This window comes from Nothobranchius furzeri, chromosome 5, assembly GCF_043380555.1.
Source record: "Nothobranchius furzeri strain GRZ-AD chromosome 5, NfurGRZ-RIMD1, whole genome shotgun sequence".
Lineage (NCBI taxonomy): Eukaryota > Metazoa > Chordata > Actinopteri > Cyprinodontiformes > Nothobranchiidae > Nothobranchius > Nothobranchius furzeri.
In genome coordinates, this window is record NC_091745.1 from 12,559,189 (window position 1) to 13,658,794 (window position 1,099,606).

Below are 1,099,606 nucleotides of genomic sequence, written 5' to 3' on the forward strand. Positions count from 1 at the left end.
ATAAATAATGCTGGAATTAAGCTGAATCTTACAATTAGCAAACAGTTGAGGGTTGTTCAAATAAAAGAATAAAAAATAAAAACTGAACAAACGTTCATATCCTGGTTCACTGGAGATCTGCTTCGTGGTCACTGTCTTCAGATATAAGCCTTCTGGGACAACTAATAGATCGTGCTGATTTTCTTTGAGGCATTTCCATAATTTCATGCCGGCTTTTTATGTTGATAAGCTTCCCCGTTCCGTTATCCGCTTTCATGGCGGCGCTGAGCTCTGCTGCGCTCCGTTTCAATCAGGCTGTAGCCTACCGCAGGATTTTCCCTCGTAGCGATATTTTCCCTAACTCTGATTGCTTCGTGCTATAGATCGTTGGAAAGCTGCTTTCATGTACTTTTAGGAACCGTTGGAATTATTTGACTCTGATCAGCCATTCAAAGGTTATAAAACGGAGCATTTTAGATGACAAACTCAGCACGTCTCTGAATCTGTGTTGTGATTCGTTGCGCTCAAGACAGGGAATCCCGGTGGCTACCGTAATGTACTGTATATGCACAAAAAGCCCCATTTTTAATCTTTTCAGCACTTTTGGAATTTTAATGATATCTTGAATGGTTCAGCAATTATGGTAATGAGAATTGCGCATGTCCAATCCCGTCTAGGGCCACAGGTTGGTAAGAAGAATATTGGGGCATTAAGGGGTGCGGCGGTTAGGGCTAGGGGTCCCCCAACACAAGGGGGCCCCAGGTGGCTGCCTACCTATGCCTAGTGGTAAAACCGCCTCTGAGCACATCCAACATCAAGGAAAGCAAAAAGTTATTATCAGGAGAGGGAGAATGTTTAAGTGGTTAGCAGCAGTGTGCTGGACGATGGCCCCCTCCATGAGGCCACCACAGCTCAGCAGAACATCATTGTAGCTTCTTCTGGGGAGAAAAACACTTAGAGAGAAAATAAAGTTAACAGCTGAAATTGCAGAAAATAGTACAGTTAAAGAGCAGATTGTAGAAGAAAGTAGTGGAGTGTGAAAAGTGGTCAGTGTATCCTCCAGCAGTCTAAGCCTATAGCAGCATAACTACAGAGATAACTCTGGATAATTTATCCTATTTAGATGGAGGCATGTTGGAGGCAGGGCAAGGGAGAGCTGTCTTTACCGACTGTACACTCCACCTCCCTCTACTCCCTCACTTGTCCAGATTTAGGCTAACATCAGATTTTAACCATAGGCCCTATCAAATAAAAATGTTTTATGCCTATTCTTAAAAGTAGACAAGGTGTCTGCCTCATGGACTAAGGCTGGGAGCTGGTTCCACAGGAGAGGAGCCTGATAACTAAAAGATCTGACTCCCATCCTAATTTTAGATATTCTGGGAGCCACCAGTAAACCTGCAGTCTGAGAGCGAAGTGCTCGGTTAGGAACGTATGGCACAATCAGATCACTGAAGTATGATGGACTTTGATTATTAAGAGCTTTATATGTGAGAAGAAGGATCTTAAAATCTATTCTGAATTTAACAGGTAGCCAATGTAGGGAAGCTAAGACAGGAGAGATATGACCTCTCTTTTTAATTCTCATCAGAACTCTAGCTGCAGCATTTTGGACAAGCTGAAGACTTTTAACTACATTCTGTGGACTTCCTGAGAGTAAAGAATTACAGTAATCCAGTCTTGATGTAATAAATGCATGAACTAGTTTTTCAGCATCACTCCTGGAAAGGATGCTTCTAATCTTAACAATATTCGGAAGGTGGAAAAAGGAAATCCTACAAACCTGTTTAACCTGGGATTTGAATGACATGTCCTAGTCAAAGATAACACCAAGGTTCCTTACTTTGTTCTCGGAGATTAATGTAATGCCATTCAGGTCAGGTGATTGACTAAGCAATTTCCTTTTCTGGATTTCTGGTCCAAAGATGAGAACTTCCGTCTTGTCTTGATTTAAAAGGAAAAAGTTTAGAGTCATCCAATTTTTTATGCCCTCAAGACAAGCCTGTAATCTACCCAATCAATGCAATGTAATGCTTCCACTTGAGGCCAGAACGCTCTCTCTCCATCCTTCTGCTCCGCGAAAACCTAAACTGGTCATCTGCTTGTGCGTAATCATATGTCTCCAGGGAAAAACTAAAACATCTACAGCCGTGAGGTTCACTTTGCCTCAGACAGACTTTTTGCTGTATTATGTTCTGGCTGAATCCGCAATCCGCTGCCACAGGGACTGGAATAACAAATGCTTCTGCATTAACATGAGTTGTGGTGAGCTCATGAAGAGGCTGCTGCAGAGCCATCGACATATACACTGGACAATTCTTTTCCATAGGCTCCAATAACACGTTTTTGAGGCCAAATGGGAGGTGGGCACCACTGCCATTTTGACCGTGTCACAGGTTCCGTCAAGCCCAGACAATTCCACAATAGGAAAGAGAGGTGGAGCTGAGGGTGGGGCTGTAAGGCTGGGATCAACTGACGACACCCGGTCGAACTAGCTACAAGCTAAACTGAAGCTAACCCAAAGCTAACGCGGAGGTGGGAGCTAAGCTAACGGAGGTAGCAACCAAATCAAATCAAATCAAATCACTTTTATTGTCACGTCACATGTGCAGGTACACTGGTACAGTACATGCGAGTGAAATTCTTGTGTGCGAGCTTCACAGCAACAGAGTTGTGCAAAAATACAGTAATGTAAAAACATGTAAAATATAAAAATAGCTACCTAGCTACAACCGGAGTTAACTGTGCACAACACCAGAGCTTCTGAGTCAGAGATACGCCAGGCTGACCGCTGGGTAAAACTGGGTGGAACACAGAGGTCTCCCGAGAGCTCCACAAGCCGGCAGCCGTGCAGCAAGCGCCGCTGCGATCTGAGATGCGCAGAGCTGCCGCTGGGGAGAACTGGGTGGAAAAGTTTCCATCCCAGAGCTCCAAAAGCTGGCAGCCCGCGCAGCAGACAGAAGCCGCGATCAGACAGAGATGCACCGAGCTGCGGGGAGAACCAGCCGACAGCCCGGCGCAGCAGTCAGCGCAGCAGACAGAAGCCGCAATCAGACAGAGATGCGCCGGGCTGCGGGGAGGGGAGAAACGGGTGGAAAACATCGGCCTCCCGAGAGCTCCACAAGCCGATAGTCGGAACCCAGCTCCACCAACATGTTATATTTCAACCCATTTTCTAAAGTGCAGCATTATGTTAAATGCACTGGGTTTTACCCTTTTACATTTAAATTTCATGGTTAAACAGTAGTGGTGTGCATCTCTACCTGCCTCACGATTTGATCCGATTTTGATTATCTGACTAACGATTTGATTTGAGTCTGAAATGCATCACAATTCTTCACACAAAAATTTTCATTACTTAATAAAAGCAGTAGAATAGTTTTCAATTTCTTTTTGATTTCGAAATCCCTGAAAAACAGAACATTTATCTATTCACTATAGTGAGCAACAATTTTCAAAGTGTGCTGCAGATAATAACTTAAATAATATAAGAAATAATGTTTTCGGTAGAGCAGCTTTAAGATAGAACATTACTGAACTTAAAAATAGTAAACAAATACTGTGTTAAGTGATTCTTTCACATCCAGGATCCCAAAACCGAAACAGACATCCGATTTAAATGTAACGGGTACATCTTTGATTACTGGTAATGTTGGCCCTGTATCCCTGTCCACCTTTTCTGTTTTAAATTGGCGCTAGGGTGCGCATGTCAGTGCAACTCTGCCGCCAGAAGTAGTTGTAAAACCTCAAAACTTTATTGTCTTCGCATAGACATAGACCAGGGGTCAGCAACCTGTTCCCATCAAAGAGCCATTATTACTCGTTTCCCACAGTAAAGAAAACACAGCAGCAGCCGCGGCGTTGTGGGCGGGGCCGACCCTCAGACAGCAGAGCGCTGCCCACAACAGGTGACAGCGGCCAGTACCGGTCGCTCGTGTACGACAAAGTTATCTTTCATAAGACGATAATCAATAAAATTATTTAAATAAATTGGGTCCAGAAGTTGTAGCCCATCTCTGCCTACAATATTTTGATATTTTTCACCCTGTTGGTGGTTTTACTGAGCAGGTGCCACTTTTGTCATACGTTTCTTTTTAAAACATGTTTAGACTGTTTAGAATACAAATCTAGGCTCTGTCACGTTTGATTGTTGTAATTAAACTTTGTAGGTGGGGAAGGTCAGAAAAGAGGATCCGATCAATTTGCTTTTCCCTCATTTAAGCCGGGCGTACACTGTGCGACTTTTTCACTCGCAGCGTTCAGCTTCAGCTCAAACTGTACAACTTCCTCGCAGAGCAGATCTCACGAGTCATGTGCTCACACTGTACGACCCAGTTCTCGCATGCGACCTGACTGCTCACACTGTACGTCTGGTAGCAACACGTCGGCCCTAAAAATGTGCTAAAAATAGCAGTTTTTACTCAACACGTCAGACTTTTTTGTCTTGCCTGTTGTCCTTCGGGAGTGCTGCAGGAGGACACACAGGGATCTATGGGGGTTGGATGAGGAAAACGAAATAAAGAAAGTGAATCTGTGTTTTGTGATCAGTTTAATTTGACATGAACACGACAAACACGCTTTCTTGACAAACTTTGTGAGTAAAAAAAACGTGTAGAAACAAAAACGAACAGCGTGTGTTATTAGGGAAATAGCGAGCGAGCGGCCGGCGTTGATGTAGGATTGCGCGCGCATGCGCCGTGAGCGGTTCTGATACTTTTTGGATCGTAGCTGCTCGCAGCTGCTCGCAGCGCCGCTTCAACAGTGCGATACCCTCACGAGGGACGAGCGAAATATTAAACACACCAGAAGTCCCTGCGACCTCACGACTGCTGATCGGCGGCTGGTCACGTGGTGTTAATCGCCTCTCGTAACCCCCTGTACACTACACGACCGCTCGGCGCAAAACTCGCCCTGATGTCGTGGCTTCTCGCACGACTGGAAAATCGGCTCAAAAAAGTGAAAAAGTCGCACAGTGTACGCCCGGCTTTACAGTGACGGAGACAACGGTGCAGTGCGCCTGGCATTGGTGTTAATCAAGTTCATTCTGATCTATTTTCACAAGAAAACAGAACAGTTAAAAGCAGGGCTTGTGTTGACCGGATAGTTCCCGTATTTCACCGTTTATTTTGACGGAGAAAGAATAGAAAGAATTACCCCGACGCATGCAGACAAACTGACACTTTATTCGTTTTGCAAAGATGTAGCTAAATCACTCAAGAAATGATTCCCATCTGAGCTGGACACTGAGCTCAGCGCAGCTCGCTGTCAGCGCGTACGTACGGCACCCAGCGAGCTGAAGATGTGGAGAGGGGCTTGGAGCACGTCGCAGAACCAGAGCGCATGCAGGAAGATTCCTCCGACTGAAGCGAGACTTGTCACTTAGAAAATGTTCCCTGATTATGAAACTTTGGCTGAATAGTGCTTGTTCCTGTCTACAATGTGGCGACGCATCCATGAGCCTGTCTGAGGAGAATCCCAGAATCTCACATCCTCGTCAGCTCAGAATGCGCCTATGATTAAGCACAAGCGTGACGCGTCAACCCGGTCTCACAGTAAGACCGGGTTGGAACTGTTCAGGTTTACGCAGACAATCTTTACATAGAATTGGCATACAGATGTAAAATTAATGCAGTAAAATATAAAGCATTTTATTTAAATATCCATTCATTATTTTACAAGCACAGAGAGCCGCATCAGATGGAAGAGCCGCATGCGGCTCCAGCGCGCGGATTGCCGACCTCCGACATAGACATAGGGAGAGAATCTCATTATGTCACGTTGCTGCATCCATGTGGAATCATGCACGGCTGAATCGCGATGCATCTTAGAATCGATCTTTTTTCCCACCTCTATTAAACAGTACATGTTAAAATCTAAGCTCAGCTCGGCAGTGACCTAAAATACATAAATATAATTTTACTTACCGAAAAAAATGAAGTGGAGACTCCTTGGATGCCCTATTAGTGCAATCAATACCACAGCAAGTAATTTTGTCCAACAATTGCACAAAAAATATCCAAAAAGAATACACAAACACAGAGACTCAAAATCGCGGAACAGTTTCCAGGCCAGACCGAGGCTCTACTGAGGCCTTTCCACGGAGCTAGCTCTGCGGTCACGTGGGTCTGATGCTCATTAATTATACAGAATTTTAGGCTTTTAATGCACTTAAACAGAAGAGTGAGAAAAAAATTCACCCCCCTCAGAGTTGTTATGAGTGTAAACTAGATCATTTAAACAAAAAACATGTTTTGGTACCAGGCTGTAAACATGTTTATTTCTGCTGTGAAATTGGTATTTTTAACATGGGAGTCAATGAGGATTTGCTCGCTTCTGACACCTGCCCCACAGCAGATGAGGGTGGAACTGCAATTTTTGGTACTTCGGTATGGCCTCAATATTTGAGCCGCATTGTGGGGGCTTGTGCAGGTGGACTTTCATACGTTAACCCAAAATAGAAGCTAATGTTTGAATTTGATGTTGAAGGTTGTCAGTCATCCAGGTCATGGTAATCCAAAGGGTTCAAATGAAGGCAACTAGACTTCTTTGGTTCCTTGGAGAAGTTTGGCTTTTAATCTGAGGAGCTTTGTCAATTCTAACTGGAATATGGGAGAGTCAAGCTTATAAGCTGTAGCTGTCTGCTGTTGTTTAACGAGCAGAAACTGTGGTGAAAGACGTGGGTTAACTTTTAGAGAGGTTATTAATCTCCCTCTACGATAAAGGTTTCTCTTCTAAATCTTCACCTCTGCCTTTCTATTTTGCTTGCTTATTCCATTTCTGTCAGATCCTATTTCTAATTTTAACTGGAAAGTCAAAGCAACGATCGGCGCATCGCATTTAATGCATTTATTTGTGATCCAACAGGTGGCAACCCCTTGACTAAATACATTTAATCAAGCAAAGCTTCAGCTTGCAAGTCTTTTGCAACTGCGCGAGCAACAATGCCAGACTTTATAGCTGAAAGTGGGCACTGCCCTCTGGACTTAACTCTCGGATCTGAGTCCAGGGAAAAGTGTTGGCCAAGGAGAAATCTTCTCCACACTCTCCTGGACCTGGACTCCACTCGTCTGTGGCCGAGGCGAGAGTAACCTGGGATACGGATGCAAAGCCCTGTAGACGGGTCACACCAGCTCCAGGCGATGCTGCTTTCACTCGTAACTCGTCCGGGGTCGGGGTCTCTAGAAGGGGGGAAGTTTTGTTATCCTAGACCAAAACTCCCGTTATGAGAACGGCGTTTGGTTTATGAGTAGATCTAGTGACTTATCTAGGTTAAAGGTAAAGAACCGGAGACCATGTTCTCTTTTTGAGTTCAAATATAGGAAACCCTTTTAATGAATGAAAAGTTACAAATATAGTAAATTCACTCCAAGCAGATAAGAGATGAGTAAAAGTTTGATAAGGTTGATGGAACAAGTTTATTTATCCCCCTTACTCATCTGTAACTGTATCCCTGTTGTGGATAATCAAGCTGAAGATTATAAAAAAGGAAACGATCAAAAAGAATATCATTTCCATATGTTTTATTTTGTTTGATTTGGTTGTTTTAACCCTTTGATGCATAATGGTCACTACAGTGGACAGGTACTCACAATAGTTTTTATTTATTTTTGCTATTAAGCACAGCTGTTGAAGACTTTATTGCATGTGAGCCCCTCCATTTGGACTTCAGTAAGTCCAGCCAACATATTTCATGTTCAGAATGCACGCTGTCCACTGAGGCGGACATGTAATAAATTATATGTAAATTATTAAATGTCACAAAAATATTTGTTGAAATGTGTTTCATTCACACCTAAAGATGAATGAAAAAAAATTTGTTACAGAAACCATGGTAGAAGATTTCATAATTCATGCATCAAAGGGTTCAGATTGTTTTGGTTGATAATAATGTAAAATGTAAAAGCTTTTGATTAACATTAAAACCTTGAGTATGTGTGATATGCAAAGCAAAAATGTAAACCAGAATCAGTATCAGGCTTCTCTGGAGCACCCCAGGAGGAGCTGGGGCTAGCCCCCTCTCTTTGCTGGTTTTGATGTGCTTCTGCACACATAGGCGTCATTTTAACCGGGGACGCCGGGGACATGTCCCCGGCAAAATTTGTGATTGGCAGCTGTGTCCCCCCCACTTTCAAAAACGCCTGCTGATGAGGATTTTTGTTTTACCAGCTCAGATCTTATCCAGGGGTCGGCAACCTATTCCCATCAAAGAGCCATTATTACCCGTTTCCCACAGTAATTCTGGACGGACCTTAATAAGCAGTGACTTAAGTGAAGCAGGCAGGTCGCGCTAGAAAATTTAGTTTAAAAAGACGTCATAAATGTTTTCCCCCGTCATTTTTATTTATAAAATATGAAGTAAAAACTCACAATTTAATTTTCATTCATTTGTCATTAATATGTAGTCTACACCCGTGCGTTAACCATCTTCCAGTAAACGCACAGCATCCAGCCCACCTCTCCAAATGCGTAAAATGTGCATCAGCCGCTAGTTAGGCGCACCATCAGCTGATCAGCCCAGACAAGAGCAGAGCAAATAGAGACAGAATAGAGGATGATTCTGTCTGGATGTGGATGGAGATTACATTTTACAGCAGCCTGATCATCATTTAAATACGTAAACCATCACCTGTCTTCTAGTCCATGCTATCAGCATATATTTTAATTGGTGTGTGTGTGTGTGTGTGTGTGTGTGTGTTTTCCACTTCAAACACTGGTCTAACCAACCAGACCAGCGTGTCCAGTAACATATTAATGTTACAATTAAACAGTTTCCCTTCATGTAGGCTAGGAACATTTCACCTGCCGTGGCCCGACCGCTTCTGCTCCACACGAACTTTGTGCGTGATCAAATGTCTCTACGCATCATGCGTCTCCATATTAGAGACGGGAACAAGCGCTGTTCAGCCAGTTTCATAATTTCATAAAAAGAACATTTTTCCAAGTGACACATCCCTCAGAGAGACCGGGTTTCCAGACTGTTTCAGTGGGAGGAAATCATTGCATGCACCATGGTTCTGCGCTGCGCTGCGAACCCCTCAGATCTTCAGCTCACTGTCCACCGTGGGCGCTCCGAGCCGCGCTGAACACAGTGTCCAGTATAAAGCTCTGATGTTCTGATGGGAATCTTTTACCTCCGCGATGTGCGTTAACGATTAAAATGTCAGCTCATCCATGTGCATCAGTGTGCGTGGGGGTAATTCTTTCAAACCAAGCAACATCCTTGAGTTCATCTGTCAAAATAAACAGTCAAATGGAAATATATGTAACCTGCCGTTTAACTGTTTTGCCTTCTTGTGAAGATTGTTGCAAAGAGAAACAATTAAACTTGATTAACCCCAGAGCCACCCAGAACGCATGTGGGAAGGTTCCTCCCACTGAAGCGAGTGTTTTCCAAACCCGGTCTCTCAGAGGGACTTGTCACTTAGAAAATGTTCCCTGATGATGAAACTTTGGCTGAATAGCGCTTGTTCCCGTCTCCAATGTGGCGACACATCCAGGAGCTGTCTGAGGAGAATCCCAGAATCTCACATCGTCTTCAGCTAATAAAGCGCCTATGATTACGCACAAGCGTGACGCGTCAACCCGGTCTCACAGTAAGACCAGGTTGGACCTGTTCAGGTTTACGCAGACAATCTTTACATTTAGAATTGGCATACAGATGTAAAATTAATGCAGTAAAATATAAAGCATTTTATTTAAATATCCATTCATTATTTTACAAACACAGAGCCGCATCAGATGGATGGAAGAGCCGCATGCGGCTCCAGAGCCGCCGACCCCTGTGCTAGCCTACTTTATTGTCCCCAGCAATTTTTAAACCCCACTCAAGTGTATGGTTATTGTCCCCAGCAATTCTGGAAACAAACTGACGCCCTTGTCTGCACATATGCTTAATCTGCCCACCTTTGCCCTTCCATGAAGACCAGGGTGAGCTAGCCAGAGTGCTTTGTCATGAGCCGGTGTGAGTACACCTTTTCTCTTAACCATCTGTGAGTCTCTTGCCAGGAGAGGGAGTGGCCCAGCTGTTCCTGAGGACACTATTCGACGCCGGAAGATTGCCTCAGTTTTGGTAGTAGCCAGCCACTCGAGTTACCTCTAGCGTTTCTAGGAGTAATGTTATTCGAAGTGTTTTTTGCTCTTAGTATATTTTGGATTTTTACCCTTCTTCAGGATTCCTGTCGATCTCATTGGATACTGACCTCTACTCCAGGATTTGGATATTCAGCACACGGACCATATCACCAACCTCCATAACCCACCTCTCATCTCACCCAGTGCCCCATCCACCAGGACGCCCCGCTTCTCTCCACCTCTAATCCCTCTCCTGCGCTTCCCCCGGCACTCTACCTCTCCTTCCTCCAGCCAACACATACACCCACCACAGTAAGTTCGGCTGAACACCTCTGCCTGCCTACAATGGATTTTGAAATCAGAACCTATGCTCACCTGTGTTCTCCCTCCTCCAGATGCTGAGCTGTCGTAGCAGTTCCAACCACAGACTTATCTGTGCATCCTAAGTTCCTCCTTATAAATAAATCATTTTTACCATCCGTTTTTTGGTCTGTGTTGCATTCTGCATGTCTTGGATTAAGTATCTTCCTCCAAACATGACATGCTTGTGTGTAGAGAGCGGGAGACCTCGTATTTTAGAATTTTTAGGATAAATGTTGGCCCTGTTTAAGACCCCCTAATTAATTCTCTTAAGGGGTGTGTGTGTGTGGGGGGGGGGGGGTGTTTACGTGCGTGTAAAAACTCTGGACATCTCCTGTGATTTAGATTCATATATTTCTCCCAGTTTCAGCTGAGTGTCTCATTTAGTAACAAAGCATGATTGTGAATTCTCTCTCAAGTCAAGTTTATTATATAGCCCATTTCATACACAAAACGGTAGCCCAATGTGCTTCACATTGTTAAAACAATCACAAGTGAAATGAAATAGTTACAATGTCACATCATGTTGTGTAAAATAAAATCAAAGAATATACAGAACGTAGCACACAAAAATAAAAGCATATTAAGTAAAATTATTGGTAGCGCTTTCTTTTACAGTCCTATAATTACTTAGTACTTAAATGGTAATTACTTAGTAAGTTAGTGTATTGTTTCTGAGTTCTTAAATTGTTATTACCATGTAACACAGGTTCAATTCTAGTTTTAATTTTTATTAATCATTCCTAGTATATACTGCTTTACACGGTAACTACACTTTATTACACGTATTCACTTTGACTAGTCACAGACTAGTGACTCTCCGAGACATGCTAATGGCTAGCCTCTCCGATGCTAATGCCAGCCTATCCATGCTAATGGTCCGTCGAGGAGGTAGGAAATCCAGTTAGTGGCCAGACTAGGAATGCTAATGGCAAGCCTCTCAAATGCTAACACCAGCCCATCCAGGCTAACGCTAGCCTATCCATGCTAATAGACAGCAGAGGGAGTGTTTGAACCAGTCAATGACCAGCCGAGGGCTGCTAGTTCCTAGCATATCTAGTAATAACGCCGGTAAAGGTGCTATTCCTCAGTAAGCAGCGCCAGCCTCTCAGTTACCGGCGCCAGCTTATCATTAATCAGATCAGTAGTTTGCTTCGAAATTTATATAGCCTCCTGCTGCTGGGCAGTAGTATTAATTTTGGCCCCCATACCACGCCATAGATGAAGACCTAGTAGACCACAGATGCAAGGATAGGTTAATGGAAGGCATCATGAAAAAGTTTAGTTTTTAATCTGGATTTAAAAATGGAAATGGTGGGAGAGATCTATTGGAAGACAGTTCCAGAAACGGACTGCATAGCAGCTAAAGGCAGCCTCTCCGTGCTTGGTGCAGGCTTTGGGTTGTACCAGTTGGGATTTATCTGCTGACCTAAGTGATTTAGAAGGGTGATACGTTTTAAACATCTCTGCTATATACAGAGGTCGTTGGCCATTTAATGATTTAAAAGTAAGTAAAAGGTCTTTGAAATCAATCCTGTAAGTTACTGAAAGCCAATGTAAATATTTTAAGATTGGTGTGATGTGATCATTTCTTTTGGTTCTGGTCCCTTGCTCTCTGTCTCTCTGCTCTGTGTAACGCACAGCCTTCAGACCTCCGGAGAAAAAAACCTACAAGATGCAGAATAAAAGGATAAACCTCCAACCTTCATATTGTCAGCAATAAATGCAGCAAAACTTAACTTTCATGACCAAAAAACCCATACAAATTATTCAGTAAATCATTGTGAATACAATGCTTGTTAATATAGTGAGTATAGAATTTTTAACATAAGCACATTCACACATGGAAAGTATCAATGTAAATAAATCATATGGCAGTAAATCTGCTGTACTTTCATTGTCTAAAAGTAGCTCACGGGCCAAAAATGTTGGAGACCCCTGCAATAGATCGTTCAGCCCAAGTGGATGCTTAGATGATTGTTTAAAGTTTTCTTTCAGCTAAATCTTCGTCCACAGAGCTCACAAGCAAAAGGCTTCTGTCCTTTATAAACTCTTTTGTGACCGTTTAAATTGATCTTTTGGGTAAATCTTTTCCACCGAACTCACAGGCGAAAAGCCAGTGTGGATTCTCATGTGTCTGTTTAAATTTGTCTTTTGGCTAAATCTTTTTACACAGAGTTCACAGGCGAAAGGCTTCTGTCCTGAGTGGACTCTTATGTGACGGTTTAATTTTATCTTTTCGCTAAATCTTTTGATACAGAACTCACAGGCGAAAGGCTTCTGTCCTGTGTGGACTCTCATGTGATTATTTAAAGTTGTCTGATGGCTAAATCTTTGTCCACAGAGCTCACAGGCAAAAGGCTTCTCTCCTGTGTGGACTCTCATGTGACTGTTTAAATGTGTCCTTTGGCTAAATCTTTGTCCACAGAGCTCACAGGCAAAAGGCTTCTCTCCTGTGTGGACTCTTATGTGACAGTTTAATTTTATCTTTTCGCTAAATCTTTTGATACAGAACTCACAGGCGAAAGGCTTCTGTCCTGTGTGGACTCTCATGTGATTATTTAAAGTTGTATGATGGCTAAATGTTTGTCCACAGAGCTCACAGGAAAAAGGCTTCTCACCTGTGTGGACTCTCATGTGACTGTTTAAATTTGTCTTTTGGCTAAATCTTTGTCCACAGAGCTCACAGACAAAAGGCTTCTCTCCTGTGTGGACTCTCATGTGACTGTTTAAATTTGTCTTTTGGCTAAATCTTTGTCCACAGAGCTCACACGCAAAACACTTCTCTCCTGTGTGGCCTTTCATGTGACTGTTCAAAGTTGACTTTAAGCTAAATCTCGATCCACAGAGCTCACAAGCAAAATGTTTCTGTCCTGTGTGGATGCTCGTATGTCTCTTTAAATTTGTATTTAGTCTAAATCTTTGTCCACAGAGCTCACAGGCAAAAGGCTTCTCTCCTGTGTGGACTCTCATGTGCCTGTTTAAATTAGTCTTTTCCCTAAATCTTTGTCCACAGAGCTCACAGGCAAAAGGCTTCTCTCCTGTGTGGACTCTCATGTGACTGTTTAAATTTGTCTTTTGGCTAAATCTTTGTCCACAGAGCTCACACTCAAAACACTTCCCTCCTGTGTGGCCGTTCATATGACTGTTTAAAGTTGACTTTAAGCTAAATCTCGTTCCACAGAGCTCACAAGCAAAATGCTTCTGTCCTGTGTGGATGCTCGTATGTCTCTTTAAATTTGTATTTAGGCTAAATCTTTGTCCACAGACCTCACAGGCAAAAGGCTTCTCTCCTGTGTGGACTCTCATGTGATCGTTTAAATGTGCCTTTTGGTTACATCTGTATTCACAGAGCTCACAAGCAAAATGCTTCTGTCCTGTGTGGATGATCGTATGTCTCTTTAAATTTGTCTTTAGGCTAAATCTTTGTCCACAGAGCTCACAGGCAAAAGGCTTCTCTCCTGTGTGGACTCTCATGTGATCGTTTAAATTTGCCTTTTTGGTACATCTGTATTCACAGAGCTCACAGGCAAAAGGCTTATCACCTGTGTGGACTTTCATGTGTATGTTTAAATTATGTTTACTGCTAAATCTTTGTCCACAGAGCTCACAGGCAAAAGACTTCTCTCCTGTGTGGAGTCTCATGTGGTCATTTAAACTATGTTTCTGGCTAAATGTTTGTCCACAGAGTTCACAGGCAAAAGGCTTCTCTCCTGTGTGGACCTTCATGTGTGAGTTTAAACTTGCCTTTTGGGTACATCTGTATTCAAAGAGCTCACAGGCAAAAGACTTCTCTCCTGTGTGGACTCTCATGTGTGTGTTTAAATGTGTCTTTTGGCTAAATCTATGCCCACAGAGATCACACGCAAAAGGCTTCTCCCCAGTGTGGCCTTTCATATGACGGGTTAAACTGGACTTTTGGCTAAATATTTTTCCACAGTCATCACATCTAAATGATTTAGGTTGTTTCTGGACTTTTCTGCATGAGCCTCCATGTTGCTTCTCTTTCACACATTTTGTATTAACCAAACACTCTGAAGACTTTACTGCTGAATGACTTGTCACTCTCACATGTTTCTGAAGAGACCACTTGTGGAGGAACTGTATACCACACACAGGGCAGCTAAATGATTTGTTGACTGTCTTAATATCAGACTCCGAAGACTTGTTCTCATTACAGCCATGGTCTCCTTTTCCAGTTTCAGGCCCAGAGTCTGAATGTTCAGAGTCTAGATTCACATCATGTTCATCTTCTCCTCTAACTTCAATCTCTGAAGAATCAGATGTCTTTTCATTAGGGCCCAGATCTAGGTTCTTGATAGTTTCTGCTCCTCCACCAACTTTTGCTGTCATCTGCCCAGCCAAGCTGCTGGTTGGGACACCTCCGTCTTTCATTGGATGGTTGTGGAAATGTAAGAGCAGAGGTTTCTCATCCGTCTCTTCTCTCTTCCTTGAATCTGCAGTAAACCAAGCAGATATATAAAAAATAAAAATACTCAGTAAAAAGAGAAGACAAAATACCTAGGTTTTTTTTTTTTGCAATCAGTAATATACATAACCAATGTTTGTAAACACATTACTATTTATGGTAATGCATTACTTTTACAAATAACTATGAATCCAATGAGTTGCTTTTAAGCCCAGACATCACTATACCATTGGTAGAAGGAAAAAAAAAAACGCTATCTGCAAATTCTGATTAACGCCTCTGTTAGGTATTTTTATTTATTCATCTTTGTTGTGAAATCTTTTGTTAAATGTGTTGGGGAAAAACCTGACCTTACTTGTTTTTACGTTTGGGTGTTTTAGGAAACTCCTTTCTGCTTTAGGCATTTTGATCCAGTATCTGAAGTTTTCCTTTGTCCTGTGCATTCTAAGACCAGAGTGTTTTCCATTAGTTAAAAGCAAACTGGTCAGGTAGGAAAATTAGCTCAAATCTAGAAACTTCTCTTGTGATTGTGGAATTTGTGGGTGTGAACATTTTGGATTCAATAAAACCCCCTCCATGAGCTCGGGCTCCTTTGTGAGAGGAAAATGGCTTCCTTGTTGTATGGTCTGATTCTCTCACCCTCTGCAGAGTTTACACTTTGCAGAGCTTGTTGTCTGTTTAAGGTTTGTTACAATTTACTAAATTAAGAATCTAATCCCTCTGTGTGGGTGTTCTGACTTCCTTTAAGGTAATATAAGTTTAAGGTATTATAAGAACAATAGTATAAATTAAAATACGCAACATAATAGTGAATAATGCTAAATTAACTTAGAGAACATAGATTAAAATTACCTATCATGTGGTGGAGAATGCGGGCAATGCAGAGCTGGTGAGCTGAGGGCTTTGTCTGTGAGCTGAGTGGGGGTAAGGCTCCATTTGGCTCCATGGACGGGCTTTCTGCGCCCAGCTCTCGCATATCGATTCAGGGTCATGTAAATTACGAATAATCAATCTACGCTCTCTCTCTCTCTGTGTGTCGTCCTTTAAGGTAATGGAGGAGCTGTAATATGGGAGAGAGACGATGGAAAGCTCCGGAGGGAGTTTGGGTCTTCGCCCTCTTTCCTCAATTTCTAATTATGTAAGGTGTGTTATTTCAGGTGACGCATATAAAAATTCTAACAGTTAATGGTCTTTCGAGCAAGGTAGCAGATGCCTTCTGGTGAGAGATCGCCTTCGGGGAGCCGCATGGCCACTTCCTCATTAAAGTCCGGCCAGCTGAATTGCTCTCCGGCCGGCTACTCCGCAGGTGAACTTCCGCCTATGGCTCTCGCTCTACCAAAACGAGGAACGCCAAGTAAGTACCTAAATTAAGTTGCACCCTTTATTTTTATAACTAATTGTCAGTGTGGTTTACGCTTGTAGTGATTTTTTTTTCCCATCCACGTTCGAAAGACGTTTCGGGCGCCGGCTAGGTAAGAGCTAGTGAGAGCTGCTGGAATTTTATCCTGGACTCCGTTGGCCTCAGTTAAACAAGCGCTGCGTTAAAGCGGCCAACCGCTGTGGGCATGGACGCACACTTCCTTTTGCAGCTGCCGACAGAAAGGTTTTGACAGATTCTGTTTAACGCTGTGTACTTTGAAGTGCGTTGAGTTATACAATAGGACATGTTGGGATCGCGACCCAATGTGTTTGTTTGCTATATCAAATAGGTACGTGAGATGTGCACTGACTTAGATAGATGTTGGCGATATGCCTGCGGCACTACAATAAGAAGTGATGTGATGTGAAGCCATGTAAAAGCGGATAGTAATGTGAAAAGAGGAAAACGCCAGGGAGGTTGTAATCCGTCTATGTCTGCGCGCATAGCACCCCGCAGGGAATGGAGGTCTCAGATGCCGACAGGAAGGATGACAACTAGCGTGCAGCACTGAGAGATGGGTGGGTCGTAATAAGGTTGGATGTGCAAACCACTATGTAAACTTACTGACGATGGTATTGTTAAAAATTTCATGGTGCAGAGAGTTAATCATCGTTGTAATTGGCTAAAATAATCCAAACCGTTTTAAGATTTACTCCTTGTCATTTTGTGCGTCGGCCGACTCATTGTGTTTCTGTGTGTGAAAGCTGTGTCATGTATGGTGACTCAGGACTTCAAGGAATGTGTGTGTGTAAGACAACTGCAGTTCTGAGCATCAGTGTGTGTGCATATCTGAGTTTTTGAGTGAAACCTGTGTGATTGTGTAGCTACAATTTTGAAGTTTGAACCGGTTCTGTCTGTCTATCTGTTCTGTCGGTTCTGTCTTTCTGTCGGTTCTGTCTGTTTGTCCGTCTGTCTGTCGGTTCTGTCTGTTTGTCCGTCTGTCTGTCTGTCTATCTGTTTGTCTGTCTGTCTGTCTGTCTATCTGTTTGTCTGTCTGTCTGTCTGTCTATCTGTTTTCTGTCTGTCTGTCTATATGTTTTCTGTCTGTCTGTCTGTGCATGTATGAGAATGTCTGTCTGTGCATGTATGAGAAAGTATGAATCTAGAGGTAATTCTGAAACGGTGTGTTCAGTTGTGTGTGTGTGTGTATGAGTGTGTGTGTGTAAAAAAGAAAACTGTTTATCACCAGCAGGGTAGCTACAGAGGGAAGTTTAATCCCCAGAGGGATGGACGTAACAGCAATCAGAGACAGTGGTCCTCACTAGACCACTCACAGCCACTCGTTTGTTGGACTTTTGGAGGTCAAGGTCACATGTCATGTGACTGTCCCTCCTAGTCAGATGGCCCAGATAACAAGAGCCCAAAGAGGCAGGGGTTTCCAAACATAGAGGAGCCGACCTAGCCATGAGCCTGTCAATCATCAGGCTGCCTGTTAAATCTTCCAGGCAGAGACCTCATGTCAGCTTAAAAATCTCTATTTTCCCTATAAAGGATGACATGAGAACGATTTGTGTGGCTAAAAGTTTGCTGTCATCTCCATGGGTGTGTGACTGCTGATAGAATCTTTGAAGTGATAAACTGACTTTGTGGTGTTGACGGATGAGTAAGAAGTTTAACTTAAACCAGATCCCTGCAATTTATTATTTTCCTGTTAGAAACTAGATTTTCCAGGGTTTGTGGTTGACACTAATAGATCACGTAGGATTTAGACCTAAATAGTTCCCTAATGCCCCTTTGTATATTTCTCTTTTGTGATGAATGAGTTACAGAATTAGAAGGTGCCTTTATTATAAAGTATGATTTGGTATTAATGTGGTACAAAGCCCCATGAATAGTTTCTGCTTGGTTTTTTCATATGATGTATAACTGTAAAGAAGGTGCCTTATTGCCATTTTAAAGTGATAAACTCTTTTCCTTTGTGCAAATTCTAACACAGATCTGGTTTTACCAGATTCAAGTTCCTGTGAAGGCAGATTAGCTGGGAGGCCTAATCTATGTCCACAGATGCCTTCTGCTACTGGATTTAATTTAAGAATGTGGTTTTGCTTCGGGATGGTCTCTGTTTTCAATTGGTAAGGTTCCTTCATGGAATGCAAACCTTAGCTCAGCAATCTGTTTTGTTTCATTGGTCAGACTAAGTAAATATGGTGTAATTGTAACATTTGTCATTTTCTTTGGAGAAGTGAGCTACTTTTATGAGACATATGAAAAGCTTGGTTTAAAGTACTCTGACTCCATCCTATGTTCTTTTATTTGCAGTTAATTGTATATTGGGTTTATCTTTACTTTTTACTTTCTGGGAGTGCGAATTTACCAGATTTCAGGGGGTGACAACCTAAAACCCGGGTATTAAAAGGTTGTAGTGCCTGTTTGCATATAAAACTACAGTTTGGGCATTCCAAAATAATGGTTGTCATCGTTTGAATCTCCCTGGTTCCCCGATATTCTGTTAAATCTTTATTTGATTTGTTTTTCAAAGTCTGCTGCTGCTGAAGTCAGTCCAGCTCAAGACTGGTTGAGCTGCTTGCTGAACAGTTAATCAGATAAGTGTTTTCTGGCTCTGAGCAACAAAGGTTTGTCTCAGATCTTTATCAGTAAAGGACGAAAGAGACAGAAATGTTCTGAGTTCCGACCCAGTCACTAAACTTCTGAGTAAGGATGTTTTGCTTGGTATAAATTGTGTTTTAATACTGCTATAGTAAGGGTGAGTTGCCATTTCTGTTTAACCTTTTGCTTGTTTGATAAGTCAGGCAGATATATGGTACTTCAAGGGTTAGTGAGTAGTTAGGTTTATTCTTTATTATTTTGGCCTTTGACTCACCCTGAAGCAAAATGCAGTGGTATTTCTTAGGCTTAAGTGTTAAAGCTCTGTTCTTTTCTTTTGCTGAGACAGTCTTTTTAAATCTAATGATTTTATGTTTATAATTAGATACTGTTGTTTGAGTTTATTCAATTTGATTTTCTAACTCCTGGATTGATATATTTACATCTTTTCTTTTACTATGACTGTTGTTTAAATGTTTTATTTTGCCTTTAAGTTGCCTGATCCGTAAACAAGTAATAACAGCCTGATGTGAGACTTTGTGTTTGTTTCTTGGATTCTTGTCATAAGCAGAATCTTTGCCAAGGTGAGATATCTGGCCATAATGGTTTGACTTACTGTTTTTACAGAAAGGTGTTTGGCTTTTTCATAAACCTAAAAACTTCTTGTTAAATGAGTCTTATCAATCACTTATTGGGTTACATAAACTAATAGTGTGGGTTGTTTAATGCAGCATGGAACATGAATTGATGAAAGTACTTTGCTGATGATTATATGAGTTGATTCCAGCTTAAAGATGATACCCGAATGGACTTTGTTGGTAAATTTCAGGTGAACTTTGAGCCCCATTAAATTCAAACTGGACTGGACAAAAAGCTGAATGGTTGTTGTTGAAGATGTCAAAAAGCCACAATGACTCTTTTGCACTTTCTCACTGCAGGCCATGGAACCAAGGAGTTTGGGGTCCTGTTGCATGTGATACCACCACAAATGAGGCGTCAAGGTCACTCTTCTCATCCCTCCCACTGCTGCATACTGCTGAGAGGCCACTACAACTGATCATCATCAGATGGAATGCATGCAGGCTCGCCAGGACGGCAGATAAGTAAACGATCTGCCTTCAGCTTGCAGGACCAATCCACCATGCTGAAACTGCCCCTCAGCATTCGCTGCTGATGATGGGGGATCGCACTTTGCTCTGAAACTGCCCCTCAGCATCTGATGGAACGAGAGGAAATAGCAGCAGTTGGGAGGGACAACGGAATCAACATCTGGTGTTTGAGACCCCTCCTGGGTCCGTCCACACGACGCTGTGACCTGCCTCCAACGACGTATCCAGTACCCCAAATCTCCCGTCTGGTTTCATGGTTCCCTGTCCAAAAGACATCCCCTCACCATCTCTCAGAATGTCTCTCTCTCTCCTGTCACATCGCAGGTTGGCTCCCTGCCCCCACTTCACGTTGCGTGAAGATGGGCGTCCTTACGAGGACATTTGAGCTGAAGAAGGAGAGTCTGGGTCTGTGATGACTCGTCTGTCTCATATCGACGAAAGGGCAACACCATTCTATGGAAAACATTGTTTTAACATCAACTTTCCCCCTCTAGCAATTCCACGAATCGACGTAGTTTGCTGGTATCTAATAATTCATATCAACTCGTGTTCAAGTTTCTTGCATCTGTTATGGTTATCTTAATAAAGCTAGGCACACAGGATAAAGTAGATTTTGGTGTTTGGGTTATTGTTAAGCTAACATCATCGTCTTGATTCATAATTCATGCTCATTGATTATTGGGTTAGTGACATCTTACTCTGATTTGTTATAACAACAAAAATGAATATCAGGAGGGAATGTTAGGTATTTTTATTTATTCATCTTTGTTGTGAAATCTTTTGTTAAATGTGTTGGGGAAAAACCTGACCTTACTTGTTTTTACGTTTGGGTGTTTTAGGAAACTCCTTTCTGCTTTAGGCATTTTGATCCAGTATCTGAAATTTTCCTTTGTCCTGTGCATTCTAAGACCAGAGTGTTTTCCATTAGTTAAAAGCAAACTGGTCAGGTAGGAAAATTAGCTCAAATCTAGAAACTTCTCTTGTGATTGTGGAATTTGTGGGTGTGAACATTTTGGATTCAATAAAACCCCCTCCATGAGCTCGGGCTCCTTTGTGAGAGGAAAATGGCTTCCTTGTTGTATGGTCTGATTCTCTCACCCTCTGCAGAGTTTACACTTTGCAGAGCTTGTTGTCTGTTTAAGGTTTGTTACAATTTAGTAAATTAAGAATCTAATCCCTCTGTGTGGGTGTTCTGACTTCCTTTAAGGTAATATAAGTTTAAGGTATTATAAGAACAATAGTATAAATTAAAATACGCAACATAATAGTGAATAATGCTAAATTAACTTAGAGAACATAGATTAAAATTACCTATCATGTGGTGGAGAATGCGGGCAATGCAGAGCTGGTGAGCTGAGGGCTTTGTCTGTGAGCTGAGTGGGGGTAAGGCTCCATTTGGCTCCATGGACGGGCTTTCTGCGCCCAGCTCTCGCATATCGATTCAGGGTCATGTAAATTACGAATAATCAATCTACGCTCTCTCTCTCTCTGTGTGTCGTCCTTTAAGGTAATGGAGGAGCTGTAATATGGGAGAGAGACGATGGAAAGCTCCGGAGGGAGTTTGGGTCTTCGCCCTCTTTCCTCAATTTCTAATTATGTAAGGTGTGTTATTTCAGGTGACGCATATAAAAATTCTAACAGTTAATGGTCTTTCGAGCAAGGTAGCAGATGCCTTCTGGTGAGAGATCGCCTTCGGGGAGCCGCATGGCCACTTCCTCATTAAAGTCCGGCCAGCTGAATTGCTCTCCGGCCGGCTACTCCGCAGGTGAACTTCCGCCTATGGCTCTCGCTCTACCAAAACGAGGAACGCCAAGTAAGTACCTAAATTAAGTTGCACCCTTTATTTTTATAACTAATTGTCAGTGTGGTTTACGCTTGTAGTGATTTTTTTTTCCCATCCACGTTCGAAAGACGTTTCGGGCGCCCGCTAGGTAAGAGCTAGTGAGAGCTGCTGGAATTTTATCCTGGACTCCGTTGGCCTCAGTTAAACAAGCGCTGCGTTAAAGCGGCCAACCGCTGTGGGCATGGACGCACACTTCCTTTTGCAGCTGCCGACAGAAAGGTTTTGACAGATTCTGTTTAACGCTGTGTACTTTGAAGTGCGTTGAGTTATACAATAGGACATGTTGGGATCGCGACCCAATGTGTTTGTTTGCTATATCAAATAGGTACGTGAGATGTGCACTGACTTAGATAGATGTTGGCGATATGCCTGTGGCACTACAATAAGAAGTGATGTGATGTGAAGCCATGTAAAAGCGGATAGCAATGTGAAAAGAGGAAAACGCCAGGGAGGTTGTAATCCGTCTATGTCTGCGCGCATAGCACCCCGCAGGGAATGGAGGTCTCAGATGCCGACAGGAAGGATGACAACTAGCGTGCAGCACTGAGAGATGGGTGGGTCGTAATAAGGTTGGATGTGCAAACCACTATGTAAACTTACTGACGATGGTATTGTTAAATATTTCATGGTGCAGAGAGTTAATCATCGTTGTAATTGGCTAAAATAATCCAAACCGTTTTAAGATTTACTCCTTGTCATTTTGTGCGTCGGCCGACTCATTGTGTTTCTGTGTGTGAAAGCTGTGTCATGTATGGTGACTCAGGACTTCAAGGAATGTGTGTGTGTAAGACAACTGCAGTTCTGAGCATCAGTGTGTGTGCATATCTGAGTTTTTGAGTGAAACCTGTGTGATTGTGTAGCTACAATTTTGAAGTTTGAACCGGTTCTGTCTGTCTATCTGTTCTGTCGGTTCTGTCTTTCTGTCGGTTCTGTCTGTTTGTCCGTCTGTCTGTCTGTCTATCTGTTTGTCTGTCTGTCTGTCTGTCTATCTGTTTGTCTGTCTGTCTGTCTGTCTATCTGTTTTCTGTCTGTCTGTCTATATGTTTTCTGTCTGTCTGTCTGTGCATGTATGAGAATGTCTGTCTGTGCATGTATGAGAAAGTATGAATCTAGAGGTAATTCTGAAACGGTGTGTTCAGTTGTGTGTGTGTGTGTGTATGAGTGTGTGTGTGTAAAAAAGAAAACTGTTTATCACCAGCAGGGTAGCTACAGAGGGAAGTTTAATCCCCAGAGGGATGGACGTAACAGCAATCAGAGACAGTGGTCCTCACTAGACCACTCACAGCCACTCGTTTGTTGGACTCTTGGAGGTCAAGGTCACATGTCATGTGACTGTCCCTCCTAGTCAGATGGCCCAGATAACAAGAGCCCAAAGAGGCAGGGGTTTCCAAACATAGAGGAGCCGACCTAGCCATGAGCCTGTCAATCATCAGGCTGCCTGTTAAATCTTCCAGGCAGAGACCTCATGTCAGCTTAAAAATCTCTATTTTCCCTATAAAGGATGACATGAGAACGATTTGTGTGGCTAAAAGTTTGCTGTCATCTCCATGGGTGTGTGACTGCTGATAGAATCTTTGAAGTGATAAACTGACTTTGTGGTGTTGACGGATGAGTAAGAAGTTTAACTTAAACCAGATCCCTGCAATTTATTATTTTCCTGTTAGAAACTAGATTTTCCAGGGTTTGTGGTTGACACTAATAGATCACGTAGGATTTAGACCTAAATAGTTCCCTAATGCCCCTTTGTATATTTCTCTTTTGTGATGAATGAGTTACAGAATTAGAAGGTGCCTTTATTATAAAGTATGATTTGGTATTAATGTGGTACAAAGCCCCACGAATAGTTTCTGCTTGGTTTTTTCATATGATGTATAACTGTAAAGAAGGTGCCTTATTGCCATTTTAAAGTGATAAACTCTTTTCCTTTGTGCAAATTCTAACACAGATCTGGTTTTACCAGATTCAAGTTCCTGTGAAGGCAGATTAGCTGGGAGGCCTAATCTATGTCCACAGATGCCTTCTGCTACTGGATTTAAGAATGTGGTTTTGCTTCGGGATGGTCTCTGTTTTCAATTGGTAAGGTTCCTTCATGGAATGCAAACCTTAGCTCAGCAATCTGTTTTGTTTCATTGGTCAGACTAAGTAAATATGGTGTAATTGTAACATTTGTCATTTTCTTTGGAGAAGTGAGCTACTTTTATGAGACATATGAAAAGCTTGGTTTAAAGTACTCTGACTCCATCCTATGTTCTTTTATTTGCAGTTAATTGTATATTGGGTTTATCTTTACTTTTTACTTTCTGGGAGTGCGAATTTACCAGATTTCAGGGGGTGACAACCTAAAACCCGGGTATTAAAAGGTTGTAGTGCCTGTTTGCATACAAAACTACAGTTTGGGCATTCCAAAATAATGGTTGTCATCGTTTGAATCTCCCTGGTTCCCCGATATTCTGTTAAATCTTTATTTGATTTGTTTTTCAAAGTCTGCTGCTGCTGAAGTCAGTCCAGCTCAAGACTGGTTGAGCTGCTTGCTGAACAGTTAATCAGATAAGTGTTTTCTGGCTCTGAGCAACAAAGGTTTGTCTCAGATCTTTATCAGTAAAGGACGAAAGAGACAGAAATGTTCTGAGTTCCGACCCAGTCACTAAACTTCTGAGTAAGGATGTTTTGCTTGGTATAAATTGTGTTTTAATACTGCTATAGTAAGGGTGAGTTGTCATTTCTGTTTAACCTTTTGCTTGTTTGATAAGTCAGGCAGATATATGGTACTTCAAGGGTTAGTGATGTTGTTGCGAGTCCCCACATGCCAAAGACAGTGGCAAGCTGAAACACACTGGACTGGCTTGTGCGAGCAAAATCAGCCAGTCAACAGGAGCTGGGCTGCAGGTCAAAAAACTGTGGTCAGAAACAAGGGTCACACAAGGGTCACAGGGACAAGAGGACAGAACTGGGCGAAGGGTCAGGAGACTGACCCCACCTCTTTGCCCCACCCCTGGCTTGGAAAGATGGGATTGGAGGAGAACAGAATGAAGACAAGCCCATCAGATCCAGAAGCCCTCTCGGGAACATTGGAGAGAAACTGAAGAATGCTGCAAAAGATGATGCAATGACCTGTGTTAAGAAGGAAAATGACACCAAATGTTTTGTGTTGAGCTACAAAGTGTGTATCTGGTAAATGACCCCTTGACCTTAAGCTGGTCCAGGAAGGGTACATAAGAACAGCTCTGAACAGCAGAGAGAGATTGAGAGATTCGACAGCAGCTGGGGCAGAGGACAAGAAGAGACAGAGCAGATTTGGAGGGGTCATCCCCCGTCCTGCTGGATGGGGGATGACAGGCAGTTTTTTGGAGAGAAGCAGAGCTAGACAAGTGAGTTATTGGGGAGATTCTGAGAAGACAAGAGCTGGTGTAAACTAACTCTTATTTAATCATTTTGAACTAATTCCTCCGTGGGGGATAGCAGTTGTTTTTTCATCTACCCATTTTTGTATTTTGATTTTGTAATAAACCTTTTTTGAAAAAGAAACATAATCCTGATTATTTCAGGTTTTCTCTAAAGCTTCACGAGTGGGGGCTCTGATCATTAATTGCACAGAGGTAAGCACATTAATTATGGGTTCTGGAATTATCAGGACTTACTTTACGGTTTGTGACAGATTAATATAAAGAAACCTTAAGATAACGGGATTGCTTAAAAAGAAGTGAGCTACTACAGAAGGAAAGGTCTTACATATTATTTCACCTTTAAAATAAAAGATATGATTCTAACTTAGGACGCCCAAACCAGGATCTAATACCATAATACTCACCGACATCCCCATCGAACCCTGATGGATGCACCGTCTCATAAGTTCTAACGGAACTAGATTTTAAAGGAACCGGTAAATGGGACGGGCACGCGACATGGCGCGCCAAACGTGGGGCTACGGAGTGAAGGTCTAAATATTAGATACCGGGCTATCCGACGTAGAACTGTCTTTTAGGCTGATAAAAGCTTGCGCGCTAAGGACCTATTAAGCTTATAACCTTGGAGTGAAAACCGCACCAGTTTCTCGAAAAGGAAAGAAATCTGGGAGAACGGACGATCAACTTAAAAAGGTATAAAGAAAATACGGCATTCCGACGCAAGAAAAGCCAAGGATAAAAGCTAGGCAAAAAATAAAAATAAATAAAGAATAAGAAAAACTTTTAACCAGCCATGGCAGATAGATCTTTCAATATCCTGTAACCGGAGCTTTCAGAATGAGGCTGGAAAAGCTAGTATGGGGCTGCGGCGGGGCGCTGTCCGGGTGCTGAGGCACAAGTGAGATGCGATTAAACGCCATGGCTGGATCAAAATCTAGTGAAGGACTGATATGTAAGAATCTGTGTGACTTGGGCCTCGTTTCTGGTAACACGGGGAGGTATTTGTCACAAACTGTAAAGTAATCATGTTTCCTAGCTTCATAGAATCTCATGTCGGGCATCGTCACGCGCAATGGAGGCTAGAAGCCGGGAACATGTTTAATGTGTGAACCTCTGTGCTTAAGGGCTCCGTGAGGGGAGAAACCGTGCCGCCTGTAAAGGACGGACTTATAACTGGGAGCATTGGAACTCTGCTCCAATAAACTTTGTTTTTAGAGGATCTGCTTGAAACAAGCACCTAGCTTCTGCTCTCGGCAGCCTGCAGATATGAGAAGCCACAGCTGAACAGAGAAAAAGCACTCAGTCAGCTGAGCAACAACAGACAAGCAGGATGTGGTGACATCACCCCTCCCCCTACTAGTTCTGTTGAGAAGGGAGAGTCCTGAACTAACAGCTCCGTATGATTCTGACCTGACAGACAGCTACACTAATAATGCGTAAGCATTTTTAACCTCGCTACATAAGGTGTTGTAGGCAGGATCCATGTAGTGCTGTCAAGTAGGTCCATGGATGTGAAGTTTGTGGCACCCTGCGCGGGAGTACGAGGACGCGCTGGTGGAAAGAGGGGGGAAGGTGTGACAGTGTGAGCGTTCTGTCACAATGTCTTGATTGATAATGCATACTGGCCATTTGGCTAAGGGGATGTCCCTTTGGCTGAGTGGTTAGAGCGTATGACTCCCACCCCGGGAGTCTCGGGATCGAATCCCGCCCGGGCCCTCATTAATCCACCTTGCCACACTTTATAGTTTTTAGCGTAAGCTTCCCACCTGCAGCTACAAGCAGAGTTAGCTTGTTGCTGTTCAGGTGTGTGAGGAGAATATTTGAAGCTCTTCAGTAAAAGATGTCTTCAGTCTGGAGGGAGAGAGTCTCTGCTTGAAGGTGGAGACTGAGATGTTCCAACCAGCAGCTCAGCTGACCAGATGGCAGTAGAAACTGGTGGAGAAGCAGGAACCCAGTTCTGAACCCTCATGAACAAACATCTGGTTCTTCAGAGACTGAAGTGAGTGATGATGATGATGATGATGATGGTGTGTATCTGGACTCTGAGCTAGTCAGACTCTGGGTCTGAGACTGGAGATGAAGATGATCCAGAGGAGGAGGCAGCCCCACCCCAAAGAAGGCTGTTGCAGTCCCCTGGCTAGATTTTTCTCGCATGGGGGATGTTGCGAGTCCCCACATGCCAAAGACAGTGGCAAGCTGAAACACACTGGACTGGCTTGTGCGAGCAAAATCAGCCAGTCAACAGGAGCTGGGCTGCAGGTCAAAAAACTGTGGTCAGAAACAAGGGTCACACAAGGGTCACAGGGACAAGAGGACAGAACTGGGCGAAGGGTCAGGAGACTGACCCCACCTCTTTGCCCCACCCCTGGCTTGGAAAGATGGGATTGGAGGAGAACAGAATGAAGACAAGCCCATCAGATCCAGAAGCCCTCTCGGGAACATTGGAGAGAAACTGAAGAATGCTGCAAAAGATGATGCAATGACCTGTGTTAAGAAGGAAAATGACACCAAATGTTTTGTGTTGAGCTACAAAGTGTGTATCTGGTAAATGACCCCTTGACCTTAAGCTGGTCCAGGAAGGGTATATAAGAACAGCTCTGAACAGCAGAGAGAGATTGAGAGATTCGACAGCAGCTGGGGCAGAGGACAAGAAGAGACAGAGCAGATTTGGAGGGGTCATCCCCCGTCCTGCTGGATGGGGGATGACAGGCAGTTTTTTGGAGAGAAGCAGAGCTAGACAAGTGAGTTCTTGGGGAGATTCTGAGAAGACAAGAGCTGGTGTAAACTAACTCTTATTTAATCATTTTGAACTAATTCCTCCGTGGGGGATAGCAGTTGTTTTTTCATCTACCCATTTTTGTATTTTGATTTTGTAATAAACCTTTTTTGAAAAAGAAACATAATCCTGATTATTTCAGGTTTTCTCTAAAGCTTCACGAGTGGGGGCTCTGATCATTAATTGCACAGAGGTAAGCACATTAATTATGGGTTCTGGAATTATCAGGACTTACTTTACGGTTTGTGACAGATTAATATAAAGAAACCTTAAGATAACGGGATTGCTTAAAAAGAAGTGAGCTACTACAGAAGGAAAGGTCTTACATATTATTTCACCTTTAAAATAAAAGATATGATTCTAACTTAGGACGCCCAAACCAGGATCTAATACCATAATACTCACCGACATCCCCATCGAACCCTGATGGATGCACCGTCTCATAAGTTCTAACGGAACTAGGTTTTAAAGGAACCGGTAAATGGGACGGGCACGCGACAATGTTGGGGTTATTAGGAGCGAACAATTAGTAAGCTTCAACTTACTTTTGGATTCTTCAATAAATTCTGTAGATATGGGAATATTTACTGATTTATTAATTAATTAAGATATTCTTAGATATACGGGGCACCATTCCCCTTTTACCGGGGAAAAATTGAATCCAAAACTCTTATCAGTCTTTCTTGAAGTTCGTAGAATCCTTGGAGCAGAGACTTCTCTTCGACACAACAAAGCTACTGGAGACGAAAATCTGAATTTTATAACGTTTAATTAACAATTTGTCAAATGAATAAACAGTGGCATAAATGAATAATAACCATGTGATATAATAAAAGGATGTATATTCAAAATAATGTTCAAGGTGTTTGTGTGGTGTGTGTGAGTGAGTGTGTGTGTGTGTGTGTGAGAGATGAATGGGTCTTTGTTTCCCCAGAGTAGGTGGGGAAAAGTGAGCTGTGAGTGTGTGTGGGGCTCTGCCCCTCCCCTCGCATTCAACAGGAGACCTGGATGTGTAAAGTTTTCTACTTTCCCGAACACTTAGTGGCTTAGAATCACAGTAAAACTTAACTCAAACACTTCAAAAGTTAACCAACAACAAAAGGGTCACTTGTAAATTATTTAATCTAAAAGGGAGTCGGCAGCCTGGCCAGAGCTGACGACTAAAGATATTAGCGATGATCAATAAACAGTTTATTCTTTCAAAATGACCCGAAGGACGAATTGGGAGCGAAAGAGGAAAACACGAAGCTACTTTTTAAGCAATAGCGCGGTTTTATTGCTTATTCTGGACTATAGAGGAAACGGGAGAAGAAAAGGAGAGAGAAAAAAATGAGTTTTCTGATCACCAAAGCAGCAAGGCGTCCCCGCTGTTATGATTTGACGGTTCTCCGTTTTCTCCGCAGTTTTCAGCGTCATCCGTCGGTTTAATGCTTTCTCCGTTGTTTGGCTCCACGAGTGTTTCTCCACGGAGCGTCTCTGAGAGCTGAATGGAGCTCCGCTCGTTCCCAGTCAGGTCCCGATGGAGTTGAGTGTAGTTTCCAGCGGTTGCGTGGCTCAACTTGGCACTTAGAGCTTCCGCGTGCTCAAGTTGTCGGAGCGTTGACAAGCGTGTCCTTACCGCCAGGTATCCTGGGCAAAAGAACAAGGTTTCTTTGTCTCTGCTGAAGATTTATGGTCTTAGTTCGCGGGAAAAGCTCCACGGCTTCCCGCACATGCGCAGAACGTGTTTCTGGTACTAGGCGGTGACATCATCCCAATGCTTCCGTGTGCAAAGCATCATGGGAAATGAAGTTTCTTGGCGCTGATGTGATTATTTGCTTTTCAGAGCAATTTAAGCACAGTCATTTTGGAGAAAATCACTGCATAGTAATTTCCTCATGAGGTCAGACCCTCAACATTCCCCCTTTTGGTTTCGGGGATCGCGCCCAAAGCTCGATCGTCGGAAGCACAGATGGGTTTGTTCCTCATGAACGTAGGTCGACTTGATTGTCGGAAGCACAGGTGGGTTTGTCCCTTAGGACGTTGGTCTCCTTGGACGCCTTTGTCTTTGGTCTTTGTCTTGGATCCTGGCGCCTTTGGTCTTTGATCCTGGTCAGGCACAAAGAGGATAGGAAACGGGATAGTCCCCAACGCGCATAACGAGAAGAAGCCACTCACGCAGGTGGTACGCAATGATGATGTCGTCCATGCGAGAGGTAGTAGTGTAGAAGGAGGAAGGTCGGTGGGCGGTTAACTCCACGAGGGGACACAAAGGCATCTCACCGCCGGCCATACAGTTCAGTTTATGGATCACGCGGTGATGTACGAGGTCCATAGTTCGCAAACGCGCATTGACCTATGTGGTCCCAAGATTCCCCCCTTTTTGGTCCAAAGGGTGGATCAGGACAGTCTTTGGGCTAAAACAAGGACCATAAAACTAAGAGGTACTACAATGTGCTGGTGCGTCAGACAGAGTCATTGACAGACTGAGCTGGGCCGGCACATAACCACTAGTTAATATGTGACCAAGTAAGAAACAAAAATACAGAAAACCCAAAAAAAAAACATAACATCCAAGAAAATTCATAGCAACCTTGAGGTCTCATAAAATACATTCTTAGGTCATACAGTCAGTGTGTAGCTTATAAAGAATGTGACATACTGCAACACTCAGATAAATATGTGAGGTAGACTAAAATGAGAACTACTCTTAGGTTTACAGAATAACAAAGAAAATGTTGCTCACCCCCTTTAGACAGGTGTGGTACATTCACGCTTGGAGTCTCCCCGAACGCGGTTACGAGGCACACCGTAGGTGAGCAAGTGCAACTTATCTTGGAGTTTCTTAACACGCCTGTAGGCGGAATAAGCTATCACGGCCGTGATGAGCCATCCCATCCCCAGGGCGACCAATGTGCAGATTAAGGTGGTATAATCTGTGTCAATGTAGCGTCTTGGGCGTCAAAGTAAGTTCACGCGGGTTTTGTGTGAACTTAACAAATTTGGTTCCTTCAATCAGTAATTGTTGGTCAATTTCTAAATCGAAGGCAAAGTTATAACCCTGGAAAGCGTCCATGATCTCAATCTCTGAGTCATGCTGTTCGAGGTTGAGGTGATGGAGTGTCAGGTTTCTAGTTCAAAGTGGAAATGCCTACCGTCCTTTCAAATACCAATGTTCAGCATCGACCTAAACCTATAGATGTGAGGTGTCACAATTATGGGAACGTTTAACAGGAAACCGAGTTCTAATTTTTTTTAACGTGAATGGGCATTGCACTACTTAGGCTGTACGCTAGGTGGATTTGTGAAAGGTGCACAGTAGAGGGGTAGCAGCTGTCAAGCTATCTTTGAGCAGGTCCAGTGGTACCAAGTACGGGGAAATACGACTTTCAACCAAGCTGTCCGGCGTGGAACTTACTTCCCTGAGCAGGTCCTACATCAAATCTCTCACCACTCGTGTGTACACAATATCCTGAGGTATGGTTTCAGACAAAGTCTTGATTGCACGTAGAGATCCATTAATCAGAGCCTAGTGTAGGTACCAGAGTACCCTGTAAGGTTTTAGTAGGTACATCCTGTTAGCGGTCTAGGAAGGAGTTTCTCTTGGTTAGTGAAAGTGACGGCGGGGGGGGGGGGGGGGCTGGTTCTTTGTCGGTTAGTACATGTTAGTGGGTTAAACGTGCACTTTCCCCCCCTTTCCATTTCCATGCATAGAACTATGTCGAGACTACGTCTACCTCCTGCGGGGAGTCTGGTCTCTGTACCCGCAGGGATGGTTTGACGTAGGGTTTGATTTGGTTTGCATGCACCCATTTGTAGACAGGCTCCTGTCCCGCTTTGGTGATGCGTAACCTGTATGCAACTGGAGAGAGTTTTGCCACGATCTCAAATGGTCCTGACCAGCAGGGCAGGAACTTCTTAGCTTTGCGTGCCGGTTGGGCGAACCGAAAGTAAAATACTTTGTCACCCACCTCGTATTCGCGGCTGGTTGTCTTTTGGTCGTAGTAGGCTTTAGCGCCTTCTACGTTGGTCTCCAGTTTCTTCTGAGCGTGCGCGAACGTAGCTCTGAGGTGTGTTTTCAAGTCTGCCACATACTGATGAGCGGTATAGGCAGTGGCAACACTGACATCCTCTGGGTGATACAGGAGGTGCAGTGGTAGAGTCATCAGTCTGCCGGTCATCATCTCAAAGGGCGTAACCCCCGTGGATCGCTGTGGAGTGGACCGTATGGCCATCAGGACCAGAGGGAGCTTGACGTCCCAGTCCTTCCCAGTGGAGCAGACGTACTTTTTGAGCATAGAGACGACCGTGCGGTTCATCCGTTCGACCTGTCCGGATGACTGTGGGTGATAGGGGAGGTGGAATCTCACTTCCACTCCCAGAAGTTCAAACAGGGACGTCATTACACTGGATGTGAAATGAGTTCCCCGGTCAGAGTCAATGCAGAGTGGAAGTCCCCATCGACTGAAAACGTGGTTAATCAGCAGTACAGCGGTTGTGACGGCTGTATCGTTGGGCGCTGGAAGGCATTCCACCCACTTTGTGAAACTGCAAGTTACAGTTAGCATACATTTGTTTCCTCTTGCCGATTTGGGAACCGGTCCAACCCAGTCGATCTGCAGGTGGGACCAAGGGAAGGTTATTCCCCTGCGTTGCAGTGGTGCTCTAGCAAGCGGCTGGGAGGGTTGAAACTGGGCACAGATGAGGCAGCCTTGGACATAGCTGTGTACGTCCTTGGACATCGACGGCCAATATGCTACTTCTGTCAGTGACGCGAGGGTAGCTTTTGCTCCGCGGTGACCTCCAACCGGAGTGTCGTGGGCGTAGGCAAGCATCACTCCTCTGTGGTCGAGTGGAACAACCCAGCGCGGCGGGCTGTGATCGTCACGCATGTAAACTAACAAATCGTTTTGTAGTTTCAGGTGCGTGAGTTGACGATGCAGGGTTACCAAATCTCGGCTTGCGCCAGTAGGTGGTGACAGTTGTTTAGACATCGGGCCCTTTTGGAGAAGCTCGCGGATGAGCTTCAGGTCAGGATCTTGTTCCTGCATGGTGACTAGGTCCACGTCCTGTGGTTGTCTGCCTAGAAACACTGGTACCTCAACGGTCCGAGGTTCGTCTGCCTGTTTAGCATGGCGACGAGTAATCGCGCAGACCTCGTGAACGGCCTTGGGTGGAAGCCACTCGTCTTTGAATTCCCAGCAGGTTCCCTGGTCAGCACCGAGCTTAGCAAGGCGGTCAGCTTCGTCATTACCATCTTTCTCTGGACCTAGGGTCCTGGAGTGACCTTTGACCTTTTTCCAGTAGACCATTATGCCTTTCTCAGTGGTGAGCAGATCACACGCTAGGAATAACTCCGAGTGTTTCACGTCTCTGTTCCTGGCGTTTTTCATGTGGTTCTCCTTCCACATGGGGAAGTGAGAGATGAAGCTGTGTCTAGCGTAGTTTGAATCAGAGCAAAGGACGATTTGAGTGATGTCCAAGGCTGCTGCCTGCTGGAGGGTTATCAACACTGCAGCAATTTCGGCGTACTGACTAGACTTTTGGCCCAACCGGTAGTGATTTGGTTGCTTAGTGTCACAGTCCACCCAAACGACTCCAACCCCGGCACGGAGCTGGCCTTCGTGAAGGTAGGCACATCCGTCAGTGTAAACTTTCGGAAGCCCTTGGCAAACATTCTCATCAAAGTAGCGATGATTGGATGCGGTTGGGTAGACTGCGGCAGGTGTGTCCAGGGGGCCCATGACGGAGTCAGAGTCACAGTGCTGGCAGCCTGCTAGCCCTTGTCCTAGCGCTAGCTTGGTGTTCTGACCATACTTGACCTCAATGTTGTATCCTTGGAGCACCATCATCCACGTCGCAATGCGGCTGTTTGACACTCTTCCTTCGCGCAGTCGCTGGCTGTTTAGGAAGGTGACAGGCTGATGACACGTTTCAATGATCACTTTCTGTCCACCGATGTAACTACGAAAGTGTTCGACGGCCCAGACTGTAGAGAGGAGAGCTCTCTCGCAGTCTGAGAACTGGAGTTCCACCTTGCTCAGAGGCTTGCTGGCGTATGCCACAACTCTCATGTCCTGATCGTGTTTCTGCTTCAAAGCAGCGCTCAGGCAGTGAGAGGAGAAAGTAGCCTCTATGTAGAACTCTTTATCCTTGTCTGGGTAAGCCAGACAGGGTGCGGACGCCAACTTCTGTTTTAGGAACTGGAAGGAGAGTTCTTGGGGTCTGTCCCACACGAAAGGTGTGTCGTTCCGAAGCAGCTCAGTGAGGGGCCTCGCTGTTTCAGCGTACTCCTCAATGAACTGCCTGGAGTAGTTGCAGACTCCGAGGAAGCTCCTGAGTTCAGTCAGATTAGCTGGGGCTTTGATGTCCTGAATGGCTCTAATGCGTCCCGCTTGGGGCTCGACTCCATTAGGGCCAACCAGCAGTCCAACATACTCCACTTTGGTTCGACACCACTGTCCCTTGAGAATCGCCAATTTAGCTCCGGCGTCAGCGAGCTGTTGCAGCACGTGACGGAGTTCGGCCAGGTGCTCCTCGAAGGTTCGACTCCTCATCCAGATGTCATCGACATATATGAGGTTCCCTCTGGAAGCAGCATCTGACATGGCTTTGTGGAGGAAGATGTTGAACTCTGCAGGTGAGTTAGAGTAGCCAAAGGGGCAGCGGTTCCAAGTATATTGGCGATTTCCAAAGGAGAAAGCCAGTTTATACTGGTCCGCCGGCTCAACCTTCATGGTCCAGAAGCCGTTGGCTACGTCAACCGTAGAGAAGAAACGAGCATCTCTGACTCTGGCTAGCTCCTGATCTAAATGGATCATAGGCCACCTGGAGAGAGGTACTTGTTTGTTCAGTGCACGATAGTCTATGGTGAGACGCCATTTCCCAGTCGGTTTCAGAACCGGCCAGATGGGAGAGTTGTAAGTGGAGTTACACTCTCTGATGATGTTTTTCTCCTTCAGCTGATCGAGGATCTCTTGGATCGACTCATAAGCAGCGAGGGGAATCTTGTACTGACGTACAAAAGTAGGAGGGGCATTCGGGTTCGTTGGAATGCGAACCGTATGCAGGTTTGTGAGTCCACAGTCCAGGGAGTCCCTGGATAAGACGGACTGAAACTCATAGAACAGGCTTCTAAGCTCTGCTCTCTGCTCCTCTGACTCCAGCGCATCCGCTTTGTCAAGCTGCTGGCTGACTTCGGCCTCGAAGCCGTCATAAGGTTCAGAGGAGGAGGGTCTCTGGTGTTCCGGGCTTTCAACCGGTGACTCAGAGGGTTGAGTATTTATTGCAAAAACCGTTAGACACTGACCGCCGTCAGTATCTAAGGTTGCACTGCAAATGGGTTCCTCAGGAAGGGCTTCATGCCGCTTGATGGTAATCATTTGTGAAGGGAAAGTACTGAATGTGTCTGCACCAACCTGTCTGTCATTCAAGAACAACGGAAGTTGTCCGATCACGGGGACTGAAAGTTCGAAGTCATGGAGTGAGCTATCTATCAGCATGCCCAAGGGCTTTCCTGCCGGCAGGTGGATAGGACTCTGGGTCGGATTTTCGACCAACAAGTAGGTAGAACGATTGTTCAGCTCCAAGAGTGGCGTGCCACAGACGGCTAAGTTGAGCTCCAAGAAGTGTGGTGATGGCTGGAAGAAGGCCTGTGTGCCTGGCAGCTTCTGATGCTTCATCAGAGTCAGACGAACAGGCACTCCTTTGACCAGTGGGGGCAGAACCGTGCTGGCCTCAACCACTGCACGGCAGGCCTGTGGAATGGTCTGACCGGACAGCAAGTGTTCACGGCCTTCTGAGCGAGGCTCAGAGGATGGTGTGGCTCGGGCCCAAAGGACTTGATTGCAAGTGTCCAGCTGGGCACCGAGTCGAACCAGCAGATCTGCTCCGATGAGTGCAGGTGGATCAAGCTGTGGTATGATGCTGAATGTATGTGTGAGCTGTCTTGCTCCAAGTTGGATAGTCAGAGAGCAGACCTCTGGCGCTTTCAGGAGCCTCTGCGGCCAAGTAGGTGACAAGAGCCGATGGCTACGTGTCACACTGACCAGAAGGGGGTCCTTCTGACGCAGGTGTTCAAACGTCTGCTGGCTGATGGCTGACTTCTCTGACCAAAGAGCAAGGCGAGCATCTGAGATATGGGTACAGTTGATGGTAAGACCACCAACTATGTGTGGTGCATATGGCTGCAGGCTGACGTTCTTCAGCGAGCAGAGAAAAGATGAATGTGTGCGGAACGGAGTTCCAGGAGCGGTTTCATGCCTTTGCAGGCGGACATCGTCTGTGGGAGCCGTAGGGAGGGGCATGACCTTGGAACAAGGGTTTTGCGGCTCACTTAGGCTGACTTCAAGAATGGAGGATGGTCGGCTGCTATCCGGGTTCCAGGGCTTAGGTGTTTCCACCTGGGCCCACAGTTGACCCCTCTGGCAGTCGATGAGGGGAGCTAGACGTTCAAGCAGGTCCTGACCAATGAGAAGTGGTTCAGTGTCTAGCTGGCAGACATAAAACGGGTGAACCAGAGTCATGTCTTGGAAGGTGATGTCCAGCCACGCCCGGTGAGTGATACACTCCCGGGTCTGGGTGTAGCTGGTGATTTTCAGGTCACAGGGTTCAACCTGGACTGGTTTCCCGAGCGACCGCATGGTGTCAGACACGCGATGGAACAATGTGGAGCACATCAGGGTGATTTCTGAGCCGGTATCCAGCAGAGCATCAACCTGTATGCACCCACCTACGTTGGTGCTACAGTACAAACGGCGAGCATGATCATGGTTTGTTAAGTCACCAAGGAACTTCAGAAATTTAGCATCAGGTTTCTCTGGGGGGTAGATTTCAGGAGACTCCTGTGATCTACCAGTAGTGTTCCCCCAGCTGATCAGGTAGGTCCTGGCCACGCTGGGGGGTTGAGCCACGCCTAGTCATGCGGACGTTGGCTCTGGGTCTGGCTTCTTAGAAGACGACTTTGGTGCAAGGGTTTCTTCTGCAGATCTCAGCTGTTCCTCCTGTTTAGCTAGAAACTGCTGAAACATCTCCTGGACGTCGGCTTTGGTCAAGTACTCACCTGCGGACTCGTGTTCGGGACCTACCTGTGGGCGGCGCTCCTTAAACCTTCCACTGTTCCGACCTGCCTGCCGTTGGTTTTGGTTGGGCCACTTCCTGTCTGATTGTCCAGACCTAGGCGGCCAATCAGCACCCCCCTTCCCCTGTTGAGGAGATTGGGACTGCTCTCGCGGTTTAACAGGTCTAGGTTTAGCAGATTTTGGCTTAGTGGGTGGAGCTTCTGTGCCTTCGAGCTCCAAACGCGGCTCGGCGTCGGGAGCTAGGTGCATAACGCGGTGATGTGCGTCAGGCTTTTGGGGCTTTCCGACGGCTTCCCAAGCCTGTTGGGCGTATCTCCTAACCTCCTGAGTTGTCAGTTTTTTCATCCGACAATACATTGAGACTTCGGAGCGAACACACTCGTGCAGGTTGTGAATGAACAGGGATCTGAAGGCAGGGTCTTCCTCGAGCCCAGGGCCGTTTCGACCTTGGAAGTAAGCACTTTTGAGTCGGCGATAATACTCTCTGGGGGGTTCGTTCCTCCCGTGTTTGATGGAGAAGGCCCCCATTGTAGCTGACACAGAGTCTGCATACGTGGCGTATTCATCTTTCAACGCTCGGCAGAGCGAGGAGTACCGATCTCGAATGTCAGGTGGTAGAGTTTCCATGAAACCATGCACCGTTCTAGATGTGGTTTTCCAAATTAGCTTGAGCTTTTCCCTTGAAGAAGGTGCTGGAAGATCAAGCAGACAACGTTCTATCTCCCTGAGATAATCGTCAACGTTGGATTCATTGGTGTTAGGATCAAAGCGTTCTATGTCTTTAGCTAGCGATTCAATTTGACGTACACGGAGCCCTGACTCACGGTACGGCGCGTCATCCTCTGACTCTGACCCACGGTCTGTCTCAGAGGGCGCTGGATATCGCTGGTGTGCTCTGGGCTCCCAATGTTGACTCCTGGGGCCCAAATCGGGGTCCGGGATGTTGTGGCGGGCTGCTGGCACGTCACATGGGTGTCTTGGGAGGTCCTCCTCCCGGGGCACGTCTGCGTAGTGTGCTCTGTCATGCAGCTGGTTATCGGCATGCCGTATACCGGAGTAGCTAGGACGGGTAGATGGTTGAGGTGCAGCTTGGGGTGCATAACCCCAATCGGCACCTTGCACCCTTCGTGGACTGGGGGAGCGGTCTAAATAGAGGTGCCGCTCAGCTGGTCGACTTCTCACTGATTGAGAAGGCCGTGAAGATGAGGGTGGTGGTCCAACCTGGGGTTCGAGGGCGAACTGCTCTCGGCCCCTAGGTGGTCCTGAATGCCCTATAGTGTGTGTAGGGAACGGGGCCGAAGGTTGGAACAGATGAGCTTCATCTCTCCCCTGCGGCGTGCGTCCGTCCAGAGAGTCATGGTGTTTCCCCCCTTCCCACTGTCTGTTGTCATCAGCAGAGGGGGGCGGGGTCTTCTCCCCATCTTCCCCAGAATCGGTGCTGTCTTCCTCCTCATCAACCTTCTGCCTTCCATTTTGCTGTTTTTCAGCTAGCATACTCTGGAGGTTCATGATCTCTCGATCATGTTGGAGTCCTCTCTGATAGAGGATCAAGGCTAACTTAGCTAAGTGAACCTGGATTGGTTTTGTACCATCCGGGTTTTCTATTTGATCAATTACAGCTTCTAGCTCGACGCTACGCTGTTCTTCAGTGAAATCCCTAGAAGGGTAGTCGGGTTCTCGAGCAACCGCGACCAGTTTGGACAATATTTGTCCAGAAAGTAGGCCAGGTTCATAGTCGTGGGCCGCAGCGCCATCTGGTTGCTGGGAGTTGGTCAGTTCACTACTCTGTCCCTCCATTTAACAACCGAACCAAAAATAGCCTAGTAGAGCTTCTGCAGATAGCTCAAAGCTGCACCTTTTGGCAGCAAACTGCTAGCTTTGTAGCAGAAAAACACTAAATTAACCTTTGTGCGCACAGGTTTTAGCGTTTTAAGATTGCACGGAATGCCGTGACTGACGCTTAAAATACTATTCCTTTCAGTATTTTAGCAAAAGCTGGTGCGTTGCCGTAGCAACGTCTTACAACACTTGCAGTGTTAAATATGCTAGTTATTCCTTCAGAATATTAGCAAACAGGGTGTTATCAGTCTTTGAGTGAAGGTTTCAGTTAGTTATAATAGCCACTGTGAGTTAAAGTCGCTAAATTAGCAGTTAATTTTAGCCTAAAAGGGTTAGTCAGAATTACTTACACGCTGCACCTTTAATGAGGAACTGAATTTTAACCTAAAAGGTTAGCCAGAATTAATTACACGTTGCACCTTTAAGGAAAAACTGAATTTTAACCTAAAAGGTTAGCCAGAATTAATTACACGTTGCACCTTTAAGGAAAAGCTGAACTTTAACCTAAAAGGTTAACCAGAATTAATTTACACGTTGCACCTTTAAAGAAGCACTGAGTTACTGGTGAGAGTTCGATGCAGCTTCCTGCTCAGCGAAATCAGCACCACTCTGTTGCTGGTTCAAGGCTGAACAACGGATTATTTTTAATTCAAGCTCTTTGGATTTATTTGTTTGTTTGTGCCGGATAGAAATCTCTGTGTATCCAAGCCTCACGCGGGCTGCACCAATAAATGTTGGGGTTATTAGGAGCGAACAATTAGTAAGCTTCAACTTACTTTTGGATTCTTCAATAAATTCTGTAGATATGGGAATATTTACTGATTTATTAATTAATTAAGATATTCTTAGATATACGGGGCACCATTCCCCTTTTACCGGGGAAAAATTGAATCCAAAACTCTTATCAGTCTTTCTTGAAGTTCGTAGAATCCTTGGAGCAGAGACTTCTCTTCGACACAACAAAGCTACTGGAGACGAAAATCTGAATTTTATAACGTTTAATTAACAATTTGTCAAATGAATAAACAGTGGCATAAATGAATAATAACCATGTGATATAATAAAAGGATGTATATTCAAAATAATGTTCAAGGTGTTTGTGTGGTGTGTGTGAGTGAGTGTGTGTGTGTGTGTGTGTGTGAGAGAGATGAATGGGTCTTTGTTTCCCCAGAGTAGGTGGGGAAAAGTGAGCTGTGAGTGTGTGTGGGGCTCTGCCCCTCCCCTCGCATTCAACAGGAGACCTGGATGTGTAAAGTTTTCTACTTTCCCGAACACTTAGTGGCTTAGAATCACAGTAAAACTTAACTCAAACACTTCAAAAGTTAACCAACAACAAAAGGGTCACTTGTAAATTATTTAATCTAAAAGGGAGTCGGCAGCCTGGCCAGAGCTGACGACTAAAGATATTAGCGATGATCAATAAACAGTTTATTCTTTCAAAATGACCCGAAGGACGAATTGGGAGCGAAAGAGGAAAACACGAAGCTACTTTTTAAGCAATAGCGCGGTTTTATTGCTTATTCTGGACTATAGAGGAAACGGGAGAAGAAAAGGAGAGAGAAAAAAAAGAGTTTTCTGATCACCAAAGCAGCAAGGCGTCCCCGCTGTTATGATTTGACGGTTCTCCGTTTTCTCCGCAGTTTTCAGCGTCATCCGTCTGTTTAATGCTTTCTCCGTTGTTTGGCTCCACGAGTGTTTCTCCACGGAGCGTCTCTGAGAGCTGAATGGAGCTCCGCTCGTTCCCAGTCAGGTCCCGATGGAGTTGAGTGTAGTTTCCAGCGGTTGCGTGGCTCAACTTGGCACTTAGAGCTTCCGCGTGCTCAAGTTGTCGGAGCGTTGACAAGCGTGTCCTTACCGCCAGGTATCCTGGGCAAAAGAACAAGGTTTCTTTGTCTCTGCTGAAGATTTATGGTCTTAGTTTGCGGGAAAAGCTCCACGGCTTCCCGCACATGCGCAGAACGTGTTTCTGGTACTAGGCGGTGACATCATCCCAATGCTTCCGTGTGCAAAGCATCATGGGAAATGAAGTTTCTTGGCGCTGATGTGATTATTTGCTTTTCAGAGCAATTTAAGCACAGTCATTTTGGAGAAAATCACTGCATAGTAATTTCCTCATGAGGTCAGACCCTCAACAGTGAGTAGTTAGGTTTATTCTTTATTATTTTGGCCTTTGACTCACCCTGAAGCAAAATGCAGTGGTATTTCTTAGGCTTAAGTGTTAAAGCTCTGTTATTTTCTTTTGCTGAGACAGTCTTTTTAAATCTAATGATTTTATGTTTATAATTAGATACTGTTGTTTGAGTTTATTCAATTTGATTTTCTAACTCCTGGATTGATATATTTACATCTTTTCTTTTACTATGACTGTTGTTTAAATGTTTTATTTTGCCTTTAAGTTGCCTGATCCGTAAACAAGTAATAACAGCCTGATGTGAGACTTTGTGTTTGTTTCTTGGATTCTTGTCATAAGCAGAATCTTTGCCAAGGTGAGATATCTGGCCATAATGGTTTGACTTACTGTTTTTACAGAAAGGTGTTTGGCTTTTTCATAAACCTAAAAACTTCTTGTTAAATGAGTCTTATCAATCACTTATTGGGTTACATAAACTAATAGTGTGGGTTGTTTAATGCAGCATGGAACATGAATTGATGAAAGTACTTTGCTGATGATTATATGAGTTGATTCCAGCTTAAAGATGATACCCGAATGGACTTTGTTGGTAAATTTCAGGTGAACTTTGAGCCCCATTAAATTCAAACTGGACTGGACAAAAAGCTGAATGGTTGTTGTTGAAGATGTCAAAAAGCCACAATGACTCTTTTGCACTTTCTCACTGCAGGCCATGGAACCAAGGAGTTTGGGGTCCTGTTGCATGTGATACCACCACAAATGAGGCATCAAGGTCACTCTTCTCATCCCTCCCACTGCTGCATACTGCTGAGAGGCCACTACAACTGATCATCATCAGATGGAATGCATGCAGGCTCGCCAGGACGGCAGATAAGTAAACGATCTGCCTTCAGCTTGCAGGACCAATCCACCATGCTGAAACTGCCCCTCAGCATTCGCTGCTGATGATGGGGGATCGCACTTTGCTCTGAAACTGCCCCTCAGCATCTGATGGAACGAGAGGAAATAGCAGCAGTTGGGAGGGACAACGGAATCAACATCTGGTGTTTGAGACCCCTCCTGGGTCCGTCCACACGACGCTGTGACCTGCCTCCAACGACGTATCCAGTACCCCAAATCTCCCGTCTGGTTTCATGGTTCCCTGTCCAAAAGACATCCCCTCACCATCTCTCAGAATGTCTCTCTCTCTCTCCTGTCACATCGCAGGTTGGCTCCCTGCCCCCACTTCACGTTGCGTGAAGATGGGCGTCCTTACGAGGACATTTGAGCTGAAGAAGGAGAGTCTGGGTCTGTGATGACTCGTCTGTCTCATATCGACGAAAGGGCAACACCATTCTATGGAAAACATTGTTTTAACATCAACTTTCCCCCTCTAGCAATTCCACGAATCGACGTAGTTTGCTGGTATCTAATAATTCATATCAACTCGTGTTCAAGTTTCTTGCATCTGTTATGGTTATCTTAATAAAGCTAGGCACACAGGATAAAGTAGATTTTGGTGTTTGGGTTATTGTTAAGCTAACATCATCGTCTTGATTCATAATTCATGCTCATTGATTATTGGGTTAGTGACATCTTACTCTGATTTGTTATAACAACAAAAATGAATATCAGGAGGGAATGTTAGGTATTTTTATTTATTCATCTTTGTTGTGAAATCTTTTGTTAAATGTGTTGGGGAAAAACCTGACCTTACTTGTTTTTACGTTTGGGTGTTTTAGGAAACTCCTTTCTGCTTTAGGCATTTTGATCCAGTATCTGAAGTTTTCCTTTGTCCTGTGCATTCTAAGACCAGAGTGTTTTCCATTAGTTAAAAGCAAACTGGTCAGGTAGGAAAATTAGCTCAAATCTAGAAACTTCTCTTGTGATTGTGGAATTTGTGGGTGTGAACATTTTGGATTCAATAAAACCCCCTCCATGAGCTCGGGCTCCTTTGTGAGAGGAAAATGGCTTCCTTGTTGTATGGTCTGATTCTCTCACCCTCTGCAGAGTTTACACTTTGCAGAGCTTGTTGTCTGTTTAAGGTTTGTTACAATTTACTAAATTAAGAATCTAATCCCTCTGTGTGGGTGTTCTGACTTCCTTTAAGGTAATATAAGTTTAAGGTATTATAAGAACAATAGTATAAATTAAAATACGCAACATAATAGTGAATAATGCTAAATTAACTTAGAGAACATAGATTAAAATTACCTATCAGCCTCTCAGAGCCGGTCAAACCAGCCGTCCGTCGCTGCTACTGTGGAGCATAGAGATACCCTGACAGCAGCATCACGTCGGCCCCTCCCTTCCTTTCCCTAACACTGAAGGCGTGCAGCGGCAAAAATGTAAACAAACATATCTGCCAAACCTTTACTCCGTGAGAGTACTGTAAAGTTTGTATCGTACAACAAAATCACGGAGAGGAGGAAGCTTGTTAAAATGCGTCAAAACAGTAAATGTTAGAGATGTCCCGATCAGGTTTTTTTGCCCTCAAGTCCGAGTCATTTGATTTTGAGAATCTGCTGATACCGAGTCCCGATCCAATACTTTCGATACATAAAAAACAAAAAAGAAAAGGAAGAAACAGTTCCAGAATGTTCCTTATTTTTTATTTAATTACTTTTTTATTTTAATTTTTAACAACAGATCACTTCTGTGAGGTAGCTTGAACAATCAAGTAATAAATAACATAAATTCTTCACTTTTGGACTTTATTGCAAATATAAAAAGTCTAATATAAAAACAGATAGCACTTCAACTTAAAATACCTGGCAGGGGTCTATTTTGCCTCGGCCCCCAAAATGCTTGGATACGTCCTGACATGGTTTTGGGAACGAGTTCAACCCAAGACATGCAGACTCACCACTCACGCACCAAACAGGTAAAAATAAAGTATTCTTTTATTTAAATAATCGAGAACTGAGGACGCACTGGATAAGGCCCAGTGGGATTGCAACGGAACCGCAGCGTCTGAGGAGGGGAGAGCAGAAGAGCAGGTGAGTACAGGGAGGCAAGTCAAAACTAGTTAGGTGCAGAGTTAAGACTTACGGGGAGCTGGGAGCTGAGGAGTTAGGGAGGGTAGGTGGAGTGCCGGGGTGAATCCAGGAAGGGGGGTGTCCAGGAGAGGGAGCGCGAGGAGAGCAGGAGAGCGGGCCGGCAGGGAGGAGAGGGGAACGGTGAGTAGTGCGTCCAGAAGATTTATGAAGCACAGGTGAGTAATCCAGCGGAGGTGAGTAATCCAGCGGGACTGTGGAAAGGTAACAGAGGAGCCACAGGAGAACCAGAGGAGCCTCAGAAGTCCAAGGAGTATCCTGAGGAGTCAAGGTAAGGTCCACAACGATACCAAAAAATCCTAGGAACAGGTAAGCAGGGTAAATCCACAGAGAATTAAAAATTCCAAAAATAACCGGTGATGGCTGTACCCCATGTGCAACAGTATCGGGACCAGAGTGAATAGGGTGTGTATGGGGAGCATGAGTGGATGTCCGGCGTGCATTTTTTTTAAGTCTTTGGTTGTATGTGCATGTGTAAGCATGAGGGAGGGTGTGTGTGACTGTGTTTGTGTTTGACTGTATATATCAGGTGGGGCCTTTGATTCCTCCCCTCTCCTGGGACTTCTTTTGATGATATAGATCTTCGTCTCCCCTCCCCCTGCCACACCGGGTGTGGGGTGCGGTGCCTTGGTCTGCCTGAGTTTTCGTGGCTCCTGGGTCAGGGGGTTTAAGATTTTTGGTGTCTGCCTGATCAATCCCGGTGGCAGCCTGGTGGGGTCTGGGTCCCTGGGCTCTGCTGGGTCCCCGGTGGGGGTGGTCGCCCCTGGGTCCCGGGTCGCTGGGTCCCGGGCTCGGCCGGCTAGGGGGTAGGAGGCTGCGGGCGGGCCTGAGGGCTTGCCGCTGATATCTCCCGGGACTCTGCCGGCTGCTGGTTGTGGCCCCCCGGGGCGATCCTCTGTGCCTCTCGAGAGGGGCGGGGGCCTTTCTGGTTGCAGTCTCCTTGGGGTTCCTGTGTTCTGGGGCAGCGCCTTGATCTCTGGGACTTGGAGCTCCCCCCGTCTCCTACGCATCTTTGGGGGGCAGATCTGTGGTCCCTCACACTCTCTATTGGACGCTCCTATAGATAAACCTTACATAAACAAGTGCGTGTACACACACAGGTGCTTACATGGTGCTCTCAAAAGTATGGGCTTGGGCACGTTCAACACAGGTCTTAAGACTGGTGGGCACTTAATGCACTGTGATTTATTATTGTGTGACTGTTCAGTTAAACAATAATGACTATATATTTCTTCATCAAGTTGACGAAGTGATAGCTTGATCTTGTTGTATTGTTGTTGTGTCCCTTTTTTTGTTGTTGCTTTATTTCTGGTCTCTTTCTGCAGGTCTAGAAGCAGACTCTTGTTCATTATTGTTTATTTTTGTGGAACCCCCCCACCTCCTTCCCCCCTCTCTCCCCACCTTTTGTCTTTTCCTTTCTCTTTCACCTCTGACTCTGTGTCTGGTCGGAATTACAAAGCATTCAAAAACAGTAACAATAAAGTTTTAAGTATCAGGCGTGACATTAAAAGCAGACGCTTTGATGCTCCACCTGAGAGTAAATCTGTAAGGCTTGTTACCAGCATTCAGACATCAGTTCTGTTTCCTTCACAGCCAGACAGAACACGGTAAAATAAATAAATAAATAAATAAAATAAATAAAATTCCAAAAATCACTAGAGATTAACCAGGAGACACAAAGGGCTGGAACTACCAAGTTGTAGTTAATCATCTGGCGTCGAGTAGTGATCACCTCCTCCTCTTATAGCTGGACCCGCTGATTGTCAATGAGCTGCAGCTGGAGCCTCTCTCTTCTGAAACACAGCAGCTCAAAGATGGAAACAATGAGAGGAGTACTCACCCCGGCACATGACAGTACCCCCCCAACGGACGCCACCTGGCGTCCCAGCAGACGCAGCCTCGTAGTTCAGGATCAGGGACGGATCCTCAATGAAGGAGCAGGGCACCAAGGAACGTTCCTCCGGGCCGTACCCCTCCAAATCGACTAGGTACTGGGTGCCGCGGTCGCACGTCCAAGAATCCAGTATCCTGCGGACGGTGTAAACCAGGCCCCCCTTGTAGTATCTTGCAGGCGGCGGGGGAGCTGGCACGAGACAGAGGGGGCTGGAACCAACAGGCTTGACCAGGGACAAGTGGAAAACCGGGTGAACTTTGAAAGAGCGTGGGAGCTCCAGTCGAACCGTGGAGGGAGTGGGAACCTCCAGGATCTTAAACGGACCTATGAATCTGGGAGTGAACTTACAGGAGGTGGCCTTCAACGGGATGTCCTTAGACGAGAGCCATACTTCCTGACCAGGAGCATAATGCGGGGCCGGACGTCGCCGGCGGTCCGCCAGCTGCTTGTTCCTGTCAGCCATTCTGTCCAGCGCGGCTCGGGTGGACACCCACACCCGCCTAGCCCCCCGGAGAAACTGAGGGATCGAAGATGGGGCCGAGGACTGCTGGGGAAACAGGGATGGCTGGTAACCTAGAGAGGCTTCAAATGGGGACTGACCTGTAACGGTTGAAACATGGCAGTTGTGGGCGTACTCCACCCAGGCGAGGTGGGAGCTCCAGGAGGCTGGGTGTGAGGAGCAGACGCAGCACAGCATGGCCCCAAGCTCTTGATTCATGCGCTCACATTGTCCATTCGTCAGCGGGTGATATCCGGAAGTGAGGGAGACCTTAGCTCCCAGAGCCTCTGTGAATTCCTTCCACACTGAATTGGGGTCCTCGGTCCAAGAGAATCTCCTCTGGAATCCCGTGTAACCTGAACACATCCTTAACAAGGAGCTTAGCGGTAACAGAGGAAGAAGGGAGAGATTTTAGGCGTATGAGGTGGCAAGCCTTTGAAAACCTGTCCACTATGGTGAGGATGGTGGAAAAACCATGGGAATCAGGTAACCCGCAGACGAAATCCAGGGCTATGTGTGACCAGGGGTGTGAGGGAGCTGGAAGGGGGTTTAATGAACCTGCTGGAGGCTGATGGTCCCCCTTCTGTTGGGCACACACGTGGCATGCTGTCCTTCACGTCCTTGTACATGGCAGGCCACCAGAAAGTTCGTTTCAACAGGGCAATAGTGCGATCTGCACCTGGGTGCAGGGAAAACCTGCCGGTGTGTGCCCAACGGATGACTTTGCCCCTTAAGCCCTGTGGCACATAAAGCCGGCCAGGCAGGCCCTTTCCTGGACCAGGGTCAGTCTTAAAAGCCTCCAGCACCTGATCCTGAATCTCCCACGTGACTCCTCCCACCACACATGCTGGGGGGAGAATTGTGGAGGCCTCAACCTCCTGATCTGGAGCGTACAACCTAGAGAGGGCAATTGGTTTGGTGTTCTTAGACCCAGGGCGGTAAGAAATCTAGAAGTTGAAATGCGAGAAGAAAAGAAACCACCTGTAATGTCGTGGATTAAGCCTCTTAGCTTCTCTCAGGTAAACCAGATTCTTGTGGTCAGTCCAGATGACAAAAGGTGTTTCTGCCCCCTCCAGCCAGTGTCTCCACTCCTCAATAGCGAGCTTTACAGCCAGCAGCTCTCGATCACCCACGTCATTTCTGTTCTCTGCGGGAGTTAAACAACGAGAGAAAAAGGCACAGGGATGAAGTTTATTATCCGTGGGAGATACCTGAGAGAGCACTGCGCCCACGCTGGTGTCGGAGGCGTCCACCTCGAGGGTGAACTGGCATTACGGATCAAGTCTGTGGAGCACAGGGGCGTTAGTGAACTTCCTCTTTAAGGTCTGGAAGGCAGCCTTGGCTTCTGGGGACCAGACAAAAGGGTGATTAACAGAGGTCAGGTTTATCAGCGGGGCGGTGTTCTGGCTGTAGTTCCTTATTAAACCTCCTGTAAAAGTTGGAGAAGCCCAGGAACCTTTGCAGTTGTTTTCGAGAACTTGGAGTGGGCCACTCAGCGACCGTTCTGACCTTCTCAGGGTTTGCATTTAGCCTCCCGCTCTCGATGATGAATCCAAGGAACTTTACCTTGGGGATGTGGAACACACATTTCTCCGCCTTTACACATAAGCGGTTCCCCAGGAGAAGCTGCAACACCACCCTGACGTGTCTTACATGTTGCTCTAAAGAGTTAGAAAAAATCAATATATCATCTAAATGAACTGTTACAAATCTATTTAGAAAGTCTCCTAAAACAGAGTTCACTAGGGACTGGAACACAGCTGGTGCATTAGTTAAACCAAAGGGCATCACCAAGTACTCGAAATGTCCAATGGGAGTCTTAAACGCGGTCTTCCATTCGTCTCCCTGACGAATCCGCACCAAATGGTAAGCGTTCCAGAGATCCAGGCGGCTGAAGATGCTGGCATCCTGAATGGGCTCAAAAGTAGATGTTAGTAGGGGCAGCGGGTATTTGTTCTTAACGGTAATCTGATTCTGACCCCTGTAATCAATGCAGGGTCTGAGTGTTCCTTCCTTCTTCGGAAAAAAGAAAAAAACCCGCTCCTAGAGGTGATGGGGAGGGTCTGATGAGGCCGGCCGCAAGGGACTCCTGTATGTAGCTCTCCATGCTCTCTCTCTCTGGTTTAGAGAGGTGGTAAAGGCAGCTGGAGGGAAGCGGAGCCCCGGGCAGTAGATCTATGCTGCAATCGAATGGCCTGTGTGGGGGGAGAGATGACGCCCGATCCTTGCTGAAGACCAGGCTGAGGTCGTGGTAGACCGGTGGCACAGAGAACATGTCTATCCTTTACGCTGGAGGAGAGGTGGGGCTGCGGAGAGTGGGTGAGGCTGAGCGGAGGCAGGTCTGTGAGCATCTGGAGCTCCATTCCTCAACTCTGTTAGTCTCCCAGTTCACGTGGGGGTTATGGAGGGAGAGCCAGGAGTGTCCCAGGACCAGAGGTGACTGAAGCGAGGGAAACACATAAAAAGCCAAAGCCTCCGCGTGGTTACCTGACACTCGTAACTGCAACGGGATGGTCTGGTGAGTAATGGTTGACAGATTCCGACCGTCCAAAGAGGACACAAAGAGCGGAGTAGGGAGCCGAATGGTTGGGATCTTCCATCTCTTAACCAAGTCCGGGTCCAGCAAGGACTGCTCACAACCAGAGTCACCAAGCGCTTCTATGGGAAACTGCTCGGAGTTAAAAAACGCAACACACTGAAGTACACAGCGGGAGCTCGCAGAAGAAGAGTTACTGCCCACCAGTAGTCCCATCTTTACTGGTGGGCTCTGCCTTTTAACAGAGCCGGACAGGCTTTAGCAAAGTGTCCTGGCTCCCCACAGTACATACACAGACCTGACCTGATCCGATGTGACCTCTCCTCCCAGGTGAGGTGGGTTTTACCCAACTGCGTGGGTTCCTCCGTGGTGGTGGGCTCCGCGGAGGGCCGAGTACCCGACACATGATGGCGGTCCAGTGTGGGGATGGTTCTGGTACTGGAGTTCTGGTACCGCAGCTCATGTTGACATTTGTCAATGGCAATGGCCAGGCGGATGAGTTCCTCCAGAGACTGGGGTTCCGGGCACAACGCCAGCTGGTTTTGGACTCGTTCGTTGAGTGACTCAGTGAAGGCAGCGAGGAGGGCTTTCTCATTCCAGGATGACCGAGCTGCCAGGGTTCTATACTACACAGACAAGTCAGAAACAGATCTCTACCCCTGCGATAAACTCCACAGTCTCTTTCTGATGTCCTTAACAGACTCAGTACTGCCAAAAGTTAATTTAAAATCAGTCAAAAAGTCCTCCAGGAGTCCGACAGAAAAGTAGTACAGTGGCTCTTCGCCTTGGCCCATCTTAGGGTTCTCCCACAAAGTAATCGAACTACGTAAGAGATCTTGACTGAGTCCGAAGGGAAAGCGCCTGGTGAGTGCTTGAAAGCGAGCCGACACTGCAGCAGAAAACTGTAACAGTCCTCAAACTCACCACTGAACGTAGGCGTTGGTGGTGAGGAGGCTGGACGGAAGTAGGAGACTTCCGGGGGAGCTGCTGCTGCAGGTCCTGGAACTGCAGGAGAAACGGGGGCTGCAGGCGGAGGCTCCGCAGCGGGGGCCTGGGGCGGCGGTTGGGACAGTCTGAGTTGTACCTCTCGTACCATGGCTTCCAACTGCTGGAAACGGTCGTTAGCGGCTTGAAGCTGTTCCATAAGCAGAGGCAGGGCTTGCTCCTGCTGAGACAACCTGTTGAGCAGATCGGCAAGAGGTGAATCTGCGGGGTTAGCGGCTTGGCCGGATGATTCTGACATGGTTTTGGGAACGAGTTTAACTTAAGACATGCAGAATCACCACTCGCGCACCAAACAGGTAAAAATAAAGTATTCTTTTATTTAAATAATCGAGAACTGAGGACGCACTGGATAAGGCCCAGTGGGATTGCAATGGAACCGCAGCGTCTGAGGAAGGGAGAGCAGAGGAGCAGGTGAGTACAGGGAGGCAAGAAAAAAAAACAAGTTAGGTGCAGAGTTAAGACTTACGTGGAGCTGGGAACTGAGGAGTTAGGAAGGGTAGGTGGAGTGCCGGGGTGAATGCAGGAAGGGGGGTGTCCAGGAAGGGGGGTGTCCAGGAGAGGGAGCGCGAGGAGAGCAGGACAGCGGGCCGGCAGGGAGGAGAGGAGAACGGTGAGTGCTGCATCCAGAAGATTTATGAAGCACAAGTGAGTAATACAGCGGAGGTGAGTAAACCAGTGGGACTGTGGAAAGGTAACAGAGGAGCCACAGGAGAACCAGAGGAGCCTCAGAAGTCCAAGGAGGATCCTGAGGAGTCAAGGTAAGGCCCACAACGATCCAAAAAATCCTAGGAACAGGTAAGCAGGGTAAATCCACAGAGACTCAAAATTTCAAAAAATCAATCATCAGGCGTGGAGGAGTGATCACCTCCTCCTAGTATAGCTGGACCCGCTGATTGTCAATGAGCTGCAGCTGGAGCCTCCCTCTCCTGAAACACAGCAGCTCAAAGATAGAAACAATGAGAGGAGTACTCACCCCGGTACATGACACGTCCTTGGACATGAGACGGCATTTTGATGATGATCTGAATTGTATCAACTATATATATACTACATGCTGATAAATTATTGCTTTATACAGGTACAAACATGTAGTACCTAGTCTATATTTATTGTTTTTAAGAACTTTGCTTTCTTTTCTTGGTTTTTATTTTCCTATCTTCCTGTCCTGTTTGACTCTGATCTTCCTGCATCTCCCAGTCCTCCAGAAAAACTCCTGCCTACTTCCTTCTTTTTCACCTCACAAGTAACTTTTTAACTAGCAGATCAAATTGATTGATTGACCGCAAAAAAAGCGGAGTGTGCGCAGAGCTGCCCGGCTGCGCCAGTGACGGGCACTGCAGCGCGAGCTCGTCCACACGTCATGCTCAAATACAGACAGAATTTACCAGAGATAAAAATGAACGAACACGAACGACTGTGTGTTAATTATATATTTTTTGTGACGCCAATCAATCAATCAATCAAATTTTATTTGTATAGCACCTTCTACAACCTTATCGGAAGCCCAAGGTGCTGAACAACATCATTAAAGGAAAAACATTCCCAGTACATGGGCATAAAAGCAGGATAAAAACATAAAATCATAAAATATCTAGCAAACACTATTACAGATAAAGAGAGATAACGGAATAAGACTAATCGGTAAAAAACAAATGTTGGACAAAATAAAATCAAGCATCTGGGTTAAAAAGAAGAATAGTTAAAACCATAATGTCAGGGCAATTCAATTGACCCTAGAGCTAAAACGCAATCAGATAAAAATGAGTCTTTAAACGAGACTTAAAGACTTGAAGGGATGGTGCTTGCCTAATGCTCAGTGGCAATTCGTTCCACAGAGTTGGAGCCAAAATAGAAAAAGCATGACAACCCCTCGATCGAAATTTCGACCGGGAGACCACCAGAAGTTCCTGCTCGGCTGAGCGAAGAGACCGAGATGGAGCATACCTGTTCAAAAGCGCAGTAATGTACGAGGGGGTACTGCCCTGGAGGGCCTTATAAACAAGAGTTAAGATTTTAAACTTAGCTCGATATTTTACCGGGAGCCAGTGCAAAGCAGCCAGCACTGGGGTAATGTGCTCTCGACATCTAGTGCCTGTCAGGAACTAGCCACAGAGTTCTGCACAAACTGGAGCCGTGCAACCGTGCACTGGGCCAGACCAGCATACAGAGCGTTGCAGTAGTCCAGCCGGGACAGGACAAAGGCATGCAACACAGACTCCAGATGAGCTCTGGACAGCAGAGGCCTGATCCTGGATAGTCTTTTCAGGTTAAAGAAACAGGACCTCACCACTGTATTTACATGAGCGTCAAGATTAAGTGATGAGTCGATTTTAATCCCCAGATTACTGACCATTTTGTTTTCATAGGGTGTCAATGGGCCAAGGTCAATATCAGCACCAGAGCCATTTCTTCTGCCAGGACTAAGTATTATGACTTCCGTTTTGCTCTCATTTAGGTGCAAAAAATTAGAAGCCATCCAACATTTTATGTCCTTCAAACAATCCAGTAAAGGAGAAACAGATCTATCCTCCCCACGTCGAAGAGGGAGATAGATCTGGCAGTCATCAGCAAAAAAATTAAATTTCATATTATGCTGGCGAAGGAGGACTCCAAGAGGAAGCAAATGCACTGCAAATAGGAGAGGACCAAGGACAGAGCCCTGTGGCACACCCCAACGAAGTTCCACGCTGGGTGACGTTACCTCACCCATCTGAACACTAAATGTCCTGTCTTGAAGATAAGAGCTAAGCCATTGGAGGGTCTGCCCAGTTATCCCCACCCAATGCTGTAGTCGGTCCAGAAGGACTTCGTGGTCGACTGTATCGAAAGCTGCAGATAAGTCCAGCAATAGCAGGACAACATCGTTGTCCATGTCACAGGCTAAAAACGTGTAATTAAAAACCATTAAAAGAGCAGATTCAGTGCTGTGACCTTTCCTGAACCCTGACTGAAAGGTTTCCCATAAATCATTTGTGTCGAAAAAAGCAACCAATTGTGAATACACAACCTTCTCCAGCAGTTTGGAAAGAAAAGGGAGTTTTGAGATGGGCCTGTAATTAGCTAAGGTTGTTACATCCAGCCCCGTTTTTTGTAACATAGGATGAATAACAGCCTTCTTAAACGAGGACGGAACCAAACTAGAAGTAAGACTGCCATTTATGATTGCCAACAGCAAAGGGCCTATCACTGGAAAGAGTTCTTTATAAATTCTAGGGGGCAGCACATCACAAGGAGAGCCAGATGAATTAAGCTGAGCGACCAGTTTTTCCAAGTCTGATAATGATACAGTCTCAAATGTTTCCAGTGTAGCCTGGGGCGGCTCTGGAAGTAGGGAGTCAGGTGGTGAGTTTGTAATGGCAGCTCAAATAGCTGTAACCTTATCAACAAAAAAGTGAAGAAAGTCATTACAAGTTTCAACTGTGGGAGGCAAAGAGCTAGAATCAGAGAACTCAAGTAGCGAATTTACAACAGAAAAAAGAGTGCGTGGATCGTGAGAATTTTTTTCCACGATATCAGCAAAGAACTTCACCCTTGCTTCCTTAAGAGTTTGCTGATAGCTAAACAAAGATTCTCTGAATATCTCACGAGAGACTTGGAGTCTGTCTTTCTTCCATTTCCTTTCTGCCCTCCTACAGGATTGCCTGCAGGCCCGAACATCATCAGAGAGCCATGGTTCTAGCCTAGGCCTCGTCTTACTAATCCTAAGAGGTGCAATTCTATCCAAAATGTTTTTACAAATACTGTCAAATTGGAGTGTAAGCTCCTTTGCATTAAGTGACATTGTGTGTAGCTCACTTCCTTCTGCTCACCAAACTCAGTAATCTTTGCTGCATTTAAAACACGACGAAATCTCACATGAGAAGAAGCCACAGCAGGCACGCAGGGCAACTTAAAATCACATAAAATGGGCGAGTGATCAGAAAAAACCGGGCTCAGTATCTCTACACCAGCAACAGAGAGACCAATAGACATCACTAAATCCAAGGTGTGTCCCTGCGCATGAGTAGGTCCCAGGACCCACTGTGACAGATTAAGGGAGCCCAACAGATGTAAAAAGTCTTTGGCCAATGGCTTATCAGGGCAACACACATGAATATTAAAATCACCAAGAATCAAAACATGATCATATTTTAGCATGTTTACAGACAGGAGGTCAGAGAAGTCCTTTAAAAAGTCCACATCAAATTTAGGAGGACGATATATCAACGCCACGAGCAACAGAGGAGGTGGGCCAAGTTCAAACAGGCACATTTCAAAGCTGGAAGGAGGATTCGATGGAATAAGCTGTTTACAGTTGAAGTGCGATTTATACACGACAACCAGTCCACCGCCTCTGCCAGAAGACCTCGAGACATTAAAACAGCTACAACCCACTGGTAGTAGTTCCAGTAAAGCACTCAAATCTCCCATAGGCAGCCAGCTCTCACATATGCACAGGAGTTCCAACCCCTGTGCAACAAAGAAGTCTTTCAAAATGAAAGTTTTATTCATTACCGACCTGGCGTTGACCAGACCTAGCCGTGTGGGATGTGGAGTCGTCTCAGCGCTATTTAAACCCAGGGATGTGGATGCTACCCCCGTACAGGTCACCGGGTGGAGATTCGCTGGGTTGACTCCCCTCCATCGGCACCGAGACACTGGACGAAAGCGCGGGTGCGCAGTCTCCTCTTCAAACCCCACCAACGGCACGAGGCAGGACGGGGCCGGCTCCAACAGGTGTGACGGCGCCACAAGATGACAGCTGATACCCGTCAGCTCAGCAAGCTCCCCACGTGACCGTGACAGCTTGGACCGTAGTCTCACCCGCCGTCCACCACGCCTTCCACGACCCCTACGACGCTTCCTCCAGTTAGCCCGATCCAGGAGCCGTCGAGGCACAAGCGGTGGTGCCGAGCGGCACTGGCAGGAGTACGAAAAACCGGAACTCCTCCAGTCCGTCCAAGCACCCAGTTTCACCAGGCCAGCAGCTGACCAAAGTTCTAGAAGAGCCTCTCGGTCATAAGTCAGCAACAAAGTCATATTACACACGAAAACACTCAAAAATAATAAAAAGATAAAATATCCGACAGGAGACAGACGGCTTGCCACGTACACCGGCGCCATCTTGAACATCTTTTCCCGGATCGGGAAGTAAAGCCCGAGTCCCGATCGAGTCTGAAAACACGTGATTGGGGCCAATTTCCGAGCATGTGATTGGATCGGGACATTCCTAGTAAATGTAATACGTGTTATAAGAAGAAACTGTGGGTGGAGTGACGTGAGATTGTAAGGCTCGCTGCAGAAATAAAAACACAGAGCATCAACACTCGTCTGTAACCCATAAAATAATAATGAGCATCATGCTGCTAGATCAGCAGCTTGTGATGACAGTTAGTTCTGCTCACTAGGTCAGCTGACCTTAATCCACAAGATGGGGCATATGGCACTAGAATTCCAGATAAACAGCTAGGAGCAAGGCCATTTAAACATTTGTAGGCCAGAACCAAAATCTTAAATTGAACACAGAACTGAACTGGGATCCAATGCAGAGAGGCAACAACTGGAGTGATATGATCAAATCGACCAGTGCGTGTCTAAAGATGGGCTGCAGCATTTTGAACTAGCTGCAGCCTAGCAATGCATCCATGATCAACACCCAGGTAAAGACTATCGCAGTAGTCTAAACAAAATGCATTATAAATGCATGAATAAGCTCCTCAAAATGATTCCTCATCAAAAAGGACTTATAAAGATTCTTTAGGTGAAAAAAGCATACTTGAACCACATTATTGACTTGAACATCAAATTTAAACTGAATATCAATCTTAACACCCAAATTAGACATAACATCCTTTACATCATATGAGACCGATTAACTACAGGAGCACCACTTGGTGCAAACATAATCGACTCAGTCTTAGACTCACTAATCTGGAGAAAATTACAACCCATCCACAATCATTAACCTCACAAAGACAACTCAGAGCTAAATCCTTAGCTTTAACCGGAGCATAGACCTGACAATCATCAGCATAAAGATGAAAGTCAAGCTCATATTTCCTAAAGATGGCCCTAAGAGGGAGTAAATATAAATTGAAAAGCAGAGGACCAAGTACAGAGCTCTGTGGGACCCCATATTTCAGGGGAGCATCACTTGAGCAGAAGCTACGAATCTTAACAGTAAAATACCTGCCAGACAGGTAGGAACTCATCCAGAAGAGCGCTGAACCAGAGAGACCAACAAACTTCTCCAGTCGATTGAGAAGTATAACATGATCAAGAGTATCAAAGCAGCGGTCATATCTAGAAGTAATAAAAAGAATGTCACCCACATCAGTATATTTGTAAATATCATTGAACACTCTCACAAGTGCAGTTTCAGTACTATGCTTTGTTCTAAAAGCTGATTGAAAATTTTCTAAAATTTGTTATTATTTAAATGGTCTGACAATCGCTTAAAAACGACTTTCTCCAGAACCTTAGAACGAAATAGCAGCATAGAAATAGGTTGATGATTGGATACTACTGAGACATCAAGACCGGGTGTTAGATAAAAACTGATATTATTATTATTGAACTAATATTAATGTTTTGACTGTTAAACATCTGGTGCCTTATTAAACGTAGCTTCATCCTGTTCATCCTGTTGATAGATACCAGGCTCCAGTAGGTTTTACGAGGAGGATGACCTTGCCTTGGAACCGACCTTTATCAGTAAATCTCCCTTGAGAAAGTCTAGCAATAGCTTTGTTACATTTAGGGTGCACCTGGAGAAAGTTTAGACTCCCTTTACAGCTGTCCCACCAGAGAGTCTAAGGAATGTCAAAATGTGTGTGCGTTAATCTTTGTGTGTGCTTAATAAATGCTTTCGGAAGGCGTCAGTTTGATGAGAGTGAACTGCAACCTTGTCTGGTGTGTATCTTTCCTCTCCACTTTGCAAAGTCTAAATTGATTGTTGATGATTGGTATTGGTGTTGATCGATTGAGGTGGTGGTCCCTTTTTTAAATAAGGGGACCACCACCTCGGTCTGCCAGTCCAGTAGGACTGCCCCCGATGTCCACACGTTATTGCAGAGCCGCATCAGCCAACACAGCCCCACAACATCCAGAGCCTTAAGGAACTCCGGGCGGATCTCATCCACCTCCCGAGCCTTGCCACAGAGGAGCTTTTTAACCACCTCAGTGACCTCAGCACCAGAGATTTGAGAGGCCAACCCAAAGTCCCCAGACTGCTTCCTCACTGGAAGACGCGTCAGTGGGATTGACGAGGTCTTCGAAGTATTCTGCCCACCGATCCATAACGTCCTGAATAGAGGTCAGCAGCACACCGTCCCCACTATAGACAGTGTTGGTAGCACACTGCTTTCCCCCCCCCTGAGGTGCCAGATGGTGGACCAGAATCACCTCGAAGCCGTACGGAAGTCTTGCTCCATGGTCTCACCGAACTCCTCCCATGCCCGGGTTTTTGCCTTGGCGACAACCCGAGCAGCATTCCGCTTGGACTGCCAGTACCATCAGTTGCCTCTGGAGTCCCACAGGCCAAAAAGACCTGATGGGACTCTTTCTTCAGCTTGACAGCATCCCTAACCGCTGGTGTCCACCAGCGGGTTCAGGGGTTGCCACCACGACAGGCACAGACGATCCTGCGACCACAGCTCCGGTCGGCCGCCTCAACAATGGAGGCACGGAACAGGGTCCATTCAGACTCAATGTCCCCTGCTTCCCCCGGAACATTTTGGAAGTTCTGTCGGAGGTGGGAATTGAAGCTCCTTCTGACAGGAGACTCTGCCAGACATTCCCAGCAGACCCTCGCGATACATTTGGGCCTGCCTGGTCTGACCGGCATCCTCCCGCACCATCTGAGCCAACTCACCACCAGGTAGTGGTCAGTTGACAGCTCCGCCCCTCTCTTCACCCGAGTGTCCAAGACATGTGGCCGCAGGAAACAACAACAAAGTCGATCATCAAGCTGCGTCCTAAGGTATCCTGGTGACAAGAGCACATATGGACACCTTTATGTCTGAACATGGTGTTCATTATGGACAGTCCATGACTGGCAAAGAAGTCCAATAACAAAACACCACTCAAATTCAGATCAGGGGGGGGGGTTCCTCCCAACCACACCTCTCCAGGTCTCACTGTCATTGCCCACGTGAGTGTTAAAGTCCCCCAGCAGAATGAGGGAGTCATCGGAAGGAGCGCTTTCCAGCACCCCCTCCAAGGTCTCCAAAAAGGGTGGGTAGTCTGAACTGTAGTTTGGTGTATAAGCACAGACCAAAGTCAGAACCCGTCCCCCCACATGTAGGCGGAGGGAGGCTACCCTCTCATTCACTGGGGTAAACCCCAACGTACAGGCACCAAGATGGGGGGCAACTAGTATGCCCACCCCTGCTTGGCGCCTCTCAGTGGGAGCAACTCCAGAGTGGTAGAAAGTCCAACCCCCCTCAAGGAAACTGGTTCCAGAGCCAGAGCCATGCGTTGAGGTGAGTCAGACTATATCGACTCTGTAAAACAATCCATTTCATATAAATTTTGTAAAATCGATTCATTGGGCCTAAGATCAATTTTTTTCCCCTTGAACCAGAGTGGCCCATCGACTCATTTTGCTGCAAAGACTACAAATCCCATGGTGCTTTGAGGCGTCAATATGTCATTCGAAGCGTCTTTCCTTTCTGTTTACAGTCATTAGCATCCATGCAAATAGCATCAGCATCTGAAGCGTTACCCTCCTCAGTCTGGGACAAACTGAAAACACGCATTTTACAATACCCAGCACTATAAACAATGGTTAATAAAAGATAGTTCACTTCCTGAACAAGCCAGTTCTAGTGAGCTACCTGCTTCGGCTGACTGGGTAAGCAAAGCATAAGGAACCATCCTCTTTTTTGACCTCAAGGTCAAAGCCATCTTTGCAAGCGGCATCAGAACAGAACAGTTAGGCCAGCTTCCTGCAGTCACCTGGAAGGTTTCTCAGACCACACGGGCCATATCTGGGGTAGAGCTACGTGCTCCAATACCAGAAGTCCAACTCCACCGGCAGTATGTCCGTACCGACGTCGCTGACCCCCTGGATCGTACCGGGAACCTTCACCACAAGGGTTCGTAGTCTCTGCCTAACTGGCGTGGATGGTTTTTTTTAATTATTGATAGTTTGTTCAACCGTACAGTCAGACTGATTTTACAACCCAGACATCACAAGTTTCTAAGACACTTAATAAGGTTTTGCTACATAACATCTAAGCTTACATCCCATCATCTCATTCACTGTCTCAGTTATCTTGTTTCAACAATCATTCATCATAATTTGTTCCATGTCATCATTAGTAGTAGAAATATAGTATTAAATGGATTTTTATAAACTATATTGTTGCCTCTGTCTCAAAGTATTACGCAGGTGTGATTTCCCTGAACTACCAAAAAGACCTGGTTTCATCTTAGATCAAATTTCAAAAGATCAGTAATATTGATAATTCATATTTATGTGGAATATCACATCTTATTGATCATTTATTACTACTTACATCATGTTACAACCCTCAAGGAGGAGGTTCAGGTCCTTACCGATAAGTACCTCACACCACAAAAACAGCTTCTTCCCCTCTGCTGTTAGACCGCTGAACACCTATTAACAGTTTCAACCACATAGATATGTACCAATCACCTATATTCTTATGCTTATGATTGCTTTTCCTGCTATGTTCCTTGCCTCAGTTATTTATGAAGCATCCTCATTTTTAAATTTCCTGCGGAGTAGGGATGGTCCGATCAGGTTTTTTGCTGCCGATCACTGATACTGATTTCCAAGAGTGCTGATCACCGATACCGATCACGTGGATTGGCCATAAATTTTCTAAGTTATAATGAGTGCTACAGGCTACATTATCTGAGAATAAAGGAATAACATCTACTTTAAATGGCCTGTGTTAATTTAGACAAAAATGTTTCTATTTTTAAAGAAAAAAAGAAGACTTGCAGCACAATTAGTGTGTTTGTTCAGATGGCGCTGCTTGTCCTCTTCACGCAATGAAACCTTGCGTTTTATTGGCTTTTATGTATTTTTGTTGTCTCTGATGCTTTTTATGAATGGCGTGGCTTCTCTGGTGACTAATGATCGAGCTGCGCTGATGAGGCTTCGTCGTCCTGTTGATGTAGCGGGCGCTGTGCGCTGGGAACCTCACGGATGGCGTTGCTGTTTGGACTGCCCGTGTGCCCACCCCCCCACCCCCACCCCCAGCCTTGATGTGTCGGCCCTCTGTCCACCCCAGCTCGAGAAGGAAGCATCGTAGAAGATGGGGAAAGCGAGGTAGCCAGCGTGTGAGACGTCGGGCTGGACTTCCTGGATCCCTGAAGAAGCGGCTGGTCCAATTCGGCCCAGCTTGTGACCCGGTAGCTCCGAGACGTCTGATGGATTACTCTGCGCCCTGCCTTGTGAACTTGGCCGGCTTTGAGGGTGACCTGGCACCGCGCCTCGGCCATTCGGCTAGGGGACCTCGCCAGAGTGGAGTTGCTGGGAGAATCTGCGCTCGGTTACGGGCTCTGAGCTAGAGGAGATGGTGCCCGTGCGCGACCCGGTTTGTTCTGGTCAATGCCAGGTCTGTGCAGAACAAAACTTTTATTCTTCTGGATTTTTTTATTCAACATGACTTGAGTTTTCTGTGCATCTCTGAGTCCCGGATCCTGTTTGGTGACTCAAGCGCCCTGTTGGAGCTGGTACCACCTGGCTGCCCCTGTTTTATTATCCCTAGATTGTTGGGCAGAGGTGGTGGGCTGGTAGTTGTTTTTAAATCCAGCTTTCCTTGTAAACAGCTTACACCCATCATGTCATTTTCTTCCTTTGAACTGTGCCTATTTGAACTGTGCATCTCCCCCCGCCTGCTTGTTGTGCTGATTTATCACCCTCCAAAGACAGACTCTAACTTCCTTAATGATTTCTATGATCTTCTGGCAGACTGCATCCTAAAATACAACTATGCCCTACTTTTAAGTGATTTTAACATCCATATCTGCTGTCCTGACAATGTGCTTGCTAAAAGCTTTTTGAATTTGCTAGATTCATTCAATTTAACTCAATGGGTATCGTCCCCAACTCATGCCAGGGGTCACACCCTGAACCTGGTTCTCTCTTTTGGTCTCCCTGTCATGAACCTTGAGACTTTGCCTCCTGTGTTCTCTGACCACTTTCCAATACTCTGTGATGTTACTTTGCCATGTCCTGTCCCTGTGTGTGAAGCACCAGCTACTAGGTTCAGAGCCCTGGATGCAGAAACTGTTGCAAAGTTTGTGGACTGTATGTCTAAGGTTAGAGATCTTTAACCCAGATCCATCTAACATTGATCACTATTCACAACACTTTGATTTATTTTGTAATCAGGTCCTGGATGTGGTTGCCCCTCTCAAGCTTTGTAAGTCTAGGCCTAGGAGGGAGCCTTGGCTCTCTGATGTCACACGGGCTTGTAGGCGGACGTGTAGATCCTCTGAGAGAAAGTGGAAAAAGGATGACCTACAGGTCTTGCGTGAGTTGTTCAGAGAATCTCTGGTTGCTTATCAGGATGCAGTGAGGGTTGCTAGAACTGCATATTTTGCAGACATCATTAAAACAAACTCTAAGAATCCCAAGATTCTCTGCAAACACTGAACTCTGTTCTGGTGTATCAGGAGCCCAGCTTCATGTCTCCTACAGCTGCTGGAAACTCTGTGAACAAAGAATTTGTGAAAATCTTCAAAGTGTCGGGCATTAGAGCAGCTATTTCTGGTAACTCTGAAGAAACCTGGTGCTGATGTCTCTGTGATCGAAAATTACAGGCCTATCTCTACCCTGCCTTTTACATCGAAACTGCTTGAGAAAGTCGTTTATCAGCAGCTGGTCTCACATTTAGCTGACTCTGATCTGTTTGAGGTTTTCCAATCAGGGTTCAGGTCTGGCCACAGCACAGAGTCGGCTCTACTGAGGGTCTTAAATGATATCTATCTATCACTAGATCAGCGTACATCTGTGGTGCTTCTGTTGTTAGATCTGACGGCAGCTTTTGACACAGTTGACCACGAGATTCTGCTTGATCGCTTGGAACGATGGGTTGGGATCAAAGGGTCTGCTCTGGATTGGTTTAGATCGTATCTCCACAACAGGACATTCTGTGTTGAACTGGATGAAGTTTTTTCTTCTTGGGAGGGGCTCCGCTGGGGGTTCCCGCAGGGATCGATCCTTGGTCCTCTTTTGTTTGCCATTTATCTGCTTCCACTGGGGTCAATCTTTCGTAAACATGGCCTAGCGTTCCATCTCTATGCTGACGATTTCCAGATTTACTCTCCATTGTGTCAAGAGAAAGGTCTCTCTATCCAGTCCTTTGTGCCCTGTCTTAACAAGGTGAAATCTTGGCTAATGGCCAACTATCTGTACCTGAATGAGGGAAAGACAGAGCACATTGCTTTTCACCCCAACAGCAGGGCTGTGGGTCGTTACGTTGATCTTGGCCCTCTTTCTCCCTACTCAAAACCAGTTGTCACCAGTTTGGGGATGAAAATTGATGCTGGACTTAAATTTGATGCTCACATCTACTCTGTGATCCGGTCCAGTTTCTTTCATCTGAGACGCCTTGCAAGCCTATGCTATCGAGAGCCCACCTGGAGCGGGTACTCCATGCTTTTGTAATTTCTAGGATTGATTACTGCAACTCTCTATATGCTGGACTGGGTCAGTCATCACTGTGTCGCCTACAGGTTGTGCAGAACAGCGCAGCCAGGTTCCTGACTGGGACCAGGAAACGGGACCACATCAGTCCGGTTCTGGACTCCCTGCACTGGCTTCCAGTCTGTTATCGTTCACACTTTAAACTCCTCGTCTATGTTTACAATTTCTTCCTTATACATCTAGCCACACGCCTGAACAGACATTCCTCTTCACGTGCTCTGCGCTCCTCTGACCAGGGCCTGCTCGCTGTCCCTCGTTCTAGGTGTCGTACTCGTGGGGCCCGGGCTTTCTCAGCCCTAGCCTTGTCACTCTGGAACCAGTTGCCACCCTCAGTCAGGCTGTCCCCATCTCTGCCAGTCTTTAAGAGTCGCCTAAAAAACCCACCTCCTCTGCTTGGCGTTCCCTGAACGTGTTTGAGTCAGGCCCTCTTTTATGTTGATTTTATTTCCCTGCTTTCATTGGTCTCTTTATTCCTTGTTTTACCCATTTGTCTTCTACTTTAACGATTTACCTCTTTTGCTCTATTTGAATTGGTTTTATTATCGATTTATTCATCAAGTTTCACATTTCTCATGTACCGTGTTCAGCGCCTTGGGCTTTTCGACAGGTCCGCGGAAGGCGCTATATAAATAAAGCTTTGATTGATTGATTGTTTTTGACCACAACTTCTAAACCTGCTGACAACCCAAGGTTTAGAGCTGAAAATGTCTTGGATGAGAGTTAATAACCAGAAACGTCCAGATGTTTTCATTAAATCTCTTAGGTTGATGGTTTCCAGGATGACTGAGAATCTACACCTACATGCTGAAGCACGAAGCATCACAAAAGTCAAAAGGAAAACTGAAACACTTAAATGTAGCTGCTACCAGTAACAATCTAACAGATTTAAACTATTAAATAATACAAAACATCCAAATTAATAAAACTATTTCCCACGCGATCTTTAGTTAAGTTCAAACGCTCTAGAGTTCGGGCCGGCCACCTTTAACTTTTTAACCATCGACCCTTGACAAGCCGGATAAAATCTGTTGCACGTTACCACCTGAACATTCAACGGTTCCTTTAGAATAAAAGCTGAACTCACCGACCCCTTCAGGGTCTCGCTGACGTCTATAATAACTTGTCGTGACCTGAGAACATTCCAAGGACAGTCTGGTCGGACCACGGTTGTTTCTACAAGCTTTGGGTCCATAGATATTCTGGACCTACAACGGAGGTTCTCGTGGGGTACATAGACCGACAGGATGGCGTTTGCATGTGGTTCTGAAACTCCCACTATAGTTTAGAGTGGAACATCATTTGTTGGGTATTTTTATAATTGTACCTTTTTGAGGCCTAAAAAGATGCCCATTTTGTGTTATTGACACTGCATGAATCTCTGTTTTTGCCAACTGTTGTTCATGAAAGGTTGAGCAAGGATGTTGATTGCAACTGAAACCTTTGTAACTCTGTAACCTGAGAAGGCCCCGCCTTCTCCCCCATCCTTTGCTGTGAATAAAGCCCCAGGGAATCTGAGGAGACTTGGGAGTGACGTGGGGAAGCCTAGGAGGAGGTTCCTCTGCGTTAACTCTCCATATTTTGGGGACTCAGGGTAAAATGTCTTCCTTGTTGTCATGTGTGTTATTTCAGGTTCCAGGGTTATGGAGATTAAATATTACCTAACATTCTGGTCTCCTGATGGAGAATGCGGGTATGCAGAGCTGGTGAGGTGAAGGCTTTGAGGCTGGAACAGAGGGGGGCTGGTTAGCGCCATGGAGGGGTTTCTGCGCCCAGCTCTCGCATGACGATTCATGGACATTACAAATAATCTCTCTCTCTCTGTGTGTGTCGTCCTTTAATGTAATATGGGATAAATCTAAAATTACCTATCAAATGGTGGCCCGTACGGGGAACGCAAAGCCTGGCGGTGGAAGATTGTCTCCAGGGAGCCGCGTGGCGCCACTTCTTCATCAAAAGTCCGGGGGGCTGCAAACTGTCCCGTCGGCCGACTAAATATAGCTCTGCAGACGAACTTTCATCAACAGGCTCTCGCGCTCGGAACTCAGGACGAATGTACCACGCAGAGGAGAGTGAGTACCTAAATTAAATTGCACCTTTTTCTTAATAACTGGACGACAGTGATTTTACGCTGGTAGTGATTTTTTGCCATTCACGCACGAAAGACGTTTCGTGCCCCGGCAGAGGACTGGGCTGAGAGTCGCTGGACTTTGTCCTGGACTCCGTTTGTCTCTGAGAGAACAGAGTAAACGCGAGGGAGGTTGTAATTAGTCCGTGTCTGCGCACATGGCCCCCCACGACGGACTGTGGGTTGTAATAGAGTTGAATGTGCAGACTCACTATGTGAGCATGGTGGCGCAGTGGTTAGCACTGTTGCCTCGCAACACGAAGGTCGCAGGTTCGAAACTCGGCTGCGGCCTTTCTGCGTGGAGTTGCGTGTTCTCCCCATGCATGCGTGGGTTTTCTCCGGGTACTCCGGTTTCCCCCACAGATCACAACACGCCCTATAGGTTACAAATTGTAAGTCGCTTTGGGTAAAAGCGTCTGCTAAGCACATAAACATAAACATGTAAGCTCACTGTTGCTGGAATTGTTAAATATTTTATGGTGCGTACACTCAAATTAATCACCGTTATTTGGCTTAAAGATCTCAAATCGGTCTAAATTTCCAGTCTGTGTTATGTGTGTTGTGATTTTTCTGGCATCATGGGGCTGCGTCCCATTTTGTGTTGTGCAGCCTGTGATTAATCTCATTGTGTCTCTGTGTATGAAACCTGCAGGTTCTGTTCTAAGTGTGATTGTGTAGCTGCAGTTCTGTCTGTCTGTTCTGTTCCGTTCTGTGCATGTATGAGAAAGTATGACTAAAGTTCTGGACGATGGACCGGTCTGGTGTGTGTGTGTGTGTGTGTATGGGTTTACGTGAATGTGTGTGTGTGTGTGTATGTTGGTAGAGGTGGATTGGCTGCCGTCTCGTTGTGTTCGTGTGTGTGAGTGAGCAAAAGGCTCTGAGTGTGTGACTTGGCCGAGATCTGTGTGTGTGTGTGTGTGTGAGAAACAAAGGGTAGGAAGTGAAGAGACAGCGAAGTGTTAATTGATAGGGGATGGGAAGAAATGAGAGGTTAGCAGAAAGAAGGAAAAAGCAGACAGGTGGAGAAAAGAAAGAATTAAAGAAGGCAGAAAGAGAGGAGGTTTTTTTGTTTTATATTCAATTTCTAAATTCTTAATGTTCAAAATACTTTTTATCCAGACAGGAAGGGTTCATTTGATGACAAATTACCCGGGTATGTTTATTAAACTGGTTTGTGCGGTACCTGTTTATGTTCAAAACTGCATAATTGACAGTGTGTTACACTGATGAATGTGTGTGTCCATTAAATCCGAGCTGGAGCCAAGATGCTCAATAAGCTATTGATCTGAGGGGAGAGGAAGACGATGGAGTAGGACGCGAGTCTGGGAGCTCCTGCCGACTTCGATTAAATTGATATTCCTTTGCGCTTTTTTGACCATATTTCTTGTCCTAATTCTGATTTTTGAATTATTTTGTTGGGACGTTTTAATCGGCTCGGCATAAAATGGCAGCAAAAAATGTAAAAACCCGCAATGCTTCTCAAACACAACTGAAGCTTGGTTTGCAAACCGCGGCCACACCCTCGAGTGAGCCGCCGTCTCCGGCAAAGTTTCCCTTGGGCCAAGCTAATCCTGATATCGAGGCTCTCAAGGTCGAGTTGCTTGCTTCGTTGAGGAATGATATTGCTGACATTTTTAAAAAAGAACTTCAGGACACTCTGGGTGATGCTTTGTCCACCATTAAGTTCGACCTGCAGGCTGTGAAGACGCAGCTGGCGATCGATAAAGCTGCCAATGACTCTACCATGTCCGAGCTAAAAGGTACGGTCAAGGAGATGGAGCATGCACTGACTGTTTGTTCTGATGATGTTGCTGAGATGAAAACTACTATCAAGAGCCTCACTGCTCATGTAGCCAAGCTGGAAAACAAGTGTGAAGACTTGGAGTCCAGGTCGCGGCGCAACAATGTTAGGATATTAGGAGTACCAGAGGGCCCTGACACGTCCACCACTGCTGCCGTAGCCTCCTTGCTAAAAGAAGCATTCGACCTGGGGAAGGAGCCGCTTTTGGATCGTTCACACAGGACCCTCCAGCCTACACCTAAATCTGGCGACCGACCACGAGCTATTATATGCAGGTTTCATTACCACACTGATTGTGTTGACATTTTACGACGTGCTAGAGAACGCCGACAGATTAAAGTTGGAGACCGAACCATCTCAATCTTCCCCGACTACACCGTCAAGGTGGCATGGGCTCGTGCTGCATTCAACACGGTCAGGCAACAACTCCGTGGCATTGAAGGTGTCCGGTACGGCCTGCTTCATCCAGGACGACTCCGCATCACATACAAGGGTGTTGAGAGGGACTTTGTCTCAGCAGAAGAGGCAAGTGATTATGTTAAAACTTTGATCTCTGGGTGAGCCTGAATAGCCTCTTAGTTTGATGCTGTAATGTAACTAAGTGCTCACGCTCTCGTTAGGTTTAACGCCACCTGTGCATTGTTTTCTTAGACCGCTGTGCCAGTTATTATACTGTTGGTGTGCTGGTTCCTTTTATTTTCATTGTTAACTAATGAGACTGGATTATATGATATACTCTAGAGAGTTCAAAGGACTAGGTGGTATGTTGTTAAGCGCACACTGTTATACTGTAGAGAAGTTGGCGAGAGGTTGTGGTTGTTTTTTTTCTTTTCTCTCTCTTGTTCCCTCTCTCGCTTTTATCTTGTATTTAGACGCCAGTTAGTCCAATCACTTCTGTGAACCATTGTTTTTGCTACTTTGGGGTACACTGCTGTCTCCTTTGTTTTGTTTTGTGGAGACTTGGGGTGTGTTGGGGGGGGGGGGGGTGTTGGGGTTGGGGGGGTTGGGGGTGTGTTGGGGGGGGGCTGTCCCACTTGGCTCTTCATGGCCACCTGCATCTTGGTTTTGTCTTTTTCTTTCTCCTTTTTATGAATGGTTAATGGTAATATAGACCCCAGCATTGCTGGGTCAGGTATGCCTCTTAGGTTTATTAGTTGGAATATCAGAGGTATGGGTAACCCTGTTAAGAGATCCAAGGTTTTCACTCACTTGAAACGTCTGAATTCTGACATAGCCTTTTTACAGGAGACTCATCTCCGTATTAAGGATCAACATAGGTTATATTGTCCTTGGGTAGGTCAGGTTTTTCACTCAAATTTCAATTCAAAGGCTAGAGGAGTGGCCATTCTCATCAATAAGAAAGTTAAATTCTCTTCGACCAATGTTATCGCTGATGGGAACGGTAGATACATAATTGTTGCTGGCACCCTAATGCAGAAAAAGGTTTTGTTGGTAAACGTATATGCCCCGAATTTTGATGATGCTGAATTCGCTAATAAATTACTAAGTAACATCCCCTTTCTGAATACACATTTGCTTATTTTTGGTGGTGATCTGAATTGTGTTTTTTTCCCAAGCTTGGATCGTTCTGGTCCTCGTAATTTGACTCCATCATCTATGTCTAAAACATTTTCAGATTTTATGATACAGAATGACCTTGTTGATCCATGGAGACTTCGCAACCCTACAATCAAAAAATTTTCGTTTTTCTCCCAGGTCCACCAATCTTATTCCAGGATTGATTATTTTTTCATCGATAGAACTCTCAATTCATGTGTTACTAACTCCGACTATTCTGGTATTGTAATATCTGATCACTCTCCTCTGCTATTAGATGTTCAACTCTCTACATATAAACGTAGTCCTCCTCTTTGGAGATTTAATTCTCTCCTTTTGGCTGATAAAGAATGTTGTGAATTTATTTCAAGCTCTATTGACGAGTTCTTGTTGTTTAATCGGGATGATTCTGTTTCATATTCTCTGCTGTGGGAGACTCTTAAATGCTATTTGAGAGGTCAAATTATTTCTTATTCTGTACGTACTAATAAAAAGATTAATGCCAGGCTTAAAGAACTTACGGTGGCAATTAGTAACTTTGATCAAATTTATGCACTGAATCCTTCTCCAGAATTACTCAAGCAGCGCCTTGATTTGCAAGCCGAATTTGATCTTATGTCAACCAAAGAGGCTGAGCACTTATTACTACGCAGTCGTGGCTCATATTATGAATACGGTGACAAGGCTAATCGCTTGTTGGCGCATCAGTTACGACGTCAGGCCTCTTCACGTGTGATACCTGGTATTAAAAACTCTTATGATAATATTACTACAGATCCTTTGGAAATTAATTCTACCTTTAAAGCATTTTACTCTTTGTTGTACAAGTCAGAATTTCCCACGGATAAAGCTAAAATGAATGAATTTCTTCAGTCTCTTTCAAACCCGGTTATCGGTACTCATAAGGCCGGGCAACTGGACTCCCCACTATCTGCTGATGAAGTATTAAAAGCTATTACAGCTATGCAGTCTAATAAAGCCCCAGGCCCGGATGGGTTTCCTATTGAATTTTATAAAACATTTATTGGTAAACTGGCACCTTTGCTTTTGTCTGTGTTTAACGAGTCCTTGGAATCAGGTTCATTACCTCCTACTTTCACGCAGGCCACCATAGCGCTCCTTCTTAAAAATGACAAGGACCCAACTTCCTGTAATTCTTACAGGCCATTATCTCTGCTTAATGCCGATGCAAAGGTATTGGCTAAAGTAATTGCGTCTCGCCTTGAGGATGTGCTTCCTCAAATTATCTCCGAAGAGCAGAATGGCTTTATAAAGGGACGGCAATTATTTTTTAATACCCGTACACTCTTTAACGTTATTTACTCAAAGCATCTATCTCAACTTCCTGAACTTGTGATTTCTTTAGATGCTGAAAAGGCTTTCGATAGGGTGGAGTGGGAATACTTGTTTGCAGTTTTGAAGAAATTTGGTTTTGGTGATAAATTCACTTCTTGGATTCAGCTTCTTTATTCATCCCCTAAAGCCAGTGTTCATACTAATGATGTTTATTCTGATTATTTTGCGCTGGGTCGTGGTTGTCGTCAAGGTTGCCCTTTGTCACCTTTACTCTTTGCCATTGCCATCGAGCCGCTGTTCATTACATTAAGATCTTCTTCTGTATTCAAGGGAATCCCCCGTAATGGAATTACACATAAAGTATCATTGTATGCGGATGACTTGTTATTATATATGACTGACCCTGCTCGCTCCATTCCTGCTGTTTTAAGTATTCTGGAGAACTTCAGCTCGTTTTCAGGTTATAAATTAAATTTAGGGAAAAGTGAGTGTTTTCCAGTTAATACGGCAGCACGTCAACTCCAACAGTCCGATCTACCCTTTCGTCTTAGTCCCTCTGGGTTTAAGTACTTAGGGGTTAACGTGACTCGCTCTCTATCTGGCCTTAAATCAGCAAGTTTGTCTCCTCTTTTATCTAGGATCACATTTGATATTCAAAGATGGGGTAATCTCCCGCTTTCTTTAATCGGTAAGATTAATGTCGTTAAAATGAATATCCTACCAAAATTTTTATTTTTATTTCACTCAATTCCCTTATTTTTGCCTAAACATTTCTTTGCTTCACTGGACAAGATTATTGGTTCTTTTATTTGGGGAGGGAAGCCGCCTAGGGTTTCTAAAACGTTGCTGCAGCAATGCAGATTTAGTGGAGGACTTGCATTACCTAATTTTCTAGCTTATTACTGGGCCGCTCACATTCAAAAACTCTGCTACTGGCTAAAATCTTCTGGTTCCTCGTGGTGTAAATTGGAGCTATTATCATGTAAGGGCTCCTCTTTACCAGCTTTGCTCTATTCCTCTTTACCCGTAAAACCCTCTTTGTATACTGATAATCCGGTGGTTCTTAACACACTCAAAATCTGGTTTCAGTTTAGACGACACAATAATTTTGTAATGCCATCCTCTTCGGGTCCTCTAAACAACAATCATTTGTTTCCCCCTTCACTTTTGGACACGACATTCTCAGTGTGGTGTGACAAGGGTATAGGACAGTTTAAACATTTATATGTGGATGGTGTGTTCGATAGTTTTCCCAATTTGTCTTCTCGTTATAATCTCCCTATTACCCATTTGTTTCGCTATTTTCAAATTCGAAATTTTGTTGCCAAGTGTTTCCCGAATTTCCCCTTTTTACCTCCAGAACAGCGGTGGGAAACTATGTTAAATTTTATTCCTCATCACAGAGGAACCATTTCGAAACTTTATGATGCTATTCTGTCTCTTAGTAACCACTCTAAGGTTAAGCTTAGGGATATATGGGAAGGAGAACTAGGAATTGGAATACATGAGGAGTCTTGGGAACAGGCTATAGCAAGGGTACGATCTTCCACCTCCTGCGCTCGTCTTGGACTTATCCAATTTAAGGTCATTCATAGGGTGCATTTCTCTAAGTCTAGACTTTCTGAACTGTATCCGGAAGTGGAAAATAAATGTGATAAATGCCAGGGTTCTCCTTGTCACCTTAGCCACATGTTTTTTTTTTTTTTTTTGTGTCCTGAGTTACAACGTTTCTGGACAGGGTATTTTGCTATTATGTCAACTGTTCTTGGGGTAACTCTTTATCCTTGTCCTCTGATTGCGGTATTCGGGATTCCTGACCGCTCACTTATACTGGACTCCACACAAAAGGATATCATTGCCTTCACATCCTTATTAGCGAGACGTTTGATATTGTTACATTGGAAGTCTGCTAAGTGTCCTACTGTTTCCCAGTGGCTTAAAGATGTCATGTTTTTTTTAAAACTTGAAAAAATTAAATATACGCTGAGAGGGTGCACGGCCAGTTTTTTTCATAAGTGGCAACCCTTTATCTCTTATTTTACTAGTTTAGAGGTATTACCTGTTTAATTGTACTTCTGTTATTGTTATATTCCGGTAATATGTTTGACGGTTGTGTTGATCTGCGTGGGACGGGGGTGGGGGGGTGGGGGGGGGCTTTTTTTTTTTTTTTTTGGTATGGTTTTTTTGTCTAAATGTCTTGTCCCCCCTTTTTTTTGTTGTTGTTCTGTCTGATTGTTGTTATTTACCTAGAAAAAATGAAGAATGGTTAATTGTATTTTGGTAATTGCAAGTACTGTTGTTTTCTTCTTTCAATAAAAATATAATTAAAAAAAACTGCATAATTGAGCATCACAAAGCAATGTTTGTCATCATTTAAATCTCTCTGATGTCTGTCTTCATGAGACGAGTCTAACTAGAAATGGGCAAAAAGCTCAAGAAAGAGTGTGTGTAGAAAACAGTTGCTTTAGTGCCTGCTGACATGTTATCTGAAGAAGTATTTTTGACATATGCCCTTATCTGCATTAAAACGAATAGGGTGGAGGTGATTCACGCGATTGCCCCTCAAAGTAAACTAGATCCCTGTGAAAATAATTAAATACCCTTTTTTACTGAGCATGCCATATTTCCCTTAATCTTTTATTGATGGATTTGACCCCGAGTTACAGAATTTGAAAAGAACATTAATAAAAATACAAACTTTAGAAAGTTCTATATAGATAGTTTAAAACAACCCCAAACTAAATGTTTCGACCTGGTTTATTGTTTCCTCTAGAACTAATTAAGTAGACGTGGTTTAATTTTAACATTGTAATTTACAGTTGTGGTCAGAAGTTTACATACACTTGTAAAAAATATAACATAATGGCTCTACTGAGTGTCCCGTTATTTCTAAAACTCTGATTTTTCTCTGATAGAGTGATTGGAACAGATACTTCTTTGTCACAAAAAACATTCATGAAGTTCGGTTCTTTAATGTCTTTATTATGGGTTAACAGAGAAAAGTGATCACTCCATTTAAATACATACAGTATATATATATATATATATATATATATATATATATATATATATATATATATATATATATATATATATATATATATTAAATACAGCTTAGCACCGTCATTGTCCCCATTCCCTGAAAATATCATAAATTTGGTTTTATTTTCATTTAGTGATAGCTTGTTGTAATCAAACCATTTTTAATTGAACCCAATTCATTTTCAACCTCTTGTAATAATTTACTCATATTTTTTCCCCATACAAATGAAATTAGTATCATCTGCAAACATAATAAATTTTAACCGAGACGATACAGAAAAGATGTCGTTCAGGTTTAGGTTGAATAATTTCGGTCCTAGCTCTATTCTTCCTAAACCCATACTGATGGTCGTTTAAAAGATCAAACTTGTTGATAAATGCTTCAAATCTAATTACAAAAAGTTTCTCAAGTATCTTTGAAAACTGTGGCAGTAAAGAGATAGGTCTATAGTTACAAGCTAATAATTTATCACCACTTTTATAAATAGGAATAACTCTGGCTATTTTCATTTGTTCAGGGACTGTGCCACTTGAAAAGGATTTATTACAAATATAAGTAAAAGGTTCAATAATGCAATGGATAACCTCCTTGATGAGAGACATATCTATCCCATGAAAATCTAAGGACTTTTTACTTTTGAAACTATGTACCACTTGGATCACATCACTTTGGCTTACACTGCTCAAAACCATTGTATTATTATTTTTATTTATTTCATGGTTAATGTCAACTTCTGGCAGCTTTTTAGCTAGATTAGGGCCAACATTCACAAAATATTTATTAAACTCATTTGCAATGTTCTTTTCATTTTTATTGTGAATATCCAGGGTCGTGCAGAGACCTTTGACGGGGCGGGTGCTCAAAGTATTTTGAGAGTTACGTTCTACAAAATAGCCCGCAACAGGAGATATTCAGAAAAAAAGTCAATTTTTTTTACTATTAAAAAGCTCTAAGTAAGAAGCTCATGAGGTTTTTACTTTGAGTCGGGAGTGTTTAAATTAGCCAGAGAAATGTGAAAAATGTTTATTTTGTGTAATACTGTTTAAGAAACATGATAAAAATGTGTTGTGAGGCGTTTTACAGCGTTAGATAGTAAAACAGTCTTTTAATAGTAAAAAAAATGACTTTCTGAATTTCTCCTGTATTTAAAAATTGAAAGTGTACAACTATGCCGCGTTATATTCACCTGGACACAGCTTGTCTGTATATTTTTCTCCGCGGAGTTGTCCTTTTTTGAATGAGGAACACAGTTATGGGTTTGTGCCGTTTTTTCTCTTAATGAGAACATTCTTATAAACAGACGTGCTAAATTTGGCAAGCGCATGATTCACAACACGGAGGAGATTCACGATTGCATCTAGTCAATTAGAAGTAGAACACCGCAGACTGACACGGCAAAAAAACATGTTTTACATCCACTATAACAAACTCAGCTAAAACACCAAGTCCAGCTTGTTTATTTTCTGTTACTTACCAGGCTGGCTCTTCCAAATGACGGCTCACTTGACCGCGGTGCTCTTTCTCTGCTGCATCAGCCCCCACATGCTTTCGTCTCAAATGTTCACTTAGGGACGTCGTGCTTCCGTGCCATGCTAGATGGTTTTTGCATATTTTGCAGGTCACCCGTCTTTTCAAGGCATCTAGAGTGAAGTGCTCCCATACTCGTGAGGTTTTTGTCCGGGGTTTCTCTTCAGTTTTGTCGCTTCTATTTTTCTTCCGTATTTCCTCTTGTTCCGCCATCTCTCACAGCAAGATGAGAGTCAGTAACGTGATACGTCATGGAAACCGAGGGCACTCATTGGCTCATTTCTTCTTCTACGGCTCCACTGGTAGATCAGTGACTCATTACTGCCACACACTGGCGGCAAATTTAACAGCTTGTAACCGATGTCAGATTGTGGTAAAAATAGACTTTATGCGGTAAAATATGATTATTAAACAACTAATCGATGACTAAAAAAGTTGTTAACTATTTTAATAATCGATTATAATCGATTAAATCGATTAGTTGTTTCAGCTCTAGTTATGGAGGTTAAGTATTTTCTACCAGATAATTGCAGAATGCAGGTATACAGAGCAGGTGAGGAGAAAGCTTTGAAGGCTGAAGCAGAGTGGGGGCTGGTTGAGACACACACATGGACATTACAAATAATCAATTTACTCTCTCTCTCTATCAAAGGGTGTGTCGTCCTTTAAGGTAATATGGGATAAAATCAAATTACCTAACAGCGTCACTCACTCTGGTTACTCCAACAGGAAACCAGGTGTTCCGGGAATTTCTCCTACCCCGTAAACCGTCCTACCCGTCGTTCCTGCGCATGTGCGCGCATGCGCACAACACAAAAAGGGAAGCAAAGCGCATCCGGCTGTGATTTCATGCTACTCCGTTGTCAGATTTGCAGGAAAATAGGTAAGTAGTTAAGTATTAGTACTTTTTATTGATTTATTTAAGCCTTTGTGATTGTTTGTCAATATTAAAGTAAAGTCGCTATCTGCTTTCTGCACAAAACTGTCGAATTTGCAGCTTTGGTTAAGTCTGTTGTGGTTACTGGACATGTGGTATTTGGACAACACTTCTGAATCCGCAGCTTCGGTGTTTTAAGGCTGTTTCGGTAATGTCGCTATTTAATAATTTAAATTATTTGCATTGTTAACTGCACATATTGAAGCTCAGAAGAAAATGTCTACTTACATTCATAGATATGGAGAAGAAGTGGGAAGAGATTTACACATTCATTTCTGCGGGCTCCTACCCTTCAGGATATGACAAGGCTCAGAGGCAAAACCTCAGAAGATATGCCTCAAAATTCAAACAAAAGGGTCAGTAATTTATTGTTAATCCTAACAACTCATATATGTGGTTACATTAAATTCTAAATATATATTGTTTTACTGCAGATGGAGAACTCTTTGTTGGAACCAGAAGAGTAGTAAAAACTTACACACTTAACACACTTACACCCCCCTCCCTTCTCCCTCTCCAGGTGCAGTGTGAGAGTTGTCTCAGATGGGCACATTTTGGATGTGCTCAATATGAGAGCAGCCTGGTCAAGTACTTGTGCAACAAATGTGCATAATTTGTTATGAATACTATTTCTTTTTCAGTTCTTTGTCCCTGTGTTCTGTTGGATCTATAAATGTCAAATATATGTATCTGTAAATATATTCAGTAAATATATACTGTAACTATAATGAGTGAGTTCATTGTCAAAGTTTATATAGTCAGGTGTTCCAATCACTTCACTGGTGACAGCTGTATAACTTAAGCACCTTGGCATGCAGACTGCTTCTACAAACAAGCTCCAAAGTGTGCTACCTTTGGTATTATAAACTAGAAGCATAAAAATTACGTGCCAAAGCATGCTACCTTTGTTATTATAAACTACAAGCATAAGAATTATGTGCCAAAGCATGCTACCTTTGTTATTATAAACTACAAGCATAAAAATTACGTGCCAAAGCATGCTACCTTTGTTATTATAAACTAGAAACATAAAAATTACGTGCCAAAGGATGCTACCTTTGTTATTATAAACTAGAAGCATAAGAATTACGTGCCAAAGCATGCTACCTTTGTTATTATAAACTAGAAGCATAAAAATTACGTGCCAAAGCATGCTACCTTTGTTTTTATAAACTAGAAGCATAAAAATTACGTGCCAAAACATGCTACCTTCGTTATTATAAACTAGAAGCATAAAAATTACGTGCCAAAGCATGCTACCTTTGTTATTATAAACTAGAAACATAAAAATTACGTGCCAAAGGATGCTACCTTTGTTATTATAAACTAGAAGCATAAAAATTACGTGCCAAAGCATGCTACCTTTGTTATTATAAACTAGAAGCATAAAAATTACGTGCCAAAACATGCTACCTTCGTTATTATAAACTACAAGCATAAGAATTACGTGCCAAAACATGCTACCTTCGTTATTATAAACTAGAAGCATAAAAATTACGTGCCAAAGCATGCTACCTTCGTTATTATAAACTACAAGCATAAGAATTATGTGCCAAAGCACGATACCTTTGTTATTATAAACTAGAAGCATAAAAATTATGTGCCAAAGCATGATACCTTTGTTATTATAAACTAGAAGCATAAAAATTACGTGCCAAAGCATGCTACCTTTGTGAATATGACCTACAAGCACACTTTAATGGGTAAAAAGAAGTGTCAAACCGTACTGGCTTCATGAAGATATCAGCTACAAACATACTCTGATTGGCAAAGTTAAGTGGTAAACTGTCATACCTACTTAAATTAGTGCTGGAATTATTGTTTGGCAGCAGAAATGTGCATAAATTACGTACAGTAGGACATTTTGCCAAAGTAGGGCAGTTTGTCATGAGGCAGCGTAAAATTATCCTACGGGTAGGACGTTTTGTCAAAGTAGGACGTTTTATCAGAACCCCGGCTCCGAGAGCCGTTTCTTTAACGACCAACACATCACTACATCATTCCCTTTCCTAATGTCCTGAAGAACGGTCCGGAGCGCAGGCGGAGTGTTTAGCTAACCTGCAGGAAATGTCAACGACAGTTATCCAGAAAGTAGCTAAGGGTTACCAGAGATGTTTCTGAGGTGTTCGCTAGGTACTTTTAAGATTTAAAAAGTCAAGAAGGGGGTCTGAGAAGCTGTTGGAAATAGCGTCAAAGTCGCCAAGTTGGCAACACTGTGGGAGGAGCGCTTCATTTGCAACTCAGGGCAGCGAAAGCGGGAGGAGCAAATAATCGGCTTGTTTTGTTTGTATAATCGTTCAAAACATTTCATTCGGAATATATTTCTATGTCGATGTTCAGAATACGAAACCTGATAGTCTGAAAAAAATAATACCTAATTTGGAAAAAATAATACCTCTGAGACCAAATGTAACATTTTTAATGGCCTTAAATTTGACTATTTGTATTCATCACTTTTTAATACTTTTTAAAACCCCACGGACACCCTGTTATGTTTATTAAAGTCTGTAAAACTGCAGCTTAAATGAAAAAAAAAAACAGATTTGAATTTTCTTCGCATTTATTACTAAACAGGAACTTCAAAATGACTTGAGCAAACTATGTCAAAAGAACTACCGGTATTTAAATTCAGAACTGTGTTGCAAACACTCAGAAAACAGTGTGACCCCTGACCTCATGTTAACCAGTTTAATGACTGCAGCCTGTCTGTGACCACAGGTCTATGCTCTGGTCCAGAGAACGGGATACAATAAAATAAATACTAGGTATCATAAAATAACACTCATGGGCTACTTCACAACTGTAGCTGCATTTCTACCAGCATTATGAAGATCAATAAGCCAGATAAATGGTTAAATGTAAACATTTCATTACAAAAAGTCAACTAATAAAATTCTGCACTGACAAAATTATATTTTCAGCTAAATAAATATTTATTGTATGTATAAATGATGCTGGAATGAAGCTGAATCATTTAGTAAACAGTTGAGTGTTCAAATAAAAACCAGCGTGACTTTAATCTGTCCCTCCTCATGTCACCATCTACAGAAACAGCCTTCTGGGACACCTGACCAACCAGGTGGATTTTATTTGTGACGTTTCCATAACTTTATAAAAGCTGCTGATGAAGATGATCAGATCATCTCCTCCTTTCGGTTCTCTGCTCTCCAGTCGCGGTCCGCACCGTTTCTTTCTGTGACGCTGCAAAGCTGGTTTCCTTCTAATAGCGATTTTTGGAGTAGCATGAATTACATCATGTAATACCTCGTTGGAAAGCTCGTTTTATGTACTTTTAGAAAGCGTTTGAAGTATTTTTATTCGATTAGTAATTCAGAAATTTTAACCCGGAGAATCTAGAGTGAGACATTGATTCTTTGAGTTTCTGCAACTCTTCAGGAGAAGTCTCTCTCATGTCTCATTTTCTGTCCCAGACAAGCAGCTACCTGACTCTGCTCCACACACACTAGCCACGGACTCAAACGCACGTAAACAAAAGCTCTGATATTAAAATCCATCCAGCTGACCTGAAGCAGGCAGAAAAAACCTTACAGGTAGATGAACGCAGACCCCTGTCCGCAGGGAAAACACCGGTCTGTCGTCTCCATGGCTACAAGGTAGAGCGACAGCAAGGACAACCAATCACACGTTAGTATGACGTGGCAGAGCCAGTGCGCTTGTAGGCGGGTCTAAGGGAAAATAGCCTTCAGCTTGAGGCGGCTGCCTCCGCATGGTCCTAGTGCCCGATTTGTATCACAGTATAACAGTTTTGTACGGTAAAATCTGACGAACGACCGGAAAAAGGGCACTTTGGGCACTTCGGACAAAAGGGGCAGGGTCTCAAGCACCCTCCGCACCCCCCTCTGCATGTGCCTGTGAATATCTATACATGCTTCTTTTGAATTTCGTATTAATTTATTTAACACATTCCATGTACCCTTAACATTATTTTTTTAATTGTGTAGAAATAAATCTTCTTAAACTTTTAAACCTGACTCTTTCTCTTGTCTGAGTTAATACAAAGTGGTAAATAATCTCTGCAATAAAAAGTTCTAATCTTCTGGTTAAAAATATTCAAGGATACATCAGATTGATATTTCATATTTTTTTGCAATCTCACATTTTATGGTTCATACGTAAGATGTAATTACACATTGTTACACAATAAACTCTCCTGATGTTTTCTGTATTTTATATGGTTTTGCTAATCCTTCCCAATCTCTTTACAGGAACTGCTGTAAATTGTAGAATTGTTGCACCACAGTAAATTCACTTCAAGATGTATGAAATAGCTCTTCTTTAGTTTATGATGGTGTTGATTTAACTGATTTCCATTATCTCACTTGTATCTCTGTAAACTCCTGTTTGATGTTATTGTCAGTTGTGTTTGCCTTATCGTGTTTTATCATTTTATTTGTTCTTTACTTTATTATTTTACTTTATTTGTTCTTTGTGTTGTTGTTTTCTTCTTGTTTGCTTATCCTATTCGGATAAACAGGAGGGATTATGTTATGGAAATGTTATGTATATTATTAACTGAATGTATTATTCTATGCCTGAAAGCATTCCCCCCCCCCACACACACACACACACACACACACACAGTCTTATCTTTGTTATAAATAAACTCTGAGAGCAGAAACTCGGGGCAGTTGCCTTGAGCTTCTGCCCCTGATTGCAGTTTGGTGACTTGTCTGCTTGTTGTCCCTCCCCTCTCTCCAGCTGCAGGTATTGGGTTACTGATAAAATCCCTAACAGTCATGTAATCATTAGTTTAGAAATATAGAATTAAACTCATTTTTATAAACTATATTTCTGAATCTGTCTGAATTAATATGAAGTGTGTGTTCCTAAGGTCGTATTAAATCAAATATTCAAAGACCAATAAGATTGATCATTTATAATTAGATGGAATATCACATCTTATTGATCATTCAGTAAAAGTAACCACTTCCATCACGTTACACCATCAGCATGGCTCTACACTTCATCCTGCAGCATCTGGACTCCCTGGGTAGCTACACCAGGATCCTGCCAGAAGCAGAAACAGTTGGAGTTAGCAGGTCAGATCCACGGTGTGTAAAGTCCACTCATGGAGGGAACAGGAAGGGAAACCACTGAAAACCAGGATAAACAGACCCGAGGAAACATGGACGGAGACACAGCGCTGCCCCGTGGCCAGGCGGGAATGTGGAAACGGACCTGTGGCTATTCCAAACACAGGCGCCATCCTGTTAGCGTCCAGAAGCAGAGTATGGGTCGGATGAGGCTGGCCCATACTCTGGAACAGCAGCTGCTATGTGTGGACTCTCATGTGATTTGTTTGTTTACATTTGTAGTAAACCTTTTTCCACAGTCATCAAGACTAAATTATTTAGGTTTCTTCTGGACTTTCCTGCACGAGTCTACATGTTGCTTCACTCTAACACATCTCTTATTAACCAAACAGCCTGAAGACCTGACTGCTGGATGACTTGTCTCCCTCACGTGTCTCTGGAGACCACTTGTGAAGAACTTGTTGACAGACTTACCATCTGACTCAGAAGACCTGCTCTCATTCCAGTCATCATCTTCTTCATCTCCAGTTTCAGACCCAGAGTCTGACAACTCAGAGTCCAGATTCACACCATCATCATCATCATCATCATCATCATCATCATCATCATCATCATCATCATCATCTCCACTAACTTCAGTCTCTGAATAATCAGATGTTTGTTCATGAGGGTTCCTGCTAGTTCCTGCTCCTCCACCAGTTTCTGCTGTCATCTGGTCAGCTGAGCTGCTGGTTGGAACATCTCTGTCTTCTATTTGCTGCTGATGAAGCTGTGAGACCAAAGGTTTCTCTTCATCATCCTCACTCTTTATAGAAACAGCAGTAACAGGAAACCCGACAGCTTCAGTCTCCTCCTTCAAACAGAGATGCTCTCCGTCCAGACTGGTCCAGAGCTCCTCCTGTTACTCCTTTATGTGGAGGTGTTCTGGGTCTTGCTGGTCCACACCAGCACTCTGTTCTTCAGGATCTTCTTCTTTAACCAGCACCAGCTGTTGAACATCTGTAGGAAACACCGACACATGATGTTACAGACCATCATACCTTTATATTTACACCATGAGTGATACTGGCTACAAGATGTGGAAAAAAGGAACAAGAACATGAACTTCATTTAGATAAAAACATATTTCTACTTTAGGAACAATAAAATCTTCCATCACAATCAGCGTGTTTGTTTCTGACCATAACTTCTAAGCCTCCTACTCACAACCCAAGCTTTAGATCTGAAGCTTATGTGAGGAGAAACGTCTCCAAGATAAAATCAGCAACTATTCAGTCAAAAAGAAAATGAATAAACACTTACAGTTGTGGTCAGAAGTTTACATACACTTGTAAAAAATATAATATAATGGCTCTACTGAGTGTCCCGTTATTTCTAAAACTCTGATTTTTCTCTGATAGAGTGATTGGAACAGATACTTCTTTGTCACAAAAAACATTCATGAAGTTCGGTTCTTTAATGTCTTTATTATGGGTTAACAGAGAAAAGTGATCACATTTGCTGGGTCACAAATATACATACAGCAGTGCTAATATTTGGTTACATGTCCCTTAGCCATTTTCACTTCAATCAGGCGCTTTTGGTAGCCATCCACAAGCTTCTGGCAAGCTTCTGGTTGAATCTTTGACCACTCCTCTTGACAGAATTGGTGAAGTTCAGTTAAATTTGATGGCTTTCTGACATGGACTTGTTTCTTCAGCACTGTCCACATGTTTTCAATGGGGTTTAAGTCAGGACTTTTGGAAGGCCATTCTAAAACCCTTATTCTAGCCTGATTTAGCCACTCCTTTACCACTTTTGATGTGTGTTTGGGGTCATTGTCCTGTTGGAACACCCAACTGCGCCCAAGACCCCACCTTCGTGCTGATGATTTTAGGTTATGTTGAAGAATGTGAAGGTAATCCTCCTTCTTCATTATCCCATTTACTCTCTGTAAAGCACCAGTTCCATTGGCAGCAAAACAGCCCCACAGCATAATATTCCCACCACCATGCTTGACTGTAGGCATGGTGTTCTTGGGGTTAAAGGCCTCACCTTTTCTCCTCCAAACATATTGCTGGGCATTGTGGCCAAAAAGCTCGATTTTTGTTTCGTCTGACCACAGAACTTTCCTCCAGAAGGTCTTATCTTTGTCCATGTGATCAGCAGCAAACTTCAGTCGAGCCTTAAGGTGCCGCTTTTGGAGCAAGGGCTTCCTTCTTGCACGGCAGCCTCTCAGTCCATGGAGATGCAAAACACGTTTGACTGTGGACAATGACACCTGTGTTCCAGCAGCTTCTAATTCTTGGCAGATCTACTTTTTGGTGATTCTTGGTTCACTCTTTACCATCCTGACCAATTTTCTCTCAGCAGCAGGTGATAGCTTGCGTTTTCTTCCTGATTTTGGCAGTGATGAAACAGTGCCATGCACCTTATACTTACAAACAATTGTTTGCACTGTTGCTCTTGGGACCTGCAACTGCTTTGAAATGGCCCCAAGTGACTTTCCTGACTTATTCAAGTCAATAATTCGCTTTTTCAGATCCATGCTGAGCTCCTTTGACTTTCCCATTGTAGCGTTTGTGGGCGTTTGTATCCAATGAGCCCTATTTACCTGGCCTAAGAGAAGTCACCCGCTGTAGTCACTCATAATCACTCACAAGAAGTTAAGAGGCCATGCTATGAAGCTCAGTTCACTGACATGTTTCTAAGTCACCAAAATTGCTAGTTCATGTTGCTGTATGTATATTTGTGACCCAGCAAATGTGATCACTTTTCTCTGTTAACCCATAATAAAGACATTAAAGAACCAAACTTCATGAATGTTTTTTGTGACAAAGAAGTATCTGTTCCAATCACTCTATCAGAGAAAAATCAGAGTTTTAGAAATAACGGGACACTCAGTAGAGCCATTATATTATATTTTTTTACAAGTGTATGTAAACTTCTGACCACAACTGTAGATGTCACTGCTGTCAGTAACAATCTTTAACTTTTAAGCTCTCAGCAGGCTAAAGCACTACAAAGCAAAGGAATCTTACTAATTAGCATTTTGGGAGATTTATTGTAGTTGTTATTAGTATATGTCCTGTAGTGGGTTACTAGGTGATTGAGCAGTGGGCGGAGCCTGTTGTTTTCTACTCATTGTCTTATTCTCTAGCTTTAGTGTTCAGCGTTTAATTGTAATTCCTTGTGTGACCTCGGTCTGTGACACGTGCTGTATAAATAAACTTGGTTCTTCTTCCACCACAGAGAAAGGCTACTCTTCCAGCATCATGAACTTTCTTATGGACGGTTATTAGCTGAGCCTTCTGACGCTCATACAGACGGGTGTTGGTGAGCACAGCTGCGTCTGACTGGGTGGTGTTTATCTCTGCAGTGATCCCTGCAAACTCACCTCACTCTACCCAGACTTTGTTCTTTACGTCGTATTAACCCTTTAGGCGCCGTAGTTTTTTCAGTAAAATATGAATTTTTTTTATATCACTATTTAAAGAGATTGCAGCTTAAATCTGGTTAGAGATGGAGGAATATTGTAAATTAGAAAAATCTTCAGTATGAGCCAAATTTTGTGATAGGATCAAATTCACTCACATAATTTGCATATTATGACATCATCAGGTAGCAGCCATATCGGATTGCATCACCTTTGCAGATTTTTTTTTATGTTATTGTCTTATTTTCTTAGTGTTGTTATTGTTTTTGATACATAAATACATATTCCTATGTAGACATATATAACTATGTATGTATATATATAATATTTATTACTTTATTGGTATTTTGTTATGTTTACTGCGTATCAATTAAGAACACTGTTTTTGGTGCTTCAGTGTCATGAACACATTTCCCTCATCCTTTCTTGGGTTTATTTTGTTTATAATATGTATGTATGTATGTATGTATGTATGTATGTATGGATGGATGTATGGATGGATGTATGGATGGATGGATGGACAGAGGCTGAATTGATCACCAGCAGAGCTTTCACTGGCCCGATCACCACCACCACATCCCCCCTGGCACGGTGGAACAAAGAATCAGAACTGGTACGAGTGTGTTTCCATTACTGAAACTTCCCAGTATGGCCGTCTCCACTTCACCGGAGCCAGCCCAACCGGTCGTTTTCCAGACCTTTTGAGTCTTTGCAGGTTCTGTGGCCTCACCCAGATCACCCACGGGCAAACCGAGTTCTAACCAGAACTGGGGGACGGAGGGTTTCAAAGCATCTGTCAGCATTCATTCTGGACATTTTTACTTATGTTATGCTTCTTTGTGAGAAATGTCCTCATGTCCCCATGCATGTGGAGGGTCAGACAAGGACACTGCTTATTATGGGATAGTAATGGCACTGACTCGTCCTCCAGCTTCCGCAAGCCTGTAGTTTCACTTTGGTTTGTTCTGTCTTTTATTTTCTAACTTTGTTGACAACCATGTCAGACACGTCCACCATGCATGCAGCAGAGCAACCAGGAAAACGTGGAACGGACTTCAGCAGACGGAGTCATTTCTAATTAATCAAGTGGAACAGATTTCTTTGAAACAATCGAAAGAGCAAAAGGTGTGTGTGCATACTTTTAAAAAGTGGGGGGGGTTCCCTTCTGACATAATGGTTGCAACATCTATGAACCACCTCCACTCAGTCAGCCAATTCAGTAGTTTGCTCGTAGTTTAACTCTTGATCCAAACGTTGAACCGTTTCTGCCTCTAACAATGCTTTCCGTCGTTGCTGGTTTCTCTTTTTTCTGACACAGCACCAAATGTGTTCAGAATGTGAAGTGCACGTTTAACGAAGCTTCGAATCAGTAAAGAAATGAATTGAGGAACTTAATGTATCGAACCATTTGATGATTTGTTTCAGCCCTACTTCTTTTCAACACTTTAACAACTCTTTAAAGAGCAAGTAATGTCTAAATTAACTTTTTTTGCTGATAAACTGTATAAATGAGTGTCTGATAGTGTTTTAAATGTGTGTATTCATATTTTAGCATTTTGGTGCATTTTCTTTCAAAATTAAAAATTCTGCCTAAATACCACAGTATAGCGCCACCTTCAGCTTAAAACATAGAATTTGAGTCATTTTGAATACACTTTAGCCAATGGCTAAAGAGTAAGATACTACATAAACCAGTAGAGTACTACGTAGCAGCTCTGTGTCAAAGTTATAAAGCATCGGAGTAGGACCTGGCTGCAGACATCAGCTGGTGTGTCGAGAGCAGAGATGGCGTGTCATTACTTTTACCGGAAAATCGACGAGCAAAAGACCTCGAAAGGAAGTTGGTCTTTTTTTTGGCGGCCGCTACGTTGTTTTTGTTTCAACCATACTCGGCGGGTTTCAATTGAGGAAAGGTAAGGATAAGGATGATGGATAAAGAAAGAAAGATAACGATGAAATTAACTAATTGTTGCAACCGTTCTTAGTTCTTAAATGCAGGCACTATAGCGTTTAAAGCTTTACCAGAGAATTATTGCAAAGGCACCGTGTTTCATAGCTAATTGTATCAATATTAACACGCAGTCTTAAAACGAATGCAGGGAGTTCACAAGCTAGCTAACACAAAAGCTACATAAATAAAGCTATCAGCAATTGTAGCTTAGCTTAAACTTAGCTATTTGATTTTTCTGGTCTCCCTGTTTGTTAAAACAGTTAAAGTAATAATATTAACTTTATATATAATTTAGATATGATATAAAGACCACGATTTCTAATACTGACTTGACTGAAACGTTATTAATACCCTTTTTTAATTAAAAAGCGTAGATTTTCAGAGATTTGTAAGTGGTTTCAATCACTAGTTTTCATACGAGGCTAAAGTTAACTTCCGATTCGGGAAATGGCTAAAGGGCTAATACACCCAATTTTTCTCTACTCTGACCATTTTTATTCTGCTCTAGCTCAACCTACAATACATACACTCTTCAAACCTGTTTTAGATTATTCTGGGCTCGTAGGAATGCATAAAACATAGTTTGTGATTTGTGAAACCTTCCTCTGATTTGTGAAACTTCAAAAAAGACAGATTTATGAATTTATTTTTCAGCATCTGGCCCACACTGGAACTGGTCCTGTGCACCCAGAAATAAAATGTATTTTCTGGACAAGCTTAGCTTTCAATATCTCTAAATATTTTTCAGTTATTGTGTGTGGTGTGCTGGGTCATTCAACTGTGGTTGCACAAATCGGGTGTCCTGCAACAGGTACAATAACTTTGAAATAGTAGCCGCTTCTCTAATTAATGCCGCCCTCCTTCTGATTCTGTTTCAGAATAATCCTATCCTTATAAAAAATAGAAATTTTTGTCCACTGACTGCTTTGATCGGGTTTGGTTTATATTAATATTACCGGATTTCAGCACATGTAGCTGCAAATCATTCAGGAGTTACAGGCCTTAAATATAGATCTAAAATGAATATCGGACTTCTTCAAGTGACACTGACAAAACTCCTTACATGTGCTTGTATTCTTCATTTGCAAATAAGATGTATTTTTATCTAAATTACAGGACAATCGAGGCTTTGAAAAATGGAACCCAGGCAGTGATTTCAGATGGTGAAATCAAGGTAATGTTTAATTATAATAAATTAAGACTCTAAAATTGGACAAAGGATAATGCAATCCCTTGTTTTCTGTGGTAATGTTGCTTATTTTTAACTCTTGTCTTTACTCAGACTCTGTATAAGGATCTCTGCAGTGGTAGAGTGAAGTCTGGCTGCATGTATCTGTGGCACAATCCAGGTGTCTCGCTTAAATTAAAGCAAAGACTAAAGCCACTGATGTTCCACTTTGCTGATGCACAGGTAAATGTATACTGACTTACAATAAGCTGCATCACATTTATTTATGTGGATGAGTGGTCAGTGGGCCACCTGGGTCTGTTGTCTAATGCTGAGAGGAACGTTTTGTTCATTTTTATGTTAACGTGTTTTATAGGTTGACGAGCTGAAAGAACGGATTGGTTCATGCTCAGGAATAGATAAACTAATAAAGAAGGGAGAGTTCCAGTTTCTGGACTTGGTGTTTGATGTCCTTGTTCCAGAGGTACAACACAGTCTTCAGCAGTGATCGGTATAAAAGTTACTTTTCGAAAACATTTGACAGTGTATGAAGTAATCCTTAACAGAGTTTGGTGGCAGGAGAATCTCGTCTCTGCTTTTTGCGGATGATGTGGTCCTCCTAGCTTCATCCAGCTCTGACCTTCAGCTCTTGCTGGGTAGGTTCGCGGCCAAGTGTGAAGCGGCTGGGAAGAGGATCAGCACCTCCAAATCCATGGTTCTTGACCGGAAAAGGGTGGCTTGCCAACTCCGGGTCGGGGGAGAGGTCCTACCTCAAGAGGAGGAGTTTAAGTATCTCTGGGTCTTGTTCACGAGTGACGGTAGGAGGGATCGGGAGATCAACAGGCGGATTGGTTCAGCGTCTGCAGTGATGCGGACGCTGAACCAATCTGTCGAAGAGGGAGCTGAGCCAGAAAGCCAGGCTCTCGATTTACCGGTCGATCTATGTCCCAATCCTCACCTATGGTCATGAGCTTTAGGTAATGACCGAAAGAACGAGATCGCGGATACAAGCGGCCAAAATGAGTTTCCTCCGTAGGGTGGCCGGGCTCAGCCTTAGAGATAGGGTGAGGAGCTCGGACATTCGGGAGGGACTCGGAGTAGAACCGCTGCTCCTCTGGATCGAAAGGAGCTAGTTGAGGTGGTTTGGGCATCTGGTCAGGATGCCTCCTGGACGCCTCCCCGGGGAGGTGTTTCGGGCAGGTCCTGCCGGCAGGAGGCCCCCGGGTTGACCCAGGACACGTTGGAGAGGTTACATCTCCAATCTGGTCCGGGAACACCTTGGGGTCCTGCCGGAGGAGCTGGTGGAGGTGGCCGGGGAGAGGACGGTCTGGAGCTCCCTAGTTGGGATGCTGCCCCCACGACCTGGACCCAGATAAGCGGAAGAAGACGACGACGTTGAAGTAATCCTGCATGTTTTTCAGGTAACAATAAAAGTGTTGGAAAAATGGGAGGGGATGAATCGATATGCAGCTGAGAAAGCCATGCTTCAGCAAATTCATTTGTACCCAAAATAAAATGGTTGTGAAATTAAGTGTTTCTTTGGTTTTATTGTCTTTCACTCAAAATAAATACCAACTAGCTAAATAGTTATCAGCTGTAGTAGTTAAATTCTGTTGCAATGAGCTGCTGTGATACACAATAGGACAGTGTTACGGATATTTAATAACTAATTTTTGTTGCTGGTGAAAGAGGAGTGTTGCTGAAATGTTTTTCACTGCTTCTGGGAGTCCTGTACTTTAGCAATTGGTGTAGGTCAAAAGTTCATCTTGGGCTTAACAATAAAACTGAATATTTAGCAAGTACTATTTTGTTTGCACATTTTGAAAAGTCTTAGTTTAATGTGTTCTCATTTTTTCCATAAGTTTTTTTAATTCACTTTACAGCCTTTTATTGTGTGTGTGTATATATATATATATATATATATATATATATATGTGTATGTATGTATGTGCTACTGTCATAAAAATTCCCTGTCTGAAGGACAAAGGGATTTAATATTCAATTTTCATGCAACGCAGGTAACAATGTTACTTAAGTTTGCCAGTACAAATCTGAAGAGAAAAAAAAAATCCGAAATAAAAAGCTTTTTCCGGTAAGTTTTGTTTTTTAAAAAACTACTTCCAGTGAAAGTAATGACTTCTGGTTAAGGTAATGACCCACCGTGTAATTTTTCTCTTAAATATGTACAAATCGAAGAGAAAAACGACACGGTATGGTTTTGACAAATTCAAACTACTTTTGTGCTTTGTCAATAAAGCGTATTCAAGAAAAAAAACTACTTCCGGCAAAGGTAATGACTTCCAAAAAAAAAAACTACTTCCGGCAAAGGTAATGACTTCCGGCGAAGGTAATGACACTTGTTTTTCCGGATACGTCATTTCCTGTCACGGCAAAGACGCCAGCTGATGTCTGCAGCCAGATGCTCTTGAAGCATCGAGAGTCTCGGCCACAACTTGTGGCGAGTTGGGAGTTGGATTTGCAAGCGAGTGTAGGACGGTTAGCGGTAGTTCAGCATTAGCATATAGCATTAGCATATCCTAATCTTTAGCATAGCTTTTAGTGCTATATATACTTATTTGGTGTTAGCTTGGCTGTTAGATAGTTAGTGTTTAGCTGTTAGTGTTATTAGGAAAGTAGTTCGGGTTTAGTGTTCCATATTGTGTTAGTATGGTGAGAAGGTGTAGTGTAGTGTGGTTGCGGTTGCTCTGTGGGGTTGCACTCCTTTCCACTGGACTTAGAAATTAGGTGCCAGTGACTGCGCGCAATCGGTGTACTGGAAAACAGTCAGCTCCCGCCTGGTGCTATAGTTTGCAACCAGCATTTTACCTGCAATTCCTTCGCCAAAATGATGGAGTTTGAACTGGGTTATTCTGCACGTCTCCGTTTGAAGAGGGAGGCCGTGCCCAACGTGGCTTTTCCGCGATTTAGATGCAGCCCACCGACTCTGCTCCCCCACCATGGCGGTCTCCAGTCTGAGGTGAGTAAGCTAAATAAGTTTTAACGTCTTCTAAAGACAATTCCCTACCTAAATGCAAAGTTTGAGAGACGTGGTTCATTTCATTTAGCTACTATCAGTCTGCCGGTTCTGTGAGGATTCTGTTCAGGAGGTCGCATTTCAGGCTCTCTTCACATCATATGTGACTGACTTTTACGTTATAATAACGATCACACACTAGAAATGTTATAAAGCACCTATATAGGACAGTTTCTTTTGTATATTATCTGACTTTATAAACTCCAACAACAATGTGCTTCTATTTTTTTTTCAGGCTAAATCTACCCAAGACACTGGCTGTCAGACTGATTTAGTAGTCTGCAAGAATGCACTTGTCCAGGCTGATGTGAAGCCTTACCAGTAGCAAAGGTGAATTATTTTTAATAATCGTCTATGTAAACATTTTATTATCACCTTCTTGTTTTAATGTTTTACAGATTATTGTTACACGTGATTTTATGCTCTTTTAAAAATTTATAAATGTGCTGTTTCTTTATTTTTTTACATAGCCAGCCAGAATAGAGCTCACAGCCTCAGTGTCTTGTGACACAGGGACCATGACAGAAATTCATCTTCCAGAAAGTCCCAGAGCAGCGTCCACACCCCTGAAAAGACCAAGATGTGAGGTGTCTGCTGTTGATTCCAGCTTCCACCTCAGTGACAGTGCAAGCTCAGTGAACTGTTCAAGGTAAAAAAAATTAAAACATTTCAGAATTTTTAAGATATTAACAATTAAATAAGTATGTGATTACATCATGACATCATGAAGGAGGCTACTGATTCTGGCCCTGTGAAACTTGGTGGTGACGTGTGAGCTGATTCACCTGGTAAATAACTTTTACATTAAATATTTTGTTCTTTGCTATCAAAAGTAAATTAACTAATAATAACCTGCATTATTGCAGGACACTCAGCAAAATATGGACTCTACACCATGAGGCAGGCACACGTTAATATTCTATAAGAGCACATAAGGTGAGCAACACCACATATTAATGTTATTACTGTACACTGTCTTGGATTTGTTTTCTTTCTGCATCTCATCATTAGCCTGGCTGATCACCTGATAACTCCTGTCATCTGGTTATGACAGCATGAGGATGTCCTCACACACCTGTAACCTATCAGCTCATCTGGCAGAATAGAGAGAGAAGAGACAACACCACATCTCCTGTTCCTGGAAAGCCTTCAGCCATCCTTCGATGACTGAGAACCCCCATCAGCTCTGTCTCCTGTCTGCCTACAATTATTATAATAAATATTGTGTTTGACAAGTTTTTTGTGCTGCCAAATATCTCATTTAGATTCCAGTTTTTATATTTTAATGGATATTTATAAATTACATGAATTGAATAATCACATTGTTGCATGTTTAACTAGCTTTATTGTGATGAATTAAACTAGCACCTCACTGTTAAAAGCTCGTTTTAATTTCAAGCATGTTAAAGTATTCATGGACATGAACAAAAACAGGAAATATATAAATTGAGATTTACTTAATTAATATAACAAAACTGTTTAGAGGAAAGAGTCATTCAAAGGCACATTCTTCTGGAAGCTCCTGATTCTGACGACACCAGCAGAGGAGACCAGCTGCAGACACCAGAGGATCACCTACGACCAAGAGAGCAGCTAGTATCAGTAAATAAATGATGAAATCAGGGCAGTTTTAGTGGGCTGTTTGTGATTGTGTAACATAAATAAACACATTACAGAATAAATTTCTCATGGGGTATTTTCATAACTTAATGCAGCAGACTGTAACTTAAGCCCAGGGTTCCTGGAGAGCTGCTATCCAGCACGTTTCAGTGGTTTTCCTGCTTTAACAGGTTAGATTAACTGTTAAGCAGCTCAACTATTTGTTGCTGATTAAAACCAGGTGTGTTGAAGCAGATAAATCTCTAAAACATGCTGAATACTAGCTCTCTATGGCTGTGGAGCCAAACCCTGCAGCTAATCTAATGCTATGGCTAACGGCTACTTACCATTCAGAGATGGTTCTGTTGGGTCGGTTCCGGTAGTTTCAGGCAACTCACAAGCTCAAAACAATAAGGCTAAGGTCCGCTTGTCTCCTCCAAATAGACTTGGTCCCTTTCTTCTCGAGTGTCTGGGTAAGGAGGGGGAGAAACGTCCTCCACTTCTAATAACTGCTCAGAGTGAAGGGAGCTAGCATCGTCTCGTTACCCATCGTCTTCGTCACTGCCGCGGCACCGCCCTCTCGGTCCGCCAGGCAACGCCTACTGATGTTGCAGTTTTTAAAATTGATACGTGGGTGGAGAAGGACTCCGAGGCACACTTGACCTGTTCTTTAACTGTCATTGGCATGTTTTGACTGTGTGGGCGTCGGAACGAGCCCCCGCACCGTGAGAACAAACATCCCAGCTCTAAAGCCGATCTTCATCTGCGTACGTCACACGTCATGTGATCAGGAAGCAGAAAGTTCATGTGTTAGGACAAACCTGGGCATTTTACGGCCCGCGGGCCACATACGGCCCTTTGGTTGACTTTGACCGGCCCGCGTAAGGTTAATTGGAAATTACAAAATAAATGTACTTTCTCATTTTACCTCATGCATGGACTAAGGCTGCATTGCTTTTATTTTGAAGTTGTTTTTTTAAGTGCACAATGACGCAATACGTATAGCAACAAGTGCCCGCGGTTGACATGGTGATTGTAGCCGCCAGAAATGTCCGCTCATGCAACAAAAAAAAAAAAAAGAAAAAAAAGAAAAGAAAGATGGCGAATGCAGGATTTTCAACAAAAATTGGACTGCTAAGTATTTTCTTTACTGAAGTCGGAGGTAAAGCCGTGTGTTTGGTTTGCGGGGAGGAGATTGCCATGTTTAAGGACTACAATTTGAGTCAGCATTACGATAAGAAACACTCGGAAAAATACAAGAACTTGTCTCATGCTGAGAGGGCACGGACATCCGAAGCTTTGCTAGCAAAGTTGCAAAAGCAGCAAGGCTGTTTTACTAAGCTTCACACATCCAGGGATGCAGCAACCAGGACCAGCTTTGTGATATGCCACAAAAAAGCTAAAAACAGCAAGCCGTTTTCGGAAGGAGAGTTTGTCAAAGAGTGCATGGTGGACTCCGCAGCACTAATATGCCCTGAAAAAAAGACGCATTTGAGCAAATCCCGCTGTCCAGGCGAACCGTGACCAGGATCGAGGACATTGCGGGGAACCTGGAGCTTCAGCTGCAACGTGAAGTGGCAAGTTTTGACTTTTTCTCATTGGCCTTAGACGAGACCTGTGATGTCTGTGACACAGTCCAGCTGCTCGTATTTGTCCGGGGGATAACGGACTTCAAGCTCACAGAGGAGCTGGCAGCAATGCGGTCGGTGAAAGGGACAACGACAGGGAGTGATCTTTTTACAGAGGTAAATGTGTGCATGGACACTCAGGGGTGGACCGTTAAAGCGCCCGAGCGCCAATGGCGCTAAATTTTCTCGTCAGGCGGTAAATACTTGACGACTTACCGCCCGGGTGGCGCCCAAGCCTTATTTGTCATTTACACACCGGCTTTCACCTACATCATGGCCCCGCCCTGTAGGAAGCCGCTGTTTTCGTTTCGCGCGCGTGAACCTGCGCGCCTCTAGCCACGTACTGCACTTGTACGATTCGTGCACGTACTGCACAATTCTAGTTATAGTCACGTGAACTATAAATTCACTATTAAAGACGAAGTGGAACCACGCTAGAAACACACAAGCACGCAGGAAGATCGCGCCACCACAGGGATGGGATTTCTTGATGAAATCTCCGGCAAAACGCTTTAAAACTGGTGAGGAGAAGCGAGACAGTTCGAAACGGTATGAAGCAGAGAAGCGTGTGCGTAGGTGGAATGATTCTTGGCGGTTTAAAGAAGACGGGAGGCACAGAGAATGGCCGTGTTCGAGTTGAGCAGCGCCTCGCCTGGAACACAGACGAGAGCAGACGGAAGTAGCAGGGGGAGTGGCTGAAAGCCGGCGTTTACGCCGGGGACACACCGGCCGCGGAAGCGCCGAGAAGCGAATCGCTCACGAAATTCGGCCGCTGCTCGCCGCTCCTCAGTTCAGATCAGACGCGCCCCAGTCGAGGCGCGCCTCGGCTCAGCTGTAGTTTTTCCTCAATTTCCTCTGCCTTTTCTCAGCTCTTTTCCTCTGTGTGTGTGTGTGTGTGTGTGTGTGTGTGTGTGTGTGTGTGTGTGTGTGTGTGTGTGTGTGAGTGAGTGAGTGAGTGAGTGAGTGAGTGAGTGAGTGAGTGAGTGCGTGCGAGAGAGAGAGAGAGAGAGAGAGAGAGAGAGAGAGAGAGAGAGAGAGAGAGAGACTATGGTGTGAACCAGTTGTTTCTGCCAGTTGAATCTCTTGGATGTCCCTACATGTGTAGCTCGGGGGTGACGATGGATGAAGATATCGCGTTAGCATTCACACTTGTTCAATTTTCAATTGTAATTCTGGTGCCTGTTAGCAGCTGAAACACATCCTCACGTGCTTGTGGATGTCATATATTGTATATGGAGACATGACTGTAATATTAAGTAAAGGTTAGCAGCTGTAGCTTCAGTGTGCTCATAGGAAACGTGACAAAAGAAAACAAAACACATTCCTCTTTATGGCCTATATTGTTGTCATCATCAACGTAACATGATTTACAGAATACATGTGACCAACTAACATTTCATGTTCTACCACCGGATGTTTGGATCAAAATATGAACCAATCAGATCTTAGATCAGGTGAGAGCCAGGCGTTTCCCGTCATCCTCTAGGTTTTGCAGCCGGTGGAGAGCAACTGCAGCGCCTTGCTCCAAAATCTGCGGCCGCCTTGATCTCACGAGGTTATCGTTGCCTACGTATAGGGATGAGTACCGAATTCGGTACTTTTTAAGGTACCGACCGAATTCCATAGTACCGACCGAACACCGATTCACGTCATTTCAAACGATGCCTCGTTTCGGTACTGCCAAGACAGTTGCGCATGCGCAAGAGCGTTATGTCGCCGGTCCCTGCGAGCCCGTTGTAAACAGAGCAAGCATGGTAGAAAGAACGCACGCTAAAACTTGGGTCCACTTCACTAAATGTGATGGGTAACTGGGTGATGAAACAAGCGACAGACAACGATCTAAGTGAGACATCCTCATCTTAATCTGCTCCAGTAGGTAAATAAAATGTTTAAGATAACGTTACCTTGATTTGTTAGCTTCCGTTTCGCTAATGGTGCGTTCGCTTTCTCCTCGGAACTCCGAATTTCCGACTAGAAGAACATGAACGCGCTCTAAAGTTTGGCTTTACTTTACTAAATGCGACGGGTGATTGGGTGAAGGTAAAACCAGTGACAACGATCTAAGTTTGAGGCATCATCGTTTTAATCTGCTCCAGCAGCTAAATAAACTGTTAAAGATAACGTTAGCTTGATATGTTAGCTTCCATTGCCACCGTTGTTATCAGCTAATGGTGCGTTCGCTTTCTCCTCGGAAATTCTAACTTCCCAGTAGGAAAAATCAAATGAAAAAGGACGGCAAAAGGAATGAAGATACAGTAAATTTAGTTCACAGTAAAGATGTTTGCTTCATTTTAATTATCAGCTTATAAAACTACAAGGACGATGTTAAAATACAAACTTGTATGATATTTATCGTGATATTTATCAAATATGGTTATATATTGAGAAAAATATATATTTAATTATAAAAGAGAATTAAAATAATACTCAAAAGTATCGAAAATTGGTACCGTTAAGTACCGGTATCGACTCGTAGGTACCGGGAATTAGTACCGGATCGATTCAAATGTCAAAGGTACCCATCCCTACCTACGTATGCATGACATCAGAGCAAGTCGGCGTCAAGTCGGACACAAATCTAACCGGCATGCACTGCTCGCCGATCACCGGTGATCTAATCTGCGCAGAACTGGCTCATCTCGAACACAGCCAATGGCTCAAGTACAGCAAAGCGGAGTTGGTGATGTACTGCGTTGTATGCCATAAGTATGTGACGACAAAATCGAGTTTTGTTGAGGGAACAAACAAATTCAAACTTGAATACGTTATTATGTTTGTGAATGTGTACAAAATGAAGGTTTATTACATTTAAAACGGTTCAGTTGTTATTTTGACTCATTTTGGCAGCTGACCAGCGGGGCCGGTAGATTCTTGGCAGGGCAGGTAAATATTCAGAGTTACCGGCCCGGCTGGCCGGTTGGTTTTGAAGTTAATGTCGACCCCTGACACTCTGGGATTGAAATGGGAGAGACTGTCAGGTGTCACATCAGACGGTTGTCCAAATCTTACAAGGAAAAATGTCGGACTTTTGAAGCACATGTAAGATAAAGTGACAGAAATTGATGCAGATCAAAAATTGGTGTTTTTGCATTGTATTATACACCAACATGTGTTGTGCAAGTCAGTGCTAAAAATCAACCATGTTACTGATGTTGTTACTAAAATAATAAACTTCATCAGGGCACGGGCACTGAATCACAGACAGTTTGGGGCTCTTTTGGAGGACTCCACACAGCTGTCAGCTGGCTCAGCCTGGGGAAAGTGCTGAAGAGGGTTTGGGACTTGAAGGCAGAGATTCGAGAGTTTTACGAGAGGAAAGGCAGACATTCCAGAGCTCTCAGATGAGGATTGGATGGCAGATTTTGCATTTGCTGTTGATGTGACTGCACTGATGAATGAACTGAACACCAAACTGCAAGGCAAGGGCCTTTTTGTTCATGAAATGCACAGCCTCGTGAAGGCCTTCATGAGAAAGCTGCAGTTTCTTTCAAGTCAACTGGAGAGCAACACTCTCACTCACATGCAAAGCCTGAACGAAGTCACACCATCAGCTGATCACCTCAGCAGGTACTCATCCATGTTAGGAGCATTACATGGTGAGTTTTCAAGGCGTTTTGAAGATCTCAGAACAATCGAGGATGAAATGCACATGATTTCCTCTCCCTTTACCTGCAGTGTGGATAATGCAACCAGTGATGTGCAGCTGGAACTCATTGACCTGCAGTCTGATGCAGTACTGAAGTCAGGATCTCTGCTGGATTTCTACTCTTCTCTTAAGGAGGAGAACTTTCCAAACCTGAGGAGACATGCTCAGAAGATGTTGGTTCTCTTCAGCTCTACCTACATTTGTGAACAAACATTTTCAATGATGATGTTTATAAAATCCAGGTATAGATCCTCTCTCACTGATGATCATTTGTCAGCTGTGCTTCGCATCTCCACCTCAGACATTCAACCTGACTTTGATGCACTCGTTAAAGCCCAGCAGAGACTAGATTTCTCTCATTGAATAAGAAAAAAATCACATAAAAACACAAAATAAGGTGTTTGGACCAAAAATGTAGGCAACTAGCAGTGAACTGGGACACTTTTTTTGAAACCTCTTTCTCAAGATCACAGTTCAGTGATTTTATTTTACAGAAAATACTGTGTGTCCGTAGAATGCTAAGAAATTCTTTCCAACAATATTTGAAACTCAAAATGTGTTTTGGAGTGAATGTGACTGAAACTGTTAACTAATATCAGTCACAAATGTTTAACAAAAACCAAATGTGCACACTTTGTTTACCATTGCCTTGGGAAATTTGAATAAATCACATTTTTGTAAGCCAACCTCACTTTTTCCTTTTTGCTCATTTATAACATATAGTCTACTCTTACCAGCTCGAAAAAACAATGGTATTTACTGCTTTTTATAAAGAAATACCATTAGGGCTGGGCGATATATCGATATTTTTAAAATATCGGTATAATTTTTAAACAAGATATAAGATGACTTTATATCTTTATATCGATATAACTGGTCAAACTGCTATGCTAGCTATTAGCCGCAATGCTAGCGACATGTTGCTCCGTCTCTAAGCGGTTATTACGTGTATTCTCACAAGTTTTCTCTATCTGAGAGCCTCTGGGTGAATGTGCTGCTCTAAACTTTGCATTTAGCGTCCTGGTTTTTAATTATTTGGGGACGTTCAACGCCAACGGAGTTCTGTTTATCCATTCTGCTCGTGCGGAGACGAACCAAACCCCTCCCTCCCCTGTGTAATCGAGAAACATCTACGGATAGTCAGAGTGGCCAAATTACCTCAAACGTATTGTAACAGTTTAATAGTAAACTAGAGGGTTAACGTTTTATTTTGAAGGCGAGCTCAACGGGTGAGAAATGTTATTCCGGTTCCGTTTTTTCCGCTCTGGTTAGCTATGCTAGTAAATACTCCGTTACGAGCGATTCTATTGAAAAAGTTAAGAGTTTGTAAGGCATGGGTTACGGCGACAGAAGCCCGAAAATAATCCCCATAAAAGAGCAACCAGAGACTCTGAGTCATTACAGTATAATCGCTGATATGAATCAGTACGGTTAGATTCCAGCCAGGTTTGCCCTGATTACTATTAACTCCACTGTCCATGACCCACGTGATCGTAGATGCAATTACATCATCATAAATTTAGCTTAACATGATATATTTTATTTCTCTGGACAATAAATATACGATATGGGCCACCTCTAGATGAAATTTAAATAATTGTACATTAATTATAAATATATAAATAAAAAGTGCCTATGGGACATTTGATACACCTCTAGCTCCCAACTGTGTGTGTGTTAACAGACAGCTGTACCAGTGTTTCTAAAGCTCAAACTGGTAGAGAATAGGCACTAAGGTTAAAGTTTGACAAGAGTCAATACATTTTAATGCATTTTATCTACTGATTCATGTATGTAATTTCTCAAGACAGCTTGAAGTGAGTTAACTTGTAAATATTTTACAGGAGGAAAAATATCGATATATATCGTATATCGGAATTCAGCTAAAAGATATCGAGATATACGTTTTCGTCCATATCGCCCAGCCCTAAATACCATTAATATTATGCATAATTGACTTCAGCCTTTTGGCCTGGCCCCCCACAATATTTTCTGTTTCTCATGTGGCCCCATGGAAAAAATAATTGCCCACCCCTGTATTAGGAGATCGTTTTGGGACGCTGCTGTAAAAAAAAGTGAGGCGAGAACCGGAAAAGCTTCTGCCGATCACAATTCAACAACGGCTTATGAAAGAATGGATAACGCTCGAAACACGCGGATTCTTCCTGATGTAAGAGGTGAGTCTCCTCTTTGTTTTGGTAGTTTTGGCGTTGACATCATCATAGAGCGCAACATTCTGTGACTCTTAAAAAACAGTAAAAACGCTGAAAAACGCTGGCAGCGAAGGGCTTTTCTGATCAGGAAACAGCTGGCAGTGAGTGAGTTAAACAAAAAGAAAAATCTAATTTGTGCTTCGCTTCCATAAAAAAATCCATGTTTAGACTTCTTCTATGTTCGCAAATCAGTCAGTGAATCATACCGTAATCAGTCACATGCACAAACCACGGCCCATCGTCATTTACTGGACTAATGATGGGCGAATGGAAACACAAGCCAACCCTAGTGTGGGCTACCGGAGCTGCAATACTTACTCTGAACTGCGTGGCGCTAAAGAGTTAAATGTTTATACACTGGGCCTTTAAGCTCTAAACCACAGCGACGTGCTGAAGCAACAGCAGTCATACGTGCTGTCAGCGCCACTGTCGTCGTGTCTGCAGCATGCTGTCTCCCCACCTGTGATTGGTCAAATGATGATGCGTGACTGACGCTACAACAAAGGTAGGTTGTGAACAAGATGAAAACCTCTCCTGTCTCTGACTGATTCTCGTAGTGACTGAAACCCGACAGAAGACCAAATAGTTCCCACAGCTTAATCTCACCGCTCCCCATGGGGACGGGTCAAATGCATGACGTACAGTTGTGGTCAGAAGTTTACATACACTTGTAAAAAATATAATATAATGGTTCTACTGAGTGTCCCTTTATTTCTAAAACTCTGATTTTTCTCTGATAGAGTGATTGGAACAGATACTTCTTTGTCACAAAAAAATATTCATGAAGTTTGGTTCTTTAATGTCTTTATTGTGGGTTAACAGAGAAAAGTGATCACATTTGCTGGGTCACAAATATACATACAGCAGTGCTAATATTTGGTTACATGTCCCTTAGCCATTTTCACTTCAATTAGGCGCTTTTGGTAGTCATCCACAAGCTTCTGGCAAGCTTCTGGTTGAATCTTTGACCACTCCTCTTGACAGAATTGGTGAAGTTCAGTTAAATTTGATGGCTTTCTGACATGGACTTGTTTCTTCAGCACTGTCCACATGTTTTCAATGGGGTTTAAGTCAGGACTTTAGGAAGGCCATTCTAAAACCCTTATTCTAGCCGGATTTAGCCATTCCTTTACCACTTTTGATGTGTGTTTGGGGTCATTGTCCTGTTGGAACACCCAACTGCGCCCAAGACCCAACCTTCGTGCTGATGATTTTAGGTTATGTTGAAGAATGTGAAGGTAATCCTCCTTCTTCATTATCCCATTTACTCTCTGTAAAGCACCAGTTCCATTGGCAGCAAAACAGCCCCACAGCATAATATTCCCACCACCATGCTTGACTGTAGGCATGGTGTTCTTGGGGTTAAAGGCCTCACCTTTTCTCCTCCAAACATATTGCTGGGCATTGTGGCCAAAAAGCTCGATTTTTGTTTCGTCTGACCACAGAACTTTCCTCCAGAAGGTCTTATCTTTGTCCATGTGATCAGCAGCAAACTTCAGTCGAGCCTTAAGGTGCCGCTTTTGGAGCAAGGGCTTCCTTCTTGCACGGCAGCCTCTCAGTCCATGGAGATGCAAAACACGTTTGACTGTGGACAATGACACCTGTGTTCCAGCAGCTTCTAATTCTTGGCAGATCTGCTTTTTGGTGATTCTTGGTTCACTCTTTACCCTCCTGACCAATTTTCTCTCAGCAGCAGGTGATAGCTTGCGTTTTCTTCCTGATCTTGGCAGTGATGAAACAGTGCCATGCACCTTATACTTACAAACAATTGTTTGCACTGTTGCTCTTGGGACCTGCAACTGCTTTGAAATGGCCCCAAGTGACTTTCCTGACTTGTTCAAGTCAATAATTCGCTTTTTCAGATCCATGCTGAGCTCCTTTGACTTTCCCATTGTAGCGTTTGTGGGCGTTTGTATCCAATGAGCCCTATTTACCTGGCCTAAGAGAAGTCACCAGCTGTAGTCACTCATAATCACTCACAAGAAGTTAAGAGGCCATGCTATGAAGCTCAGTTCACTGACACGTTTCTAAGTCACCAAAATTGCTAGATCATGTTGCTGTATGTATATTTGTGACCCAGCAAATGTGATCACTTTTCTCTGTTAACCCAGAATAAAGACATTAAAGAACCAAACTTCATGAATGTTTTTTGTGACAAAGAAGCATCTGTTCCAATCACTCTATCAGAGAAAAATCAGAGTTTTAGAAATAACGGGACACTCAGTAGAGACATTATATTATATTTTTTACAAGTGTATGTAAACCTCTGACCACAACTGTATCTTCACCAGTGTGTGACGATGACTTTGGGCAGGGTATCTGCAGGTTTTAGGGAGCCAAATTTAAGACATTTTAAGACCTTTTTAAGGCCACTTTGACCAAATTTAAGCTATTTTTTTAATTAAATGTAAGCTACAATTTCCAACTATTGCCTGGAACCGGTGCTAACCACGTCGTGAACGTGGGATTAACCATTCAGTTACCATTAATGTTGCACTTCCCCATGGCGCAAACTCCCACTAGTGTGCTCATCTAAAAATAACCCCCTTTCACAACCAACCGAATGTGTACAGTTCCGCTTACGCCAATATCATACACAAAAAATGCTGAACTAACTAGAAATTCACGAAAATGTTATGGAAATAAAAGAATCTTGTTTATTGGGTCTTTGATAATTTAAGACCTTTTGAAACTATTTAAAGATTATTTGTTATTTTTAAGGATTTTATGGCCTTAAATTTGAAAAAGCAAATTTAAGACTTTTTAAGACTTTTTAACGACCTGCAGATACCCTGTTTGGGACTTTAACTCCCCTCAAAACAAAAATTCTTTGGATCAATACGAGTCACATGACCACTATACTTGGCTTCAAATATCATTAATTAGAGAGATCTAATCACTCTAAAACTTCAAGGTTATACAACAGTGTGTGAATGAGTGAATGACTGGTTGTGATGTAAAAAGCTTTTTGGGGGGGGTTAGAACCCCAGTAGTGCTAAACACATACAGATCATTATTTTAAAGATTGAACCTCATTCTCATAATTTCACTGTAATGTCCCACCATAGACTGACCATATATTCATTCATTCATCCACCAGTACCTGTGTCCATGCTGTCCAGGTCCAGGGGGTGAAGAACACACGATGAATCAGTCCCAGCTGATGGATGATCCTGAAGTGTTAGCTGGTTTTCTTTAGCCGTGTTTAGCTAACAGCTGCAATAAAGATCCAACACTTTGGTTCTGGCCAAAGGAACAACAGCAGATCCAGAGGGTAGGAAGTCTAGAGAAAAGCTTTTCTGACCCACAACCTGATTCTGGAGCTCCGATTGTCACGAAGACCGCAGAATATCTTCTCTGGTTCTGGAAAGAACTCCACCAAGTTGTTGAGGAGGAGAAGAAAGTTTCCACAGCTTGATGAGAAGACTTCTGCAGCAGCAGCAGTTAGTCGCTTTAGCTGGAAGACATTTTTACTGCAGAGCCTGAAATATTCTCCTCACACACCAGAACAACAACAAGCTAGCTCTGCTAGCAGCTTCCGGTTTCCGCTTCTGGTGGTCGGTGACTAGTGTAAAGGTGCACTACCGCCACCTGCTGGAGCAGAATAAAACACACCTGTGTGTTCAGAATGGGACTAATAAAACACATAACGTAAGTAAGTAAGTAAGTAAGTAAGTAAGTAAGTAAGTAAGTAAGTAAGTAAAAGTTTATTTATATAGCGCCTTTCACAGATATAAATCACAAAGCGCTGTACAACATGATAAAGATCAGGGCAAATACCTCTAACCAATAAAAACATCAGAAAAACAATAGCAGTGATAAAGTAGAAAATTAAATCATGAGTATAAACAAAGTGAAGGTGTGAACCCGAACAAAGCCATCATTCTGAAACATTTAGGGAGGGAACGCCTGGATGAAAAGGTGAGTTTTTAGATGATTTTTAAAGACCTCTACAGTGTTAGAGAGACTGAGATTTGAAGGTTGACTGTTCCAAAGTCTGGGTGCAATAGTCTGAAAGGCCCTGTCCCCTTTGGTTTTCAGTCTGGTTCGAGGAACAGCCAGGAGGTTTTCAGATGTGGATCTAAGGTTCCGAGAGGTGGTGTGTGGGGATAAAAGCTCAGATAGGTAGCTTGGAGCCTGGTTGTTAAGAGCTCTATAGGTCAGGACTAAAACTTTAAAATGTATTCTATATTCTACCGGGAGCCAGTGGAGGGACTGTAAAACTGGAGTGATGTGAGCTCATCTGCTGGATTTGGTTAGGAGTCTGGCTGCTGCATTTTGGATGGCTTGAAGGCGTGAGAGGGAGGTTTTGCTGAGACCAGTAAAAAGAGCGTTACAGTAGTCTAAGCATGATGACACAAAGGCATGGATGATTTTTTCCAGATCTGCAGTAGAAACCAGTTTACAGACTTTTGAAATGTTTCTCAGTTGAAAGAAACAAGAGCGGGAGATGGTTTTGACGTGTGAGTCTAAACTTAAAGCTGGATCAAAAATAACTCCTAGGTTTCTAATGTTGGCCTTGGCTGATGGGCAAAAAGAGGCAATTTCTTCCTCAATTTTTGGCTGAAGTTCCGGGGGTGCAGCGATCAGGGTCTCTGTCTTGTTAGCATTGATGACAAGAAAGTTGCTGGACAGCCAGTTACTGATCTGGGTCAGGCAGAGTACAAGTGTGGCCAGCCTGTCCAACTGGTGTGGCATAAAGGACATATAGAGCTGAATATCATCAGCATAGATGTGGTAGGAGATGTCTGGGAAAGACTGAATGATGCCAGCTAGGGGAAGAATATAGAATGCAAATAGTAGAGGCCCTAGAACTGAACCTTGTGGGACCCCGCATGTTAGAGAGGCAGTATCTGAAGAGAAGGTTTCGGACTTCACTGTGAATGTTCTGTTAGTGAGATAAGAAGAGAGCCAGTCTAGAACAGAACCTGAAATCCCAGCCAGGGCATTTAACCTGTTTAGTAGCACATTGTGGTCTACAGTGTCAAAAGCTGCACTGAGGTCGAGCAGGACCATGGCAGAGCATTTCCCTGATCAGCAGCCATCAGGAGGTCATTATGCACCCTTACTAGAGCAGTCTCAGTTGAGTGCTGCTTCAGAAAGCCAGACTGGAAGGGGTCAGAGATCTTTGACTTAGAAAACCAGGATCTGAGTTGGGTTTCAACAACCTTCTCAAGTACTTTGCTGATGAAAGGTAGCTTAGAAATGGGCCTAAAGTTACTGGTGGAGCTGGCGTCAAGGTTGGGTTTCTTTAAGAGAGGAGTCACTACTGCATTTTTAAAGTAAGATGGAACACAGCCTTTGCTCAGTGAGCTGTTGATTATAGTCAACAGAGATGGACTGATAGCGCCAAGGGACCCGACTAAAACAGAGGGAGTTAAGATATCTGATGAGCATGATGAGAGTTTCATTTGACTGATTACTGAGGTTAAGTCATTTAGTGTAATTGGCGAGAAGGAGGTGAAGGACTCGGAGCACTGGGGGGCCTCCCCTCCTGAGGGGGTGAGGGCTGGTGGAATGCTGGATCTCAGATTCAGCACCTTGTTTTCAAAAAAGTGGAGAAATCTGTTACAGTCATCAGCTGAAGATAGCTGAGCCTTCTGCGGAGGAGAACACACGATGCTGGAGATGGTATCAAACAAAACCTTAGGATTATTCTTATTTTGACATATGAGGTTGCTGAAGAAAGAAGACCTGGCATTTTCTACAGCTTTGTTGTATGACTCGAGAAGTTCTTTAGAATATTTGCGATGAACAACCAGACCTGTCCTCTTCCACCGTCGTTCCGCATTTCTACAGGAGCGTCTAAGTTCAAGAATCTGGTTGTTCAGCCAGGGTGAACTGGAGGCACTGGAACTGCGGCTGGTTTTGTAAGGGGCGACCTGATCTAGAATTTTGAGGCAGTGATCATTAAATGAGTTGGTAAGGAGCTCTACGTCATCAGAGGAAGGAGGTACAAAGTCAAAGAGGGAGGAGAAATTTAAAATAGTAGAACTGTTGATAATACGTCGTTGCTTAGCAGAGACTGGTAAAAGAGATTCAGAATTTAAGTTGATATGAAAAGAAACTGACTTATGGTCACTGAACACAACATCATTTATCTGCAGCTTATCAACAAGAAGTCCGTAGGAAAAGACCAGATCCAGGGTGTGGCCTGCTCTGAGTGGGATCAGACACGTGTTGAGAGAAATTGAAAGAATTCATCATGTTTAGGAACTCCCTAGTGGAGCTGTTAGATAGATCCTCAGCGTGGATGTTGAAATCTCCAACAATGATTATCCTGTCTAGTTTAATAGTTGAAGATAGGAGATCCTGAAAGTCAGACAGGAAGGATGAAGTAGATCCAGGTGCGCGATAGACCAGAATTCCATAAACTGGTTGAACTCGACCAATTTTAATCATGATCAGCTCGAATGAGCAGTAGGAGTTTGAGGATATAATTTGGCACGAAAAATGTTTCTTAAAGATAACAGCTGTTCCTCCACCGCGGCCTGTGGTTCGTGGAGCAGAGAAGAAAGAGCAGTCTTGAGGACAGAACTCACGGAGATGAGTGACGTCATTTTCGCGCTGCCACGACTCGGAAATCCACAAAAAGTTTAATTTTTTGGTCCGGAACACACAATTACATTGTGTGCTGCCATTAGCCTTCAAGGGCTATTGCACCATCATGCCAAATTGGGGCCCTACAATTCACAGGAAATACTCACATTTCTTGATGGTCTACATGACATCGTCATACAGAATAGACCAGAGAAGCCCAGGTTTGTTGTTGTGTGGGATAATGTTAGTTTCCACCGGGCTGCTCTGGTCCAAGACTGGTTTACTCATCATGAAGGATTTGAAGTGGCGTAGTTGCCCCCTTACTCCCCATTTTTGAATCCTATAGAGGAGTTCTTTTCAGCATGGAGATGGCGCGTATATGACCGCCAACCCCACGCCCGAATGCCACTTTCACAAGCAATGGAACAGGCCTGCGGAGATATTGAAATCAGGTCAATTCAGGGATGGATTAGACACACAAGGGGATTTTTTCCCCGATGTTTAGCCGGAGAAGATCTTGCTTGCGATGTGGACGATGTCCTGTGGCCCGACCCCGACAGACGGCAGCATCCATACATGTAACTTCTTTTGTGTGAAGTTCAGTTTGTTTTATTTTTGCTTTACAGTAACTGAATTTCCTGTCATGTGAATTTCACTACTGTAATGTAATTGCAGTAATGTTGATTTCCGTATTTTATTTTTGGAATTATGAGAAACATCTGGAATTGTAACTGAATAAATACAGTACAAGTGAAAGACTGCAGTGTTTTATTTAAAGTAGACTAGTGTGTTGCCGCAGATATGAGAGTGTATCGACATGTGGAAGTGGGCATTATTTAGTCATCAAAGTGAGGTTTTGACAAAGGATTGTTCAGTTTTGATGGCAGAGTTTGTATCTAGCATAGATGTGAATGGTTTATTTCCCAGTGTTCTTCCGTACTTCCTTGTGTGTGGAGTTTTGGCACCATGAGCCAAGTTTTGCAAAGTGTGTTCAAGCAATGGACTAAAACTGTATTATCATGATTCTTCAGTTAAACAATGTTGATTATATATTTCTTCATCAAGTTGACGCAGTGATAGCTTGATCTTGTTGTATTGTTGTTGTGTCCCATGTTTTTTTGTTCCTTTGCTTTTTTTTGTGTCTTTAACTGCAGGTCTAGAAGCAGACTCTTGTTCATTATTGTTTATTTTTGTGGAACCCCCTCTCTTCCCACCTTTTGTCTTTTCCTTTCTCTTTCACCTCTGTCTCCGTGTCTGGTCGGAATTACAAAGCATTCAAAAACAACAACAATAAAGTTTTAAGTATCAGGCGTGACATTAAAAGCAGACGCTTTGATGCTCCACCTGAGAGTAAATCTGTAAGGCTTGTCACCAGCATTCAGACATCAATTCTGTTTGCTTCACAGCCAGACAGGACACGGTAAAAAAAAAAAAAAAAAAAAAAAAAAAAAAAAATTCTGATTGGCCACCCCCAGGTGCTACCCTACTAAGTTCCAGTTTTCGAGTTGAGCTGCGCCTCGCCTGGAAAACAGACGAGAGCAGATGGAAGCAGCAGGGGGAGTGGCTGAAATCCGGCGTTTAAGTCGGACAGATTTCCCTACACGTGTAGCTCGGGGGTGACGATGGCTGAAGATATCCCGTTAGAGTTCATACTTGTTTAATTATTTATTTTAATTCTGGTGCCTGTTAGCAGATGAAACACATCCTCACGTGTTTGTGAATATCATATATTGTATTTGGAGACCTGACTGTAATAAGTAAAGGTTATCAGCTGTAGATTTAGTGTGCTCATAGGAAATGTGACAAACGACGCAAAACACATTTCTTTATGGCCTATATTGTTGTCATCATCAACGTTACATGATTTACAGAATACATGTGACCAACTATCATTTTTTTCTCCTTGAATACGCTTTATTGACAAAGCACATAATACAACTACAAAGAAATAGCAAGCACAATGTCAGGGGGTTTCTATGGGAAAACAAAACAGTCTAACAGAGAATCACATGATATTGAACAGGGAACAAGTTTATGGTTTGACAGCTTTCAAATTTTGAGAATGTTGTATGGTTTGAATTTTATTTGATTAATTTATTGATATTATTAGCTAAATTTCATATACATAAGTCAAAAATGTCTAATGCAAAACCTTCCTTTCAGTGCTTTTCAAATGAAACCAGACAATATATAAAAGCCATGTGACCAACTAACATTTCATGTTCTACCACCAGATGTTTGGATCAAAATATGAACCAATCAGATCTTAGATCAGGTGAGAGCCAGGCGTTTCCCGTCACCCTCTAGGTTTTAAAGCCGGTGGAGAGCAACTGCAGCGCCTTGCTCCAAAACCTGCGGCCGCCTTGATCTCACGAGGTTATCGTTGCCTACGTATGCATGGCGTCAAGTCGGACACAAATCTAACCGGCATACACTGCGCGCCAATCACCGGTGATCGAATCTGCACAGAACTGGTTCATCTCGAACACGGCTAATTGACTTTACATTGTCGACAAAAAGGCGTGAGTTGTGAACTCCAAAAATAGTGTGCGGTAGCATGCACCTTTAACATTGTCTTCTAGCCCAGGCCTATAGGACATTTCTGTAGGATTAATATTATTTATTATTTTTTCATATTCACATAAATTGTATTTAGAGTCCCAATCAACTCCAGTTGGTGGCAATAATGCAACAAGAAGTGAAGCTAACCACCACAAAACTAGAAGATGAATAGAAAAAAAATGGTGATTGTGCAATGTGAAACTCCAAAATTCACTAGAAAGTAAATAAATAAATAAACAATTTGTGTAAATAAATAAATAAGCATAACCATTGGTGCCATCCATGCATAAACAAGTGCCCCACATGGGCCACCCCATTTTAAAAGTCCTGGACACAGTTCTGTTAGATTCACCATATTTCCCCCAGTTTCAGCTGAGTGTCTCATTTAGTAACAAAACATGATTGTGAACTCTCTCAAGTCAAGTTTATTATATAGCCCATTTCATACACAAAACGGTAGCCCAATGTGCTTCACATAGTTAAAACAATCACAAGTGAAATGAAATCATTACAATGTCACATCATGTTGTGTAAAATAAAATCAAAGTATATGGACATAGAACATAGCTGTCAGGCTCAAAGTCAGATCAGTCAGCCAGTCAGTAATTGCACCCCCTGGAGGCCGAGTAACACCACCACCATTCCTGTCTGACCAGTTCCTGTCAGATCAGCTCATCAGCTGAGTGAGAGCACCTGTCTGCAGGATACAAACAAATTCAGTCTGCACCTCAGAAGGGAAGCGGATGCAGCAAAAAGAAAAGACTGTTCAGCTTGGGGGAAACCACAAAGAGGCTACTGGTATGGATCTGACAACATTCTACTGTTCCAATCCAATCCAATCCAGTTTTATTAATAAAGCACTTTAAAAGACCCAGCACAGGAACAAAGTGCTGTACAGAAAATACATTAAAACAATTGACTAAACAGAAAACAGCAAAGATAAATAAATAAATAAAGCACATGATACATAAAATTAAAATAGCCCTATAGTAAAAAATAAAAACTTGATAGAACTTGATAAAACCACATTGAATCACCTAAAACAGCTAAAATAAAATAAAAAATAGAAACCAACATCTCACAAGGTATCAAAAGCCAGGGTAAAGAGGTGAGTTTTCAAGAGTGACTTAAAAACAGGTAAGGAAATGGCCTGTCTTATCTCTAATGGAAGTTCGTTCCACAGTTTTGGAGCTAATACAGCAAAAGCACGATCTCCTCTAAGTTTACGCTCAGTCCTGGGTACAATCAGGAGCAGCTGATCAGCAGACCTGAGAGAGCGGGAGGGAGTGTAAGGCTGTATCAGGTCAGAGAGATAAGAGGGGGCGAGGCCATGAAGACCTTTAAAAGCAAACAAGAGGATTTTAAAATGAATCCTAAAAGAAATGGGCAGCCAGTGAAGTGAAGCTAAAACAGGGGAAATGTGCTCAAACTTTCGAGTGCCAGTTAAAAGACAAGCTGCGGCATTTTGCACCCTCTGTAGGTGGCTAATACATGATGCACTGACCCCAATATAGAGTGCGTTACAGTAATCCAGCCGAGTGGTAACAAAGGCGTGGATCACTGTCTCAAAGTGCTGCCGTGAAAGAATTGGCTTTATTTTTTTATTTTACTGTTAAATAAAGTTACATGACATTACCAGCTTAGATTAGACAAGATAATTTATTCTTTTGGTTTGTAATCGTATAAATCTGTTTCTGTTTGAAGGTTTTCAACCTGATTACCTTGGTACCTGATTTACCTCGAATAAACCGAGAAAAGAATGAGTTGTTTCCTAGTTCACTTTTTGTGGTGGAACCAGTCCTTTTCAAGTTTGGACAGAAGCTGGACAGGGGAAGACTTGACAGTTGAAAACCATTGCATTCACGGTGAAGGATCAAAGGCTTGAGTCAAGAAGAAGAAGGATCAAAGGCCTGAGTCAAGAGAAAAAGCTGTTTCAACAGCAGAGGAAAATAAAGACAAATAAAGCCTGGACTACGTTCTTGATTATAAGTTGTTGTTTCACACAAGATGGCAGAAGAAGCTTTTGGGAAATCAGTGAGTCAGCTGAGGAGAGAAAGAACCATGGCTAAAAGTACTTTCACCAAAGCAGCTAATTCCCTCACAAGAGAAGTGAAAAACATGATGAAGGGTGAACTACAAGAGGAGTTCAAGAAACTCACATGTGCAGCAAGACTACTCTGTGAGTCAAAACATGACTTTAAAGCTGGCTTATTAGCAGACCTCGAGGCTGAAGATGGAGAAGAGCTTGGCAAGCAGCAGGAGGCTGACCTGGTGAAAACTGAGAACGACTGTCAGACAAAGTTGGATGAAGTCAGAGCCCTAATTCAAGACAAATTATGGTCAAGCTATGGACTTGAGCTGATAACTGCAATCCGGGAAGCAGAAAAAGCATGTGAGGAGGCTATGGCAATGCCAGTCAGCACCATAAACCAAGATGGATATGAAGTACAAATCACATTCATGAGACAGCTGGTCCAGGAAGCTGCTGAGACCCTAGCATTGTGGGAGATGTGGATTCCAGCCGCAGAGCGACCTGAGCTGGAAGGCCGGGTAAGAGATCTAAAGCTCATGAAGAACAAGCTTGAAGCAAAAGAGTAGAGTTTGCAATCGCAGGAAAAATTGCAAAGGACTAAAGAGATGCAGATGTGGCAGCAGCTGCTGCACCAGTGGCCAACAATATGGCTACTACACCAGCCACTCACCCTATGCCCATTGTGAGAATACAGCCAACAAGTATGCCCAGATTTTATGGATGTAAAAGAGAGTTTCACCGATGGAAGAAAGACTGGGAAAGTCTACAAAGGCAAGGAGAACCCACTGGCTCAGTGGAAGTGAAAAAAATACAACTTCTGGACAGCATCGATGGAAAAATTTCCAGAGACCTACATCTATCAACCTACAATACGGCTCAAGAAATTTTCAGGGTCCTTGAAAACAGATTTGGAAATAAATCTACTATCGCATTGGAAATAATTGAAGAACTTCAGAAAACACCCACAGTAAAAGCAAACCAGCCAAGAAAGGTTATTGACTTAATCCAAACGGTGGAAAAAGCTCTGGTTGACCTTACGGAGCTTGGAGATGTGGGTGCCATTAAGAACCCTCTGGTAACCAAGTCTATTGAATGCAAATTACCAGAGGCTGTAAAGAAAGATTGGCTTGTGTTTATGGTGAACCCTCGCAACAATGTCACACCAGACAATCATTTTGATAACCTTCTCAAGTTCCTGAAAACTCAAGAAGAAAGTCTGGAGAAATTGGAACAACTTGGAGTAACTGAGAAGCCAGAGAGGCAAGAGAGTAAGATTGAAAAAAGGTTTGCTTCCACACGCTCCATAAAAAAGGGAGGATGTGTCGTCTGTGGAGATGAAAGACATGAGGAAAAAACATTCTTCTGCAAAAGGTTCAAGGAACTGAAGCTGCCTGAGAAAATGAATGCCATTAAGAAGTTGGGAGCATGTAAGCGGTGCTTAGGATGCCACAGAGAAGAGGATGATTGTTTAGGCAACTACCTGTGCAGGAACAAAGACTGTGGAAAGGGGAGCTTGTCAGATCACCACTTTTTCCTCTGCCCCAGAGAATACAGAAGGAGCGGGGAAGACAAAGGTGGAAAAAACGGCAAGAAAAATCCCAAGCTTACCGAAGAACAGGAAAAATTCATGGCTGAACTCTCCCCAGAAATGGTAGAGCAGTGCAGACGAGCGTTTACAAGCTTGACTGCAAAACCAAACAACCCAGGAAGAGAGAAGATGGGATTAATGGATGCAAACGGCCTGGAAGAGCTACCAGTCATTATGATGCTTCTAGAAGTCACCACCAATGCAGGTCAGAAGATAGGGACCCTGATTGACTTGGCATCGGACACTAATTATATAACACACAGAGCTGCTTGAAACTGAGGAGTGAAAAAATCGTTTTGGTCATCCATGGAGTTGGAGGAATGGCTATGAAGGTTAACATCAGACGATATCTACTCAGGGTAAGGATCAGAACACCCAGAGGGACAGAAATAGCTCATGAACTCATCTGCTATGGTCTGCGTGAAATAGCCGAAGTCCACAAAGTTATTGAACCTGAGCGGCTGAGGAGATTCTTCCCAGAAACTGCGCTGGAGGACTTGAAGAGACCGGAGAGCGTCGATCTACTCATCAGCCACCGTGAAGGTCGACTTGCTCCACAGAGAGTGAAAGTTGTTGGGGATCTAGTCTTGTGGGACAGCCCGCTGGGGAAAGTTGTGGGAGGAGCTCATCCAGATTTCTTTGAAGAGGTGGACATCACAGCACATCGGTCCGAAACGCACTTTGCTCGCTCAATGAGAACAGCTGCAAGGAAATATGAAGAGATCAAGGAGACAAGAGAGAAGCATGCTGAGACCACAGTTGCTGCCAGAGAGTTTCTAGAGTGGTGGAAATGGGACAGCATTGGGACAGCCTGTGAACCAAAGTGTGGTGGATGTCGCTGTGGCAGCTGTCATCCAGGAGGAAAGGAAATGACATTGAACGAAGAAAGGGAGTTTGAAATCATAAAACAAGGGCTCACACATGTCAAAGCGGATGCCCACAGTGATGCACCACACTGGGATTCAAATACCCCTGGATCGGAGACCCAACCTCTCTTCCTAATAACCGGAGTGGGGTAGAAGCTACCTTTCGGAGAACGGAGAGACAGCTTAAGAAAGATCCTAAGTGGAGGGCTGCCTATGCAGCCCAGATATATGAGATGGTTGGAAGAGGAGCAGCCAGGAAGCTCACCAAGGAGTTAATGGATGGGTGGAAAGGGCCAGTTTGGTATGTGAGCCACTTAATTGCACCAAACCCCCACTCTTTAACAACACCTATACGCATCGTATGGAACAGCAGCCAAAGGTTCCAGGGACTAAGTATGAACGATCTCCTGCTAAAAGGGCCTGATGTCCTCAACCCAATCCGGGCAGTCTTACTCAGATTCAGAAAGGGAAGTGTAGCAGCCATGGACGTAATTTTCACTTTAGAAGTGGGGGGGGGGGGGGGGGTATCTTTACAGTATGCTCTAATGGGAAACAGGCTTCAACACAAATGGTTGTTTTCCGCTTGGTCCTAGAGCTCAACCAGTGTCAATTTAATATAGCGTAATATTGTTTTTGGATGGTAAAAAGTGCAGGGGTTAAAACTTGACTTTGGAAAAAGTGGGGGGGACATGTCCCCCCTGTCCCCCCCCAAAATTACATCCATGGTAGCAGCTCTAGGGGACATCAAAAAGATGTACAACTCTGTGTGGTTGGAAGACCAAGAGATGCACCTTCACCGATTTCTCTGGAGAGATACTCAGGAAGAGGAGATTGGAGAGTATGTGATCACCAGAGTAAACATGGAAGATCGACCAGCAGGATGCATAGCACAGCTGGCTATGCGGGAGACCGCAAGATTACCAATGTTTGCTCACCTACAAGAGGAGTGTAGAGTTTTAGAAGAGGACAGTTACGTGGATGATATCCTGACATCTCACAATGACTCCAAAAGGTTGGAGGAGATCATAAAAAATGTTGAGGACATTCTGAGAGCAGGGGGATTCTTTCTCAAGCCATGGATTCTGTCGGAGCAAGGTGAGAGGCAGATAATCCAGGAAGCAGGTGAACCTGGATCAGCAAACCCAACAAGGAAAGCTGTGATACTTCCCAATCAGATGAAAGAAGGTGACAATAGAGCCCTTGGGATTGGATACATGGTCCTTGGAGGACAAATTGTATATATTATCGTCGATCAACTTCTCAAGAAGGAAAAAGAAGATGAGGACTGGCCAAGACCTCCTTGAAGAGGAAGTGAAAGAAAGGACTCCTGACCCACTAACCTGAAGGGACCTATTAAGTCAAGTAGCTGGCCTTTATGACCCTATTGCGCTAGTCTCCCCTATCAAGCAAAAAGGAGCCATACTTGTCAGGAAAGCATTCCAAGAGGTAGCAAGTGGAGATCTGATCAGAGACACTTGGGACAAGCCACTCTCTGAGGACCTCAGGAGAGAAGCCATCAAACTATTTGAGGAGTATGTGCGTGTTGGCCACATCACATTCCCTAGGAGCCTCACACCAACTGGCTGGATTGTAAAACCTTCTCCGATGGGAGTGACAAGAGCTTTGGAGCTGTAGTGTACCTCAGGTGGGAGACCAAGCAAGGTGTCCAGGTCAGATTGGTCGAATCAAAAGCAAAACTCACGCCACTGGACCAAAAGGGGGAACCAGTCAAGGCAGAGATTTGTGGGGCCGTTTTTGCAACTCGGCTCAGAAAATATATTGAAAAACATAGCCGAATGGAAATTGAGCGATGGTTCCACCTACTGGACAGTCAAACTGTGTTAGGAGCTATTCATTGGGGCAGTTATGGATACCAAACCTTCTATGCCAACAGGGTTGGTGAAATTCAGAAGGCTGGGTCTCTAGAGGACTGGTGGTGGATTCCTGGTGATGTGAACATTGCTGATATTTTGACAAGAGGAGCTACTCCAGAGGATCTCAATGAGGTTTCAGAATGGCAAAACGGACCTTATTTCTTGAAACAGTCTGTGGAAGAATGGCCAAAAAAGTCGGCTAAAGAAGTTGCAGCTAATGCCACGGAGAGCATAAATAAACTACAAAGAAAAGCTTTCTCAGCAGTACTGACCAGAGAGCAAGCAAAGACAGGTCAGAATAATGCACAGCAAATCACCGCATGTAATAAACCAGAGACTCGTCCAGAAACTTCTAATAGTCTGGAGGACATTCCAATCCACAGACCTCCGGCTGGGTTTGCAGTCAGACTACTTGTTGATGAGAGAAAGTTCAGTAGTTTGACCAAACTAGTCAGAGTCCTTGCCTGGGTGTGGAGAGCTATTACAAGATGGAAGCGCCCAGCAGTCGGTAAGCTAAAGTGGGAGGTCGTTTTACCAAAGGAGGACATCAAGACCAAAGCCAAGCAAGCTGTACTGTCTGCAAATGAGTTTAAAGATTCTTTTAGAGACCTTTGCCTTGCAGCCCAGGATGGAGTCACCTTTCATGACTCTACCCTCAACCGACTGGCTGTATTCAAAGAAAGGGAATCAGGGCTGCTAGTGTGTGGAGGAAGAATCCAGATCTTCAATGAAGAGGGAACCGCAGTACCAATCTTACCTTATGAAGCCTGGATATCAACACTTCTAGCTCAGGAAGCTCACAGGATGAATCATGAGGAGATTGCAGGAACTCTCCTACGAATGAGGAAAAGGGCCTGGGTTGTGAGAGGCCGGAAGTTGGCTAAGAAAGTTGTGGACAACTGTGTGTTATGCAGAAAAGCTAGAGCTAGAAGATGCCAACAAATCATGGGGGATCTTCCACTGGAGCGAACACAGCCGGCCAGACCAATTGAATTCACAACAATGGATCTATTTGGACCGTATGAAGTAAAGGATGCCGTTAGAAAGAGAGTGAGGCTGAAAGTATGGGGTATTGTCTTCTGCTGTAAGGCATCGAGGGCCATGCACACAGATGTTGTTGGGGCACAGTCAACTGAAGAGTTTCTGCTAGCCTACCAAAGGTTCACAGCTTTGAGAAGACACCCTAGAAAACTGTGGTCAGATCCTGGAAAGAACTTTGTGGGAGCCAAGCCTGCCCTATTGAAACTTTACCTGTATCCGGACCAGTTAGAGAAGGTAGATCAAGAGAATGAGGCCACCAAACATGGGACAGACTGGAGCTGGACAATCCACCCAGCAGACTCACCTCACAGGAATGGAGCTGCTGAAGCAGCTGTTCAGGTCATAAAAAGAGCCCTGCATAACCTAGCGGGAGATGGAATCTTCACATGGGGAGAGTTTCAAACATTCCTTTACATGGCAGCGGACCTGGCTAATGAAAGGCCAATAGATGCCAGGACTCAGAGGACTGTATTGAATACCTCAGCCCAAACTCTCTGCTCCTTGGTAGGGCTGGACCTGAGGGAGATAAAGGAAACTTTAACTTTGACAACTACCCTTACAAGAGGCTAAGGGTGGTTCAGGCAGAAGTCAACAGGTTCTGGAAAAAATGGAGCCAACTGGCTGGACCCAACCTATTCGTCAGAAGTAAGTGGCACACAAAGGAACGCAATGTTGCAGTTGGCAACATCGTTTGGGTGGCAGACCAGAATGTCTTGAGAAACCAATATAGGCTTGCCAGGGTGATCAGTGTCAATGCTGACAGGAAGGGAGTTGTAAGGGATGTCAATGTCAAAACATTCCCAAGTTACCCAGTTACGTCTGTGAGACCTGTAAAACGAGACAATAACACAAAGAGGGAACATCCCACCCAGATCCCCGCTACAGTTCTTCACAGAGATGTCAGGCGGATTGTCATCTTGCTTCCTGTAGAAGAGCAAAATGTCACTGGGGATGCAAGAGATGGAGAGAGTGGATCAATGGTGAAGGAGATTCTGAAGTCACCATAGTAAGATCAGCCTCTGCGCTATATTATTTGGACATAACAGTTGTGACCTCCTTGGGTTCAAGAACTAGGAGCTCAAGTGGGAGGTGTCAGGCTCAAAGTCAGATCAGTCAGCCAGTCAGTAATTGCACCCCCTGGAGGCCGAGTAACACCACCACCATTCCTGTCTCACCAGTTCCTGTCTGATCAGCTCATCAGCTGAGTGAGAGCACCTGTCTGCAGGATACAAACAAATTCAGTCTGCACCTCAGAAGGGAAGCGGATGCAGCAAAAAGAAAAGAAAAGACTGTTCAGCTTGGGGGAAACCACAAAGAGGCTACTGGTATGGATCTGACAACATTCTACTGTTAAATAAAGTTACATGACATTACCTGCTTAGATTAGACAAGATAATTTATTCTTTTGGTATGTAATCGTATAAATCTGTTTCTGTTTGAAGGTTTTCAACCTGATTACCTTGGTACCTGATTGTTGTGTTCTTAGATGTAGTTCCTGTATCTGACAAAAAGGTGGCACTGTGGTGTTTGCGATGTGAAGAAGAAAAGGAGTAGAATAAAGGATGATGGTGTTCTGAGACTCGAGTCTACGCTGCCTGTTTTTCCTATTTCTGCCTGAGCTAGCTGGAATATAACAAATTGGCGACGAGGATGGCGACGGCGGGGGTGCCGCTTCCTGCTCTGTTTCTGCCCTGCCCTGGACAACCAGGAATTCCGTTCGACATGTGGATGAAAATGTTCGAGAACTACCTGCTTGCTATCCATGCAGAGGGGGATGACTGGCCCGACGCGCGTAAGCGCGCACTTCTTCTACACAGCTTGGGCACAGAAGGGCAGAGAATATTCTACTCATTTGCAGAGGCAGGTACCACTTATGATGCAGCTGTACAAGCTCTGCGGGCACACTTTACCCCAGCTATAAATGTTGTGGTGGAAAGACACAAATTCAGACAACGAGCGCAGAAGCCAGATGAAAACATAATGGAATATGTGGGTGTGCTGCGAGAGCTAGCAGCAACATGCGGATTTGCTGCAAATACAGATGAAATGATACGTGACCAGCTGATTGAGCATGCAAGTTGTCCTAGAGTCCGTGAGAGGCTTTTGGTCCAGACAGATGCTAACCCTACCCTCAACACAGTACTGAAATTAGCATGTCAAGTGGAGGCAGCCATTGGGCACGCGCAGACTCTTTCAGCGATGACAGAAGCCGCAGCTGTACAGGAAGTGAAAGTGAAACCAAAACGTCCATTCAAGGCAAGAAATAAAAATGCTCGCTCAGAGGAATACAAAACCACTAGAAAACAAGAGAGAGCTTGTTACAGATGTGGAGCTGCTACACACCTTGCTGATGCACCAGAATGTCCTGCGTTAAAGGTGACATGCAGAAATTGCAACAAAAATGACATTTTGCTCGTGTATGTAAATACAAAAAAAACACAGCTGATGTGGGAGAGATGGTTGTACTGGAGTTAAATACAGTGCAGATGATTCATAATGGACAAGAGGTGGACAAAATCTGTTGTGATGTGTCCCTGACTGCACAATCAACAACATGTCAAGTGGAACTTGTGGTAGATACAGGTTCTGCAGTGTCCATCATTCCTGAGCGGCTGTATGAAAACTACTTCCAGCATGTGCCACTGAGTGAACCTCCAAAAAGGTTAGTGACTTATACCAAAGATCACGTTCCAGTTTTGGGCTGTTTGACTGCTCTAGTCCAACATGGCTCAGTTGCAGCTCAAGCCGAGCTGTATGTAGTTAAAGCTGGCACAGCGCTTTTGGGCATGGACTTATTCAGAGCACTGAGACTGACTATTGATAAAGATGCAGTGAGCATTCCAGAAACACCAGGCACAGTTGAGGTAATCAGAGCTAAACCTGCAGCTGAAGATAAAATAGGACTGGCCAAAGGGTTCATTCACCGCCTTAAAGTGAAAGAGGGGGTCACACCAGTTCAGCAAAAACTACGCCGGCTTCCTCTGTCCGTTAAACAAGCTGTTTCTGCAGAGATCGACAGACTTTTGAAACTGGATGTTATAGAGAGGATAGAAGCATCCCAATGGGTGTCCCCTATTTTGGTCACACAGAAGAAAAATGGAACAGTGAGGATGTGTGTGGACTTACGTGAACCAAATAAGGCAATAGTGATGGATAGTTACCCACTTCCTCATATGGACGACCTATTCGCTGAAATGAGAGGTGCAAAAGTGTTTTCCACGATAGATTTGGCCAACGCATATCATCAAGTACTACTGGCAGAGGAGAGCCGGGACATGACCGCTTTTATAACACACGAGGGACTGTTCAGATTTAAGCGGGTTCCATATGGTCTATGTTCAGCACCAGCCGCATTCTCCAGAATGATGTCCATTGTACTCAAAGGTCTCAGAGGTGTTCAGAACTATCTGGATGACATTATTGTTTATGGTGCAGACAGAAAGGACCATGACTGCAACTTACAAGCTGTTCTTGCTGCTCTCAAGGAAGCAGGACTGCAACTTAATGTGGAAAAGTGCCAGTTTAACCAGACCAGCTTACAGTTCCTGGGGCATGTAATCTCTGCTCAGGGTCTGCTTCCAGATGGGGAACACATCAAGGCCATCACTGATGCCCCGGCGCCTAGTGATGCACCTACTCTGCGTTCATTTCTGGGACTCACCTCCTGGTACGCAAAGTTTGTGGACAACTATGCTACTTTGGTGGAGCCCATGAGGGAATGTTTGCGGAATGATACATTTCATTGGACTGAGGCTGCTCAGCTGAGCTTTGAAAAGGTGAAATCAGGCATTGTAAACAGTGCCGCTCTGACAGTCTTTGACCCCAGCCTGCCTACAATGGTTTCTACAGATGCGTCTGACTATGGTTTGGGAGCCGTCTTGACTCAAGTGAATCCGGATGGCACAGAAAAGACAGTTGCTTTTGCCTCACCCACATTAAGCACGGCTGAGCGGAAGTATTCAGTTGTGGAAAAAGAAGCACTGGCGTGTGTCTGGGCAGTGGAGAAATGGAGAACATTTCTGTGGGGTACCAGGTTCACGCTTCGCACAGATCATCAGGCGCTTACCACCTTGCTGGCCACTAAAGGTTTAGGCCGTGCAGGTATGCGCATTGCTAGGTGGTCTGCCAGATTGTTATGCTTCTCATACGATGTCATTTATCGGGCAGGTTTACATAACCATACGGCAGATGGGTTGTCACGCTTGCCTCTACCTTTAGATGCTAAGGCCAAAGACATCACAGAACCTGACATGGTGGCTCTTCTGGAAACAGACTTGCGAGCTCTGTCTGTGTCGGATTTCGATGCAGCAAGTGGGGCATGTCCAGAACTAGATGCTTTACGTGCACAGATAAAAAGGGGTTGGCCCAAAACAGCTAAGTCCCTGCCTCCAGTGGTGAAAGCCTACTTTGCTGTCAGAGATGAACTGTCAGTGCAAGATGTGAAAGTGTTCAGAGGGCCCCACAGGTTGATTGTTCCAGTTGCGCTGCGATACCAACTGGTTACCTTGGCATATGAGACACACCAAGGTGTGGTTCGCACTAAACAAAGACTGAGAGATCTGTACTGGTGGCCAGGGATGGACAGTTGCGTCGAGGACTTTATCAGTACATGTACTACATGCAGATCACATGATAAAACTGCAAGGACGTACCCAGCACCACTACAGCCGGTCCCATTACCTGATGGGCCCTGGCAAAAAGTGGGCATTGATGTGGTCGGCCCATTTGAAATGGCGACTTGGGACTGTAGATATGCCGTAACTCTAACTGACTACTACACCAAATGGCCAGAGGTTGCCTTCATGCCAACTGTCACCACTGCTGCAGTCACAGCCTTCCTGACTTCAGTCTTCTCTCGATTTGGGAATCCGACTGAGATTGTAAGTGATAACGGAACACAATTCACCTCAAAGGAATTTGCTGATTTTCTTTTGGTGAGGAACATTGTGCACAGGAAGGTGTCTTTGTACTACCCCCAAGCTAATGGAGCTGTTGAACGCTGGAACCGCGTTCTTAAAGAGACAGTCTTCACAGCGAGGCAGGAACAGAAACCCTGGAAGGATTTTGTTACTAACTTTCTGCTGGCATACCGTGCAACCCCACACAGTACCACTGGACTGTCGCCTTACGAACTGATGTTTGGAAGGAAAATGCGTACTAAAGTGAATGTAGGATCCGTACCATCACTGACATCCCAAGCTAACAAGGAGTTACGCTCCCGGGTCAGTGAGAAACAGCAAGCCGTTTACCCAGGGCCCACTACAGGGAGGGGCCCTGAGACAGCTTTGAATAAAAATGTTTTATTGTTGTTGTTTTTTCGCCGCAACTTACTTAATGTCTTAATAAACTTCCCTTTACCTGGATAAAGAGGTTAAGAAACAGAATTTCGCCTTAAAAATAATAACTGAATAATCTCTGAGGCATCTATCACCCCTTAAAAATGTGCAAAGTGGTTTAGTCCACACCAGCGGCCAGGGGCTGCATGGCCGCATGTACAGCTAATGAGACATCGCAGATGCCGACAGCCAGAGCTGGAGGCAGGAGAGTCAGTCATGTATTTTCCCAAGAAAGGGAAATCTGGCTTCCAGAAAAGAAAAGAAGGAGAAGGAGAAAAAGTTAATTGAACAGAAGCAAGTATTGACTAGGTTTTTCAAGAAGGAAGGTGAGCAGCAGCAGCAGAACACAGTTTTAGCTGAGCTAGCTAGCTCTCAGAAACTGCATTCATGTTAGGTGTTCAGTGTTAAACGCCTTTAGTTTCACCATCAAGATCAAATATAAATTAATTAGTGTTATCTAGGGCTGTCGCGGTAACCCCAAAAATGAAATATCGCAATATGAAGAAGCCCACCGCGCTGCATCATGGGCCACCGCGATTACTGAACTTGGTTCAACTCAATGATGCATGTTGAGAAGGATGGCTGCACTAGTATCAAAACGAAACGTTACTTCGCTCCTTTGGGAGCACTTTGGTTTTCAGTACGTCAGCTGCTGCGCAGCCAGAGTCCTTGGCCGGGACAGAGCTGCCACCAGCGGCAAAAAATAATAATAAACGCTCGGAGACCTGCTGAAGTCCCGGACAAGCACTGCTTCTGCAACCGTCCCGAAGAGAGTTTGAGCCGAGCTGGAGCTCACTCGCTACCTGCAGGAGGAATGCATCCACCCTAAAGAAAAAACCCTGACATGGTGGAGCAACAACCGGGAGAGATTACCTTTGCTCGCCAGAGTCGCACGCAAGTATACGTGCGCGTTAGTGCAACGAGCGCACCATCCGAGAGGGTTTTCAGTGTTGCTGGAAATGTTGCCACCCCTCTCAGATCCTCCCTCAAACCGTATATGGTTAACATGCTGGTTTTCCTTGTAGGTAACAAGGACGTGACCGAGCTATAAATCACCGTCATTCGTGTGTGTGAAAGTGAAATGATAGTGCGCCCGCCCCCCGGCGCGCGCGCACCCGGTACATGTAATTTTTTATGCTTGATTTTAAACAACTAAACAAAATGGGGAATTGTTTCTTATTTGTTAGATGCTTCAGCTAAATTTGCATTTAAAAGTTTAACCTTCTCCTGAATTTTGTTGTTTTTAAGTTCAGTCGGACTCCGACTGTCGGAGAAACAAACGTTACTGCGATCTGTGTTGTTACTGCCCTTTGATCTGCATTCAGTAAAGTGTTATTAAAGAAGGCACGGCAATTTTTAACCTTTTTTAAATGTGTAAACATTATGTTTAGATAGTACTGCAACAAAAAAGGGCTGCAATAATATCGCACACCGCAATATTAAGCCACCCTGAATCACCGCAGGGGGAATTCCTCAACCGCGACAGCCCTAGTGTTATCAGTGAAAACACTAATATATATATATATATATATATATATATATATATATAATGTAGTGATTTGAAGTTGTATATTTATACACTGTAATTAGATAATTTAATTATCTGATTTTGTATATTTATACACTGTAATTAGATCTAAATATTATAATCAGAAGTGGTTGTTTTTATCATCAGGGAGTTTACTTAAACACTCTGTATTGACTGAGAGACAAGAAAAGAGAGAGAGTTGGGATCGATTAAGAATCTTTAATTTCTATAATTATAAATTCTTACAATCTACCAGGACTATCTCAATGATGAATGCATATGGATTTAGATGTTTCGTGTTGGTGTGTGTGTGTGTGTTTTGTTCAGAATCTCTAGGCTGACGTAGCGAATCTGGTTTGTTATGACTAGGCTACCACGAGGCTTCAGAAGCTGATGACATGAGCCGCCATACTGCCGTGACCACGTACCGTAGATGGAGTCTCCCGTGTAGATCAGGAATTGCCAGGTCCTAAGACCTCGGTTGTACTGGAGCTGGTGGAACAGCGGTCGCAGCACTACAAAGCCCGTCTGAGGATAGCTCCGGTAGTAGTCGGCAGGCGTCAGCAAGTTCACTCTTATTTTGAAGGAATGTCGTCTCGTTGATTCAAACGACGGAAATCTCCAGCTTGACAGTTCTCAGCTTAAAATAGGAAATACAGCTGGCCAGCCTGCACTCCTCTTTGCGGTGATGGATTGAGAGCTGGTTGAAAACAATGTTGAGAGTATGATGTAACTCCTTGGGAGCTCGGATCGAACAGAGCTGATGTTAACGTGGAACACTTAACGTGGAACTGAATATAAAATGGCGTTGCCTTCTTTTATATCTCCTAATTGTTTACCAATCTTAGTAAACCGGATTGGACACATTAAGTAAACATCCCAGATTCTCTCTATGACAGACGAAAGTTCTGATTAGTTGAGAATAATGTGTCATGCGTTTCCATGGTAATGTATATCAGTCTGTCTGGTGCAGTCCTGTTTATTCATTTAAACACATAACTCATGACATCTTTATTTCACAGATCATTCACCTGATTATTAATGATCAACAAATGCTTTGATTAGCTTATCACAAATAAAGTACTTTGATTAATCAATGAAAAGCGTTCTTCTGTTCTTCTGTCTCTTCTCCTGGAATGTAAACATACTGAACCAAGCGTCCGACCTTGGTGATGTTACTGTGTGAAGGGGCAGCTGTTAAGGGCAGACCATTATAAGCTTCATAACGCTACACATCCCCCCTTTTCAAGGTCAATGTGGTCCTGCAAGAGACCACTTGGTCGTTGAACAAACCCAAGTTATGAAGAATCTTGACAACCGAACAGGATGTGATCCCACGGGAAAAGCCAACTGTGGTGAGGTACGAACCCCACGCTGAAGAACATTCCCGCACACTCCTCAGGAAGAACACAAGTCAGCAGGTTATTAACTATTCCCCACAGAAGCCACAATTGAAGCAACAGCAGCTGTATATCCTCACGGTAAAAATGCAAAGCAGGAGCAAATCTTGTGTATATCCACGAGCAGGTAATTATTCCAAATAGCAAATTGAACTATGTTTCCACTGACAGGGTAATATTCCAAATATAAGATTGATCTTTGTATCCACTGGCAGGGTAATATTCCAAATAAAAATTGAACTTTGCAACAGTACTTATCGTAATCCACAAAAAGGGAAGAGTAGTAGACAGTAATCCCAACGAATGCGGTGTCCCAGCAGCCATGCCGGAACCCTGGTTGTCCAAGGCCAACGAGCCGGAGCACCACCCAGGAGTAGTCGATGCAGATGACGAGATACGGATCCACCCCCAGGAAGCAGGATCCTCACGAGCTCAACAGAGGAGAGAGAGCACAGTGCAGGCACTTCAATGTAGACACGACAAAATGGCATTTCATGTCATCAAAGAAATAAAAACCTAACCCTATGAGTACCTGTTGTACTATGTGTAAGTTTTATGTGAATTACCCATTAAGTGAAGAAATGGATGCAACCTTCTCTGTGTGAGATGCAAAAAGGATGATGCAAAAAGCAGAAAAAGAAAGAACCCAAACTGGTATCAGTGAATCCTCACTGGAAATACACGCTGTCAGGATAGGGGAAAAACTGGTCATGGCCCGTAAGATAAATCAACTTGATAATCATAACAATCACTTTTAAATCAACTTAAAAGATACTAAAAAAACAGAAATGTAAATCAGTACTAAAATGTAAATCAGTAGTTAGTAATCCCTTCATGTGAATGTACCCATAAGGAATTGTGATTAGCAAAGAGAAAAGAAAAAAAAAATTGGACAACAGTACTATGTGGCCTAACCCACTTACTGTTACCTGGCCGTTTACCTGACTCCAGGAGCCCACAGCACGTCCGTCTCAACACACCCTAAGTCTGCACATGACGTATAACATGAAAGACAACCATGCACACTCACAAACAAACAAATTTGTGTAACCTGAGATAGAAATCTGTGGAACCAACGGGACGTATTTTTCACCCCCCTTTTGAAGTCGGTAGATTGTTGTTGTCATCGGCCAAATCTGCGGAACCCTTGTGCAGTTTGATATGGTCCCTGTGTACCCATTTGTAGACGGGTGCCCTGTTTTTGCCGGTGATCTTGATCTGATACACGACCGGAGAGATCTTATCTGTTATCAGGTATGGACCCGACCATTTGGGCAAAAGTTTCTTAGCCAGCTTCCCCTTATTGCCACCCATTTTGGGAGCGAAAATGTAGTACCAGGCCTCATCACCCACCTCGAGTTCGGAATGTGAGGCTTTCTTATCGTAATAAGTTTTTCTGCCTTCAGACGACTTCTCCAGAGATGCCTGTGCGAACGAGAATGCTGCAAGCAGGTGAGTTCTCAGGTCCTGCACATATTGGTCGCTCGTACACGTCGGGGCTGTGTCGGCCTGAACTCGTCGATACAGCAGGTGAAGCGGTAGGGCCATTTGTCTGCCCGTCATCATTTCAAATGGGGAGACACCTGTAGACTCGTGAGGGGTAGCCCGTATGGCCATGAGGACCAACGGAAGCTTCACATCCCGGTCTTTGTGGTTAGCTGACACGTACTTCTTCAACATGCTGATAACTGTGCGGTTCACCCTTTCGACTTGTCCAGAAGACTGGGGACGGTGGCTAATGTGGAACTTAGCCTTGACACCCAACAGTTTCCACAGATGTCTCATCACTTCAGAGGTGAAATGGGTACCCCTGTCCGAGTCGACCCGCGTGGGCAGACCGAAGCGGGCAAAGACGTGATTCATCAAGAGGACCGCTGTCGTCTTCGCCGTGTCATCAGGTGCTGGCAAACATTCGACCCATTTGGTGAATGCACAGGTGACAGTCAACATATATCTACTTCCCCTGGTGGTTTTGGTCAGAGGCCCCACCCAATCGAATTGCAAGTCCGACCATGGAGTGGTCGGCCCTCTTTCCTGTAGGGGAGCTCTGCGCGTAGGGTTGGACGGCTGAAACTGACAACAAACCAAGCAACGCTCGACGTGGTCCGAGATGTCACGACGCATCCCCGGCCAATAAGCAACCTGGCTCAGGGCACCGAACGTGGCCTTGACACCTTTGTGACCGGCGGATGGAGAGTCATGAGCCTGCGTGACCTTGGCCCTCCTTAGCGGCTTTGGTGTGACAAGGACGGGCGGCAAAGGAGGCTTGGCGGCGTGCATCAGCAGCCCTTCGACCATCCTCAGTGTGGAATGCACGCGAAAGAGAGACCGAAGCTCAGGAACGGAGTCAAGCTCGATGGAAGTCGGTAGCTGGGTTTTAGGATCAGAAATGTATTTGATCATCCTGCTGATAGCAGGGTCCCGGGATTGAAGACTGACAAGATCGGTATCCGAGCAGGCAGGTCCAACGGACACCGCACCTTTGGTTGGGTCCGAGGTGGACGCCTTAGTGACCTGAGCTCGAGTAACAACACACACCTGGTGTTGATCAGGGAAAGACCACACCCGTCCCTCAAGCCACCTGGGGTCGAAAAACCACAGGGGACCCTTGGTCGCGCCCCGCTTGGCCAAAGAGTCTGCGAGATCGTTCAACTCCTTTTCAGGACTGGGTGCGCAAGAGTGGCCTTTGACCTTACGCCAGTAAACGTGCATGTCAAGTGCAGTCATCAGAATGTCACATGCTCTGAAGAGTGCCTCATGTTTGACGGGCTTCCGGTTAGCGGTCTGGAACCCATTGCTCTTCCAAGATGGGAGATGACATAGGAAACTTAGACGCGTGTAGTCCGAATCAGTGCAAATCACTAGTTTACGGAAGCCACGGTCTCTAGCGCCACGTAGCACGATCACGATCCCCGCTACTTCAGCAAACTGTGAGGTCCTCTCACCCAGAGAGTAACATTGGGACTCCCTCCGGTCACCGTCCACCCAGACGACACCCACGCCCGCTCCAGGCGCAGGACCGTGCCGAAAAGCACTGCCATCTACGTACACGGTTGGCAAATCCGCACAGACTGACTGGTCGTAGTAGTGGTGGTTGTGGTTTAGAAGAGTCTGAGGGGGGCTGGGTGGCGGTACTGACGCGATGGCATCGTCCGAGCAGTGTTGGCACGCAGCCAAACCCATGCCAAGAGGGCTACGTCGGTTCTGGGCGTAGCGCACCTCGATGTCGAAGCTTTGAAGAGCCAGCAGCCATGACGCAATCCGCGAATTGGTCACCACACCATCTCTGATGCGCTGACTGTTAAGGAAGGTCACCGGCTGGTGCTGTGTCTCAATGATGATTTTCTGGCCGCCAATGTAGTTCGCAAAGTACTTAACTGCCCACATGGTGGAAAGCAAAGCGTTTTCACAGTCTGAGTACTTCAACTCAGGCCCAGACAAGAGCTTACTAGCATAGGCTACCACACGCCTGTCGCAGTCGTGAATTTGGTAGAGACCAGCACTCAAACAGTGAGCTGAGAAACCAACCTCAAGGTGGAACACCTTGTCACAGTCGGGGAGCGCCAAGCACGGAGCCGAGCACATCACGGCCTTCAGGTCATCCATGGCCTGCTGGTGCTGCTCTGCCCACTCGAATGCCACATCCGTCTTCAACAGATTAGTCAGAGGTCGTGCTATGTCCGCGTAATGTTCCACAAACTGACGCGAGTAGTTGCAGACCCCCAAGAAGCTCCGAAGTTCGAAGACGTTTGTCGGAGGGGTGATGGTGGCAATGCCCTGAATTCTGCCAAGTTGAGGTTGCACTCCCTGTGGTCCCACCAGGAGGCCAACGTTTTGAACTTGCGACCTGCACCACTGTCCTTTGGCGAGAGAGATCTTTGCACCCGCCGCCGCGAGCTGACCCATGACATGGTCCAGCTCGGACAGGTGGTCATCTAATGTACGCTGACGAACAAGAATATCGTCGACATAGATGAGGGTCCCTCGCTCTCGAGCATCGGGGCAGGCTTTGTTCAAGAAGATGTTGAACTCAGCAGGTGAGTTGGAATAACCAAAAGGACACCAGGTGAAGGTGTACTGCCAGTTGGCAAAGGAGAAGGCAAGTTTGTGTTGGTCCGATTCGTGGACGGGAATCGTCCAAAATCCGGACGCAATGTCAAGCGTGGAAAAGTACCTAGCATCTTTCACTCGTGGAAGCTCCTGCTCCAGGCGTGCCATAGGCCACTTCGACAAGGGAACCTGTTTGTTGAGTTGCCGGTAGTCAATGGTTAGTCGCCACTTACCATTAGGCTTCAGTACCGGCCACAACGGAGCCGAGTAGGTGCTATTGCAGGGTCGAATGATCCCCTTAGCCAAGAGGCTGTCAATGATTTCCTGGACTGGTCTTTGGGACGCCAGGGGAATCTTGTATTGCCGCACAAATGTCGGCGGTGCATCTGGCCTTGTAGGAATCTGGACTTCATGGATAGTGGTCAGACCACAGTCTAAGGAGTCAAGAGAAAGAAAATCCGAGTACTTCAGCAACAGTTGTCGTAGTTTGTCTCGCTCGACCTCGTTGGTGAGAGCATCAGCTTGGTCTATGACATTCTCAATCTGGGACAGAACTTCAGGGGGCTTTCCGGGCGGCTTTGAGAGTGGTGGTGAGCCCGCAGTCGCGGCCTCACCCGAAAGGCTTGCCACAGAGTAGTGGAAGTCCTTGTCAGGTGGCGGCTTGTACGGCTTAGGCTTTTTCACACGCGCAAACAGTTCCCCGGACTTGTAGCTGATTTTAGCGTCCAGGTGCCGGAGACAGTCCAACCCAATGAGCATGGGAAAGGGCATGTTCTCATCGATGTACATGGGGTGTTTTAAGGACATGGCCCCTATCGAGATGTTCACCTCAGTCTTCGAAGACGCGGTTCCTGGAGCGCCACCGAAATCAGTGAAAATCATCGGGCCTGTAATGAGGGGGGGGGGGGGGTGAGAGGCCCTCCCCCCTTTTGTCGTACATGCTGTTGTAAAAAACTCTGCTCATGAGCGTAATGTCCGCACCTGTGTCCAGCAACGCGACACAGCGATGTCCCTGATTTACAGTGACCTCAACTGCGGGCCTATCAGACCCCGTCCTCATGACCAGAGTTGCTAGCAAAACTTTGTCAGTCACGGCGATAGCGGTACCGGGGTCGTCGTCCATGGGTGCATCGCCTAACATCGCCACTGATGGAACGACCGGTGAGGTGTTTTTGCTTTCCTTGGAGGTGTTGTTGTTTTCCTGCGAGTCAGAACCTGTGAAAACATCAGCCCGCAGCATCCTCGTCTCATCCGGCGGCGTCTCAGCCAAACACGGGGTTGCTGCCTGTGTCGCCTGAAAATCACGCATAAACTGTTTGACGTCCTCGCCGTCTTTCTGAAGAGCGCAGATCATGTTCATCATGTTCCTCATCTCAATCATCACCGGTAGGATAGCGCTTTGCATCGCCGCCTGAAGTTGTGATGGAAATTGCATTGTTTCCTCCGAGCCCATCTTCCAAATTAGTAATGTGTTCTTTAATTTACTAATTTCCCCAGAAACAACCTTACCTGTAGACTTATCAAATAATTAGTTACAGGGAAGCTTGGCTTTTGAATGAATATTCTGGGCAAAATCGTTTAGTAATGCCAAAAATAATATTCTCTTTTGACCTACCCAAGATGGAGGGTCGAGCTACGTGTCGGGTTACCTAAGATGGCGGATCGCCGCGCATGCGCCGTCCGTCACTCGGCGTTTATCCCGGTAGCAAATCGCGGTGTTACACACCGGAGCGGTTGACAAGAATCACCGCCAACTGAACCGACTGTACTTTGTACCGGAAGGTTCAGCAGAATTTAGGACGCAGAATCGCTGCGTCAGAATGGTTTTGACAGCTTATCGGAACGCGTACTCGGGCCAAACAGAGGTTGCTAGTTAGCTCTCCGGTTAATGCTAGCTATTGTCTGGAGCTACCAGCACAAAAAATGCCAGATTAACCAAATGTCTTCAGCGACGAGGTAATTAGGGACTTTAGCGACTGCACTCTGGTGTGCAGATGCGGTCCGCGGTCTCTAACCACGGCTTACAGTTTATAATATTAGCGAGTTAAGCTAACGATTATGCTAGCGCGGTTACCGGAAAAGAATAGGCGCTGATCAGTCACCGCACCGAACGGAAATTATTCCGACGGGGAGTAAAATCTCCGATTTTACAAAAAATGTTCACACAGTGTCACAAACACAGCGACAAACAATAAAACAGACAGTTTTCAACGTACCAAGACAGGAAAAGTATACCTTCACATGTAGGCCTCAAGATGGCCGCTCGCCACGTCAGCTTTAAGGTGTTTTGATGAAACAGCGCCTCCTGTGGAGGGTGATGAATGTGCACCCCCCTTCAAGATAAAAGCTGTCTCTAAGCTGAAGGAGGAAAGGCTCGCCTTTTCCTTTCTCTGAACTCACACCGAACAAAAATCCCAAATATGTCTCAAAATTGGCTGTGCCGATATCAGGCTAAGCTCGCCAAAATGTAGTGATTTGAAGTTGTATATTTATACACTGTAATTAGATAATTTAATTATCTGATTTTGTATATTTATACACTGTAATTAGATCTAAGTAATCAATCAGAAGTGGTTGTTTTTATCATCAGGGAGTTTACTTAAACACTCTGTATTGACTGAGAGACAAGAAAAGAGAGAGAGTTGGGATCGTTTAAGAATCTTTAATTTCTATAATTATAAATTCTTACAATCTACCAGGACTATCTCAATGATGAATGCATATGGATTTAGATGTTTCGTGTTGTGTGTGTGTGTGTGTTTTGTTCAGAATCTCTAGGCTGACGTAGCGAATCTGGTTTGTTATGACAAGGCTACCACGAGGCTTCAGAAGCTGATGACATGAGCCGCCATACTGCCGTGACCACGTACAGTAGATGGAGTCTCCCGTGTAGATCAGGAATTGCCAGGTCCTAAGACCTCGGTTGTACTGGAGCTGGTGGAACAGCGGTCGCAGCACTACAAAGCCCGTCTGAGGATAGCTCCGGTAGTAGTCGGCAGGCGTCAGCAAGTTCACTCTTATTTTGAAGGAATGTCGTCTCGTGGATTCAAACGACGGAAATCTCCAGCTTGACAGTTCTCAGCTCAAAATAGGAAATACAGCTGGCCAGCCTGTACTCCTCTTTGCGGTGATGGATTGAGAGCTGGTTGAAAACAATGTTGAAAGTATGATGTAACTCCTTGGGAGCTCGGATCGAACAGAGCTGATGTTAACGTGGAACACTTAACGTGGAACTGAATATAAAATGGCGTTGCCTTCTTTTATATCTCCTAATTGTTTACCAATCTTAGTAAACCGAATTGGACACATTAAGTAAACATCCCAGATTCTCTCTACGACAGACGAAAGTTCTGATTGGTTGAGAATAATGTGTCATGCGTTTCCATGGTAATGTACTGTACATGGTGCCACATTTCCACACATTCGGTCTCCTCTTGAGCTGCTTAATGCCATCTACAGGATGCAATTACAGAGCATTTTTGGAGAAGTTTGTATTGGACTGAGGATATTTTACACACTACCTGTGACTGTTGCTGGGGGGTGAACAGGCTTTTAGCAAACTGAAACTGGTGAAAAATTATTTGAGATCAACAATGTCCCAGGATGGAGTGAACAGCCTAGCTCTTCTTTCTATTGAAAGCCAATTAGCCAAAGGATTGGACTTTAAAGATCTCATAAGTGATTTTGCTAACATGTAGACCCGTCAGTGGGCATTTACTGGAAAATAAATTCCAGGATTTTTGTTTGAACACATTGTTGGCAAATAAAAATAATTATATGTGAAGTCTGGGCATTTCACTTTTATTATGCTGGCATTTGTATTTGCTCAATATATAGGTTAAACTAAGATCATATTTATTATCTTGTCTTATAGCATGACAAAAAATGTGTAAGAGAGATATTAAGTAATTGAGCATGGGGGCCCACCTAGAAGACTTGTACCTAGGGCCCAGAATTTGGTGCTACGCCCCTGGGTGGAACCAGTCCTTTTCAAGTTTGGACAGAAGCTGGACAGGGGAAAACTTGACAATAGCACACAAAAATAAAAGCTAATTAAGTACAATTATTGGTAGCGCTTTCTTTTACAGTCCTCTAATTACTTAGTACTTACATGGTAATTACTTAGTAAGTTAGTGTATTGTTTCTGAGTTCGTCATTGTCTTCCTCCGCTTATCCGGGTCTGGGTCGTGGGGGGCAGCATTCCAACTAGGGAGCTCCAGACCGTCCTCTACCCGGCCTTCTCCACCAGCTCCTCCAGCAGGACCCCAAGGCGTTCCCGGACCAGATTGGAGATGTAACCTCTCCAACGTGTCCTGGGTCAACCCGGGGGCCTCCTGCCGGCAGGACATGCCCAAAACACCTCCCCGGGGAGGCGTCCAGGAGGCATCCTGACCAGATGCCCAAACCACCTCAACTGGCTCCTTTCGATCCGGAGGAGCAGCGGTTCTACTCCGAGTCCCTCCCGAATGTCCGAGCTCCGCACCCTATCTCTAAGGCTGAGCCCGGCCACCCTATGGAGGAAACTCATTTCGGCCGCTTGTAACCGCAATCTCGTTCTTTCGGTAATTACCCAAAGCTCATGACCATAGGTGAGGATTGGGACGTAGATCGACCGGTAAATCGAGAGCCTGGCATTCTGGCTCAGCTCCCTCTTCACCACGACAGATCGGCTCAGCATCCGCATCACTGCAGACGCTGAACCAATCTGCCTGTCGTTCTCCCGATCCCTCCTACCCTCACTCGTGAACAAGACCCCGAGATACTTAAACTCCTCCACTTGAGGTAGGACCTCTCCCCCGACCCGGAGTTGGCAAGCCACCCTTTTCCGGTCGAGAAACATGGTCTCAGATTTGGAGGTGCTGATCCTCCTGATTCGGAGTTGAAGAATGTTTCTGAGTTCTTAAATTGTTATTACCATGTAACTCAGGTTCAATTCTAGTTTTTATTTTTATTAATCATTGCTAGTATATACTGCTTTACACAATAACTACACTTTATTACAAGTATTCACTTTAATTACACAATAATACACAATAAAACAGCACGGAATAGGTATACATATAAAATACATATAGAATAAATTTAACACAGTACAGATGAAGACCTAATAGAGCACAGATGCAAGGATAGGTTAATGGAAGGCATCATGAAAAAGTTTAGTTTTTAATCTGGATTTAAAAATGGAAATGGTGGGAGAGGTCTTAATGTCTATTGGAAGACAGTGCCAGAGATTGACCGCATAGCAGCTAAAGGCAGCCGCTCCGTGCTTGATGCGGGCTCTGGGTTGTACCAGTTGGGATTTATCTGCTGACCTAAGTGATTTTGAAGGGTGATACGTTTGAAACATCTCTGCTAAGTACGAGGTCGTTGGCCATTTAATGATTTAAAAGTAAGTAAAAGGTCTTTGAAATCAATCATGTAAGTTACTGAAAGCCTATGTAGATATTTTAAGATTGGTGTGATGTGATCATTTCTTTTGGTTCTGGTCTCTTGCTCTGTCTCTCTGCTCTGTGTAACGCACAGCCTTCAGACCTGCGGAGAAAAAACCTACAAGATGCAGAAAAAAAAGGATAAACCTCCAACCTTAATATTGTCAGCAATAAACCAGCAAAACTTAACTTTCATGACCAAAAAAAAAAAAACCCCATTAAGATTATTCAGTAAATCAGGAGAGCAGGAACAAGTCTTATTTCTGATTTTACATTTTTTACTTCAGTTCAAACTATTTAGACTTTTGTGTTTTCATCACATTTAGCTTGTATTTTATATAAAATATCATCAGCTTTACAGGTTAGCTGTTCCTGTGTGCTTAAAAAGTTATGTTACTAACCTTCTAAAAAAATTACCAAATCATTCACATGAAGTAGATTTGTTATTCATTATCTGAAAGTATGTGATTAGTTTAAAAAACTAAATATGTTTTGTTCAATTTGGTTTTCAGAATGTCACTAGTTTACTTATACTTTTAAAATATACATATACTGATGTACTAAAATACAGATAAATCAACTTGTGAATACAATGCATGTTAATATAGTAAGTATAGCATGTTTAACATAAGCACATTCACACATGGAAAGTATCTATGTAAATAAATCATATGGCAGTAACTCTGCTGTACTTTGATTGTGTAAAAGTAGCTCACGGGCCAAAAAAGGTTGGAGACCCCTTCAATAGATCGTTCAGCCCTAGTGGACGCTTAGATGATTGTTTAAAGTTTTCTTTCAGCGAAATCTTCGTCCACAGAGCTCACACACAAAATGGTTCTGTCCTTTATGGACTCTTTTGTGACTTTTAGATTGATCTTTTGGGTAAATCTTTTCCACCAAACTCACGGGCGAAAAGCCAGTGTGGACTCTCATGTGTCTGTTTAAATGTGTCTTTTGGCTAAATCTTTTTACACAGAACTCACAAGCGAAAGGCTTCTGTCCTGTGTGGGTTCTCATGTGACTGTTTAAATGTGTCTTTTGGCTAAATCTTTGTCCACAGAGCTCACAGGTGAAAGGCTTCTATCCTGTGTGCTCTCAAGTGACCGTTTAAATTGATCTTTCGGGTAAATATTTTCCACCAAACTCACAGGCAAAAAGCCAGTGTGGACTCTCATGTGTCTGTTCAAAGTTATCTTTTGGCTAAATCTTTTTACACAGAGCTCAAGGGCGAAGGGCTTCTGTCCTGTGTGGACTCTCATGTGACTAGTTAAATGTGTCTTTTGGCTAAATCTTTGTCCACAGAGCTCACAAGCAAAATGCTTCTGTCTTTTATGGACTCTGTTGTGACAGTTTAAACTGATCTTTTGGGTAAATCTTTTCCACCGAACTCACAGGAGAAAAGCCAGTGTGGACTCTCATGTGTCTGTTTAAACATATCTTTTGGCTAAATCTTTTTACACAGAGCTCACAGGCGAAAGGCTTCTGTCCTGTGTGGACAGTCATGTGACTGTTTAAATGTGTCTTTCGGCTAAATCTTTTTACACAGAGCTCACATGCGAAAGGCTTCTGTCCTGTGTGGACACTCATGTGACTGTTTAAATGTGTCTTTTGGCTAAATCTTTTTACACAGAGCTCACATGCAAAAGGCTTCTGTCCTGTGTGGACTCTCATGTGAATGTTTAAATGGGTCTTTTGGCTAAATCTTTGTCCACATAGCTCACAGGCAAAAGGCTTCTCTCCTGTGTGGACTTTCATATGAATGTTTAAATTTGACTTTAAGCTAAATTTCTTTCCACAGAGGTCACAGGCGAAAGGCTTCTGTCCTGTGTGGACGCTTGTGTGTGTGGTTAAATTAATCTTTTGGTGAAACCTTTGTCCACAGTGCTCACAGGCAAAATGTTTCTGCTTCATGTAGACTCTCGTGTGTTTGTTTAAATGTGTTTTATGGCTAAAGGATTGAAACCGGGCAGCATCAGTCTCCTTATTCAAATGGAGATGCTCTCCCTCCATACTAGGCCAGAGTTTCTCCTGTTCCTCCTTTGTGTGGAGAAAATCTAGGTGCTGGTGGTTGACACGAGCACTCTGTTCTTCTGTAGCTTCTTCTTTAACCGCAACCACCTGTTGAAAATCTGTAGGAAACACAGAAACATATTATGTGAATTATAGACAGCTATAACTTTGTTTTCACACATTATGACAGTTGTTATTTCTTTAAACTGACAGTAGAATGAAATGTATTTACAATTGGAAATTGAACTTTGAGCCTCTATAAATCATATGAGCCTTAACCCTCAGGCTTCACTTTAATTTTCATACAAAAGAGTCATTAGAGGACAAAAATGTCCGCTTGTAAAAGTGGCTATAAAAAAATGTATACATTAATGTTTTTTTACTTTTTTTTTCATAGATCTGTTGAACAACTTCAGCCCTGCTCAAACATAAAAAAATTCAACAATTTAGAGGCCTTTAACCCCTGAAATGCCAGTTTGAATACACAAATTCATTGATGTAATTTATGAAAAAAAAACCACTAAAACCGTTGATGTAAATTATGCAGAAAAAAAAACACTAAAACTGAGTTATTTTCTAAAAAAGACATTTTTTTTTTGCCAGGGGTGTTCAGTACAAATCAAGTCTTGATTATGTTATGAAATATCTAAGATTTTGAATTTTTTGCACTTATAGTTTTTATATAGCTACAGATTTAAAATTTACTATACACTCAAGCCATTAGAGGACAAAAAGGTCCACTTTTAAAACAGCTTTAAAAATGGTCCAGATTAGGGCTGGTCGATATGGACCAAAACTTATATCTCGATATCTTTTAGCTGAATTCCGATATATGATATATATCGATATTTTTCCTCCTAACCCCAACAGTATTGACTCATATCACCGATTATACTGTAATGACTCAGAGTCTCTGGTTGCTCATTTATGAGTATTATTTTCGGGCTACTGTCGCCGTAACCCACACCTTACAAACTCTTAACTTTTTCTACAGAATCGCTCGTAACGGAGTATTTACTTGCATAGCAAACCAGAGCGGAAAAAAAAATGGAACAACATTTCTCACACGTTGAGCTCGCCTTCAAAATAAAACAGTAACCCTGTAGATTACTATTCAAACCCTTGCAATATATTTGAGGTAATTTGGCCACTACGGCTTTCTGTAGTTGTTTCCTCATTACACAGGGGAGGGAGGGGTTTGGCTCGTCTCTCCACACAAGCAGAATGGAAAACAGAACTCAGTTGACGTTGAACGTCCACAAATAATTAAATACCAGGATGCCAAATGCGAAGTTTAGAGCAGCACTTTTACCCAGAGGCTCTCAGATTGGACAAACTTGTAAGAATACATGTAATAGCCGCTTAGATACGGAGCAACATGTCACTAGCATAGCGGCTAATTGCTAGCATAGCAGTTTGACCAGTTATATCGATATAAAGATATAAAGTCATATATCTTGTTTTAAAATTGTACCGATATTTTAAAAATATTGATATATCGCCCAGCCCTAGTCCAGATTAATATTTTTTTCTGCTTTTTGGGACTATATCTTGGGATCAACTTCAGTTCTGATAGAAAAAATTCAAATATTGATCAAAATTTTAACCCTTCATATGCCAGTTTGATTATGTGATGCTCATTTTTCATGAAAAAGGCAGACAAAAGAGGAGATATTTTACATAAAACATATTTTTAGTGACTGAAATAACTTTTTTAAATCAGCCTTGGATATGTCAAGAGTCTGGCAAAATATCACATTTTATGCTTTTTTAGTTTTTGTGTAGCAGCAGATTTAAAATTTACCACCCTCTTGTGCCTGTTATGGACAAAAACGTCCCATTGACTTCAATGCAAACCACAGTTTTTGATCCTGTATTATCTGCATCAAATATTCATGCTTTCTGTGATGTAATGGTTTCATTTTGGACAAAAGTAGTCAAATTTATGATTTTTACTGTTCACCACCAAATTTAATCATGTCTCCATATGTTGCCCAGGCGAGAAAGTTCACACATTTCTGTGTGTGTGTGTGTGTGTGTGTGTGTGTGTGTGTGTGTGAGACAAAGCATGTACCAGGCTCTGCTTCTGAAAACACCAAAACCATAAAGAATCCTAAACTTCCAAGATGCTTATTTTATATTTGTGATAATATAATAATAATAACAACAACAACTAGGGATGGGTACCTTTGACATTTGAATCGATTCAGTACTTATTACCGGTACCTAGGAATCGATGCCGGTACCAATTTAAGATACTTTTGAGTAGGGCCCGACCGATATATCAGCCGGCCGATATTATCGGCCGATATAGGGGTCATTAACACTATCGGCTATCGGCCAAAAAGACAGTCGATATGGCCGATATTGCGCTACCTATCCGGCAGATGGCGCCAGCTTTATGAACTCATGTTGTGTGGCTCCATTCCTCGGGGGGTGGAGCCACCGTCACAGCACACATACAGCGGGGCAGCAGAAGCGATTTGGTCAAGCAGAGAGGACGGTGATGAGGAAGTAGGAGGTAAATCTTCAGTTTTAAGCATATTTGTTGTGTCAGCGGTAAGTTGAACGGTAAAATAAGCAATGACAAAAGTATGTTTCCCCTCAACATGCTTCCTAAGTTTATTGTGTGCCTTGTGGCCTCGTATTGAAAAGTTAACCTGAAAAAATAAAATAAAACTGCTGCAGCATTACGCTCTATGCAGAGCTCACACTGCTTCCCCTTTAGTCATGCAGGGCAGTAAGTAAGTAACATTGGCCTTTTTCTGGTAGACATTCTGGAATATTCTCAGACAATTTCCTCCGCTCTTCTTCAGCAGTCTTTTCAAACTCACGCGGTTCACCCACGGCTCGTGAAAAAAATAGTGCAGACGCCGAAACGATCGCTGCACTGCGCGGGCGGAGCGCCGGCGCGCAGCGCTTCTGCGGCCCATGTGGCCTATAGAATAGGATAACAAGGGCGACGAATGAAGGCGGTCCCCGTTTCGCGGCGCTTCGGCGGCACAAGACCGTTGTCGCAGCTGAGGATGGGCGAGGGGGGTTGGCAACAAAGCAATGAAACGCTGTGCAGGGAGTCCCCCCTCCTCTCCCTACCTGGGAGAGGAGTAGGGGTGGTAATATGAGGAAAATAAACATTCCTCTCTACAGTAGAATAAATCTATTGTATTTTTTCAGTCTTATATTTTACATAAGGCTTATACATTGCCACATACTAGTCATTTAACGTATCTTATTTTTATTTTCCTAATACTGTCGGCTTTGGAAAGGATCAAAACACAAAAGCGTAAAACTCCACAGACTCAGAAAACAAAAAACTTGAATGTTAGATTTATACTGACTGAGTTTGTGTGTTCTGTTGTTTTTGAGATTGCAAAATAAATCTTATTTGCATTACTTGGAAACCCTAGTGAGTTATTGAGACAGTTCTTTGGTGTGTAATATAGAAATAAGTTAGCATCAAAAAGGCAGAGAATGAAGGGTTTAATCTCAAGAACATTTGTATTTATTTCTTTTTTGTGAGGGAGATTTATCGGCCATTATATCGGCTATCGGCCTTGGTTAAAAAATTTTATATCGTATTGGTCCCAAAAAAAGCATATCGGTCGGGCCCTACTTTTGAGTGTTTAATATTTCAATTATCTTTTATAATAAAAAAAATTTCTCAATATATAACCATGTGTGATAAATATGATAAATAACATACAACTGTTTGTATTTTAACATTGTCCTTGTAGTTTTATAAGCTGATAATTAAACTGAAGCAAACATGTTTACTGTGAACTAAATTTACTGTGTATCTTCATTCCGTTTGCCATCCTTTTTCTTTGATTTTTCCTACTGGGAAGTTAAAATTTCCAAGGAGAAAGCGAATGCACCATTAGCTGATAACAATAGTGACAATGGAAGCTAATCTATCAAGCTAACGTTATTGTAAACAGTTTATTTAGCTGCAGGAGCAGATTAAAACGATGTTGCCTCACACTTAGATCGTTGTCGCTGGTTTCATCTTCACCCAATCACCCGTCGCATTTAGTAAGTGAAGTAGGGCTGCAACATACGATTATTTGGATAATCGATGAATCGGATGGGGTCTCGACACGATTAATCGATTAATCTGATTACATGGGGACATTTTTAAAAACTGCTAGGGAAACGTTATTTCTCTCCTTCCTTCACTTTATTAAACACAACATTATTAGAAAACAGTTCAATAGCAGAAAAACAACATGCCATCACCTAAATTGTCTTATAAGGTGTATAGACAGAGACCCTAAGCTACACCTATCTGTGACCTAAAATGGTTGGTCCAAGTTAAACAGCTTAAAGAGCAAGTCAACCCCTACCAGAGTCTAACTCCACTCCCACTTCATGTTTGAAAAATGAAACACATGCTGTTGCCTGGCAGACCGACAGGGCGGAGCCGCTAACAAACACACACTCAGGCTCACGACAGCATTGTGACATCATAATGTACCAGTTTACATCATAGCATACTTCTTAGGCAATAGCGGTGGCAGATTTAAATTAAAATACAGTGCAGAGTTTTTACCTGACAGTGGCACAACACTGCCAGTTTTAGGCAGAATATTTAAATTTGAACTAAGATGCACTGAAGTGCCAAATTATTGACGACACGTGTCTGCAGCACGATTAGACACTCGTTTATTTAGTTTATCAGCAAAAAAAAAATGTTTATTTGGGGGTGACTTGCTCTTTAAGGGGAATTCTCATCTGTTTTGTTTGATCTCATCTGTAGACATTATAATTGGGGATGTCAAACAACTAATTTTTAAATGAAATTAAAAATAGGCTGTGAATTAATCAAAATTAATCACTATTTGCAAAAATGACTGAAAAAATACCAAATAAAACAAAAGTAAATGAATGCCATCCTTCTTGTGATGATGCCCTGGGCAACAGCCATAAAGTCACATCAAGAAATGCTGCTGATCATTCCAATGATCCCAAATAGACTCACATTAGTCCACATGAAAGCAACTGAACCCAAAAATATATTAACCAGTATATAACTGCACTCACACAACACGCCTGCAGTGAGAGTTAGTACTTCTCCCTCCCTTTTAAAAACGTTTTCGCTTCTGAGGACATTGTGGTTAGAGCTGAGGAAAATAATCAAATAATCGATGCATCGGGATGCGGACATAAACTATTCTGCATCGTAGAAGAGTACGCCATAATCGATTATGGTGGAATGTAGTTTTGTTTTTTTAATGGCGGCACCAGTGCAGATCCAAATCTGTCAGAGTGAGTGTCCTCCACATTTACCAAGTGGTTCCACCTTAATGTGGTACTGCAGGGCTGAGCGCTTGAGTTGTAACCTGAGACCGAACCGGAACCGAATCAGCCCGACCGGTTCTGTTGGATTTGGGGCGTGAATTATGTTAATTGAGCGGGTTGTCATGCGGCGCGCTCCGCTCGCTCTATCAGCGACTGAGAGAGAGAGAGAGAGAGAGAGAGAGAGAGAGAGAGAGAGAGAGAGAGAGAGACTGTCTGCTCACACGAGAGGATCGGAGGACGCCCCTCCAAACCGATGCTCCAAACATGCATTATTATTTTCATAATTTAATTATTTTTTCTCCTGGAAGCGCTCAGTCAGACCAAGTGTTGTAAAGCTGGGAGATCCGGTCTCGGGGGAGGGGGCGGGGTCAATGACGGCGGCTGCAGCGTGATAGTCTGTCTCTTTTATTTAGGGACGCGGAGAAGTTAAAAGGAGAGAGAAATAGAAGAAAGAAGTTCTTGTTCCACTTTATTCTTTTGTTTCATGATGATAAACTGATGTTAAATTCAGCTTAAAGAGAAGCTGGGAGGAAGCTTTGGTGCATTTTAAGTTACAGGAGGTCTTGGCTCCTATCTGCTCCTCCAGAGACAGCATGGACATGAGGGTCACATGGTGAGGGTCCCACAGGACAGGTTAGTGGAAAGGTTTGTAGTTAGCTGGTTAGTGAAAGAGATCCATCAGCAGGGTAATCTAATCCTAATCCAGCCCACAGCCTTCTGCTGGTCTTATTAGAAAGAATAAAACACACATCTTAAATATTATTGGAAGTGTAGAATTAGTTTTATGTTTTATTGTTTCTGCATCAAACAGAACTTGATTCATTCTCCAACATTTCAGAAACTAACCACTGGGTTCAAATAAAATAAACCAAGTCAAACATTTCATTTGGTGTTATTTCTGACACCCTTCAACTGTGGCATAAATATATGACTCTAGAGCTGCTCAGAGACATTAAACACTCATATATGAACCCATTATGTATGTTGAACAAAGATTTTCGATTTCTCCAGACCTGTTTTATCATATAAAAGCAGTTCTGAATTACATCTCAATCTGTGTGTTGATGTAACCAGGCTACAGAGTTCAGAAAGAGGTCTGTGTGTAAAATGTGTGTGCGTGACTTGACTCCTGATCTCCTGATGTCGTAAATAATGAGTGTGTTTCACTAATCTGCTATTCATGGCAAATATATGTTGTAGCTTTAGCCTTTTACTGACTTTTATGATGTAGTCCAGGATGTGATAAGAATTTCAGGGACACCCATGTCTGGAAATTGTTTATGGTTGACTTCCTTTGATCTGAGCTGGAGAAGAGGAAGGAAAAGGGGGGGGGGGGGGGACCTCCCCCATCTGACTGATGACCCACAAAGAGGAAGGGAGCTGGGAGGAGCCTCAAGGCCGAAGAATGCTTCCGAGGCGGGAGTTGTCATGGAGACGGAAGATGGGCGAGAAGGGGAGTTGTTGTGTTGAATAAAAGAGGGGGGCCCGGTTGGTTCGGGGCTGGAGAAGTTCTTGGGGAGTTCTGAGTGAGAGTCTGTACCTGTTCGGTGTTTTTGACCCGCTGCGTCGGGAATTTGGAATATTTTTTTACTTCATCATATAAAATAAAAACTTTTGTTCCTTCTTATAAGGAGCTTTGAAACGGATCTCCTGCCTGGGGTCTCCTTGGTGTCGCGTAACCGCAGAAAGGTGAGGTGCTGGTTACTTTTAATCCCACTCCAAGAGGTTAAAAACTTAGCTTAGAGTCTTTAACCTGGGCATAGTATAAGCTGCAGGTGACTGAGGTGTGTTTGGGTGTGAACAGAGTCTTCCTTTGAGCTGCTAGAAGTGTGTGTGCCAGGATTTAAATTTAGGTTAAAGATGATCGCTGATTAGCTCACATTAGTGTGCAGGTCGACTGGATGATCACGCTCACGCATAAATAGAAGTACAAGTCAACCCTGAGACGTAGTGTTTATTAAAGAGTCAGCTAGCTTGGGAAGATGGCTTGTAAAATGGCGCCCGTAATGTGGGGCAGTGATTTCGCAGTTGTGTAGAAAGAAGCCTGTTTGTGAGCTTAGAAAGTCCAGAACTGGGAGATTCTCCGCAAGGGCGGACAATTTGTCCCCAAGGAGCCGGCTATATGGGTCAAGGGGCCGCTTAGGGAAGCCTACGAGTTTTGATTCTGAAGTCCAGTAGATGGAAGTGTTTTGGAACGCCCTGGTCCGATTGAATCGGTTCTGTGGGAGTGCGTTCCCTCCACCAAGTGCACACGGCGCGAGGAGGTTTTGTGGGAGCCTCTTAACAGATTCTCACACGCAGGAAAGTGAGTGGCCTCGTAAAAGATTCTCACAAAATAGAATTAAATCGCAGGTTGCAATTCCTGACCTCGTGGACGTAATCCGGGGCAGAACCGCTAAGTTGCTGCTGGTGTGTGTGCACGAACACCCTGCCTTTAAAGGACAACGATTTTGATGCGAGGTGATCTTTATGAGTAAAGATACTCGTGTAACTGAGGGAAATTTAGGGATGGCTGCAGTAAGCAAACATGGTTGCTTATTCCATGCCTGTGCCGAAAGATGCTAGTTGGCTGTGCATTTCAGACTTGGTGGAGCTTGTGCAAAATAATCTGTCTGATTTTACTCATCCAGCAAGCCTTGCACCAGATCATGATTTTCAGGTGGTGGTGAGAGGAGCTGTTGTAAATGTGGATAAAGAAATGGACAGGATTGTTCAGGGAGCTTTGATTGACGAGCAACAGAAAGCCCTTCTCAGACAAGAGCTGAAAACTATTAACTTTGCCAAAAATAAGAATGAGTGTGGATTGTACAAAGGTGAGCCATATGTAATCAGAGCTACCCCTCCCCCACGTGTGCCTCAGAATCCATTAAGGAGGGGGATGGAGGATTGGAACGAGTTACTTGGTGACTCAGGACATAAAGTTTCTGGGTTATCAATACACTCCTGAGGGGAAAGAGGTAGATGCGACAGTTTTTGAAAACATCACGCTGCCAAAAACCCTGTTACAGCTTGAAGGAGTGCTGGGAAAGCTGTTTTTTTTTTGTTGAAAATATACAACAGCTGTCAGAGAAAATGCAGTCTCTCCAGGCCTTAAAGCGAGGTCTGAGGAGCAGACTGGGGGGAAGACTGATAACTAATGACCGTGTGCTCACAGAGGAAAGTGAGTGAGGTCATTGAGTTTTGTAAAAACAATCACTGTGCTTTGGAGCACAGAGACACAGGAAAAAACACAGAATGACGTTATGGCATTCTGGGCATGGATTAAATATGTACATAACAAGAAGACCTCTCAGAGAAAAGGGAGGATTGCAGGTTCTGCTCAGACAGCAGAGCTCACAGCTGTATTAGAAGCTATGGTGCACCATGTGCGAACACATGGGAAATCTCCTGCGCTGATCATTACTGACAGCGAGTGGGTGTGTAAAGGGGTGAACAGTGAACTTCCCACGTGGGAGAAACATGGGATGACTAAGGGTCAATCTGGAGGCCCTGTGAAATTTACAGACGAGTGGGCTTTGATCGCTAACTGTCTGAGAAAAGGTAACTTCCAAGTTCGACACCAGCCGGCTCACACACTGAGTGACACCTCCGTTGCCAGAGGAAATGCTGAGGTGGACAGGCTGGTTCAGGCCAGGATGGTGAGATTGGTTTTGCATGACAGTACAGAGTCTGACCATGACCTGGTGAAGAAGTTGCATGAGACTTTGGGACACCCTGGCTTTCAAAGGCTGAAGAAGTGGTGCTTGCAGAATGCAGTTTGCATTCCCCATTTGGACTCTGTGCTGAGAGATGTTAAATCACACTGCGCTCTATGCTTAGAGCTGGGCAAACAACCCACAGAGAAAGTGGTTGGTGACCGTATTGGTCCAGAAGGTTTGACCTCTGTCTCTTGTGACATTGGAGAGCTAAAGAGAACACGAAGGGGCAAGAAGTATTTCCTGGTGGTCAAAGGAAACAGGGGGGAGAGTATAGGAGGTATGTTTCCTTTGCCCAATATGACAGCAGGAAAGATTGCAGATTGCCTAGCGAGAATCCTGGTGTGTTATCCACAGATCAAAGCTATCAGGATGGATAATGCACCACATTTCAAAAATAAAGTTGTTCTGGAGCTGCTGGAGAATGAAGGACTAATAATCCAGTGGTCCATTCCTTACAAGCCACACACAAACGGAGTGGCTGAGAGAGCAGTTTGCACCGTTAAAGAGGCGATAAAAACCTTGAACTTGAAGGAATGGGATTCTCCAGGAGCAGTTCTGGCTATTAATAAGGCTCTATTAGAACAGCCTTTGAGACAAGAAACTGCTAAAAACACACCCTCTGTCTCTCCACAGAGAGAACAAGAGAGAAGCTTCCTGCATCAAAGACCCCAGGATGGAAAAGTTGAAAAGATTGAGGGGAGCCAGGAAGGAAGCACAATCAGATGTGCAACCCCTAACCAAAGGACAGTCTGGCTTGGAGACTGTAAGGAAATGGGTCCCACTAAATGAAGGTGGAATTGCATCTCCAATATGGCTGTGGAGTGCATCAAGTTCAGGGGGAATTACATTAGGTAAAGTACAAGGGCAAAGTTGTAATGAGGAGTGCTTCAGCTGGTCAGTTTATAGACCTGGAGCATGCGCAAACTGTGGCAATGAGGTTGCTGAGATAAAATGGGAAGGCCCGAGATTTCTTAAAGACAAAGTTCTGAGAAAAAATCCTTCACCCACAAATGCTGTGGAATTACATGGTGTGATAAAAGTGGCATGGTGCGGAGATTGTTGGATGAGTAAAGCAGGCAAGACCAGGATTGGTCGTTTGGATCATCATAGTGTTGATGAATCTAGAAAATGTTGTAGAGTGGACAAAGGAAGACTCGCCAGTTGTTCAAGTTCATGTGGGGTGCGAATTTACCCTGTGGTGCTGCTGGTGCCTGAGATGAGTTACCTGTCAGGCTTGACATGCTCCCAGGCATATTGGGAGAATTGCTTTAAAGAGATAGTGTGTACTAGAAAGGGAGGGAGTTTGAGTGGAACTTTCTCACCTTGGGGAAAGGTGCTGTGGGAAGCTACTGAACCACAACTGTGTTGGAGAGACAGGCGAGGCAAGTTTCCTCTAACCACTGACGAGTGGGAAAGGAGACAGGTCCGTCATGAGACAACAGATAAGGATTGGTACACCTCAGCTACTGTACCAACATGTAATGACTTGTCAATAACCAGAAGTCAGACGCAAGTGTTAGTTAAAACACAGAAAGGCTGGAGGAAGCTGGATGTCTAGAGAGACTCACTTAAGAAAAGTGAGGGTGTTTTGATAGCAGTGAACTTGGAGTGGGATCGGCACGCGGAGACCCCCAGGCTGTATAAAAAGGACACCGTGGCTGCGCCAAGGCCACGGGTGAATTAAGAAAATGTATGTGATGAAGCTCTCTGCCTAATTTTCCTCGTCTCTACAGGCAGCAGAGATTCATGGACTCCTGCGGAGAGTGGGAGGAAGAGGAGGTAGATCGACCCCTCCCACGACCTCCTGATAAGACTTGCTGGGAGAGTTGGAGAGGAGGTATCTTATGTTGTATCGGCTTATTAATCTGTGTGGTAGCGATATCTTTTATCTCACTGCCTGTTTCACGAGTTGTAACACTCAAAACCACGGCTGTGGTTAAAGGGTGGGTTCACAAGAGACCAGGAACCCTAGACCTACCTAGAGTGTCGTGCCTGACTCCTCATGAGGAGAACTTTAATGCCACTCAGTGGATGGAATATTGTAAGGCTGTTACACAGGGCTGTCCAATCCCTGATCCAGGCGAAGCCTGTACCCTCACATCTACCGGCTGGCTGATGTGGTTAGAAAAGCTCAATAATGTCACCGACAGCCATAATTCTACTTACGGGCTGTTAGGATGGGAGGAAGGAAAACTTAAAGTGTGGGACTACGCAAATGATGTGCAACCTGTAGAATGTATTACTAAAATTTACCATTTTGGGGTGCTAACTGTCTGGGGAGAATATATAACTGGTTTTGACAAGGTTTCTGATTGCATGATATTTAGACTCCTTGCATTAGAGAATGGAACTGTTCTGGTTCCTTTCATTTTCCTAATAGAGCAGGGAAATGTTGGTTAAGTGAAAGGGCTAGAATGTCTGATTGGCAATTTATCCAAAAGGGTTTTAAAATTATAGGCCAAGGATTGACCCTGGGTGTCAGGGAGGCTGTTACGGTGGTCGCTCAAGGGGCAGTGAGTGTTGCTTCCTTGGTAATCTCTGAGTTATGGTTTTACGCCAAGGTCCCCTTGATCGTAGGAGGGGTGCTGGTGATGTTATCTGTATGTGTTAAACTCATGCATCTTTTGAAGTGTTTTGCCAGCTGCAGCAGGAGATCTGCTAATCTACCCCGAGAGGAAGAGGAGGAGCCTCCTGAGTCAATTAGACTGAGACCACGTGGAAGACAGGCACTCAGACACAGAGCTGTACACAGGTATCATCTTCCTTGAAGAGAAGCTCTGAGGTGAAATGGCCCATGCAGGAACTCCACGTGAGGTATTTGGAGAAGCAGATGAGGATGTGCTGCTTACCTCGGTGAGACTGTCTCTACTGGCTAATCTTACCGGCGGGACGTGCTAATATTAGATGCACAAGAGGCATAAGTGAGGACTCTTGAAGTGTTGATGTGATAACTTTTACTTAATGCATGATGAGAGAATGTTGGTACATCCTGTTACCTGATCAGGATGGAAAGGCCCACTAATATATTGTGGTTATTAGTTTGCATGCTGTAACTTGTATATTCCTGCTGGAAAGCAGTAAAGACCTGTGGCCTGCATTAGAGGTCTCTGGGATTTTTACATACCTATTAATGGCATGTTTGATATCATTATATGAATGTGTTGTACTAACAGAATTGATCATGAGAAGTGTCTGGTTTTATTTTGTGAGAAAGACCTGACCTCTTGTTCACAGAGGAAGGTAGAGTACTGCTGACCCCTAGTGGGGTCATGAAGGTCGTGCATGAATGGAGCCAGAGCCAGGGTCTGTTCATTGTCTCTTTGTGTGTTCTCATAGGTCAATGAGTCAGAGGATTTGCTGACTGACCCAAACTCTCAGGAGATGCTGGAGCTGCCACCCAGTGGACAGAAGCCGCTGGTGAACAGGCGACGTCAGCCTGGTGTGATGCAACCCAAAAGTTTCCCTTTACGGGCTGGTAGATAATAGACCCGTGAGACTAAACCCAAATGGCCTTTGGAATGCAGATGTTTGGGAACGTATTGTGTTAGTCTCTGATGGTGATAGTCATAAAGGAACTCGAGTGACCAGGAGGGAAAAGATTCTTCAGAGAATTACACGCTCGACTCTGATTAAGCATTATGATTGTGTCAGACGTGATATGTCGCGGGGCCAGACGCGCATGCCCTGCTTACTCTCTCATTTCAGGGAAGGCGATGTGGATTGGTGTTGGATTAGTACACCCTACAAAGACTACGTACAGGAGTGCGAAGAACCAAGGCGTGTGGTCAGAATGCAGCCATCACCTGCACAGGTGGACGTTCCGATGCAGGAAATGAGCCATCCGGAGTTCGATCTGCGTCAGCAGCTTCAGACCGCTCCGTCTGTGTGCAATCCGGCTTTACAAGTCCAGGCCATGGTGCCACCAGTGATGAAAGCAATAAATCCGCATGTTTGCTTGTGTCCAGGAAATTTGAATATGCAGTATTTTCCACAGTTCCAGATGATGCCGGTGAACTCAGCCTGGTTCCAAGGGGGGTGTTGAACAAAGATTTTCGATTTCTCCAGACCTGTTTTATCATATAAAAGCAGTACTGAATTACATCTCAATCTGTGTGTTGATGTAACCAGGCTACAGAGTTCAGAAAGAGGTCTGTGTGTAAAATGTGTGTGCGTGACTTGACTCCTGATCTCCTGATGTCGTAAATAATGAGTGTGTTTCACTAATCTGCTATTCATGGCAAATATATGTTGTAGCTTTAGCCTTTTACTGACTTTTATGAAGTAGTCCAGGATGTGATAAGAATTTCAGGGACACCCATGTCTGGAAATTGTTTATGGTTGACTTCCTTTGATCTGAGCTGGAGAAGAGGAAGGAAAAAGGGGGGGGGGGGGGGGGACCTCCCCCATCTGACTGATGACCCACAAAGAGGAAGGGAGCTGGGAGGAGCCTCAAGGCCGAAGAATGCTTCCGAGGCGGGAGTTGTCATGGAGACGGAAGATGGGCGAGAAGGGGAGTTGTTGTGTTGAATAAAAGAGGGAGGCCCGGTTGGTTCGGGGCTGGAGAAGTTCTTGGGGAGTTCTGAGTGAGAGTCTGTACCTGTTCGGTGTTTTTGACCCACTGCGTCGGGAATTTGGAATATTTTTTTACTTCATCATATAAAATAAAAACTTTTGTTCCTTCTTATAAGGAGCTTTGAAACGGATCTCCTGCCTGGGGTCTCCTTGGTGTCGCGTAACCGCAGAAAGGTGAGGTGCTGGTTCATAGGCGTCATTTTAACCGGGGACGCCGGGGACATGTCCCCGGCAAAATTCGTGATTGGCAGCTGTGTCCCCCCCACTTTAAAAAATGCCTGCTGATGAGGATTTTTGTTTTACCAGCTCAGATCTTATACCAGGGGTCGGCAACCTGTTCCCATCAAAGAGCCATTATTACCCGTTTCCCACAGTAAAGAAAACACCGCAGCAGCCGCAGCGTTGCGGGCGGGGCCTACCCTCAGACAGCAGAGCGCTGCTCACAACAGGTGACAGCAGCCGGGGGCATCGCACCCGTGGGGGACAACACCCTCACTTTTCCAGCTGTTTTGCTCACCTCCACACCAGTCTGGTTTCTTTACGTAGCACTCACTCTGTTTGCCTCATCTCCTTCACCTCCCAGCCGATGTCGGGTTTCCAGGAGAGCAGGAGAGGGAGGGACGGAAGAGCTCGACTGTATTCATAATTTTACATCTTGACATTAGCTGTACAAAGTCTGAGTCTGATCAAGTTAAGAACAACAATTTGCAGAGGTTTATAACTGGCGCGGCGCCAGGTTTTCATTTTTGGGTGGGCAACGGTAATTTTGGACGGACCTTAATAAGCAGTGACTTAAGTGAAGCAGGCAGGTCGCGCTAGAAAATTTCGTTTAAAAAGACATCATAAATGTTTTCCCCCGTCATTTTTATTTCTAAAATATGAAGTAAAAACTCCCAATTTAATTTTCATTCATTTGTCATTAATATGTAGTCTACAACCGTGCGTTAAGTGGACCATCTTCCAGTAAACGCAAAGCATCCAGTCCACCTCTCCAAATGCGTAAAATGTGCATCAGCCGCTAGTTAGGCGTGCCGCGCACACCATCAGCTGATCAGCCCAGACAAAAGCAGAGCAACTAGAGAAAGAATAGAGGATGATTGTGTCTGGATGTGGATGGAGATTACATTTTACATCAGCCTGATCATCATTTAAATACGTAAACCATCACCTGTCTTCTAGTCCACGCTATCAGCATTATTTTAATTGGTGTGTGTGTGTGTGTGTGTGTGTGTGTGTGTGTGTGTGTTTTCCACTTCAAACACTGGTCTAACCAACCAGACCAGCGTGTCCAGTAACATATTAATGATTAACCCCAGAGCCACGCGCACTGCACTGTACTGACTGTAAATGAGGGGGAAACTATTTAATCGGATCCTTTACTTTTCAACATGGTTTAATGTGAAGTTTCATTCAGTACAAACTTTAGTTACACCCATCTAACGAGACAGAGCCTGGATTTGTATTCTGAACAGTTTAAACATGTTTGAAACGGAGACATGCGTGATGCGTCTAAAATTCGCACCTGCTCCGCTATTATGGAAATTAAACTAACAAGATGAATAACATGAACTTATTTTAGGCACAGACAACATCCCCCACACTTTTGAAAAGCATGCAACGCGCCTGGTCGCTCGTGTACGTCTTAATTATCTTTCATTAGACGATAATCAATAAAACGATTTATATAAAATGGATCCAGAAGTTGTAGCCTGTCTCTGCCTTCAATTTTTGGTATTTTTCACCCTGTTGGTGGTTTTACTGAGCAGGTGCCACTTTTGTCCTACGTTTCTTTTTAAAACATGTTTAGACTGTTCAGAATACAAATCCAGGCTCTGTCACGTTTGATTGTTGTAATTAAACTTTGTAGGTGGGGAAGGTCAGAAAGCAGCTCAGAAGCGCCGATATGATTACGCACAAGCGTGACGCGTCAACCCGGTCTCACAGTAAGACCGGGTTGGAACTGTTCAGGTTTACGCAGACAATCTTTACATTTAGAATTAGCTTACAGATGTAAAATTAATGCAGTAAAATATAAAGCTTTTTATTTAAATATCCATTCATTATTTCACAAGCACAGAGAGCCGCATCAGATGGATGGAGGAGCTGCATGCGGCTCCAGAGCCGCGGGGTGCCGACCCCTGTGCTAGCCTACTTTATTGTCCCCAGCAATTTTTAAACCCCACTCAAGTGTATGGTTATTGTCCCCAGCAATTCTGAAAACAAACTGACGCCCTTGTGCTGGTTACTTTTAATCCCACTCCAAGAGGTTAATAACTTAGCTTAGAGTCTTTAACCTGGGCATAGTATAAGCTGCAGGTGACTGAGGTGTGTTTGGGTGTGAACAGAGTCTTCCTTTGAGCTGCTAGAAGTGTGTGTGCCAGGATTTAAATTTAGGTTAAAGATGATCGCTGATTAGCTCATATTAGTGTGCAGGTCGACTGGATAATCACGCTCACGCATAAATAGAAGTACAAGTCAACCCTGAGACGTAGTGTTTATTAAAGAGTCAGCTAGCTTGGGAAGATGGCTTGTAACAATGTATTTTATTATTACATTATGTTGGGTCCTGTAGGTTTTCAGTACTTTTTTAGATTTTGTGAGTTTTTGCAAAGCGTGTTTTTCTCAGCCTGAGGCGTGGTGTTGAATGAGGAAACAGATGTTTTACTTTGTTAAATCTTCTTAAATGTTTAAAATGTTTTGTCCTAACCTGTTGTGAATGGAGAGCTTTTGAGGGCTGGCAGGTTGTATCAATTACGTTTTTGATTAAAAAACAAAGAAGCAATTATCTGACATCTGCTATTTATCGAAGAAAACAAATCAATATGAAATAATCGCGATGCATCGTGATGCATCGGGATATCGAATCGAATTGAATCGTTGACCCATCGTAATCGAATCGAATCGGGAGACAAGTGAGGATTCACTCCTCTAATTGTGGTGCAAGTAGTCTGGCCCCGGTGTAATCAACCAGTTTCTGCGGGAATGTGACGGCGGAACCGGTTCGCAGCAGCGCGAGTCTCCCCCCCCCCCCCCCCCCCCCCCCCCGCCTATCTAATAGCGTTGCGCTTACGATTTTATAGACTTTTTTACGAGCTTATTGCATGTCTAGCCTGTGTAATAATCCGGGGCTTGGGTGAATCACTTTTGAAAAGTTTTTAACCTACCCGGACACAGAGCTCTCTCCCTCCTCGCTGATTCGGCATGCTTGCTTTTAAGATGCTGCATCATCACCGTAGTACTCCCGTGCCATGCCAAGTCTGACCTACAAACGTTGCAGGTAACGAATGTCTTCGCCTGATTTAACTGAAAATGCTCCCAAACTTTAGAAGTTTTTACTTTTTTGGGTCTTGCTGCTTCACCCGGCTCTCCCTCGCGCTGATCTGACTTGCTTCCGGTCTGTGCGTAACGGTGGCCGGGGGGGGTGGGGGTGGGTGGGGGGCTTTTGGAAGAGTTGCGCAACACAACGAATCGATGACGCAATTCGTTGCCAACGCTTTTAGTTATCGATTTTCATTGAATTTATCGATTCGTTGTTGCAGCCCTAAAGTGAAGCCAAACTTTAGAGCGCGTTCAGGTTCTTCTAGTTGGAAATTCGGAGTTCCGAGGAGAAAGCGAACGCACCATTAGCGGAAGGGAAGCTAGCATATCAAGCTAACATTATCTTAAACATTTTATTTACCTACCGGAGCAGATTAAGATGAGGATGTTTCACTTAGATCGTTGTCGCTGGTTTCATCATCACCCAGTTACCCATCATATTTAGTGAAGTGGACCCAAGCTTTAGCGTGCGTTCTTTCTACCATGCTGCTCTTTTTACAACTGACTCGCAGCGACCGACAACATAACGCTCTTGCGCATGCGCAGCTGTCTAGGTAAGTTCTCGTTATGAAGGACGGGTACCGAAACGAGGCACCGTTTCAAATGACGTGAATCGGTGCTCAGTCGGTTCTATGGAATTCGGTCGGTACCTTAAAAAGTACCGAATTTGGTACCCAACGCTAACAACAGCAGGAGGCAATGGGCTGGATCAGGTCTTTAATGACAGCTACCTCTAGCCTGGCCTGCCGGAATCGTCCTCTAATTCTGCACAGAGAAAGAGTCTGGTAACTGACAGGCAGAGAGGCACATGAGGGGCGGGACTAGCCACCTCAAAAATAACCAATCAGAAAAAAGACAGAAATGCCGACTGTACCGCGCAACGCTGTAGTTTTTTAGCTGTAGTCAAAAATGGCGTCTGGCAATGGCACAAACATCTTTTTTTTTAGAAATGTTTTTAGCGCTTCTACTTGTTTTAAAAACGTGTCCAAGTCATTTATAAGAGAGGAAAGGGCCGCAGCGAACTCCGCCTCAGTCGCCATGTTTATGACAAACTCGGCGTTATGGTGTGTGACGAACGCTGCTCAGTGCTGATTGGCTCGGTTAGAATTGTCAGTGGGTGGGGTTATTTGAATAAGAGAGTTCCCAGAGCCTTTCTCTGTATAGAATTAAACAGAGGAGGAGTCTGGCAGGCCAGGCTAAGCTAGCTCCCCTTCACTAACCAGCTAACTGACCCTTCCCTTTGGGGACATTTTGACTTTTGTCATCTCCTTATATCCCTCGTGTCTCTGAGGAGAAACAAGCAAACAAGAAGAAAACATCCAACTCAAAGGTAGACTAAAGTTTTCTCCCTGTTTTAAAGTTGAATTTAACGTAAACCCAGGTCACCCTGGTTCATGAAACAGAATAAAGTTCAGCAGGAACTTCTACAGGCTGACAGCTAAACTATATCATAGTTTCTCTTTGACAGTTCTGCAAGTAGTGCTCTCTGCAGAACCACAAAGGCGGAGCTGCACCAGAGTCAGCCCCGCCCATAGAGGGTGTTATAGCTAATATCATCTAAAATGCAAGATTGAGGATGGAGTTGAGAGGTTAGTTGAACAGTTTTTGTAAAGGTTCCATATAATTAAAAATCTAAATTTTGGAACTTTTTACCATGTTATATTGTCATTTCCTCATAAGAAACACGCCAAAGCCATTTTTGGCCTCATTCACGCATTTTCCTCCCATCTCAGCTTCAATTTGGTCTCCTCCCCTGAAGCGGGTCTGGTCTTGGTTCTCAAATCTGGATATTCTGTGAATTTTCTGACAAATTATTTCTGAAATGACTTCTGCTGAGACACTGCTAGAAAAACCATGCATCTGTAACCCATAAGCTAGAACCTTAATGAGGTATTAACTAATTGGCTTACTAATATGATCCATCCTCAATTTAGATAAAATATAAAATATAAATTAAGGAAATTAACAATACTAATTAATAGATATCTAATTAACTAATAGATAATTTCATAATGAATTATTGGAAGGGTGAATAACTAAAATAACGAGTTTAATATTAAACATCGGTTAAAACAAGAATCTTGAACATCACTAACAGAAACAGAAGAGGAAAGCTGTATACTATTGGTCCAGGTGGGAATCTGAAATTTCATTGGCTGAGAGAAATAAGTCCCGCCTCCGCGAAATAAAACCGTGCGACGCAGCTGAGCGAGAGGAAAGACAAACGGCTGTGCAGCACGCAGATACAGAAAGCAAAGACTGAGCGGTTAGAGAGAGAGAGAGAGAGAAAAAAATACAACGGTCGAGGCCGTGAAGAACCCTGATTTGGGTGCCGCATAGATAGAGGGAGAGGCGGACTTGACTCCTTCTAATAAGAGCTAGGAACTTGGAACCAACGCGGTGAGTAAAGAAAAAAGAAGAGAAAAAGCTAACGATGCAACTTAAAAAAAAAAGGAAACTTAAATAGCTTATCAAATTAATTCCATTCTTATAGATTTGTGTGGAGACGACAGAGTGAACCAATCCTCTGTAGGAGGGAACCGTTGGAGCGCGTTGGTGAGTGAATGAGATTAAATTCAGTAAATTATTAAATTCAAAAAGCTAATTACAGCAACCGAGGTGACAGCAGTGGGCTGCTAGACGTTAGATCCCAGGAGTTAACATCTCAAACTACCAGTTAACGGTGGTAGGGCATATAGGAGTTAACGGCTCAAACCGCCAGTTAACGGCGGTAGGGCATATGGGATTCCCAGGAGTTAACGGCTCAAACCGCCAGTTAATGGTGGTACGGCCTAGATGTACAAGGTCCTCAGGGGCGTTATAGCTAACGCCATAGAATTAGCAATGCGTCCCTTAACCAAACATTTAATAATAAAAAAAAATAGATAAATAAAAATAAATAAAAGCTAACTGATTAGGGAGGAATTATTTTACAAAGGTGGACCAAAGGACCAGGATTTATATTTTGTTGAATTTTGTTATAGAACATTTTATTTATTTATTTATTTATTTATTTATTTATTTATTTATTTATTGTGTTACAGATATACAAGGTGTCACAATGCTGTATAGAAACACAACTAAATGTATCCTTGTTGTCATGAATGTATTTCTTGTTGAATAGTGTAGAGTAATAGAATCTAACTGAGCCTATTGAGCTGAACAATTGTTGTCATATGTAATTATATTTCCAGAGCTACTGAGAATTATTTTAATAGACAATCAAATTGATGTTATGTTAGTTGAACTGTGAACCCAAACATGATTGGCTATGCCAATAGAGTGAAGCATTTGTTTAAGTCTGTAAGACTTTATGCTGTGATGTGACGAGAAGGGTCGATGCCAACTTGCTAACAGTCCTGTTGTTTACAGGCTGGGTTTTTTTTTTCCTTGGGTTTGATCCCGACTCCTATGATCGCTCACTTGGAACGAGAACTGGATTTCTTCCTGACGAGGGAGATGGCGAGCCTTAACCACTGAACGAACCAGGACATCTCAAGTAACTGAAGAGCAGACTGCTCTCTTCTGTGAACAATCTCAACGGTGCGGTAGGAAAAAATCGCACCACCGGACTCTGACTTTCACCCCAAGCGTGGGGATTTGACTTGACGCCGGCTGACTTGTGACTCATATGATCAAATCTCATACCGAGCATTTTACTATTGTCGATTGTTTTCATCTGTTTTTGTGTGTTATCTTTATGTGTTATATTTCCCATTATTATTAAAATTTAGTATATAAACCGTTTCATGCTATACCCGTGACTCCAGTCATTCTTAAACAACCTCCAATTCTCCCCGAACCTAATTATTGGCCCATTTGTTTATTTTCTCTTTTAATTATCTTATTGTATCCTGTAATCCGGTTACATAAAACTTGGCGAGCCAGCCAGGAGAATTGTAGAGTTGTTACCTTAGCTAACCATTGACTGACATCATAAGAGTGCCTGGAGGTCACAGTGGTTTGCCATTTTGGCATTATTGGTACTTTTGAGTGTTTTAAAATGGAAGTTGTGAAAACAGAAAAGGTCAAAGTTTCAAATGCTGTTTTAATCAGTGGGTTAACTGATACAGACCTTGATAACGAAGTCTTTGGGTTTATGGAAGGATTCGGACCAGTTAACAGGCGCATTAAGTTACCAAACTGTGATCAGATTATTGTGGAGTTTCAACATGAAGCCACTGTTAAGGAATTAAAGAAACAATGTTTACCCTATGACAAACCTTGTACTAGGAACCCAGATGTTTTCTTCCATATTCAAGACCTAGCCAGCGCGTACAGTCTAGAAACTAGCACATCTGCCACTGATGCCTATCTGTCAGAGCTCAGGGACATAGCTGCGCGTAGCAATCAATCATTTAAAGACCTTCTAATGGAGGAACTGGCAAAAATTGGGGAATCTTTAGGAAGGGATACCCATGCATCTGAACCAGTCACTGAACCAGAGCCAATGCTCCATAGTGACCAAGTTACATATTCCCTGCCTTTAACACCAGAAGTTAACTATATGAACAACTCAAAGGACAATTGTCCACCTACAGAGACTGGAAAACAAAACCCTTGCATTCCACCAAATCTTTTAAACACACCTGAGGTTCAGCGAGTTATTGTGGAACACATTGTTAAAAGCAGTGAGGTTATCCCTCCGCCTACTTCACAATACAGACTAAAACCGTTCTCAGGGCGAGTTCCACACCCTTCTTTTGAAACTGACTATGATACTTGGCGTAGTAGTGTAGTGTTATGCATAAATGATCCTTCACTCACCAAGTCCCAAATTGTACGAAGAATCGTGGAGAGTCTGTCAGCCCCAGCAGCGAGCATCGTTAAAGCTCTTAGTCCAAAATCCGACCCGGAAACGTACCTTGAACATCTCGATTCAGCTTACGCAGCTGTCGAAGACGGCGACGAGCTCTTTGCTCGCTTCTTAAACACAAACCAGGACAGTGGTGAAAAACCTTCCGATTACTTTCAGAGGTTATACACCTTGTTAAACCTAGTTATTCAGAGGAATGGAATTTCCTCCAGTGACGCCGACCAGCAGCTGCTCAAGCAGTTTTGCAGAGGCTGTTGGGACAGCTCGCTGATTTCAAACCTGCAACTCGAACAAAAGAAAGACAACCCGCCTCATTTTACAGCACTTCTCCTCAAACTGCGCACTGAAGAAGACAAACAGGCTACTAAAGCAGCACGCATGAAACAACACTTAGGGGCACAACGAACTAGAGTGTATTCAAATGTGCAAACAACGTGCTCTCAGAGTAAAAACACTTGTGAACTGGAAATAGATGATAACTGTGATGACTTACGCAAACAAATCGCTGAGCTCAGGAGCCAAATTGCACAGCTTAAGGTTAACAACACAGATAAAAAGGCAAAGAAAACTCAAAAAGAGTCAAAACCCCGTGTGGGGACTAAAATTCCAGATGAGCCCAAACAGATTCAGCAGATAACAGCAGTGGTGCCCAGACCAAAGCCTGGATACTGTTTTAAGTGCGGAGAAGATGGGCACATAGCTTCTAGCTGTAGCAACGAGCCAAATCCAGCACTAGTTGCAACTAAAAGACTTGCTCTTAGACAGAAGCAGCGCGAGTGGGAGATGTCAAAGCCAATTGCTCAGTCTCCTCCTTTAAACCGGTAGAAGCTCCTATCGTGGGACAGATAGGTGCTAAAGTAGAACCAAGTCCCTCTAAGGAAAGGACAGAGAGACTTTTTTGCAAGCCAGTTCATGCTCATTCAGTGCCAAAACTTCCCAAAAGATTAGTGGGTGGGCGATGCACAGCTACAGTCTCAGTTAACAGTGTTGAATGTAATTGTTTACTGGATTCAGGGTCCCAGGTAACCACCATTGCCAATTCTTTTTACCAAGAACACTTACCTGACCTCTCAATTAAACCCATCAGTAATCTGTTAGAAGTCGAGGGCGCAAACGGTCAAGCAGTTCCTTATTTAGGATACATAGAGATAAGTGTCACATTTCCAAAAGAGCTCGATCAGTCTGGACTTGAGTTACCTACCCTTGCGTTAGTGGTTCCGGATATAAGCTCAAACTCTGATACACCACTACTCATTGGCACAAACACACTCGATCCTTTGTATGAGCAATTGTCTGCCAATAACTTACCTGATTCCAAGGCACTCTCTTATGGGTACCAACACGTGCTAAAAGCCTTAGCAGTCAGAAAAAAACAAAGCAAAGATGGACGAGTTGGTGTGGTGAAGCTTCGAGGGAGAACCCAAGAAGTTCTCCCTGCAAATAAAAAACTGTTACTAGAAGGGTTTATGCAACCCAGCCAAAACAAGCATGAGCCTTATGCACTCATTGAACAACCCACCAATGGTTCTCTACCAGGGGGTATAATTGTAGACTGTTGCCTCATTTCCTTACCTTCACATGGTCCATACAAAGTACCTGTTGTACTAAGAAACGAAACTAACCATGACATCACATTACCCACTAACTGTGTGATCGCTGAGTTAGTTAAAGCCGATCGTGTTATGCCATATCCAGAACCTGACAAAAGTGATCAGAAAGTACTTGCGGCGTGTAGTTTGCAGCAACAGACTTCACCTTCAAACCCTCCTCTCAGTTTTGACTTCGGTACTTCGCCCTTGTCCGAAGAATGGAAAGGGAGGATCACCAACAAACTTAACACTTACTCCGATGTGTTTTCGCACCACGATCTTGATTTTGGTCATACACAACAGATAAGACATCACATCAACTTAAAAGACGAGACCCCATTCAAACAGAAATCTCGGCCGATCCATCCACATGATTATGAAGCCGTGAGAAAACATTTGGAAGCCCTCTTGGAAACCGGTATAATAAGAGAGTCCGAGTCTCCATTTGCCTCACCAATAGTGGTAGTTCGGAAAAAGAATGGTGAGGTACGTCTATGTATAGACTATAGAAAGCTTAATCTGCAAACCATTCGCGACGCATATGCCCTGCCTAACTTGGAGGAGTCCTTTTCTGCTCTCGCTGGATCACAGTGGTTTTCTGTGATGGACCTCAAGTCAGGTTACTATCAAATAGAGATGTGTGAAAAGGATAAACCTAAAACTGCTTTTGTTTGCCCGTTTGGGTTTTATGAATTTAACCGTATGCCACAAGGAATAACAAATGCTCCAAGCACTTTCCAACGGGTTATGGAAAAGTGTATGAAGGACATTAATCTGAAGGAAGTGTTAGTTTTCCTAGACGACTTGATCGTCTTTTCCAACTCCTTGGAAGAACACGAAACCAGACTTTCTCACGTTCTTGAACGGCTTAGAGAATACGGACTCAAGCTATCACCAGATAAGTGTCGTTTTTTCCAGACATCTGTGCGTTATCTTGGACATATAGTATCTCGAGATGGCATAAAAACCGATCCAGATAAGGTGGAAGCACTCAAAACATGGCCGAAGCCTCAGACTTTGAAGGAACTCCAATCTTTCTTAGGATTTACCGGTTATTACCGACGCTTCGTTAAAGATTACTCAAATATTGTCAAGCCACTAACATCTCTCACGGCTGGTTATCCACCCAAACGGAAAAACTTTAAAACACCACCATGTAGATCAAAGTACTTGAACCCCAAAGAACCCTTTGGGAATCGTTGGAGCCAAGACTGTGAGAAGTCCTTTCAAACTATTATTGAAAAACTTACCACTTCGCCAGTTCTTGGCTACGCTGACGCAAAACTCCCATATCTAGTACACACAGATGCTAGTACGACCGGACTCGGTGCAGCGCTATACCAAGTGCAAAACGGTGTCACACAGGTAATCGCTTATGCAAGTCGCGGTTTAAGCTCTAGTGAAACTAGGTACCCTGCGCACAAGTTGGAGTTTCTAGCCTTAAAGTGGGCCATAACAGATAAGTTTCATGACTATTTGTATGGGAACACATTCACTGTCATTACTGATAATAATCCGTTAACTTACCTCTTAACAACGGCAAAACTCGATGCAACGAGCTATCGTTGGCTAGCTGCGTTGTCCACCTATAATTTTGACATCAGATACCGTGCAGGTACACAGAACATTGACGCGGATGGCCTGTCTAGGAGGCTGCATGATAAACCTGAAGACAACTCAAAATTCACTGAGGAATGCCAACGACTAGATGAGTTCCGATCTCATCTTTTATCCTCTGTCAAAGAAGTCGAGCTTCAACTTCAAGCCGAAGCAGTGAAGGCAACATGCCAAAAGCACATGGTCTTGGATGAGACTGATTCTCCTTGTGGTTTAGTTCAGTCACTTGCCATGTCTGCAGCGGCCATTCCAGACCTATTCCAGTTGGAAGACAATAGTGACAGTTTCTTTGCTGTGCCCAAGTATAACCATGCTGACCTTGTCTCCTTGCAGAGGAAAGATCCAACCATTGGCCGAGTCATTCAGCTGCTTATGACTGACAATAAACCGCCAACTGATACTATTGCAGAACCCCCGGTGGTTCTTAACCTTTTGAGAGAGTGGAAACGGTTTGAGTTTCAAAATGATTTACTGTACCGGAGACGCCAATTAGGACCAGAGACATCATTGCAGTTAGTCTTGCCTGATTCATTACGTTCAACAGTCATGCAAAGCCTACATGATGATATGGGGCATCTTGGGGTTGAACGTACGACAGATCTCATTCGGTCCCGTTTTTACTGGCCAAGAATGGCTAGTGATATCGAAATCAAAGTTAAAACTTGCGAAAGATGTATCCGTCGGAAGGCCCTCCCTGACAAAGCTGCTCCAATGGTGAGTATTACCACCACCAGACCTATGGAGTTAGTTTGCATGGATTTTCTCTCCATAGAACCAGACAGTAAGAACACTAAAGATGTCTTAGTGATTACAGACCATTTTACAAAGTATGCAGTGTCCATCCCAACCAAAGATCAGAAAGCCACCACCGTCGCGAAGAACCTGTGGGAACATTTTTTAGTCCACTACGGGTTTCCTGAGCGTCTTCATAGTGATCAGGGACGGGATTTCGAATCACGTACAATCAAGGAACTTTGTTCTTTACTTGGTATCCGTAAAGTCAGAACGAGCCCTTATCACCCTCGTGGCAACCCCGTTGAACGGTACAATCGTACATTACTCAGCATGTTGGGAACTTTACAAGCCACTGAGAAACATCACTGGCGCGATTTTGTAAAACCACTTACTCACTCGTACAATTGTACAAAAAATGACGTGACGGGATACTCTCCCTACGAGCTAATGTTCGGCAGGCAGCCTCGGTTGCCTATAGATATTGCCTTTGGGTTACCGCATTTGAACAAGCCCTCTATAACTCATTCTCAGTATGTTAAAGAACTGAAGAGTCATCTGGAACAGAGTTATGACATTGTCATAAAAAACTCTCAAAAAACAGCGAGGAAGAACAAAGAACGGTTCGACAGAAACATTCGTGAGTCCACACTAGGTGTGGGAGATCGTGTTTTAGTCCGAAATCTTCGCTTAAGAGAAAAGCATAAATTAGCAGACAAATGGGAGCAAACAGTGTATATAGTTCTCAAACAGATGGAAAACTTGCCAGTATACACTGTAAAACCAGAGAACGGAGAAGGACCCAACAGAACACTCCACAGAGATCTTTTACTGCCTTGTGGTTTTCTCTCTTCATTAGAAAATGAAACAGAACGCGTTACGAAACCTAGCAGACCCAATACAAGACAGAGTTCAGCCTTAGAACCTGACCCAGATGAGCCACTTGACGAAGAGGTAGATGAGTTTTATTACTCTGATCTTCCACAAGTGCTAAACCGACCATCCTATCAAATAGCGGTCACCTTGCCAAATAGGGAACTCATAGCAGATTCAGGACCGGTAAATAATATTCAACAACAAAACACACTATCCTTACACACAGGGGATCGCAAGGAACCAACCTTAGCTGGTAATGAAAATGCTGAATTGTCCTTACTTGACAAAGGCATCAACACCGAAACATTCTTACCTGACAGAATGAGTGAAACTGCGACATTCTTACCTGAAAGAGTGAAAGAAGCAGCAACATACTTACCTGAAAAAACGAAAAAAAACGAAGTATACTTACCTGACGTAGAAACGGGGGATGAAACTAACACAAACTTACCTCAATTGGATGGTGTCCTAAAGTCGCAGCAACGTGATGTAAGTTTTGAACCCATCATACACGATCAGACACATACATCTGAAAAGACCAAAGTCTTAGAGAATAGCTCATCAGCTCTGTCGGAAACAGAGAGCTCACTTCGTCCTGTCTCAGTTGAGAATCAAACCGAAACGGATGAGCATGATACTGTGCAACCAGAGATGTATGTCAGGAGATCTGAACGAAGTAGTCAGCCTACTCAAAGACTAACTTACTCTCAATTGGGCAATCCACTAGTGACCGTAGTTAGGTCCCTTTTCCAAGGACTTAATAAAGCTTTTATTGACTCTCTTACTCAAGAAGTTGTGTACCCCGTAGAAACAATGCACAGGGACGTGCATGATATTTAATGGGGGAGGATGTAACCCATAAGCTAGAACCTTAATGAGGTATTAACTAATTGGCTTACTAATATGATCCATCCTCAATTTAGATAAAATATAAAATATAAATTAAGGAAATTAACAATACTAATTAATAGATATCTAATTAACTAATAGATAATTTCATAATGAATTATTGGAAGGGTGAATAACTAAAATAACGAGTTTAATATTAAACATCGGTTAAAACAAGAATCTTGAACATCACTAACAGAAACAGAAGAGGAAAGCTGTATACTATTGGTCCAGGTGGGAATCTGAAATTTCATTGGCTGAGAGAAATAAGTCCCGCCTCCGCGAAATAAAACCGTGCGACGCAGCTGAGCGAGAGGAAAGACAAACGGCTGTGCAGCACGCAGATACAGAAAGCAAAGACTGAGCGGTTAGAGAGAGAGAGAGAGAGAAAAAAATACAACGGTCGAGGCCGTGAAGAACCCTGATTTGGGTGCCGCATAGATAGAGGGAGAGGCGGACTTGACTCCTTCTAATAAGAGCTAGGAACTTGGAACCAACGCGGTGAGTAAAGAAAAAAGAAGAGAAAAAGCTAACGATGCAACTTAAAAAAAAAAGGAAACTTAAATAGCTTATCAAATTAATTCCATTCTTATAGATTTGTGTGGAGACGACAGAGTGAACCAATCCTCTGTAGGAGGGAACCGTTGGAGCGCGTTGGTGAGTGAATGAGATTAAATTCAGTAAATTATTAAATTCAAAAAGCTAATTACAGCAACCGAGGTGACAGCAGTGGGCTGCTAGACGTTAGATCCCAGGAGTTAACATCTCAAACTACCAGTTAACGGTGGTAGGGCATATAGGAGTTAACGGCTCAAACCGCCAGTTAACGGCGGTAGGGCATATGGGATTCCCAGGAGTTAACGGCTCAAACCGCCAGTTAATGGTGGTACGGCCTAGATGTACAAGGTCCTCAGGGGCGTTATAGCTAACGCCATAGAATTAGCAATGCGTCCCTTAACCAAACATTTAATAATAAAAAAAAATAGATAAATAAAAATAAATAAAAGCTAACTGATTAGGGAGGAATTATTTTACAAAGGTGGACCAAAGGACCAGGATTTATATTTTGTTGAATTTTGTTATAGAACATTTTATTTATTTATTTATTTATTTATTTATTTATTTATTTATTTATTGTGTTACAGATATACAAGGTGTCACAATGCTGTATAGAAACACAACTAAATGTATCCTTGTTGTCATGAATGTATTTCTTGTTGAATAGTGTAGAGTAATAGAATCTAACTGAGCCTATTGAGCTGAACAATTGTTGTCATATGTAATTATATTTCCAGAGCTACTGAGAATTATTTTAATAGACAATCAAATTGATGTTATGTTAGTTGAACTGTGAACCCAAACATGATTGGCTATGCCAATAGAGTGAAGCATTTGTTTAAGTCTGTAAGACTTTATGCTGTGATGTGACGAGAAGGGTCGATGCCAACTTGCTAACAGTCCTGTTGTTTACAGGCTGGGTTTTTTTTTTCCTTGGGTTTGATCCCGACTCCTATGATCGCTCACTTGGAACGAGAACTGGATTTCTTCCTGACGAGGGAGATGGCGAGCCTTAACCACTGAACGAACCAGGACATCTCAAGTAACTGAAGAGCAGACTGCTCTCTTCTGTGAACAATCTCAACGGTGCGGTAGGAAAAAATCGCACCACCGGACTCTGACTTTCACCCCAAGCGTGGGGATTTGACTTGACGCCGGCTGACTTGTGACTCATATGATCAAATCTCATACCGAGCATTTTACTATTGTCGATTGTTTTCATCTGTTTTTGTGTGTTATCTTTATGTGTTATATTTCCCATTATTATTAAAATTTAGTATATAAACCGTTTCATGCTATACCCGTGACTCCAGTCATTCTTAAACAACCTCCAATTCTCCCCGAACCTAATTATTGGCCCATTTGTTTATTTTCTCTTTTAATTATCTTATTGTATCCTGTAATCCGGTTACACATCCCATCTACAAAGACACACTGGATGGCGCAATTACATGTAACGCCACTTGCTTGTTATCAGATGTAGTGGTGAAGTGGTTATGGAGTCAGATTGGCATGTAGTTTTGCGCAGGTTCACCTCCCAGTAGCGGAAGTTTAGAGGTAGCTTATAACCCTTTTTCTTATTTTCTAGCTACACTTGTCAGTACTATGTTTACAACCATTAATTGGTATACTGTTTAAAATATAATGACTAATGTGTTTATTTTTTTATTTATTTGTTTATTTCGCCAGTGTGAGTCCATTTGTGAGCAGAGTTTCAACTAAAATGCTGTTAAGGAACGACCAAATTCAAAGAACTTTTAGAGACATAAATATTTTGCAGAAAATAAACATTACAACTAAAATATAAACAAATGAAATGTTTCAGCTGGATAAATAGATTGCTGCCCACCCCACCGAGAGTCGAACCTGCATCAGCAGAGGGGAAAGCAAAACTTGTAAGCACTACCAGAACCTATTCAATAGCCTTAAATGCTGTTGTATGCCAGTTTTGTTGGCGCGGCTGTGGGCAGATATTTGTTAAAAGAAACCTTTTCATTTCGGGATATATTCAGGCGTTGTCATGTAGCAAGTTATATTATTCTTGTTTTATTGGAGCATAGAACATAGCATTAACAGTTGTAAACTAGTAACAGCCGTAATTCATGTGGGTCAGGTTACACAAACAAAAACAGAAGAAGTCAGTGGGCTAGGCAGAGTTTGCGTGAATGGGCGGGGCTGACTCTGGTGCAGCTCCGCCTTTGTAGTTCTGCAGCGAGCAACCTCTCCTGTTCTGAGCTCCTTCGAGCTGTGTTTGTGTGGGTAGTTTGCCACATATAGAGCAAAACTTTTAAACAGATTCACGATCCAACAAGTTAAAAAGTTCAGATAATGAGACCCTTGGTTTCAAACAACATAATGTAAACTAGGAAAATATGTCATTAGTTAAGGTAAACAGTTGTTTTAGTTTTAAAGCTGACTTACGTTACAACCACATTTTTGCCCCTGATCTGAATCCAAGTTGTTTGATTTTTGATTATCTTCCAATACTGAGTCCTGTTCTGATACCAGGTGGTGATGCAATGCATTAAAAAAGAAGAAGAAAATGGAGAAAGTCCCATAGTCATCATCACATACTGGTGATCTCATTGGAGGGGAGTGGTGAGATGCAGCAGTGGCTGGGCTCGGGAACTATTTTTTTATCCCAATCCAACCCCTTAAAGCTGAGTGTCAAGCAGGGAGGCATTGGGACCCATTTTTAAAGTCTTTGGTATGACCCGACCGAGAATGCCATGAACTGTACAAAATTCACTGTCTCAGCATCTTGGGAACTGTCAAAAGTCACAAGGGTCAACCATCAACGTTGTACAGACGTCAGTAGAATGTGGCTCCAAGAATGTTATCTAATAGCGTTATGAGAACTGTAGTCAATCATAAATAACATTGTGAAGACATTACAAGAATGTGGCTCTAAGAATGTTTTCTAACAACATTAAGAGAACTTTAATCAACCATAAATAACGTTGTTACCATGTTCCGAGAACGTGTTTCTAAAAATGTTCATTAACAACGTAATGAGAACTTTCATCATTCCCAGATAATGTTGTGAAAATGGTCCGAAAATGTGATCCCACGAATGATTTCAAACAACATTATGAGAACTTCAATCACGAATAACGTTGTTAAGACGTTCCAATAATGTGGTTCTAAGACTGTTTTCTAACAAACATTATTAGAACTTTCATCAATCATAAATAATGTTGTGAAGACATTATATGAATGTGGTTCTAAGAATGCTTTCCAACAACATAGTGAGAACTTTAATCAATTATGAATAACGTTGTGAAGACGTTAAAAGAACGTGTTTCCAAGAGTGTATTTTAACAACGTTATGAGAACTTCAATCACAGATGACGTTGTAAAGACGTTATAAAAATGTGATTCTAGGAATGTTTTCTAACAAAATTAAGATAATTTTAATCAACCATAAATAACGTTGTTACCATGTTCCAAGAATGTGGTTCTAAAAATGTTCATTAACAACTTTATGATAACTTTCATCAAGCCCAGATAATGTTGTGAACACGTTTCAAGAATGTGTTTCTACGAATGTTAGCAAACAACATAATGAAAATTTTAGACAATCACAAATAACCTTGTTAAGACGTTCCAATAATGTGGTTCTAAGACTGTTTTCTAACAAACATTAGTAGAACTTTCATCGATAATAAATAACGTTGTAAAGACATTATAAGAACGTGGTTCTAAGAATGTTTTCCAACAACATTATGAGAACATTCAGCAATCAAAGAAAACATTGTAAAGACATTATAAAAGCATGGTTCTAAGAATGTTTTTGACAACATTAAGAGAACTTTAATAAACCATAAATAATGTTACCATGTTCCGAGAATGTGGTTCTAAAAATGTTCCTTAACAACGTTATGAGAACTTTCGTCAAGCTCAGATAATGTTGTGAACACGTTCTGAGAATGTGATCCCACGAATGCTTTCAAACAACATTATGAGAACTTTAGTCAATCACGAATAATGTTGTTAAGACGTTCCAATAATGTGGTTCTTGTCTAAAACGCATTATTAGAACTTTCATCAACCATAAATAACGTTGTAAAGACGTTACAAGAACATGGTTCTAGGAATGTAATCTATAAGCTAGAGCTGAAACATCTAATCGATTTAATCGATTATAATCGATTATTAAAATAGTTAACAACTTTTTTAGTCATCGATTAGTTGTTTAATAATCACATTTTATCGCATAAAGTCTGTTTTTACCACAATCTGACATCGGTTACAATCTGTTAAATTTGCCGCCAGTGTGTGGCAGTAATGAGCCACTGATCTACCAGTGGAGCAGTAGAAGAAGAAACAAGCCAATAAGTGCCCTCGGTTTTCATGACGTAACACGTTACTGACGCTCATCTTGCTGTGAGATGGCGGAACAAGAAATACGGAAGAAAAATAGAAGCGACAAAACTGAAGAGAAACCCCGGACAAAAACCTCACGAGTATGGGAGCACTTCACTCTAGCACTTCTGCCAAGAAAAGACGGTTGACCTGCAAAATATGCAAAAACCATCTAGCATGGCACGGAAGCACGACGTCCCTAAGTGAACATTTGAGACGAAAACATGTGGGGGCTGATGCAGCAGAGGAAGAGCCAGCCCGGTAAGTAACAGAAAATAAGCTAAATATAGTGGTCCATCACTACATGCAGATCAAATATGGGACTTAGTGTTTTAGCTGAGTTTGTTATAGTGAATGTTAAACATGTTTTTTTTTTTGCTGCGTCAGTCTACGGTGTTCTACTTCTGATTGACTAGATGCAATCGTGAATCTCCGTGTTGTGTATCATGCGCTTGCCAAATTTAGCACGTCTGTTTATAAGAATGTTCTCGTTAAGAGAAAATCGGCACAAACCCATAACTATGTTCCTCATTCAAAAAGGACAACTCCGCGGTGAAAAATATACAGACAAGCTGTGTCCAGGTGAATATAACGCAGCATAGTTGTACGCTTTCAATTTTTTAATACAGGAGAAATTCAGAAAAAGTCATTTTTTTTACTATTAAAAGGCTGTTTTACTATCTAACACCGTAAAACGCCTCACAACACATTTTTATCAAAATAAATGATCACTGTATATTGTTAATTAATTCAAATAATATAATATTGATTTAGTGTTGTAGTGTGTGTGCTGCCTTATTTTATATGTGTACTTATGTCAGTCAATTTGTGTTTCTTATGCAGAAAAAACAAGCAACGATGGACAACTACATGGGGAACAAGACACTCACCCCGCAGCAATGCATACCACTTACAAACTCTATTCTAGATTCTACATTATTTTTTATGGAATTTACCTCTTATATTTTGATGTCAAAAAATTATTCTGGACTGATATTTTGCACTGTTTAGCTTATTTTACACCGCTGACTGTGTTTATGTGCAATAAAATAGATTGCAGTCAACTGCAAAATTCTCTTATGTTTTTCTTTTTCTTAACTGAAATGTATTCATCACTTGTATAGGTTAAATAGCTAAACAATAACAAACCGATTAATCGAAAAAATAATTGACAGATTAATCGATTATGAAAATAATCGTTAGTTGCAGCCCTACTATCAGCATTATGAGAACTTTAATCAATCACAAAAACATGATCAAAAAACTTTGTTATAAAAACGTTTTCTATCACCGTTATGAGAACTTTCATCATGCATAAATAATGTTGTTACAACGTTCTTATAACAATCTTCTAAGAATATTTTCTATCAACGTTACAGCAACATTAATAACGTTCAAAGAACATTTTGAAAAAATTACTTTAACAACTTTATGTACTAACATTAAAAAAAACTTTTAAAGAATGTTAGCGAAAGTTATGGGAACGTTCCCTGTTAGTTGAGATGCAGCTAAAAGTGTGGTTATGATTCGCCGGGCCAAGGAGAACGAGCAAATGAAGTTTCCAGAGCTTTGAACATCTTAGGTGTGTTCTTGCGGTGTCTTTCTAAATCCATGCTTTCGTTCTTTTTTTAAACACAGAAACAGATTTGTTTACCTGTTTGTAGCTACAGATAAACGGAGAAGGAAGTGACGCGCCACCATCAGCGTCAGCCTGAAGAAGCCGGCAGCCGTCGGCGAAACTGTAGCTACAAACAGGTAAACAAAACTGTTTCTGTGTTTAAAAAAAGAACGAAAGCATGGTTTCCAGAGCTTTATCTGTCAGACTCTGTGATTAGTGTCACCAAGAATGTTAAACATCTTGGTCATATCATCACTGAGGACATGAGAGATGATGTCATGTACAGGCAGTGCTGTATGTTATACGCTCAGAGAAATACACTCGCTCCCAAGTTTGGGTCTTGTTCTGATAAAGTAAAGATAACCTTGTTTAAGGCTTATTTACATATCTGAAAGGTGGCAGCCCTACCTGTGTCCATGCTGTGCAGGTCCAGGTGGTGAAGAACACACGATGAATCAGTCCCAGCTGATGGATGATCCTGAAGTGGTAGCAGGGTTTCTTTAGCCGTGTTTAGCTAACAGCTGCAATAGAAATAAAGCAGGAGAGCTGATTAAGATGCTGCTTCAGAACAACGCAGGGGATTAAAGATCCAACGCTTTGGTTCTGGCCAAAGGAACAGCAGCAGATCCAGAGGGCAGGAAGTCTAGAGAAAAGCTTTTCTGACCCACAACCTGAAGCTGGAGCTCCGATTGTCACGAAGACCGCAGAATATCTTCTCTGGTTCTGGAAAGAACTCCACCAAGTTGTTGAGGAGGAGAAGAAAGTTTCCACAGCCTGGTGAGAAGATTTCTGCAGCAGCAGCAGTTAGTCGCTTTAGCTGATCAACTCTCCCAGAGACTGAAGTGAAGACATTTTTACTGCAGAGCCTCAAATATTCTCCTCACACACCAGAACAACAACAAGCTGGCTCTGCTAGGAGCTTCCGGTTTCTGCTTCTTCAGGTGGTCGGTGACCAGCGAAAATGTGCACTAGCGCCACCTGCTGGAGTAGAATAAAACACACCTGTGTGTTCAGAATGGGACTAATAAACACATATAACATGTTATATTTTTTATTATTTAAGGTGGTCTCTTCAAAAGCCACGAAAAACAAGTAAAATACTCTTTTCTTTATGATGTTTTTTAATCTAAATCTGACCAGTTTTATTCTTTATGAACTTCAAACAAACTAAAAAATCTTACTTTCTATGAAGAATGTGATAGAAACTTTTGATGTTACTTTTATTTTTAGCAGCTCTGAGAAGCAAATAAAAAGTGTTGGGAATGTGCTGATTTTGTCATTATAGCTTCATGTAATGCTTAATTAGGCCACCAGAGGGGGACGCTCTTGTTTTCTCCACTCACTGAGCTCTGATGTGCAAAAGTAAAAAAAAAAAGTTTCTATTTAGAATAAATATTCCTCATATGTAATATAATAGAATAAATACTCAGTATAAAGATATAATACATGTGTAACTGTTGTGTTTTTCACTCAAGTCCAAAATCATGTCTTCAGTTTCTGAGGTGTTTATGGACAGGTTGTCTCCAGAACACCATATGTTAGTGATAGGACGATGGAGACAGGCTTCATCATTGGACACAAAGACAAAGACTACCATCAGCCAGGAGCTTGTTGTGTTCATCTTACAGAGCAGAGCACTCTGTGCATCACCCACTTACAAAATGGTGCTGCACAGCTGATGGACACTGAGAACCAAAAACAGGAAGGCTGGAACGCAGGTGAGCGAAGGTTTATTAAAACAAAATAGAACAGATTAACAGACCATATTCTATAAAAGCTTCCAGTGTGAAAGAGAGAGCAAGGCAGAAACACAACAAGTTATAATGCTCTTAAATAGATAAGATTAGTTCAGATCCTAAATAAAATAAAGAGCTATAGGAAGCAGGAGAGACTGTTCTCAAAGCCAGCCTGAACAGCTGAGTCTTCAGCTGCTTCTTAAAGGAGACCTCTGAGTCCACTGATCTCAGGCTCAGGGGGAGAGAGGTCCAGAGTCTGGGGGCCACAGAAGCAGATGATCTGTCACCTTTGGTCTTTAGCCTGGTGCTGCACAACCAGTAGGCTTTGGTCACTGGACCTCAGGGACCTGCTGGGGGTGTAGGGACTGAGAAGATCACCAATGTAAGATGGTGCTTGTCCATGTAAGGCCCTAAAGACCAGAACCAGGATCTTTAAATGAACCCTGAAGTTGACTGGCAGCCAGTGAAGCTGGAGGAGAAGCAGAGTGTAAGTGCTTTACACTGATGCCACCGATCCCTCTGACCACCACCAGCAGGCTAGGCGGATTAAGCGTTAAATGGCATTCTATACTTTTCAGCAACACTCCAAAAGTGAAACCTTAGGTCAGCAGCTCATCATTGTGTAACAATACTGAGCCACCTCTTGATGGAAACATTTACAGCTTAGTGGCCACAATATGGGGCTTGCAGGACAGTAAGAGGTGGCTCATGGTCTGGAAGAGACCCTGATCTAGGGTACAGGACAACAACCAGGGTTGCAATACTATCTAGGGTCTAGATACTACAATGATCATTTTGGTACTTGTGTAGTTAAATTAGTTCATTGAGCCCTGTGTGGACTCTCATGTGTCTGTTTAAAGTAGATTTTTTACTAAACTTTTTTCCACAGTCGTCACAACTTATTGATTTTAGTTCTTCCTGGACTTTCCTACATGAGTCTACATGTGTTTCAACTCTGGCACTTTTCTTATTAAGCAGAAACTCTGAGGACCTTATTGCTGAACGACTTGTCACTCTCATGTGTTTCTGGAGAGACCACTTGTGGACAAACTGTTTACCGCCCTCAAAAACTACAACACCCACACTATTCAAACCTGTTCTAGATTATTCTACAATAATATTTTCAAGATAGTCTGACTATCCGTGCTCGTTGACATGTGCTACTACGGGCATGCACAGACCGTTTTTTTAAGGCTTTGTTGGAGTTTCACAAATCAGGGAAAAGTTTCACAAATCCCACACTGTTTTGTTTGATCTGCTTATATAGTAGAGTAATCTAGAACAGGTTTGAATAGTGTGGGTGTTGTAGTTTTTGAGCTAGAGCAGATTAAAGATGGTCAGAGTAGAGAAAAATTGGGTGTAATGGCCCTTTAGCCGTTTCCCGAATCGGAAGCTAACTTCAACCTCGTTCTCAGACACACATTTGGAAATCGAGGTGACTCAAGCTATAAATGAGGTAAGCTTCTTACACCTTATGATTGTGCCTGTTTGTCTGAACTGGGGTGTAGAGGGGTGTTTTGAGAACATAAGTGTACACGTTCATTCTTCTTGCGGGTGTGATTTTAGTGATGACTGGTTTTATTGTGAAAAGGGAGCTGTTTGCTATAGTTGCCCTACATTGTGTGGCATGAATCCTTAATTAATGTAAAAAAATATGAGTTGTACTAAAAATATATTTTTTTCTATTTAGAAAATTGGTTGGTGTTAGTAGAGTTATTAAGCAAAATGTATTTTATCATTAAACATTTATTTTTGGAATAAACAACTTTACCTACATTTGTTATTCTAGCATTAATTTTATTTTAACAGGAGGGCCCAACATATGGCCGCAAGATGATGAAGGGCTATCTGTCTACGAAAGGGATACATGCTGCAGAGGGACGAATTGGATCCGTTTTAAGGGAAGTACATCGACCTTCTCATGAAGCAAGACGCCAAGTATGTCTATCAGTAATCTTCAGCCAGAACTGAATTAAATCATATACTGTAATGGTAATTGTTTTACTAATCTTTTTGTTTGCTGAAATGTACAGCTTATGATCAAATCTGATTAAAAGTCATTTATATTTGTGACATGTTTACGGGAGCTCGGAATATTAATCCTACTCCATATCACGCTGAATACATGGGGCACAAGCTTCACCTGGACCAAAACGAAAAACTTGTAATGTTTGGAGTAACCCATGTTTTAGCTATAGATGGATTCAGCAAAAAGATTGAGAGTCATTCTACCATGCCAATCAAAAACAACTTGACCATCTATGAAGCTGTTTTCAGGTAATTAAACCTCTGAAAATATAGATTTATGTTGTTCTCCATGTTTAGATGGATGTGTAATTGTCATCATGGATATTCAATATGACATATCTCTTTTTAACCCACATTCAGATTTACAATTGTCATATTTAAAGTAAAGAATTGCTCTAAATGGTTCTGCTTTCATTTTTATGACTATAATATCCACAAAACATTTTGATCATACCTTTTGTGTTTGGAGAAAGAAAAAAAGTGTCATTAAACAACACATGAATCAGATTTGTTGCATGGTTAAACTTTTAAACTTCTTTAATAAACAAAGTTCTTGGGTTTCCACTAATCTATCTTTTGTTCCGACACATCTACATCTGTCCATGACAGTGACCATGCGATTTTTTTTAAATTTTACAACAAAATATTAACCCAAGTCAACATGAATTGGTACATACAAATATTGTAACAGAATAACAACACTTTTAGTGCTCAAAAAGCAAAATACTTTGAAATAATAACAAATGTTCATTGTTTGTACCTGCACCAGGTCTGCAGTAATTACCTATGGTATGTGGGACCAGGTGCGAGTAAACCATGGAAAGGAATTTTACTTGACACTGTTCATGCAAGAGATGTTGTCACATCATCGATTCAATCAGGAGAGACTGCCCTATTTACAGACTTCATCCACAAGAGTAAGATCTTAAGAACCCTAAGAAAAGCTGAAATTCTTATTCTACTAGCATACATTTAACATGTGTTTTTGCTAACTCAGAACCACACAGTTGAAAGGATTTGGCCTGAGATTAACAACCGAGTCAACTACCCACTGAAAACAGCCCTACTCCAGCTAACGGACCAGGAGGAGATCGATATGGAGGACAACCTTGTGCGATACTGTGTGTCAAACCTGACCTGCCAGCTGTGTCACATAGAGCTGGAAAGTGTGGCAGAATCATGGAATGCTCACAGAATTCCAGGTGAGTGTGAGGTAGTGTGAGATCAGTTACATCCACGATAATGGCAGTGTTTCAGTTCTGGTCTTATTTTAACAGGAAAAGGTACACCAAATCACTTTGCAGAACCTGGGTGCAAAAGAAAAATTTTTGCAGAGCTCTTGCCAAATGCACTTGAAGCTGCAGACCTTTACAGGCAACACTTGGGATCTGCACTCAAATAATATTCAATGTTTGGAGTTGATCCCTTCACAACAGAACAGAACAAACTAAGAACAGAGAGCAGTTTTGCAGAAAAATATCCTGACATTTCACATTTGTGTTTCAGAGCTGTAAATGGTGATTTTACACCATACAAAGAAGCTCTGCTCTTTCTCATAAACAGAACTCAGAGAAATGTATGAACTACTGCATCTGAAAACTGCAGAACAGACAGGAAATGAACAACTGACTGTAACATTTTGTGTGTGTAAACTCCACATTACTCCTCTGTAAAAAGTGATTTCAACACAGAAAATGCAGCTGTTAGACCAGCGACTTCTATAACATCGTTGTTGACCTCCCTGCATTTTGCACAGTGGACAGAGATCTCCAGCCCCTGCTCCACGCATGTCTTGCAGCCAGTAGGTTGGAGACCCCTTCAATAGATCGTTCAGCCCTAGTGGATGCTTAGATGATTGCTTAAAGTTTTCTTTCAGCAAAATCTTCATCCACAGAGCTCACAAGCAAAATGCTTCTGTCCTTTATGGACTCGTTTGTGACCGTTTAAATTGATCTTTTAGGCAAATCTTTTCAACCAAACTAACAGGCGAAAAGCCAGTGTGGACTCTCACGTGACTGTTTAAATTAGTCTTTTGGCTAAATCTCGTTCCACAGAGCTCACAGGCGAAAGGCTTCTGTCCTGTGTGGACACTCATGTGTTTTTTAAACTTCCCTTTTCACTAAATCTATTCCCACAGAGCTCACAAGGGCTTCTGTCCTGTGTGGACTCTCATGTGTCTGTTTAAAGTTGTCTTTTGGCTAAATCTCGTTCCACAAAGCTCACAGGCAAAAGGCTTCTCTCCTGTGTGGACTCTCATGTGACTGTTTAAATTAGTCTTTTGGCTAAATCTCGTTCCACAGAGCTCACAGGCAAAAGGCTTCTCTCCTGTGTGGACTCTCATGTGACTGTTTAAAGTTGTCTTATGGCTAAATCGTTGTCCACAGAGCTCACAGGCAAAAGGCTTCTCTCCTGTGTGAACTCTCATGTGACTGTTTAAATGAATCTTTTGGCTAAATCTCGTTCCACAAAGCTCACAGACAAAAGGCTTATCTCCTGTGTGGACTCTCATGTGACTGTTTAAATTTGAATTTACACTAAATCTTTGTCCACAGAGCTCACAGACAAAAGGCTTCTCTCCTGTGTGGACTCTCATGTGACTGTTTAAATGTGCCTTTTGGGTACATCTGTATTCACAGAGATCACAGGCAAAAGGCTTCTCTCCTGTGTGGCCTTTCATGTGATCGTTTAAATGTGCCTTTTGGGTACATCTGTATTCACAGAGCTCACGGGCAAAAGGCTTCTCTCCTGTGTGGACTCTCATGTGACTGTTTAAATGTGCCTTTTGGGTACATCTGTATTCACAGAGCTCACAGGCAAAAGGCTTCTCTCCTGTGTGGACTCTCATGTGACTGTTTAAAGTTGTATTTTGTCTAAATCTTTGTCCACAGAGCTCACAGGCAAAAGGCTTCTCTCCTGTGTGAACTCTCATGTGACTGTTTGAATTAATCTTTTGGCTAAATCTCGTTCCACAGAGCTCACAGACAAAAGGCTTATCTCCTGTGTGGACTCTCATGTGACTGTTTAAAGTTGTATTTAGGCTAAATCTTTGTCCACAGAGCTCACAGGCAAAAGGCTTCTCTCCCGTGTGGCCTTTCATGTGATCGTTTAAATGAATCTTTTGTCTAAATCTCGTTCCACAGAGCTCACAGGCAAAAGGCTTCTCTCCTGTGTGGACTCTCATGTGACTGTTTAAATGAATCTTTTGTCTAAATCTCGTTCCACAGAGCTCACAGGCAAAAGGCTTCTCTCCTGTGTGGACTCTCATGTGACTGTTTAAATGTGCCTTTTGGGTACATCTGTATTCACAGAGCTCACAGGCAAAAGGCTTCTCTCCTGTGTGGACTCTCATGTGACTGTTTAAAGTTGTCTTTTGGCTAAATCTCATTCCACAGAGCTCACAGGCAAAAGACTTCTGTCCTATGTGGACTCTCATGTGACTGTTTAAATTTGTCTGATGGCTAAATCTTTGTCCACAGAGCTCACAGGCAAAAGGCTTCTGTCCTGTGTGGACTTTCATGTGTCTGTTTAAATTAGTCTTTTGGCTAAATCTCATTCCACAGAGCTTACAGGCAAAAGGCTTCTCTCCTGTGTGGACTCTCATGTGACTGTTTAAAGTTGACTTTATGCTAAATTTCTTTCCACAGAGCTCACAAGCAAAAGGCTTCTCTCCCATGTGGACTCTCATGTGTGTGGTTAAATTAGTCTTTGGGTGAAACCTTTGTCCACAGTGCTCACAGGCAAAATGTTTCTGCTTCATGTGGACTCTCGTGTGTTTGTTTAAATGTGTTTTATGGCGAAAGGATTGAAACCTGGCAGCATCAGTCTCATTCAAATGGAGATGCTCTCCCTCCATACTACACCAGAGTTTCTCTGCTCCTCCTTTTTGTGGAGAAAATCTAGGTGCTGGTGGTTGACACGAGCACTCTGTTCTTCTGAAGCTTCTTATTTAACCAGACCACCTGTTGAAAATCTGTAGGAAACACAGAAACATATTATGTGAATTACAGACAGCTGTAACTTTGTTTTCACACATTATGACAGTTGTATTATTTCTTTAAACTGACAGTAGAATGAAATGTATTTACAATTGGAAAGTGAACTTTGAGCCTCTATAAATCATATGAGCCTTAACCCTCAGGCTTCACTTTAATTTTCATACAGAAAAGTCATTAGAGGACAAAAACGTCCGCTTTTAAAAGTGGCTATAAAAATGTATACATTAATGTTTTGTTTTGTTTTTTTTTTTACTTTTTTTTCATAGATCTGTTGAACAACTTCAGCCCTGCTCAAAAAAAATTTTGATCATTTTGAGGCTTTTAACCCCTGAAATGCTAGTTTGAATACACAAATTCATTGATGTAATTTATGGAAAAAAAAAAACCACTAAAACCGTTATTTTCTAAAAAAAGATATTTTTGCCTGGGGTGTTCAGTGCAAATCAGTCTTGATTATGTTATGAAATATCTAAAATTTAGAATTATTTGCACTTATAGTTTTTATATAGCTACAGATTTAAAATTTACTATACACTCAAGCCATTAGATGACAAAAATGTCCACTTTTAAAACAGCTTTAAAAATGGTCCAGATTAGGGCTGGGCGATATGGACCAAAACTTATATCTCGATATCTTTTAGCTGAATTCCGATATACGATATATCTTGATATTTTTCCTCCTAACCCTAACAGTATTGACTCATATCAGTTATTATACTGTAACGACTCAGAGTCTGTGGTTGCTCATTTATGAGTATTATTTTCGAGCTACTGTCGCCGTAACCCACGCCCTACAAACTCTTAACTTTTTCTACAGAATCGCTCGTAACGGAGTATTTACTAGTGTAACCTGTGGCTCCCTGAAAAACTGAGTATCTGTATTCAAATATATCAGCGCAGAATACTTCTTCAAGGTTAAACTGTTGTGGGAGCTACAGGATCATATGTGTCTTATTTACTAAAGTTTCTTGCTTTTTGTTCCTTTGAACTCTATTGCTGGGTTCTTAGCAGTAGTAGCTCATTACCTGAGGTTTGAAACCTCCAACCCACAAACCACACACACAACAATCAATTCAATAAATTAAATATATTGAAGTATGTAACAGTTTGTAAAATTCATCATAAAGGAAATAAATGCTAAATTCCCTCTCCTAGAGGGTTCTCAGAGGAATGATAAAATTGAACAATCAATAAATAGATAAATAAATAAATAAAGAAAACCAATTGTCCTTTAACAAAGTGTTCAGGACTATGTCACACAGTCTTCTTGCTTTTGGGCAAATTGATAATTCAGTCCATTAAAATGTTGGAAAGTTGCCAAAAAAAGGTGCCCAAACCCTCACTCAGGAAGGAAAAAACCCTTAGTCCTTTGAATTGTGTAGAGGTCTTAAATGATCCTACCACATCTTTGATGAAACAGGATATGATGAAGACATCCTGCCATGGATGTGGCACCCATGAGTATTAAAGGAGACATAACATGAAAAACCCACTTTTTTATCCATTAACACAGTGTTTCACATTTTAAGTGTCTAAGTGAGCAAAAAGGCTTATATTATTCACTGGAGTTGCTATTTAGATATTTAACCCTTGTATTATGTTGAAAAAAAATCACATTGGTTATGTTGCGGGTCATTTTGACCCACCCTGTCTAAATTCACTTAGAACTGTAAAAAAAACTGCAATAAAACAGGAACTTTATTTTCCATTAGAAAAAACATTTAAAACACAGACACACAATAAAGTTTGAATATCCAGAACTATTTGTAAGAACTAGTTAGTAAAAGTTTTCCTTTTTTACAAACACTTTTATTTTTCTCAGATTTTCAATGTTCAACATTTTCAGTGTTGTCCACATGATGGACAGAGTGTAACTGTGTGCTTTCTGCAAATGCACTTCTTGCACTTCTCACAAAAGGTGCTTGTTTTAATGTCTTATCGTGAGGGACAGACCTGGCATCTTTTTCGTTTCTTTGCACCTGTATCCACTGGATTCATTGTACATTGGTCAGATGATGCAGACCTGACGTTTTCAATGATAGCTGCTGCTGCTGGGGATCGAGCTGGTCTGGCTCGCCTCTGGATCTCGGGGTTGACAAGACTTTTGCCCAGTTCTTCCAGGAAAAGCCGACGTCGGTACAGTTTGCCGACATTCCAATGTTGGTTGATTTCAGTCCACAGGACAAAGGCATTGTAAGCTGACACATCCACAATGTTGTAGAAAATCACCAAGGGCCAACGAGCTGTTTTGCGCTGGCAGCTGTATGTTGCTGTGACTTTGTCAAGATTGTCTACTCCTCCTTTGGTGGAGTTGTAGTCCAGGATCATTTGTGGTTTTTTGTCTTCTCTTGTGCTCAGAGATGCATCTGTGTGCATTGTGCTCATGACAAGAACATTTTTGTTTTTCTTTGGGCAGTATGAAACAACTGTTGCTTTCTCGGTGAAAACAAATTTTGAGGAATGTGGAGGTCTTCCCTGCATCTTCAGAATTTCACTGGGAAGTTCTGGTTTATTTTTCCTGATTGTTCCCAACATAGTGAGCTTTCTTTTCTGAAGTTCATCTCCAAGCCAGTAGGATGTAAAGAAGTTGTCACAGGTGATGTTATGCCCTTGCAGCCCTTCACTCATCTGCAGCACCACACGCATCCCCTGATTCTTCTCAGATGCCTCTCCAGGTAGCTTTCCAGTGTACACCTGCATATTCCATGCATAGCTAGATTTAGCATCACAAGCTGCCCATATTTTGATGCCATACTTGGCCGGCTTGTTGGGCATATACTGTCGGAAAGGACAGCGGCCCCTGAATGGAACAAGGCGCTCATCTACAGTCACATGGGGACCAGGGCTGTACAACAAAGGTAGAATCTCAACCCATTTATCCCATACATCTCTGATTGCAGCAAGTTTGTCTCTTTCACAGCGACTGGCTCTGGTTTCGCGGTTGTCAAATCGGATCACACGAGATATCTTGTGAAATGTCTCAAGAGACATTGTTGCACGAAAGATCGGCCTTCCGTTCTCTTCATTCCATAGACTTGCATTTGCTTCTCCCTTTGACCTGTATACTCCAGCTAATACCAGGATTCCAATATAAGCATGCAAGTCAGTCAGATCCATGGGCTTCCATTTCTGTTGAAATACACGCCTCCCCTCCAAGTTAGTCATGTCCAGTATAATCTTTTCTATTGGAGAGGGTATGAAGAGATGAAATGCTGAATGGATATTATCAACTCGTGTGACTGCAAATCTTGTAGGACCAGGTGTCATTTTGATGACATTAGCAGATGACAGTCTGCCTCGACTTCGGTGTGGTGATGTTGACCATTTTATTTTACCATCTTTAGATGTCCATGCCCCCTCTGTAGATGATGATTGCTGCATTCCTTGGTTTTCACTTGATGAAGCGATGACAGAAGACTCCTCTTTAGAATCCTCATCAGAAAATTGGTAGTCTGGATCATCAGTAACATTGTCCTCAGCCTCTGAAAAATCCTCTGTCTCTGAAACATCTTCTTCGTCATTGCTATCCCAGTTAAAAAGCTGAGATAAAGCTTCTTCAGCTGTCAACCTTCTAGAGCTCATTTTTGGTGTGTTGAAATCACATGACATCAGTTACAAGAACAGGGCAGAAAAAGTTTCTCGCGCACGCACCTGGGCCTCTGGGTGTGAATGCATATTCAGAAGCAATCACAACATTGCACATCAAAGAGTCATGTTTATTTTTGTTCTGAACAGCTTTTTACTCACATTAAAGTGTGTGGGTCAAAATGACCCACAACATCATTTTTGTATACAAAAACTGCTAAGACTTCCCAGGACACATCAAAGTGTCCATGTTTCTCATACCAGTTCATGACCCCAGATAAGAAAAAGTCATAAAGTTTCATTAAGAAAAATAGAAGATGATCAGCACTATGGTCAACACAAAAACTGGAAGGGGTCAAATTGACCCGTAACATAATAAGAAGGTTAATAATTAAGTTTTGGGCATATTTGTCCACCCCTTCAGTTTTTCAAATTATCTATTACATCAGTAATTTATTTCGTCAGGATAACTACCAAATATGGTAATGGCCCTTGGCTAAACACAGAGCCAATCTGCCATTTTTTCTTTTCGCTAAGATTTTTTGTAGTCCTATTGGAAAAATGCAGAATGTCTGGTTATTTTAGCCACACACAGCTCAAAACTGTTCCTCATTTTAAGTAAGGGTGGTGTGGCAGTATTTAAACCCAGGAGCTGATGACGCTACTGCTAAAAAAACACAGAAGAAAAAGTAGTGTGTGTGTGTGTGTGTGTGTGTGTGTGTGTGTGCGCGCGCGTGCGCGTGGTTCGTTTGTTCGTTCGTTTCTCCCAGGCTAGTGGCTAAGTACCGAGGGCTTCATCTATCTAAAAGGAGTCATTTCCATCTGAATGTGGCAGCAACGGGACACAGCAGCAGAGCGGTAAGCTTCATATAACTCTAAAATGTCGGCAAACTTTACTTTAGATTTACGGGCATTAGCAGCACTAAAGCGTTAGCATCCGACTTGCTATCGCTAACACAGTATGCTAGTAAAGTTAGCACTCAGATTAATGTGGATTTGGCCGATTTTCATGGAATAAAACGTGATTTCTGATCAACGCCTTCTTTTACACCAGATGATAACCTTTCACTGATTGTAGCAGCAGAGCCTGTGTGTTATTTTACGTGAGTGTGATGTAATCTTAGCATCCAGTAAAGAAAGTCCCATATCAGCTAAAATGCAGCATGACAAAGTCATTCTAGTGAGTCAACACAGTGGATTTAATACAAGTTTTAAAGAACAATCTCTGAGTGAAGTGAGGTTAGTTTTTTGTGTCACTGCAGATATAAAAACTAACTGCATCAGTCAGACGCAGCAAAGCTCACCGTCTGTATGAGCGTGAGCATCAGAAAGCTGATAAAGGGGTGGGACAGGCCGGTATTGGCCAGAATTTTACCTCCCAACAGCAGGCTAGGCTTCAAGCTCTCCTGCATAAGTGGAAGAAGGCTTTTGCAGATGATGAAGAGGATTTTTGCCAAACGGACTTGGTCCAGCATCATATTCACACCGGAGATGCTTTTACATTTTTAGAGTTTTTCTTTTCTTCATTTAAAGAGCAATACTTTCACATTATAATTTTCCCACACTTTCTGTATAACTGTATTTTATTGTTTTTCAATAAAGGATGACAAATTATTTAAGTTTGGTTTTTGTTGCACACAAATATATATCTGTAAGAAATATGTACAAAGCTAATGTTTACATAACAAGTATGATTGGGTTTTGCAATACGGCACTCTGTTTATTTTAGTAAGATTTTTAAACCAAGTAAAGTTAGTAAAGAACACATTTCTATTGTCTGCTAAGAAACTGTTGGGATTTAAAATGGGCCTGTTGTACAAATAAATTGTAAATGATTATTCCTCACTTTTTTGTCTTAACCAAAGAAATTCCAGTAATTGAGCAAAAACATTTATTTTTAACACTACATTTTATAAAACAGGGCGCAAAGTGTCGGCACATGTATGTCGATGGTCCGCCCCAACCAAACCAGGAGACACAGACGTCAGGGAGGCCAAGGTTTTCTCCGACGGTCTCTGCAGCTCTATGGGCACCACGCCTCACGTAGCTGTCTCCAATGATCCAAATGGCTATGGAGAAAAAATAACAGGTTTGTCATAGTTGTTTAAAGTACAAAACCATACATGAAGTGGTCAAGACAGGTATTTGGAACTTACACTTGCTGCGTTGTGTAGCTGATGTTGGAGACACACAGGCTGCCATGGTGACCTTTAAACAGATCTAAGAAAAAATAAAAGAATGAAAATTAAAAACTCCAAGACCTCATGTCATATTTACTAATTAGCTATGGCTTGAAAATATATGTAACTCTCATATAAGCTCTTTTATTATTCATTGTTATATGCTACTTTTATTATTATGGAATCATGGGCCTCTCTGTGCTTCTCTCCTGCACGAGCTCTAAACAGCTGCAGGAACTCCAAAAGGGAGTGAGACATTGCAGTCTCTCTTTGTACCGGTTACCACGGATGCTTATGCTTATCTTAGAATTACATGTTCTTGTGATATGTGAGTTCCTGCCTAACAAGGCAATATATGTATCTACCTTATAAGCTTATTTTATGTATTTACCTTATAAGCTCATTTGTATTATTCTATGCTATGGAGACTTGCTCAGATACTCAAGGCCTCTGCACAAAGATTAATAGCAGCATATTCTCTTCTGCACCAAAGAAGGAGGTGAGCACATTCCAGCTCTTCTCACTTTCCTCTCGGCACCGGTGTATGTATCTTTTCCTGTCAAGGACGTACCAGGATGTTCCTAGTTATCTCACGGATGCATGTTCTCGTGATGTATTAACTGTCCACTAACAAGGCTGTTATTTTTTCACCTGTCATGATCAATGACGTATGTACATGGCAAACTGCGTATGTAACATTCCTGTAATCCTCAATAAAAATCAGCCGTTTCAGCAGAACGGAGAGAGTGTCTGAAGGCAACTGTCAGGAGCAGATCGCGGGATCTGCTGGAAGTTGCAAAGCTCTCCCCCTCTAGAGCGGTGAAACAGTGACTGGACTTCTGATCATTTGACTCCACATTCTACCAACTAAAAGGTGTTTAACTCCATCTTCTCCGTACCTGTGTTTGGTATAACAGAAGAAAGACCAACAAAATTTGGCGTCACGAACAGGATTTTTTCTTTTTGAAGAAAAAGGAGTTTTTGGAGGACGATTTGACCAACCGACCCAGCGAACGATCTTGGCACAAAAACACCGCGGTGGAAATAAGGTAAGCAGAGCCTTTTTATCTAAAATCTGCCCATTGGAATTATCCAAAGCCTTTGTGTCTTGAATCATAGTAGCTGTGGTCCTAAAATAATAGTTGAAGAAGAAAGTGGAGACAAGTGCAGAAAAAATAAGAGATTTTTTAATGGTTTAATGGTAAAATAAGATAAGGATTTTTTTTACAATGGTTTAATGATAAATGAGATAAAGAAATAGAACAGAACAAGAGAGGTTGGAGGCCCAGGACAAGGTCCTAAATTCCATTTTCCAGGTCGTGGCTGACCACACTATTTGCTGACGAGTGAATAGAAAATATAACGAGGTTATATTAAGCTAGGTTAAGGCCTTAGGGGTGGGAACCCTAAAATTCCACAGGTCAGGGACCTGGTTCGGGTTAAGGCCCTGGGAGGCTAGAGAGAGCTCCCTAAATTTTATAGCACAGGTCAGGGGCCTGGTTCGGGTTAAGGCCCTGGGAGGCAAGAGAGCTCCCTAAATTCTATAGGTCGAGGACCTTTGCATGAGATGAGAAAAATGTTCTAATGTAACTGTTTTTGCATGAAATGAGAAATGTTTTAATGAAACTGTTTTTTGACACAAAACGCACGCCATAGTTAGAGAACACGCTGTATGAATGTCAAGCCTCAATCAGCTTTGTCGGTAAAACAGATGGAGCTGACTGATTAACTTGAATTACATAATAAAAGAGACAGAATAAACTCCAAATGAGAGTAAATAAGTCTCTTTAGGCTGAGCAAACATATTATCTGCACTCACAGTGCAGATAGTAAGGATAAGTGTAAAAACACATAGATTTTTCATATCACAACTAATAGGGATTAGTTGAATAAGCGGTGACCACCACGCCCACCGCAGACAAGAAGGGTAATGAATGAATGAACTGTACTAACAATTGTATGTGTAAGTGAGAGAAATACAGAGCGCCTTTGTGGATGCACTAGGCAACATCTCCTCACCTGAAATACGGTTGAAGAAGGAGATACCTCAAAGGTCATTGGCACTGTCTCACTAATTAATACTGGTGATTTAGAGCCCCCTATGGGCTAAAAACCTCATCAGTCCAAATTGTCACCAAAATCAGCAACATACTAACAGAATGATGGAAAAAGAATATGATTGTGGAACGGAGGATGATGGATGGGGACCTAATGACATTCTGAGTACACTGGGAGAGCAATTAGCCTGCATAGAGACTGTAATAAATATGACAAGCAGCCCAGTAGAAGCCACGAGAAATAAGGTTTTATTGAGAAAGTCAGCAGAAAAAGCGATGAAGGAAAAAGGAGCAGATGTTAACAGCAGAGGTAACTGGAGTAAGATTTGGGAGAAGAAAGCTGCAGAAGCGAGAGAAAAAGGACAGGAAGCTGCAGAAACTCTGAGGGAAGCTGGAGTGTTGACAAGAAAGAAAATAAAAAGTGAGGTTGACAAGCAGGCAGCTCGCGTGAGTAAGTACATGCAGTGGATAATGTTATGGAACGCAGCCAGACCTAATATGAAGAAAGTGAAGAAGGAGAATAAATCTCCACCCCCGTACTCCTCAGCTACTGCTCCGGCAGCTGGAATGTATCCATTAATTAAAGTTGCAAGCGGCACATTGGACATTCAGCCTGAAGTCCCACTTGATAATATGAGTGAGTGGTCAGGTGTAACTATGACATCAGGATCAGACGTTAAAGTCAGGTCCTCCGCCTCTGAGACACATAATCCTTTTCTGCCAAGTAATGAAATATTAAACAGCAGCCCGTCTGCAAACAACCCAGCTGCACCGTTCGAATTAAGGGCTAAACGACAGGACATAGATAACTCACAAAAACAATTCACCACTCCCTACTTCAATCAGGGCCTGGTCGCACCTGACTATGGCACGGGTACGAGCTCCCATGCACCCCCTTCAGCGCCTTGGGCAAACAGCCCACCAGTATGGCCTAAAGCATCAGGCCTAAAGCCAACACCAATTTTTGCATCCTCCCAGTTAAAGGGTGAAGAGCAGGAAGACCCTAATAAAAGTGTAGTAGTAAAGATGGTTCTGGTAGGGCATGAATCATCTGATCCCCCTCCAGCAGCCAGTCAGAGTCATGAATCTCTCCTAGAAGAGGAATGGCAGAAGCCGCCCACGAAGGAAGAGTTTGGGGGAGAAGGGGACCTGCCTTCTCACCCTCCATCCCCAGACCCAGACAGAAGACATACTAGGTCCATGGGCCCACCGACCTATCAATTACCCCTGGTGCAGAATAAACCCAACGCCCAGAAAGTCTATCAGCCGTATTCCCTTGGGGACATTCAGGCTTTAATAGATAAATTACCAGATATACACGAGGGTGGAAACACTTGGCTCTCAGACTTTGACACCCTTACTGCTGGACAGGACTTTGCATTGGGAGATTTCCGAGCAGTAATCACTAGATGCACGTCACGCTCACAGGCGGAGGCCCTAGAAAAGGATGCTGGCACAACTCGTGATTCTAATTCTGTACCTCTCGGAAGAGTGATAGCTCAATTAGGCCCAGCAGTCAGAAAGATGTTCCCGCTGAAAGATAGCAGCACAATGTGCAAATTTAAATGGGATGCTAAACAAAATCCTTCAATTTACCTGAACCAAGCCATTGACACCTGGGTGGCCCAAACTGGCCAACACCCATCCAAACGGGGCACGAGCAGTATGTGGTTTAAAAATGCAGTCCTGAAGGGAGTCCCTGACTCAGTGATTCAGAAAATGGAAGACAACCTTGATTTGCAGGATTGTGATTTTAGCATGTGGAAAAAACATCTTATTTTTAACCTTAATAAAATACAGGTAAAGGAAGAAAAAGACTCTGATAACTTAGAAGATTTGCAAAAACAATTGCTCAGGGTCCAATTACAAGCCGCGAAAAAGACTTTAGGTGAAAAGGGGGACAAGGTTAAGAAACAAATAGTTGCGTCCACAGCCACACCCCCACCACCGCAGACACTTCCTGATCAGGTTTCACCTATAGCTTGGCAGCCGCAGCCACCATATTCAGGGCAGCCACAGCCACAGTATTCAGGGCCATATGTGCCACCACAACATAACACACCCATCCCATATGCTGCCCAGCGACCACCTTTTGCTGGTCGACCCAGAGGCGGTTTCAGGGGAAGGGGACAGTGGAGGCCAGTAGGCGGCAAAGGGGGACCACATGCTCAAGACATTTGCTACAACTGTGGTCAACAAGGACATTGGTCCAGGAACTGCCCCTTGCCATACAGCCCACAAAAGGAAGGTCGAGGCAGAGGCACCTTTTCAGGACGAGGAGGGCCTACCGGACCCCACACCCAGATGCCAATGATGGGCTGGGAACAGTGGGAGGGTGGTCCAAGACAATAGGACACCCCACAGAGAAACTCCGACGGTCAGGGAGCCACGGCAGACCCCCTGCTGTCAATAACTGTAGATGGACAACATCAACCATTTTTGGTTGACACTGGTGCCACCTGCTCCACCATACAAACTGTACCGCCCTCTAAGACATCTACACGCACTATCTCAGTTACGGGCTTCTCTGGGGAACAACAAACTCTGCCTTTCTCCCTGCCACTCCCAACTACGGTGGGAAACCAGACAGTGCTGCACAGCTTCGTCTGTTCACCAACAGTTCCAGTCAACTTACTAGGAAGAGATCTCCTCATCAAGTTAGGAGCCACCATTTTGTGTGGTCCTACGGGACTTACTGTCACTCTGCCAGAAGGGACTGTGTTGCCCTGCACCGGAGAAGCCAGTGATGGCATGTACTTGGCCCAAAGACTGCCTGACATATCAGACTGTGCTGAGATTTACTGGGCTCTGTTGGACACAGAAACCAAGGACACTCCTGGCTTAATGACTCTGTACCAGCAGTGGAAACCCTGGCTGACTCAGGTCCATCCTTATGTTTCCCCCCCTGACCCTCCTCACCTAACATTATTCTATGACAGACATGATTCAGTTTGGTACAAGAAAGCCTTCCAAAATCAATTAGAGGGACAACAATGGTGTGTTCAAACAACAGATATTTATGCTGCACCAGAAGGTGTGGCCGCGGCAGCCAACCTAACCCAGGAACAATTGGCATGGTACATGATGGGAGATGAGGCAGTACCTCATGTCTCTCTTGCTTTACATCCGGCCCATCAGGCAAAAGAACTAGGGGGAATGGTTAAACGTTCCCTAGCAACCACTGATTGGCGTTCGACTCCTCTTCCACAAGTGTCATATTCAGACTCAACTCAGACATTTAAAATCACTGCGGTTTGTACTAATTCGACACATTTACAACAGGAAACTATTAGCAGATCCCATGGACATGAACGAACCGATCACCCTGATGCTCTGACAATGTTAGACTCGCTTCCCACCTCCCTGTGGTCAACAGGCCCCACCGATGTTGGGTTGGTGTCCATCCCACCTGTGACCTTTCACCTAAAAGATCATGCTCCCCTGTGGGTTCCACAATACCCACACAAACCATATGCTGAAGAGGGGATAGCAGACACCATCAATGGCCTGTTGCAGGCAGGGGTGTTGGAGCCATCCATGTCAGAATGGAACACTCCGATTTTACCTGTAGAAAAGAAAAATACTGGTAAATATCGAATGGTTCATGACTTGCGTCGTATAAACGCCCTACTTAACACAGAATCACTTCCCGTCCCTAACCCATATGTGGCTCTGACAAACCTACCACCCTCACATGCATGGTTTACCTGCATAGATTTGGCGAATGCATTCTTTTGTCTTCCACTTCATGAGTCTCTGAGGGACATTTTCTCTTTCACATTCAGAGGGCAGCAATTCAGATACACTCGGTTGCCACAAGGGTTCACCCTGTCACCTGGATTGTTCAACCAATGTTTGCGTCAGCTCCTAGACACATGCCCCCTACCTGATGACTGTGTTTTAGTGCAGTATGTTGATGATTTGCTCCTGTCAGCGCCCTCTGCAGGCTCCTGTCTGCAAGCTACTCAAACACTACTAACTCATTTGGCCAAGCTTGGATTTAAGGTCAGCTGATCCAAACTTCAAATAGCCAGGAAACAAGTATCATTTCTGGGCAGAATGGTTTCACAAGTTGGCGTTTCATTGTCACCAGATCATAGAAACTCCATACTCCATCACTCTAAACCTGAAACTGTCAAAGACATGTTATTCTTCCTAGGTCTGACAGGCTACAGTAGACACTTCATCCCTAACTATGTTGGTCTCACTGCCCCACTACGTGCTCTTATAGCACCTTTTGGAATGCGTCAACTCACAGCACACCTGAACTGGACTATTCCAGCAGAAGAAGCATTCATAAAACTTAAACAACAACTCTCCACTGCTAGTGATTTAGCTACTGCTGACTATAACTCTACGTTTTTCCTTGATGTTTCTGGATCAGAAACTCATGTAAATGGAGTTCTGTTCCAGAAAAAAGGGGGAGGTCAGAGACAAGTCTTGATGTACATAAGTGTCATGTTAGATAACACAGAAAGGGGGAGGTCAGAGACAAGTCTTGATGTACATAAGTGTCATGTTAGATAACACAGAAAAAAGACACCCACCCTGCACACAACATGTAGCAGGCCTTGCAAAAATTTTACAAAAAACAGCACATATTGTAATGGGCTACCCTCTGAAAGTACTAACAACACACAGTGTAGTAGCTTACATTACATCACAAGCTTTCACCATGACCCCACTAAGACAAAGAAAAATCAGTAAAATCTTAGAGGCCCCACACATCACCTACACACATGAAGGGATAAACATGGCAGACTAGATGGGTAATGGAGAACCTCATTCGTGTGAACAAAAAACAGCAATAGAAGAAAAAGTCAGACCAGATTTAAGTGCAATCCCACTAGAAAATCCTGATAAGAACTGGTTCACAGACGGCTGTTGCTATAGGGATGACAATGATGGATTAAAAGCTGCCTGGGCAGTAGTAGAGCAACTCCCTACAGGCGAGTGGTTCACTGCAGGAGCGGAAAAGCTGAAAGGACAACAGTCAGCACAGAGAGCAGAAGTGTTAGCTATTATTGCCGCTCTCAAAATGAGCACAGGGAAAAAAGTAAATATTTACAGTGACTCAGCTTATGCTGTAGGAGCCGTGCATGTTGAACTGAAGCAATGGTTGAGAGCTGGTTTTGTGACTGCTGGGGTGAAACCCATAAAACATGAGTCTGAGATGAGGGAACTAGCAGAAGCTTTATTCCTTCCAGCAGAAGTGGCAGTGATAAAATGCAAAGGACATAGTCAGGGCTCTGACTTTGTATCTAAGGGAAATCAGGAGGCAGATAGAGCTGCCAAGATAACAGCTGAATATCTTCCTGTATATAATCTAGTGGTTGAGGCAGTAAATGTTGAAAAAAGCATTGATCCTAGGATCTCCATCACAAAGGAAACACTCAAGGACATGCAAGATCAAGCTTCAGCACAGGAAAAAACTTTGTGGTTGGCAAGAGGTGCAACCAACACAGATGTTTGGAGAAGTCCAGATGGTAGACCCATACTACCACCTGACATCAGGCAGACAGCAATGGAAGAAGCGCATGGAGTTGGACATGTTGGTGTAGCACAGATGGTGAGGAATTTGTCCCTCTGGTGGCATCCATACCTAACAGACATGGCCAGATATTTGGTTAAAACTTGTACAGAGTGTACTCAGTTTGGCATTAAACCCACCCTGAAACCAATCCAAGGTCAATTTCCAATACCAACATGCCCTGGAAAAGAGATAATCATAGATTTCACAGACATGATTGACAGGGTAAAAGGCTACAGGTATCTCCTAGTGTGTGTAGATGCCTACACTGGATGGCCGGAGGCTTGGCCTGCGAAAAAAGAAGACAGCAAAACTGTCATCAAATGTTTGATCAATCATTACATTCCCCAACATGGGTTCCCGGAAAAAATCAGATCGGACAATGGGACACATTTTAAGAACAAAGATCTACAGGAGGTTGAAACCATGCTGGGACTGAAACACAAGTTTGGTTCAGTGAATCATCCCCAATCCCAGGGAAAGGTAGAAAGGATGAATCAAACGCTAAAGGTCAAATTGGCTAAAATCTGTGCACAGACCAAATTAACTTGGTTAGAAGCTTTGCCCCTTGCTCTGATGTCCACACGGAGCTCAGTTAACAAGACCACAAGGTTCACTCCCTTTGAACTACAGACTGGACGGCCGTTCCCAGGACCTGCCACAAAATTACCTCTGACTGCTGACCTGACTGACTCCCTCGACTCAAGGTCATATTATAACCTGTTGCATAGTCTTGTCTCTCAGTTCTCATTACAGGTTAAGGCTGACCGTACCACCACAGATGCCCCATCTCCACAACCTGGGACAGACTGGGTCCTGCTAAAAGTCACCAAAAGGAAGTGGACGGAACCGAGGTGGACCGGACCCTACAGGATCACGGAGAGGACGTCACACGCTGTCCGGCTGGACGGTAAAGGAGACTCCTGGTACCATTGGACCCAGTGTGCTGCAGCGGAAGAGCCACACCGCACCCTGACCGAGGTCCAACAGAACCTGTCACAAAGGGAGGAGCCTAACCTGGAAGAGAAGCAGCCGACATCTGCCTGACCAGAAAAGAGGACCTAAGGACCAGGACGAGAAGCAGCTGACATATGCCTGACCAGAAAAAAGGATCCAAAAACCAGGAAGAGAAGTAGCTGACTGCAGTAGCGTGCCAAGCTACCAATTCTGCAGGACGAGGTAGCATGCCAAGCTACCACCACATCCAGCGGGACGAGAATCGTGACATCATCACCCCCTGCAGCTGCCTGGAGCCAGTGAAGGGACCTCAACAGGGGGAAGAAGTAATCACCCTTCGAACATTCTACAAGGGTTCTATTTAACACCCTTCATTTATCTAACAAGGGTTATATTTAACACCCTCCATTTATTTTACCAGGGTTCTATTTAACACCCTCATTTATCTTACAAGGGTTATATTTTACACCCTCTACTCATTTTATATTATTAATCATTTACCTGTTTAGAGTTAGATATATGTTTGCGCTCATTGCATTTCTAAAAACTTAATGTACATATTGATCACTCACTTGTCCTGGCCGGAAGAAGATTCAGAGGGTAACATAATTCAACGAGAATCCTTTCCATTAGCCTGGTATCCAAGTAGACTGAACCGGTTGGCATACAGGGACAGCAGGTTGGGGTTGTGGAACGACAGATACTTTCGCGATTTCTCCAATTTAGAAGATTTGGTAACAATAGCAATTTTAGCATATAGTGCATTCTCTGGTACTGATTACAGCAGCTATAACCCATACAATTTCTTAAATTAACACCTGTATAAGCCTAATTATGTCCTGGCCATTCCCTCCCATCCTCACGTGCGGGCAGCGTCTCCTGATTCTACTTCTCACTGTTATCCTGCTATGTATCCCATTGGCTATTTTGTTCCTCTGCAATGACCTCCCCTTGCCACCCTCACCCCCTACATCCCCTGAGGCTACCCCGCTAACACCAACGGCCCATCCTCCACCACCTATTGACCGGCACAAGCGATCCCTATCTCTTCCATCCCCCTCACCTCCTTGTACCTCTGATTTTCTCTATCTAACCCAAGCAGTTACCCTGTGTATTCCATTATCCACAGCCACCACGGTTACACTCCCCTACGATGTTCTGCCCTCGAACCCTGCACATGGTCGGTACACGCCATCTGACCTTAAAGAGCATGTTTGGTACTTAACGTGGGGATCTTACTCTCAATGGAAGTGGAGTAGTCTTGTTGCTGAAACAGGCGATGATTGGTCATCCTACTCCAAAGGAGTAGCTACAACTTGGCGTACCAGAATCAAGTTGATAAAACAAGGCGGATCAAAAACAGGCCCTTTGACTTTCATAATTAGTCCACTAAACTCCCTCGGATGTACCCTATTTGTACTTGCTCCTTGGATTAGTGGGAGCTACTACTAGACAGTGCACCTCTGTGTCCGTAATATTACTTCACCTACCTCTACCGTCTTTGATATTGTCGGAATAAGTAAATCTCCCTCCTCTCCTGTGTTAACTGACATTACTAAAGTGAATAAACCCTCTTCCGCGATAACTATTGAGACTAAAAACCTTTCTGTTGATGAGACATTCCAGACGGTTACCGGCATTTCCGCTAGCACTAATAATTGGTTACTCCTGGCTGAACAAGCAGCTAATGCTTCAGATCATGATTGTCTTGTTTGCCTCTCAGCTCGTCCTACTCTCCGTATTGTACCACCTCCGATCCCTCCAGAATGCGTCCTTCATTTGATGAACGGGACTTCCCTAAATTCCAATTGTACCAAGTTTGGACAAGTCTTTCCAAAGCAAAAACCAGGTGATGACATAGGTACGCCCTTCTTTTCTAATATTGTGGCCCCTAATAACTTCAGTTGTATTCAACTAATTGGACGAGGCGGTCCTTTTCTGGGGAATGTCACCACAAATTGGTGCGTTAATACAACCGTGTCAGTTTCTTCACAATTCAAACCCAAAAAGCGTGCCAATCTCTGGTGGTGGTGTGGTGCTACTCAACTCTATAATGGTTTTCCCAGGAAATCTTCAGGTTTGTGTGCCCTTATTACTTTACTGTTACCTGTTACTGTTACCCCCGTAACCCTTCACGATACCCCTATTTCCAGTTCCTACTCCAGCATCCGGCGAAAGCGATCTTTACCAGCTTTACCTGCATTTCACAATCCCACTTATATAGATGCCATTGGCGTCCCCAGAGGCGTTCCCGACGAATATAAATTGGTTGACCAAATAGCCGCCGGATGGGAATCTATATTTGCCTGGATAACCCCCAATAAAAATGTCGACCGCATTAACTATATCCATTTCAATGTTCAACTCTTAAGTAACTATACTCGTACTGCACTTGAGGCAGTTCACCAACAACTATCGGCTACTTCCTTGATGGCTTTCCAAAATAGAATTGCTGTAGACATGCTGTTAGCTGAAAAAGGGGGCGTGTGTTCCATGTTTGCTCAGGATTGCTGTGTCTACATCCCCAACAATACGGCCTCGGACGGTAGCTTAACTAAGGACTTAGACGGCCTCCGCTCTTTGACAGAAAAAATGAAATCCCACTCTGGTGTAGACACCTCCATGTGGGACTCTTGGCTTGATGTATTTGGTAAATACAAATCCCTTGTTTCCTCCGTCCTGGTGTCCATGTCTGTCTTCGCTGCCATTCTTGTTACTTGCGGCTGCTGCTGTATCCCCTGCCTTAGGCAACTAGTTCAGAGATTGATCACCATTGCCATCTCTCCTCCACCTGCTGACCCCATTCTCCAGATGCCATTGTTACTAGCCAATCCTAACATCTATTTGGGAGGAGAACCCTCCAGTGATAGTGATGACTCTCATGATGAAGAAGATGATGTGAGAGTGTGAGGATGTATAGTGATTTATGTAACAATCCCTTCACCTGTTTATTTCCATTAATTTTTGATTGTGTTGTTCTTATTTTTTGATCATTGATGAGCTAGGCATGCCCGCTCTGTGCCAACGGCGTTCGTCCCAAGAACAAAATGGGAGGACATGGGGGAATTTTCCCTATTAACGTACAGTAAAATAGGGTTTTTCGCCCTCATACGGGGTGAGCATGCGATACATTCATGAAGTAACATGTTCAGTTACAAATATAATCATGTTTTATGTATTAGTTTACTGCTGGGAATATGAGAAGCTGTAATCTGATTGATTGTTTGTATTGGTATTTTAAATCTTTGATTATTATATTCTTTTAGATGAAATTTGGTGTTGTTGTTTTGATTTCTTATATCTTTGTTGAACTCTTAAAAGAGTTCAAAAGGGGGATTGAAAATATATGTAACTCTCATATAAGCTCTTTTATTATTCATTGTTATATGCTACTTTTATTATTATGGAATCATGGGCCTCTCTGTGCTTCTCTCCTGCACGAGCTCTAAACAGCTGCAGGAACTCCAAAAGGGAGTGAGACATTGCAGTCTCTCTTTGTACCGGTTACCACGGATGCTTATGCTTATCTTAGAATTACATGTTCTTGTGATATGTGAGTTCCTGCCTAACAAGGCAATATATGTATCTACCTTATAAGCTTCTTTTATGTATTTACCTTATAAGCTCATTTTTATTATTCTATGCTATGGAGACATGCTCAGATACTCAAGGCCTCTGCACAAAGATTAATAGCAGCATATTCTCTTCTGCACCAAAGAAGGAGGTGAGCACATTCCAGCTCTTCTCACTTTCCTCTCGGCACCGGTGTATGTATATTTTCCTGTCAAGGACGTACCAGGATGTTCCTAGTTATCTCACGGATGCATGTTCTCGTGATGTATTAACTGTCCACTAACAAGGCTGTTATTTTTTCACCTGTCATGATCAATGACGTATGTACATGGCAAACTGCGTATGTAACATTCCTGTAATCCTCAATAAAAATCAGCCGTTTCAGCAGAACGGAGAGAGTGTCTGAAGGCAACTGTCAGGAGCAGATCGCGGGATCTGCTGGAAGTTGCAAAGCTCTCCCCCTCTAGAGCGGTGAAACAGTGACTGGACTTCTGATCATTTGACTCCACATTCTACCAACTAAAAGGTGTTTAACTCCATCTTCTCCGTACCTGTGTTTGGTCTAACAGAAGAAAGACCAACAGGCTGATTTATTGTTTGGATCACAGTGAGTTACACTAATTCTAATATATTTTTTATTTCTATTACACATACATACTTTTTAACTGTTATTTTCACATGACTGTTATCAGGCTGTCTTGTTCTAGTTCTCATGATAATTCCGTGTCTTCCAGTAAGTTATCTGGTGCTTACTTCATCTGTATAATGTCTCTTTACTTTTGGTACATTGTACTGAGTCCGGAATAAAGGCTAGTTGGCTGTACAAGATACAAACAAGTATTACGTTTTGGAAATATATGAAATGTATTTAGGCTGCTAATTTAGCGATAGCCCGGAGAATACGGTACTGAAAACTTGCTCAAAGCAAAATGTTTTCATTACGGAAATAAATTATAAACTTACCGATTTAATACTTTTTAATCCAGGTACTTTTCACGAACAGGCGCCGAAAACCTCCACCTAAACTTCGTGTTAGGTTCAGGTCCATGGGTGTTCCACAGTTAGCTCCGGTAGGGTTGAAGCTAGGTGGCTACATCCGTTAGCCCGACTCCCACCTCCGCGTTAGCTTTGGGTTAGCCAGGGTTAGCTCGTAGCTAGTTCGCCTGGGTGTCGTCACTCGATCCCAGCCTTACAGCCCCACCCTCAGCTCCTCCTCTCTTCCCTTTTATAGAATTGTCTGGGCTGGACGGAACCTGTGACACGGTCAAAATAGCGGTGGTGGCCACCTCCCATTATAGACAAAAAACGTGTTATTGGAGCCTATGGAATCGTTTTGTCCAGTATGTACAGTCTATGGTCTCTCCGTACAAGCAGGATGGGAAACAGAACTCCGTTGACGTTGAACGTCCTCAAATAATTAAAAACCAGGACTATGGCGTCAGAGCCGTGCCACAGCCCGTGCACGCGGATTGGGTCCACATCGCGAGTGTGAACGGGACTCGCAAGTGAAAATATACATGGCGAGAGGTCATTTGTGCACTGAGAGGGAGCAAACTGTGTCTGTGAGCGCACAAGGACGTGCACAAGTGACAAACCTGCGTGCGCGCATTGCCAACGAGCACACGGCAGAGGAAAACGTGTGCGCGCTGCAGCCTCTCTGCGCGCTCGGTTTCTGACTCCTGCTCGCTCGGCTGTGAAGGGGTTTTGGCACTCTGGAGGCATGGCCTGTGGCAGATCTTCTCTGTCCTCTGATTAGTTAGTTTACCCCGCACTTTACCCTCTAGCTATCTACATAAAAAAATCTGGTATTCAGTAGTTGTTGACACAGCTCAGCTTGTAGAGCTGGAGACTCTCCCCCCCGGAGGAGCCAGGTTCGAGTCTGTAATTCTTGACTGCACTGATCTGAGGTGTCAATGGCCATATTCCCCTCTCTTCCAGAGTCATATATTTTCCTCAAGTTCAACTGCACTCTGAAGAGGCTTATTTGGATTGTGCCACATAGGCCAGTGACCTTTGTCTCAGCACTGTATGCTGGAACTATCAGCGACCAACCTGGGAATCTGGTGTGTTGAAAATGCTACAACTAGAGATGGTCATCATGGTAGACAGGGGTTTCTTCATTGATGACATTGTGCCCAGCAAACTGTACAGGCCAGCTTTTCTTTCTGGCAAACCTCAAATGTTTGCATGTGAAGTTATAGAAACAGAAGCCATAACATGTCTGAGAGTGCATGTGGAGCGCTCCATTCATCTGGTCCAAGAACACAAGCTTTTTGATTGTTATTCCCCTCCTTGCATTTGTAAACAATCAGCTATATGCTGTGGTTTTTCTCCTTACCAACTTTTAAAATAGCCCACTAGTGAAGGCCTGGGCAAAGAAGCCTGATGTCTGAGAACCTCAACATATGTACGGCAACCACACTGTATATTTACACACTTTCATAAAGAAGCTGCATATCAAGCTTTCATTCAGATGACCTTCAACAGTGCTGCACCCTGCTGAGGGACATCCGAGTAAAACCTTGAGATGGCCATTTTCTGTTCACTAACTTGCATTGGCGGTTCTAGGGGCGGGGCCACAGGGGCACTGGCCTCTGCTGAAATATGATTGGCCCCTGTAGTGCCCCTGTCCTGTCACTCATCTGTCCTTTGTGCGGTGATGAGATTATAGGTGGATGCAATTCCGAGTCCAAACACTAGTGGCCGTGTGGCGCTAAGGAGCAAAATAGTGTGTGAAATCCAACAGAAGAAGATTTGAAAGATTCCAAGAAGGGAGAACTTTTCAACCGACATCGGATCTGATGAGAGTCCACGTTATGAGGAGTTTGTTGGTAAGTCACGAATCACTGTTTACTCACAGTTGCCATGTAAGTCAAGTCTGACAATAAGTCCAATGGAAAGCAATGCTGACATTAGTTAAAGGTAATGTTAAAAAGGGCTTGTGAAAAAACGTTAGCCCTTGCTAATCCATGTACTTCTTTTGTAATCTGCATTTCGTGTGTTAATAGTTGGCACTGTCTGATAGAGAACATGAAAAGAAAGGGTCAGATACAGGCGGGAATTCTGCAGTTTTTTTCCAAGAGAGTGAGTGTGTCAGCTGGTGAGAACGAGCATGGAGAAATCAGAGAGAGAGCAGCAGGAGGCAGTAGACCAGAGGCTGGAACAGGGCAAGGGACCTCCATTCCCCCTTTATCAGGTCAGAAAGAATATAATCTTTATTGTGCAACAGTCATGTCAGATAAACACGAGAGACAGCCTCTTGTAGGACATACCATGCTGGGAAATCAGCGTACGTGTAATATAAACGCGCCGTGGCGGCATGGTGTTGCGGGAATTTTGTGGCATTCGTGCTGCCACGGTTGATACTAATATCACCGCAACGCCGGACTTGTGAATGCATATTACAACTTGGCGCAACAGAAGAGGGTATCATGATCACGTGGGCAGTTACTGCCGAGCTCCGGCCGGCAACTATATTGAAAATGAAAGTAAACATGGGCCGTAAGTTTGGCTTTTCTAAACAGAATCAGCTGAGATGATGGCCGGGGAGCCTCTCCGTAAGAGTTGAAGCTCAGATCACCAGAGACTGCACGGGGACAGACACCTTCTGGAGCGGCTTGTTAAAAAAGCTTAATGAGTGTGGCTTTGATCGCAATAAAAAGCAAGTTATGTCCAAGATAAACTGAAGTCCGTGGCAGCGCAGAGACCGCCCCCAAGCTCCCTTTTCACCGCCATCGCATAATCTTTTGTAAAAAGATCATGATTGCACCACATTATCCAGCAGGACGGACTGACCACTTATAAACGACCTAATGCTGCCCAGTGTGTTCTGCTTATAATTGAGGATAACCTTTTCCCATTTTATCTTGGAGCTGATCCAGTTAATGTGGAGTCATTTTCTTGCACAGAAAATTTGCATTGAGCTTTTTATATTTATCAGTAATAATTGGGTCAGTTATTCCAAGCACCAAAAATAAAGGATTATTGTTTAAATTGATAGAAGTTGTTAATCGTGACAAATCATTAGTGGCAAAGTTGCTTCCCTTTAGTAAATGATTTTACGTTTCTCAAAGCATCTTTCCATTCATCACCAGTAATGTTGCAGTTAAGTTTCCTTTCCCACAATTCCTTCAAGGTTTCCCTAAATTGTGACATTTTGATGTATTGTAAAATGTGTGGGAAAAGTCCTTGTTTGAAACACTGAATTTTCTAATTGGTTGATTAAGTAAGGTCAAGGTTAAGTTTTCCAAAGAGATTTTGTGTTTTGGATATTCCTTTGTTAGTCCAACTTTTCCTGCCATTATTCTAGGTAAAAATAAAAAAAAAATCACCATTATCTCAAATTTGTTAAATGATGTTATCTTGTACTAATGGCACATATGTTTACTGAATTCTTCCGCTTCATGGTGATGTGATTTACTATAACATTAACATAATGGATTTAAATTGTATTGGTTTCTTTGTCTACATCTACCACATCTCATCTTTATAGTCCAATCTTTGAAGTCTTCAATTTCAAATAAATAAAAATGTGGTCTCATAGAAAACAAAGTTTTGGCTGGATTTAGCTGGAGTTTGACATATATTTGTATTTTAGCTGCAAACTGGGACAAGACTCTCTCCAATTCAGACAACCAGAGTGAAGTTAATGACTCAACCTTCCATCCTGCTGGGCCACCAGAGTCACCAATCAATACTAATCCTGCAGGATCAAATGGTAAACATTGATCTTTGAAAGTAATAAATGCTTGTGTATGTATTTGGCTTATGTTAGATAATTTCTCATTTGCTGTTTTCAGACATCTTCCAGTGTGATGCACAGAATCCTGCGCAGACATCAGAATGGTGTTCTGTTCCAGTAGGACCTGGTGGTGTGCTTCTCATTTTGTAAAGGCTCTTTAAATTTAATTGAATTTTGCAGTCAGTCACTTGCAGATTCTGAATGCCATGAATGTTAAAGGTTGAGAGATATAAGCAACTGACTCAGACTTATTTAATTGACTTCCCACCAGACATTTCCCAGTCAAGAGCAGAGGGTCCTGTGATATTCTTCTGGTGTTTTTTCCACACACAAACATATTTTAACCTGATATTTGTGGCTTTGCAAAATAAATTGAATGCTAAAATTTCTCAAATGCTGTGTGTGGTTGTATTTTGTCAATGTACAGTAAAAATTGATGTACAATTGCATTGATGTTTTTCAACATGGTGTTGGGGTAAACTGTATCTACCATACAAAACTGGGAATAGTATGCAAGTATGTTGGACTGTTCGTGGCCCCTCTATAAAAATTGTGGCCCCTTGATGGCCCCACCCTCAGAAAAATCCTAGATCCGCCACTGCTAACTTGCTTTAGTAAATCCTTACTGTAGCTGCCGTCAAAGGCAACTCTAGCATTTAAGTTCATTTTATTGGATTTAATGTTGAAACAATTAGTAGTTCAAAGATTGAGAAATAATATTTCAATAGTAATTCATATTCTGTTCATTAGATTTATATGTTTAAATGTGTATTTGTGTTAACTGTGCAATTAGATGGGAACCTTTTCTATAGTTCCATCCATTGTTGCTAAGGGGGCATTTTTCTTGGCACACTCAGCAAGCAATTAAGAGACGAGCCACGAGGTTGTACGTCTGCAGTAAGTTAAATAAAGAGTGCCTTTTTTGGACTACCTCACGGTGTACGGATTAAAGTTTATTCCCTTTGAGTGAGGCCAATGAGGTAAATGTTTTCTTTTGTTTATTATCGTTGTATATGTAAATTATGTAGATTTGCGTGATATTCTAGTGCAGTTACCGCAGTGTTAAGTGTAACGTGTATTTTATTGATCTATTTGTTGACATGTTCGTCATATAATGCTTAAGGACTTTATTAAGAATATTCATTTAAGTTTGTATTTCTTTTTAGTTCTGACGGCATTGTATCGGCTGTGGTTGGACATCATTACATGTTAAGACATGTCGAAGAATCCTCCTGTCCGAAATAAATGTCAGTAAAAACCAAAGAACAAGTTGAGCTTTATTAAGACTCGAGGGGAGTAACAGTCAGAACTCAGCCTGCTTCGTGCTGGAGGAGAGAGAAGGAGAAAGAAGTCTGCCGCAGCAGAGCCGAGCTGACAGCTGAGCGAGCGGAGCCGAGTGGGAGCGAAGCTGAGCCGACAGCGCGCTGGGTCACGTGGTTAAGATCGCGTCTCGCTCTCAAGCATCAAAGACACCCAAACACACACACACACACACAGACATCCCATAAAGCAACCAGAGTCCAGTGGTGCAGCTTGTTAAGCTAGAAATAAGTAACACGTTTATACAAGTTAAATGTGGAGAGAAGATTTCTTTAGCTCATCTTAAAGGGACTCTGTCAAGCAGTGAAAGGGGAAGTGTGGTGGTTGAGAGTAAAAGTTTAACTTCATGTTATTAGTCGTTTATGTTAAGTAACTGCAATTAAGGCACGTTTAAGTTGATTATAAGGGTTTTGCTTATTTTTAAGACTGCATTAGATATTTAAAGGTCACATTATAGTATTTTGTTTGACTTTGAAGGTTATTTTCTGTTAAACTACAAGTGAAGAACAATTTATTATTTGGTTTAAGTGATGGTGACATATATTTAAGCAGACTCTTTAAAGTAAAGCAATTTAAAGTTCTTAGGTGCTTCATAAGGTGACCATTCACGTGTTTAAGTGGACCTAGGTGACTTGTGAATTCAGTATTATACCTTTGACTGCCTGTGACATGGAGCAAGAAGGCTGTAACACTGAAGCTGTGGAGCAGCAAGAAGCTTTTGAAGAGCAAGAAAGTTTGCAAGAACCATGCACAAGTAAAGCTACTAAAGAAGGAAGTTTGAGGAAAAGTCAAAGAGTTAAGAGGTTCACTGAAAAGGGCCAAGCACTACATGATGAAAAGGTGAACAAGCTTCAAGCTTGCTTTAAAGTCCGTTATGAAAGGTGGAAAGTTGTTGCAAAACAAGGCAAAAAGGCACTTGAGGAACCTGTTAGTGCAAAACTTAAAGAGCTTATTGACCTAGTCGAATATGCCTCAGCAGAAGTGAAACAAGTTTATGATGAGCTGCGCAGTCATGAAACTCCTGATGCAGACACTCGCCGCAGAGTGGATACCTGTGACGCGGTTTCGCAGAAGATCATAAGGCTAACTCAAGAAAAATTAGCAGCAGAAGAAGACGAAGAACTTTCTGAGATATTAGTTCACTGGAGTGATAAAGGATCATCATTTAATTCTGCGACCTCTCAAAGATCCAAGAGTTCAAATAGCAGGCAATCAAGAAGCTCAAGTAAGTTGTCTGTAAAGAGGCAAGAAGCAGCTGCAGAGCTTGCGGCTACTGAAGCAACTCTGAAGATTATGGAGGAAATGGAAAGTGAAAGAAAGGCACTTGAAGTCCTTGAAGCAGAGAATGCTGAGAAACAGAAGGCCTTGGAGCAAAAGCGAAGAGAGCTTGAAAGGCTAGAAACAGTAAAGAAAATGAATGCTGCTAAAGCACGTCTGAAAGTGTACAATGAGGAAGGAAACTCAGATGAAGAAATATCAGACATTCTGCACGAAAGGAGTAAACGGAGAAATGTTACATCCGAACCGAATAATCAGTTTGCACATTTGCAACTTAATGCAAATGCAGAGCCGTTTGATATGCCACAAGCCAACTCAAGGGCACAAACAAGAGAAAGCAAACATGAAGATAGTACCACAACATTGGCCCAAGCTCTAGCTGAGTCCATTCACATAAGTCGCCTGCCAGTACCAGAACCTACAGTCTTCAACGGAGATCCTCTCAAGTACAATGATTGGAAATTGTCGTTTCAAATGCTGATAGACAGAAAGAACATCCCAGTGAATGAAAAGATTTACTATCTTCGCAAGTATGTTGGAGGACCGGCGCGAAAGGCTGTTGAGAGTTATTTTCTGTTGGGAACAGAGCGTGCTTATTACTCAGCATGGAATATTTTGGAGGAAAGATACGGAAGTTCATTTGTAATCACCAAAGCTTTCAGAGATAAGTTGACATCATGGCCAAGGATTGGTAACAAGGATAGCATTGAACTTCGAGAATTTTCAGATTTCCTCAGAGGATGTGAAGCGGCCATGCTTCAGGTTAAAGGTCTTGAAGTTTTGAACGACTGCCATGAGAATCAGAGAATGCTAAGCAAGCTACCTGATTGGTTGTCAGCAAGATGGAATCGAAAGGTCATTGAAATTGAAGAGCAAGATGGTTCTTTTCCAACATTTAGCCACTTTGTTGACTTCATTGCGAGAGAGGCCAAGATTGCGTGCAATCCAGTAACATCGCTTCATGCACTCAAAGCAGGTGACTCAGAGAAAATGAAATCATCCAAGACAAGAAGTGTTGGAGTAAAGGTGCTAGTGAGTGCTGCAGAAGAGACGTCCAACACAAAAAAATGTGTGTTTTGTGAAAACTCAAATCATAGCATTCACACATGTAGGAAGTTTATGGACAAGGTCTTGAGTGAAAGAGTCAAATTTGTGCAAACCAGGGGACTGTGCTTTGGATGTCTAGGCTTTGGACACCAATCCAAGAAATGTGAAAAGAGAAAGATGTGTGACACATGTAAAGGGAAACACCCGACATGTTTGCATGAAGAACGAGACAAATCCTCAAGGAAAAGGAAAGAGGAAGAAAGTGACAAGGAACCACAAATGAAAGAGAGTAGAGAAACCAAACCCAAGGAAGCACCAAGTGAAGCAATATCAAACCGTGTGATTCAAAGTGACAGAAGTAATCTCACATCTACAATCATTCCAGTTTGGTTATCCACAATAAGCAATCCTGAACATGAGATTCTTCTCTATGCTCTTCTTGACAGCCAAAGTGACACGACATTCGTCTTGGAAGAAAAGGCAGATGCTCTAGATGCAGAGAAGACATGTGTGCAGTTAAAGCTCTCAACAATGTCTTCTAAAGATACTTTAGTACCAAGTCAAAGGTTGTTTGGATTACAGGTCAGAGGTTTCTATTCTTCAAGGAGAATTCCTCTTCCTGTGACATACACAAGAGAGTTTATTCCTGCGAATTTGAGTCATATTCCCACACAAAGGACAGCAAGAGCGTGGCCACACTTACAGCACCTGGCTGAAGAAATCGCTCCACTGATTGAATGTGAAGTAGGCCTGCTCATTGGTTACAATTGCTCACAAGTGTTGGTACCCAGAGAAGTTGTGGCAGGAGAAGATAATGAACCTTTTGCCCAAAGAACAGACCTTGGCTGGACAATAGTAGGAGGAACTAATCCATGTGTTGACTATGGGGATGCCATAGGATGTAGCCACAAAATCATTGTCAAGGAAGTGACACCTAATCAGTCAGCTAAGCAGTTGGTCAAAGAAGTGCGATACATCTGTCGCACACAAGTCAAAGAGGTGGTCACATCCGCAGATGTAATTAAGGTGCTCGAGTCCGATTTCAATGAAAGAAAGGTGGAAGACTCACACTTCTCTCAAGAAGATTTGAGGTTCATCTCCATATTGGAAGAAGGAGTGAAGATGAAATCAGATGGACACTGTGAGTTACCTTTGCCATTTAAGCAAGACAGACCAAGTCTGGCAAACAACCGGAGTTGTGCTGAACACAGACTCAAATATTTGAAAAGAAGATTTGAGAAGGACAAGCAATACCACAAAGACTACACAGAGTTCATGAGAGAGACTATAGAGCGTGGTGATGCTGAAAGAGTTCCCTCTGTAGACCTGGACAAAAGCCCTGCCTGGTACATTCCACACCATGGGGTGTATCATCCACAAAAGCCTGGCAAGATAAGAGTGGTGTTTGATTGTTCAGCAAAGTACGAAGGAGCTTCCTTGAACGACTACCTGCTTACAGGGCCAGAGTTAACCAACTCTCTGGTGGGGGTCCTGTGTCGATTTCGGAAAGGTCCAGTTGCAGTGATGTGCGACATTGAGCGCATGTTCCATCAATTCAGAGTCAGAGAAGAAGATCAAGATTACTTTCGCTTCTTGTGGTGGGACAATGGAGACTTCAACTCTACTCCATCTGTCTATCGCATGCGCGTACACCTGTTTGGAGCTGCTTCTTCCCCTGCCTGTGCAAACTTTGGTCTCAAGTATATTGCTGCACAAGGTCAAGGCAAGTTCAGTGAAGCTACCATAAGGTTCATTGAGAGAAATTTTTATGTGGACGATGGTCTTATCAGTTTCCACTCAGAAGATGAGGCAATTCATTTGGTGAAGGAAGCAAAGGAACTTTGCAGCACAGGAGGCTTGCGACTTCATAAGTTCGTTTCAAACAGTAAGCAAGTACTTCATTCGCTGCCGGAAGAAGATTGTGCAGATACAGTGAGAAAAGACTTGTCACTGGGCGAGCAACAAATTGAAAGAGCCCTAGGTGTCAAATGGTGCATTGACTCGGATCATTTCCAGTTTCGAGTAGTTGTGAATGAGCAGCCACTTTCCAGAAGAGGAGTGTTGTCCACAGTAGCCTCCATTTACGATCCACTTGGCTTTGTGGCACCTTTTGTTCTACTTGGGAAGCAGATACTACAGCAGATGTGTCGTGAGAAAGCAGATTGGGACGAACCACTCGCAAGCGATCTGAAGTCACGGTGGGAGTGCTGGTTGTTGGATCTAAAAAATCTAGCAGATGTCAAGATTGACAGATGTTACCTGCCCAGAGATTTTCAAACAGTTCAGAAGTACGAGCTTCACCATTTCTCAGACGCAAGTGTTTCAGGGTATGGTGTTTGTACGTACCTGAGAGCTGTCAGTGAAGCTGGACAAGTCCACTGCTCTCTTGTCTTTGCCAAGTCCAGAGTAGCACCCACGAAGGTTACTACGGTTCCAAGATTAGAGCTGTCTGCAGCAGTTGTAGCAGTGCGGATTAGGGACATGCTCAAAGCAGAGTTGGAGCTCGAAGATGCTCAAGAATCCTTCTGGACAGATTCTCAAGTTGTCTTGGGATATATCAACAATGATGCAAGACGTTTCCATGTTTTCGTTGCAAATCGCATTCAGCGTATTAAGGAAAGCACTCAACCGATGCAATGGAAGTTTGTGGCATCAGATCTCAATCCAGCTGACCATGCGTCGCGCGGACTGAAGGCCAAAGACCTCATTGCCTCCAACTGGTTCAGCGGTCCAAGTTTTCTTTGGCAAGAGAAACTTCCCCTCGAAGAAGTCAAGGTGGGTAAACTTGATGCAGAGGATCCAGAAGTACGCAAAGCTGGTGTACTCCATACAACTACGGAAACAGATTCTTTGGCAGAACGTTTTCGGAAATTCTCCAGTTGGTCAAGGTTGGTTAAAGCTATGGCAAGACTTCTCAGATTTGTGAAAGAGTTAAAGGGCTTGGAAAGGAGAAGCAATAAAGCCACTAACCTTGAAGAAAGGAAAGAGGCCGAGCTTAAAATCATATCCATTGTACAAGGATCAGTCTTTTGCAAGGAAATCAAAGCACTTCAAATGCAAAAGGATCTACCCAAGGACAGAACAAATGGACTCTATCGACTCGATCCCTTCCTGGATGAGAAGGATGTTCTTAGAGTTGGAGGTAGATTAGAGCGTTCTACTTTGGAGCCACACGTCAAGCACCCAGTCATCTTACCAAAGACTTGCCATATCGCAAAGTTACTGATTGATCACTATCATCAGCGGGTGAAACATCAAGGACGGGGAATGACGATGAATGAGCTGAGATCAAATGGAATATGGATACTAGGATGCAGTCAAGCAGTATCATCCTTTATCCACAACTGTATTAAGTGCAGGAAATTCAGACGTCGAACAGAAGAACAAAAGATGGCAAACCTACCAAGTGAGAGAATGGAGACAACTCCTCCCTTCACGTATTGTGGGATGGATTGTTTCGGCCCGTACTACATTAAAGAAGGAAGAAAAGAACTGAAGCGTTACGGGCTTCTGTTTACCTGTCTATGCTCTCGTGCAGTGCACATAGAGCTACTCGATGACATGTCAACCGACGCTTTTCTAAACTCACTGCGTTCTTTCATCGCTTTGCGTGGGAATGTACGTCAGTTGCAGTCCGATCATGGCACCAATTTTGTTGGAGCCAGACGTGAGTTTCTGGAAGCAGTAAAGGAAATGGATCAGGAAAGTCTGAAACAGCTAGGCTGCGAGTTTGTGATGAATCCTCCCTCTGCCAGTCATATGGGTGGAGCCTGGGAAAGGCAAATTCGTACGATCCGAAGTGTATTGACAACCATTCTGGATCAGTCATCCAGATCATTGGACAGTTCATCACTAAGAACCTATCTTTATGAAGTGATGGCGATAGTTAACAGCAGACCTATTACTCCACATCTACTCAACGATCCTACTGGACCTCAGCCACTTACACCTAATCTTCTGTTGACCATGAAGTCGTCAGTAATACTGCCACCACCAGGAGACTTTGTAAAGGAAGATTTGTATCTTCGCAAAAGATGGCGTAGAGTCCAGTACTTGGCCAATGAGTTTTGGCACAGATGGAAGAAAGAGTACTTATTGAGCCTACAACAAAGACAAAAGTGGCACAAAACAAACAGAAATGCGAAGGTCAATGACATAGTGATCGTACAAGATGACCAAGCATCGAGAAACGACTGGAAGTTGGCCAAAGTTGTTGCCATACACCCGAGTGAAGATGGATGTATACGCAAAGTACAACTGTTAATGAGTGACTCATTGCTAGATGATCATGGAAAGAGACTGAGTAAACCAGTTCTACTTGACAGACCTATACACAAAACTGTGACATTGTTAGAAGCAGATTAGTGTACATTTCATAAGTTCATGGGTAAAATCACAAGTGATTGGTGGGAGTGTAGCTGCCGTCAAAGGCAACTCTAGCATTTAAGTTCATTTTATTGGATTTAATGTTGAAACAATTAGTAGTTCAAAGATTGAGAAATAATATTTCAATAGTAATTCATATTCTGTTCATTAGATTTATATGTTTAAATGTGTATTTGTGTTAACTGTGCAATTAGATGGGAACCTTTTCTATAGTTCCATCCATTGTTGCTAAGGGGGCATTTTTCTTGGCACACTCAGCAAGCAATTAAGAGACGAGCCACGAGGTTGTACGTCTGCAGTAAGTTAAATAAAGAGTGCCTTTTTTGGACTACCTCACGGTGTACGGATTAAAGTTTATTCCCTTTGAGTGAGGCCAATGAGGTAAATGTTTTCTTTTGTTTATTATCGTTGTATATGTAAATTATGTAGATTTGCGTGATATTCTAGTGCAGTTACCGCAGTGTTAAGTGTAACGTGTATTTTATTGATCTATTTGTTGACATGTTCGTCATATAATGCTTAAGGACTTTATTAAGAATATTCATTTAAGTTTGTATTTCTTTTTAGTTCTGACGGCATTGTATCGGCTGTGGTTGGACATCATTACATGTTAAGACATGTCGAAGAATCCTCCTGTCCGAAATAAATGTCAGTAAAAACCAAAGAACAAGTTGAGCTTTATTAAGACTCGAGGGGAGTAACACTTACTTTGGTTAAATAAATCAGTTGTTGAACCCCCACTCCTCTGTTTGGTCTCCTTTCTTATTACAGCCCACCACTTCCAGTCTGGATTGTAACAATCTGCAGACAGATTTCTGAGTATCTCCTCCTTTGGTATACAGATCCTCACTGAGCCAAGTACTGTGAACAAATAGTTTCTCCATGATATTATCCAGCAAGGTCCCGTTTTTGTCAAAACAAGGGTGAGGTAATGAAAAAATAGAAATATTTCATTAAATTAACATTTAAATTATTTATATGCATCATTAAAAAAAACATGTTTTGAAATATATAAAGTTCACCAAACTTGACTCAGTCCATTCAACAATTCTAAATGGACAATTATGTAACTCATCAATTAATTATTTGAAAGGATAATTTGTCAATTAAATGCTGAAAAAAATAAACAATACATTAATGAGGCAAGAACTTTTTAAACTTGAACAGACCTACACCCACAAGTCTATTTTTACCTGGAGTCTCCTCTCAAGAGTGGCTGAAGTAATATTACAACTTTGACAGAATAATAATTCTCTCTCTCTCTCTGGAAGCCCCACTTTAAGGGCCTTTGCAGTGTATTAGTGAGTCATATATTGTACAACCACAGTCATAAAGTTTTCAATCAGTAGTTTTATTTCAGTATGTATTTTTCCAGTATCACAAAAAATATAATTTTATATGGTTAAAATCATCTAGCTTATGTGCACTTTTTAAAACACTGCCCAGCAAACATTCGGACGTTTAATGACAGTTGAACAATCACAACTGTAAAATAATATCACAGGAATTAGGAAAAAATAACACAACATCTACTCTATTCGCCTTGCCCGGACTCAAACCTGGATCCCCCAGGGGGAGAGTCACCCGCTCTCCCAGCTGACCTATGACAACAACTACTGAATACCAGATTTTTTTATATAGATAGCTAGAGGGTAAAGTGCGGGGTAAACTAACCAATCAGAGGACAGAGAAGATCTGCCACAGGCCATGCCTCCAGAGTGCCAAAACCCCTTCACAGCCGAGCGAGCAGAGTCAGAAACCGAGCACGCAGAGAGGCTGCCGAGCGCGCATAGAGGCTGCCGCGCGTGCACGGTTTCCTCTGCCGTGTGCTCGTTGGCAACGCGCGTACGCAGGTTTGTCACTTGTGCACGTCCTTGTGCGCTCACAGACACAGTTTGCTCCCTCTCAGTGCACAAATGACCTCTCGCCATGTATATTTTCACTCGCGAGTCCCGTTCACATGCGCGATGTGGACCCAATCCGCGTGCACGGGTTGTGGCACAGCTCTGACGCCATACAGGACACCAAATGCAAAGTTCTGAGCAGCACATTTACCCAGAGGCTCTCAGATTGAGCAAACTTGAAAGAATACATGTAATAGCCGCTTAGAGACGGAGCAACATGTTGTTAGCAGAGTGGCTAATCGCTAGCATAGCAGTTTAGCCAGTTATATCGATATAAAGATATAAAGTCAACTTATATCTTGTTTTAAAAGTATACTGATATTTTAAAAATATCGATATATCACCCAGCCCTAGTCCAGATTAATATTTTGTTCAGCTTTTTGGGTCTAAATCTTGGGATCAACTTCAGTTCTGATTGAAATTTTCAAATATTGAATATTTGTCTAAATTTTAACCCTTTATGTGCCAGTTTGATTATGTGATGCTCATTTTTCATGAAAAAGGCAGACAAAAGAGGAGATATTTTACATAAAACATATTTTGAGTGACTGAAATAACTTTTTTAAATCAGCCTTGGATATGTCAAGAGTCTGGCAACATATCACATTTCATGCTTTTTTAGTTTTTGTGTAGCAGCAGATTTAAAATTTACCACCCTCTTGTGCCTGTTAGGGACAAAAACGTCCCATTGACTTCTATGCAAACCACAGTTTTTGATCCTGTATTATCTGCATCAAATATTCATGCTTTCTGTGATGTAATGGTTTCATTTTGGACTAAAGTAGTAAAAAATTATGATTTTTACTGTTCACCACCAAATTCAGTCATTTCTCCATATGTTGACCAGGCGAGAAAGCTTACAAATTTCTATAGATCTTCTGCTGTTTTTATTGAAGTCAGAAGCTCAGCATGTAAAAACACAGTTTCACTCTCCTACTGAACATCAAAGGGTAGAAAACAAAAACAATATGTTTATGCACCTGGCTGGAGCTCAGGTACATCCAAACTCTTTGTAGTTCAGTTTGTTTATGAAAGTGCAGAAGTGTGAATGCATGCATGTGACAGTGATTTCTTGGAGCTCCTCGGTCATCTCCAAAATGACACGTTTTCCCTGGCCGACCACTGCAGCCTCACCAGCAGCTTTCCCTGTGTAAACCTGACACTTCCAGGCATAGGAAGTGGCAACATCAGCAGAGACCCAGAGTTTCAATCCGTACTTTGCTGGTTTACTTGGCATATATTGGCGAAAATTGCACCTGCAAAGGGACAAGTATGGAGCTAGGATTGGGACAATATTCATTGTAACTTGTACCAAGTTTTGTTACTTGGAACATGTTTCATGACACGTAACTTTGGATTCGTAACTTGTAACTTTAGTTTCTAACTTGTAATTCTCAATTTGTACTTGTATTTCTTGTTTTGTAACAAGAAATTTTCATTTTGTACATGTATTTTTTATTTTGTAAAATCAAACCTTTATTTTGTACAGTTAATACTCATTTTGTAACATCAAACATTCATTCAGAAACATGAAACTTTCAGTTTTTACCTAGCAGACTTCCAAAATTAAAAAAAATCAATGTACAAGTTTGAAATCAAAACTCTCAAAACACACATTTCATTCTACAGGTACGAACCTCAAATCTACAGTGTTACGAATCTTTTTGTCTCAATTCTAGCGTCAGTGGGAGGAACTTGGGTGGAACCAATGACAGCACGAGTCTTAGCTACCAAATCACGTTTCTCGAATTCCTGTCCAATCATTGGGAGAGGAGGGCAGGGTTCTGTCAGAGCTGTAGAGAGTTACGACACTTCAATCGACTCCTAGGGAAAGAATGGAATGCGGGAGTCACGTGGTTCATGTAGCTTCGAATAGTTCCAAACAGCCCCTGCTGCTGCATTGATCGTAGTTCATTTTCGGTGTTTCTGAAGGATTTTCTCCGGTAAGTTGATGAAATGTCATCATTTTGTTGCATTGTGAAGCGTTAGCTAACCGCTTTGTACCAAGATAAGCCAACGATGATATTTTATGTTGCCAGTTTTAGCTAGATAACCTTTAATGAGCTAACTGTGTGCAGCTTGTTGATTGTGAGCAGGAGGACGAGCTGTAGACGGGTTTATTTCAGTTTGTTTGATTCTACGTTTTAAAAATATTCCCCACAGTTTGAAATAGGTTACAAACTTTTTACATTATTAGTTGTATTTGGGATTTTTTGTACAATACGTTGCTGGTTGCTGTATCAACACGAACATGCATCAGAAATGGAAGCACAAATGGAGAGACCAATAATAAAGAAAATGTGATTGTGAAGACAAGTAATTATTTAATATTTTTCAGTTAATAACACTGACTGCAGCGAACTGCTGAAGCATGAGACAAACAGGATTACGAACGTAAGAAGATATGTTGTTCTGTTTTGTGGACTCAAGTAATAAGAATAGAATTACAATAGTTCAAGAACAGTAGTCGAACAATAACTTTAAAAAATTAGACATTTTCCATAAAACTGCTCATTTCCACTTGCTTTATAATATTAGCATTTGCAATTTTGTTATTAAGGAATGACAAGAAATAAGAATTTATAACACAACTATCAATAAATAAATGTCAAAGAGTAACCAAAATAAAAATGTTATGTAACCATTAAAGGTTAAACTGTGTTGTGTGTCCATCTTCATGTTTTCATAGTGGCTGAGCGAAGAGCTGACCAGGAACAACGGCGGTGGCAAACCCCAGTTGGGTCTGTGATGGAGTGATGCACGCCTGGAGTGATTGCCTTCTCATCCACAGTAAGCACACACTCTCTTTCCATCTGTCAGATTTATAACCTTCAAACTGAGCATGTCACACACCTCTCCTAACACACCTGGTTCCAGCTTAATGGGCTGCATTTGTCTTTGCAGGGTTCTAACATCAGGCAGAGGGATACTCGTGTCCTGAAGAAACCTGTAGCCTGTTGAACCCACTGAAAAACAGAGTTGTACGGCCTTTTTCATTGTCTGTTTACTCCATTAAATGCCTCTTGTGTTTTTCATGCCTTTTTGACTTTCTATTTCCTCCCTTAGGTTTTCCAGCTGGGTTCCCTGGTTGCGTAGCCTGTTCCTTTCTCCTCCTGGCCCTGACGCCGGCTCCTCATGGCTTCCTGGGATGTCCCCCTCTCCTGATACCATCTCATGTCCCCTCTCACTTTCTCTCATTTCATTTGCCTCACTGCTGCTGCTGCTGCTTTCCTCTTTCTCTGAAATTATAATGGCACTGTTAGAATAAAGAATAATTTTAAAATAAAATAAATACAAATGTCTAATATTTCTAAAGATTTGTACCACAGTTTACTTGAATACAATATGTGTGGTCACTGGTCAGTGGATCAACATGCAGTGGTTCTGCTGTACTTCTCACTGTGGGATCCTTCCTCCTCCTTGGTTCATGGTGATGAACAAACAGGGTTGGAACAGCATCAGCCCTGAGTCTAACCTTGTCTTGCCTAAGCTTAGTAAACTGTCCCTCCTCAAAATGTGCCTGTAGAGTGGTGTATTAGTTTATTTCCTGTCACATTTAACAGTTTAATTGCAGGCTTGTGCAGTTGAGAGCAAAACATGTAGAGCCTTGATAGAAAACATTTGAGAGTGCACATTAAACTCAGTGCACACAGCTTTTTGTTGTGATCTCTGGTCATGGTGAGGTTGCTCCTGCTAACTTGAGCCAACCATTTTCTTCTCTCTGCATCTTTGAGTAAGCCATAATTCTGATTCCTCCCTCAGACTGATTGCTATATGCAGCACAGCCAACCATGTAAGATAATCAACCTATAAAGGGATTATTAAAATACTATTTTTGTACATATAGAAATATTGAACTGAACCAAAAATGTAGAGATGTAAAATTACATTTTAAAATTTTACCCAACCCTAAAACTAGTAATTTCAAATTTTAACCCACTGACACATTTTATTTTAATAATAATCAAAATAAAGTTATTCAAAAGAGTTTCATTTTATTGATTCAGCTTGTTTGTGCATATGTAATGACTAAACATAATGTTGGTAAAATGCTTTATTAAAATGCTATTATACATGTTGTACAAGTTTGGTGTTCATTTTTTCACAAATAACACTTTTTTATCTTCTGTGTTTGACCATACAGTTTGATTGAAAATTTATTTTTAATTAGTTGCTATAGAAGCCATATAAACTGGGTTATAGATGCATGAACTGTCTTCACATAAAATATAAAGTAATGATTGTAAAATGTATTCTACTGAACATAATATATCATCATTCAAAGCATAAACAGCTACATATTTTCTTCATGGTAACCTGGAGCAGAATTCTAGCTTTCAATAAACACTTTAAAATGGATATTACAGCTCGAGTTTAGGGCTTCGTGTAGGACTTAAAGTTATTAAATATGCTTATATTAGAGCAGTGTGTTGCATTACTACATCAAATTTATTGCTATAATATATTATAGTAATGTATGTGGTCTAAATGTGTTCTACAGTGTGTTAGGACTGTCGTGTTCCTGTAATGTAGAACAGTCACGAGTGTGTCTTCCTACAAATGCTCGGAAAAATATAAATACCCTTACCAAAAATAAGTACACTGAAGTATACTTGAAGTATACTAAAAATGAATACAGTATACTTCCAAGTTTACTTTCAATGTACTTTATATTATATTTGGAACTTTTTATTTTTGAATTAGAACAACAACATTTACATGGAGATGCATTTGAGTTTCTTCTTCCCTTCTCCAGGGCAGTGTTTCCCTGAACAAAGTTTGAATTTCCTTGTGGCCATAAGATCTATCCAACTTAACCAAGTCACCAATCAGTACATATAGTTCTGACAAGCTTTCTCTGTATTCATCTTATCTGCTCTCTACTACATTCTACATTTTACTTTGATCTAGCTAAATAACTCACCCAAAAGACAAAAATACATAAAAAAAAAAAATTAATAATAATAATTTTCACATGAGAGTACTATCTTTCTAACATTTGTTTTATTGGTTCCCACATTTTTTCAAATTTCCCTAGTCCCAGTCATAGTCTTGCATTAAATTGTTCCATTTTGTAGACCTGTCTAACTCTGTCTCTCCACTGTGCCACCCTTGGGGGTTCTGTGTCCAGCCATAAAACTGTAATACACTTCTTGGCAGTCATAAGCAGAATTCTGATTACGTATGTCTCCATTATGTGTGTATGATTTTTGGTACAGCATTCCCAGTACAAACCATTTTAACTTAAATTGTAATTTCACCTTCAAGGTTCTTTCAATTTCTCCCTAACACCTTCCCAGAAGGGTATGAATTTAGGGCAGTCCAAAAGTATATGTGAAAAGTCTCCCACTAGCCTGCATTTTCTCCAACATAAATTTGAAACATTACTATTTAGACATGATAAGTGGAGTTTTAAAGCATGCATCTTCACCTTCCATTCAAATTCCCTCCAAGACGGACTATTAGTTTGTTTATGGCCTGCTTCAAGTGTTTCCTCCCATCCCTCATCTGTTATCATTATGTTCACTTCCAGTTCCCATTTTTCTTTAATATCTATATTCTCAACAATCAAATCCTGTTGTAAAGCTTTATATATTTTGAAATCAGTCCTTTTTGACATGTCCTTTCTGTTTAACATAATCACTTCCTCCATATTAAGTTCATCCTTGCTTGAAACTTTGCCTTATTTTGAAATAACTACTCTGTCTGTCTGTCCTAAATAACATATTAAGCATGAAATTACGAATTATTGTGAAATTACACGCACAGGAAGTGCTTTTATTTTGTAGCCTTTGCTCAGTCAGCTCTCGAAGCTTCTCAGCAGACCAAGAAGAAGAGCGAGGGTCGGAGGTGCATTAACCATCGGAGGTCGCGCTTCTGTTCTGCATCTGCACTTGACAGTCACTGGTTCTGCACCACTGAGCTAAATGTAAGTAGCCGCCATAAAAGTTGCTTAAATGTTTTAAATGTTTTTAAGACGGACATGGTGAGTAATGTTGTTCACGTAGCAAGCTAATATGCTAAGTCATTGCATGAGTTAGCTGTGTTATTAACTTTGTGTGCGACTAAAGTCCGTTTATTAAATGAAATGAGCAGCGCTATCTCATTATTAAAGGTTAGCATTACTTTAGATACTTTTTTATTAGACTTCTAGAGACTTATTCCCTCCATTTTTGTCCCCTCCATCGTAATTTTTTAAACGTGACGTTCTGAGAAAAAAATAAAAGCGGGAGCTCAGCGCCACCAAGTCAAACTTAAACGTCCACTTATTAAAAGTAAATGAGCAGTGATCTCTTGTACAGCGATGAAAAAATCAGTCTGTGTTGTAAACTATTTCCCCGTAGCACCCGTGCGATAGCTTTGCATGTAGCCTGCTTTTTTTAACCATAGAAGAGGATTGTGACCGCAAGAGATGAAGCGGTGCTGTATCTCGATGCTATATTCCCTCCTTCCCTCCATTTTTGTCCCCTCCATAGTTTTTTTAAATAGTGCTCAGTTGCACATATCTTGAACCGCAGAACGCTGTTTCTATTAATTTCACAGTATTTTAGTGTTGTAATTTTGTCCTTACTGTACACTGTTACTCCAGATTCTTAAATGTTATGTTTTTAGCTTTGTGTGGATAAGTCAAATTACACTTGAATCTCCTCACACACACACACACACACACACACACACACACACACACACACACACACACACACACACACACACACACACACACACACACAATTTAGATTATTAATGATTTAGCTTCATATATAGTGGAGGACTGCCTAAATTTTGCAGACTAACACAGATCTACCTTGTGATTCACAATGTTTGCTTTCTCTACTGATTATGCTTCCTGGTGTAGATGTGTAAATGTAGAGCATCTGCGTTCCTATGAGCTGTCAGCCACACCGGGAAGCCTGTCTATGAATGTGCGGTCAGACTTCAATGATCCAACCCCACTCTCTGCACACAAGATTGATGGCATGCTGCTGTTGACCCCCAAGAGGTTCATACAAGTGAGACCACTGGTGAGTAATTCTCACAATCTGCATTTTTGATGGCACATCCTAAATAACATGACTACATATGTATGTATGTATGTATGTATACAGATTTGTCTTTTAAAACTGGTGAATATACAATTTACAGGTAATGCCTTTATGCTATGAGTATTAGAGCCACTGATGGAAAAAAAATATAGAATTCTGAGAAAATAAGTCATAAATCTGAGTTTAATCTCAGAGTTCTGACTGGTACCTAAAACAAAAAAAAAAGGGAAATTGGGGAAGATTATGGGGGGGGGGATCAGAATTCTGACTTAAATCTTAAAATTCAGGCATTTTTTTTGTTTGTTTGTTTTGATTTTTTTTAACAAAAAAAATTCCTAAATAGTTTTTTGTTTGTTTGGTTTTAGGTTCATGAAAAAAGTCAGAGTTCTGACTTTAATCCCAGAATTTTGAAATTATCTGACTTTTTTTCTCAATTCTTTTCTTTTTCTTCAGTGACTCTAATACTCTTAGGCAATAAGGCAGTATTAGAGCCACTGAAGGAAACAATTGAATACTGAGATAAATGTCAGAATTCTGACTTTATTTATTTTATTTATTTTCAGAATTTTTTCTTCTTCAGTGGCCCTAATACCCCTCCGTATTATGTAATGTTAAACAATTCAAATTAACTTTTGAATTCAGCAGTTTATCATTGGATTTAGATGCAGATGTCACTGTCTTGGAAAATTGGTCAGAGCAGTTTGGCATTGAGTTTGATTAGTAAACTTGACAGTATTTACACTCTTAATCTTCTTAGGAATTACATGATGTCCACACATGGCGTACCACTGTTCTCCATGCCCTTCCTGTCTATCTACGTGAGGAAACCTCTGGGTTTTTGAGGACATGTGTGGTAAGTCCCAGTATTGTAAATTTGAACAAATCATTCTATTTATTTATGCATAAAGACAACACAAGGACAACACACATGAACATTTTGGAAAATGTGCCATTGTTTCAACTACAAACCTTTGGCAAGATGTTTAAGCCTGCCACACACGAGAGCAATCAGCTGAGCAAACGGCCTCGAATGACTGTTTGCTCAGCAGATTGCTCGCCATGTGCGCCTGATTTTCACTGAGTTTTCTGCCTCACGAGACGCTGAGGTGAATATCTGACCAGTTAGATATTTTCCGCCTCACAGGGGTAAAAACTCGCTGTGTGTGTGTGCATTACTGAGCTGCTGGCTGAGCTGAAATATTCTAGTGGAATTTCCTTTTCTCTTTTCTGCTGTCTTTTCTTGGACCCATCTGCTTTATGATCCTGAATTCTCAATTCCAATTTGTCGCAAGCTGCGACATTGAAAGTGCCTTCAGATGGCCACGGATTGCATAGGGCAGCACTACGGGATAGACACTGTGGGACAGGCGCTTGTTTGCCCGGCTGCAGGTGGAACAAAGACAAAGGGGAGGAGCACGTGTGCCAACATGTGAACTTTAATCAATGACTGGGGTCACACTGGACTTACAAACAGATGCTCAAAGAGACTTTTTCCCCTAGGGTCCACCCAGTGAAGGAGTGCTTGCTGCAGTTAGGTAATGGAAAAAGCTTTTTGGCAACAATCAGTTGATTTGGTGAAATGTTAGAATTGTGAAACATTTACTAAACTACTGCAGAACATAGTTAACTGAGAAAGTTAGCCTTTAAAAAAAATAGGATTAGTAACCTGGTCCAACTCACCATTGGATGCAGTAGCAGTTTTAGGCACGGGCAGACAGGGCAGTTGCCCGGGGCGGCATTTTTTCATGACACAAAAGGGGCGCACAGGCGCTGAGTAAAAAAAAATAAATAAAAGAAACCTGCGCCGCACCGAGGTTTTCTATTATCTGTCATATGACAGTGTCTGGATTGGAAACAGCAAGTTGGCGCCCCCTGCAGCTGCAGGCGCTCCGTGCACCGTGTGTGTATGAAGAAGAGGAAGGGGAGGGGTGCGGCGGGGGAATTCACCTCTGGGTGGGTCCAAATGAAATGAGCGGGTAGGGGCTGAATCAACTGTATTAACATGGCTAAAGTCAATCACATATTGATGTTCTTCCATTTAACGCACATTTCATTGATAATATCATAAACACAGGCCTATCATTCTTTCAGTTGTTTCTGAATTGTGTGAAATGGCCGAATAAAAAAAGGAAAAACAAAACGATTTTGTGGTCACCCCCCCCATCAAGGTCAAATTGTTTAGTCCTGACTAATGGAAACGTATTGAGTCAAGAGCCAAACAGAAGAGATGAACATAAAAAGGCTAAAACCACCAGGTGCCCGATTCAGGAAAAAAAAGAGGAGAAAGATAAAGGTATGTTCGCTCTCATGATGCATGTTTTCAATTTTTTTAACCAGTTAACTGGGATTTTAACGGTTAAATTCGGTCAACTAATTGCTAACAGAGCTAATAGGGCTGAAATATTGAAACGAATATTCAAATTGTTCGAAAAAATTCCTTGAATCGTTTTTTACTGATTCAAACTTGTTAAATGCTCGCTGCACCCTGTGGCCTGCCTGAACAACAACAAACACATGATCATGTTCACATAATAACAAATAAAACAACTCTACAAGCAGAAGAAAACTTCCCAGTCACCACTAACTATCCTGTTTATTTATTGCAGATGGCTGCACTGATTATTTTTTACCTGATTTGTTCTGTAAAAGTTGGCATTTTTGTTAGTCTACAGTTTTTTATGTCAGTTTAAATTACAATTTCAGAGGCCATTCTAAAATATTATGGATCATGATAAAGATCTTTTGGAGATCTACCCCAACTTTTGGACTGCTCTGCCGGTCACTGTGGCTCAAGCTGAGAGGAGCTTTTCAAAACTTGATCAAGTCATACCTGAGGTCACCTATGTTTCAGGGGTGGCTCACTAACCTGGCTCTGATTAGTATCAATCACTCAGTAGGGGAGCAGATTTCATATGATGACATTATTGATGACTTTGCATCAAGGTTAGGTTTTAATTTTAGTTTGTGTTTTCTGTTCTAAGTGCAATGCTGTAGTGATTATCTTTAGTTTGTTATGTGTGAAATATTTTTGCTATTTAGAATATTTATTATATATTATGTGCATATATTCTTAATATTTAGTTAGTTTAGTTGTTTTTGTATATTTGATTCTATATATTTTGATACAGTATATGTTTATTGCTTTACATTCTGACAACTTCATAGTAATTAATGTAAATATGTGCAACTTAGAAAAATGAATGTTCAATAGTCGTTCTAATAAAACATGCCTGTTTGTAGAAAACATGTGTGTTCGTGCAGGTGGGGTGGTGTGGTGGTGGTGGTGGGGGCGGTTGGGGGGGGGGGGGGCGCTCAAAGGGGGCCTCGCCCGGGGAGTAATTCCATGTAGAACCGCCACTGATTGGATGGCAATATAATCTTTATTGTAAGTATGATTCGAGATTTGGAAAACCGCAAGTGTCAAGTTTCTCTATGTTTGTTCTATAGCCTATCCTAGCTTTTTATCATAGCTTATATGATTAACAAAATTTAAATGAAATTGTGGTAAAGTAGATAACTCATTGCACAACAACTTCTCGGTATTCATCAGGTTTCTTAGTTGACTGAATGACTTTTCTTATTTCTGCAAATCGTAGGATACTCAGCTACAGCGGACATGCAGTAAAGCCTTATTTTCTTTTAAAAAAAAAAGCGATTCATCAGCATTATCGCTTATTTTCAATGGTTAAGGAAACAGTGTCTATTTATAAGTCTAGGAGAACGCTTTAGGCTTCAACAGTTTTTTCTCCTTAACCACCAGTTTTGAAGTACGTTTGAGAGTACATCATCAATAAATTGAATAAAAACAACAATTAAATTAATAATTAGGCATTTAGCTGACTAAATGATTCATGGTACATCTCATCCGAGACAACAGTGTTGTTTTAGCTCCTTTGAGTTTCCCAACAGATCTAGCCAAACCTGATCCTATATTTTTCTATCAGCTGTAAGTTCTAACGTAGAAAATAATGTTACAAAATATTGAATAATTGTTCCTCTCATTCGATAATAATTATGTTCACATTTTCTCATCTTGTGAAATCTTTAACATAACATTTTTAATTGGCCTTTTGCGGGAATGGCGTTGCGAGAACATTTGGATTTGGCTACAGCCGAAGTTGGCTAAACTGAAATTTTGGTTTGACTTAAATTAGGTGTCACTGAAGGTAAACGAAGCTATATTCATGCTGCATGGGAATTGGAGTGTAGGAGCTAAAAGCAGTGTTCTGTGTACGTGCGAACTGACATCCTGTTTATCAGCCCAGCTGCTGCGTACGTGCAGCCTGACAGCGCCAGCAGCAGAGTATAACTGCTGTAGGAGGGATGAGAAAGGGACGACAATTGGCTAAAGGAAAAAGTCGTTAAGTTTATCATCACAGGATGGCATGATAAATAAATAAATAAAATAAATAAAATAAAAGAGAAAAAGGAAAATTAATTAAATGAAACGTAATAGTAATAAAACGTTAAATTGATCTAAATCTGTCATGGAATCACTAACACTGGGAAAAGGAGTAGGTAAAAAGAGGATAGGGGAGTATTTCTTAGCACAATTCACGTTATTGATTTAGCAATGCAGCTTAATTTCAGATAGATGGAGAAGTAGCACAGAAACACACTTCTAAGTGAGGAAATAAGGGAAAACTGCTGATGACCAATGCCATATACAAACAAACTGTCAGAACCCAAGCCCCCAGACCGGCCTCTCCCAGCTAACCGGCCTCCATCTTGGACCACATCTCCCAGCATGCTCCTCGCGGGAACTCCCAGCATTCTTCCAGTCACACCCAAGCCTATATATGGAAGACGCTGCACCGGCTCTTCACTCAGTCATCGTTTCATTGAAACCCCTGATCAGAGTTCTCTACCGAATAATCCAGACATCAAACATCCTTACCAAGCTCAACTCCCGTACCCAGTCGACCATCGTGACAGGATGACTGAGTCAGTACATCCAGCGGAGTTCGAGCGCATGAAAAGAAAGACGGAGCAAATGGAAGATGAACTCATTCAGCTCCACGCCCTGATCGATCGGCTCCACACCAAACAAAACTCCCAGACCGATCTCATCCTACAATTATCCACAGCCCTCCATGCTCTCCAGCAGCAAGTCCTCGCTCCACCAAGAGGGGCCGCACTTTAGACTCCCAGAGAGGTGGAACGGAGAGACGGGGAGCACAGACGGTCTGCTCGCCACACTTGACATGCAGTTTGAGTGCCAGCCAGGACGCTTTCCCACTGCGCGCTCTCGGGTGGCGCATCTCACCTCCCTGCTCTCCAGACGCGCGGCTGAGTGGGCCGCTGCGCTTTATAATTCCAAATCACCGGCTTGCAATGACTATGCTGCTTTTGTGTCCGCCCTCGGAAAGACTTTTGTTCCACCCAGCAGCGAAGTGGGAGCAGAAACACAACTCCTAAAGCTCTGCCAGCGGGAGCGCACGGTGTGCGCTTATGCGTCGGAGTTCCGCACCATCTCCGCCAAGCTGCAGTGGGATGACTCTGCCCTCCGAGCCGTCTTCTTGGAGGGACTGGCGACCTACATCCGTGATGAGATGGCGGGAAAGGAACTGCCCCAGACCCTGGATGAAGTGGTCGATTTGGCGCTGCGCATGGATCAGCGGGTTCTGGTTCGGCCCAAGTCCTTCACTCGCCCATCCAGGGTGCCTGGACCTCTTCCTCGTTCCCCCACACCTGCTCCCGGACCCGCTTCTGCTGATGAGCCCATGCAATTAGGCCACCTTCCTCCATAGGAGAGACAGCAACGGTGGCGCGAGGGTCTCTGTGCCTATTGTGGCTCCTCCCACCACAGACGCCTGAACTGTCCATTACGTTTGGGAAACGAAGGAACCCACTGAGTATCGGGGTCGCTCAGCCTGGGTCACCTTCAGCCCCCGCCTCTTCAAATCGACTCCTTCTTCATGTTACCCTCCTTCATGGTGAGACCTCACTTCAGATGCACGCGCTGTTGGATTCGGGGGCCGCTGACAATATTATGGACATGGATCTGGCTAAGCGCCTACGGATCCCCATGACCCCCTTGGAGAGAGTTGTGCCTGTGACCTCGGTGGACGGTAGGCCCCTCCAACCCTATCCGATACAAAACCGAACCCAGCCACTCCAGATGATTGTCCAAGGCCACCGAGAGACCCTCCAGTTCCTGATCATATGTGCTCCCTCCTCTCCTCTAATCCTGGGATTTCCCTGGCTCCGTCTCCACGACCCCCGGATTTCCTGGTCCCAGGGCCGCATTTTGGAATGGGGGACCCAGTGCCAGGCCCACCTCTCTCCTCCTACATCCATGCCAGACCGCCCAGACGGTGACACTGGCCAAACACCGCCCAATCTGCCACTGCCCTACCGGGACCTGGCTGCGGTGTTCGACAAGCGGCGCGCCACCACACTGCCACCTCACCGCCCGTACGACATGGAAATCAAGCTGCAACCAGGAACCAGTCCACCCCGGGGGCGCCTTTTTTCTCTCTCTCCCGCCGAGTCCAGAGCCATGGAGGAATATATTGACCAGGCCCTCCAGCAGGGTTTCATTCGACCTTCCTCCTCCCCGGGTGCCGCAGGCTTCTTCTTCGTCAGGAAAAAGGAGGGTGATCTCCGCCCCTGTATCGATTACCGAGGTCTGAACAAAATCACAGTCAAAGACCGTCATCCTCTGCCGCTCCTCACATCTGCCCTGGACGCCATCTCCCAGGCGCGGATCTTCACCAAGCTGGACCTCCGGAGCGCCTACAATCTGGTCCGTATTAAAGCTGGAGATGAGTGGAAGACCGCTTTCATCACACCCACCGGTCACTGGGAGTACCAGGTCATGCCCTTCGGGCTGTGCAATAGCCCCGCCGTTTTTCAACGCCTCATAAACGATGTCCTCCGCGACATGTTGGGACGGTGGGTGTTTGCCTACCTGGATGACATCCTGATCTACTCCAAGTCCGAGGCCGAACACCTCCACCATGTTCGCGCTGTTCTAACCCGGCTCCTGGACAATAACCTGTTGTGTAAGCCCGAGAAGTGCTCCTTCCACCAGCGGTCCGTATCATTCCTGGGCTACATGATTTCGGATAAAGGACTAACCATGGACCCTCAGAAAGTCCAGGCGGTGAGAGACTGGCCCCTCCCGACAAGCCTGAAACAACTGCAGAGTTTTCTGGGTTTTCTGCAACTTTTACCGCCGTTTTATTAAGGACTTTAGCACCATTGTGGCACCTCTCACTTCTCTCACCCGACCAAGCCCTCCGAGCCAACCGTTCCGGCTGACTCCAGACGCCGTTCGGGCCTTCCAATACCTAGTCGCCCGTTTCACGTCGGCTCCTATCCTCTGCCATCCGGATCATGCAGTCCCATTTGTGGTCGAGGTTGACGCCTCGGATGTTGGCGCCGGTGCCATCTTGTCCCAAGCCGGGCCCGACGACAGGCTTCACCCCTGCGCCTACTTCTCCAGGAAGTTTTCCACCACCCAGCAGAAGTACGGCGTAGGGGATCGCGAGCAGCTGGCCATAAAGTGGGCATTGGAGGAATGGAGGCAGTGGCTTCTGGGCACCACTCAGCCGTTCACCATCTGGACGGACCACCAGAACCTGACTCACATCAGATCAGCCAAGCAGCTCAATCCTCGCCAGACCCGCTGGGCCCTCTTCTTTGAGCCCTATGAATTCCATCTCGCCTACCGCCCAGGGACAAAGAACCAGAAGGCGGACGCCCTTTCCCGCCAGTTCACACATCCAACGTCCACATCCGAGCCGGCACCTATCCTCCCCGAGCACCGTTTCTTGGCCCACCTGAGGTGGCCACTGGAGGAGGCTATCCAAAACGCCCTCCGAGACGATCCCACTCCTCCAGAGACCCCCGCGGGTTGGCTCTACGTCCCCACGGCCTGTTGCAGCGAGGCATTGTCCTGGGCCCACTCATCACGCCTGTCTGGCCACGCAGGCTTCTCACGGACTCTTAGGTTCCTCAAACGAGCTCTCTGGTGGCCACGTATGGAGAGAGATGTAAAGGACTATACGAGTGCCTGTGACGTCTGCGCCCGCTCCAAGACATCCAACCAGGCCTCAGTTGGTACCCTCAGACCTCTTCCGGTACCCAGCCGCCCCTGGTCCCATGTGGGGTTGGACTTCGTCACAGGGCTCCCACCAGTCAACGACCTTGATACCATCATGACGGTCACTGACCGGTTTTCTAAGGCTGTTCACTTCATCGCCCTTCCGGGCCTCCCCTCGGCCCGACGCACAGCTGAGTTGTTCCTGGAGAATGTGGTGCGTCTCCATGGGTTTCCTGTCTATGTGGTCTCGGACCGTGGTCCCCAGTTCACGGCCCGGTTCTGGAGGGCTTTTTGTCATCTGTTTGGAGCATCAGTCAGCCTATCTTCGGGCTATCACCCGCAGACCAACGGCCAAACGGAGCGGGCAAACCAACAACTGGGTCGGTACCTCCGCTGCTTTGTCTCGGCCCAACCCTCGCAGTGGCCTAAGTACCTCCTCTGGGCTGAGTTATCTCACAATCTCCACACCTCCTCGGCCACTCAGATGTCCCCGTTCGAAGTCTGCTATGGCTACCAGCCCCCGGTCTTTGCCCACCAGGAACCCGAAGTTGCGGTGCCGGCCGCTCAATCCCTGCTGAGGCGCTGCAGGAATGCCTGGATAAAGGCGCGGGCCTCCATAACCCGAGCTAACGCCCGTTACTCTCACCAACACCTCCGCCGACACCGTCCTGGTCCCTCATATGCTCCAGGGGATAAGGTCTGGGTGTCCACGGCAGACCTCCGTGTCCGTGCCGGGTCCAGGAAGCTCGCTCCCCGGTTCCTTGGGCCTTACCCCGTGCAACGGGTCATCAACCCGGTCACGTACCGGCTGCGGCTGCCTGCGAGTCTCCGCATCCATCCCACCTTCCATATCTCCCGGCTCAAGCCCTACGTGGAATCCTCCCTCCTTCCGCCTCCGGCTCCGGCGCCTCCGCCTGCCCGCTTCCTCGACGGTGAGCCCATCTACGGCGCCCATCCGGCGCATCCTGGACGCTCGCCGCAGGGGACGGGGCTGGCAGTATCTGGTCGATTGGGCGGACTATGGCCCTGAGGAACGCTCCTGGGAGCCGGCCCGCTCCATCTTGGACCCTGCCCTTGTCTCTGACTTCTGGGACCGTCGAGGTCGCCCTGGGACTTCTGGAGCCGTCCCTGGACCGGGGGGTCCTGTCAGAACCCAAGCCCCCAGACCGGCCTCTCCCAGCTAACCGGCCTCCATCTTGGACCACATCTCCCAGCATGCTCCTCGCGGGAACTCCCGGCATTCTTCCAGTCACACCCAAGCCTATATATGGAAGACGCCGCACCGGCTCTTCACTCAGTCATCTTTTCATTGAAACCCCTGATCAGAGTTCTCTGCCGAATAATCCAGACATCAAACATCCTTACCAAGCTCAACTCCCGTACCCAGTCGACCATCGTGACACAAACCTGTAACTGCAGTTTCGTTATTTATGAATTAACCTTAAGTAGTGAATTAATTCTTAGGATTTCTTGTGCTAGTGAGGTTCTTAAAGGAAAAAGGAATGAAAATAAGAAAGAAGGTAAGAAAGAAAGGTAGTTTTGGCTCCTAGAGATTGTGAATTCAAACCTGGTTAGGGAATAATATTTGCTCGTCACGTTTTCTGCCTTGAGGTGCATAATTGGGGTGAATAGTAAGGGACATTGGAAAACCTGAAATTATTTTGTTTAATTGATAGTAAAGTGGTTGGCCTAATTTCTAATTGGAGAGATCACACCGTGACATGAGTTCAGAACAGTAGTTATGGGAAGGTTTGTTGGATTAATCTGATCACACGCCATAGGTCTTATTTTTTTCTTTCCACTGATTTAGTGTTCGGTTAAGTGGCTCATTTAAACCAAGCGGAGACACAGACTGGAGAGAATAAGTAGTTTAGTTGTGCGCGTCCCGCTCTTGCAGTTTGAGCACTTTCCAGAAATAATCTAGGTGTTTAAGAAGTGGAAGGAAGCTCTCGATGTAATTACTAACATGCATGCCTACTTAGGTGAGGAATTTCACACTTTTGCTTCAGTCTGACATTTGCTTGGTGTGTGAGGGCACAGAGACGTGTATGGACCGTGTGCTTGACTGTGTTTGTTTTGTTTGTTTGTTTATTTATTAATATGGGTGTGGCCGAGCCTTGAGAAACATCAATGAAGCCATTGGACTATTCTGAGTAAAATAACCAATTCAAATTCAAATTCAAGATCCTGAAACAATTCGGTTATAACCTCTAACTGATGAAGACCATCTTAAGAATTCATTGCACAAGGCATCGCCAGTGTTACTGGAACTGTTTTAAAAACCCATGCATGGTTGTATATTTTAGTTGGGTCATTTATACTCATTGAATTATTGTTGTTTGCTTTATGTTTTAATTTCTTTGCAATTTTTTCTCTGTGACACAGGTGGAGATGCTGGTGGCAAAGTGGATCCCACTCATTTTTCTCCCACACACATTCTTGCTCTCTCGCTATCTCTCTCTCTCTGTGTGTAGGTGCATGTGTATGTGTTTGTGTGTCCGTGTGTGTCCATGTCATGATGTCACTGTACCTTTAATTGCGCTTGCTGTTTGTAACTGTATGTGTCTGATGTTGAAGGTATCAGAGGCTAGGGTCAGTAAGAGTTAGGACATTTTTGTGCATAACCATTAATCCCTAGGCGATCGGCTCGGGGGACGTCTGGTCCGGCCGGAGTGCGAGTCTTCCTGGTGTTGCACGGTGACCAAGGGTGAGGATGGAAAAAGATGAAGATTGGACTCTCATGGACTCACGTCGATACCTGAGATGAAGGCTAAAGGATAGTGTTGCTTCTCACCTTACTGGGACTAGATTAACTAACTTAAGACGACGTTTGCTGAGTTTTGTGACGGTTCTTGTCTTGAATGCTGCTAGGAACCATCCCTGATTAATTACAATGGGGTTTCTGCTGAAGGAGGTGAAGAGGATAACCAATGGACAAGCATAACAAGAGGAAAAAGACATCACCACAATGTATCATCGTTTTATAGGCCATCTGACGACCGCGACACCAATAGAGGAATTGTTCACAATGAAAGATGAGTAAAATGCAACTACTCTACACCCTAGACCTCACCTATACCATACCTGCATTCACGTCATTTTAATCACATCTGTAGATGCAAGGACTTGACTAGTCTCACTAACCATACAATGACGGTGTCACTTAGCTGATGTCTAATTACTTTTGTTCCAGTTTTACAACTTTGATTGTTTTATTTGTCCGAGGGGAGGTTATAGGTTTAAGGTGTACGTAAAGCTTTTGCGTGGGCCGGAGGGGCCAGGCAGATCTGAGGTAATAAGGAGATAAATCCTAACAGAATATAGCATGTGTGTATTCCTGGTAAACTACCAATAATGAGCCCAGAACTGACATGTTTCTGGATAAGTGCTTAGAGCACATTAATGACAATGTTATAGATCATAATGCTGCGGATTAATTCCTCGTATGCTGGGGATTCAGAACTACTGATGATAGGCGACTCAACATATGAATTTACCGTATATTCTTAGGTTTCACATCATTTTTGTTCCCGTTTGTGTCTAAGTTCTTTAACTTAATGTGATAACATAACCATGACTGTTAGTACTCCATTTCAGGTGCGACAGATCTTCTGGAGGGTGCTGGATGTCACGTTTTGACTAGGGTTTTCTTATAGTGATGGGCTAGCATGTGTTCATTTTTGAGGGTGTGTGGATGTTGCATGACGGGTTTTGAATGTGGCTTCGAAGGTTGAGGAACAGATTAGATGATTCTGATTGAGTTTAGGTCGAATTGGCTGGATGACTTTTAAATTTGGTTTTAAGGACTTATTTCTGGTCATTTTACCGAGCGGCCATTTACATTGCTCCTAGTTACCAAGACAATCAGGTGAGTTTTGCTTTTACCATTAGCCCGTAGATGTTTGAGTGAATCATTGCATGCCGTGCTGGCAAACTAGCTCTGTAATTTAGGATAGTGAGTAGTATAGAAAGGGGGTGTGAATGTGGGGATGGTTGCTTTGTCTATGGGTCTAATATTTAGGAAGTTTTTGTGGTAATAGGTTTATAGGCAATTGGCGTGCTAATTCAAGTTTTTCTTGTTGACATGTTGTGTTTTGCTCGCTATGGGGAGGATGGAGTCGGCACCACCATGCTGCACGCAGATGGACAAAGGGAGGACTGAGCCAAGGACTTATGCCTTTGCTTTGTTGACAAATAAAGGACACTTGTCCACATAAAGCCCTCCTACAGCAGAAGGCATCCAACGCCGACATGGATGCTGAACTTGTATTTTCCGTTTTATTCTTTTGAATGAAGTTTTCAACCGGACTTATTACTGTGTGTGTTGGAGAAGTTCTGTGTGTGTGAGAGAAATTCAGATCCTGGACTTATTCAGGAATGAAGGAAAGATTTACAGACAGAACTTTAAACAGGCCATCCTTAAAATGATAGACAAATTGGACAAACCCCAGAAGGAAGTGAAGGCCCCAGCAGAAGAGGGCCAGTATCCCCTCTTGGGAACCGTTACAATTACGGGAGATTTTGATTTGCGCGACACATTCGACAAAGGTCCTAAGGGTTTAGATGTTGACAATGCAATTTTAAAATTAACAACATCACAGCAATCAGATGAAGCACCTGGCAAAGAAAAGCATGCAAAAGGAAGTGAGGAAAGAGAATTCGAACAAACAACTCCACCTCGTGGAACGCATCCAAAATAATGCAGTACAGAACGTCGAGCGGTAAGTGAAGAAGGACGAAGGGAGATTGATTGTTTTGCAGAACATAAGGATTTTTTGAAAAGGCAACCGAAGGCTAACTCATACTGGATTGACCTTGAGAACAAGGATGAGGATGTACATGATGAGCTAAACGATGTTGACCAAATTATACAGGACATATCTGAAGGTCTGTGGATATCCTTAAATCACATCACAGGCACACATTCAGATGAGGTTAGTGAGAACACCACTAGCACAAACAAGGAGAAAAATTTCAAGCCTTTTTACAAACCAGGCATTCACTCACCAGAGCGTGGTGACCCAAATACAGGTCTGACTCAAGAGAAGGAAAAACCAGGTCCTAGCAGTGAAAGCCGTGATCTGAGACCCAGACATGACTTAAAACCACCTATTCGATACACTAATGATGGTCAGTACCCAATTTTAATTAAGGGCACAAGAGCTAATTATATTCCCTGGCAGAGCCTCGACCTCACTGGTTTGGTTTCGCGGCTGCCCCACATACAAGATGGCGCTGGAAAGCAAGGGCGTAGGAACCGGGGGGGGGGACGGGTGGGACGTGTCCCCTCCAATATTGGACAAACGCGCATTTGTCCCCCCCAATAACATGGAGAAGAAAAAGATTGATTTTGAAATATTTGACTCGCGAGCTTTTATTTTGAAAGACACCGCGGACTTCTCTTCGACACAGCCCCTCCCCTCAGGGAGTTAGACAGGCTGGCTGAGTGAAGCAGGAGTCAAGAGCCGGGGCAGACACAGGTGTCTGAGACAGAAGGCAGCAGCTCAGAGTTCTTCTCATGGGCAAAAAAAGAAAGAAAGGAATTGTGAGTTGGTAATAATTTAGTCCAAGAGTATAATTGTATTCCTGGTCAAACGCTAAAATGGCTGACTAGCGTAAACATCTTGCTAGTTAGCATTAAACATTAAACAACACTACTAATCAACAAAAAATGGCAAATTTTACAGTAACAGACAAAAACCATTTGACACGAAATAAATAAAAAAGTAGAATCTCCACATAAAAATGGAGTTTGTAAGTGTGATTGTTGCTTGTTTGTGACATTCTCATCACATTTCATTTTTAAACCTTATTCATGTCACTTTTTTCATATAAGAGACCAAAGGAAGTTCAGCAGGAAATGATGAAGAAGGTGAGACAGGCAGCGCCAGACCTGCTGAGGGTGAGACAGGGAGAGGCAGACCTGCTGAGGTGCAGGTAGGTGCTACAGTGGAGTGAGATTTTAGATGGTTGATGACGAGAGGAAGATTCGAGCATGATAACAAGTGAGCATGACTAAATAATACTACAACAACCATGATTTTAATGTTGCACTAGTCGTCCAACAGTATTTTTACTCCTTATTCATGTCCACTGTTTTTATATTAGAGATGAAGTTCAGCAGGAACCAGTTGAGGGTGAGACAGGGAGAGCCAGACCTGCTGAGAGTGAGACAGGGAGCACCAGACCTGCTGAGGGTGAGACAGGGAGCACCAGACCTGCTGAGGGTGAGACAGGGAGAGCCAGACCTGCTGAGGTGCAGGTAGGTGCTACAGTGAAGAATGAGATGGTTTTAGGTTACTGATGAGAGGAAGATTTGAATGTAATAATAAGTGAACACAGTTAAATATATGTAATTCCATTACAAGTAGGGCTGGGCAGTACGGTTTAAGAATAAATTACATTCTGTACACACTCCCTTAGAAATATTAGAAAAATAAGTGTTAAACTCTGCTTTCTGGTGCATTTAGACTGCAATTTTGGCCACTGTTTGTTTCTTTTGTCCGTCTGAAAATTAACGTAGTTCCAGCTGTTGTTGTAAGTGAATTATTTCTTTTTTCATTCTGTCAGAAACAAACAGATTTTTCTGATTGTTGGTCAGCATTGTTGGCTGATGTAGTTTAAAATATTCTGATGAGAGTCAGATCAATTCAGACTGAATATTCACAGCTTTAGTCTTGTATTAAATCTGTTTACACATCTCTACCCATATGAATAAGATAATATATCCTACATTCATATTATTAAAATATATCCTACATTCATATTATTAAAATATATCCTACATTCATATTATTAAAATATATCCTACAATTCAATTCAATTCAAATTCAATTCAAAAATACTTTATTAATCCCAGAGGAAAATTGATTACATATTACATACATACATTCATATTATTAAAATATATCCTACATTCATATTATTAAAATATATCCTACATTCATATTATTAAAATATATCCTATAATTCAATTCAATTCAAAAATACTTTATTAATCCCAGAGGGAAATTGATTACATATTACATATTACATACATACATTCATATTATTAAAATATATCCTACATTCATATTATTAAATAAAAATAAAACACTACTGACACATAAACAGCTTTTTTATAATTAAAACGTCCACGTTGGCCGGTAATCACCTGGATCCGGCTAATGGGGAGTAAGTAAGTAAGTAAAAGTAAGTAAGTAAGTAAGTAAGTAAAAGTTTATTTATAGAGCACCTTTCACAGATATAAATCACAAAGCGCTGTACAACATGATAAAGATCAGGGCAAATAAAAAACATCAGAAAAACAATAGCAGTGTTAAACGTAGAAAATAAAATCATGAGTATAAACAAAGTGAAGGTGTGAACCCGAACAAAGCCATCTTTTTGAACATTTAGGGAGGGAACGCCTGGATGAAAAGGTGAGTTTTTAGATGATTTTTAAAAACCTCTACAGTGTTAGAGAGACAGAGATTTGAAGGTAGACTGTTCCAAAGTCTGGCTGCAATAGTCTGAAAGGCCCTGTCCCCTTTGGTTTTCAGTCTGGTTCGAGGAACAGCCAGGAGGTTTTCAGATGTGGATCTAAGGTTCCGTGAGGTGGTGTGTGGGGATAAAAGCTCAGATAGGTAGCTTGGAGCCTGGTTGTTAAGAGTTCTATAGGTCAGGACTAAAACTTTAAACTGTATTCTATATTCTACCGGGAGCCAGTGGAGGGACTGTAAAACTGGAGTGATGTGAGCTCGTCTGCTGGATTTGGTTAGGAGTCTGGCTGCTGCATTTTGGATGGCTTGAAGGCGTGAGAGGGAGGTTTTGCTGAGACCAGTAAAAAGAGTGTTACAGTAGTCTAAGCGTGATGACACAAAGGCATGGACGATTTTTTCCAGATCTGCAGTAGAAACCAGTTTACGGACTTTTGAAATGTTTCTCAGTTGAAAGAAACAAGAGCGGGAGATGGTTTTGGCGTGTGAGTCTAAACTTAAAGCTGGATCAAAAATAACTCCTAGGTTTCTAATGTTGGCCTTGGCTGATGGGCAAAAAGAGGCAATTTCTTGCTCGATTTTTGGCTGAAGTTCTGGGGGTGCAGCGATCAGGGTCTCTGTCTTCTTAGCATTGAGATCAAGAAAGTTGCTGGACAGCCAGTTACTGATCTGGGTCAGGCAGAGTACAAGTGTGGCCAGCCTGTCCAACTGGTGTGGCATAAAGGACATATAGAGCTGCATATCATCAGCGTAGATGTGGTAGGAGATGTCTGGGAAAAGACTGAATGATGCCAGCTAGGGGAAGAATATAGAATGCGAATAGTAGAGGCCCTAGAACTGAACCTTGTGGGACCCCGCATGTTAGAGAGGCAGTGTTTGAAGAGAAGGTTTTGGACTTCACTGTGAATGTTCTGTTGGTGAGATAAGAAGAGAGCCAGTCTAGAGCAGAACCTGAAATCCCAGCCAGGGCCTTTAACCTGTTTAGTAGTACGTTGTGGTCTACAGTGTCAAAAGGAGCCTAATGGGCCATTCCCATCTGTACCGGGTCAGCCCGGGCCGGGTAGCCCCAGTCGGCCCCAGCCTGGCCCGGTTAATTCCACACATCCTTGTCTTAAGCCCATGTGGGTTGATTCTACTCACCAATCAGAGGCTTGCTCTAATGGAAGGTGTGAGTTTACTGTCAGCAGTGGGTGTGTTGGCCCTGGTCGGCCTGAAGCAGACCCCCTCGAGAAGAGGGCTGAGAATGAGCCTTGGTTGGCCCGGAAAAATACCAGGCCACCCAGATATGTAAACAACCTACGCTACCCGGCCCGGGCCGACCCGGTACAGATGGGAATAGCCCATAAGTCTCCTCCCCTTCTGGCTGGCTCATGGGTCCCCGATCAAAAAAAAAAAACCCAGAATGTTAGTGAACTGGGCTATAAAAGTTATTTTCTTGTCTTTCTGGGCTTTGCCTTACACCCTGAGTCACATCTGTCAGACTTTTCTAATCCTAGAGTTTCACCATCTATCAGATTTTCTATCAGAAGCTAATGCAGGAGATAGCGGCAGGAGAATATGTTCATGTTCAGCCTGCATGAAACACTCAGTGACACGTTAGAATCAGAAATAATCATTTAATGTCTTTTTTTCAGTGAAGTTGACCTACGGTATATATTGACAACAGATTTGTTAGATTTCCAAAATGTGCCCCCCCCAATATTAAACTCGTTCCTACGCCCTTGCTGGAAAGTGGATTGGGGCTTTCGAACAGGAGACAACTGGGCTAATGCTTGCCCTTGGAGATCTCAAAGCTATTTTGGCTCGAGTTGTTGGGACATCAGCTATGGGAACATTGCTCGCATCCAATGGAGTCCAATGGATGCTGGACCCAATGGCTGACGGCACAGAGTTTAACACACACAGAAATGCACTCTGGAACATACTGAGAGCAGCATATCCCAACAGGATTGACCCCAAAGCTTTGAAAGGTGAGCCACTTTCAGAAACTGAGAGTCCTGCGTCATTCGTTGACAGGCAGCTCAGACGGTGGAAGCTGGAGACGGAGGAGGGTCCTGAGGGGACGCCAATAATGACTTCTCTGTTCCGAACATCCCTGATTTCTGCTCTCCCGACTCCTGTGCGAGACAAACTGGAGGATGTTGTGGGACTGGACTCAATGCCACATGCACAGTTCAGAGACCATGTAGTCCACGCAGTGGACCGCTATCGGAAAGACAATAACAAAATGATTGAGCAAGAAAAGTGCGCTCAGAGAAAACTCACGCAGTTGCACATAGATGATCTCCAGCACAAGGCGAAGACCCAGGCGGCAGTGGTGAAAAGTGACAGCAAGAGTGACAGTCAAACCCAAGCATTGCAGACAGCTGTGGCCCCGCCTCAAACTCCATCTCAACCGGTTATCAATGTCTACCCAAACCAGTATGGTAGACAGCAGCCTGGACCACAGAGACGATTTCCAAATCGTTTCCCCAATCGCTACCCAACCCGACAAGGCTGGGTGCAGCAGAACCGACCCCCACTTCCAGGTTCATGTTGGGGGTGTGGCCAGATGGGTCACCTGTATCGAGACTGTCCGAATCCAATTCCAAACCCTGAATGGTCTGGGCGTGGTCGTGGAACACGACCAAACCGGGGAAGAGGAGGTCCAGTTAATCCATGGGCAGCACAACAAGGATTCTAGGGATGCCCGGAGGGCCCTGGGGGGGAGAAGCAACTACCAATTTTAACAGCTAACGCCGATAAAGAACCAGTGATCAATGTTAAAATAGAAGGCAAATCGGTCCCAATGTTAGTTGATACTGGGGCAACCTACTCATGCATAAAATCAAATTATGCAACTCATCTCCCCATGTCTGAGAAAAGCGTAAAGACAACAGGGTTCTCTGGAACAAAACAAATAAACCCCTTAACAGCTCCAGTAAGACTAGCAGTTGATGACAGTGAAATCGTAATCCCAATTCTGATTTCAGACCAAACTCCAGTTAATCTACTAGGAAGAGATGCATTGTGTAAACTAAAAACAAAAATCTGGTGCACACCAGAAGGAATTTATGTAGATAGCTCTGGAATAAACTTTCAAATGACTGCTCAGACAGAACACGCTAAGGTCTACTGGCTTGGTGACATTAACAAGCCAGTCTCAGAGATGTTTCAACAATGGGAAAAATTTATTGAAGCTCAAATTCCAGAAGCTACTGTACCGTTCAGTGACTATCACTGCACAATGACTTATGATCCATCATGCAGTAGAATCTTTGAAGAAAAATGGGACAAAGAAACAAAAGACTTGCACGTTAGGCTAGTGTCACAATACATCATGATAGGACAGCAAGGTGCAGCTGTGAATGTGGAAGAAAACCCATTTATTGAAAAATGGCACACTGTGCCAGAATCAGCACCACACATTACCTTAATGGTAAACAAAGACTTAACAAACAAGGTTACTGGTCACCATACCTAAAAGCCATGGTTGAGGAAGTGATAGATCAGTGTGACATTTGTGCTGAGAACAATGTAAAAAAGGGCATCACAGTCCCAGCGGGACACATTCCAGTGCCCAAAGGTCCTTTCAAACATTTGGTCATTGACTATGTTGACATGATTAAGTCTGTGCATGGGAAACGGTACATGCTGGTGATCATTGACAGATTCAGTCGGTGGATCGAAGCCGTTCCCTCTAAAGATCTAGGTTCAGAAACAGTGGTAAAGTTTCTAGTCAGAGAAGTGATTCCTCGCTTTGGTATCCCGTCGGAAATAAGCTCGGACAATGGTCCTGCTTTTGTTGAAAAAGTCCTTAAAGGTGTGTTGCAACAACTAAGGATAAAGCAACGATTAGGATCAGTTTATCACCCCCAGAGCCAAGGGATGGTCGAGCGAGCGAATCTGACGTTGAAGTCTAAAATCTGCAAAATCTGTGCTTGTACTAACCTTAACTGGGTTGATGCATTGCCGCTTGCCTTAATGAGCTATCGCATGCAAACTAACAGAAGCACGCATCTTTCACCTCATGAGGTCCTAACAGGCAGGCCAATGCCAGCTCCTCAGCTTAGAGGACCCCACAAGGGGCCTTCGCTGGAACAGCTAGAGCTTGAATTCAAAAGCTATATCAAGCAACTAACCAGCATCCATAAAGCCATCTATTTGCAGGAAAAGAGAAAGGAGCTCGTCTCTAGCGCAGGCGCAGACGGGCCAGTAGTTCCTGGAGACCAGGTGTACATCAAAGTTTTCAGGAGGAAGTGGCACGAACCGTGGCGAGAGGGTCCCTACAAAGTGGTTCGAGCAACGCCAACAGCAGTCCAGGTCGAAGGAGGATCGACGTGGCATCATCTGACACACTGCACAAAAGTCAAAGACAAAACTCAGGGCAGTATTGTGTCTGACGTAACAAACCGGCATGATGGCCGGAGGAAAGAAGGGCGTGCTAAGCCTGATAACAGTTCTGTTTTGGATAACACTAGGGGGTCTGATGATGGTGCTGGAGGAGGTGAAGATGGAGACGATGGCCGAGGAGCAACTCGTCGACCCATCACAAGAGCATACGCCAGACGACTTGGTCAACGACGAGGCAGCACACCGTGATCAAGTTAAGTACAATTCAGCAGGCCGGATGCAACATAGGTCGGCATCCCTGCCTGCATTCGACGTAGCAATTGTTAAAACTGCTGTTACAACCACGGTTCCAAACAATGTTTTGACCACAACTAAGACAAATAAAATCCCTGACAGTGTGACCACAGTTCCACGTAATGTTTTAACTACTAGCGCTACTACTACTGCAATCCCTGATGTTTTGACTACCACAGCCCCTGTTGGAGAGGTGAGGGCCGACTGGAGCTCTTCCTCTCTTTTACAGCTAGTGACTCCACTGATTTCAAGATCTAAAACAACGCCAATTAGCAAGCTGAGAAGCGTAACCACTAAGCCACCTGTCAGTACTACAACTCCCACAGGAGGTGTAGCTGTGAAATCTGGCTTTCCCACTGCAACCTCTGGTAGTAACCATGTTCGTAATGTCACTCAGAAAGGACAAAATGAACAAGAAGTGACCAATCGCAAAGCTGTACCTAAGCCACTATTTGGGCCAATTAGACCTAGGTCCGGCAGTAACACAGTGCCTATCTCCCCTAGAGCGAGCAGACAATTGGCTATAGAAGATAGGCTTTGGGATGCCGCCATGCAAAATAGTTGGTATAAATGGGCTTTGTACACGACAAGAGAAATGACTCCTAATGACTGCATAGTGTGCGCTCAAGCACCCGGAATGTTACCTGAGGTTGTTCCAGAAAAGTATACTTCTAGTGAATGTGCCATTACACAACGATGCACATGTAAGACTAGAAAGGAAATAGAGATAAATAAAAAGATTCCACCTCTTCTTAAGATGCCATTGTGTGGATTCCAATGCAGATTGCTCCATGGTACACGAGATAAGTACAAATATGTTAAAAAATATGCAGAATATAACGTCTTAGAGGAATGTGCTGAATTTGCGATCCAAACAGACATAAATGGTCCTCCAACGGACTACAAAATTGATTATAGTGCTGATTATGAATGTTTTGCAAGTGGAGGTTTCGCTGACGATGGAGGAGTGGACGTAGGTAATACATCTGTCAACTGTAACGTCACTTGGGTATTATCCTGGTTCCCGCATGCAAATATGACACCACTTCTCATTGACACCCCTGTTTGGTATGAAAACCCTGTAACTCTTAGTCAGGATTGTGATGACATATCGATGACGATTCCCACTCTGGATCTCATAGGTGAGCAAGACATTCCAGTGGCCGACAGCTACTGGATGTGTGGTGGTGATGTTCTAATGAATGTTTTGCCAAGTTTTTGGGTTGGGTTGTGTACGCTAGTACGTATGAAAGTTCCAGTGACTATCTTGCATGAAGGTGTGAGTGAATTACTTCAGTTGGAGACTACCAATAGACGTAGGACAAAGAGGTATGATGTGTTTGATCATAAAGTGCATTTAAACGCCATAGGACTGCCAACAGGAATTCCCATAGAATTTCAAGCCAGAGATGAGGTAATAGCAGGTTTAGAGTCAATTCTTCCTTGGATAACAATAAATAAGAATGTGAAATGGATCAACTATGTTTATTTTAATCAGCAAAGAATCTTAAATTACACAGTAAATAACCTTGGCCTCTTGGGTGAACAACTTCATGCCACTGTCAAAATGACTTTGCAGCACGACCAGGCTTTGGACTGGTTGCTGGCCGAGAAAGGTGGGCTCTGTAAGTTTCTGAACTCCAGTGGGCAAGAATGTTGCACCTACATTCCAAGTGATACGGCCCCTGATGGTGCATTTACTGAAGGAATGAGGAAATTGAAAGATTTAAAGATAGAGCTGAGGGAGAATGCAGGCAGGGAAAGCTGGTCCCTAGACTCCTTAGCCCTCAAATTGGGTCAGTGGTGAGCTATTTTGGTAAAAGCAGGAATTAGTGCAATAGTAGTACTAATTCTGATTTCTCTATTGGCATGTTGCATCCTACCTGTTGCGAGGAGACTGTGGGAGCGAACTCTGGCTGCCCAAATGAACCTTGCTGCGTCGTCTCAATATGTGCAAATGGAAATGGCCGCAATGGACTCAGCACGACACCCAATGTGCCTGAAGAACGGGACGGCTGATGGGACGGCGGTGGAGTAATCTTTGCATCTCATCAGAGATGTTGTTGTTGTGGTTACATGTACTCGACTAAGGAATCGGCCTCAAAGTCCTCTTCCAGCGACAAGACCCCTGCAGCAGTCATCAATAAAACTGAACTTGACTCTTGTGTTTTCTTCACTCCATTTCTTTTTTCAGTTCTGCAACTGGGACTCTGACTCCGCTCTCTATTTCGGTTGAGCAGTTGTGTTGTTACATCAAGTATATTCATTACACTTACTGTTGTGTTTAGCTTTTTTATAGGTTTAGTCACATCGACATCATCTAGTCGTTTATTCGTATCCACGTCAATCATTTATTTCACATGAGTTTGTATTTTTGATTGCATATTCACGTACAGTTACTGGTTGCAATATTGCTAAGGGTAATTAATGCTCGATCATACTTATGATTTTTGTTCTCTGTTGAAAGGTTTCATCAGTTCATTTTCTCCTATGTGTGTTCTTTTGTTAATTCACTGTTACCTAATGTCTGCCATATACTTAGGCTAGACTTGTATGCTCACTCTGTGCTTTATGTGATCGTCCTGTTTGGGCCAGGAGGTCAAGGGGGAATTTTTCCTGTTAAGAACAGCGGACAGGTTTTCGCCCTCTTACAGTGTGCGCATGCACTTTGATGTGTTACTGAGCTGGTTAAAGACGTTACATTCCATGTTGTGTTTTGAAGCTGATACTTACTTTGTGTACTCATCCAAGTGTTGGTTTGCAGTTACTTCGTCGTTACATATATACCTATATAGTTTGGTTGAAGTTTGTAGTGTATTTGTCATTTTGCCATTTAACACCCATTAACTGGTTTATGCTAACATTCATTTATGTGTTATGTTATATGTTATGTAGCCAGCTTGTTAATGGGGGTGGACACCCCCATGGGGGGGATCTGTAGGAGCTAAAAGCAGTGTCCTGTGTACGTGCAATTTGGCAAGTTGCTTATCAAGCCCAGCTGCTGAGTACGTGCTCCACAACATGTTGTTCAGTCCAGCTTATGTAAGTCTCAACTACTTTTGACCATATTAGGAGGTGGAAGTAGCACCCCATCATTTCCCAGAATCAAAGGGAGGTGGGGATTGAAGGGTATAACTGATGCTGCGTGGTGTAGGAGAGGGGGGGTTTGCAGAAGGATTTCCAGCCGAGGTGTTTAGATCGAAGCTGGACGCTGTCCCCATGAAGTGTTGGTGATGTATGGATGAGTTGTGTAAATAAACGCCCCACGCTGTGTTTGGACAAAACTTGTCTCTCTCTTGTGTTTGATAAGGAAAAAGAACCACAATATATGTATATATATATATATATATATATATATATATATATATATATATATATATATATATATATAAACGTTTGTTTTACCTTATCTTTTCTTAATATCTTTGTGTAAGCTGAACTATTATTATTATGTTTTCTCCTAATTTAAATTTAACTGACCCAAATTGGCACTTACTTTTCCTACTTTACACCAAATTGACAGGACTTCCTTTAACGGCTTTTATTTGTGTATTTGTTTTTTAAGCACAAAAATTTGTGTAACACCGCACTGGTAATTTTCAGAACTTAATGCTTACTATGCTTTTAAGCAGGTCCTATTCAACCATTAGAGCAAGTCAAATTGCAATTTTTGAGAGCGCTCTGAGAAACAGTTTATATATTTATTTTCTACAGATCTGTTTCGATCTTACTGTTTAGCAGCTGTCTGACTTTCAATAAATGTATATCTAAATATTCTAAAATAAAGCTGTCATTTACAACTTTCCTTGTGTTCCTTGTTTTCTCCCTTTTAATCTCCAGGCCACTACATATATATATATATATATATATATATATATATATATATATATATATATATATATATATATATATATATATATATATATATATATATATATATATATATATATATATATATATGTTACTTTAAAACCTTTTATTTATTAACTTATGGTACTCTGTTCAGACTGATCAGAACAGGATTGCAGAATTTGAATTTTGCGTAACTTCAAACATTAAATTTAGCACTGCAGTGAACTTTACATATGCGAGTTGCAACTTTTAAAACTCTTATTTATCTTATCTATTTATTTTTCTGGTACAGCATCAGGCCCTCACACTCACACATCATCCAGCGCTGACCACCACACGGAGCTCCCAAACCTCGGCTCTGCATTCTGCACTCTCCTAGTGCTCACACTGAGAGCCATACGCAGCCTCTCACTGCAAACTCAAGACGTCTTCTCACAGGCCTCACTACTGCTTTGCAAACACTCTTAAATTTGTTACTCCTCGAGGATAAGCCGAACTCAGCAAAGACTTCAACTTTTTCATACAGGCCTCTTTTTCTCTTTTTACTTTGCCACAGACTCTGATTAAATTTACCAATCCCCGGGGAAAGACCGAAATACAGCAAAAGCTCATCTCTCACAACTTCAGCGCTTTTTCTTCAAGATCCCCGTCTCTGCTCTTACCGAGTCAGCAGACTGGATTAAAGAGTGTCGACCTCTCAAAACCATCAGCTGTTAAAATTCTATTCGAATCTGCTGTCCCACCTTTTAATTTGACACTTAAAATTTGTCCGTCATCAAAATGACACAGCTGTTCACACGGTGTGAATATTTTACCACTGTCAGACATGAATCCCCTCTCCAACTGATATTTATAGTATTATCAGAACAGGAGGACACCCCCTGCCCAGTGACAGAGGCCACAAAAATGAAAAAAAAAACATGCTCACCTGGGCCCTTAGTTCGGACCTCAGCCAGTGGACAGGAGCCAAGGGATGCCACGGAAAGTCCTCGCTGTTCACCCATCTGGGGTGCCAATGTGTGGGCATTTTCTGTTATTCTTAAAGAAAAGAGTCGGAGAGAGAGTTTTCAGCCGAGACAGCGTGGTCTTTTTATTTATCTTCTCAGTGCTGGTGAAGTTGTGGGTCTGGAGGATGAGGGTGAGGAAGATGTGTGTGGAGGAAGTCAGTGGTGCTCTGTCCTGGAGGAGGTACCAGCAGACCACCACTATTGTTAACAGGCAAGTCATTTATGTAGGAACCTCTATTAAAAACAACACTGTGGTTTTATTTGCTGAAGAGTCACAATTGTTATACCGGTGGATCCATAAACCATCTCCTCATTTCATATTTCTGAATACATCTTAGAGATGTAACAGCCGTCGTCGTCTGAGCCAGCCCAGCAGGCTCTGTAGATGGACGATGGAGTGGACAGTGAGAGGAAGCGTCCCAAAGCTCTCTCTGCAGACCGTCCTGTATGATGTTCCTCTGGCCAGAAACGTCCAGCCACGGGTCTGCTCCAGCCCTCCATCCACGTCTGGACCCTCCTGCAGCAGATCCAGCTGCACTGTTAAAGACTTCCTGCTCACTCAGTTTAAATAAATGATCTAGGAAGAGTCACTCAGGTTAATCCTGCTTAAACCTTACATAACTGGTCCATACTGGTTTTGATCTGTAAATAAGTGTAATGTATTATAAATAATCTTGTCTCCTTACCATCTTTTCATTTTCTGTTCATGTAACATAATAATAATAATAATAATAATAATAATAATAATAATAATAATAATAATACATTTTATTTATATTGTGCTTTACATTACAGAGGTAATCTCAAAGTGCTACAGAGTATAGGGGACAGGTATAAGGCACACAGCTAGTTAAAAACACAGTTAAAATTTCAGAAATGCTACCAAGTAAAAACAGTCCCCAAAAATAGATAAGATCCATCTAAGAAATCATTACAGTAAATGCAAACAATAAGTAGAAACAACACAATACAGTAAAACGTACAATAGGTCGTTGTGCTCTAGAAAGCCTTATTATACAAAAAGGTCTTGAAGCCTTTTTTGAAAACCTCCACAGATTGTGTGGCCCTTAGAATCTCTGGGAGAGAATTCCAAAATTGAGGGGCCACTGCCTTGAAGGACCCGTCTCCCATAGTGGAGAGTTTAGTCAGTGGTTGGTGCAGGCGGTGTGAAGAGGTGGTAGATCGGAGGCCTCTTGTGGCAGTGTGGGGGTGAGAAGTTCGCTCAGATAGACAGGAGCAGTTCCATGGATGCACTGGTGTGTAAGAAGGCCAATTTTGTACTGAATTCAATATTGAATGGGCAGCCAATGAAGTGATCTCAGAACAGGAGTGATATGATCGTATTTGTGTCTCCTCATCAGGACCCGGGCAGCTGAGTTCTGGATGTGCTGGAGCTTTTGTATGCTCTTGCCGGGGGCCCCAACGAGGAGGGCACTGCAGTAGTCCAACCTAGAGGAGATAAATGCATGGACCAACTTCTCTGCATCTGGCTTGGAAAGAGAGGGGCGGAGTTTTGCAATATTTTTGAGGTGAAGAAAAGAGACCTTGCAGAGGTGGCGGATGTGGGTGTCAAATGTAAGATTTGAATCTAGTCTGATACCAAGATTTGTTACATAAGAGGAATGGGGAATGTCCTGACCAAAAATGGAAATACTGCTAAGGGAAAGAGACTGTTTGATGTGGGGTGAAGATAATGATAGCTTCAGTTTTATTGCTGTTTAGTTGAAGAAAGTTTGCAGCCATCCATGCCCTCATCTCCTCCATGTTCAAAAACATCTGTAATAATAAAACTGGTGATACAATCAATGATCAGAAAGAGTTATCAGTTAGTATTTGCTTTAATATATGTGCTAAAATATCAAACAACTAAATAACAGAGGTGTGACACTGTGGCATCATCAAGTCATCTCCATGTCATGTTTTTGTTCTGCTCAGAAATTAAACCAGGTGATTTCAATCAGCACAGTGAATTAACCTGGTTCAGTGGCTGAGCAGAAAGAAAACATGACACGGAGATGACTTGATGATGCCACAATGTCACACCTCTGCTAAACAACATTAACATGATAACAGTGGAAGGTCTTTCTCCCAAGAGGACCACCAGGTAAAGCCTCTCCTGACCTGGACACCTGCAGTCCTAAACAGAGAAAATCAGACCACAGGTGACAAAAAGGCAATAAACACATTTTTAAATTTATCTACATGAGAAGATAAAAATTATATTCTTCACACAAACTATTTTAACTTCATTAAATCGTGTCAGCTGTGTAAATCCCTGAATGTAAAACATTCTCTCTCTCTCTCTCTCTCTCTCTCTCTCTCTCTCTCTCTCTCTCTCTCTCTCTCTCTCTCTCTCTCTCTCTCTCTCTCTCTCTCTCTCTCTCTCTCTCTCACACACACACTCTCTCTCTCTAGCTGATCAACTCTCCCAGAGACTGAAGTGAAGACATTTTTACTGCAGAGCCTCAAATATTCTCCTCACACACCAGAACAACAACAAGCTAGCTCTGCTAGCAGCTTCCGGTTTCTGCTTCTTCCAGTGGTAGGTGACCAGCGTAAAGGTACTTTAGCGCCACCTGCTGGATTAGAATAAATCACCTGTGTGTTCAGAATAGGACTAACAAACACATAGTTTCCGGAACTGCGCTGCTCTGGGTGGCTGCATGTTGGAGTAGCTCTGTTGACTATATGTAAGTTTTGCCTTTTCTTGGGCATTTTTTTCTTCTGGTTTCTCAGGTGGAACAGTATTTTTTGGACATTTTACTTTTCTGTTTCTGGTGCTGTGAAGCTTGGAGGATTTTTACTGCTATTTTTCACTTTTTGAGCATTTTTTATGATGTGTAACCATGGCAACAAGCTGCTTTACAATCGGGAGCAGCTGATTAACATTGGGAAGGCTGAAATAATACCTCAACTGAAGCCACAAATCCCAAATGAGCTAAAACGCAAGAAGTGTGGGTGCAGAGCGGGAGCAAAACGGAGACAGAGAAAGAGGAAATTCAAACCATCTCTTCCATCGATCATAATGGGCAATGTGAGATCACTGGCCAACAAGATGGATGAACTCCAAGCCCTTTCAAGGACTCAGCCAGAGTATCGGCAGTGTAGTGTTATGTGTTTCAGTGAGACGTGGCTGCAGGAACATATCCCCGATTCCAGCGTCTCTCTGCCAGAATTCCTGACTGTACGAGCAGACAGAGATCTGAAGAGGGGCGGGAAAAGAAAAGGAGGTGGAGTGGCAGTGCTTGTCAACAACAGATGGTGCCATCCAGGTCATGTTTCAGTGAAATGTCGTCTCTGCAGCCCAGATGTTGAGCTCTTGGCAGTGAGTTGTCACCCATATTATTTGCCAAGAGAGTTCACCAGTGTTGTCTTGGCAACCGTTTATATTCCACCTTCAGTCATTGCTGAAAATGCATGTGATGCCATCAGTTCTGTTGTCGCTAAGCTACAAACCCAGAACCCCAATGCATTTGTGGCTATATCTGGTGATTTTAATCATGCCTGGTTCTCTGCTACACTTCCAACATTTCAACAGTTTGTCAGCTGCTCCACCAGAGAAAACAAGACATTGTATTTGTGTTATGCAAATGTAAAGAATGCATACATGTCCAAAACAAGACCTCCTCTGGGACAATCAGATCACAATCTTGTTTTTCTCTGCTCAGAATACAAACCACTTGTTCAGAGGCAACCTGTGACAAGAAAAACTGTGAGAAAATGGTCACAGGACGCTGAAGAAGCCCTGCAGAGTTGTTTTGAGACCACAGATTGGATGACTCTCACAGCCTAACCCTAACCCTAACCCCTTGAACACCCAGATGGTCTGTTACACATACCTCTCTGGTTCTGATCAAGTGGCCAAGCAGTCAACAATATTTATGTACAAACAGTCCCAAGTCAATAAATATGTCTGTGGTCCCAAGAACTGGGTGTGAGTGTAGCCTCTTTGTGGTCCCCCACAACATGATGAACACGGGCTTTAAAAACTCTGGACATCTCCTGTGATTTAGATTCGTCATATATTTCCCCCAGTTTCAGCTGAGTGTCTCATTTAGTAACAAAACATGATCTAGGTCTAGAAGCAGACTCTTGTTCATCATTGTTTATTTTTGTGGAACACCCCTTCCTTTTGTCTCTTCCTTTCTCTTCAGGGCCGGCTCTGGGTAATTTGGTGCCCAAGGCGAGAGTGCCCATTTGCCCCCCCCCCCCCCCGCCTCTCACCCAAACCCAATTCCACACATTGGAATAAGCAACTCCACAGTTATTCTTTAGTTACTAATTTTTTATTTTAAATATTCACTCAGCAACTCTTTAAAGTCAACAGCCTGAAGAATAAATGTAAGCTTGAAAGATGAGTAACCTGGGAATATTACAATAACCGACAACTCAAAATGTTGTGCAAATGTCATTGGGGGGATGCAAAATCAAAAGCAACATTAAACTGTGCAATCAAAAGCAAAACTCAAATATCAAAGTGTCATCATAAAGAAAGTTCTACTTTCCATTTTGTTCAACTACTGTGGCCAGTCAGCAGGATCCATGGGGCCAGCAGCTCATATATGTTCACAGACATCTGTTGAAGCTGATGATGGCGTCTCTTCAGACTGTTGGATTGGAGCACTGAGTCTGCTGGTGTTGTGTTCTTCTTCTGTGAGAAAATAACACACACACACACACACACACACACACACACACACACACACACACACACACACACACACACACACACACACACACACACACAAAGCAACTTAACCCTCTGATGCATGAATTAAGAACAGTGCCACTTTCACATTCAATATTCCTCGGTCATGTGCAGTGATGCTTTTCACTATTTTTAATATTACTGGACTTTTTATTTTATTGATCTTTTTTAATCTGTTCTATGAAAACATGAATAAAATTATCAAAAACAGGTGGAAGTGGGGAATATTTGAAAAAACTTATGTCTCACTCTCAGGTGCTCTTCAGCATCAAATAAATTGTAGAATATGAGGAAGAAGATCCGGTGATCTGAGGCACTCTGAGGATTTCATTTATTAAACAAGGAAACACCGACGCGTTTCGGTACGACCTTCTTCAGGGCATAAACCTTTATACCTTGAAGATGACTCACTAATGTCACAAAAACTAACGTCCATCCTTTTTTTTTACAAATTTACAGCCTAATTGACAATAACATCTTAAGGAGACAATTTCAGATGTGTAGGTTGAGATTATTTAATATTCTCAATGCTAAATCAATGCTGCACTGATTGTGCCAAAAACAAGTGTCTGGTGTGGATTTAAATAAATTAATTTTGCATATCGATATATGTATTAAGCCGTTTAATTTGAAAAAGCCCGTTTCTACAGCTGATTAAAAATAGCCTAACAAGTAACTTACTCACCTGGTTCTAGATGCTGAGATTGTAGCTCAGTAAATGTGCTGCTGCTGCGTGATACCTGGATAGAAGACGCTGCAGCGTAAACAAGAAAGAGACGGTATAAGATGTCATGCTGTGTTTAGGCAGTTCTCACTCCCCGCCGGACCCGGCGGCAGCGGGGGAGTCCCCGCCACGGCCACAGCGGTGCCGCACGCCCGATGTGTCGGACAAAGTTGAAAATTTGCTACACCCACACCTAACGTTCTTCTGATATACAAATATTAAATTCATATTGTATGCGTACTTAAAACTTGAAACAACGTTCATAAAAGGCTGCAACCAAGCTCCAAAAACCAGTAAAAAAATCTTACATTCTTCATCATCACAGTGAGACTCAACATTGTCTCACTGCATCTGGACACGACGATTCAAAAGTAAAATGAATGGGTTAAAGTTACAGATACTGTATTGTGAATGTAAACAGCTAGCGAGGGTCCGTGCGTGGACCGTGCGTGGCAGGAGAGGCATGTTAGCTACAATGCTAACGCAAAAAGTTCCTTTGCAAAACTTATAAAGTCTACATACCTCTGCTTTGGGCCCGTTTATATTCTTCTTCCTTCCTTCGCTTTCGGAATGCTGATCCCGATGGCTTAGGCGTTCTTTTCCTCGTAAAATATCAAACGTTTAAACGCGACGACAACAGGATGTCCTTCACAGTGCCACCCACACACGTAACTATGGCAACCTTAACGGTCAAATGCTTTGGAGCGGTGGCTCAAGCGGGAGCCGGCGGGAGCTCGAAATGCAGCCAGATCATTAGAATTTAAATATTGATGTTTTAATTTCATGTCATTTCAAAGGGGAATTTTGAGTATGCAGAGTGCATTTCATATTACAAACATGAATTTAATAAACTTTTTTTATTTTTTTTATTTTGCGCCCTATCCATCAGATGGCGCCCCAGGCGGCCGCCTGTGTCGCCTGTCGACAAAGCCGGCCCTGTTTCTCTTTCACCTCTGTCTCCATGTCTGGTCGGAATTACAAAGCATTCAAAAAACAATAACAATAAAGTTTTAAGTATCAGGCGTGACATTAAAGCAGCAGCTTTGATGCTCCACCTGAGAGTAAATCTGTAAGGATTGTCGCCAGCATTCAGACATTAATTCTGTTTGCTTCACAGCTAGACAGGACACGGGGGAAAAAAGTAATAAAACGTGATTGTGAACGCTCCCTCAAGTCAAGTCAAGTTTATTATATAGTCCATTTCATACACAAAACAGTAGCCAAATGTGCTTTACATAGTTAAAACAATCACAAGTGAAATGAAATAGTTAAAATATCACATCATGTTGTGTAAAATAAAATCAAATATTGACACAGAACATAGTACACAAAAATAAAAGCATATAAAGTACAATTATTTACTTTAAAATATAGAACAAAGATAAAACAGCACAGAATAGGTATCAGTGTTGGGCAAGTTACTTCAAAAGTGTAATGCATTATTTATTACTTGTTACCCTCATTTTAAAGTAATTCATTACATTACAATATTACTGATTTTAAAATGTAAGGCATTACACTACTTTTGCATTACTTTAAGTTACTTTCACCAATACAACTTCAATATGAATCTAGTAATCTGATGCTCAGTGAGCTCATGATATATATGTGGAAAGTGACGTGGTGACTGAGCTAGGATTGCTGTTAAAAGCAGTCAGATATAATAACAGTGCTTTAAAATGACTGTTTATTACATAAAAGCAACAACAATCTTTACTCTCAACACGCTGCCATCTTAGATTAACTGAGCAGCGAGTGGGGTGGTGGGGGCTCCAAGCCTATATTTGCCTTGGTCCCCAAATGCCTTGATACGGCCCTGGATGTGGGACTGACTTCTGGGGTGATCTGATTCTATCACATGTATAAATATTAAATGCTTATATATTATTGCTTTTCACTGGTAAAAATGTGTACTGGGGATAAATCTACCTACTTTTTTTCTTTTCAAGCACTTTGTTTTGTTTTCTTGATTTTATTTGAATAATTTCCTGCCCTTTCTCTCTCTAACCTGCATGCTGCATGTTTTCTCCGTCTTCCAGAAAAAACAGGTTCCTAGACTTCCTACTTTCTAACGATCAGCCAAAGGGATCTTCACATGCGCGGCGCTCCAGCAGTAATGAGTTGAAATCACCGGGGCACAGATTATGAACTCAGCTGAGGCAAAGCACGTCAGAAAAGCACAAAATACCAGAGAATATGCGCTGATATGAACGATCGCAAGTGAATTCTTTTGTTTTAGTGGAGGATTTTGTGAATGTTACAGCGGCCGCGTGCAGGACGCAGCTTGAGTAGCTGAGCTGTTACCGCTGCGTCCTCTCTGCCCCCAAAGCTGAGTCCATAAATGACGTAATATATGCAGATACTGGATCTTTCTTCGGGTTTCCCGCAATTCGAATTTTTAAGGAACACATCTTGATTCTGGGCTTAAAAATGCATTGTAATTACCGCGTTACTGACAATTGTACCGAGTAAATATTACCATTTTCTTTCCCTGTAATGCCTTACATTACCACATTACAGCAAAAAGCAATGTATTACAGTAATTAATTACTTTTGTATCGCATTACTCCCAACACTGATAGGTATACATATAAAATACATATAAAATAAATTTAACACAATACAGATACAGACCTAGTAGAACAAAGATGCAAGGATAGGTTAATGGAAGGCATCATGAAAACGTTTAGTTTTTAATTAGTTTTCAGACCTGTGGAGAAAAAAACCTACAAGATGCAGAAAAAAGCATAAACCTCCAACCTTCATATTGTCAGCAGTAAACGCAGCAAAACTTAACTTTCATGACCAAAAAACCCATTAAAATTATTCAGTAAATCAGGAGAGCAGGAACAAGTCTTATTTCTGACTTAACATTTTTTATTTCAATTCAAACTATTTTGACTTGTGTGTTTTCATCACATTTAGCTTGTATTTTATATAAAATATCATCAGCTTTACAGGTTAGCTGGTTCATCTGGTTCTCCTCCATCCACTTCTTCTTGGAGTCACTTTGTTCAGCATGTTGTCTGGAAAAGCTCTTTGCCTCACAAACGTTTCCTCTCCATCAAGCTGAAGCCTTCCTTTTGTGACAGGGTGAGTGTGACTGTATCCAGATTGATCATGCGCCCTGCTGACCTAAGTGATTTTGAAGGGTGATACGTTTCAAACATCTCTGCTATATACATTTGATCCAAGATGGCGCCGCAGACGGCTGCCTTGGTACTTTGGTGCGCTGTGATTGTTCTGTTTTTGTGTGTAAATTGCGTATCTGGGTTCTCCTCTCAAGAGAAGAATTCATAAGTTACAACACTATGATTCCGGTGGACTTAACCACGTTTTTTGTTGCATCCGGGGCCGATTCAATATCAGCTTTGATCAGGAAAGTGAGAAGCAGGAGGAGAGGTAAACGAGCGGGCGCGCTCGTGCGTCTGAGGAGACGGGGACTGCGCACGGCTCTACCTGGGATCTTCCTCTCTAATGTGTGCTCATTCCGCAACAAAATGGACGAGCTGACCCTGATGAGGAACATAAACAGACTTCTCCTCACCTGGGGTTCTATGCTTCATTGAAACATGGCTCAGTGAGGACACCCCCGACTGCGCGCTCCAGCTGGAGGGGTTTCACCTCATCCGCGCAGATCGGGAAGCGACTCTCTCCGGCAAGACCACAGGTGGAGGTGTGTGTTTTTACATCAATAATGGTTGGTGCACAGATGTCACAGTGATCGCGCAGCATTGTTCTCCATCTCTGGAATATCTTTTCATAAACTGTAAACCATTTTACTATCCGCGGGAGTTCGCCTCATTCAATCTAGGCGCTGTTTACATCCCACCTGACGCGGACGTGCACGAGGCTCAGCGTGCGCTCGCGGAAGAGATACTGTGCATGGAGCGGACGTACCCGGACTCCCTCATCATTGTACTTGGAGACTTTAGCAAAGCTAATCTGAGCCAGAAGATTCCCAAATATAAACAGTATATCAAATGTCCAACCAGAGAGGGGAAAACCCTGGACCACTGTTACAGCACAGTAACAGGGGCCTATCATGCAGTAGCGCGTGCTGCGCTTGGACTCGCTGACCACGTGACCATCCATCTGATCCCAGCTTATAAACAAAGGCTAAAACTCTCCAAGCCTGTTGTGAAGTCAACAAGACAGTGGAATACAGATGCCGCAGATGAGCTTCGCGCATGCTTTGAGACCACAGACTGGGAGGTAATGAAGGCCACCTCAGACAGTTTAGATGAGTTCACAGATACCGTCACCTCCTACATCCACTTCTGTCAGGACAGCATCGTACCATCACACACCAGGGTGAGTTATAACAATGACAAAGCCTGGTTTACCCCTAAACTCAAACAGCTGTGGTTAGAAAAGAGAGATGCATTCAAAAGGGGGGACAAGGACTCCTACAGAGACACTAAATACAGGTTCAGCAAAGAATTGGTCAAAGCAAAACACCAGCATCATGACAAAATGCAGCAGCAAATCTCTGAAAACGACCCAACCTCTGTGTGGAAAAGTTTCAGGAACATCACCAACTACAAACCCAGAACCCCTGCCTCCACCGATAATCTGCTCTTGGCAAACGACCTAAACAATTTCTATTGTCGGTTTGATGAGCCATCAGGCAGGCCTCACTCCTCGTCCAGCCCCATCAATAGAGACATTGGTCAGCCACTCCCCACTACAGAGCCATCACCATCACTGTGGAATTTACCTTCATCACCCTCACCCTCACTCCCCACTCATGAGGTGTTCACATCACACACCTCCACCACAAATCTACACATTCATGAAGCAGAAGTAAAGAAGCAGTTCAGGTCTCTTAACACACGAAAAGCCCCGGGCCCTGATGGCGTGGCTCCTGCCACTCTAAAGCACTGTGCTGAAGAGCTGGCCCCAGTGTTTACGAGCATCTTCAACTCCTCACTGGAGGAATCTCATGTGCCTGCCTGCTTCAAGATCTCCACCATAGTCCCTGTCCCCAAGAAACCAAGAATCACTGGACTAAATGACTACAGACCTGTGGCTCTGACATCTGTGGTCATGAAGTCATTTGAGCACCTAGTTCTCCCCCACCTCAAGACCCTCACAGTCCCCCTCCTGGACCCCCTGCAGTTTGCATACAGAGCAAACAGGTCTGTAGATGACTCAATCAACATGGCTCTACAATTCATCCTGCATCATCTGGACTCCCCAGGTACCTATGCCAGGATATTGTTCGTGGACTTCAGCTCTGCATTCAACACAATCCTGCCAGACCTCCTCCAATACAAAATGTCCCAGATGAACGTGCCTGACCCCATCTGCAGGTGGATCACTGACTTCCTGACAGACAGAAAACAACAAGTCAGGCTGGGGAAGAATGTCTCGGACCTACGGACCATCAGCACCGGCTCACCACAGGGCTGTGTTCTTTCCCCTCTGCTCTTCTCCCTGTACACCAACAGCTGCACCTCCAAGCATGAGTCTGTCAAACTAATTAAGTTTGCTGATGACACCACCATCATCGGACTCATCTCTAATGGGGATGAGTCCGCTTTCAGAATGGAGGATGAACGGCTGGTGTCCTGGTGCAGCCACAACAACCTGGTGCTAAACACCCAGAAGACAGCGGAGGTTGTTGTGGACTTTAGGAAACACACACACCCCATCGCCCCCTTAAACCTGTCTGACACTCCCATCACGATGGTGGACTCATGTCGCTTCCTGGGCACCACCATCACCCAGGACCTCAAATGGGAGCCCACCATCACCACCATCAGAAAAAAGGCCCAGCAGAGGATGTACTTCCTGAGGCAGCTGAAGAAATTCAACCTATCACCACAGTAAATGAGGCATTTCTACACCGCTATCATCGAGTCCATCCTCACCTCCTCCATCACCGTGTGGTACGCTGGAGCTACCACCAGGGACAAGAAGAGGCTGCAGCGTGTCGTGCGCTCTGCAGAGAAGGTCATTGGCTGCAAACTCCCCTCCATTCAAGATCTGTACACCTCTAGGACATTGAGGCGTGCAGGTCGGATAATAGCTGACTCGTCTCACCCTGGACAGTCTCTTCGACTCGCTCCCATCTGGCAGAAGGCTCAGATCCATTCGGACCAAAACCTCTCGCCACAAAAACAGTTTCTTCCCCTCTACAGTTGGACTTTTGAATGGAAATCCTAGGGCAGCCCACTCAAGTTGATTGGTCCCAGTCACGTGACCCGATGCTAAGCTTGAACCATTCAACAAATACTCAGATTAATACCTACACGGAGTAGATAGTTGCTTCTCTAATTATTGCCACTTTTTACATTAATAATTTTTATCATGAGTGTTTTATTAGTTCTTATATTTGTTTATCTCTTAATTAATTTTTTTTCTATCTTACCCGCTGCACCAAAATACCGCAGCAATTTCCTAATGTTGTGACTTGGCACACATATGGCAATAAAAACTTCTGATTCTGATACAGAGGTCGTTGGCCATTTAATGATTTAAAAGTAAGTAAAAAGTCTTTGAAATCAATCCTGTAAGTTACTGAAAGCCAATGTAAATATTTTAAGATTGGTGTGATGTCATCATTTCTTTTGGTTCTGGTCCCTTGCTCTCTGTCTCTCTGCTCTGTGTAACACACAGCCTTCAGACCTGCGGAGAAAAAAACCTACAAGATGCAGAAAAAAAGGATGAACCTCCAACCTTCATATTGTCAGCAATAAACGCAGCAAAACTTAACTTTCATGACCAAAAAAACCCCCCATAAAATTATTCAGTACATCAGGAGAGCAGGAACAAGTCTTATTTCTGATTTAACATTTTTTGCTTCAATTCAAACTATTTAGACTTTTGTGTTTTCATCACATTTAGCTTGTATTTTATATAAAATACCATCAGCTTTACAGGTTAGCTGTTCCTGTTTGCTTAAAAAGTTATGTTACTAACCTTCTAAAAAAATTACCAAATCATTCACATGAAGTAGATTTGTTATTCATTATTTGAAAGTATCTGATAAGTTTAACAAACTAAATACGTTTTGTTTAATTTGGTTTTCAGAATGTCACTAGTTTACTTATACTTTTAAAAAATATATACCGTAAATCCTCCAATACAGGCCGGTATTCAATTAAAGGCCGGGTCTCCAATTTTGACCGGTGTTGGAGTCAGTGGAGGTGAATAATGGCCGGTCTCTTATTGTGGCCGGGTGGAATGTGGTAACAAGCAAGTATGAGCGTCTCAGCGGCAGGGTTATAGTCCCCAAATCAACCAGCAGGAGGCAATAGAGGTTCACACAGACCTTTATTAGGCTTTTTCTTCAACGCTTTGTAACGCTACACACACGATCCTCTATCACGCTCCTACCACACAGAGTTACGGTGTCAGTTAACCATGCTAATTCAACCCGCTCCACAGAACACACATCACCTTCCCTGTGGCTTACAAAACACTCACACAACACGCAAATCAGCACATAGGAACTAGCAGAACGATAGGAAACACATATAACACAATACCCAGAATGCACCTGGCTTACAACCCCAGCCAGGTCATTACACTATCAAGTTCAAAGAGAACGTGCTGATTATGCTGCAGAACACTCTGGGGAGCAGCAGTAGGGGTTGTATGAACTAGTCAACTTCACTATAGTGACTTTTTATGCCTGTCGTCGACTAGTCGCGGTCACGTGATAATGACCGGCAAGATGCAGCCCTCGGAAAAGACAGCAGCCTGCTGTCAGCAGCTGACAAGCTCCCGCGCTCGGGGGGTGGGGGGCAACGCGCTGTGCCAGACCGTAGGTACTGACACGCGATCGTTCATGTCGGTTCATTTCCTTTAATGTTTTCTGTCTTTTATTTGCGCCTGATGTGTATCGCTGCTGTGGAGCGGGGCGCTTCACCTTGTCCTCCGACGCACTGATCACTGATGCGGCCTCCAGGCAGGGAGCGCTCCGCTGTTTTCGCGGTCGGTAGATCTGCCTCCTGAGCACGGCCACAGTAACAATCAGGTGTCGCCACCTCAAAAACTAATTTAACACGCGATCGTTCATGTCAGTTCATTTCCTTTAATGTTTTCTGTCTTTTATTTGCGCCTGATGCGTTTCGCTGCATGCTGTGGAGCGGGGCGCTGCGCGCATCACCTTGTCCTCCGACGCACTGATCACTGATACGGCCGCCAAACAGCGAGCGCTCCGCTGTTTTTGCGATCGGTAGATCTTTTAGAACTGCAGTTCAAAGGTAACTCATGTGGTGAATATATATGAACCCAGGTAGCAGTTTTTCTTTAGGATTGAGAGGAGATGCAGGAAGATAATAAACAGACAGGACAGAAAAATAGTCAAATAAAAACAAGTTAGTTTTTGTACCTGTTGGTTGCAACAAACAGACACCACTGAAGGTCATCAGAAGTGAGGAACAGAAAATGAAATAATTATTTTAATGTTTAGAGCAGCAGGAACTCCGAGAGGCTGCAGGCGCATCAGTGAGTTTGCGGCCACTGCGCAGGGGGAGGGGGGAGAGGGCTGAAGCAGGGGGAGGGGGGGAGATGGCTGAAGCAGAAACTACCGTTGTTAAAAGAAATGTGTTTAACTTTGAAAATGTGGGCGCAATTTTAATTGTCAAAAACTCCAGCGAACCATTAGTTCATTTTGCTCAAATAGAAATAGAGGCCTGCCTCTAATACTGGCCCTCCTTCCAATAAAGGCCTGGAGCTTGATGAGCATGAGTCAAATACAGGCCCGGGCCTGTATTAGAGGATTTACGGTATGCTGATGTACTGAAATACAGAGAAATCAACTTGTGAGTACAATGCATGTTAATATAGTAAGTATAGCATTTTTAACATAAGCACATTCACACATGGAAAGTATCTATGTAAATAAATCATATGGCAGTAACTCTGCCGTACTTTCATTGTGTAAAAGTAGCTCACGGGCCAAAAAAGGTTGAAGACCCCTTCAATAGATCGTTCAGCCCTAGTGGACGCTTAGATGATTGTTTAAAGTTTTCTTTCGGCCAAAACTTCATCCACAGAGCTGACACGCAAAAGGCTTCTGTCATTTGTGGACTCTCATGTGTCTGTTTAAATTTGTCTTTTGGCTAAATTTCGTTTCACAGAGCTCACAAGCAAAGGGCTTCTCTCTTGTGTGGACTCTCATGTGTGTGTTTAAATGTCCGTTTTCACTAAATCTTCTCCCACAGAGCTCACAAGCAAAGGGCTTCTCTCCTGTGTGGACTCTCATGTGTTTGTTTAAATGTCCCTTTTCACTTAATCTACTCCCACAGAGCTCACAAGCAAAGGGCTTCTCTCCTGTGTGGACTCTCATGTGATTGTTTAATTGTGTCTTTCGGCTAAATCTTTTTCCACAGAGTTCACAAGCGAAAGGCTTCTGTCCTGTGTGGACACTCATGTGTTTGTTTAAACTTCCCTTTTCACTAAATCTAATCCCACAGAGCTCACAATCAAAGGGCTTCTCTCGTGTGTGGACTCTTATGTGTGTGTTTAAATGTGACCTTGTGCTAAATCTATTCCCACAGAGCTCACAAGCAAAGGGCTTCTCTCCTGTGTGGACTCTCATGTGAGTGTTTAAATGTGTCTTTCGGCTAAATCTACTCCCACAGAGCTCACAAGCAAAAGGCTTCTGTCCAGTGTGGACTCTCATGTGTTTGTTTAAACTTCCCTTTACACTAAATCTGCTGCCACAGAGCTCACAAGCAAAGGGCTTCTCTCCAGTGTGGACTCTTATGTGTTTCTTTAAACTTCCCTTTTCACTAAATCTATTCCCACAGTGCTCACAAGCAAAGGGCTTCTCTCCTGTGTGGACTCTCATGTGTGTTTTTAAATGTCCCTTTTCACTAAATCTAATCCCACAGAGCTCACAAGCAAAGGGCTTATCTCCTGTGTGGACTCTCATGTGCCTGTTTAAATTAGTCTTTTGGCTAAATCTCATTCCACAGAGCTCACAAGCAAAAGGCTTCTGTCCTGTGTGGACTCTCATGTGTCTGTTTAAAGCTGACTTTAAGCTAAATTTCTTTCCACAGAGCTCACAAGCAAAAGGCTTCTCTCCTGTGTGGACTCTCATGTGTGTGTTTAAAGCAGACTTTAAGCTACATTTCTTTCCACAGAGCTCACAAGCAAAAGGCTTCTGTCCTGTGTGGACTCTCATGTGACTGTTTAAAAGTGTCCTATGACTAAAGGATTTGTTGACAGTCCTAAAATCTGACTCTGAACACCTATTCTCATTCCAGTCATTGTCTCGGTCTCCAGTTTCAGACCCAGAGTCTGACATCTCAGAGTCTAGAGTTGCATCATCATCATCATCATCATCATCTCCAATGTCAGTCTCTGAAGAATCAGGAGTCAGTTCATGAGGGTTCAGATCTGGGTTCCGGCTAGTTTCTACTCCACCAGTTTCTGCCGTCGTCTGGTCAGCTGAGCTGCTGGTTGAAACATCTCTGTCTTCTATTTGCTTCTGATGAAGCTGTGAGAACAGAGGCTTCTCTTCATCATCCTCACTCTTTATAGAAGCAACAGTGAATGGAAACCTAGCAGCATCAGTCTCCTCCTTCAAATGGAGATGTGCCCCTTCCATACTGGGCCAGAGTTTCTCCTCTTCCTCCTTTATGTGGAGAAAATCTAAGTCCTGCTGGTTGACACCAGCACTATGTTCTTCTTGAGCTTCTTCTTTAACCAGCACCACCTGTTGAAAAGCTGTAGGAAACACAGAAATGCATGATGTGAATTACCGACAGCTGTGACTGTGTCCGGCCAAGTAAAAGACGTATAATAACACCTATTATAAAAAGAGCTTTTTTCCCTGCACACTGGACCAGGACATAAAAATTCAATGACTTGCATACTGACTAGAAAGTTTGCCCTTATAGCCTGGTGATATTGTGTGTGTGTGTGTGTGTGTGTGTGTGTGTGTGCGTGCGTGCGTGCGTGCGTGCGTGTGTGTGTGTGTGTGTGTCTTACATCCGCTGTGAGGACACATTTTTCACCTCTAACATGGGGACATATTAAAATTGTGAGGACATTTACTAGGTTATCACAGTGAATAAAAACCTAATTTGGTTTTAGAGGTATGGTGTGAATTAACTTTTAGTTGAGGTTAGAGTTGGGAATACAGCAACAGTAGTTACTTAACCAGACTGGTAATCTAGAGAACTGCCATTACCCTGGCCCACTCAGTGATTGCCGTCAGTCATGACATGCTTCATGTCTAAATGACCAATCCGTCATGTGACTAATCGGGCCTGTATTGGCGCTTTCACATCTGGGCAAGCACGGATCGGACTGTGTGACATTTCCTGCACCAGTAGGTTTTGTTCACACACACTTCTCATGAACGGGGAAATCTCCTAGCTAGTTGGCTGGGCCAAATAAAGCACAGAGAAAGTCAGCGGTGACTCCCTTAAACAATGGCTGTGCACCTTAAATCTCTTTGTGTGTTTCTCTGTGTGTGTGCTCCTCACAGCAGTGAGGAGCGACGCCACTTCAGTGTAGAGAATTAAACTACACACTGGAATCAACTCTGCTGCTATTCAGTTGGAGATTCCGAAAAATGACCAAGCACATTAATCTATGAAGCTTATATCATTCATAAATATCCCGGATATTTATGTATGAACTAAGTTCATACACCAACCAGTTTGGTCTAATTTTAATCCAAAGATTAACGTTTAATTTAATTAGTTAAATTTATAGCAAAAGTTATTTTGAATCAGAAGCTAAGATCTTTGCTTTACAATAACCAGAAATATACCTTTTCTGTGTTTCGTTTCAATAATGAGGCAAGTTTAAAAATGAAGAGATTTATTACTAACAATTTTAAACTTAAAGATTTGAAACAACAATTATAAAATGACAAACCATGGATGACAATGACAATTTTTAACAGCTTTGATATAAACTTGTTTTAAAAGCAAACCTGTGGCTGGATGGAAACTAAACTGAGAATACGAGTTTAGATGCGTGGATGGAATTATTAGAAGGTTTCTTTCAGAGAGTTGGAAGCGTTCTGGATGGAAATGATGGTTTGCGGCTAACTGAGTTATTTAGAGAGAACAGCATCAAACACATTCTGTCGAAGTCTACCTCACCCAATCAGAAGACCCCCGTTTTGGATCCGAAGTGTCCAGGTGGAGATGGGTTTCCTCCAGGCACGAGGTTGGTAGAAAAACCTCGAGCACGACCAAATCGGTCCTGAGATGCCTCCTTGGGTCACTCGACTGGTGGAACTATTTGCTTCTCAAAGTCCGTAACTCTCAAGGAGTGTTTGCATCTTAACTTGACTCAGAAATCAATGCCTCTGGGTAGAGTCTTTGTTAGCTGGTTACATTTGCGTTTATTCTTAGCCATTTCTTGTCGGCGTGACAGAACAGTAGGTGGAGGTTTTAGGGACGGCCGTTCCCTTCCTCCATGGTGTTGGTTCAAGAACTGGTTTGAAGCTGGTGATGGTTACAGTTTTACCAAGCTCTCAGGACACTCCCACTCTTTCCGGAAGAAAGCGTTGATCATACGTCAAAAACATGTGCTGCAGTTATGGTTTATCTGGACTCTGTGTTAGCTGGATAAGGTGAACTGACCTTCTTTGCTGAACACATCTTTTACCGTCATCAACCATAATCATAATTAATCATTATTATCCCAAAGAATAATAATTCATTTCATGTAATTAAAATACCATTATACTGAACCAAGTGATCATTTATGATGATTATATTAAACAGTAATAACATCAATGAGTTTTATTAATTATTATTATCTAATTATGATCATTGTGACTTGAAGTGTCCTCCTCCTGGAATGGAACAGCAGCAAATATGGATATGATCTTGAGCAGACATCGTGGCTCCTTGGGTTAATCTGTGGATTGAAAAGTACTGTTTGACCCAGCTTGACCCAGCTGGGTAGATGTGCCCTTTGCCACAAATTAGAGGACCTTCGGTGACGCTACATCAGTCAAAGGCGACATTGACTAAACAGTATCCATGATAATGAATTGCGCATGCAAGAAGGTCCCGCTGCTTGGTTCAATCGGCCAATCGAAGGCTCCCACTAACAGTAGGTGTTTTTTTGAACAAAGCAGACCTCCTTGGTATGTGGGCCGAAAAACCGACTGGTTTAGTGTAGAAAATTACAAGACTACCTAGATAATATGGACACTGCTATGGAAAAATTTATGTTTATTAATTCTTGATCATGGACTCAATCAACTGAATTTAAATGTATTACTCTATGCCTCTTTGCATGCTCACTTATTCAGACACACCCACACAAGAACACACACACACACACACACACACACACATTCTTGATTTCCCACACACAGACACAATCTCTCTCTCTATTCTATAAATAAACTCTTGGACCATTCCCATTTGTCCCGGGTCAGCCCGGGCCGGGTAGCCCCAGTTGGCCCCAGCCTGACCCGGTTGATTCCACACATCCTTGTCTTAAGCCCATGTGGGCTGATTCTACCCACCAATCAGAGGCTTGCTCTAATAGAAGGTGTGAATTTGCTGTCAGCAGTGGGTGTGTTGGCCCTGTCGGCCTGAAGCAGACCGCCTCGAGAAGAGGGCTAAGAATGAGCCTTGGTTGGCCCGGAAAAATACCAGGCCACCCAGATATGTAAACAACCTAAGCTACCTGGCCCGGGCCGACCTGGTACAGATGGGAATGGCCCATCTGTGAACAGAAGTTCGGAGCATTTTGCCTCGTGCATTATGCCACAGTTATAACTGTTTGACTTGTCTGCTCATTGTCTCCTTCTTTCTTCACTATAGAGCTCCGGGAGTTGACGTCACTTCTCCCGGCATGCAACAGTTTAAATCGAAACGGCACCATATTGGCAGGCAGAAGCCCACAGCTGGACTATTTGTTATTGTCAGAAAACTCAATCAAACGGGAAATATGGTAGATTCCTGTTGTGCCCCAGGATGCAGAACAGACATGGACGACATAAGGAATGAGCCATCTACAGGATTCCCCAAGATACGGAGTGCCGCAAACGTTGGATCATTGTAATAAAACGCACTAGTGACCGGGCTGAAATTAACTGTGGGAACCCGAGAGTAAAGGTTTTCACTTATGCAGCGAACACTTCATATCAGGTACTTAAACCAACATTTCCTCAACTGTGTATGGTATTTATTTTAAATGATTTTAGTACGATTCTTAGTGGGCTTCCTAAACTTATTTTGTCATGGCTTTTTCTGTCTTATTACTCATAGCAGCAAGTAAACATCACGTAAAACGTTGCCTCGTGAGTTCTGAGTGCTGCCGTTTACGTGTTTTATGATCACAGCAATTAACCGGCTAAGCTGTATTTAATTTTTAATCAATGGTTGATCAATTGTCAGATCACACATAAAAAGCACTTTGGATTGCTATTATCTGTCTCACCGAGACAGATCTCAGACAGATCCTGAGACGCTCCTGCCTGACATATTTATTTTATTCACGGGGGAAAAATCAAACTAGTGATTTCTCTTAGTGGTCAGTTTATACATTTAAACAGCACAGCACTCTATTTAAACTACTTACATGTAAATCTGTTATTTGTCCATCCATCCATTTTCATCCGCTTATCCGGAGTCGGGTTACGGGGGCAGTAGCGTCTAGAGGCCCAGACTTCCCTCTCCCCAGCCACTTGGGCCAGCTCCTCCGGGGGAATCCAAGGGGTTCCCCGGCCAGGTCCGGTAAGAAGGCTGCTCCGACAGCTTCTGGCATTTTTAAAAAGTATCCCAGAGGCATGGTAATGGTCAGAGATGTTTAGTCTATTTAATTTCTGACTATATAAAACGATTTCTTCGGTTTTAAAGTGTGAAGTAAACTCCGACGAAGTAAAATCCAAGCCGATCCCGTTCAATTTGTTTACATTTGTTGCCTGCCAACATGGCGTCTACTCTCTGAGAGTCACGTGACGTCCGGAGCTCTATAGGAAGTGGGTTATTGGTAAACATATTGATAAAATCCATGACATAATGTGCTCCTTCGGAAGCCGGGGTTCCATTGCCTCGTGGCGCCAGGAGCTGACAGCGGAAAACTGTCGACAACCTAAATCTCCTCCAGCGCTGTGCTTTCGCTGGGGGTCGGTGTGAGGATCTTGACGTCGCTGGCTGGGGGGGGGGGGGAAATCCACGAACTACTCAAGACCTGAGTGGAGAGATTGGGTGAGGCAAGTTTATTGCTGTGTTGTGGTACCGAGAGAAAATCCTAGGTGACCAAAGGTCAAAATTTGGTGTCGTCCGCCTTGAGTGGGATGGTTTTAAGCAGATTCCTGGAATGCTGTTTTGGTATGGTTGAGAGATAAATGGACTGGTGTGATAACTGAGAGGCGGCCTAAGTGAGAGGTGGCCTGGCTTCGAGCGTTTAGCCTCAAATAGAAACGCAACTCCAGTTGTCATTGTTAGTTGTGTGTTTTAGCCGGAGAATTAGAAACGTGCTCTAGTTATCTGTGTTGATGTTTGTTGTCTTAGATGTTGTCTGCCTTAATTGTTGTTTGGATAAATGAGAGAGTGTGTGGATTTGCTTTGTATGTGTGGTATCTATGTATGGGGGAATAAGAACTCACAAACACCTTTTGAATGAGAATGGGACATTGACGGAAATGTAAATCCAGCAAATGGGGAAAATCAGAGGATTGATGGAAAACATGTTTCGCTGGTATTTTGGCAACCACTGACGAGTTGTACTTGCAGGGTAACCTTAATGTGGGATAGCACAAGATGGTAAATGGCCTGTATTTGATATAGCGTCTTCTAGAGTCCTGGAATCCCCCAAGGCGCTTTACAACACAATCAGTCATTCACCCATTCACACACACATTCACAGACTGGTGGGGATGAGCTACGATGCAGCCACAGCTGCCCTGGAGCGCACTGACAGAGGCGAGGCTGCCGAGCACAGGCGCCACCGGTCCCTCTGACCACCACCAGCAGGCAATAAGAGAGAAAAATGAGAAAATTACAAATTAACTATCACAATTATGGTTATGAGGATGCACAGAGCGGTGGAGAAAAAGAAAAAGGTTGAAAATGTGAAACAGAGAGGAGGAGGAGCCTGCCTAAAGAATCAGAACAATCACAGCTGTGCTCTGAGCCTGAGCCACCAAGGTCAGTTGCGGCCTGAAGGTTATAACTAGAAAATAAAAATGAAAAATATAATTTGAACAGATTCTCTAAATTGTTATTTATTCGTTTTGCTGTTAAGCACAGCTGCTGAAGACCTTATTGCATTTGAGCCCCTCCATTTTACTTCAGTAAGTCTATTCCATATTTCATGCTCAGAATACACGCTGTCCACTGAGGTGAACATGTTGTAAGTTATTTGCAAATTATTAAATGTTACAAACAATATTTGTTGAAATTTGTTTCATTCACACCCAAAGATAAATGAAAATAACTTAAAAAATCATGGTTTAAGATTTCATAATTCATGCACCAAAAGGTTAGGCACGACCCAAATATTTAATTCCTGGTATCTGGTGACTAATATAATTTGAACTATAAACTGTGTCACTTTTAGTGGCTGAAAGGAAAAGGGTTTTAATGGAACCCCTCAATTTGAGACATTGACTGTTAATCAGTACTTGGCAGTAAGTGCGTGCCCAAATAAAAGCTAAGAGTGTATATTTTAGTCAAAACAGTAATCCCAGACCAACAAAACTAGTGACTATTGTCAAATTGCATTTCATCTCCTTTTTTTTTTCTTTTTTTAATCTTTGTCTCTGACATTTTAAAGTAAGACAAGGGAGTTCTCAGCGAATGACAATCGAGCCCGGGCAACAGCAGACTTGGTGTGCAGTACCTGCTGAAGTCGAAAAATGCACTTTGAGCACTCTAAAATATCAGTTGTCATGAACTGAATCTCCTGGTGTCTGTCAAATGTAGATACTTGTTCAGATCTCCGATTAGCGGACATTGTGATCAGAACAACGGCAGAAATATTCTGGAAGTAAAGTTGAAATGAGACAGCAGATTAAAGCTGTTGTAGGGAATTTTCATTTAATAAGTTTTAATTCTTTTAATTTTCCATGTATTTTCAGCTTGGGAACGCTTGGAACTTGGGAATGCTTGGGAACTGCTGGACACAAATTTCACTCTCCTCTGTGTCTGAGTTAAACAGCAGAATGTAAACACGCACTCTAACAGACCTTGAGCACAAGTGAGAAAATATTCTATCAGCCATGTGATTCTTAAGCAGAAATCAGAAAAGCTTCTAATATAGCTCCTAAAGGATAAAATACCAAGAAGGAAGAGTAACTCTGAGTTGTTAATTTAACTTCAAAGTTGGTTATGGTTGAGTAAATGTTTTGATTTAATTATGAGTTTTGCAAACTTTTAAATTTAGAAAGAAGAAGCTGGACAGTTGATTAGAAATCATCTGTCCTCTTTGGGATGTAAACATCGGCCCATGTTTCCTAAATCGGTAGAGTTTACGTTAATGTTGCTCACTTTTGAATTAGGAGAAATAAAACTTATGTAGTTTCTGACTGAAACACTTAATATTGGTAAAACTTAAACCAATTAATGAACAAATTTATTGCTGAACACATCAAAGCCTCCAGGGCCAGCAGCCAGGCTCACCAGCAGTCTCCACGCCCAGCAGCCAGGCTCACCAGCAGCCTTCAGGCCCAGCAGCCAGGCTCCACCAGTAGCCTCCACGCCCAGCAGCCAGGCTCACCAGCAGCCTCCACGCCCAGCAGCCAGGCTCCACCAGTAGCCTCCACGCCCAGCAGCCAGGCTCCACCAACAGCCTCCAGGCACAGTAGCCAGGTTCCACCATCACCTCAATACCAGCCACCTGATCCAACAATCAGGCTCAGCCTGGGGCTCCAGGCTCCAGATTGACCGGCAACCAGGACTGAGAGAGAGGTAAGCCTAATACAATGGCCCCTCCTAGAAAAACAGAGAAACTCGAGGAAGATATGGAGGAAATTAAAAAATCATTGAATTTTATGTCAGCCGAGCTGTCTAAGCTAACAGTACAACAGGATCAACTACTGTCATTAATGGATGAGGTTAAGACACTGAAATTCAAGCTTGCAGAAAAGGACAAGAAGATCATGGTATTGGAACAGAGGGTGGATGAACTGGAGCAGTATACCAGAAGGGATGACTTGGTGATAGCTGGTTTGGAAACAAGACATAGGACTTATGCCAGAGTTACTGGAGATAGAAACACAACTGAGGATGCTCCACAGGAAGAACTCCAGTCACTAGAACAACAAGTGTTGAGCTTCTTGCACAGTAAGAACATTCATATCCAAAGTGATGCAATATCAATCTGTCATACCCTTCCGAGAAAGGCAGACAAATTAAAACCAGTCATCATAGTGCGATTTACCAGTAGGAAGTACAGAAATGAGTTGTTGAGGCAAGCAAAAAAACTGAAAGGTACAAATGTGTACATAAATGAACACCTGACGAAAAAGAATGAAACAATAGCCAAAGAAGCAAGGGTGCTGAGAAAACAAAAAAAAATCACAGCCACGTGGACAAGAAATGGTGTTGTATGGATCAGAGAGCAAGAAGGTCTAAATGCAAAAATGATCAAAGAGTTGAAAGATCTGGAAGTGTTGCAGGGTAAAAGATGATTTATTGTGTAGCACTGACTAAATAATGGATAGTGGAAACTGTTTAACAATGGATATGGAAGTACAAATGAATTCATAAAGAATAAATGGATTCCCATGAGAAAATATATGAACTTGACAGTAAAATAGACGAAAGTTTATTTGAGTTAAATATAAATAGTAATTATTATGCAGAAGATCAGTTAAATAGTGGGTTAATTAACAATGATTCATTATCAATCATACACATAAACAGTAGAAGTTTAGTTTCCAAGATGTCAACAATAAAGGACTATTTAGGTAAATTTAAAAGTAAATTCAAAGTCATTGCCATTACTGAGACTTGGCTTTATGATGAAAGGATGACTGAAGTACAAATAGAAGGGTATGAACTTCATTTTGTAAATAGAATAAATAAAAGGGGTGGTGGTGTTGCCCTGTACATTAACAATGATTTAAAATGTAAATTAGATAAGAAAATGACTGTGATGGAAGATAATGTTATGGAAATGGTAACAGTGGAAATTATCAATGACACATCAAAAAATATAATAATCAGTTGTGTATATAGAGCACCCGGTTCTTGCATCAGGTCATTTACAGATAAAATAAATGAGTTTGTGGATCATATTAAAAACAAAACATTGTTTATGTGTGGGGACTTTAACATTAACTTAGAACATCCTGTGGCTCTTAGAACATCAAGTGATTTTTTTGAAATGATATATAGTTTAGGGTTGGTTCCTTTGATAAACAAACCTACCAGGATCACAACCCAAAGTGCAACAATAATTGATAATATATTCACCAATAGAAAGGAGGACGTTGTTAAAACTGGGATATTGATGACAGATATTAGTGATCATTTACCTATTTTCGTAGTGTCTAAATATCACAATAACAATAAAAATATCATAAAACATAATTGTATTAATTATAAAAGAAATAAATCAGTTAAAGCCCTGGAGGACCTAAATAAAGATCTTAAAATGCAGAACTGGACGGAAGTCTATGTCAGTGATGTGAACAATGCATATACATCCTTCATGAAAATACTGCTGAAATCGTTTAACAGTAGTTGTAAATTAATTAAAATAACAGGTAAAAGGGACAACCAACCATGGATGACTAATGGAATTAAAAATGCATGTGCCAAAAAAATAGTCTGTATATGAGATTCTTAAAGTTACAAACAAAGGAAGCCGAAGACAGATATAAAAAATATAAAAATAAATTAGTAACAATAATTAGAAAACAGAAGAAAGAGTACTATGGTGAGCTATTGAATAAGAACAAAGACAACATCAAGACTACATGGGGAATAATAAATAATGTGATTAACAGAGATAATACAAATGCACGACTCCCAAACTACTTTGTAAAGGGCAATAAAGACATTTATGAAGTTAAAGAAATTTCTAATGAATTCAATGATTTTTTTATAAATGTAGGAAGGAGTCTGGTGGAAAGCAAACCAATAATTCAAGATACAATGAATACAATACCTAGAAATGTCAATAGTATTATGCTTGACAAAGTAGATCAACAAGAAATAAGAAACATTGTAAAAAACTGGGGAAGCAAAAGATCAACTGATTGTGATGATCTGGACATGATGACTGTAAAAGCTATAATTGAATCTGTTATTGAACCATTCACTTACATCTGTAATCTGTCACTATCTACAGGAGTCTTCCCTGATTTAATGAAAATTGCCAAGGTGGTTCCATTATTTAAGAGCGGTGATAAACAGAGTTTCACTAATTACAGGCCAGTGTCACTGCTTCCACAGTTTTCCAAAATATTAGAAAAAGTGTTTGCATTAAGGTTGGACAAATTCATTGACGAAAATTCAATTTTAAATCATGAACAGTATGGCTTTAGGACCAAACATTCAACAGCAATGGCAGTTATGGATTTAGTAGATAAAATTTCATCAGCAATTGACAATAAAAACCATTACATTAGTGTTTTTATTGACTTAAAAAAGGCATTTGATGTCATTGATCATTCAAGGTTACTTCTTAAAGAGGGGTGGCGCATCAATGGGTTAATAGTTATTTACGCAATAGAAAACAGTTTGTTCAAATAAATAATGCTAAATCTGAATTAAAAGATATTTATTATGGTGTGCCACAAGGGTCAGTCCTCGGATCTAAACTGTTCATATTGTTTATTAATGACCTGGTAAATGTGTCGAATTTACTTGGCACAGTTTTATTTGCGGATGATACTACATTGTTTTATTCAGGATTAAATATACATGAAGTAACTCAAGTGATAAACAGTGAATTGATTAAAGTTAAAAAAATGGTTTGATATAAATAGACTGTCACTGAACCTGAACAAAACAAACTATATACTGTTTAATAACAGAAGAAGCTGTGATGTATCTTTAATGATAGATGGAATGGAAATTCAAAGGGTAAAAGAAACCAAATTTCTTGGAGTCATGTTCGATGAGAGTCTCACGTGGAAATCACATGTAGGTTATATAAAGGGGAAAATTGCCAAAGCCATAGGGGTATTATATAGAGTCAAGTTTCTACTAAATTTGTCGGGGTTGTTAACATTGTATCACTCACTGATTGAACCATATTTATTTTATTGTTTAGAAATTTGGGGAGCCACTTGCAAAACTTTTACACAACCATTGTTCATTTTGCAAAAAAGAGCATTGAGAATCATTAATAACAGTAACTATAGAGATCACACAAATCAATTATTCATTAGATACAAAATACTGAAATTTCCTGACTTGGTAGAGTGGAAAATATTGCAAATAATGTACAGAGCGAATACGAGTAATCTACCAACTAATATTCAGAAAATGTTTCATAAGAGAGTAAGTGGGTACATGTTAAAAGGAACTGATGTCTTTAAGAAACCTAGATTCAGAACCAAAGTTAGGGAATGTAACATTTCTGTAAATGGTGTAAGATTGTGGAATGCCATTAACAAGGAATTTAAAGAATCAACTACACTTGCAATATTTAAAAAATGTATAAAATCTAATGTATTTAGTAATTATGAAAAGGAGAATTATAATGTCAAAGATTAGACATGAAAATATTAGAAAGTGACTGAGGTTACACTGTGTTTGTTTGGCGGATAATTTTATTTCGTAAAAAGGGGCAGAAATCATAAGATTTTTTCTTCTATCTGCTCCTTTTCATTCAAATGTTTTTTTTTCAATATGTTAATGTATCCTGTATTTGTTTGTGTTTATTTTATACATTGTGAATGAAATAAAAGATAAAAAAAAAATAGTAAATTTTGTACATGGCCACATATTTCATTTACTGTAGAACAGGCAGTATGATGTTGCCTACATTTCATAAAACATGATAATTGTTACACACCTAAATTTATTTTATAAATATGATTTGGATGATGAATGAGCGATTCGGCTGTTTCGTTGTAAGATTCAATTGGTTTTTTTTCCCTTTCTCACGGCCACATGCCCTAAAAATGAAAACCTCACTGCTTCCTTATCTGAACCCAAACAGAAGGAGACAGCTGCAGTCTGCTAGTTGCGCTGACCTATCCACACACACACAGAGTGTGACCTGACACTTCTCCGAGTAAGATAATTAGCTGACTCCCCTTGACAATCTGTTAACTATTTGACATTTGTGCGCCTGCTGAATATCAATAAAACTTGATTATGAGAGTAAACAAAATAACATTAAGCAGAGTGTGACCCCTGATAGAAGGTTAAATGCACAGACTTGAAATGTCAAATTTAGGAGTGATGATGGATGTTTTGTTTTTCAACCTAATCAAACTTTCATGAGTACTGATTATGCCCTTTTAAATTATCATCTATGAATGACGTGGTTCGCTCCCTCGAGCAGATTCTTAAATACTATCGTTAACCCAATATCATTAGATATTACCCAATGTCTTCATGAGCACTATCTATTGTAGATAGATGGATTTTTAAGTTACCATAGGCATTTTTCTTTTACATTATGTTATGACATTAGACATCTTAAAAGCCAAGAATATTACTCGAACCATGGGTCAAGTCCATTTATAACCTTGAGCCTTTCCTAACAAATGAGTTCTCTAAACAAATTTCCCTGTTTATGACTGAAGTAACCTAAACCTTGATTTTGCCCCTTCTTTTTACCTAATGAGCTCCCACTTTATTATCACCCTCTTAATTCAACGAAGAGAGAGCAGCTCTCGCCCTTGACTCACCATCATTGTTTTGTTACTGTTAGACAAGCATTATAAGATGACGCTTGTCCTACATGACCCTTAGATGCGACCAGTAGCATGATGACCTAACAAATGTTCTTTGATGGTCACATTAATTTGAGAATGACCTGATTACATATGCATCTAGTAGTTTTTATGTTGTCAGTCTTTTATTTTGTTTATTTCTTGTTGTTTTCTGAGTATGAATGCTTTAAGTTGTTCATAATCACACTTAGTTATACTCTTCTGCTTGACCCTTAAGCTAATTAGGGCTCCTCCTCGTGCATAAACCTGCATTTCATTGTTTCCTGTAGTATAACCATTTTATACAAAGTACGAATGAATTATTTCTTTTGTTCTTTTCTTTTATTTAGAATGTCTTTTCCCTTCCTGAACCGGTTACCATCTTTTCAAACACCTTTAGGGTTGTGTGTATCTCAGAACACCATCAGTTGTTCATGGCCGCTTCTGCATTTTCTTTGGAAACTGGAAACTGAAATTACTAAAATGGACCTGGTCAGCTGGTCACTCAACGCGATTGATACAATTTTTTCAACAATGAGAACGGGAGAAGGGGCTCCCGGATGCCCCTCTGGGACAGACCCAGTTGGACACGTCATGGACTCCTGTAAACAGTGGAACTTGATCTGTTTATCTCAGCTGTCTATTGAGGATTCTGAAGACGTGTGGATATTCGTGGTGTTGGTGTCAGGTTTCCTGCTCATTGGCCTAGGAAGCTTCTTGGCTTACCAGAAAATTAACGAGCTGTCGAGGAATACTGGCTTGCTCCCGGAGCTCAGAGATGGTTTGCACTGCGCTGTGAACTCACAGACTCACATAACATAACTTGTTGAGATGATTAGTAAGCTTGGAACTTTGGCCAAGATTCATTCTTTGGCAGAAAAGATGGATGCCATCAAGGATAGAGTGGACGAATCAGCACGTATTGGGATAGATTAATGTCCATTATTGGGATTTTGAGAGGTTGAGGACCAACGGAACTCTAAGACAGAGAGGAAAATATCTCTGTCTGGCCCCAAAACAATTTCTAATCTGAATCTGGTGCCCTTGAGCCTGTAAGGCTCCAACGAATACTCCCCCCCTCAGAAGAAATTTGGAAGCCGTCGCTATGGCAACTCTGTCTCCTATCCCAGCCTGGGCGGGACTTCGGGCTGCGAGGGCCGAATAATCGTTCCAGAAGTCACTGCACACTCCAAACCTCAAACCCCCCGTTCAGACTGAAGTGACGTGCGCTGCTTATCGTGGCTGCAGGGACTGAAGTATGGATAGTCCCAAACCCACCACCCCACCTAGTGGACACTTATGTTGTGTGATGTCTGAAGTCTGTTGCATCTCTGTCTGAGGTGTTTGTTTGCAGAGCAAAGCTGCCCTCCCAGTGGAGGGTAACTCTGAAGTGCCTTTTTTTCCCCCTCCACCTGAACCAATCCTCATGCAACCCCCTGATCTCTATTAAGGTAGTGCGACTCAGGGTTGCGAATGACCACAGTCACCAATTCTTGTCATGTGTCTTTGCCATGTATGTCTGATCTCGGAATTGTGTGAACTGAAACTCTAATTTCCCTCTGGGATTTATAAAGTATCTTTGAATTGAATTTGAATTGAATTGAATTGAATAAGGCTTTTTGCTGAAAACAATTCAAAATCAACAGTGATCTCCCAGAATTTTCTTGTGCTTTTATGCCACAGGTCGTGAAACCAGGAAATTGGGTTTTGATGAAGGTGCTGAAGTGAAACAGGTGGGGCAGCCAGAGGTCCATTCGAAGTACTCCTCATCCTTCCCACTGCTGTGAAGATTGCTGAGAGGCCATCTTGGATTCATCTATCCCACTGCAAGCTTATCAACCAACCGCTTTAGCGCGGCAACGAAGTCCGGCTATAAAGGGGCGGGCCACCACTAGGGTGCCGTCTCTCAAACCGGTGAAGATAAGATCAAGATAAAGATAAGATAAAGATCTGCTTCAAGCTTGCTGGGTTCACCACATTGTTGATGTTGGTGGTCACACTCATGGCCCTGCACTTGGGCCGCCTTTCAGCACCTGATGGAACAACTGAGACAGCAGCATTTGAGGGGGTACTAGAACTGGAACTGAAACGACAGATTGGGGCTCCTCCCTGACCTCGCACCTACATGACAACGTAACCTGAATCCACCTCAGCTGAAGATCCCCTGGACACATCTACAACAGAACACAGCGAAGAAGAGATGCTGGAAAAGGGTAACTACCTCAACACCTGCACCCAAATCTCCAGACTGTTTTCACGGTCAAGGACCTGATGGACCTTTCGGGGACAAGATCAGCTCCCTGACAATTGGACAACTGCCTCGACACGCCACGGACGGACCCTTAAGTCTTCCAATTGAGAAGTTGAACTTTGCGCTTCATGTTCCGAACTACGTTATTACGCTCCGGACCTGGACTACAAGGTACTCATCAACGTAAGACTGAAACCATCCTGATCAACGGAAGAGGACTCTGAGTATCAAACCTATTCTCCAACCGGGACTCTCAGTCCACGGAGAAGCCCTTTGATGAAGAACGCCTGGTTTGCCTCAGCTCTGCCATAGATAGAGCTGCGTAAATTAATATTACACCTTCATTTTTCCTCCTCCACAGAAAGATTCGTCTGCACCTTGGAGCTTTAAACTAAATTCACCTGATGTTTCAATACACCATACCGATGTTTTCTGTGTATTATATGGTTTTGCGAACCCTTCCCAATCTCCTTACAGGAACTGCCATAAGTCGTAGAATTGTGCATCACAGTAAATTCATTTCAATATGTATGAAATAGCTTTTCTTAAGGTTACAATTGTGTTGATTTAGCTGATTCTATTCTCTATCCCTGTGAACTGCAGTAAGATATTATTGTCAGTTGTGTTTGCCTGATCGTGTTTATTGCTTTCCTTATTATTTTTCTTGTTTTGATGCTTATCATTTTTTGTCTTGAGTCGTAATTGATGTAGCTTTCATGGATGATGGTGACTAGTTATGTAGGTGGATAAAATTCCTTGTTATTTTACTTATTTTAATTTTCCTTATTTGGTTTTGTTTTGTTGCTTCCTTTTATTTGGTTATCCAATTTGGATAAACAGTAGGGCTGTCGCGGTTGAGGAATTCCCCCTGCGGTGATTCAGGGTGGCTTAATATTGCGGTGTGTGATATTATTGCAGCCCTTTTTTTATTGCAGTACTATCTAAACATAATGTTTACACATTTAAAAAAGGTTAAAAATTGCCATGCCTTCTTTAATAACACGTTACTGAATGCAGATCTAAGGGCAGTAACAACACAGATCGCAGTAACCTTTGTTTCTCCGACAGTCGGAGTCCGACTGAACTTAAAAACAACAAAATTCAGGAGGTTAAACTTTAAAATGCAAATTTGGCTGCAGCATCTAACAAATAAGAAACAAGTACCCATTTTGTTTAGTTGTTTAAAATCAAGCATAAAAAATTACATGTACCGGGCGGGCGCACTATCATTTCACTTTCACACACACGAATGACGGTGATTTATAGCTCGGTCACGTCCTTGTTACCCACAAAGAAAACCAGCATGTTAACCATAAACGGTTTGAGAGAGGATCTGAGAGGGGTGGTAACATTTCCAGCAACACTGAAAACCTTCTCGGATGGTGCGCTCGTTGCACTAACGCACACGTACTTGCGTGCGACTCTGGCGAGCAAAGGGAATCTCTCCCGGTTGTTGCTCCACCATGTCCGGGGGGGTTTCTTTAGGGTGGATGCATTCCTCCTGCAGGTAGCGAGTGAGCTCCAGCTCGGCTCAAACTCTCTTCGGGACGGTTGCAGAAGCAGTGCTTGTCCGGGACTTCAGCAGGTCTCCGAGCGTTTATTATTATTTTTTTGCCGCTGGTGGCAGCTCTGTCTCGGCCTGGACCCTAGCTGCGCAGCAGCTGACGTACTGAAAACCAAAGTGCTCCCAAAGGAGCGAAGTAACGTTTCGTTTTGATACCAGTGCAACCATCCTTCTCAACATGCATCATTGAGTTGAACCAAGTTCAGTAATCGCGGTGGCCCATGATGCAGCGCAGTGGGCTTCTTCATATTGCGATATTTCATTTTTGCGGTTACCGTGACAGCCCTAATAAACAGGAGGGAATGTTATGGAAAAATTTATGTTTATTAATTCTTGATCATGGACTCAATCAACTGAATGTAAATGTATTGTTCTATGCCTCTTTGGAAGCTCACTTATTCAGACACACCCACACAAGAACGCACGCACACACACACACACACAGACACAATCTCTCTCTCTCTCTCTCTCTTCTATAAATAAACTCTGTGAACAGATGTTCGGAGCATTTTGCCTCGTGCATTATGCCACAGTTATGACTGTTTGACTTGTCTGCTCATTGTCTCCTTCTCTCTTTACTATAGGAAATGGGTTATTGATAAACATATTGATAAAATCCATGACAGACACTTTAAAAGCTACCCAGTCAGGTCCATGCTGGCCCAGATGAGAAAGCACCATAAGTGACCATTTTGGAAGAACCATTTTGAGGTGGTGTTTTAGGGCCAATTGAGTTAACACGAAGTGCACATTGCACAATGATGAGTATGCAGGGTGGGTTTGAGTGAGTATGAAGAAACAATGGCTGCCAGGATTTGATAATCTGATCATCATCACCTGACACCACTTCTAATTTTGACCTTTCATCATACTGGGACTTTTCTAGGGTACAATGCGTACCTGTAAAATTTCCTGGTATTTATTAGTCCAAATCTATGAGATTTCTGAAAAAAACATATCTGTGTTCAGAAAAGAACCAAATAATGGAATTGCATAACAAACACAGATATTATTTAACAAAGATGTTCAAAGCCTTTTCTCCGCCCACAGCACAGCCAGAGCCGCTTGAATAGAATAGAATAGAATAGACTATTATTCCTACTGTAGCAACATGAATGGCCTCATTTGTGACCCAAAGGTCACACTTCCTCAGCTGGGTCAAGCTGTCCTGGCTGTACTTCTATCTACAGATTATCCATCACAGGAGACGCAAAGTCTACTGTAAACCATCTTTAATCTGAACTGCCATATCTTGACTTCCTTGCCTCCACAGCAAGACAAGGATTTTATCATGTTCCAGAAGAATCATTTATAATAAACTCTTTTACTGTTAAATCACCAAAGGTTCATTATAAATGTATTTAATTACTGAAATGATTTATTATTCTTTGGTTCATAATTTTTTATGATAATCAGTAATGTTTAATCATGACAAGTGTATTATTTGCATCCGCACACAGTCTCCATGTTAAATGGTAACCTTGCACTCACATGTCTTTGTCACATGACAACCCAGAACTTTCTGTCTCTGAGAGGGCGTGTTCCAAGATATGTTAAAGGTGTAGCAATCGATATTTCTGAAGAACCGCCCACTCAACATTCTTTAAAATGCGCATGCGCACCCCTCTACTAGTCCATGGAGCGTGCTCGTGCACGCTCTGTTTCCAAGCAACTGCCGGCTTTGCACCTGTTGACTAGTAAATTATTTTTTTCCTACAATGTCGGATTCTCAACCAGTAAGTTATATTCCATGTAGCATTACGAGCATCTTCATAGCTAACTATAGCATTATTAAAAAAGCTATCAATTAGCATATAAGTTATATTGTTTTGCCGATTGGTTTAGAGCTTTCCTGAGGAAAGTCTTGTTGGTTCTGATATGGACTACGAGCCAGTGCCCGGTCCATCCCGACCAAGATTCAGGATGAGGGGTGCACCTAGAGACCGAGTGAGACAATCCAGGGCCGGAAGAGCCACAGCTTCAACAACCCGCGGCAGCCGAGAGCAGGATGGAGGCAGCCGTGTCAGAGGTCGACGTCGAGTTCGAGGTCAAGCTAGAACCCGTGGGGGTCTGCTCGCTGACCTTACACGGGATGACTTAGAAAGGGTCCAACAACTCCGGCAACAGTTGGTGGCAGTGGAAGAGGTATGCGTGCATATCTAACTAATAACTTATCATAATTTTACGCAAAAAAAAAGCCTAAATCAAAGCCTTTATTTTACATTTGCTCCATTACGAGTCCAATTATTTCATCTGTATGATTATCCCGATTTTGAATGTGTGAAATATGTTATGTGGATTTATTCTAACGTATTCATCACATACTCTGCTCCATCCAACATTATGAGTTACTTTGTGCTACAGTGAATACACAGAAAAATGTTGTGAATGTACTTCCTTCATTTTATTCCAGACATTTTGCACTCAAGGTCCTTATGCCTGTAACATGTAGTATTTGAAAGTTTTATGAGTCCATTAGTCAAGCACAACAATTTAAAAGCGTGATTTTGCATTCACAGGCTAGGATAAACAGACTGACGCTAGAAGAGTGCCAACAGCTTCTACAAAGATGTGTCACACGGGAACCTAGTCTCATCTTTGACCTGTTGAGTCTCACCCCTGATCACCCTCAACCTGGACCTTGTCCTCCACAGTCACCTAGCTGGTGTGTCTGTCAACAAGTGAAGAAATATGGGACCACCGCTGGAACAAAAATGCTGTCAACAACAACCACAAAACTGTACATCACAGTTGCCACACACAGACTTACCGTAAATCCTCTAATACAGGCCGGTATTCAATTAAAGGCCGGGTCTCCAATTTTGGCCGGTGTCGGAGTCAGCGGAGGTAAATAATGGCCGGTCTCTTATTGTGGCCGGGTGGAATGTGGTAACAAGCAAGTATGAGCATCTCAGCGGCAGGGTTATGGTCACCAAATCAACCAGCAGGAGGCAGTAGAGGTTCACGCAGCCCTTTATTAGGCTTTTTCTTCTACGCTTTGTAACGCTACAGACACGATCCTCTATCATGCTCCTACCACACAGAGTCACGGTGTCAGTTAACCATGCTAATTCAACCCGCTCCACAGAACACACATCACCTTCCCTGTGGCTTACATAACACTCACACAACACGCAAATCAGCACATAGGAACTAGCAGAACGATAGGAAACACATATAACACAATACCCAGAATGCACCTGGCTTACAACCCCAGCCAGGTCATTACACTATCAAGTTCAAAGAGAACGTGCTGATTATGCTGCAGAACACTCTGGAGAGCAGCAGTAGGGGTTGTATGAACTAGCAGTGTTTCCCCTAGTAATTTTTCCAGCTGTGGTGGAGGTGGTGTTGGCGGCGGGGGGGGGGGGGGGGGGGGGGGGATGACACGCCTCACCTTTATGTTAATATTGTTTTATTTGATGCACTCCACTTTGAACTGCACCAATCCAGCGACTGCTGCATTTTAATAACTAGTATTAAAGGTGAGTACACCAATATTTGCACAAGAATAATTTCTATTTTAAACTCTCAGTGACACACTTTGCAGGGTGGATTTGGCATTTAATTTTTCTTGGCGTCTGGAAAAACATCTTCTTTTTCCCCCTTTATTTGACTCTCTGCCCCCTTTATTTTGGTCCAAGATCATTACTGGGCTGGCCTTATTAAAAACGTTCTACACCCCTGCTTAGTAGACTTAATGAAGTATTTTTAAGCCAGTATAAAAATGACAGAAACACAAATTTACATATTTGGCATTACTGACCAATATTTTTTATTTAATTTATTTGTTAAGAACATCAAGATGCATTACAGTGAACATTATAATAAGCTGGGCGGACACTGTGCGACTTTTTCACTCGTAACACAGCTTCAGCTCAAACTGTACGACTTCAGCGCAGGGTAATCTCACGAGTCATGTGCTCACTGTACGTCTGGTAGCAACACGTCGGACCTAAAAATATGTAAAAAATAGCATTTTTTACACAACACGTCAGACTTTTTTGTCTTGTTTTGCCTGTTGTCCTTCGGGAGTGCTGCAGTATGGGGCGCCATTTGTAAAGTCAAACAGTCATAATCTAACAGCAATATTTTTGGTTATTTAGCATATCATAAGAGAAAAAATTGGGAGTTCACTTTTTCGAAGTCATATTTTCACCATGTTATTCATACATTTATAAATGTTAAAGTTTCCAAATAAATATTTAGTTAGCAAGCTAAATATTTCATTTGTAGTTAAATATTTATTTTGCCAACTAAATATTTAGGTCTGATCTAAATATTTAGTTTGTAAAATAAATATTTAATTCACTAACTAAATATTTAATTTACAAATTAAATTTTTATTTTGGAACTAAATATTTAATTTGTAAATTAAATATTAATTTGTAAATTAAATATTTATTTTCCTAAATAAATATTTAGATCCCAGCTATATATTTATTGTGGAGTTAAATATTTAGTTTGCAAAATCAGTATTTGGGAAATAAATATTTAAGTCTGACCCAAAAATATAAAATATAGTGTGGAGCTAAATAACATTATGGAAAATAAATATTTAGCTGGTACTTAAACATTTAGCTAATATGCAAATTTGCTTGCCAATTAGCGAAAGTTGGTTACCAAAATAAAAGCTGGATCTCGCTAACCTCTTTATAAACTCTTGCTCCGCACCAGAACTAGTTTTATCCCCGGTTCTATTCTTCTGAACATGTCCAACGTGTTGGCTGAATAATAGAACCGGAGATAAAACAAGTTCTGGTTCGGAGCAAAAGTTTATAAAGAGGTTGGCGAGATCCAGCTTTTATTTTGGTAACCAACTTTAGCTTATTGGCAAGTGAATTTGCATATTAGCTAAATGTTTAAGTACCAGCTAAATATTTATTTTCCACTATGTTATTTAGCTCCACACTATATTTTATATTTTTGGGTCAGACTTAAATATTCATTTCCCAAATACTGATTTTGCAAACTAAATATTTAGCTCTAAAATAAATATTTAGGTGGGATCTAAATATTTATTTTGGAAAATAAATATTTAATTTACAAATTAAATATTTAGTTCCAAAATAAAAAATTTTATTGGTAAATTAAATATTTAGTTAGTGAATTAAATATTTATTTTACAAACTAAATATTTAGATCAGACCTAAATATTTAGTTTGCAAAATAAATATTTAACTACAAATGAAATATTTAGCTTGCTAACTAAATATTTATTTGGAAACTTTAACATTTATAAATGTATGAATAACATGGTGAAAATATGACTTCATAAAAGTGAACTCCCAATTCTTTCTCTTATGATATGCTAAATAACCAAAACTATTGCTGTTAGATTATGACTGTTTGACTTTACAAATGGCACCCCATACTGCAGGAGGACACACAGGGATTTATGGGGGTTGGATGAGGAAACGAAATAAAGAAAGTAAATCTGTGTTTTGTGATCAGTTTAATTTGACATGAACACGACAAACACGCTTTCTTGACAATCATTGTGAGTAAAAAATCGTGTAGAAATAAAAACGAACAACGTGTGTTATTAGGGAAATAGTGGGTGAGCGGAGTTGATGCAGGATTGCGGATGCGCCGTGAGCGGTTCTGGTACTTTTTGGGTCGCAGCCGCTCGCTGCGCTGCTTCAACCCTCATGAGGAACGGGATAAATATCAAACACTCCAGAAGTCCGTGCGAGCTCATGATTGCTGATCGGTAGCTGGTCACGTGGTGTTAATCGCCTCTCGTAACCCCCTGTACACTGCACGACGCTCAACGCTAAACTCGCCCCGATCTTGTGGATTCTCGCACGAGTGGAAAATCTGCTCACAAAAGTGAAAAAGTCACACAGTGTCCGCCCGGCTTTACTGTCTGTGTGTGTGCGTGCGTTGATGCCTGGGCCGAGCTGACAGAGCTCCCGGCTGCAGTTTTGTGTGTAGGGAGGGCGGGCGCTCTATCTGACTGGCCAATCACAGAGCGTGAAGACAGTCAGTTACCCAATGAGGATTTCATTCAGCACGATTACAGTTATTTACGAGTTTTACACTCGTTTCTTGCTCGTATTCGTCAAAAATGCTTTATCCGTAAGCTCATAGCTGTAACCACCCTGCCCAGCCTCCTCCTCCTTGCTACCTGCCGGCTGTGATTACAAGCAAAACACCGTAGTTCCCGCTGCTTCTTCGGGAAACGGCGCAAAAAAAAAACATCAATAAAACTTGGGATGTTGTAGGCATGGCGGTGAGATTTCAGCCGTGGCGGGCCGCCACGGCAACGCCTATGTAAGGGAAACCCTGAACTAGTCAATTTCACTATAGTGACTTTTTATGCCTGTCGTCGACTAGTCGCTGTCACGTGATAATGACCAGCAAGATGCAGCCCTCGGAAAAGACAGCAGCCTGCTGTCAGCAGGTGACAAGCTCCTGCGCTCGGTGGGGGTGTGGGGGGGCAACGCGCTGTGCCAGACCGTAGGTACTGATACGCGATCATTCATGTCGGTTCATTTCCTTTAATGTTTTCTTTCTTTTATTTGCGCCTGATGTGTATCGCTGTTGTGGAGCGGGGGCGCTCCACCTTGTCCTCCGACGCACAGATCACTGATACGGCCGCCAAACAGCGATCGCTCCGGCCGGTAGATCTGCCTCCTGCGCACGGCCACAGTAACAATCAGGTGTCGCCACCTCAAAAACTAATTTAACACGCGATCGTTCATGTCAGTTCATTTCCTTTAATGTTTTCTGTCTTTTATTTGTGCCTGATGTGTTTCGCTGCATGCTGTGGAGCGGGGCGCTGCGCGCATCACCTTGTCCTCCGACGCACTGATCACTGATACGGCCGCCAAACAGCGAGCGCTCCGCTGTTTTTGCGGTCGGTAGATCTTTTAGAACTGCAGTTCAAAGGTAACTCATGAGGTGAATATATATGAACCCAGGTAGCAGTTTTTCTTTAGGATTGAGAGGAGATGCAGGAAGATAATAAACAGGCAGGACAGAAAAATATTCAAATAAAAACAAGTTAGTTTTTGTACCTGCTGTTGCAACAAACAGACACCATTGAAGGTCATCAGAAGTGAGGAACAGAAAATGAAATAATTATTTTAATGTTTAGAGCAGCAGGAACTCCGAGAGGCTGCAGGCGCATCAGTGAGTTTGCGGCCGCTGCGCAGGGGGAGGGGGGAGAGAGCTGAAGCAGGGGGAGGGGGTAGATGGCTGAAGCAGAAACTACCGTTGTTAAAAGAAATGTGTTTAACTTTGAAAATGTGGGCGCAATTTTAATTGTCAAAAACTCCAGCGAACCATTAGTTCATTTTGCTCAAATAGAAATAGAGGCCTGCCTCTAATACTGGCCCTCCTTCCAATAAAGGCCTGGAGCTTGATGAGCTTGAGTCAAATACAGGCCCGGGCCTGTATTAGAGGATTTACGGTATACATCTTGAATGAAGGTGCATTGAGACTGGCCAGAAGAATCTGGAATGACCTTAGAGCGGAGGCTGACATCCACGATCCGGGAGAAAGCCATAGGCAGTTCCGCTATGCAGCATACAGGAACTTTATTGTGTGGCAGTATGGCCTTCTGGGACCTGGTATTAGAATTGTTATACCTTCATGTTGTGTGTGGAAAATTAGAGATTGTTTCCCAGATCCAAATGGACAGTATGCAGGCTTTCTTCCATCAAGAGTGTAAAACATTTGTTGATGCCTAATAAATCTTTTTGTAATTTACCTAAAAAAAAGAGACCTCAAGAGCTTTACTTGCACACTCATAACCTGATTAATTACACGGTTGTATTCTGACACTTCAAATATGTAATATTTACAGGTTTTAATAAAAAAAAGTCTTCCAGGGTTTGTTAGGTGTTCAAACACAACTTTATTTACATTTATAAATACATAAACAATTTACCTCAGCAAAAATTCATTTAAAAAATGTATGCGGAAATATAAACAAATGATTGATTTTTTTTATTAGCCCTTACGTATAAAATCAATGTTTTATGAATGGCATACATCCACCAGAAAATGTTTGATATGGCACATTATGTACAGCTGAAATAGAAGCACAGATTTGGTACCCTTTAGATGTAGGTACAGTTGTAAACATCAAGTTGTCTCTCCTCGTCACCCACAGCATTTGACATCTCACGTGTGAGAAGGTTGACCTGTAGAAACAAAGAAAGTAGGTTGGCAGCATTTCTAGATATAAAATTTTATCTATTTTCTAAGTAAACGTGTCCCATGTAACAGCTGCTTACACAGAGAAGGATTTCATTTAACATACAATACCATTCACCAAGCCCTCGGCTAGCTTTCTTTTCCTTCAGTTCTTGTACTGTTGGGACGGGGCCACCAGACAACAGCCCAAGCCTTCGTGGATCATCAGGTGCAAGAGCCTGTGTTTCTGCCATTCCCCTAGGAGCCAACATTCTGGAATGGAGAATGGCACACTGCAGATCTGGAATGTACTTGTAGGTTTTGGGTTTAATGATGGTGTATAGCCGCCACATCTGGGATCTTTTGTTAAAAATCCTGCCATACCTAGGAGTACATACAAACACTTAAAAAATAGATGTAGCTGGAGGAATCACATTCTGTACTATATTTGTGCCACAAGTAATGATGTTTAAAATCTTCCTTACAGTGAAAACAAATAGACTTTATTATTGCTGGTAGACTGTGATAAGAAACATACTGATGTGAGCCATCTGCTTTGGTTAGTTCTCCACGGTGTAGGTGGTAGTTATAATCCAGCCCTGCCAACTTGGTCCGAGCGGAGTACACTGGTGGTGTGAAGGAGAAACGCTTGGAGGCATACATAAGAATGTGGTTATGAAACGACTCCAGGTCTGAGGTAGATCTATTAAAAACAAGGTAAAAAGGATAAATATACTAAAATTTTATAAAAAAGAGCATTTGGCTGATGTAGACAGTGATTTAGAATACAAATACATATGTTTATACCTGAACGACAGATACTTTGGTATGTTTTTCAACCAGCGTTCATCAAAAACTATCTTCTGGAGTCTTGTTAGTGCAACAGAGCTCTTTGGAATCCATTCTTTATCCCTATCTTCCTCCAATGGACCATGTCGACAGGCCCCGAAGTACCACTGATGTTCATCCGTCACATGATGCAGAATTCCAGTCCATAGATCCTGTAATACAATTGATAAGGTTAGTGAATCATGTTCTCTATGAAATTATTAGAAACACAACATTTCCACAATTTCTTATAATTTATATCTAGGAAATAAAACTTACAATGAAAGCTTCAAAAGATGTGGCTTCCTTACAGCAGTACCAAAAGTGGTTGCAAATGTCTCTGTTCCAAATCAGAAGCAGGGCACAGTCCTTCTCTCGTCCAGCCTGAAAAAATAAAGAGTATAGGAATGAAATAATTCGTATCTTACCAGAATAAAAGAAGAGCAGGAACAGCACACACACAGCTTGAATCTTTTTACAGAGGTTCTTTGCACCGTGCCAGATATCCAGGCTGTGTTTAACGCCACAGTTTTTGTATTGCCCATTGTCTGTAAAACATCCGATCAGAAATCTTATTATTAAAACATCAGTAATATGTATAATGTATTAAACATCATTAATACATCGGTATTTTTATGTGAATAATATTGGTAACAGACACTTACTAAAAAGTGCTGATATTTGAATGTTGGCGTCTGTGCAAAACTCTGACATTCCCCAGCTTTGGACAGAGCGTATCCATGGTCTCCATGAATGTCGCCTTTTCCATAGCTACAGAGTTCCCTCCAACCTGTCTTTTGTCCATGTTGATAATCGAAACTATACTTTTGGTGTCTTTCTCCATAGCAGTGTATGTGCAAAACTCAGCACAGAACCCAGGACTGTCCATCCGGGCATCACCTTCCAATGACAAATGGAATACACTAGATCAAACTTTATATGACAATGCCAACAGATAAATGCTTTTTTAAAATATAAGTAGCAGTCATCTAATTTACTAACCGAGTAGAACAACAGAGTCCTTTGAAGTCAACTTGCTGATGATATTGCTAATATCCATCTTCCAAAAGTCTTCTATGTTAGACAGACAAAATCTGGTTTTTATTTTGTAGAAGATGTTTCGGTTAATTATCCCTATGTTCATAAACTTGTGGAGCAGAGCGATTTTGTTGAAGTTGTTCCCAGACAGGAGGATGTTTACACCTAACATAAAATCCCCAGCAAGCATTCCATACTTGAAATGTCGCTGTGAAGTCCATTTCCAAACTGTGTGACCATGAGGACATATCTACAGGTGCTGGCCAGTAAATTAGAATATCATCAAAAGGTTGAAAATATTTCAGTAATTCCATTCAAAACGTGAAACTTGTACATTATATTCATGCAATGCACACAGACCAATGTATTTCCGATGTTTATTACGTTTAATTTTGATATTTATAGGTGACAACCAATGAAAACATCAAATCTGGTATCTCAGAAAATTAGAATATTCTAAAGGCCAATGAAAAAATGTTTGTTTCTCTAATGTTGGCCAACTGAAAAGAATGAACATGAAAAGAATGTGCATGTATAGCACTCAATACTTAGTCGGGGCTCCTTTTGCCTCAATAACTGCAGTAATGCGGCGTGGCATGGACTCGATCAGTCTGTGGCACTGCTCAGGTGTTATGAGAGCCCAGGTTGCTCTGATAGTCGTCTTCAGCTCCTCTGCATTGTTGGGTCTAGCGTATTGCATCCTCCGCTTCACAATACCCCATAGATTTTCTATGGGGTTAAGGTCAGGTGAGTTTGCTGGCCAATCAAGGACAGGGATACCATGGTCCTTGAACCAGGTGCTGGTGGTTTTGGCACTGTGTGCAGGTGCCAAGTCCTGTTGAAAGGTGAAGTCTGCATCCCCATAAAGTTGGTCAGCAGCAGGAAGCATGATGTGCTCTAAAACTTCCTGGTAGACGGCTGCATTGACCCTGGACCTCAGGAAACAGAGTGGGCCAACACCGGCAGATGACATGGCACCCCACACCATCACTGACGGTGGAAACTTTACACTGGACCTCATGCAACGTGGATTCTGTGCTTCTCCGCTCTTCCTCCAGACTCTGGGTCCTTGATTTCCAAAGGAAATGCAGAACTTGCTTTCATCAGAAAACATAACTTTGGACCACTCAGCATCAGTCCAGTCCTTTTTGTCCTTGGCCCAGGCGAGACGCTTCTTGCGCTGTTTCATGTTCAAGAGTGGCTTGACACACGGAATGCGACACCTGAATCCCATGTCTTTCATGAGTCTCCTCGTGGTGGTTCTTGAAGCGCTGACTCCAGCTGCAGTCCACTCTTTGTGGATCTCCCCCACATTTTTGAATGGGTTTGTCGTCACAATTCTCTGCAGGGTGCGGTTATCCCTAGAGCTTGTACACTTTTTTCTACCACATTTTTTCCGTCCCTTCGCCTGTCTGTTAATGTGCTTGGACACAGAGCTCTGCGAACAGCCAGCTTCTTTAGCAATCACCTTTTGTGTCTTGCCCTCCTTGTGCAAGGTGTCAATGATTGTCTTTTGGACAGCTGTTAATTCAGAAGTCTTCCCCATGATTGTGGTGCCTTCAAAACAAGACTGAGGGACCTTTTAAAGGCCTTTGCAGGTGTTTTGAGTAAATCAGCTGATTAGAGTGGCAGCAGGTGTCTTCTATATTCAGCCTTTTCAGAATATTCTAATTTTTTGAGATACCAAATTTGGAGTTTTCATTAGTTGTCACTTATGAATATCAAATTTAAATGTAATGAACATTGGAAATACATTGGTCTGTGTGCATTGCATGAATATAATGTACAAGTTTCACGTTTTGAATGGAATTACTGAAATATTTTCAACCTTTTGATGATATTCTAATTTACTGGCCAGCACCTGTATAAGAGAGAATCTGTTTGGAAAGAGTATAGAAAATCTGACTATAGAAATAACTGTCAGCTGTTAATGATAACATGTCAGAAAAACTCACCCATTCTGCAACGATTGCAGAGCACCTTGATTTTACTGACACCTCAAATGGCCTAATAGCATTACAGGGTGCCTTTGTGATGGAATCCTTCATAGTCCATCTTTCTATTGGTAGAATAAGGAAGTCCAGCAGCTGCTTTATAATGTCATGATAGACTATGGACGCGGGCTGGACGATTACATCTTCTTCTCTGAAGACTGTTGTTGCATCTGGTGGAGTGGCAAATTTCTGGCTTTCACATTCATTGTCTTCTGGGTCATCATGCACAGTCTGATCAAGGCCAATCACCGGGCAATCCTCTAAGGACATTCCGTTTCGGAGTGTTACACCAGACCTGTAAATATAAAGAAAAAATATTAACACATCACCTGGAGAACAACACATTCTTCCAGTCACTCAAACTGGCAGCTTTTCACACGTTCCAATGGTTCAGCATGTGATGAACCTGAACAATACTGAGCTTTTACTATTCAATAGGATGTTGGTGACAGACATCCCATCTCCATGTGTTTGGGACACAGCCTGGAATGTGAAACTAAAGCCTGATTCATGCTTTTCCGTCAGCTTCACAAGGGACAGACGTCTACTGGAGAGTGTTGCAAAGCACTTCCCCACCAGGACAGCAGAGGGCGTAGCACTGTTCTGTGGTATCCTGTCATGTATCCGGTCCAAGACAGCGTGTTTATATTGAGTTTTTTGTATATAAGAGACTTTTTAACATAGACAAATTTGTCTCTCATCCTCCTCCACCTCTTCATGCGCTCGCCACCTCTAAACCCACGTTTCCTGTCATTTCCCTCCACAAATAAAACGCTTGCTGCTTGCAGAAAGGCATTTTTGAAAAAAAAAAATGTTTACCTATATAACATTCATATGAAACTGTTCTAATACAACAATGTACCTTCCATTAATAAATTATGAAATAACAATAATACAATTACCTAAAGAAAAATGCCACAATCCAGGTCTTCTGCTTCTTCTTCAGCTGGGATTTCGTCCTCTGAAAAAGCTAACTCATCGTTCTCATCTGACGATGACAGTGAATGTATCTCTGTATCAGGAGTCCAAGTAGCAACCAATGTGTCATCCCAGTCAATTCTAATGAAAGACATGGACCAAACAACAGAACTGATTTTTTACTATTGTATACTATCAAGACAAACATATTTTTCCCATCAACAACATGCCACAGGACATTGCTCCAGACAAAAATAACATGTGCACACAACCATAAGCCTCCATAGCATTAAAACTTACACAGAATTTTGTCGATTGTTGTAGGTATCCTCATCTATGTTGACTGTATGTACAATAGCTGAGGCCCTAGGAAAAATATTCTTTTGGTCATAATTTAATCATAAAATAGGTGATCTACAAAGTAACTACCCCGTACTATATACACTGATCTTACCTTTCTTTCTCTTGAGGAATAGTTTCTTCATCACAACTGGCCATTTGTTGAACCCCCTCGACAGAGAAATCAGCTTCTCTGTAATTCACACACACACACAAACACACACACACACACACACACACACACACACACAAATAAATACACATGATAATTGGTATGCCCTTTTCAAATCAACATTCTTACGCACAAGCACCACTCAGTTTGTTTGCTGGGAACTTACCGATCCAACAGTGAATCCTGAATTGTCGATACATCTGGAGGCTTTGGTCTTGACCACTGAGTGTGAGTCAGCGGAGTGGAGGTGATGTTATCATAGCTGTAGCAAATATAGAATTTAAAAAAATATTAGTTCTTTGTTTATACAAAATCCAAATATAACAAATATTTCATATGGATGTCCACAAATGTTTTTTAAAGTATATTCTTCTGAAGGTCATCCAGCTCTACATTTGAAACTACCTCTAATAAATGTATGCTATACTAAATATGACATTCCCTTACGTGTTTTACTTTATTGTTTGATTCATGCATCAGGACAATGTCTTTAATGTCTCCGCTCAAAGATGAGTTCAGATTCAGATGCAGCAGTCCCCTGTCCGCATGTAAAAAAATAAACTAAACTAAACGGTGCTTTGCGGATTGATGAGCCGACTGTTTCCACTACACTCTCGAAGGATTCAGGATACAGACGGTGGAACGGTCGGAAGGATTCTGTGTCTGCAAAGCGCATCTCTTTGGATAGATAGGCATAAAATCCTAGACTGCTCCGTCTTTGCAGCCACCTACACATACTTTACGGAACTTGAAATGACGATCGCGGCGACGCATCACCAATAAAACAAGTAGAAGCATTTCCTCTGTTTACAGCTCTCTCGTCATTTGTTTATTTTTTCACATGCAGACCGAGCGCTGCCATGTTGGAATCACGTGAGCAGAGAACGCGCTTTGTTTGGCCAGTAGAATATTTCAGAAGCTGATGTGCGCAAACAAATAAAAAACTGGTTTTATTTTCATACAGTTCTTCTAGCAGTAATCTCAAATGCATTCCTCCAAATAACATGCCGAGCATGCCGAACTTTAGCTTACCTGTCGAGCAGAAAACAGGCAACCGCAGCGTCTGTGGACAGCCCAACCGTCTCCTTCAGCGAACACCAACGTTGAAAAAAGTCTCCTAAAAACACTCTGGTCTTATTTCTCACTTCAGAGGCCTTTCTCTTCTTTTCGTAGACTTCGAACACACCTTTTCTCTTGGGACTCTCAGCCATTTACAAAAGAACCCGTTGAGATAAAAGTGCGCAACCCGTTGAGAAAAAGAGTGCGCATGCGCAAGGAGAAAACTGACCCAGGGCCGAGCACGTACGACAGACTCACGCTCACCAGAATGACTGACAGTTATGCGGACCAATGGTTGACCTGATCCACCCGGAAGTAAAAGATCGATTGCTATACCTTTAAGTCCTTCCCTCTAACATGTCAAAATCTAATTCGTTAGAATAAGATTATCGGCAGTCTCTTAAAACCTAACTCCTCAGTTTAAATTCAGTTCTTGAGCTCACCAAATTCTCTCCGTGGAAACGAGAGTCCAGAGGATCGAGTCGGTCGTTTGAAACCTCTACTAAAGCTTTTCTGTCATGCCGATAGAATTGCTTCAACAGAAACGCCATCTGCAGCAAAGCTGACGCTACGAGATTCCTTAAGAATCTGCTCAGACGCAAACCAATTCCACACCTGTGTGCCTGCGGCAACTCTAGGACCAGAGAGTCTGTACCACTGGTCTCCCCTACCGGACCAAGTACCCAGAGGCTGATCAACATCCTCCTTTGACCTCCGGATCTGAACAGAGGGTCGTCTGAACGGTGAAGTAGAACACAGATTGCGTCTGAATGCCTCTTTTAAGAAATAATTTAGCTTAACTGCAAACCAAATTCTTTCACCCAGAACGTGTTTTTCTCTCTCTAAGATAAAACCTTCTGAGACCTACATTCACACATTCAAACACACACACACACTTCACGTTTAGTTTCATCCAGACACAGATTGCTTTAATATCAAGTTTTAATACCAAAGCTTTTATAAATTCTCATTTATGAATTGTCTTTTAAATTGTCATCTTTAAATTGTTAGTAATAAATTAAACTCTGTAAACCTGAATCTTCGTTGAAATAAAACACAGAGTGGTGTATATTGATCACTGAAAGAGCAAAGATCTCTTTAGATCTTCTGAATTAATAAATAAACTTTTGCTATTAATTTAAATCTCTTAAATTAAATATTAATCTTTTGATTAAATAAAAACCAAGCCAGTTGGTGTATGAATTTCTATTGATTATATAAATATCTGTTGATATATATATATATATATATATATATATATATATATATATATATATATATATATATATATATATATATATATATATATATATATATATATATATATATATATATTAGGGCTGCAACAAACGATTATTTGGATAATCGATGAATCGGATGGGGTCTCGACACGATTAATCGATTAATCGGATTACATGGGGAAATTTTTAAAAACTGCTAGGGAAACGTTATTTCTCTCCTTCCTTCACTTTATTTAACACAACATTATTAGAAAACAGTTCAATAGCAGAAAAACAACATGCCATCACCTAAATTGTCTTATAAGGTGTATAGACAGAGACCCTAAGCTACATCTATCTGTGACCTAAAATGCTTGGTCCAATTAAACAGCTTAAGGGCAATTCTCATCTGTTTTGTTTGATCTCATCTGTAGACATTTATTATAACTGGGGATGTCAAACAACTAATTTTTAAATGTAATTAAACATAGGCTGTGAATTAATCAAAATTGATCACTATTTCAAAAAATGACTGAAAAAATAAGTTGTCACACACTCAATGGAAACTTTCAGAGAATCCACAAATAGTGGCTTTCAAATGGTTTTGTTACTTTCTGCAAGTTTAGAAAAGAAGCAGATGAGACAGCATGTCTGATAATTTAGTTTTTCATCTGATAATATTAGAACATGTCAGTAATGCCTGAGGGGCTTTTATAAACACTGTATAACTAACACTACTGGAGAGGGTATGAATTACACAGAGGCTTCTGGGGAGCCCAGTTATGGGGGGGGGCATTTTGCCTTGGCCCCCAAAATGTCTTGAAACGGCCCTGGGTGTGTGACTGAGTGTTGAAGGTGACCTGAATAGTATCACATTTATAAATACTACATGTGTGTAACTTATTGTTTTATACAGGTAAAAACGTGTAGTGGAGATAAATCTATCTACATTTTACTTTTCAACACTTTGTTTTGTTTTGTTGTTTTTATTGAACTAGTTTCCTGTCCTGTCTGTCTCTCATCTTCCTGCATCTCCTCTTAATTCTCCAGAAAATCTGCTGCCTGGATTCTTACTTTTTCACCTCATCAGTTACTTTTAAACAGATCAAAGGGATCTCCTGACCGCAAAGCGCAGAGCGCATTTTCGATGCTGCGTGAGGTGAAATCACCGCAGCACAGGTGATGAGCTCCGCAGTAGCAGAGCGCTGCAGGCACAAATAAGACAGAAAATAGAGAACATGTGCGGACATGAACGATCGTGTGCTAATTATAGTTTTTTGGTTGCGCCACTTTGAGAATGGACCGTGCGCTGGAAGCAGCTGCCTGGATCGCTGCGCAACAATGCGCTGTGCCGCTCTCTGCTCAAAAGAGTCCAAAAATGATATAATATAGAAAACTTTTTTCCGGTTCCCCTGGATGAGTAGGATATACAGCTCCCCCATAATTCGATCCCTGCTCCTGGATGAAAAGCCGGACATTTTCATCAATACAAGAACCCGCAGTCCGGACGCGCCGGACAGAGAGTGAAAAGTGGACACGTCCGGGGAAAACGGAACGTACGGTCACCATAGTCCTCATAAAGCGGGAAATTATAGATACAGTATTTTGCTCGTGCCCTGGGCCCTTTAGAGTTCGTGGGCCCTGGGCAATTGCCCAGTTAATCCGGCCTTGGGCGGAACCGGTTCGCAGCAGCGCGAGTCCCCCCGCTCATCTAATAAGCGTTGCGCTCACGACTTTAGACTCTTTTTTTACGAGCTTAGGGCATGTCTAGCCTGTGTAATAATCCGGGACTTGGATGAATCACTTTTGAAAAGTTTTTAATTTACCCAGACACAGAGTTCTCTCCTTCCTCGCTGCTGATCCCGACATGCTTGCGTTTAAGACGCTGCATCATCCCGTGCCATGCTAAGTCTGACCTAAACGTTGCAGGTAACGCATGTCTTCGCCTGATTTAACTGAAAATGCTCCCAAACTTAAAAAGCTTTTACTTTTTTGACTCTCGCTGCTTCTGCAATGTTCCTCTTCCAAACAACTGCCGGCTCTCCCTCGCGCTGATCTGTCTGCGCGCAACGGCGGGCGGGAAGGGGGGGCGCTTTTGGAAGAGTTGTGCGACACAACGAATCGATGACGCAATTCGTTGCCAACGCTTTTAGTAATCGATTTTCATCAAATTTATTGATTCGTTGTTGCAGCCCTATTTCAGAGGAAAGAAAAGCAGATGGCCGGAATTGGAAAACATTCTTGAAGACTGGGTGAACACACAAAGAGCAGACGGCCGAGGTGTTTCCACTGTGCAGATCATTACTAACCAGGCATGTTTTGTGTGCAGTTTTTATTTTCTAATCATCCAGGGCTTATCAATGCTGTGTCAGCGCTGTTCTTTTCTTCTAAACATGAGAATTACCAGTAATAACGTGTCAGTTTTGTTTTTATTTTATAACCATCCAGAAACATGAATGCTATCAGTGCTGTTTTCTTTTCTAAACTTGCAGGCACGTTCACCCGTGTTTAAAATTTGTTTTGTTGAATTAAAACAACAACGAAAAACCTGCGTGTAGCATCTTTCTTTCTAACTATCTTATGTTATGGCCATACATGCACTGTGCGCTGGAGACGTGCATGTGGCTGCTGCGCAGCGGCTTGTATTTGAGTGCGGCGTGTGTTTGTAGAAAACCTTTTTTTTATGTTGGTGCGGCTTATATTGAGGTGCGCTCTATAGTCCGGAAATTACGGTATATTCCGTTTGGATGCCATCTCTCCACCTCCGTCTACCTGTTTGTCGGAGCATTTATCCACTGGCTGCTGCTGTCTTTCATTGCAGAAATGCGCACGGTGTCAGATAACTCGTCCTTTTTCTCAATCCTCTCCTCTGCCTGAGCTGATGCTGATGGTGCTGTACAAGCGGCGCACCTCATGGCAGTGCTGCACCTTTAGCGCAATGCGGCCCTTCATGGAGCACGTGCCAGACTGTGGATGACTGGTGTTTGAGGACAAACAGATAATTTTTTTGAAATCTCTGAGATTCTGACTAATGAATACCCTGAAAAATGTACCGGTATGCACTGTGCCCTAGACCAAAGTGCGGGTATGCTGAAAGGTCATAATTAGTAATGGCAGTGGTACCGGCCCAAAGCACTGCTCTCTATCCCCAAAGGATTTGAGTCTGATAATCGGATCATCAGCACCGCATCATCATGATCAGTTCCTGACAGCCACCTTTTCTCCCTCCCCAACCCTCCCTGCGCACCCAGCCGCTGCACAATAATTCAACTGACCCAAGATCTCCACCTTAAACCAGACTGAACATGCATCTGTTGCCAGAGCTTTTTTTTTCAGTTTCTTTTTTTCTGCTCCACTTTTCCTGGCCCATCTCAATCCATTTTGCCTCAGGGGCTAAAGGTTCAGTGATGTGGTAGTGCGCTCTGGGGAGGGGGTCTTTCCAGCGCTTTGTCAGAGGAAACGCTGGACAGTTTTGTCCTGGTGAGACTCTTTATAAAGTTTTCTCCTTGGTGAGGCCCACAAACAATTTATGGATCTTTTGGAGATTAATTTGAATCTTTACTAATTGCTCAGTTTAGACGGGGGTCTTTCCTTCTGCCTTTAAAGGGGCAGTGGTGAGGCCCCTATTGAAGAAAAGCAATTATTTTAGACCGGTATCTAACTTACTCTTTTTAAGTTAAATTTTAGAAAAGCTTGTTTTAGGGTGAACCACAGCATGGAGACGGCCCTTCTGAAGATTTTAAATAAAATTATGATGAACAGAGAGCGACAGTGCTGGTTCTACTGGAACCAAGTACTGCTTTTGATACTGTAGACCACACTATTCTTTTAACATGTCTAAAAGAAATTGGCCACTGTGGTACTGTTCACAGATGGTTCACATCTTACCTCACAGACAGGACTTTTATGGTAAGTTTAGATACCTGTTCCTCTAGGGTTCATAGGATTACATGTGGTGTGCCTCAGGGTTCAGTTTTAAGCCCAGTGCTTTTTAACCTTTATATGCTTCCTCTTGGTGGTGTCATCAGGAGACATGGAGTCAACTTTCACAGTTATGCTAATGATACGCGGTTGTGCATCTCCGTGTCTCCTGATGACACACGGCCAAAGGCTGCACTTTTTAACTGCAATTTAGACATCAAATCCTGGATGGCAGAAAACTTTCTCCAGCTCAACCAGGTTCTGAGGCTCAGAGAGAGAAAATTTTGGATGTTTTGCTGCCGTTTCCTAAAGCATTGACTTGCAGTGAAAAGAAAGGTTTGCTATTCACCTTCTACACCTTGGATTTCACCTACAACACCAGCAGCGCTGTCACATCCAGAAGTTCTCAGATGACTTGGCTGTGTGTTGGTGGGGAATGACCTGAAGTACAGGTCAGTCATCGTAGACTTTATTGACTGGTGTTTGCTTGAACACCAGTAAGACAAAGGAGATGGTGATTGACTTCCAGAGAAACACTACTCCTCAGTCACCAGTAAACATCCAGGATGCAGACATTTAGGTGGTGAATACCTTTAAGTACCGGGGTGTTCACCTGAGCAGTAAACTAAACTGGTCCAACAACACAGATGCTCTGTATAAGAAGGGCCAAAGCCGCCTCCACGTCCTGAGGAGGCTGAGGTTCTTCAAAGTTAATTCCCAGCTGCCAACTACATTCAGTAGAGGAGATGTGTGAAAGGAGGATGATGGTGAAGATGACCTCCATCTTAAAAAACCTCTCACCCACTGCATTCCACTGTGGAGGCCTTGGACAGCTCCTTCGGTGGCAGACTGAGACATCCAAGATGTAAAACAGAACACTACCATAGGTCATTCATCCCCTCTGCAGTAAACGTGTATAATGGCTCTGTTACACAATGACATCAATGCAATATTCAGAATGTGTTCAATACTTGTGCACTGATGTATGTCAGTGTCCTTTATGATGCATATTTCTGGAAACCCAGGTTTTTATTTTATTTGTTGATTTTAGTGGTTGAAGGTTACAATAATAGCTTCTTTTTCTCTAAGTGTATGTTCTGTTGTAAGGAGTGATTTTCCCCACTGTGGTGTAGCGTTTTTTAATTACATTTAAAAATTAGTTGTTTGACATCCCCAGTTATAATAAATGTCTACAGATGAGATCAAACAAAACAGATGAGAATTGCCCTTAAGCTGTTTAATTGGACCAAGCATTTTAGGTCACAGATAGATGTAGCTTAGGGTCTCTGTCTATACACCTTATAAGACAATTTAGGTGATGGCATGTTGTTTTTCTGCTATTGAACTGTTTTCTAATAATGTTGTGTTAAATAAAGTGAAGGAAGGAGAGAAATAACGTTTCCCTAGCAGCTTTTAAAAATTTACCCATGTAATCCGATTAATTGATTAATCGTGTCGAGACCCCATCCGATTCATCGATTATCCAAATAATCGTTTGTTGCAGCCCTACTCTGAAAGATTTTGTAGTTTTTTTTACATTGACTGAGTTCTTCCTGCTGCCGCCTCCAACGTCGCATCATTGATTCATTTATGCCAAGCTCCCGTGCAGTGGCTCTGTTTCCTTGTTTGATGGCCAGAACGATCGCTTTTAACTTGAAAGCTGCAGCATATGCATTCCTCCGCGTGTTTTCCATGACGAGGGTATGTCTGATGTGTAAACGTGCCGCTTTAAATCAAAGAGCGTCTTCTTCCGTGCATAACGTTTTGCCGTGCCTGTCTCACTTTACTGCTGGAGAGTGCCTCTAGTGGTTGTTGGCCAACAAAAATCTACACATGAGCCGCACCATGATGTTGGCCGCTAGCTTAAAAGCACAGGGAAACAATAGCGGCTTGTAGGCCAGAAATTAGGGTAGATCGTGAGCAAACACAAGAAAAAATCATAACAGGAGTGTGCTTCATTTGAAAGTGGGCGTGATGTTGCAAACAACTTTGTAGTAATAAACATACAACTGCTGCTGCATGAGACAGAGGAGGAGAGTGAATTATGAGTGGAATGGAAAATTTATTTTACAACAGCCTGATGATCATTTATGAAATCTCTTGTCAAATGCATAAACCTTCACCTCTGGCTTATACTGTCTTTGGTTCATAGCCTTTCAATCTATAGTTTTACTATTGGTGTGTATATGAATAATATTCAGGAAAACATCCATATCTATTGACTGTCTATCTGTCTATTAGGGCTGTCAAAAATAATGAGTCAACAACGTTAATTCGTTTTTGGTCGTTAATTACGTCAATTTTTAACGCATTCGACGCATGCGCAGTGTGACGAATCATTTGTTAGGAAAGTGTTCGGGGAGTTAAGGTGAGATGGAGCAGGGTGGACCTATGGATGGATTCAGATATAAAAAGAATAATGATGGTACAGTTAACAAGTGCAAGGTTTTTTGCCAGATTTGTAATAAGGAGTTTCAAAGCTGTTCAAACTGTTCAAGCTTGTGGTACCATGTCAGTGCCAGACTATGCTGGATTTTCCCAGGCCATTAACAAAATCAACTTCAGTTAAGTTGACCAACATAATAGCAAAATGGATTGCAAAGGATTGTAGACCCATTAGCCTTGTGAAAGACCCGGGCTTCGTGGACGTTTTGCAAGTCAAGACTCATCCTAAAAGCCACCGTCAAGATCCACAGTTATGACGAAAATCCACGAGCCCTATGAAAATGAAAAAGAAAAAAGGAAAGAGGTCTTGGCTCAAGTAAAGCATATCGTCCTGACAGGAGACCATTGGAAATCCGTGAGTAACAACAATTACCTCGGAGTAATGGCACATTACATCAGTGATGCATGGGAACTGAAGTCTTTTGCTCTGACTATATTAAAAACCGAGGAGCGTCATTTTGCGGATGCTTGTAAAGAACAGTTCCTGTCTGTGGCACGTAAGTGGGACATAGAGGGGAAAACGACAACTATTGGAACTGACAGTGCACGCAACATGGTTGCCGCAATTCCGACTTACACCATATGAACACATGAACTGTGTCGCTCACATGGTGCAGAGAAGTGTCACAGCAAGTCTTGCTGACAGCGGCTTTGTGAATGCTTTGGTCAAGGCTCGCAAAGTTGTCGGTCAGTTTAAAAACAGCCCAGCAAATTCTGCGGAGCTTCAAGCACAACAAGCCAGCCTGGGAAAGAAGCAAGAGCCATTGATCCAGGATGTTCCAACACGTTGGAATTCGACGCTGGAAATGGTCAAGCGCTTGAGCAGCAATAAAGAGGCTGTCATCGCAGCCCTAGACAATCAGGAGCACACACTCGTTTTGCCGACCGCAGCAGAGTGGGATAAACTGCAGAGGCTGGAGACACTTCTAGAGCCATGCAGGTAAATCAGTCTGTAGCCCATCAAATAATATTGCCCTGATTATTTTCTGTAATAAATTAAACCAATTTAAATATCTATAACATGTATGTATGTAAAAAATAATGATGAATATGTTGCTAACCTCTGTTTCTCTCTCTCTCTCTCTCTCTCTCTCTCTCTCTCTCTCTCTCTCTCTCGTTCTCTCTCCTCTCTCTCATTCTCTCTCTCTCTCTGTCTGTCTGTCTGTCTGTCTGTCTGTCTCTCTCTCTCTCTCCCTCTCTCTCTCTGTGTGTGTGTGTGTGTGTGTGTGTGTGTGTGTGTGTGTGTGTGTGTGTGTAGGTATGCAACTGAGCTCCTGGGTGGGGAGGCCTATGTCTCCTGTTCTGTGGTACTACCTTCTCTCTGCCACTTCCGTCTCAAGATGGAAGCCTGTGATGAGGACCATGGACATGTGGTGCAATTCAAGACCAAGTTAAAGGAGGAGCTAGCATCCCGTCAAGAACAGCTCAACAATGCATGGCTCCAGATTGCTACTGTATTGGATCCTCCTTTCAAAGACTTAAAATGCCTGCCCAAGACAGACAGGGAAGAGGTGTGGAACACACTTGAAGAAATGCTGCAACAAGAATCACCCAGAAAGTCTTCACAGACACATGATGATGGGCCACCCGGTAAGAAAATCTGTCTTCTGCAAATGAGCTCGGATACAGAATCAGAAGATGAAGAGGTCCAACCTGCCATACACAGGTACAGAGCAGAGCCCACTGTTAAATTGGTGGACTGCCCCTTGAGGCTGAAGTGTAAACTCCCCTCAGAAGAAATGTGGAATGCTGCTGTCGCCATGGAAACTCTTTCTCCCTATCCCAGCTTGGGCGAGACTGTGACCGGTGAAGGCCGTGGAACCGTATCTAGGGTCAATGTGCTCTCTAACCCAATAATCTCCCTCCCCTGTCCAAACGGAGGTGGTGAGCGCTGCTGCCCCTCGGGGATGCTTGCGGCTGCTCACTCTGAAGTGAGGAGAGTCCCAGAACCCTTCCTCCCCACCAAGTGGAGACTTATGTTGTGTATCGTCTGAAGTCTGTGTGCACATCTGTCTGAGGTGTTTTTTTGCATAGCAAAGCTATCCTCTCTGTCGGGGGTAACTCTGAAGTGCCTTTTTCCCCCTCCCCCTGACTCTATCCTCATATAAACCCTCTCAATTTATAACGGTAGCGCGACTCATGTTGCGAATGACCACAGTCCCCAATTCTTGTCATGTGTCTACGTATGTATATTTGTCTGATCTTGGAATTGTCTGTACTGAAACAATTGCCCCTCGGGCAATCAATTTCCCTCTGGGATTAATAAAGTATTATGGGCTGTATGGTGGCGCAGTGGTTAGCACTGTTGCCTCGCAGCACGAAGGTTGCAGGTTTGAAACTCGGCTGCGGCCTTTCTGCGTGGAGTTGCGTGTTCTCCCCATGCATGCATGGTTTCCTCCGAGTACTCCAGTTTCCCCCACAGATCACAACATGCCCTACAGGTTAAAAATACTAAGTCGCTTTGGATAAAAGCATCTGCCAAATAAATAAACATAAACATTATTGAATTGAATTGAGGTGGTGGGCATCTCATTCAGGAGCCTATGAGAAGCTGGCCTCACTAGCTCAGAAATATCTAGCCACTCCTGCAACCACTGTTCCCTGTGAACGACTTTTCTCAGTTACAGGTCACATTGTGAACAAGAACAGGTCAGCTTTACTTTCGAAAAACGTCAACAAGTTAGTTTGCCTCAGCAACTGGCTGAAAGATGAAAAAGCTCAGTAGATTTGAAAGGTGATGTGCAAACAAAAAGACGAGTTTCAGTGCAGCATGTTATAGTAGTTAGGCTTGCTTGAGCAACTGGATTAGTGAATATAAGGTCGAATATTGTTCTTTTTATTTAATTAAAAAAGTTTTATTGAAAATATTTTTTTCAACACAAAAAAGCAACGGATGACTCAAATTGTGTATGATAAAAATGTGGTAGGCTACAGTTAAGCTTTGACTACATTTATTGCTTTCTGTTCTATTGAATACTGTATTGTACATCCTGGTTAATAAGAATGCCAAAAAGGAAGCGGTGGGACATTGCAAAGACAAATATTAGGGTGTGTAGTATGTTTCAGTTCGATTTAAACCACCATTATTTGGCTGTGTTAACAAACAGACATAATATGAAAACTGTGTATCTGTATCCTGTTATTTATCTTTTGGTATGCATTTCAGAAAAAAACTGGTTAGGATCATCAATATATACATATATGGACAATGGGTTTCCATAGGCTCCAATAACACGTTTTTGAGGAGAAATGGGAGGTGGCCACCACCGCCATTTTGACCGTGTCACAGGTTCCGTCAAGCCCAGACAATTCCACCAAAGGGAAGAGAGGTGGAGCTGAGGGTGGGGCTGTAAGGCTGGGATCAATTGACGATACCCGGTCGAACTAGCTACAAATTAACCTGAAGCTAACCCAAAGCTAACGCGGAGGTAGGAGCTAAGCTAACGGAGGTAGCAACCTAGCTGCAACCGGAGTTAACTGTGCACAACACCAGATTTTCTGAGTCAGAGATACGCCGGGCTGACCGCTGGGTAAAACCGGGTGGAACACAGAGGTCTCCGAGACCTCCACAAGCCTGCAGCCGCACAGCAGAGAAGCGCCGCAGCAATCTGAGATGCGCAGAGCTGCCGCTGGGGAGAACTGGGTGGAAAACATCGGTTTCCATCCCAGAGCTCCATAAGCCGGCAGCCCGCGAAGCAGACAGGAGACGCGGCGATCAGAGATGTGCCGAGCTGTGGGTGGAAAACAGAGGTCTCCCGAGAGCTTCACAAGCCGATAGTGGGAACCCAGCTCCACCAACATGTTATATTTCAACCCATTTTCTAAAGTGCAGTGTTATGTTAAATGCACTGGGTTTTACCCTATTACATTTAAATTTCATGGTTAAACAGTACATGTTAAAATCGAAGCTCAGCTGGACCCAAAATACATAAATATAATTTTACTTACCGAAAAAAATGAAGTGGAGACTCCGTGGACGCTCTATTAGTGCAATTAATGCCACAGCAAGTCATTTTGTCCAACAATTGCACAAATAATGTCTAAAAAAGAACGCACAAATGCTACAACTAATGGTCTAAGGTGAGAGACTGAAAATGGCGGAACAGTTTTCAGGCGAGGCCGAGGCTCAGACTGAGGCCTTTCCCCGGAGCTAGCTCTGCGGTCACGTGGGTCTGATGCTCATTAATTATACAGAATTTTGGACTTTTAATACACTTAAACAGAAGAGTGAGAAAAAAATTCACCCCCCTCAGAGTTGTCATGAGTGTAAACTAGATAATTTAAACCAAAAACATGTTCTGGTACCAGGTTGTAAACATGTTTATTTTTGCTGTGAAATTGGTATTTTTAACATGGGAGTCAATGAGGATTTGCTCGCTTCTGACACCTGCCCCCAGTGGATGAGGGTGGAACTGCAATTTATTTCACTTCCGCATTGGCCTCAGTTTCTGTCCCGCATTGTGGCGGCTCGGTTGGGATTCTGGTGTGGTTTCAAATATAAATATATATATATATATATATATAGTATAATGTCAGTTGTTGTAGTCGTATTTACAGTAATTTCATTTAGACCAAAATAATCTGCTTGTATGATGGATTTCTGGTCAGGGTCAATGCTTTAGAAGTTAACCCATCAACTAGGGCTGGGCGATATGGCCTAAAATCCTGGCCAGTGTTATGGCCCTCGCCTCTGGAACGAGCTGCCAGAGGACCTCAGGGCCGCAGAGAACGTTCATGTTTTTAAGTCAAGACTCAACACCCATCTTTTTAGGTTAGCTTTTATCTAAATATTTTCTACAGTTTAATTTCTCGTTTTACATGATTATATTTTATTACTTGCTTTGCATGTTCTATATAATTATACTTTAGCACAGTTTTATTATTTAAATTATTATTTTACTGTCTATATCATTTTATTTATTACTTATTTTCTAATTTTTGTCATTTATATTAGCTCTTTTATTACATTTTTACTCATCTTAATCCAGTGTTTCCTCTGTGGGGGCCCTCTGCCCCGGGAGCGGTGGTCGACTGTAGCTTCCTGGGCGCTCTATAGGTGGGGGTCTATGCTCCCCCTCCACTGAGCGCCCTGACTTAGTGTGGAACACCTGATGCTGCCGGGGCAGACGGCTCCTCTGATGGCGTTTCCTTGCGTTACCATACTTGGCTCATCTGGACTCAGCCTAATATAATTTTTACTTGTGTGTGTGAGTCTGTGTGTGTGCGTGTGCTTGCATATGTTTGTAAATGTTTTTAACCTGTTATGCATTTTGTAAAGCACTTTGAATCACACTTTGTTTGAAAAGCGCTTTAGAAATAAAATTTGATTGATTGATTGAAAATCAATATCACGATATATTGAGGATTTCACCTCGATAACGATAAATGGACAATAACTACAGGTATGCGCATAAAACAAAAGTTGTCCACTAGATGGGGCTGCCAAATGTAACACGTTGAGTCACATTTCTACGTGACTCAAGGTGGTAGAGCTTCTTAAAGGTAACGTTGCCAACCTGCACACATCTTTTCATTTTTTTATTATCAAATTTATTGATGGGAAAAATGATTTCGATATAAGTCAGAAATTTCGATAACGATAATTTTTCGGTTTATTTCCCAGCCTTACCATCAACATATGAAAAATGGACATTACCCCCCATTGCTCTCCCTGTTAGTTGCTGCTGCTGCTGACTGAAGCATCACAAAACCGAGGCTCATCTATGGCCACTGGATTGGCTGGCATACCTGCTGAACACCTAAGGTATGCTAGCAGTAGTTAGCACCACTCCTTGCTATATGCATTTCATAATTTCTTGCTCATGGATGTTTTCCTGATTCAGTGCTAGCTGTTCTGTTGGTCCCAGTGATGAAAGACAAGGGTGGGAGAGGTGGTAGCATGGACACCTATAGGCCCATTGCTCTGTCTAGCACTCTCTCAAAAGTCTTGGAAAGAACTCTGCTGGACAGAATTAATGACACCTTAAAAATCACAGCCAATCAGTTTGGGTTTGAGTCTGAGCGTGGTACAAACATGTGTATATATGCCCTAAAGGAGATTGCGACCAAATATAGAAACCAGAACTCCTCAGTCTCTATGTACTCCATTCCAGCATTTCATTCATTGTCTCAGTTATCTTGTTTCAACCATCATTCATCATCATTTGTTCATTATTGTTCCTAACCCTCAGCCCACGTCTGCCTGCTGCCCGTCCGCCCTGCGCTCCCACCGCTCACCTTTCCTGAAGTCCTGGACAATAACCCGTTCGACTCTTCAAGCCACCACCCTGCCTACAAGCTCACCACCTCCTCAGATCTGACTCCTTCCCTCCCCCTCCAGCCCTCAGCTACCAACAATACAGTAAGCCACAACTCTCCTTCACATCAGCTACCAGTCTGCAGCCAGTTAATTCTCTCATTTCCATAATCTCTCGAGCCCGAGACCATCGCCACACGTTGTGTTCTCCCTCAGTTTTCCTTAAATAAACCCTGTTTGCTTTGATTTCCTGCGTCCGAGACTGATTCTCCGTGTCCTGGGTCAAAAACTAACCCCAACATGTCAACTATTCATAAAGCTGCTGCAAAGAGGTGTTCCAAGATACATTGTACACATCCTGGTTTATTGGTATGGAAAGCAAATGTTACACATAAAATGAGGTAACAGTATGTCAGAGCCATTTAAGGTCAGTAATGAAGTCAGACAAGGAGGCGTTCTATCCCCTCTTCTTTTTAACCTGTACATGGATGATTTATCAGTGAGGTTAAAGGTCAGCAGGACTGGTTGTGCAGCGGGTGGTGTCATAAATCATCTGATGTATGAGGATGATTTAGTGCTTCTAAGTTCGAGCACTGCTGGTCTACAGCAGCTACTAGATATCTGCTCTGACTATGAAGTAGAACACAACATTGTGTATAATGCAGCTAAAAGTGTGGTTATGATTTGCTGGGCCGAGGAGGACAAGCAAATGAAGTTTCCAGAGTTTTATCTGTCAGACTCTGTGATTAGTGTCACCAAGAATGTTAAACATCTTGGTCATATCATCACTGAGGACATGAGAGATGATGTCATGTACAGGCAGTGCTGTATGTTATACGCTCAGAGAAATACACTCGCTCCTAAGTTTGGGTCTTGTTCTGATAAAGTAAAGATAACCTTGTTTAAGGCTTATTTACATATCTGAAAGGTGGCAGCCCTACCGGTGTCCATGCTGTCCAGGTCCAGGTGGTGAAGAACACACGATGAATCAGTCCCAGCTGATGGATGATCCTGAAGTGGTAGCAGGGTTTCTTTAGCCGTGTTTAGCTAACAGCTGCAATAGAAAAAAAGCAGGAGAGCTGATTAAGATGCTGCTTCAGAACAACGCAGGAGATTAAAGATCCAACGCTTGGGTTCTGATCAGCTGAGGACAGATCCAGTCTGGAAAAGAGGACCTTTGGTCACCAGAGTTCACGGAGTAGAGCTAACCGCTTTTTCCTCCAGAGTCACATTCAGACTCGGGGCTTTTCCTTCGGAGAGTGTGAGCAGGATGGCTCAGAGAGCGAGCAGCGATCCTGCATCATGACCAACTCAGAAGAGCGAGTCTGATAGAGGGAACCTCTTCAATCTGATGAAAGCAGCAAAACGAGCGCGTTTCTCAGAGAGGCCAAAGGAACAGCAGCAGATCCAGAGGGCAGGAAGTCTAGAGAAAAGCTTTTCTGACCCACAACCTGATTCTGGAGCTCCGATTGTCACGAAGACCGCAGAATATCTTCTCTGGTTCTGGAAAGAACTCCACCAAGTTGTTGAGGAGGAGAAGAAAGTTTCCACAGCCTGGTGAGAAGATTTCTGCAGCAGCAGTTAGTCGCTTTAGCTGATCAACTCTCCCAGAGACTGAAGTGAAGACATTTTTACTGCAGAGCCTCAAATATTCTCCTCACACACCAGAACAACAACAAGCTAGCTCTGCTAGCAGCTTCATGTTTCTGCTTCTTCTTGTGGTCGGTGACCAGCGTAAAGGTGCACTAGCGCCACCTGCTGGAGCAGAATAAAACACACCTGTGTGTTCAGAATGGGACTAATAAACACACATAACATCTGTTATATTTTTATTATTTTAGGTGGTCTCTTCAAAAGCCACGAAAAACAAGTAAAATTATTTTTTCTTTATGATGTTTTTTAATCTAAATCTGACCAGTTTTATTCTTTATGAACTTCAAACAAACTAAAAAATCTTACTTTCTATAAAGAATGTGATAGAAACTTTTGATGTTGTTACTTTTATTTTTAGCAGCTCTGAGAAGCAAATAAAAAGTGTTGGGAAGGTGCTGATTTAGTCATTATAGCTTCATGTAATGCTTAATGAGACCACCAGAGGGCGACGCTCTTGTTTTCTCCACTCACTGAGCTCTGATGGACAAAAGTAAGAAATAAGTTTCTATTTAAAATAAATATTCCTCATATGTAATATAATAGAATAAATACTCAGTATAAAGATATAATACATGTGTAACTGTTGTGTTTTTCACTCAAGTCCAGAATCATGTCTTCAGTTTCTGAGGTGTTTATGGACAGGTTGTCTCCAGAGCACCATGGGTTAGTGATAGGACGATGGAGACAGGCTTCATCATTGGACACAAAGACAGAGACTACCATCAGCCAGGAGCTTGTTGTGTTAATCTTACAGAGCAGAGCACTCTGTGCATCACCCACTTACAAAATGGTGCTGCACAGCTGATGGACACTGAGAATCAAAAACAGGAAGGCTGGAACGCAGGTGAGCGAAGGTTTATTAAAACAAAATAGAACAGATTAACAGACCATATTCTATAAAAGCTTCCAGTGTGAAAGAGAGAGCAAGGCAGAAACACAACAAGTTATAATGCTCTTAAATAGATAAGATTAGTTCAGATCCTAAATAAAATAAAGAGCTATAGGAGGCAGGAGAGACTGTTCTCAAAGCCAGCCTGAACAGCTGAGTCTTCAGCTGCTTCTTAAAGGAGACCTCTGAGTCCACTGATCTCAGGCTCAGGGGGAGAGAGGTCCAGAGTCTGGGGGCCACAGCAGCAGATGATCTGTCACCTTTGGTCTTTAGCCTGGTGCTGCACAACCAGTGGGCACTGGACCTCAGGGACCTGCTGGGGGTGTAGGGACTGAGAAGATCACCAATGTATGATGGTGCTTGTTCATGTAAGGCCCTAAAGACCAGAACCAGGATCTTGAAATGAACCCTGAAGTTGACTGGCAGCCATCATTGTGTAACAATACTGAGCCACCTCTTGATGGAAACATTTACAGCTTAGTGGCCACAATCTGGGGCTTGCAGGACAGGAAGAGGTGGCTCATGGTCTGGCGGAGGGTGCTTGAGACCCTGCCCCTTTTGTCCCATGTGCCCAAAGTGCCCTTTTTGAGGTTTAATGATTTTTTTTATATTTATTTATTTATTTTAATTATTTTTAATTTTTTAAAAGAATTTTCTGTTTGTGCCCCCTCAACAATAACAAAAATAATAATTAATAAAATTTCTGTTTAATAAAGTTATATAGCTGGCGTGAGTCACGTGACCACATCGTCTCTTCCTTGCGCCAGAGCGCACAGCCGGTTACAACAAGCAGCGAGCACCCACGTTTTCTTCATGGTCGAGCGAGCGGTGCAGAGCTTTTAGGACATACTGTAAATCCTCTAATACAGGCCCGGGCCTGTATTTGACTGAAGCTCATCAAGCTCCAGGCCTTTATTGGAAGGAGGGCCAGTATTAGAGGCAGGCCTCTATTTCTATTTGAGCAAAATGAACTAATGGTTCGCTGGAGTTTTTGACAATTAAAATTGCGTCCACATTTTCAAAGTTAAACACATTTCTTTTAACAACGGTAGTTTCTGCTTCAGCCCTCTCCCCCCTCCCCCTGCGCAGCTGCCGCAACTCACTGATGCGCCTGCAGCCTCTCGGAGTTCCTGCTGCTCTAAACATTAAAATAATTATTTCATTTTCTGTTCCTCACTTCTGATAACCTTCAATGGTGTCTGTTTGTTGCAACCACCAGGTACAAAAACTAACTTGTTTTTATTTGACTAGTTTTCTGTCCTGCCTGTTTGTTATCTTCCTGCATCTCCTCTCAATCCTAAAGAAAAACTGCTACCTGGGTTCATATTTATTCACCTTATGAGTTACCTTTGAACTGCAGTTCTAAAATATCTACCGACCGCAAAAACAGCGGAGTGCTCGCTGCTTGGTGGCCGCGTGATCGGTGCGTCACCGGATGACAAGGTGATGCGCCCTGCTCCACAGCAAAACGCATCAGGCGCAAATAAAAGACAGAAAACATCAAAGGAAATGAACCGACATGAACGATCGTGTGTTAAATGTGGCGACACCTGATTGTTACTGTGGCCGTGCTCAGGAGGCAGATCTACCGCAAAAACAGCGGAGTACTCCGTGCTGGGCGGGCGCATCAGTGATCGGTGCGTCACCGGAGGACAAGCTGATGTGCCCAGCTACACAGCATGCAGCAAAACACATCAGGCGCAAATAAAAGACAGAAATCTTTAAAGGAAATGAACCGACATGAACGATCGTGTGTCAGTACCGACGCTCTGGCACAGCCTCCTCTTCATCTCCGCACGGTTAAAGTTACCCTCGCGGTCTATCACTGGCAAATCAAAAGTGAGACGATGACACAACCGCCCCCCGTACTTGCTTGTTACCACATTCCACCCGGCCACAATAAGAGACCGGCCTTTATTCACCTCCGCCGACTCCGACACCGGCCAAAATTGGAGACCCGGCCTTTAATTGAATACCGGCCTGTATTAGAGGATTTACGGTACATATTGATTGGGAGAAACGGACTAACACCGGTAAGTAGGATGCACACTACTATACACAGTTATTAGGTTATTTTGTGCATTATTAAGTTGTTTTGTGGCACTAGGTGTGTGTGATATATTACTGTGATGGGCAGAAGACGGAAGCTGCCGGGCTCTGAGGGTGTGGTGATTGGACACCAGCTGGTCCTCGTTATCCATAACGAGGCCAGGGAGGATAAAAAGGTGACAGGCCTTCTGAGAGGTGTGCGTGGTTGACCTGTCAGTGTGGCATCGGACTTTGGGGGGTGGGGTCGTTCGCAGTCGGGTAGGGCTGCCGGCGACGAAGACAGTTAAATAGTGTAATGAAAGTAGCAGTGGGCAGCACGGGCAGAAGATCTTGCCCTCCAGACAGAACCCGAAAACACCACCAGTAGGCAACAACTTATAAAAGACACGCTTTATTACGCGAACAATGACACACAACAATAAAACACCATGGCCCAAGCCCTCTCTCCTAAAACCAACAGTCCAGCATGAGTCACACAAGCAGCGGTACTTAGCTGTCTCAGATGTGGTGACCCCCTCCCCGGGGTCTGAGCTTCCAACGCCCCGGGGTGCAGCTTGCAAGGACGGCGGTAAGTCCACAACATAAGTCCAACTGCCTGAGTCCGTAGCGGCAGATATCGGCGTGGTTTCGGCATCCACTATGCCCAGCCCTCGCTTATGGGATTAGATTTGTGCCAATAGGATCAAGAAAAACACTTTGGAGAGCAAACACATTTTAAGACATTGAGAGAAAAAACATTGGTTTCAAAAGAAAAACTTACGATCTGAATCAGATTCTTAAAATGATCAAGAAATATGGGATTAGATTTGTGCCAATAGGATCAAGAAAAACACTTTGGAGAGCAAACACATTTTAAGACATTGAGAGAAAAAACATTGGTTTCAAAAGAAAAACTTACGATCTGAATCAGATTCTTAAAATGATCAAGAAAAACACTTTGACGGTCAAACAAAAATTAAAAAATTGACAGAACAAAAATATTGACTAAAGGAAAAAAACATGTTTCAAAAGTAAAATTTACTATCTGAATCAACTTCTTAAAGAGTAACAAAGTATGTTTCCTTTTTCTGTTTGCCTCTATGTGTTTTTGTTATCAATTTCCTTAGTTTTGTTCTCGCTGCTCAGAGCTTTGCTCTCACTACCAGATTTGCACTTACACTGTCTGGCTTTCTCCTTTGCAATCCCTGAGTTTTTGGTTGCAATTCTGACACAACCCTTTCGGGTGGACGGGACTTCTGAGAAGTCCTCTCCCATAGGACAGTGGTTTCTCTTGAGTGACAGTTCAGTGACCCGGAAGTGATGTAGCCTCCAAGACATTTTTTTTCCACCTGGTCAATAACATGAATTTTGAGCCCCAAACACGTTATTTCTGCTGTCTGTGGTGTCTACTGAGGATCTAAAGTGAGTATTGGTAATATATTTTATCTTTTCTTAGTTAATCTGTAAGTTAAACCACTTTTTAAGTTGGTTTTAAGCAGACGTTGCCTCACTAGCTAGCTGCTAAGCAAGCCATTGTGCTAGCCTCAGGACAATGGTCTACTGTTCGAGAGAGACGTATTAAAAACTCATCTTAACATATTCATTACTGGTTTCATGGAATAAATTATTGCAGTTTATGTTAATAAGTTTGCTAATTTTTCAGGAACCTGTGGAACATCAGAGACTTTGCAGCTATTAGAGCTAACCTGTGTACTGCTAACTTGCTACAGAGGAAGCAGCAGAAAGCTGAGCTAACAGGCTGTTTTGAAGGTAAATGCTCTTTTAGTGGAACTGCAGGATTTTCATGGTATAACTCAAACAGAATCTACATGAGCTATTGTGGGAAGACTTTTAAACTACATTTACACACACACACACACACACACACACACACACACACACACACACACATATATATATATATATATATATATATATATATATATATATGCATTTTTTATTCCATGTTACTTGGACAGGCTAAACAAGTTCATAGTTCTGTCTGCTCCTTTTTCAGTGAAACGAATGGATTATATGATGTAACTCTCTAGTAAATCTATAGTAACCATAGTCTGGTGACTAGTGTCTAGTTTAGCTACATTTAGCTTAGCTGGAGTAATATAGTCTAACTCTGCCTCAACTGGTGACTTTTCTACTCCATTGTCAGCCAGACAAAATGTTGCTGCAGAGAAACGCCCAAGGTACTGACCCCACAATAGAAAATCATAATGTCCACATTTATTTCCCACAATCTCAAACATCACACTAAAATTAAACTTTTAGCTCTGGTTTAATTATTTCCTTATTGATATCAGTTTTCCCTTTGTTGTAGGCAATCCTCGGGTGTCAGCAGGAGGAGGTGACCACCTGCTTAACGGAGCACCCTGGTTCTGAGCCAGTTGCACCTTTGTGCTGCTCTTTGGGGAGGCGATGCTCAGCAGGTTAAACAACTGTAAAATTGATTTTGTTCATAGATTTTGTTTAGATCTCATACATCACCAGTTTTTCTTTCTTACAGACACATGCCTCCATGTGGTCAGGTGGTGTTGGTGTGATATGGGAGGGCACACTCATGTCGTCATCTCCTTGTGCCGTCTCCAGGATCCTGATGGAGTTCTCTGTGCCTATAAAGCAGGGGTATTTACTTCTGGGCCTGGAGGGCCGGTATCCAGCACGTTTCAGTTTTAACTCTGTTTCAACACACCTGATTTCAGTCAGCAGATAATTAACAGGCTTCTGCAGAGCTGCTGCACAGGTAATTCAACCCCTGATTCAAGTGTGTTGGAGCAGGGAAACAACTAAAACGTGCTGGATACCAGCCATCCAGGACTAGAATTGAATACCCCTGCTATAAAGCCTTCCTCCCTCCTCCGGACTTTAAACATTAGTATTTTATTATGGTTTACCTGATTTAATAAATAAATCTCAATTTATAAATGTCCTGTTTTGGTGCCTGTCCATAAAATCCTGCATTAGACACTGAAAGCTGAATAAATGCCTTTCATTCACTTTGACATTCAATGTATTTTTAAAGATACACTTGAAATTAATATCAGCTGTTTAACAGAGTGGTGCAAAGTATTTGCTGATGTCATGATTTTTGCAACAACCTGACCTTCATGCAGAGAAACTCAGAAGACAAATGAGCTAAAAACAGTTTATTAAAATGTTTGACGGATGACTGAAGAGGTAACAGCTGGAGATCAGGAACCAGAAGCTTCTGCGAGGAAGAGCAGAGGTTAGTAAGAGGCAACAGGTCAGGTTTTTCTTAGACTGTGCAGGTAGCTTACAGAGACTGAGAAACGCCACAGAGATGGAGCCACAGGTTTTAGTGTTTAAAGATCAGAAGGCCCTGAGGTAAATTTGAGTGTTAGTAATGACTAAAGAATGACTTACAAAAGGAAAAGTTTAGGTACTTACGGTCTGAAATTGTAGAGCAGACGGGAGACAGCAGAATGGTGGAGAAACAACCAGAAGTCTGGGAGAATGACAGCATGAGTTGCAAGCGGGTGAGCAGAAGGTAGTGGGTAAGCAGACTGCCAGTATGGTTGTGTGATCAGGAGCTTCAAGGAAAGAATTCCCATAGATCTGCATAGAACATGAGAACGTAAGTTTGAAAAACGGCAGAGTCATGGGCTAGATATGGGTTAAAACACTCTTGAGTGACCAGCTACCAGCTTTTATTGAAGGATGGGGTTACAGGTGTGTGAGGATGTGCCTGCCCCATGAGAAGAGTTTTCAGGTAAGCCTCTCCATGGTGCTCTGCAATGGTGACTAGCAAGGCTAATGAAGAGATTAAAGGGAACACAAACCCAGGACTCCGACCCAAACTCCTGACAGCAACACAACGACTCCTCCAACAGGCGGTTGTTCCTCGGGAGTACAGTCACACGCAGCTGCCCGAAGTTCAGCATCAGGCAACCTGTAGGCGATGTAATCATACGTGGCTTCTGAGCATGCAAGTTTATTCTAGCTGTACAGCGTACAATAATAATAAAGATTTATATTGTGTTGTGTTGCTCACCTTACAGGTTCTTTTAAAATCTTAACCTGTGCCTGCTTACAGCAGGTCTTTTGAACTACATACAGAGAGGTTCAGGCACAGGTACTTAGTCAGACTCCTGATATGGTAGAGCATCCACCACCACAGACTCCTGATATGGTAGAGCATCCACCACCACAGACTCCTGATATGGTAGAGCATCCACCACCACAGACTCCTGATATGATAGAGCATCCACCACCACGGACTCGAACAATAGGTCCATATGCTTGTCAACTGGAAACAATGGAAAAAGATTACCATTAGTACAGATATTTATCCATAACCATCACTGTGGGTTTATTATACAGCATATGAACTACATGAGGTGGGATTGGTCTGCAGTAGGGATGTGTATTTTTGACTGAATTTATTGTAGGAATATTCAATAAACAGTCCAAACTGATACTTAACATATGTAACATGAGTTAAGCCGGGTGTACACTGTGCGACTTTTTCACTTTTTTGAGCCGATTTTCCAGTCGTGCGAGAATCCACGACATCGGGGCGAGTTTTGCGCCGAGCGGTCGTGTAGTGTACAGGGGGTTACGAGAGGCGATTAACACCACGTGACCAGCTGCCGATAAGCAATCGTGAGGTCGCACGGACTTCTGGCGTGTTTAATATTTAGCTCGTCCCTCGTGAGGGTATCGCATTGTTGAAGTGGCGCTGCGAGCAGCTGCGACCCAAAAAGTATCAGAACCGCTCACGCCGCATGCGCAATCATGCATCAACGCCGCTCGCTCGCTATTTCCCTAATAACACACGCTGTTCGTTTTTGTTTCTACACGTTTGAGAATTGTCAAGAAAGCGTGTTTGTCGTGTTCATGTCAAATTAAACTGATCACAAAACACAGATTTACTTTCTTTATTTCGTTTTCCTCATCCAACCCCCATAAATCCCTGTGTGTCCTCCTGCAGCACTCCCGAAGGACAACAGGCAAAACAAGACAAAAACGTCTGACGTGTTGAGTAAAAACTGCTATTTTTAGCACATTTTTAGGGCCGACATGTTGCTACCAGACGTACAGTGTGAGCAGTCAGGTCGCATCCGAGAACTGGGTCGTACAGTGTGAGCGCATGACTCGTGAGATCTGCCCTGCGAGGAAGTCGTACAGTGTGAGCTGGAGCTGAACGCTGCGAGTGAAAAAGTCGCACAGTGTACGCCCGGCTTTATCTGAACCATAATAGCGAGATTTAAATTTCAATGGTGGAAACAAAACCCAATGCACACTGCTGCCGACTAGCGGTCGACATTTAAAGTGCACCAAAAACAAAAAAAATACAAAAATGTTTGCATGTAAATTCTTCCAAAAACTAGATACACAGCTTTTGAAAATGGATGTAATATCTCAGGAAAAAATATCACGATATATTGCCATATCGATATTTTAGAGACACAGTTTGAGAATATCGATACAATATCACTGGGAAAATATATCGCGATATATTGTCATATTGATATTTTCTTACATCCCTTGTCTGCAGTGTACTTTGTGTACACTATGGTGTGTCTTAGCTCACCAGCTGCAGTTGATGCATGTGGCCGTGTAGCACTTCCATTGTAATGCAATGCAGTAGTTTTCAATCTAAAAAGAAAGAACAAATAAATAAAAAATCAATCAATCAAGCTTTATTTATAAAGCACCTTCAGCAACCCTGTCAGGAAGCCCAAAGCGCTGAACATGGTACAGTTGTAGGTAAATATATTGAATAAATCAACAATAAAAGCAATTCAAATTACAAAATACAAATTAAAAAATACAAAATGGAAATTACAAGATAGATGAAACACTCTGGTACAGGACAAATGTGTGAAACACATTTGGATTGAGTGGATGGATTGAGTGAACCAATGAAAACTGAAATAAATTCAACATAAAAGAGGGCCAAAATCAAACATGTTCTGGAAACGCCAAGCAGAGGAGGTGTGTTTTTAGGTGATTCTTAAAGACTAGCAGAGAGGGGGACAGCCTAACTGAGGGTGACAACTGGTTCCAGAGTAACGGTGCTAGGACTGAGAAAGCCAGTCTAAAATAGCTTTTAGACAAAAATATAGATTTTATGTAAAAATTAATTAAAAGCATGTATTAAACTCATTATTGATTATCTGCCTTGGATAATATTCTTTTGATGGAGAATATAGAACACGTGACAGAAAGCACATTGAATCTGATTTGTCTTGTTCTGACAAACAAATGTCAGATCTGTATACTGGAAAGAAATTTATTATCAAACATACTCACTTAGATAATTATTCAGTCTGAGTTACATCATAAAATCCATTCGTTTCACTGAAAAAGGAGCAGGCAGAACTATGAACTTGTTTAGCCCATCCAAGTAACATGGAATAAAAAATACATTTATCTGTATGTAAATGTAGTTTAAATGTCTTCCCACAATAGCTCATGTAGATTCTGTCTGAGTTATACCATAAAAGTCCTGCAGTTCCACTAAAAGAGTATTTACCTGCAAAACAGCCTGTTAGCTCAGCTTTCTGCTGCTTCTTCAGTAGCAAGTAAGCAGTACACAGGTTAGCTCTAATAGCTGCAAAGTCTCTGATGTTCCACAGGTTCCTGAAAAATTAGCAAACTTATTAACATAAACTGCAATAATTAATTCCATGAAACCAGTAATGAATATGTTAAGATGAGTTTTTAATACGTCTCTCTGGAACAATAGAACATTGTCCTGAGGCTAGCACAATGGCTTGCTTAGCAGCTAGCTAGTGAGCTAACGTCTGCTTAAAACCAACTTAAAAAGTGGTTTAACTTACAGATTAACTAAGAAAAGATAAAATGTATTACCAATACTCACTTTAGATCCTCAGTAGACACCACAGACAGCAGAAATAACGTGTTTGAGGCTCACAATTCATGTTGTTGACCAGGTAGAAAAAAAATGTCTTGGAGGCTACATCACTTCCAAGTCACTGAACTGTCACTCTAGAGAAACCACTGTCCTATGGGAGAGGACTTCTCAGAAGTCCCGCCCACCCGAAAGGGTTGTGTCAGAATTGCAACCAAAAACTCAGGGATTGCAAAGGAGAAAGCCAGACAGTGTAAGTGCAAATCTGGTAGTGAGAGTAAAGCTCTGAGCAGCGAGAACAAAACTAAGGAAATTGATAACAAAAACACATAGAGGCAAACAGAAAAAGGAAACATACTTTGTTACTCATTTTAAGAAGTTGATTCAGAAAGTAAGTTTTACTTTTGAAACATGTTTTTTTTCCTTTAGTCAATATTTTTGTTTTGTCAATTTTTTAATTTTTGTTTGACCGTCAAAGTGTTTTTCTTGATCATTTTAAGAATCTGATTCAGATCGTAAGTTTTTCTTTTGAAATCAATGTTTTTTCTCTCAATGTCTTAAAATTTGTTTGCTCTCCAAAGTGTTTTTCTTGATCCTATTGGCACAAATCTAATCCCATACTCGCTGTCTAAAGAAGGCGTCAAGCCTTCCCTCCTAGCACAACATCAATTTCCCTCTGGGATTAATAAAGTATTTTTGAATTGAATTGCTTTTTTCACCGCTCTGTGACATAAAACGTTGTTTTTAACGCCACTTTGTGACAGTTTTCACACATTTAAAATTCAACTTTACTCTCATTTATGCAGAGCCCTCCCCATGGGTTTCTCATCTATTCAATTTAAACTCCAGTGACCCAATGAAAGAAGAGGAGGTTAAGGCAGCACTAATTCATCACAGATTCGCCGGGCTGTGGGGCTGTGCAGACTACTGTTTTCTAATACATTCAAGGGCGTAGGACCCGGGGGGGGGGGGGGGGGGGGACGTGTCCCCTCCAATATTGGACAAACGCGCATTTGTCCCCCCCAATAACATGGAGAAGAAAAAGGTTGATTTTGAAATATTTGACTCGCGAGCTTTTATTTTGAAAGACACCGCGGACTTCTCTTCGACACAGCCCCTCCCCTCAGGGAGTTAGACAGGCTGGCTGAGTGAAGCAGGAGTCAAGAGCCGGGGCAGACACAGGTGTCTGAGACAGAAGGCAGCAGCTCAGAGTTCTTCTCATGGGCAAAAAAAGAAAGAAAGGAATTGTGAGTTGGTAATAATTTAGTCCAAGAGTATAATTGTATTCCTGGTCAAACGCTAAAATGGCTGACTAGCGTAAACATCTTGCTAGTTAGCATTAAACATTAAACAACACTACTAGTCAACAAAAAATGGCAAATTTTACAGTAACAGACAAAAACCATTTGACACGAAATAAATAAAAAAGTAGAATCTCCACATAAAAATGGAGTTTGTAAGTGTGATTGTTGCTTGTTTGTGACATTCTCATCACATTTCATTTTTAAACCTTATTCATGTCACTTTTTTCATATAAGAGACCAAAGGAAGTTCAGCAGGAAATGATGAAGAAGGTGAGACAGGCAGCGCCAGACCTGCTGAGGGTGAGACAGGGAGAGCCAGACCTGGTGAGGTGCAGGTAGGTGCTACAGTGGAGTGAGATTTTAGATGGTTGATGACGAGAGGAAGATTCGAGCATGATAACAAGTGAGCACGACTAAATAATACTACAACAACCATGATTTTAATGTTGCACTAGTCGTCCAACAGTATTTTTACTCCTTATTCATGTCCACTGTTTTTATATTAGAGATGAAGTTCAGCAGGAACCAGTTGAGGGTGAGACAGGGAGAGCCAGACCTGCTGAGAGTGAGACAGGGAGAGCCAGACCTGCTGAGGGTGAGACAGGGAGCACCAGACCTGCTGAGGGTGAGACAGGGAGCACCAGACCTGCTGAGGGTGAGACAGGGAGAGCCAGACCTGCTGAGGTGCAGGTAGGTGCTACAGTGAAGAATGAGATGGTTTTAGGTTACTGATGAGAGGAAGATTTGAATGTAATAATAAGTGAACACAGTTAAATATATGTAATTCCATTACAAGTAGGGCTGGGCAGTACGGTTTAAGAATAAATTACATTCTGTACACACTCCCTTAGAAATATTAGAAAAATAAGTGTTAAACTCTGCTTTCTGGTGCATTTAGACTGCAATTTTGGCCACTGTTTGTTTCTTTTGTCCATCTGAAAATTAACGTAGTTCCAGCTGTTGTTGTAAGTGAATTATTTCTTTTTTCATTCTGTCAGAAACAAACAGATTTTTCTGATTGTTGGTCAGCATTGTTGGCTGATGTAGTTTAAAATATTCTGATGAGAGTCAGATCAATTCAGACTGAATATTCACAGCTTTAGTCTTGTATTAAATCTGTTTACACATCTCTACCCATATGAATAAGATAATATATCCTACATTCATATTATTAAAATATATCCTACATTCATATTATTAAAATATGTCCTACATTCATATTATTAAAATATATCCTACAATTCAATTCAATTCAAATTCAATTCAAAAATACTTTATTAATCCCAGAGGGAAATTGATTACATATTACATATTACATACATACATTCATATTATTAAAGTATATCCTACATTCATATTATTAAAATATATCCTACATTCATATTATTAAAATATATCCTATAATTCAATTCAAATTCAATTCAAAAATACTTTATTAATCCCAGAGGGAAATTGATTACATATTACATATTACATACATACATTCATATTATTAAAATATATCCTACATTCATATTATTAAATAAAAATAAAACACTACTGACACATAAACAGCTTTTTTATAATTAAAACGTCCACGTTGGCCGGTAATCACCTGGATCCGGCTAATGGGGAGTAAGTAAGTAAGTAAAAGTAAGTAAGTAAGTAAGCAAGTAAGTAAGTAAAAGTTTATTTATAGAGCACCTTTCACAGATATAAATCACAAAGCGCTGTACAACATGATAAAGATCAGGGCAAATAAAAAACATCAGAAAAACAATAGCAGTGTTAAACGTAGAAAATAAAATCATGAGTATAAACAAAGTGAAGGTGTGAACCCGAACAAAGCCATCTTTTTGAACATTTAGGGAGGGAACGCCTGGATGAAAAGGTGAGTTTTTAGATGATTTTTAAAAACCTCTACAGTGTTAGAGAGACAGAGATTTGAAGGTAGACTGTTCCAAAGTCTGGCTGCAATAGTCTGAAAGGCCCTGTCCCCTTTGGTTTTCAGTCTGGTTCGAGGAACAGCCAGGAGGTTTTCAGATGTGGATCCAAGGTTCCGTGAGGTGATGTGTGGGGATAAAAGCTCAGATAGGTAGCTTGGAGCCTGGTTGTTAAGAGCTCTATAGGTCAGGACTAAAACTTTAAACTGTATTCTATATTCTACCGGGAGCCAGTGGAGGGACTGTAAAACTGGAGTGATGTGAGCTCGTCTGCTGGATTTGGTTAGGAGTCTGGCTGCTGCATTTTGGATGGCTTGAAGGCGTGAGAGGGAGGTTTTGCTGAGACCAGTAAAAAGAGTGTTACAGTAGTCTAAGCGTGATGACACAAAGGCATGGACGATTTTTTCCAGATCTGCAGTAGAAACCAGTTTACGGACTTTTGAAATGTTTCTCAGTTGAAAGAAACAAGAGCGGGAGATGGTTTTGACGTGTGAGTCTAAACTTAAAGCTGGATCAAAAATAACTCCTAGGTTTCTAATGTTGGCCTTGGCTGATGGGCAAAAAGAGGCAATTTCTTGCTCGATTTTTGGCTGAAGTTCCGGGGGTGCAGCGATCAGGGTCTCTGTCTTGTTAGCATTGAGAACAAGAAAGTTGCTGGACAGCCAGTTACTGATCTGGGTCAGGCAGAGTACAAGTGTGGCCAGCCTGTCCAACTGGTGTGGCATAAAGGACATATAGAGCTGCATATCATCAGCGTAGATGTGGTAGGAGATGTCTGGGAAAGACTGAATGATGCCAGCTAGGGGAAGAATATAGAATGCGAATAGTAGAGGCCCTAGAACTGAACCTTGTGGGACCCCGCATGTTAGAGAGGCAGTGTCTGAAGAGAAGGTTTTGGACTTCACTGTGAATGTTCTGTTGGTGAGATAAGAAGAGAGCCAGTCTAGAGCAGAACCTGAAATCCCAGCCAGGGCCTTTAACCTGTTTAGTAGTACGTTGTGGTCTACAGTGTCAAAAGGAGCCTAATGGGCCATTCCCATCTGTACCGGGTCAGCCCGGGCCGGGTAGCCCCAGTCGGCCCCAGCCTGGCCCGGTTGATTCCACACATCCTTGTCTTAAGCCCATGTGGGCTGATTCTACTCACCAATCAGAGGCTTGCTCTAATGGAAGGTGTGAGTTTACTGTCAGCAGTGGGTGTGTTGGCCCTGGTCGGCCTGAAGCAGACCCCCTCGAGAAGAGGGCTGAGAATGAGCCTTGGTTGGCCCGGAAAAATACCAGGCCACCCAGATATGTAAACAACCTACGCTACCCGGCCCGGGCCGACCCGGTACAGATTGGAATAGCCCATAAGTCTCCTCCCCTTCTGGCTGGTTCATGGGTCCCCGATCAAAAAAAAACCCAGAATGTTAGTGAACTGGGCTATAAAAGTTATTTTCTTGTCTTTCTGGGCTTTGCCTTACACCCTGAGTCACATCTGTCAGACTTTTCTAATCCTAGAGTTTCACCATCTATCAGATTTTCTATCAGAAGCTAAAGCAGGAGATAGCGGCAGGAGAATATGTTCATGTTCAGCCTGCATGAAACACTCAGTGACACGTTAGAATCAGAAATAATCATTTAATGTCTTTTTTTCAGTGAAGTTGACCTACGGTATATATTGACAACAGATTTGTTAGATTTCCAAAATGTGTCCCCCCCCAATATTAAACTCGTTCCTACGCCCTTGAATACATTTATGCTCTGTTTCAACTAATTTCACTGTATAGATAAAGCCTTGAAATGTAGTAATATTACCAACAATGTGTCAACATTATTATTTTTTCTATCCACCTGTAAAAGGCAGAAACGCAGTTTTAGTAAGACCTGATTATTATTTAAAAGTTTGGCCACTAGATGGCGCCACGTATCAGTCTGTCCTCGTTGTGTGGCTCGTGAGTCCAGCTGGAACATCAGTGCTCTTTCTGTCCAAAACTCCCTTCTTCTTAAGCTCATCCACTTTAAGTATTTACTATTGTTATACTTTTCTTACAGGAGCTCCTGAAGATGTTCTGTCTTGCTTCTCCATCATCACTCTCCAGATCCTCAGACCAGCTACTCCAGAACCTTCCCAGATCCAGGATCAGAGCACTTTAATAAAAGTTTGAAACATGTCTGCTTGTTGTTGAGTTGTTCTCCTATAGAAGCCTTAAATTAGACTTTGCTAATGAGCTTTCTTGGCTAAAATATGCTCTTGAATTTTTTATTTACCATAAATCCTCTAATATTAGCCTGTATTTAATTAACTGCTGGGTATCATATTTTGGCCGGTGTCAGAGTCGGCGGAGGTGAATAATGGCCGGTTTTTTATTGTGGCCGGGTGGAATGTGGTAACAAGCAAGTACGGGGGGCGGTTGTGTCATCCGTCTCACTTTTGATTTGTCAGTGATAGACCGCGAGGGTAACTTTAACCGTGCGGAGTCGAAGAGGAGGCGAAAATTTGATATCAAGTTCAAAGAGAACGTGCTGATTATGCTGCAGAGCTCTCTGGGGAGCAGTAGCAGGGGTTGAGTGAACTAGTCACTAGTCAACTTCACCGCTCTATAGTGACTTTTTATGCCCGTCATCGACTAGTCGCTGTCACGTGATAATGATCGGCAAGATGCAGTCCACGGAAAAGACAGCAGCCTGCTGTCAGCAGGTGACGAGCTCCGTCAGGAGGCAACGCGCTGTGCCAGAGCGTCAGTACCGACACCCGCCATAAAACGGACATTTAACCAAATTGTGACGTTTACCCTCTTGCAATTTAACCTTCCCCTCGCCCCATCCTAACCTTAACCAGCTTGCGCATGCAAAGCTCTGATTGTTGACGCGCTCCAGACATCTGCGTCCTGAGCACGGCCACAGTAACGTTATCAAATCAGGTGTCGCCACCTCAAAAACTAATTTCACACGCGATCGTTCATGTCGGCTCATTTCCTTTTATGTTTTTTGTTTTTTTATTCTTTTATTTGTGTCTGATGCGTTTTGCTGCTGTGGATCGGGGCGCATCACCTGTTTTGTTCTTGGTGATGCATCTAACTGATGTGGCCGGCAAGTAGCGCGCACTCCGCTGTTTTTGCGGTCGGTAGATCTTTTAGAACTGCAGTTCAAAGGTAACTCATAAGGTGAATATATATGAACCCAGGTAGCAGTTTTTCGTTAGGATTGAGAGGAGATGCAGGAAGATAATAAACAGACAGGACAGAAAAATAGTCAAATAAAAACAAGTTAGTTTTTGTACCTGGTGGTTGCAACAGACACCATTGAAGGTAATCAGAAGTGAGGAACAGAAAATGAAATAATTATTTTAATGTTTAGAGCAGCAGGAACTCTGAGAGGCTGCAGGCGCATCAGTGAGTTTGCGGCCGCTGCGCAGGGGGAGGGGGGAGAGGGCTGAAGCAGAAACTACCATTGTTAAAAGAAATGTGTTTAACTTTGAAAATGTGGGCTCAATTTTAATTGTCAAAAACTCCAGCGAACCATTAGTTCATTTTGCTCAAATAGAAATTGAGGCCTGCCTCTAATTCTGGCCCTCCTTCCAATAAAGGCCTGGAGCTTGATGAGTTTGAGTCTGGGCTTTAGTGGAGATAAATCTACTGACATTTTACTTTTCAACACTTTGTTTTGTTTTCTTGTTTTTATTTTACTATTTTCCTGTCCTGCCTGTCTCTCATCTTCCTGCCTCTCCTCTAAACTCTCCAGAAAAACTGCTTCCTGGATTCTTACTTTTTTACCTCATCATTTACTTTTGAGCAGACCAAAGGGATCTCCTGACCACAAAGCGGAGAGCGTGTTTCGATGCTGCGTCAGTGAGGTGAAATCACTGCAGCACAGGTGATGAGCTCCGCAGTGGCAGAGCGCTTCAGGCACAAATAAGACAGAAAATAGAGAACATGTGCGGACATGAACGATCGTGTGCCAATTACAGTTTTTTGGTTGCGCCACTTTGAGAATGGACCGTGCGCTGGAAGCAGCAGCCTCGATCGCTGCGCTACAACGATCAGCGCTCTGCTGCTCTCTGTGCTCTCTTCTCAGAAGAATCCATAAATGATGTAATATCGGTAGAAAACTTTTTTCCGGCTCCCCTGGATGTGTAGGATATCCAGCTCCCCCATAATTTGATCCCTGCTCCTGGATGAAAAAACTGACATTTTCATCAATACAAGAACCCCCCGGACACCCGGACAGAGTGAAAAGTGGACATGTACGGGGAAAACCGGACGTACGGTCACCTTAGTTTAATATAAAGCGGGAGATTACAGATACAGTATTTTGCTCGTGCCCTTGCTGCCCTGGGCCCTTTAGAGTTTGTGGGCCCTGTGCAATTGCCCAGTTGCCCATATGGTTAATCCGGCCTTGCCTGCCAACTATAACAAACAAACAACATGTGAAAAGATATTTAGAACTGATTCCCTCAAAATCCAAATGTAAACCTTTAATGCATTCAGACATCTGATGCAAATGCAGCCTAGGCTTTTCCAAAGCTGAGTGATCCTTTTAAGCCAGTGTGCATCAGCTTTTTAAATAGTTCCTCGTCTGTGACACCCCTTGGTAAGAACAGGCACAGGCTGCATGTAGATGCATATGGGGTGCAGCGCTTCCCCAACTCCTGGTCATAAAACTTTATATTGCAGGACTGTGGGAATCCCAGTGGTGGCCAGCTGTCAGCACCGGTTACGAAAACCAGCAACTCCTCAAAAGTGTGTTCTACCTCTTGCTCTGTGAAAACACAAAAATGGTATTTGGCCTGTATTTGATATGCCTTCTACAGTCCTGGAACCCCCAAGGCACCTTACAACACAATCAGTAATTTACCCACCCACATACACATTCACACCCTGGTGGTGATTAGCTAAAGTGTAGCCACAGCTGCCCTGGGGCGCACTGACAGATTACAATTATATGATGTTAATTTTCATTATCATATTGAAATGCTTTGTAGTTATTAATAAGATGAATATCATTGGTCAATATCAAATCAAATCAAAGCTTTATTTATAAAGCGCCTTCCGCAACCCTGTCAGGAAGCCCAAGGCGCTGAACATGGTACAGTACAAAGTCAAATAAAGTGAATAAATCAGAAAATAAAAGCAATTCAAATTACAGATTACAAATTACAAAAAAGGTGAAACATTCTAGTAGAAGACAAATGTGTAAAACAAGGGAAAAATTGAACCAATGAAAACTGAGATAAAATCAACATAAATGACGGCCTAACTCAAATACATTCAGGGAATGCCAAGCGGAGGAGGGGTGTTTTTAGGCGGCACTTGAAGACTGGCAGAGATGGGGACAGCCTAACTGAGGGTGGCAACTGGTTCCATAGTGACGGTGCTAGGACTGAGAAAGCCCGGTCCCCGCGAGTACGACACCTAGAACAAGGGACAACGAGCAGGCCTTGGTCAGAGGAGCGCAGAGCACGTGATGGAGAATGTCTGTTCAGGAGCGTGGCTAGATAGGGGGGAGCACCACCCTGGAAGAAGTTAAAAACAAAGACGAGGAGTCTGAATTGTGAACGATAGCGAACCGGAAGCCATTGCAGGGAGGCCAGAACCGGACTGATGTGGTCCTATTTCCTGGTCCCAGTCAGGAACCTGGCTGCGCTGTTCTGCACAACCTGTAGGCGACGCAGTGATGACTGACTCAGCCCTGCATATAGAGAGCTGCAGTAGTCAAGCCTAGAAATTACAAAAGCATGCAGTACCCGCTCCAGGTGGGCTCTTGACAGCATATGCTTGATTTTTGCAAGGCGTCTCAGGTGAAAGAAACTGGACCGGATCACAGAGTTGATGTGAGCATCAAATTTAAGTCCAGCATCAATTTTCACCCCCAAACTGGTCACAACTGGTTTTGAGTATGGAGAAAGAGGCCCAAGATCAGCATAACGATACACATTCACATAACAACATAACGATCCACAGTGAGCACCACATGAGGTGGTGCTCACTCCTCACCCCTGCCACGTGGACCCAAGGGATAAACCATCAATCCTGCTCAATGGTCAACTTTCCTCGCGAGGTCACACCCATTAGGGCAGTGGGAGGGTTAAATTTAAAAATAAGCATTCCTTTATAAAAACCATCTTGAGTTAGCACAACAAAGACAACACTTCAGTAACTCACCAATGTTTCAGTGTTATCCTCCTGAAAAACATAAGTTAAATAAATAAATAATAATAAACTACTAAACATTTGAATGTGTGTTGAAAAGAGCAGTCATTATCACTCAGGTTATTTATTATTTCTCTAACAAGTTCTTACCGGTGAAAGACAAAATGAGCCACAATCTCGCTCTTTATCCGGGGCAGGTCCTGCAGTGTGGCAGTGTAAACATCAGGAATCCCACAGCCTGCGATCCAGTCCCCAAGGTGACCCTTCAGCTCCGTCAGGCCTTGTGGAGTGCTGCATTTCTCCACCTAGAAGAGCCAAAATACAGTTTTTGTTGTGGACTCGTACTACATCATTTTATCTACAATGCACTCATGAGAGAATTTATGCTATGATTCATTTTTTCTAGAAAAAGCCAACATGTCCAGATAACTTTCCCTCTTCAAGGTTCTTTCGTAAGTCTTCATCCATGACGACTTCCAGCTCCACATCCTCTAGAGAGGTCTTCTGGCCACACATCATTAAAAATAGATGCTTGTTGATGCAGCGGGGGCCAGGTCCGTTGTGTGCCACAGACCAAGCCGTCAGTTTTCCTGCTGTGTAAGATTTGTAACTTGCCAGCAGCTGCTGGCTGTAGTTAAAAAACAAATTCCCAGGCTTCCCCTCAAAAATCCCCAGAGAATTCTGCACCTCAGTCATGACCAGTCTGCCAGGGAAAGAAAGATAAAATACTTCTCTTAGTTTTATTCACATATAGCTATTTCAGCGCTTCTGCCACATAAACATAAATAATGAGTTGTATTCTAGAGACTAAACTAAACTCACCGAAAAAAACTCCCGCCTTGGGCCACCATAGTCATCGGCTATCTCACTCACAAACTCAATATTTGGAACTTTGTTCTGTGCAAAATAAGACTTGTACAACGCCACCGAGGCACTCTGCAGGATGTATCTGCGTCGAACGATCACAACAGAAGTGTTGCTGCTGTCAGTGTCATCAGTCTGGAACTGTGTGACCAGTGTTGTGATTTGAAGTTGTATATTTATATATAGTTATTAGATAATTTAATTATCTGATTTTGTATATTTATACAATCAGTAATCAATCAGTAATCAATCAGAAGTGGCTGTTTTTATCATCAGGGAGTTTACTTAAACACTTTGTATTGACCGAGAGACAAGAAAGAGAGAGAGTTGGGATCGTTTAAGAATCTTTAATTTCCATAATTATGAAATTCATACAATCTACCAGGACTATCTCAATGATGAATGCATATGGATTTGGATGTTTCGTGTTGGTGTGTGTGTGTGTTTTGTTCAGAATCTCTAGGCTGAGTAGCGGATCTGGTTGTTATGACTAGGCTACCACGAGGCTTCAGAAGCTGATGACATGAGCCGCCATTTGCCGTACCTTAGATGGAGTCTCCCGTGTAGATCAGGAATTGCCAGGTTCCAAGACCTCGGTTGTACTGGAGCTGGTTGAAACAGCGGTCACAGCACACAACGCCCGTCTGAGGATAACTCCGTTAGTGGTTGGCAGGCATCAGCAAGTTCACTCTTATTTTGAAGGACCGTCGTCTCGTTGGTCTAAACGACGGAAAATCTCCAGCTTGACAGATTTCAGCTCAAAGTAGGAAGTACAGCTGGCCAGTCTGAACTTCTTAATGATGACGATGGAAATCCTTAGGAACTCGGATGTCCTGGAGCTGAGTTTAACATGTAACTGCTTAACGTGGAACTGACGTGGAACTGACTTAAAATGACGTTGCCTTCTTTTTATATCTCCCAGTTGTTTAAGAATCTTAGTAAACCGGATTGGACTACTTTCATAAACAAACCAGATTCTGCCCTACCACAGACGAAAGTTCTGATTGGTTGAAAACAATGTGTCATGCGTTTCCATGGTAATGCAAGTCAGTGTGTCTGGTGCAGCCCTGTTTATTCATTTAAACACATAACTCATGACATCTTTATTTCACAGATCATTCACCTGATTATTAATGATCAACAAATGCTTTGATTAGCTTATCACAAATAAAGTACTTTGATTAATCAATGAAAAGCGTTCTTCTTCTGTTCTTCTGTCTCTTCTCCTGGAATGTAAACATACTGAACCAAGCGTCCGACCTTGGCGGTGTTACTGTGTGAAGGGGCAGCTGTTAAGGGCAGACCATTATAAACTTCCTAACGCTACACACACCCCCTTTTCAAGGTCAATGTGGTCCTGCAAGAGACCACTTGGTCGTTGAACAAACCCAAGTTATGAAGAATCTTCACAACCGACAGGACGCGATCCCACTGGAACAGCCAACTGTGGTGAGGTACGAACCCCACGCCGAAGAACAGTCTCGCACACTCCTCAGGAAGAACACAAGTCAGCAGGTTATTAACTATTCCCCAGGGAAGCCACAATTGAAGCAACAGCAGCCTTATATCCTCACGGGCAAAACAGCAAAGCAGGAGCAAATCTTGTGTATATCCACGAGCAGGTAATTATTCCAAATAGCAAATTGATCTTTGTATCCACCGGCAGGGTAATATTCCAAAGAAAAATCGAACTTTGCAACAGTACTTATCGTAATCCACAAAAAGGGAAGAGTAGTAGACAGTAATCCCAACGAATGCGGTGTCCCAGCAGCCATGCCGGAACCACGGTCGTCCAAGGCCAACGAGCCGGAGCATCACCCAGGAGTAGTCAATGCAGATGACGAGTCACGGATCCACCCCCAGGAAGCAGGATCCTCACGAGCTCAGCAGAGGAGAGAGAGCACAGTGCAGGCACTTCAATGTAGACACGACAAAATGGCATTTCATGTCATCAAAGAAATAAAAACCTAAACCTATGAGTACCTGTTGTACTATGTGTAAGTTTTATGTGAATTACCCAATAAGTGAAGAAATGGATGCAACCCTCTCTGTGTAAGATGAAAAAAGGATGATGCGAAAAGCAGAAAATGAAAGAACCCTAACTGGTATCAGTGAATCCTCACTGGAAATACATGCTGTCAGGATAGGGGCAAAAATTTGTTATGGCAAGGTCCAGTTTATCCTGAATAAATAAAGATGACAGATCATGATTATATGATTTGCAGTATGGCAGAAATCACAAGTTATGCTAGTTTTGTTCAATACACATACATTCTGGTCAGTTTGATCAGGGGAAGCCAGCATAGCCTCATCCATGTCAGATAACTCTGAGTCCACGTAGAACTCCTCTCTAAACAACACAGAACACACAAAAACTGATTTTGTTTAACAAAATTATTAATAATGAAACATGATTTTCTAATCACATTTAATAATATGATTTAACTAAAGTTAAATATGAAGTTACATTTGAAGATTAGTCTGACTGATAAAATTAAACTTGAGAACTAAAAATGTATATCAGAGTTTTAAAAGATTAGACTCAGAACACTTACCTGCTAAGTTCTGGGTCCTGGACATCCCCACTGCTGCTCAGGTCATCTGTCTGAGGGGTGCTGTTAGGCAGAACCCTGCAATATAAGAACCGGGTCATGCTTTTTAACTGGAACAAGAAAGCTGGACTGCAGCAGAAAAAAATATGTAGGACAGTAAATATAAATTTGTTAGGTTGGAGGAAGACAACAAAGTACAAAGCAAAATGGGAAGGACATAATGCAAAAGATTTCCATGAACACAGGAAAAACAAAAAAGTTAACAAACACTGACTGGAAACACAGGACACAACAATGTATAATGATTAAACATCAACATTCTAAGAAGCAATTGAATATAGAAAGTCTTAAAGTTTTCAAACAACACAGAAATTCTCAATAAGAAAATTAGAGATTAAAATCGACCGGAAAAGGGTGGCTTGCCACCTCCGGGTCGGGGGAGAGGTCCTACCTCAAGTGGAGGAGTTTAAGTATCTCGGGGTCTTGTTCACGAGTGAGGGTAGGAGGGATCGGGAGATCAACAGGCGGATTGGTTCGGCGTCTGCAGTGATGCGGACGCTGAGCCGATCTGTCGTGGGGAAGAGGGAGCTGAGCCAGAAAGCCAGGCTCTCGATTTACCGGTCGATCTACGTCCCAATCCTCACCTATGGGCATGAGCTTTGGGTAATGACCGAAAGAACGAGATCGCGGATACAAGCGGCCGAAATGAGTTTCCTCCGTAGGGTGGCCGGGCTCAGCCTTAGAGATAGGGTGAGGAGCTCGGACATTCGGGAGGGACTCGGAGTAGAACCGCTGCTCCTCCGGATCGAAAGGAGCCAGTTGAGGTGGTTTGGGCATCTGGTCAGGATGCCTCCTGGACGCCTCCCCGGGGAGGTGTTTCGGGCATGTCCTGCCGGCAGAAGGCCCCCGGGTCGACCCAGGACACGTTGGAGAGGTTACATCTCCAATCTGGTCCGGGAACGCCTTGGGGTCCTGCCGGAGGAGCTGGTGGACAAGGCCGGGGAGAGGACGGCCTGGAGCTCCCTAATTGGGATGCTGCCCCCGCGACCCGGACCCGGATAAGCGGAGGAAGACGACGACGACGACGAAAATCTTATGATCAGACAGACTATTAATGTAAATGGTTGGGAATAATAACATGAAATTCATTTGCTAATTTATTATTACACTTACTTATTATAACTACAATAAGACACATTTACCTTATGAACTCTGACCCCCAAATGTCATGTCTCTGGTCAGCTGCTTCAGAGGCAGGTGTTTCAGAGGCAAGTGTTTGAGAGGCAGGTGTTTGAGAGGCAGCTGCTTCAGAGGCAGGTGTTTCAGAGGCAGGTGTTTCAGAGGCAGCTGCTTCAGAGGCAGGTGTTTCAGAGGCAGCTGCTTCAGAGGCAGATGTTTCAGAGGCAGCTGCTTCAGCGGCAGGTGTTTCATAGGCAGCTGCTTCAGAGGCAGGTGTTTCAGAGGCAGCTGCTTCAGCGGCAGGTGTTTCAGAGGCAGCTGCTTCAGAGGCAGGTGTTTCAGAGGCAGCTGCTTCAGCGGCAGGTGTTTCAGAGGCAGCTGCTTCAGAGGCAGGTGTTTCAGAGGCAGCTGCTTCAGCGGCAGGTGTTTCAGAGGCAGCTGCTTCAGAGGCAGGTGTTTCAGAGGCAGCTGCTTCAGAGGCAGGTGTTTCAGAGGCAGGCTGCAGGCTGCAAAATAAGTTTTGCTTAATAAGACTACAATGCATTATAGGGCCCAATTACTAAAGCATCTGTCAGAAATATTTTAAAAATACTCACCTTTCCATTTCTGGATGCTCCACTTGAACACTAGCCGGCCTCACAGAGTCTTCTGTAATCTACAACAGAAGCACTACTAAGGATGTCTGCTAGCACTTCAAATCAATGCCACAACACAAAGTAAGATAAGCAGGCTGCAGACAACAGAATTTTCATGCATTGCTGTTTTTCTTATTATACTTGATGCAAAAAGAAATACAAACATAGTTTTTTATTTCATATTAAGACATTAACTGGCCCTGACAGTGATGTTTAGTGTGAGTAACTGATGAAAACTAAGCTGCTACAGTACTTCCTAAGAAAGAATGATCTTGTCATATCAGCCACAATTGCAGCAAACATGTGAATACCTTTGGACGAATATATAGGTTGGAGCGACCCAGAGCATTTCTGCTTTTAATGTCTCTGGGTGTCTCTTCCTCATGGCACAAAGACCCGCTGCCCATTCATTTTGCATAACTGGAACTGGGCAGGCATCTCTTGAACGTTGTCCTTAAGTGCCTGGACAAATTGCTGGGGGCTGAGGTTCAAAGGAACGACCACTCGACAAGCCGGAGTGGCATCTGTGAACAAATACAGTATTAACAGTTATCCTGGCACTAATTATTACAGAAAACATGTGTTTAAACCCTGGTATGTGTCAACAAGGTCAATTTATCAGTCCTACAAATCCCAAAGTTGCCAGGACCTCCTTGAAAAAGACGTTTTTAATGTCAATTGGATCTTCCTTGTTAAATAAAGAATACATTAATAAAAACTGATAGCTAATATGAAATGTACCATACCATACCACTTTATTTATAGAGAGCATTTAACACTGCATTACTACTGACAAAAGTGCAGCACATAAGAAAACAACACAGGCAGAAATATGGAATGTAAAATTATGCTTAAGAGAGAATTCTATAAAAAATACTATGTAAAGCCCAAATTAATAAATGAAATCGAAACATACCCCTGTGATATCTGTAATGGGTCAGTGTGGGACCTGTCCCACGTCTTTGCCTGCTTAGTGGTCTACCCCCCTCTTCTTGGCAAAAAAGCTTCAAATCTGAAACAACATCATTTACATTATAGAAATTACACAAACAAAAATTAAAACCATACAATCAGTCAATCAAGGTTGACAACATGAATGATATCCAATCTGAGGGTACATAGATTTTTATGTGAATAACCTCTGGACTGCAGGTGTTTATGAGACAGATTCTGATGATTTTATCAAAAATAAGTGTCTAATTTTGAGTTTCACAATATACTAGCAGCATAGCAGTTTTACTGGAAATGTAACATCTTATTTTTTTATTTTTTTTCGATAAATCTTAAACTGCTTTAATCAATCCAGGTTTTGGTTAACAAATATGTTTGACTTGCTACGAAATCATAGCCATTTTAGGCTAGCCAAATAGCTAATTAATATTGGAAGCAAGATTTGGATCATAATGCTAACTGTGCATTTTTCCTCCCACTGTAACAAATATGTTGTTCACTGTCCACATTGATACCAGTATATTAACAGAACATAGACGCTACAGTATATATACCAGACAGCTAATATGCAATTACAGGTAAATGGATAACACATAACACCGTATAGCCACAAGAGTTCCTCATTCTATATTGCTCGATTCATTTTAACTTAATGAGTTCAACTTTGTAGAAGAGAAGTCCTTCCTTAATCAACATTTTCATTTAGGAGCCGGCTGAATTGTGCATTCATCCTATCCCTGATTTCACTCACTCTTCGTCGGAATGGAGTGCTTCTGTCCGACATGACCGCGGGGTTCATCAACTGTCCGCCTAAACCTGAGAATATATATAGACGTTGACCCTTCCCCAAAATTTTCAACTTACGGCGGTCGAATATAAGTTCATATTGATTGGACCAGCAACAAGCTTTGGACAAATTAGAATGATCCTTACTTCACCCTGATCACAATGTGTGACAGCCTATCACATTCCTCCACTTACTCGTGTCGTCTCGTTCAACATTTACGAGACTTTCCAAACCAAGGAGAATTCAAGCTGTTTCCGAACTTCCTATGCCAATTAACAGAGCAGGCTAGGTTTTGAACTCAACCTTTTTTAACACATTTCTTTGACAATGTATTTCGGGTAACAATTCATTTTTAAAATGGTGAAAGTCGGGGGACTTTTTTTGGGGTCTTTTCTATGAATGACAAATTAAGCCAGACAAATTATGACATAGTTCCACATCAATCAATCAATCTATCTATCAAATCTTATTTGTAGAGCACCTTGCACAACGTTATCGGAAGCCCAAGGTGCTGAACAGCATCATCATAAGAAAAACATTCCCAGTACATGGGCATAAAAACAGGATAAAAACATAAAACCATAAAATATCAAGCAAACAACATTACAAATAAAGAGAGATGACGGAATAAGACTAATCGATCAAAAACAAATGGTGGACAAAATAAAATCAAGCATCTGGGTTAAAAAGAAGAAGAATTAAAACCATAATGTCAGGGCAATTCAAAGAACCCTAGCGCTAAAACGCAATCAAATAAAAATGAGTCTTTAAACGAGACTTAAAGACTTGAAGGGATGGTGCTTGCCTAATGCTCAGTGGCAATTCGTTCCACAGAGTTGGAGCCAAAACAGAAAAAGCACGACAACCCCTCGATCGATATTTAGACCGGGGGACCACCAGAAGTTACTGCTCGGCTGAGCGAAGAGACCGAGATGGAGCATACCTCTGCAAAAGTGCAGTAATGTACGATGGGGCACTGCCCTGGAGGGCCTTATAAACGAGAGTTAAGATTTTAAACTTAGCTCGATATTGCACCGGGAGCCAGTGCAGAGTATCCAGTACTGGGGTAATGTGCATAGGCGTCATTTTAACTGGGGACGCCGGGGACATGTCCCCGGCAAAATTTGTGATTGGCAGCTGTGTCCCCCCCACTTTCAAAAACGCCTGCTGATGAGGATTTTTGTTTTACCAGCTCAGATCTTATACCAGGGGTCGGCAACCTATTCCCATCAAAGAGCCATTATTACCCATTTCCCACGGTAATTTTGGACGGACCTTAATAAGCAGTGACTTAAGTGAAGCAGGCAGGTCGCGCTAGAAAATTTCGTTTAAAAAGATGTCATAAATGTGTTCCCCCGTCCTTTTTATTTATAAAATATGAAGTAAAAACTCACAAGTTAATTTTCATTCATTTGTAATTAATATTTAGTCTACACCCGTGCGTTAAGTGGACCATCTTCCAGTAAACGCAAAGCATCCAGTCCACCTCTCTAAATGCGTAAAATGTGCATCAGCCGCTAGTTAGGCGCGCCGCGCGCACCATCAGCTGATCAGCCCAGACAAGAGCAGAGCAAATAGAGAAAGAATAGAGGATAATTCTGTCTGGATGTGGATGGAGATTACATTTTACAGCAGCCTGATCATCATTTAAATACGTAAACCATCACCTGGCTTCTAGTCCACGCTATCAGCATTATTTTAATTGGTGTGTGTGTGTGTGTGTGTGTGTGTGTGTGTGTGTGTGTGTGTGTGTGTAGGTGTGTGTAGGTGTGTGTGTGTGTGTGTGTGTGTGTGTGTGTGTGTGTGTGTGTGTGTGTGTGTGTTTTCCACTTCAAACACTGGTCTAACCAACCAGACCAGCGTGTCCAGTAACATATTAATGTTACAATTAAACAGTTTTCCTTCATGTAGGCTAGGAACGTTTCACCTGCCGTGGCCCGACCGCTTCTGCTCCACATAAACTTTGTGCGTGATCAAATGTCTCTACGCGTCATGCGTCTCCATATTAGAGGCGGGAACAAGCGCTGTTCAGCCAAAGTTTCATAATTTCATAAAAAGAACTTTTTTCCAAGTGACACATCCCTCAGAGAGACCGGGTTTCCAGACTGTTTCAGTGGGAGGAAATCTTATCGCATGCGCGTGGTTCTGCACTGCGCTGGAACCCCAGATCTTCAGCTCACTGTCCACCGTGGGCGCTCCGAGCCACGCTGAACACAGTGTCCAGTATAAAGCTCTGATGTTCTGATGGGAATATTTTACCTCCGCAATGCGCGTTAACGATTAAAATGTCAGCTCATCCATGTGCATCAAAGGGCGTCGGGGTAATTCTTTCAAACCAAGCAACATCTTTGAGTTCATCTGTCAAAATAAACAGTCAAATGGAAATATATGTAACCTGCCATTTAACTGTTTTGCCTTCCTGTGAAGATTGTTGCAAAGAGAAACAATTAAACTTGATTAACCCCAGAGCCAGGCAGAGAACCATGCAGTGCGCATGCGGGAAGATTCCTCCCACTGAAGCGAGTGTTTTCCAAACCCTGTCTCTCAGAGAGACTTGTCACTTAGAAAATGTTCCCTGATTATGAAACTTTGGCTGAATAGTGCTTGTTCCTGGCTCCAATGTGGCGACACATCCAGGAGCCGTCTGAGGAGAATCCCAGAATCTCAAATCCTCTTCAGCTCATAAAGTGCCGATATGATTACGCACAAGCGTGACCGGTCAACCACCGCAGACCGGGTTGGACCTGTTCACGCAGATAATCTTTACATTTAGTATTGGCATACAGGTGTAAAATTCATGCAGTAAAATATAAAGCATTTTATTTAAATATCCATTCATTATTTTATAAGCACAGAGAGCCGCATCAGATGAATGGAAGAGCCGCACGCGGCTCCAGAGCCGCGGATTGCCGGCCCCTGTGCTAGCCTACTTTATTGTCCCCAGCAATTTTTAAACCCCACTCAAGTGTATGGTTATTGTCCCCAGCAATTCTGAAAACAAACTGACGCCCTTGGTAATGTGCTCTCGACACCTAGTACCTGTCAGAAACCTAGCCACAGAGTTCTGCACAAACTGGAGCCGTGCAACCGTGCACTGGGCCAGACCAGCATACAGAGCGTTGCAGTAATCCAGCCGGGACAGGACGAAAGCATGCAACACAGACTCCAGATGAGCTCTGGACAGCAGAGGCCTGATCCTGGATAATTTTTTCAGGTTAAAGAAACAGGACCTCACCACTGTATTTACATGAGTGTCAAGATTAAGGGATGAGTCGATTTTAATCCCCAAATTACTGACAATTTTCTTTTCATAGGGGGTCAATGGGCCAAGGTCAATATCAGCACCAGAGCCATTTCTTCTGCCAGGACTAAGTATTATGACTTCCATTTTGTTCTCATTTAGGTGTAAAAAATTAGAAGCCATCCAACATTTTATGTCCTTCAAACAATCCAGTAAAGGAGAAACAGATCTATCCTCCCCACGTCGAAGAGGGAGATAGATCTGGCAGTCATCAGCAAAAAAAATGAAATTTCATATTATGCTGGCGAAGGAGGACTCCAAGAGGAAGCAAATACACTGCAAATAGGAGAGGACCAAGGACAGAGCCCTGTGGCACACCCCAACGAAGTTTCACGCTGGGTGACGTCACCTCACCCATCTGAACACTAAATGTCCTGTCTTGAAGGTAGGAGTGAAGCCATTGGAGGGCCTGCCCAGTTATCCCCACCCAATGCTGTAGTCGGTCCAGAAGGACTTTGTGGTCGACTGTATCGAAAGCTGCAGATAAGTCCAGCAATAGTAGGACAACATTGTTGTCCATGTCACAGGCTAAAAATGTGTCATTAAAAACCATTAAAAGAGCAGATTCAGTGCTGTGACCTTTCCTGAACCCTGACTGAAAGGTCTCCCATAAATCATTTGTGTCCATAAAGGCAACCAATTGTGAATACACGACCTTCTCCACCAGTTTTGAAAGAAAAGGGAGTTTTGAGATGGGCCTGTAATTAGCAAAGGTTGTCACATCCAGCCCCGTTTTTTTTTAACATAGGATGACTAACAGCCTTCTTAAACGAAGAAGGCTGTTCCACATTTTGTGAAAGAACAGACCAAACATAATAAAGTGTCTTGTCAAGTAAATTAGTAATGAAGGAAAACAATCATTTGAGCTGAAGTCCTTCCAGAATGTGCTTACAGGTTCCCAATTAGAACTGATGTTTCAATATCCGTTTCACAGAAATAGACAGAAATATTTATCACTAAAATTAAAACTTTTCCTAACTATCTCCTTACATGCTATTCATGATGTGGAATAAACTGCAGCATCAACATGATGTGGTAAAAGCATTTATGGTATGGTTTGGAATGAGGGCTTACAAAGGTTAGGCTTCACAAGAAGAATACATAATTAGAATAAAGATTCTCTGATTAATAGGCAGAGTCAAGTGGAAACAGGAAACACACTTTCTAATGGATATAAAGTGGATAATGGAATCAGTCCAATACCATTTTCTATGATACATGATGTTTTCCCTTATGTGGGCAATTAAATGGAAAAACTGTAGTTGATGATGATGAAGATGATGAAGATGAAGATGATCGTTGGGTAATTTCTAATATTACTCCCATATTCCCTCAAAGAAATTCTAAGCACACCCAGAGGGATTAGATTCATAATTTGGTAAATCGTAATCTGCCCTTAACAAACAACATAAAATACTCTGCAAAGGGAAAATATTTTGCAGAGGGTGAGAGAATCAAACACACCAGACACGACGGCAGTTTGCTCACACTGAGTTGAAAACTCCAGCGAATATTTATTGGCAAAAGCACACACACACATGCATTCCTCAAAAAAACCCTTTGCCCGAAGACAAAAGGGATTCTTCAGATACTAGATCAACGAGTCTCTTGGTCTGGCAGGATGGAAAGTCGTTCCTGCCTACGCTTCAAGCCAGGGCAGAACCCCCTGGTTTGGCTGGTTTGGCCTCTATATAGTAGAACACAAAAACATTCAAATGTAAACAAGCACCTCAAGCAAAAAGGAGTAGAAAGGAATTCCTGCAGCCATTTGGAGTGAGGCGAACTCTACTTGATACTCAGGTTTACCTAACAATGATGATGATGTTGACGATGATGATGATGATGGAGTGTTGTGGATGTGAAAATGGGTAGAAAACGCATCAAGCAATTGGAGTTTTGGAAAATGAATAATATTATTGAGGATTTTAAATGAAGTTGAAGAAGACTAAAAGAATAGTATTTAGTACAAATAAGATTGTAAGACTTGAAAAAGTTCAATAGTTTCTGATAACTTGTAGTTAAATGGAAAGAGACTATTGATAAAATAGAGTAAAGATATAACAAAATTGTAAACATAATGAGACGTTTGAGAGGATTTGAGGATGAGAATGAGCTCCTCTAAATCCGAGACCATGATATTACGTCGGAAAAGAGTTGAATGTCTTCTCCGGGTCAGGGATGAGGTCCTGCCCCAAGTCACTCGCTTCGAATGTTATCATCCCATTCAATGTTCATTATCACTCGTTATCAACCTTGTTGAATTGGATGATAACATTCGAAGTGGGTGCCCAAGTGGAGGTGTTTAAGTATCTCGGGGTCTTTAAACGAGTGTGAAAGCTGGATCAGGAGATCGACAGGCGAATTGGTGCTGTGTCTGCAGGGATGCGGGCGTTATACAGATCTATCGTGGTGAAGAGATAGCTGAGCCTTCCAGCTCAGCTCCTTTACAGGTCGATCTACAATCCTACCCTCACCTTTGGTCACAAGCTTTGGGTAGTGACCGAAACAATGAGATCACGGATACAAGCGGACAAAAATGGCTTTATTCACATGGTGGCTGGGCTCTCTCTTAGAGATAGGTTGAGAATCTTGGTCATACAGGAGGGGCTCGGAGAAGATCCGCTGCTCCTCCTCATAGAGAGGAACCAGTTGAGGTGTCTCGGACATCTGGTTAGGATGCCTCCTGGACGCCTCCCTGGTGAGGTTTTCTGGGAATGTCCAACACGAAGGAGACCTAAAGGAAGACCCAGGACATGCTGCAGGGACTATGTCTCTCGCCTGGCCAAGAAACGCCTTAGGATTCCCCTGGAAGAGCTGGCCCAAGTGCCTTGGGAGAGGGAAGTCTGGGCATCTCTGATTAGGCAGCTTCCCCCACGACCTGACTCTGGATAATGAAAATAAATTTATGGACGGGAGGATATGAGTGGGAAGCTAAAGCCCAGACTTTAAAACACGTACTCACACACATACTCATACACTGTGTTTGTTTAGTATCCAATTTTGCATCCAAAACATTGAAAAATATCAAAATCACACAAAACCAGTTTTTAATTGTGTGTTGTGGTGCAATCAGATCTACACAAATGGTATCATATAGGACAAAATGGGAAAACTTCCAGTACAGCTCAGATTTAAAGAACTGACAATTACATTACTGGGAAAGTATACAGAGCTACAAGTATGAAGATCACTGTTTAAAGGGAACTTAATCCGTGCTGTTCCTCTGGAAATATAAAGACTGAACATGGTATCTGGGACAGCAAAGGTGGGCTAGGGAGATGAAAATTCACACCAAGGTACAGGTTAAAAGGTTTTTATTTACTGCCAACATTTTATTTTTACGGTTAACCCCCCACCCCCTCCCCCCAGAAAATTATTTTTTAAAAATAAAAAAAAGTAAAAAAAAATAAATAAATATAAAAAAATCATTAAACCTCAAAAAGGGCACTTTGGGCACATGGGACAAAAGGGGCAGGGTCTCAAGCACCCTCCGCCCAAACATTTTATTTTTACAGTTAACCCCCCACCCACACACACACACACACACTCACACACACACCCCACACCCTCACAAATTTTGAGACAAAACATTTTATTTTTACGGTTTCACCCCCCCCACCCCCACCCCCCACCCCCCAAGCATAATCATGGGGCATCATGCAGCTGGTCTCTGTCTGGCCAGAGGGCCTCATCAACATCACAGGCGATGTTCTCCTGGTCCAAACAGTGCTGGAAGTACCGTCTCGAGTGCCTCAGGAAGCCCTGACAGGCCTCAAAGGCCACATCTCTACAAGCCTCCTCCATGGCTTGAAGCAGTGGGACCTTGCTCTGTGGATTCCTTTCGTACACCTTCCACCTCCAGGCTGAGAAAAACTCCTCAGTGGGATTGAGGAAGGGGGAATAATGTGGAAGGTATAAAATGGAAAACCGTGGATAGTCCTGAAACCACTCATACTTCATTTATTATGATGCTGGGTGTGTTCCACAATCATATTCGAATAAACATGAAAATATTCCGTCCGAATATCTGTTTCTTTTTATAAATATAACAGCTAGAAGGATTTACAGTTAAAATATGAGAAACATTTCAAAAAACTATTTACAATTAACCACAGAAATAGGTACAAATATGTTTAATCAAGAGATAATAAATGAAGTAATATTTAGGTAAATTTAACCCTTTACACGTGACCAGGACACTGTGATCAATATTTGGCAAGGGAAATGATCATTTGTTGCCATTTTTGAGGTGTTTATGAATGTGGAAGAGACCCAGCATCCTGTGATGGCACTAATTACATCAAGAGATAATAAATAAAGTAATATTTAGGTAAATTTAACCCTTTACAGGTGACCAGGACACTGTGGTCAATATTTGGCAAGGGAAATGATCATTTGTTGCCATTTTTGAGGTGTTTATGAATGTGGAAGAGACCCAGCATCCTGTGATGGCACTAATTACATCAAGAGATAATAAATAAAGTAATATTTAGGTAAATTTAACCCTTTACAGGTGACCAGGACACTGTGATCAATTTTTGGCAAGGGAAATGATCATTTGTTGCCATTTTTGAGGTGTTTATGAATGAGGAAGAGACCCAGCATCCTGTGATGGCACTAATAACATCAAGAGATAATAAATAAAGTAATATTTAGGTAAATTTAACCCTTTACAGGTGACCAGGACACTGTGGTCAATTTTTGGCAAGGGAAATGAGCATTTGTTGCCATTTTTGAGGTGTTTATGAATGAGGAAGAGACCCAGCATCCTGTGATGGGAATAAAAACATCAAGAGATAATAAATAAAGTAATATTTAGGTAAATTTAACCCTTTACAGGTGACCAGGACACTGTGATCAATATTTGGCAAGGGAAATGTTCATTTGTTGCCATTTTTGAGGTGTTTATGAATGAGGAAGAGACCCAGCATCCTGTGATGGCACTAATTACATCAAGAGATAATAAATAAAGTAATATTTAGGTAAATTTAACCCTTTACAGGTGACCAGGACACTGTGATCAATTTTTGGCAAGGGAAATGATCATTTGTTGCCATTTTTGAGGTGTTTATGAATGTGGAAGAGACCCAGCATCCTGTGATGGCACTAATTACATCAAGAGATAATAAATAAAGTAATATTTAGGTAAATTTAACCCTTTACAGGTGACCAGGACACTGTGATCAATTTTTGGCAAGGGAAATTATCATTTGTTGCCATTTTTGAGGTGTTTATGAATGAGGAAGAGACCCAGCATCCTGTGATGGCACTAATAACATCAAGAGATAATAAATAAAGTAATATTTAGGTAAATTTAACCCTTTACAGGTGACCAGGACACTGTGGTCAATTTTTGGCAAGGGAAATGATCATTTGTTGCCATTTTTGAGGTGTTTATGAATGAGGAAGAGACCCAGCATCCTGTGATGGCACTAATAACATCAAGAGATAATAAATAAAGTAATATTTAGGTAAATTTAACCCTTTACAGGTGACCAGGACACTGTGGTCAATTTTTGGCAAGGGAAATGATCATTTGTTGCCATTTTTGAGGTGTTTATGAATGAGGAAGAGACCCAGCATCCTGTGATGGCACTAATTACATCAAGAGATAATAAATAAAGTAATATTTAGGTAAATTTAACCCTTTACAGGTGACCAGGACACTGTGGTCAATTTTTGGCAAGGGAAATGAGCATTTGTTGCCATTTTTGAGGTGTTTATGAATGAGGAAGAGACCCAGCATCCTGTGATGGGAATAAAAACATCAAGAGATAATAAATAAAGTAATATTTAGGTAAATTTAACCCTTTACAGGTGACCAGGACACTGTGATCAATATTTGGCAAGGGAAATGTTCATTTGTTGCCATTTTTGAGGTGTTTATGAATGAGGAAGAGACCCAGCATCCTGTGATGGCACTAATTACATCAAGAGATAATAAATAAAGTAATATTTAGGTAAATTTAACCCTTTACAGGTGACCAGGACACTGTGATCAATTTTTGGCAAGGGAAATTATCATTTGTTGCCATTTTTGAGGTGTTTATGAATGTGGAAGAGACCCAGCATCCTGTGATGGCACTAATTACATCAAGAGATAATAAATAAAGTAATATTTAGGTAAATTTAACCCTTTACAGGTGACCAGGACACTGTGATCAATTTTTGGCAAGGGAAATGATCATTTGTTGCCATTTTTGAGGTGTTTATGAATGAGGAAGAGACCCAGCATCCTGTGATGGCACTAATAACATCAAGAGATAATAAATAAAGTAATATTTAGGTAAATTTAACCCTTTACAGGTGACCAGGACACTGTGGTCAATTTTTGGCAAGGGAAATGATCATTTGTTGCCATTTTTTAGGTGTTTATGAATGAGGAAGAGACCCAGCATCCTGTGATGGCACTAATAACATCAAGAGATAATAAATAAAGTAATATTTAGGTAAATTTAACCCTTTACAGGTGACCAGGACACTGTGGTCAATTTTTGGCAAGGGAAATGAGCATTTGTTGCCATTTTTGAGGTGTTTATGAATGAGGAAGAGACCCAGCATCCTGTGATGGGAATAATAACATCAAGAGATAATAAATAAAGTAATATTTAGGTAAATTTAACCCTTTACAGGTGACCAGGACTCTGTGATCATTTTTGGCAAGGGAAATGATCATTTGTTGCCATTTTTTAGGTGTTTATGAATGAGGAAGAGACCCAGCATCCTGTGATGGCACTAATAACATCAAGAGATAATAAATAAAGTAATATTAGGTAAATTTAACCCTTTACACATGACCAGGACACTGTAATCAATGTTTGGCAAGGGAAATGATCTTTTTTTGTTGCCATTTTTGGGGGTGTTTATGATGATACAGTAGACAGTATGAGTACAATAACATCAACAGATAATACATAAAACCCTTATTTGGTCAATTTTAGCCTCCATGAAAATCTGAGCGATTCGATCACTTTTGGCAAGTAAAATGCCATTTTAGTTGTCTACAATTAAATAATCAATAAAGAATTTAAAGATATTTTGAGGCGTTTCTTATAGGTAAACAGGAGGGTGTAGTCACTATTTGGCAAGTGACAATCTTAATTTTATGTGCTGAACTGCTTTTATCTTGTTACTTTTAAATAGAGCAATGTAATGTATAGATAGCAACTACACAGTGTCATTAAAGCCAAAGCTTGATCAGTTTAAATACTATTTTTCAAGTAAAAATGTGCCCCAAACTAGTTAACTGTGGCTCCATGTCAAGTGGACTAAAGAAATGAATGGGAAAAAAATAAAATCGGTGGAGAATTGTTTATTTACATTTATACGACATTTACATTCAATACAGGGTGTAATTTTACATTGTTTATTTATTTTTTAGTATCAATACTGTAACATAAAGATAGCCAGTTCTTACCACAACCATCTTTCAATCGCAAATATTGCAATAAAGGATTAATATATCCTCATTGTGAACGTTTAAGACAAATAGCAACACTTAAAACAACTTCCAAACTGGAAAAACTAATATCCGCGAAAACCTCTGTTTAAGTACCAGAAGAGGTTACCTCTGCTTTCTGAATGTCCATATTGCTATATGCTGAGTTTTAGGGCTTAATCCTGGGGAATTTCGTCTAGAAATGCAATTACCTAACCGTGCGCGATCCCGCGGTGGCTAATCAGTTTTTGGCAGCGAGTCGATTTATGGCAAACACCTGTCTTGCCGGATGATCTTCTACATAAACACATGAGCCCAGGTGTGAGCGTGGGTGTGGGTCCTATTCAGCCAGAGTTTCGGGTGAGCTCATGTGAAGCCTGGCCTCACCCCCATCTGACTTCAGGAATTCACATGATAGGGTGGGGCCAGGCTTCACAATGAGCTCACCCGAAACTCTGGCTGAATAGGACCCACATCCCACTGGGTTTGATTCTGGGACTCTCCACCATTTGACCTTAGAACTGAAGAAGCCTCTCGGATGAAAGGTGAAACGTCTTCAAGCAACTCAAAGAAGTCCAGACGCTTTTCTTTCAAAGCTCCTTAGACTAGTGCACCTTTACGCTGGTCACCGACCACCAGAAGAAGCAGAAACCGGAAGTTGCTAGCAGAGCTAGCTTGTTGTTGTTCTGGTGTGTGAGGAGAATATTTGAGGCTCTGCAGTAAAAATGTCTTCACTTCAGTCTCTGGGAGAGTTGATCAGCTAAAGCGACTAACTGCTGCTGCTACTGCAGAAATCTTCTCACCAGGCTGTGGAAACTTTCTTCTCCTCCTCAACAACTTGGTGGAGTTCTTTCCAGAACCAGAGAAGATATTCTGCGGTCTTCGTGACAATCGGAGCTCCAGAATCAGGTTGTGGGTCAGAAAAGCTTTTCTCTAGACTTTCTGCCCTCTGGATCTGCTGCTCTTCCTTTGGACAGAACCACAGCGTTGGATCTTTAATCTCCTGCGTTGTTCTGAAGCAGCATCTTAATCAGCTCTCCTGCTTTGTTTCTATTGCAGCTGTTAGCCAAACAGGCTAAAGAAAACCTGCTACCACTTCAGGATCATCCATCAGCTAACACTGATTCATCGTGTGTTCTTCACCACCTGGACCTGGACAGCATGGACACAGGTAGGGCTGCCACCGTTCAGATATGTAAATAAGTAAATGAGTTGGAGAAGTGGTTCTGTTTCGTTCCCTCCTGACTGCCAGTGGCAGTAAACAGAGTGGATGTATCTCCTCGTGCTCTGCGCAGGTCGAGTACTAATGTAAACAAAGTCACGCACGTGACACGTAGCGCACCTGGTCGCGAGTCTATAAATTACGCGCCCATAGCTATGTTCGGGTCTCTTTGATCTTCTCGCTGTTGGCCTGGCGTGCTTCGCTGGTCAATCGCTCCGTAAGTCCGTGATTCGGATCTTATCGGTCTTGAGAGGTGAGTACTGTTTTTACTTGGCGTCTTCCTGCCCGGGACTGTGTGGTCGGAGCGCTCGAAGGAGCCCTCTGGGGCGGTGGATTGACGCTGTTATTTCTCTGTCATTTGTTACCGAGTGCGGGTGGTGCGGCCGGCCGGCGCCGTTCGGACCGCCGCTGCCGGCTACCGGTGAGTGGGGCTGGACGTTCTGACCGTGGTGGTGGCACGCTCAGATTACCCAGCCGACACACACACACGTGTGTTGTTTTACAACTCCAGGACTGAATTGCGTTCTTCAGTTTTCCTCAAAGTCCTCGCTCAGTTCCTGTGGAGTCGCTGGCGTCTCCCACACCGGTAGGGATGTTGGCGTGTACGTCATGCGGGGCTCCCCTCCAGGTGGAGGATGGCCATGACTTGTTATTATTACAGATGTTTTTGAATATGTTACATGAACAGAAAATGAAAAGATGGTAAGGAGACAAGATTATTTATAATAGGTTCAACTTATTTACAGATCAAAACCAGTGTGGACCAGTTACTGATTTATTTAACCAAAGTAAGTGAGGTCCCTGCTGAGGGACATCCGAGTAAAACCTTGAGATGGCCATTTTCTGTTAACTAACTTGCTTTAGTAAATCCTTACTTTTGTTAAATAAATCAGTTGTTGAACCCCCACTCCTCTGTTTGGTCTCATTTCTTATTACAGCCCACCACTTCCAGTCTGGGTTGTAACAATCTGCAGACAGATTTCTGAGTATCTCCTCCTTTGGTACACAGATCCTCACTGAGCCATGTACTGTGAACAAATAGTTTCTCCATGATATTATCCAGCAAGGTCCCGTTTTTGTCAAAACAAGGGTGAGGTAATGAAAAAATAGAAATATTTCATTAAATTAACATTTAAATTATTTATATGCATCATTAAAATAAAAAAAACATGTTTTGAAATATATAAAGTGCACCAAACTTGACTCAGTCCATTCAACAATTCTAAATGGACAATTATGTAACTCATCAATTAATTATTTGAAAGGATAATTTGTCAATTAAATACTGAAAGAAAAAAAAAACAATTCATTAATGAGGCAAGAACTTTTATCTCTCTCTCTCTCTCTCTCTCTCTCTCTCTCTCTCTCTCTCTCTCTCTCTCGAAGCCCCACTCTAAGGGAGTTCTCTCTCTCTCTCTCTCTCTCTCTCTCTCTCGAAGCCCCACTCTAAGGGAGTTCTCTCTCTCTCTCTGGAAGCCCCACTCTAAGGGAGTTTGCAGTGTATTAGTGAGTCATATATTGTACAACCACAGTCATAAAGTTTTCAATCAGTAGTTTTATTTCAGTATGTATTTTTCCAGTATCACAAAAAATGTAATTTTATATGGTTAAAACCATCTAGCTTATGTGCACTTTTTAAAACACTGCCCAGCAAACATTCGGACGTTTAATGACAGTTGAACGGTCACAACTGTAAAATACCTGAAATTAAGAAAAATTAGCATGACATCTACTGCATTTTCCTTGCCCGGACTCGAACCTGGATCATCCGGGGCGAGAGTCACCCGCTCTCCCAGCTGAGCTATACCAGCAGCTACTGAATAGCAGACATTTTTATATAGATAGGTAGAGGGTAAAGTGCGGGGTACACTAACCAATCAGAGGACAGAGAAGATCTGCCACAGGCCACGCCTCCAGAGTGCCAAAAGCCCTTACAGCCGAGCGAGCAGGAGTCAGAAACCGAGCGCGCACAGAGGCTGCCGCGCGCGCACGTTTTCCTCTGCTGTGTGCTCGTTGACAACGCGCGCACGCAGGTTTGTCACTTGTGCACATCCTTGTGCGCTCACAGACACAGTTTGCTCCCTCTCAGTGCACAAATGACCTCTCGCCATGTATATTTCCGCTCGCGAGTCCCATTCACACGCGCGCTGCCATGTATATTTTCGCTCGCGAGTCCCGTTCACACGCGCGCTGTGGACCCAATGCACGGGTTGTGGCACGCTTTAAACGCCATAGACCGGCAAGAATCCGTACTCATAAGCATCCTTCCTGTGAATTCGGACATTCGGAGTGTCGTCTCTACAGCTCTGCCCTCCTCTCCCAATGATTGGACAGGAATTCGAGAAACGTGATTGGTAGCCAAGACTTGTGTTCTCATTGGTTCCACCCAAGTTCCTCCCACTGACGCTAGAATCGAGACAAAAAGATCTGTAACACTGTAGGATTTGGTTTGTACCTGTAGAATGAAATGTGTGTTTTGAGAGTTTTGATTTCAAACTTGTACCTTGATTTTTTTCAATTTGGAAGTCTGCTAGTTACAAAACGAAAGTTTCATGTTTCTGAATGAATGTTTGATGTTAGAAAATGAGTAGTAAATGTACAAAATAAAAGTTTGATTTTACAAAATAAAAAATACATGTACAAAATACAATGTTCCTGTTACAAAACAAGAAATACAAGTACGAATTGAGAATTACAAGTTAGAAAACTAAAGTTACAAGTTACGAATCTAAAGTTACATGTGATGAAATATGTTCGAAGTTACAAAACTTGGTACAAGTTACGCTGAATATTGTCCCAATCCTAGTTCCATACGTCTGCTGCTGCTGCTGCAGCTTCTACTAGAGACGGCACAGGTGTCAAACTGCGATCTCTGGTTCTGCAGCCGTCAGACACTTTGGCTTTTCCTGCATTTGGCAAATAAAGTCAACAGGAGTTTCAACTAAAGTCCCGTTTACACACGCACCTCTGTGGCTTATCTGAATTTCCTTCAGTGACACAGGGATGGACATGAAAACGGGTCAAGGGTGAAAAAGGTTAGACTCCACATCGAAAAAAGTAGCCCCACACACACACACACACACACACACAGACTTAAGCTGCACGGGCGTCATTTAAGGGAGACACCGCAGACTATTTCCAGACATGAAAATCCCTCACCGCTCGGCGAAATTTGTCGTTTTGAATCCAAAATGGGTCACCTACGTGATTCGTGCAGATCTGGTGGGAAAATGTTTTTTTTGGGGGGGGGGGGGGGGGGGGGGGGGTTTAAAAAGCCCCCGACACCACCAAGAGCAGATTAAATAAATAAATCTGTGGGAACCGGTGACACGCGACCCGCACAAACGCAGCTGGAAGGAGCTCAGAACAGTCAAAGAGAAACTATGATATAGTTTAGCTGTCAGCCTGTTGAAGTTCCTGCTGAACTTTGTTCTGTTTCATGAACCAGGGTGACCTGGGTTTATGTTCAATTCAACTTTAGAACAGGGAGAAAACTTTAGTCTGCCTTTGAGTTAGATGTTTTCTTCTTGTTTGCTTGTTTCTCCTCAGAGACACGATGGATATAAGGAGATGACAAAAGTCAAAATGTCCCCAAAGGAAGGGTCAGTTAGCTGGTTAGTGAATGGGGAGCTAGCTTAGCCTAGCCTGCCAGACTCCTCCTCTGTTTAATTCTGCACAGAGAAAGGCTCTGGGAACTCTCCTATTCAAATAACCCCACCCACTGACAATTCTAACCAAGCCAATCAGCACTGAGCAGCGTTCGCTACACACCATAACGCCGAGTTTGTCATAAACATGGCGACTGAGGCGGAGTTCGCTGCGGCTCTTTCCTCTGTTATAAATGACTTGGACACATTTTTAAAACAACAAGTAGAAGCGCTAAAAACATTTCTTCTAAAAAAAAAAAAAGATGTTTGCGCCGTTGCCAGATGGCATTTTTGACTACAGCTAAAAAACTTCAGCGTCGCGCGGTACAGTCGGCATTTCTGTCTTTTTTCTGATTGGTTATTTTTGAGTTGGCTAGTCCCGCCCCTCATGTGCCTCTCTGCCTGTGAGTTACCAGACTCTTTCTCTGTGCAAAATTAGAGGACGAGTCTGGCAGGCCAGGCCAGAGGTAGCTGTCATCAAGCCCTGAGCCAGCCCACTGCCTCCTGCTGCTGCTGTTATTATAATATTATCACAAATATATAATAAGCATCTTGGAAGTGTAGGATTCTTTCTGGTTTTAGTGTTTTCAGCAGCAGAGCCTGGTTTGTGCTTTCTCTCTCTCTCTCTCTCTCTCTCTCTCTCTCTCTCTCTCTCTCTCTGTCTCTCTGTCTCTCTGTCTCTCTCTCTCTCTCTCTCTCTCACACACACACACAATATTCCCAGGCTGTAAGGGTAAACTGTCTAATCAGCACGCAGCTCAGTGATTTTAAAGCTTCTTTCCGGATTATTTCTCTTATCCGATGGCACCATCTAGTGGCCGACAAGCCACACATTCTGTAGCTGACAAACTGAGCTGAAACATGTTGTGTTACGAGTATTATTGTCATTCAATTCAAATTCAAAAATACTTTATTAATCCCAGAGGGAACTTGATTGCTGTAGTAGCTCAGAATAATAATAATCAAGTCTTCAAAGAGTTGTTGTATATTACAATGTCGTTGTGTTCTCATATATTAATATTTTAGATACTTACTTGTCCATGAAAACTTCATCAACTCAGCATCAGCTGAGGTATTCCTTAAATTTCAAGCATCTAAGCGGTAGTCTAACGCTATTGGTTAGTTCTGGTCGGCGCTCAGTTTCCTATTGCACGGAGCTCTGCGGGGCAGGGGGCATGCTAAGCAAAAAAAAAAAAAAGACATATTGCTTACATTTTATCACAATACATGATGAGACAATCGCTTTTACGGATTTCTGAAAAATCATACATCATTTCTTCAAGGGAAAACTCCAGAAAGCAGCTTTAATGTCCTAGTCGAGTGGGGAAAGTAGATCTTTATATAATAGTCATGATTATCCCTCTTTTATTTAGCGTTTGTCAGAGCTCCTGCGACATTTAACCCTCAGGCTTCATTAGGGACATTTTTGTCCATTTGGACAGTTTTTTGTTTGTCTTTTGACACCATTTCACCACCGTTTGTGCATATGGTACAAAATTTTGTTGCAAAACCTCTCTCTGAACAAATTTTGAAATTCAATTTGGAAGTTTTAAAATAGACCAAGGGAACACTATGAGAAAAAAACCAACCTCTATACATTTGAGTCATTAGAGGACAAAAATGTCCCATTGACCTTAATGCAAAACACAGGTTGACTCTCCTACTGAACTTCTAAGTGTCGTCGTCGTCGTCTTCCTCCGCTTATCCGGGTCGCGGGGGCAGCATCCCAACTAGGGAGCTCCAGACCGTCCTCTCCCCGGCCACCTCCACCAGCTCCTCCGGCAGGACCCCAAGGCGTTCCCGGACCAGATTGGAATGTAACCTCTCCAACGTGTCCTGGGTCGACCCAGGGGCCTCCTGCCGGCAGGACATGCCCGAAACACCTCCCCGGGGAGGTGTCCAGGAAGCATCCTGACCAGATGCCCAAACCACCTCAACTGGCTCCTTTCAATCCAGAGGAGCAGCGGTTCTATTCCGAGTCCCTCCCGAATGTCCGAGCTCCTCACCCTATCTCTAAGGCTGAGCCCGGCCACCCTACGGAGGAAACTCATTTTGGCCGCATGTATCCGCAATCTCGTTCTTTTACTCATTACCCAAAGCTCATGACCATAGGTGAGGATTCGGATGTAGATCGACCGATAAATCGAGAGCCTGGCATTCTGGCTCAGCTCCCTCTTCACCACGACAGATCGGCTCAGCGTCCGCATCACTGCAGATGCTGAACCAATCCGCCTGTCGATCTCCCGATCCCTCCTACCCTCACTCGTGAACAAGACCCCGAGATACTTAAACTCCTCCACTTGAGGTAGGACCTCTCAGATTTGGAGGTGCTGATCCTCATCCCAGCCGCTTCAAACTCGGCCGCAACCCTACCCAGCAAGAGCTGAAGGTCAGAGCTGGATGAAGCTAGGAGGACCACATCATCCGCAAAAAGCAGAGACGAGATTCTCCTGCCACCAAACTCGACACACTCCACACCACGGCTGCGCCTAGAAATTCTGTCCATAAAGGAACAGAACCGGTGAGAAAGGGCAGCCCTGGCAGAGTCCAACCCTCACTGGGAACAGGTCCAACTTACTACCGGCTATGCAGACCAAACTCACGCTCCTCTGATAAAGGGACTGAATGGCCCTTAACAGAAAGCCACCCACCCCATACTCCTGGAGCGTCCCCCACAGGGTGCCCCTGGGGACACGGTCATAAGCCTTCTCCAAATCCAACTTCAAAATGTAGAAAGCAAAACAATTAGTATGTTTATGCACCTGTCACATTCAAACTCCTTGTAGTCTGGTTATCTGGTCATTTCACTTCTGTGAAAGCCACGGAGCTAAATGAAGAGGCATCTCTCTGTGAAACAAGTTCTGGATCAGCTACTGCAGCCTGATACTCCTGGAGAAAATGAGGAGAGTGAAACATCTTCAGTGGACTTTGAGGTGGTGTCAGACCATTCTGTTTCCTTGACTTCTTCTCCTGACCTGTCCAGTGAAAGAAAATGGAGGACAACAGATCTTGCTCCAGGATGGATTTCTAAAAGTGGGCAAGGAGAGCTGAGGTGTGAGCATGCGCTGACGGCCGATCACCGGATACACGGCAGCGTTTGAAGCTGATGGCAGCTCGTTAACAAACATTCACAAACAATTAAGACACATTTTTGCCTAATTTATTTACTGACAACGCAAAAAATAATCTGGTAAGTATAACTCACTCAATCTGGAGGTAAGTGAAGAGAATTCAGAAAGTTTACTAAATTATATTGACGAAGTTTTCGAGTTATTCGTCATGGGTCCGAAGAAATCAGCAGCTGAGGCTGAAACACCTGCTGGGACCAAGAGGAGCCGTCCTCAGGACTCGCCTGAGGCCTCATCTCCCCGGAAAGACGTATTAGAATTATTAGATTCTATAGATAAACGGCTTCTGGGATTTGAGGGGCGACTTCATCTGCTCGAGGTTCTTCACCAGGAGTTTCAGAACCTCGGAACATCTCTGGAGTTCAGCCAGGAACAGGTTGAGCGACTCACTGCTGATAACGCGTCTCTGCGGGAGTCCGTTTCTTCCCTGGAAGAGGGAATGACGCGGATCACCCTGGACAACAAAACTCTGAAGGAGACGGTTTTGGACCTTCAGGCCCGCAGCATGAGGGATAATTTGGTGTTCGCAGGTCTGCCGGAGCAGACGGGAGGGGCGGAGAACTGCGAGCAAACAATAAAGAACTTTCTTCAGACAGAAATGAAGATACCCGAAGAAAAAGTTAAAAACATCACATTTCACCGGGTACATCGCCTTAGAGCTAAAAGAGGAGACAGCAGAAGACCTCGTCCCATCGTGGCTAAATTTGAACATTTTAAGCAGAAGGATCTTGTTAAAAGTCACGGAAGAGAGCTCAAAGGTTTAAATTTCAGCGTGAATGATCAGTTCCCGAATGAGATTCTGGATCGGCGCAGGGTCCTCTTTCCGCTGCGTAAAAAGTTTATCCAGGATGGGAAGAGAGCTGTCATCTCGGTGGATAAGCTTTATGTGGACAATAAACTTTACAAGTAGCGAGGAGTGACTGACTGGCTGTTTTAGCCCAACATCAGGTCAGACATTATTCTTATCAGGATTCACTGGGTTTGATCATGTCAGGATTAAACAGCTGCTAAATCTGTTTTGTAGATGATAAGATCACCTGTTAATCACCACCCCACACCCCTATTACCTTTTCTTTTTAGTTCTTACTTCTTTTTTAACCTATATCTGTACCTTCCCTTCCTTTTTACCTGCTTCTGTACCTTTACACCTGTATGGCACAACCACACAACTTTCCAACAATGCGTCAGACTCGACACACACACGCACACACACATGCACGCACGCGCGCGCGCACACACACACACACACACATATATATTAAATTCACAGCACAATATCATAATTTATGCGTCAAATAATACAACCACAAACACTGTTGGATATTTATTATTATTATTTACTTTTTTGTTATTTATTAACATACTATTTATACATTTATATACTTATTCCATCTTATTCACATGAAGGCGTTCTTGGGACCACATAGGTCAATGCGCGTTTGCGAACTATGGACCTCGTACATCACCGCGTGATCCATAAACTGAACTGTATGGCCGGCGGTGAGATGCCTTTGTGTCCCCTCGTGGAGTTAACCGCCCACCGACCTTCCTCCTTCTACACTACTACCTCTCGCATGGACGACATCATCATTGCGTACCACCTGCGTGAGTGGCTTCTTCTCGTTATGCGCGTTGGGGACTATCCCGTTTCCATCCTCTTTGTGCCTGACCAGGATCAAAGACCAAAGGCGCCAGGATCCAAGACAAAGACCAAAGACAAAGGCGTCCAAGGAGACCAACGTCCTAAGGGACAAACCCACCTGTGCTTCCGACAATCAAGTCGACCTACGTTCATGAGGAACAAACCCATCTGTGCTTCCGACGATCGAGCTTTGGGCGCGATCCCCGAAACCAAAAGGGGGAATGTTGAGGGTCTGACCTCATGAGGAAATTACTATGCAGTGATTTTCTCCAAAATGACTGTGCTTAAATTGCTCTGAAAAGCAAATAATCACATCAGCGCCAAGAAACTTCATTTCCCATGATGCTTTGCACACGGAAGCATTGGGTGATGTCACCGCCTAGTACCAGAAACACGTTCTGCGCATGTGCGGGAAGCCGTGGAGCTTTTCCCGCGAACTAAGACCATAAATCTTCAGCAGAGACAAAGAAACCTTGTTCTTTTGCCCAGGATACCTGGCGGTAAGGACACGCTTGTCGAACGCTCCGACAACTTGAGCACGCGGAAGCTCTAGTGCCAAGTTGAGCCCACGCAACCGCTGGAAACTACACTCAACTCCATCGGGACCTGACTGGGAACGAGCGGAGCTCCATTCAGCTCTCAGAGACGCTGTAAGTTGTCAAACTCAGCACAAAAGAAACTTCGTTCTCTTTGTGTCCAGCCGTGGAGAAACACACGTGGAGCCAAACAACGGAGAAAGCATCAAACCGACGGATGACGCTGAAAACTGCGGAGAAAAACGGAGAACCGTCAAGTCATAACAGCGGGGGACGCCTCGCTCATCTGGTGATCAGAAAACTCATTTCTCTCTCTCCTTTTCTTCTCCCGTTTCCTCTATAGTCCAGAATAAGCAATAAAACCGCGCTATTGCTTAAAAAGTAGCTTCGTGTTTTCCTCTTTCGCTCCCAATTCGTCCTTCGGGTCATTTTGAAAGAATAAACTGCTTATTGATCATCGCTAATATCTTTAGTCGTCAGCCCTGGCCAGGCTGCCGACTCCTTTTAGATTAAATAATTTACAAGTGACCTTTTTGTTGTTTGTTAACTTTTGAAGTGTTTGAGTTAAGTTTTACTGTGATTCTAAGCCACTAAGTGTTCGGGAAAGTAGAAAACTTTACACATCCAGGTCTCCTGTTGAATGCGAGGGGAGGGGAAGAGCCCCACACACACTCACAGCTCACTCCCCCCACCTACTCTGGGGAAACAAAGACCCATTCATCTCACACACACACACTCACTCACACACACCACACAAACACCTCGAACATTATTTTGAATATACATCCTTTTATTATATCACATGGTTATTATTCATTTATGCCACTGTTTATTCATTTGACAAATTGTTAATTAAACGTTATAAAATTCAGATTTTCGTCTCCAGTAGCTTTGTTGTGTCGAAGAGAAGTCTCTGCTCCAAGGATTCTACGAATTTCAAGAAAGACTGATAAGAGTTTTGGATTCAATTTTTCCCCGGTTAAAGGGGAATGGTGCCCCGTATATCTAAGAATATCTTAATTAATTAATAAATCAGTAAATATTTACATATTTACAGAATTTATTGAAGAATCCAAAAGTAAGTTGAAGCTTACTAATTGTTCGCTCCTAATAACCCCAACAGCGTCATATTTTAGCTACTCACACACACATCTATGGGTGCACTAAGGTTTGCCTCATGGAACGTACATGGGGCTGGCTCCATAGAGAAGAGATTAAACATTTTTGATCAGTTAAAGAGAGTGCAAGCAGACGTAATATTGTTACACGAGACTCATAGATCTGCCACATCCGCAGATGAACTTAAAACACCTGAGTTTCCCAGCATGTTCTCTGCCTGCTATAACTCTAGGCAAAGAGGTGTAGCTATTTTAATACACAAAAACATCAATTTCACAGTATTGGACACAGTTTCTGATCCAGAGGGTAGATTTATAATGTTAAAATTATCTGTACAGAACCAACGCTTATGTATCGTCAGCATATACTGTCCAAATATTGATGACCCTCCATTCTTTCATAATTTTTTCTCTGTACTCTCCGAACACTTGGACTGTCCACTTATACTTGGAGGTGATTTTAATTTTTGGATGAATTCCTTAACAGACTGGCTCAGTACAGCTGGGACTCAGCGCAATTGGCAATCCACTAACATAGTTAAACAGTACATGAGTGATTATGGGCTTTGTGATGCATGGCGATCTCTTCATCCTAACCGTAGAGAGTATACTTTTTTTTCGCACGTCCATCACTCTCATTCACGTTTGGATTATTTTCTAGTCAGCAGCTCATTGTTGGCTGACATTTCAGACACTGAGATACACCCCATAGTTGTCAGCGACCATGCTCCAGTTTCTTTAACTCTGGTAAATAAAAAGACAATCCCACCAAGCAAAAACTGGAGGTTTAATACATCACTGCTTAAAGACTAAGGTTTTATAGAATTTTTTAAAAAGGAGTGGGGTTTATATTTAGAACATAATGACCTGCCTGGAACATCAGCATCTATTCTTTGGGAGGCAGGAAAGGCAGTGATGAGAGGTAAAATAATCTCTTTCTCATCACATAAGAAAAAAACGGAAAACAAACGTATTCAGGAGTTAGAAGAAATCATCAAGTCTTTAGAGGCGTCCACAGAAGAAGAGTTAATGAGCAAATTACGTAAAGCTAAATTAGAACTTCATGGAATTATTGACAAAAAGACAATTTTTAGCACAAAGACTACGAATAGAAAACTTTGAACATAGTAATAAATCAGGTAAATTCTTAGCTAGCCAATTAAAAATAAATAAAGAGAAAACTACCATATCTGCTGTTAAAGACTCAACCGGGAATATAGTATATGACCCTGAAAGAATAAACAACACCTTCAGAGACTTTTACCAAACGTTGTACTCACCACAGATAAACCCATCAGATAATGAGATCAATGAGTTCCTTGACAGGATAACACTTCCTAAATTATCAGACAGCCAAGTTACAGTCCTGGACTCGCCACTAACATCAGCGGAGCTCCAGGAAGCCCTTAAATCCATGACGAATAGGAAAGCTCCAGGTCCAGACGGGTTCCCAGTAGAATTCTACAAAGAATTCTGGATCATTCTGGCTCCAATATTTTTCAGAATGGTGAGGGAAATCGAAGAGAGCAGCAGATTACAGCCAAACATGAATTCAGCCAATAATAGTCTCTTGTTAAAACCAGGCAAAGACCCGGCATTTCCTACCAGCTATTGCCCAATTTCTCTTATTAATGTTGATCTCAAAATAATTTGTAAAGCCCTGGCCAAAAGATTAGAGAAGGTAACCCACTTCATAATACACCTTGACCAAACTGGTTTCATTAAGGGTAGACAATCACCCACAAATTCACGTAGATTACTTAATTTGATAGATTTCTCTTACAGTAGAAACATAGAAACTAGTATATTATCTCTAGATGCAGAAAAGGCTTTTGATAGAGTTAACTGGAAGTTCTTATTTGCAACTTTACATAAATTTGGTTTTGGGAACTTCTTCATAAACTGGCTACAAACATTATACAGTTCACCAACAGCACGTGTCAGGACGAACGACCAAATATCAGCTAGCTTCTGTCTTCAGAGGGGGACCAGGCAGGGATGCCCACTCTCCCCCTCACTATTTGCTATCTTTATTGAACCACTAGCAGCAGCAATTAGGCAAACAACAGATATTAAAGGGATAAAGTGTAAGAAAATAGAACATAAGATCAGTCTTTATGCAGATGATGTTTTACTCTTTCTCCAGAATTCTCAATCCTCTCTCTCCCAAGCAATAGAACTGATAAACTCTTTTTCCAGAGTTTCAGATTACTCTATAAACTGGTTAAAATCCACAGTTCTACCAATTAATTTCTCATTTGTCAATTTGCTTAATACACAATTGGAGTCAGGGAATATCACATACCTAGGAATTAATATCTCTCCCAAGTTAGCAGATCTAACCAAACTGAATTACATCCCACTTTTAAGGAAAGTGGAAGATGATCTTGCAAGATGGAAATCCTTACCAATATCACTCATGGGGAGAGTTGCTACAATTAAAATGATGGTCTTACCCAGAATAAATTACTTATTCTCGATGATCCCAAACAAACCTCCAGCTGACTGGTTTAAATCTCTGGACTCCTCAATTACTAAATTCCTTTGGCAGGATAAACCTCCACGAATTAGCTTAAAAACGCTTCAGAAGACCAAAGACAGAGGAGGACTGGATTTACCCAACTTTTATTATTATTTCTTAGCCAACAGGCTGCAATATATATACCGGGATGGTTGCAAGATAACTCATTAGACGAGTCTTGGTTAGATATAGAACAGACACTTTGCAATACGATAGAGCTTTCAGACTTACCATTTATTAGCCCAAGCATAAGAAAACATGAAAGCTTCAAAAGTATTAGTATCAGCACCTCTCTGACAGCATGGTGGGAGTATCTTAAAATGACAGAGTCTTCACTAGTACCATGCAGACGCACACCTATCTGGAACAATCCTGACATTTTGCAAAACAACAAAATGATGAACCTTCCGGACTGGAAAAATAAAGGAATCCTATACCTGGAACACATATATGAAGGATTGGTCTTCATCCCATTTAATCAAATAGTCTCCCAATTTGGAATGGATAAGAATAGCTTTTTAGAATATCACCAAATTAAATCTGTAGTCAAACAAAAATTTAAGCTCAATAAAATAGAATTACAAACACCACCAAGGGTATTAGACTTTTATAATCTCAAACCCCCCAAACTACTGTCTAAAGTATATAAGACACTGTCCAAAATAGACGATAAAATTGCAATCCCTATTGAAAAATGGGAGGTGGATCTATCAGTTAGCTTTGACCAGGACTTCTGGTCCCAAACTTGTTTAAAAACTTTTAAAATGATCAGACACCCCAATTTACAATTAATTCAGTACAAAATTCTACACAGAGTACACTATACAGGTCATCGGATGTTCAAGATGGGGTTTGTGTCGTCTGACACCTGTACACACTGCACAAACAACATTTCTGACAATTACATTCATGCACTGTGGTCCTGCCCATCTGTCCAGGAATTTTGGGGTAGAGTATGTGAGGATCTGTCAAAATGTCTGAAATGTCATATCCCAACTTCCCCCTCTCTTTGTTTACTGGGACAGCTGCACGATGTCCCGATTGCAACATCTTTGGTTCACGTGGTTCTGACTGCCATATGCATCGCTAAGAAAACTATCCTCTTGAATTGGAAAAATAGAGAAAGTCTCTGCATTAACCAGTATAGAAATCTTTTGTTAGATCATATTGCACTTGATATAGCCTCTGCTTCCACTTCAGATGAATCTCTCTGGGCTCCTTTGATCGGTTCCATCACATAGCGAGGGTGGGGGGGCATTGATGTTGTCCTGCGGGATGGTGTGGGTGGGGGGGTGGGGGGTCTGAGTTTGGAGTATCCGGATGTTCCCTGGAGGTGGGTTCACTGGGGGTGTCTGGGACTGGGGGGCTGTTGCCCCCCTCTGGAGGTGCTTGGGTTGCCTCGGGGGGTGGACTGCTGGCGGTTGTGAGTGGGGCCCCTTGGGGATCTTGGCGGCGGCCATGGGTCACTGCCTGGCGGCTGCAATACCCCTGGGCGGGTCTGGGTGGGGGTCTGGGGGCTCGGGGTTTGGGGGTGGCCGGCCCCGTGTGGGGATCTGGGCGGGGCCTTGGGGGTCGGGTCCTGACATGTATGCTGCCGGGAAGAAGGCAGGAACACTCAGCAGTGCCTGGCCCGGGTTCGGGGGCATCAGGTAGACCTTGGCTCCTCTGCCGTTCCATCACAGGGGAGGGGGAGGTCCAGGACGGGGAGGACCACACCTTACCTGGATGTCCCATGTCTTATATATTCTGGAAGTTGTGCAAATGCAGGGGTGGGCATAGATATTCTGCTGGGATGGGGCTGGGTTGGTGCCCTCGGACTCCATGAGGCTCTGTAATGCTGCTGCTTTGGGCCCTGGCAGGATGGGCTGGGGTCTCCATGCCCTGGGTGGCAGTTTGACAACAGAAGTGCCTATTGGGGCCAGTAGGGGAGCTGGCTCCCTGGAGGGCTAAGCCCAACCAGCCATTCCTCCCCATCCCCGCATATTTCTCGCCTCCTGCTCACTCACATCATCACACAAACATACACATAGGACCTTGGGGGGTGGGCAAGTCAGGGAGTGCGGGTATGGACCCCATTTCCGCATTCCTGTGGCAACCTGCAGGGGTGGACATTAACTTCAAAACCAACCGGCCAGCCGGGCCGGTAACTCTGAATATTTACCGGCCCCGCCAAGAATCTACCGGCCCCGCTGGTCAGCCGCCAAAACGAGTCAAAATAACAACTGAACCGTTTTAAATGTAATAAACCTTTATTTTGTACACATTCACAAACATAATAACGTATTCAAGTTTGAATTTGTTTGTTCCCTCAACAAAACACGATTTTGTCGTCGCATACTTCCGGCATACAACGCAGTACATCACCAACTCCGCTTTGCTGTATTCGAGCCATTGGCTGTGTTTGAGATGAGCCAGTTCTGTGCAGATTAGACCAGCGGTGATCGGCGAGCGGTGCATGCCGGTTTTGTGTCCGACTTGACGCTGACTTGCTCTGACGTCATGCATACGTAGGCATCGATAACCTCGTGAGATCAAGGCGGCCGCAGATTTTGGAGCAAGGCGCTGCAGCTGCTCTCCACCAGCTGCAAAACCTAGGGGATGACGGGAAACGCCTGGCTCTCACCTGATCTAAGATCTGATTGGTTCATATTTTGATCCAAACATCCGGTGGTAGAACATGAAACGTTAGTTGGTCACATGAATTCTGTAAATCATGTTACGTTGATGATGACAACAATATAGGCCATAAAGAGAAATGCGTTTTGTTTTCTTTTGTCACGTTTCCTATGAGCACACTGAAGCTACAGCTGCTAACCTTTACTTATTATTACAGTCATGTTTTCATATAGAATATATGATATCCACAAGCACGTGAGGATGTGTTTCAGCTGCTAACAGGCACCAGAATTAAAATTGAAAATTGAACAAGTGTGAATGCTAACGCGATATCTTCATCCATCGTCACCCCCGAGCTACAAATCCAAGAGATTCAACTGGCAGAAACAACTGGTTCACACCATAGTCTCTCTCTCTCCCTCTCCCTCTCTCACACACACACACACACACACACACACACACACACACACACACACACACACACACACACACACACACACACACACACACACACACACACACACACACACACACACACACACACACACACACACACGTAGAGGAAAAGAGCTGAGGAAATTGAGGACACCGGGTAGTTAAAAGAAAAACCACAGCGGAGCCGAGGCGCGCCTCGAATGGGGCGCGTCTGATCTGAACTGAGGAGCAGCGAGCAGCGGCCGGACTTCGTGAGCGATGCGCTTCGGGCGCTTCCGCGGCCGGTGTGTCCCCGGCGAAACGCCGGCTTTCAGCCACTCCCCCTGCTGCTTCCGTCTGTTTTCCAGGCGAGGCGCTGCTCAACTCGAACACAGCCATTCTCTGCACCTCCCGTCTTCTTTAAACCGCCACGAATCATTTCACCTACGCACACGCTTCTCTGCTTCATACCGTTTCGAACTGTCTCGCTTCTCCTCACCAGTTTTAAAGCGTTTTGCCGGAGATTTCATCAAGAAATCCAATCCCTGTGGCGGCGGCATCTCCCTGCGTGTTTGTGTGTTTCTAGCGTGGTTCCACTTCGTCTTTAATAGTGAACTTATAGTTCACGTGACTATAACTAATCGTGCAGTACGTGCACGAATCGTACAAGTGCAGTAGGTGGCTAGAGGCGCGCAGGTTCACGTGCGCGAAACGAAAACGGCAGCTTCCTACAGGGCGGGGCCATGATGTAGGCGAAAGCCGGTGTGTAAATGACAAATAAGGCTTGGGCGCCACCCGGGCGGTAAGTCGTCAAGTATTTACCGCCCGACGAGAAAATTTAGCGCCATTGGCGCTCGGGCGCTTTAACGGTCCACCCCTGAACCTGCCCCCCAATTTTATTTGCACCTTATACACTTCCACTGACAACATTCCACACAAACACACACTTAGGGCCTTGGGAGTGAGCACATTCAACGGCATTTGGCAGGGGGATATTTCAGCCTCCTCCCGAGTGCCGGTGCCCAGTTCCAATTTTAAACCGCACTTAGACACTGATGGCTGAGGGTGTAAGTGGGGTGGTGCGGTGGCATCAGCTGGCATATGCCGGATGATGCCCGCACTGCCCACTCACCACAGCCATGGAATACACCTCATGGTCACACAACACTATATTGGAGCAGTTGGAGGGAGACTAGGGGTCTTAGCCACCTCTGTTGTTGCTAGGCTTCCTGGGGTTGGAGGCTAGGAGGGAGATCTGGCCGTCTGGTTGGGGTCTGGGGTGGTGGGTTGCTGTGCTCAGCGTTGGGTGGGGGAGCCTGCTCATCAGCACCCCAGCAGAAAGGGTCAAACTCTGGTTACCGGTGATGGTTGTACCCCATGTGCAGCAGTACCGGGACCAGAGTTAATAGGGTGTGTATGGGGAGCATGAGTGAGTGTCCGGCGTGCATTTTTGTAAGTCTTGGGTTGTATGTGCATGTGTGAGCATGAGGGAGGGAGTGTGTGACTGTGTTTGTGTATGACTGTATATGTCAGGTGGGGCCTTTGGGTCCTCCCCTCTCCTGGAACTTCTCTTGATGATATAGATCTTTGTCCCCCCTCCCCCTGCCACACCTGGTGTGGGGGCTTGTGCCATGGTCTGCCTGAGTGTTCGTGGCAACCGGGTCTGGGGGTTTAAGATTTTGGCATCTGCCTGTTAGATCCCGGTGGCTGCCTGGTGGGGTCTGGGTCCCTGGGCTCTGCTGGGTCCCCGGCGGGGGTGGTCGCCCCTGGGTCCCGGGTCGCTGGGTCCCGGGCTCGGCCGGCTAGGGGTTGGGAGGCTGCGGGCGAGCCTGTGGGCTTGCCGCTGATATCTCCAGGGACTCTGCCGGCTGCTGGCTGTGGCCCCCCGGGGCGATCCTCTGTGCCTCTCGAGGGGGGCGGGGGCCTTTCTGGTTGCAGTCTCCTTGGGGTTCCTGCATTCTGGGGCAACGCCTGGATCTCTGGGACTTGGAGCTCCCCCCGTCTCCTGCGCATCTTTGGGGGGCGGATCTGTGGTCCCTCACACTCTCTGTTGGGCACTCCTATAGAGAAACCTTAAATAAACAAGCGCGTGTACACACACAGGTGCTCACATGGTGCTCTCAAAAGTATGGGCTTGGGCACATTCAACACATGTCTTAAGACTATGGGGGGCACTTAATGCATTGTGATTTATTATCGTGATTCTTCAGTTAAGCAATGTTGATTATATATATATATATATATATATATATATATATATATATATATATATATATATATATATATATATATATATATATATATTGTTTTTTTTTCATCAAGTTGACGCAGTGATGGGTAGATCTTGTTGTATTGTTGTTGTGTCCCTTTTTTGTGTCCTTTTGTTTTTTTTTTTGTCTTTTTCTGCAGGTTTAGAAGCAGACTCTTGTTCATTGTTTATTTTTGTGGACCCCCCCCCCCACTCTCTCTCCACCTTTTCTCTTCCTTTCTCTTTCACCTCTGTCTCCATGTCTGGTCGGAATTACAAAGCATTCAACAACAATAACAATAAAGTTTTAAGTATCAGGCGTGACATTAAAAGCAAACGCTTTGATGCTCCACCTGAGAATAAATCTGTAAGGCTTGTCACCAGCATTCAGACATCAATTCTGCTTGCTTCACAGCCAGACAGGACACGGTAAAAAATAAATAAATAAATAAATAAATAAATAAAATAAAATAAAAGTGGGCAAGTCTGGTTTCCTACTAACACAGAAACTTCCCACTACGTTCCTGCAGCAAGATGTTTGAATCCTGGGCCAACACGTTACGCCATCACACGTATTTACGACATGGTATCCTCCTTTGATTTATTCTTTACTCCAGAAATGACTGAAATCATCGTCAACATGACAAATCTAAATGGAAGACGTGTGGTGAAGAACTGGTGGGATATTGATGACATCGCAGTGAGAGCATACATTGGGCTCCTGATTTTGGCTGGTGTGTACCAGTCCAAAGGGGAATCCACCTGCAGCCTTTGGGATGACCACTGTGGACGTGCAATATTCCAGGCCACCATGAGTCACACCAAATTCAAGATGATCAACTCCACCCTCCGGTTTGATGATGAGCTGGCTCCAGCTGAGTGGACGCTGGCACGTTTGGCTGCCGCTGCTCTCTGGTCTTTCCTGTCCGTTTTTAACTTAGACGGTTTTTATCTGATTTATTTTTTATCTGTCTTTATTTTTTATCTGTTTTTAATCTCTTATCTGGATATCGGTATTTTTCTTTGATTAGTTGTGTGTACCAGTGGCCTCTTGCTCCCTGTACCACCTGGACAATGCCCTAGCAACCTCATCCACTATGCAACAGATGCTCTGAGTCACTAAAATCTGACTACTACCTGAACTATTCTTGGCTTCAACACTGACTTTACAAACTCTACACCGTATCCCTGTGGCCTGCTCTACTCACCATACCGAGGAATTCAGGAGATCTTGCGGTCAGCCTATCTGCTGCATGCCCAGACTCCCACCGACGACTGGATCAAACCGCAATGTGGGCCACCAAGATCGTTCCTCTGTATATATTCCTCTTCATCCTTCTCCCTGACTTTCTTCGCCCGGTGTCTGGCCTGTACCAGTATGTGGCTGCAGAGATCCTCAGACTCCGGTCCTCACACACTGGTCCTCCACCTCCTGGGCTGCTGCTACATCCCGGCATCGTTCTCCCTCTTCGGCGGAGATACACACACCGGGGGGCCCGGAGAAGCTACAACATCAACGGAAATAAACCTCCATATTCCATCTGGTCTGTTACTCGTCGCCCTTCCAGGAGGCCTCCACGCTCCGTCAACCACTCTGCACTAGCTTACCCAGCTAGGACGGCTAACGTTCCGGCTGGCCAACAGCCCTCCGTCGCGAACTTCGGCCTACTCAATACCCGCTCCCTGACGAACAAGGGCCATCATATTCTCGACCTCCTCTCCGATAATAACCTGGACTTTCTCTGCCTGGTTGAAACGTGGCAACATCCCAATGACTTCTCTTCGCTCAACGACGCTACTCCTCAGGGCTATGTTTACACATCTAAATCCCACGGCTCGCGGGGAGGCGGTCTTGCTGTAATTCATCGCGAGAGTTGGAAAGTCCTCTCCGTGCCTGTCCCTCCGCTCAGCTCTATGGAGTGCCTGGCGCTTCAGTTCCCTGGACCCACTCCCACCATCATTGCTGTTATTTACCGTCCCCCTAAACCACATCCTGACTTTCTCTCCCAGTTTGCTTCACTCCTAGCCCATTTATCCACTCTGTCATCCAAAATAATGCTGCTGGGTGACTTCAGTATTCACATGGACAATAACACGCTCCCCATCACTAAGGACTTTTCTTCATGTCTCCATAGTCATGGATTTCACCAACACATCAATATTCCGACCCACAACAAAGGACACATCCTAGACTTAATCTGCTGCTCCGGTCTCACTCCTCTCAACTGCTTAGCTACTGATCTCCACATATCTGACCACTTCTTTCTTTCATTTTCTCTCCAACTACCTGTTAGCCGTACTAAGACACCACGTCTTATTCATTTTAGGAAAATCAATGACATCAATCTAGACACTCTCTCTTCACATCTTTCAACTATTAACTTCACCGACAAACTCTCCTCTCCCGATGAACTGACTAACCACTACAATTCCAGCCTACAAAACATCCTTGACACCTTGGCTCCATTAAAAACCCGTACTGCCTGTTTTTCCACCTCTGCCCCCTGGTTCACATCTAACCTCAGAACATTAAAAGCTGAAGGATGCCAGCTGGAGCGCCTCTACAAGAGAACGGGCCTCTCTCTATACACAAAGACCTGTACATCGCCCACCTAGCCCGTTATAAGGATTCTATTTCTCACACCAAATCAGATTACTACTCCAGTATCATCAACTATAACAACGGAAACTCCAAAACTCTTTTCTCAGTCCTCCATAAAATTTTCAATTCTCCCTCTATGCTACCCCCTCACTTCTACTCCACTGACACCTGTAATAGCATCCTTTCCTTTTTTAACCATAAAATCACCCAAATCCACCAGAGTCTTAGCCCGGCTGACCCCCACATACTTCCCCCTGATGATCTCACATTCTCTGAATCCTTCTCAGACTTCTCAGTTCCTGATGCCTCTTATATCTCGGATTTAATATGCAAATCCAAGCCCACCACCTGTCAGCTTGACCCACTCCCATCTTCCCTGGTTAAATCCTGCCTCTCATCCCTGTTACCCTTCATTTGCTCCATTATCCATGCCTCCCTCCGGACTGGAATCGTTCCCTCAGCCTTTAAAACTGCAGCTCTAACCCCATTTCTCTAAAAGCCCTGCTCAGACCCAAACAATTTTAATAACCTTCGCCCCATCTCCAACTTACCATTTATCTCTAAGATATTTGAAAAAGTTGTTGCTAACCAACTACACTCTCATCTATTCAGCAACTCCCTCTACGAAGTCTTCCAGTCTGGTTTCCGCCCCCACCACAGCACAGAAACGGCTCCAAGCCAGTTACCTCTGGAGTTCCTCAGGGCTCAGTTTTAGGTCCCCTTCTTTTCATAATCTACTTACTCCCTCTTGGCAATATCTTCAGGAAATTTAATATTCATTTTCACTGCTATGCCGATGACACCCAGCTCTACTTCTCTACCCAACCAAACCCCCCGCTCCCTTCATCCTCCCTTCTCAGTTGCCTCACTGAAGTCAGATCCTGGTTTTCCAACTTTCTACAGCTCAACAGTAATAAGACTGAGATCCTCCTCACTGGCACCAAGTCATCTCTATCCAAGACCAGTTCATTCTCACTCAGCTTCGACAACACCACACTTCTCCCCACCGCCAAAGCTAAGAGCTTGGGTGTCATCTTAGACAACACCTTATCTTTCATTCCTCATATTAACAACACAATAAAAACTGCTTATTTTCATCTTTGCAATATCAATCGCCTCCGCCCCTCCCTCAGTCAGCACTCCACTGATATTTTGGTCCACAGCCTGGTCACCAGTCGCATCGATTACTGTAATGCCCTCCTCTCTGGTCTCCCTTTAAAATCACTCAACAAGCTACAGTTAGTCCAAAATCCAGCTGCACGGATAATCACCAAGACCTCCACTTTTGATGTTTATGTTTATGTTTATTCGCTTAGCAGACGCTTTTATCCAAAGCGACTTACAATTTATAACCTATAGGGTAGGGCTGTAGCGAAGCCTCGATGACGTCGATGGCTCGATTCTAAAAATTTGTCGACGTCAGATCCGGTAGTCGACGCACCGCGCCCACTTGTTGCATCCCCAGGAGTTTGTAAATAGAGGTGGAATCTGCCTGTTTTTCCTCTAGTTCGCCCTCTTCTCCGCCTTCACTAACATCTCTGCCAAATACCAAAGACCCGGAACAACGTCCGTCCGCTACTAGGTTCCTTTCGTGTTTTGCCCGCCTTCGTCTCCCGGCAACGAACAACAACTTCCGGGGTCAAATGCGCTGCTCCGTCTCTATCGCAGATGCAGAAAATCACCGGGAGTGTTTCTCCCTTCATAAAGGAGCTTCTTTCAGACATTAGGAGAGCTGTTTTGGTGGTAGCAGTCTCTCCTCCATGCTGGTCTGTTTGCTGCTGGGTGTTTTTGGTTTATTTAAACTTGGTAACTTGAACTTAACGTTGGTAAAGCTACTGTTAGCATTTTCGCTAACAGCTTCTTGCGTTTGGATAAGCTGTTACGTTTTGGTTTAGAGTTGATCTTTTTTGTGGTGCAGATCTCCCTTTTATTACATTTAGAGTGTTGTGGGTTTTCGGTTTAGTTTAAAATATCACCTTGAGTTTGGTTTAACCGCCCAGTTTAGAGTTTGGAACTTTGGAGATCCTTTGGTCCAGAACCCAGTAATCTTTGCCCAGCGGGACACCCCTACTTATTTGTACTTTTGTTTTAATTCCCCACAGGCAGAATTAGTTTTATTACTCTCAACCTGTGGATGGAAAGATTTTTTTTTTTTGTAGTTGTAAACAAACCTGATCATCATTTTAACTTTTAAATCCCACATTACTGTCCCTTCCTTTTTGCACACGAGCCAAACTCCCCAGGAAGAGTCGTAACACCACTCGCCTCATGCACATAAGTGACCAAAACAAAGCAGCATGGAGACACTCCATCTCCAACCACCTCTCAGGCAGCAGCCTGCACTCCCACGTTCTACACGTCACCAGAACATAACCAACCAACACAATAAAAGCAGTGTTATACAAAATGGGAGGCCTGTAGTGTTTTTTCTCTTACAATAACAATTAATCAATTTTTTGGAGGAATTTATTAGAGGTTTTTTTGTTTTTATTAACTGTGCAATAGAAAAATAATCATTAGATTAATTGTATAAATAGTCATTAGAATAGTCGACTATTTGATAAAATAATCGTCAGAATAATCGTTTTAAAAATAATCGTTTACCCCCAGCCCTACTATAGGGCATGTTGTGATCTGTGGGGGAAACCGGAGTACCCGGAGGAAACCCACGCATGCATGGGGAGAACACGCAACTCCACGCAGAAAGGCCACAGCCGAGTTTCGAACCTGCAACCTTCATGCTGTGAGGCAACAGTGCTAACCACTGCGCCCTTGATCACATTACCGCTGTCCTGAAACAACTTCACTGGCTCCCTGTCAAGTACAGAATTGACTACAAGATACTTCTTCATGCCTTTAAAGCCATCCATAATCTCGCTCCCCCATATCTTTCTAATCTCCTCCACATTGTCACTCCCACTCGCTCTCTCCGATCATCATCTTCATCTTCCCTGTCTGTTCCTCGCACTCGTCTTAGTACTATGGGAGCCAGAGCTTTCAGCCACTCAGCTCCAAAACTCTGGAACACTCTACCGCCTGACCATCGCAATATAAACTCCTTCTCAACCTTCAAGTCTCAACTCAAAACTCACATGTTCCGCCTGGCTTACTCACTGTAACTGTCCTCCTTCCATCTACTCTTTTTAGTCTATTATCCATCGCACTGCTCCGACTCTACCTTTGGGAATTACTTTTAGCATTTATTTCTTGTTGTTTGTATTGCTTGCTTGTTATATTTTGTCCTGTACAGTGACTTTGAGAGCTTTGAAAGGCGCTTGAAATAAAATGTATTATTATCATTATTATGAACAGGCCTTCTCGTCTCAGGCAGGACAAGCTGGCCCCTATCTGCTCAATTTGGGACATGTGGACCCATTGCCTCCAAATGCTTTTCAACACTGGGTTAGATGTGTGTGCTGATGAGCAGCTTGTCCCTTTCAGAGGCAGGTGCAAGTTTCGACAATATATGCCAAGTAAACCAGCAAAGTATGGATTGAAACTCTGGGTCTCTGCTGATGTTGCCACTTCCTATGCCTGCAAGTGTCAGGTTTACACAGGGAAAGCTGCTGGTGAGGCTGCAGAGGTCGGCCAGGGAAAGCGTGTCATTTTGGATATGAACGAGGAGCTCCAAGAAATCACTGACGCATGCATGCATTCACACTTCTGCACTTTCATAAACAAACTGAACTACAAAGAGTTTGGATGTACCTGAGCTCCAGCCAGGTGCATAAACATATTGTTTTTGTTTTCTACCCTTCGATGTTCAGTAGGAGAGTGAAACAGTGTTTTATTTACATGCTGAGCTTCTGACTTCAATAAAAACAGCAGAAGATCTATAGAAATGTGTAAGCTTTCTCGCCTGGGCAACATATGTAGAAATAATAATAATAATACATTTTATTTAAAAGCGCCTTTCAGGACACCCAAGGTCACTTTACACAAAACACGTAATAAAATACAATAAAACAATAATAAAACCCAAAGAAGAAAAAACAGAGAGAAACATTTCAATAAAATCAGAGGTTGTAGGCAGATTTAAACATGTGTGTTTTGAGTTTTGTTTTGAAAAGGGTAAAACTGTCGACGTTCGTGATGTCTGAGGGAAGTGAGTTCCAGAGTCGAGGAGCAGAGCGGCTGAAAGCTCTGCTCCCCATGGTAGCGAGACGGGCAGAAGGAACCGCAAGATGGATGGAAGAAGAAGATCTGAGTGAACGGGACGGGGTGTGAATACTTATAAGGTCTGAGATATATGGAGGAGAGAGGTTGTGGATTGCTTTGAAGGTATGGAGGAGAATTTTGAAGATGGACCTGAATTTAACTGGGAGCCAGTGAAGCTGCTGGAGAACCGGCGTGATGTGGTGAAAGGAAGGGGTTCTGGTGATAATACGGGCTGCTGAATTCTGGACCAGTTGCAGTTTATGAAGGAGTTTGTTGGGAAGACCATAAAGAAGTGAATTGCAATAGTCGATACGGGAGGTGACTAGGCTGTGGACGAGAATAGCGGCAGTGTGAGGGGTCAGTGAGGGACGGAGACGGTTTATGGAATGTAGATGGAAGTATGCTGACCGAATTAAGTTATTAATGTGAGCCTGAAAAGAAAGTGAGCTGTCGAGAATGACACCCAGACTCTTGACGTGAGGTGAGGGGGAGACTGTGGCGCTGTCAATTGTTAAAGAAAAGCTATCAGATGTTGAGAGGGTGGAGTTAGTGCCAACAAGAAGAAGTTCAGTTTTATTGCCGTTGAGTTTGAGGAAATTAGAGGTGAACCATGATTTGATTTCAGAGAGGCAGAGTGTAAGGGAGGATGGTGGGAGAGTTGAGTTGGTCTTACTGGAAATGTAGAGCTGGGTGTCATCTGCAAAGCAGTGAAACTGGATATTGAATTTGCGGAAGATTTTGCCGATAGGGAGGAGATATACTATGAAGAGGAGGGGCCCCAGGACAGAGCCCTGGGGCACACCTGACTTGACTGGGGAGGGTTCTGAGGTAAATGATTTTAACTGGATGAACTGAGTGCGGCCAGTAAGGTAAGATTGAAACCAGCGGAGGGGGGTGTGAGTGATGCCTAAGGAAGAGAGTCTATTAAGGAGGATGGGGTGAGAAATGGTGTCAAAGGCCGCACTCAGATCGAGGAGAATAAGAATAGAGATTAAACCAGAATCAGCAGCAATGAGTAGGTCGTTAGTGATCTTGATGAGAGCTGTTTCTGTGCTGTGGTGGGGACGGAAGCCAGACTGAAACTGTTCATAAAGGTTATTGCGGGTGATATGTGAATGGAGCTGAGATGCAACAGTTTTCTCAAGGACTTTGGAAATGAAGGGAAGATGGGAAATGGGACGGAGGTTATTGAAATCATTGGGATCTAAACCAGGTTTTTTTAGAATAGGGCTGACTGAAGCGGATTTGAATAGGGATGGGACCGTACCAGAGGATAGTGAGGAATGAATAATGGCTGTTATAAAAGGGAGCAGAGAAGAAAGGCACGATTTAACTAAAACAGTTGGAATAGGGTCCAGTTGACAGGTGGAAGGTTTGGATTTGGTGATGTAATCTAATATTTCTGAGGGATGGGGAAGTTCAAAGGAGGAGAATGGAATGGTGGGTTCAAATAAATCAGGAGAGGGAGGGGAGGAAAGAGGTAAAGAGAGATGGATTCTATTGACCTTCTCATTAAAAAACTGAAGGAGAGAGTTACAGGTTTCTGAAGAGTAAAGATGGATGGGTAAGGAGTCGGGAGGCTGAAAAATGCTGTTCATGATGGAAAATAATGTTTTAGTGTTGCTGGAGTTGGACGAGATGAGACCGGAGTAATACTGAGATTTGGCATGGGAGATGGAGTCCTTGTAGAGAGAAATCTGAGCAGAATATAAGTCTTTATGGATGGTGAGACCGGTTTTCTTGTAGAGTCTTTCAAGCCTCCGGTTGGTAGCTTTCAAGGAGCGAAGGGCAGGGGTGAACCATGGAGCAGACCGAGTAAAATATACAGAGCGGGATTTGATGGGAGCAAATGAATTAAGGATAGAAACCAGACCGTTATTGTACTGAATGACAAGATCATCGGGAGTAGAGGACAAATTAGGGGTCAGGGTGGCAAAACTGGAGGACAGGGAGGCTAGATCAATGTCCTTAATATTACGAAAAGAAATGATACGTGGTGACTTGATGATGGAGAGACGGAGGGGAACAGAAAAGGAGATGAGGAAGTGGTCCGTGAAAGGGAGCGGGTCAGCTGTACAGTTGGAGGGGGTCAGGCCGGAGCAGCAGATTAAATCCAGGGTGTGACCTTTAATGTGAGTGGGAAAATTGGCATATTGATGAAAACTGAGGCTGTCCAAAGATGAGGAGAAGTCTTTGCTGAGGGGGAGGGTCATATTGTCCATATGAATATTAAAATCACCCAGTAAAATTACATTTGGGGAAAGGGCAGACAGATGGGATAAAAGAGCAGAGAGTTCATTTAAAAACTCAGGGCTGAACTTGGGGGGACGATAAACAGTGACAATTATTGTGGGGGTCGGGCCGGAGAGTTGACAGGCGAGGCATTCCAGAGTGGTGAGAGGAGGAAGGCTTACGGGAAGGGCCTTCCAAGTCTATCGCGAGACCACCGCCGCGGCCCGACCCACGGTGTTTGGAGAGGTAAACAAATCCGGGAGGAGTACAGTCATTGAGTTGTGAGAAATCGCTGGGTTGTTGCCATGTTTCGTTCAGACAAAGAAAGTCTAGCTTATGGTCACTGATGGTATCTTGGAGGAGATGTCCTTTACCAGAGAGGGAGCGAATGTTGAGAAGACCAAAATTAGCAGTGCGGAAGTCCCTGGCGACAGGAGCATTAGCCCGACTAGCCAGCCGGGCTAACACGCTGGAGTCGGCAGCTCGGCAGGTATTCCTGGGTAGCCGCCGGCTAGTCGTGGACCAGAAGGAGGGTATTCCTTTGGAGCCGTCGAGATGGAGGTTCCGCCGGGACCCCCGATGGATATACCGACGGCGAGGCTGGAAGGTGATGTCGGGGAAGAGGCACAGAGCTGGTGGTGGAGATCCGGAGTAGTGAAAGCGGAGGTTGAAGAGCTCCGCCGCCGAGTACTGGAGAAGGCCATCCACGGACAGAAGAATGAGCGACAGGATGATCCAGGCCAGTGAGAGGCACACAGAAATCCTGCTGGACCACATTATGGAGTGGAGCAGGGAGGTGGTGATGTGCAACCAGAACGCAAGCTGAGCAGGTAGGTGAAAAAGAGTTTTCACCGACACAGGGATGTGACTAGGGTGAAAAAGAAGAAAAAAAAATGCAAAAAGTTTGTTTGCCAGCGAGCAGCGGCAGCGAGACGCGCGAGCGTTCACTCAACCGGGAAATGACTGAATTTGGTGGTGAACAGTAAAAATCATAATTTTGACTACTTTAGTCCAAAATGAAACATTACATCACAGAAAGCATGAATATTTGATGCAGATAATACAGGATCAAAAACTGTGGTTTGCATTGAAGTCAATGGGATTTTAAATCTGCTGCTACACAAAAACTAAAAAAGCATAAAATGTGATATTTTGCCAGACTCTGGACATATCCAAGGCTGATTTAAAAAAGTTATTTCAGTCACTCAAAATATGTTTTATGTAAAATATCTCCTCTTTTGTCAGCTTTTTTCATGAAAAATGAGCATCACATAATCAAACTGGCATGTAAAGGGTTAAAATTTGATAAATATTCAATATTTGATTTTTTTTTCAATCAGAACTGAAGTTGATCCCAAGATTTAGACCCAAAAAGCAGAAAAAATTATTAGGGCTGAAACGATTCCTCGAGTACCTCGAATAATTCGAGTACAAAAAATCCTCGAGTCAAATTCTCTGTCTCGAAGCTTCGTTTAATTCATGGCCCGTGGTCATGTTTCACCCGGACCGAAATAAGTGACGCACTTACACACTGCACTGAATACACATGCGAGTAGCGAACGCAACTTAACTTTCTTTTAAGCCATGGTGGACAATGTGGACCCCGGTGGAGTGCGAAAAAGACACCAAGTGTCAAAGGTGTGGGACCATTTTTCACGTCGTAAGGCGGAAAACGTACTCCAGTGTAAATACTGTAAAATGGATTTAGTCTACCACAACACCACATCCTCCATGCTGCAGCACCTGACCAGGAAACATCCACATGTAAATGTCACTTCTGCAAGCGGACTTGGAGCCTCTACAAGATAATGCATTTTAGCCTGTATTTCTATATATTCTGCAGACACTGTGCGACTTTTTCATTTGTAGCACTTAGTTTCAGCTCACACCTATGTCTGGTAGCAACACGTCGGACTTAAAATGTGCTAAAAATAGCAGTTTTTACAACACGTCGGACTTTTTACTGTGTTGTTATTGATGTCCGTTGTCCCTCAAGATTGCTGCAGGAGGACACAGGTATTTATGAGTGGCGGAGGAAAACGAAATAAAGTAAATAAATGTTTTGAGATCAGTATAATTTGACATAACCACGGCAAACATGCTTTCGACAATCTTTGTTAGTGTGAGACAAAAAAAAGTGTAGAAATTAAAACGAACGTGTGTTAATAGGGAAACAGCTGGCGAGCAATGTTTGCGCATGCGCCGTGAGCGGTTCTGTTGCTGTTTGGGCCGCAGCCGCTCGCATTTGTTTACTGTGAAGTAAAGTTGAATTGCTGAAGTTTTGAAAACTAATTATGAATAACACTTGAAGAATAACTGGCAATTGCTTTCTCATTTCAAGAGGTCTTTCATATTTTATAAAATGCTATTTGATATAATGGTTTAAAAATGCAAAAGAGTAATTTATTAGAGTACTCGATTAATCGTTAAAAGATTCGATAGAGTACTCGATTACAAAAATATTCGATAGCTGCAGCCCTAAAAAATATAAATCTGGACTAGGGCTGGGCGATATATCTATATTTTTAAAACATCGGTATAATTTTAAAGCATGATATAAGATGACTTTATTTCTTTATATCGATATAACTGGTCAAACTGCTATGCTAGCGATCAGCCACTATGCTAGCAACATGCTGCTCCATCTCTAAGCGGCTATTACATGTATTCTTACACGTTTGCCCAATCTGAGAGCCTCTGGGTAAATGTGCTGCTCTAAAATTTGCATTTGGCATTCTGGTTTTTATTTATTTGTGGACGTTCAACGTCAACGGAGTTCTGTTTTCCATCCTGCTTGTGCGGTGAGATGAGCCAAACCCCTCCTTCCCCTGTGTAATGAGGAAACAACTGCGGAAAGCCGGAGTGGCCAAATTACCTCAAATATATTGTAAGGGTTTGAATAGTAAACTATAGGGTTACTGTTTTATTTTGAAGGTGAGCTCAATTGGTTAAAAATGCTGTTCCGTTTTTTTCCGCTCTGGTTTGCTATGCTAATAAATACTCCGTTATGAGCGATTCTGTGGAAAAAGTTAAGCGTTTGTAAGGCGTGGGTTACGGCGACATTAGCCCGAAAATATTACTCATAAATGAGCAACCAGAGAAACTGAGCCATTACAGTATAATCGCTGATATGAGTTAATACTGTTAGGGGTAGGAGGAAAAATATCGAGATATATCGTATATCAGAATTCAGCTAAAAGATATCGAGATATAAGTTTTGGTCCATATCGCCCAGCCCTAATCTGGACCATTTTTAAAGCTGGCTCGAGTGTATAGTAAATTTTAAATCTGTTGCTATATATAAACTATAAGTGCAAAAAATTCAAAATTTTAGATATTTCATAACATAATCAAGACTGATTTGCACTAAACACCCCAGGCAAAAAAAAAAAGTCTTTTTTAGAAAATAACTCAGTTTTAGTGTTTTTTTATTTTATTTTTTTCATAAATTACATCAATGACTTTGAGTATTCCAACTGGCATTTTAGGGGTTAAAAGCCTCAAAATTAGGGCTGCTTGATTATGGCAAAAATAATAATCACGATTATTGTGACTGAAATTGAGATCTCGATAATTTAGACGATTTTTCAATTAATGTTGATTTTATTTCTTTTTAGATGATCATTAAAATAACTCCTGATTCCCAGTATAAAAACACCAATATACTTTTAGCTCATAGTTTATGACCCAAGGGCTATAGACCTTGGTTTAACTCATTTAAGTCTAACCAGTACAGACCTAATACAAATATCTTGCAAATACTGACAGCAAGAATTATACAGTGGCATTTATAACAAATACATGCAACTAAATTGATGTTCACAAATTTTTGCATAACATTTATTTAGTCGCGTCAAGGTGCTGTAGGAGTGTGCACTAGCACCGTGTCCTCAGCGAGGTTAGTTATTATTTATCAGCGTGAGGAACTTATTTCTATCTATTTCTACCTTATTTATAAACTACTTATTTCCAGGTCCATCAGTTAATGTAATAATTGTCCCAACCACAGCTGCACCCCTCAACTCGGTCTCACAGCAATCGGGGCAAGCTGCACGTGTGTTTAAATCACCGCACGCGCACATTTAGCTGTTTTTATCAGCTCAGGAGCCCGCAGGTATGGTGTGTGTCACTCACTCTGGTTAATCCAACAGGAAGCCAGCTCTGAGAGCCATTTCTTTAGCTACTGACACATCACTACATCATTCCCTTTCCTAATGTCCTGAAGAACGGTCGGGAGCGCAGGCGGAGTGTTTAGCTAACCTGCAGGAAATGTCAATGACAGTTATCCAGAAAGTAGCTAAGGGTTACCAGAGATAATTCTGAGATGTTCGCCAGGTACTTTTAGAATTTAAAAAGTCAAGAAGGGGGTCTGAAAAGCAGATGTTTAGTCATCTAATGACTCTTTTGTATGAAAATTAAAGTGAAGCCTGAGGGTTAAGGCTCATATGATTTATAGAGGCTCAAAGTTCAGTTTCCAATTGTAAATACATTTCATTCTACTGTCAGTTTAAAGAAATAATACAACTGTTATACGTGTGAAAACAAAGTTACAGCTGTCTGTAATTCACATAATATGTTTGTGTTTCCTACAGATTTTCAACAGGTGGTTGTGGTTAAAGAAGAAGCTTCAGAAGAACACAGTGCTCATGTCAACCACCAGCACCTAGATTTTCTCCACAAAAAGGAGGAACAGGAGAAACTCTGGTCTAGTATGGAGGGAGAGCATCTCCATTTGAATAAGGAGACTGATGCTGCCAGTTTTCAATCCTTTAGCCATAAAACACATTTAAACAAACACACGAGAGTCCACACAAAGCAGAAACATTTTGCCTGTGAGCACTCTGGACAATGGTTTCACCAAAAGACTAATTTAACCACACACATGAGAGTCCACACGGGACAGAAGCCTTTTGCTTGTGAGCTCTGTGGAACAAGATTTAGCCAAAAGACAAATTTAAACAGACACATGAAAGTCCACACAGGAGAGAAGCCTTTTGCCTGTGAGCTCTGTGGAAAAAGATTTAGCCAAAAGACAAAATTAAACAGTCACATGAGAGTCCACACAGGAGAGAAGCCTTTTGCCTGTGAACTCTGTGGAAAAAGATTTAGCCAAAAGACACAATTAAACAGTCACATGAGAGTCCACACAGGACGGAAGCCTTTTGCTTGTGAGCTCTGTGGAATTAGATTTAGTGAAAAGGGAAGTTTAAACAAACACATGAGTGTCCACACAGGACAGAAGCCTTTTGCTTGTGAGCTCTGTGGAACGAGATTTAGCCAAAAGACACATTTAAACAGTCACATGAACGTCCATACAGGAGAGAAGCCTTTTGCTTGTGAGCTCTGTGGAACGAGATTTAGCCAAAAGACAACTTTAAACAGTCACATGAGAGTCCACACAGGACAGAAGCCCTTTCCTTGTGAGCTCTGTGGGAATAGATTTAGTGAAAAAGGAAGTTTAAACAAACACATGAGTGTCCACACAGGACAGAAGCCTTTTGCTTGTGAGCTCTGTGGAACGAGATTTAGCCAAAAGACAAATTTAAACAGACACATGAAAGTCCATACAGGAGAGAAGCCTTTTGCCTGTGAGCTCTGTGGAAAAAGATTTAGCGGAAAGACACAATTAAACAGTCACATGACTGTCCACACAGGAGAGAAGCCCTATCCTTGTGAGCTCTGTGGAACGAGATTTAGCCATAAGACAACTTTAAACACACACATGAAAGTCCACAAAGGACAGAAGCCTTTTGCCTGTGAGCTCTGTGGAAAAAAATTTATCCGAAAGACACAATTAAACAGTCACATGAGAGTCCACACAGGAGAGAAGCCCTTTCTTTGTGAGCTCTGTGGAACGAGATTTAGCCATAAGACAACTTTAAACACACACATGAAAGTCCACACAGGACAGAAGCCTTTTGCCTGTGAGGTCTGTGGAACGAAATTTAGCTTAAAGTCAGCTTTAAATAGACACATGAAAGTCCACAAAGGACAGAAGCCTTTTGCCTGTGAGCTCTGTGGGAAAAAATTTATCCGAAAGACACAATTAAACAGTCACATGAGAGTCCACACAGGACAGAAGCCTTTTGCTTGTGAGCTCTGTGGAACGAGATTTAGCCAAAAGACAACTTTAAACAGTCACATGAGAGTCCACACAGGACAGAAGCCCTTTCCTTGTGAGGTCTGTGGAACGAGATTTAGCCACAATGCACATTTAAATTGTCACATGAAAGCCCACACAGGACAGAAGCCTTTTGCCTGTGAGCTCTGTGGTAAGACAGTCAGCTTAAAGTCAACTTTAAAAAGTCACATGAGAGTTCACGCAGGACAGAAGCCTTTTGCTTGTGAGCTCTGTGGAACGAGATTTAGCCAAAAGACACATTTAAACAGACACATGAATGTCCACACAGGACAGAAGCCTTTTGCCTGTGAGTTTGGTGGAAAAGATATAGCGAAAAGACAAATTTAAACGGTCACAAAAGAGTCCATGAAGGACAGAAGCATTTTGCTTCTGAGCTCTGTGGACGAAGATTTCGCTGAAAGAAAACTTTAAACAATCATCTAATCATCCACTAGGGCTGAACGATCTATTGAAGGGGTCTCCAACCTTTTTTGGCCCGTGAGCTACTTTTACACAAACACAATGAAAGTACAGCAGAGTTACTGCCATATGATTTATTTCCATGAAGATGCTTATGTTAAACATGCTATACTTACTATATTAACATGCATTGTACTCACAAGTTGATTTCTCTGTATTTCAGTACATCAGTATATATATATATATATATATATATATATATATATATATATATATATATATATATATATATATATTTTTTTTTTTAAAGTATAAGTAAACTAGTGACATTATGACAACCAAATTAAACAAAACATATTTAGTTTTTTTTTAACTAATCAAATACTTTCAGATAATGAATAATAAATCTACTTCCTGTGAATGATTTGGTAATTTTTTTAGAAGGTTAGTAACATAACTTTTTAAGCACACAGGAACAGCTAACTTGTAAAGCTGATGATATTTTATATAAAATACAAGCTAAATGTAATGAAAACACAAAAGTCTAAATAGTTTGAATTGACGTAAAAATGTAAAATAAGAAATAAGACTTGTTCCTGCTCTCCTGATTTATTGAATAATTTTAATTGTTTTTTTGGTCATGAAAATAAAGTTTTGCTACGTTTATTGCTGACAGTATGAAGGTTGGTGGTTTATCCTTTTTTTCTGCATCTTGTAGGTTTTTTTCTCCGCAGGTCTGAAGGCTGTGCATTACACAGAGCAGAGAGACAGAGAGCAAGAGACCAGAACCAAAATAAGTGATGACATCACACCAATCTTAAAATATTTACATTGGCTTTCAGTAACTTACAGGATTGATTTCAAAGACCCTTTACTTACTTTTAAATCATTAAATGGCCAACGACCTCTGTATATAGCAGAGATGTTTGAAACGTATCACCCTTCAAAATCACTTAGGTCAGCAGATAAATCCCAACTGGTACAACCCAAAGCCCACACTAAGCACGGAGAGGCTGCCTTTAGCTGCTATGCGGTCCGTCTCTGGAACTGTCTTCCAATAGACATTAAGACCTCTCCCACCATTTCCATTTTAAAATCCAGATTAAAAACTAAACTTTTTCATGACGCCTTCCATCAACCTATCCTTGCATCTGTGCTCTATTAGGTCTTTGTCTGTACTCTGTTAAATTTATTCTATCTGCATTTATGTATACATATTCTGTGCTGTTTTATTGTGTATTATTGTGTAATTAAAGTGAATACTTGTAATAAAGTGTAGTTATTGTGTAAAGCAGGCTATACTAGGAATGATTAATAAAAATAAAAACTAGAATTTAACCTGAGTTACATGGTAATAACAGTTTAAGAACTCAGAAGCAACAATACACTAGCTTACTGTAAGTACTAAGTAATTAGAGGACTAAAAGAAAGCGCTACCAATAATTTTACTTAACATGCTTTTATTTTTGTGTGCTATGTTCTGTGTCAATATTCTTTGATTTTATTTTACACAACATGATGTGACATTTTAACTATTTCTTTTCACTTGTGATTGTTTTAACTATGTGAAGCACATTTGGCTGCCGTTTTGTGTATGAAATGGGCTATATAATAAACTTGACTTGAGAGTTCACAATCATGTTTTGTTACTAAATAACACACAGCTGAAACTGGGGGAAGTATATGAAGGATCTAACAGAGCCGTGTCCAGGACTTTTAAAATGGGGTGGCCCATGTGGGGCACTTGTTTATGCATGGATGGCACCAATGGTTATGCTTGTTTATTTTTTTAAACAAATCTTTTATTTATTCATTTACTCTCTAGGGAATTTTGGAGTTTCGCATTGCACAATCACCATTTTTTTCTATTCATCTTCTAGTTTGTGGTGGTTAGCAAGTCACTTCTTGTTGCATTATTGCCACCAACTGGAGATGAGTGGGACTCTAAATATTATTTATGTGAATATGAAAAAATAAATAATATTAATACTACAGAAATGTTCTGTAGGCCTGGGCTAGAAGACAATGTTAAAGGTGCATGCTACCACACACCATTTTTGGAGTTTACAACTCACGCCTTTTGTCGACAATGTAAAGTCAATTTAAACTGGAACTTAGTAGGGTGTCACCTGGGGTGGCCAATCAGATTCTAAGGGTGGCAAGTGCTACCCCAGGCCACTCCCTGGACACGCCCCTGGAATCTAAATCACAGGAGATGTCCAGAGTTTTTAAAGCCTGTGTTCACCATGGGGGGGGGGGGGGGGGCACAAAGAGGCTACACTCACACCCAGTTCTTGGGACCACAGACATATATATTGACTTGGGACTGTTTGTATATAAATATTGTTGACTGCTTGGCTGCTTGATCAGAACCAGAAACGTATGTGTAACAGACCATCTGGGTGTTCAAGGGGCCGTATGAGGAGGGCCACACAGCATGTTCTAATGCTTCAACACAAACAGTTGTTTTCCCCTTGGTCCTAGAGCTCAACCAGTGTCAAATTAATATAGCGTAATATTGATTTTGGATGGTAAAAAGTGCAGGGGTCAAAACATGACTTTGGAAAAAGCCCCCCCCCCCCCAAATGTCCATGCTAGTTCCTACTGTCGAACATGTGCAAAAGGGGGCTGGAAAGGTCCTAGGAACTACAAAAGGTTCCTAAAGTCTGAATGCGCCTTATGAGGACACACACAGCAATTTTAATAAAATCATGTGGTTCAGAGTCTCCAAAAGCCACACATGCCTGCCTTTGTTTATCTTATTATGGTGGACACCGCAGTCTTTCGCCCAGCGGCTCGGGGATTTCCACATTCCTGAGAAGTCCTTCAGATTTACAGTATATGTAAACACTACACCGCCCATCGAGACCGAACTGACGCTATCCTCCCTGGACCGTACCGACGCTAATGTGTAAGTGGCAATTAAGGCTCCATCAGATGTTGTTTTTCATCTGGTGGTGGGGTCCAGAAGCAGCTGAGATGCTGACCTCAGCGCTCTGACTGGATCATGATGCTGCAGCTAATCAGACACATTTCATTTCCTTAAAGAGTCTTAACACCTCCTGAACTGAATGATGAAACTAACCTAAAGCAGCCAGGGTGCATGATCAATCTGGATACAGTCACACTCACCCTGTCACAAAAGGAAGACTTCAGCTTGTTAGAGAGGAAACGTTTGTGCGGCAAAGAGCTTTTCCAGACAACATCCTGAACAAAGTGACTCCAGGAACAAGTGAATGGAGAAGAACCAGATGTTCATGGAAGAATCAGAATCAGAAGGGTTTTATTGCCATATGTGCGTGAATCACAACAATAGGAAATTGCTGTGGTACTTGGTACAAGAAAAAAGTAAATGATAAGCAAAATTAGAAAAAGAAATAAACACAATGTAATGATAACAATATAGGGAATCAACAATTAGAGAAGCAGCTACTTTGTACATGTAGTTAGAGGTAGAGGGAGCTGATTTTATCTTCCGCACCTCGGTTTGGTACGGAGCAACAAAGTTCAAACCATTGTCTCCGTGGCTGTGAGAAGCCTGCTGTTATGTTCCTGATCTCTTGGTTGTCAATTAAGATTTCCATTTCAATTTATTTTATTTTATTTATATAGCCCCAAATGACAAGGGTTGTCTCAAGGGACTTCACAGAACAAAACGTTCCAGTACAGTTCAGTTCATTATGTTCCTCAGTAAAAGGTTTCCTTATAAAGAACGCAGCAGATTGTATCGAGTCATCGATTCAACTGGAACTGGCTAAATGCAGTTTCAGATGAATTCAAAACATTCTGTGACTCTATAAATCTTAACCAGTCGGTCAACAACTCGCTAGAACTGGCTTGTTCAGGAAGTGAACGAGCTTTGTTAACTATTGTTTATCAGTTTGGACCATCAGAATTTGAAAAGTTGAAGTGGGCGTTTATCAAAGACCTCAGACACCACTCCTTTCTCCAACACTTAGGTTATTTCACCTAATGTGGAATAAAATGTCAAACATGTATGTGACGTGACTATATTAACCATTAACAATAATATTAAAGTGTGAATATATTGATAATCAAACATTAAAATCAACAAATATACTAATCTGGTGTAAATTAAGATCAGGAATAAATCATTATAGGAATGAACGTTAATGTCAACCCATCATTCATTACTATAGAGCTCCGGGAGTTGACGTCACTTCTCCCGGCATGCAACAGTTCAAATCGAAACGGCGTCATATTGGCAGGTAGAAGCCGGCAGCTGGACTATTTGTTATTGTCAGAAAACTCAATCAGACAGGAAATATGGTAGATTCCTGTTGTGCCCCAGGATGCAGAACAGACACGGACAACATAAGGAATGAGCCATCTACAGGATTCCCCAAGATCCGGAGCGCCGCAAACGTTGGATCATTGTAATAAAACACGTTAGTGACCGGGCTAAAATGAAGCTGTGGGACCCAGAGAGTAAAGGTTTTCACTTATGCAGCGACCACTTCATATCAGGTACTTAAACCAACGTTTCCTCAACTGTGTATGGTATTTATTTTAAATGCCTTTATTACGATTCTTAGTGGGCTTCCTAAACTTATTTTGGCGTGGCTTTTTCTGTCTTATTACTCACAGCAACAAGTAAACGTCACATAAAACGTTGCCTCGTTATTTCTGCGTGCTGCCGTTTCCGTGTTTTATGATCACAGCAATTAACCGGCTAAGCTGTATTTAATTTTTAAGCAATGGTTGATCAGTTGTCAGATCACACATAAAAAGCACTTTGGATTGCTATTATCTGTCTCACCGAGTCAGATCTCAGACAGATCCTGAGACGCTCCTGCCTGACATTTTTATTTTATTCACGGAAAAAATCAGACTAGTGATTTCTCTTAGCGTTCAGTTTATACATTCAAACAGCACAGAACTCTATTTAAACTACTTACGTGTAAATCTGTTATTTGTCCATCCATTTTCATCCGCGTATCTGGAGTCGGGTTGCCGGGGCAGTAGCGTCGAGAGGCCCAGACTTCCCTCTCCCCAGCCGCCTGAGCCAGCTCCTCTGGGTAAATCCCAAGGGGTTCCCCGGCCAGGTCCGGTAAAGAGTCGGCTCCGACAGCTTCTGGCGTTTTTAAAAAGTATCCCAGGGGCACGGTAACGGCCGGAGATGTTTAGTCTATTTAATTTCTGACTATATAAAATGATTTCTTCGGTTTTAAAGTGTGAAGTAAACTCAGACGAAGTAAAATCCAAGCCGATCCCGTTCACATTCATGGTTAGATCCGTGTTTGTTTAGCTTCTTTTACCTGCCAATATGGCGTCTATTAACTGAGAGTCACGTGGGGTCCAGAGCTCTTTAGAGCATTGGACACATTATTAAACACTTTAGACTTAAACCTATTGTCAATTCAACAAAATATGATTATACATAACTTATAAAATGATAAAGTCATTTTATGAGCCAGAAAAGATCAACTTTATTAAATGAAGACAGATAAGAAGTCTTGCGTCTTCTGCAGCATCCTGATGTCTTATGATATACCACAGGATCAGTTAAGTGTATTGGGTCGAGATCACCTTTCACATCGGCACCACGGCGTCAGACTGACCTGTATGAAGAAGATAACTTTTGGTCATTTGGATGAAATACATGGCCTTTTGGTACGCTACACATGGTTGTGGATTGTATTCTCCAGTGGGATGGCCTTCTTTGTCCACCAGGAGGTTGGGACATTGGTACACTTTCATTTATAAGGCCATGCTTCGATTACTCAACTACATCTGTAACTTCATCTCACAGAGAAGTGTAACTTCTCACAGTCTGCGTACAAATGATCCGCTGTTACTTTGTGTTCCATTTGCTCACAGAGAACTGGGCAAAATGGCTTTCGTTCACTCTGCTCCTTCTGCACGGAACAGGTTTCAGGGAAATTGGAAGTTAACTGATATCATCTCCTTGAATACATTCAAAACCAGATTGAGAGCCCTTGAGATGGACCCTGTGTGTTGTGACCAGTGGCATTGCCAGAAACTCCTGCCAACGACGCCAAATGTGGCAAGGTGGAGAAACGAGGGCCCTGCACGGGAGCATGGGACATGCTTGTGGAAAGAGGGGGGAAGATAAGACAGACTGAACTTCCTGTCACTGTATCCCAATTGATCATGCACCCTGGCTACTTGTCCACAGGGATGTCCCTTTGGCTGACTGGTCAGCGAGCGTGACTCTCACCCGGGAGTCTGAGGATCGAATCCCACCCAGGCCCTCGTTTCTCCCCCTTGCCACACGTGGTGCTGTTGCTCAAAAGTGTGGTGACTTTGTTGTAGCAATCTGTTGTATTCAGAGTAACCGTACAACGTCCCTTGTCTGCAGGTAAAGCTGTAATGTTCTGGTCTTTGCTGAGGGAGGAGATGGCTTCATTCTTGTGGGGACAGGTTAGAAGGTGGAGTCTTCACATTCAAAAGAGCTGCTGTAACCTTGATCCTCGGTTCTTTAGCTTCCGTTTCCCTTAGGTTGTTGTTCTTATTGCAGATTCTGTGGAGGTGATGAAGTCTACTGTGGGGATGTGTAACGGAGAAATGGCGAAATTGAGTCCTTTAGTTAGGACACCCTTCTCTGTTTGTGTGAAGATTCTGTGTGATAAGTTCTTCACCCACTGGTCCTGGACAACCATCCGGTTGGTGTCCTCTGGTGGCGATCCAGTCATTATTGATGTTTTTGGCTGTAGTTTTGGGAATTTGCGTTGTTGCCATTCTTTGCTCTTCCTGTGCTGCGCTGTTAAGACCCCTCTGGCATCCAGGAGCGGTGAGGGGAGAACACAGATAGAAATAAAATAATGAAAAAAAAGGGGGGTGCATCCAGAGGGATGGTGTATGGTTAAGATGGTGAGGAGGTTAATTGGCAATTCAAAAAGGTTTATTAACGAAAGGTTGGATAAAGGATATTATAATAATTAAACTAAAGAAACTCCCTCTGCTAAAATAGGGAGTAAGCAAAAATAATAATCGACTGAAAGCGACTCTCTCTGGATTAACCAGAGAGAGGAGACCACAAAGGAAAACACACTTGTTCAAAACTAAACCGACCACAAAAGAACAAAAAGAATAAACCTAAGCCAAAAAGACCCACAATTATCAAAACTAGAAACTAGAAATCTCCCCAACTAAAAATCCTCAAGGGCAAAACACAAAAACTAAACTGAGGATTGGAGATCTACAAAACGGGTAGAAAAAGCACAAATTAACCTTAACTGAACTGGGTATAGAACCCGTGACTGGGGACAAATCGGGGGCTCTCGTCTAGAGAGAGTCCGCAGAGAGGGTTTGCTTAATCAGAGCGATGGAACAAGCTTTGTTTCGTCTTGGAACACCAGCGCTGGCTGTGAAAAATAATACCAACGGGTGTGTAATGCACTAACACGAGTCCAGGACGGAGGGTCTTCTACCCAATCCAGAGGGATCTAGGTCCACACTGGTACCTATGGAATCCACGACTGTGGTCACTGACCTACTAACGCAGGTTCTCCTGTAATAGGAGCTCTCACCGATCCCAAAACAATACAACTCACCAGAGTTCTAGATACGAAAGGGAAAGAAGGGATTTTAAAACTAACCAGATTTCTCTTGCAGCTTTCCAGCTGTTCCATCAAAAGACTTCAATCTTCCAGGATTTGGTATTAGCATTTTACTTTGAATCATTTACTATTTTACATTTTTTACTATATAAAGTTTTCTGGTTTACATTTTTGCTTTGCATATCACACATTCTCAAGGTTTTAATGTTAATCAAAAGCTTTTACATTTTACATTATTATCAACCAAAACAATCTGAACCCTTTGATGCATGAATTATGAAATCTTCTACCATGGTTTCTGTAACAAGTTTTTTTTCATTCATCTTTAGGTGTGAATGAAACAAATTTCAACAAATATTTTTGTGACATTGAATAATTTACAAATAATTTATTGCATGTCCACCTCAGTGGACAGCGTGCATTCTGAACATGAAATATGTTGGCTGGACTTATTGAAGTCCAAATGGAGGGGCTCACATGCAATAAAGTCTTCAACAGCTGTGCTTAATAGCAACAAATAAATAAAACTATTGTGAGTACCTGTCCACTGTAGTGACCATTATGCATCAAAGGGTTAAAACAACCCAATCAAACAAAATAAAACAGATGGAAATGATATTCTTTTTGATCATTTCCTTTTTTATAATCTTCAGCTTGATTATCCACAACAGGAATACAATTACAGATGAGTAAGGGGATAAATAAACTTGTTCCATCAACCTTATCAAACTTTTACTCATCTCTTATCTGCTTGGAGTGAAATTACTATATTTGTAACTTTTCATTCGTTAAAAGGGTTTCCTATATTTGAACCCAAAAAGAGAACATGGTCTCTGGTTCTTTACTTTTAACCTAGATAAGTCACTAGATCTACTCATAAACCAAACGCCGTTCTCATAACGGGAGTTTTGGTCTAGGATAATGTTGGGTATTTTTATAATTGTACCTTTTTGAGGCCTAAAAGATGCCCATTTTGTGTTATTAACACATCATGAATCTCTGTGTTTGCCAACTACTGTGGCTGTTCATGAAAGGTTGAGCAAGGATGTTGATTGTAAGAAACCTCTGTACCTCTGTAACCTGAGAAGGCCCGCCTTCTCCTCCATCCTTTGTGAATAAAGCCCCTGACGAACTGTGAGCACATGGGAGTGACGTGGGGAAGCCTCGGAGGAGGTTGCTCTGCGTTAACTCTATATTTTGGGGACTCAGGGTAAAATGTCTTCCTTATTATGTGTGTTTATTTCAGGTTCCAGGGTTATGGAGATTAAATATTACCTAACATTCTGGTCTCCTGATGGAGATGATGCGGGTATGCAGAGCTGGTGAGGTGAAGGCTTTGAGGCTGGAGCAGAGTGGGGGCTGGTTGGTTGAGTCCAGCTTCTCGCATGTTGATTCGCCCACATGGACATTACAAATAATCAATTTACTCTCTCTCTCTCCGGGTGTGTCGTCCTTTAAGGTAATATGGGATAAACCTATCAGATAACAAAACTTCCCCCCTTCTAGAGACCCCGACCCCGGACGAGTTACGAGTGAAAGCAGCATCGCCTGGAGCTGGTGTGACCCGTCTACAGGGCTTTGCATCCGTATCCCAGGTTACCCTCGCCTCGGCCACAGACGAGTGGAGTCCAGGAACAGGAGAGTGTGGAGAAGATTTCTCCTTGGCCAACACTTTTCCCTGGACTCAGATCCGAGAGTTAAGTCCAGAGGGCAGTGCCCACTTTCAGCTATAAAGTCTGGCATTGTTGCTCGCGCAGTTGCAAAAGACTTGCAAGCTGAAGCTTTGCTTGATTAAATGTATTTAGTCAAGGGGTTGCCACCTGTTGGATCACAAATAAATGCATTAAATGCGATGCGCCGATCGTTGCTCTGACTTTCCAGTTAAAATTAGAAAGAGGATCTGACGGAAATGGAATAAGCAAGCAAAATAGAAAGGCAGAGGTGAAGCTTCAGAAGAGAAACCTTTAATCGTAGAGTGAGATTAATAACCTCTCTAAAAGTTAACCCACGTCTTTCACCACTGTTTCTGCTCGTTAAACAGCAACAGACAGCTACAGCTTATAAGCTTGACTCTCCCATATTCCAGTTAGAATTGACAAAGCTCCTCAGATTAAAAGCCAAACTTCTTCAAGGAACCAAAGAAGTCTAGTTGCCTTCATTTGAACCCTTTGGATTACCATGACCTGGATGACTGACAACCTTCAACATCAAACTGAAACATTAGCTTCAATTTTGGGTTAACGTATGAAAGTCCGCTCTGCAGCAGCCTCTTCATGAGCTCACCACAACTCATAGCACTTAGCTTCAGCTCAAACTGTACAACTTCCTCGCAGGGCAGATCTCACGAGCCATATGCTCACACTGTACGACCCAGCTCTCAGATGCGACCTGACTGCTCACACTGTACGTCTGGTAGCAACACGTCGGACCTAAAAATATGCTAAAAATAGCAGTTTTTACACAACACGTCAGACTTTTTTGTCTTGTTTTGCCTGTTGTCCTTCGGGAGTGCTGCAGGGGGACACCAAGCCCCCACAATGCGGGTTAAAAATTGAATCCAACGCGGAAGTGACAAAAATTGCAGTTCCACCCTCATCCGCTGGGGGCAGGTGTCAGAAGCAAGCAAATCCTCATTGGCTCCCATGTTAAAAATACCAATTTCACAGCAGAAATAAACATGTTTACAGCCTGGTACCAAAACATGTTTGTTGTTTAAATGATCTAGTTTACACTCATGGCAACTCTGAGGGGGGTGAATTTTTTTCTCACTCTTCTTTTTAAGTGTATTAAAAGCCTAAAATTCTGTATAGTTAATGAGCATCAGACCCACGTGACCACAGAGCTAGCTCCGGGGAAAGGCCTCAGTAGAGCCTCGGTCTGGCCTGGAAACTGTTCCGGGATTTTGAGTCTCTGTGTTTGTGTATTCTTTTTTGGATATTTTTTGTGCAATTGTTGGACAAAATGACTTGCTGTGGTATTAATTGCACTAATAGAGCATCCAAGGAGTCTCCACTTCATTTTTTTCCGTAAGTAAAATTAGATTTTAACATGTACTGTTTAACCATGAAATTTAAACGTAATAGGGTAAAACCCAGTGCATTTAGCATAATGCTGCACTTTAGAAAATGGGTTGAAATATAACATGTTGGTGGAGCTGTGTTCTGACTATCGCCTCCTCCCGAGTGCCGGTGCCCACTTCCAATTTTAAACCGCACTTAGACACTGATGGCTGAGGGTGTAAGTGGGGTGGTGCGGTGGCACCAGCTGGCATATGCTGGATGATGCCCGCACTGCCCACTCACCACAGCCATGGAATACACCTCATGATCACACAACACTATATTGGAGCAGGCGGATGGAGACTAGGGGTCTTAGCCACCTCTGTTGTCGCTAGGCTTCCTGGGGCTGGAGGCTAGGAGGGAGATCTGGCCGTCTGGTTGGGGTCTGGGGTGGTGGGTTGCTGTGCTCGGCGTTGAGCGGGGGAGCCTGCTCATCAGCACCCCAGCAGAAAGGGTCAAACTCTGGTAACCGGTGATGGTTGTACCCAATGTGCAGCAGTACCGGGACCAGAGTGAATAGGGTGTGTATGGGGTGCATGAGTGGGTGTCTGGCGTGCATTTTTGTAAGTCTTTGGTTGTATGTGCATGTGTGAGCATGAGGGAGGGAGTGTGTGACTGTGTTTGTGAATGACTGTATATGTGAGGTGGGGCCTTTGACTCCTCCCCTCTCCTGGGACTTCTTTTGATGATATAGATCTTCGTCTCCCCTCCCCCTGCCACACCTGGTGTGGGGTGTGGTGCCTTGGTCTGCCTGAGTGTTCGTGGCTCCCGGGTCAGGGGGTTTAAGATTTTTGGCGTCTGCTTGATCAATCCCGGTGGCTGCCTGGTGGGGTCTGGGTCCCTGGGCTCTGCTGGGTCCCCGGCGGGGGGTGGTTGCCCCTGGGTCCCGGGTCGCTGGGTCCCGGGCTCGGCCGGCTAGGGGGTGGGAGGTTGCGGGCGGGCCTGAGGGCTTGCCGCTGATATCTCCCGGGACTCTGCCGGCTGCTGGTTGTGGCCCCCCGGGGTGACCCTCTGTGCCTCTCGAGGGGGGCGGGGGCCTTTCTGGTTGCAGTCTCCTTGGGGTTCCTGTGTTCTGGGGCAGCGCCTGGATCTCTGGGACTTGGAGCTCCCCCCGTCTCCTACACATCTTTGGGGGCGGATCTGTGGTCCCTCACACTCTCTATTGGACGCTCCTATAGAGAAACCTTACATAAACAAGTGCGTGTACACACACACAGGTGCTCACATGGTGCTCTCAAAAGTATGGGCTTGGGCATGTTCAACACTTGTCTCAAGCAAGCCCCCACAATGCCGCTCAGAAAATGGTCCCAACCCGGAAGTAAGAAAAATTGCAGTTCCACCCTCATCCGCTGGGGGCTGGTACCAGAAGCGAGCAAATCCTCATTGACTCCCATGTTAAAAATGCCATTTTCACAGCAGAAATAAACATGTTTACAGCCTGGTTCAAAAAATGGTTTTTTGTCTAAATTATCTAGTTTATACTCATGACAACTCTGAGGGGGGTGAATTTTTTTCTCACTCTTCTGTTTAAGTGTATTGAAAGCCTAAAATTCTGTATAATTAATGAGCATCCGACACACGTGACCGCCGCCTCAGACCCACGTGACCACAGAGCTAGCTCCGTGGAAAGGCCTCAGTACAGCCTCGGTCTCTCCTGGAAACTGTGTCGGGATTTTGAGTCTCTGTGCTTGTGAATTCTGTTTTGGATAATATTGGTGCAATTGTTGGACAAAATGACTTGCTGTGGTATTAATTGCACTAATAGAGCGTCCAAGGAGTCTCCACTTCATTTTTTTCGGTAAGTTAAAATCTATATTTGTATTTTATGTCACTGCTGCCTTTAAACTAGCTGAGTTTACCGAAGTAGCTAGCTAACTATCAGTTTAACATGTAGCATGTACTGTTTAACCATGAAATTTAAATGTAAAATACGGTAAAATAATTAATAGGGCATATTTAAATGGGTAATAGGGTAAAACCCAGTGCATTTAAGATAAAAATGGGTTGAAATATGACGGGGCGCGCCGCTTGGGGGGACACTTCTGTGCTCTATTCTTTCATCCGGTAATCCCCAGCGGTCAGGCCGGGCAGGCTGATCGATGCGGCGCCTCGCTGCTGCGGGCTGACCGCTCGTGGAACTCGGAGACAGATCTGACCGGAGAAATACTGCAGCTCGTTGAGAAGTCTATAGGGCATACAGCGTTTCCCTTAAATCCCACTGCCACGCCGACAAGATCCCAAGTTTCTTTGTTTTTGTTGGAGCTGTTTACCGAAGAAGCAGCGGGAATACCAGCAAGTTTCATCAGACTCGTAAATTTAGTTTTTGCAGGGGACCCCCTGTATTTTACTGCTCCCTCCTGCAGTCTTCCCCTATTAAAATTTAAAATGTGTAACTTCATGTATTGTGATGAATGACTAATATTCATGTTAACTAAAACGTTAGGTATTTAGGGGGAAAAAACAAAATAATAAACATTATACAGATGTCAAATAAATCAAACTGTAATTAAACTATATATTTTCAAAGTCTTGATTCTGGATAAAATCCAACAACATATGCTTTATAAATAAACACTACGCATGGCTTTTACACACACACACACACACGTTACATTGTGATTTCTTAGTAAATATTCTATTTGGCGAGAGATAAACTTTATTGTATTTATCCTAGTGAATCTATAATTAAACGGGTAAACTAGTAGTAGCACATCCAACATCAAAGAAAGTAAAATGTTATTATCAGGAGAGGGAGAATGATTAAGTGGTTAGCAGCAGTGTGCTAGACGATGACCCCCTCCATGAGGCCACCACAGCTCAGCAGAACATCATTGTAGCTTCTTCTGGGGAGAAAAACACTTACAGAAAAAATAAAGTTAACAGCTGAAATAGCAGGAAATAATACAGTTAAAGAGCAGATTGTAGAAGAAAGAAACCCCTGGGTTAAACTGGTCTGTCTACTGCATAATGCTGAACTCTAACATGTGTCCTCAGGGAAGGACCTGATTGGTGTCCAGAACCTGCTGAAGAAGCACGAGGCTCTGCAGGCTGAGATCACAGGTCATGAACCTCGCATCAAGGCTGTCACCCAGAAAGGAGAGACCATAATGGAGGAAGGTAGAGCAGGTCTGGTCCTGACATGTTTCTGAGGTGTCTGCAGGTTCTGGCTCACTTTGTTTGGGTCCAGGTCACTTCGCTGGTTCAGAACCCTCGGCCCGTCAGAACATTCTTATCCACCACGTTCTAACACCAGACCTGTTAACCCAACAGCAACAAGTGGCTCCAACTGACGATGAGACCGGGAAGGAGCTGGTTCTGGCTCTGTACGACTACCAGGAGAAGAGTCCTGGAGAGGTCACCATGAAGAAGGGCGACATCCTCACGCTGCTCAACAGCACCAACAAGGTTCGTATGCCCTTCACAGCCGAGGAACGACCTCCAGCTCAGAGCGAACATCTCCACACCTGCTTTGTGTTTGTGTGACTTTAGGTTGTTTTACTTGAACTCGCGTCTTTAGCTGAATGAGGATGGAGAGACGGGTCGGACCTGGAGCAGGTCGAGGTCTTGCAGAAGAAGTTTGACGACTTCCAGAAGGTCGGACTTTTCCTCCTCTCCGTCTTCCAGCAGCAGCTGTCAGATCAGCTCAGGTGATAATCAGCAGGTGCTTTTGTCCTGCAGGACCTGAAGGCCAACGAGTCCCGCCTGAGGGACATCAACAAGGTGGCATCTGAACTGGAGTCAGAAGGTCTGATGGCTGAGGAGGCTCCTATGGTTCAGGCTCAGGTGAGCGTCACCTGTCTGCAGCAGCTGGTCCCTCTCACTTCCTGGTTTGTTAACTCTGCTCGTCTCTGTTTGTAGCAACAAGAACATCTGGGTTCTGCTCCTGGAAAGGTGCATGTTGTCCTCCGCCTCCACCAGAACCAGACGTGGTGTTTTTGTTACCACTCATTTGTTTGTTTACAGGATGAAGCCGTCTCTAACCCCGGCTTTCCACAGGAGTCGTCAGCAGCACGTTACTGCAGCAGCACGTCATAGCTGCTGATAGGAACCGCTGTGGTCAACAGAACCTTTTCCACCGGAGCCGTCAGCAGCGCGAGTCGGCCACGTCTCAGGAGCAGCATGTCGCGGCCTTTACGCGCCGGTTCTATTTTCTACGCGCGACGCCTCTGAAACGGGTTAAGTTCGACATTTTTGGGGAAGGAAAGACAGGAAATCGGACGCGGAAATTGAGAGAAGCTACCGAGATTTTCAGAATAAAGAACGTACTGCCTTCCGGTTGCTTTACTTTTAAAAAAGGTTACTAACTGTGCGTCCCCGTGAGAAGTTATCACCTAGCTAGCGGTCTCCTTTGTTTTTCAGGTCCGTATTGGCGATTATAAAACGGACAGAACATAAAACACAAACCATGTTGTAGTTTTGTCCTGCTTGTTGTTGTGTTTACTGACGAAGTCACTCGAGTGACTTCGTGCTCGGTCGTTGACAGCTGCTCCCCTGCTGCTTCGCGTCTCGTGGGAAGGGCCAAGCAGCAGCTTACGCGAGCAAGACGTGCTGCTGCAGTAACGTGCTGCTGACGGCTCCCGTGGAAACCCGGGGTAACACGGCGTCACCCTAGAAGGTGAGTTCATTCAGCTGATCAGAGGTCACCTCTGATGGCCGCAGTCACGGCCGACCGTGCTGAAATCACACAGGAATTCAGGTGACCCGGCAGGCACCAGGTGCTGGTGAAAGTGGGGACATGTCAGCTGGTTGCCATGGCTACAGTTCTCTTTATGCATCTGTATGACTGCTGACTGGTGTGTGTTTCCTGTGACCTTTGACCTCAGACCGTACGGTTGGGCGTTCAGACGACGGCTAACTTTAATTCCATCAAGGTAAGAGGAAGCTCTTCCCTTCCTGTCTGAGCGATCCGTCTCCAGGTTTCCTCGTCCGGCGTCCAGCCCGCTGGCGTCCACCTTCATCTCACTGGGTTTGGTTTCTCTCCAGGAGCTGAACAACCGCTGGCGCTCGCTGCAACATGCTGGGCAGCGCCCATGAGGTGTAGCGCTTCCACAGGTACCCCGCACACTTATGCGCCACTTACGGGTCAGTAGAGTTTGGACCCACACTCAGACGGAGTTCTGATGTCTTCTCAGAGACGCTGATGAGACCAAAGAGTGGATCGAGGAGAAGAACCAGGCCCTGAACACAGACAACTACGGCCACGACCTGGCCAGCGTTCAGGCTCTGCAGCGTGAACATGAAGGCTTTGAGCGTGACCTGGCAGCTCTGGGTGATAAGGTCCGCTTTCCTGATCGGTACCAGGACCCGAGTTGTCTCTGGAGACACGTTCTTCATGGTTCTGGTGACTCCACCCCAGACGTTCCTGATCAGCGATCAGCGGGGTGCTTTCCTATTTAAGGTGGATGGAGGACAAAATTTGACGCCAGAAGATTGCCTCAGTTTTGGTAGTAACCAGCCACTCGTGTTACCTCTAGTGTTCCTAGGATTAATGTTATTTCGTAGTGTTTTTGCTCTTATATTGGATTTACCATTCTTCAGGATTCCTGTCGACCTCATTGGATACTGACCTCTACTCCAGGATTTGGATATTCAACACACGGACCTTATCACCACCCTCCATAACCCACCTCTCATCTCACCCGTTGCCCCATCCACCAGGACGCCCCGCTTCTCTCCACCTCTGCTCCCTCTCCTGCGCTTCCCCCGGCTCTCTACCTCTCCCTCCTCCAGCCAACCCATACACCCACCACAGTAAGTCTGCTGAACACCTCTGCCTGCCTACAATGGATTTTGAAACCAGAACCTAAGCTCACCTGTGTTCTCCCTCCTCCAGACGCTGAGCTGTTGTTGCAGTTCCAACCACAGACTTATCTGTGCACCTTAAGTTCCTCCTTATAAATAAATCATTTTTTCCATCAGTTTTTGGTCAGTGTTGTATTCTGCATGTCTTGGGTTAAGTACCTTCCTCCAAACATGACACTCCTCCTCAAAGAGCAAATCTGTTCAGCACATTCTGACAGACAGACCACCATTCTTCTGTCATGATGCTGTACAGGACGTTTTTAGAGTTTTTCTTTTTAAAGATAAATAGGATTACATTTAAATAGCAATACTTTCACATTATCATTTTCCCACACTTCTGTATAACTGTATTTTGTTGTTTTTCAATAAAGAATGACAAACTATTTAAGTTTGGATTTGTTGCACACAAATATATATCTGTAAAAAATATCTACAAAGCTAATGTATACATAACAAGTATGATTGGGTTTTGCAATACGGCACTATTTTAGTAAGAGTTTTAAACCAAGTAAAGTTAGTAAAGAACACATTTCTATTGTCTGCTAAGAAACTGTTGGGATTTAAAATGGGCCTGTTGTACAAATAACTTGTAAATGATTATTCCTCACTTTTGTCTTAACCAAAGAAATTCCAGTAATTGAGCAAAAACATTTATTTTCAACACTACAGTTTATAAAACAGGGCGCAAAGTGTCGGCACATGTATGTATGTCGATGGTCCGCCCCAACCGAACCAGGAGACACAGACGTCAGGGAGGCCAAGGTTGTCTCTGCAGCTCTCTGGGCACCACGCCTCACTCAGCTGTCTCCAATGATCCAAATGGCTATGGAGAAAAAATAACAGGTTTGTCATAATTGTTTAAAGTACAAAACCATACATGAAGTGGTGAGACAGGTATGTGAAACTTACACTTGCTGCTTTGTGTAGCTGATGTTGGAGACACACAGGCTGCCATGGTGACATTTAAACAGATCTAACAAAAAAATAAAAATGAAAATTAAAAACTCCCAGACCTCATGTCATATTTACTAATCAGCTATGGCTGATTTATTGTTTGGATCACAGTGAGTTACACTAATTCTAATATATTTTTATTTCTATTATACATACATACTTTTTAACTGTTATTTTCACGACTGTTATCAGGCTCTCTTGTTCTGGTTCTGATGATAATTCCGTGTCTTCCAGTAAGTTATCTTGTGCTTACTTCATCTGTAGAATGTCTCTTTACTTTTGGTAAATTGTACTGAGTCCAGAATAAAGACTAGTTGGCTGTACAAGATACAAACAAGTATAACATTTTGGAAATATATGAAATGTATTTACGCTGCTAATTTAGCTCGAATACTAATAACTGCAATATTTTCCGGACTATAACTCGCACTTTTTTACATTTTCTGGCAGGTCCTGCTACTTATACTCCGGAGCGACTTATATAACAAAATATGTAGGCTACACCGCGCTGCTGCGGGCCGACTCCGACCCACACAAGAATGAGTTCCCCTGTCCCGCTGGGAGGGTTTCAAACACCGCCAGCATCTGTTAGAGCCTGTGGCGGGGTGCTGAGGGCCGGCTCCAGCCCAGGAATGAGCTGTCCTCGCCGGCCGGGAGGGTTTGAAACACCGCCATCCTCTCCTCTGCTGGCTGTTGTTCATTCTGTTATGGTTACCGGTGCTTGTGTTGCAATGTGAAACGCTTGGTCTCAGATTTTGTAAGAAAGATAATAAAATGTCCCCCCAAAATACGACTTAAATATATTTTCTCTTATTCATGATACATTTAATGGCTGGTGCGACTCAGGAGTGATAGCGCCGAAAAAAACTGTACTGAAAACTTGCTCAAAGCAAAATGTTTTCATTACGGAAATAAATTATAAACTTACCGATTTAAAACTTTTTTAATACAGGTACTTCTCACGAACAGGCGCAGAAAACCTCCACCTAAACTCCGTGTAAGGTTCAGGTCGATGGGTGTTCCAGTTAGCTCTGGGTGGGTTGAAGCTAGGTGGCTACATCCGTTAGCTCGGCTCCCACCTCCGCTTTAGCTTTGGGTTAGCCAGGGTTAGCTTCAGGTTAGCTCGTAGCTAGTTCGCCTGGGTGTCGTCACTCGAGCCCAGCCTTACAGCCACACCCTCAGCGCCTCCTCTCTTCCCTTTTATGGAATTGTCTGGGCTGGACGGAACCTGTGACACGGTCAAAATGGCGGTGGTGGCCACCTCCCATTATAGACAACAAACGTGTTATTGAAGCCAATGGAATCCGTTTGTCCAGTATATGTACAGTCTATGGTCTCAAGTGGAACCCCCCCCACACACACACACACCATTCCCCCCTCTCTCCCCACCTTTTGTCTTTTCCTTTCTCTTTCACCTCTGTCTCCGTGTCTGGTCGGAATTACAAAGCATTCAAAAACAATAACAATAGAGTTTTAAGTATCAGGCGTGACATTAAAAGCAGATGCTTTGATGCTCCACCTGAGAGTAAATCTGTAAGGCTTGTTACCAGCATTCAGACATCAATTCTGTTTGCTTCACAGCCAGACAGGACACGGTTAAAAAAAAGTGAAGACTATTTACATTTGAATCTGTTTGTGTGTTTTCTGACCAGTCGCGGATGAAGCTGTCTTCCCAGGAGATCCAGTAGTTTGCTGCTCTGCTCCACGAGTACAGAAACGGTTCATCCTTTAATGAGTTCTGCATCAATCTGAGAGTTCTCTACGGGGACAGCAGGAAGTTCCTCCTACTGGGTCTGCATCCCTTAAAACCCGAGAAGGACAGCCAGCACTTTGAAAACTTCCTCGAGACGATTGGGGTGAAGGACAGCCGGGGCATCATCATGGACAGCTTCGGCCGGTGCAAACGCATGGCCAGCCCGGCGTCGGATTCCAACGGCAATGGAGCGGCGGAAGGGAGCGGCGACGCCACGGCGTCCGACGAGGGTCGGGATGACTCGGAGGGCGACGAGTGGGACCGCATGATCACAGACATCAGCAAATGCACTTAAGAGGAGATGAGCGTTCGAAATAGCTGGCTCGTTTAGCATTTCAGATGGATTTCTATCCCGTGACTTATTTTTAAGATGGTTTTATAATCGTTTACTGGCAGCATCTGCCTCTGCGATCTGTAATGTAGCAACAGTCTCGACTCGGTGCAGAAACCTGGAGACGACGCCTTTCTGTAGCTCTTCAGTCTCCTCCATCACTTCCACGTGGAGTTGCAGTGAAAGTGTTTGCTTTGTATAATTATCTTTCCCGATGTTCGGCTTGGTTTTTATACCATTGTTTGTTAATCAGTGTTTACTCCTTTATTTGCGTTAAGAGACCCAGAGAATGCTGTAGTGTGTGTGTGTGTGTGTGTGTGTGTGTGTGTGTGTGTGTGTGTGTGTGTGTGTGTGTGTGTGTGAGTGTGAGAGACAGATCCAATTCATGGATGGCTGATGCACGTTTTTTTGAGTTTGAGTTTTTTTTTACATCATCATTCAGGTCATTTTGAGATTGTGCCTGTACACTGCAGTACTACTAACAGACTTATCACTCAAATGTGGTTATTACATGATTATTTACACAGACTCTGTTAGTATTGCAGAAGTGCATCATGAAGTTGCATAAAACACCTTTTTCCCTTAAAAAACAAAACAAAAAAGGAGCGGCCAATTGCTTATGCTTCACGAACCCTCAGTAAAGCAGAGCTAAACTATGCTCAGATCGAGAGGGAGGCGTTGGCAATTGTATTTGGAGTGCGCAAGTTTCACCAGTATCTCCATGGTAACAAGTTCACCTTAATCACTGACCATCGCCCACTGACCTCCATTCTGAGTCCAGTAAAATGTACACCATCAATGGCAGCTGCACGAATGCAGCGTTGGGCGCTCCTTCTGTCAGCACATAATTACACCTTGCAGTATCGGAAGGCGGCATATCACGCCAATGCGGACGGACTGTCACGTTTGCCTCTGTCCCTGGCACAGAAAAAGAAACAGGGAGCAGTCGAGCTATTCTATGCATTTCAACTGGGCACCTTACCAGTCAGTGTTGCCGAGATCAGACGTGACACCTTGCCTGATGTCACATTGTCACGTGTCCTGGTAATGGTAACAACTGGACGTTTTCCAGCAGTAAAGGATGCAGATCAAGAGCTGTCACCTTATCTGATGTGCAGACATGAACTCACAATACAGCAGGGATGCCTCATGTGGGGCGTGAGGGTGATTGTGCCACCTAAGCTGCACTCGTGTCCTGCAAGAGCTCCACACTGCACATCCAGGGGTGGTGAGGATGAAGAGCTTAGCTTGCAGCTATGTCTGATGGCCTGGGATTGATTCTCAGATTGAGCTTCAAGCAAAAGCTTGCCACTCTTGTCAGCGTGTGCAAAAAGAGCCTGGGTTAGCACCCCTGCACCCATGGTTGTGGCCTTCATATCCGTGGGAACGGATCCATGTGGATTTTGCGGGTCCATTTGAAGGTCACATGTGCCTGGTGGTGGTAGATGCACATTCAAAGTGGCCTGAGGTGCATATTATGGACAGCGACACAACTGGTAAAACCATACAAGTGCTGCGGGGTCTCCTAGTTGTCATCAAGTTTCAAGTTTATTTATATAGCGCCAAATCACGACAAGAGTCGTCTCAAGGTACTTCACATAATAAACATTCCAATTCAGGTCAGTTCATTAAGCCAGTCAGAAATAATGTTTCCTATATAAGGAACCCAGCAAATTGCATCAAGTCACTGACTAGTGTCAGTGACTTTACAGCAATCCTCATACTAAGCAAGCATAAAGCGACAGTGGAAAGGAAAACTCCCTTTTAACAGGAAGAAACCTCCAGAGAATCCTGGCTCAGTATAAGCAGCCATCCTCCACGGCTCACTAGGGATCGAGAAAACAGAGCAGGCACACACACACACGCACGCACGCACGCACACACACACTCACACAAAGACAAGTAATGTGTCTATAGTTATATTGTGATGTCTTAGTAAATATCCTATTTGGTGAAAGATAAACTTTATTGTATTTATCCTAGTGGATCTATAATTAAACGGATAAACTAGCAGTAGCACATCCAATGTCAAGGAAGGCAAAAAGTTATTACCAGGAGAGGGAGAATGTTTTAGTGGTTAGCAGCAGTGTGCTAGACGATGGCCCCCTCCATGAGGCCACCACAGCTCAGCAGGACATCATTGTAGCTTCTTCTGGGGAGAAAAACACTTAGAGAGAAAATAAAGTTAACAGCTGAAATTGCAGAAAACAATACAGTTAAAGAGCAGAAGAAAGCAGTAGAGTGTGAAAAGTGATCAGTGTATCCTCCAGCAGTCTAAGCCTATAGCAGCATAACTACAGAGATAACTCTGGATAATCTTTCCTATTTAGATGGAGGCATGTTGGAGTCAGGGCAAGGGAGAGCCGTCTTTACCGACTGTACACTCCACCTCCCTCTACTCCCCCACTTGTCCAGATTTAGGCTAACATCAGATTTTAACCATAGGCCCTATCAAATAAAAATGTTTTAAGCCTATTCCTAAAAGTAGACAAAGTGTCTGCCTCACGGACTAAGGCTGGGAGCTGGTTCCACAGGAGAGGAGCCTGATAACTAAAAGATCTGCCTCCCATCCTAATTTTAGATATTCTAGGAACCACCAGTAGACCTGCAGTCTGAGAGCGAAGTGCTCGGTTAGGAACATATGGAACAATCAGATCACTGATGTATGATGGAGCTTGATTATTAAGAGCTTTATATGTGAGAAGAAGGATCTTAAAATCTATTCTGAATTTATCAGGTAGCCAATGTAGGGAAGCTAAGACAGGAGAGATATGATCTCTCTTTTTAATTCTCATCAGAACTCTAGCTGCAGCATTTTTGACAAGCTGAAGACTTTTAACTACATTCTGTGGACAACCTGAGAGTAATGAATAACAGTAATCCAGTCTTGATGTAATAAATGCATGAACTAATTTTTCAGCGTCACTCCTGGAAAGTATGCTTCTAATCTTAGCAATATTCCAAAGGTGGAAAAAGGAAATCCTACAAACCTGTTTAACCTGGGATTTGAATGACGTGTCCTGGTCAAAGATAACACCAAGGTTCCTTACTTTGTTCTCGGAGATTAATGTAATGCCATTCAGGTCAGGTGATTGACTAAGCAATTTCCTTTTCTGGATTTCTCATCCAAAGATGAGAACTTCCGTCTTGTCTTGATTTAAAAGCAAAAAGTTTAGAGTCATCCAATTTTTTATGTCCTCAAGACAAGCCTGTAATCTACCCAACCGATTAGATTCATCAGGGTAAATGGATAAATATAACAGTATCGTCAGCATAACAGTGGAAGTTTATCCCATGCTGTCTAATGATTTTACCAATTGGGAGCATATATATAGTAAAAAGATTTGGTCCAAGCACTGAACCCTGTGGTACTCCACAAGTAACCCTGGAGTATGAAGACGATTTGTCATGTACATTTACAAAATGAAATCTGTCAGACAGGTAGGATTTAAACCAGCCTAACGCTGTTCCTTTGATCCCTACAACATGTTCAAGTCTTTCTAAAAGAACATTGTGATCTACTGTGTCAAAAGCAGCACTGAGATCTAACAAGACTAGAACAGACACACGATTCTTATCTGAGGCCATGAGAATATCATTTGTAACTCTCACTAATGCAGTTTCAGTGCTGTGATACTCTCTAAAACCAGACTGAAATTCCTCAAACAGAGCATTAGTGTTTAAATGCTCACATACTTGGATGGCCACTATTTTCTCCAGGACTTTGGATAAAAATGAAAGGTTTGATATTGGTCTATAATTCATTGGGTCATCTGGATCCAGAGAAGGCTTCTTAAGTGAAGGTTTGATTACAGCAACCTTAAAATCGTGTGGTACATACCCATTTACTAAGGATAGATTGATTATATTTAGAATGGGGGCAGAAACCAAAGGAAATGCTTCTTTAAATAATTTGGTTGGGATTGGATCCAAAATGCAAGTTGAAGGTTTAGATGAAGCTAATATTTTTGATAACTCTGAAAGCTCAACTGGATCAAAACGGTTCAAGCACAGATGAGGTTCTACAGTCACCTCTGATGCTGCCTCACTTACTGAGGAAGAAGAAATCGCATTAGGGAGGATGCTAAAGATTTTGTTTCTAATATAATTAATTCTACTTGTGAAAAAATCCCATGAAGTCATTGATGCTGAGGGCTAAGGGAATAGATGGCTCAGAGCTATGATTCTGTGTAAGTTTAGCAACTGTACTGAAAAGAAATTTAGGATTATGCATATTCTCCTCAATTAGTGCTGAGAAATAAGCAGTTCTAGTTTGTCGAAGCTTATTTTTTATAAAGCACAAGACTATTTTTCCAGGATAGGTAGGCCTCCTCATGGTGCGTAGAGTGCCATGTTCTCTCCAATTTCCTAGAGTTTTGTTTTAAGGCTCATAAATGAGAATTGAACCAGGGAGCCAGCTTCCTGTCCCTAATTACCTTCTTTTTTAAAAGGGCAACATCATCTAATGCCACACGCAGTGGCAGCTGGCCAGTAGAGGGCGATAGGGCGCCGCCCTCCCAGTTGTTCCGTGTTTTTAATTTTTATTAAAAAAATAAATAAATAAAATTAACAATAATCACATATTCTAAGTTAATTGTGTGTTTTGTAACAAAAATAAATCATATATATATATATATATATATATATATATATATATATATATATATATTGGTCTCTGCCGGTCTCTGCCGATCTCTGCCGGTCTCTGCCGAGCGGTGGAGGCTGTGTGTGCTGTTTTTCAATCGCCCAAACAGGACGAGACCAGCTGTCCAATTGCTGACAAGAATATCAAACGGTAGGAATGGGAATGTATCCAATCAGCGTCGACGTTGTTTCAGAACGTTTCAGAAGCATGATGGGCGATGGAGCTACCGCCAAAGGACTCGTTGGTGTTCGGTAGAACTCGGCAGAGTCGTTTTTGGTCGTGACGCATATGTAACATGGACGCCGCCGGTGACTACAACCAGCATGGATACCGGATCTCAGCAGCCACTGAATTCAGTTCGGTCTCTTCTCCAGCATCCGTTCGAGAGGAGAACTATGGTGGAAAAACTTAATGTCAAAGAGCTTGGACCAGATCAGCCCGACGTAAAGATAAGCCAGCAGGAGAAGGAGAGAGGTAAACTGTACACACTAGGCTTCTCCCAAAATTGGTACACCAGGAAGGCTTGGCTAGCTGGATGCAATCACGCTAATGCGTTATTTTGCTTTCTGTGTTTGTTATTCAAAACGGCTGGGACAGATAAGGCATGGATGAGTCAGGAGTTACAGACATGAAACATTTTTCTGAGAAGGTGAAGAAACACGAGTCATCCCGGGCACACATGGACAACAACACGGTGAAGCTAGCCATGCTAGGCAGCAGAGCTAACGTTGCCATGCAGGGAACAACAGCAGCTGGGTGCAGAGGTAAGCTGTACATTACATTTCTGTGAACAAGATAATCAGAATCAGAAATCCTTGGTTGTCCCACAAACCGGGACATTTGTTTAATAACATGTTTAATGTGCAATAACTGTAAAAACTAATTTCAACACACATACTTATTATACATATTTAATCACATAAATGTGTATTTCATGTAAATTTGTACATACATCAATCTGATTCCATTTTACTTGTTACACTTCTGCTGCAGCAAACAAATTTCCCAGCTTTTGGGACAATTAAACATTTCTGATTCTCAATTAGATGTTTTTACCTCAAATGTAAAAACATCTGATTGAGAATCAGATGTTTTTACATTTGAGGTAAAAACATCTGATTGAGAATCAGAAATGTTTTATTGTCCCAAAAACTGGGAAATATGACATTTGTAAGAGGATAATGATGACATTATTTCCTATGAAATTGTTTCCTTTGTACTTATCTGTTGTTTTTTATTTATCATATGACAGGTTTTTCACACCATCCTGAGCCATGCAAAAGAAGATTCTTGTCACCACACCCATGACCACAGCCGAATCAGAAAGGTGCTTTTCTACTTTAAAGAGGATTAAGACTTTCCTTGAGGAACACCATGACACAGGATGGGCTGAATGCTCTTGCCATGCTCTCCATGGAAAAAAAAGCTTGTCACAAACATTCCTGACTTCAATAAAAAGCTAATCGAGAGCTTTGCCACTCAGAAGGACAGAAGGGCAAAATTTCTGTACAAATGAGGTATCACACACACACACATGCATCCACTTGATCTTTGTATAAATTTGACCTTGGCACAACACTCCAGAAATATTTAACAGTGTAAATTTCTGGCATTTTGTCTAAGTGGTGTTTACTACCATTACTGTAACAGTGACCTGCTCGTAATTTTTGGTGTTCACTCAAATGTTGAAATTAAACAAAATGTTTTTGTTACTTGCCTCTTGCATTGCCTATTTACCATTTATGGCCATGTTATTTTATGTGCAATTTAATGCAGTATTTTTCAACCTTGGTCTGCAAGGCAGCGTGCCAATAGTCAGACACACCTGGATTAATCAGTTTGTCCAATGATGTAAGACAGGAAATAAAAGAGCTGTGTTTAATTCAGGAAATAGTGAAGTTGTGCACAAAGCTCAGAAAGCACAAGTTTGTTTAAAAAAAAAAATAGCACAGCCCCACCAAAAATATTTTTCACCAGCCGCCACTGGCCACACGTAAAGAGGAATTAACATGATGAACTAAGGCATCAATTTATGAGGGGCTAGACCTGAAAATATTGCCCTCTGCTACATGCCTCTGAGATGCTGAGGACAGTAAAGATGGAACAGTTGACTTAAAACATGCAACTGCTTTGTCAGATAGAGACCGACTATAGTGAAATTTACTTTCATGTCTCGAGAACTCAGTTACAAAAAAACTCAAAGGTTATCAGAAAGTGGTCCGAGAGGACTGGATTATGTGGAAAGATCGTTATTTCCTCATATTTTATGCCATAAGTCAGCACAAGGTCCAATGTATGATGGCAGGAGTGGGTGGAGCTATGTAATCTTTGAGTAAAACCAATTGAGTCTAAGATATTACTAAAGGCTACATTGAGGCTATCATTTTCAACGTCCACATAAATATTAAAATCCCCGACTACAATGACCTTATCAGTATTTAGCACCAAATCAGATAAAAAATCAGAGATCTGATCCAAAAACTCAGAGTAAGGGCCTGGTGGACGATATAAAACTACAAACAAGAGTGATTTTACAGTTTTGCAATCTGGATTAGGAAAACTAAGAAGAAGATGTTCAAACGAACTGTAACTATTAATCGGTAAGGGACTGATTAATAAGTCCGAATGAAAAATGGTTGCTACTCCTCCTCCTCGCCCTGTACTTCGAGCAATATGATGATTTAAATAATTTGAAGTAGTCGACTCGTTTAAGCTAACATAGTCCTCTTGCTGCAGCCAGGATTCTGTGAGAGAGAGCAAAGAGATCTGATTATCACAAATCAAGTCATTAACTAACAAATTCTTAGAAAAAATGGATCTAATGTTCAACAACCCACATTTAATTTTTCTAGTTATCTGCTCAGTTGAGTTTGTTCTAATATTTATGAGATTTCCATGATTTGCTTTATTAAGCCTGATATTTAACCCTTTGATGCATAATGGTCACTACAGTGGACAGGTACTCAAAATTGTTGTTTGTTTTTGCTATTAAGCACAGCTGTTGAAGACTTTATTGCATTTGAGCCCCTCCATGTGGATTTCAGTAAGTCAAGCCAACATATTTCATATTCAGAATGCACGCTGTCCACTGAGGTGGACACGTAATAAATTATTTGTAAATTATAAAATTCTACAAAAAATATTTGTTGAAATTTGTTTCATTCACACCTAAAGACAAATGAAAAAAATTGTAAAAAAAAATCATGGTTTAAGATTTAATAATTCATGCATCAAAGGGATAATCTGTGTGATTTTGGCCGTGGGCAGGACACTGTTTATATGGGGTAGTGGGTGGGTAACAGTACAGAAGCTGTAGAGGGGTGGGTTAAACTACGACTCTGCTTCCTGGTCTGGACCCTGGGTTGTCATGGAGGACTAATAAAACTGGCCATGTTCCTAGAAAGAAGAGCTGCACCATCCAAAGAGGGATGGATGTCGTCTCTCCGCATCAGACCAGGTTTTCCCCAAAAAGTTTTCCAATTATCAATGTAGCCCACGTTGTTTTCAGGACACCACCTAGACAGCCAGCGGTTGAAGGACAGCATGCGGCTAAACATGTCGTCACTGGTCCGATCAGGCAGGGGGCCAGAGAAAATTATGGAGTCCAACATTGTTTTGGCAAACTTACACACCGAAGCAACATTAATTTTAGTGACCTCCGATTGGCGTATCCAGGTGTCGTTACCGCCAGCGTGAATTACAATCTTACTGTATTTACGCTTATCCTTAGCCAGCAGTTTCAGATAAGATTTAATGACGCCCGCTCTGTCCCCAGGTAAACATTTGACTATGGTTGCTGGAGCCTCTAATGCCATGTTTCTGACTATGGAGCTGCCAATGATCAGAGTCGGTTTGTCAGTGGGTGCGTCACTGAACGGGGAAAATCTATTAGAAACGTGGACGGGTTGGTGGTGGCCCACTGGCTGGGTTCTATGCTTCCTGCATACCGTCACCCAGCCGGCCTGAGGTACCGGCTGCTCGGGTTCTGCTGGAGGGTCGCTACGGGGTGGTTCTGAGCTAGTCAGCCGTGCGCTAGCTAAGTAACTACGGCTGTTTATGGGTTTTTCAACAGCGCGGAGCCGGGACTCCAATTCTGACACAAAAATGCTACATTTATTACACGTACCATTATCGCTAAAGGAGGCAGAGGAGTAACTAAACATCTGACACAGAGAGCAAGAGATAGGAGACGGAGAAGCAGAGACAGAAGTAGCCATAGCCGTGCTGAGGCTAAGCTAACTGGACAAGCAAACTGTTCAACACCAAATAAACTGCGTGAAAACTCAAATGGTTCCCTAAAAGCTAGGTGGAACAACAGAAAATGTGTGTTTTAGCATGCTTATGTGATACAATAACTCAGAGATATACTAGTACAGAGAAATTAAATCAGTTTTAGCGAGCCCCAAACACCAAACAGCTACACGTAGTGCAACACTGAAAACAGGAAGCAGGAAACGCCTTACCGCCAGGTGCAGCCAATCAGCAACAATGCACCCTTGTCATGGCCTTCCCCACATCCTGGCGAGTGATAACGGACCGCAGTTCTGAATTTAGGGTGTTCCTGAAAGCTTATGGAGTCAAACACATTCGCTCCGCACCGTACCATCCTGCCACTAATGGGTTGGCTGAGTGTTTTGTACAGACATTCAAGCATGCACTGAAAGCTTCCAGGGGCACAGCACCTGTGTAACAATGCCTGGACATGTTTCTTTTGACATATTGCAGCACTCCCCATGCGACAACTAGAGAAACGCCAGCCATGTTGTTCATTGGACGCAAGCTGCGCTCTCGACTGGATTTTCTGAAGCCCAGTGTGGCCGGAACAGTGCGTCGGTCACAAGATGCTCAACAACAATGCCGACAGCAACACTCTCGGGACAGATGGTTCATTGTGGGAGAGCCTGTTCTGGTGCGTGATTATGGGAAGGGAGAGGACAAGTGGACACACGGTGTCGTACTGGAAAAGACTGGGCCAGTGTCATACAAGGTGAAGGTGGGAGCCCAAGGTGTGTGGAAACGTCATGTAAATCAGATGCTGACACGACCGGAGTCAGGATCTCAACAGGTCACAGTAGATCCTCCGACAAGCTCTCAGATGTCACCAGCCCAGAGTGGTAGTGACACCATGCTTCACCCTTGTACATCTCTGCAGGAAGAGACTGTTGAACAAGTTCTGGGGACCACCTCACCTCCAGAAGCACCCCAGTCTCTTAAACCAACACCGACCGACTGTACACAGGTTACAGAGTCTGTGAGACGTTACCCAGTGTAGAGTCTGTGAGACGTTACCCAGTGTATGGAGCTAGGATTGGGACAATATTCAGCGTAACTTGTACCAAGTTTTGTAACTTCGAACATGTTTCATCACATGTAACTTTGGATTCATAACTTGTAACTTTGGTTTTCTAACTTGTAATTCTCAATTCATACTTGTATTTTTTGTTTTGTAACAGGAACATTGTATTTTGTACATGTATTTTTTATTTTGTAAAATCAAACTTTTATTTTGAACATTTACTACTCATTTTGTAACATCAAACATTCATTCAGAAGCATGAAACTTTCGTTTTGTAACTAGCAGACTTCCAAATTGAAAAAAATCAAGGTACAACTTTGAAATCAAAACTCAAAACACACATTTCATTCTACAGGTACAAACCTCAAATTCAATTCATTTCAATTCAAGTGTATTTATATAGCGCCAAATCACGACAATCTACCACGAGTACACGAGTACTATCTGCCAAATCTACAGTTACGGGATCTTTTTGTATCGATTCTAGCATCAGTGGGAGGAACTTGGGTGGAACCAATGACAGCACGAGTCTTAGCTACCAATCACGTTTCTCGAATTCCTGTCCAATCATTGGGAGAGGAGGGCAGGGTTCTGTCAGTGCTGTAGAAAGAGAGAGTTACGACACTCTTTGAACTCGCCGACTCGCGGTCACGTGGTTCATGGAGCTCTCAGTTCCAAACATCCCACAGCGCCGTAAGTCAGTTAGAACAGCGTATGGTGGGACAAATCACAAAAATTTAATATAATCACATTTCCTCTGGCGATTTGTGGTAATTAATGAATAATATTATATATTATATTATATATTATGTCCTAACTCCTTCACAAAGTAACCTATTTATATTTTTCCGAGCATTTGTAGGAAGACACACTCGTGACTGTTCTACATTACAGGAACACGACAGTCCTAACACACTGTAGAACGCATTTAGACCACATACATTACTATAATATATTATAGCAATAAATTTGATGTAGTAATGCAACACACTGCTCTAATATAAGCATATTTAATAACTTTAAGTCCTACAAGAAGCCCTAAACTCGAGTTGTAATATCGATTTTAAAGTGTTTATTGAAAGCTAGAATTCTGCTCCAGCTTACCTTGAAAATATGTAGCTGTTTATGCTTTGAATGATGATCTATTATGTGAATACATTTTACAATCATTACTTTATATTTTTATGTGAAGACAGTACATGCATCTATAACCCAGTTTATATGGCTTCTATAGCAACTAATTACAAAGAAAACTTCAGTAAAACTGTATGGTTCATCACAGTAGATAAAAAAAGTGTTAACTGTGAAAAAATGAACACCAAACTTGTACAACATGTATAATAGCATTTTTAATAAAGCATTTTACCAACATTATGTTTAGTCATTACATATGCGCAAACAAGCTGAATCATTAATTATGAGCAATGTACTCAAGACCTAATGAAACTCTTTTGAATAACTTTTTTTTGATTATTATTAAAATAAAATGTGTCCGTGGGTTAAAATTTGAAATGACTAATTTTAGGGTTGGATCAAATTTTAAAATGTAATTTTACACCTCTATATTTTTGGTTTAGTTCAATATTTCTATATGTACAAAAATTGTTGGAAAGGCCACCAGGTGGCACACTTGCGCACTCAGCTCTTACTCTCTCAGAGCAGAGCTGGCAACAGTACAGAGGAGACCACCGAGCAGAGCAGGTGGAGAAGCACATGAGACAGCAGAGTGGAGGAGAGTTTTACTTAGCTAGTTCCCAGGTTAAGTCAGTTTTGTGTGCGTGAATGACTGCTAAACCACACACTCACCTACCAATATCCCTGTTAATGTTAATGAGTTGAATACTCATTGCTCAGCCCTGCATTATTGTTCTGCGTGCCCCTGTGCATTGCTGTTGCTACCACTTTTCACATGAGAATAAAGAGGTCAAGTTGAAATAAAGCCTGAACCTGTGTTCTTACCGACACCCCAGGAAGACACCCTTTACCTCCCTCCCTGATACAGTCCATCTACCTACTAACAATCTAATACTGGTCCTTCGAGCCGGATACTGTGCATTTCCTGGAGACAAGTCAGTAGTATGCAGCCAACCTCAGCTACGACTCAGACTGTCGGGCCTCGACGTCAGTCCCAGCTACCCGCCTACCTCCAAGACTATGACCTTTCAGGTGGTTTTCAGCATCCTAGTCAACCAACACAGCATGCATGGGGCACTGAAGAGGATCAACAGCAGCAAGTGGAAGAGGGGATGTCCATACCATCCCTCTCGAGATGCTCCAGTCCAGGCATCCAGTGGGAAGTTCTAGATGAATTCCCTTCATATCCCGACAACACTCATCGACCTCAGGGTCCCGTCGGACAAGGCCCTCAGTTAGGAGCTGCCTCAATGGATCACATCCCGCATACTAGTCAACCCCTGCTCACTTTACCCTACTGCCGACCATGGGAGGATAACGTGCCAAGACCACAGGTCGATTTCAGTCAAGAGCGGGGGCAGCCTCAGCCTCTGAGGAAGGAAGAAGTAATGGCACCGGGGTCACCCTTCAGATATTCCGGTCCAGCTCCTAGGCTCCCATCCCACAGCCGATTGACAGGTACTCCGATACAAGCTGGGGACCCATTCAGACAATCAGACCAGTCAATCCAGGATCCGGTCTATAACATGCTTAGCAAGATGCTCCACGAGTTGCAGGTAGTGAAGGACCAGGTCGCCGCCATCACACCCAGTAGATCAAAGGCATCCAATGCTGGCCAGCAATCATGCAATAGTGCTGGCCCAAGGGATCAGATGAGCAGCCCCTACACAAATACACCGTATCCACCGAGCCTACATTCAGGTAGGCCTACTCAACATTGGTCACAATGGTCTTGGTACGAACAACCTACACCTGTCTACTCCCAGCCTCACCTGTCCTGGCAAAACCCACAGTCCTCACACCCGCTAGCTACTCCATTGGCCCAGGAGAAGACCTACAGAGGCCCGCAACCGACAATCCCGCACTTTCGCAGTAAAGATCCAAGTGAGTTCACACGCCTGCGAATAGCTTTGGAAAACCTCCTACCCCCTGATGCTACCGAGCTATTCAGATATCAGGTCCTAGTCGACCATTTAAAGCTAGAAGAGGCTCGTCTTGTAGCTGATTCTTTCCTCCACTCCCCCTACCCCTACAGTGACACAATGGCTGCTTTGAATGAGAGGTATGGACAGCCTCATCGCCTAGCCCTCCAAAGATTAGCCAAAGTGATGGATTCGCCAGACATCAGAAGAGGTGATGCCGAAGCATTCGAGCAGTTTGCTCTCCAGATTCAGTCTCTTGTGGGAATGCTACGGACCTTGGGTAGAGAGGGTCAGGCCGAGCTAAGGTGTGGGTCACATGTCGAACGGCTGTTGGGTAAGCTGCCTGCAGAAATGAGAGCAGCATTTCGCCGGCAGCTAGGACGTCGGGCTGGTACAGTTTATACCCTGCAAGAACTGGCAGATTGGCTCCAGTATGAGGCGTGGTGCCAAGGCTCAGATCCTCAGTCCAGCATCAAAAGTACACAACACGTACCTAATCCAAACCAATGGCGAGAGAATAAGTCATCAGCAACCCGTCCTGCCACAGTGTTGCATGGAGCTAACAACACCTCAGAGGTACAATCTCATGAGCCGTTACCATCTAGGACACCCCAGTCATCAAAGCTGAAAGCGACCTCTAAGGTTTTCTGTCCGTATTGCAACAATGATGAACATTACCTGAGCCAGTGCACCATATTCAAGGCCTTTAACAAAGACCAGATGGTGGACTGGATTCGTACTAACCATCGCTGCTGGCGCTGCGCACGTTCACACCAGGCCGCGCAGTGTACCCTTAAGAAAGCATGCAACCTCTGCAAAGGCAAGCATCTGCAGATCCTTCATGAAGTCAATGCTAAACCTGCAAACCAGGATTCCTGTCTGTTGAGTTCCACTACGAAGACCCTGTACCTGGACAAACCCGCAGATGACAGAAGGGTGCTTCTCAAGGTTGTTGGTGTAGTAATCCACCACCAAGGTAAAAGCCTCAGCACTTATGCCATCCTCGATGACGGGTCTGAGCGCACTATACTGCTCTCACCAGCCGCAGCTGAGCTCGGAATCCAAGGCCCTAGAGAAAGTCTAGCCTTAAGGACCATCCGTAAGGATGTAAGTACCATTAATGGCTCCTCAGTTTCCTTTCAGATATCCCCTGCCAAGCAGCCACAGAAGAGGTTCCGGATTACCTCAGCCTTCACTGCTCAGAGCCTGGGGCTTGCTGAGCATTCCTACCCTGCCTCCGTCATTCAGAGATTCAAGCACCTGAGAGATATCCCTATTCAGCCTTTCGAACATGTCCGTCCTCTTCTCCTGATTGGTGCTGATCATACCCATCTGATCACTCCCACCGCTCCGGTCCGGCTGGCAGCACCAGATGGCCCAGCTGCCATCAAGACCCGCCTAGTAGGGCTGCAACAAACGATTATTTGGATAATCGATTAATCGGATGGGGTCTCGACACGATTAATCGATTAATCGGATTACATGGGGAAATTTTTAAAAACTGCTAGGGAAACGTTATTTCTCTCCTTCCTTCACTTTATTTAACACAACATTATTAGAAAACAGTTCAATAGCAGAAAAACAACATGCCATCACCTAAATTGTCTTATAAGGTGTATAGACAGAGACCCTAAGCTACATCTATCTGTGACCTAAAATGCTTGGTCCAAGTTAAACAGCTTAAGGGCAATTCTCATCTGTTTTGTTTGATCTCATCTGTTGACATATATTTTAAATGTAATTAAACATAGGCTGTGAATTAATCAAAATTGATCACTATTTCCAAAAATGACTGAAAAAATACCAAATAAAACAAAAGTAAATGAATGCCATCCTCCTTGCGATGATGCCCTGGGCAACTGCCATAAAGTCACATCAAGAAATGCTGCTGATCATTCCAATGATCCCAAATAGACTCACATTAGGCCACATGAAAGCAACTGAACCCAAAAATATATTAACCAGTATATAACTGCACTCTCACACAACACGCCTGCAGCAACAGTTAGGACTCCTCCCTCCCTTTTAAAAGCGTTTTTGCTTCTGAGGACATTGTGGTTGTAAAACCACATGCTAGTAGTCTGGCCCCGGTGTGATCAACCAGTTTCTGCGGGAATGTGACGGCGGAACCAGGGCCAGATTAACACTTTGTTGTACCCTGGGCAACAATATTCAAGGGCTCCATCATCACGACCCAAGGATCACCATAATGTGGTCACATACAGAATATTTTACTGTAATATGCAGTAAATATACTCAATACTTGAATGCCTGACAACACGTAACCCGCCCAGAGTAACCTTTGACCCACCTCGTGTGGACTGACCAATGAGGAGAGGGTCTTAACTTGAGGCCCTCTCTTCATTGGTCATTCTGCATGAGACTGACTCTCAACTGACGTTCAGTCGTAGGCAGCGAAACTTCTCTGTGCAGTGCAAAAGCCCGGGTGGACAGTTTGTTTAATGTAGGGTGACCATATTTCCATTTCCAAACAAGAGGACAGGGGATCTGTGCCTATGACGTCAAACTATGGCAACGCCACACAAACCATGTTGGGACCCATTTTTTGTAAGAACTAAATTAATATCAGATTCTGCCAATTAAAGGGCTCTAAAACAATTCATATATAAATATTTAGCATATTTAATGCAAAATCAAATTTTTCTGCTTTAGTTCTGCAACAAGGTTTTATTAATAATAAATTATTATACCTTTTGTTTTACTACAGCATCGGTACGCTTCCTGTGCACAGATTATTAAGGATGCTTGTTTCAGCTGTGAGATTAGACGATAGGATCAATGAAAAAATAACTAGTCACACACTCCATGGAAACTTTCAGAGAATCCACAAATAGTGGCTTTCAAATGGTTTTGTTACTTTTTGCAAGTTTATAAAAGAAGCAGATGAGACAGCATGTCTGATAATTTAGTTTTTCATCTGATAATATTAGAACATGTCAGTAATGTCTGAGGGGCTTTTATAAACACCATATAACTAACACTACTGGAGAGGGCATGAATTACACAGAGGCTTCTGGGGAGCCCAGTTATTGGGGGTGGGGGGGGGTGGGGGGGCATTTTGCCTTGGCCCCCAAAATGTCTTGAAACGGCCCTGGGTGTGTGACTGAGTTTTGAAGGTGATCTGAATTGTATCAGATGTATAAATATGACATGTGTATAACTTATTGTTTTTTATAGGTAAAAACGTGTAGTGGTGATAAATCTACCTACATTTTACTTTTCAACACTTTGTTTTCAGCGCTTTGTTTCACTTTCAGCGCTTTGTTTTTCCTGACAGGGTTGCGGAAGGCGCTTTATAAATAAAGCTTTGATTGATTGATTGATTGATTGATTGATTGTTTTTTTGTTTTTATTGAACTATTTTCCTGTCCTGTCTGTCTCTCATCTTCCTGCATCTCCTCTTAATTCTCCAGAAAATCTGTTGCCTGGATTCTTACCTTTTCACCTCATCAGTTACTTTTGAGCAGATCAAAGGGATCTCCTGACCGAAAAGCGCAGAGCGCGTTTTCGATGCTGCGTGAGGTGACATCACCACAGCACAGGTGATGAGCTCCGCAGTAGCGAGCTTCAGGCACAAATAAGACAGAAAATAGAGAACATGTGCGGACATGAACGATCGTGTGCTAATTATAGTTTTTTGGTTGCGCCACTTTGAGAATGGACCGTGCGCTGGAAGCAGCTGCCTGGATCGCTGTGCAACAATGCGGAACCGGTTCGCAGCAGCGCAAGTCTGCCGGCTCTCCCTCGCGCTGATCTGCCGCTACCGGCTCTCCCTCACGCTGATCTGCGGCTCTCCCTTGCGCTGATCTGCGGCTCTCCCTCGCGCTGATCTGCCGGCTCTCCCTCGCGCTGATCTGCGGCTCTCCCTCGCGCTGATCTGCGGCTCTCCCTCGCGCTGATCTGCGGCTCTCCCTCGCGCTGATCTGCGGCTCTCCCTCGCGCTGATCTGCGGCTCTCCCTCGTGCTGATCTGACTTGCTCTGGTCTGCGCGCAACGGCGGGCGGGATTCGGGAAGGGGGGGCGCTTTTGGAAGAGTTGTGCGACACAACGAATCGATGACGCAATTCGTTGCCAATGCTTTTAGTAATCGATTTTCATCGAATTTATCGATTCGTTGTTGCAGCCCTACCGCCTAGGATGGGTGCTCCAGGGTCCTGCCCGCCACCTCCAGAACCAGATGCCATCACCACAATGTCTCCACATCTCTCTCAGTCCTGCCGAGGTGGAGCTGAAGAGGAACGTTGAGAGGCTGTGGCAACTCGACCAACTACCTTACTGTTGCGAGAAGCAGGCGACCAGGTCAAGGGAGGATCAGGAAGCCATTGCCCTCCTAGAGGCAAAGACCATCAGGCAGGAGGTGAGTGGGGTGCTCCGCTATGCCACTCCACTGCTTAGGAGAAAGGGCTTCCCCCAGTTCCAAGCTCCCAAAGAAGCAGTGATGCCACTCCTCAGAGGTACCGAAAGACGCCTGGCCAAAGACCCTGTTAAAGCAATGGCATACACGGCCGAAGTCCATAAACTCCTGGAAAGCGGGATTTTAGCAAAACTCCCTGCAGAGGTGACCCCCAGTAGGGAAAGCTGTTACCTACCACCTGAAGCCAGATCCCCTAACCTTGAGCTATGGCTTTCACAGGACAAAGCAGAAGCGCAGGAGTCTACTCTAGGATTAAGTTGGAACTGCAGCACTGATCACCTTGGCTTCAAGCACAGACCCGTCTCCTACAGCGTCCTTACCATGAGGACCATCTATCGCGTATTGGCGACGCAATACGACCCGCTAGGTGCCCTCCTACCCTTTACCACCCGAGCGAAGGTAATAGTACAGCAGTTGTGGGACAAGACCAGGGGTTGGGATGACCCTGCCTTGCCGGATCATCTACTGCAGGCATGGAAAGAGTGGGAAGCAGACCATCAACACCTGCCACAAATAACCATCCCAAGGTGCTACACCCCTGCATTCATGGATGACCCCCAAGTGACCCATGAGGTACACATATTCTCGGATGCCTCAGAGAGAGCATATGGGTCTGTAGCCTACCTCTGCTCTGTGGGACCCGATGGACATGTTAACATTTAATTTTTACTAGCAAGATCCCGTGTGGCACCACGGAGGCAGCAATCCATACCCAGACTGGAGCTGTGTGCTGCTCTTACCGGAGCACAACTGGCAAAGCTACTAACCAATGAGCTCACCTTGTCCATACAAGAGGTGATATGCTGGTCAGACTCTACTACAGTTCTCCACTGGTTACGTTCTGAGTCCTGCCATTTCAAGGTGTTTGTCGGCACACGGGTGGCCGAGATTCAGGAACTCACCAAGGCGGAGGCATGGCGGTATGTAGGATCCCAACAGAATCCTGCAGATGACCTAACTCGAGGCCAGAATTTGAAGGACCTATTTGGACCAAACCGTTGGTTCCAGGGACCTCCTTTCCTGCTGCAGCCCAGCAGTGAATGGCCCTTGAACCCATGTGCACCTGTGCCTCCTGATGACAATGAACGAAAGAAGAGTGCCTTTTTTGGCCTTACTATCTCCCATTCATTGGCGGATAGGAAAGAGTATCGCAGCTGGAAAGCGCAAGTTGAAGCTACAGCGGAACAGATTCACAAAGACTCCAACCAGACGGGTCTACCCCCTGCTGAGACCTACCGTGAAGCAGAGCGTCAAGTCTTTAGGCAGGCTCAGATGGACAGCTTTCCTGAAGACTACCTTCTTTTACAGACTGGTAAATCCCTTCAGCGCAACAGCAGGCTGCTGTGCCTGCCCCCAGAGTTTGAGGATTCCAGTCAGCTTATCCGGGTAGGAGGTCGTCTGCAACGTAGCAGAGCTCTCAGTCCAGAGGTGGTGCACCCCATTGTCTTGGACCCCAAGCAGCAGAGTTGCCAGCTATTGATCAAGGACTATGATGACAGACTGCATCATCCTGGGCCTGAAAGAGTCTATGCAGAACTACGTAGGAAGGTGTGGATCCTCAGAGGCCGTGAGGCCATAAAGAAACACCAACGCCAATGCTTAGAATGCTGTAAGCTTAAAGCCAAACCCCCCAGCCAGAAAATGGTAGACCTGCCTCCAGCCCGACTGCAGTTATTTAAACCAGTGTTTCACTCCACATGAATGGACTGCTTTGGCCCCCTCACCATCAAGATTGGGCGTCGTACTGAGAAACGATGGGGCTTGATATTCAAGTGCCTCACCACCAGAGCCGTTCATTTGGAGGTGCTCACATCCATTGACAGTGATGCATTCCTTATGGCCTTGAGAAGGTTTATTGCCCGCCGTGGCACTCCACTCGAACTGTATTCGGACCATGGCACCAACTTCCATGGGGGACAGAAGGAACTGGAGACCAGCTTTAACCAGCTTAACCCACAGCTGCAAGACATTTTAGCTAAAAAGCAAATCCACTTCAACTACAACCCCCCTGCTGCCCCGCATTTCGGAGGAGTCTGGGAAAGGGAGATCCGATCCGTTAAGGTAGCACTACGCGCTTCCCTGGGAGCAGAGACTGTTACGGAAGAAGTTCTGACCACTGTCCTTGTCGAAATAGAAGCCATCTTGAACTCCAAACCCCTTGGATACGTTTCATCAGACCTGTCAGATCTTGACCCGGTGACCCCAAATTGCCTCTTGATGGGGCGGCCAGACACCTCTCTTCCCCAAGTTGTTTACCCCGCATCTGAGCTTTTAAGCAAGAGACGATGGCGACATGTGCAGGTACTGGCTGAGCGATTCTGGTCATCCTTTACTACCTGCTCGGCCAACAGACCCGAGGGAAGTGGCAGGGTTCGGCACCAAACATCGAAGCAGACACCGTTGTCATGATAGTCGACACCCAGCTTCCCCGATCTGCCTGGCAAATCGGCAAAGTGTCCAAGGTTTTCCCTGGTGCCGACGGTAAAGTAAGGAGCGCCGAAGTGCAGATCCAAGACCGTACCTACACAAGACCCATCGCCCGCCTAGTCGTGCTACCTGAGGTTCCGGATTAAAGATTGACTCAGGGACTAACCCACTGCTGTACGTTGGCCTTTCCAGGGAGCAAATTTATCCCAAATTTGGGGGCGGCTGTGTTGGAAAGGCCACCAGGTGGCACACTTGCGCACTCAGCTCTTACTCTCTCAGAGCAGAGCTGGCAACAGTACAGAGGAGACCACCGAGCAGAGCAGGTGGAGAAGCACATGAGACAGCAGAGTGGAGGAGAGTTTTACTTAGCTAGTTCCCAGGTTGTCAGTTTTGTGTGCGTGAATGACTGCTAAACCACACACTCACCTACCAATATCCCTGTTAATGTTAATGAGTTGAATACTCATTGCTCAGCCCTGCATTATTGTTCTGCGTGCCCCTGTGCATTGCTGTTGCTACCACTTTTCACATGAGAATAAAGAGGTCAAGTTGAAATAAAGCCTGAACCTGTGTTCTTACCGACACCCCAGGAAGACACCCTTTACCTCCCTCCCTGATATAGTCCATCTACCTACTAACAATCTAACAAAAATAGTATTTTAATAATCCCTTTATAGGTTGATTATCTTACATGGTTGGCTGCGCTGCATATAGCAAATGGTCTGAGGGAGGAATCAGAATTACGGCTTACCCAAAGATGCAGAGAGAAGAAAATGGTTGGCTGAAGTCAGCAGGGGCAACCTCACCATGACCAGAGATCACAATAACAAAAAGCTGTGTGCAGTGAGTTTAACGTGCACTCTATAATGTTTTCTATCAAGGCTCTACATGTTTTGCTCTCAGCTGCACAAGCCTGTTAAATTAAACTTAAATGTGGCAGGAAATAAACTAATACACCACTCTACAGACACATTTTGACGAGGGACAGTTTACTGAGCTTAGGCAAGGCAAGGTGAGACTCAGGGCTGATGCTGTACCAACCCTGTTTGTTCATCGCCCTGAACCAAGGAGGAGGAAGGACCCGTGGTGAGAAGTACAGCAGAACCACTGCATGTTGATCCACTGACCAGTGACCACACAAATTGTACTCAAGTAAACTGTGGTACAAATCTTTTGAAATATTAGACATTTGTATTTATTTTATTTTAAAATTACTCTTTATTCTAACAGTGCCATTATAATTTCAGAGAATGAGGAAAGCAGCAGCAGTGGGGCAAATGAAATGAGAGAAAGTGAGAGGGGACATGAGATGGTATCAGGAGAGAGGGACATCCCAGGAAGCCATGAGGAGCCGGCGTCAGGTCCAGGAGGAGAAAGGAACAAGCGATGCAACCAGGGAACCCAGCTGGAAAACCTAAGGGAGGAAATAGAAAGTCAAAAAGGCGTGAAAAACACAAGAGGCATTTAATGGAGTAAACAGACAATCAAAAAGGCCGTACAACTCTGTTTTTCAGTGGGTTCAACAGGCTACAGGTTTCTTCAGGACATGAGTATCCCTCTGCCTGATGTTAGAACCCTGCAAAGACAAATGCAGCCCATTAAACTGGAACCATGTGTGTTAGGAGAGGTGTGTGACATGCTTAGTTTGAAGTTTAAAAATCTGACAGAGATGGAAAGAGAGTGTGTGCTTACTGTGGATGAGATGGCAGTCACTCCAGGCGTGCATCACTCCATCACAGACCCAACAGGGTTTTGCTACCACCGTTGTTCCTGGTCAGCTCTCCGCTCAGCCACTATGAAAACAAGAAGATGGACACACAACACAGTTTAACCTTTAATGGTTAAATAAGATTTTTGTTTTAGTAACTCTTTGACATTTATTTATTGATAATTGTGTTATTGTTAATTCTTATTTCTTGTCATTCCTTAATAACAAAATTGCAAATGCTAATATTATAAAGCAAGTGGAAATGAGCAGCTTTATGGAAAATGTCTAATTTTTAAAAGTTATTGTTCGACTACCATTCTTGAAATATCGTAATTTTATTCTTATTACTTGAGTCCACAAAACAGAACATCATATCTTCTTATGTTCGTAATCCTGTTTGTCTCATGCTTCAGCAGTTCGACATTTCGATGACATTTCATCAACTTACCGGAGAAAATCCTTCCGAAACACCGAAAATGAACTGCAGTTAATGCAGCAGCAGGGGCTGTTTGGAACTATTCGAAGCTACATGAACCACGTGACTCCCGCATTCCGTGTCGTAACTCTCTCTACAGCTCTGACAGAACCCTGCCCTCCTCTCCTAATGATTGGATAGGAATTCTGTCAAACGCGCTGGCTGGGTGAAGCAGAGAAGAGATGAGGATCCAGGTCGGGGAGGAAGCAGGCAGACAGGTAGGATTCTTTACACACAGATTTATTAGGACGCACGCTGGACAATGAAACAATGATCCGACACGAAACACAGAACAGAAGGGGTTTAAATACAGGAGGAGCGGGAGCTAGGGTGATTGGGAAACAAGAGGCAGGTGGGAGCAATCAACGGAGACACAGACTAAAACATAAGGGAAGACAGGACAGGGTGTGACAGTCCCCCCCCTAAAAAAGGCCGGATCCCAGACGCCCACATGAACAAGGAGCAGGGCGGGAGGAGGGGGACCCGGAGGGAGGGCCCAGAGGAACCGAGGGACAGATGGAGAGGCGGCAGGGACCAGCAGAGTCCGGGGGCCTGCGCCTGGGACAGAGGAGGAGACGACGGGCTCTTGGGGGCCGGCGCCTGCGGCAGATGAGGAGGCGACGGGCACTTGGAGGCCGGCGCCTGCGGCAGATGAGGAGGCAACGGGCCCTTGGAGGCCGGCGCCTGCGTCAGAGGAGCTCAGCAGGCTGGGCCGGGGACATAGTCCCTTGGACGGGCTGGACCGGAGCGACCTTCAGAACCACCATTGGAACCGGAGACGGTGGAGACGTCGGACCAGGGGGACCATCTGCTTCTGGTCCAGGGGAGTCGGCTTCTGGTCCAGGGGCGTCGACTTCTGGTCCTTCGATTTCTGGACCGTCGGCCTCTGGATCGGAACCGGAACCGTCTGCTTCTGGTCCGGGGGCGTCTGCTTCTGGCCCGGGGGAGTCGGCTTCTGGCCCGGGGGAGTCGGCTTCTGGTTCGTCGACTTCTGGACCGTCGACTTTTGGACCACCGACTTTTGGACCCGATCCGTCAGCTTCGGGGCCGGTACCGTCTGCTTCTGGGCCCGATCCGTCAGCTTCTGGGCCAGTACCGTCTGCTTCCGGGCCGGTACCGTCTGCTTCTGGGCCTGATCCGTCCGCTTCTGGGCCGGAGGCAGAGCCGCTGTGGGAGGAGCTGCCTGGACAAGCTGGACCGGATGCGGTGCGACCTCGGGGACCACTGCTGGAAATTGTGTGAGCAGGGAGGACACACCATCCAGCTGGAGCTGATTAAAACTGAGGGTCTGATGGAGCTGTGCCAGCTCAGCCCGGAGACCTGCGAGCTCCGCTGGGTGGACCTCGGGCTTGCTCTTCTGGCTCTGAGACGAAGAAGCCAGAGCATTCAGGTGAGACTCCTGGTCGCTGACGAGCTGGCAGATCCGGCCAAGCTCCGCCTGAAGCTGGGCTACGGGCACTGCTCCTCCGCCTGGAGAGGACGGAACCGCTGGTCTGACCGGGGGCGTGTCCGAACTGGCGCGCTGAGCACGGCCAGCGGCGGGCTCGCAGCTCTGTCCTGAAGCGCAGGGCTGCGGTGGATTCCGGCGTCTTTCTCCACGCGGCGGACCAACTCCGGGGGAACAGACCGCCAGTCTCGTGCCCACAAAACTGGAGCGATCTGGCAGCGGCTCCCGGTCCAAACATGCCTCCGGTTCCGGGAGGACAGGGAGGAACGCCGCGGCCGAAGGTCGGCGATGGCGTCTTCAGCGAGGCGAAGCAGGAGGGGGGGAGGCCGGCCGGTGATCAGACGAGAGGAACCGGAGCAGGCACTCCCAAGGCAGAATCTCCCGGCTGGATCCATCAACGGGTTCTGGTTGGATGATTCTGTCAAGCGCACTGGCTGGGTGAAGCGGAGAAGAGATGAGGATCCAGGCCGGGGAGGAAGCCGGCAGACAGGTAGGATTCTTTACACACAGATTTATTAGGACGCACGCTGGACAATGAAACAATGATCCGACATGAAACACAGAACAGAAGGGGTTTAAAGTGCATGTCAAGTGTGCCTCAGAGTCTTACCCCACCCACGTATCAATTTTAAAAACTGCACCATTGGTAGGCGTTGCCTGGAGGACCGAGAGGGCGGAGCCGCGGCAGTGACGAAGACGACGGCTAACTAGACGAAGCTAGCTCCATTCACTCTGAGCAGTCATTAGAAGTGGAGGACGTTTCTCCCCCTCCTTACCCAGACACTCGAGAAGAAAGGGACCAAGTCTAATTGGAGGAGACAAGCGGACATGAGCCTTATTGTTTTGAGCTTGTGAGTTGCCTGAAATTACCGGAACCGACCCAACAGAACCATCTCTGAATGTAAGTAGCCGTTAGCCATAGCATTGGATTAGCTGCAGTGTTTGGCTCCACGGCCCTAGAGAGCTAGTATTCAGCATGTGTTAGAGATTTATCTGCATCAACACACCTGGTTTTAATCAGCAACAAACAGCTGAGCTGCTTAACAGCTTATCTAACCTATTAAAGTAGGAAAATCCACTGAAACGTGCTGGATAGCAGGTCTCCAGGAGATCTGGGCTCAAGCTACAGTCTGCTGCATAAAGTTTTGAAAATACCCCATGAGAAAATTATTCTGTAATGTGTTCAGCCCACTAAAACTGCCCTGATTTCATTATTTATTTACTGATACTAGCTGCTCTTGGTTGCAGGTGATCCTCTGGTGTCTGCAGCTGGTCTCCTGCTGATGTCTTCAGGATCAGGAGCTTCCAGAAGAATGTGCCTTTCAATGACTCTTTCCACCTTATTTGTTATATTAATTAAATAAATCTCAATTTATATATTTCCTGTTTTTGTTCATGTCCATAAATACTTAAACATGCTTGAAATTAAAACGAGCTTTTAACAGTGAGATGCTAGTTTAGTTCATCACAATAGAGCTAGTTAAACATGCGACAATGTGATAATTCAATTAATGTAATTTATAAATATCCATTAAAATATCAAAACTGGAATCAAAATGAGATATTTGGCAGCACAAAAAACTTGTCAAACACAATATTTATTATAATAATTGTAGGCAGACAGGAGACAGAGCTGATGGAGGTTCTCAGTCATCGAAGGATGGCTGAAGGCTTTCCAGGAACAGGAGATGTGGTGTTGTCTCTTCTCTCTCTATTCTGCCAGATGAGCTGATAGGTTACAGGTGTGTGAGGACATCCTCATGCTGTCACAACCAGATGACAGGAGTTATCAGGTGATCAGCCAGGCTAATGATGAGATGCAGAAAGAAAACAAATCATGCAGAAAGAAAACAAATTCAGGACAGTGTACAATATGTGGTGTTGCTCACCTTATGTGCTCTTAGAGAGTTATTAACGTGTGCATGCCTCATGGTGTAGAGTCCATATTTTGCTGAGTGTCCTGCAGTAATGCAGGTTATTAGTTAATTTACTTTTGATAGCAAAAACAAAATATTTAATTTAAAAGTTGTTTTCCAGGTGAATCAGCTCACACGTCACCACCAAGTGTCACAGGGCCAGAATCAGTAGCCTCCTTCATGATGTAATCACATACTTATTTAATTGTTAATATCTTAAAAATTCAGAAATGTTTTAATTTTTTTACCTTGAACAGTTCACTGAGCTTGTACTGTCACTGAGGTGGAAGCTGGAATCAACAGCAGACACCTCACATCTTGGTCTTTTCAGGAGGTGTGGATGCTCTGGGACCTTCTGGAAGATGAATTTCTGTCATGGTCCTTGTGTCACAAGACACTGAGGCTGTGAGCTCTATAAAAAACAAAGAAGCAGCACATTTATAAATGTTTAAAAGAGCATAAAATCACTTGTAACAATCTGTAAAACAAATGAAAACTAGAAGGTAATAAAATGTTTACATAGAAGATTATTAAAAATAATTCACCTTTGCTACGGGCAAGGCTTCACGTCAGCCTGGACAAGTGCATTCTTGCAGATTACTAAATCAGTCTGACAGCCAGTGTCTTGGGTAGATTTAGCCTGAAAAAAAAAATAGAAGCACATTGATGTTTATAAAGTCAGATAAAATACAAAAGAAACTGTCCCATATAGGCGCTTTATAACATTCCTAGTGTGTGATGTTATTATAACGTAAAAGTCAGTCACATATGATGTGGAGATCCTGAAATGCGACCTCCTGAACAGAATTCCTCACGGAACCGGGTCACGCTGTGCTAGATTTGACGCTGTAATGCTGTCTGTCAACTAGTGCTGCGTCAGTTTAGAGTCACTGTTGCTGAATTACCGACTGACACAAAAACAACCCGAATTTTCTCTGAGCCTGACAGTCAGGTGGACCGTTTTGTCGGCCAGGCCTTCGAGATATGTTCCGATTCGCCACTGATTCTAACCTTACATCCCGTTCCACATTTTGTGAACTTGACAAAATAGCCCGAAGGCAGTGCAGACTGATATTAGCTAAATGGAGTGAACCACGTCTCTCAAACTTTGCATTTAGGAAGGGAATTGTCTTTAGAAGATGTTAAAACTTTTATTTAGCTTACTCACCTCAGACTGTAGCCCGTCATGGTGGGGGAGCAGAGTCGGTGGGCTGCATCTAAATCGCGGAAGAGCCACGGTGGGCACAGCCTCCCTCTTGGAACGGAAACGTGCAGAATCGCGGGTAAAATGCTGGTTGCAAACTACAGCACCAGGCGGGAGCTGAATGTTTTCCAGACACGCAACCACTGGCGCCTAATTTCTAAGTCCAGCGGAAAGGAGTGCAACCCGACAGAGCTCCGCAACCATACTACACTACACCATCTCACCATACCAACACGATATGGAGCACTAAACCCGAACTACTTTCCTAATTACACTAACAGCCAAACAGTAACTAAACTACAATATCCAACAGCCAAGCTAACACTAAATAAGTATGTATAACACTAAAAACTATGCTAAAGACTAGGATATGCTAATGCTATATGCTAATGCTGAACTACGGCTAGCCTCCTACACTCTCATGCAAATTCAACTCCCAACTCGCCACAAGGCGTGGCCGAGACTCCCGATGCTTTTATAACTTTGACACAGAGCTGCTACGTAGTACTCTACTGGTTTACGTAGTATCTTACTCTTTAGCCATTGGCTAAAATTTATTCAAAATGAGTCAAATTCTATGTTTTAAGCTGAAGGTGGAGCTATACTGTGGTATTTAGGCAGAATTTTTAATTTTTAAAGAAAATGCACCAAAATGCTAAAATAATGAATACACACATTTAAAACACTATTAGACACTCATTTATACAGTTCATCAGCAAAAAAAATTTAATTTAGACGTTACTTGCTCTTTAAATACACGAGGAGCGGGAGCTAGGGTGATTGGGAAACAAGAGGCAGGTGGGAGCAATCAACGGAGACACAGACTAAAACATAAGGGAAGACAGGACAGGGTGTGACAAATTCGAGAAACGTGATTGGTAGCTAAGACTCGTGCTCTCATTGGTTCCACCCAAGTTCCTCCCACTGATGCTAGAATTGAGACAAAAAGATCCGTAACTGTAGATTTGAGGTTTGTACCTGTAGAATGAAATGTGTGTTTTGAGAGTTTTGATTTCAAACTTGTACCTTGATTTTTTCAATTTGGAAGTCTGCTAGTTACAAAACGAAAGTTTCATGTTTCTGAATGAATGTTTGATGTTACAAAATGAGTATTAAATGTACAAAATAAAAGTTTGATTTTACAAAATGAAAAATACATGTACAAAATGAAGATTTCCTGTTACAAAACAAGAAATACAAGTACAAATTGAGAATTACAAGTTAGAAAACTAAAGTTACAAGTTACAAATCCAAAGTTACATGTGATGAAACATGTTCGAAGATACAAAACTTGGTACAAGTTATGCTGAATATTGTCCCAATCCTAGCTCCATACCAGTGAGTCACCAAGCCACCCGCTCGTTATCGGGATGGGTGAACGTATTAAGTAATTCAGTGAGAATGTTGGTGTTCAGTGACATTGTTCTCAAGAACAAAACAATTCATACAGAAAGAAACATTAGTTCCAGTTTTCATGAATGTTGTAATAAAAAAATATATAAATAATACCAGGGGCGGATTTAGGACTGAAGAAGATCCGGGGCTTAACACACACACGCACGCGCGCACACATACATGACAAGCACTAGTCAACATCACATATATATGTCTTGTACCACATTATTTTTAATCTGAAGCTACATATTAAGCATATTTAGGGCAGAATATTGTTCCTGTTAGTGTTTAGTGTGAGATGATAGTAAATATTCCCTTTCTTTCTCCAACAACTTTACCTGATAGTAAGCTAACTTTAGGCAAACCAGCAGCACAACAAATATTTTCAAATAAGACTCACAAACCTGAGTCAACACCAGTCTCATCATGGGGTTCTGTCGTTGTACTTTTGTTCTTAAAAACGTCCTTATGTCATCTTCACTCATGCGTTTCAGGCAGAGACTGCAGAAGAAGCCAGCTGCTGAAGGGCTTCTTCTGCAGTGGTGGAGGCTCAGGCAGGCTGTATACAAACTACTGCTAGCTGCTCCCTCTCTGGTGGACTTTGGCACTGTATGTTACTTCAGCGATTTAGATCCGGGGCTTACCATAGCCCTTTTCAGATAGACATTCTGGAACATTTGTGGACAATTCAATCCGGTTTTTAACCGGAACTGTGTTTTCAGACACACCACTTTTGTACCGGAACTTGTCCTTTCGGCTGCGTTCACACAGCAGGGAAAAGTTCCAGATGTCTGACGGCGCGGGGGGGGGGGGGGGGGGGTCGGACTCATGCTAAGAAGAAGTAGAAAATATCATTTCTATAGCGCCTCTCAAAATAAAAATCACGGGGCGCTTAAGCATAATTCTGCACACACGAAGACGCATGAGAGACCTGGATGATGAAGCTCAATGGTTAAAGGAATCACTGAAGCGGTGTGAAGCGCTCCGTCGCGCGTCTAGGCGGTACCGTAGGAGGCGAGCTGCCGTGGTTCGCCGCATGCTACAGGAGCGAGCTATCTAGGTGTGCACAGCGTCCCCCGGTTCATTCCCCCCCCCCCCCCCCCCCCCCCCCCCCGTCCGGAACTCTACCTCACCAGTCTGAAGCAGCCACTCTGTCTGTAACAAGTCCGGACCTGTTACTAGGGGCTTCGTCCGGTTAAATTCCGGAACACGTTATCCAGATGTTTGTATTCAGACACAAAGGTCTTATGGACAGAGTCCGGAACATTTCCGTTTTCCATGGCCTGTCTGAAGGGGGCTCATGAAACATCCGGGGCTTCAGCCCAAGTTGCCGGGCCTAACGCCGCCCCTGAATAATACTTTGGTTATGGAAATGTTTCTGTGGGTGGTGGTAGGGTCGCATAGCTTAGTGGGGAGGAGATGTTATGTATGGACCAAGAGTTATTGTGTGTTATGCAAGTCATCGCCAGTAGGGGGCACTACGCCCAGTTATGTGTGTGTGTTACTTCTGTGTTCTGTAATAAAAGGAGAAGATAACAGGTAACCAAGCTATCGTGTATGCAGTCTGACTCTGTATAAACTCTAATAGTGTATTGACATTACGGTGGAAATATAACAGCAGGCTAAATACATTTCATATATTTCCAAAACGTAATACTTGTTTATATCTTGTAAAGCCAAGTAGCCTTTATTCTGGACTCAGAACAATTCAACAAAAGTAAAGAGACATTATACAGATGAAGTAAGCACAAGATAACTTACTGGACGAAACTGAATTATCATGAGAGCCAGAACAAGAGAGCCTGATAACAGTCATGTAAAAATAATCATTAAAAAGTATGTATGTATAATAGAAATAAAAATATATTAGAAATAGTGTAACTCACTTTGATCCAAACAATAAATCAGCCATAGCTGATTAGCAATCATGAAATGAAGTCTGGGAAGTTGTAAGTTTCACTCTTTTATTACATTTTTTTCTTTTAGATCTGTTAAAAGGTAACCATGGCAACCTGTGTGTCTTCAACGTTGGCTACACAAAGCAGCAAGTGTACGTACCAAGTACCTGTCTTGACCACCTCGTGTGTGGTTTTGGACTTTAAACAGCAAGGTTATTTTTTTCTCCATAGCCATTTGGATCATTGGAGACAGCTATGTGAGGCGTGGTGCCCAGAGAGCTGCAGAGACCCTCGGAGACATCCTTGGCCTCCCTGACGTCCGTGTCTCCTGGTTCGGTTGGGGTGGACTGAGGTGAAAAGACCTTCTCCCCTTCTTTTTCCACTCCCTGCAAGGAAGAGCAGCTCCTGATGTCTTTCTCATCCACGGTGGCGGCAATGACATGGGGGTGGTCAGCAGTGTGAAGCTGGTCAACATGATGAAGGAAGACCTGCACCGGCTTCACCTTCTACACCCTCATATGATGATCATCATGTCATCCATCACCCAAAGGTGTAGATGGAGGGCAGGTGTAAAACCTGCTAAAATTGAGAAGGCCAGGAGGTTTGTCAACAGTGTTCTGGCTTCTTTTATTTCTAGCTTAAATGGTACTGTTGTTGTTTATGTTTATGTGCTTAGCAGACGCTTTTACCCAAAGTGACTTACATTTTTTTTAACCTATAGGGCATGTTGTGATCTGTGGGGGAAACCGGAGCACCCAGAGAAAACCCACGCATGCATGGGGAGAACACTCAACTCCACGCAGAAAGGCCGCAGCCGAGTTTTGAACCTGCGACCTTCGTGTTGCGAGGCAACAGTGCTAACCACTGCGCCACCATGCATCCTCACATCAGACATGACAGTCCAGGGACAATTTTGTCAGACAAAGTTCATGTCACAAATAGGGGAAATGATATATTTTTAACTAATATTGCTGATTGTCTTAAAGGCCAGCTCCAAAAGCAGTGAAAGACTTCCAGGTGGGAGTCTTGCTGCTTTTGAATTTTGCCTTTAGGACAGATTTATTTTCAGGCAAACAGGATAAACATATCCCTGACTGTTATAGCTAATGTGTTGGTGATATAATTTATCTATAGCCATAACACTGTTGACAGCTCTGTTCTTCCTTCACAACCCAATGTTCCACTCACTCTGCAGCTCTCTGGACCCATTTTATTATTTTAAGTGTTTCCAAATGTTCCGACACTTGTTATTTTATAAAATCTAGTATAAATCTCTGCAATATCGCGTGGACATCGGGGGCAGTCCCACTGGACGGGCAGACCGTTGTGGTGGTTCCCTTATTTAAAAAGGGGGACCACAGGGTGTGTTCCAACTACAGGGGGATCACACTCCTGAGCCTTCCTGGTAAGGACTATTCAGGGACTCTGGAGAGGAGGGTCCGCCAGGTTGTTGAACCTCAGATTCAGGAGGAGCAATGTGGTTTTCGTCCTGGCCGTGGAACACTGGACCAGCTCTATATCATTAGGGGGATCCTGGAGGGTGTGTGGTCTGTGACATCATAGAGTTCTGAGCATTCTGCCTAAGCAACACATTCCCACACCCGAAGCGGCCGAAACTGCTGATGGGTGACCAAGCGTTTGTTTCCGATGCGTTGGGAGGCGACGCGCTGTGTCAGAGCATCGCTTTCCGACGCCCGCGGTAAAACGGACATTTCAAAGACATTTAACCTCTAACCTCTAGCGATTTAACCTTCCCCTCGCCTCCATCCTAACCTTAACCCTGTGTCTCTTTCTAAATGTCCTGTTGTAGTGTCATGAATGGCCTCTAATTTGTGACAACGGTCACATTTTCCCAGCAGGGTCAAGCTGGGTCGTTCTGTAGCTTTGCCCCACAGATTAACCACGCCAGGAGCTGTGATGTCTGCTGAAACCATCTTTATCTGCTGCTGTTCCGTCCCAAGATGAAGGACACTTCAAATTTCACAATAATAATACTAAATAATAATTTTGATAAACTCTTGACTTTATTACTGTTATTACAACCATCATAAGTAATCTCTTGATTCAGTATACATGTATTTTAATGACTGAAATGGCTTATTATGCTTTGGGTATAATAATAGTTATCGTTGATAATCCGTAATGTGTGGTCATTAAACCAGAAGGTCATCTTGCACGTTAACCAGCCACATTCAGAAGGGATCCAGGGTAAAGGGTAAAACCATCTCACATGTCGTTACCTCATGACCAAGCTTTCTGATGCTTAGAGGGCGTGTTCTGAGGGTGTTCTGCTCCCCACAACTCAGTTCTGTTCAGGTTATTTATAAAGCGCCAATCCACAACAAGAGTCGTCTCAGTACACTTTACAGAGCCAGCGTTCCAGTTGACTCTACTGATTAAAAGTGCTTTGAGTTCAGCTCATTGTTCCAGTCATTTAAAGGTTTTCTCGTCTCGTCTCGTCTCGTCTTCCTCCGCTTATCCGGGTCCGGGTCGCGGGGGCAGCATCCCCTAAGGAAACGCAGCAGATTGCATGGAGTCACCGACTTTTTGTGTCAGAGGCTTTCCAGCAATCCCCACACTAAGCAAGCATGTTTCTATGTTAAAGAAAGCTGCATCAGTTATTCACTCACTCACACCCAGAGACATGTTAGGGTCACTAGTTAACCCTACGTGTGTGTGGGGGAACCGGAGCGCCCGGAGTAAACCCACGCATTCATGATGGAGAACTAATTCTCCATCAGGAAGTCCCCTTTTTTTCTGGTGTGCTTGTGTGTGCTCTAAAGGGGTGTTGCATCTAAGATTAGTTATTCAATCACTCACTCAGTCACTCACACAAAAATGTCTAAATTTAGAGAATGCTAATGCTAATTTTCGTGAGGTAACATCTGGGGTTTAAACTGGTGATGTCATCATGAAGCCCGAGTGTTTTCGGGGTCAGATGCTAATTTCAGGCCTAACTTTATGTTTCCGTAGACATGCCGGAGTGAGAAACTTCTTGAAGCGCCTCCACAATGAAACGTTCTGGTTCCTGACTGTTTGTGGAACGCTGTCTTTGGGGGAAGGCTCGTTTTCATGAAGACTTCTATTTGCTTCCACTGAATCTATCTGTTCTTCAGGGGGAGAGCAAACTTCTTGTCCCATCTCGTAATCCTCGTCAGGCTCCAGACTCTCAGAAGTTTGTTCCTGAGGTTCACATAGAGAAGCTTCCTCTACCAGCTGGTACGTAAAGGCTTCCAGCTCCTCAGACAGCTTCTCGTCTGGCTCAGGCGTGTTCTTCCTAGAGTTAAAGGTCTCCAGTTGTTCTGAGAGATCATGGTTGATTTTCTCCAGATCTCTAATTTGTGTCTCTAAGTCCTCGTTGAACGAGTCCTTGTTCTGAATCTCCTGTCCCAGCCGGAGTTTCAGCTCTGACTCCTGTTTTAAACGCTGTTGCTGGTCTTCAATCAGATGTTCTAGTTCCTCCAGCTGAGTTTTGAGAGTCTGAATTGTAATTTTGAAGGTCTCTGCATTAAACTGGTAGTAATCCAGTCCCTCTTCCAGTTCACTAATTTCTACCTTTAATTTCTCATAAACGTTGTCTTTGTTCCGCTGGATTTTCTGCTGCTGATCAAACTTGGATCTCAGCAGCTCAGATTCCCGACTGAGTCGCTTTTGGAGGTTTTCCAGCAGATTATCTTTCTCCTTCAGCTGTAAGTTTACCTCCTGCATCATTTTGTTGCAGGACTCTGCCTCACCTCGGTAATAATCCAGTTTCTGTTTGAGTTCATCAATCAGAGTTCTGGATTTTTTACACTCGCTCTCTACCGTTGAGCTTATTTCAGCTTGGTCACTGAGACTTGTGTCCAGGCGAGACAGCCGTAGGTGTTCGGAGCCGACTGTCTGGAAAAGGAAATCGAAAGTTGGATGCCGACATCCAGACGACTCCTGCTGGGCTGGGTCAGCTAATCTGAGACTCGGTCCCAGCTGAGTTTCGTCCTCTGAACTGGGTTCACATTCCCCACAGAGAGAAGCCTTTTCTCCGTCCTCCTCAGAAAGCTTCTCCTCTGCCTCGTTCGTCTCAGAGAAGATACTTTTCATCTCGTCTACCAGAACACCGTTTATAATCTCTAAATCTCTGATTTGTTCATATAAAGCCTCGGTGAGCGAGTCTTTTTTCTGTTTCTCCTCTTCCAACTGCAGTCTCAGCTCTGACTCCAGTCCTAACTGGTTTTGCAAACTTTCAGAAACATTTAGTTTTTTCCTCCAACTGAATTTCCAAAGCCTGAATTGTAGTTTTGCAGGTCTCAGCGTTAACCTGGTAGTAATCCAGACACTCTTTCAGTTCATTAATTTCTTCTCTTAGTTTCTGATAAACTTCGTTCCTAATCTGGTCGTTTATCTTCCCCTGTTCAAATCTACGTCTCAGCTGGGATTCCTGCTTTAAAAGATTTTGCAGATTTTCACACACAGTTGCTTTCTTCTTCAGTTTGGTCTCTAAAGCCTGCTGGGTGACCTTGCAGGTCTCTGCATTGTCTTGATAAACGTCCAGTTCTTGTTCCAGGACGGTAATTATGTCGTTGTATTTTTCCAATTCAGTCTCTGCTTGTAATGTTTGCTGCTTTTCATCACTTAACAATTTCTCCGTGATTAAAAGCTGAGACTGGACTTTCTCCAAGAGCGCCATATGGGAAAAATAAATTTTGGGGTGTTTACACCCAGATAATTCCCGCTGGAGCTCCTCAGATGAAAAATGTAGAATAGACATGATTCTAGAGACTCTTGGTCTTTTATCAAACTCAGAAAAAAGGTTTGAGGTTGTAAAAGATTATTGTCTCAGAGAGTCGATGTGTCTCACACCAGCAGTTGGCTGCTAATGAAGTGGGAGCTGGCTGATGCTAGATAATAGAACTCTGAGCCTTTATGACGTCACTTCAAATGATCACGTGGGCGGGGTGAAAGAAGAAGTAGTAGTAGGCACTGGTGGTCATAGTAACCCAAATGGGCGGAGCCTAACTTTAATGCATTTATCTCAGTCTGGACCATCGACGTTCCAGTGTTAACATCAACAGCAGCACCTGAACGCCCCTTTCTTTAACATTATATGTGATAAAAATGAACTTTAACCTGAACCAACCTATTTCTTTCAGAACATGTGAAAAATTTCTCTTTAAAAAAAATGTTGGCTCATAAGTCATTTTGTCCCACATTTTGAAATTTTTTTGTCATATTTTATTATTTATCGGGGGGGGTCACATTGAAGAAAATGTCCGAGCAGAGCTAGAATTACAGCGGCGCTGGAAGCCCTCAACGTCCACACCCATGGCTGTGTATCTGTTTGGACTCTCGGGGCACCGGGGATTCCTGAGCAGAGACGAGGAACAGCGCTGAACTTTGATGCGCTCCAGGCAACTGAGTCCTGCGCACGGCACATTGTCAAAGTGGCGCAACCCAAAAAGTCTAATTAACCCACGGCCGTTCATTTCCGATCATATTCTGGTACTTTATGTTTTTTTATCCGTGCCTGACGCAGTCAGCTGCTGAGGAGGAGCTCATCACCTGTCCTCAGGTGACTTCACCTCATGGCGCAGCCTTGCAGTGCACACTAGTTTTGTGCCCGGTAGTGTCATGATCTGTGCTGCATAACCATCTCTGCTGAGTGTTTTACAGGTGGGTGTGTCTGGAGAGCCCAGCTGTGCCAAATCAGCTCATCAGCGATCAGGGGATTTAAGGAGCAGCTGGACATCTCACCATTGCCAGATGATACTCAGTCTTGGGTAGTTTCTAGCCCTCCTTTTGACCTTCCTAAAACGATTTTAGAATTTGTTTGTCTGCTTGTTCCTGCCCTTCTGGCAGTTAACCTGCTCTGCACTCCTGATTCCTCCAGGTTCCAGTCATCTGTTCATCTCCACTCTCTGCTATATCTTTGGAACCATCTACCACATTCCAGTCCTGCTGTTTGCCCCTGATCGCCAGCTCTCCGTCACCCCACCTATCCACCTGCAGCGCCTCGGTCTCCCCATCCAGCCAGGTCTGACTAACCCCCCCCCCACAAAATACCGGATCATCCAGGAAACAGTAAGCCTTCTTATTTTTTCATCATCATCTCACGTTGCTCCAGACTCTGACCTCTCTTCCTCTCTCAGACCCCACGGATCCCTCCAGTCCTGCAGAAGCTTCGGCTACCTCTCCCATTCAAAATAAATCATATAAACTTACCTTCTGTCTCTCGGTGGTGATTCTTCATGTCGTGGGTCAAGAAATTACCCTCAAACATGACAGAATCATCTGGCCAAACTCCTGACCCCGCTGTCGAATCACTACCGTCTGTTATATCCACAGCTTTCGCCCAACATGAACAATCCATACAGACTCTCCTCGAACATCAAGCCAACACTAACCAATGTTTGTTCCAGTTAGACTCCAGATTAAGGGAACTAAATGAAAAGCTATCTGTTCCGGCTGCTTCAGTTTCTCCACCTCCACCTCAACTACCTCCGGTTCAGCCTGGTCCGTCTATACATTGGCACTTCCGGGTTGCAGACTCGCCTCCTCCCGATACCTTCTCCGGTGAGTCCGGCAAAATACGTTGTTTTCTTCTCCAATGCATGTTAGCGTTTGAAAGAACCCCAGAAGCATTTATTAGTGATCCCGCAAAAATTTCTTACATTGTCGGTCTGCTCCGAGGTCGTGCCTTACAGTGGGCTGAGGCAAAAAGTCGGGAACCTAGTTTCCTTAGAGGTTCCTTAGACAACTTCCTCGTAGATTTTAATAGGACTTTTGGTAAATCAGAGATACCCTCAGAAATAGCCCGGGCCATTTGGAATCTGAAGCAAGAAAAGCAAACTGTTTCAGACTTTGCAGTTGAATTCAGAACATTAGCTATCACTTCTATTATGGATGAGGAGTCATTAAAAGGAGCTTTTACTCAAGCCCTCCACGACAAAATCCAGGACCAACTAGCCCTGTGTCCTGAACCTGGCACTCTGGAGGATCTTATCACTCTAGCTATTCGTATTGAGAAAAGACTCAAGACCCGTCCCAGGTCTGCTCTGCCCAGTTATCATACCCATCAGACCGCTCGTTCCACTATTCCTCCAGCTCTGCCGTCTGCTTTTGCTTCTGCCTCAATTCCTCCAGAGGTCCCCATGCAGATAGGCCGGGCTAGTCTGACCCCAGAAGAGAGACAACGTCGCATCTCCTCCCAACTGTGTCTGTACTGTGGTTTGTCTGGTCACTTTCTACCTAACTGTCCAATTCGCCCAAAAGGGAGAGCCCACCAGTAAGTCCGGGAGTTCTGGTGGGTAGCAGCACTAACAAAGAAGCCTTTCGGTGTGTATTGACCTGCTCTGTTTTTTTTAATCAGCTGCCTTTTTTAACTACAGCCCTGCTTGACTCTGGTTGTGAGAGGAATCTTCTAGATCAGTCTGTGGTCACTAAACTGAGAATTCCAACGACACCTCTTCTCACTCCAGTTCAGGTTTCATCATTGGATGGCAATGCGCTCACTACCATCACCCACCGAACAGAGCCTGTCAAGTTGCAAGTGTCTGGTAACCACCAAGAAGTCATTTCATTTTTTGTTTTTCCCTCTCCTCAGTTTCCAGTCGTCTTAGGACATGAATGGCTTAGCATGCACAACCCCCACATCGATTGGAGGACTGGTCAAGTTGCTGCTTGGAGTCCTTACTGCTTGTCCCACTGTTTGTTGTCCGCTAGCCTTCCGGTCCAGGTTCCTGCTTCCAGTCCTCCACCCATTCCAGACCTTTCTTCAGTGCCATCAGAATATCATGACCTACAAGCAGTTTTCAGCAAAGATCAAGCTGCATCCTTACCTCCCCATCGTCCATATGATTGCAGTATCGACCTGCTTCCTGATGCCACATTCCCATCCAGCAGGTTGTACAGTCTTTCTAAAGCGGAACATGAATGCATGACCACATACATCTCTGAGTCCTTAGCATCAGGTCTGATTCGTCCATCCACTTCTCCCTTGGGCGCAGGATTCTTATTTGTTTCAAAGAAAGATGGTTCCCTGCGTCCTTGTATCGACTATCGAGGGTTAAATCAAATAACAGTCAAGAACAAATATCCTCTGCCTCTGCTTTCCTCCACCTTTGACCCTGTACAGAATGCAACCATCTTCACCAAATTGGATTTCCGCAACGCTTATCATCTTGTAAGGATCAAGGAGGGTGACGAGTGGAAAACGGCCTTCAAGACACCTTTGGGCCACTACGAGTACCTCGTCATGCCTTTTGGCCTGACCAATGCTCCCGCAGTGTTCCAGTCCCTGGTAAACTCCGTACTCTCTGACTATATCAATTCATTTGTCACTGTATACCTCGACGACATTCTGATTTTTTCCAGTACCCTTTCCGAACACCATCAACATGTCCGCGCTGTTCTACAACGCCTTCTGGAGAACCGCCTTTTCGTCAAGGCTGAAAAATGCGACTTCCACGTTTCCTCAGTGAAATTTCTGGGATTTGTTCTGGAGAAGGGAAAGCTGAGAACAGACCCAGAAAAGGTTGAAGCTGTCCGTGACTGGCCAACTCCCACTACCCGTAAACAGCTTCAACGTTTCCTCGGGTTTGCAAATTTTTATCGGCGCTTTATTCGTGGCTACAGCCAGGTGGCATCTCCCTTGACGCAGTTGACTTCTGTTAAAAGAGCCTTTGTGTGGTCAGCTAATGCTGAAGAGGCTTTTCAGGAGTTAAAGACACGTTTCACTCAAGCTCCTGTTTTGGTTCGCCCTGATCCGTCTGTTCAGTTCACCATGGAAGTCGACGCCTCCGATTCTGGCGTTGGTGCTGTCCTATCTCAAATGTCACCTTCAGATAATCTATCACATCCCTGTGCTTTCTTTTCAAAGAAACTCTCTCAGGCGGAGCAAAACTATGATGTGGGAGACCGAGAGCTGCTAGCCATCAAATTGGCTCTGGAAGAGTGGCGCCATTGGCTTGAAGGTTCCGAGCATCCCATCATTATCTGGACAGACCATAAAAACCTTGCTTACCTGAAAGAGGCCAAGAGGTTAAACCCCAGACAGTCCCGGTGGTCCTTGTTCTTCACACGCTTCAATTTCATCATTTCCTACACCCCCGGATCAAAGAATGTCAAACCAGATGCTCTATCCCGCCAGTACGCTTCAGACAGAGACCTCGAACCCGCCACTATCCTTCCTCCATCTTGTGTTGTAGGAGCTGTTTCCTGGGACATCACCAACAAAGTTCTGGACGCCCAATGCACTGATCCTGACCCAGGTAATGGTCCTCTCAATAAACTGTTTGTGCCTCAACAGGTTCGAGGAGCAGTGATCCACTGGGCACATACCGCCAAGTTTTCCGTTCACCCTGGAATTGGTCGCACTCTCGCCCTGATCCGCAGGTCATTCTGGTGGCCCTCCATGTTTAATGACACTAAAGAGTACATCAACGCCTGCCATGTCTGTGCCCGGAATAAAACCACCAATCAACCCCCGGCAGGACTGTTAAATCCTCTCCCCATTCCATCTCGCCCATGGTCGCATATAGCAGTGGACTTCGTTACTGGCCTACCCCTCTCCAAAGGTTTTTCTGCAATTCTCACTATAATCGATAGATTTTCAAAAGCCTGTCATTTTGTTCCAGTGAAATCCCTTCCATCATCCACTGAAACCGCTAACCTCCTCATAACCCATGTTTTCAGGCTTCATGGCATCCCATCGGAGATCTTGTCAGATCGCGGGCCCCAATTCCTCTCCAGGGTCTGGAAGGAGTTTGCCACCTTATTGGGGGCCCGTGTTTCCCTGAGTTCTGGTTACCACCCCCAAACTAACGGTCAGTGCGAGCGGCTCAATCAGGAGTTGGAGGCTATGCTCAGATGTGTCTGCTCTTCAAACCCTACCAGCTGGAGCACCCAACTACCATGGATCGAGTACGCGCACAACACCCACGTTTCCACTGCAACCAGTAAGCCCCCGTTTGAATCATCCCTTGGTTACCAACCTCCCCTGTTCCCTTCGGATCTATCCTCCTCTGTCACAGTCCCTCAGTTTATCCGCCGGGCAAGGAGAACATGGATCCAAACCCGGGCGGCCCTTCAGCGCACCAAAGAGCGCAACCAACGGCTGGCAGATCGACACCGCAGACCCGCGCCCGTGTACAGTCCAGGTCAACAGGTCTGGCTGTCAACCAAAGATATTGGTCTCAAGGGTACAACTAGGAAACTTTCACCTCGCTTCATTGGCCCATATCCCATTCAGGAGGTTCTCAGCCCCTGTTCTGTCAGTCTTGTCCTGCCCCCGTCTATGAAGATCCACCCTGTCTTTCATGTATCCCTCCTGAAACCTGTCTCGTCCAGTCCGTTGTGTCCTGTTCCTGCTCCCCCTTCTCCTATTCGTCTCACTGATGGTGGACTTGGCTTTCGTGTTCGGCGCCTGCTGAACGTCAGGCCCAGGGGCCGGGGGCGTCAGTTCTTGGTGGACTGGGAGGGTTACGGCCCTGAACATCGCCAGTGGGTCCCCAGTTCCTGGATTGAGGACCCTTCTCTCATCAGAGACTTTGACGCCGCTCGGTCTTCTGCTGCTGCCTCCTCCTCCGCCTCCTCCTCCTCTGCGCGGCCGCCGGGTGTCGGCCTTTGAGGGGGGGGGTACTGTCATGATCTGTGCTGCATAACCATCTCTGCTGAGTGTTTTACAGGTGGGTGTGTCTGGAGAGCCCAGCTGTGCCAAATCAGCTCATCAGCGATCAGGGGATTTAAGGAGCAACTGGACATCTCACCATTGCCAGATGATACTCAGTCTTGGGTAGTTTCTAGCCCTCCTTTTGACCTTCCTAAAACGATTTTAGAATTTGTTTGTCTGCTTGTTCCTGCCCTTCTGGCAGTTAACCTGCTCTGCCCTCCTGATTCCTCCAGGTTCCAGTCATCTCTTCATCTCCACTCTCTGCTATATCTTTGGAACCATCTACCACATTCCAGTCCTGCTGTTTGCCCCTGATCGCCAGCTCTCCGTCACCCCACCTATCCACCTGCAGCTCCTCGGTCTCCCCATCCAGCCAGGTCTGACTAACCCCCCCACAAAATACCGGATCATCCAGGAAACAGTAAGCCTTCTTATTTTTTCATCATCATCTCACGTTGCTCCAGACTCTGACCTCTCTTCCTCTCTCAGACCCCACGGATCCCTCCAGTCCTGCAGAAGCTTCGGCTACCTCTCCCATTCAAAATAAATCATTTAAACTTACCTTCTGTCTCTCGGTGGTGATTCTTCATGTCGTGGGTCAAGAAATTACCCTCAAACATGACAAGTAGATCCCTTTGATCCGCTTAGTATAAAAGTAGGAAGCCAGGAAAGAGTTTTTCTAGATAATTGAGAGGAGACAGCAGGAAGATCAGAGACAGACGGGACAGGAAATTAGTCCCATAAAAACTAGAAAACTAAACAAGCAGCTTAAAAAGGAAAATGTAGGTAGATTTATCCCACTGCAGCTTTTACCTAAAGCAATAATTTATAAGCGAGCAATATTTATATATTTGATACAATTCAGATTGTTGGGTATTTTTATAATTGTACCTTTTTGAGGCCTAAAGGTTGAGCAAGGATGTTGATTGTGGGTTTCCAACTGAAAACTGTACCTCTGTAACCTGAGAAGGCCCGCCTTCTCCCCCATCCATTTGTGAATAAAGCCTCTGACGAACTAGGAGCACATTGGGAGTGACGTGGGGAAGCCTCGGAGGAGGTTTCTCTGCGTTAACTCTCCATGTTTTGGAGACTCAGGGTAAAATGTCTTCCTTGTTGTCATGTGTGTTATTACAGGTTCCAGGGTTATGGAGATTAAATATTACCTAACATTCTGGTCTCCTGATGGAGACCGCGGGTATGCAGAGCTAGTGAGGTGAAGGCTTTGAGGCTGGAGCAGAGTGGGGCTGGTTGGTTGAGTCCAGCTTCTCGCATGTTGAGCCACGCACATGGACATTACAAATAATCAATTTACTCTCTCTCTCTCTCTCTCTCTCTCTCTCTCTCTCTCTCTCTCTCTTTTCGGGTGTGTCGTCCTTTAAGGTAATATGGGATAAAATCAAATTACCTATCACAGATCACCTTCAAAACTCAGTCCACAGGGCCGTAGCAAGGCATTTTGGAGGCCAAGGCAAAATAGACCCCACCCCCCACCCCGTGTCACTGGGCTCTGTGTAATTCACACCCTGGGAGGTTTTCTCAGCATAACTGAACATCAGAGAGAGTCAGACAGCTGCTGGGTTTGTGATCAGCTCTCTGGCTTCCTGTATCACTGTGGCTCTTCGAGCACAGTAATAAACTGCAGAGTTTTCAAGCTGCTCATCAGCAGATACACTTGATCCTTGTTGTTTTCTCTGGAAACAGTGAAGTGGTTCTGCACTGATGGAGAATAATATATGATGGTCCCACTGGGAGCAGAAATGTGTGCGACCCACTCCTGTCCTTTTACTTCAGCCTGTCTGATCCAGCTGATCTGAGCATCTCTATCTGATATTCCTGCATATGTACAGGTCAGCGTGTGGGATTCTCCAGGTCGTTTCAATGCTGCTTCAGATCATCCATATTTATATATATACTGGACAATTCATGTCCATAGGCTGTAAGGCTGGGATCAAATGACGACACCCCTCGAACTGAAGCGATGTAGCTACAAGCTAACCCAAAGCTAATGCATAGGTGGGAGCTAAGCTAACGGAGGTAGCTACCTAGCTACAACCGGAGCTAAGTGTGCACACCACCGGAAATGACCTGAAGTTCACACGGAGGTTTGTGACACTTTTACCTGAAAATTATCAACCCATGAATAAAAAGTATCAAATCCGTAAGTTTATAAATTATTCCTTAATGAAAAGATATTTTGCTTTTAGCAAGTTTTCAATATTTTTAACACAGTTATTAGTGTTTGAAATTAATTAGCAAGCTAAGTGACAATATATTTCATATATTCCTAAAACGTATTACTTGTTTGTATCTTGTAAAGCCAAGTAGCCTTTATTCTGGACTCAGAACAATTCACCAAAAGTAAAGAGACATTAAATCACTTTATTGTCACGTCACATGTGCAGGTACACTGGTACAGTACATGCGAGTGAAATTCTTGTGTGCTAGCTTCACAGCAACAGAGTTGTAAAAATACAGTAATGTAAAAACATGTAAAATATTAAAATGGCTAATCTAAATATACAAATGAATAAAGTAAACAATAAGATAAGAGATAGAAAATATACAGAGGCTGGTATGTGCAAAACAGTGGCATTAATGTACAGTATGGAGTGTGTAATGTTGGAGTTTCAGTAGTGAGGGTGAGGTGTCTGCGATGTGTTCAGCAGTCTGATGGCCTGATGGAAAAAGCTGTCTCTCAGTCTGCTGGTTCTGGACCGGATGCTGCAGAACCTCCTTTCTGATGGAAGTAGTCTGAACAGTTTATGGCTGGGGTGACTTGAGTCCTTGATGATCCTCCCCGCTTTCCTCAGGCACCGCTTCTTATAGATGTCCTGGAGGGAGGGAAGCTCACCTCCTATAATCCTTTCTGCACACCGCACTACTCTCTGGAGAGCTTTGCAGTTGTAAGCGGTGCTGTTGCCATACCAGGTGGAGATGCATCCAGTGAGGATGCTCTCAATAGCACAGCGATAGAAGATCCTGAGGATACGGTGGCTCATGCCAAATCTTTTCAGTCTTCTGAGAAAGAAGAGGTGCTGCTGTGCCTTCTTCACTGTATTTTCCGTGTGCACTGACCACGTAAGATCCTCTGCCAGATGAACTTCAAAGAAACGGAAGCTGCTCATCCTCTCCACAGCGTCGCCGTTGATGGTGGTGGGGGGGTGTATTCCTCTGCTCCTCCGGAAGTCCACTATCATCTCCTTTGTTTTTGTGACGTTGAGGGTGAGACTGTTGTCCTGACACCAGTGGGTCAGGGCGCTGATCTCCTCCCTGTAGGCCGTCTCATCGTCGTTGGTGATGAGACCTACCACTGTGGTGAAGTCCGCATACTTCACAATGATGTTGGAGTTTCTCGTGGCCATGCAGTCGTAGGTTATACAGATGAAGTAAGCACAAGATAACTTACTGGAAGAAACTGAATTATCATGAGAGCCAGAACAAGAGAGCCTGATAACAGTCATGTGAAAATAATCATTAAAACTTATGTATGTATAATAGAAATAAAAATATGTTAGAAATAGTGTAACTCACTGTGATCCAAACAATAAATCATCACTGTTAGACTTTGCTGGCATTTGCTAGTATATTACTGTAAAATCAACAGTAAAATACAGCTAAAATCTTAACAGTGTAGTACTGTATTTGGCATGTAATGGTGAGTAAATTCAACAACATCACACATTTTTCATGGTATGCCACTGTTTTAAAGGAAACAGGTAAAGTACAGCAAATATAAAAATTTGGTATACCTCTGACATTTTTCTGTCTGTGGTTTTTCAGTGGACATTTTAAAATACCTTGCTCAAATCTTCATTCAGACTGCATTACCAAAACAATTCTTTGTGAGACCACCAATGAAAAAACACTATGCCCCATAGTAAAGAGAAAATGCTCCAAGAATAAATCTTTTAATTGAGCTATTATAAAAGCATACAGTATGTAATCACTCACTAAAATCTGTTTAAAAATATTTAATTATAATCCCGTAAAAAATGATTGGATGTTTTGACCAAGCCTACATTGTAAATAAATAAATCATCTCAGATTAATAAAATCATATTTAAGCTATACCATTAGTCCTTCTGCCTAAATGACAGTAATTGACATCTGCCTGGTGGGCGATTTAAACTGATGAATGTTTACAGAATTTTATCAAAAAACTGACATACCAGTTTACGACTTTATAATTGTAAGAAATTGTATGTAAAATATTCCATAAAATATTGATCATTTCAAAATTCCATCAGTTGTTTTTTTCTGCATGTTTTCACAGCAAGATTATAGGATAATTACAGCCACCAAAATAATGCTGTTGTCTGTCTATTGTGTTCACTATAGATGTAACAAAAAATTCAGACAGCTATATCTTAAGGAAATGGGCCAAGGAAGAACTCATCAAAGGTATTTTCCACCCCTAGGTATGTTTTATGTTGTTGGGTTTCCCAGAATTAGATAAGTGAAAAAGAATTCATCAATTTCACCTGATACAACCTGGATATTTGCTTTCAAAACAACAACATTGGAAAGACAATCTATGACCGTTGTCTTGCACTTTCAGGAAAAGAAGAAATAAAAACATTTTCCAAACACATATCCCGAATGCGACCCATTACAGGGGAGTTGGTCAGTCTGGTAAGTATTTTACTGCATGTTTTGGCTTTTAAACTAGCCATAGCTGTGATCTTCATGCACATTCTGCAAAATGGTCCCTGTCCATAAATGTGTAAACACCTTATTGAAGTTACCCGAATGTTTTAAAAACTGACAAACAGGGTGATTAATTTTCAGCTGCTACCCATGCAAAGTAATGTGATGCTTAAAACCAAATTTTTTAGGATCTACAAACAATGCATAATCTATTTTTCAATTGTCAGCATGTGATTGTATTTTGGACTGATAGCCAAAGCTAGATTTAACTTAAAATATACAATGCCACCTTCCTTCACATTTAATGATGTTCTTTACCTCATGGACAATCCAGATTCTAAAATAGCTGATGTTTTCTTTTTGTAAATATTCTATGTAAATAATGTATTCATTCATGTAACTGGAAAAACAGTTCTCTGTTTACCATTTTCTTGAATAACCTTTCCCTATATTTTTAGTCACATCTCAGATATGAATAAGAAAACTGCTTGTGCCAAAACGTTTCTGCGAATTATTGTTTTGCTCTTGATCATTTTTTCTTTTTCTTTTTTTCTTTTCAAAGGTAAAAGGATTTGCTTCACATTTTCCGTAATGGAGACTGCTATCAAAGTCAGTTTGTTTCCTTGACTTCTCTTGTGTATGACATTTGTTTTCAATAAAGTTAGGAGCAAAAAAAACAAAGGCAAATTTGGCAGTAAGTGTTTGCAGGTGAAGGCTGCTGGCAGTGAATGCTGTGATATGCAGAACAAGTTGGAGAGGTTTAACTCTGATATTGAGGTCGAATAATTTTCCTTTTTGTGGCCATTTTTGAGGGGATGTTACATTTTAGGCATATTTGAGCCGAAATATCCCTGGAAAAGAAACTATTGAAGATATAGTGTACTTAAAATGTTTCTCTGTAAATATTGTGGATTCCGTGCACACAAATTTATATTGTTCAGTTCACATGTTAGAAGCCATAAACACAATGCAAACTATGTTTTCTTGTGGAATTGAGAATTGTAAAGCCACTTTTAAGACATTCACTGCCTTTTGTTCCCATATGCACAGAAATCATAGAAGAGGGGAGGACACTGAGGCCCTGTCCACACGTAGCCGGGGATCTGCCAAAACATAGATATTTTTCTACGCTTTGGCTTGTCATCCACACGAAAACGGAGTTTTTTCACACGAAAACGGATCTTTTAAAAAACTCCGGCCAAAGTGAAGATCTGCGTTTTCTCCGTTTTGGGTGTCTGCGTGTGGACAGACAAAACCGGAGTTTTAAGGTCCGCAACGTCACTTTCCGCGACAAAAAATGCTGACATCACGTGTGCGACCTGTGTTTACACTAGCCGGCATCATGGAAGCCCTCAGCTGCGCTCTGTCACTACCGATCCATCAATTGTCCAAGCGCTTTTTGCTTTTTTGTTTTTGCAAGCGGAATTACTGCTCCTTGCGGAAGACCACAGACGAAGGACGAGGTTAAGAACGGGGGAAGTACTGCCGCCTACAGGTCTGGCATGTCCTTAACAACGTATTTATCCGGGTACGTGTGGACAGAGTTTGTTTTTAAAACGCGGTGATGTGGATGCAAGTTTTTGGAGGGGCGGATATTCGTTTTCAAAAAACCCCGGCTACGTGTGGACTAGGCCTGAGGAGGAGATCTGGAAGTTCACTGGAAATCTTAGCTGTCAAGTTCCTGGATGTGGGTATGTTGGACAAAATATTAAAACTCTTTGTGTCCATCTGAGGTTCCATATTAAAGATGGAAAAAAGTATTATGCCCATTTGAAGGTTGCTCTAAATATTTCAGTGTTCGAACATCATTCTCTAGTCATATTTCTCGGAAACACATGCAGTCAAAGACTGTTCAACAGACAAGTCAACAAGAAATCGGTGACATTAACATGGTACAAGGACAAAACACAAGGACAGAACAGGACACCTTAGAAGACAGACATTTACAGAATGCTACAAATAATGAAGAGCCATTTCTAAATCAATTGGCAATGTTTTATTTAAAAATGCAAGCTAAAATGCTTTTGCCAGCCAGCACTATACAGTGCATCATAGAGGAATTCCAAGATCTTCACAGCTCTGGGGTGCACAATGTTCTTGGAAAACTGTTTGATAAACTTTCTGCATTTGATATACCTGAAGCACCTATACACAATATTATTCAGGAACTTTCACAAAATGACTTCCTAACACAGTACAATAAAGGTGTGTTGAGGTCAGACAAGACAAGAAAGACATTTTTCAAACTTCAGCTATATAGAGCCCACTCAAATTTATTTAGGATGTGACTGTACAGGGAAAAAGCGTTTTCTTTATTATGTGCCAATTAAAAAACCCCTAAAGTCTCTCCTGGGACAACCCACAGTGCAGGAGCAGTACAAACATTCAAAACTCCATCTATCAAAAGACATGCTGTTAGAGGATGTCTCAGATGGTCAAAATGTCAAAGATAATTTACTTTTGCAGCAGTATCCATCATCTCTGTCCCTTATGCTCTACCAAGATGCATTCGAAGTGGTCAATCCATTAGGTCAAGGCAAAACAAAACACAAAATCCTAGCAGTGTACATGACACTAGGTGAGATTTTACCGCACAACCGGTCTTCTGTTGATGCGATGCAACTTGTTTTGCTTTGCAGAGAAGCCGATTTCAAGACTTTTGGCCACAACAAAGTTTTTGCCAGTCTTATTGCAGACCTTAAAGATTTGGAAGAGACGGGGTTTTTGGCAGCAGACGGAAACATGATCAAAGCAGTTTTGATAGCATTCTTAGAGGACAATCTGGGCTCACACTGCATTGGTGGTTTTACTGAGAATTTCAGTTGCAGCAAACATTTTTGCAGATACTGCTTAGTTGACAGGGAAGGCTTCATTAAAAACCCGCTAGCACTTGGCCCAAAAAGAACTGCTGACAACTATAAAGATAGTATAGAGATCCTCTCCACAACTGACCAGTCTGTAGTGAATGGCATAAAATTTAACTCTGTATTCAATTCACTGAAGTACTTCCATGTGTGCTCTGGGCTACCTCCATGACCTTTGGGCCATGACCTATTTGAAGGAGTAGTTTCAGGTGACTTGTCACTATATATTGATACCCTTGCTCGAGTTGAGAAGCATTTCACATATAATGAGTTAAACAGAGCTATTGCAAAGTTCAAACACATAGGAAGTGATGCTTTAAGTAAGCCATGTGAGGTGAAAACAGGACAGAGGTTGGCAGGTTCAGCAGCACAAAACCGGTGCCTTCCGCGACTTATACCTCTGTACATTGGTGAAAAGATAAAAGATCCTGTGGATAATGAGGTTTGGCAGTTATGTCTTAAGCTCAGAGACATTGTTGAACTTGTATGTGCCCCCCAAATCAGTCACAATGACATTGCCTACCTGAAGATAATGATAGAGGAGTATATATATCTGAGGCACAGTATGTTTCCTGACAAGGCTTTGAAACCGAAGCACCACTATTTGTCACATTATCCAGAGCTAATACTTCACTTTGGGCCACTTATTCATTTATGGACTCTTAGGTTTGAGAGCAAGCACTCTTATTTCAAAGGATGTTCAAGAAAAGTGCATAACTTTGTCAATTTATGCAAGACTCTGGCTGAACGGCATCAGCTACTGCAGTCCTACCTCTTGGCAGGGCAAATATTTCCACCTACAATTCAAATCATTGGGGAAGCGAATGATTATAGACATCATCTTTACAACTCTGCCACTCAGGATGCTGTGACAAAAGCAAATGTCTCTAATCATAACATGCTAGATGTGTCAGCAGTTGTCTACAAAGGTACCAAATATGTCAAAGGTCATGTTGTTGTAGTAGATCACACTGATGAGAGCACTGAGTTTGGGAAGATAGTTGTGATACTTGTTAATGATTCTAAAGTGTACTTTTTGCTAGAATTGCATCAGTCAGTATGCCTTATTGACCTTGGACTTTATTGCCTACACTGCCCTACAGACAGAAGTTTGTGTGTAAATGCTGACAGTCTGATGGATTATTACCCAATACCCCTTTATAACTTGGCAGATCTTTTTGTTGTCTCCCTGCACCATTCAGTTTCTTCATGATTTTTTCCTCTTATATTTCAGTGATGGAAATTGAGGATGACATCACATGCATCCTGCCGGAATTGGAGAGACAGAAAGTACTGTCCATTGCAGACCACCTGAAAGATGTCATCGGTGTCCAACAAAAAAGTGACCTTCTGTTAGTAGAGGCAGATGATCTCAAACATTTTCTTATACCAATTTAAATACATAAACTACTACTTGCATTTAAGTAAGGTTTGTATACATTTTGTATACATCTGACTATTTATCAGCTGTAGGTCGCACAGGTCACTGATTCATTTCTTTTGTACATTATGACCATCAGTTGCCAATTTCTTCTCACTATACCATTCTGGATGTTTAACTACAAAGCATTTTATTGAAGAGACTTTTTGAAATCAACGTGGAAACCATTAAAGGTGGACACTACATTTTACACCATTCACCTTCCATAAGTAGTCTTGAAATAAAGTTTGGAAATTCAGGCAAATTGTGGCATACAAGACAGATAATGAGTTCATTCTTCGTTTGCAGTGATGAGATTGCTTCTTTATATTTTCCTCCTCACAGTCTCCATTACTGCCCTTTTTATTGCTCCACATCCAGTGAAGATATTTCTTATTGAGAACATGTTAGATGAATAGACTATTGGTTTTATAATTATTTTTCTTTTTAAAGAACGCAGTGAAGCAGAGGACCTAAATGACACCATTACTCTGGACCTTTACCCTGCTGTATCAGAGGAAACATCAACGCAAAGTATTCATCCACCTTCCTCAACATCCACCTCTTGCTATCATTCCAGCTCATGGGTTTCAGACTTTCAGATTCCTTGGCAAAGATTTCTACTTAGACTGTCACAGGCAATCACCAGTGGGGTGAAAGCTCATCCAGAAGACAGGAGGAGTATGGTCAGAATTGTTGTGGAGGCCATGCAAGTTCACTGCAAAACTCCTAAATGCTCGGCTTGTGAAGAGATTGCTAAGTTCATTGTAAATACACATCCACAAACATTTGCAGATTTTACTGACAAAGGAGAAAGACTAGGTTCTGGCCATTATTAATTACTGAGAAGCATCAAATGTAGAGTTGAGCATGTTAACCGGGATAATGTAACACACAGATTACGTCGACCAAAGAGAACCAGGAATGAGGAAGACTGCAGTCCAGAGAGAGATGATACTTCAAAAGTGGTTCGGCGCCTTGTTGATAGCTATGGTTGTATCAATTGGCATCCATTTCAGCTTCCTGAGGGGAAAACTCAAGCTTCTTTGGAAGAAAAAAAGAATAGATTGTTAGCAATTTTCAGTTCTCAAGGCCCCGAAGCTGTGGAAAGACCTGAGATAGAGGATCTTATGCTCCTCACATACATTTCTCAGCGGCAGCTCATCAACAGCTGTCCCTCAGTTTCAATAGCTGAAATTTAAGAGCAATGGCCTTTCTTGTTTACACGGAAATGTTTGTCTAGCCACTTTGAAAGACTTACAGGTATCGAAATCTGTGAACGTTTGAGTCAGACCCTCATTACCAAAGGCAGGAGAATACTCAACTATTTTTCCAGCCAAAAGCTCAAATGGAACCTTGGTATTAGAAATTTCATTCAGGAGATAGAAGATGAAGGAGTTTTAACCAAAAACAAGGTCGGCACAGCAGCCATACTTCTCATGATGAAGTACTACAATGAAAATGAAGACTCCCATTTCCTTTTGGCAGATGTACGTATTTTTTTTCTCCAACAATTCTAGAACAAATGCTGTTTATTTATTTATTTATTTATTTAATTTTCACATAGAATGTTTTGGTTTTTCTTTCAGGAAATCTCTACCAGGATGTCCCTGGAAGCAGAGGGAAATCTGCCTGTCACACCAAGACTAATAATGCTTGGTGAGCTGTTATCTTTTTGTTCCTTGATTACATTTTGCTCTCAATTTAAGAGGGCTTTCTCTGGAAAAGGAGGGCAAAACGGTAACCTAGCAGCAGCCAAATCTATATATAGCCTCACCCCTTTTCACGTCTCCACATTTCGATTTGAAACCTCTGCCCCAGACAGTGTCTGGAAAGAGGGATGGCCATCTGCTAGAAAACTTTGAGCTGGTTGGAAGATGCCAGCTAGTGTCCGTCTACTGGCTACCATGGCATGTTGCATAATGTGTTTCTCTTATTTATTTAGGTAGGAGTTTGTTGACTGCCACCTGCTGGATGGTGAGTGCAGAAAGGCACATCATCTTTGAACTGCATTCAGCAAACTGCTTTGCTGATGCACTGTCAGTATTCTTTGGGTCATTTTATGTCCTGAATCTGGAATACCAGGAGGCAGCATGTGCAACATTGGAGTTAATTCAAAGGTATGTCATAACATTTATATGATCAGTGCTATGATGAATGAACTATCCCCAAGTTAGTCGTCATTTTCCTACAAACCCAGGGTTCTTGAATTATACTGATTTATATCCTTAAGATTTTTTGTTAGAATTAACCCCGAAGAAGGGACAAAATGTACATCCAAATTTGGCACAAGCAGGAAGACTGGGACAAGTGTGAAGCGGAAGGTTGTCCACATTAATCCTCGTGTCACAACTTTTCTCCAACGGCTGACAGAATTTGAGTGGAAAACCTCAAACTAGGTAGCACAGTTTTCATTTTTCTAAACTTGATTGTAAAGCCTGCAAAGCAGGCAAGGTGTTAAAGTGTAGCTTGTTGCTTTTTGGAACATACCTGTCTCCACAGATCACTCATGGCCCAAGTTGTCTCGACAAGCTAAGAAGAATGGTCAACCTCTCTCCCCATGTTCCAAGAAACTGGCTGTTAAATATATTTGTTTTTGTATGACGCTTATTGTTTTTCTTACCTTTGTCTTCCAAATATTTCCAAAAAAGCATAATTTTGTATTATCTCTCCCTGGGGAAACTGAATGACAGGCAATTTATTGGTATGTTTTTCTGTTTTAATGGAAGAAATCAAGTAATAAAAAAAGATAATCCAGTGCATTTTGTTTACATCTTGATTTTAAATATATCCAACAATCACACAAACAAGTGTGCAGGTGTGTGTGCTCGCACACAAGTATAAACCTTTTATCTTGGGAGCCTTTATTTTATTACAGTATGTTACAGTTTACTCATATCTTAGTAAAATATGACATGAAAAAGGTAAATTACTGCCCACAAGAACACAGTACCCTCTGACAGCGTTGACTATTTTCAGTAGCAAAAGTGTATGTTTACGGTAAATCACTGGAAAAGGTATTGCAGCATACCTTGAAATGAGCTTACGGTAACATACCATAAACATACAGCACAACACATATTTATTAATCACGGTATAATGTTGCGTTATTGATGTAATTTTCTTGTGAAATATATTACGGTACTTTAGTGGCAACGCTGTTGCCGGTGAGATACTGGCAACGCTGTTGCCAGTATCTCACCGCCATGCAGTCAGAGGGTTTTTTACAGCAATAAAACATACAGTATAATTCTGGGATCAACACTAAGTGGTGAGTTACTGTTAACCATGCATCACGGTATCATGCTGGCAACAGTGTTGCCAGTTTATTACTGTGAAGTGGATAGGTAAAGTCTAACAGTCCAGCCATAGCTGATTAGCAATCATGAAATGAAGTCTGGGAAGTTGTACGTTTCACTCTTTTATTACATTTTTTTTCTTAGATCTGTTTAAATGGCAGCCTGTGTGTCTTCAACATCAGCTACACAAAGCAGCAAGTGTACGTACCAAGTACCTGTCTTGACCACTTCATGTGTGGTTTTGTACTTTAAACAGCAAGGTTATTTTTTCCTCCATAGCCGTTTGTATCATTGGAGACAGCTACGTGAGGCGTGGTGCCCAGAGAGCTGCAGAGACCCTCAGAGACATCCTTGGCCTCCCTGATGTCCGTGTCTCCTGGTTCGGTTGGGGTGGACTGAGGTGAAAAGACCTTCTCCCCTTCTTTTTCCACTCCCTGCAAGGAAGAGCAGCTCCTGATGTCCTTCTCATCCACTGTGGTGGCAATGACATGGGGGTGGTCAGCAGTGTGAAGCTGGTCAACATAATGAAGGAAGACCTGCACCGGCTTCACCTTCTACACCCTCATATGAAGATCATCATGTCATCCATCACCCAAAGGAGTAGATGGAGGGCAGGTGTAAAACCTGCTAAAATTGAGAAGGCCAGGAGGTTTGTCAACAGTGTTCTGGCTACTTTTATTTCTAGCTTAAATAGTGCCGTTGTTGTGCATCCTCACATCAGACATGACAGTCCAGGGACATTTTTGTCAGACAAAGTTCATTTCACAAATAGGGGAAATTATATATTTTTTAAAAATTATATATTTTTTAACTAATATTGCCGATTGTCTTAAAGGCCAGCTGCAAAAGCAGTGAAAGACTTCCAGCTGAAGTCTTTCTGCTTTTGAATTTTGCCTTTAGGACAGATTTATTTTCAGGCAAACAGGATAAACATATCCCTGACTGGTATAGCTAATGTGTTGTTGATATAATTTATCTATAGCCATAACACTGTTGACAGCTCTGTTCTTCCTTCACAACCCAATGTTCCACTCACTCTGCAGCTCTCTGGGCCCCTTTTATTATTTTAAGTGTTTCCAAATGTTCCGACACTTGTTATTTTATAAAATCTAGTATAAATCTCTCTGCAATATCGCGTGGACATCGGGGGCAGTCCCACTGGACTGGCAGACCGTTGTGGTAGTTCCCTTATTTAAAAAGGGTGACCACAGGATGTGTTCCAACTACAGGAGGATCACACTTCTGAGCCTTCCTGGTAAGGACTATTCAGGGACTCTGGAGAGGAGGGTCCGCCAGGTTGTTCAACCTCAGATTCAGGAGGAGCAATGTGGTTTTCGTCCTGGCTGTGGAACACTGGACCAGCTCTATACCATTAGGGGGATCCTGGAGGGTGCGTGGGAGTTTGCCCAACAATCCACATGTGTTTTGAGGATTTGGAGAAGGCGTCTGACCGCGTCCCTCGGGGAGCCCTGTGGGGGGTGCTCCGGGAGTATGGGGTACCAGGCCCTCTAATACGGGCTGTTAGGTCCCTGTATGACCGGTGCCAGGGATTGGTCTGCATTGACGGCAGTACGTCAAGCTTGTTCCCAGTGAGAGTTGGACTCCGCCAAGGCTGCCTTTTGTCACCGATTCTGTTCATAACCTTCATGACTGTAACCAGTCCAAATCTATTGAGCAGTAAGTACTGACAACAAATGGAAAGCACAATGTTCAGGGCCATACAACTTGTTTATTGTACCATATAAAGCCTACAATGAACTGTGCTACAGTAATACAATTTCACTGACACAAATCAAAGGGCCTCTTCATGTCTTTGGGCTGGGTCAGGCCAGAGCACTTCATCAACATCACAAGCAATATTTTCCCTCCTGAGGCAACGGGTGAAAAAGCCTCTGGTGTGCCGTATCCAGCCCTGACATGATTCCTCACTTGTGTAGCGTCCAGCAATGGTCAGTTTAGGTACAGCCTGACCTTTCACCATCTATTCAACATCTGGTCAGAAAGGAGACACAACATTGCATGTGTTCCCTTTAAATGAGCCTTCACACCAGCTGGGATTCAGACTCTGCAAATCTGAAAGATAAACAATAACTTTCTTCCCAAGGTCCCATCTGTCTGTCTCCAGAAGAAGAACTCTGGCTCGAATTAATTGCTAAATTCAAGAATGATTATAAACTACTTCTTTTGTTTGACCCTTAACCAATCAGAGTGAGTCATAGTAATATATTAGTGCCCCGCTTGTTTTCACCTGTGTGTAAACAAACATGGCTTCGGCTGCGGCTGAGCGACAACGAAGTTTTCGTTCCGAAGAGGAACGCCTCGTCCATTATATGGAACTGGTTTGGTTTTTCACCAGATGACAAAGAGCAGCGAAACGTCATTTGCAAGGAGAGCGTCAAGGCAAGTTATGGCAACGCCACAAACTTATTTAAACACTTGAAAAGAAGGCATCCCAAACAATACAATGAGAGCCAGCTGGCAGCTAAAGCTAAAAAGCCTGCGGCTACAGCGGCAGTGGCTAGTGCTTCTTCCAGGCAGCAAACGCTAACAGAAACACTCCAGAAACGTATTCCCTCTGGCAGAGACAGCAGACGATGGAACAGCGTGACAGATGCAGTGAAGTACCACTTGGTTAAAGATTTGTGTCCCGTGCCAACAGTAGGAGTGGGATTTAAGAAAATGATAATAACATTGGATCCGCGCTACGAGTTTTCCAGCCGCAAGTATTTTTCGAACATCGCCATTCCACGCATGTAGGCTGAATGCAAAGTGAGAGTTGCAGAAAATATTCAGAATGCGCAGTTATTTGCTACCACAAGCAATCTCTGGTCCAGCCGCACATCAGAGCCGTATTTGAGCTTAACTATCCACTACATGAGCAACTGGGAGCTACATAGTATTTTGAACAAGTTAATGTTTGCACAATACGTTTGCAATTGACATGTTTGCACTTTAAATATGTTTACGATTTTAATTTATGTTAAGTTACTTGAAAAACGAGAAAAACTGATTTTTGTAATTGCTTCTCTCAGGGCTTTTATCATCTCTGGTGTGAGTTTAAAATATAAGTGTGTTAGCACTGTGTTGATTATCCCTAATATGAATAAATGTTTATTTATTCAATGTTTCTCTTCAATACGCAATTGAAGTTATGCTACTCATGGATAAAAAAAAATCGTGATAAATTCGAAATTGTGATAAAATATTGGAAAAATCGTGATATTCTATTTTTGCCATATCGCCCAGCCCTAGTTTCAACTCATACGGACATTTCGGTTTTTTTACGGGAAGGTTGGCAACCCTAAAAATAAACTGTCAGTAATATCATAGCACCCAGCCAACAGTAGAAACTCTGTATAATAAACAGTAAGATGAGTTATTGTAACTGACTTTAAAAAGTTAGCAAGCAGGACGATGAGAATAAACTACACCTGAACTTAGTTTATATTTGACCCAGATAACTTCTTACCTAAAATTCAGTTCTGCCACTTGGACAGGCGGCCGGCTCAGGTTTCTACTCCTCCTCCCTCTTTTCTTCTCCAACCTGTCACTGGGCTGAGGCTCCATCACTTCCTAAATTGATTGTACTTGAACCTTCACTACCAAACAACTGTGAGATTTTAACACATGTGCCAGCATCTGTCTGATGTGCCAGTTTCTTTTTTAGTCGAATTTTCTCTGCTCCTCCTTTCCGTTTTTTGTTCTCCATTTTGTTAAGCTCGTCTGTCTGTTTACTGAGACTCAAACAACTGGCGGGTGCATCAGACCTCTGGCTATTGGTCCAGGCCAGAGTGTATTATGACCAATTGGCCAATCCACCAACTTTTACGAGGCGTCGTGTGGCGCGGCATGGACAAATTGTCTGGAACTAGAGGCCAGAAAAAAACACACACACACACCGGCCCATAAAAGATGAAAGGGTCGGCCCAGCGGGCAGTTGCCCGCTATGCCCTATGGTCAGTCCAGCGCTGTCAAGAGAGCAAACGAGGAGAAGAGAATAGCTTAAACTCCAGAAGAGTCTAAACTACAGTGGGGCAAAAAGTATTTAGTCAGCCACCGATTGTGCAAGTTCTCCCACTTAAAATGATGACAGAGGTCAGTAATTTTCATCATAGGTACACTTCAACTGTGAGAGACAGAATGTGAAAAAAAATCCATGAATTCACATGGCAGGATTTTTAAAGAATTTATTTGTAAATCAGGGTGGAAAATAAGTATTTGGTCAATAACAAAAATTCAACTCAATACTTTGTAACATAACCTTTGTTGGCAATAACAGAGGTCAAACGATTACTATAGGTCTTTACCAGGTTTGCACACACAGTAGCTGGTATTTTGGCCAATTCCTCTATGCAGATCTTCTCGAGAGCAGTGATGTTTTGGGGCTGTCGCCGAGCAACACGGACCTTCAACAACCTCCACAGACAGTGGCGGCTGGTGAAAAATATTTTTGGTGGGGCTGTGCTATTTTTTTATTTTTAAACAAACTTGTGCTTTCTGAGCTTTGTGCACAACTTCACTATTTCCTGAATTAAGCACAGCTCTTTTATTTCCTGTCTTACATCATTGGACAAACTGATTAATCCAGGTGTGTCTGACTATTGGCAAACTGCCTTGCGGACCAAGGTTGAAAAATACTGCATTAAATTGCACATAAAATAACATGACCATAAATGGTAAATAGGCAATGCAAGAGGCAAGTAACAAAAACATTTTGTTTAATTTCAACATTTGAGTGAACACCAAAAATTATGAGCAGGTCACTGTTACAGTAATGGTAGTAAACACCACTTAGACAAAATTCCAGAAATTTACACTGTTAAATATTTCTGGAGTGTTGTGCCAAGGTCAACTTTATACAAAGATCAAGTGGATGCATTTGTGTGTGTGTGATACCTCATTTGTACAGAAATTTTGCCCTTCTGTCCTTCTGAGTGGCAAAGCTCTCGATTAGCTTTTTATTGAAGTCAGGAATGTTTGTGACAAGCTTTTTTTTCCATGGAGAGCATGGCAAGAGCATTCAGCCCATCCTGTGTCATGGTGTTCCTCAAGGAAAGTCTTAATCCTCTTTAAAGTAGAAAAGCACCTTTCTGATTCGGCTGTGGTCATGGGTGTGGTGACAAGAACCTTCTTTTGCATGGCTCAGGATGGTGTGAAAAACCTACCATATGATAAATAAAAAACAACAGATAAGTACATAGGAAACACTTTTATAGGAAATAATGTCATCAGTATACTCTTAAAAATGTCATACTTCCCAGTTTTTGGGACAATAAAACATTTCTGATTCTCAATCAGATGTTTTTACATTTGAGGTAAAAACATCTAATTGAGAATCAGAAATGTTTAATTGTCCCAAAAGCTGGGAAATTTGTTTGCTGCAGCAGAAGTGTAACAAGTAAAATGGAATCAGATTGATGTATGTACAAATTTACATGAAATACACATTTACGTGATTAAATATGTATAATAAGTATGTGTGTTGAAATTAGTTTTTACAGTTATTGCACATTAAACATGTTATTAAACAAATGTCCCGGTTTGTGGGACAACCAAGGATTTCTGATTCTGATTGTCTTGTTCACAAAAATGTAATGTACAGCTTACCTCTGCACCCAGCTGCTGTTGTTCCCTGCATGGCAACGTTAGCTCTGCTGCCTAGCATGGCTAGCTTCACCGTGTTGTTGTCCATGTGTGCCCGGGATGACTCGTGTTTCTTCACCTTCTCAGAAAAATGTTTCATGTCTGTAACTCCTGACTCATCCATGCCTTATCTGTCCCAGCCGTTTTTAATAACAAAAACGGAAAGCAAAATAACGCATTAGCGTGATTGCATCCAGCTAGCCAAGCCTTCCTGGTGTACCAATTTCGGGAGAAGCCTAGTGTGTACAGTTTACCTCTCTCCTTCTCCTGCTGGCTTATCTTTACGTCGGGCTGATCTGGTCCAAGCTCTTTGACATTAAGTTTTTCCACCATAGTTCTCTCGAACGGATGCTGGAGAAGAGACCGAACTGAATTCAGTGGCTGCTGAGATCCGGTATCCATGCTGGTTGTAGTCACTGGTGGCGTCCATGTTACATCTGGGTCACGACCAGTGTTGGGAGTAACGCCGTTTAAGTATAACGGCGTTTCTAACGGCGTTCTTTTATAGGTAACGGAATAATCTAATTAATTACTTTTCCCGCCGTTACAACGCCGTTACCGTTACTGGGGACGGAAGGTTGTGCGTTACTATGTGCTTGTCGAACGTTGAGCAGCAGCGTGAGGCTTTCTGACCGCCACACTTCAGCTGCAGCCAGGGAGAGAGAGGTGTCGGTAACGCACTTACAAACACGATGATGATTGGCCGGGTGGGCGGAGACCCTCAGTGTTCTCGCTGTCACCGCATGCTGTAGACACAACGGGAATAACTCCGTTTAAAATAACCGCGTTAATAAAAAATATTTCATTCAGTAACGAGCAAACTAATTAATTACGTCTTCTTTTATCAAAACGTCGTTTCTGTTACTGATAAGAAAATGCGTGCGTTAAGCAGTGCGGTGTGTAGAAGCTGTCATCCTCAGCTGATCAGGAGCTAAAGAGGTAGATGTTTTCATCCAAGTGTGTCACGGCCCGTGAAGAACGAGGAAGACGTGATGAATATCTACGGCTGCAGACCCCACGCAGATTTTTTGCTGCAGGGTCTGCAGCCGTGCCCTTCTTAGCGTGACAGCGGGATGTCCCGAAGGTCCGCTCACCTGTTCACCACTCAGACGTCCTGATCTTCTACCTTCCTAGATCATCCAGCTGTAACCTGTTCCTGATCATGTCTTTAGCCCCGCTGTAACACTGATGCATCTGTCTCAGACGGCATGGAGCTCAGGTGTTATTAGAACTACCTGTGTGTGTTCACCACCCAGCTTCAGCTCTTCTGTGGTTGGGTCTGACCCAAGTTAGTAAATGTAAGTCCTCCATCAGGCTTGTGCCTCTTCTAGTGTCATTTTAAAGGATTTTATTTATTTATTTAACCATTACTAGATTACCAGCAACAGAAATGCTACTAAAACACACAATTATATGAAGCTGGAAAAATTTAAATACTGTGCAAAATTACATTTATTTCTGTAATTTAACTAGACCGAGATTTAAAGGCTCGGGAACCTTTACAGGTGTTTCTATTTGCAATTTTAAATTTTAGCTGATTTGGTTTTTGTTAAATATCACACAGTGACCTTTTAATAGTCTAGATTAGTGTAATGTTCCTATTAGTAGTTCCTCCTGTTAAGTGCGTATTTATTTAAATTATTCAGGTTTATATAAAACATTTGGACATACATTTTATTATGTTCAGTCATTAGTCATTTATATTTTACTATTGTAGTAATTCTTGCATTCTTTAATGAAAAAAGTAACTAAGTAGTTACTTTTGTTGGTAATTAGTTACTTTTATGATCTTGTAACTCAGTTAGTAACTGAGTTACTTTTTTGACAAAGTAATCAGTAACTATAACTAATTACTTTTTTAAAGTAACGTTCCCAACACTGGTCACGACCAAAAACGACTGTGCCGAGTTCTACCGAACACCAACGAATCCTTTGGCGGTAGCTCCATCGCCCATCATGCTTCTGAAACGTTCTGAAACAATGTCGACGCTGATTGGATACATTCCCATTCCTACCCTTTGATATTCTTGTCAGCAACTGGACAGCTGGTCTCGTCCTGTTTGGGCGATTGAAAAACAGCACACAGCCTCCACCGCTCGGCAGAGATCGGCAGAGACCGGCAGAGACCAATATAGATATATATATATATGATTTATTTTTGTTACAAAACACACAATTAACTTAGAATATGTGATTATTGTTAATTTTATTTATTTATTTTTTGAAATAAAAATTAAAAACACGGAAAAACTGGGAGGGCGGCGCCCTATCGCCCTCTACTGGCCAGCCGCTACTGTCCACAGATTTTCTATGGGGTTGAGGTCTGGAGACTGGCTAGGCCACTCCAGGACTTTCAAATGCTTCTTACGGAGCCACCCCTTTGTTGCCCGGGCGGTGTGTTTGGGATCATTGTCGTGTTGGAAGACCCAGCCACGTTTTATCTTCAAAGCTCTCACTGATGGAAGGAGGTTTTGGCTCAGAATCTCACGATACATGGCCCCATTCATTCTGTCCTCAACACGGATCAGTCGTCCTGTCCCCTTAGCAGAAAAACAGCCACAAAGCATGATGTTCCCACCCCCATGCTTCACAGTAGGTATGGTGTTCTTGGGATGCAACTCAGTATTCTTCTTCCTCCAAACACAACGAGTTCAGTTTATAAGAAAAAGTTCTACTTTGGTTTCATCTGACCACATGACACTCTCCCATTCCTCTGCCTTATCATCCATGTGCTCTCTGGCAAACTTCAGACGGGCCCGGACATGCACTGGCTTCAGCAGCGGAACACGTCTGGCACTGCAGGATTTGATTCCCTGCCGTTGTAGTGTGTTACTGATGGTGACCTTTGTTACTGTGGTCCCAGCTCTCTGCAGGTCATTCACCAGGTCCCCCCGTGTGGTTCTGGGATTCTTGCTCACCGTTCTCATGATCAATTTGACCCCACGGGATGAGATCTTGCGTGGAGCCCCATATCGAGGGAGATTATCAGTGGTCTTGTATGTCTTCCATTTTCTGATAATTGCTCCCACAGTTGATTTTTTCACACCAAGCTGCTTGCCTATTGTAGATTCACTCTTCCCAGTCTATTGCAGGTCTACAATTCTTTTCCTGGTGTCCTTCGAAAGCTCTTCGGTCTTGGCCATAGTGGAGTTTGGAGTCTGACTGTTTGAGGCTGTGGACAGGTGTCTTTTATACAGATAATGTGTTCAAACAGGTGCCATTAATACAGGTAACGAGTGGAGGACAGAAAAGCGTCTTAAAGAAGACGTTACAGGTCTGTGAGAGCCAGAGATTTTCCTTGTTTGAAGTGACCAAATACTTATTTTCCACCCTGATTTACAAATAAATTCTTTAGAAATCCTGCCATATGAATTCATGGATTTTTTTTCACATTCTGTCTCTCATAGTTGAAGTGCACCTATGATGAAAATTACTGACCTCTGTCAACATTTTAAGTGGGAGAACTTGCACAATCGGTGGCTGACTAAATACTTTTTTGCCCCACTGTATCCTGTACCTTCTCACTGAACTGGTGGCTGAAAGCAGCTTTTAACTGCTGCCAAGTAATCCTCACTGATTTGGAATAGCTGGGCACCGGGAGACAGGCGAGACAAAAGCCACTGAGGCCATCTTGTGGCCAAAAAGGGGCACGGCACGTAACATGTCACTATTTTTAGTTAATAAATATTGAAATAGATTGTAGAGAGGACGAATCCTCTCTACAAATTCTATCATAGGACATTTGTACATTGTATTTTTTTATTTTTTTTATTTTGTCCCTCTGTCTGGGCCCCATCCAGCCAATCGGGCCCTAGGCACATGCCTACTTTGCCTTTGCGTTAATCCGGCTCTGGCTCTAATATGATCTGATAAGAGTTGGACAACAAGCAAAAAGAGATATGGAGATGCCGGGCATCCCTTTCTAATGCCTCTTGATAGATCAAATCTAGGACATGTACCACCCATTAATTTAACTGAACTATTGCCTTTCCTATATAGGGTCTCTACAGATGGACAAAAGTGATTTCCAAAACCAAATTTATGTAGGGCCTGAATAATAAATTGATGTTCCACAGTGTCAAATGCTTTGTAGAAGTCTAAAAAGAGTATAAATCCATCGTCTTCAAAAAACTCGGAGTAGTCTAAAAATGTCTAGGACTAGTCTTATATTATTGGTTATATGTCTTTGGTCATAAAACCTGATTGTGTTTTATCTATCAAAGGATTTAGTACCATTTTCAGTGTTTTCATTAAAACGAGAGCCAGAATCTTATAATTATTGTTAAGAAGACAAATAGGACGCCAATTATCCAGAAGTAGACGATCCTTATCAGGTTTAGGAAGCAATGTAGTTAGTCCCTGACTCAAAGTAGTTGGAAGATTTCCTTCACTTAAGACTTTCCACAAATGCATTGTAGAAAAAGGAGTCAGCTCAGTAGTAAATGTTTTATAGAACTCTGCAGTTAGACCATCTGTTCCTGGAGATTTGTTATTGTTGAGAGAGTTGATAGCACTTCACACCTCTTGTTGTGATATGGGTTTGTCACATGATTCCATATCAGGTTGATTTAATGTCTCAGTATTTATAGAGCTCAGGAAGGAGTCTGTCGAGGGCTGTGAGAAATTAGATTTGTAAAGTTGTTTATAGAAGTTTGAACAAAAGTTCGCTATGTCAATTTGATCTTCAGTAATAACCCCAGTGGTGTTCAACTTAACAATAGTGTTATTGGTAGAGTGGCGTTTTTCTAAGAAGAAAAATATTGAGAGTTCTATTCTTCTTCCAACATTTACATCTTGAGCAGAGAAATGCTCCTTTCGCTTTCTAGCAATATAATTGGTCCAGTTTAGTTTGGAGTTTTTGTAGCTCAATTTTCTCTTCCTCTAGTAAGGTATCTGGTCTTTTCTTTGAGATATTACAAATGTCTGCTACAATATTTTCCTCCTCAGCTGTTCCTTGATTTGGCTCTTTGACTGCCACGTTTCCTTAAAAGTTTCCCAACTTCAAATTTGAATAGTTCCCAATTTATTCCAAAGCAATCTTCTTTGATAGCTTTTGTCCAAAATATAGATATTAAGTCCTTTATTTCTGTTTTGATCAGACTAATATTTAATAATGAACTATTGTATTTCCAGTAACCACAATTTGTTAAGGGTTTAGAAGCACTGGATATGTTTATTTTAATTGACATGGCTTTGTGGTCAGTGAGTGGCATAGGACAAATATTAACTGTGATTTTTTTTTCAAAGCAGTCTGATCTAGACCCACTTTTATTACTCCATGTGCTTCACTCCAATGATGCTCAGACCCTCGTTCTTAAGATAGGCACAGTTTCTCGCTGATTTCCAAATGGCATCTCTTATTCTCTTGGAGATAAATCTGAAAATTATGCCACGGGGCCTTGCGTCGTTTAAGCAACATTTTCCACCACGATGCGCAATGTCAGTTGCGGCAGAGACATTTCCCTTTTCCTCCGGTGTCACCTTCTGGCAGGTCTCGGTCACCTTAGCACAGGTATTCTCCCCCTCCGGTTCCATTACTCCATAGAGTCACAGGTTCCATCGTCGCCTGTATATCTCCAAATCAGAGACACGATTCACCATTTATGTGACGGTCTCCACATGTTTTCCAACTCTTTTTTCGATTTCGTACACTTTTTCAGTCATAGCTTTCATTTTGGTGAAAGTTGCTTCCATTTTTCTCTCTAGAGCATCACATCTGGTGTTGAAAAGATTAGCCAGCTTGCTGACTGTATAATTGACTTTTTCCATTGCTGTGACTACTTCAGATTCATTCCGATTGGGTTTTTTAGGAATTGGTGGCTTACTTGGAGTCACTGGTAGTGGTGGAAATTCGTCATCCATGGAAGGGCCGTTTCTGCATCCCCAGCAAAGCTATCGTCAAAGCTAGCAGCAGAAGAGTTAGCATTGTTATCCCTAGCATCAGATGATCTCTTCTGGCTTGAGTTTTAGGACATTTTGTTGGTGCTGTTCAAGGTGCATTCATAAAAACTAATCAAACGCGTCTAAGTATAATTTTCTGATAAAGTTCTTCAACGTTGAGTGGAGTTTAACGAGTTATATGCCCCTTTTAAGAATTTGATGTTAAAAGCTCGGTACAAGTGGACTTAACACGCAGCCATCTTGGTCCAGCCCCTATCCAAGGAACTTCTCGGGATTGCGGAAATCCCTGAGCCTGTGGGCGGCATTTAATATCAATCAATCAAAGCTTTATTTACAAAGTGCCACAATCCTGCCAGGGAGCCCAAGGCGTTGTACACAGTAAACAAGGAATGCAAATCACAATGCATAAATAGATAATAAAAGCAAATAAAATAGTGCAAAGAGGATTAAAACATTGGAAGTAGAAACCAATAGATAAAACAAGGGATAAAGTGACCAATAAAAACAGGGAATAAAATCAGCATAAAAGAGGGCCGACCTCAAACATGTTCAGGGAACGCCAAGCGAAGGAAGTGGGTTTTCAGGTGACTCTTAAAACCCAGCAGAGATGGGGACAGCCTAACTGAGGGTGGCAACTGGTTACAGAGTGACAGAGCTACAGCCTTTAAGGTGGGATTTCTTCTTAGGGGCTCCAAAAGAATAAAGACACATTATTTTTAAGATGCAGTTATTACAACATTGTATGTTATTATTTTATATGCAGATAAATTGTTTAAAGCAGAAGCCACCAGTATCTAACAGCTCTAAATTGCAGTGGGTTATGTACCACAACCATCATGTGCCTGTTGTCTGTTTCTTAAATACAGGAGGGTATAGTAGTTTTTTCTTAATCTTTAGGTACATTTTTTTGTATTCAGAATTCACGAATGAACATCTCAAATGTTTGGTTATGGTCTGAGTTAAAAAAAAACAAAGATTTGAAAAAGAAAATCAAAAGAAGAGGTGGCTCAAGGGCCGAGTGCGGACTTGATCAACGACAGCTGAACAGAGGTACAAGACTAATATGAAGGTTGTAATAAAAAAATAGTAATTTTGGAAGTACTGTTGTTAAATAAATCCCTCAAGTTTTGTGTGGATGCGCATATGTCTCTTTACATGTGTCTTTCGGCTAAACCTTTGTCCACAGAGCTCACAGGCAAAAGGCTTATCACCTGTGTGGACTCTCATGTGATAGTTTAAACTTGCCTTTTGGGTACATCTGTATTCACAGAGCTCACAGGCAAAAGACTTCTCTCCCGTGTGGACTCTCATGTGTATAGTTAAATGTGCCTTTTGGGTGCATCTGTATTCACAGAGCTCACAGGCAAAAGGCTTCTCTCCTGTGTGGACTTTCATGTGTGTGTTTAAACTATGTTTACGGCTAAATGTTTGTCCACAGAGCACACAGGCAAAAGACTTCTCTCCTGTGTGGACTCTCATGTGATAGTTTAAACTTGCCTTTTGGGTACATCTGTAATCACAGAGCTCACAGGCAAAAGGCTTATCTCCTGTGTGGACTCTCATGTGTGTGTTTAAACTATGTTTACGGCTAAATGTTTGTCCACAGAGCTCACAGGCAAAAGACTTCTCTCCTGTGTGGACTTTCATGTGTATAGTTAAACTTGCCTTTTGGGTACATCTGTATCCACAGAGCTCACAGGCAAAAGGCTTCTCTCCTGTGTGGACTTTCATGTGTATAGTTAAACTTGCCTTTTGGGTACATCTGTATCCACAGAGCTCACAGGAAAAAGGCTTCTCTCCTGTGTGGACTCTCATGTGTGTGTTTAAATTATGTTTATGGCTAAATCTTTGTCCACAGAGCTCACAGGCAAAAGGTTTCTCTCCTGTGTGGACTTTCATGTGTATAGTTAAATGTGCCTTTTGGGTACATCTGTATCCACAGAGCTCACAGGCAAAAGGCTTCTCTCCTGTGTGGACTCTCATGTGACAGTTTAAACTATTTTTATGGCTAAATCTTTGTCCACAGAGGTCACATGCAAAAGGCTTCTCCCCGGTGTGGCCTGTCATATGACGGGTTAAATTGGACTTTAGGCTAAATCTTTTCCCACAGTCATCACAACTAAATGATTTCTGTTGTTTCTGGACTTTTCTGCATGAGCCTTCATGTTGCTTCTCTTTCACACATTTTGTATTAACCGAACACTCTGAAGACTTTACTGCTGAATGACTTGTCATTCTCACATGTTCCTGAAGAGACCACTTGTGGAGGAACCGTATACCACACACAGGGCAGCTAAATGATTTGTTGACTGTCTTAATATCTGACTCCGAAGACTTATTCTCATTACAGCCATGGTCTCCATTTCCAGTTTCAGGTCCAGAGTCTGAATGCTCAGAGTCTAGATTCAAATCATCTTCATCTTCTCCACCAACTTCAGTCTCTGAAGAATCGGATATCTTTTCATTAGGGTCCAGATCTAGGTTCTTGATAGTTTCTGCTCCTCCACCAACTTTTGCTGTCATCTGCCCATCTAAGCTGCTGGTTGGGACACCTCCGTCTTTCATTGGATGGTTGTGGAAACGTAAGAGCAGAGGTTTCTCATCCGCCTCCTCTCTCTTCCTTGAATCTGCAGTGAACCAAGCAGAAATTTATAAAAGAAAAATATTCAGTAAAAAGAGAAAACAAAATACCTAGAGGTGTTTTTTCAATCAGTAATATAAATAACCAATGTTGGTAAACACATTACTATTTATGGTAATGCATTACTTTTACAAATTACTATGAATCTAACGAGTTGCTTTTAAGCCCAGACATCACTATGCGATTGGTAGAAGGAAAAAAATGTGATCTGCAAATTCTGATTAATGCTTCTCAGAGCCAGTCAAACCAGCCGTCCGTCGCTGCTACTGTCGAGCCTAGAGATACCCTGAAAACAGCATCGCGTCGGCCCCACCCTTCCTTTTCCTAACGCTGAAGGTGTGCAGCGGCAAAAATGTAAACAAACATATCTGCTGAACCTTTACTCCTTGATAGTGCTTTAAAGTTTGTATCCTACAACGAAATCACGGTGCTGAGGAAGCTCGTTAAAATGCGTCAAAAATGTAAATGTTAGAGACGTCCCGATCAGGTTTTTTTGCCCTCAAGTCAAAGTCATTTGATTTTGAGAATCTGCCGATACCGAGTCCCGATCCGATACTTTCGATAAGTAATAAAAATAAAATAAAAAGGAAAAAACTTTTCCAGAATGTTCCTTATTTTTTATTTAATTACATTTTTATTTTAATTTTTAACAACAGATCACTTCTGAGACCATGGTTCTCAACCGGAAAAGGGTGGCTTGCCAACTCCGGGTCGGAAGAGAGGTCCTACCTCAAGTGGAGGAGTTTAAGTATCTCGGGATCTTGTTCACAAGTGAAGGTAGGAGGGATCGGGAGATCGACAGGCGGATTGGTTCAGCATCTGCAGTGATGCGGACGCTGAGCCGATCTGTCGTGGTGAAGAGGGAGCTGAGCCAGAATGCCAGGCTCTCGATTTATCGGTCGATCTACATCCGAATCCTCACCTATGGTCATGAGCTTTGGGTAATGAGTGAAAGAACAAGATTGCGGATACAAGCGGCCAAAATGAGTTTCCTCCGTAGGGTGGCCGGGCTCAGCCTTAGAGATAGGGTGAGGAGCTCGGACATTCGCAAGGGACTCGGAGTAGAACCGCTGCTCCTCCGGATCGAAAGGAGCCATTTGAGGTGGTTTGGGCATCTGGTCAGGATGCTTCCTTGACACCTCCCTGGGGAGGTGTTCCGGGCATGTCCTGCCGGCAGGAGGCCCCCGCGTCGACCCAGGACACGTTGGAGAGGTTACATTGCCAATCTGGTCCGGGAACGCCTTGGGGTCCTGCCGGGGGAGCTGGTGGAGGTGGTCGGGAGAGGACGGTCTGGAGCTCCCTAGTTGGGATGCTGCCCCCACGACCCAGACCTGGATAAGCAGAGGAAGACGACGATGACGACTCGTGATTTTTATCTTGAGAGGTGCTATAGAAATGATATTTTTCTTTCTTTCTTTCTAAAATGACAGCACTCATACTCACTGTGATGTCTGAGGTCTTTGATAATGCCCACTTTAAGATGTCAAATTGTGATTTGTCCAAAGTGATAAACAACTAGGGCTGGGTAAAAAAAATCAATCAATCAATTAATCAATCAATCAATCCATCCATCAATCCCCTCCATCCATCCATCCATCTTCATCCGCTTATCCGGAGTCGGGTTGCGGGGGCAGTAGCATAAGGCGAGAGGCCCAGACTTCCCTCTCCCCAGCCACTTGGGTCAGATCCTCCGGGGGAATCCCAAGGCGTTCCCTTGTCAGGTGAGAGACATAGTCCCTCCACCGTGTTCTGGGTCTACCTTTAGGTCTCCTCCCGGCTGTACATGCCCGGAAAACCTCACCAAGGAGGCGTCCAGGAGGCATCCTGACCACACTCAGCTGCGAACCGCTCCAGTGAAAGCTGAAGATCACGTTCTGATGAAGCCAACAGGACCACATCATCTGCAAAAACCAGAGACCTGATCCTCAGGCCACCAAAAGGGATGCCCTCCACACCTTGGCTGCGCCTAGAAATCCTGTACATAACGGTTATGAGCAGAATCGGTGACAAAGGACAGCCTTGGCGGAGTCCAACTCTCACTGGGAACGAGCCCGACTTACTGCCGGCAATGCGGACCAAGCTCTGACACCGGTCATACAGGGACCTAAAAACCCGTATCAGAGGGTCTGGTACCCCATACTCCCAGAGTACCCCCACAGGGCCCCCCGAAGGACGCGGTCAAACACCTACTCCAAATCCACAAAACACATGTAGACTGGTTGGGCTAAGTCCCACGCACCCTCCAGGATCCCCCTAAGGGTATAGAGCTGGTCCAGTGTTCCACGGCCAGGACGAAAACCACATTACTCCACCTGAATCTGAGGTTCAACAATCCGACGAACCCTCCTCTCCAGAACCCCTGAAAAGTCATTACCAGGAAGGCTGAGTGTGATCTCCCTGTAGTTGGAACACACCCTGCAGTCCTCCTTTTTAAATAAGGAAAGGGTGGGGCAAGATGGCGCCAGCATGTTGGGCAGTTCATCTGTCGCTCCCACGGTTGTTAAGGTTTTACTTGCTACTGGGATGTTTTTTCTGCAATATTCGCTCACTACGTGGGGTTCCTGCTGCAGCTCCGGCAACCAGCTAATTGTTTGTCACAGCCTTATGAAAATGGACAAGACATATCTGCGCTACTCTCGGGAGTCCCCGGATTCTTACTCCGACTGCCAAATCCACCTAAGTGGAGGAAGCGTTGGAGAAGGGGTCAACAGGCTGGGTGCCTGGTGAAGCTAAGATCAGCGTTGCTTGATGAACCGAATGCTTTGTGGGAGAATCCTGGTGCGGCTGGGTCCTGTTTGCAGCGTTGGCGTCCGCCAGGCCTGGTGGTTTCTGGGTTGGTGTCGGTGGTTGGCGGCGGTCGGCTGGTCCGCTCCCGATGTCCTGCAGGTACGCGGTACGGCTCTTGGAGAGGAGTCAATCAGCGGAACTTACAAGAGGCGATTTATGAGCCATCAGGGTCTACATTATCGGATGGGAAGGATCAGGACGCCTCGGCGCCGGACACCATCAGGTTTGCCCTGGTGAATGCCAGGTCTATTATGAACAAAACTTTTATTCTGGAGGAGTTCTTTGAGACTCATGACCTGGATTACCTATGCATTATGGAATCTTTGGTCCCAAAAGTGAATCTGCTACTTTTGTGGAGCTACTACAGGATGACTGTACCTATTTTAGTGTCCCGAGACTATCAGGACGCGGAGGAGGACTGGCGGTGATTTTTAAGTCAAAGTTCACTTGTAAACAAGTGGCTTCGCCAGTTGTGCCTACTAGTTTTGAGCTTTGCCTGTTTGAGCTGGGTCATGCGCCCTGACTGTTGGTCGCACTCCTGTACCGTCCACCAAGATTAAATGCAAACTTCTTGGAGGAGTTCACAGAGTTCCTCGGTGAAACTATTCCCAAATATGATCAGGTTTTAATTCTTGGGGATTTTACTATCCACGTTTGCTGTCATGATAAGCCTATGGTGAAGAATTTTTTAAATCTTGTTGACACTTTCAATCTGTCTCAGTTAGTTGACCAACCTACACAGGTATGCGGGCATATACTGGACCTTTTGTTATCTTTTGGGGTATCTGCTTCCAATCTGCAGGTTGGGGTGGCCTTTTTCTCGGACCATAGACCTGTTTTATTTAATGTGCCTTTTCCCTGTCAGCCTGCGATGCAGTGTCCTCCTGTAAAACTCTGCCGGATGTTAAAGTCCTCTATGGCCACTGAGTTTTGCTCAGTGTTTGGGTTGGTGGGGCAGGGGCAAACTGCTGGGCCTAGAAGAACCGAGAAGCTTACTGCACATTTTAACGCAACATGCTCGAAGGATTGTAGCACCTGTGCAGGCTAAGAAACATAAATGTAAAAAGGAGCCATGGCTAAATATGACAACACAGGACTTAAAAAGGAAATGTAGGAAGGCAGAGCGTAGGTGGAAGCGGGATGGGATTCAGATCTCCCTGGACCTACTGAGAGATAGCCTACCAGAAAGCTGTGAAAGAGGCGAGAAATAAGTTCTTTGGTGACATTATTTCCTTCAACTCACAGAATCCTTGGATTCTTTTTAGCACTTTGGATTCTATTTTAAATGCAAATGAACCGCTGGCTATTGAGTACACTACAGAATCCTGCAATAATTTCCTCAGCTTCTTTGTTGACAAAGTGAGGAGGACGAAGGCTTTGATCACACCCTCCAATTACCACCCCTCTCTTTGGGGTCCTGCCCCAGGGCTCCTGGAGAGCTTTTATCCAACATCTCTAATAGAGTTGGAGAAGGTGGTCAATAGTCTGAAACCATCTGGTTCTGTATTGGACGCAATCCCGGCTAAACTTTTAAAATAAGTTTTTCCAGTTGTGCCTCCTTATGTTCTAGAAATTATAAATAGCAGTCTACTATCGGTGATGTTCCCAGCTCTTTTAAACATGCAGTAGTGCGCCCTCTGCTGAAGAAAACTGGCCTAAATTTGTCGAATATGTCAAACTATAGGCCTGTTTCCACACTGTCTTTCTTAGCTAAGGTCTTAGAAAAACTTGTGTATGCCCAAATGATATCCTTTCTACATGAAAATGAGATACTAGAGATTTTTCAGTCTGGGTTGAAGTCTCTCAATAGTACAGAATCAGCCCTGTTGATGGTTTTGAATGATATCCTGATGGCAAACGATTCTGGGGAGGCTATGATTTTTGTACTCTTGGACTTGACTGCTGCATTTGACACAGTGGCCACAATATCCTGGTCAAGCCCCTCCACCGTGTCCTGGGTCAACCTTTAGGTCTCCTCCCCTCCAGGTTACTCCTGATTGACTGGAGCACTGGGTGGGAATATCAGGCTTAGCACTCCAGTGAATAAAATCTTACCTGTCAGGGGGGAATTTTTGTGTAAGACTGGGGGAGTGTTCGTCTGATACTGCTGATTTGCAATGTGGAGTGCCTCAGGGATCAGTCTTGGCACCTCTCCTCTTTTCCGTCTTTCTGCTGCCGCTGGGTGACTTGTTTCGTCGGCACAAAGTCAAGTTTCACCTGTATGCAGATGACTGTCAAATCTATTTACCAGTATCATGCAATAACTCAAGTTCTTTTAAATCACTCTTGGACTGCTTGGAGGAGGTCAAGTTATGGATGGCTCAGAATTTACTGTACTTCAACCAGAATAAAACTGAGACTATCCTGTTTGGCCCGAAAAACAAACATGGGACTGACTCTCCATTATTAGCACCTTTTGAGAAGGCTGTGGTCACCAACCTGGGGTGAAGTTGGATGTAGAGCTCACACGGAACAATCAGATCTTGCCATTTCCATCTAAGGAGAATAGCTAGGATTAAGCCGTTTCTTTCACGTAAACACCTGGAAACTGTCATTCACGCCTTCATTACCACCAGACTGGACTACTGTAACTCTCTTTATGCAGGCAGCAAGCAGGCCTCCATAGCGAAACTACAGAAGGTCCAAAATGTGGCAGCCAGGTTACTGACTGATACCAGGAGATCTGAACACATCACGCCCGTCTTGGCATCCCTGCACTGGCTTCCAGTCTCTTTTAGAATTTCGTTTAAAGTTCTGGTGTTTGTTTTTAAATGTTTAAATGAGTTGGCTCCACGTTATCTGTCGGATCGGATCCATCCTTATGTTCCCGCAAGGAACCTTTGTTCAACACAGCAAGGACTGTTGGTCGTTCCCAAACACAGACTGAAATCTCGAGGGGGTTGTGCTTTCTCTGTGCTGGGGCCGAGGCTCTGGAATGAGCTACCTACATGTGTTAAACAGGCCACCACGCTCGGCAAGTTTTATGGGGCCAGCTGAAAACACACTTTTATTCTTTAGCTTTTACTCAAGAAGAGTCTCATTAACGGATGGCTTTGCACTTTTTTGCTGCCCCACCTAGATTTTATCTACATGTTTTTGTTGGTTTTCAAATGGTTTTATATGTTTTCATTTTTTATGTTCATTTCTGCTGTGTAGCGCTTTGTTTGGTCCTTGGGCAAAGTGAAGGCGCTATATAAATAAAGTTTAGTAGTAGTAGTAGTAGTAAATAAGGGGACCACCACCCCGGTCTGCCAGTCCAGTGGGACTGCCCCCGATGTCCATGCGATATTGCAGAGCCGCGTCAGTTAACACAGCCCCACAACATCCAGAGCCTTAAGGAACTCCAGGCAGATCTCATCCACCCCTGGAGCCTTGCCACAGACGAGCTTTTTAACCACCTCAGTGACCTCAGCACCAGAGATTTGAGAGGCCAACCCAAAGTCCCCAGACTCTGCTTCCTCACTGGAAGACGTGTCGGTGGGATTGAGGAGGTCTTCGAAGTATTCTGCCCACCGATCCACAACATCCTGAGTAGAGGTCAGCAGCACACCATCCCCACTATAGATAGTGTCGGTAGTGACTTTGGACTGGCCTTCAACTCCGCTTTTGGATTTCCCCCAAACGGCTCTGCTTATCAGGGCGTCTCTCGTTAGTATAGGGTTTTTGTAAAAGAATATTTCAGTTAGTTGGTTCCCCTCCTCCCAGCCCTTTTGGCCTGGCGCTTTCAGTTTCCCTTTTGTAGTGATTGTTTGTATTTGTTTTAATAAAATCCTTTGTTTGGCAACACAATTACTTTATTATTATTAAATCTACACACTGCATATTTTACTCCCTCCTTCACATCTCTCCTAGCGAGCTGAGGGACGTAACAGAGTGGGAGCTCGTCCGGGATTTTTCTCTAATTTATCCCGTTTTAAGTGTGTTTAAAAGTATCAACTTTGTTTTTGTGTCCCTTAGAGACAGAGTATGGCCTCCTTTGATTTGACTGCGTTTGTGGCGGCTCCTTCGCGCCGGCTGCTGGAGAGTTGCCGCAAAGCCGATCTGCAGCAGGTTGTCGCCCACTTCAGTTTGCTCGTACCTAAGCAGCTAACCAAAGATGCACTTCGACAGCTGGTGGTGGATTAACTGGAGACTCAGGGGATTCTACCTTCGTCATCCCCTCCTGGTGTGTCACCGCCTCTCTCGGATGAAGAAGGGGAACGGTCGGACTCAATGAGGGAGATCCCCGCTGCCTTTCCAGGAAAATAATCCGCTAAAGGATCTCTGCCCACCTCCGCTTTGCCTGGAGCTAGCCCTCCTCGCTCCCCGCTAACAGGAGCTCGACTCCAGCTACGCCTCGCTCGCCTTAAAATACAGGCTAAGGAAAAGACTCACGAAAGAACTCTCCGACATGAGATTGAACTGAAGCGCATGGACAATGAGGTTCGCCTCCGAGAAATACAACTTCAGATAAGGACTCTGGATGCTGCCGCTTCCTTGAACCAGACGGCTGATGACCGTCCTTCGCCCTCGTCTTCGTCTCCCCGTGCCCTGCACCGCGACGCCTCGCCATCTTCTCCGGGTCCCACATCGTTACCGCCTGGCGTCGACATCAGCAAGTGTGTCTCCCTCCTTCCACCGTTCTGAGAAACTGAAGTGGATGTGTTTTTCCTTGCTTTCGAGCGGATTGCTGTGGCTCTGCAGGGGCCTCGTGAGGTTTGGTCATTACTCTTGCAGTGCAGATTCTCAGGCAAGGCCCTAGGGCCTGCATGACTTTATTTTTTTTTTAAGTCGACAGTCAAGTAATGAAAGTCGAGTCGACTTCGACTATTCGTTGATGACGTCATACGCCGGAGGCGGGGGGGGGGGGGGTGTCGGTCGGTAGGTTCGCTGGAGTTTTTGACAATTAAAATTGCGCCCACATTTTCTAAGTTAAACATATCTTTTAGCAACGGTAGTTTCTGCATCCTACTTCAGCCCTCTCCCCCCTCCCCCTGCGCAGCAGCCGCAAACTCACTGATGCGCCTGCAGCCTTTCCTGCTGCTCTAAACATTAAAATAATTATTTCATTTTCTGTTCCTCACTTCTGATTACCTTCAATGGTGTCTGTTTGTTGCTACCACCAGGTACAACAACTAACTTGTTTTTATTTGACTATTTTTCTGTCCTGCCTGTTTATTATCTTCCTGCATCTCCTCTCAATCCTAAAGAAAAACTGCTACCTGGGTTCATATATATTCACCTTATGAGTTACCTTTGAACTGCAGTTCTAAAAGATCTACCGACCACAAAAACAGCGGAGTGCCGCTGCTCGCCGGCTGACTGCAACGGGACCGTTTTGCTGCGGAGTTCGTGCTGGAGCGGAGCGGAGTGGAGATAGTGGAATCTTGGGGGTGCGTCACCGGAGGACAACAGCTGATGCGCCTCGCTCCGCAGCAACAAAGCGCATCAGGCACAAATAACAGACAGAAAACATGAAAGGAAATGAGCCGACATGAACGATCGCGTGTTTAATTTGTTTTTGAGGTGGTGACACCTGATTTGGCGGTGCTCAGGACGCAATGTCTGGAGCGCACGTCAACGATCAGAGCTTTGCATGCGCAAACTGGTTAAGATTAGGATGGGGGTGAGGGGAAGGTTAAATTGCAAGAGGGAAAACGTCACAGTTTGGTTAAATGTCTGTTTTACCGCCGGTGTCAGTACCGCACAGCGCGTCGCCTCCGCCTCGATCCAGACGCGCAGGGGCTCATCACCTGCTGTCTTTTCCGAGGACTGCATCTTGTCAGTCATTATCACGTGACAGCGACTAGTTGATGACAGGCATAAAAAGTCACTACAGAGCCGTGAAGTCGACTAGTCGACTAGTTCGTACAACCCCTACAAGGCCCTCCAGGTTATTTCTGCTCTGTCTCTAACAGACAGCGCTAGTTATAATTGTGTGAAGAATGCTGTTTTAAACGCATATGAACTTGTTCCCAAGGCATACCGTCAGCGTTTCCGGTTAGAAAAACCTAGGCCTCCCCAGGGTTATGTGGAATACGCTCACTCTAAGTCCGTGCTGTTTGATAAATGGTGTTCAGCTTCTGGAGTTAACTCCTTAGCGGACTTGAAAGAACTAATTTTAATTGAAGAATTTAAGAGACATATGACTGAGAGGCTAGCTTTGTATTTAAATGAACAGAAATTTGTTTCTCTTTCTTCGGCTGCCTTGTTAACTGACGAGTTCGCTCTGACTCATCAGCCCAGAGAGTCGAAACCTGACTCTGTCCGAATAGTGAGACCCTCTCCTAAGCCGTCTGACCATAGTGACCTTCCCGAATGTTCCCTCCATAAGTGGTTTCTATAAACACCATGGATCTAACACTGCTAATTTACGTCCACTAACTCCAGCTGTTTCTGTAGTTTCTGATTCCTCCACCTCACTCAGCATGGCTCTATTAAACACCCGCTCTGTTAACAATAAGTCCTTCCTGCTCAATGATCTAATTCTCTCTAAAAACCTTGATTTTCTGTTTCTGACTGAGGTTTGGCAGCAAACATCTGATTTTTCTGGTCTGATTGAATGCTGTCCGAGTGGTTATTCTTTTCTTAGCCAGCACCGGGGTTCTGGTCGTGGTGGACGCCTAGCTGTTGTTTTCAGAGACCATCTTCCATGTAGCTCTACAACCTCTGGTCACTTTGCTTCCTTTGAAATGCAACTGATTAAAGTCGGGCGTAAGGACCCATTCTACTTTGCTGTGGTCTATCGTCCACTTGGTCCAAACAGTCCTTTCCTTCAGGAGTTTAGTGACTTTCTATCCTCCACTGTGAAGCTGTCCAGACTGGTGATTGTTGGTGACTTTAACATCCATGTTGATGATCCCTCTGATCACTTTGCCATGAATTTATCCAGCCTTATGGACTCAGCTTTACCCAGCATGTTTCTGGCCCCACACACACCAGGGGGCACACTCTGGCCCTTGTTTTTACCCTGAGTCTACATGCTGACAGTGTTTGTCCTGAGGACATTTATATTTCAGATAACCATTGCATTTTCTTTAACTTGTCAGTTTCTGCGTTTTCTCTCGTTTTCTTAATGAAAGCACAGCTAGCAATTTTTCTGCTGCTTTTGATCCACCCTGTTCTTCTGATAACGACCTAGATTCCTTAACTTCTCAGTTTAACGAGCACTGCCTCTCCATTCTGGACAAAATCTGTCCTGTCAGAACCAGATCAGTTCCTGCAGTGAACCCTACTCCCTGGGTTAGTGACAGCCTTCGTAGCCTGAAGCGCCAATGCAGAAAAATTGAGCGCTTGTGGAAGAAAACCCATCTCCACGTCCATCTGCTGCACCTAAAGGATCTTCTGACATCCTTTAATTCTGCAGTCAGAGACGCGAGGGTTTCCTATTTCTCCAGCCTGGTGTCCCAGAGCAAAGGGAACCCCAGGATGCTGTTTAACACCATCAGCAGTATCGTCTCTCCTGCCTCTTCTACAGCCTCCATCCACTCTGTTACAGACTGTGAGAACTTTCTGTCTTTCTTTGTGGACACAGTCAATAAGGTTAGATCTAGCATCTCTCCCTCAGCCTTATCGCTGCCTCTCCCAACTCCAACCAGGCCCATAATCCTAGATAGCTTTGCTCCTGTTTCTTTGCCCGAGTTAACCAAACTAGTTAACTCTATGAAGACCTCTGCATGCCCCCTCAACATCTTACCCTCATCTTTGTTTAAAAGTGCTTTTCAGTCCATCGGTCCCAGCGTGCTCTCTATAATTAATGCTTCTCTGGTCTCTGGTCAGGTCCCTGCTTACTTTAAGAATGCTGTAATCCACCCGCTTCTTAAAAAACCCGAGTCTTGACCCCTCTCTTCAAAGCAGCTTCAGACCCATCTCTAAACTTCCGTTCATCTCCAAGATCTTGGAAAAGGTTGTGGCTAAACAACTCACAGCTGCTCTTGATGAACATAACATCTATGATAGCTTCCAGTCAGGTTTTCGTAGAGCTCATTCTACTGAAACAGCTCTTCTTAGGGTCTCTAATGACCTTCTGACTCACAGTGATGCAGGGGACTGTTCTGTTCTGGTCCTGCTGGACCTGACTGCAGCCTTTGACACTGTTGACCATCACCTGCTACTGGAGAGGCTGAGAGACTGGGTAGGCCAATCAGGATCTGCTCTGGAGTGTTTCTCCTCTTATCTTTCTGAGCGCTCCTTCTCTGTGGCCGTCTCCAAGTTTAGGTCCTCCACCACCTCCCATACCCATGGTGTTCCACAAGGTTCTGCGCTGGGGCCTCTGCTCTTCCTCCTCTATCTGCTTCCTCTTTACCACATCCTGAGCTCCTTCAAAGGAATCTCCTACCATCTTTATGCAGATGACATCCAACTGTACATCTCCTTTAAGCCCCATGAGATGTCTAAGCTGCAGCTGTTACACACCTGCTTAGACTCTATCAAAACCTGGATGGCTGGGAGCTTTCTGTAGCTGAATGAAGATAAGACTGAGATCCTCATCTGTGCCCCAGACAAGCTGGTTCCCAAAGTCAGAGACTCTCTTGGTCAGCTTGCTTCTCACACCAAACCTGTCAGGAATCTTGGTGTGACCTTTGACCCAGCTCTCACCCTGGATTCTCATGTCAGTTCTCTTGTTCGCTCTTCCTTCTTCCATCTCAGGAACATTGCTAAGCTGAGTCCCGTTCTGTCCCACTCCAAACTTGAGACTGTTCTCCACACCTTCATCTCCTCACACTTAGACTACTGTACCTCTCTTTTCACGTGTCTGAGCAGAACCTCCCTGAACCGTCTACAGGTGGTTCAGAATGCCTGTGCTCGGCTTCTGACCAAGTCCTCCAAACACACCCACATCACCCCGCTTCTCCTCCAGCTTCACTGGCTGCCAGTCAACTTCAGGGTTCATTTCAAGATCCTGGTTCTGGTCTATAGGGCCTTACATGGACAAGCACCATTTTACATTGGTGATCTTCTTAGTCCCTACACCCCCAGCAGGTCCCTGAGGTCCAGTGATCAAAGCCTACTGGTTGTGCAGCGCACCAGGCTAAAGACCAAAGGCGACAGATCATTTGCTGCTGTGGCCCCTGGACTCTGGAACTCTCTCCCCCTGAGCCTGAGATCAGTGGACTTAGTGGACTCCTTTAAAAAGCAGCTGAAGACTCACTTGTTCAAGCTGGCTTTTGTATGACCTTCATCACCACTCTCTCTTTATTCTGCTCTCTCCACCTATTCCACCTTCCTCGGGATCCACTGATTTCCCTCTTTCCTATTCAATCTTTCCCTTTCTTAACATTTTTTTAATCACAATTGCCTATTTTTGCTAATTCTATGCAATGTTTGATAAATAAGACCCCAGGTTTGCCTCAGCTTCTGCCATAGTTGGAGCTGCATAAATTGATACAACCTGTTCATTCACAGAAACAGTCGTGTGCGACCTGCAGCTTTAAATTCATCTGATGTTTCAATAAACTCTACTGATGTTTTCTATATATTATATGGTTTTGCTAATCCTTCCCAATTCAAATTCAATTCAAATTCAAAGATACTTTATTAATCCCAGAGGGAAATTAGAATCTCTTTACAGGAACTGCTCTAAATTGTAGAATTGTTGCATCACAGTAAATTCACTTCAAGATGTATGAAATAGCTCTTCTTAAGTTTATGATGGTGTTGATTTAACTGATTTCTATTATCTCACTTGTATCTCTGTAAATGGCTGTTGGTGTTATTGTCAGTTGTGTTTGCCTTATCGTGTTTTATTATTTTATTTGTTCTTTATTATTTTACTTTATTTGTTCTTTGTGTTGTTGTTTTCTTTTTGTTTGCTTATCCTATTCGGATACACAGGAGGGATTATGCTTTGGAAATGTTATGTTTATTATTAACTGAATGTAGGGCTGCAACAAACGATTATTTGGATAATCGATTAATCGGATGGGGTCTCGACACGATTAATCGATTAATCGGATTAAATGGGGAAATTTTTAAAAACTGCTAGGGAAACGTTATTTCTCTCCTTCCTTCACTTTATTTAACACAACATTATTAGAAAACAGTTCAATAGCAGAAAAACAACATGCCATCACCTAAATTGTCTTATAAGGTGTATAGACAGATACTCTAAGCTACATTTATCTGTGACCTAAAATGCTTGGTCCAAGTTAAACAGCTTAAGGGCAATTCTCATCTGTTTTGTTTGATCTCATCTGCTGAAATTTATTTTAAATGTAATTAAACATAGGCTGTGAATTAATCAAAATTGATCACTATTTCCAAAAATGACTGAAAAAATACCAAATAAAACAAAAGTAAATGAATGCCATCCTCCTTGCGATGATGCCCTGGGCAACTGCCATAAAGTCACATCAAGAAATGCTGCTGATCATTCCAATGATCCCAAATAGACTCACATTAGGCCACATGAAAGCAACTGAACCCAAAAATATATTAACCAGTATATAACTGCACTCTCACAACACGCCTGCAGCAACAGTTAGGACTCCTCCCTCCCTTTTAAAAGTGTTTTTGCTTCCGAGGACATAGTGGTTGTAAAACCACATGCTAGTAGTCTGGCCCCGGTGTGATCAACCAGTTTCTGCGGGAATGTGACGGCGGAACCAGGGCCAGATTAACACTTTGTTGTACCCTGGGCAACAATATTCAAGGGCTCCATCATCACGACCCGAGGATCACCATAATGTGGTCACATACAGAATATTTTACTGTAATATGCAGTAAATATACTCAGTACTTGAATGCCTGACAACACGTAACCCGCCCAGAGTAACCTTTGACCCACCTCGTGTAGACTGACCAATGAGGAGAGGGTCTTAACTTGAGGCCCTCTCTTCATTGGTCAGTCTGCATGAGACTGACTCTCAACTGACGTTCAGTCATAGGCAGCGAAGCGTCTCTGTGCAGCGCAAAAGCCCGGGTGGACAGTTTGTTTAATAGGGTGACCATATTTCCATTTCCAAACAAGAGGACAGGGGATCTGTGCCTATGACGTCACACTATGGCAACGCCACACAAACCATGTTGGGACCCATTTTTTGTAAGAACTAAATTAATATCAGATTCTGCCAATAAAAGGGCTCTAAAACAATTCATATGTAAATATTTTGCATATTTAATGCAAAATCTCATTTTTATGCTTTAGTGCTGCAACAAGGTTTTATTAATAATAAATTATTATACCTTTTGTTTTATTACAGCATCGGTAAGCTTCCTGTGCAGATTATTAAGGATGCTTGTTTCAGCTGTGAGATTAGACGATGGGATCAATGAAAAAATAAGTTGTCACACACTCCATGGAAACTTTCAGAGAATCCACAAATAGTGGCTTTCAAATGGTTTTGTTACTTTTTGCAAGTTTAGAAAAGCAGCAGATGAGACAGCATGTCTGATAATTTAGTTTTTCATCTGATAATATTAGAACATGTCAGTAATGTCTGAGGGGCTTTTATAAACACTGTATAACTAACACTCCTGGAGAGGGTATGAATTACACAGAGGCTTCTGGGGAGCCCAGTTATTGGGGGGGGGGGGGGGGGGGGGGGGCATTTTGCCTTGGCCCCCAAAATGTCTTGAAACGGCCCTGGGTGTGTGACTGAGTTTTGAAGGTGATCTGAATTGTATCAGATGTATAAATATTACATGTGTATAACTTATTGTTTTTTACTGGTAAAAACGTGTAGTGGAGATAAATCTACCTACATTTTACTTTTCAACACTTTGTTTTGTTTTCTTGTTTTTAATTTAACTATTTTCCTGTCCTGTCTGTCTCTCATCTTCCTGCATCTCCTCATAATCCTCCAGAAAATCTGTTGCTCTTACCTTTTCACCTCATCAGTTACTTTTGAGCAGATCAAAGGGATCTCCTGACCGCAAAGCGCAGAGCGCGTTTTCGATGCTGCATGAGGTGACATCACCACAGCACAGGTGATGAGCTCCGCAGTAGCGCGCTTCAGGCACAATAAGACAGAAAATGGAGAACATGTGCAGACAAGAATGATCGTGTGCTAATTATAGTTTTTTGGTTGCGCCACTTTGAGAATGGACCGTGCGCTGGAAGCAGCTGCCTGGATCGCTGCACAACAATGCGGAACCGGTTTGCAGCAGCGCAAGTCTGCAGGCTCTCCGTCGCGCTAATCTGCCGGTACCGGCTCTCCCTCGCGCTGATCTGCCGGCTCTCCCTCGCGCTGATCTGCCGGCTCTCCCTCGCGCTGATCTGCCGGCTCTCCCTCGCGCTGATCTGTGGCTCTCCCTCGCGCTGATCTGACTTGCTCTGGTCTGCGCGCAACGGCGGGCGGGAAGGGGGGGGGGCGCTTTTGGAAGAGTTGTGCGACACAACGAATCGATGACGCAATTCGTTGCCAACGCTTTTAGTAATCGATTTTCATCGAATTGATCGATTCGTTGTTGCAGCCCTAACTGAATGTATTATTCTATGCCTGAAAGCATTCTCCCTCTCTCTCTCACACACACACACACACACACACACACATCTTTGTTATAAATAAACTCTGAGAGCAGAAACTCGGGGCAGTTGCCTTGAGCTTCTGCCCCTGATTGCAGTTTGGTGACTTGTCTGCTTGTTGTCCCTCCCCTCTCTCCAGCTGCAGGTATTGGGTTATTGATACAATCCCTAACAGTCATGTAATCATTAGTTTAGAAATATAGAATTAAACTCATTTTTATAAACTATATTCTTGAATCTGTCTGAATTAATATGAAGTGTGTGTTCCTAAGGTCGCATTAAATCAAATATTCAAAGACCAATAAGACTGATCATTTATAATTAGATGGAATATCACATCTTATTGATCATTCAGTAAAAGTAACCACTTCCATCACGTTACACCATCAGCATGGCTCTACACTTCATCCTGCAGCATCTGGACTCCCTGGGTAGCTACACCAGGATCCTGCCAGAAGCAGAAACAGTTGGAGTTAGCAGGTCAGATCCACGGTGTGTAAAGTCCACTCATGGAGGGAACAGGAAGGGAAACCACTGAAGAACCAGGATAAACAGACCCGAGGAAACATGGACGGAGACACAGCGCTGCCCCGTGGCCAGGCGGGAATGTGGAAACGGACCTGTGGCTATTCCAAACACAGGCGCCATCCTGTTAGCGTCCAGAAGCAGAGTATGGGTCGGATGAGGCTGGCCCATACTCTGGAAGAGCAGCTGCTATGTGTGGACTCTCATGTGATTTGTTTGTTTACATTTGTAGTAAACCTTTTTCCACAGTCATCATGACTAAATGATTTAGGTTTCTTCTGGACTTTCCTGCACGAGTCTACATGTTGCTTCACTCTAACACATCTCTTATTAACCAAACAGCCTGAAGACCTGACTGCTGGATGACTTGTCTCCCTCACGTGTCTCTGGAGACCACTTGTGAAGAACTTGTTGACAGACTTACCATCTGACTCAGAAGACCTGCTCTCATTCCAGTCATCATCTTCTTCATCTCCAGTTTCAGACCCAGAGTCTGACAGCTCAGAGTCCAGATTCACACCATCATCATCATCATCATCATCATCATCATCATCATCATCTCCATTAACTTCAGTCTCTGAATAATCAGATGTTTGTTCATGAGGGTTCCTGCTAGTTCCTGCTCCTCCACCAGTTTCTGCTGTCATCTGGTCAGCTGAGCTGCTGGTTGGAACATCTCTGTCTTCTATTTGCTGCTGATGAAGCTGTGAGACCAGAGGTTTCTCTTCATCATCCTCACTCTTTATAGAAACAGCAGTAACAGGAAACCCGACAGCTTCAGTCTCCTCCTTCAAACAGAGATGCTCTCCCTCCAGACTGGTCCAGAGCTCCTCCTGTTCCTCCTTTATGTGGAGGTGTTCTGGGTCCTGCTGGTCCACACCAGCACTCTGTTCTTCAGGATCTTCTTCTTTAACCAGCACCAGCTGTTGAACATCTGTAGGAAACACAGACACATGATGTTACGGACCATCATACCTTTTTATTTACACCATGAGTGATACTGGCTACATGATGTGGGAAAAAGGAACAAGAACATGAACTTAATTTAGATAAAAACATATTTCTACTTTAGGAACAATAAAAACTTCCATCACAATCAGTGTGTTTGTTTCTGGCCATAACTTCTAAGCCTCCTACTCACAACCCAAGCTTTAGATCTGAAGCTTATGTGAGGAGAAACGTCTCGAAGATAAAATCAGCAACTATTCAGTCAAAAGGAAAATGAATAAACACTTAGACTTGTTCCTTGTGAAGGAAGAGGATGTCTGCAACATCTTTAGGAGACAGAACGTACGGAAGGCACCAGGCCCAGATGGAGTAACTCCTTCCTGCCTCAGGACCTGAGCTGTCCAACTAGCACCAGTCTTCACAATGATATTCAACAGATCGCTGGAGCTGTGTGAGGTTCCATCATGCTTCAAAAGCTCAACTATCATCCCAGTACCGAAGAAATCCTCCCCTACAGAATTGAATGACTACAGACCCATGGCTTTGACATCAGTAGTCATGAAGTCCTTTGAGCGCTTGGTGCTGTCCCATCTTTAAAGCACCACAGGCCACCAGCTGGATCCCCTGCAGTTTGCCTATAGGGCAAACAGGTCAGTGGATGATGCAATTAACATGGGGCTGCACTTCATCCTGGAACATCTTGATCAACCAAGGACCTACGCAAGGATACTGTTTGTGGATTTTAGCTCTGCTTTTAACACCGTTATACCAGAAATCCTCACCTCAAAGCTTTCTCAGCTCACTGTTTCCCCTGCTATGTGTCAGTGGATTTCCAGCTTCCTGACAAATAGGAGCCAGCATGTGCGGTTGAACAATGTTACATCTGGCACAAGGTTGATCAGCACCGGTACACCACAGGGGTGCGTCCTTTCTCCACTGCTCTTTTCATTGTACACCAATGACTGCACCTCTAAGGACACAGCTGTAAAAATCCTGAAATTTGCAGACACCACTGTCATTGGGCTCATCCAGGATGGTGATGAGTCTGCTTATCAGCGAGAAGTTGAGAGGCTGGTGGTCTGGTGTAGTCAGCACAATCTTGAGCTTAACACCCTTAAGACTATGGAGATTGTCGTGGAGTTTGGGAAGCTTCCCACAGTGCTGTCCCCCCTCACAATATCCAACAGCCCAGTGATAATGGTGGCCTCATTCAAGTTCTTGGGAACTATCATTTCCAGGGATCTGAAGTGGGAAACAAACATCAACTCCATCCTCAAAAAGGCTCAGCAGAGGATGGATTTCTTACGGCAACTAAGGAAGTATGGCCTACCACAAGAGCTGCTGATCATCTTCTACACTGCTGCAGTCGAATCCATACTTTGCTCATCCATCACTGTCTGGTTTGGGTCAGCCACAAAGATGGACAAATGCAGACTACAGCGTATTATTAAAACAGCAGATGCCCAACTGCCCTCTGTCCAGGAACTGTACATCAGCAGGACCAGGAAAAAGGCAGTGAATATTGTCCAAGATGCCACACATCCTGCATCTACTCTCTTCCATCTCCTCCCATCTGACAGACGCTATAGATCGCTGTACACAAAAACTACCAGACACAAGAACAGTTTCTTTCCTTCAGCCATTTCTCTCCTGAATCTGTAGATTATTTTACCATCCTTTTATTATACTTTGTTATACTTATTCAGTATGTTTATGGATAGGAGTGTGTGTGTGTGTGTGTGTGTGTGTGTGTGTGTGTGTGTGTGTGTGTGTGTGTGTGTGTGTGTGTGCATATATGTATATATGTGTGTGTAAATGTACATGTGTGTGGGTATACATGTTCTTATGTGTTTTTTTAATGTATTTTTATTCTCATTTATTGTGGTTGTTGAATGTTTTAGAGAGCGAACATCTACCGAAGCTAAATTCCTTGTAAATGTAATTTTACTTGGCCAATAAATCTGAAATCTGAGATGCAGCTGCTGTCAGTAACAATCTTTAACTTTTAAGCTCTCAGCAGGCTAAAGCACTACAAAGCAAAGGAATCTTGCAAATTAGCATTTTTGGAGATTGATTGTTGTTATTATATTATTATTGTTATTATATATATCCATATTATATATATCCATCCATCCATCTTCTGAACCCGCCTTGTCCTCGCGGGGGGCTGTCTCCAGCAGTCAACGGGCAAGTAGGCGGGGTACACCCTGGACAGAGAGCCAGTCCATCGCAGGGCAACACAGAGACACACAGGACAAACAACCTTGCACACACACACACCTAAGGACAATTTAGACAGACCAATTAGCCTAACAGTCATGTTTTTGGACTGTGGGAGGAAGCCGGAGTACCCGGAAAGAACCCATGCATGCACAGGGAGAACATGCAAACTCAATGCAGAAAGATCCCAGGCTGGGAATCGAACCCAGGACCTTCAATTTATTAAATCTAGATTAATCTCACTGTAATCTTGGAATTAATCTAGATTAAAATGGCTCATTCAAATTCTGCCAAAGACATATTTGTGTGCTACCTAGATCATAAATAAAGGCAAGTCTTTGAGAATGGAGGCATATTTCTTGTTTCAATAATGCATCACAGACTGATAAAGCAGTTTTACTACGATAACTGATGATGAAAATAAATAATGATCAATAAGTATTTGTGTTTAGTAGTTGTTTATTCAGTTCAACAAATTCTGCACTGTAGGTCTACAGAATAGGTCATGATTAACTATTTACAGTCAGTAGCATTTGGTCAATCAGTCCAAGCTCTATTTCTCCTTCTTCCACCAGTCACTCAAGCAGACCAGCTTGTTCACATTGTCTGGTGACAAACTAGATCTTCTCTTCTGTAATTTCGGTAAAAGCTTCTCTCTCTGGGCCTCAGGACCAATGACCTTTTGAGAGTCTTTGCAGGTTCTGTGGCCTCACCCAGATCACCCGCGGGCAAACAAGTTCTAACCAGAACTGGGGGACGGAGGGTTTCAAAGCATCTGTCAGCATTCATTCTGGACAGTTTTACTTATTTTATGCTTCTTTGTGAGAATTGTCCTCATGTCCCCATGTCTGTGGAGGGATCAGACAAGGACACTGCTTATTAGTGTTGTCAAAAAAAAATCGATACCTAGATATAAAACGATACTGAAAGCGGTATCTAAATTAGATATTCCATCCCTGTGGTATCGATATTATGGACTATTATACACAGCCTTCTTCAAGTACACCGGCACGCACGACAGCCAGATGCCGTAAAGCAACCTCCGCCTCCCAGACAAACAGAAGAAGACGCCGCGTAGCTACATTGCAATTTCCCACGCGAGTTGTCTCCGATCCAAGTTTTGTCTGCCAAATAAATAAACAAAAACATAAACAGCGAATTTGGGAGGCGCTTCACAGCCCAACTTAATTAGCATACCAAGTTCGACACGTAGTTGTATATTCACGCTTATGTGCTTAAAAAAAATCTTGTTTATTGCAACCCGGACTTAATTTCTAGCATGCAGTGCGTTTGTTTACTCACGCTGACAACTTTGGTGCTACTTGGATTCCCCGGGGTATTTAGATCCATCAGCGAATCGCCATCAGTGTATATCCATATAACGGGTGCGGACGGGCACCCATGGTGCAGCCTCGAAATAAGACATTATCTGCACCAAAACATCTCTATGTCGAAAGGTTTTGTTGGGAATCATTAACATGATTCCCCCTGTTCGTTTGGAGCGAGTCTGGGATTTCAAGGCGTAAACAGACTAGCCGCGGCTAATCTAACCGGCACTTTTAATGATGTCACTGCCGTGCGCCAATCTGTTTTTATTAAGATTACCGGTAGATGTACCTTTGTCCTACTGTGGAGAAATTTGTTTTCTCCCTTTATTGACCAACAGAGTTGTTCAAAAGTACAGAACAAAACATATGGCATTACATCTTATGACAAAAATGCACCTTAAACAGAGTTTAAGCAGCAAAACATCACTCTGCAAATAGTGTATATATAGTGAGATAATTCATGATTTAAAGTGTTAACTTTCACCAGCTTTTGTATGCACGTTTTAAAAAAATGCGGATACTTGAAAGGTTTAAGCACTTTATACAGTTAATTCTTAACATTTAATTTTTGCAATGTAAATTGAGGAATGTTATTTTTTGAATAAACTTGTTCAATAAATTGGTGTTTTTAAATAGTATCGAAATCGAGTATCGAGTTTTTCCCCCCAGTATCGAATAGAGTTTGAAATTTTAGTATCGTGACAACCCTACTGCTTATTATGGGATAGTAGTGGCACTGACTCCTCCTCCAGCTTCCACAAGCCTGTAGTTTCACTTTGGTTCGTGCGGTCTTTTATTTTCTAACTTTGTTGACAACCATGTCAGTCACGTCCACCATGTGTGCAACAGAGCAACCAGGAAAACGTGGAATGGACTTCAGCAGACGGAGTCATTTCTAATGAATCATTTGGAATGGATTTCTGAGAACAATGGAAAGAGCAAAAGGTGTGTGTGTGTGTGTGTGGGGGGGGGGGGGGGGGTTCCCTTCTGACATAATAGTTGTGACATCTTTGAACCACCTCCACTCAGTCAGCCAATTAAGTAGTTTACTCGTAGTTTAACTCTTGATCCAAACGTTGGACCGTTTCTGCCTCTAACAATGGTTTCCGTCGTTGCTGGTTTCTCTTTTTTCCGCCACAGCACCGAGATCACCACGTAGTGCTCCAGTAAAATGTGTTTAGACTGTGGAGCGCACGTTTAACGAAGCTTCGAATCAGTAAAAAAATGAATTGAGGAACTTAATGAATCGAACCATTTGATGATTCGCTTCAGCCCTACTTCCTTTCAACGCTTTAACAACTCTAACTGTCATTGGCATGTTTTTACTGTGTGGGCGTCGGAACGAGCCCCCGCACCGTGAGAACAAACATCCCAGCTCTAAAGCCGATCTTCATCCACGTACGTCACACATCACGTGATCAGGAAGCAGAAAGTCCACGTGTTAGATCAGGGGAGTCAAACTCAAACTCACACGGGGCCGAAATGAAAATCTGGGACGAAATCGCGGGCCAAACTTAATATTTTTTGAAAAAGTGACGGCAAATTTGCACATTTTCTTTATCAACATGTATGCAATTTAGAACCTTTTAATTTGGAAACAAACATTTTTCCATTAACACTGAATGTGGAATAACCAAATTACACTCGAGCAAGTCCGTTTTAAATAAAACACATCAGTGGTATTCATTACTTGTGGTATAATCAGCATTTTTAAAATCTATTCAGGATTTATGTTTTCTTGTTTATTCATTTTTCTTATTTTTTTATTCTCCTTTTTTTCTCCTGTAATAAGTGTCATCGCTGCTGTGACGTCTAGCTTTCCCCACTGAGGAACAATGAAGGGATTTTCTATTCTATTCATCTATCTGCAGCCTTTCCAGTTCCTGTTTACTGTAGGTTAAATCTTTTCTCACGGGCCAACAACAAAATAAAAACATAATTTTATCTTAAATGAAAATGCAACATCTCACCTGTTAACTTTCATGTTTTGGAGCAGAAAAAGAGCATAAAACCAACATATTTAAAGCTCAGTTTTCTCCACTGGTTTACTGTGACGCTCACCTGTTCCAGCCAGATACCTGCATCATGGGGCTGACCTGAGCTGAGGAGGAGACTCCTGTTGTTTTGTTCATCTTCATCATAATAATGACAACATAGGTTTGTGCTGCTGAACATGTCTGAGCAGCTTGACCACGTTGTTGTGTGTCGGGGAGGAAAAATAACAACTACAGCAGCCACAGAGTCATGCTGGTTTGAGCGTGTCACTGCTAGTTGGAGTTATATCGGCTCTGTCTGGAAGTTAGCTGGAACACTTTCTCTTTCAGTCGTGAACACATTACTGAGCAGTTAAAATCTCTGTTTCTGGGCTTCAACGTCAGAAAATAGCTGAGTAAACTCGGCGCTGAGTGAGAGGAGTGTTTAGTTTATCCGAGACAGCGGAGCTGCAGACACCGACAACAGACACTGGAAAAAACACAAAGGAGGGGGCGCTTCGGCTCCGCGCTAATGCCGCAAAGCATCATGGGAGTTGTAGTCTTTGCGGTAAAATCGGCCAGCGGGTCAGTTTTAATATGTTTTTTTATAATTATCTCGCGGGCCACATAAAAATGCTCCGCGGGCCTTGTGTCTGACATATGTGTTAGGAGATCGTTTTGGGACGCGGCTGTGAAAAAATGTGAGACGAAAACCAGAAAAGCTTCTGCCGATCACAATTCGACAACGGACTATGAAAGAACAGATAACACTCAAAATGCGCAGATTCTTCCTGTAAGAGGTGAGTCTACTCTTTGTTTTGGTAATTTTGGCGTTGACATCATCATAGAGCACAACGTACTGTGACTCTTAAAAAAACAGTAAAAACGCTGGCAGCGAATGTCTTTTCTGATCAGGAAACGGCTGGCAGTGAGTGAGTTAAACAAAAAGAAAAATCTAATTTGTGCTTCGCTTCCATAAAAAAATCCATATTTAGACTTCTTCTGTGTTCGCAAATCAGTCAGTGAATCATACCGTAATCAGTCACATGCACAAACCACGGCCCATCGTCATTTACTGGACTAATGATGGGCGAATGGAAAAACAGCCCAACCCTAGTGTGGGCTACCGGAGCTGCAATACTTACTCTGAACTGCGTGGCGCTAAAGAGTCGAATGTTTTTACACACTGGGCCTTTAAGCTCTACAACACAGCGACGTGCTGAAGCAACAGCAGTCATACGTGCTGTCAGCGCCGCTGTCGTCGTGTCTGCAGCATGCTGTCTTCCCAACTGTGATTGGTCAAATGATGATGCGTGACTGACGCTACAACAAAGGTAGGTTGTGAACAAGATGAAAACCTCTCCTGTCTCTGACTGATTCTCGTAGTGACTGAAACCCGACAGAAGACCAAGTAGTTCCCACAGCTTAATGTCACCGCTCCCCATGGGGACGGGTCAAATGCAGGACGTAACTTCACCAGTGTGTGACGATGATTTTGGGACTTTAACTCCCCTCAAACCAAAAAATTCTTTGGATCAATATGAGTCACATGACCAGTATACTTGGCTTCAAAATCATTCATCAGAGAGATCTAATCACTCTAAAACTTCAAGGTTATACAACAGTCTGTGAATGAGCGAATGACTGGTAATGATGTAAAAAGCTTAGGGGGTTTTAGAACACCAGTAGTGCTAAACACATACAGATCATTATTTTAAAGATTGAACATCATTCTCATAATTTCACTGTAATGTCCCACCATAGACTGACCATATATTCATTCATTCATCCACCAGTACCTGTGTCCATGCTGTCCAGGTCCAGGTGGTGAAGAACACACGATGAATCAGTCCCAGCTGATGGATGATCCTGAAGTGGTAGCAGGTTTTCTTTGGCTGTGTTTAGCTAACAGCTGCAATAGAAACAAAGCAGGAGAGCTGATTAAGATGCTGCTTCAGAACAACGCAGGAGATTAAAGATCCAACGCTTTGGTTCTGGCCAAAGGAACAGCAGCAGATCCAGAGGACAGGAAGTCTAGAGAAAAGCTTTTCTGACCCACAACCTGATTCTGGAGCTCCGATTGTCACGAAGACCGCAGAATATCTTCTCTGGTTCTGGAAAGAACTCCACCAAGTTGTGGAGGAGGAGAAGAGAGTTTCCACAGCCTGGTGAGAAGATTTCTGCAGCAGCAGCAGTGTGTCGCTTTAGCTGATCAACTCTCCCAGAGACTGAAGTGAAGACATTTTTACTGCAGAGCATCAAATATTCTCCTCACACACCAGAACAACAACAAGCTAGCTCTGCTGGCAGCTTCCGGTTTCTACTGTTTCCGGTGGTCGGTGACCAGCGTAAAGGTGCACTAGCGCCACCTGCTGGAGCAGAATAAAACACACCTGTGTGTTCAGAACGGGACTAATAAACACATAACATGTGATCAGAGCCGGATTAAATAAATGAACTACACTAGGCAGGCTGCATTTTTTTGCCCCCCCCCCCAGTCGATGTTATTTAATGAACTGAAATCTGAAACTTACCAAAGTTACTAATAAAAGTTCATTCACATTTTACATAGCCTAGTTTTTGGTTACAAATTGGTTGTTTATATGCCAGAATAAGTCATGTGTTGTATGTTAAATATTCTATCAGACTTTTTTTTGTTATTAATAATTTATATCTCATTACACAGCTGTATTAAATGATAATAAATTATCCTCATCTTATCTATTGGGAGTGTCAATGTTAAGGCAGTAGTACCAGTAAATAACCACTAGGTGTCATTAAACTATGTAAACAGAGCAAATATATTTATCTTATTTGCTCTGTCTTTAACCAGTAGCTAGCTGTCAATTTTTATTGGGGGACAATGGGGGGGTCCTGGTCATTTCAAGGAGGTTCTCAAGAAAACAAAAAATGCAGTGGACAGCTAGTAACTGCATATTACTGCTACTAAACAGCAAAATACAACTACTTTGTTTTTAATTAATTAATCAATCGCAGTGTGCAAATAATATCCTTTAATTGCCATAGCCACACCCCCATGACACAAAACACCCATGACAGAACACATATTTACAAAATAGTATCTACTCTCATACTCTCACCACTTCTGCCCAGTTTCCCCCTCCTGTCTTCTTCTCTGCTCCTCTACTCTCCAGTGTCCTCCTGTCATCTTCTCTGCTCCTCTTAAGTCTCCATTCTCCACTTGTCTTCTCTCCATTCTCCACTTGTCTTCTCTCCATTCTCCACAGCTGTGATTTACTGCAACATATGAGTTTATTGTACCCAAGAATAGGTTAGTATTTATGCTAACAACAGCAACACAATAGAAAGAGATTCACTTTTCTCACATTACTGACCGCTCTTTTGTCCAGTCTCCTCCAGTCTTCTTCTCTGCTCCTCTACTCTCCAGTCTCCACCTGTCTTCTTCTCTGCTCCTCTACTCTCCAGTCGCCTCCTGTCTTCTTCTCTGCTCCTCTACTCTCCAGTCTCCTCCTGTCTTCTTCTCTGCTCCTCTACTCTCCAGTCTCCTCCTGTCTTCTTCTCTGCTCCTCTACTCTCCAGTGTCCTCCAGTCTTCTTCTCTGCTCCTCTACTCTCCAGTGTCCTCCTGTCTTCTTCTCTGCTCCTCTACTCTCCAGTCTCCTCCTGTCTTCTTCTCTGCTCCTCTACTCTCCAGTCTCCTCCTGTCTTCTTCTCTGCTCCTCTACTCTCCAGTCTCCTCCTGTCTTCTTCTCTGCTCCTCTTTTCTCCAGTGTCCTCCTGTCATCTTCTCTGCTCCTCTTAAGTCTCCATTCTCCACTTGTCTTCTCTCCATTCTCCACAGCTGTGATTTACTGCAACATATGAGTTTATAGTACACAAGAATAGGTTAGTATTTATGCTAACAACAGCAACACAATAGAAAGAGATTCACTTTTCTCACATTACTGACCACTCTTTTGTCCAGTCTCCTCCAGTCTTCTTCTCTGCTCCTCTACTCTCCAGTCTCCTCCTGTCTTCTTCTCTGCTCCTCTACTCTCCAGTCTCCTCCTGTCTTCTTCTCTGCTCCTCTACTCTCCAGTGTCCTCCAGTCTTCTTCTCTGCTCCTCTACTCTCCAGTGTCCTCCTGTCTTCTTCTCTGCTTCTCTACTCTCCAGTGTCCTCCTGTCTTCTTCTCTGCTCCTCTTTTCTCCAGCCTCCTCCTGTCTTCTTCTCTGCTCCTCTACTCTCCAGTCTCCTCCTGTCATCTTCTCTGCTCCTCTACTCTCCAGTCTCCTCCTGTCATCTTCTCTGCTCCTCTACTCTCCAGTCTCCTCCTGTCATCTTCTCTGCTCCTCTACTCTCTAGTGTCCTCCAGTCTTCTTCTCTGCTCCTCTACTCTCCAGTGTCCTCCAGTCTTCTTCTCTGCTCCTCTACTCTCCAGTCTCCTCCTGTCTTCTTCTCTGCTCCTCTACTCTCCAGTGTCCTCCAGTCTTCTTCTCTGCTCCTCTTCTCTCCAGTCTCCTGTCATCTTCTCTGCTCCTCTTTTCTCCAGCCTCCTCCTGTCATCTTCTCTGCTCCTCTACTCTCCAGTCTCCTCCTGTCTTCTTCTCTGCTCCTCTACTCTCCAGCCTCCTCCTGTCATCTTCTCTGCTCCTCTACTCTCCAGTCTCCTCCTGTCATCTTCTCTGCTCCTCTACTCTCCAGTCTCCTCCTGTCATCTTCTCTGCTCCTCTACTCTCCAGTCTCCTCCTGTCTTCTTCTCTGCTCCTCTACTCTCCAGTCTCCTCCTGTCTTCTTCTCTGCTCCTCTACTCTCCAGTCTCCTCCTGTCTTCTTCTCTGCTCCTCTACTCTCCAGTGTCCTCCTGTCTTCTTCTCTGCTCCTCTACTCTCCAGTCTCCTCCTGTCATCTTCTCTGCTCCTCTACTCTCCAGTGTCCTCCTGTCTTCTTCTCTGCTCCTCTACTCTCCAGTCTCCTCCTGTCATCTTCTCTGCTCCTCTACTCTCCAGTGTCCTCCTGTCATTTTCTCTGCTCCTCTTAAGTCTCCATTCTCCACTTGTCTTCTCTCCATTCTCCACAGCTGTGATTTACTGCAACATATGAACAGCAGAAATATGTCTCGACGGCATAATCATAATCTTGTGCTGAAATAATAAAATGTATACAAAAGACAGCTGTTTCAGATATGAATAAACTTGGTTTGTTTCTCATATTTCATTTAATTATAGTAGAACGTATAGCCCAATATTATACATTTAATTTATACTGTATGCATCTTACATTTGATTTTCATATTCACTTTACTTATTCAAAAAAAACTTACATTTACAGATGCTTTCTCCTTAGTTTTGATGTGGTGAAGTCCTCGATGATGTCTTGAAAATCCAGTGCAGTTGTGAATCCATTTTCAATTGCTAACAGAGCAAAGGCATTCAGTTTTTTTCCTGACTGTTGCTCTCCGATGTGTTTTTACTCGTTTCAACACAGAAAATGATCTTTCTCCTGAACAGTTTGCAATCGGTAATGTCAGATACATGCGAAGGCAAATGTCCACATTAGGAAAAGCATCCCTCAAGCCTAGCTCTAGAAATTTCTTGTACATGGCCATGACTGATTCTTCATCTTTTACCATTGACATGAACTGACAAAACTCTGCTGTAAAGTCCTCCTCAAGATCCTGGGGGTATATTTTCTTCAACTTTTCTGTGGCTGCACGGATTTGTTCAATGTTCATTGATTTCCTTTTAGTAAGGAAACCAAATTTCTCCTCCACATTTTTGTATGCATCTTTGCGTTTTTTCAATTCTTGTGACAAGCAGTCACAGATGACATAATGGGTGTCAATCAAGAATGCTTCACGGCCGGAGCGCCGCACCTCTGGACCTGCAGACTCATCAAACATAACTTTCTTTACTCGTCTCCTTTGGCTATCTGCTTTGCATCCCTCTGTCGCTGTGAGAGTCTTGGCCTCTGCTTCATAGACATCAAAATCATTTCTGGCCTGTCCTATGTATTCTATGAGTGAACTGTACAGAATAGGTACAGTACATACATCAATGTGTACCTGTTGCAATGCTTTGCTGGTTACATTGATTCTTCTCAGCAGTTCATCCCACAGCACTGTCACAACTGCAGTTTCAAGGGTTTCCATCACTATTATTAATTGACTTGCCTCATATTGAGCAGCTCTGGGGGTTCCATGGTCAACTTTGATTTCATTCAAAGCATCCTGTATAGCTTTGTAGCCAAATCTCAGAGCTTTTGTTGCATCAGCTCTTGCAGACCATCTTGTGCTGGAAAGGCTCTTCAGTGTCAGACCTTGCTCACATTTTGTCAGATGGGCTGTTAAAATCTCCCACCGCCGACTTGAAGCTGAGAAGAAGTTGTAGAGATTTTGAATGAAGCCAAAAAATGAAACAGCTTCAATGCAACATTCTGCAGCACATGCACCAACTAAATTAAGAGAATGTGCAGAACATGGTATGAAGTCAGCATTAGGATTTTTATTTTTTATTCTTGCTTGGAGACCAGAATATTTCCCTGCCATGTTACTCGCATTGTCGTAGCTCTGCCCACGACAGTCCATCAAATCAATGTCCAGTTCATTTAATTCAAATTTGAGTGTTTCCTCCATGTGTTCTGCAGTATGACCATGTAGAGGTATGAACTCCAAAAATCTCTCAACAGGCTCACCACTTTTCTTCAGGACATATCGAATTATCAGAGTAAGCTGATCAACATGTGTGATGTCAGGTGTTGAGTCCACAATGATGGAGAAATACTTGCCATCTTTTACTTCTTTTACAATGGCACGCAGAACTTTCTTAGCCATCAGCTGAATAAACTCATCACAAACTGTAGAGGACAGGTAACTGGTATGTCCCCTGCCCTTGTTTCCATATCTGGCTAGATGCTCTGACAGAAGCGGATCAAAGTGACTAATTAACTCCAAGCATCCCAAAAAGTTCCCATTGTGGGGTGATCCTATTAACTCATCATCTCCACAGAACGGCAGTCCTCTTGAAGAAAGAAACTGAATAGTTGCCACTATACGTTTCAAAATGTTGAGCCAGTATGCTCTCTCAGACTCCTGTTGCTGTACTATGGTTGAATCTATGCGTGCATTTTTATTTCCAAGTGATGATAGACTCAGCACAGCAGTACGATGATCCATACTATTCTCATGTTCATGCAAGCGATTAGCACAGTTTTTCCAGTCATTATATCCAGTGACAAATCGATTGTCTCTTACACTGAACAACTTGCAGCAGAAACAGAATACAGTTCCAGTAGACGGTGAGTACACTAACCATTTTCTTGACAGCGTTTCTCCATTTAGCTTTTTTCTAAAGAAATGTTCCTTAGTAAGCATCGGTTTACGTCTCCGTATTTCCTCTGTGATGCAGAGAAATCTCCAATATTTTGGGAGGGATGGTTTAGGGCAAAGTACTCACGCATCCTGTCATCAATTTCGCACCATTTTGCAGGATCAGATGGGTAGGTTCTTCTTCTTAATACCCTTTCTGGGTCTGGAGGCTCCTGCTGTATGTTGGGCTCACTTCTGGCTGGCTGCTGTCCTTCCAGTTCTTTCTGCGACTGCGTTGATGTTGATGGCGCAACAACGTCTTCCGTCGCATTTCCCGCCGCATCTTCCACCTCGTCTACGGGCCGTGTCTCCTCCGGCCCGGCCTCTGGCTCTGCTGACTCCAGAGGGTTCACAGCTGTCGGACGGCTGCCCGAGCAGCCCGACAGAAACTTCTTTAAAGCCCCCCGCTGTTTCTTCTTTTGTTCCTCTTCTCTTTTTTTCTTTTTACGTTTTGCTGCACCTGAAAGCATCGCAAAAGTTAACCTAAAACACCTGCTACTAGCTTAATCGTGTCCCGCTCGATGATCCCGCTCCACTCTGACCGCTTCCTTCTCTGACGTCCTTAATTGGGTGGCGCCCAAGTTATAGGCTACTGTGATAGGCTGGCGTTAATGTGATGTAGCTAATGTAACAGTCTATGGTTAAGATAAACATTGTCACTCTTTTTAGTTAATAAATATTGAAATAGATTGTAGAGAGGACGAGTCCTCTCTACAAATTCTATCACAGGACATTTGTACATTTTATTTTTGATTTATTTATTTTTTTATTTTGTCCCTCTGTCTGGGCCCCATCCAGCCAATCGGGCCCTAGGCACGTGCCTACTTTGCCTTTGCGTTAATCCGGGCATGCATGTGATATCTTGTTGTTATTTATTCGTATTTTAATCTTGTTTGTTTTTATCTCATCTGTTTTTCTTTGACGTAAAGCTAATTATGTGTCTGTTGCTGCTGCCTCTTGGCCCGATCGTCGTTGTAAATGAGAATGAGTTCTCTATCGACTCATCTGTTTAAATAAATAACATTTTAAGTTGTTTCTTCAAATGCACAAACAAGTAAAATAATTTTCCTTTTTGACGTTTCATTATCTAAATACGTTTTATTTACTTATTTTTATATTCTTTATTTAACCAGGATGCTTCCATTGAGATTAAAGTTCTCAGTTTTGAGGGAGTCCTGGCCAAAAGGCAGCAAAATATACAATCACAACATTTCTGTTACAGTTATGTACAAAATTATAGAAGGCAGTTACAACCAGGGACGTGGGACAAGAAGTAAGCCACAAGTTGCCTTATGTTGCAATCATCACACTTTCTTTTCCACATGCATTAGGAGAGATTCTGCCACCCCAGTCCCTGTGACAAATCTGAAGATTTTACAAGATGTACACCTTTTTATTCATCCTCTCATGCAGCAAAGTTTCATGTTGACCCCTCCCTAACTTTATCTAAGGCCATCTAACTGACATCCCTCTCTGCTTTCACTCCCTCCTCCAGATAAGATGGGAGACACATTGCCCCATCTGCTTCCTACCCTATCTTCCTTTGCTAAGGCTGCGATGACCTACGCCCTGGCTTTTTCCCTTTGCTTTTAGATGGTCTAGTCTGCACCTGGCCTTCGCCTGTTGAGAATCTCCTTCAGCACACGCTGAAACTTCTAGCAGTATCAGCCTGCATAAATCAGATATAGGTCTAACTCAGTGCTAGGCTGTTCCAGTCACAGGTGAGTCATCCATTTGGTATGAGCATCGTTCAGTTCAAAGGGACGTGAGTAACACCCGAACATTGAAATGATTAATATGGGGATTAACATACAGGTGATTAATTATAAGCATATAAATACATGTGTGATCAAACCTTATTTTCACAAAGAATACTGATGATTAACCATAAAAATGAATATATGATTGTCACATATGTGATTAAACATTATTTTCCTTACACAGGCCATCATACAATGAAATGAATCAGAAGTCAATTTAAATGAACAGTTTTTCTGATATATATATATATATATATATATATATATATATATATATGTCACAAACTGAACTCTGAAGACCCGTGAAGACGCCAAACACAGTAAAAATGGATTAAAAAGTCTTTATTTTTAGCAGAGTTAACAGAGTAGGGCGAGACTGAGGCAGGGTCAGAGACAGGCAAGGTCCAAATGGCAGGCAGCGAGCAAGGCAGGAGTCAGGAGATAAAACAAGGTCCAGAGACAAAGATCAGGCAGGGTGGATGGCTGGAGAACTACTGGCAAGGCTGTAATAATCTGGCCGGGAACTGGTGGTTTGCTGGTGAATATATAGTAGGGGAAGCAGGTGTGTGAGATGAGCTGATGAGTGAGGAGCAAGTGAAGTGGATGAAGCTGATGAGGTGTAGGTCAGGTTGCTGTGGAAATCAGGGCTTGGCTGGAGCTTGATGAAGGGACCAGGTGAGCTGAATGAAGGTAGAATGAGGAAGTGGAGGAGGGTGAAGGACGGGAGTCATGACAGAACCCACCCCTCAAGGGCGGATCCAAGATGCCCACAGGAAACCAGAGCAGGGCGGGAAGGGGACCAGGAGGGAGGGCCAGAGTAGGGTGGGAGGAGGGAGACCAGGAAGAAGGGCCAGAAGAGTCTGGGGGGCCGGCGACGGGGAACCAGGAGCCGGGACTGCGGGAGTCTGGGGATAGAGGACACCGGACTACGACTAGGAGGGGACACCGGACTACGAGGGGACTCTGGGCTAAGGCACTGAGAGGACACTAGAGGACGAGGACTAAGAGGGGACACTAGGCTTAGACTAAGAGGGGACACTAGAGGACGAGGACTAAGAGGGGACACTAGGCTTAGACTAAGAGGGGACACTAGGCTTAGACTAAGAGGGGACACTAGAGGACGAGGACTAAGAGGGGACACTAGGCTTAGACTAAGAGGGGACACTAGAGGACGAGGACTAAGAGGGGACACTAGGCTTAGACTAAGAGGGGACACTAGGCAGACTGAGAAGGGACACTAGAGGACGAGGACCAAGAGGGGACACTAGAGGACGAGGACAAAGAGGGGACACTAGAGGACGAGGACAAAGAGGGGACACTAGAGGACGGCTAAGCGGGGACACTAGAGGATGGCTGATTGGCCCAAAGACAAGGCGTACGCTTAGAGGAAACGGTGCTTTTGCTGCAGCAGCTCCGATTGTGGAATGGGTTTACTTTAAATGTCAGACAGGCCTCTTCACTGATTTAAACACCTGCTTAAACTCGCCTCCTCTCTGGCCTTAACACCATCTGACATGTTGGCTTTTAGCTAGTTTTGGATCATTTTTTTGATTTAAATAGCATTTTTATTTAGTTTGAACCATATTTGAATCTGCTTAGTTTATTGTTTGAACTCTTTGGCTGTTTTCAGTCCAGTTATATTGTTTTATTGTTGATTCTGTTGTTCTGTGTGCAGGACTTTGTTCCTGCAGGTGTTTCAAGTGTCATACAAATAAAGTTGGTATAATTAGTGAGTTCAAAGAAGGCTGCTTTCTTCACTCTTTATGTTATTTTGGATTATCACACTATCAACATGATTAAATGTTATAATTAGGGCAGATTAAAGCTACTCGAGGAGCGGAAACATTTGTTGGAATTCTCCTTTCTGAATCAGAAACTTAAAAAGGGAACCAACTTCAGTTTGATACAAAACAGGCAATAAAATCCAAACCAAACATTCAAAAGAAAGAAAAAAGAACATTTTTAAAACAGCGTTCCAGTTAGCTTCAGTTTAGTAAGTAGTAAATCTAAAGATTACAGAATAATGCGCGCACACACACACGTCTTTAAAGCCCAGTTCTGGATGTGAACCCATCCTTCTGAACGTTCCACACTCCACCTGCTACCAGCTGGTATGAAAGTAAACATCTTCATATTCAGAGGATTCCCACTGATTACACACATTTAATCCTAAAATATCTGTTGTTCCATCACTCTATAAAGGCATTTCTGACTGGTGTTAGCATCAGAGTAACTGCTGCTAACGACGTTTTCCTTATTGTCTAACTATAAATGAATAGAAACTTTATTTAGGTGGCTGTGTTAAACATGATGGTTGTGTGGAGTCAAAGTGCTGAACCTCTTCCCTGCTGTTGGCTTGTAATTGACACTAATTGTGTGAAACACTTTGTGGTTTTGGCCATGAAAGGTGATAAATAAACAAACTTGATCTACTTTCTGAGTCTCTTGCAAGCTTATAAAAGTGAATATTTGTCATTTGCAAATAATGTGAGGGCTCAATATATTTTATTTAAAGTTTTAACATTTTCATCAACAAAGTTTCTTTTATTTTTACTGTAAGAGCAAACATGCCTGTTGTGGGAGCCATTTTAACTGAAGGTGTAGTTATTGGTTTTGACACTAGATGAAGGCAAACCCACTGAACTTTTGAACAAGTCTCTGTTAATCATGGTGCAAATGGGCACAGGTGTGTTGGATGGAGACAGGGGCAAACAGTTTTGGACCGTGCTGAAGCAGGTTAGATTTATGTTGGAGCTTACAGAAAGAATTGATTGGGGTTGACTGTTGGGGGAGGATCGACAGACGAGTGGAGCGAAATTTGAAAGATTACGGTTTGTTTCTGGATTTTGACGACGGATTTCGGATCACGGACTTTGGTGGCTGGCATAAGCTGGTGTGTGAATGGCTGGAATGGCGTCTCAGGAGGAGGATGAGGACAAAATGGAGTTTGGTGAATGGACCCAGGTTTCTAATGGCGGAAGAGCAGGTAGAGGGAGGAGCAGGAGAGATGGGGAGTGTGTGTTTGGCTCACAGACCAGTAAACGGGGTTTGGAGGAGATCAGTTCTGATGAAGGTACGAATGTTGTCCGGTAAAAGATAGTTAGAGAAGGTTTCAAAATAATCGTGAGGTTCAGAAAGGAAGATGAGAAGGTTCAGTTGAGCCCAATTGCTTTGACATGAGAATTGAAAAAGAAGTTTGGGGAGGTTCAGCTGGCCAAAATTCTAAGGGATGGGAACTTGCTGATAGTAGTGAAGACGGACGAACAGAAAAGGAAAGTACTAAACGTTGAAAGTATTTGTAAGAAGACAGTGAGTGAAAAAAGGGTACTCGGAGAAAATAAGGTGACACGGGGGGTGATTACTGGAATACCGGTGGAGGAAGATCTGGATAAACTTAAGCTGAGTATTCGGGGTGGTGAAGTGAGCCGGGTGAAAAGACTGTTAAAAACAATAGCTGGAGAGAAGGTTGAAAGTCTGTCCATACTTTTGGAGTTTCAGGAGGATGTCCTTCCGAAGAGAGTTAGAATAGGGTGCATGAGCTTCCCTGTTAGAGCTTTTATCCCTCCACCCATTAGATGTTATAAATGCCAGAGGTATGGACATATTGCGGCAGTTTGCAAAGGGAAACAGAGGTGCCCTAAGTGTGGAGGTGATCACAGATATGAGGAATGTGGAGGGAATGTACAAGACAATGCTGCAACTGTGGGGGGCAGCACAGGGTGAGTTATGGGGGCTGTGAGGTCAGAAGGATGGCAGTGCAGGTTGAACAAATAAAAGTGGTTCATAACGTCAGCTACGCAGAGGCTCTGAAAAGGGCGCGGATTGGAAAGGATGAGGCTAGAAAAGTTCAAACGCAGTCGCCATCAGATTTTGTGCGAATACAGGAAACTCGCGCAGGATTGACAGTGGAGAAGATTATTTTGTTCATGGCGTATGTCATAAACTGTTCGGATCAAGTGAAACACAAAACAGAGAAAATAAAAATAATTGTGAAAGGAGCAGAGAGATTTTTTGACATTAAAGACATTTCTTGGGAACATATCATTAAAAGACTTGGGGAGGAAGGGAAAGCGGGAGGTCCTGGTGACAGGACAGCATGATTATATTACAATGGAATGCCAGAAGTTTGATTGCAAATGGACAGGAATTTAAGGGATTTATCAATAAATACAAATTAAAACCTGACATAGTATGTGTTCAGGAGACATGGCTAAAACCTAATTTAGATTTTGTTATTGCAGGTTATGATGGTATCCGTAGGGACAGAAAGGAAGGTAATGGAGGAGGTTGTATGACGTTTGTGAAACGAGGAACTCGGTATAGGACTGTAAATATAGGTTCGCAGTTGGAATACATAGTTATTGAAATCTGGTCGAGAAATTGTAATTTTAAAGTAATCAATTTTTATAATCCAGGCAACAGGGTGTTGAATATGGATGAACTAGATACGCAGTTAGAGGGAAAAGTAATTTGGTGTGGGGGCTTCAATGCACACAGTTCCTCATGGGGCAATAGCGATGATAGGAATGGGGAAGTTATTGAGGAACTGATGGAAACAAAAAATTATGTATGTTTGAATGATGGAAGTGGTACACGATTAAATGTTGGAGCTGGTACAGAATCAGCAATTGACCTCACATTAGTGTCAGATTCATTAGCAGGTTTTTGCTCGTGGCGGGTGATTAAAGACACAACTATTGGTAGTGACCATTATCCTCTACTGACTGAACTTGAGGTGAACAATGTGATACGGGGATTGTACAAAATTGGTGTTTTGGTAAGGCAGATTGGGAAAAATTTAAAGTTATTTGTTACCAGGAAATGGAAAAAATAGATTTGACAGTTGATGTTGATGCATTGAATTTTTCTGTTTGCACTGCAGTTTTGAAGGCAGCAAACCAGGCGATAAGGAAGAAAGAAGGTATGAGAATAAAGAAGATAGTACCCTGGTGGACACAGGATTGTGATGAAATTATTAAGGGTCGAAATAAGGCTTTTAAAATTTTAAAGAGGAATCACAGTTTTGTTAATTAAATGGGATATAAAAAATTACAGGCTGAGGTAAGAAGAACTGTTAAAAATGCAAAGAAGGAGTATTGGAGGGGCTTTTGTCATTCAGTGGGGAGGGAGACAAAATTACAAAATGTTTGGTCAATGGTTAGAAGAATGAATGGCATAAGAAAAGAGTATGGTTATCCGATATTAAATGATGGTGACGTACTAGCAGTAACAGACGAAGAGAAGGCTAATTTGTTAGCTAGGACATTTGTTAAAATTCATAGTTTAAATAATGTTAGTGTAGAAGGTCAGAGAGGCAGAGAACGTACATTTCTGGAAAATGTAGAGTTGTTGGAACAGGGTGAGGATGATGATAACTTGTTAAATATTTTATTTACAAAAACAGAATTAGATCGAGTTTTGCAAAAATCCAAGGTATCAGCAACAGGAAAGGATCAGGTTTGTTATATTATGATAAAACATTTTAGTGGTACAGCTAAAGAAATTTTATTAGAACTATATAATAGTTTGGGAGGGTGGGATATTGCCACAAAGCTGGAAGGAAGCAGTGGTTGTACCCATAGGAAGACCAGGAAGAGATACCAATCCAGGAAACTATAGACCTATAGTGTTAACATCTAATATTTGTAAGATTATGGAGTGCATGATAAATGAAAGATTAATGTACTACATTGAAAGTAAGGGTTACTTGTCTAACTATCAGAGTGGTTTTAGAAGAGGAAGGAATACAATGGATCCTGTTTTGTGTTTGGAACATGAAGTTAGGAGGGCACAAATAAACAAGGAGAGTGTAGTTGCTGTCTTTTTTTATATTGAAAAAGCTTATGATACATTATGGAGAGTAGGCCTTTTAATTAAGATCAAACAAATGGGTATTGATGGGCGTATGTTTAAGTGGATCAAGAACTTTTTAATGGGACGACAAATTCAAGTGAGAATTGGGAAGATTTTGTCTGAAAAGTTTCCTGTGGAAAATGGTACACCACAAGGTAGTATCGTGAGCCCATTACTGTTTTCTATAATGATAAATGATGTTTTTAATGGTATAAGAGATGGGATGGGGTTTTCACTTTTTGCAGATAATGGGGCAGTATGGTATAGAGGGAAAAACGTAGAGTTTATTGAAAAGAAACTTCAAGAAGCAATAGACGTGGTGGTGGAATGGTCATACAGATGGGGTTTTAAATTCTCAGTGGATAAAACAAAGACGATGTTCTTTACAAGGAAAAAAGTAAGAGGGGATCTTAAACTTGAATTATATAGTCAAAAGTTAGAAAGGGTACGTAAATTTAAATTCTTGGGTGTATGGATTGATGAAAGGTTGACTTGGGGTGTACATATTCAGAGTATAATGGATAAGTGTAAGAAGGTTCTAAATATAATGAGGTGTTTAGTTGGGTGTGAATGGGGTGTGGACAGGAAGTCTATGAAGGCCATATATGTTGGATTGATCAGATCAGTATTAGATTATGGGTGTGTAGCATATACTTCAGCATCAAAAACTACTCTTTTGAAATTAAATTCTATCCAGAATCAGGCACTGAGACTCTGTACAGGAGCATTTAGAACAACCCCAATAGCAGCTTTACAGGTTGAGATGGGTGAGATGCCAATAGAAATCAGAAGGGAACAAATGGCTTTAAATTATTGAGCAAATCTTCGGGGTCAGAAGGACGATCATCCAACACAAGACCTACTGAAACCTTGCTGGGAGAAAGAAAAGAAGGATACGAAAAATTTTGGATGGATGATGATCAAAAAACCAGTAGAACTTAAATTAGATCTGTTTAAAATCAGTCGAAGAGTTCCATTGCCTGCTATTCCGCCATGGATTCTTCCTGAGGCATCTGTTGATTTAACATTGTTGGAGAGAAAGAATAAGGATAAGTCAATCGTACTAAACTCGCATACAGCACAGGATTATATCGATCACTATTATAACTTTGTAAAAATATATACAGATGCATCAAAGAATACTGCAGATCATATTGGCAGAGCTTTTATTGTTCCTGAGTTTCATGTTACAGTTAAAAAAAGGGTGAGTGATGGATTGTCAGTGTACACAGGAGAAATGCTCGCAATACTGTTAGCTGTTCAATGGGTGGAAGACAGCAGACCATTATTCTCAGTTATTTGTTCAGACTCCAGCTCATCATTGACCAGTTTACAGTGCAGCCATTCAGAAAGCAGGCCTGACGTACTCGTAGAGATTCAGCAAACACTTTATAGAATAAACATGATGGGACTTACAATACGTTTTTTATGGATTCCAGCTCATTATGGAATCAGAGGGAATGAAGAAGTCGATAAGGTAGCTAAGGAAGCCATAATAAGTACTTCGGTTCAGTTGGATATTCCATTTTGTCAAAAAGAGGTAAAGAGCATTATAAGGCAAGAGATGATGAAGAAATGGCAAAAACAATGGGAGGAGGAAAGGAGGGGAAGGTGCTTGTATAAGATTCAAAGAAGGGTAGGTGATATGAGAAACCCTGGACGGAGTAGGAGAGAGGAGGCGATCATTTCTAGACCGCGGTTTGGACATACTGGATTAAACAATACATTGTTCATAATAGGGAAACGTAATACAGGGAAATGCGATTATTGTGGAGAAGAAGAAACTATAGGTCATGTTATGTTACAATGTCAGAAATATCAGGCAGAAAGGAGGAAAATGATTCAAATTCTTAGTCGGATGGAAGTGACACTCGACCTTATTGATTTATTAAGACGTAATTCAAAAAGTGACTGTTTTCAGGTTTTATTTCAGTTTTTGAAGGAGATATGGGTGTTTGGGAGAATTTGATGTATGTGTGTGTGTGTGTTTTTGTGTGTGTGTATATATATATATATATATATATATATATATGTGTGTGTGTGTTTTTGAGCGCTATTCCAGACCACACTCCACACTAGTTGGTGGCGGTAATGCACCATTCGTTGTGTGCCAACTGCCATTTAAACCCCAGAAGAAGAAGAATTGATTGACTATGGGAACAAATGTCAGATGGAGCTGTAAGAAAATAAAAGAACAACATTTTATTTCACCCCACGCGTCAACTGGTCTGTCCTCTTCCATCACCTGTGGTGGATGGGTTTCGTTTGGAGAAACTTTGGCCCCACATTCTAAGTCCAAAACTGCCTTTTTTAATGTCAAAGGCCAGGAGGAAACAGGTTCCACTGAAGTGGATCAGGGCCTGTTGGTGGTGCTGGAGGAGGATCGGGCCTTGTTGGAGGTGCTGCTGGATTGGGTCCTGTTGGTGGTGCTGGAGGATCGGGCCCTGTTGGAGGTGCTGCTGGATCGGGTCCTGTTGGTGATGCTGCTGGATCTGGCCCTGTGTGAGGTGCTGCTGAATCTGGCCCTGTTGGAGGTGCTGCTGGATCGGGTCCTGTTGGAGGTGCTGCTGGATCGGGCCATGTTGGAGGTGCTGCTGGATCGGGCCCTGTTGGAGGTGCTGCTGGATCGGGCCCTGTTGGAGGTGCTGCTGGATCGGGCCCTGTTGGAGGTGCTGCTGGATCGGGCCCTGTTGGAGGTGCTGCTGGATCGGGTCCTGTTGGTGGTGCTGCTGGATCTGGCCCTGTTGGAGGTGCTGCTGGATCTGGCCCTGTTGGAGGTGCTGCTGGATCGGGCCCTGTTGGAGGTGCTGCTGGATCGGGCCCTGTTGGAGGTGCTGCTGGATCGGGCCCTGTTGGAGGTGCTGCTGGATCGGGCCCTGTTGGAGGTGCTGCTGGATCGGGCCCTGTTGGAGGTGCTGCTGGATCGGGCCCTGTTGGAGGTGCTGCTGGATCGGGTCCTGTTGGAGGTGCTGCTGGATCTGGTCCTGTTGGTGATGCTGCTGGATCGGGTCCTGTTGGTGATGCTGCTGGATCTGGCCCTGTTGGAGGTGCTGCTGGATCGGGCCCTGTTGGAGGTGCTGCTGGATCGGGCCCTGTTGGAGGTGCTGCTGGATCGGGCCCTGTTGGAGGTGCTGCTGGATCGGGTCCTGTTGTAGGTGCTGTTGGATCGGGTCTTGTTGGAGGTGCTGCTGGATCAAGGCCCTGTTGGAGGTGCTGCCAGGCCTGAACGGGCCGCTTGGGCCGCTTTGGTTCATGCTGTTCTGGCCGTTCACCTGTAGGAGCTTTGCGTCATAGAAGAAATATACAGGTTACGCAAGCCTAATAAAGAGGTATGTGTAGCGCTTCCAAATGATTTAATTTACTGATAAGCTTAAACATGCCTGCTCCTGCAGAAACAAATCACAGCTTTTGTGAAGCTGTGTTTGCGTAACATCAATGGAGGAAGACTGTGATTCTGATCCAGCCCTTGGGTCTGGCTCTCAAAGATCAAATCTCAATGTTGAGTCTTCAGAGCAAATCCAGACTGTGGTGAAATGTACTGTGTGGCGAGGACTGTGGCTGTGTGTAAAGGACTTTGCGGACTGTCATTGGGGCAAGTAACGTATTCACTGAAACCCACTTTACAATTTACAAGCTTGACCAAGGGAGTACCTGCCATTGCTGCAAGAAAGGCAAAAATGGAACAAGGAAAGGAAGGGTTTCTCGCCTGGTGACATTGCGGTGGTGGTGGATCCCACAGCACCATGAGGATCCTGGCTTCTAGGAAGAGTGCTCGAAGTACATCCTGACAAGAAAGGACTTGTGAGGTTGGTGTGACTTCAAACAAAAACAAGTGTAGTAGAAAGACTGGTGACAAAATTTAGCCTTCTTTGTGAAGGATATGCAAGTTATGGTTAGGTCTGGTGATAAGCATATAGCGTAAGATTATTCTCTTTTTTCGTGTGTGTTTTTATTTGTTTGTTTTTGTTTTTGTTATGGGTTTGCTGTTGTGTTGTACTGGAAGAATGGCTCCTTTTCTTTGTGTAAAATTGGAATTGTTATTTGCTGCGCCCAAGAACAATTAGGGGCCAGTGTGTGGGAGCCATTTTAACTGAAGGTGTAGTTATTGGTTTTGACACTAGATGAAGGCAAACCCACTGAACTTTTGAACAAGTCACTGTTAATCATGGTGCAAATGGGCACAGGTGTGTTGGATGGAGATAAAATAATAAAATAATAAAAACACCTTCTTACCATAAAAGAAAAAAAATACCCGTAATTTTACGGAACTATGTCAGAAACCCCGGCTGTCACCGTTTTACCGTAAATTCTACGTTATTTTTTTTCACAGTGAAGATTATGAAAGATGACCAATATGAGGGGAACCACCACTAGAGAAACACAGGGGTCAACGTTCATGGATACAAAAGGGGTCATGGAAGGAAACAGGAGGGCATGGACAGGACAGGACAAAGACAACATGACAGGATCAGAAAAAAAAACACTAAGAAACCTGATTGTGTTTCTGGTTTTGTCAGAGCAGACGCCTGGCGACTGTTTGATCCTGTCAGAACCCAAGCCCCCAGACCGGCCTCTCCCAGCTAACCGGCCTCCATCTTGGACCACATTTCCCAGCATGCTCCTCGCGGGAACTCCCGGCATTCTCCCAGTCACACCCAAGCCTATATATGGAAGACGCCGCACCAGCTCTTCACTCAGTCATCGTTTCATTGAAACCCCTGATCAGAGTTCTCTACCGAATAATCCAGATATCAAACATCTTTACCAAGCTCAACTCCCGTACCCAGTCGACCATCGTGACAGGATGACTGAGTCCATAGATCCAGCGGAGTTCGAGCGCATGAAAAGAAAGACGGAACAAATGGAAAATTAACTCATTCAGCTCCACGCCCTGATCGATCGGCTCCACACCAAACAAAACTCCCAGACCGATCTCATCCTACAATTATCCACAGCCCTCCATGCTCTCCAGCAGCAAGCCCTCACTCCACCAACAGAGGGGCCGCACTTTAGTCTCCCAGAGAGTTGGAACGGAGAGACGGGGAGCCCAGATGGTCTGCTCGCCACCCTCGACATGCAGTTTGAGTGCCAGCCAGGGCGCTTCCCCACTGCGCGCTCTAGGGTGGCGCATGTCACCTCCCTGCTCTCCGGACGCGCGGCTGAGTGGGCCGCTGCGCTTTATAATTCCAAATCACCGGCTTGCAATGACTATGCTGCTTTTGTGTCCGCCCTCAGAAAGACTTTTGTTCCACCCAGCAGCGAAGTGGGAGCAGAAACACAACTCCTAAAGCTCCGCCAGCGGGAGCGCACGGTGTGCGCATACGCGTCGGAGTTCCGCACCATCTCCGCCAAGCTGCGGTGGGATGACTCTGCCCTCCGAGCCGTCTTCTTGGAGGGACTGGCGACCTACATCCGTGATGAGATGGAGGGAAAGGAACTGCCCCAGACCCTGGATGAAGTGGTCGATTTGGCGCTGCGCATGGATCAGCGGGTTCTGGTTCGGCCCAAGCCCTTCACTCGCCCATCCAGGGCGCCTGGACCTCTTCCTCGTCCCCCCACGCCTGCTCCCGGACCCGCTTCTACTGATGAGCCCATGCAATTAGGCCACCTTCCTCCAGAGGAGAGACAGCGACGGTGGCGCGAGGGTCTCTGTGCCTATTGTGGCTCCTCCCACCACAGACGCCTGAACTGTCCATTACGTTTGGGAAACGAAGGAACCCACTGAGTATTGGGGTCGCTCAGCCTGGGTCACCTTCAGCCCCCACCTCTTCAAATCAACTCCTTCTTCATGTTACCCTCCTTCAAGGTGAGACCTCACTTCAGATGCACGCGCTGTTGGACTCGGGGGGCCGCTGACAATTTTATGGTGTTGGGGTTATTCGGTAGCGAACAATTAGTAAGCTTCAACTTACTTTTGGATTCTTCAATAAATTCTGTAAATATGGGAATATTTACTGATTTATTAATTAATTAAGATATTCTTAGATATACGGGGCACCATTCCCCTTTAACCAGGGAAAAATTGAATCCAAAACTCTTATCAGTCTTTCTTGAAGTTCGTAGAATCCTTGGAGCAGAGACTTCTCTTCGACACAACAAAGCTACTGGACGCAAAAATCTGAATTTTATAACATTTAATTAAACAATGTGTCAAATGAATAAACAATAAAATAAATGAATAATAACCATGTGATATAATAAAAGGATGTATATTCAAAGTAATGTTCAAGGTGTTTTGTGTGTATGTATGTGTGTGTGTGTTTCTAAAATGGAGTCTGTATGCAAGATGGCTGACCCCTTTGTCTGGCTAAAGTGTGGGTGGCAACTTGCACTTTAACTTCCAAGGCACTTAGAATCATAAGTAACTTAACCTTAAATTCACTCAAAACATTTCAAAGGATCATGAAACAACACAAAAGATTAATCACGAATAATATCTTTTAGTTTAACCACGTGGCCAAGCAGAAAACATTTAAAGATACCAAGCAATGATCAATAAGCAGTTTATTCTTTCAAAATGACCCGACGGACGTGTTTGGGAACGAAAGAGGAAAACACGAAGCTACTTTTTAAGCAATAGCGCGGTTTTATTGCTTATTCTGGACTATAGAGGAAACGGGAGAAGAAAAGGAGAGAGAGAAATGAGTTTTCTGATCACCAGAACAGCAAGGCGTCCCCCGCTGTTTTTGATTTGACGGTTCTCCGTGTTTCTCCGCAGTTTGGCGTCGTCCGTCGGTTTGATGCTTTCTCCGTTGTTTTGGCCCCACGAGTGTTTCTCCAACGGGCTGGACACAAAGAGAACGAAGTTTCTTTTGGGCTGAGTTTGACAACTTACAGCGTCTCTGAGAGCTGGATGGAGCTCCGCTCGTTCCCAGTCAGGTCCTGATGGAGTTGGAGTGTAGTTTCCAGCAGTTCCGTGGGCTCAACTTGGGCACTTAGAGCTTCCGCGTGCTCAAGGGAGTCGGAGCGTTCGACAAGCGTGTCCTTACCGCCAGGTATCCTGGGCAAAAGAACGAGGTTTCTTTGTCTCTGCTGAAGATTTATGGTCTTAGTTCGCGGGAAAAGCTCCACGGCCTCCCGCACATGCGCAGAACGTGTTTCTGGTATTAGGCGGTGACATCATCCCAATGCTTCCGTGTGCAAAGCATCATGGGAAATGAAGTTTCTTGGCGCTGATGTGATTATTTGCTTTTCAGAGCAATTTAAGCACAGTCATTTTGGAGAAAATCACTGCATAGTAATTTCCTCATGAGGTCAGACCCTCAACATTGGACATGGATCTGGCTAAGCGCCTACGGATCCCCATGACCCCCTTGGAGAGAGTTGTGCCTGTGACCTCGGTGGACGGTAGGCCCCTCCAACCCTATCCGATCCAAAACCGAACCCAGCCACTCCAGATGATTGTCCAAGGCCACCGAGAGACCCTCCAGTTCCTGATCATATGTGCTCCCTCCTCTCCTCTAATCCTGGGACTTCCCTGGCTCCGTCTCCACGACCCCCGGATTTCCTGGTCCCAGGGCCGCATTTTGGAATGGGGGACTCAGTGCCAGGCCCACTTCTCTCCTCCTACATCCATGCCAGACCGCCCGGACGGTGACACTGGCCAAACACCGCCCAATCTGCCACTGCCCTACCGGGACCTGGCTGCGGTGTTCGACAAGCGGCGCGCCACCACACTGCTGCCTCACCGCCCGTACGACATGGAAATCAAGCTGCAACCAGGAACCAGTCCACCCCGGGGGCGCCTTTTTTCTCTCTCTCCCGCCGAGTCCAGAGCCATGGAGGAATATATTGACCAGGCCCTCCAGCAGGGTTTCATTCGACCTTCCTCCTCCGCGGGTGCCGCAGGCTTCTTCTTTGTCAGGAAAAAGGAGGGTGATCTCCGCCCCTGTATCGATTACCGAGGTCTGAACAAAATCACAGTCAAAGACCGTCATCCTCTGCTGCTCCTCACATCTGCCTTGGACGCCATCTCCCAGGCGTGGATCTTCACCAAGCTGGACCTCCAGAGCGCCTACAATCTGGTCCGTATTAAAGCTGGAGATGAGTGGAAGACCGCTTTCACCACACCCACCGGTCACTGGGAGTACCAGGTCATGCCCTTCGGGCTGTGCAATAGCCCCGCCGTTTTCCAACGCCTCATAAACGATGTCCTCCGCAACATGCTGGGACAGTGGGTGTTTGCCTACCTGGATGACATCCTGATCTACTCCAAGTCCGAGGCCGAACACCTCCACCATGTTCGCGCTGTTCTAATCCGGCTCCTGGACAATAACCTGTTCTGTAAGCCCGAGAAGTGCTCCTTCCACCAGCGGTCCGTATCATTCCTGGGCTACATGATTTCGGATAAAGGACTAACCATGGACCCTCAGAAAGTCCAGGCGGTGAGAGACTGGCCCCTCCCGACAAGCCTGAAACAACTGCAGAGTTTTCTGGGTTTCTGCAACTTTTACTGTCGTTTTATTAAGGACTTTAGCACCATTGTGGCACCTCTCACTTCTCTCACCCGACCAAGCCCTCCCAGCCAACAGTTCCGGCTGACTCCAGACGCCGTTCGGGCCTTCCAATACCTAGTCGCCCGTTTCACGTCAGCTCCTATCCTCCGCCATCCGGATCATGCAGTCCCCTTTGTGGTTAAGGTCGACGTTGGCGCCGGTGCCATCTTGTCCCAAGCCAGGCCCGACGACAGGCTTCATCCCTGCGCCTACTTCTCCAGGAAGTTTTCCACCACCCAGCAGAAGTACGGCATAGGGGATCGTGAGCTGCTGGCCATAAAGTGGGCATTGGAGGAATGGAGGCAGTGGCTTCTGGGCACCACTCAGCCGTTCACCATCTGGACGGACCACCAGAACCTGACTCACATCAGATCAGCCAAGCAGCTCAATCCTCGCCAGGCCCGCTGGGCCCTCTTCTTTGAGCCCTATGAATTCCATCTCGCCTACCACCCAGGGACAAAGAACCAGAAGGCGGACGCCCTTTCCCGCCAGTTCACACATCCAACGCCCACGTCCGAGCCAGCACCTATCCTCCCCGAGCACCGTTTCTTGGCCCACCTGAGGTGGCCACTGGAGGAGGCTATCCAAAACGCCCTCCGAGACGATCCCGTGCCTCCAGAGACCCCCGCGGGTCGGCTCTACGTCCCCACGGCCTGTCGCAGCGAGGCATTGTCCTGGACCCACTCATCACGCCTGTCTGGCCACGCGGGCTTCTCATGGACTCTTAGGTTCCTCAAACGAGCTCTCTGGTGGCCACGTATGGAGAGAGATGTAAAGGACTATACGAGTGCCTGTGATGTCTGCGCCCGCTCCAAGACATCCAACCAGGCCTTGGTTGGTACCCTCAGACCTCTTCCGGTACCCAGCCGCCCCTGGTCCCATGTGGGGTTGGACTTCGTCACAGGGCTCCCACCAGTCAACGACCTTAATACCATCATGACAGTCACTGACCGGTTTTCTAAGGCTGTTCACTTCATCGCCCTTCCGGGCCTCCCTTCGGCCCAACGCACAGCTGAGTTGTTCCTGGAGAATGTGGTGCGTCTCCATGGATTTCCTGTCGACGTGGTCTCGGACCGTGGTCCCCAGTTCACGGCCCGGTTCTGGAGGGCTTTTTGTCATCTGTTGGGAGCATCAGTCAGCCTATCTTCGGGCTATCACCCGCAGACCAACGGCCAAACAGAGCGAGCAAATCAACAACTGGGTTGGTACCTCCGCTGCTTTGCAACCCTCGCAGTGGCCTAAGTACCTCCTCTGGGCTGAGTTATCCCACAATCTCCACACCTCCTCGGCCACTCTGATGTCCCCGTTCGAAGTCTGCTATGGCTACCAGCCCCCGGTCTTTGCCCACCAGGAACCCAAAGTTGCGGTGCCGGCCGCCCAATCCCTGCTGAGGCGCTGCAGGAATGCCTGGATAAAGGCGCGGGCCTCCATAACCCGAGCTAATGCCCGTTACTCTCACCAACACCTCCACCGACACCGTCCTGGTCCCTCATATGCTCCAGGGGATAAGGTCTGGGTGTCCACGGCAGACCTCCGTGTCCGTGCCGGGTCCAGGAAGCTCGCTCCCCGGTTCCTTGGGCCTTACCCCGTGCAAAGGGTCATCAACCCGGTCACGTACCGGCTGCGGCTGCCTGCGAGTTTCCGCATCCATCCCACCTTCCATATCTCCCGGCTCAAGCCCTACGTGGAATCCTCCCTCCTTCCGCCTCCGGCTCTGGCGCCTCCGCCTGCCCGCTTCCATAACGGTGAGTTACACCGTCCGGCGCATCCTGGACGCTCGCCGCAGGGGACGGGGCTGGCAGTATCTGGTCGATTGGGCGGACTACGGCCCTGAGGAACGCTCCTGGGAGCCGGCCCGCTCCATCTTGGACCACATTTCCCAGCATGCTCCTCGCGGGAACTCCCGGCATTCTCCCAGTCACACCCAAGCCTATATATGGAAGACGCCGCACCGGCTCTTCACTCAGTCATCGTTTCATTGAAACCCCTGATCAGAGTTCTCTACCGAATAATCCAGATATCAAACATCTTTACCAAGCTCAACTCCCGTACCCAGTCGACCATCGTGACAGATCCTTGTTTCAGGAAACCTATCTTTAGGATCTGGTCTGGGTTCTGATTCTGTACTCCTCTCATTGGTTTTGATCCATTTAACTGAAAGGAAAGCTGAGTTTTTACAAGCAGGTGAAAAAGCCAACGAGTAACAAAAGGCATCTCATCTAGAAACTAAGGCTAAATAAACACACATTGTTTCTGCCTCTTTTATTTACAAATGCTCCATATTTATTAGCTGTAAACATTTCTCCATCACAACTGCTAAAAGCTACATGCTGGTCGCTGGTTGAGTCATTAAAGCACTCAGAGCATCTGACACACATAAAGAAACAACATGAGCACAAAGAGCAGGAAACAAAGTCTGTTCTGGATGATCCAATCCCAGTCTGGCTCCATCTCATCTCCAGGATGGTCTGCAACAGCACTCTTCATCTACAACACTGAGGACAACCCCCAGAATCCCCTAAATGTCCCAATATCCAAACATAGAGGAAGAGGTCATCATGTTTCTGTAGCTGCGGTTACCTCACTGTGTCAGCTCAACCTTTAGGTGCTCCTAAACACCCACTTCTCTGTGTTAGGTATTTTCATTTTCCCATCCAGGGTTACCTGAAGGAAAGCTCAACACGCAGGGGTTGTATTAACAAGCCGATCGATTAACCCATACCAATCTTTACCAATAACCAAACAATTTAGACTTTGCAAAGGGAGAGCAAAAATAAATGCACACCACGCAAGGGTTGTCAGTTCACTCTCATCAGGCAAAGCCCTTGTTGAGGGTCTGACCTCATGAGGAAATTACTATGCAGTGATTTTCTCCAAAATGACTGTGCTTAAATTGCTCTGGAAAGCAAATAATCACATCAGCGCCAAGAAACTTCATTTCCCATGATGCTTTGCACACGGAAGCATTGGGTGACGTCACCGCCTAGTACCAGAAACACGTTCTGCGCATGTGCGGGAAGCCGTGGACTTTTCCCGCGAACTAAGACCATAAATCTTCAGCAGAGACAAAGAAACCTCGTTCTTTTGCCCAGGATACCTGGCGGTGAGGACACGCTTGTCGAACGCTCCGACTTCTTTGAGCACGCGGAAGCTCTAAGAGCCAAGTTGAGCCCACGGGACCGCTGATCTGCTCGTTTCTGCTCCCCTCCAGCTGATGTTTGAGGACACAGAACCAGCTGAGGGAAACAACAACTCCATCCAGCTCTCAGAAACGCTGTAAGTTATAACTCAGCACAGAAAGAAACTTTGCTGTCTCTGTCCAGCCCGTGGAGAAACACTCGTGAACGCCAAACAACGGAGAAAGCATCAAACCGACGGATGACGCCGGAAACTGCGGAGAAAAACGGAGAACCGTCAAGTCATAACAGCGGGGGACGCCTTGCTGCTTTGGTGATCAGGAAACTCATTTTTTTTCTCTCCTTTTCTTCTCCCGTTTCCTCTATAGTCTCAAATAAGCAATAAACCGCGTCTATTGCTTAAAAAGTAGCTTCGTGTTTTCCTCTTTCGTCCCAAACACGTCCGTCGGGTCATTTTGAAAGAATAAACTGCTTATTGATCATTGTTTGGTATCTTAAAATGGTTTCTGTCATGGCCAGGCTGAAACTAAAAGATATTAATTTGTGATTAATCTTTTGTGTTGTTTCATGATCTTTTGAAATGTTTTGAGTGATTTAAGGTTAAGTTACTACTGATTCTAAGTGCTTTGGAAGTTAAAGTGCAAGTTGCCACCCACACTTTAGCCAGACAAAGGGGTCAGCCATCTTGTATTCAAGACTCCATTTTGAATCCATACACACACACACACACACACACACACACACACACACACACACACACACATACACACTACTCCTTTGTGAGAACAAAGGACCCCATTCATACATCCTCCATCACATGCAAACACATCCATCTTCAATCATATCACACGGTTATTATTCATCTATTCCACTGTTTATTCATTTGACAAATTGTTAATTAAATGTTATAAAATTCAGATTTTTGTGTCCAGTAGCTTTGTTGTGTCGAAGAGAAGTCTCTGCTCCAAGGATTCTACGAACTTCAAGAAAGACTGATAAGAGTTTTGGATTCAATTTTTCCCCGGAAAAAGGGGAATGGTGCCCCGTATATCTAAGAATATCTTAATTAATTAATAAATCAGTAAATATTCCCATATTTACAGAATTTATTGAAGAATCCAAAAGTAAGTTAACGCTTACGAATTGTTCGCTCCTAATAACCCCAACATTTTATTGGTGCCCCGTGTGAGGCTTGGATACACAGAGATTTCTATCCGGCACAAACAAACAAATAAATCCAAAGAGCTTGAATTAAAAATAATCAGTTGTTCAGCCTTGAACCAGCAACAGAGTGGTGCTGATTTCGCTGAGCAGGAAGCTGCATCGAACTCTCACCAGTAACTCAGTGCTTCTTTAAAGGTGCAACGTGTAAATTAATTCTGGTTGACCTTTTAGGTTAAAAATTCAGCTTTTCCTTAAAGGTGCAACGTGTAATTAATTCTGGCTAACCTTTTAGGTTAAAATTCAGTTCCTCATTAAAGGTGCAGCGTGTAAGTAATTCTGACTAACCCTTTTAGGCTAAAATTAACTGCTAATTTAGCGACTTTAACTCACAGTGGCTATTGTAACTAACTGAAACCTTCACTCAAAGACTGATAACACCTTGTTTGCTAATATTCTGAAGGAATAACTAGCATATTTAACACTGCAAGTGTTGTAAGACGTTGCTACGGCAACGCACCAGCTTTTGCTAAAATACTGAAAGGAATAGTATTTTAGGCGTTAGTCACGGCATTCCGTGCAATCTTAAAACGCTAAAACCTGTGCGCACAAAGGTTAATTTAGTGTTTTTCTGCTACAAAGCTAGCAGTTGCTGCCCAAAAGGTGCAGCTTGAGCTATCTGCAGAAGCTCTACTAGGCTATTTTTGGTTCGGTTGTTAAAATGGAGGGACAGAGTAGTGAACTGACCAACTCCCAGCAACCAGGTGGCGCTGCGGCCCACGACTATGAACCTGGCCTACTTTCTGGACAATTTTTGTCCAAACTGGTCGCGGTTGCTCGAGAACCCGACTACCCTTCTAGGGATGTCACTGAAGAACAGCTTGACGCTGTACTTGATCAAATAGAAAACCCGGATGGTACTAAACCAATCCAGGTTCACTTGGCTAAGTTAGCCCTGATCCTCTATCAGAGAGGACTCCAACGTGGTCAGAAGATCATGAACCTCCAGAGTATGCTAGCTGAAAAACAGCGAAATGGAAGGCTGATCGAGGAAGACGACACCCGCACCGATTCTGGGGAAGATGGGGAGGAGACCCCGCCCCCCTCTGCTGATGACAACAGACAGTGGGAAGGGGGGAAACACCATGACTCTCTGGACGGACGCACGCCGCAGGGGAGAGATGAAGCTTATCTGTCCCAACCTTCGGCCCCGTTCCCTACACACACTATAGGGCATTCAGGACCACCTAGGGGCCGAGGGCAGTTCGCCCTCGAACCCCAGGTTGGACCACCACCCTCATCTTCACGGCCTTCTCAATCAGTGAGAAGTCAACCAGCTGAGCGGCACCTCTATTTAGACCGCTCCCCCAGTCCACGAAGGGTGCAAGGTGCCGATTGGGGTTATGCACCCCAACCTGCACCTCAACCATCCACCCATCCTAGCTACTCCGGTATTCGGCATGCCGATAACCAGCTGCAGGACAAAGCATCCTACGCCAGTCCGTACCCGGACAGAGCGTATTACGCAGAAGCCCCAGTTGAAAGACGCAGGCTATACTACGCAGACGTGCCCCGGGAGGAGGACCTCCCAGGACACCCACGTGACGTGCCAGCAGCCCGCCACAGCATGCCAAACCACGATTTGGGCCCCAGGAGTCAGCATTGGGAGCCCAGATCACACCAGCGATATCCAGCGCCCTCTGAGACAGACCGTAGGTCAGAGTCAGAGGATGACGCGCCGTACCGTGAGTCAGGACTCCGTGTACGCCAAATTGAATCGCTAGCTAAAGATATAGAACGCTTTGATCCTAACACCAATGAATCCAATGTCGACGATTATCTCAGGGGGATAGAACGTTGCCTGCTTGATCTTCCAGCACCCTCTTCAAGGGAAAAGCTCAAGCTAATTTGGAAAACCACATCTAGAACGGTGCATGGTTTCATGGAAACTCTACCACCTGACATTCGTGATCGGTACTCCTCGCTCTGCCGAGCGTTGAGAGATGAATACGCCACGTATGCAGACTCTGCGTCAGCTACAATGGGGGCCTTCTCCATCAAACACGGGAGGAACGAACCCCCCAGAGAGTATTATCGCCGACTCAAAAGTGCTTATTTCCAAGGTCGAAACGGCCCTGGGCTCGAGGAAGACCCTGCCTTCAGATCCCTGTTCATTCACAACCTGCACGAGTGTGTTCGCTCCGAAGTCTCAATGTATTGTCGGATGAAAAAACTGACAACTCAGGAGATTAGGAGATACGCTCAACAGGCTTGGGAAGCCGGCGGAAAGCCCCAAAAGCCTGACGCACATCACCGCGTCATGCACCTAGCTCCCGACGCCGAGCCGCGTTTGGAGCTTGAAGGCACAGAAGCTCCACCCACTAAGCCAAAATCTGCTAAACCTAGACCTGTTGAACCGCGAGAGCAGTCCCAATCTCCTCAACAGGGGAAGGGGGGTGCTGATTGGCCGCCTAGGTCTGGACAATCAGACAGGAAGTGGCCCAACCAAAACCAACGGCAGGCAGGTCGGAACAGTGGAAGGTTTAAGGAGCGCCGCCCACAGGTAGGTCCCGAACACAAGTCCGCAGGTGAGTACTTGACCAAAGCCGACCTCCAGGAGATGTTTCAGCAGTTCCTAGCTAAACAGAAGGAACAGCTGAGATCTGCAGATGAGACCCCTGCACCAAAGTCGTCTTCTAAGAAGCCAGACCCAGAGCCAACGTCAGCATGACTAGGCGTGGCTCAACCTCCCAGCGTGGCCAGGACCTACCTGATCAGCTGGGGGAACACTACTGGTAGATCACAGGAGTCTCCTGAAATCTACCCCCCAGAGAAACCTGATACTAAATTTCTGAAGTTCCTTGGTGACTTAACAAACCATGATCATGCTCGCCGTTTGTACTGTAGCACCAACGTAGGTGGGTGCATACAGGTTGATGCTCTGCTGGATACCGGCTCAGAAATCACCCTGATGTGCTCCACATTGTTCCATCGCGTGTCTGACACCATGCGGTCGCTCGGGAAACCAGTCCAGGTAGAACCCTGTGACCTGAAAATCACCAGCTACACCCAGACCCGGGAGTGTATCACTCACCGGGCGTGGCTGGATATCACCTTCCAAGACATGACTCTGGTTCACCCGTTTTATGTCTGCCAGCTAGACACTGAACCACTTCTCATTGGTCAGGACCTGCTTGAACGTCTAGCTCCCCTCATCGACTGCCAGAAGGGTCAACTGTGGGCCCAGGTGGACACACCTAAGCCCTGGAACCCAGATAGCAGCCGACCATCCTCCATTCTTGAGGTCAGCATAAGTGAGCCGCAAAACCCTTGTTCCAAGGTCATGCCCCTCCCTACGGCTCCCACAGACGATGTCCGCCTGCAAAGGCATGAAACCGCTCCTGGAACTCCGTTCCGCACACATTCATCTTTTCTCTGCTCGCTGAAGAACGTCAGCCTGCAGCCATATGCACCACACATAGTTGGTGGTCTTACCATCAACTGCACCCACATCTCAGATGCTCGCCTTGCTCTTTGGTCTGAAAAGTCAGCCATCAGCCAGCAGACGTTTGAACACCTGCGTCAGAAGGACCCCCTTCTGGTCAGTGTGACACGTAGCCATCGGCTCTTGTCACCTACTTGGCCGCAGAGGCTCCTGAAAGCGCCAGAGGTCTGCTCTCTGACTATCCAACTTGGAGCAAGACAGCTCACACATACATTCAGCATCATACCACAGCTTGATCCACCTGCACTCATTGGAGCAGATCTGCTGGTTCGACTCGGTGCCCAGCTGGACACTTGCAATCAAGTCCTTTGGGCCCGAGCCACACCATCCTCTGAGCCTCGCTCAGAAGGCCCTGAACACTTGCTGTCCGGTCAGGCCATTCCACAGGCCTGCCGTGCAGTGGTTGAAGCCAGCACGGTTCTGCCCCCATTGGTCAAAGGGGTGCCTGTTCGTCTGACTCTGATGAAGCATCAGAAGCTGCCAGGCACACAGGCCTTCTTCCAGCCATCACCGCACTTCTTGGAGCTCAACTTAGCCGTCTGTGGCACGCCACTCTTGGAGCTGAACAATCGTTCTGCCTACTTGTTGGTCGAAAATCCGACCCGGAGTCCTATCCACATGCCGGCAGGAAAGCCCTTGGGCATGCTGATAGATAGCTCATTCCATGACTTCGAACTGTCAGTCCCCGTGATCGGACAACTTCCGTTGTTCTTGAACGACAGACAGGTTGGTGTAGACACATTCAGTACTTTCCCTTCACAAATGATTACCATCAAGCGGCATGAAGCCCTTCCTGAGGAACCCATTTGCAGTGCAACCTTAGATACTGACGGTGGTCAGTGTCTAACGGTTTTTGCAATAAATACTCAACCCTCTGAGTCACCGGCTGAAAGCCCCGAACACCAGAGACCCTCCTCCTCTGAACCTTATGACGGCTTCGAGGCCGAAGTCAGCCAGCAGCTTGACAAAGCGGATGCGCTGGAGTCAGAGGAGCAGAGAGCAGAGCTTAGAAGCCTGTTCTATGAGTTTCAGTCCATCTTATCCAGGGACTCCCTGGACTGTGGACTCACAAACCTGCATACGGTTCGCATTCCAACGAACCCGAATGCCCCTCCTACTTTTGTACGTCAGTACAAGATTCCCCTCGCTGCTTATGAGTCGATCCAGGAGATCCTCGATCAGCTGAAGGAGAAAAACATCATCAGAGAGTGTAACTCCACTTACAACTCTCCCATCTGGCCGGTTCTGAAACCGACTGGGAAATGGCGTCTCACCATAGACTATCGTGCACTGAACAAACAAGTACCTCTCTCCAGGTGGCCTATGATCCATTTAGATCAGGAGCTAGCCAGAGTCAGAGATGCTCGTTTCTTCTCTACGGTTGACGTAGCCAACGGCTTCTGGACCATGAAGGTTGAGCCGGCGGACCAGTATAAACTGGCTTTCTCCTTTGGAAATCGCCAATATACTTGGAACCGCTGCCCCTTTGGCTACTCTAACTCACCTGCCGAGTTCAACATCTTCCTCCACAAAGCCATGTCAGATGCTGCTTCCAGAGGGAACCTCATATATGTCGATGACATCTTGATGAGGAGTCGAACCTTCGAGGAGCACCTGGCCGAACTCAGTCACGTGCTGCAACAGCTCGCTGACGCCGGAGCTAAATTGGCGATTCTCAAGGGACAGTGGTGTCGAACCAAAGTGGAGTATGTTGGACTGCTGGTTGGCCCTAATGGAGTCGAGCCCCAAGCGGGACGCATTAGAGCCATTCAGGACATCAAAGCCCCAGCTAATCTGACCGAACTCAGGAGCTTCCTCGGAGTCTGCAACTACTCCAGGCAGTTCATTGAGGAGTACGCTGAAATAGCGAGGCCCCTCACTGAGCTGCTTCAGAACGACACACCTTTCGTGTGGTACAGACCCCAAGAACTCTCCTTCCAGTTCCTAAAACAGAAGTTGGCGTCCGCACCCTGTCTGGCTTACCCAGACAAGGATAAAGAGTTCTACATAGAGGCTACTTTCTCCTCTCACTGCCTGAGCGCTGCTTTGAAGCAGAAACACGATCAGGACATGAGAGTTGTGGCATACGCCAGCAAGCCTCTGAGCAAGGTGGAACTCCAATTCTCAGACTGCGAGAGAGCTCTCCTCTCTACAGTCTGGGCCGTCGAACACTTTCGTAGTTACATCGGTGGACAGAAAGTGATCATTGAAACGTGTCATCAGCCCGTCACCTTCCTAAACAGCCAGCGACTTCGCGAAGGAAGAGTGTCAAACAGCCGCATTGCGACGTGGATGATGGTGCTCCAAGGATACAACATTGAGGTCAAGTATGGTCAGAACACCAAGCTAGCGCTAGGACAAGGGCTAGCAGGCTGCCAGCACTGTGACTCTGACTCCGTCATGGGCCCCCTGGACACACCTGCCGCAGTCTACCCAACCGCATCCAATCATCGCTACTTTGATGAGAATGTTTGCCAAGGGCTTCCGAAAGTTTACACTGATGGATGCTCCTACCTTCACGAAGGCCAGCTCCGTGCTGGGGTTGGAGTCGTTTGGGTGGACTGTGACACTAAGCAACCAAATCACTACCGGTTGGGCCAAAAGTCTAGTCAGTACGCCGAAATTGCTGCAGTGTTGATAACCCTCCAGCAGGCGGCAGCCTTGGACATCACTCAAATCGTCCTTTGCTCAGATTCAAACTACGCTAGACACAGCTTCATTTCTCACTTCCCCATGTGGAAGGAGAACCACATGAAAAACGCCAGGAACAGAGACGTGAAACACTCGGAGTTATTCCTAGCGTGTGATCTGCTCACCACTGAGAAAGGCATAATGGTCTACTGGAAAAAGGTCAAAGGTCACTCCAGGACCCTAGGTCCAGAGAAAGATGGTAATGACGAAGCTGACCGCCTTGCTAAGCTCGGTGCTGACCAGGGAACCTGCTGGGAATTCAAAGACGAGTGGCTTCCACCCAAGGCCGTTCACAAGGTCTGCGCGATTACTCGTCGCCATGCTAAACAGGCAGACGAACCTCGGACCGTTGAGGTACCCGTGTTTCTAGGCAGACAACCACAGGACGCGGACTTAGTCACCATGCAGGAACAAGATCCTGACCTGAAGCTCATCCGCGAGCTTCTCCAAAAGGGCCCGATGTCTAAACAACCATCACCACCTATTGGTGCAAGCCAAGATTTGGTAAACCTGCATCGTCAACTCACGCACCTGAAACTACAAAACGATTTGTTAGTTTACATGCGTGACGATCACAGCCCGCCGCGCTGGGTTGTTCCACTCGACCACAGAGGAGTGATGCTTGCCTACGCCCACGACACTCCGGTTGGAGGTCACCGCGGAGCAAAAGCTACCCTCGCGTCACTGACAGAAGTAGCATATTGGCCGTCGATGTCCAAGGACGTACACAGCTATGTCCAAGGCTGCCTCATCTGTGCCCAGTTTCAACCCTCCCAGCCGCTTGCTAGAGCACCACTGCAACGCAGGGGAATAACCTTCCCTTGGTCCCACCTGCAGATCGACTGGGTTGGACCGGTTCCCAAATCGGCAAGAGGAAACAAATATATGCTAACTGTAACTTGCAGTTTCACAAAGTGGGTTGAGTGCCTTCCAGCGCCAAACGATACAGCCGTCACAACCGCTGTACTGCTGATTAACCACGTTTTCAGTCGATGGGGACTTCCACTCTGCATTGACTCTGACCGAGGAACTCATTTCACATCCAGTGTAATGACGTCCCTGTTTGAACTTCTGGGAGTGGAAGTGAGATTCCACCTTCCCTATCACCCACAGTCATCCGGACAGGTCGAACGGATGAACCGCACGGTCGTCTCTATGCTCAAAAAGTACGTCTGCTCCACTGGGAAGGACTGGGACGTCAAGCTCCCTCTGGTCCTGATGGCCATACGGTCCACTCCACAGCGATCCACTGGGGTTACGCCCTTTGAGATGATGACCGGCAGACTGATGACTCTACCACTGCACCTCCTGTATCACCCAGAGGATGTCAGTGTTGCCACTGCCTATACCGCTCATCAGTATGTGGCAGACTTGAAAACACACCTCAGAGCTACGTTCGCGCACGCTCAGAAGAAACTGGAGACCAACGTAGAAGGCGCTAAAGCCTACTACGACCAAAAGACAACCAGCCGCGAATACGAGGTGGGTGACAAAGTATTCTACTTTCGGTTCGCCCAACCGGCACGCAAACCTAAGAAGTTCCTGCCCTGCTGGTCAGGACCATTTGAGATCGTGGCAAAACTCTCTCCAGTTGCATACAGGTTACGCATCACCAAAGCGAGACAGGAGCCTGTCTACAAATGGGTACATGCAAACCAAATCAAACCCTACGTCAAACCATCCCCGCGGGTACAGAGACCAGACTCCCCGCAGGAGGTAGACGTAGTCGCTACATAGTTCTATGCATGGAAATGAAAAAGGGGGGGAAGTGCACGTTTAACCCACTAACATGTACTAACCGACAAAGAACCAGCCCCCCCCCCCCCCCCCCCGCCGTCACTTTCACTAACCAAGAGAAACTCCTTCCTAGACCGCTAACAGGATGTACCTACTAAAACCTTACAGGGTGCTCTGGTACCTATTCTAGGCTCTGATTAATGAATCTCTACGTGCAATCAAGACTTTGTCTGAAACCATACCTCAGGATATTGTGTACACACGAGTGGTGAGAGATTTGATGTAGGACCTGCTCAGGGAAGTAAGTTCCACGCTGGACAGCTTGGTTGAAAGTCGTATTTCCCCGTACTTGGTACCACTGGACCTGCTCAAAGTTAGCTTGACAGCTGCTACCCCTCTACTGTGCACCTTTCACAAATCCACCTAGCGTACAGCCTAAGTAGTGCAATGCCCATTCACGTTGGAAAAAAAAAATTAGAACTCGGTTTCCTGTTAAACGTTCCCATAATTGTGACACCTCACATCTATAGGTTTAGGTCGATGCTGAACATTGGTATTTGAAAGGACGGGAGGCATTTCCACTTTGAACTAGAAACCTGACACTCCATCACCTCAACCTCGAACAGCATGACTCAGAGATTGAGATCATGGACGCTTTCCAGGGTTATAACTTTGCCTTCGATTTAGAAATTGACCAACAATTACTGATTGAAGGAACCAAATTTGTTAAGTTCACACAAACCCCGCGTGAACTTACTTTGACGCCCATGAATAGATACCCAAGACGCTACATTGACACAGATTATACCACCTTAATCTGCACATTGGTCGCCCTGGGGATGGGATGGCTCATCACGGCCGTGATAGCTTATTCCGCCTACAGGCGTGTTAAGAAACTCCAAGATAAGATGCACTTGCTCACCTACGGTGTGCCTCGTGACCGCGTTCTGGGAGACTCCAAGCGTGAATGTACCACACCTGTCTAAAGGGGGTGAGCAACGTTTTCTTTATTATTTTGTAACCCTAAGAGTAGTTCTCATTTTAGTCTACCTCACATATTTATCTGAGTGTTGCAGTATGTCACATTCTTTATAAGCTACACACTGAATGTATGACCTAAGAATGTATTTTATGAGACCTCAAGGTTGCTATGAATTTTCTTGGGTGTTATATGGTTTTTTTTTTTTTTTGGGTTTTCTGTATTTTTGTTTCGTACTTGGTCACATATTAACTAGTGGTTATGTGCCGGCCCAGTTCAGTCTGTCAATGACTCTGTCTGACGCACCAGCACATTGTAGTACCTCTTAGTTTTATGGTCCTTGTTTTAGCCCAAAGACTGTCCTGATCCACCCTTTGGACCAAAAAGGGGGGAATCTTGGGACCACATAGGTCAATGCGCGTTTGCGAACTATGGACCTCGTACATCACCGCGTGCTCCATAAACTGAACTGTATGGCCGGCGGTGAGATGCCTTTGTGTCCACTCGTGGACTTAACCGCCCACCGACCTTCCTCCTTCTACACTACTACCTCTCGCATGGACGACATCATCATTGCGTACCACCTGCGTGAGTGGCTTCTTCTCGTTATGCGCGTTGGGGACTATCCCGTTTCCTATCCTCTTTGTGCCTGACCAGGATCAAAGACCAAAGGCGCCAGGATCCAAGACAAAGAACAAAGACAAAGGCGTCCAAGGAGACCAACGTCCTAAGGGACAAACCCACCTGTGCTTCCGACAATCAAGTCGACCTACGTTCATGAGGAACAAACCCATCTGTGCTTCCGACGATCGAGCTTTGGGCGCGATCCCCGAAACCAAAAGGGGGAATGTTGAGGGTCTGACCTCATGAGGAAATTACTATGCAGTGATTTTCTCCAAAATGACTGTGCTTAAATTGCTCTGGAAAGCAAATAATCACATCAGCGCCAAGAAACTTCATTTCCCATGATGCTTTGCACACGGAAGCATTGGGTGACGTCACCGCCTAGTACCAGAAACACGTTCTGCGCATGTGCGGGAAGCCGTGGACTTTTCCCGCGAACTAAGACCATAAATCTTCAGCAGAGACAAAGAAACCTCGTTCTTTTGCCCAGGATACCTGGCGGTGAGGACACGCTTGTCGAACGCTCCGACTTCTTTGAGCACGCGGAAGCTCTAAGAGCCAAGTTGAGCCCACGGGACCGCTGATCTGCTCGTTTCTGCTCCCCTCCAGCTGATGTTTGAGGACACAGAACCAGCTGAGGGAAACAACAACTCCATCCAGCTCTCAGAAACGCTGTAAGTTATAACTCAGCACAGAAAGAAACTTTGCTGTCTCTGTCCAGCCCGTGGAGAAACACTCGTGAACGCCAAACAACGGAGAAAGCATCAAACCGACGGATGACGCCGGAAACTGCGGAGAAAAACGGAGAACCGTCAAGTCATAACAGCGGGGGACGCCTTGCTGCTTTGGTGATCAGGAAACTCATTTTTTTTCTCTCCTTTTCTTCTCCCGTTTCCTCTATAGTCTCAAATAAGCAATAAACCGCGTCTATTGCTTAAAAAGTAGCTTCGTGTTTTCCTCTTTCGTCCCAAACACGTCCGTCGGGTCATTTTGAAAGAATAAACTGCTTATTGATCATTGTTTGGTATCTTAAAATGGTTTCTGTCATGGCCAGGCTGAAACTAAAAGATATTAATTTGTGATTAATCTTTTGTGTTGTTTCATGATCTTTTGAAATGTTTTGAGTGATTTAAGGTTAAGTTACTACTGATTCTAAGTGCTTTGGAAGTTAAAGTGCAAGTTGCCACCCACACTTTAGCCAGACAAAGGGGTCAGCCATCTTGTATTCAAGACTCCATTTTGAATCCATACACACACACACACACACACACACACACACACACACACACACACACACACATACACACTACTCCTTTGTGAGAACAAAGGACCCCATTCATACATCCTCCATCACATGCAAACACATCCATCTTCAATCATATCACACGGTTATTATTCATCTATTCCACTGTTTATTCATTTGACAAATTGTTAATTAAATGTTATAAAATTCAGATTTTTGTGTCCAGTAGCTTTGTTGTGTCGAAGAGAAGTCTCTGCTCCAAGGATTCTACGAACTTCAAGAAAGACTGATAAGAGTTTTGGATTCAATTTTTCCCCGGAAAAAGGGGAATGGTGCCCCGTATATCTAAGAATATCTTAATTAATTAATAAATCAGTAAATATTCCCATATTTACAGAATTTATTGAAGAATCCAAAAGTAAGTTAACGCTTACGAATTGTTCGCTCCTAATAACCCCAACACCCTCAAAGAGTATTTATTAAGGACACACAAAAATGATGAAACGCACACACATTTACACACATTCCTTAGACTTTCGAAAGGGAGACAAACGGGCGCTGGCACAGGGCGTTCTTACTGAGAAGCCAGGATTGGAAAGAGGCAAGGTCAAACGCCTGTCTGTTGCCAGGGAAAAATGAGCTGGATGAAGCTTTCGTTTAAAAAAAATAATAAAATAATAATAAATAATGTATCCATAATTTATCTAACAAACCCCCCTGTTTAAATGAAATTCATCCCAAAAAGTTAAATGATTAGGACATACATGTTTGTAGCTGTAAAAGCCAACCCCTTACACACAAAAACCACCAGATAAGATAAGGACAGACCGCCAAACAAAAGAGCCGTAAGAGAAGGAACAACCCGTACCACATAAAGGCCACAACAAAGGGCAGACAATACAGAAAGTGTCATCGACATTGTTGAAACCATAAGCAAAGTTCATTCAAAATAACTGGCAGACTAACAACAGTTCTACTATCATCGCTGCAAAGGACCCACCCCCCACTACACAGAGAACCACAAAAGGAACAAAAAATTAAAGCAGCTGCAAAACCGTTCAACCTGGAAGAAAATGAATGATTATAACAGTGATCAAGTCAAAACAACTATGCTACGATTATACCAAAAATCAAAAGATAGTGATTATACTGATTAAGCAATAGTTATAAAAGAAAATAAAATTAACTGAGCTGATTACCAGGACATCAATCAACAATGGTCATAGAATTTTTAGTTTACACTGTTGCAGTCATAACGACACCAGCTTTATTAGGTAAAATATGAACCAAAGCAATTGTCATGAGCCTGTCAACCATTCTCTTTGAACTGAACGATGCATGTACCAAATGGATGACTCACCTGTGACTGGTACAGCCTAGCACTGAGTTAGACCTATATCTGATTTATGCAGGCTGATACTGCTAGAAGTTTCAGCTTGTGCTGAAGGAGATTCTCAACAGGCGAAGGACAGGTGCAGACTAGACCATCTAAAAGCTGTTCAAAGGGAAAAAGTCAGGGCGTAGGTCATCACAGCCTTAGCAAAGGAAGATAGGGTAGGAAGCAGATGGGGCAATGTGTCTCCCATCTTATCTGGAGGAGGAAGTGAAAGCAGAGAGGGATGTCAGTTACCATGGCAACAAGTGATGGCCTTCAATAAAGTTAGGGAGGGGTCAACATGAAACTTTGCAGCATGAGAGGAAGAATCAAAAGGTGTACATCTTGTAAAATCTTCAGATTTGTCACAGGGACTGGGGTGGCAGAATCTCTCCTAATGCATGTGGAAAAGAAAGTGTGACGATTGCAACATAAGACAACTTGTGGCTTACTTCTTGTCCCACGGCCCTGGTTGTAACTGCCTTCTATAATTTTGCACATAACTAACAGAAATGTTGTGATTGTATCTTTTGCTGCCTCTTGGCCAGGGCTCCTGTGGAAATGAGTTATGAGACCAGGATTTGTTTGTGGGAGCTTTTACTGGTTACTCTCAGCAACTTACACAGCCATGTTAACCGGGTAGCTCGAACGCGTGGTACATACGAACACCTCCTACGTCACGACTACGGTGTCTGTTAAAGTCCATCTGCAGCATAACTCGATCATGGGACCAACTGATCTACATCCTCTCCTTTTAGTTATTACCATCAATGAAAATCAAAATACGCTATGTATAACAAAATTAAATACTAATGACCCACAATCCAAATCACTTTACAAAGTAGGAGATGTGAAATGGTGTTGAACATTAACTGGTGATTAGCTAATAAAGTCTTGTAACATTTTTTCAAACCCTTATAACATTCTTATAACATTTTTTTTTCTTTTTCTTTTTTTTTTTAATCAAACCCAAATGTCCAGGAACATAAACATGAATCTGGTTGTCTGACATCACAACTCAATACTGGATAGATAAGAACCATCAACGTAGCATTAATACATCACCTTCCATTTTCTTTTTTTTTTTTTTTTTTTCTTTTTTAAACATTGTTACTTGGGGTTAGGCTTACAAATGCGGCCTGAGCGTGCCACATAGGGAGCATTACTGTGTGATATCTCGGTGGAAGAGCAAACTGCAGGAACTTGTGGCACGCTGGAATGGGGAGTGGGCGTTCCAACTGGTGGAGGTGTCTGCTGGGGTCCTAGAGCGGGGGAAGGAGTGGTCGGTGTGGCAGGATCAGCAGGATGGGGGCAGAGACGTGCAGGGCTGACCTGTCGGGGTGGTGGTGGCTCTGCAACGGGTAGGACGTGGCGACGATTTCTCCTATAGGTTCCTCCATTAGATTCGATGATGTAGGAGCGTGGTTCGCTGCACACCTCCTTCACCGTGCCAAGGCGATAGTGTCCCTTAGTAGCCTGCAACCTGACGACTTGGCCCTCCGTGAGTGGTGGCAATGGGCGGCTTGTTGAGTCGTAGTACTGCTTCTGGATGAGCCTTTTCTTTTTGAGTTGCACACTGATCAGCTCAGCGTCCTTTGGGGCCGGTTCCAGCAGTGTGGTGTTGACAGGAAAAGTCGAACGGGTTTGCCTGGACATTAGACGTTCTGCAGGTGATCCCAGCGTTTTATCACGTGGAACATTTCTGATGTTTAGAAGATTGAGGAAAACGTCTGTCCCATCTCTATGAGATCTTTCCATCAAAAGCTTGGCACTGCGAACGGCTCTTTCAGCTAGTCCATTAGACTGTGGGTATTCTGGACTGCTGGTTACATGGACAAAGTCCCATTGCTGAGCGAATTCTCTAAAACGCTGACTGGTGTATTGTCTTGCATTGTCAGAAATCAGGGTGTGAGGTGCCCCGTGGACTGAAAAATGTCTTTTCAGTTTGGTGATCACAGCTGCCGAAGATGTGTCCTGGAGACGGTCGATTTCGAACCAGCCTGAGTAGGAGTCGACTAGCACCATGTACTCTTGTCCATGCCACTCGAACATGTCTGTGGCGACTGTAGACCAAGGCAGGGTAGGAACCGGATGTAGTTTTAAAGGTTCCTTCTGTTGGTGCGGTCGGGTGCTGTTGCATGCTGAGCAGGAGAGCAGTTCTGTTGTTATGTCTTTGTTCATTGCCGGCCAAAATACAGTGCCTCTTGCTCTGCGCTTTGTGGCTTCTAAGCCTGGGTGACCTCTGTGCATGATGCTTATGTATTCATGTTGCAGGGAGTCGGGGATGACAGTTCTTTGACCTTTAACAACAACACCATTCTCCACAATCAACTCATCTCTGTATGGAAAGAATGGACGCACGGAAAGCGGAACCTGACGGTCTTTGTTGGGCCAGCCGTTCTGAATCACCGAGGTTAGAGTTTGCAGGACTTGGTCCCTTGCTGTGTGAGCTCGTAGCTCCTCCAACCAGGCTGTAGAGATGTAGCTGAGAGACATCACTTCAAAGTCATTGTTTTCACCTTGTGTTCAGGAAACACTGCTGTTTGGGGCTCGCGACAGAGTGTCTGCAAGGTACATGTGCTTGCCCTTCTTGTAGACCAGCTTTATGTCATAAGCTTGTAACTGCAGTAACATTCTTTGTAGGCGAGCTGGGGCAGTGTGGATTGGCTTTTTTAGAATTGTAACGAGGGGCTGATGGTCTGTTTCAACCGTTATGGGTTTCCCATATATGTAATCTCTGAACTTGGTGCACGCAAACACAACTGCCAACAGTTCTTTTTCGATTTGTGCGTAGCGTGTTTCGGTGTCTGTGAGCGTGCGGGACGCGTACGCTACTGGCTTTGCACCCTGCAGACATGCAGCACCCAGTCCATACCGTGAAGCATCACAGGTTAAAATCACCGGCTGTTTTACATCAAAATATGACAGGACTGGTGTGCTAGCTAAACAGGACTTGAGGTTTTCAAATGCCTGTTGATGCTGTGGGAGCCAACACCAGGCGGTGTCCTTGTGTGTTAAGTGTCTAAGCGGTGCTGCAATGCTGCTGAGATTTGGGATGAACTTTCCCAGGTAGTTAACCATACCAAGGAAACGCTGTACGGCCAGGGAGTCCTGGGGAACTGGCATGTTTGTGATAGCTTCAGTCTTTGTGGGCTCAGCCCTGAGACCTTCTTTTGTGAACAGATGTCCCACGTAACAAACTTGGTCAAGGCGAAACTTACATTTGTGGGGGTTTAGCCTGAGTTTAATCTCTCGTGCACGATCGAGCACCTTCTTTAGATTTGCGTCGTGCTCTGCAGCATCACGACCTCCCACGATGATGTCGTCGACTATGATTGCACAAGGGTAGCCGGCGAATAATTGCTCCATTGAGCGCTGGAAAACTTCACTCGCTGAATTTATGCCAAATGGCATGCGTAGAAACCTATAGCGCCCAAAGGGTGTACTGAATGTGGTTAGCAGTGATGACTTATGGTCGAGCTTTATCTGCCAAAATGAACTCTTTGCATCAAGTACTGAGAACAGCGTTGCACCTGCCATTTGGGTGGCAACTTCCTCAACGTTGCGCATTGGGTAGTGTGGTCTCTTTAAAGCAGCGTTTAGGTCTTTGGGATTAATGCACAGCCGTATCTCTTCTTTGTCTTTCTTGTGCGCTACCACCAATGATGAAACCCAGTCTGTGGGCTCTGAGACTGCTGCAATTACGCCTTTACTGGTCATATTATCGAGCTCCGTTTTGACTCGGGCCTGCATTGCTATAGGAATGCGGTGTGCTGGCCGGACAACAGGCTGCACTTCAGGGTCCAGGGTCATGGAGTATGTTATTGGAAGTTCTCCAAGCTCTTCACCGAACACATCACTGTACTGGTCATGGACAGTGTCGATAAAATCACTGTTAGTCTCTGTACCGACTTGGTGGACATGATGGCTCAGTGTGACAAGTCCTAGGCGTACACATGCTCGAAATCCCAGTAGTGGCACAACATCACGATCCACAAGGAAGAATGGTAGTGTGTGTAGCTGTCCATCTAGTGATAGGGGAAGTGTGGCAAAACCAGCTGTTTCGATCTTGCTGCCCCCGAAGGCCACTAGGTTTGCAGTTTTATTGCATTCCAAAATTTGTCCCTTAGACAGCTGGAGAAATGTGCTTTTTGCCATTACATTACATTTAGCTCCAGTGTCGATTTTCATTTCAATAGGCTTGTCTCTTATGTGTAGAGTGACAAATCCTTCATCCCGGTTGCCTCTATGGGTGTTTATATCGTCCACAACCACAACGGGCTCGACACCATCCACATAGAATGTGTCATCACTGTTGCTGTCAGGCTGCTGTAACTCTAGCTGATGTACAGGTTGTTTGTTGTGGTATTTACCCACAAAGCATTTCTTTTTGGGATTTTCATTTAGAGGCTTTGATTTGCAGCATTTCTTGTAATGGTTCCATTTTTGACATTTGTGGCACTGCTGGCCAAATGCAGGACATTTGTCTCTCTGTGCAGCGTGATTTCCTCCACAATTGTTGCAGTTTGTGATGAGTTTCATATCATGCCTGCTCGCAGGTTTATAATTTGTCCTGGGACGCCCTCTGGAGGAGCTTGGCTGCAGTGCATCCACCGCCGTGGCTGGCTGTTTTGTCAGAGCTCTCGTGTTCTCCTCGGTCATTTCATAAATGCGGCAGATAGAAATGGCTTTGGAAAGGGTTAAGTCACAGTCACGTAAAAGAGCCTTCCTTATGCCGTCATTATTTATGCCACAAACAATCCTGTCGCAGATTAACTCATCTGTTAAATCTCCAAAGTGACAACTTTTGGCTTTAATTCTCAAATCACTGATGAAGGACTCAATAGTCTCACCTTGTTTCTGATTTCGGGAATGAAACTTGTGTCTCTCCATTATTTTGTTGTATTGTGGGTTACACATTTCCCGAAATTTCTTTTTTAGACAGTCTGGGTCCTCTTTGGACTCTGCTGGATGAATGACTGCACCGGCCTGCCCGTCTCCTGTGGGTGGCGCCCTAATTTCTGCGGAGTAGATGAAGGAGCGTTCTCTTTCAATAGCTTCTGTTCCTGCTAGATTGAGGAGGATATAAGCTTTCGTTTTGTCAGGTTTGTCCGAGTGTGCTGCCTCAATAAAGATGTCGTATTCCCTTTCAAAAACACGCCAATTCTCGGCGATGTCCCCGTCAAAGACAAGCGGGTCTGGTCTGCGAAAACCCTCCGCCATTTTTTCTCTTGCTAGTCCGTTAGCCACTTGTAACGTATTCCTCTTCTGTTCAAACGAAGAAAAAAATGACGCTTACTGGCAATAGATCCGTGACGTCTTCTGACACCATGTGGAAATGAGTTATGAGACCAGGATTTGTTTGTGGGAGCTTTTACTGGTTACACAGCCATGTTAACCGGGTAGCTCGAACGCGTGGTACATACGAACACCTCCTACGTCACAACTACGGTGTCTGTTAAAGTCCATCTGCAGCATAACTCGATCATGGGACCAACTGATCTACAGCTCCCTCAAAAATAAGAACTTTAATCTTAATGGAAGCTTCCTGGTTAAATAAAGAATATAAAAATAAGTAAATAAAATGTATTTAGATAATGAAACGTCAAAAAGGAAAATTATTTTACTTGTTTGTGCATTTGAAGAAACAACTTAAAATGTTATTTATTTAACCAGATGAGTCGATAGAGAACTCATTCACATTTACAACAACGATCTGGCCAAGAGGCAGCAGCAACAGACACATAATTAGCTTTACATCAAAGAAAAACAGATGAGATAAAACAAACAACATTAAAATAGAAATAAAGTAAATAACAAAATTATTATAAAGGTGTAAAACTAACTTGTCTTTACTTTAAGTAATTGTTTGAGGAAGATATCACATGTTATGTGTTTATTAGTCCCATTCTGAACACACAGGTGTGTTTTATTCTGTTCCAGCAGGTGGCGCTAGTGCACCTTTACGCTGGTCACCGACAACCTGAAGAAGCAGAAACTGGAAGCTGCTAGCAGAGCTAGCTTGTTGTTCTGGTGTGTGAGGAGAATATTTGAGGCTCTGCAGTAAAAATGTCTTCACTTCAGTCTCTGGGAGAGTTGATCAGCTAAAGCGACTAACTGCTGCTGCTGCAGAAATCTTCTCACCAGGCTGTGGAACCTTTCTTCTCCTCCTCAACAACTTGGTGGAGTTCTTTCCAAAACCAGAGAAGATATTCTGCGGTCTTCGTGACAATCGGAGCTCCAGAATTAGGTTGTGGGTCAGAAAAGCTTTTCTCTAGACTTCCTGCCCTCTGGATCTGCTGCTGTTCCTTTGGTCTCTCTGAGAAACGCGCTCGTTTTGCGGCTTTAATCAGATTGAAGAGGTTCCCTCTATCAGACTCGCTCATCTGAGTTGGTCATGATGCAGGATCGCTGCTCGCTCTCTGATCCATCCTGCTCACACTCTCCGAAGGAAAAGCCCCGAATCGGAGTGTGACTCTGAAGGAAAAAGCGGTTAGCTCTACTCCGTGAACTCTGGTGACCAAAGGTCCGCTTTTCCAGACTGGATCTGTCCTCAGCTGATCAGAACCAAAGCGTTGGATCTTTAATCTCCTGCGTTGTTCTGAAGCAGCATCTTAATCAGCTCTCCTAATTGTTTCTACTGCAGCTGTTAGCTAAACACGGCTAAAGAAAACCTGCTACCACTTCAGGATCATCCATCAGCTGGGACTGATTCATCGTGTGTTCTTCACCACCTGGATCTGGACAGCATGGACACAGGTAGGGCTGCCACCTTTCAGATATGTAAATAAGCCTTAAACAAGGTTATCTTTACTTTATCAGAACAAGACCCAAACTTAGGAGCGAGTGTATTTCTCTGAGCGAATAACATACAGCACTGCCTGTACATGACATCATCTCTCATGTCCTCAGTGATGATATGACCAAGATGTTTAATATTCTTGGTGTTGTGTTCTACTTTATAGTCAGAGCAGATATCTAGTAGCTGCTGTAGATCAGCGGTGCTCGGACTTAGAACCACTAAATCATCTGCATACATCAGATGATTTATGACACCACCCGCTGCACAACCAGTCCTGCTGACCTTTAACCTCACTGATAAATCATACATGTACAGGTTAAAAAGAAGAGGGGATAGAACGCCTCCTTGTCTGACTCCATTGCTGACCTTAAATGGCTCTGAGATACTGTTACCCCATTTTATGTGTAACATTTGCTTTCCATACAATAAACCAGGATGTGTACAATGTATCTTGGAACACCTCTTTCCAGCAGCTTTATGAATAGTTGACATGTCGGGGTTGAGTTTTTGACCCAGGACACGGAGAATCAGTCTCGGACGCAGGGAGAACACAACGTGTGGTGATGGTCTCGGGCTCGAGAGATTCTGGAAATGAGAGAATTAACTGGCTGCAGACTGGTAGCTGATGTGAACGGAGAGTTGTGGCTTACTGTATTGTTGGTAACTGAGGGCTGGAGGGGGAGGGAAGGAGTCAGATCTGAGGAGGTGGTGGCTTGAAGAGTCGAACGGGTTATTGTCCAGGACTTCAGGAAAGGTGAGCGCTGGGAGCGCAGGGCGGACGGGCAGCAGGCAGACGTGGGCTGAGGGTTAGGAACAATAATGAACAAATGATGATGAACGATGGTTGAAACAAGATAACTGAGACAATGAATGAAATGCTGGAATGAAGCACATAGAGACTGAGGAGTTCTGGTTTCTGTATTTGGTCATGATCTCCTTTAGGGCATATATACACATGTTTGTACCATGCTCAGACTCAAAACCAAACTGATTGGCTGTGATTTTTAAGGCGTCATTAATTCTGTCCAGCAGAGTTCTTTCCAAGACTTTTGAGAGAGTGCTAGCCAGAGCAATGGGCCTATAGCAGGGGTGTCAAACTCAGTTTAGCTCAGGGGCCACAATGAGGGAAATCTAGTCCCAAGTGGGCCGGACCGGTAAATAAAAAAAACAACAACTTCAGATTGTTTTCTTTGTTTTAATACAATCAATATAAAACGAGGCTGGAGCCTGAGGACAGTGTCGTACAAGTACAACACCTGAAGTGTACTTGAAAATTTGAAAAAATAGAAAATAAAAAAATCAACAAATAAAAAAAACATTCCTTAGTGATTCAAAGAGCTTAGAGATCACATGGCTAGATCAGTTTCATGCAGCACTTAAAGTATATTTGACTCATTTTACTTTACATCTTTTAGCTTTCACCAGCACATCAATATCAGAAGTCACATCCTGAGTGGCGGCCAACTTCAGGATGTGATTCAAGTTCTTGTGTGAGCCTTGAGCGCAGCTTTGTTTTATTTATACTCATTACAGAGGAAAATTGCTCACAAAGATATGTTTATTTTCACTCTACATTGTAAAGTATGAAAATAAAGTTTACACAACCGTCTCGCGGGCCGGATTTAACCTGCTTGCGGGCCGGATTCGGCCCGCGGGCCGCATATTTGACACCCCTGGCCTATAGGTATCCATGCTACTGTAGCATGATGAAGGCTCTCTGATTTGTGGCAAAGATCACATTTGCCCAGCTGGGTCAAGCTGGGTCAAACAGTACTTTCTGAATCCACAGATTAACCCAAGGAGCCACGATGTCTGCTCAAGATCATAACACCATTTCTGCTGTTCCGTCCCAAGAAGGACACTTAAAGCCACGATGATAATAGATAATAATAAACTCATTGATCTTATTACTGTTTAATATAATCATCATACCATGATCACTCGGTTCAATGTAAAGGTATTTTAATTACATGAAATGGATTATTATGCTTTGGTTATAATAATAATTATTATTATTTAGATTAAAGATGTGTTGAGCAACAAGGTCAAACTCACCTATTCAGCTAACACAGTTCAGATAAACAATAACTGCATCACATGTTTTTGACGCATGAGCAAGCTTTCTTCCGGAGTAGGGCTGTAGCGACGCATCGATGACGTTGACGGCTCGATTCTAAAAATTCGTCGACATCAGATCCGGTAGTCGACGCACCACGCCTACTTGTTGCATCCCCAGGAGTTTGTAAATAGAGGTGGAATCTGCCTGTTTTTCCTCTAGTTCGCCCTCTTCTCCGCCTTCACTAACATCTCCACCAAATACCGAAGACCTGGAACCACGTCCGTCCGCTACTAGGTTCCTTTCGTGTTTTGCCCGCCTTCGTCTCCCGGCAACGGACAACAACTTCCGGGGTCAGATGCGCTGCTTCGTCTCTACCGCAGATGTAGGACATCACCGGGAGCGTTTCTCCCTTCATAAAGGAGCTTCTTTCAGACATTAGGAGAGTTGTTTTGGTGGTAGCAGTCTCTCCTCTGTGCTGGTCTGTTTGCTGCTGGGTATTTTTGGTTTATTTAAACTTGGTAACTTGAACTTAATGCTGATAAAGCTACTGTTAGCATCTTCGCTAACAGCTTCTTGCGTTTGGATAAGCTGTTACGTTTTGGTTTAGAGTTGATCTTTTTTGTGGTTCAGATCTCCCTTTTATTACATTTAGAGTGTTGTGGGTTTTCGGTTTAGTTTAAACTGGGTGGTTAAACCAAACTCAAGGTGATATTTTAGAGTTTGGAACTTTGGAGATTCTTATTTTGGTCCAAAACCCTGTAATCTTTGCCCAGCGGGACACCCCTACTTATTTGTACTTTTGTTTTAATTCCCCACAGGCAGAATTAGTTTTATTATTCCCAACCTGTGGATGAAAAGATTTGTTTTTTTTTTGTAGTATTAAATAAACCTGATCATCATTTTAACTTTTAAATCCCACATTACTGTCCCTTCCTTTTTGCACACGAGCCAAACTCCCCAGGAAGGGTCGTAACACCACTCGCCTCACGCACATAAGTGACCAAAACAAAGCAGCATGGAGACACTCCGTCTCCAACCACCTCTCAGGCAGCAGCCTGCACTCCCAAGTTCTACACGTCACCAGAACATAACCAACCGCAACACAATAAAAGCAGTGTTATACAAAATGGAAGGCCTGTAGTGTTTATTCTCTTACAGTAACAATTTATCAATTTTTGGGAGGAATTTATTAGAGATTTTTTGGTTTTTATTAGCTGTGCAATAGAAAAATAATCATTAGATTAATTTTATAAATAGTCATTAGAATAGTCGACTATTCGATAAAATAATCGTCAGAATAATCGTTTTAAAAATAATCGTTTACCCCCAGCCCTATTCCGGAGAGAGAGGGAGTGGTTCTGAGAGCATTTGATAAAAACTAACCATCACAGATTCACGTCCAGTTCTTGAACCAACACCACGAGGAAAGGAGAACGGCCGTCTCCTAACCTCCACCTGCTGTTCTGTCACGCAGACAAGAATAGCCAAAGAATAAACGGAACCGTAAACCAGCTAAGGAAAGACTCTACCAGAGTCATTGATTTCTGAAGTTAAGTTAAAGACGAGAACGTTCATCTGCCAAACGCTTCATACACCGAGTGACCCAAGAAGACATCCCAGTGTTGAGGGTCTGACCTCATGAGGAAATTACTATGCAGTGATTTTCTCCAAAATGACTGTGCTTAAATTGCTCTGAAAAGCAAATAACCACATCAGCGCCAAGAAACTTCATTTCCCATGATGCTTTGCACACGGAAGCATTGGGATGATGTCACCGCCTAGTACCAGAAACACGTTCTGCGCATGTGCGGGAAGCCGTGGAGCTTTTCCCGCGAACTAAGACCATAAATCTTCAGCAGAGACAAAGAAACCTCGTTCTTTTGCCCAGGATACCTGGCGGTAAGGACACGCTTGTCGAACGCTCCGACAACTTGAGCACGCGGAAGCTCTAAGTGCCAAGTTGAGCCACGCAACCGCTGGAAACCACTCCACCATTATCGGGACCTGACTGGGAACGAGCGGAGCTCCATTCAGCTCTCAGAGACGCTGTAAGTTGTCAAACTCAGCACAAAAGAAACTTCGTTCTCTTTGTGTCCAGCCCGTGGAGAAACACTCGTGGAGCCAAACAACGGAGAAAGCATTAAACCGACGGATGACGCTGAAAACTGCGGAGAAAACGGAGAACCGTCAAATCAAACAGCTGGGACGCCTTGCTGCTCATCTGGTGATCAGAAAACTCATTTTTTCTCTCTCCTTTTCTTCTCCCGTTTCCTCTATAGTCCAGAATAAGCAATAAAACCGCGCTATTGCTTAAAAAGTAGCTTCGTGTTTTCCTCTTTCGCTCCCAATTCGTCCTTCGGGTCATTTTGAAAGAATAAACTGCTTATTGATCATCGCTAATATCTTTAGTCGTCAGCTCTGGCCAGGCTGCCGACTCCTTTTAGATTAAATAATTTACAAGTGACCTTTTGTTGTTTGTTAACTTTTGAAGTGTTTGAGTTAAGTTTTACTGTGATTCTAAGCCACTAAGTGTTCGGGAAAGTAGAAAACTTTACACATCCAGGTCTCCTGTTGAATGCGAGGGGAGGGGAAGAGCCCCACACACACTCACAGCTCACTCCCCCCACCTACTCTGGGGAAACAAAGACCCATTCATCTCACACACACACACACACACACTCACTCACACACACCACACAAACACCTTGAACATTATTTTGAATATACATCCTTTTATTATATCACATGGTTATTATTCATTTATGCCACTGTTTATTCATTTGACAAATTGTTAATTAAACGTTATAAAATTCAGATTTTCGTCTCCAGTAGCTTTGTTGTGTCGAAGAGAAGTCTCTGCTCCAAGGATTCTACGAACTTCAAGAAAGACTGATAAGAGTTTTGGATTCAATTTTTCCCCGGTTAAAGGGGAATGGTGCCCCGTATATCTAAGAATATCTTAATTAATTAATAAATCAGTAAATATTTACATATTTACAGAATTTATTGAAGAATCCAAAAGTAAGTTGAAGCTTACTAATTGTTCGCTCCTAATAACCCCAACATTAATTGGTGCAGCCCGCGTGAGGCTTGGATACACAGAGATTTCTATCTGGCACAAACAAACAAATAAATCCAAAGAGCTTGAATTAAAAATAATCAGTTGTTCAGCCTTGAACCAGCAACAGAGTGGTGCTGATTTCGCTGAGCAGGAAGCTGCATCGAACTCTCACCAGTAACTCAGTGCTTCTTTAAAGGTGCAACGTGTAAATTAATCCTGGTTGACTTTTAGGTTAAAATTCAGTTTTTCCTTAAAGGTGCAACGTGTAATTAATTCTGGTTAACCTTTTAGGTTAAAATTCAGTTCTTCATTAAAGGTGCAGTATGTAAGCGATTCTGACTAACCCTTTTAGGCTAAAATTAACTGCTAATTTAGCGACTTTAACTCACAGTGGCTATTGTAACTAACTGAAACCTTCACTCAAAGACTGATAACACCTTGTTTGCTAATATTCTGAAGGAATAACTAGCATACTTAACACTGCAAGTGTTGTAAGACGTTGCTACGGCAACGCACCAGCTTTTGCTAAAATACTGAAAGGAATAGTATTTTAAGCGTCAGTCACGGCATTCCGTGCAATCTTAAAACGCTAAAACCTGTGCGCACAAAGGTTAATTTAGTGTTTTTCTGCTACAAAGCTAGCAGTTGCTGCCCAAAAGGTGCAGTTTGAGCTATCTGCAGAAGCTCTACTAGGCTATTTTTGGTTCGGTTGTTAAAATGGAGGGACAGAGTAGTGAACTGACCAACTCCCAGCAACCAGGTGGTGCTGCGGCCCACGACTATGAACCTGGCCTACTTTCTGGACAAATATTGTCCAAACTGGTCGCGGTTGCTCGAGAACCCGACTACCCTTCTAGGGATTTCACTGAAGAACAGCGTAGCGACGAGCTAGAAGCTGTAATTGATCAAATAGAAAACCTGGATGGTACAAAACCAATCCAGGTTCACTTAGCTAAGTTAGCCTTGATCCTCTATCAGAGAGAACTCCAACATGATCGAGAGATCATGAAGCTCCAGAGCATGCTAGCTGAAAGGCAGCAAAATGGAAGGCAGAAGGATGACGAGGAGGAAGACAACACCGATTCTGGGGAAGATGGGGAGAAGACCCCGCCCCCCTCTGCTGATGACAACAGACAGTGGGAAGGGGGGAAACACCAGGACTCTCTGGACGGACGCACGCCGCAGGGGAGAGATGAAGCTCATCTGTCCCAACCTTCGGCCCCGTTCCCTACACACACTCTAGGGCATTCAGGACCACCTAGGGGCCGAGGGCAGTTTGCCCTCGAACCCCAGGTTGGACCACCACCCTCATCTTCACGGCCTTCTCAATCAGTGAGAAGTCGACCAGCTGAGCGGCACCTCTATTTAGACCGCTCCCCCAGTCCACGAAGGGTGCAAGGTGCCGATTGGGGTTATGCACCCCAACCTGCACCTCAACCATCCACCCATCCTAGCTACTCCGGTATTTGGCATGCCAGCAACCAGCTGCAGGACAAAGCATCATACGCCAGTCCGTACCCGGACAGAGCGTATTACGCAGAAGCCCCAGTTGAAAGACGCAGGCTGCACTACGCAGACGTGCCCCGGGAGGAGGACCTCCCAGGACACCCACCTGACGTGCCAGCAGCCCGTCACAGCATGCCGAACCCCAATTTGGGCCCCAGGAGTCAACATTGGGAGCCCAGAGCACACCAGCGATATCCAGCGCCCTCTGAGACAGACGGTGGGTCAGAGTCAGAGGATGACGCGCCGTACCGTGAGTCAGGGCTCCGTCGTCGTCGTCGTCTTCCTCCGCTTATCCGGGTCCGGGTCGCGGGGGCAGCATCCCAACTAGGGAGCTCCAGGCCGTCCTCTCCCCGGCCTTGTCCACCAGCTCCTCCGGCAGGACCCCAAGGCGTTCCCGGACCAGATTGGAGATGTAACTTCTCCAACGTGTCCTGGGTCGACCCGGGGGCCTTCTGCCGGCAGGACATGCCCGAAACACCTCCCCGGGGAGGCGTCCAGGAGGCATCCTGACCAGATGCCCAAACCACCTCAACTGGCTCCTTTCGATCCGGAGGAGCAGCGGTTCTACTCCGAGTCCCTCCCGAATGTCCGAGCTCCTCACCCTATCTCTAAGGCTGAGCCCGGCCACCCTACGGAGGAAACTCATTTCGGCCGCTTGTATCCGCGATCTCGTTCTTTCGGTCATTACCCAAAGCTCATGACCATAGGTGAGGATTGGGACGTAGATCGACCGGTAAATCGAGAGCCTGGCTTTCTGGCTCAGCTCCCTCTTCCCCACGACAGATCGGCTCAGCGTCCGCATCACTGCAGACGCCGAACCAATCCGCCTGTCGATCTCCCGATCCCTCCTACCCTCACTCGTGAACAAGACCCCGAGATACTTAAACTCCTCCACTTGAGGTAGGACCTCTCCCCCGACCCGGAGGTGGCAAGCCACCCTTTTCCGGTCGAGAACCATGGTCTCAGATTTGGAGGTGCTGATCCTCATCCCAGCCGCTTCACATTCGGCCGCGAACCTACCCAGCAAGAGCTGAAGGTCAGAGCTGGATGAAGCTAGGAGGACCACATCATCCGCAAAAAGCAGAGACGAGATTCTCCTGCCACCAAACTCGACACACTCCACACCACGGCTGCGTCTAGAAATTCTGTCCATAAAAGTGATGAACAGAACCGGTGACAAAGGGCAGCCCTGGCGGAGTCCAACCCTCACTGGGAACAGGTCCGACTTACTACCGGCTATGCGGACCAAACTCACGCTCCTCTGGTAAAGGGACTGAATGGCCCTTAACAGAAAGCCACCCACCCCATACTCCTGGAGCGTCCCCCACAGGGTGCCCCTGGGGACACGGTCATAAGCCTTCTCCAAATCCACAAAGCACATGTGGATTGGTTGGGCAAACTCCCATGCCCCCTCCATCACCCTTGCAAGGGTATAGAGCTGGTCCACAGTTCCACGGCCAGGACGAAAACCACATTGCTCCTCCTCTATCTGAGATTCAACTATCGATCGGACCCTCCTCTCCAGTACCTTGGCGTAGACCTTTCCAGGGAGGCTGAGGAGTGTGATCCCCCTATAGTTGGAACACACCCTCAGGTCACCCTTCTTAAAGATGGGGACCACCACCCCGGTCTGCCACTCCCTAGGAACTGCCCCCGATGACCACGCAATGTTGTAGAGACGTGTCAACCATGACAGCCCTACAACATCCATAGCCTTGAGATACCCAGGACGATCCTCATCCGCCCCCGGGGCTCCGCCGCTGTGTAGTTGTTTGACTTCCTCAGCAACTTCTGCCCCCGAGATCGGACAGTCCATCCCCAGGCCTCCCAGCTCTGGTTCCTCCTCGGAATGCGCATTGGTGGGATTGAGGAGCTCCTCAAAGTATTCCTTCCACCGTCCGACTATAGCCTCAGTTGACGTCAGCAGCTCCCCATCCCCACTGTAAACAGTGTGAGCGAGTTGCTGCCTTCCTCTCCTGAGGCGCCGGACAGTTTGCCAGAACCTCTTTGGAGCCGATCGATAGTCTTTCTCCATGGCCTCACCAAACTCCTCCCACGCCCGAGATTTTGCCTCGGCAACTGCCACTGCTGCACCCCGCTTGGCTATCCGGTACCTGTCTGCTGCCTCCGGAGACCCACAGACCAGCCACGCCCTGTAGGCCTCCTTCTTCAGCCTGACGGCTCCCCGAACCTCTGGTGTCCACCAGCGGGTACGGGGGTTGCCACCACGACTGGCACCGGCCACCTTACGACCACAGCTAGCAACAGCCGCCTCGACAATCGCAGAGTGGAACAAGGCCCACTCAGACTCAATGTCCCCCACTGCTCTCGGGACGTGGTCAAAGCTCTGCCGGAGGTGGGAGTTGAAGACCGTCTTGACAGGTTCTTCTGCCAGGCGTTCCCAGCAGACCCTCACTATGCGTTTGGGTCTGCCAGGTCTACGCGGCATGTTCCCTTGCCATCTGATCCAACTCACCACCAGGTGGTGATCAGTTGACAGCTCCGCCCCTCTCTTCACTCGGGTGTCCAAAACATACGGCCGCAGGTCAGATGATACGACTACAAAATCTATCATCGACCTGTGACCTAGGCTGCCCTGGTACCAAGTGTACCGGTGGGCATCCTTATGTTCGAACATGGTGTTCGTTATGGCCAAACTGCGGCTTGCACAGAAGTCCAATAACAAAACACCGCTCGAGTTCTGATCAGGTGGGCCGTTCCTCCCAATCACACCCCTCCAGGTCAAGCTGTCATTGCCCACGTGAGCATTGAAGTCCCCCAGCAGGACAATGGAGTCCCCTGATGGAGCACTATCTAGCACTCGTCCCAGGGACTCCAAAAAGGGTGGGTACTCTGAACTGATATTTGGCCCATAAGCACAAACAACAGTCAGGACCCGTTCCCCGACCCGAAGGCGCAAGGAAGCTACCCTCTTGTCCCCCGGGGTAAACCCCAACACACAGGCAGAGAGTCTCGGGGCTAACAAAAAGCCAACCCCAGCCCTCCGCCTCTCACCCGGAGCAACTCCAGCAAAGTAGAGTGTCCAACCCCTCTCCAGGTCTCGGGTTCCAGAGCCAATGCAATGTGTCGAGGTGAGTCCGACTATATCTAGCCGGTACCGCTCAACCTCTGCCACAAGCTCCGGCTCCTTCCCCGCCAGCGAGGTGACGTTCCATGTCCCAAAAACTAGTTTTCTTGTCCGGGGATTGGACCGCCAAGGCTCCCGCCTTGGTCTGCCACCCGATTCACATTGCACCGGACCCTTCATGTTCCTCCTGCAGGTGGTGAGTCCACAGTTGGACGAGCCCATGTATCCGGTTCGGGCTGGGCCCGGCCGGGCCCCATGGGCGAAAGCCCGGCCACCAGGCGCTCGCTCACGGGCCCCAACCCCAGGCCTGGCTCCAGGGTGGGACCCCGGTAACCCTCCGGGCCGGGTACTCCGACTCTTCGTTTTCACCGCCATGAAAGATCCTTCGAACCGTTCTTTGTCTCACCCTTCACCTAAGACCAATTTGTCATGGGAGACCCTACCAGGGGCACTAAGTGCCCCAGACAACATAGCTCCTAGGATCATTAGGGCACTCAAACTCCTCCACCACGATAAGGTGACGGTTCAAGGACGATTCAGGGCTCCGTGTACGTCAAATTGAATCGCTAGCTAAAGACATAGAACGCTTTGATCCTAACACCGGTGAATCCAATGTCGACGATTATCTCAGGGAGATAGAACGTTGTCTGCTTGATCTTCCAGCACCCTCTTCAAGGGAAAAGCTCAAGCTAATTTGGAAAACCACATCTAGAACGGTGCACGGTTTCATGGAAACTCTACCACCTGACATTCGAGATCGGTACTCCTCGCTCTGCCGAGCGTTGAGGGATGAATACGCCACGTATGCAGACTCTGCGTCTGCTACAATGGGGGCCTTCTCCATCAAACACGGGAGGAACGAACCCCCCAGAGAGTATTATCGCAGACTCAAAAGTGCTTATTTCCAAGGTCGAAACGGTCCTGGGCTCGAGGAAGACCCTGCCTTCAGATCCCTGTTCATTCACAACCTGCACGAGTGTGTTCGCTTCGAAGTCTCAATGTATTGTCGGATGAAGAAACTGACAACTCAGGAGATTAGGAGATACGCTCAACAGGCTTGGGAAGCCGGCGGAAAGCCCCAAAAGCCTGACGCACATCACCGCGTCATGCACCTAGCTCCCGACGCCGAGCCGCGTTTGGAGCTCGAAGGCACAGAAGCTCCACCCACTAAGCCAAAGTCTGCTAAACCTAGACCTGTTAAACCGCGAGAGCAGTCCCAATCTCCTCAACAGGGGAAGGGGGGTGCTGATTGGCTGCCTAGGTCTGGACAATCAGACAGGAAGTGGCCCAACCAAAACCAACGGCAAGCAGGTCGGAACAGTGGAAGGTTTAAGGAGCGCCGCCCACAGGTAGGTCCCGAACACAAGTCCGCAGGTGAGTACTTGACCAAAGCCGACGTCCAGGAGATGTTTCAGCAGTTCCTAGCTAAACAGAAGGAACAGCTGAGATCTGCAGAAGAAACCCTTGCACCAAAGTCGTCTTCTAAGAAGCCAGACCCAGAGCCAACGTCCGCATGACTAGGCGTGGCTCAACCCCCCAGCGTGGCCAGGACCTACCTGATCAGCTGGGGGAACACTACTGGTAGATCACAGGAGTCTCCTGAAATCTACCCCCCAGAGAAACCTGATACTAAATTTCTGAAGTTCCTTGGTGACTTAACAAACCTTGATCATGCTCGTCGTTTGTACTGTAGCACCAACGTAGGTGGATGCATACAGGTTGATGCTCTGCTGGATACTGGCTCAGAAATCACCCTGATATGCTCCACACTGTTCCATCGCTTGTCTGACACCATGCGGTCGCTCGGGAAACCAGTCCAGGTAGAACCCTGTGACCTGAAAATCACCAGCTACACCCAGACCCGTGAGTGTATCACTCACCGGGCGTGGCTGGACATCACCTTCCAAGACATGACTCTGGTTCACCCGTTTTATGTCTGCCAGCTAGACACTGAACCACTTCTCGTTGGTCAGGACCTGCTTGAACGTCTAGCTCCCCTCATCGACTGCCAGAAGGGTCAACTTTGGGCTCAGGTGGACACACCTAAGCCCTGGAACCCAGATAGCAGCCGACCATCCTCCATTCTTGAAGTCAGCCTAAGTGAGCCGCAAAACCCTTGTTCCAAGGTCATGCCCCTCCCTACGGCTCCCACAGACGATGTCCGCCTGCAAAGGCACGAAACCGCTCCTGGAACTCCTCTCTGCACACATTCATCTTTTCTCTGCTCGCTGAAGAACGTCAGCCTGCAGCCATATGCACCACACATAGTTGGTGGTCTTACCATCATATGCACCCACATCTCAGATGCTCGCCTTGCTCTTTGGTCAGAAAAGTCAGCCATCAGCCAGCAGATGTTTGAACACCTGCGTCAGAAGGACCCCCTTCTGGTCAGTGTGACACGTAGCCATCGGCTCTTGTCACCTACTTGGCCGCAGAGGCTCCTGAAAGCGCCAGAGGTCTGCTCTCTGACTATCCAGCTTGGAGCAAGACAGCTCACACATACATTCACCATCATACCACAGCTTGATCTACCTGCACTCATTGGAGCAGATCTGCTGGTTCGACTCGGTGCCCAGCTGGACACTTGCAATCAAGTCCTTTGGGCCCGAGCCACACCATCCTCTGAGCCTCGCTCAGAAGGCCCTGAACACTTGCTGTCCGGTCAGACCATTCCACAGGCCTGCCGTGCAGTGGTTGAGGCCAGCACGGTTCTGCCCCCACTGGTCAAAGGAGTGCCTGTTCGTCTGACTCTGATGAAGCATCAGAAGCTGCCAGGCACACAGGCCTTCTTCCAGCCATCACCACACTTCTTGGAGCTCAACTTAGCCGTCTGTGGCACGCCACTCTTGGAGCTGAACAATCGTTCTGCCTACTTGTTGGTCGAAAATCCGACCCGGAGTCCTATCCACATGCCGCCAGGAAAGCCCTTGGGCATGCTGATAGATAGCTCATTCCATGACTTCGAACTTTCAGTCCCCGTGATCGGACAACTTCCGTTGTTCTTGAATGACAGACAGGTTGGTGCAGACACATTCAGTACTTTCCCTTCACAAATGATTACCATCAAGCGGCATGAAGCCCTTCCTGAGGAACCCATTTGCAGTGCAACCTTAGATACTGACGGCGGTCAGTGTCTAACGGTTTTTGCAATAAATACTCAACCCTCTGAGTCACCGGTTGAAAGCCCGGAACACCAGAGACCCTCCTCCTCTGAACCTTATGACGGCTTCGAGGCCGAAGTCAGCCAGCAGCTTGACAAAGCGGATGCGCTGGAGTCAGAGGAGCAGAGAGCAGTGCTTAGAAGCCTGTTCTATGAGTTTCAGTCCGTCTTATCCAGGGACTCCCTGGACTGTGGACTCACAAACCTGCATACGGTTCGCATTCCAACGAACCCGAATGCCCCTCCTACTTTTGTACGTCAGTACAAGATTCCCCTCGCTGCTTATGAGTCGATCCAGGAGATCCTCGATCAGCTGAAGGAGAAAAACATCATCAGAGAGTGTAACTCCACTTACAACTCTCCCATCTGGCCGGTTCTGAAACCGACTGGGAAATGGCGTCTCACCATAGACTATCGTGCATTGAACAAACGAGTGCCTCTCTCCAGGTGGCCTATGATCCATTTAGATCAAGAGCTAGCCAGAGTCAGAGATGCTCGTTTCTTCTCTACAGTTGACGTAGCCAACGGCTTCTGGACCATGAAGGTTGAGCCGGCGGACCAGTATAAACTGGCTTTCTCCTTTGGAAATCGCCAATATACTTGGAACCGCTGCCCCTTTGGCTACTCTAACTCACCTGCTGAGTTCAACATCTTCCTCCACAAAGCCATGTCAGATGCTGCTTCCAGAGGGAACCTCATATATGTCGATGACATCTTGATGAGGAGTCGAACCTTCGAGGAGCACCTGGCTGAGCTCCGTCATGTGCTGCAACAGCTTGCTGACGCCGGAGCTAAATTGGCGATTCTCAAGGGACAGTGGTGTCGAACCAAAGTGGAGTATGTTGGACTGCTGGTTGGCCCTAATGGAGTCGAGCCCCAAGCGGGACGCATTAGAGCCATTCAGGACATCAAAGCCCCAGCTAATCTGACTGAACTCAGGAGCTTCCTCGGAGTCTGCAACTACTCCAGGCAGTTCATTGAGGAGTACGCTGAAACAGTGAGGCCCCTCACTGAGCTGCTTCGGAACGACACACCTTTCGTGTGGGACAGACCCCAAGAACTCTCCTTCCAGTTCCTAAAACAGAAGTTGGCGTCCGCACCCTGTCTGGCTTACCCAGACAAGGATAAAGAGTTCTACATAGAGGCTACTTTCTCCTCTCACTGCCTGAGCGCTGCTTTGAAGCAGAAACACGATCAGGACATGAGAGTTGTGGCATACGCCAGCAAGCCTCTGAGCAAGGTGGAACTCCAGTTCTCAGACTGCGAGAGAGCTCTCCTCTCTACAGTCTGGGCCGTCGAACACTTTCGTAGTTACATCGGTGGACAGAAAGTGATCATTGAAACGTGTCATCAGCCTGTCACCTTCCTAAACAGCCAGCGACTGCGCGAAGGAAGAGTGTCAAACAGCCGCATTGCGACGTGGATGATGGTGCTCCAAGGATACAACATTGAGGTCAAGTATGGTCAGAACACCAAGCTAGCGCTAGGACAAGGGCTAGCAGGCTGCCAGCACTGTGACTCTGACTCCGTCATGGGCCCCCTGGACACACCTGCCGCAGTCTACCCAACCGCATCCAATCATCGCTACTTTGATGAGAATGTTTGCCAAGGGCTTCCGAAAGTTTACACTGACGGATGCGCCTACCTTCACGAAGGCCAGCTCCGTGCCGGGGTTGGAGTTGTTTGGGTGGACTGTGACACTAAGCAACCAAATCACTACCGGTTGGGCCAAAAGTCTAGTCAGTACGCCGAAATTGCTGCAGTGTTGATAACCCTCCAGCAGGCGGCAGCCTTGGACATCACTCAAATCGTCCTTTGCTCAGATTCAAACTACGCTAGACACAGCTTCATTTCTCACTTCCCCATGTGGAAGGAGAACCACATGAAAAACTCCAGGAACAGAGACGTGAAACACTCGGAGTTATTCCTAGCGTGTGATCTGCTCACCACTGAGAAAGGCATAATGGTCTACTGGAAAAAGGTCAAAGGTCACTCCAGGACCCTAGGTCCGGAGAAAGATGGTAATGACGAAGCTAACCGCCTTGCTAAGCTCGGTGCTGACCAGGGAACCTGCTGGGAATTCAAAGGCGAGTGGCTTCCACCCAAGGCCGTTCACGAGGTCTGCGCGATTACTCGTCGCCATGCTAAACAGGCAGACGAACCTCGGACCGTTGAGGTACCCGTGTTTCTAGGCAGACAACCACAGGACGCGGACTTAGTCACCATGCAGGAACAAGATCCTGACCTGAAGCTCATCCGCGAGCTTCTCCAAAAGGGCCCGATGTCTAAACAACCGTCACCACCTACTGGCGCAAGCCGAGATTTGGTAACCCTGCATCGTCAACTCGCGCACCTGAAACTACAAAACGATTTGTTAGTTTACATGCGTGACGATCACAGTCCGCCGCGCTGGGTTGTTCCACTCGACCACAGAGGAGTGATGATTGCCTACGCCCACGACACTCCGGTTGGAGGTCACCGTGGAGCAAAAGCTACCCTCGCGTCACTGACAGAAGTAGCATATTGGCCATCGATGTCCAAGGACGTACACAGCTATGTCCAAGGCTGCCTCATCTGTGCCCAGTTTCAACCCTCCCAGCCACTTGCTAGAGCACCACTGCAACGCAGGGGAATAACCTTCCCTTGGTCCCACCTGCAGATCGACTGGGTTGGACCGGTTCCCAAATCTGCAAGAGGAAACAAATATATGCTAACTGTAACTTGCAGTTTCACAAAGTGGGTTGAGTGCCTTCCAGCGCCAAACGATACAGCCGTCACAACCGCTGTACTGCTGATTAACCACGTTTTCAGTCGATGGGGACTTCCACTCTGCATTGACTCTGACCGAGGAACTCATTTCACATCCAGTGTAATGACGTCCCTGTTTGAACTTCTGGGAGTGGAAGTGAGATTCCACCTCCCCTATCACCCACAGTCATCCGGACAGGTCGAACGGATGAACCGCACGGTCGTCTCTATGCTCAAAAAGTACGTCTGCTCCACTGGGAAGGACTGGGACGTTAAGCTCCCTCTGGTCCTGATGGCCATACGGTCCACTCCCCAGCGATCCACGGGGGTTACGCCCTTTGAGATGATGACCGGCAGACTGATGACTCTACCACTGCACCTCCTGTATCACCCAGAGGATGTCAGTGTTGCCACTGCCTATACCGCCCATCAGTATGTGGCAGACTTGAAAACACACCTCAGAGCTACGTTCGCGCACGCTCAGAAGAAACTGGAGACCGACGTAGAAGGCGCTAAAGCCTACTACGACCAAAAGACAACCAGCCGCGAATACGAGGTGGGTGACAAAGTATTCTACTTTCGGTTCGCCCAACCGGCACGCAAAGCTAAGAAGTTCCTGCCCTGCTGGTCAGGACCATTTGAGATCGTGGCAAAACTCTCTCCAGTTGCATACAGGTTACGCATCACCAAAGCGAGACAGGAGCCTGTCTACAAATGGGTGCATGCAAACCAAATCAAACCCTACGTCAAACCATCCCCGCGGGTACAGAGACCAGACTCCCCGCAGGAGGTAGACGTAGTCTCTACATAGTTCTATGCATGGAAATGGAAAGGGGGGAAAGTGCACGTTTAACCCACTAACATGTACTAACCGACAAAGAACCAGGCCCCCCCCCCCGCCGTCACTTTCACTAACCAAGAGAAACTCCTTCCTAGACCGCTAACAGGATGTACCTACTAAAACCTTACAGGGTACTCTGGTACCTACACTAGGCTCTGATTAATGGATCTCTACGTGCAATCAAGACTTTGTCTGAAACCATACCTCAGGATATTGTGTACACACGAGTGGTGAGAGATTTGATGTAGGACCTGCTCAGGGAAGTAAGTTCCACGCTGGACAGCTTGGTTGAAAGTCGTATTTCCCCGTACTTGGTACCACTGGACCTGCTCAAAGTTAGCTTGACAGCTGCTACCCCTCTACTGTGCACCTTTCACAAATCCACCTAGCGTACAGCCTAAGTAGTGCAATGCCCATTCACGTTGGAAAAAATTAGAACTCGGTTTCCTGTTAAACGTTCCCATAATTGTGACACCTCACATCTATAGGTTTAGGTCGATGCTGAACATTGGTATTTGAAAGGACGGTAGGCATTTCCACTTTGAACTAGAAACCTGACACTCCATCACCTCAACCTCGAACAGCATGACTCAGAGATTGAGATCATGGACGCTTTCCAGGGTTATAACTTTGCCTTCGATTTAGAAATTGACCAACAATTACTGATTGAAGGAACCAAATTTGTTAAGTTCACACAAAACCCGCGTGAACTTACTTTGACGCCCAAGACGCTACATTGACACAGATTATACCACCTTAATCTGCACATTGGTCGCCCTGGGGATGGGATGGCTCATCACGGCCGTGATGGCTTAGTCCGCCTACAGGCGTGTTAAGAAACTCCAAGATAAGATGCACTTGCTCACCTATGGTGTGCCTCGTGACCGCGTTCGGGTAGACTCCAAGCGCGAATGTACCACACCTGTCTAAAGGGGGTGAGCAACATTTTCTTTGTTATTCTGTAACCCTAAGAGTAGTTCTCACTTTAGTCTACCTCACATTTTTTATCTGAGTGTTGCATTATGTCACATTCTTTATAAGCTACACACTGAATGTATGACCTAAGAATGTATTTTATGAGACCTCAAGGTTGCTATGAATTTTCTTGGATGTTATATGTTTTTTTTTTTTTTTGGGGTTTTCTGTATTTTTGTTTCGTACTTGGTCACATATTAACTAGTGGTTATGTGCCGGCCCAGCTCAGTCTGTCAATGACTCTGTCTGACGCACCAGCACATTGTAGTACCTCTTAGTTTTATGGTCCTTGTTTTAGCCCAAAGACTGTCCTGATCCACCCTTTGGACCAAAAAGGGGGGAATCTTGGGACCACATAGGTCAATGCGCGTTTGCGAACTATGGACCTCGTACATCACCGCGTGATCCATAAACTGAACTGTATGGCCGGCGGTGAGATGCCTTTGTGTCCCCTCGTGGAGTTAACCGCCCACCGACCTTCCTGCTTCTACACTACTACCTCTCGCATGGACGACATCATCATTGCGTACCACCTGCGTGAGTGGCTTCTTCTCGTTATGCGCGTTGGGGACTATCCCGTTTCCTATCCTCTTTGTGCCTGACCAGGATCAAAGACCAAAGGCGCCAGGATCCAAGACAAAGACCAAAGACAAAGGCGTCCAAGGAGACCAACGTCCTAAGGGACAAACCCACCTGTGCTTCCGACAATCAAGTCGACCTACGTTCATGAGGAACAAACCCATCTGTGCTTCCGACGATCGAGCTTTTCGATCCCCGAAACCAAAAGGGGGAATGTTGAGGGTCTGACCTCATGAGGAAATTACTATGCAGTGATTTTCTCCAAAATGACTGTGCTTAAATTGCTCTGAAAAGCAAATAACCACATCAGCGCCAAGAAACTTCATTTCCCATGATGCTTTGCACACGGAAGCATTGGGATGATGTCACCGCCTAGTACCAGAAACACGTTCTGCGCATGTGCGGGAAGCCGTGGAGCTTTTCCCGCGAACTAAGACCATAAATCTTCAGCAGAGACAAAGAAACCTCGTTCTTTTGCCCAGGATACCTGGCGGTAAGGACACGCTTGTCGAACGCTCCGACAACTTGAGCACGCGGAAGCTCTAAGTGCCAAGTTGAGCCACGCAACCGCTGGAAACCACTCCACCATTATCGGGACCTGACTGGGAACGAGCGGAGCTCCATTCAGCTCTCAGAGACGCTGTAAGTTGTCAAACTCAGCACAAAAGAAACTTCGTTCTCTTTGTGTCCAGCCCGTGGAGAAACACTCGTGGAGCCAAACAACGGAGAAAGCATTAAACCGACGGATGACGCTGAAAACTGCGGAGAAAACGGAGAACCGTCAAATCAAACAGCTGGGACGCCTTGCTGCTCATCTGGTGATCAGAAAACTCATTTTTTCTCTCTCCTTTTCTTCTCTCGTTTCCTCTATAGTCCAGAATAAGCAATAAAACCGCGCTATTGCTTAAAAAGTAGCTTCGTGTTTTCCTCTTTCGCTCCCAATTCGTCCTTCGGGTCATTTTGAAAGAATAAACTGCTTATTGATCATCGCTAATATCTTTAGTCGTCAGCTCTGGCCAGGCTGCCGACTCCTTTTAGATTAAATAATTTACAAGTGACCTTTTGTTGTTTGTTAACTTTTGAAGTGTTTGAGTTAAGTTTTACTGTGATTCTAAGCCACTAAGTGTTCGGGAAAGTAGAAAACTTTACACATCCAGGTCTCCTGTTGAATGCGAGGGGAGGGGAAGAGCCCCACACACACTCACAGCTCACTCCCCCCACCTACTCTGGGGAAACAAAGACCCATTCATCTCACACACACACACACACACTCACTCACACACACCACACAAACACCTTGAACATTATTTTGAATATACATCCTTTTATTATATCACATGGTTATTATTCATTTATGCCACTGTTTATTCATTTGACAAATTGTTAATTAAACGTTATAAAATTCAGATTTTCGTCTCCAGTAGCTTTGTTGTGTCGAAGAGAAGTCTCTGCTCCAAGGATTCTACGAACTTCAAGAAAGACTGATAAGAGTTTTGGATTCAATTTTTCCCCGGTTAAAGGGGAATGGTGCCCCGTATATCTAAGAATATCTTAATTAATTAATAAATCAGTAAATATTTACATATTTACAGAATTTATTGAAGAATCCAAAAGTAAGTTGAAGCTTACTAATTGTTCGCTCCTAATAACCCCAACACCAGGACCGATCTGGTTGTGCTCGAGGTTTTTCTACCAACCTCGTGCCTGGAGGAAACCCATCACCTGGACACTTCGGATCCAAACGGGGGTCTTCTGATTGGGTGAGGTAGACCTCGACAGAATGCGTTTGATGCTGTTTCTCTCAAAATAACTCAGTTATCCGCAAAACATCATTTTCACCCAGAACTAGTGTTGTCAAAAAAATCGATACCTAGATATAAATCGATACTGAAAGTGGTATCTAGATTAGATATTCCATCCCTGCGGTATCGATATTATGGACTATTATACACAGCCTTCTTCAAGTACACCGACACGCACGACAGCCAGATGCTGTAAAGCAGCCTCCGCCTCCCAGACAAACAGAAGAAGATGCCGCATGGCTACATTGCAATTTCCCATGCGAGTTGTCTCCGATCCAAGTTTTGTCTGCCAAATAAATAAACAAAAACATAAACAGCGAATTTGGGAGGCGCTTCACAGCCCAACTTAATTAGCATACCAAGTTTGACACGTAGTTGTATATTCACGCTTATGTGCTTAAAGGAAACTCCCGTTTATTGCAACCCGGACTTAATTTCTAGCATGCAGTACGTTTGTTTACTCACGCTGACAACTTTGGTGCTACTTGGATTCCCCGGGGTATTTAGATCCATCGGCAAATCGCCGTCAGTGTATATCCATATAACGGGTGTGGACGGGAACCCATGGTGCAGCCTCGAAATAAGACATTATCTGCACCAAAACATCTCAATGTCGAAAGGTTTTGTTAGGAATCATTAACGTGATTCCCCCTGTTCGTTTGGAGCGGGTCTGGGATTTCTAGGCGTAAATAGACAAGCTGCGGCTAATTAACCAGCGCTTTTAATGACGTCACTGCCGTGCGCCAATCTGTTTTTATTAAGATAACCGGTAGATGCACCTTTGTCCTACTGTGGAGAAATTTGTTTTCTCCCTTTATTGACCAACAGAGTTGTTCAAAAGTACAGAACAAAACATATGGCATTACAGCTTATGACAAAAATGCACCTTAAACAGAGTTTAAGCAGCAAAACATCACTCTGCAAATAGTGTATATATAGTGAGGCAATTCATGATTTAAAGTGTTAACTTTCGCCAGTTTTTGTAATCACGTTTTAAAAATGCTGATACTTGAAAGGTTTAAGCACTTTACACACTTAATTCTTAAAATTTAATTTTTGCAATATAAATTGAGGAATGTTATTTTTTGAATAAACTTGTTCAATAAATTGGTGTTTTTAAATAGTATCGAAATCGAGTATCGAGTTTTTTTCCAAGTATCGAATCGAGTTTGAAATTTTAGTATCGTGACAACCCTACCCAGAACGCTTTCATTCTCTGTGAAAGAGACCTCTGAGAACTTCATTCACGCATCCAAAATTCATCATTCTCATTTTAGCTCCATTCAGTCACAGGTTTTGTTTTTAAACAAAGTTTAATATCAAAACTGTTAAAGATTGTCATTAAAATTGCCATCCATGAATTGTCATTTTATAACTGTCATTTTATAATTGTCGTTTCAAATCCTTAGTTTAAAATTGTTAGTAATAAAATGTCTTCATTTTTAAACTTGCCTCATTATTGAAACGAAACACAGAAAAGGTTGATATTTCTGGTTATTTAAATGCAAAGATCCTAGCTTTTGATTTAAAATAACTTTTGCTATTAAATTTAATTATCTAAATTAAACATTAATCTTTGGATTAAAATTAGATCAACAGGTTGATGTATGAAGTTAGATCGATATGTAAGTATCCTGGATATTTATATATATATATATATATATATGATATAAGCTTCATAGGTTAATTTGATTGGTCATTTTTCGGAATCTCCACTGAATAGCACAGAGGTGATTCCAGTGTTCAGAATTAACTCTACACTACCACCTCTCCCACCCTTGTCTTTCATCAGTGGGACCAACAGATCAGCTAGCACTGAATCAGGCAAACATCCATGAGCAAGAAATTATGAAATGCATATAGCAAGGAGTGGTGCTAACTACTGCTAGCATACCTTAGGTGTACAATATGAACCCTCGCGGCCTCTGCGCTCCTCTGGCAGGCGTCTCCTGGTCATCCCTAAAGTCAGGACACAAACTCACGGCGAGGCGTTCTTCCAGTGTTATGGCCCTCGCCTCTGGAACGAGCTGCCAGAGGACCTCAAGGCCGCAGAGAACGTTCATGTTTTTAAGTCAAGACTCAAGACCCATCTTTTTAGGTTAGCTTTTATCTAAATATTTTCTACAGTTTTAATTCTCGTTTTACATGATTATATTTTATTACTTGCTTTGCATGTTCTATATGATAATATTTTAGCACAGTTTTATTATTTAAATTATTATTTTACTGTCTATATCATTTTATTTATTACTTATTTTCTAATTTTTGTCATTTATATTAGCTCTTTTATTACATTTTTACTCATTTTAATCCAGTGTTTCCTCTGTGGGACTGTAGCTTCCTGGGCGCTCTATAGGTGGGGGTCTATGCTCCCCCTCCACTGAGCGCCCTACTTAGTGTGGAACACCTGATGCTGCCGGGACAGACGGCTCCTCTGATGGCGTTTCCTTGCGTTACCATACTTGGCTCATCTGGACTCAGCCTAATATAATTTTTACTTGTGTGTGTGAGTCTGTGTGTGTGCGTGTGCTTACATATGTTTGTTAATGTTTTTAACCTGTTATGGGAATCTGGGGTCATTTTGTAAAGCACTTTGAATCACACTTTGTTTGAAAAGCGCTTTAGAAATAAATTTGATTGATTGATTGATTGATTCAGCAGGTATGCCAGCCAATCCAGTGGCCATAGATGAGCCTCGGTTTTGCGATGCTTCAGTCAGCAGCAGCAGCAACTAACAGGGAGAGCAATGAGCAATGAGGGGGTAATGTCCACTTTTTATATGTTGATGGTAGGGCTGCGAAATAAACAGAAAAGTTATCCTTATCGAAATTTCTGACTTATAGTGAAATCATTTTTCCCATCAATAAATTTGATAATAAAAAAATGAAAAGATGTGTGTAGGTTGGCAACGTTACCTTTAAGAAGCTCTACCACCTTGAGTCACGTAGAAATGTGACTCAACGTGATCCATGTGACAGCCCCACCTAGTGGAAAACTTTTGTTTTATGCGCATACCTGTAGTTATTGTCCATTTATCATTATCGAGGTGAAATCCTCAATATATCGTGATATTGGTTTTAGGCCATATCTTCCAGCCCTAGTTGATGGGTTAACTTCTAACGTCTAAATAATAATAATAATAATGCATTGAACTTATATAGCGCTTTTCTAGACACCCAAAGATGCTTTCACACACTCTCACATTCACACAATGCTAGTGATGGTAAGCTACTTGTAGCCACAGCCGCCCTGGGGGAGGTCTGACAGAGGCGAGGCTGCCATTTGGCTCCATCGGCCCCTCTGACCACCACTAACACAGGCAAGTTGGGTGAAGTGTCTTGCCCAAGGACACAACTGCAGGATACCCCTGGTGGGAGCTGGAATCGAACCCATGACCCTCCGATGATGAGGCAACCCGCTCTACCACCTGAGCTACTGCTGCCCCAAAGCATTGACCCTGACCAGAAATCCATCATACAAGCAGATTATTTTGGTCTAAATGAAATTACTGTAAACACGACTACAACAACTGACATTATACTATATTATTATTATTATTAGGGCTGTCAAATGATTAAAAAATTTAATCAGATTAATCAGCATTTTCAGTGGATTAATCAGGATTAATCACTATTTGAAACCACACCTGAATCCTAACCAAGCCCCCACAATGCGGGACAGAAATTGAGGCCAATGCGGAAGTGAAATAAATTGCAGTTCCACCCTCATCCGCTGGGGGCTGTTGTCAGAATCGAGCAAATCCTCATTGACTCCCATGTTAAAAATACCAATTTCACAGCAGAAATAAACATGTTTACAGCCTATTACCAAAACATGTTTTTGGTTTAAATGATCTAGTTTACACTCATGACAACTCTGAGGGGGGAGAATTTTTTCTCACTCTTCTGTTTAAGTGTATTAAAAGTCCAAAATTCTTTATAATTAATGAGCATCAGACCCACGTTGCCGCAGAGCTAGCTCCCGGGAAAGGCCTCAGTCTTAGCCTCGGCTTAGCCTGAAAACTGTTCCGTCAGTTTCAGTCTCTCAACTTAGACCATTAGTTGTGCCGTTTGTGCGTTCTTTTTGGATATTATTTGTGCAATTGTGGGACAAAATGACTTGCTGTGGTATTAATTGCACTAATAGAGCGTCCAAGGAGTCGCCACTTCATTTTTTTCGGTAAGTAAAATTATATTTATGTATTTTAGGTCATTGCCGAGCTGAGCTTAGATTTTTGTCACACCCTGTCCTGTCTTCTCCTAGGTTGTAGTCTGTGTCTCCGTTAATTGCTCCCACCTGCCTCTTGTTTCCCAATCACCATAGCTCCCGCTCCTCGTGTATTTAAACCCCTTCTGTTCTGTGTTCCATGTCGTGTCATTGTTTCAGTGTCCAGCGTGTCTCCAATAAACTCATGTCAAACTGACTTACCTGTTCGCCTTCTTCCTCCCCGCGTTTGGATCCTACCTCCGCTCCACTCGCCAGTCACGCGCGTGACAATTTTAACATGTACTGTTTAACCATGAAATTTAAATGTAATAGGGTCAAACCCAGTGCATTTAACATAATGCTGCACTTTAGAAAATGGGTTGAAATATAACATGTTGATGGAGCTGGGTTCCGACCATCGGCTTGTGGAGCTCTCGGGAGACCTCTGTTTTCCACCCGTTTCTCCCCTCCCCACAGCTCGGCGCATCTCTGATTGCCGCGGTTCCTGTCTGCCACGTGGGCTGCCGGCTTGTGGAGCTCTCGGATGGAAACCAATGTTTTCCACTCGTTTCTCCCCTCCCCACAGCTCAGCGCATCTCTGATCGCTGCAGCACTTGTCTGCCGTGCGGCTGCTGGCTTGTGGAGCTCTCGGGAGACCTCTGTGTTCCACCCGGTTTTACCCAGCGGTCAGACCGGCGTATCTCTGATTCAGAAGCTTTGGTGTAACTCCAATTGTAGCTAGGTTGCTACCTCCGTGAGCTTAGCTCCCACCTCCGCGTTAGCTTTGGGTTAGCTTCAGGTTAGCTTGTAGCTAGTTCGACTGGGTGTCGTCAGTTGATCCCAGCCTTACAGCTCCACCTCTCTTCCCTTTTGTGGAATTGTCTGGGCTTGACGGAACCTGTGACACGGTCAAAATGTCGGTGGTGGCCACCTCCCATTTCTCCTCAAAAACGTGTTGTAGAAGTCTTTGGAAACCCATTGTCCATATATGTATATGTCAATGGTTTTAAGCTGTTTTTTTCTCAAATGCATACCAAAAGATAAATAACAGGATACAGATACACAATTTTCATATTATGTCTGTTTATTAACACAGCCAAATTATGGTGGTTTAAGTCAAGCTGAAACATACTACACACCATATTATTTGTCTTTGCAATGTCCCACCTTGTTCCTTTTTGGCATTCTTATTAACCAGGATGTACAATACAGTATTCAATAGAACAGAAAGCAATAAATGTAGTCAAAGCATAACTGTGGCCTACCACATTTTTATCATACACAATTTGAGTCATCCTTCGCATTTTTGTGTTGAAAAAATATTTTCAATAAAAAATTTTAATTAAACCAAAAGAACAATATTTTACCTTTTCCTATATTCACTAATCCAGTTGCTCAAACAAGCCTCACTACTATAACATGTTGCACTGAAACTCGTCTTTTTGTTTGCACATCACCTTCCAAATCTACCGAGCTTTTTCATCTTTCAGCCAGTTGCTGAGGCAAACTAACTTGTTCATGTTTTCCGAAAGTAAAGCTGACCTGTTCTTGTTCACAATGTGACTTGCAACAGAGAAAAGTCGTTCACAGGTAACAGTGGTTGCAGGAGTGGCTAGATATTTCTGAGCTAGTGAGGCCAGCTTCTCATAGGCTCCTGAATGAGATGCCCACCACCTCAATTCAATTCATTCAATTCAATAATACTTTATTAATCCCAGAGGGAAATTGATTGCCCGAGGGGCAATTGTTTCAGTACAGACAATTCCAAGATCAGACATACATACATACATACATAGACACATGACAAGAATTGGTGACTGTGGTCATTCGTGACACGAGTCGCGCTACTGTTATAGATCGAGAGGGTTTATATGAGGGGGGGGGGGACTTCAGAGCAGGGCTGCACGATATTAGGAAAACCTGCGATATTCGATAACAGTGCTTAATAATCTGGACAAGTGGGGGAGTAGAGGGAGGTGGAGTGTACAGTCGGTAAAGACGGCTCTCCCTTGCCCTGCCTCCAACATGCCTACATCTAAATAGGATAGATTATCCAGAGTTATCTCTGTAGTTATGCTGCTATAGGCTTAGACTGCTGGAGGATACACTGACCACTTCTCACACTCTACTGCTTTCTTCTACAGTCTGCTCTTTAACTGTACTATTTTGTCCAATTTCAGCTGTTAACTTTATTTTCTCTGTAAGTGTTTTTCTCCCCAGAAGAAGCGACAATGACGTTCTGCTGAGCTGTGGTGGCCTCATGGAGGGGGCCATCGACTAGCACACTGCTGCTAACCACTTAAACATTCTCTCTCTCCTGATAATAACTTTTTGGTTTCCTTGACTTTTGATGTGCTAATACTAGTTTATCCGTTTAATTATAGATCCACTAGGATAAATACAATAAAGTTTATCTTTCACCAAATAGAATATTTACTAAGACATCACAATATAACTGTAGACACATTACTTGTCCGTGTGTGTGTGTGTGTGTGTGTGTGTGTGTGTGTGTGTGTGTGTGTGTGTGTGTGTGTGTGTGTGTGTGTGTGTGTGTGTGTGTGTGTGTGTGTGTCTGCTCTGTCTTCTCGATCTCCAGTGAGTCGTGGAGGATGGCTGCTTATACTGAGCCAGGATTCTCTGGAGGTTTCTTCCTGTTAAAAGGGAGTTTTCCTCTCCACTGTCGCTTTATGCTTGCTTGGTATGAGGATTGCTGTATAGTCACTGACACCAGTCAGTGACTTGATGCAATTTGCTGGGTTCCTTATATAGGAAAAATTATTTCTGATTGGCTTAATGAACTGACCTGAATTGGAATTTTTATTATGTGAAGTGCCTTGAGACGACTCTTGTCGTGATTTGGCGCTATATAAATAAACTTGAATTGAATTGAATTAATATTGCGATGTCGATATTACTTGCGATAAATGAACAAATACTAAAGTATGCAGTGTTGATGTCGTCTGGCGTGTGATGTCTGCTCTGGGTTCAAAGCTAACAAAAACTAATGCATGAATTCCATTACAACATAACATTTTAATAGAAAAAATATGCAGCTGCACCTGCTACTGTATTAGCAGCAAAACAACAAACTGCATGCATGCAGTTTCTCAGTGACATTAAAACATCACCACCACCATAAAACTTTTTCTGATGCTCCAAATACAGAAAAACATCCCTTACCAGGGTTTTTTAAATAAAAAAAATCAGAAAATAAGTTTAAATTTTAAATAATAGTTAACATAACTTAAATGCAACAGCAAATTCTCTCATTGCTACTGAACATGTTCTCCACTTATGTGGTTATGATATAAGGCTGTTGCTGCAATTGGGAAGTGAACCAGGGTTTCCTTTACATAGGCGTAGCCGTGGCGGCCCGCCACGGCTGAAATCCCACCGCCACGCCTACAACATCCCAAGTTTTATTGATGTTTTTTTTTTTTTTGCGCCGTTTCCCGAAGAAGCAGCGGGAACTACTGTGTTGTTGCTTGTGATCACAGCCGGCAGGTAGCAAGGAGGAGGGGGCAGGGCAGGGTGGTTACAGCTATGAGCGTACGGATAAAGCATTTTTGACGAATACGAGCAAGAAACGAGTGTAAAACTCGTAAATATCTGTAATCGTGCTGAATGAAATCCTTATTGGGTAACTGACTGTCTTCACGCTCTGTGATTGGCCAGTCAGATAGAGCGTCCGCCCCTCCCTACACACAAAACTGCAGCCGGGAGCTCAGTCAGCTCGGCCCAGGCATCAACGCACACACACAGACAGTAAAGCCGGTCGTACACTGTGCGACTTTTTCACTCGCAGCGTTCAGCTTCAGCTCAAACTGTACGACTTCCTCGCAGAGCAGATCTCACGAGTCGTGTGCTCACACTGTACGACCCAGTTCTCGCATGCGACCTGACTGCTCACACTGTACGTCTGGTAGCAACACGTCGGCCCTAAAAATGTGCTAAAAATAGCAGTTTTTACTCAACACGTCAGACTTTTTTGTCTTGCCTGTTGTCCTTCGGGAGTGCTGCAGGAGGACACACAGGGATTTATGGGGGTTGGATGAGGAAAACGAAATAAAGAAAGTGAATCTGTGTTTTGTGATCAGTTTAATTTGACATGAACACGACAAACACGCTTTCTTGACAATCTTTGTGAGTAAAAAAACGTGTAGAAACAAAAACGAACAGCGTGTGTTATTAGGGAAATAGCGAGCGACTGGCGTTGATGCAGGATTGCGCGCGCATGCGCCGTGAGCGGTTCTGATACTTTTTTGGATCGTAGCTGCTCGCAGCTGCTCGCAGCGCCGCTTCAACAGTGCGATACCCTCACGAGGGACGAGCGAAATATTAAACACACCAGAAGTCCCTGCGACCTCACGACTGCTGATCGGCAGCTGGTCACGTGGTGTTAATCGCCTCTCGTAACCCCCTGTACACTACACGACCGCTCGGCGCAAAACTCGCCCCGATGTCGTGGCTTCTTGCACGACTGGAAAATCGGCTCAAAAAAGCTGGGCGGACACTGTGTGACTTTTTCACTTTTTTGAGCAGATTTTCCACTCGTGCGAGAATCCACAAGATCGGGGCGAGTTGAGCGTTGAGCGTCGTGCAGTGTACAGGGGGTTACGAGAGGCGATTAACACCACGTGACCAGCTACCGATCAGCAGCTCGCACAGACTTCTGGAGTGTTTGATATTTATCTTGTTCCTCATGAGGGTATCGCACTGTTGAAGCGGCGCTGCGAGCAGCTGCGACCCAAAAAGTACCAGAACCGCTCACGGCGCATTCGCAATCCTGCATCAACTCCGCTCACCCGCTATTTACCTAATAACACACGTTGTTCGTTTTTATTTCTACACGTTTTTTTACTCACAAAGATTGTCAAGAAAGCATGTTTGTCGTGTTCATGTCAAATTAAACTGATCACAAAACACAAATTTACTTTCTTTATTTCGTTTCCTCATCCAACCCCCATAAATCCCTGTGTGTCCTCCTGCAGCACTCCCGAAGGACAACAGGCAAAACAAGACAAAAAAGTCTGACGTGTTGTGTAAAAAACTGCTATTTTTAGCATATTTTTAGGTCCGACGTGTTGCTACCAGACGTACAGTGAGCACATGACTCCTGAGATCTACCCTGCGCTGAAGTCGTACAGTTTGAGCTGAAGCTGTGTTACGAGTGAAAAAGCCGCACAGTGTCCGCCCAGCTTATTATAATGTTCACTGTAATGCATCTTGATGTTCTTAACAAATAAATTAAATAAAAAATATTGGTCAGTAATGCCAAATATGTAAATTTGTGTTTCTGTCATTTTTATACTGGCTTAAAAATACTTCATTAAGTCTACTAAGCAGGGGTGTAGAACGTTTTTAATAAGGCCAGCCCAGTAATGATCTTGGACCAAAATAAAGGGGTCAGAAAGTCAAATAAAGGGGGGAAAAGAATATGTTTTTCCAGACGCCAAGAAAAATTAAATGCCAAATCCACCCTGCAAAGTGTGTCACTGAGAGTTGAAAACAGAAATTATTCTTGTGCAAATATTGGTGTATTCACCTTTAGTACTAGTTATTAAAATGCAGCAGTCGCTGGATTGGTGCAGTCCAAAGTGGAGTGCATCAAATAAAACAATATTAACATAAAGGTGAGGCGTGTCATTCCCCCCCCTGCCAACACCACCTCCACCACAGCTGGAAAAATTCCTAGGGGAAACACTGTGAACTGTGCTGGGCCAATCTAGGAGAATATTAAGATTTTTTGAGGGAAAGAGAAAAAAAAAATGTCTACCTTTCAGAAGAGGAACTGGCAAAAAACTACATGGAAAATATGTGAAAACATTTGTTTTTAACCCCAAATTGAACAAGTTTACATAGATCTTAAAAAGCAGCTCAGATGATGAAACTGCAACTATGATTCTGATAACAAGCTAACAAATAGAACTAGCTCCCCTAAGATAACCGGCTAGCAGAGCTTCTGACTGACAGTTTATGTGAAGCAGCAAATCAACTATCCTGATTAACAAGGTTATAAAAGCTCATAAATGAAAAATCACTTTGATGTGTGGGGGAACTTTTCCAGGCCCTCTTTATCAGGGTGGGACTGGGAGGAGAGTGCTGTAGCCGTTTAGCTGGAAGCTAACCGGAGCCTGGGGCTAACATCACCACCCGGTGGAACACTAGCGACATGAAGGGGGGTTGGTTCACCGGCACGTGTAAGAGTCAGCCCGGTAAAAATGATTAACGACACTGAGCGGACTCACGTTCACGTTTGAAAGCAGCGCTGATTCCAGAAACCTCAGCACAAAGTGCATTCATTGCTCTGAGCCACTATGACGAACAAGGGAACGGCGCCGCTAACTCAGCTCAGGTGTTGCTTTCCATCCTAAGGGTCTACGTAGGGGCCGGGCGTATTACGTGAACATCTGATTGGCTGCATATCAGCAGGGCTACATTTGATTGGTCAAATAATACTTCCGCGTAAAAAGCATAGCTGGTTAACAAAAGATGATGTATGACACGGATGGAAATGTTGAACCAAACATTTATAGCCATCTTTGACGTGCTTTGCGATGGGCCTATCGCACATCCTTTTATCCCAATGACGATAATTTTTCGATATATTGTGCAGCCCTACTTCAGAGTTACCCCCGACAGAGAGGATAGCTTTGCTATGCAAAAAAACACCTCAGACAGATATGCACACAGACTTCAGACGATACACAACATAAGTCTCCACTAGATGTGGAGGAAGGGTTCTGGGACTCTCCTCACTTCAGAGTGCGCAGCCGCAAGCATCCCCGAGGGGCAGCAGCACTCACCACCTCCGTTTGGACAGGGGAGGGAGATTATTGGGTTAGAGAGCACATTGACCCTAGATACGGTTCCACGGCCTTCACGGTCACAGTCCCGCCCAGGCTGACATAGGGAGAAAGCTTCCATGGCGACAGCAGCATTCCACATTTCTTCTGAGGGGTGTTTACACTTCAGCCTCAAGGGGCAGTCCTCCAATTTATCAGTGGGCTCTGCTCTGTACCTGTGTATGGCAGGTTGGACCTCTTCATCTTCTGATTCTGTATCCGAGCTCATTTGCAGAAGGCAGATTTTCTTAACGGGTGGCCCATCATCATGTGTCTTTGAAGACTTTCTGGGCGATTCTTGTTGCAGCATTCCTTCAAGTGTGGTCCACACCTCTTCCCTCTCTGTCTTGGGCAGGCATTTTAAGTCTTTGAAACGAGGATCCAATACTGTAGCAATCTGGAGCCATGCATTGTTGAGCTGTTCTTGACGGGATGCTAGCTCCTCCTTTAACTTGGTCTTGAATCGCACCACATTTCCATGGTCCTCATCACAGGTCTTGAGACGCAAGTGGCCGAGAGAAGATAGTACCACGGAACAGGAGACTTACGGGCCATTCCCATTTGTACCGGGTCGGCCCGGGCTGGGTAGCCCCAGTCGGCCCCAGCCTGGCCCGGTTGATTCCACACATCCTTGTCTTAAGCCCATGTGGGCTGATTCTACCCACCAATCAGAGGCTTGCTCTAATGGAAGGTGTGAATTTGCTGTCAGCAGTGGGTGTGTTGGCCCTGGTCGGCCTGAAGCAGACCCCCTCGAGAAGAGGGCTGAGAATGAGCCTTGGTTGGCCCGGAAAAATACCAGGCCACCCAGATATGTAAACAACCTACGCTACCCGGCCCGGGCCGACCTGGTACAGATGGGTATGGCCCTATAGGCCTCCCCACCCAGGAGCTCAATTACATACCTACACACATGCACACAAACATACAGAGAGAGGGGGGGGGGGGGGGGGGGGATTAGAACAGAGGTCTACGAGACGCGGTTGTGCATCTCCGTGTCTCCTGATGACACACGGCCAATGGCTGCACTATTTAACTGCAATTTAGACATCAAATCCTGGATGGCAGAAAACTTTCTCCAGCTCAACCAGGTTCTGAGGCTCAGAGAGAGAACATTTTGGATGTTTCGCGGCCGTTTCCTAAGGCTTTGACTTGTAGTGAAAAGAAAGGTTTGCTATTCACCTTCTACACCTCGGATTTCACTTACAACACCAGCAGCGCTGTCACATCCAGAAGTTCTCAGATGACTTGGCTGTGTGTCGGTGGGGAATGACCTGAAGTGCAGGTCAGTCATTGTAGACTTTATTGACTGGTGTTTGCTTGAACACCAGTAAGACAAAGGAGATGGTGATTGATTTCCAGAGAAACACTACTCCTCAGTCACCAGTTAACATCCAGGATGGAGACATTTAGGTGGTGAATACCTTTAAGTACCGGGGTGTTCACCTGAGCAGTAAACTAAACTGGTCCAACAACACATATGCTCTGTATAAGATGGGCCAAAGCCGCCTCCACGTACTGAGGAGGCTGAGGTTCTTTAAAGTTAATTCCCAGCTGCCAACTACATTCAGTAGAGGAGATGTGTGAAAGGAGGATGATGGTGGAGATGACCTCCATCTTAAAAAAACCTTACCCACTGCATTCCACTGTGGAGGCCTTGGACAGCTCCTTCAGTGGCACATCCAGGATGCAAAACAGAACACTACCATAGGTTGTTCATCCCCTCTGCAGTAAACGTGTATAATGGCTCTGTTACACAATGACATCAATGCAATATTCAGAATGTGTTCAATACTTGTGCACTGATGTACATTAGTATGTCAGTGTCCTTTGTCGTTGTTGTTGTCGTCTTCCTCCGCTTATCCGGGTCCGGGTCGCTGGGGCAGCATCCCAACTAGGGAACTCCAGACCGTCCTCTCCCCGGCCTTCTCCACGAGCTCCTCCGGCAGGACCCCAAGGCGTTCCCGGACCAGATTGGAGATGTAACCTCTCCAACATGTCCTGGGTCGACCCGGGGTCTCCTGCCAGCAGGACATGCCCGAAACACCTCCCCGGGGAGGCGTCCAGGAGGCATCCTGACCAGATGCCCAAACCATCTCAACTGGCTCCTTTCGATCCAGAGAAGCAGCGGTTCTACTCCGAGTCCCTCCCGAATGTCCGAGCTCCTCGCCCTATCTCTAAGGCTGAGCCCGGCCACCCTATGGAGGAAACTCATTTCGACCGCTTGTATCCGCGATCTCGTTCTTTCAGTCATTATCCAAAGCTCATGACCATAGGTTAGGATTGAGACGTAGATCGACCGGTAAATTGAGAGTCTGGCTTTCTGGCTCAGCTCCCTCTTCACCACGACAGATCGGCTCAGCGTCCGCATCACTGCAGACGCTGAACCAATCCGCCTGTCGATCTCCCGTTCCCTCCTACCCTCACTCGTGAACAAGATCCCGAGATACTTAAACTCCTCCACTTGAGGTAGGACCTCTCCCCGACCCGGAGTTGGCAAGCCACCCTTTTCCGGTCGAGAACGATGGTCTCAGATTTGGAGGTGCTGATCCTCATCCTAGCCGCTTCACACTCGGCCGCGAACCTAGCCAGCAAGAGCTGAAGGTCAGAGCTGGATGAAGCTAGGAGGACCACATCATCCGCAAGAAGCAGAGACGAGATTCTGCTGCCACCAAACTCGACACACTCCACACCACTGCTGCGCCTAGAAATTCTGTTCATAAAGGTAATGAACAGAACCGGTGACAAAGGGCAGCCCTGGCGGAGTCGAACCTTCACCGGAAACAGGTCCGACTTACTACCGGCTATGCGGACCAAACTCACGCTCCTCTGGTAAAGGGACTGAATGGCCCTTAACAGAAAGCCACCCACCCCATACTCCTGGAGCGTCTCCCACAGGGTGCCCATGGGGACACAGTCATAAGCCTTCTCCAAATCCACAAAACACATGTGGATTGGTTGGGCAAACTCCCATGCCCCCTCCATCACCCTTGCAAGGGTATAGAGCTGGTCCACAATTCCACGGCCAGGACGCAAACCACATTGCTCCTCCTCAATCTGAGATGCAACTATCGATAGGACCCTCCTCTCCAGTACCTTGGAGTAGACCTTTCAAGGGAGGCTGAGGAGTGTGATCCCCCTATAGTTGGAACACACCCTCAGGTCACCCTTCTTAAAGATGGGGACCACCACCCCGGTCTGCCACTCCACAGGAACTGCCCCCGATGACCACTGACAACCATGACAGCCCTACAACATCCATAGCCTTGAGATACCCAGGACGAACCTCATCTGCCCCCGGGGCTCCGCCGCTGTGTAGTTGTTTGACTACCTCAGCAACTTCTGCCTCAGTCCATCCCCAGGTCTCCCGGCTCTGGTTCCTCCTCGGAATGTGCATAGGTGGGATTGAGGAACTCCTCAAAGTATTCCTTCCAACGTCCGACTATAGCCCTAGTTGACGTCAGCAGCTCCCCATCCCCACTGTAAACAGCGTGAGTGAGTTGCTGTCTTCCTCTCCTGAGGCGCCGGACAGTTTGCCAGAACCTATTTAGAGCCGATCGATAGTCTTTCTCCATGGCCTCAACAAACTCCTCCCACGCCCGAGATTTTGCCTCAGCAACTGCCACTGCTGCACCCCACTTGGCTATCCGGTACCTGTCTGCTGCCTCCGGAGACCCACAGACCAGCCACGCCCTGTAGGCCTCCTTCTTCAGCCTGACGGCTCCCCGAACCTCTGGTGTCCACCAGCGGGTACGGGGGTTGCCACCACGACTGGCACAGGCCACCTTGCGACCACAGCTAGCAACAGCCGCCTCAACAATCGCAGAGTGGAACAAGGCCCACTCGGAGTCAATGTCCCTCACTGCTCTCGGGACGCGGTCAAAGCTCTGCCGGAGGTGGGAGTTGAAGACCGTCTTAACAGGTTCTTCTGCCAGGCATTCCCAACAGACCCTCACTATGCGTTTGGGTCTGCCAGGTCTACGCGGCATCTTCCCCTGCCATCTGATCCAACTCACCACCAGGTGGTGATCAGTTGACAGCTCCGCTCCTCTCTTCACTCGGGTGTCCAAAACATACGGCTGCAGGTCAGCTGATATGACTACAAAGTCTATCATCGACCTGCGACCTAGGCTGCCCTGGTACCAAGTGTACCGATGGGCATCCTTTAGGGTTGTCACGATACTAAAATTTCAAACTCGATTCGATACTTGAAAAAACTCGATACTCGATTCCGATACTATCTAAAAACACCAATTTATTGAACAAGTTTATTAAAAAAATAACATTCCTCAATTTATTTTGTAAAACTTAAATGTTAAGAATTAAGTGTATTAAGTGCTTAAACCTTTCAAGTATCAGCATTTTTTAAAACGTGCATACAAAAACTGGCGAAAGTTAACACTTTAAATCATGAATTGTCTCACTATATATACACTATTTGCAGAGTGATGTTTTGCTGCTTAAACTCTGTTTAAGGTGCATTTTTGTCATAAGCTGTAACCCCATATGTTTTGTTCTGTACTTTTGAACAACTCTGTTGGTCAATAAAGGGAGAAAACAAATTTCTCCACAGTAGGACAAAGGTAATCTTAATAAAAACAGATTGGCGCACGGCAGTGACGTCATTAAAAGCGCCAGTTAATTAGCCGCGGCTAGTCTGTTTACGCCTAGAAATCCCAGACCCGCTCCAAACGAACAGGGGGAATCACGTTAATGATTCCTAACAAAACCTTTCGACATTGAGATGTTTTGGTGCAGATAATGTCTTATTTCGAGGCTGCACCATGGGTGCCCGTCTGCACCCGTTATATGGATATACACTGATGGCGATTCGCCGATGGATCTTAATACCCCGGGGAATCCAAGTAGCACCAAAGTTGTCAGCGTGAGTAAACAAACGTACTGCATGCTAGAAATTAAGTCCGGGTTGCAATAAACGGGAGTTTTCCTTTAAGCACACAAGTATGAATATACAACTACGTGTTGGACTTGGTATGCTAATTAAGTTGGGCTGTGAAGCGCCTCCCAAATTCGCTGTTCATGTTTTTGTTTATTTATTTGGCAGACCAAACTTGGATCGGAGACAACTCGCGTGGGAAATTGCAATGTAGCCATGCGGCGTCTTCTTCTTCTGTTTGTCTGGGAGGCGGAGGTTGCTTTACGGCATCTGGCTGTCGTGCGTGTCGGTGTACTTGAAGAAGGCTGTGTATAATAGTCCATAATATCGATACCACAGGGATGGAATATCTAATTTAGATACCACTTTTAGTATCGATTTATATCTAGGTATCGATTTTTTTGACAACACTAGCATCCTTATGCTTGAACATGGTGTTTGTTATGGCCAAACTGCAGCTTGCACAGAAGTCCAATAATGAAACACCACTCGAGTTCAGATCAGGCGGGCCGTTCCTCCCAATCACACCCCTCCAGGTCAAGCTGTCATTGCCCACGTGAGCATTGAAGTACCCCAGCAGGACAATGGAGTCCCCTATCTAGCACTCATCCCAGGGACTCCAAAAAGGGTGGGTACTCTGAACTGATATTTGGCCAATAAGCACAAACAATAGTCAGGACCCGTACCACGACCCAAAGGTGCAGGGAAGCTACCCTCTCGTCCCCCGGGGTAAACCCCAACACACAGGCAGAGAGTCTTGGGGCTAACAAATAGCCAACCCCTGCCCTCCGCCTATCACCCGGAGCAACTCCAGCAGAGGAGAGTGTCCAACCCCTCTCAAGGACTTGGGTTCCAGAGCCAATGCTACGTGGCGAGGTGAGTCCGACTAAATCTAGCCAGTACCACTCAACCTCTGCCACAAGCTCCTGCTCCTTCCCCGCCAACGAGGTGACGTTCCATGTCCCAAAAACCAGTTTTCTTTTCCGGGGATCGGACCGCCAAGGCTCCCGCCTTGGTCTGCCACCCGATCCACATTGCACCGGACCCTTCATGTTCCTTCTGCGGGTGGTGGGTCCACAGTTGGATGAGCCCATGTATCCGGTTCGGGCTGGGCCCGGCCGGGCCTCATGGGCGAAAGCCCGGCCACCAGGCGCTCATTCACGGGCCCCAACCCCAGGCCTGGCTCCAGGGTGGGATCCCGGTAACCCTCCGGGCCGGGTACTCCGACTCTTTGAATTTACCTCCATGAAAGATCCTGTGAACCGTTCTTTGTCTCACCCTTCACCTCAGACCAATTTGTCATGGGAGACCCTACCAGGGGCACAAAGTGCCCCAGACAACCTAGCTCCTAGGATCATTAGGGCACTCAAACTCCTCCACCACGATAAAGGTTGGTTTATGCTTGACGCGTCCGCGAGGTCCGCACGGCTCCGCGCGGAAAAGTTGCGTCATTTTGCGTCATTTTAACAACCACGCCCCTCCGCCGCGCCTCCGCACGGCCCAGAATTTCCGCAACGCGCACCTCGGAAAATTTCTAACCACGCGGACGGTCGGACGCGGAAAAACATGGCGGACCGGCAAGAACTAGTACGGCAGAGGTTCGTAAATACCGACATTTGTATGATTCAGCTCTCAAAGATCACTGTGATCAACATGTTGTTAATAATTCTTGGAGAGATATAGCTCGCACTGTCGGAAAAGACGAGGACGCTGTTAAAAATGCTGAAATGCCGTGTTGTAAACAGTAATTTCTACTTCTACTATGGTGTAGTGTTGGATGCATGCCGTAGAGCTCCATGCTGCCCCCTACAGTTTGGGAGAATATTGGCTCACCGCAGAGACGAGCCGCACGAACCATAAAATGCTGCGAGTTGTGAAGCGCGTTCCAGCCGCGAGCCGCATCACCGCGCGGAAAGTGAATGCGTCAAGCATAAACCAAGCTTTAGGTGACGGTTCAAGGAGGAGAGTGTCCTTTATGATGCATATTTCTGGAAACCCAAGTTTGTATTTTATTCGATGATTTTAGTGGTTGAAGGTTACAATAGTAACTTATTTTTCTGCTTCTTTTTCTCTAAGTGTATGTTCTGTTGTAAGGAGTGGTTTTCCCCACTGTGGGAATAATAGTCTATTCTATTCAAGCGGCTCTGACTGTGCTGCAGGTGGAGAAAAGGCTTTGAACATCTTTGTTAAATAATATCTGTGTTTGTTATCCAGTTCCATTATTTGGTTCTTTTCTGAACACAGATATGTTTTTCAGAAATCTCAGAGATTTGGGCTAATAAATACCAGGAAATTTTACAGGCACGCACTGTACCCTAGAAAAAAAAGTCCCAGTATGCTGAAAGGTCAAAATTAGAAGTGGTGTCAGGTGATGCTGATCAGATTATCAAATCCTGGCAGCCATTGTTTCTTCTTACTCACTCAAACCCACCCTGCATTCTCATTACTGCGCAATGTGCACTTCGTGTTAACTCAAATGGCCCTAAAACACCTCCTTAAACTGGTTCTTCCAAAATGATCACTTATGGTGCTTTCGAATCTTGGCCAGCATGGACCAGACTGGGTAGCTTTTAAAGTGTCCATATCTATGTAGTCTTGTAATTTTCTGCACTAAACCAGTCGTTTTTTCGGCCCACATACCAAGGAGGTCTGCTTTGGGCTGAACAGGTCCAACACACCCATTACCAACCAATTGGCCGGTTCAAAAACACGCCTACCGTTAGTGGGAGCCTTCGATTGACGGATTGAACCAAGCAGCGGGACCTTCTTGCCTGCACAATTCATTATCATGGATACTGTTAAGTCAATGTCGCCTCTGACTGAAGCGGCGTCGCTCCTCACTGCCGTGAGGAGCACACACACACATAGGAACACACAAAGAGATTTAAGCTGCACAGCCATTGTTTAAGGGAATAACCGCTGACTTTCTCTGTGCTTTATTTGGCGCAGCCCACTAGCTAGGAGATTTCCCCGTTCATGAGAAGTTTGTGTGAACAAAGCCTACTGGTGCAGGACCCGGACAAATGCCACACAGTCCGATCCGTGCTTGCCCAGATGTGAAAGCACCAATACAGGCCCGATTAGTCACAAGACGGATTGTTCATTTAGACATGAAGCATGTCATGACTGACGGCAGTCACTGAGTGGGCCAGGGTAATGGCAGGCCATTTCCCAGTTCTCTCAATTACCAGTCTGGTTAAGTAACTACTGTTGCTGTATTCCCAACTCTAACCTCAACTAAAAGTTAATTCACACCTTACCTCTAAAACCAAATTAGGTTTTTATTCACTGTGATAACCTAGTAAATGTCCTCACAATTTTAATATGTCCCCATGTCAGAGGTGAAAAATGTGTCGTCACAGCGGATGTAAGACTCTCTCTCTCACACACACATACACACACACACACACACACACACACACACACACACACACACACACACACACGCCAGGCAATAAGGGCAAACTTTCTAGTCAGTATGCAGCTCATTGAGTTTTTATGTCCTGGTTCAGTGTGCAGGGAAAAAAGGTCTTTTTATAATAGGTGTTAGTATGCGTCTTTTACTTGGCCATTTGTCAGGGCTCCTGTTATATTTTTGAAAACACAGTTACAGCTGTTGGTAATTCACATCATGCGTTTCTGTGTTTCCTACAGCATTTCAACAGGTGGTGCTGGTTAAAGAAGAAGCTCAAGAAGAACATAGCGCTGGTGTCAACCAGCAGGACTTAGATTTTCTCCACATAAAGGAGGAGGAGGAGAAACTCTGGCCCGGTATGGAAGGGGTGCATCTCCATTTGAAGGAGGAGACTGATGCTGCCAGGTTTCCATTCACTGTTGCTTCTATAAAGAGTGAGGATGATGAAGAGAAGCCTCTGTTCTCACAGCTTCATCAGAAGCAAATAGAAGACAGAGATGTTCCAACCAGCAGCTCAGCTGACCAGATGACAGCAGAAACTGGTGGACTAGAAACTAGCCGGAACCCAGGTCTGAACCCTCATGAGCTGACTCCTGATTCTTCAGAGACTGACATTGGAGATGATGATGATGATGAAGATGATGGTGCAACTCTAGACTCTGAGCTGTCAGACTCTGGGTCTGAAACTGGAGACCGAGACAATAACTGGAATGAGAACAGGTGTTCTGAGTCAGATTTTAGGACATTCAACAAATCCTTTAGTCATAAGACACTTTTAAACAGTCACACGAGAGCCCACACAGGACAGAAGCCTTTTGCTTGTGAGCTCTGTGGGAATAGATTTACCCAAAAGTCACATTTAAGCACACACATGAGAGTCCACACAGGACAGAAGCATTTTGCTTGTGAGCTCTGTGGAAAGAAATTTAGCTTAAAGTCAACTTTAAACAGACACATGAGAGTCCACACAGGAGATAAGCCTTTTGCTTGTGAGTTCTGTGGGAATAGATTTACCCAAAAGTCGCATTTAAACACACACATGAGAGTCCACACAGGACAGAAGCCTTTTGTTTGTGAGCTCTGTGGGAATAGATTTACCCAAAAGTCACATTTAAACAGACACATGGGAGTCCACACAGGAGGGAAGCCTTTTGCTTGTGAGCTCTGTGGAAATAGATTTAGCGAAAAGACTAATTTAAACAGACACATGGGAGTTCACAAATGACAGAAGCCTTTTGCTTGTGAGTTCTGTGGACAACGATTTAGCTGAAAGAAAACTTTAAACAATCATCTAAGCATCCCCTAGGGCTGAATGTTTTATTGCAGGGGTTTCCAACCTTTTTTGGCCCGTGAGCTACTTTTACACGATGAAAGTACAGCAGAGTTACTGCCAAATGATTTATTTACATTGATACTTTCCATGTGTGAATGTGCTTATGTTAAACATGCTCTACTTACTATATTAACATGCATTGCATTCACAAGTTGATTACTCTGTATTTCAGTACATCAGCATATATATTTTTTTAAAGTATAAGTAAACTAGTGACATCCTGAAAACCAGATTGAACAAAACATATTTAGTTTTTGAAACTAATCAGATACTTTCAGATAATGAATAACAAATCTACTTCATGTGAATGATTTGGTAATTTTTTTAGAAGGTTAGTAACATAACTTTTTAAGCAAACAGGAACAGCTAACCTGTAAAGCTGATGATATTTTTAAAAGAAGAAGAAGAAAATATTTCTATAGCGCCTCTCAAGATAAAAATCACGAGGCGCTTCACAAAAACAAAAAATGTAAATATATAAAAAGCATTTAGAAAATGTTTAAAAATATATTTAAAACGAGCAAAAATAGGCAATTGGGATTTAAAAGAAAAAAATGTTAAGAAAGAGAGAGTGAATAGGAAAGAGGGAAATCAGTGGATCCTGAGGAAGGTGGAATAGGTGGGGAGAGCAGAATAAAGAGAGAGGGGTTGAAGAAGGTCATACAAAAGCCAGCTTGAACAAGTGAGGCTTCAGCTGCTTTTTGAAGGAGACCACTTAGTCCACTGATCTCAGGCTCAGGGGGAGAGTTCCAGAGTCTGGGGGCCACAGCAGCAAATGATCTGTCACCTTTGGTCTTTAGACTGGTGCGCTGCACAGCCAGTAGGCTTTGATCACTGGACCTCAGGGACCTGCTGGGGGTGTAGGGACTAAGAAGATCACCAATGTAAGATGGTGCTTGTCCATGTAAGGCCCTAAAGACCAGAACCAGGATCTTGAAATGAACCCTGAAGTTGACTGGCAGCCAGTGAAGCTGGAGGAGAAGCGGGGTGATGTGGGTGTATTTGGAGGACTTCGTCAGAAGCCGAGCACAGGCATTCTGAACCACCTGTAGACAGTTCAGGGAGGTTCTGCTCAGACACGTGAAAAGAGAGTTACAGTAGTCTAAGCGTGAGGAGATGAAGGTGTGGATAACTCTCAAGTTCAGAGCGAGACAGGATGGGACTCAGCTTAGCAATGTTCCTGAGATGGAAGAAGGAAGAGGGAACAAGAAAACTGACATGAGAGTCCAGGGTGAGAGCTGGGTCAAAGGTCACGCCAAGATTCCTGACAGAAGGTTTGGTGTGAGAAGCAAGCTGACCAAGAGAGTCTCTGACTTTGGGAACCAGCTTGTCTGGAGCACAGATGAGGATCTCAGTCTTATCTTCATTCAGCTGAAGAAAGCTCCCAGCCATCCAGGTTTTGATAGAGTCTAAGCAGGTGTGTAACAGCTGCAGCTTAGACATCTCATGGGGCTTAAAGAAGTTGTACAGTTGGATGTCATCTGCATAAAGATGGTAGGAGATTCCTTTGAAGGAGCTCAGGATGTGCTGAAGAGGAAGCAGATAGAGGAGGAAGAGCAGAGGCCCCAGCACTGAACCTTGTGGGACACCATGGGTAAGAGAGGTGGTGGAGGACCTAAACTTGGAGACGGCCACAGAAAAGGAGCGCTCAGAAAGATAAGAGGAGAACCACTCCAGAGCAGATCCTGATAGGCCTACCCAGTCTCTCAGCCTCTCCAGTAGCAGGTGATGGTCAACAGTGTCAAAGGCTGCAGTCAGGTCCAACAGGACCAAAACAGAACAGTCCCCTGCATCACTGTGAGTCAGAAGGTCATAAGAAGAGCTGTTTCAGTAGAATGAGCTCTACGAAAACCTGACTGGAAGCTATCATAGATGTTATATTCATCAAGAGCAGCTGTGAGTTGTTTAGTCACAAACTTTTCCAAGATCTTGGAGATGAACGGAAGTTTAGAGATGGGTCTGAAGCTGCTATGGAGAGAGGGGTCGAGACTCGGTTTTTTAAGAAGCGGGTGGATTACAGCATTCTTAAAGTAAGCAGGGACCTGACCAGAAACCAGAGAAGCATTAATTATAGAGAGCACGCTGGGACCGATGGACTGAAAAGCACTTTTAAACAAAGATGAGGGTAAGATGTGGAGGGGGCATGCAGAGGTCTTCATAGAGTTAACTAGTTTGGTTAACTCAGGCAAAGAAACAGGAGCAAAGCTATCTAGGATGATGGGCCTGGTTGGAGTCGGGAGAGGCAGCGATAAGGCTCAAGGAGGAGCTAGTTCTAACCTTATTGACTTTGTCCAGAAAGACAGAAAGTTCTCACAGTCTGCAACAGAGTGGATGGAGGCTGTAGGAGAGGCAGGAGACACGATGCTGCTGATGGTGTTAAACAGCACCTTGGGGTTCCCTTTGATCTGGGACACCAGGTTGGAGAAATAGGAAACCCTAGTGTCTCTGACTGCAGAGTTAAAGGATGACAGAAGATCCTTTAGGTGCAGCAGATGGACGTGAAGATGGGTTTTCTTCCACAAACGCTCAATTTTTCTGCATTGGCGCTTCAGGCTGCGAAGGCTGTCATTAAACCAGGGAGTAGGGTTCATTGCAGGAACTGATCTGGTTCTGACAGGACAGATGTTGTCCAGAATGGAGAGGCAGTGCTCGTTAAACTGAGAAGTTAAGGAATCTGGGTCGTTATCAGAAGAACAGGGTGGATCAAAAGTAGCAGAAAAATTGCTAGCTGTGCTCTCATTAAGAAAACGAGAACTAACCATACGGCGAGCAGGAGGTGGGGACGCAGAAACTGACAAGTTAAAGTAAATGCAATGGTGATCTGAAATATAAACGTCCTCAGGACAAACACTGTCAGCATTTAGACTCAGGATAAAATCAAGGTCTAGAGTGTGCCCCCTGGTGTGTGTGGGGCCAGAAACATGTTGGGTAAAGCCGAAGGTGTCCTTAAGGCTGGAGAAATTCATGGCAAAGTGATCAGAGGGATCATCAACGTGGGTGTTAAAGTCACCAGCAATCACAAGTCTGGACAGCTTCACAGTGGAGGATAGAAAGTCACCAAACTCCTGAAGGAAAGAAATGTTTGGACCAGGTGGACCATAAACCACAACACAGTAGAACGGGTCCTTACGCCCGACTTTAATCAGCTGCAGTTCAAAGGAAGCAAAGTGACCAGAGGTTGTAGAGCTACATGGATGATGGTCTCTGAAAACAACAGCTAGGCGTCCACCACGACCAGAACCCCGGGGCTGGCTAAGAAAAGAATAGCCACTAGGGCAGAGTTTAATCAAACCAGAATAATCAGATGTTTGCTGCCAAACTTCAGTCAGAAACAGAAAATCCAGGCTTTTAGAGAGAATTAGATCACTGAGCAGGAAGGACTTATTGTTAACAGAGCAGGAATTTAATAGAGCCATGCTGAGTGAGGTGGAGGAATCAGAAACAACAGAAACAGCTGGAGTTAGTGGACGTAAATTAGCAGGGTTAGATGCACGGTGTCTATAAAAACCACTTATGGAGGGAACAGGAGGAGAAACCACTGAGGAATGTGGATAAACCGACCTTAAAAAACTTGGACGGATGAACAGCGTCCCAACGCAGCCTGGCGGGAATGCGGAAGTGGCGCTCAGGTCACCAAACAAAGGACAAGAAGCTAGACGATCGCGCCAATGTTTACCAGATAAACCACACTTTAAGAGAAGTCTTATTCTCACCTGGATTCCTGCTCATTTACCTCTTTTCCTCTGACGTTTTCCCGAGACCGGACAAACATAGCTGGGGGACCGTCGATTGGTTCCGGGCCAGTGCACCACTCAGGTAAACAAACAGGATGGTACGTCCTCAGTGCATCTTGGGCGATCGTGAACGAACGGAAGGACAAAAGAGTCTGGCGATCATAGGAGATGGTAGCAGGGACACTACTGAAGAGGATCGCAGACAGGAGCAAGGTGAAAAAGAGGAGGTTAGTGGAGAAAAGTTTGAAAAAGTGGCCGGTGACTGCGGCTAAGCCAAGCACAGGCGCCATCTTGTTGCCGACCTGAAGCACAAAATAAAATACAAGCTAAATGTGATGAAAACTTAAAAGTCTAAATAGTTTGAATTGAAGTAAAAAATGTAAAATCAGAAATAAGACTTGTTCCTGCTCTCCTGATTTACTGAATAATTTTTATGGGTTTTTTTGGTCACGAAAGTTAAGTTTTTACTGCGTTTATTGCTGACAATATTAAGGTTGGAGGTTTATCCTTTTTTCTGCATCTTGTAGGTTTTTTTCTCCGCAGGTCTGAAGGCTGTGCGTTACACAGAGCAGAGAGACAGAGGGCAAGAGACCAGAACCAAAAGAAATGATCACATCACACCAATCTTAAAATATTTACATTGGCTTTCAGTAACTTACAGGGTTGATTTCAAAGACCTTTTACTTACTTTTAAATCATTAAATGGCCAACGACCTCGTACGTAGCAGAGATGTTTGAAACGTATCACCCTTCAAAATCACTTAGGTCAGCAGATAAATCCCAACTGGTACAACCCAGAGCCCACACCAAGCATGGAGAGGCTGCCTTTAGCTGCTATGCGGTCCGTCTCCGGAACTGTCTTCCAATAGACATTAAGACCTCTCCCACCATTTCCATTTTTAAATCCAGATTAAAAACTAAACTTTTTCATGATGCCTTCCATTAACCTATCCCTGCATCTGTGCTCTACTAGGTCTATCTATGCCGCGGTATGTTAAATTTATTCTATATATACCTATTCTGTGCTGTTTTATTGTGTATTATTGTGTAATTAAAACAAATAGTTGTAATACAGTGTAGTTATTGTGTAAAGCAGTATATACTAGGAACGATTAATAAAAATAAAAACTAGGATTGAACCTGAGTTACATGGTACTAACAGTTTAAGAACTCAGAAACAATAATACACTAACTTACTAAGTAATTACCATGTAAGTACTAAGTAATTAGAGGACTGTTAAAGAAAGTGCTACCAATAATTTTTCTTTATATGCTTTTATTTTTGTGTGCTATGTTCTGTGTCAATAATCTTTTGTTTTATTTTACACAACATGGTGTGACATTCTAACTATTTCATTTCACTTGTGATTGTTTTAACTATGTGAAGCACATTGGGTTTTGTATATGAAATGGGCTAAATAATAAACTTGACTTGAGAGAGTTCACAATAATGTTTTGTTACTAAATGAGACACTCAGCTGAAACTGGGGAACATATATGATGAATCCAAATCACAGGAGATGTCCAGAGTTTTTAAAGCTCGTGTTTATCGGGGGGGTTCCGGCACAAAGAGGCTACACTCACACCCAGTTCTTGGGACCACAGACATATATATTGATTTGGGACTGTTTGTATGTAAATATTGTTGACTGCTTGTCCGCTTGATCAGAACCAGAGACTTGTGTGTAACAGACCATCTGGGTGTTCAAGGGGCCGTATGTGGAGGGCCACACAGAGGCTACGCTCACACCCAGTTCTTTGGACTGTTTGTATGTAGATGTAGCAGGACTGGTTGGCGTGTCAACCAGTTGATCGGCCAGCCTATCACACATATTAATCAAACCAGCCCACCATTAAAACATATTACAGATGAAAACAACTCTACTGCTTGTACTATAAGATTAATGCACACAATTTAATTTAAGACATTTAACTGCATGTGTGCGTGTGTGTGTTTGAACTGAATGTGTTTGTGCACATGGTTCACACGTGCGACCATCAAGAACAAAGTAGAAATTCACCGAAAGAAAGCAAATTGATTACATATTAATTTGGTACAAGTGTGAACCTAGAGCCCCACGACTGTTATTATTTTAGGTACGGAGAGTGATCACGCTAGATCAAACAATGGGCTGAGACAATGTCTTCCTCCAAACTTGAGTTTATTTACACACAATGCACAAAACAATTTCTTCTATATAAAATAAGGAACAAGACAGTTAAAAACCCCAGAAGGGACTAATGACACCTTGTGCTGGAGGAGGGAGGCAAAACAACCAGGGCTGTGTAACATGCATTTACTTAATAAACACAGCAATCATCATGCAAACAAGAAAAAGAATAAAAACATGCACTATTATCCACACCAACTGGTAATATGGCTGAGCCCTCTCACGTTTGCGCCCTCCACAGCCAACCCTCTAGTCGTCACAGACCCCCTTTCTAAAAGTCACTCACATGGGTGGGAGATGCGCATGCGCTGACGGCCGATCACCGGACACAGCAGCGTTTGAAGCTGATGGCAGCTCGTTAGCAAACATCCACAAACAATTTAGATGCATTTTTGCCTAATTTAACTACTGACAACGAAAAAATAATCTGGTAAGTATAACTCGCTCAATCTGGAGGTAAGTGAAGGAAATTTAGAAAGTTTCTTAAATTATATTGACAACGTTTTTGAAGTTTTCGTCATGGGTCCGAAGAAATCAGCAGCTGAGGCTGAAACACCTGGGATCAAGAGGACCCGTCCTCAGGACTCGCCTGAGGCCTCATCTCCCCGGAAGGATGTATTAGAATTATTAGATCCTATTGATAAACGGCTTCTGGGATTTGAGGGGCGACTTCATCTGCTTGAGGTTCTACACCAGGAGTTTCAGAACCTCCGAACATCTCTGGAGTTCATCCAAGGGCAGGTTGAGCGGCTCGCTGATGAGAACGCGTCTCTGCGGGAGTCCGTTTCTTCCCTGGAAGAGGGAATGACGCGGATCACCCAGGACAACAAAACTCTGAAGGAGACGGTTTTGGACCTTCAGGCCCGTAGCATGAGGGATAATCTGGTGTTCGCAGGCCTGCCGGAGCAGGCGGGAGGGGCAGAGAACTGCGAGCATACAATCAAGAACTTTCTCCAGACCCAAATGAAGATACCCGAAGAAACGGTAAAAAAAATCACTTTTCACCGGGTACATCGCCTTGGAGCTAAAAGAGGGGACAGCAGAAGACCTCGTCCCATCGTGGCTAAATTTGAACATTTTAAGCAGAAGGATCTTGTTAAAAGTCACGGAAGAGAGCTCAAAGGGAAAGATTTCAGCGTTAATGATCAGTTCCCGAAGGAACTTCTGGATCGCCGCAGAGTCCTCTTTCCACTGCGCAAAAAGTTTATCCAGGATGGGAAGAGAGCTGTCATCTCGGTGGATAAGCTTTATGTGGACAATAAGCTTTACAAGGAGCAAGGAGTGACTGACTGGCTGTATTAGCCCAACATCAGGTCAGACATTTTTGCTTCTGTACCTTTACACCTGTATGGCACAACCACACAACTTTCCAGCACTGCATCAGACTACACACACACACACACACACACACACACACACACACACACACACACACACACACACACACACAGATATATTAAATTCACAGCACAATATCATAATTTATGCGTCAAATAATACAACCACAAACACTGTTGGATCTTTATTAGTATTATTATTATTTACTTTTCTGTTATTTATTAACATACTATTTTATACATTTAGATACTTATTCCATCTTATTCACATGAAGGCGTCATATTTTAGCTACTCACACACACATCTATGGGTGCACTCAGATTTGTCTCATGGAACGTACATGGAGCTGGCTCCATAGAGAAAAGATTAAAGATTTTTGATCAGCTAAAGAGAGTGCAAGCATACGTAATATTGTTACAAGAGACTCATAGATCTGCCACATCCGCAGATGAACTAAAAACACCTGAGTTTCCCAGCATGTTCTCTGCCTGTTATAACTCTAGGCAAAGAGGTGTAGCTATTTTAATACACAATGTAGCTATTTTAATACACAAAAACATCAATTTCACAGTATTGGACACAGTCTCTGATCCAGAGGGTAGATTTATAATGTTAAAAATATCTGTACAGAACCAAAGCTTATGTATCGTCAGCCTATACTGTCCAAATATTGATGACCCTCCATTCTTTCATAATTTTTTCTCTGTACTCTCTGAACACTTGGACTGTCCACTTATACTTGGAGGTGATTTTAATTGTTTGAATGCTGTTAAGCATTCAAATTATTGTTTTCCTCTTTTCTTCTTATTCTGCTTCCGTACACTTTTTGAACCTCTTCTTCTCCTTCAAATTTTGAGCTATTTCAACAATTTTATATCAAAACGTTCAGCTCGTTAAGCTCTTTCCGGCTATTACTTTTGGCATTGATATCTTTAAAAATTTTCGAGTTATTAAGCTTTTTCTGCAAAAATTTTCCCATTGAAATGAATGGGATTGGTCAATTTTCAGCAAATTCCTATCACTTTTTTGACCTAAAACTCTATTGGGTTCCTTTTAACTTAGAGACTTCATTCAAAGTTTAACAAACTCACAAGACTTTCCTGTTTAACATATTAAAGAGGCATTTTTGAATATCTTTTACGGTTTTTGTAAAATCGCAGGTAGAAGTTGAGGTACGACTTGAAATTTTCAGAAAAATTCACAAAAGTTATAATGGGCAAAGATAGGAGCAGTGACCCTCCCTTGCTCCATTTTTTGCATTGTCCCGAGAGAACCGTAGGTCAGATTGAAATGAGACACATGCTGGCTTACATCTAACGAATATACCTTCGTTTTGAGCTATAATTCATGACTGTACTCCAAACATTTTGTTCGTATGGTTCATTTGTTTGAGAAAATTGAAATAAAAAAAATGTCTCTCCCCACTCTAAACTGAAAGTTCCGCACTCTAACTTTTGAACTTCACATCTTCTGTGAACAACTCTTTACTACCCCCAGACTGTTTAGACTACCAAAACAAATTATAACTCAAAAATTAGGAACTTTTGTCAGCTTTTCAGAATGGGTTTCATTTTTTCTGTAAGTGTTACCGTTCTTTGGCTAGAAGCCTCAGAAGGAGGAGAGACCCAGATTCTGCCTCATTGAAACCCATGTTAAAGGAACAGAGATTTTCTCCTCTGATCGGCTTCAGGCAGCTAAAAGTTTCTCATCATAGCTTCAAGACAATTCACGGTAGGCACGTAAAAATCCACACAGATGACCAACAAAGCCTTCTGCCGCTCATGCTTTTTGAAATTTTCAATTCGGTCCAGTACTTTTCGAATGGTGATGAGAAGTTTGACAGGTCCAATTTCACATCTGAAGGACAGATTTAAAGGCTTCTCATTAACAGGAGTACAGCTGCAGGCCTAAAAATAGCTGGGTGAAAAGGCAGTGCTGCTCTCTGATTGGTTGAGAGTGTTCAACCATTTTCTGTCCAATCAGGATCCGGCACCCATATATATGACACATCAAATCGACCAGTTTGGTCTCAGGAATCTTGTATTCAATTTTAAATGCGTTATCTGTTACCATGGCAACGCAAGGAACTACATATCACTTTAACCAAGTCTCACAGGAATGGATATTAAAAAGCTGAACATTGAGCCAATAACAGACGCCTGTTTTTTTTTTTTTTTTGTAATTGAAGTCTTTATTTACTTTTAACTTTTAACCACATGAGAACATAGAAAGAAAACAGAACAGTCAAAAACAAAACAACAACAGAAAAAAATGAAATAAAATAAAAAGGACAGCTTCCAATTCCATGATAAATTCACCTTTGTATTTTTGGTCTGTTTTCAATACCTACTAAAATGCAGCGCAGTACGCATAAGATTAAACTGAAGATGATCGCTCCAACCAAATAAATTCCAACCGTCTTAGGCAAAAACCCGTCCCCATGATTTGTCAAAACCCTCCCTATCATCATTAATCCTAGCCAAAAAATTTTCATATGCCACCATTTTCAGCATATTTTCTTCCCACCTATTATATTCTGGAGGAGATGGTTGCTTCCATACACTGAGGATAACTAGGGCCGCTGCAATCACCCCCACCTTTATAACCACAAAATCATATTTTGAAACCCCAGGCAACACCGACCGATCCCCTAATAAACACAATCTTGGTGACAAGGGTATTATCATACCAATCCACCTACCTATTTTGTTCAATACTTTTTGCCAAAAGGGATAAACTTTCCCACATTCCCAAATAGCATGCAGAAATGTCCCTGGATCTGAACTACATTTCCAACATTTATTACTGGTACTGATTCCCATTCTATAAAGTTTGGACGGAGTGAAGTACCACCTGTGTATTAATTTGTACTGAATAAATTTACCCCTGACCTCTCTTATATATTTATCCGAGAATGACAAAATTCTACCCCAATTTTCTTTAGAAATTGCACAACTCAAATCCCTCTGCCATATAATCCTCAAGTTTTCACATATCTCTTTCTTTGGATTGTTAAACAGTTTGTAGAAAACAGCTGCTCTATGTGCTGTACTGGACAATTCTAAAAACTCCACCATCATATTTGAGCTTTGACTAAATTTTCCTTTGGTAATACAGTCCCTTATTTGTAAATACTTCAAAAAATTATTTTCTCTTATCAAACCATATTTTTGGATTATTTCAGCAAATGACATAAACACTCCCCCTGAGTAAAGATCACTTATCCTGTGTATACCTTTGACAAGCCATTCCTTCCAAAACACTGTTTTTCGCCCAATCTGTACAGCAGTGTTGTTCCATAGTGAGGTGTAAGGTTGTCTTAAGTGAGATGCTCCACACATCTTATGCACCTCTACCCAGACAGCTTTTGAATACCCGAGCACTGGGTTATCATAAAAGTCTCGTCCATTACTTGCTGAGCCCTGTGAGAGAACATCCAAGGGTGTAAAAGGGCTCACTCGTTCCTGTTCGATCTTCATCCAGCTCAGCTCAGGGTCCGAACCTGTCCAGTGCTTGGCCAGTCTTGACATTTCAAAAGCTAAATTATACAACTTCACATTTGGCAGGGCCATTCCCCCAATGTCTTTAGAGGCCCACATTTTCTTTATATTCACTCTTGGCTTTTTGTTATTCCACAAAAAATCTTTAATTAACTTCTCAAATTCACTAAATATATGTAAAGGAATTCTCACAGGTAACATCATGGAAACATAATTGAACTGTGGGGCCACCATCATTTTAATCACATTAATTTTACCCCATAGTGTAAGATTCAATTTTCCCCACTTATCCAAATTTGTTTTTATCTTTAGGAGGAGAGGTTCCATATTTGAAAGCATAATATCTTCTAGTTTTGGTTTTAATATTATTCCTAAATACTTCATACCTGAGGGTAAATACTTAAAATTGAATGGAGTAATGCATCCAGAATGACATGATGCTGAAAGTGGCATGCCTTCCAATTTGTACCAGTTTATCTTATAACCTGACAACCTTGAAAATGACTCAACACATGTGAGTAGCGCTGGTAGAGACTGTATGGGATCCGTTAATACTGCTAAGATGTCATCAGCATATAGAAATAACTTGTGCTCCACACCCCCAGCATGCACCCCTCTGACATCCCTGTTAGCCCGAATAGCCAAGGCCAGTGGTTCCAAAAATATTATGAAGAGCAGCGGGGATAACGAACACCCCTGCCGGGTCCCCCGAGTGAGATGAAAAAACTCTGATACCACTCCGTTTGTCAAAACTGCTGCCCTTGGACTTGCATATACAGTTTTGATCCAATTACAAAATCCAGGCCCGAACCTGAACCTTTCAAGGGTCGTCACAAGGAATCCCCACTCCACCCGATCAAAAGCCTTCTCAGCATCCAGCGAGAAGGCCGCAACTGGGGCTAGACTAGATTTGCTTTTATGCATGAGATGAAGGAGTCTTCTAATGTTATCACCTGAAGACCTATTCTTAACAAAACCAACCTGATCACCATCGATGATATCTGGTAATATATGTTCCATGCGGAAGGCCAAAACCTTTGTCAAAATTTTGCAGTCTACGCCTAAAAGGCTTACTGGCTGATAATTTGATGGATCCGATAGATCCTTATCCTTTTTAGGAATAAGGGAGATTAGTGCCTCATTAAGTGTGCTCGGTAAGGAGCCTGATTCCAGTGCCTCAAGATAAACTTTATGCAGGACTGGCACTAAAATATCAATATATATTTCTTATAATACTCTATCGGGAAGCCATCCAAACCTGGGGATTTCCCGTTTTTCATTGAAGAGATCGCAGCTCTAACTTCTTCTTCAGTTATAGGTATATCCAGTCTTGTTTTCTGTTCCTCAGAAAGAGTAGGTAATTGTAGACCTGAAAAAAATGTCTTCACCTCCCCCTCATTAAGTGCACCAGCAGAAGTATACAAATCTTGATAAAATGATTTAAAAATTGAATTTATTTCTTTTGATGAGGTTACCACTTGGCTGTCCTTCTTAATCATAGCTATATTATTACTTTTATCTTGCTGCTTCAGTTGCCTTGCCAATAGTCTACCATTCTTTTCGCCACCTTCATAAAATTTCGTTTTAAGCCTAAATAAAGCATATTCTGCCTTTTTGTTATAAATGTCATTCAACTGGTATTTCAATTTACATATAGTCTGGTACTTATAATTTGAATATTGTCTTGCTAAATCCCTCTCCAGCTCTCGTATTTCTTTATCTAAAGTTTTTTCCCGTTCTAGGTCACTTTTCTTAACTTTTGTTGCGTATGCAATTATCTTTCCTCTTATATATGCTTTAGATGCTTCCCAAACTGTGGCTACTTTATCTGTGGAGCCCATATTGATTTCGAAGAAAAATTTAAGATCCTTTGTTAACTCTTCACTAAAACTTTTGTTCTGCAACAACATTGTGTTAAGCCTCCAGCGACCCCTTTTTATTCTATCTGTGTTTAAGTCAATTTGCAACTCTACCGTAGCATGGTCACTAATAGCAATGGCACCAATCTCACAGTCTACCACTGAATCAACCAAAGACTTTGATATTAAGGCGAAATCTATTCTTGAATATGTTTTATGACAATTGGAGTAGAATGTATATTCCCTTGAACTAGGGTTAACTAACCTCCAAATGTCTACTAGGCAAAGATCCTCCGTCAATAATTGAATAGCCTCCCTATCCCTGGGTGTAGTCCTACCCCTGGGTTTGCTCTTATCAAGTATCCCATCCATCACCTGGTTGAAATCTCCAGCCAATATTACCTGTCCCTCACGATCCCCTATTATCTTATTAATTTTGTGAAAAAAAGCTGGCTCTTCTTTATTAGGTGCATAAATATTACACAATACTGTTTGAACCCCATTAATTAAGGCTTCTAAGCATATAATGCGCCCTTCTTTATCATTATATTCTTTCAGCAACACAAAGCTTAGCTTTTTATTAATAAGGATCAACACACCATTTTGTCTACTTGAATATGAACTATGAAAAACGGAGCCCACCCAGTCTCTTTTAAACTTTTTTGCCTCTTCCTCTCCAGCAATGTGGGATTCCTGAATAAACGCTATATCTGTGTTTTTAGATTTTAAGTATGTGTCACCAAGCAGGTTCCCGGATTCCAGCATTAATGAGAGTTCCACTGCTAAAGGAAGACTAAAACCAAAGTGTGATCCAAAAGTTTTATTCTAAAACTGCCTGTTAAGAAAAAATATAAAAGGAACTCTTTAAAACAGTCTGAACAAACTGTAAAAAGAACTGTCTTTGCTGTTCAGAAAAGAACAGTCGCTCCCACCAACTGGAGCTCTGGTGCGTTCTCTTTACTGTCCTGCAGGGGCCTCCCTTCAGTCTCTGGTGCTTTTAGAAATCTCCAGGCTAGGGCCCAGCCCCCCTCGTCTGGGCTTCGTCACGGATTGCGTCTGCTCCAGCTCGTCATCAGTCGGGGTGGGCCGCTGCCCCGCTCCTCTTCCCTCCCTGGCTCCGGTTCTGCCGCTGCGAGGAAAACACAAGACACAGCTCAGGAGGGCGTTCACTTCCCTCCCAGCATCCGCAGGCACGCAGGAAATAGCCACAATATTTCGCGTCCCTTCACTTAGCTGTTTGGCGGGCGTTGAATGATTCTGATGTCACGGCTGGATCCTTCCACGGCGTCCTCTAATCTCTCCCAGGAGATAGAAAGCGTCGGTACCGCAACTCAACGTGGTTCCAGGAACGCGAGTCCCGCTGCTGCCCGATTACTCTGCGGTGGCTTTGCTCTGTGTCTCTTCCCCTGCCCGGTTACTCTGTGACGGCTTTGCTCTGTGTCTCTCCTTCCTACACAAACCTGTCAGCGTCTTTGTGATGAGATGTGATGTGAGCTATCTGCGGTTCCACTCCTGACCTGCAGGGGGCACGGCAGGGGGGTGTTGCAGAATGAGAGAGACTGATAGCATGTTGTAAAGCGGAGCTCGGTTCGGAGAGCATTAATAAAGAGGTTCCGAAGCTACTTCCATGAGTCAGTGGATTCATGACATGGTGTCAGAAGTGGCGACTTTACCTGCGTGAGAACAAGCGACAGAATGGCCAAGTTCCATGCGACAGAGCCGTTTGACTTCGCCCAGCCGACAGCGTGGCCGGCCTGGAAGCTGCGGTTTTCCCGCTACCGGATAGCCACGAAGCTAAACCTGGAAGACGGTGATGTACAAGTAAACACGCTATTGTACGCTATGGGGAAGGATGCGGAGCCAATTTTTAGCACTTTCACGTGTACGGGCGATGAGGATGACTATTTTGAGGAAGTTGTGCAGCGGTTCGACGAGCACTTTGTGCCAAGAAGGAACACTATTCATGAGCGGGCATGCTTCCATAGACGCTCCCAGCAGCAGGGGGAGAGCGTGGAGTCTTTCGTCAGACGCCTGTATGAACTAGCGGAGTATTGTGACTTCGGGGCCTCAAAAGATGAACACATCCGGGACCGCATAGTTATAGGATTAATAGACAATGACGTTTCCCAAAAACTGCAACTGGAAGCGGGCCTGACGCTGGAGAAAGCAATTAGTATTGCCCGCCAGTCTGAGCTAGTAAAAATGCAAAATGCTGTGTCCAGGACGACTGTGTGCGAGGTGAATGCTGTGAGCCAGAAGCTGAAACACTGCCAGCCCTTTGATAAAACAAAACGGCATAACCCGGGGAGCACCCGACGTTTTGGTGGCGTGTCCAAGCCTGCTGGAGACATGTGTTCGAGGTGTGGGAGGACACATGAGCCCGGTCTATGCCCTGCAAGGGGAAAACGTTGCCGTAAGTGCAATAAAACTGGACATTTTGAGATTGCCTGCAAAACAAAATTCGTCAGAGCAGTTACAAGTGAACATAAGAAAATGGACGAGGGAGACGTGTGGTTCCTTGGGACTATAACAGGACACAATACGTCCATGGATGATCCGTGGCTCACCAATTTGGATGTGAATGGAACTAACATACCATTCAGGATTGATACTGGAGCAGATATAACTGTTATATCTGAGAACACATACTGTGGTCTGCCCGACCGTCCAGATCTGAGAGAGACGGAAGCTGTTTTCATGAGTCCAGGAGGCCAGCTTACATGCAAAGGCAAGTTCCTGGCTGAATGTGAGAAAAATGGAGTTACATGCTCACTGTGGATTTATGTGATGAAGGGTTCATTCTCGACTAACCTTCTCGGGCGAGACACAGCAGTTAAAATGGGGCTCGTTCGGAGAGTGAATGGGCTTGAATCATTTCATGATGTTTTTGGGGACATTGGACTGTTAAACTGTCCTCCAGTGAAAATAGAGCTTCGACCAGATGCAACACCCTACAGTATTTCCACTCCTCGGCGCATTCCCTTCCCACTTCTGCCCCAGGTGGAAGAGGAGCTAAAACGGATGCAGCTGTTAGGCATCATTGAGGAAGTGCAGGAGGCGACGGACTGGTGTGCCCCTATGGTGCCGGTCCTAAAGAAGGACAAAAGGGTGAGAATATGTGTCGATTTGACCAAGCTCAACAAAGCAGTGAAGCGTGAAAGGTTTATGCTGCCGACACTGGAAGACATTGCACCCAAGCTCTCTGGAGCCACAGTGTTTTCCACAATGGATGCTTCAAGTGGATTTTGGCAAATACCACTAGAGGGCGCCAGCAGAAAGCTGACCACATTCATAACACCAGTGGGCCGATTCTGTTTCAAGAGGCTGCCATTCGGCATCACTTCAGCCCCTGAAATATTTCAAGAAAAGATGAGCTCATTGTTAAAGGATTTGGATGGAACGGTAGTAGTGATGGATGACATCCTAGTCTTTGGAAGAGACCAGGAGGAACATGACCGAAACCTTGAAGCCGTCATGCAGACCATCAGAGTTTCAGGCTTGAAGCTCAATAGAGCAAAGTGTCAGTTTGGAAAATCAGAGATCAAGTATTTTGGACACATTATAGGGAAAGAAGGCATCAAGCCTAACCCTGAAAAGGTCAGAGCCATCACAGAGATGCTGCCGCCTTCGAACATCGCAGAACTGCGTCAAGCAGTTGGCATGATCAACTACCTAGGAAAGTTTCTGCCAGATCTCTCATCTGTCATGTATCCGATCAACAGCTTGCTGAAAAGAGACACTGCATGGACCTGGGGAGTTCCACAAGAAGTGGCGTTCAAAGAAGTAAAGGTGATGTTAACATCAACTCCTGTGCTAGCATATTACGATGCTAACAAACCGACTGTTGTTAGCGCTGACGCCAGCAGTTTTGGTCTGGGAGCCGCACTGTATCAGGAGTATGAGGAAGGACTCAGACCAGTGGCTTATTGCTCCAGGACGCTGACTGAAACTGAGCGACGGTATTCGCAAATAGAAAAGGAATGCCTTGCCAGCGTGTGGGCCTGTGAGAGGTTCTCCAGATACCTCCAAGGAATGGAGAAGTTTCGTCTTCAGACAGATCACAAGCCACTTGTTCCATTAATAAATTCATATGACCTGGACAAAGCTCCAGTCAGGTGCCAAAGACTCTTAATGAGACTGATGAGATTTAACGCTGAAGCGTGCCACGTCCCAGGGAAACAACTCATTGTTGCTGACACGTTGTCACGGAAACCTCTGCCGGATAGTGGTGGATCCAGCACGGAGGAAGTTGTCACAGCATATGTCCAAGCTGTGGTGGAATCAAGACCAATAACTCGAGACCGACTCGATGCCCTCCGACAAACTACAATGCAGGATGGAGATTTACAGACGATCACAAAGTATGTTGTTGATGGTTGGCCGGAGGAATCGTCACACCTGTCGCACACTTTGCAGAGCTTTCATGCAGCCAGAGCTCACCTGTCAGCGGCGGATGGACTTCTACTGTATGATGACAGGATTGTTGTTCCTGAGCTGTTAAGGAAACAAGTACTGTCCCAGATACACGAGGGTCATCAGGGTCTCACAAAATGCAGACTCAGGGCCAACTTGTCCGTGTGGTGGCCTGGGATCGGACGACACATCACAGAGGTGGTCAAGTCATGTAGATTCTGTCAAGAAAACAAGTCATCGCAAAGGAAGGAGCCTTTGATGCCAACTCCTCTGCCAGATGGACCAGGACAGAAGCTTGCTGCGGACATTTGTGATCACGACGGGAAACACTACTTAGTGGTAGTTGATTACTTTTCACGTGATATTGAGATTGTTCATTTACGCACTATGACCAGTTTACATGTTATTGCACACCTGAAAACGATCTTTGCCAAATGGGGGATTCCTTTTGAGCTGATTACTGATAATGGGACTCAGTTTACATCTGCGGATTTCAAGCAGTTTAGTGTTGCTTATAATTTCAAGCACACGACATCTAGTCCACATTTCCCACAGTCTAATGGTGCGGCTGAGAGGAGCGTTGCTATTGCCAAGCGCATCCTGTGCCAGCCAGATCCACATTTAGCACTTTTAAGCTACAGAGCTACTCCACACACGGCGACTGGGTCGAGCCCGGCTCAGCTTATGATGGGGAGACAAGTTAGAACAACAGTTCCAGTCTTATCCAAACATCTGGTTCCAAGTCAGACAGATTACACTGCTGTTAGAAATGCAGATAGGAAAGCTAAAGCTTCCTATTCCTACTTCTATAACAGACGCCATTCTGCTCGCCAGCTGTCACCTTTGCAGTCAGGTCAGAAGGTGAGGGTTAAGCTAGATGGGGTAAAAGGATGGAAAACGTCAGGGAAGGTTGTTGTTCATGCTCCTGAGCCTCGATCATACTACGTCAAAACAGAAGACGGGTTCATTGCTCGCAGAAACAGGAGACACATTCAGCAGGTTCCTGAACAGACATTGACTGCCCCATCAGAAGTGCCTGTGATAGCTACCCCTGATGCTGCAGGTGATCCAGATGCTATCCCGGTGCAGAGCAGCACACAGCCGGTGGCTACAGACTCGCCACCGGGGTGTCCAGGGTTTATGACTCAGCGGACCTTGGCTGGGAGAGTTGTTAAGCCTCCTATCAGGTTCAAAGACTATGTTACAATTTAGTTCTTTGGTTGGTATATGAAAAGTTTCCCCTGTGTGAGTAAAAAAAAAAAAAAAAAAAGACAGATGGAAAAATGGTAACAATGATGTGACAGGGATGTAAAATAATGTTTATGTTAAAGGCTCAATGAGGAAGAATTGTTTAATGTTTCTTTGCCTTATGGTTGTTGAAGTTTGATTAACATGTTATTTGTTGAGAAGTAAAATATGTGAGTACAGTTGGGAAAGAGCTAAAAGGGGGGAGATGTGATGAGATGTGATGTGAGCTATCTGCGGTTCCACTCCTGACCTGCAGGGGGCACGGCAGGGGGGTGTTGCAGAATGAGAGAGACTGATAGCATGTTGTAAAGCGGAGCTCGGTTCGGAGAGCATTAATAAAGAGGTTCCGAAGCTACTTCCATGAGTCAGTGGATTCATGACAGTCTTTATATTTAGTCCCAATCCCGCGATTGTCCAATCCCAAGCCGCATCAGTCCGTGATTATGAGCGGCGCAGCTGCTCTCAATCAGAAGTTCATTTTCTGTGCTCATAACAGGAAAACACAAATCCATGCAAATAAACAAACAAACATCTCAGAAAAGAATAACATGCACTAATAATTGGAACAACAACATGCAATTGATACCTAAAGGGAAAACCGACTTCTGCACAGTAAAGGAGCACTGCATAAACTGTCCCAACTTTGACATTTCCCCCCCTTCTTAAATACAGGTCGCCCCGACCATCTATTTGTCACCATACCTCACTGGTGGACGCCCAAAATTTGTTCGTCTGGACTGTCGTAAAGGGGCCCTATTTTGGTCATCCCTAGGGGCTGCTGGATTCACTGGGGGGTCAGGTACGTTACCCTCAGTCTGTGCAGCTAAGGGTTGGGTATACTCCACAACCAACTCTGGCAGCCACCATGTTGGAGGGGGCAATCCAGTTGGTGGTTCTGCCCGTGGAACCTCCCGTCCTTGTGGCAGGTCTCCTGCATCACCTGGCGACACATTCAAAGGGCATAATCTGAGGTTATTACGATGTACCGTTCGTGTGGGTGCTTCCTTACCCTCAGGCCTCAGAACATAAACGGGGAGACCCTCTCTTAGCTGTGTCACCACCACGTATGGTTCTGGAGTCCATCTTGGGCCCAATTTGCCCTTTGCTCTCCGACGGAAATTGCGAATCAGGACTCGTTCCCCTGGGAGAATTGGTAGCGGTTTAGTCCTTTGATTATAATGGGCCTGATCTCGCGTTTGCCGCTGTTGGACGTAACCTTTTGCAGTCTGGTAGGCAAAATCCAAAGTTTTTTTATGATGCCTCACCCAACCCTGTAAGGTACAGTGTTCTGTGGTAGGACCCAGGCCTGTAATCCAGTCGACTGGGAGTCTGGCATGCCTTCCGAAAACCACATAGTGCGGGGTCAACCTGGTGGCACTATGGACAGTGCTGTTGTAAGCCTGAAGAAGAGCCGGTAATCGGTCTGGCCATTGGGCTTGGTCTGTTTCTGTAAGGGAATTCAACAGGTTCAACAACGTTTGATTGAACCTTTCGCAAGCCCCATTGCCTTGTGGGTGGTACGCTGTGGTACGGCTTTTCTTACACCCGTACAGCTGACAGAGCTCTTGGAGAAGCGCAGATTCGAAGGCAGCCCCCCGGTCTGTCAAGATGCGTTCTGGGCACCCAAATATCTGGATCAGGCTGCTGTACAGAGCTCGAGCTGTGGTATTAGCTGACTGGTCCCTGGTTGGAACTGCAACGGCATACTTTGAAAACAAATCTGTTATCACCAGGATGTAAGGGTATCGATCCTCAGGCCGTCCCAAGCTTAAATAATCCATCCCCACTACCTCAAATGGATAAGAGGTCTGGATGGGTACCAAAGGGGCTCTCCCCTCAGGTCCGGCTTTGGAACATATGCACACTAGGCAACTCTCTGTCCATTCCTTCACCTCCTCCATCATCCGGGGCCAATAGCAACGTTGTCGTAAAGCTGCCAGAGTCCGTGCGCTGCCAGGATGTCCCATTTCATTATGGTACTGCCTCCACACCTCCTGAGCCTCGCCCTTTGGAATGAGCACTTGGAAAAGCTTCTGGTGTGAGTCGGTACCTGTCTGTGTCCGTCCAACCACGCCGTCCTTGATCACCAGGTCCTCCCACTCCCTTAATAGCTGTTTCATAAAAGGTGACGCATCCGGAACCTCTGGTCGGGACACGTGATGTTCCTTCCACTGACGCACTTGAGCAAGGTCAGGATCACGGGCCTGACGTTCCATCCAGCTCTCCTCCTGGTCCCTCCTGACCTGAGCCACTCGAGCCACTTCGTGGTCCTGCAACCGGGAGAGAGCATCAGCATTTTTATTTTGTACTCCTGGGCGATATTTGATGGTATATTTGAAATTCGCCAGCTGGGCCACCCATCGTTGTTCCACGGCTCCAAGCCGTGCAGTTTCAAGGTGCACCAAAGGGTTATTGTCTGTAAAAACGGTAAACTCAGCACCATACAGGTAGTCCTTGAACTTTTCAGTCACAGCCCATTTTAGGGCCAATAGTTCCAACTTAAAGGAACTATAATTCTGGTCGTTCCTTTCTGCTGGATGGAGACTACGACTGGCATACGCGATCACCCGTTCCTTGCCTCCTTGGACTTGGGCCAAAACTGCCCCCAGACCAGAAAAACTGGCATCCGTGTACAGCCTGAATGGTTGTGTAAAATCTGCATATGCCAGAACTGGTGCTTGGACTAAGGCCTCTTTCACTTTGTCGAATGCGCATTGACATTCTGGGGACCAAATGACAGGATTAGTTCTTTTGTCATGACTAGTACCATGGGTTAATGCATACAGGGGTGTTGTCAGTTTAGAGAAGGCTGGAATAAAACGCCGGTAGTACCCAGCGAAGCCCAGGAATGATTTCACCTGTTTTACCGTCTGAGGTATGGGCCAGTCTTCTACGGCTGCTGTCTTGGCTGGATCTGTGGCCACTCCTTCTTCGCTAATCACATGTCCCAGATATGTTACCTTCCGTTGGAACAAGTGGCACTTGCTGGGCTGCAACTTCAATCCATGTTGGTGGAGTTTGTTAAACACTTCGCTCAGGTGGCGCACGTGGCTGTCAAAATCAGTGGAAAACACAACCACATCATCCAAATAAATTAGCAAAGACTCATTTACCATGTTTCCCAGACAACGCTGCATCAGCCTCTGGAATGTGGCAGGGGCATTGCACAAGCCAAAAGGCATCCGTTCAAACTCGTACAGGCCCACAGGCGTAGTAAAGGCAGTCTTCTCCCGATCAGTTGGGTCCATCTCCACTTGCCAGTAACCACTTGCAAGATCTAAAGTGGAGTACCATTTAGCGGCTTTTAGTCCAGTCAGAGATTCTTCAGTACGGGGCAAGGGATACGCATCCTTGTGGGTCAGGGCATTCAGCCTTCTGTAGTCCACACAGAAGCGCCAGCTTCCATCCTTCTTCTTCACCAATACAATTGGTGCAGCCCATGGGCTCGCGCTCTCTCTTACAATCCCACCGTTGATCATGTTTTGTAGTAGGGCTCGTAGGTCAGCATAAAGACTTGGTGGAACAGGTCGATACCTTTCGTGACTTGGCGGCGCCGCTCCAGTTGGAATTTGGTGCTTCACAACCCCAGTGCGTCCAAAATCCTCATCATGACTGGAGAACACCTTGGCCCATTCTTGCAGCAGACCGGTCATCGCTGTCTGTTGGTCGACTGTCAGACCATCTCCCTGTAATGACATAACAGGATGTAACTTCAGGTCATCAGCTGCAGCTACAACCCCGGACCAGCTCACCGACACTTCCACCACATCCGGTTCCACTGTGTGGAGAACCAATTCTTGTTCCCCCTTTATGTCATCTGGCGCCACCTCCCGCACTTGGGCCAAGGGCTGCCGCTGCGGGACTTCAACTGGATAAGGGTTAGGATTGCAAACCTTACAGGGCACCTTTCCACCTCTCAATGTGGCCAATGTTTTCCCCACACACCACTCTGTGTCACTGCCTCTAAGAGGTTCCACAATCACATCACACGATTGGTTAGTTGCTCCATCAGTTACCTGTGCCCATATAATCATTTCTGAATGGGCCGGGATGAGGACTGGTGGTTGAGGTGGTAGTTTCGCCACACCATGGTAGGGTGGGCGAGGGTTCTTGGTGGTGACCCGACGGCACTCCACAAATGCTTGGGTCCAGATCTGCCCTTCTGGGGGGTTTATGGTTGTTTTAAATGCCGCCAGCCCCGGTGGGCTTCCCTGTGTGAGGACAGACCAAACAGCTTGAATAATGTTCATACCCAGGATACCCCTATTGGGTCCCAGGCAGTCATCCTCAACAATAATTACCCCCTTTTCAGGCACCTGCACCTTCCCTACTTGGCAGTCCACAAGGGCGTAGCCGATATAGGGGATCTTCAGGCCGTTTGCAGCTCGCAGCGTCAACCAAGGGACGTGGAAAGGGCTGGTGACGCTGGTCCCCTCCAAGTACTTTGTAAACATACTTTTGCTTAACATAGTCACTTGAGAACCAGTATCAAGAATGAAGGGAATAGAGTGACCGTTCATTTTAACAGTAACATCAGGGCACTCACCGACCAGAGTAGATGTGGACTGGGTCGCCACTGGGGTCGCGGGCTCATCCTGAGTGACAGCCCCCACAAGATGGCCCTCGATCGTGGGGGGAGTTAAAAATCCTGCGGCCTGGATGATCTTTGGGAGCAGTAACGTTGTACATGTCCAACTGCCCCGCATTTATGACAAATGGGCCTGCCTTGAGCGTCCCACTGATAGGATGGTGTCCCATCAAGTCGCTGTCGCTTCCCCCGAGGGACTTGTGTTGGAGCTGGGTAACGATCCATTCTTGGGGCGGTAGGGGCATCCTTCAAAGCCATCTGTGCCCGCATTTCCGCCATGAGATCCACTGCAACAGCTTTCATCTGCTCCATGAGCTCTTTCTTCACATCCTCCATCACCTCTGCCTGGTACTTGGCCTGCATTTGGACAGTTTGTTTTCCATTCATCCTAGTGTCTGGACTCTTGGAGGTTGGTGCAATCACCCTCTGGGAAAGAACCACATCTCCGTTCTGCAGTTCCTGGGCTAAAGCCCGTGCTTCTTGGCAAGCTTCGGAAAATGTCATACTCCCTGTGCGCCGCAGTTGTCTGCTCAACTCTTGTTTTATTGGCCCTGGTTGTAGTCCCACCATCAGCTGATCCAGTAAGAGGTCCTCATCACCATCCACACCAGCCTCATCTTGTTCCCGCCATCTGGAAAACAGTTCTCTCAGTCTTAGTATGAAGGAACCAATGTTCTCTTCTAACTTCTGCCTGCAGTTGAAGAAGCTGGCACGTAACTGCGTTCTAGTAGGTGGTTTGGCATACAGTGTCTGTAGAATCTCCAAAACTTTCTTTCCAGTATCCTTATCTCTGGGGTTAATGAGCTGCAGCTCTCGTTTGGGCTCCCCTTCTAAAGCACCGGTAATAAAATCGGCTTGCTGCTGTGGACTCAGCCCCTGAGCAACATGGCTTCCACCTGAGCCCTCCATTCCCCAAATTTAGCTTGTTGACCATCAAATTTAGGAATCCAAGCAGCCCCCATAAACCATGGTAAGAAAAGCTGTGCAGTAGCCGGTGAGGATGTACTATGAACCGCATCCATTGTTCAGCTCTTTTTTTCTTTCCGAATCCTTTAACAGTGGAGCTGGAATCCTGCCGACAACGCCAAATTAATGTCACCAAGCAGGTTCCCGGATTCCAGCATTAATGAGAGTTCCACTGCTAAAGGAAGACTAAAACCAAAGTGTGATCCAAAAGTTTTATTCTAAAACTGCCTGTTAAGAAAAAATATAAAAGGAACTCTTTAAAACAGTCTGAACAAAATGTAAAAAGAACTGTCTTTGCTGTTCAGAAAAGAACAGTCGCTCCCACCAACTGGAGCTCTGGTGCGTTCTCTTTACTGTCCTGCAGGGGCCTCCCTTCAGTCTCTGGTGCTTTTAGAAATCTCCAGGCTAGGGCCCAGCCCCCCTCGTCTGGGCTTCGTCACGGATTGCGTCAGCTCCAGCTCGTCATCAGTCGGGGTGGGCCGCTGCCCCGCTCCTCTTCCCTCCCTGGCTCCGGTTCTGCCGCTGCGAGGAAAACACAAGACACAGCTCAGGAGGGCGTTCACTTCCCTCCCAGCATCCGCAGGCACGCAGAAAATAGCCACAATATTTCACGTCCCTTCACTTAGCTGTTTGGCGGTGGCGGGCGTTGAATGATTCTGATGTCATGGCTGGATCCTTCCACGGCGTCCTCTAATCTCTCCCAGGAGATAGAAAGCGTCGGTACCGCAACTCAACGTGGTTCCAGGAACGCGAGTCCCGCTGCTGCCCGATTACTCTGCGGTGGCTTTGCTCTGTGTCTCTTCCCCTGCCCGGTTACTCTGTGACGGCTTTGCTCTGTGTCTCTCCTTCCTACACACACCTGTCAGCGTCTTTATATTAAGTCCCAATCCCGCGATTCTCCAATCCCAAGCCGCATCAGTCCGTGATTATGAGCGGCGCAGCTGCTCTCAATCAGAAGTTCATTTTCTGTGCTCATAACAGGAAAACACAAATCCATGCAAATAAATAAACAAACATCTCAGAAAAGAATAACATGCACTAATAATTGGAACAACAACATGCAATTGATACCTAAAGGGAAAACCGACTTCTGCACAGTAAAGGAGCACTGCATAAACTGTCCCAACTTTGACATATGCTAGAACCTTCCTCCTTTTAATTGGGTCCCCACATCCTTTTATGTTCCATGATATTATTTTAGTATACCTGTTCATCGCTTTCTAATAGAAATGGGGTAAGGACACGCCTTGTGCGCTTTAGAACACAACACAAATATATACATAGGCACACCATTTTTTCAAAACCCATCTGGTCCTGTCAAACTAGCTAACAGACGCCTGTTTTGGATCTTTTTGAACTATCTGTACTTAAAACTAGAAACAAGTTCAATTTGATTGACAGTCAGAAGGTGGGAAAGTGCCCCGCTCCCACCTAGCCCCCTGATTGGTTGAGAAAGGTCAATCATCTTCTGGCTAAATGGAATTACACACCCATATGTGTGAGACATCTAATCGATCGGCTAGGCCTAAGGAATCCATCCATCCAACCATCCATCCAACCAACCAACCAACCAACTAACCAACCATCTCTATACACTTAAAATCAGTGTTGGGCAAGTTACTTCAAAACTGTAATGCATTATTTATTACTTGTTACCCTCATTTAAAAGTAATTAATTACATTACAAGATCACTGATTTTAAAATGTAAGGCATTACACTACTTTTGCATTACTTTAAGTTACTTTCACCAAAACAACTTCAGTATGAATCTGGTAATCTGACTGTCATGGCTCGAGGTAAGTGCCTAACCCAAGACATGCAGAATCATCACACAAGTCCAAAAAATAAAGTAAAATGTCTTTATTATAAACGGAACTAAGAACTGCTACAGGGAAGTCCTGTGCTGAGGAGCCAAGACGGCTCGAGTCTTTGAGGTGTCGGTGCTGAGAGGAAGTGTAGCCGGGATGGACGCTGAGCAGAGGATGAGAGATGTCGTAGAGTGAGGCAGCAGAGGGAAATCCGAGCCGGAACGTCGGAGGAGGACGGGACGTGTAGAATAATCCAGAATTGGAGACAGCGAGGGTGAGATGATGATGAGGTGATCCTGAGCGAGACAAACAAGTATAAGGGAATATCCAAATCCAAATCCGAAACTACGATCCAAGGTCAATAATCCAAACACGAGTTAAACAGGTTTCAAGGTTCAAGGTCGAGTGGCTGGTGCTACCTGAACTGGTACAATCATCCGGCGAAATGAAGTGTCTCCGTCCTCCTTTTAAACCCGCGTTCCTGATTAGGGAATCGTCTGCAGCTGTAGTTCCCTCTGCTCCCCACCTGCGGAGAATGAACTCAGGTTCTGGTGAGAGGAGATGATGGAACTCACCTCTGCTCAGGGACATGACAGTGCCCCTCCCTCAACGGACGCCCCCTGGCGTCCCAGCACGGGATCTGGAGGCCTCGAAGTCGGAGATTAGAGAGGGATCCTCGATGTAGGAACGGGGAACCCAGGAACGTTCCTCTGGACCATATCCCCCCCAGTCCACGAGATACTGGAAACCCCGACCACGGGGGCGGGAGTCGAGGATGCGCCGAACCTTGTTCACCAGTCCCCCTCTGTAGAGCCGAGCAGGAGGAGGCGGAGCCGGGGCGGGGCACAGAGGGCTGGAAACGACGGGCTTCACCAGGGAGACGTGGAACACAGGATGGATCCGGAGCGACGAAGGAAGCTCCAAACGCACGGTCGTCGGGCTAGGAACCGCCAATACTCTGAAGGGACCAAGGAACCTTGGAGAGAACTTCCTAGAGGTAGCCTTCAGCGGTACATCCCTGGAAGACAACCAGACCCTTTGACCAGGAGAGTAAGTGGGAGCTGGGCGGCGGTGTCGGTCAGCCAGTCGCTGGTTCCTCTCCGCGGTCCGTTGAAGGGCCGATCTCGTGGCGACCCAGGTGTGACGGGCCCGACGAAGGAACTGAGGAGTGGTGAGGGTGGTCTCTGCCTGAAGGGGGAACAGAGAGGGCTGATACCCGAGGGAGGATTCGAAGGGAGACTGACCTGTGGCGGAGGAGACATGGCTATTATGGGCATACTCGACCCAAGCCAAATGCTCGCTCCAGGTGGACGGGCTGGTGGCACAGACGCAGCGAAGCATAGCGCCCAGTTCCTGGTTAATCCGCTCGCATTGTCCATTGGTCTGTGGATGAAACCCCGAGGTCAGGGCCACCTGGGCATCCAAGGCAGTGGCGAATTCCTTCCAGACGCGGGATGCGAACTGGGGACCACGGTCAGAGAGGATCTCTGTTGGGATTCCGTGCAGACGAAAAACATGTTTTATTAACAACTGGGCCGTAACGGCAGAGGTAGGGAGGGCCTTTAACGGCACCAGATGACAGGCTTTGGAGACCCTGTCCACCACAGTCAAAATAACAGTAAAACCACGCGAAGGTGGCAAACCACAAACAAAGTCCAAGGCGATATGGGACCAAGGACGGGACGGTACTGGTAGAGGACAGAGCAGACCTGCAGGAGGCTGGTTAGAGCCCTTTTGCTGAGCACAGACATGGCAGGCCGACACATACTCCTTCACGTCTTTGTAGAGGGAGGACCACCAGAAAGATCGCCTGATCAGAGCCACTGTGCGTCCCACTCCGGGGTGGATGGAAAATCTCCCGGTGTGAGCCCAGTGGATAACTTTTCCCCGTAATCCTTGGGGAACAAACAGTTTGTTAGAGGGTCCGTTACCTGGCCCGGGATCAGTCTTAAGGGCCTCCAGGACCTGGTCTCTTATGGGCCAGGTTACTCCTGCAACAATGCAGGAGGTAGGCAGAATGGTGCAAGGAGCCGTCTCATCCTCAGCAGCGTACTGTCGGGACAGGGCGTCAGGCTTCACGTTCTTAGACCCCGGTCTATAGGATAGAACAAAATTAAAACGGGAGAAGAACAAAGACTACCTGTACTGTCGAGGATTTAGTCTTTTTGCCTCCTTTAGATAGATCAGGTTTTTATGATCAGTCCAAATGATGAAAGGTAGTTCAGCCCCCTCCAGCCAATGTCTCCACTCTTCTAAAGCCAGTTTTACAGCCAGTAACTCCCTGTCCCCAACGTCATACCTGCTCTCAGTGGGTGTTAAGCGCCGAGAGTAGAAGGCACACGGATGGAGTTTGTGGTCCTCCGACGATACCTGAGAGAGCACTGCCCCGACCCCGGTGTCCGAGGCATCCACCTCCACGGTGAATTGCCGCTTGGGGTCTGGTCTAGAGAGGACGGGAGCCTCCGTGAACTTCTTCTTAAGTGTCCGAAATGCGGCTTCTGCTTCTGGAGACCAAGAAAATGGCTTGACAACAGAGGTTAGGGCTGTCAAAGGGGCTGCGGTCTGGCTATAATTGCGGATAAACCGTCTGTAAAAGTTTGCAAAGCCCAGGAACCGCTGCAGCTGTTTCCTGGTGGTAGGGGTAGGCCACTCCGTTACAGCTTGGACCTTATCAGGATCCGCCCTCAACCGTCCACTCTCTAAAACAAATCCAAGAAACTTAACAACAGACACATGAAACTCACATTTCTCAGCTTTCACAAAAAGTCTGTTCTCCAACAGCCGTTGGAGAACCAACCGAACGTGTCTTTTGTGTTGGGCCAAGGACCTAGAGAAAATCAAAATATCGTCAAGATATACAGTCACAAAGTCATTTATGTAGTCCCCCAACACAGAGTTCACAAGTCTCTGAAACACCGCTGGAGCATTGGTGAGACCAAAAGACATCACTAAATATTCAAAGTGCCCCAGAGGTGTCTTAAACGCAGTCTTCCATTCGTCACCTTGGCTCACCCTGACCAAATGATATGCGTTGCGGAGATCCAACCGCGTAAAAACGGTGGCATCCTGCACAGGTTCAAAGGTAGACGAAAGCAGAGGAAGCAGGTACTTGTCCTTTACCGTTATTTGGTTTAAACCCCTGTAGTCTATGCAAGGGCGGAGCGAGCCATCCTTCTTGGCCACGAAGAAAAAACCAGCTCCCAGAGGCGAGGTGGATGGCCTGATAATGCCACTGGTCAAGGCCTCGTGGATGTACTGTCTCATACTGTCCTGTTCAGGCTTGGACAGACTGTAGAGGCGGCTGGTTGGGAGCGGTGCTCCTGGCAACAGGTCGATGCCAATATCAAACGGACGGTGAGGTGGTAACGTGGCTGCTTTATCTCTGCTAAACACCTGCTGTAAATCATGGTACTCACTAGGTACCTGGGTGAGATCTGGCGGCTCCCTAATAGTCCTTTCAGAGTCCTTAGATCCAGCTGCAGCAGAGGTTAAACAGGTTAGAAGACACTCCGGACTCCAGGTCTCGACACGGTTAGACCTCCAGTCCAGACATGGGTTGTGTTCCTTAAGCCAGGAATGGCCTAGAACTATTTGGTTCTGCGGAGAGGGAAACACAAACAGTGAGGTTGTCTCTGTGTGGTTACCTGAGACCTGGAGCTGGAGTGGTTCAGCTCGGAGAGTGATGGTGGACAGAGACCTCCCGTCTAGGGAGGACACAGTTAATGGTTCCAGCAGTGGAACTGTAGACAGACCCCACTTGCAGACCAGTTGCGGGTCCACCAATGACTGTTCACATCCAGAGTCCACAAGAGCAGTCGTCTGGTAGCGACGACCGTTAACAGTCAATGCACATTCTATAAGGAAACGGGAGGTTTCTTTACCTGTCTGACTGCCCACCAGGACTCCCGGAACTACTGGTGGGCACGCCCTTTTGACGCCGCAGGGCAGGATTGCACCATGTGTCCTGGTTTACCACAGTAAAGGCACAGCCCCTTGCTGAAGCGATGATGGCGTTCTTCCGGGGTGAGATGGGTACGTCCCACCTGCATAGGCTCCTCGGAGGCATCCAGAGGAGGAGACCTATAGGATGGGCGAGGTGCTGATGGTGGTGACAGATCCCTGGAAGATGTCTTCAGAAGCTCCCGATGTCTCTTGTCGATGGAGATGCATAAGGTGGTCAACCCGTCCAGAGTTGGGGGTTCGGGGCAAAGAGCCAGCTGGTTCTTAACCCTGTCGTTTAAAGCCTCGATGAATACTGCTTTGAGAGCTTCATCCCCCCATGATGTCATCGCAGCCAAAGTCCTGAATTCCAGAGACATGTCAACCACTGACTTCCTTCCCTGCGAGAGGTGCAAAAGTCTCTTCCTGATGTCAGTGGTGGTCTCGGAACTGCAAAAAGTGAGTTTAAACTCCTCCAGAAAATCAGAGTAGGAACCAGACAGAAAATCGGAATTTCTACTCTTAGCCTCTGCCCACCTAAGTGCTTTTCCTCTAAGAAGTCCAATAATAAAAGAAATCTTCATAGAGTCAGTAGGAAAAGACTTGGGGGATTCTTCAAACGCTAGGCGGCACAGCAGTAAAAATCCAAAACAATCCTCGAACTCACCGGAAAAAGTCGGGCATTGCCGAGGAGGAGCCGAACGGCAGTGGGTGATTTCCGGAAGACAGCGCGCTTCCTGTCCGGGTGAAACCACTCCTCCAGAGGCATGGGCGTGTAATGCTGTTCCATACTCCGGAGCGGCGGCTGGCGCTGGAGCGAGGACGGAAGAGGAGAGTTGTTCCTGGAGCTGCTGCAGTACGGTCTCTAAACGTTGGTAACGTTGGTTGGAGATGGTGATCTGCTCCACGAGGACGGGGAGTGTCTGCTCCTGTTGGGACATCCAGGTAGCCAGATCCGCGAGTGCTGATTCCGCTGGGTTAGCTACGTGGCCGGATGATTCTGTCATGGCTCGAGGTAAGTGCCTAACCCAAGACATGCAGAATCATCACACAAGTCCAAAAAATAAAGTAAAATGTCTTTATTATAAACGGAACTAAGAACTGCTACAGGGAAGTCCTGTGCTGAGGAGCCAAGACGGCTTGAGTCTTTGAGGTGTCGGTGCTGAGAGGAAGTGTAGCCGGGAAGGACGCTGAGCAGAGGATGAGAGATGTCGTAGAGTGAGGCAGCAGAGGGAAATCCGAGCCGGAACGTCGGAGGAGGACGGGACGTGTAGAATAATCCAGAATTGGAGACAGCGAGGGTGAGATGATGATGAGGTGATCCTGAGCGAGACAAACAAGTATAAGGGAATATCCAAATCCGAAACTACGATCCAAGGTCAATAATCCAAACACGAGTTAAACAGGTTTCAAGGTTCAAGGTCGAGTGGCTGGTGCTACCTGAACTGGTACAATCATCCGGCGAAATTAAGTGTCTCCGTCCTCCTTTTAAACCCGTGTTCCTGATTAGGGAATCGTCTGCAGCTGTAGTTCCCTCTGCTCCCCACCTGCGGAGAATGAACTCAGGTTCTGGTGAGAGGAGATGATGGAACTCACCTCTGCTCAGGGACATGACACTGACGCTCAGTGAGCTCATGACATATATGTGGAAAGTGGTGTGGTGTCTGAGCTAGGACTGCTGTTAAAAACAGTTCTTTTGAATGATTGTTTATTAAATAAAAGCAACAACAATCTGTACTCAGCACGCTGCCATCTTGTATTAACTGAGCAAGGAGTGAGGTGGTGGGGGATCCAAGCAGGGGCGGATTTAGCAATTTGGGGGACCAAGGCGAACACAGACATGGGGCCCCTTACACTAAATTTTCAACAATCTTACCTTTAACTGGATTTGCGAAACTCTCCCCTCTTCTGACATGAGTTATTTTCCCTTTTTATTAGTCCTCCTCTTTTTTCCTGTACTTCCCTCCCTTTGAGTGCCTTCAATATTTGCTCTGCTTTCTTCTTCCTGTCAGTGCTCCTGTGCTTTAGCCTTAGTTTTTTTTTTCTATTTTCCATTTTGGTCTATGTTTTCCTCCCTTTAAACATTTTCCATTGTCTTTCCTTTTCTGCTTCCTTTTGATGTTTACATCGAAAAACGACGTCACTTTCAGAAGTGAAGATAAAAGCTTTTATGAAGCATGATGCTTCTTTCTCTTGTTGGAGCCACTAGGATAACTCCATTTCATGCTTAATGTTTTGACTATCACTTTGCGTTTGTTACGAACACTCCCGCCTCTCTTCTTATTATTATTTGTGGTCTTATGGGACTTGGCAAACAACAATTTGGTGCATTACCGCCACCAACTGGATTGGAGTAGAATGACTACCAATTACTTCCTGTTTGTGCATCACCGTCTTAATAACCCTCTTATGACCATAATTATAACAGGGCCGCCTGGTATTTTTTAATCTTATGGCTGTAAAATTGTAATAAAAAGTGCAAAATGTGTGTAACTCTTCTCCTTTTTTCAGAACAACCTCAGCTTTCAGTGTATGGTTTGTATTTCCAAACCACTTCAACATTTCATGAAAAGAAACGTGAAGCCACTTCTCCTCCAGCTTCATTGGCTGCCAGCCAACTTCAGGGTTCATTTCAAGATCCTGGTTCTGGTCTATGGGCCTTACATGGACAAGCACCATCTTACATTGGTGATCTTCTTAGTCCCTACGCCCCCAGCAGGTCCCTGAGGTCCAGTGATCAAAGCCTACTGGTTGTGCAGCACCAGGCTAAAGACCAAAGGTGACAGATCATTTGCTGCTCTGACCCCCAGACTCTGGACCTCTCTCTCCCTGAGCCTGAGATCAGTGGACTCAGTGGTCTCCTTCAAAAAGCAGCTGAAGACTCACTTGTTCAAGCTGGCTTTTGTAAGACCTTCTTCACCCCTCTCTCTTTTTTCTGCTCTCCCCACCTATTCCACCTTCCTCAGGGTCCACTGATTTCCCTCTTTCCTATTCACTCTCTCTTTTTTAACATTTTTTCTTTTAAATCACAATTGCCTATTTTTTGCTCATTTTAAATATATTTTTAAACATTTTCTAAATGCTTTTTTATATATTTTTTTTGTTTATGTGAAGTGCCTCGTGATTTTTATCTTGAGGCGCTATAGAAATGATATTTTCTTCTTCTTCTATTTAGAATTTATTTCTATTAAAGCCTTTAAAAATCAGCTTAAAAGTGAAAAAAGCAAAAAACGGATTTGAATTTTTTACAGTTATTACTGTAAAGGAACTTCAAAATTACTGGGCAAACAATTTAAACTTTGAACTGTAATGCATCTATTCTTAAAAAAGTGTGAACCTTGGTATCTTTTTTAGCAGTTTTTAAGACTTTATTTTTGTAAACTTTCAGACGTTTTTATTTGATGTGGTGGACCTTGAAGCAGTTTCTCTCCAGCTGCAGGCAGAGTCCTGCACACCTCACACCGCCATGGGGTGCTTCTCTGGCACACCGTGCACTGCTACACCAAAAACATTTGTTTTAGCAAAAATAATTATTTATTGTAAAAAGATAAATAATGCTGGAATGATGCTGAATCTTACAATTAGCAAATAGTTGAGGGTTGTTTAAATAAAAAAAAATAAAAAATAAAGACTGAACAAACGTTCATATCCTGGTTCACCGGAGATCTGTCTTTCTTCGTGGTCACTGTCTTCAGATATAAGCCTTCGGGGCCCCCCAACAGATCGTGTTGATTTTCTTTGAGGCATTTCCACAATTTCATGCTGGTTTTTATGCTGATTAGCTTCCCTGTTCCGTTATCCGCTTTCACCCCGGTGCTGCGCTCCGTTTCAATCAGGCTGTACAGCAGGATTTCCCCTCGTAGCAATATTTTCCCTAACTCTGATTGCTTCATGCTATAGATCGTTGGAAAGCTGCTTTTATGTACTTTTAGGAACCGTTGGAATTTCTTGGATCAGATCAGCCATTCAAAAGTTATAAACGTGAACATTTTGGATGACTAACTCAGCACGTCTCTCAATCTGTGTTGTGATTCGTTGTGCTCAAAACAGGGAATCCCGGTGGCTACCATAATGTATTGTATATGCACGAAAAGCCCCACTTTTAATCTTTTCAGCACTTTCGGAATTTTAATGATATCTTCAACGGTTCAGGAATTATGGTAATGAGAAGTGCGCATGTCCAATCCCGTCTGCGGCCACAGGTTGGTAATAATGTTGTGGCGTTAACAGAGGGGTGCCGGTGGTCAGGGCTAGGGGGCCCCCCAACACATGGGGGCCCCAGGCAGCCGCCTACCTATGCTTAATGGTAAAACCGCCTCTGGATCCAAGACCATATTTGCCTTGGTCCCCAAATGCCTTGATACGGCCCTGGATGTGGGACTGACTTCTGGGGTGATCTGATTCTATCACATGTATAAATATTAAATGCTTATATATTATTGCTTTTCGCAGGTAAAAATGTGTATTGGGGATAAATCTGCCTACTTTTTTCTTTTTTTCTTGATTTTATTTTAATAAATTCCTGCCCTTTCTCTCTCTAAACTTCCTGCATGCTGCATGTTTTCTCCGTCTTCCAGAAAAACTGTTTCCTAGATTTCCTACTTTCTAACTAACCAGCCAAAGGGATCTACCGAACGTCTTAGAAAATGCAAACTCCGTGCAGAAAGATCCCAAATTGGTAACTGCATAACTATAGAAATTCAGTTCGACCCATTTAGATTAGAAGATTTCACCCCCCATGTCTAAATGAAGCTTTAAAAAATCTTAATGTTTAAACATTTTGGGAATTATAATATTATGAAGGAGGAGGATTTGAAGGGGATGAACCTGTATTGGTAAAGATAAAAGACTTCCTTAGAAGAAACACTAATTTCTTCCACTGTTTTTTCCTTAAAAGAATGGGAAATTTGCGCCCCCTGGTGGCCACAAACAGTAGTAAGGAATAAAGAGAAGGTGGGAAAATGCTGCCCTCCGGTGGCTGTTTTCTGTAAATGCACCTATTTCATTTTAGCCATTTAGAATCAGGGGTGTTAAATCCGGCCCGCGAGATGGTTGTGTAAACTTTATTTTCATACTTTACAATGTAGAGTGAAAATAAACTTATCTTTGTGAGCAAGTTTTCTCTGTAATGAGTATAAATAAAACAAAGCTGCGCTCAAGGCTCACACAAGAACTTGAATCACATCCTGAAGTTGGCCGCCACTCAGGATGTGACTTCTGATATCGATGTGCTGGTGAAAGCTAAAAGATGTAAAGTAAAATGAGTCAAATATACTTTAAGTGCTGCATGAAACTGATCTAGCCATGTGATCTGTAAGCTCTTTGAATCACTAAGGAATGTTTATTTATTTATTTATTTATTTATTCAAATTTTCAAGTACACTTCAGGTGTTGTACTTGTACTATTTTGGATACACTGTCCTCAGGCTCCAGCTTTGTTTTATATTGATTGTATTAAAACAAAGAAAACAATCTGAAGTTGTTTTTTAATTTACCGGTCCGGCCCACTTGGGACTAGATTTCCCTCAATGTGGCCCCTGAGCTAAAATGAGTTTGACACCCCTGATCTAAACTATACCTTCACGTGAACAATTTTTGCATTTTTCAATCATTTTTTAAGAACATAAATGTAAATTTGCATTTAAAGTTACTTTGCAAAAACTAGCTGACATGTGAAAGTCACACATGAAGCAGGCTAGTTAGGTTGGATTTGGACTCTTTAAGGTGTGGCCACAGAATAATTGATTGTTCTTCTCCAGATTAGTGATTCATAGTATAGAGCAAACACCAGAAAAGACTCAACTTATTTGCTGTTACACTTTTACTCAATCAGAATCAGCTTTATTGTCATTGAACCAGCATCCTGGTACAACGCAATTTGACTTAAAAGCACAACCCGACCAAGAGCACACACATGAACACATAGACGAAACAGGTTCAGGCAGGCTAAGAGAGCAGCCACTTCACTGCACTCTTATGCGGGTGGAAAATAATAAAGAGAAAGGTGAGATAAGGGGGAGGGAAGGGCCCCCCAACCCTGTCCCCGACAGGGCCAGAGCTGGGGTTCAGGAAAAACATCAACATAAAAGCACATATTCAGAAAATCACAACATAAATCCACAAGTCGTGGGTGTGGGAGCGGCTGGGATTCTTTTTGCAACCGAGAGGGTTCGCAGCTATCCAACCTCCGCTGCTCAGGGGTGTGAGTGAGAAACGAGGCATGAGGAGAGCATTGAGTCTGTAGTGGGTCAGTGAACTTTCAGCCAGATCACTCAGGCTGATCTCAGGATTTCACAGTCCCATGTCAGTGTAACCGGGTCACCTTAGTTCCTGGAAGTAATTCTGGTAAGACGGGCAGTGCCGCCGAGCCAGGTGTTTCATTACGAGGCCGCTATAATTGGGGCGGTTGGGCTCCAGCTGCAGAAAGCCGAATGCCTCTCCTTGTGTGCAGACATGGGTGCAGCTGCGTGAGCAGGACTGAAGGTTGAACAAACAAGGAATGTACTTTGGCGAGCTGAATGCCGATGAGATCTTAGCTTGCTACTGTTTTCCAGTTCCTTTATTACTATTTATTCTTTCGTTTCTATCTTACTAGTAGTCATGTTCGGGGGAAGGGGGAAGGAAAACTATCCCATGAAGCTAGTAGTAAGCTTGATGGCATTGCTGTCTCTGGGAGGGTAGTTAACTTCATTTAGAGAATCCGATGTAGGGGTTTGTCGAGGGTTTTACTCACTTCTGGGGGCGTGTGTATGAGCTTTAGTTAAAGGGAGCACCGGGTGTTTTCCTTTATATTGTCTTTTGTGTTGGTTCCCTACAGTGGGTTGTGCTTTTAAATAGTAGTTGGCTGGCATTGTGTGTGTTTGTGTATTTCCAGGGCCAGCACTGTCGTAGCTCCTCCCTCCTCTCTCTCTTTAGAGCACATGTGTCGGACACAAGGCCCACGGAGAATTTTTATTTGGCCCGCGAGATAAATATCAAAAATATGTTAAAACTGACCCGCTGGCTGATTTTACCGCCAAGACTACAACTCATATGATGCTTTGCGGCGTTAGTGCCCTCCTTTGTGTTTTTTCCAGAGTCTGCTGCCGGTGTGTGCAGCTCCGCTGTCTCGGACAAACTAAACACTCCTCTCACTCAGCGCTGAGTTTACTCCGCTATTTGCCAACGTTAAAGCCCAGAAACTGAGTTTTTGACCGCTCAGTAATGTGTTCACGACTGAAAGAGAAAGTTTTCCAAATAATTTCCAGACAGAGCTGATATAACTCCAGCGAGCAGTGACACGCTCAAACCAGCACGACTCTGTGGCTGCTGTAGCTTTTATTTTTCCTCCTTGACACACAACAACGTGGTCAAGCTGCTCAGACATGGTCAGCAGCACAAACCCATGTGAGCACCTGTTGTCATTGAATGCTGTCATTATTATGATGAAGATTAACTAAACAACAGTAGTCTCCTCCTCAGCTCAGAGCTCAACCCCATCATGTAGGTGGAACAGGTGAGCATCAGAGTAAATCAGTGGAGCAAACTGAGCTTTAAATATTTTGGTTTTATAATCTTTTTCTGCTCCAAACCATGAAAGTTAACAGGTGAGATATTGCATTTTCATTTAAGATAAAATTATTTATTTATTTTGTTGTTGGCCCGTGAGAAAACATTTAACCTGCATTAAACAGGAACTGGAAAAGCTGCAGATAGATGAATAGAATAGAAAATCCCTTTATTGTTCCTCAGTGGGGAAAGCTAGATGTCATAGCAGCGATGACACTTATTACAGGAGAAAAAAATAATAAAAAATAAGAAAAATGAACAAACAACAAGAAAACATAAATCCTGAATTGATTTTAAAAATGCTGAATTTACCACAAGTAATGAATACCACTGATGTGTTTTATTTAAAATTGACTTGCTCATGTGTAATTTGGTTATTCCACATTCAGTGTTAATGCAAAAAGAAGTTTGTTTCCAAATTAAAAGGTTCAAATTGCATATATGTCGATAAAGAAAATGTGCTAATTTGCCGTCACTTTTTCAAAAAATATTATGTTTGGCCCTCGACTTCGTCCCAGATTTTCATTTCGGCTCAGTGTGAATTTGAGTTTGACACCCCTGGAATAGATCGTTTCAGCCTCCTTGTCTTAATGAAGCTTTAAAAAATCTTAATGTTTTTAATAAACATTTTGGGAATTATAATATTATGAAGGAGAAGGAGGAGGATTTGAAGGGGATGAACCTGTATTGGTAAAGATAAAAGACTTCCTTAGTAGAAACATTTAGAATAGATCGTTTTAGCCTCCTTGTCTTAATGAAGCTTTAAAAAAGTCTTAGAAAATGCAAACTCCACACAGGAAGATCCCAAGCCGGGAAGCGAATCCGGGACCTTCTTGATGCGAGACAACAGCTCTAACCATTGCGCCACTGCATAACTATAGCAATTTGGTTCGACCCATTTAGATTAGAAGATTTCACCCCCCATGTCTAAATGAAGCTTTAAAAAATCTTGATGTTTTTAATAAACATTTTGGGAATTATAATATTATGAAGGAGAAGGAGGAGGATTTGAAGGGGATGAACCTGTATTGGTAAAGATAAAAGACTTCCTTAGAAGAAACACGAATTTCTTCCAAACACTGTTTTTTTCCTTAAAAGAATGGGAAATTTGCGCCCTCTGGTGGCCACAAACAGCACTAAGGAATAAAGAGAAGGTGGGAAAATGCTGCCCTCCGGTGGCTGTTTTCTGTAAATGCACCTATTTCATTTTAGCCATTTAGAATAGATCGTTTTAGCCTCCTTGTCTTAATGAAGCTTTAAAAAAGTCTTAGAAAATGGAAACTCCACGCAGAAAGATCCCAAGCCGGGAGGCGAATCCGGGACCTTCTTGATGCGAGGCAACAGCTCTAACCATTGCGCCACTGCATAACTATAACAATTCGACCCATTTAGATTAGAAGATTTCACCCCCCATGTCTAAATGAAGCTTTAAAAAATCTTGATGTTTTTAATAAACATTTTGGGAATTATAATATTATGAAGGAGAAGGAGAAGGATTTGAAGGGGATGAACCTGTATTGGTGAAGATAAAAGACTTCCTTAGAAGAAACACTAATTTCTTCCAAACACTGTTTTTTTCCTTAAAAGAATGGGAAATTTGCGCCCTCTGGTGGCCACAAATAGCAGTAAGGAATAAAGAGAAGGTGGGAAATGCTGCCCTCAGGTGGCTGTTTGCTGTAAATGCACCTATTTCATTTTAGCCATTTAGAATAGATCGTTTCAGCCTCCTTGTCTTAATGAAGCTTTAAAAAATCTTAATGTTTTTAATAAACATTTTTTGGGAATTATAATAAAATGAAGGAGAAGGAGGAGGATTTGAAGGGGATGAACCTGTATTGGTAAAGATAAAAGACTTCCTTAGAAGAAACACTAATTTCTTCCAAACACTGTTTTTTTCCTTAAAAGAATGGGAAATTTGCGCCCTCTGGTGGCCACAAACAGCAGTAAGGAATAAAGAGAAGGTGGGAAAATGCTGCCCTCCGGTGGCTGTTTTCTGTAAATTCACCTATTTCATTTTAGCCATTTAGAATAGATCGTTTCAGCCTCCTTGTCTTAATGAAGCTTTAAAAAAAGTCTTAAGAAAAGTCTTAGAAAATGCAAACTCCACACAGGACCATCCCAAGACAGGAGGCGAACCCTGGACCTTCTTGATGCGAGGCAACAGCTCTGACCATTGCACCACTGCATAACTATAGCAATTCAGCTCGACCCATTTATATTAGAAGATTTCACGCCCTCATGTCTACATGAAGCTTTAAAAAATCTTAATGTTTTTAATAAACATTTTGGGAATTATAATATTATGAAGGAGGAGGATTTGAAGGGGATGAACCTGTAGTGGTAAAGATAAAAGACTTCCTTAGTAGAAACACTAATTTCTTCCAAACACAGTTTTTTTCCTTAAAAGAATGGGAAATTTGCGCCCTCTGGTGGCCACAAACAGCAGTAAGAAATAAAGAGAAGGTGGGAAAATGCTGCCCTCCGGTGGCTGTTTGCTGTAAATGCACCTATTTCATTTTAGCCATTTAGAATAGATCGTTTCAGCCTCCTTGTCTTAATGAAGCTTTTAAAAAAGTCTTAGAAATGATCAGACACCCCAATTTACAATTAATTCAGTACAAAATTCTACACAGAGTACACTATACAGGTCATCGGATGTTCAAGATGGGGTTTGTGTCGTCTGACACCTGTACACACTGCACAAACAACATTCCTGACAATTACATTCATGTACTGTGGTCCTGCCCACCTGTCCAGGAATTTTGGGGTAGAGTATGTGAGGATCTGTTAAAATGTCTGAAATGTCATATCCCAACTTCCCCCTCTCTTTGTTTACTGGGGAAGCTGGACGATGTCCCGATTGCAACATCTTTGTTTCACGTGGTTCTGACTGCCATATGCATCGCTAAGAAAACTATCCTCTTGAATTGGAAAAATAGAGAAAGTCTCTGCATTAACCAGTATAGAAATCTTTTGTTAGATCATATTGCACTTGATATAGCCTCTGCTTCCACTTCAGATGAATCTCTCTGGGCTCCTTTGATCGGTTCCATCACATAGCGAGGGTGGGGGGCCGTTGATGTTGTCCTGCGGGATGGTGTGGGTGGGGGGGTGTGGGGTCTGAGTTTGGAGTATCCGGATGTTCCCTGGAGGTGGGTTCACTGGGGGTGTCTGGGACTGGGGGGCCGTTGCCCCCCTCTGGAGGTGCTTGGGTTGCCTCGGGGGGTGAACTACTGGCGGTTGTGAGTGGGGCCCCTTGGGGATCTTGGCGGCAACCATGGGTCACTGCCTGGCAGCTGCATTGCCCCTGGGCGGGTCTGGGTGCGGGCCTGGGGGCTCGGGGTGGCCAGCCCCGTGTAGGGCCTTGGGGGTCGGGTCCTGACATGTATGCTGCCGGGAAGAAGGCAGGAACATGCAGCTGTGCCTGGCCTGGATTTGGGGGCCTCAGGTAGACCTTGGCTCCTCTGCCGTTCCATCACAGGGGAGGAGAAGGTCCAGGAGGGGGAGGACCCAACCTTACCTGGATGTCCCATGTGTTATATATCCTGGAAGTTGTGCAAATGCAGGGATGGGCATATATATTCTGCTGGGGTGGGGCTGGGTTGGTGTCCTCGGACTCTGTGAGGCTCTGTAATGCTGCTGCTTTGGGCCCTGGCAGGATGGGCTGGGGTCTCCATGCCCTGTGTGGCAGTTTGACAACAGAGGTGCCTATTGGGGCCAGTGGGGGAGCTGGCTCCCTGGAGGGCTAAGCCCAACCAGCCATTCCTCCCCATTTCTCTCCTCCTGCTCCCTTACATCATCACACAAACATACACATAGGACCTTGGGGGGTGGGCAAGTCAGGGAGTGCGGGTATGGACCCCATTTACGCATTCCAGTGGCAACCTGCCCCCCAATTTTATTTGCACCTTATAGACTTCCACTGACGACATTCCACACAAACACACACTTAGGGCCTTGGGAGTAAGCACATTCAACAGCATTTGGCAGGGGGATATCGCAGCCTCCTCCCGGGGGCCAGTGCCCACTTCCAATTTTAAACCGCACTTAGACACCGAGGGCTGAGGGTGTAAGTGGGGTGGTGCGGTGGCATCAGCTGGCATAGGCCGGATGATGCCCGCACTGCCCGCTCACCACAGCCATGAAATACACCTCATGATCACACAACACTATATTGGAGCAAGCGGAGGGAGACTAGGGGTCTTAGCCACCTCTGTTGTTGCTTGGCTTCCTGGGGCTGGAGGCTAGGAGGGAGATCTGGCCGTCTGGTTGGGGTCTGGGGTGGTAGGTTGCTGTGCTCAGCGTTGGGCGGGGGAGCCTGCTCATCAGCACCCCAGCAGAAAGGGTCAAACTCTGGTTACCGGTGATGGTTGTACCCAGTGTGCAGTAGTACCGGGACCAGAGTGAATAGGGTGTGTTGGGTATTTTTATAATTGTACCTTTTTGAGACCTAAAAGATGCCCATTACACATCATGAATCTCTGTGTAAGGTTGAGCAAGGATGTTAATTGAAAAAACTCTGTACCTCTGTAACTTGAGAAGGTCCGCCTTCTCCCCCATCCATTTGGTGAATAAAGCCCCTGAAGAACAGGGAGCACACGGGAGTGACGTGGGGAAGCCTCGGAGGAGGTTTCTCTGCGTTAACTCTCCATGTTTTGGAGACTCAGGGTAAAATGTCTTCCTTGTTGTCATGTGTGTTATTACAGGTTCCAGGGTTATGGAGATTAAATATTACCTAACATTCTAGTCTCCTGATGGAGACCACGGGTACGCAGAGCTGGTGAGGTAAAGGCTAAGGCTGGAGCAGAGTGGGGGCTGGTTGAGCCACACACATGGACATGGGGGCTGGTGGAGTCACACACATGGACATTACAAATAATCAATTTACTCTCTCTCTCTCTCTATCAAAGGGTGTGTCGTCCTTTAAGGTAATAGGGGATGAAATCAAATTACCTATCAAATGGTGGAGAATGTGGACAGCGCTGAGCCTAGCGATGGAAGATCGTCTCCAGGGAGTCGTGCGGCGCCATCTCTTCTTTGAAAGTCCGGGGGGCTAAAATTGCCCCATCGGCCGGCTAAATATAGCTCTGCAGACGAACTTTTATCAACAGGCTCTCGCGCTCGGACCCCAGGACGGAATTACCACGCGGAGGGGAGTAAGTTAATTCATTAATTCATTAAGTTAATTCATTAATTCATTTTGCGTCTGTTTCTTTAACCACTGGCAGTGTGGTTTATTGAGGAGGGCCAGTTGCGGCCGTGTGTGCGTGTGAACCTCTTGAGTGTATGAGAAAATTTGGTTGATGATAGAAAAAGACGTGTGAGATTGTTTGGCTAAAGTTGTTCTGAGTCTTTTTCTGGTAAGGGGAGACTGTGGATCAGCTCTGGTGAGCTCTGGAGAGCAGAGTTCCGGTGGGAGATCGCTTCGCAGTCTGGCAGCTGAATAGCACGCTGAGTGAGTACCTAAATTAAATTGCACCTTTTTCCTAATAACTGGACGACAGTGATTTTACGCTGGTAGTGATTTTTTTTGCCATTCACGCACGAAAGACGTTTCGTGCCCTAGCAGAGGACTGGGCTGAGAGTCGCTGGACTTTGTCCTGGACTCCGTTTGTCTCTGAGGGAACAGAGTAAACGCGAGGGAGGTTGTAATTTGTCCATGTCAGCGAACATGGACCCCCCACGACGGACTGTGGGTTGTAATAGAGTTGAATGTGCAGACTCACTATGTAAGCTCACTGTTGCTGGAATTGTTAAAATATTTTATGGTGCGTACACTAAAATTAATCACCGTTATTTGGCTTAAAGATCTCAAATCGGTCTAAATTTCCGGTCTATGTTATGTGTGTTGTGATTTTTCTGGCGTCATGGGCTGCGTTCCATTTTGCCGGTTTCTGTGTTGTGTATTGTTGAAATTTGACGCTGAGGACTGGCATGTTAATTTCTGACAGAGTTTTGCTCCGTCTGTGTATGAGTAAAGGTTTTTGGGCCTAACCGGATCTGGTCTGATCTGGGGGGGTTGTGTCCAAGTTCTGAATGTGTGTGAGTGAAAGCCTGCAGGTCCGTTTCTGTTTGTGTGTGTGTGTGAGAGAAGTTTTGGGCCGAAGTTCTGAAGCCTGAATGTGTGTGGGTGGAAGGTCCGAATGCATGATACTGTGTGTGACTGAGGCTTTGAGCCTTGTTTGTTCTGTGTGAAACCTGCAGATTCTAGATAAGTCTAGTTCTATGTTTCTGTTTTGTTCTGTGTTGTCTTGTTCTTTATTCTGTACATGTATGAATAACACTAACATCCTGTGATGTGTAAGAAGGCTCAGTTATGTGTGTGTGAAGAACAAAGGGTAAGAAGTGGAGACAGCGAAGTGTTAATTGATGGGGGATGGTGTGGTTAGGAAGAAATGAGAGGTTAGCAGAGAAGGTGGGAAAAAAAGCAGACAGATGGAGAAAAGACAGAATTAAAGAAATGGTTGAAGAAACAGAGAAGGCAAATAGACAGTTTAAAGAAATGGTTGAGGAAAAGAGAGAAGGCAAAAAGGAAGTTTTAAAGAAATGTTTGAGGTGTGAGGATTAGCTAAATACTATCTGAAAAAGTCATTGCTCTTATCTGCATGATAACTCTTACTAAACTAGTAAACAAAATGACTTACGTAGATAGAATGTTAAGGAAATACGGTTAAGCAGGGATAACATCCATCCTCTAACTCCTTCAGCTTCACCGGCTGAAATGAACGGCCAAATATGATGGGGAAGATTCACGCGATTGCCTCAAATTAAATTAGATATTCTGGTCTACAGGCCTTTTATTATTTTATTAAAATAAATAAATACTCTTTCTAAAAGATCATGTAGTTAGACTTAAGTAGTTCCCCTAATCTTTTATTGATGGATTTGACTGACCCCAAATTACAGAATTAGAAGGGAAAATTCATGATTTTGTGTTTTAAGAGGCACATAACCTTATAACTAGCTTATGCCATTTTAAAATGACAGACTCTTTTCTGATAGCTCTGGTTTCGCCACACGGAAACAGATTAGCTGTGCAGCAGCTACTCTGGATCCGAAGATACCTTTTGCTCATGAACTAAGATTAAAAATACAACTTTGACCTATTGTTTAAATTTTCTAATCTGATAGATGTAAGCTAGTGTTACCATGTTCGGTATTATTGTTTAGATTATGCAGTTTTACTTTAGTGGGTTAGGTTCTTAGGTAAATAGAATTCTACACTATGCAGTAACAGTTTTTGTATCTCAGCATTTTATCATATGACTAAATCATGTTAAACTTGGTGTTCCTGCCATAAGACTGGCTTTACAGGAGGGTGTTTAGATTTTTTATGAACCTTAAAAACTTCTCGTTAAATGTGTCTTGTCGACCCTCGATAGATTAAGTAACTGGTGTTAATTAATAACATGATTGAATCAACACGGTGCTAGATTTTTCCTGTATGCTATTCCTATGCATATCTTGTTTGAAATGTAAACATCAACTCAGCCCCTGCAGACCATAAATGCTAATCGTAGTATTTTATTTTACACAACAGTAAGGCTGTTTTGTAACTATTTCAACATTTGAGCTATTACCATCATTTATTTTCTGTTTGGGTTATAAGGTTTAATAAATCTGAGTAACTTTCTTTTGATTAACTTAGATCCTGTAAATGTGTGAGAAGCCTACCTCCACAGGAGGGGGTGGTGTAACTGATAAAGTGGTGTTTTAAACCCTTTTGATTACCTTACAAGTTGGAGACGGGCTGGTTCATTTAAATTAGAATGCCTCTTGCCTGAATGCAAATGTTTCCTAAGCAGCTAAATCAAGCTAGACTGGAAGTCTCTTGTGGCACCCTTTTGTGAAAAACCTCTTTGAAGCCTCTGTGACGTGAGTGTGTGAACTCCGCCTTAGTGTGATAGAGTCTCTGATTAACTCCTTTTGAGACAAGCTAGTTTTAAAGAATTTGGATGTGTTTTATTTTGTTTGTGATAATTTGGGACAGACCATACCTGACTAGTTTCATGCTAAACCAGACATCAATGTTTATTAATTTAAACAATTAGGCAGCACAACTTTTGGGTACACTGTTTTCCTAAATGCAAATTGTTCCCTAGGCAAGACAGGCTGGGAGACTCCTTGATTTGTGTCCTGCTGTGATGTGATGGTGGCAACTCGATTAACAGGTGATAAAGATCAGTGGCTGGCTGCATTGGTTCCTGCAGAAAACATCAAAGGACACAGATCGGACACAAGAAACTTTGTGCCCCATTGACCCTCAACAACCAGGAAGGTATTGTGATTGCAACACAGGATGGTTTGCTATGTCATGTCCTGATACTCTCCGAATGCAGGAATGGCAGACTCAGGAGAAGACTTCAGAGGATCTTTGTTCCTTTGGGCAAGCAGCTGTTGAAGTTGAATGCATATCTAACTGAATGCAAATTGGTCTGTGTCTGTGGCATCCTGCTGTGGATCTTTGACTTGTAGGTGTGTTCAGAAGGAGGTGGATACCTACAATCCAAGATGGAGGAAGCACGAAAGACATGGCTAAACTACTGACTTGCAGTCCAAGACGGAAGTGACACAAACCACCGTCACCGGCTGAGCTAATGTTAAACCACAAACCAAGTGGATCAGTTAGCCCAAACCAGTACCAACCTGTGAGCTGATGTAAAACCACAAAACCCGCTGTGGGGCAGTCAGCTCTCTCAGGAAGTGACCTGCGTCGACACGTCAGCGGGACGACGCAAAGCTGAGAGCACAGTGTGACCGAGATATCACACATGAACTGGAGATGTGGTGCAGAGGTCAAACACCAACTTCAGGAGGGAACCAGAACCGCAGTCAGCCAGCCACAGAAAACTCAAAACCTGTGACACCTTTTCAGTCCTACAAGCGATCGATTGCAGCACAGGAGGTAACGACGGATGTGGAGCAGAAGATCCACAAGTGTTTGATGACAAATGATATGGGTTACTTTAATAAAGCTAGGAACTCAAGGTTATTATGTAGGTTTTGGTGTCTAGATTATTCATTCCTAATTCCAGGTTTTAACTCTTGCTCTGGGTTTTGTTGACAGGATAATCATTACTCAAAGGTAGCATTCAGGGGGATAAATTAATAAAGCTAGAAATACAGGATAAAATTGGGTTTGATGTCTGGTTTAATGTTGAACTAAAATCCGATTGATTAATTGGTCATTTCAAATTCCAGGTTAGGTGTGTCCTAATTTCATGTTAATGTTGTTTTATTGGTTTAATCTTTTATTGCTCAAAAAGTCACATCAGGAGGGAATGTTGGGTATTTTTATAAATGTACCTTTTTGAGACCTAAAAGATGCCCATTACACATCATGAATCTCTGTGTTGGTATGTTCATAAAAAGGTTGAGCAAAGATGTTAATTGAGAGAACTCTGTAACTCTGTAACTTGAGAAGGTCCGCCTTCTCATGTTACATGTTTGCATGTTGGCGCTGGAGTGACGGCAGCCTTTCCAAGTAGCTCTGCAACACCGGACTTTTTTCTTTTTTTTCTTTTTTTCAGACTAGGATTTTAACCTTAGTGATACAAGATGGATAATGCACTACTCAAAACTTCTGGAACCAGCTCCCACATCTATTCGAGAGCGGAACTGCTGACACTAAGAACAAAGGGACAGGTCGGCTTGCGACATAACATCCCGGCTGAGATAAAGAGGAGCTACAGAGGCTGTAAGGCCGGAGCGAGGAAAGCGGATCACCGGAGGCGATTTAAACCATCAATCCCGACAGTGATAATGGGCAACGTGAACTCGCTGCAGAATAAAATGGACGAACTGTGTGCCCTGAATAACCTCCGACTATACCGTGAGTGCAGTCTGTTTATCTACACGGAGACGTGGCTAACTGAGCTAACGCCACAGGCTAACATAGACCTAGGCGGTTTCACATCTGTAAGAGCCGATAGGGACACGCAGGCCAGTGGGAAAAGCAGAGGCGGGGGACTCATTGTCTATGTTAACAACAGATACTGCAACCCTAGACACGTCTCTGTCAAAGTTTCGGTATGCCGTCCGGATTTGGAGCTGCTAGCTGTTAGCTTGCGGCCATATTATCTACCTCGGGAGTTCAGTCATGTGATCTGTGTGTGTGTTTACATTCCTCCGGGGGCCGACGCAGCAGCTGCCTGTGAGAAAATACACACAGTCACAGCAAGACTTCAAACACAAAACCCCGAGGCTTTCATTATTATTTCTGGAGATTTTAATCATGCCACACTGGATTCTACTCTGGCTGCTTTTCACCAGTTTGTGAATTGTCCCACAAGGAACAACAGGACAATTGACCTACTGTATGCTAATGTGAAGGATGCATACAGAGCCACCCCCCTCCCCCCACTAGGGAAGTCAGACCATAACCTGGTTTATCTACAGCCACAATACATACCCCTCGTCCAAAGGCAGCCTGTTACAACACGCTCCATCAGGAAATGGACCCCAGAAAAGGAGGATGCTCTGAGAGACTGTTATGACACCACAGACTGGGATGTGCTTCTGAGCCCACATGGTGAGGACATAGAGGGGGCGACACATTGTCTGACAGATTACCTCAACTTTTGTGTGGACACAGTCGCCCCTGCTAAGACGGTACGGTGTTATCCCAATAACAAACCGTGGGTAACACGGGAAGTCAAAGCTGTCCTGAACATGAAGAAGAAGGCATTTAGGAGCAAAGTGAAGGAGGAGATGAAAGCAGCACAGCAGGAGGTGAAACGCTGCCTGAGGGAAGCAAAGGACACCTACAGGAGGAAGGTGGAGCAGAAGTTGGAGAGGAACAATATGAGAGAGGTCTGGAATGGTGTGAAAACTATAACAGGCCACAACATTAAGAAAAACACAGTGGGGGGGACTGTGGAGATGGCAAACGAACTTAACAACTTCTTCAACAGGTTTGACCAGCCCACAATCCACACACCCTCCCCCTCATTCTCACCCTCACTCTTACTACAGAGCCATCTAACCACTCTCCTACCTCCCTCGCATCCCCCCCTTCATGACACTATGACACCCCCCTTTTTCAATCATTTACCTCATAACTTCTCTCAATCATCTCCCAGTGTCACAGTGGACCAGGTCACGAGAGAATTGAGGAAACTTCGCCCCAGCAAGGCAGCAGGCCCAGATGAGGTGTGTCCCAGGATGCTTAAGGCATGTGCTACTGAACTTGGGGAGCCGCTACAACGAGTCTTCAATCTCAGCCTGCGACTGGGGAGAGTGCCCGTCCTCTGGAAGACATCCTGCATCGTTCCGGTCCCCAAAAAGAACCGGCCCAATGAGCTGAATGACTTCCGACCGGTGGCACTGACATCACATCTTATGAAGACCTTAGAGAGGCTCTTCCTCAACCTCCTCCGACCACAGGTACAACATGCCCAGGACACACTACAGTTCGCATATAAGGCGGGTGTCGGAGTGGAGGATGCCATCCTGTACCTCCTGCATAGAGCTTACTCACACCTGGATGGGGGAAAAGGCTCGGTCAGGATCCTGTTTCTTGACTTTTCCAGTGCCTTTAATACAATCCAGCCTGGTCTGCTTCAGGAAAAACTGAACAGGATGGAGGTGGACCCCTGCCTGGTCGCTTGGATCACTGACTACCTCACTAACAGACCACAGTATGTCAGGCTGAAGGACATCACGTCCGGCACTGTGGTCAGCAGCACAGGAGCACCACAGGGAACTGTGCTGTCCCCACTTCTATTCACCCTGTACACCTCTGATTTCAGCTACAACTCTGAATTATGCCATATTCAGAAGTACGCAGATGATACAGCCATCATGGGGTGTATTTGGGATGATCAGGACGCGGAGTACAGAGGTCTGGTGAGAGATTTCGTCGCATGGAGTCACTCGAATCACCTGCAACTCAACACCTTAAAGACTAAGGAACTGGTTGTGGACTTCGGGAGGTCAAGAGAGGGTCCAGTGCCGATTAAGATAGAGGGGGAGGAGGTGGAGGTGGTCACTAAGTACAAGTACCTTGGGCTGTGGATGGACAATAAACTGGACTGGTCATGCAATACAGGCCACCTGTATAAGAAAGCCCAGGGCCGACTGTACTTCCTCAGGAGGCTGAGGTCTTTTAACATCTGCAGGAAGCTCCTGAGGATGTTTTACGAGTCAGTGGTTGCTGGAGTACTTCTTTTTGCTGTGGTGTGCTGGGGGAGTGGCACAGCGAAGAAGGACACATCTAGGCTGGAGAAGCTGATCAGGAAGGCAGGCTCTGTGGTCTGCATGAAACTGGACACGTTGGTGTCAGTGGCAGAGAAAAGGACATTAAAAAAACTGCTTGACATCATGGACAATGCTGGGCATCCTCTGCACACGGCCATAAACAAACAGAAGAGTCTATTCAGTGAAAGGCTGCTTCTCCCCAAGATGAGAACTAACAGTCTTAAAAACTCCTTTGTCCCACACGCCATCAGACTGTATAACTCCTCTCTGGAGGGGAGAGGGAGGAGAACCAGGAGGACAACGGAGGGGGGGACACCGAAGCTGTAGTGACTCTTCACTTCACTGTGCAATACCTCAATGCAAGTACCTTTGTTAAACAGTTAAATTGGTTTAATGGTCAACGGTGCTAAGGACGTTGATATCCGGAAGGTGCAGTTCAATTGTATTTTTATATTTATTTCTATTTTTATTATTATATAATATTTTCTGACGTTCTGTAACCTCTGTCGGTGTTGCGCTGCTTTTTTTGGAAACTGAATTTCCCGAAGGAATTCACCCGAGGGATTAATAAAGTTTTTTATTATTATTATTATTATTATTATTCTCCCCCCATCCATTTGGTGAATAAAACCACTGAAGACTCTTGAGGAGGGGGGAGTCGCCTGGCAGCTAGCTCTGGAGAGAGTTATGTGTCATGGTGATCTCCCCCCCATTTGGCTAATTCAGTGTAAAATGTCTTCCTTGTTGTCATGTGTGTTTATTTCAGGTTCCAGGGTTATGGAGGTTAAATATTATTTAACAGATAATTGGAGAATGCAGGTATGCAAAGCTGGTAAGAGCAGAAGGCTGAGGCTGGAGCAGAATGGGGCCTGGTTGAGCCACACACATGGACATTACAAATAATCAATTTACTCTCTCTCTCTCTCCCTCTGGGTGTGTCGTCCTTTAAGGTAATATGGGATAAAATCAAATTACCTAACAACTATTGTTGTTAGCCTCAAGGGCAACATGCCGATCACTTGTAAGTCGCTTTGGACAAAAGCGTCTGCTAAATACATAAACATACATAATACATAAGTAAAGGTTATCAGCTGTAGGTTTAGTGTGCTCATAGGAAACGTGACAAAAGAAAACAAAACACATTTCTCTTCATGGCCTATATAGTTGTCATCATCAACATAACATGAGTTACAGAATACATGTGACCAACTAACATTTCATGTTCTAACACCGGATGTTTGGATCGGAATATGAACCAATCAGATCTTAGATCAGGTGATAGCCAGGCGTTTCCCGTCATCCTCTAGGTTTTGCAGCAGAGGGAGAGCAACTGCAGCACCTTGCTCCAAAATCTGCGGCCGTCTTGATCTCACGAGGTTATCGTTGCCTACGTATGCATGACGACAGAGCAAGTCGGCGTCAAGTCGGAAACAAATCTAACCGGCATGCACTGCTCGCCGATCACCACTGGTCTAATCTGCGCAGAACTGGCTCATCTCGAACACAGCCAATGGCTCGAGTACAGCAAAGCGGAGTTGGTGATGTACTGCGTTGTATGCTGGAAGTATGCGATGACAAAATCGAGTTTTGTTGAGGGAACAAACAAATTCAAACTTGAATACATTATTATATTTGTGAATGTGTACAAAATGAAGGTTTATTACATTTAAAACGGTTCAGTTGTTATTTTGACTCGTTTTGGCAGCTGACCAGCGGGGCCGGTAGATTCTTGGCGGGGCCGGTAAATATTCAGAGTTACCGGCCCAACTGGCCGGTTGGTTTTGAAGTTTATGTCCACCCCTGATATTTTAGAATTGCCCCTGATATTGTAATTTAAACTGACATAATAAAAAAAAAACTAGACTACCAAAAATGCCAACTTTTACAGAACAAACCATGTAAAAAATAATCAGTGCAGCCATCTGCAATAAATAAACAGGATAGTTAGTGGTGACTGGGGAGTTTTCTTCTGTTTGTAGAGTTGTTTTATTATTATGTGAACATGATCAACATGTGTTTGTTGTTGTTCAGGCAGGCTAAAGCGAGCATTTAACAAATCCTAGTTTGAATCAGTAAAAAAACGATTCAAGGAATTTTTTCGAACCATTTGAATATTTGTTTGAATATTTCAACCCTGTTAGCTCTGTTAGCAATTAGTTGACCAAATTTAACCGTTAAAATCCCAGTTAACTGGTTCAAAAAATTGAAAACATGCATCATGAGAGCGTAAATACCTTTATCTTTCTCCTCTTTTTTTCTTTTTATCCCTGAATCGGGCACCTGGTGGTTTTAGCCTTTTTATGTTCATCGCTTCTGTTTGCCTCTTGACTCAATAAGTTTCCTTTAGTCAGGAATAAACAATTTGACCTTGATGGGGGGGTGACCACAAAATCGTTTTGTTTGTCCTTTTTTTATTCGGCCATTTCACACAATTCAGAAAAACCTGAAAGAATGATAGCCCTGTGTTTATGATATTATGAATGAAATGTGTGTTAAATGGAAGAACATCAAGATGTGATTGACTTTAGCCATGTTAATACAGTTAATTCAGCCCCTACCCGCTCATTTCATTTGGGAAAGACCCAGAGGTAAATTCCCCCGCCGTGCCCCTCCCCTTCCTCTTCTTCATACACACACAGAGCACCTGAACCCTCTCAGTCAGCAGGAGCGCCTGCAGCTGCAGGGGGCGCCAACTTGCTGTTTCCAATCCAGACACTGTCATATGACAGATAATAGAAAACCTCGATGCGGCGCAGATTTCTTTCTTTTTTTATTTTTTACTCAGCGCTTGTGCACCCCTTTTGTGTCATGAAAAAATGCCGCCCCGGGCAACTGCCCTGTCTGCCCGTGCCTAAAACCGCTACTGCGTGTGTCAAGCCCATTAGAAGAGCACGAGCCATCAGCGCACGCAATGAGGAAGTGCACGTGCGCTCTAAACCAGGACTAGACCAGTAAAGTGAAGCATGCTTTTGGCTGTTTATAATTTTCACAATGTCTGGTTTGCACTGATATGTTCCGAGTTCCGAGCCCGCACGGATGTTTTACCGGCACATTTTACCGTGCCCGCGCCCTATAACCCGGTGTGCCATTTGTATATGTTAAATACCAAAAAGACACCCGTAACTGAAGCTGCTCCCTATGGTCGTGAAAATACGGTAGTTGGGTAATCCAAGCATGGCCTTATAAATGAAAGTGTACCAATGTCCCAACCTCCTGGTGGACAAAGATGGCCATCCCACTGGAGAATACAATCCACAACGATGTGTAACGTACCAAAAGGCCATGTATTTCATCCAAATGACCAAAAGTTATCTTCTTCATACAGGTCAATCTGACACCGTAGTGCCGATGTGAAGTCTATGATCTCGACCCAATACTCTTAACATATCCTGTGGTAAATCATAAGACATCAGGATGCTGCAGAAGACGCAAGACTTCTTATCTATGTTCTTTGAATGAAGTTGATATTTTCTGGCTCATAAAATGACAATCATTTTTACCAGATTAGTATATTTGTTGATTTTAATGTTTGATTGTCAATATTACACTTACACTTTAATATTATTGTTAATGGTTAATATAGTCACGTCACATAAATGTTTGACATTTTATTCCACATGAGGTGAAATAACCTCTCTAGGTGTTGGAGAAAGGAGTGGTGTCTGAGGTCTTTGATAAACGCCCACTTTAACTTCTCAAATTCTGATTGGTCCAAACTGATAAACAATAGTTAATAAAGCTCGGTCACTTCCTGAACAAGCCAGTTCTAGCGAGTTGTTGACCGACTGGTTAAGATTTATAGAGTCACAGAATGTTTTGAATTAATCTGAAACTGCATTTAGCCAGTTCCAGTTGAATCGATGACTCGATACAATCTGCTGCGTTCTTTATAAGGAAACCTTTTACTGAGTAACATAATGAACTGAACTGTATTGGAACGTTTTGTTCTGTGAAGTCCCTTGAGACAACCCTTGTCATTTGGGCTATATAAATAAAATAAAATAAAATAAATTGAAATGGAAATCTTAATTGACAACCAAGAGATCAGGAACATAACAGCAGGCTTCTCACAGCCACAGAGACAATGGTTTGAACTTTGTTGCTCCGTACCAAACCGAGGTGTGGAAGATAAAATCAGCTCCCTCTGCCTCTAACTACATGTACAAAGTAGCTGCTTCTCTAATTATTAATTCCCTATATTGTTATCATTACATTGTGTTTATTTCTTAATTCTAATTTAGCTTATCATTTAGCTCACTTTTTTCTTGTACCAAGTACCGCAGCGATTTCCTATTGTTGTGATTCACACACATATACCATACCATGTTTATTTACATTGCACATTTAAAAACAGCATGACAGCTGACCAAAGTGCTGTATAGTAAAAAGGACAAACCCCAAGATAAAAACAGATAAAAGTCATATAGGAGGTAAGAGGTAAAATCTAAAAAATTGTAAAAGAAACATAAAACAATAAAATACAGTCACAATAAAACGTAAAAACACTAAAAGCTAGATCATTGAATAAAAGCTAAATGATAGAAGAAGGCCTTCAGTACCGACTAAAATTGACCCAGTTCTGGGGCCTGTCGAACACTAAGGGGGAGAGCATTCCAGAGTTTAGGAGCAGTGAACGCAAAGGCCCGCTCTCCACGAGATTTATACCTCATTTTCAGGATGCACAAAAGCAAATGATCTGCAGATCTCAGGTTTCTGGTTGGAGCATAAGGCTTTATCAGTTCTGAAAGATAAGCTGGGGCTTGACCATTCAGAATGTTATAGACAAAGGTCAAAACCTTAAATTGGCTGCGATATTTAACAGGCAGCCAGTGCAAGCGTGCAAGGACGGGTGAAATGTGACAGCGTCTTGAGGTGGTTGTCAGGAACCTAGCCGCCGCATTTTGCACTCTCTGTAGAAGCTCGATTGCTGAGACGCTGACACCAACAAGTAGTGAGTTGGCATAGTCTAAACATGTGGTTACAAAGGCGTGAACAACAGACTCCAGCTGAGGTCATTTGACAATTGACTTTAAGCACGAGATGCGACGTAGTTGAAAAAAGCAGGACCGGACTGTAGAGTTAATTTGTGAACTCATTAACAGATCAGAGTCAAGTTTCACTCTCAGACTGGATACACAGGATTTAAGATTTAAAAATGATAGAGGGTAGTCACCAGGTGCATGCTTTGGATTTGTTGGATTAAAAAGAATGGCGTCGGTCTTGCTTTCGTTAAGGCAAAGGAAGTTCTCCGACAGCCAGCCTTTAACTGCAGTAATACAGTCGACAAGGAGGTGTGTTGAGTCAGGTTTACTTAAAGCCAGATAAATCTGGCAATCGTCCGTGTAAAGGTGATAACTTATTCCAAGGTTTGTCAGAATCATCCCCAATCGCAATAAGTAAATCGAGAATAGGAGTGGCCCTGGAATCGAACCCTGCGGCACACCCCAGCGAAGTGGAGTAGATGGAGAGGAAAAGCTGTCAATGTGAACACTAAAGTGTCTATCTGACAAATGTGATCTGAACCAATGAAGTGGGATCCCTGTTACCCCCAACCTCATCTCCAACCTCCTAAGTAGGATGTCATTGTCCACTGTGTCAAAGGCAGCAGAGAGGTCCAGGAGTTTAATAGACGAAGATGTGCAGTTTCTGTGCTATGGTGAGGTCTAAAGCCAGAGTGAAAGTGATCGAGGAGGCTATGATCTCCTAAGAAACTGGAAAGTTGAGTGTGAACTACTTTCTCAATAATCTTGGATAAAAACGAGAGTTTGGAAATCGGATGAAAATTTAAAAAATCAGTAAGATCCAGGCCAGGTTTTTTCAGTAAAGGATGTACAACTGCATTCTTAAAGGTGGTTGGAAACACTCCAGTCGAATCAGAATCAGATCAGAATCAGATCAGAATTGAAATGCTGTTGTTGACGATTTCCAGAATAAATGGCGCCAGCACAGGAAGAGCCCCAACTAGTAGTAATATGGCAATAAAACCCTTATGATTCTGATTCTTCCATGAACATCTGGTTCTCCTCCATTCACTTCTTTGTGGAGTCACTTTGTTCAGGATGTTGTCTGGAAAAGCTCTTTGCCTCACAAACGTTTGCTCTCTATCAAGCTGAAGTCTTCCTTTTGTGACAGGGTGAGTGTCACTATATCCCGTATACTTTAGGTTAGTTTCATCATTCAGTTCAGGAGGTGTTAAGACTCTTTAAGGAAATGAAATGTGTCTGATTAGCTGCAACATCATGATCTAGTCAGAGCGCTGAGGTCAGCATCTCAGCTGCTTCTGGACCCCACCACCAGATGAAAAACAACATCTGATGGAGCCTTAATTGCCACTTACACATTAGCGTCGGTACGGTCCAGGGAGGATAGCGTCAGTTCGGTCTTGATGGGCGGTGTAGTGTTTACATATCTTACGTGTGTTCTTGCTGTGTCTTGTTTCTAATTCCATGCTATCGTTCCTTTTTAAAACACAGAAACGGTTTCGTTACCTGTTTTTACGCTACGTTTCACCTGCGGCTGCAGACTTCCTCAGGCTGACGCTGATGGTGGAGAGCAGGCAGCAGAGGGCAACAACGTCCTCTGTTGCCCGCAGATAAATGGAGAAGGAAGTGACGCCACACACACACACACACACACACACACACACACACACACACACACACACACACACACACACACACACACACACACACATTACATTGTGATTTCTTAGTAAATATTCTATTTGGCGAGAGATAAACTTTATTGTATTTATCCTAGTGAATCTATAATTAAACGGGTAAACTAGTAGTAGCACATCCAACATCAAAGAAAGTAAAATGTTATTATCAGGAGAGGGAGAATGTTTAAGTGGTTAGCAGCAGTGTGCTAGCCGATGGCCCCCTCCATGAGGCCACCACAGCTCAGCAGAACACCATTGTAGCTTCTCCTGGGGAGAAAAACACTTAGAGAAAAAATAAACAGCTGAAATAGCAGGAAATAATACAGTTAAAGAGCAGATTGTAGAAGAAAGAAACCCCTGGGTTAAACTGGTCTGTCTACTGCATAATGCTGAACTCTAACATGTGTCCTCAGGGAAGGACCTGATTGGTGTCCAGAACCTGTTGAAGAAGCACCAGGCTCTGCAGGCTGAGATCACAGGTCATGAACCTCGCATCAAGGCTGTCACCCAGAAAGGAGAGACCATGGTGGAGGAAGGTAGAGCAGGTCTGGTCCTGACATGTTTCTGAGGTGTCTGCAGGTTCTGGCTCACTTTTTTTTGGGTCCAGGTCACTTCGCTAGTGAGGAAGTGAAGGCTAAACTGTGGGAGCTTCATGGACGTTGGGACACGCTGAAGGCCAAGGCGTCCCAGAGGAGGCAGGACCTGGAGGACTCTCTGCAGGCCCAGCAGTACTTTGCGGATGCTAATGAGGCCGAGTCCTGGATGAGGGAGAAGAAGCCCATCGTTGGAAGTCCAGACTAAGGGAAAGACGAGGACTTGGCCGAGGTATGGAAGTCCCTTCCTGAGAAACTCCAATCGCTTTTCTTTGCTCTCTTTCCAGTCCTTCATAATTAGTGTTTCTGTATTTGTCATTTCCTTTGGTTGTCTACCAGACGTCGTTGCTCGTTTGAGCGTCTCATGGGTTAGGGGTAGAAGTGCTGGCCTCGCACAGGAAGTGATGACAAACGTGTTCCCGTCGCTCTTATTTCAAACGGTTTACAAGCTGTGATGTGTGTTCCCGCTGCAGAGCAGCCATGACACGTGGCAGCCGGCAGAAGGCTCACGCTTTTCCACTAAACACCCGCAGAGCTGCGTCTGCGGTGAACTGAGCAGGGTTTGTTTTACGGTGGCGGATCCGATTGGACCATCGCTGCGAGAAAGCTCCACTTGTGTCAGACGAGCTGAAGGTTCTGATGTTCTGCTCCACAGGATCTCCTGAAGAAGCACGAGGCCCTGATGTCGGACCTGTCGGCTTACGGCAGCAGCATCCAGGCCCTGAAGGAGCAGGCCCAGTCCTGCAGGGTGAGTTCAGAACCCTCGGCCCGTCAGAACATTCTTATCCACCACGTTCTAACACCAGACCTGTTAACCCGACAGCAACAAGGTAATCAGCAGGTGCTTTTGTCCTGCAGGACCTGAAGGCCAACGAGTCCCGCCTGAGGGACATCAACAAGGTGGCATCTGAACTGGAGTCAGAAGGTCTGATGGCTGAGGAGGCTCCTATGGTTCAGGCTCAGGTGAGCGTCACCTGTCTGCAGCAGCTGGTCCCTCTCACTTCCTGGTTTAACTCTGCTCGTCTCTGTTTGTAGCAACAAGAACATCTGGGTTCTGCTCCTGGAAAGGTGCATGTTGTCCTCTGCCTCCACCAGAACCAGACGTGGTGTTTTTGTTACCACTCATTTGTTTGTTTACAGGATGAAGCCGACTCTAACACGGCGTCACCCTGGAAGGTGAGTTCATTCAGCTGATCAGAGGTCACCTCTGATGGCCGCAGTCACGGCCAACCGTGCTGACATCACACAGGAATTCAGGTGACCCGGCAGGCACCAGGTGCTGGTGAAAGTGGGGACATGTCAGCTGGTTGCCATGGCTACAGTTATCTTTATGCATCTGCATGACTGCTGACTGGTGTGTGTTTCCTGTGACCTTTGACCTCAGACCGTACGGTTGGGCGTTCAGACGACGGCTAACTTTAATTCCATCAAGGTAAGAGGAAGCTCTTCCCTTCCTGTCTGAGCGATCCGTCTCCAGGTTTCCTCGTCCGGCGTCCGGCCCGCTGGCGTCCACCTTCATCTCATCTCACTTCATTTATAGTGCAATACTTTCACATTATCATTTTCCCACACTTCTGCATACCTGTATTTTGTTGTTTTTCAATAAAGAATGACAAATTATTTAAGTTTGGTTTTTGTTGCACACAAATATATATCTGTAAAAAATATCTACAAAGCTAATGTTTACATAACAAGTATGATTGGGTTTTGCAATACGGCACTCAAGTTTATTTTAGTAAGATTTTCAAACCAAGTAAAGTTAGTAAAGAACACATTTCTATTGTCTGCTAAGAAACTGTTGGGATTTAAAATGGGCCTGTTGTACAAATAACTTGTAAATGATTATTCCTCACTTTTTTGTCTTAACCAAAGAAATTCCAGTAATTGAGCAAAAACATTTATTTTTAACACTACATTTTATAAAACAGGGCGCAAAGTGTCGGCACATGTATGTATGTCGATGGTCCGCCCCAACCAAACCAGGAGACACAGACGTCAGGGAGGCCAAGGTTGTGTCCGACGGTCTCTGCAGCTCTCTGGGCACCACGCCTCACGTAGCTGTCACCAATGATCCAAATGGCTATGGAGAAAAAATAACAGGTTTGTCATAATTGTTTAAAGTACAAAACCATACATGAAGTGGTCAAGACAGGAACTTACACTTGCTGCGTTGTGTAGCTGATGTTGGAGACACACAGGCTGCCATGGTGACCTTTTAACAGATCTAAGAAAAAAATGTAATAAAAGAATGAAACTTAAAAACTCCCAGACCTCATGTCATATTTACTAATCAGCTATGGCTGATTTATTGTTTGGATCACAGTGAGTTACACTAATTCTAATATATTTTTATTTCTATTATACATACATACTTTTTAACTGTTATTTTCACATGACTGTTATGAGGCTCTCGTGTTCTGGTTCTGATGATAATTCCGTGTCTTCTAGTAAGTTATCTTGTGCTTACTTCATCTGTATAATGTCTCTTTACTTTTGGTAAATTGTACTGAGTCCAGAATAAAGGCTAGTTGGCTGTACAAGATACAAACAAGTATTACATTTTGGAAATATATGAAACACCGCCAGCATCTGTTAGAGCCTGTGGCGGGGTGCTGAGGGCCGGCTCCAGCCCAGGAATGAGCTCTCCACGCCGGCCGGGAGGGTTTGAAACACCGCCATCCTCTCCTCTGCTGGCTGTTCATTCTGTTATGGTTACCGGTGCTTGTGTTGCAATGTGGATCGCTTGGTCTCAGATTTTGTAAGAAAGATAATAAAATGTCCTCCCAAAATACGACTTAAATATATTTTCTCTTCTTCATTATACATTTAATGGCTGGTGCGACTCAGGAGTGATAGCGCCGAAAAAAACTGTACTGAAAACTTGCTCAAAGCAAAATGTTTTCATTACGGAAATAAATTATAAACTTACCGATTTAAAACTTTTTTAATACAGGTACTTCTCACGAACAGGCGCAGAAAACCTCCACCTAAACTCCGTGTGAGGGTCAGGTCGTTGGGTGTTCCAGTTAGCTCCGGTTGAATTGAAGCTAGGTGGCTACATTCGTTAGCTCGGCTCCCACCTCCGCTTTAGCTTTGGGTTAAATGGTAAATGGCCTGTATTTGATATAGCGCCTTCTAGAGTCCTGGAACCCCCCAAGGCGCTTTACAACACAATCAGTCATTCACCCATTCACACACACATTCACACACTGGTGGGGATGAGCTACGATGTAGCCACAGCTGCCCTGGGGCGCACTGACAGAGGCGAGGCTGCCGAGCACTGGCGCCACCGGTCCCTCCGACCACCACCAGCAGGGTTAGCCTGGGTTAGCTTCAGGTTAGCTCGTAGCTAGTTCGTCACTCGAGCCCAGCCTTACAGCCCCACCCTCAGCGCCTCCTCTCTTCCCTTTTATGGAATTGTCTGGGCTGGATGGAACCTGTGACACGGTCAAAATGGCGGTGGTGGCCACCTCCCATTATGGACAAAAAACGTGTTATTGGAGCCTATGGAATCCGTTTGTCCAGTATGTACAGTCTATGGATGTTTCACAAGGTGCTGCTAGAGTTATGTGAAATCTTACTTCTGATTTTACCATATAAAACATAATAATAATCAACTTCTCCTTCATGTTTGCTCGGAGATGTGCGGAGCATAATGTCCGCTCATTGGTCAGTGAATGAAACCTCCGGTGATTGGTCCTCGCCCGAGCGACAGCGATGAAAAGTTGAAAATGTTTCAACTTTCTGGGATCGCGTCACTGGGTCGAACGTGCACGACACGTGCACGAGTGGAAACTTTCACACGCACGTTTTTCGCGTTTCGCTTAGTAGGAGAGAGACCCGAGATTATCGCTTTGTCGCGCATGTCTCATTGAAAATGAATGGAGGAGAGGCGATGTCGCCTCCCGTGTGTCAAGCCCATTTCTCTCCAAGAATTATTAACAACATGTTGATCACGGTGATCTTTGAGAGCTGAATCATACAAATGTCTGTATATACGAACCTCTGCCATACTAGTTCTTGCCAGTCCGCCATGTTTTTCTGCGTCCGACTGCCTGCGTGGTTAGAAAATTTCCTAGGTGGGCGGTGCAGAAAGTTTGGGCTGTGCGGAGGCGCGGTGGAGGGGTGTGGTTGTTAAAATGATGCAATTTAGCCGCGCGAACCTCACGGACGCGTCTAGAATAAACCAATAAAGCAGCAGCTTTGATGCTCCACCTGAGAGTAAATCTGTAAGGGTTGTCACCAGCATTCAGACATCTGTTAGGTATACTTATAAAATACATATAGAATAATTTTAACACAGCACAGATTGACCTAGTAGAGCACAGATGCAAGCATAGGTTAATGGAAGGCATTAGGGGTGGGCAATATAAACAATATAAGGTAGAAACGATATAAAATTGGGTAATGATCGTTTTTGGCTATGTCGCAATAACGCAAAATCGCGATAACACATGACGTCACTAAGATGTGCACCCTGCTGACATTGGGACAACAGAATAGCAGGGACTGCAAGCATGGAGTGGGCGGAGGAGGAGGCCTATATAACTCAAGTGGCATATATTTGCCACATGAGGATATTTAAAAGCATGTCATTTTGACATATATGAACAGAGGAAAAAATATATCGCAATATATATCGTTACCGCACATGCTTCAGACTATATCACAATATAGATTTGAGGCCATATCGCCCAGCCCTAAAAGACATCATGAAAAACTTTAGTTTTTAATTAGTTTAATTAGTTTTCAGACCTGTGGAGAAAAAAACCTACAAGATGCAGAAAAAAAGGATCAACCTCCAACCTTCATATTGTCAGCAATAAACGCAGCAAAACTTAACTTTCATGATCAAAAAACCCCATTAAAATTATTCAGACGATCAGGAGAGCAGGAACAAGTCTTATTTCTGATTTTACATTTTTTATTTCAATTCAAACTATTTAGACTTTTGTGTTTTCATCACATTTAGCTTGTATTTTATTTAAAATATCATCAGCTTTACAGGTTAGCTGTTCCTGTGTGCTTAAAAAGTTATGTTACTAACCTTCTAAAAAAATTACCAAATCATTCACATGAAGTAGATTTGTTATTATCTGAAAGTATCTGATTAGTTTAAAAAACTAAATATGTTTTGTTCAATTTGGTTGTCAGAATGTCACTAGTTTACTTATACTTTTAAAAAATATATATACTGATGTACTGAAATACAGAGAAATCAACTTGTGAATGCAATGCATGTTAATATAGTAAGTAGAGCATGTTTAACATAAGCACATTCACACATGGAAAGTATCAATGTAAATAAATCATATGGCAGTAACTCTGCTGTACTTTCATCGTGTAAAAGTAGCTCACGGGCCTAAAAAGGTTTGAGACCCCTGCAATAGTTCGTTCAGCCCTAGTGGACGCTTAGATGATTGTTTAAAGTTTTCTTTCGGCTAAAGCTTGGTTTATGCTTGACGCATTCACTTTCCGCGCGGTGAAGCGGCTCGCGGCTGGAACGCGCTTCACAACTCGCAGAGTTTATGGTTTGTGCGGCTTGTCTCTGCGGTGAGCCAATATTCTCCCAAACTGAACGGGGCAGCATGGAGCTCTACAGCATGCATCCAACACTACACCATAGTAGAAGTAGAAATCACTGTTTACAACATGGTATTTCAGCATTTTTAACAGCGTTCTCGTCTTTTCCGACAGTGCGAGCTATTTGTCTCCAAGAATTATTAACAACATGTTGATCACGGTGATCTCTGAGAGCTGAATCATACAAATGTCGGTATTTACGAACCTCTGCCGTGCCGGTCCGCCATGTTTTTTCGCGTCCGACTGTCCGCGTGGTTAGAAATTTTCCGAGGTGCGCATTGTGGAAATCTTGGGCCGTGCGGAGACGCGGTGGAGGGGCGTGGTTGTTAAAATGACGCAAAATGACGCAACTTTTCCGCGCGGAGCCGTGCGGACCTCGCGGACGCATCAAGCATAAACCAACCGTAAATCTTCGTCCACAGAGCTCACACGCAAAAGGCTTCTGTCATTTGTGGACTCTCATGTGTGTGTTTAAATGTGTCTTTTGGCTATATCTTTTGCTACAGAGCTCACAAGCAAAAGGCTTCTGTCCTGTGTGGACTCTCATGTGTCTGTTTAAATTTGTATTTTGGCTATATGTTTTGCTACAGAACTCACAAGCAAATGGCTTCTGTCCTGTGTGGACTCTCATGTGTCTATTTAAAGGTGACTTTGAGCTAAATTTCTTTCCACAGAGCTCACAAGCAAAAGGCTTCTGTCCTGTGTGGACTCTCATGTGTGTGTTTAAATGTGTCTTTTGGCTATATCTTTTGCTACAGAGCTCACAAGCAAAAGGCTTCTGTCCTGTGTGGACTCTCATGTGTCTGTTTAAATTTGTATTTCGGCTATATGTTTTGCTACAGAACTCACAAGCAAATGGCTTCTGTCCTGTGTGGACTCTCATGTGGTTGTTTAAACTTCCCTTTTCACTAAATCTATTCCCACAGAGCTCACAAGCAAAGGGCTTCTCTCCTGTGTGGACTCTCATGTGTCTATTTAAAGGTGACTTTGAGCTAAATTTCTTTCCACAGAGCTCACAAGCAAAAGGCTTCTGTACTGTGTGGACTCTCTTGTGTGTGTTTAAATGTGTCTTTTGGCTATATCTTTTGCTACAGAGCTCACAAGCAAAAGGCTTCTGTCCTGTGTAGACTCTCATGTGACTGTTTAAAAGTGTCCTATGACTAAAGGATTTGTTGAAAGTCCTAAAATCCGACTCAGAACACCTGTTCTCATTCCAGTCATTGTCTCCGTCTCCAGTTTCAGACCCAGAGTCTGACAGCTCAGAGTCTTGAGTTGCAGCATCATCATCTCCAACGTCAGTCTCTGAAGAATCAGGAGTCAGTTCGTGAGGGTTCAGATCTGGGTTCCGGCTAGTTTCTAGTCCACCAGTTTCTGCCATAATCTGGTCAGCTGAGCTGCTGGTTGGAACATGTCTGTCTTCTATTTGCTTCTGATGAAGCTGTGAGAACAGAGGCTTCTCTTCATCTTCCTCACTCTTTATAGAAGCAACAGTGAATGGAAACCTGACAGCATCAGTCTCCTCCTTCAAATGGAGATGCACCCGTTCCATACTGGGCCAGAGTTTCTCCTCTTCTTCCTTTATGTGGAGAAAATCTAAGTCCTGCTGGTTGACACCAGCGCTATGTTCTTCTAGAGCTTCTTCTTTAACCAGCACCACCTGTTGAAATGCTGTAGGAAACACAGAAACGCATGATGTGAATTACCAACAGCTGTAACTGTGTTTTCAAACATATAACAGGAGTCCTGACAAACGGCCAAGTAAAAGACGCATACTAACACCTATTATAAAAAGACCTTTTTCCCCTGCACACTGGACCAGGACATAAAGACTCAATGAGCTGCATACTGACTAGAAAGTTTGCCCTCATAGCCTGGTGTGTGTGTGTGTGTGTGCGTGTGTGTGTGTGTGTGTGTGTGTGTGTGTGTGTGTGTGTGTGTGTGTTACATCCGCTGTGAGGACACATTTTTCACCTCTAACATGGGGACATATTAAAATTGTGAGAACATTTGCTAGGTTATCACAGTGAATAAAAACCTAATTTGGTTTTAGAGGTATGGTGTGAATTAACTTATAGTTGAGGTTAGAGTTGGGAATACAGCAACAGTAGTTACTTAACCAGACTGGTAATCGAGAGAACAGGGAAATGGCCTGCCATTACCCTGGGCCACTCAGTGATTGCCGTCAGTCATGACATGCTTCATGTCTAAATGACCAATCTGTCATGTGACTAATTGGGCCTGTATTGGCGCTTTCACGTCTGGGCAAGCACGGATCGGACTGTGAGGCATTTATCCAGGTCCTGCACCAGTAGGCTTTGTTCACACAAACTTCTCATGAACGGGCAAATCTCCTAGCTAGTGGGATGGGCCAAATAAAGCACAGAGAAAGTCAGCGGTTACTCCCTTAAACAATGGCTGTGCAGCTTAAATCTCTTTGTGTGTTTCTGTGTGTGTGTGTGTGTGTGTGTGTGTGTGTGTGTGTGCTTCTCACAGCAGTGAGGATCAACGCAGCTTCAGTCAGAGGCAACATTGACTAAACAGTATCCATGATAATGAATTGTGCATGCAAGAAGGTCCCACTGCTTGGTTCAATCCGTCAATCGAAGGCTCCCACTAACGGTAGGCGTGTTTTTGAACCGGCCAATCGGTTGGTAATGGGTGTGTTGGACCTGTTCAGCCCAAAGCAGACCTCCTTGGTATGTGGGCCGAAAAACCGACTGGTTTAGTGCAGAAAATTACAAGACTACCTAGATATGGACACTTTAAAAGCTACCCAGTCTGGTCCATGCTGGCCCAGATGAGAAAGCACCATAAGTGACCATTCTGGAAGAACCATTTTGAGGTGGTGTTTTAGGGCCAGTTGAGTTAACACGAAGTGCACATTGCGCAATGATGAGTATGCAGGGTGGGTTTGAGTGAGTAAGAAGAAACAATGGCTGCCAGGATTTGATAATCTGATCAGCATCACCTGACACCACTTCTAATTTTGACCTTTCACCATACTGGGACTTTTTTTCTAGGGTACAATGCGTACCTGTAAAATTTTCTGGTATTTATTAGTCCAAATCTCTGAGATTTCTGAAAAACATATCTGTGTTCAGAAAAGAACCAAGTAATGGAACTGGATAGTAAACACAGATATTATTTAACAAAGATGTTCAAAGCCTTTTCTCCGCCCGCAGCACAGTCAGAGCCGCTTGAATAGAATAGAATAGACTATTATTCCCACAGTGGGGAAAATCACTCCTTACAAAAGAACATACACTTAGAGAAAAAGAAGCAGAAAAATAAGCTATTATTGTAACCTCCAACCACTAAAATCAACGATAAAAAGGGAGTTTTCCTCTCCACTGTCGCTTTATGCTTGCTTAGTATGAGGATTGCTGTATAGTCACTGACACTAGTCAGTGACTTGATGCAATTTGCTGGGTTCCTTATATAGGAAACATTATTTCTGATTGGCTTAATGAACTGACCTGAATTGGAATGTTTATTATGTGAAGTGCCTTGAGACAACTCTTGTTGCGATTTGGCGCTATATAAATAAACTTGAATTGAATTGAACGGATAAAATAAAAACTTGGGTTTCCAGAAATATGCATCATAAAGGACACTGAAATACTAATGTACATCAGTGCACAAGTATTGAAAACATTCTGAATATTGCATTGATGTCATTGTGTAACAGAGCCATTATACACTTTTACTGCAGAGGGGATGAACGACCTATGGTAGTGTTATGTTTTACATCTTGGATGTCTCAGTCTGCCACTGAAGGAGCTGTCCAAGGCCTCCACAGTGGAATGCAGTGGGTGAGAAGCTTTTTTAAGATGGAGGTCATCTTCACCATCATCCTCCTTTCACACATCTCCTCTACTGAATGTAGTTGGCAGCTGGGAATTAACTTTGAAGAACCTCAGCCTCCTCATGACGTGGAGGCGGCTTTGGTCCTTCTTATACAGAGCATCTGTGTTGTTGGACCAGTTTAGTTTACTGCTCAGGTGAACACCCCGGTACTTAAAGGTATTTACCACCTAAATGTCTGCATCCTGGATGTTTACTGGCGACCAGGGGCGGATTTAGGACAGAAGAAGATCCGGGGCTTAACACACACACACACACACGCGCGCACACACACGTGACACGCACTAGTCAACATCATATATATTTGTCTTGTACCACATAATTTTTAATCTGAAGTTACATATTAAGCATTTTCAGGGCAGAGTATTGTTCCTGTTAGTGTTTAGTGTGAGATGATAGTAAATATTCCCTTTCTTTCTCAACACCAGTCTCATCAAAGCTGGGGTTCTGTCGTTGTACTTTTTGTCTAAAAAACGTCTTTATGTCCATCTTCACTCATGCGTTTCAGGCAGAGAGTGTAGAAGAAGCCGGCTGCTGAAGGGCTTCTTCTTCAGTGGTGGAGGCTCAGGCAGGCTGTATACAAACTACCGCCAGCTGCTCCCTCTCTGTTGGACTTTGGTACTGCATGTTACTTCCGCGATTTAGATCCGGGGCTTTTCATAAAACATCCGGGGCTTCAGCCCAAGTAGCCGGGCCTAACGCCGCCCCTGCTGGCGACTGAGGAGTAGTGTTTCTCTGGAAGTCAATCACCATCTCCTTTGTCTTACTGGTGTTCAAGCAAACACCAGTCAATAAAGTCTACGATGACTGACCTGTACTTCAGGTCAGTCCCCACCAACACACAGCCAAGTCATCTGAGAACTTCTGGATGTGACAGCGCTGCTGGTGTTGTAGGTGAAATCCGAGGTGTAGAAGGTGAATAGCAAACTTTTCTTTTCACTGCAAGTCAAAGCGTTAGGAAACGGCCGCGTAACATCCAAAATTTTCTCTCTCTCAGCCTCAGAACCTGGTTGAGCTGGAGAAAGTTTTCTGCCATCCAGGATTTGATGTCTAAATTGCAATTAAAAAGGGCAGCCATTGGCCGTGTGTCTTCAGGAGACACAGAGATGCACAACCGCGTATCATTAGCATAACTGTGAAAGTTGACTCCATGTCTCCTGATGACACCACCAAGAGGGAGCATTAAAAGGTTAAAAATAGGGCTGCACGATATTAGGAAAACCTGCGATATTCGATAACAGTGCTTAATATTGTGATATCGATATTACTCACGATAAATGAACAAATACTAAAGTATGCAGTGTTGATGTCGTCTGGCGTGTGACGTCTGCTCTGGGTTCAAAGCAAACAAAAACTAATGCATGAATTCCATTACAACATAACATTTTTATTGCAAAAATATGCAGGTGCACCTGCTACTGTATTAGCAGCTGCACCTGCTACTGTATTAGCAGCTGCACCTGCTACTGTATTAGCAGCAAAACAACAAACTGCATGCATGAAGTTTCTCAGTGACTTTAAAACATCACCTCCACCATAAAACTTTTTCTGATGCTCCAAATACAGAAAAACATCCCTTACTAGGTTTTTTTTAATAAATAAAAAAAAATCTGAAAATAAGTTTAAATGTTAAATAATAGTTAACATCACTTAAATGCAACAGCAAAATCTCTCATTGCTACTGAGCATTTTCTCCACTTATGTGGTTATGATATAAGGCTGTTGCTGCAACTGGGAAGTGAACTGTGCTGGGCCAAACTAGGAGAATATTAAGATTTTTCTGAGGGAAAGAGAAAAACAATTGTCGATGTAACCCAGAAGCTAGAACCTTAATGAGGTATTAACTAATTGGCTTACTAATATGATCCATCCTCAATTTAGATAAAATATAAAATATAAATTAAGGAAATTAACAATACTAATTAATAGATATCTAATTAACTAATAGATAATTTCATAATGAATTATTGGAAGGGTGAATAACTAAAATAACGAGTTTAATATTAAACATCGGTTAAAACAAGAATCTTGAACATCCCTAACAGAAACAGAAGAGGAAAGCTGTATACTATTGGTCCAGGTGGGAATCTGAAATTTCATTGGCTGAGAGAAATAAGTCCCGCCTCCGCGAAATAAAACCGTGCGACGCAGCTGAGCGAGAGGAGAGACAAACGGCTGTGCAGCACGCAGATACAGAAAGCAAAGACTGAGCGGTTAGAGAGAGAGAGAGAGAGAGAAAAAAAAACAACGGTCGAGGCCGTGAAGAACCCTGATTTGGGTGCCGCATAGATAGAGGGAGAGGCGGACTTGACTCCTTCTAATAAGAGCTAGGAACTTGGAACCAACGCGGTGAGTAAAGAAAAAAGAAGAGAAAAAGCTAACGATGCAACTTAAAAAAAAAAAAGGAAACTTAAATAGCTTATCAAATTAATTCCATTCTTATAGATTTGTGTGGAGACGACAGAGTGAACCAATCCTCTGTAGGAGGGAACCGTTGGAGCGCGTTGGTGAGTGAATGAGATTAAATTCAGTAAATTATTAAATTCAAAAAGCTAATTACAGCAACCGAGGTGACAGCAGTGGGCTGCTAGACGTTAGATCCCAGGAGTTAACATCTCAAACTACCAGTTAACGGTGGTAGGGCATATAGGAGTTAACGGCTCAAACCGCCAGTTAACGGCGGTACGGCATATAGGATTCCCAGGAGTTAACGGCTCAAACCGCCAGTTAATGGTGGTACGGCCTAGATGCACAAGGTCCTCAGGGGCGTTATAGCTAACGCCATAGAATTAGCAATGCGTCCCTTAACCAAACATTTAATAATAAAAAAAATATAGATAAATAAAAATAAATAAAAGCTAACTGATTAGGGAGGAATTATTTTACAAAGGTGGACCAAAGGACCAGAATTTATATTTTGTTGAATTTTGTTATAGAACATTTTATTTATTTATTTATTTATTTATTTATTTATTTATTTATTTATTTATTTATTTATTGTGTTACAGATATACAAGGTGTCACAATGCTGTATAGAAACACAACTAAATGTATCCTTGTTGTCATGAATGTATTTCTTGTTGAATAGTGTAGAGTAATAGAATCTAACTGAGCCTATTGAGCTGAACAATTGTTGTCATATGTAATTATATTTCCAGAGCTACTGAGAATTATTTTAATAGACAATCAAATTGATGTTATGTTAGTTGAACTGTGAACCCAAACATGATTGGCTATGCCAATAGAGTGAAGCATTTGTTTAAGTCTGTAAGACTTTATGCTGTGATGTGACGAGAAGGGTCGATGCCAACTCGCTAACAGTCCTGTTGTTTACAGGCTGGGTTTTTTTTTTCCTTGGGTTTGATCCCGACTCCTATGATCACTCACTTGGAACGAGAACTGGATTTCTTCCTGACGAGGGAGATGGCGAGCCTTAACCACTGAACGAACCAGGACATCTCAAGTAACTGAAGAGCAGACTGCTCTCTTCTGTGAACAATCTCAACGGTGTGGTAGGAAAAAATCGCACCACCGGACTCTGACTTTCACCCCAAGCGTGGGGATTTGACTTGACGCCGGCTGACTTGTGACTCATATGATCAAATCTCATACCGACCATTTTACTATTGTCGATTGTTTTCATCTGTTTTTGTGTGTTATCTTTATGTGTTATATTTCCCATTATTATTAAAATTTAGTATATAAACCGTTTCATGCTATACCCGTGACTCCAGTCATTCTTAAACAACCTCCAATTCTCCCCGAACCTAATTATTGGCCCATTTGTTTATTTTTTCTTTTAATTATCTTATTGTATCCTGTAATCCGGTTACATAAAACTTGGCGAGCCAGCCAGGAGAATTGTAGAGTTGTTACCTTAGCTAACCATTGACTGACATCATAAGAGTGCCTGGAGGTCACAGTGGTTTGCCATTTTGGCATTATTGGTACTTTTGAGTGTTTTAAAATGGAAGTTGTGAAAACAGAAAAGGTCAAAGTTTCAAATGCTGTTTTAATCAGTGGGTTAACTGATACAGACCTTGATAACGAAGTCTTTGGGTTTATGGAAGGATTCGGACCAGTTAACAGGCGCATTAAGTTACCAAACTGTGATCAGATTATTGTGGAGTTTCAACATGAAGCCACTGTTAAGGAATTAAAGAAACAATGTTTACCCTATGACAAACCTTGTACTAGGAACCCAGATGTTTTCTTCCATATTCAAGACCTAGCCAGCGCGTACAGTCTAGAAACTAGCACATCTGCCACTGATGCCTATCTGTCAGAGCTCAGGGACATAGCTGCGCGTAGCAATCAATCATTTAAAGACCTTCTAATGGAGGAACTGGCAAAAATTGGGGAATCTTTAGGAAGGGATACCCATGCATCTGAACCAGTCACTGAACCAGAGCCAATGCTCCATAGTGACCAAGTTACATATTCCCTGCCTTTAACACCAGAAGTTAACTATATGAACAACTCAAAGGACAATTGTCCACCTACAGAGACTGGAAAACAAAACCCTTGCATTCCACCAAATCTTTTAAACACACCTGAGGTTCAGCGAGTTATTGTGGAACACATTGTTAAAAGCAGTGAGGTTATCCCTCCGCCTACTTCACAATACAGACTAAAACCGTTCTCAGGGCGAGTTCCACACCCTTCTTTTGAAACTGACTATGATACTTGGCGTAGTAGTGTAGTGTTATGCATAAATGATCCTTCACTCACCAAGTCCCAAATTGTACGAAGAATCGTGGAGAGTCTGTCAGCCCCAGCAGCGAGCATCGTTAAAGCTCTTAGTCCAAAATCCGACCCGGAAACGTACCTTGAACATCTCGATTCAGCTTACGCAGCTGTCGAAGACGGCGACGAGCTCTTTGCTCGCTTCTTAAACACAAACCAGGACAGTGGTGAAAAACCTTCCGATTACTTTCAGAGGTTATACACCTTGTTAAACCTAGTTATTCAGAGGAATGGAATTTCCTCCAGTGACGCCGACCAGCAGCTGCTCAAGCAGTTTTGCAGAGGCTGTTGGGACAGCTCGCTGATTTCAAACCTGCAACTCGAACAAAAGAAAGACAACCCGCCTCATTTTACAGCACTTCTCCTCAAACTGCGCACTGAAGAAGACAAACAGGCTACTAAAGCAGCACGCATGAAACAACACTTAGGGGCACAACGAACTAGAGTGTATTCAAATGTGCAAACAACATGCTCTCAGAGTAAAAACACTTGTGAACTGGAAATAGATGATAACTGTGATGACTTACGCAAACAAATCGCTGAGCTCAGGAGCCAAATTGCACAGCTTAAGGTTAACAACACAGATAAAAAGGCAAAGAAAACTCAAAAAGAGTCAAAACCCCGTGTGGGGACTAAAATTCCAGATGAGCCCAAACAGATTCAGCAGATAACAGCAGTGGTGCCCAGACCAAAGCCTGGATACTGTTTTAAGTGCGGAGAAGATGGGCACATAGCTTCTAGCTGTAGCAACGAGCCAAATCCAGCACTAGTTGCAACTAAAAGACTTGCTCTTAGACAGAAGCAGCGCGAGTGGGAGATGTCAAAGCCAATTGCTCAGTCTCCTCCTTTAAACCGGTAGAAGCTCCTATCGTGGGACAGATAGGTGCTAAAGTAGAACCAAGTCCCTCTAAGGAAAGGACAGAGAGACTTTTTTGCAAGCCAGTTCATGCTCATTCAGTGCCAAAACTTCCCAAAAGATTAGTGGGTGGGCGATGCACAGCTACAGTCTCAGTTAACAGTGTTGAATGTAATTGTTTACTGGATTCAGGGTCCCAGGTAACCACCATTGCCAATTCTTTTTACCAAGAACACTTACCTGACCTCTCAATTAAACCCATCAGTAATCTGTTAGAAGTCGAGGGCGCAAACGGTCAAGCAGTTCCTTATTTAGGATACATAGAGATAAGTGTCACATTTCCAAAAGAGCTCGATCAGTCTGGACTTGAGTTACCTACCGTTGCGTTAGTGGTTCCGGATATAAGCACAAACTCTGATACACCACTACTCATTGGCACAAACACACTCGATCCTTTGTAAGAGCAATTGTCTGCCAATAACTTACCTGATTCCAAGGCACTCTCTTATGGGTACCAACACGTGCTAAAAGCCTTAGCAGTCAGAAAAAAACAAAGCAAAGATGGACGAGTTGGTGTGGTGAAGCTTCGAGGGAGAACCCAAGAAGTTCTCCCTGCAAATAAAAAACTGTTACTAGAAGGGTTTATGCAACCCAGCCAAAACAAGCATGAGCCATATGCACTCATTGAACAACCCACCAATGGTTCTCTACCAGGGGGTATAATTGTAGACTGTTGCCTCATTTCCTTACCTTCACATGGTCCATACAAAGTACCTGTTGTACTAAGAAACGAAACTAACCATGACATCACATTACCCACTAACTGTGTGATCGCTGAGTTAGTTAAAGCTGATCGTGTTATGCCATATCCAGAACCTGACAAAAGTGATCAGAAAGTACTTGCGGCGTGTAGTTCGCAGCAACAGACTTCACCTTCAAACCCTCCTCTCAGTTTTGACTTCGGTACTTCGCCCTTGTCCGAAGAATGGAAAGGGAGGATCACCAACAAACTTAACACTTACTCCGATGTGTTTTCGCACCACGATCTTGATTTTGGTCATACACAACAGATAAGACATCACATCAACTTAAAAGACGAGACCCCATTCAAACAGAAATCTCGGCCGATCCATCCACATGATTATGAAGCCGTGAGAAAACATTTGGAAGCCCTCTTGGAAACCGGTATAATAAGAGAGTCGGAGTCTCCATTTGCCTCACCAATAGTGGTAGTTCGGAAAAAGAATGGTGAGGTACGTCTATGTATAGACTATAGAAAGCTTAATCTGCAAACCATTCGCGACGCATATGCCCTGCCTAACTTGGAGGAGTCCTTTTCTGCTCTCGCTGGATCACAGTGGTTTTCTGTGATGGACCTCAAGTCAGGTTACTATCAAATAGAGATGTGTGAAAAGGATAAACCTAAAACTGCTTTTGTTTGCCCGTTTGGGTTTTATGAATTTAACCGTATGCCACAAGGAATAACAAATGCTCCAAGCACTTTCCAACGGGTTATGGAAAAGTGTATGAAGGACATTAATCTGAAGGAAGTGTTAGTTTTCCTAGACGACTTGATCGTCTTTTCCAACTCCTTGGAAGAACACGAAACCAGACTTTCTCACGTTCTTGAACGGCTTAGAGAATACGGACTCAAGCTATCACCAGATAAGTGTCGTTTTTTCCAGACATCTGTGCGTTATCTTGGACATATAGTATCTCGAGATGGCATAAAAACCGATCCAGATAAGGTGGAAGCACTCAAAACATGGCCGAAGCCTCAGACTTTGAAGGAACTCCAATCTTTCTTAGGATTTACCGGTTATTACCGACGCTTCGTTAAAGATTACTCAAATATTGTCAAGCCACTAACATCTCTCACGGCTGGTTATCCACCCAAACGGAAAAACTTTAAAACACCACCATGTAGATCAAAGTACTTGAACCCCAAAGAACCCTTTGGGAATCGTTGGAGCCAAGACTGTGAGAAGTCCTTTCAAACTATTATTGAAAAACTTACCACTTCGCCAGTTCTTGGCTACGCTGACGCAAAACTCCCATATCTAGTACACACAGATGCTAGTACGACCGGACTCGGTGCAGCGCTATACCAAGTGCAAAACGGTGTCACACAGGTAATCGCTTATGCAAGTCGCGGTTTAAGCTCTAGTGAAACTAGGTACCCTGCGCACAAGTTGGAGTTTCTAGCCTTAAAGTGGGCCATAACAGATAAGTTTCATGACTATTTGTATGGGAACACATTCACTGTCATTACTGATAATAATCCGTTAACTTACCTCTTAACAACGGCAAAACTCGATGCAACGAGCTATCGTTGGCTAGCTGCGTTGTCCACCTATAATTTTGACATCAGATACCGTGCAGGTACACAGAACGTTGACGCGGATGGCCTGTCTAGGAGGCTGCATGATAAACCTGAAGACAACTCAAAATTCACTGAGGAATGCCAACGACTAGATGAGTTCCGATCTCATCTTTTATCCTCTGTCAAAGAAGTCGAGCTTCAACTTCAAGCCGAAGCAGTGAAGGCAACATGCCAAAAGCACATGGTCTTGGATGAGACTGATTCTCCTTGTGGTTTAGTTCAGTCACTTGCCATGTCTGCAGCGGCCATTCCAGACCTATTCCAGTTGGAAGACAATAGTGACAGTTTCTTTGCTGTGCCCAAGTATAACCATGCTGACCTTGTCTCCTTGCAGAGGAAAGATCCAACCATTGGCCGAGTCATTCAGCTGCTTATGACTGACAATAAACCGCCAACTGATACTATTGCAGAACCCCCGGTGGTTCTTAACCTTTTGAGAGAGTGGAAACGGTTTGAGTTTCAAAATGATTTACTGTACCGGAGACGCCAATTAGGACCAGAGACATCATTGCAGTTAGTCTTGCCTGATTCATTACGTTCAACAGTCATGCAAAGCCTACATGATGATATGGGGCATCTTGGGGTTGAACGTACGACAGATCTCATTCGGTCCCGTTTTTACTGGCCAAGAATGGCTAGTGATATCGAAATCAAAGTTAAAACTTGCGAAAGATGTATCCGTCGGAAGGCCCTCCCTGACAAAGCTGCTCCAATGGTGAATATTACCACCACCAGACCTATGGAGTTAGTTTGCATGGATTTTCTCTCCATAGAACCAGACAGTAAGAACACTAAAGATGTCTTAGTGATTACAGACCATTTTACAAAGTATGCAGTGTCCATCCCAACCAAAGATCAGAAAGCCACCACCGTCGCGAAGAACCTGTGGGAACATTTTTTAGTCCACTACGGGTTTCCTGAGCGTCTTCATAGTGATCAGGGACGGGATTTCGAATCACGTACAATCAAGGAACTTTGTTCTTTACTTGGTATCCGTAAAGTCAGAACGAGCCCTTATCACCCTCGTGGCAACCCCGTTGAACGGTACAATCGTACATTACTCAGCATGTTGGGAACTTTACAAGCCACTGAGAAACATCACTGGCGCGATTTTGTAAAACCACTTACTCACTCGTACAATTGTACAAAAAATGACGTGACGGGATACTCTCCCTACGAGCTAATGTTCGGTAGGCAGCCTCGGTTGCCTATAGATATTGCCTTTGGGTTACCGCATTTGAACAAGCCCTCTATAACTCATTCTCAGTATGTTAAAGAACTGAAGAGTCATCTGGAACAGAGTTATGACATTGTCATAAAAAACTCTCAAAAAACAGCGAGGAAGAACAAAGAACGGTTCGACAGAAACATTCGTGAGTCCACACTAGGTGTGGGAGATCGTGTTTTAGTCCGAAATCTTCGCTTAAGAGAAAAGCATAAATTAGCAGACAAATGGGAGCAAACAGTGTATATAGTTCTCAAACAGATGGAAAACTTGCCAGTATACACTGTAAAACCAGAGAACGGAGAAGGACCCAACAGAACACTCCACAGAGATCTTTTACTGCCTTGTGGTTTTCTCTCTTCATTAGAAAATGAAACAGAACGCGTTACGAAACCTAGCAGACCTCATACAAGACAGAGTTCAGCCTTAGAACCTGACCCAGATGAGCCACTTGACGAAGAGGTAGATGAGTTTTATTACTCTGATCTTCCACAAGTGCTAAACCGACCATCCTATCAAATAGCGGTCACCTTGCCAAATAGGGAACTCATAGCAGATTCAGGACCGGTAAATAATATTCAACAACAAAACACACTATCCTTACACACAGGGGATCGCAAGGAACCAACCTTAGCTGGTAATGAAAATGCTGAATTGTCCTTACTTGACAAAGGCATCAACACCGAAACATTCTTACCTGACAGAATGAGTGAAACTGCGACATTCTTACCTGAAAGAGTGAAAGAAGCAGCAACATACTTACCTGAAAAAACGAAAAAAAACGAAGTATACTTACCTGACGTAGAAACGGGGGATGAAACTAACACAAACCTACCTCAATTGGATGGTGTCCTAAAGTCGCAGCAACGTGATGTAAGTTTTGAACCCATCATACACGATCAGACACATACATCTGAAAAGACCAAAGTCTTAGAGAATAGCTCATCAGCTCTGTCGGAAACAGAGAGCTCACTTCGTCCTGTCTCAGTTGAGAATCAAACCGAAACGGATGAGCATGATACTGTGCAACCAGAGATGTATGTCAGGAGATCTGAACGAAGTAGTCAGCCTCCTCAAAGACTAACTTACTCTCAAATGGGCAATCCACTAGTGACCGTAGTTAGGTCCCTTTTCCAAGGACTTAACAAAGCTTTTATTGACTCTCTTACTCAAGAAGTTGTGTACCCCGTAGAAACAATGCACAGGGACGTGCATGATATTTAATGGGGGAGGATGTAACCCAGAAGCTAGAACCTTAATGAGGTATTAACTAATTGGCTTACTAATATGATCCATCCTCAATTTAGATAAAATATAAAATATAAATTAAGGAAATTAACAATACTAATTAATAGATATCTAATTAACTAATAGATAATTTCATAATGAATTATTGGAAGGGTGAATAACTAAAATAACGAGTTTAATATTAAACATCGGTTAAAACAAGAATCTTGAACATCCCTAACAGAAACAGAAGAGGAAAGCTGTATACTATTGGTCCAGGTGGGAATCTGAAATTTCATTGGCTGAGAGAAATAAGTCCCGCCTCCGCGAAATAAAACCGTGCGACGCAGCTGAGCGAGAGGAGAGACAAACGGCTGTGCAGCACGCAGATACAGAAAGCAAAGACTGAGCGGTTAGAGAGAGAGAGAGAGAGAGAGAGAAAAAAAAACAACGGTCGAGGCCGTGAAGAACCCTGATTTGGGTGCCGCATAGATAGAGGGAGAGGCGGACTTGACTCCTTCTAATAAGAGCTAGGAACTTGGAACCAACGCGGTGAGTAAAGAAAAAAGAAGAGAAAAAGCTAACGATGCAACTTAAAAAAAAAAAAGGAAACTTAAATAGCTTATCAAATTAATTCCATTCTTATAGATTTGTGTGGAGACGACAGAGTGAACCAATCCTCTGTAGGAGGGAACCGTTGGAGCGCGTTGGTGAGTGAATGAGATTAAATTCAGTAAATTATTAAATTCAAAAAGCTAATTACAGCAACCGAGGTGACAGCAGTGGGCTGCTAGACGTTAGATCCCAGGAGTTAACATCTCAAACTACCAGTTAACGGTGGTAGGGCATATAGGAGTTAACGGCTCAAACCGCCAGTTAACGGCGGTACGGCATATAGGATTCCCAGGAGTTAACGGCTCAAACCGCCAGTTAATGGTGGTACGGCCTAGATGCACAAGGTCCTCAGGGGCGTTATAGCTAACGCCATAGAATTAGCAATGCGTCCCTTAACCAAACATTTAATAATAAAAAAAATATAGATAAATAAAAATAAATAAAAGCTAACTGATTAGGGAGGAATTATTTTACAAAGGTGGACCAAAGGACCAGAATTTATATTTTGTTGAATTTTGTTATAGAACATTTTATTTATTTATTTATTTATTTATTTATTTATTGTGTTACAGATATACAAGGTGTCACAATGCTGTATAGAAACACAACTAAATGTATCCTTGTTGTCATGAATGTATTTCTTGTTGAATAGTGTAGAGTAATAGAATCTAACTGAGCCTATTGAGCTGAACAATTGTTGTCATATGTAATTATATTTCCAGAGCTACTGAGAATTATTTTAATAGACAATCAAATTGATGTTATGTTAGTTGAACTGTGAACCCAAACATGATTGGCTATGCCAATAGAGTGAAGCATTTGTTTAAGTCTGTAAGACTTTATGCTGTGATGTGACGAGAAGGGTCGATGCCAACTCGCTAACAGTCCTGTTGTTTACAGGCTGGGTTTTTTTTTTCCTTGGGTTTGATCCCGACTCCTATGATCAATCACTTGGAACGAGAACTGGATTTCTTCCTGACGAGGGAGATGGCGAGCCTTAACCACTGAACGAACCAGGACATCTCAAGTAACTGAAGAGCAGACTGCTCTCTTCTGTGAACAATCTCAACGGTGTGGTAGGAAAAAATCCAGTTCTCGTTCCAAGTGAGTGATCATAGGAGTCGGGATCAAACCCAAGGAAAAAAAAACCCAGCCTGTAAACAACAGGACTGTTAGCGAGTTGGCATCGACCCTTCTCGTCACATCACAGCATAAAGTCTTACAGACTTAAACAAATGCTTCACTCTATTGGCATAGCCAATCATGTTTGGGTTCACAGTTCAACTAACATAACATCAATTTGATTGTCTATTAAAATAATTCTCAGTAGCTCTGGAAATATAATTACATATGACAACAATTGTTCAGCTCAATAGGCTCAGTTAGATTCTATTACTCTACACTATTCAACAAGAAATACATTCATGACAACAAGGATACATTTAGTTGTGTTTCTATACAGCATTGTGACACCTTGTATATCTGTAACACAATAAATAAATAAATAAATAAATAAATAAATAAATAAAATGTTCTATAACAAAATTCAACAAAATATAAATTCTGGTCCTTTGGTCCACCTTTGTAAAATAATTCCTCCCTAATCAGTTAGCTTTTATTTATTTTTATTTATCTATATTTTTTTTATTATTAAATGTTTGGTTAAGGGACGCATTGCTAATTCTATGGCGTTAGCTATAACGCCCCTGAGGACCTTGTGCATCTAGGCCGTACCACCATTAACTGGCGGTTTGAGCCGTTAACTCCTGGGAATCCTATATGCCGTACCGCCGTTAACTGGCGGTTTGAGCCGTTAACTCCTATATGCCCTACCACCGTTAACTGGTAGTTTGAGATGTTAACTCCTGGGATCTAACGTCTAGCAGCCCACTGCTGTCACCTCGGTTGCTGTAATTAGCTTTTTGAATTTAATAATTTACTGAATTTAATCTCATTCACTCACCAACGCGCTCCAACGGTTCCCTCCTACAGAGGATTGGTTCACTCTGTCGTCTCCACACAAATCTATAAGAATGGAATTAATTTGATAAGCTATTTAAGTTTCCTTTTTTTTTTTTAAGTTGCATCGTTAGCTTTTTCTCTTCTTTTTTCTTTACTCACCGCGTTGGTTCCAAGTTCCTAGCTCTTATTAGAAGGAGTCAAGTCCGCCTCTCCCTCTATCTATGCGGCACCCAAATCAGGGTTCTTCACGGCCTCGACCGTTGTTTTTTTTTCTCTCTCTCTCTCTCTCTCTAACCGCTCAGTCTTTGCTTTCTGTATCTGCGTGCTGCACAGCCGTTTGTCTCTCCTCTCGCTCAGCTGCGTCGCACGGTTTTATTTCGCGGAGGCGGGACTTATTTCTCTCAGCCAATGAAATTTCAGATTCCCACCTGGACCAATAGTATACAGCTTTCCTCTTCTGTTTCTGTTAGGGATGTTCAAGATTCTTGTTTTAACCGATGTTTAATATTAAACTCGTTATTTTAGTTATTCACCCTTCCAATAATTCATTATGAAATTATCTATTAGTTAATTAGATATCTATTAATTAGTATTGTTAATTTCCTTAATTTATATTTTATATTTTATCTAAATTGAGGATGGATCATATTAGTAAGCCAATTAGTTAATACCTCATTAAGGTTCTAGCTTCTGGGTTACATCTACCTTTCAGAAGAGGAACTGGCAAAAAAACTACATGGAAAATATGTGAAAACATTTGTTTTTAACCCCAAATTGAACAAGTTTACCTAGATCTTAAAAAGCAGCTCAGATGATGAAACTGCAACTATGATTCTGATGACAAGCTAACAAATTGAACTAGCTCCTCTTAAGATAACCGGCTAGCAGAGCTTCTGACTGGCAGTTTATGTGCAGCAGCAAATCAACTATCCTGATTAACGAGGTTATAAAAGCTCATAAATGAAAAATCACTTTGATGTGTGGGGGAACTTTTCCAGGCCCTCTTTAGCAGGGTGGGACTGGGAGGAGAGTGCTGTAGCCTTTTAGCTGGAAGCTAACCGGAGCCTGGGGCTAACACCACCCGGTGGAACACTAGCGACATGGAGGTAGGTGGGTTGGTTCACCGGCACGTGTCGGAGTCAGCCCGGTAAAAATGATTAATGACACAAAGCAGACTCACGTTCACGTTTGAAAGCAGCGCTGATTCCAGAAACATCAGCACAAAGTGCGTTCATTGCTCTGAGCCAGCATGACGAACAAGGGAACGGCACCGCTAACTCAGTTTGGGTGTTGCGTTCCACCCAACCTATGGGTTTACGTACGGGGCGGGCGTATTACGTTAACGGACGCATCTGATTGGCCGCATATCAGAAGGGCTACATTTGATTGGTCAAAATACTTCCGCGTAAGAAACAGAGCTGGTTTACAAAAAGTTTATGTATGACACGGATGGAAATGTTTGAACCAAACATTTATCGCCGTTTTTGATGTGCTTTGCGATCGGCCTATTGCACTTCCTGTTATCGCGATGACGGTAATTTTTCGATATATTGTGTAGCCCTAGTTAAAAAGCACTGGGCTTGAAACTGAACCCTGAGGCACACGACATGTAATCCTATGAACTCTAGAGGAACAGATATCTAAACTTACCATAAAAGTCCTGTCTGTGAGATAAGATGAGAACATCTGTGAACGGTACCAAAGTGGCCAATTTCTTTTAGACATGTTAAAAGTATAGTGTGGTCTACAGTATCAAAAGCAGCACTTAGATCCAGTAGAACCAGCACTGTCACGCTCTGTTCATCATAATTTTATTTAAAATCTTCAGAAGGGCCGTCTCCATGCTGTGGTTCACCCTAAAACAAGCTTTTCTAAAATTTTGTTTAAAAAGAATAAGTTAGATACCGGTCTAAAACTGTTAAAATCTTAATTGCTTTTCTTCAACAGGGGCCTCACCACTGCCCCTTTAAAGGCAGAAGGAAAGACCCCCGTCTAAACTGAGCAATTCGTAAAGATTCAAATTTAATCCCCAAAAGATCCATAAATTGTTTAAAAAACTTTGTGGGAATTGGGTCCAGAGCACATGTGGTGGGCCTCACCAAGGAGAAAACTTTATAAAGAGTCTCACCAGGACAAAACTGTCTAGCGTTTCCTCTGACAAAGCGCTGCAAAGCCCCCCCTCCACAGGGCGCACTACCACACCACTGAAACTTTAGCCTCTGAGGCAAAATGGATTGAAATGGGCCAGGAAAAGTGGAGCAGAAAAAAAGAAAATGAAAAAAAAAATAAAATAAAAAAATAAAAAAGCTCTGGCAACAGATGCATGTTTAAGGTGGAGATTTTGGGTCAGTTGAGTTATCGTGCAGCGGCTAGGTGCGCCGGGAGGGTTGCGAGAAACTGTGGCTGTCAGGAACTGATCATGATGATGTGGTGCTGATGATCCGATTATCAGACTCATATATCCTTTGGGGACAGAGAGCAGTGCTTTGGGCCGGTACCAGTACCACTGCCATTACCAATTTTGACCTTTCAGCATACCCGCACTTTGGTCTAGGGCACAGTGCATACTAGGGCTGAAAGACTTTGGAAAATAATCTAATTGCGATTTTTTTTCTTCAATATTGCAATTGCGATTTAATTCACAATTACTTTCTCAAGGGGCTTTTCTCATTTTTCAACTAACAGAAGCAAAAAAAGATCTATGTAACTTGTATTGAATATAAACAAGTTTATGTATCTACATATATCAACAAGTTTATTTGTCTACTCATACATGAACACTCACAAGTAAAGACAACATCTTGTATTTGACGGTGCAATGCCTTGCAGCCAGGAGCACATCCCTTGAAGGAGAATAACCCCGGCTTTCCACAGGAGCCGTCAGCAGCACATTACTGCAGCAGCACGTCATAGCTGCTGATAGGAACCGCTGTGGTCAACAGAACCTTTTCCACTGGAGCCGTCGGCAGCCGTCAGCAGCGCGAGTCGGCCGCGTCTCAGGAGCAGCATGTCGCGGCCTTTACACGCCGGTTCTATTTTCTACGTGCGACGCCTCTGAAACGGGTCAAGTTCGACATTTTTGGGGAAGGAAAGACAGGAAATCGGACGCGGAAATGGAGAGAAGCTCCCGAGATTTTCAGAATAAAGAACGTAGTGCCTTCCGGTTGCTTTACTTTTAAAAAAGGTTACTAACTGTGCGGCCCCGTGAGAAGTTATCACCTAGCTAGCAGTCTCCTTTGTTTTTCAGGTCCATATTGGCGATTATAAAACGGACAGAACATAAAACACAAACCATGTTGTAGTTTTCTCCTGCTTTTTGTTGTGTTTACTGACGAAGTCACTCGTGTGACTTCGTGCTCGGTCGGTGACAGCTGCTCCCCTGCTGCTTCGCGTCTCGTGGGAAGGGCCAAGCAGCAGCTTACGCGAGCAAGACGTGCTGCTACAATAATGTGCTGCTGACGGCTCCTGTGGAAACCCGGGGTAAGTATTAGCATCAACTGTGAAAATTTATTTGCAGGAAAGAAGTGTGTCCCATTTATTGAAGACTTTTGTGTTTAGAGTTTTTGACATCTTGTCCATGAAGAGCTTCCGTAGTTCAGTTACGTTCACAGTTGCTAGCCAAAACTCAGTGGAGATGAACTAGTTTTCTAGCTAAAATATCTGTCTGTACTTATTTGATTAATGGCAGTTTTTACTTATTAGACTCCAAATGTAATAATTTGGCACACTCCTAATTCGTAATTTGTAAGAATCTATTCGGCGATATTAGCATTAGCAATCCCTATGGGTTTTTCAATGTATATTAGCATTGTGCCAACCACTCGCTGCCAGTCAAATCGCAGCCTTTGCGATTAGAAAATCTCCTTTTGTCACATCTCAATTTAATTGCATGTGCAATTAATCCTTCAGCCCTAGAGCATACCGGTAAATTTTTCAGGGAATTCATTGGTCTGAATCTCAGAACTTTCAAAAAAGTCCTCAAACACCAGTCATCCAGTCTGGCACGTGCTCCATGAAGGAGCCCATCATCTTCGACCACTCTGATGGGTCGGCAGCTCGTGGCAATCCACTGAGCAAGGAGATTAGTGAGCTTTCTTGACAGAGCTGCACTGATGGGCTTGCCTCGGTTGCACTCAAACATAGTAGTTTGATGAAAACTCTTCCCCTGTTCAACACTTGGTCCAGCATCTTCCAAATTAGCTAAGGGATGCTTAGCGTTTAGGTGGTACTTGAGACTGGAAGAACTTCTACAGTAAACAAATTCCGCATTGCACAAGGTGCAAACAACTTTAGTCTAGTCAAGGTTTCCATAGAGCTCCGGACCCCACGTGACTCTCAGTTAGTAGACGCCATATTGGCAGGTAAAAAAAGCTAAACAAACACGAACATGAAAAGGATCGGCTTGGATTTTCCTTCGTTGGAGTTTACTTCACACTTTAAAACCGAAGAAATCGTTTTATATAGTCAGAAATTAAATAGACTAAACATCTCCGACCCTTACCGTGCCCCTGGGATACTTTTTAAAAACGCCAGAAGCTGTCGGAGCGGACTTCTTACCGGACCTGGCCGGGGAACCCCTTGGGATTCCCCCGGAGGAGCTGGCTAAACCAAGCTTTAGGCGGCTGGGGAGAGGGAAGTCTGGGACTCTCGATGCTACTGCCCGCTCCGACAGCTTCTTACCGGACCTGGCCGGGGAACCCCTTGGGATTTACCCGGAGGAGTTGGCTCAGGTGGCTGGGAAGAGGGAAGTCTGGGCCTCTCAACGCTACTGCCCCCGTAACCCGACTCCGGATAAGCGGATGAAAATGGATGGATGGACAAATAACAGATTTACACGTAAGTAGTTTAAATAGAGTGCTGTGCTGTTTAAATGTATAAACTGAACGCCAAGAGAAATCACTAGTTTGATTTTTTTCCGTGAATAAAATAAATATGTCAGGCAGGAGCATCTCAGGATCTGTCTGAGATCTGTCTCGGTGAGACAGATAATAGCAATCCAAAGTGCTTTTTATGTGTGATCTGACAACTGATCAACCATTGCTTAAAAATTAAATACAGCTTAGCCGGTTAATTGCTGTGATCATAAAACACGTAAACGGCAGCACGCAGAAATCACGAGGCAACGTTTTACGTGACGTTTACTTGCTGCTATGAGTAATAAGACAGAAAAAGCCACGCCAAAATAGGTTTAGGAAGCCCACTAAGAATCGTAATAAAAGCATTTAAAATAAATACCATACACAGTTGAGGAAACGTTGGTTTAAGTACCTGATATGACGTGGTCGCTGCATAAGCGAAAACCTTTACTCTCGGGATCCCACAGCTTCATTTTAGCCCGGTCACTAGCGTGTTTTATTATAATGATCCAACGTTTGCGGCGCTCCGGATCTTGGGGAATCCTGTAGATGACTCATTCCTTATGTCAATCTTATGGCTTTAGATTCAGGTTTCCATGTGGTTCTGGTACTTTTGGATCTATCTGCAGCATTCGACACGATCGATCATGACATTTTGATCACAAGACTTCACACTTGGGCTGGCATTTCAGGCACTGCCCTGGATTGGTTTAGGTCATACTTTTGTAACAGGTCTGCTAGGGTCATGTTGGACGGCTGTTCATCAGAGTCACAGCCTCTACGTTGGGGTGTCCCACAAGGTTCAATTCTCGGTCCGTTACTGTTCAACCTCTATATACTGCCCTTAGGAGCCATTTTCAGAAAGCACGCTGTCTCATACCATCTTTACGCTGACGACTGTCAAATCTACTTTTCATTTAAGCCAACTCAATCAACGAAAGTTCTGTCTGATTGTATCCTTGAGGTCAAGCAATGGCTAGCTGACAACTTCCTCCATCTCAATGACTCCAAAACTGACTTAATCGTTTTCAGTCCTAACAGTATCACGGCAACTCAACAATCTGACCTCAACTATCTCTCACCTAATGTATCCTCTGTAATCTCCAACCTTGGAGTAAAAATGGACCAGGCTCTGAAGATGGATGCCCAGGTCAATAACACAGTTAAATCATGTTTTTACCAACTAAGACGCATCTCAAAACTAAAGCACATCCTGAGTGTACGTCTTCTGAAATCGGTGGTCCACACTTTTATCACCTCAAGGCTGGATTACTCTAACTCCTGCTTATACGGCATCAGTAAAGCAGCTCTTTCTAGACTTCAGCTGGTCCAGAATTCAGCAGCTAGGTTGCTGACTGGAGCTGACAGAAGACAACACATTTCTCCAATTCTGAAATCTCTCCACTGGTTGCCCGTGCAGTTCAGGATAAACTTCAAAATTATGCTTCTCACTTACAAATCCTTGAACCATCAAGCTCCTCCATATCTGTGTGAACTTGTCCATTACTACAACCCGCCGCATGCTCTCAGGTCTGAAGATAAGCTCCTCCTAGCTGTTCCCAATGCACGTTTAAAAAGCCGTGGAGAGAGGGCTTTCTCTGTCTGTGCACCGAATCTGTGGAACGCATTACCACTGCTAGTGAGGCAAGCACCAACAGCTAGCATTTTTAAATCACGCCTGAAAACTCACTACTTCAACCTAGCTTATACAACATAATTATAGACCTCACTGACATCTGGACTGTTTATAAATGGACTCCACAATTATCGACTTCCGTATTATTGAGGTTCTTTGTAAAATGTTTTTTCCTATTTTTATTTCACCCTGTGTCTTATTGATTTTTAGCTGTTATTTTTGGGAATTTTGTTGTATTTCCTTTTTATCTTTTATCTGTGTTCGACATGTTTATATAACGCCTGTTTAATTAACCTACATTTTTGGTGTACAGCGCCTTGTTTGGTTGTAATGCCTTGTGAATGCGCTTTATAAATAAAATTGGATTGGATGTCGTCCGCGTCTGTTCTGCATCCTGGGCACAACAGGAATCTACCATATTTCCCGTTTGATTGAGTTTTCTGACAACAACAAATAGTCCAGCTGCCGGCTTCTGCCTGCCAAAATGGCGCTGTTTCGATTTGAACTGTTGCATGCCGGGAGAAGTGACGTCAACTCCCGGAGCTCTATAACATCCTCTTCCAGGATGGTTAGGGGCGTGTTGGAGGAGGGGGGGCATGCCTTTTGTGAGGAGACTTCTGGGGGCATGGAGGTGTAGGTGACCTTATTGAAATGGAGATGTAGCTGATGTGTGATGTCCTGGTTGGCTGTTGGGCCATCATAGTGGCAATCAAGCTCTCTTTCTACAGTCACTGATTAGAACTTGTTTAGCCTGTTGACTATAGGTCCTCTGTTGAGTGGGTTATTTGGCTTGGCAGTGATTTGCCTAAGCACCCTTTCCACACAAAAGTCGAGTCGTTGGCTGAGAATTGTTCTTTCAGCCTCTCAGAGTACCTTGATTTAGCATTTTTCACCTCCCTGCTGAACCTGTATTTTGCCTCTTTTGTAGCTCTCTGTCTTTGTTTTTAAATGCAATCTCCTTCTCCATCTTGAGCTGACTGAGTTTGGCCATGGTTTGTCGTTATTAAAATACAGTCTGTTGAGTGTTGGAACAATGCTGGAATCACAATATTTTTGTTCCATGCACAAAATTTTATCCACAAGTGCACACTGGGCTGCGTGCACGTCTGAGCTTGGCAGGATGTAGACGTGGCCAGAATAAATGAGGAGAAATCACGGGGAGAGTACAAAGGGTTACATTTGAAGAGTAGGCATTAAGAATCAGGATAACAGTGCTGGGAGATTACAGTCACATCAGAACACCAAACCAACTGTTGTTAGTATAACAGACACCTACACCTTTTGGTTTTGCCAGAGTGATCGCTCTTGCGGTCTGCGCAGTGGAAATGAAAGCCATCTAGTAGATTGGTCAAATGAATAGATGAATGAGTCATGAACAAATATGGAGGTTAGATTTGGAAAGTGAAAATTTCATCAATAATAATTATTATGTTTTATTTATTAAAGGTGGCGACTGCCTTAGATCTACGATTTAAGGACCTCAAGTGCTTGCCCAGAGCGGAGAGGGAGCCGGTGTGGGTAAAGCTACGTGAGTTGGTGAAGGGACAAGAACCTACTCTGAAGCCACTCAGGGAGGAGAACCCTGAGCCACCCAAGAAGAAAAGAGCCCTTCTACTGATGGGATCAGACTCAGATTCAGATGAGGAGACACCAGTAGACAACACTGTGGAGAGGTACAGGGCAGAGCCCAGTGCCAATTTAGATCAGTGTCCACTGAAGTGGTGGTCGGAACACACTGCTGTGTATGGTAAGATGGCCCACATTGCACATAAATATTTGGGGACTCCTGCCACAACTGTCCCATGTGAGAGACTTTTTTCTTTAGCAGGCCATATTGTGCAGAAGAGAAGATCTAGTTTGTCACCAGAAAATGCGAACAAGCTGGTCTGCTTGAGTGACTGGTGGAAGAAGGAGAAATAGAGCTTGGACTGATTTACCAAATGCTACTGACTGTAAATAGTTAATCATGACCTATTCTGTAGACCTACAGTGCAGAATTTGTTGAACTGAATAAACAGCTATTAAACACAAATACTTATTGATCATTATTTATTTTCATCATCAGTATTCGTAGTAAAACTGCTTTATCAGTCTGTGATGCATTTTTGAAACAAGAAATACGCCTCCATTCTCAAAGACTTGCCTTTATTCATTATCTAGGTAGCACACAAATATGTCTTTGGCAGAATTTGAATGAGCCATTTTAATCTAGATTAATTCAAGATTACAGTGAGATTAATCTAGATTAAAAAATTAATCTATGCCCACCACTAATATATATATATATATATATATATATATATATATATATATATATATATGGCACAGATGGTGCCATCCAGGTCATGTTTCAGTGAAATGTCGTCTCTGCAGCCCAGATGTTGATCTCTTGGCAGTAAGTTGTCGCCCATATTATTTGCCAAGAGAGTTCACCAGTGTTGTCTTGGCAACCGTTTATATTCCACCTTCAGCCATTGCTGAAAATGCATGTGATGCCATCAGTTCCGTTGTCGCTAAGCTACAAACCCAGCACCCCAATGCATTTGTGGCTATATCTGGTGATTTTAATCATGCCTCGCTCTCTGCTTCATTTCCAACATTTCAACAGTTTGTCAGCTGTTCCACCAGAGAAAACAAGACATTGGATTTGTGTTATGCAAATGTAAAGAATGCATACATGTCCAAAACAAGACCTCCTCTGGGACAATCAGATCACAATCTTGTTTTTCTCTTCTCGGAATACAAACCACTTGTTCAGAGGCAACCTGTGACAAGAAAAACTGTTAGAAAATGGTCACAGGACGCTGAAGAAGCCCTGCAGAGTTGTTTTGAGACCACAGATTGGATGACTCTCTGTCAAGGATATGAAGAGGACATCAATGCCATGACTGGATGTGTCACTGACTATATAAACTTCAGTGTGGATAATATAATACCCACCAGAACAGTGAGATGCTTCGCTAATAACAAACCCTGGATCACCAGTGAACTGAAGAATCTGCTAAATGAGAAAAAAAGAGCCTTCAAGGAGGGAGACAGGGAATTATTGAGGAGTATACAGAAGCAACTGAAGATCAAGATCAGAGACAGCAAGGAGGCATACAGGAAGAAGCTGGAGAACAAACTACAGAGGAACAATATCAGAGATGTCTGGTCAGGGATGAAGAAGATCACAGGCTTCAAGCAGAGGAAGGATTGCACAGATGGCAGCCTGGACACAGCCAATGAACTGAACAAGTTCTTCAATAGGTTCAGTTCAGGAACAAACCCAGCATCCTCCTCACCTGTCCCCAGCCAATCAGACATCCCATCCTCCTCTGATCCAACATTTTCCTGTCACATGCCAGCTCTTTTGTCTTCTAACACAGTCATGGACTCATCTGGTTCTATTAATCTGTCTTCAACCAAGTCAGGAGATGCTGCTGCCCCAGTTACCTCCCCCTCCCACCTATCTGTCTCTAGAAGTCAGGTGAAGAGGCAGCTGGAGAGACTGAACAGGAACAAGGCTGCAGGTCCAGATGGTGTCAGCCCCAGAGTACTGAAGGCTTGTGCAGAGCAGCTCTGTGGGATTCTGCAGCACCTCTTCAACCTCAGCCTGGCCCAGGAGAAGGTTCCAGTCCTGTGGAAGACATCCTGCCTTGTTCCAGTTCCAAAGAAAACTCGCCCATCAGTCAATGACGACTACAGACCAGTTGCCCTGACATCCCACATCATGAAGGTCCTGGAGAGACTCCTGTTGGTCCACCTGAATAAGCAAACTAGAACATATCAGGACCTGCTGCAGTTTGCTTATCGCCATGGAGTTGGAGTTGAAGATGCCATCATCCAGCTGCTTCAACCAATCCACTGTCATCTGGACAAAGCAGGCAGCACTGTGAGGGTCATGTTCTTTGATTTCTCCAGTGCATTTAACACAATCCAGCCTGATGTAGTTTGCCAGAAACTCCAGAAGACACAGGTGGGGGCCTCAACTATCGCCTGGATTAAAGACTACCTGACAAACAGACCACAGTTTGTGAGGCTGAAGAACTGCACATCAAACCAGGCGATCAGTAACATTGGAGCACCACAGGGGACTGTACTCTCACCATTCCTTTTCACCGTGTACACCTCAGACTTCCAGTACAAATCAGAGACCTGTCATCTACAGAAATACTCAGATGACTCTGCAGTTGTCGGGTGTATCAGAGATGGACAGGAAGCTGAGTACAGAGAGCTGGTGGAGCGCTTTGTGGCATGGTGTGGAAACAATCATCTGACCTTGAACATGAACAAAACAAAGGAGATGATTTTAGACTTCAGAAGAAACAGGGTGGAGTCAAACACTGTTTCCATCATGGGAGAAGAAGTGGAGGTGGTTGAGGAATACAAATACCTTGGAGTTCACCTGGACAACAGACTGGACTGGAGAAAGAACAGCGAAGCTGTTTACAAGAAGGGACACAGCAGACTGCACTTCTTGAGAACGCTTAGGTCCTTCAATGTCTGTAGCAAGATGCTGCAGATCTTCTACAAGTCTGTTGTTGAGAGTGTAATCTCTTCAGCCATCGTCTGTTGGGGTAGCAGCATCAGAAGAAGGGACCTGAAAAGGCTCAACAGCCTAATAAAAAGGGTGGTTCTGTTCTGGGGACGACTGTGGAACCACTGGAGGAGATAATGCAAAGAAGGATTCTCCAGAGAATCAAGAAAATGATGGACAACCCTGAGCATTCTCTTCACAAGACTGTCCGACAACGGAAGAGTGTCTTCAGTCAGAGGCTTCTTCAGTTTGGCTGCAACACTGACCGCTACTGGAGATCCTTCCTGCCAACAGCCATTGTAATATACAATAACTCTTTGATGACTTGATTATTATTATTATTCTGAGCTACTACAGCAATCAATTTCCCTCTGGGATTAATAAAGTATTTTTGAATTGAATTTGAATTGAATATATATATATATATATATATATATATATATATATATATATATATATATATATATATATATATATATATATATATATTAGGGCTGTCAAAAATAATGCGTTAACGACGTTAATTCGTTTATGGTCGTTAATTACGTCAATTTTTTTAACGCATTCGACGCATGCGCAGTGTGACGAATCATTTGTTAGGAAAGTGTTCGGGGAGTTAAGGCGAGATGGAGCAAGGTGGGCCTATGGATGGACTCAGATATAAAAAGAATAATGATGGTACAGTTAACAAGTGCAAGGTTTTTTGCCTGATTTGTAATAAGGAGTTTCAATTTCACCGTAGCTGTTCAAGCTTGAGGTACCATGTCAACGCCAAACATGCGTTTGCTGGTGGACCGTCAGGTGCTGCAAGTGGTTTGTGCCAGACTACGCTGGATTTTCCCAGGCCATTAACAAAATCAACCTCAGATAAGTTGATCAACACAATAGCAAAATGGATTGCAAAGGATTGTAGACCCATTAGCAAGCATTGTGGAAGACCCGGGCTTCATGGACGTTTTGCAAGTCTCGTCTCAAGACTCATCCTATAAGCCACCAACAAGATCCACAGTTATGACGAAAATCCACGAGCTCTATGAAAACAAAAAAGGAAAGAGGTCTTGGCTCAAGTACATCATATCGCCTTGACAGGAGACCATTGGACATCCATGAGAAACAACAATTACACACAGGGAAATGATTTCAATATGAGTCAGAAATTTCGATAACGATAATTTTTCGGTTTATTTCCCAGCCCTACCTAGCCTAGTGAACTAGACCAAATTCTTGCTTTGCAAAGTTTGGTCTAGGCACGCTCCATTGGAACCTCCGCAGCTCCTACCAGGACTCTGTCTAGCCAATCACAGCTCTCTAGAGGGGTTTCAAACACATAAAGAGCTGTGATTGGTCCATAATGGTGGGCCAGTCATAGTGCTCTATCTGCTTAGTGAACAAATCACAGAGCTTTATCTGCTTTGTGGGCCAATCAGGGCACTCTTTATGCCTGGTGGGTGGGATGATGCAACAGAGTGAAACAAGAGTATGCCACATTCATTGTCCAGTGGAATGCGGAGATCATTTGAAAGACAACGGCAGAACCCGCCCCACAACCGAGAGCCGTCAACGGAGCGTGGCCAGACTTAATAATACATTTATTTAGTCTGGCTTGCCAGGCTAAGCCCTACCATCAACATATAAAAAATGGACATTACCCCCCATTGCTCTCCCTGTTAAGCCTGATTCTTGCTTCTCCGTCTGCGTCAGTGCGGAGACACGCAACGCCATTATCCGTCCTTGCGTAGGGCTCCGGCAGGCATGCAAGTACGTACGGAGTCGAGCCCACTTTTGTAAACATCCGTCGAACGAGACGGATTACGCAAGCTTGTGATTGGTCAGGACGCCGCTGTTGTTTACAGCGCCGCCATTGCCAAGAGAGCTGAGGATAACTAGCGGCAGACACGGAGAAGCTTGAAGAATACCTCGCGAAAAAACTCTAAAAATATGAACGTTTAATTCTCCCGTGACTGGAGGAGTGAAAAGATGCGCAGCAAGCGTTTTATTTGTGGACCGAAATCACAGGAAACGTGGGTTTAGAGGTGGGGAGCGCATGAAGAAGTGGGAGAATGAGAGACAAATATGTCCGTGTTAAAATTCTCTTATATACACAAAAAACATAATATAAACACACTATCTTGGACCGATACATGACAGGATACCACAGAACAGCGCTACGCCCTCTGTTGTCCTGCCGGACAATTGCTTTGCAACACTCTCCAGGAGACGGAGAAGTATGAGAGCAAAACGCTTCCGTCAATCCGTGCGTGTCTGTCCCTTGCGGAGCTGACGGAGAAGCATAAACCAGGCTTTAGTTGCTGCTGCTGCTGACTGAAGCATCGCAAAACCGAGGCTCATCTATGGCCACTGGGTTGGCTGGCATACCTGCTGAACACCTAAGGTATGCTAGCAGTAGTTAGCACCACTCCTTGCTATATGCATTTCATAATTTCTTGTTCATGGATGTTTTCCTGATTCAGTGCTAGCTGTTCTGTTGGTCCCAGTGATGAAAGACAAGGTTGGGAGAGGTGGTAGCATGGACACCTATAGGCCCATTGCTCTGTCTAGCACTCTCTCAAAAGTCTTGGAAAGAACTCTGCTGGACAGAATTAATGACGCCTTAAAAATCACAGTCAATCAGTTTGGGTTTGAGTCTGAGCGTGGTACAAACATGTGTATATATGCCCTAAAGGAGATCGCGACCAAATATAGAAACCAGAACTCCTCAGTCTCTATATGCTTCATTCCAGCATTTCATTCATTGTCTCAGTTATCTTGTTTCAACCATCATTCATCATCATTTGTTCATTATTGTTCCTAACCCTCAGCCCACGTCCGCCCTGCGCTCCCACTGCTCACCTTTCCTGAAGTCCTGGACAATAACCCGTTCGACTCTTCAAGCCACCACCTTGCCTACAAGCTCACCACCTCCTCAGATCTGACTCCCCCCCCCCCCCTCCCCCCTCCAGCCCTCGGGTACCAACAATACAGTAAGCCACAACTATCCGTTCACATCAGCTACCAGTCTGCAGCCAGTTAATTCTCTCATTTCCAGAATCTCTCGAGCCCGAGACCATCGCCACACGTTGTGTTCTCCCTCAGTTTTCCTTAAATAAACCCTGTTTGCTTTGATTTCCTGCGTCCGAGACTGATTCTCCGTGTCCTGGGTCAAAAAACTCAACCCCAACATGTCAGCTATTCATAAAGCTGCTGCAAAGAGGTGTTCCAAGATACATTGTACACATCCTGGTTTATTTGTATGGAAAGCAAATGTTACACATAAAATGGGGTAACAGCATCTCAGAGCCATTTAAGGTCAGTAATTGAGTCAGACAAGGAGGCGTTCTATCCCCTCTTCTTTTTAACCTGTACATGTATGATTTATCAGTGAGGTTAAAGGTCAGCAGGACTGGTTGTGCAGCGGGTGGTGTCATAAATCATCTGGGGCCTCATTTATCAAGCTTGCTTACGCACAAAATGGGGTCGGAAAACTGCGTAAGAAACTTTCCAATCAAACTTTGGGATTTATGAAAGAAAACTTAGTGGAAAAATGTGCGCAACTTTAAGTTGACTAAGGACCTGGCTTACACACATTTTGGTCATGGAGAGCACCTGCAGTGCTGCTGCTGAGAAGGATACAATTATGAAATACTGCAGCATTATCACTTGTATTACTTCGATGTCACACAGAACAAGACCCCCCACACGCACACACACGTGCGCGCGCACACTCACGCACACACATGCGCGCACACACACTCACACACACAGCTTGAAGCGCATAATACGGAATGCAGAATATCAGCAGGGGGACAGATTGAGACAGAACGTCATGCGTCTGTGACAGTGTGTGTGTGTCCTGTCACTGTGACCCGATTGATCATGTGCCCTGGCTACTTGGACAAGGGAGATTCCTGTTTGGCTTTCTGGTTAGCACACATGACTTTCACTTGGGATTCTAGGGATCGACTCCCGTTTGGTTCAATTTTTTTTATATCCGCCACAGATCTCTCAGAAGAACTCAGCATTAAGCGCCTCGTGATTTTTATCTTGAGAGGCGCTATAGAAATGATATTTTCTTCTTCTAGACGGCTTCAGCAACGCTGTGCCACTCCGTGGATTTTCTCTTATTTGTTTTGCAGAAGCACTTCCTTTCATTTCTCCACCTCACCCACAGGTACCTGAACTTCTGCTTGTGAAATAGAACTTCCTTGATCTGCCTTGATCTACGGTTGCCATGTCATTGGCGGAGAGCTGCAACAAGCCGGCTTATGTATATGCATGAGATCCACAAGGCACTTTGCAATGACTTTTTATGGCAGTAAATGGGCATGGTGAGGGCGGGATGTGACTAAAAAGCAGCTGACAAACTTTCTAGAAAGTTTCTGATTTATGAAGCGGAGATTGCGTGCAGCTGTGTGTCCTCCATGTTTGATAGATCACAAACCTGCTTGGCGTAAGTACTTTTTTTTTTTGCTGAGTTTAAGTACGGTTTTAGTAAGGATTCTACGCAATGTTTGATAAATGAGACCCCTGATGTATGCAGATTTTAGTGCTTCTAAGTCTGAGCACCGCTGGTCTACAGCAGCTACTAGATATCTGCTCTGACTATGAAGTAGAACACAACATTGTGTAATGCAGCTAAAAGTGTGGTTATGATTCGCCGGGCCGAGGAGGACGAGCAAATGAAGTGTCCAGAGTTTTATCTGTCAGACTCTGTGATTAGTGTCACCAAGAATATTAAACATCTTGGTCATATCATCACTGAGGACATGAGAGATGATGTCATGTACAGGCAGTGCTGTATGTTATACGCTCAGAGAAATACACTCGCTCCTAAGTTAGGGTCTTGTTCTGATAAAGATAAACTTGTTTAAGGCTTATTTACATATCTGAAAGGTGGCAGCCCTACCTGTGTCCATGCTGTCCAGGTCCAGGTGGTGAAGAACACACGATGAATCAGTCCCAGCTGATGGATGATCCTGAAGTGGTAGCAGGGTTTCTTTAGCCGTGTTTAGCTAACAGCTGCAATAGAAACAAAGCAGGAGAGCTGATTTAAGATGCTGCTTCAGAACAACGCAGGAGATTAAAGATCCAACGCTTGGGTTCTGATCAGCTGAGGACAGATCCAGTCTGGAAAAGAGGACCTTTGGTCACCAGAGTCCACGGAGTAGAGCTAACCGCTTTTTCCTCCAAAGTCACACTCAGATTCAGGGCTTTTCCGTCGGAGAGTGTGAGCAGGATGGATCAGAGAGCGAGCAGCGATCCTGCATCATGACCAACTCAGATGAGCGAGTCTGATAGAGGGAACCTCTTCAATCTAATGAAAGCAGCAAAACGAGCGCGTTTCTCAGAGAGGCCAAAGGAACAGCAGCAGATCCAGAGGGCAGGAAGTCTAGAGAAAAGCTTTTCTCACCCACAACCTGATTCTGGAGCTCCGATTGTCACGAAGACCGCAGAATATCTTCTCTGGTTCTGGAAAGAACTCCACCAAGTTGTTGAGGAGGAGAAGAAAGGTTCCACAGCCTGGTGAGAAGATTTCTGCAGCAGCAGCAGTTAGTCGCTTTAGCTGATCAACTCTCCCAGAGACTGAAGTGAAGACATTTTTACTGCAGAGCCTCAAATATTCTCCTCACTCACCAGAACAACAAGCTAGCTCTGCTAGCAGCTTCCGGTTTCTGCTTATTCCGGTGGTCGGTGACCAGCGTAAAGGTGCACTACCGCCACCTGCTGGAGAAGAATAAAACACACCTGTGTGTTCAGAATGGGACTAATACACACATATATGTTGTATTTTTTATTATTTTAGGTGGTCTCTTCAAAAGCCACGAAAAACAAGTAAAATACTTTTTTCTTTATGATGTTTTTTAATCTAAATCTGACCAGTTTTATTCTTTATGAACTTCAAACAAACTAAAAAAATCTTACTTTCTATAAAGAATGTGATAATTTTTTTTGATGTTGTTACTTTTATTTTTGCAGCTTTGAGAAGCAAATAAAAAGTGTTGGGAAGGTGCTGATTTAGTCATAATAGCTTCAAGTAATGCTTAATGAAACCACCAGAGGGCGACACTCTTGTTTTCTCCACTCTGAGCTCTGATGGGCAAAAGTACAAAATAAGTTTCTATTTAGAATAAATATTCCTCATATGTAATATAATATAATAAATACTCAGTATAAAGATATAATACATGTGTAACTGTTGTGTTTTTCACTCAAGTCCAGAATCATGTCTTCAGTTTCTGAGGTGTTTATGGACAGGTTGTCTCCAGAACACCATGTGTTAGTGATAGGACAATGGAGACAGGCTTCATCATTGGACACAAAGACAGAGACTACCATCAGCCAGGAGCTTGTTGTGTTCATCTTACAGAGCAGAGCACTCTGTGCATCACCCACTTACAAAATGGTGCTGCACAGCTGATGGACACTGAGAATCAAAAACAGGAAGGCTGGAACGCAGGTGGGCGAAGGTTTATTAAAACAAAATAGAACAGATTAACAGACCATATTCTATAAAAGCTTCCAGTGTGAAAGAGAGAGCAAGGCAGAAACACAACAAGTTATAATGCTCTTAAAGTCTTAGTTCAGATCCTAAATAAAATAAAGAGCTATAGGAAGCAGGAGAGACTGTTCTCAAAGCCAGCTTGGAACAATCAGATCACTGATGTATGATGGAGCTTGATTATTAAGAGCTTTATATGTGAGAAGAAGGATCTTAAAATATATTCTGAATTTAACACGTAGCCAATGTAGGGAAGCTAAGACAGGAGAGATATGATCTCTCTTTTTAATTCTCATCAGAACTCTAGCTGCAGCATTTTGGACAAGCTGAAGACTTTTAACTACATTCTGTGGACTTCCTGAGAGTAATGAATTACAGTAATCCAGTCTTGATGTAATAAATGCATGAACTAGTTTTTCAGTATCACTCCTGGAAAGGATGCTTCTAATCTTAGCAATATTCCGAAGGTGGAAAAAGGAAATCCTACAAACCTGTTCAACCTGGGATTTGAATGACATGTCCTGATCAAAGATAACACCAAGGTTCCTTACTTTGTTCTCGGAGATTAATGTAATGCCATTCAAGTCAGGTGATTGGCTAAGCAATTTCCTTTTCTGGATTTCTGTTCCAAAGATGAGAACTTCCGTCTTGTCTTGATTTAAAAGCAAAAAGTTTAGAGTCATCCAATTTTTTATGTCCTCAAGACAAGCCTGTAATCTACCCAACCGATTACGTTCATCAGGGTTAATGGATAAACATAACTTAAATAGTGGCCACAATACGGGCCTTGCAGGACATGAAGAGGTGGCTCATGGTCTGGAAGAGACCCTGATCTAGGGTACAGGACAACAACCAGGGTTGCAATACTATCTAGGATCTAGATACTACAATGATCATTTTGGTACTTGTGTAGTTAAATTAGTTCATTGAGCCCTGTGTGGACTCTCATGTGTCTGTTTAAACTTGATTTTACACTAAACTTTTTTCCACAGTCATCACAACTTATTGATTTTAGTTCTTCCTGGACTTTCCTACATGAGTCTACATGTTTCCTAACTCTGGCACATTTCTTATTAAGCAGAAATTCTGAGGACCTTATTGCTGAACGACTTGTCACTCTCACGTGTTTCTGGAGAGACCACTTGTGGACAAACGTATTAGTATCAGCACCTCTCTGACAGCATGGTGGGAGTATCTTAAAATGACAGAGTATTCACTGGTACCATGCACACACACACCTATCTGGAATAATCCTGATATTTTGCAAAATAATAAAATGATGAACCTTCTGGACTGGAAAAATAAAGGAATTCTATACCTGGAACACATATATGAAGGATTTGACTTCATCCCATTTAATCGAATAGTCTCCCAATTTGGAAAGGATAAGAATAGCTTTTTAGAATACCACCAAAATAAATGTTTCTATTTAGAATAAATATTCCTCATATGTAATATAATATAATAAATACTCAGTATAAAGATATAATACATGTGTAACTGTTGTGTTTTTCACTCAAGTCCAGAATCATGTCTTCATTTTCTGAGGTGTTTATGGACAGGTTGTCTCCAGAGCACCATGGGTTAGTGATAGGACGATGGAGACAGGCTTCATCATATGACACAAAGACAAAGACTACCATCAGCCAGGAGCTTGTTGTGTTCATCTTACAGAGCAGAGCACTCTGTGCATCACCCACTTACAAAATGGTGCTGCACATCTGATGGACACTGAGAATCAAAAACAGGAAGGCTGGAACGCAGGTGGGCGAAGGTTTATTAAAACAAAATAGAACAGATTAACAGACCATATTCTATAAAAGCTTCCAGTGTGAAAGAGAGAGCAAGGCAGAAACACAACAAGTTATAATGCTCTTAAATAGATAAGATTAGTTCAGGTCCTAAATAAAATAAAGAGCTATAGGAAGCAGGAGAGACTGTTCTCAAAGCCAGCCTGAACAGCTGAGTCTTCAGCTGCTTCTTAAAGGAGACCTCTGAGTCCACTGATCTCAGGCTCAGGGGGAGAGAGGTCCAGAGTCTGGGGGCCACAGAAGCAGATGATCTGTCACCTTTGGTCTTTAGCCTGGTGCTGCACAACCAGTAGGCTTTGGTCACTGGACCTCAGGGACCTGCTGGGGGTGTAGGGACTGAGAAGATCACCAATGTAAGATGGTGCTTGTCCATGTAAGGCCCTAAAGACCAGAACCAGGATCTTTAAATGAACCCTGAAGTTGACTGGCAGCCAGTGAACCTGGAGGAGAAGCAGAGTGTAAGTGTTTTACACTCTTCTCTCCCCCTTAGTGTTCGACAGGCCCCAGAACTCGGTCGATATAAGTCAGTACTGAAGGCCTTCTTCTATCATTTAGCTTTTATTCAATGATCTAGCTTTTAGTGTTTTTACGTTTTACTGTGACTCAGTATTTTATTGTTGTATGTTTCTTTTACAATGTTTTAGATTTTACCTCTTACCTCCTATATGACTTTTATCTGTTTTTATCTTGGGCTTTGTCCTTTTCACTGTACAGCACTTTGGTCAGCAGTCATGCTGTTTTTAAATGTGCTATATAAATAAACATGGTATGGTACACTGATGCCACCGATCCCTCTGACCACCACCAGCAGGCTAGGCGGATTAAGCGTTAAATGGCATTCTATACTTTTCAGCAACACTCCAGAAGTGAAACCTTAGGTCAGCAGCTCATCATTGTGTAACAATACTGAGCCACCTCTTGATGGAAACATTTACAGCTTAGTGGCCACAACATGGGGCTTGCAGGACAGGAAGAGGTGGCTCATGGTCTGGAAGAGACCCTGATCTAGGGTACAGGACAACAACGAGGGTTGCAATACTATCTAGGATCTAGAAACTACAATGATCATTTTGGTACTTGTGTAGTCAAATTAGTTCATTGAGCCCTGTGTGGACTCTCATGTGATTGTTTATTGATGCCTTATGGATAAATCTTTGTCCACTTTGAAACTACATGTGAACGCTACCATGTTGGTATGAGACCGAACTGACACCATCGCCTCTCGACTGTACTGACCCTAATGTGTAAGCGCCATCAGTGACGGAAGACCATAGCCGTTAAGGGCTGTTCAAATGTTTTGAAAAGAAAAACAACAAAAAGTGAAAAAAAAGCAACAGGGGAGTGTGCAGCTCCATCAGCTCAAACACTGGAATTGTCTCCCAAAAGCCCTTGCCCCCTCCTATTACCATCGCTGTAACACCATAAAAACCAGGGAAAAACCTGGATGTCTAAAATAGTTCATAGATCCTGTGTCAGTAAGTTGCACTACAAAAAAATGCAGTTTTATAAATTCAAGATGGTTTTATTGTCATTGCACAGGTGTTCAACAAAACTGACTTTGTGTCACTAAAAGCAAGGAGGAGTAAGTTGCATGTGACCATGTTGTTTGAAATCAGTTTCAGTCAGAAAACAATAGTTCTTTCAGTTCTAGTGGATGCTCTGGTGAGTGTTTAAAGTTGTCTTTCGGCTAAATCTTTGTCCACAGAGTTCACAAGCAAAAGGCTTCTGTCCTGTGTGGACTCTCATGTGTCTGTTTAAAGTTGATTTTACACTAAACTTTTTTCCACAGTCGTCACAACTTATTGATTTTAGTTCTTCCTGGACTTTCCTACATGAGTCTACATGTTTCTTAACTCTAGCACATTTCTTATTAAGCAGAAACTCTGAGGACCTTATTGCTGAACGACTTGTCACTCTCAAGTGTTTCTGGAGAGACCACTTGTGGACAAACTGTTTACCGCCCTCATGGCAGCTAAAAGACTTGTTGACAGTCTTGACATCTGACTCGGAAGACCTGTTCTCAATCCAGTCATTGTCTCTGTCTCCAGTTTCAGGCCTAGAGTCTGACAGCTCAGAGTCTAGAGTCACATCATCATCATCATCCTCCACACCATCATCACTAACTTCAGTCTCTGAAGAATCTGATGTCTGCTCATGAGGGTTCCTGCTAGTTCCTGCTCCTCCATCAGTTTCTGCTGTCATCTGGTCAGCTGAGCTGCTGGTTGGAACATCTGTCTTCTATTTGCTGCTGATGAAGTTGTGAGACCAGATGGTTCTGTTCATCATCCTCATTTTTAATAGAAACAACAGTGAATGGAAAGCTGGCAGCATCAGACTCCTCTTTCAAATGGAGATGCTCTCCTTCCTGACTGCTCCAGAGTTGCTCCTGTTCCTCCTTTATGTGGAGGTGTTCTGGGTCCTGCTGAATGTCACCAGTACTCTGTTCTTCAGGAGCTTCTTCTTTAACAAGCACCAGCTGTTGAACATCTGTAGGAAACACATTATGTGAATTACCAAATGATGTATCTTTTGGCACATACACATTAGCGTCGGCACAGTCGGCGTTTGGTCCAACTGGATGGCGTGAGTTTGGGCTGGTACGGGCATGTAGTGTTCACATATAAATCCAAGGAACTTCTCAAGAATGCGTAAATCCCGAGCCTGTGGGCGGGGCCTAATACACGAGGGAAAGTCCGCTCCACAAGGTAAACAAAGGCGGACATGAGCTGTGTTGCTTTTGGAGACTCTGAACCACATTATTTTATTAATTTGCTGTATGTGTCCTCATAAACTTAGGTCACACACACACACACACACACACACACACACACACACACACACACACACACACACACACACACACACACACACACACACACACACACACACACACACACACAAGAGAGATATAGGGGACGACCTTTCGTCAAACTTTTTCACAGGTCTATTGTTCTTTGACCCCATGACCTTGGCCCTCCCGCCCTAGCATAAATCAGATTGGCTTGCATATTGCTCATTGACCTAGCCCCCAATCCTAGCCTAAATCATATTGTCAGCAGTCTCTTTTGTGAAGATCTATATGTTAAGAAAATGACTAGATGTAATGGTGCATGAAGTCTCCTTTTGTGAAGATGTGTATTGTTGATCTGAACCATTTTAGTTACGCTTGATAACTGTTTTGTGTCAACCCTGCATTCTCACAGCCCCTCCCTTTCATACGTAATACCCTCCAACACTGCTTGCCTCTTTAAAAGCTCAGATTTATTTCAAGGGTCAGACTGAGATCGTGTCAGAATGGTGAAAAGCCAAAGAAATACCTCTAAGAAAATGGTGAAGCAAGAGTCTACCCAAGAGGTGAAGGAGGTGAAGCAAGAGGAGATGGATGAAGCACCAACCTCTACCCTAGAGGAGAAGGAGGAGATGGAAGAAGTGTCTACATCCGATGCTTCAACTTCAACCCGAAAGGTAAAAGAAGAGAGTGTGGACATGCTATCGCCGCTTTCACAAACCATGCTTTGTGAAAAATCCATAGCGATCCATCAGCTGCCTGCAGGGGGTAGTGCTCCCCGCAAATCTACATTCTACATGTGCAGAATCCAGGTTCCTCCTTTCAGCGGTAATGAGATCTTGGAGCAAATATAGCAGTTGGAACCTTACGGCTATACCGGTAGTTTTGGGTACCGGTTCAGCTATGACACTAAGGAACTGTGTCTAATCCAAGATGTGGCTGAGGGCGAACCTCTTAAGTCACCAGCGGTTCTCTCCTACAACGACTGGGCAGTGCTCAAGCTCGCTGTTCCACGCAGGGCGTACAGAGATGATCATGAGAGACCTCATCCGCCTGTAAAACGCAACAGGCCGCAAGCTCTTCCAACGCTGGATGAAATCCAGAATGCTGTGATAGCATTCATCGCTTCATGGGAGGGGCAAGAGGATGCAGATGGGGAATGGATGTTCAAGGCCTCGGTCCACGAGAGAGGATTTGAGCTCTTTTTTGTGCTGGAAAATGTGCATTCTGTATGCAGAATTTACCGCCTTCTACAGGTTGTACCTTTCAAGGCCTGGTGTGAAAAAATAGATGAAATGGAGGATCGTATTACTACACTTTTTCGTAACAGTCGCTGCTGGAAAGACATTCTGACAGTGTGAAAAAAGCTGGAATTCTAAGACCCGCCTCAGGAGGAGCTGTCACATCATCAAACCACGCCCCCACACAGCACTAGTTCTAAAGAGTTTACAGTTAGAAACCATTTCATCCAGATGATCTAGCGCATCAGCATGATGGGGTTCTACAATCAGACGACCCTTGATGAACTATGGAGCCCACAACCGAGCTGGGTACTAACGGCTTCATCACCACTGAGATACAACGGCAGTCCGAGGCCAACGTCGCCGCCATCATGCTTTCCGGAGGATAACCTACCACGACTCCCACAGTCATGGAGGTTCCAGAGACCGTCTCTGCTAACGTACCATTCCGGCCCTGGGTCGACGAGACTCCGGCGAGTCCAGATGCCACTCAACCTTCAGTGACATCAAACCCTGAGCCGCCACCTGGACAGGAGGAGGAGGAGGGTGTGCAACCCCTCGACATCCAGAGCACCAATGAGGAGCCTCACCGTCTGCCTGACTGGGTGTTTTCAGAAGACAAAGTAGACCGAGTGAAAATGGGTCTTCTTCACTTGGTCAACATGGCGATCAAAGCTCACTTACCTACAATCTGCCACGGATGCAAGATTGATCACCCCAGTCAACGGCAACACGAATGTCTTTACATAGCTGAAAATGAATTATTTTATGATTTTCACTTTACAGACATTATTTGCAGGGTTTTAACACCTAAACTGATTCCGGCTCTTCAAAGTTTTCTCAGTCTGCACGGCTTCCAGCCTCTGGACGCTGAGATTCTGTTCACCATGGCTGTGACGCAGCTGCACAGATTCAGGGCTGTGATGCCCATTCACAAAGACATTTTTCCGGTGTACGACCGCCTGACCAAAGCTGACCTGGATGCAGTGGCCGGGGTGGTGGTGGAGTGAACTATGGAGGGTACGCTGTCTCTTCTGCAACTTTTTTTAAAATTATAATCATTATATTCAATGGCTGTTTTTACAGCGTGATTAGATTTTATTCCTGACTAGGCTGATTTTTACAGTGTGTGTTTAGATTTGATTTCTGACTAGGCCACACAGTGTGTGTTTAGATTTTATTCACTATGTTTGACGGTTGTTTTTTATAGTGTGATTAGATTTTATTTCTGACTAGGCAACACAGTGCGTTTAGATTTTATTCATTATATTTGACGGCTGTTTTTTACAGTACGATTAGATTGTACGGCTGTTTTAATGTGTACAATTTATGAAATAAAAAGAACTAATGAAAATGAATATACATCATTTTTTTCAACCATCTGTCAGAGATGGAGGAGGTGATGAAAAAGGTTTATTTGTCACCAAAACATCAGGGCAGTTACGGTGGTGTGGAAAGGGTTAGAACCGGTTTACAACAAGAGATTGGGGATAAAGTTTCAACGTATAAGGCTCGTGAATTTCTCTCAGAACAAGATGCTTATACACTCCACAAACCTGCAAGAGTTCATTTTCCGAGAAATAAGGTTTATGTCTCAGGGTCACTAAAGCAGTTTCAAGCTGACTTATGCGACATGCAGGCCTTGTCAAAATCAAACGACGGTTTTAATTACTTATTAACCGTCATAGATGTATTTTCAAAGAAAGCCTATGTACGAGCCCTGAAAAACAAATCGGGGAAAGATGTTACAGAAGCTTTTGCTTCAGTTTTGAAAGACAGCGGTATCCCTAATAAATTGCAAACGGATTCCGGTAAAGAATTTTTTAATAAGAAATTTGAAGCCCTCATGAAGAAACACGGAATTGTGCACTTTGCCACAGCCAGCCGCGTAAAGGCCAGCGTTGTGGAGAGATTTAACAGGACTCTAAAAGGTAGAATGTGGAGATATTTCACAGCCAAAAACACCCGTGGCTACATAGATGTGATTCAAGATTTGGTGAAAGGTTATAATCATAGCTACCACTGATTTTAATGTTTGATTGTCAATATATTCACACTTTAATATTATTGTTAATGGTTAATATAGTCACGTCACATAAATGTTTGACATTTGATTCCACATGAGGTGAAATAACCTCTCTAGGTGTTGGAGAAAGGAGTGGTGTCTGAGGTCTTTGATAAACGCCCACTTCAACTTCTCAAATTCTGATTGGTCCAAACTGATAAACAATAGTTAATAAAGCTCGTTCACTTCCTGAACAAGCCAGTTCTAGCGAGTTGTTGACCAACTGGTTAAGATTTATAGAGTCACAGAATGTTTTGAATTAATCTGAAACTGCATTTAGCCAGTTCCAGTTGAATCAATGACTCGATACAATCTGCTGCGTTCTTTATAAGGAAACCTTTTACTGAGTAACATAATGAACTGAACTATATTGGAACGTTTTGTTCTGTGAAGTCCCTTGAGACAACCCTTGTCATTTGGGGCTATATACATTGAAATGGAAATCTTGATTGACAACCAAGAGATCAGGAACATAACAGCAGGCTTCTCACAGCCACAGAGACAATGGTTTGAACTTTGTTGCTCCGTACCAAACCGAGGTGTGGAAGATAAAATCAGCTCCCTCTACCTCTAACTACATGTACAAAGTAGCTGCTTCTCTAATTATTGATTCCCTATATTGTTATCATTACATTGTGTTTATTTCTTAATTCTAATTTTGCTAATCATTTACTTTTTTCTTGTACCAAGTACCGCAGCGATTTCCTATTGCTGTGATTCACGCACATATACCATACCATGTTTATTTATATTGCACATTTAAAAACAGCATGACAGCTGACCAAAGTGCTGTACAGTAAGAAGGACAAACCTCAAGATAAAAACAGATAAAAGTCATATAGGAGGTAAGGGGTAAAATCTAAAAAATTGTAAAAGAAACATAAAACAGTAAAATACAGTCACAATAAAACGTAAAAACACTAAAAGCTAGATCATTGAATAAAAGCTAAATGATAGAAGAAGGCCTTCAGTACTGACTAAAATTGACCCAGTTCTGGGGCCTGTCGAACACTAAAGGTTGGTTTATGCTTGACGCGTCCGTGAGGTCCGCACGGCTCCGCGCGGAAAAGTTGCATCATTTTGCGTCATTTTAACAACCACGCCCCTCCACCGCGTCTCCGCACGGCCCAAGATTTCCGCAACGCGCACCTCAGAAAATTTCTAACCACGCGGACGGACGGACGCGGAAAAACATGGCGGACCGGCAAGAACTAGTATGGCAGAGGTTCGCAAATACAGACATTTGTATGATTCAGCTCTCAGAGGTCACCGTGATCAACATGTTGTTAATAATTCTTGGAGAGAAATAGCTCGCACTGTCGGAAAAGACGAGAACGCTGTTAAAAATGCTGGAATGCCATGTTGTAAACAGTAATTTCTACTTCTACTATGGTGTAGTGTTGGATGCATGCTGTAGAGCTCCATGCTGCCCCCTACAGTTTGGGAGAATATTGGCTCACCGCAGAGACAAGCCGCACAAACCATAAACGCTGCGAGTTGTGAAGCGCGTTCCATCCGCGAGCTGCATCACCGCACGGAAAGTGAATGCGTCAAGCATAAACCAAGCTTAAGGGCGAGAGCATTCCAGAGTTTAGGAGCAGTGAACGCAAAGGCCCGCTCTCCACGAGATTTATACCTCATTTTCAGGATGCACAAAAGCAGATGATCTGCAGATCTCAGGTTTCTGGTTGGAGCATAAGGCTTTATCAGTTCTGAAAGATAAGCTGGGGCTTGACCATTCAGAATGTTATAGACAAAGGTCAAAACCTTAAATTGGATGAGGTATTTAACAGACAGCCAGTGCAAGCGTGCAAGGACGGGTGAAATGTGACAGCGTCTTGAGGTGATTGTCAGGAACCTAGCTGCCGCATTTTGCACTCTCTGTAGAAGCTCGATTGCTGAGACGCTGACACCAACAAGTAGTGAGTTGGCATAGTCTAAACGTGTGGTTACAAAGGCGTGAACAACAGACTCCAGCTGAGGTCGTTTGACTATTGACTTTAAGCACAAGATGCGACGTAGTTGAAAAAAGCAGGACCGGACTGTAGAGTTAATTTGTGAACTCATTAACAGATCAGAGTCAAGTTTCACTCCCAGACTGGGTACACAGGATTTAAGATTTTAAAATGATAGAGGGTAGTCACCAGGTGCATGCTTTGGATTTGTTGGATTAAAAAGAATGGCGTCGGTCTTGTTTTTGTTAAGGCAAAGGTGATAACTTATTCCAAGATTTGTCAGAATCATCCCCAATCGCAATAAGTAAATCGAGAATAGGAGTGGCCTGTGGCGCGCCCCAGCAAAGTGGAGTAGATGGAGAGGAAAAGCTGTCCATGTGAACACTAAATTGTCTATCTGACAAATGTGATCTGAACCAATGAAGTGGGATCCCTGTTACCCCCAACCTCATCTCCAACCTCCTAAGTAGGATGTCATTGTCCACTGTGTCGAAGGCAGCAGAGAGGTCCAGGAATAACAGAAGGACATGGGAACCAGAATCAGTTGTCACTAGGATATCATTTAATAGACGAAGATGTGCAGTTTCTGTGCTATGGTGAGGTCTAAAGCCAGACTGAAAGTGATCGAGGAGGCTATGATCTCCTAAGACACTGGAAAGTTGAGTGTGAACTACTTTCTCAATAATCTTGGATAAAAATGAGAGTTTGGAAATCGGACGAAAATTAGAAAAATCAGTAAGATCCAGGCCAGGTTTTTTTAGTAAAGGATGTACAACTGCATTCTTAAAGGTGTTTGGAAACACTCCAGTCGAAATGCTGTTGTTGACAATTTCCAGAATAAATGGCGCCAGCACAGGAAGAGCCCCAACTAGTAGTAATATGGCAATAAAACCCTTCTGATTCTGATTCTTCCATGAACATCTGGTTCTCCTCCATTCACTTCTTTGTGGAGTCACTTTGTTCAGGATGTTGTCTGGAAAAGCTCTTTGCCTCACAAACGTTTGCTCTCTATCAAGCTGAAGTCTTCCTTTTGTGACAGGGTGAGTGTCATTATATCCCGATTGATCATGCACCCTGGCTGCTTTAGGTTAGTTTCATCATTCGGTTCAGGAGGTGTTAAGACTCTTTAAGGAAATGAAATGTGTCTGATTAGCTGCAGCATCATGATGCAGTCAGAGCGCTGAGGTCAGCATCTCAGCTGCTTCTGGACCCCACCACCAGATGAAAAACAACATCTGATGGAGCCTTAATTGCCACTTACACATTAGCGTCGGTACGGTCCGGGTAGGATAGCATCAGTTCGGTCTCGATGGGCGGTGTAGTGTTTACATATACTGTAAATCTGAAGGACTTCTCAGGAATTTGGAAATCCCCAAACCGCTGGACGAAAGACAGCGGTGTCCACCAAAATAAGATAAACAAAGGCAGGCAAGTGTGGCTTTTGGAGACTCTGAACAACATGATTTTATTAAATTGCTGTGTGTGTCCTCATAAGGCGCATTCAGACTATAGGAATCTTTTGTAGTTCCTAGGACCATTCCAGCCCCCTTTTGGGCACCTTGGACAGTAGGAACTAGGAACCTTTTATCGTAGTTCCTAGAACCATTTTAGCTCCTACTCTGAGGCTGGGACTTTCTGTGGTTCCTACGGAACTAACGTGACGTCGGCGCTTAGTGAGCTACGCCCCTTACATTTCCACATCTTTTCTGTTCCAAATCATGTTTGTTTATTTAGAAACAGACGGGTAAATAAAACAGTCTTAAGGCGTTAGAAAGTGTTTTGTTTCTTCTTTTGATATGACGGAAGGAAATTGTCCATTTTGGGAATAAATCGCAGAGCGAAAGCCGCAGAGGGCGAGCATGCTTGTGTGACGGATGGCCGTTTGTTCTCTCTGAGCGCTGCGCTCCTCCTCCCCGCGTAATTATGCCGGGTCTTTAAAAGCCCCGATTGTGTCCAGCTGCGCGAGAGTGTTTACCTGGTGTCCTGACAGACAGGTGGGGCAGTGTGTCTGAGCTGTACACTGGGTGCATGGAGGATTATTTTTACGGTTAAGCAAGGGCGTCAGTTTGTTTTCAGAATTGCTGGGGACAATAACCATACACTTGAGTGGGGTTTAAAAATTGCTGGGGACAATAGGCTAGCACAGGGGTCGGCGGCTCTGTAGCCGTATGCGGCTCTTCCATCCATCTGATGCTCTGTTCTTGTAAAATAATGAATGAATATTTAAATAAAAAGCTTTATATTTTACTGCATTAATTTTACATCTGTATGCTAATTCTAAATGTAAAGATTGTCTGCGTAAACCTGAACAGGTCCAACCCGGTCTTACTGTGAGACCGGGTTGACGCGTCACGCTTGTGCGTAATCATATGCGCTTCCTGAGCTGGAGGATGTCAGATTCTGGGATTCTCCTCAGATGGCTCCTGGATGCGTCGCCACATTGGAGACAGGAACAAGCACTTTTCAGCCAAAGTTTCATAATCAGGGAACATTTTCTAAGTGACAAGTCTCTCTGAGAGAGGGTTTGGAAAACACTCGCTTCAGTGGGAGGAACCTTCTCACATGTGCTCTGGCTCTGAGAGCCTGGATTTGTATTCTGAACAGTCTAAACATGTTTTTAAAAGAAACGTATGACAAAAGTGGTACCTGCTCAGTAAAACCACCAACAGGGTGAAAAATATCAAAATATTGTAGGCAGCGACGGGCTACAACTTCTGGATCATCTTTATATAAATCGTTTTATTGATTATCTTCTTATGAAAGATAACATTGACGTACACGAGCGACCAGGCGCGTTGCAAGATTTTCAAAAGTGTGGGAGATGTTGTCTGTGCCTAAAATAATTTCATGTTATTCATCTTGTTAGTTTAATTTCCATAATAGCGGAGCAGGTGCGAATTTTAGACGCGTCACGCATGTCTCCGTTTTAAACATGTTTAAACTGTTCAGAATACAAATCCAGGCTCTGTCTCGTTAGACTGGTGTAACTAAAGTTTGTACTGAATGAAACTTTACATTAAACCATGTTGAAAAGAAAAGGATCCGACTAAATCGTTTCCCCTCATTTACAGTCACGACGTACAGCGCAGTGCGCGTGGCTCTGGGGTTAATCAAGTTTAGTTGTTTCTCTTTGCAACAATCTTCACAAGAAGGCAAAACAGTTAAATGGCAGGTTACAGATATTTATATTAGACTTTTATTTTGACGGATAAACTCAAGGATGCTGGCTGTTTTGAAAGAATTACCCCGACGCACACTGATGCGCATTGATGAGCTTGGAAAAATGTTCTTTTTATGAAATTATTCAACTTTGGCTGAACAGCGCTTTTTCCCGTCTCTAATATGGAGACGCATGACTCGTCCAGTCTGAGGCAGAATAGCAGCTCAGAAAGCACCTGTAGAGACATTTGATCACGCACAAAGTTTATGTGGAGCAGAAGCGGTCGGGCCACGGCAGGTGAAACGTTCCTAGCCTACATGAAGGAAAACTGTTTAATTGTAACATTAATACGTTACTGGACACGCTGGTCTGGTTGGTTAGACCAGTGTTGGAAGTGGAAAACACACACACACACACACACACACACACACACACACACACACCAATTAAAATAATGCTGATAGCATGGACTAGAAGACAGGTGATGGTTTTATTTAAATGATGATCAGGCTGCTGTAAAATCTAATCTCAATCCACATCCAGACAGAATGATCCTCTATTCTATTTGCTCTGCTCTTGTCTGGACTGATGTAGCTGAAGGTGCGCGCGGCGCGCCTAACGGCTGTGGTGCACATTTTACGCATTTGGAGAGATGGGCTGGATGCTTTGCTTTTACTGGAAGATGGTCCACTTAACGCACGGGTGTAGACTACATATTAATGACAAATGAATGAAAATTAAATTGGGAGTTTTTACTTCATATTTTAGAAATAAAAATGACGGGGGAACACATTTATGACATCTTTTTAAACGAAATTTTCTAGCGCGACCTGCCTGCTTCACTAAGTCACTGCTTATTAAGGTCCGTCCAGAATTACCGTGGCCCACCCAAAAATGAAAACCTGGCACTGCGCCTGTTATAAACCTCTGCAAATTGTTGTTCTTCACGTTATCAAACTCAGACTTTGTACAGCTAATGTCAAGATGTAAAATTATGAATTCAGTCGAGCTCTTCCGTCCCTCCCTCTCCTGCTCTCCTGGGAAACCCAACATCGGCTGTCAGAAGCGGGAGGTGAAGAAGGAGATGAGGCAAACAGAGTGAGAGAAACCAGACTGGTGTGGAGGTGAGCAAAACAGCTGGAAAAGTGTGGGTGTTGAATCCCCCACGGGTGCGACGCCCATGCGAGCGACCGGTACCGGCTGCTGTCACCTGGTTGTGAGCAGCTCTCTGCTGTCTGAGGGTAGGCCCCGCCCACAACGCTGCGGCTACTGTGATGTTTTCTTTACTGTGGGAAATGGGTAATAATGGCTCTTTGATGGGAACAGGTTGCCGACCCCTGGTATAAGATCTGAGCTGGTAAAACAGAAATCCTCATCAGCAGGCTTTTTTGAAAGTGGGGGGGACACAGCTGCCAATCATAAATTTTGCCGGGGACATGTCCCCGGCGTCCCCGGTTAAAATGACGCCTATGCGGTTAAGGGATCCTTTTAGTTTTTATACAATTGTTTGGAAAGGCTGGGGCTTTATGCTGCATGAGTGTGTGTGTGTGTGTGTGTGTGTGTGTGTGTGTGTGTGTGTGTGTGTGTGTGTGTGTAAATGCGCTGTAGGATCAGTGGTGTGGATGTGCCGATTACCCGTTGTCTGTGAGCCCTTCCCATGAAACATAACAGGTAAGCGTGTGCTGATTAATTGAAAAGGAAGGAAATCGACAGTTTAATAATTATTTCCTTCCGTTTAACAGAAAGCGCTGGCACTGCTGTTTTTGTTCAGTTGATTATTTTGTTATACTTATTTTTCCTTTTAAGAAACTCCTAATGTCTCCAGCGTGTTAGGCCGGCTGGCTAGTCGGGCTAATGCTCCTGTCGCCAGGGACTTCCGCACTGCTAATTTTGGTCTTCTCAACATTCGCTCCCTCTCTGGTAAAGGACATCTCCTCCAAGATACCATCAGTGACCATAAGCTAGACTTTCTTTGTCTGAACGAAACATGGCAACAACCCAGCGATTTCTCACAACTCAATGACTGTACTCCTCCCGGATTTGTTTACCTCTCCAAACCCCGTGGGTCGGGCCGCGGCGGTGGTCTCGCGATACTCTATCGCGAGACTTGGAAGGTCCTTCCCGTAAACCTTCCTCCTCTCACCACTCTGGAATGCCTTGCCTGTTAACTCTCCGGCCCGACCCCCACAATAATTGTCACTGTTTATCGTCCCCCCAAGTTCAGCCCTGAGTTTTTAAATGAACTCTCTGCTCTTTTATCCCATCTGTCCTCTCTTTCCCCAAATGTAATTTTACTTGGTGATTTTAATATTCATATGGACAATATGGCCCTCCCCCTCAGCAAAGACTTCTCCTCATCTTTGGACAGCCTCAGTTTTCATCAATATGCCAATTTTCCCACTCACATTAAAGGTCACACCCTGGATTTAATCTGCTGCTCCGGCCTGACCCCCTCCAACTGTACAGCTGACCCGCTCCCTTTCACGGACCACTTCCTCATCTCCTTTTCTGTTCCCCTCCGTCTCTCCATCATCAAGTCACCACGTATCATTTCTTTTCGTAATATTAAGGACATTGATCTAGCCTCCCTGTCCTCCAGTTTTGCCACCTTGACCCCTAATTTGTCCTCTACTCCCGATGATCTTGTCATTCAGTACAATAACGGTCTGGTTTCTATCCTTAATTCATTTGCTCCCATCAAATCCCGCTCTGTATATTTTACTTGGTCTGCTCCATGGTTCACCCCTGCCCTTCGCTCCTTGAAAGCTACCAACCGGAGGCTTGAAAGACTCTACAAGAAAACCGGTCTCACCATCCATAAAGACTTATATTCTGCTCAGATTTCTCTCTACAAAGACTCCATCTCCCACGCCAAATCTCAGTATTACTCTGGTCTCATCTCGTCCAACTCCAGCAACACTAAAACATTATTTTCCATCATGAACAGCATTTTTCAGCCTCCCTACTCCTTACCCATCCATCTTTACTCTTCAGAAACCTGTAACTCTCTCCTTCAGTTTTTTAATGAGAAGGTCAATAGAATCCATCTCTCTTTACCTCATTCCTCCCCTCCCTCTCCTGATTTATTTGAACCCACCATTCCGTTCTCCTCCTTTGAACTTCCCCATCCCTCAGAAATATTAGATTACATCACCAAATCCAAACCTTCCACCTGTCAACTGGACCCTATTCCAACTGTTTTAGTTAAATCCTGCCTTTCTTCTCTGCTCCCTTTTATAACAGCCATTATTCATTCCTCACTATCCTCTGGTACGGTCCCATCCCTATTCAAATCCGCTTCAGTCAGCCCTATTCTAAAAAAACCTGGTTTAGATCCCAATGATTTCAATAACCTCCATCCCATTTCCCATCTTCCCTTCATTTCCAAAGTCCTAGAGAAAACTGTTGCATCTCAGCTCCATTCACATCTCACCCGCAATAACCTTTATGAACAGTTTCAGTCTGGCTTCCGTCCCCACCACAGCACAGAAACAGCTCTCATCAAGATCACTAACGACCTACTCATTGCTGCTGATTCTGGTTTGATCTCTATTCTCATTCTCCTCGATCTGAGTGCGGCCTTTGACACCATTTCTCATCCCATCCTCCTTAATAGACTCTCTTCCTTAGGCATCACTCACACCCCCCTCCGCTGGTTTCAATCTTACCTTACTGGCCGCACTCAGTTCATCCAGTTAAAATCCTTTACCTCAGAACCCTCCCCAGTCAAGTCAGGTGTGCCCCAGGGCTCTGTCCTGGGGCCCCTCCTCTTCATAGTATATCTCCTCCCTATCGGCAAAATCTTCCGCAAATTCAATATCCAGTTTCACTGCTTTGCAGATGACACCCAGCTCTACATTTCCAGTAAGCCCAACTCAACTCTCCCACCATCCTCCCTTACACTCTGCCTCTCTGAAATCAAATCATGGTTCACCTCTAATTTCCTCAAACTCAACGGCAATAAAACTGAACTTCTTCTTGTTGGCACTAACTCCACCCTCTCAACATCTGACAGCTTTTCTTTAACTATTGACAGCGCCACAGTCTCCCCCTCACCTCACGTCAAGAGTCTGGGTGTCATTCTCGACAGCTCACTTTCTTTTCAGGCTCACATTAATAACTTAATTCGGTCAGCATACTTCCATCTACGTTCCATAAACCGTCTCCGTCCCTCACTGACCCCTCACACTGCCGCCATTCTCGTCCACAGCCTAGTCACCTCCCGTATCGACTATTGCAATTCACTTCTTCATGGTCTTCCCAACAAACTCCTTCATAAACTGCAACTGGTCCAGAATTCAGCAGCCCGTATTATCACCAGAACCCCTTCCTTTCACCACATCACGCCGGTTCTCCAGCAGCTTCATTGGCTCCCAGTTAAATTCAGGTCCATCTTCAAAATTCTCCTCCATACCTTCAAAGCAATCCACAACCTCTCTCCTCCATATATCTCAGACCTTATAAGTATTAACACCCCATCCCGTTCACTCAGATCTTCTTCTTCCATCCATCTTGCGGTTCCTTCTGCCCGTCTCGCTACCATGGGGAGCAGAGCTTTCAGCCGCTCTGCTCCTCGACTCTGGAACTCACTTCCCCCAGACATCAGGAACATCGACAGTTTTACCCTTTTCAAAACAAAACTCAAAACACACATGTTTAAATCTGCCTACAACCTCTGATTTTATTGAAATGTTTCTCTCTGTTTTTTCTTCTTTGGGTTTTATTATTGTTTTATTGTATTTTATTACGTGTTTTGTGTAAAGTGACCTTGGGTGTCCTGAAAGGCGCTTTTAAATAAAATGTATTATTATTATTATTAATGTTTTCATTGTGAGTCACTTTTAGAAAGGGGGTCTGTGACGACTAGAAGGTTGGCTGTGGAGGGCCGCATACGTGAGAGGGCTCAGCCATATTACCAGTTGGTGTGGATAATAGTGCATGTTTTTATTCTTTTTCTTGTTTGCATGAGGATTGCCGTGTGTATTGAGTAAATGCATGTTACACAGCCCTGGTTGTTTTGCCTCCCTCCTCCAGCAGAAGGTGTCATTAGTCCCCTCTGGGGTTTTTAACTGTCTTGTTCATTATTTTATATAGAAGAAATTGTTTTATGCATTGTGTGTAAATAAACTCAAGTTTGGAGGAAGACATTGTCTCAGCCCATTGTTTGATCTAGCGTGATCACTCTCCGTACCTAAAATAATAACAGTTGTGGGGCTCTAGGTTCACACTTTTACCAAATTAATATGTAGTCAATTCGCTTTCTTTCGGTGAATTTCTTCTTTGTTCTTGATGGTCGCACGTGTGAACCATGTGCACAAACGCATTCAGTGCAAACATACACGCGCACACATGCAGTTAAATGTCTTAAATTAAATTGTGTGCATTAATCTTATAGTAAAAGCAGTAGAGTTATCATCTGTAATATGTTTTAATGGTGGGCTGGTTTGATTGATAAGTGTGATAGGCTGGACGATCAACTGGTTGAGACGCCAACCAGTCCTGCTACATCTACATACAAACAGTCCAAAGAACTGGGTGTGAGCGTAGCCTTAAAGAGACTTAAGCTTGGTTCATGCTTGACGCATTCCACTTGGTGATGCGGCTCGTGGATGGAACACGCTTCACAACTTGCAACGTTCATGCGGCTTGTCTCTGCGGTGAGCCAATATTCTCTCAAACTGAACGGGGCAGCATGGAGCTCTACGGCATGCATGCAACACTACACCATGGTAGAAGTAAAAATTACCGTTGTTTACAACATGGCATTCCACCATTTTTAACAGCGTGCTCGTCTTTTCCGACAGTGTGATCTATTTCTCTCCAAGAATTATTAACAACATGTTGATCACGGTGATCTCTGAGAGCTGAATCATACAAATGTCTGTATTTACGAACCTCTGCCATACTAGTTCTTGCCAGTCCGCCATGTTTTTCTGCGTCCAACTGTCTGCGTGGTTAGAAAATTTCCTAGGTGCGCAGTGCGGAAAGTTTGGGCCGTGCGGAGGCGCGGTGGAGGGGCGTGGCTGTTAAAATGATGCAATTTAGCCGCGCGAACCTCACGGACGCGTCAAGCATAAACCAACCTTAAAGCAGCAGCTTTGATGCGCCACCTGAGAGTAAATCTGTAAGGCTTGTCGCCAGCATTCAGACATTAATTCTGTTTGCTTCACAGCCAGACAGGACACGGGGGAAAAAAGTAATAAAACATGATTGTGAACGCTCCCTCAAGTCAAGTTTATTATATAGCCCATTTCATACACAAAACGGTAGCCCAATGTGCTTCACATAGTTAAAACAATCACAAGTGAAAGGAAATAGTTAAAATGTCACATCATGTTGTGTAAAATAAAATCAAAGAATATTGACACAGAACATAGTACACAAAAATAAAAGCATATAAAGTACAATTATTTACTTTAAAATATAGAACAAAGATAAAACAGCACAGAGTAGGTATACTTATAAAATGCATATAGAATAAATTTAACACAGCACAGATAGACCTAGTAGAGCACAGATGCAAGGATAGGTTAATCAGGGTATCTGCAGGTTTAAGGGAGCCAAATTTAAGACTTTTTAAGACCTTTTTTAAGGCCACTTAGACCAAATTTAAGCTACTTTTAAAATTAAATTTAAGCTAATATTTCCAGCTATTGCCTGGAACCGGTGCTAACCACGTCGCGAACGTAGGATTAGCCATCCAGTTACCATTAAACTTGCCCTTTCCCATGGCGCAAGCTCCCACTAGCTTAACCAGCTAATGTGCTCATCTAAAAAAAGCCCCCTTTCACAACCAACTGCATGTGTACGGTTCCGCTTACGCTAATATCACACACAAAAAATGCTGAAGACTAACTAGAAATTCAGGAAAACAAAAGGATCTTGTTTATTGGGTCTTTGGTAATTTAAGACCTTTGGAAACTGTATTTAAGGATTATTTGTCATTTTTAAGGATTTTTAAGGCCTTAAATTTGGAAAAGCTAATTTAAGACTTTTTAAGGACCCGCGGATACCCTGTTAATGGAAGGAATTAGGGGTGGGCAATATAAACAATATAAGGTAGAAACGATATAAAATTGGGTAATGATAGCTTTTGGCTATGTCGCAATAACGCAAAATTGCGATAATTCATGACGTCACTAAGATGTGCACCCTGCTGACATTGGGACAACAGAATAGCAGTGACTGCAAGCATGGAGTGGGCGGAGGAGGAGGCCTATATAACTCAAGTGGCATATATGTCCATATATTTATGTCAATATGTGTAACGCACAGCCTTCAGACCTGCGGAGAAAAAAACCTACAAGATGCAGAAAAAAAGGATAAACCTCCAACCTTCATATTGTCAGCAATAAACGCAGCAAAACTTAACTTTCATGATCAAAAAAACCCCATTAAAATTATTCAGACTATCAGGAGAGCAGGAACAAGTCTTATTTCTGATTTTACATTTTTTATTTCAATTCAAACTATTTAGACTTTTGTGTTTTCATCACATTTAGCTTGTATTTTATTTAAAATATCATCAGCTTTACAGGTTAGCTGTTCCTGTGTGCTTAAAAAGTTATGTTACTAACCTTCTAAAAAAATTACCAAATCATTCACATGAAGTAGATTTGTTATTCATTATCTGAAAGTATCTGATTAGTTTAAAAAACTAAATATGTTTTGTTCAATTTGGTTGTCAGAATGTCACTAGTTTACTTATACTTTTAAAAATATATATACTGATGTACTGAAATACAGAGAAATCAACTTGTGAGTACAATGCATGTTAATATAATAAGTATAGCATGTTTAACATAAGCACATTCACACATGGAAAGTATCTATGTAAATAAATCATATGGCAGTAACTCTGCTGTACTTTCATTGTGTAAAAGTAGCTCACAGGCCAAAAAAGGTTTGAGACCCCTGCAATAGATCATTTAGCCCTCGTGGATGCTTAGATGATTGTTTAAAGTTTTCTTTCAGCCAAATCTCGGTTCACAGAGCTCACAAGCAAAAGGCTTCTGTCATTTGTGGACTCTCATGTGTCTGTTTAAATTTGTCTTTTGGCTATATCTTTTGCTACAGAACTCACAAGCAAATGGCTTCTGTCCTGTGTGGACTCTCATGTGTTTGTTTAAACTTCCCTTTTCACTAAATCTATTCCCACAGAGCTCACAAGCAAAGGGCTTCTCTCCTGTGTGGACTCTCATGTGTACATCTAAAGACGCTTTTCGGCTAAATCTTTGTCCACAGGACTCACAAGCAAAAGGCTTCTGTCCTGTGTGGACTCTCATGTGTCTGTTTAAAGGTGACTTTAAGCTAAATTTCTTTCCACAGAGCTCACAAGCAAAAGGCTTCTCTTCTGTGTGGACTATCATGTGTGTGTTTAAAGCTGACTTTAAGCTAAATTTCTTTCCACAGAGCTCACAAGCAAAAGGCTTCTGTCCTGTGTGGACTCTCATGTGTGTGTTTAAATGTGTCTTTTGGCTATATCTTTTGCTACAGAGCTCACAAGCAAAAGGCTTCTGTCCTGTGTGGACTCTCATGTGTGTGTTTAAATGTGTCTTTTGGCTATATCTTTTGCTACAGAGCTCACAAGCAAAAGGCTTCTGTCCTGTGTGGACTCTCATGTGGATATCTAAAGACCCTTTTCGGCTAAATCGTTGTCCACAGAACTCACAAGCAAAAGGCTTCTGTCCTGTGTGGACTCTCATGTGTGTATTTAAATGTGTCTTTTGGCTATATCTTTTGCTACAGAGCTCACAAGCAAATGGCTTCTGTCCTGTGTGGACTCTCATGTGTTTGTTTAAACTTCCCTTGTCACTAAATCTATTCCCACAGAGCTCACAAGCAAAGGGCTTCTCTCCTGTGTGGACTCTCATGTGTACATCTGAAGACCCTTTTCGGCTAAATCGTTGTCCATAGAACTCACAAGCAAAAGGTTTGTGTCCTGTGTGGATTCTCATGTGTGTGTTTAAAGCTGATTTTAAGCTAAATTTCTTTCCACAGAGCTCACAAGCAAAAGGCTTCTGTCCTGTGTGGACTCTCATGTGACTGTTTAAAAGTGTCCTATGACTAAAGGATTTGTTGACAGTCCTAAAATCTGACTCAGAACACCTGTTCTCATTCCAGTCATTGTCTCCGTCTCCAGTTTCAGACCCAGAGTCTGACAGCTCAGAGACTTGAGTTGCATCATCATCATCATCATCATCCTCATCTCCAACGTCAGTCTCTGAAGAATCAGGAGTCAGTTCATGAGGGTTAAGATCTGGGTTCCGGCTAGTTTCTAGTCCACCAGTTTCTGCCGTCATCTGGTCAGCTGAGCTGCTGGTTGGAACATCTCCGTCTTCTATTTGCTTTTGATGAAGCTGTGAGAACAGAGGCTTCTCTTCATCTTCCTCACTCTTTATAGAAGCAACAGTGAATGGAAACCTGGCAGCATCAGTCTCCTCCTTCAAATGGAGATGCACCCTTTCCATACTGGGCCAGAGTTTCTCCTCTTCCTCCTTTATGTGGAGAAAATCTAAGTCCTGCTGGTTGACACCAGCGCTATGTTCTTCTAGAGCTTCTTCTTTAACCAGCACCACCTGTTGAAATGCTGTAGGAAACACAGAAACGGATGATGTGAATTACCAACAGCTGTAACTGTGTTTTCAAACATATAACAGGAGCCCTGACAAACAGCCAAGTAAAAGACGCATACTAACACCTATTATAAAAAGACCTTTTTTCCCTGCACACTGAACCAGGACATAAAAATTCAATGAGCTGCATACTGACTAGAAAGTTTGCCATTATAGCCTGGTGATATTGTGTGTGTGTGTGTGTGTGTGTGTGTGTGTGTGTTTGTCTTACATCCGCTGTGAGGACACATTTTTCACCTCTAACATGGGGACATATTAAAATTGTGAGGACATTTACTAGGTTATCACAGTGAATAAAAACCTAATTTGGTTTTAGAGGTATGGTGTGAATTAACTTATAGTTGAGGTTAGAGTTGGGAATACAGCAACAGTAGTTACTTAACCAGACTGGTAATCGAGAGAACTGGGAAATGGCCTGCCATTACCCTGGCCCACTCAGTGATTGCCGTCAGTCATGACATGCTTCATGTCTAAATAACCAATCCATCACGTGACTAATTGGGCCTGTATTGGCGCTTTCACGTCTGGGCAAGCACGGATCGGACTGTGTGGCATTTATCCGGTCCTGCACCAGTAGGTTTTGTTCACACACACTTCTCATGAACGGGGAAATCTCCTAGCTAGTGGGATGGGCCAAATAAAGCACAGAGAAAGTCAGCGGTGATTCCCTTAAACAATGGCTGTGCAGCTTAAATCTCTTTGTGTGTTTCTGTGTGTGTGTGTGTGTGTGTGTGTGTGTGTGTGTGTGTGTGTGTGTGTGTGTGTGTGTGTGTGTGTGTGTGTGTGTGTGTGTGCTTCTCACAGCAGTGAGGAGCAACGCAGCTTCAGTCAGAGGCAACATTGACTAAACAGTATCCATGATAATGAATTGCGCATGCAAGAAGGTCCCACTGCTTGGTTCAATCCGTCAATCGAAGGATCCCACTAACGGTAGGCATGTTTTTGAACCGGCCAATCGGTTGGTAATGGGGGTGTTGGACCTGTTCAGCCCAAAGCAGACCTCCTTGGTATGTGGGCCGAAAAACTAACTGGTTTAGTGCAGAAAATTACAAGACTACCTAGATATGGACACTTTAAAAGCTACCCAGTCTGGTCCATGCTGGCCCAGATGAGAAAGCACTATAAGTGACCATTTTGGAAGAACCATTTTAAGGTGGTGTTTTAGGGCCAATTGAGTTAACACGAAGTGCACATTGCGCAATAATGAGTATGCAGGGTGGGTTTGAGTGAGTAAGAAGAAACAATGGCTGCCAGGATTTGATAATCTGATCAGCATCACCTGACACCACTTCTAATTTTGACCTTTCATCATACTGGGACTTTTTTTCTAGGGTACAATGCGTACCTGTAAAATTTCCTGGTATTTATTAGTCCAAATCTCTGAGATTTCTGAAAAACATATCTGTGTTCAGAAAAGAACCAAGTAATGGAACTGGATAGCAAACACAGATATTATTTAACAAAGATGTTCAAAGCCTTTTCTCCGCCCGCAGCACAGAGCCGCATGAATAGAATAGACTATTATTCCCACAGTGGGGAAAATCACTCCTTACAACAGAACATACACTCAGAGAAAAAGAAGCTATTATTGTAACCTTCAACCACTAAAATCAATGAATAAAATAAAAACTTGGGTTTCCAGAAATATGCATCATAAAGGACACTGACATACTAATGTACATCAGTGCACAAGTATCGAACACATTCTGAATATTGCATTGATGTCATTGTGTAACAGAGCCATTATACACGTTTACTGCAGAGGGGATGAACGACTTATGGTAGCGTTCTGTTTTACATCTTGGATGTCTCAGTCTGCCGCTGTCCAAGGCCTCCACAGTGGAATGCAGTGGGTGAGAAGCTTTTTTAAGATGGAGGTCATCTTCACCATCATCCTCCTTTCACAGATCTCCTCTACTGAATGTAGTTGGCAGCTGGGAATTAACTTTGAAGAACCTCAGCCTCCTCATGACGTGGAGGCGGCTTTGGTCCTTCTTATACAGAGCATCTGTGTTGTTGATGCTTTTATGCTCTTTTTCTGCTCCAAAACATGAAAGTTAACAGGTGAGATGTTGCATTTTCATTTAAGATAAAATGATATTTTTATTTTGTTGTTGGCCCGTGAGAAAAGATTTAACTTACAGTAAAACAGGAAGTGGAAAGGCTGCAGATAAATGAATAGAATAGAAAATCCCTTTATTGTTCCTCAGTGGGGAAAGCTAGATGTCACAGCAGCGATGACACTTATTACAGGAGAAAAAAGGAGAATCCAAAATAAGAAAAATGAATAAACAAGGAAACATAAATCCTGAATAGATTTTAAAAATGCCGAATATACCACAAGTAATGAATACCACTGATGCCTTTTATTTAAAACTGACTTGCTCGTGTGTAATTTGGTTATTCCACATTCAGTGTTAATGCAGAAATATGTTTGTTTCCAAATTTAAAGGTTCAAAATTGCATATATGTTGATAAAGAGAATGAGCAAATTTGCCGTCACTTTTTCAAAAAATATTAAGTTTGGCCCTCGACTCCGTCCCAGAGTTTCATTTCGGCCCCGTGTGAGTTTGAGTTTGACACCCCTGCTTTAGGCAAACCAGCAGCACAACAAATATTTTCAAATAAGACTCACAAACCTGAGTCAACACCAGTCTCATCAAAGCTGGGGTTCTGTCGTTGTACTTTTTGTCTAAAAAACGTCCTTATGTCCATCTTCACTCATGTGTTTCAGGCAGAGAGTGTAGAAGAAGCCGGCTGCTGAAGGGCTTCTTCTTCAGTGGTGGAGGCTCAGGCAGGCTGTATACAAACTACTGCCAGCTGCTCCCTCTCTGTTGGACTTTGGTACTGCATGTTACTTCCGCGATTTAGATCCGGGGCTTTTCATAAAACATCCGGGGCTTCAGCCCAAGTAGCCGGGCCTAACACCGCCCTGCTGGTGACTGAGGAGTAGTGTTTCTCTGGAAGTCAAACACCGTCTCCTTTGTCTTACTGGTGTTCAAGCAAACACCAGTCAATAAAGTTTACGATGACTGACCTGTACTTCAGGTCACTCCCCACCAACACACAGCCAAGTCATCTGAGAACTTCTGGATGTGACAGCGCTGCTGGTGTTGTAGGTGAAATCCGAGGTATAGAAGGTGAATAGCAAACCTTTCTTTTCACTGCAAGTCAAAGCGTTAGGAAACGGCCGCGAAACATCCAAAATGTTCTCTCTCTGAGCCTCAGAACCTGGTTGAGCTGGAGAAAGTTTTCTGCCATCCAGGATTTGATGTCTAAATTGCAGTTAAAAAGTGCATCCATTGGCCGTGTGTCATCAGGACACGGAGATGCACAACCGCGTATCATTAGCATAACTGTGAAAGTTGACTCCATGTCTCCTGATGACACCACCAAGAGGGAGCATATAAAGGCTAAAAATAGGGCTGCACGATATTAGGAAAACCTGCGATATTCGATAACAGTGCTTAATATCGATATTACTCACGATGAATGAACAAATACTAAAGTATGCAGTGTTGATGTCGTCTGGCGTGTGACGTCTGCTCTGGGTTCAAAGCAAACAAAAACTACTGCATGAATTCCATTACAACATAACATTTTATTGCAAAAACAAGCAGCTGCACCTGCTACTGTATTAGCAGCAAACAACAAACTGCATGCATGCAGTTTCTCAGTGACTTTAAAACATCACCTCCGCCATAAAACTTTTTCTGATGCTCCAAATACAGAAAAACGTCCCTTACCAGGTTTTTTTTAATAAATTAAAAAATCAGAAAATAAGTTTAAATGTTAAATAATAGTTAACATCACTTAAATGCAACAGCAAATTCTCTCATTGCTACTGAACATTTTTTCCACTTATGTGGTTATGATATAAGGCTGTTGCTGCAACTGTGAAGTGAACTGTGCTGGGCCAAACTAGGAGAATATTAAGATTTTTTGAGCGAAAGAGAAAAACAATTGTCTACCTTTCAGAAGAAGAACTGGCAAAAAAAAAACTACATGGAAAATATGTGAAAACGTTTGTTTTTAACCCCAAATTGAACAAGTTTACCTAGATCTTAAAAAGCAGCTTAGATGATGAAACTGCAACTATGATTCTGATAACAAGCTAACAAATTGAACTAGCTCCTCTTAAGATAACTGGCTAGCAGAGCTTCTGACTGACAGTTTATGTGCAGCAGCAAATCAACTATCCTGATTAGGGTTGCCAACCATCCCTTGAAAAACGGAATCGTCCCGTATTTAGAAACAAAAGTGCACGTCTTGTATTGAGCTCAAAAGGGACGCACTTTGTCCCGTAATATAGTAAGGATCAAAATTAGTCTGTAGTCTATTACTGGAATTAACGCTTTGTTTGAAAGCCAGCCCTTCGCCTGCTCTGTGACCAATGAGCTGACCGCACGCTTACACACGAATATGACGATACAGATTACCGCTTATTTCATTGGTCGGGGAACGGTCGCTTGGGGAGAAGATACAGGTGTTGTGCCAAAAATCGACTCGCTGCCAAAAAATGATTAGCCACCGCGGGATCCCGCACGGTTAGGTAATTGCATTTCTAGACGAAGTTCCCCAGGATTTCGCCCTAAAACTCAGCATATCTAGCAATATGGACATTCAGAAAGCAGAGGTAACCTCTTCCGGTACTTAAACAGATGTTTATCGCGGCTATTAGTTTTTCCAGTTCGGAAGTTGTTTTAAGTGTTGCTATTTGTCTTAAACGTTCACAATGAGGATATATTAATCCTTTTTGCAATATTTGCGATTGAAAGATGGTTTGTGGTAAGAACTGGCTATCTTTATGTTACAGCCTTGATACTAAAAAATAAATAAACAATGTAAAATGGCGCCCTGTATTGAATGTAAACGTTGTATAAATGTAAATAAACAATTCTCCAGCGATTTGATTTTTTTCCCCTTCCTTTCTTTAGTCCACTTGACATGGAGCATTTTGATTCGATTTATGGCACAACACCGGAAGAAAACAGACGACAGCAAACAGCATGGCCAACAGGGAAACAAACGCTGACACTGCTGTACAAGTCTCGGACGACAGTACCCCTCCGAGAAAGAAGAAAAAAAGGCTTCAAAAATACAGGGAGGAATGGGAAAAGGAAAATTCCTGGCTGGAAAAAGTGTGCGATAACACCTATAAAGCACACTGCACTGTGTGCCGGCGCAGTTTTTCCATAGGGCATGGTGGACTGACTGACCTCAAGCAACATGCTTCTAGTAGTAGCCACATGAAAAACATAAAGGACATGAAAGCACGGGGAACCCTCGATCAGTTTGTCGTCCACAAGGCCACGGCAGAAGCAGATATGGTAAGTAAACATTGCTGTTTTAAACCCTCTGGTTAAGGTGAAGATATTTATATGAAGAAAAAAACCACTGTGTTGGGGCTTGTTTACTATTATTTTCATTATTTTTGTTGTCTGTTTTTTCATTAGTTTTTCTTTTTTGTTTATTTTTCAACTTGGGTGTTTAGTTTTGATGTAGCCTAGTCTTGGTTTATATGTTGTTTGGATAATTTTAAACTAAAAGAAAATTAAAATGAATGAGAGGTAAAACTGAGGGGGTAGGCTAAGTGTATACTTCTGCCTACTCCTTTTCAAACAACAAAAAAGGTTAATATGGGCATGTGCAATGAATATCTGTGGCATTTGGCCAGAAGTGTAGCTATACAGTAATATATATATATATATATATATATATATATATATATATATATATATATATATATATATATATATATATATATATATATATATATATATATATATACAGTTGTGGTCAGAAGTTTACATACACTTGTAAAAAATATAATATAATGGGCTCTACTGAGTGTCCCGTTATTTCTAAAACTCTGATTTTTCTCTGATAGAGTGATTGGAACAGATACTTCTTTGTCACAAAAAACATTCATGAAGTTTGGTTCTTTAATGTCTTTATTATGGGTTAACAGAGAAAAGTGATCACATTTGCTGGGTCACAAATATACATACAGCAACATGAACTAGCAATTTTGGTGACTTAGAAAAGTGTCAGTGAACTGAGCTTCATAGCATGGCCTCTTAACTTCTTGTGAGTGATTATGAGTGACTACAGCTGGTGACTTCTCTTAGGCCAGGTAAATAGGGCTCATTGGATACAAACGCCCACAAACGCTACAATGGGAAAGTCAAAGGAACTCAGCATGGATCTGAAAAAGCGAATTATTGACTTGAACAAGTCAGGAAAGTCACTTGGGGCCATTTCAAAGCAGTTGCAGGTCCCAAGAGCAACAGTGCAAACAATTGTTTGTAAGTATAAGGTACATGGCACTGTTTCATCACTGCCAAGATCAGGAAGAAAACGCAAGCTATCACCTGCTGCTGAGAGAAAATTGGTCAGGAGGGTAAAGAGTGAACCAAGAATCACCAAAAAGCAGATCTGCCAAGAATTAGAAGCTGCTGGAACACAGGTGTCATTGTCCACAGTCAAACGTGTTTTGCATCTCCATGGACTGAGAGGCTGCCGTGCAAGAAGGAAGCCCTTGCTCCAAAAGCGGCACCTTAAGGCTCGACTGAAGTTTGCTGCTGATCACATGGACAAAGATAAGACCTTCTGGAGGAAAGTTCTGTGGTCAGACGAAACGAAAATCGAGCTTTTTGGCCACAATGCCCAGCAATATGTTTGGAGGAGAAAAGGTGAGGCCTTTAACCCCAAGAACACCATGCCTACAGTCAAGCATGGTGGTGGGAATATTATGCTGTGGGGCTGTTTTGCTGCCAATGGAACTGGTGCTTTACAGAGAGTAAATAGGATAATGAAGAAGGAGGATTACCTTCACATTCTTCAACATAACCTAAAATCATCAGCACTAAGGTTGGGTCTTGGGCACAGTTGGGTGTTCCAAGAGGACAATGACCCCAAACACACATCAAAAGTGGTAAAGGAATGGCTAAATCAGGCTAGAATAAGGGTTTTAGAATGGCCTTCCCAAAGTCCTGACTTAAACCCCATTGAAAACATGTGGACAGTGCTGAAGAAACAAGTCCATGTCAGAAAGCCATCAAATTTAACTGAACTTCACCAATTCTGTCAAGAGGAGTGGTCAAAGATTCAACCAGAAGCTTGCCAGAAGCTTGTGGATGACTACCAAAAGCGCCTAATTGAAGTGAAAATGGCTAAGGGACATTTAACCAAATATTAGCACTGCTGTATGTATATTTGTGACCCAGCAAATGTGATCACTTTTCTCTGTTAACCCATAATAAAGACATTAAAGAACCGAACTTCATGAATGTTTTTTGTGACAAAGAAGTATCTGTTCCAATCACCCTATCAGAGAAAAAATCTGAGTTTTAGAAATAACGGGACACTCAGTAGAGCCATTATATTATATTTTTTACAAGTGTATGTAAACTTCTGACCACGACTGTATATTTCATTTACAGGTGACTGCTGCAGAGATAGCCCATGTCTACCACACTGTAAAGCACGGTTTAAGCTATAACTCAGCTGACTGTGCACTCAAACTGACTGTACGAACGCTGAATGACTCCAGTATTGCCAAGAAGATGTCCTGTGGGAGGACAAAAGCTGAAGCAGTTGTCACAGATGTCTTGTCTTCAAAGGCAATAGAAGAGGTGATCAAACAATTGAAAAGTTGTGCAACTCCACTCCCATTCTCTCTTCATACTGATGCTTCAAATAAGGGAAATTGGAAAATGTTTCCCTTGGCCTTGCAGTTTTTCACACCAGAGACTGGAGTTGTCAACAGTGTTACGTGAGGAAGTATGGGTTTCTGTGCCAAAGGTCGTATTTGCCCGGCTGGGTCAAAGCTGGGTCACGCAGCACCATTACTAGGGTTGTCACGGTAACCGGTATAGCGGTAAACCCCGGTAAAAAAGTTGACAATAAAAATAACCGTCCAGTTTTTAAAAAACAAAATGATCTCGGTGGGTTTACCGTGGCCGCGGTTTTGGCGCGGTGACCCTTACCAGCCACCGTCGCTTCAGCTGGCTGAAGTTCCCGCGGCGCACACACGCACTTTTTAGTTTGCAACGGCACCAAAACTTTGAAGCTGAAATAATGGCCGAAGGAGGAGACGGCAGCGCCCAGGACATCCATCAGCCCTCAAAGAAGACTAAATCGGAAGTATGGGCATATTTTGGATTTCTGAAAAATGCTGAGGGACAGTTAATAGAAGACGGCTATCCCGTCTGCAGAACGTGCAGGAAACAAGTGTCTGCAAAAGGCAGCAACACTTCGAATCTAATGGCACATCTGCGTGACCATCACCCACGTCTCTACAGCCAGTGCAAGGTAAGTTAACATTAGCATTTTAGCTTAAATGCATGACGTGAGGACTTGGTTGAGGGAGAATGCAACGAGTCACTATATACTGCAGCCGCAGCGTCCTCTGCCAGCATTTAAACCGTGTCACGGACACCCTGTTGCTGGATGAAGCATCTTATTTGTTGATGATGAAGAGAAATATACAATTAGTTCCTTGTCATTGATTTGTTTACTTATTCAATGCCATTTATACTTGAACATTTGGATTTGATTACATAGTGTAGTAGTTATTTTAGTAATTTGTTTAAAGTGGCTATTTATTTTAAATACATATTTTTAAGGTTGACTTGTACAGTGCTCAAGTCAAGTGTGGACTGGAGTTTTAGATTTTCATTTTGATAATGAAGAAAACAAGTATATGAGAAAACAAGTGGTGTTTCTTTGATTTGTTTACTTATTGTTTATGTTTTGAATGTTTGGATTTGTATAATTTAAACCTGCACTGACTACTGTAACATGTTCCAGAAAAAGAAGCTATTTGTTCCTTTACTTGTGAAAAGTTGCACTTTTGCTAAGGCTTTGTGTTATTTTAGGTTTAATAAACACTGTTAAACCTTTTCAAAACTATTTCAGTTTGTGTAGAACAGGACTATCAATGCTTTCTGAACATATGCAACACCGTTTAAAAAATACCGCGATAATACCGAAAACCGTGATAATTTTGGTCACAATAACCGTGAGGTTAAATTTTCATACCGTGACAACCCTAACCATTACGCTACAACAGGATATTGGATTTTATTGAAAATCCAGATGAGTCTGCAGAGGGAATAGTAAAATTAATACAAAGCTCTCTTGAAAATGTGGGGCTATCCCTAGATCAGGTTTCTGCATTCAGTGCTGACAATGCAATTGTCATTATGGCATCCACAACTCAGTCTTCACAAAAATGAAAGAGACCAACAAGGAGATCCTTCGTGGCAACTGCCATGCACATATTGTCCATAACACTGTGAAAAAAGCCCTGGACATGCTCTCAGTTGATGTGGAAAATATTGTCCTTAAGATATACAGCTTCTTTTCCACCTCTGCCAAAAGGAGAGAGTCCCTGAAGGAGTTCTGTGAATTTTGTGACGTTGAATTCCATGATATCCTGCGCCATGTTGTGACAAGATGGCTGTCACTCAACCCTGCAATCACCCGCCTTCTGCAGAACTGGGACCCGCTGAAGTCGTATCTCATCAGCATTGGTCAGGAATGTCCAAGGCGCCTGAAGGAATTGCTGAAGTTGACAGAAGATGCTGCTGGAGTTGAGGGAGAGGCAGACATTGTGGAGGTCTACCTCCTCTTCTGTAATAATGTCATGTGTCTGTTTGAAGAAGTGGTGAAAAAACTGGAGAAGAATGTTACCACATCTGTGGATCTCTATTCCATCATGGACTGTTTCCTGAAAAGACTTATTCAGAGAAGAGATGATGGCTTCTACGGGTACCTAACAAGACAGAAACTCCAGCATCTCTCGCCATCTGATACTGAAGTTGCCAGGCAGGAGTTTACAGCCTTTCTAGACACGGCCATCTGCTATGTCAGGAAGTGGTTTGACTTCTCAGAAGAAAACTGGCTCTGCCACCTGCAGCCCCTCTATCATCTGGGAAGATCTCGTTTGATGTCATGGAGAACATCGTTGAGCGGCTTCACCTGGTTGGCAGGTAAGAAGGAAACACTTGCTAGAAAAACGATAAACCATGTTTTAAAATTAATGATGGGTACAAATAACTAAATGGAATTGATAAGATAACTGTTATGATTCGCCCCTTTTTGTGCTTGTGTTTAACTTTTTCTCTGTTGTTTTTGTTCAGGTCAGCTGCAGCTCCTCTCAGGAATCCTCCCCTTCCCTGTGAGCCTCCTGGAGTGCTGCAGCTGAACCACATCATCTTGATTGCCCCTCACCCTATTTCAGGCCACTGCTGCCAGTCATCAGTGTGGAGTTGTCTTTGCTGAGTTGTACATGTATGGATTGAGTTTGGTTTTGGTTTTTGGTTCCCACAGTCAGTGGAGGAAGTTTTGTTTATTAAATCTTTTTGAACTCTGGATAAAGGATCTTTATTCCTGCAAATGGGTTACTGCAGAGGCAAACCGTGACATTACAACTCCACCAAGATGTCTGACCCAGCAGGAAGAACCCAGAGACAAGACCCTTCCTTACCTGCCTCTGGTGAGGGTGCTGCAGGAGAAGCCAGCCTTCCTGTTCTGACCCAGGAGCTCCGCAGCTGCATGTCAGGGTTGCAGCAGTTGCATGGACGTGTAGCCAGACTGGAGCAAGCGCCTGCTCCCCCTCGACAGGTTCGTTTGGGTCGTCCTGAAACTTTTTCTGGTACCGCAGAGGATTGTCGACCATTCCTCACCTCCTGCCGGCTCCATTTTGACTTTAATCCAAGCGAATTCCCCTCGGAGCAGAGCAAGGTGGCTTTTGCCTTGAGTTTCCTGACGGGCAGAGCCAAGAGGTGGGGGCTGGCTGAGTGGGATCGTGGAGCGGAGGTGGTTCGTTCCTTCCGGGCCTTTTCCACTCAACTCCTCGTGGTGTTTGATCCCTCAACACCGCACCGCGCGGCTGCTTCTGAGCTGCTCCGGCTCAAACAAGGAGACGACAGCGTGGCGTCCTATGCAGTACAGTTCCGGACGCTGGCGGCAAGCTCCCGCTGGCCTGATGATGCACTGGTCGACGTCTTCCTTCAGGGGCTCTCCAGCGAGCTCAAGGACGAGCTAGCCGCGAGGGAGGTTCCTGAGGAGCTGGAGGATCTTATCGATCTGGCTGTACGCATCGATCGGCGGAGGATGGAGCGCCTTCATGATGAGCTCCGCCCACTGACTTCTTCACCTCGTCCTCACCCGATTTCTGTGAGTGTTTCTCACCTGGGCAGTGTCGCCCCGCCCTCGGAGCCCATGCAGCTAGCGGGTCGGGTGTCATCCTTTTCTCCGCCCTCACGACCGCCCATCAGTGTGCGGTTGACATATGGGACGAAACACGGTGAATATGACACCCTTATTGACTCCGGCTCTGATGGGGATCTGATGTCCCAGGCAGTGGTAAGCGAACTTTTGATTCCAGTCGAGGAGGTGTTTCCTGCATTGCCCATCCATGCTGTAAACGGTTCCCTTATCCACAAGGTGACTGCACGCACTGTTCCTGTCACTGTGACGGTCTCTGGGAACCACACAGAGCGGATGTGTTTTTTTGTGGTTGACTCTTTAGTGCCTCCTGTGATCCTGGGTTACCCCTGGCTAAGCAAACACTGTCCCCATATTGACTGGGTTTCTGGCCGCGTGTTGACGTGGAGTCCTTTTTGTTTATTGAACTGTTTGTCTGCTGCTCCTGTTCGCCCTGTTTCTAGCCAGCCTCCCTTGGAACCACCTGACATCAGTAATGTTCCCCCCGAATATACAGACTTGGCTGCGGTGTTCAGTAAGGTTCGTGCTAAGAACCTGCCCCCTCACCGTCCTTACGACTGTGCTGTGGACCTCCTTCCTGGTGCTCAACCTCCTAAAGGCCGTCTCTATCCTCTGTCCATCCCTGAGACAACAGCCATGGAGGAATACATTCAGGAGGGCTTACAGGCAGGCATTATTCGGCCATCCTCATCACCTGCGGGGGCAGGGTTTTTCTTTGTGGGCAAGAAGGATGGGGGTTTACGGCCGTGTATTGACTACAGGGGTCTGAATAGCGTCACGGTTCGTAACACTTACCCCCTGCCTCTCTTGCAGTCTGCCTTTGACCAGATTAGAGGGGCTCGGGTGTTCACTAAGCTGGATCTACGGAACGCTTATCATCTGGTGCGCATACGGGAGGGGGATGAGTGGAAAACTGCCTTCAACACCCCGTGCGGCCATTTTGAATACCTGGTGATGCCTTTTGGACTGACAAACGCACCAGCTGTGTTTCAGTGTTTTATTAATGATGTGTTGAAGGACATGATTAACAGATTTGTGTACGTCTATCTGGATGACATTTTAATTTTCTCCCCAGACCGTAAAACACATGTGCAGCACGTCAGGGCCGTTCTGCAGCGCCTACTTGAGAACCAGCTTTTCTGTAAGGCTGAAAAGTGTGAGTTTCACACCACCAAGACTAAGTTCTTGGGGCATGTGATCATGCCTGGAGAGGTACAGATGGACAGTGACAAGGTCAAAGCGGTTCTCGAGTGGCCTACACCTACTGGTCGGAAGCAGCTTCAACGCTTCCTGGGGTTCGCCAACTTCTACAGGCGCTTCATCAGAGGTTTCAGTGGCGTGGCTGCACCCCTCCACAGACTCACCTCGGCTAAGGTACGTTTTGTCTGGGACACTGCTGCCGACATGGCCTTTGCCGAGCTCAAAAGACGGTTCTCTGCGGCCCCTATCCTGACCCAGCCTGACACCTCCAAGCAATTCATTGTGGAGGTTGATGCGTCTGAGTCAGGGGTGGGTGCTGTGCTGTCACAGAGAGCGTCTGATAATAAAGTACATCCCTGCGCGTATTTCTCCTGCAAGCTCACTCCTGCAGAGAGAAATTACGACATAGGGAACAGAGAGTTGCTAGCTGTTAAGCTAGCACTCGAAGAATGGCGCCACTGGTTGGAGGGTGCTGAGCAGCCGTTTTTGGTGTGGACCGACCATAAGAACTTGGAGTATGTACGGACTGCCAAGCGCCTTAACCCCCGCCAAGCACGGTGGGCTCTGTTTTTTGACAGGTTTAACTTCAACCTCTCCTTCCGTCCGGGCAGTAAGAACATTAAACCTGATGCCCTGTCCCGCCAGTACCAGCAGGAAGGTGAGGCTTTGGAGTCAGAGTCCACGTTCATCGTGCCGCCCAACTTGGTCCTTGGGGTCTCTCGTTGGTCCTTGGAGCGCAGAATCAATGCTGCAGTCCGAGACCCCACTACCATTCCGTCTGGATGCCCCCCGCACTGTTTGTTTGTTCCCCCAGGTTTTCGCCCGGCGGTGTTGAAATGGGGGCATTCATCACGCCTGGCCTGCCATCCTGGGGTAACCAGGACTGCCTTCCTGGTAGCGCAGCGGTTCTGGTGGCCTACGGTGTCGTCTGACGTTCGAGCTTTTGTCTCCTCTTGCCCAGTGTGTGCCAGCGTCAAGTCACCCAGAACTCCTCCGGCTGGACTCCTGCAACCTCTACCTGTTCCCTCCAGACCTTGGTCCCACATTGCAATGGACTTCATCACTGGACTACCCAACTCTAAGGGTAAGACTGTGATCCTGACTGTAGTGGACAGGTTTTCAAAGATGGTGCATGCTATACCCCTGCAGAGATTGCCATCGGCTCAGCAACTGGCGGAGGTGGTGGTGCGGCATGTTTTTCGGCTGCACGGACTTCCGGAGAACATCACCTCGGATCGAGGACCCCAGTTTGTTGCAGCTTTTTGGAAGGAGTTCTGCAGACTCCTTGGAATAACGGTCAGTCTGAGCTCTGGTTTCCACCCTCAGACAAATGGTCAAGTAGAGCGCTTTAACCAGGATCTGGAGACCACCCTGCGTGCTATGTGCCTGAAGAACCCCCAGACTTGGTCCTCTCAACTCCCCTGGGCTGAGTATTCGCACAACACCCTGGTTAATTCTACTGGCTTCTCCCCCTTCCAGGCTGCCTACGGGTACCAACCACCTCTCTTCCCCCATCAGGAGAGGTCGGCTTCCACCTCCGGTCCTGCAGCATTCGTGAGGCGCTGCCGTCGTACATGGACTGAGTACCGTTCCCGACTGGTTCGGAACCAGGAACGGTTCACCTCCGTGGCTAACCGCCGGAGGTCTGCTGCTCCGGAGTACAAGGTGGGTGACAGGGTTTGGCTCTCTTCGGCTGATCTGCCACTGAAGGGGGGTGCCAGGAAGATGCAGCCCCGATTCATCGGACCCTTCCCCATCACCAAGGTCATCAACCCAGTAGCCGTCAGGTTGGAGCTCCCTCGGGCACTGAGAGTCCACCCTGTGTTCCATGTGAGCAAGCTGAAGCCTGAGAGACTCTGTCCCCTGCAGACGCCACCTGCGGTCCCTCCAGCTCCCCGCATTGTGGATGGCGGACCTGTCTACAGCGTGAATAAGCTCTTGGCCTCGAGGAGAGTGGGCAGGGGCGTCCAATACCTCGTGGACTGGGTGGGTTATGGCCCGGCGGACAGGCAATGGGTCCCAGAACGCCACATCCTCAGCCGTGATCTGATCGATCAGTTTCACCGGGAACACCCCACCCAGCCGAGACGTCCGTCTGGGAGCCGGACTTTGTGAGGGGGGTTATGTTATGATTCGCCCCTTTTTGTGCTTGTGTTTAACTTTTTCTCTGTTGTTTTTGTTCAGGTCAGCTGCAGCTCCTCTCAGGAATCCTCCCCTTCCCTGTGAGCCTCCTGGAGTGCTGCAGCTGAACCACATCATCTTGATTGCCCCTCACCCTATTTCAGGCCACTGCTGCCAGTCATCAGTGTGGAGTTGTCTTTGCTGAGTTGTACATGTATGGATTGAGTTTGGTTTTGGTTTTTGGTTCCCACAGTCAGTGGAGGAAGTTTTGTTTATTAAATCTTTTTGAACTCTGGATAAAGGATCTTTATTCCTGCAAATGGGTTACTGCAGAGGCAAACCGTGACAATAACATGTACAACTAAAACTATAATCACTAACTTTGTTTGGAGTATATCTATCTATCTATCTATCTATCTATCTATCTATCTATCTATCTATCTATCTATCTATCTATCTATCTATCTATCTATCTATCTATCTATCTATCTATCTATCTATATATATATATATATACATACATACATACATACATACATACACGCAATCATTTATACACTATTTTACAAATTCAAACAGTACTTAATATAAGGATGGATAAATACATAATAAATAAACTATTGTATAGTATAAATGCTATACAATGCAATAAATATACAATAAATGTTTTCCATTTATTTACCACTGTAAATGTTCTATGTGGTGCTTACATGGACGTAATTTTCACTTTAGAAGTGGGGGGGACACGTGTGTGTGTGTGTGTGTGGGGGGGGGGGGGGGGGGTCTTTACAGTATGTTCTAATGGGAAACAGGCTTCAACACAAATGGTTGTTTTCTGCTTGGTCCTAGAGCTCAACCAGTGCCAATTTAATATAAAGTATTGGTAAAAAGTGCAGGGGTGAAAACTTGACTTTGGAGAAAGTGGGGGGGACATGTCCCCCCTGTCCCCCCCCAAAATTACGTCCATGGGTGCTTATAACCCAGGTTTACTTCTTATCTCCATTGGCAGGTTAAACATCTCTATGGATGAGCTTTATGACGAGTGTGTCACTGCAACCAGCCTTCTGCAGCACCTCACCAAAGGACCTCAGGAGAAGGAAAAGTGGCAGTCCAAGGGAACAGCAGAGAAGTGGATGGAAATTCTTCAGGCAGCTGACCTCCCCAACATCCAGCCTGTTGTATCCTTTGTACTCAGCATCCCATCTTCCACTGGGTTTGCAGAGAGGATTTTCTCTCATGAAGAATAAGTGGACTGATGTGCGGAACAAATGTTCTACTGAATTAATTAGATGTGAGCTCATTGTCACTCTAAATTATGACATGTCTTGCTCAGAGTTTTACTCTGCAGTACTGAAAGACAAACAACTCCTAAATGCAGCAAGATCTCAAAAGAAATACAAATGGAGAAAATAGTCTGTTTTCACATAATGTAGCTTTGAGCTTTTGAGTTCATGAGTTTGGACTTTTTTTTTTTACTTCAACTGTAGGCTACAGTCAAGGCCTTTGAGGCACAAATAATTTTACAGCTTCTCCACAGACTTTCTGTTTGCACTTTTCTAATTGCACTAAATGTGCACTATTACAGCGTTGCTCTTTCTGTTGTTTTCTGTTAATTTATACAATTTTAAGTTAAGCAGAACAGAGTTGTTTTTAAGAGAGAGCTATTTATATTCTAAAAAGTAAAGCATAACAGACTACCGTTTAAGAAAGAGACCTGCTTTATTTTTATTTTTTGTCATTTTGCATAAAAAGTTGAGCATAACAATTTTCTGTTTAAGAAAAATACCTTTGTTACTTATAATAATTTTGTCATTTCACGCCATGAATAAATGGCTAAATGATTGACATTTGTTTTCCATTTTTTCATATCGCAAAGAATATGCATCTTCTTAAACCAACTTCAAGTCAAATAGTAAAAAAAAATCATTTCACACACACACAAAAAAGAGCAAAAAAAATCACCAAGCTGGGAAGGGTGAAAGCAATCGGAGCGGCCGGCCCTTCCTGCGAGGTGTCCCTTATTTATTTTTCAGAGAGTTGGCAACCCTAATCCTGATTAACGAGGTTATAAAAGCTCATAAATGAAAAATCACTTTGTGTGGGGGAACTTTTCCAGGCCCTCTTTAGCAGGGTGGGACTGGCAGGAGAGTGCTGTAGCCTTTTAGCTGGAAGCTAACCGGAGCCTGGGGCTAACACTACCCAGTGGAACACTAGCGACATGGAGGTAGGTGGGTTGGTTCACCGGCACGTGTCGGAGTCAGCCCGGTAAAAATGATTAATGACACCGAGCACTCACGTTCACGTTTGAAAGCAGCGCTGATTCCAGAAACCTCAGCACAAAGTGCGTTTGTTGCTCTGAGACAGCATCAGGGGCGGATTTAGGATTGAAGAAGATCCGGGGCTTAACACACACGCGCGCACACACACGCGCGCGCACGCGCACACACACGCATGCGCGCACACACGTGACACGCACTAGTCAACATCATATATATATATATCTTGTACCACATAATGTTTAATCTGAAGCTACATATTCAGCATATTCAGGGCAGAGTATTGTTCCTGTTAGTGTTTAGTGTGAGATGATAGTGAATATTCCCTTTCTTTCTCCAACAACTTTACCTGATAGTAAGCTAACTTTAGGCAAACCAGCAGCACAACAAATATTTTCAAATAAGACTCACAAACCTGAGTCAACACCAGTCTCATCAGAGCTGGGGTTCTGTCGTTGTACTTTTGGTCTAAAAAAACGTCCTTATATCCATCTTCACTCATGCGTTTCAGACAGAGACTGCAGAAGCCAGCTGCTGAAGGGCTTCTCTTCAGTCTCAGGTAAACTGTATACTGACTAAGTAGCCTAGTGGTAGAGTGTCTGCCCTGAGATCGGGAGATCAGGGGTTCGACTCCTGGTCGGGTCATACCAAAGATTTTGAGAAAAATGGGACCCAATGCCTCCCTGCTTGATTGGGGGGTTAAACCACCAAATAGTTCCCGAGCGCGGCGTGTCTGCAACTCAGGGGATGGGTCAAAATCGGAGAATAAATTTCACCACACACCTGTGTGTGTGACGACTAAATGGGACTTTACAAACTACTGCCAGCTGCGCCCTCTCTGTGTGACTTTGGTACTGCATGTTACTTCCGCGATTTAGATCCGGGGCTTATCATGAAAGATCCGGGGCTTCAGCCCAAGTAGCCGGGCCTAACGCCGCCCCTGGACAGCATGACGAACGAGGGAACGGCACCGCTAACTCAGGTCGGGTGTTGCGTTCCACCCAACCTATGGGTCTACGTAGGGCAGGGGTGGGCAATTATTTTTTCCATGGGGCCACATGAGAAATAGAAAATATTGTGGAGGGCCGCAGGCCAAAAGGCTGAAGTCAATTATGCATAATATTAATGGTATTTCTTTATAAAAAGCAGTAAATACCATTGTTTCTTCAAGCTGGTAAGAGTAGACTATATGTTATAAATGAGCAAAAAGGAAAAAGTGAGGTTGGCTTACAAAAATGTGATTTATTCAAATTTCCCAAGGCAATGGTAAACAAAGTGTGCACATTTGGTTTTTGTTAAACATTTGTGACTTATATTAGTTAACAGTTTCAGTCACATTCACTCCAAAACACATTCTGAGTTTCAAATATTGTTGGAAAGAGGTTCTTAGCATTCTACAGACACAGTATCGTCTGTAAAATAAAATCACTGAACTGTGATCTTGAGAAAGAGGTTTAAAAAAAGTGTCCCAGTTCACTGCTAGTTGCCTACATTTGTGGTCCAAACACCTTATTTTGTGTTTTTAAGCAATTTTTTTCTTATTCAGTGAGAGAAATCTAGTCTCTGCTGGGCTTTAACGAGTGCATCAAAGTCAGGTTGGATGTCTGAGGTGGAGAAGCGAAGCACAGCTGACAAATGATCATCAGTGAGAGAGGATCTTTACCTGGATTTTGTAAACTTCATCATTGAAAATGTTTGTTCACAAATGTAGGTAGAGCTGAAGAGAACCAACATCTTCTGAGCATGTCTCTTCAGGTTTGGAAAGTCCTCCTTAAGAGAAGAGTAGAAATCCAGCAGAGATCCTGAATCTCTGCTTTCGAGTCCCAAACCCTCTTCAGCACTTTCCCCAGGCTGAGCCATCTGACAGCTGTGTGGAGTCCTCCAAAAGAGGCACAAACTGTCTGTGATTCATCGCCCGCGCCCTGATGAAGTTTATTATTTTAGTAACAACATCAGAAACATGGTTGATTTTTAGCACTGACTTGCACAACACATGTTGGTGTATAATTCAATGCAAAAACACCTATTTTTGATCTGCATCGATTTCTCTCACTTTATCTTGCATGCGTTTCAAAAGTCCGACATTTTTCCCTGTAAAGCCGGACGTACACTGCGACTTTTTCACTCGCAGCACTCAGCTTCAGCTCAAACTGTACGACTTCCCCGCAGAGCAGATCTCACGAGTCATGTGCTCACACTGTACGACCCAGTTCTCGCATGCGACCTGACTGCTCACACTGTACGTCTGGTAGCAACACGTCGGCCCTAAAAATGTGCTAAAAATAGCAGTTTTTACTCAACACGTTAGACTTTTTTGTCTTGTTTTGCCTGTTGTCCTTCGGTAGTGCTGCTGGAGGACACACAGGGATTTATGGGGGTTGGATGAGGAAAACGAAATAAAGAAAGTAAATCTGTGTTTTGTGATCAGTTTAATTTGACATGAACACGACAAACACACTTTCTTGACAATCTTTGTGAGTAAAAAAAACGTGTAGAAACAAAAACGAACAGCGTGTGTTATTAGGGAAATAGCGAGCGACCGGCGTTGATGCAGGATTGCGCGCGCATGCGCCGTGAGTGGTTCTGATACTTTTTGGGTCGCAGCTGCTCGCAGCGCCGCTTCAACAGTGCGATACCCTCACGAGGGACGAGCGAAATATTAAACACACCAGTGCGACCTCACGACTGCTGATCGGCAGCTGGTCACGTGGTGTTAATCGCCTCTCGTAACCCCCTGTACACTACACGACCGCTCGGCGCAAAACTCGCCCCGATGTCGTGGCTTCTCGCACGACTGGAAAATCGGCTCAAAAAAGTGAAAAAGTCGCACAGTGTATGCCCGACTTAAGATTTGGACAACCGTCTGTTGTGACACCTGACAGTCTCTCCCATTTCAATCCCAGAGTGTCCATGCACGCATTTACCTCTGTAAAAAGATCACTCCCTGTCGTTGTCCCTTTCATCGACCGCATTGCTGCCCGCTCCTCTGTGAGCTTGAAGTCCGTTATCCCCGGACAAATACGAGCAGCTGGGCTGTGTCCCGGGTACATCACAGCTCCCGTCTAATGAGAAAAAGTCAAAACTTGCCACTTCACGTTGCAGCTGAAGCTCCAGGTTCCCCGCAATGTCCTCGATCCTCCTGGTCACGGTTCGCTGTTTTTAGCTATTTTGTGGGATATCACAAAGCTGGTCCTGGTTGCTGCATCCCTGGATGTGTGAAGCTTAGTAAAAACGCCTTGCTGCTTTTGCAACTTTGCTAGCAAAGCTTCGGATGTCCGTGCCCTCTCAGCATCAGACAAGTTCTTGTATTTTTCCGAGTGTTTCTTGTCGTAATGCCGACTCAAATTGTAGTCCTTAAACACGGCAATCTCCTCCCCGCAAACCAAACACACGGCTTTACCTCCGACTTCAGTAAAAAAAAATACTTAGCAGTCCAATTTTTGTTGAAAATCCTGCATTCGGCATCTTTCTTTTTTTTTTTTTTTTGCATGAGCGGACATTTCTCAGGCTACAATCACCATGTCAACCGCGGGCACTTGTTGCTATACGTATTGCGTCATTGTGCACGTAAAAAACAACTTCAAAATAAAAGCAATGCAGCCTTAGCCCATGCATGAGGTAAAATGAGAAAATACATTTATTTTGTAATTTCCAATTAACCTTACGCGGGCCGGTCAAAGTCAACCAAAGGGCCGGATGTGGCCCGCGGGCCGTAAAATACCCAGGTCTGACGTAGGGGGTGGGCGTATTACGTGAACGGACCCATCTGATTGGCCGCATATCAGAAGGGCTACATTTGATTGGTCAAAATACTTCCGCGTAAAAAACAGAGCTGGTTTACAAAAAGTTGATGCACTACCACACCACTGAACTTTTAGCCTCTGAGGCAAAATGGATTGAAATGGGCCAGGAAAAGTGGAGCAGAAAAAAAGAAACTGAAAATAAATAATACAAAAATTAAAAAGCTCTGGCAACAGATGCATGTTCAGTCTGGTTTAAGGTGGAGATTTTGGGTCAGTTGAGTTATCGTGCAGCGGCTAGGTGCGCCGGGAGGGTTAGGAGAAACGGTGGCTGTCAGGAACTGATCATGATGATGTGGTGCTGATGATCCGATTATCAGACTCATATATCCTTTGGGGACAGAGAGCAGTGCTTTGGGCCGGTACCAGTACCACTGCCATTACTAATTTTGACCTTTCAGCATACCCACACTTTGGTCTAGGGCACAGTGCATACTAGGGCTGAAAGATTTGGAAAACAATCTAAATGCGAATTTTTTCTTCAATATTGCAATTGCGATTTAATTCACATTTTCTCAAGGGGGTTTTCTCATTTTTCAACTAACGGAAGCAAAAAAAGATCTATGTAACTTGTACTGAATATAAACAAGTTTATGTATCTAAATATATCAACAAGTTTATTTGCCTACTCATACATGAACACTCACAAGTAAAGACAACATCTTGTATTTGACGGTGCAATGCTTTGCAGCCAGGAGCACATCCCTTGAAGGAGAATAAGTATTAGCATCAACTGTGAAAATGTATTTGCAGGAAAGAAGTGTGTCCCATTTATTGAAGTCTTTTGTGTTTAGAGTTTTTGACGTCTTGTCCATGGAGTGCTTCATGTCTGTGAAGGTTCTCAGTCATCCAGGTCACTGTAGTCTAATGAGCTTTGAAAGAAAAGTGTCTGGCCTTCTTTGAGTTGCTTGAAGACGTTTTGCCTCTCATCCGAGAGGCTTCTTCAGCTCTAAGGTCAAATGGTGGAGAGTCCCAGATTTAAACCCCAGTGGGAGTTTCCCCCCGAAGAGGGAACAAAAGACCCCCTGATGATCTTCTACATAAACATGAGCCAAGGTGCCAGGGTGGGTGTTGGTCCTATAGAGCTCCGGACCCCATGTGACTCTCAGTTAGTAGACGCCATATTGGCAGGAAAAAAAGGTAAACAAACACGGATGTAACCTTGAACGTGAACGGGATCCGCTTGGACTTTATTTCGTCGGAGTTTACTTCACACTTTATGTTAGGTATTTTTAATTGTTCATTATTGTTGTGAAATCTTTTCCTTTGTCTATGTGAAGAGTTCATTCACCTTTGCTGCTTAAATGTGGTTAGGAAAAAACCCTGACCTAGTTATTTGTTTTCACGTTTGGGTGTTTTAGGAAACTCCTTTCTGCTTTAGGCATTTTGATCCAGTATCTGAAGTTTTCCTGTGCATTCTAAGACCAAGATGTTATTCCAAACTGGTCAGGCAGGGGTTTCACGCTAATGGTATTTCTGGGTGTGTATGTGCAAATAAAAACCCCTCCACAGCTTCGGCTCCTTGGTGAGAGGAAAATGGCTTCCGTGTGTGATGGTCTGATTCACTCTCACCCTCTGCAGAGTGTCACACTTTGCAGAGTTTGTTGTCTGTTTAATAGGTTTGTTACAACTTACCAAATTAAGAATCTAATCCCTCTGTGTGTGTGTTCTGACTTCCTTTAAGGCAATATAAGTTTAAGGTATTATAAGAACAATAGTATAAATTAAATTACGCAGCATAATGGTGGAGAATGCTAAATTAAAATACCCAACACTTTAAAACCGAAGAAATCGTTTTATATAGTCAGAAATTAAATAGACTAAACATCTCCGACCCTTACCGTGCCCCTGGGATACTTTTTAAAAACGCCAGAAGCTGTCGGAGCGGACTTCTTACCGGACCTGGCCGGGGAACCCCTTGGGATTTACCCGGAGGAGCTGGCTCCGGCGGCTGGGGAGAGGGAAGTCTGGGCCTCTCGACGCTACATGCCCCCGCAACCCGACTCCGGATAAGCGGATGAAAATGGATGGATGGACAAATAACAGATTTACATGTAAGTAGTTTAAACAAAGTGCTGTGCTGTTTGAATGTATAAACTGAACACCAAGAGAAATCACTAGTCTGATTTTTTTTTCCGTGAATAAAATAAATATGTCAGGCAGGAGCGTCTCAGGATCTGTCTCAGTGGGACAGATAATAGCAATCCAAAGTGTTTTTTATGTGTGATCTGACACTTGATCAACCATTGCTTAAAAATTAAATACAGCTTAGCCGGTTAATTGCTGTGATCATAAAACAGGTAAACGGCAGCACGCAGAAATCACGAGGCAACGTTTTACGTGACGTTTACTTGCTGCTATGAGTAATAAGACAGAAAAAGCCACGCCAAAATAAGTTTAGGAAGCCCACTAAGAATCGTAATAAAAGCATTTAAAATAAATACCATACACAGTTGAGGAAACGTTGGTTTAAGTACCTGATATGAAGCGGTCGCTGCATAAGCGAAATCCTTTACTCTCGGGATCCCAGTTTCATTTTAGCCCGGTCACTAGCGCGTTTTATTACAAAGATCCATCGTTTGCGGCGCTCCGGATCTTGGGGAATCCTGTAGATGGCTCATTCCTTATGTCGTCCGTGTCTGTTCCGCATCCTGGGGCACAACAGGAATCTACCATATTTCCTGTTTGATTGAGTTTTCTGACAATAACAAATAGTCCAGCTGCCGGCTTCTGCCTGCCTAATGGCGCCGTTTCGATTTGAACTGTTGCATGCCGGGAAACGTGACGTCAACTCCCGGAGCTCTATTCAGCCAGAGTTTCGGGTGAGCTCATTGTGAAGCCTGGCCCCACCCTATCATGTGAATTCCTGAGGTCAGATGGCCCAGGATATGCATGGGCATTGAGGCATCTGGGAAGGGATCTCAAAACTGGATTATAGATGGCAGACAGTTGGTGTTGTAAACCACCGCCTCTGTTCAAAGATGGTTGCTCACAGTAGAGCTGAGGAAAATAATCAAATAATCGATGCATCGGGATGCTGACATAAACGATTCAGCATTGTAGAGGAGTACGCCATAATCGATTATAGTGGAATGTAGTTTTGTTTTTTTAACGGCGGCACCAGCGCACCATCCAAATCTGTCAGAGTGAGCGTCCTCCACATTTACCTCCGCCTTAATGTGGTACTGCAGGGCTGAGCGCTAGAGTTGTCACCCGAGACCAAACCGGAACCGAATCAGCCCGACCGGTTCTGTTGGATTTGGGCCGTGAATTATGTTAATTGAGCGGGTTGTCATGCGGCGCGCTCCGCTCGCTCGATCAGCGACCGAGAGAGAGAGAGAGAGAGAGAGAGAGAGAGAGAGAGAGAGAGAGAGAGAGAGAGAGAGAGAGACTGTCTGCTCACACGAGAGGATCGGAGGACGCTCCTCCAAACCGGTGCTCCAAACACGCGTTATTATTTTCATAATTTAATTATTATTTCTCCTGGAAGCGCTCAGTCAGACTGCTTGTTGTAATGCAGGGAGATCCGGTCTTGGGGAGGGGGCGGGGTCAGTGACGGCGGCTGCCGCGTGATCGTCTGTCTCTTTTATTTAGGGACACGGAGAAGTTAAAAGGAGAGAGAAATAGAAGTTCTCGTTCCACTTTATTCTTTTGTTTCATGATGATAAACTGATGTTAAATTCAGCTTAAAGAGAAACTGGGAGGAAGCTTTGGTTCATTTTAGGTTACAGGAGACTTGTCTCCAATCTGCTCCTCCAGAAACAGCATGGACATTAGGGTTACAAAACTCAAACTGAACAATGTGGTGTATGCTGTACAGTGCAGCGAGGAATGCCCAGACCTCTACATCGGAGAAACCAAACAGCCACTTCACAAGCAACAGTGCTAACCACTGCGCCACCATACAGCCCATAATACTTTATTAATCCCAGAGGGAAATTGATTACCCGAGGGGCAATTGTTTCAGTACAGACAATTCCAAGATCAGACATATACACATACGTAGACACATGACAAGAATTGGTGACTGTGGTCATTTGCAACATGAGTCGCGCTACCGTTATAGATTGAGAGGGTTTATATGAGGATAGAGTCAAGGGAGGGGGAAAAGGCACTTCAGAGTTACCCCCGACAGAGAGGATAGCTTTGCTATGCAAAAAAACACCTCAGACAGATGTGCACACAGACTTCAGACGATACACAACATAAGTCTCCACTTGGTGGGGAGAAAGGGTTCTGGGACTCTCCTCACTTCAGAGTGAGCAGCCGCAAGCATCCCCGAGGGGCAGCAGCGCTCACCACCTCCGTTTGGACAGGGGAGGGAGATTATTGGGTTAGAGAGCACATTCACCCTAGATACGGTTCCACTGCCTTCACCAGTCACAGTCCCGCCCAAGCTGGGATAGGGAGAAAGATGCTGCTGTCCATGGCGACAGCAGCATTCCACATTTCTTCTGAGGGGAGTTTACACTTCAGCCTCAAGGGGCAGTCCACCAATTTAACAGTGGGCTCTGCTCTGTACCTGTGTATGGCAGGTTGGACCTCTTCATCTTCTGATTCTGTATCCGAGCTCATTTGCAGAAGGCAGATTTTCTTACCGGGTGGCGCATCATCATGTGTCTGTGAAGACTTTCTGGGTGATTCTTGTTGCAGCATTCCTTCAAGTGTGGTCCACACCTCTTCCCTGTCTGTCTTGGGCAGGCATTTTAAGTCTTTGAAACAAGGATCCAATACAGTAGCAATCTGGAGCCATGCATTGTTGAGCTGTTCTTGACGGGATGCTAGCTCCTCCTTGAACTTGGTCTTGAATCGCACCAAGTGTGAACAAGAACAGGTCAGCTTAACTTTCGGAAAACGTCAACAACTTAGTTTGCCTCAGCAACTGGCTGAATGATGAAAAAGCTCAGTAGATTTGAAAGGTGATGTGCAAACAAAAAGACGAGTTTCAGTGCAACATTTATAGTAGTTAGGCTTGCTTGAGCAACTACATTAGTGAATATAGGAAAAGGTCGAATATTGTTCTTTTAATTTAATTTAAAAGTTTTATTGAAAATATTTTTTTCAACACAAAAATGCAACAGATGACTCAAATTGTGTATGATAAAAATGTGGTAGGCCACAGTTGTGCTTTGACTACATTTATTGCTTTCTGTTCTATTGAATACTGTATTGTACATCCTGGTTAGTAGGAATGCCAAAAAGGGAGCAGTGGGACATTGCAAAGACAAATATTAGGGTGTGTAGTATGTTTCAGCTTGATTTAAACCACCATTATTTGGCTGTGTTAATAAACAAACATAATATGAAAATTGTGTATCTGTATCCTGGTATTTATCTTTTGGTATGCATTTCAGAAAAAAACTGGTTAGGATTCAGGTGTGATTTCAAATAGTGATTAATCCTGATTAATCCACTGAAAAATTCTGATTAAAAATTTTAATCATTTGACAGCCCTAATATATATATATATATATATATATATATATATATATATATATATATATATATATATATATATATATACACATATATATATTAGTATAATGTCAGTTGTTGTAGTCGTATTTACAATAATTTCATTTAGACCAAAATAATCTGCTTGTATGATGGATTTCTGGTCAGGGTCAATGCTTTAGAACAGGGATTCCCTAAGTGTGGTGCCGCTAGGGGATGCGCGAGGTGAAAAGTGTAATGGCTGCGGAGCTCAGAGAAGTCTGTCATATGTCACCATTAAGTGTAGCCAGAAACTCATTTGTGGGTGGGCCAAAGAAAAAGTAAGCGGGCCCAATAAATGTAATTGAAAACAAGTATATTTTGCGTGCGTGTGTGTGTCCTCCGCATGTGCCCTAGCTTCATAATAACAATGCGCCGAGCTTCAGCACTCTGGCCTGCGCATGCCGAAATGTTCCGTATTTGATCATTTTTAACGGTGTTGGAGGAATCTGAAGGTGGTGAGTCATTCTGGCAGATTGTAATTAACACCCTGTCTCATGCGGTTGTTCTGACATTGTAAACCTCACACACAGAACATTGTGGATGTAACTAAATAAATCAAGAAATGATTCCCATCTGAGCATTTTAGCATTATTATATTATTATATTAGCACCAGGCGCATTGCAAGCTTTTCAAAAGTGTGGGGGATGTTGTCTGTGCCTAAAATAATTTGATGTTATTCATCTTGTTAGTTTAATTTCCATAATAGCTGAGCAGGTGAGAATTTTAGACGCGTCACGCATGTCTCCGTTTTAAGCATGTTTAAACTGTTCAGAATACAAATCCAGGCTCTGTCTCGTTAGATTGGTGTAACTAAAGTTTGTACTGAATGAAACTTTACATTAAACCATGTTGAAAAGAAAAGGATCCGATTAAATCATTTCCCCCTCATTTACAGTCAGGAGTACAGCGCAGTGCGCGTGGCTCTGGGGTTAATCAGGTTTAGTTGTTTCTCTTTGCAACAATCTTCACAAGAAGGCAAAACAGTTAAATGGCAGGTTACAGATATTTCCATTTGACTGTTTATTTTGACGGATAAACTCAAGGATGTTGGTTGTTTTGAAAGAATTACCCCGACGCACACTGATGCGCACACAGATGAGCTGACATTTTAATCGTTACGCACATCGCGGAGGTAACTAAATCAATCAAGAAATTATTCCCATCAGAACATCAGAGCTTTATACTGGACACTGTGTTCAGCGCGGATCAGAGCGTCCACGACGGACAGTGGGCTGAAGATCTGTAGAGGGGTTCGCAGCGCAGTGCAGAACCACGGCGATGCGGTAAGATTTCCTCCCACTGAAGCGGTCTGGAAACCCGGTCTCTCTGAGGGACGTGTCACTTGGAAAAATGTTCTCTATGAAACTTTGGCTGAAAAGCACTTGTTCCCATCTCTAATATGGAGACGCATGACGCATCCAGTCTGAGGCAGAATCGCCTCTTCAGCTCAGCAATCACCTGTAGAGACATTTGATCACGCACAAAGTTTATGTGGAGCAGAAGCGGTCGGGCCACGGCAGGTGAAATGTTCCTAGCCTACATAAAGTGAAACTGTTTAATTGTAACATTAATGTTACTGGACACGCTGGTCTGGTTGGTTAGACCAGTGTTTGATGTGGAAAACATACACACACACAGATTCAATAAGCGCACGCTGCGCAAACTCCGGCGCGCCGTCAGACTGAAGGCAGAAATGAGCTCTGCCTCCTCCGTGATAAAAACTTTTAAGAGGTTTTATAACAACATTTTTCATTCCAGATCAAATTAAGATATTAGCTTCTATTTTGGGATGACGTATTAAAGTCGGTCCGCTCCAGCCAGTGACTCCGAACCTGACAACTCATGTTACTGCAGCATTTCTTATTCCTGTCCGCGTGGCAGCGGATCGCAGATTCAGCCACACCATAAAACAGCAATAAGTCGGTCTGAGGCAAAAGTGAACCTCATAGCTTTTCCATCTTTTCCCCTATAGACATTTGATTACGCACAAGTAGGTGACCAGTTCAGGTTTACGCAGAGCAGGAGGAAGGAGAAACGTTCCTATTAAAAAAAAAAAAAGAAGTTAAATTGCATTGTTGCTGTGCTACCTGGGCACTCTAAATATTTATTTAAAATTAAATCAAAGGAAATTGTAATGGTATCGAACGTTTATTAATTACTATTTAAAAAATGAAAGTGATGGGGAAAAAGGTTGATCATATTTTTTTAAATATGTTCATATTTTTTTAACCCTGTCTGTCGAGTGACTGTTTAGCTTGACATCTGATATATATATATATATACATATATATATATATAATTTTGTTAAAGTATTTAGTGGTGTAATTTAGTAAAAGTAATAAAATAAGAATAGGAAAGTGTGGGGTGCAATACCGGGGTTCTCCACAAGGTTGTCCGCTGGGGGTATTTTTCAGGATTTCATTCCCCGGTTTGGGTACCCACAGAAAGTACATCACGACCAGGGGCGGGAGTTCGAGAATGAACTGTTTAAGACACTTCAAAATCTGTCTGGGGTGGGTCATTCCCGCACGTCGCCTTATCACCCGCAAGGTAACCCCGCCGAGAGGTTCAACAGAACCATTTTACAAATGTTAAGAACTCTACCCGATGAAGGAAAGCGGTGGTGGAAGGATCATCTGGCTCATGTAGTGCATGCATATAATTGTACACGCCATGAAGCCACTGGATACTCGCCTTTTTTTTTATGTATGGACAAAATCCCCGCTTGCCGTTGGATTTGTTATTCGGACTACCAGAAGACAGAGAAACATATTCACCTAAGGGTTTTGCCGAGAAATGGGAAAAACATATGGCGGAAGCTTACCGTATCGCCGGTGAACACAGTAAGAAGTCCAGCGCAAGGGGGAAAATAGAGTATGACAGGAAAGTGAAGGGAGTCGTGTTGCAAACAGGTGATCGGGTCCTAGTGAGAAACCTCAGTGAACGTGGAGGGCCTGGCAAGTTGAGATCCTATTGGGAAAAGACTGTTTACATCGTGACAGGACAAATAGGCCAAAACCCAGTGTACACTGTCCAGCCTGAGAGCGGAGACAACAAGAGGACGCGTACTCTGCATCGTAATCTCCTGTTGTTAGTAAATGACCTACCGGTTGAGAGGTGTGACTCCATGGAAAAATCTAAGAGGAGTACAAACCCGCGAGCAAGGAGAGTACTCAGGAAGGGAGCTGTCCACACAAATGAACAAATGAGGGACAGTCAGGATGCAGAGAGTGACTCTGAGGAAGAACACTGTTCAGGGTACTGGTTGAGAATACCAAGGGGTGACCAACCACTGACACATCAGACAGGAGCAGGACAGGAGGACACACAGAGGTTGACGGATGAAACAGAAGTGCATTTAAAAGAGGAGGTGTCATTTGGAACCCGCTGCTCATTAGGAAAAGCAGGGGAGGATCTCACATTACCTCATGTACAGGAGGAGGAGTCACTTGTAGCCGGGAAAGATGGACTTACTATTGACCACGCAAAGGAGGAACTGGGAGACAATCTCATGTCTGACCAGGACCAACAGGTGAGACCCACAGAGGTCAGAAGGTCGACGCGAGATCGAAGACCACGTCAGGTGTTCACTTATGATTTCCTGGGTCAGCCATCACTGTACACAAAGGCAACCGTTAGTGTGACTGACAACAAGCCCCATCACTCACCTGTCATTACAAATACGTACCCAACTGTGACTTACCTTCCAGCCATGGGCATACCATACTTACCTAGTACTACTTACTTATCACCGATTATGGGTCCGAAAAACCCTTACCAAACTCAGGTATATACGCAGCCTTGGTTATTCGTTCAATAAAGGGTGACTGTGTTAAGGACCGCTAAAATCTGTAAATATGTGAGAAAGAACTGCAATTTTTAGTTATGGGAAGATTTCTTTTGTTTGCCGGAGAGAGTGTGACGCCCACAAAGTGTGGTCACATAATTTTGTTAAAGTATTTAGTGGTGTAATTTAGTGAAAGTAATAAAATAAGAATAGGAAAGTGTGGGGTGCAATACCGGGGTTCTCCACAAGGTGGCGGGGGGGATGCGAGACGGCTAGTGGAGCTCTGTGTCCCATACCGTTATTCGGGAGCAGCAGTTCACAGAAACCACTCCATTCTGATGTCTCTGTCTCTTTTTTTCATTTCAGGTTAGTAAAGTGCACCCAAGCATACAAATCCACCTATATGAGGTGCGCCATGAGTTTATAAATGTAGTGACGGTTGATAGCTTACGCTAAAGGTTCAGTTATAGAGTTAACTAGACGTACATAGCTGTTAACGTTTTGTGCCCATAGTCTAGCCTCACAGGCAAATAGCTCAACTGGTAAGGTTGTGAGCTATCCTAGCTTTAATGGGTTTAATAGAAATTTATATGTTCAACAAATGCTTAATCGATAGAAGGATGCTGAAGTAGGTTTAGTTATAATAATAGAAAAAGTGAAGTTTAATGTTGTTTCGGGTCAAAAGAGTGCTTCTTGTAGCAACGGCTAGGTCACACTGGTGAATATATATGAATGTTTGATTGTGCATTGTCTTGTAGCCAAGCCTAAATGTTTATGAGGTTGTGGAAACTGTAAGCAGGGGTGGACCTTTAAAGCGCCCGAGCGCCAATGGCGCTAAATTTTCTCGTCGGGCGGTAAATACTTGACGACTTACCGCCCGGGTGGCGCCCAAGCTTTATTTGTCATTTACACACCGGCTTTCACCTGCATCATGGCCCCGCCCTATAGGAAGCCACTGTTTTCGTTTCGCGCGCGTGAACCTGCGCGCCTCTAGCCACGTACTGCACTTGTACGATTCGTGCACGTACTGCTCAATTCTAGTTATAGTCACGTGAACTATAAGTTCACTATTAAAGACGAAGTGGAACCACGCTAGAAACACATAAGCACGCAGGAAGATCGCGCCTCCGCAGGGATGGGATTTCTTGATGAAATCTCCGGCAAAACGCTTTAAAACTGGTGAGGAGAAGCGAGACAGTTCGAAACGGTATGAAGCAGAGAAGCGTGTGCGTAGGAGGAATGATTCTTGGAGGTTTAAAGAAGACGGGAGGCGCGGAGAATGGCCGTATTTGAGTTGAGCAGCGGCTCGCCTGGAACACAGACGAGAGCAGACGGAAGCAGCAGGGGGAGTGGCTGAAAGCCGGCGTTTAACGCCGGGGACACACCGGCCGCGGAAGCGCCCGAAGCGAATCGCTCACGAAGTCCGGCCGCTGCTCGCCGCTCCTCAGTTCAGATCAGACGCGCCCCATTCGAGGCGCGCCTCGGCTCAGCTGTAGTTTTTCTTTTAATTACTTGGTGTCCTCCATTTCCTCAGCTCTTTTCCTCTGTGTGTGTGTGTGTGTGTGTGTGTGTGTGTGTGTGTGTGTGTGTGTGTGTGAGAGAGAGTGTGTGTGTGAGTGAGAGTGTGTGTGTGTGAGAGAGTGTGTGTGTGAACCAGTTGTTTCTGCCAGTTGAATCTCTTGGATTTCCCTGCATGTGTAGCTCGCGGGTGACGATGGATGAAGATATCCCGTTAGAGTTCATACTTGTTAAATTATTTATGTTAATTCTGGTGCCCGTTAGCAGCTGAAACACATCCTCACGTGCTTGTGGATATCATGTATTGTATATGAAGACATGACTGTAATAATAAGTAAAGGTTAGCAGCTGTAGGTTCAGTGTGCTCATAGGAAACGTGACAAAAGAAAACAAAACACATTCCTCTTTATGGCCTATATAGTTGTTATCATCAACATAACATGATTTACAGAACACATGTGACCAACTAACATTTCATGTTCTACCACCGGATGTTTGGATCAAAATGTGAACCAATCAGATCTTAGATCAGGTGAGAGCCAGGCGTTTCCCGTCATCCTCTAGGTTATGCAGCCGGTAGAGAGCAACTGCAGCGCCTTGCTCCAAAATCTGCGGCCGCCTTGATCTCACGAGGTTATCGTTGCCTACGTATGCATGACGTCAGAGCAAGTCGGTGTCAAGTCGGACACAAATCTAACCGGCATGCACCGCTCGCCGATCACCGGTGATCTAATCTGCGCAGAACTGGCTCATCTCGAACACAGCCAATGGCTTGAATACAGCAAAGCGGCGTTGGTGATGTACTGCGTTGTATGCCGGAAGTATGTGACGACAAAATCGAGTTTTGTTGAGGGAACAAACAAATTCAAACTTGAATACGTTATTATGTTTGTGAATGTGTACAAAATAAAGGTTTATTACATTTAAAACGATTCAGTTGTTATTTTGACTCATTTTGGCTGCTGACCAGCGGGGCCGGTAGATTCTTGGCAGGGCCGGTAAATAATCAGAGTTACCGGCCCGGCTGGCCGGTTGGTTTTGAAGTTAATGTCCACCCCTGTGTAAGGGAAAATTATTGAATACTGGTTTAGTGGAAATGAAGGGAAAGTGAATACATACACATGTAATGTAAAAGGGATTATATTATCCTGAGAAAAGATAATTAAAGATTCGGGAGCAGCAGTTCACAGAAACCACTCCATTCTGATGTCTCTGTCTCTCTTTTTCTTTTCTTTTTTTTTTGCATTTCAGGCACCCGGACGTTCCCTCAATAATTTATATTTAAGCTGTAAGTGGGGATTGTGCCGGCCCGATACCTGCAACACGTGCAGCTGTGTGTACTCCATGTTTGATAGATCACAAACCTGCTTGGCGTAAGTACTTTTTTTTTTTTTTTTGCTGAGCTTAAGTACGGTTTTAGTAAGGATTCTACGCAATGTTTGATAAATGAGACCCCTGCTGTATGCAGATTTTAGTGGTTCTAAGTACGAGCACCACTGGTCTACAGCAGCTACTAGATATCTGCTCTGACTATGAAGTAGAACACAACATTGTGTAATGCAGCTAAAAGTGTGGTTATGATTCGCCGGGCCGAGGAGGACGAGCAAATGAAGTTTCCAGAGTTTTCTCTGCCAGACTCTGTGATTAGTGTCACCAAGAATGTTAAACATCTTGGTCATATCATCACTGAGGACATGAGAGATGATGTCATGTACAGGCAGTGATGTATGTTATACGCTCAGAGAAATACACTCGCTCCTAAGTTAGGGTCTTGTTCTGATAAAGTAAAGATAACCTTGTTTAAGGCTTATTTACATATCTGAAAGGTGGCAGCCCTACCTGTGTCCATGCTGTCCAGGTCCAGGTGGTGAAGAACACACGATGAATCAGTCCCAGCTGATGGATGATCCTGAAGTGGTAGCAGGTTTTCTTTAGCCGTGTTTAGCTAACAGCTGCAGTAGAAACAATTAGGAGAGCTGATTAAGATGCTGCTTCAGAACAACGCAGGAGATTAAAGATCCAAAGCTTGGGTTCTGATCAGCTGAGGACAGATCCAGTCTGGAAAAGAGGACCTTTGGTCACCAGAGTTCACGGAGTAGAGCTAACCGCTTTTTCCTCCAGAGTCACACTCAGACTCGGGGCTTTTCCGTCGGAGAGTGTGAGCAGGATGGATCAGAGAGCGAGCAGCGATCCTGCATCATGACCAACTCAGATGAGCGAGTCTGATAGAGGGAACCTCTTCAATCTAATGAAAGCAGTAAAACGAGCGCGTTTCTCAGAGAGGCCAAAGGAACAGCAGCAGATCCAGAGGGCAGGAAGTCTAGAGAAAAGCTTTTTTGACCCACAACCTGATTCTGGAGCTCCGATTGTCACGAAGACCGCAGAATATCTTCTCTGGTTCTGGAAAGAACTCCACCAAGTTGTTGAGGAGGAGAAGAAAGTTCCACAGCCTGGTGAGAAGCTTTCTGCAGCAGCAGTTAGTCGCTTTAGCTGATCAACTCTCCCAGAGACTGAAGTGAAGACATTTTTACTGCAGAGCCTCAAATGTTCTCCTCACACACCAGAACAACAACAAGCTAGCTCAGCAAGCAGCTTCCGGTTTCTGCTTTTTCCGGTGGTCGGTGACCAGCGTAAAGGTGCACTACCGCCACCTGCTGGAGCAGAATAAAACACACCTGTGTGTTCAGAATGGGACTAATAAAACACACGTGTGTTATATTTTTATTATTTTAGGTGGTCTCTTCAAAAGCCGCGAAAAACAAGTAAAATACCTTTTTCTTTATGATGTTTTTTAATCTAAATCTGACCAGTTTTATTCTTTATGAACTTCAAACAAACTAAAAAAATCTTATTTATAGCTCAACAGGCACATGGAGGCGCGTCTTGTCGGGGGGGCGTGTTTGGACGGGGCTGCGTCTGCAGCCAGGTATTATTGGAATTCGCGCCCGAACACCGGAAGTAAACAACAAGTTGGGAGCAACATGGCGAGTCGCGGCACAGCATCACATTTTTGGAGTGACGAGGAAACCTCTGTTTTCATCGGTCTGGTGAAAAGTATGAACATTATGTCTTTGTTTGACGACCGAAAGTGCAGAGACAGCGAAATATACAAGAAGATAACCGAAAAGTTACGCGAAGCAGGGTTTGTAAGGACACCAGACCAAGTCAAGTACCGCTGGAAGATGCTGAAAAAGGCCTACTACAAGGCGAAGAAACAAAACAATACCAGCGGGTCCAACCCATTTTCTTTTCCTCAGTTTGATTTAATGGACGAGATTTTGGGCAATAGACCCATCAGTACAGCTGAGAAAAGTGGGGTAGATATCGGATTTGAGGACGTACAGGAGCAGTTATCCGACCAGCAAGGTAGGTTTGCTAGCCTTCTCCAAGCACAATAGTTACGTAACTTAGTCCAATTGTTATTATAAATAGGAATGTAACTAATTTGTACCACAAATGCTGCCTTAACATGCACTGTCCCAGATTAATAAGTATAGTAAACGTCACATAAATGTAAAGTCTGTCTGTTGCTGTTTTGCGGTTTCACGATGTGTAAAAAGATTTTATTATTATTTCATACGAATTGTATTTATGCTATTTTACAGACAGTGGTGGAACGCTTGACCTGACAGACGCAGCCACACCTACAGCAAGCGATGTAACAAGTGGAAGTGGCTCACATCTTGAAGGAGAGGATGATGAAGGAGAGGATGTTATGGATGAAAACACAGGTAAGTCACATGACTCTTTCTCAATCCAATACGTACATTCTGACACATGTCAGCTAAAGGTAAACAAACAACTTCTAGAATCCACAAGTTTATTAAGAATGCAATAAGTGATAATAGTCTAACACTAGCTTACCAAATACTTTCTAAGGCCTGTCATGTCTGCTCTAGGTGGGTCAAGTCGCAGGTCCAGGCACCGTGCTTCACTAACTCAACATCAACAGTTCTTGGAGAGAATGCAGCACAGGCAGAACCAATGGTTTGAGCAGCAAATGCAGTTGAGCTATGCAAGTGATCAAGCACTCATGTCTCAAATGATTGCTGAATCAACCCGTTCTATGGGTACTGTTGTTACCCAACTCCTCACAGGGTTAAGTGTATTATTCCAGCGGCCAATTCCTCAACCCATATTTAATAATTCTCAGTCCCAGCCAATTTTTCAGCCATACAACAACCATTTTGATTACAGGCAACCACCTGCTCCTCCACATCGAGTTCCCTATTCACATAACAATCAAACTGAACATGATCACAGCGATGACCAAGATCCTACACCATTCTTCCAACCGTAGTGTCCCACCTTATAATCCATTCATCTATTTGACAGACGGTTGTTTTTGTGCAGTTCGTAGGAAGTATGTTCTTGAAAAGTATTTTTGTAAAAAGTTTACACTTTGCACCTTTTTTACACCTTTTTTTTAATTATGTAAAAAACAAAAACATTTTCAGAAAGACTTTGTTCCACATATGTTCCACATGTTTACACGTCGAGCCTTGTCCTGCTATATTAGACAATAAATACATAAATGTGACAAGCAATGAAAGTGGTAATAAATAAAACAACGTTTCCATATTTTAGATGTATCTCCACATTTAAGGCATAGCTTCATGTATTTGTTGCTACATTTGCGTATCTCCACATGCATTTATTTATTACTACATTATTTACAGCTACATTTGGTCAAAATTGAGTTCCTATGTAGGTGTTTTGATGGCCTTGTGTTTAAAACACCCCTATTTATTTAGTGCCAATGTCACTGTAAATGCAGAAATGTAGCTGAAATAAGTGTAGGGATAAATAAGTAAATGTGGAGATAAATGTATAAATGTAGCAATAAATAAATGTAGCAATTTGTAAGTGTGGAGATCAATTTGGAAATTCATATTCTTTATTTCAACTTTTATTAATTTAGATTTTTATGTATTTATTCTCCATTATGGCAGGATAGGTGCTCCACAGAGCATTACTTGAACCTCAGTTTTACCTCAGATGTAAAAAGCAAAACCACAATGTTATTTTTTATGTGCTTTATTGAATAACAAATGTTCTATTAAAGTTACTAGAAAACTTATATGTGCTGAAATTTTATTTGAAAATTACATATACCTTTTCTCTTTCAGAGGTGCAGAGCAACAAAGGAGAAGGCAGATAAACATTTTTTAAAACTTAGAAAATAATGAGTTTTGAGAAGTATCGAGTTTAGAGTTTAAAGTTGCTTGTTTCCTATCAGACCCGTTCATCCTGCACACTCACGCTCTTACTAAGCGCTTACGGGGTGGGACACGTGCAGCAAGGTAATCGGGCCCGTATCTCAGGCTGCACTGTTATCAGCCCTGTTGACCTGTGACACAGGCTGTGGAAACAGCCTTTCTGCTGTTGTGGCCTCCTCTGCCCATCTGGGATTAACATGCTCCTTCTCCATCTCACAAAAGTTGTGTAGAGCACAACAGGTTGCTACCACGTATGGTGTAAAAGTGAAATGGAAGTCGCTGCGCTTCAACAGAACGCGGAAACGAGATTTCAGTCGACCAAATGCCATCTCTATACTTGTTCTAGCAGAACTCAAATAGACGTTGAAGCTTTCCTCTTGTGTCAGTCTTGGGGACTGCAGATAGCCCTAAATTAGCCAGGGCATCAGTGGGTAAGCAGGGTGTCCCAGCAGGAAGAAATCCACATCCTGCCCCTCGATCTGTACTGCTCTCTAAAGTGGGACAGATAGAAATATTCTTCCTAAATTATGTCATAATACATCTTAGATATGTGGCAGGCATAAAACTTGCATTTAAATACCAAAAGTTTTAATGCCTTACCCACCTTTGGGAAAGATTGTGCGTTGTTGAACAGACTGGACTGGCGGAGTGCTTTGGTGTCATGTGCTGAACCAGGCATTTTGCAGCTCACACTCCAAAAACTATGGAAAATGTATCACAGTGAATCGAGATGTAGTGGCAGCGGCGTGATTAGTGCCAGGAATTATGCCAATTCTTTCAGGTCAGTAATGACATAATTATTTGAACATATAAGCTTTTGATGTTTTTTGTAGTTCTTTTTATTAACAGAGAACCTCTCAACTGATGTTTGTGAGTGGTTCTAATATAGCTTAGTGATGTGTGTCTGTCAACATTATATACAAATCATAATCATGAATACAAAAGCTGGGAATGGCAAAACACCTACCAGTATTTGTCATCACAGACTCCCTGGAGGACATAGGATGGCCATCCCTTCCTGTTTATGAAGTCTCTGTAGCCATCACTTGGAGGCAAGCAAGGGATGTGGCTCCCATCCACACCTATGATAAAAAGTAAAAAAAAAAAAAAATTAGTTTGAACACAGCAGTGTTGCCTACATACATAGTATAGAGCTCCGGGAGTTGACATCACTTCTCCCGGCATGCAACAGTTCAAATCGAAACGGCGCCATATTGGCATGCAGAAGCCGGCAGCTGGACTATTTGTTATTGTCAGAAAACTCAATCAAACGGGAAATATGGTAGATTCCTGTTGTGCCCCAGGATGCAGAACAGACGCGGACGACATAAGGAATGAGCCATCTACAGGATTCCCCAAGATCCGGAGCGCCGCAAACGTTGGATCATTGTAATAAAACGCGCTAGTGACCGGGCGAAAATGAAACTGTGGGATCCCGAGAGTAAAGGTTTTCACTTATGCAGCGACCACTTCATATCAGGTACTTAAACCAACGTTTCCTCAGCTGTGTATGGTATTTATTGTAAATGCTTTTATTATGATTCTTAGTGGGCTTCCTAAACTTATTTTGGCGTGGCTTTTTCTGTCTTATTACTCATAGCAGCAAGTAAGCATCACGTAAAACGTTGCCTCGTGAGTTCTGCGTGCTGCCGTTTACGTGTTTTATGATCACAGCAATTAACCGGCTAAGCTGTGTTTAATTTTTAAGCAATGGTTGATCAATTGTCAGATCACACATAAAAAGCACTTTGGATTGCTATTATCTGTGTCACTGAGACTACTTACGTGTAAATCTGTTATTTGTCCGTCCATCCATCCATTTTCATCCGCGTATCCGGAGTCGGGTTGCGGGGGCAGTAGCGTGACTTCCCTCTCCCCAGCCACCGGAGCCAGCTCCTCCGGGTAAATCCCAAGGGGTTCCCCGGCCAGGTCCGGTGTTGAGCTGGTAAGAAGTCCGCTCTGACAGCTTCTGGCGTTTTTAAAAAGTATCCCAGGGGCACGGTAAGGGTCGGAGATGTTCAGTCTATTTAATTTCTGACTATATAAAATGATTTCTTCTGTTTTAAAGTGTGAAGTAAACTCCGACGAAGTAAAATCCAAGCGGATCCCGTTCATGTTCATGGTTACATCCGTGTTTGTTTACCTTTTTTGCATGCCAAAATGGCGTCCACTAACTGAGAGTCACGTGGGGTCCGGAGCTGTATTGTTCACATTTAGCCTACTCTCAGAAAACTACTGACATTAACAAGACATAAGAGCAGGAAATATTTTACCTATGATTTGAGGAATGGAGTGGGCACGTTCAAGTCTTTGTGCAATGCCACATACCTCCTCCAAAGTGGGTACTCTGATCAGTGTTTTGATGACTGAGTCGACCATTCCGTGGCAGAATAGGTACACCATCTTCTTCACGGTGCTCTTGTGCACTCCAAATTGGTTTGCTATCAAACAATACTCTGCACAGCTTGCTAGTTTATACAGCACCATGGCAACGCGCATTCCTGTAGGCACTGCTGTGCGGATGGTTACTACACAGGGCTCCGTCACTCTTTCCATCATACCACAAAGTTTAGCAAAAGATTGACGTGACATACGGAAATTCTCACGCCAATTCGTGTCCGTGAACTCCATCATTACAACCCGCTCTCACCAGTCCTGACTGCGCACCTTCATCCAAAGTGTCCGCGGGGCTCTGGTGGTAACGGGTACCGTCAATATGTTGGATATGTTTAGCGCAGCTCTCTCTATATTTGCCATTTCTTGCTCACGTACTCTCCTTCGAATGAAGGCCAGTGCGCACAGTCGTTGTAAGAGCTGCTGGTGGGTCAATACCAGCACTAAAGCGCAAACAAACGCGGTCGCTATCTCTTCCGAACTGGGAAACATGTTGTTGTTTTCACGGATACCGGAACAAGAAGAACCGGAAATGACGCATATTGCGTCTGGACGTAGTCCATACGTCCTGACGATACCCCAACGTCCACATTTAAATCGGGTTTGCAAGTTAGGGGTAACTCTTTCTATTTATGCTTGTAAACGGGTTATTCTGATCAACTCAGAAACCCGACCTTAACCCGATCATAACCCGGATATTGGCTGCATGTAAACGTAGTCAGTGACTCGATGCAACCTGCTGGGTTCCTTATATAGGAAACTTGTTACTGATTGGCTTAAGGACCCGACCTGTATTGGAATGTTTACTGTGTGAAGGGCCTTGAAACGACTCTTGTCGTGATTTGGCGCTTTATAAATAAACTTGAATTGAATTAAATCAACGGTGCCTCTGACAGAAGCTGCATCTCTCTTCACTGCTGTGAGGAACACACACACACACACACACACACACACACACACACACACACACACACACACACACACACACACACACACACACACACACACACACACACACACACACACACACACACACACAGAGAGAGAGAGAGACTTAAGCTGCATGGGCGTCGTTTAAGGGAGACACCGCGGACTATTTCCAGACATGAAAATCCCTCAATTCTCGGCGAAAGCCCCCGACACCACCAAGAGTAGATTAAATAAATAAATCTGTGGGAACCGGTGACACGCGACCCACACAAACACAGCTGGAAGGAGCTCAGAACAGTCAAAGAGAAACTATGATATAATTTAGCTGTCAGCCTGTAGAAGTTCCTGCTGAACTTTATTCTGTTTCATGAACCAGGGTGAGCTGGGTTTGTGTTAAATTTAACTTTAAGACTCGGAGAAAACTTTAGTCTACCTTTGAGTTAGATATTTTCTTCTTGTTTGCTTGTTTCTCCTCAGAGACACGATGGATATAAGGAGATGACAAAAGTCAAAATGTCCCCAAAGGAAGGGTCAGTTAGCTGGTTAGTGAAGGTGAGCTAGCTTAGCCTAGCCTGCCAGACTCCTCCTCTGTTTAATTCTGCACAGAGAAAGGCTCTGGGAACTCTCCTATTGCAATAACCCCACCCACTGACAATTCTAACCGAGCCAATCAGCACTGAGCAGCGTTCATCACACACCATAATGCCGAGTTTGTCATAAACATGGCGACTGAGGCGGAGTTCGCTGCGGCTCTTTCCTCTGTTATAAATGACTTGGACATGTTTTTAAAACAAGTAGAAGCGGTAAAAACATTTCTTCTAAAAAAAAGATGTTTGCGCCGTTGCCAGATGCCTTTTTTGACTACAGCTAAAAAACTACAGCGTCGCGCGGTACAGTCGGCATTCCTGTCTTTTTTCTGATTGGTTATTTTTGAGGTGGCTAGTCCCGCCCCTCGTGTGCCTCCCTGCCTGTGAGTTACCAGACTCTTTCTCTGCAAAATTAGAGGACGATTCTGGCAGGCCAGGCCAGAGGTAGCTGTCATTAAACCCTGATCCAGCCCACTGCCTCCTGCTGTTGTTGTTATTATTATAATATTATCACAAATATAAAATAAGCATCTTGGAAGTTTAGGATTCTTTATGGTTTTAGTGTTTTCAGCAGCAGAGCCTGGTTCGTGCTTTGTCACATTTCCTTTGGGTTCAAACAAAATAACAAACCAGGCCAAACATGTAATTTCATGTTGTTTATTTATCTTATTTCATCCATAATTAATTTAGTTTTTAAAGCTCAATTTTTAGGTTGTTAATTTAAAAACAATCATTTAATTATAATTAAAGGGACATTAGGGAGTTTTGAGTTTTTATGCTCGTGATTGCCCCCTCAGGCCAAAAGCGTAACGGCAGCTTCAATAGTAGGCTCGTGCACGACGCGCGCATGCTGTAAGTGCACACCCCTTAACGAAAATAACAGCTGAGACAGTCAGCTCCGTGTGTGTGTGTGTGTGTGTGTGTGTGTGTGTGTGGCCCGGAGGACAGAGGACAGGAGAACGTGCAGCTAATTAATTAAATTATTTGGTTCTGTACCTTTCTCTTCAGCACAACCAACAAAGGTTTAAGATGGGTCAGTCCTCCTGCATGCTCTTGAAAAATTGTTCCAAAATGAAAGTTGAACCCACATCTTTTTTATCTGTGAATTGAATGCCGTTCGGCAAGTCTCAAATAAAAATGTGGGCATCTTACTGTAAAAAAAATATAACATTAATGTAAAAAAGAAACTCTAAATAAACTACTCCCACATCCAGAATTAAACCCGGTTCTTCTGCACGAAAGTCGTCTAACCAGGCGAGCTAACGCACCAGTGACGTTGTTTGTATCTGTACCATTTAAGAATGGTTCAGAGGGCTATGCTTGAGCGTGAACGTGCATGAAGCAACCTGCTCGACCCGAGCATCTCTCTTTTTCTGTGATTTTACAGAAAAACAGGCAATCACAGTAAAAATGCCAGGGCTCATTCTACAGGACCAGGGCATTGCAGGAGAATGTATGAAGAAGACATTTATTATTCTATACATGTTTTGGCTGTCAAACGTCCTTATAGTCCCTTTAAATAACCTGTTAAAAGCACTAGAATGTGGCAAATAACATCTGCTCTCTAAAATGTTTTTGTGGGAGACCCCCAGACCAACTCCCCCATCACCTGATGTCTTCGTCCTCAGAGCTGAGGACAATACTGGGACATGTGGCTGACATGTCTCAGTCTTTGTTTCTTCTCAGAGGAACAGGAACTTGTTAGCAGAAGGTAAATAAAGGGTTACTACTCTGAGAGCAGGGACACGTAGAAAACATGCAGCCACTGTGGCCTTCAAGGACCAGTTCTGCTCCCCCGTTAATGTTCAAAAGTACTGGTACTTTCATCTGCAGCAGGTTCACTTGCTGGGGAGTGTGTGTGTGTGTGTTTTTGTTGTGTGCGTGTGTGTGTGTTTGGTGTGTTTGGTGTGTGCGTGTGTGTGTTTGTGTGTGTGTGTGTGTGTGTGTGTGTGTGTGTTTGTTGTGTGCGTACGTGTGTGGCTACTTTTTTCGATGTGGAGTCTAACCTTTTTCACTCGTGACCCGTTTTCATGTCTGTTTTTCGCTTATCTTTAGCCCCGTCCACTAGCTTAGAGATTTCCCTGTTCCTAAGAAGTGTGTGTGTGAACCATCAACATTAATATATGGACAATGGGTTTCCATAGACTCCAATAACAAGTTTTTGTACTAAAATGGGAGGTGGCCACCACCACCATTTTGACCGTGTCACAGGTTCCGTCAAGCCCAGACCATTCCATAAAAGGGAAGAGAGGAGGAGCTGAGGGTGGGGCTGTAAGGCTGGGATCAACTGACGACACCCGGTCGAACTAGTTACAAGCTAACCTGAAGCTAACCCAAAGCTAACGCGGAGGTGGGAGCTAAGCTAACGGATGTAGCAACCTAGCTACAACCAGAGTTAACTGTGCACAACACCAGAGCTTCTGAGTCAGAGATACGCCGGGCTGACCGCTGGGTAAAACCGGGTGGAACACAGAGGTCTCCAAGACCTGTGGAAAGGTTTCCATCCCAGAGCTCCACGTCAGCCCGCGCAGCACACAGAAGCCGTGATCAGATAGAGATGCGCCGAGCTGCGGGGAGAAGTGGCGTATTTTGGCGGTTCTGGCTTGCCATAAGACCAGCCGTCAGACCGCCGCAGCACACAGAAGCCGCGATCAGACAGATGCGCCGAGCTACTGGGAGAACCAGCCGTCAGCCCGCCGCAGCACACAGAAGCCGCGATCAGACAGATGCGCCGAGCTACTGGGAGAACCAGCCGTCAGCCCGCCGCAGCACACAGAAGCCGCGATCAGACAGAGATGTGCCGAGCTGCGGGGAGGGGAGAACCGGGTGGAAAACATCGGTCTCCCGAGAGCTCCACAAGCCGATAGTCGGAACCCAGCTGCACCAACATGTTATATTTCAACCCATTTTCTAAAGTGCAGCATTATGTTAAATGCACTGGGTTTTACCCTATTACATTTAAATTTCATGGTTAAACAGTACATGTTAAAATCTAAGCTCATCTCAGCAGTGACCTAAAATACATAAATATAATTTTATTTACCGAAAAAATGAAGTGGAGAATCCTTGGACGCTCTATGAGTGCAATTAATGCCACAGCAAGTCATTTTGTCTAACAATTGCACAAAAATATCCAAAAAAGAAAACACTAACACAGAGACTCAAAATGCCGGAGCAGTTTCCAAGCCAGATCGAGGCTCTACTGAGGCCTTTCCACGGAGCTAGCTCTGTGGTCACGTGGGTCTGATGCTCATTAATTATACAGAATTTTAGGCTTTTAATACACTTAAACAGAAGAGTGAGAAAAAAATTCACCCCCCTCAGATTTGTCATGAGTGTAAACTAGATAATTTAAAGAAAAAAACATGTTTTGGCACCAGGCAGTAAACATGTTTATTTCTGCTGTGAAATTGGCATTTTTAACGTGGGAGTCAATGAGGATTTGCTCGCTTCTGACACCAGCCCCCAGCGGATGAGGGTGGAACTGCAATTTTTGGTACTTCCGGGTTGGGACCAAGCCCCCACAATGCGGCAATAATACCTAGCTGCAGCCCCGGCCAAACACGCCCCCGGTCAAACATGCCCCCGTTCCATGGCGACAGCTTCTGGCAATGGACGTGACGTCATGTCCCACCAATATTTGCTGGGATGCTTTCTGTTGAACTACACTATTTGTCAAAAAACTATAATACATATAAATGTTGACATGTGAAAATACATCTGAATGGATTTTAAAGGAATTTTCTGTTACATGTTTTAACAAATTTTACACGTCTGAGCGTGACAATTTTAGGGCTACCACATTGCCATCGTGAGTTTGCTGCTTATTAGATGAGGAGTCATAAACGGTCAAATAAATAGCCTATTGTTACGTTTATTTTGGCCAAAAGGCTTGCATGTAGCCCATTAAAAATTACATTAAAAATTTTTTTGCGTCCATGACGTCTTCCCCCACTGCCATTAATGCTTAATTTTATATAAAAGTGTTTCAGAAAAAAAATTACGAATGCGCTATCTATCAAACTATGTCTTAAACGTTCAAATTTCTAGTACAAAATCTTTGCAAGTTGTAAAAATATAAATCTGTCTTTACCTGAACCGTCATTTCCATCTGTTGCAACACGCATGCGAGTTCTCGTCTTCGTACATGCACGCGTGTTTTGTACATAGGGGCGTGTTTGGCCAGGGCTGCGTCTGCAGCTAGACCTTACTCCAATGCGGCTCTGAAATTGGTCCCAACCCGGAAGTAACAAAAATTGCAGTTCCACCCTCATCTGCTGGGGGCTGGTGTCAGAAGCGAGCAAATCCTCATTGACTCCCATGTTAAAAATACCAATTTCACAACAGAAATAAACATGTTTACAGCCTGGTACCAGAACATGTTTTTTGTTTAAATGATCTAGTTTACACTCATGACAACTCTGAGGGGGGTGAATTTTTCCCTCACTCTTCTGTTCAAGTGTATCGAAAGCCTAAAATTCTGTATAATTAATGAGCAGCCGACACACGTGTCCGCCGCCTCAGACCCACGTGACCACAGAGCTAGCTCTGTGGAAAGGCCTCAGTACAGCCTCAGTCTCTCCTGGAAACTGTTTCGGGATTTTGAGTCTCTGTGCTTGTGAATTCTGTTTTGGATATTATTGGTGCAATTGCTGGACAAAATGACTTGCTGTGGCATTAATTGCATTAATAGAGCGTCCAAGGAGTCTCCACTTCATTTTTTCGGTAAGTTAAATTATATTTTTGTATTTTAGGTCACTGCCGCCTTTAAACTAGCTGAGTTTATCGAAGTAGCTAGCTAACTATCATTTTAACATGTAGCATGTACTGTTTAACCATGAAATTTAGATGTGAAATACGGTAAAATAATTATTAGGGCATATGTCGATGGGTACAAGGGTAAAACCCAGTGCATTTAACATAAAAATGGGTTGAAATATGACGGAGCTCTTGGAGGGACACTTCTGTGCTCCATTCTTCCACCCGGTTCTCCCCGGCAGTCAGCCCAGTGCATGTCTGACCGATGAGGCGCCTACTAGCTGCTGCGCGGGCTGACCGCTCGTGGAGCTCTCGGGACGGGGCTGACCACTCGTGGAGTTCTCGGACGGGGCTGACCGCTAGTTGAGCTCTCGGACGGGGCTGACCGCTCGTGGAACTCTCGCACGGGGCTGACCGCTCGTTGAGCTCTCGGACGGGGCTGACCGCTCGTGGAGCTCTCGGACGGGGCTGACCGCTTGTGGAGCTCTCGGACTCGTAGAGAGACCTGACCGCAGATATACTGCAGCTCAATTCCCTACCTAAATGCAAAGTTTGAGAGATGTGGTTTACTTAGTGTAACTAACCCTAAAATGACATCTTCTTTTGCTTGTATTTTAATTTGGCACAACTTGCCTTTATTTAAAATCCATTTTAATCAACTTCCTGTTTGAATGAAAGCCTTTTATTTTGAAGGGTCTATTTCCTGTTCTAACAGTTAATGCAAGCTAGCTTAACCGCGATAAAACGGCCAAAGCAGCTTTGACGGAGATCTAACATGGATTTTGCTATGAGCAGCCCCCATGTGGACGATGTGCCCGATAAATAATAAAATATGATAAAAAAAATTTCAAAATGTGGGACTAAATGACTTATGAGCCAACATTTTTTTTTTAAAAAAGAGAGATTTTTCACATTTTCTGAAAGAAATACAGGTGCTGGCCAGTAAATTAGAATATCATCAAAAGGTTGAAAATATTTCAGTAATTCCATTCAAAACGTGAAACTTGTACATTATATTCATGCAATGCACACAGACCAATGTATTTCCAATGTTCATTACATTTAAATTTGATATTCATAAGTGACAACTAATGAAAACTCCAAATTTGGTATCTCAAAAAATTAGAATATTCTGAAAAGGCTGAATATAGAAGACACCTGCTGCCACTCTAATCAGCTGATTTACTCAAAACACCTGCAAAGGCCTTTAAAAGGTCCCTCAGTCTTGTTTTGAAGGCACCACAATCATGGGGAAGACTTCTGACTTAACAGCTGTCCAAAAGACAATCATTGACACCTTGCACAAGGAGGGCAAGACACAAAAGGTGATTGCTAAAGAAGCTGGCTGTTCGCAGAGCTCTGTGTCCAAGCACATTAACAGACAGGCGAAGGGACGGAAAAAATGTGGTAGAAAAAAGTGTACAAGCTCTAGGGATAACCGCACCCTGCAGAGAATTGTGACGACAAACCCATTCAAAAATGTGGGGGAGATCCACAAAGAGTGGACTGCAGCTGGAGTCAGCGCTTCAAGAACCACCACGAGGAGACTCATGAAAGACATGGGATTCAGGTGTCGCATTCCGTGTGTCAAGCCACTCTTGAACATGAAACAGCGCAAGAAGCGTCTCGCCTGGGCCAAGGACAAAAAGGACTGGACTGATGCTGAGTGGTCCAAAGTTATGTTTTCTGATGAAAGCAAGTTCTGCATTTCCTTTGGAAATCAAGGACCCAGAGTCTGGAGGAAGAGCGGAGAAGCACAGAATCCACGTTGCATGAGGTCCAGTGTAAAGTTTCCACCGTCAGTGATGGTGTGGGGTGCCATGTCATCTGCCGGTGTTGGCCCACTCTGTTTCCTGAGGTCCAGGGTCAATGCAGCCGTCTACCAGGAAGTTTTAGAGCACTTCATGCTTCCTGCTGCTGACCAACTTTATGGGGATGCAGACTTCACCTTTCAACAGGACTTGGCACCTGCACACAGTGCCAAAACCACCAGCACCTGGTTCAAGGACCATGGTATCCCTGTCCTTGATTGGCCAGCAAACTCGCCTGACCTTAACCCCATAGAAAATCTATGGGGTATTGTGAAGCGGAGGATGCAATACGCTAGACCCAACAATGCAGAGGAGCTGAAGACGACTATCAGAGCAACCTGGGCTCTCATAACACCTGAGCAGTGCCACAGACTGATCGAGTCCATGCCACGCCGCATTACTGCAGTTATTGAGGCAAAAGGAGCCTCGACTAAGTATTGAGTGCTATACATGCACATTCTTTTCATGTTCATTCTTTTCAGTTGGCCAACATTAGAGAAACAAACATTTTTTCATTGGCCTTTAGAATATTCTAATTTTCTGAGATACCAGATTTGATGTTTTCATTGGTTGTCACCTATAAATATCAAAATTAAACGTAATAAACATCGGAAATACATTGGTCTGTGTGCATTGCATGAATATAATGTACAAGTTTCACGTTTTGAATGGAATTACTGAAATATTTTCAACCTTTTGATGATATTCTAATTTACTGGCCAGCACCTGTATGTTGGTTCAGGTTAAAGTTCATTTTTATTACATATAAAGTTAAAGAAAGGGGCGTTCAGGTGCTGCTGTTGATGTTAACACTGGAGCGTGCTGCACAACAACAAGGTCCAGACTGAGATAAATGCATTAAAGTTAGGCTCCGCCCATTTGGGTTACTATGACCACCAGTGCCTACTACTACTTCGTCTTTCACCCCGCCCACGTGATCCTTTGAAGTGACGTCATAAAGGCTCAGAGTTCTATTATCTAGCATCAGCCAGCTCCCACTTCATTAGCAGCCGACTGCTGGTGTGAGACACATCGACTCTCTGAGACAATAATCTTTTACAACCTCAAACCTTTTTTCTGAGTTGGATAAAAGACCAAGAGCCTCTAGAATCATGTCTATTCTACATTTTTCATCTGAGGATTTCCAGCGGGAATTATCTGGGTGTAAACACCCCAAAATTTATTTTTCCCATATGGCGCTCTTGGAGAAAGTCCAGTCTCAGCTTTTAATCACGGAGACATGGTTAAGTGATGAAAAGCAGCAAACATTACAAGCAGAGACTGAATTGGAAAAATACAACGACATAATTGACGTCCTGGAACAAGAACTGGACGTTTATCAAGACAATGCAGAGACCTGCAAGGTCACCCAGCAGGCTTTAGAGACCAAACTGAAGAAGAAAGCAACTGTGTGTCAAAATCTGCGAAATCTTTTAAAGCAGGAATCCCAGCTGAGACGTAGATTTGAACAGGGGAAGATAAACGACCAGATTAGGAACAAAGTTTATCAGAAACTAAGAGAAGAAATTAATGAACTGAAAGAGGGTCTGGATTACTACCAGCTTAACGCTGAGACCTGCGAAACTACAATTCAGGCTTTGGAAATTCAGTTGGAGGAAAAACTAAATGTTTCTGAAAGTTTGCAAACCCAGTTAGGACTGGAGTCAGAGCTGAGACTGCAGTTGGAAGAGGAGAAACAGAATAAAGACTCGCTCACCGAGGCTTTATATGAACAAATCAGAGATTTAGAGATTATAAACGGTGTTCTGGTGGACGAGATGAAAAGTATCTTCTCTGAGACGAACGAGGCAGAGGAGAAGCTTTCTGAGGAGGACGGAGAAAAGGCTTCTCTCTGTGGGGAATGTGAACCCAGTTCAGAGGACGAAACTCAGCTGGGACCGAGTCTCAGATTAGCTGGGCCAGTCCAGCAGGAGTCGTCTGGATGTCGGCATCCAACTTTCGATTCCCTTTTCCAGACAGTCGGCTCCGAACACCTACGGCTGTCTCGCCTGGACACAAGTCTCAGTGACCAAGCTGAAATAAGCTCAACGGTAGAGAGCGAGTGTAAAAAATCCCGAACTCTGATTGATGAACTCAAACAGAAACTGGATTATTACCGAGGTGAGGCAGAGTCCTGCAACAAAATGATGCAGGAGGTAAACTTACAGCTGAAGGAGAAAGATGATCTGCTGGAAACCCTCCAAAAGCGGCTCAGACGGGAATCTGAGCTGCTGAGATCCAAGTTTGATCAGCAGCAGAAAATCCAGCGGAACAAAGACAACGTTTATGAGAAATTAAAGGTAGAAATTAGTGAACTGGAAGAGGGACTGGATTACTACCAGAGTAATGCAGAGATCTTCAAAATTACAATTCAGACTCTCAAAACTCAGCTGGAGGAACGAGAACATCTGATTGAAGACCAGCAACAGCGTTTAAAACAGGAGTCAGAGCTGAAACTCCGGCTGGGACAGGAGATTCAGAACAAGGACTCGTTCAACGAGGACTTAGAGACACAAATTAGAGATCTGGAGAAAATCAACCATGATCTCTCAGAACAACTGGAGAACTTTAACTCCAGGAAGAACACGCCTGAGCCAGACGAGAAGCTGTCTGAGGAGCTGGAAGCCTTTACGTACCAGCTGGTAGAGGAAGCTTCTCTATGTGAACCTCAGGAACAAACTTCTGAGAGTCTGGAGCCTGACGAGGATTACGAGATGGGACAAGAAGTTTGCTCTCCACCTGAAGAACAGATAGGTTCAGTGGAAGCAAACAGAAGTCTTCATGAAAACGAGCCTTCCCCCAAAGACAGCGTTCCACAAACAGTCAGGAACCAGAACGTTTCATTGTGGAGGCGCTTCAAGAAGTTTCTCACTCCGGCGTGTCTACGGAAACATAAAGTTAGTCCTTAAATTAGCATCTGACCCCCAAAACACTCGGGCTTCATGATGACGTCACCAGTTTAAACCCCAGCTGTGACCTCACGAAAATTAGCATTAGCATTCTCTAAATTTAGACATTTTTGTGTGAGTGACTGAGTGAGTGAGTGAATATCTAATCTTAGATGCAACACCCCCGTAGAGCACACACAAGCACACCAGAAAAAAGGGACTTCCTGATGGAGACTTAGTTCTCCATCATGAATGCGTGGGTTTACTCCGGGCGCTCCGGTTCCCCCACACACACGTAGGGTTAACTAGTGACCCTAACATGTCTCTGGGTGTGAGTGAGTGAATAACTGATGCAGCTTTCTTTACCATAGAAACATGCTTGCTTAGTGTGGGGATTGCTGGAAAGCCTCTGACACAAAAAGTGGGTGACTCCATGCAATCTGCTGCGTTTCCTTAGGTAGAAAACCTTTAAATGACTGGAACAATGAGCTGAACTCAAAGCACTTTTAATCAGTAGAGTCAACTGGAACGCTGGCTCTGTAAAGTGTTCTGAGACGACTCTTGTTGTGGATTGGCGCTTTATAAATAACCTGAACAGAACTGAGCTGTGGGGAGCAGACATGTAGAGCCAGGCTTTGACAGCTGGACGTGTGAAAATTAAATGTTGAACATGAAATAAAAATGTAAGTAATTAGATATCTTAGGCCAACACATTCTCACACCCGAAGCGGCTGAAACTGACGAACGGAGACCAAGCGTTTGTTTCCAACGTGTTGAGAGGTGGGGCGCTTTGCCAGAGTGTCGTGTCCCAACTCGCATGGTAAAACGGACATTTCACCAACATTTAACCTTTAACCTCGAGCTGTTTAACCTTCCCCTCACCTCCATCCTAACTTTAACCCACTTGAGCATGCAAAACTGTGTTTCTTGTTCTATCGTTCTTCTCAAACACAGTTAACAGTGTAGAGTGTTTAACTACATACTAGAATCAACACTGTTTGCTATCAGCTTTGTTAGATTCTTAGAAAAGATCCAGACAAGTTAACAATGAAGCATCTATCATATATAAATATCTACGATATTATATATTTGATAGAAGTTCATATGCCAACGAGCTTGGTCTATTTTTAATCCAAAGATTAATGTTTAATTTAAGATAATTAAATTTAATAGCAAAAGTTTATTTATTTAATCAGAAGTTTAAAGGAATCTTTGCTTTTTCTTAACCAAAAATATACACCATTCTGTGTTTCATTTCAAAGAAGTGTCAGGTTTTTAAAGTTAAGAATTTATTACTAACACAAAAAAAAAGACAATTTGAAATGACAATTTTTTTACAGACAATTTGATATTAAAACTTGTTTTAAAAAGCAAACCTGTGACTGAATGGATGCTAAAATGAAAATGCGAGTTTTTGGATGCGTGAATGAATCTCAGAAGGTTTCTTTCAGCGAGAGAAGCGTTTATGGGTGAAAAGTTGTTTTGCAGCTAACTGAGTCGTTTCTTAGGAAGAACAGCATCAAACACCATCTGTGTGCTACCTCACCCAGCAAGACGACCCTCTGTGTGGATCTGGAGGTCAAGGAGGATGTTGTCAGCCTCAGGGGTACTCGGTCCGGTAGAGAAGACCCGAGTAGAACCGATCCTCTGGCCCAGAGATGTCGCAAGGTACACGGTGTCAAGCGTCTGGCTTAACTCTGAAGGAGTTTTGCATCAGCTGGTTACAGCGTTTATTCAGAGCGATTCTATCAGCGTGACAGAATGCTTAGTAGAGATTCGGGCGGCCGTTCCCTCGTCTCCTCGTATGGTTCAAGAACTGAACTTTTTGCTGCGGGATTCGGTTTTAACAAAACCCTCAGAACACGCCCTCTCAGCATCAGAAAGCTTGGTCATGAGGTAACGACATGTGAGATGGTTTTACCCTTTACCCTGGATCCCTTCTGAATGTGGCTGGTTAACGTGCAAGATGACCTTCTGGTTTAATGACCACACATTACGGATTATCAACGATAACTATTGTTATACCCAAAGCATAATAAGTCATTTCAGTAAATAAAATACATGTATACTGAATCAAGAGATTATTTATGATGGTTGTAATAACAGTAATAAAGTCAAGAGTTTATTAAAATTATTATTTAGTATTATTATTGTGAAACTTGAAGTGTCCTTCATCTTGGGACGGAACAGCAGCAGATAAAGATGGTTTCAGCAGACATCACAGCTCCTGGCATGGTTAATCTGTGGGGCAAAGCTACAGAATGACCCAGCTTGACCCTGCTGGGAAAATGTGACCGTTGTCACAAATTAGAGGCCATTCATGACGCTACAACAGGAAATTTAGAAAGAGACACAGGGTTAAGGTTAGGATGGAGGCGAGGGGAAGGTTAAATCGCTAGAGGTTAGAGGTTAAATGTCTTTGAAATGTCCGTTTTACCGCGGGCGTCGGAAAGCGATGCTCTGACACAGCGCGTCGCCTCCCAACGCGTCGGAAACAAACTCTTGGTCACCCGTCAGCAGTTTCGGCCGCTTCGGGTGTGAGAAAGTGTTGCTTAGGCAGAATGCTCAGAACTCTATGATGTCACAGACCACGCACCCTCCAGGATCCCCCTAATGATATAGAGCTGGTCCAGTGTTCCACGGCCAGGACGAAAACCACATTGCTCCTCCTGAATCTGAGGTTCAACAACCTGGCGGACCCTCCTCTCCAGAGTCCCTGAATAGTCCTTACCAGGAAGGCTCAGAAGTGTGATCCCCCTGTAGTTGGAACACAAATAAGGGAACCACCACCATGGTCTGCCAGTCCAGTGGGACTGCCCCCGATGTCCACGCAATATTGCAGAGATTTATACTAGATTTTATAAAATAACAAGTGTTGGAACATTTGGAAACACTTAAAATAATAAAAGGGGCCCAGAGAGCTGCAGAGTGAGTGGAACATTGGGTTGTGAAGGAAGAACAGAGCTGTCAACAGTGTTATGGCTATAGATAAATTATATCAACAACACATTAGCTATACCAGTCAGGGATATGTTTATCCTGCTTGCCTGAAAATAAATCTGTCCTAAAGGCAAAATCCAAAAGCAGCGAGACTCCCACCTGGAAGTCTTTCACTGCTTTTGCAGCTGGCCTTTAAGACAATCGGCAATATTAGTTAAAGAATATATCATTTCCCCTATTTGTGAAATGGACCTTGTCTGACAAAAATGTCCCTGGACTGTCATGTCTGATGTGAGGATGCACAACAACGGCACTATTTAAGCTAGAAATAAAAGAAGACAGAACACTGTTGACAAACCTCCTGGCCTTCTCAATTTTAGCAGGTTTTACACCTGCCCTCCATCTATACCTTTGGGTAATGGATGTCATGATGATCATCATATGAGGGTGTAGAAGGTGAAACCGGTGCAGGTCTTCCTTCATTATGTTGACCAGCTTCACACTGCTGACCACCCCCATGTCATTGCCGCCACAGTGGATGAGAAGGACATCAGGAGCTGCTCTTCATCGCAGGGAGCGGTAAAAGAAGGGGAGAAGGTCTTTTCACCTCAGTCCACCCCAACCGAACCAGGAGACACGGACGTCAGGGAGGCCAAGGATGTCTCCGAGGGTCTCTGCAGCTCTCTGGGCACAACGCCTCACGTAGCTGTCTCCAATGATACAAATGGCTATGGAGAAAAAAATAACCTCGCTGTTTAAAGTACAAAACCACACATGAAGTGGTCAAGACAGGTACTTGGTACGTACACTTGCTGCTTTGTGCAGCCGACGTTGAAGACACACAGGCTGCCATGGTTACCTTTTAACAGATCTAAGAAAAAAAATGTAATAAAAGAGTGAAACTTACAACTTCCCAGACTTCATTTCATGATTGCTAATCATCTATGGCTGATTTATTGTTTGGATCACAGTGAGTTACACTATTTCTAATATATTTTTATTTCTATTATACATACAGTACATACTTTTTAATGATTATTTTCACATGACTGTTATCAGGCTCTCTTGTTGGCTCTCATGATAATTCAGTTTCTTCCAGTAAGTAATCTTGAGCTTACTTCATCTGTTTAATGTCTCTTTGCTTTTGGTGGATTGTTCTGAGTCCAGAATAAAGGCTACTTGGCTTTACAAGATACAAACAAGTATTACGTTTTAGGAATATATGAAATATATTAAGTCACTTAGCTTGCTAATTAATTTCAAACACTAATAACTGTGTTAAAAATATTGAAAACTTGCTCAAAGCAAAATATATTTTCATTAAGGAATAATTTATTAACTTACGGATTTGATACTTTTTATTCATGGGTCGATAATTTTCAGGTAAAAGTGTCGCAGACCTCCGTGTGAACTTCAGGTCATCTCCGGTCGTGTGCACACTTAGCTCCGGTTGTAGCTAGGTAGCTACCTCCGTAAGCTTAGCTCCCACCTCTGCATTAGCTTTGGGTTAGCTTGTAGCTACATCGCTTCAGTTCGACGGGTGTCATCATTTGATCCCAGCCTTACAGCCTATGGACATGAATTGTCCAGTATATATATATAGATATATATATGGATGATCTGAAGCAGCATTGAAACGACCTGGAGAATCCCACACGCTGACCTGTACATATGCAGGAATATCAGATAGAGATGCTCAGATCAGCTGGATCAGACAGGCTGAAGTAAAAGGACCGGAGTGGGTCGCACACATTTCTGCTCCCAGTGGAACCATCATATATTATTCTCCATCAGTGCAGAACCGCTTCACCGTTTCCAGAGAAAACAACAAGGATCAAATGTATCTGCTGATGAGCAACTTGAAAACTCTGCAGTTTATTATTGTGCTCGAAGAGCCACGGTGATACAGGAAGCCAGAAAGCTGATCACAAACCCAGCAGCTGTCTGACTCTCTCTGATGTTCAGTTACGCTGAGAAAACCTCCCAGGGTGTGAATTACACAGAGCCCAGTGACACGGGGTGGGGGGTGGGGTCTATTTTGCCTTGGCCTCCAAAATGCCTTGCTACGGCCCTGTGGACTGAGTTTTGAAGGTGATCTGAATTGTATCAAATACATAAATATTGCTTGCTTATAAATTATTGCTTTAGGTCAGGGGTATACAAATACTATTTAAAAAGGTCCAGTCAGAAAGAATTTTTTTAGCCCAAGGTCCGAAAGATCATTATGTCCGACCTACAATAGTGTGACATGTATTTAAGTATCCTAGCAGTTTTATCAACATCTGCATTATTAATTTGCATATCAAATAAGAAATACTTCAGTGTAATTCAAATACTTATGACATTTATTGTCACTTAAAGTGTTGAACATGTAAATGATTTATTTGGAATGTTCTCTCATTTACTAAATAAAAGTAGAAAAAAGTGTCAACAAGAAAATAACACATGGCAACTGAATCTTCACAAACTACTAACTTCAGAATAAATGTAGAAAAAGCTTAATTTTTTACATTTTTCCTCTTCATGTGCGAACTAAAAAGTCTTAAAATGATTTTAAAAAATGTGACTCTGCACACATGTAATAACTGAACATATATTTAGGTTAATGTTTTCCACATTTTTACTTAGTGAGACAAGTGAGCTCTTGCTTGTCCTGCCAACATTTTGAACCTGGGCTTGAATGGAGACAGAGCCATCCTCATGCATGTGTGGAGATGCTCATTGGTGAGCCTGGACCGATATTTGTTTTTTATAATGTTCATTGTGGAGAACGCTGCCTCACAGTTGTGGGTGGAACCAAACATGGTCAGGATGTACAGGGCTACTTTCTTTAGATGTGAGAAAGCTGTCTCAGACAGTTCTTTCATGGCCACGTTTGCTTGGAGGTCAACTAACTCCATCTGAAGATCCCTGGCATTGACCCATTTAAAATGCTGTGTGGCTTCCTTTGAGAAGCTCCTGACATCTGTGATGAGGAATGGGTTCTGAATGAACATGGTGAGCTGCTGGCCAATGCTGAAGCTATCAAAATGATTGCTGAAGTTAGCAATAAGTGTATCAATGAAGACAACAAACGACGAGACATCTCGCTGTCCCTGAACCTGTTCCTGCACTGCTGGGAAGTGGACACAGTCTTCCTGCAAGTCCTCCTTGAACATTTCAAGTTTTCTCTGAAAGGCACGGACAGCTGTCATTGGTTCACAAATGGAATTGTCCTTGCCCTGTAGCCTCAAGTTCAGTTCGTTTAGATGTGAAGTTATATCAACCAAAAAGGCAACATTGTCCATCTGCTTCTCATTTTCTAGAAATGTAGAAAACTGTGTTGCCTTATGATGTTTTAGCTCTGCCAAAAAAGATGCTACTTCCCTCCTAATGGCCCAAAAGCGTGCTAAAACTCTGCCTTTGCTGAGCCATCTCACATTGTTGTGCAGCAGAAGATCATCAGCATTGGCATCAACTTCTTTGAGGAATTCTCTAAGCATGCGATGCTGGTAGGAAGAGGACGCTCTAAGAAAGTTGATCATTTTCATCACTGAAGTCATCACCTCAGCCAGCTCATCTGACAGGGAGGCACAGAGGACAGATTGATGAATAATGCAATGGTAGGTTAAGAGGTCAGGGTTGTCTTTCTTCATTCTTGTTACAGCTCCCTTTTCTCTCCCTATCATAGCAGGGGCTCCATCTGTAGTTATTGAAATCACTTTTGAAGGCTCAATTCCTCTCTTTGCCAACATCTCCATAATGGCCAGGTAGATGTCCTCTCCTGTTGTGCTGGTCTGAAGAGGAGTAATACCCAGCAGGTCTTCATAGAATGCTTTCTGCTCTGCGTAATAAAACCTCACATAAACCAACAGCTGAGCATTATCACACACGTCAGTGGACTCATCCACAGCCAAACCTACACATGGTGCCTTCTGTATGGCTTCATCTAGCTGGGCTACAACATCCTGAGTCAGTATTTCACTTTTCTTTGTAGCAGATGATGCTGATATGGGGATTTGCTTGATTTTTTCACAAACTTCTTGTTTTTCTTTTCCTTCAAACAGTGTTTCAGCAACTGCTGTCATACACTCTTTGACAACCTCTCCATCAGTAAATGGTTTTTTGTGCTGACCCAAAATCCAAGAAACTCTGAGGGAACTCTCATGGGCTCGTTGCTGAGCAGTGAACGTGTGGCTCAGGATCCTGGTGGACTGTTCATATTGGGCTTTGAGACTACGTATTTTCTCTGATCTTACTTCTGATCTGAGGGGATATGTTTCTTCAAAACATTTGTGTTTTGTCTCATAATGGCGTTTCACATTGCCACTTTTAATAAGTGCCACTGTTTCTGAACATATGAGACAAACAGGTTTTGTGCCACCAGTGGGAAGAACAAAGAGAAATGACTCTGTCCATTCTGGATTAAATGCTCTATTTTCGCTGTCCACTTTCCGTTTTTTAGAGGCTGCCATTTCTGCTTTCTCTACTTCTCTCCGTCTCACCCGCCTGAATCTCTCCTTGTCGCCTGTCGCCGCTTTCCTTTTCTCTGCCTGAATTCCTCCTCCTTTACACCTGAATCTCTCCTTGTCGCTGCTCTTTGCCTGAATGTCTCCTTCTTTCCACCGCTCTCCGCCTGAATCTCTCGTTTTCTCTGTTCGAATTTCTGCTCTTCGCTGCTCTCCTTCTCTCCGGCGTCTGAACCGTTTATTTTCGCTACGTATCGCCTGTATTTTCTGGCAGGAATAAAACATGTTATTGGCTTGTTGGTGTCACGTGGTCTGACTAAACTCGCGCACAATTGGCCTGTGGGTGTTCGTGGATGCTAGAATACTACCGTAAAGAATGCAATAGCTGCACCGGCCAGAAGCGGTTATAAAATTAGGCGAACTTTATATTGGCATTAGGCTCGGGTCCACACCAGACAGCATTTCGGTCCGGATCCGGACCCAGGTCCGCCTATTAGTGATCTCTGCTTTAGGTAAAAGCTGCAGTGGGATAAATCTACCTACATTTTCCTTTTTAAGCCGCTTGTTTAGTTTTCTAGTTTTTATGGGACTAATTTCCTGTCCCGTCTGTCTCTGATCTTCCTGCGTCTCCTCTCAGTTCTACAGAAAAACTCTTTCCTGGCTTCCTACTTTTCTACTAAGCGGATCAAAGGGATCTACCGGGCGCAAAACTAGTGTGCACTGCAAGGCTGCGCCATGAGGTGAAGTCATCTGAGGACAGGTGAGCTCCTCCTCAGCAGCTGACTGCGTCAGGCACGAATAAAAAACATAAAGTACCAGAATATGATCGGAAATGAACGGTCGTGGGTTAATTAGATTTTTTGGGTTGCGCCACTTCGACAATGTGCCGTGCGCAGAACGCAGTTGCCTGGAGCGCATCAAAGTTCAGCGCTGTTCCTCCTCTCTGCTCAGGAATCCCCGGTGCCCCGAGAGTCCAAACAGATACACAGCCCTGGGTGTGGACTTTGAGGGCTTCGTAATTCTAGCTCTGCTCGACATTTTCTTCAATGTGACACAGCCCCCCCCCCCCCCCCGCCCCAATAAATAATAAAATATGACAAAAAAAATTCAAAATGTGGGACAAAATGACTTATGAGCCAACATTTTTTTTAAAAAAGAGACATTTTTCACATTTTCTGAAAGAAATACGTTGGTTCAGGTTAAAGTTCATTTTTATTACATATAAAGTTAAAGAAAGGGGCGTTCAGGTGCTGCTGTTGATGTTAACACTGGAGCGTGCTGCACAACAACAAGGTCCAGACTGAGATAAATGCATTAAAGTTAGGCTCTGCCCATTTGGGTTACTATGACCACCAGTGCCTACTACTACTTCTTCTTTCACCTTTTTTTTACAAACTTTATTTGTTTTTGTCACAAATACATAGCCACACTAACAAATATACATCAAATATACACATGAACAGACATCAGCTCATTAATCGACAAGAGGCACATAACAGATAATACAACCTTCCAAAAGATACATTTTTTTGATTGTTTTTGTTATACAGGGTCAATCAGAAATAAACATTGAAGACTCAAAGTGAGTTCTGCCGTCTTATTTACAATTAACTTTATGGTGTTAACATAAGAATGGAAGTCATTTAAGAAAATGCAAAAGTTAGGGAGAGATTTGGAGACCCTCGCTTTATGTATGTGAAATTTCCCTAAAAGAAGCATTAGATTAATTATAAAACTTAACATTTTATCATTACATTCAAACTTGATAATAACATCCTTAGACCTGATTTGGATAGTGTGTTTGGATTTAATCTTAATAAAATTTTCCATATCTTTCCAAAATCCAGATGAGAGAGGACAATTATAAAATAAGTGTATGATAGTCTCTGAACCAGTATGACAAAAGGTACATTTTTCATCCAGATCTTTGAACAATGATAATTTTTTGTTACATGGATAAATATTGTGTAAAATTTTGAAATTAAGTTCCCTTATCTTGTTTGAAATACAGTATTGAAAGTGAACCATCCATGCTTTCTTCCAATTTATATCTAACTGTGTGTTCCAGAAAAACTTTCCTTTGGGTGCCACCGTATCAGAACAACATAAAACCTTCCTTATATGCTGATTTGAACATTTCTTGTCTAATAAATCAATACCCCCAACTTTTAGAGAAGGCATCTGCAAACTAAATCTCTGATAAACAGAGTGTGCTCTCATTAACTCAACTATGCCTGGGGAAATGGCTCTCATGACCGAGGCAAATTCTCTGTATTTCACTGGAAAATCCTTAGTTTTCAAAAAGTTTTCATAGGTATAAAGGCTTCCGTTATCATCAAATAAATCCGCGGCAAAAATGATGTCTTTCTGAACCCAATTCATTTTGTATAAGCTTTTGTTGTTTATGGTAATATTACCATTATTCCATAATATTTCTTTGTGTGGGGAGAAATTATGTGTATGGCATAATTTCCACGCAAGTAAAGCCTGCTGGTGAAATATTGAAAGTTTCACTGGTAATTTAGAAATAATAAAGTTGCAACGTAACAGAAAATTTAAACCCCCTACCATTTTAAATATGTTGTGTGGAATAAAATTCCATAAAGATTCTGGCATTTCTAGACATTTTTTAATCCATTTGACTTTAATGGTGTTGTTTAAGCGGAAAAAATTTAAGAGTTCTAAGCCCCCCCTTGCTCTTTCCAGATAGAGTATGTCTTTTTTTAGATGATGATACCTGTTCTTCCAGACAAAGTTTACAAATAAACTGTTAATTTCTTTACAAGTTGCATCATTAACATGAAGGGAGAGGGCGGGATATACTAACCTTGATATGCCTTCCGCTTTTGTTAACAACACCCTGCCAAAAATAGAGAGGTCCCTTTGCAGCCACATATTAAGAATCAAATGAGTTTTTTTAATACTTGATTGCAGATTTAATGTTTGTCTCATCATTTTGTCTTTTATTATGTGAATTCCTAAATATCTAACAGTTTGTTTGACGGGAATATTGAACATATATTGGTCATTGGTCTCATATAAACATAAAATTTCACTTTTATCAACATTTAGCTTCAGTCCTGAAGCTTCTGAAAATTCTCGTATTGCATGTAGAGCATTTGGTATCTGTGATTTATCTCTAAGAAACAAGACTGTGTCATCTGCCAATTGGGACATCTTAAGTTCTTTATTAAAAATTTCTAAACCATGAATATTTGGATTGTGTGAAATATTTAAAAGCAAAAGTTCAGCGGCAATCAGAAACAAAAAGCAAGAAATTGGGCAGCCCTGTCGTACACCTCTTAATATTGGAAACCTCCCAGACATCTGTGGATATAAAATTATTGAGCTGTTTATATCTTTATAAAGCATTTCAATAACACTAATAAACGACTCTCCGAACCCTAAAATTTGAAGTGCTTGTAAAATGAAGGTGTGTTCAATCGAATCAAATGCCTTATAAAAGTCAAGGAAAATCATCAAAGCATTGGAGTTTATAAAGTTTGAGTAATCGATTAGATCCAACACTAGTCTAATATTAGAGCTAATGTGACGTTTGGGAAGAAAACCGTTCTGGTTTTCACTTATTATCTCACCTAAATCCTTTTTTAGTCTTTTCTCATACACCAAAGATAAAATTTTGTAATCAATATTTAAAAGCGAGATAGGTCTCCAATTTTCTATTTTTAAAGGATCTTTGTCTGTCTTAGGGAGCAGAGTTATAAGACCTTGTTTCATAGTTGTTGTCATTTCTTGCCTACTTATACATTCTTTGAACATCAGAAAAAGGTGACTACCAATTAATTCCCAAAAACAAAGATAGAATTCTACTGAGAGTCCGTCGCTACCAGGTGACTTTCCTAACTTCATTGAATGCAAAGCATCTGTAATTTCTGGAAATAAAAGCTCAGCGTCACAAGAGTCTTTATAGGCCTCCGATATCAGAGGTGTGAACATCCTAATATGATTTAAGAATCTGTCACAATTAGTCTGATTAAATCTTGTAGAATACAAATCACTGTAAAATGAGGTAGTATAATTGGCAATCATAGCAGGGTCTGAGTTTATATACCATTAATATTAAGAGCCACAATGTTGTTTCTTTCCCTGTTTCTTTTTTCTAGAGCAAAAAAGTAACTAGAATTTTTCTCTCCTTTCTCTAACCACTTAGCTCTAGACCTTATGAATGCACCTTTAGCTAAATTGACATACATTTTATCAAGTTCATCTTTTAGATTGAACAGAACTCTTAATTCACTTTCAGACAAGTCTTGCTTAGATATTAGGGGTTCTAATTTAACAATTAAATGTTGCATTTTATTTGTGTTCTGTTTCTTTATTTCTTTACAACGTTTTATTGCTGTTTCCCGAACCTTATATTTGAAAAACTCCCACTTTTGAATTGGATCCATCTCTCTTTCCTTAAAAATTTTCTCAACCAAAAATGAAACACTTTCCTTAAATTTTCTATCATCCAAAAGGTCATTGTTAAATTTCCAATAGCCCCTAATACTTGGTTGTTCTTTAACTCCTTTTAGTCTAAGACTTATTAATTTATGATCAGATAATGGGGCATGTGAGTGAGAAACATCTGTGACATATTGTAATCCATGTGTAGACATTAACCATAAATCTATTTGTGACTGGGAACTCCTGCTAGAATTGGACCACGTATATTGTGTAGCGTCAGGGTTCATATATCTCCACACATCTGTAAGATGGTAATTTGCGCTCAAAAATTCAGTAGGTTTGAAACTTATTGGTGTAAACCTTGGAGGAAGCCGGTCCACAATATCATCTGAAACATCATTAAAGTCACCACCAATAATTAAAATGGGGTTATTGTATTTTGCTTTCAAAAAATCCAACTTTAAAGAAAATTCCTGAAAAACAGTTCTTGCATGAGATGAATTATTTGGGCGATAAACATTTCCCAAAATAAAATGTTGGTTATCCAATTTCACAGCCAACATAAGCCAGCGACCTTCATTTGACATTATAGACTGCAGTATGTCACCACAAAATCTATTTAAAGAGCAAGTCACCCCCAAATCACATTTTTTTTTGCTGATAAACTATATAAAGGAGTGTCTAATCATGCTACAGACACGTGTAGTCAATAATTTGGCAGTTCAGTGCATCTTGGTTAAAATTCAAATATTCTGCCTAAAACTGTCAGTGTTGCGACGTCGTCAGGGAAAAATTCTGCACTGTATTTGAATTTAAATCTGCCACCGCTATTGGCTAAGAGGTATGCTATGATGTCATCTGGTATATTGTGATGTCATAATTCCATTGTGAGCCTGTGTGTGTGTGTGTATTTGTTGGCGGCTCCGCCCTCTCGGTCTGCCAAGCAACAGCATTTGTTGCATTTTTCAAACATGAAGTGGGAGTGAAGTAAGTTTCTTGTTGGGGGTGACTTGCTCTTTAACAAAATTGCCGTGCCAGCAGAGTGATTTGAGCCATGAGAAAAAAAATGGAATCCCCCCATTGTGACTTCCAAAACTTTTCATCATCCTTGCATGAATGAGTCTCCTGCAGAAAAACGAAGTCTGCATTGCAGTTCCTACAAAATATGAAAATTGCCTTTCTTTTTGTGATTTCCCGTAGACCCCTAACATTAAGCGAACAAACATTTAGTGCCTTAAAACTAAAACCTGCCATATTTGAACAAATTGCTGATGTCAATAACAATCACTGAGAAGAAAGAAGATGAAGAAAAAAGAGAAATAATTAAAAAAAAGAATAGTACTTACAAACCTTTAACCTTAACTGCAAGTACCCATTTGTTTTATGTGCATTTTTAAACCTTTTTCAAGTATTAACTGAAAATAATTTTACCATCATCCATCGTTACACAGCTTTAAATCTACGTCTAGTGAGTGACTTTTTTCCCTTCTATGTAAACATGAGGGCCTCTGAAGCCAGCACGCTTTCCTTGCTTCCGAGCTTCCTCCAATATCGGCCACAACCGATTTCGCTCCATCCGGTCAGCCTGTGTCAGATCTTCCTTCAGGAACAGTTTCTTCTCTTTAAGTGTGTTGTTGTCACGGGATACCTTCCAGATCTTGTTTCTGAAAGCTCGCATAGTGAACTGAATAATGACAGGTCGAGTGGAATTGTCCCGGACTACACCAACCCTGTGCACAGTATCAACAAGGAAATCCAACTTTTCCTTATCCTCTGGTGCAAGCGCAACGAAGAGCTTCATTATCTCCTCTCTGATGTTTTCCCCCGGTGTTTCTTTCTTGCCATAGAGCCGCAGGTTCCAGCGTCTGCTGTATCGTTCGGCATCATCACTTCTTTGCTGCTTCTTAACCAACTGCTCCGATACATCTTTAATCATGTTTTCGTTCTTCTGTACATGCATTTCAACTGCTTTTAGCTGATCACAGACATTAGCGATGACTTCTGTATTTTTAGTTATTTTTTGCTCTAGCGCTGCAAAGCGGCCAGATAGTTCCATTACGGCTTTCAAGATGTCATCGTTAGTTGTTCCTTCAGGTGAGATGTTAGCTGATTTTGCTTTTTTTGTATCAGGGCTCTTTGTGGGTGTAACAGGTAGTGGAGTGAAAGCAGCATCAAAGTCCTGCATACCTCGCTGCAGTAAAGAGGCTTCCTCTTTGGAATTTTTCGGTCCTCTTTTTGCCATTTCAAAAGATTGAGCTGAGATGACTGTAAGCTAGCCAGCTAGAAACAGTCGACGTGGAGGTGAGTATCCTTTCAGTAACAAGTTCTTCTTCCTCTTATCTTATGCATAAACGATTCCTTGAACAACAATGCCGGTAATATATGGTTTATTTGCCTTTGTTAACGTGGTACAACTCACAGTCACGGAGCTCCTCACAACACCTCCGCACTGGTCGCCATCTTGAGCCCAGTCCTCTTCAGAGGAAGGATGCTTGTAAGAGCGCATTTTGAGGTCCATGACGTCACAGCGCAGCGACGAGTACTGTCCGAATTCCAAGAATGCTCATTCTCGCGTCCTCAAATGCGTCCTCGCTCCACCCACATTTCGAGGATGGGTCTGATGGATCCTCACAGGAGTAAGGGTGTAACTGTCCCTGAGACAGTTAAAATAAAGTTGTTTATTTCAAATGTTTCTGTGATAGAGAGATGCTTAATTCGGTTCATTTAATTACTAGATAAGATGATAAAAGTGTAACATTGATTTAAAAACATGTCTAAAATATGTGATTACAAAATATGGGTTTGTTAAATATGTAACGTGCTGCAAAGTTTGTATGAGGTAGAGTTTGTAATGGTCACATGATCAGAGTTTGGTTTAGAGCGCAACCATAGCAACCATAGCATGGATACATGGCTACAGATGTGTCTATAGCCTCGACGTTAATGTCATTCTGCATGTGGTCCGAGAGGCGCACACGGTATGGTTTCATGTATAATGTTTGTATAATGTTGCATATGTGTTCTACACTGGTAATGAGAAGACATTTTTGTGATTCATTATTGCGCATTTTCTTTCTGTTCTGCTTGCACAAGACTGTTCATGGACAATGATATGAGAGACTGATAAGTTCAAACAGTTATGGTGTAAACCTTGTGTTTCTTCAGTTTTTACGGTGTCTGAAGACAATAAGAGAGTGAGAGAGAGAGCAAAATAAACATCCAAAGACATCAGTATGATGCGTGGCCATTCTTTGTTGGACCCCTGTAGTTACAGTGAAAACGTACCGCCAACGTGCCTGGAAGTTCAACGTTAGAAGCAGTGAATGTTCCAGAATAAGAAAAGAAGAAAGGCTCTTGACAGCGCAGCAGGCACGTGCAGAGGGGGGTGCGGAGGGTGCTTGAGACCCTGCCCCTTTTGTCCGAAGTGCCCAAAGTGCCCTTTTTCCGGTTGTTCGTCAGATTTTACCGTACAAAACTGTTATACTGTGATACAGATCGGGCAATAGGACCATGCAGAGGCAGCCGCCTCAAGCTGAAGGCTATTTTCCCTTAGACCCGCCTACAAGCTCACTGATTGGCTCTGCTGCATCATACTAACGTGTGATTGGTTGTCCTTACTGTCGCTCTACCTTGTAGCCATGGAGACGACAGACCGGTGTTTTCCCTGCGGACAGGAGTTTGCGTTCATCTAACTGTAAGTTTTTTTTCTGCCTGCTTCACGTCAGCTGGATAGATTTTAATACAGAGCTTTTGTTTACGCGCGTTTGAGTCCGTGGTTAGTGTGTGTGGAGCAGAGTCAGGTAGCTGCATGTCTGGGACAGAAAACGAGACATGAGAGAGCATAGGCGTCATTTTAACCGGGGACGCCAGGGACGTGTCCCCGGCAAAATTTGTGATTGGCAGCTGTGTCCCCCCCACTTTAAAAAAAGCCTGCTGATGAGGATTTTTGTTTTACCAGCTCAGATCTTATACCAGGGGTCGGCAACCTGTTCCCATCAAAGAGCCATTATTACCCGTTTCCCACAGTAAAGAAAACACCGCAGCAGCCGTGGCGTTGTGGGCGGGGCCTACCCTCAGACAGCAGAGAGCTGCTCACAACAGGTGACAGCAGCCGGTACCAGTCGCTCGCATGGGCGTCGCACCCGTGGGGGATTCAACACCCACACTTTTCCAGCTGTTTTGCTCACCTCCACACCAGTCTGGTTTCTTTACGTGGCACTCACTCTGTTTGCCTCATCTCCTTCTTCATCTCCCGTTTCTGACAGCCAATGTCGGGTTTCAAGGAGAGCAGGAGAGGGAGGGATGGAAGAGCTTGACTGAATTCATAATTTTACATCTTGACATTAGCTGTACAAAGTCTGAGTTTGATAACGTGAAGAACAACAATTTGCAGAGGTTTATAACAGGCGCGGTGCCAGGTTTTCATTTTTGGGTGGGCCACGGTAATTCTGGACAGACCTTAATAAGCAGTGACTTAGTGAAGCAGGCAGGACGCGCTAGAAAATTTTGTTTAAAAAGACGTCATAAACGTGTTGCCCCGTCATTTTTATTTATAAAATACGAAGTAAAAACTCCCAGTTTAATTTTCATTCATTTGCCATTAATATGTAGTCTACACCCGTGCGTTGAGTGGAGCATCTTCCAGTAAAAGCAAAACATCCAGCCCATCTCTCCAAATGCGTAAAATGTGCATCAGCCGCTAGTTAGGCGCGTCGCGCGCACCATCAGCTACGTCAGCCCAGACAAGAGCAGAGCAAATAGAGAAAGAATAGAGGATAATTGTGTCTGGATGTGGATGGAGATTACATTTTACAGCAGCCTGATCATCATTTAAATACATAAACTATCACCTGCTAGTCCACGCTATCAGCATTATTTTAATTGGTGTGTGTGTGTGTGTGTGTGTGTGTGTATGTGTGTTTTCCACTTCAAACACTGGTCTAACCAACCAGACCAGCGTGTCCAGTAACATATTAATGTTACACTTCGTGTAGGCTAGTGTTGGGGTTATTAGGAGCGAACAATTAGTAAGCTTCAACTTACTTTTGGATTCTTCAATAAATTCTGTAAATATGGGAATATTTACTGATTTATTAATTAATTAAGATATTCTTAGATATACGGGGCACCATTCCCCTTTTACCGGGGAAAAATGGAATCCAAAACTCTTATCAGTCTTTCTTGAAGTTCGTAGAATCCTTGGAGCAGAGACTTCTCTTCGACACAACAAAGCTACTGGAGACGAAAATCTGAATTTTATAACGTTTAATTAACAATTTGTCAAATGAATAAACAGTGGCATAAATGAATAATAACCATGTGATATAATAAAAGGATGTATATTCAAAATAATGTTCAAGGTGTTTGTGTGGTGTGTGTGAGTGAGTGTGTGTGTGTGTGTGTGTGTGTGTGAGAGAGATGAATGGGTCTTTGTTTCCCCAGAGTAGGTGGGGGAAAGTGAGCTGTGAGTGTGTGTGGGGCTCTTCCCCTCCCCTCGCATTCAACAGGAGACCTGGATGTGTAAAGTTTTCTACTTTCCCGAACACTTAGTGGCTTAGAATCACAGTAAAACTTAACTCAAACACTTCAAAAGTTAACAAACAACAAAAGGTCACTTGGAAATTATTTAATCTAAAAGGAGTCGGCAGCCTGGCCAGAGCTGACGACTAAAAGCGATGATCAATAAGCAGTTTATTCTTTCAAAATGACCCGAAGGACGAATTGGGAGCGAAAGAGGAAAACACGAAGCTACTTTTTAAGCAATAGCGCGGTTTTATTGCTTATTCTGGACTATAGAGGAAACGGGAGAAGAAAAGGAGAGAGAAAAAAATGAGTTTTCTGATCACCAAAGCAGCAAGGCGTCCCCGCTGTTATGATTTGACGGTTCTCCGTTTTCTCCGCAGTTTTCAGCGTCATCCGTCGGTTTGATGCTTTCTCCGTTGTTTGGCTCCACGTGTGTTTCTCCACGGCTGGACACAAAGAGAACAAAGTTTCTTTTGTGCTGAGTTTGACAACTTACAGCGTCTCTGAGAGCTGAATGGAGCTCCGCTCGTTCCCAGTCAGGTCCCGATGGAGTTAAGAGTGGTTTCCAGCGGTTGCGTGGCTCAACTTGGCACTTAGAGCTTCCGCGTGCTCAAGTTGTCGGAGCGCTGACAAGCGTGTCCTTACCGCCAGGTATCCTGGGCAAAAGAACGAGGTTTCTTTGTCTCTGCTGAAGATTTATGGTCTTAGTTTGCGGGAAAAGCTCCACGGCTTCCCGCACATGCGCAGAACGTGTTTCTGGTACTAGGCGGTGACATCATCCCAATGCTTCCGTGTGCAAAGCATCATGGGAAATGAAGTTTCTTGGCGCTGATGTGGTTATTTGCTTTTCAGAGCAATTTAAGCACAGTCATTTTGGAGAAAATCACTGCATAGTAATTTCCTCATGAGGTCAGACCCTCAACATTCCCCCTTTTGGTTTCGGGGATCGCGCCCAAAGCTCGATCGTCGGAAGCACAGATGGGTTTGTTCCTCATGAACGTAGGTCGACTTGATTGTCGGAAGCACAGGTGGGTTTGTTCCTTAGGACGTTGGTCTCCTTGGACGCCTTTGTCTTTGGTCTTTGTCTTGGATCCTGGCGCCTTTGGTCTTTGATCCTGGTCAGGCACAAAGAGGATAGGAAACGGGATAGTCCCCAACGCGCATAACGAGAAGAAGCCACTCACGCAGGTGGTACGCAATGATGATGTCGTCCATGCGAGAGGTAGTAGTGTAGAAGGAGGAAGGTCGGTGGGCGGTTAACTCCACGAGGGGACACAAAGGCATCTCACCGCCGGCCATACAATTCAGTTTATGGATCACGCGGTGATGTACGAGGTCCATAGTTCGCAAACGCGCATTGACCTATGTGGTCCCAAGATTCCCCCCTTTTTGGTCCAAAGGGTGGATCAGGACAGTCTTTGGGCTAAAACAAGGACCATAAAACTAAGAGGTACTACAATGTGCTGGTGTGTCAGACAGAGTCATTGACAGACTGAGCTGGGCCGGCACATAACCACTAGTCAATATGTGACAAAGTAAGAAACAAAAATACAGAAAACCCAAAAAAAAACATGTAACATATAACATCCAGGAAAATTCATAGCAACCTTGAGGTCTCATAAAATACATTCTTAGGTCATACATTCAGTGTGTAGTTTATAAAGAATGTGACATAATGCAACACTCAGATAAAAATGTGAGGTAGACTAAAGTGAGAACTACTCTTAGGGTTACAAAATAATAAAGAAAATGTTGCTCACCCCCTTTAGACAGGTGTGGTACATTCACGCTTGGATTCTCCCCGAACGCGGTCACGAGGCACACCGTAGGTGAGCAAGTGCATCTTATCTTGGAGTTTCTTAACACGCCTGTAGGCGGAATAAGCTATCATGGCCGTGATGAGCCATCCCATCCCCAGGGCGACCAATGTGCAGATTAAGGTGGTATAATCTGTGTCAATGTAGCGTCTTGGGTATCTATTCATGGGCGTCAAAGTAAGTTCACGCGGGGTTTGTGTGAACTTAACAAGTTTGGTTCCTTCAATCAGTAATTGTTGGTCAATTTCTAAATCGATGGTAAAGTTATAACCCTGGAAAGCGTCCATGATCTCAATCTCCGAATCATGCTGTTCGAGGTTGAGGTGATGGAGTGCCAGGTTTTCCAGGTGTACAATTGCACCTGGCGGAACTGAGAGGAAAAAGGTTTGGTTCGGCAGTTGTAACTCAGTGGCAACGTTATGCTGGTCATAAGTTACAAGGGCCGAGTCTACTGGGGTGCTGATAAGCCATCTGTCACCTGCACGTTCCACTTTGGTATCCATGTCAACATCTTTTAACGTGACCGTAGCTTGGCAATTCTGCAGGGGCGCATCGCTCCTGAGGCCGCATTGATAATTGGCAACGTCTCGGACAAATGGGTTACCAAGACACACCCAGTGAATATCTTTGGTTTTTGTGCATAAATCTAAGTTAGGAGTTAGATAGAGTTTGCTATCAGCATCTTGGTAAGCAAGGAAGCTCGGAGTTTTAAGGTGGAAATGTTTACCGTTTTTCCAAAAACCAACGTTTAGCATGGACTTAAGCCTATAGATGTGAGGTGTCTCAATTATGGGAACATTTAACAGGAAACCGAGTTCTAATTTTTCTGCATCAACGTGAATGGGAATTGCACTGCCTAGGCTGTACGCTAGGTGGATTTGTGAAGTGTGTACAGTGGAGGGAGTAGCAGCAGTCAAAACATCTTTGAGCAGATCCATTGGTACCAAATACGCAGGAATGCGACCTTCAACCAGGCTGTCCAGAGTAGAACCAATTTCCCTGAGCAGGTCCTGCATCAAATCTCTCACCACTCGTGTGTACACAATATCCTGATGTATGGTGTCAGACAAAGTCTTGATTGCACGTAGAGATTCATTAATCAGAGCAGAATGTAGGTTGACCGTTACAAGAGTACCCTGTAAGGTTTTAGTAAGAGCTTCCTGTTTGCGGTCTAGGAGGAGGAGGTTCCCCTGGATCTCTGGCATCTCATCCTGGAGTTCGGCAATGTGTCGTTGGACAGTCTTAAGACTAATTGTGTTAGCCGCCGAAAGTCCAACTGAAAAGAGGGAACCCACCGCGGACACCGCAGCGATGAGTCCACCTAGAAAACTTTTTGGGCGGTTATTTTCTCCGAGGTCATCTTCAGTGACTATAAATTTTTGAAGTTGTGCCAACATGTAAGCGGTGGTGCGCTTGGCATGTTGAACAGTACCAATAATGGACTTGTGAGGAGGAGGGGCCGGTATCACGTGTTTGTGATAGACGTCCCACGGGTCCAAACGGACAACGATACGTTGCGTATGAATGCGGCAGTGTGTGATCAACAATCCGGGGTTGTCTTGGAGGACCATCCCGGTTGGTGGTCCCGGTTTAATGATGGCTGATGGAGTGGCTGCCGTTGATCAAAAGAGGATGCAGAAGATCCAGAGGAACTCCATCCTGTAATGGAGAGACTCGTGGTTAGTGAAAAGAACGGCGGGGGGGGGGGTCTTGTTCTTTGTCGGTTAGTACATGTTAGTGGGTTAAACGTGCACTTCCCCCCCCTTTCCATTTCCATGCATAAAACTATGTGGAGACTACGTCTACCTCCTGCGGGGAGTCTGGTCTCTGTACCCGCGGGGACGGTTTGACGTAGGGTTTGATTTGGTTTGCATGCACCCATTTGTAGACAGGCTCCTGTCTCGCTTTGGTGATGCGTAACCTGTATGCAACTGGAGAGAGTTTTGCCACGATCTCAAATGGTCCTGACCAGCAGGGCAGGAACTTCTTAGCTTTGCGTGCCGGTTGGGCGAACCGAAAGTAGAATACTTTGTCACCCACCTCGTATTCGCGGCTGGTTGTCTTTTGGTCGTAGTAGGCTTTAGCGCCTTCTACGTTGGTCTCCAGTTTCTTCTGAGCGTGCGCGAACGTAGCTCTAAGGTGTGTTTTCAAGTCTGCCACATACTGATGAGCGGTATAGGCAGTGGCAACACTGACATCCTCTGGGTGATACAGGAGGTGCAGTGGTAGAGTCATCAGTCTGCCGGTCATCATCTCAAAGGGCGTAACCCCTGTGGATCGCTGGGGAGTGGACCGTATGGCCATCAGGACCAGAGGGAGCTTGACGTCCCAGTCCTTCCCAGTGGAGCAGACGTACTTTTTGAGCATAGAGACAACCGTGCGGTTCATCCGTTCGACCTGTCCGGATGACTGTGGGTGATAGGGGAGGTAGAATCTCACTTCCACTCCCAGAAGTTCAAACAGGGACGTCATTACACTGGATGTGAAATGAGTTCCTCGGTCAGAGTCAATGCAGAGTGGAAGTCCCCATCGACTGAAAACGTGGTTAATCAGCAGTACAGCGGTTGTGACGGCTGTATCGTTTGGTGCTGGAAGGCACTCAACCCACTTTGTGAAACTGCAAGTTACAGTTAGCATATATTTGTTTCCTCTTGCCGATTTGGGAACCGGTCCAACCCAGTCGATCTGCAGGTGGGACCAAGGGAAGGTTATTCCCCTGCGTTGCAGTGGTGCTCTAGCAAGCGGCTGGGAGGGTTGAAACTGGGCACAGATGAGGCAGCCTTGGACATAGCTGTGTACGTCCTTGGACATCGACGGCCAATATGCTACTTCTGTCAGTGACGCGAGGGTAGCTTTTGCTCCGCGGTGACCTCCAACCGGAGTGTCGTGGGCGTAGGCAAGCATCACTCCTCTGTGGTCGAGTGGAACAACCCAGCGCGGCGGGCTGTGATCGTCACGCATGTAAACTAACAAATCGTTTTGTAGTTTCAGGTGCGTGAGTTGACGATGCAGGTTTACCAAATCTTGGCTTGCGCCAGTAGGTGGTGACGGTTGTTTAGACATCGGGCCCTTTTGGAGAAGCTCGCGGATGAGCTTCAGGTCAGGATCTTGTTCCTGCATGGTGACTAGGTCCGCGTCATGTGGTTGTCTGCCTAGAAACACGGGTACCCCAATGTTCTGAGGTTCGTCTGCCTGTTTAGCATGGCGACGAGTAATCGCAAAGACCTCGTGAACGGCCTTGGGAGGAAGCCACTCGTCTTTGAATTCCCAGCAGGTTCCCTGGTCAGCACCGAGCTTAGCAAGGCGGTCAGCTTCGTCATTACCATCTTTCTCCGGACCTATGGTCCTGGAGTGACCTTTGACCTTTTTCCAGTAGACCATTATGCCTTTCTCAGTGGTGAGCAGATCACACGCTAGGAATAACTCCGAGTGTTTCACGTCTCTGTTCCTGGCATTTTTCATGTTGTTCTCCTTCCACATGGGGAAGTGAGAAATGAAGCTGTGTCTAGCGTAGTTTGAATCTGAGCAAAGGACGATTTGAGTGATGTCCAAGGCTGCCGCCTGCTGGAGGGTTATCAACACTGCAGCAATTTCGGCGTACTGACTAGACTTTTGGCCCAACCGGTAGTGATTTGGTTGCTTAGTGTCACAGTCCACCCAAACGACTCCAACCCCGGCACGGAGCTGGCCTTCGTGAAGGTAGGCGCATCCGTCAGTGTAAACTTTCGGAAGCCCTTGGCAAACATTCTCATCAAAGTAGCGATGATTGGATGCGGTCGGGTAGACTGCGGCAGGTGTGTCCAGGGGGCCCATGACGGAGTCAGAGTCACAGTGCTGGCAGCCTGCTAGCCCTTGTCCTAGCGCTAGCTTGGTGTTCTGACCATACTTGACCTCAATGTTATATCCTTGGAGCACCATCATCCACGTCGCAATGCGGCTGTTTGACACTCTTCCTTCGCGCAGACGCTGGCTGTTTAGGAAGGTAACAGGCTGATGACACGTTTCAATGATCACTTTCTGTCCACCGATGTAACTACGAAAGTGTTCGACGGCCCAGACTGTAGAGAGGAGAGCTCTCTCGCAGTCTGAGAACTGGAGTTCCACCTTGCTCAGAGGCTTGCTGGCGTATGCCACAACTCTCATGTCCTGATCGTGTTTCTGCTTCAAAGCAGCGCTCAGGCAGTGAGAGGAGAAAGTAGCCTCTATGTCAGAGATCACTAATAGGCGGACCTGGGTCCGGATCCGGACCGAAATGCTGTCTGGTGTGGACCCGAGCCTAATGCCAAAATAAAGTTCGCCTAATTGTATAACCGCTTATGGCCGGTGCAGCTATTGCATTCTTTACGGTAGTATTCTAGCATCCACGAACACCCACAGGCCAATTGTGCGCGAGTTTAGCCAGACCACGTGACACCAACAAGCCAATAACATGTTGCATTCCTGCCAGAAAATACAGGCGATACGTAGCGAAAATAAACGGTTCAGACGCCGGAGAGAAGGAGAGCAGCGAAGAGCAGAAATTCGAACAGAGAAAACGAGAGATTCAGGCGGAGAGCGGTGGAAAGAAGGAGACATTCAGGCAAAGAGCAGCGACAAGGAGAGATTCAGGTGGAAAGGAGGAGGAATTCAGGCAGAGAAAAGGAGAGCGGCGACAGGCGACAAGGAGAGATTCAGGCGGGTGAGACGGAGAGAAGTAGAAAAAGCAGAAATGGCAGCCTCTAAAAAACGGAAAGTGGACAGCGAAAATAGAGCATTTAATCCAGAATGGACAGAGTCATTTCTCTTTGTTCTTCCCACTGGTGGCACAAAACCTGTTTGTCTCATATGTTCAGAAACAGTGGCACTTATTAAAAGTGGCAATGTGAAACGCCATTATGAGACAAAACACAAATGTTTTGAAGAAACATATCCCCTCAGATCAGAAGTAAGATCAGAGAAAATACGTAGTCTCAAAGCCCAATATGAACAGTCCACCAGGATCCTGAGCCACACGTTCACTGCTCAGCAAGGAGCCCATGAGAGTTCCCTCAGAGTTTCTTGGATTTTGGGTCAGCACAAAAAACCATTTACTGATGGAGAGGTTGTCAAAGAGTGTATGACAGCAGTTGCTGAAACACTTTTTGAAGGAAACGAAAAACAAGAAGTTTGTGAAAAAATAAAGCAAATCCCCATATCAGCATCATCTGCTACAAAGAAAAGTGAAACACTGACTCAGGATGTTGTAGCCCAGCTAGATGGAGCCATACAGAAGGCACCATGTGTAGGTTTGGCTGTGGATGAGTCCACTGACGTGTGTGATAATGCTCAGCTGTTGGTTTATGTGAGGTTTTATTACACAGAGCAGGAAGCATTCTATGAAGACCTGCTGGGTATTACTCCTCTTCAGACCAGCACAACAGGAGAGGACATCTACCTGGCCATTATGGAGATGTTGGCAAAGAGAGGAATTGAGCCTACAAAAGTGATTTCGATAACTACAGATGGAGCCCCTGCTATGATAGGGAGAGAAAAGGGAGCTGTAACAAGAATGAAGAAAGACAACCCTGACCTCTTAACCTACCATTGCATTATTCATCAATCTGTCCTCTGTGCCTCCCTGTCAGATGAGCATGCTGAGGTGATGACTTCAGTGATGAAAATGATCAACTTTCTTAGAGCGTCCTCTTCCTACCAGCATCGCATGCTTAGAGAATTCCTCAAAGAAGTTGATGCCAATGCTGATGATCTTCTGCTGCCCAACAATGTGAGATGGCTCAGCAAAGGCAGAGTTTTAGCACGCTTTTGGGCCATTAGGAGGGAAGTAGCATCTTTTTTGGCAGAGCTAAAACATCATAAGGCAACACAGTTTTCTACATTTCTAGAAAATGAGAAGCAGATGGACAATGTTGCCTTTTTGGTTGATATAACTTCACATCTAAACGAACTGAACTTGAGGCTACAGGGCAAGGACAATTCCATTTGTGAACTAATGACAGCTGTCCGTGCCTTTCAGAGAAAACTTGAAATGTTCAAGGAGGACTTGCAGGAAGACTGTGTCCACTTCCCAGCAGTGCAGGAACAGGTTCAGGGACAGCGAGATGTCTCGTCGTTTGTTGTCTTCATTGATAAACTTATTGCTAACTTCAGCAATCGTTTTGATAGCTTCAGCATTGGCCAGCAGCTCACCATGTTCATTCAGAACCCATTCCTCATCACAGATGTCAGGAGCTTCTCAAAGGAAGCCACACAGCATTTTAAATGGGTCAATGCCAGGGATCTTCAGATGGAGTTAGTTGACCTCCAAGCAAACTTGGCCATGAATGAACTGTCTGCCAGGACTGACCCTTCCTCATTCTGGCTCCAAATGGTTCCTGAGACAGCTTTCTCACATCTAAAGAAAGTAGCCTTGTACATCCTGACCATGTTTGGTTCCACCCACAACTGTGAGGCAGCGTTCTCCACAATGAACATTATAAAAAACAAATATCGTTCCAGGCTCACCAATGAGCATCTCCACACATGCATGAGGATGGCTCTGGCTCCATTCAAGCCCAGATTCAAAATGTTGGCAGGACAAGCAAGAGCTCACTTCTCTCACTAAGTAAAAATGTGGAAAACATTAACCTAAATATATGTTCAGTTATTACATGTGTGCAGAGTCACATTTTTTAAAATCATTTTAAGACTTTTTAGTTCGCACGTGAAGAGGAAAAATGTAAAAAATTAAGCTTTTTCTACATTTATTCTGAAGTTAGTAGTTTGTGAAGATTCAGTTGCCATGTGTTATTTTCTTGTTGACACTTTTTTCTACTTTTATTTAGTAAATGAGAGAACGTTCCAAATAAATAATTTACATGTTCAACACTTTAAGTGACAATAAATGTCATAAGTATTTGAATTACACTGAAGTATTTCTGATTTGATATGCAAATTAATAATGCAGATGTTGATAAAACTGCTAGGATACTTAAATACATGTCACACTATTGTAGGTAGGACATAATGATCTTTCGGACCTTGGGCTAAAAAAATTCTTTCTGACTGGACCTTTTTAAATAGTATTTGTATATCCCTGCTCTATGTAGAACTCTTTATCCTTGTCTGGGTAAGCCAGACAGGGTGCGGACGCCAACTTCTGTTTTAGGAACTGGAAGGAGTGTTCTTGGGGTCTGTCCCACACGAAAGGTGTGTCGTTCTGAAGCAGCTCAGTGAGGGGCCTCGCTATTTCAGCGTACTCCTCAATGAACTGCCTGGAGTAGTTGCAGACTCCGAGGAAGCTCCTGAGTTCGGTCAGATTAGCTGGGGCTTTGATGTCCTGAATGGCTCTAATGCGTCCCGCTTGGGGCTCGACTCCATTAGGGCCAACCAGCAGTCCAACATACTCCACTTTGGTTCGACACCACTGTCCCTTGAGAATCGCCAATTTAGCTCCGGCGTCAGCGAGCTGTTGCAGCACGTGACGGAGTTCGGCCAGGTGCTCCTCGAAGGTTCGACTCCTCATCAAGATGTCATCGACATATATGAGGTTCCCTCTGGAAGCAGCATCTGACATGGCTTTGTGGAGGAAGATGTTGAACTCGGCAGGTGAGTTAGAGTAGCCAAAGGGGCAGCGGTTCCAAGTATATTGGCGATTTCCAAAGGAGAAAGCCAGTTTATACTGGTCCGCCGGCTCAACCTTCATGGTCCAGAAGCCGTTGGCTACGTCAACCGTAGAGAAGAAACGAGCATCTCTGACTCTGGCTAGCTCCTGATCTAAATGGATCATAGGCCACCTGGAGAGAGGTACTTGTTTGTTCAGTGCACGATAGTCTATGGTGAGACGCCATTTCCCAGTCGGTTTCAGAACCGGCCAGATGGGAGAGTTGTAAGTGGAGTTACACTCTCTGATGATGTTTTTCTCCTTCAGCTGATCGAGGATCTCCTGGATCGACTCATAAGCAGCGAGGGGAATCTTGTACTGACGTACAAAAGTAGGAGGGGCATTCGGGTTCGTTGGAATGCGAACCGTATGCAGGTTTGTGAGTTCACAGTCCAGGGAGTCCCTGGATAAGACGGACTGAAACTCATAGAACAGGCTTCTAAGCTCTGCTCTCTGCTCCTCTGACTCCAGCGCATCCGCTTTGTCAAGCTGCTGGCTGACTTCGGCCTCGAAGCCGTCATAAGGTTCAGAGGAGGAGGGTCTCTGGTCTTCCGGGCTTTCAACCGGTGACTCAGAGGGTTGAGTATTTATTGCAAAAACCGTTAGACACTGACCGCTGTCAGTATCTAAGGTTGACCTGCAAATGGGTTCCTCAGGAAGGGCTTCATGCCGCTTGATGGTAATCATTTGTGAAGGGAAAGTACTGAATGTGTCTGCACCAACCTGTCTGTCATTCAAGAACAACGGAAGTTGTCCGATCACGGGGACTGAAAGTTCGAAGTCATGGAATGAGCTATCTATCAGCATGCCCAAGGGCTTTCCTGCCGGCAGGTGGATAGGACTCTGGGTCGGATTTTCGACCAACAAGTAAGCAGAACGATTGTTCAGCTCCAAGAGTGGCGTGCCACAGATGGCTAAGTTGAGCTCCAAGAAGTGTGGTGATGGCTGGAAGAAGGCCTGTGTGCCTGGCAGCTTCTGATGCTTCATCAGAGTCAGACGAACAGGCACTCCTTTGACCTGTGGGGGCAGAACCGTGCTGGCCTCAACCACTGCACGGCAGGCCTGTGGAATGGTCTGACCGGACAGCAAGTGTTCAGGGCCTTCTGAGCGAGGCTCAGAGGAAGGTGTGGCCCGGGCCCAAAGGACTTGATTGCAAGTGTCCAGCTGGGCACCTAGTCGAACCAGCAGATCTGCTCCAATGAGTGCAGGTGGATCAAGCTGTGGTATGATGCTGAATGTATGTGTGAGCTGTCTTGCTCCAAGTTGGATAGTCAGAGAGCAGACCTCTGGCGCTTTCAGGAGCCTCTGCGGCCAAGTAGGTGACAAGAGCCGATGGCTACGTGTCACACTGACCAGAAGGGGGTCCTTCTGACGCAGGTGTTCAAACGTCTGCTGGCTGATGGCTGACTTTTCAGACCAAAGAGCAAGGCGAGCATCTGAGATGTGGGTGCAGTTGATGGTAAGACCACCAACTATGTGTGGTGCATATGGCTGCAGGCTGACGTTCTTCAGCGAGCAGAGAAAAGATGAATGTGTGCGGAACGGAGTTCCAGGAGCGGTTTCATGCCTTTGCAGGCGGTCATCGTCTGTGGGAGCCGTAGGAAGGGGCATGACCTTGGAACAAGGGTTTTGCGGCTCACTTATGCTGACTTCAAGAATGGAGGATGGTCGGCTGCTATCTGGGTTCCAGGGCTTAGGTGTGTCCACCTGGGCCCACAGTTGACCCTTCTGGCAGTCGATGAGGGGAGCTAGACGTTCAATCAGGTCCTGACCAACGAGAAGTGGTTCAGTGTCTAGCTGGCAGACATAAAATGGGTGAACCAGAGTCATGTCTTGGAAGGTGATATCCAGCCACGCCCGGTGAGTGATACACTCCCGGGTCTGGGTGTAGCTGGTGATTTTCAGGTCACAGGGTTCTACCTGGACTGGTTTCCCGAGCGACCGCATGGTGTCAGACACGCGATGGAACAGTGTGGAGCACATCAGGGTGATTTCTGAGCCGGTATCCAGCAGAGCATCAACCTGTATGCATCCACCTACCTTGGTGCTACAGTACAAACGGCGAGCATGATCATGGTTTGTTAAGTCACCAAGGAACTTCAGAAATTTAGTATCAGGTTTCTCTGGGGGGTAGATTTCAGGAGACTCCTGTGATCTACCAGTAGTGTTTCCCCAGCTGATCAGGTAGGTCCTGGCCACGCTGGGAGGTTGAGCCACGCCTAGTCATGCGGACGTTGGCTCTGGGTCTGGCTTCTTAGAAGAAGACTTTGGTGCAGGGGTCTCATCTGCAGATCTCAGCTGTTCCTTCTGTTTAGCTAGGAACTGCTGAAACATCTCCTGGAGGTCGGCTTTGGTCAAGTACTCACCTGCGGACTTGCGTTCGGGACTTACCTGTTGGCGGCGCTCCTTAAACCTTCCACTGTTCCGACCTGCCTGCCGTTGGTTTTGGTTGGGCCACTTCCTGTCTGATTGTCCAGACCTAGGCGGCCAATCAGCACCCCCTTCCCCTGTTGAGGAGATTGGGACTGCTTTCGTGGTTTAGCAGGTCTAGGTTTAGTGGGTGGAGCTTCTGTGCCTTCGAGCTCCAAACGCGGCTCAGCGTCGGGAGCTAGGTGCATGACGCGGTGATGTGCGTCAGGCTTTTGGGGCTTTCCGCCGGCTTCCCAAGCCTGTTGAGCGTATCTCCTAATCTCCTGAGTTGTCAGTTTCTTCATCCGACAATACATTGAGACTTCGAAGCGAACACACTCGTGCAGGTTGTGAATGAACAGGGATCTGAAGGCAGGGTCTTCCTCGAGCCCAGGGCCGTTTCGACCTTGGAAGTAAGCACTTTTGAGTCTGCGATAATACTCTCTGGGGGGTTCGTTTCTCCCGTGTTTGATGGAGAAGGCCCCCATTGTAGCTGACGCGGAGTCTGCATACGTGGCGTATTCATCCCTCAACGCTCGGCAGAGCGAGGAGTACCGATCTCGAATGTCAGGTGGTAGAGTTTCCATGAAACCATGCACCGTTCTAGATGTGGTTTTCCAAATTAGCTTGAGCTTTTCCCTTGAAGAGGGTGCTGGAAGATCAAGCAGACAACGTTCTATCTCCCTGAGATAATCGTCGACATTGGATTCATTGGTGTTAGGATCAAAGCGTTCTATGTCTTTAGCTAGCGATTCAATTTGACGTACACGGAGCCCTGACTCACGGTACGGCGCGTCATCCTCTGACTCTGACCCACGGTCTGTCTCAGAGGGCGCTGGATATCGCTGGTGTGCTCTAGGCTCCCAATGTTGACTCCTGGGGCCCAAATCGGGGTCCGGCATGTTGTGGCGGGCTGCTGGCACGTCACGTGGGTGTCTTGGGAGGTCCTCCTCCCGGGGCACGTCTGCGAAGTGCAGCCTGCGTCTTTCAACTGGGGCTTCTGCGTAATACGCTCTGTCCGGGTACGGACTGGCGTATGATGCTTGGTCATGCAGCTGGTTATCGGCATGCCGAATACCGGAGTAGCTAGGATGGGTGGATGGTTGAGGTGCAGCTTGGGCTTGTGCATAACCCCAGCCGGCACCTTGCACCCTTCGTGGACTGGGGGAGCGGTCTAAATAGAGGTGCCGCTCAGCTGGTCGACTTCTCACTGATTGAGAAGGCCGTGAAGATGAGGGTGGTGGTCCAACCTGGGATTCGAGGGCGAACTGCTCTCGGCCCCTAGGTGGTCCTGAATGCCCTATAGTGTGTGTAGGGAACGGGGCTGAAGGTTGGGACAGATAAGCTTCATCTCTCCCCTGCGGCGTGCGTCCGTCCAGAGAGTCCTGGTGTTTCCCCCCTTCCCACTGTCTGTTGTCATCAGCAGAGGGGGGCGGGGTCTCCTCCCCATCTTCCCCAGAATCGGTGCGGGTGTCGTCTTCCTCGATCAGCCTTCCATTTCGCTGTTTTTCAGCTAGCATACTCTGGAGGTTCATGATCTCTCTATCATGTTGGAGTCCTCTCTGATAGAGGATCAGGGCTAACTTAGCTAAGTGAACCTGGATTGGTTTTGTACCGTCCGGGTTTTCTATTTGATCGATTACAGCTTCTAGCTCGACGCTACGCTGTTCTTCAGTGAAATCCCTAGAAGGGTAGTCGGGTTCTCGAGCAACCGCGACCAGTTTGGACAATATTTGTCCAGAAAGTAGGCCAGGTTCATAGTCGTGGGCCGCAGCACCACCTGGTTGCTGGGAGTTGGTCAGTTCACTACTCTGTCCCTCCATTTTAACAACCGAACCAAAAATAGCCTAGCAGAGCTTCTGCAGATAGCTCAAGCTGCACCTTTTGGGCAGCAACTGCTAGCTTTGTAGCAGAAAAACACTAAATTAACCTTTGTGCGCACAGGTTTTAGCGTTTTAAGATTGCACGGAATGCCGTGACTGACGCTTAAAATACTATTCCTTTCAGTATTTTAGCAAAAGCTGGTGCATTGCCGTAGCAACGTCTTACAACACTTGCAGTGTTAAATATGCTAGTTATTCCTTCAGAATATTAGCAAACAGGGTGTTATCAGTCTTTGAGTGAAGGTTTCAGTTAGTTACAATAGCCACTGTGAGTTAAAGTCGCTAAATTAGCAGTTAATTTTAGCCTAAAAGGGTTAGTCAGAATTACTTACACGCTGCACCTTTAATGAGGAACTGAATTTTAACCTAAAAGGTTAGCCAGAATTAATTACACGTTGCACCTTTAAGGAAAAACTGAATTTTAACCTAAAAGGTTAGCCAGAATTAATTACACGTTGCACCTTTAAGGAAAAGCTGAATTTTAACCTAAAAGGTTAGCCAGAATTAATTACACGTTGCACCTTTAAGGAAAACTGAATTTTTAACCTAAAAGGTCAACCAGAATTAATTTACACGTTGCACCTTTAAAGAAGCACTGAGTTACTGGTGAGAGTTCGATGCAGCTTCCTGCTCAGCGAAATCAGCACCACTCTGTTGCTGGTTCAAGGCTGAACAACTGATTATTTTTAATTCAAGCTCTTTGGATTTATTTGTTTGTTTGTGCCGGATAGAAATCTCTGTGTATCCAAGCCTCACACGGCCGCACCAATAAATGTTGGGGTTATTAGGAGCGAACAATTAGTAAGCTTCAACTTACTTTTGGATTCTTCAATAAATTCTGTAAATATGGGAATATTTACTGATTTATTAATTAATTAAGATATTCTTAGATATACGGGGCACCATTCCCCTTTTACCGGGGAAAAATGGAATCCAAAACTCTTATCAGTCTTTCTTGAAGTTCGTAGAATCCTTGGAGCAGAGACTTCTCTTCGACACAACAAAGCTACTGGAGACGAAAATCTGAATTTTATAACGTTTAATTAACAATTTGTCAAATGAATAAACAGTGGCATAAATGAATAATAACCATGTGATATAATAAAAGGATGTATATTCAAAATAATGTTCAAGGTGTTTGTGTGGTGTGTGTGAGTGAGTGTGTGTGTGTGTGTGTGTGTGTGTGTGTGAGAGATGAATGGGTCTTTGTTTCCCCAGAGTAGGTGGGGGAAAGTGAGCTGTGAGTGTGTGTGGGGCTCTTCCCCTCCCCTCGCATTCAACAGGAGACCTGGATGTGTAAAGTTTTCTACTTTCCCGAACACTTAGTGGCTTAGAATCACAGTAAAACTTAACTCAAACACTTCAAAAGTTAACAAACAACAAAAGGTCACTTGTAAATTATTTAATCTAAAAGGAGTCGGCAGCCTGGCCAGAGCTGACGACTAAAAGCGATGATCAATAAGCAGTTTATTCTTTCAAAATGACCCGAAGGACGAATTGGGAGCGAAAGAGGAAAACACGAAGCTACTTTTTAAGCAATAGCGCGGTTTTATTGCTTATTCTGGACTATAGAGGAAACGGGAGAAGAAAAGGAGAGAGAAAAAAATGAGTTTTCTGATCACCAAAGCAGCAAGGCGTCCCCGCTGTTATGATTTGACGGTTCTCCGTTTTCTCCGCAGTTTTCAGCGTCATCCGTCGGTTTGATGCTTTCTCCGTTGTTTGGCTCCACGTGTGTTTCTCCACGGCTGGACACAAAGAGAACGAAGTTTCTTTTGTGCTGAGTTTGACAACTTACAGCGTCTCTGAGAGCTGAATGGAGCTCCGCTCGTTCCCAGTCAGGTCCCGATGGAGTTAAGAGTGGTTTCCAGCGGTTGCGTGGCTCAACTTGGCACTTAGAGCTTCCGCGTGCTCAAGTTGTCGGAGCGTTGACAAGCGTGTCCTTACCGCCAGGTATCCTGGGCAAAAGAACGAGGTTTCTTTGTCTCTGCTGAAGATTTATGGTCTTAGTTTATGGGAAAAGCTCCACGGCTTCCCGCACATGCGCAGAACGTGTTTCTGGTACTAGGCGGTGACATCATCTCAATGCTTCCGTGTGCAAAGCATCATGGGAAATGAAGTTTCTTGGCGCTGATGTGGTTATTTGCTTTTCAGAGCAATTTAAGCACAGTCATTTTGGAGAAAATCACTGCATAGTAATTTCCTCATGAGGTCAGACCCTCAACACTAGGAACATTTCACCTGCCGTGGTCCGACCGCTTCTGCTCCACATGAACTTTGTGCGTAATCAAATGTCTCTACAGGAGCTTTATGAGCTGAAGAGGCTATTCTGCCTCAGACTGGATGCGTAATGCGTCTCCATATTAGAGACGGGAACAAGCGCCAAAGCGCTTTGTTCAGCCAAAGTTTCATAATTTCATAAAAAGAACATTTTTCCAAGTGACACATCCCTCAGAGAGACCGGGTTTCCAGACCGCTTCAGTGGGAGGAAATCATCGCATGCGTCGTGGTTCTGCACTGCGCTGCGAACCCCTCAGATCTTCAGCCCACTGTCCACCGTGGGCGCTCCAAGCCGCGCTGAACACAGTGTCCAGTATAAAGCTCTGATGTTCTGATGGGAATCAAGTTACCTCCGCGATGTGCGTAACGATAAAAATGTCAGCTCATCCATGCGCATCAGTGTGCGTTGGGGTAATTCTTTCAAAACAACCAACATCCTTGAGTTTATCCGTCAATATGTGGCAAGGTGGAGAAACGAGGGCCCGGGCAGGATTCGATCCCCAGACTCCCGGGTGAGAGTCATACGCTCTAACCAGTCAGCCAAAGGGACATCCCCTTGGCTAAATAGCCAGGGCGCATTATCTATCGGGACACTGTGACAGGACACACACTGCCACACCTGATTATGAAACTTTGGCTGAATAGCGCTTGTTCCTGTCTCCAATGTGGCGACGCATCCAGGAACCTGTCTGAGGAGAAGCCCAGAATCTGACATCCTCATCAGCTCAGGAAGCGCATATGATTACGCACAAGCGTGACGCGTCAACCCGGCCTCACAGTAAGACCGGGTTGGACCTGTTCAGGTTTACGCAGACAATCTTTACATTTAGAATTGGCATACAGATGTAAAATTAATGCAGTAAAATATAAAGCTTTTTATTTAAATATCCATTTATTATTTTACAAACACAGAGAGCCGCATCAGATGGATGGAAGAGCCACATGCGGCTCCAGAGCCGCCGACCCCTCTGCTAGCCTACTTTATTGTCCCCAGCAATTTTTAAACCCCACTCAAGTGTATGGTTATTGTCCCCAGCAATTCTGAAAACAAACTGACGCCCTTGTGAGAGAGACCTCCTGAAGAGTTGCAGAAACTCACAAAGAATCACAGATGTTTCTCACTCTAGATTCTCCGGGTCATAACTTCTGAATTACTAATCGAATAAAAATACTTCAAACGGTTTCTAAAAGTACATAAAACGAGCTTTTCAACGAGGTATTACATGATGTAATTCATGTTACTCCAAAAATCGCTATTAGAAGGAAACCAGCTTTGCAGCGTCACAGAAAGAAACGGAGCGGACCGCGACGGGAGAGCAGAGAACCGAAAGAAGGAGACAGTCTGATCATCTTCATCAGCAGCTTTTATAAAGTTATGGAAACGTCACAAATAAATACCACCTGGTTGGTCAGGTGTCCCAGAAGGCTGTTTCTGTAGATGGTGACATGAGGAGGGACAGATTACAGTCACACTGGTTTTTATTTGAACACTCAACTGTTTACTAAATGATTCAGCTTCATTCCAGCATCATTTATACGTACATTAAATATTTATTTAGCTGAAAATATAATGTTATCAGTGCATAATTTTTTTAGTTAACTTTTTGTAATGAATTGTTTACATTTAACCATTTATCTGCTTATTGATCTTCATAATGCTGGTAGAAGTGTAGCTCCAGCTGTGAAGTAGCCCATGAGTGTTATTTTATGATACCTAGTATTTATTTTACTGTATCCCGTTCTCTGGACCAGAGCGTAGACCTGTGGTCACAGACAGGCTGCAGTCATTAAACTGGTTAACATGAGGTCAGGGGTCACACTGTTTTCAGAGTGTTTGCAACACAGTTCTGAGTTTAAATAGTTCTTTTGCCATAGTTAGCTCAAGTCATTTTGAAGTACCTGTTTAGTAATAAATGTAAAGAAAATTCAAATCAGTTTTTTCTTCATTTAAGCTGCAGTTTTACAGACTTTAATAAACATAAACACTAAATACAAACTAGACACTGAAAGCTGAGGTTGTTCTGAAAAAAGGAGCAGAGTTACAAACATTTTACACTTTTATTACAATTTTAAAGCCATAAAACAAAGAAAATACCTGTTATATTTATGGTCATAAGAGGGTTAAACGTGATAAATTTTCCGCCTCCCACAAAGAGATGGTAAAAGTGAATGTGAGCATAATTATATACGTTTTATTACTTTATTATGTATTTTTATTATGTATTTTTTGTTATTGACTATTACTCCAAAGAGTTCAGATGAAGGCAACTGGACTTCTTTGGTTTCTTTAAAACATTTCACTTCTCCTCTGAGGAGCTTTGTCAGTTCTAACTGGAATATGGGAGAGTCAAGCTCATAAGCTGTAGCTGTCTGTTGTTATTTAAAGAGCGGAAACTACTCTGAGTACCCCGCCTCTCCATCTCCTGATGAGTCGTTAGCCTCTATTGATGGTGAGTCATCGTGTTGATTAGATGCAGGAAGGTGTGACCTAGACTGAAACTGAATGAGATTCAAAAAAAGTTCTAATCTTTTAAACAACGCTGTTGGTCCTCTTGGTCCTTGTTCTGGTTTTCTAAAACCCGGTGTTAAAAACCTTGGTGTGTTTTTAGATGGTTCTTTTAATCTTTACAGACAGGTGAGTGCAGTGGTCCAATCAGGTTTTTATCATTTAAGGCAGATAGCAAAGGTGAAGCCATACCTTCCTGCTAATGTCCTCGAACATGTCATCCACCTGTTCGTGTCTTGCCGATTGGACTACTGCAACTCCCTGTATTCTGGCCTGGACCAGTCCTCCCCACACCGACTTCAGCTGGTCCAAAATGCAGCGGCTCGCTTGCTGACTGGAACCAGCAAGTGGGATCACATAACCCCGGTTCTGGCCTCTCTCCATTGGCTTCCTGTCTCTTACAGGATCCGTTTCAAATTTTTACTTTTTGTTTTTAAATCCTTTCATGGCCTGGCCCCAGTTTACATCTCTGAGCTGCTGTCCGCTTACGTCCCTGCCAGAACCATGAGGTCCAGCTCTCAAGCTCTTTTAACAGTTCCAAAAACCCGCCACAAGACTCGCGGCGACAGAGCGTCCTCTGTGGTTGGGCCCAAACTGTGGAACAAGCTACCTCTCAACATCAGGACCACACAGAATCTAGAGCATTTTAAATCCCTTCTTAAGACGCAATTTTTTGATTTGGCTTTTAATGCAGGTTGACTTGAGCATCTTAATAGTTTTTAACAGTTTTTATCATAGATTGTGACTGTTGTGTGCTCATCTTATTTTAGGTTTTTATTGTTGATTTGCTGTATCTTGATTTGTTTTACCCTGTACAGCGCTTTGCTGCTGTAAATGTGCTCTGTAAGTAAAATTGACCTTGACCAAAGCTGCATTATTGGTACTGGAAAGGTGAAATCTAAGCCCCGCCCCTAATTAAAGTGGGGTTTTCACGTTTTTACATAGATAGCTTCTTTTACTCCTCTCTCAAATCATCTATCTTCTCTGTCCAGAATGTGGACTTTGTCATCTTCAAAGGTGTGTCCCTTGTCCTTCAGGTGAAGGTGGACTGCAGAGTTTTGACCTGAAGAGGTGGCTCTCCTGTGTTGTGTTATGTTCTTGTGTAATTGTTGTTTAGTTTCTCTAATGTAAACATCTGGACAGTGCTCCTACACTGGACTGCATAAACTACCCCACTGAGCTTCTGTTTGGGTGTTTTGTCTTCTGGATGGACCAGGTTCTGTCTGAGGCTGTTGTTGGGTTTAACGTTTACCGGGATGATATGTTTGGAGAAGATTCTTCTAAGTTTCTCTGCGACTCCTGCCACGTATGTGATGATGGTGCCTTTGTGTAAAGGGTGTTGTTAGGTTGGTAGCAGAGCTCTCATGTTTAGTGTTAAGTTCAGTGAGATCATGGAATGGGATCAAGAATTTTCTACTGACAGGAAAAAGATCTCCGCTGACATAGCTGTAGATGGATAAGTCTCTGTGGTGCATTTATTTTACATTTATTTTACTACCTCTTACTAGAGCTGTCTTTAGTAAGCACAAAATATCTTTGGTTGTACACCTGTGCAATAGCAATAAAGTATCTTGATTTCTGTTAAATGTACTTCCTGAATGAGTGACCTTTTCAGGCTAAAATAACAAAATGACAAATACAGACAGAAGGATGACTTATTTCTTCTTTTATAATGCGTTGCATCACCACCTGGTATCAGAACAGGACTCGGTATTGGAAGATAATCAAAAATCAAACAACTTGGACTCAGATCAGGGGCAGAAATGTGGTTGTAACATCTCTAGATATAAGTCAGCTTTATAGACTAAAACTATTATTTATGAACTAACATTAACACTAATGACACTAATTTATATATTTTTATTATGTTGTTTGAACCCAAGGGTCTCATTATCTGAATTTTCTAACTTATTGGATTGCTCTATAAGTGCCCCTTTTTTTACTTTGAGCACCCGCCCCGTCAAAGTTCTCTGCACGGCCCTGGTGAAGAGAGTCAGATGCTTGTGTTTCACACTCAGTGTGTGAGAGTTGCAGCCGTACATATTAGTAACAATATGAATAGAAACACTAGACAGTGTTCATCTGCATCAGCAGCCTGTGCTCGTGGATTCAGTTCTATCATTCTGGAATCCAGGGCCACAAAAATCTCTCTGAGGACCACAAATGGCCCACGGAGCAGACTTTGGACTCGCTGAACTTTGAGACCTTGACACGATCCTTATCTCTAATGGCTGGCTGTAAAAGGTCTATGGCTGAGACTTTGGGTTGTTTATCAGTTCTCATCAGATGAAGAGGAAACCCAAATCGGTTGAGACTGGATCTAATGTGGACAGAAGAGAAGAAACAAACTAAAGTGTGTGAATCAGGTGAGTTGTTCTTGTTCTCATGTCAGAGAGAACTTTCCTCTCTGGATCGTTGCTTTGATTCACCTTCAGATCAAACTGCTGCGTCACGTCTCACTGTCTCGCTTCCTGTTGGTTCTCACTAGAAAACACACTCGCTGTTGTTTTCTTTAGTGGACAATCCCAGTCCGTCTAACTGGTTCTTCTCTGGCTCTGACTGACTGAAGAGGAAGATGGACGTTTATGCAGAAGAAGAGGAGAACAGAGCAGAACCTTCAGGATCCAGCTGTCCTCCTATGAAGAGCAGCTCCTCCCAGCCCAGACCACCAGACCTCAGTGGAGCAGAACCTCCAGGGCCCAGCTGTCTGTCTATGAAGAGTGATCGGTCCAGGGATATGCCTCCAGACCTCAGTGGGCCTGGACCTTCAGACCCAAAGTAAGAAACGTGTTGATGAAGCTGACTGACCTTCTTTAGGTTTCTCCTCTCTGATGTCCATCATCTAGAGAAGCTTTCATCTGACTTCAGTTACAAACATGAAACCTTCTGATTCTCTGCAGCAGTTTGTGTGTTCAGAGCTTCTGAGATGGTTTCATCAGATCTTCTCACTGACTGATGTGATCTGAGTTACAACATGTTTGTGTTTCAGAGGTCAGAACCACAGATGGAGAGCAGAACCTCCAGGACCCAGCTGTCTGTCTGTGAAGAGTGACCGGTCCATGGATCCTCCTCTAAACCTCAGTGGACCTGGACCTTCAGACCCAATGTAAGAAAACAGTTTCTAACTGGTTCTTCTGACTCCTCAGACAGAAAAAGAGGATTTGTGGTAGAACTGATGAACTAGTGGAGCTCTGACCAAGTAGAGCAGGTGAACAAGCAATTGTTATCAGAGCATCAGAACTTTTATTGTTTGGTCTGAAGATGTTTCTCCAGAATCACAGCAGGATGAATGTTTCATGTGAAAAGTCCCACATCTGGAGCTCTATGCAGGCTGTTTGCTGCCAACAAGAAGCTTCCAGAACATCAGGAAGAGTCCAGCTGGTGTACGGTGATGAAAAGAGGGCTGATCAGAGAGAGGAAGAGAAGTTCTGTTGGTGAGAAGGACCAGCTGTCCTGCTGTTTTTATTCCATTGAGGTTCTGCTGCAGCATTCAGATCTGCTCTGTGTCACATTTCTCAGCAGATGTTGGTCTGCAGGAGGTTCTAGAAGAACATCGGCTCAGTCTGAGGAGCAGATGTGAACGTGTGACTGAAGGAAGTGATGAACCAGGAAGTAGAACCCTCCTGAACAGGATCTACACTGAGCTCTACATCACAGAGGGACAGAGTGAAGAAGTTAATACCCAACACGAGGTGAGACAGCTGGAGACCACTTCCAGGACCAAGAGGCTCCATGATGCTCCAATCAGGTGCCAGGACATATTTAAAGCCTCACCTGATGAAGACGAAGACACAGACAATGACCAACATGAAGATAAAGTTAAAGCCATCAGAGTGGTTCTGACCAACGGCGTCGCAGGAGCTGGAAAAACCTTCTCAGTGCTGAAGTTCACTCTGGACTGGGCCGAGGGCTTGGAGAACCAGGATGTCCATGTGATGCTTCTGTTTTCATTCAGGGAGCTGAACTTGATCAGAGATGAGCAGCACAGTCTTCTCACGCTGCTCCATGTTTTCTATCCAACATTCCAGAAGCTCCCAGCAGAGAAGCTGGCTGTCTGGAAACTTCTCTTCATCTTTGATGGTCTGGATGAAAGCAGACTTTCACTGGACTTCAGCAGCAGTCAGCTGCTTTCTGAGGTCACACAGAGGTCATCAGTCCAGGTGCTGCTGACAAGCCTCATCAAGGGGAACCTGCTTCCCTCGGCTCTGGTCTGGATCACCTCCAGACCTGCAGCAGCCAATCAGATCCCTCCTTCATGTGTCCACAGGGTCACAGAAGTACGAGGCTTCACTGACTTGCAGAAGGAGGACTACTTCAGGAGGAGGTTCAGTGATGAAGAGCTGTCCAGCAGAATCATCTCCCACATCAAGACCTCCAGGAGCCTCCACATCATGTGTGGAATCCCAGTCTTCTGCTGGATCACTGCTACAGTTCTGGAGAACATGTTGTCTACAGAGCAGAGAGGAGAGCTGCCCAAGACCATGACTGACATGTACTCACACTTCCTGCTGGTTCAGACCAAGAGGAAGAAGAACAAGTACCATGAAGGACCTGAGACCAGTCCTCAGGAGCTGATGGAGGCTGACAGGGAGCTTCTTCTGAAGCTGGGGAAGCTGGCGTTTGAACATCTGGAGAAAGGAGACATCATGTTCTACCAAGAAGACCTGGAGCAGGCTGGTCTGGATGTCTCAGAGGCCTCGGTGTTCTCAGGAGTTTGTACAGAGATCTTCAGAAGAGAGTGTGTGATCTTCCAGAAACCAGTCTACTGCTTTGTTCATCTGAGCGTTCAGGAGTTTCTGGCTGCAGTCTACATGTTCCACTGCTTCAGCAGCAGGAACACGGAGGTGATGGAGAACTTCCTGGGAGGAGACTACAGAGACTCATCTCTGGAGAACTTCCTGAAGAGAGTGATGAAGAAATCTCTCAGCAGTGAAAACGGCCACTTGGACCTGTTTGTCCGCTTCCTTCATGGCCTCTCTGTGGAGTCCAACCAGAGACTCTTAGGAGGTCTGCTGGGTCAGACACAGATCAGTCCAGGAACCATCCAGAGGACCATCAACAACCTGAAGGAGATGAACAGTGATAGAGTCTCTCCAGACAGAAGCATCAACATCTTCCACTGTCTGATGGAGATGAAGGACCTCTCAGTTTATCAGCAGGTCCAAAACTTCCTGAAGTCAGAGAACAGATCAGAGGAACTCTCAGAGATCCAGTGTTCAGCTCTGGCCTACATGCTGCTGATGTCAGAGGAGGTTCTGGAGGAGTTGGACCTGCAGAAGTACAGCACATCACCACGGGGACGACTGAGACTGATTCCAGCTGTGAGGAACTGCAGAAAGTTCAGGTGAGTCCAGATGTTGTGATGATGATCATCAGTAGTTATTAGAGCTGCTGAGTTTAAACAGAAAATAAGTTTAGTGAATGAAAACGACAGAAAAGTGAATCAGAAGGTTTAGAGTCTGATTCTGGACAGATCATCTCTCTGCTGCCTCTTTCTGCATCAAAGCTTGTTGAGTCAGAACCTGGTTTGTTTGGTTCCTTTTTCAAGAACAAACAACCAACGCATCCCTGCTTTCTGATAGAGTGTGTCCACACACACACCTCACTGTTCCACACCAGAGCTCTGAGTCCCAGTCCTGCTGGAGCTCTGATGGAGTAAAGCTGGACACCAGCAGCATGTTCCTGCATGTGCACGTGAAGAGGTGGAGCTGACGGGAACAGGAAGCTAAGAGATCATCTCTGTTCACTGAGCTGAACTCCGTCTAAAGGCTCTGAGCTCAGATGGAAACTAGAAAACAGTCCACGTGTTTTTCTACAGCAGACGTGTTGATTCTGACTCTGGATCAGATCCTGCTGACAGACTGTGGACATGATGGATGTTCCCTCCTTCATCTGCAGATTAAAGGTGTGAAAGAGACTGGACAGATTCACTGGCTCATGTCAGACAGTCAGATGGAGCAGATGAAGCACAGATGTGAAGAGCAGATGTTCATCTGATGATGACATCACTGTTTAGTCATCATCGGCTTTCAGGCTGTTTATCAGACAGATTCTCTGATTTTATTACAACTGACTTTAACTTTTCTCCATCACAGAGCTGCTGGTCCTGTTCCTGGTTCTGGACTCTCTGAGACTTACTGTGAAGTTGTGTCCTCAGCTCTGAAGTCCAACCCGTCCCATCTGACAGAACTGGACCTGAGTCAGAACCAGCTGTCTGATTCTGGAGTGAAGGTTCTGAGTTCTGGACTGGAGAGTCCAAACTGTAGACTGGAGGTTCTGAGGTCAGTTCTCTGCAGCTGTTGGAGGTTTTATGTGTTTGACCTTTAACCCCTTAACCCACATCTGCTCCAAATGCAACCAAAACAGCACATGTACCTGAGGGATCGTCCACAACCAAAGAAATGATTATTATGGGAACCATCTGTGCACAGCTCTCTCTGGCCTTGAATCAGGTAGAAAGAAATATCCTGTCTGTAAATCCCAGAAAGCTTCATTCACCACACTAATAAAGAAAGCATTAATCCCACGTGTCCATCAGAAGCTTTTCTCACTGGTAACAGACTCAGATTAGCTTGACTACAGGAGGCCATTAGGGGGCGCTGACACCAAGCCTGCACCTTTAGGGTGGCTCGTCCCCAAGAGACACACTGAAAGCATGGATCATGTATGAGCTCACCATGTTCAGGTCAACACACACCTGCTACTTTAATTACAGAGAAATGACATTAGATCATCTGGGATTAAAAGCAGGATGTGGCACAAGATCATGTTCAGAGGATTAGTTTCATTTGGTTTAAAGCAGCCATGACAGGCCTGTTGTTGCTGAGTAATAAAATATTCATTTAGTTTATTTAAATGTTCTGTAACACTTTACTTTAAAGGGTCCCTTTATTCATGCTGTTAGTGCATTATTAAGCATGAATAAACTATTGAATACAGTATTAACAACTGCTTCATATGAATGTTAACATGAAGTCATGCATTACTAAGCAGATAGCAGCACTGACACTCATCCCATACATGCAGCTGTTGTGTGTGTGTGTGTGTGTGTGTGTGTGTGTGTGTGTGTGTGTGTGTGTGTGTGTGTGTGTGTGTGTGTGTGTGTGTGTGTGTAACTGGGATCACTACTGAGTGGTTTAAGTACGTTTTTACTCACAATGCTAGCTGGTCCCATTCACTTACAGTGTTTTATGCTAAGCTAAAGCTAAAGGAGTACAGCCGGGTCAGGCGAACGACTGGGCTGGTCACAAATAGTTTTTTTTCCCACTTATCTAACTCTGGGAAATATGTCAATACACAGCATTTAAATGTTGGGTGTAATATCCCTTTAAGGACAGTTAATGGTTAATATCAGGAACATTAATAAAGGGATCCTTGTTTATTAATGCTTAATAAAGCACCAAAATGTTTCTAAAGGGCCCCTATTGTAGTTCATGTTTCTGTTTTAACCTGTGTCCTGTTGACTTCAGCTCTCTGCTTTTATTCTTTATTCAGGTTGAAGTTCTGCAGGTTGTCAGAGATCAGCTGTTCTTCTCTGGGCTCAGCTCTGAAGTCCAACCCGTCCCATCTGACACAACTGGACCTGGGCCGGAACCACCTGTCTGGTTCTGGAATGAATGATCTCTGTGGTTTCCTGGAGAGTCCAGACTGTAGACTGGAGGTTCTGAGGTCAGTTCTCTGCAGCTGTTGGAGGTTTTCTGTGTTTAACCCTTTATAGGGCCAACGTCCATACACTTCCTCTCACATCATGTTCAGGTCAACACACATAAATGATGTCCGTGTGCTTTTTCACGAACTCTTAGAATTACGAGATTTCACCCAAACAATCATCAGAGATCAAGTTAGTCACGGTTTGCGTCATGGCACCATTCCACCAATCAGGGCAGAGCTATAACAGGTCAACTGTTGGTGTGTCTGCAGAGCCAGAAAACTGCTGGTCTCCTCTCGTGTTTACGGTCAGATCTCTAAAACTAACAACGCTAGATTTATGAAAGTCTCACATCACCAGGTTGACTAGTTGTGCTCAATAAGGATACATGTGTTGTAAATGTTAAACTCAATAATGTTGGTGAAATCTCAGCATGAAAATCAAATCTGCCACACTTGTACACACGCCCTGAACAGGTTAAAGAAATTATGAATATTTTAGGTAAAATCTGTTGTTTTTAGACATAATCTTAATATTCTTGGTAACAGTAATAATAACAATTATGATATAAAATTCATTTAGCAGCTCTAAGCTAAGATTTCTCTGGAAAATGGAGGACAGTTATTGCACCAACCAATCTCACCATCAGTGATGATGATGAACAGGAGGAAGATGATGATGAGGCAGATCCTCACATATAAAATATTCTAAATTATTCTAATAATCTATATTAGATCAGAAATATTATCTATTGTTCAATAACATATCAAAATATTCCACATTAATATCATTTTGTAAAATATTCTATATTGTTTAATAATGATGTTTAATAATTAATAATGAGAACGGAGAAGGGGGCTCCCACCTGTCCTCAAGGGACATTTGCAGCGGGATATGCACTCGATTCTTGGGAGGTCTGGCGAATCGTGTGCCTCTCTCAGTTGTCCATCGAGGACGTGGAAGATTTGAGGATATTCGGCCTGATGATCACTGGATTTCTTCTGATTGGAGTGGGAGGATATCTGGTTTTCTGGAAATTTGGGAAGACGGGAGCGATTGGAGTGCGACCAGTACCCACGGAATGTGCCGCCCGTGGGGTGACCTCACAGACTGGGATGTTACTCGAGGTGAACCGTAAGCTGGACAATGTCCTCGCAGCGTTGCCTGTGTTAGTGTGCAAGATGGATGTCATCTCGGAGAGGGTCGCCGGATGGTGTGGGGATGTTTAGAATGTATAATTGGCTTCACTGGTGGACATGAATGATCACTTAATAGACTCCAAGGCAGAGAGGAAAATTATCTCTGTCTGCCCTAAACAAAGTCTTGTTTATCCTTATCTGACGCCAAGGCAGCCTCCAAAGCTGCCATCAACACACCCCCACGAAAGGAGGAATGCTGACAGATGCTGTGACCCGACCTTCGCCCCCTGCCTTAAGATTGGGACTTCTGCTTCGAGGTCATCAACCTGCAGGAAACTCAATGTGCTCTCTGTCCCTCATCGCTCCCTCCCACCTGTTTGACTGCAGCTGTGAGCGCCGTACACTGGCAGCTCCCGTTGGAGGATTCAGGACCCCCCCCCCCCCCCCCCCCCCCGCCTCCCTATCGGAGTCTGATGCTTTGTAACTGTGATGTTCGTGCTTCTATTTTGAGGAGTTTTTTGTATAATAGAGCTACTCCCTGCTGGGACTAACTCTGCTATGCCTTTTTTACCTTACCCCAATTATCCTCATGTAACACCAGAGACATAATAAGATACCTTTCGTCAAACATTTTGACAGGTCTATTGTTCTTTGACCTTTTTGACCTTTCAGTCCTATTGTTCATTTTGACCCTTGACCTTGCCCCCCTTTCCTATCATTAATCAAATGGACAGGTGTATTGTTCAATCCATGCCCCCCCTTCCCTATCATTAATCAAATGGACATGTGTATTGTTGATCGTCCAGATGGCTTAGACCCCCCACGCCGCATCATCAATGGCGTATTGTTGAACGTCCAGATGTCCATGATCCCCCACGTCATAGGCTAATGTGTGTAATGGCGCGTGAAGTTTCTTATTGTGTTACCCCAGTGGTTCACACAGCCCCCTCCCTTCTGAGTGTAATCCTATAGTGGATAACTCTTTAAAAGCTCAGATCGTGTCCGAATGGTGAAAAGCCGAGCTCTAAGAAAAAATGATGAACCACGAGGAGATGCATGAAGCACCAAGCCACGAGGAAGAGGTGTCTACTACATCCGACGCTTCAACTTCAACTCAAAAAGTGAAAGAAGAGAGCGTGGATACGCCGCTGTCAAAAACCATGCTTTGTGAAAAATCCATCGCTATACATCAGATGCCAGCTGGAATTGGAGCTCCCCGCAAATCTACATTCTACATCTGCAGAGTGCAGGTTCCTCCTTTCAGCGGTAAAGAGATCTTGGAGCAAATATGGCAGTTGGAACCTTACGGCTATACCGGTAGTTTTGGGTACCGGTTCAGCTACGACACTAAGGAACTGTGTTTAATCCAAGATGTGGCTGAGGGGGAACCTCTTAAATCCTATTTATCAAACTCACCAGCGGTTCTCTCCTACAACGACTGGGCTGTGCTCAGGCTGGCTGTTCCACGCAAGGTGTACAGAGATGATGATGAGAGACCTTGTCCGCCTGTCAATCGCAGCGGGCCGCAAGCTCTTCCAACGTTGGATGAAATCCAGAACGCTGTGACAGCATTCAGCGCTTCATGGGAGGGGGAAGAGGATGCTGATGGAGAGTGGATGTTCAAGGCCTCGGTCCGTGTGAGAGGATTTGAGCTCTTTTTTGTGCTGGAAAATGTGCATTCTGTATGCGGAATTTACCGCCTTCTACAGGTTGTACCTTTCGAAGCCTGGTGTGAAAAAATAAATGAAGTGGAGGATCGTATTACTTCACTTTTTCGTACCAGCCGCTGTTGGAACGACATTCTGACAGTGCGAAAAAAGCTGGAGTTCTAAGACTTGCCTTAGGAGGAGGAGGATGTCGCATCATACCACGCCCCCCCACCCAGCACTAGTTATAAAGAGCTTACAGTTAGAAACCATTTCATCCAGACGATCTAAGGCATCAGCATGACGGGGTTCTACAATCAGACGACCCTTAAAGACCTTTGGAGCCCACCACCGAGCTGGGTACTAATGGATTCATCACCACCGAGATACAACACCAGTCCGAGGTCCAGATCGCTACCATCACCACCACCGCCGAGATACAACGGCAGTCCGAGGCCCGCATCGGCACCACCGTGTTTTCCAGAGGATAACCTACCACGACTCCCCACCATCATGGAGGTTCAGGAGAACGTACCATTCAGGCCCTGGGTCGACGGGGCTGATCCACCTTTGGTGACATCAAACCCTGAGCCGCCGCCAGGTCATGAGGAGGAGGAGGAGGAGGATGTGCAACCCCTCGACATCCAGAGCACCGATGAGGAGCCTCACCGTCTGCCTGACTGGGTGTTTTCAGAAGACAAAGTAGACCGTGTGAAAATGGGTCTTCTTCACTTGGTCAACATGGCGATCAAAGCTCACTTACCAACCATCTGCCACGGATGCAAGATCGATCACCCCAGTCAACGGCAACACGAATGTCTTTACGTAGCTGAAAATGAATTATTTTACGATTTTCACTTTATGGACATTATTCGCAGGGTTTTAACACCTAAACTGATTCCGGCTCTTCAAAATTTTCTCAGTCTGCACGGCTTCCAGCCTCTGGACACTGAGATTCTGTTCACCATGGCTGTGACGCAGCTGCACGGATTCAGGGCTGTGATGCCCATTCACAAAGACATTTTTCCGGTGTACGATCGCCTGTCCAAAGCTGACCTGGACGCGCTGTCCGGGGTGGTGATGGAGTGATCGAGCTGCGGAGGGTCTCTTCTACAACTTTATTATTATATATGACGACAGTATGATTAGATTTTAGTTCTGACTAGTGTTTAGATTATATTTGACGACAGTATGATTAGACTGTGTGATTTTATTCATTATATTTGACGGCTGTTGTTTTTAGTTCTGACTAGTGTTTAGATTATATTTGACGACAGTATGATTAGACTGTGTGATTTTATTCATTATATTTGACGACTGTTTTTAGTTCTGACTAGTGTTTAGATTATTTTTGACGGCTGTTTTTTACAGTATGATTAGACTGTGTGATTATATTCATTATATTTGATGACTGCTGTTTTTTACAGTATGATTAGATTTTATTTCTGACGGTAGCGTCATTAGATTTTAGTTCTGATTAGATTGTGTGATTTTATTCAGCTGTGTGTACAATTTATGAAATAAAAAGAACTAATGAAAACAAATATGCATCATTTTTGCCAACCATTCATCAGAGATGGAGGAGGTAATGAAAAAAGTTTATTTTACACCAGAACATCAGGGTAGTTACGGTGGTGTGGAAAGGTTTAGAACCGGTTTACAACAAGATATTGGGGAGAAAGTTTCATCGGATAAGGCTCGCGATTTTCTCTCAGAACAAGACGCCTATACACTTCACAAACCTGCAAGAGTTCATTTTCCGAGAAATAAGGTTTTTGTCTCAGGGCCGCTAAAACAGTTTCAAGCTGACTTATGCGACATGCAGGCCTTGTCAAAATCAAACGACGGCTTTAATTACCTATTAACCGTCATAGATGTATTTTCAAAGAAAGCCTATGTACGAGCCCTGAAAAACAAATCGGGGAAAGATGTTACAGAAGCTTTTGCTTCAGTTTTGAAAGACAGCGGTGTCCCTAAAAAATTGCAAACGGATTCCGGTAAAGAATTTTTTAATAAGAAATTTGAAGCCCTCATGAAGAAACACGAAATTGTGCATTTTGCCACAGCCAGCAGCGTAAAGGCCAGCGTTGTGGAGAGATTTAACAGGACTCTAAAAGGTAGAATGTGGAGATATTTCACAGCCAAAAACACCCATCGCTACATAGATGTGATTCAAGATTTGGTGAAAGGTTATAATCATAGCTACCACACTTCTATCAAAATGGCCCCCTTTGAAGTTAACACGGAAAATCAATGGCAAGTGTTTCGCAACCTTTACGGGACCACCGCACCGAAGCCTGCAAAGAAAATGAAGTTTAACAGGGGTGACGTTGTGAGAATCTCCAAACTCAGAGGTGTTTTTGATAAAAAATATGAGCAGAGTTTCACGCACGAGCTGTTCACAGTGGACGAGTGTCTTCATCGAGCGCCGCCGGTTTATAAACTCAAAGATTTTGATGGGGAAAAAATTGAAGGGTCATTTTATGAACCCGAATTGCAGAAAGTAAACTTATCGACCGAACGATCCTTCCACGTTGAAAAAATTTTAAAGCGCAGAACTTACAGAGGCCAGAAGCAAGTTTTTGTTAAATGGCTTGGCTGGCCTCAAAAATTTTCCAGTTGGATTAAAGCCTCAGACCTGTACGACGTTTAAAAACAGATACAATAAAAAATGGATCTGAGACAAGAGGAGGGTTTTTATATCACATTGCCCTCTAACGCCAGTAACGAAGTGTTTAAAAATAACACGATTGCCAGTTACAGAACCTATCTAGCCTGTCACATCAATCTCAATGGCAGGTGGCAAGTGGGACTGTCTGAAATCACTTACGTGCACTCGTGGTTTAATTTACCGAACGATCGTGCGTTTGTTGAATGGCGACGAGTGAAAGAACCTAAGAAAATCAACAGAGCTCCGATTACTCCCGGATATTATAAAGCTATCCAAACACTTAGAATGGAATGTGAGACTGCTATGAGAAAGATTGATCCTGATTTCTATCTCATTCACAGATTTCCCGACCCCATTCTCAAATATCAGATCGGCGATGAAATAGAATTTAGATTTTTAGCGCCTCTGGCCTATCTGTTAGGTTTCAACGCGGGTGAGTGGTTGACGCCTGAAGGTACTTCAGGCCTCGATGAACCGATCAAATCGGCGCCTCACCCACCCGATTTAACAGGCGGTCTATATCAATTTTACTGCTACACGGATGTCGTGACCGAGCAGTTGGTCGGCGACGTCTTTGCGCCTTTATTACGTACGGTGAAAGTTGAAGGGACCTTCGGTCACACGGTCACTCATGTGTTTAATCCTGTGGATTACATCAGCGTTTCTACGAATCATATAGAAAGCATTCAAATTGAAATAAAATCTGATCAGAATGAGCCGATTCACTTCTTATACGGAAAAACAACGGTGAGGCTTCATTTCAGGCCCGCACATCAGAGAAATACAATAATATAACGCTTGTGAAACAGGGTGAGAGAGTCAGTTACGCTCGTACGTCTTGCAAACATGATTTATCACCTGCAGAGAAACGATCCCAACCGTTTTATCAATTATTACGTCACTCAGGCCGGTCATGGTTTACCAGGTTTTAGCGGTGTTCCTTATATGTACGGACGTGGCTTTGGATCGATATTTTCAAGACTGTTTCGATTCATATCACCTTTTGTTAAAAAAGGATTTGCTCTGGCTAAACCGCATCTCAAAAAGGCCGCTACAGGAATCGTGTCAGATGTGTTGACGAGAGCCGTCGGTAAAATCACTGACCCTAATGCCCAAGAGGGCTCAGGCCTCATGGTTCTGTCGAGGCGAGTTCGCAAAAGACCCCCCGGCAGGCGTTTAAAGACATCTACATCACGAAGCGACCGGCGCATCAAAGCTCCAGTTACAAAACGCAAGCAAAAGAGGAAGAAGTCTCGTCAGACGGGCTCTGATATTTTTTAATCATGTCACTGCTCCACCACAAATCGTCAGAATGTACGCTGAGTGAACTGGATCTCTTCACCGTACCCATGACTCAGTTGTCTATCGAAGATAAGATCTACAGCGAAATTTTACCCATAGCGGCCCTGACGGACGGCGGGCCTGTAGAATTTTTTGTCCCCGAAGATGGAGAAAAATATTTGGATTTAAACGACACTCTTCTATTTTTGCGGGTGAAAATTACAAACGATGACGGCAGCCCGCTAGATGATGGTGCTGCCACCGGTCTGATTAATTCCCCGATAAACACGATTTTCTCACAATGTGACGTGGTTCTCGGCGATCGTCTGATTTCACAGTCCAGCGCCACGCACCCTTACAGGGCGATCATCGAAACCCTGCTGAACTTTTCTGAAGCGAGTTTGAATTCTCAATTCAGCGCGGGATTGTTCTTCAAAGACACCGCAGGTGCGCACGATTCCACCGTTGTAATTAACGGACGCAATTTAGGCCTTAATCAACGAGCGACTTTTACAGAAAACTCCAGAGAAGTGGATCTGATAGGACCCCTGCATTCTGATATATTTTTCTGTGAAAGACTTCTTTTAAATTCTGTCAATCTCAGAATTAAACTGACACGAGCGTGTGATGCTTTTTGTCTGATGGGGGCGCGTGATTCCACCTACAAGCTGAAACTGATGGGTGCATCGCTTTTTGTGAAGAAAGTTAATATTTCACCCGCCGTACGTTTGGGTCACGAGTCTGCTTTACTAAAAGCAAACGCCATGTATCCGCTCTCACGCGTGACCGTCAAAACTTATTCCATTCCACAAAATTCGAGGATATGTAATCTGGAGAACCTCTTTCTCGGCGCCATTCCTAAATATATCGTCTTGGGATTGGTGGATCACGGGGCTTACACAGGACGTAGAGACCTTTCACCGTTTAATTTTCGCCACATGAATGTGGAATATCTGGCGTTGTCCAGAGACGGAAAACAGATTCCTTCGAAAGCCTTTCAACCTACTTTTTACCAGGGAACATCGGTCAGAGAATTTTATAATCTGTTTACAGCTACCTCCAGACAATTGAAAGATTTGCCTCTATCGATTAATAGGCTGGAATATCAACAGGGGTATACACTCTTTGCCTTTAATCTGAACACAGCGGATGACTCGGAGGCGCTTTCAACCGTTTCCACCAGCAACCTGAGGATGGAGATGCGCTTTGGGGAACTCTGAGAGCCACGGCTACACTCATTGTGTATGCGTGTTACGACTCCATTCTGGAGATAAACTCAAAGAGAGAGGTATTGGTGGATTATTATTAATGGATAATCACGAATTGGACGGTATATTATCGAACCTGCTGGGAGAATATTTTGGTGGCGTGTACGCATCTGATCAGCTGTCTACCGTCCCAAAAAACATTCGACTACCGGCCTACTTTGTGGTAAACACTCATCCTGTCCATTTACCCGGTGAACACTGGTTGGCGCTAGCTGTGGAACAAAATGGCCTCGGGACATTTTTTGACTCTTACGGTCTATCGCCTGAATTTAAATATTACCCTGAAAACATCCTGAATTTTCTAACAGAACGTTGTTCACGAATACAATATCAGGATCATTAGCTACAGAGTTTTGCATCCGACCGTTGTGGCCAGCATTGTGTTTTTTTCCTGTGTCATAAGGCTTGTGGACTTTCTCTGAAACAAATTCTGTCTAAATATCATAAAAATGTAGATAAGAATGATGCTATGGTTTATCATTTTGTTAAAAAATTTTCAAATTGTATCAAACGTCATGATGTATACTTCACACAGGTGAATTGTACTTTTGAAATGTTTAAAGAATGTCACGGACTGTGAAATTTGTTTTGAATAAAGTTTTATTGAACAAACAAGAGAGTTAAGGTGAAAAGCTGATCCATTTCTTCAAAGTGGGGGGGTCGGCCCATCTTGGTGATAAAATGATATCTCTCCTTGGTCTTTTCTTCTTCTTCTTCAAAACACCGTCTTCAGAATCCGGAAGCACACCCCCTTCGTTCCTGAGTTGCGTAATCTGACGTTTCGCTAGCGGATTGGACACGATAGATAAGGGTACATTTTTTTCTACCAGAGTTTTTAGGAAATGAGTCCAACCCGTCGGTTCTGATTGTGGATGTTTTTTTTAACGGGTTGCTGATGCTTTTAATCAAGTCAAGGATGTGTGATCCTTTCTGCACATCGCCTTTATATTTAAATTCCCCCGTCGGAGTCCAGTTTAATCGTGTCATTTTCAGCAAGTACTCGGCGTTTTTTCTTCCGCGTACAGGAAGATTCTGTAGCATTTCATTAATGAGTGTGTCAGCTGCTGTTTCTAAAGCTGACGTAGGCTCAGCCGTCACAGCGGGCGGTTCAGTGGGAGGTGCACTTTCGTGTAAACCACTTCTCAACAGCTTTAAATAACGCTGTAGCAGCGCATTGTATTTTTTAATTTTCTCATACGGCGTTAATCCCGTCTCCTGCATAATTAATTTCATTTCAGAGTCAAGATTCTCTTCAGCCACGTCCCGTATCGTAGGTTTAACAAGCTGACGTAATTGTTGGGGGGTCACCATAAACATTTTTTGAGAAGCCATCGTTTATTTCCTTATTAACCCACCTATCAGTTCGCCGATCAGAGGCGCTGCGGCAGCTAAGAGTATGGGTAGAAATCCGCCTTTCTGGCCGACTAAAAGCTTCTTTTTTTAAAAAAGGTTATGTTATGAGTCAACTGTCTGAGCAATGCTTTGCTTCTAGACAACTTTTGAAATTGATGCGGCGACAGACGAATATTTCCTTTGATCACGTTTAAAGCTATCTCGCACAAAGCCTTGAGAACGTCCTCGGAGCACCCTTTTAAAAACTCCTGACGTTGGCGAGGCTTCATACGTGACAAAGCACGTAGAATCTTGGCATTGCGTTTTATCCGGGCTGACATGGCTCTGTTTTAGACAAATACACCGCAGTGAGCTGATCCGGAAGTAAACCCGTACGAAGACGGAAAGATTCTGGCGTTTCCGCTTTAAAATCCACAATTAAATAACCGTACGGTTCTGACGTAGCGTCTTGAAAACTCTCCATAAAATATCTTTTTTGGGTAGGATATATTTGATTTGCTAAAACATTGATTTGCAATTTATCTCGAGGGTTTTTAAACAAAATCAAATAATTGGTGTTTAAGCTGATGGAACGACTATGTTTTCCTTGATGAAAAACATTTTGAGTGATTAAAATGACGCTCATATTTCTGTGATGTCTCAGCTGCGTAAATAATTTTAACACTCCAGTATGGCTGGACGTTTGAGACATCATGTCATCCAAGATCACCAAGTGGTTTTGACCCGATGGAAATAAATCATCATCGTCGAATGAAAGCGGGAGACCTTGAATGAATCTAATACTTTTATTACAAAGATCATCATACATAGGTTGATAAGATGTAAAAAACCACACGATGTTTTTTGGCATTTCAGTTAAACATTGCATACAATTTTCCAAAATACTTTTTACAAAAAAGGTTTTTCCACAGCCTGACGGACCAGCAATTTGTACACTGAATGGAGATTTCAGTCTAGCGTCAAAATCGGTTTCCATTTTTAATACCCAAATGGTTCTGTACTGCCGTCAGCAAATAACCTCCGCTTATCAAAAATCACACGAAACCTTTTCACAAATGAAACATTCGAGAGAGTGAGGCCTTTTTTATCCCTCTTGACGATCTCCTGCCGAGTTTGCAAAAATATCCCCCTTTCTCCAGCGATGTACCCCTCCACCAGCTGCGCCAAGCTGTCAAAATTGATGTGATCAGATGAAATGAATGACTGTGTGATACCCTTAGCCTTTATCACCACCTGCTGGCGGTCCTGGGTTTTGTAAGCATACGTTTTAGGACCAGCTGAAACAAAATCCACAATGGAATCGCCGTGCAGTTCATCGGTTAAATCCCCCAGCAGCGGTCCTGTTGGTAAAACACACTCATTCTCTTTGACAGAATAAATTATAGAATCTGTATCGTAATAAATGACGCCATTTCCCAGTTTGTTCAACGCATTTAATAATTTCAATCTGGCATAAGTTGTGGTGAAAGCGGCGATAAATATGTTGTTGCTTCTGCCAGGAGTCGTTAGGCATTTTTCTGTCAAACTGTGCTGTACCAGAACGGCTCCTGAAGTGACAAAGCTGAAGAATTTAACTTTGTATTTTCCTGAAAACAGAATGTCAAAAAATTCATGAGGTTTTTGAACAAATGTGGTTTGTACAAGATCATCTCTTTGGCCAAACTTTCCCCAGAGTGAATTGAGACATAATTTTGAAATGGCACGCTTAGCAGGATTGTGTTGAATCTTAGACTCATCTAATTGTATCCCCTGATGAAGTTGGTAGTCCTGAATGTATTTTCTTTTAGACTCATCGTCAATCAATCCTTCAGGAAAACCAGAGGCTTGTTGTTTTTGTTTGAGAAACGTGTTAATGTAACCTGCAAACACGTCTTTACTGCTTTTCTCAAAATCCCAGACTTCAATCATTTTCACCAGACGGTAACCTGAATCCAACGCATAATTGAACTCTACACTCACCCAAACGCCCGTCAAAGCATGTTGAGACGCGCTGTGTGAACAAGAATCAGATTGATTATTCATTTCAGCACATGTACGACATAGTGTAAAAACAAGTTTACCTTTGGATGTTTTAAAAGGCAGAACAGGGAAAAACAGTTTTCTGGGTGGCAAAACGACAGCTTTAATCAAGCCAAAATAGTGACTTGGATCTCTGAAATTTTTAACATGAATTTTGGAATGGCCTATGGGATAAGTCTGTGTGGCGTTTACATAAGGGTACAGACTCGTAAAATCCACATAGTGGATTTTTTCACCGCTCTGAGCCGAATGCCTCAGCCGAACCGGACAAGTTCTGCCTCCATACAGGGCTTCACGAGGTAAAAGAGGAGCTGGCGGGGGGTCAAATCTTGAGACAAACTGTTTCACGTCCAGATCAGTTTTTACCATCTCCTGCCAATCATGTTCCCAAATGAAATTCATTTTTAATCGATGCACAGTTTCCAATGACTGAAGCTTTTTGACGGTTTTGTCATAAATTTCACCAAAAAATATCCCACTTTATACTCCCCCAAAGGCGTTAAAGCGTGTTGAATGTCTACATTTTGACTGCGTGAAACCCATTCCAGCCACACGATGCTTGAACTTGAAAATGGTTTTTGTTGCGGTCGATAGCCGAGCGGACAAGGAATGGCCAATGTGTCTAGTTTTAGGAATGTTGATCTAAACACGCGCATGCAAGCTGAAGCGATCGTGACAGATTTCAGCGGGTCGATACCTGTTTCATTAAAAAACTCCTCTCTGAAAATACCGCATGCTTTACGCAGAATTTCCACATCGTTTCTACAATAAAACACGGCCTCCTTCCTGAAATCAAACAGCTGCTGTTTAGTCACATCGGTGTACCATTCTAAAAATATTTTTTTATGCTCTGGAGACATTTGTTCAAACCCATAATGGCTGACATCTGGATAAGGTCCTTTATAATTCAGATGTTCAAGCGATGAAAATCTGTGAGGAAAATAACCTTTAGTTTTATCTGTAAAGCCCAAAGCAGCTGGAAGGTTGGCTAATTTCATCATGAGAAAACTTAAGGAGTCTATGAATCTCAGCCCAAAATCAGGATCGTGAAAACTCAGGATTTTACAGCCTTGCATGAGTATATTTTTGGGAACAATTTTTAATTGACACATAGCTCTCAAAATTATATAAGCATCAAATCCGCGCGCATTGTGTGCAACAAATGTATAATTGCTGAATTTAGGACGACGCATCTGCATAATAAAATCTTTAATGCAATCTAAACCAAATTTCTCCCAAACGTCGCCTGAATCGGATTTTGCACAGATTAAAAAAGGTGTATGCACACCGTTCTGATCCGTAAACGTTTCAGTGTCGTAATAAATAACCTTTTCCGTTAAACCGTCATCTTTTTTTTCAAGCTGAATAAAACAGCGATGATCATCCGTGACCACCGACTGTTTGCAAACGATGCATTTGGTCACTGAGCAAACGTGCTGTGAGCCATTTCCACCCATGGCGATGTAATAAGTTTGTTTACAAATGGTGCATTTTTTAAACATTTCGCAAGGAGAAACTGCCCTGTCTGCTTGAGGCCTGAAAACAGGTGTTTTGTGAGTTTGAAAACATATTACATTTTGGCATATTCGATTACAATCAGAACATGTGATGAGAGACGTTTCTGTCCGTTTGCATAAATCGGTATTACACACGCGACAGAACCATTTACAATGATGTCCGTTCATGTTATTATAAGGGGAAAAGCACCATGAACAAAAATATTTGGCTCCTAAGAAACCTTTAATATTTTTTATGCCGTAATAATGTTGATTCAGTAGCAAAATGAACAACGGATTTGACCGATCGCTAAAATCTGTTTCAAATTTAGAAATGATTCTGTCGGATCTGTAAAAAATGATTATTTTTCTTTGAACAATATTTTCAAATCGAATCACGTCGCTAAATGAAACGGTTGATTGCTCCTGAAGCCCTGCCTGTTGATGAATATTTTTAGCCACATTCAATAATTCTGTATCTCTCGCTGAGGGATTTAACAGTCCGGCTATGCTTAGCGCAAAACACAACGGCTGATTGGCCTCTGGAGGGCAAATGAGATGGTTTCGTTTTTTATTGACTAATTCGTGATCCAGAATGGTTTCGATTTTTCGTTTCCCGCCGCCAGAAGGGTTATTTATCACCTGCAGTCTGAAATTAAATTCGTTGTCGGCCTCTAATGCTTCATTTGATTGGACTAATAGATCCAGTAAATACTGAAGCTGATTTAACATATTTGATCCGTCATAATTAAAATTAACGTGGTGCGTCGTGTGCAAAGTATTAATTTCAAACTGTACTCTATCATTGGGACGCGCGATCTGGCTTCCTCTTTCAGCAAACCTGCTTAATATTTCCATCAGATTAATATAAAATTCGGCTGGGTCGTTGATTGCTTGAAAAGACACTCTCTCTCTAATTTCACGCTGGTTAAAAGCTGCGTTTACGCTCCCTCCGATCTGCCGGTGTTCTATTTGTCTCAAAATTTCATCTACAGCTTGTGGAGATGGCTCATCTGAATTTGCTAGTATTTGATCGATCTCGTTTACGCGCTGCTGGTGTTCTATTTGTCTGAAAATTTCGTTTATTGTTTCTGATGAAGGCGGATCTGAATTTGCTAGAATTTGATCGACCTCGTTTGAAACGGCTTGGGATGCTAAAATATTGTCTAAAATCTCACTATCTGAAGCTAATTCATCTACTTCACTCAGTCCGCTTAAATCAAACCAGTCAGTTAACAGAATTTCTTCGGCCTCCTCCTCCTCTGAGGGATTTTGGCTGGCTAGAATTCTATCTAACAAATCTAAGTTGTTTAATTCATCATCTACTTCAAACAAATCTGAAAGGTCATCAAACCAATTTTCACTCATGATACAAAAGACAGTAAAAACCTACTAAAAATGAAGAAAAAAAATCTGCGTCGTCCTCCTTTTACAGAGCCAGAACTTGCTGCACCACATCCACCAGGCCGGAGTTGATTTGCAGCAATAAGTATGTCAGCTTCATTCGATTCAATCGCTGAAGTGGCGTAAATCTGCCCCGCTTCTTCTTCTTCAACCGTTTTTCTGATGAAAAAATAAATAAAAATAAATAAAATGAACGAGCTTTTAATAAATTATATATATATATAAATTTAACTTACTCTGTACGGGTGCAGGAGGTGGGGCGTTCTCTTCCTCTTCATCTGAAAGGATAAAAAACATCATCTTTTTTACTTCAAAATTTAATATACGCTGCGGAGCGGTTTTGTGAAACAGCTTACCGGCTGGCTGCTCAGGAGCACGGTCAGCGGTTTCAGAGTCGCTGTCGGATTGTTCTGAAAGAATAAAAATAATGAAAAATATGAACGAATCATCTTTGAAGTAAATAACCACCTTTTTATATATATCTTACCCTGTGCAGGAGAAGGGGGAGGAGGATGAGGAGGAGGAGGAGGAGTGGGCGGAGATATTGAAGCGGCTGTCGGATGTTGTTCTGAAAGGATAAAAACAACGGTAAATGTGAACGAGTCATCTTTGACTTATTAATCAGTTGTTTTTCTTTTATCGTTACCATCCGTCTGCGCAGGAGAAGGGGGTGGAGGTGGTGGGGGTGCGTAGGCTGTCGGCCGTTGCTCTGGAGAATAAAAACGATAAATATGAACGACACATCTTTGACTTATTAATCACTATTTTGTAATCACTTACCAGCTTCGAGGATCGTCTGTGGTGTGATGGTCCTGTAACGAACAGCTTTCGCGTTCGCTTGTGATCTGACGGTCTGGCTGGGCTGATTTGAATGTAAGATGGTTCGGCTGGTGGATGGAGGCGTGGTTGGATAAAAGTTATCACTTCCGGGGTAAGGTTGAACCCCCTCCTTTTCTGTAAAATGAGATATTTCTCAGCTGAAGAAAAGAACGTTACGTATATATTTATAAAATCCACTCACTCAGATTGTCGACCGCACAGTTAATTTTAGACAAATCATCCAGGGGAAAAGGTACCGGTGTTTTACAAGTTAATTCCTCTATAGGAATTTCTTCCTACTCGCCGTCCGATATGACAATAGCGTCTGAAAAATAAAGATGTTAAACCAGAAAGAGAAAAAAAAAGATTTGCATCTTAAGTTAAAAACTTACCCGTCATCTTAGCTTGTTACACCTCAAATCACGACTCCGAAAATGCGTTTTACATTTTATACCGCTGTTTAAAAAAATCTTGAATAGAAAACGGTTGCGATTGGTCGAAAAAAAAATGTTTATAAACAATACAGTCATTTGCTTTGTTGTATAAGTAGACAAATGTCTGAATGGGTGTTTAGAGTTGGTAACCCAGAGAGAGTCAAGACATTTTCTGAAAGGTGTGTGTGTGTGTGTGTGTGTGTGCGTGCGTGCGTGCGTGCGTGCGTGTGTGTGTGTTTAACTCGTATCCATTGCTTCTTCAAAACTCCCCAGAGCATAAATAAAAAAACCTTTACGATCCAAAAAATAATACCGGACCGGTTTTGTACCGGACATTTCTTCCTGAAATCGCTTATGAAAAATCTGTTGCGTTGTCAAGCCAATCTCATCATGTCTCAATTCGAACGTTGTTTTTAGCAGAGGAAGGCTATATTCAAAACACGTATCCATCGGTTCTTCTTCTTCTTCTTCGCTCATGTTTCCTTAATAATGGATAAAATGTAGCAGCTCTTTCACTCGTGTGTAAATCCGTTTACGACATGCATGTGCCTTAGTTTAACTATTCTGAGAGGTATGACATTAAAGTTTTGACCAGAGGTACGTCTGCTCTGAGACTTTACTAATCCACCCCTCCCAAAAAACAAACCCCATAAACAGCTTTTTATTTAATTCAGCTGTTATAGGTCCTACAAAAAGGATCAAACCTTTCTCTAAGGCAGGAAGCAATGTGTGTGTGTGTGTGTGTGTGTGTGTGTGTGTGTGTGTGTGTGTGTGTGTGTGTGTTTACAGCCTCTGATGATTCAGCCTGATGTGCTGATGATGACGAACCAAAGGATGCTGTTCACCTAAATAGCTCTTTGAAACAATAGCATGTCATTTGCTTTTGTGTGTTGTCGGTTCAGCCAGTTCTTTGTTTTAAAACTTTCCCGCCACCTGCAGAACAATAAGTAAGTCATTTGCTTTGTGAGAAGTTGCCCTGCCAACTTGTTTAGAATGAGCTTTAAGAAAGCTCAACAGATCTTTGTTGACCAACTTCCAGGCACTCTTTCAAACAAACCCACCTGCAGAACAATAAGTAAGTCATTTGCTTTGTGAGTTGTCGACTAAAAGCGTCACGCTGAGGTAAGGATCAACTTTTATTCTTATAGGCTTGAGTATGCAGGGTGCTTTACAATAGAACCATAAATGGTTTAGGATGGTAAACCATTGCTTTTGTGAAGTGAGAGAAATGTCTGAATGGGTGTTTAGAGTTGGTAACCTAAATTCTTTACTTGTCTTAGAGAGAGTCAGACATTTTCTGAAAGGGGGAAGTGCTTTAAATGTGTGTGTGTGTGTGTGTGTGTGTGTGTGTGTGTGTGTGTGTGTGTGTGTGTGTGTGTGTGTGTGTGTGTGTGTGTGTGTGTGTGTGTGTGTGTGTGTGTGTGTGTGTGCTTACAGCCTCTGATGATTCATCCATTATTTGATGTGCTGCTGGACAGAGAGAAACCTGTTTTACACAATAGTTTTAGTTCTGGTCAAAAAGTGTCAGTGAGCTGCATGTAAATATTTACACATTTAAACACAAAGTTTAAGACTGAACATACGAAATCCAAATATCTAATATTTGGGAGAAAAGCACTTTGTGAACATCTGCCAGATGGCTGAGTAAATCAAAGAGAGTATTAATGACATAGACAATGTGTCACTCTGAAGAGTTTGTGTGTGTTCAGCAAAAGGCTGCAAAAGTTCTTGCATTGACTTCAGCTTCTGTCACTCACTCGAGAGCAAGCAAGCAGACCCACCCCAATCTACAGTCAGATTCTTTAACTTTGAGGAGACGTGCAACCATTTCATAAGTACTTGACCAGCGTGTGGGGCTGTCATTCACAGCAGTTAGGCCGCACTCATCCACTGTCAGTGAGCCATGACATGTTAGATATACACCTCTTCCTCGTGGCTTGGTGCTTCATATATCTCCTCGTGGTTCATCATTTTTTCTTAGAGCTCGGCTTTTCACCATTCGGACACGATCTGAGCTTTTAAAGAGTTATCCACTATAGGATTACACTCAGAAGGGAGGGGGCTGTGTGAACCACTGGGGTAACACAATAAGAAACTTCACGCGCCATTACCAAGCCCCCACAATGCCGCTCTAAAAATGGTCCCATCCCGGAAGTAAGAAAAATTGCAGTTCCACCCTCATCCGCTGGGGGCTGGTGCCAGAAGCGAGCAAATCCTCATTGACTCCCATGTTAAAAATGCCGATTTCACAGCAGAAATAAACATGTTTACAGCCTGGTACCAAAACATGTTTTTTGTCTAAATTATCTAGTTTATACTCATGACAACTCTGAGGGGGGTGAATTTTTTTCTCACTCTTCTGTTTAAGTGTATTGAAAGCCTAAAATTCTGTATAATTAATGAGCATCCGACACACGTGACCGCCGCCTCAGACCCACGTGACCACAGAGCTAGCTCCGTGGAAAGGCCTCAGTACAGCCTCGGTCTGGCTTGGAAACTGCTCCGGCATTTTGAGTCTCTGTGTCTGTGTATTCTTCTTTGGATATTATTGGTGCAATTGTTGGACAAAATGACTTGCAGTGGTATTAATTGCACTAATAGAGCGTCCAAGGAGTCTCCACTTCATTTTTTTCGGTAAGTTAAAATCTATATTCGTATTTTTGTCACTGCCACCTTTAAACTAGCTGAGTTTACCGAAGTAGCTAGCTAACTATCAGTTTAACATGTAGCATGTACTGTTTAACCATGAAATTTAAATGTAAAATACGGTAAAATAATTAATAGGGCATATTTAGATGGGTAATAGGGTAAAACCCAGTGCATTTAAGATAAAAATGGGTTGAAATATGACGGAGCGCTAAGAGGGAGACTTCTGTGTCCAATCTTCCATCCGGTAATCCCCAGCGGTCAGGCCGGGCAGCCTGACCGATCCGGCGCCTACTTGCTGCGCGGTCTGACCGCTCGTGGAGTTTTTCATGTCTGACTTTAACCGCATCTAATACTGTATTACGGCGTGAGCGCAACAGCGACAACTTAATATCGATGTGTAAGCAGCCTGAGTGGTAGGGTGTTTTCATCTGAACCCTTAAAACCTCCAGCAGGCTATGCTGCACTATTGACGTGTTAGCGCGCGGCGCTAACAACTTAGCAACGTGACATGTCTCTGAGAAAGCGTAAAACACGGACGCTTCTTCTGAAGCGGAAAATAACACTTCTTCTTAAGCAGAGCAGGATGTCGCCTCGGCTCGTTCACGGCCGAGCCGGACTGAGCTCGATAACATTGACCAAGCACAGCCACTGGGTCGTTGTAGCTGCCACCAGGCCTGCTGAAGGAACTCCAGCGGGTTTCATCAGACTCGTAAAGTTTCTTGTTTTTGCTGGGGATTTCTGTATTTTACCGCTCCCTCCTGCAGTCTTCCCCTATTAAAATTTAAAATGTGTAACTTTATGTATTGTGATGAATGACTAATATTCATGTAAAACTAAAACGTTAGGCATTTAGGGGGAAAAAACAAAATAATAAACATTATACAGATGTCAAATAAATCAAACTGTAATTAAACTATATATTTTCAAAGTCATATAGACAGCATGATGGTTTGTGTGATCCGCGCGGTTTCACTTACACCCCTTTAATGATCAGGCTGTTTTTTATTATTTTTATCAGCTGATAGCAGTTAAAATTATGGTAAAAAATACTTTTATCTGTTTTTGATAACTTAATGCCCAGGAAGAGCATCTTCTCTAGACATTAAATATAACCCAAATGTTTTATTATGAGCAGATCTGATGAAGGTGTAGACAAGCAGTCTACAAAGTAAAACTTGTTTAGAGTCCAAACTCTTACTAAAGCTTTTGAAAAGAAAAAATGGTTGAATTTTGAGAAATATCCACAACAGGGGAGCGAGACCTCTGAAAAATGTAAATTTTCTCTGAATTCATAGAATAATGTGAAGATTCTGGGAAAAGTTGGGATTCTGAGATTAAAACGTAAATCTTTCTTATCATAATTCTGGCAGTTTTTGTGTCCTCCTGCTGTGGAAAGTCGTGCAACATGAAGATACTGAGAAGATGCTTACAACCTGTATTTTTATTCCATCCATAAATAAAATCATGAGCTATTTTTTTAATCCAAATTTGATCCAAAGGGCCATCGTTGGTTCCAGACCCGTTCTAGAACATTCCTCTAATCTTAAAGTCATCATCAGTTTCTTCCTTTTAACAAATATTTATTTGTTCAAATATTTAATATTTATAACTGGAATATTTGTTCCTCCCTCTCCCACTGCAGTTAGTCCTGTCCTGCAACCCTGTTTTTGCAGCTTAGTGAAGCCAACCATCACTAACCTGGGGGTGGTTTTGGACCCAGAGATGCGGATGGACTCCCACATTAGCCAGGTGGTTAGATCCTGCTTTTCCCGGCTTTGCCAGCTACCAAAGATGAAGTCCATCCTGAAAGACGTGTCATATTTTCTCCCCAAGCCGGACCTGACCGTCATGTATCGGTCCAAAATAGTGTGATGATATTGTGTTTTTTGTACATAACAGACTTTTTAACAGACAAATTTGTCGCATTCTCCTACACCTCTTCACGGGCTCGCCACAGTAAATATTCTATTTGGCGAGAGATAAACTTTATTGTATTTATCCTAGTGAATCTATAATTAAACGGGTAAACTAGTAGCACCACATCCAACATCAAAGAAAGTAAAATGTTACTATCAGGAGAGGGAGAATGTTTAAGTGGTTAGCAGCAGTGTGCTAGTCGATGGCCCCCTCCATGAGGCCACCACAGCTCAGCAGAACGTCGTTGTAGCTTCTTCTGGGGAGAAAAACACTTTGAGAAAAAATAAAGTTAACAGCTGAAATAGCAGGAAATAATACAGTTAAAGAGCAGATTGTAGAAGAAAGAAACCCCTGGGTTAAAATGATCTGTCTACTGCATAATGCTGAACTCTAACATGTGTCCTCAGGGAAGGACCTGATTGGTGTCCAGAACCTGCTGAAGAAGCACCAGGCTCTGCAGGCTGAGATCACAGGTCATGAACCTCGCATCAAGGCTGTCACCCAGAAAGGAGAGACCATGGTGGAAGAAGGTAGAGCAGGTCTGGTCCTGACATGTTTCTGAGGTGTCTGCAGGTTCTGGCTCACTTTTTTTGGGTCCAGGTCACTTCGCTGGTGAGGAAGTGAAGACTAAACTGTGGGAGCTTCATGGACGTTGGGACACGCTGAAGGCCAAGGCGTCCCAGAGGAGGCAGGACCTGGAGGACTCTCTGCAGGCCCAGCAGTACTTTGCGGATGCTAATGAGGCCGAGTCCTGGATGAGGGAGAAGGAGCCCATCGTTGGAAGTCCAGACTAAGGGAAAGACGAGGACTTGGACGAGGTATGGAAGTCCCTTCCTGAGAAACTCCAATCGCTTTTATTTGCTCTCTTTCCAGTCCTTCATAATTAGTGTTTCTGTATTTGTCATTTCCTTCGGTTGTCAACCAGACGTCGTTGCTCGTTTGAGCGTCTCATGGGTTAGGGGTAGAAGTGCTGGCCTCGCACAGGAAGTGATGACAAACGTGTTCCCGTCGCTCTTATTTCAAACGGTTTACAAGCTGTGATGTGTGTTCCCGCTGCAGAGCAGCCATGACACGTGGCAGCCGGCAGAAGGCTCACGCTTTTCCACTAAACACCCGCAGAGCTGCGTCTGCGGTGAACTGAGCAGGGTTTGTTTTACGGTGGCGGATCCGATTGGACCATCGCTGCGAGAAAGCTCCACTTGTGTCAGACGAGCTGAAGGTTCTGATGTTCTGCTCCACAGGCTCTCCTGAAGAAGCACGAGGCCCTGATGTCGGACCTGTCGGCTTACGGCAGCAGCATCCAGGCCCTGAAGGAGCAGGCCCAGTCCTGCAGGGTGAGTTCAGAACCCTCGGCCCGTCAGAACATTCTTATCCACCACGTTCTAACACCAGACCTGTTAACCCGAACGCAACAAGGTAATCAGCAGGTGCTTTTGTCCTGCAGGACCTGAAGGCCAACGAGTCCCGCCTGAGGGACATCAACAAGGTGGCATCTGAACTGGAGTCAGAAGGTCTGATGGCTGAGGAGGCTCCTATGGTTCAGGCTCAGGTGAGCGTCACCTGTCTGCAGCAGCTGGTCCCTCTCACTTCCTGGTTTAACTCTGCTCGTCTCTGTTTGTAGCAACAAAAACATCTGGGTTCTGCTCCTGGAAAGGTGCATGTTGTCCTCCGCCTCCACCAGAACCAGACGTGGTGTTTATGTTACCACTCATTTGTTTGTTTGTTTGTTTGTTTACAGGATGAAGCCGACTCTAACACGGCGTCACCCTGGAAGGTGAGTTCATTCAGCTGATCAGAGGTTACCTCTGATGGCAGCAGTCACGGCCGACCGTGCTGACATCACACAGGAATTCAGGTGACCCGGCAGGCACCAGGTGCTGGTGAAAGTGGGGACATGTCAGCTGGTTGCCATGGCTACAGTTATCTTTATTCATCTGCATGACTGCTGACTGGTGTGTGTTTCCTGTGACCTTTGACCTCAGACCGTACGGTTGGGCGTTCAGACGACGGCTAACTTTAATTCCATCAAGGTAAGAGGAAGCTCTTCCCTTCCTGTCTGAGCGATCCGTCTCCAGGTTTCTTCGTCCGGCGTCCAGCCCGCTGGCGTCCACCTTCATCTCATCTCACTTCATTTATAGTGCAATACTTTCACATTATCATTTTCCCACACTTCTGTATACCTGTATTTTTTTGTTTTTCAATAAAGAATGACAAATTATTTAAGTTTGGTTTTTGTTGCACACAAATATATTTCTGTAAAAAATATCTACAAAGCTAATGTTTACATAACAAGTATGATTGGGTTTTGCAATACGGCACTCAAGTTTATTTTAGTTAGATTTTCAAACCAAGTAAAGTTAGTAAAGAACACATTTCTATTGTCTGCTAAGAAACTGTCGGGATTTAAAATGGGCCTGTTGTACAAATAACTTGTAAATGATTATTCCTCACTTTTGTCTTAACCAAAGAAATTCCAGTAATTGAGCAAAAACATTTATTTTTAACACTACAGTTTATAAAACAGGGCGCAAAGTGTCGGCACATGTATGTATGTCGATGGTCCGCCCCAACCAAACCAAGAGACACAGACGTCAGGGAGGCCAAGGTTGTCTCTGCAGCTCTCTGGGCACCACGCCTCACTCAGCTGTCTCCAATGATCCAAATGGCTATGGAGGAAAAAATAACAGGTTTGGCCTAGCTGTTTAAAGTACAAAACCATTCATGAAGTGGTCAAGACAAGTACTTGGTACTTACACTTGCTGCTTTGTGTAGCTGACGTTGACACACAGGCTGCCATGGTGACCTTTTAATAGATCTAAGAAAAAAATGTAATAAAAGAATGAAACTTAAAAACTCCCAGACCTCATGTCATATTTACTAATCAGCTATGGCTGATTTGTTTGGATCACAGTGAGTTACACTAATTCTAATATATTTTTATTTCTATTATACATACATACTTTTTAACTGTTATTTTCACATGACTGTTATCAGGCTCTCTTGTTCTGGTTCTGATGATAACTCTGTCTTCCAGTAAGTTATCTTGTGCTTACTTCATCTGTAGAATGTCTCTTTACTTTTGGTAAATTGTACTGAGTCCAGAATAAAGACTAGTTGGCTGTACAAGATACAAACAAGTATTACGTTTTGGAAATATATGAAACACCGCCAGCATCTGTTAGAGCCTGTGGCGGGGTGCTGAGGGCCGGCTCCAGCCCAGGAATGAGCTCTACACGCCGGCCGGGAGGGTTTCAAACACCGCCATCCTCTCCTCTGCTGGCTGTTCATTCTGTTTTGGTTACCGGTGCTTGTGTTGCAATGTGAAACGCTTGGTCTCAGATTTTGTAAGAAAGATAATAAAATATCCCCCCAAAATACGACTTAAATATATTTTCTCTTCTTCATGATACATTTAATGGCTGGTGCGACTCAGGAGTGATAGCGCCGAAAAAAACTGTACTGAAAACTTGCTCAAAGCAAAATGTATTCATTACGGAAATAAATTATAAACTTACCGATTTAAAACTTTTTTAATACAGGTACTTCTCACGAACAGGCGCAGAAAACCTCCACCTAAACTCCGTGTGAGGTTCAGGTCGATGGGTGTTCCAGTTAGCTCTGGTTGGGTTGAAGCTAGGTGGCTACATCCGTTAGCTCGGCTCCCACCTCCGCTTTAGCTTTGGGTTAGCCAGGGTTAGCTTCAGGTTAGCTCGTAGCTAGTTCGCCTGGGTGTCGTCACTCGAGCCCAGCCTTACAGCCACACCCTCAGCGCCTCCTCTCTTCCCTTTTATGGAGTTGTCTGGGCTGGACGGAACCTGTGACACGGTCAAAATGGCGGTGGTGGCCACCTCCCATTATAGACAACAAACGTGTTATTGAAGCCAATGGAATCCGTTTGTCCAGTATTTACAGTCTATGGCCATTACACACATTAGCCTATGACGTGGGGGATCATGGACATCTGGACGTTCAACAATACGCCATTGATGATGCGGCGTGGGGGGTCTAAGCCATCTGGACGATCAACAATACACATGTCCATTTGATTAATGATAGGAAAGGGGGGCAAGGTCAAGGGTCAAAATGAACAATAGGACTGAAAGGTCAAAAAGGTCAAAGAACAATAGACCTGTCAAAATGTTTGACGAAAGGTATCTTATTATGTCTCTAACACCCTTTTCATCTAATGAAATGAGCGCCTTCTGGCTGCTCTCGTGGACTGCCTGTACCTGTTTTTGTCTACGTGTGTGTGTTTAACCTTGGTCAGGTTGTGTTTGCGGAGTCAAGTTCCTATGCTCTGGGTCGCTGGAGCGCTGGCAATAAAGCTTATTCTGATTCTGAATTGTGATATAATCTGTATTATTGAACAGTGATATCATGTTCTAAAATCATCTCTAAAGTGTCTTATAATTATCTATATTATTCAAAAATATTGTTTATTTCACTTGTTCATGTGTTCATTTTGGGATTTCTTTTACCAGAACAGGGCCAACGTCCATATTTCATCACTTTGTTTTCTCTGGTTTTCTGCATGAAAATAAATATTTATGAAAATTGTAACAACAGAAACACACTTTGGTTATGGACTGCAATAACACCCTGGGGTTGAAATTTAAAAATGAAAACACTTCAATGAGTGTCCTATAAAGGGTTAACAACTAAAATCTGTCACGACGTGCGCGGTGTGGAGCGGAGGAAAGGCGTGGATCCAGACCGGGGAGGAAACAGGCAGGCAGGTAGGAAGGAAGGAACGATTAACAAGGGTTTATTAAGCACGCTGGACAGTGAAACAATGACACCACAAGGAACACAGAACAGCAGGGGTTTAAATACATGAGGAACGGGAGCTATGGTGATTGGGAAACGAGGCAGGTGGGAGCAATTAACGGAGACACAGACTACAACCTAGGAGAAGACAGGACAGGGTGTGACAGTACCCCCTCCCCCTCAAAGGGCGGATCCCAGACGCCCACAGGAACCAGGAGCAGGGCGGGGGGAGGGGGACCCGGAGGGAGGGCCCGGAGGACAATGGAGAGGTGGCAGGGAACAGCAGAGTCCGGGGCCCGTCGCCTGCGGCAGAAGAGGAGGCGACGGGCCCTTGGAGGCCGGCGCCTGCGGCAGAAGAGGAGGCGACGGGCCCTTGGAGGCCGGCGCCTGCGGCAGAAGAGGAGGCGACGGGCCTCTGGAGGCCGGCGCCTGCGGCAGAGGAGGAGACGAGGACGGACTCTTGAGGACCTGCATCTATGATAGAGGAGCTCTGCAGACTGGGCTGGCGACAAAGTCTCTGCAGGCTGGGCCGGCGACAAAGTCTCTGCAGGCTGGGCCGGCGACAAAGTCTCTGCAGGCTGGGCCGGCGACAAAGTCTCTGCAGGCTGGGCCGGTGACAAAGTCTTTGCAGGCTGGGCCAGAGCGGCCCTCAAAACCACCATCGGAACCGGAGACCGTGGAGACGCCAGGCTGGACGGAGCATCGACCTCTTGAGTGCAGAGAGCAACCCCAGACGAGGCGACGTCAGACGAGCCGACGTCAGACGAGCCGACTTCGGACGAGCCGACTTGGGAGGCGACGTCTTCGGACGAGCCGACTTCAGACGAGCCGACTTGGGAGGCGACTTCATCGGACGAGCCGACTTCGGACGAGCCGACTTGGGAGGCGACGTCATCGGACGAGCCGACTTCAGAGGAGGAGGAGGCGACGTCATCAGACGAGCCGACTTCAGAGGAGGAGGAGGCGACGTCATCAGACGAGCCGACTTCAGAGGAGGAGGAGGCGACGTCATCAGACGAGCCGACTTCAGAGGAGGAGGAGGCGACGTCATCAGACAAGCCGACTTCAGAGGTGGCGGCGACGTCATCAGACGAGCCGTCATCAGAGGTGGCGGCGACGTCATCAGACGAGCCGACTTCGGGGACGTCATCAGAGGTGGCGGCAACGTCATCAGACGAGCCGACTTCGGGGACGTCATCAGAGGTGGCGGCGACGTCATCAGACGAGCCGACTTCGAGGACGTCATCAGAGGTGGCGGCGACATCAAACAAGCCGACTTCGGGGACGTCGTCAGAGGTGGCGGCAACGTCATCAGACGAGCCGACTTCGGACGAGCCGACTTGGGAGGCGACGTCATCAGACGAGCCGTCATCAGAGGTGGCGGCGACGTCATCAGACGAGCCGACTTTGGGGACATCATCAGAGGTGGCGGCGACGTCATCAGACGAGCCGACTTCGGGGACGTCATCAGAGGTGGCGCCGACGTCATCAGACAAGCCGACTTCGGGGACGTCATCAGACGAGCCGACCGGACGAGTCGACTTGGGAGGCGACGTCATCAAACGAGCCGACTTCGGAGGTGGAGGAGGTGACGTCATCAGACGAGCCGACTTCAGAGGAGAAGGAGGCGACGTCATCAGATGAGCCGTCATCAGAGGTGGCGACTGCGGGGACGTCGACTTCGGACACGTCGACTTCAGAACAGGAAGGGGCGTCGACTTCAGAACAGGAAGGGGCGTCGACTTTAGAACAGGAAGGGGCGTCGGCCACCATCGACTTCTGGGCCGGGGGCGTCGGCTTCGGATCCTGGGGCGTCAACTTCTGGTCCTTCGATTTTCTGACCGTCGACCTCTGGACCGGAACCGGAGCCGTTTGCCTCTGGCCCGGAGGAGTCGGCTTCTGGTCCCTCGACTTCTGAACCACCGAGTTTTGGACCGGATCCGGCTCCATCTGCTTCCGGGTCGGTACCCTCCGTCTCTGGGCCCGCTCGGTTGGCTTATGGGCCGGTGCCGTCTGCTTCTGGGCCGGTGGCAGAGCCACTGCTAAGAGGGCTTGGAGCATTGAGGAGAGGTGGGAGGTCAGCTCGTCCAGCTGTAGCTCCCTGAGGCTGAGCGTCCAACGGAGCTGGGCCAGCTTAGCCCACTGACCGGTGAGCTCAGCTGAGGGAACCCCGCGCTCGCTCCTCTGGCCCTGGGACGAGGAAGATAGGGCGTCCAGGTGAGACTCCTTGCGGCTGAGGAGCTCGCGGAACCGGCTTAGCTCCGCCCGTTGCTCCATCAGCCGGGCCGCGATTGCTGCTCCTTCCTCTGCAACCGACGGAGGCTCCGGTTCGGCAGGAGACGGGACTGGTGGTCTGGCTGGGGGCGTGTCCGAACTGCCGCGCCGGGCACGGCCAGCGGCGGGCTCGAAGCTCCGTCCAGAAGCGCTGGGCTGTGGTGGCTTCCGGCGTCTCTCCCCACGCCGTGGACCGACTCCGGGGGAACAGATCGCCAGCCTGGTGCCCTCATAGCTGGAGCGATCTGGCAGCGGCTCCCGGTCCAAACATGCCTCCGGTTCCGGGAGGACAGGGAGGAACGCTGCGGCCGAAGGTCGGCGACGCCGGCGGCGGCGAGGTGGAACTGGGGCAGAAGGAGATGGAGAAGCTGGCCGGTGGTCAGACGTGAGCCAATGGAGCAGGTTCTCCCAGGGCAGAATCTCCCGGCTGGATCCATCAACGGGTTCGGGTGGTATCATTCTGTCACGACGTGCGCGGTGTGGAGCGGAGGAAAGGCGTGGATCCAGACCGGGGAGGAAACAGGCAGGCAGGTAGGAAGGAAGGAAGGAAGGAAGGAAGGAACGATTAACAAGGGTTTATTAAGCACGCTGGACAATGAAACAATGACACCACAAGGAACACAGAACAGCAGGGGTTTAAATACATGAGGAACGGGAGCTATGGTGATTGGGAAACAAGAGGCAGGTGGGAGCAATTAACGGAGACACAGACTACAACCTAGGAGAAGACAGGACAGGGTGTGACAAAATCATTCACTGGTTCTTCACAATTCATTTATTTATTTTCATTTAAAAACTTTCATTAAAACTTTAATATTTTCCAGAACTTTCTCAGTTTTTCTTAAAAATTTAAATCAACTATATTAGAACAAAAACAAGTTTCTGTTTCTGCTGGTTTTAAAAACCTTTACTGAATAAAATATGAAACATCAGTTCATCATGTTTTTGTTTCTGACATGATAAAATAATTTAGTTTATTTAACCCTTCTGTTGTGTTAGGGTCCAAATGGACCCGTTTTCAAGTTTAACTGTAAAAAGTACACTTTCCTTCTTTGTCCTGGAATGAGGCTTCATCTAATCCTCAGACACACCTATTTAAATGCTGCAAGATCAATTTTCACTATTTTACTAAATTCTAAATGTCTCAAAACAAATAAGTTACATTTGTGGTGAAACGGGTCCAAAATGACCGTGGCTGCTGCACCCGCGTTGTTTATTCTGTTATTGTTACCGGTACTTGTCTTGCAATGTGAAACACTTGGTCTCAGATTTTGTAAGAAAAATAATAAAATATCCCCCAAAATGCGACTTATAGTCCAGTGCGACTTATATATGTTTTTTTCTTCTTCGTTATATATTTTATGGCTGGTGCGACTTATACTCCGGAGTGACTTATAGTCGGAAAATAAGGTACGTTAAAAATATCGAAAACTTGCTCAAAGGAAAATATATTTTCATTAAGGAAATAACTTATAAACTTACCGATTTAATACTTTTTTATTCACAGAAAGATAGTTTTCATGAAAAAGTGCCGCAAACCTCCGCACAAACTCCGTGTGAGCTTCAGGTCGCTGGTGTTCCACAGAGTTAGCTCCGGTTGCAGCTGGGTAGCTACCTCCATTAGCTTAGCTCCCACCTTCGCGTTAGCTTTGGATTAGCTTCAGGTTAGCTTGTAGCTAGTTCGACCGAGTGTCGTCATTTGATCCCAGCCTTACAGCCCCACCCTCAGCTCCACCTCTCTTCCCTTTTGTGGAATTGTCTGGGCTTGACGGAATCTGTGACACGGTCAAAATGGCGGTGGTGGCCACCTCCCATTTCTCCTCAAAAACGTGTTATTGGAGCCTGTGGAAATCCGTTGTCCATATGTGTATATGTCGATGGTCCAAATGGACCCGCTAACACCACAGGTGTAAACAGCTTACTAACACAATACAAGGGTTAAATGATTTAGTTCATGTTTCTGTTTTAACCTGCATCCTGTTGGCTTCAGCTCTCTGCTTTTATTCTTTATTCAGGTTGAAGAAATGCAGGTTGTCAGAGATCAGCTGTTCTTCTCTGGGCTCAGCTCTGAAGTCCAACCGGTCCCATCTGACAGAACTGGACCTGAGCGATAACGACCTGTCTGGTTCTGTAGTGAAGGATCTCTGTGGTTTCCTGGAGAGTCCAGACTGTAGACTGAAGGTTCTGAGGTCAGTTCTCTGCGGCTGTTGGAGATTTTCGGTGTTTAACAAACTAAAATCATTCACTGATACTTCAGAATTTATTTACAAAAACTTTTTTACTCCAAAACTTGAATCTGAACTTTTACTTTTTTCAGAACTAGCGAGGTAGATTTATGCTACATGTATTAAAATGATCAATAAGATGTGATATTCCATATAGGTATGAATTATCAATCTGATTGGTCTTTGAATATTTGATTTAATATTAATTTGTCTATTCAGGGAACACACACTTCATGTTATTTCAGACAGAGTCAAGAATAAAGTTTATAAAATTAATTGAATTCTGTATTTCTAAACTAATGATTACAAGACAATGAATGAAATGACTGAATGTAAGCTAGTTGTTGTAGCGTGTTTCAGTACATGAAATGACCCAAAGAAGACTGGTGCACCAGCACAGGTGTTCTCTTTGTCCACTTTAATGATGACACATCCTTCTGCACTCGTCTCACAATCCAGCAGCGGGCAGTCACAAACTCTTACCTAAATGGGTAAAAGCAACACTTTTTCATTCTGCAACATAAAATCATTACAAAATTCACACTATATTTATTCTTTATTATAAATACGTCGGTGTACCTCAGGAGAGAGTATAAGGACCCACCATTCGTCAAGGTTCTTGACAGGCCTATAATTCTTTGACCTCAGGACCTTGCAACCCCCCCCCCCCCCCCCCCCATCCTAAATCAGATTGGCAGGTGTATTGTCAGTAGTCTCTTTTGTGAAGATCTATATGATAAGATAACCACACAGTTCCCACGACCACCTCTCATTCAATTGTGACACTATATGTTAAGAAAACTAATTTGGTGTAATGGCGCATGAAATCCTCTATTGTGAAGATGTGTGTTGTTGATCTGAACCATTTTAGTTATGCTTGATAACTGTTTTGTGTTAAACTTTCACACCTGAGACCCTTGTGTCCAGATGTATATTGTTGATTTGCACTGCTTTGAGTTAGCCACACAGTTCCCACCCATCATAACCCACAACTCCCACCACCCCTGCTTGCCTTTTTAAAAGCTCAGATTCATGTCAAGGGATACTGTCGACACACACACACACACACACACACACACACACACACACACACACACACACACACACACACACACACACACACACACACACACACACACACACACATTAAATTAATGTTTGACCATTGCTAGATCTAATTCCGAAATTTACATTCAATTGTTGTAACATTTAAACATAAAGAGACCATTTTGTTTAAAGGCACATCTGTGAAAAAAGATGTGAGCAGAGGGAATATGATGGATCAGATTTACTAAAATACATCACATCCAGTCAGTTTTGATACTATGGAAACATGAATTAAAGCATAATGACAGCAGCTACTTATACAAGCCAATTTTATCACTTCTGGTCAAACCTTCTTTATCAACCCTTTACTGTCTTACCCTTAGCCAAGCATAAATCTCTAGAACCAGCCCGATAATTTAACATCTCAGATATGAAGGTATAGATGTCTAAATAATGACAGTACAGAATAGTTAAACTCAAGGAAATAAGACACATAACTTCAATTCACACGCATGTCTTGTAAATGGATCTACACACACACACACACACACACACACACACACACGCACGCACACACACACACACACACACACACGCACACACAAAGTACATTTCTCTAAGAAGTAAAAGATTTTTAGGGTTACATTCAGACATGCGTCTCCAACTCTAAACCATTCAGCCATACCTCTGGTGATGCTTTACAACAAAATCACCCCCATCTCAGCCACAAAGCATTTGAATTACCCGTTGTTCTGTGGTGGGTTTTTGAACAGTGCCAGGAAGTTTGTGAACAAAAAACTAGTTGATCATTTACCATCCATTTGGCTATGCACTTTCAGAAATGCCTGATCCTGAGACTAGTAAAGGGACATGTTGGACATGTTCAGAAGAATAGAACCGGAGATAAAACCAGTTCTGGTTCGGAGCAAGAGTTTATAAAGAAGTTAGCGAGATCCAGCTTTTATTTTGGTAATCAACTTCTGCTTATTAGCAAGCGAATTTTCATATTAGGTAAATGTTTAAGTACCAGCTAAATATTTATTTCCCACAATGTTATTTAGCCCCACACTTATATTTTTGGGTCAGACTTAAATATTTATTTCCCAAATACTGATTTTGCAAACTAAATGTTTAGCACCAAAATAAACATTTAGCTGGGGTCTAAATAATTTTCCGGAAAATAAATATTTAATTAACAAATCAAATATTTAGTTCCAAAATAAATATTTAATTAGTAAATTAAATATTTAGTTAGTGAATTAAATATTTATTTTACAAACTAAATATTTAGATCAGACCAAAATATTTAGTTTGCAAAATAAATATTTAACTATAAATTAAATATTTAGCTTGGTAACTAAATATATATTTGGAAACTTTAACATTTATAAATGTATGAATAACATGGTGAAAATATGACTTTGAAAAAGTGAACTCCCAATTTTTTCTCTTATGATATGCTAAATAACCAAAAATATTGTTGTTAGATTATGACTGTTTGACTTTACAAATGACACCCCATAGCATTCTGGCTACCCAAGAGCGCCCTCAAGTGGAGGTGTTTAAGCAAAGCGTCCACACCTTCAATGAAGGTTGCATCTCATATCTGCAGGAGTGGAGCTCCTCATTTACTGACATGAAGTGTCTGTCTTGGACCCTGCTTGAAGATTCACCAGGTTGGGATGAGGTTGAGAGCTCCCTGAGGTATGTCTCCTCAAAGCTGCCAAACATTCACATCAATGAAACGTAGCTCTTTGAGGAAGTTACTTCTGTCAAAACTTACACATCTGACATGATTGGACAGTGGGACCGAGACATTAAACCAGCAGATGAGCGCTGGGCTGAAATCTTAATACATTTTAAGCATCAGCATGTCCCATTTAAAAATGTAGCCGTCATCTGCCAGTTTGCCATGTGCCTACCTGGCACAAACGCCTCTGTGGAACGCATTTTTTCTCTCATGAACAACACTTGGACCAATGAGAGAAATCGTCTGGGACTGGAAACTCTGAAGGCACTGCTCGTTACTCGGGTGAACTTTGATGACTGCTCTGAGTTTCATGCCAGACTTGTTGACAACCACAGTCTGCTTAAAAAGATTCACTCAAACATGAAGTACTCTTAAAGAGTTACTGTGACATTAAAGGGAACAATAGGGCTGTTCATTTAGTGCAATATTTTTTTTTCTAAAAAACTTGAAGTCAGTGAAATACTTTTTTTGTTCACAAAAGGGCTACATTTAATATTGCCCAAACAAATGTGTTTAAAAAATACTGTATTGTTTTGGAAAACGATTGCACTAAAAATATTAGAAAAACTGTCCTTATTTTGAATATAGATCAAATGTTTCTGTTCTTGTACGTTCTACAATCAAAAGCTGTTATTAAGGTCAGTTAAATTCTTTGTTTATCTTTTCACAAAAGGGCTACATTTAAAATTGCCCAATGTGTTTCACAAATACAGTATTATTTTGAAAAAGAAAATAACAAAACGTTGCACTAAAAAAGAATGTCCTTATTTTTAATATGATGTTCAAATGTTGTTGCACTTTGTACAATAAAAAGCAGTTAAAAGTCACCAGCAAGGATTTGTCAGTATTTAATTTTGTGTAAAATTTTGGTGTCCCAGTTTTCAGTTTTTTAAATCTGGTCACCCTACTTTACTAGTCTCAGGATCAGGCATTTCTGAAAGTGCATAGCCAAATGGATGGTAAATGATCAACTAGTTTTTTGTTCACAAACTTCCTGGCACTGTTTAAAAACCCACCACAGAACAACGGGTAATTCAAATGCTTTGTGGCTGAGATGGGGTGATTTTGTTGTGAAGTATAAAGAGAGGTGTGGCTGAATGGTTTAGAGTTGGAGACACATGTCTGAATGTAACCCTAAAAATCTTTTACTTTTTAGAGAAATATGCTGTGTGTGTGAGTGCATGCGTGCGTGCGTGTGTGCGTGTGTGTGTGTGTGTGTGCGTGCATGTGTGTGTGTGTGTGTGTAGATCCATTTAAAAGACATGCGTGTGAATCTAAGTTATGTGTCGTATTTCCTGGAGTTTAACTATTCTGTACTGTCATTATTTAGACATCTATAACTTCATATCTGAGTTGTTAAATTACTGAGCTGTTTCTGGATGGATCGCTATGGATTTTTCACAAAGCAAGATTTGTGATAGCAGTGATAGCATATCCACACTCTTCTTTCACCTTTTGGGTTGAAGTTGAAGCATCGGATGTAGACACTTCTTCCTTCTCCTCTTGAGTTGGTGCTTCATCCATCTCCTCTTGCTTCACTTCCTTCACCTCTAGGGTAGACTCTTGCTTCACCATTTTCTTAGAGGTATTTCTTTGGCTTTTCATCGTTCTGACACGATCTCAGTCTGACCCTTGAAATGAATCTGAGCTTTTAAAGAGGCAATCAGGGTTAGATGGTATTACGTATGAAGGGGGGGGGGGGGGGGGGGGGCTGTGGGAACTGCAGGGCTAACACAAAACAGTTATCAAGCGTAACTAAAATGATTCACAAAAGGAAACTTCATGCACCATTACACCCAGTCATTTTCTTAACATATAGATCTTCACAAAAGAGACTGCTGACAATATGATTTAGGCTAAGATGGGGGACTAGGTCGATGAACAATACGCATACCAATCTGCTTTATGCTAGGGCGGGGCGGCCAAGGTCATTGGGTCAATGAACAATACGCATGCCAATCTGATTTAGGCTAGGGAAGGGGGGGCAAGGTCATGAGGTCAAAGAACAATAGACCTGTCAAAAAGTTTGACGAAAGGTGGGACCTTACATCTCTGTTCTTGTCACCCTTGTCTCGTTCCCCTCTCTAGATTTTGGTTTCATACATTTTTGGACTCTCTAGGTTTTGTTATTAGGACTTTGTGATTTTCGTTTTTGGCTCCCTGCCTTTTTTTTTTTGATTTAGTCATTAATAAAGGATTTTACGTTATTTCTCCACCCTGTTGTCATCTGGAATTTCTGCATCCTTGGGTCCTAACCTCCTCCTGGCTCCCGACGTGACAAGATGAACTTTACATCAAAGAGGATAGATAAGAAGTCCTGCGTCTTCTTGCAGCCTTGATGATGTTCTGGCATATGCAGGATAAGTTAAGAATATCTGCTCAAGTTCATAGACTTCATGTCGACACCACGGTGTCAGATTGACCTGTATGAAGCAGTTTAGGCCTTTAGTTAAAAGTTAACTTTGGTCTTTTTGATGAAATACTTGGCCCTTTGGTACGCTATCACAGTAATACTTCAATAATGACTATGAGGCAGTACTTCACTGTAACTTGGTTTATGTAGAAAAAGTGACAAACAGAAGATGATAAAAACTGGAAGTGAACAAGTATAGGAGGAGTAATAATGAAATCAAGTGAACACTTGGGATGGACTAAAAACATGAGGATAAACTAGGGAGCAATAAAGAAAAAACAGAAGGATGGCCCACTACTGGAATAAATCCAAATAAAGACAAGGGAACAGAACATAACACTGGAAGAGAAGATGGAAATGGGGAGGACAACTAAAGGATTGACTCTAAGGACACTAAATAATCTATTTACATTTAAAAGTTAAAAAACGTTTCCATCCATCCATCCATCCATCCATCTTCTGAACCCGCTTAGTCCACGTGGGGTCTGGGGGGGTGGGGGGGGGGTGGGGTGGGGTGGGGGGGGACTGGTGCCTATCTCCAGCAGTCAACGGGCAAGTAGGTGGGGTACACCCTGGACAGAGAGCCAGTCCATCGCAGGGCAACACAGAGACACACAGGACAAACAATCATGCACACACTCACACTTAAGGACAATTTAGACAGACCAATCAACCTAACAGTCATGTTTTTGGATGGTGGGAGGAAGCCGGAGTACCCGGAGAGAACCCACGCATGCACAGGGAGAACATGCAAGCTATATGCAGAAAGATCCCAGGCCGGGAAGCGAACCCAGGACCTTCTTGCTGCAAGGGAACAGCTCTAACCACTGCGCATCCCTAAAAAACTTTTACTGAATAAAATATTAAACATCAGTTCATCATGTTTTTGTTTCTGACATGATAAAATAATTTAGTTTATTTCAATGATTTAGTTCATGTTTCTGTTTTAACCTGCATCCTGTTGGCTTCAGCTCTCTGCTTTTATTCTTTATTCAGGTTGGAGGACTGCAGGTTGTCAGAGAACAGCTGTTCTTCTCTGGGCTCAGCTCTGAAGTCCAACCCGTCCCATCTGACAGAACTGGACCTGAGTGATAACCACCTGTCTGGTTCTGTAGTGAAGGATCTCTGTGGTTTCCTGGAGAGTCCAGACTGTAGACTGGAGGTTCTGAGGTCAGTTCTCTGCAGCTGTTTGAGGTTTTCTGTGTTTAACCCTTTATAGGGCCAACGTCCATATTTAGACACTTCCTCTCACATCATAAATGATGTCAGTGTGTTTTTTCACGAACTCTTAGAATTACGAGATTTCACCCAAACAATCATCAGAGATCAAGCTAGTCACGGTTTGCGCCATGGCGCCATTCCACCAATCAGGGCGGAGCTATAACGGGTCAACTGTTGGTGTGTCTGCAGAGCCAGAAAACTGCTCGTCTCCTCTCGTGTTTACGGTCAGATCTCTAAAACTAACAACCAGGGATGTGTATTTTTGAAATTCTGGCGATACGATACATATCACTATACAGGGGAGACGATACGATATATCACAATATATTGCGATACATTCATTCAGACGTTACAAGCAATTTTTTTTACTGAATTTATTTTAAGAATGTTCAATAAACAGTCCAAACTGATACGTAACATGTTTAACATGAGGTATCTGAACCATGATGGAGGGATTTACATTTCAATGGTGGAAACAAAACCCGTTGCACACTGCTGCCAACTAGCAGGTGGCGATTGAATTGCACAAAACGAAAAGAAAATGTTTGCATGTAAATTCTTTCAAGAATTAGATACACGGCTTTTGAATATCGATATAATATTGCTAGAAAAAATATCACAATATATTGCCATATCGATATTCTTTTACATCCCTACTAACAACGTTAGTTTGCTGAAGTTTTTGACAATACACATTGCGCCAACATTTTCTAAGTTAACACCCATTTCTCTTAATAACGGTAGTTTCTGCATCTTTACTGTTCCCCAGCTGCTTCAGCCCTCTCCCCCCTCCCCCTGATCCAGTCCTCTCCCCCCTCCCCCTGCTTCAGTCCTCTCCCCCCTCCCCCTGCTTCAGCCCTCTCCTCTCCCCCCTCCCCCTGCGCAGCAGCCGCAAACTCACTGATGCGCCTGCAGCCTCTCAGAGTTTCTGCTGCTCTAAACATTAAAATAATTATTTCATTTTCTGTTCCTCACTTCTGATTATTTTCATGTCTGTTTGTTGCAACCACCAGGTACAAAAACTAACTTGACCATTTTTCAGAGCCAGAAAACTGCTGGTCTCCTCTCGTGTTTACGGTCAGATCTCTAAAACTAACAACGCTAGATTTATGAAAGTCTCACATCACCAGGTTGACTAGTTGTGCTCAATAAGGATACATGTGTTGTAAATGTTAAACTCAATAATGTTGGTGAAATCTTAGCATGAAAATCAAATCTGCCACATTTGTACACGCGCCCTGAACAGGTTAAAGAAATTATGAATATTTTAGGTAAAATCTGTTGTTTTTAGACATAATCTTAATATTCATGGTAACAGTCATAATAACAATTATGATATTGAATTTATTTAGCAGTTTTAAGCTAAGATTTCTCTGGAAAATGGAGGACAGTTATTGCACCAACCAATCTCACCATCAGTGATGATAATGAACAGGAGGAAGATGATGATGAGGCAGATCCTCACATATAAAATATTCTAAATTATTCTAATAATCTATATTAGATCAGAAATATTATCTATTGTTCAATAACGTATCAAAAATATTCCACATTAATAATAGTCATTTCATTAAAATAGTCATTTCATTAAAATATTCTATATTGTTTAATAATTGAGATATAATCTGTATTATTGAACAGTGATATCATGTAAAATAATTTAGTGGAGCGTTGACAATCTATACATTAGGATTTAACACTGTTTGCTATCAGTTTGGTTAGATCCTGAGAAAAGATCTGACACATTAATCATATGAACTTATATTTGTCACGTTATGGGTGTGGAGATGGCAGACCAAGTGTGGTGGAGGGTTCAGGAGGCAGAAGACCAGGCACGGATGAAAAAATAAAAATGGTTTAATTACAGAACGGGAACGGCAGGAACAAACACAACGATGACTTGAAACAGCAATGATCTGACAACGGACAGGAGCAAAACAGGTGGTATAAATACACAAGGCTGATTGGGAAAACATGGGCAGGTTAACGAGGGACAGGTGAAAACAATAAGGACTAATCAGGGCAGGAGAGAGACAGTCAGGAGGGCTGGGGCAGATTGTGACAATATTAAGCATAAATATCTAGGATATTAATACAATTGATAGAAGTTCATACACCAACTGTCTTGGTCTATATTTTAATCGAAAGGTTAATTTTTAATTTAAGATAATTAAATTTAATAACAAAAGTTATTTATTAAACATAAGACTTAATGGATTCTTTGCTTATTCAATAACCAAATATACACCTTTCTGTGTTTCATTTCAGAGAAGAGTCAGGTGTAGAGTATTCTACATACTAGAATCAAGACTGTTTGCTATCAGTTGTTAGATTCTGAGAATGACCGAGCACATTAGCATATGAGCCTATATCATGTATAAATATCCAGGATACTTATATAATCGATAGAAGTTCATACACCAACCTGTTTGGTCTATATTTAATCCAAATATTAATGTTTAATTTAAGATAATTAAATTTAATAGCAAAAGTTTATTTTTGAATCAGAAGTTAGGAATCTTTGCTTTTTCAATAACCAGAAATATTTATACCATTCTGTGTTTCATTTCAAGAAGAGAGTCAAGTTTTTAAAGTTAAAAATTTATTACCAACAATTTTAAACTTGACAATTTGAAACGACACTTCAGAAATGGCAATTTAAATGACAATTAAAAATGACAATTCATGGATGACAATTTACCAGCTTTGATATTAAACTTGGTATCAAAAGCTTTACCTGTGACTGGATGGAAAGCTAAAATGAAATGAGAGCTTGGATGCGTGAATGGATTCTCAGAAGGTTTCTGTCAGAGAGAGGAACTCGTTCTGGGTGACATGATGGTTTTGCAGCTAACTGAGTCGTTCTTAGAGAAACAGCATCAAACACAATCTGTGTGTTACCTCACCCAGCAAGACGACTCTGTGTGGATCCGGAGGTCGAGGAGGCAGTGGCGGCTGGTGAAAAATATTTTTGGTGGGGCTGTACTATTTTTTTATTTTTAAACAAACTTGTGCTTTCTGAGCTTTGTGCACAACTTCACTATTTCCTGAATTAAGCACAGCTCTTTTATTTCCTGTCTTACATCATTGGACAAACTGATTAATCCAGGTGTGTCTGACTATTGGCACGCTGCCTTGCAGACCAAGGTTGAAAAATACTGCATTAAATTGCACATAAAATAACATGACCATAAATGGTAAATAGGCAATGCAAGAGGCAAGTAACAAAAACATTTTGTTTAATTTCAACATTTGAGTGAACACCAAAAATTATGAGCAGGTCACTGTTACAGTAATGGTAGTAAACACCACTTAGACACAATGCCAGAAATTTACACTGTTAAATATTTCTGGAGTGTTGTGCCAAGGTCAACTTTATACAAAGATCAAGTGGATGCATTTGTGTGTGTGTGATACCTCATTTGTACAGAAATTTTGCCCTTCTGTCCTTCGAGTGGCAAAGCTCTCGATTAGCTTTTTATTGAAGTCAGGAATGTTTGTGACGAGCTTTTTTTTTCATGGAGAGCATGGCAAGAGCATTCAGCCCATCCTGTGTCATGGTGTTCCTCAAGGAAAGTCTTAATCCTCTTTAAAGTAGAAAAGCACCTTTCTGATTCGGCTGTGGTCATGGGTGTGGTGACAAGAATCTTCTTTTGCATGGCTCAGGATGGTGTGAAAAACCTGTCATATGATAAATAAAACACAACAGATAAGTACATAGGAAACACTTTCATAGGAAATAATGTCATCAGTATCCTCTTACAAATGTCATATTTCCCAGTTTTTGTGACAATAAAACATTTCTGATTCTCAATCAGATGCTTTTACATTTGAGGTAAAAACAGCTAATTGAGAATCAGAAATGTTTAATTGTCCCAAAAGGGAAATTTGTTTGCTGCAGCAGAAGTGTAACAAGTAAACTGGAATCAGATTGATGTATGTACAAATTTACATGAAATACACATTTACGTGATTAAATATGTATAATAAGTATGTGTGTTGAAATTAGTTTTTACAGTTATTGCACATTAAACATGTTATTAAACAAATGTCCCGGTTTGTGGGACAACCAAGGATTTCTGATTCTGATTGTCTTGTTCACAGAAATGTAATGTACAGCTTACCTCTGCACCCAGCTGCTGTTGTTCCCTGCATGGCAACGTTAGCTCTGCTGCCTAGCATGGCTAGCTTCACCGTGTTGTTGTCCATGTGTGCCCGGGATGACTCGTGTTTCTTCCCCTTCTCAGAAAAATGTGTCATGTCTGTAACTCCTGACTCATCCATGCCTTATCTGTCCCAGCCGTTTTGAATAACAAACACGGAAAGCAAAATAACGCATTAGCGTGATTGCATCCAGCTAGTCAAGCCTTCCTGGTGTACCAATTTGGGGAGAAGCCTAGTGTGTACAGTTTACCTCTCTCCTTCTCCTGCTGGCTTATCTTTACGTCGGGCTGATCTGGTCCAAGCTTTTTGACATTAAGTTTTTCCACCATAGTTCTCTTCTCGAACGGATACTGGAGAAGAGACCGAACTGAATTCAGTGGCTGCTGAGATCCGGTATCCATGCTGGTTGTAGTCACCAGCGGCGTCCATGTTACATCTGCGTCAGGACCAAAAACGACTCTGCCGAGTTCTACCGAACACCAACGAATCCTTTGGCGGTAGCTCCATCGCCCATCATGCTTCTGAAACGTTCTGAAACAACGTCGACGCTGATTGGATATATTCCCATTCCTACCATTTGATATTCTTGTCAGCAATTGGACAGCTGGTTTCGTCCTGTTTGGGCGATTGAAAAACAGCACACAGCCTCCACCGCTCGGCAGAGATCGGCAGAGACCGGCAGAGACCAATATATATATATATATATATATATATATATATATATATATATATATATATATATATATGATTTATTTTTGTTACAAAACACACAATTAACTTAGAATATGTGATTATTGTTAACTTTATTTATTTATTTTTTTCAAATAAAAATTTAAACACGGAAAAACTGGGAGGGCGGCGCCCTATCGCCCTCTACTGGCCAGCCGCCACTGCGAGGAGGATGTTCTCAGCCTCTGGGTACTCGGCCTGGTAGATCAGACGCGAGCAGTACGATCCTCTGATCCAGAGATGTCGCAGGGTACACGGTGTCGAGCATTCTGGCTTAACTCTGAAGGAGTTTTGCGTCAGCTGGTTACAGGTGCGTTTATTCGAAGCTATTCTATCAGCGTGACAGAACAGGAGGGAGAGGCTTCAGGGCGGCCGTTCCCTTATCCTCAGTATGGTGGTTGGTTCACGAACTGCACTTTTGCTGCTGGAAATTTAATTTTAACAAACCCCTCAGAACACGCCCACTCTCAGCAAGAAAGCTTTGGTCATGAGTCAAAGACATTTGATGGCAGTTTACTTTTACCCTGGATACCCTCTGAATGAGGCTGGTTACATGCGAGATGACCTTCTGGTTATTATACCCAAAGCATAATAATTCATTTCAGTAATTAAAATACATTTATACTGTACCAAGAGATTATTTATGATGATTATAATAACAGTAATAAAGTCAAAGAGTTTATTAAAATTATTATTTAAATTATTATTGTGATCTTGAAGTGTCCTTCAATCTGGGATGGAAGAGCAGCGGATAAAGATGATATTCAGCAGACATCAAGACTCCTGGATTAATCTATGGAACTAAAAGTTACAGTCTGACCCAGCTTGACCTAGCTGGGAAAATGTGACCTTTGTCACAAATTAGAGGACCTTCATGACGCTACACAGGTTTAAAAAGTTAAGAATTTATTACTAAAAATTTTAAAGCTGACAATTTGAAAATGACAATTTAAAGGAGTGGCAATTTGTAACTGACAATTTGTAACAGCTTGATATTAAAAGCAAACTTGTGTCTGAATGAAAAGCTAAATTCAAATGCGAGGTTTGGATGCGTGGATGAAATCTCAGAAGATTTCTTTCGGAGACAGAAACGCGTTCTGGGTGAAAAATATTATTTTGCAGCTAACTGATGTTTCTTAGAGATAACAAGATACAGACGACATCTGTCGGACAGTGTCTACCTCACCCAGTTCAGGAGACCCTCTGTGGATTCGAGATGTCAAGTGGAGATGGTTTCCTCCGAGCACGAGGTTGGTAGAAGGACCTCAGTGCGACTCAAATCGGTCCTGAGATGTCTCCGGGTCACAATGACTGATGAAACTATTTGCGTCTCAAAATCAATTACTCTGAAGGAGTTTTGCATCAGCTGGTTACAGGTGCATTTATTCGGAGCAATTCTATCGGTGTGACAGAACGCTTAGTGAGGATTCAGGCGGCCGACCCTCGTCCTCTGGTTGGTTGAAGAACTGGACTTGAGCTGCTGAGATTTTAGTTTTAACAAATCCTCAGAATGCGCCCTCTCAGTGTCAGAAAGCTTTTTGTTATGGAGCAAAGACATGTGAGAACAAGTTAACTTTTACCCTTGATTCAGTCCTGCATGAGGTGTACATGTGCAAATGACCTTCTGGTTACTGATCACACATTACTGATTATCATAAATAATAATAATTATTAACCCAAAGAAAAATAAGTCATTTCAGTAATTAAATACATTTATAATGAACCATGGTAATTATTTGTGACGATTATTATATGATTGTAATAAACAGTAAAAACAGTTTATTAAAATTATTATTCAAAAATCCTGATGTGTCCTTCATCTTGGGACGGAACAGCAGAAAGATAAAAGACGGTGTTTAGCAGACTTCACGGCTCCTGATGGATAATCTGTGGAACAAAAGTTACAGCTTGACCCAGCTGGGGAAGTGTGACCTTTGGGTCACAAATATGAGGCCATTCATGTCGCTACATTAGTTTATTTAACCCTTCTGTTGTGTTAGGGTCAAAATGGACCCGTTTTCAAGTTTAACTGTAAAAAGTACACTTTCCTTCTTTGTCCTGGAATGAGGCTTCATCTAAACCTCAGACGCGCCTATTTAAATGCTGCAAAATCAATTTTCACAATTTTACTAAATTCTAAATGTCTCAAAACAAATCAGTTACATCTGTGGTGTAACGGGTCCAAAATGACCCGGCAGAGAAAACGGCTGTTGTATGCATCAATTAAAAGCTATGGGTTCCTCTGAGGATCAGTTATGGCCCACATCACCAACACACACACACACACACACACACACACACACACACACACACACACACACACACACACACACACACACACACACACACACACACACACACACACACACACACAGTGTTGTATATCATTGTTCATTTAATGGTTAAATAAAAGTTGGTTTTATGGAAAAACAAATGTTACTTGTTGTATTTATCCTACCATTTATCTATGTGGGTTTGTTTTGACCCGAAGCACCAAAAATGTCACTATTGTTAATCATTTTAAATAGTAAAAAAATGATAAATTTTTTTGGGTAGGTGTACTCTAATATTAGTTTATAACACATTTATAGATTATTGTTACTCATTCTATAAGAAAAATAAATATATTTAGTGAATTTAAACAGTTTTAGCAATCAAAAATGAGTGTTATATTTTAAAATACTGTGCCTGTGGAGCCAACTAAAAAACAATTCACACACTGGTTCCATTTAAATGACTAAGCCAGCAATTAGCTGAAAAACAACATTTGAAGAAAACTGGTGATTTTAAGCCTTTTCAAGCATTTTTAAATCATGAGTCCAAATGGACCCGCTAACACCACAGGTGTAAACAGCTTTCTAACACATTACAAGGGTTAAATGATTTAGTTCATGTTTCTGGTTTAATCTGCATCCCGTTGGCTTCAGCTCTCTGCTTTTATTCTTTATTCAGGTTGAGGAGCTGCAGGTTGTCAGGGCTCAGCTGTTCTTCTCTGGGCTCAGCTCTGAAGTCCAACCCGTCCCATCTGACAGAACTGGACCTGAGCTGGAACTACCGGTCTGGTTCTGTAGTGAAGGATCTCTGTGGTTTCCTGAAGAGTCCACACTGTAGACTGGAGGTTCTGAGGTCAGTTCTCTGCAGCTGTTGGAGGTTTTCTGTGTTTAACAAACTAAAATCATTCACTGATGCTTCAGAATTTATTTATTTATTTACAAAAACTTTTTTACTCCAAAACTTTAATCTGAACTTTTATTTTTTTCAGAAATTTTCAGTTTTTACAAAAGTTCAAATAGAAGTTTTTAGAAGAAAAACAAGTTTCTGTTTCTGCTTGTTTAAGCGTTTTGGTCCTCTCACCTACTGATGCAGGTTCAGTGAGGAATGGAAGTCTCTGAAGTCTTCACTGTACCTAATGGAGTCAGACATGGTGGAGTCTGTCTCCTGAACCTTGATGATGTGTCTGATGCACTGAATGAATGCTAGACTGGATGCTTGGTGGACCACCTCCTTGTAAATGATTGAATGTCTGCAGGTGATTTAGTGCTCTGGTGTCCCTACAGTGCTGGCATGCAGCAGCTGCTCAGGGTCTTTTCTATGGTGAACAGTGTGACCTCATGTTTAACCCTGCAGGTAACGAGGACCAGAAGCGGAACTCTCCATCTTTTATTTAATGAACCAAGTCCTGGATGTGATGAGAAACATCACATGTTTTGGTCCATTCTAAGAAGTGATGTGTGTGATGATGAGATGTAAAGAGACAGTGCTGTAAGCTGTACATGCAGGCTAACACTCTGGTAGAGTAACTGTAGCATGTGCTCAGACCACATTAAAGTGACCCTTTGTCCTTCCTCTTGTACCTCTTTCTATACGGCCCACTTGTGCTGCAGCTCTAGTCAGGCTGTAATGAAGAAACTACAAGTGTCTTATCAGGATGCATGTTTAGCTCTTTTCCACCGACAATACTCAAAGAAAGTGGGATTAGCACAACTCACCTGGACACCTTTTCCACCAGGCTGCAGCTTGGGCAGAACTTCAGTACCTCCTGGTTCTTTTCTTCCCAGATGAGGGTCGTCTGGAGCACACTTTACTTTTACCACAGTAATACTTCAATAATGACTATGAGGCAGTACGTCACTGTAACTTGGTTTATGTAGAAAAAGTGACAAACAGAAGATGATAAAGACTGGAAGTGAACAAGTATAGGAGGAGTAATAATGAAATCAAGTGAACACTTGGGATGGACTAAAAACATGAGGATAAACTAGGGAGCAATAAAGAAAAAACAGAAGGATGGCCCACTACTGGATTAAATCCAAATAAAGACAAGGGAACACAGAACATAACACTGGAAGAGAAGATGGAAATGGGGAGGACAACTAAAGGATTGACTCTAAGGACACTAAATCATCTATTTACATTTAAAAGTTAAAAAACTTTTACTGAATAAAATATTAAACATCAGTTCATCATGTTTTTGTTTCTGACATGATAAAATAATTTAGTTTATTTCAATGATTTAGTTCATGTTTCTGTTTTAACCTGCATCCTGTTGGCTTCAGCTCTCTGCTTTTACTCTTTATTCAGGTTGGAGGACTGCAGGTTGTCAGAGATCAGCTGTCCTTCTCTGGACTCAGCTCTGAAGTCCAACCCGTCTCATCTGACACAACTGGACCTGAGTCACAACCCCCTGTCTCGTCCTGTAGTGAAGGATCTCTGTGGTTTCCTGGAGAGTCCAGACTGTAGACTGGAGGTTCTGAGGTCAGTTCTCTGCAGCTGTTGGAGGTTCTCTTTCTTAACATTCGTTTCGATGTCTCACTATGGGATACGCCCCTCCGCGGATTCCTCAGAAGCACTTATCTCAATACGCCAATCCTGATTGGCCAGTGACCGTGACGTACGCGTCCCCCTGCTACTATAAGTAGCAAGCGTCCCAACGTACGCACTATTCAATCACCTCTTCTCGCTTCGGTGGTCGCTTATCTCTGAGGTAAGTTAGCTCAACTGTTCACAGACGGAGCCTTCTAATATTCTCTCCGTCGCCGAACGTTAACTTACCGTCTAGGGCTGCAACAACGAATCGATAAATTCGATGAAAATCGATTACTAAAAGCGTTGGCAACGAATTGCGTCATCGATTCGTTGTGTCGCACAACTTTTCCAAAAGCGCCCCCCCCCCCCCCTCCCGCCCGCCGTTGCGCGCAGACCAGAGCAAGTCAGATCAGCGCGAGGGAGAGCCACAGATCAGCGCTAGGGAGAGCCGCAGATCAGCGCGAGGGAGAGCCGGCAGATCAGTGCGGGGAGAGCCGGCAGATCAGCGCGAGGGAGAGCCGCAGATCAGCGCGAGGGAGAGCCGGCAGATCAGCGCGAGGGAGAGCCGGCAGATCAGCGCAAGGGGAGCCGGCAGATCAGCGCGAGGGAGAGACGCAGATCAGCGTGAGGGAGAGCCGGTACCGGCAGATCAGCGCGAGGGAGAGCCGGGAGACTTGCGCTGCTGCGAACCGGTTCCGCATTGTCGCGCAGCGATCCAGGCAGCTTCTTCCAGCGCATGGTCCATTCTCAAAGTGGCGCAACCAAAAAACTATAATTAGCACACGATCGTTCATGTCCGCACATGTTCTCTATTTTCTGTCTTATTTGTGCCTGAAGCGCTCTGCTGCGGAGCTCATCACCTGTGCTGTGGTGATGTCACCTCACGCAGCATCGAAAACGCGCTCTGCGCTTTTCGGTCAGGAGATCCCTTTGATCTGCTCAAAAGTAACTGATGAGGTGAAAAGGTAAGAATCCAGGCAACAGATTTTCTGGAGAATTAAGAGGAGATGCAGGAAGATGAGAGACAGACAGGACAGGAAAATAGTTAAATAAAAACAAGAAAACAAAACAAAGTGTTGAAAAGTCAAATGTAGGTAGATTTATCTCCACTACACGTTTTTACCAGTAAAAAACAAGTTATACACATGTAATATTTATACATCTGATACAATTCAGATCACCTTCAAAACTCAGTCACACACCCAGGGCCGTTTCAAGACATTTTGGGGGCCAAGGCAAAATGCCCCCCCCCCCCCCCCAATAACTGGGCTCCCCAGAAGCCTCTGTGTAATTCATGCCCTCTCCAGTAGTGTTAGTTATACGGTGTTTATAAAAGCCCCTCAGACATTACTGACATGTTCTAATATTATCAGATGAAAAACTAAATTATCAGACATGCTGTCTCATCTGCTTCTTTTCTAAACTTGCAAAAAGTAACAAAACCATTTGAAAGCCACTATTTGTGGATTCTCTGAAAGTTTCCATGGAGTGTGTGACAACTTATTTTTTCATTGATCCTATCGTCTAATCTCACAGCTGAAACAAGCATCCTTAATAATCTGTGCACAGGAAGCTTACCGATGCTGTAGTAAAACAAAAGGTATAATAATTTATTATTAATAAAACCTTGTTGCAGCACTAAAGCAGAAAAATTAGATTTTGCATTAAATATGCAAAATATTTACATATGAATTGTTTTAGAGCCCTTTAATTGGCAGAATCTGATATTAATTTAGTTCTTACAAAAAATGGGTCCCAACATGGTTTGTGTGGCGTTGCCATAGTGTGACGTCATAGGCACAGATCCCCTGTCCTCTTGTTTGGAAATGGAAATATGGTCACCCTACATTAAACAAACTGTCCACCCGGGCTTTTGCACTGCACAGAGACGCTTCGCTGCATACGACTGAACGTCAGTTGAGAGTCAGTCTCATGCAGACTGACCAATGAAGAGAAGGCCTCAAGTTAAGACCCTCTCCTCATTGGTCAGTCCACACGAGGTGGGTCAAAGGTTACTCTGGGCGGGTTACGTGTTGTCAGGCATTCAAGTATTGAGTATATTTACTGCATATTACAGTAAAATATTCTGTATGTGACCACATTATGGTGATCCTTGGGTCGTGATGATGGAGCCCTTGAATATTGTTGCCCAGGGTACAACAAAGTGTTAATCTGGCCCTGGTTCCGCCGTCACATTCCCGCAGAAACTGGTTGATCACACCGGGGCCAGACTACTAGCATGTGGTTTTACGACCACAATGTCCTCAGAAGCAAAAACGCTTTTAAAAGGGAGGGAGGAGTCCTAACTGTTGCTGCAGGCGTGTTGTGTGTGAGTGCAGTTATATACTGGTTAATATATTTTTGGGTTCAGTTGCTTTCATGTGGCCTAATGCGAGTCTATTTGGGATCATTGGAATGATCAGCAGCATTTCTTGATGTGACTTTATGGCAGTTGCCCAGGGCATCATCGCAAGGAGGATGGCATTCATTTACTTTTGTTTTATTTGGTATTTTTTCAGTCATTTTTGGAAATAGTGATCAATTTTGATTAATTCACAGCCTACGTTTAATTACATTTAAAATAAATGTCAACAGATGAGATCAAACAAAACAGATGAGAATTGCCCTTAAGCTGTTTAACTTGGACCAAGCATTTTAGGTCACAGATAGATGTAGCTTAGGGTCTCTGTCTATACACCTTATAAGACAATTTAGGTGATGGCATGTTGTTTTTCTGCTATTGAACTGTTTTCTAATAATGTTGTGTTAAATAAAGTGAAGGAAGGAGAGAAATAACGTTTCCCAAGCAGTTTTTAAAAATTTCCCCATGTAATCCGATTAATCGATTAATCGTGTCGAGACCCCATCCGATTAATCGATTATCCAAATAATCGTTTGTTGCAGCCCTATTACCGTCCTTCTGTCCTGATCTTCACCATAGGCTCGGGGCATAACGAGCAGCTTCACACTCCAGTGCATCTGTTCGTTCTATGCTAACACACCAGTTAGCCAACATGGAAGCCGCTCCTCCCACCAGAGGAGTCGACGGCGCAGGAGCTCGCCTCTGTACCTGTGGGAACAAAATCTCAAGCAAAGACCCGCACAGGGTCTGCTCGAGCTGCCTCGGGCTGGAACACGCCCAGCTGGCATTGGAAGTCCCCGGGTCATGTGAGAGCTGCGCTTGCTTCACCCTGAAGAGCCTTCGCCGGCGGCTAGCGTGCCAAGCTAGCCTGTCGGGGAAGGACCCTTGCCTGCCGGCCCCTGGGCCACCGCCTGGGGACGCCAGCGAACATGTCCTCCCGGAGCCGGAACCGTGTGCCGAACTCAGCTGGGGCTCACAGCTCGAACTGGCCGGTCCGAGCCACCCCACCGAGGACGTGTTGGAGTTGGATTACGGAGACGACGAGGACACCTCAGAACTCCTCATTTCAGAGGAGGACAAGGAGGACGACGTCTTTCTCCCCATCGCTCAGGCCTCCATGCCTAGCTTTCCGTCCTCTCCCAGGGATGGAGCGGCTTTTCCGGCCGCCCACCTGGACATGCAGTCAGTCTGCCGACGCGCTGCGACCAGGCTCAACATCCCTTGGCCCACCGTGGTCACTGAGGCTGTCAGATCCCGCTACGAGGGAAAGAAGCTGCCTCAGGCCACGAGGGCGGCAAAGCCCCTCCTTCCCGCCTTCCCGGAGCTACTCCAAGAAGTGAGGTCCTCCTGGGACAAACACCCGTTCAGCTCCAGGTCTCCTGTCCAAGGAGCCTCCTCGCTGGACTTCGAAGGGATGGAGAAAGCTGGCATGCTTCACATGCCGCCGATGGAACCGCTGGTTGCAGCCCACCTACACCCACGGCTCTCGGCGACTTCCTCCAGGCCTCCCGCTCTCCCTGCGAAGGCGGACCGCTTCCAGTCGGCGCTGAACGAGCGGGCGTACAAGGCTGCCGCCATCTCGGTCCGAGCTTTGAATGTCTCCTCCATGCTCTCGGCGTACCAAGCCGAGCTCTGTGAGGACATGCATACGAAGCCGTACCCGGAGGTGTGGGAGGAAATCACCGTACTGACCGACATCTGCCTGCGTGTGCAGCGCTGCGCGGTCCATGCTACGGCTAAAGCTATGGGCATGATGGTGCTTCAAGAACGTGCACGATGGCTGAACCTCACCAACCTCTCTGAGAGAGAGAAGGAGGACATTTTGGACATGCCAATCGTGCCTGAAGGCATTTTTGGCTCTGCCCTGGCATCAATGCAGGAACGGTGTGCGGCCAAAAAGAAAGAGGATGAAGCCCTTCATCTCTGCCTTCCCCGTAAACCCTCACCGGCGCTGCCGGCTCGGCTGAACCTGCCTCAGGCAGCTGCCCGAGTCCAGCCTCAGATCTGGATCCCAAAGCGCCCGAAGCCTCAAGCTGTCCAACCAGCTCCTTCGGGCTCAGAGCCTCGACCAGTTTGGCCTCATGGATCCGGCAACCAAGCTGCTCCGCCGCCGGGACAATCCACCAGACACGGCGGTCAGCAGGTGAGGAGGAAGAAGTGGGCAGCCTGTCGGAGTTCTTCCCTCCCGACGCTGCAGCTGGCGGTTCCCCGTTCGCCAGCTCCTCCTGTTCGATGTTGCCATGGTGCTTTCTCCCCCCCTCACGGAACCCCTCCGGCAGAGTTCCCGAGCGGTCCAGGGTGGGGCCAGGACGTGCAGCCGGCGGTGCCGGCTCAAAACACACGTCACAAGCACTCACATTGTTTTTCACAAGCATGTCACGCTCAAGGAGCATTAAAAGGTTTGCTGTCGCATCCAGACAAGATGTCAAGGGCGCAGAAAATATCAATAAAAATTTCACCCATGAGCGGTTCCAGGCGGGGGCGACCCCTGGCGGACTTTCCCGCCAGCCACGGGTCGTCCCCGTAAGCCTGGGCCGTCAAAGCACAAAGCCCTCGCGCATGCGCAGTGGCTGCCACGAGCACCGCTGCCCCACAACCTCTGGAGGGAGCTGGTGCTCCGTGTGTCACGGCTGTGTCACCGCTCTCCACTCACATGGAGGAATGGACAGCGGTTTCTGCTTCACGTTGGGTGCTGAGAACTATTTCGAGGGGTTACAGGCTCCAATTCGCTTCTGTTCCTCCTCGATTCTCCGGCGTAGTGTTCTCCCACGCCCAGGGGTCGTCATCTCACATCCTTCAGGGAGAAATCTCCTCCCTGCTGGAGAAGGGAGCGATATGCATTGTGCCTCCCGATCGGTCTCAGAGCGGTTTCTACTCCAGGTACTTCCTGGTCCCGAAGCGGGGAGGGACCGGGATTCGCCCGATCCTGGATCTGAGGGCCCTGAACCGATGCCTCAGAAAGTACAGATTCAAAATGCTCACGCTCTCATCCCTTTTGCGTCTGATTCACCAGAGCAACTGGTTCACCTCAATCCACCTGAGGGACGCATACTTTCATGTTCCCGTGTACCCTCCACACAGGAAATTTCTGAGGTTTGCCTTTCAGGGAGTGTGTTACGAATACACCGTGCTCCCATTCGGCCTCTCGCTGAGCCCGAGGGTGTTTGTCAGGTGTACGGAGGCGGCGATCGCCCCTCTGAGAGGGAGGGGCATTCGGCTGGCCACGTATTTAGACGACTGGCTCCTGCTGGCACGGTCCAGAGAGGAGACAGCGTCAAACACGCTGGTTGTGATCCCTCACTTGTGTGGTCTGGGTTTCAGAATAAACTGGCAGAAAAGCGCTTTACTCCCCTCCCAGAAAATAACCTTTCTAGCCCTGAATCTGGACTCAGGGGCGTTCACGGCCCGTCTCTCGGCACCGCGCTAAACGCGCTCTCGTTCTGCCTGGCGCGCTTCCGCCTACACAGTTCGGTGCAGTTTGCGTTATGCCTCAGGCTTTTGGGTCTCATGGCGTCGGCTATTTCAGTGGTACCACTCGGCCGTCTACACATGAGAGATTCTCAACGCTGGGTGGCTTCTCTGGGTCTCTCTCCAGTGCGCCACAGAGCGCGCAGGGTGACGGTCTCTGCAGCGTGCGTCACGGCGCTCCGCTGTTGGCGTCACCCCTCCCTCTTGGCACAGGGGGTGCCTTTGGGGTTGTTTCTCGTGAGGAAAGTGGTCACGACAGATGCGAGCCTGTCAGGTTGGGGGGGGGGGGGGGGGGGGCTCCTGGAGGGTCGCTCTGTCAGGGGTGTGTGGAGCAGAGAGCTCTGGGGGACACACATAAATTATCTGGAACTCCTCACGGTCTTTCTAGCCCTGAGGCGCTTCCTGCCTTTTCTCTCCGGCCATCATGTCCTAGTGAGAACAGACAACACCATGACTGTGGCTTATATAAACCACCAGGGGGGGCTGCGCTCCATGCGGTTACACACGCTGGCACGCAGACTGATCCTATGGTGCAGCAGGCATCTCCTCTCAATCAGAGCCACCCATGTCCCGGGTGTTCTGAATCGGGGGGCGTATCTGTTGTCCAGAGGGACACCCCTGTACGGGGATTGGAGCCTGCATCCAGCAGTGTTGGAACAGATTTGGATCCGGTTCGGCACAGCCGTAGTGGATCTTTTTGCCTCCAAGGAGAATGCTCACTGTCCTCTGCGCGACCGAGACGCTCCACTCGGCGTGGACGCGCTGGCGCACGACTGGCCACGGGGACTGCTTTACGCTTTTCCCCCAGTGGCCCTGATACCACCCACCTTGCTGAGGGTACGAACCCAGCTCCACACTCTCATTCTGGTGGCCCCATACTGGCCAGCCATGCATTGGGTGGCGGACATTTTCCAGCTCCTGGAGGGCCAACCTTGGAAACTTCCGCTTCGCAGGGACCTGCTGTCCCAAGCGGGAGGCTCGATCTTCCACCCTCATCCAGAACGGCTGGCCCTGTGGGCCTGGCCCCTGAGGGGTGCGGGCTAGTGTCAGCAGAGCTGCCCCAGGCAGTCATTCGAACCATTCAGAATGCTAGGGCCCCCTCCACTAGGTCCCTATATGACTGTAAATGGAGGGTGTTTGAAGCCTGGTGTCAGGGCAGGGAGGTCTCACCCTTCCAATGCCCAGTGAACGTCATTCTGTCTTTCCTGCAAGACTTGTTGGATGGGAAGAAGGCTTTCTCCACCATTAAAGTGTACCTAGCAGCCATTTCCGCCCGACACTTGGGTTTTGGGAAGAAACTGGCAGGTCAACACCCCCTGGTGTGTAGCTTCATGAGGGGCGCACACAGGCTTCTCCCTGTGTCTCGACCCCTGGTGCCCTCATGGGATCTGTCCTTGGTGCTGTCGGCCCTCTCCGGGCCTCCATTTGAACCTATGGACGGCCTGGACCTTAAGATCCTGTCTCTTAAGGTGGTGCTACTCCTGGCTTTGGTATCTGCAAATGCGAGGCTATTGAGGCTATTTCTATGGCTTACTCCTGTCAGGGCATTCAGGCTCCTGTTGGGCTCAGGGCCCATTCTACTAGGGGCCTGTCTGCTTCTTGGGCCCTTTTTCGGGGGCTGTCAATCCAGGAGATTTGTGCTGCAGCAAGTTGGGCTTCTCCACTTGCACTTGCACGCTTCTATAAGCTTGATGTTTCGGTCCCTGCAATGACTCACACGATTCTGAGTGTGGGGTCTTTGGCGGGCCAAGACGTATCCCTGTAGGTTGGTGATCGCTGGATAAGCTGTCTGGCAATACGGGAGTCTCCATATCCCATAGTGAGACATCGAAACGAATGTTAAGAAAGAGAACTTTAGGTTACTGTCGTAACCCCGGTTCTCTGAGTAACATGAGTGAGATGTCTCACCAGACAACCCTTCTTGCTGGGCGAAGCGAGAAGAGGTGTTTATCTTGAATAGTGCGTACGTTGGGACGCTTGCTACTTATAGTAGCAGGGGGACGCGTACGTCACGGTCACTGGCCAATCAGGATTGGCGTATTGAGATAAGTGCTTCTGAGGAATCCGCGGAGGGGCGTATCCCATAGTGAGACATCTCACTCATGTTACTCAGAGAACCGGGGTTACGACAGTAACCTAAAGTTTTCTGTGTTTAACCCTTTATAGGGCCAACGTCCATATTTAGACACTTCCTCTCACATCATAAATGATGTCAGTGTGCTTTTTCACGAACTCTTAGAATTACGAGATTTCACCCAAACAATCATCAGAGATCAAGCTAGTCACGGTTTGCGCCATGGCGCCATTCCACCAATCAGGGCGGAGCTATAACGGGTCAACTGTTGGTGTGTCTGCAGAGCCAGAAAACTGCTCGTCTCCTCGTGTTTATGGTCAGATCTCTAAAACTAACAACGTTAGTTCGCTGGAGTTTTTGACAATTAACATTGCACCAACATTTTCTAAGTTAACACCCATTTCTCTTAATAACGGTAGTTTCTGCATCTTTACTGTTCCCCAGCTGCTTCAGCCCTCTCCCCCTCCCCCTGATCCAGTCCTCTCCCCCCTCTCCCTGCTTCAGCCCTCTCTCCCCTCCCCCTGCGCAGCAGCCGCAAACTCACTGATGCGCCTGCAGCCTCTCAGAGCTTCTGCTGCTCTAAACATTAAAATAATTATTTCATTTTCTGTTCCTCACTTCTGATTATTTTCACGTCTGTTTATTGCAACCACCAGGTACAAAAACTAACGACCGTTTTTCTGTCCTGTCTGTTTATTATCTTCCTGCATCTCCTCTCAATCCTAAAGAAAAACTGCTATCTGGCTTCATATTTTTTCACCTCATGAGTTACCTTTGAACTGCAGTTCTAAAAGATCTACCGACCGCAAAAACAGCGGAGTGCGTGCTGCGCGCCGGCCACAACACTGGTGATGTGCGTCACCGGAGGACTAAACAGGTGATGCGCTCCGCTCCACAGCAGCAAAACGCATCAGGCGCAAATAAAAGACAGAAAACGTAAAAGGAAATGAGCCGACATGAACAATCGTGAATTAAATTTATTTTTGAGGTGGCGACACCTGATTTGATAATGTTACTGTGGCCGTGCTCAGGACGCAGTGTCTGGAGCGCGTCAACGATCAGAGCTTTGCATGCGCAGGCTGGTTAAGGTTAGGATGGGGGTGAGGGGAAGGTTAAATTAAAGAGGGAAAAGGTCACAATTTGGTTAAATGTCCGTTTTATCGCGGGCGTCAGATGCCGACACTCTGACACAGCGCGTCGCCTCCCAACACGCAGGGGCTCGTCACCTGCTGTCTTTTCCGAGGACTGCATCTTTTCGGTTATCACGTGACAGCGACTAGTCGATGAAAGGCATAAAAAGTCACTACAGAGCAGTGAAGTCGACTAGTCGACTAGTTGATACAACCCCTAGCGCAGAGCTCTGATCGTCGACACGCTCCAGACAGGTGCGTCCTGAGCACGGCCGCAGTAACATTCTCAAAGTGTCGCCACCTCATAAACAAAGTTAACACGCAATCGTTCATGTCGGCTCATTTCCTTTCATGCTTTCTGTCTTTTATTTGTGTCTGATGCATTTCAATGCTGTGGAGCGGAGTGCACCACCTGTTTTGTCCTCTGCTGAATTCACCTCACCGGTGCGGCCCGTGCACGGCGCGCACTCCCGCCATTTGTGCGGTCGGTAGATCTTTTAGAACTGCAGTTCAAAGGTAACTCATGAGGTGAAAAAATATGAAGCCATGGGGAGGGGGGAGAGTGCTGGAGCAGCTGGGGAACAGTAAAGATGCAGAAACTACCGTTGTTCAAAGAAATGTGTGTTAACTTAGAAAATGTGGGCACATTTTTAATTACTTGTCAACTTGTTTCTCCGAGTTAAGACTGCTGCTCGCGTGGACTCCCTTGTGTCTGTGGGCCCCTGGGCCTGTGCCCAGTTTGCGCATATTATAATCCGGCCTTGGTACACGCGCCCTGAACAGGTTAAAGAAATTATGAATATTTTAGGTAAAATCTGTTGTTTTTAGTCATAATCTTAATATTCATGGTAACAGTAATAATAACAATTATGATATTAAATTCATTTAGCATCTCTAAGCTAAGATTTCTCTGGAAAATGGAGGACAGTTATTGCACCAACCAATCTCACCATCAGTGATGATGATGAACAGGAGGAAGATGATGATGTGGCAGATTCTCACATATAAAATATTCTAAATGATTCTAATAATCTGTATTAGATCACAAATTGTATCTATTGTCCAATAACGTATCAAAAATATTCCTCATTAATATCGTTTTATAAAATATTTTATATTGTTTAATAATTGTGATATAATCTGTATTATTGAACAGTGATATCATGTTCTAAAATCATCTCTAAAGTGTCTTATAATTACCTATATTATTCAAAAATATTGTTTATTTCACTTGTTCATGTGTTCATTTTGGGATTTCTTTTACCAGAACAGGGCCAACGTCCATATTTCATCACTTTGTTTTCTCTGGTTTTCTGCATGAAAATAAATATTTAGGAAAATTGTAACAACAGAAACACACTTTGGTTATGGACTGCAATAATACCCTGGGGTTGAAATTTAAACATGAAAACACTTCCATGCGTGTCCTATAAAGGGTTAGCAACTAAAATCATTCACTGGTTCTTCACAATTAGTTTATTTATTTTCATTTAAAAACTTTCATTAAAACTTTAATATTTTCCAGAACGTTCTCAGTTTTTCTAAAAATTTTAAATAAACTATTTTAGAACAAAAACAAGTTTCTGTTTCTGCTGGATTTAAAAACTTTTACTGAATAAAATATGAAACATCAGTTCATCATGTTTTTGTTTCTGACATGATAAAATAATTTAGTTTATTTCAATGATTTAGTTCATGTTTCTTTTTTAACCTGCACCCTGTTGACTTCAGCTCTCTGCTTTTATTCTTTATTCAGGTTGAAGTTCTGCAGGTTGTCAGATATCAGCTGTTCTTCTCTGGGCTCAGCTCTGAAGTCCAACCCGTCCCATCTGACAGAACTGGACCTGAGATGGAACTGTCTGGAGGCTCCAGATGTTGAACAGCTGCTGGGTCTTGTGGAGAGTCCAGACTACAAGCTGCAGACTCTGAGGTCAGTATCTGGGTGGAGTGAGTCTAGGCTGCTGTCAGCAGGACTGGAATAAACCCAGTTAGCATCAAAGCAAAGATCCAGTGTTTCCATTAAAGCTGCAGCTTCCCAGTGGCTGTGAGAGGAGAACGGTGACAGGCTTCATGATTGGATACCAAGGAGCCAATCAGAAGAGCCAGAAGCTTTTTGTGCTGGTTGCTTCCACATGTCTAGAGACAGTGGTCCTCATCCTTCAGATCTGATCTCAGACTGCTGTTTGTCTCGTTTCTACAGGAAACAGCTGATCACTGATCTGTGTCACAGATCTGAGATCAGTCTGACTGCGGCCTGTAAATCATTGGCTCTGGTTTCATGCAGCAGACTTCCATTTAGGATCCATGTGGTTTTTCTACAGAGAAGAACCTCTGCTGTCCACTCAGCACATCTGTCCAGCTGTCCTCCTGTCATTAGTCTGATCCGGATGTGTTCAGGGACAGCCTCCATGTCTCTGACTCAGAAGCAGATGAGTTAGTGTGTTTAGATGTAGCAGCAGTAAAGCATCACTACATGTTTGTGTAGTAATGAAGCCTTCGGGACTCTCAGCTGTTTGTTTCCTCTGGAGTCTCACCTGCAGAGGTAACACACCTGCAGAGGTAACACACCTGCAGAGGTGGCCTTAAAAAGGTCTTAAAAAGTCTTAAATTTGGCTCCCTTCAACCTGCAGATACCCTGTTAAACATCCTTAAAGTTCAAACGTTCAGACGCAGAACACAAAGCGCTGTAAAAAAAAAAGCGTGCAAAGTGGAACTATAAACTAGTGAAAGGTGAACTGTTACTGCACTGATGTTTGCTGATATTGGTTTGAAACGGGTTTTCAGTGGTGTCACATGTACATGAGCAACGGGTGGAATTGTTCCATTTTGTTTTTAGTTTCCGTTACATTTAGGGAGATGTTCTTGGAGGGTGGTTCTGTTTCTGTTGATAAACACTTAGTGTCAGATCTGTTGTCTGAAGAGCTGCAGAGCATCAGTTCCCTTGCCATCGCGCAGTTCGGTGTGGATTCTGGAAGTTTTGACTTGTTATTTGTGGGTTTTTCCAGTGTTGATGGTAATAAGCTGATGTTATGCTGAAGAATGAACCAAGAATAATTATGGCTTACTACTATTACACATGACTATATATGAACATGTTCAGCACGTGCACAGTTTTTTGTATGTGGCTGATCACAGCACCCCCTTAGTAAAATATGTTCCCACGACACTGATACGGAAATTCTTTGAAGGTAGGTCTGGCAATCGTCTGCGTAGTTAACTCTGTGACTTGCTAGAAACTTACCGAGTGGTAGCATGTAAACTGAAAAAAGGAGAGAACCCAGGATGGAGCTCTGCGGCACTCCCCCTGGAAGTGAGATATTGGGAGAAGAGCAGTCTTGAATATGGACACTAAAACACGATCATTGAGGTAGGACTTTAACCAGTCGAGGGCAGTGCTGGTCACACCCACCCATGGTTCAAGCCTGTGAAGTAAGATGGTGTGGTCTACAGTGTTGAATGCTGCGGTCAAGTCGAGTAACAGTACCAGCACATGGGAGCCAGAGTCCGGTGTTATGTCTAATGAGTATTTCTGCATAGTATCTATTCCTAGCTGAGCGGACAGCTTTCTGATAGCGGGTTAGGGAATCCTTGAATAATTGGTAGGAGATTTGCAGCGTGTCCTTCCGCCACTGGCGTTCGCAGGACCTGCATTGGCGTCTTAGTGCATGAGTATCGTCATTGAGTCAAGAGTCTGCTGCAATTTTTTTGTGCCTGGATTTAAGTGGAGCAACTGTGTTCAAAACAGTTGAGCAGGTAGAGTTAAAGGAGGTCATCAGCATCTGCACAGGTGGAATCAGGTTGGGAGAGAGTAGCAGCTAGGCTAGATGCTAATAGGTTGGTGGTGGAAGGGGAAATTACTCTTGTAAAGTGTTGATTGTGCTGCCTAGAGGAGGGAGGCGTCAAGCCACAGATATTAAAAATAACAGGAGAGTTATCAGAGATACATGCAGAGTTACAATTGTAGCGTAGATAATCTACATACTAGAATTTAACGCTGTTTGCTATCAGCTTGGCTAAATCCTGAGAAAGATCAAACAATTTGGCTTATGAACTTATATTTACATAGATATCCACGGATATTTATATAATTGATAGAAGTTCATACACCAACTGTCTTGGTCTATATTTAATCCAAATATTAATATTAAATTTAAGAGATTTAAGTTAATGGCAAAAGTTTATTTATTAAATCAGAAGATTTAAAAGGAATCTTTGCTCATTCAATAACCAAATATACACCACTCTGTTTCATTTCAAAGAAGAGTCAGGTTTAAAAAGTTAAGAATTTATTACTAACAATTTAAATATGACAATTTAAAAGACAATTTATAAATGACAATTTATAAAACTTTGGTATTAAAACTTGGTATTAAAGCAACATGTGTCTGGATGAAAACTAAAATGAAATGCGTGTGTTTGGATGTGTGAAGGGAATCTCAGAAGGTTCCTATCAGAGAGAGAAACACATTCTGGGTGAAAGAGTTTGTTTTGCAGCTAACTAAGTTATTTCTTAAAGAGAACAGCATATGGACGCAATCTGTGTTCTACCTCACCGATCAGACGACCCTCTGTGTGGATCCGGAGGTCAAGGGAGGATGTTGTCAGCCTCTGGGTACTTGGTCTGGTAGGGAAGACCCGAGTGGTACCGACTCTCTGGTCCAAGAGTTGCCGTAAGGCACACAGGTGTTGAGTTTGCATCTTAAATTAACTCTGAAGGAGTTTGCGTCAGCTGGTTGCAGGTAGCGTTTATTGGAGCAATTCTATTGGCATGACAGAACAGCTTAGTGGAGGCTTCTGCCGGCCGACCCTATCCTCTGGGACTCTCGTGCCACGGAGAGATTTTGGTTGGTTCAAGAACCGTCAGCTTGAACTGAGGAGTTTGGTTTTATTAAACCTCTGGAAACACCCTTTCAGAGATGGAGAGCTTGTTGTTATGGAGCAAAGACGTGAGGTGCAGTTACCTTTACCCTGATGTCTGTCCCCTATGTGGTGTATATAAGTGAACATGACCTTCTTTACACTGTTAAACATTACTGATTATCATAATTATTATTATCAACCAAAGAATAATAATTCATTTCAGTAATTAAATACATTTATAATGAACCATGATGATTATTTATGAATCTTGTAATAAGACAGTGAAAAGAGTTTATTAAAAATGATTCTTTTAAATCTTGAAGTGTCCTTCATCTTGCGGACGGAACATCTTACAGAAGACTTGTGTCTCCTGTGATGGATAATCTGTGAATAAAAGTACAGCTTGGCCCAGCTCGACCTAGCTCAGGAAGTGTGAAATTTGGGTCACAAATGAGGCCATTCATGTCGTGACACAATCAAGTCCTAAATATGCAAGCCTGAGTGGGTGGGTTACTGGAAATGTTGCTGGAAACCAAAATAACCTAAAATGTCAAAAAAGCCACCAACAAGATGTTTGTCAGGGTAGCAAACAATAATATTAAAGTCACCAAGAATAATCCCACGGTTAAGTTTTAGAAGAAAGTCTGTTGAAAGATCAGAAAATTCTGATAAAATATTCGAGCTGTACTCAGGTAGGCGATAGCAGAGAAATAACACCAGCAGAGGACCAAAGTCCACCTCAGAAGCCATAAACTCAAAGCTGGTAGGAGTCACGGGTTTTGTACGTGTTTTAGGATGGAAGGAGTATCTGAACATGGTTAGCAAGCCGCCACCACGACCAGTGAGCTTGGGCTTGTTCTAAACCTGACAGTCTGAGGAACAGAGCTCTGACAGTACAGCTAACTCACCAGGAAGAACCAAAAGTATCATGCTGGAAAAAATAATCCCTTAAAATGGCGGTTTTATTCCCAATTGACCGGACGTTGAGGACAGCAACCCTGAAGAGAGGTGAACGACTGGAATCAGATGACTGGGGTGACTGGGCAACTTGGGCCACCGTGGGATAGCAGATGGTTCACACCCACAAAATCCACGGGTTGGTGGGGGAAGTATTCCGGCGACTGGATTCCCCAGAAAATCTGTGGCAGAGCAATGGAATGCAAAAGGTCCGATGACTTCCATGTCTCAACTCCGGTGGCAGGTGAGGGTTACATCCGCACGAGAAGCCGGAGGAGGATCTGAGTGGCACTATGGAACCCTGCGTTTTCCAAGTCTGCGGCATCTCCTAGGTAACCATGGCTTGTAGGTTAAGGCCGGAAGCCTGGATCTGGCCGGGTAATGGTGGCTGGAAGCCTGGAGTCAGAAATGGTAAGCAGACTTGTGAAGGCGTTGGGTAAGGTACTCTGATCATGGACCGGCTGGAATCTTCAGGCTCCACCTTGGAATCATAGAATCTGATGGCTGCAGAATATGGTACAACAATGCTTGTGACACACAAGAGCAGTTTCCAGAACCAACTCCAAAGCAGGAGAGCAAAGCAGCAGAGCTGGGACCTCCACAAACAGCAGATTAGAGCACAGTTTTAGATTAGAACAGCGGTGATAGGCAAATCTAAGATGATGCCAAAGTTCAATGAGGGTGGGACGATCATAGTGAATGGTTGAGCTACAATCCACCAAAGAGCAACACAGAAACATCCATCCATCCATTGTCTGAACCCGTTTCGTCCACGTAGGGTCGCCGGGGGTGGTGGTGGTGGTGGGGGGGGGGGTGAGGGTGGGGGGGTGGGGGTGGGGGGGGGGTGGTGCCCATCTCCAGCGGTCAAAGGGCAATCAGGTGGGGTACACCCTGGACAGAGAGCCAGTCCATTGCAGGGCAACACAGAAACAAAATAAGCAAAAACAACAGTTGGGGCAGCAGACGGCTGGCCGAGAACCCTGGTGCCATCTTGGTTTTCACACTAGAACTAGAGATTGGATACACCGGCTTTGGTCCTACTGTGTGTGTAACAAACCTGAGAAGGAAACACACCTGTAGAGGAAGCACACCTGCAGAGGAAACACACTTGCAGAGGTAACACACCTGCAGAGGTAACAAACCTGCAGAGGAGGAAACACACCTGCAGAGGAAACACACCTGCAGAGGTAACACACCTGCAGAGGAGGAAACACACCTGCAGAGGAAACACACCTGCAGAGGTAACACACCTGCAGAGGTAACAAACCTGCAGAGGAGGAAACACACCTGCAGAGGTAACACACCTGCAGAGGAAACACACCTGCAGAGGTAACACACCTTGTTACAAAGCCATCTTCCCAAGCTAGCCTAACTGTTCAAAAGATGTCAACATCTCAGGGTTGACTTGTATTTCTATGTGTTTCCTCCGCTGCTGGTGTAAAAAGACACCAGCCACTCTTTAAAATGCCCTCACTCTGTAGAAACTGATTAGCAATCACTGCTAGCCTAGACTGATTCTGGCAAAACCAACTTTGTGCAGCTCAAGGGAGACTCAATTTACTCACAAACACACCCTCAGTCCATGAAGCTTATGCACACTTCAGGTTAAGACTCTTGCCAGCTGTTCCTTTTATGTTGAGGAGACAACTGACTTTACCTGTAGCCTAGGATGGAGGAAACGCTTATATCCCAAACACCTTGGGATGGCATTTACAACCGGCATCTCACCTTTGTTCGGTTACCGACAGGAGGAGACCCCACTCGTAAATCCTTTTTTCATTCCTCGAATTCGAGGAACTAGGTTTTATTTCACACAGATGAAAAAAGAATACTAATCCAAACGAAACCCCGGATTAAACAGTGAAACAACTCTTTGCCAATGAACCGAGTTATAGCAAAGTTGAGCTGAATTAAGGTCTCCAAAAATGAGACTAGGTGAGATTATCACAGACAAAAAGCTCAAAGCAAAAGCTTCCTTCTTTTCATCTCTCTACCTCACAAACTCTTCCCATCAAAGGCAAAAATCTTCCTAAAAACTCTCAAAAGCCTTTCTCCAAAAAGCTCAGTCCATGACTGACTGACTCTCACTCATCTCATCAAGCTCATCTCTTGAACAGACCCAATACTTTTATTCACTCTGTCCTCCTCCCCTCTGCCTTCTTCAGGGGTGCATCTCCATGGCAACACGCCCTGCTCATGAAGCACAATGTCCAGTCACTTCTGGTCTTCCTTCTCTCAGCGCCTCCCAAAGGCTTCCTTTCTTCTCCTTTGGGATTAAATCACCTCTTCTTGTAGCCATTGGACAGTAGGGGGGGACGTGGCATGATTACCCCTTCCTTTTCTTCTGCTCAGGATCAAATGGTCATCTCCAGCATTAGCTGGACAAGATGTCTTATTTATATGTTTATATCATCTTGAGCAACTCCACAGAGGATAAAAGATAACATACATGCTTACTCCCAACATCTGTTCAGGTCAAAACAGGTTATATCCACAACATGAATCGTTTGACCATATCAGCAGAGTGAAGGCGCTTAACTAATTTACGACATCACAGTTCAGGGGGCTAGAAGGCTGCCTGGACACACACACACACACACACACACACACACACACACACACACACACACACACACACACACACACACACACACACACACACATGATAAGAGAAGGTAACAGGCCTTTAGCTTGGTTTCACACACACACGGATACACCTTGTAGAGCCTAGAATTGATTTCACATAATGAAAGACATAATCCAGACTTAATTCCATACATTAACAAGTCTGATTATACTGCATACAACACACCTGCAGAGGAAACACACCTGCAGAGGTAACACACCTGCAGAGGAGGAAACACACCTGCAGAGGTAACACACCTGCAGAGGAGGAAACACACCTACAGAGGAAAAACACTTGCAGAGGTAACACACCTGCAAAGGTAACACACCTGCAGAGGAGGAAACACGCCTGCAGAGGTAACACACCTGCAGAGCAGGAAACACACCTGCAGAGGTAACACAACTGCAGAGGAGGAAACACACATGCAGAGCAGGAAACACACCTGCAGAGGTAACACTCCTGCAGTGGAGGAAACACATCTAAAGAAGAAACACACCTGCAGAGGTAACACACCTGCAGAGGAGGACACACACCTGCAGAGGTAACACACCAGCAGCGGAGGAAACACATCTACAGAGGAAACACACCTGCAGAGGTAACACATCTGCAGAGGAGGACACACACCTGCAGAGGAGGACACACACCTGCAGAGGTAACAAACCTGCAGCGGAGGAAACACATCTACAGAGGAAACACACCTGCAGAGGTAACACATCTGCAGAGGAGGACACACACCTGCAGAGGAGGAAACACACCTGCAGAGGTAACACACATGCAGAGGTGTGATGCCACACCTGATGCTAAAAGTCTCTGCAGGTGTGTGAGCTCCACACCAACACGTTAACATGAAGCTGCTGCTGATGGAGGATGTGCTGCATCACTGACTGAAGCTGAAGGAGAGTCTGGAAACAGGAAGTCACCTCCTCTTTTCTTCTCTCTGCAGGTGGGAGTCATGATGACCTTTGACCCTTTGACCAGGAGAGAAGATGAGCTGAGTCCTGAAGGTCCTCAGAGGCTGAAGCAGCATTTTGTGTAGAAAGAGACTCAGACTGGATCATGATGAAGAATGGTTTACTTTTATGGATTTTAGTGCAACATCTTCTGCTTCTGTGTTTTTATCTCTGGGAGAAAACTTGAAATGATCAATAATTTAAATGTAAAACTTGAACAACACCAATAAGAGCAGCTCCATGGGAGCTTCTTCAGGAAGGAATTGAGACTTTTTTCATCCATTTCCTGTGAACTGGTGATCTGTTGATGTTAAAACAGAAAAGCTGTTAGATGTTTTCTGTCTCTTATCTGCAGATCCAGACTGAATCTTCTAGCTTTTCTGTTTACGCTGAATCGGACACAAATCTAGCCGGCATGCACTGCTCGCCGATCACCGCTGGTCTAATCTGTGCAGAACTGGCTCATCTCGAACACAGCCATTGTCTCAGATCAGATGATGTCTCAGACCAAATGATGTCACAGATCAGATTATGTCACAGACCAGATAATGTCTCAGATCAGATTATGTCATAGATCAGATGATGTCACAGATCAGATGATGTCACAGACCAGATAATGTCACAGACCAGATGATGTCACAGACCCAACAGGTGAACTTCTCCTGAAACTTGCTGTCTGGCTCTAAACAAAACTTTTCTTTTTATGAACTGTTTTTAGTGGTTGAAAGTTACAACAAGGTTATGGTTATTGTAACCTTCAGTTGTGTGTTTACCTGTAATCTTATTATTTTTCTTTCCTCTAAGTCTTTGTGCTGCTGTAGCTAGAGAGTTTCCTCACGGTGGGATTAATAAAGATGATCTAAAACCTCAAAGGGACGTGTGTTTCTGCTCCTCTTTGTTATCAAACATCTTCTGACTGCACCAACACAACACCAGATCAACCACCACAGTTTGTTCATATCTACACAGCTCTGATCCAGATGTTGTGAGTGGAGCAGATGTGCTGTGGTATCAGTAACAGCTGTGTTGGAGGTGACTGACACCAGCGTAGATGATCCTGCTACACAAACATTTACTGTTACTGCTTCATCTCCATGAGGCTGAAGCAGCTTCACATGACAGCTTCTGCTTCAGTTAAAGGCTCCTTCCACACATTTGTGTTCATCCTTTGATTAGAGCTGCTTCTAGAACTACAACACCTAGACACTCACACCTGCTCTCAGATCTACAAGCGGAATCAGGAAAAGGTTGTTTCTGAGAGTCTAACCTGAGGGTCTCAGATGGGATAAATGCAGATGGGAATGATGTGAAATGATTTTCTCTTCTCTAATAAAAGCTGAGAGATAAAACATGTGAACCTTCAGACTCTCTAGGTGGACATCTTCTCTAACGTCTTCCCTCTGACTGGTTTCCAGTCCAACAGCTCAGGCTGCTGCTGGAACTGAAGCAGCAGGTGGAGCAGGAGGAAGTCTCTGGAACTACAACAGGTCTCTTCTTGGACCAATGAAAAACAACCTTCTACTTCCTCCTTCCTCTCACATCTGTCGAGCAAAGACATTTAAACTGTTTCTAAAAACTCCAACATTTCACTGAGACGTGGTGATGATGTCATCCTCTGAGGGTGATGACACACCAGAGGTGACTAGAGGTCTGTTTCATGGTTCAATACAGCTGCACTCCACTCCTGCAGCAGTGCATGCTGGGTGCTTTTTATCAGAAGTGGAATGCGGCCTCTTTTCCTACTCAGTCAGGTGTATTATCAGCATGTTGGCCCACAGCCAGCTGCTCCTTTAGTGCACCAGGAGGAGTTTTCAGACCTTCTGCCTCCATCTTTGAACCAGCAGCTGTTGTAGTCTGGTCTGACGGCTTTTTGCTCTGAGCTACAAACCAGTTGTCTGTCAGCAAAACCAGTCCAGGTTCAACTTCCTTCCTTTTGACTCCATTCTGATCATTTCTGATGAAACTTCACTTCTTCAGTAACGGGTTAGATTTTAGGGGTTGAGACTTTTTTCCAAAGACAAGAACAGAGAAGTAATTCACTAAACCAGCAGAAATAATAAAAATGTTGTTTTACATCGACCCAACCTGCTTACATGTGAGCTGAACTCATCCAGGCTCAAACTAAATCATCTCTTTAGAAAGTCTTTTCTGTCTGCTCTAACTACTTTTGCACCAACAGCTCCCTCTGCTGGACGGAGACGTCCTAAACTCTCTACTAGAAAAGCATCACAGGCGTCAATCTCAGGCTCTCGGGCCAAATCTGGCCCACGCTAGATTTAGATTTGGCCCACTAGATCATATATCAAATATGTATTAACTGGCCCACCGGCTGGTGTGCCATAAAGACTACAAATCCCATAGTGCTTTGCTGCATTAGTGCATCAGTCAAAGCGCCCCCTCCTTTCTGTTTACAGTCATTAGCGTCCATGCTAGCGCAGCGTTACCCTCCTCAGTCTGGCTGACTGATGAACACACTGATGTAATCTGGTTAATCCAGATTTTGTCTATATGCAGAAATAAGTTTGTTTCCAGATGAAAAGGTTCAACAGTACATATCTGTAGATGTTCACGTTTGACATCTGTTTTAATAAATACTGAGTCAGTCCGGCAACTCCGTCCCAGATTTTCATTCCAGCCCAGTTCTAATGTGAGTTTGACCTCACTGATCCAGATGTGTGAAAACCTTTCAGCAGCACATCTTCAACTCACTTTCCATGACTTTGATGTTTTTACACAGCACAGTAAAACAGCTGTTGTTTACCTTGAAGCTGACATGTTTTAGCGACTCTAGCCATCATCAGAGTTAGCCGGTGTTGGTGGCGTCACTTCCGCGGGCAGCAGAGGACGATGTCGCCCTTTACTGCCCGTGTCCTCCTTGCTGATGACAAAGTCCCATGTGTGATCCAATGTGCTACTCCATCATCTCTTCGTGGTTTTGTGTCCATGTCTCCTTATTTCTATCTCTTCTTTGATTCTTTTGTATATATGTTGTCCTGATCCGTGTTCTGTCCCGGTCCAATATGTGATTTTTCCCTTGTGCAGTGGCCGGTTAACCGATTTCTTTATTTTGCTTTCTGCTTCTTGTTTGGCTGCTCTTGTGTGTCTTTGACTTGTTTTCCTCTCGCACTCTTTGATGTTCTATATTTCTATATTTGTTTATTTTTAAGGTTCCGTCTGTCTGGTTATTTTCATGTCCTTGACTGTTATGCTTTTGTCTGTTTCGTCTTCATGTGTAAAATTTATGTTGTTGGTGATGTTGATGCTATTCAGGTGTTTTGTTAGTGTCTCCGTTTGTCCTCTGGGAATGATTTCTAATGTGTTATCCATAGACGCCCACAACCCCCCCCCCCCCCACACACACACACACACACCCACACACACACACGTTTTAAGATGACGCAGTTGGACGCCCTCCCCTTCCACATTTAGACAACAATCACAGTTGATGCTCAGTTCAGATTTTTTGAGTGAATTGGATTTATTTGTGTGAGTTTTCACACTTTGACTTAAATGTGACATCAAACTTTCTCCAGTGTGAATGCTCCACAGCCTCAAACTGACCCGCTTGTGCCGAAGACCAGAGTCACCGTCAGTGGAGTCGGGACCAGGAGAGGTGGAGTTGTGATGTGAAAGCCTGCACTGACAGTTCCTCCACAGGATCAGGACCACACCTGTCCTCTGCTGACTCAGTGATGTAGGAGATGGATTTAACACTAGATTTACTAAACCTGCACACATTTCCGTGAAATCCAGGACCTGGCTGATCTCTGACATCTGGACATGCTTCACCAAGAACTGCGGTGAGAGTTTCACTCCAGGAGAACACATGAAAACCACCTTAAGACACGTAGTTGTTAACACAACATCTAAGCTTACATTCCATTATTTCCTTCTTTGTCTCAGTTATCCTGTTTCATCATAATCTGTTCTGTGTCATCATTAGTAGCAGAAATATAGTATTAAGTTGATTTTTATAAACTATATTTTTGCCTCAGATTCAAATTATTATGAAGGTGTGATTTCCCTAAAAAGACCTGGTTTCACCTTGAATCAAATATCATTATTATAGATAATTCATATTTATATGGAACATCACATTCATTAAAAGTAACCACTTACATCACGTTACAACATGAATGGGAAGTTTGACATCATTTGTCCAATATCTGAAGTGTTCGTTGTGGATGGTAAGAATTATTATGGATATCTGGAATATTAACATTTCATTGGAACAACAGATTCATATATAACTGGAACACATCCAATCTGCCTAATAAATGTTGCTTAGGGTTTTCTAAGGATTTTTCTCAAATCAGTGCAGTTGTTGGATATCCTTACATAAAATTTAAACTCCTAACTAAATACCTGCTGATGTCTGTATTTTCAGTTTGACTAGTAATAATACTGTCGACTGTGTTAAATTACATTCATGCTTTGTAAAATAGAGCTAAAACATAGAGTTGTGGTTGTTGTTTAAATGTTAAAATGGTTCGTTGAATTCAAGTTCCGTCCACGTGCAAAAGCCTTTTGATCTTTCAGGATCTCTACACTCATTCTTCCACCGTCATTATGTTTCACAGAACTATGACGTTCCCTCCCTGAAACGACTGTTGGAGATCAGGTGGACAAGCCACCATGATGGGACCAAGTGCCTTGTGGAAAATCAGGATGCTATTATGAGTATCCGGTCCGGTGCTCAAACGGTGCCGGAACCAGTGCTTAAAGAATGTAAAAAACACACGTTTTCCAAAAACCTCTTATTTTTTTTATTTTGATGTTTTTTTTTTTAAATCACCATGTTAGCTTTTTTTGGCAATATTCGGCATCGCTTTTGGCTGATGGCATGCCCAGCGCAAGAGAAAACACGCTCAGAAGGTGTTGGGACACACAAGTACGTATTGGATAGGGCAGATAAGTTGGGCAGTGTATCCCTCTTACTCCACCACCAGGCCACAGGGTCTTGTCCAGGCGGAATTCTTTGCAGTCTTTTGTAGATGGCAAGTTCCTTTTGTACCTGCTCTGTGATGGAAGGGACTCTACCCGCTGTATGAGAAGCTGCATCCTCCTTAAGTTGTCTGTCCTCATCCTCAAACAGCTTTTCTAAGGCTGACTTCTGGACCTTTCTTGGCTGAAAAACAAAAATAAGTAGTGTGAGGATTGTCAAAACAACAAAGATCCCTTTTAGAATGTAGGACTACATGGTTGGATTAGAAAAACTCAGAAACTACATATTCTTCTGGCTTCTTCATCTCGGCGTCATCCATCACCCTGTCTGCTTGAGGGTCCTCTATGGGAGGCTATGGATACACAAATAATAAAAACATTCCTTCAACATGGAAACTACATCATGCAGAAGGACAACGTTGTGCAGAAAATACCTGATCAACTGCTGCTGTGGCATTTGCAACTGCTGCCTTCTCCAACCTGTCCCAGATGTCAGCTGCCTCACCTTCATCTAGATTGCCTTTAAAACGTGGGTCCATCAGAGTGGCCTCCTTCAGAAATTTATGAAGGTTTTCATCCTTTAAAGAAAGTATATAATATAGAAGCGGATACTTAAATGCAATGCTACCCCTATATTTGTTAGTATTCATATGTTCTTCAGATACCTGATATCTGTTCTGCAGACTACCCCAGACTTTCCCTTTTATTGATGAGGTGAAAACAGTGTCTTCATCAGATTGTCTGAAATGTGTCTCCAGTTTCATCAGGATGGGGATGATTTGGCTGCATGTGGGCGACTTCTCACTTGGCACACACATGGTTGATGTGTACAGGACTTACATGCACTTAACAAACACCTCTGCTTTCGTTAGATCAGTGCACGTGAAGCCTTCTAGCCTGTGGAAAATTATTAACTATGTTTAAGGTAAACGATGAAATGAAATAATTTAGCTCTTACAAGTGATGCTGGTGTTGTCCTTCTCCATTGGCTTCCTCAGACGTTGATCCAGAACAGCTGCCTGGATTGCATCCAACTGCTCCATAAATTTCTCCACCATCAGGAAGAGAGAGAGTTCCAGTGTGTTTTAATGCCAAGAATGACATTATGCTCTGGCAAATCTAAAGCACAGACGGACACAAATGTATTTTGAATTACTGTAAAAAAAGGTAATATGATTAACAATACATTTTGATGTGTAACTATGCTACTTACTCAGGAGTCGCTGCTTCTCTCTGAGCACAGTTTTGCTCAAGGATGAACGCTGGAGCCACACCACAACTGAGCGGATTTTGGCACACCAGCTGGAAACTGCAGGAATGTCGTACACCTTTTGTGCTGCTAGGTTTAGGGTATGAGCAAAGCATCCCACTTTCAGAAAGTCCAAGTTTTCCAAAGCAACATCCATGTTGCTGGAGTTGTCTACAGTGGCAGCAATTACTTTCTGTCCTAAGTTAAACTGCTCCACAACGCTTGATATTTCATTAGCCACTACCAGACCTGTTTGTGACTCATAAACTGCTTCAGTGCTTATCACATTCTGCACCATCCTGCCTTTGTAGATGTAATGAACCGTGACTGTGAGGAAATGGTCCTGAGCAGCACTAACCCTAACCCGACTCTCTCTGATGTTCAGTTGAGAAAACCTCCCAGGGTGTGAATTACACAGAGCCCAGTGACACGGGGTGGGGGGTGGGGTCTATTTTGCCTTGGCCTCCAAAATGCCTTGCTACGGCCCTGTGGACTGAGTTTTGAAGGTGATCTGAATTGTATCAAATATATGAATATTGCTTGCTTATAAATTATTTCTTTAGGTAAAAGCTGCAGTGGGATAAATCTACCTACATTTTCCTTTTTAAGCTGCTTGTTTAGTTTTCTAGTTTTATGGGACTAATTTCCTGTCCCGTCTGTGTCTGATCTTCCTGCGTCTCCTCTCAATTATCTAGAAAAACTCTTTCCTGGCTTCCTACTTTTATACTAAGCGGATCAAAGGGATCTACCAGGCGCGACACTAGTGTGCACTGCAAGGCTGCGCCATGAGGTGAAGTCACCTGAGGACAGGTGAGCTCCTCCTCAGCAGCTGACTGCGTCAGGCACGAATAAAAAACAGAAAATGATCGGACATGAACGGTCGTGGGTTAATTAGATTTTTTGGGTTGCGCCACGTTGTCAATACGCCGTGCGCAGGACGCAGTTGCCTGGAGCGCATCAAAGATCAGCGCTGTTCCTCCTCTCTGCTCAAGAATCCCCGGTGCCCCGACTCCCGAGACGTCATACAGATACACAGCCCTGGGTGTGGACGTTGAGGGCTTCCAGCTCCGCCGTAATTCTAGCTCTGCTCGGACATTTTCTTCAATATGACACAGCCCCCCCCCCCCCCCCTTCTCATTTATGTTGTTTTTGACAAAAACAGCTCTGCTGCTCCATAATGATGCATTTTAAACATTGGTGTTGTGTTATTGTAATATGTTATAATTGAGATAAATAATAAAATATGACAAAAAATTTCAAAATGTGGGACAAAATGACTTATAAGCCAACATTTTGGAAAAAAAACATACATTTTTCACATTTTCTGAAAGAAATACGTTGGTTCAGGTTAAAGTTCATTTTTATTACATACAAAGTTAAAGAAAGGGGCGTTCAGGTGCTGCTGTTGATGTTAACACTGGAGCGTGCTGCACAACAACAAGGTCCAGACTGAGATAAATGCATTAAAGTTAGGCTCCGCCCATTTGGGTTACTATGACCACCAGTGCCTACTACTACTTCTTCTTTCACCCCGCCCACGTGATCATTTGAAGTGACGTCATAAAGGCTCAGAGTTCTATTATCTAGCATCAGCCAGCTCCCACTTCATTAGCAGCCGACTGCTGGTGTGAGACACATCGACTCTCTGAGACAATAATCTTTTACAACCTCAAACCTTTTTTCTGAGTTGGATAAAAGACCAAGAGCCTCTAGAATCATGTCTATTCTACATTTTTCATCTGAGGAGCTCCAGCGGGAATTATCTGGGTGTAAACACCCCAAAATTTATTTTTCCCATATGGCGCTCTTGGAGCAAGTCCAGTCTCAGCTTTTAATCACGGAGACATGGTTAAGTGATGAAAAGCAGCAAACATTACAAGCAGAGACTGAATTGGAAAAATACAACGACATAATTGCCGTCCTGGAACAAGAACTGGACATTTATCAAGACAATGCAGAGACCTGCAAGGTCACCCAGCAGGCTTTAGAGACCAAACTAAAGAAGAAAGCAACTGTGTGTGAAAATCTGCAAAATCTTTTAAAGCAGGAGTCCCAGCTGAGACGTAGATTTGAACAGGGGAAGATAAACGACCAGATTAGGAACAAAGTTTATCAGAAACTAAGAGAAGAAATTAATGAACTGAAAGAGGGTCTGGATTACTACCAGCTTAACGCTGAGACCTGCAAAACTACAATTCAGGCTTTGGAAATTCAGTTGGAGGAAAAACTAAATGTTTCTGAAAGTTTGCAAACCCAGTTAGGACTGGAGTCAGAGCTGAGACTGCAGTTGGAAGAGGAGAAACAGAATAAAGACTCACTCACCGAGGCTTTCTATGAACAAATCAGAGATTTAGAGATTATAAACTGTGTTCTGGTAGACGAGATGAAAAGTATCTTCTCTGAGACGAACGAGGCAGAGGAGAAGCTTTCTGAGGAGGACGGAGAAAAGGCTTCTCTCTGTGGGGAATGTGAACCCAGTTCAGAGGACGAAACTCAGCTGGCACCGAGTCTCAGATTAGCTGGGCCAGTCCAGCAGGAGTCGTCTGGATGTCGGCATCCAACTTTCGATTCCCTTTTCCAGACAGTCGGCTCCGAACACCTACGGCTGTCTCGCCTGGACACAAGTCTCAGTGACCAAGCTGAAATAAGCTCAACGGTAGAGAGCGAGTGTAAAAAATCCCGAACTCTGATTGATGAACTCAAACAGAAACTGGATTATTACCGAGGTAATGCAGAGTCCTGCAACAAAATGATGCAGGAGGTAAACTTACAGCTGAAGGAGAAAGATAATCTGCTGGAAAACCTCCAAAAGCGGCTCAGACGGGAATCTGAGCTGCTGAGATCCAAGTTTGATCAGCAGCAGAAAATCCAGCGGAACAAAGACAACGTTTATGAGAAATTAAAGGTAGAAATTAGTGAACTGGAAGAGGGACTGGATTACTACCAGAGTAATGCAGAAACCTTCAAAATTACAATTCAGACTCTCAAAACTCAGCTGGAGGAACGAGAACATCTGATTGAAGACCAGCAACAGCGTTTAAAACAGGAGTCAGAGCTGAAACTCCGACTGGGACAGGAGATTCAGAACAAGGACTCGTTCAACGAGGACTTAGAGACACAAATTAGAGATCTGGAGAAAATCAACCATGATCTCTCAGAACAACTGGAGACCTTTAACTCCAGGAAGAACACGCCTGAGCCAGACGAGAAGCTGTCTGAGGAGCTGGAAGCCTTTACGTACCAGCTGGTAGAGGAAGCTTCTCTATGTGAACCTCAGGAACAAACTTCTGAGAGTCTGGAGCCTGACGAGGATTACGAGATGGGACATGATGTTTGCCCTCCACCTGAAGAACAGATAGATTCAGTGGAAGCAAACAGAAGTCTTCATGAAAATGCGCCTTCCCCCAAAGACAGCGTTCCACAAACAGTCAGGAACCAGAACGTTTCATTGTGGAGGCGCTTCAAGAAGTTTTTCACTCCGGCGTGTCTACGGAAACATAAAGTTAGGCCTGAAATTAGCATCTGACCCCCAAAACACTCGGGCTTCATGATGACGTCACGGGTTTAAACCCCAGCTGTGACCTCACGAAAACTAGCATTAGCATTCTCTAAATTTAGACATTTTTGTGAGAGTGAGTGAGTGAGTGAGTGAGTGAATAACTAATCTTAGATGCAACACCCCCTTAGAGCATGTAACCTAGGCAACGCCGGAGCGGCAGAGCTCCAGCGTCACACAGGGGTTCACAACGACACAGGTGGGGAGCGAGGGTGCAAAACCAGAGGGACAGAGATACCAGAGAGCAGAAGTTTGCCTGCAACCTCTTTTATTAACTAAATAAAAGCCCGTCTAAAATATACAACTAAAAGTTTGAGTCCATAAAAACAGTTTAAAACGTTCTTCAAAAAGACCCCAAAAGATAGTTGGGCTCCTCCCAGATCCACAACGTCACGAACAGGATGGGAAAGGCGGCGTCCCGGTGTCGGTACAGTATCTGCTCGGGTGCAAGATCGGCTCGGGGTCCTTCGACTGCCGATGACGTCAAAGTACGGCAAACCCACTCGGACAAAATACACTACACAGCTATACTGTTGGAAAGAATTTAGCAGTTTCGTTATTAAAATAATGTTTCTTAAGACGTAAGTTTGTGTTTATAATAGTATTTGTAAAATAAAACACTATATTTGATTCATGTTGAACTCCTCTTTGAGCACATCCCTTGAAGGATCATAGGTATTAGCAACACCTGTGAAATTGTATTTGCAGGAAAGAAGTGTGTCCCGTTTATTGAAGTATTTGTGTTTAGAGTTTTTGATGTCTTGTCCAGCGCCGTCTGCTTCAGAGCCAGAGGGAGCGACGTCTGCTTCGGGGCCCGGGGACGTGGGAGCGTCTGCTTCGGGGCCCGGGGACGTGGGAGCGTCTGCTTCGGGGCCCGGGGACGTGGGTGCGTCTGCTTCGGGGCTCGAGCCGGGTGCGTCTGCTTCGGGGCTCGAGCCGGGTGCGTCTGCTTCGGGGCTCGAGCCGGGTGCGTCTGCTTCTGGACCACCGCTGAGGCGAGGTGCGATGCGTCCACCTGGACCACCGCTGAGGCGAGGTGCGATGCGTCCCCTTGGACCACCGCTGAGGCGAGGTGCGATGCGTCCCCTTGGACCACCGCTGAGGCGAGGTGCGATGCGTCCCCTTGGACCACCGCTGAGGCGAGGTGCGATGCGTCCCCTTGGACCACCGCTGAGGCGAGGTGCGATGCGTCCCCTTGGATCACCGCTGAGGCGAGGTGTGACTCAGACGCAGGTCTCCGAGTAGGGGCCTCTGAGATAGGCGGCACCACTCTGGCCTCAGGAGAGTGCTGGTGATGGCGTTGTCGTCTACGATGAGCACGACTCCTAGGAGGTGCGGGGGTGACGTCAACAGGTGCGGAGGAAGTGATACAGCCCACCGGAGATGAAGTGGTGGCGCTGTCAGAACCTGGTGAGGGTGTGGTGGTGTACTCCATCTGAGAAACTGAGGTGGCATCAATATGCATAGGAGAGATTGAAATGAATCCGGTTCTGATGGTCTGAGATGGGGAGTTGATGCAGTCCGGATCAGGTGAGGGTGTGGCGGTGTGACACATCGGAGAGGAAGTGGTGGCCCTGTCAGGACCTGGTGAGGGTGTGGCGGTGTGACCCATCTGAGATGCTGAGGTGGCATCAGCGACCGGTGGAGGAGGATCTCGGCCAAAAGTGCGGAGAAGCAATGCAGCAAAGTCCCAAAAAGACACAGCCTTAAGATCCTCTATGTCGAAACGGTCAGCAACCCACCGCATGGCTTTACCCCTCAACCAGAGCACCATATACGACACCTTGTTGAACTCTGAAGATTCCAAGTCCAAACAACGGGCACAGTCCCGAATGAAACCCATACAAAGGTCTGGATCACCGTCATAATAGAACATCTCCTGTGTACCTGGAGTTCCTGCTGGGTCCTGTTCTGGTCGGTCCATTCTGTCACGATGCGGTGGTGTGGACCCAAAATGCAGTACCCAGGATGACACGGAGGCAGGGATGAAGATTTTAAATAAAAAGTCTTTATTTTGTGGGTGAGCCAAAAACCAAGGTAATCCAAACTGGGAGTCAAAATCCAAAAAGCCAAAAATCCCAAAGGTCAAAGAGCAGATTATTATCTGGGAATCAAGAAACTCTGGTTAAACACAGAGGGACTAAACTGACAGAATCAACAAACATTAATGGACCGACAAGAACACAGAGACAGACAGGGCTTAAATACACTGGGAGGAGCAATCAGGGAAAATGGCAGCAGGTGTGTGAAGTGAGAGCTGGAGGGAAGACAGGTGAACCTAATAATCAAAATGGGAAACAGAAACAGAGGGCCAAATAACCCTAAGAAACTAAGACACCAAAACTAAACCTAAAGGCTGCAGGAAGGACTAACACACACACACACACACACACCAATGTACTTATATATAAACAGGAAAGGGGAATGGACAAGCACACACACACACACACACACACACACACACACACACACACACACACACACACACACACACACACACACACACACACACACACACACACACACACACACACACACACACACACAAACACTGAGCAGGAGACTGAATCTCACACACACGTTGAGCTGGGGACAAAGAAGCTGGGGACTACAAGGACACAGAATGTAAATGAGACCTGGAGGACCTGGGGATGAATGAGATGACACAAGACCTGGGAGGAATAGACTTAAAGGACTACAAACATAAGACACTAAACTGACACGCAGAAAAGGACACATGAGGGCGCCAAAGAGCTACAACATAAGACACATAACAGGGATGCAGACAAGGACACATGAGGGCACTAAGAGAGCACAAGGGGAGAACCTGGAGTGGAGCACAAGAGGAGCTGGGGAACAAAGGGACACAAGAGGGAATCTAGAGAGGGATGGAGGACACCAGGAGGCACATAAAGGAGGGGGCAGATGCAGACCATGACATCGGGCTTAAGGAAGTGGAGGAAGTCCTTTCTTGATACTTCCTGTGTGCGACGGTGTAATTCTATATTCATTAATTATTATTTCTGTTTCAGACTAAAAAAACTCCTGTACCAACTACACATGTGTCGTGATTGTGTTGAGCATGTAGATGTGAACAAATAAAAAAAGTTAACTGAAAAAAAATAAAAATGAAAATAAAAAAACCCAAAATGATAGGGGGGCTTGTGATTATTTTAGGGAGGCTGAAGCCCCCTAAAACGGGCCTAACAACGTTAAAGTTAAAGTCCCATTAGTTGTCACACACACTGATGTGTGTGCGAAATTTGTTCTCCGCATTTGACCCATCCCCTGGGGGAGCGGTGAGCTGCAGACACAGCCGCGCTCGGGAACCATTTGGTGGTTTAATCCCCCAATCCAACCCCTTAATGCTGAGTGTCAAGCAGGGAGGCATTGGGTCCCATTTTTTCAAAGTCTTTGGTATGACCCGACCAGGAATCGAACCCCTGATCTCCCAGTCTCAGGGCGGACACTCTACCACTAGGCCACTGAACTGGTCACGTCAGTAGTTTGGAGCAGAAGAAGACTTTTTTGCCCAAAGTAAAAGTTGTAGTATGTAGAGCAGCTAAATATTGACCATCATGCATGATTTTGTGTCAACAGAGTTTACAGTGTAGGAGCTATTGAAATCTGTTAGTTGGAAAGAAATCACCAAAATCATAAGTACAAATAAATAAATAAATAAAAGGTGCAGACTGTAGATAATGTAAGTGCTAATTATTCGGCGTTACTTTGGTGTCACTAACATTTTCAATGTAGAAAATATAGATAATTATAAGGTCTAAAAAATAACTGTATCCAATAATAATGTGCTGTGTGATTTTGGTATCACTACATTTTAAAATTGAGCAGATATCAAAATTAACAACTTTTAAAAATTAAAATACAAAAAAAGAAACATGTGTTACTGGATTACCATAACCGCTGTAGGATGAACAACATGTGTGTAGTGTTATATTTTAAGAATTTGGTGACACTGCAGTGTACAGGGGTGGTGTTCTTTAATATTTTGTCTAGAGATGTTTCTGGTTAGTCTATTTTCAGACGGTCCCTGAGCGCTGCAGCAGGTTTGTGGTCTCATAGAGCACAAATTAGCTTGTCAGGAGCTGAGGATGGTGTTTTTTGAAAGAAACGAGGTTGTAGCTTGTTCACTACCTTGCCACAATACCAAAGAGGTATGTTATGTTTCTAAATACCCCTGTGCTCAGGAGGTATTGAGCCGCAAAAGTCGAATCTGTGAATATCTTGCAAATTTTACTGAAGTCAAACGCATCAGGAGAAAAACGCTGGGAACAAAGCTGCGGCTCTTTGGGAAGTTTTGTCCGTCCACATGCATCTTCCCACTGCTTTCTCCTCTTCTTGCCAGTGGGAAAGCTGTGTAAACTCACATCACTCCCCTTGTTGCCCTCTGACTGGAAATTACATCCAAAAGCAGCACAATGCGGCATTTTACTTAATTATTAATACGGTGAGCGCCTAAACAAACACTAGCGTCAATAGCTATTCTTCCTAGAGCAACCAACATGCGTCATCGCCCCCAGAGTGCATTGCGTGCGGAAAACATGGCATACTACGTATGTCCAAAAATGTACTAAACATTATAGATTTATAAATAAACAGCAATATTTTGTGTGTTTCTAACAACATAGTTTGGTACAACAGAAAACTTGTGGCTTATTAGGGTACACACGTCCTCATAGCCGGAGTTCCTTTTAAGGGAAATGGGTTACATACCTTTCTGACGAAGAGATTTCATAAGCCAGGTCACTATTGGCCGGATCTGTGCATCGTCCTCATGAGAAGATGAATCCACCGGACACACGTAAGCACCGCCATCATCAGCAAACATATCCAGGACCTCTTTAGTGGTGAAAAACTTCTTGTTTTCTCCAGCCATTGTAAAAATGTGATGTCGAAAAAAGCAGATAACTATCTAAAAAGCTCCTCTCGTCAATAAACGCTAGCGAAAGAGAGTCAGCGCTGCAGGTAAACACTAGTGATGTGACGTTCACGAACGATTCAAATCTTTTGAATGGTTTTTCAAAGTGAACGATGAGAGCCGAGTCCCTGTAGAGAGCCGTTCTTCTTGTCTTGTCTTCCGGTAACAAACCTCCCCGGAAGTCGGTCACGCGCACCCGCTCAAAACCCACCCAGCACTGTGACGGACGTAGGAGGAACCCTAACCAACCCTGTGCGCCGTCACGGACACCGCAGGAACACGCTGCTCTTGATACACCCCCCGCTCTCTTGGCTTCACTTCGTTCAAAGGGGCCAGTCTTTTGAACGGCTCTTTGAGGTAAACGACCAACTAATGAATGGCTCCCATGAAAGAGCCAGAAAACCCATCACTAGTAAACACTCCCTCGTGCGTCCTGCGCTCATGAGTAAAACGTGACTATTACGCGCACATGGCAAAGACGTGTTACGCGCGAGGATATCTCAGGGTCCCACTGGACGATTTGCGTGGTTCAAATCACGCCTTAAAGCTCTTAGCCAATAGAATCGGGTGGTCTTGCGTTTCATTGTGTCCAAACTGAAACAACAAGACCACGAGTCCCCCAAGGGGTGAGGCAATCTTCTGGGTAAGATGGCGTCGAGGACTCTAACTCGCCTGTAGGGGGCAAAACACGGCAAAAACAGTCAGGAATTAGTTCATTTGGACGGTGGGAAAATGGATTACACGAATCGAGTAGATTTTTTTTTTTACCAGAACATGGATTATGATCGCAAAGGTAAGACAGACTTTATGCTGCTGACTGCCGGTAAACACCTGTGCTGTTTATGGTACACAAATGAGACTTATATTGTTTGAAAGAAGAGAAACTTGGCTTTATTTTGAGTGGCTGGCTTTCTGGATAGGATCATGTGTGTTTTCCTCAGGCATTGCTTGATATGTGAAGTCAGTGTTTTTTACTTCCGGTTGATTTAAAGGCTCAGTGTGTGAAATAGGTGTTACTGAGGTGGAAAAACATGTTTTTATTGTTTAGACCAGCTTCTTCCCGTTATGTACGTGTGTAGTTTGCATATATTGGTGAACATTAAGCGTGGTTTTGGAACGACTTTAAAACCGGAAGTATATCCGGACCCGGCACCGGGTCCGTGGGATTTAAGAGGTTAATGTTTTGAGAAAATGGAGCAAGGTTTCAGGAATTGTGTTATAGCAGTTAAATAAACTGTAAATAAACAAATAATCCACCATATTTATGTGATTCTTGCCGGGGCAAAAGGACAGTGTGTGAACACACATAGTAAAACATTTACCATCTTTTCATAGTTGTAACTGGGTCACAGCAGAAACACACAACTGCCATGAAAGGCAACCAAAAGAAAAAGATGTCTGACCCAGTTTTTCTCTCTTGACCTTTTGACTTGTAACCAGATGAAAGTGTTTTTTTTTATTTAGGAGGGAGACAACAGCATTCTTAGACTTTGTGAAAACCTTTTACTTTACAATTTAAGAAGCACTGAAGTGCAAATGGAAGAAAAATATTGCTGTTTATTGTTTTGTCACATTATAATGCTTGATGAGGCCACCAAAGGGCAACAGTCTTTGAAAAATAAGTTTTCCTCTATGTTTTCATTCATTGAAGCCTCTTTATGGCAGTAGGTGGCACTCTTGTGTTGCTGATTCTTCTTTAGGGCTTGAACTTCTTTATGTTTCTTCTTCTTTATTATAAACAAGGTGGATTCCTTCAGCTAAATGCCATCATCAACACGTTTACACATCAACATTTGCACGTTGGAGCATGTTTTTATCAAAACAATCCAATTTTAGGACTGCATTGTGGCACAGTTGTTTATAGTGTTTCCTCACAGTGAGAAGGTTGCAGGTACAAGTTCCAACTGTGGCCTGTCTGTGTGGAGTTAGCATGTTCTCCCCATGCATGTGTGGGTTTCCTGCAGGTACTTTGGTTTCTTCCCACAGATCAAATACATGATTGGAAACTTGGTGTGAGTGAGTGTGTGTGACTGGTTGTTTGTATGTGGAGACGGTGGGTGATGTGAAAGTTATAGTTTTTGAAGAACAGAACCCACTGAGTTTAAAGGGGTTAAGCTGTCTGGCGTTCTTGATGTGGATAAGGTTTTGGTGGTCAGTCCAGAAGAGGAGGGGTTCGGGTGTAACCATGAGACACTGGCGCCAGCCCTCCAACGCCAACTTATTAGCCAACTTGTGGTCCCCAACCCCATGTGTTGCGTGGGTGTGAACTAGAGAAAAATCTGCAGGGATGGAGTTTCTGGTGTGGTCAGAGTGAGAGGGTGCTCGCTGCAGAACTACAAAGGCGGAGCTGCACCATAAGGTGGAGCTGCACCAGAGTCAACCCCGCCCATTCACGCAAACTCAGCCTAGCCCACTGACTTCCGTTTTTGTTTTCAACTTTATCGCAAACTGACCTGACCCACATGAATTACGGCTGTTACTAGTTTACAGTCGTTAATGCTATGTTCTGTGCTCCAATTAAACAAGATAAATATAACTTGCTACATGACAAAGTCTGAATATATCCCGAAATAAAAAGGTTTCTCATAGCGAATATCTGTCCACAGCCGCTCTAACAAAAGTCCTGGACAACAGCATATACCCCTCCCTGTGGGTTCTGGTAGTCCAGTGGCAAGATCGTCTGACTTACGTTTTGCTTTCCCCTCAGCTGATGCTGGTTCGATTCTCTGTGGGGTCGGCAACAATCTATTCAGCCAGCTGAAACATTTAATTTGTTCATATTTTAGTTGTAATGTTCATTTTCAGCAAAATATTTATGTCTCTACAAGTTCTTTGAATTTGGTCGTTCCTAAACAGCATTTTAGTTGAAACTCTGCTCACAGATGGACTCACACTGGCTAAATAAACGAATGAATAAATAAAAAAAACACATTAGTAATTATATGTTAAACGGCATACCAATAAATTGTTGTAAACATAGTACTGGCAAGTGTAGCTAGAAATGAGGAAAAGAGATTATAGAATATTTCCACTGCTGGGAGGCGAACCTGCGCAAAACTGCATGTCAACCTGACACCATCACCACTACACCACCACATCTGATAAAAAATAGTTGGCGTTACATTTTGTTATGTTATTTGGTGTGTCTTTGTAGATGGGATGTATGATTTTTCTGGCGGTGTCTCAGTAGAAGTCATTTCAGAAATAATTTGTCAGAAAATTCACAGAATATCCAGATTTGAGAACCAAGACCAGACCTGCTTTGGGGGAGGAGACCAAATTGAAGCTGAGATGGGAAGAAAATGCATGAATGAGGCCAAAAATGGCTTTGGCGTGTTTCTTATGAGGAAATGACAGTATAACATGATTAAAAGTTCCAAAAGTTAGATTTTTAATTATATGGAACCTTTACAAAAACTGTTCAATTAACTTCTCAACTCCCTCCTCAATCTTGCATTTTTTAGCTATAACACCCTCTTTGGTTCCAGAATGCTATAAAGTCTGACAACTGGAAGGAATTGGACTGACTCCGATAGGATGGGCGGGGCTGATTCTGGAATGGGCGGGGCTGACTCTGGTGCAGCTCCACCTTCTGGTGCAGCTCCGCCTTTGTGGTTCTGCAGCGAGCACCACTTGGTCAGAGTAGGCGTTTCAAAGGTCCATCCAAGTGAAGGCAGTAGTTTACAAGAGAGACCAGGACAGTGTTGAGCAGAGGGGTAGGATGTCAATCCTTGACTGTGATCTGACTAAAAGCTTCAGTAGTTGATGCAGGGGTGTAGCCTTTCCTCCTTCTTTTTAACAAAAAAGAAGCCCACAGAAGCAGGAGAGGTAGAGAGCCTGATGAACCCTTGATCCAAGGCAACCACAATGTAGAAAGCCTTGGGTCAAGAGCCATCTGCTTGGATTCACTCAGAGAAAGAGAGAGAGAGAGAGAGAGAGAGAGAGAGAGAGAGAGAGAGACTGCAATGATTATTGAACATGAGAATTGAGTCATCATATATACCTTTCATTTGTGATTTCTGAACTGTTTTCTATTTGTTTAGTTAAGCATGTTGTGTTTATTTGAAACAATTTCCTTTTTTCACTCTCAGTAATTAAAACCCTTAGGCATCTGGATGTGGTAACGGACCAGAGGGGTTGAGGGAACAACTCCATGGAATATCAGTTTGCAACTTTTTGTCCTTTTCTTTGTCCTGATCTGCTGAAGCTACAGGTAAAACAGATAATGTGGTCAGAGTATGTCACAACAGTAATGGTACATTTAGCAGCTCAAAGTCTAACGTCTACACTTAAAGTGTTTACTGTCAAGTCAGTTTACTTTCATCTTTCCAAAACGTAATGGTATTTTTACACAAAACATATTGTTTAAGCCAAAACTGACACTTTACTGAAAACATTTTGAGAAATGGAGGCGTCAATAAAGCTGGGAATGTTTAACACAGACAAATGATCACAGCTGAGAGTCTGTGTCCGCCAGCTCAGAGCGCAGTCACGGGGGAGGGAGTCAGAAATCATGCAGATCATGCAGACATGACAAATCATATTCAAACTTTTGAAGGAAAAGGAAGCAGATGTTGAGGAGGTTAATGGACAGTGTTGGCAGGAGGACTAAAGTATGAAGGGACGCCTTTTTACTTTGATGATCACGTTGCTGTTCTTGGGGATTCTGTTGACCACGCTTTTCTGGTGCATGCTGGATACCAAGTAAGTTTAATTTCTACCTGAAACGGGAACACACACTATGGAGTTCAGGGGCGGATTTAGGACTGAAGAAGATCCGGGGCTTAACACACACGCGCGCGCACACACACGCGCGCGCACGCGCACACACACGCATGCGCGCACACACGTGACACGCACTAGTCAACATCATATATATTTGTCTTGTACCACATAATGTTTAATCTGAAGCTACATATTCAGCATATTCAGGGCAGAGTATTGTTAGTGTTTAGTGTGAGATGATAGTGAATATTCCCTTTCTTTCTCCAACAACTTTACCTGATAGTAAGCTAACTTTAGGCAAACCAGCAGCACAACAAATATTTTCAAATAAGACTCACAAACCTGAGTCAACACCAGTCTCATCAGAGCTGGGGTTCTGTCGTTGTACTTTTGGTCTAAAAAAACGTCCTTATATCCATCTTCACTCATGCGTTTCAGAGACTGCAGAAGCCAGCTGCTGAAGGGCTTCTCTTCAGTCTCAGGCTAAACTGTATACTGACTAAGTAGCCTAGTGGTAGAGTGTCTGCCCTGAGATCGGGAGATCAGGGGTTCGACTCCTGGTCGGGTCATACCCGAAAAATGGGACCCAATGCCTCCCTGCTTGACACTCAGCATTGGATTGGGGTTGGATTGGGGGGTTAAACCACCCGAGCGCGGCGTGTCTGCAACTCAGGGGATGGGTCAAAATCGGAGAATAAATTTCACCACACACCTGTGTGTGTGACGACTAAATGGGACTTTACAAAACTACTGCCAGCTGCGCCCTCTCTGTGTGACTTTGGTACTGCATGTTACTTCCGCGATTTAGATCCGGGGCTTATCATGAAAGATCCGGGGCTTCAGCCCAAGTAGCCGGGCCTAACGCCGCCCCTGATGGAGTTTATATTTGCATTGGTTACATTTTTGACCAGATAACTGATAACTTTTTCATTTCTAGCTGAGTTGCTAAAACCCATAATGTGCAGTAATTTTCGGTTGTAAAATGGGACAATAAAGTAATAAATATGGTAATGATAATTGACCTGCACTTGTATAGCGCCTCTCAGAGTAAGGACTCCAAAGCGCTTTACACTACAGTGTATCATCATTCATCTATTCACACACACACATTCACACACTGGTGATGATGAGCTACGATGTAGCCACAGCTGCCCTGGGGCGCACTGAGCACTGAGCTGCCGAGCACAGGCGCCACCAGTCCCTCCGACCTCCACCAGGAGGCAAGGTGTTTTAATTGTCTTGCCCAAGGACACAACAGCAGAAATCTTTGCCTGGAGCTGGGATCAAACCTGATTACTGGACAACCCACTCAACCTGTTGAGCTACTGCTGCCCCATGGCCCAAATGATAAAAAAAATAATAAAAATAAATCACTCTTTATTAATAGATGCCAATTACAACAAAATATCAATACGTAGCTCATAAAAGTAATAATCTACAAAAACTAAAAGTTGTGTTTATTCGCACCGCACCTTTACCAGATTAAAAAATGACAGAAAAATGAGACAGACATATGGGTGTCGCCCTCTGCGAGAAGGATCTGGCTGCAGCACGCAGAAAGGGACGGCGTCGGGCCAGTTGTCAGCAAGTGGTGCTCGCTGCGGAACCACAAAGGCGGAGATGCACCAGAAGGTGGAACTGCACCAGAGTCAGCCCCGCCCATTCCAGAGTCAGCCCCACCCATTCCATCAGAGTCAGTCCACTTCCTTCCAGTTGTCAGACTTAATAGCATTCTGGAACCAAAGAGGGTGTTATAGCTAATATCATTTAAAATGCAAGATTGAGGACTGAGTTGAGAGGTTAATTGAACCGTTTTTGTAAAGGTTCCATATAATTAAACATCTAACTTTTGGAACTTTTTACCAAGTTATATTGTCATTTCATCATAAGAAACACGCCAAAGCCATTTTTGGCCTCATTCATGCATTTTCCTCCCATCTCAGCTTCAATTTGGTCTTCTCCCCCAAAGCGGGTCTGGTCTTGGTTCTCAAATCTGGATATTCTGTGAATTTTCTGACAAATTATTTCTGAAATGACTTCTACTGAGACACCACCGAAAAACCAAATATCCCATCTACAAAAACACACTGGATGGCACAATAGAGCTCCGGACCCCAAATGACTCTCAGTTAGTAGACGCCATATTGGCAGTCAAAAAAGGTAAACAAACACGGATCGTAAACATGATCATGAACGGGATCGGCTTGGATTTTACTTCGTCGGAGCTTACTTCACACTTTAAAACCGAAGAAATCGTTTTATATAGTCAGAAATTAAATAGACTAAACATCTCCAACACTTACCGTGCCCCTGGGATACTTTTTAAAAATGCCAGAAGCTTTCAGAGCGGATTTGTTACCGGACCTGGCCGGGGAACCCCTTGGGATTCCCCCGGAGGAGCTGGCTCAAGTGGCTGGGGAGAGGGAAGTCTGGGCCTCTCGATGCTACATGCCCCCGCAACCCGACTCCGGATAAGCGGATGAAAATGGATGGATGGATGGACAAATAACAGATTTACACGTGAGTAGTTTAAATAGAGTGCTGTGCTGTTTGAATGTGTAAACTGAACGCCAAGAGAAATCACTAGTTTGATTTTTTTCCGTGAATAAAATAAAAATGTCAGGCAGGAGCGTCTCAGGATCTGTCTGAGATCTGTTTCGGTGAGACAGATAACAGCAATCCAAAGTGCTTTTTATGTGTGATCTGACAATTGATCAACCATTGCTTAAAAATTAAATACTGCTTAGCCGGTTACATGACGTTTACTTGATGCTAAGAGTAATAAGACAGAAAAAGCCACGCCAAAATAAGTTTAGGACGCCCACTAAGAATTGTATACACAGTTGAGGAAACGTTGGTTTAAGTACCTGATATGAAGTGGTCGCTGCATAAGTGCACTCTCGGGGTCCCACAGCTTCATTTTAGCCCGGTCACTAGTGCGTTTTATTACAATGATCCAACGTTTGCGGCGCAAAGATCATCAGAGACATAAAATAGTCCGCAGAAAGCAATCGAAAAAATTGAAATATAAATAAATGAAATCTATTTCAGCTAGCTAAATGAATTAATGCCGACACCACCTAGAGTCGAACCAGCATCAGCAGAGGGCGAAACAAAACAAAGGCTAACAATATTACCACTGGACTAGCAGAGATAAAACTAAATAAAGCTTGGAGCGGCCGTGGCCACAGATTCACTGAAAGGAACCTTTTCATTTTGGGATATGGGGAGTCTAATCTTCTCCCTTTCCGGTCTGCTCATGGGTCCCCAGAAGAACGAACAAATGAATGCAAGTGTAACATCCAGAAATGGTCCATTTTCACCTACATATTGACCTACACAATGTCTGGTAATCTACAGACCTAATTCCACTATCTGAGTGGAGTTTCTATCTGGTCTTCTAAAGCCCAGAATATTCTGCACTCCTTGTTGACATTTCAGGGGGAACAAGATGTCAGCCTATGTTCCCAAACAAAGCCTTCTTTTGATAAGACTGCAGGATTGCTTACTCTCATGAAAGAAGAACTTTTACAACTCATAAGTGAAATAATCATTAAATAGTAATATGGTTGAATGAACAAATTTTATATGAATATCTAATCATATAATCATATAGTGAAATGGACAATATGGTTAAATGAAATGTTTTGAAATTGTTCAAAATTCAACTGAAGTTGAAAGGAATATTATTATTACACTGAAAGATTAATAAGGATGAAATGAAATATAAGACCCATATATTTAATCAGCACACTGACTGGACAAGACACACTCACCATATCTCCATGACGCAAGTTATAGTCAACGTCACAGCACATGGATATTTTCTTATCCACAAAATCAGCATCTTCATATCTGAGGGAGGTGTGTGTCTGGGTTTGTTGGCAAACCCCTTTACAGGGCAAGTTCTGATTTATCAGTAAACCAAGATATGGCCATTATTTAAAACAGCTTCACTCCTTGAGTGATTCAGTTGAGCCTACCTCTGACTGGCCATAGGAGGAAAACTCTGCTCCCGTTGCATCTTTGACAAGCTGTCAAACCTGTTGCACGCTACAACTGACCGCAAACGGTTCCTTCAGAATAGAGCTGAACCAACTTCAACTCTTTAAGAGTTATTCCTAAGACACAAATAACAATTGTCATGACCTGGAGACATCTCAAGACTGGTCTAGTCGGAACTGCGGTTTCTTCTACAGACTTCGGTACCTCTGGGGTCCCTGGACCTCAACACATTCCGGATCTACCACGGGGGTCTTCAAGGGTACGTAGACTCGACAGATTGCGTCTGATGTGGTTTTAGAAACCATCACTATAGTTTATAGCAGACCAAATCCACTCCCACTCAGAACTCAGTTTCTTCAGATACGAGGGTGTTGATAACATCACATTCACAGATCATCACCCTTCACATTCCATCCACTTAGATTCATTAATCATATAAAGTGTCCTAGTTGTCATGTTTTAATTGTTCAGAAAATAAATTTCTTACTCTTCATAAACTTGTCTCTCTTCTTGAATTAATACGAAGTACTGACAATCCCTGAATAAACAAAGAATTCTAAATCTTCTGGTTAAACATTCAAAGACCAATCAGACTGGATTTCCAAATTTATATGGAAATTCACATCATATTGGTCAAAGTGTAGGGTAGTATATCAAGCTTTAAAAGTGCCTAAGCACCTATGTGTGATACTCCTACACAAGTCAATGGGGCTAAAAGAGCTATTTTATAATCTGCTTTGCCTTACGCCCTGGATTGCACATACAGTATGTTGTACTGCAATTGAAATGAAAAGTAATGATGGGTGTTTCAACCATGCCAGTCATGTAAATTGCGATTTATCAGCTTGTAAAAGTTCGTAGTTAGCATGGCTGCATCAGTACGTCACATATGTAACATCACTACTTAATCTCCTCTCCCCTAGCATAGCTGCTACTTACCACATGGCCAGATTTATAAGTGGTTCTTTCCTCCTGTGGGAAAGATTTGAAGTTCGCTGAACCTACAGCCCTTTTCCCTCAGTTTTCTCTGTGTCTGGTTTGATGACGTCTCTTTGGTGAAGCGCATTTGTAGTCCTGGACTTATTTTCACACAAAACCTAAAATAGCATTTCTCCCTGTTCGTTCCCCGCCGGTATCAAAATGCTTCTTTAAAATTCACGGACATCATACAAGCGGAATTAGAAAATAGCGCTTTTAGCTCCATTGACTTGCATTCATTTTTTCGCTCTTCCAGGGACCCATGAGCCGGAAGTAGATAGGTGTGACTTAGGCTCCCTATAAATTCAGACCTTGTCGTGTAGTAAATTATATTTATCTTGCTTAATTTGAACATGGAACAGAGTATTAAAAACAGTTTAAAACTAGTAACAACCAAAGTTCATATGGGTCTGACAACTGACTCGACAGCACCCCCTTCAGTTCCAGAATGTAACTGTTGCATTTTCCAAATATGGTATGGGTCTGACAACTGGCCTGACGCTGTCCCTTTCTGCGTGCTGCAGCTAGGTGTACTTGCCCTCTGCTGCCCGCGCTCTCCTCCTCGATGACACATTCCTATTTGTGATCCAATGTGTAGACTCCATTGTCTCTGTTCATGGTTGTGTGTCCACGTGTACGTATTTCTATGGCTTCCTTAATCCATGTATTTTTGATGTAGTTATGATCGTTGTGTTGTCCCAGTCCATTATATGTTTCTCCCTAGTGCAGTGATCTGTTACGGCTGATTTCTTTATTGTACTTTCTGCTTCTTGTTTTGCTGCTCTTGTGTGTCTTCCACTTGTTTCGTTCTCACACACCTTTCTATGTTCTATTGTTCGTGTGTTGAGTTGGCATCCGGTTTCTCCTACGTATGTTTTATTGTAGAGTCTGCATGGGGTTTCGTATATGACTCCACACTTATGTCCTGCTGATATCTTCACCTTTGGTGTACTAGTCTTTTTCTAACTGTTGTGTGTGTTTTGTTGGTGTGTTTGTGTTGTGTTTTTTTCATTTTTGCTATTATTTTTAATGTAATACCTTTGATGTAAGGAAGGGTCATCACTCGTTTTGGTTCTGTTTTTTCAGGATTTCTGGTTCTTTGTTTTGGATGTTCTTTTCTTTCTGTTGTTGTTTGTTGTTCTCCTTTGTTTATTGCCCATGTTGGGTATTTGCAGGTCTTTATATTCAATTGAGTTCAATTTAAGTTTATTTATGTAGCGCCAAATCATGACAAGAGTTGTCTCAAGGTACTTCACATAATAAACATTTCAATACAGGTCAGTTCATTAAGCCAATCAGTAAAAAGTTTCCTATATAAGGAACCCAGCAAATTGCAAGCATTTTGTATATGTTGGTTTTCTTGTTTACGGTCTCATTCTTCTGTTATTATGTTCACTCGGTGGTGTAATGTTCTGATCGCTGACATTTTATGTACAGTAGGATGTGCTGATGTCCATAATAAATATTGGTCTGTGTGTGTTTATAATCAGGGCACCGTCTTTTCGTCTTATTATTTTCATGCCTAAAAATGTTATGCTGCCTTCTATTTCTTCCTCATTTGTACATTTTATGTTGTTTGTGTCGTTTATGTTGTTCAAGTGTCCTGTTAGTGTCTCTGCTTGTCTTTTTGGTGTGATTTTTAGTATGTCTTCCATGTAGCATTTCCATACAGCGTTTTCCAAATGTCAGCAAAAAAGGTAAAACAACCCTTTTCCGTGTGAAAAAAGAACCAAATTTGTGAAACATTACTCTGGTATACACGTTTATTCCAGTGTTTTAGATAAGGTCTTTATTTCATTCTGGGAAAAAGGATACCACACCCGTTTATTTATCAAGTGTTTTTAAAAGCATTGTGTGAGTTGACCAAAGCACCTCACAGTTGATACAGTAATCATACCGGACTAACAAGCTATCACGACAGAGAATAAGACTTCAAAGATAAAACAAAGTAGGGCTGAAACGATTCCTCGAGTACCTCGAATAATTCGAGTACAAAAAAGCCTAGAGTCAAATTCCCTGCGTCGAGGCTTCATTTAATTCATGTTTAATTAATTCATGGCTTTGCAATTGCCTGGGGTCATGTTTCACCCGGACCGAAATGAGTCACGCACATACACTCTAGAGTCTAGACTGAATGCACACGTGAGTAGCGAATATAACTTCACTTTCTCTTAAGCCATGGCTGACAACGTGGAGTGCGAAAAAGACAGAAAATGTCAAAGATGTGGGACCATTTTTTACGTCGTGCGGCGGAAAACCTAGTCCAGTGTAAATACTGTAAAATGGATTTAGCCTACCTCGGGGCTGTCACCTTACTGTGGTGGAGGGGTTTGAGTGTCTCAATGATCCAAGGAGCTAAGTTATTGGAGGCTTAATGCCTCTGGTAGGGTCACCCATGGCAAACAGGTCCTAGGTGAGGGATCAGACAAAGAGCTGCCCGAAGACCTCTTATGATGAATTATAGGAGGCTTCCTGGCTTACCGGAAAATTAACGAGCTGTCGAGAAATATTGGCTTGCTCCCAGAGCTCAGAGATGGTTTGCACCGCGCTGTGAATTCACAGGCTCACATAAATGTCGAGATGAATCGTAAACTTGGAACTTTGGCCGAGATTCATGCTTTGGCACAAATAATGGATGCCATCAAGGAGAAAGTGGATGAATCAGCACGGATTGTGATAGATTAATGTACGCCATTATTGGGATTTTGAGAGGTTGAGGACCAAGGAACTCTAAGACACAGAGGAAATTATCTCTGTCTGGCCCCAAAACAATTTCTAATCTGAATCTGGTGCCCTTGAGCCTGTAAGGCTCCAACAAATAACCCCCCCCCCCCCCCCCCCCCGAGAAATGTGGAATGCCGTCGCCATGGCAACTCTGTCTCCTATCCCAGCCTGGGCGGGACTTTGGGCTGTGAAGGCCGGAGAATTGTTCCTGGAGTCACTGCACACTCCAAACCTCACCGACCTCCTTCCCCTGTTCAAACTGAAGTGATGTGCGCTGCTTATCGTGGCTGCAGGAACTGAAGTGTGGATAGTCCCAAACCCACCACCCCACCTAGTGGACACTTATGTTGTGTGATGTCTGAAGTCTGTTGCATCCCTGTCTGAGGTGTTATTTTATTTATTTATTTTTGCATAGCAAAGCTGCCCTCCCTGTGGAGGGTAACTCTGAAGTGCCTTTTTTCCCTCCACCTGAACCAATCCTCAGGTAACCCCTCTGATCTCTATTAAGGTAGAGCAGCTCAGGGTTGCAAATGACCACAGTCACCAATTCTCGTCATGTGTCTTGCCTATGTATGTCTGATCTCTGAATTGTGTGTACTGAAACTCTAATTTCCCTCTGGGATTAATAAAGTATCTTTGAATTTGAATATAAATGGAAACCTTGTTCCCTCGCCCAGACGTGGGTCACCGGGGCCCCCCTCTGGAGCCAGGCCTGGAGGTGGGGCACATTGTCGAGCACCTGGTGGCCAGGCATTCACCCATGGAGTCCGGCCGGGCACAGCCCGAAGAGGAAACGTGGGTCCCCCTTCCCATGGGCTCACCACTCGTGGGAGGGGCCAAAGGGGTCGGGTGCAGTGTGTGACGGGTGGTAGTCAAGGGCGGGGACCTTGGCGGTCTGATCCTCGGCTACAGAAGCTGGCTCTTGGCACAACAGTGAGACCTGGAGAGGTGCGGTTGGGAGGAACACCCCCCCCCCCCCCCCCCCGATCTGAATTCGAGTGGTGTTTTGCTATTGGACTTCTATGCCAGTCATGGATTGACCATAATGAACACCATGTTCAGACATAAAGGTGTCCATACGTGCTCTTGGCACCAGGATACCTTAGGCCGCAGCTCGATGATCGACTTTGTTGTTGTTTAATCGGACCTGCGGCCGCATGTCTTGGACACTCGGGTGAAGAGAGGGGTGGAGCTGTCAACTGACCACTACCTGGTGGTGAGTTGGCTCAGATGGTGGGGAAGGATGCCGGTCAGACCAGGCAGGCCCAAACGTATCGCGAGGGTCTGCCGGGAACGTCTGGCAGAGTCTCCTGTCAGAAAGAGCTTCAATTCCCACCTCCAACAGAACTTCCAAAATGTTCCAGGGAGGCGGGGGACATTGAGTCTGAATGGATCCTGTTCCGTGCCTCCATTGTTAAGGCGGGCAACTGGAGCTGTGGTCGCAAGGTCGTCGGTGCCTGTCGTGGTGACAACCCCCGAACCCGCTGGCGGACACTGGCGGTTAGGGATGCTGTCCAGCTGAAGAAAGAGACCTATCAGGTCTTTTTGGCCTGTGGGACTCCAGAGGCAGCTGACGGGTACCGGAAGTCCAAGCGGAATGCGGCTCGGGTGGTCGCCGAGGCAAAAAATCGGGCATGGGAGGAGTTCGATGAGACCATGGAGCAAGTCTTCCGTACAGCTTTGAGGCGATTCTGGTCCACCATCTGGTGCCTCAGGGAGGAAACGCAGTGTGCTAACAACACTATCTATAGTGGGGACGGTGTGCTGCTGACCTCTACTCAAGACGTTGTGGATCGGTGGGCAGAATACTTCGAAGACCTACTTAATCCCACCGACACTTCTTCCAGTGAGGAAGCAGAGTCTGGGGACTTTGAGTTGGCCTCTAAAATCTCTGGTGCTGAGGTCACTGAGGTGGTTAAAAAGCTCCTCTGTGGCAAGGCTCCAGGGGTGGATGAGATCTGCCCAGAGTTCCTTAAGGCTCTGGATGTTGTGGGGCTGTGATGGCTGACGCGGCTCTGAAATATCGCGTGGACATCGGGGGCAGTCCCACTGGACTGGCAGACTGGGGTGGTGGCTCCCTTATTTAAAAGGGGGGACCGCAGAGTCACATATATGTGTGTGTATGTATGTATGTATGGGAAATGTGAAAATAGGTTGGATTATGGATGCGTGTTCAAAAATAAACTTATTCATTCAGTCATTCATTAACCCCCAAGCATCTCAGTGTCCCGCCAATGGTACAAAACTCTATTGTGTTCACTAAACCTGGAAATTTAAGGGGTTAATGTCTCGGCCTTCTGGTGTTTAAAAGATAAATGTATAAAAAATACTGTTAACAGCAACCACCATGTTTTATTTATGGTGCCAGAAGCAGATTTCTCAGGGTATTGTGCTGAAAAACCATGCCCTTCCCACATGACCAGTTAGTTTTATAAGCATTAATTTACGAGAATAATTTTTAGAGGTTTTCCTGGCTAAAATATAAAAATGCATGTTTTTTTCCAGGTCCGCTTCTGTGGACTTGTACAGTTTGTTCCTTGCTGCTGCCTGTTCTGAGTTGCTGTGTGTTCAGAATCAAGTTCCAAAGATTCAGTCACAAAGCATCCTGCAACTAGCCACTTATTTAGTCTGGCTTGCCAGGCTATCCTGCAACAACTGCCAATATTAAATATGCTCCATTCTTCTGTATTGATATAGACGTGCAACTGATGCACAACTTCCTTTATTACTACTATTATTATTTTTTTTAAATTAAGAGTCTAAAAGCGGTCACATCTGGAGCTCATTACAATAGCTCACATACCACCCACCCCCAAAAGAAACACCCTTGTTTCCCAACTGAAAGAGTGACTTATTGCCTGCAAACAAAATGTCAGAAAATAAACATCATGACACAAAACTGCTCTCCTGCAATAAAGATTTCTCCAACATCATTACTTGTGCACAAGCTAATGTAATGTCATATTTAAACATATAAACTACATTCAAAAATTATATGTTGACTATTTTGTCACTTTCACGTCTGCAGATGACACTAACATTTATGCATTGCTTGGGTTTTCTGTGATGTCACAAAGTTTTTGGCCACATTTTGTGCTTATTCAGATTCTTTCACATACAGACTTAAACTAAATAGGTGTTCCTAAACAGCAGTGGTGAAGCAGTTGAACGTAGCACATATTCACTGTTATGTTTACTTACTGATCTTTTGTTGTTTATCTGTGATTTTCACAGTGATGGGAATTCTCACCAGCAGCATCCACAAATGAGAGGCGCTGATTCCTGTAAAGACTGCAGGTCAAACTAATGCAAACGTTGTTGTCAAAGACATCGCAGTATTTGCCCATCATAAATCAGGTCATATCAGCACTGCTGTGTTTACAGACCTCACTTTCTATATGGATGTGCTTATGTGTCACAGGGCGAGTTCAAAGAAAGAAATAAAGATTTGCTGGGCGAAGGAGGAGGACAAACATGAAACATCCAGGTGAAAATGCAATTGTTGGGATTTTTAGAATGAATGTTACTTGAAAGCTTTTGTTCCACATTTATGATAAATGACCCGTACTTGTATAGCACCTTTCAGAGTCAGAGGACTCCAAAGTGCTTTAAACTAGTGTATCATTCATCCATTCACACCCTAGTGGTGATGAGCTTCATTGTAGCCACAGCTGCCCTGGGGCACACTGACAGAAGCGAGGTTGCCATGCACAGATGCCCTCGACCCCTCCAGTCCCCACCAGCAGCACTCTCTGGCCAGAGCTGGGATCAAACCTTACAATTGCTGGACAACCCGCTCTACCTCCTGAGCTACTGCTGCCCCCATGAGGAACTCTTCTTGTTAAATAACAAACAGAACTTAATAAAGTCTTATGATTGTCATTCATCATCTCACAAAAATCCAATAATAATACTACCAAGGTAGTTCTACTTGATGCACACAAGCACACATGCGCTCACTCGTGCACACAAACAGACACTGTATCACGTAGCACCCCTTAGTTTTTTTTTTCTTAGAACACACAAACCAGCAGTGAGGGTGTTGTCAAGTGTTGGAAACTTTGTTTCTACTTTCTCCATTAAACTGACTGCTGTAAGCTTTTTTCTCCTGTCGTGTCATAGTGATAAGGACTCTCAGCAACAACATCCGCAAAAGAAAAGTTCCCCCAAGCAGGGGCGGATTTAGGACTGAAGAAGATCCGGGGCTTAACACACACGCGCGCGCACACACACGCGCGCACACGCGCACACACACGCATGCGCGCACACACGTGACACGCACTAGTCAACATCATATATATATATATCTTGTACCACATAATGTTTAATCTGAAGCTACATATTCAGGGCAGAGTATTGTTCCTGTTAGTGTTTAGTGTGAGATGATAGTGAATATTCCCTTTCTTTCTCCAACAACTTTACCTGATAGTAAGCTAACTTTAGGCAAACCAGCAGCACAACAAATATTTTCAAATAAGACTCACAAACCTGAGTCAACACCAGTCTCATCAGAGCTGGGGTTCTGTCGTTGTACTTTTGGTCTAAAAAAACGTCCTTATATCCATCTTCACTCATGCGTTTCAGAGACTGCAGAAGCCAGCTGCTGAAGGGCTTCTCTTCAGTCTCAGGTAAACTGTATACTGACTAAGTAGCCTAGTGGTAGAGTGTCTGCCCTGAGATCGGGAGATCAGGGGTTTGACTCCTGGTTGGGTCATACCAAAGATTTTGAGAAAAATGGGACCCAATGCCTCCCTGCTTGACACTCAGCATTGGATTGGGGTTGGATTGGGGGGTTAAACCACCAAATAGTTCCCGAGCGCGGCGTGTCTGCAACTCAGGGGATGGGTCAAAATCGAAGAATAAATTTCACCACACACCTGTGTGTGTGACGACTAAATGGGACTTTACAAACTACTGCCAGCTGCGCCCTCTCTGTGTGACTTTGGTACTGCATGTTACTTCCGCGATTTAGATCCGGGGCTTATCATGAAAGATCCGGGGCTTCAGCCCAAGTAGCCGGGCCTAACGCCGCCCCTGCCCCCAAGTCCTCTGATTCATGCAAAGACTGCAGGTGAGAACAAGCTGTTGCAGCTTTTCCTTTAGTGATCATGTCATAATTAAATGAAGTTGTGTTTTTTTTTCTTGTAGGGAGAAAATTAACAAATTGTTGAAGAATTATTCTCTCATCTGGAAAAAAGAAGAGGGCAACTATCAACAAATCAGGCAAGACTGTCTTTTCAAACGTACTTTTATTTAGATTGAAAAAAAACCTCTTAATTCATGTTTAACAAACATATAAAAAGTGACATATTAACTCCTGAGAAGCACCTGGGATGGAAGGTGAAATGTTTGAATAAAAAGTAAGAAGAGATGAAGTCCAGTCACTTTTTCTTTAAAAAACCATTAATGGTAACGTTACTAAAGCTACCTAACCCAACAGGTGAGTTGAGTGTGAAAATGTTTTGTGTTAGCATGACAAAGCCTTTGGTTTGCTAACTGATCAGTCAGAATCAACTTCTTTAGATCTCAACTGAACAACAAGTGTAACGGTTTTGACAAAGCCATCCTCACCCAGACCAACACCCCAGTGGGCTCAAAGCTCATTTATGACGGGGAGAAGAAACGTACCCATCAGGTGAACCAGGAGACTTTCAGCACTTTTGTTAAAGTAAGCTCTTATCCCACCACACACAGTATCTGGTGTTTTGATGACTCTTGTTTGTAACTTTTGGTTTCCTGAGGCATCTTGACCTGGAATCCCTTCTAACGCTGACAAACGTTTCTCCACTGTTTTAGCAGGTTTTCAGTCTTTACAGTCAAACAGAAAAAGCTCAGATCTAAGCTGCAGCCTTTTAATCTGCAGTCAGATACTTCTGAAAAGGAAACACAGAAAATGAAAAAAGAGACAAAAAGAAAAGATATCAAGAGACACTCAGGAGAGAACGTTGAACTACTGAAAGATAAAAAGATTCCTCCATAAAGATGACACATGTAGCGTCAAGCTGTATAGCGTAACGTTACATATTTGGCGAGCCAGCCATTCTTTTTCAAATCATTTAACACTACGTGTTTTTCTGACTTGTTATATTACATTACACAGGTTCTGCTCTGAACCAGATCTTCCCTCTCTCTTTTCCTCTCCCTGGTAGACAGCCTGGTAGTGGTTTATCTTGAGGAGCACTGACTCTTCGTACACCAGTACCATTCTAAGCATTTGCTTTCAACCTCATTCAACTTCTAAATGAAGAGGATGTGTGTTCATTTGAATGCGACTTTGTCACTTTTGTTTTCTGCTTGTGTGACTCGAATCAGAGAAAAGTCAGACGCCGCACAGAGCTAAATTCATAACCCATTCTGATCACCTGCGGTTAATAATACGTTCCAACGCCTAATTCTGGACATTATTCCGAAGTTCATACCAGAGAAAATACCTTTTTGGTTAATATTCCAGATAAACTTTTGAAGCAGTGGCCGTAGTCTGGACACGTCACTGAAGTGCACATTTAATATTCCCATGCCTAGCTGACTTAGCTAAAAGTGCTAGTCTCAGCTCCGTATGGAAGAGCGGTCACGACGTAAATTCCGTGAAACTACCGCTATACCGACAATTAATTACGAGAGCTTATGTGGAAGGTATGCAATTTGTGGAAGGGTTAAATTCCTTGTAATTTCAACCAATGTTCTGGTTTCTGTCCAGATCCAGCCGATGTTGCTAGGCTAAATAACATTGCTAACGTTGAGCACAGAAGATAACACAGCTGAAGCTCCTTCAGGGGCTTTATCAACAGTCCGCCGCAGCGAGTTTGCGTCTCTACTCAAAATCCCTTCAGGGTACAATTTTAGCTTAATAAACCACCGCATTTATGGGGGGGGTGGGGGGGGGGGTATGATCACACAAGCTCATGACTCTCCTTCCATTTGACACAAAGGTGACGATGCGTTGAGACATCTCAAACTTCTCATCTCAAACAGAATTGTTTGGTTTACAGTCAATTTCAACCATCAAACCCCATCTACAGAGCTCCTCTACAAAGCAGGGGAACATCCACACCGCGGTCGCACCTGCAACTTGATTGGGTGGGGCCCCTAACCAAGTCCAGCAGAGGTAACAAATACTTTTTGACCGTGACCTGTGCATTTACCAAAAGATTTGAATGTTCACCAGCACCTAACGACATGGCACAAACAACTGCTGTCCTTTTGATGAATCACATCATCTCACGACTCGGCCTCCCTGCACGTGTTAACTCAGATAGCCTCTGAGGTGATACCGTCACCTCTGAAGTGATGGAACACCTTTGGCGGATGTTGAGTGTCAAGGCCAATTTCCACATTGATTACCGACCCCAGGCTGCTGGCCAGGTAGAAAGGATGAACCAAACGTTTGTCAGCATGTTAAAGAAATACGTGTCCTCTAATCACAGAGTCTGGGATGTGAAGCTTCTGTTGGTCCTTATGGCCATACGGGCAACTCCCCATGAGTCTACAGGCGTCTCCCCATTTGAAATGATGACGGGTAGACAGATGACCCTGCCGCATCACCTGCTGTATCAGTCAGTTCAGTCCAATGCTGCTTCGGCTTACACTAACGTGCAGTATTTGAAAGACTTGAGGAATCATCTGCCTGCAGCTTTTTCTTTTGCTCAGACAAATCTGGAGAAATCAGCTGAGGGCAGGCACGCTTACTATGATCAAAAGTCCTCACATTCTGAACTCAACATAGGTGATAAGGCCTGGTTCTACAACTTTGCTCCTAAGTCTAGTCAGACAAAATTCACCTCTGGTAAACTGGCTAAGAAACTTTTGCCAAAGCGGTCAGGTCCATACCTGATAACTGAAAAACTCTCTCCGGTCGTGTATAAGATCAAAATCGCCAAAAGTAACAAGGATCCCATCTTTAATTGGGTCCACAGGAACCAAATCAAACCTCACAAGTGTTCCACAAGTTTTTGGTGATAACATCACCCATAAATCTGATCGCAAAATCAATTCGAATTGCACTAAAAGGGGGGTGAATTTTCCATCAGCTCTCCCTCGGTTCTCTGTTTCAAGTCACATAAGTTCTGTTGAGTGTATGTGTGTGCGTGGATAGAATTCATGTCTAAACACAACATAGCAACTTGGTTGACTTTGTTGTTGTCATGCTGTGGATTTCCATAGTCCTATGGCTGAGTTTGTAAAAGTTAGGAGTGAGTAAATTGACTAACTGTTATGTTGAATCCAAATTCCATTGTCCATTCCATTCCATTGTCATTTATTTTTCAATTCCTAGAGATTTTAGAATTTTTACAATTTTTACACATTTTATGACTGATTTAAGTTCATTTCATACTTCTATTTTACAATACTAATCTCTAATTCCTTCTGTGGTACATTCACATATAGGTTTGATTACTAATAACACTGATTAACTTCTGGTGTTTCCATCCATCAATCCATCCATCCATCCATCCATCCATCCATCCATCCACCCATCCATCCATCCATTTTCATCCATTTTCATCCGCTTATCCGGAGTTGGGTCATTGGGCAGTAGCCTAAGGCGAGAGGCCCAGATTACCCTCTCCCCAGCCACTTGGGCCAGTTCCTCCTGGGGAATCCCAAGGCGTTCCCTGGCCTGGTGAGAGACATAGTCCCTCCACCGTGTCCTGGGTCTACCTTTAGGTCTCCTCCCAGTTGGACGTGCCCGGAAAACCTCACCAGGGAGGCGTCCAGGAGGCATCCTGACCAGATGCCTGAGCCACCTCAACTGGCTGTTCTCGATGTGGAGGAGCAGCGGGTGTACTCCGATCCCCTCCCGAATGACCAAGCTTCTCACCCTTTCTCTAAGGGAGAGCCCAGCCACTCTTCGGAGAAAACTCATTTTGGCTGCTTGTATCCGCGATCTCATTCTTTTGGTCACTACCCAAAGCTCGTGACCATAGGTGAGGGTAGGAACGTAGATCAACTGGTAAATCGAGAGCTTCGCCTTCTGACTCAGCTCTCTCTTCACCACGAAAGACCGGTACAACGCCCGCATCACTGCAGATGCAGCACCAATCCGCCTATCAATCTCATGCCTCCAGTTTTCCCTCACTTGTGAACAAGACCCCAAGATACTTAAACTCCTCCACTTGGGGCAGGAACTCATCCCTGACCCGGAGAAGGCATTCTACCCTTTTCCAAATCCAGACCATGGTCTCAGATTTAGAGGAGCTGATTCTGATCCCAGCTGCTTCACACTCGGCTGCGAACCGCCCCAGCGAAAGCTGAAGATCACGTTCTGATGAAGCCAACAGGACCACATCATCTGCAAAAAGCAGAGACCTGATCATTAGGCCACCAAAATGGATGCCCTCCACACCTTGGCTGCACCTAGAAATCCTGTCCATTAAAATTATGAACAGAATCAGTGACAAAGGGCAGCCTTGGCAGAGTCCAACTCTCACTGGGAACGAGCCCGACTTACTGCCGGCAATGCGGACCAAGCTCTGACACCGGTCATACAGGGACCTAACAGCCCGTATCAGAGGGCCTGGTACCCCATACTCCCAGAGTACCCCCTAAAGGCCCCCCCGAGGGACGCGGTCAAGCGCCTTCTCCAAATCCACAAAACATATGTAGACAAATGTGGGCAAATTCCCACGCACCTTCCAGGATCCCCCTAAGGGTATAGAGCTGGTCCAGTGTTCCACGGCCAGGACGAAAACCACATTGCTCCTCCTGAATTTGTGGTTCAATAATCCGACGGACCCTCCTCTCCAGAACCCCTGAATGGACCTTACAGGGAAAGCTCATGAGTGTGATCCCCCTGTAGTTGGAAAACACCCTGCTGGTCCCCCTTTTTAAATAAGGGGACCACCACCCTGGTCTGCCAGTCCAGTGGGACTGCCCCCAATGTCCACACGATATTGCAGAGCCACGTCAGCCAACACAGCCCCACAACATCCAGAGCCTTAAGGAACGGGCGGATCTCATCCACCCCCAGAGCCATGCCACAGAGGAGCTTTTTAACCACCTCTGTGACGTCAGCACCAGAGATTTGAGAGGCAAACCCAAAGTCCCCAGACTCTGCTTCCTCACTGGAAGACGTGTTGGTGGTATTGAGGAGGTCTTTGAAGTATTCTGCCCACCGATCCACAACATCCTGAGTAGAGGTCAGCAGCACATCATCCCCATTATAGATAATGTTGGTAGCGCACTGCCTGGTCTGACCGGCATCCTCCCCCACCATCTGAGCCAACTCACCACCAGGTAGTGGTCAGTTGGCAGCTCCGCCCCTCTCTTCACCCGAGTGTCTAAGACATGCGGCCGCAGGTCAGATGAAACAACAACAAAGTCGATCATTGCGCTGCAGCCTAAGGTATCCTGGTGCCAAGAGCACATATGGACACCTTTATGTCTGAACATGGTGTTCATTATGGACAATCCATGACTGGCACTGAAGTCCAATAACAAAACACCACTCGAATTCAGATCGGGGGGCCGTTCCTCCCAACCACACCTTTCCAGGTCTCACTGTCGTTGCCCACGTGAGCGTTAAAGTCCCCCAGTAGAACGAGGGAGTCACTGGAAGGAGCGCATTCCAGCACCCCCTCCAAGTTCTCCAAAAAGGGTGGGTAGTCTGAACTGTAGTTTGGTGCATACGCACAGACCACAGTCAGAACCCGTCCCCCACACTTAGGCGGAGGGAGGCTACCCTCTCATTCACTGGGGTAAACCCCAATGTACAGGCACCAAGATGCGGGGCAACTAGTATGCCCACCCCTGCTCGGCGCCTCTCAGTGGGAGCAAATCCAAAGTGGTAGAAAGTCCAACTCGTCTCAAGAAAACTGGTTCCAAAGCAAGAGTCATGCGTTGAGGTGTGTCTGACTATATCTAGTCGGAACCTCTCAACCTCACACACCAACTCAGGCTCCTTCTCCACCAGAGTGGTGACGTTCCATGTGCCAAGAGCCAGCTTCTGTAGCCGAGGATCAGACCGCCAAGGTCCCCGCCCTTGACTACCACCCGTCACACACTGCACCCGACCCCTTTGGCCCCTCCCACGAGTGGTGAGCCCATGCGAAGGGGGACCCATGTTTCCTCTTCAGGCTGTGCCCAGCTGGGCTCCGTGGATGAAAGCCTGGCCACCAGGCGCTCACAAGCATGCCCCACCTCCAGGCCTGGCTCCAGAGGGGGGCCCCGGTGACCCACGTCCGGGCGAGGGAACAAGGTTTCCATTTTTATTATTCATCATAATAGGTCTTCTAGCTGCTCTTTGTCTGATCCCTCACCTAGGACCTGTTTGCCTTGGGTGAGGCCACCAGAGGCAGAAAGCCTCAGACAACTTAGCTCCTAGGATCATTGAGACACTCAAACCCCTCCACCATGGTAAGGTTGCTTCTGTGCCTGGGAACTATCTTTGTCTTCCTCTGCTGAGTCCTCAGGGCCTCTGGGATTGTTCAACAACTTCTGGTTTCTGCCAGGACCCCGTGTCCTTGAAAAGGGGGGGATATGTAACATCCATAAAGAGTCAATTTTCACCTATATATTGACCTACATCATCTTCAGGAACAAGTCCACTATCTGGGTGGATTTTCTATTCTATCTTCTAAAGCCCAGAAGATTCTGCATTGCATGTTACACATGATAACAAGATAGTCAACAAACGTTCTTTCTCCCAAGGTCTCCAAGCTTTTCCTTTTACAGCAACTGCAGGATTCCTCCCTCTGAATAAAAAGTGAACAATCTGTGCCTAAATCAATGAAGTTGAAATGAATATTGTGCTTATAGTGATCCATTTATATCTTATGATCAGTACTGTTTGATTTTACAAGTTAATCGTTATCTACACTCATACACAATGTTCATAAGATGCAAATTAAGGTAATCTCACATAAAGTTTAAAGATTCTTTATCCACAGAACTAGAACAGCTTGTATATGGAAGGTGTGGTTTTCTGAGGGATGTTTGGTAAAGCCTACAACATGTCAGATTCTGATTCGCCAGAATCATAACAGGTGGTAATAAAACAGGATTTACTTCCCAATTAACTCAGTTTCCAGCTGACACCTTGATTTGGCCAAATCAGGAAAGAAGCCTTTTTGAAACAACCTCCTTTGACCTTTATTCAAAACCTTGCCACAGCGCTGCAGGTGATTACAGACAAAACAGCTCTTTTCAGAGCTACTGTAACTCTCAGAGATCCGTCTTAGACACAACAAACCTTCATGCCTGTTGTGACCTGGAGACAACCCAAGACTCCTGGCTGGCTCGCCAAATATGTAGGGTCACGCTGTATAGCGTAACGACTGCATTTTTATTATGAACAATAAGATGTAATAATTACATATAAATATGAAATATCAACCTGATTGATCCTTGAATATTTAATCAGAAGAGTTTAGGATTCTTTGCTTGTTCAGGGACCATAAACACACTTCATATTAATTCAGGCAGAGTCAAGTATATAGTTAAAAAATGTATATTTTTCTAAACTAATTATAATACATGACAAGCTATGAATAACGATATGTGATGGAGTGTATGTGTAGTGATGGAATGTGATGTGTGAGGTGGTGTGATGTAAAGTAGATGTTTATCAGAACCTTTGTATCTGAAAGAACTTATGAATTCTGGTTGTTAAAGGATTTTGTGGTCTGCTATAAACTAGAGAGTTGATTATTGTAGCATCCAGAAATGGTGGATATCGCTAAGTGGATTACTATTTCCTGATTGGGATATCTTTTGACTATTCTTCTGTGTGGGGGTTTGCTTTCCTCAGTCCTGATGCTTCCGTGCCTGGGAACTAACTTTTCGTCCTCTGCTGAGTCCTCAGGGCCTCTGGGATCGTTCAATGACTCGTGGTTTCTGCCAGGACCCCGTGTCCTTGAAAAGGGGGGATATGTAGCATCCAGAAATGGTCAGTTTTCACCAATATATTTGACCAACATCATCTGCAGAACAAATCCACTATCTGGATGGATTTTCTCTCCTGTCTCCTAAATTCCAGACTCTGCAGCGCTGTTACACAAGATAACTCCCAAGGTCTTCAAGCTTTCCTTTTATCTCAGACTGCTGGATTCCACTCTGAATGTGTGAACTTTTACAACTTTGTCAGTTTTGACTGGCGGCAGCACGTGGTTTGAAGGAGAGGCAAACAAATAAATCAGGTTGTGGTGGCTTTATTGCAGCATATCTTGTCACCAACACCAACAACTAACACTCACTGCCTTTTATAACCAAGTGAATGATTGGAAGAAACCAAGAAAAGGGGTAATCAAAGAAATTATAACTAAATAATATTTACCAAACCCAACCACCAAATAATAAATGATACCAAACATTATTTACATAAATACAAATTATATTAACTAAATAAATCCAAGTTCACTCAAACAAAAGAAACTTGGTTTCACATAACTCCTCCAGGAATCACACCTCCTTATTTAAGTGGTATGCTCCAGCAGCTTAAAAGCAGCACCTGGGACACAAACTTCCCTTTGCTGCCCCGTCCTGCTGAGGAGACACTACCAGAAAGGTGAGTGAAACTTTGGAGATTAACTTAAACACACATTGACATTTAACCAACATTTCCTCTTTACACAGGAAGGGTGGCCAGTCCCTCTGCTTCTAAAGAACCTGTTACAAATGTCCAACACAAAATAAATCACTTCAATAACAAACCTTTTGTCTGTTACTCAATCAGAAATAACAGAACATAAATCATAATGAATGGAACCCCTGGTCTCCATTACAATCTAAAAAATTAAATAATCATATAGCTGAATGAACCAGAAGTTATAGGTTTGAATAACCTGTGCCTAATTCACTGAAGATTAAATGAATATTGTTCTGACAATAATATTGCATATTTTGATCATTACTGTTTGATTTAACAAGTTAATCAACCATACTCTATGACACAAGGTTAAAGTTAACATCACAGCACAAAGATTCTTCATCCACAGAACTAGAAAATTCCTGTATCTGATTAAGTTGTGGTTCTGAGGGATGTTTGGTAAACATCAACAAACATGTCAGATTCTGATTCGCCAGAATCATAACATGGTGGTAATAAAACTGAATTAACTTCCCGATTAACTCAGTTTCCAGCTGACACCTCGATTCGGCCAAATCGAGAAAGAAGCCTTTTTGAAACAACATCTCTTTGACGTTAAATCAAAACCTTGCCACGAAGCTGCAAGTGATTACAGACACAACAGCTCTTTCCAGAGTTACGGCAACTCACAGACGTCCATCTTGGGCACCAAATCTGCAGAGCTGGGTTGTATCTCATGGCCGGGGAAGTTGAACTCAGAGGAAGCTACCAATCTCTGAGGATCGTGGTCTCGACGTCCGGTGACCTCACCACTCTGACCGCAAACCTCCGGACCGCTGGGAGCATCTCATACAAGGGCATCGTAGACCGCATACTGGTGTCTGATGTCGTTCTATAAATCATCAACTCTTATTTATAGCAGACCAAATTCTTTTACACCCAGAACTCTCAGTTTCTTCCAGATACAAAGGTTCTGATATATATCTACTTCACACATCACCATTCCATCACATTCAATTCAATTCAGTTCACTTCAAAAATACTTTATTAATCCCAGAGGGCAATTGATTGCTGTAGTAGCTCAGAATAATAATAATAATCAAGACATCAAAGAGTTGTATATTACAATGGCTATTGGCAGGAAGGATCTCCAGTAGCGATCAGTGTTGCAGCGAAACTGAGGAAGCCTCTGACTGAAGACATTCTTCCATTGTCGGACAGTCTTGTGAAGAGAATGCTCAGGGTTGTCCATAATTTTCTTGATTCTCTGGAGAATCCTTCTTTGCATTATCTCCTCCAGCGGTTCCACAGTCGTCCCCAGAACAGAACCAGCCTTTTTTATTAGGCTGTTATCTATTTACTAGGCTGACATATTGTTATTCATAGCTTGTCATCAGTGTTGGGCAAGTTACTTCAAAACTGTAATGCATTATTTATTACTTGTTACCCTCATTTTAAAGTAATTGATTACATTACAATGTTACTAATTTTAAAATGTAAGGCATTACACTACTTTTGCATTACTCTAAGTTACTTTCAACAAAACAACTTCAGTATGAGTTTGGTAATCTGATACCTGGTGAACTCATGACACATCCGGTGGAAGGTGATGTGGTGTCTGAGCTAGGATTGCTGTTAAAAACAGTTCTTTAGAAGGATTGTTTATGTAATAAATGCAACAACAAACTGTACTCTCAGCACACTGCCATCTTAGATTAACTGAGCGGCGAGTGAGGTGGTGGGGGCTCCAAGCCTATTTGCCTTGGTCCCCAAATGCCTTGATACGGCCCTGGATGTGGGACTGACTTCTGGTGTGATCTGATTCTATCACATGTATAAATATTAAATGCTTATATATTATTGCTTTTCACTGGTAAAAATGGGTATTGGGGATAAACATTTTTTCTTTTCAAGCACTTTGTTTTGTTTTCTTGATTTTATTTGAATAATTTCCTGCCCTTTCTCTCTCTAACCGTCCTGCATGCTGCAAGTTTTCTCCGTCTTCCAGAAAACCCGTTTCCTAGATTTCCTACTTTCTAACTAATCAGCCAAAGGGATCTTCACATGTGCGGCGCTCCAGCAGCAAATCACCGGAGCCCAGATTAACTCAGCTGAGGCAAAGCACGTCAGAAAAGTACAGAATACCAGAGAATATGCGCTGATATGAACGATCGCAGGTGAATTATTTTGTTTTAGTGGAGCGATTTTGTGAATGTTACAGCGGCCGCGTGGAGGACGCAGCTGGAGTAGTTGAGCCGTTGCCGCTGCGTCCTCTCTGCCCGCAAAGCTGAGTCCATAAATGACGTAATATATGCAGATACTGGAACTTTTTTCGGGTTTCCCGCAATTTGAATTTTTAAGAAACGCAGCTTGATTCTGGGTTTAAAAATGCATTGTAACTACCGCGTTACTGACAACTGTACCGAGTAAATATTACCATTTTCTTTCCCTGTAATGCCTTACATTACCACATTACAGCAAAAAGCAATGCATTACAGTAATTAATTACTTTTGTACCGCGTTACTCCCAACACTGCTTGTCATGTAATAGAATTAGTCTAGAAAATGAAGTTTATTTTTAATTAAATACTTGACTCTGTCTGAATTAGGGCTGGGGGTAAATGATTATTTTAAAAACGATTATTCTGACGATTATTTTATCGAATAGTCGACTATTCTAATGACTATTTAGATGACTAATCTAGCGATTATTTTTTTTATTGCACAATTAATAAAAACCAGAAAATCTCAAATAAATTCCTCAAAAAAGTGATAAATTGTTTCTGTAAGAGAATAAAAACTACAGACCTTCCATTTTGTATAACACTGCAATTATTGTGTTGCGGTTGGTTATGTTCTGGTGACGTGTAGAACTTGGAAGTGCAGGCTCCTGCCAGGCGTGGCACCAGGCGGTAGCTTGGTGTTGCTATAGCAACCACAAGACTTGACCAAGCAACTGCTTAGCAACCCTGATTATGTTGTAACAAAGATTGTATAAAGTTTTTTTATTAAATAATTTAAAATATATATATTTAATCTAACACAAAATGCGATAGTTTTACTTTTGGAGGACAAATTTCTTGGAAGAACAAAAAAAGACGTGCCTCACTGGTGCTATCGCGAGACTTCGATTTGACCCCATGCTTTTAGAAGCACTGAGATTTGTCTTGCCAGCGCATAGCTATTACAAAGCAGCCCGATGTAAACATGGACAAATATCTTATTCCACCCAAACGACCGCGATTATCAACAGAGACGGATGATGCAGCTACTTCCACCATCGAAAAGGATCACGCGACGGATTGTAACAGCAGCGAGGATCCAAGGGGTCGAGGATGAATAGGATGAGCACAGAGGAGAACAGGTGCCCGCGCTGTCTGAAGAGATGCGCCCTGACCCGCTTCTATCTGTCCCAGGCAGTGGAACAAACCTGGGACGTAATTTTGGGGGGGGGACGGGTGGGACATGTCCCCCCCACTTTTTCAAAAGGCAGTTTTGGTCCCCTGCACTTTTTTCCGTCCAAAAACAATATTACGCTCCATTAAATGGATTTGGTTGAGCACTAGGACCGAAACGGAAACCGGTTTCCTATTAGACCCGCCCAAAAGCTAATCTATTGGCTCTGCTGATACTTGCTAACGTATTATTGGCTGTTGCTGCTGTCACTCCAAATTGTAAACAGTCAGAACGTGCTCACGTTGTTTTGCTAGTTTGGAGCCGCTAGGGAACACCGGTACTGAGTCACATCGTCAACTAGACGCTGTGTAATATCAGAGCTCAGCTCAGCTTCCATTACATAACATTTGAATAAGTGTTCATTTGTGAGTCTTTGGTAGTTAGGCACAGCCAGGAGGCAGCATGTCAAGAAAACGAAAAGTGGATATAAGAGACTTCTTTCAAAGTCAAAACGTAAGTTGGAACATGTGACACCCCTGCATTAAGCTCAGACTCACCTCCTCCTTCACAAACATACTCAAAACTAACTTTTACAAACGCATCTCCTCCACATAACTGACTCCTCGGACACAATTTATTCGTATTATTATAATTATTTTTTTTATTATTACTATTATCATCATAATTATTATTACTAGTAGTAGTAGAAGTGTAACTTCAAAACTTTTATCATTTAACTTTATTGCAAACTTATCTATTGCAATGTATATGTTCACATTAAAAAGCTCTGAAAAATGAACAGTATCATCATCATCAACAGATTTTTTTAAGCTTAATGTCAAAGATGTACACTTTTCATTAGATTTATCTTATTTTTTCATTTATTTTTTGTGTGTTGAAATGCAACAACTGTTTAAACACTTTTAAGGGAAAAAAACATATTTAATATGTTTTTATACACTCAAATGTTAGGGTGATGATCATGTGTAAAACATTAGTTCAGCATGTCCTCTAACACAGCAAATGAACAAACGGCCAGATCTCAGGAGGGACCGTTTATGTATAAATAATTTTTATACTTTTGACTAGGCCTGGGAAAGTAACACATTTTGCTGGACGATATTTTGTCCAACAAATTGTTGATGATAAATGATATTGTCAACATTATCTAGACCAAAATAACCACTAATATAATGTTAATATATCATAATAATGCAAGTACACCCTTTAAAATGCAACAAATAAACCTTCATTTAACATTGAAATGTCCAGAACCAGAACTTCTAAATGAATAAAAATAACAAACAAAAATTAAATAAAAAAGGAATCTCACTCCCTGTTAGAAAATGTTGCACCAAAAACAACAAAAAAAAGACCCCAAACAATAAATACAATGGCCTATCCATTGTCAACAGCCAAAACTGCACTTCAATAATGATAATAGATAAAAATAATAATAGAGTTGTACATTTTTTAACTTTGATATATATATATATATATATATATATATATATATATATATATATATATATATATATATTGAGGATGGAAAAATTATTGAGATGGGCACGTGACGTGTCAAGGGGTCTTTACATAACACCCCCCACCCAAAATCCGCACAAGCCTGCTGTGTCCCCCCCACTTCTGAAATCAAAATTTCGTCCCTGGAACAAACAATGACTCAACTTTATCAGATATCAGCCAAACCCCTCATGAAGGACCACGTCGCCCAATACTGGTAAAATACCAGGCTAAAAAGTGCGGCTTACAAATGCGGTCCTTTAAAGGTCGATGGTACTAGCAGTATAGTTGGCTGGAGTACTCTGTCACCAAGGACAGTGTGTTTTGCTTTGCGTGCAGACATTTTGCTCACCCAGGCCGGCAGTTTCGGAAAGAGATCGCATTTACCCAGGATGGGTTCAGCACATGGGTTAAAGCTACACAGTCATTCCACACACACAATGTCAGTGCTAGCCATAAATATGCAATGGATGCGTGGTCTGAATTTAAGCTGAGAAAAGAGAGTGGCTCCAAAATAAGCAATGCACTCAGCGAGGGACATTCCAAAATGGTACGTGAACACCGGGAATATATGCGTGCAGTTGTGGAAGCTTTACGCTATACTGCATGTCAGACCATTTCACAGAGAGGGCACAGGGAATCCGAAACATCTAACAGAGGCAATTTTATTGAACTTTTACATGTCATTGGGAAGTTTGACCAAACAAATTTTTTAAGTCTCTGGTATGACCCGACTGTGGATTTGAACCCATGATCTCACAGTCTCAAGGCAGATGCTCATACCAGTAGGCCACTGAGAAGGTTGCTTCCCTTCTCTTATGCTAGTCAACACAAAGTGACAAAAGCAGAGATAAACTGTTGTGTTTCAAAATCTTGAATAGTTTTTATTGGTTTGTTTTCATTGACTCCAGGGACATCCTTTCTCTAATAAAACACTGCACACTTGTGCTGTTGTTGGAAATGGTGGGATCCTGGCAAACAGCAGCTGTGGGAAAACGATTGATTCAGCTGAATTTGTTATCAGGTGAGAAAGTTCTTCAGTGCAGATGAGCAAACTAATCTTTTAAAGGAATTCCACAAAACAAATCTGTGTTTGTGTCACCTGTCCAGGTGCAACCTTCCTCCTTTGTCTAACGGATACGAGAAACACGTTGGCATCAAGACACACCTCGTGACCGCAAACCCAAGCATCCTCATAGACAAGTGAGGAGAGAAATTGGTCTATGACACCTTGACTAACATTTCTGTAGATGTGTTTGATTAAATTAGTTTTATATTTGTAGGTATGGCTCCCTAATGGGACGTCGCCGTGTGTTTGTGGAGAATATGTGCCACTACGGTGACTCCATGCTGCTTCTTCCTGCCTTCTCCTTCAGCATGAGCACTGCTGTGTCTCTTCGGGCTTTTTACACCTTAGAGGACTTTGAAAGTCCCATTCAAACAGTCTTCTTCAATCCAGAGTACCTCCAGAATCTGTCCATCTACTGGCGCTCTCAGGGTTTGAAGGCGACTCGGCTCAGCACTGGCATGATGATGATCAGTCTAGCACTGGAACTCTGTACGGATGTGCACGTGTATGGATTCTGGCCCTTTAGTCTTCATCCATTCACCTTCCGTGACCTGACCAATCATTATTATAATGACAAAAAGTCCAATATGGCGTTTCACTCCATGCCATCGGAGTTCAGCAATTTGCTGCAGATGCACAGCCGCGGTGTGCTAAAGCTGCACCTGGGGGACTGTCATTCAGATGATAACCAGTCTCACCTGATAAAAGAACCTTCTGGAGCTTCAGGATGAAGTCAGTCATCAATACTTACAAATAATTACAATGCATCTAGTATTAGCACATCACTTTTCCCACACGTTGTGTCACTTTTATCCAAAGCAGGTGAATTTCCCCTTTAAATTCTACACACAATACCCCATAATGACAATATGAAAAATGTTTATTTTATTTTTTGCAAATTCATTAAAAATGTATAAAGACTGAAATCACCTCTACATAAGAATTCACATCCTTTGCTATGAAGCTCAAAATTAAGTTATTACTTCCTGTTTCCACTGATCTTCCTTTAGATGTTTCTGCAGCTTTCTTTGGAGTCCACCTGTGGTTAATTCAGTTGGGTGGACATAATCTGGAAAGGTGCACCTGTCTGTGTAAGGTCCCACAGCTGACAGTGCATGTTAGAGCACAGACCAAGCAGGAAGTTAAAGAAATTGTCTCAAACCAATAATCTAGGGAAGGTTACAGAAACATTTCTGCTGTTTTGAAGGTCCCAGTGAGCACAATGGCTGCCATCTTCTGTAAGTGGAAGAAGTCTGAAACCACCAGGGCTCTTCTTAGAGCTGGCCGGCCATCCAAACTGAGCAACCAGGGAGGAGGGCCTTAGTCAGGGAGGTGACCAAGAATGCGATGGTCACTCTGTATGAGCTCCAGTACTTCTCTATCCAGAGAGTAGAACTTTCCAGAAGAACAACCAATACCATTGCTACAGTGAAGCATGGTGGTGGCACCATCATGCTGGTGGTGGCAGCAGGAACTGGGAGACTCTAGTTAGGATGGAATGAAAATTTAATGCAGCACTGTACAGAAACATCCTGGATAAAAACCAGCTCCATAGCGCTCTCGACCTTAGACTGGGGTGACCATTTATGTTTCAGCAGGGCAACGACCCCAAAGCGCACAGCTAAGATACCAAAGGAGTGTCTTCAGGACAACTCTGTGTCCCAGCCAGAGCCAAGACTTGAATCGGAATGAACATCTTTGGAGAAATCTTAAAATGGCAGCACCAATTTTCAACCAGCCTGATGACGTTGAGAGATGCTGCAAAGACAAATGCGCCAAACTGCCTAAAAACAAGTGTGCCACGTTTCTGACATCATATCCAAAAAAACTTGAGAGTGTAATCACTGCCAAAGTTGCATCAGCAAGGTATTGACTAAAGACTGTGAATACTCTACGTATACAGGTGATTTTGGATGATGTGTGTAGAATTTTGAGGTACAAACTGAATTTGTTTCATTTTGGAGTCAGGCCGTAACTTAATGCAGAAAATGTACTGTACGTGATTCCCAGGTCACAGTTTTTTTTATATATATATGGCACTGATGGTACATGTCTACCTGAAATCTTTAATGGAATCAAACTGACACAATCAGAAATGAAAGCCTTTTGTAGCGTAGCTCAAAGGATGCATTTCATCAAATGGCCAAAGGTTAACGTCTTTCTTACAGGTCATGCCAATCTGACACTGGAGGTGTCGATATGAGAACTATGAACTTGAACAGTAGTATCCTTAAAGAGCAAGTTACCGCCTACCAGAGTATTACTCCACTCTCACTTCTTGTTTGAAAAATGCAACAAATGCTGTTGCCTGGCAGACGGAGCAGGTAACAAATACAAACACACACACAGGCTCACAATGACATTGTGACATCATATGGTACCAGCTAACGTTTTAGGGTACCTCTTAGCCAATGGCAATGGCAGTTTTAAATTCTAATTCAGTGCGGAGTTTTTACCTGACAACGGCATGACACTGAAAGTTTTAGGCAGAAATTTTAAATTTTAACTAAAATGCACTAAAGTGCTAAACTATAGACTACACGTGTCTGCAGCACGATTAGACATGCATTTATATAGTTTATCAGGAAAAAAAATGTATTTGGGGGTGACTTGCTCTTCAACTTATCCTGTTCCATATCACAAGACAACCGTGAAGACACAGTTCTCTTTATCTAAACCTCTTTAATAAAGTTATCTTTTCTGGCTCATGTAACGTCAGTTTTTAGGAACAGTTTGACCCTTCAACATTTGGTCAAAACGGAGATACGAGACTGCATGTGTTCCCTTTAAATCGGTCTGCCTTCATCCTATCAGCGGGAGCTCAGAGCCTCTCGGCAGCTCTGAACACATGATAACAAATTGTCAACAATGATGTTCTCTCCTCAAGGTCAAAGCTTCCCTTATCGTCCTACAGGATTCTTCATGCCTCTGAATAAGGAACACTCGCAGCTCGGATTAGGTGCTAAATCAAAGAATGATTTCTTAAATTAAATATGAACTTCTAAAACTTATAAGCTAGATAATCATTAAAAATGTTTGTTTATTGCTGCTTATAATAATAATAATAATAGTATAATGAAATGTTTTCATTAATCTGTGCTCAATGATTGAAGTTTGAAATGAATGTTATGTAATGATTACATTGATTGATATATGTTTCAACATGTTGCTATGACAAGGTCATAACCATTTGCACTCACACATGGACAAAGTAAAGTTAAACGCGTGACACATAGATAGCCCTTTACCCCAGATCAGAGCATCCGGATCAAAGAAGGGGTGTTTCTGAGAGTCTTGGTAAAATTCCTCAACTTGTCAACCTCTGGTTGGCTACACAAATCATAATATGAGAACATTAAAACCGGATCACTCTGGTGATTCATCGGTTCTTGAGAAAGCTTCAGACTGGCCATCTGAAGCAAAACCTCTTTAACCATCAAAGATTTTGACACGCCATCAAAATCTTTTTGCACCTGCGAAGCTGATACCGCAACAGTTCCTGCAGAACGAGCTGATGTTCAGACTAATTAAGAGTTCCAGACGTGTGGTTCCATCCGTCTGTTGTGACTTGGAGACAACTCTAAGACCGGTCTAGTAGTGCTGCAGGTTCTTCTACGACCTTGGTGTCTGGATGTCCGAGGACTTCGACATTCTGGATCTATCACGAGGGTCTTCGAGTTGGTATGTAGACACGACAGATAGCGTCTGATGTGTTTTTGATAATAAACATAGCTTCATAGCTTAACACAAACCAAATTCTTTTACATCCAGAACTCAGCTCTCCTAGATACGGAAGTTCTGATAACATCGCATTGACACATAGGTTCATGCATCACATCTAGTTCCATCCACTCACAGTAAATGCTTAGTTAACTTGTCATGTTTTAATTGTTTGTAAAATAAATTCTTACTTTTATAAACCTGACTCTTTTCTGAATCAAAATGAAGTGTGTACCATCCCTGAATAAACAAAGAATCCTAGAATCTTCTGATTAAATACACAAAGACCAAGCAGAGTTGATATTCTATATTTAGATAGAGTATCACAGCTTATTGGTCATAAGTAGAGGTAATATATTTATTGAGCTCAGCGCCGGCGCTCCGCACACGCACACCACGCACAGCGCGTAGGGCACCACGCCGGGGAAGGGGCACCAAACGCAAGCTTATGAAAAATAATATATATATATGATAAAGACAGATTTCAATTAGAAGATGTGCAAAGCAAGTTAACAGCATGTTTACAGAGAGAAAACAATACAAAAAGGAAAGGAGATGGACCGTGTCCACTTTTCACTCTGTCCGGGACGTCCGGACTGGGGGGTTCTTATTGATGAAAATGTCCGGCTCTTCATCCAGGAGCAGGGATCGAATTATGGGGGAGTTGTATGTCCTACACATCCAGGGGAGCCGAAAAAAAGTTTTCTACCTATATTACATCATTTATGGACTCTTCTGAGCAAAGAGCACAGAGAGCGGCACAGCGCGTTATTGCGCAGCGATCCAGGCAGCTGCTTCCAGCGCACGGTCCATTCTCAAAGTGGCGCAACCAAAAAAACTATAATTAGCACACGATCGTTCATGTCCGCTCATGTTCTCCACTTTCTGTCTTATTTGTGCCTGGCGCTCCGCTACTGCAGAGCTCATCACCTGCACTGCGGTGATTTCACCTCACTGACGCAGCATCGAATCACGCACTCCGCTTTGCGGTCAGGAGATCCCTTTGATCTGCTCAGAAGTAACTGATGAGGTGAAAAAGTAAGAATCCAGGCAGCAGGTTTTCTGGAGAGTTTAGAGGAGACGCAGGAAGATGAGAGACAGACAGGACAGGAAAATAGTTCAATAAAAACAAGAAAACAAAACAAAGTGTTGAAAAGTAAAATGTAGATTTATCTCCACTACACGTTTCTACCTGTATAAAACAATAAGCTACACACATTCAATATTTATACATCTGATACAATTCAGATCACCTTCAAAACTCAGTCACACACCCAGGGCCATTTCAAGACATTTTGGGGGCCAAGGCAAAATGACCCCCCCCCCCCCCCACACACACACACACACACTAAATATCTATCCTACTTTTTGGAAAATAATAAGCAGTTTGTGCATACAAGAGAATTAAAGAAAATTTAAGGTGAAGCGCTTGCACATACTGTGTTATTGTGTTGTTTTTTCTGTATATGTGTGTGTGTGTGTGTGGGGGGGGGGGGGGGGGGCACCACAAAGCCTTCGTGCTTAGGGCACTAAAATAGCTAGCAACAGCCCTGATTGAGCTCTTAAAGCACTCAGCTTACCAAACCCTACACTCAAACTTTCTAACGTCACTAGTTTTTACGATCATATTCAGTGGTACCTACAAAATGGTTTAAATCTAAAGTATTTTAATAATGTTGAATGCTCTATAGTAATTAATGATGGGTTAACAAATGTTCATTCCTATAATGATTGATTCCATATCTTAATTTACACCACATTAGTATATTTGGTAAAATTCAAAAATGAGTTGTATGTCAGTATATTCACACATTAATAATATTATTATGAATGTTTAACATATTTATTTCACATTAATGTTTGAAATTTATACTTTACATTAAGGGAGAAAACCTCTGTGTTTGGGAAAGAAGTGGTGTCTCAGGTCTTTGATAATGCCCACTTGAAATGTGTCAAGTGCTGATGTGAAGTGAAGTGCATACTTCCTGTCTTAGGTTGGAGATCTAAGCTTACAATATATCATTTTATTCATTGTCTCAGTAATCTTGTCTCAACCATCATTCATCATAATTCTGGTTCTGTTGCTGTTGAACGTTGATTGTGCTTTAAATGAGTGAGAGAAAAATTAAATGGAAAATGCCAGTTTTGGGAGAATCTATGGGAAAGCAGTACTTTTCTTTTATTGTTTATTACTGTAATATGCAAAGGTGGGTACTCTCGCCACCTTGTGGCCTGTTTTTGACTGCCTACTGTTTGTGACTTTTTCCAGCTGCACTTATTTTACTATCTAGTTTGTACTTTTAAGGTTTTCTATGTGTTTTTTGCTGCTGTTAAACCTGGTTTCTTTGTTGGTTGGTTTATTGCTGTAAAGTTTTTTGTGTGTTTTGTGAAAGGGGCTCATAAATTAAAAGCATTATTATTATTCGTCGTTGTCGTCTTCCTCCGCTTATCCGGGTCCAGGTCGCGGGGGCAGCATCCCAACTAGGGAGCTCCAAACCATCCTCTCCCCAGCCTTCTCCACCAGCTCCTCCGGCAGGACCCCAAGGCGTTCCCGGACCAGAATGGAGATGTAACCTCTCCAATGTGTCCTGGGTCGACCCGGGGGCCTCCTGCCGGCAGGACATGCCCGAAACACCTCCCCGGGGAGGCGTCCAGGAGGCATCCTGACCAGATGCCCAAACCACCTCAACTGGCTCCTCTCGATCCAGAGGAGCAGCGGTTCTACTCTGAGTCCCTCCCAAATGTCCGAGCTCCTCGCCCTATCTCTAAGGCTGAGCCCAGCCACCCTACGGAGGAAACTCATTTCGGCCGCTTGTTTCCGCAATCTCGTTCAGTCGGTCATTACCCAAAGCTCATGACCATAGGTAAGGATTGGGACGTAGATCGACCGGTAAATCGAGAGCCTGGCTTTCTGGCTCAGCTCCCTCTTCACCACGACAGATAGGCTCAGCGTCTGCATCACTGCAGAGGCTGAACCAATCCACCTGTCAATCTCCCGATCCCTCCTACCCTCACTCGTGAACAAGACCCCGAGATACTTAAACTCCTCCACTTGAGGTAGGACCTCTCGCCCGACCCGGAGTTGGCAAGCCACCCTTTTCCGGTCGAGAACCATGGTCTCAGATTTGGAGGTGCTGATCCTCATCCCAGCTGCTTCACACTAGGCTGCGAACCTACCCAGCAAGAGCTGAAGGTCAGAGCTGGATGAAGCTAGGAGGACCACATCATCCGCAAAAAGCAGAGACAAGATTCTCCTGCCACCAAACTCGACACACTCCACACCACGGCTGCACCTAGAAATTCTGTCCATAAAGGTAATGAACAGAACCGGTGACAAAGAGCAGCCCTGGTGGAGTCCAACCCTCACCAGGAACAGGTCCAACTTACTACCGGCTATGCGGACCAAACTCACGCTCCTCTGGTAAAGGGACTGAATGGCCCTTAACAGAAAGCCATCCACCCCATACTCCTGGAGCATCCCCCACAGGGTGCCCCTGAGGACACGGTCATAAGCCTTCTCCAAATCCACAAAACACATGTGGATTGGTTGGGCAAACTTCCATGCCCCCTCCATCACCCTTGCAAGGGTGTAGAGCTGGTCCACAGTTCCACGGCCAGGAAGAAAACCACATTGCTCCTCCGCAATCTGAGATTCAACTATTGATCGGACCCTCCTCTCCAGTACCTTGGAGTAGACCTTTCCAGGGAGGCTGAGGAGTGTGATCCCCCTGTAGTTGGAACACACCCTCAGGTCACCCTTCTTAAAGATGGGGACCACCACCCCGGTCTGCCACTCCACAGGAACTGCCCCCGATGACCACGCAGTGTTGCAGAGACGTGTCAACCATGACATCCCTACAACATCTATAGCCTTGAGATACCCAGGACGAACCTCATCCGCCCCCAGGGCACCGCCGCTGTGTACTTGTTTGACTACCTCAGCAACTTCTGCCCCCGAGATTGGACAGTCCATCCCCAGGTCTCCCAGCTCTGGTTCCTCCTCGGAATGCGGGAGGGATTGAGGAGCTCCTCAAAGTATTCCTTCCACCGTCTGTCTATATCCCCAATTGACGTCAGCAGCTCCCCATCCCCACTGTAAACAGTGTGAGCGAGTTGCTGCCTTCCTCTCCTGAGGTCCTGGACAGTTTGCCAGAACCTCTTTGGAGCCAATCGATAGTCTTTCTCCATGGCCTCACCAAACTCCTCCCACGCCCGAGATTTTGCCTCGGCAACTGCCACTGCTGCACCATGGGTTGCCACCATGACTGGCAACGGCCACCTTGCGACCACAGCTAGCAACAGCCGCCTCAACAATCACAGAGCGGAACAAGTCCCACTCGGATTCAGTGTCCCCCACTGCTCTCGGGACACGGTCAAAGCTCTGCCGGAGTTGGGAGTTGAAGACCGTCTTAACAGGTTCTTCTGCCAGGCGTTCCCAGCAGACCCTCACTATGCGTTTGGGTCTGCCAGGTCTACGCGGCATCTTCCCCTGCCATCTGATCCAACCCACCAACAGGTGGTGATCAGTTGACAGCTCCGCTCCTCTCTTCACTCAGTTGTCCAAAACATACAGCCGCAGGTCAGATGATACGACTACAAAGTCTATCATCGACCTGTGACCTAGGCTGCCCTGGTACCAAGTGTACCGATGGGCATCCTTATGTTCGAACATGGTGTTCTTTATGGCCAAACTGCAGCTTGCACAGAAGTCCAATAATGAAACACCACTCGAGTTCAGATCAGGCGGGCCGTTCCTCCCAATCACACCCCTCCAGGTCAAGCTGTCATTGCCCACGTGAGCATTGAAGTCCCCCAGCTGGACAATGGAGTCCCCTGATTGATGACTATCCAGCACTCGTTCCAGGGACTCCAAAAAGGGTGGGTACTCTGAACTGATATTTGGCCCATAAGCACAAACAACAGTCAGGACCCGTTCCCCGACCCGAAGGCGCAGGGAAGCTACCCTCTCGTCCCCCGGGGTAAACCCCAACACACAGGCAGAGAGTCTTGGGTCTAACAAAAAGCCAACCCCAGCCCTCCGCCTCTCACCCGGAGCAACTCCAGCAAAGGAGAGTGTCCAACCCCTCTCAAGGACTTGGGTCCCAGAGCCAATGCTGTGTCGAGGTGAGTCAGACTATATCTAGCCGGTACCACTCAACCTCTGCCACAAGCTCCTGCTCCTTCCCTGCCAGCGAGGTGATGTTTCATGTCCAAAAACCAGTTTTCTTTTCCGGGGATCGGACCGCCAAGGCTCCCACCTGTCTGCCACCCGATCCACACTGCACCGGACCCTTCATGTTCCTCCTGCGGGTGGTGGGCCCACAGTTGGATGAGCCCATGTATTCGGTTCAGGCTGGGCCCGGCCGGGCCCCATGGGCGAAAGCCCGGCCACCAGGCTCACTGGCTCCAACCCCAGGCCTGGCTCCAGGGTGGGACCCCAGTAACCCTCCGGGCCGGGTACTCCGACTCTTTGAATTTACATCCATGAAAGATCCTGTGAATTATTATTATTATTATTATTATTATTATTATTATTATTATTATTACGGCACGTCTGTGCCCTATGGTCAACATTTCTAAATCAGCATGAGTGTGTTTGCTTTGACTTGAAAACCTGCTATAAAAACAGATGGAAAAATCAGCATTTTCTCTTTTTATTTAATTGTGCATAACATATTTAACCTCTACCCCGTGTGAGAGGATATCAGAGATGATTTCTATGAGGTTCCGAATCCAACCAACCAACCAGCTCTATACCCTTTAAACTAGCAGCATAGCTGAGAGGGGTATTTTTCACGTTCTAGGAGGCGCTGTCGAACCAATTTTGTATCAACTTTCACATCGCTAGTGAAATACTTAAATTTCACGCACTTTCCATATTGAGCCAGAATTTGGTGACTTTTTGGATATGCTAAGACCCCCTAAAGGCCATTCAAAGACACGGAAGAAAAAAGAATAATAATTAAAGCTGCAAGCAGCGTCGTTCGGCCCTTGCAGCGAAGCTGCTCGCCCTCCGTCTGCACCCCTTCCGCTCCATCCCCGACGCTCTCCAAACCCAGCTCCCCGCCGCTCCATCCTGGCCGGCAGCCCGGGGCACCAGGGCGTCCACAAATGACTCATCAAATCGACCAGTTTGGTCTCATGAATCTTGTATTCAATTTTAAATGTGTTATCTGTTACCATGGCAAAACAAGGAACTACACATCACTTCCTCCCAGCTCCCTGATTGGTTGAGAGGTAAAACCTTTGTAACTTCTGCAACAAGGCTCTAGACTATATTAAACTTGGTGGGAGTGATCACACAACTGCAATCAACACATGTATGTGCTTACTTGTCCAAATCACTTTAACTCCGCCCACTTACAGCCTGTTGTCTCTAGATGACCCATGCAACGTTTGATTGATGCCAAATTAACAGAAAACATCACACAGATGATCATCAAAGCCTTCTGCCGCTCACGCGTTTTAAAATTTTTCAATTCGGTGCAGTACTTTTCGAATGGTGATGAGAAGTTGGACAGGTCCAATTTCACACACTCATCTGTTTAAGCTTTTCTTGACGAGCCAAGTTATGGCGATACTTACACACACTCATCTGTTTAAGCTTTTCTCGATGAGTCAAATTATGATGTAGTTATTGCTGGTGATTGGGTAAAAGGAGTCCAATAGGGAGCTGTGAAAAAATGAGTGGCGTGGCGACAGGTCAAAATTTGAGGCTTAGCCACGCCCAAACCTTTATACTTATTTAAAATCCGACGTTTGCATTTTTTCCTCTATGTCTTATGAGTACAGCCAATTGTAAAAATGTACCCGTTAAACTATTCTCATTCAAATGCCAGCTGTTTAACATTTCAAATTTTGAGTTTTTAATTAAAGGAGACATAACATGAAAAACCCACTTTTTAATCCATTAACACAGTGTGTTTCACATTTTAAGTGTCTAAGTGAGCAAAAAGGCTTATATTATTCACTGGAGTTGCTATTTAGATATTTAATAATTAAGTTTTGGGCATATTTGTCCACCCGTTCAGTTTTTACATAATCTATTACATCAGTAATTAATTTAGTGAGGATAACTACCAAATATGGTAATGGCCCTCGGCTAAACACAGAGCCAATCCGCCATTTTTTCTTCTCGCTAAGATTTTTTGTAGTCCTATTGGAAAAATGCAGAATGTCTGGTTATTTTAGCCACACACAGCTCAAAACTGTTCCTCGTTTTAAGGAAGGGTGGTGTGGCAGTATTTAAACCCAGGAGCTGATGACACTACTGCTAAAAAAACACAGAAGAAAAAGTAGTGTGTTTGTGTTTGTGTCTGTGTGTGTGTGTGTGTGCGCACGCGCGCGCGCGCGGTTCGTTCTTTCGTGTCTTCAGGCTAGTAAGTACTGAGGGCTTCATCTATCTAAAAGGAGTCATTTTTATCTGAATGTGGCAGCACCGGGACACAGCAGCAGAGCGGTAAGCTTCATATCACTCTAAAATGTCGACAAACTTTACTTTAGATTTACGGGCATTAGCAGCACTAAAGCGTTAGCATCCGGCTTGCTATCGCTAGCACAGTATGCTAGTAAAGTTAGCACCCAGATTAAGGCGGATTTGGCTGATTTTCGTGGAATAAAACGTGATTTCTGATCAACGCCTTCTTTTACACCAGATGATAACCTCCCACTGATTGTAACAGCAGAGAGCCTGTGTGTTATTCTACGTGAGTGTGATGTAATCTTAGCATCCAGTAAATAAAGTCCCATATCAGCTAAAATGCAGCGTGACAAAGTCATTAAAGTGCGTCAACACAGTGGATTTAATAGAGTAGTAAGTTTGTCTGCACTGCTCTCTAATGAGCTTCCTTTCATAAGGAATCATTTGTATAATTTTAGTGTCACTATTTTATTACATTTGTAAGAATATGAAGTCACTGCAGCAAAGTGAACTTGTGAACAAACACAAACGTGACTATAAACATGAAAGCTAAAGAAACGACTTTCCTAAAGCTGCTTGTAAACAAAATATGTCATTAAAGTTATTGTCTATCATTGCAGAATATGACGATGACATCATGGAACTGGTCTTTGGAAAAGTTTTCCCTGAACCAACTCCGTTTCTAGATGAGGTAGAGAAGATCTGCATCTCACCAACCCTCTGGTCTCAGTATTCAGACAACGGAGGTCTCCCACTGTTATCCAGGACCAGTTTGAAGCCCACATACTGCCCCTCCCTCATCATCAGGAAACATCAATCCGTATCCTGAGGACAACAGAAGACGGCAGGAGGACAGGAACTCTGAGACCTAGACACCACCAGCACCGAGACACAAATTACCTGTGTGCACAACGCCTGTTTAACTACTAAAGCCTGTTTATTATATTGTTCTACTTATTTGCTGTGAGGTTAATACTTAGAAAATTTGTATATTAATGTAAACAATTAAAAAAAATCACTGATTGTATGTTTTCTTTTAGATGTAATGGTCCAAACTCAGCCTTGTAGACATTTATTGCATCCTGTAGGTAAATACACAGAACAGGCTCAGGTCCAGGATGACCCAGCATGCTCTTCTTCCATTCTGGCTGTTAGGGATTTTATCAATAACTCAATGCCTACTGATGTTTTCACCTAACGGTATTTATTTAGAATGCAGGTAAGATTTAACTATATTTGTTAGCAAAGCAGACTGATCTTGGGAATTTCACTGCAGCACTGATGTCCACCTCTCTGTACACATTAGAGAGAATTACCACTTTACAGCTAAACACATTTAATAAAGATATAGGCTACGCATTGCAGACAATAAAAACAAAGTTGTAAGCATTAGAATTATAATGATCACATTAAAGAACATTTGGAGGAATGTTCTTTATTTTTGGGAGGAATGTTCTTTATTTTTGACTCGAATCTCAAATCTTTAAATTAAAATGTAACTGCTTTTTATCCATTTTCAGCCATTAAGACACCCAATATTAAATAAGACTACTTATAAAATTATTTATAATTATATGTATGTATATATATAGATAGAGATCTTAAAAAAATGTATTCTTTTAATGGTGTTTTAATGAGCTGTATCATTTTTTAAAACATTTTTTATAGAAATAAATAAGCAAGCAGCATTCCTTGTGTGTGTGTGTGTGCGCGCGCGCGCACGTGCCTGCTAGCTTGTCCCTCCGTCGGCCGTGACGGGTGTGTGTGAGTGACTACAGACAAATGCATGAGAGAGTTAGCAGCCTTGAAACAGCTTGATGAACTACCCTCCCCACATGTTTTAAAAATGCTAATATGCTATGCTAAATCTGCTATGCTAAATAATGATTTCTCTATAGAACTACAAAGTCCGACTGGGGGAGGAGAGTACAGGTCTGCACTATGGAGGGGGGCGGAGTTTACAGCTCCTCCTCCAGTTTAAAGAGACAGTACCCAAAAACGGCTCGTTCTCAAGACTCTCCTCAGAACAGGGGTAGATGAGGGTCTGTAGAGCAACAATAATGAGGAAATCAGACCAAAGAACTGCAGTTCCACTGTATTTAGACCCCAACTGAAGGATTTAGATGTAAAAAGGAATAACTTAAAAGCATGTTATGTCTCCTTTAATGTTCAAAGATTAAAGTTTTCTGCTGTTTAGCATTTTTTATCCATTCTTCACCTATATTCTGAGCTTTATTACATTTGTTGGTGTGTTATCTAGAGCCAGTTGGCCCGTCGCCCTTTTCACCGATCGCCTTCAAACTTATGCTATGTACTCCTAAGACAAAGGGGAAAAAATTAAACCGTCGGATTTTAAATAAGTATAAATGTGTTGGCGTGGCTAAGCCTCAAACTTTGACCTTTCGCCATTACATTACTTGACTTAATAACTCCCATGTGCATGATCAGATCTATATCAAACTTTGTCTGTGTCGTAACTGCACCAAACTTGCTATGTGTCATCACACAAAGGCACCCAACACAATCCTGTGGTAATTGGTTGATATCACTTTAGCTCTGCCCCCTGACAGATTTTCTATGGACAATCGTCATCGCCCTCCAAAGACAAATGAATGGTCGATTGATGATGTCACATAAGCCCCGCCCCCTCAGGACTTAAAAGGTCAAGTTTTACTGGGAAATTTTCCAAAATTCGCCCTTTCAAATAGATGGGTTCAAACTTCATTAACTTCTAAAGACAAGGTCAGAATGGCATTATACTTGGCTTGTGACATCACGTGACTGCACGCGGTCCTGCCCCAAAAACACGTTCTCCCGCCGGCGTCCCGTCAGCTTACTTCAACAAACCGGCGCAATGAAAGTAACACTCAGGATACGTCAAAGTCTCTTGCAACCATGGTCTATATCAAACAGGAAGTCGGCCATTTTGGGTTGAAACGGCGATTTTTAGCCGTTTGGGCTGTTTTTAGGGTCCGTTTCTGATTGGATTGCTCGATAATTTTTCGCACGATCATCTCGCACCCAACACAATCCTGTGGTAATTGGTTGATATCGCTTTAGCTCCGCCTCCTGACAGTTATTAGGCCCTGAATAACACATGCATGATGCAATTCACACCAAACTGCACACAAATGACTGTTATCAACCTACAAACTTCTTCATTGAATATTTCCTAAATTTGGGACAGTGCCCCCAGTACTCAACAGTCTGCACAGAAAAGTCTCTTGCAAGCATGCATAAAAGTCAATAAAATGCCAATAAAAGCCAGTAAAAAGCAAGGTACCACTGCATAAAGAGGACGAGCAGCTCGCAGCGTGCACCCGCGCAAGCGCCATCTCACTCTCTCAGTGTGTGTGTGTGTGCGTGTGCGTGTGTGCGTGTGTGTGTGTGTGTGTGTGTGTTGACATGGCAGTGTCAGGGACTTGCACAAACCAGCCAGAGAAGCACTGCTCATGAGACTCACAACTCCATTGTATTTTGGAACAGCTTCAAAGTTTAAAGGAACTTTAACCTAATCACAGCACAAGACACTCTATCCAGAAAACAAAAGACATTTCAGACACACCAGGTTCAACTTAAATAGTGGCTGATCAGACCACTCTACATACAAGAGGGGAACAATTAACATACAATTAACACACATTTCCTCACACACACAAACTAACCAGTCTAATCAATTCAGGTAACTCAAATAACTAATTCATAATTACAAACTTCCTATCCATAACAGAAAACATCTACATTAAGTAAAACACAAGCATAAACATGAATCTCCCCTTCCTTGGGAGTTGGTAGATCCCAGGAGAGATTAGGCTTCCTGAGGAGATGAGCTGCAGGTGTGACACTCCATGGGAAACTCCAAGTCACTGGTAACTCAAAATAGATTGTGTGCACATCAACCAGTCATCCTGTACAGAACACAGAAAACACTACCAGCAGACCATATCCCTGAGGTGACAGACACTGCTGTCACAGGCAGTCTGATAGAAAATCCTGACCGCTACTCAGATTCAAAAATTTGGACCCCGAGTCACCTAGGTGGCGCTATTGCGGAGGTGAAGGCGTTTCAGCTACTAGCTCCCAAACCGTAGGTCCTACAGTCAAAAACTTTATAAGTACATGTATTGTGAGTTTTGGGGTATGTTAAGGTCCCCCAAAAAGCCGTTCAAAGGGGGCACGGAATAACAAAAAATAATAATAATTAAAGCTGCAAGCAGCGTCGTTCGGCCCTCGCAGCGAAGCTGCTTGCCCCCCCGTCCGCACCCCTTCCGCTCCATCCCCGATGCTCTCCAAACCCAGCTCCCCGCCACTCCGTCCTGACCGGCAGCCAGGCCCATCATCCTAGATAGCTTTGCTCCTGTTTCTTTGCCTGAGTTAACCAAACTAGTTAACTCTATGAAGACCTCAGCATGCCCCCTCCACATCTTACCCTCATCTTTGTTTAAAAGTGCTTTTCAGTCCATCGGTCCCAGCGTGCTCTCTATGCTCACATCAGATTTTTTGGGGGGCCGGACTAGGATCACTCACAAGCAGTTTCGTGACGATATCTTTAGAAATGACGAAATGGGAGGCAAACGTAAGGCCTGACTTCGCCGCGCCGCCACAGCCCCGCCTTCTGCAGAAAACTCACTTAATCACCACAAATTTGTAGCTGGTAACTCAAGACAAGTGGGGGTTGCTTGGCGTCACTTTATGGGAGTTTTCGGCAGAGGGCGGTGCTGTGGCGGCGCGGCAAAGTCAGGCGTACCGCCGTGGCCTTACGTTTGCGTTTGCCTCCCATTTCGTCATTTCTAAAGATATCGCCACGAAACTTCTTGTGAGTGATCCTAGTCAAAGCATGGCTTGGGGCTGACAGTTTTAATGGTCCTAGGGGGCGCTATTTCAGAAAATAGGCCACGCCTACAAACTTCAGCTGTCTATTTCTATTGGGGGTCAGACTAGGATCACTCACAACAAATTTCGGGGTGATATCACGATAAATGAACAAATGAGAGGCAAACGTATTTCCATGGCGTGATGGTGAATTTTGCCATGCTCCCAAAGCCCCGCCTTTTTTTGAAACCTGCCAGTACTGGAGACCAAGTGACCTCAACTTGTCTGCTGCTAATTGCCAGAGATTGCTGGTGATTGGGTAAAAGGAGTCCAATAGGGAGCTGTGAAAAAGAGTGGCATGGCGACAGGTCAAAGTTTGAGGCTTAGCCACGCCCAAACCTTTATACTTATTTAAGATCTGACAGTTGAATTTTTTCCTCTATGTCTTAAGAGTATAAAGCAGAAGTTTGAAGTCGATTGGTGAAAAGGACGATGGAGCATCACTCTCCAAACAGCGTGTGAGAAAACCACTAAATCGAATACTTGGACCAAAATGGCCGACTTCTTGTGCGACTTTGCGCTTGGCTCCAAGAGACTTTTTTGTAGGTCCTGAGACACTACATTAGTGTACCAAATTTTGTAATCCTCAGTCAAAGCATGGCTTGGGGCTGTCCACGTTGTCATTGTCTTGAGATGTGGTATGTAGGGGGCGCTGTGGTGATATTACACAACGTTCACCAACTGTTTGTGCCTCGTTGGCTAAAGGGCATGATTGCTGATTGCCGTGTTCATGTAGTCAGGCAAAACTTTTCTATATTAAATATATTGGATGTGAGTGTGTGTGTGTGTGTGCGTGTGTGTGTGTGTGTGTGTGTGTGTGTGTGTGTGTGTGTGTGTGTGTGTGTGTGTGTGTGTGTGTTCCACAGTATCCAATGACTGGGAGGAGGATGGATGGTTGAGTGAAAGAGGGAAACAGATGAGTTGATCAAAGCTATTCTCTGCTCCTGGTGTCTGATCTGATCTCCCGAATTTTAGCTTCGCTGCACTGGCTGCCTGTGGTTTTTAGGGTCCAGTACAAGGTCCTTTTATTGGCTTTTAGAGCTGTACATGGCCTTGCTCCGCAGTATCTGTGTGAGCTTTTAGTGACTTTCTCCCCGTCTCGGTCACTGAGGTCAGCCGACCAGTTTCTCCTGGAGGTGCCGAGAACAAAGAGAAAGCTCAGGGGTGATAGAGCTTTCTCAGTAGCAGCTGCAAGGTTATGGAATGCACTCCCGATTCAGATTAGGATGGTTTCATCACTGTCGGGTTTTAAATCACTCTTAAAGACTCATCTGTTCTCAGTTGCTTTTAATTCAGTTTGAGAATGCATCTGTTTTTAGTAGCTTTTATGTCAGTTTGATATGTTTGTTTTATCATGCTTTTACCTTGTGATGAACTTTTTATCTTGTTTTTAGAAATTTTAGGAAACTTATGTTCGTTTTGTCTTGTTAAGCACTTTGGTCAGCTTTTATGCTGTTATAAAGTGCTATATAAATAAAGTTGACTTGACTTGACTTGACTTGACCTTTCGCCATTACATTACTTGACTTAATAACTCCCATGTGCATGATCAGATCTATATCAACCTTTGTCTGTGTGATCACTGACCACATCTCAAGACAATGACAATGTGGACAGCTGACATCACCTAAGCCCCGCTCCCTGACTACAGGAAGTCTATAGCTTTAGCAGCAAAGAGAGAGGTAGTGCCAACTCAGCTACTTTGTCGCTGTTCCTAACGCCTAGTGATGAACCTAGCTAAATTTCTGAGGACCCTTAAATTTGAAATTTGAAACAATCATAAACCACGCCCACTTTAATCAATCATTACCATCACAATTAGGGATGGGTACCTTTGACATTTGAATCAATCCGGTACTAATTCCCAGTACCTAGGAATCGATACCGGTACTTAACGGTACCAATTTTCGATACTTTTGGGTGTTTATTATTTTAATTCTCTTTTATAATTAAATACATATTTTTCTTTATATATAACAATATTTGATAAATATCACGATAAATAACATTCAACTGTTTGTATTAACATCGTCCTTGTGGTTTTATAAGCTGATAATTAAACTGAAGCAAACATCTTTACTGTGAACTAAATTTACTGTGTATCTTCATTCCTTTTGCCGTCTTTTTTCATTTGATTTTTCCTACTGGGAAGTTAGAATTTCCGAGGAGAAAGCGAACGCACCATTAGCTGATAACAACGGTGGCAATGGAAGCTAACATATCAAGCGAACGTTATCTTTAACAGTTTATTTAGCTGCTGGAGCAGATTAAAATGATGATGCCTCACACTTAGATCGTTGTCGCTGGTTTCATCTTCACCCAATCACCCGTCGCATTTAGTAAAGTGAAGCCAAACTTTAGAGCGTGTTCATGTTCTAGTCGTAAATTTGGAGTTCCGAGGAGAAAGCAAACGCACCATTAGCGAAACGGAAGCTAACATATCAAGGTAACGTTATCTTAAACATTTTATTTACCTACCGGAGCAGATTAAGATGTGGATGTCTCACTTAGATCGTTGTCTGTTGCTGGTTTCATCATCACCCAGTTACCCATCACATTTAGTGAAGTGGACCCAAGCGTTAGCGTGCGTTCTTTCTACCCATGCTGCTCTGTTTACAACTCGCTCACAGCAACCGACGACATGACGCTCTTGCGCATGCGCAGTTGTCTTGGCAAGTTCTCGTTATGAAGGACAGGCACCGAAACGAGGCACCGTTTGAAACGACGTGAATCGGTGCTCGGTCGGTACTATGGAATTTGGTCGGTACCTTAAAAAGTACCGAATTCGGCACCCATCCCTAATCACAATCAAACGTTGCATGGGTCATCTAGAGACAAAAGGCTGTAAGTGGGCAGAGTTAAAGTGATTTGAATAAGTGAGCACATAAAAGTTAAAGTTAAAGTCCCATTAGTTGTCACACACACTGGTGTGTGTGCGAAATTTGTTCTCCGCATTTGACCCATCCCCTGGGGGAGCGGTGAGCTGCAGACACAGCCGCGCTCGGGAACCATTTGGTGGTTTAACCCCCCAATCCAACCCCTTAATGCTGAGTGTCAAGCAGGGAGGCATTGGGTCCCATTTTTCTTCAGTCTTTGGTATGACCCGACCAGGAATCGAACCCTGATCTCCGAGTCTCAGGGCGGACACTCTACCACTAGGTCACTGAGCTGGTTGATTGCAGTTGTGTGAGCACTCCTACCAGGTCTGATATAGTCTAGAACGCAGTGCAGTGAGCGTGCAAATACATAGACACGCATATAAATACATAGACACATTTTTGGCACATTCAGAACCTCATACATTTGCTTGACCTGAAGGGGCGGTCAGGAGGTTCAAGCTAGAGATGAGTATGGGTTATCACCAAGTATCGCGAATCAGCTATTTGGCATTCGTTGAATCACACATCTACTACAAGATGCAGGTCAGTTTGTGATACTTTGTATCAGAGCCAACTTGGTCACAGATCAGAACGAGAACCCCGCCGCGGCGGGCAAACAAGGTCAAGCCCGACACTAGCACACCATCCCAGCCAGCCCCCCCACTGCCATCCCCCGCTGAAGGCGCCCGCCCCCACCATGTGAGTCCCTGCATGACACGGATGCGGGCAACCCGGAGAAGACCTCCACAGAGAGTGTCCACACAGGCAGCCGCGCCCGCAATCACGTGGGACCCAGTAGAGACAGCCGCCCCCACCCACCGGCGTCCACGGAGGGGCGCCGGGGGGCGGAGAACGAAGGGGGGGGGGGGGGATGGACGGTTGAGAAGAAGGGACCGGAGGACAACGGCAGCGCCGCGACAGGCATCTCGTTGTCTACATTTAAGGGGACGAAAGCCCGGGTCGACAAAGCCAAACAAGGCCTGCGACACCCCAATCGCGGGAGAATACAATTCTTCCGATTGATCATATCAGAACAAGTACCCTGCCGCGGCGGGCAAACAAGTGCAAGCCCAACACCAGCACGCCATCCCGACCAGCCCCCCACTGCCACCCCCCACTGAGGGTGCCCACCTCCACCATGTGAGCCCCCAGATGCATGACACGGACGCGGGCAGCCCGGCAAGACCCTCAAGAGAGTGTCCACACCGGCAGCCGTGCCCGCGGTGATGGCTGGAAGAAGGCCTGGGTGCCTGGCAGCTTCTGATGCTTCATCAGAGTCAGCTTGCTTGGCTGGAGGGGCTTGGAGCACGTCAGTCAGGAGGTTCAAGCTAGAGATGAGTAAAGGGTTGACCGAGCTGGCACGATCACGGGGGGATTAGTTGGAATGGCAGTATGCCGAAAGGGCCAGTGAGAGCTCACCGGACGCCGCCGGAACCGCAACGCTTTGGAATTACACACCCACGCATGTGAGACATCAAATCGATCGGCTTGGCCTAAGGAATCCATCCATCTACATATAAATCCATACATGCTTCTATCTATCCATCCATCCATCCTGCAACTTGGCAAACTTTAGATGAAGACTGGTGTCGGCTTCAGCTCCGTTGAAGACTAAACATGAATTTCTGGGTTGAGAATAAAGTATTTTCTCACACATAAACAAAAGTTAAACAGAAATAACAGTTAGTCACATACAGATCAGTTTTGCATCATTCTGTCACATGTTAGTGAATAATGTGAATGTTTTTTGCTTGTTTTTAGACAGCAAAAAATTAAATGATAAACTGAGTATCTATCTGATAATTATGGTCTGCTCCACATCCTGTAACTGTGGGTTTCAGAGAATTCTCAGTTTGCATGATTCCGTGTCTGTGAGACTCAGAGGGTCACAAACCTGCTCAAGATTTAGGAAAAATATGGAATTTTTGTGTTATTTGAGTGAAATCTTGTCCTCAAAGTTGGTTTCACAACTAGAGTCACATGTTGAATTGATTTTTTGACCTGCTTTTTTTTTCTGTAGGTCAGCTTGTTTTTAGGACACAGTGGAGACTAAATGCTGGAGTTGCACGTTTACAGCAAATGAACAGATGGTTCGCTTTCTCTCTTATCAGGCCTGATATCAGACTAGGCTCCTTTAAAGGGCAAAGTTCAACTCTGCTACCTCTTCCACTTCTTTCATCTGACTTCTTTTCCAACAGTTATGTGGAGCAGACAGCCAAACATCTGGAGGATACATTTATTTTATCTGAAGTAATCAGAAAGCACGAGGGGATTTTTAAAACTTTCTCCTGCTCATAAAAGCAGCATGTGTACTTTGTGTTTGAAACGCCATCAGCATGGGGTCAGTGCATGCTGTAAATGAGGTCATTCGTTGTATGAATGTTTGTTTCCTTTACAGGATTCCGCCACAGGCTGTCATCTCAGAAAAAGCTCATGGAAATCGTCTCAGAGTGGCAATGACCTCTTTCTACGTCCAGGTCCAGATTCTCAGTCCTAACTTTTATTGTATCAGTAAATACAATGACTTTAAAAAAGTATTTTAATTTAAAGACTCAAACATTCTCTTAATATTTGAGGCTCTAAAATCTAAATATTACATTTCATGTTTTAAATGATCAAATTAACAAAAAAAGGGAAAAAAGACTATATAGTATGTTATAGTATGGAAGTATGGAAACTTTTAGCCTCCTGTCTTCTAGATTTTAGTATGCAGCCTTGATAAAAATTTGAACACTTAGTTCAGTTTGTATTTTGGGTTTATTTTATAAGAAAATGGGCCCTCTACCGTGCCGATCAGCTGCATTCATCATAAATGTGAAAAGTGGGAAATCCAATGGCACAAAACAAGTGTTCATTCAACAAAAAGACACATGAGCAGCTACAAAAGTTTTTCAAGAGTATTTCTTTACGCAAAGACATCATCTAAAGTAGATTGTGATATTCCTGATCAGCAGATGCTCTCAAAAGCCAAATCAGATCAAACCAGTTTTAATTGTCTTCCTGTGTTGATCAGTTTGTTCATGAATCTAGTTTAAAGCAGAATCAGATCTTTTTCATGTATCTTTTTGTCGTGATGTTCTTGACATTAACATGTCTCTTATATGGATCACAACCATTTCTATTATCATTTGCTGCCTGAATATGAAACAGCTTCCTCTTGGAGGTCACGCTGAAGCACAGCAGAGGGGTACATGCAGCCATAAAAGAGAATGTTTGCAAAAGATCTGTTGCTAAGGTATTTTTTATTTGGGGCCATTCAGCCGTAAAATCCTTTGTTGTCAAAGTAAAAATATTTTATTGATTTTTTTTTCTTTTTATTGGTGTTGGTGTTGGTGGTGGTGGTGGTGGTGGTGGTGGGGGGGGGGGGGGGTATTTAGGTAAAAAACAACATCTTTGCTATTTATTATTACCCGTATTATCAGATGTGATGATGTCCTGTTGAGGTCTTTGTGTTCAAGCAGGTCAAATGTGCAAAAGGAAACAACGGTATTATCTCATCCTTCTGCTTTGGATGTTGTGTACTGAATTTGGTGTTTATTGATAAAAATACACCACAATCTTCAAAAATATTTTAAAAGATACAAGTTTGATCCAAGGTGCCTCAACCTGAGAAGTCATTTTAATAATTAACAGGAATCAAAGTCACATATTATTTTTAAAAAATAGTTATTTTTTTAACCCTTTCACTTCCCCTTTTGAAAACATCCCACTTTTGCATTTTTTAAATTTGGGGCAATAGAGGCTTTAGTTTAAAGGTACAGTTTTTAAGAATATAGTGAGAATTTTACTGTGAGAAAATCCCTAAAGAGTAATGTTTCAGTCATTTTGGAAGGAAGTTTATACTGAAACGTATCTCATATCCAGCTGGCTGCAGGGATTGTCAGTTTTTCTCCTTTCAAAACAAAGGAAAGACGGCCGTAACTACTGTTTAACATCAGTGAGTGTGGGCTTACCTTGTCTCCTGTGAGCTAATACTGCAGCACTACTATTACTATTATTGTAATGTCCAGAAATGGTCAGTTTTTCATGTACAGTTTGACCCCTTCAGTAGCTGGTCATATGGAGACAGGAGTCTACATTTGTGGCCTTTAATCTGCCGGATCCTGCCATTCCATCAGCTGGACTCAGGGTCTCTCTGCAGCTTGGAACACATGATAACATATTGCCAACCAACTGTTCCCTTCTCAAGGTCCTTCTGTGCCAAGACTGCCTGGTTATCTAAGCCGGACTGGACTGTTATAAGAATGACTATTTTCAGCTCATATGTGTCAATCAATCATGAAATCGAAAGAACAAATGGTATATGAAATGATCAATAATGTTTTGATTAATCTGTAATTGAACTACTGAAAGTTTGAAATGAAATGAATTATTACATTGAATGATTTATATACAGTATATGGTAATCAGTAATGCTTGATATGACAAGGTAATCATCACCTACACTCAGACACAAGTTTCATTAGAGAGGTAAATTGAAGTTAAGTTAAACTCATGACACATAGATATTTCCTTACCCCAAGTCAGAACATCCGGTATCTGAAAGAAGGCATGATGTTCTGAGGTTCTTGATAATATCCCTTAACATGGCATGTTCCGATTGGACAAGAATTCATAATATGAGAATATTAAAACAGAGCTCACGAGACGGTGAGTCAGCTCTAGAGAAAGCTACGGAATGGTCGTCCGGAGCGAAACCTCTTTAATCCAGAGCATTTTTGACAAGCTGTCGAAACATGCTAAGAGCTGCCTACCGCTGACACAGCAAACGGTTCCTTAAGAATCCATTCGAGACGCTAGCTAGTTCCAACCTGTTGTGACCGGGAGACGACGCTGGACTGAGGTCGTACTGCGGTTTTTCCTACGGACTTCGGTACCTTGGGGTCACCCGACCCCCCCCCCCGACATCTCGGATCCAAAAGAGAGTCTCCACTTGGGGTACGTAGACAAGACAGATTGCGTCTGATGCCTTTTTGATAAGAACCAACTTCATAGTTTAATGCAAATCAATTCTTTTGACACCCAGAACTCAGTTCTTCTAGATGCGAAAGTTCTGATAACCTCACATTCACATATAGTCACCATACATCATCTTCCATCCATCTAGAACCATCCATCACAGTAAATATTAGTTAACTTATCACGTTTTTAATTGTTTGGAAAATAAATTCTTACTTTTTATAAACCTGACTCTCTTCTTGAATCAGTACAAAGTGTTCTACAATCCCTGAATGAACAAAGAATCCTAAATTTTCTGGTTAAACATTAAAGACCATTCAGACTGGATTTCCATATTTATATGGAAATTCACATCACATCAGTCAAAGCGTAGAGTAGTATATTAAGCTTTAAAAGCACCCAAATACATTCAATAATTTCCTCTCTACATTATTATTACTATTATTATTCTATGTAATTTGACGGCGGCCGGCAAAAAGCTCCAGAGTTGTTTAAAGTGTTTACAGTAACCAAGTTTTATGCTTATGAAATGGCGCTTCCTTGATCTGCGGTCGCCATTGTTAATGGTGAAATGCTGCAATGAGCCGGCTTATGTATATGCATGAGATCCACAAGGCACTTTGCATTGACTATTTATGGCAGAAAGTGGGCATGGTGAGGGCGGGATGTGATTCAGAAACACCTGTGAACATTTCCCGTTAGTCTCCGATTCATAAAGAGGAGATTGTGTGAAGCTGTGCGTACTCCATGTTTTATAGATCACAAACCTACTTGGCGTAAGTTCTTTTTTTTTTTTTTTTTTTTTTTTTTTTTTTTTTTTGCTGAGCTAAAGTACGATTTTAGTAAGGATTCTACGCCATGTTTCATAAATGAGATCCCAGGTGTCTAAAATATCTCGCTGTCTTCGTTCATTAATGTTTTGCTTTCTGGCAAGAAGATGAGAAGATTAGCACTTTTGAAAATAAAAATCATTAGGCATTTCACATGCACAATAAACATTATTAGAATAAAATTAAAGTTGAAATACAATAATAAAATCCTAATTAAAACAAAAATGAAAACGAAGGGAGACTCAAATTAATTAGAAATGACAGGAAAACCTGCATGAAAAGAAGCTAGTGAGCTAGCTTTGGGGAACCTAAAGATCAGCTGATCTGACATTTCTGTCACGGTCAAGACGGAGGAGGTGGAAACCAAAATGCAGAACCCAGAACGACTCGAGGCAGGAGGAGTTTCCAAAGAAAAAATAATCTTTTATTTTAAAGGAGGAGGTGCCAAAATCCAAAAGGGCACTTAAACGAACCAAACATAAACCTTACCAGAACAAACAGAAAACTAATTCGTGGGGACGGAACAGGAGGACACGAGGAGGACAGAAACACGCTGACGAATTCAATGGACCAACAAACACTGAATGACAAGACAAGGCTGATATACACACAGAGGAGCAATTAGGGAAACAGGCAGCAGGTGTGTGGAGTGAAGGCTGGAGGGAAAGCAGGTGCATAATATTATCTAAATGGGGAACAGAACCAGAGGAGGGCAGATAAACCTAAAACTATAAAACACAAAACTAAACCTAAAGACTGAGGGCCAAAAATACACAACTAATAACTAGACGGATGAGGAGGACTAAATAAAGATTGATTAGGAAGGGGGAATGATTAGAAAGACACCTGAGGGAAGTCTATAGAGGGCTGGGGATAATAATGGGACACAAGAGGTAAAACCTGGAGTGGGAACTGGAGGGGCTGGGGAACAAGGGGACACAGAACATGACAATTTCTTTTATTTGTTTTCAGATCCCGATCAACCTTTTTTCAACATTTCATTTGTTGTTCTTGTGCTTAATTTAGTCAAACTCATTTTTGACTCTTATTTAATTAATTACACTTTGATCAAAAATAATCCTGCTGACTCTGATGTTGGTCTCTGGAAGTCTAATTCCTGCATGTCACCATAAATAACCAGCCATCCGTGCAGAGGAACGGATGAGACTCCTCAGAAGTAGGTGATCATATGTCCGCTGTTTCCACTGGAAACATATGCTCACATTATGTAACATGTTGACTTTTGAGCTATTAGATCATGTTGAGCCTGAGTGTTTCATCCCTTAAGACATTCCTGTAGCTTCAGCTGGATCTGAATTGTCTGCTTTAGTCATTAATTCTACTGACACACTGTTTCATGAAAACACAAACTTCTTCTGTATTTGTTTTGTATTATAAAAAAGATGATTCCAGCCTAAAGGAATAAATATTTCAAGAGGTCCTTTCACTCATATTTAAATACAGTTTCATTGGTCTCTAGTGTCAGGGTCTGCGTCCTGCGTCTCCCTCTCTAGGTTTCCCTTATGTGTCTCCTTGTCTGCATCCCTCCTCGTGCCTCCTTGTGTTCCCAGGCCACTCCAGGTTTTTTCCCCTTAGGTGTTCCCCCCATGTTTCAGCGTCCCGGTGTGTCCCCAACCCCCTCCAGGCTCTCTAGGCTTCCTTTACGTTTTTCCTTAGACACCTTTTATCATTAGTCTTCTGTTAAGTGTTTTATCTAGTCTGTTTTCTCCCTCTAGTTCATTTTGATCCCTTCCCCATTTTTAGGTCTGGTTTCCTCCCCTGCTCCGTTGTGCTCCTCCTCTGTAAATGGTCTCACCTGTGCACAATTCCCTAATCACCCAGCCCTTGTGTATATAACCCTGTTTGCATCTCAGGCCCTGTCCACATGTAGCCGGGGATCTGCCAAAACGTAGATATTTTTCTACGTTTTGGCCTGTCATCCACACGAAAACTGAGTTTTTTCACACGAAAACGGATCTTTTTAAAATTTCCGGCCAAAGTGAAGATCTGCATTTTCTCCATTTTGGGTGTCTGCGTGTGGACAGACAAAACCTGAGTTTTGAGGTCCGCAACGTCACTTTCCGCGACAAAAAATGCTGACATCACGTGTGCGACCTGTGTTCACACTAGCCGACAGCATGGATGCCCTCAGAGCTGCGCTCGCTTTATCAATTGTCCAAGCGCTTTTTGCTTGTTTGTTTTTGCAAGCGGAATTACTGCTCCTTGCGGAAGACCACAGACGAAGGATGAGTTTAAGAACGGGGGAAGTACTGCCGCCTACGGGTCTGGCATGTCCTTAACAATGTATTTATCCGGGTACGTGTGGACAGAGTTTTGTTTTAAAACGTGGTGGTGTGGATGCAAGTTTTTGGAGGGGCGGATATTCGTTTTCAAAAAAACCCGGCTACGTGTGGACTAGGCCTCAGTGTGGTTGTTGGTCCATTGTTTGTGTCAGCGTTGTCTCGCCCCCTCTAGGTATTTGGAATTTCTATAGATCTCTTGTGTTTTGGGATATTCCCAGGGTTTTGATTCTTGGATTTTTGGAGTTTTGGCTTTTGGCTTCTGGCCCTTTGGATTTACCTCTAAATAAAGGATTTTTACATTTTCACTACTCCTGCCTTGTGTCATCCTGGGTCTGAATCTTGGGTCCTGACCTCCCCCAACTCACCGCGTGACATCTAGTAGGAGTTCATGCCTTGTAAGTTGCACTCTGGGGGTAAAAAGCTCCGGTGCACCCGTTTCAGCATGGAGAATTCAGCCAAAAGAGAAAGTAGCTTCAGACGACAGGTTTGGAGTCTTATTTCCTGATAAATGGTCATCTCACCTCTAATTGAAAAACAGCAACGTGACTCTACCAATGGATTTATTTGCTTTGCAACGCTGATGTTTTATTCCCACAAGTAACACAAGGCTAAAGGAGTTCTGCTGCGTGGTGGATATGCTAATGCTAACATTAGCTCCTACTAGTTGAGACGTTCTCTGCTAGCCTTCCCCGTCGTGAGCCAAGATTGGTGAGTCCACGACTCTTAAGTGACAGGATTTTCAAATCCTAGAGTTTTATCATCTTCTATCAGAAGGTAATGCAGGAGATAGGTGTAGGAGACTAGTTTTGTGTTCAGCCTGCATGAAAAACACAGTGTCTGATCATTGTAAAAATAATAAATATAAATGGTTTCTCAGTGAAGGACCTCTTTAAGGAAGCTAGTTTATATCATCAAATACTCAAAAGTGGGAAGAATTAAAAGTCAAGGCCCCATTTAGGGTTTAATTTAGAATCTCTGTTTGATTACTAATCAGGTCCTTCTTGTGATTAATTTTGACATCAACACAGATCCACATGAAGACAAAAGCACTGCATAAATCATTATAAAGTGTTATCAACCTAGACTTTTTCAGCAAACAGGACAGTTTGTTTGTTTGTTTGTTTATTTATTGCCTTAAACATCTTTGAGACACTTTGATAACATTGCAGGACAGAGACAAAATACAGGAATAAAGCAGCTCTGATATGAAAGCCATTAAACAGCAAGGGTACTTTCTGTTCTTCTCTTCTTTTTGTGCTACTCAAAACAAATGGAAAAAAAACAGGGACCGCCACATAACTGAGCTGCAGGGTAAATCTTCTGACCTGGATAGCTGCCCAGATCCTAAACTTTCTCATAAAGCCCGGGCTGAAGAACCTAAAATAGTTCTGAAGATGCGAGGCCAAGCTGCCAGTCATGCAGAATAGAGCAGATGGGGTTTCTGAGTACCCTCACGGTGCCTCGTCTCGATGCCCTTTCCTCTCTTTCTGAAGCACTCCCTCCTTTGACAGGAATCTGTCCTCACATGGCCTCGGCTGAATCTGTTTGCTGAGAGTCACCAGCTGCCTACAATTTATTATTCTGTTTCCTTCTCTTCAAACTACAGTCAATACTGTGGCAGGGGAACTTGGCTTGCTGCAGAGGGCTTTAATGAGGCCTGATTGGTCTTCAGAGGAAGAGGCTTGACGGTGAAGAAAGAACTCAGCAAATCACCTGTGACTTGGTGGTCAGAGCTCCATCCATCGGCTCGTTTAGGAACAGCTGACTAACCCACTTGTGTTGATTTATACCTGTCTGGTGCTGACTCGACTCACTAGAGCCTTTCTGCATAAGCTGCTGCACGGCGTCACGACTTCACCAACAGTCCAGGAAATCTCCTTCAAATTTAATTCAACAATAGAGAACCCTATTTTCCACATTTCTTCTTTTTTCATTATATGTAAAAGAAAACTGCCTGTTTTGAAAGCTTCTTTAGAGGACAGCTTTGTTTGGACAGGTAGGGCAGGCAATTGTTTGGGGCCCCCAGACCACAAGGGGTCTGCAGAGGGTCCACAAAGTGTGAAACAAGTCAGAACCGCAACGGCAACTGCAAGGTGAGACAGTGAAAAGCTGTCATGTACACACTGAGGGTTCCCTCTCACACCCTTCGATAGTGCCCTCCCCGCATCCAAATTCCCCAGCCTGAGACCGGCCTCACACTTCCTTTTCAATAACTTCCTCATCCCACCTCACCCTCCCGCTCCGATGGAAAACCTTGTACGCACCGCGACCCCCCTTGGAATTAGACAGAGAAACAGCGCTTCCTTGTCTGCATCGGACATCAATTATTTTTGCTTGGGGCCACACACACACACACACACACACACACACACACACACACACACACACACACACACACACACAGAGAGAGAGAGAGAGAGAGAACTGTTCAGAACAATGTTTAAAAAGGAGCAAAACCGTTTATTAAAACTCAGTCCAGAAGGTTGCTACATACATTAAATACTGAAACTTCAACACACAAGGAAACGTTTTCTGGTCTCTGACATCATATAAAAATATACTATGTCATATTTCACATTTTTTACATTTAGAAGGCAATTTAAATCACAATGACCATAAATATTCACACAGTTAGTCCTCACTTTTTTTTATTTTTTATAAAATAACTTTATTGAAAAACAGATTTTTTTTCATATAAAACACCGGCTTGAACATGAAAGCTGACTCCGTTTTGGAGTTCTTTATTTCAAAAAAGGAAAAAAGTGACTTTTACAAAAGGGTTGTTGTGACGTGGACACAGCTCCACGGCTGGAGTAGCATGGCCACGGTATTCCAGAGCTACACACAACCAAGCTTCGTGGCAGCTTGGTGTAAAATCTTGGCACTGACACTTGCATCACACAAACAGTGTTTGGTCTCACTTTTTAAAAGTAATGGCTTTAACTTGTTCCATTACAACATGTTGATATTGCAGCTTTGTGCATCTAACACTGAACTTTGGGAAGACATAGGTGACGCGAGTCAATGTAAAACACTACAGCTGTTGTAGGTAGCATCCATACACCGCACAGGAAACGCCACCAGGGGGCAGTCTGCTACAAGGCAGATGGAACAAGAGTTCTGGTCCAACTACCACAAACAACACAGATGAAAAGCCGAGAAGAATAATGTGTAAGGAGTCAAATGTTTAAATAAAAAGGCACGAAAAGAGTCAAATCGGAGGAAACGTTGAGATCCAGCCGCTGTACTCCGGTTCCTGAGCAGCGGCTGGTGTAGCACTTTCATCGAAAGGAAAAAACTGTTGAAGCATAAAACACTTTGAAAAGAAAGTTCATGACTGACGGGACCTTTAGGAGGGAAGTAAAACGTCACTACTTCAAGCGCTGCCTCTGATTCTCATTTTGTTTTTCAACTTGTTTCTGTCTTAGCCGAGTGGTGTCATTGCTTTGGCAAACGGAAGTCCCGGATCAGCCTCTTGTCAGGAGTGACTCGGTTCAGTTTTTCTCTAGAAACGGGTCAGCAATCTGCTTTCAGACAGGAGAAGAGCCAGACTTGTAAACTACAGACTTTAGGTGTGATGACTAAACAGCGATGGCCCAGACAAAATAAATTGTCCGCTGCAACATCACTTGATCGTATTTTTGCACACCTCTAAACACATGTTCTCCAGCTTGCAGGATTCTTTAAGGCACAGCGGCACTGAAATGTCGAGGAACACTGCAACAGTTTCTCATCCAATCTCTGATATATACAGACTTTGACGACCCACGTCACCGTTTGTTCAGATCCATACGGAGGGCTTGCCCTCTCCAGATTTACTGCTGCTGCTGTTGCTGCTGCTGCCTCCTCCACTACTGCCCCCCTTCCCGTGCTTCACTCTGTGTTTGCGCTCTTTCTGAGGATGAGGATGTGGCTGTGGTTGGGCTTGGATGATGTTACTCTGAGGCTTGTCATCCTGAGTCTCTTCAAGTTGCTCCTCGGTCCGATGCTGCTGGCTATAGGCCTGGATGGCTGCTTCCAGTTGCTCGTGAGCTTGCTGGATCATGTCCTTATTGAGAGCCACGCGGGCTTCTCCTCCCGTGGGGAAATTGTCCTCATTGCTACCAAACTGCTGCTGCTCCTCCTGAGCAATGTTGGCCCGGTTCTGCTTGCATGCTATCTTAGCATTGCTAAGGTCCGTGTAGGGCATCTGTTCTGGCTTCACGACGATGTTGTACCCCGGTGGGGCTGATGGGGTGTTCCATGAGAATGGGTATCCAACATAATCTGCAGCACCATCTCCACCCACGCCACCTTCAGAGCCTGCCTCAGGCCCAGTCCCCCCCACAGAGCCCTCCACACCACTGTTACTGCTCAACAAACCCAGTTGGAACTCGTCGTCCTGAGGCGGGCATCGCCGACGGCGGATAAGGTCGCAGATGGAACCTATTCCCAAATGAAGCATCTCCCAGACATTGAGGGTGAGGCAAAGGACAGTAACACCATACATGATGCGCAGGAAGATGGTTTTCTCCGTTGGCCGGGACACAAAGCAGTCAACACTGTGAGGGCAAGGTTTTCCAGAGCACACGAAGACTGGTTTCACACGGAAACCATACAGCAGGTACTGCCCTGCCAGGAAGCCCGCCTCTAGAACAGTCCGAGTCACCAGCTGCATAGCATAAACCCGCATCAGTCCTTCGTCTCGGATACGCGTGCGCCCATCGTGACGGATTTTGGGTCTGGGCATTGGCTGCAGTGGATCTCGAGGCCTTTTTGGTGGTTCGATTTCTGGCACCTCATAGATCATAGGATCGTCCTCCTGGTCCTCCTCGGTCTCCTCGATGCTTTTGTGCTGTCGGGCTCCAAAGCAGATTTTCCTGGGTTTTCTGTGTGTGTAGCTCCCTCCTCCTGTTCTGACAGCGGCAGATCCAACCCCCCCTTTTGATTCGTCTAGTCGTGCAATCTTGTTGACGGCGTAGCCCATGTAAATGAGAGAGGGCATGGCAACGAGGATGATCTGGAAGACCCAGAAACGGACATGAGACAAAGGGGCGAAGGCGTCGTAGCACACGTTCTCACAGCCCGGCTGACCAGAGTTGCAGACAAACTTGCTCTGTTCATCGTAGTAGATGGACTCTCCCCCAACGGCGGTGAGAACAATACGGAAGACGATGAGCACGGTGAGCCACAGCTTCCCCACGAAGGTGGAGTGGTTGTGGATCTCCTCCAGCAGCCGTGTGAGGAAGCTCCAGCTCATGGTGTCACTGGACAGTGGGGCAGACAGTGTCTCACTGTCACTTGCTCACAGACTCTGGAAAACAGAAAAAGAAACAAGAGGAGAGAGAAAAACAGAGTGAGTTTCTGCATGGTGGAAGTTCTAAGATTTGTCCAAACGTCTCTAGTAAGACTTTAATCCCAGCGGAAACCGCATTAGTCCTGCATGTTTAAAGGGGTGACACAATAATTGTATTAATTAAAATGTTCTCCAAGTTCAAGTAATCATTGCAATTTGCTCTATAGCTCCTTGCTACTCACACACACACACACACACACACACACACACACACACACACACACACACACTGAATTCAGCTCCCTGCTCAGAGAGGTAGCTGTCTAGTTTGGACTTTTAGGGGGAATTAGAGGACGGAACAGACTGGAAAGAGGATATCAGTATTAAAAATACCGTCAAGCAGCACCGAGAAGGAGGGGACATAATCCAAATAGGGAATTTTCTATCATCAAATACACACACACACACACACACACACACACACACACACACACACACACACACACACACACACATGCAGCCATGCACACATTTCATTTAACAGCCTATCTCTTTCAGAAGAAATAAATCCTCTTACTGAGACTTCTTCTGGGTGAGGTGCAGTTTTCAGGATTGGGTTAACTTAGTTAGCTTCTTCCGGTTGGGAGCTAACCGACAGACTTGTACATGCCGTTTTGGAAGAAGGACAAGTTGCATATGTAGGTTAGATCAGCGCTGCAGGCGGAACATGCAAACCAGCAGAATGGGCAGGTGGCTGGCCACAAACCATTGGAGCAGGATTTCAGACGACAGACCCACATTAGCTCAGGCAGTGGAGCTGAACCCGAACCCTGCTGCCCCTCAGGGAAGCTTCGGGGATGAATTTTGACATCGCCACAGAAGTTTCCTCCTCACCAAGGCACAATAACACAATGTCAGCTTGACTGGGAGCAAAATCCAAGCTTGAGTACTGGCTCAGGCTGGGGTCTAAAGACCTTCCAGGGATTCTCTTTACAAGCAGGTTTAAAGCTAAGAGCTGCAGAAAATCAAGGAGCTTCTGACTCCCTGTTTTGTGTCTGCAGCCAGAGCTGAGATGTTTGAAGAGGGCTTGCGATAAAGCATGCATCGAGTAATGATCTTTCTGCCTATATAAGGAAATGCCGTAGACACGGCAGGCAGATGTCAGGAATCCTCAGAAAGCATGCACACTCAAACATGTGAGTGCGACATCGCCAAGACTCAGAGCAATCTGGCAATCGGAGAAAGTCAGGAAGTGTTTGTGAGAGTTTTAACTTTGAGCTGATTCCAGCAAACAATGAGCATTCTAGCATTTTTACACTTTGCTGCTTTACTTTTCAGTCTCTGAAAGACTATTTACCTTTTTTTCTTCTTTTTATCTTTTTAGTTTTCACCATGATTCAGTTTATTTACTGTTTAGAAGTCAGTGTGTTATCCATGAAGATTATTCTCCCGAGTGATCCTTTGACAATGACAGATTTTTGTCCTAATAGGGTTTGTTCACACACTCTCCTCCTGCACTTATTGTTTAACCCTCTGGAGGCAGGCGTTTCAGACTTGCAACGTTGAAACCTACCTACCTGGTTACTCCACACACGTGTTTCATGAGCATTTTACAACTCAGAAGTATCCCTGAAGGACTTAGTTGTTCGTCCTTTTATCAAAACTTACTTTGAGCCTGAGGGGGTTAAATCTGGTGGCACATTCCTGTAGCATTTTTCAAAACACAACCGCACGAGTGAGTGAGCTTCTACCCTAACTTCCTCTTAGGAAACATTCCTCAGAATAATGAATGCTGTTTGTGATTTATCTGAAAGTTTAACCACCTTTTATGATTATTTTCTTCTATTTTTTCCACTTTGATTTGTGAACAGGCACCAAACTGTTGTCAAACGTTTTTAATTGTTTCAGCTATGGGAGACGGTGGTGGAGGAGTTAAGTGGCCTCCCTGTAACTAGAGGGTGACTGGTTGGAGCCCCGCTCAGTTGTCGTTTCCCTGGGCAAGACACTTCAACCTGCTGGGGGTGTTCGGAGGCACCTGGCTATGATGTAGCTAATCACCATCAGTGTGTGAATGTGTGTGTGAATGGGTGAATGACTTTGTGTTGGGAGTTGTAGGACTCGAGAACACGCCGCAGGCAGGTTACCAGATCATTTGCTTAAAACAATGTACTAAAAGCATTTTTTGTTTGCATAACTACAGACTGAAATCAAACTTGACATCGATTAACGGCTGTACAAAAACAAAAGATGAGCTCAGTAATTGATGGGGAAAATGTCCAGTTTTCACACAAGAGTCGCCTGGAAACCGATTTTGTGCAAGCAGCACACAGGGACCATCAGTGGCCATTCACAAACATCTAAAGGATGTGTCAGTTTTGTAGATTTTCTAGGGGTGGGAATCGAAAACTGGCTCTTGTTCCGAAACGGTTCCCACTGTTTCAATTCCTAGGAGTCGTTTTCCATGTTTGCAAATGGTTCCCTTATCAATTCCAGTTGGCGCGAATTACATCGCCATACATTTACTCAGCAAGAAAAATGGCGCCTAAGTGGCACAAACTCTCAGAGCTATACTTTACAAAAAAGGATGACAACAGAGAAACTTGTAATACTTAATATTTTATCAAAGAGAGGAAACACTCTGACTTTGTGTATTTTTCTCCAGCAATAGGGGGCAGTACAAGCAAGCTGTAAGACCGTACCAATATTTTTTGTTTATGTTCACGTTTTTAGTTGGCAGACGCTTTCATCCAAAGCGATGTACAATTTTTACCCTATAGGGCATGTTGTGATCTGTGGGGGAAACCGGAGTACCCGGTGGAAACCCACACATGCATGTGGAAAACATGCAACTCCACACAGAAAAGTCGCAGCCGAGTTTCGAACCTGCAACCTTCCTGCTGCGAGGCAACAGTGCTAACAACTGCGCCACCATGCAGCGGATGGCCATTAGGGTCAAAAATCCCTGGGAGCGCAACCTCCACCAAAGTGACGAGCACATCAGACTCCCCTTCATCACTGGCAATGAGAGAAGAAGTAAACGTGTGAAGAAACAACCTTTACGAACTGTGAAAGTTTTATAACCATTGTTACAAATCAGTAAATGTGTTTTGTCCTCATGGGCTCCTGTAGAAGGAAACATCACTTCTAGTTTTGCGTCGCCCAGAGACTTAGACCCGCTCCCGTGTATTTTAGACCCGATTTTTTACGTTTATATGCTACGATGCCACCAACATTTATATTAACAACTGGGCATCATTTAATTCATTTTCAACAACATTTTGTTGGATATTTCCAGAGATTAACGGTAAAAACTACACATTGTCTCTTTGAAGTGAAAGTTGTGTTTTTGACCTGCTCCAGACTAGTGAATGAAAACGCAGCAGCAACAGTGATGTTTACACGTCCTCTCCTGTTAACACTGCGTGTTACTCATCAGCTAACACTGCCTATCATGTTAGCGTCATTAGCCTTATTTACACACCTCCACACTAGCAGACTCCAGAGACAAAAGTACGACCTGTGGCGAGATTTGTTTCATCTTGCAAAAGCTACAGCAACAGCAACACATTCTCACACCCAACACGTCAAAATATGACTAATCGGGACGCCCCAGCGCATCAGGAGATGATGATCAGGGACACACTGATGACGCACCGTCCCAGAGCGTCGGTATCCGACGCCGGTGGGGAGACGGACATTAGAACAACTTGTGAACTACTCAACCTTCCCCACACCTCAAACCTAACCTTAAGGTCACAGTTACTGACCTTAAGGTTAGGATTGGGGTGAAGGGAAGGTTAAACAGTTGAATAATGTCCGTGTGACCACGGGCGTCAAACACTGACGCCAGCGGTGCCACGTGTCCCTGCGTGTCCCTGATCGTCGTCTCCTGACGCGCTGGGGCATCCCGATTAGTCATATTTTGACGCGTTGGGTGTGCTGGCAACACTGCACCGTACAAGAAGATGACTCTGCTTCACATAAAGGAGAACATTTGGAAAGACAATTCCAACTGATAACAGGCACAATTAATTATTCGTCATAAATAAACTGACAGTTATAGTGCAGGAGATTGTGTGCCATTGATTACTTGCCACCTATTGAACTACTCTAATTGTTAAGGGTGTTGATGAGGAATGGGACTGATGACAGTGGCATTGATATTGTGTTGGATATTAATAAAAACTTTTCAAATCCCACCCCCAGTATCTACTCCAAAAGACCAAATAACTGTCACCAAGTTTCACTGAAACGAAAAGTATTCAACTAATACAAATACAACCTGAGGAAAAGCAACAACTAGATAAATAAATAACAACAATACAGAATGAAATAATATATTATTATACAAAATATGAAGATGTGGTTTAGCAACGTACACGACACCAGCGGGACATGCTGCACTGCAAACGTAAAGACGCACCAAACAGTACAGGTTGTTTCTCTTTTCTTACACCACATTTTTTTTAATAAATGTATTATTGGGATAAATTAATGTATTATAAATATGCCACTTAATATTTTTAAAGGCATTCATTTGTTGGTGAAATTAAAAAAACGAATAAAAGCTGGAAACGTACATTACTCATTAACGTTTGGGTTCTCTGGTGGGATTTGGAAAAACACCTCCAAATGTAAGTTTTTAAAGTTTGGGTTGAATTTGTGTTCTTTGCTGAAGTTTTGTCCCTGTTTGGCTCCAAAGTCCTGCCTAACCAGGAGGGACATTCATTCCCGTCCTGACAACAGACTGTTTTATCCTCCGTACCTCAGCCACATCACGCCAAGCATTTTGCCTTCTCATTGGATTTATGTCTGCAGGAGCTAGTGGGGCAGTTAGGGGTAAGAAGCTGACTCTGCGCATTAACTTCGCAGAGTGAGTCAGCCTCCTGCAGACAACGCCAAGCAGACAGGCAGAAGTTCTGTTTGTCGCTTTCAGATGAAAAAGGAACAGAAATTAGAAGATTGGATGTTGCATGAGACCGTCTGAAAGCAGAGGCCATAAAAAGTTATCTCAGTTAAATATGGGATGATTCATCAGTTTGGAAAAGGAATCGCAGCCAGATAAGATGAAAATCAGCCAAGACTACCTGATCTATACACGACAAAATGTGAAAAAGTTAATGAAAGGTGAAATCTCCATCAGAACCTCACTCATTTATTGACTAACAGCATCAAAGCGGGAATCCCCTCAGTTTCTGCCTTCAATCCCTCAAGACCCACAGAGATTTTCTGCCAGATGTATTTCACAGACAGACTCCTAGATGGGCCAACGCAGTCGCACGTTCACACGTGCAAAGCCCTTCGAGAGCATGTGGAGTAAAGTGGCAGCATCCATCCGCGAACAAGCAGCATGACGGAACGAGACGAAGGGGTCAGCTCAGGTACTTCTTTATTAGTGACTCATCCTGGGGACACGATGCTCCAGTGGAGGCCCTCAAAAGCGTCGATGCCAAGAATGAGCCCAGGAGCCCGTTTACCGGACAGCCATCAAGAAGACAGCTGCAGGTATGTGAGGAAGTGTTGTGCAGCGTTATGAATATTATAATTGTCTGCCCTTAACAGCTGCCCCTTCACACAGTAACAACGCCAAAGTCGGACGCTTGGTTCAGTATGTTTACATTCCAGGAGAAGAGACAGAAGAAGAGACAGAAGAAGAACGCTTCCCATTAATTAATCAAAGTACTTTATTCGTGATAAAGCTAATCAGAGCATATGTTGGTCATTAATAATCAGGTGAATGATCTGTGAAATAAAGATGTCATGAGTTATGTATTTAATGAATAAACAGGACTGCACCAGACTGATCTACATTACCATGGAAACGCATGACACATTGTTTTCAACCAATCAGAACTTTCGTCTGTCGTAGAGAGAATCTGGGTTGTTTAATGAAAGTTGTCCAATCCGGTTTACTAAGATTTGTAAACAATTAGCGGATATAAAACAAGGCAACGCCATTTTATGTTCAGTTCCATTTTAACCTCAGTTCTGTTCAATTGGAGGTCCTAAGGATTTCCATCGTCATCATTAAGAAAGTTACAGGCTGGCCAGCTGTACTTTCCTATTTTAAGCTGAGAACTGTCAAGCTGGAAATTTCTGTCGTTTGAACAACAAGACGACGGTTCCTTCACAATAAGAGCTGAACCCGCCGAGATCTGCTACTACTAGCGGAGCTATCCGTAGACTGGTTTGTCGTGCTGCACCACTGTTTCATCAGCCCAGCACCAAAGGGGGTTCTAGGACCTGACACTCCTGATCTGACCGCGGGAGACTCCATGGGTATGTGGTCACGGCACAAAATGGCGGCTCATGTCATCAGCTTCTGAAGCCTCGTGGTAGCCTAGTTATAACAACCAGATTCGCTACGTCAGCCTAGAGATTCTGAACAACACACACACACACACCAACACAAAACATCCAAATCCATATGCATACATCACAGAGATAGTCCTGGTAGATTGTAAGAATTTATAATTATAGAAATTAAAGATTCTTAAACGATCCCAACTCTCTCTTTTCTTGTCTCTCAGTCAATACAGAGTGTTTAAGTAAACTCCCTGATGATAAAAACAACCACTTCTGATTATAATATTTAGGTCTAATTACAGTGTATAAATATACAAACTACAAATCATTACATTTGTATAACTGCAGATACGGGGTGCGTCTTCTGGAGAAGTTCTGAGACACAGGAGAAGTGAGTCAAAGTTTAGTAGTGTCTTTTTCGGTGTCTGCTTCCAGGACCTCATAGGTCTCAGGGAACGGCATTTAGACTTCAGACTGCAGAGATGTGACTTTAGATGAAAACGTACCAGAGAAATGTTTTCTTACACTTCAGACCAGTTGATCTACAGGAACACAACAGTGAAGTTAGCCTGATAAAAATAGCAATAATTTGTGTGTTTCGACCATGTCAGTCACGTACTCCAAGATTTATTAGCTTGTAAATATTTATAATTAGTATGACTTCAAATCAGACGTTGTACGTCACCACAGAATCTCTTCTCCCCCAGTGTAGCTGCTACTTACCACATGGCCAGATCTGTGTGGTTTTCTCTACGTTAAATCCTCCTGGAAGAGGAATTTGAAGCTTGCTGAACTAAATTCCTCGTCATTTCTGGTTCGCCGACATCCATATGGTGAGACGAGTATGTGTAGTCTGTTTCATCTTTTCTCACAAAACCTAACATAACCTGTAGAAAATAAGCGCTTTCTTGGCATCATGCAAACTTCACGGACATCATATGTGAAATGCATCAAACGGAATCAGAAAATTGCTTTCATCGGCTCAAATAGACTCCCGCTCATTTTTTAGGACAGCTGAGGACCCGTGGTCTGAAGGTGGACGAGTGTGACCAAGACTCCGCATAGTATCTGCAGTTTTTCATAAAAGTTTATAGGTTTTTTAATTCAGTTTTTTAGTTTGTTTAATTTGAATTAAGGTAGATTTATAAGCGGGTCGAGCTAGGAACACTATTAGGTAAAGACAGCTGAAGCCTCGAATTTTAGGTTGTCAATTCTAATAATAAATCAGTCATAAATTGATCAAAATTAAAAATAAGTAAATGTTTATAGGTCCATCTGGCCTAAAGTGAAAAAGCCTTTTGATTACACACACACACACACACACACACACACAGACACACACACACACACACGCACGCACGCACACACACACACACACGCACGCACGCACGCACGCACGCACACACACACACACACACACACACACACACACACGCACGCACGCACGCACGCACGCACACACACACACACACACACACACACACACACACACAGCTTCATTTACATTAATCAGCATGGGCCAAAGGCGGTTTGGATACTAATGCGCTGAAATTTGAAGGAAGAAACGGCTCTAATGAGTACAGGTAGGACTGATGGATTTATTAGCTTCCAGCTGAATTTAATGCAAGTGGAGCATGCTAATATGCATATTTATAGCTAATCTAATTACATTTGAGTGCCTCACAACATTGTTATTGACTCTATTTTTGGCTGGTATGCTCTAAGATTGAGATTACGATAATGTTCTACATTTAACTCGTTTGTCTCGTTGTTTTCTTGTGCAGCTCTTTGACTAATGCACCGTCTCCTCTTCGTCTAAACCCTTCTGAACGTCAGTGGGCATTAAGGGTAAACAATTCCTCTAATCCTCTTCATCATTATGCTAATCATCAATTAGATCTTTTTCAATGCTTTTAAAATTACTGCAAGACCAACAGCGCGTATCCAGTAAAAGAGACTGTCAGCTCATTCTTCAGCCAAGATTGATTCGGGTTTTTCTGCTGCTGATCTGCGTTTGGACCGCTGCCTGTGAAACACTCCTCACTTACACTTTATGCTTTTATTTGATTGTGATTTCCTGCTGCGGTTTGCAGCTTTTATTGACTGCTGTGATTAAGCTTTAAGATTCAGCGTGAACACTTTTCCTTTTATTGGAAATAAGAGCATCTTAATAAACAGTTCTGGGGTATTTGAGTCATGAAACTGCAAAAATCCTTCAGTTTCAGGGTTGTTGCGGCAGAAAAATAATCCGAACGCAACAAACTAAAACCGAGATGCTTTTTTTTTTCATCTGAATAATCACAAACCTTTGTTTCGTTTCAAAGCCAGAACAAGGAGTAACAAATTAACAACAGGCTGCATTTTGTTTAGGCATTTTCACAAATGGAGATGTAAAAAATCCTCATTTAAACATAATTGTTTGAGCTGAGTTAAGAACAGGAAGCATCAAAGAAACAGCCAGACTGTAAAGATCTGAGCAGGTTGTTTATCTTCTGTCAGTAAGATCCCACGTTTCCACGGAAAATCAACCAGAAGCTTCATTTAGCTCAAAACATTCAGGAGGCGATTTCACCAAAGCAGAAATCTGGCAGCTGACAGCAGTCAGGCAAAGAAGGACGGAGGGAGGAAGGCAAAACAGAAAGTTCTGGAAAACGTACGGAAGAAATGAGTTTGAAGCTCTTTTTGAGAGTTTGGTGAGATTTTAAAAATCAAAATGATAAAAAGGGGTATAAAACCAACACCTCTGTTAAAAAGAAGCTAATAAAGGTAGAAAGTGATACAAACTTAGACAACAAGCTTCTTTTTCATATTTTTAAAAATTCTGTTATTTTCAGGTATTTGCAGCTAAAGTAGCCACATGTTGGTGTCTCTGTAACATTCCCAATAGTTCCCCGTTTAGTCGACTAAAAGCGTCACCAAAGATCTCACAGTTAGAGGAGGAATAATTGGGAATAACTGAGATCCCACCTTTTTCCTTCGCAGGATGCAACAAACCCATCCACTCTCACAGAAGCTAACCTGACATCTGTCTGTGCTGAGCTCCTGGAGCACCATAATGTGGTTCAATCTAACTGTTCGAATGCTTGGAAACATCATAAATACATCTGATGTTAATCCCAAAAGGTCGTGAACGTCTGAACTGTCCGTTCAGACTGAGAGCGCTGAGGAGGCGCGGCTCAGGAGAACAGGATGCTTTTAATGTTGTGTCTTCTCTTCCTCTCTGAGGGGGGATGAGCTCCTTTGTTAGGCATGGAGAGATATTAAAATCATAAATAAATAAATTAAAATCCAGCGTATCTAAATGTGGAATTATTATCAACATTGTCAGCTTGTCTCCTTTTTTATTTTAATATTTTTTTTGAGCAGCAACTTTGTTCAGGAGACTTGTAGTGATTAAAAACACGCATGCCAAGAGGGAATCTGCATGAAGTTATTAATTATAGCTTTTATGTCATAAACTAATCTCCACCAAAGGGTTGTTTTCTTTACACAGAGACGTGAAGAGACACAGAAGTAAAACTTTCGAGTACTGAACGAAGCCATGAAGTACAAAGATTTAGGCCTCAGACTCATGAAAGGTGCAGAAAATGTAGATGTCAGTGAAATCCAGGATCAAAGGTGAAACGTAATCTGAGGTGGTCTGACACGACTCCTGGACTTGGCAAAGGAAGATAAGTAATCTTCTTCAGGAATCTTGGTTTAGAATGAGCTTGTCTTTTCGTGCACGAGGGGACAAGCCCTCATTAATGGAGAACCAAGGTTCCACATGTCACAGGAAGTCTCTCTGAGGCAGGAGGTGTCTCTGTGAGCACAGCGGCGCCTTTTTTTTACTTTCATGCAAGAAAAAGAACCACATCAGCAACCTAACAAATCCACGTAGAAACAGCTAAAGACTATTTTGTTTTACTTTGAAAAATCTTGAAGCTGCTTTCAGATGAAAAAAGGCGTAATTATAACAAAGTGATGAAGGTGCATACTCACTCCTCCTCTCCCAAGTAGCCTCTTCTCTCGCCCATCTCTGACTCCTCCACTCACTTGGTCCTCCTTACATACTTGTAACCTCAGCTGACATCAATTAACTCTGACCTAAAATCAACATCAGCATCCCGACAACAAAAAACACAAAGCAACACACGCGGCTCGGCGACGCTTCTCCTCTGAGTGTGCTTAACCAAGTGTGAGCATCTCCTGAATGGGAGACGAGCGAGGGAGGCAGAGCATCTCGCCTCTCTCCCGGTGGTTCTCACAATGGTCCTCACTTACACCCTCATTCCTGCAAACTGGGTCATGGTTGGGGGGTGGTGATGATAAAGAGGGGGTGGTGGGGTTTTAAATACCCCCTTGGCAGGGTAAATGGAGGGGGAGTCTGGGAATAACAGACAGGGACAACATGGGAAGGGAAAGATTTGCTGCTTTTGGAGGTAAATACTCAATTGAAAGACTTTTAAGACCTCGGGCTACCTGAGGGGAACAGAACAGGACAAATACTCCTGTTTTGGCTGTAATTAGACGTTAGTACTTTTAAACACAGCTGAAGCAAAATATGCCAGATCTAAATCTGCCTCAGGAGGCATTTTGTGTAAAAGACGCAAACCAAAGGCGAGAATTTCGATTTCTCACTATGAAGGCTCACACTTTTCAAAATAAAGCGCCGTAGCTCCTGCCGAGTTTTACTGCACGATATTATAGGAGCAGAGGTAAAAATGAGTCTGAGTTTAACTTCTTCCTGAACTTTCTTTTGTTACATTTTGTGGGCGACGGTGGCACAGGAGTTAAGCGCTCGCCCCGTAATCAGAAGGTTGCAGGTTCGAGCCCCGCTCAGTCTGTCGCCGTGTCCTTGGGCAAGACACTTAACCCACCTTGCCTGCTGGTGGTGGTCGGAGGGAACGGTGGCGCCAGTGCTCAGCAGCCTCGCCTCTGTCAGTGCACCCCAGGGCAGCTGTGGCTACATTGTAGCTCATCCCCACCAGTGTGTGAATGTGTGTGTGAATGGGTGAATGACTGATTGTGTAGTAAAGCGCCTTGGGGGGGTTCCAGGACTCTAGAAGGTGCTATATCAAATACAGGCCATTTACCATTTACCATGACATTTCATAAATGACTGGTTGTTGGCAGAAACTGGGATGTTTTTGTGCATCTAAACAAAACTAAAACTCAGCTCTCATGTTTCTTCTCATAACAAAATTAATTATTTAAAAAGTGCAGACTTGTGCAGTAATAATCAAACAATTACATAAATAAAATAAAGACAACATCTCCAAATCATAAACTAGACTCCTTTAGAAAAATACAGTTAAAATGGATCCTTGCAGTAGGTTTCCTGTAGCAACAGAGATGCTTACTCGGGGCTTGCATCATTCTTCTTTACTTGTCACTAAACATCAGCTGGTTTTAAAATGTCTTTTTGCCTGATATGTAACAGCTGCTCAACGATCTGGGCCCTGAATGCTGATTTTAATGTTAACAAACTTACATTCGTAGGCAGTGACTTTACTGAAAGAGGTTAGACACTCTTGCAAAACAAATCTAAAAATACACAACATTACTACTACTACTGTCATAAACCTTTCTATACGCATAAAAAAAAGTTTTGTTTCCTTTTTATCTCATAGAACACAACATCAGTGTTTTTTACAACCAGTTCTAAATTTTGGCAGACTACAGGACCGTTTCTTTTTCCCAGTGGCTCATCTTTAATGAACTCACGCATTCAATTTAAAGAGCTCACTGACGATTGTTTTAAGTATTTCTCTGTCGACTTAGTACTTTCTACATCAAACGCACATCTGTTTTGTAGCAGCGCTGCCTGACAGCCTTGAATCTTGTCAGCCCAGGCTCTTTTGAGCTTTAACAAGGTGGTGGGGGTGAAGATGGAGCATCCGAGTGCAGAAATGAGTTGGCTGGAGGCAGGAGGTGAAGCATCTCTCAGTTCTATCTTGAAAACTTAAAGCACTGACATAATGGTGGCCCAGGCTAGCAGAAAGAACATGTCATGCCAACAGACACACAGGGTTGACTCCAGGAGTTAATGACAAAGTTTTAAATCTGTGACTTTATTCAGTGTAACTGATGAACTCAGCTGCCACACTGCCAGATTCTAGTAACATTAAAGAGATTTGGTTACAACAACATTTGAGTTGGTCAGTTGGTTTTGGAGATTATGTTGCATCAGATTAATTCCGATGACAAAATAAATTTAAAAAAATTCAAGGATGAACACAAACAATTTCATCCAAATATTCATTCACAAGAAAAAAATTAAATTAAATTAAAAAATACAAGTTTCTGACATTTCCAAACGTGTTTCGGCACCCTCTAGTTACACACACACACACACACACACACACACACACACACACACACACACACACACACATATAAAAATATATATTTTTTAGATATTTTGCTGTTTTATTCTGAAAAGCATTTTGATGTCTGTTCATCTTATTCTTTCCAGTGTATATTTTACTTTTTAAAATAGTTTGTTACAAAGATGGACTATTTTTGTTTTAATTTTCTTATTTCTAACTATACTAAAGACATTATATGTGCTTCGTAACTAAAAATGTTCACTTTACACAGCGATGATGTGACCATATATGTGATCCAGGAACAATTTGTCACAAAAATATGTTAATAAATAAATGAAAATATCTAAATACCCAATTTTTTTCAAAATATACTGACCCTAGCATTCAAGGGTTGAAAGTTTATATGTTCTAGTGTTCAGGGAAAGGGTTATACTTAAGAATCACTGATAATATTGGTCTTTTATTTCAGTCAATATTTGAATAAAAATGTAATATCGTGAATTTTTTGTCTTGACACCACTTTCACATACCATACACATAGTAAACACCAAAATGTCAAAATATGACAGATCGGAGGTTCAGTTTTGTTTGTTGGCGCAATTAACCCAACTTAAACTGAAGTAGTTGTATATTATGCACAGCTTTATTTATTTATTTATTTATTTATTTATTTATTTATTTATTGTATTCCTTTATTTCACCACACAGAATTGATTCCGGTATCAGTATCAAAAATTAAGAGTTAGACTATATCTGTGTATCAGAATATCAGGCTTAACACTCCAGTGGATAAAATCTTACCTGTCAGCGAGGAAGTTTTGTGTAAGACTGGGGGAGTATTTGTCTGATACTGCTGATTTGCAGTGTGGAGTGCCTCAGGGATCAGTCCTGGCACCTCTCCTCTTTTCCCTCTATCTGCTGCCGTTGGGTGACTTGTTTCGTCGGAACAACGTCAGGTTTCACCTCTATGTGGATGACTGTCAAATCTATTTACCTGTATTATGTAATAACTCAAGTTCTTTTAATCCACTCTTGGACTGCTTGGAGGAGGTCAAGTTATGGATGGCTCAAAATGTATTGTTCGGAGACTATCCTGTTCTGCCCGAAATACAAACATGGATGTGCCCAAGGGATTGACTCTCCTTCATTAGCGCCTTTTGAGAAGGCTGTGGTCACCAACCTGGGGGTGAAGTTGGATGTTGAGCTCACACTGGACAGCCAGGTCAACGGAACAATCAGATCCTGCTACTTCCATCTCAGGAGAATAGCTAGGATTAAGCCGCTGCTATCACGTAAACATCTGGAAACTGTCATCCACGCCTTCATTACCACCAGACTGGACTATTGTAACTTGCTTTATGCAGGCATCAAGCAGGCCTCCATAGCAAAACTGCAGAAGGTCCAAAATGCGACAGCCAGGTTACTGACTGGTACCAGGAGATCTGAACACATCACGCCTGTCTTGGCATCCCTACACTGGCTTCCAGTCTCTTTTAGAATTTTGTTTAAAGCTCTGGTGTTTGCTTTTAAATGTTTAAATGAGTTGGCTCCACGTTATCTGGCGGATCTGATCCATCCTTATGTTCCCGCAAGGAACCTTCGGTCAGCACAAGGACTGTTGATCGTCCCTAAACAACAAGGACTGTTGGTCGTTCCTAAACACAGACTACAATCTCTAGGGGGTCGTGCTTTCTCGGTGCTGGGGCCCGAGGCTCTGGAATGAGCTACCTACATGTGTTAAACAGGCCACCACGCTCGGCAAGTTTAAGAGCCAGCTGAAAACACACTTTTATTCTTTAGCTTTTATTCAAGAAGAGTCCCGTTAACGGATGGCTTTGCACTTTTTGCTGACCCACCTAGATTTTATCTGCATGTTTTTGTTGGTTTTTAAATGGTTTTATATGTTTTTTTTTATGTTTACTTCTGCTGTGCAGTGCTTTGTTTGGTCCTTGGGCCATGTGAAGGCGCTATATAAATAAAGTTTTAGTTAGTTAGTAGTAATCAGTAAAAAAAGCTGATATTGAACATCTTTTGTACGTTCTTGCTGTGTTTGTCTTGCTGTGTTTGTCTTCAAATTCCATTTTTGGTTTTTTTTTAAACACAGATAAGGTTTTTCTTTACCTTACTGACGTTTCGTTTGCGGCTGCAAACATCCTCAGAGCTGACGCTGATGGTGGCGTCACTTCCTTCTCCTTTTATCCCTGGGAAGCAGAGGACGTTGTCGCCCTCTGCTGTCCGCTCTCCCCTCTCCGATGATGCAGTCCCATGCGCAGTCCAACGTGTAGACCCCATCATCCCTGTTCATGGTCCCACATCCACGTCTCCTTATCTCGATTGCTTCTTTTATCCATCTTTTGTATTTCTGTTGTTCGGTGTTTATGATCCTTGTGTTGTCCCAGTCCATTATATGGTTTTCTCTTGTGCATTGATCTGTTACGGCTGACTTCTTTATTGTGCTTTCTGCTTCTTCTTTTGCTGCTCTCGTGTGTCTTTGACTTGTTTCTTTCTCACACTCCTTTCTATGTTCTATTGTTCGTGTGTTGAGTTGGCGTCCGGTTTCTCCTATGTATGTTTTATAGCAGAGTTTGCATGGGATTTCGTAAACGACTCCACATTTAAGTCTAGCTGGTATTTTGTCTTTTGGGTGCACTAGTCTGTTTCTAACTGTTGTGTATGGTTTTGTTGGTGTGTTCATGTTGTGTTTTTTCATTGTTGCTCTTATTTTTTCTGTTATGCCTCTGATGTATGGTAGGGTTATCACTGGTTTTGGTTCTTGTCTTTCTGGGTTTCTGGTTCTTTGCTTAGGTTGTTCTTTTCTTTCTGTTGTTGTTTGTTGTTTTCCTTTGTTTATTGCCCATGTCGGGTATCCGCAGGTCTTTAAAGCGTGTTGTATGTGTTTGTCCTCTTGTTTACGGTCTCTTTATTCTGTTATTATTTTTCTTCGGTGATATAATGTTCTGATTACTGACATTTTGTGTATGGTAGGGTGTTCTGATGTCCATAATAGATATTGGTCTGTGTGTGTTGGTTTCCTGTATGTGTTTATGTTTAGGGTCCCGTCGGTCTGCCTGGTTATGTTCATGTCCATAAAAGCTATGCTGCCTTCTGTTTCTGACTCATATGTGAACTTTATGCTGCCTGTGTCATCAATGTTATTCAAGTGTTGTGTTAGTGTTTCTGTCTGTCCTTTTGGTATGGTTTCCAGTATGTCGTCCACGTAGCGTTTCCATAGTTTCATTTTGCAGTTTGGGGGGGCAGTGGCTATGGCTTTTTGTTCTAGGTCTTCCATGAAAAACTCGCACAGGGTGGCTGATCACGGGTTACCCATGGCGACGCCTTCCAGTAGTTTGTATATTGTGTTGTCATATGTGAAGTAAGTGGAGTTAGCTACCAGTCCTATCAGTTGTGCTATGTCATCTGCTGTGAGGTTTGTTCTTTTGTGTAAAGTCTTGTCCTGTCTGATTCTGTTAACTACTATGTCTATGGTTTTTTGGGTTGGTGTGTTTGTGAACAGGGATGTGACGTCATGTGAGATGAGTATGTCGATATCTTCTATTGTAATCTCCTTTAGTTCTTTTGCCAGTTCTATACTATTTTTGCAGTGTTGATCTGTGTTCCCTAATAACGGGCTGATGACTTTGCTGATATCTCTTGCCATGTTGTATGTTGGTGTACCTATGCTGTCTACTATTGGTCTAAGTGGTGTTTTGTTTGTGTATTTTTGGAGTTCCATTGATTCTTGGTGTTATATTTGCTGTAGGAATCCAGTGTTTGTACATTTTTTCTGTTATTTTGCCTTTTTGTTGTAGTGGCTTCAGTCATTTTTTCATGTTTTTCTTAATGTTTTCTGTTGGGTCTTTTTTAAGTGTTTTGTATGTATTTTTGTCCTCTAACATCTGTTTCATCTGTTGTTTATATTTTTTGTCCATATCTACTGTGGTTCTTCCTTTGTCTGCCGGTAGAATAATTATCTGTTCGTTTTTGGATAAAGCTGTCATGGCTGATTGTTCTTTTGTAATATTGCTGTGTTGAATTTGGCTGTTCTTTAATATCCCAACTACATTATTTCTGAGTTCTGCTTTCTTTCCCTCATCTGTGATCTGTTGACATGCTAGTTCTGTTGCTACAATAAATTCTTCATATGGAATTTTCTTTGGTGTTACTGCAAAGTTTAAACCTTTTTTTAATATGCTTTCTTCTGCTTCTGTTAGTCCGTATTGTGAAATGTTACATACAGTACCCATGACAACCATGGAGTTACACAGCCTGGGATGGAAACTCAATGCCATTACCACAGCACCAGCAACGACTGGCTGCTGATGTTGGTATGCAACCAGTAAGGGAAGGTCGACCAGCCAGGCCGGTGGCTAAAATCCCAATTTGTTTCCTCTGTGTAGTAGAAGGCCATACCAAACCAATGTGTCCTAAAAAAGCAAAGCTGACTCAAATGTGTGTGGCTCCATGCTGTGAACCTCTAGAAGAGTCTCCCATGAAAGTGAAAACAACATTAATAGAGGTAAATGGTGAGCTAATTAATGCCCTCATAGATACCAGACTATTGTGCATCAACGATTAATTCAACCTAACATGATCAGGACCACAGAAACTATTCCTGTCTGTTGTGTACATGGGGATAAAAAGTCTTATCCGACAGCAGATGTCTACATCAAGGTGGAGGATCAAACTTATCTTCTGAACGTTGGTGTGGCTGATAAGCTGCCATTTCCAGCACACTGTAGTTGAACCTTCTTTTGACTCTAAACCAGAATTGCCTCTGAATATCAAGGTTCCAGATGACATCAACAAAATGCAAGCAAATGACTTAACACTGGCACATCTCTTTCAGAGGGTTGAGGAGAGAAATACTGCAGCTAAGCCAGACAGTGGACGGGGGGATGACTTTGTCTTGAATGATGGCCGTCTTTGTCACCAGCAGGGGGTCAGAAATGCAGCTGGTGGTTCCAAAAGCAGTCAAAGAAATGGTGCTGACTTTAGGGCATTCAATTCCCTGGGCTGGCCACATGGGAAAGCATAGAACCACTGCTCGCAATAAAAACGTTTTTACTGGCCTGGCTTGGGTAAGGATGTTGCAACTAGAGCCCTGCGTGGGACTGTTTTCTTTATCCCGCTCCTGCCCGCTCCCACTGAATTTCTGACCATTACCGCCCGTGCCCGTAACGTGTGTGTTACACTCCCGCCTGCACCCGCAGTGTGCATGTCCACTCTCGTCCGCAATCGCAAAACCCAGAGAAATTATTACCTCACAATAAAATAGATGTATTGAGTTTGAGTCCTCTCTGGTCCTGGAGAAAACATGTCATTTTATAGGCTATACAGAAACCACATGAATCCTTGTTTTGTTTCTCAGGCCTGCACGTCTTGGTCAGGATTGACGCACTTTGTTTTCATTTAGTTTTTAACCATTTAACACCGAGGCGTCACCGGCATCACCGGTGACGCCTCGGCGCATGTGAATTCAAATGACTCCTCACTACATAAATTATAAAATTCTTTAAAAAAATACACAAAGGAGCTATGGTGTGGTGCTTAAAGGAAAATCAAGGCCGTTTCATATTCTATTCTCCTCTGTAATCAGGCAGTGATCGAGATCACTTTTCTAAGAGAGACCTGAATGAGAAATATTAAGATAATCGGCATATAGACAACACAGCGCAGTGACTTTTAATAACTTCGGTTTTATACATGTGTATAAAAAATTTACACAATCACATTGTACATAAAATAGACCGCTTTGCAAAATAAGTACCATGTAAACATGAAAAACAGCAGATTTAACATTTTTTGCCATATATTGCAGGTGTTCTGTTTGAAAAAAAAATGAAAATAAATAAAAACGTTCAAACTGTTGCAACTGACAAAGTCCATTTCGTTTCCAGCTTTGTCACAAACAATTGAGATACTCCTCCAAATGTCTGACTTGCCTTGCTAGATTTTTGTGTCCTAAAGACCTTGTTTCAGCTTCTTTTCAACGTCAGTTGCCGACTCCATCATGCTCATCCCGATCCCGCACTGTTTTTTTTTTTGCCGACCGTTCCCGCCCGCAGCAAAATTCACACCGCCGCTCCCGCGAGATTTGTGTTGGGTCCCGCGGGACCCGGCGGGACCCAATCCCAACGCAGCCCTCTAGTTGCAACCTTCTGTAGAACCTGCCCTCAGTGTCAGCTAACTTCTACTAAAGTCCCCTCCAGAGCTCCTCTACAGCCCTTACCAGTAATTGGGACTCCATTTGAGAGACTAGGCATGGACATTGTTGGGCCAGTTGAGAAAAGCAAAGCAGGCAATTGATACATGCTAGTGATAACTGACTATGCTACCAGATACTCTGAAGTATTTCCTTTAAATCAATAAAAGCTGGAGCAGTTGCAATTTGCCTGGTGCAGTTTTTCTCTAGGGTTGGATTTCCTCGTGAGATTTTAACTGATCGTGGCACCAATTTTATGTCCATCCTGTTGAAGCAAGTATATCAGCTGTTGGGCATCAGAAGTCTGAGAACCACTGCTTATCATCCTCAAACAGATTGCCTCACTGAGCGCTTTAAACAAACTCTGAAGCAAATGTTGAGGAAAATTGTAAATGATGCAGGAACAGATTGGGACAAATGGCTGCCATACCTGTTATTTGCATACAGAGAAGTACCACAAGCCTCCACCGCGTTTTCACCGTTCGAGTTATTGTATGGACATGAGGTGAGGGGGACCCCTTTCCCTGCTGAAGGAAATCTGGGAAGGTGGGCCACCCCACTCTGAATCTATTAACATTATCTCCTTTGTTGTTTAGATACGTGAGCAGCTAGAGAGGATGTGTGAGCTGGCCCAGTCTTAAACTGGTCGAGGCACAGAAGCATCAGAAGGTCAGGTACAATTGGGCTGCCCACCAGCGGTCTTTTGGTACTGGCCAAAAGGTGCTTGTTCTCCTGCCTAGCAGTGATAACAAACTGCTTGCCAAGTGGCAAGGCACCTTTGTGGTTCAGCAGAGAATTGGACAGACCACTTATCGTGTCTCCATACCTGGACAGCCACGCTGTACAAAGTTGCTCCATGTAAACCTGCTGAAGAAGTGGGAGAATAGAGCTGAGAAAGAACGACAAGTGCTGCTTATCAGAAACATTCCAGAAGATGATGAGGTGGAAGAACAAAACTTCCCTTGAACTCGTCCCAGCGGACAAGATCTGGAGCACCTGTCCAAAGAACAGCAATGAAAGCCCTGCTTAACACTGAAGTGTTCCAGGACAATCCAGGGCGAACTGATGTTGTTCGTCATGAGATTGTATTAAAGGAAGGAGGAGGTTGATCTGATGCTATCTCTGGGTGTGATCGAGCCATCTAAGAGTGAGTGGTGTAACCCAGTAGTGTTGGTACCAAAAAAGGATGGCAGCTTAAGATTTTGCATAGATTTTAGATTCCTGAACTCTGTCTCCAAGTTTGACTCCTACCCAACACCACGGATTGATGACCTCATAGAGCGACTGGGAGGAGCCAGGTACCTTACCACCTTAGATCTATGCAAAGGCTACTGGCAGGCTCCTCTCACTCAGCACTCCAGAGAGCTGGCAGCCTTCCGTACTCCATGGGGTCTATTTCAGCTCACCGTTCTACCCTTTGGTCTGCATGGAGCCCCAGCAACCTTCCAGCGTCTCATGAATCAGGTACTTGGTGGCATTTCCGATTTTTGTGCTGCATATCTGGATGACATTGTCATTTACAGCAAAAAACATGGGAGGAGCACTTGAGACATCTGGAGAAGGTGCTGGACTGTCTACAGGAAGCTGGCCTGACTGTCAATTCCTCCAAATGCGTCTTTACCAAAGCAGAAACTGAGTACCTGGGCTACGTAATTGGGAATGGGGTGATAAAACCACAAATTGACAAAATTTGTGCTATTGAGTCCTGCCTGCTGCCAGTAACAAAGAAGCAGCTTAGATCTTTCTTGGGCATGGCTCACCGGTTTATCCCTCATTTTTCTGCTAGGGCAGCACTGCTCACTGACCTGACTGGAGCCCGGTGCCCCTCTAACATCCGGTGTCAGCTGTTCAGGACTTCAAACAGTCTCTGAGCAAGAACCCTGTTTTGCACAGCCCAGACAGTTTCAGACATTATCTCAGCCTCTTCTCTTATCTCTCTGCTCTGGGACGAACAAACGCCACATTTCCCTCTGAAGTGCTGAGAAATCCTCCTCCGATCCAGCGTGTCACACTGAGTCCACAGCTTCCTTTAAAACATATTTACTTTAATTTGCAGCTGTCAGACTTTATGACTCAAACGTGATGCTAATAAGCCATGAGATGAATTTTTTCTGGGCATTTAAGTGTGAAGAGTGTTGACATGCTTAATATTTGACTTTTATAAAATCATTTTTAAACGAGAGCTGTTATTGGTGTTGACACCGATCAGAATAATTCCCACATATCTGTGCAGGACTAAAGCTGCCTTTTCACATCTATTCAGTGAAACTGGGGTTGTCTGCGTGCCCACTTCTGACCAAAAAACAAACCAACTTGCAAGTTAAAAAACAATAAATCAAAACGGTGGAGGGTGTCTTTGCAGACTCAGCCAGCGCTGCGGTGGATTTATTACTCTGATCTTTTGCTGACGTGATGTAGAAGAACACCCAGTTACTGTCACTTCTTGTTACCCAGATGTTTATAAGGTTAGAGCCTCCTGGCAGAGTTCAACAGCAAATCAAAAGGTTCTCAGCTTTGAAGAAAAAAGGCTCGCTCGCGCAGAGAAACGACTGTTAGGATCAGCAGTTAGTGGCCGTGGAGCATCAATCTGATTTCTTATTATCATTGTCATGAAAGCAACCTGTGGATTTAGCAGCAACCCCAGCCTTACAAAGCTGCTACCTTCTGACTTAGTGCTGTGTGTTTGCAAGGAGGGGCAGAGCAGGTGATCCAGTTCAAATCTGGTCCCTTTGTAAAAATTCAAGTGTTTATGCAAATGTGCAAGAAACAGCTCATGACTGCCGTTTAGGTTCAGAAATAACTCATTAGCTCTGTTGTGCGACTGGAAATTAACAATATGTTTACCTTTTTTGCAGATAGACACTTTTAAAAGAATATATGTTAAGAATTGTATTACTGGGAAGTCTAAGGTAAAATGCAGATGAATTAGAAGATTCATTAAAGTGGTTCGTCACTCTTTTTTTTTTTTTTTTGCTGTGGTGTCTCAGGGCACCTGAGGATGCAGAGGTCAGCTGGAGGAGAAAGCAGCTTCAGATGACAGGATTTGGAGTCTTAAATCCTGATATTTGGACATCTGGCCTCTGATTGGCTAACAGCAACGCAACTCTACCACAGACTGTTTGCTCTGCAATGTTGATGTTTTATCTCCATAAACAACATAAGCCTGGAGAAGTTCTGCTGTGTGGTGGAGTTGCTATTGCTAACATTTAGCTTCTACTAGCCAAGACATTCTCTGCTGTTTCCTGGACGCTAAACCAACAACAGCCTTCCCCTTCACTAGTCAAGATGGGTGAGTCCATGAATGTTAAGTGACAGTGTGACGTAGATCTGTCAGGATTAGCGATGGGTACCGAATTCGGTACTTTTTAAGGTACCGACTGAATTCCACAGTACTGACCGAGCACCGATTCACGTCATTTCAAACGGTGCCTCGTTTCAGAACCCGTCCTTCATAACGAGAACTTGTCTAGGCAGCTGCGCATGCGCAAGAGCGTTTTGTCGTCGGTCGCTGCGAGCCAGTTGTAAACAGAGCAGCATAGAAAGAATGCACGCTAAAGCTTGGGTCCACTTCACTAAATGTGATGGGTAACTGGGTGATGATGAAACCAGCGACAACGATCTAAGTGAGGCATCCTAATCTTAATCTCCTCCAGTAGGTAAATAAAATGTTTAAGATAACGTTAGCTCGATATGTTAGCTTCTGTTTCGCTAATGGTGCGTTCGCTTTCTCCTCGGAACTTCGAATTTCCGACTAGAAGAACATGAACACGCTCTAAAGTTTGGCTTCACTTTACTAAAGGCGGCGGGTGATTGGGTGAAGATGAAACCAGCAACAATGATCTAAGGGTGAGGCATCGTTTTAATCTGCTCCAGCAGCTAAATAAACTGTTTAAGATAACGTTAGCTTGATATGTTAGCTTCCATTGCCACCATTGTTATCAGCTAATGGTGCGTTCGCTTTCTCCTCAGAAATTCTAACTTCCCAGTAGGAGAAATCAAAGAAAAAGGACGGCAAAAGGAATGAAGATACACAGTAAATTTAGTTCACAGTAAAGATGTTTGCTTCAGTTTAATTATCAGCTGATAAAACTACAAGGATGATGTTAAAATACAAACAGTTGTATGTTATTCATCGTGGTATTTATCAAATATGGTTATATATTGAGAAAAATATATATTTAATTATAAAAGAGAATTAAAATATTTAACACTCAAAAGTATCGAAAATTGGTACCGTTAAGTACCGGTATCGATTCCTAGGTACCGGTGAATTAGTTCCGAAGCGATTCAAATGTCAAAGGTACCCATCCCTGGTCAGAATTTTCTAATCCTAGAGTTTCAACATCTGTTTTCCATCAGAAGCTAATGCAGGAGATGGGTGTAGGAGACTATTTTCATGTTCAGCCTGCATGAACAACCCAGAGTTACTGATTATAATCAGAAACAATTAATTAAAACAATTATTTTTCAGTTAAGGACCACTTTAAACAGTTGTGTTTATTACATTAAGTAAAGCCAAAACTCCATGATTGAATTAAACATTATTGCCTTTTTGAGTCCTGAGTACTTTCAGCCTGGAAGATTGTACTTCAAAGCATTCTGGACACGAGCTGAAGACGGGGGCCACCTGGATGTGAACCAGGGACCTCTTGGACAGTAGTCAAATGGTCTATCCCAGATAAATACCCCCTGATTAAATATTCTGTGTAGTAGATCTGAGGCTGTTTTTCAGCCACAACATTAGTCAGGTTGCATCATTTGCCCAGAATTGGCCCTGCAATACCCACATAGCTGTGTTGATAAACTGAAGGGTGCTATTTTAAGCTCCTGCACGGAAACACTGTAACAGCAATTCAGTTTTTTTAATATTCTAAGGTAAAAACAGATGTACTTGTTCCACAAGAGGAAACAGTTTTTTGTGCATTGACACACTGTCCTGGGGGGTGTAGCTCAGTGGTAGAGCGCTTGACTGCAGATCACCAAATCCTCTGTTCAAGTCTGGGTTCCCCGTTTGCATCTCCCTTCCCCTCAGGCACATAAAGCTAAACTATGTCCTTAATTTCACTTTTCTCTCTAATAAAAGGTGTGAAATTCCCATGATAAAATATCCATAGACCTTATCTTTGAACTTTTATTGAATCTAGAGAAATCCCAGCAGAGACGGATCCTAAGGGAGAGGAGTTCATTCATGTTCACATGGACCTGTAAACGTTCATAAATCAGAAGCCCAACTGTGATACTGATTGTAAAAACTCAACAAAGCAGCAACAACATGATGAAATCAGTCAGGATTTGTGAAGTCAGGATGCTAAAACTTTTTTCAAACAAGGCAGCAACAGTATTAATGCTCGGAGCTAAAACGAAGTGATCAACAGTCCTTCTAAAACTCTGAGCACATACATCCAGCCTTCAGAAAACGTGTTTATACACATGTCATAACTGACTCCACAGAGATGGATTGAGAAGATTTGAGCTGCTTAAGTCTTCTAATCCTTACAGTTTGTCTGAAAACTGATGTGGATAATTTTACGTCCTTGTAAACATCAAAGCACTTTAAGAAGACGCTGAAGTGTCCGATTTGTCATTTGGCTACTTGTTGTTATCTCTCCAACAAGCTTCCTCTCAGGCCATTAAGGACACTCTGTAATGCAGAGTCACAGACTGACAAGGGGATTGATGTGCATTAAGCCTGGGGACAGCTATTCACCAAACATGGGGAAATCCCCGTCTTTTAAAAAGATGAGTCAGACATTTTGAACTTGTCAACCCATAAAGACTCAAAAATCCACCTTTTCAACAAGAAACTTTTATTTAAATAGTAAACTTTCTAAATATTATGTAAAAAATCTAAGTAATAATAGTACAAAAGTTTGTCCAACATTAGATTCTCACTAGTTACCGTTTGAAACACCCTTTACAAAGTCCAAGACTGTAATGTGATGTGATTGGTTCATTTGCTGACAACAATCTTTGCTGCTGAAGAACTGACTCAGAAGACACTTAGACCTTGGTCCTAAAGACAGTAGATCAGGAAGGCGTTCTTTCAGATTTACTTCATCATTTGTCTTGGTTGCTAGTCTCTGTCTGCGCATCACCCTTTGCTGTGGGGAGGCACAGCAGAGAGGGACCAGTAACACTTTACAATAAAGGTCCCTTTTTTAACGTTACTTATATTAAGCATTAATAAACAAAGGGTCCCTTTATTAACGTTACTGTTGTTGTTAATTCAATTCAATTCAATTCAATTCAATTCAAGTTTATTTATATAGCGCCAAATCACGACAAGAGTCGTCTCAAGGCACTTCACATAATAAACATTCCAATTCACAGTTCATTAAGCCAATCAGAAATAATGTTTCCTATATAAGGAACCCAGCAAATTGCATCATGTCACTGACTAGTGTCAGTGACTATACAGCAATCCTCATACTAAGCAAGCATGCAGCGACAGTGGAGAGGAAAACTCCCTTTTAACAGGAAGAAACCTCCAGAGAATCCTGGCTCAGTATAAGCAGCCATCCTCCACGACTCACTGGGGATTGAGAAGACAGAGCAGACACACACACACACACACACACACACACACACACACACACACACACACACACACACACACACACACACACACACACACACACACACAGACAAGTAATGTGTCTATTGTTATATTGTGATGTCTTAGTAAATATTCTATTTGGTGAAAGATAAACTTTATTGTATTTATCCTAGTGGATCTATAATTAAACGGATAAACTAGTATTAGCACATCAAAAGTCAATGAAAACAAAAAGTTATTTAACTATATGAAGCCTAAGTCTCCTCCCTTTCCGGCCGGCTCACGGTTCCCCAGAAGAACGACTAAATGAATGCAAGTCAACGGGGATAAAAGAACTGTTTTCTATTCCGCGTTGCTTTACGCCCTGGATCACACATGAAAACTAATGATACCACGCCTGTCATGTACGTTGAGATTTATCAGCTTGTAAAAGTTCATAATTAGCATGACTACAAATTAGACTTCGCATATATGACATCACCACATAATCTCCTCTCCCCTAGCGTAGCTGCTACTTACCGCGTGTCCAGATTTTTGGTGGTTCTCTCGTCCTGAAGGAAGGATTTGAAGTTAGCTTAAAGTGAGTCAAGGCATGGGTGGAGACTTATTTCATTCACACTTCCTGTTAGTAAAACGCTTCTGAAAGAGGCGTCACCTGGTGGACCGAGAGAGCGGCACTGAGGCAGTGGTAGACCCCCCCACCTATTTCCTTAAATGATTAAAAACTGAATTAAAAGAAAACCCAAGAGACTTTACGTATGACCAAATATTGAGGACAGAACTGCAGCAATTGCATCAGAGTGACTATTTCACATCCCTGCCAACTTCATTTTCATACTTCAGCATGAACTATTTTCAATAATCAGAATCAAAAGGCTTTCTGCATAATTGCTTTTCATTGTGGGTTTGGAATCGTTTTATCTGCCCAGTTTGAGAACATAACTCGTTTTTACGGAACTGTAAAAGTAAAGAGTTAAACTCCATGGTTATGAAAAGAGAATGCTGTGGCTCACCTGGATTACCTGCTTCTTCTCAGCAGGAACAGCCACTTTTAGACTGCAGATGTGCAGTCAGCTGCCACAGAGCTCTTCCCACTTGTGCTCTGTTTTGCCACATATTACCCTTTAATATCTAAATCGCAGTAAATGAATGATAGATTGGTTAGGATGCATCATGGGAGAACAAACGCTGATGAATGCATGGAACAATTCATTTAGTCTTTACTCAAGCTTTTGGTAACTAATTCATTTATAAATTGAACCTCTTACTAAAACATCTTAGTCAGTTTGTGTTTTTATTTTGTGCCTTTAATTTGGGGATGGGGGGTGGGGGGGCAGATGGTTTTATCTGACTTCACTGCAGGAATAAAGTATTCCCAGGCCATGCGTGGAAATGATTAAGTCCTTCATTTCAGACGTAGTTTAATGAGCCTTTAATGATGTTTGTCTGCAGCATGAACCACTTTAATATACGGGGGGTGAGTGGAGGCAGCATGCACATGCTCATTGCCATACTAAAACATGTGGCCCGGACATTTGGAGGCTTGTGAGTGCACAAACATTTGGGCTGTTAAACATTTGCAGCTCTGGCAGAATCTGGTTTCTGTCTGTTAGCTCAAAATGCAGATAAGGCTTGATAGATTTAATATTTGCATTTTCATCACATGGGCAAGAACAAGTGAACTTCCTGTCACGCTTTGCCATTAAAAGTCTAAAAAAAATACTTCCGCCTTAGATTAAATTCTCATCTTCATCTCCAATAGGCGCGGAGGAGAGAAAGATGAGAAACTATGAGGTGTATGGATAGGTGAGCATCTCTCTGAGTCTGGCTTCACACACACACACACACACACACACACACACACACACACACACACACACACACACACACACACACACACACACACACACACACACACACACACACACACACACAAGCACTGTTTTCAGGTTATTGTTCACCTGCAGGCTCAGACACTAATTGCATGGAGGAAGAGGAGGAAGGTGAAGGAGTTAATGGGTGAAGGAAGTAAAAAAGGACTTTCTGCATAAATGAGGACAAATTTGTCCATCTGATGTATTAATGTGATACTATTGATTGTGTATGGGTAATTCTTGTCCCAGTAGCCAAGTTAGAAACCAATAACCAAACCAAACATGTGTCGTGTAAAAATTCCTCAGGCACACTGAGAGTGACTCAGAATTAGATGTTTCTTGTTGTGTCCCGAGGCTTAGACGAAGCGTGTGTGTGTGTGTGTGTGTGTGTGTGTGTGTGTGTGTGTGTGTGTGTGTGTGTGTGTGTGTGTGTGTGTGTGTGTGTGTGTGTGTGTGTGTGTGTGTGTGTGTGTGTGTGTGTGTTGTTGGTGACAGGTTTGGAGGGCTGAGGGAAACTGTGTGTGCTTTGTGCACACCTTTGGATGTAAGTGAGGTTACTGTACGTGTGTGTGTGTGTGTGTGTTTGTTTCTTATTCACGTTCTCCAGGGAAGTGGCCAGTCTTTCATAACAACGCGTGTTCACTTGTTCTGACAGATCTGTCCCCGAGGCGATGCTTGCAGCTAAATATCACACACCTGGGTGAGCAACGCGTGCAGCTCCAGCTCATCCTGTGCCAACTAAGACCCTATTACCATGCTAATGTTATCCAACACATCATACAGCACTTTCACCTTGATGAGCCTTCATCACAGGGGCCTGTACAGGACATGCAAGATTAAGGATGACTTCGCTTATAGCAGCAAACCTTTAAAGCTGCAGGAGCAGAAACAACTTCCCAGGAGTAAAACATGAAGTTTAGAACCGTCACATTAATAAGTTAAGTATGTTGTAGAGAATAAAGGTCAATTAAAATAATTGTTACTTTTTATGGAGTGAATAGGGAACTGAGGAAAGATTTAGAGAGCTTTTGTCTACATTTCTTTCACAAATGAGAAAGAAATCTATGTCTGAGTAAAACATAACAAAGGCCAAAGTTCTAGTCACACATCACAGCATGCTGTTTTGTCTTCCACATGTAATTACATTCATTTGATCATCCACTACAGGTACGTAACTATGTAAGTAATATTACATCGTGTTTTGTGTTTTAAATGAATTTAATGGGAACTATTAGAAAAAACTAAGTAATTTAGGTAGAAATTCTGAAAATAAAAGCAGATTAAACAACATTTTGATGTATCCACTGCATGAAAAATATAGAGAATCAAGATAACCGGAGGTTTATTAGTCACCATGGCAACCACACATTTGTTTCTCACTCAACAGAAAACTTAATGAGAGTTTTAATGTTTCTGCAGTGTGTGTTTATTGAAGAAGAAGAAGAAGAAGAAGAAGAAGAAGAAGAAGAAGAAGAAGAAGAAGAAGACGAAGAAGAAGAAGAAGAAGAAGAAGAAGAAGAAGAAGAAGAAGAAAATATCATTTCTATCGCGCCTCTCAAGATAAAAATCACGAGGCGCTCCACAAAAACAAAAATGTAAAAATATAAAAAAGAATTTAGAAAATGGTTAAAAATATATTTAAAATGAGCAAAAATAGACAATTGAGATTAAAAATGTTACGGAAGAGAGAAAGTGAACAGGAAAGAAGGGAATCAGTGGATCCTGAGGAAGGTGGAATAGGTGGGGAGAGCAGAATAAAGAGAGAGTGGTGATGAAGGTCATACAAAAGCCAGCTTGAACAAGTGAGTCTTCAGCTGCTTTTTAAAGGAGTCCACTAAGTCCACTGATCTCAGGCTCAGGGGGAGAGAGTTCCAGAGTCCAGGGGCCACAGCAGCAAATGATCTGTCACCTTTGGTCTTTAGCCTGGTGCTGCACAACCAGTAGGCTTTGATCACTGGACCTCAGGGACCTGCTGGGGGTGTAGGGAGTAAGAAGATCACCAATGTAAGATGGTGCATGTCCATGTAAGGCCCTATAGACCAGAACCAGGATCTTGAAATGAACCCTGAAGTTGACTGGCAGCCAGTGAAGCTGGAGGAGAAGCGGGGTGATGTGGGTGTGTTTGGAGGACTTGGTCAGAAGCCGAGCACAGGCATTCTGAACCACCTGTAGACGGTTCAGGGAGGTTCTGCTCAGACACGTGAAAAGAGAGTTACAGTAGTCTAAGCATGAGGAGATGAAGGTGTGGATAACTGTCTCAAGTTCAGAGCGGGACAGAATGGGACTCAGCTTAGCAATGTTCCTGAGATGGAAGAAGGAAGAGCGAACAAGAGAACTGACATGAGAATCCAGGGTGAGAGCTGGGTCAAAGGTCATGCCAAGATCCCTGACAGAGGGATTGGTGTGGGAAGCAAGCTGACCAAGAGAGTCTCTGACTTTTGGAACCATCTTGTCTGGGGCACAGATGAGGATCTCAGTCTTATCTTCATTCAGCTGAAGAAAGCTCCCAGCCATCCAGGTTTTGATAGAGTCTAAGCAGGTGTGTAACAGCTGCAGCTTAGACACCTCATGGGGCTTAAAGGAGATGTGCAGTTGGATGTCATCTGCATAAAGATGGTAGGAGATTCCTTTGAAGGAGCTCAGGATGTGCTGAAGAGGAAGCAGATAGAGGAGGAAGAACAGAGGCCCCAGCACAGAACCTTGTGGGACACCATGGGTAAGAGAGGTGGTGGAGGACCTAAACTTGGAGACGGCCACAGAAAAGGAGCGCTCAGAAAGATAAGAGGAGAACCACTCCAGAGCAGATCCTGATAGGCCTACCCAGTCTCTCAGCCTCTCCAGTAGCAGGTGATGGTCAACAGTGTCAAAGGCTGCAGTCAGGTCCAGCAGAACCAGAACAGAACAGTCCCCTGCATCACTGTGGGTCAGAAGGTCATTAGAGACCCTAAGAAGAGCTGTTTCAGTATGAGCTCTACGAAAACCTGACTGGAAGCTATCATAGATGTCATGTTCATCAAGAGCAGCTGTGAGTTGTTTAGCCACAACCTTTTCCAAGATCTTGGAGATGAATGCAAGTTTAGAGATGGGTCTGAAGCTGCTATGGAGAGAGGGGTCAAGACTCGGTTTTTTAAGAAGCGGGTGGATTACAGCGTTCTTAAAGTAAGCAGGGACCTGACCAGAGACCAGAGAAGCATTAATTATAGAGAGCACGCTGGGACCGATGGACTGAAAAGCACTTTTAAACAAAGATGAGGGTAAGATGTGGAGGGGGCATGCAGAGGTCTTCATAGAGTTAACTAGTTTGGTTAACTCAGGCAAAGAAACAGGAGCAAAGCTATCTAGGATGATGGGCCTGGTTGGAGTCGGGAGAGGCAGCGATAAGGCTGAAGGAGAGATGCTAGATCTAACCTTATTGACTTTGTCCACAAAGAAAGACAGAAAGTTCTCACAGTCTGTAACAGAGTGGATGGAGGCTGTAGGAGAGGCAGGAGAGACGATACTGCTCATGGTGTTAAACAGCACCTTGGGGTTCCCTTTGCTCTGGGACACCAGGTTGGAGAAATAGGCAACCCTAGCGTCTCTGACTGGAGAGGTAAAGGATGTCAGAAGATCCTTTAGGTGCAGCAGATGGACGTGGAGATGGGTTTTCTTCCACAAGCGCTCAATTTTTCTGCATTGGTACTTTAGGCTGCGAAGGCTGTCATTAAACCAGGGAGTAGGGTTCACTGCAGGAACTGATCTGGTTCTGACAGGACAGATGTTGTCCAGAATGGAGAGGCAGTGTTCGTTAAACTGAGAAGTTAAGGAATCTGGGTCATTATCAGAAGAACAGGGTGGATCAAAAGCAGCAGAAAAATTGCTAGGTGTGCTCTCATTAAGAAAACGAGAACTAACCATAAGGCGAGAAGGAGGTGGGGACGCAGAAACTGACAAATTAAAGAAAATGCAATAGTGATCTGAAATATAAACGTCCTCAGGACAAACACTGTCAGCATTTAGACTCAGGGTAAAAACAAGGTCTAGAGTGTGCCCCCTGGTGTGTGTGGGGCCAGAAACATGCTGGGTAAAGCTGAAGGAGTCCATAAGGCTGGAGAAATTCATGGCAAAGTGATCAGAGGGATCATCAACGTGGATGTTAAAGTCACCAACAATCACCAGTCTGGACAGCTTCACAGTGGAGGATAGAAAGTCACTAAACTCCTGAAGGAAAGAACCTTTTGGACCAGGTGGATGATCGACCACAGCACAGTAGAACGGGTCCTTACGCCCGACTTTAATCAGCTGCAATTCAAAGGAAACAAAGCGACCAGAGGTTGTAGAGCTACATGGAAGATGGTCTCTGTAAACAACAGCAAGGCCTCCACCACGACCAGAACCCCGGGGCTGGCTAAGAAAAGAATAACCACTCGGGCAGAGTTCAATCAAACCAGAATAATCAGATGTTTGCTGCCAAACTTCAGTCAGAAACAGAAAATCCAGGCTTTTAGGGAGAATTAGATCATTGAGCAGGAAGGACTTATTGTTAACAGAGCGGGTGTTTAACAGAGCCATGCTGAGTGAGGTGGAGGAATCAGAAACTACAGAAACAGCTGGAGTTAGTGGATGTAAATTAGCAGGGTTAGATCCACGGTGTCTATAAAAACCACTTATGGAGGGAACAGGAGGAGAAACCACTGAGGAATGAAGATAAACCGACCTTAAAAAACTTGGACGGATGAACCGCGTCGCAACGCGGCCTGGCGGGAATGCGGAAGTGGCGATCAAGTCGCCAAACAAAGGACAAGAAGCTAGAAGCTTGCGCCGATGTTTACTAGATAAACCACGCTTTAAGAGAAGTCTTATTCTCTCCTGGATTCCTGCTCGTTTACCTCTTTTCCTCCGACATTTTCCCAGGACCGGATAAACATCGCCGGAGGCGCCCTCGTTGGAATCATCGTTTGGCTCCGGGCCAGTGCATCACTCAGATAAACAAACAGGATGGTACGTCCTCGGTGCATCTTGAGCGACCGTGAACGAACGGAAGGATAAAAGAGTCTGGTGATCATAGGAGATGGTAGCAGGGACACTACTGAAGAGGATCGCAGACAGGATCAAGGTGGACTGTCAGGTTCGATGGGCTGAGCTGGAGTGGTTATGAGACCCAGGCGCGGAGAGAATGGTGGATGGAGACTGATATGTGGCAGCGTGGGATGTTCTCTTCCCGTATGGTTCGTAGAGTTAGTGTCTTAGGTCTTAGAATGGCTTGGCGTCTATCGTTAGATGATGACTGAGTGCCGGCTCCGCTGTGACAGTTCCTTAAATAGGCTCAGCGGGATGACGTCACCGGGAAGCGTCGGTGACAGGCATGCTGGGAACTGGAGTGCAGCGCCAGCCCGGCCCGCAGAGGAGGTTAAGAGGAGGAGTTCATGACAGGACCCCCTCCCGCGAGGGACGGCTCCAGAAGGCCCAGGGCGACGAGACCAGAAATCAGCCAACAGGGAAGGCTCCAGAAACGAGCGGGCAGGCTCCCAGCTACGCTCCTCCGGACCGTAACCCTGCCAGTCCACCAAATACTGCCATCCACGGCCCCGGCGGCGGGCGTCCAGAATCTTGCGGACGGTGTAGACGGGGTCCCCATCGACATCTTGGGGCGTCGGCACCCGGGCCGGAGGCGGATGGAGAGGAGAAGACACCACCGGCTTGAGCTGTGAGACGTGGAATACCGGGTGCACCTTAAGAGTGGAAGGGAGGCGCAGCCGGTAAGCGACCGGACCGAGGACATCTCGGACTGGGAAGGGCCCCAAAAAGCGAGGCGACAGCTTCCAGGAACCAGCCGGAAACCGGAGGTTTGCGGTAGAGAGCCAAACCCGGTCACCAGGCTGGAACACAGGGCCGGGCCGGTGGCGGCGGCGGTGTTGTCGGGAGTACTCCGTATTAGCCCGGGTGATGGCGGCGCGAGCCCTGATCCAAGCGAGACGGCAGCGGCGGACCATATCCTGAGCCGCCGGAACCTCCACCTCCGGCACCTGATGGTCGAAAAGAGGGGGCTGGTATCCGTAGCAGGTCTCGAAGGGCGATAGACCCGTGGCGGAGGACGTCTGGAGGTTGTGAGAGAGCTCCGCCCATAGGAGGTAACGAGGCCAGGTGGACGGTTGAGACGAGGCAAAGCAGCGTAAGTAACGCCCAAGCTGCTGGTTTGCTCTCTCCGTCTGACCATTAGTCTGGGGATGATAGCCTGACGACAGACTGGCGGAAGCGCCCACCAACCGACAGAAAGCCTTCCAGAAACGTGAGATGAACTGAGGCCCTCTGTCAGACACCACGTCCTGGGGGAATCCGTGGAGCCTCACCACATGATCGAGGAGGAGCTCCGCCATTTTCTTAGCTGTGGGGAGCCCTGCCATAGCCACTAAGTGCACAGCCTTCGAAAAGCGGTTGGTGATGGTGAGGATGGTGTCCAGGTGGTCGGCAGCGGGAAGCCCCGTGACAAAGTCCACACCTATGTGCGACCACGGCCTTTTAGGCACAGGGAGCGGTTGCAATTCCCCGGCTCCAGGTTGGGTGGTGGACTTAGACCGGGCGCAAGTGTCACATGCAGCGGTGTATTCACGCACGTCCTTTCTCATAGAGGGCCACCACAGGGCCCGGCGGAGGAACTGGAAGGTACGAGCCTGGCCTTGGTGTCCCGCGAGCCGTGAACTATGCCCCCACCTCAAGGCCTCCTGTCGACACACGGCCGGAACGTAAAGGCGGTTAGGAGGCGTCTCTGGGGGCGCCGGGTCCGCCGGGAGAGCCACCCGGATGGAGGCTTCCAGGGGCCATTGCAGGGCGGCCAAGAACCGTTCGGTCGGGAGGATGGACCTCGGTTCAGGAGGCCTTGGATCCTGGGTGTGTTGACGGGACAGGGCGTCCGCCTTGAGGTTCTTTGAGCCGGGGCGGTAGGCGATGTGAAAGTTATAAGGTTCGAAAAAGAGGGCCCACCGGGCCTGACGAGGGTTGAGTTGGCGAGCGGTCTGAATATGGATGAGGTTCTGATGATCAGTCCAGATTAGAAAAGGAGTGGGGGTACCCAGGAGCCACTGTCGCCACTCCTCCAGGGCCCACTTTATCGCCAACAATTCCCGGTCCCCGACCCCATAGTTCTGCTGGGTAGGAGAGAACTTCCGGGAAAAGAATGCGCAGGGATGGAGTTTGGAGTCCTGGCCACGTTGTGACAGTACGGCTCCCGCGCCCGTCTCAGAGGCGTCCACCTCCACAACGAAAGGCCGTGTTATGTCCGGGTGGAGGAGGATGGGCTCGCTTACAAAGCGGCGGACCAGCTCATGGAAGGCAGCAACGGCCTCCGGGGAGAGGCGGAAAGGGCGAGGCTGATTGGTTGTTTTCGTCAGGGAAGTTAATGGTGACGCCAGGGCGCTGAAGTTGCAGATAAACCGGCGGTAGAAGTTGCAGAACCCCAGGAAACTCTGCAACTGCTTAAGGGTCTTGGGTAGTGGCCACTGCACGACCGCCTGAACCTTCTGTGGGTCCATGCGCAGGCCCTGGGAGGAGATGATGAATCCCAGAAACGAGGTGGACTCCTGGTGAAAAGCACACTTCTCCAGTTTACAGAATAAGTCGTGCTCCAGGAGGCGTGACAGAATGGCTCGAACATGCTGGGTGTGTTCCTCGGCCGTGCAGGAGTAGATGAGGATGTCGTCCAAATAAACAAAAACCCAACGACCCAGCATGTCACGGAGGACATCAGTGATGAAACGCTGGAAAACGGCAGGGCTGTTGCAGAGGCCGAAGGGCATGACCAGGTACTCATAATGTCCAGTGGGTGTAATGAAAGCGGTTTTCCACTCCTCTCCTTCCTTTATGCGGATGAGGTTGTATGCACTGCGGAGGTCCAGCTTGGTAAACAGTGTGGCTTGGGCAGTGGCGTCCAGAGCCGTGCTCATTAAGGGAAGAGGATGGCGGTCCCTGATGGTGATTTTATTCAACCCACGATAGTCTATACAGGGCCGGAGGTCACCTTCCTTCTTCTTCACAAAGAAGAACCCTGCCGCCCCAGGAGACGTGGAATGTCGGATAAACCCCTTCTGGAGAGCCTCATTGATGTAAGCGTCCATCGCCTGGGTCTCTGCCGGGGAGAGCGAGAACAGCCGACCCCGAGGCGGGGTGGTTCCGGGCTGAAGCCTGATCTCCAGATCGTAGGGGCGATGAGGAGGCAGCTTGGTGGTAGGCTCCTTTGCAAAGACCCGAGCCAGATCGTGGTATTGGGGTGGAAGGAGTGTTAAATCCACGTCCTTGGGTGGTGTCTCCCTAGGCTGTGATCCTGGAAGGAGTGTTAAATCCACATCCTTGGGTGGTGTCTCCCTAGGCTGTGATCCTGGAGACGGATGATGAAGGCGACAGTTAACACCCCATGCCATGACTTTACTGGTGGACCAGGAGATGTGAGGGTCGTGGAGGCGGAACCAGGAATGACCCAGAATGAGAGGAGTCGTAGGGGCGTGAATGACCAAGAAATGAAGGGTCTCTACGTGTTCTCCGATGGTCATCCGGAGGTTCTGGGTTCGGTGCGTGATCGGATATGGCATGAGAGGGCGCCCGTCCACTGAGGTGACGGGAACGGGATGATCGAGGAGGGTGAGTGGAATCTTGAGCCGGTTGACCAACCCCTGGTCGATAAAGCTTTCTGCAGCTCCGGTGTCGAGGAGGGCCACCAGGGGGACCGGTCCTTGGCTCAGCTGGAAGGAGACCGAGAGGGTGGTGTGATGAGGAGCTGCATGAGTGGAAACTCCGAGTGAGGCAGCTCCTACACCGACCCGGAGGGACCGTTTCCCGGGCGTATGGGGCATGTTGCACGGGGATGACCCAGAGCCCCACAATAGGCGCATCGTCCCTCCTGAAAACGGCGCGCCCGTTCCTCGGGGGGCAAATGACCCAGTTGCATGGGTTCCTCCATGGGTTGGTTCTCCTGACGGCGGGGGAAAGTTCGGGATTGTACGGGAACCGCCCTCACTCCTGGTCTGGTGAGGAGGCAGCGGTCCAGCTGGAGAGCCAGGTCCAACGCCTGGTCCAGGGTGGTTGGAGCCTCGTGACCAATCATGCCCTCACGGATGCGGGGTGACAATCCCTCCAAGTACACAGCCTTCACCGCGGCATCACCCCAGGTTAGACGGGCAGCGGTGGTCCGGAAGCGTGAGGTGAATTCGGCCACGGTCTGAGAGCCTTGTCGAAGCTGGAGCAGGCGTGTCTCATCTGCGACCTCGCTGCTGGGATGAACGAATGCCTTCTTCAGTTCTTTCACGAAGGCTTCATAGTCGTTGCAGACTGGGGACTTCTGATGGTACAGAGCAGCCGCCCATTCACCGGCTCGCCCAGTCAGCAGGGAGGTTAACAGAGCCACGCGAGAGCAGGAAGTCGGGTAGCGTGCCGGCTGACACTCAAAAGTCATTGACAGAACGGCCAACATGCTCTCCGGGGATCCTTTAATCCCATCCCATTTCTCTGGGAGACTTAGATACGGCTCCACCACGTTAGGAGTGGCAGATGACTGTCGTTGGAGGGCTGAGGAGAGTTGGACTACCAGTTCGGTGACGGAATCGAGTTTGGATGCGAGGCGATCAGTAACAGCACGCAGCTGATTGTTCTCCACACGGAGTTGGGCGTTGTCCGCCTCCTGGCGTTCTACTCGGCTGAGCAGCTGCGCTACCTCAGCTCGCAGCTGTGCGATCTCCGCTGGGTCTACTCGGGACTCAGTCATCCTGTCAGGTTCGATGGACTGAGCTGGAGTGGTTATGAGACCCAGGCGCGGAGAGAATGGTGGATGGAGACTGATATGTGGCAGCGTGGGAAGTTCTCTTCCCGTATGGTTCGTAGAGTTAGTGTCTTAGGTCTTAGAATGGCTTGGCGTCTATCGTTAGATGATGACTGAGTGCCGGCTCCGCTGTGACAGGTCCTTAAATAGGCTCAGCGGGATGACGTCACCGGGAAGCGTCGGTGACAGGCATGCTGGGAACTGGAGTGCAGCGCCAGCCCGGCCCGCAGAGGAGGTTAAGAGGAGGAGTTCATGACATGGACAAGAGGAGGTTAGTGGAGAAAAGTTTGAAAAAGTGGCCGGTGACTGCGGCTAAGCCAAGCACAGGCGCCATCTTGTTACCGACTTGAAGCGGGAGGATGAGAGATGATATCACAATTTAAACAGAACATTCACTTCCAGTTTGAAGACAATGTATTGTCTAAAATGTAACACAAGTAAAAAGTAATACAATTAACTTTTAGACTGTGTGACTCTTACCTGTCAGTCAGTTTCTTTATGCAGATTTTATCCACATTGTATGATCTACCAGTACTAAAGGTTGTAGCACACATTTTTCACTGGAATGCACATTTAGATGAATAATTTGATTGTTCTTATAAGCAGTGAGCATGAAAACAGACATACATTATGGCAAGTGTATTCAACTGTATGCATGTCACCTCTGTATCTCCAGTTCTTCACCCAAATGAATGATTTCTCATGAAGTCCCAGGTTTCAGCAAAAAAAAAAAAAGTTGCTTAAAACTTCAATAGCAAATTTTAAAACAGATTAGCTTTAAACATTTTACCATGCCTCCCATACAATTTTCTAACATAGTGTAACTATAAATGTATTGTGGAGGGAAAAAAAAGAAACAAAAACAATTAATAAAGTGATTCTCTTTGTGTAAAAACCAAAAACACATTCCGGACCAAAAAGAACAATCAGTTGTTGATCTCGCTGAACCGCTGCACTCCACGCTTCTCTGGGTCCTCCATTCATTACACACTCACGTATTTAGCACTATAACACCACTGTTGTCAGAGGTGCGTGGCTTATTAATGTCACAGGAGGAGAAACAGCCGGCTGCTACCACTTCAACTTTAGGACAAACTACCAGAGTCCCAAAAGGGGAATCAACATTTGAAGTCACGAACAACAAAAGATGCTTGGACCCTGAAAACAGCTAATGTGTTTAGCACTGTCTGGTTTCCTCTGGCAATGCGGGTCTGGCAAAGGCATCTCAAGGAAGATACCCGAGGGGAGGGGTGCGTGTCCTGTGATCACGTGTTCAAAATCTAGCGTGTTCAGTAGATTCGCTTTAACGGCTTTAACACACACAATGTAATAAACTAAGAAAGAAAACATACAAAGAAAAGTTAAATTATGAGAACAAATTTATAATTAATTAAAGACAACAAAGTTTATTTTGTGAAAGGAACAATTTGCAGTTTTGGCATGCTTTTTGCACCCCTAGAGTCTGTTAACTCATTCACTGCCAGCCGTTTCCTGGTCGCTAACGGCCTTCGCTGCCAGCGTTTCTCACCGTTTTTACTGTTTTTTTTAAGAGTCACAGAACGTTGCGCGCTAGCATGATGTCGATGCCAAAACAACCAAAACAAAGCGGAGACTCACCACTTACATCAGGAAGAATCCGCGTGTTTCGAGCGTTATCCATTCTTTCATAATCTCTTGTCAAATTGTGATCGGCAGACGCTTTTCCGGTTCGCGCCTCACCTTTTTTACAGGAACGGCCCAAAACGATCTCCTAACACATGGATGTTCTGCTTCCTGATCACGTGATATGTGACGTATGTGGATGAAGATTGGCTTCAGAGCTGAGATGTTTGTTCTCTCAGTGCGGGGGATCGTTCCGATGCTCAAACAGTAAAAAAAAATGCAAATGACGATTTTGAGGTCCACATGGCAGGGGTGAGGTGGTGCTCACTCCTCACCCCTGCCACATGGACCCAAGAGATAAACCATCAACCCTGCTCAATGGTCAACTTTTCTCGTGGGGTCACACTCGTTAGGACAGTGGGAGGGTTAAGGGGGGATTTCCTCTCCACAAACTGACCTATGGAAAACAACAATCTAATGAGATAAAACCAAATTCTGGTATTTAAACTGTAGACTTTAACAACCCTTTTGTCTGTTGTCCTACTGTCCACTGCCGTTTTATATTCTAGACGGTTATCTGTCAGGGCTCATTTTGTTGTTTCCAGACTGTTAAAAACATTTAAGTTAAACTCATTATTGAGATTTAAATGCATGAAAATGTTTCCCCTGCGCTTTAATTTCCTCCTCGCAGAATTCCAATCTCATTACCTTAATGGTCTTTTCCCTAAATATAACACAGACTTATTGACATGGCCTCTCCACCACACAAATCTTCCTAACCATTCCCAGTTTGTTACAAACACATTTTTTTCACTCGCAAATTTTTGGGAGGCTTTTTGGCTGATTTCCATCTAATTATATTCCCGTGTATCTTCTAAATAAAAATCTAAATGTCTCTTTATGAAAGGCTATTGTGGCAAGATAATGGTTGTATTATTATTGGGAACACCCATCAGACCAAACCAACTTTATCTCATCTCACAATGCACTTCAGTGTTAATAAATATGTTTATACTTATTGTTTAATTGCAGCTTGAAGAACACCTTACAGAAAAACTCTAAAGATATGAATGTTTTATTCCTCCATGACTAAGAGTAAAAGGCTATGCAGCAAGCCTTTTATTTGTGGACTGAAAGGATGGGAAAGAGGTGGCGAGCGCATGAAGACGAGAATGAGAGAAATTATTTTTCGTTAGAAAGCCTCTGAAATACAAAAAACACAATATAAGCACAACTGGACCAGATACATGGCAGGATACCACAGAACAGTGCTACACCTTCTGTCGTCCTGGTGGGGAATTGTCGTTACTCCCTAGGAGACGGAGAAGTTCGAGAGCAAAACGTCTTCGTCAGGGAGTGTGAGTCTCTCCCTTCTGACACAGAAACATAAAATAGGGGTGTTTCTCAACGTCAAGGCACCTGGCCTCGCAAGGCGATGTCCTTCCTTGGTCAAAGAAAACGGTTAAATGGAACAGATTTACATCACATGGCCGCGGCTTCCGCGGCAATCACGTAACGTCACGTGACACGAGGGTAACATTATATTTTATATGTATACGTTTCAATGTAAATATATAACAAGACTTTTACTTTTTAAATTGTGTTTATATTTGTTAAATTAAATATATAAGTGAGTTACTACCTGCTAGCCAACGAAGCTGCAACTACTAAGCAACGAACCAACTGTAGATAACTGCTTTGGGGCGACGGTGGCACAGGAGTTAAGTGCTCGCCCCATAATCGGAAGGTTGCAGGTTCGAGCCCCGCTCAGTCTGTTGCTGTCGATGTGTCCTTGGGCAAGACACTTAACCCACGTCGCCTGCTGGTGGTGGTCGGAGGGACGGGTGGCGCCAGTGCTCGGCAGCCTCGCCTTTGTCAGTGCGCCCCAGGGCAGCTGTGGCTACATCGTAGCTCATCCCCACCAATGTGTGAATGTGTGTGTGAATGGGTGAATGACTGATTTTGTTGTAAAGCAACTTGGGGGGGTTCCAGGACTCTAGAAGGTGCTATATCAAATACAGGCCATTTACCATAAAAAAGGAAAAACATTTCAAATGTCAGCCTGATAGCTACAATTAGTTGACTTAAGCCGGGCGGACACTGTGTGACTTTTCATTCGTAGCACTCAGCTTCAGCGCAAACTGTACGACTTCCTCGCAGGGCAGATCTCACGAGTCATGTGCTCGCACTGCACGACCCAGTTTTCAGATGCGACATGACCAGGGACGAAATTTTGATTTCAGAAGTGGGGGGGACACAGCAGGCTTGTGCGGATTTGGGGTGGGGGGTGTTATGTAAAGACCCCTTTTTTACGTCACATGCTCATCTCAATAATTTTTCCATCCTCAATATATATATATATATATATATATATATATATATATATATATATATATATATATATATATATATATATATATATATATCAAAGTTAAAAAATGTACAACTCTATTATTATTTTTATTTATTATCATTATTGAAGTGCAGTTTTGGCTGTTGACAATGGATAGGCCATTGTATTTATTGTTTTGGGTCTTTTTTATTGTTTTTGGTGCAACATTTTCTAACAGGGAGTGAGATTCCTTTTTTATTTAATTTTTGTTTGTTATTTTTATTCATTTAGTAGTTCTGGTTCTGGACATTTCAATGTTAAATGAAGGTTTATTTGTTGCATTTTAAAGGGTGTACTTGCATTATTATGATATATTAACATTATATTAGTGGTTATTTTGGTCTAGATAATGTTGACAATGATATCGTTTATCATCAACAATTTGTTGGACAAAATATCGTCCAGCAAAATGTGTTACTTTCTCAGGCCTAGTCAAAAGTATAAAAATTATTTATACATAAACGGTCCCTCCTGAGATCTGGCCGTTTGTTCATTTGCTGTGTTAGAGGACATGCTGAACTAATGTTTTACACATGATCATCACCCTAACATTTGAGTGTATAAAAACATATTAAATGTTTTTTCCCTTAAAAGTGTTTAAACAGTTGTTGCATTTCAACACACAAAAAATAAATGGAAAAAATAAGATAAATCTAATGAAAAGTGTACATCTTTGACATTAAGCTTAAAAAAATCTGTTGACGATGATGATACTGTTCATTTTTCAGAGCTTTTTAATGTGAACATATACATTGCAATAGATAAGTTTACAATAAAGTTAAATGATAAAAGTTTTGAAGTTACACTTCTACTACTACTACTACTAGTAATAATAATTATGATGATAATAGTAATAATAATAAAAAAATAATTATAATAATACGAATAAATTGTGTCTGAGGAGTCAGTTATGTGGAGGAGATGAGTTTGTAAAAGTTAGTTTTGAGTATGTTTGTGAAGGAGGAGGTGAATCTGAGCTTAATGCAGGTCTGTCATGTGTTCCAACTTAAGTTTTGACTTTGAAAGAAGTCTCTTATATCCACTTTTCGTTTTCTTGACATGCTGCCTCCTGGCTGTGCCTAACTACCAAAGACTCACAAATGAACACTTATTCAAATGTTATGTAATGGAAGCTGAGCTGAGCTCTGATATTACACAGCGTCTAGTTGACGATGTGACTCAGTACCGGTGTTCCCTAGCGGCTCCAAACTAGCAAAACAACGTGAGCACGTTCTGTTTACAACTTGAGTGACAGCAGCAACAGCCAATAATACGTTAGCAAGTATCAGCAGAGCCAATAGATTAGCTTTTGGGCGGGTCTAATAGGAAACCGGTTTCCGTTTCGGTCCTAGTGCTCAACCAAATCCATTTAATGGAGCGTAATATTGTTTTTGGACGGAAAAAAGTGCAGGGGACCAAAACTGCCTTTTGAAAAAGTGGGGGGGACTTGTCCCACCCGTCCCCCCCCCAAAATTACGTCCCAGGACATGACTGCTCACACTGTACGTCTGGTAGCAACACGTCGGACCTAAAATATGCTAAAAATAGCAGTCTTTACACAACACGTCAGACTTTTTTTTCTTGCCTGGTGTACTTCGGGAGTGCTGCAGGAGGACACACAGGGATTTATGGGGGTTGGATGAGGAAAACGAAATAAAGAAAGTAAATCTGTGTTTTGTAGTCAGGTTAATTTGACATGAACACGACAAACACGCTTTCTTGACAGTCCTTGTCACTGTGAGTAAAAAACGTGTAGAAATAAAAACGAACAAAGTGTGTTATTAGGGAAATAGCGGGCGAGCGGTGTTGATGCAGGATTGCGCATGCGCTGTGAGCGGTTCTGGTACTTTTTGGGTCGCAGCTACTCGCTGCGCCGCTTTAACAGTGCGATACCCTCACGAGGGACGAGCAAAATATCAAACACTCCAGAAGTCCGTGCGAGCTCACGATTGCTGATTGGTAGCTGGTCACGTGGTGCTAATCGCCTCTCGTAACCCCCTGTATACTACACGACGCTCAGCGCAAAACTCGCCCCGATCTTGTGGATTCTCGCACGAGTGGAAAATCGGCTCAAAAAAGTGAAAAAGTTGTACAGTGTACGCCCGGCTTTACAATGAGTCTTGGCGGCTCCTGATGACATATCTCCTAGGCAACTGGGGTGGGACCAAGACATTGAGGCGAGGTTCCTGGCATTGAGAAACACCCCAGGCTTTAAAATTTTCACCGATCGTCAAAAAAAAGTAAAAGAAGAAGAAAAATAAGGAGATTGCTTGTTTTGTGGGCATCATGGCGGAACCTAAAAGTAAAAGTAAGTGACTCATGTCTTTGGAGAAGAAGCAAAAAGCTGAAACCAGATATCGGCGCAGCCAAGACTAGTTTGTGGGAGCTAAAGAAAGCTACAGAGGAAGCTAAATCACAGACTGATGGTGACCTGGCTTTGTTGCTTCTGGACTAGTGAGTAATAATTTTTATTCAAAGTATGGCTCCTTTTACTTTGTGGTTTATTTTAGTATTAGTTGGCTAATTAGTTTAGCGCTAGCTAAACAGAAACTGCTCGGGGTTAATTTAACATCATTCAGTCAACTTTAAGTTTCTGATATTTTTTAACAGAAGAGATACATCTTGTTGTCATTTTTAATGAATGTATTTTAATGTAATAAATCATAATAATTGATATTTAAAATTTTCTGCCCTGTGAGAGGAAAAAAACCTCAGAAATATTCACATGACTGCATCTTTGACAGTTGTTTCACATATGGTCAATTTATCTGTTAGAAAAACCCAGAGCTGAAGGGAACTGCATGAGCCGGCTGCATTCAGCATCCTCGGCTGTGTGTCAGTGAAGGACTTCAGTAACCCACTTATGCAGCTGGATTTGCATTGAGTGTATCGAAGCGAAAGATTTCAATGGCATCAGTCCTTCTATTAAAGCAAAGCCTAACATCAGACAAACGGAGGAGCGGCTCTCCCCTTGTGTGTGTGTGCGTGCGTGCGTGCGTGCGTGCGTGTGTGTGTGTGTGTGTATGCGTGGAGGAGTCCCATCATGCCTCGGCTCGGTGTGTGCAGCAGCTGCAGCTTGCAGCCTCTGTCTGCACTGTAGGGGCCATTCTGCTGTCTGAAACACTGATAGATACAAAAAGCAGAATGGTGATGAGAGACGACTCAGAGGATAGTGTGGATGGTGTGTTTCAAACACATTTCTGCTGCTGCATTTCAAGTATGCTTATGGATATGTGTGTGTGTGTGTGTGTGTGTGTGTGTGTGTGCGTGCGTGCGCGCGCGCGTGCGTGCGTGCGTGTGTGTGTGTGTGTGTGTGTGCGTGCGTGTGTGTGTGTGTGTGTGCGTGTGTGTGTGTGGGTATGTGTATATGTATATATGTGTGTGTGTGTAAATGAACATGTGTGTGGGTATACATGTTCTTATGTGTTTTTAGGTATTTTTATTCTCATTTATTGTGGTTGTTGTATGTTTTAGAGAGCAAACATCTACCGAAGACAAATTCCTTGTAAATGTACTTTTACTTGGCTAATAAATCTGAAATCTGAATCTGAATCTGAAACAGGGAGAATAAAAGTCATGCTTTTGGGCCAAGTGCTAGACCTGGCTTTGTAATAACCCCTGATGGACAGTTTAGGGGTGAAAAGACCAAAGGGTCAATGTATTCATAAAAGTGTGTGTCAGTTTCCCAATTCCTCACCAGTGGCCTAAAACAAACAACAGAATTTCAGGAGAAAGGTCAACACTCCTTTCCTCATTGATTATTCACTATTCACTGGTGCCTATCTCCAGCAGTCAATGGGCAATCAGGCGGGGTACACCCTGGACAGAGAGCCAGTCCATCGCAGGGCAACACAGAGATGCACAGGACAAACAATCATGCACACACACACACACACACACACACACACACACACACAAGGACAATTTAGACAGACCAATCAACCTAACAGTCATGTTTTTGGACTGTGGGAGGAAGCCGGAGCACCCGTAGAGAACCCACGCATGCACAGTGAGAACATGCAAACTCCATGCAGAAAGATCCCAGGCCGGGAAGCGAACCCAGGACCTTCTTGCTGCAAGGCTACAGCTCTAACCACTGCGCCACCGTGCAGCCTCTTAAATGAAAATAAAATGGAAAAATAAAACCATCTAAATCAACTACTACAGAGGAAAAGCCTGCTTTTCCTCACACACTTTTGATATTTCTGCAAATACACATAAAAATGTGCTTGGCACCAACATTATAATGAGGTTAAATTATGGAGTGCATGAATGGAGCTCCCTGTTTCAGCCCATGGCATTGAGCACTGAGCTCAGACAAAGAGCTCACGCAACTTTCCATTCATAGCCTGGCACCATGAGGGCAGCAAATGGAGCCAGAGCACTGTACAGCAGTGTCACAGAAGCAGAGAGGAGACCCCATCCCTCACCATCCCCCTCATCTCTCTCCCCCAGGGCCCACACAGGAGCAGACCCACAAATCCCAACTCCCACTTTCTAATCCCACTGCTGTTCTCTGCTCCCATCCCCCTCTCCAAACCCCCCCACTTCCTTCTGTTCCTCATCAGCATCCATCAATAGCGACCGACTCAAGCTCTTTACACAAACATTCAACTGTTGTTTGTTATATTTGAATGATTCCAGGAGCAACTGAAGGTAGTTGATGTGATACTTGTGTGTGTCTCCTGGAATGCTTTATAATTGTCTATCAACATTGTTTAGTATAAGACAAAGAGGAAATAGATCATGTTCTCCACAGTGAAGTGTGGAAGCAAGAAATAAACAATGACTAACATTGTTTTGTTTAGATATTTCTTCATGAAGCACCTTAGTTCTAAAAGCCAAACTTCACAATCTGTGTAGTGTAGCCGAATTTGGTTCTCTTTCAGATTGCATTTCTGCTTTCAAATCTGCCAATTTTGTGAAGAAAGTGACTACATTTCGACTCCAGATTCCATCTGAAGCCGTGCATAACTCGATGGAAACTTTTACCATGGTTTTCTATTTTGCTTCCACTTGGCTATGATAGAGGTGACCGTAGAAACCATTAGAAACAATGACAAATATGATACTAGCTGTTTTAGACCTGTGGTCTAATTTAAAACAATCATTTCAGGAGTGCAAACAGATTTTTAAAAATAAGTCAGATTGTATTCACGTGAATAAAAAGAGGTTGTTTTGTGGAAGATTTGCTCCATCCACTCATCCATCATCCATCCATCCTTCCACTCATCCATCCATCCATCCATCCATCCATCCATCCACTCATCCATCCATCCATCATCCATCCATCCACTCATCCATCCATCCATCCACTCATCCATCCATCCATCCACTCATCCATCCATCCATCCACTCATCCATCCACTCATCCATCATCCATCCATCCATCCATCCACTCATCCATCCATCCATCCACTCATCCATCCATCCATCCATCCACTCATCCATCCATCCATCCATCCATCCATCCATCCACTCATCCATCCACTCATCCATCCATCCATCCACTCATCCATCCCTCCATCCACTCATCCACTCATCCATCCTTCCATCCATCCATCCATCCATCCATCCATCCTTCCATCCATCCATCCACTCATCCACCTATCCATCCATCCATCCATCCATCCATCCACTCATCCATCCTTCCATCTATCCATCCACTCATCCATCATCCTTCCACTCAATCATCCATCCATCCATCCATCCACTCATCCATCTATCCATCCACCCATCCATCCATCCATCCATCCATCCATCCATCCACTCATCCATCCTTCCATCCATCCATCCACTCATCCATCATCCTTCCACTCAATAATCCATCCATCCATCCACTCATCCATCCATCCATCCATCCATCCACTCATCCATCATCCTTCCACTCATCCGTCCATCCTTCCATCCATCCATCCACTCATCCATCTATCCATCCATCCACTCATCCATCCTTCCATCCATCCATCCACTCATCCATCATCCTTCCACTCAATCATCCATCCATCATCCTTCCACTCATCCATCCATCCATCCATCCATGGGTCCAGGTCACAGTTAGAAAATAGATAAGTCCAAAAAAATTATAATTTCATATTTAATTTAAAAACATATATAGACCAGTTCTTTCCATATCACTGCAGATGTGTGCCCTTCATTCAAACTTGACATAAAACCCTTTTCCTGTCGAGCTTTTGTGGATTCAGACTTAAATGTTCTAAATCTCATTCAAGTGATTTCATATTTACTCGTGAACCAAACCTTACATCAGCAGCAAAAGACCAATGTGCCGTTTTTTTAAACCATTAAAGAGCTGTTCATAAAGATTTAAAACAGAATGGGTTTTGAACAGAATTACTGGATGGTTTGCTTTCCTATGGGAAAGATGGAGGAGGGTTACTGGCATTATCCTGGTTCCTGGTTCATACGGGGAACTTTAAAGTACAATGCTACTGATGACCACACAAAACATTTCTGCATCAGTATTGAATCAGGTTTTGTATCTCTTTAATACAAAAATGTTAATGTTTTATGGTTTTGTGAGTCTTGTCAGCCGTTTAGACCATGACATGGGTGTGCTGTATAAATCACTCTAGCTGTAATATTTAAGAAAAATCCTGTTTTAACAACTGATTTGACTTGGCAATAAACAGTACGTCAGTTTAGTGTAGACATTAAATAAACGTTAAATAAAATGAGCTTGAAACAAAACCTTGCATCTTTATTCTAAAAACAGCTGTAAGAAAATATTTACCCTCAACGATCTATAGCTTTACCGCTGTCACTTTTCATCCACACAGTTAGACGAAGCATGGATGTGAAACAAGCCTCTAACAAGTAGCAGGAGGCAGGAACAAACCGCCCAGAGAGATAAAAGATGACGTGACTTCAACACCGGGGTCAATTACGACACAGAGACACACCAACTCTTTTACTTATTGATGAGATGGGCTCATTTTACTCAGGAGGACTGCCCCGCCAGCTGAAGCATGGAGGAGCTGATTAGGGTGAAGATGTATTACAGTCTGGGAATGAATAGAGTTCAGCTGGATTGACCTCAGAGGAGAGACGCTAGGGATGCATGTCAAAAAGACAAATGGGTTAAGGCAACGTTTCTCGATCCTGCTCCTGCCATGCATGCTTTAAATGATTTCCTGCTTGAAAACACACGATTTAAATCAATTTAAATTCTGCCAAACTCGACGTCACACAAGGTAGTGGATTCAGTCATTTGATTCAGGTGCAAACAAGTTCGATTAGCGTTAAAATGCTCTTGTGCAAATCTTGGAGTCATCCCACAGCCCTGTGCTCTGTGACATACGTAAGAATTTTGATCTTAAGCTTCCAACTAGACTCATCCTTTCTATCAAGAACACAGACCTGTGTGACTAGATGAGGCACCTCCCCTACTTTCTCAAAATGTATTTATTTATTTATTATTTATTTATTTAATTATTTACTTGTTTGTTAATTTGTTTGTTTGCTTGCTTTTATTTATTTATTTATATATTTATTCATTCATTCATTTGTTTATTTATTTATATTTTTCTGGAGGATAAACTGCTTGAGATGCAACATCTCGTTTTCGAGAATGAACAAATGAAATAAAATTTTCTGATTTACAGTCATTGCTGTGTTGCTGAAGCAGCTCCTCCACGCTTCAGCTGGCAGGGAAGTACTCCTGAACACATGGGATTTGGGAATGAATGTCCTGCCCACTCACTACCAAACCTTCAGTGTTTTCTGAGCACGAAATAAATTACAATAAGTTAAAATCTGAACGTAAGTCAGCAAAATACGATCATCTTGATCAATGTGAAACAACACCTTAAAAAAATCATCAGTTATCTGTTTTCAGTCTGACTAAGGTCATGATTATTCAAATGGAGGGGGTGGGACCTAAAATCTGTACGGGAACCAGCCACCAGGAGGTGCTTTTATTCCTTTTGGTTTCAACTTCCACCTCGTGTTCCTCTTTCTAGTTATTAGTCTTTTTATTCTTCTTTCTCTTTGTCTTTCAGCTCTTCCATCCAGGTGTCTACATACAGTAAATCATCTTTCCATCCATCCATTTTCAGCTGCTTATCCGTGGTTGGATCATGGGGGCAGCAGCCTAAGCAGAGAGGTCCAGACTTCCCTCGATCAAGCCACTTGAGCCAGCTTCTCTGGGGGAATCCTAAGAGGTTCCCTCGCCAGCCGAGAGACATAGTCCCTCCAGTGTGTCCTGGGTCTTCCTTTAGGTCTCCTCCCAGTTGGACGTGCCAGATAAAACTTAACAGGGAGGCGTCGAGGAGGCATCCTAACCAGAAGCCCAACACGCTCCTCTCAATGTGGAGGATTTCAAAAGGTTGGTTTATGCTTGACGCGTCCGCATGGCTCCGCGCGGAAAAGTTGCGTCATTTTAACAACCACGCCCCTCCACCGCATCTCCGCACAGCCCAAAATTTCCGCAACGCGCACCTAGGAAATTTTCTAACCATGCGGATGGTTGGACGTGGAAAAACATGGCGGACTGGCAAGAACTAGTATGGCAGAGGTTCGTAAATACAGACATTTGTATGATTCAGCTCTCAGAGATCACCGTGATCAATGTGTTGTTAATAATTCTTGGAGAGAAATAGCTCGCACTGTCGGAAAAGACGAGAATGCTGTTAAAAAATGCTGAAATGCCGTGTTGTAAACAGTCATTTTTACTTCTACTATGGTGTAGTGTTGGATGCATGCCGTAGAGCTCCATGCTGCCCCCTACAGTTTGGGAGAATATTGGCTCACCGCAGAGACAAGCCGCATGAACCATAAATGCTGTGAGTTGTGAAGCGCGTTTCATCCGCGAGTCGCATCACCAAGCGGAAAGTAAATGCGTCAAGCATAAACCAAGCTTTAGAGAGAGTCCAGACATCATTTGGAGAAAACTCATTTCAGCCACTTGCATCATTGATCTCATTGTTTCAGTCACTACCCAAAGCTCGCGACCATAGGTGAGGGTCCCGGCTGCCATCAGAGAATGCTGCTGTTGTGTCCTTGGGCAAGACACTTAACCCACCTTGCCTGCTGGTGGTGGTCAGAAGGACTGGTGACAAGTTTTAGAACTCACTCATAATCTGACCCCACACAAACATAGGTAAAGTTATAAAACCTAAAACATCTGGAAAATCTAATGCACATCTGTAAACACAAGCGAGAAAATGCCCTAATAATTAACTTGCTGAAGTTAGAAAAATCAACCTTTTTCTATCTATGTCAATGTTCGCGGTCTCTGTTGTCACTCGCCATGCTGAAGACAGGCAAACTGCAGACGCTGTAATAATCAAACATTAATCACAAACAAGTCCCCGAGGATGTAAGACAAAGCAACAACACTAATGAGTTGCTGATTAACAGCTGTCCCATTAACGCTGCCTCTTTCTGAACACCTGACATGTCCCATTAAAACTGAGCTGGCGTGAAATTGCCTCTTTAGAGCATCGTAAGACGTAAAGACGCGAGGCTTTATCTATTTAGGGTGAACAATGAGTGAATTACTTGAAAATCACTGCAAAAATTAATTAGTGTTATATAATGAAATGTGGCTTCCGGCCTGCGGCACGTGGCTGTTGGAATTAAACATGTTGGAGTCGACCTTAGGGTCTTATGTAGCTCTACACACACGTGCTGCCACGCAGGGGAGTGCATACCGACTACACGCTACCACCAGCCGCAGATGAGTGTGTTTACTGCAGATAGAGTCGGAAATTGGATTTCTACGTGCACAACATGTAGGCAGAGAAAATCTCAATATCCTAACAGGGGTTTTATTGGGGTTAAGTCAGGGCTATTCAATTCAGGGTTTTAGTGGTTTCTCTAGTCCAACACACTAGAATCAGTGGTTGGATCACCTGTGCAGCAGCTCATCAGGCTCTGTAGAAGCCTGTTAATCACCTGCTGACCAAAATCAGGTGTGTTGGAGCAGGGTTAAAACCAAAACATGCTGGATGCCGGCCCTTGAGACTCGGACGCCTGGGTTAAGTTGATGACATGAAAAGTGGCATAAACAGCCAGCATCAGCTGTAGATAAAAACACATTTCATGAGCTAATTTATTTTGCATTCATGTTTATATGCAAAACAGAAACGTGTGAAAAACTCATATGATTCGTTGCTTTCTCTTCTTTTCTCCCTTGAAAATACTAATTTGTTTGTTGCCTTGAGGAGATCATTACTCTGCGCAAAAAGCTGTTAGAGGTCAAGTACCCTGCTCAAGGCTAAATCAACTGTTCCTCCCTTTCCAGGATATACAAACGCAGACAAACAAAAAGGAAAAAGCAAACAACGACCTCGACCCTGTTTCTTCTGACAAACCCACGGAGCATCACTCATGTTTGTTTCAGGCTTTAGCTGCGATGTGAACGTTGCAGGACAACGATCTCCCAAGCAATTAAACTTTAATATCTGGGTAATATGTCTGTGTCAGTGCACAGCATCCATCAAATTTCAATCACTTTCATCTGACTGTCCCACGGACGCGATCGTTTCATTGGCACTGCATTTGCCTTAAGGAGCTAAGCATGCTGGGAGAAAATCCTGACTGAAGGAGAGGCTAAGGTTTGTCAAACGGCAGGGGAAAAGTTGAAGTAAAGGTCAGGCTGAAAAACTGCCGTGAAGGGAGTCAGTTGGCCACAAATACTAGCATGAATGGAGAACAACAGGTGGAAATGACCCTGGTTTATTGTTTTAGGTCAAAGGACGGTAAACAGGGCCGACTTTGTCCAAGCTAATAAAATGTGGGATAAAGAGTGGGACAGTGTGGGATGCTGAATGTTAAAATATTGTATAAAATTAGACAATCAATTCAACTTTGTAATGTGTTTATCATGGTGGAGTCTCAGAAGAAACAAAGAAAACATTTATCCTATGAAGCTAAAAAAAAATTAATGAAAAGAATGTCCGACCACAAGAGAAATAAGTGTCAACATCACGAGAGCTCACAGACAAAGGACTCAAACTGGATGCAGACACAACAATCATCCTATTGCGCTTGTAAGCACAACTTTAATGTCTTGTTTGCACATGTTTTTACTTTCTCTGGGTTTATTATGTATTTGTAAATATGTTTGTCAGGCCTTTTGTCACTCTAAGGCTGCGAATACTTGCTGTTTGCCGAAGCATGCACAGGGTTAAAATGGCTGCCCTGTCATAACTTGTATTGATTAGAAGTGTTGATTGTTTGTGTCCCCCAAAATTAATGCAATGCGTTTGAATGCTGCAATATACAAGTAACCAGTAGATGGCGCTGACAAAATGAGCATGACACACTCACCATGTCCACTCCATCTCTGGTTTAGTCGTCTACTATACAGCTGCAGTGATCTCAAAATTAACCAGCCACTGATCTTTTCTGTTGACTCCATGTTTGTTTTGGTTGTGCCCTATTTATGTTGATGGTTGTGCCCCACAATCCAGAGTCTGTATCCGGTCTGAGTTCTCTACTGTGACCCCTAGCGGAACCCTCCAGTAATACATGCAATGCAGTGCCGTGCAGCAGCAGCAAGCACGTGAACAAAAATGCCGGCTGCTGCCTGTGTCAACGCAAGGTTAAAAAGCTTATATTTTTCCAGCCTAAGACCCATATAAGCTCTATTGTTACCTGACAAATGCTCAGTCATTGATGCTTTCTCAACTCTATTCAAGGACCTTGTATCCTCACACACAATCAACTCCTCAGCGTGCCGCCTGGACTCCAGCTGGCGCCTCCATCCAAGACTCCCAGCCATGGTCCTGTTAGCTAGCTGCTTGTAGCTTGTAGAGTAACTTGCCTCTCAGATCACCCAGCGCAATGTGTCCACGTTTGGGTTTGTCGACACACTACGGCCTTTCCTTGTGGTCACATGATTACTCCTCTCAAGATCTTGGTCATAATATTTACCAGGAACTCTGTTAGTCAATAGTAAAGTGGCTAACCGACATGCTAAATTTGAAGTGTCCTTCCAGCACTTTCCTGCATGTTTTAGATCATGAACACAGCCAATTTGTTTGCATTAGTGATGACTCACTCCTGTAGACACTAAGGAAGGCTGAGGAGACATTTCAGCTATTAGAATAAGGTGTTAAAAACAGGAAAGCACAGCAAACGGAAGTGTTTAATTTTCGGTTTTTTGACAGTGAGTTAAAATAGACTCTATGGGAACTAAAAGCAAGTCAAAACTGCAGAGTATTCCTTTAATGTGTTGTTTATTAAAAATCTATCTATAAAAGTTGCCAAATTTTCTCTGTCAATGATGAGTATGACCAAATAGAGTAAAATAATGCAGAATTGCGCATAAATGAACCAAAATCATCTTGTAGGACTTTCAGTTTCAATTCTTCAGATATTTAATGGATGCCTTTAAAAGTAAGAGTCAGATAACATAAAGTCTCAACATCAACGAAAATAAATTATGATATTTATTTCATTGACACATAGCCTAGAAATGTAGACAGTTCCAAAGCAGAAGCTAAAGGATTTTCCTCTGCAGGTCAGTCTAGCCACGCTCTATTGGAGCCTCTGTAGGCCCGACAAGCCTTGCCAGGCAAAGTGCACTATCAATTTGGTGGGCCAATCACTTCGCTCTATTGATTAGGTGGGCCAATCGCAGGACTGGATGTTACGGCGACTGAGCGAAAGAACTATGATGGTGACATCTGGTTTGCAGCAACGTTTGCATTAACTTTGGACTGTTTAGACTTGGGCTTTTCATTGAGTCAAGATCAGATAGAGATACTTATGTCCTATATTTAAAACAAGGATGTATTTGCATCTTTGACAATGACTGACATTCACAGTGGTGGGATTGTCACATTAATTGTTGTCGAATAGCATGCTGAGACAGACAACAGTAGACAACCATGACTGAGCTCCGTCTATGGGTTGTGGCCGGACCATATATTTACATATATAGGATGGCTTACCAGGCTAAATAACATTTACCATTTGTTTAATGTTAATATTTGATCATTCTTCAATAATAATATAATTTGTTGGTTTTCTAAATATTTGTTTTAGCAGAAAATGCACTAAAGTTAAAGTCCCATAGTCATCATCACACACTGGTCAAATTCATCTCCGCATTTGAGCCATCCTCTTGGGGAGCGGTGAGCTGCAGCTGTGGCTGCACTCGGGAACTATTTGGCAAATTACTCCCCAATCCAACCACTTAAAGCTGAGTGTCAAGCAGGGAGGCACTGGTTCCTATTTCAAATGTCTTTGGCATGACCCGACTGGGATCTGTACCCCAATCTCCCAGTCCTAGGGTGGACACTCTACCACTAGGCCGCCAAGTTGGTAAACCAACATTTACAATTAACTTAAAGTATTTCAACTGAACAATCTGAAACAAATCCATCCATTACACTTCCTTTAAAATCTGGTGAAAATTATAGAGGCCCTTCACTGAGAAACCATTTTTTTCTTATTATTATTATCAGTCGCTCTGAGTTTAACATGCAGACTGAACATGAAAATTGTGCCCTACACTTTCCTGCATTAGCTTCGGATAGAAAATAGGCAGTGGAACAATAGAATTTTTAAAAGCCTGACAGATCTACCTCACACTGTCTCTTAAGCTAGCTTTAGGAACATGGTCTGTCCTGAAAACTGAAGCCAAGAATACTTTATTCCCAAGAATGATGGAGGTTCCCACACAGAATCAGAAAAACCCGGTTTAACCAGAGTATTTACAGACTGACTAGAACTCCGCCCCGTAGAAGGTGCAGCACCTAACTCCGGGTCGGAGGTCAATGTTGTCAGCTGAATTGGAGGAAGGTCAGTGTCGAGTTCTGCAATGACCCGTCCGCTCGGAGGAGGCGTTCCCCCGAACCGGTTGAAGTCCGCAACGGAAAACTCAGAGCCACTCAGCACCCCCCCTTTGTCAGGAGGGGCCCCGAGCAGAGCATCACTGCACGCACCTACACCTCCCGGGCCGGGTTGCCTTCCCGAGCCCGTGAGAGAGGTGTGCGCAGCAACCACCGAGCCACCTTTAATATCGCCACTGACCACAGGACTGCTGGAAACCGCAGGGTTTTCTGCGTCGTCGTGGTCACCTGTAAGAGAAATCACAGGAAAGAGAGCACAGAGGCCCGAGACTAAGTCACACCCCTGTGAAAGGAGAAAAGAATTGGCCACCGTATTAGCAGAGGTCACAAACTGAAAAGTGACAAGGTCATTCACATAAAGGTCAAGATGTCCGGGCACAAACCCCTTAAATGGCATGGTAGCTCCGTCCGGAGACCACAAGTGTTTCACGGCGGCTGACGTTTCCATCACGCCCCGATAAAGAAGCTGGTTTGTGCATGAGGCGGACTGACGAGTAAAACAGACCTCTGCCTGAAGCGGTGGGTCACAGCCTGAAGATTTCACACCCATGCTGGAGAGATGTTCAGCCTCTAACATGGATGACAGAGGAGAAGCATTAGGAACCAAAGGGTTAAGCACAACCTGTTTGTCAGAGAGGTTAACCATAGGTTCAAGAGATTTATTCAGCTTAAAAGCAGCAGAGAAAGTGTTGTTTATTTCCAACCTTGATGTTGATGGTGGGTTTTTGACCCCCTGGAAGAAACAAAGGTAAAGAAAAAGCGTTATGACTGTAAACAGCATGCTGCTCGAATTCACGACATGAAGTGCAGACCAGAACCACCTCCGACCCAGTGCAGCTGGCACCGAACCGCAGCCACTGGTCCCCACTGTTCCCGACCGGCGGCACCCGCCTAAAACGGGCCCGTTCGGGCGGGCGGAGGGACCAGCGATGCTCGGCCGGTGAATTTCCTGCGTCTTGGCATGTTCTGGAAGCAGAACGTCAGAGAACCTTACATCAGGTGTAACAGTGCAAGAAAGATTTTGTCGTGTCTCGTCCATCTCCCATTAAGTTCAGAGCAACTCGCGTTTCTACCTTCTGAGCCGACGTAAAACTCCGGGCAGATTCCTTAATATGTCTCACACAACAAGGACTGTCCGTAGCCTACTTAACTTTATGACACAGGGTAAAACAAGGAATTGTTGATAGAGAAATGAATACACACTACTTCACAAGATGGAAGAAAAAGGCATGGAACCGAGCAACGGAGGCTGTGAAAGCCGACCCGTTCACCGGTCCAAAATAAAAATAATAAAAAAAATAACAAACCCTACGCTGCCGTGTTGGTATCAGACGGACAAACGTAGCAAAATGTAGATTCTACACACCGTAGCGATTTACAAGAATCACCGCCAATGCGGGTTTTGTGAGGACACAGACTGACTGTGCCAGAAATGATGACAATTTAACGGGACGCGTGCCCTATTTGTCTAACTGTGGCGCTAGCTTAGCTCCCCGGCCAGGCCTAGCGTTCTTTGTCTGTAGCGGCCAGACTGAAATTTCCCCGATTAACAAGTAGGCATCTCGCTCCACTTTTAATACGGACTTTAAAAAAAACGTACGCAATCTGAATGCAGTAACGCGTAACGGCTGTGCCTCGCTTTACGACGTTTACCGAGCAGTCAAGCTCCGGCAGGTGTCACCGAGCATTCCGTTTAAAAAGCGCATGCAATCTGAATGCAGTAACGCGTGACGGCCATAACCCGGCTTACGACGTTTACCGTGCAATCAAGCAACAGTAGGTGCCTACGGGCATTCCGTTTAGATTCGGCTTCTATAAGTCGCTCATGCAATGGAGATATTTTCCACAATAGCTCGCCCACAGTGTCAACACACTGAGACGAAAGGTGTCCGAGAATTTAGTCTCGGTTCTGAGGTCGGAGAATTTAGTGAGCGGAACAATTTCCGGTTAAGTTCAAAATAAGACATCAAAGTGAAACACAGAGAAAAGCGTTGTTTGTAGCTTTTAGATGTAAGAAATCAGACATATCGCAGATATAGAAGACTGGATACGCTCGCCATTAAATGTAGCGTTATGGATTTATGCTCTTTTATTGAAGAGAAACCATGCTACGTATTAATTCGGAATATTAATTTTAATAAATCAATAACCAAATGTTATATTGTTCAGAAGACTCAAAGGTTGTTTTCATCCATAAACTGCCGATAATATCTGAGTGTCTGTGTTTCAGTTCAATGAGGAAACCAGTTTGACGTTTAAAAGTTTTAATTCTTCAAATTAAACTAATGATTTTGAAATTGACAAACAGGAAATACAATCAACATTGATAACTTTGTGGGACAATCTTTTTAACAGTTGATATGCTGTTAATGCTCAAATAGACCTTCTGTAGGTGAATGAAGATTGAGAGTGATATGATGTGATTATGGATGCGTGTGGGTGCCAAGTGTAGTGAGAATTGAACATGAGATGAGATGAATGCATGTGTGCATCTGATGTTGCTTCAGGAAGAAACAGGTGTCTGAGTGAAGTGATGGTTTGAATAAACTTAGGTTTAGTGGAAAAGATGCATCAAAACGCTATCTGTCGTGTTTTGCCTCACCGAAAATCGGACCCTCTGTTGGACCCGGGACGTCACCTTAGGATGTTTCATCCAGGTCACCTTGGCTGGCAAAGAAGACAAAGATGCGCTGCGACCCGGTCCAGAGTTGCCCCTCGGTACACGTTGATGGTAAAGCGTTTTGTCGACGCGCTTTCTTAAGTTAATTCACTCAGAAGTCAAAAGACTCGGTAATGAGTCTGCGTTAGAAGTTGCGGTTCAGCTATTCTGCCTGGCGTGGCAGAAACAGCGTGAGAGAAGGGGGGAAGAACGAGCCAACAGGCTCTGCCCCCCCTTTGGTTTTCAGGTCTGTTCTCTCTCGTTGTCCAACACGAACTGAATCAAAAGACTGAAAATTTACCAAAAACCTTTCTCTTCTCAAAGCAAACGTGCGTCATCAAATGTGTCTGGAGTTTACTGTGAGCAGGTGTGTGTGGATGTGTGTGAATGTTTGTGCTTGAGTGTGTGTGAAGGTCAGTAACAAACATTCTCAACATTATTTAAGAATGGATTCATTAAACCATTATAATTACCCCAAAGCATAAGAACCATTCATTTGATTAAATACATTTATAATGAGCAAAATGATAATGGTTATTTTAACATTAAAATCAAGAAAAAGAAGTTTAAACTTTATGTTTTGACTTGGTCTGGGTACAACTCATGTAAACACATCTTCTGGTAGACTGCAGGTGGCAGATGTTATGGTTTCCTCCCAGACTCGCTGGCGTTCAGGACTTAATCTGTGGGCGAAAGTTCTCAATGACCCAGCTTTGACCTAGCTGCGTCCAACACCACCTTTGTGATAGAAAACCCATATTTCCTCACGTTACACATTCATGAACTCACTCTTCTTGACTCGCGACAGGGAAGGCTGTTGTTGGTTTAAGCCAAATTTATACTTCTCCACCTGCGTCGGTACGGAAACAAGCAACGCCATTATGCATCAGCGCAAAGGCTCTCTGATGGACACAAGCCCAACTTTTTAACTATCCATCAAAAGTGATGGAGACCACAAGCTTGTGATTGGTCAGGACAGTTTCCTTTAAATTCTTCAACAAAGACATGGAACAGACAGAAGAGCATCTCACAGAAAAAAGTTTGAAAATATGAATATTAATTAACTCGTGATTGGAGGGGGATGAAGATATGCAACAAGTGTTTTATTCTGGGATGGAAATGATGGGAAACATGGGTCTCAAGGCAGTGACCACATAAAGAGGTGGACACATTTGTCAGTGTTAAAATTCTCTCAAATGTATAAACACGATAGTAAATACACTAACATGGACAGGATCCATGACTGTTCTGGTGGCTGGATACCCCAGAAAAGCACTATGGTCTCTGTTGTCCTGGCGGGGAATTGCATTGTAACACTCCCCAGGTGACGGAGACATCAGAAGGAAAACCATCTCTGTCAATGTGTGTGTGCGACTCCACACTCGAGCTGAAGGAGAAGTATAAATCAGCCTTTAGTGTTCGACGTCTAAACTAGTAGAAGCTAACCGGCATTAGAAACTCCATCGCACAGCAGAACTCCTCCGTGCTTGAGTTGTTTGTAAAGATAAAACAACATTGCAGAGCAAACAGAGTGAGTGGTAGAGTCCCGTTGCTGTTAGCCAATCAGAGGCCAGATGTCCAAATATCAGGAAATAAGACTTCAAGTCCTGTCATTTGAAGCTACTTTCTTCTCTGGCTGAATTCTCTGTGCTGAAACAGTTGCACTGGAACTTTTTTCCTCAGAGTACGACTTACAAAGCATAGAGACCCCTGCAAATGTGTTACAAATATGAGTGAAGGACCTCTTTAACGTTGCATTGAAAAAAACAAGTAAAACATGTCAGCAAGCTTCAAAAAAAGACAACTAAGGTATTTTTTTACAACACTTCTTCTTCTTGTTGTTTTCTTCTCTTAAAGAGCAAGTCACCCCCAAATAAACTTTTTTTTTTTGCTGATAAACTAAATAAATGTGTGTCTAATCGTGCTGCAGACACGTTTAGTCAATAATTTGGCACTTCAGTGCATCTTGGTTAAAATTTAAATATTCTGCCTAAAACTGGCAGTGTTGTGCCATTGTCAGGTAAAAACTCTGCACTGTATTTGAATTTAAATCTGCCACCGCTATTGGCTAAGAGGTATGCTATGATGTCATCTGGTACATTATGATGTCACAATGCTGTGCTGAGCCTGTGTGTGTGTGTATTTGTTAGCAGCTCTGCCCTCTCGGTCTGCCAGGCAACTGCATGTGTTGCATTTTTCAAACATGAAGTGGGAGTGGAGTTAGACTCTGGTAGGGGTTGACTTGCTCTTTAATTAACTTTACATTAGTTAGCATAAACATGATTAATTTGTGAGTGCATACATTTTACAAATTTTTCCTGCAAGTCAGAACTAATATCAGCAAAATGGTGACAGCTTTATGTGTTTCACCTCATTTGTGGTCAGTTTGAATGACATATAGTCTAGTATAGCTTCTATGATTGGAGTTTCATTGCTTTTTTCACAGTAACTTGACATGAACCAAGCATTATTGACCCTCTTTTAAGCAGCACTGAATTTTGAACATTAATCAAAGTGTCTAGGATGGGAGGAAAAACATACAAATGCTGTGCAGTTCCACATAATGTGGGACACCTGGTCACCCTAAAGGCAATCCCTCAGAAAAAGACTGAGATGACTCAAGAACTACGGGATGAATGGTTTAAAACAGGCAATGGAACATTACTGCATCCCTTTTATTCTGTTTGTCTTAATTCATTCCATCATACAAATCTGCTCTCCATAACTATTATTTCACGCTGTTAGATTAAAAGAAAAGCGTCACATTTGTTCCTTTGAGAGGCGCGAACTGGTCCAACATTTTGTTTCGTTATCATGTAAATTTTAATCAGGAGTTTTTGAAATGGAGACACAAACTGAGAGAAGAAGCGAGCAAATTCCAAGCTGCCAAGATTAAGAATTCATTAATGCTGCAGCCAAATTCAGCAGATGGTGAGTGAATGTAAACGGAAGTGAGCAATCAGATTTCCAACAAAACTCTTTCAGGATGCAGAGGAGGAGGGATGGAAAGCTGGGATGGAAGGAATGTCTCTGAAAGGGGCCGGATTGCAACAGTATGTTGTTCCCTGCGGTAACGCTTGTTCCAATGCAACTTTAATCTCCCAATCAGGGACGCCAAGTCCACTGACAGGTCTGATTGTGCAAAAGATGCATTCTGCTCATTCTGACAATGGATCTGAAGCCTAGAATGAAAGAGACCACAATCGCAGCAGCACAGTTTGGATGGTATCCGACCACAACGTACAAAACAGCTCAAAGATAAAACAAAGGTTAGAAAATCTAAAAAACAAACGTTACTTTAAGGCTTAGTTAAAGAAAAAACACACTTTTTAGGCTTTCACTCTAAAAATACATTTTTGCCTGAAGGTGAAAACTTTGTACTGCCTCACAGCCGAGACACCCAGAGTTACAACACCCTAATGAAATCTCCCTCGTCACATTAAGGACCACACAGCTCCATGCTTACATCTGCCAACAAGATGCAAACACACTAAAGTCTTTGTTTCCGAGTGTTTGTGGCCTCGGTTATGACACGAGTAGAAGTTAATGCACGTCTGGGAAGTAAGATGGAGAAAAAGACCTCTGCATAAAATAACTGAGCCAATCAGATTTTCACCACTCTTCATGGTTGCGTTATCTACCACTGATGATATCCCAGGTCACTTCCATTCTAAACTAGAGGTATAATCCCTCCAGCATGACCAGGGTCAGCACCATGGGAGGCAGTACTGAGCTACCTTATCTGGCTCCCCTTAACACGGAGGAGCAGCGGCTCTCCTCCAAGTCCCTTGTCTTGTCTCTAAGGCTGGGACCTGCAGAGGAGATTCATTTCAGTCACTTGTGTTTGTGCTTTTGTTCTTTAGGTCACCACCATAGGTGAAGGCTGGAACATAGGTCAACCAAATCAAGGGCCTCGCCTTTTGGTTCAGCTCCCTCTTCACCACTACAGACCAGTTTAGTGTCTGCATCACTGCTGTTGCTGCACCAACCCGCCCAGCGATCTCCCACTCTTTCCCACAGATGTGAACTGGACCCGGACATACCTCATCCAGATAGTGTCTCTCGCTGACCCAGAGAAGGCAATACACACTTTTACAGTCAAGAGCCGCAGCTTTTATATTATGTTCTTCTGTCTAGACATCATACATGCAGATGCTTACAACTCATCAAACACAGATGCATAAACTCTTTCACGGTGGTATGAGGTTGACCAAATCACTTGCAGCCTGAAATGGACACAGTGAGACTAAATATTTTTTGCTGGTGATGTCACAGTCTTTGTTATTGTTAGATAATGGAGGGAACAGCTTTCTGGAAACATGGATGCCAAAGGCTGTAACTGAACCCAGCTATGAGGATTTGTTAGGAACAAACTCAAACTGTAGATCCAAAGTCCAAGACAAAAGAGCGATAATAACAACTCAACGGGACTTTGGTTTTCAGGAATGAGCTAAATTAAGGATTTTTATCAAGTGTTGGTGCTGCATTCTAAGGCCCTGTCCACACGTAGCTGGGGATCTGCCAAAACGTAGATATTTTTCTACGTTTTGGCCTGTCATCCACACGTAAACAGAGTTTTTTCACACGAAAACTGATCTTTTTAAAAACTCCGGCCAAAGTGAAGATCTGCGTTTTCTCTGTTTTGGGTGTCTGCGTGTGGACAGACAAAACCGGAGTTTTAATCCGCAACGTCACTTTCCACGACAAAAAATGCTGACATCGCGTGTGCGACCTGTGTTTACACTAGCCGACAGCATGGAAGCCCTCAGAGCTGCGCTCGCTTTATCAATTGTCCAAGCGCTTTTTGCTTGTTTGTTTTTGCAAGCGGAATTACTGCTCCTTGCGGAAGACCACAGACAAAGGATGAGGTTAAGAACGGCTATGCCCGGCACCTGGCTTCTCCAGGTACTGCCGCCTACAGGTCTGGCTTGTTCTTAACAACGTATTTATCTGGGTATGTGTGGACAGAGTTTTTTTTTAACGAGGTGGTGTGGATGCAAGTTTTTGGAGGGGTGGATATTCGTTTTTTTTTTAAACCCGGCTACGTGTGGACTAGGCCTAAGTAATCACTAAAAATGAACAGGAACAGCTTTTATTTCAGTGATGACTTTTATGTTTGCAAAGATGTAAAGATGTAAATTGAAAGTACCGTAATTTCCGAACTATAGGGCTAGACTATTACTCGTTGAAATCGAAAGAAGATTACAGATGATGGGTTATTAAAGTCCTGAGATTCTGGATACATGAGACGAGGTTAAAACCAGAAAAATCCACATTCTGCCAGCTGAATTACTGCTACTCTCCCCCATGATTGCACATTCAATACGTAAGTCATTATGATTCTCTGAACAAACGTGCTCCTCATCTGTGTAAATCTTTATGTAAACGATATGTCCTCAGGCTTTTCACGTAGAAAGGCTAAGTTCCCTCGACTCCTCAGCACATTCAAGACAATCAGCTACAACAGAGGCATGAACCCATGACACACAGAACAGAGGAGAACGCAGTAACAGCACTGAGCTATTTAAAGTCAGGCCTTAAGCACTTCTGTCAAGTGAATCTGCTTTTACTTTTCCTTTTTGTTCTAGACACTGAGTCTCAAAATGTTAGCCTGCAGGACGGTGGCTGAGGCTACACTGGTAGCACGAGCACATATGTGCTGGCCTTTGGGCTTTTTCCTATCCATCACATCGTGGTGGGCCAAGCTCAAATCGTCCTGAGGCCATACGGTCATGGAAACCCACTCATGTATGAATGGGCTCACCTCACCATTCTCACTCAGTGACCTTGGGTGCAAAAAAAAGTACTAAATTTAAAAGCTATTAAAAAACTCATGAAATTCCAGCTTCATATCGTAACTCCTCTTTTTTTGTATGCTCAGCTTTACCACGGTCTTGGATTTGGCTCAACCTGGTTTCACTTGAAAAAGTTATTGTCCTTTATCCCAGAAGACCACTCAGACAGTTCATCCATTACCAAATGAAAATTCTGTTTCAGTGAGAGAAATGTTCTAAATATTGACTTCAGCTTTTCCTTTCTGAGTTTTTCTGTTTGACCTTCACAGCCTTCACGCCTCTCAAGGCAGCCCAGACTATAGTCCACTGAATCGTGGTCTTTGCAGTAGCTACTCGTTTTGTAAATGCAGGAACCACACCCTCCAAATGCTGTAGTGTTCTGTGGCTTGGACTGGCCATGTGGCATACCAGGCATCTTCCCAGTGGGCTGTTTACCCAATGAGGGCCAGCCCAGTCTGCTACACCCACCCACCAATGGATTGAGCAGGCTGCGACACCATGTTTCCCCCACTTGGAGAAGTAAGGTAATGAGAAATGCCCCACTCCCACTCCACTCTGACGTCCGGCAGTACTTAGAAATGTCAGGACTAGATTTTCATCCCAGTCCACCCCTGGTGGTTTTTTTGAGATGTTATTTTGTTTGTTGGTAATTGAAGTCTTTTGATGGTTTTCTCCCGTCAGTACCTACTCAGCATGGGATTCAGTTTGGTTGGACGACATTTCCACCAGTAAGGGGCATGGTTGAAGTGACTTTTCAGTTGATGTGGTTCCAAGCACACTAAGCCTGGGCAAAAAGGTGATGTCAGCAATCATCAGTCACTGAAGGGCTTGGTGGTGGAGTCGCTGGTTAATCCAGAGCTTTCTATCTGCTGTCTCACTTACAACAGCCGTTTCTGGGTTTAGAGTGTAATAAAAAGCAGCAACTGAGACTTAGCGGAATTGTCAGCATCACTACCATGTCCGCCATTGTTGTGTTTTTGTATCAGTTAAAGATTACCCCGCGCTCACAGGTGCCCCCCCCCCCCCCCTGCTATGACGAGCGCACCTACTAGAAACGTGTTGTCAATCAGTGCAACCTGTTTGCTTCTCCTACATAGGAAACGTTTAACAAATTGACATCATGAACTGAACTCAGTGCAATGATAAGTGAGTTCAGTTGGAATGTTTACTTTGTAAAGTGACTTGAGACGACTCTTGTTGTGATTTGGTGCTAAATAAGTAAACTGAACTCAATCTAATTGTTGTAAAAACAACCCAGACTGTGTTTAGCTGGGTCAAGTTGAGACTCATTAAGTAATGCAAAGATGGCATTTTTCAAGTTACAAAGATGGATACGAAGGGGGCAGTCAACCACATACTCAAGTAAAATTAGTCCAGAACCTCAGTTGGAAATTAGATGGAAAAATATGTGTTCCAACTTTCAGGAAACATTAAAAATGTCTGCATGCTGAAGAAAGAAAAGGTCCCAGGAAATTGAATCGAAGGGGTTTTGAGATAAATTGTGTTAAAATTCAGCTTTCTCACCAAATATGTCAAAAGTCAAAACTGAAAGAAGGAATCACTGTTAGACGGAGCAGGAGACAATGTAAATGACGCAACCTTATCAAACAGATCCATGTGTCTTTCCCTTACAATGAAAAGCAGATTAAACAGGTATATCCGCTTCCCAGTTTCTTAACACAAGAGCCGAAGAATCTTCTAAAAATCTCTTTCTGCTCTTGACGTCCTGACTAACGTTAAATCCAATGAATCATTCAGCCTCGGATCATAAAACACTATACATGTAAATGTGGCTTTTTATTAAATCAATACCATCATGCTTTATGACCACTGGGAACAATAAAATATTCATGAAACTCTGATCCAATCTGAATCTGCAATGTCTCCCAAAGCGTTCCACTGAAGCTCCAGTGTGGCGCACTCTGAGGTCTGAAGTCACCACAGGACGCTGTGTAAACATGACTCGTGACCCTGGAGCATCTTAGTGTCTGGAGAACACGTTGTATATGGAACAGTGGCTAAAAATAACCATGTGTTGGCTCGTCTCCTTCTTGCTTTGTGTTAATGTAAGCCCCTCGTAGTTGTTCACTTGAATACAAATAATTGCCGAGACAGTTAAAGAGCCTCAAAACTGCATCAGAAACACAACACATTCATGGAAAAGACTCAGCCGGTGGGGTTTCTGCGATGAGCTGAATCACTAAAAATCCACTTATGTTGAGAAGTATTCAGTCGAACGTGTGTGTGCGTGCGTGCGTGTGTGTGTGTGTGTGTGTGTGTGTGTGTGTGTGTGTGTGTGTGTGTGTGTGTGTGTGTGTGTGTGTGTGTGTGTGTGTGTGTGTGTGTGTGCCTGGCATCTACAGTCTTTGAACCAGGCTGCTCTGCTCAGCTCCTCCTATGACAGATAGCGAGAAGGACATCACCCGGCCATGGCTGCCCCAGCTGGACCAATCAGGCGTGAGCGCTTGTGGTCGTATCGGCGCATGCCTTCAGCCATGTGCAGCGCTGTGGCACAGATCACCTTATGGACACTCAACTGTGTCTGCAACACATTGCACATCATCATTGTGTTGGGGTTTTTTCTCCAGAGAAGATTTGAAAGAAAGAATGAATTGTAATGATTATTGTAAACTTTACAAAACCACTCAAACACTGAGGATCTTGTGAGACACTGGTTGATACTCTGACACTACAACCATGAAGAAACTTAAACATGAAAACACAATTTCCAATACGTACAGTTGAAGCTTTTGATGATTGGGACATTTTGCGATATTAGGTTCTGACAACCAAAATTTTTTTCTGACACCAACTGGATAAATAATTTTTAAATACCAGAGGTGTGGACTCGAGTCACATGACTTCTGACTTGACTTGATACAATCAATAAAGACTTACGACTTGACTCAGACTTGAACACCAATGACTTGCGACTTGAATTGACTTGCATCTGTTGATTTGATGATGACTTAAGCATATTTGATATTTTAGCACAAAAGTGACACGACATGGACTGAAATCATAAATCCTTCTTCATTCTGGGTGTGATCTTGTTCTGCTAACTGCAGCAGCACTTTGTTTATAATCAGTTTCAGTTTCACTTTCTGCTTGTTTGAGCAAATAAATGAAGTTTAAGAAGCTTTTATTTTGGAATTTATTTATTGTCATTGTCATTAAATTGAAGTTGGACATATGACTTGATAATGACTTGAAAATTCAAAGTTAAGGACTTGGGACTTGACTTTAGCCTGATTCATGCTTCTCTGTCAGCTCCGCAAGGGACAGACACGCACGGATTGACGGAAGCGTTTTGCTCTCATACTTCTCCGTCTCCTGGGGAGTGTTGCAAAGCAATTCCCTGGCAGGACAGCAGAGGGCGTAGCGCTGTTCTGTGGTATCCTGTCATGTATCGGTCCAAGATAGTGTGTTTATATTGTGTTTTTTGTATATAAGAGAATTTTTAACACGGACAAATTTGTCTCTCATCCTCCTCCACCTCTTCATGCGCTCGCCACCTCTAAACCCACGTTTCCTGTCATTTCCGTCCACAAATAAAACGCTTGCTGTACATCTTTTCACTCCTCCAGTCACAGGGAATTAAACATTCATGTTTTTAGAGTTTTTTCGTGAGGTGTTCTTCAAGCTGCTCCGTGTCTGCCGCTAGTTATCCTCGGCTCTCTTTATGTTTTTGAGGGCGCAATGGCGGCGGTGTAGACGACAGCAGCGTCCTGACCAATTACAAGCTTGCGTTTTCTGTCTGGACGGACGGATGTTTAGAAAAGAGAGCTCGACTCCGTCCGTCCTTGCGGAGCTCTCCGGCAGGCCCGCAAGGACGTTGCGTGTCTCCGCACTGATGCAGACGGAGAAGCATGAATCAGGCTTTAGACTTACACATTATTGACTTTGGACTCGACTTGGACTTAGTTGTCTTTGACTTGGACTTGACTTGAGACTTGACTGGAAAGACTTGTGACTTGCTTGTGACTTGCAAAGCAGTGCCTTGGTCACACCGCTGTTAAACACTATACCGGGGCATCTAAAAACATTTTGTCAAATAAAAATAGTGAATTATAGCTCATTTAACCATATATGAACACGTTTTATTACATTTTCTGTAAGTGTTTGTGTCTTTAAGCAGTTTTGTTGGGGTCGGTCCATGTTTGCTGGCTTTAATTCTTTGTTGTATGTGTCATTGTGTCATTGTTTTAGGTGTAGAGAATAGGGAGTTTAGTTTAGGAACCTTAGAGTCTCATATCTGCTTGTGGGGTGATATTTATTTATTTATTTGGGGGGGGGGGGTATTTTTTTGGGAGATGGTGTGGTTCTGTTGCAGTCTTCAGGAATTAATACAGTCAAGGGAAGGGGCTTGCCTAACATGCAGGAGAGCAATCCACAGCTTTGGGGCAGCATGTAAAAAAGCATGCTCATGCAACAGGAACAATTAAAGACTTACAACTTGCCTCAGCAGATCGTAAAGGCCAATTTGGGATATAGGGCTGTATGATGTCAGAACGGTATGCAGGAGCCTGAGCATGAAGGATCTTGTAAACAAAAACCATGGTTTTGAAATTCATCCGAAAGGAGACAGTTAGCCAACATAAGTCGGCGAGGATAAATGTGATATGTGTGCGTCTGTCAGAATTTGTCTAAGAACAGAATTTTTCAAGAAGTGTGCCGCAGCATTCTGAACCTTCTAAAGACAATCCAGCAATTATTTTTTCACTTTTTTCACTAATAAATGCATGGATGACCAATTCTAAGTGTGATCTTTTCAGGGCATTTTTCAGTCGGGCTAAACATGACTTGATGGTGGTGTTGACGTGAGCGAATAAAGACAACTCAGCATCCAGCTTGATGCCTAGACTGGATACATAGGGCCAGAATCTGAATGGGTGGCAGACAAATCGAGTGAGACGTTGTTATGGTTCCTAGGGTGAAATATAATTGCTTCAGTTTTATCGTCATTTTAGTGTAAGAATTTTGCTGAAAACCAGATTTTGATTTCTGAGAGGCAGTCCAATAGAATCTGAAGTGAATTGGGTGGCGTAACAGCAAAAGTTTTTTGACAATCATTGGTATAGATGTGATAGCTCACCTGAAAGCAGGTAAAGATCAAAGTCAGTGGAAGAATGTATACAGAGAAGAGTACAGGATCTAAGACTGAGCCCTGAGGGACACTCAAAGGTGGAGGCAGCGATGGGGATGGGCAGTTCTCCATGCATACTGTAAAGCTCTGGTCCCCGAGATACGATCTGAACAAGTCAAGTGCAATCCCAGTTATCCCTACTCATGAGACCCTCCACAAGAACACAATGGCCAGCTGTATCGAATGCGGCTGACATATCTAAAAGAAGGAAAACAACAGGGTAGCCCGTGTCCGTTGCTTACAAGATATCATTAAGGACCCGGATATGTGCAGATTCAGTGCTGTGCTTGGACCTAAAGCCTGATTGGAAAGGATCTTGGAGGTTATTTTTATCAAGATGTCGAAGAAATTTAGAATAAACCACCTTCTCGAGGACTTTGGAGGAAGCTTAGAGATAGGGCTGTAATTTACTAAATTTTCAGGACCAACCCCAGACTTTTTCAACAGTGGATGTACGACAGCATGCTTAAATTAGATAAGAACAATCCAATATGATAAACTGAGATTAATCATATCAACAACAAAATGACCAACCACAGGCAGAGTCCCAAATAGCACCCTTGGGGGAAGAGGATCCAATGGAGAACCAGATGATTTCATACCTGAAATGATTTTGCTGATGAACTCTAGAGCAATGAACCTGAACAAGTATAGTGGTATAACCCCTGAATTCACTTTGAGACCCATTGAGGTGATGTTAAACCTAATGAGGGTGATCTTGTTCACAAAAAACATCTGAAACTGAAAACACAGGTCAGTTGAAGGTTGGATGAGCGATGTGTGCTCCTTTGGAGAGAGCAGGAAGTTAACTGTCTCATGTAGATCACATTGATTACCATTGTGCTCAACCACAATCAATCAATCAATCAAATTTTATTTGTATAGCACCTTCTACAACATTATCCGAAGCCCAAGGTGCTGAACAACATCATTAAAAGAAAAACATTCCCAGTACATGGGCATAAAAGCAGGATAAAAACATAAAATCATAAAATATCAAGCAACCACTATTACAGATGAGAGATATCGGAATAAGACTAATCGATAAAAAAACAAATGTCGGACAAAATAAAATCAAGCATCTGGGTTAAAAAGAAGAATAGTTAAAACCATAATGTTAGGGCAATTCAAATGACCCTAGCGCTAAAACGCAATCAGATAAAAATGAGTCTTTATAATAATAATAATAATACATTTTATTTCAAAGCGCCTTTCAGGACACCCAAGGTCACTTTACACAAAACACGTAATAAAATACAATAAAACAATAATAAAACCCAAAGAAGAAAAAACAGAGAGAAACATTTCAATAAAATCAGAGGTTGTAGGCAGATTTAAACATATGTGTTTTGAGTTTTGATTGGAAAAGGGTAAAACTGTCGATGTTCCTGATGTCTGGGGGAAGTGAGTTCCAGAGTCGAGGAGCAGAGCGGCTGAAAGCTCTGCTCCCCATGGTAGCGAGACGGGCAGAAGGAACCGCAAGATGGATGGAAGAAGAAGATCTGAGTGAACGGGACGGGGTGTGAATACTTATAAGGTCTGAGATATATGGAGGAGAGAGGTTGTGGATTGCTTTGAAGGTATGGAGGAGAATTTTGAAGATGGACCTGAATTTAACTGGGAGCCAGTGGAGCTGCTGGAGAACCGGCGTGATGTGGTGAAAGGAAGGGGTTCTGGTGATAATACGGGCTGCTGAATTCTGGACCAGTTGCAGTTTATGAAGGAGTTTGTTGGGGAGACCATAAAGAAGTGAATTGCAATAGTCGAGACGGGAGGTGACGAGGCTGTGGACGAGAATGGCGGCAGTGTGAGGGGTCAGTGAGGGACGAAGACGGTTTATGGAACGTAGATGGAAGTATGCTGACCGAATTAAGTTATTAATGTGAGCCTGAAAAGAAAGGGAGCTGTCGAGAATGACACCCAGACTCTTGACATGAGGTGAGGGGGAGACTGTGGCACTGTCAATAGTTAAAGAAAAGCTGTCAGATGTTGAGAGGGTGGAGTTAGTGCCAACTAGAAGAAGTTCAGTTTTACTGCCGTTGAGTTTGAGGAAATTAGAGGTGAACCATGATTTGATTTCAGAGAGGCAGAGTGTAAGGGAGGATGGTGGGAGAGTTGAGTTGGGCTTACTGGAAATGTAGAGCTGGGTGTCATCTGCAAAGCAGTGAAACTGGATATTGAATTTGCGGAAGATTTTGCCGATAGGGAGGAGATATACTATGAAGAGGAGGGGCCCCAGGACAGAGCCCTGGGGCACACCTGACTTGACTGGGGAGGGTTCTGAGGTAAAGGATTTTAACTGGATGAACTGAGTGCGGCCAGTAAGGTAAGATTGAAACCAGCGGAGGGGGGTGTGAGTGATGCCTAAGGAATAGAGTCTATTAAGGAGGATGGGATGAGAAATGGTGTCAAAGGCCGCACTCAGATCGAGGAGAATAAGAATAGAGATTAAACCAGAATCAGCAGCAATGAGTAGGTCGTTAGTGATCTTGATGAGAGCTGTTTCTGTGCTGTGGTGGGGACGGAAGCCAGACTGAAACTGTTCATAAAGGTTATTGCGGGTGAGATGTGAATGGAGCTGAGATGCAACAGTTTTCTCAAGGACTTTGGAAATGAAGGGAAGATGGGAAATGGGACGGAGGTTATTGAAATCATTGGGATCTAAACCAGGTTTTTTTAGAATAGGGCTGACTGAAGCGGATTTGAATAGGGATGGGACCGTACCAGAGGATAGTGAGGAATGAATAATGGCTGTTATAAAAGGGAGCAGAGAAGAAAGGCAGGATTTAACTAAAACAGTTGGAATAGGGTCCAGTTGACAGGTGGAAGGTTTGGATTTGGTGATGTAATCTAATATTTCTGAGGGATGGGGAAGTTCAAAGGAGGAGAACGGAATGGTGGGTTCAAATAAATCAGGAGAGGGAGGGGAGGAATGAGGTAAAGAGAGATGGATTCTATTGACCTTCTCATTAAAAAACTGAAGGAGAGAGTTACAGGTTTCTGAAGAGTAAAGATGGATGGGTAAGGAGTCGGGAGGCTGAAAAATGCTGTTCATGATGGAAAATAATGTTTTAGTGTTGCTGGAGTTGGACGAGATGAGACCGGAGTAATACTGAGATTTGGCATGGGAGATGGAGTCCTTGTAGAGAGAAATCTGAGCAGAATATAAGTCTTTATGGATGGTGAGACCGGTTTTCTTGTAGAGTCTTTCAAGCCTCCGGTTGGTAGCTTTCAAGGAGCGAAGGGCAGGGGTGAACCATGGAGCAGACCGAGTAAAATATACAGAGCGGGATTTGATGGGAGCAAATGAATTAAGGATAGAAACCAGACCGTTATTGTACTGAATGACAAGATCATCGGGAGTAGAGGACAAATTAGGGGTCAAGGTGGCAAAACTGGAGGACAGGGAGGCTAGATCAATGTCCTTAATATTACGAAAAGAAATGATACGTGGTGACTTGATGATGGAGAGACGGAGGGGAACAGAAAAGGAGATGAGGAAGTGGTCCGTGAAAGGGAGCGGGTCAGCTGTACAGTTGGAGGGGGTCAGGCCGGAGCAGCAGATTAAATCCAGGGTGTGACCTTTAATGTGAGTGGGAAAATTGGCATATTGATGAAAACTGAGGCTGTCCAAAGATGAGGAGAAGTCTTTGCTGAGGGGGAGGGCCATATTGTCCATATGAATATTAAAATCACCAAGTAAAATTACATTTGGGGAAAGGGCGGACAGATGGGATAAAAGAGCAGAGAGTTCATTTAAAAACTCAGGGCTGAACTTGGGGGGACGATAAACAGTGACAATTATTGTGGGGGTCGGGCCGGAGAGTTGACAGGCGAGGCATTCCAGAGTGGTGAGAGGAGGAAGGTTTACGGGAAGGACCTTCCAAGTCTCGCGATACAGTATCGCGAGACCACCGCCGCGGCCCGACCCACGGGGTTTGGAGAGGTAAACAAATCCGGGAGGAGTACAGTCATTGAGTTGTGAGAAATCGCTGGGTTGTTGCCATGTTTCGTTCAGACAAAGAAAGTCTAGCTTATGGTCACTGATGGTATCTTGGAGGAGATGTCCTTTACCAGAGAGGGAGCGAATGTTGAGAAGACCAAAATTAGCAGTGCGGAAGTCCCTGGCGACAGGAGCATTAGTCCGACTAGCCAGCCGGGCTAACACGCTGGAGTCGGCAGCTCGGCAGGTATTCCTGGGTAGCCGCCGGCTAGTCGTGGACCAGAAGGAGGGTATTCCTTTGGAGCCGTCGAGATGGAGGTTCCGCCGGGACCCCCGATGGATATACCGACGGCGAGGCTGGAAGGTGATGTCGGGGAAGAGGCACAGAGCTGGTGGTGGAGATCCGGAGTAGCGAAAGCGGAGGTTGAAGAGCTCCGCCGCCGAGTACTGGAGAAGGCCATCCACGGACAGAAGAATGAGCGACAGGATGATCCAGGCCAGTGCGAGGCACACAGAAATCCTGCTGGACCACATTATGGAGTGGAGCAGGGAGGTGGTGATGTGCAACCAGAACGCAAGCTGAGCAGGTAGGTGAAAATGAGTTTTCACCGACACAGGGATGTGACCAGGGTGAAAAAGAAGAAAAAAAAAATACAAAAAGTTTGTTTGCCAGCGAGCAGCGGCAGCGAGACGCGCCAGCGTTCACTCAACCGGAACCGGAAGCAACGAGACTTTAAACGAGACTTACAGACTTGAAGGGATGGTGCCTGCCTAATACTCAGTGGCAATTCGTTCCACAGAGTTGGAGCCAAAATAGAAAAAGCACGACAACCCCTCGATCGAAATTTCGACCGGGGGACCACCAGAAGTTCCTGCTCGGCTGAGCGAAGAGACCGAGATGGAGCATACCTGTTCAAAAGCGCAGTAATGTACGAGGGGGCACTGCCCAGAAGGGCCTTATAAATGAGAGTTAAGATTTTAAACTGAGCTCGATATTTTACCGGGAGCCAGTGCAGAGCATCCAGCCCTGGGGTTATGTGCTCTCGACATCTAGTGCCTGTCAGGAACCTAGCCACAGAGTTCTGCTCAAACTGGAGCCGTGCAATATCAGCATAACACTTATTCCTGGCCGACCGTAGAGATTTTTAGTATTGCAACAAAGATTCCTGTAAAAGTTCAAAGTAAACCTGAAGCCTATCTTTTTTCCACCTCCGTTCATAAATCTGATACTGATGTCTGAGCATCCTGGTCTCCTCATTGAGCTAGGGATCAGGCTGAGTCTTTCTTCTTTTGATCCTGAGAGGTGCAATAGTGTCAACAGTAGCGGAGCTTACCGAATTGACCAAAACATCTACATTTAACGCTGGCAGATATGAGATAAGAATGGGTAGCGAAGCAGCCAACTGAGAGGATAGCTGTGGGAGAATAGAAGCGGAAGAGCATCTTGAGCGGCATTCAGATTGGGGCTGCTGAGGGAACGGCAACAGGCCAGCGATTTTAAATAGAACGACTGAATGATCTGATGCACAGGCAATGTCAATTTGCAGTTCAGGAACACTGAGACCAAATGATAAAACTAGATCCAGAGTATGAGGTTGGTCATGAATGGGTTCATGAGCATGCAAAAAGAGTCCAAAATGGCCAGGAAGTCCTTAACCTGTGACTTAGCAGAGCAACAGACATGAATCATAAAATCCCCTAAAATAACCCCACAATAATATTTGGGCAGAAGATCAGCTATTTGGTCCATGAATTCATTTAAAAAGAGGCTATTGTATTTTGGTGGGCGATAACATAATACACACAGAACAGGTGGAGTAAAATCAAGTTCAAATGCCGACAGTTCAAACCTGCCAGAGGAGCTCAGTTTTTGTAGAGGTTTACTTTGGAGTGCTGATCCGAGGATGGAAAGCAGATTAACCCCCCACCCCCACCCCACAACCATGGCCGGTGGACCTCGGGTTGTTTAATATAGAGCTCCGGGAGTTGACGTCACTTCTCCCGGCATGCAACAGTTCAAATCGAAACGGCGCCATCTTGGCAGGCAGAAGCCCGCAGCTAGGCTGTTATTATCAGAAAACTCAATCAAACGGGAAACATGGTAGATTCCTGTTGTGCCCCAGGATGCCAGAACAGATGCGGACAAGATAAGGGGAGCCTTCTACAGGATTCCCCAAGATCCGGAACACCGCAAACGTTGGATCATTGTAATAAAACGCGCTAGTGACCAGGCTAAAATGAAGCTGTGGGATCCCGAGAGTAAAGGTTTTCGCTTATGCAGCGACCGCTTCATATCAGGCACTTAAACCAACGTTTCCTCAACTGTGTATGGTATTTATTTAAAATGCTTTTATTACGATTCTTAGTGGGCTTCCTAAACTTATTTTGGTGTGGCTTTTTCTGTCTTATTACTCATAGCAACAAGTAAACGTCACGTAAAACGCTGTCTCTGAGTTCTGCATGCTGCCGTTTACTGTTTTATGATCACAGCAATTAACCGGCTAAGCTGTATTTAATTTTTAAGCAATGGTTGATCAATTGTCAGATCACACATAAAAATCACTTTGGATTGCTATTATCTGTCTCACTGAGACAGATATCAGACAGATCCTGAGCCTGACATATTTACTTTACTCACGGAAAAAAATCAGACTAGTGATTTCTCTTGGCGTTCAGTTTATACATTCAAACAGCACAGCACTCTATTTAAATTACTTGCATGAAAATCTATGTTATTTGTGTTTTTGTTTAATTAGATTTATAAATTATGAATGTCAGGGCATCTCAAATCCGGTAAGAGGTCCGCTCCGACAGCTTCTGGCGTTTTTACAAAGTATCCCAGGGGCACGGTAAGGGTCGGAGATGTTTAGTCTATTTAATTTCTGACTATATAAAACGATTTTTTCGGCTTGTGAAGTAAACTCAGAGTAAAATCCAAGCCGATCCCCTTCATTTTGTTTACCTTTGTTGCCTGCAAACATGGCATCTACTCTCTGAGAGTCACATGACGTCCTGAGCTCTATACAGCAGTCCGGGGGACAGAGTTCAGGGAGGGCAGCTAAGTCTCCTGGGACAATCCTAGATTCCACCTGACAGAACAGGTACAGTCCACGAAGTAATCCTGCACAAAAGCCAATTTATTCCCAACAGAAGGAACGTTCAGGAAAGTGCAGCAGAGCGAAGGCTCAGAAGAGGAAAAGACCCACCGACAAGATGAAAAATCGCCAGTCAACTCAGGATAGTAAGGTTTTCTTGGACCGCTTCCTAAGGACAGAAAACCCTTCGATCACTTCAGCGAGAGGTCAAATGGCAATGAACAGGATCCTGGACGTCTCCGGCCAGAATCTGGATTGGGATCTCCAAGCGATGCCCCATTGGAGAAGCCAGGTGCAGGGAGGTAGAGGAGTCCAGAAAAAGAGTTGGTGCATGGTCCTAAGTCTCATGTGACGCCCTGCCCAAAGACCTCTGCAACGGCATCTCCTGCACCGTGCCACTGAGTCCCAGCCCCATGATAGAAATGCTGGGGCCGAGGTGAGCAGCAGAGAAAGGGATTCCCTGCAACTGTCACTCCGAGACCGTAGGTATCCAGTTTTCTGACCAATATGCAGGAGGGTGAATCGATCATAGGAGACATGAGTAGAGGCAGCCAAGGTAGTACCATTCAAAATAAGGATTAAAAACAGGAACAAAAGGCAGCGTGCCAAACTCACTGGTGCCATCTTGTTTGCAACCATGTTTGCACTTCACAAAGTACACATTCCAACACAATCAGTCATTCACCCATATATGCACACTTTCACACTCTTTTGGTGATGAGCCACTGTGAAGCCTTGTAGCCATGTCAGCCCTGGGGTACATTCATGTGTGAAAATGATGTCTCATGCGCCCTGAACCACTCTTTCACAATTTAAGCCCGATGAATCCCAGCATTTTCATCTTGGAATATGCCCGTGCCATCAGGGAAGAAAAGATCCATTGATGAAATATCGTAGTCATTCAGTATATTCAGGTAGTCAGCTGACCTCATTCTTGGAGCACATCCTGTTGCTGAACCTAGACCTGACCAACTGCAGCAACCCCAGATCATAACACTGCCCCCACAGGCTTGTACAGTAGGCACTAGGCATGATGGGTGCATCACTGTATCTGCCTCTCTTCTTTCCCTGATGCACCATCACTCTGGATCAGGGTCCATCTGGACTCAACAGACCAATCTTTAATGATGCGTTGAACAGTTCTTAACCCAGTTTTAGTCCTGCCAATGATCTGACCCTTCTTACACAGACTAACATATCTTACATGACCACCTGATGTGTCTTTCCACATAAATGTTTAAGAAACGAGAAGCAGCTCATTGCATCAGTTGGGGTTAAATAACTTGTTGCCAGCTTACTGAAAATCGCCCAAGCAGTAATTATTTATTAGGAGGCTTCTACCATTTAGCTTAGTTAATTCCAGGACTTCTTTTTTTGGCTGGGCGGTGTAAATTGATGATGTTCATAAGTGATTAGTTTTGATGGTGTGATAAATCAGTTGATGTAAAAGTAATTCCTCTACAGGAATGAGGGTATGACTCCAGGGTCAAGAAGGAGCTTACCTTGAAAAGATTGTCTCAATATCTAGATGGAGACAGACAGAACTCAATCCTGAACACAATAGGGTGGCCAAGCTCAGCGTTAGAGGAAAAGTGAGGAGAGCAGTTGCTCCTCATCATCAAAATTAGTCTGCTGAGGTGTTACAAGCCGTCTGGTCATCTTAGCATGAAGTTTTTCCAGGAAGACCTATAGCAGATCCAGAACTCACTAAAGGTATTGTATATCCTTTCTGGTCTGGGAATGCCAGGATCTCCCAGGAAGAGCTGGGTGAAGTTGGGGTAAGGGATGTCTGGATTTCCCTCCTGAACTTCCACAACCTGACCCTGGACGAGCAGCAGAAAGCAGAAGGATGGATATATTCCTCATGTGTTCTATCTCATTTGTGGCTGTGGTTCCTGTCTGCTTCTGTACGGTCTACTGGTGTCCTCAGTGACCTGTCGGGTCTCTTCTTTACCTCACCACCCATCACCTCTTGTGTTCACTCAGTCACTTCTGTTTTGTGTTTCTTTCTTCTCATAGCTCGGTGTCAGATTCTGCATATGTCTTTGCCAGTTTGAGGGATATTTTTTCATACCTCCAACATTTCTATATTCTTTTGGAATAATTTTGGGATTGGATGTTTTTGCAGTATTTTATATTTGGTCAAATAATTTATATTCCTGCCGTTGTACATTTGCTTCTAGCTCTTTCCTCATAGCTGAGCCTCTTTACAATAAATCGAGACAAATTATCTTTTTAAACTTGTTTTAAATCAGAGAAAACAAAATTTATGTTGTTTGGTAATGAAAGCAGATACAACGAATTAGATATATTAATTAATAATGTAAAAATTGAGAGAGCATATGAAATAAAATTTCTTGGGGTGGTCATAGACAGCAGAATCTGTTGGAAGCCACACATCAAATATGTTAGGGGGAAGCTTGCACGGGGCATTGCTATATTGGGGAAAGCTAAGTATATTTTTAATCAGAAAGCACTTTATATGTTTTACAATACGATGCTACTGCCATATTTGAGCTATTGTGTAGAGGTCTGGGGAAACACGTACAAAAGTCATTCACAAACAATAACGACAATGCAGAAAAGGGCTATCAGATTAATAACAAATGCAGGATATTTGGATCACACAAATGAACTTTTTATTAAAACGCGGACAATGAAGTTCCAGGACTTGGTTAAATACAAAACAGCACAAATAATGTATAAAGTAAGAAATAAATTAATGCCTGATAAAATACAGAAACTGTTCACAGAGAGAGAAGGAGGATATAACCTGAGAGGGACAATAAACTTAAAGATCCATAAGTTTAGAACAACATTAAAACAGATGTGTATCACAATAATAGGGGTTAAATTATGGAACAATTTAGAAGAAGAAATCAAAGTAAGTACAAACATAAATGTGTTTAAAATGAATTATAAAAAACATATTCTGAACAAGTATATAGTGGAAAATAGATGATTTATGTGGGTGTCGTTTATTCTAAGGAAAAGTAAATTGTATCAATTGTAAAAAGATGTTTTTTTTTCTTTTTTTGTTTTTTTCCATATGGTTTGGTGTTTTTTGGTTTTTTGGCGACTTGTACCATTTTGTTTGTTTTAATGTAGGTTTTGTGTTAGATTTAGTAAACAAGTAAAAATTACTTGTATAAAGGGGTAGGGACATATAAGTTTCCACTTCAGCCTACTCCTTTTCAACCAGAGAAGAAGGGATGATGATATGTATTTTTTCTGTTTGTGGTATTTTAAAAAAAATTTATGTATGTTTTCTTTGTTTGAAATAAACTAAACTAAAAAAAAGATTTGTTTTATTTTGTTTACTCCATTCACAGACACTCTTGAAACTCGTCTACTCTGCATGCCTGCACACTTTAAATGCAGCCTCCTTTCTCTATATAACCCCACTAACAGGGACAATTTAGGAGGAGTGTTGGTTTTAACACTAAGATCAAACTTCAGAAGATAGAATGAAACAATAAACACAACATTTGCTGAGCCCTGCAGTTTCACCTTGTAGCAAACGTGACTGAACCTGCTCTGAAATGATCAAAGTTGACCAAATCTGGTGCAGTAAAACAGCAAAAATATTAGTGATAATCACTTCGAAAGTAGAAAAATAAAAGGTGATTGTTTAAGTGAAGGAACCAAAGCCGCCATCATTTGCCCTGTGTGGTAAAATATTATGTTATTGATATTTGAAATAATTTTAAGGGCTGGTAGGCATCTGAATCTCCTTTTCCGTTTTTCAGGCTTCACATAATCAGATTGCAGCCTCTCACTGATTATTCTTCTCTCGGGATGTTCCTATTGGCCGCACTAGACATGCAGATACACATCTATTCAGATGACAGCAAAAAAGCTTCTGAAATGGATGAAATGTATTCATAGGAGCTGCCTGCACAAAAATGGCTGATATTGTTTGATAACAACATTGTACAGTGACATTAAACTGATTTAATGCCTTTCCATTTAAAAAGATAGATTGTTTTATGGGAATTATTATTTGTGAATGCCTCAGCTTAGATTTGGCTGTGAGCCATTTCTGAGAAAACTCAGCATTGGAGAAAAATAAAACCAACACATTGTCACATGTGCCAATTTTTGCACATTTTGACAAAAGCAGCACAAACACTTCCTTTCTTTTCATGTCGATAAATAAAAATACTCAACAGCAACTGAGGGGGACCCACGTCACACATCTAGAGCATTGCTGAAAAAAATTGTGTTTTAAATTTTGTCCAAATAACAGAAACCACAAAAGAAACTGAATCAAAAGCTTCCAACTGCTGAAGCCACTAAACCACAGAATGGCTGTGTCATTGGAAGGTGACGGACGGTGAATGAAAGGCATCTCTCTGTCCTCATCTCTGTCACGTTGTGACTCCACCCCCTCCGCTGACCTAGGGGCAATGGCATAAGACCTGTCACCCCAAATCACAGCTTGGACCACGACAGCCATGCTCATATGTAAACGTGTCAGTGCGCACGCGCTCACGAGCCTGACGTATCAGTTTGAATATGCATGTGTAGCACTGACTGCAGCGTAAACATCTTTGTGCATGAGTTCATCTGCATGTGTGTGTGTGTGTTCTTGCATGCACAGTCTGAGCTGATCCTGGTATGTAACAGTGACATTCCCGATGGGAAGGAGCCTGACGACTCTATTCATTTGTTAGACTGTCTGCATTTCCTCATGACTGCAAGAAAGTGACATTTGATTTCATCTCAACTCAGCAACATTTTTCTCCGCCTGTCTTTTTTATTTGTTTATTTATTTTTTTGCTGCATGTCTGCAAATAGTTTGTGCTTATATTCTATAGGTGAGCAAAAAGGAAATCAAAGGTGACAGATCATTTGCTGCTGTGACCCCCAGACTCTGGAACTCTCTCCCCCTGAGCCTGAGATCAGTGGACTCAGTGGTCTCCTTTAAAAAACAGCTGAAAACTCACCTGTTCAGGTAGGTTTTTGCATGACCTTCGTCATCACCCTCTCCTTGTGTTCTTATTCCGACTTTCCTGGGATCTATTAATTTTCTCTCTCCCTTTCCTTACATTTTTTTCTTTTCTCCTTTTAGACATGTTTTTAATCATTTTTTTAATCTTTTTATACGCAGTTTTTTTTTGTGAAGCACCTCATGATTTTTATCTTGAGAGGCGCCATATACATTCTTCTTTATTACTTCGCATCTGGATCATTGTTATTCTCTTCATGCTGGAATTAATCAAGCCTCAATGCCTAGACTACAAATGGTCCAAAATTCAGTCGCTAGGTTCCTGAAGGGGGCCAGAAGAAGGGAACATATCACTCCTATACTGGCATCCTTGCACTGGCTGCCTATTCATTTTAGGATTTATTTTAAGATTCTTGTTTTTGTTTTTAAATCACTGCTGGGAACTTCCCCACCATATCTGGGTAACGTTCTAGCATGATACGTTCCAATACAGCCACTTAGATCTAATACATTAGATCACATATGTCAGAGTCAAGGCCCAAGGGCCAGATGCGGCCCGCGGAGCATTTATATGTGGCCCGCGAGATAAATATCAAAAATATATTAAAACTGGCCCGCTGGCCGATTTTACCACAAAGACTTCAACTCCCATGATGCTTTGCGGCGTCAGTGCGGAGCAGACGAAGCCCCCTCCTTTGTGTTTTTTCCGCCTGCTGCCGGTCTCTGCAGCTCCGCTGTCTCGGACAAACTACACTCCTCTCACTCAGCGCCGAGTTCACTCAGCTGTTTTCTGACATTGAAGCCCAGAAACGGAGATTCTAGCCGCTCAGTAATGTGTTCACGAATGAAAGAAAAAGTTTTCCAACTAACGTCCAGACAGAGCCGATATAACTCCAGCGAGCAGCGACACGCTCAAACCAGCATGACTCTGTGGTTGCAGTCGTGTTTCCTCCCCGACACACAACAACGTGGTCAAGCTGCTCAGACATGTTCATCAGCACAAACCTATGTGAGCACCTGTTGTCATCTAATGTTGTCATTATTATGATGAAGATGAACAAAACAACAGGAGTCTCCTCCTCAGCTCAGATCAACCCCATGATGCAGGTATCTGGCTGGAACAGGTGAGCGTCAGCCAGTGGAGCAAACTGAGCTTTCAGTATGTTGGTTTTATGCTCTTTTTCTGCTCCAAAACATGAAAGTTAACAGGTGAGATGTTGCATTTTCATTTAAGATAAAATGATATTTTTATTTTGTTGTTGGCCCGTGAGCAAAGATTTAACCTACAGTAAACAGGAAGTGGAAAGGCTGCAGATAGATGAATAGAATAGAGAATCCCTTTATTGTTCCTCAGTGGGGAAAGCTAGACGTCACAGCAGCGATGACACTTATTACAGGAGAAAGAAAGGAGAATAAAAAATAAGAAAAATGAATAAACAACAAGAAAACATAAATCCTGAATAGATTTTAAAAATGCTGATTATACCACAAGTAATGAATACCACTGATGCCTTTTATTTAAAACTGACTTGCTCGTGTGTCATTTGGTTATTCCACATTCAGTGTTAATGCAGAAATAAGTTTGTTTCCAAATTTAAAGGTTCAAAATTGCATTTATGTTGATAAAGAAAATGCGCAAATTTGCCGTCACTTTTTCAAAAATATTAAGTTTGGCCCTCGACTCCGTCCCAGAGTTTCATTTCGGCCCCTTGTGAGTTTGAGTTTGACTCCCCTGCATTAGATCTTTTGGAAGTTCCATAGGGAAATCGGGTCACCAGAGGGCTTTTTAATTTCTTGGACCAACATTATGGAATGGTCTCCCACTGGTGGTTAAGTAAGCTCCATCACTGGATGGTTTTAAGAGTATATTAAAGACTCATTTTTGTTCTTTGGATTTCTTATATGAGTTGGGTTGAGTTTTGTTTTATTCTCTGTATTTTATTATCTCTACTGCCATTGTCTGGGTGTAAGACAGTTTTATAATAGTAATTTAAAACATTTGATTGTTTTTACAGGGTTTTATTTCATCTTTCTAATGAAACGGTGTAAAGTTGATGGGTTTTTTCTTGTATGACGTCAGCACTTTGGTCATGACAAGTGTAAGAATGTGCTTTATGAATAAACGATGGTGATGAAATCACTGCTGCTCTATTTTCGAAACAATGTTTAGGTCTCCATAGTTTTGTGGATGTTTTTGTGAAGACAACAAGTAAACTGTTCTAAAATACCTAAATAAATGTTGAAATAACAAAACAAAAATTACTGTCACATATTACAATAATACAGAATTTTGATTGGCAACATTCTACATTCAGGCTGAAGTTGTTTCTCAGGATATATTTGTAAAGACCTGCCACTCTTTCAAGTTGTTTTTGTAATCAACTTTGTTCTTGTGCTTTGCTGTAATACATGTTGTTCTGCTGCAGCTCATCTGGAGATGGACACTGCAAATCAACCTACACCGTCAGAAAAATCTTTGACAAAAAACAGATAATGCCTGGACATAAAATGACCAGCATAGTTTCCCCCCAGCATACAGATGTTTCTGTTGATTAAAGATGCACTGAGTCGTTTTGGAGGTCAAAAATGATTTCCGATTCTTGTACAGATCTGACCTACAGATACATTTTTCAGCCAATTCTCATTTATTTTAAAGAACTATAATGAGCAGAATTTGGATTTATAAAGTGACATGAATAAACTTGAAAATTATCATTCTGGAAGTACCAACATCTTAAAAGATGATCTGTTAGTAGGAGTGAATTAGCACTTAGCGATGGTGAGTTCACAGACCTGGAAAAATAACAGATTTTTTCTTGTGGTTTATGAACGCGATAATTCCAAACACCAGTTAAAAAAATGTAAGATTTCAGTTTCTTCGATTGGTTGATCACTGATTAAGAAGATCACACAGAATATTCCAATCCCCAGACAAGTATGTTTTATTTGAAAATTGAATCCATGCAAATTTAAAAGTGCATGATGTAAGAATGAAGTAAGAATGAAATCCTGTGCTCATATTTGGTTACTGCAGCCCATCTTCAAAACACACAAGTGACTTTCTCACTCCCGTTCCATGCGTTCATGAGTTCAGTGTCAGATGACTCTAGATGACGAGCGACAATGAGCCATGCAGTAAGCTGATAAGTATAAATACATTTCATTGTTAAATCCAGTTGTTGGTAACTGGAAACGCAGCTTGAAATACTTTTAGAGCTGACTTTTTGCTTCTAATTCACCGTTAGCATTGTTAGCTCAATGTTAGCCTCTAGCCTTCATTAACCAATATTGGAGTAAAGCAGAAAGATGATGTGGCTTCTTAGAATTAAAAAAATAACTTCTGGGTCGCTCTCATTACTGGCTTAGGATCTTCACAAAAAGCTACTACATTTGACAACTGGTGTCAAATCACAAGTGTCGTCTCTGCACCGTTAGCTCGCACAGACTCAGCAACCTCGATTGTAAACAGTGCCTGTCCTTTTTTGGCCTTTTTTAAAAGAGAAAAACGGACAACCTCTCTGCCAGCTGAGAAGGAAATCTGTTCGATTGTAACCTTCCTTTAATCATGACTGAAACTATTTAGTGATCATTTTACTGTAAAATTCTTACATATTGCACCTTTAAAGCAAGCAAATGTGGGTAAAACACCTTGAAAATTCCTTCAAAAGCCCTCAACTGACACAGGAGGTGCCCCAAAAAATGATCCTGGTATGCTGAGAGTCCATGTATTGTAATAAAAGTTTAAACTGGTTAAAATTTTGGGGCTCCTGTGTCAGTTGTGGGCTTCTGGGAGAACCCTCAGCCATTCGGGGGAGCCGAGCTCCCCTTTTGCTTCCTCATAATACAAACCCTATATAAATGTCATAGATTATGAATGATTTTTCATAGCACATGCAAAGAAATCCAACTTTTATTACACATACATAAAATGAAAATGCAACATTGCAGTCTAAAAAAAAGCTCTTGCTTTCATGTTGCAGTGCACACACGTGTGTTGCACAACCACCACATGCTGCAGGAAGACCACACAGAGGACATGAATCATGGCATCCAGGATTCCCTTTGTCAAACAACACTAGACTCTTCCCCTACATGTTTTTACAGTTAAAGACTCTGAGATCTGCTGTAGCATCGTGGCGACACGTGCATCGACACAAATGGCATCACGGTTGTTTGTGAAGGGTCGGAGCCAACTGCAGGGCTCAGTCATCCTGAGTCACAGAAAGAACACACAACCCTCCCGTCCTCATCTTTTCTAATATCTGAGGTGTAATCTCAGCTATCAGGAGTGTTGGACTCCAAGCTGCTCCACTGATTCAAATGAAGCACCCGTACCTCATCCACTGACAGAACTAGGGAAACATGAGAAGGTCAGTTATTATAATTGGCATTACATTCTGTAAAGTTCAACAGTTCAGATTCATAACGTCTGCACTGTTATTAAAAACAGCTGGATATATCTCAGTAGCCAATTATTTTTATATCAACCATAGAGAACAAGTTCTATTATATTCACTTAATCTTCAACTATTTCGAAGCAGAAAATTGCAATTTGCTGACTCAAAATAAATAAATAAATAAATAAATAAAACAGGTCCACCTCGTCATCAATGTCATCCTCGCCCAGTGTAGCAGAAACCTCTCTCGTAAAAACAGGACAAGTGGAATAAAACTTGATGCGCTGCTTCTACCATTTACATCTGATGACCTCTAACAACCCTAATCACTTGGTAATTACATGGAAGGAGAGCACAGTACTGTCCCCATGCTGAAGCTTTAATGTGGCTTACAGGAACTGGCACCCAGAAAATACTCAGCATCAAACAGAGGGAATCCAGATAAGTTGGCAGGGATAAATACACCGCTTCCCCTCAGCAGGCAACATGCCGAGGATTAAACCTGGCAGTGTGCTCACGTCTGCTCAAAAAGATATAGTCATAATGCCTCCGTGTCTCGCGTTGAGCTAAGTCCGTTAGAAGAGAAGAATCCCCCGCCGTGTTCACGCTTCCAGTCTCACCTACACCATCGCAGTCACTAATTACACCAGGTTCTGTTGAATGCTCTATCATGTGGAATACCATGTTGGTTTTTGGTGTAAAACACCTTTTTCTTTGTTCTGGCTCCAAATCTCACCTTTTCAATCGGTAAAAAGAAACTTGATTTAAATGACGCCATTTATTTCCTAATTGCTGCCTTTAAAGCACATAATTTATTTTAAACACATCCTGCTGACATTTCCCTCAAATTGTTGGAGAATTGTTGGTGACACAACTGCTAGTGATTAACTTTCACGTTAAAGTACGATGGTGCACCAATAGCAGTAATCTTCAGGAGATGTTTGGAGAATGAATGCTCTGGAAATTTGACTGAGGGTTCAGCTTCTTTGTGTGCTGACTGAGTTTTGATGATTCTTGGCTGCCTACACAATGCATTTAAGTGTGATGTTGAAACTGCTGCAAAGTGCACACAACAGCTATATTTTGAAATAAATTTTTGAATCACACCCTTCACCTTTAGTTTCTTTTTCAACCGACTGCAAGAAAATCTAATGTCTAATTGGTCTAATGTGCTGATCAAAGCCCTTTTTTGGACTTATTCCAGCTTTTAACAGTGAAATAAACTCACACAAAATAATTCAATAATATCTATTACTGTAATGATGTCACATATCTAATGAGACTTTAGTAGTTAAATTTTTTCCTTTAGTATGTGAGTGTTGCCTTGCAGGAGGTTGATGGTTCTACACCTAGCTGCAGCCTTTCTGCCTGGAGTCAGAATGTCCTCCCGATGCATGAGTGACTTTACACACACACACACACACACACACACACACACACACACAAATCATGCATGTCATTAAATCCGAAATGTCCATAGATGTTAGTTGCTGGTTCTTTCACGTGTCTCTATGTGGCCCTGCAATGGAACATTTACAGGCAGAAACAGTTATGGAAAAGGCGAGTGAATGAATGAATTCATTAATTTTTGATGATTTACGGACTTTTCTTATTGATCAGATGTGGCTTTAATGTGACTGTTTTTCACCATCTGAAGTGTGTTTGTTTACATGCAGGGGTGCAACTACCTACTTTCTGAGGGGTGAGAAGATACATCACATAAATTGAGAAGGAAAAAAAATAGCAAAAAAAGGATTGGTATTTTTTATGGGACGTTTATTTTAGTGGAAAATTAATTAAAACCAAACTTAAATAGATTTAAAAATGTTACTGGTATTTTACTGTCATTCTGTAAAATATTCAGTGAAAACTCTGAAAAGCTGTTTCAACCAGCTTTTTAATTGTAGGCCTGTCTATATTATTGAAATGAGTTGATGGTTTAAAATCATTTTCACTAAAGTTATTCAGAGCCAGTGTAGAAGGTCCAAAGAGCCTGAGTTAACCCACTGTGCAGAGATCTAGTTTGGACGTCCTACAGACGTGGTCTACAGACGAGTCCTATTGGAGCTAATCTATGGGTTCCTGATATCGAGAGGTGCAGCACGACCTCTTGACCCCCTGAATCGCACGAGAATCTCTGCATGAGGGTGCGTAGACTTGGTACATATTCCGTAGGATTGTTTTTATAAACAAATCAGTAGTTTACAAGCAAACAGCCTAATTCTTTTACAACCCAGAATACACAAATTCTCCCAGATGCTTAAGAATGGTTCTGCTAAACCATCTCCATTACAACATCCCACACACCACATTAAATCACTTCATATTCATTATTCCATTCATATCTTGCCATGTATAATTATTAGTGTAGCGTGATGAATTGTCCATTTGTGACCTAAAGGCCCTGCTCTATTTGCTCTGCCCAAGCAAAACCACAAGTTTCTGACACAAGCCAAATCTGCATGATATGGGCCAAGGCCACTCGTGCTCTGTGCTCTTATCTAAACTGTTGCTTCCTCGGACAACACAAGAAAGAAGAAAGAAGACCAAGAACTCAATTAAATAATAATTAAATAACGTCTGTTAGTCCAAATAATCATGTGAAGCTAATGTTCAATCAGTCAGTGAAATGAGAATATTAATTACTTGATATTATAATCCTATGATAGTATTTTAATAAGTAATATAACTTTAAATATTTACTCTAGACTGATCACACGCAATGCTAAAATCACATGACACATTTCCCTTTTCTGATCCGAACAGAACCTTCCAGATCTGACGCGAGGCGTGGTTTTGTTGGTGCTTGTATAATTCCCTTTTGTTGGCAAATTCTGATTCGACCGTAAATCAAAACATCCGAATCATAAAACTATGCCCCACGTCATCTTAACTTCAGTTCCAAGCGTTCTAGAGAAGTTATCGGAGTGGCCAATCCGTAACTTTCCTCTTAAAGCTGAAAGAACCAGCGACAAGCTGGATTAAATCTGTAGCATGTTCCACCTGCTGCAACGGTTCCTTCAGAATAAAAGCTGAACCATCACGACCCCTTCAGGGTCTCGCTGATGCCAATAAACTGTCGTGACCTGGGAGTAACTCAAGACTGGAAGGGTCGGCAACCGCTGCATATCTACAGGCTTTGGTTCCAGACAAGGTCTGAGCTGGACCTCGACACCTCCTGATCTAAACGGGGACTTCCGTTGGGGTACGTAGACCGACAGATGGCGTCTCAATGTGTGTTATAATCTCCAACCAAAGCTAAGAGCGAAACACCATCTCACTCCCATCAGAACTAATCGTTTCTCTGGATCTGCTGGTTCTGGACATATTTCACACACACACCATCCTCAGTCTCACTCCACCTTATTTCATCATCACATAGTGTTTAAAGTTAGTCTTGATTAATTTGTTTAGAAATAAATCTTTTATCTTTTTAAACCTGACTCTCTCTCTTTCTTGGAGTTGATATGAAGTGTTGCTCAATCCCTGCAATAAAAAGATCCAATCTTCTGGTTAAATTTACTCAAAGATCCACTGAGGTGATATTTCATATTTTATATTTCACATTCTATGGTTTCTAATTAAATGTAATGACAGGTTCATTACATTAGTTTAGGGAAAATAAATAAATTCATTTTTATAAACTATATACCTGACTGTCAGAATTAGTACGAAGTGTGTTTATGGTCTCTGAAGAAGTAAAGTAACTAGAATCTTCTGATTAAACATTCAAAGATCAGTCAGGTTGATATTTCATATTTATATGGAATTATCCCATCTTATTGATCATTTCAATAAATATGTAGCCAATCATCAACGCTACACCTGCTTAACCCTCCCACTGTTCTAATGGGTGTGACCTCGCGAGGAAAGTTTACCAATGAGCAGGCTGTCCGTCCGTCCAATAAATCAGACCAATACAAATTTATCAAAATATATTAATGGGATTACAATAAAGCCAGACAATTAAAATAAAACAAAAAAAAACGTCTCAGTGGCCTTTTGAAATGATTGTTCACCCTGGGACTGGGAGATGGGGGTTCAAATCCCAGTGGTCATCCCAAAGACTTTAAAAATAACCCCTAAAGCCTCCCTGCTTGATGCTCAGCTGTAAGGGGTTGGACTGGGGGGTTAAACCACCAAATAGTTCCTGGGCGCAGCCACAGCTGCAGCTCACCGCTCCTCACAGGCATGGGTCGGATGCAGCGATAAATTTCACCAGTGTGTGATGGATGACTACAGAAGTCTAACTTTTAAGAGGGAAATTGTTAATAACCTAAAAATGTGTTTTAAAATGCTGATATTTCCCTTTAACTTAGATGACCACTGAGTTTTTTCTTTACTGTGTTGCTTTGTAATTTATTATTAACTTATGCAGCAAAATTTCCAGCAGTCATAATAAAACAAAACATACTTTTATACATAAAACTAGATCAGCTTACCAGACAGCTGAGAGGCTATGTGTCATTTCTCCAACTTTTCTAGGACATCCTCTGATCATTTAATAAACATCCATGCAGAATTGATCATGTATATCTGCCAAGTCATGGAGTTTTAGTCAGGAAAAAATACAGAAAGGCTGTATTTTAAATGAAATGAGAGCAGGAACATGTTGTGGAGTTATGGGGCATTTCCCAGCTGTCAAACACAATGTGCCCCTCATCGCTCTCTGGGTGCTGCGGAGCACACGGGCTGACTTTTCTTCCTCTCTTCCCTCACGGAGAGCAAAATAATGATGTGTGGTGTCGGTGAGGAATGACAAGAAGGGAGGAGAACTGGAGAGATGGACTGCCGTGTTGAAAACCATCACATATGGAAAATGTTAATAGGGATGCAATGCCAGAACTGCATTCAGCTGATGGAAACTAAAGATGAGGGCAACTGGAGGTGGATTTGCACCGCTGGCAGCTCACCAACAAAAATAAATTCTGAACAAATGCCCAGCATCCATATGTTATGTAGAAAGCAGGCAGCACTCTTTAAGCTCTTTCAGCTGGCCGGACCCCAACTCCATCACAACTTCACATGTAGGGGATTTTTCTGGAGCACGGAGGAGAAACTCATTATGACGGCTGGTGTTTGAGCTGTTGCTGGCGTGGCATTGACAAACGCTCCACACACAAACCCGTGTGGCAATTGTTAACGACACTCAGAAACCGTTTCCTCATTAAGGGTGAATGGTGTCGGGTGCTAGCTGCTTCTCAGCTGAAAGGATTTAAGTGGTGGGAGTGTTTTCTTTTGATATGCTGAGATAATGACTGCATCAGGAAATATGCGCATGGGGACAGAGAGAGTGCCAGGGCCTTATTAGGCAGACGTTATTGTGGGAGAAAAGGGGAAAGGAGATTTAAGAAGTGAACATTTAAGACGTGAGCATATATAGTTTCTCACACAAAAAGAAATGATTGAAATAGTAAATCAATGCATGTTTTTATTATTTTGTGAAACAAAAAGGTAATTAATTAGCATTTCATCATCCAGATTCATTTAGCTGGTTTTTCTAAATTTATCATGAACCCCTGAAAACATCCTTGCAATTTTCTATAAAAGCTGTAATAAGGTTCATTATGTCTGATTCTGAAAAACAAATATCACGTTTGAACAAAAGAACCAGGTGATAATTGTATTCAAAAGCGTTGTCAGAGAACGTTTCTTGGATCTTGTTTATTAGTTAAAAAGTAAAGTCTTTAATAAGTCCGCTTCAGCCCCGGACTGGACCGAACTGAACCTCAGAAAACACAGTGAGGTTCCAGAGTTCGGTTTGATGGAAAAGTCGCTGTCAGAAACAAAGATTAGCTTCATTACACCAATCCGATTGTCACTGATGTTCATTAAGTTTGTTCCTCCTCCTAAAGTGTGTAAAAAAACACAAAAATGAAGGTTTAAGGCGTGGTAATGAATTCCCTCATGATGATGGAGCCGGGCTGTGCTCCTTGGTGCCATGTGGCGGTGTCTGTGACACCCCCCCCCCCCCCCCCCCCAACACACACACACACACACACACACACACACACACGCGCGCGCGCACGTTTAGCGTGTGCTCATGAGATTCGAACACGTGAATAAAATCAAAGTATGTCTTACCGCTACGCGAGCCTGTGAAAATACTTTAAGACGTAAGATGATCCTTTGTTTGGGAAGGGAAGGTCGTTCTGGACTCGGTGAGGTCCCGCCGTTGTTGTCTGTTTTTTATTTTTTGTTTGTTTTTGGGTTTTTTTTTATTTATTTTGTTGCTCCACTTCTCTGGAGGAACCAGCAGAACGTTTCACCGATATCTTCAGGATTTCAGCATCACTAAAGAGCGTTCGAGCAGGCTTTGTCCATGTGTTCGAGCTGCGTCGATTTAACTATGTGGTCTGCTGCGTAAAACCGGTGCCAATTCCTGCGGGCCCGTTCCGTTACAAGGATGCGAGACAATGGTCCGGTCATTTTGGCACAGGTCGAACCTCATTCGGTGTCAGGACGCAGTAGATCGGCTGATTGGAGCGCACCTTGGTCGCTGGCTTGCTCACATCTCTGTGAAGAGGATGGAAAAATCAGAGATGAGTGTGTCTCATGTGCTGCTTGGATCCGGTGCTGCCTTTCGGGTACCTCATCTTGCTCTCGCTGGAGCGCTGGATTGTGGAGCTGCCGATCTGTTGATCACTGGAGGTCCATCTTCACCCAGCGGTGTCCTGTAGGTCGGACCTCAGAGCCCACAGTCCGGACGGAGGCAGAGCGGGGACCCCTGAGTGACAGCTGGATACTCTCAGCCTGTCGACCCGCGTCTTTGCAGGGAGCAGCAAAGCAGGATGTTGCGCGTACGCGTCTTTGGCTTGTGCGCGCACCCGACAGGTCACACATCTCGGATCCATAAACATCTCCAAAGAGCAGTCCCACCAATCAAAGATCTCCTTCCTATTTACAACAGCTCAGACGAAACCCACACGTTCATACAACTTAATAGGCCTACAGTTGTAATTTAGGAACAATAATGTGCTAAATTCACCTTTTATCCACATGTCTTAATGTTTTAACATTCATTCATATGTTAAAAATATCTAATAATCTATAATGTTACAACCACGTCTAAATATATATTGAAGTTTAAAATAAAAAATATGTCAGGTTTAAACGAAATCATAAAGTCTGATTACTTTTATTTTGGTATACTTCCAATTCTTAGCTGAGTGATAACCCCTGTCTCTGTGGAAAAGTGTTCTCTCTGTCATGGAGTCATGCAGAGAGAACCCAGACAGCAACACTAATACCTTCACCCTGCCTTTCCTTTTTGTCAATTACTTCCAATTTAGATCACAATTTGCACAAGTTTTTAGTTTAAAATAGCAACATCATGTTTATAATTTAAATCGTTTACATTTGACCACTTACAGCCGTTTAATATTTGATTGTAAATGTTTGGACTTGATTTATACATTAACCTGACTAGCAACAGATTAAAGCTGCTTAATCCTTTTTTTTTTTTTACATCCTCAGTTGTTTGGAAGAATCCTGAAGACTTTTATTTTGTGTGTCCGCTCCATTGGATATTGGAATGTCATACAAACAAAACTGCAGTTGATGCTGTTTATTTAATTTCACAAAATATACCATTGTGTCAACATAAGAATGAGTGAAACTTCTTGGTGGAGGGTGAAGGAGGCAGAGGAGTTAAAGGCACACTTGGCAGTTTGCTTGTTTTTAGCCCCACCTAGTGTCCGTTATTAATGACGTGGTCTCGTGTTGTGTGTTCATCTTTTAACACCTTAATCTAACTGCTGAAATGTCTCCTCAGCCTTCATCAGTGTCTACAGAAGCAGTTCATCACTAAATTGTAAACAAATCAACAGTGTTCCTGAACTAAAACATGCAGGAAACGCGCTGGAAGCAGACTGCAGTGGCAGGTGTGTTAGCTCAATTATTCCAAGTCCCAACAGAGCAGCCACCACTCTGAAATCTCAGACACAATATTCTGGCCACAGTGGGGGTCTGAGTAAAATTCCCTTAACCCTAAAGGGTCACTTTAGCACATACTGGCTAAAGAACGTTATCAAAAAATATGAAGAAGTTGCATACCGTAAATCCTCTAATACAGGCCCGGGCCTGTATTTGACTCAAGCTCATCAAGCTCCAGGCCTTTATTGGAAGGAGGACCAGAATTAGAGGCAGGCCTCTATTTCTATTTGAGCAAAATGAACTAATGGTTTGCTGGAGTTTTTGACAATTAAAATTGCGCCCACATTTTCAAAGTTAAACACATTTCTTTTAACAACGGTAGTTTCTGCTTCAGCCATCTCCCCCTGCACAGCGGCCGCAAACTCACTGATGCGCCTGCAGCCTCTCGGAGCTCCTGCTGCTCTAAACATTAAAATAATTATTTCCTTTTCTGTTCCTCACTTCTGATTACCTTCAATGGTGTCTGTTTGTTGCAACCACCAGGTACAAGAACTAACTTGTTTTTATTTGACTATTGTTCTGTCCTGCCTGTTTATTATCTTCCTGCATCTCCTCTCAATCCTAAAGAAAAACTGCTACCTGGGTTCATATATATTCACCTTATGAGTTACCTTTGAACTGCAGTTCTAAAAGATCTACCGACCGCAAAAACAGCGGAGTGCTCGCCGGCCACATTATTGAGGTGCGTCACCGAGGACAAAACAGGTGATGCCCCCGATCCACAGCAGTGAAAGGCATCAGGCACAAATAAAAGAATAAAAGACAGAAAACATAAAAGGAAATGAGCCGACATGAACAATCGGGTCTGTGGTGGTGAAGAGAGAGCTGAGTCGGAAGGCGAAGTTCTCGATTTACCGGTCGATCTACGTTCCTACCCTCACCTATGGTCATGAGCTTTGGGTAGTGACCGAAAGAACGAGATCGCGGATACAAGCGGTCGAAATTGTTTTTCTCCGCAGAGTGGCTGGGATCTCCCTTAGAGATAGGGTGAGAAGCTCGGTCATCCGGGAGGGGCTTGGAGTAGACCCGCTGCTCCTCCACATCGAGAGGAGCCAGTAGAGGTGGCTCGGGCATCTGGTCAGGATGCCTCCTGGAAGCCTCACTGGTGAGGTTTTCCGGGCACATCCAACCGGGAGGAGACTTAAAGGTAGACCCAGGACACGGTGGAGGGACTATGTCTCTCACCTGGCCAGGGAACGCCTTGGGATTCCCCCGGAGGAGCTGGCCCAAGTGGCTGGGGAGGGGGAAGTCTGGGCCTCTCGCCTTAGGCTACTGCCCCCCGCAACCCGACTCCAGATAAGCGGATGAAATGGATGGATGGATGTTTATTTACTCAGTCTAATATTTCTTCATTTAAATGAATTTGATTAATCCAAGTTTTTAATGATTTTGTTTTCTGCAGCAAAACTACTGCCCAATTTTTAACCAGCCCCTTTCACTTTAGCTTAGCATAAAACACAGTAAGTGAATGGATAGCAATCCATAGCAATGTGAGCTAAAACGTCCTCAAAATTATTCAGTAGTGATCCCAATTCTGCTTGGTGACCTAAATAATCAAACTGACTGCAAGTGAAAAATATTATTTATGACAAAGCACAGCTGTAAGCCTCTGCTGAAAGTTGCAAGCCAGCCTTGAAGACACCTGCTTCTGGAACTTTTATTTTTTTTACATGTGGATTTAGTTTTGCCTGATTGTTGTTGAGTACGAGAGGAGTTTGGTAAGCCCATGGAGGAAGATCTTCATACAGCTTTGAGAAGATTCTAGTCCACCATCCGGCATTTCAGGTGAAAGCCCTGTAGTAAAGACGCTGTGCTGCTGACCTCGACTTGGATCAGCGGAGTACTTCGATGATTTATGTAATCCAACCGACACAAAAAAATGGTTTTAAACTAATTTGTTTTCCAAATTTGCCATGTCAGCTTTGAAGCCCCACTGAGTGAAAATATTAAATTCCTTAGCGCCAGGCTGTTCAGAGTAGGTATTGCATCTCTAGTAGCCCACGTGCATCAAAAAGGCAATGTGAAAACACCACACACCAGCTTTCAAACTTCTTCAAGTTTTATTTACACTTTCTCCTGATTCCTGCAGTCAGCGTCTCAGGCATTAGGGATTAGAAAAGTTCTCGTTCCGTGTCCTGTGAATATACGTAGAACGGATCTGATCAGTCATTTGCAGCTGCTGCCGTCTTGCTCCAGTGCTGCCACTTCTGCCGTGTCTGTCGTGTTTGCCACGTCACTCGTTCCTGTCCCCCGCGGCTGTGCACGCACCACCTCAGTTATAAACTACTTTCAGGTTTTAATCCAGCGATCTCATGTAGTTAAAGCAGGGCAAGCAACGCAACGGGGAGCAGCAAAATGTCCCCAAGCCTGTCAGGCTGGAGAAAATCGGCACCATTCTTACAATGTTTAGAGGGAGAAGGTCCTCTGGGACCATCGCCAGAACGGGGCGTGGAGCGTCCTCTGGGACCACCACCGGACGTGGGTGAGTGGTGCTGGAGGGTTCTGGGGAAGGTGTCCATCCCTCAGAGCAGGTCAGACCGTCTGCGGTGACATCCTTAAGTGTGGACCCATAAACACTCCGGACATAAAGGTAATAATTACCAAGGGCTGGAACCGTTATCAGTTCCAGATGGGTGAAAAAGAGGATATTTAACTTTTCAGCCGTCCGCAGTCTTAAGTGGGGGCAGGATGGTATGGTAAAGATTTCTCATATAGCGTCCTCGACCGTCTTTATCATCATCTGAACATACTCCTCAGTTGGGGGCGGCCTAGAAGCAAAACATGTGTCGTCTGGGGAACCCGCCGACACCAGCACGGGAGAAGGATCGACCTTCTTAGCAGCTCCAGAAGACCTCCGGGACCGCCGCTGACGTCACCTGACAGGAGGGGGTTGAGACTGGAGCGGCGTGATGACAGGAGGCACTTGAGGCTGGAGCGGCGTAGCTGCTAAACCTTGGATCTGGGAAGGCAGTGAATTCGCAGAAGGTTTCCGGGGCTGCCACGGTCGCGTTGTCAGGGACCCGCTGCGCAAGACGGTCGCTGCAGGCCTGGACGGAGGGGTGGAACCTCTGCGCGGCTGTGGCCTGATTGCCAGACGTGTTCCACAGAACGGTGACTCCTGTTCCTTTTCTAGCTCCATAAACTCAAGGAGCGTGAGATACTCCATGACAGGTCAGAATGAATGTTAGCTGAACTCCTAAGCAAGTACTGTGTCGGCGTCGGGTCTATGTTGTGGCCAGATTATTCTGTCACGACCAGAACTTGGAAGACCCGTGATGACACCAAACACAGTAAAAAGTTCAATAAAAAGTCTTTATCAGATGTGACGTTACCGCAGAGGGCGAGGCAGGAGACAGAGTCGGAGAGGAGGCGATGGTCAAAACCAGATGGGGACGAGCAGGTACAGGGAACAGGCTGGAGACGTAGAAGACAGGTGAGGGTCGTGGTGGCGGGCAGAGTTCAGGGCAGGGGTCAGGCGTGAAAATGAGATCCGGAGGCTGTGATCAGGCAAGGTGAAAGGCTGGAAGATTTACTGGCAAAGAGCGTTCAATAATCTGGCACTGGTTGGAGAGCAGGCTGGGAGTTAAATAGCAGAGGGAGCAGGTGTGTGGGATGAGCCGATGACAGGGACAGGTGAGATGAATGAAGTGGCTGAAGGCTTGATGAGGTGGCGCAGAGGCAGAGGAGGGTGAAAGACTGGGAGTCATGACAGGATTGGAGTTTTACTCTCCCTGGAAGAGCTGGCACAAGTGGCTGGAGAGAATGAAGTCTGGACCTCTCTGCTTCGGCTGCTGTCTCAGCGCCCCGACACCGGATGAGTGGACCAAAAAACAAACATTTTTTGTTTCTATTTGTAAAAATTTTAAGGGTTTTTAAACATTTTTTTACCCTTTAAGTGTTTTTTTTTGTTTACTTTTTGTTTTCTATGTAAAAAAACGCAGCCGATTGTGGAGTCACTGACTTGTTACAGAGACTTTACAGCGATCTTCATACTAAGCAAGCATAGCGTAGTCTGGCCTGCCAGACTCCTCCTCTGTTTAATTCTGCACAGAGGAAGGGTCTGGAAACTCTCCTATTCAAATAACCCCACTCCCTGAGAATTCTAACCCAGCCAATCAGCGCTGAGCAGCGTGCGTCACACACCACAACGCTGAGTTAGTCTTAAACATGGCGACTGAAGCGGAGTTCGCTGCAGCTCTTTTCTCTGTTTTAAATGACTGGAACATGTCGTTAAAACCACAACAAGTAGAAGCGCTAAAAGCCTTTCTTCTAAAGAACGATGTTTGCGCTGTCGCCAGAAGCCATTTTGGACTATAGCTAAAAAACTAACGTCGCGGACGTCACACACGGCGACGCTCAGTTTCTCACAAACAACGAAGACAGCGGCGGAGTTTGCTGCGGCTTTTTTCTCTGTTCTAAATGACTCGAATGTCTTTAAAACCACAACAAGCAGAAGCGCTAAAAGTCTTCCTTCTAAAAATACAACACATTCTCACACCCTAAGCGTCGAAAATTGAGGCGGCGTGACCAAGTGTTTGTTTCTGGCGCGTTGGCAGCCCCTGTCCCTGTGACACCTTAACCCAGTATGTCAGTGTAGAATTTCCGATAAGCGTCTTTGAGAGGAATGATGAAACGATAAACTAAGCTTTGCATGCGCAAGCTGGTTAAGGTTAGGATGGGGGTGAGGGGAAGGTTAAAACGGTAGAGGTTGGAGGTGAAACGTCGGTGAAATCTACGTTTTACAGCGGCCGTCAGACACCGACGGTCTGGCACAGCGCATCGCCTCCCGACGAGCAGGGGCTCCCAACATGTCGGAAACAAACGCTTGGTCACACCGCGTCATTTTTCGACGCCTAGGGCAGGGGTGTCAAACATGCGGCCCGCGGGCCGGATCCGGCCCGCCAGCGGGTTAAATCCAGCCCGCGAGATGGTTGTGTAAACTTTATTTTCATACTTTACAATGTAGAGTGAAAATAAACTTATCTTTGTGAGCAAGTTTCCTCTGTAATGAGTATAAATAAAACAAAGCTGCGCTCAAGGCTCACACAAGAACTTGAATCACATCCTGAAGTTGGCCGCCACTCAGGATGTGACTTCTGATATTGATGTGCTGGTGAAAGCTAAAAGATGTAAAGTAAAATGAGTCAAATATACTTTAAGTGCTGCATGAAACTGATCTTGCCATGTGATCTGTCAGCTCTTTGAATCACTAAGGAATGTTTTTTTTATTTGTTGATTTTTTTATTTTTTTCAAATTTTCAAGTACACCTCAGGTGTTGTACTTGTACTATTTTGGATACACTGTCCTCAGGCTCCAGCCTTGTTTTATATTGATTGTATTAAAACAAAGAAAACAATCTGAAGTTGTTTTTAATTTACCGGTCCGGCCCACTTGGGACTAGATTTCCCTCAATGTGGCCCCTAAGCTAAAATGAGTTTGACACCCCTGGCCTAGGGTGTGAGAATGTGTTGAAAAATACGATGTTTGCGCTGCTGCCAGATGCCTTTTTTTTATTTTTACATCTGATAAACTACAGCGTTGCGCGGTACAGTCGGCATTTCTGTCCTTTTTCTGATTGGTTATTTTTGAGCAGGCTAGTCCCGCCTCTCGTGTGCCTCTCTGCCTTTGAGCAACCAGACAGACGATGCTCAGCACTGATTGGCTCAGTAAAAACTCTCACGGGGTGGGGTTGTTAGAACAGGACAGTTACCAGACCCTTTCTCTGTGCAGAATTAAACAGAGGAGGAGTCTGGCAGACCAGGCTAAGCATAGAGACAGCGAAGAGGAAAACTCCCCTTTAACCTGGCTCAGGACGAGCCGCCGTCTGCCACAGAAGACAGATTAGACATACAAAAAATAAACTAATGAACTACTAGAAGTCATTTCTAAATCAAAAAACTAAAAACATTGCTAGCACACACCCAGAGACATCACTAATTAACCTAACGTGTGTGTGGGGGGAACCGGAGCGCCCGGAGAAAACCCACGCATACATGAAGGAGAGCAAGCTAGCTTCACGCAGAAAGGTTGCTGCTGGACTTGAACCAGAAACCTTGCTGCGAGACTAAGTGCCAACAATTAGCCGTCATGTAGCCCCGTTTTTCGTCTATTTAATTTTTGTCTGGGTGTGTGTGTGTTTGACCTAAACATGCGGGGGAACCTGAGCACCAGGAGAGAACTAACCCTAACATAAAGGAGATTTCTAATTTAATACTAGAAGGGACCTGCTACCTGGCACAATAAATTAATTTTTGTACGTTTTGAGTAACATTTGTGGAGGTGTACGCTGCCGATCGAGCCACATTAATAATTCATTAACTAACTACATAAATAAAAAACACGTGGGGTGATCACCCCAAAATCCTGATTTGCCACACGTCCCACGGCTGCGCCAGTCGTTGTCATGTAACATTTGTGGGGTTGCATGCTGCTGGTCGAGCTGCATTAATAACTCGGTATTTAACTAAATAAATAAATCATGAAATTGACTGAGCCGGTCGTTTTGATGTAACGTTTGTGCCTGTAGTCAGGTCCCTTAAATATGCTAAAGCTAATATGTCCCATGTCTTATTTATGACTTGTTTTTGTGTTTTCATAAACACGCTAGAGTCATAAACTTCTTAAAACGCCTCCACTTAGAAATTTTCTCCAGGCGTGTGACAGTTTGTGGAGCATCTTCTAGGTAGCTGAGGTCGTCATCGAGTGAAGTGTCATCTGTGTGGAGACACCTGATGGCTTCTGGCGTTTCTGCGCAGATTTCAGCAGGAGAACAAACTTCTGTTTCCGTCTGACAGCTGGAGTCGGGATTTTCTGAATCTTGTTCCAGTCCCAACATCAGATCGGTCCCCACAGACGTCTCAGGACAGGGTTGAAACTCACAGCTTAGATGATGAAGTTGCTGGTTGAGGATTTCTAAATCTGTTTCATGTTTCTCCTTAGCCTGTATCTGACCCAGCTGAAGGTTAACAATTATGGATTGGAGGTTTGTCTCTGTTTCCTGCATTGTTCTCAGCTTGGAGACGAGCTCTTCGTTTAGTCTGGCTGTCTCCTTACTTTGGACCAGCTCGGACTCTAAACTCTGTCTAATCTCCGTCTCTTTCCCAAGCTGCTCTTCTAGTTTTTGCAGATCTCGAATAAAAGTCATTTCTGAACTGACTTTCTCAGTGTAGTGTTTTCAACAGGAATGTTGGTGACACCGAGTTAAACCACAAATGAAGACCCTGGAGTTTAGCTGCAGCTTGTTTAATTGTCTCATGAACATGTGGTGAAAACTGAAATGACAGAAAATAGACTCCACCTTAACAGATAGAAGCATGTTTACATCCAAAAAGTGCATTACTCTCACTGAAACATTCATGTTAGCAAAATATACACTAATATCCAAAGCTATTCGTATAAACTGTCATATAAAGCAACTTACGGCGTTCCAGCCTGATAATTCAGAGAAGATGGCATCTGATTACATCTCCACGCTGCCTTCTGCATGAGGCGCCTGTTTCTCCATAAAAACAGTGTTTGACCAAAACCGGAAGTGCACCGCCAGAACAGGAAGTACACTTTAGCGATATTTTCTTTTGAACTAAAACACATATAAAGCATGAGTTATTCATTTTAACAACACATATCAATGTTTTTAATGACAAATCATTTTAGAATTATTTATTTCAAACTTATGAACTTATTTATTCAGAGAAAGCCTTAAGGGCAACACACTCCCCGCCTGGCCTCGGGAGGCCACTATGCTAAACCAACAGTATGCATTCAGTCCTTTGGCATGAGGAGGATAACTTCTGTAACCGGTCGCATAAATGTCTTTATGCACCCTTGATCGCATGTCTTCACTTCAATTTTCCTTACTCGATCGTCCTTGCTTGGGAATGTGGCAGTGACCCTGGCCATGGGCCAGTTGTTTCGCGCAGCCTGCTTATCCTTTAACAGAACCAGGTCGTCAACTTGGAGGTTTCTGCGCGACCCGGTCCATTTCTGCCTTTGCTGCAATGTGGGTAGATACTCTCGTCTCCAGCGTGTCCAGAACTGATTGGAAAGGGCTTGGACCCTTCTCCATTGTTTGTTGTAAAGGTCTTTATCCGAAAAGTCTCCAGGTGGGGGTGGGAGGCAAGATTTTTGCGTAAGGAGCATTGAAGGGGATAGGATGAAAGGGTTCTCTGGATCAGAGGACACTGGGACGAGCGGCCTTGCATTTATTATGGCTGCAACCTCAGCCATAAGTGTGCACAACACGTCATGAGTCAGTTGAACCTTGTTTTGTAGTAGCATGGAGTCCAGGACTCTGCGGGCGACTCCAATCATGCGCTCCCAAGAACCTCCCATGTGGGACGCATGCGGTGGATTAAACTCCCAACTGCAGCCTTGGACAGTTAGGTACTGTTGGAGTGATTTGTCCATTCCAAGTTCCTTTGAAGTGCTAATAAAATTGGTGCCACGGTCAGATAGCAGCTGTTTGGTGGGGCCTCTTAGAGCGAAGAAGCGGCGGAGGGCATTTACACAGCTGGATGTGTCCAGAGATTCGATCACCTCAATATGCACGGCTCTCGAACTCATGCAGCTAAACATGATGGCCCACCGCTTACTTTCAGCTACTCCACCCCTAGTATGCCTGGTTGTTATGGACCACGGTCCGAACACGTCAAGGCCGACGTAGGTGAAAGGAGGACAGGTTTTTAGGCGTTCAGGTGGTAGATCCGCCATGAGTTGTTGTTCTTGTTTTCCACGTAGTTTGCGGCAGATTACACATTTGTGGATCACTGAATTGACTAGTTTTTTGCCGCCTAAAAGCCACAGCCCCGCGGCTCTGATTGCTCCTTCCGTCAGATGACGACCTTGGTGCTTTGTGAGCTCGTGGTAATGGAGAGTGATCAGAAGGGAGATGTGACTGCCTTTGGGAAGAATCACTGGGCTCTTCTCAGCACTCTCAATTTCTGCATGTTTGAGACGGCCTCCAACAGAAATGAGACTGTCCTGTAACATTGGGCTGAGCTTCTTGAGGGGACTCTGTTTCGAGATTGGCTTGCCAGCATCAAGGGCAGAAAGTTCCTTCTCAAAGTATGCCTTCTGTGTCTCTTTGAAGACAACAATCTTTGCTTGAGCGACCTCCTCTGGGGTTTGAGGCAGATGACATTTGTGCCAGCCTTTGCATTTTTTGTTTGGATTAGTCCCATTGAAGGACTTTGCAATGTGGATGAGATTTGCTATGACTCTGACTAAAGATCTAAAGGTAGAAAAGTGCTCAAAACACTTACAAATGAATGCTTGGAGGTGAGTGGCATAAGTTTTTTTTTTTTTTTTTTTTACCGTGTCCTGTCTGGCTGTGAAGCAAGCAGAATTGATGTCTGAATGCTGGTGACAAGCCTTACAGATTTATTCTCAGGTGGAGCATCAAAGCGTTTGCTTTTAAAGTCACGCCTGATACTTAAAACTTTATTGTTATTGTTGTTGAATGCTTTGTAATTCCGACCAGACACGGAGACAGAGGTGAAAGAGAAAGGAAGAGAAAAGGTGGAGAGAGGGGGGGGGGGGGGGGGGTTCCACAAAAATAAACAATGAACAAGAGTCTGCTTCTAGACCTGCAGAAAAAGACACAAAAAAAAAACAAAGAACACAAAAAAGGGACACAACAACAATACAACAAGATCTACCTATCACTGTGTCAACTTGATGAAAAAAAAAAAACAAAAAAAACAATATATATATATATATATATATATATATATATATATATATATGTATATATAATCAACATTGCTTAACTGAAGAATCACGATAATAAATCACAATGCATTAAGTGCCCCCCATAGTCTTAAGACATGTGTTGAACGCGCCCAAGCCCATACTTTTGAGAGCACCATGTGAGCACCTGTGTGTGTACACGCGCTTGTTTATTTAAGGTTTCTCTATAGGAGCGTCCAACAGAGAGTGTGAGGGACCACAGATCCGCCCCCCAAAGATGCGCAGGAGACGGGGGGAGCTCCAAGTCCCAGAGATCCAGGCGTTGCCCCAGAATGCAGGAACCCCAAGGAGACTGCAACCAGAAAGGCCCCCCCCCCCCCCCCCCCCCCCCCCCCCCCCGAGAGGCACAGAGGATCGCCCCGGGGGGCCACAACCAGCAGCCGGCAGAGTCCCTGGAGATATCAGCGGCAAGCCCACAGGCCCGCCCGCAGCCTCCCACCCCCTAGCCGGCCGAGCCCGGGACCCAGCGACCCGGGACCCAGGGGTGACCACCCCCGCCGGGGACCCAGCAGAGCCCAGGGACCCAGACCCCACCAGGCAGCCACCGGCATCTATCAGGCAGATGCCAAAATCTTAAACCCCCAGACCCGGTTGCCACGAACACTCAGGCAGACCATGGCACAAGCCCCCACACCAGGTGTGGCAGGGGGAGGGGGGACAAAGATCTATATCATCAAGAGAAGTTCCAGGAGAGGGGAGGACCCAAAGGCCCCACCTGACATATACAGTCATACACAAACACAGTCACACACTCCCTCCCTCATGCTCACACATGCACATACAACCCAAGACTTACAAAAATGCCCGCCGGACACTCACTCATGCTCCCCATACACACCCTATTAACTCTGGTCCCGGTACTGCTGCACATGGGGTACAACCATCACCGGTAACCAGAGTTTGACCCTTTCTGCTGGGGTGCTGATGAGCAGGCTCCCCCGCACAATGCTGAGCACAGCAACCCACCACCCCAGACCCCAACCAGATGGCCAGATCTCCCTCCTAGCCTCCAGCCCCAGGAAGCATAGCAACAACAGAGGTGGCTAAGACCCCTAGTCTCCCTTCCACCTGCTCCAATATAGTGTTGTGTGATCATGAGGTGTATTCCATGGCTGTGGTGAGTGGGCAGTGCGGGCATCATCCGGCATATGCCCCAGCGGATGCCACCACACCACCCCACTTACACCCTCAGCCATCAGTGTCTAAGTGCGGTTTAAAATTGGAAGTGGGCACCGGCACTCGGGAGGAGGCTGAAATATCCCCCTGCCAAATGCCGTTGAATGTGCTCACTCCCAAGGCCCTAAGTGTGTGTTTGTGTGGAATGTCGTCAGTGGAAGTGTATAAGGTGCAAATAAAATTGGGGGGCAGGTTGCCACAGGAATGCGGAAATGGGGTCCATACCCACACTCCCTGACTTGCCCACCCCCCAAGGTCCTATGTGTATGTTTGTGTGATGATGTGAGGGAGCAGGAGGAGAGAAATATGCGGGGATGGGGAGGAATGGCTGGTTGGGCTTAGCCCTCCAGGGAGCCAGCTCCCCTACTGGCCCCAATAGGCACCTCTGTTGTCAAACTGCCACCCAGGGCATGGAGACCCCAGCCCATCCTGCCAGGGCCCAAAGCAGCAGCATTACAGAGCCTCACGGAGTCCGAGGGCACCAACCCAGCCCCATCCCAGCAGAATATCTATGCCCACCCCTGCATTTGCACAACTTCCAGAATATATAAGACATGGGACATCCAGGTAAGGTTTGGTCCTCCCCGTCCTGGACCTCCCCCTCCCCTGTGATGGAACAGCAGAGGAGCCAAGGTCTACCTGATGCCCCCGAACCCGGGCCAGGCACTGCTGAGTGTTCCTGCCTTCTTCCCGGCAGCATACATGTCAGGACCCGACCCCCAAGGCCCCGCCCAGATCCCCACACGGGGCCGGCCACCCCCAAACCCCGAGCCCCCAGGCCCCCACCCAGACCCGCCCAGGGGTATTGCAGCCGCCAGGCAGTGACCCATGGCCGCCGCCAAGATCCCCAAGGGGCCCCACTCACAACCGCCAGCAGTCCACCCCCCGAGGCAACCCAAGCACCTCCAGAGGGGAGCAACAGCCCCCCAGTCCCAGACACCCCCAGTGAACCCACCTCCAGGGAACATCCGGATACTCCAAACTCAGACCCCACACCCCCCCACCCACACCATCCCGCAGGACAACATCAATGGCCCCCCACCCTCGCTATGTGATGGAACCGATCAAAGGAGCCCAGAGAGATTCATCTGAAGTGGAAGCAGAGGCTATATCAAGTGCAATATGATCTAACAAAAGATTTCTATACTGGTTAATGCAGAGACTTTCTCTATTTTTCCAATTCAAGAGGATAGTATTCTTAGCGATGCATATGGCAGTCAGAACCACGTGAACCAAAGATGTTGCAATCGGGACATCGTGCAGCTGTCCCAGTAAACAAAGAGAGGGGGAAGTTGGGATATGACATTTCAGACATTTTGACAGATCCTCACATACTCTACCCCAAAATTCCTGGACAGGTGGGCAGGACCACAGTGCATGAATGTAATTGTCAGAAATGTTGTTTGTGCAGTGTGTACAGGTGTCAGACGACACAAACCCCATCTTGAACATCCGATGACCTGTATAGTGTACTCTGTGTAGAATTTTGTACTGAATTAATTGTAAATTGGGGTGTCTGATCATTTTAAAAGTTTTTAAACAAGTCTGGGACCAGAAGTCCTGGTCAAAGCTAACTGATAGATCCACCTCCCATTTTTCAATAGGGATTGCAATTTTATCGTCTATTTTGGACAGTGTCTTATATACTTTAGACAGTAGTTTGAGGGGTTTGAGATTATAAAAGTCTAATACCCTTGGTGGTGTTTGTAATTCTATTTTATTGAGCTTAAATTTTTGTTTGACTACAGATTTAATTTGGTGATATTCTAAAAAGCTATTCTTATCCATTCCAAATTGGGAGACTATTTGATTAAATGGGATGAAGTCCAATCCTTCATATATGTGTTCCAGGTATAGGATTCCTTTATTTTTCCAGTCCGGAAGGTTCATCATTTTGTTGTTTTGCAAAATGTCAGGATTGTTCCAGATAGGTGTGCGTCTGCATGGTACTAGTGAAGACTCTGTCATTTTAAGATACTCTCACCATGCTGTCAGAGAGGTGCTGATACTAATACTTTTGAAGCTTTCATGTTTTCTTATGCTTGGGCTAATAAATGGTAAGTCTGAAAGCTCTATCGTATTGCAAAGTGTCTGTTCTATATCTAACCAGGACTCGTCTAATGAGTTATCTTGCAACCATCTTGGTATATATTGCAGCCTGTTGGCTAAGAAATAATAATAAAAGTTGGGTAAATCCAGTCCTCCTCTGTCTTTGGTCTTCTGAAGCGTTTTTAAGCTAATTCGTGGAGGTTTATCCTGCCAAAGGAATTTAGTAATTGAGGAGTCCAGAGATTTAAACCAGTCAGCTGGAGGTTTGTTTGGGATCATCGAGAATAAGTAATTTATTCTGGGTAAGACCATCATTTTAATTGTAGCAACTCTCCCCATGAGTGATATTGGTAAGGATTTCCATCTTGCAAGATCATCTTCCACTTTCCTTAAAAGTGGGATGTAATTCAGTTTGGTTAGATCTGCTAACTTGGGAGAGATATTAATTCCTAGGTATGTGATATCCCTGACTCCAATTGTGTATTAAGCAAATTGACAAATGAGAAATTAATTGGTAGAACTGTGGATTTTAACCAGTTTATAGAGTAATCTGAAACTCTGGAAAAAGAGTTTATCAGTTCTATTGCTTGGGAGAGAGAGGATTGAGAATTCTGGAGAAAGAGTAAAACATCATCTGCATAAAGACTGATCTTATGTTCTATTTTCTTACACTTTATCCCTTTAATATCTGTTGTTTGCCTAATTGCTGCTGCTAGTGGTTCAATAAAGATAGCAAATAGTGAGGGGGAGAGTGGGCATCCCTGCCTGGTCCCCCTCTGAAGACAGAAGCTAGCTGATATTTGGTCGTTCGTCCTGACACGTGCTGTTGGTGAACTGTATAATGTTTGTAGCCAGTTTATGAAGAAGTTCCCAAAACCAAATTTATGTAAAGTTGCAAATAAGAACTTCCAGTTAACTCTATCAAAAGACTTTTCTGCATCTAGAGATAATATACTAGTTTCTATGTTTCTACTGTAAGAGAAATCTATCAAATTAAGTAATCTACGTGAGTTTGTGGATGACTGTCTACCCTTAATGAAACCAGTTTGGTCAGGGTGTATTATGAAGTGGGTTACCTTCTCTAATCTTTTGGCCAGGGCTTTACAAATTATTTTGAGATCAACATTAATAAGAGAAATTGGGCGATAGCTGGTAGGAAATGCCGGGTCTTTGCCTGGTTTTAACAAGAGACTATTATTGGCTGAATTCATGTTTGGCTGTAATCTGCTGCTCTCTTCGATTTCCCTCATCATTCTGAAAAATATTGGAGCCAGAATGATCCAGAATTCTTTGTAGAATTCTACTGGGAACCCGTCTGGACCTGGAGCTTTCCTATTCGTCATGGATTTAAGGGCTTCCTGGAGCTCCGCTGATGTTAGTGGCGAGTCCAGGACTGTAACTTGGCTGTCTGATAATTTAGGAAGTGTTATCCTGTCAAGGAACTCATTGATCTCATTATCTGATGGGTTTATCTGTGGTGAGTACAACGTTTGGTAAAAGTCTCTGAAGGTGTTGTTTATTCTTTCAGGGTCATATACTATATTCCCGGTTGAGTCTTTAACAGCAGATATGGTAGTTTTCTCTTTATTTATTTTTAATTGGCTAGCTAAGAATTTACCTGATTTATTACTATGTTCAAAGTTTTCTATTCGTAGTCTTTGTGCTAAAAATTGTGTCTTTTTGTCAATAATTCCATGAAGTTCTAATTTAGCTTTACGTAATTTGCTCATTAACTCTTCTTCTGTGGACGCCTCTAAAGACTTGATGATTTCTTCTAACTCCTGAATACGTTTGTTTTCCGTTTTTTTCTTATGTGATGAGAAAGAGATTATTTTACCTCTCATCACTGCCTTTCCTGCCTCCCAAAGAATAGATGCTGATGTTCCAGGCAGGTCATTATGTTCTAAATATAAACCCCACTCCTTTTTAAAAAATTCTATAAAACCTTCGTCTTTAAGCAGTGATGTATTAAACCTCCAGTTTTTGCTTGGTGGGATTGTCTTTTTATTTACCAGAGTTAAAGAAACTGGAGCATGGTCGCTGACAACTATGGGGTGTATCTCAGTGTCTGAAATGTCAGCCAACAATGAGCTGCTGACTAGAAAATAATCCAAACGTGAATGAGAGTGATGGACGTGCGAAAAAAAAGTATACCCTCTACGGTTAGGATGAAGAGATCGCCATGCATCACAAAGCCCATAATCACTCATGTACTGTTTAACTATGTTAGTGGATTGCCAATTGCGCTGAGTCCCAGCTGTACTGAGCCAGTCTGTTAAGGAATTCATCCAAAAATTAAAATCACCTCCAAGTATAAGTGGACAGTCCAAGTGTTCGGAGAGTACAGAGAAAAAATTATGAAAGAATGGAGGGTCATCAATATTTGGACAGTATATGCTGACGATACATAAGCGTTGGTTCTATTTCATCTAGTCTTAGCCCTTAAGCGAGCTGCTATTGGAAGGATGATCTCCGCATCACCCAATCATGAAGAGCTTAAATGTACGCCCACCAATAGTGGGCCCCCTCATGGTATATAACCGCAGTGACCCCACTGCTCGCCTCCTTTTTCTCTTCATGCCAAGCTGAGAGCTTCTTAAAGAGCAAATTTATCCAGAAAGAGCAAGATTATGCGAGAACTACGACGAGGCGGCATCCCTCCTAGACATAACGGAGGTCGATGAGCTCCGCCCAGCGGGTCCTTCTGCCCCAGTGGCTTCTCGCTCCTCCCTGCCAGCAGTAAGAGCACTGCTCCAGGAGCTGCCCGCCATCATTTCTGCGGCAGCAGCCCACAAGGGGCTAGCTGTGCCAGAACCAGCCCCGCCTGAAGCGGATGATTTGGCGGGAATCTTCGGGGCAACTCAGACACGCTGTCTAGACCCTATTTGGCCGCGCTTCCCTGCTGCTATGAGCTGCTGGTCTGCCGCCTTCTCCGAGCCTGCCAAGCTCAAGGCACCAGTCTCCACCTTTGCGCCCATCACCAAGGTCGAGGGGTTTTCCGACCAAGGCTGGCCGTCCGTTCCTCCGCTAGAGCCGGACTTGGCCTCGCTGTTTGGCGCCAAGAACCACCTCGCTGGCCCGCGAGCTGTTCCCACTTCAAAACATGACCAGCTGCTGACGCGGCTCACCGACCGCGCACATCAGTGTGCCTTTCAGACCGGCGCTGCAGGGAATAACATCGCCCTCCTTGCCTTCGGCGTCTCGAGGATGATGGAGGAGCTGGAAGCCCCCGAGGAGTCGAAGGCCGTCATTACTAAGACTGCTGATGCTATCCTCAATTTGTGTGCTGCTGTGCTCACCGGTTCTGCTCGCATCGCTGCCTGGCAGACCCTCATCCAGCGAGCGATCTGGCTCAAGGCCCTGCCCTCCATTCCGGAGCATCTGCAAAGGGAGATGCTGGACGGCCCCATCACCACCGATGTTCTGTTTGGTCCCCATCTTAGGGGCGTCATTGAGAGGGCTCAGAAGACGGCCGAACTATCGGCTACGGTACGAGACCTGGTTCACCCTCGGTCAGCCTCTCACTCCGGCCGTTCTGCCAGAGGATGGGACGAACGGCGCGGAAGCTTCAAACGCCCAGCTGTACCGTCCGCTCCACGGAGCCGGCCTCCCGCTTCGGCTCCACATCAGCGGGACCAGCGAGATGGCGGGCAACGGTTCCGGCGGGGCCAGCAGACGCCGTCTTGGCAGTCCCAGGTGCACGAGCCTCGCCGAAAGCAGCCACGGAAGTGACTCTTTGGGGGGAATGTGTGTGAACATGATTGTAATGTTGATGTTGGTTTTGAAATAAAACCCAAAACATGTCACTCAAAGAGCACAATCCTACAGTCCTCCGCAGAATCTCCTGCCGAGTTCTCACACATGTTCCCCACACCAAGCACTGCTGCACGCACACATGTTCCTGCAGGCAGTCATAATATACGGCCAACCGTAAGGGTGCGCTCCATTGGCGCTCCGGCCCCAGCATCCGGCCGGGCCCAACTCTCACCACATCGTCGGGTGGGGCGAGATGTCAGGTCGCTGTCTCGACCACGCGCGGCGGCACAGTGCGCGGCTTCGTCCGCTGGCACTTTGTCGCCCCCGTGCACAGGCTCGGCTCCCACTCGTCCTTCACTTTCGGACTCCACGCTCCGCGGTGCGGACCAGCCTGTTCCAGCTGTTTCGCACCCGCCCTTTCGAGCGCAGCCCTCCATGGGTCGCCCCCAGTTCTCTGGTATGGGCGACGGCGGTAAGGGCGCATGCACAACCCTCAGTCGTTGCTCACGTGACCGCGCACACGCGTCCTCTGTCGGAACGCGCGCACGAGTGGCGCCGCCTTTGTATCATGAGCAAATGGATTTCGGACACCATTCATTGCGGTCACACACTTCATTTTCAGGTCACTCCACCTCCCTTCAACGGGATCGTGGAGACGACGTTCTCATCGCAAGTACAGTCTCAGGCTCTAGAGCTGGAGTTGCGGGAACTTCTGTCCAAGGACGCTATTTCACGAGTCCCTCGCGGACAAGAGCTCTCGGGCTTCTACTCCCGCTACTTCATAGTACCGAAGAAGTCGGGAGGAATGAGACCGATTCTCGACCTGTCCCTGTTCAACTGCTCCATAGCAGTAATGCATTTCCGCATGTTAACGATGAGACAAGTCCTGGAATATGTGCGCCCCGGGGATTGGTTCACGTCAATCGACCTGAAAGACGCATACTTCCACATACCAGTAATTCCGAATCACCGGAAGTTTCTGCGTTTTTCGTTCAAGGGAGTTCAATATCAGTTCAATCGCCTCCCTTTCGGCTACTCGCTAGCCCCGCGCACCTTCTCCAAATGTCTGGAGACGGCGCTGCAGCCACTGCGCACGGAGGGAATGAGGGTTTTATTTTACTTGGACGATCTTCTCCTGTGCGCTCGGTCCAAGGACGAGGCGTCACAGCAAACCAGGAGGTTGACAGAGCATCTGTCGACCCTGGGGTTTTCTATAAACTGGGAAAAGAGCTCCGTTCTTCCATCCCAGTCGATTGTGTATCTCGGGGTGGAGTTGGACGCCTCCCTGATGAGAGCACGTTTGTCGCCTGCAAGAGCGGCAGATCTCTCCACGGTGATCTCCCGTGTACAACCCCGCAAGATCGTGAGAGCCCTGTTAGTCATGAAACTCCTGGGCATGATGTCCGCAGCCCACGCTGTGGTACCGCTAGGCTTGCTGCACACGAGGCGCTTGCAACGTTGGTTCACCCGCCTCCGGGTGCACCCGATACGTCAGAAGAGACGTATGTTGAGGATTCCCCCTTCAGTGGGCGGGGACCTCGCTCACTGGGGGAACCCCTGCATCCTCTCACGCGGGGTTCCCATCGGACGTCCTGCGTCACACGTATCTGTGTTTACGGATGCGTCACTGTCGGGGTGGGGGGGCACGTGCTTGTCCCATACGGTGGCGGATCGTTGGCCCTCCCACACGCACGAGCACATAAATGTGTTGGAGCTTATGACAGTGAGGAATGTGATCAGACACTTTGCTGCCCTTCTCGAGGGCCGTCATGTCGAAGTTCACACAGACAACCAGGTGGCGGCAGCCTACATAAATCGCCAAGGGGGAGTTCGATCCCTCCCTCTGTTGCGTGTCGCCACAGATTTACTGTGTTGGACACATGTCCACCTGCTGTCCATCAGGGCCATCTACATTCCGGGGGTCCTGAATGTAGCGGCAGACATCCTGTCGAGAGGGGGACCCCGCGACTCCGACTGGCGTCTGCATCCCGCACTGATATCACAGATTTGGATCAGGTTCGGGGAACCGTCTGTGGATCTGTTTGCGGCTCGCGAAAACGCTCAGTGTCGCCTGTGGTTTTCCCTGAGTCCCCGGGACGGACCTCCGCTCGGGGCGGACGCCTTCTCACACCAGCCCTGGCCTCGAGCGCTCCTTTATGCGTTTCCACCAGTCCCTCTGATTCCCCGTCTCTTAGACCGAATTCGGTCGGAACGGCTCTCGGTGATTCTGGTGGCTCCCAGGCGCTTGTCCGCGTCATGGTTTCCGGACCTGCAAGCGCTAGTGTCCGGCTCCCCGTGGAGGCTCCCGTGGAGGGCGGACGCCCTTCTCCAGGCGGATGGGATAATCAAACATCCTCCGGAAATAGGCCAACGGCTGTGGGTCTGGCCGCTGAGCGGTCACGCTTAGAGGCTTCTGGGCTGCCGCATGATGTGGTCGCCATGATTCAGAGTGCGCGGGCGCCCTCTACCATTGCGTCTTACGCTGCTAAATGGGCAGCTTTCCAGAAATGGTGCACAGAGCGGAATGTTCAAGCGCTCTCCTGCCAGCTGGCGGATGTCCTGTCGTTTCTGCAGATACTGATGGACAGGGGCCTCGCCTTCAGCACTATTAAAACATATGCTGCAGCCATCTCATCCTGTCATCAAGGGTTTGGAGATAGATCTGTTTTCAATCATCCCCTCACAAAACGTTTTCTAAAAGGTGTCAGGAGGAACAGACCTGTGTCCCGCCCGCTTTTTCCCCAGTGGGATCTAACGGTGGTTCTGCACGGCTTATCCAAAGCCCCATTTGAACCCTTGGACCAGGTCTCACTCAAGTTCCTGTCACTTAAAACTGCATTGCTGCTAGCGCTAGCATCATTTAAGAGAGTGAGTGACCTGACCGCCCTTTCAGTGGCTCCCGCATGCCTCAGGATCCGGGAAGATGGCGGGTCTGCTGTTTTATGCCCCAATCCAGCCTTTGTGCCCAAAAGCATTAATGCTTCCTTCAAGTCCAGGTCAATTTCATTGGCTGGACTTTTTCCTCCTCCCCATAATTCTGAGGAGGAGGCGGCTTCTCACCTTCTCTGCCCGGTGCGCGCACTTGTACGGTATGTGTCACGCACTTCAGGGATTCGTCGTTCACAAAACCTGTTTGTGCACTACAGGGAGTCTTCCCTTGGTCAGGCGCTGACGGCCCAGCGTCTTTCACACTGGCTGTGTGACGCCATTTCCCTCGCTTACACGTCATCGGGGCAGGTTTCCCCTGAGGCACTCAGGGCTCACTCAGCCAGGGGGATTTCCTCTTCGATGGCGCTCCACAGTGGTGTGTCGATGGAAGACATTTGTCAGGCTGCTTCATGGGCTTCACCCTGTTCCTTTACTCGTTATTATTTACGGGATGTGTCTTCAGGTTCCATCACTCGTTCAGTGCTTGGACCCCAGCAGGCTGAATGAATGCTTATGACGCCTCATTGGCCTTGCTGAGATGGATTTCATCCTCTCGTGGATGATGTTTTTTTAGTGGGGCCCTTCTTTTATCGTGGCTGCCTCAGTCTTTAAGCCTGGTCTGAGGCTGAACCTCCCTCACTAAAGGAGATTGATTGGGTGTGTCCATTGGTTGTGTTAACCAGTGTGGCGTAAACCCATCCAGCTGCGCTTTATTCCAATAGCAGCTCGCTTAAGGGCTAAGACTAGACGAAATAGAACGTTGGTTACGTATTGTAACCCCAGATTCTATGAGTCTAGTCGCAGCCCTTAAGCCACTTGGCCCCACTGGTTATGATGGAATAAGAGCCATTGGAGGCGAGCAGTGGGGTCACTGCGGTTATATACCACGAGGGGGCCCACTATTGGTGGGCGTACATTTAAGCTCTTCATGATTGGGTGATGCGGAGATCATCCTTCCAATAGCAGCTCGCTTAAGGGATGCGACTAGACTCATAGAATCTGGGGTTACAATACGTAACCAACGTTCTGTACAGATAATTTTAACATTATAAATCTACCCTCTGGATCAGAAACTGTGTCCAATACTGTGAAATTGATGTTTTTGTGTATTAAAATAGCTACACCTCTTTGCCTAGAGTTATAGCAGGCAGAGAACATGCTGGGAAACTCAGGTGTTTTAAGTTCATCTGCGGATGTGGCAGATCTATGAGTCTCTTGTAACAATATTACGTCTGCTTGCACTCTCTTTAACTGATCAAAAATGTTTAATCTCTTCTCTATGGAGCCAGCCCCATGTACGTTCCATGAGGCAAACCTTAGTGCACCCATAGATGTGTGTGTGAGTAGCTAAAATATGACGCCTTCATGTGAATAAGATGGAATAAGTATATAAATGTATAAATAGTATGTTAATAAATAACAAAAAAGTAAATAATAATAATAATAATAATAATAATAATAAATATCCAACAGTGTTTGTGGTTGTATTATTTGACGCATAAATTATGATATTGTGCTGTGAATTTTATATGTGTGTGTGTGTGTGTGTGCGCGCGCGTGCGTGTGCGTGCATGTGTGTGTGTGCGTGTGTGTGCGTGTGCGTGTGTGTCGAGTCTGACGCATTGTTGGAAAGTTGTGTGGTTGTGCCATACAGGTGTAAAGGTACAGAAGCAGGTAAAAAGGAAGGGAAGGTACAGATATAGGTTAAAAAAGAAGTAAGAACTAAAAAGAAAAGGTAATAGGGGTGTGGGGTGGTGATTAACAGGTGATCTTATCATCTACAAAACAGATTTAGCAGATGTTTAATCCTGACATGATCAAACCCAGTGAATCCTGATAAGAATAATAAATGTCTGACCTGATGTTGGGCTAAAACAGCCAGTCAGTCACTCCTCGCTCCTTGTAAAGTTTATTGTCCACATAAAGCTTATCCACCGAGATGACAGCTCTCTTCCCATCCTGGATAAACTTTTTACGCAGCGGAAAGAGGACCCTGCGCCGATCCAGAATCTCATTCGGGAACTGATCATTCACGCTGAAATTTAACCCTTTGAGCTCTCTTCCGTGACTTTTAACAAGATCCTTCTGCTTAAAATGTTCAAATTTAGCCACGATGGGACGAGGTCTTCTGCTGTCTCCTCTTTTAGCTCTAAGGCGATGTACCCGGTGAAATGTGATGTTTTTAACTTTTTCTTCGGGTATCTTCATTTCTGTCTGAAGAAAGTTCTTTATTGTTTGCTCGCAGTTCTCCGCCCCTCCCGTCTGCTCCGGCAGACCTGCGAACACCAAATTATCCCTCATGCTGCGGGCCTGAAGGTCCAAAACCGTCTCCTTCAGAGTTTTGTTGTCCAGGGTGATCCGCGTCATTCCCTCTTCCAGGGAAGAAACGGACTCCCGCAGAGACGCGTTCTCAGCAGCGAGCCGCTCAACCTGTTCCTGGCTGAACTCCAGAGATGTTCGGAGGTTCTGAAACTCCTGGTGAAGAACCTCGAGCAGATGAAGTCGCCCCTCAAATCCCAGAAGCCGTTTATCTATAGAATCTAATAATTCTAATACGTCTTTCCGGGGAGATGAGGCCTCAGGCGAGTCCTGAGGACGGCTCCTCTTGGTCCCAGCAGGTGTTTCAGCCTCAGCTGCTGATTTCTTCGGACCCATGACGAATAACTCGAAAACTTCGTCAATATAATTTAGTAAACTTTCTGAATTCTCTTCACTTACCTCCAGATTGAGTGAGTTATACTTACCAGATTATTTTTTGCGCTGTCAGTAAATAAATTAGGCGAAAATGTGTCTTAATTGTTTGTGGATGTTTGTTAACGAGCTGCCATCAGCTTCAAACGCTGCCGTGTATCTGGTGATCGGCCGTCAGCGCATGCTCTAAGTCAGTCTAAGTGTGTCTGTATTTGTTAGCGGCTCCCTGGTGGATAAGCTTTATGTGGACAATAAACTTTACAAGGAGCGAGGAGTGACATAAGTTTTTACTTCTGGTCTAATTTCTGAGTCTTTATCTGGTTCAATCAGGTCAAACGTTCCACTCAGTTGTGTTATCTCTTTGGCAGGATGGTAGATGAAGGGTGGTCCGGTGAACCAGGTGGACCTTTTTAGTTGGAATGCTGACAATGACCTAGATGCATGGTCTGCTGGATTTTCCTCTGTGCGCACATAATGCCACTGTGCTGGCTTTGATGACTGGCGAATGCGCTGCACTCTGTTGTGGACGTATGTGTAAAACCTTTTTGACTCATTACAGATGTAGCCGAGCACTACCTTACTGTCCGTGTAGAAGTGCACTGCATCAAAGTCCAAGTCCAACTCATCTTGAATGAGGTCAGCCATTTCTGCTGCCAAGACAGCTGCGCATAGTTCAAGTCTTGGTATTGTAGGTTCTGACAAGGGGGCTAGTTTTGCTTTGCCCATTATGAACCCAACCTCAACCCTCCCATCTGTTTGAATTGCCTTTAAGTAGGCTACAGCTCCTATGGCCTTAGTAGATGCATCTGAGAATAAACACAGTTCCTTGTGCTCTGTTTGACTTAGTGAGGTGGAGGTGTAGGTTCTGGGAACATGTAGTCCTCTTAGATCCTGAAGGGAATTTCTCCACATTTCCCATCTGTTTTGTTTGTCCTCTGGAAGGGGTTCATCCCAATCTGAACATTCTGAAGTAAGCTCTCTCAGTAGGGCCCTTCCTTGGATTGTAACGGGTGCCAATAGGCCCAGGGGATCAAAGACGCTATTGACAGAGGACAATACGCCACGGCGAGTGAATGGCTTGTTTGCGGTGGCCACTGAGTAAGTGAATGTGTCTTTTGTTATTTCCCAGATGAGTCCAAGACTTCGCTGGGATTGTGTCTCTTCACCACTTAAATCTAAGTTTTTGATGACAGGGGCACAATCTTCTGGGCAGAAGGCCTGCATAACTGCCTGAGAGTTGGAAACGAACTTATGCAGGCACAGGTTGGATTCAGCGAGTGAGGCTTGTGTTCTTTGAAGCAAGTCTATAGCCTCAGCAGGGGAGGGGACCGAGATCAGGCCGTCATCTACATAAAAGTGTCTCTCCACAAACTTTACGGTATCTGCACCATAGTCTTTTGAACCTGCTCTGATGGCCTTGCGTAGTCCATAAATGGCAACAGCGGGGGATGTTGAGTTGCCAAACACGTGGACCTTCATCCGGTACTCGACAACTTCTTTGTTTAGGTCATTGTCCCTGTGCCACAGAAAACGGAGGAAGTTGCGGTGGTCTTCCCGTACCCTAAAACAGTGAAACATTTGCTGTATATCTGCCATGATGGCAACACCCTCTCTCCGGAAGCGGAGAAGAACTCCGACAAGGGTGTTGTTTAAATCAGGGCCAGTAAGGAGGACATTGTTAAGTGAGGCACCCAAGTACTGGGCACTAGAATCGAAGACAACCCTGATCTGATTCGGTTTTTGTGGGTGGTAGACTCCAAATGTTGGGAGATACCAACACTCTTCTCCCTTTTTCAGTGGGGGGGCCACCTCAGCGTGGCCATTGGAGAGGATTTTTTCCATGAAGGCCACATAATGCTCCCGCATTTCAGGTTTCCTGTTAAGGGTGCGTTTTAAGGAGGAGAACCTTGTGGCTGCCTGCTGTCTGTTATTTGGTAATTGCTGGCGGGGTTCCTTAAATGGGAGTGGGGCGACCCAACTGTTGTCCACGTCTCTGTGCATAGCATTGTCCATTATTTTCAGGAAGAGGGTGTCCTGTATTGAGTGAGCTGGTTTGTTGTCGTTATCTGTCTGGTTAAAAACCGTTTGACCCAGAGTTTGTTCGGGCGCGTTACCCGGCCTGTTTGTGTGTGGCGTTTCTTTGAGTTGCAGGAGGCTGTTACATGGTTTGAAAACTGTATGGCGGCCATTTTCCAGAATGACTGTCTTCAGGGTGCTGACTGTAGGCCTATGAACATTTCCCAGACAGACCTCTCCAACTACAACCCACCCTAGATCTAGGCGCTGGGCGAAGGGTGCATTATGGGGGCCGTTAATTCTCTGCCTGGCCTTGTGTGCCTGTAAAACATCTCGCCCTAGTAGCAGGAGTATCTCGGCTTTAGGGTCTAGATCTGGGATGTACTTTGCTATGGTTCGGAGGTGCGGCTGGTGTAGCACTGCGCTGGGAGTTGGGATTTCGCTCTTAGTGTTAGGAATGTCCTGACACTCTATGAGCGATGGTAGAGGGATAACTACTGACCTATCCAGTGACTCGATATGGAAACCTTCGGCTATTTTACCCCATGTTTCTACAACACCAGAGCATGGTCTAAGATTGTAGGAGAAAGGTTTGCTTTTAATGTCAAAAAGGTCGAAGAACTCAGGCTTGGCTAAAGAACGGTTGCTCTGATCATCTAATATTACATATGCCTTAACAGCTCTGTCCTTGTAACCTTCAGGGTACACCCATGCGAGACATATCTTGGAACATGAACGTCCCCACTGTCCTGGACCGTACACGTCTGTGCAGCTTGTTGTGACATCAACCGTGTCGTGACTGTTTTCTCTCTCCCCGCCATTCTCTTGTGCCGGAGGTGGAGCCTTGTTGGTCTGTGGTGGAGGACCAGGATGCATGACTGCGTCGTGACTCATGCTGTCACATTCAGAACACTTTATTGAAGATTTGCATTCCTTCGCAAGATGAGTGTCTGAAGAACAGCATCTGAAGCAAATTCCTCTTTCCTTGAGGAAGGACTTCCTTTCGTCCAGTGGTTTATTCCTAAATGTTCTGCATCTTTTGAGCGGGTGTGGCTTGTTATGCAGTGGGCAGTTCTGGTTAATGTCCTTGTTAGGGGGAGAAATATTGGTTTTGTGTACCGTAATTGGTTTGCTGGAATTGAAGTTTTTTGCAAAAGGTTTTTCTGGTTTTAAGTTTTGCTGGTGAAAACTTGGATCATTGCGTTTCTTAGCGTCTTTACATATGAATTCACAGAAGTACTCAAAGGGTGGGAAACAGCCTTGGTTGTTCTCTTTATATTGAGAGCTGTGTGACATCCACCTCTCCTGAAGTCCATACGGGAGTTTGTCTACGATCGGGCTTATTCCACGAGAAGTGTCCAGATAGAGTAGACCAGGCAGATGGCCGTCTTCCTTGGCGCCTTGAATCTCTTGCAGTAAATCCCCTAGTTCACGTAGCTTGATATGATCTTTGGCTGTTAATTTTGGGAAACTGTCCAACCGTTGGAAAAGTGACCTTTCGATTATTTCTGCTGCTGCATAACATTCATTCAATCTTTCCCATGCTTTGTATAGAGCTATTGTGGGGTTGTTGACATATACTGAACGTATGCGTTTCACCTGATCACTTGACTCCCTCCCTAACCACTTCGTCATGAGATCCAGCTCTTGAATGGGGGTGAGTTGGACCTCAGCTGTTGCACTGGTAAACGAAGAGCACCATGCTCTGTAATTCTCTGGCCTGTCGTCGAACTGGTAAAGGCCTGAGATTATTAAATCTCGACGTGCCATGTATTGGGCAAAGGGCTCTGCTGGATTTAAAATGCTGGCCGCGGTGTTACAGTTATGCTGAGGTATAAATGGTGAGCCGCATGGGTTGAGAGAGGTATTTTGTTTCTCCACTTTAGGTTTTGTTTCACCTTTCAGCTGGCTGGGGTAATTTAGAGCAGCGATATTAGCTTTGGTAAGCCTCATTTCCGAGTTGATGGGTTGTGGCTCTAAATTGCCTTCTTCAGATCGATGCCACGTTACAAATGTGTTGGGTGAACTTGCTCTGGGACAAGCAGTGGTTGGTAATTGTCGTGGACTGGGAGATAGCTTGGTGTCCATTTGAGATCGTACATATTCATTCGTACGTTCTAATTTTACACTTTCTGATGGAGATTTTCTACTCTCAGGTTCTTCTTGTATTGCTTCAGCTTCCTCTAGCACTTCTGCTTCAGCTAGAGCAGCATCAGCTTCCCTCTGTAATGTTAACACTTCTAATTCCGCATCTATTTTTGCCTTTTCCAGTTCGCTTTGAGCTTTTTCAACTTTTAACTGTGCTTCTTTTGTTGCATAGCATGCTCTCACCTTCGCAGCCTCCGCTTTAGCTCGAGCATGGGCAGCGCTTGCTGCTGATCCAGATGAGCGGCTCGTCCTCAAACTGCGTGCAGACTTGTTACTCGATGCCATTTTGACCGTGATGAATCGTCAGTAGTCGCCTTTTCACTGTAGTGTTTTCAACAGGAATGTTGGTGACACCGAGTTAAACCACAAATGAAGACCCTGGAGTTTAGCTGCAGCTTGTTTAATTGTCTCATGAACATGTGGTGAAAACTGAAATGACAGAAAATAGACTCCACCTTAACAGATAGAAGCATGTTTACATCCAAAAAGTGCATTACTCTCACTGAAACATTCATGTTAGCAAAATATACACTAATATCCAAAGCTATTCGTATAAACTGTCATATAAAGCAACTTACGGCGTTCCAGCCTGATAATTCAGAGAAGATGGGTGTGTTCCAACTACAGTGGGATCACACTCCTGAGCCTTCCTTCTATTCAGGGGTTCTGGAGAGGAGGGTCCATCAGATTGTTGAAACTCAGATTCAGGAGGAGCAATGTGGTTTTCGTCCTGGCCGTGGATTACTGGACCAGCTAAATACCCTTAGGGGGATCCTGGAGGGTGCGTGGGAATTTGCCCAACCAGTCTACATGTGTTTTGTGGATTTGGAGAAGGCGTTTGACCGCGTCCCTCTGGGGGCCCTGTGGGGGGTGCTCCGGGAGTATGGGGTACCAGGCCCTCTGATACAGGCTGTTAGGTCCCTGTATGACCGGTGTCAGAGCTTGGTCCGCATTGCCGGCAGTAAGTCGGGCTAGTTCCCAGTGAGAGTTGGACTCCGCTAAGGCTGTCCTTTGTCACCGATTCTGTTCATAACCTTTATGGACAGGATTTCTAGGTGCAGCCAAGGTGTGGAGGGCATCCGTTTTAGTGGCCTGAGGATCAGGTCTATGCTTTTTGCAGATGATGTGGTCCTGTTGGCTTCATCAGAATGTGATCTTTAGCTTTTGCTGGAGCGGTTCGCAGCCGAGTGTGAAGCAGCTGGGATGAAAATCAGCTCCTCTAAATCTGAGACCATGTCTTTATTCGGAAAAGGGTAGAATGCCTTCTCAGGGTCAAGGATGAGGTCCTGCCCCAAGTGGAGTAGTTTAAGTATCTCAGGGTCTTGTTCACGAGTGAGGGAAAACTGGAGCGTGAGATTGATAGGCGGTGCTGCATCTGCAGTGATGCGGGCGTTGTACCGGTCTGTCCTGGTAAAGAGAGAGCTGAGTCAGAAGGCGAAGATCTCGATTTACCGGTCGATCTACGTTCCTACCCTCACCTGTGGTCATGAGATTTGGGTAGTGATAGAAAGAACGAGATTGCGGATACAAGCGGCCGAAATGAGTTTTCTCTGAAGAGTGGCTGGGCTCTCCCTTAGAGATAGGGTGAGAAGCTCGGTCATTCTGGAGGGGCTCGGAGTAGACCCGCTGCTCCTCCACATTGAGAGGAGCCAGTTGAGGTGGCTCGGGCATCTGGTCAGGATGCCTCCTGGACGCCTCCCTGGTGAGGTTTTCCAGGCACGTCCAACCAGGAGGAGACCTATAGACCCAGTGGGTCTACCTTTAGGTCTCCTCCTGGTTACGCCCAAATTTTCAAATATCCGTCAAAAATGACAGAGACCGCAAGCTTGTGATTGGTCAGGACGCAGCTTCCTGTATATTCGTCACCAGCACCGTTGTAGCTCTGTTAGATATTTAGCAGCAGACCCAGAACAGATTGAAGAACACATCGCGGAAAAGTCTGAAAATGTGAACATTTATTCACCCGTGAGTGAAGGAGTACAAAATACGAAGTAAACGTGGACGGAAATGACGGAAAATGTGGGTTCAGAGGTGGCAACCTCATGAAGAGGTGGATGAAGGACACATTTGTACGTGTTATAAAGTCTCTGAAATATATAAACACATTAGTAAATACACTATCGAGGACCGGCTACACTAAAGTTATGGTGGCAGGATACCACAGAACAGCGCTATGCCCTCTGTTGTCCGGGCGGGGAATTGCTTTGCAATGCTTGAACAGAAGTTTGAATGTGAAGACCTGTCCGACACTCCGTGCACGTCTCTCCGTTGTGGAGCTCACAAAGAAGTATAAATCAGGCTTAAGTTGTCACCTCATAACTGGAGGGTTGCAGGTTCGAGCCCTGTCTGTTGGAGTTGTGTCCTTGGGCAAGACATTTAAGCCGCCTTCCTGGTGGTGGTCGGAGGGGCCAGAGGTACTTGTGCCCGGCAGCCTCACTTCTGTCAGTGTGCTCCAGGGAAGCTGTGGCTATATTGTAGCTCACCACCACCAGAGTGTGAATGTGTGTGTGCTTGGGTGAATGAATATGTGTTGTAAAGCACCTTGGGGGGTTGTAGAACCCTAGAAGACTCAATATCAATACAGGCCATTTACCATTTCTTTACTTTTTTGTACTGTCTGAAAACTCAAAAACTCCACAGAAGGACTTTGAGTGAAACTCCGACATCGCTATTTTGTGTTTTATGTTGGAATGCCAATACATTCCTGATTTATAGAATGCGATACATCAAAAAAACTTATTTGAAGTACACATCACATATGTTTTGCTCTTGCAACCCTATCTGCAACAACTTGATGCATGTGTTTCATCCACCATCTCCAAGATATAGAGGTCTCATGACTCAGAACTGCATTCAGCCGTGGTTTCCACTTTTGACGTGGAAGAGTTTAAGCATCCCAACTGTTACGCATCATTCCTATTGGGGCCTGAATTATCAGCGGCTCAGCAAGGAGTAATTTGATTTCAAGGTACTTCAGTGGTTTCTATACAAAAAGCTGAAAGTCAGTCTGATACTGAAGTCATGCACTGGCGATTACTAGATCACAAAAGTGGAAAACTGGACGTACTTTCTGTTTTTGAGTTCAAGTTTTGTCCTGCAGAAACTGGACATCCAGTCCACCACGTCCACAGCATTCACTCATGCTTTTACTTATTGCCAGTGGCCTTGCCACCCGAACAAATTTGTCTTTCTTAACCTCTTTTCTGTGTCGTCAGGCCCAATGTCATAGGCAGAAGAGGCCATGGCCACTGGCTTGTTTTACATCCGCTTGAGGACAGCAAGTTCACGTGTCTGCACACCGTTTCTGATGTCCCCCATTCCTTCTTACTGAAGGGCTTGTCCCCTATAATGTTGCACTGCTTTTGGTTAAATTATGAGTTAGCCCATGTTTGGACGAGTGAGGGAGTAGAGGGAGGTGGAGTGTACAGTGGGGAATACGTAAAGAAACTCTCCCTAAATAGCAAAGACGACTCTCCCTTGCCATGCCTTTGTAACGAAATAGAGTGATGTAACTATCTAGAGTTGTATTTTAATACACTGTAAGTAGATCACTTGTTATAATCAGAAGATGGGCTGTTTTTATCATCAGGGAGTTTAATTAAACACTCTGTATTGACTTTGAGACAAGAAAAGAGAGAGAGTTGGGATCGTTTAAGAATCTTTAATTTCTTAATTATAAATTCTTAACAATCTACCAGGACTAACTCTGTGATGGATGAAAATGGATTTGGATGTTGTGTTGGTGCGTGTGTGTGTGTGTGTGTGTGTGTGGTTGGTTCAGACTCCTTAGGCTGACGTCATTGAATCTGGTCGTCTTTGTTATGACTAGATATCACGAGGCTTATAAAGTGATGACATGAGCTGCTATTTTGCCGTGTACGTACCCAGTGGGGGCCTCCCAGGTAGATCAGGAAATGCCAGGTCGGGAGACCTTGGATGTGCGCTGGAGCTGGTCGAAACAGCGATCGCAGCGTTTCAAAGCCCGTCTGAAGGGTCGACCCAGGTAACAATCGGCAGCGTCAGCAGGTGCTCTTATTTTGAAAGGATGTCGTCTGGTTGTTAAACGACGAAAATCTCCAACTTCACAGTTCTTAGTTTAAAGAAGAAAACACATCTGGCCAGGCTGTGCTTCTCTTTGGGATGACGGTGAATAGAACTGAAGTCAAAATGGAACTGAGTTTAAAATGGCGTTGCCTTGTTTTATATCTCTGAATTGTTGATACGTTTTAGTAAAGCGGATTGGACACTTTAAGTCAACAAGCCAGATTATCTTGCGGCAGCCGAAAGCTCTGATTGGTTGGAACAATGTGCCATGCGTTTCTATGGAGATGAGGGTCAGTCTGTCTGTGCAGTAGTCCTGTTTTCATTAAACACATAAACCATGACATCTTTATTCCACAGATCATTCACTTGATTATTATTGATCAACATCTGTTTCGACTAGCTTTAATCACAAATTAAGTACTTTGATTATTGAAAAGCGTTCTTCTTCTCCTTCTGGCTCTTCTCCTGGAATGTAAACAGTCTGAGGAACACCTGACCTTGGCGTTTTCTACACGGGTGTTACTGTGCACAGGGGCAGCTGTGTGGAGCTGAAAATAATGAACTTCATAACCTTACATATCCCCCCTTTTCAAGGTCAATGTGGTCCTTCAAGAGACCACTTGGTCGTTGAACAAACCCAAGTTATGAAGAATCTTGACAACAGAACAGGATGCGATCCCAAGGGAACAGCCATCTGTGGTGAGGTACGAACCCCACGCCGAAGAACAGTCTCGCATACTCCTCAGGAAGAACACAAGTCAGCAGGTTATTAATTATTCCCCATGGAAGCCATAAACGAAGCAACAGCAACTTTATATCCTCACGGGCAATAAAGCAAAGCAGGAGCAAATCTTGTACGTATCCACGAACAGGGTAGTATTCCAATTAAAAATCGATTGTTGTATCCGCAGGCAGGGTAATATTCCAAATAAAAATCGAACTTTGAAAGAGTACTTATCGTAATCCACAAAAAGGGAAGAGCAGTTGACAGTAATCCCAATGAATGAGGTGTCCCAGCAGCCATGCCGGAACCACAGTCGTCCAAGGCCAACAAGCCGGAGCACCCTCAGGAGTAGTCGATGCAGATGACGAGTCACGGATCCACCCCCAGGAAGCAGGATCCTCACAAGCTCAGCAGAGGAGAGAGAGCACAGTGTAGGCACTTCAATGTAGACACGACAACATTGCATTTCATGTCATCAAAGAAATAAAAAATAATAAAAACCTAACTCTATGAGTGCCTTTTGTACTATGTGTTAGTTCTATGTGTAATTACCCATGAAGTGAAGAAATGGATGCAGCCCGTCTGTGTTAGGTGCAAAAAGGATGATGCGAGAAGCAGAAAAATGAAAGAAACCCTAACTGGTATCAGTTAATCCTCACTGTAAATACACGCTGTCAGGACAGGGGCAAAATTGGTTATAGCCCCGTAGGATAAATCAAAGAATTGATAATCACAAACATAATATTCACTGTTAAAATCAACTGGTCAAAGGTACTATAAAAAACAGAAATGTAAATCAGTACTAAAATGTAAATCAGTGGTTAGTAATCATGTTCGTGTTAATGTACCCCTAAGGAATTGTGATTAGTAAAGATTTAAAAAAAAAAAAAAATTTTGGACAACAGTACTATGTGGCCTAACCCACTCACTGTTACCTGGCCGTTTACCTGACTCCAGGAGCCCACAGCACGTCCGTCTCAACACACCTTAAGTCTGCACGTGACGTATAACAGGAAAGACAACCATGTACACTCACAAACAAACAAATTTGTGTAATCAGAGATAGAAATCTGTGGAACCAACGGGACGTATTTATCACCCCCCTTTTGAAGTCGGTGGATTGTTGTTGTTGGTATCGGCCAAATCTGTGGGACCCTTGTGCAGTTTGATATGGTCCATGTGTACCCATTTGTAGACGGGCGCCTTGTTTTTGTCGGCGATCTTGATCTGATACACGACCGGAGAGATCTTATCTGTAATCAGGTACGGACCCGACCATTTGGGCAAAAGTTTCTTAGCCAGCTTCCCCTTAACGCCACCCGTTTTGGGAGCGAAAATGTAGTACCCACCTCGAGTTCGGAATGTGAGGCTTTCTTATCGTAATAATTTTTTCTGCCTTCAGCCGACTTTTCCAGAGATGCCTGTGCGAACGAGAATGCTGCAAGCAGGTGAGTTATCAGGTCCTGCAAGTATTGGCCGCTCGTACAAGCCGGGGCTGTGTCGGACCGAACCGGTCGTTGATACAGCAGGTGAAGCGGTAGGGTCATTTGTCTGCCCGTCATCATTTAAAACGGGGAGACACCTGTAGACTCGTGGGGGGGTAGCCCGTATGGCCATGAGGACCAACGGAAGTTTCACATCCCAATCTCGGTGGTTAGCTGACACGTACTTTTTTAACATGCTGATAACCGTGCGGTTCACCCTTTCGACTTGTCCAGAAGACTGGGGCCGGTGGCTAATGTGGAACTTAGCCTTGACACCCAACATGTCCCAAAGATGTTTCATCACCGCAGAGGTGAAATGGGTACCCCTGTCCGAGTCGACCCTTGTGGGCAAACCGAAAGGGGCAAAAACGTGATTCAGCAAGAGGATCGCTGTAGTCTTAGCCGTGTCATCAGGTGCTGGCAAACATTCAACCCATTTGGTGAATGCGCAGGTGACAGTCAGTATGTACTTACTTCCTCTGGTGGATTTGTTCAGAGGCCCCACCCAATCGAATTGCAAGTCCGACCATGGAGTGGTCTGCCCTTTTTCCTGTAGGGGAGCTCTGTGCGTAGGGTTGGACGGCTGAAACTGACAACAAACCAAGCAACGCTCGACGTGGTCCGAGATGTCACGACGCATCCCCGGCCAATAAGCAACCTGGCACAGGGCACCGAACGTGGCCTTGACGCCTTTGTGACCGGCGGATGGAGAGTCATGAGCCTGCGATATCATGCCCCTCCTCAGCGGTTTTGGAGTAACAAGCACAGGCGGCGATGGAGGCTTGGCGGCGTGCATCAGCAGCCCTTCGACGACCCTCAGCGTGGACCGCACACGAAAGAGAGAGCGAAGCTCTGGAACGGAATCAAGCTCGACGGAAGTTGGTAGCTGGGTTTTAGGATCAGAAATGTACTTGATCATCCTGCTGATAGCAGGGTCCTGGGATTGAAGACTGACAAGATCGGTATCCGAATAGGCAGGTTGAACGGCCACCGCACCTTTGGGTGGTTCCGAGGCGGACGCTTTAGCACCCCGAGCTCGAGTAACAACACACACCTGGTTTTCATCAGGGAAAGACCACACAAGTCCCTCAAGCCACCCGGGGTCGAAAACCCACAGGGGGCCATCGGTCGCGCCCTGTTTGGCCAAAGAGTCTGCGAGATCGTACAACTCCTTCTCAGGACCAGGTGCGCGAGAGTGACCTTCCTAGCATAGGCTACGACACACCTGTCGCAGTCATGAATCTGGTAGAGACCAGCACTCAAACAGTGAGCTGAGAAACCAACCTCAAGGTGGAACTCCTTGTCACAGTCGGGAAGCGCCAAGCACGGAGCCGAGCACATTGCGGCCTTCAGGTCATCCATGGCCTGCTGGTGCTGCTCCGCCCACTCGAACGCCACATCCTTCATAACATCATAACCTTACACCTTCAACATGCCTCCATCTAAAAGGCTAGGTTATCCAGTTATCTCTGTAGTTATGCTGCTATAGGCTTAGGCTGCTGGAGGACACACTGACCACTTTCCACACTCTGCTTCTTTCTTCTACCACTACTTTCTAACTGTATTATTTTCTGCTATTTCAGCTGTTAACTTTATTTGTTCTCTAAGTGTTTTTCTCCCCAGAAGACGCTACAATGATGTTCTGCTGAGCGGTGGTAGCCTTATTGGCTAGCACACTGCTGCTAACCATTTAAACATTCTCCATCTCCTTATAATAACATTTTACCGTCTTTGACAGGCAATGTGCCACTACTAGTTTACCTGTTGAGTTAATTATAGATTCACTAGGATAAATACAATAAAGTTTATCTCTTACTAAATGCAATATTTACTAAGAAATCACATTGTAGCCGTAGAAAAAAATAAAACTTTCTCAGTGGCGTAGTGAGTGTCTGCCCTGGGAGATTGAGGTTCAAATCCCAGTCGGGTCATACCAAAGACTTTATCAATGGGACCAAATGCCTCCCTGCTAGACACTTGGTTGGATTGGGGGATAAACCACCAAATAGGTCCCGAGTGCAGCCACAGCTCCCCACAGGGATGGGCCAAATGCGGAGATGAATTTTACCAGTGTATGCTGACTAATGGGACTTTAACTTTTAGAAACACACTTGGTATATATGTTGTTTGTGTGTGTGTGTGTGTGTGTGTGTGTGTGTGTGTGTGTGTGTGTGTGTGTGTGTGTCTGCTCTGTCTTCTCGATCCCCCATGGTGGATGGCTGCTTATACTGAGCCAGGATCCTCTGGAGGTTTCTTCCTGTTAAAAGAGAGTTTTCCTCTCCACTGTCGCTGCATGCTTGCTTAGTATGAGGATTGCTGTAAAGTCACTGACACTAGTCAGTGACTTGATGCAACCTGCTGGGTTCCTTATATAGGAAACTTTTTACTGCTGGCTTAATGAACTGACTTCTTTTGGAATGCTTACTGTGCGAAGTGCCTTGAGACGACTCTTGTAATTTATATAAATAAACTGAATTTAATTTAATTGAAGTCTGTTCTTGATGAGAGTTCTAGTCTTGGTTAGCCCTTTGCCATCAAGAATGTCCAGGAGCTTGATGGGGTAAAGAACCTGTCAACAAACAGGTGGTTACCTTGAGGGGCAGACTCCGACACTTGAAAGACAGCTTTTTCTTCAATGCCAAGGACGCTGAAGGTGGTGTAGCATGGTAGATGTCGCTACATATTATTAAATGAATGATAAGATGTGATATTCCATATATTTATGAATTATCACTCTGATTGGTCTTTGAATATTTGATACCTTAGTTTCTTTAGACTATTCAGAGAACACACTCTTCATATTAATTCAGACAAGAGTCAGAATATAGTTTATTAAAATGAATTTAATCCTATATTTCTAAACTAATGATGACACCGAACAAATTATGATGAATGATGGTTGGAATAGATAGCAGACGATGAATGAAATGTAAGTTAGATGTTTGTAGAAAAACCTTATTAAGTATCAGAGATCTTGCGATGTCTGGGTTGTAAGATCAGTCTGACTGTCTGGTTTAACAAGCTATAGATTATTCATAAACCCATCCAATGCCAGTATGCAGGTCTACAATACCCACACTGTACGGCAGCTCTTGAGCGGTTGGGAGGAGAGGCAGCCAGGGTGGGGAGGTCACCAGACGCGGCTCCTGGAACCTCAAAGAGTCGCAGCTCCTTTTGGATTCAGTTATCACTGGCCATAAGAGGCTACCGGGGTCTGCTGGTTAGATGTTCCATGTCTGAGGTGCTGTGGCCGCTGATACCATTGTTGCAGAGAGGCTTTGACCTTGAGGTCAAAAGAGAGGATGGTCACCCGTTCAGCCGAACCGGGGGGCTGCTGAGAACTGATTAGCCCAGGAAGTGAACTAGCCTATGATAGCTGCTGTTTATAAATTTAGACAAATCCGAATTTCATAACCTCAAAGGTGTTACCAAAATATCTCAGGCAATCCCTCTTTCACCCAGATACTTAGGGGTTATTTCTTAGTGTGAAGTAAACATGTTAACAGTTATGTGAAGCAAAAATGTTTTAACCATTAATGATAATATGGTCATATTACTGTGTTCATACTTCGTCGTCATCTTCGTCTTCCTCCGCTTATCCGGGTCCGGGTCGCGGGGGCAGCATCCCAACTAGGGAGCTCCAGGCCGTCCTCTCCCCGGCCTTGTCCACCAGCTCCTCCGGCAGGACCCCAAGGCGTTCCCGGACCAGATTGGAGATGTAACCTCTCCAACGTGTCCTGGGTCGACCCGGGGGCCTTCTGCCGGCAGGACATGCCCGAAACACCTCCCCGGGGAGGCGTCCAGGAGGCATCCTGACCAGATGCCCAAACCACCTCAACTGGCTCCTTTCGATCCGGAGGAGCAGCGGTTCTACTCCGAGTCCCTCCCGAATGTCCGAGCTCCTCACCCTATCTCTAAGGCTGAGCCCGGCCACCCTACGGAGGAAACTCATTTCGGCCGCTTGTATCCGCGATCTCGTTCTTTCGGTCATTACCCAAAGCTCATGACCATAGGTGAGGATTGGGACGTAGATCGACCAGTAAATCGAGAGCCTGGCTTTCTGGCTCAGCTCCCTCTTCCCCACGACAGATCGGCTCAGCGTCCGCATCACTGCAGACGCCGAACCAATCCGCCTGTCGATCTCCCGATCCCTCCTACCCTCACTCGTGAACAAGACCCCGAGATACTTAAACTCCTCCACTTGAGGTAGGACCTCTCCCCCGACCCGGAGGTGGCAAGCCACCCTTTTCCGGTCGAGAACCATGGTCTCAGATTTGGAGGTGCTGATCCTCATCCCAGCCGCTTCACATTCGGCCGCGAACCTACCCAGCAAGAGCTGAAGGTCAGAGCTGGATGAAGCTAGGAGGACCACATCATCCGCAAAAAGCAGAGACGAGATTCTCCTGCCACCAAACTCGACACACTCCACACCACGGCTGCGTCTAGAAATTCTGTCCATAAAAGTGATGAACAGAACCGGTGACAAAGGGCAGCCCTGGCGGAGTCCAACCCTCACTGGGAACAGGTCCGACTTACTACCGGCTATGCGGACCAAACTCACGCTCCTCTGGTAAAGGGACTGAATGGCCCTTAACAGAAAGCCACCCACCCCATACTCCTGGAGCGTCCCCCACAGGGTGCCCCTGGGGACACGATCATAAGCCTACTCCAAATCCACAAAGCACATGTGGATTGGTTGGGCAAACTCCCATGCCCCCTCCATCACCCTTGCAAGGGTATAGAGCTGGTCCACAGTTCCACGGCCAGGACGAAAACCACATTGCTCCTCCTCTATCTGAGATTCAACTATCGATCAGACCCTCCTCTCCAGTACCTTGGAGTAGACCTTTCCAGGGAGGCTGAGGAGTGTGATCCCCCTATAGTTGGAACACACCCTCAGGTCACCCTTCTTAAAGATGGGGACCACCACCCCGGTCTGCCACTCCCTAGGAACTGCCCCCGATGACCACGCAATGTTGTAGAGACGTGTCAACCATGACAGCCCTACAACATCCATAGCCTTGAGATACCCAGGACGAACCTCATCCGCCCCCGGGGCTCCGCCGCTGTGTAGTTGTTTGACTACCTCAGCAACTTCTGCCCCCGAGATCGGACAGTCCATCCCCAGGCCTCCCAGCTCTGGTTCCTCCTCGGAATGCGCATTGGTGGGATTGAGGAGCTCCTCAAAGTATTCCTTCCACCGTCCGACTATAGCCTCAGTTGACGTCAGCAGCTCCCCATCCCCACTGTAAACAGTGTGAGCGAGTTGCTGCCTTCCTCTCCTGAGGCGCCGGACAGTTTGCCAGAACCTCTTTGGAGCCGATCGATAGTCTTTCTCCATGGCCTCACCAAACTCCTCCCACGCCCGAGATTTTGCCTCGGCAACTGCCACTGCTGCACCCCGCTTGGCTATCCGGTACCTGTCTGCTGCCTCCGGAGACCCACAGACCAGCCACGCCCTGTAGGCCTCCTTCTTCAGCCTGACGGCTCCCCGAACCTCTGGTGTCCACCAGCGGGTACGGGGGTTGCCACCACGACTGGCACCGGCCACCTTACGACCACAGCTAGCAACAGCCGCCTCGACAATCGCAGAGTGGAACAAGGCCCACTCGGACTCAATGTCCTTCACTGCTCTCGGGACGTGGTCAAAGCTCTGCCGGAGGTGGGAGTTGAAGACCGTCTTGACAGGTTCTTCTGCCAGGCGTTCCCAGCAGACCCTCACTATGCGTTTGGGTCTGCCAGGTCTACGCGGCATGTTCCCTTGCCATCTGATCCAACTCACCACCAGGTGGTGATCAGTTGACAGCTCCGCCCCTCTCTTCACTCGGGTGTCCAAAACATACGGCCGCAGGTCAGATGATACGACTACAAAATCTATCATCGACCTGTGACCTAGGCTGCCCTGGTACCAAGTGTACCGGTGGGCATCCTTATGTTCGAACATGGTGTTCGTTATGGCCAAACTGCGGCTTGCACAGAAGTCCAATAACAAAACACCGCTCGAGTTCTGATTAGGTGGGCCGTTCCTCCCAATCACACCCCTCCAGGTCAAGCTGTCATTGCCCACGTGAGCATTGAAGTCCCCCAGCAGGACAATGGAGTCCCCTGATGGAGCACTATCTAGCACTCGTCCCAGGGACTCCAAAAAGGGTGGGTACTCTGAACTGATATTTGGCCCATAAGCACAAACAACAGTCAGGACCCGTTCCCCGACCCGAAGGCGCAAGGAAGCTACCCTCTTGTCCCCCGGGGTAAACCCCAACACACAGGCAGAGAGTCTCGGGGCTAACAAAAAGCCAACCCCAGCCCTCCGCCTCTCACCCGGAGCAACTCCAGCAAAGTAGAGTGTCCAACCCCTCTCCAGGTCTCGGGTTCCAGAGCCAATGCAATGTGTCGAGGTGAGTCCGACTATATCTAGCCGGTACCGCTCAACCTCTGCCACAAGCTCCGGCTCCTTCCCCGCCAGCGAGGTGATGTTCCATGTCCCAAAAACTAGTTTTCTTGTCCGGGGATTGGACCGCCAAGGCTCCCGCCTTGGTCTGCCACCCGATTCGCATTGCACCGGACCCTTCATGTTCCTCCTGCGGGTGGTGGGTCCACAGTTGGACGAGCCCATGTATCCGGTTCGGGCTGGGCCCGGCCGGGCCCCATGGGCGAAAGCCCGGCCACCAGGCGCTCGCTCACGGGCCCCAACCCCAGGCCTGGCTCCAGGGTGGGACCCCGGTAACCATACTGATAGATTAAATTTTTTAAAAACAACAAATGCTAATCTGGTGTGGTTTAAGATCTGAAATAAATCATTACAGGAAGAAAGCATTCATGTTAACCAATCATTCACTGATGTAAAGTATAGGACACATTAGTCAAACATTTTGGATTTAAACATATTGTTCATTCAACAAAATATGATTATATAAAGTTTTAAAGTCATTATAGAGCTCAGGAGCTCAGGACGTCACGTGACTCCCAGAGAGTGGACGCCATGTTGGCAGGCAACAAAGGTAAACAAAATGAACGGGATCTGCTTGGATTTTACTTCGTCGGAGTTTACTTCACACTTTAAAACAGAAGAAATCGTTTTATATAGTCAGAAATTAAATAGACTAAACATGTCCGACCCTTACCGTGCCCCTGGGATACTATTTAAAAACGCCAGAAGCTGTCAGAGCGGACCTGGCTAGGGAACGCCTTGGGATTCCCCCAGAGGAGCTGGCCCAAGTGGCTGGGGAAAGGGAAGTCTGGGCCTCTCGACTTAGGCTACTGCTCCGCGACTCGACTCCGGATAAGCGGATGAAAATGATGGATGGATGGACAAATAACAGATTTACATGCAAGTAGTTTAAATAGAGTGCTGTGCTGTTTGAATGTATAAACTGAACTCCAAGAGAAATCACTAATTTGATTTTTTTTTCCGTGAATAAAATAAATATGTCAGGCAGGAGCGTCTCAGGATCTGTCTGAGATCTGTCTCGGTGAGACAGATAACAGCAATCCAAAGTGCTTTTTATGTGTGATCTGACAATTGATCAACCATTGCTTAAAAATTAAATACTGCTTAGCCGGTTAATTGCTGTGATCATAAAACACGGAAACGGCAGCACGCAGAAATCACGAAGCAACGTGTTACGTGATGTTTACTTGTTGCTATGGGTAATAAGACAGAAAAAGCCACGCCAAAATAAGTTTAGGAAGCCCACTAAGAATCATAATAAAATCATTTAAAATAAACACCACACACAGTTGAGGAAACGTTGTTTAAGTACCTGATATGAAGTGGTAGTGAGAACCTTTACTCTCGGGATCCCACAGCTTCATTTAAGCCCGGTCACTAGCGCGTTTTATTACAATGATCCAACGTTTGCGGCGCTCCGTATCTTGGGGAATACTGTAGATGGCTCATTCCTTATGTCGTCCGCGTCTGTTCTGCATCCTGGGGCACAACAGGAATCTACCATATTTCCTGTCTGATTGAGTTTTCTGACAATAACAAATAGTCCAGCTGCGGGCTTCTGCATGCCAAGATGGCGCCGTTTCGATTTGAACTGTTGCATGCCGGGAGAAGTGACGTCAACTCCCGGAGCTCTATATGAGCCAGGGAAGATATACTTTATTCAAAGAGGATAGATAAGAGGTCCTGCGTCTTTCAGCCTCGAGGACTCATGATGTACTCAGGATTAGTTTAGAACATTGGCTCAAGTTCGTTTCTTCATATCGGCACCACGGTGTCAGATTTACCTGTGTGAAGAAGTTTGGCCTGTAAGTTAGAAGTTAACTTCTGGTTATTTTGATGAAAAACATGGCCTTTTGGTATGCTACAGTGGTCTTGCCTTGATGGACCACAATGTCTAAGACCAGACCTTCACTCGCTGACTCATCAATGTACTTCAATGGGATTTAGGTTTGTTGTGGCATTATTACAATGAAGAACCGGAGGATTAGCCAGTATGGGGCTTAACAGTAAAGCAGTAAAGAAATAAAAATAAAAGTAGCCTCTTAATGACCTCAGAAAATAAGGGGTTATTCTTGAGAAACAATTTCAAAGAAAGATGCATCTTTTTAGTCTTACGCCATATAACTCTGGTTCTGTTGGGAAACTTCTTCATGTTTAAAGTGGATTTTCCTTCCAACTACCGCCTTGTGCTTGCTCAGAATAAAGGATTTCAGCTGATTGAAGATTTGATACAATCTACAGATGTTCTTACAAAGGCTATTGTTTAATCATTAGTATTTATCTATTAAATCATGTCACTACTTGGTTAAATATGCACTCTATATGTAAACTGGACTTGTTGCATGTTGCACAAGGCTTTAAGATGACTGAAGGAGGCCATGCTGGTATGTTTATTCATTTAGCAGACACTTTTATCCAAAGTGACTTACAATTTATAACCTATAGGACATGTTGTGATCTGTGGGGGAAACCGGAGTACCCGGAGGAAACCCACGCACGCATGGGGAGAACACGTAACTCCACGCAGAAAGGCCGCAGCCGAGCAGAGTTTCGAACCTGCAACCTTCGTGCTGCGAGGCAACAGTGCTAACCACTGCGCCACCATACAGCCCACAATGTTTATGTATTTAGCAGACGCTTTTGTCCAAAGCGACTTACAAGTGATAAACGGCATGTTGCCCTTGAGGCTAACAACAACAATAACAACAACAACTTGATATCAATCATGGAGAGGAGGGAATAAGGAGTGGACGGTAGAGAGGGGGGACGGGTGCAGGGAGGGTGCTAGTTTAGAAGATGCTCTCTGAAGAGCAGGGTCTTCAGGAGTTTCTTGAAAATCGAAAAGGAAGCCGCTGTTCTGGTAGTGCTTGGTAGGTCATTCCACATTTGTGGAACGATGCATACAGGCCACTGTTTAAAAAACAACTCATTTTTATACCCTGACTTTGAATGCAGTATTGGATGTTGAGATTGAGGTGAAGATATCAACATTTTAATGATCTGTTTATTTTAATGTACAGCACTTTGGATAATCCTGCTGTTGTATTCTTAAAAGTGCTTTATAAATAAACTTGTATGGTAATTAATCTTAAAAGAAGAGCAGGTTTGATGAGTTCAGACAGTTTGATGGAGACATAAAGGCTAATAGTATAACATGACGCAAGTTCATCAGGGTGTATTTGTGATCTCATATGATCAAATAGGTCTCCTGAGAAATCAGTGGAAGCATTTAGATCATTCCAAGGTGCTTCATTTGTTTTAGCGTTTGGAAGCAGTTCAGTCTGCATGAGACCCTTCGCCCAGTCCCACTGGAAGGCCTCAAGGAACAGGACACACACGCCTCATTTAGCAGATTCAAACAACTGGTTTTCAAGTTTGCAGCTTGACTGTTCGAAAGTAGTCAAACACATAAAGTCTCCCGGACTTTAGGATTCTGCAGGCATCTTTGCTGCCTAAATCAAAATTTCTGGAAGAACTACTTAAGTCAGGCTGCTGTGATGCCATAAAAGAGGATTCAGTATTCTTGATCCTTCGGGTGAACACGTGGAATAAGTCACAGTCTTATGGTTGTATGTTTTCTTTTGTGTGTATGTGTGTTTGTGTAAAACTGCCTGCAACAACCTTGACCTTGCCAGATCTCAAACTGTCACAGGCCTTCTGGAAGGGAGATAACAGAACGTTATGCAATGTTTTTATTAAGAATACAAGCATGCACTGGGGGAAGGTCAAGAAGCAGTCGGGGGTCTGGATTAGGGAACAAATTTGAAGATCAGATCTTCTCCGAAGGGTGGGAAATGTTTTAAAATTCCTTTTCTTGCTAGTTACTGACACAACTGAATAGTTTTGGCATTGTCTGAAAACTAAACCTTAGGACATCTAATGCTGATTTGTGTCTATTTCACCATCAGCAGCATGTAATTCAGCCTGACTGAGCTCCCTATGCTTCTAGTTGGAGATTGTTGAGGGAAAGATTTCTTTGTGATATTAGCATGAAGAGACAAGTACGACTGAGTCACTGAGACACGACGGAGCCACAGAAGCGTAGTTACAGAGTCAGGACAAGGAGAACAAGACATACTAATCCACTGCAGGAAAAGGTGACAGATGAGGTGGTTGACAGCAAATGGAGCTGCAAAGGAAAAGGATGGAGCCTGACTTGCAGGAGGAAGGTGCCCCGAGCAGCCCCTGTACCACAGTCTGCTCCGGTCTATATTTAGCACAGGGACCACAGATTGTAACGAGTGCTCCAGGGCCCCATGTCCAGACCGGCAAGAACTGCTGCCATGCATCTCAGCGCTCGGGGCCAGACACGATCTCAGCCCATGCCGGCACGAGGAAAGGATGAAGCAACCGCGTCTGACTGCACGCTAGTTGACCATACAGTAATGTAATAGATGTTTTGACAGCTAAAACAGACAGGATGTTGATACCTGAGTGAGGGAGCCTTCGGTGCCTTGGTGTTTTTGAATAATGATTGTACATCTAGAAATTCCTCTCTGTATTTTTTTTTTTTTTTTTTTTACATCTGAAAAGGGCAGAGCATCCCCATCACTTATTACTCCTGGTAAAAAAGCACTCGTCTGCCTGAACAGGGCTGACATTCAGCGCAAATGTCAAAAGTCGCTCGAGCCCCGTTGGACTGCTGCAGTTTGTTTTCTAACCTTAGCCATCGACAACACCTCCAGGACTGTTAGGAGGATTGTCAGCTCCACTGAGCTGTTCAGACGTCAAAGTCCGGTGTGACAAAAACTTAAGCTGCTGTCCATCCTGAAGTGGAGCTGAATCTCTGATTAAAGAAGGTGCTATCAATATAAATCACCTCAGCCCAAAAGCTTATGCCCTGCTGGGTTTCATCTTTCTACAGGAGTGGTGACTGTGGTCAGCTTCTCACAGCCTCCTGCAGCATAATTCACTTTTCTGCTGTGAAGTTGGAAATTTTTTATTTATCTCCGTCTTGGCTGGAAAACCATTGCAAGACTTAGCTATTAGATAATATGCTGGAACTCAGGTCTTTTCAGACAGAAAATACTAAATTACACACTTAAGAGACCATGCTATAAATCTGCTGCAACCAATAACCAACAAATCTGTAATCCTGCTATACAGTGGTGTGAAAAACTATTTGCCCCCTTCCTGATTTCTTATTCTTTTGCATGTTTGTCACACAAAATGTTTCTGATCATCAAACACATTTAACCGTTAGTCAGAGATAACACAAGCAAACACAAAATGTAGTGTTGAAATGATGGTTTTTATTATTTAGAGAGAGAACAAAATCCAAACCTGTGTGAAAGAGTAATTGCCCCCTGAGCCTAATAACTGGTTGGGCCTCCCTTAGCAGCAATAACTGCAATCAGGCGTTTGCGTTAACTTGCTACGAGTCTTTTACAGCGCTCTGGAGGAATTTTGGCCCACTCATCTTTGCAGAATTGTTGTAATTCAGCTTTATTTGAGGGTTTTCTAGCATGAACCGCCTTTTTAAGGTCATGCCATACAATCTCAATAGGGTTCAGGTCAGGACTTTGACTAGGCCACTCCAAAGTCTTCATTTTGTTGTTCTTCAGCCTTTCAGAGGTGGATTTGCTGGTGTGTTTTGGGTCATTGTCCTGCTGCAGCACCCAAGATCGCTTCAGCTTTAGTTGATGAACAGATGGCCGGACATTCTCCTTCAGGATGTTTTGGTAGACAGTAGAATTCATGGTTCCATTTATCACAGCAAGCCTTCCAGTTCCTGAAGCAGCAAAACAACCCCAGACCATCACATTACCACCACCATATTTTACTGTTGGTATGATGTTCTTTGTCTTAAATGCTGTTACTTCTACGCCAGATGCAACGGGACAGTTGCCTTCCAAAAAGTTCAACTTTTGTCTCATCAGTCCACAAGGTGTTTTCCTAAAAGTCTTGGCAATCACCGAGATGTTTCTGAGCAAAATTGAGACGAGCCCTAATGTTCTCTTTGCTTAACAGTGGTTTGCGTCTTGGAAATCTGCCATGCAGGCCATTTTTGCCCAGTCTCTTTCTTATGGTGGAGTCGTGAACACTGACCTTAATTGAGGCAAGTGAGGCCTGCAGTTCTCTAGAAGTTGTCCTGGGGTCTTTTGTGACCTCACGGATGAGTTGTCTCTGCGTTCTTGGGGTAACTTTGGTCGGCCGCCCACTCCTGGGATGGTTCACCATTGTTCCATGTTGTTGCCATTTGTGGATGATGGCTCTCACTGTGGTTCACTGGAGTCCCAAAGCTTTAGAAATGGCTTTATAACCTTTACCAGACTGATGGATCTCAATTACTTCTGTTCTCATTTGTTCTTGAATTTCTTTGGATCTTGGCATGATGTCTAGCTTTTGAGGTGCTTTTGGTCTACTTCTCTGTGTCAGGCAGCTCATATTTAAGAGATTTCTTGATTGAAACAGGTGTGGCAGTAATCAGGCTTGGGGGTGGCTACAGAAATTGAACTCAGGTGTGAAACACCACAGTTGGGTTATTTTTTAACAAGGGGGTCAATTACTTTATCACACAGGGCAATGTACGTTTGGATTTTGTTCTCTCCCTAAATAATAAAAACCATCATTTCAAAACTGCATTTTGTGTTTACTTGTGTTATCTCTGACTAACAGTTAAATGTGTTTGATGATCAGAAACATTTTGTGTGACAAACATGCAAAAGAATAAGAAATCAGGAAGGGGGCAAATAGTTTTTCACACCACTGTAGATCAAAATTTGATAAATGAGTATAAAAATTGCCACCCCCCCCCCCCCCCCCGTTACAAAAACTGTCATTTGTTTAAAAACAGATGTGCCCAATCCTGGTCCTGGAGGGCTGCCATCCAGCATGTTTTAGTTTTTTCCCTGCTCAACACACCTGATTTCAATCAGCAGGTGATTAAGCTTCTGTAGACCTTAATGAGCAAAGTTCATGTAAAGTTTTGGAAATAAATGTTGTGTTACACTAAATGTGTGTGTGTGTGCTGCTGTTAAAGCAGTCAAAAGCCACAAGGATCACTGAAATAACAGACTGACAAAAGCAGCAATGGAAATATAACAATTGACTAATGAAAATGCCTTTTTAATTATGGTTCAATAGAATTTCATTAATAAAATTATAATTAAACTGCTGAGCAGTAGCTCAGAATATAGAGCAGGTTATGTAGTAATCAGTGGGTTGTGGGATCGATTCTGCCAGAGAATGGCAGGTAACCCACCTTGCCAGCTGCTGGTGGTCGGAGGGGCCGGTGGCACCAGTGCTCGGCAGCCTCGCCTCTGTCAGTGAGTCCCAGGGCAGCTGTGGCTACAGTGTAGTTCATTCTCGCCAGCATTAATGACTGATTGTGTTGCGAAGCGCCTTGGGGGGCTTTAGAACCCCAGAAGGCGCTATACAAATACAGGCCATTTATCATTTAGTTGCACATGCTTTTGAAGCACGACTGCATTGAAGGATTACTGAAATGAGAGCTCTGACTGCACTTGTTGAGCCCTTGGGAGTTCGTCTCTAGAAGTTGTTCTGCTTTTGATTCACGCGATCCGTAGAATGAGTCACCAGCTTTCCTGCTGCGTCCACATCCAGGCAGGTTGGCTTCAGTAGTTGTCTGTAATCTTTTCATTCAACATTTTCTTCGGTCTGGGTTCAGAGTGGTACTCAAACCGCTCTGTGACTCCTTTTCAGCCTTTAAACAGACAGATTACAGGACACACCTTTGTTTAACGTGTTCTTGGTCAAGTTATTTTTACTCCTAAATCCCGTCATTCTTAATGAACCACAATTCATGAACTATGTCTGATTTTCATTGGTGGACTTTGTCACTTTAAAATAACCACTTTAGTCAGTGTTAAAGTAATTCAGTAACCTTTCCAGGTTTTCATTTGTCCTAACCATCAGATCCATATCTATGTTAACCGTGTATATGGAAAAACAATTTAAAATCTTGTTCGAACTCTTCCAGCCTTGTAACCCTTTTAAATTTCTTCCCCTACATATTTGGTATTCATGTCCACACAACTTGCTCTTGTTACGTTACTCTCCTTTTCCAGGCATTTATCCTACACGTTTGTTTGCGATGTGCCTTCACTAATCCCTCAGCCTGTCTGTCGCTGACGACATCGCTCTGAAACCGACAACCTAATCGCTCAGGCCATCGGTTAACTTCCTGCTTTGCTCCGACAGGTGCAGACACATAATCCAACCTGCTACGGTCAAGCCAGACTCCATCCTTATCACAACCTTACAATAAACTGAACATATGACTTCTTATTGAATTAAAAACACCTTTTATTCAAACACACACCAAATCAAACAGGAAAAGGTTTTATTTTTTATTCAAGGCTATTTTATACTACAAAAATGACATTTGCACATATAAAAAAATGAAAATACAAGAAATAAAAAGGAAACAAGGTCACGTTTGATAGTTCTTCTGGAATTCAAGAGGCTAAATTTTAAACCAAATCCTATAGAGTTTCATGGTTTGTTTCAAGAAACGGGACAAATGGCTCTTGGAAAGAAAAACTGTCATTTCCTTTTGGATGTCCAGTGGAAGAAGTGGTCGTCTCACATGGGATAATTTAGCACCACATCTTGTTTCGCCAGCTCCAACAACATAGGATCGTCGAAGAACTTGCTGATGCTCACGTCTTCGCTCAGACCCTGCACAGACACAAACAAAACATAGTAGGAGTCCAATTAAACACCTTTTGAGATCAGTGTCTTTAAAACTGAAGACGGACAAGCGTCAGAGGGAAAACATTCAAACACACACATTAGGAGACCTGTGATGATAAAATACATTTGAGTTCCTGTACGATTGTGAAGCAGGCCCTGAAAAACAAAACTAACTTGGAGATGTCTGGGTAAAAGGTTCGGATTATAACACCCTCGCTGTCCCAAATAAAGAAAAGATGCAATAAAACACATTTTCATTGTTTGCTTTCTTGGTGTGAAGTTAACACAACCTTACCTTGCGCCTTCTGGTCTTGATCATGAACTCTCTGGCCAGGTGAGGGGCGGGCTGGGGCTCAAGAGGCCGGATCACAATGCTCTTGTCCAGGGGGTCACCAGGCACAATCTTAAAGGGGGATCAGATAGGTGATGCAAACAGAAACCACATTTGTTCTCATATAACACATGAAACTTTTCAACCAGCCGAGTGGATATTTTCATTTTATGAGATTCAGCTGAACGCCTGTCCTGTTGGTACGGAGTCAGCAGAACGTTCATCAGCGTGATGGAGAGATGTGCAAATGTGAAAGCACCGTCACACCATCAAATGTGACCAACACAGCAACAATGCAACGTCGGCAGGTTGAGCTTTAAAACGATCCACTAAAGCCATTACCCCAGGCAGTTTGCAGGATGACCTTCACAAAACGCGTCATATATTAATCGTCCCGTTCTGCATTTAGCCGCAGATGAAAGATGAGACCTGCTAGCAGGGTGGTGGGCGTGTACGTGAAGTAGGTCCAGCCAAATCAACCAAAGCGTGAGAGCTACTAATTACATAATAACATTGAGTATTTAAATCTAACTATTAAGGAAATGTGGCCAAATGGTGCACTACACCAACCTCTGAGCTATTCTGGATACCCTGAGCAGCTGAATCCGTCGTGTTGGGACAGTAATTACAGTTACGGATGATAACGGTGATTGATGAGGCACTAAGTGTAAAAGTAATCGCAAAGAAATACTAAATAAATCTTATTAAAATGGGGTGGGAATCCTGAACTCACGTTTGCGTCGCATTCATTTAGGAAATTACAAAGTTATTTGAAAACGTTTAAACACAACTCCAAACAGAACTCCTAAAATAAACAGACATCAAGTAGAAATGTCGATTTTTAAAGTTACAATGCTGATGTGACAGTGTGAGTGTCCTGTCACAATGTCCCGATAGATCATGCGCCCTGGCTACTTGGCCAAGGGGATGTCCCTTTGGCTGACTGGTTAGAGCGTATGACTCTCACCCGGGAGTCTGGGGGATCAAATCCCGCCTGGGCCCTCGTTTGTCCACCTTGCCACACTAATGTTAAAGTTTAGATATTCCGGTAAGTTAGCTTTCTTAAAAACTATGAAATATTGAGCTAACGTGCTAACTCAGACTGATGTAAAATAGAAGTGGCCAATCGAAAGGCGGGGTGAAGAGACCCCCGTCTAAGGTCTCTAAAGCTTCCTCGACAGTAAAACGTTGTCCGTCAGTTCAACCGTGGCTCATTTACCAAAGCGCCGGCAGAACCATGACGGGAACAATGATCCATAATATAGAGAATTTTTTTTCTTTGGTCGGCCACTTTCCATCCACGCGAGTCTAAATTTGCACGTTACCCAAATACGATAACCACATTTTATATTTTAACATTTATATTCAGCTCCACACATTTAGTTTTCAGTTTAAATATTTACGTTTAACTTTGCTTGTTTAGATTAGCATCTTTATATTTTTCTATCTGGTTTAATTTTAATATTATCCAAATCTAAACGTGATCAAATCCAGCAATTCTGACAATATTACTTAACAATCGGCCCCCACAGCAACAAAAACTAAATATCGCTGCTTACATAAAACTATGTCTGGGAATATTCCAGTAGTGAAAAGCTGATGTATTAAAAATGTATTGAATTGGTAAAAGCTTGAAAAAGATTCTGTAGAAAGTAGGACTGCACAATATATCGTAAATATATCGTTATCGCGATATCAGCATGAGCAATATGCGTATCGCAAAGAACCAAAATATCGCAATGAATGGTCAGCTCAAATGTTTGCTTCACATCAAGCTTCTGTCAGTCAAACGGAAGAATGATGTTTAACAAATCAAATAGAGCTCTTCACCCATTTAGCCAATCGGGTGGGTTCTCATAGGTTAGATTCCCGCCCCCGAGGTGGACGGAACTTAATTTTAATGGTTAGCAAACACCTGAGTTAGCTTTGTTCTGCTGATTCTGCTTTTCTTGATCATTTTCTTTTCCCTTTCCTCACATCTTTTGCATTTCTCATTTTTATGATTTATTTTATTTCTTTGCTTTATTTTTGTTCCCGAGTTAAGTTTTTATTTATAGCAAGTAATATCGTCATTGCAATATCAATCACCATTATCGAATATCGCAGGTTTTCCCAATATCGTGCAGTCCAGGTAGAAAGTATCTGAACACAAACCAACCAAAGGTGTCAAGAGTTGTATTAATTTTGGTCGACTCCATATGATTAGCATTCATATAGTGAATAATTAAAATGTCTAGTTAGATGCATTTATTTTCACCTCAAGGGGATAAAACGGTTAAGACGATATCACTTTAAATTTGTGCCGTGGGAATATTTTCCGTAGCTCGTGGCTTAAAGACACTAAGCTGAAATATTAATCTAGCCTAAGTGGAGTTCATTTTCACTGACACAGCTCAACAGAGTGCAGACACAAACACACGTCAGGCAGACACAAACAGCCTCATAACGCTTTAAAAGTAATGACTCAACACTCCACCGTCCTTTGGATCAGAAGCAGTTTGCCCAGAGTGGCAGACATGCATGAGGTCGACCACGACGCAGCACGAGCTGCCACAAACGCACGAGTTCAACAGCAGAGAGATCAAAACATTGTTTACCGCTCTAATTTCCCTCTGGGATTAATAAAGTATTTATTGATTGATTTTTTTCATGGTGCAAAGTGACTGTCACACTCAGGTGCACACTTTATTGGTAGGCCACACATTTCTGCTGCTATTTGAATTTTAATCGCAGCTAAATCTGATGAAATCAAATTCAGAGCGATAACACGCAGAAAGCAGGTTGCGTGTTTAATCTCACCTGCCAGTGGTGGAAGACAGACAGAGCAAAGGCCTGACCCTGAGTGTGCGTACGAAGGTCAGTCTCAAAGCCAAAAGAGTCGATGGCTGGGATAAAAGCTTTGATTGTGTAGAGTGGAGAGCCGGGAATAGGTGCATCCTGGGTGACGTGACCTCTGACAGACGGAAAACACACGAGAAGTTTTTTAAAACTTTAACAAATAATTGTCAGAATTGTTGTTTTTGCCTCGTGAGACAAACCTCCTCCGAGCCAGCACCGTGTAGACCGCTGACACACAATCAGCCGGAGCCTGGACCTCTACGAAATAATACGGCTCCATCAGCCTCGGCGTGGCCTGGGAGAACAAAGCAGACTCTAAAGCACTAAAACCCGGAGAAGCATTACGATGTTCTAATGAACACATTTATGATTCAATCAAAGCTAGCAAGCATTTAGAAGGTATGGATCAAACCAAGCCTCACCATGAGGAAAGCAGAGTAAACAACCCTCCTGGCCGTAGGGATAACCTGACCTCCTCCTCTGTGGAGAGGCTCCTGAGCGATCACAGCATCCAAGATCTTAAACTTCACATTTCTAATGGCTGAAGAGCGAGGAAAAAACACAAGACTCTGTCATTTTATATTTATTAAGCTACGTATGTCCATATCAACAAGCATTCTGACATCCAACAGCTAAACTCAGCGTGGTTCTTACGTTCGTCACAAAGAGGCCCCTCCCTGGTGCCCCACTGGAAGCCCTGAACGATGCTGTCTTTAACAGACCCCAGCAGCGCCTTGTCCACCTACACACACACACTGATTAGATATGTTGATATACTAGTATGATGTCACCAATTGAACTTAACTCAGTATTTCATCATAAACCAAACAGAAAAGCATTTATAAAAAACACCGTTCTCGTGCTGTACACTCATTCTTCTAGGTTGCTACTAGCTGATGTGAAAACAAGCAGACAGGATCTGTAGAACCTGTCTGCTTTAATAGCCGGGAGGTTTCTATACGGCAATAAAAGTAATGCAGTACAAACTATTTACTCAAGTTTCTGCTGTGAAACCGAAAAATTCATTTAGATCTATCTAGATCTATGGATCTATCTCTAATGTCTTAAGTAGATTTATCTAGATCTATAGATCTATCTCTAATGTCTTAAATAGATCTATCTAGATCTATAGATCTATCTCTAATGTCTTAAATAGATCTATCTAGATCTATAGATCTACCTAGAATGTCTTAAATAGATTTATCTAGATCTATAGATCTACCTCTAATGTCTTAAATAGATCTATCTAGATCTATAGATCTACCTAGAATGTCTTAAATAGATTTATCTAGATCTATAGATCTATCTCTAATGTCTTAAATAGATCTATCTAGATTTATAGATCTATCTACAATGTCTTAAATAGATCTGTCTAGATCTATAGAGCTATCTAGAATGTCTTAAATAGATCTATCTAGATCTATAGATCTATCTAGAATGTCTTCAATAGATCTAGATCTATAGATCTATCTAGAATGTCTTCAATAGATCCATCTAGATCTATAGATCTATCTAGAACGTATGTCTTAAATAGATCTATCTAGATCTATAGATCTATCTAGAATGTCTTCAATAGATCTATCTAGATCTATAGATCTATCTAGAATGTATGTCTTAAATAGATCTATCTAGATCTATAGATCTATCTAGAATGTCTTCAATATATTTATCTAGATCTATAGATCTATCTAGAATGTCTTCAATAGATCTAGATCTATAGATCTATATAGAATGACTTCAATAGATCCATCTAGATCTATAGATCTATCTAGAACGTATGTCTTAAATAGATCTATCTAGATCTATAGATCTATCTAGAATGTCTTCAATAGATCTATCTAGACCTATAGATCTATCTAGAATGTCTTCAATAGATTTATCTAGATCTATAGATCTATCTAGAATGTATGTCTTGAATAGATTTATCTAGATCTATAGATCTATCTAGAATGTCTTAAATAGATTTATCTAGATCTATAGATCTATCTAGATCTATTTAAGACAACAACAAAAATATATTTTTATAATCAGCCAGAGCACAACTAGGCAGCTAGACACCAAACCCATTCACATGCAGCTCTTTGGACGTAACCTACCTCTGAAGGTAGCGTGTCGTCTACTAGGATGTTTGGCCCGGTCGTGTCTGGTCCAAACGCCCAGATAGATCTGGCAGCCAGCAGATCCCAGTCATACTTCGTCTGGAAAAACTCTCCCAGCTTCTTCCTGTTGTAACAAAGCAGAGCAGGCACACGTTGGGCGGAGGTGTGCACGTGTCAGCTGCCTGGCTGGGACACTAAAGAAATGGCTTTGTTTGGGGGGTAGAAGGGTTCATGGAAGAGGGGGGAAGGTGTGTGAAGTGTTGTGGCATTGCTGCTTCATGCTGGCACAGCTGGGTCCAGATGGTCTCACAGACTGGATGTCTCTCGCCAGTCAAGCACCACCCTCTTCACACAAGTGTGCATCACTTAATTACTGAGAATAAATCAGTATGCCATCATGGCAACACTTCTGTGGCCACCAGCAACCACAGCTTCTTCAGAGGAACGTTCAGAGTGTGCAGCGACAGCAGTAAACGCTGACCTGAAATAAGATGTTTACGTTTTATGAACCGAACTGTGTAAGAACTAAAAAGGCCACCTAGATCAGCAGCCGGTGGCTGATTAAGGTTTCCAAGGTAAGCACTTCATCAGAACCATCCTGGTGAGTATACACCTATGCGTCTGACTTCCTGATAGCAAAGAGACGTGGACAGACATGCGGACTAAAAACTGAACTTCAGACAGTTGCTGGGTGAAAACTAGGAATCATTAGAAAAACAAATCTTGAAACGCGAGCAGGATCAGAACGTCACATCTGTGAATCCTTTTGTGTGGGTGACACGAGAAGAGAGATGACTGATCACTCTGGCTTCCTGCATAAGCGGCATGTAACGCAAGGTCACTACGTCACCAGAGGACTGCAGGAACACAGTTCACATGTTAAAGTCCCATTAGTTGTCACACACACAGGTGTGTGTGCGAAATTTGTTCTCCGCATTTGACCCATCCCCTGGGGGCGCGGTGAGCTGCAGACACAGCCGCGCTCGGGAACTATTTGGTGGTTTAACCCCCCAATTCAACCCCTTAATGCTGAGTGTCAAGCAGGGAGGCATTGGGTCTCATTTTTTCAAAGTCTTTGGTATGACCCGACCAGGAATTGAACCCCTGATCTCCCAGTCTCAGGGCGGACACTCTACCACTAGGCCACTGAGAAAGGTTGCTCATGTCAATGAGCAAGAAGGATGGCAGCGTGTATCCAAAGGTTCTTTCTCACCTCAACCAAGGTTTCACAGGTAATGGCGTTCTTTTATTTACTAATTAAGCAGCTGGAAATTTGCACCTGTCTTTTATTTTGAAAAATTCAGGATATTTTTTCTTGCTCCATTTTTTACTTCCTGTTGGCCCAACCTGAACTGCTGAGCTCGGCGCGCCCTTCGCGGGTGCAACAGGATGCTAATGCAGCGATCTGGACGCTATGTCCACACTGAACAGTTACAAGGTGTCCACGCCTTTTATTACTTACTGAACTAAACGTTCTGATGAATAATTCAACTGTTATTTCTTTATTTCTCTCCAAAACTTCTAGATGTGACCATGCTAGCAGAAAATCAACATGGCTGCTTCAGTGTTGACACATTCTCACCCAGAAATACATTACTGGACAAATACTTAGCTATGCAGGAGCCATGTTGCCCATTAAACCCTTTTCACTCCAGAGGACTTCTAAATCCTCTGACCTTCTTCTAGGACAGCGTTTAATGAACGAACAAATCCTGACTCATAATTGTCTCCTCGTTTATCTGTGCGGACGAAGAAATGAGCATAAATGGTCAGAAAGCCCCAGATGTGGAGAAATCATTAAGCCGACATCAAAGTCAAATGAGCACATCTGACATGAAAGGGACATTAAATCGCTTCAGTTAATTAGGAAGTTCATTTACGAGCAACGAGAGCTGCTCGGAGCCGTACCTGTTCCATGTGATCTGCACCACTTCGTTCTCGATGTCCTCAGCCAGTCCCTTCTCCAGGGGTTCGGCGATCATGGTTATCTTGTTCCTGTCAATCACATCCCACAGCTGTCAGTCACGGACGGAGAGACTCTCCGCCACAGAGAAACACCCGGAACTGATCATGCTCCCCAGATTAAAGTCAGCGTTTGGGCGCGAGCTCTAAAAAGAGATGTGGCTTATTACACACTTTTTGTTGGGCGTCTCAGCGAAGCACTTCAGCGATGAAGTCTCCACCACCGTTTCACAGAAAGTCACAACCGGGTCGGCAACCTGTGAGCAAAGCGTAACAGCCGGCTGATTACATCCAGGTGCAGTAAACCGGGGTAAATCCTCCAGACTGACAGAATACAGGGTATCTGCAGGTTTAAGGGAGCCAAATTTAAGACTTTTTAAGACCACTTGGACCAAATTTAAGCTATTTTTTTAATTAAATTTGAGCTATAATTTCCAGCTATTGCCTAGAACCGATGATAACCACGTCGTGAACGTGGGATTAGCCATCCGGTTACCATTAATGTTGCACTTCCCCATGGCGCAAACTCCCACTAGCTTAATGTGCTCATCTAAAAATAGCCCCCTTTCACAACCAAACGAACGTGTACGGTTCCGCTTACGCCAATACCATACACAAAAAATGCTGAACACTAACTAGAAATTCACGGAAATTTAATAGAAATAAAATAATCTTGTTTAGTGGGTCTTTGGTAATTTAAGACTTTTGGAAACTATTTAAGGATTATTTGTCATTTTTAAGGATTTTTAAGGCCTTAAATTTGGAAAAGCAAATTTAAGACTTTTTAAGGACCTGCAGATACCCTGGAATAAGATGATTTCAGAGAGAAGCTGCAGTTTCACCTCCTGCCAGACCTGAAGCCCAACCACAGCTTTACCATCAGATTCCAGTAAAAAATTGCTCATTTAACATTTGAAATTTCTGTTTTACCGTAAACCCTCTAATACAGGCCCGGGCCTGTATTAGAGGGTTTACGGTACTTACTCTCGCATTCACAAACCTCACAGAAGAACTTGACTTACTTTAATGTCAATTTCAGAGTACATTTTTCTCAGATCATGCATGACACAATCCAGGTAGAGCTCTCCTGTTCCCAGGATGACGTGTTCTCCAGACTCCTCCACCTGAAAGAGTGCGTTCACATCTCAGCCACGGGACGCCTGATCAGCTCGCGTTTCTGTTAACAGAAAGGCCGACACCCGCAGAAACGAACCTTTGTGGTGAGAGACGGGTAGCTCTTGTTGACCTTCCTCAGGCCGTCCAACATTTTCGGCAGCTCCGACGGGTTTACGGGCTCCACCGCGATTTTAATAACTGACGCCGTGTTAAACTTCAGAGGCCTGAAAATCTGAGCCTAAATGAGAAGAATTAAAAGTTTGAATTTCGCTCGTATTTCTTAAGATCTGGGATGTTTTTCACCGATCCCCACCTCTTCGTTGCCTCTGGGCTCTGTGATTGTGGCGGTCTTCACGATGGGCTGGTCACAACCCTCTATCAGCACCCAGTTCCCCGCAGGGACTCGATTCACTTCAATCTGGTATCTGAAACGATGTTAGAACTTGTCTGTTCAGCACAGGATCACCGGTTAAAGCTTTACAAAGAAACCTTCACACATACCTGGCAACCGAGATCCAGAGACGACCCACGGTGCAGATCTGAGAGTCCTCCTCGTCCTCCAGCGTGTAGTTCTCTCCCAGCACCTTCACTGGCTGGCCCGCCTGGATGGTACCACTCAGCACCCTGCCAAAGGCATGGAACTGGACCCCGTCCTCTGTGCTATACATCTTGGTGGTGTGACACATCAACGGACCCTCAAAGTGACAAACAATAAGTAACTCAGTCTGGTTCCCCTTGATGCCATGTAATAAAAGATAAATGACCCGCGCTTGTGTAGCGCCTCTCAGAGTAAGGACTCCAAAGCGCTTTACACTACAGTGCATCATTCACCCATTCACACACTGATGGTGATGAGCTACGATGTAGCCACAGCTGCCCTGGCCCAGGACAGACACTCTTGATAAACTAATGTTAGACTCACATCAGGGTCGCACTCCGCCATGGCCTCCCCCAAATCTGAGTCCAGACCTCCAGTGTAGGTGTGCTCTATCTTGGTCTTAGCGCCCTCTTGTGGTGAGGGGATGTGCTGCACACACATGTCCACGAGCCCTGCGGGGAGGTCGGTAGCAGCCAGTGAGCAGCAGATTTAAGAAAAGGGTGTTTGAAAATTAAACAAAAGGACCGACATTTTAGTAAACACTGAATTTGGATTTGAAAACTATTATGAGCACAGTTTTTTAAATGTCTTTAAGACCACCTGGTCCGAATCCTTTCAGCTTTTATGATCCTTGATGCTCTTTATCTAAAGTCTGACATGCTTTCCTGAGATCTAAGGAAGGCCTGAATGGGCGTGATATGAAGGACTACGGTGGGGGTTATTACATAAAGACAAAAGCCATGAGGTGCTCTGTGTCAGAGGCGGAGGTGAGAGATGAACAAGAATACCAGCGAGTTTATTTTTACGTGATCCAAATGTCGTTCTGATGTTTCGTATAAAATCACACAGCCCTGAGTCGTATTGTGGTTGTATCCCGACGCTAACACACATACAGTAAATGTCGCTTAAAACCGGCATCTGAATAGTTCTGCTCAAAGGAAAATAAGCAAAACGATTAACCGAAGTCGTACTTTACACTAGGGTTGTCACGGTGTGAAAATGTTACCTCACGGTTATTGTGACCAAAATTACCACGGTTTTCGGTATTATCGTGGTATTTTTTTAAACGTGTTACATTTTCAGACAACTAAATAAACCCTGTATATCAGGAAAATACTGTTCTCAGTTTGTGTCTAAATTTTGCCTAAAATGTGTTATTTTGTAATTATGTTGTTTATTTGTTTACATTTTTCCCTTTAGTCTTTAAAATACCAATATTTGCCCATAACTTCTTATTTTTTGTCTGTTTGATGTCATCATTTTAAAAATATTAGACCAGATGATACTCAGTACTCAAGTAGCCTTCTAATCAGATACTTGTTTACCCTTACTTGAGTAATAAACCCTATATCAGGAAAATATCGTCCTCGGTTTGTGTCCTTCCAGTGAGCTTTGCAGATGTGGGAAAATGTCATCAGGCAGTAATCATTGTTAAATTCATAATTATTCTCGGAGAGAGACCAACTCTTATCTGCCCCTGGGAGCCCCGTAATGCATAGCGTCATTTCAACATGGGGGTGTCCGCGACACGGTTTACAGGTGCTGGCCAGTAAATTAGAATATCATCAAAAGGTTGAAAATATTTCAGTAATTCCATTCAAAACGTGAAACTTGTACATTATATTCATGCAATGCACACAGACCAATGTATTTCCAATGTTCATTACATTTAAATTTGATATTCATAAGTGACAACTAATGAAAACTCCAAATTTGGTATCTCAAAAAATTAGAATATTCTGAAAAGGCTGAATATAGAAGACACCTGCTGCCACTCTAATCAGCTGATTTACTCAAAACACCTGCAAAGGCCTTTAAAAGGTCCCTCAGTCTTGTTTTGAAGGCACCACAATCATGGGGAAGACTTCTGACTTAACAGCTGTCCAAAAGACAATCATTGACACCTTGCACAAGGAGGGCAAGACACAAAAGGTGATTGCTAAAGAAGCTGGCTGTTCGCAGAGCTCTGTGTCCAAGCACATTAACAGACAGGCGAAGGGACGGAAAAAATGTGGTAGAAAAAAAGTGTACAAGCTCTAGGGATAACCGCACCCTGCAGAGAATTGTGACGACAAACCCATTCAAAAATGTGGGGGAGATCCACAAAGAGTGGACTGCAGCTGGAGTCAGCGCTTCAAGAACCACCACGAGGAGACTCATGAAAGACATGGGATTCAGGTGTCGCATTCCGTGTGTCAAGCCACTCTTGAACAAGAAACAGCGCAAGAAGCGTCTCGCCTGGGCCAAGGACAAAAAGGACTGGACTGATGCTGAGTGGTCCAAAGTTATGTTTTCTGATGAAAGCAAGTTCTGCATTTCCTTTGGAAATCAAGGACCCAGAGTCTGGAGGAAGAGCGGAAAAGCACAGAATCCACGTTGCATGAGGTCCAGTGTAAAGTTTCCACCGTCAGTGATGGTGTGGGGTGCCATGTCATCTGCCGGTGTTGGCCCACTCTGTTTCCTGAGGTCCAGGGTCAATGCAGCCGTCTACCAGGAAGTTTTAGAGCACTTCATGCTTCCTGCTGCTGACCAACTTTATGGGGATGCAGACTTCACCTTTCAACAGGACTTGGCACCTGCACACAGTGCCAAAACCACCAGCACCTGGTTCAAGGACCATGGTATCCCTGTCCTTGATTGGCCAGCAAACTCGCCTGACCTTAACCCCATAGAAAATCTATGGGGTATTGTGAAGCGGAGGATGCAATACGCTAGACCCAACAATGCAGAGGAGCTGAAGACGACTATCAGAGCAACCTGGGCTCTCATAACACCTGAGCAGTGCCACAGACTGATCGAGTCCATGCCACGCCGCATTACTGCAGTTATTGAGGCAAAAGGAGCCCCGACTAAGTATTGAGTGCTATACATGCACATTCTTTTCATGTTCATTCTTTTCAGTTGGCCAACATTAGAGAAACAAACATTTTTTCATTGGCCTTTAGAATATTCTAATTTTCTGAGATACCAGATTTGATGTTTTCATTGGTTGTCACCTATAAATATCAAAATTAAACGTAATAAACATCGGAAATACATTGGTCTGTGTGCATTGCATGAATATAATGTACAAGTTTCACGTTTTGAATGGAATTACTGAAATATTTTCAACCTTTTGATGATATTCTAATTTACTGGCCAGCACCTGTATATGCAGGTAGCGGTGCTGCGGCTGCTTTATATAGCAACTCGTTGCATTCTCCCTCAACCCAAATCCTCGGATCACGCGTTTTAGCTAAAACGCTAACGTTAGCTTGCCTTGCGTTGACTGTAGAGTTGTGGGTGATGGTCATGAGATTTGAAGCGTTGCTGCCTTTCACAGACACTTTTTCTGCACGTGCTGCAAACAGGATAGCCGTCTTCTATCAACTGTCCCTCGGCATTCTTCATATATCCAAAACATGTCCATGATACCCACTTTGTCTTCTTTGAGGGATAATAAATGTCCTGAGTGCTGCCGTCTCCTCCTCTGGCCATTATTTCAGCTTTAGCTTCAAGAAAGTTTTGGTTGTAAACAACAAAGCGCGCATGTGCCGCCGGCAACTTCAGCAGATGATACGGTGGCTGGTAAGGGTCATGGCGCCTACACCGCAACCACGGTAACCCACCGAGATAATATTTTGTTAAAAACAAGACGGTTATTATTATTGTCAACTTTTTTACCGGGGTTTACCGCTACACCGGTTACCGTGACAACCCTACTTTATATACAACAAGCTTGTATTTTTGCACTTTGGCCATCACTCCAGACTTTTCCCATAGAAGAAAAACTTATTTCTAGACAAACGAAGGCGGTTCAAATCCAGTCATACCGGTGAACTCTCCGAAGAATCGGTTACAGACCAGCCGAAGCAGAGGCCTGATGTTCAGTTTCAGCTCCTCTTTGGTCAGGTGGATCCCAAGCTCATCCAGAACTCGAGGGAGAGAGGTGTCCACGTCTCCGACCACCTGGACACAAGGACAGTTACACACCGGGCAAGCTGGACCTGAGTCTGATGGACGAACGGAGCACTGAGGAAGGCATGTTTAACCTGTGAGAGGATCTTGTAAAGAGGCTCCAGGACAAACTCCACAAAGCTGCGCTGAGAGTTGCTGCTGGGAGCTTTCTTTGTGAACTTGCGACTAAACAATAAGCAGAAAGGAATTCCTGAGTTATGTGAACAAAGATCAGCTCCACGTGTGCGGACACTGAGACTCACGTTTTGGGGTTGAAGTAAATGTCTCCCCAGAGCCGCTTGGCAAACTCGTTGTAGTTGATGTCCCCTACGGACCAGAGTCAGGAGTGAATTAGTCCTGAGAGAACTACACTGTAGTTACAGCTGCTTAAGGATGAGCCTCTCACCGTAGGTGTCCGAGTAGATCTTTGCAAACGACCCCAGCGTGAAACAGATGCTGTACTGAGAGCTGGCAAAGCACACGTTTCCAAGGAGAGGAGACACCACCAAGTTCTCATCCGTGGAATACGTGCTGAAAAGGAAGACAAAGTCTCTTTTTATGTTAGATCTGCAGATCAGTATGCACCAATACCAGATATTTAAAACAGAGTACGAGTACTTTCTAATTGCCACTTCAAATCATTTGAAATTGTTGAAAAAAAAATGCTCCTTTTTGTTTGCTTTTATGGAACTACCCACTGTGAGCCACATTTAGTGTACCAATGTCTTATAGAAAATACAATCTTAACAGAAAACGACAGGAATCCAAGATCTGAAGGCTCCTTAGCCAGAATCAGTCTCACCTCTTCTTTCCACCAGCCGTGAAAGCGGTCGCGTAACGTAACAGCAGCGGTTTACCCGCGAGTTCATTCCCAATCAGGACTGTTTCTGATGCAAAAAGGGAGTGAGAGCTTTCCACGCTGTCGACCCCAGGATGTCACAAAATCACAGGAGAATTGCGACACTACACGTGATTTCAAAAGTCCACACACAATAACAAGCAAGGAGAATGACACTGGGCTGCGCAGTGGCGCAGTGTTTAGAGCTGTTGCCTTGTAGCAAGAAGGTCCTGGGTTCGCTTCCCGGCCTGGGATCTTTCTGCATGGAGTTTGCATGTTCTCCCTGTGCATGCGTGGGTTCTCTCCGGGTACTCCGGCTTCCTCCCACAGTCCAAAAACATGACTGTCAGGTTGATTGGTCTGTCTAAATTGTCCTTAGGTGTGTGTGTGTGTGTCTCTATGTTGCCCTGTGATGGACTGGCTCTCTGTCCAGGGTGTACCCCGCCTGATTGCCCGTTGACCGCTGGAGATAGGCACCAGAGCCCCCCCCCCGGGGACCCTACGTGGACAAGTGGGTTCAGACAATGGATGGATGGATGGAGAACAACACCTGCATGTATCAAAAAGGTCTGTTGTTTATGTTCTGTTCTGTTTACATCGGCTACGGGGGTTACAACCGGAAAGGATGTACGTTTACCTGCGTGTGACTTTTATTTTGAAAGTTTCTGGATGTTCTACACTGCTTTTGTGTTTGACTTTCTGACTGGTGTGATCTAAACTGCAGAATTTGACGTGTTTTGGAAGTGTGGCGTGTAAAAAGTAGTCTTCAAACGTGATGACAGCGTCCCCTTGCTTCTGGGGCGTGTCCAAAACATCACGTTTTGCTGCCGTTGGAACTCATCCACTTTAAGCAGCGGCTAACTGTGCATTGTACATTTCACAGTTGTTTTGCAACACTTTTCACGTGCAGCGGAAATGTGCTCCTGTATAGAGTGAATGTCATTTATCACATAATGTTATAAATCCAGTGGGGGGAATTCTGGTAAATAGGGGAACAGCCGCAGCAGCGACAATTAAGCTGTGGTATCGGGCCGATATCTATGCTGGTGTCAGCATCAGTGCATTTCTATTTGCAAATCAGAGCTTAAAGGGACTTTACGGACTTTTGAATTTTTATGCTCGCGATTGCCCCCTCAGTCCAAAAGCGTAACGGCAGCTTCAATAGTAGGCTCGTGCACGAGGCGCGCATGCTGTACGTGCACACACCTTAACAAAAATAACAGCTGAGACAGTCCCTTGTGTGTGTGTGTGTGTGTGTGTGTGTGTGTGTGTGTGTGTGTGCGTGGGGGGGGGGACAGAGCGCGCAGCTAATTAATTAAATAATGTGGTTCAGTACCTTTCTCTTCAGCACAGCCGACAAAGGTTTATGATGGGTCAGTCCTCCTGCATGCTCAGATCATTCCCTTCCCTTGCTTGAAAAACTGTTCCAAAATGAAAGTTGAACCCACATCTTTTTTATCTGTGAATCCAATGCCGTTCTGCGAGTCTCAAATAAAAATTTGGGCATCTTACTGTAAAAAAATGTACCATTAATGTAAAAAAGAAACTCTAAAAGAACTATGTTCACACCCCAGAATCGTACCGAGGTCATCTGCATGACAGTCCAACGTCTTACAAGGTGAGCTAATGCGCCATTGACGTCCATTGTATCTGTAATATCCATGATGACAGCTGAAACAACGTTCAAAGAACGGTTCGAAGTGAAAATGGCTATTTTGTTGCTAATTTGCAGGAAATATCTAGAAGAAAGTTCTACAGAAAGTAGCTAAGGGTCCTCAGAAATGTAGCTAGGTTTGTCACTGGGCGTTAGGAACAGCGACAAAGTGGCACTGCCTCTCTCTCTGCTGCTAAAGCTACGGATAGCAAATGCTACGGGCGATGCCTGAGCGTGAACGCGCATGAAGCAGCCTGCTCGACCCGAGCATCTCTCTTTTTCTGTGATTTTAAAGTAAAACAGGCAATCACAGTAGACCAGGGCATTGCAGGAGAATGTATGAAGAAGACATTTATTATTTCTATACATGTTTTGGCTGTCAAAATTCCTTACAGTCCCTTTAAAATCGTCCTCCACTAAAGAGGTCTGAACGTGCCAGAGTCAAGTCTGAACTAAGGAGCAAAGGAAGAAAATCCTGACTCCGTTAACATCGGGTAAAAAGGGAAAATGAGCCACTAATAAGTAAACAGAAACACGAACATCGTGTCTGAAAAGGGCTTTAGAAATCAATTTAACTCTTTTTTGGTAAAGAATGTTCTTGGCAGAGGTTACCTGAGCAAACCGTTGACCTCATCCACAATGTGGCGAAGTTTATAATAAGCATCTGTTGGAGGCAATTTGAGCTCAACGATGAGTCGGTCCACCTTGTTGATGCAGATGGTGATGGCCATGCGCTCCTGCACCGCATGCTTGATCAGACGCTCCGTGTTCAGCATCACCTGGTCAGACAGGTTAGAGTCCACGTCAGCGGGCCATGGAGGAGAATTCAGATAGTAGGAAAAATGAAGCAGCAACTCACTCCTTCTGCTGCATCGATGAAGAGGACAACCCCATCCGAGATCCTCATGCTGGATGTGACCTCGTCAGAGAAGTTCACGTGACCTTTGAGGAAAAAAGGCAAAACTGATGTCACGTTTTTGTCATTTCCTGGACAAAAATGAACAGAATCAACTAAAATGAGGCTAAATATTAGAGGTGCTGAAAAAAATCGATTCAAGCCTGAATCTGGATTCTTATTTATAAAGATTCAGAATCTATTCCAAGAACTCAAATGTTTGGCATGTTACAGGTCTGAGATGCACTTTTGTGATCTTTGTTAGGAGAGTCAGTACTCTGATTACTTTTGTGCTCCCATAAACTGAGATGATTTGTTTGAATCTGCTGATAAGAGGGCACTCGAATGTCATTTTTTCCATACTCAGAAATTTGAGATATTCTCATATTTATTTTCTAAGTTGATAAATGAGTACTCAGGATTACTCATGTAACTTGTTTCTACACATACTTGAAAAGTATTTGACCGTATTACTTTCAAAGCTACTGTTAGGTAACTACAGATGTGTTATATTTTACAAGGTAAGCAAAAAAAATGTTGCCTTTTGGTCAAAAGATTGTTTCTGTTTACAGTTTTAGAATCACTTTATTTTTCATTGTAAATTAGCATTTTTGGAGCACGACCAGTTTAAAGTCTAATAAAAATGTCCCATAGCTTTAACTAACTTGTACAACAAAGTAGTTCATCCTGGAGCTGACACTCTTTGTTAATACTGATTGTGAATCGATTTAAATTGAGAATCGATTCTGAATCGAATCGGCACCCTGAGAATTGGAATCGAATCGTGAGTTGCTCTAAGATTCACATCCCTACTAAATATGCTGTTAAATTGTAAAAGAATTTTATGTTTTGACTTTTAGTCGATCTTTAAACTCTTCCATCGTTTAAGTAACCCACATGCTCCCATCCCTGGTCTGAACACACGACACTAATCCAGCATGTCACTGGGTGGCGACCGCTGGCAGCGCAGGATTGCTCTTTTTCAGCAGGAATCTCACGTTTTAAACACGGTCAGGACATACGGGTATCTGATTTAACCAGGGGTGCACTGATACCACTTTTTCCCAGACCGATACGATACCGATACTTGGATCTGAGTACTGGCCGATACCGATTACCGATACTTCTACCGCACAAAAAATTCAATGAATTGAGATACATGTTTTATTTTCTTCTCTGCTTTCAACAGGAAAGTCTGTGAGGTGGATAAAAAAAATACAATTTATTACTAGAAATGATCACATAACTAAATTATTAGGTGAACAGAAATGAAAGTTACAGTGAAGCTTCTTTCAGGCAACTGCACAGGTATCGGTTCCTGCTACTGGTTAACTTTTACCGATACCGGCAGATCTTTCCCTCATCGTTACGCCACAAAGTGTTATTATTATGTCTCCACTTATAATTGGGTTTACAGCCTCTCCCGAAGCTTCCCCACATTTAGGTGCAACTGAGACGAGGCTGATGTAGCTGAAAGAGCTTAAGGGGAAAGCTGAACATGTTTAAAACGTCAGAAACAAAAGAGAGAGGCTCTGAGATTCACTAGAGATTAACAACCCCTCTGACCATTTTGGACACACTTTAGCAAACACCGTTTTCAAGATCTGTCATTAGCACGGGGCAGCTGGAAGGCAGTTCAGACCTTTTAAGGCCGCTATGATCAAATATCAGACCGTACGCTCTCAGAATGAAAAAGGGCACTTTGCTAATTTTTCTGTCCAAACCTTTACTGGAATGGAAAATATTGATAAATAACACAAACAACATAAAACATGTACTTTTAAGATCTTGAACCCTGAATTTAAGGATTATTTGTAATTTCTTAAGAACTTTTAAGGCTTTAATCAGTGCGTTTACATGCAGCCAGTAACCCTTTAAAAACCCGAATATTCACAATAACCCGGTTCCGCAGGTCCTTGTAAACACCGCCAAAAACCCGGATATGCTCATAACCGGGTTTTTAAAAACCCGGCTGCTACACCTGGGGTAACCCTTTTCTGACCTGAATGTTTGGTCGTGTAAACGCATATCGGGATATCCCCATCAAAGCGTGTGTTCTGCGCATGCTCTGTTCGCAAGGAATCTTGGTCTTTTGAGTAGCGAGACGTCTTGTATGCGCCAGAACACCGGAAGTAAACAACAAGTTGGGAGCAACATGGCGAGTCGCGGCACAGCACCACACTTTTGGAGTGACGAGGAAACTAAAACGCAAACAAACGCGGTCGCTATCTCTTCCGAACTGGGAAACATGTTGTTGTTTTCACGGATACCGGAACAAGAAGAACCGGAAATGAGGCATATTGCGTCTGGACGTAGTCCATACGTCCTGACGCTACCCCAACGTCCGCATTTAAATCGGGTTATGCAAGTTAGAGGTAACTCTTTCTATTTATGCTTGTAAACGGGTTATTCTGATCAACTCAAACTCGAATCCCGACCTTAACCCGATCATAACCCGGATATTGGCTGCATGTAAACGTAGTCAATTATGAGCCGTGGATCCCGTTAGCAGTCGCACCCCAGGGAGGTATTGGTTTTGTGAGATGGATGCTCAGTGATGTTCAGGGTGGAGTTGAAAGGTCGCTGTAACGCCGGGGACACGCCGGTCGCCGAAGTGCCGCAAAACAGGGACCGCCTTCATTCGGCGCCCTTGTTATCCTATTCTATAGGCCACATGGGCCGCCGAAGTGCCGCGAAGCGCCGGCGCTCCAGCCCGCCCAGTGCAGCGATCGTTTCGGCGTCTGCTCTATTTTTTTCACGAGCCGCGGCTGAACCGCCTCAATTCTGGCAGGAAGTCAAACCTAGACATAAGAGGCAGGCCGGTAAATTTAAAAAAATAAAGCATTTCAAAATACAATTCCGCCATAGTCAAATGTGTTCCTAATCACACACACACACACACACACACACGTACAAACACACACATACACACACAGCGAACTTGTGTGTGTGTGACCACGTGAAGGGGGTGTGGTTTTGGGTGTCTTTCAACCGGAGCAAACAGGACAGAGAGGCAGGTTCACACACACACACACACACACACACACACACACACACACACGTACAAACACACACACACACACGTACAAACACACACACACAAACAGCAAGGGGGAGGGGGTGTAGAGGAAAAGAACAGAGAGGATATGGAAACACCAAGAGGTTAAAAGAAATCTACGAGGCGCGCCTCGACCGGAGCGGAGAAACAAGCGTCTGGTCTGAACTGAGGAGCAGCGGCCGAATTTCGTGAGCGCATCGCCTCCCGGCGCTTCGACGGCCGGTGGGTCCCTGGCGTAAAGCTTATTCAGACAGAGTCACCTGGAGTATCCATGATGTTGAAGAGGTACGATTTTCCTCTGGAGTCAGGCAGCACCATTGTGACCGGAGTGCTCTTGATGCCAACTCCTCTCTAGAAAACAAACACAAAACTATAAGATCCACTAAAACGTGCAGAAACAAGTGAAGCGGATCACGTTTGCTCAGCGCACCAAGAAAACGTACCTCCTGCTCTGTAAAGAGAATGTCCGTGTACCGCAGCTGGAAAAGTTCAAAAATGTGTTCGGTCACCAGTTTTACACGCAGACTTTAAAAGATGCTGAAACAGCGGAGCCATCACTTACATCAACATCATCTCTCTTTCTGATTTCTGGGTGTGTCTGCTCAATCAGGCAGTCCACAAAACAAGTCTGGAGGACAAGACCACGTTAGTTAGATTTAAATGAGCCGAGTTTAAAACGTAGCCATGTCTCCCTACACCAGCTCAAACGTAGCAATGAGACCAAACACAAGCAAACCTTTCCATGATGGAGGTGACCACAGAGGGTGACGTTGCGGATCAGCTCAGGGCCATCCATCAGATCAGCAAGAAATCTGTGTTAAAAAGAGCTCACATCTCAGAAATCTATCAAAATAAACTTTCACAGTGAATGTAATTATCAGTATTTAGAATTTCACATCCATTTTCTAGCGAGACACTCACTCCATGTCGTAGACGGTGGCGGGCAACTCCTGTTCCATCAGAGTGAACTGCCTGTGTCTCACAGGCTTAATGATGGGCTCTAAGAGAAACGAGGAGAAACGTGAATAACGCCACCCGTCTAAAGAAAAACGTGTCCTCCATTCTCCTCCACCTCTTCATGTGGTCGCCACCTCCGAACCCACGTTTCCCGTCATTTCCATCCATGTTAGCTCCGTGTTTTGTACTCAGTTCAGTTCATTTTTATTTCAAACATTTCACACGTGCATCATTACCAAACACAATTCCATTATTTGTCTGAAAAGGAGTAGGCAGGAGTATTTACTTATTCGTCCCTGCCCCCAAGTTTGACCTCTTATTCATTTAATTTTCTTTCAATCTTAAACAAACAACATATGAAAAAAAAAAAAACATATGGAAAACAGAGAATGTGTAAACCTGCAGATTCACCAGTTACGGAGAAAAAAAAGAAAATCCAAACAAACCAAAAAACACCGAAAAAGAAGCACAACAGCATAACCAGCCACATTACCGTCCTGGGTTAACCCTGTTTTCTTCTTTCTTATACTTATTAAAAATTAGGTTTTTATATTTAACTTTAAACTGGTTTATGTTTTTACTTTCCTTCATCTCTTCTGTTAGACTGTTCCATAATTTAACTCCTGCGACTGCGATTGACAGTTTTTAAAGTTGTTCTAGCACTTTGTATTTTTAAATTCCGTTTCCCTCTTAAGTTCCCTCTTGTATCGGTAAAGATATGAGTAAAGTATTACAAGAGGTTGAAAACGAATTGGGTTCAATGAAAAAATGGTTTGATTACAACAAGCTATCACTAAATGAAAATAAAACCAAATTTATGATATTTTCAGGGAACAGGGACAATGACGGTGCTAAGCTGTATTTAAATGGAGTCCCAATTGAACAAGTATATGAAACTAAATTCTTAGGTGTGATTATTGATAGTAAACTCAGTTGGAGACCACATATTGAATATATCAAACAGCAAGTGTCTAAATCTATTGCTATACTTAATAAAACTAGTGATGTACTAAATAAAAAAAGCCTTGTTTTTGATTTATTCCTCTTTAGTTATGCCTTATTTGTCTTAGTGTGCAGAGGTTTGGGGAAATGCAGGTAAAACGTGTGTTGAGACTGTATTTAAATTACAAAAAAAGGCGATTAGAATAGCTAATAAATCGGGATACCTCGAACCAACCCATAATCTATTTAGTCAAACTAAAACGCTAAAATTAGGAGATATTATTAAAGTAAAAATCTTAGAGATTCTTCATAAAGTAGTTAATAATAATATCCCAAATTGCATAAAAGTTTATTTCAAACCAAGAGATGATCATTATAATCTCAGAGGTGTATTTATGTTTGAATGTGTAAAAGCCAGAACTAATGTGAAATCAAGATGTTTCCGTTGTTGGTGTGAAATTGTGGAATGAGTTAGATGATGATTTGAAGAAATGTACTTCCTTACTAAAGTTTAAAGCAGGTGTGAAGTGTCACATACTTACAGGGTATGAAAAGTATGTATAGACATTAATGAATTTTCATTGTGGTTATTTATATTGGGGAAAATAAAAGAAATGTATATTGGTTATGTATCTTAGGTGGAAAATAGGGTAGGCTAAAATAAGCATTGCTTCTGCCTATTCCTTTTTTGGTTTAAATTCAAGTTGTTAATATTGTTGTTTGGTTTGAAAAGAAAAATTTTATGTTAATGCTATAAACCGAAATTAAGACCTAAAGAAGAAGAAAGAAGAAAGTTATACCCACCTTCTCTTTCTTTGAACAATAAACAGATTTCTTTTGGAAGCAATTTATTTTACTTTATGCATTACTTGCGCTGTTTTGAGCTTCACCAAGTCTTGTAATTTAATAGTTTGCATTTCGACAAAGAGTGCATTCGTATGGTCCCTGTACCCCACATTATTTATTATTCTAATGGCCTTTTTCTGTATTATAGTTATCGTCTGTATGTTGCTTTTGTATGCGTTTCCCCAGACCTCTACACAGTAACTCATGTATGGCAGAAGTAAAGCTCAGTATAATATGTGCCACGCTTTCTGATCCAACATCTTCTTTGCTTTCCCCAGGATGGCAACGACCCGTGCCAATCTCCCCTGAACATAAGTGATGTGTGGCTTCCAACAGAGCTTACGGTCAATGATCACACCAAGAAATTTTATTTCATTAACTCTTTCTAAATATACATTATCCACACAAATGTCAATTTTGATGTAATTCTTTTGGTGACCAAATAACATAAATCTGGTTTTATCTAGATTCAATGATAATTTATTTATATCAAACCACTTTTTCAATACCATTAATTCCTGTGTGATCAACTCCAAGACCTGTGGCAATTCCACAACTGAACACAGTAAATTTGAGTCATCAGCAAATATTACAAACTTTAAAATTTGTGATACTCTGCAGATATCATTTAAGTACATAATAAACAATTTTGGTCCCAGTACTGAACCTTGAGGTACTCCACAAGCTATATCCATCAAATCAGATATGTATTCATTTACTTGTACATATTGTTTCCTGTTCCCTACATAGCTTTTTAACCAGTGGGTCTGCCGTTAAATATCTTTTTACTCTTTAACGGAGTTGTTGACAAATTTACAGGAAGTGACGTCCTGACCAATCACAAGCTGGCGGTCTCCATCACTTTCGACGGATGTTTAAAATTTTGGGCGTGTCTCCGTCACCCTCTGTGAGCCTGTCGGAGAACCCTTGCACTGACGCATAAAGGCGTTGCGTGTCTCCGTACCGACATAGATGAAGAAGTATAAATCCAGCTTTAGGCGTCACTAGTAAACAAAAGTTGGCATGAGCAGTGTTGCTTTTGAATACTCTGGCATGAAGCTCCTCCTCAGTCATCTCGCTCTCAAGGCCGGTCCGAACAGCAGTCAGCGTAGATGTTTACCCACTGCATCCATAGTGAAACACGCATTCACTAAGATGCCACTGGCAGATTGTACCCGTGCCAATCAGGCTCCCACTAGCAGGCATGCATGAACTTTAATCAGCCTGTCGGTCTGTAGTGGGTGTGGGATCTCAACTACCCCACTCAGCTCAGATTGAGCTGCCTCACATGTAAATGTGCTAAAATTGTTCATTTTTAAATAACATTGATGGAAAGTATGTACATTTTTCCCAATATTTGACATAAATGTACCTCACATTCAAGCCAACTGCACACGACTGTAAATCAGCATGTGGAAGGAGGTCACTAACCTGTGAGAGGCTGCGTGTCTTCTTCCTGGACAATAGTTTCCACTTCTGGGCCATAAACCTCCTCTGCTGTGGGGTAGTACTTCTTGTCCTCATGCAGGACCACCTCCATGCCGGGGACATCCTCATCAGCATCTCCATGCTCATCATCATCATCATCATCATCTCCCTGTCCAATGCGAGTACATGACAGATGAGCACAAACCCCTAAACATACAAGTACTACAAAGTGTGTACAAGTGTATAAAGTACCTCATCAACATCTCTGTCTTCTGCATCCAGTTCATCGTCATCATCGTCAGAGTCCAGCTCTGGACCGATGTAGTTGCCAAACTCGTCATACAAATCTGCCTCCATCTTCTAAAGGGCTGATGATCAGATTAGATGAGATGAGATCGGATTTTTACGAGTAATACACGTTGTGGTTATTTTAACATAACAACTGAGAAGCAGGGGAGAAGTGAGAGACAGTCTGACATCTGTTATTGCAGCTAATGCCAATACTTCATAATGCAAATGCGGCGTTTTTCAACTGCATTCTGTACGTTTTATGTACCTTATAGCAAACTATCCAAAGAGCTTAATCCGAGGTATCTCGTTTTGATCACATAATCCAGCCACACTTTAGCATGCTAGCAGGCTAACAAGCGACAAAATAAACGGACCGCAGTGACGTCGGAGCTACGTTACTGATCCTTCAGCTAATATCAAACTCCAGAACAAAGCTGTAACTCATATGTAACTAAATATAAACTAAATATACTTACTTGTAATCTACTGCAAATTTGGCAAATGAAATGTTTGTTCCAAAACGATAAAAAGCTGGTTTTGAAAGGAGACAAAATCATTCATTAAGCTCCATGCGCACAATACGTCACTGCCGGTTTTCTTCTTCTACTGTTTAATTTCAACGTCAGTCTCCACCGTCTCCACCTGTTGAACAAACAAATCACTGCAACAAGCTTAAAGACCATAAAACGCTCATCCCCGGGCTTCGTTATTGCTATTTTGAATAGAACTTTAAAACAAAATAAAAATCCCGAGTAGTTTTCATCTTAGCCTGGCAAATAAATAAACAAAACAAATAATAAATAAAGACGTTGGTTCTTGAAAGTTGTAACAGAGTAGTTTCTGCCCTCCAGTGGCTAAGATGTGAAACAGCAAAGTAAAAAATTAAATGTGTGTGTGTGTGTGTGTGTGTGTGTGTGTGTGTGTGTGTGTGTGTGTGTGTGTGTGTGTGTGTGTGTGTTCTTGTACATACTACATAGTGAGGACCATTTTCCCTACAATGTGAGGACATTTTTCAAAGTGACAACATTTTTTTGGTCCTCACCTTTTTAGAAGCTTACCAGTTGGTTTTAGAGGTATGGTCGGAATTAAGTTTTAGTTAAGGTTACGGTTAGGGTTAGGAATAGATCAGTATTGGTTAGGGTTAGGGTATGGGTTAGGCATACTGGAGTCACAAAAATGAATGGAAGTCAATGGAGGGTCTTCACTATGAAAGGAAGACAGACAAGTGTTTGTGTGTGTACAAGATGAAACATCCATGATGCATAAGCACATCAAGGATAAGGCCCCAACGGATGATGTGGCCAGTGAATGTCTCAGATAATGGCAAAAAGAGGAGGAGACACCAGAAATACCATCGCGGGAGGACAAACACACATGGGATGTACCACCGACAGATAACCGAAGTGGCAGATATCAAGAAATCCTACGACTAGAAAGAGCTGGTCTGAAGGACAGCAGACACTCATCGTGGCTGCACAGGAACAGGCCCTGAACATCAGAGCAACAAAGGCCAAGATCTACCACACCAGGCAAGACCCAAGGTGTAGGCTATGCAAAGAGGCTTCTGAGACAATTCACTACATAACTGCAGGGCGTGAGATGCTGGCAGGGAAAACAAAGATGGAACGCCACAACCAAGTGGCTGGAATTGTGTACAGACACATCTGGGCAGAGTATGGACTGGAAGCCCCAAGGTCAAAGTGGGTAACACCCCCTAAGGTGGTTGAGAGCAAAAGAGCCAAGCTCCTGTGGGACTTCCAGATCTAGACTGACAAAATGGTGATGGAGAACCAACCAGACATTGCGGTGGTGGACAATCAACAGAGGACAGCCGTTGTGGTTATTGTGGCAATACCAAGTGATGCAACATCAGGAAAAAGGAACACGACAAACTAGAGAAGTGCCAGCGCCTCAAAGAAGAACCTGAGAAAGTCTGGAGAGTGAAGACATCGGTGGTGCCCGTGGTCATCGGAACACTTGTGGAAGTAAGCCCCAGACTGGAGGAGTAGCTTAGGCAGATCCCAGGAAAAACATCAGACATCTCAGTCCAGAAAAGTGCAGATCTGGGAACAGCTAAGATACCGCAGAGCCCAGGCCAAACATTTCAAATGTGTTGTTGCAAGAAATAACTGCAAGGTGGCACTAAACATCTATGATTTGAGAATTTGGACAAAATGACTACAGAACTTGTAGCAATAAGCGAATAATTTTCTATGAGCTAAAATCATTACAATCAAGTAGCATATCTTCATAGATTCGGTGCAAACGCTTTTAAAACATCTTCAGAGTTTTATTCTAAGGGGTCATGTTTCCTAGAAACCCTCCATCTGTCTTGTTCAGCTGATTTGTTTTCTGAACTTCTTCAGGGATTATTTTTTTACTTGAGGTCCTTCTGCCACCGATTTTCAAGTTTTACTTGATCATCACAGTTCTGTCTCAGTGCAAGCTTACAATTAAATAAAACACAGAAGGACGTTAGAAACGCCTAAACATCAGTAGCAGAATAACTGCAAAAGTCTAAAGTAAAAGAAAAAAATCCATCAAAAGTCTTACAAGAGACCGGTTTTACTCAATGCTGAGTTTGGGGCTTTTCTTTCTTTTGTACAAAAGCACCGTTTAATGTCCGTTTGGTACTTTTTTTAGATTAGACTCAATTAATGAGAAGAAGCTTTCTTTGTAACAGAGTAATAGTGACAAAGTGCCCAAAGATCCCATTTAAAATGACTGATCTGATGACATGCATCATCACTATTTCATCTTCGGTGTGTGAATGGATGAACGATACACTGTAAAGGTGCGATGCAAGTGTGGGTCTTTTATCATTGGGGGGGGGGGGGTTAATAAACCAGACAGACGGTTTCAGTTGATGGCTTTATTCCTGCTGGTGTCATTTTATTAGTAGGTCGAACCCACACAATAAAAAACAAATCAAAAACAGGAAACACACTTTGATACGTACAAATACGTTTGTAAAGTAACCTTTCACAGACACACTGGTAAACATGGATTTGCCCATTGCCTCTGGCTGTTTCTATTACACATTTTGTGACTATATCATCCTATATAAACTAGAAACATATGTTTTATGTTTTTATTCATTTAGCAGACGCTTTTATCCAAAGCGACTTACAATTTACAACCTATAGGGCATGTTGTGATCTGTGGGGGAAACCGGAGTACCCGTAGGAAACCCACGCATGCATGGGGAGAACACGCAACTCCACGCAGAAAGGCCGCAGCCGAGTTTCGAACCTGCAACCTTCGTGCTGCGAGGCAACAGTGCTAACCACTGCGCCACTATGCAGCCCCTATATTTAACCATTGAACTCATTTAACCATACGTTTTCTTTATACATTTCTATGGACTGTATAGGTAGTAATTTACTTGCCTGTTTATACCCAAAACGTGCAATTTGTAAGAAAAACAAGTTATTGCAGAGGAATGAATTAAACGTTTTGAATTATAAAGTATTGCAAGTACAAATATTTATTGACGTATAGAACAGCATTTGCAGACAACAGAACAGATCTATGCGATAATTATGCGAATACTTTCAAGTTCTAGGCTTAATTTGACTTTAAACTTTCTGGTACTAGATTAGAATCTTGATTTGACAGAATTTGACTTTGGGTTACGAGGCTGAGGTTTCCCGGACTACGACAGGTTCTTCTGACCTTTGGATCTTGAAGCTGAACCCAGGCACATGTAGGTTATTCAAACTTGTGCTTCGTTAACTTTAGGCTTCTAGTTTTATTGCCTTGGACAGTCATTTCAGAGATTTCACCTGAGAATATGACTGAACGTGTCTGCTGGCTGTCGTAACCCCCTTTTGGCCTACTCTGCCACTAGTTTCCTGAGCCGCTTCACCACATCCTCCCCGCTGGCCCAGGGCACTGTCACAGCTTTGAACTCCCCAGGCATGGCTTCGTGGGTCTCCGTGATCAGCCGGTGCATGGGGAAGTCCCTCCGTGGGAAGGCTATGTCTCGGGGCCCAAGGGAAAGAGCTGGGCAGAAGTCGTTGGCTCCGTCACCCACGTAGAAGACCCTCTGGTAGGGTCGGCCTCGCTCCTGTGTCCTGCGCGCCACGTAGTCCCTCACGATCGCCTGCTTGCACATGTTATCGGGGCACCGCAGGCAGTCGTGGGAGTGGAAAGGCCTCATGACGAGCCGACCGTCCTTGTTAAACGTGGCCGGGTTGGTGAAGATCCGGTGGAAGAGCTGACGGAACCCAAAGCGCCTGAGCCACGATTCGATGAAGAAGGTGTTGGCGTCAGACACTAGGACTATCTCAAAGTCCTGTGAAGGCCGGGCACGGAGGAACTGGAAGAGGGTGAGCATCCCCGGGGTGGCAGGGATCTTCTCCATGATGCTGCGCAAGTCGCTCTCTGTGACACCATGTTCCGCCAGGTAGGCCAGAACGCGCTGCATGTACTCGTTGTAGCGGCCGGGCTGGTAGGTATCCTTCAGCCAGCCGGGCAGGTGATGACCCGGAGCGGCCTGCACCACCATGTCATCACTGGTTTCATCCACGATGGTCTCGTCAAAGTCAAAGAAGATGATGAAGCGCTTGTCTGAGGGGATGCGGGCAGAACTGGATGCCATGATGTCTGCACGCCTGAGAGGTTCTTCCTCACCTGGAGGTTGAGGTGGGACATAACAGCAGTTGAAGATTGAATCCCCCATGTCTGACACAAGAATCAAGAGGCATCAATTATCTCCACAGTCCACTGTAAGGTGGAGGCTTTGGATGATTCTGTTAAATATCAGTACACAAAACACATGAGCATCTGGGAGGCAGAAAAAAACAATCATTAATTAATCGATTTAAAAGAGAGTGCATGAAGAGGAAGACAGCCAATCAGCAGCCGGTTCAGCCCAGAGGAGGCATGCTTTACCTCAAAGGTCTAATAACCTTCTGCTGTTTGGAAGGTCATCCATGATTATTGGGCTCCGGTTCTAAAGTAACAGGTTACATAAAAAACTTAACTGCTATATTTTACGGCAATATGCTTCAAATGATAATGAATAAAAGAACAGTTTTAGAATACAAATATAGTTTTACATCTTTTCTGAAAATAATCTACATATATTAAGTTAGATCAAATATATTTAGATGTAGCCACGTTTGAGTGAACCTAAAGATTTAAAATCAAATTTGAACATATAACATTTGACTTAAATATTTCGAAACTAAATATACGGTGAAATGTTGATTTTTAAAATTCAATCTAAAACATGAGTTATAGCTAAATGTGAAATCTGATTATAAATTTGAAAACTTTAAACTAAGTATTTAGCTAAAGTACCCATTTAGATTGTGTGCTGCCATCACACACACACACACACACACACACACACACACACACACACACACACACACACACACACACACACAGGTGTGTGTGTGTATCAATGGGTATGTATGACATGAGTACAAAAACATATAGGATAAAAATAAACCACCAAAATAAAAGTGGGTTGAATAAAGTTTCTTTCGTGGTGAGATTCTGTGACTCTGCTTAACTAGGGTTTTTATAATTGCAGAACCTAGACAGGGACTGTAACTGATCCATGTTTAATTTGTGCAGTCTCAGGCATTAGATGGAGCTCTTCACCATTTGTCCGTTGGTTGGGTATTTCCATTTTACACATTTAAATATTGAAATGAAATTCATAATGTTTATATTTCAACATTGAAAAGCAGCTTTAGGTTTTAAATCCAACTATAGCTACAGGTTTTACACAAGATTATTTATTTGCCCTTAACATTGCATCTTGCTGGTAAAAACTGTCTTAATTCAGACCATGGATGTTGGGGGGGGGGGGGGGGGGGGGGACAAGGGGGACATGTCCTCCCCACTTTTTCCAAAGTCAAGTTTTCACCCCTGTACTTTTTACCATCCAAAAACAATATTACGCTATATTAAACTGACACTGGTTGAGCTCTATGGATCAAGCAGAAAACAACCATTTGTGTTGAAGTCTGTTTCCCATTAGAGCATAATGTAAGGACCCCCCCCCACTCCCCCCCCCCCCCCCCCCCCCACACACACACACACACTTCTAAAGTGAAAATTATGTCCATGATTCAGACACCCGTACGGTATGGGTAATGTACAGTACAATACCGGCAGCTGCGGTTGCCAGGAATTTACCGTAAAATGTATTAAGTAAAAATAAAATGCTGTAATTTCTTATACAGTTTCACTGTGTTTTTTATTGTCAAAGGTTTTAATAAGGTTTACCATATTTTTATTTTTACAGTTATTTGCCATAATAAGGTTCATCCTATTACTGTTAAATTAACAACAAATCAATGTAAATATTAATATAATATAACCTTTTTAACTGTAAAAATCCGTAAAAAGCTATGTTAAGTTGCATTTTTTTACATTAAATTACTGTATAATTGACAAATATATTATTTTTTTTTTTCCTATCATGATTTTGGTAAAAAAAACATTGTCTACTGTAAAATTTAGGATTACAAAACCAGCATACCGTATTTTCGTTTACAGATTACACATTTTTTCTCGGTATATTCCTGGCAACCACAGCTGCCGGTATTTTATCGTAAACTTGACAGTTTTTTTTACAGTGTACTCAAACGGTGCCCTACAGCAGGACTGAGCAGACAAATCAAAAATCAGACACCATGCAGAATAATCAAGCACAATTATCAGCCACATTTCCATCAGAAGATGTCATCATGCATGCCTTGGATAGTCACCGGACCTGCGGAACTCCAGACCCGAATCAGCCAGGCGCATTCAAACTGTGCGGCAGGTTGAGCCTGTGTGCAAAAAAACACAACAAAAAGCCTCAAACACAACCCTGATCCGTGTGCAGCAAAAACGATCGAATTACAAAAACCTGATTGTAAATCCAGCACAAATGTTTATTGTCTCGTTAGGTAAAAATGTTGATTTTCTGTATAAATCCTAGGTTTACTAAACCCGTTTAATCCTAGGTCGTATAACCCGGCTGCCATACCAACAAGATCCTGTTAACATTCGAGTAAAACAAGATTTGCAGACAATACATCCAAGTGAGATATTCTCCAAACAACTTGCCGCGCTGCCAGATTTTTACTCCACAAATTCGACCTGTTTTTTTAACAACCCCCCCCCCATTAAGTGACATTGTTCAACCATCAAACTCAGATTTAGGCTAGAATTAGAAAATCCAAATAAAAGAGCATCACCGGTTGGTTCCGGTCCGATCCGGTCAGCGGGAGCGCTGGAGACGGACTTTGAGTGCTTCACGCACTTTTATGTTCCGCACAAAACCACCAGAGCCCGCGACGTGCCCGCGCACTCAAGTCCGCCCATTTAATAGCAGCCTACTGTGCGCGTTCACGGCGTTTTCAAGAGATAAAAGGGGGACTGTAGGAGGTAAAGGACGGATGGAAAAATGGAGAGAGGCACGACTGAAAGTGAAAATCCTGTTCCTGAATTCATCTGGAGAAGTGCTGTCAGGCTTTTCTAATCTGAGACTACAATCTAGAACCAGGAGGTGAAAACAGAAGAAAATACAAAAACACAGAAAGATGCAGCCTACACATCTGAAAACCTATCAAACAATAAAAGATAAAATGCATGGGGTGTTGATTGTAAACTAATACATTTAAAAATTGCTTTTCACAAGATCTAAGAAATTTCAATATCTAAATGTTCAGACACAAATCCAAATAACTGTAAAATAAAGCACATTTCCAATAAATAAATAAATATGTATATTTACTAGTAAAATGTATTCCTGTGCTGATGTTGAAAGGTAAATGAGGCATGTTTAAACGTTTTTTTTTTGCCAGCATATAAATTCAATACTATAAAATGTAAATAGGCAGCCAAAATATTAAAAAAAAGCTAGGTGGAGAGATCCTGCGTGAAATGCGATTGGGTCCATTACACAATAGAAGATTGTGTTCCGGTCAGAGTTCTCACTGCTCACTGATGAAGGACCCATGGCTCAACTCAAAAACACCTTGCTTTTAAAATCCCTGCAGTTATCATCACAGTAGTGAAATGACATCTCCGCATTTGACCCATCCCGGTGGGGAGCGGTGAGCTGCAGCTGCACTTGGGAACTATTTGGTGGTTTAACACCCCCCCCCCCCCCCCCCAATCCAACCTCAATGCTGAGTGGAAAGCAGGGAGGCATTGAGTCCCATTTTTAAAGTCTTTGGTATGACCCAACTGGGATTTGAACCCACGTCTCCCAGTCCCAGGGTGGACACCACTAGGCCACTAAGGTTTATTTTGATAGGCACCTCCCATACCTGTCTGAGTATTTTGATTAAATATTTATTTTGGAACCACATTTTTCTATTTCTTCATTTGCAGGTGAAACAAAAACCAAAACATTAGAATATTGTGCAAAAGGTTATTACACTAAAAGCAATAGAGGCCCAAACCAATACGGAGTAACGTGTCTACGGTTATTAGAGGCCGAACATTCTGCATTTAAAATATTAGCTTTTTTTAAATTTAATATAATATTCTAGTTGTGTGAGGGTTTGAATGTGGAGTTTTCATAAGCTGTAACTCACAATCATCACAATTATAAATAAAGGCAGAAATAACTGCTTTGCCTTTAATCAGTCCATCTCATGTATTTGTTTCATCTTCTAAGCCGAATTACGGACATCAGTTAACTTTTCACGATATTCTAATCATTCCATTTTCAACTGTGGATTTAAAATCACATATTTTGATTTGATTCCAAACATTAAGATATCATTTTATTTTAAAATGTCATTAATGTTTAGATTCAAATTTAAGATTAAAATTTAAATTTTCTATTCATATTAATATTTGAAGTAAAATATAGTAAAATTCAGCTTTAAACCTTTGAAAATGTTCCTTAAAACATAATCATTGCTCCATGGGGGGAAATGGTTCACCTCAGCAGAAATAAATGATCTCCACCACTCGGAAGGAGTTAGAGGACGAAGCAGTATGCATGAAAAAGGGTTTAAAATCAGTTCTGAAGCACAATCCTAATTGCACAGTAAGTTTGGAGGGAAAACATCTTGACCTTTGAACTCCTGTAAACAAAGCGAGCATTGAAGGGACTCGCTGCAGTTTCACATCTGAAACATGGCTTTACTACAGTGGAATATCGGTGTTGCCACCAGCGAGTGCACACTGGCTGCTTCCTTCTCCACGACACTGGTCTCAATAAAACCCTGCAAGTACACAG

At 43.8% G+C, this 1,099,606-nt stretch overlaps 28 protein-coding genes, 6 long non-coding RNA genes and 1 pseudogene across 68 annotated transcripts; 16 read left to right on the plus strand and 19 right to left on the minus strand.

The window, feature by feature from the left end:
- Positions 1–10,814: 10,814 nt before the first annotated feature.
- LOC129160818 (zinc finger protein 585A-like) lies at positions 10,815–102,168 on the minus strand. 2 transcript variants are annotated; one of them, XM_070551436.1, is made up of 5 exons: positions 80,415–80,527; positions 50,799–50,859; positions 49,853–50,718; positions 47,374–47,539; positions 46,875–47,289 (listed from the first exon to the last, which is right to left on the minus strand). In XM_070551436.1, the coding sequence occupies exons 3-5, from the start codon at positions 50,169–50,171 to the stop codon at positions 46,875–46,877; spliced, it is 900 nt and encodes a 299-aa protein (XP_070407537.1). In that variant the 5' UTR covers positions 50,172–50,718; positions 50,799–50,859; positions 80,415–80,527. The 2 variants fall into 2 exon arrangements, with proteins under 2 accessions (XP_070407536.1, XP_070407537.1); XM_070551435.1 differs by lacking the exons at positions 46,875–47,289; positions 47,374–47,539; positions 49,853–50,718; positions 50,799–50,859 and adding exons at positions 10,815–14,867; positions 101,698–102,168 and having other exon boundaries at positions 80,415–80,939.
- On the plus strand, positions 15,049–20,982 carry LOC139069972 (uncharacterized). Of its 2 annotated transcripts, none has more exons than XR_011520631.1 (2): positions 15,049–16,193; positions 19,742–20,982. It is a non-coding gene; the product is annotated as an uncharacterized lncRNA (long non-coding RNA). The 2 variants fall into 2 exon arrangements; XR_011520632.1 differs by lacking the exon at positions 15,049–16,193 and adding an exon at positions 17,340–18,911.
- LOC139069967 (uncharacterized) lies at positions 39,180–513,736 on the plus strand. The gene is made up of 2 exons (XM_070551439.1): positions 39,180–39,245; positions 511,325–513,736. Exon 2 carries the CDS (start codon positions 511,726–511,728, stop codon positions 513,733–513,735), a length of 2,010 nt encoding a protein of 669 aa, XP_070407540.1. The 5' UTR covers positions 39,180–39,245; positions 511,325–511,725; the 3' UTR covers position 513,736.
- LOC139069973 (general transcription factor II-I repeat domain-containing protein 2B-like) lies at positions 95,740–96,396 on the plus strand (annotated as a pseudogene).
- Positions 133,417–169,739, minus strand: LOC107395278 (gastrula zinc finger protein XlCGF8.2DB-like). 2 transcript variants are annotated; one of them, XM_070551452.1, is made up of 3 exons: positions 169,467–169,739; positions 169,204–169,316; positions 133,417–134,969 (listed from the first exon to the last, which is right to left on the minus strand). In XM_070551452.1, the coding sequence occupies exons 2-3, from the start codon at positions 169,211–169,213 to the stop codon at positions 134,170–134,172; spliced, it is 810 nt and encodes a 269-aa protein (XP_070407553.1). In that variant the 5' UTR covers positions 169,214–169,316; positions 169,467–169,739; the 3' UTR covers positions 133,417–134,169. The 2 variants fall into 2 exon arrangements, with proteins under 2 accessions (XP_070407553.1, XP_070407554.1); XM_070551453.1 differs by having other exon boundaries at positions 169,460–169,739.
- Positions 141,623–148,549, plus strand: LOC129154829 (uncharacterized). The gene is made up of 3 exons (XM_070551464.1): positions 141,623–141,680; positions 141,780–141,837; positions 145,580–148,549. The coding sequence occupies exon 3, from the start codon at positions 145,593–145,595 to the stop codon at positions 146,244–146,246; it is 654 nt and encodes a 217-aa protein (XP_070407565.1). The 5' UTR covers positions 141,623–141,680; positions 141,780–141,837; positions 145,580–145,592; the 3' UTR covers positions 146,247–148,549.
- On the minus strand, positions 173,080–176,726 carry LOC139069968 (zinc finger protein 420-like). The gene has a single exon (XM_070551441.1). The coding sequence runs from the start codon at positions 176,410–176,412 to the stop codon at positions 174,700–174,702; it is 1,713 nt and encodes a 570-aa protein (XP_070407542.1). The 5' UTR covers positions 176,413–176,726; the 3' UTR covers positions 173,080–174,699.
- LOC129163910 (piggyBac transposable element-derived protein 4) lies at positions 178,371–180,400 on the minus strand. Its single transcript, XM_054743150.2, has one exon. It carries the CDS (start codon positions 180,161–180,163, stop codon positions 178,490–178,492), a length of 1,674 nt encoding a protein of 557 aa, XP_054599125.2. The 5' UTR covers positions 180,164–180,400; the 3' UTR covers positions 178,371–178,489.
- LOC139070166 (uncharacterized) lies at positions 199,289–205,719 on the plus strand. The gene is made up of 3 exons (XM_070551891.1): positions 199,289–200,157; positions 200,344–205,627; positions 205,702–205,719. The coding sequence occupies exons 2-3, from the start codon at positions 201,167–201,169 to the stop codon at positions 205,717–205,719; spliced, it is 4,479 nt and encodes a 1,492-aa protein (XP_070407992.1). The 5' UTR covers positions 199,289–200,157; positions 200,344–201,166.
- LOC129160029 (uncharacterized) lies at positions 205,600–207,872 on the plus strand. Its single transcript, XM_070551448.1, has 2 exons — positions 205,600–207,589; positions 207,776–207,872. Exon 1 carries the CDS (start codon positions 205,724–205,726, stop codon positions 207,185–207,187), a length of 1,464 nt encoding a protein of 487 aa, XP_070407549.1. The 5' UTR covers positions 205,600–205,723; the 3' UTR covers positions 207,188–207,589; positions 207,776–207,872.
- On the minus strand, positions 253,056–303,460 carry LOC107373224 (zinc finger protein 235-like). Of its 8 annotated transcripts, XM_070551446.1 has the most exons (12): positions 302,481–303,459; positions 286,805–286,900; positions 286,582–286,659; positions 286,428–286,493; positions 286,112–286,268; positions 282,843–285,504; positions 282,640–282,725; positions 282,457–282,561; positions 282,157–282,350; positions 281,888–282,052; positions 281,482–281,733; positions 278,474–281,357 (listed from the first exon to the last, which is right to left on the minus strand). In XM_070551446.1, exons 6-12 carry the CDS (start codon positions 282,889–282,891, stop codon positions 281,183–281,185), a joined length of 1,026 nt encoding a protein of 341 aa, XP_070407547.1. In that variant the 5' UTR covers positions 282,892–285,504; positions 286,112–286,268; positions 286,428–286,493; positions 286,582–286,659; positions 286,805–286,900; positions 302,481–303,459; the 3' UTR covers positions 278,474–281,182. The 8 variants fall into 8 exon arrangements, with proteins under 8 accessions (XP_054593806.2, XP_070407545.1, XP_054593805.2 ...); XM_070551447.1 differs by having other exon boundaries at positions 278,473–281,357; positions 281,482–281,622; positions 282,457–282,725; positions 302,481–303,460; XM_070551445.1 differs by lacking the exon at positions 302,481–303,459 and having other exon boundaries at positions 282,457–282,725; positions 286,805–288,867.
- Positions 308,116–313,428, minus strand: LOC129160816 (uncharacterized). Of its 5 annotated transcripts, none has more exons than XR_011520636.1 (5): positions 312,969–313,428; positions 312,621–312,727; positions 311,676–311,740; positions 310,134–310,388; positions 308,116–310,031 (listed from the first exon to the last, which is right to left on the minus strand). It is a non-coding gene; the product is annotated as an uncharacterized lncRNA (long non-coding RNA). The 5 variants fall into 5 exon arrangements; XR_011520638.1 differs by having other exon boundaries at positions 308,116–309,697; positions 309,922–310,388; XR_011520637.1 differs by having other exon boundaries at positions 308,116–309,461; positions 309,530–310,388.
- LOC129154870 (zinc finger protein 721-like) lies at positions 340,354–376,281 on the plus strand. Its single transcript, XM_070551440.1, has 3 exons — positions 340,354–340,929; positions 341,080–341,191; positions 372,697–376,281. Exons 2-3 carry the CDS (start codon positions 341,182–341,184, stop codon positions 374,571–374,573), a joined length of 1,887 nt encoding a protein of 628 aa, XP_070407541.1. The 5' UTR covers positions 340,354–340,929; positions 341,080–341,181; the 3' UTR covers positions 374,574–376,281.
- Positions 386,298–391,433, plus strand: LOC139069971 (spectrin alpha chain, non-erythrocytic 1-like). Of its 5 annotated transcripts, XM_070551460.1 has the most exons (10): positions 386,298–387,046; positions 388,243–388,365; positions 388,436–388,653; positions 388,738–388,842; positions 388,927–389,031; positions 389,107–389,139; positions 389,212–390,300; positions 390,381–390,692; positions 390,787–390,999; positions 391,082–391,433. In XM_070551460.1, the coding sequence occupies exons 2-4, from the start codon at positions 388,356–388,358 to the stop codon at positions 388,771–388,773; spliced, it is 264 nt and encodes an 87-aa protein (XP_070407561.1). In that variant the 5' UTR covers positions 386,298–387,046; positions 388,243–388,355; the 3' UTR covers positions 388,774–388,842; positions 388,927–389,031; positions 389,107–389,139; positions 389,212–390,300; positions 390,381–390,692; positions 390,787–390,999; positions 391,082–391,433. The 5 variants fall into 5 exon arrangements, with proteins under 5 accessions (XP_070407561.1, XP_070407560.1, XP_070407559.1 ...); XM_070551456.1 differs by lacking the exons at positions 386,298–387,046; positions 388,243–388,365; positions 388,436–388,653 and having other exon boundaries at positions 388,795–388,842; XM_070551459.1 differs by lacking the exons at positions 386,298–387,046; positions 388,243–388,365; positions 388,436–388,653 and having other exon boundaries at positions 388,778–388,842; positions 388,927–390,119; positions 390,232–390,300.
- Positions 391,583–393,414, minus strand: LOC139069975 (uncharacterized). The gene is made up of 3 exons (XR_011520639.1): positions 392,933–393,414; positions 391,960–392,023; positions 391,583–391,873 (listed from the first exon to the last, which is right to left on the minus strand). It is a non-coding gene; the product is annotated as an uncharacterized lncRNA (long non-coding RNA).
- LOC139069969 (uncharacterized) lies at positions 402,117–403,192 on the minus strand (the record flags this gene model as incomplete). The annotated part of the gene is made up of 1 exon (XM_070551451.1): positions 402,117–403,192. A coding segment is annotated over exon 1 (834 nt), but the record flags the coding sequence as incomplete, so codon positions are not given.
- LOC139069974 (uncharacterized) lies at positions 418,764–421,139 on the minus strand. Its single transcript, XR_011520633.1, has 4 exons — positions 420,662–421,139; positions 420,039–420,133; positions 419,742–419,905; positions 418,764–419,383 (listed from the first exon to the last, which is right to left on the minus strand). It is a non-coding gene; the product is annotated as an uncharacterized lncRNA (long non-coding RNA).
- Positions 426,925–428,653, minus strand: LOC139070167 (putative leucine-rich repeat-containing protein DDB_G0290503). The gene is made up of 2 exons (XM_070551892.1): positions 428,285–428,653; positions 426,925–428,193 (listed from the first exon to the last, which is right to left on the minus strand). The coding sequence occupies exons 1-2, from the start codon at positions 428,651–428,653 to the stop codon at positions 426,925–426,927; spliced, it is 1,638 nt and encodes a 545-aa protein (XP_070407993.1).
- On the minus strand, positions 451,295–452,945 carry LOC139069977 (uncharacterized). Its single transcript, XR_011520641.1, has 3 exons — positions 452,760–452,945; positions 452,470–452,636; positions 451,295–452,023 (listed from the first exon to the last, which is right to left on the minus strand). It is a non-coding gene; the product is annotated as an uncharacterized lncRNA (long non-coding RNA).
- On the minus strand, positions 457,718–485,598 carry LOC129160839 (zinc finger protein 260-like). Of its 2 annotated transcripts, none has more exons than XM_054737905.2 (4): positions 485,336–485,598; positions 485,073–485,185; positions 477,229–477,738; positions 457,718–461,033 (listed from the first exon to the last, which is right to left on the minus strand). In XM_054737905.2, the coding sequence occupies exons 2-4, from the start codon at positions 485,080–485,082 to the stop codon at positions 459,514–459,516; spliced, it is 2,040 nt and encodes a 679-aa protein (XP_054593880.2). In that variant the 5' UTR covers positions 485,083–485,185; positions 485,336–485,598; the 3' UTR covers positions 457,718–459,513. The 2 variants fall into 2 exon arrangements, with proteins under 2 accessions (XP_054593880.2, XP_054593879.2); XM_054737904.2 differs by having other exon boundaries at positions 485,329–485,598.
- A 16,068-nt stretch (positions 513,737–529,804) lies between the features above and the next one.
- On the plus strand, positions 529,805–575,522 carry LOC129160838 (zinc finger protein OZF-like). The gene is made up of 2 exons (XM_054737902.2): positions 529,805–529,917; positions 569,379–575,522. Exons 1-2 carry the CDS (start codon positions 529,908–529,910, stop codon positions 570,362–570,364), a joined length of 996 nt encoding a protein of 331 aa, XP_054593877.2. The 5' UTR covers positions 529,805–529,907; the 3' UTR covers positions 570,365–575,522.
- A 50,978-nt stretch (positions 575,523–626,500) lies between these two features.
- Positions 626,501–629,815, plus strand: LOC129160833 (spectrin alpha chain, non-erythrocytic 1-like). Of its 2 annotated transcripts, XM_070551463.1 has the most exons (7): positions 626,501–626,980; positions 627,052–627,269; positions 627,693–627,785; positions 627,896–628,000; positions 628,073–628,105; positions 628,178–628,213; positions 628,422–629,815. In XM_070551463.1, exons 3-7 carry the CDS (start codon positions 627,720–627,722, stop codon positions 628,497–628,499), a joined length of 318 nt encoding a protein of 105 aa, XP_070407564.1. In that variant the 5' UTR covers positions 626,501–626,980; positions 627,052–627,269; positions 627,693–627,719; the 3' UTR covers positions 628,500–629,815. The 2 variants fall into 2 exon arrangements, with proteins under 2 accessions (XP_070407564.1, XP_070407563.1); XM_070551462.1 differs by having other exon boundaries at positions 628,073–628,213.
- A 435-nt stretch (positions 629,816–630,250) lies between these two features.
- On the minus strand, positions 630,251–666,177 carry LOC129160832 (zinc finger protein OZF-like). 5 transcript variants are annotated; one of them, XM_054737895.2, is made up of 4 exons: positions 665,917–666,177; positions 665,648–665,820; positions 665,413–665,525; positions 630,251–634,288 (listed from the first exon to the last, which is right to left on the minus strand). In XM_054737895.2, exons 3-4 carry the CDS (start codon positions 665,420–665,422, stop codon positions 633,066–633,068), a joined length of 1,233 nt encoding a protein of 410 aa, XP_054593870.2. In that variant the 5' UTR covers positions 665,423–665,525; positions 665,648–665,820; positions 665,917–666,177; the 3' UTR covers positions 630,251–633,065. The 5 variants fall into 5 exon arrangements, with proteins under 5 accessions (XP_054593870.2, XP_054593871.2, XP_070407551.1 ...); XM_054737896.2 differs by lacking the exon at positions 665,648–665,820 and having other exon boundaries at positions 665,924–666,177; XM_070551450.1 differs by having other exon boundaries at positions 665,413–665,820; positions 665,924–666,177.
- A 20,058-nt stretch (positions 666,178–686,235) lies between these two features.
- Positions 686,236–723,695, minus strand: LOC107372476 (gastrula zinc finger protein XlCGF57.1-like). Of its 4 annotated transcripts, none has more exons than XM_054737890.2 (3): positions 723,446–723,695; positions 722,937–723,049; positions 686,236–689,614 (listed from the first exon to the last, which is right to left on the minus strand). In XM_054737890.2, exons 2-3 carry the CDS (start codon positions 722,944–722,946, stop codon positions 688,041–688,043), a joined length of 1,584 nt encoding a protein of 527 aa, XP_054593865.2. In that variant the 5' UTR covers positions 722,947–723,049; positions 723,446–723,695; the 3' UTR covers positions 686,236–688,040. The 4 variants fall into 4 exon arrangements, with proteins under 4 accessions (XP_054593865.2, XP_054593864.2, XP_054593861.2 ...); XM_054737889.2 differs by having other exon boundaries at positions 723,439–723,695; XM_054737886.2 differs by having other exon boundaries at positions 722,937–723,342; positions 723,439–723,695.
- Positions 723,696–724,054: 359 nt separating this feature from the next.
- On the plus strand, positions 724,055–726,177 carry LOC107372477 (zinc finger and SCAN domain-containing protein 20). The gene is made up of 3 exons (XM_015940715.3): positions 724,055–724,463; positions 724,703–724,828; positions 724,997–726,177. Exons 1-3 carry the CDS (start codon positions 724,079–724,081, stop codon positions 725,395–725,397), a joined length of 912 nt encoding a protein of 303 aa, XP_015796201.3. The 5' UTR covers positions 724,055–724,078; the 3' UTR covers positions 725,398–726,177.
- Positions 726,178–737,989: 11,812 nt separating this feature from the next.
- On the plus strand, positions 737,990–739,705 carry LOC139070168 (myosin heavy chain, clone 203-like). Its single transcript, XM_070551893.1, has one exon. It carries the CDS (start codon positions 737,990–737,992, stop codon positions 739,703–739,705), a length of 1,716 nt encoding a protein of 571 aa, XP_070407994.1.
- Positions 739,706–777,729: 38,024 nt separating this feature from the next.
- LOC107373957 (NACHT, LRR and PYD domains-containing protein 12) lies at positions 777,730–847,954 on the plus strand. Of its 4 annotated transcripts, XM_054737879.2 has the most exons (13): positions 777,730–777,881; positions 778,004–778,293; positions 778,505–778,621; positions 778,846–778,949; positions 779,035–780,859; positions 781,611–781,796; positions 783,010–783,183; positions 812,316–812,489; positions 818,732–818,905; positions 826,802–826,975; positions 828,431–828,604; positions 839,446–839,619; positions 847,076–847,954. In XM_054737879.2, exons 2-13 carry the CDS (start codon positions 778,091–778,093, stop codon positions 847,086–847,088), a joined length of 3,492 nt encoding a protein of 1,163 aa, XP_054593854.2. In that variant the 5' UTR covers positions 777,730–777,881; positions 778,004–778,090; the 3' UTR covers positions 847,089–847,954. The 4 variants fall into 4 exon arrangements, 3 of the variants coding, with proteins under 3 accessions (XP_054593854.2, XP_070407535.1, XP_054593859.1); XR_011520630.1 differs by lacking the exons at positions 812,316–812,489; positions 818,732–818,905; positions 826,802–826,975; ... (1 more) ...; positions 839,446–839,619; positions 847,076–847,954 and adding exons at positions 803,667–803,789; positions 803,860–804,077; positions 804,501–804,913; positions 804,998–805,033; positions 805,242–805,316; XM_070551434.1 differs by lacking the exon at positions 826,802–826,975.
- Positions 805,740–807,164, minus strand: LOC139069976 (uncharacterized). Its single transcript, XR_011520640.1, has 2 exons — positions 806,775–807,164; positions 805,740–806,074 (listed from the first exon to the last, which is right to left on the minus strand). It is a non-coding gene; the product is annotated as an uncharacterized lncRNA (long non-coding RNA).
- Positions 847,955–851,478: 3,524 nt separating the features above from the next.
- On the minus strand, positions 851,479–854,838 carry LOC107373008 (uncharacterized). Its single transcript, XM_054737878.2, has 5 exons — positions 852,985–854,838; positions 852,692–852,923; positions 852,461–852,604; positions 852,311–852,379; positions 851,479–852,210 (listed from the first exon to the last, which is right to left on the minus strand). The coding sequence occupies exons 2-5, from the start codon at positions 852,842–852,844 to the stop codon at positions 851,869–851,871; spliced, it is 708 nt and encodes a 235-aa protein (XP_054593853.2). The 5' UTR covers positions 852,845–852,923; positions 852,985–854,838; the 3' UTR covers positions 851,479–851,868.
- A 235-nt stretch (positions 854,839–855,073) lies between these two features.
- LOC139070169 (myosin heavy chain, clone 203-like) lies at positions 855,074–857,312 on the plus strand. The gene is made up of 3 exons (XM_070551894.1): positions 855,074–856,702; positions 856,946–857,081; positions 857,212–857,312. The coding sequence occupies exons 1-3, from the start codon at positions 855,074–855,076 to the stop codon at positions 857,310–857,312; spliced, it is 1,866 nt and encodes a 621-aa protein (XP_070407995.1).
- Positions 857,313–865,913: 8,601 nt separating this feature from the next.
- Positions 865,914–879,702, plus strand: LOC107397058 (uncharacterized). Its single transcript, XM_070551461.1, has 5 exons — positions 865,914–866,471; positions 877,434–877,496; positions 877,621–877,686; positions 879,172–879,270; positions 879,348–879,702. The coding sequence occupies exons 1-5, from the start codon at positions 866,383–866,385 to the stop codon at positions 879,454–879,456; spliced, it is 426 nt and encodes a 141-aa protein (XP_070407562.1). The 5' UTR covers positions 865,914–866,382; the 3' UTR covers positions 879,457–879,702.
- Positions 879,606–897,627, plus strand: LOC139070170 (alpha-2,8-sialyltransferase 8E-like). Its single transcript, XM_070551895.1, has 5 exons — positions 879,606–879,639; positions 879,698–879,867; positions 893,550–893,662; positions 893,749–893,841; positions 893,922–897,627. Exons 1-5 carry the CDS (start codon positions 879,606–879,608, stop codon positions 894,436–894,438), a joined length of 927 nt encoding a protein of 308 aa, XP_070407996.1. The 3' UTR covers positions 894,439–897,627.
- A 24,168-nt stretch (positions 897,628–921,795) lies between these two features.
- gjc1 (gap junction protein gamma 1) lies at positions 921,796–938,552 on the minus strand. 2 transcript variants are annotated; one of them, XM_015976928.3, is made up of 2 exons: positions 936,253–938,552; positions 921,796–925,983 (listed from the first exon to the last, which is right to left on the minus strand). In XM_015976928.3, exon 2 carries the CDS (start codon positions 925,927–925,929, stop codon positions 924,472–924,474), a length of 1,458 nt encoding a protein of 485 aa, XP_015832414.1. In that variant the 5' UTR covers positions 925,930–925,983; positions 936,253–938,552; the 3' UTR covers positions 921,796–924,471. The 2 variants fall into 2 exon arrangements, with proteins under 2 accessions (XP_015832414.1, XP_054593851.1); XM_054737876.2 differs by lacking the exon at positions 936,253–938,552 and having other exon boundaries at positions 921,796–925,689; positions 925,764–925,926.
- Positions 938,553–1,066,253: 127,701 nt separating this feature from the next.
- Positions 1,066,254–1,091,015, minus strand: eftud2 (elongation factor Tu GTP binding domain containing 2). Its single transcript, XM_070551465.1, has 28 exons — positions 1,090,878–1,091,015; positions 1,090,363–1,090,478; positions 1,090,114–1,090,279; positions 1,086,859–1,086,937; positions 1,086,674–1,086,749; positions 1,086,500–1,086,565; positions 1,086,381–1,086,416; positions 1,086,198–1,086,288; positions 1,082,844–1,082,926; positions 1,082,597–1,082,763; positions 1,079,899–1,080,023; positions 1,079,756–1,079,819; positions 1,079,588–1,079,678; positions 1,079,369–1,079,504; positions 1,075,881–1,076,008; positions 1,075,460–1,075,653; positions 1,075,272–1,075,383; positions 1,075,056–1,075,196; positions 1,074,865–1,074,966; positions 1,074,017–1,074,099; positions 1,073,789–1,073,875; positions 1,071,878–1,072,004; positions 1,070,436–1,070,523; positions 1,070,204–1,070,322; positions 1,069,982–1,070,076; positions 1,069,743–1,069,896; positions 1,066,908–1,067,015; positions 1,066,254–1,066,597 (listed from the first exon to the last, which is right to left on the minus strand). Exons 2-28 carry the CDS (start codon positions 1,090,465–1,090,467, stop codon positions 1,066,502–1,066,504), a joined length of 2,919 nt encoding a protein of 972 aa, XP_070407566.1. The 5' UTR covers positions 1,090,468–1,090,478; positions 1,090,878–1,091,015; the 3' UTR covers positions 1,066,254–1,066,501.
- A 2,243-nt stretch (positions 1,091,016–1,093,258) lies between these two features.
- On the minus strand, positions 1,093,259–1,097,756 carry phospho1 (phosphoethanolamine/phosphocholine phosphatase 1). 4 transcript variants are annotated; one of them, XM_015948865.3, is made up of 3 exons: positions 1,097,607–1,097,756; positions 1,097,138–1,097,195; positions 1,093,259–1,095,087 (listed from the first exon to the last, which is right to left on the minus strand). In XM_015948865.3, exon 3 carries the CDS (start codon positions 1,095,083–1,095,085, stop codon positions 1,094,237–1,094,239), a length of 849 nt encoding a protein of 282 aa, XP_015804351.1. In that variant the 5' UTR covers positions 1,095,086–1,095,087; positions 1,097,138–1,097,195; positions 1,097,607–1,097,756; the 3' UTR covers positions 1,093,259–1,094,236. The 4 variants fall into 4 exon arrangements, with proteins under 4 accessions (XP_015804351.1, XP_015804350.1, XP_015804352.1 ...); XM_015948864.3 differs by having other exon boundaries at positions 1,093,259–1,095,155; XM_015948866.3 differs by having other exon boundaries at positions 1,093,259–1,095,036; positions 1,097,607–1,097,755.
- Between the last annotated feature and the right edge of the window lie 1,850 nt (positions 1,097,757–1,099,606).

Bases quoted from the DNA above. Each gene is read 5' to 3' on its own strand.
- LOC129160818 (XM_070551435.1), bottom strand. From the start codon at position 80,652: ATGACAGCAGAAACTGGTGGAGGAGCAGGAACTAGCAGGAACCCTCAT. The intron at 14,868-80,414 runs GTAAGTCTGTCA...GGTTTACTGCAG, and splicing joins CAGGTCTTCTGAGTCAGATG to ATTCAAGGAAGAGAGAAGAG.
- LOC129154829 (XM_070551464.1), top strand. From the start codon at position 145,593: ATGGACTCCTGCGGAGAGTGGGAGGAAGAGGAGGTAGATCGACCCCTC.
- LOC139069968 (XM_070551441.1), bottom strand. From the start codon at position 176,412: ATGGAGGGAGAGCATCTCCATTTGAATGAGACTGATGCTGCCAGGTTT.
- LOC129163910 (XM_054743150.2), bottom strand. From the start codon at position 180,163: ATGTCATGTGATTTCAACACACCAAAAATGAGCTCTAGAAGGTTGACA.
- LOC139070166 (XM_070551891.1), top strand. From the start codon at position 201,167: ATGGAGCAAGAAGGCTGTAACACTGAAGCTGTGGAGCAGCAAGAAGCT.
- LOC129160029 (XM_070551448.1), top strand. From the start codon at position 205,724: ATGGCAAGACTTCTCAGATTTGTGAAAGAGTTAAAGGGCTTGGAAAGG.
- LOC139069971 (XM_070551459.1), top strand. From the start codon at position 390,485: ATGAAGGCTTTGAGCGTGACCTGGCAGCTCTGGGTGATAAGGTCCGCT. The intron at 390,693-390,786 runs GTAGTAACCAGC...ACCATTCTTCAG, and splicing joins AGAAGATTGCCTCAGTTTTG to GATTCCTGTCGACCTCATTG. The intron at 391,000-391,081 runs GTAAGTCTGCTG...TCCCTCCTCCAG, and splicing joins CAACCCATACACCCACCACA to ACGCTGAGCTGTTGTTGCAG.
- LOC139070167 (XM_070551892.1), bottom strand. From the start codon at position 428,653: ATGGCGCTCTTGGAGAAAGTCCAGTCTCAGCTTTTAATCACGGAGAAA. The intron at 428,194-428,284 runs GTTAACGCTGAG...TTGCAAAACCAG, and splicing joins AGTGTCTGGATTACTACCAG to TTAGGACTGGAGTCAGAGCT.
- LOC129160839 (XM_054737905.2), bottom strand. The intron at 461,034-477,228 runs GTAAGTCTGTCA...GGTTCACTGCAG, and splicing joins CAGGTCTTCTGAGTCAGATG to ATTCAAGGAAGAGAGAGGAG.
- LOC139069967 (XM_070551439.1), top strand. From the start codon at position 511,726: ATGGAGGGACAGAGTAGTGAACTGACCAACTCCCAGCAACCAGGTGGC.
- LOC129160833 (XM_070551462.1), top strand. From the start codon at position 627,720: ATGTCGGACCTGTCGGCTTACGGCAGCAGCATCCAGGCCCTGAAGGAG. The intron at 628,001-628,072 runs GTGAGCGTCACC...CTCTGTTTGTAG, and splicing joins CTCCTATGGTTCAGGCTCAG to CAACAAGAACATCTGGGTTC. The intron at 628,214-628,421 runs GTGAGTTCATTC...CTTTGACCTCAG, and splicing joins ACACGGCGTCACCCTGGAAG to ACCGTACGGTTGGGCGTTCA.
- LOC107372477 (XM_015940715.3), top strand. From the start codon at position 724,079: ATGGCGAGTCGCGGCACAGCATCACATTTTTGGAGTGACGAGGAAACC. The intron at 724,464-724,702 runs GTAGGTTTGCTA...GCTATTTTACAG, and splicing joins GCAGTTATCCGACCAGCAAG to ACAGTGGTGGAACGCTTGAC. The intron at 724,829-724,996 runs GTAAGTCACATG...TGTCTGCTCTAG, and splicing joins TGTTATGGATGAAAACACAG to GTGGGTCAAGTCGCAGGTCC.
- LOC139070168 (XM_070551893.1), top strand. From the start codon at position 737,990: ATGGCGCTCTTGGAGAAAGTCCAGTCTCAGCTTTTAATCACGGAGACA.
- LOC107373957 (XM_054737879.2), top strand. From the start codon at position 778,091: ATGGACGTTTATGCAGAAGAAGAGGAGAACAGAGCAGAACCTTCAGGA. The intron at 780,860-781,610 runs GTGAGTCCAGAT...TCTCCATCACAG, and splicing joins AGGAACTGCAGAAAGTTCAG to AGCTGCTGGTCCTGTTCCTG. The intron at 818,906-826,801 runs GTCAGTTCTCTG...TTCTTTATTCAG, and splicing joins TGTAGACTGGAGGTTCTGAG to GTTGAGGAGCTGCAGGTTGT.
- LOC107373008 (XM_054737878.2), bottom strand. From the start codon at position 852,844: ATGTGTGTGCCAAGTGAGAAGTCGCCCACATGCAGCCAAATCATCCCC. The intron at 852,605-852,691 runs GTATCTGAAGAA...CTTTCTTTAAAG, and splicing joins GTCTGCAGAACAGATATCAG to GATGAAAACCTTCATAAATT. The intron at 852,380-852,460 runs GTATTTTCTGCA...GTGTATCCATAG, and splicing joins CCACAGCAGCAGTTGATCAG to CCTCCCATAGAGGACCCTCA.
- LOC139070169 (XM_070551894.1), top strand. From the start codon at position 855,074: ATGGCGCTCTTGGAGCAAGTCCAGTCTCAGCTTTTAATCACGGAGACA. The intron at 856,703-856,945 runs GTCAGGAACCAG...AACTAATCTTAG, and splicing joins AAGACAGCGTTCCACAAACA to ATGCAACACCCCCTTAGAGC. The intron at 857,082-857,211 runs GTTTGCCTGCAA...GGCTCCTCCCAG, and splicing joins AGAGATACCAGAGAGCAGAA to ATCCACAACGTCACGAACAG.
- LOC107397058 (XM_070551461.1), top strand. From the start codon at position 866,383: ATGAAGGGACGCCTTTTTACTTTGATGATCACGTTGCTGTTCTTGGGG. The intron at 866,472-877,433 runs GTAAGTTTAATT...TGATTTTCACAG, and splicing joins TGGTGCATGCTGGATACCAA to TGATGGGAATTCTCACCAGC. The intron at 877,687-879,171 runs GTGAAAATGCAA...TCCGCGATTTAG, and splicing joins GACAAACATGAAACATCCAG to ATCCGGGGCTTATCATGAAA.
- LOC139070170 (XM_070551895.1), top strand. From the start codon at position 879,606: ATGGTAACGTTACTAAAGCTACCTAACCCAACAG. The intron at 879,868-893,549 runs GTAAGCTCTTAT...CATTGACTCCAG, and splicing joins CTTTCAGCACTTTTGTTAAA to GGACATCCTTTCTCTAATAA. The intron at 893,842-893,921 runs GTGAGGAGAGAA...TTATATTTGTAG, and splicing joins CCAAGCATCCTCATAGACAA to GTATGGCTCCCTAATGGGAC.
- gjc1 (XM_015976928.3), bottom strand. From the start codon at position 925,929: ATGAGCTGGAGCTTCCTCACACGGCTGCTGGAGGAGATCCACAACCAC.
- eftud2 (XM_070551465.1), bottom strand. From the start codon at position 1,090,467: ATGGAGGCAGATTTGTATGACGAGTTTGGCAACTACATCGGTCCAGAG. The intron at 1,086,566-1,086,673 runs GTTTGCTTGTGT...CTTGTCCTCCAG, and splicing joins GTCACCTCCATCATGGAAAG to ACTTGTTTTGTGGACTGCCT. The intron at 1,079,820-1,079,898 runs GTGAGAGGCTCA...TCTGGTCCGTAG, and splicing joins GATCTACTCGGACACCTACG to GGGACATCAACTACAACGAG.
- phospho1 (XM_015948865.3), bottom strand. From the start codon at position 1,095,085: ATGGGGGATTCAATCTTCAACTGCTGTTATGTCCCACCTCAACCTCCA.